Genomic DNA, 1,153,433 nt, shown 5'->3' with positions numbered 1-1,153,433 from the left:
TTATTTTAATAAGCCACAAAACTCAAATACCATCCGCAACATGTAAATATGAGTGAGGCAATCGAGGAACACCCCATGAGTCTGGAATTTTTGTATTTTCATAGTCTTCCCTTTTGGTTTTTCCATAGGCAGGTGCCTGCCTTTTACCTGAATCCAAAGCTCAAGCTAGGAAAGACGATGCCAGTCCAGTGTCTCCAGGAGCTGAAGCAGCAGAGCATCAGTGTAAGGCAACAGTGGTGAATACTTGTCAAAGAAAAACTCATTTTGCAGGGAAGGCAGTGGGATAACTGGATTAGGATTTTCATTATTTCCTGTTGTTCTTTTTTATGGTATTTGTTAAGCACTTCCCATGTTCCAGGTACTGTATTAAGTGCTGGGGGAGATACAAGCTAATCAGGTTGGGCACAATCCAGGTCCCACGTGGGGCTCATACTCTTAACCCCCATTTTACAGATGAGGTAACTGAGGCTCAGAGAAGGTAAGTAGCTGAGCTGGGATTAGAATCCAAGTCCTTTGGACTTTCAGGCCCATGTTCTATCCACTAGAAAATGCTGCTTCTCAGACTATGAGTCCAGTCTGAGACAGGGACAGTGCCCGACCTGTTTATCTTGTGTCTACAGCAGAGAATACTACGGCCCTGGCACACAGTATGTGTCTAACAAATACCACAATTGTTGTTGTTAATAATAATTTATAATGCAGTCATTCCTAAACAAAAGAAGTCAGGGGCAGGATCCGTGGGTTAAGAACACTGAGTTTTACAGAATGTTTCCCTTTTAAGAATCCTCATCGGTTATTTCTTATCCCTTGAAAATGGAGTAGTTTTTTTCCCATGCCATGTGGTTTAAAAATACACCAGGAAAAATGCTGGCCAAGAAGATCGCCTACATGTTTCCCCTAGGTGTCCAGTTATTTTAAGGATCTCAATCCTTTGTACACCAGCTACAGAAGTGACATCTTATGTATTCCTGGAAGAGTTTGCAGCCAGAGATGTCAAAGAATTTAAGCAGTCGAGATTTGCTGGAAACTATCATTCTAATCTCCAGATGGAGAAACTAAATTAGAAAGAAATTAAGTATTTAATCCCTCATTAGAGAGTCGATTGGTGGCAGGTTGAGAAATGGAACAACCCAGTTTTTCTCAATTCTAGGCCCAGGGGCCACTCTAATCCACACTTCAGCTCCTTTGGAGTAAGCCGTTTTAGAAATGCCATGCTTGGCAACGTTAAGCTGAGACAGTGCAATTGTTTATCATACATCCAATTCTGAACATATCCTTGCAGCATTCCCTTAGTTGTACATGAAGGCAAAGGATTCTTCTGTTATCATCGTAGGGGAGGTTTTTCCACAGAGGCCATTAAATGATGGAAAAACCTGAATGGACATAAATCAATGTTCTAGGATCTGTATTAGGCAGCCAGGTTTCCCACTGGTCTTTTCTCGGTTTGGGGATGATATAATAATGATGGCAATTGTTAAGCGCTTACTATGTGCCAGGCGCTGTTCTACATGCTGATGATATGTCCTGGATGCTTTCATATTGGATATTGGTAGATAGAGTGGAATTGAAAGTGATAGAAGAGGCCCGGCCCTGTCCCTTTCGGTGTGCTCTGAGGAACGCATGCTTGTCAAGGTGTGAGTTACAAAGTTGAGCACAGACCACACATGTTCTTCTGCAACACTTGTAACCCCCTTTCTCCTAGCCCATTTCAACACTGTTGCACTCAGAGCGCTTACTATGTGCGTAACCCTGTACTAGGTTCTTAGGAGAATTGGCAGACATGCTACCTGACCACCATGAACTTACAGTCTAGATGGGCAGGCAGAGAGCAGCATAACTAAATAATTCATAATATATAATTTCAAGATATATATATATATATATATATATATATATATATATATAAGTGCTGTGGGGTTGAGGGTAGCGTAAATATCAAGCAGCGTGGCTCAGTGGAAAGAGGTCACAGGTTCAAATTCTGACTCTGCCAATTGTCAGCTGTGTGACTTTGGGCAAGTCACTTAACTTCCCTGTGCCTCAGTTATCTCGTCTGTAAAAATGGGAATTAAGACTGTGAGCCCCCCGTGGGACACCCTGATTACCTTGTAACCTCCCCAGCACTTAGAACAGTGCTTTGCCCAGAGTAAGCGCTTAATAAATGCCATTATTATTACTATCAAATGCCCCAAAGTCACAGATTCAAGTGAATAGAAAATGCAGAATCAACATGTGTATACTGATTCTATTATACATATGTGTAGATATGTATATGTGTGGATTCTCTATTGTCAATATGGTGCCCATGCCTCACACTGTATAAGAAGGTTGGGGTGACTATAGCAAAGGAAATAGCTATGTTCCTCATGAAGCTGACTTCCCTTTCTTTCTGGAGTCAATTTTCCAGATTTCCAAACATTGCTCTGGCCATGTTGTTGTGTCTTGAGGCGTCATCATCAATGACGGCATTTTGCAAACACTGCTGTGAAAGTAGCAGAATGCCCAGTCTGATTGTCTTGTATCTTAGCACAAAGTAAATACATAATAAATACCACAATTATTATTACAATTATTCTCTGTGCCTAAGTTACCTCGTCTGTAAAATAGGGGTTTAACATTATGAGCTCCAGGTGGGACTTGGACTGTATCCAACCTGATTAGCTTGTATGAATCCCAGTGCTTAGAACAGTGCCTGGCACATAGTAAGCACATAACAAAGACCATTAAAAAAATGAGGACCGGGCATCACTATCACATTTTACTTGTACATATTCTATTTATTTTATTTTGTTAATATGTTTTGTTTCGTTTCATTCTCTGTCTCCCCCTTCTAGACTGTGAGCCCACTGTTGAGTAGGGACCGTCTCTATATGTTGCCAACTTGTGCTTCCCAAGCGCTTAGTACAGTGCTCTGCACACAGTAAGTGCTCAATAAATATGATTGAATGAATGAATGAATTACATAGACCTGGGAGAGGAGATTCAATAACTGGAGCGATTGGAAGCTCAGAGTCCCCCTGAGATAACTGCTTTAGTTTGGGGCCGATTCAGGCTAAATCTAGCAGACTTTCCATAAAATGAAAGCACAAGAAGCAGCTTTGCCTAGTGGTTATAGCACAGGCCTGGACATCGGAAGGACCTGGGTTCTAATCCCTGCTTCTCCGCTTTTCTGTGTGTGACCTTGGCTGAGTCACTTAACTTCTCTGTGCCTAAATTACCTCATCTGTAAAATAGGGGTTTAACATTATGAGCCCCATGTGGGACTTGGACTGTATCCAACCTGATAAGCTTGTATGAACTCCAGTGCTTAGAACGGTGCCTGGCACATAGTAAGCGCTTAACAAATGCCCAGCACATCCCCTGTGACATCACAAGTCTCAGGGGCCGGATTTTTTGTTTTTTTAAGGCAATATCTAATATGGACCATATTTGCACCAGATTCCATGGCAATACCCAAGATGGGTATAAAGAAGGAGGTGCAAGAGCAGTCCCAGGGTTGATGGATGCATTCATTTGCAGCGTGGCTCAGTGGAAAGAGCCCGGACTTGGGAATCAGAGGTCATGGGTTCAAATCCCGGCTCCCCTGTTTGTCAGCTGTGTGACTTTGGGCAAGTCATTTAACTTCTCTGTGCCTCAGCTACCGCATCTGTAAAATGGGGATTGCAATTGTGAGCCCAACACGGGACAACCTGATCACCTTGTATCCTCCCCAGTGCTTGGAACAGTGCTTTGCACATAGTAAGCGCTTAGTAAATACCAAAATTATTATTTGCCTCATTCTTGCTTAACAGATGCCCATGAAAAGATCACCCGTATTTGATGATGATGATGACAATGATGATGATTATATTTTTGCCCACGAAAAGATCACCCATATTTGATGGTGATGATGATGATGATGATGATATTTTTAATAAGCACTTACTATGTGTCAAGCACTGCTCCAAGCTCTAGGGTATAATTCAAGCCAACCAGGATGGACACAGTCCCTGATTGATGTGGGACTCAAGGTCTAAGTATCTGCACGCATCATCATCATCATCAATCGTATTTATTGAGCGCTTACTGTGTGCAGAGCACTGTACTAAGCGCTTGGGAAGTACAAGTTGGCAACGTATAGAGACAGTCCCTACCCAACAGTGGGCTCACAGTCCTAAAAGCACTCTGCACAGATTAGGCGTTTATTTAATCCACAGAAGCTTTGACCTGTGGCACAGAGAGTGTCAACAAGGAACTCATTCACATGCTCATCACAATCACCGTCATCAAAAGTATTTTTTAGGTTCTAACTGTGTGCAGAGCACTGTACAAAGAGCTTGGGAGCATGCAATAAAACAGATTTGGTAGACATGTTCCCTGTCCACGAGGAGTTTATAGTCTAGAGGGAGATACATACATTAATCTAAATAAATAATGTATAATATACAATTTACTAGAACACTTAGACTGGCACTTTATTTTCATATAGCACATATCCCTGAGGAGGTGAGGAGCTGAATCAATTATTGACCCAATTTTAAGAAGATTCAGACCCAGTGAGGTTCCCACACAGGTGGATTTTCTAAGACTCGTTTATTCTTCGACAGCAGCTCAGCAGTGTTCCGCAGTGGCAAGAGGGAAGAAGGGGAAACAGAGAATCAATCAATGGTATTTCTTGAGCACTTACTGTGTGCACAGTACTGTATTAAGTGACTGGGAGAGTACGATGCAATAGATGGGTTCAAACCCCGGCTCTGCCAATTGTCAGCTGTGTGACTTTGGGCAAGTCACTTAACTTCTCTGTGCCTCAGTTCCCTCATCTGTAAAATGGGGAATAAGACTGTGAGCCCCCCGTGGGACAACCTGATCACCTTGTAACCTCCCCAGTGCTTAGAACAGTGCTTTGCACATAGTAAGTGCTTAATAAATGCCATTATCATTATTATTATTATTATTATTGTTTGTCAGACATGATCCCTACCCTCCAAGATATCACAATCTAATGGGAAGCAATCATTTCTCCTACTGTTGATTTCCAGGGGGTGGGAGAGTCTCTGAAATGCTTTCTGTGGGTCCTTCTCTCCCTTGAGAAAATTTCAGATCACCGAAGGGCCTTTGCTGGAATCTGCAACTGGCTTCCAGCAGCTATTTCTGGTTGTCTTCCTCCCTTCTCTCCCGCTTCAAAACCTATTTCTGGGTTCCCATTCCAGACTTCAAACCAGGGGGGAATAGTCTGGAATGAGCCCCTTTTTCATGATGATAATTTCCCATGCCACATTTACGTTTAGCATTTCTTCCCCTGTGAGCACCCCAAGATTTCTTTCTCTGGTTACCCGAGAAGCAGCGTGGCTTTGTGGAAAGAGAACAGACTTGGGAGTCAGAGGACACGAGTTCTAATCCCGGCTCTGCCACTTGTCTGCTGTGTGATCTTGAGCAAGTCACTTAGCTTCTCTGTGCCTCAGTTACCTCATCTGTAAAATGGGGATTAAGACTGTGAGCCCCACATGGGACAATCTGATTACCTTGTATCTACCCCAGTGCTTAGAACAGTGCTTGGCAAATAGTATTGCTTATAAATACTGTTATTATTATTATTATTGTTATCATTATTCTGCTTTGATTCCCCTCCAAAACATTTCAGCACCACGCTGGATCTTTGTTCTTGTTTTCTAGAGGATTTTGCTATTGTTTCTCAATTGAGCGGTATTTAAAACACTTCGAGACCAGTAAATCAAGGCTATCTAGTGACAATTACTTGACAATTCCTCTGAATTTACTAATCAAGAGATGCCAAAACAGAAACATTGAGACGAAGTAGTGTTGCCTTACGGTTAGAACACAGGCTGGGAGTCAGAAGGACTTGGGTCTAATCCTGGCTCTGCCACTTGTCTGCTGTGTGACCTTGGGCAAGTCACTTAACTCCTCTGTGCCTCAGTTACCTCACCTGTAAAATGATACACATGACCAATACCACATTCATTCATTCATTCAATCGTATTTATTGAGCTTTTACTGTGTGCAGAGCACTGTACTAAGCGCTTGACCATATCAAAAGCAATTTTAAATTTCATTCCCTAGTAGTAAACAGTATTTACTAAACACTACCATATGTAAAGCACTGTACTAAGAGCTGCAAAATTTTCTCCCAGTCAGTGAAATAATAAAAACAACCCCAAAGTGCTTGAATTTTTTTCTGAATAACCCAGTAGAAAGCATAAGAACTTGAACTGCATTTAGTCACACCCTGAGCTTCGTCTGGGAGTTGTTGTATCGGTCTGGTCAGAAGCTCGTCTCTGTTTGGGAAATAAGTGAAATAAGGAAGACGTTATCCAATTTTATCTCCTTCCTTTTGGGCCTTCAGAGCAGAAACTAGTTGAAAAACTATTTTGAGGGATGGAAACATGTCTTGCTGATTTCACGGTGTTCTCTTCCATGTGCTCTGCGTATGGTAGACACTCAATAAATAATATTGGTTGATTAATTTGGAACTTTCTTTGCAGGATTCCCCCCTTTCCTCCTCCAGGAGAGGAGGAGAGGGGTCAGTCTGTACTCACTTTGCCTCACAGTTATGTCAGAACGTCCCACAGAACTGATTTTTCTTCATGTACCAATCAATCAATCAATCAATCGTATTTATTGAGCGCTTACTATGTGCAGAGCACTGTACTAAGCGCTTGGGAAGTACAAATTGGCAACACATAGAGACAGTCCCTACCCAACAGTGGGCTCACAGTCTAAAAGGGGGAGACAGAGAACAGAACCGAACATACCAACAAAATAAAATAAATAGGATAGAAATGTACAAGTAAAATAAATAAATAAATAAATAGAGTAATAAATATGTACAACCATATCAGCATTACTCACACTGCCCAGATCTGATTCTTCTTTGGTAAGGATTCTTTGGATCTGAGTATTACAGCAGTTTTGCTAAATTCCAGAAACTTTACAGAAGCTTTTAAGTAGAAAACTGAAGAACAACAATTCAGCATATTACAAGCCTTGAAATTCCCTGAATAAACTAGGCATCAGTCTTAGTGGGAATTTCCTAATGAAGATATATGTTTCTACTATTGTAGATTATATACAGGTTTGTGAATCTCCATTTCCTAAAATCCAATTAATCAAGCTTGTTATAGACCCAGTAATCCAGTTCTTCTGAAGGTGATTTTTATTGTTTTGGCATTACCCACTATTAACTGCTTTTTGAAAATCAGTAAATAAATTAAAGCCATGGAAGGTCTCTTTGGACCATCAATCAATCAGATTTATTATAGTTGTTTTTTAAACAAATGTTTTTTTCAAGAAGTGGCTGTCTGAGAGTCGTTATGTTTTTTAGCCTTTATATTTGAAATAAAGGTGAAATTATTTTGCAGTTGGAAATAAAAGTTTTGTTTTCTCCTTCTTGCTTGATATTTTATTTAAAAAATGTTTCAGTTAAACTAGTGGAAGCACAGTTTAACATCTTTGGTGTAGAATTTAGAGTGGAAAAAATATTTGCAAGAAACAGGCAAAATTCAACAATCAGCAATATATATTGAGCCTTACTCTGTGCAGACCACTGTACTGAACTCTTGGGAGAGTACAATAGAGATAGCAGATGCAATTCTTAACCTCAAGAATCTTACAATCTAGCCAAGAAGATACGAAAATAAATTGTGGGTAGGGGAAGGAACTGAGTTTAAAGATATGTTTATAAGTGGGGAAGGGATGTGCGAATACCAAAGTGTTTAGGGAAGGAAGATGATACCAAGTGGGGGAAGATGAGAGAGTAGTCAGGAAAGGCTTCCTGCAGATCAACCCAAATATTCACTGTGACATTTAGGAAACTACTAGGCAGAAAATAATAAAAATAATGATAGCATTTATTAAGCACTTACTATGTGCAAAGCACTTTTCTAAGTGCTGGGGAGGTAACAAGGTGATCAGGTTGTCCCAAGGGGGGCTCACAGTTTTAATCCCCATTTTCGAGATGAGGTAACTGAGGCCCAGAGAAGTTAAGTGACTTGACCAAAGTCACACAGCTGACAATTGGTGGAGCTGGAATTTGAACCCATGACTTCTGATTCCAAAGCCCGGGCTCTTTCCACTGAGCCACGCTGCTTCTCTAAATGCCACCTTGGGCATGAAAGGGAGAATCACTTCCATGCAGCTTTAGATCCATGTAGCCCAGAAATGTTCCCTCCGAGGCCCGGGCCAAGGTGAGCACGATCCGGACGCTCTACGGGTCCTGCGGTATGTAACCCTGGTCACGACTTCTTCCTCTGTTGAATTTTTAGGGTGGGCAGGGCCCAAGAGTTCTGTGAAATATCCTGAAACCTTGATTTTGAAATATATGTCTGCCTAACCAGACTCCCTTCAGGACAATAACATTATACGCAAATCCTTTGGAGATTAGGAATGAACAGGCTTACTGATCATTTTCCAGTCTTTGTGAAGTTATTGCCAAAATGAGATTGCTTGACTGACAATACCAACCAAGAGTTGCCATGGAGAAAATACAGAACGGAGACGAACGGTAAAAAAATGGAAAATTTGCGTAGCTCCATCAGCCCATGAAACAGTGGCATTTTTGCTTCTCTCCTCATCTTTTACCTTTTTGTGAATACTGAGGACTAGTTTCCTAATGATTTAATTGTATTTGTTAAGTCCTTACTATGTGCCAGTCGCTGTACTAAACGCTGGGATAGATACAAGTTAATCACATTGGACACAGTTCATGTCCCTCATGAAGCTCACAGTCTTAACCTCCATTTTTCAGATGAGGCAATTGAGGCACAGGGAAGTTAAGTGCCCTCACACAGTAGACAATTGATACCGCGGGGATTAGAACCCAGGCCCTTTTGACTTAGGCCTCTGCTCTATCTATTAGGCCATTCTGCTTTTTTGCTTTGAGAACTTTCATCTCTTATTAAATCAGTATAGGCACTCCAAGGCTCAATGCTTTCATGGTGAATGGGATGCGTTCTTTTGGTTTTATGTTTAGTTTAGGAGATCTCAGTCTCCGAATTTGTGTATGGAAGGGAAAAGGGCAGGAAGGCAGAGGTAAAACCTTTGAACGACGACACCAGGGCTGAAACGACTGCATTAGGAAATAGTTTCCTTTCCTGCTTAGGGTACTTAGTTGATATGTACTGAAGCCCTGAGGTAGTCAAGGCAGCCTCCAAGTGCAACCAGAACTACATCTAGAAAGATGATTAGTTTGAAGTTCCATTGAGGATTATCGCTGTGAGCAGGGAACGTACCTACTAACTCTGTTATATTGTCCTCGCCCAAGTGCTTAGTACAGTGCTCTGTACACAGTGAACGCTTAATAAATATAACTGGTTGATTGATTCATGCCATTTTAAGCTATGACCTGTTTATTGAACAAAGTCCTTTAAATTGACGGGGTAATCCACCTCTTTATCTCAACGTCTTCTCCATCGTCTAAGTGGTTTAAACATAGTAGTCACCGGAATAGTGACAAGGCAAGTTCGTTGGAGTCAGGAGTTTGGGCGACGACACAACACCCTCCCCAGGAGCCAGGATGCAGCACTGTGGGGCTTGTGGGGGTGTGAAGCTCCAGGGGCACCCCCCTCTCCTCCTCCTTGGAGGAACTGGAATACAACTTCTTGGAAGTAACACTCCCAAGATCTGGGACACAGTGTTGCGACTCTATAAAGGGTGTGTGAGGCTCACTGGGAAATTGTCCGGGTTCTCCCGAACCCCTTACCCCCACTCCACAATCTGTGTCCGATTGTGTTTTCTAGACGGTGAGCCCGTTGTTGGGTAGGGACCGTCTCTATATGTTGCCGACTTGTACTTCCCAAGTGCTTAGTACAGTGCTCTGCACACAGTAAGTGCTCAATAAATACGATTGAATGAATGAATGAATTACATGATTGTGTACAATTATATATTGTGTTATGTGATTGTGTTATACGATTGGTAGATATTCCAAACAAATCAGATCCCATCTGCAGGAAACCATCCGTTGAGGTGGCTCATTAGTGGGTTGTAAATAAACCTTGTCAATTGGGTGGAGGACACTTAGATAAGGGTGCACTGGCATCCTTAAGGCATCCTTAATATTAATTTATCCTTAATAAAGGTGCACAGGCCCTTAATCTAATCAAAACACACTTTAGGCAATTAGTAGCCTTGTTGTGCCTCCTAGTCAGAGTAGGCATCCAATTAAGGAAGAAAATAGTGTTGACTGGAATACACCAACACAAGAAAACTTTTTAAAAAATGACTAGAAATATGGTTTTTCTTTAGGCATTGGAGGGATAAGAATGCTTGGGATTTTTACAATATTGTTAAGCCACCCCTGCCTCTAAGCAAGTACAGTTTATGTGACTTATTTTTGCAGAGGGTAGTTTATCCTATTAAAAAGCTGCCTACAGCTGATCAAATAATTTAAGGCTGGATATCTGTACCTCAACCCATCATATCCCATTTTTGTCTTACGTTCTTTTAGTTTATAGGCGTAAGAAATGTCACAGAAGCAACCACATAAAAATGATCCCACGTGAACGGCTAAAGCCAGAGGTTCTGCACCTTCACAGACCCAGAAGAGACAGTGTTTCCAATCCAGAGCTACATTTGGGAAAGGAATATGTCTCTCTGGCAGCAAGGAGTAGGGGGAAGGTGAGTCTCTAGTTGTACAATGGGAAGGAGAAGAAACTATTCCCTAAGCATCCTGGGACCCAGGAAGACCCAGAAAGGTGATTCCAGGAAATGGGAATCCTTGGAGGTGGGAGGGAGGAAGAGCCAGGATTAAGTGGTGAGAAATGGCCGTGGTCATGGGTTTCTAAGGAATATTTTACATTTTAGTTCCTGTTAATATATTATTTGATCATGGCTTGTAGAGTTTAAAATGGATTGTTTGTAGGGGTCTGGATTGTGCAGAGCCTCCTTGGTTGATTTTGTGAAAAATGCACACTCTGAATGGACAAGAAAATATTGCATTTATTTATCCATCTTCTCTGTCACAAATGCACAGTGACATAGGGAAATGTTACTTAGACAAATCTCATTATTTTCCTCTTCTCAGAGAAGCAGCATGGCTTAGTGGCCAGATCCCAGGCTTGGGAGTCAGAGGTCGTGGGTTCTAATCCTGACTCCACCACTTATCAGCTGGGTGACTTTGGGCAAGTCACCTAACTTCTCTGTGTTTCAGTTATCTCATCTGTAAAATGGGATTAAGACCCTGAGCTCCATGTGGGACAACCTGATTTCCTTGTATCTACCCCAGCGCTTAGAACAGTGCTCAGCACATAGTAAGCCCTTAACAAATGCCATTATTATTATTATTATCAATATACAGAATAAAAAGTATGGGCATTAGCTGTTTACTGCAATACTGCAATGTTACGTATGTGTGCAATATTTACCAAATACATCTTTTCCGGTAAATTATGGAAATTAACTCCTGATGACAACTCCCCCGAATAGCCCTTATCTTACCTTTGTTTCATTATGCCTTTATTTCATTCATACTTGGGGATGGGCCCCAAACATTAATCTTTCCCGCATGAAAAAGTAGGAGCTTAGTGATGTGGTATGTAAAATCCTTAAGAGTAGGAAAGGGATATCTTACTCCTGTTGTACTCCCCAAAATGGTTAGCACGGTGCTTCACACCCAGGAGGAATTGACTGAATGATTGATTGACTGATTGCAAGCCTCATCATAAACATGTCAGTCTGTTGTCCCTATCTCTTCTAAGCTTTCTCACCATTCCATTGCCCATCAAAATAGTAACGCTAAATTTCAACCCAAGGTTTCTAATCTTTAGTTAGCCTAAATTGGATTTCCTAAGTATTTTATCAAAGGATACCAAGTCCATCTCATGACTGTCACTTTTTGCAAAGTAAGTTCTGGAAATCGCTTGGCATCCTCACTCGGAAGTATTGGCACTAAAATGTCCTTGAGCCTTTTCCATTTTGGGGAGGGCAAGACTTAACTAATACTTAATTTGTTGTCTTGCAACTCCACAGCATAAACAGTCCCTATGTTGAATCAATAAATTGCCTTGCCTTCCTCTCCTTTCGTTTGGGATGACATGTGAGTGGAAGAAATAGTAAGGCTGAAAATGTGTCGGTAAGTAGGATCTAAGCTGAAATGTCCCCAGAATTGGAATTCTTTGCTTCACACTTGCTAAGGAGGAAAAGGGTGACTGACATCTGAGGCTTAGACAGATGCACTAGTCTATCTGCTGAGTTGGACCCGGAACTTTTGTCACCTTGGAAACCTTTGTTGTGTATTGTACTTTCCCAAGTGCTCTGCAGAAAGTGCTCTGCACACAGTGAGTGCTCAATAAATGTGAGTGCTAACCTCCTCAATGTGCCTCGTTCTCGCCTGTCCCGCTGTCGAACCCCGGCCCATGTCCTCCCCCTGGCCTGGAATGCCCTTCCTCCACACATCCGCCAAGCTAGCTCTCTTCCTCCCTTCAAAGCCCTACTGAGAGCTCACCTCCTCCAGGAGGCCTTCCCAGACTGAGCCCTCTTATTCCTCTGCCCTTCCCCATCCCTCCCGCCTTACCTCCTTCCCTTCCCCACAGCATCTTATATGTGTTTGTACAGATTTATTATTCTATTTATTTTACTTGTACATATTTACTATTCTATTTATTTTACTTGTACATATTTACCATTCCATTTATTTTGTCAATGATGTGCATCTAGCTTTACCTCTATTTATTCTGATGACTTGACACCTCACCACATGTTTTGTTTTGTTGTCTGTCTCCCCATTCTAGACTGTGAGCTCGTTGTTGGGTAGGGACTGTCTCTATATGTTGCCAACTTGTACTTCCCAAGCGCTTAGTACAGTGCTCTGCACACACAGTAAGTGTTCAATAAATACGATTGAATGAATGAATGAATAAATACCATTGATTGATTGATTACCCCTGATTGACTGCTCCACCAACTTCTGGGAGTGATCTAGGGGATACTGGAGTCAAGAAAACACCTGGTATCAGCAGCTGGTGGCAGGAGGGTCCTTTCAGAAGCCTTATAAATTCACTGCAAAGCCAGCTATAGGCATAGGTTGGGCTGGGCTGCAGCCTAGAGTTCAAGAGTGTTGTGGAAATACCTGTCATTTTTATCTCTCACATTTCCCTGTAATGGATGACTATGAAGTGCCCTTATGGTGCCTAATAAGAGCAAACTGAATCTGGGCACTTGATTCTATACCCTTTAAGCTGTGTGACCTTGAGTAAGTCACTTAACCTCCCTGGGCCTCAGTTATACCTCATCTGTATAATGGGGATTGAGACTGAGCACCACGTGGGACGGGGATTGTGTCCAACCTGATTTGCTTGTATCCACTCCAGAACTTAGTACAATATCCACCCCAGTGATTAGTACAGTGCCTGGCACATAGTAAGCACTAAGCAAAAACATAATTATTATTATATAAGAATTTCATATTCACCTTTACCCCACAGCATTCTGTACATATTTGTGAGCTATTTTAATGTCTGTCTCCTCCTCTGGACTGTTTTCTCCAGGTGGACAGTGAACATGCAAAATAACTCTGTTTTATTGTACTCTCCCCAGTGCATAGTATCACTGTATTGTACTGTTCTGCAAAAAATAAGCATTCATTAAATACGGTAAAATTGATTAACTGATTTTTTGCCCTATGTTAATGAGTTTTATTTCTCTAGTTGCCAACCATTCAAGGCTCAGCTACTTTAACTCTATGATGTAAAGTGAGAAGCAGCGTGACTCAGTGGAAAGAGCCCGGGCTTGGAAGCCAGAGGTCTTGGGTTCTAATCCCGGCTCCACCACATGTCTGCTGTGTGCCCTTGGGCAAGTCACTTAACTTCTCTGCACCTCAGTTCCCTCATCTGTAAAATGGGGATTAAGACTGTGAACCCTATGCGGGACAACCTGATCACCTTGTATCCCCCCAGCGCTTTGCACATAGTAAGCACTTAACAAATGCCATCATTATTATTATTATACTGAAATACTCATTGAGTTTTACTTCTCTTTCAGGTAGATTATCAACTATTGTCATCGGTGTTATTACAGAATTCTTTTCCTGTGTTTTTCATTTATTTTTCAAAGCAAATATGTTTACGACGCAATGGTGAATGTTTGCCTTTTCCTTTTCGCTGCCTACAAGGAGGCAGTAAACGTATTGTGAACTATCTATAATTTCTTTTTTAAGAAAGGATGTTGGTTTCTCTTCAAAGGGTTTTGACATTAAATGTTACTCTGGAACCCACAGGAAACAGGAGCATCTCATGGTGATCACAAAGAAAGCAGTTGGCTCATAAATTATGCATTCATAATATGGAAAAATATCATTTAGACTCTTCCTTATTTACCAGTTATCTTCCAAATGTTCAAATTTTAATATCTAGACCTAGTAATAAGAGACAACATTTTTCTGAATCACTAGAGAAACTGCATTTCTTTCCTGTTTTTAATAAATATCCCAATGGATGAGATTTTTTTTCGCTCTGAAAGGAAAGAAGTACATTAAAGTAAAAGACATCATTTGGTTCATACCTCCTGTGTATTTCTCTATTTCTCAGGCAATTTATTTCCTCAGTTACAATCTTCCCTTTCTCTTCCCTCAGCTCTCTCCTTTCCACTCCATCCTGAGGCTCCCAGGGGTCAGGGACCTTGTCTATTTCTCACCTGTTCATTCTCTTCCAGCAGTTAGTGCACACAGTAAGTGCTTATCATCATCAATCGTATTTATTGAGCACTTACTATGTGCAGAGCACTGTACTAAGTGCTTGGGAAGTACAAATTGGCAACATAGAGAGACAGTCCCTACCCAACAGTGGGCTCACAGTCTAAAAGTGCTTATAAAAGTGCTTATAAAATACTATCAGCCAGTCAGTCATATTTGTTGAACACTTACTGTGAGCAGAACAATGTACCAAGTGCTTGGGAGAGTACAAGATAAGGATATAACAAACAAATTTGTTGTGGGCAGGGATTGTCTCTCTTTATTGTTCTTTCCAGGCGCTTAGTATAGGGCTCTACACCCAGTAAGAGCTCAATAAATACGAATGAATGAATGAATGAATGAAATTCCCTGTACACAGCGAGCTTATAGTCTTGAGGGTGACAGACAGTCAGTGCTGTGGGGCTGGGAAAGGGGATGAATATAGGGAACAAGTCAGCCGGAAAGCAGAAGACAGTGGAAGAAAAGAAAGGAGGACTTAGGGAAGATCTCTTGGAAAAGATAGGGCTTGGAAGGGAGGAAAGTAATTGTCTGTCAGATAAGAAGTGTGGCTCACTGGAAAGAGCACGGGCTTTGGAGTCAGAGGTCATGGGTTTGAATCCCAGCTCCGCCACATGTCTGCTGTGTGACCTTGGGTAAGTCAGTTAACTTCTCTGAGCCTAATTTACCTCATCTGTAAAATGGGGATTGACTGTGAGCCCCACGTGGGTCAACCCGATCACGTTGTATCCCCCCCAGCACTTTAGAACGGTGCTTGGCACATAGTAAGTGCTTAATAAATACCATAAAAAAGATAAGGAGAGGGAGAGCATTCCAGGCCAGAGATAGAACTTGGGTGAAAAGTCGACAGTGAGATAGATGAGATAGAAGTAGAGTGAGTAGATCAGCATTAGAGGAGTGAAATGTGCCAGCTGGGTGATAGGAGGAGAGTAATGAGGGGAAAGGTGATTAAGGGCTTTAAAGCCAATGGTAAGGAGTTTCTGTTTGGTGAGGAGGTGGATGGGCAACCACTGGAGGATCTTGAGGAGTGAGGAAACATGATCTGAAAATCTTATTAATAGTAATAGTATTTGTTAAGTACTCACTAAGAACTAAGCACTGTATGAAGCACTGGGGTAGGTACAAGATAGCCAGGTTGGTTGTAGTCCCTGTCCCCCACGGGGCTCACAGACTAAGTAGGAGTGAGAATGGAAATTGAATCCCCATTTTACAGATATGAAAATTGAGGCACAGAGAAGTTAAGTGACTTGTCCAAGGTCACACAACAGGCAGGCAGCAGAGACGGGATTAGGATTTTCTGGCTCCCAGGTTTATGTTTTTTCAACTAGGACACCCTATTTCTAATTACAACATTATCACTTACAAACACAGTAGTATCGCTACTACCAATGTGTTTCTAAAACGTCCCTTTCCTCCTATCTCAATCAGCATTTCTCTCATTTTTTTTTGAATTTATATAATTCCCATATTCTGTCCCACAAAATTGATTTTCTTCCTCCTCTAAACACTCCAGAATTCTCCCTGCCCAGGCTTTCTCCCTCATTTTCCTGTTTACCCTTTCCAGCTCCCTACCCTGAGCTCTTAACTTCCCACGTTACTGTCCGCTCTTCTTGATTTTGCTATTTTCAACTGCCTGACACCGCAAACCACCATTTGATTAGGAAAACACTTAGCTCCTTCCCGTGTCAAATTCTTTCTGAGAACCCATTTGTCCAAGGAAGACAACTAATGATGCCATCCACAGGTCACACTGGCGGTTCATTCTATCCTCTTCGGATACAATTTGGGAGCTCTCCAAACCCTTTTTTGAGGACCCGAAGTGGACAACGGGCCGACAGCCATGACGGTGTGCCACACAGTCCTCGCATTAGTGTGTAGAGAAAGAAGTCCTTAGTGGCCTCGGACGAATTGGCCCAAGGAAGACTCCTGAAATACCAAAAACCCGGGCTGATCCAAGAGGAGTCTGGAGGGAAGGAGGAGAAGAAAGAGGAGGAAGTAAGCAGCAACTGAGTCTCTCCCTCTAGACGAAGGAAATAGGAGCTAATTTTTTTTTTTAAGCTAAGGGTGAAGCTGTGGAGAGGAGAAAGGGAAATTAGGCCCACAATGCAAGTGCTTGTGGGGGAAAGAAGAAGACTTTTGGGGAACACCATCGGGGTCTTAAGAGCGAATGTTCTGATTTGCCATACCCGAAGGACAGGTGTGATCGTGGCCTACCAAATCTTCTCTGGGTTTTCTGATCAGAGCTCTTATCCAGTTCTGGCCCTGCTGCTACCACTGTTACCCCTAGATTCTTAAAGATTTCGATTGTTATTCTTGTTTAGTCAATCAGTCGTATTTATTGAACACTTACGTTGTGGAGAGCACTGTACTAAGCACTTGGGAAAGTACGAAACAACCATAAACAGACACAGTCCCTGGAGGTAAGAATAAGAGTAGTATGTCCTGGTGAGGGCATAAAGATAGAGCATGTGTGTCTCATTAAAGTGCTCGTTGTGGGCAGGGAATGTCTGTTTATTGTTATATTGTGCTTTCCCAAGCGTCTAGTACAGTGCTTTGCACACAGTAAGTGCTCAATAAGTATGATTGATTGAATGAATGAATGAATAAAGTCAGGCGTCTTATTAGACTCTTATGAATCTCATTGAACACCAAATTAGATGACAAAAAATCATGCTTTCATTTTAGAGAAGCAGCGTGGCTCAGTGGAAAAGAGACTGGCCTTTGGAGTCAGAGGGCATGGATTCAAATCCCGGCTCTGCCAACTGTCAGCTGTATGACTTTGGGCAAGTCACTTAACTTCTCTGTGCCTCAGTTCCCTCATCTGTAGAATAGGGATGAAGACTGTGAGCCCTCCGTGGGACAACCTGATCACCTTGTAATCTCCCCAGTGCTTGGCACATAGTAAGTGCTTAATAAATGCCATTATTATTATTATTATTATTTGTTTTGTTATGGCATTTTTAAGTGCTTACTATGTGCTGAGCACTATACTCAGTGCTAGAGTATGTACAAGATAATCAGGTTGGACACAGTCCCTGTTCCACATGAGGCTCACAGTCTTAGTAGGAGGAAGTAGGATTTAAATCCCATTTTGTAGATGAGAAAACTGAGGCAGAGAGAAGTTAAATGATTTTCCCAAGGTTACACAGCAGACAAGTGGAAGAGCAGGGATTAGAACTTTTCTTTTCTCTGATGGCCAACATCCTCTCTTGGCAAAATCTCAGGTACTCTTATGAAAAATTATGCTGCTGTTGGGAATGATAATGCTTCCAAGTTTTATGTACCTGAAAGGCTTGCAATTGCTTTGTTGACTTATTTGTTTTATTTGCTTGTTTTATTGCCATCTTTTAGTGCTACCCTCGAATGGTCAGGCCAGAAAAGTAACATCCAACTACCCCAAACTTTGCCATACCCCATCGAAAGTCAAAGCTGGCTCTCTAAAGAGCTCTTACCCTTCGAGTTTTTCAAGGATTCTTGGTTCTATAAATAATTCAGAGCATCATTAGAGGCTCTTATGGCTCCAAATTCCTATCTTTTGCATTGCTCTAAGAGCTGTCTTACACAGTGATCTATAAATTTCTACATCTCTGAACATCAAAGAAGAGTTTATGGCACTCAGAGGGAACATCGAATTCTGGAACCGTGTTGTATTCTTTGACTTGACCTTTTGAACAGGAAACGGGAGCACACAATTGGCCTTTTTTGAGATGGAAGCTAGTACAAATGTTGGACAAACTGTCTCCAGGTAAAAATGGAAAATTTGGTCACTTTGTCAGGTTTCGTTTTTTGATCTTGTCACATTTAATCAGAACAAACAATCCAGTCTTCTCCTTTCCAAATCAGGTGCTGGCAACTCCCAGCTGAGTAGTAACGGGTGCCTGCCAGGCTATTTTATCTGACACTCCAACCTCAGAATGGGACTTGGCATACGATTGTTCCTGAATGCTGCACTTTTTCTGAAGTCAGGTCCAGAGCTCCTGGGTCCCATCATCCTCTGCTATTACTTGACTCAGTCTACATCTCTTCTTGTTGCAGGACACCATTACAGACATGGCACAGAAGCACCTAGATGGGACAGCCTAGGACCCTGAAATAGGAAGAGTAATAATACTTAATAATCACTTGCTATATGCCAATCACCGTGCTAATCACTGGAGTGAATACAAGATAATCTTATCGCACACAATCTTCATAGTTGTAATAGACTTTAGAAGCAGGAGAGGTTAGTAGAAGAGTCAGAGGACCTGGGTTCTAATCCCAGCACTACCGTTTGTCCGCTATGTTTGACCCTTGGGAAAACCACTTAACTTCTCTATTCCTCCATTTCCCCATCTGTAAAATGGGAATTACATATCTGTTCTCCCTCTCTCTTAGGCTGGGAGTCCTATAATAATAATAATAATAATAATAATAGCATTTATTAAGTGCTTACTATGTGCAAAGCACTGTTCTAAGCGCTGGGGGGATACAAGGTAATCAGGTTGTCCCACATGGAGCTCACAGTCTTCATCCCCATTTTACAGATGAGGTAAGTGAGGCCCAGAGAAGTTAAGTGACTTGCCCAAAGTCACATAGCTGACAAGTGGCGGAGCGAGGATTTGAACCCATGACCTCTGACTCCAAAGTCCGTGCTCTTTCCACTGAGCCACGCTGCTTCCTATGTGGGACAGAACCCTGTCTGACCTGATTATTCAGGTTATCTATTCCAGAGCTTAGTACAATGCTTGGTACATAGTGAGCACTTATTAAATACCACAAAATCGCCTCCTTATGTAACTCCCATATAGATTGATTCAACAACCTAAAACATTTGCCCATGTCTGCTTAAACCACTTCCTGCAGATCAATACAGTTAAAATTCAACAAAGATGTTAGCTGCTTCAAGTTCTTCTTCTGCCAAACGATAACACAACAAATTGTAATAGTGATGACAGTCAAATGGCTAAAGTAGCACGGTTTGAAGAACTGACTTCAAACTCATTACGTCCAAAACTGAGCTCCTCATGTCACCCTTGGCCTTTCTCATCACAGTTGAGAAAATCATCATTCTGTCCATCTCTCAAGTCCATTACCTTAGTATTATCCTTGCTGCTCTCCTCTTTCAATTTTGCTTGTCTCTCCCACTGCTGATCTCCTGTTTACTGCCTGTCCTCTCATTTGAACTCCTTCCCCTTCCCCTTTGGCAGACCACTGTTCTCCCCATCTTCAAGCCCATCTCCTCCATGAGGCCTCTCCTGATTAATTAATGATTTTGCCACTTTTATACTCTCTAACTGCCACTTCAGTACTTCTGGGACACCTAAGACACATGCGCTTACTAGGTATTCAATAAAATAAGCAGATTAAACCATCAACAGCATTTACTGAGCACCTACCGAGCACCTAAGCACTTGAGAAACTACAATATAGTAGAGTTGGAAGACATCATCCCTGCCTGCCCTCAAGTAGTCTATATCTCTAGTGAAGTGAAGCAAGGATGCCGATATAGTTATCAGAAAATCCTCCCTATGCCTGTCTCCCTCTCCAAGTCTACCAACTCAGTTGTACTGTATTCTTCCAAGTGTGTAGTATAGTGCTCTACACACAGTAAGTGCTCAATAAATACCATTGATGATGATCTCTGATGGTAGGTAGGGTCTTGGAGAACCTCGAGTAATGGGAAAATCATGTCATCTCATTGATTCTTTGGAAATTAATGAGTTTAGGGGTTGAATGGCTTGAAGATACCACCCTGGATGACATTTCTTTATTTTTATGTCCACCACTAGCACTTAATATTGTAAAGCTGCAAAACAAAGCATAAAGTATATTACAGTTCAGAACAGTATGGCTAAGGCAGAGGTGAGGAAGTATTGATCAGCATATTTTGACCAATGCCATATGTATACAAGCAACTGAATTTACTTGCACCAACCCGCAAGTCATATTGAAGCCAGAAAAGACTTACGTTGAAGTAGAAGTGTTTTCAACTTCTCAATCAATCACTCAGTACTATTCATTGAACACTCACTATGTGCAGACCACTGTACTAAGCACTTGGGAGAGTGTAATGCAACAAAGCTGGTAGATGCATTCCCTGCCCACATGGAACTTACAGCCTAGATAATAATAATAATAATAATAATAATAATAATAATGGCATTTATTAAGTGTTTAGTAAGTGCAAAACACTGTCCTAAGTGCTGGAGAGGTTACAAGGTGCTCAGGTTGTCCCAAAGGGGGCTCACAGTCTTAATCCTCATTTTACAGATGAGCTAACTGAGGCACAGAGAAGTTAAGTGACTTGCCCAAAATCACACAGCTGACAATTGGCAGAGTTGGAATTTGAACCCATGACCTATGACTCCAAAGCCCATGCTCTATCCACTGAGCCACGCTGCTTCTCTAAGGTGGAGAGGCGGAGATAGACAGTATAAATAAATAAATTAGAGATAAATACATAAAGTGCTATGGGACTGAACATGGGATGAATATCAAATGCCTAAAGGGCAAGTGCAGAAATATTTCTCCCATTTTCTTATATGCTATAGCAATCGATCAATCAATACAATATGGAGTTGTATTTATTAAGCCCCCCTGCCTGCATAGCTTGGGAGAACACAATACAGTTAACAGTTGCAAAGCCCGACCTCAAGGTGATTACAGTCTAGTGGATAAGACAGACACAAATATATTACAGGTAAGTAAAAAGAAATGGTTAGGCTTATGAGCTAGTCATTACAGCAGGTAAGAAGTGCTACCAATGGTAGAGTGCATGACTGCCAGGATGGAGAAGTTTCAGTTGAGGAGATATAGTCTGGGAGTGGGGAAGTGAAATAAAAAGCATGCCTGATTGTAAAAATAGTCTTCCCAAAACTAATTATGAAAAGAATAATTATCTTTGAATTTGAATCACAATTTTATTTTTCCAAAGCATTTTCACAATATTATTGCATTTTATCCTCCAACAGCCCTTTAGCCTGACAAAAGTTAATTCATCGCTCATGAGCAAGTATTTTTCTCTCGGAGAGAATGTCAGTTTGTACTCAACTGGCTCCTTACAGCAGGACATTTGATTAATTCCTTACACCTGTAGCCCAGGGCAGGTCTCCTTCATTCATTCATTCATTCAATCATATTTATTGAGCACTTACTGTGTGCAGAACACTGTACTAAGCTCTTGGGAGGCACATGTTGGCAACATATAGAGACAGTCCCTACCCAACAATGGGCTCTTCCCTCATTAAGATTCCTCTCACTATTCCCGAAGCCCCACATTGAATTATCAAGGGGTGACAGAAGAAGCTTAATTGAGTTTTGATGAACCTGTGAAAGGGGGAACTGCAGAACATGGGGCTGCTGAGGAATTGTGTGGCAGGATGGAGGAGCCTCTGGGGAGATGTGGTGAGAACCTCTTTTGGGATATATCTAGATTGAGAAAAGAATAATAATTGTGGCATTTGTTAAATGCTTACTTTCGTTGATTCATTCACTCATTCAGTTGTATTTACGGAGCGCTAACTGGGTGCAGAGCATGGCAACCAGTGTGGCTCAGTGAAAAAAGCCCAGGCTTTGGAGTCAGTGGGCATGGGTTCAAATCCTGCCTCCACCACTTAGCTGTGTGACTGTGGGCAAGTCACTTAACTTCTCTGTGCCTCAGTTCCCTCATCTATAAAATGGGGATTGAGACTGTGAGCCCCACGTGGGACAACCTGATCACCTTGTATCCTCCCCAGCACTTAGAACAGTGCTTTGCACATAGTAAGTGCTTAACAAATGCCATTATTATTATTATGTAGACACAATGCAATAAGATCATACACATTTCCTGGCCTTCATGGAGTTCACAGCCTAAGAGTGAGGGAGAAGAGGTACCTTAGTCCCATTTTACAGATGAGGAAACCGATGCCCAGAGAAGTTAAGTGATTTAAGTCTGCCTGTTTGCATGTTGAGCCTTTTCTCTCCCTCTAGACCACCAACAAGGGCCACCTGACCGTTTACTTTTAACACTAGTCATGTTTACTGCTGTATTTATGACCCAGGGAAACAAATTGTGCAGACATCTCTAGCCTGCTGCTATGTCTATCTGCTTCAGTTGTATCAGCTGCTGTCCCAAGAGCCAGGGCAGGAAGATTGCCAATGGGTGGGACCAGGAGTCTGAGGAAGAGCCTGGAAGGTGAGCTCCACTACATAACCCATCAGCCTGGAGTTCCAGGGATCACTGGACTGTAAGTACAACCCCCCGTCCCCCCCAAATTTCTAAAATGGTGCTAGAAGAGGCAAGACAGTTGTCCATATCCTCTATTATCTACGGTTCTTTTTCTATCTTGAATCACTGTCGCACCTACTCTGTACTTTTATTTCAGCTGTAATGTGTTTTAAGCCCTAAATAAATATGATTGAATGAATGAATGAATGACCCCATTTTTTTTTCTCTGGAGATTACCTGTTTGGGGGGTCTGGATTGTTTGATAATCAAAAGTTAATTGCTGAAACTCTTTGAGAAGATTGTCTTCTCCATACATGTCAGTCATTCAATCCTATTTGTTAGACCCTTATTGTATACTGAGGACCACAGTCAGCCGGCCCTTAAATGAACCCCAATCCCAAAACACCCTTTCACCTGGAGTGGTGAGAGGTCCACAGGGGTGAAGAGAGGAAAATTGGATTATGGTGGAGAATCAGCTGGAATTCAAGTGGGTTCTTTAAAGCATCATTTTGTTTCCAATTAACTATAGGGATATCTTCAAAATTGGGGACATTTGTTCTTCTTTAAATGAATAACAACCATTTCTTCACTGCCAGTCTAAACAGGGAGTGCAAGGTAACACAGCATGGTCTAGTGGAAAGAGCATTTGTCTGGGAGTCAGAGGATCTGGATTCTAATCCAGGCTTCACCACTTTCTTGTTGAGTGATTTTGGGCAAGTCACTTAACTTCCCTGTGCTTTGGTTTTCTCATCTGTAAAATGGAGATTAATTTCTATTCCCTCCTACTTAGACCATGAGGAAAGGGACTGTGTCTAACCTCATCTAGTACCTGCCTTAGCTCTTAGGGCAATGCTTGAACCATAATCACTACTATTATTATAATTACATATCAATAAATAGACTGTGAGCCCCCCACCCCCCAGACTATGAGCCCCCCCTTCTAGACTGTAAGCCCATTGTTGGGTAGGGATCATCTCTATATGCTGCCAACTTGTACTTCCCAAGGGCTTAATACAGTGCTCTTCACACAGTAAGCACTCAATAAATACGGTTGAATGAATGAATTTACTGAGTGCATATTCTGTGCAGAGCATTGTACTTAGTACTCAGGAGAACACAATAAGGATAGTAGGCAGAATCTTTTCCCTCAAGGAGATTGCAATCTAGCAAGTGAAAAACATACTGAAACAAATTGCCGGCAGAGCAAGCAACCAAATATCAGGATGGGTTTGTGACTGCAGTGACGGTAAATGAGTGGAGTGAATACTAAAATGCTTAAAGGGCATCAGAGATTTAATGACTTTATCAGTAGTTTCTGCCTATAAAGAGAAATAAGGGAACAAAACATCACAAACTTAAGAAAATCTTTGAAATTTCCGAGCAAATGATATTTTTAAGAGTCACTGATTTTCATTTGCAATGAACTGCATCCACTGGATGAAGTTATTTGGAGATTTGGGCATTTCTCAAAATCAGCTGTTTTACATTTACTACCTACCCTCTTACATATCTGTGGAGGGAATTTTAGGGATAGAAGAATGGTTCCAGAATTTGGAAAAGAATTAAATCAAATGAAACCAGGGAGAACCTTAACCCTGAATTTTTGAGTATTTAATAGTCAATTCATAACTAAGTCAACTCACCTAGTCCGATTAGATGATATGAATTTGCACAAATTTGATTCCACCCATCCTGTGTTGGCACACACTTGGAGCAGAAAAAATATTATCTTTATTATACAGTAGTCTTGTAAACTGAATTGGCAAGGGATGATTTTATTTGAGATGATAAATATAATGGAACAAGATTGGTTGAAGAGTTGTGAAGCAACTGGTATTTTTCAAAGTACTTCATTCTGTCGGTTATTGATTGTTGAAACTCTCTCAGAATGCCCAAATTGCTGAAAGACTTCAAACACAATTAATTTGAAATATAAAAACTCCAAAATAAATGGATCTAGCTAGTTGATGCTTTTGAATACTGAAAGGAAACCACAAATATATTTCAACTTCCAGGGAGGAAATATTTCTGGCACATTAAGAATATTACTGGGGTGTGGAATCATTAGTCATAAATCTTTTAAATAACCCCAGTAGTTATGCCTAAAGAATTGTCTATCTCTGTTCTTTTAACACGTTTTTGGTTTTTAATGGATTAAAATCCCCCCTTGGTGTGTTATTATGAGCTCTCACCACAGAAGAACTTCCCTCATCCCACATCTTTTGTTTCCTGAGGAAGCTACTCTCAACTATTCTGCATGGTGAAGGGGGAAATAGCTAATATCATGTTTACCTTTAGTGGCTCTGAGCCCTTACCCTCGGCCAGAGGGTCCATTTCCAATCAATCATACTTATTGATCGCTTATTATGTGCAGAACACTGTCCTAAGTACTCGGGATAGTACAATAAAATAATGATAATAATGGTACTTAAGTGCTTACTATATGTCAAGCACTATTCTAAGCACTGGGGGAAGATATAAGTTACTCAGGTTCGACAGAGTCTCTGTCCCACATGGGCTTCATAGAGTCTCTGTCCCACACGGGTTTCATGCTCTTATCCCCATTTTACAGATGAGGTAACTGAGGCCCAGAAAAAATTAGTGACTTGCCCAAGATCACAGAGCAGACATATGGTGGAGCTGGGATTAGAATCCAAATCCTTTTGACTCTTAGGCCCATGTATGACAGAGTTGGTAGATACTCTGTCCAAAATGAGTTTAATACTACAGGGATTTACTTAGTTTACCCAATTTTGTTGCTGATGGCAAATCTTCTCAGACTTCAGGAGATTTCCTGTTCATAAGGAAGCAGAGAAGTAGATAGTGTCCCCCTGGTACACGGGTGTGGCTGGGCCAGCATGTGTCTTACACATTCACTGCTAAGCAGGAGGAGTTGCTCTGGCTGGAAAATAATTCCATTGTGCTTAGCTACATGGAATGCAATTTTTTAAAAAAGTGTCAAGAAGTGGAAACTAGGTAGACAGCCCTAGGAGTTGTTTAAAAAAATTGTAATTTCAATAAAGGAAGTTCTCTTTGAGAATCAAAAAAAATGAGATCATGTATAGATTTGGCGAACCATCAAATCGAGGGAAATTTGGAATGAGAGGGGAGACATAGCTGAAGAGTGTTTTTAGATGGCAAGCTGGATCAGAACACCCGAAGATAAGATCTCATAAATCTCCCCTAAGTATACATTATGGGTTTTCTCTCTGGGGCTCTTATCCCTAGAGAGAAATTGCTTTTTAAAAATCCTTGAATATCTCTGTTAGGTGAGGTTTTTTGGAGTTAGGGGATGCTATTAGAGATTTGGTCAGAGAGGGAGGAATAGGGCAGGATTTTTGTAGTAGCAGATTCATTTCCTCTCTGGCATCTGCTTCAACAGGCCTTGGCATCTTAAGATAAAGATATTAGGTTTGACATCCTGAACGATCCAACTGGATTTTATGGACGAGGAAGGATTGAGGATGGGGGCATCGATGGTGAAGAGACACTCGTGGTAAATTCTGGGGGGGATCAATCAGTGTTACTGAATGCTTTCTTCTTCTAGACTATGAGCCCGTTGTTGGGTAGAGATCATCTCTATATGTTGCCAACTTGTACTTCACAAGCGCTTAGTACAGTGCTCTGCACACAGTAAGCACTCAATAAATATGATTGATTGAATGAATGTATGAATGCAGAGCAATGAACTAAGTACTTGGGAGAGTACAATAAAACAGAGTTGATCGACATAGTCCCTATCCTCAAAGAGCTTACAGTCTTCAGAAGCTTATAAAATGGAAAGGCTGGAGTCCTCATACTAAAGAGCCCTCTGGCATAAAGTGTTTGGAACCATGGGTTTGATCTACCAATTTGTTGCTTTATAATGACACTTCTACAGTTTATCTGATCCCTCAAAAATTGAATTTTGAATGAGGACTCAAAGCCTGCCACTTATATTGGCCCTTGGGCATCAAGTTTTATCCTTTCTTTGGGGTATAGGTTAATACAAAATGATTAAGGGGAACTTCCATCTACAGCTCATAATATTCTTAGGAGGGAGGGTCTGAGTGAATTCCACAAAATTAGGCTATTGAAAATCTTATGAAATTAAAATATTTGTATGATCCATTGCTCTACAAGGCCATTGCAATCTCTCTTCTCTGGCATGTGATTGTGATGCATATCTTCATTGATTTGAATATTTGGGATCCTGCAATACCCAATATAGCCTTTGCGTTTTGGTGACAGCTATGATAAAGACACTCATCCAACTTATTCCTCTTAATATATGTCTTTCCTTTTATTGCCTAGAAAATTCCACTACATTATTTTCCATCAACCATCTCTTTGTACTTCAACGGTGCCTCCTGGGTGTTTGCCTAGACTATCCCAGAAGTTACCCAGAATATAAACTAAATGCTATTCTCTTGAGTTTTTAGTCTTTGTGCATACAGATCCACTCTGTAATACACTGTAGGCATGCAGATACAGAACAGGACAATAGGGGAAAGCATATTTAAGTCTGTGTCATATCTTGAGATTTACTTCATTTTCAGACTGCTACAATGAAACTTACATGATAAAGCCAACAGCAAGAAAAAGTAAATGACATTCTTTTTTTAATACTATGGAAGGAAGGAAAGTGAGCTGCATTTACATTTCACTGCCTGCTCATAATACAGTAAGTGCAGATTCTGCTCGAGAATTTTTCAAAATGTTAAAAATGGAAGGATTCCAATTATGTAGTATTTGATTTCAAAGTGAGATTGCTCAAAAGGAAACTTTCTTTGAGAAGTTTTCCAGAAGGCTGAGATTCTTTTGTTAACAATAGAATATTGTGAGACTATTGTGGGAAAATACCATGGCAGCAGTGTAACTTTGGGGGGCATTTAGTTTTAGTTTTCAAATATGAATTTGGGGAAGGCAGGTAAAGGGATGTAGGAAATATCACAATAAATGTAATTCAGGCAAATCTAATATAAATGGAACCAAGACACCCTCTGCTTCTCTGCCGCTAACCTCCTCACTGTGCCTCGTTCTCGCCTGTCCCGCTGTCGAACCCCGGCCCATGTCCTTCCCCTGGCCTGGAATGCCCTCCCTCCGCACAAAACTGCTAAACTAGCTCTCTTCCTCCCTTCAAAGCCCTACTGAGAGCTCACCTCCTCCAGGAGGCCTTCCCAGACTGAGCCCCCTTTTTCCTCTCTTCCTCCCCATCCCCCGTGCACTTTTTCCTCTCTTCCTCCCCATCCCCATCCACCTCCTTCCTCTCCCCACAGCACTTTTATATATTTGTGCAGATTTATTACTCTATTTATTTTACTTGTACATATTTACTACTCTACTTATTTTGTTAATGATGTGCATATAGCTATAATTCTATTTATTCTGATGATTTTGACACTTGTCTACATGTTTTGTTTTGTTGTCGTCTGTCTCCCCCTTCTAGACCGTGAGCCCATTGTTGGGTAGGGACCGTCTCTATATGTTGCCGACTTGTACTTCCCAAGTGCTTAGTACAGTGCTCTGCACACAGTAAGTGCTCAATAAATACGATTGAGTGAATGAATGAGTAATAATAATTATGGTACTTGTTAATCGCTTGCTATGGGCCAGACACTGTTCTGAACACTGGGGTAGATATACGCTAATCAGATTGGACACAGTTCCTGTCCCAGGTGGGGCTCACAGTCTTAGAAGCAGCATGGCTAAGTGGAAAGAGCGCAGGCTTTGGAGTCAGAGGCCATGGGTTCAAATCCTGACTTCGCCACTTGTCAGCTGTGTGACTTTGGGCAAGTCACTTCACTTCTCTGTGCTTCAGTTCCCTCATCTGTAAAATGGGGATTAAGATTGTGAACCCCCTGTGGGACAACCTAATCACCTTGTAACCTCCCCAGCACTTAGAACAGTGCTTTGCACATAGTAAGCTTAATAAATGCCATTATTATTATTATTATTATTAATCCCCATTTTACAGATGAGGTAACTGAGACACGGAGAAGTAGAGTGACTTGCCTAAGGCCACACAGCAGATAAGTGGCAGAGCCAGGATTAGAACCCATGACCCTCTGACCCCCAGTCCCATATACTATCCTCCACACCGCGCTGCTTTCCTAGAGTAATAATAATGATGGCATTTTTATTAAGCACTTACTATGTGCAAAGCATTGTTCTAAGTGCTGGGGAGGTTACAAGGTGATCAGGTTGTCCCACAGGGGGCTCACAGGCTTAATCCCCATTTTACAGATGGGGTAACTGAGGCCCAGATAAGTTAAGTGACTTGCCCACAGTCACACAGCTGACAAGTGCTGGAGCCGGGATTTGAACCCATGACCTCTGACTCCAAAGCCTGGGCTCTTTCCACTGAGCCACGCTGCTTCTCTAATAATGGTATTTGTTAAGTGCTTACCAAGCACCGTTCTAAGCCCTGGGGGGATACAAGGTGATCAGGTTGTCCTATATGGGGCTCACAGTCTAAATCCCCATTTTACAGATGAGGAAGCTGAAGCACAGAGAAGTTAAGTGACTTGCCCAAGGTCAAACAGCAGACAAGTGGCGGAGGCGGAATTAGAACCCACGACCTCTGACCCTGAAGCCCACGCTTTTTCCACTGTGCCACGCTGCTTCTCTATAGAGTACTTGATTATGACACAGACCAAGATTTTGTGCTATACTTCTTTAACTGCTATGACTGAGGGCAAAGTCACTATGACAAAGCTATGCTATAATTTATCCTTAGACAAAATCTGCATGTTGTTTGAGATCAAATTGGAAGGATTTTAGCCCTGCTAACAGGGTGTGTGTTTGGGGAGGAAAGGGGTGGGTCTCTCCTCCACACACGCAAAAAGTAGCCTCCATGATATGTTGAAGATTCAGGGGAAAAAAAAAAACCCTCCCCCTACATTTTTTAGTTTAGGATGGAGCCAGCAAGTGTGTTTGGCTTTCAGCACGTGATCATTGACCATTATTGATTGCCTACTGGACGTTCGATGCTATCCTAAGCATCAGAGGTTTACTATAGTATGGAATTCTAGGAAAGAATGTCCTGGGAATTGTGATGACGTTCAGGATAGACTAAAAACTGACACTTGCCCACTCCCAAGGGATACAAAGTAATATTTGCTTCACGCCAACCCTCTTATCTCTCTGTTGAAATTAGTTTGTGAGGCAAAAAAAAGTAAATTTAATGAGTTTTCAATAAAGATGCACTCGAATTGGTGTGTGGAAGGAAATATTGCCGCTTTCTCTAAAGTCCACGAAATAGCCAACCAAATGCTTTCCAATTTCTGATGAGCTTTCCTGATCCTTGTTGTTAGCACTCTTTCAGAAGTACTTTCATCTTCCATTGATCACCAAAAGCCCTCAGCCTGGCTTTTTGCTTTCAATGGATCTGAAGTACTCCAAAGCTCAGACCACTGCTGCTGTTGTGTCTGGAGACCCAAACACATTGGATCTGAACCAATATAGACAGGAGTGGTAGCAGTTGTCTACCCCTCCGCCCGCTCCCCAACACCTCCTCTCTGTCTGTGTTACTTTAATGAACACAAGTAATTAGACACAATTAGTAAACAATTAGTATTAGAGAGTTGACTACCATTACTTGTGTTCATTAAAGTAATTCATTAGGGTACGTGTAGGTAGGATATCTCACTATGTTCCCACTGTAAGAAATGGATTTTCTCCTGATGGCTGATAAAGGGGCCATTTGACATCTTTCTCCATTGTTGCTTCAAAGTTCAGAGACTTCATGGCAAAAGAAAACAAACATCCATTGGAGGGTTTTTTCCCCGACAGCGAGATATCGGAATCCACGAGTTTTTAATGGTGGCAGTGCTTTCAACCTGGCTTTCTGTGTAATAGAAAGGGAATTTGTAGTGATTATTTCTATTGCATTTTCTATGGCACTATCGAGACCAGATTATTTATCCTGGGTTCAAGGGAGCCACGGTTTGGGGCTTGTACATGACACACATAAACTACTAGATTACTGTCCTGTCCTGTCCTATTGTCCTGGGCACCCCTATCTGATCTTCACTCAGTTGGAGGGATTAATTTACAGTGTGGTTTTGAGCTGCCTCTTTCGGTTGGTTCCTGCTGACATGGTCTGAAAATGTATTAAAACTTTATTTGAGATGGAGAGAATTTTTCTGAAAAATCAAAATCAGTATTCTTCCCTGGCCCCAGCTTAGAGTCATGGAGGTGGACAGAGAGGAGGTGTTGTGGGGGTGGGCGGAGGGGTAGAAAAGCAAGGTTCACTAGGGTCCAAAGCAATATTACCTCATCATGTGATCTAATGACCGATATCCTGAACCTCCTCTAAACTGTGAGCTCATTGTGGGCGGGAATGTGTCTTTTTATTGTTGTACTGTCTGCATGTAGTAAGTGTTCAATAAATATGATTGACTGACTAACTTTGTTTAGGGAAAGACAGTTGGGAAATGCACCATCTGTAAAGCATGTCTTTGAATTGTTTCCTTCATAGTGGTGATGGTTTGGGCAGAATCATCCACACTCTCCTGCCTGTGGTTAACAACAGGCATCGTGAGATGGCCGATTTAAGATAGGGGTGCGGTCTGTGGCTATGGAACAGAAGGGATCTGTCTGACCTTTACAGCAGCAGGCTCTGCTGAGCCCTCATCCACTCTTCACGTCGATGCATATACGATGTATAACTGTTAGGGTCTTTATTTTAAATTGATGTATTATCCCTTTTGCTACTTGCCAGAATTCCACAACCCTATGGATTATCAGGGAGATGTGTTCATTAGCAGGCTCTTGGATGGTGAACTGGTTGGAATAGGGTTGCAGGGTTATTGGAATGGGCAAGGGGAAAGAGCGACAGGACATACAGAGATCTGGAAATTCAGGAATCTGCTTCCATGCATACAGCTCTGTCATTAAAATTTTCCAATTTCAGTTCCATTTCTAGGACTCTCAGGAAGAAATCTTCTTTACAGAAGTTGGGGGGCGGGACTTTTCTGATGCCCCATGCCAAGACATTGGCTAGTATTCAGACCAGGAGGACGAGTGGGGAAAGCAGAGTGGGATTTATTTATCTGTAGCACTCAGCCTGGAATTTCAGGATGGAGGTATTGTGGGGTGATTGAAGCCTGGGGTATGCCTGAGTTCTTATCTTTTCATGATGTGTAATTGAGAGATAAGAGCCAGGTATCAGAGGAGCTCGCGTTGGAGATGATTTATGTGCAGTAGCCAGTAAAATGTTCTGACCCCCGGAGACCATTGGCAAACTCTGCAAAGCAGCCTGCAAACTAGGAAGATTAACCTAAATCAGAGCAGTAAAGATTCTGAAGCAAGCAGAGTGAAGTACAGTGATAAACCCATTCCTTCAGCACCAAACCAGCTGCCTCTGTAACAGCGCATTTATTGATGCTAATGGTAAGGATGGCCCCATAAAGATTTTATTGAAAACCAGATATTTCCAGTGGAAAAAAACACCATTTCAAAACATATGAAGGAAGATTTGGTTGCTATATAAATTGGTTACATCTTACAAAAATTAAGGCACTGTCAATAGTTATCATTCAAAACAAATATAATAACATGGACCCTCCTTATATAGAGTACAATTCTATTAACATTATTGATATTAAAATAAGCAAAGAAATGAGTATTTCTTGGATTGGGAATAATTTCACAACTTTGTAAGAAAAACAAAATCACCTCCTCATAGAATCTTAATGAGCCTATGTAAACAGAAAATTAGTTTAAAATAGAAAAAAACAATTACAGACTGTATTTTTTCCCCTCACAGACATAATGAAATAACAATTCCGCCCATAATATATTACGTTATCCCTGAGGTCTTCATGTTTTCTTCTTACATTCCTAAACCACATTCAATCCACAGTGATTTTTTTTAATATGGGATTTTTTAATGTACCTAGTATGAAAATGATGCCATGGGCTTAGACTAGTGAGTTGATGATACCTGCTCTGTATGAATGAGGTGAAGTTTGGACATGGAGCTGAGGTCGGAGGATGTTGGCCCAATATCTCATATCCTAGAGGATGGGAATGAGCTCACAAGCTCCCTTTAAAGATCACAAGAGGGGAAAATTGAGAAGATGAGTGAGATTTTCAACCTGGTAGTGATTTCACTCATTTCATGGATTAAAAAGCACTTAATAAAAACCATTATCATTGTCATTCTTCAAATACACCTTCACAATCTGCTGTCCAAACCTGCTCCTCTAGGCCGTAAGTTCCTTGTGGGCAGGGAATATGTCTACCAATTCTGTTATATTATACTGTCCACACACTTGGTACAGTACCCTGCACATAGGAAGTGCTCAATAAATACAACTGACTGATTATTCTCAAAGCACAAATAGTGGAAAATAGGGGACTGGAACCCTCTTTCCTCCCAATCAATCACCTAGTCTGCAGAGCACTGAGTTGGGTGGTTGAGACAGAACAGTTGTAGTGGAAGACACAATCAATATAAAACAATATAAAAGTTGGTAGACACAATCAAAAAGCTTCACTTCACTTCTCTGCACCTCAGTTACCTCATCTGTAAAAAAGGGATTAAGACCGTGAGCCCTATGTGGTTTTGTCTTGCATGTGTTCATTCATTCAAAACTATTTATTGAGCTCTTACTGTGTGCAGGGAACTTTACTAAAGTGCTTGGGAAAGTACAATGGAACAATAAACAGTGATATTCCCTGCTCACAACGAGCTCACAGTCCACAGTGGGGGAGACAGACATTAATACAAAGAAATAGAATTACAGATATGTACATAAGTGTTTTGGGACTGGGAAGGTGGGGGAGAGCAAAGGGGGCAAGTCAGTGTGATGTAGAAGGGAGTGGGAGATGAGGAAAAGTGGGGCTTAGTCTGGGCTTGGAGGAGATGTGCCTTCATTAAGGCTTTGAAGTGGAGGAGAGTGGTTATCTGTCATATTAGAGATGGATTAGAGACTTCTAGACTGTGAGCCCACTGTTGGGTAGGGACCGTCTCTATATGTTGCCAACTTGTAATTCCCAAGTGCTTAGTACGGTGCTCTGCACACAATAAGCGCTCAATAAATACGATTGAATTGAATGAATGAATTAGAGGAGGGAGGGCATTCCAGGCCAGAGGCAGGATGTGGGCTAGGGGTTCCGTGGCAAGACAGGCAAGATTGAGGCACAATGAGAAGGTTAGCTCCAGTTTAAGCGATGCTGATTATGCCTCTTCTTTTTCTCAGATGTACAGATCTGATGGCCTGAATCTTTCTCAGACATAATATCAGTAGCTACGTTTGAACATATGGCACCTCAGTGCTATGTTTATGACTGTCGAGTGAAGTGGAGAGTTGAGGCAATTATCAACATGATTAAGGTAATTTATCACATGGAGAGGAGGAGAAAGCAGTTTTGGTTCTTGGCATGTAACTGCTGCTGATGAAAAAGATGTTTCATTGTTGCCCTTGCAAATCTGGTAAAACTGCCTTTGCCTGGTTATCCTTCATCGCAAATACTGCCCTTCTTCGAATACTGCATTTGCCTCAAAAAATCCTGCTGATATGGGAGAAAGAAACACCTAAAGACCCACTGTTATCAGGTGTTTTACTTCAAGTTCTCGCCTGTCCCGCCATCAACGTCCTCCCCCTGGCCTGGAATGCCCTCCCTCCGCACATCCTCCAAGCTACCTCTCTTCCTCCCTTCAAAGCCCTACTGAAAGCTCACCTCCTCCAGGAGGCCTTCCCGCACTGAGCCCCCTTTTTCCTCTCCTCCTCCCCATCCCCCCCGCCCTACCTCCTTCTCCTCCCCACAGCACCTGTATATATGTTTGTACAGATTTATTACTCTATTTTACTTGTACGTATTTACTATTCTATTTATTTTGTTAATGATGTGCATCTAGCTTTACTTCCGTTTATTCTGATGACTTGACACATGTCCACATATTTTGTTTTGTTGTCTGTCTCCCTCTTCTAGACTGTGAGCCTGTTGTTGGGTAGGGACCGTCACTGTATGATGCCAACTTTTACTTCCCAAAAGCTTAGTATAGTGCTCTGCACACAGTAAATGCTCAATAAATACGATTGAATGAATGAATGAATGAAAAGGAAGCTCTTTATGTGGCCCATTTCCTTGTGATGGACCTGCAGAACATACCACAGTTAGAGCTCATCTAGTTCTTCATTGAACCTTCACTTACATCCTTCCTCTGACCTGGAATTCTCTCCCTCTTTATAACCAACAGAGCACCAGTCTCCCCTCCTTCAAAGCCTTATTAAAATCACAGCTCCAGCTCCTTACTAAACCCTCTTTTCCCCTACTCCCTCTCCCCTCTACATCACTCTCGCTCTTTGATTTTTACCTTTTATTCACCCCACCCTCAGCCCCACAGCATTTATATACATATCCATGATTTATTTTAATGTCTGTCTTCCCATTAGACTGTAAGCTTGTTGTGGGCAGGGAACATGTCTACCAACTCTGTTACATTGTTCTCCCCTAAGTGCATATTATTGGTATTCTGGACACAGTAAGCAGTCAATAAATTTAATTGCTTGATCCCTGGGGCTCTTTGCTACTCTCCTTGTATTCCAACTGGAAAAAAGCAAAGTCTTCACCACTTTCCCAACTCTTCATTTTTTGAGGTCCAAACAGTATTAAATTGGCATAGGTGACAGTAAAGTGAGGCAGTAAACATGTTAGTAGTAAAACAATTTTAGTGTTTTAGTCCCAATAGATTCCTATAAGGTCAGTTCTAGACTAGAAAGTATCTAGATAATCAGGCATCAAAACATATGTGGACCTCAGAAATATATATCTATATATCTCTCTCTATATTTATATAAATAAAAGTATTTTCAATTATTTGGTTAATTCAGATAGGTCTGTGCCTTAAACTATAAGTGGTGACTAGAGAATTAACCTGCATGTCCCCAGGTTCTTGAAAAAATTGAGCAAAGGACTCCCTAGTTTGTCTTTTATAAATAATAGTTGTCATTGGCATTGAAAAGTAAAAGTTGACCTTTTATCCAAGTAATCTGCATAAACTGTGAGTCTCATGTGGGACAGGGACCATGCCCAATCTGTTTATCTTATACCTACCCCAGCACTTAGTACAGTGCTTGGCACATAGTAAACATTATGCAAGTACTGTTAAGAAGCAATGTGGCTTAGTGGATAGAGACAGGGCCTGGGACTCAGAAGGACCTGGGTTCTAATCCAAGCTCGGCAACAAGTGACCTTGTGCAAGTCACTTCACTTCTCTGTGCCTCACTTACCTACTCTGTAAAATGGCGATAAGAGTGTAAGCCCCATGTGGGACAGGGACTGTGTCCCATCACATTAACTTGTATCATCCCAGCTCTTAGAAAAGTGCTTGGCGTATAGTTCATTCATTCATTGTCATATTTATTGAGCGCTTACTGTGTGCAGAGCACTGTACTAAGCGCTTGGGAAGTACAAGTTGGCCACATATAGGGACGGTCCCTACCGAACAGTGGGCTCACAGTCTAGAAAGTAAGCATAGTATAGTAAGCATTTAACTAGTGCCATTGTTGTTATTATATCATTCATTTTCACAAGGTAATGCATGATTTAAAGCCCCAGTTTTCCTCATCTCCCGCTCCCTTCTGCATTGCCCTGACTTGCTCCCTTTGCTCTCCCCCCGCAACCCGACCAGCTCCAAAGCACTTATGTACATATCTGTAATTTTATTTATCCCTTTGCTTTTCTCCCCTGCCCCAGCCCTGTGAGCTCATTGTGGCACTTGTTATTGTTGTATTGTACTTTCTCAAGTGCTTAATACTGTGCTCTGCACACAGTAAGTTCTCAAAAAATGTATTCTAAGGCACTCAGGTTTATCCTGCTACTAAGTCTCACTTCTCTTTCACTATAACCCAAACCACACACCAACTCACTGTGCCTCACTCATCTCTCTCACCATCGACCCCTTGGTTACGCTCTCCCTCCTGTCAGCAAGTCTCTCACCCTTCATATCCAACAGATCACTACTCTCCCTAACTTCAAAGCTCTACTAAAATTACATCTCCCTCAGAAAGCCTTTCCTGAATAACCTCTCATCTCCCTTCCCATTTCTTGGGCTCCCAACTGAGCTATGTGTTTAAGCCTCCCGTGAATCAGGAACTCACCATACTCCCACATATCTTTAAACTCCATTGCTCTCCTCAAGCTGTAATTCATACCAGTGTCTGCTTCTTGAGGGCAGGGATCATGCCTACTAATTTTGCTGTTCTCTCCCAAGAGCCATGTAGAGTGCCCTGCGCAGAAATTAGCTCTCAATAAATACTACTGATTCATTTCAGTTCAGAGCAAGTAAAATGACCAAATATGGAGTCAAGGCCAGGAAGGGATTCAAAAGATGCAGGGAGGTGGGTGGAAGAATGAGAGTAGCAGCACACATACACAAAACTAGCCTGATATCAGAGTATGATTAAGAGAACATTCATTCTGACTTTAGAGCTATTTAAATTAATAATAATAATAATTATTATTATTATGATTTTGGCATTTGTTAAGCTCTTACTATGTGCAAAGCACTGTTCTAAGCACTGGGGGGGATACAAGGCGATCAGGTTGTCCCACGTGGGGCTCACAGTCTTAATCCCCATTTTACAGATGAGGTAACTGAGGCCCAGAGAAGTGAAGTGACTGGCCCAAATGTCACACAGCTGAAATTAATCCTTACCTTCATCCTTAATCATTCAATTAATGGTATTTATTGAATGCTTAGTGTGTGCACTGTACTAAGTACAGTGTTAAAGAGTTGGTATGGATGATCCCTGCCCACAAGGAGCTTGCAGACTAGAGGGGGAAACAGACATTAAAATAAATTATAGATGGCTATTTATATAAGTTCGGTGGGGCTGGGGGAGGAGTGAATACCAAAATGCTTAAAGAAAACAGACCCAAAAGCATATAGGTGACACAGAAGACAAGGAAGTAAGGGTTTAGTCAGGGAGGATCCCTTAGAGGAGTTCAGCAGGGTTTAGAGAAAATATGAGTTTAGCAGGGCTTTGAAGATGGGAAGAGTGGTGGTCTGTCAGATATAAAGGGGAAGGGAGTTCCAAGCTATAGGAAGAATGTGGACAAAGGGTTGATTCGCTCTTGCTCTAGGATTTGTACTTTTTATTCACCCCACCCTCAGCCCTGCAGCACTTAGGTATGTATCAGAAATATATTTTAAGGTCTGATTTCCCCTCTAGACTGTAAACTTCTTTTTTAGTACGTACATATTCCTATAAATATATAATAATAATAATAATAATGGCATTTATTAAGCACTGACTATGTGCAAAGCACTGTTCTAAGAGCTGGGGAGGTTATAAGGTGATCAGGTTGTCCCATGGGGGGCTCACAGTCTTAATCCCCATTTTACAGATGAGGGAACTGAGGCACAGAGAAGTTAAGTGGCTTGCCCAAAGTCACGCAGGTGACAAGTGGCGGAGCCGGGATTTGAACCCATGACCTCTGACTCCAAAGCCTAGGCTCTTTCCACTGAGCCACGCTGCTTCTCAATATATAAATATATCCTATATAACTATATATATTTACATAGATAGCTATAGTATTTGTTATGTACTTACTATGTGCCAGGAACTGTACTACTGGAGTAGATACATGGTCAGATCCATGCCAGGCACTGTACTGAGCGGTGGGGTAGATACAACCTTCCTTCTGCTACCCTTCCCTCTGACTCCTTGTGGGGAACCAACTTTATTATACTGAACTTTCCCAAGCACTTAGGACAGTGTTCTGCACACAGTAAGCAGTCAATACATACAATTGATTGAGACAGAAGAGGCTAAGATAGAGTGTGACAAAGTGATCGGGCTGGGTTGCAGTTGGAAATCAGTGAGGTAAGGTAAGAGGGGGAGAGTCAGTGGAGTGCTTTAAAGCCGGTGGTAAGGAGTTTCTGTTTGATGTGGAGATGAAGGAGCATTTAAAACCATTTAAAATCATGAACACCCTCTGTAGAAAGATGATAGGCAAGTAAATAGCCCAGTTCTTGATGTCTCCCTTCTCCACACCCTTTCCTCCCTCCCTGGGCTGTTTCTGATTAAATGAATAAATAAAACCCTGATGCTTTTGATCATACAGGGAACAAGGCCCCATTCTAGCTTCCATTTACTTTAATCTTGTCATAATGAACCAGTTCAATAATGAGCTGAATATAAGCATTGCTCTGAGCAGATAAGAATACAGTCCATCACCCTTTCTGTATTACTATACTTGTCAAACTGAACAACGTCAAAACAAAGTCACAGCTACTTAAACTCCACCTTCTCCCCAGCATAAATAAAGCAGTTTCTGACAGTCCATTAAAACCCTTTGAGTTCATTCATTCATTCATTCAATTGTATTTATGGAGCGCTTACTGTGTGCAGACCACTGTACTAAACGCTTGGGAAGAACAAGTTGGCAACATATAGAGATGGTCCCTACCCAACAGCAGGCTCACAGTCTAGAAGGGGGAGACAGACAACAAAACAAAACATATTAACAAAGTAAAATAAATAGAATAAATATGTACAAGTAAAATAAATACAGTAATAAATATCGGCAAACATATATACATATATACAGGTGCTGTGGGAAGGGGAAGGAGGGAAGGTGGGGGGGATGGGGAGGAGGAGGAAGGAGAGGAAGGAGGGGGCTCAGTCTGGGAAGGCTTCCTGGAGGAGGTGAGCTCTCAGTAGGGCTTTGAAGGAAGGAAGAGAGCTAGCTTGGCGGATGTGAGGAGGGAGGGTATTCCAGGCCAGGGGGAGGACGTGGGCTGGGGGTCAAAGGTGGAACAGGAGAGAACGAGGCCCATTGAGGAGATTAGAGGCAGAGGAGTGGAGGGTGCGGGCTGGGCTGGAGAAGGAGAGAAGGGAGGTGAGGTAGGAGGGGGCAAGGTGATGGACAGCCTTGAAGCCAAGGGTAAGGAGTTTTTGCCTGATGTGTAGGTTGATTGGTAGCCACTGGAGATTTTTGAGGAGGGGAGTAACATGCCCAGAGCGTTTCTGCACAAAGACGATCCGGGCAGCGACGTGAAGTACAGATTGAAGTGGGGAGAGACAGGATGATGGGAGATCAGAGAGGAGGCTGATGCAGTAATCCAGTCGGGATAGAATGAGAGATTGAATGAGCAGGGTAGCGGTTTGGATGGAGAAGAAAGGGTGGATCTTGGCGATGTTGCGGAGGTGAGACCAGCAGGTTTTGGTGATGGATTGGATGTGAGGGGTGAACAAGAAAGCGGAGTCGAGGATGACACCAAGTTTACAGGCTTGTGAGACGGGAAGGATGGTACTGCTGTCGATAGTGATGGGAAAGTCAGGGAGACGGCAGGGTTTGGGAGGGAAGATAAGGAGTTCAGTCTTGGACATATGAGTATTATGTGAGTCTTGAAATAAAGATCACAGAACACTGATGTACCTGAATCCTGAACTTAGCTTATGTTTCATTTCTGCACCATAGAAATGGGTGGTATCAGTCGGGCAGATATTTCTGAGGCTTGGAGGGAAATTATTGAATACAATTTTGTCTAAAAACAATGAAAGTGCCTCAGATCATTTACAGCAGTTTACTTGTTTTCCTTAGTGATGGATAATGGTTCACAGGTAGGGATCAACAAGCAGTGCCTATTTCCATAGGCTTCTTCTCCTCCTCCTCTTCCTTTCCACCACTCTGCTTCCCCCTCACCCCCACCACTGCACCTGTATTGAAGGCTAAATTGATGTAGGGGTTCAAATAGCTTAAACCCAGGGGATCAACCAACCCCAAATTACACCCTCTCTTGACCTCATTCATATTAATGTCTGTCTCCCCACCTTAGCTGTCAGCTCGTTATGGCCAGGGAACGTGTCTGCTAATTCCATTGTCTTGTACATTCCCAAGTGCTTAGTACAGTATTCTGCACGTAACAAGTACACAGTGAATACGACTGATTGATTAAAATTCTGATCACAAAAAGGAGACAAGATCAGTGGGTCCAAGTTCAGGACTCATTAGCCAATGGGCTGAGGTGAGAGCTATTTGTGCCTCTGGGTAAATGGAAACTCTGACGAGCTCTGTGCCGAACATCTATCAGAGCCTGGTATTTCCTCCCTCATCCCTTCTCACCACCACCATCACACCTGTTTGATGCAGGCCAATTCATTCAATCCTATTTATTGAGCACTTAGTGTGTGCAGAGCACTGTACTAAGCACTTGGGAAGTACAAGTCGGCAACATATAGAGATGGCCCCTGCCCAACAATGGAATTACAGTCTAGAAGGGGGAGATGAGCAATGGAGTCATCATCATCATCATCATCAATCGTATTTATTGAGCGCTTACTGTGTGCAGAGCACTGTACTAAGCACTTGGGAAGTACAGAGTCAAGGTCAAAAGGAGAATCTGCCATTCTGCCTCCATCTCCCCTCCTCTCATTTTCCCCTCACCCCTAACATTGCAAGGAGGATGAATGGAAATCGACACAAAATGCTAGGGAGGCTTGAACCTATAGAGCAATCCAGCAACAACTTCAAAACCAAATTTATCTCCCTTACGAAGATCAGAGTGTTTGAAGGTCACAGAATGTAAATTAGAATCTTCAGGGCCTGCATAAAATTGGTACCCCGCTGATACCCCCTTCCCGCTCTCCCCATTCCTCCACCATCACTTTCCGCCTAATATTGACAGAAGGGAAGAACAGTTGGACGATCAAGTGAGGAAAGAGCACTTAAAAGATGCATCATGGTGTGAGAAGTTCCTGAACCTTGGTTCGGCTCAGGTTGCAAGGTTGGGGTCTCATTTTGGAATTTAGGCCAATATAAGCTTTCTGGCAGCTACAAAATTTCAACTCTGGTCTCTCCTTACTGTCCCTCATTGGAATTATTTCTTCTTTCCTAACTTAATGAACTTGCGATCCTGTCCCCACTTTCCTTCCTCTGTAGTAGATATTTTAAAGGATGATAGGAAAGCAGAGTCTTTGACTAAACCGATTGAACAATAATAATACATTATTACTATAAAAATGTGTTTTTTAAGTGCTTACTATGTGCCAAACTCTGTACTAAATACTGGGGCAGATACAAGATAATCAGAGAGGACACAAGTGCTTCCCCATTGAAATTTTTTTAGCTATTGATGAGGTTTTTTTAAGGAATTTGTTAAATCCTTACTATGTGTCAGAAACTGTAATAAATGTTGCAGTAGATACAAGTGGGTCAGGTTGGACACAGTCAATGTCCCACGTGGGGCTCACAGTCTTAATCTCCATTTTATTGATGAGTACACAGTAATAATGGATAATGGAGGCACAGAGAGGCTAAGTGACTTGCCCAAGGTCACACAGCAGACAGTGGTGGAGCTGGGATTAAATGTGCTCTGTGCATAGTGCTCAGTAATCAATCAATCAATGGTATTTATTGAGTGCTTACAATGTGCAGAGCACTGTACTAAGCACTTGGAAGAGATAATGTGCCAGAATTAGCAAAGACATTTTGTGCCCATATAGAGCTTAAAGTCAATGAATACTATTGATTGATTGATTGTTTGATTGAGTGCTTACTGGCTGCAGAGCACGGTACTAAACTCTGAGAAGACCGCTTGAGTTTCTGTAGATGATCCCTTCCCTCAAGAGTTTACAGTCTTAAAAAGGAATTTACAAACCAGTCCTCAGGCTGTGCATATTGAAAATTCTGTAGCTTTCAAGAAAGAATGATGCACACACAAATACATAAGAACATTATTGGGATCAGGCAGTGCAGTATTCTAGCAATAGAGTGTTTGAAGAAAGTGTAATACCCTCCTTGAATTAATCCTCACATAAGTATGAATAAACCATGTAGTCTCCCTCACTTTCCCTCCAGTCACCGACTACAGACTCCTCCTTCATGAATGTGTCCTAAATCTGAGAATTTCTGCCTTCCCAATTTTCAAAGGTAACAAATTCTGTGGACCTATCTCGTCCTTTGTGAAGAAGTATTTTCTTTTGTTTGTTTTTAATCTACCATCTTGAAACTTCCATAAGTGCTCCCTCATCCAGGCATGCTGGGGTTAGGTGGTCAACAATTCTGTGTCGTGTGTCTGGATCCTTCATAATTTTGTAAATCATACTTTTGTAAACTTTTAATTATATCCTTGGTAAACTTTGGACTTTCTTGAGTTCTAGCACTTACAGTGAAACAGGATGGTCTTGGGGTAAAAACGAGGGCTTGGAATCAGAAGATTTAGGTTCTACTACCAGCTCTGCTCTCTAAGTGACATTGAGCAAGCCTCTTTGTGCCTTGGTTTCTCTTTATGTCAAATGGGTAAAATGGGGCTAATAATGTCTGCTTCTCTGCCTCACAGAGATGTCATGAGGGAAAAATGGTGAACTGATGTGAGAAGCAACGTGGCTCTGCAGCAAGAGCCCGGGCTTGGGAATCAGAGGTCATGGGTTCTAATCCCGGCTCCGCCACATGTCTGCTGTGTGACCTTAGGCAAGTCACTTAACTTCTCTGAGCCTCAGTTACCTCAGCTGTAAAATGGGGATTAAGAATGTGAGCCCCATGTGGGACAACCTGATCGCCTTGTATTCCTCCCCAGCACTTAGAACAGTGCTTCGCACATACTAAGTGCTTAACAAATGCCATCATTATTATTATTATGTGGAAGCACTTTGGAAAAGTAAAATGGTGTACAAATTTAAGGAATGATGATGAGAGTGAAGAATCAACCTTTTCAGTTCATCCTCATCCTTCTCCTTGCATTTTCTCTAGTTCTACTTTGTTTTCCCTAATATGAGGCAAGCACAATATTTCAGGTGATATAGACACTGCATGACCCATTCAGAACTATTGCCCAGAGCCTATTCAATCACTGCTGGCTCTTTGGTCCTGCTGTGGGGATTGGAAACGATAGCAACCTGTGCAAGGCTTGGTGCCCATAAAATGACATATTTATTTTAGGATTTTGCTATTCCTTCTGAATCCCATCAAGCAATTTAATTTCCTTAACTGGGCGGGCTTGAAAATTTATCCTAATTTTAATCTGACCAGGATGGTTTAGGTGCGATGCCGTCTGAAGGCAGGAAGATCCAGAACAATCAATAAATACGATTGATGACAATCCAGAAAATTATTTAAAAAACAATAATAGTCAACTTGTTCTAGCTCTCTCTGTCTCTTTTTAAAGAGTATCTGGTTAAGTGCTTACTATGTGTCAAACACTGTTCGAAGCACTGCTGTAGATACATGCTTATCAGGTTGGGCACAGTATCTGTCTCACATGGTGTTCACGGTCTTAGTAGGAGTGAGACCAGATATTTAAATCCCCATTTTACAGTTGAGGAAACTGAGGGACAGAGAAGTTAAGTAACTTTCCCAAGGTCACACAGAAGGCAGATAGCAGACTTGGCATTAGAACTTAATGAGGCCTATGCTCTTCTCATAAGCCATGCTGCTTCTCTCTCTGTGTCTTTCTCTCTGTCTCTCTCTCACTTCATCCCAACCAGAGCAACACAAGGTTACCAAGAAGTAGACCCTGCTTAGTCTCTTCTTTCAATTTAATTATGCTGCAGAATATTTTAATTGATTTTATTTCAATTTGAAATTAATGGAGATAAGTGAACTCTGTAATATAATTGCCATAGTATGTATCGTAAAGCTTTCTCGCAATTGAAAAAGTATTTTATAGTCTCTGTGGCAGCAGGATAGTCATATTAATTTTGAAAGTACTTCAAAAACAAAGATTTATACTCCAGTAGGCAATTATGCTAAATTGTCAGGAAAATTCATTTTGGCTTTGATTAGCTCTAATCAAGAAGCTTATGGAAATGGAAAAATGTAGGGAATAGTTGTTATCTTTAAGTTACCTTTGCTGTTTAGGAGGTTATACTTTCCTCCTTGACCTCAGTTGAAGGTGTCTGGGAAGGAGGCTTTCTTCTGGGGTGTTCACACTTCAAGAACTCAGTCCTTGAAATGGAAGTGTAGACAATTGGGTACTGAATGCTGATCTTTTACCACATAGGGCAGTGATCACCCCACCCAATTTACTTTCATCTCCTCTCATCCCATTTGCATCCTGTTTAGAGTAGATCAGAGAAGCACACTGGCCTAGTGGTCAGAGGACTTGGGTTCTAATCCCAGATCTGCCACTTGCTTGCTGCCTGAACTTGGGCAACTCACTTCGCTTCTCAGTTCCTCAGTTTCCCCAACCATAAAATGGGGATTAGAAACCTGTTGTCCCTCCTTCTTAGACTGTGAGCACCACGTGGATGGGACAGGGACAGTTTTCAACCCAACTTGCATCTACCCCAGCACTTAGAGCAGTGCTTGACACATAGTAAGTGCAAATGCTATATGAAAATATTAATAATAATCACATCATTCAAAAGTATTTATTGAGCACATACTGTGTGCAGAGGACTGTACTCAGTGCTTAGGAGAGTACCACAGAATTAATAGATATAATCTCTGCTCTATCTGGCGCTTTGGCATTCAATTTTTCTTTTCCTTCTTCCTTTCTATTGAGGAGGGAACCACTATGCTTTTTCTCAGTGTCATGCCTAAATAAAGTACTCCAGGAAATGTTCATTGAAAATGACTACCTGCTTGGTTTTGGTTGCATTGTAGTGTTAAATGTGCTAATACAAGTCTTGGACCAAATCACTCTAAAATAACATCCTTCCTAGGTGAAGTGGCTGCTCTATTCAGATAGCTATCCAGATTGCTACGGTGCCCAATTTTGGTCACTGCACTTTAAAAAGGATGCAGGGAAACTGAAGAGTGGCAGCAGAAAAGCAACAAAATGATTAAAGAGATGAAAAATAGGGGGCTATCTTAGAGAGAGACTTAATCGCTGTCTTCATGTCTATGAAAGGCTTCTAAGAGGAGGATACTGAACAGCTATTGTGCATATCCTCTGAGAGCTGAATAAGATAGAGGAAATGGTCTTAAATTAAACAGGGAGAGAGTTTGGTAGATAAAAGAAGAACTTTTGTGTTATTTTGATGGAATAGTCTCCACTTCCTGTAATCTTCCAAAAAAAAAAAGAGTAAGCAGCCATTAATCCTGGGTCAGGGCTTCATCTACCTGAATCCAGAAAATGAACCAAACACCCTCTCAAGTTTCCTTCCTGCTCTTTAATTCGAGGAAACAAGCATCAATCAATCAATAATAATTATTGAGTTCCTGCTGTGCACAGAATACTGTAGTAAATGCTTGGGAGAGGAAAATAACAGTAGGAGGCATAATCCCTTCCCTCAAGGAGTTTACAATCAATCCTAGCAAAAAAAAGGCTTAAGGTAAGGCAGAGAGAACAGCAAGTTGGAGGTTAAGTAGCTTCAGAACTGTAGAGAAGACCTAACCTTTCAATTTGATGTAGAAGATGACCAGACTCAATTGCAAGAGAAAGGACACAACTACCGGGAAAAGAATGGTTGCCAAAACTAAAATTTATTTTTACTGTGAAATGCCAAACATCTCTTCTTATATAAATGATGGGATAGCTTAGAGCTATTTAAAAATTAAAAGAAAATACACATGGCAGAGGTTCCTAATTCCTTTGGCTTTTTAAAATGAAATTTTAATGGCTTTGAATTAAATTTCATTTTGTTTCCCTTAGGAAAGTACAGGAACACATAATTGTTCCTTTGTTGCCCTCAATTAGAGCTGGCCTAACTATTGATTGAAGCAAGCATCGTCTCTAGACATACTTTGTTTTTTTGTACTTTCAAATCAGCTAATCAAATGTTGTGAGGGTTGAGTCTAGAAGAGGATAGGTCAAAATATAAAAAAAAATAACGAGTAATTGCTGGAAGTTCTTTAATCTTCCCATAGCCATGTTCAGTCTGATTGGTCAGGCATTGACAATATCCTTTACCTTGACAATTGGCCATCCTTCCCCATTTCACCCCCATTAGAGTACTGACCTCACTCAGTGGTTTCCCATTCTGTTCTACAATAACATATCTTTTTCAGTAGGGTGTTCCAGAGAAAATAGAATAGTTTTGCTAAAGATAACCTGTCAGTGACTTGCTTGGAAATGTGACCTCAACTCTATTCTTGCACCATTGAACTGTGTGCCACCTAGGTAGCAGAATTTAGATCTGGGTTGACAGTAGAGACTTCCAGTTATGCACAGAGTTTGCCAGGAATGGACCGATGAACCAGAAGAATCCTCAGTATGTCTAAGGTGTGCATTTGCACATTACACACAACAATGTTGAGGATCTTCATCTTGAGTGACCCAAATAGTTTGATCATGTTCTCAATCTGCTAATCTGATTAATTGCAATTGATTGATTGCTCTGCTTCAATCAAGCAGAGCAGATTGAACTCTGCTCGGTCTGCTGAGTTGGAATACACTAGCATCTATATTTGGATTCTATGCTGGCACCAGATTCCAGACTCCTTGTGATGTCCTTGAATATGTCTGTATTATGGGATGAATAGTCCAAGGCTGAATTGCATTCTCCAACTGATGGTGAAAGGAGTAGACGGGTCCTTTCTCTGCTTACATGGGCAGTCATATCATAGGGAGTAATTTTACGTCTAGATAAGAGTCTCAGCATGGTGAATCTCCTTAAATTAGCTGTCTGGTCCTGGGTCTAGTGGTGGAGTCCAATGAGTCTGTGAGATTTGCCGACACTGTCCATAGTTTTGATGTTTTCTCTGCAGTTCTCTTGTATCTGAGATGTAGTGGAGATCATGTCTCCAACCTGATTTTCTTGTATCCAACCCAGAGCCTAGTACTTGATAAGCACTTAAGAAATGCCACAGTTATTATTATTATATAGTAAGTGCTTAATAAATGGCATCATTATTATTATATTATGTTGGCCTACAGGGTGCTACTGCATTGTGATTCTGGGAGCTCATTATTCTTCCATTAGCTGGTCCTGGGGCAATCCTATTACACTCATGACAGCAATTGAGCGCCCTGACAGCCCACGATAGTTTCCAACATTAGAGCTCTTCTCTCCCCTTTCTTCTTGATGATGCTGGTCATCATAAACAGGATAGGACTGGAACCTTTGAGTACAACATAAGCTACCATGTTTTTTATGGTATTTATTAAGTGCTTACTATGTGCCGAGCACTGTACTAACAAATACTAGGATAGATACAAGATCAAGCGCTTAGTACAATGCTCTGCACACAGTAAGCACTCAATAAATACGATTGATGATGATAAAAAGGTTGGACACAGTCCCTTGTCCACATAGGGCTCACAGTCTAATTAGGAGGAATTAGGATTTAATCCCCATTTTACAGGTGAGGAAACTGAAGCACAGAGAAGTTTAGTGACTTTGCCCAAGGTCACATGGCAGTCAGGTGATGGTCAGGATTAGAACCCAGATCACCCAGGCTCATTCTCTTTCCCCTAGGCTTCAGCACTTCCCTTTGTTGAGGTCTCTAGATCAGTAATGGCCAAGATATTTTGCTACATGTCTAGACTTCTTTTTAAATACAAGCAGATGCTGTGCTTTTCTGGGTGGAGTAGAGGAAACAAAATATCAGAAAACATGACAGTTTTCTCTTTTTAATAAATTTGGTTTGAAGTGGAGGGATTGAACAGTGACTCGGTGGGTCTGAAATCTTTGAGAAAAAGATGGTCATCATTCATTCAATTGTATTTATTGAATATTTACTGTGTGTAGAGCACTGTAAAGTGCATCATGGTTTAAACAACTGGCTTTTCTTTTAAAGAATCTCCATATGATTAAAACATGTCGTGCTAAGTTGTGTACTATCTTAACACAAGTATAAGACACAGTGTGGCCCAATGGAAAGAGCACCGCTCTTTCAAGCTGTGAAGTCAGAGGACCTGGGTTCTAATCCCAGCATTGCCACTGGTCTGCTGTGTGATCTTGGGCAAGTCACCTAATTTCACTGTGCCTCATTTACCCTCATATATATAACATGGGGATGAAGACAGTGGGCCCAATGTGGGACAGGGTTTGTGTCCAACTTGATTAGCTTCTATCTACCATAGCACTTAGTACAATGCTTGGCACACAGCAAACACTTGACAAATACCCTTAACTAACCTGTGGTTTCTTTTTCCCGAAAGAGCAGGACGACCCTGGAGTTAGAGGGATAGCCAGGAATTTCTCAAGGAATTTGCCAGGCCATGGAAATTTTGGGCCAATATGCTCTTTCTAATCCTCTAGACTTTAAGCTAATGTATTGAGAGTTCAATACATTAAAGTTGGTAGACATGATCCCTGCCATCAATGTGCTTACAAACTCTTGGAGAAGACTGACATTAAAATAAGTTACAGATAAAGGAAGTAGCAGTGTGTAAGGAACTTGCCCAACAGCAGGTCAGTGGCAGAGCTGGACTCAAACTGGGATTGCGTGACCCCCAGGCCGGTTTTCCTGCTACTAAGCCATGCTGCCTCCCTAACTGGAAAACCTTCTCCATATAGGTTAAAACATAGATTGGTCACCTATTCACTGACCTCTAACCATTTTCTAAATTTTCTCCCTGGTAGAGGGAGGGAAGAAATTGTAATTGTAAACTTGAGAAGGGGTGTCTTGCATCTGTTGTACTCACCCAATGCTTAGTTCAGTGCTTTGCCCACCGTAGATATTCAATAAATACCATTTTTTATGGTATTTGTTAAACACTTACTGTCAGTCAAGCTCTGGGATAAAGATGAGTTTAACAGGTTGGACACAATTCCCGTCTCACATGGGGCTCCTAGTCTAAATTGGAGGAAGGAGGATTTAATCCCATATTTTATAGATGAGATAACTGAGGCCCAGAGAAGTTCAGCCACTTGTCCAAAGCCACACAGGTAACAATTGGCAGCAGGATTAGAACCCAGGTCCTCTGACTTCTAGACCTGTGCTCTTTCCACGAGACCACATTGCTTCTACCATTGATTGATTGATTGAAGAACTAGGGAGATGGACGCCCACCATGGAAACTAAATCAGAACAAAGTTAGGGTAGAAAGAGAGCTAATGAGGAAATATGAGCACTAGAAAATGTCACCAAAAATGAATCAGACTTGAGCTTCTGGCTCTTCTCGGGATGTTCTTTGCTAAACTGAAAGATCTCCCTGAGCCTCCAGGCTCTTTTCCTCTCCTCCCCTCCTCATGTCTGTTTACAGTCCAGAGTGCTTAAATTACAAACAGAACTACTCTACATTGGACCTACAAGGAGAACCTCGTTGTTGGAGGTGAAAACCCAAACCTCTGGCAATTAACAAGGTGATGAAAGAGGTGCTGTTATAGATAGAACAGCTTCATTTTCAATGTTTCAAAAATAACGTAGCAACCATTGTTCGGGAAGGGATAAGGAGAACTGAAATTTTCTCCTTTAGAAAAAAGTGATGGAATGAAAATAGGTTTTTCAGAGATTTCCTCTGATGGAAAAAGAAAGACCCCTTAAGGGGTTTGTGCTATAAGTTGAACTGTCCCACTCTGGCCATCACTGGCTGTATCTGGATTCCTTATAAAAAGCACTTTTCCAGAATTTATGGACTCTCACTCCATTGAGTTCACCTTTCCTGACCCACAGCCTCTGCTCCTGGGAATTACAGCTAAAGGACCTCATCAAAGCTTTCGGAATGACAAACTGACAACATGCAGATGGGGTTGGTTCCCTTCCTCCCAAGATTTTTAGTTTTTTTCAGGAAGATAATCCATTTTGAGCTAGGAAGAGATCCTTAGAGAGTAAATAACATGATTCCCCCGTAGACATAATTAGAGTTTTCTTCCTTCTGTGCTTGCTATCTTTGTGCAGCTCTAATATTAATTGTTTAAGAAATGGTTTCATCATTAGGTAAAGCTTCTCTGTCCAGAGCTTTGAGAATGAGAGATGCTGAAAATTCATAGTGTAAAGTCACAGAGGTCTGGGAAGAGCATTTAGTCCACTCAGAATGAATCTTTTTTGGGAAAGGAGAGAAGTTCAAAGAGTCAAAATGATGAATCTCCTTAAAAATTCGTTCTTAAGGTTCTCACTTTAATTTTTCGATTGTGAGTCCCCTGAGAGACAGGAACCGTATCAAATTCCCACCTGTGTATTCTCTCCTAGCATTTAGTACAGTGCTCTGCATACAGTAAGCACTTAATAAATGATATTATTAATATTCTCTTCTTCCTTCCCTGACCTTCCTCCTGCCCACCTGCTCCCCCAAAACAACAAATTTCCTTGTGTCCACCCCAGAGCTTAGAACAGTGTCTGGCACATAGTAAGAGCTTAACAAATACCATAACAATAATAATTATAATAACAAAAAAATGTTTCAGCCACCTAGGATTGTAAATTCTCTTTCCCGGATTCAGGGTTAAATTTAGATACTTTCCATGAATTAGAGGATGCAGGAATGACAGATTGGAATGGCAATTGATGAAGAGAGCGTGTGCTTCTTAATGCTTGGTAGAGTTCGAGCTTAGAAAGAATTCTAGACGACTTGTACATATTGGGCCCATTTATAGAAACAGGCTGGGATGGGGGGTGGGAAGGCCTCATTACATTGCTGATTTCTATCATGTGAAGGGATGACTTGATCAGTTTAACAGCGTGTGACTTTTTCATTCTGCCACATGAAAACCCAGGCATTTCCAAAGCTGCTGTCTTTCCCCCTGAATTCTAGAGTTAGCTATAAATAGGATTAAGAGGGGGATGAACAAATCTTCAGCATATTTCTAGTCTGGGTGACACTTCAATGCAAATCTATGTCCATTTTTTGAGATTCAACCTCCGGGCCATAAGCCCTTTCGAAATGTCCCCGTTTTCTAAATGCCGTCAATTTTGCCTTTGGGAAATGCTGGTGATATTTAAAAAGGCAAACAGCTATTAAGTATGCAGATATGGTATTCATTAAATAAGGAAGGGGACACCTTTTCATTATTTATTTAGTTAGAACACACAGCCCGTAAAGACCGGGAGCTGCTGACTGGGTTTCCATGGTAACCATTCTATAGTAAGAATGCCTGACTTCACAGGCAGACTTATCATTATCCTTGCCATAACATCATTTGCAAATAACAATCAATTTAACTTAGAAACTCATGAGAAAAGTGCATATTTTGTATCATCTATCGGCTTTGGAAATCTGAGCAATAGGCTCTGCAGTGCCTACACACACAGGTAAGAAGAAAATCAAATTCTCCAGACTGATTTTTCATTCTTAATCTCACATTGTAAATCTGGGCTGTGCACGCTTTGGCGCTCATCTTGCTGATCTGCTCTGCTCTCAGTCCTCTTTTCCCCAACTCCCTCTCCCCTCTGCTTTGTCTGGGCATTTGGATCCCTGAGAAGCAGCATGGCACAGTGGAAAGAGCCCGGGCTTTGGAGTCAGAGGTCTGGCTTCAAACCCCGGGTCTGCCAATTGTCAGCTGTGTGATTTTGGGCAAGTCACTTCACTTCTCTGTGCCTCAGTTACCTCAGCTGTAAAATAGGGATTAAGACTGTGAGCCCCCGTGGGACAACCTGATCACTTGTAACCTCCCCAGCGCTTAGAACAGTGCTTTGCACATAGTAAGCACTTAATAAATGCCATCATCATTATTATTATTACTCTTTGGGCACTTGGTATTCATCCCAACAGCAACCGCACAGCACTTATGTATATGTCCGTTATTTATTTATTTACAATAATGTCTGTCTCCCTAACTAGACAGTATGCTTGTCACGGACAGGAATTGTGTCTACCAACTCTGTTGTACTTTCCTAAGCGCTTACTACAGTGCACTGCACAGCATAGGCATTCAGTAAATATCACTGATTGATTTTGTTCTCCCTTCCCATGAGACTGTGAGACCCAAATATGCTAGGAATAGGGACTATATCTGATTTGATGGCCTTGCACTTACTGGAATGCTTAGCATAGTGTTAGTAAGCACTAATAAATTTACCATTACTGTGGTTATTTTTACTAATAGTAAATAAATATTTATTTATTTATTTATTTTACTTGTACATTTCTATCCTATTTATTTTATTTTGTTGGTATGTTTGGTTTTGTTCTCTGTCTCCCCCTTTTAGACTGTGAGCCCACTGTTGGGTAGGGACTGTCTCTATGTGTTGCCAATTTGTACTTCCCAAGCGCTTAGTACAGTGCTCTGCACATAGTAAGCGCTCAATAAATACGACTGATTGATTGATTGATAATAGTAGAAACGATGAACTCCACTTAAGTAAAGAGTTCAAGTAAGTTATGTGAACTACTCTCACCCTTTTTATGGTTTTTTTTTAAGTGCTTATTACATGCCCATCACGCTACTAGTTGTTGAGGTAAATACCAGATAAACAGGTTGGACACAGTTCCTGTCCCACATAGGGCTCACAGTTTTAATCCCTATTTTACAGATGAGGTAACTGAGGCCCAGAGAAGTGAAGTGACTTTCCCCAAGGTCACGCAGCAGACAAGTAGCGGAGCGGGATTAGAACCTGGATCCTCTGATTCCCAGGCCTGTTCACCTTCCACGAGGCCACGCTGCCTTTCAGATTGGTTCGTCTGGAGCCCAGCAGTCACACGGACACAACCGCGTCCTATGCAGCATCGACAGGGTTGAAGAGTCCTGAAGCCACAGCCGCTGCTTCTCCCTGACCGGAGAAGGGGTTGATAGGAGTCCCTGTGGTTTCAGACCGAGCGGTCCCTCTCCCAGGCCATAGGCCTCTGCCCTACCAAGTGCCGAAGTTTCACGCTTCTGTGACTTCTCGCTAGTGTCTGGAGAAGGGGCTCGAATACCAGCCTAGGAGTTTTGGAGGGCTCCCACGTTCCTTCTGGCCTTCCGCAGACTTCCACGTGAAAGGATGAGGAAATTCTATTTCTAAATGAGAGCAATGTTCCTTCTTGCATGATTAGAATCTCCCTTTGGGAACAGCAGACAAGCCTTGGTCTTCAGGTTTCAGGAAGTGAGAATTTATGTGGAGAAATTGATTTGAGCAATAAAGTTTTATGCGGTGGTACTGGCATGTTCCCGACAATCAGGTTCTCTCCAGGGCGTGGAGTGCGGTGAGTGACTAGGCAGGGGGAGGGAGCTGCACATTGTGAGTACATGCAACATTTTTTAATTTGCGAACCTATTTGCGGACAAAGTGACTTCAACCTAGGCACTGGGTTGAAGTCACTTTGACCACAAATAGGTCCGCAAATTAAAAAATGTTGCATCAGTGCCTGGGCCGTGCCATGAACCAGCAGTCAGTTGCCTGGGAAGGCCCTGTGGTATTTATTAGGAGAAGCAGCGTTGCTCAGTGGAAAGAAAGAGCCTGGGCTTTGGAGTCAGAGGTCATGGGTTCAAATCCCGGCTCTGCCAATTGCCAGCTGTGTGACTTTGGGCAAGTCAATCAATCAATCAATCAATCAATCGTATTTATTGAGTGCTTACTGTGTGCAGAGCACTGTACTAAGCGCTTGGGAAGTACAAGTCAGCAACACATAGAGACGGTCTCTACCCAACAGTGGGCTTACAGTCTAGAAGACTTAACTTCTCTGTGCCTCAGTTCCCTCATCTGTAAAATGGGGATTAAGACTGTGAGCCCCCTGTGGGACTACCTGATCACCTTGTAACCTCCCCAGCACTTAGAACAGTGCTTTGCACATAGTAAGCACTTAATAAATGCCATTATTATTATTATTATTATTATTATTATGGGTTCAAATCCCTGCTCTGCCAATTGCCAGCTGTGTGACTTTGGGCAAGTCACTTAACTTCTCTGGGCCTCAGTTCCCTCATCTGTCAAATGGGGATGAAGACTGTGAGCCCCCTGTGGGACAACCTGATCACCTTGTAACCTCCCCAATGCTTAGAACAGTGCTTTGCACATAGTAAGCAATTAATAAATGCCATTATTATTATTATTATTATTATTATTATTATTATTACCCCTGTTGGCAATCTCCAAACTTCAATCCAATTTCCAATAGAGGCAACAGGGTGCTTGGAGGAACGGCATAGATATACCCTTCTGTATATTCTTCCTAATTGTTACGGATGCACTATCTTTCTCCCTGCAGTAAATAGCAGATGGCTTGAGTAACTTTACCTGAGTAAATTGCAAACAGGTTGGAAAAAAATCATAGGCCGGCAGTATTGGGTCTTCACTTACCATCTGACAACTACTAGAGAAGCAGTGTGGCTCAATGAGTGAAGCCCGGCTCAGTGAGTCTGGGCTTTGGAGTCAGAGGTCATAGGTTCAAATCCCTGCTCCACCAACTGTCGGCTGTGTGACTTTGGACAAGTCGCTTAACTTCTCTGTGCCTCAGTTACCCATCTTTAAAATGGGGATTAAGACTGTGAGCCCCCCATGGGACATCCGGATCACCTTGTAACCTCCCCAGCACTTAGAACAGTGCTTTGCACATAATAAGCACTTAATAAATGCAATTATTATCATTATTATTACTACTCTGGCCCTTTTCTGCTTTTCCTGTGTTCCAACTTCAGAAGTAAACTAACGTCCCAGGAAGATTCATGTGGAATATCTCCCTTCTCGATCATCCTCTTTGTTACCGCCAGTTCTTCCATCAAAAGAGCCACTATCTCTGCTGCTGGTTCTGGATGTCTGCTATGCTTGGCATCAGGCTCGGCGCTAAAAAGAGCAGCCGAGAAACCGCTTATTGTTCTCTTTATGTCAGTGTGCTGTACTCTTCCAGGTGCTTAGTACAGTGCTTCACACACAGTAAGTGCTCAATAAAGACCACTGATAGATTGTACCAACCAGACTTGGGGGTTGGAGGTGACCTGGACAGAGAGGGGAAGTGGGGCATGGAGAGCAGGCAGGGAAAGGGAAGCTCCATGATTAGAGTCATCAGTTATTCCCAGAGTAATAACAAATGTGGTACTTGTTAAGTTCTTACTATCTGTTGAGCACTGTACTAAGCACTGAGTCAGATACAAGTTAATCAGGTCAGACACTGTATCTGCCCCACATGAGGCTCACAGTCTAAATAGGAGGGCCAACAGATATTGAAGCTCCATTCTGCCAATGAGGGGACTGAGGCACAGAGAAGTAAAGTGCCTTGCTCCAGGTCATTCATTCATTCAATCATATTTATTGAGCACTCACTGTGTGCACAGCACTGTACTAAGCGCTTGGGAAGTACAAGTTGGCAACATGTAGAGATGGTCCCTACCCAAAAATGGGCTCACAGTCTAGAAGCACACAGCAGACAAACGGTGGAACGGGGATTAGAACCTAGAACCTTTGACTCAGTCATTCAATCATCCAATCACATTTATTTAGCACTTACTGTGTGCAGAGCACTGTATTAAGTGCTTGGGAAAGTACAATAGAGCAGTAAAGAGAGACAACCCCTACCCACGACGAGCTCATCCATGGTGTCCTGTCTAGCGGAGCAATGCAGATGGGGAAATAAGAGCAATATGCAGTATAAGTCACAAGAAGTAAAAAAAAAAGACATTCTTCAGAGACCTCCTTTTTCCAACAGTCTTAACAAGCTAGTCTTCAGAACAATCCAAAATCTATGGGCAAAATTAAAAGAAAAAGAAACCCATCCAATCGTGAAGGACTTCATTTAGTGAAATATCTTTAATGTTATTCTATGTAGCGCTCCAGTCCACAGCACAATTCAACTGAAGAAGTTTTTACTTTCTTTGAAGACAGTCGTGGATACTTTCAGGAGCAACACAGTTTGGGCTTGAGAAACATCAAGCAGAACAAAGTTGTGGGAAATCTGCTGAAGTACAATTGAATTGCATCCCAAAGGACGGAAGACAGCTCAGTTGTTCTGGACATCTCTGTTTTTTAGTTTTAAAGTGCCACCTGATTTTGATACTGTGTTTGATACTTTCACTACTGCTGAGTTGGGCCTGGAATTTATAATTAGCAATCAAAACCTGCATGGAAACAGACCAGTAGTGAAAGGGTGACCTGGCAGGACCTCACAGTTCTGCCTGAAGAGTTAAGTCTGCCAAGTTGCCTGCTGTTAATCCACAGGTTTTGGAGACAAAAATGGACTGACAGAAAGACGCTGTTCATTTTCCCATCTGTATATTCACAATGAGTCTAATTCACCTCAGCTTCAAAAGGGAGAGAAGTTCCCCCTCCTCCATTTTGGGTCTCCGGTATAGCTGGAGTTTACCTCTTGCCTTTAGGGTCCCCCTGGGGCATCCATGTATCTCAAAGTGATCAAGTCCCCATCAGGATGGGGGAGTGGGACTGTAGGAAAAGACTCCTCACCAGACTCCCTCTAATCAGGCTAGGGAGGTGGCTCCAATGTTGTCATGCATCGTGTGGAGGCCCTGAAAATCTACTAGCTCCTGGCCCTTGTTGGATGAATATGTCCGTGCCTATGATTAAAAAGCTTCCCTGATCCATTAGAACAAAACTCTCAACCGAGAAGCAGTGTGACAGTGGATAGATCATGGGACTCATAGTCAGAAGGACCTAGAAGGTTTCTAACCTTGGCTTTGCCACATGTCTGCTGTGTAACCTTGGGTAAGTCACTTTACTTTTCTGCACCTCATTTACCTCATTTGTAAAATGGGGATTAAGACTGTGAGCCCCATGTGGGACAGGGACTGTGTTCAACTTGATTGACTTGTATCTATCCCAGCACTTAGAACAGTGCTTAGCACATAGTAAGAGCTTAACAAGTACCAGAAGTGTTATCATTAAAAGTACGGCTTCCTTGGCCTAGTATACTGAGGGAGAGAGTTGTATCCTCAGGAACTCCATGATGAAAGGAAAAATCTCACACTCATTCTGAGATTGGTAGCTATGTCAATCAATTGTATTGACTGAGTGCCTATTGTGTTCAGAACACTCTGCTAAGTTTTTGAGAGAGTGCACTATAACAGAGTTAGTGGACACGTAAAGCTTCGATGGCTTGAAAATGTTCTCTGTTCTGATCCCTAAAGCAATTTAGGTAAGTAAGTTTGTGTCTAAATTAGCTGGGTAATGGTAAAATGCTCCCCTTCACTTTGCCGATGGAGGTCTGGCCACCGAGTGAGAACAACTTTGTGAAAGTAATACCCAGGAGGAGTCAACCTCAGGCAACAGAGAGTCATGTTTTGTGGCCCATTCCAGCTTGAACTGGCCATGAAACCATGGTTCATATTCATTCATTTATTCAATCGCATTTATTGAGCGCTTACTGTGTGCAGAGCACTGTACTAGGTGCTTGGAAAGTACAATTCAGCAACAGATAGAGACAATCCCTACACAACAACGGGCTCGCAGTCTAGAAGGGGGAGACATTCAACAAAACAAGTAGATGTAAAGTAGCTCTTGTCTAATGTCAATGATGTGAAAGGAAAAGCTTGGATAGATTTGAACTCAAACAATCCCATTGCACTGTTATTATATTCAAGAGATGAGAGGACAATTGTATAGAACATGCGACCATAAGTGCCAAAGGGGCTGGTAACCTAAGTGGTGAGATGATGCAGGGGGCCCCAGGTTTGGCTGATACAAAGTAAAAGATTAACAGTTATCCTAGGAAGGCCTCTTGGAGGAAATGAGATTTCAAAAGGGCTTTGAAGATGGGAGAGAAGTGGTCTGCCACGTATGAAGTGGAACGGAGTTCCAGGTGGGAGTGGGGAAGGAGTTAATACGGTAACTGACACATAGTAAGCACTTAACAAATATCATAGGAAAAAAAAAAAGGGTGAGAAAGAGTTTGGTGTCAGGAGAAATGAGAAACTAACCACAGTAAATAGGTTAGTTTGCATTTCCAAGGGGCAAAATGGAGTAAATAAAGGATGTCTTGCTTTTTTTTAAGGGTAGGAAGCACTTTTTTTTTTTTAATAGCATGAAGCACGTACTTTGTGCCAGGGATGATACTAAGTGCTGGGGTAGATACAAGCAAATTAGGTTGTACACAGTCTGTGTCCTAAATGGGGCTCATTGTTTTAATCCCCATTTTACAGATGAGAGACCTGAGGCACAGGGAAGTTGTGATTTGTCCAAGGTCACACAATAGTCAAGTGACAGAGCTGGAATCAGAACAAGGTCTTTCTGACACTCAGACCCGTGCTCTGGCTCAGTGGAAAGAGCCCAGGCTTTGGAGTCAGATGTCATGGGTTCAGATCCCGGCTTCACCAATTATCAGCTGTGTGACTTTGGGCAAGTCACTTAACTTCTCTAAGCCTCAATTACCTCATCTGTAAAATGGGGATTAAGACTGTGAGACCCCACGTGGGACAACCTGATCACCTTGTATGCCCCCCCAGCGCTTAGAACAGTGCTTTGCACATAGTAAGCACTTAACAAATGCCATTATCATCATCATCATAGGAAGCACCACTTCTCTTTCTTTTTTCCTTTTCTACCTAAATTTTGGATGGCTATGTTTTCTGGGTTTGAAAATCTTCAAAGGAGAAAAACGTACAGCAGCTAGTCTTGTCTCTTGAAACCTTGTTGGTTTGTACTTCCCAAGCACTTAGTACAGTGCTCTGCACACAGTAATCACTCAATAAATATGATTGAATGAATGAATGAATGAATAAAAAAGATAGAAACTGCATTAGCATAGTTATGTAGAGGCTCCTTATCACTGTTATCTGTGAGCATCTTTGAAAGCAATTATATTCCAAGTCTGACAGTTAATAATAATAATAACAATAATATAATAATGTCATTTATTAAGCGCTTACTATGTGCAAAGCACTGTTCTAAGCACTGGGGAGGTTACAAGGTGATCAGGTTGTCCCAAGGGGGCTCACAGTCTTAATCCCCATTTTACAAATGAGGGAACTGAGGCCCAGAAGTTAAGTGACTTGCCCAAAGTCACACAGCTGACTAGCGGAGAAGCTGGGATTTGAACCCATGACCTGTGACTCCAAAGCCCATGCTCTTTCCATTGAGCCATGCTGCTTCTCTCCCAGACACTTTATTTAGTATTATAAGTGAACTTCAGCTGGGGAAGAGAAAGATGCTCAGTTTTCATTGTAATTTTAATTAAATGGAATTAAAGCCCAAAGGAACGAATAGTTACCAAATTAAAAGCCACATCAGAATGATAAGATTTTAAAAAATCACTACTAAAGATGTTGCGAATTAAAGCCCTTCACCTGTCCTTATATCACCCTTGGTAAGTAGGCAAGGAAGGAATTTCAGGAAGGATGGAGAAAAGAGTGTTGACTGTAGTTCAATAACTAAAAAAGCAGGGCTGATTTTATCAGAAGCTTATATTTGTAAAGCCAGGTTTGATTAAATTTGTTCAGCTTTGGGGTATTCTTTTATCAAACAAATAATAAAAATAAATAAGGGAAAAGAGATACTACTACTTTTTGTACAGATACACTTTGCTCACGATTGTATTGTGGACTTTTTTTAATGGTATTTATTAGATGCTTACTATATGCCAGGCACTGTACTTAGCACTGGAGTAGATATGAGGTTGGACATGTTCCATGTCCCATGAGGGGCTCACAGTCTTAATCCCAATTTTGCAGATGAGTGAACTGAGGCACAGAGAAGTTAAGCGACTTGCCCAAGATCACACAGCAGAAAAGTGTCAGAGCTGGGACTAGAACCCAGGTCCTTCTGATTCGCAGGCCCGTTCTCTAACCATTAAAACATATTGATTCTCTGCTTTTTCCAACAAGCCCACTGTATGTGTGTACTTATATCTGTATATTTTAATATAGGTGTAGAGGGGAGTGTTTTTTTGGATTTGAAGATGCTACTACAGACAATGTGATTCTATTAATAATAACAATAATAATAATAATAATAATGGCATTTATTAAGCACTTACTATGTGCAAAGCACTGTTCTAAGCACTGGGGAGGTTACAAGGTGATCAGGTTGTCCCACGGGGGGCTTACAGCCTTAATCCCCATTTTACAGATGAGGTAACTGAGGCACAGAGAAGTTAAGTGACTTGCTCAAAGTCACACAGCTGACAAGTGGCAGAGCCGGAGTTTGAGCCCATGACCTCTGACTCCAAAGCCCGTGCTGTTTCCACTAAGCCACACTGCTTCTCCTATTCTCCTATGCTTCTGCTATTAGAGTGAATAAGAGCAACAACTTCTGACATTATGTATCTAACTGTAGAATTTGTAAAAATTACCCTTTGTTACTTTTTTTACCCACAATATCTGGCAATGTTTTCTTTCCTTCTTTTTGGTGTAATGATCAGCCTGAAGCTTCCTCTTCAAGGCAGAAGCTGTGCCGCTGATTGCAGACTGCCAAGATGACTTCTCTTCTGAGGATATTTCTCTCAGATTCACTCTTTATGCCACATCATTTGAAGCTTTGCTCTGTTGAGCCTTTAAAGTGCTTCCTCGGTCCTTCTTTCTACAGGTGCCTCATTTCAATTCAATACAGAGCATTGCCTGGCTATCACATATCCACCCAGTAGAAGTGTGATGTTATCAGCACTGCTTCAGTGTTGTTGGTTGTCTGTGTTAGAAGACCACATTGCTTGGCAGCTTGAAGACCGTAAGCCCGCTGTTGGGTAGGGACCGTCTCTATATGTTGCCAACTTGTACTTCCCAAGCGCTTAGTACAGTGCTCTGCATGCAGTAAGCGCTAAATAAATATGATTGAATGAATGAATGAATGACTGTGAGCCCCACGTGGGACAACCTGATTACCTTGTATCTACCCCAGCGATTAGAACATAGTAAGTGCTTAAAAATACCAACATTATTATTATTATTATTATTATTATTATTATTATTATTATTATTATAAGGCACTGGAGGTACTGGCAAAGAAATCAAATGGGGTATCTATCCTAAGTACCATTCCTACAACCATAAAAAAGGTTGGACACTACTACTGTCCTTTCCCTGTTTGCCTTTTATATGTTCCATTCACTTGGGTTTTATATACTTTCATCTTTACTCTGGTTGCCATACTTTGTGAACGGGACTGTAAACTTTTCAGTAGGCAAGATTAGATCTTTGCTGGGCACGAAGCACTGCACAGTTCTATCCATAGTAAGCACTCAGGAAATGCTTTTAAAGTTGACTAATTAAACATGTGATTTCCAGAAGGGTCGTCTATTCAGACTGCCCAGAAATTAAAGGCATTCATATTTTCCAGTTCCAGTTTTGGCTGAATGTTCCAGAAAACAGAAGTATTCATCAGCCTTTTCAACTTCCAGGAGAAATCTGTAGGGAGCATTAAGAAGGTTCTTAAACAAGAAGGTTATGGGAATCTGTGTCAGCTATCAACAACATCACACCTCAGATGAATAATGCTCTTCTCTCCAATCTTTCTCATCTTTTAGCAACATAACAATGACTGCTCTTTTTCTTCCTAATATATCTCCTTCGGAAGATCAGGTGCCGCATGATTAAATGAAGCAGCATGATTCCTTCCCTGATTTTTTCTCCATGTCTTTTATATTATCACTGAAACCACTGCAGGGCATTAAGAAAGTTTCTTGAGTTGATAAGCAAAGATAAAATTTTCACAGCCAATTCGATGTGTTTAAATAGCTTAAATTACTTCTTCAAGTATGCATTACCTTGATCTACATTAGATTCAGTTTGCCATTAGGTTGTATAATTACCTAATTTAATTAGAACCTTATGGGATGTCTTATCATCCAAAACACTTTTACTTACCCAAATAATTAATTAAACATCACCTCAGCACTTACCAACCTCGCCAGCTCTACCTTCTAAATAGCAAATAAGAACACACTGGATCTCAGGAATATCCTATGGATAACACTGTAAGAAATGACATTTCTTCTCACAAGTTCCCTGATTCCTAGCTGGTTTTCATCTATGAACAGGACTTTACCCCTGCTCTGTTGCTGCTGCATTCGTTCTGTTGTTATTACCTTCATTTTTAATAGACTTCCATTAAAAACCTGTCAAAAGACTCAAATAAACTACATCCATTACATCTTCTAGGGCCACTGTTTTCTGTTACCCTTTCCAAACATTTTATCAGATTTCATAGTACCAGGTACTTTTATATAACTTAGTATGGTTATTCTATTTTTTTGGTTATATGTATTTAAGAAGTTTTTTAATCTGACATTTATTGTATCGATTTTAGCGGCTCAGACGGTCATACTTGGAGGCATTTGATTCTTCATCGACAGGAATTACGTGGTATTGAAATTCTTCAGGAGTCAGTCTTGAGCTCAGGCTGAGAGAGCATTAAAATGACCTTGGAGAAGAGGTCAGAATGAAATTCTGTAAAAAAGAGGGCGAGGTTACATATGTAAGGAAGAAAAAAAAATCCAAACTGCTTAAATACAAGATTGTGATTGCCTGGATCTTTGTGTATAGATGAAAAAAAAAATCAGGATAGAGGACATTAGCCAAACCAGCCATTCAAAGCTATGGTTTCAAGTGTAATTCTGGGATGCATGAATAAAACACCAGATAGCAGGAAATAGAAGGCTCTCCCGGCATTATATTTACTGCTGATGAGATGTTCCTTCCTAGACTGAGTCCCCTCTTTCCTCTCCCCATCCTCATCCTCCCGCCCTACCTCCTTCCCCTCCCCACAGCTCCTGTATATATGTTTGTACAGATTTATTACTCTATTTATTACTCTTTTCTATTTATTTTGTTAATGATGTGCATCTAGCTTTACTTCTATTTATTCTGATGACTTGACACCTGTCCACATGTTTTGTTTTGTTGTCTGTCTCCTCCTTCTAGATTGTGAGCCCATTGTTGGGTAGGGACCATCTCTATATGTTGCCAACTTGTACTTCCCAAGCGCTTAGTACAGTGCTCTGCACACAGTAAGCACTCAATAAATACGATTGAATGAATGAATGTTTAGTTAAATAATTTGCTCAGTTATGGGATTCGAAAATTTAAGGGTTTTTAGAGGAAAGACTAAACATTTGGGAAAATACAATTCTAGGTGATAGGCTAGAAAGACTGGGATTCTTTAGGAAGAGTTGAATGATTGATGAAATAATTGAAAATATCTCAAGGTAATTTTACAAATGTAATGTTTCATTCATAATAATAAATCTATCAGATAATCAGTGGCATTTATTTGAAAGCTTATTATGGGCAGGCCACTATAGTAGGTGCTTGGGTGAGTAAAATAGAGTTGGTAAGTGTGATCCCTGCCATCAGGGAGTTTATAATCTAGCGGGAGGAAACAGACATCCAACTAAATTACAGGTCGGGAGCCCAACCACCTACAAAGATATGAGTGGGGTGAGGTGAGTATCTAAGTCCTTAAGGGTTAAGACTAAGTGCACTAATGGCAGAACTAAAGGAAATGATATTTAACTGTAGAAAGAAGGTTTGAAGTAAGGTATAAAAATGAGTCTCAAAGTGGAGGTGATTTACCATTTCACAGATCAGCAAGGGAGACAGTTGAATCTTTCTCAGAAGGTCACTGAAATAGGAAGAAGTGTAGTCTAGGGGAAAGAGCACACAGAGAACTGGTTTCTTATCCCAGTTCTACCACTTAGCTGCTGTGTGACCTTGGGCAAGTCGCTTAATTTTTCCGGGCCTCAGTTTTCTCAGCTGTAAAATGGGGATTCAATATCTGCGACTGTGAGCCCCATGTGGGGTAGGGACTGTGTCTAACCTGATTAACTTGTATATACCCCAGAGCTTAGGACAGTGCTTGACACCCAGTAAACATTTAACAAATACCAAAAAGGAATAGGATGCAGTGAATCCTTTTGGAGCAGCTTAAGGTAAGAGGTTTGTTGATGGTGACCTCATAAATAATGATTATTATCATTATGATATTTGTTGAGCGCTTACTTTGGGCCAAGCACTGGGGTGTGGTCCCTGACTCATTGGGGCTCCTAGTCTAAGTAGTAAGGGAAAAAGGGTTTGATTCCCCATTTTACAGATAAGGACACTGAGGCACAGAGAAATTAAGTGCTCAAGGTAACACAACAGGAACGTGCTGGAGCTGGGATTAGGACCCAGGTTCTCTGAGTCCCAGGACCTGCTCTTTTCACTGGGTTATTTTGCCTTCTTGTAGACCAGAGGGTTGGAAAGAACCATATCCTCAACTGTCTACTATTTTAAAAGGATCGAAATACAGCTCTATGCATGGAGTAACATTGTTTGGTAACTTTTTATTTCTGTATCATTAGGGCTCTGATTAGCTGCCTGACTAGAGTCATTTACTTCTGTTCAGCTCTTCCCTTTATGCCAAAACCCCTCGCCTCTGAGACTTTTATCTCTCAATATTTCTGGCAATCTTCTTTATCTCCATCTCCTTTCTGCCTAAGTTTATGCTCCACTCTACTAAAATAATTGCAGTGGGATTTAAACTTTTTAAAGGCTTGACTGCAATCTGGTTTAATTCTCTATCCCATTCTAACCACTCTAGTTTTTATTTTTCCCAGTTTCACCTGGGAGTCTGAGTCCGTCAGTAAACCACTAGATATCTGGGCCCATTTTGAGCAGGTATAATCAAGAACAAACCAGGACTGAAGTGCTTCTTTCAGATAAGAAGCGAGATGTATTTCAGCAAGCACGCTGGGGTAAGATCTCTTTTGACCTGACCGATAAAAGTTTTATGTAAATTCATCCCAAAATGCCAAAGGGGAGGTACTTTCATTTTCTCTCTTCTACCTAGCTGTAGAAGGAGTCACCCGAGGGAAGAAGGGCTCAGTTTGCCCACTGATGGGTCAAATTAGCCGAATTATTCTTCAACTGTGAGCATCTCCCTGCCCACTACCCTGAGAGTCAGGGATTGAAACCCTGTCTAATTCCCACACGTATCATCTCTCCCAGCATTTAGTATGTGAGAAGCAGCATGGCACAGTGGTTAGTGGGCCTACAAGTCGGAAGGTCATGGGTTCAAATCCCACACCAGCACTTTGCTGTGTGACCTTGGGCAAGTTACTTCACTTCTCTGTGCCTCAGTTACCTCATCTATAAAATGGAGATTGAGACTGTGAGCCCCACGTGGGAAAGGGACTGTGTCCAACCTGCTCTGCTTGTATCCACCCAACTCTTAGTACAGTGCCAGGCACATATTAAGTGCTTAACAAATACCATAAGTATTCATTCATTCAATCGTATTTATTGAGTACTTCCCAAGCGCTTAGTACAGTGCTCTGCACACAGTAAGCGCTCAATAAATACGATTGATTGATTGATTGAGAACTTACTGTGTGCAGAGCACTGTACTTGGGAAGTACAAGTTGGCAACATATAGAGACGGTCCCTACCCAACAGTGGGCTCACAGTCTAGAACGGGCTCACAGTCTAGAAGTATTATTTCAGTGCACACAGTAAGTGCTTAATAAATATTACTACTACTACTATCACAACTATCACTGTAATTCAATATGGCCCGCTGTGCTCGTGGTTCAGTCTTGACCCTTCCCAGAATGCCTATGTCTGGTCATGATGGCATCAGCAAGAACATTATTACTTTTATAGGCCTTTATAGCGCAAGAAGCATCTGGATTCATTCATTCAATCATATTTATTGAGTGCTTACTGTGTCCAGAGTACTGTACTAAGCACTTGGGTGAGTACGATATAACAATAAACAGACACATTCCCTACCCATAACGAGCTTTCAGTCTAGAGGGGATGGTGAGGGGAGAGAGAAACTTGGCAGAAACAATATGGCCTAATGGAAAAAGCACTGGCCTGGCAGTTAAAGGACCTGGGTTCTGATCCTGACTCCACCACTTCTCTGCTATATGACCCTGGGCAAGTCACTTACCTTCTCTGTGTCTCAGTTACCTCACCTGCTCGTTGAGGATTAAGATTGTGAGCCTCATGTGAGACATGGACCATCTCCAACCTGATCAGCTTGTATATACCCCAGCGCTTAATACAATGTCTCGGACAGAATAAGCATTTAACAAATACCATTGAAACAAGTGGAAGAAAAATGGATGTGAGTGTGTAAGAAACATGAATGCTTTCAAGCTTTCTCTTTGGCTCCTTGAGATACTATCCTGTGTCCTGTGATGAACACTTGCCCAACCTACTTAAAGGTGGAATAATGATAATAATAATAATAATAATTCCTAAGCGCTTACTACATGCCAAGGACTTTGCTAAACTTTGAGGGAGATACAAGGTAATCAGACACCATCTCTAACCCATATCAGGTGGGAGGAAGAACTGGCATTTTAATCCCCATTTTTACAGATGGTGAAATGTGCTCAGAGACATTAAATGACTTTTCCAGGCACACAGCCGGCCGCTGGCACAGTGATTAAAACTCAGTTCTTTAGCCTCCCGGATCCACGCTTTTCCCACTGGGCTATGCTGCTTCAAATTCTTATCCATCAATCTCAAAATGATTTTTTCTTGTACAATCCTTTTAGAATCTTTACTTTCCTAAAATTGATTATCATCATCATCAATCGTATTTATTGAGCGCTTACTGTGTGCAGAGCACTGTGCTAAGCACTTGGGAAGTACAAGTTGGCAACATATAGAGACAGTCCCTACCCAACAGTGGGCTCACAGTCTAAAAGGCTCACAGTCTAAAAGATATTAGACTGGAAGATATTAGACTAGAAGATATTATTAGATATTTGCTGGAACCTTCACTTCCTTTTGGTTCCTTATACCTAACCACACCACAAGCAATTATATGGTATTGTGGAAGTGACTGGCCTAATCCAAATTAAGAATTACTTTGACTCAGAGGCCAACCTCATTGGTAGCATTTAAGAACAGAGATAAGCACTCCTTAGATGGAGTCAAGTAGGGATGAGTAGCTTTGCACTGTAATTAAGATATGATCCACTTTGTTCTTTTTCAGTTTGGCCTAAAATGCCAAGCAAATATGCCTTACGTACTTTTCAAAACTGGCAAGGAATAGTTCACATCACTCTTAAAACTCACTTCTACAGTCACTTCTCAATAGCTGGGCATAGTTTCCACACAAGCTGTTTCACCAAGGAGTAACTTTTGTGTAAACAACCTATATCTACTAGTTCATTTTTTGGCTTACTGAGCTGGATTTGCTGTCTAGACTGGAGGTCCAACTGTAGACCTGTGACTCCTATTCTGGACTGCTCTATTCCAGGACAAGTTCTACTGTGTGCCCACAGTTTTAACAGATGTCAGAGGGGTCTTCAGTCAGTGGATCAGTCATAATTATCGAGCACACACTGGGTGCAAAGCCATTTCCTAATCATTTGAAAGAAAACAACAAAAAAAAAGCAAGATACATGTCCCTGGTCATCAAATGCTTTACAGTCTAATGGATCTTGGGTCCCAGGAGGTTTCTGTAGACATCAGGGAAACTTCTGCTCCTACCTCTCCAGCGGTGGCAATTCCAACAGTCCATCTCAGTCAATCAATAATATTTATTGAGCACTTAGTGCAGAGCACTATCCCAAGCACTTGGGAGAGTACAGCAGAGAAAGGAAATAAGATCTCTATCCTCAAAGAGTTGTAAATCTAGCACAGGAATCAGAAATTGAAATTAATTACAGTTAGAGAAAAACTACTGAATATTTTTATTATCATTTACTTTTGGTATTTTAGTGCTCATTACATGTCATCCATGAGTACAGTGCTCTGCACACAGTAAGTTCTCAATAAATATGCTTGAATGAATGAATTGAATGAATGGGATAGATAAAAGAAAATCTGGTTGGATGCAGTCCCTGTTCACGTGGGGCTCACAGCCTAAATAGGAGGGACAATAGGCTGATTGAATACCCGTTTTACAGATGAGGAAACTGAAATACAAAGAAGTTGTGACTTACCCAAGGTCCCACAGCAGGGAAGTGGCAGGGAGGGGATTAGAACTAATCTAATCTCTGGCTCTCTCTGGCTCTCAGGCCTGTGATCTTTCCACTAGACGATGCTGTACGTATAAAGTGATGTACATTAGTACTGAGGGTGGTGGGAAAGTATATAAATGGTTAGGGGGAAGCAGCGTGGCTCAGCGGAAAAAGCCCGGGCTTTGGAGTCAGAGGTCATGGGTTCAAATCCCAGCTCCGCCGCTTGTCAGCTGTGTGACTTTGGGCAAGTCACTTCACTTCTCTGTGCCTCAGTTGCCTCAACTGTAAAATGGGGATGAAGACTGTGAGCCCCACGTGGGACAACCTGATCACCTTGTACCCTCCCCAGCACTTGGAACAGTGCTTTGCACATAGTAAGCGCTTAATAAATACCATTAAAAAAAACCCTAGGTGCCTGGGTAACTCAGTAGGATAGGGAGATGAGAGATCAGACAAGAAAGCCTTTCTAGAGAAGACATGATTTTAATAATGGAGATGTGATTGAAGAAGGCGAGTGTAGTGGTCCGCCATCTCCCCCTCCCCACAGTACCTGTATATATGTTTGTACGTATTTATTACTCTATCTATTTTACTTGTACATATTGATTCTATTTTATTTTGTGAATATGTTTTGTTTTGTTGTCTGTCTCCCCCTTCTAGACTGTGAGCCCGCTGTTGGGTAGGGACCGTCTCTCTATGTTGCCAACTTGTACTTCCCAAGCGCTTAGTACAGTGCTGTGCACACAGTAAGCGCACAAGAAATACGATTGAATGAATGAATGAGCCCGCTGTTGGGTAGGGGCCGTCTCTCTATGTTGCCAACTTGTACTTCCCAAGCGCTTAGTACAGTGCTGTGCACACAGTAAGCGCACAAGAAATACGATTGAATGAATGAATGAGCCCGCTGTTGGGTAGGGGCCGTCTCTTTATGTTGCCAACTTGTACTTCCCAAGCGCTTAGTACAGTGCTCTGCACACACAGTAAGCGCTCAATAAATATGATTGAATGAATGAATGAATGTTTTGTTTTGTTGTCTGTCTCCCCCTTCTAGACTGTGAGCCCGCTCTTGGGTAGGGGCCATCTCTCTATGTTGCCAACTTGTACTTCCCAAGCGCTTAGTACAGTGCTCTGCACACACAGTAAGCGCTCAATAAATATGATTGAATGAATGAATGAATGTTTTGTTTTGTTGTCTGTCTCCCCCTTCTAGACTGTGAGCCCGCTCTTGGGTAGGGGCCGTCTCTCTATGTTGCCAACTTGTACTTCCCAAGCACTTAGTACAGTGCTCTGCACAAAGTAAGCGCTCAATAAATACAATTGAATGAATGAATGAATGAATGAATGAGTGTAGACCGGTAGCGGGAGGGGGGGGTGTCAGCACACTACTTTTATCAACAATGTGAACCTGCACTGGGTTGTCCCTCCCTTTCCAGTCAGGACTGAAACCAACAGTAATCAGGGTCTAAATATCTGTTTTCTAGAACAATAGACACAACAGTCTTTCATTTCATTTTGGCTGCATTGACCTAGCCACAAAATGTTGTACATCATATTCAAAGTAATCAGGGATCGATCTTCATTACATTTCCTACTTGGGCCTAATAATTTAATTAGTTCACAACTATCCAGAGCACAGACATTTTTAAGTAGACAAAGAAAAAATGTTTTGGGTTCCCATGCCTTTTGTCCAGTAGTCTCTCTGTGCGTAACTGCAATAAACCTGGAAATAACTATAATGCAATTTTGAATTACAGTAGTAATAGAAAATTGCTTTGGTATATTTGACGTTGGAAAAAAATAATCAGAGAAACCTAGTTTGTCCTTTCAAACGTATCAAGGAGAGAAGGAGAGAATCCTTTTTTCTTCCCATTAAGAGGCAAATTGATTCTCCATAACTGTCAAAGCAGACTTATGTTTTCTCTTTTGATTAAATAGCTTGAAGGTAACATATCACTATGTCCTCAGGGATTAAAAATCATAATATCTTTAAGACAATTCATAATTTTTAGAAGTCTGCTAATGTTAGACAAACTGTAAATATGTGTGGATAAATATTTATTTGTTTATTCTGATTCTTCCCTTCCTGAGGAGACGGAGAGAAGTAAACGTTATCCAGAATCCTTGCTTTCTTTTGTTTTGTGGGGGGCAAGGTATTTGTTAAGCACGTACTATTCATTCAATCATATTTACTGAGTGCTTACTATGCGCAGAGCACTGTACTATGTGCCAGGCACTGTACTGAGCGATGGGGTAGATACAAGCTAATCAGGTTATACACAGCCCCATGTCCCACATGGGGCTCACAGTCTTAAACCCCATTTTGCAAATTAAGTAACTGAGGCACAGAGAAGTAAAGTGACTTGTCCAAAGTCACACAGCAGATAAGTGGCAGAGCCAGGATTAGAATGCGCATCCGTCTGACTCCTAGGCACAAATCTACCCATTAGGCCAGGCTGTGGTTGGCTAGTAAAAAGGAGTGTCTCACAAGCCCGCTGTTTTCTAGTATTCATTCATTCATTCAATCATATTTATTGAGCGCTTACTGTGTGCGGAGCACTATACTAAGCGCTTGGGAAGTACAATGCAGATCACCTTTCTCCTCTACTGCTCTCTTAATAACAATAATAATGACAGTATTTGTTAAGTGCTTACTATGTGAGCGCTGTTCTAAGCGCTGGGGGGATACAAGGTAATCAGGTTGTCCCACCTGGGGCTCCCAGTCTTAATCCCCATTTTGCAGATGGGGTAACTGAGGCACAGAGAAGTGAAATGACTTGCCCAAGGTCACACAACTGACAAGCAGCGGAGCCGGGATTAGAACCCATGACCTCTGACTCCCAAGCCCGGGCTCTTTCCGCCTAGCCACGCTGCTTCTCTATCTATATGTTGCCAACTTGTACTTCCCAAGCGCTTAGTACAGTGCTCTGCACACAGTAAGCGCTCAATAAATATGACTGAATGAATGAATGAAGCAATCAGTAATATTTACTGAGCAATTATTGTCTGCATAATCACTCTGGAGGGTACAATAGAGTTAGACTTTATCCCTGCTCTCAAGGAGTTGACAATTTTTTGGGCGGAGGGGAAGACAGACAGTTTAATCTCCCAAACTAACCTTCATACAGCACTTTTCCTCTGCACCAAACACTCTCTGCCTTCAGATTCATTAATCACAGCCCTCCCCATCTTTAAAGCCCTCATAAAACCCCAAGTCCTCCAACAGGCATTCCCTCACTCTTTTTCCTTAGTGTGAAAGTGGCAATTGATGTTCACTTTTCTTCTCTAAGCTCCTTGTGGGCAGGGAATGTGTCTATCAGCTTTGTATTTGCACTCTCCCAAGTGCTTAGTACAGTGTTCTGCACACAGGAAGCGCTCAATAAATACAATTGATTGATTTAGAAGGCAAGTTCCTCCAGGGCTGGGACCTTGTCTCTTATTTGTGTTTTATGTTCCTAGAGGTTTAGTCTGAATCATCCTCATAGACAACCTCACTTTACACAGCTTTAAGGGTTTGTTGTTTGGAGGTTGTTTTTTTCATTTTTCCTTCTGTGTGTGTGTTTTTTTTTTTAAAGCCTCTGGATATGTGTAATTGGCAGGGCTGGGGAACCATCAGGGAGTGCAACTGCTTGTAGAATTTTATCCAAAGATTTAGAGTAGTGGGGTGTTTTCATACCACCAAAAGAAACGGAGGAAAGAAAATGGTTAGAAAATAAACTTCCTCTTGACAGAGTACATGTAATTTAGATCGCTTGACAAATCGGCTCTGTTCAGAACAGAAAGGTGAAGAGAATGCAGATAAATGAATTCTCAGAAGATATGGTGAATTGTTGCCAAACAGAGATAGATAAAGAGCAATAGCAGGCTAGATTAACAGACTCTGATCAGTGGGGATGGATCAGAAACAAGCTTCTTAAATAAAGAAAGATGCAATGGATTGTGTTTAGAGTTTTTTTTTTAAGCTTCCTCCTCCTCATACTTGATACAAAGCTACCCGGCTGTTATTTTCGCATTCTTCCCTTACTCAATATGATCTCACTTTATTGGCGGTACAGATGAAAAAAAAAAAAGGATTGTGAGAGAAAAAGTGCTGTTCAATTAAATTCATGCCATGAAATCTGGGAAATGCCACCAATCCAGGAATAAAATATACCACCAACAATAGAATAAAATATATTTTTAGGGACCAAAATGACTTATAGAAAGCCTTCTCAAGATAGGATGAATTATGATGATAGTAACCTCAGAGTCTTTTAGTTTACTAAATATCTTATTTGATTCTTTATCTCTTTCAGGTAGGTCGTACAATGCATACTTAGCAGAGACTCAATTTTTACATCAATGTCCTTACAAATCCTGATTTGTCTCCCTGAAATAGGAGGCAGCAGAGGTTTTTGTTTAAAAAAGGCTGGAGATCCACTTCCTTTCACAACTGCTCAATGCATGACCGAAAAAGAAACGTAGTCCATTTGAGAAGCATTTCACTGAGCTGGGTGAGGTTATTCAAATATTTAGTTTGGTTGGAATGCCTGTCTCTGCTTATCTTCACAGGGATGAATGATATGATTGACACAGAAGACTACATTCTGTGACTAGCAAATGCAACAGGCCAGCAAAGTACAAGACTTGTGTGCCCTTGATGTGGGGAGAAGCAAACACACTCGCACACACTAATAAAAGCTGTTGGTTCTTGGGCTTCTATTTTAATGCTCTGTTTTCCTAAGCTAATTATCTGAGGGGAATAGGTGAAACCAAGATATCAAAGCAAATATTTAATCGTAGAAATCAGAGCCGAATCAAAATTTTATCAGATTTGGAAACTTTTTGTTTTTACTTTGTAATCCCTCAGCTCTTTGGTATACATGAGGAGAACAACTGTAGCTTAGTGACAAGAGCACAAGCCTGGGAATCAGAGAAACTGGGTTCTAGGCTAGGCCCCGCCAAATGAGTTCTTAATAGACTATAAATTCTAGACTGTAAGCTCTTTATTGCCATTACGATTAAATGAATGAATGAATCTATCCACTATGCCACGCTGCTTCTCTAGGAAGCATCTAGGATAGGAATGGGGAGGGAGTTCCAAGCCATAGGAATGACGTAGGCAACTGTTGGCTGTAAGACTAGATCAAACAGTATTTCAAGATGGGATTTTTTTTTAATGGCATTTATTAAGCGCTTACTATGTGCAAAGCACTGTTCTAAGCGCTGGACTGTTCTAAGCAGCTCTCAAAATCCAGCCCCTCCACCTGCACCTCCCACCCCAACTCTTTGCACCTTATCAAAGCACTTGTCCCCTCTTCTCTTTCCTCCCCGACTGCCATCTTCAACTGTTTGCTCTCCAATGGCTTTTCCTCCCCTGCTTTCAAACGTGAACATATTTATTATGTACAAAATATACATTTTTTTCTATTTTATTCATTTTATGTTGTTAATATGGTTTCTTTTGTTGCCTGTCTCCCCCTTCTAGACTGTGAGCCTGTTGTTGGGTAGGGACCATTTCTATATGTTGCCAACTTGTACTTCCCAAGCACTTAGTACAGCGCTCTGCACACAGTAAGCGCTCAATAAATATGATGGATTGATTGATTGACTGAAGCATGTCCACTAATTCTGTTGTACTGTACTCTCTCAAGAACTTAGTACAGTACTCTGCACATAGTAAGAACTCAATAAATATCATTGATTGATTGATGAATATAGACTGTGAGCTCCTTGTTACCAACTGTATTGTACTCTCCCAATCAAAGGGTTCTATTTATGCTATTAATTGTGATTAATCTTTATTAAATAAATAAAATTAATAATAGTGGTGTTTGTTTAGTGCTTAATATGTACTATGCACTGCACTAGCCTGAGAGTTAGATTCAATGTAAGTGGATCACACATAATCACTGACCCATATGGGGCTCGCAGGCTAAAGGAGACAGAAGGGCAGCATTTTATCCCCAGTTTTACAGCCCAGGCAAATGGCAGAGCTAGGATTCAAACCAAGTCCCTGATTCCTAAGCACCTAATCCTAGAGCAGAGAAGCAGCGTGGCTCAGTGGAAAGAGCACGGGCTTTGGAGTCAGAGGTCATGGGTTCAAATCCTGGCTCTGCCAATAATCAGCTGTGTGACTTTGGGCAAGTCGCTTAACTTCTCTGTGCCGCAGTTACCTCATCTGTAAAATGGGGATTAAAACTGTGAGCCCCATGTGGGACAACCTGATCACCCAGTAACCTCCCCAGCGCTTAGAACAGTGCTATGCACATAGTAAGCGCTTAATAAATACCATTATTATTATTATTATTATTATTATGTCTACCCACTCTATCATATGCTCCCAAATGCTTAGGGCAGTGCTTTGCACACAGAAAGCAACTCAATAAATATTACCAATTGATTAACTGAACAACAACAATATCAACAGCTATCCTCTAGAGAGTAAGCTCGCAGTGGGCAGGGAACGTGTCTACCAATGCTGTGATGTTGTATTCTCCCAAATACATAATGTGGTGTTCTGCACACAGTAAGCACTCAATAAATAGCACTGATGGATTGAATGAATGATATCAATAGAAACACTATCATGAGAAGGCTCACCAGACCAAAAGCACCTCATAGGTCATGAAAGGATCAATTAAGTCAGACTATCCGTCAAGGAAGGGCTGAAAGTCACCCATTCATCTTTGCAAGTGAGTGATTTCTAGGAATAAGCTTTTTCTGACAGCAGCAGCTTTACTTATGAAGGGTCAGTCTCTGCTTTGTTCACTTGTTTTAGTGTTCTGTATTTTCAACTGCTTTCTTTCGGTTTCGTTTTGGGGAATTATAGTGCCATTTAATTTTCTTAGCACATGGTTTTTTTTTTAGGTACCTTTGTTTCTCTAGCAAACTAGTCCTGTCCAGTTAACGCTGCTGATGCTGACTTTTCACTGTGCTCTGTTAATTGGGATCATAAACACAGGGGACTAAAGGTTACAGGGAGTTTTGTGGATCGCCAGATTTGGAGGCATGATAAATCAACAATGTTCTGTATTTTCAACTGCTTTCTTTTGGCTGCATTTTGGGGAATTATAGTACCATTTAATTTTCTTAGCACATATTTTTTTTTTTAGGTACCTTTGTTTCTCTAGTAAACTAGTCCTGTCCAGTTAACGCTGCTGGTGCTGACTTTTCACTGTGCTCTGTTAATTGGGATCATAAACACAGGGGACTAAAGGTTACAGGGAGTTTTGTGGATCGCCAGATTGGGAGGCATGATAAATCAACAATTATTTTGTTTTTCCCAAGCAGCACCGCATGCTCATAATTTCTTGGCCAGTACATCTCTAATTGGGATTTTGTTATATTACATTGATACTCTGATTAGTTTAATCTCATTTTATGAAATATTTATAGGCTCGGTGCGTCCAAAATTTATTTCATATTGGACCCTATAATTGAAGAATCCAGGGTTTACAATCTTGCTTTCAGACAAGGTTTCTGGTGCCTTTCAGATATTTTTCAATCATGTAGGCAAAGGTTATAGTTACTCTGGACATGTTAGAGAAGAAGTGTGGCTTAGTGGAAAGGGCCTGGGCTTGGGAGTCAGAGGTTGTGGGTTCTATTCCAGGCTCCCCCACATGTCTGCTGTGTGACTTTGGGCAAGTCACTTCACTTCTCTGGGCCTCAGTTCTCTCATCTGGAAAATGGGGATGAAGACTGTGAGCCCCACGTGGGACAACCTGATCACCTTGTTTCCCCCCAGTACTTACAACAGTGCTTGGAACATAGGAAGCGCTTAACAAATGCCATCATTATTATTATGTTAGGAGAATATTCAGCAGTGGACATGTACCCAAAGATATGCTCTCTGCTGAACTATTATACTGTTATATCTTACTCTTCCATGCGCTTAGTTCAGTGTTCGGCATACAGTAAGTGCTCAATAAATGTGATTGATTAATTGATCCATTAACTGAAAGGGGGTAATTATGAATGGGGTGGATAGAAGAGATGCTAAAGGCACAGGGAAGCAAACCCTTAACTAATGTGACTTGTCCAAGGTCACTTGGGAGACCGACTCAGATCACAGGTCTGTACTGGCAGACGGTGATCAGAAATGGCCAAGCACTTAGAGAAGCAGCTTGGGTCAGTGGAAAGAGCGTGGGCTTTGGGGTCAGAGGTCATGGGTTCAAACCCCTGCTCCACCAATTGTCAGCTGTGTGACTTTGGGCAAGTCACTTAACTTCTCTGTGCCTCAGTTCCCTCATCTGTAAAACAGGGACTAAGACTGTGAGCCCTCCGTGGGACATCCTGATCACCTTGTAACCTCCCCAGTGCTTAAAACAGTGTTTTGCACATAGTAAGCACTTATTAAATGCCATCATCATTATTATTATTATTATTACAGTGCTCTGCACTCAGTAAGCGCTCAATAAATACGATTGAATGAATGAATGAATCCCAAAGTGGAGAAGCAAACAGTACCAGGTTCTGTGGGTTACCAGTGTAAAATCATTCAGGGCAGGGATTGTTCTTTCCCCAGTACTTTTCACATAGTAAGCATTCAGTACATGCCACATACATATACACAATATAAAAGGGATTGGCAGTTACATAGCATACACATGTTAATGAAAATCTCACCACTGGGATCCTAAAACAGCTCTGTTCATCCATCTATCATCTGTCTATCTATATCCATCTATCTATCCATCCATCCATCTATTTATCCATAGGTCATGAAAGGATCAACTAAGTCAGACTATCCATCAAGGAAGGGCCATCGTCTATCTATTATCTATCTTTCCATTATCTAGACAGTAGTTTGGATTTTCCCCCTGATCCTGAACCTGCAATTCATCTTACCAGGGAGTGCAACTATTTCCCAACTATATTGTTCAAATTCTCCAAATAAGTGATAAACCTCCAATCAACTTGAAATGACGCATGCCACATAGACTGCAAATGAGACGATTGGGATAACTAGCACCAAAAGCCTAATAATTCCAGAAAATATCCAGCTAATTCAGGTAAAAGCAGACTCTGCATTCTCAAGTCAACAGATATTTAGGATTATAGTGAAACCCTGCTCAATTCAATAATCTGGACCTATTCTGACCCCAAGCTGAGCCCCAGGAAAGAGGGCTCTATCCTATCCTTAAAGCTCAATATCTCATCCTCACATAACATGGAGCTGCTGCTGTGTAGTTAGTCATACATTGATGGCATGGGCTCCTGACATGTAGAGAAGCATCGTGGCTCAGTGGAAAGAGCCCGGGCTTCGGAGTCAGAGGTCATGGGTTCAAATCCCGGCTCCGCCAACTGTCAGCTGTGTGACTTTGGGCAAGTCACTTCATTTCTCTGTGCCTCAGTTCCCTCATCTGTAAAATGGGGATTTAAGACTGTGAGCCCCACGTGGGACAACCTGATCACCCTCTAACCTCTCCAGCGCTTAGAACAGTGCTTTGCACATAGTAAGTGCTTAATAAATGTCATTATTATCATTATTAGTCTGAGAGCCACAGGGATGACTCATAGTACACGGGTGGCACTGTCACATTTGTCACTAGCAGCGTGGTCTAGTGGATAGAGCACATGCCTGGGAGTCAGAAGGTCCTGGATTCTAATCCTGGCCTCTTAAAGTACAACTGTGTGACCTTGGGCAAGTCACTTAACTGTGCCTCAGTCACCCCATCTGTAAAATGGGGATGAAAACTCTGAACCCAATGTAGGACGGCGACTGTGTCCTACCCAATCACTCTGTCTCTACCCCAGCACTTAGTACACTACCTGGCACATAGTAAGTTCTTAACAATCTCCTCGCTCCACAGCCCTTGTGTATATATGTCTATATAATGCTATTTATTAATATTGATGCCTGTTTACTTGTTTTGATGTCTGTCTGCCCCCTCCAGACTGTAAGCCCATTGTGGGCAGGGATTGTCTCTCTTTGTTGCTGTACTGTACTTTCCAAGCGCTTGGAACAATGCTCTGCACACATTAAGCACTCAATAAATGCGATTGAATGAATGAATGAAATACCATGATTATTATTATCATTTCATAATGGTATTTGTTAAGCGCTTACTATGTTCCAGGAACTGTTCTAAGTGGTGGGGTCGATACAAGGTGATCAGGTTGGACACAGTTCATGTCCCACAAGATGCTAACAGTGTTAATTGTTAAGTGTTAATTGAGAAGCAGCGTGGCTCAGTGGAAAGAGCCCGGGCTTTGGAGTCAGTGGTCATGGGTCCAAATCCCGGCTCCGCCAATTGTTAGCTGTGTGACTTTGGGCAAGTCACTTCACTTCTCTGGGCCTCAGTTACCTCATCTGTAAAATGGGGATTGACTGTGAGCCCCCCGTGGGACAACCTGATCACCTTGTAACCTCCCCAGTGCTTAGAACAGTGCCTTGCACATAGTAAGCGCTTAATAAATGCCATCATCATCATTAATTCATATTTTACGGATGAAGAACCTGAGGCAAGTCAAGTAACTTGCCTAAGGTCACACAGCAGACAATAAACTCCTCACCCTCGGCTTCAAGGCTATCCATCACCTCGCCCCCTCCTACCTCACCTCCCTTCTCTCCTTCTCCAGCCCAGCACCCTCTGCTCCTCTGCCACTAATCTCCTCACTGGGCCTCGTTCTCGCCTGTCCCGCCATCGCCACCCGGCCCACATCATTCCCCTGGCCTGGAATGCCCTCCTTCCCCACATCTGCCAAGCTAGCTCTCTTCCTCCCTTCAAGGCCCTACTGAGAGCTCACCTCCTCCAGGAGGCCTTCCAACACTGAGCCCCCTCCTTCCTCTCCCCCTCGTCCCCCTCTCCATCCCCCCGTCTTACCTCCTTCCCTTCCCCACAGCACCTGTATATATGTATATATGTTTGTACGTATTTATTACTCTATTTATTTTACTTGTACATATTCTATTTATTTTATTTTGTTAATATGTCTTGTTCTCTGTCTCCCCCTTCTAGACTGTGAGCCCACTGTTGGGTAGGAACCATCTCTATATGTTGCCAACTTGTACTTCCCAAGTGCTTAGTACAGTGCTCTGCATACAGTTAGCGCTCAATAAATACGATTGAATGAATGAATGAATGAAAGTGGAGGAGCCAGAATTAGGACCCAGTTCCTTCTGACTCTCAGGCCTGTGCTCTATCCACTAGGCCGTGGTTTAGTACAGTGCTCTACATGCACACAGTTGATCAGTTGATCAGCCACTACCGCCAGGATAGAACAGAGGAAAGTGACTCACTCGTAAAATAAATCTTTGGACAGCAATAGAAGAGGAAACTGGAGGAGAGCAACCAGGGAGAAAGGAGGGAGGGCTGGGGAATCCCCAAGAAGATACGAGCCAAAACTGATGGGAAAGCTCTCGAGGAGTTGTGGGAAGAGGTGGGCCGAAGAAAGGGTGACTCAATAAGTCGTGAGAAAGGGAACTGGGATCAGAGCTTCCCACCAAGTCACATTTCAACAATCAGCCTTCTTCCAGTTGCCATTTCTGTGGCTGGCAAAGAAGCTGCAAGTTATTGCAACTGAAAAAATAAGGGAGATGAAATTGTGAAGAAATCAAGCCGAGGGGGAAGTGGATCAAAAATCCCACATTAAAAACTGTGCTATTTGTAAAGCACTTACTTTAATGGCATCTATTAAGCGCTTACTATGTGCAAAGCACTGTTCTAAGCGCTGATGCCAATCACTCTACTATATCCTGTTTGGCCCCAGTCTCTGTCCCATGTGGAAATATCAGTATAAGGGGGAGGGAGAACAGGTATTTAATTTCCATTTTACAGATGAGGAGTCTGAGACACAGAACAGTTGCATGGTTTGCCCAAGATCACATAGCAGGAAAGTAGAGGAATTGGGATTAGATCCCAGGTCCCCTGACTTCTGAGTTTAGGACCTTCTCTCTTGGCCATATTACACATGATTTTCTACTCACTCTACAATCCTTTGCTGATTGACTGATTTTATTTAATTTTTTCTGGTTATTTTTATGCAAAAATCCTTGCACTTTTTTGATAACTAGATGAAAATTACTTTGTCTGGGACAGTTCGTTGGGTGAACTCATATTTCCACATCAACTGTGTATCCATACAAATACATCAGAAGATGTTGCAGAATTTCTAAGGTCATGAATATACTCAAACAAGAAAAGTGAGGCATTTCTACTTAATAATAATAATAATAATAATGATGGCATTTATTGAGTGCTTACTATGTGCAAAGCACTGTTCTAAGTGCTGGGGAGGTTGCAAGGTGATCAAGTTGTCCCACGTGGGGCTTACAGCCTTAATCCCTATTTTACAGAGGAGGTAACTGAGGCACAGAGAAGTGAAGTGACTTGCCCACAGTCACACAGCTGACAGTTGGCAGAGCCAGGATTTGAACCCATGATCTCTGACTTCAAAGCCCGTGCTCTTTCCACTGAGCCACGCTGCTTCCCTTTCCATTGATGGCAAGATCCCAGTCAGAGTCCTGCCTGCAGTAGGAAATCAGTTGAGATAATAATAATAATAATAATAATAATAATAATGACATTTATTAAGTGCTTACTATGTGCAAAGCACTGTTCTAAGCGCTGGGGAGGTTACAAGGTGATTAGGTTGTCCCACGGGGGGTTCAGGTTTATAAACTAGCTCCACACACAAACCAAAGGCTGAATTTCGCCATTAATGACATCTTCTTCAAGTGTGAAGGGTAACTAAATACCACCACACATCCTAGAGTAATCCCACCTGTAGACTAGGAATAAACATGGACCACTCCCTCTAGCATTTTGATAACCTATAGATTCCACCATGCTTCTGTGGAAACATTTATTTTCATGGCAGTTTTCTTCTTTTTTTCTCCAGGGAAAAGATCAAAGACTCACAACCAGTTGCGGCAGTTTTGTTTCGTTTTCTATGTCATGTATGGGCAATTCCACCATGCTGGCAATCTCGGAAGCAGTTTGATAGCAATGTGGGATGTAAATAGCGTCAGGCTCTGTCTTCTAAGGCATCATGGAATGGGCTTTTCAGGATATTGTGGGTCAGATAAGCTTTATTTTATTCCAAAGGTCAACACAGGTTCTTTTTCTGTATCTGGAAAGTACCTTCTAGGTTCTCTATTCTTTTGCTTGAATGATAAAAGGCAGAGGGGAAATGAAAATGTTCAGAGATAAATGAATATGAATTTCTATATTTCTATATCTAGATGTATGGCTATAGACTTTTATATATACATATATGAGAGTAATGACTCTGCAGATCTTTCAGCATGCCTCTCTCGGGGGTTTTAAAAGAGCTGTATGAGATTTACAAAGTTTAAAACTTAGGAGTAAGACAGAGGTAGTGAAATTTTTAAAAGAATCTGCCTCTTTCCCTTTTTTTGCCTTGGAGAGGACACGAGATGAACTTTTTTTCTTTGCCTGCTTCTAGATTCTCCAGCTGGACTTGAGTTTCTTGGGCATTTGCATTTGGGGGGGGGGGGGCAAACAGTGGTAGATCACAAATCATCATCCTCATCATCATGATCATTATCAACATCACATTTATTGAGTGTTTGCTATGTGCTGTGAGGTGGGACAGATAAAAGATTCCGAGATTGAACACAGTTCCTGTCCCACACAGAGCTCAAAATCTGTTTTATCCACATTTTACACATGAGAAAACTGAGGCCCACAGAAGTGCCTGGCTCAACATCATCATTAGGGGAAGCAGCGTGGCTCAGTGGAAAGAGCACGGGCTTTGGAGTCAGAGATCATGGGTTCAAATCCTGGCTCTGCCACTTGTCAGCTGTGTGACTTTGGGCAAGTCACTTCACTTCTCTGTGCCTCAGTTCTCTCACCTGGAAAATGGGGATTAAGACTGGGAGCCCCCACCGTGGGACAACCTGATCACCTTTTAACCTCCCCAGCACTTAGAACAGTGCTTTGCACATAATAAGTGCTTAATAAATGCCATTATTATCATTATTATTATCTAGTAGACCAGTAGCAGAGATGGGAACTCAAATCCCAGGACTCCTGACTTCCAGACGTCACTTTATCCAGGAGGCCACACTGCACATGCTGGGCCATCCAGGGAGAAAGGCTTGGATGATCCGGATGAAAAGGCTGCTCAGTTCCTTTCTTCTCTGGCCTCACTTAGACAGCCTCGACAGACTCGCCCAAAGTCACCCAGCTGACCATTGGCAGAGCCGGGATTTGAACACACAACCTCTGACTCCGAAGCCCGGGCTCTTTCCCCTGAACCAACTTGTACTTCCCAAGTGCTTAGTACAGTGCTCTGCACACAGTAAGTGCTCAATAAATATGATTGAATGAATGAATGAATGAATAGTACAGTGCTTAGTACAGTGCTCTGCACACAGTAAGCGCTCAATAAATACAATTGAATGAACTAAGACTCATTTCAGAAATCTAGAAATCTCTACCCTAATAACCAGACAGGCATACATTCTGGGAAAGTGAAAGATGTAGAGAAATGAGAAACGTTTCCAGAAAAATGTTTGCTGTCATGACAACACCGATACCCTGAATGCAAGCGATGAATGGCAACTCAAAGGTATACCTTGGATCTTATGTCAGCTTCTCTGACCTGCCTACTCCTCTCCACCTCATCTGGACCATCTCTGGATTTTCAATGGAAGCCCAAATTCAGGAATGATCTACGTGTGAGGTGAGGGACTGTGAATTAGATGTTCCATTCCATTCCAGTATTAGTAGTACCATTTGGTTAGTGCCCACTTAGTGTAGGACTCTGTATTATTCCTCACAGGACTGTGTTAATTCTTGCCTGTATGCTTTTCTTTTATGAAAAATCATTATGAAAAATACATACCCCAACTCCACCTGTCAAGATCCAAACCAAGAGAGCAAGGTTATCTTTTGAAATCTCTTCAAACTCAGGCTCTCTTACTCTGTAGTCTCTTCTCTCTTATCTGGTTTTAAAGCCTCTCGAAGAGGTTTAATGAAGTCATTAAGACAGGAGGCATCTCGCAGATCTGGAAGAAGAGGAATGAACGTCCATTCCTCTTCAGGGCTTCATTATTTCTTTACACAAACAAGCACAATTTGTCATATTGGGTTTAATTTCTGTATTCTGTAAATTGCTCCCACAGTATCACAGGGACAGGTGCTCAGCGATCTGCTGAAGACTTCCAGGTAGGCATAAATTCATTCAATTGTATTTATTGAGCGGTTACTGTGTGCAGAGCACTGTACTAAGCGCTTAGCAATAAGAACCAGCACCATCTTCTGTTTCAGTAGACTGGAACTATCCAAGTCCAGAATTAATTTTGGAAGCTGGGGTCTTTCTTTGCCCAGTGCTAATTTCAACTCAACAAAAAAATGTTTTTTGCAATACATAATCGATTTTATACCACAAAGGTCAAACAACTAATAATTCAGATTTTTAAAATAACCTTTGATCTATCGTCTCTCATACTAGCATCTACATATCCTTAATTTACATAATGTCTGTCTCTCCCGCTAGACTGTATGCACCTTAAGAAGCAGCATAGCTCAGTGGAAAGAGCATGGGCTTTGGAGTCAGAGGTCATGGGTTCAAATCCCGGCTCTGCCACTTGTCAGCTGTGTGACTTTGGGCAAGTCACTTAACTTCTCTGGGCCTCAGTTACCTCATCTGTAAAATGGGGATTAAGACTGTGAGCCCCATGTGGGACAACCTGATCACCCTGTATCCTCCCCAGTGCTTAGAACAGTGCTTTGCACATAGTAAGCGCTTAGCAAATGCCATTATTATTATTATTAGAGGACTGTGAGCCCACTGTTGGGTAGGGACTGTCTCTATATGTTGCCAATTTGTACTTCCCAAGTGCTTAGTACAGTGCTCTGCACATAGTAAGCGCTCAATAAATACGATTGATGATGATGATAGGGGAAACAGTAATGTAAAGATGTGTATATAAGTGCTGTGGACCTGAGGATGTGATACTACTACTACTACTACTACTACTACTACTACTAATAATAATAATAATAATGGCATTTATTAAGTGCTTTCTATGTGCAAAACACTGTTCTAAGTGCTGGGGAAGTTACAAGGTGATCAGGTTGTCCCATGGGGGGCTCACAGTGTAAATCCCCATTTTACAGATGAGGTAACTGAGGCCCAGAGAAGTGAAGTGACTTGCCCAAAGTCACACAGCTGACAATTGGTGCAGCCGGAATTTGAACCCATGACCTCTGACTCCAAAGCCCGTGCTCTTTCCACTGAGCCATGCTGCTTCTCTTGGTGAATATCAAGTGCTAAGTAGGTAAAGATCCAAGCGCCTAGGTGAGCAGGAGGGAGGATAAGCAAGGAAAATAAGGGCTTAGGCAAAGTTACATTGGGTCCCTGCTGAATAGTGAGGAGAATGACTATGGGAACCAAATCAAAGATACAAGCAGAATGCCCTGCTACGGAAGGAAGTGCAAACGTCTCCTTCCCAATTTATCCAAGAGTCTGAATCTGCTCTCTGAGGAGGGGAAGACTGGATTGCAATCCAGTGTGGGGAAGCATCTTGGCCTAGTGGAAAGAACGCAAGCTTGAGAGTCAGAGAATCTGTGTTCTAAACCCAGCTTTTCCACGTGCCTGCTGCGTGACCTCTGAGCCTCAGTTTCTGCATCGTTAAAGTGGGGATTCAATATCTGTTCTCCCTCCCACTTGGACTGTGAGCCCCATGTGGGACAGGAACTGTGTTTGACCTGATTATCTTGTATCTACCCCAGACTTAGCACATAAAAAATTCTTAGCAAATATCACAATTTTTATTATTAATCCCTCTGAAGATGGATTGGGGTTGGCAAAAGAGCCAGATTGAAAAATGTCAGTGGCTTCATTCTGCTTCTTAAAGGCGCTAACTGCACCTGATCCCTTATGAACCCAATGAAAGGGCCTGGCATTGAATTCATTTTGTCTTAATTGAGCTTTCCCTATAAGGCAGCAAACGAGAGCTTTGTACACTGGGTATTCAGGGCTTGATCTGACCTAGGGGTCTTCTTTGATCAAACCCAACAAACACTGAAACATTTGCCCAAACCAAGTTGACCAAATAGTACACTTACAAGGCAGGGCTCCTCTACTTGCCTGCTGAATCACTGAGAAAAGCCAATTAAATTCTCTGTGCCTCAGTTTCCTCATCTGTAAACAGGGGTTAGTAATTATAATGATGGTATTTGTTAAGCTCTTACTATGTGCCAAGCACTGTTCTAAGCACTGTGGGGGGGGGGGGATACAAGGTAATCAGATTGTCGCACATGGGGCACACAGTCTGAGTCTTTTAGACAGTGAGCCCACTGTTGGGTAGGGACTGTCTCTATATGTTGCCAACTTGTACTTCCCAAGCGTTTAGTGCAGTGCTCTGCACACAGTAAGTGCTCAATAAATACAATTGATGATGATGATGATGAATCCCCATTTTACAGATGAGGTAACTGAAGCACAGAGAAGTGAAGTGACTTACCCAAAGTCACACAGTTGACAAGTGGCGGTGCAGGGATTAGAACCCATGACCTCTGATTCCCAAGCCTGTGCTCTTTCCACTGAGTCACGCTGCTTCTCAATGATGATGGTTAAAATACCTGTCGTCTTTCCTCAGACTGTGAGTCCTGTGGGGGACAGTACAGGGTTTGATCTGATTGTCTTATTTCTTCCTCAGTGATTAGCACATATTAAGTGTTATTACATATCACAATTATTTTAGGGCTCACACTTGGTGTCTATGGGGCATATATACATATATACCTGTATATATGTATATATGTTTGTACATATTTATCACTCTATTATTTTACTTGTACATATCTATTCTATTTATTTTATTTTGTTAGTATGTTTGGTTTTGTTCTCTGTCTCCCCTTTTAGACTGTGAGCCCACTGTTGGGTAGGGACTGTCTCTATATGTTGCCAACTTGTACTTCCCAAGCACTTAGTACAGTGCTCTGCACACAGTAAGTGCTCAATAAATATGATTGATTGATTGTGGGGGGTGTCCTTTTAAATGGGTAAAGGAGGGTCTGGCCACACCCCTCTGCCACAGGTTTCTGGCTTCAGTAAGATCCTCATTCAGGAAGTTGAACGTTCAGCTGCTACAGAGGTAAGACCAATGATAGGACTCTTTCTGCTTTATCTCTCACTGAGTGTAGAAGAACCCAAAACAACAAAGGCCATGCACATGTGCATTGATCCATTCCTCCGCATTCCCTTTTCTGTCACAGTGGTCGGGGATAAGGCCAAGGGGCCAGCTTTATGCCAGTCCCATCCAATTCCACTGTCTCAGCCTCTCTTGGTTCATAGAGTCCAGCTGGGTCTTGTACGGAAAGTTGTGGAGTAGAAATATGCTCCCATTGATGAGGCAGGGTTTTAGTGGGATTGCTTTCCCTGCTTCCTGATAGCAGGGATACTATCAGGATTCCTGCTGGGATGGAGATGAGATAGTGAAGTACAACTCCAGAAATGTAGCATCACTATGTAAAAGGCTCTGCTTGGCTCCAGCACTGCCAACATTAGGTAAGTGTTTAACTCCCCGATTGCTTTAGCCCCCAAACTGCATGAAGCAATTTTTTTTCCTTTGGAAAAAACAGCCATCTTCTGGTGCCGACAAATCCCTTGTGCCTCTTCTTCTTCTCCCCGCTTATCTGTTCATGTAGAATACACTTAGCAGGGTGAGTACCCAAGAGTGAAAGTCATGTTGGTTAAAAGAGAGCCGGAGAGGTGGAAAACCTAATACTTCTGGTGGATTTGTCAGGAGAGCTATGTTGGTAACCCATTTAAGAGTTCCCAGGTGGGTCTCTCTGAATTCCCCATGGGGAAATTATATTAGCAACAGCTACTAGCTTCAGGGCAGTGATTCTCCTCTTAAACCACATGGGAGGGAGAGGAGTGAAGTGGGAGGGAGGTGCTCACCCCAATGTAAATCTAAAAGCAGGTGGGGAAAAAGACAAGGAAACATTGTCTATATGAATGAAGTGAATTTCTAGTGCCCTTTGAGAACTCCCTATCCCATGAGCTATATGGGCATCTTTCCTTTGAAACTTTCTAAATGAATTCAATATTTTTAAAACCAATCTCACCCAGATATGCCGGTGGCACAAAATTGTTGTTTTTAGTTGGTTTCATGCTCCTAGCTTTTATTTCTTGCCACATTATCACCGCTCCTGCTGTTACCGCTGGTTTCAAATATTTTAAGTAAGGATGCATTTTGTTCCTGTATCCTGAGGGATTTGAAGCAGAGGGAAATTTGATAAGTACGGATGATGATGGTGCTGGCAACTGAAATAGTCTGTCAACAGTTTTTAATCAGCCCCTGAGGATGTGTTAGAAAATATAACAAACTGTCACGTGGGGAAAGATGACTCTCCAAACCTTGTTGTAGACAACAGGTGGAAGCGAAGCCCAGGGTTGGATCGATTCAGGGAGGGAATGGGGAGCAGATGAGGGAGAGGGAGGGTGGGGGTATGAGGGAAGAAGAGCAATAACGATAGTAACAATTACAAAACTTGTTAAGTGCTTACTATGTGACCAATACTGTTCTAAGCACTGGGGTAGATTCAAGTTAATCAGGTTGGATACAGTCCCTGATCCACCTCAAAGAAAAGCTGTTTCCTGGCCTGCTCCCTGATCATAATAATTCTGGTCAGTCAGTCAGTTAATCTTCTCCTTCTCCCTGCTTATCTGTTCATGTAGAACAGATGCCATTATAAATCATATTTATTGAGTGGCTACTAAGCACAGAGCACTGCACTACTACTCCCACTAACATTAATGATGGTATTTGTTAAGCACTTACCGTGTGACAAGCACTGTTCGAAGCGCTGGGGCAGATACAGGGTAATCAGGTTGTCCTATGTGGGGTTCACAGTTTTAATCCCCATTTTATAGATGGGGGAACTGAGGTACAGTGAAGTGACTTGCCCAACGCCACACAGCAGACAAGTGGCAGAGCCGGGGTTAGAACCCATGTCCTCTGACTCCTAAGCCTGTGCTCTTTCCACTAAGCCATGGTGCTACTAAGTGCTTGGGAGAGTACAATATAACAATAAACTGACACATTCTGTTTTAACTCTGGTATTTAATTCTGTTATTTGCTAAACACTCACTATGTGCCAAGCAATGTACTAAATACTGGGGTAAATGCAAGATAATCAGGTGGGACACAGTCCCTATCTTGTATTAGCTCATGGTCAAAGGGGAGGGGACAATAGATATTTAATCCCCATTTTACAAATGAAGAAACCGAACCACAGGTTCACATAACAGGTAAGTGGCAGAGCCAGGTTTAAAACTCAAAACTCTTGACTTTGAGGCCCATGTTCTGTCCACCAGGCTACAGTGATTCTCTAAATTAACAGCCCGTTTTACTCCCAAAGGAGAATTCTTGATCCATTTGTTTTTTGGTGATAGTGGTGATGATAATTTACAGAGAACATTTATTCCTAATGGCTTACTAAGGCGCTGCAAGTTTGGCGATTATTAGTACTTTATATGAGCTGAGGCTAACAATTTAGCCACATTAAAAAAGACGAAGGACCAATGGGAAAACAAATTACAGAAATGAGGTTATCATTCCTCAAAGGAATGAAAGTGATTTGTTTCCACCGTTGAGATGCAAGGTAATTTATGGCTTTAAATGAGAGAGGGACTAATATGGCTTGGTTTCTTAAAGTTTCACAAATCCACAAAAAATGTCACACACTTCTACCTTTTTGTAATCCTGGACTAGATTATAGTAGTCTACATTAAATGATCATAGAATTAGATCATTCATTTCATAGCCTATCTTTCTTCCATGGAAGGGGAACATGTAATAGGGTAATACTAAGTAATTTGAATATACCAGTTAAATGTCTGATAGTCATCTATTATCATTTTTAATTGAGGGATATGGATTGCATCCAGTCCAATTGTCTTGTATGTACCCCAGTGTTTAGTACAGTGCTTGGCACATAGTAAGTGATTAACAAATACCACGATTTTTTATCATTATTATTAGTAGTAGTATTAATAAAACTTCAATAGTAATACTAATGTTAATAATAATTGAAAAAAAACAAGGGATATAAACAGAATGGTCAATTAGGGTTGGAACAGCAAATTAGGGGCCATGTTTATCACAGGGTTAACCACGGAATGAATGGCAAAGTAAACTGAAGCAGATCTCACCATTCTAATTACAATTATTTTCCCAAGCAGCAATAAGTGAAACTTGACAAAAGTGAGTAGATAAGACTAAATACCACACAAGTGCTACAGACAAGAGGTCTTTGCTTGTGGGCCTATTTATCACTGGTGGGCTTTCTGACATGCAGTGTTGCACATCGACTGTGAGCCCGTTGCTGGGTAGGGACCATCTCTATATGTTGCCAGTTTGTGCTTCCCAAGCGTTTAATACAGTGCTCTGCACACAGTAAGCGCTCAATAAATATGATTGAATATTTTCTGTACATGCTGTCCATAGTCCCGATCCTCTTGGAGTGCTTGGAATACAACTTGCCTGATTTCCAAACAGAGAAGAGCATCAGAGGAGTAAATGGCTTTATTCAAATTAACTGCATATTGAATCCAACTTAAATAAAGTCCTCAATACTAGCAGGACTCATCATCATGCAACAAAAAAATAAAATGCTTGGGACTTGTGTTCAGTTTGAAACTTGCCATGATAACCCAGAGAGTAGAGCCTGAGAGCAACTGAATCTACCACACTGCCTTTGTTGACTGAGGACTGTTAAACAGAGAGGAACCTGGATATGATTAATCTTATCCCAAAAATGAAAAATGATTTTTATTTTCATTTTCATTGCTATTTATTCTGTATTTGTAGCCCTGCACTAAAATCTACCTCCCTGAAAATCTTGTATGGAAATCAATCAGTCATATTTACTGAGCACTTACTATGTGCAGAGTAATAATAATTATTCATTCATTCATTCAATTCATTCAATCGTATTTATTGAGTACTTACTATGTGCAGAGCACTGTACTTAGAGCTTGGGAAGTACAAATTGGCAACATATAGAGATGGTCCCTACCCAACAACGGGCTCACAGTCTAGAAGGGGGAAACAGACAACAAAACAAAACATATGAACAGGTGTCAAGTCATCAGAATAAATAGAAGTAAAGCTAGATGCACATCAGTAACAAAATAAATAGGATAGTAAATATGTAGAAGTAAAATAAATCGAGTAATAAATCTGTACAAACATATATACAGGTGCTGTGGGGAGGGGAAGGAGGTAGGGTGGGGGGATGGGGAGGGGGAGAGGAAGGAGGGGGCTCAGTCTGGGCCCCATAACAAATTATGGCATTTGTTAAGTGCTTACTATATTCCAGGTATCGTTCAAAGCGAGCAGCATGGCTTAGTGGAAAGAGAACGGGCTTGGGAGTCAGACGACATGGATTCTAATCCTGGCTCTGCCACTTGTCTGCTGTGTGAGCTTAGGCAAGGCACTTAATTTCTCTGTGCCTCGGTGAACTCATCCATAAAATAGGGATTAACACTGTGACCCTCATGTGGGACAACTTGATTACCTCGTATCTACCCCAGTGCTTAGAACAGTGTTTGGCATATAGTAAGTGCTTAATCAATCAATCAATCAATCAATCGTATTTATTGAGCGCTTACTACGTGCAGAGCACTGTACTAAGCGCTTGGGAAGTACAAATTGGCATCACATAGAGACAGTCCCTACCCAACAGTGGGCTCACAGTCTAAAAGGGGGAGACAGAGAACAGAACCAAACATACCAACAAAATAAAATAAGTAGGATAGAAGTGTACAAGTAAAATAAATAAATAAATAAATAAATAGAGTAATAAATATGTACAACCATATATACATATATACAGGTGCTGTGGGGAAGGGAAGGAGGTAAGACGGGGGGATGGAGAGGGGGACGAGGGGGAGAGGAAGGAAGGGGCTCAGTCTGGGAAGGCCTCCTGGAGGAGGTGAGCTCTCAGCAGGGCCTTGAAGGGAGGAAGAGAGCTAGCTTGGCGGATGGGCAGAGGGAGGGCATTCCAGGCCCGGGGGATGACGTGGGCCGGGGGTCGATGGCGGGACAGGCGAGAGCGAGGTACAGTGAGGAGATTAGCGGTGGAGGAGCGGAGGGTGCGGGCTGGGCTGGAGAAGGAGAGAAGGGAGGTGAGGTAGGAGGGGGCGAGGTGATGGACAGCCTTGAAGCCCAGGGTGAGGAGTTTCTGCCTGATGCGCAGATTGATCGGTAGCCATTGGAGGTTTTTGAGGAGGGGAGTAATATGTCCAGAGCGTTTCTGGACAAAGATAATCCGGGCAGCAGCATGAAGTATGGATTGAAGTGGAGAGAGACACGAGGATGGGAGATCAGAGAGAAGGCTAGTGCAGTAGTCCAGACGGGATAGGATGAGAGCTTGAATGAGCAGGGTAGCGGTTTGGATGGAGAGGAAAGGGCGGATCTTGGCAATGTTGCGGAGCTGAGACCGGCAGGTTTTGGTGACGGCTTGGATGTGAGGGGTGAATGAGAGAGCAGAGTCGAGGATGACACCAAGGTTGCGGGCTTGTGAGACGGGAAGGATGGTAGTGCCGTCAACAGTGATGGGAAAGTCAGGGAGAGGACAAGATTTGGGAGGGAAGACAAGGAGCTCAGTCTTCGACATGTTGAGCTTTAGGTGGCGGGCGGACATCCAGATGGAGATGTCCTGAAGGCAGGAGGAGATGCGAGCCTGGAGGGAGGGGGAGAGAGCAGGGGCAGAGATGTAGATCTGGGTGTCATCAGCGTAGAGATGATAGTTGAAGCCGTGGGAGCGAATGAGGTCACCAAGGGAGTGAGTGTATATTGAGAACAGAAGGGGACCAAGCACTGAACCTTGGGGAACCCCCACCATAAGAGGATGGGAGGGGGAGCAGGAGCCTGCAAAAGAGACTGAGAAAGAACGACCGGAGAGATAAGAGGAGAACCAGGAGAGGACGGAGTCTGTGAAGCCAAGGTCAGATAACGTGTGGAGGAGAAGGGGGTGGTCCACAGTGTCAAAGGCAGCTGAGAGGTCGAGGAGGATTAGGACAGAGTATGAGCCGTTGGATTTGGCAAGCAGGAGGTCATTGGTGACCTTTGAGAGCGCAGTTTCCGTGGAATGAAGGGGACGGAAGCCAGACTGGAGGGGGTCGAGGAGAGAGTTGTTGTTGAGGAATTCTAGGCAGCGCGTGTAGACAACTCGTTCAAGGAGTTTGGAAAGGAATGGTAGGAGGGATATGGGACGATAACTAGAAGGTGAGGTGGGGTCAAGAGAGGGTTTTTTTAGGATGGGAGAAACACGGGCATGTTTGAAGGCAGAGGGGAAGGAACCAGTGGAGAGTGAGCAGTTGAAGATGGAAGTTAAGGAGGGGATAAGGGATGGAGCGAGAGATTTCATAAGATGAGAGGGAATGGGATCAGAAGCACAGGTGGCCGGAGTAGCACTTGAGAGGAGGGAGGAGAGTTCCTCTGAGGATACCGCTGGGAAGGATGGGAGAGTAGCAGAGAGTGTTGAGAGCCGGGGGGTTGGAGAAAGGGGGGAAGAGACTTTGGGGAGGTCGGACCTGATGGATTTAATTTTGTTAATGAAGTAGGAGGCCAGATCGTTGGGGGTGAGGGAAGGAGGAGGGGGAGGAACCGGGGGCCTGAGAAGGGAGCTTCTGAGAAGGGGGAGCTTCTGAGAAGGGGGGCTTAACAAATACCATTATTATTATTACAAGCAAATCGAGTTGGACACAGCCCCCGTCCCAAGTGGGGTTCATAGTTTCGCTCCTCATTTTACAGATGAGGTAACTGAGGCCCAGAGAAGTGACGTGATGTGCCCAAGCAGACAAGTGGCAGAGCCGGGATTAGAACCCATGACCTTCTGATTCCCAGGCCCATGTTCTAGCCACTGTGCCATGCAGAGTGCTGTTCTAAACCCTCGAGAGAGTTCGATACAACAGAGTTAGTAGGCACATTGCTGCCCATAACGAGTTTACAGTGTAGAGGAAATAATAATAATAATGATAATAATAATGATGGCATTTGTTAAGCACTTACTACATGCTGAGCACTGTTCTAAGCGCTGGGGAAGATACAAAGGAATATGTATATGAGACAAACCATAGTCTTTTGCAAATCCAAGAGACGGTTCCATTGGCAAGTAACTGTGAGTAGCCTGTGAAAGAGTGACATGTTCTAATTTGGAAATGATAGAGTATTATAGGGTACAGCACGTTGGATTGTAATTCTGAAAACTGGGCTCTGGGCCAACTAGCTGCCACAAGTGGCTAGAGGCAAGTCCTTACCTTCCAGTAGCTGAGCTTAATCTAAAAAATGGACATAGACATGCACCTGGCTAATGATAGTGTTTGTTAAAGGCGTGTGAATGTCTTGGAAAATAGATCGATAAACGACTTGGATTTTCGTAATTGAATTCAGAGCCAGAGGGCTTGAATGCTCTTTTCTATTTTTAGGTCAGGCAAGTTATGGTTCAAGCAACTCTGGGATTGGGGACCAGCTCAGGTGGAGAGGAACAAAACAACATTCGAACCCTCCAAAATACCCAGGTCTGGCCCCGCAATTATCTAGATATTTTAGGCCCTTAATATCACTTGTACCTGAAATAGCTGGATAGTTGAAGTCAAGGGACATTTAGTCCTGAATTACCTGACTCATTCGAGAGTGTAGAATTTTGACTAAACAATAGCTAATGCCCTTTTTAGGAAGGATTGATCTAGGGAAAACGGGAAGGATGGTGGTAATTTGCATTAGAACTATTTCTGCCTTATATAAGAATTAGGAAATATACTAAGAAAAGAGGAACTTTTATAATATTTTCAGGAACTAACGAGGGCTTACTTTTAGTTGAGCTGGTAAATATTAAGGAAAATGTAGGAGGTGTGATGAATTGGCCTGTATGGATTGTGATTTCTTAAATGTCCGTTATCTAAACAAGCAAGTTAATAATAAATGCAAAGGGAGTATTTTTACGAAGATCAACAGCTACTGTTGAAGAGGGACTCAACAGGGAGCAGGGACAAATACAGAACATTTGAATAATTGGATGCTAATTTGACTTGCCTTTGAAAACCTTGTCACCAAACACCTTTCCGAAGAAAATCTGTCCCCAAATATTTTGTCAAGCCTGGAGGAGGGATCAGTCTGGTTGATACACCTAGGTGCAGAATGAAAATATTTCCTCAAAGAGGACGGGAATTTGACTGTTTTTGTTATTGCTTAAATAAAGGCCAAATGATAAACTGTCCCCACTAAAAACTTGGTTTTTGCATCAGTATGATGTGTTTTGTATTTCTTTCCATAGTTCAAAATGCCACAGAGTGAACATTTCTCCGTAGCATGTAAGTCTAGTACTATAGCTTCCTTAGTAGTGTGCTAATCAATCAATCAGTGGTATTTATTGAGGACTTACTATGTGCAGAGCCCTTTACTGTGTGATGGATTCTAGGCTCGGGTGACTCTTTGCCCAACCGGGACAAGAGAACGGACCTGACACCACTCAAGCTACTAGCCCTCTAATCTTTTCTACTGGAGTGGGTCCTCTATCCCGAAGTCTAATTCATCATTACTGTTGGAACATTTTGTAATTTTGCGGATGACTTCTTTTCCAAAGCAGGAAATACCATTTCATTTCACTGATGTGTAATGATCAAGGCAGCCTGTATTAAACTAGGGCCTGTAGAGAGGTTCTAGTGTTTCAAAGTCTTTCAGCACCACTCTTTGGAATTAATGACCTTACAAGTCCTGAACATAGCTTCTTCACACCATATTAGTCACCATTCTCCAAGAGGTTATTTGCTCCTTTGTCCCTCACTCTTCTCAAATAACTTCTATTCTTTATTGATATTCACACCTCCCTTTTAGCATCCCCTCACTTGGATGAAACGAACATCTGTTCCTGCTGATGCTATCCCATCATAATGAACACTGTCAGTGTGTGTCTATAACAAATCCATGAATCATATTTATTGAGCATTTACTTTGTGCAGAGCACTGGGCTAACCTCTTGGGGAGTACAGGATAAGAGTTGGTAGACACATTCCCTGCCCAAAAAGAGCTTACAGTCTAGAGGGAGAGACAGACATTAATATAAATAAATTAAAGGTACATACTGAAGTGCTGTGTGTTTAAAAAAAATCTAAGTGCAAAGGCAATGCAGAACAGGGGGGAGAAGAGGAAATGAGGGCTTACTAGGGGAAGTCCTCCTGGGGGAGATGTGATTTTAATAAGGCTTTGAGGCAACTGTTGGCATTAGCCAGAAAATGGGACTGATAGTCTACTGACATCAATTTTCAGGGCTAGTTGATTTGGGAGTTGAGTTGTACACTTTTCTTAGTGGACCCCAACTTCCGGCTATCATCCTGCTTTGGGAATTAGAGTAAAAGGTGAAATGAAGATTGAAAAAACATGAGAAGGAAAAGATTTAGGGAAAGATACACACTGGGGAGATTAAAGCTAGAGAAAGAGGCACACAGAACACCAACAGGAAATGACTTGGAGTGGAAGGAAAGAGACAGAGGAGGGAAAAACATTAAGACTGTACGTTTCACCACCATTCAAATACATTTCATGGCGATCGCAATTGAGAGTGTTCGTAATATGGAATAGGATCTTAAATGTAATTGAGATCAGATGGATTCAGTTAGGACTTGGAAAGATGCTGACCATTTACCCTGCTTCCATTCAGGCTCATTCTAGATAGTCTGAAAGCCCCAGGAAGCAGGGCCGGGCCTGGGCAAGGACAAAGGTTTCTCTCTACAGTCTAGGTCTGCCCAGCTGGGGTGAACCTACTGTCTGCAGAGTTCTCTGACCATTCTCCCAGCTGCAGAGGCATTGAGAAAAGACCCCCTCAATGCCAGTTTCCTGTGTGTGTCAATCCCATGTAAAGGGGACACGGAAGTACAATAGTGAAACTGCTCAAGACGAGTCATTCCTGATTCTCCCCTATAACACCCAGGGCCATGTCATCTGAATACCAAGAACTCTTCATTTTGGCAATGTGGCAATGTTAAGTATTGGGGTGGGGGCGGGTGGGGGGATTCTTCCAAGGTAAAAGCATTGCAGCAATGTAATACGCCAGCAGTGATCATTGTTACTACTTGTATTTGCACTCCCTTTCAGCAGGAGTACCTCAAGGTTCCGTTCTGGGGCCCCTTAATAATAATAATACTAATACTAATAATAATAATAATAATGGCATTTCTTAAACACTTACTATGTGCAGAGCACTATTCTAAGCGCTGAGGGGGAATACAAGGTGATCAGGTTGTCCCATGTGGGGGCTCACAGTCTTATTCCCCATTTTACAAGTGAGGTAACTGAGGCTCAGAGAAGTTAAGTGACTTGCCCAAGGTCACACAGCGGACATGTAGAGGAGTCGGGATTCGAATCCATGACCTCTGACTCCGTGCTCTTTCCACTGAGCCACGCTGCTTCTCTTCTACTCTTCATCTACAACCACTCTCTTGGAGAACTCTTCCACTCCATGGCTTCAACTACTATCACTATGCAGATGATTCCCTATCTATATCTCCAGCCCTGCTGCTCTCTCTCCTTCTCTGCAGTCTCACATTTTCTCCTGCATTCAGGACAATGCTACTTGGATATCCCACCAACACCTCAAATTTAACATGTCCAAAACAGAACTTCTTATCTTCCCACCAAAACCCTGTTCTTCCCCAACTTTTCTGTCATGGTAGACAGCACCACATCCTTCCTGTCTCACAAGCCTGTAACCTTGGCATTATCCTAGACTCACCCCTCTCATCAACCCACATATTCTATGAGAAGCAGAGTGGCTCAGTGGAAAGAGCATGGGCTTGGGAGTCAAAGGTCAGGGGTTCAAATTCCGGCTCCGCCAATTGTCAGCTGTGTGACTTTGGGCAAGTCACTTAACTTCTCTGTGCCTCAGTTACCTCATCTGTAAAATGGGGATCAAGACTGTGAGCCCCACGTGGAACAATCGGATCACCTTGTATCCCCCCAGCTCTTAGAACAGTGCTTTGCACATAGTAAGTGCTTTATAAATGCCATCATTATCATCATCACCAATTCTTGTTGGTTCAACTTCACAACGTTGCTAGCATTCACCTTTTTCTCTCCATCCAAACTGCTACCACGTTAATCCAGGCATTTATCCTATCCTGCTTTCATTACTATATCACCCTCCTTGCTGACCTCCCTGCCTCCTGTCTAGCCACACTCTAGTCTATCCTTCATTTTGCTGCCCAGATCATTTTTGCACAAAAGTGTTCAATCCATGATTCCCCACTCCTCAAGAACCTCTATGGTTTCCCATCGACTTCCACAACAAATGGAAGCTCCATACCATTGGCTTTAAAGCACTCAGTTGCCTTGTCCCCTCCTTTATCTTGCTCTTTTCATACTGCAGCTCACCGACATATTTCACTCTTCTAATTCCAACCTACTGACTGTATCTCAATCTCATCTATCTCATCACCAACCTTCACCAATGTCCTACCTCTGGACTGGAATTCCCAACCTCTTCACATCTGAAAGATGATCACTCTCCCCACCTTCAAAGTCTTACTGAATGCATATCTCCTCCAAGAGGATTTCCCTGATGATGCCCTCATTTCCTTTTCTCCCCCTCCCTCTGCACCACCCTTTCACTTGGATTTGCCCCCTTTATTGACCCCTCCCTGAGCCCCACAGCATTTATTCATTAATTCATTCAATTGTATTTATTGAGCACTTACTGTTGGCAGAGCACTGTACTAAGTGCTTGGGAAGTACAAGTTGGCAACATATAGAGACGGTCTCTACCCAACAACAGGTAAGTTTATTTATATTAATGTTTCTTCCCCCCTCTATACTGTAAGATCATTGTGGACAGGGAACACGTCTACCAATTTGATTATAGTGTACTCCAAAATGCTTGGCACAGTACTCTGCACCCAGTAAGTGCCAATAACAATGATTGATTGGGGTGGAGAGGCAGAGGGGAAATGAGTTGTTATACAATGGACATCAATTCAGGTGTCATTCGTACATGCCATCTGATCTGCTTACTTAGTTCTGTATTACCTTTTTGGAATAAGATACACATGACAACCTGTTGATGGCAGATGAAACATCCTAATAGTAGTAGTAGTAGTAATAGTATTTATGAAGTGCTTACTATATACAGAGAACTGTACTAAATGTTGGGAAAGAATTCACAGGTGGGAATTTTAAAAAAAATCCCTGGCTCTCAGGGAATTCACAATCTTAAAAACATAAGGGAGAAAAAGGGACTTGGATCAGACACGTAAGAAGCGATGAAACAAAACACTAAGATGTAAAATACATGGACAAATACACAAAATAAAAATGAAGATACTGATTAGGTTACTGAGGCTAGAGGAGCAGAACTTCAGGTTCCTTGTGACTCAGTCTCAGTCACAACCACAGCTACAGTAACTGTCACAATAGCCACCACAGTCTTCCTCTCTACTAGGCCCTTATTTCCTCTTCTCCCGCTCCCTTCTTGCATCCCCTTGTATAAATTTGCAGCCTTTATTCACCACTCCCTCAGCCCCACAGCATTTACGTACGTATCCATAATTTATTTACATTGTCTGTCTTCCCCTCTAGACTGTAAGCTCTTTGTGGACAGGGACTGTCTTTCAACTCTGTTATATTGTAGTCCCCTAAGAGCTGAGTACAGTGCTTTGCACACAGAAAGTGCTCGACAGAATTGATATTTTGTGGAAGGAGTGCCGTGCTGCATTTGCTTTTCTCTGACCCACCAGGGTGACTCAAGGAAAGTAGGATGAAGCCTTCCCAGTGCCTCAGAAGATAACCAAGTTTGGGATCTTAGAAAAGTGGTGACTGTAGACTGTAAGCTCATCGTGGGCAGAGAATATGTCTACCAACTATGTTTGTTGCATTATACTTTCCCAATGCTTGATACAGATCTCTGCACAGATTAAGCACTCAAATACCACTGGTTGATTAACTTTCCGATGGTGGGGAAGCCAGGGTACATGGGAGTAGTCTTGGCAAGAAGACAGGTTTCCCTGTGGAGTCACTTGCCCTAATTAGAGAAAGAGTCCCGAGGGGTGCATTGCAGCAACTAAAATCCTTACATTGAGGAGTCCCAGGGACATACTGGGAGCAAGGCACTTTTCAGTTGCTATGGGAAGGCAGCAGGTTCTAATGGATTCACTCAATCAATCAATCAATCAATCATATTTATTGAGCGCTTACTGTGTGCAGAGCACCGTGCTAAGCGCTTGGGAAGTACAAGTTTCTTCACTCGGATATAGTGGAGAGAGAGAAACTCAAATTCTCTTTGTAGGGAAAATTGGTTTCCTATCTCAGAAAGTGCCCAGTCTGGTAACTATTTTCAGATAATTGTATCGTTTTTAAATAAGGGTTTTTATGAAGCATGAAGACACAAAACCACTGATACAACCAACACACACATTCAGTTGGCTGAGTCAGTTACATCCACCTGCTGCTATTCTCAAGACTTAATTTTTTCTCCTTCGGAGTAGGAGAAATCTCATCAATTTAACACCAATAATGTCTGTGATGGGATAATGAATTAATCATAGTTTCAGTATTCAAAGGAACGGTCATCTGCTCCCTGCTAGGCTATCCTGTGTGGGTACAATCATTTCTAGAATTTTGCCTATTTCTTTTTCTCCACCCCACACGGTAAGGTAACGAGTAAAGTACAGCTCTCTGTAGAACTCACTGAGCTCTACTCTTTCCTTTAGAGTAAGATGGGTACTAGCTATGTGTTTTGTGGGTCACCTTCCCTCTCTGATTTCACCTTCAGTTGGCCTCGCTTTATGCTGGAGGAACAAGACTGAGGTGGTCTGAGTGGCCTGCAATTTCACAGCTCGGGTACTATGCACATCCGCCTATCCCTCCTAACCATCTGAATTTTATTCCAGTTTGCATCTTATTTGGCTCATAGGATTGAATGGGAACCAGGCAAAACTTCTCCCTAAAGGCTTATTTTGAGAACCAGGTGATGTGATAAGGTGTTGAATTTTGCTGTTTTCCCCATTGTTCTAACTTTATGAATGTGAAGTAGGTTAGGATGATTTCATTGTAGCTTAGTATAGCTGTAGTATTTTTAAACATTTACTAGTGCAGATATCTTTGTTTCCAATTTCTTGTCTTATGCTGTCCAGTCGTCTCTGGCCTACAGCTATGTCCCTCCCAGAATGCTACACCTCCATCATTAATCGTTCCAGTAGTGTATCCATAGACTTTTTTTGGTAAAAGTGCAGAAGTTGTTTACCACTGCCTTCTTGTACACAGTAAACTTGAGTCTCCACCCTAGACTATCTCCCTTGCTGCTGCTGCCCAGCACAGGTGAGTTTCGATTTGTGTCAGATTGCCTTCCACTCCACTGTTCAAGAAAGGAATGGAATGGGAATGCTTCTGCTTGACTCTCCCTCCCTTAGTCGAGACCGGTAGAGTACTGGAAAAAATCCAAGTGTGATCCTGAGAGGGGAGTTTCCAATTTGCCCATAAGGAAATAGAGGCACTGACAGGTTAAGTGAATTGGCTAAAGTCACCCAGCAGGCCAGCAGTAGAGCTGGGTCTAGAACCTAACAATAATAATAATGATGGTATTTATAAGGCGCTTACCATGTGCAAAGCACCGTTCTAAGCGCTGGGGAGGTTACAAGGTGATCAGGCTGTCCCACAGGAGGCTCACAGTCTTAATCCCCATTTTACAGATGAGGTAACTGAGGCACAGAGAAATTAAGTGACTTGCCCAAAGTCACCCAGCTGACAATTGGTGGAGCCGGGATTTGAACTCATGACCTCTCACTCCAAAGCCCGGGCTCTTTCCACTGAGCCACGCTGCTTCTCTTCAAGTATCCTGACTCCCAATTTCATGTTTTTTCCAGGTGCCCATATGACCTGTTATCCCCATTTTACCGATGGGAAACTGGGGCACGGATAGGTTAAGTAAGTTGCTCAAGATCAACCAGCAAGACCACACTCCCTGTCTGTAATTTCTTAATGGGTATCTTCATTCATTCATTCAATCATATTTATTGAGTACTTACTGTGTTCAGAGCACTGTACTAAGCGCTTGGGAAGTACAAGTTGGCAACATATAGAGACGGCCCCTACCCAACAACGGGCTCGCAGTCAGAAGGGGGAGACAGACAACAAAACAAAATGTGGACAGGTATCAAGTCATCAGAACAAATAGAATTAAAGCTTCAGGAATCTGTAAATTTAAATGAAAGAAGTTCCTGACCTGAAACTCTAAGTGGCAGCTGGGAGCAAGTAGCCACTAGACATCATAGAATTTTTTTATGTATGGTATTTGTTAAGTGTTGACTATGTGCTGGACACTATACTAAGCACTGGGGTAGAGACAAGCTAATCAAGTTGGGCATAGTCTATGTCCCACATGGTGCTTAGTCTTAATCCCCATTTTACAGATGAGGCAAACTCACTGTGGGTGAAGAACATTTTTACCCACTCTGTTTTATTGTACTCTCCCAAATAAGTCCATTGATTCGCTGAATATAAACTGACTGGGAAAGGGAGCAGACAGGTCATCTGCACCCTTAAGGATCATTCAGTTGGTGGTATTTATTGAGGGTCTATGAATGAGAGAGCTGTTCTATGAGTTTGAAAGGGCACAATAATGGTAGGTGCAGTCTCAGTTCTCAAAGAGCTCACAGTCAACTGGAAGGACACAGAAATCACCAAATGTTTCCCAAATAGGAGAAAGAACAAGGCTACAACTTGGCATGAATATGGCAGATAAAATAGAAAAACAAGCAGTAATTATTAAATGCTTAGTATGTGCCAAGCACCGTACTAAGCACTGAGTTAGTTGCAAGATAATCAGGTCCAAATCCAGTCTCTGTTCCACACAGGTCTCGCTTATGTGTAAACAATTCAAAACAAGAGCTAATTTAGCGGTAAACGTAAGTAGTAATTGGATTGATACAACCTGGGAAGGAGATTTAATCAGGGATTTCTTCATGGAGGTGTTGGAATTTCAGACTGATTTGAAAGGGAAATAGTCCAGAGTGAGGTGCAATGAAAGTAACGTGGGAGCAGCTGAGAGGGGTTACAGAGTGAAGAAAGCTTATAAATAAAAGCTGTTGGAGTGCCTTAAAGCTAATGGCCAGGGTTTTCGAACTGGTTTGGAGAGAAATCAATCCTCCAGCCAACTCAGTCAGGAGGCATGTGAGTAAGGCTTCTCATTTTCCCCTGTGCCTAGGTTTCAGTGCTCAAGATTATTCAAAGTGTTCGTGTGAATGGTAAGGAATGAGCAAGCACCTTGGTAAATCGGTATCTGAGACTTCCTGGAAGAAGCCTTCTGGAAGTAATCCAAAATGGTCAAGAGGGGATCCATTCGATCATTTTCTTGCTGGATGGCAGGGTTGGTCCCGTGGACTCACGCTGGCTGATCAAACTGAGGGTGAAGTTTTAGTGGAAACAGGTTCTAGTTGAGTCATTTTCCCCTTCAAATATAGCTGAGACTTATTTGATTCTCTTGGATTTTAGAAGTTAAAAAAGGACTTCATCGGTGAATTGTATTTATACACAACAAAGCTCAACTGGCTGTGAAACATATAGTAAATGTGGAATGAGTATTTTTTTTACTTGAAAAACTGTGTGCTAAAGTCCATAACATTAGTCCTACTTATGACTCAAAAATAATGACTCCGTAATGTTACTGAAATGTGCTCCTGGCTGATGAGACACCCTAGGATTGGCACTAACTCACATTAATTCAATGATTTTTATCATAATTTTTTGAGTGCATTAGAATATAGAAGGCAGTTATTTTATATGCAATGTATGCTTTAGTCAGCTCTAACAACATGTGTAGTGCTTGATTACATGCTGCATCTATTCAAAATAATTGCAATTTTCCAGATCATTAAACTCACACTGGGTAGCCACCAAGCCCTTAATGAAATACAGGAAGCAGTTTCCAAGACTCGAGCCGTATTTACAGGCAGAAGCCATCTCTTCTCAGAGCATTCAGTATTTAGTTTTACTTGTGAAAATGCAAATGGGAACTTGAGTCTCCTATAGGGGTGTCATTATCGTAATGGTCAGCAGCTCTGCTGGATTGCCAGCCAGAAGAAGATCATTCTGGGATGGAAGAACACAATAATGAATTGAGAGAAAGAAAGGAAGGCTCTTCTCTCGTCAGGGAGTCCCAGAAAAGCACCTACCATGGGAGAATACAGGCTCCATTTTACACGCAGCAAACAGCTGTGTGACTTCATACACCAAGCACTATCCCTGTCCCATTTAGAAAAATACTGAATGAATTGGCAAAGGACTGGTATGTTGAAAACCTTGAAAGGAGAGTTGGAGAGTGAAACAAACAACACCCTTTTGGGCATTTTAAAACACAACTTTTATCCTAGAATCTTATTCCCCACAAATTCCAACCACCGATGTCTGTCCAAATTTGAAATTCTTCAAGGTCCTAATTTAGCCCATTTTCTCATACCTCTCAAGCAACCCATATATGCATCAGAGGTAAAGCTCAATTCGACTGCTTTCTCATCTCTCATTTGTGCTTAAAATGTCAATGGTATTCAGAGACCCTCAAGGGCTCTAACTAAATCCTGGGAAACCTGGTGACTGTGAGTCTACTTTTACCATAATGACAATAGATTAACTCTTGGTGCCTGTCTCATCTCTTCACCAAGGGGAGCTCAGGACTCATTTTGGTAAGAAGAATAATAATCACAAGTTTGAGGATCAAAAACTGAGACATAGGTCACTTAAGTAATTAGTCCAGGGTGATAGAGTGAGTCGCACCTCACCCTAATTCACGCTGCCTGTCACACAGTCCATTCCCATAATCCACTACCAAGTCACTCTCTTTCATAGTGGTACAGTGAAGCACTGTGGCTCAGTGGAAAAGAGCCCGGGCTTTGGAGTCAGAGGTCATGGGTTCAAATCCCGACCCCACTAACTGTCAGTTGTGTGAGTTTGGGCAAGACACTTAACTTCTCTGGGCCTCAGTTCCCTCATCTGTAAAATAGGGATTAAGACTGTGAGTCCCCCATGGGACAGTCTGATCACCTTGTAACTCCCCAGCACACTTAGAACAGTGCTTTGCACATAGTAAGCTCTTAATAAATGCTATTATTATTATTATTATTATTATTATTATTATTATTATTACTGGCATTCCTTAAACCCCCAAATGAATCTGGGAGTGTTACAACCTGAAGATTTTTTAGACTTACAGTTCCACTCATAAAGACAAATTTACCCTAGAAGAAAAAGGGTCTTTTGCCTGGAAATATTCTTGGAAAATAGTTTGTAAGAGATATGGCTCCATCTTGGATAGTGATTCACTATATAGCCATGTCTCATAAAAGGGATATATTTGGTATTTAAGTGCTTACTCTGTGCCAAGCACTGTACTGTGTGCTGGGATAGATACCAGCTAATCAAACTGGACACAGTCCATCCCCATTTTACAAATGAGGAAACTGAAGCACAGGAAAGTTAAGTGACTTGTCCAAGGTCACATAGCAGACAAGTGGTGAAGCTGGGATTAGAATTCAGATCCTGCGATTCCCAGACCTGTGCTCTTTCCACTAGGAATTGAGTGAAATGAGAAGGAGCTGGAAAGTCTATTTTTAGTAAGAATTGAACTGACAATTCACTGAGGCCACCTACTAGTCAACTCAAGCTTGACTGAGGGGCCACAGACAAGACAATACAAATTAATAGTGGTCCAACCCAAAGTCTGTAGAGCAAAATGCCAGAGGGGAATGGAAAATTTTACAGGAATCTATGCCATTTCAAAACTCTCTGTGGGCTTGAATTCCATAATGCCTATTTAATGTCTTTCATTCCTTTTGCAATTTTGCATTGGTTCCCCAATCAGAATTTCCAAATTAGGTCAAGCTTGAAATTAAGTCTTAGAGACTATTAATGATTTGCATTTTTAATTATTTTTCAGATCATGTGAAAGGCAGAAGACAGGGAAGAAATGCAATAGATGCATTTATTCCTAATTTTGATTTGGCAAGTAAGGATAAAAAACAGTTGAAAACTCTCTCAGGTACTCAGATGCTTCAAAACTCAGAGAGAATGAATTACTCTTCTAATCATTATGTTAATTTAATATTTTTAAGGGAAGGAAATTACAAATAATTAATCTTTTTGTGTATTGAATTAAGACGGAGATCTAGCTGCCAATACCATGCACAGTATAAATTTAATAGCACATAGGGTTTTTTCAGACTTTACACTGCCAACATACATACACACACACACAAACGACTATTCATTCAATTCAGCTTCCCTCCTTTCATGACCAGCAATTATCTATAGTTTTTATCTTTTGTCTACACGAATTCAAAATCTCTTCTGACACCAACTTCTATATAACTAGGACACATTCTCCAACTCCAAGGGTGATCCACCAGGTTGCTAAAGAAAGTTCATTTGAGACAGAAAAGCAGCAATTATATGTCCTGAATTGTGCCATAAAATGACTCCCACGAAATGACAGAACTGGCAACTCAGGTCTATTAATAATGAGTCAGCTGTGAAAGGACAAGTTTAAATGCTGACTTTTAGAAGAAAAAAATTAACAGGTGTAAAATTTAATTTCTGCAATTCAGGACGAATGGCACACTGAAGCATCATTCCAAAGCTAACAACCAGTGTGGAAGTAAGCCAAATAATTTCATTATCAATTTTCAGGAATTTGAATTCCCTGGGACGAGGAGGCGGGAAAGAGGGGAGGATTGTTTAAAGCACAAAATCTACTAGTCAAGAATTTGTGCAGAACTGAGCAAAATTAACAGGTCAGCCCAACAATCTTCAAATGTTCACTAGCACATCAGCTAATGCCACTTTATAAACAATTTTATTATGCCATTTGGGTATATTTAAAGAAACTTCCTTTTTTCTCGGAAGAATCATTCAAAGGCAAAGCGATTTAAGACAATGGTACTGCATAAAAGTGCAGAATTATTTTGCAGTGTGCCAGAGAAGTAAAACTAGGCTCGTCGCCTTCTCTTTTCCTCCAGTTAAATGACAATAAATATAGCCTTATGGATTAAGGCTATGACTATGGGAAGCAAATCTTTTCAATCATTCTGCATTATTTCCCCATCCAATGTATCTTATTTCACACCATCTTGAACTCCAGGTGGTGAGAGGCCTAGTCCTAGGTTAGAATGTAAGTTCCTTGTGGGCAGGGGAATGTATCCACCAGCTCTGTTGTATTGAACTCTACCAAGGACTTAGTACAGTGCCCTGCAGGCAGTCAGTGGGTGTTCAATAAATACTCTGAGAGTGAAGGCTTGGTTGCCTGGTTTGGTGGTGAAAGAGATTTGTTTCAGTCTTTATTCTTTCTCATTTTCAAATCATCCTTTGCTGGTAGTTGGGTATCAGTAGAGCCTTCAATCCTTCCCCTTTATGGGTTCTTTGTGCCTGGCAAGAACTCATTCCAACAAATAGTTCTCGCTTCCTTCACTTGGGACTTGGCTTTGTCACGAGCTGTCTCCGGTCTTTGTTCAGACGTTTCCTTCCTAAATTTTTTTATTTATTTAATTTTTACTCATTTTATTGCCATAGATCCAAGCATCTTTACTGATGCAATCTTCTCATCACAATTTAGAATTTATTGATCTAGAAAGCAGGCAGGGATTGGTCAAGTTTAGCTCCTTTACCACCTTAGTCCTTAAAATGTGTTCGAAGATCAGCAGTCCTCTTTACCCAGAAGACCGACTGGAATTAGCAGGGGAAGGAATCAATCTCATCCTGGAAGTCAAGAAGCAATGAGCAGATTGGCCTTCTGTTCCACCCAGGCTTCCTGATTGCTAACACAATAGCAGTTGGCTTTAAAACCTTATATGAAACAGCAACAGAGCAAAACACAAGAACAGCAATGCAATTTAGTCACTGCAGTAGTGAACTAAAGTTTTTGGTGGCTTCCAAAACAGTGAATGTAACTTCTTAAGGAACAATTTGATAACAGGAAATGACTGGTTCAATAAGTAGGCATTGCATTAATCGCAGACATTTACTGAACAAATAAATACCTATTACTATTCCTCATCAGGCCATAACTCAATACTTGTCAATCATAATTCTACTACTTATCTTCAAGTGCATTTACATTTTCTATATTTATTGAAGAGCTAATTAAGTGTGAAAGGGCTACCACCTTTTTCTTCTAATAATAACCTCATTGAGAGTGGTAATATCAATGTTTCAGGTTTTACTTTGGTGATTGATCAAAATCCCCTTTATTGTGGCAAGGAGCATTCAGTTATGCCAACATCCAAAAGGTATTAGCTATTGTACTATTACTGAAGATCTTTTGAGTTTATTATTTCCACTGAACATTATAGAAGGAAATATTTCCAGTTATAAAGTAATAAATGTATCAATGATGTAAAGGCCGCATCATCCAATTTCTCTTTTTCCCTATACCCAATATATTTGTAAGGTTTTTTTTTATAGGAGCTACTTTCAAGTACATGACCAATGGAGAACTGCAAAGCCACCCACCCTTCTTAAAGATGTTTAATTTATTTTTAAGTTTAATCTAGTGAGGAATCAACACCTCCTCTAGCTTTGTAAACTGACTGGAGGAAGGGATCAGGTCTACCAACTATATTGTACTCTCTCAAGTGCTTAGTATAGTGCTCTGCCTACCCTGGTGTTGGGAAGGGACCGTCTCTATATGTTGCCAACTTGTACTTCCCAAGCGCTTAGTACAGTGCTCTGCACACAGTAAGCGCTCAATAAATACAATTGAATGAATGAATGCAAAATACCCGATTGATTATTTTTCTACCTTTCAAGCACAAACACTCAAATCATCCTAAGGAAGTAAGAACCAACCAGACCACAGCTCCCCATATCTTCAAATCCCTTCAAAAATCATACCTCCCCCCAGGAAGCATTCCAAACAACCACCATGGCTCTTTATTATTATTATTATTAATAATAATAATAATGATAATTATGATATTTGTTAAGCACTTACTATGTGACAAGCACTGTTCCAAGCACTGGGGTAGATACAAGGTAATCAGGTTGTCCCACATGGGGCTCAAAGTCTTAAATCCCCATTTTATAGATGAGGTGACTGAGGCACAGAGAACTTAAGTGACTTTCCCAAAGTCAAACAGGTGACAAGCAGCAGAGCCAGGATTAGAACCCACGACCTCTGAGTCCCAAGCCCGTGCTCTTTCCACTAAACTAAGCTGCTTCCTTTACATTTATGCACTCACAGTCACCTATAGTACTTCCGTACACATTGATTGATTTTCATGCTATTATAGAAACACTTACTCATCCATGTAACAATGTTCCCATTCTCTTTTTCTTCTCATCTACACCTATTTTGTATCTGTCTCCCCAGCTAGATTGCAAGCTCCCTGAGAAGAGGACCGAAGATAAGAAGTGTAGCCCTGATGATAAGATCACGGTCCTGGAAGTCCGAAGGATCTGGGTTCTAATTCCGGCTCTATCACTTGTGATCTTAGACAAATCACTTCACTTCTCTGCACTTCAGTTACCTCATTTGTAAAATGGGGATTAAGACTGTGAGTCCCACGTGGGACATGGACTGTGTCCAACCTGATTAGCTTGTACCTGCCACAGCACTTAATACAGTTCCTGGCACATTGTAATTACTTAACAAATAGCATTGGAAAGAAAAAAAATAAAAAGGGATCATTCCTCATGGGTCTGTTGTATACTCCCAACTGCATAGCACAATGTTTTGCATACATTATGGGCTTAAATAAATAAGAGAATCAAGAGAATATGCTCCTGGTGAAAAGAGCATAGACATGGGCATTAGAGGACTTGGGTTCTATCACCTAAGCCATTTTTCCACTGTGTGACCTTGGACAAGTCACTTAACTTCCCTGCCTCTGTTTCTTCATTGGAAAAGTGGGGATTAAATTCCTGTTCTCCCTCCTATTAACGCTGTAGGTGCCATGTGGGGCAGGGACTGTGTCTAACTTGATTATTTTATACCTATCCCAGGGCTTAGTAAAATGCTAGGCATTCAGAAAGCAACTAACATATACCACAATTTCTATTATTATTAATACATATCTGATTGATTTGTTGAGCTAGAGCATCCTTTTATCAATATTAGACATAGAATACTGGGAGAGTTGAACCATTATTCTGACCCAGAAATTTGTCCTATCACCTCCAAAGAAGATGATTTAATAACGTTCCTTGGTAATCTGTTCAGTGTTTTAACTTTTATTCTCACCTGAATATCTAACCTAATTTTCTCTTATTGAAGTCTCATCCTATTCTCCTGCAGGTGTTCTTGTCTGGAGGTTGAGACCAGCTGGTCAGTATTTTCCCCATGAGAGCTCCATACATGTGAAGGCAGACTTTAAATCACCATTCCGATAAATCTATTTATTGGACAAAAATATTTGTCTCTCTCCCTTTCTCCCCCCCCGCTCCCCATCCCCCCCGCCCTACCTCCTTCCCCTCCCCAAAGCACCTGTATATATGTTTGCACATATTTATTACTCTATTTATTTTACTTGTACCTATTTACTATTCTATTTATTTTATTTTGTTAATATGTTTTGTTTTGTTGTCTGTCTCCCCCTTCTAGACTGTGAGCCCGCTGTTGGGTAGGGACCATCTCTATATGTTGCCAACTTGTACTTCCCAAGAGCTTAGTACAGTGCTCTGCACACAGTAAGTGCTCAATAAATACGAATGAATGAATTTGTCTGATGCCTTCTTTGCCGACAATCGGCTGGATATTCCTGGAGTGGAAACTGACATTTGATAGTTGTACATAACTGTCCTCTTAGGCCTCTAGATGTAATGACACCTGTTTAATAATGATGGTGTTGAGTGCTTACTATGTGCAAAGTACTGTTCTAAGCGTTGGGGTAGATACAAGGTTATCAGGTTGTCCCACGTGGGTCTCACAGTCTTAGTCAATCAATCAATCAAGCGTATTTATTGAGCTCTTACTGTGTGCAGAGCACTGTACTAAGCGCTTGGGAATTACAAGTTGGCAACATATAGAGACAGTCCCTACCCAACAGTGGGCTCACAGTCTAGAAGGGCTCACAGTCTAGAAATAGTCCCCATTTTAATAATAATAAAAATAATAATGAGGGCATTTATTAAGCACTTACTACGTGCAAATCACTGTTCTAAGCACTGGGGAGGTTCCAAGGGGATCAGGTTGTTCCACGGGGGGCTCACAGTCTTAATCCCCATTTCACAGATAAGTAACTGAGGCACAGAGAAGTGATGTGACTTGCCCAAAGTCACCCAGCTGACAAGTGGCAAGAGTTGGGATTCAAACCCATGACCTCTGACTCCAAAGCCCGGGATATTTCCACTAAGCCACACTGGTTCTCTGTTTGCTTCCACATCCTTCAGCTGCAGGGTTGGAAAGCTCAGAGCCAAACAACATTCTCAGTTACCCACAATGCACAGGACAAAGGGCAATCTGGATAAATTGATATTTCAGAAAATTGTGTTTCATTTTTATTGAAGTTCAACCACTTGAGCACCTATAAATCCAATGACCTACACTCTTGAAGGACCAGAAAAATAGCATCCCAGTTTAGTACTCGATGCCCTTTGTTTGGCATTGAGTTGCTCTATGTATTCTAGCACTCCTTTTATGCTAGCCTAGGGTTTCTAGATTTAAATATTTATCCATGTACAAGACCAAAGTATGAAAAGGTCCAAACATACTGTTCAAGATTGCATAATCCTTGAAGCCAGGTTTTGTGTCTCCTCGCTATCACACTCAGAAGAGAGCTCAATATACTATCATCAGTAGGAACGTAATAATGATTGATTAAAATATGGGTTTTTTGGAACAGCCTGGATCCTTGTGTTTTCTGCAGAAGTTGAGTCTGGCTCTTTTATTATACTGTCGTGTTATTAATGGTCTGGATGCCTACTATAAGCCTGGAAAGTCAGGCTGAGAACAAGGAGAACTTATTTTTGGCTACTGGCTGGGCTCTGCCAAATTTCATTTTGGTTTTAATTAGAGGGGGATTAACCAGCTCCTAGGAAGAAATGGAGAGCAATGTCACCCATTTCAGTTCCCAGCAGAACTAATTATGGAGACAGTGGATGGCTGAGTGGAGGGAAAAAATAGTTCTCCAATATTATTATTATAGTAATAGTAATTTACTGTGTGGCAAGTACTGTACTAAACTCCTAATGTAAGAGAAAAATACACACCTGCTCTCTCTTTAGCTTATTCATTCAATCGTATTTATTGAGCACTTACTGTGTGCAGAGCACTATACTAAGCGCTTGGGAAGTACAAAATCGGCAACATATAAAGACGTGTACATATAAAGCTTAAAGACGTGCCATACAGGCCCACGGAAGGAGAGGTAGGAAGGGAGATGAGGAGGTTGAGGGGAAGGCAGGGAAATAGGGAGAGAGAGAGAGATTGGACTGCAGAACCAGGTTAACTGTGCAAAGCAGGGTGTTTTTAAATCTATGTTCAGTTTTCAGAACTGATATACTGTGTTCAAGTCTGTTTCATTCGAGCAAACCGATGTAGAATTATATTCCAACTTTCCAAGAGTTTCAGAGCAGCTTTTGGCTCCTCTCTCTTACTGCTCTGTTGTTGTCCCTATATGAGAGAGGAAAAGGTCAGGAAACTAAAGCCTTAAGATTAAGGGATTTTTTTCTCTAATGTGCTATTTGTTCTTAGTTAAATCCAGACTAAAATATTCTCAGCTCCCAGCTCATTGCCCTACTCATTAGCTCTTGCTAGCTTTCATCTTAAATTTGTTCTACAAAATGTACCTTGTTAAATAGCTCACATTCCTTTCAGGGAAGGCTCAAGAACATCAATTTGGACTTAAAAAAATCGAGCGGAGGTAAGTATCTTTCAGTAACTCCACCAACTCTGATTTATACACAACAAGATCTCCGAATGTTTTTGGCAGACCCCATCCCAGCTCCTCCATTGGAATGATAGTGGACTTTGAGCAACTCATTGAATCTCTCTGTGCCTCTATTTTTCAACTGTAAAAATAAAGGTCTAGATCTGCTCTCCCTGCCCATTAGACTATGATGCCCTTGTGGGACAGACAGTTTGTCAGATCTGACACAGAACTGGGATTCCAGAGATCCAGGTTCAAATCAGAGTTCTGCCTCGACTGCTGTGCGACCTTGGGCAAGTGACTTAACTTCTCTGGACCTTAGTTTCCTTATCTGTTAAATGGGGATTAAATATTTGCATTGTACTCTCCCAAGAGCTAAGTACAGTGCTCTCCACTCTGTAAACTCCCAATAAATATGACTGAAAGAATGAATGAATCAATGAATCTATTCTTCCTCCCCCTTAGACTGTGAGTCTCATATGGGACGGGTAACGTGTCCTTTCTGATTTGTGCTGTATCTACTCCAGTTCTTAACACAGTGCTTGCCACAGAGAATTATTTTAATCGTCTTGTTTCTCCTGTAGTAAGTGCATAATACATATAATTATTATTTTATATTGCTCTACAATTGTGTCATGGTCTGGGACAAATAGTCTTATTTTAGAATAAGGAAATTGAGGAACAGAAAAATTAAGTGACTTGCCAATTGTTCCATTCTGCGAGCAGGGGTTAGAATCCAGGTTCTCTGATTGCCAGACAGTTGTGTTCTTTGGCTGGGCTATAAAGGCAGGTGGGGACTGCCTTAATAAAGGATTTAGGGATCATCCATTCCAATTAAATGTTGGGTAATATCTGAAGCGTGTTCTGATGCTGTCCACTTGTGCATGCAAATAAAGTGAGTTTTGTGAAGGGTGTGAATGATAATTGGGCTATTCGTGTTTTAGATAAGTGCCTAGAATCTGAACTAGTGGGAGGAAATCAATGTTCAATATAATATAAACTGGAAGTAAGAGAGCAGGGGAGGCAAGCTCTTGAATCTTTGAAAGATGGCAACCCCTTCAGCCCATAACCACACTGCACATCCCACACTGGGGGAGTGGGAATTCAGTTTCCTGAGAGCATAGCTCGTAAGTTTTGTTCGTTGAAGGGGCTCAGCACAGGCTGTGGTTGTTAAAAAAAAATTATGACATGACACATCTGGAACACTCAGAATGTCCAGTGAAGGAAGTCTATAAATATGCCCTATCTGCATATCAAAAGCTTTCCAATTTCCAAAGGGAAAACTTAAGACTCCCATTTAATTTGAAATAGTAGAAACACAAAAAAGATGTATAGAGTGGGCCAAAGCTCTGCATATCAAAAGCTTTCCAATTTCCAAAGGGAAAATTTAGGACTCCCATTCAATTTAGAATAGTGGATACATGAAAAAAGATCTATAGAGCAGGTGGATGTAATGAACTTTACATCAAAATCCTATGAAGGGCTAGTACTATGACCTGCATATATGCTGTCCCTCTAGGCAAGAACACTTCACCCCTTCAGTCAATCATTTATTCATTCATTCATTCAATCATATTTATTGAGCGCTTACTGTGTGCAGAGCACTGTACTAAGTGCTTGGGAAGTACAAGTTGGCAGCATATAGAGATGGTCCCTACCCAACAGTGGGCTCACAGTCTAGAAAGGGGAGACAGAGAACAAAACATATTAACAAAATAAATAGAATATGTACAAATAAAATAAGAGAGTGTTATTGAGAGTGTACTTGTGCAGAGTACTGTACTAAGTGCCTGGGAGAGTACATATGTATAATACAATGGTAGATATGAATCCTGCTCCCAGGGAGCTTACAATCAAAGGTATTTTTGAGAGCCTATGTAATAGCAATAGTAGTAGTATGTAGTAATATAAGTAGTAATATTATTTAATAAACACTGTGTGCAGCAGACTGTACTACCCCCTGGGGAATAATACACAGGTAAGAAGTAGACACAGTCCATGTCCCTCAGAGTGCTTACAATTTAATCTACAGTCTTATCTACTGGATGTATAACATGGTACTAACGACCAGGGGGAGTAAAACCCAGATGGTAGACATGATCCCTGCCCTCAAATAGCTTACAGTCTAAATGAGCAGTTTAGTTAATAAACATACCCTTTGAGGAAATTACTTCCGCCTGGGAAACATTTGCTCACAGAGGTTTTATTCAGAGTAACCTATCCACAGAAGTTAGAATAGGAGGACTGGTTGACCATACCATAAACACTGGTAAAATGGAATATTTGCTCTATCCGGTGGATGCCCTAATTCTCTTCGACCTTCCCTCTGCCTTCAACACTATGGACCAACCACCTCCTTCTCCTGGAAGTGTTATCCAACCTTGGATTTATCTACTCTACCCTCTCCTGGTTCACCTCCTATCTCAATGAATGCTCCTTCTCAGTTTCCTTTGCAGGCTCCTCCTCTGCCTCCCACCTTCTAACTGTGGTGGGGGCTTCAAGGTCCCTTTCTATTCCCCATCTACAGCTGCTCCCTTGGAAAATTCATTTGTTCCCATGACTTCAACTACTATCTCTTCACATGATTCCCAAATCTACACATCTGTCCCAATATGAAAGTAGACCTTTTTCATCCTAAGTATCTGTCATTAGCAAATCTTAGAATCACTATACAGCAGAAAAAAAAAGTTGGCAATAAATTTGAAAGTGAGGGAGAGTGAGTGAGTGGTAAGGATCATGAAGATTATTGTGTATTTTTGAACTTTTATAAACTCTGAATTTATTGAGAGGCTCATTTAGTGACAGGAAGAGGACTGATGATTCAGTAATCCAAATAAGGTGGGAGAGAGGGGCAAAGATAAAATAATGGGGCCATTCACAAAGCAGTATACCCTTCTGCCCTTCGGGTCAGGACTGAGTGCACCACATGGGACAACTTGATCACCTTGTATCCTTCTCCAGCACTTAGAACAGTGCTTTGCACATATTAAGTGCTTAACAAATGCCATCATTATTATTATTATGAGAATAAAAACACTGTGCTTGGAAAGGCGAAAGACTACTGCTCCATCATCATCATCATCCTTCCATCACCGGGAAATACTCATTAAACTTCCGTACTGGTAAAATACTGGAGTGACACATTAGCGAGAGTCCAAAATGCTAAGAACCGTGGTGGGATCAAGTTACCGTGAGTTTAGTTTGACCAGTTTATCATTAATCTTTCTGTGTCACAGCTCTATCTGAGTGCCTGTGTAATGTTGTGGTTAGTGATTAATCATCATGTGGTTAATACTTGCTAAATTTATAGCTTCTCATAATTTAGGAAAGCAGGAAAGAAAGATTTCTAGAACTGATTCTGAGAGAAGACTTTTTTTTTAATGGCATTTGTTAAATGATTTCTATAAACCAGGCACTGGGTAGATACAAGCTAATCAGGTTGGACACAGTCCATGTCCCACATGGGGCTTCCAGCCTTACAGATGAGGCATTTTACAGATGAGGCAACTTAGGCACAAAGAAGTTAAATGATTTGCTCAGGTCAGACAGTAGACTGGCAGTGACGGCACTAAAACCCAGGTCTTTCCGACTCCTAGGCTCCTGCTCTATTAATAGGCCACACTGCTTCTCTGCTGTTCCTTCCATTGAGGGTATAGTCCTATTCCTCCTCCCTGCTCACTTCTGGATAAGGGACAAGTGAAAATATTTCCATTTTGCCAAATTAGATCAAGCCCTTTGGACATGGCTAGAGAAACAAGCAACATCTAGGTATGGTCTCCCTCAGAAGGTGTTCCTAGGTGTGCCGGTGGCTGAAAGGAATGACCTCAAATAAAATATTTGTCCATTTTCATCATGCTCCAATGTCCAGAATAATACTGGAATTATCATTTTACTGTCAAGTCTGAGATAACAGACCCTGCAAGCCTAAAATAGCAGACCTCGTAAAACCCCTGGAATTACTTCTGATAGATCATTATAAAACTGTGCCTTAAAACAGAAGAAGTCAGCCATTTGAAAACCATAAAATTAGGGAGTTATCTCTAAGAGACCTTGAGATCAACTGATCCAACCCTCTGCCTGCAGGCAGGTGGATATTTCAATGATTTGGGGCAGTTGGTGGTTTAATTTTTGAACGATTGCCATAAATTCCCTTGGTAGCTTACAATCGGGTTCTCAACCATCCTGCTCAAAGCTTCTCATTCTCTGAAGGGAAATACATTTCATTTTAATTTCTTGCTTGAAAGACTCCATCTCCCCTGAGGAACACTACCATTTAGCTTCTTCTATTCACCGCTTCCAATTTCTCAACCACAGCACTGGCTAGTACAGGAGTAAATAAAGGCCTGGAGAAAGACTTTCAGGCCCATGGAGGATTAAAGGGTGCCCTTTGTCCCTGCTGACCTGTAGAAGCTGGACAAGTTCTGGTACAGTGCTGTGAGGAGGGAAGACATTAATGCTGAGTGCTTAGAGTGAGTCAATCCATCAATCAATGGTATTTATTGAGTGCTTCCTAGGTGCAGGCACTGCATACTAAGCGCTGGGGAGAGTACAATACAACAGAATTAGAACATTCCCTACCCAGAATGAGTCCAAATCACTCTGCAACAGAGAAAACATTCAATTAATACTTGATGATCTTCTCTAACCCTTATCACAGATCGGCTGATTCCATTTCACAAAATAATTGCACTTGTTTACATAATCAAGACTCACTGTCTGCTATCATATATTTTCAAGCTTGTTTTTTGTGTGTAAATTCTGGTTTATAACTTTGAACTGCATAATCTTAACATGTTCCCCTCTGTAAAGATCAAGCTTTATTTCCCCACTGTTTATTTGGCTCTCCTGTTCTCACAGAATGGTTCTGTTATTTGTAATAGGATATCTTCATCTCCATTTCTTTAGTGAAAATGTGGTACTTAAAAATTGGGCAGAAAGGCATTTAGTTCCTTGACAAACCCTTTTCAATATATATTTCATGCTGATGTTCCCTCACATACAGGAACGCCAAGATAACTCAACTGAATTTTACTTGAAAAATTATTTCATTACGCAATTATGAGATCCACCTGAGCTCATATGTCTCTGAAAAATGGAATACAATGGGTTAGAAATAACTTTTTATTATCAGACTACATTTTAAACTAATAATGACAGAGTATAACAAAGCAGTAATGACATCTCCTTTCTAGGTCAATCAATTCCCAGCATCACATTAGACTGGGAAGCCCTGGACTGAGTAACCCGGGTGATGCAGTGGACAGGAAGGCTCGCTGGGAATTTCCGAACATTTATCCGTGACAATAAGAATGTGTCCATATGTCCAAGCACCAGTGTTCTCACGGTGTCAGAGAATCAGGCATCCATCCAAAAAACCAAATGAAGCATTTTTTTTAACTCATTTATGGTATTTTTAATTTTGTTTTTCAAAGAATTGGTGTTTATAGGTAAACTTTGAATGTGTTTGTTGCAGACAAATTTGTGTTTTCTTCAGGACATAAAAAGGGCATAATAATCCTTCCAATCAATTCTTATGCTCAACAGTGGTCCCAATTGGAAATTGGTGGAAAATGTGATGGTTGTCCTCGACATTTAGTCTTAATATTAGGGATGTTTAGTGGTACTAGTATTTCTTCCTTATGACCTATTAGCTATTATGTGGTTCTTGAACCTACTGATATTCTTTGCCTTTCCAATGTTTTTGGAAACAAATTGAAAACTCTTTCCTGTTGAAAGAAATAGAGGTTCCTGCTGTTTGTCTTGAAACTACTATCTTTTAGTTTTTCAGATGATACCTTCTATTCCTTGTGCTCTGCGAAGCAGTGGAATACAATTGTGTTTTCAGCTTGTCCGTATACTGCAGAAGTGTGAAGTCAAATCATTTTCTGCCTGAAATTTAGCCTTAAGTGATAAGCTATTTTTTTTATTTATCTGCCTACAGAAGCTAATTCACTCTATTATATTCTTAAAATTTCCCAAGTATTTTGTTAACATTCAAAAATGTAAAATAAAAAAGAAAGTTTATATAGAGGCTTAGCTCTCCAACCCTTAACCGACTGAAAAGTATTTATCACCAAAATATTTTAGAATATTTCTTCTTTGCTATCCCTTATCTTCAAGTTTTGGAGTAACTTTCCAAATCAGCCAATCAATGGTACTTATTGAGTTCTTAGTATGGGCAGGGCATTGTATTAAGCTCAGTGGTGAGTAGTATAGAGTTGGAAACTACAGAGTTGATCTCTGCCCTCAAGGAGCTTACAGTCTAGTGAAATTCTCAGACATGTTCTTGTCAGACTAGACATTCTTACCTGCTAGATAAAAAACAATCATACCTTTTACCTATAATAAATACCAGAAACTCCTCAAATTTAAAATCATCCCAGACAATGACTTTTCAGTAAGATCATAAATGTGTACCAATCTAAATGAAATGTGTAACAATCTGAATGAGAAGCAGTGCGGCCATAAGAAGCAGCATGGCCTAATGGTTAGAGTATGGGGGCTGGGAGTGAGAAGGATCTGGATTCTAATTTTGGCTCTGCCACTTGTCTGCTGTGTAACCTTGGGCAAGTCACTTCAGTTCTCTGTGCCTCAGTTTCCACAACTGTAAAATAGGGATTAAGACTGTGAGCCCCATGTGGGACAAAGATTGTGTCCAACCTGATTACCTTATGTTTACCTAGCACTTTGTACAATTCCTGGCACATGGTGAGCACTTGACAAATAGTATATATAAAAAATTCAAATCACCAGTCTTTGAGGATTTGTTCTTCATAAACAAATATTACTTTTTAGGATACTTAAGACTCCACTTTTTCAGTAAATTTTGTAGTGATTCATTCTGTCCTTTTCCACTCACATTAAATTTCTTAGCTCACCGTCACAACCTAATTTACTAGGACAAATTTACCTGTTTTCATCTCCCCTAACCATGACGTAGATCATCAGGTTCTATCAGTAGTAATAGTTTTGTTCTCTTTCCATTAGGCCACACTGTCTCCATTCAAATGGATCCCATTTTCAACATCTGGGGAGTATGGGTTGGCCTGTGCCTCGCTATTTTTTTGTTTTCATGGTAAGGCAGAGTTCTCCTAGGGAATGGTAAATGACTATAAATAGCAGCCCCAAACAAGTCATTTTCAAAGTGGTGTCCCTGCAGGCTATGGATCTATGGTAATAGCTCCAAAAGCATATTTGGAGCTATGAGGGTTATACTATAGGCAGGGCAGGGAAATTTCTGTGGCATAATCCTCTGGTTAGTTGTTAGTCAAGCCACAGTGCCCAGCAGATTGGTGTAGTCCTCCCCAACCTACTTTCTAAAGTGATTGGAATAATCTGGAAGGACATTGCTTTTGAGCCAATAGCATGAATAGCTTCCTCCATCTTTGGGGTGGAGCTAATCCTGGAGGTGGGAAAAGAAAGGGGTTTGGGCCACTTTTGCTGGGAGCTGAGGATGAATTAGGAGGCTTTGATTCCTGTCCTGAGAAACCTAAGGTTTAATTCTCTGCATGTGGTAAGTTATTTTTCTCTCTCCAAGCTATTCTTGGGAAAGGAAAGGTCAGTGTGGGTTAACTTGGTTACTGGTGTCTTTGGTAGATGATTTTAACTTAAACCTAAGTATCTCTCAAGCAACTCAGGCCCAAGTCCCCTGGAATTAAGGATGGTTTCCAGGTGGATAGTGTATTGAATCAGTCCTAAAATCCTTCAGGTGCTGCAGCTAATTATCTTGCGAACCTTTCCTTCAATATGTTATGTTTGTGTGTTCTCTGGCTAGTTTGAAGGGGCAGCGCAGTCAAGACCTCTGGAATTTATGCGGCTTTCTTAATGGAATCTCAAGATAAATTTATAGATCCATACCACCATAGAGAAGGGAAGGTACACCCTCTGAGCTCTGCCAATAGTTCTCTCTCCACCACCCCAAATGAGACTTTTTCCCTCTCTTCTTTTGAAAAAAATAACATTTCCGAAAACTGGTTAACAAAGTGCAGAATGATTTATGTTCAAGAACACTCCAAGAAGTTGGTGAAAAACCAAAGCAATTCAGAGTCTATTGGAAATCTCATGAGTCTCAATGCCAACTGAAAAATGGAGCACCCTGTGTTTATCAGAACTCTTTTCTTTTGATAATAATAATAATAATAATGGCATTTATTAAGCACTTACTATGTGCAAAGCACTGTTCTAAGCACTGGGGAGGCTACAAGGTGATCAGGTTGTCCCATGGGGGCTCACGGTCTTAATCACTATTTTACAGATGAAGCAACTGAGGCACAGAGAAGTGAAGTGACTTGCCCGAAGTTACACAGCTGACAATTGGTGGAGCTGGGATTTGAACCCATGACCTCTGACTCCAAAGCCCGGGCTCTTTCCCTTGAGCCATGCTGCTCCTCTGATCTGAGCTTTTCCCATAGTTAATCATATACTTCCAAGGCTGCCTCTTTGTGTCAAAACCATTTCTTCATTTAAGACACCTAGAACTGCTACGTCACATGTTGATCTACCCGCGCTTCAGTTCATTGATGAATCTCTTTTCAACACTGCCAACATATGGTTGGGAGAGTGGGTTAAGAGGAGAGAAAGGGAAGGAAGGCAGAAAAAAGGACAAAGAAGCAATATGTTCATTTTGGGAAGAGCCAAACTTTTTCTAGGTTCTTAATAAGAGTACCAATAGTAATTCTGGGAGCTGCATTCTTTGCAACAAATTGAATGATTGTAACAACTCCTCCCAAAATGCTCATCAATAGGAAATAAGGGTTATGAAAAATTAGAGTGACTATATAGGTATGCAGATAAATGGGTAAAAGCTCTGAGATCCTTCTCTAAGATTATGGAGTGCTGAGATGCAAGAGGAGGATATCAAGGGAAATTCTTCTATGTTGGACAAAAGGAAGAGGAAGCAGCTCAGGTGGCATTTTCTAATGCTGGAGGCCAGTCTAGCAGATAGGTGATAGGACCTTAATCCTGTCTGGGGTAAAGAAAGATGACTGCATTATGTAGAGGGAGATCCATAAACTCTACAGGGCCAAATTTTGCCGCTGCCCGCCCCCATGCCCTTCCGATATCATGGGAATAAAATCTCACTCCTCCTTGGAAGTGAAACATCGCCACCAAGAAAGAAACTGGAGGCCCCATGCCACTGGGTTTATTGTTGAATTTGCCTTTTTCATTTACACACTTTGAATTTTAACTAGTTTTTGTGTGTTTTCTTCCATTCCTTTATTCAGTGTGTATGTCTTTGTGTATGTTGTGGAGAAGCAGCGTGGCTCAGTGGAAAGAGCCCGGGCTTTGGAGTCAGAGTCATGGGTTCAAACCCTGGCTCCCCCAATTGTCAGCTGTGTGACTTTGGGCTAGTCACTTAACTTCTCTGTGCCTCAGTTACCTCTTCTGTAAAATGGGGATGAAGACTGTGAGCCCTCCCTTGGGACAACCTGATCACCTTGTTACCTCCCCAGCGCTTAGAACAGTGCTTTGCACATAGCGCTTAATAAATGCCATTATTATTATTATTATTATGTCTCTTGATTTAGATTAATCAACAATATTTATTGAGACCTTTCTGTGTGCAGTGCAGTGTACTAACTCCTTGGGAGAGTACAAAGCAGTAAAGTTGGACTGTGAGCTTCTTGGGGGACAGGAACTTGGCCTTAATCGATTTTCTTGCCAATTCTCCAATGCTTAGTACAGAAATTTGCACATTTCTAAGTGTGTAATAAATGATATCACTAATAGTAATAGAAAGCTGAATTTCGTATAAATGGTCCTGATGCACAATGAGAGATTTTGTTGGATCTACTCTGGATAAAGTCCAGGAAAGAAGATAAACTCTTGTACCATTTGTTAAAATATTCATTTTCATTCAGCTCAGGGACCATTTTTGTTCTGCCTCTAGCCTGGCAGAACTTCAAAATCATTCAAGCAGAATTTAATAGACACATTTCTGAGGTTCTGAATGATGAGATAATGTTTCCTCTGGTCTGTCCATGATTGGACACAGATATACCATACTGCAGATTTTCTTTCATGTGGAGGAAGAAAGCACTTGAAAACATCATTTTCTTCCTGGTTTAGCTGAAAGAAAACAGTTACATTTCCAATAACTGTTCATGCAGTCAAGAGGTCTCAAGATGCATGTTTTTTGGTGTTCAAAAAAAGACCATCCAAGCGTCTTTGCATTTTGTGAGCGGGCTGTCAAAAATCTTTAAGGTAGATTTTAATGTATTCTTTGATGCATCCACTCGTTCTTTCTCTCACGATGCTTCACAAATTGCCCCAAACATTTAAAGTGACCACTTCAGTCATTTTCCCAAGATGACTTTTCCCCACATAGGTGTAGGCTAAAGATTAAAAGTCAAACAGTGCTAGTTTTGTATCAGTTTACCTTCCTTCTTTGCTTCCCCTTCCCCTTTTTGTTTCAGTGTCAAGTATGGGCAGGCTAGATCAAATCTCTCAAACACCAGCCCTTTCCACCTCATCAATTTCAACCGTGCTGGGAATGAGGATGGATGATTCTCTTGTTCATAATAACGGTTTGCACTTACCTCGCCATGAAGCCGGCTTCCCTTCTCGGCTCAGCAATATGCTTTTCTCCCCAGAGTTTCTCTGATTCAGAGCTACATTGTAACCTGGATCATAAATGGCAGGTGACACTGAAGATTGGCAGGTGAAATTGAAGCAGGGTGGTGATATCGCAGTTGCAGATGGTCATGAACTTTTAAGTTCACTTAGTCACCGTTTCACTGCATGTGTTCTTTGTTCCAGATGGGAAATTTTGAAGACAGGAATCCAAAATCCTGTACTTTATTTGCCTCTTGATGGTTTTCCTGACCCTGGACTCAAAAATAAAACAAAACAAAAAAGCATTTCTTTCTGCCAAACACAAATGTACAAGAGCTGAACGGGACTTTAGTGACGCACTATCAGGTGCCTGCAGTTTTTTCTGCCAAATCCTGTGCCCTTTAAGTGTCTTTAATTAAGTGCCCTTTAATCTCCCTTTAAGTGCCTTGAACTTAAGTGTTTCATTACCCCCTCACTTGGAATGCATCCCACATTGGAAATGCCACCTCTTCCTTGGGCTGTTACAAGGGACCCTCAACAACTTACTACACTTGATTGACTTAGACTTAGAATTGTGTGGCCAGTTTTTTTTTCCCCTATTCTTCTGAGGGTGGTTTCTTAAATCTTGCCAGGTGCTTACTGATGCCTCTTTTTATTCCGAGGGTTTAACTCAAGGACCCTTGTGACAAATTGCTTTTTTGTGTTAAATCAGAATTTCCACCCTCTAACTGAGAAGGTGTTGAAGAGGGACCCATTAGTAGGAAAGTTCACAGCCACGCTAATAGAGTTGTTTGTCTCTGCTCTTGCACGATATTTGTCATTTATTTCACGAAGCCATGGAGCTTGTACAAAGGAGTGAAGAGAATAGTTTATTTTCCATCAACATTGCTTTTTTCATGCCAGAAGGTAGCCAATTGTTCACATTTTTTTGCCTAGCAGTCTTAGCAATTGGTAAAATACCTTGTGATGTGCAAATTGTAACCCTGTAGATAATGTGAATATGTTGCTAATCACATAGCCTCTCACTCCAAAACAAACTCAGAGGAATGTTTTGCAGTTGAATGCTACTAATTCAGATTTAATAAGGATGAATCCAGTTTCAAATTTTAAGGTTAAACAGCACAGCTATTTAAGCTCATGAATTCGTTAAGGCCTCTTTCCATTTAATTTTCAAATCAGATTCCTTATTCTCCTTATGGCCTTCATTTTACATGCTTCTAAAATTCCTAAATAACCTCAGTTTGTAAATATTCACCAAAGACCTAACATGTGTAATTGCTGTGCACTAATGTGTTTATATTCTTCATCAAATAATGGCCTCTATGTAACAGACTTGTCTCAAGTCAAGGAGCTTATTTAAGTGTGATCATTCACAGGGGCAAAGAGGCAGAGAAATGGTCAGATTTCTTTGTCACTGTAGGAAAAAATCACAGAGCTGTATAAACAAATATTTTTAAGTATTCTAAAGAGTAATGTTGGGAACTAGACTTGGTTTCCATTGTTGAATTCCTTGTCCATTATTTTATTTCAGTGCCACAATGAGTATGTATGTTGGAAATGACTTCTTCACATCTCAAGTGGCCTTATCTGGAAGAGGCTTAGGCTTGAAATATAATAGTCCCCAAAAGTTGTTAGCACTTCTTGACTCTTTCATTTTTCTCCTGAGACTTTTGAGGGGCAATGTGATTTATTTATGAAATATATAGATCAGCATATTCTTATTTCATTACTTTAGGGGTGGTTGGTTAACCTCTGTGGTATCCTGACCAATGATCATTGTAGGTCTAGTAGGATACTGACTGCTATGTTCTCCACCTGCTCTGGATTCCAAGGTTCCAGTTTAGGGATCACCTTACCTAGGATAGATGTTTTCCTCCCTCAAATATGACTCCATTTGTTCCCCATCTCCCTTCCAGGATACTTCCAGCCCCACGCTCATTGCATACATACGTCTCCTCAAAGAGGAAGCAGAATGGCATGTGGGAAATGGGTCTGGGAATCACTATGGGAAGGAAATGGTTACTTCCCATTATTGTCTCAATGGCATCTATTCCAATCTGGTCATTCAGGCCTATGCTGTAATTTATATGTTTTCTCATAGAAGATTTTATAGCTCCCCAATTTTTTTCACCTTCTTTTTACCCTAGTTTTCAAACTTTTCTATTTCTAACACAAGAACAAATGTAATCATTTGAAAAGTGGTTATTTGACTGTTTTTCCACAGCATCTAATTAATTACATCTCAGTGTCTAAAGCTCTTCACTTGTACTTTACTCTCACTCATCCAAGGGCTCTGATATAATGTTTGGCCTTATTTCCAAGAGTCAGAGCATTTTCCAGACACTATTTCAATGATCCTCACAACTCCCCTCTTAAAACTGTACTCAGTGCTTTGTTTTTGTTGTATTTTTTTCTAAGCTTCCTGCTGTTTCACTTTAGTTCCCACATGACACTTCTTTTGCTATTATATACAGGATAAAAGGGGTAGTTGGCCATTTCTAAGGACACTCTCTCAGTTGTTTAAAGTACCTAGAAAATTATTTATTCACAACCATCCCTCTCCATTCTTGCAGTCCCACCAGAGGAATAAGACATAATACAATGACTGGATTGGCATATCAGGCACTAAATAATATTAAATGTAATCACTTGAGTTCTTTAATGCATTCTGTTCAAATGCTGTTATGAAAGGTTGTCTCAATGGCATCTATTCCAATCTGGTCATTCAGGCCAATGCTGTAATTTATGTGTTTTCTCATAGAGGATTTTGTAGCTCCCCAATTTTTTTCACCTTCTTTTTACCCTAGTTTTCAAACTTTTCTATTTCTAACACAAGAACAAATGTAATCATTTGAAAAATATTTCCTCCAGAAATTATTCTGTTTAATCTCATTTTTGGTCAGTTGGAGAGTACTTACTGAGCATCCACTTTGTGCACAGCACTGTGCTAAAGTGTTGGGAGAAAAGAGTAAAATCACTGCTGAAGAGAAGCATTCAATTTGTGTGTCTGTGGAAGCAGAAGAAAAACATATAGATAAGGGATAATAGTAAGGGTATAGAAAATGAAATCAAAGACTAAATGATGGAGTACATAAATCAATTTATACATCATTTGCAGTTTGGCATGAGCAACTAGTTAGGGAATACCACCTAGAGGAAGTGAGTTCATTCATTCAAACATTTATTGAGCACTTACTGTGTGCAGAGCACTGTACTAAGCCTTGGGAAAGTACAATACAATAAACAGCGGCATTCCCTGCCCACAGCGAGCTTACAGTCTAGAAGGGAAGGTATTGAATATGGCGAGGGTATAGTCCGGCAAGTTTAAAGGGAGAAAGAATTGTGGAAGGACATGATCAATGGATAGATTACCAGGGAGTTGAGAGGGAGGCAAAGTAAAATTGTTAGCAGGGGAGGAGTGAAGAGTGTGAGCAGGGGTGAAGAATATGTAAAATGAAAATGACACTTCAATCAGCTGGGATTCCATTTATCTAGCCTCTAATACAGCTGTCTCGGAGACTTTGTGTTCTCCTGTTGCTTGAGTTGAGATACAGAGTTGTGGATAATGGGAACACAGTACATCCCAACCTTTCTTTTCTAAAGAGACCTCAAGTACTTTACTCAGGGAATTGAGAAACAGGGAAAGGTATAACTGATTCAGCACCCAGCGGATCCTCTAAAGACCAGTCTGAGACCAGAATAATATCTGGTTTTGAGCATGAGCTTTCCCTACTGCAGGTTTAATCTTAAACTGGAGTTTCAGCATCGTAGAATTCTGGAGAAGTTTATTCAGCTTATGCAGTTCTGATTTAGTCCTTCTCTTTAGATTGTAAGCTCCCACTCTGGACCGTAAGCTCGTTGTGGACAAGGAACATGTTTACCAACCCTGTTGTACTTTCCCAAGTGCTCAGTACGGTGCTCTGCACTCAGTAAGTACAATTGATTGAAAAATTCAGCAAACGATATGAACAGGATTACGTCTTTGTCCAGTTTTTTTTTTTTTGCCTGGGGCCTCTACTTTCTGCTTTTCATGTAGCCAAAAGATTTCCAACCAAGCCACGGCCATGAAGTTCAGATCCTGGGTGCCATCTAAGTGGAACAACTTGTCTTTCCAGTGACAGAAATTCTGTTCCTGATGTAATCTCCCGGGGTGTTAAACACTCTCCCTTGGTTGGTCCCCCTCATACGCTGCTTCCCCAGCAACTGGTGTAGTTCAAGCTGCTGCTACAATAATCTTCATTCTTCCATCTTTAGATAATAATAATAATAATAATGATGGCATTTGTTAAGCGCTTACTATGTGCAAACCACTGTTCTAAGTGCTGGGGGGGTGGTACAAGGTGATCAGGTTGTCCCATGTGGGGCTCACAGTTTTAATCCCCATTTTACAGATGAGGTAACTGAGGCCCAGAGAAGTGAAGTGACTTGCCCAAAGTCACACAGCTGACAAGTGGCGGAGCTGGGATTTGAACCCTTGACCTCTGGCTCCCAAGCCTATTCTCTTTCCACTGAGCCACGCTGTAGATCTCCCCCAGGCAAGAATATGGAAAGACCCTTACTTTGGTTCTGTTTTAAAACTCCAAATTTAACGTAAGCGCACAACTAAGAAAAACTTCCACAAGTCTTTTCTGGCCCATCACACTGTACATTTGAAATAAGATAGTTTCTTAATTTGATTGAAAAAAATTCTTCTTCCAGAGTAGATTACTGATTTTTGCAATCATGCCCCAAGGCATAAGAGAACAAAACTTGATGAAGTAATTTCCATAGCATGTCTCGAATAAGCATTGGTCCCTATGGATAGGAGTTACTTGTGACTATTCACTGCTAATGAAAAACACTTTCCAGGCATCTGTGGGAAACGGGGGGGAAGAAATGAAGTTTTCTTAGGGGTCATGACTAGTCATTTGATTGCACAGTAAAGTACTCTGCACACATTAGGTGCTCAGTAAATACTATTGATGATCAAGTCTAGGCCAGGGTATATATTTAGCCATGAGGTTGTACCTGCGTGCATTCCTGCTCACTGGGTTGATTAATGCTACTGTTACCTGGTGTCCTAGAATCTATCTGTCTGGTTGTTCCTTTCATCTCACCACCAGCTAATATGGTCTTTAGGTACTACTGCTGGCTTCTGGAATGGCAAAGGTTAAAGAAAATCAAGCACTCGATAATACCTGTGGCATTTAAGTGCTTACTATGTGCCAAGCACTGTTTTAAGTGTTGGGGTAGATACAATAATAATAATAATAATAATAATAATGGTATTTGTTAAGCGCTTACTGTGTGCAAAGCACTGTTCTAAGTGCTGGGGGGATACAAGTTGATCAGGTTGTCCCACGTGGGGCTCACAGTCTTAATCCCGGTGTTACAGATGAGGGAACTGAGGCACAGAGAAATTGTGACTTGCCCAAAGTCACACAGCTGACAATTGGCGGAGCCGGCGTTTGAACCCTGACCTCTGACTCCAAAGCCCGTGCTTTTTCCACTGAGCCACACTGCTTCTCTACAAGGCAGTTAGGTTGGCTACTGTCCTTGCCCCTCATGGGGCCCAGTCTTAATTCCCATTTTACAGATGGGGTAAGTGAGGCACAGAGAATCTGGGACTTGCCCGAGGTCATACAGCAGACATGGCAGAGCTGGTATTAGAACCCCTCGTCATCTGACTCCCCAAGGCCGCATTCTTTCCCCCAGACCACGCTGCTTCTGAACTGAGCAGTTGGGAGAGTACAATACAACAGAAAAAGTGAACTTGTTCCCTTCCCATAATGAGGTTAGTAATGCTTGAAGAGGAGGAGTGGGGGATTAGGTCATTAGCGATGAATTGTACAAAATTATCTGACAATCATGTGTATGCTGACAGCAAAGCACCAGGATATCCTTTGAGATCAGTCTATTATAAAGTTTGTCTAGGTGCTCATGGGTTCCCATGAATGAATGTAGTACACTAAGGGTTAGTTTTACTCCATGCAGATTCTAGTTAGAAATGAAAAGGCTGGAAAAGAAATCAATTTTCCAATAATAATAATAATGGCATTTATTAAGGGCTTACTATGTGCAAAGCACTGTTCTAAGCACTGGGGAAGTTACAGTAATAATAATAATAATAATGGCATTTATTAAGTGCTTACTATGTGCAAAGCACTGTTCTAAGCACTGGGGAGGTTACAAGGTGATCAGGTTGTCCCACGGGGGTCTCACAGTCTTCATCCCCATTTTACAGATGAGGCAACTGAGGCACAGAGAAGTGAAGTGCCTTGCCCAAAGTCACACAGCTGACAGTTGGTGAAGTCGGGATTTGAACCTATGATCTCTGATTCTAAAGCCCGTGCTCTTTCCACTGAGCCATGCTGCTTCCCCAGCAATGGACAATACACCTTGTCCACTGCAAATCTACTTTCTCTTTCTCTATTAAGTAACAATTTCCATGCCACTGCTTTCTGTATGTAACATTAAGAACTTCTTCTTTTCCAATAATTGCAAAGAACCACTGGAATAGAATTAGAAAATGGGCTGCTTAATATCTGAAAGGAAGTGAAATCAGGAAATACTTTCAAATACCTATTCCTCCCACAAAAAGTGGAATGGAGTAATTTCCCTGATTCTAAAGACAACATGTACCAAAAGGATCATCTGAACTCCATGTTGGTAATTCTTAACTCGCAGTTTGTTCGGTGAGGTAGGCTATTACAGGGAGGAGGTGTATGGGGGAGAAGGCAGGTGAGAAGGTTGCGGTCACATCAAGAAAAACTCACTTTTGGCTCCAAAGCACTCCATCACCTTGCCCCCTCCTACCTCACCTCCCTTCTCTCCTGCATCCCAGCCCACACACTCTGCTCGTCTGCTTCTAACCTTCTCCCTGTGCCTCATTCTCGCCGGTCCTGCCGTCGACCCCGGGCCCACGTCCTACCTCTGGCCTGGAATGGCCCTCCCTCCTCAAATCCACCAAACTAGCACACTTCCCTTCAAAGCCCTAGTGAAAGCTCACCTCCTCCAGGAGGCCTTCCCAAACTGAGCCCCTTCCTTCCTCTCCCCCTTCTCCCCCTCTCCATCCTCCCCATCTTACCTCCTTCCCTTCCCCACAGCACCTGTATATATGTATATGTGCTTGTACGTATTTGTTACTCTATTTATTTATTTTACTTGTACATATCTATTCTATTTATTTTATTTTGTTAGTATGTTTGGTTTTTGTTCTCTGTCTCTCCCTTTTAGACTGTGAGCCCACTGTTGGGTAGGGACTGTCTCTATATGTTGCCAACTTGTACTTCCCAAGCGCTTAGTACAGTGCTCTGCACACCGTAAGCGCTCAATAAATACGATTGATTGATTGATTAATACACCGCTCTGCACACAGTAAGTGCTTCAATAAATACGATTGAATGAATGAATGAAATAGCAGTCCAACCCGCTGAACAAATACCCAGTCTATTGGAATTACAAACACTGAGCAGACTATCATCTTCACTTGAAAAATGATCTCTTTTGGACAACTGCGATGGTACTTAGTAGCCAGGGACTGAGATGAAAGGAAGGAATTGGAAAGCCATTGCAGCTAGACCTTCTCATGTATTTCCTAAGAATTTCAGCTCGCAAGTAAAATATTATCCCAGCAGGTAGCGCCAGTTCTTTGGATTTTGAGCGAGAATACAGAGGGACTAGCATTAAGCAGATTTATTAGAAGAAATAAAGAAAATATAATAGGAAATGCCACTGGTTGTACAAGCAATTTCAAAGTCAATTTTAAAGTAATATCAGTACTCCCCCTAAGATTGTCACTTCTTCCTCCATCCAGGTATGCCAAAGTTTGGGATTGGATTTATCTCTAAACCTACACCAAACTTACCCTTTTTCAAGGTTGTTTGTGGAGCAATGTAGCTGCCAATTTCATCTCCAAAACTACTTCCTTCTGGATATTACCATATTTTTCTGAAGGTTATGATACCTCTCCCGTGGTCTCGGTATTGCTGCCTCATCGGATTCTATAGCATTCATATATAACTCTTTTTTTTCACTTTTTATTATTTGTACCTTTTACCTATTGTATATTGGGTAATCAGGATTACTTGTGTCCCCCAATAAAAATCATAAGCTCCTGAGGGCAAAGCTGGGCCTTTGTTTCTGTTGTATATTACCACAGGCTTCATAGAATATTCTAGGTTTGCTTTGGTTCAGTGTTACGAGCACAACTCTGGGAATCAAGAGATCTGGGTTCTAGTTCTGACCCTTTAAGAAGAGGAAGGCCTGCTGGGACTTTTCCACACTGGCAAATATTTCTGACCGAAGAACCACTTGGGGTGTTCTGTGCTGTTTGTCTCTACTGTTGCCGAACTGTACTTTCCAAGCGCTTAGTACAGTGCTCCGCACACAGTAAGCGCTCAGTAAATACGATTGAATGAATGAAATGAATGAATCATATGGACAGAGAAAGGAAACCTGAAAAATAGCTTGTTAACATGGTGACAAAAACTGCAGTTGCTGCCATGGTGGGACTGATACTTCTGTTCCACACTGTTTATTAGGTAAGAATTATCTTCTGCTGCATTGATACTTCTCCACCTATAGCCTCTACCTCATTTTCAATCTCAGTCTTAGTCTCCCACTTAGACTATGAGCCCCATGTGGGACGGGGACTGCGTCCAACCTAATTCATTTGTATCTACGCCAGTGCTTAAAACGGTGTTTTACACCCAGTAAGCATCTAACAAATACCCTGAAAAACAGTCTCTGCTCAAGGAGAGTGGCCACTTGCCACACCCCACACTGATCTGTCTGTGCTTACTTGCTTCTCAATGGTAGAAGCAGCGTGGCTCAGTGGAAAGAGCACGGGATTTGGAGTCAGAGGTCATGGGTTCGAATCCCAGCTCCGCCACACGTCTGCTGTGTGACCTTGGGCAAGTCACTTCACTTCTCTGGGCCTCAGTTCCCTCATCTGTAAAATGGGGATTAAGACTGAGAGCCCCACATGGGACAACCTAATCACCTTGTATCCTCCCCAGTGCTCAGAACAGGGCTTTGCACGTAGTAAGCGCTTAACAAATGCTATTATTATTATTATTATTATTATTATTATTATTATTATATCCTGTTGAGAACTGTTTCACTTCAAATCCTGATTCTGCCACTTGTCTGCTGGGTGACCTTTGCAAGTCACATAACCCCCATTCAAACAGATGAAGCAGCTGAAGCACAGAGAAGTTGAGACTATGAGGCCCATGTGGGACATGGACTGAGTCCAAACTAATTAGCTTGTATCTACTCCAGCGCTTAGTGCAGTGCCTGGCACATAGTAAGCGCTGAACCAATGCCACAATTATTTAAATGTATGTTTTGTTTACGCTGTTTACTTCATCTCCCTATTTCATCTGCCCACGTAGCAGCTGCCGAGATGGGTTGCCATCATCCATTCTCCTCACGTCGCCTGCTCGCTCTACGAAGCTATGTTGCATGAGCATTGTCTCAGTGCTGGTGAGCTGAGTGCATTCCAGGACCTCAGTGCCTAATTATATCAGCTCCACATAGACGACATTGGGATAATGTATGTATTTTTTTCTCCAATTAATTTTTTTGGAGGAGGAGGCAGAAATAAAGCGTGAAATATTGTCTCTTGGTTAGAATATGCTTAAGTACTTCCCAGGGGGTATTGTGAGCATGTGGGAACTGCCAGAATACAATATCTTGTTGCAACCAGTTGAGAATGTGAGGTTTAAGTGGACCTCACTTGAGTGCTATAAAAGAGAAGGGAAGGAGGGAAGTATTTGCATAGTTGTGAGGGGTGTTTGAGTGACAGCAATCTTGGAAGGTGGGGAATGACACACTATCCATCTTTTGCTTTATACTCCTTTACAATGCCTGTTTAAGATCGGAAGGTGCTTTGAGGCCATGATAATTGTAAACAACTATTCTCCTTAGCAATGGACTGAGACGTAGCTACCTCAGTGTAAGACACATCTGCAAAGCCAGAGCAGCATTTTAGCTATAAATGAACAGCTTTGTCCCTGTCTCATCTGGGAGAATAGTGGTGATTTAAGTGCAGTGCATTAAATGAGGTGAATGGATTTTTCTTAGAACCTTTTATTGCCTTACGAGTTAATTAATTTTACTTAGTGATTCAGATGTGTTATATTACAAAAGAGTGTATTCAGTAGATTATCTCTCTTCCCCAGAATCAACAGACTTTTTCTCAAGCCTTACTTTCTAATAGTTATTTTTTTGGCCTAAGGTAAAAATGTGAAAAAGAGGAGCATTCATTTTTGCCTTTCCACCTTTCTCGATAAGTCCATAAACAGTCCCGCTCCCAGAGAATGTCCCCACTTCTAAGTACAATGAAGAGTTTAATTATTGGTTATTCTAGGAGTAGAGTATCCTGCCTCTAGCTCTAGCTTCCCTAAATTAACCCCCATTATAATGTAATGGTGTCATTCTGTAAGTAGTCCAGAATGGAATCCCTTTAATCTGGGGCGTTCCTGAATCAATTTCCTTGTATCTTTCTCTAGACTTTAAAGTCCTTGTGGGCAGGAAATGTGTCTACCAATTCTGTTATATTGTATAACATATATAATATAACTCTATTATATTGTACTCTCAAAGACAGACCAGCAGCTAGATGGATAGAAACCATAACAGTGACAACAGAAGAACCGTTAACAAGGTTACGGATCATTGCAGAAGACAGGATGTTCTGGAGAAAATATATCCATAGAGTTGCTATGAATCAGAAATGACTAGACAGAACTTGTTGGTAATAATAATAAGGGTGTAATACAGTGCTCTGCACTCAGTAAGCATTAATAAGTACAGTTGATATCCTTTCCCCACTTCTTATGACAGGGATTTGCATATTGAAAGAACTTACCAGAGGCATCAATAACAGTAGCAGTAACAACACCAATAATAATCATGACAGTTCAAGCCATTTTGCCTGCCTCGTCACTGTTTGCTCCTGTACTGCTACCTCTAACCTCTTCTGTCTTCCTCATTGCAGAAGGTATCACTGCAGAATTTTTGCTTTCCACTTTCACTACTGTTTTTATTTTTCACTCATTATTTGGGCTTCCTCTCCCTTTTCTAACCTGGACAATTCCTATTTTGATTATGTCTAAAATTCTAAAGGCGTAGGATCTTGGTTTTCCCTTTGGAAATGAGATTCAACCTTCTGTTCAGTTTCATTGATTTTAATAAATGATATTCAACTTTCGGAACAAAGACCTTCAGGACTTAACTGAATTAAGATCAGTTATGTGGTAGTTCTGAGTGCATTATCTTGAAAACAGTACTTTGTGCTTTTGAAAATACTTTTTACAGGCTCTTTTGAGGGAGCTGCCTAGCGAGGTATGTATCTTCCCACGGAAACTCCCATCAGCATTACAGTAATCTTTTATATAGGGTCTGTTCCCAAGGCAACTAAGATACCCAAATCATTGAGGATAGAGGGAGCAACAGGAATGCAATCTAAGAAAGATATGTTTAGAAAAAAGAGAATGGAAAAGAAAGCACAAGAGCTATAGAGAGGAGGAAAATAAATTAAGGTGGGGATGATAAGTGCGACTGTGGAAAGGAAGAGAAAAACTATGTCGGTTTTCCTTTATGAGATGGACAAGGCTATAACTTTAATTTAAGATTAATTTGAACTATTAGGCTACCAAGAAATGTACTGAAGTGGTAGTCTATTAAAAGGGATCTAAATGTATCCTAAGGGAGAGTATCAGATGTGTGAATTAGTATTGAGAAGGAAGAGATGTTATCATTTATATATTTGTGTCTCTTTCCTGGATCTTAGCCTTCAGTATTGTAGCTGATTAGTAAATATAACACTGTTTTAAGGCATCTACGTAGGTTTGTGCTGAGCAAGCTTGGTGTTTTCCTATTTCATTTTAGGATTAAAGCAAACACATCTCTAGTAACTGATTCCCTTCCAGGTGGCCTAAGTCATTCAAGGATTTGCAAATTGAAATAACATTCATCTAAGACTAGACTTCAAGATTGGTAACAATATACTCCTAATCAGATAGCCTTTATTGCTACTCTGTTTTTGAACATCAAAATTTTGGTGAAATGCTCTTTGCTTCAGTAGTTCCATCTCTTCTAAGTCTTTAAATCAACTTTTAATCCTCTAATTTTAATAGTTTTATGACAAATGTCCCAAGTCAATTAATTTTTACAGTGTTATTACTTAGGTGAAATGATGCTGAGATCAAGATAACCCTGTATAACTCTCAAGGAGCCGCTGAGCTATAATAAAAGTGCACGCACGCCTTATTTTAATGTGGTCGTCTCTATTGTTCCTGCAATTCATATTTATAATGCTGTTGTAATGAATTGTTTTATAATGAAAAACTGCCCATAATTAGGAGCTCTGTCTCTTTAGAAAGATTTTTGGAACCAGGAAAAAACGTTGTCATCTATAAATTTCTCTAATGACTTAATTCTCAGCCTGAAGTACGACTGCCTTAAGACATATGGAATTCTGAAAGTTAATATCTGAGGAATCATTCGTTTGAACCTGATTGGAATTACTGTGATTTGTCATTGCTTTCTAGAGGCAGACACCTGCATGCTAGACTGGCTACCTCCAAAGGAGACCCCAATAATGATAATAATGATAATAATAATAATGGCATTTGTGAAGCGCTTACTACATTCAAAGCACTGTTCTAAGTGCTGAGGGGGATACAAGGTGATCATGTTATCCCAAAGTCAAATGTATTTCTACTAACATCATAGGCCACAAGGATGGATTTATCTATTTGCCATTAGAGAGCCAACTTCCTACCACCCAAAATGGAGGTTTCCTCATCATCATCATCATCATCAGTATTAATTATTAAAAGCCTACTGTGTGCAGAGCCCTTTACTAAGTGCTTGGGAGAGTACAATGCGACAGAGTTTGTAATAATAATAATAATAATAATAATGATGATGATGATGATGGCATTTATTAAGTGCTTACTATGTGCAAAGCACTGTTCTAAGCACTGGGGAGGTTACAAGGTGATCAGGTTATCCCACGGGGGGCTCACAGTCTTCATCCCCATTTTACAGATGAGGTAACTGAGGCCCGGAGAAGTTAAGTGACTTGCCCAAAGTCACACAGCTGACAAGTGGCCGAGCCGGGATTTGAATCCATGACCTCTGACTCTAAAGCCCAAGATCTTTCCACTGAGCCACACTGCTTCAACATGTAGACTTGTGAACACGTAGACATGTTCTCTGCCCGCAGAACGCTTCATCCCTCAGAATTCCTGTCCGAGCCACTTCCTCCCTTTGAATAAGGGAGGGAAATACTTTGAGCAGTGGTCTTCCAGTGCTTAGAACAGTGCTTTGCACATAAAATGCTATTATTATTATTCTGGATGAGGGCTGCTGAGGGGTCCCTCCCTGAGTAACGGGGTCCAGAGCAGTGGGTGTGGCTTTTTATGGTATCTGTTAAGTGTTTACTGTGACCCAGACATTGTACTAAGTGCTGGGGTAGATATAAGGTGGGACACAACCCCTGTCCCACATGGGTCTTGCAGTCTTCATCTCCATTTTACAGATGAGGAAACTGAGGCCCAGAGAAGTGAAGTCACTTGCTCGGGGTCATAGATCAGACAAGCGGCAGAGCTGGGGTTAGAACCCAGGTCCTTCTGATTCTCTGGCCCAGAGTCTGTCCACTAGGCCTCGTTGTTTCTCTAGGTATTGTGAGCCCATTGTTGGGTAGGGACTGTCTCTATATGTTGCCAGCTTGTACTTCCCAAGCGCTTAGTACAGTGCTCTGCACACAGTAAGCGCTCAATAATTACAATTGATTGATTGATTGATTGTGGGCCTCTGGGTTGAACTCCCTTCCCTCCCACTTCTCTCCTGAGTGTGAATCCTCCCCCAGCTGCCTGTGCTAAGACCCCTTTTGAACACTTATTGTGTAGAGAGCCCTGTACTAAGTGCAGCCCTCTAGACTGTAAGCTCAGTGTGGGCAGGGAATGTGTCTTATATTGTACTCCCCCAAGTTCTTACTATGTGCAAAGCACTATTCTAAGTGCTGGGGAGGTTACAAGGTGATCAGGTTGTCCCACGGGGGGCTCACAGTCTTCATCCCCATTTTACAGATGAGGTAACTGAGGCACAGAGAAGTTGTGACTTGCCCACAGTAAGCAGTCAATAAACCTGATCGACTGACTGACTTAGGAAAGTACAGGAAATACACCATCCCTGCCCACAAGGATGGATTAATTGATTGATTAGAAAAGCTAATTCTATCAATTGGGTAATTTAGATTAGTGAATAGTTTTTCTTTTCCTCAGGACAAGTATAATATCATTCAGTACCCTGAGCTTTTTTCAGCACAAGAGCCTTAAAAACCAAGGTATTTGAGATTCAGAAGCTCCTCCCAAAGTTATATGCAAAATAAATGGAGTATTAAAATCACGAAGGGGGGCAGTAAAACAGAGAATTGTTTTTACTGTTAAATTATCCTCGGAGAAGAAGAACTAGCCTTCTTTGTTGTTTCTGTTGGAATTGTAGGGAAACTACAACTTTTACTACGTCTCTTCATATTTTTCTTTTAATACTCCAGGGACTCCATTGTGGCTGTTCTGTAACTCCAACAAGGGCAACTGAAGAGCCTAGGCTGCCATTTCTGAATCAATTTATTGTAACGGTAATAAAAACGGTGGCCTTCCGTCACATCTACCCCACACACAGTGGAAGCATATTCTGAACTTGAGCACCAAGTTCTAAGCTAGTTAAAATCCTGGTTAGGGAAAGGGAAGGGCGATCAATGCTTCCTCACTGGAACAGCCAAGTTTTTAATCATTTTCAGTGATGCAATATGCTTAGAATTTCAATGGCAACTAATTACTTTATAATTTCACTTGGAGGGAATTTTAAGTGCTTTTTTGCATTGGTTAATGATTCCTCTTTTCAGCCCACATACCATTAGAGAAAAACTGAGCTGGAAGTCCGGTGTGTTGAAGTTATATGGTTTATAAGCCGTTACCATAAATTGTAAACAAGAAGCTCTCCCATGAGAAGCCCCCAGAAGAAGGGACTTGTTTTTCCCGGAGCCCAAATTGATTCACTCAATTGATGTCAAGAATACTGGGCTTGATGGGACACTGACTTGACTAAGCGTGGCATTGTTTATGTTCTCTTGCCTTTTTTTTAACAGCTCCAACACAAAAATGGAAAGTGGAAAGATTAGCTCAACTCTGGAAACTATTCACCTCTGTTGAGAGAACTGAACTGAGCTCAATCAGTGTTATTTATTAAATGCTTACTGTGTGCAGAGCACTGTAATCCGCATTTAGAAGATTACAGTACAGAACAACAGAATTAGCAGACAGATTCCCTGCCCATAATGAGCTGACAGTCTAGAGGGGGAGCCGGACGGTAATATAAAGCCCAAGTTTCCGAACCATTCAGTGCATTCATCCAAAATAAAAATCATCGTGTGCAGATGCAAGTGTTAGAGTGTAATCACCCTGCGCAATATGTAATCCATCTCTTAGACTGAGCTCCCGGAGGCATAGGGATTGTGACTAGCCTGTTGTTGGATAGGGACCATCTCTATATGTTGCCGACTTGTACTTCCCAAGCGCTTAGGACAGTGCTCTTCACACTGTAAGCGCTCAATAATTATGATAGAATGAATGAAGGAATAATTCCCACTGTGGATTCTCTCCCAGCAGTTGGTACAGTATGCTGCCAACAGTTTAGAGAGAAAAGTGTCATCTAGTGGATATAGCACAGGCCTGACAGTCAGACCTGGAATCTAATCCCAGCTGCGCCACTTGTCTGCCGTGTGACCTTGGACAAGTCACCTAACTTCTCTATACCTCGGTTACCTTGCCTGTAAAATGGGGATTAAGACAATGAGCCCCAAGTGGGACAGGGACTCTGTCCAACCTGATTTGCTTGTATCCTGCCCAGTGGTTTGTACGGTGTCTGGCACTTAGTAAGTGCTTAACAAATACCACGTATTATTATTATTATGGTGCTTAATAAATACTATCACTATACTAGAAATACTGCTACTTCTTGGGTCCAGGGAGTATGTCACTTCTTTATTCTCTACTGAACTCACTTGTCTGTCTCCAATTTCTAGCTTGGAATGATAAAAAAAAAAATTCCATGAGCTGCTCAGCCCAATGCATCCCAAGTGGGTAACTCTAGTCGACAGGTATATTCCTAGAGTGTTTTGAGAGAAGCTTAGAAAAGAGCTTCTTAGATAAACAGTGTATCTTAATGTATTGAGAACAGGATTGAAGTCAGGTGCCTTGGACTCTGATTCCAGCTCTCCACTTGCCTGCTGGGTGACCTCTGGCAAGCCACTTAAATTCTCTAAAATGGGGGTTAAATACATAGTCTCCCTTTCCCTCTGACTGTAAACCCTCTGTGGGACGGTTTCTACGTCTGATCTGGTTAGCCTGTATCTTCTCCAGCGCTCAACATAGTCCTTAGCACAGTGTCGCTCAGTGGAAAAAGCAAGGGCTTTGGAATTAGAGGTCATGGGTTCAAATCCCAACTCCGCCAATTGTCAGCTGTGTGACTTTGGGCAAGTCCTTTAACTTCTCTGTGCCTCAGTTACCTCATTTGTAAAATGGGGATTAAGACTGTGAGCCCTACGTGGGACAACCTAATCACCTTGTATCCCCTCCCAGCACTTAGAACAGTGCTTTGCACATAGTAAGTGCTTAATAAATGCCATCATTATTATTATTGTATCTGCTTAACAAATACTACCCTTATTATTATTTCCAGACCCTAGGGATGTGCAGAGGCTTAGGTCTGGAACAGTTGCTTCATTGCACCAAGGTTAATTCTGCCCTGCCACTGCATTATTAAACTACCTAATTAGAGTCTAGTGTTTTACTTTGCAGGATACATGGAAACCTGGAGTTATTTGAACAGCAACTCAAGCTATTTAAGGTTAATTCACAAAGCTCACTTCAGTCTACCCTGACATACAGCATATTTTTCAGTTTCATTTAACTGAGAATATTAGTTCATCAGGTTTATATACGTTCTAGCCCACTGTTGGGTAGGGACTGTCTCTATATGTTGCCAACTTGTACTTCCCAAGCACTTAGTACAGTGCTCTGCACACAGTAAGCGCTCAATAAATACGATTGATTCTAAAATCTAGATATAGTTGAGCAGCTTTGGAGTAGAATTATCGTCCTAGTAATAGCTGATATGAAATCACATCGGTTATGCAGTAATTTAACAAAAGTTTAATTTGTTTATGCTATTGCTGAATGGAAACGTTACTGAAGATTTTAAAATACCAATCAAATTTTTGAAAACTGGAAGACATAGAACTCTAGTTTGTCACCCTCTCCATCCCTCAAGTATTTTCTTGCTGCTGTAGCAGGGAAATATTTATTGAAAATGGAAGAAAAGCTGATTAATCCTAAATTGACCTCACCCACTGCTCACCTGGCAGACCTCAGATGAAAATCAGGTTTGGTGAAGGAAAATAGTAAATGCTCATGATATTTTAATTTGATGAAATAGATCACAGACAAGACTATAAACTCAGTGTGGGCAGGGAACATGTCTACTGTTGTACTATACTCCCCCAGGTTCTTAGTACAGAGCTTTGCACACACTAAGCAGATAAAAAATGCCATTGATTGATTGACTGATATCATCATCATCATCATCATCATCATCAATCGTATTTATTGAGTGCTTACTATGTGCAGAGCACTGTACTAAGCGCTTGGGAAGTACAAATTGGCAACATATAGAGACAGTCCCTACCCAACAGTGGGCTCACAGTCTAAAAGGGGGAGACAGAGAACAAAACCAAACATACTAACAAAATAAACTAAATAGAATAGATATGTACAAATAAATTAAATAAATAAATAAATAGAGTAAAAAAATATGTACAAACATATATACATATATACAGGTGCTGTGGGGAAGGGAGGGAGGTAAGATGGGGGGATGGAGAGGGGGACGAGGGGGAGAGGAAGGAAGGGGCTCAGTCTGGGAAGGCCTCCTGGAGGAGGTGAGCTCTCAGCAGGGCCTTGAAGGGAGGAAGAGAGCTTGCTTGGCGGATGGGCAGAGGGAGGGCATTCCAGGCCCGGGGGATGACGTGGGCCGGGGGTCGATGGCGGGACAGGCGAGAGCGAGGTACGGTGAGGAGATCAGCGGTGGAGGAGCAGAGGGTGCGGACTGGGCTGTAGAAGGAGAGAAGGGAGGTGAGGTAGGAGGGGGCGAGGTGATGGACAGCCTTGTAGCCCAGGGTGAGGAGTTTCTGCCTGATGCACAGATTGATTGGTAGCCACTGGAGATTTTTGAGGAGGGGAGTGATATGCCCAGAGCATTTCTGGACAAAGATAATCTGGGCAGCAACATGAAGTATGGATTGAAGTGGAGAGAGACACGAGGATGGGAGATCAGAGAGAAGGCTGATGCAGTAGTCCAGACGGGATAGGATGAGAAGCGTGAGAAGAGAAGATATCTTTGAGAAGCATGACGTAAAGGCAGTTCCCCGCGTTACCGTGTATCAGCTTAGAGTCAAGATAAATTGCTTCTCAGTCACTTTAAAGCCAGAAGACTCATAATTTTGAAAGTGGAACACAATGCTGCAGTGCTAAAGAAAGTCCTATAATTCCTTCCTGCTTTCTGCTCAGAAACAGTAGTTTGGTATTCAGAAAAAAAGGAATAAATGCTGTAGATTAATTTTTATTTGTAATGTCCTGGGCATTGTAAATAACAAAAACAATAATAATAATGGTAATTCATTCCATCATATTTGAGTGCTTACTGTGTGCAGTGCACTGTACTAAGTGCTTGGTAATTCTTAAGTGTTCACTATGTGCCAAGCCCTAGGGTTTATGCAAGGTAATTAGACTCAGTCTGTGTCCTGAATGAGGGAGGGCCGGTATTCTTATCATTCATTCATTCAATCATATTTATTGAGCACTTACTGTGTGCAGAGCACTGTACTAAGCGCTTGGTAATTCTTAAGTGTTTACTATGTGCCAAGCCCTGGTGTTGATGCAAGGTAATTAGACTCAATCTGTGTCCTGAACGAGGGAGGGCAGGTATTCTTATCATTCATTCATTCAATCATATTTATTGAGTGCTTATTGTGTGCAGAGCACTGTACTAAGCACTTGGGAAGTACAAGTTGGCAACATAATCACCATTTATCACCATTTTATAGATGAGGAAACTGATTCCCCCCTCCCCCCTTACCAAATTAAGTGACTTTACCAACGTAATGCAGCAGAGCCATAATTAAAGCCTGGATATTCTGGCTCCCAGGACTGTGAGTTTTTCACAAGGTCACACTGCCTCTGTGAGTGGAAGCATTTAGAAAGGATGAATCTGCATGGAGTAAAGCGCATTTCGGGTGTGAAAATGCTTTTCAGGATCCATACTTTTTAATGCTGAAATATGGTTTGTCAAATAGCCAGTAATAGGAAACAGGACCATATTTCTTGGAACACAGAGGCTCAGGGAGATGGCGCTTTTAGAGATGTGACTTTCTGCGCTAGAAACTATCATCCAAGCCTGTGGGTAGGGAAAGAAAAAGGCAAGAAGGGATGAAGTGGTGTTCCTGGTGCTACTACTAATGATAATGATGGCATTTATTAAGCACTTACTATGTGCAAAGCACTGTTCTAAGTGCTGGGGAGGTTACAAGGTGATCAGGTTGTCCCGTGGGGGCCTCACAGTCTTAATCCCCATTTTACAGATGAGGGAACTGGGGCCCAGAGAAGTTTAGTGACTTGCCCAAAGTCACACAGCTGACAATTGGCAGAGCTGGGATTTGAACCCATGACCTCTGACTCCAAAGCCTGGGCTCTTTCCACTGAGCCACGCTGCTTCTCGATCTGCTGCTGAGCCACGCTGCTCTACCTGCTCCTCTCCCAAATGCACACATGTTCAATACGGAGGATAGCCTGCTGTTGGGCAGGGACTGTCTCTATATGTTACCAACTTGTACTTCCCAAGCGCTTAGTACAGTGCTGTGCACACAGTAAGCGCCCAATAAACACGATTGAATGAATGAACAGGCAGAAATCAGAAAAGTGGCGATTGAGTGCAGTCACTCCCGATGCTGACTCCCCTGAGTTCTCCGCATACCAGTCAAGAAGTCAGTAGGCAATCTTTCCTGGGATTGTCCAAAAGAGGAATTCCAGCAGCCAGAACACTTCAGCTGCTGATCCTCTTTCCTCCTGACCCATAGTTTCGTTCCATGCTGGAGCTTCCAACTTCCATCGCCTCCACCCTGACTGGCCCCTCCATCGAGGGTAGATTTGAGTACTTCTGAACCGAGGGGTTAAATGTGTTTCCATTGGGTCCAAAGTGGGATGGAGGGGCAGAATAACAGTGCAGTGATTTGTTCCTGGTGTTTCATGTGGCAGTTCGGTATGGAAGATGTAAAAAATAACAAGTTGAGGTTGCATCACACGGATTTTTTACATTTTTCTGTAAGATCTTGGGCCTCCCTCCTGATGGACCACAAATCTGGGCATAATGGTTGCTTTTTGGAAGGACTCACAACTTGGCTGTGACCGTGGTGAATGTTGAGGTCTATTGTGTATGGAGAAAAGCTGGTGATTTTTCTGCCTGGTTAGATCCGCAAACAGCACTGGGAACGTGATCTCTTCAATTTGAATTTCCACAGGTTCTTTTGGGGAAAAGTATTGGTTTAATTGCTACTTATATAGCTAAAAAAAAATGTGCTTCCAGTATAGCAGTAAGGAGCACAGAGTTTTGGGCTACTCATAACTGGCAAAACAGTTATCTATAAAAAGCAATGAGCCTTAACAGATGAGTTGAAAAAGTCAGGATCATTTTGGAACACAGAGGCATCAAATCCTTGTGACATTCACAAACAGCAGAGAATACGTTTAACTGCCATCGATAGTAGCATTGAAGAGCTTATCGTGTGCAACACATTGTACTATCTGTTAGGAAGAATACATGGCTATTAATTCAATGTCTCTGGGTCCCGAGGGGTTTGTAATCCGGAACAAAGGACATAGATACAAGGGGAAGCAACAGTAGGTTAAATTAAAGTGGCTCAGAAGCCAGAAGGATAAAAAATTCGTTCACCTCTGCCCAGAAGAGATCACTCCAGGCTGGAGGCCACTGCGACAACCTTCCCAACGTTTGAAATAATGGACAGAAACTTCTGGACTCTTTCCGGGGTTGGGATTTGGTCCAAGGGATCCAGTGGAAGGAGAGGATGGCTTAGTCATCTGGCCATTCCCTTGTGGATTCAGGAGTGCTGGAAGTTGGGTCATGCTTGATAGCACAGTGCTGAATTCTGGACTCTCTGTGCTATCGGGTAATGAAAAGAAAGCGTGTACTTTCTGGTTCGCAGCAGTTGATGATGATCATACTCGGTGAAGTGCATCAGGAACCCGAGAGGGTAACAATCAATCAGTAGTATTTACTGAGCAGTTACTGTAGGTAGAGAACCATGTAATAGCATGCTATTCAGCAGTTTTTTGACATGACCTCCCCTCAAGGGGTTCACAATCTAGCAGGGGAGAAAGGCACTACAATAAATGATAGACAGGAAAATATAAGGTAATTGAAGAGTCATTGAAGGCTATTTGTCATTGAAGGCTATTTGTCATTTGTCATTGAAGGTAATTGAAGGCTTAGAGTGACTTTTTGTTTTTATAACATTCAGTGAATTACAGAATCCTTGACCTGAAAACTACCTTTTCTGGTCCATCTTCTAGCTCCAGTCCTAAGCTTCCAGGGCAGGTCACTGTCAAATGTTTTCTCTTTCAGATCTTCAGGGAAGAAACCTCCTTAGTCGTCCTTGGCATCCAATTTGCATTGTATCATTTTACATATTTTTTTTGGCATCTAATCAGAGTCTCAATGCAGTGCAATCCCTTTTCCTTTAGATCTAGATTTCCAAGTATCTGTTGATGTACATGTAATTCCCAAACTTAATTCCAGTTCTTGTTATTCACAGAGGATTGATCTGGTGTTTCTCTGTGTGTGAGTGGAATGTGCCAGCTGAAGGCATTGCTGGATTTGTTGTGGCAGCTAGTATTTTGGCAGAAAAAAGGCTCCTGAATTTTTTCCCCTGCTTTTTCGTTTTTTTCATTTTGTTTTGTAAGTGCTCACTATGTGCCAGGCACTGTATTAAGCACCAGGATATATACCAGCTCATCTGGTTGTACACAGTCCATGTCCCACATGGGGCTCACAGTCTTAATCCCCAGTTTACAGATGAGGTAAATGAGGCACAGAGAAGAGAAATAATTTGCCCAAGGTCACACAGCAGATAAGTGACAGATTTGAGATTGGAATTCCTGTTTATTGTTGTATTCTACTTTGCCAAGCGCTTAGTACAGTGATCTGTACACTGGAAGCACACAATAAATATGATTAAATGAATGAGTGAATTCAAATCCTTCTGACTCCCAGCTCTGCTCTATCCCCTCTAGACTGTAGGCCCATTGTGGGCAGGGATTGTGTCTATTGCTTTATTGTACTTTCCAAACATTTAGTACAATGCTTTGCACACAGTATCCGCTCAATGAATATGATTGAATGAATGTCCACCAGTTCACACTGCTTCAATTTTTTTCCATATGGTCTATGGTCATTTTGGCTAAATTATGAAAAAACCCCAACCCCAAATGCTTACCTGTTTAAGCCATATGGAAACTTCCCTGAACAAACATTTGTATACGTTTTGATTTTCAACCCCTAATAGCCAGTGTCACTGATGGAATCTTCCATCAGGAGTCACAGAATAGCCTCAGCTCAGAGACTTCAGGGTAGGGAATGAAGGAATTGATTTCAGCAATGGTGGTTTCCACAATGTCGTTTTCACTCTTTCTTGCCAGTAATAGTCCTTATGGGGCACAGATTGTAATACATAGGCAGGGGAGCAGTCCGTTGTGAAATCACATTAATTACTAAGATTGTTCGTCATTAATTAAGAATTCCTTGTCACACCATTGAGCCCACTCTAACAAACTTGCCGACACCTCATCTGTTGAGTAGAAAATACTTCTGTCTTCTATATCCTTATCCTTACTTTTCTCTCCGTTGCCATTCTGAGTGGCCTCAAGGTATTCATAATAATGTAAGATATATGTTACTGGTTAGAGCAGTATTCTGTTGCGTGGTTGGAGGGGGTAGTCAATGTGGTGAAATTTGTTGGTTCTACCTCGAAACATTGCTAAAATCCACCTTTTCCTCTGCTACTATTCATTCATTCATTCAATCATATTTATTGAGCACTTACTGTGTGCAGAGCACTGTACTAAGCACTTGGGAAGTACAAATTGGCAACATATAAAGACAGTCTCTACCCAACAATGGACTCATAGTCTAGAAGGGGGAGACAGACAACAGGACAAAACACGTGTACAGGTGTTAAAATCGTCGGAACAAATAGAATTAAAGCTATATGCACATCATTGATAAAATAAATAGAATAGTAAATATGTACAAGTAAAATAGAGTAATAAGTCTGTACAAATATATACAAGTGCTGTGGGGAGGGGAAGGAGGTAGGGCGGGGGGATGGGGAGGAGGAGAGGAGAAAGGGGGCTCAGTCTGGGAAGGCCTCCTGGAGGAGGTGAGCTCTCAGTAGGGTTTTGAAGGGAGGAAGAGAGCTAGTTTGGTGGATGTGTGGAGGGAGGGCATTCCAGGCCAGGGGAAGGACATGGGCTGGGGGTTGACGGCGGAACAGGCGAGAAGAAGGTACAGTGAGGAGGTTATTGGTGGCAGAGGAGCGGAGGGTGCGGGTTGGGCTGGAGAAGGAGAGAAGGGAGGTGACGTAGGAAGGGGCAAGGTGATGGACAGCCTTGAAGCCGAGAGTGAGTTTTTGATGAAGGGTTATCTGCATCCCCTCAATATACCCACATCCATGCATTCAGTTGGGGCAGGAGACAGGAGAGCAAACCTTAGGAAATAAGGACAAGTTTAGAAAAAAATGCCTACGCTCAGGTGCTTCAATGCTCTCACTCCTTGTCTGCTTTCTGGTTGAGGATGATTTAAGCAGGTGTATTTTTTCCATTGGAAAATTCAGCTATTCAGTCTGTCTGGGGCTGTTTCACCTCTGGTGCATTTGTGGGACTTAAGCTCCGTAGGCAAGGATAATTTATCACTAGTCCCAACTCAAACCCGCTGGACATTTAGGCTTTCTCAGGCCTCACTCCTATTCCCCCTTCACTGCTACCATGGACGGGCCCGGTCTGGCAGCCTGAAATAAGAGTGATGGGGTCAGTGTAGAACAAAATTAATGAGATGTTTGTGGTGAATTGTAGGGGAGAGGGTCAAAACAGTATCTATTTGTTTCACATTTACCACTATGCATTTGTTGAATCTTAGGCACTTCGATATGCTGCAATTATCGCATAAGCTATTCCCAAGGTCAAAGGTTTGTTATCATTTCTCTTCACAACTTCATTCGCTAATGGCGAAAGCTCAGTTTCTGATGGAATGGGGAATAGAACAGAATGAATTCTGTTCTCTGACCTGCAAAATTGAGATTCGTCTGCCGGCATTCTGTGACCATCATTTTCTCCAAGTTAGATTATATATCCCCACGCTCCCAATACCGTGTGTGTGCAAAATATAAAGAGTTAGTGTACAGAATCAATCCTATTTATTGAGTGCTTCCTATGTGCAGAGCTCTGTACTGATTGGGAGAGTGGAATACAACATAATTTACTAGACTGTGAGCCCACTGTTGGGTAGGGACCGTCTCTATATGTTGCCAACTTGTACTTCCCAAGCGCTTAGTACAGTGCTCTGCACACAGTAAACGCTCAATAAATACGATTGATTGATTAACTGACATGTTTCTTGCCCATAATAAGTTATATGCTAGAGGAATCGAGCATCTTTTTTATTCCTCTGGCACGCTGGGAAAGCAGCGTGGCCTAGTGAAAAGAGCACAGGCTTAGGAGTCAGAGGTCGTGGGTTCTTATCCCTGCTCCGCCACTTGTCTGCTGTGTGACCTTGGGCAAGTCACTTAACCTCCCTGTGCCTCAGTTCCCTCATCTGTAAAATGGGGATTGAGAGTGTGAGCCTCATGTGGGACAGGGACTGCTTCCAACTTGATTAACTTGTATCTACCCCTGCGCTTCGTACAGTGCTTGGCACATAGTAAGTGCTTAACAAATACCATAAGTATTATTATTATTATTGTTATGAAATTCCATTTTAAGCATCTTGGAAGAAGAAGTGGTCATGGGCTCCAGGGAGTTTTGTTAGAGGATTAGTAAGAACAGTTGCTCGTTAATGTAAGCATCTTGTGAGTGGGGAACATGTTTGGTGCTTATTTCAGTGCATTGCCCTAAGTGGCTGCTCAATTTTTAACAATGTTAACAGTATTTATTATGTGCCCACTGTGTGCAGACCACTGCCCTAAACACTGGGAAAGTATAAATGGTTCCTGTCCCAATGGAGCCACACAAACTAAAAATAGAAATGGGGAGAGGGAACTGGTGACAGGAACATAAGGAAAGATGAAACAAAGACCTAGGAGAAGTGGCATGGCCTAGTGGATAGAGCACGGTGCTGGAAGTTAGAAGGACCTGGATTCTAATCCTGGTTCTTCCACATGTTCGTTGGGTGACCTTATGCAAGTCACTTCTCTGTGCCTCAGTTGTCTCATCTGTAAAATGGGGATTAAAAATGTGAGACCCACGTGGGACAGGTACTGTGTCCAACCTGAGAAACTTGTATCTTCCCCAGTGCTTAGTAATAATAATAATTATTATTATGTTAAGCACTTACTATGAGCCAGGCACTGTACTAAGCATTGTGGTGGATACAAGCAAATCAGGTTGGACCCAGTCTCTGTCCCACATGGGGCTCACAGTCTCAATCCCCATTTTACAGATGAGGTAACTGAGGCACAGAGAAGTGAAGTGACTTGCCCAAGGTCACACAGCAGACAAGTGGTGGAGCTGGAATTAGAACCCATGACTTTCTATTAGGCCCATGCTCTATCCACTAAGCCATGCTGCTTCTCAGTGCATGGCACATAGTAAGTGCTTAACAAATATACACACACAAACATATATAAACTACATAAGGGTAAACACCTCTATGATGGCTTAATATGAATAGAACAAAGTTAATTTTCAGTGGCAACAAGAAAATTATTATTGACGACACAACTCCTCAAAGAGGGCTTCCCTGATTGAGCCCTCATTTCTTTTTCTCCCACTCCCTTCTTCACTGCCCTCGGACTTGGAGTTTCTCCCTTTATTCACCCTTCCATCCCCACAGCACATATGTATATAGATATAGATCTATTTTTTTTATATTAATGTCTGTCTCTCCCTCTAGACTGTAAGCTCATTGTGGTCAGGGAATGTTTTTACGACCTCTGTTATATTGTTGTCTCCCAAGTATTGAGAAGCAGCGTGGCTCAGCGGAAAGAGGCCGGGCTTTGGAGTCAGAGGTCATAGGTTCAAATCCCGACTCCCCCACTTGTGAGCTGGGTGACTTTGGGCAAGTCCTTTCACTTTTCTGGGCCTCAGTGACCTCATCTGGAAAATGGGGATTAAAACTGTGAGGCCCCCGTGGGACAACCCGATCGCCTTGTAATCTCCCCGGCGCTTAGAACAGTGCTTGGCATATAGTAAGCGCTTAATAAATACCTTCATTATTATTATTATTACTTAGCACAGTTCTCTGCACACAGTAAGAGTTCAATAAATACGATTCATTGATTGAGTAGCAGTGATTAACAGACTAGACACTTTCATTCATTTTTCATTCAATTGTGTTTATTGAGCGCTTACTGTGTGCAGAGCACTGTACTAAGCGCTTGGGAAGTACAAGTTAGCAACATATAGAGATGGTCCCTACCCAACAGTGGGCTCACGGTCTAGAAGGGAGAGACAGAGAACAAAACAAAACATATTAACAAAATAAAATAAATATAATATGTACAAGTAAAATTAATGGAGTAATAGATACATAAAAACATATATATGTATATACAGGTGCTGTGGGGAAGGGAAGGAGACACATGATGGTGACCTTGATGATATCATCGTCATCATCATCATCATCAATCGTATTTATTGAGCGCTTACTGTGTGCAGAGCACTGTACTAAGCGCTTGGGAAGTACAAGTTGGCAACATATAGAGACAGTCCCTACCCAACAGTGGCCTCACAGTCTAAAATGATATCACATCGGCCTGTAAGCAAACTGTATTTCGCACCATTCGAAACCCTATTTTTGCACGTCCTGTCCCGCTGACACCTTGGCAAGGGCCAGGGTGGTCCCTGCCACTAGAGCAGACTAGCAACAGATGAAATGGTAGGGGGAGGGCCATTGACATTCCTGGAATCAGTTGCAAATCAAGCACTCTAGAGTGCAAACAGATGGGGCAAAAAGACCCAATTTCAATCTGACATTTTTGTTATTGTACTCTAAGTTGAAGCTTACTTTGTGCAAAGGTTACTAAATGCTGGAATGAATACTAAGAGGAATATGCTATCACACAAACCTTAATAAATTGGGGTGTAAAGCATTTTAAACAGATTCCTATCAGGTGTCATATAGCTACTTTCTTTATCTGAAGATGAGGCAGTGAACCAGTTGGACTCAATGTTGAAGCTTACTATGTGCATAGGTTACTAAATGCTGGAATGAATACTAAGAGGCCTATGCTATCACACAAACCTTAATAAATTGGGGTGTAAAGCATTTTAAACAGATTCCTATCAGGTGTCGTATAGCTACTTTCTTTATCTGAAGATGAAGTGGTGAACCAGTTGGACTCAATGTTCTTACCAAAAGACTAAACAGGTCATCAAAAGACATTAAAATAGTTTCTGTAACAGTTTTCCTATATGATTCTGCATATATCAATGGCATGGAGTGCAAAAAAATCCATAGAAATCCTTGGAGATTGTTTTGACATTCTCAAGTATCCATAAATGGAATTTTTATTCATTTTTTTGGTTGTGTTTTCTTTAGAGAATAAAATGAATCCCTTTGAATTTGGGTTTCCTGTTGTTCTGCCATTCCAGTGTCCAAACTACCTGCTGGGTAATGGTCCGTACGAGACAGTCAGCCGTGGCATATTTTATGAGGCAGTTGCTTTGAGCATAATTTAGTATACTTCACATAAGAAAATACAGGTCTTTGGGGTTGAAAATGAAGTATTAAATCCCAGTCTCTCTCTCTAAGTTGTCTGTAAGGACCTATTGAATCTGGGGAAGAGACTGAAACATCCTCTTCACATTTTATCCCTTAAAAAATAAAAATGCATTAGTATTTGTTTTCTTTCAAAAAGACATTCGTTTATCGTGCATCATCTTGGTGTATCTGGACTGACCCCAACCTCGATCTCTTGGCCCGAGGGATAACATAAACAAATTCTTCCCAGTTTACAAGAAAGGGAGCTAGTATGCCTGATTCCAGGTCCTATGAAATTTCATGGAAGTATGACACTGTGAGATGAGATGAGAGAGTTTACAAGAGTAACTGAAAACAGCAGGAGATGCTCTGAGCATGTTCCATTTGCTGACAGATTCCCGGGCTTCAGAGTGGTGAAGGGATAGTGAAAGAAAGAGAATGAGAGTTCGGAAATGTGTAGCAATGATAATTCCCCCTTTGCATGATTTCTAGTTTATGACCCCTCCCCTCTTCTACAGTATAGTAGACAATTCTGGAGGCTCAAAAATTAAAACAAAGAAGATGCTTTTCATCACCAGCGGACCCAGGAATAATATTAATAATACTGTTAGTAATTGTGGCGTTGGTTGCGTGCTTTCTATGTGCTGGATACACTGTTTCAGGTAGATAATCAGAATAGACACCGTCCTTGTCTCACACTGGGCTTAGAGCATAAAGGAGAGGCCGAGAAGAGGGTTTTACCCTGTTGGATACAGAAAGTAGGGTTGCTTCTGCGCTCCTAAACTCAAAGGCAAAAAAGAAGACTCCTTATGTATTAAAAAAAAAAAACATTAGGAGACTAATCTTATGAGTGAGTAAATTTGATTTCACTTGAGAGGAACATAGCCTTTGAGATGTGACCTGTTGTCCTTTTGTACTCATTTATGTAGTTTTAAAAAGTTTAAATTCTTCAAATGCTCTAACGGAAGAAGGCTGTTTTTCCTCCTTAAGTGGAAACGGAATTCATTTGGTCTAGAAACCTGGACACATTATAGCTAACCCAGTTTGTGCTCCGTGGAAACAATCAATCCACTCAAGTTAGTGAGGGCCTACTGAGTGCGGATTACTCTGCCCAAGTGTTTAGGACGGTATAATAAAGTTAAAAGGCATAATCTCTGCCTTCAAAAATCTTTCAGCCTTTTGGAAGAGACAGAAACTCACAAAATGATTTACAGGTAGGTGGGAAAGAGATACACACCCTACTATAACAAGAGAATGGAAAGATAAGGAATAAATGCTTCAGACACTTAGTGAGCCTCTTGTGGGACAGAGACTGTAGGGCCTAATTAACTAAGCACTTACCCAAGTGCTTAGAACAGTGTTTGACACACATTCATTCATTCAGTCATATTTATTGAGCGCTTACTGTGTGCGGAGCACTGTACTAAGCGCTTGGAAAGTACAAGGTGGCAACATACAGAGACGGTCCCTACCCAACAGGGGGCTCACAGTCTAGAAGGAGGAGACAGACAACAGAACAAAACATATTAACAAAATAAAATCAATAGAATGAATATGTACAAGTAAAATAGAGTAATAAATATGTACAAACATATATACATATTTATATATATCAAAACGAACAGGCATCAATATAAATAAGTAGAATTATAGATATATACGTAAGTGCTGTGGGGCGGGGAGAGCAAAGGGAGTGAGTTGAGGTGAGGCGGAAGGGAGGGGGAACTGAGGAAAAGGGGGCTAAGTCTGGGAAGGCCTCTTGGAGGAGGCGTGCCTTCAGTAGGGCTTTGAAGGGGGAAAAAGAGTGATTTTAAATCCACGGGACAGAAAGGGAACGGATTCCCCCTTCGGGACGAAAGAAATGATCATTCTGAGAAACTCTCATCATGTGACCAATGATGGACTGACCATTTCTTTTTTTCCAAGAGCAACCCAGAGATAAATAATCTTTAAGAACTTGCCCTCCTTTAGGGGGGAGGGATCAAAATCTACTCCAACACTCCCGCCTTTCCCTGCTTTGTGCAATTTCTACCTTATCTCTTCGCTTTCCGGTGTTTGATGTCTTATCTCAGTACCTCTTTACCTCCTGCCGCTCTGTCTGTTTATTACACATAGGGTCATCTCTGTAACTTTAATTTTTCACTCCTCACCTATGAGTAAAGCACTGTGTTAATCCAGCCCAGTACATCCAGTAACCCAGTACAGTATAACAATTAGCAGAAACATTCCCTGCCCACAATGAGCTTACAGTAGTCAGCACTTATAACAAGTACCATGAAAAACAAACACACAAAAATGAGTATATCGTGGCTTAGCTGATAGAACACTAGCCTGTGAGTCAGAAAGACCTGGACCATCCCAGCTCTGCCACACATCTGCTGTGTAATCTTGGACAAATCACTTAACTTCTCTGGGCCTCAGTTGCCTCATCTGTCAAATGGGGATTAAGACTGTGAGCCTCCTGTGGGACAGGATTGTGCCCAACCTGATTAACTTCTATCTACCCCAGCACTTACAACTGTGCTTGGCACATAATCAGCTCTTAACAAGTGCCATAATTATTATTACTATGAATTGCTATGCTGGGTGTACTTATGTTGTTTTGTATTTACATTATTTCATCTTATTTTATCCATTTCCAAACACTTCCACACCTTATTTTTAGATTGTGAGGCCCCTGAAAGGCCAGGGGCTGTGTTTAATTCTTTCTTGTGGAACTTTTCCCAGGACATAGGAAGCACTTAAATATTATTATTACCGCTACTACTACTGAAGCTACTGAACAACATTTAAGAAGATGACTTGAGCTCAGGAATGTCATGTAGTCTGAAGATAGGTGAGTAGGAAGAAGGCCGATCAGGCGGGGACAGATGCAGTAGTATCTGAGTTTTATATAAAATTTGTTCCCGAGGCGAATTGAATTATTTAATGGTTTAGGCGCAATGGATTGAACTTCCCTTTCAGGAGGAATGTGATTAATTAGTAATATTAGAGCTTCCCTAACGGGAGGAACACACTCATACGTTAGTCGCTCGTGGCGGAACCCCCAGGGCCCACCCAGGTGGAATTCCCTTACAGTTTGTTTGCCTGTGGCGGGGTGGCTAGCTCTCACCCGTGTGTACTTGCCACTTGGGAGGAATCCACTTGATTTACACACCCGTGGGGAAGCCCCTAGCTCCCACCCACCTAGTAATTTCCACTTGGGAGGAATCCATTCATTTGTTCCATACCCATGGCGAAGCACCTGGCTTCCAGGCCAACAAGTCCAGCGGGATGGGACTGTCACCCATCCCTCCTCATTTGGTGCAGGCAGAGCGGGCTTCTCACGCTCTGGACAGAGACGCCTTGCAGCCATCTGCTGCAAGTCTCCATCCTCTGCCCAGAGGGTCAGAGGCTGCAGGTATCTGTCACCTGTGCACCTAGGCTATTCCAGTTTCCGGCCTCAGTTTGTCCAATCTCTGCCCTCCATACCTAGTTTGATTGGCACAGGGGCGAGGGACACGTTCTGTATTCCCAGCTTGGGCTGTCAATCTAGCAGTTTTGGTTGTGGAGGAGGTATCCCACCCTCACTTCCAAGTTCACGAGATAGCATTTGACCTTGAGATGGCCGGTACCCCATGGTCACCCTTTGGCCCTCGCCATCCGTGCCCATGTAACCCCACCCCTTCCTGCATCCCCTATGGGTCGCATGGTGGTTGGGTGGCACTGGAAGCCGTGCCTTCTGGTGCTGTCCTTCCCTTGACTTCATGGGCCGATAACATCCCTGTCTTGCCACGGGAACCAGGAAAGCAGATCCATGGGTCGAAGCAGAGGACGGTTCCTATCCCAGGGCCAGGGGCGGCGACCCACCCTTAAGGCTTGCGAGAAGGAGGTATGGAAGCTGGTTTTGTTGTATGTTGCCAACTTGTACTTCCCAAGAGCTTAGTACAGTGCTCTGCACACAATAAGTGCTCAATAAATACGATTGAATGAATGAATGACCACCATGATTTTAGTGGGCCACAGTAACCACTGGAGGTTTTTGAGGAAAGGGGACATGTGGACTGAATGGTTTTTAGGAAAAAAATTCCTTTCTCCTTCCTAGAGGTGTCCTGAAAATAAATGAAAGGATGAACGTGAAGTGCCTTGCTCATGGTAAAAAATAAGCACTTAGTGTCTCAACTACAATTCCAGGTTACTGATTTTACATGTAGAACCCACACCTCTTGACTGTGCTATGAGCCAATAAATCATTTTATTTATTGTGTGCTTACTTTGTGCAGAGCGCTGTACTAACTGCTTGGGAGAGCATAAAACACTTTGTAAACATAAACTGTGACTTCAAGGAGTTTTCAGTCTGGTACAGGGATAAGGAATTTCTTCCTTCTAAAAATTAAATGGTCTCTATGACGTTAAACATCATTTGTAAACTCCACTTTTTTCAATGTATCTAATATGTTGTACTTTCCCAAGCACTTAGTACAGTGCTCTGCACACAGTAAGCACTCAATAAATATGATTGATTCTTACTTTTAGAGCGAACATGACCGTGACTTTATGAGGTATATATTTCCACTCCAAGAAAAGTTAGGGAAGAGAAGTAGCACAGCATAGGAGTCAGGAGACCTGTGATCGTGACCGGGCTCTGCCACCTGTGATCTTGGGCAAGTGCCTCAGTTTCCTTAGCTGTAAAATGGGGATTAAGCATCTGTTCTCTCTTACCCTTAGACAGTGAGCTCTTTGTGGGATGGGTAACTGTGTTCACTCTGATTATCTTGTATTTTCCCCAGCCATTAGCACAGTGTTTGGAACAGAGTAAGTGCTTCATAATTACCATCATCATTTTTATTATTGTTATCAGGACCATATTAAAGTGTGCCTTCCTCTCCTCCCTGCTTTACACAGCTCATAATAATAATAATAATAATAATGATGGTATTTGTTAAGCATTTACTATGTGCAAAGCACTGTTCAAATCGCTGGGGAGGTTACAAGGTTGTCCCATGGGGGGGCTCACAGCTTTAATCTCCATTTTACAGATGAGGGAACTGAGGCACAGAGAAGTGACATGACTTGCCCAAAGTCACACAGCTGACAGTTGGCGGAGCTGGGATTTGAACCCATGACCTCCGACTCCAAAGCCCGGGCTCTTTCCACTGAGCCACACTGCTTCTCATGCAATGCCAGGGACAGTACAAGGCAGAAACAGAGTTAAGCAAAGAAGCAGGTTTTAGGGAGTGGGGAGAATTGTGTTTTCTAGCCTTCAGGCACTGTTAGTGCTTTGAGCAGACCTCACTGGAAAAGTCAAATGTCCATGAGAATAAATTGGAGAGGATTCCACTGAGCTTCACTCAGCACACTGCAGTAGCGGGTAATTAATTCAAAGTGTTAATGAAACCGAGGCAGATTTGAGGAAATCTGAAGTAGCAGATTACCCACTTTGAATCTTTGAATCTCTGGGTGTCTGCCTACCCGTAATGTATAAGCTGCATTTTCCCCTTTCAGACCAGGGGCTGTGAAGGAGGAAAAGCAGAAAGTGTGTGTCTGCACTTATGAAAATTGTACACAATCCTTGTGCTTAGATATTAACTATAAATGCTTTTTACCGAAACACCAAAAAGAGTTAATCATCATATTTCTGATGATAGGAAAGTAAAAGGAATTTCATATTCCACCACTGGAAAATTTCAGTTCTCAGTGAGTCCATTTGCCAGTCTGTGTCCCCATAATGGTGCCCGGAAACTCTTTCACTTGATTAGTCACCCAGGCAGCCTGGGGCTTAGCTTTTAAAGCTCTTAATGAACTTTATTCAGCTACTGCCTATCAGAGCTACCAAGACATCCAAATCCAAGGGAGCGGAGGATGTTGGATTAAATACATTTTTTTCCTCCAAAAGCATGACCCACTTTAAGGTGTGACAAAGACTAGATTTAATAAGAGCAACAGAAAGTGCGTTAGTGTGGTATCTATTATTGTTGAGTGTGAGTGTTTCTCTCTCTCTCTCTCTCTCTCTAGTTTGCCACCTGTAATAAAGAGCAGTTGATTAAAATAGTCATAAAAATAACTTCTTGTTAATGTGCTTAGGATGTCTTGAAGATGTAAATTCTACTGCCAGTTGCTAATGTCTTAGCCACATGGATGGGTATACAGGAGCACATAAAGCTCCAAAATTACTCAGTTTTTTTTCATAGCTCTGCTCACTTTGACTTTCGGGAGATTGCTGGGTAAAGTCACTTCCTTGATGGGCCTAAGATCCCCAGCTCTTAGAACCGAAAGGGGGCTTGAAATTCTCAAGGACAGTAATGTTTTCTTTCCTCTGTAATCTCCGGGGTTGGAGGCTTCACAGCCTGTCTTGGGTAGCCACCCTGTGCTCATCACCTGCATTTGAAAAGATGATAGCTCTCCCCTGCTCTAATTTAAACTCGTTTCAAGCAATCAATAGTATTGAGTCTACCGCATGCAGCGCGTAGGACCGAGAAACTGCAGAGAGGAATTGATTACAGTGCTAGTGGCTTGCATATGATCATTTGCAGACTCTCTCATCCCTGCCTGTCAGGTTCCTGCTGGGACATGGAATGTAAAGTGTGAATCTAGGCCGGTGGGGGATGGTCAGTTGTGAAGTTCCAGTGCCGTTTTTGCCCGCGTTAGACAAGACACAGGCAGAACCAGGACTAGAACCCAGGTTTCTGATTCCCAGAGCTAAACTTGGGGAAACACATCAGAGGAAGAAGATGTAATGTCTGTCCCCAAGAAGAGCCCAAAGAAGAAAAGTTCACAGCCAAAAGGAGAGAAGCACCCTCTCATTAAAAACCCTTTGTAGAAGGCATGCCTTCTTTTCATTCATTCAATCATATTTATTGAGCACTTGCTGTATGCAGGGCATTGTAGAAAACAACCTAGGTTCTTCTAGCTTTTCCTCACAGGTGTTTTCATAGAATCTTGTGCCTTGCCAGTCCTCCTCCATTCTTCATTTGATGTGTTTTGATTCCCATTGGTGAGAGAACTGCCCAATTCTACCATTGTCTCCTGCCAAGGCCCAAATGAACCTATTCATTCTGGAAGGTGGATTGTAGCAACTGAGGCTGTGACAGCCTACCCACTTTCCAGCCTTTGCCCACAAAACCTCCAACCCTCCATCCTTTCCCTTCTCCAGTTCATGTTCCATACTGCTGCCTGGACCATTTTTCTAAAAGGAAGTTCTTTGCATGTTTCTTCTCCTTCTCAAAAATCTGTAATGTCTGCCCATCAATCTCTGCATCAAGGAGGAACTCCTCCCGTTGACTATGATGCCCTCAGTCAGCTCTCTCTCTCTCCTACTACAACATAGCCTGATCACCTTGCTCCATAACACTAACATATTTCCTGGGTCTCCTCTTCATCTCTCTTACCACTGACCCCATTTTCATTCATTCAATCATATTTATTGAGCACTTACTGTGTGCAGAGCACTGTACTAAGTGCTTTTCACTTTGTGTCCATCTAGACTGTAAGCTGATTGTGGGCAGGGAATGTGTCTAACAGCTCTGTTGAACTGTACTCTCCCAGCTGCTTAGTACAGTGGTCTGCAGAAAGTAAATCCTCAATAAATACCATCAATTAATCTCCATTCTGCCTGGAACTCTCTCTCTGTTCATATCAATCAATCATATTTATTCACCTACAGTGTGTAGAGCACCGTACTAAGCATTTGGGAGAATGCAGTATAACAGAGTTGGTTGACACATTCCCTGGCCACGATGAGTTTACAGTCTAGAAGGGGAGGCAGACATTAATATAAATAAATTACTGAGGGTGGCTGAGGGTGGGGTGAATAAAGGGTACAGATACCAGAACAAGGGCGATGCAGAAAGGAGTGGAAGAAAAGGAAATTAAGGCTGAGCCGGGGTAGGTCTCCTGGAGTAGATGTGCTTTTATTTGACATTAGCAACATTCTCCCCATCTTCAAAGCCCTACTAAAATCATATCTCCTCAAGGAAGATTTCCCTGAATTATCTTTCATATCTCCACACTATTCTCCTTCCCCCTGCATCACCTAAGCACTTGCATCCAAGTACGCTGAGCACTTGGGTATCCCCATCTCAGAGTACTTATGCCCGTGTCTCTTTGTAATCTGTTGCTTCCACTATCTGTAATTTGTTTTATTGTCTGTTTTCCCCAGTAGATTGTAAACTCTTTTTGGGACACAACTACTACCTCTACTGTAGTAAGCTGTTAGCAAAGTGTTGTGCACACTTGGATTAAAACCCCTCTATCACTGACCTCTGGCTTTCATTTGGTTCAACTCCTTCCTGTGAAGTAACTGGAGTTGGTTTTATCATCCACTATCTATGGGAGGAGCTTTTTAAATGGAAAGCTATTATGCATTCGACAAAAAAGGAATCCCTTTCTCCTTTTTATGGTTTAATTTACTAAGGATATCTACTCCTTAATACACTCAGGACCTTCAAGCATCTGTTTTATTTAAAAGCAGCAGTCAACTTTTAATGGGAGCACAGGCAGACCAAGAATGCGAGGAAACACCTGACCACTATTTCACACTCCTGTAACTAGTCTGAAACACTTTAAGTGACATTTTGAATGTCTAACTTGAAATAAAATATAACGGCTGAGACTTTACAAGTAGAATTTCATCCGGGAAGACATTTTTTTTCCATTTAGTGACAAGTCTTTAAATCAGTTCAGCAAAAATAGGAGGAAATGTCAGTGCTATAAAGCTCTAAGACATGTTGTGAATCCTTTTGGCCTTCAGCAGTGGGTAAGAGAAGCAGCGTGGGCTAGTGGCGAGAGCATGGGCCTGGGAATCAGAAGGACCTGGGTTCTAAACTGCCACTTGTCTGCTTTGTGAGCTTGACACAAGGTTTGCTATGGATTGCTATTTTTGATTTTGCTTCCTAATCTAATTCAGCTTTAGAAAAATGCTTCTCGCCGATTTCCTTCTACAAAAAGGAAAGCCTATAAGTCTTATATTCTGAGTATCCAGTCTAGTAGGACTGAACTATTGAAGGAAAGGACAGAAAGCATCTGAGATGACAGTTTTCTTCTTAGCTACAGGGAAGGGTTAGGGATAGTGAATCCTGGTTTATTGCTATGCTGGCTCAAGTAGTTAAAATCTAAACTCATGGGATGGTGCTAGTGATTGTACCTGACTTACCTCGGATCACTTCACTTTTGTGTGCCTCAGTTGCCTTATCGAAAAACACCATGGTGAAGAGGGGATTAAGACTGTGAGCCCCATGTGGGACATGGATGGTTTCCAACCTGATTTGCTTGTATCAATCCCAACACTTGGTATAGTGCCTGGCCCTTAGTAAGCATTAAACAAATACCATCATTATAAAATCAAAGCTGTGCTGCCCATCAGAAGTCCAGGGACAGAATTAAAATCCTCCAAGGGTGAGCTTTCTTCAGTCAGACAGAATGCCCCAGTCAATATTGCCCATGACCATTGATTTCTATGAGCCTCTGGGGAGTGAAATAAGTAGACACTTTTTTATGATATTTATTAAGCACTTACTATATGCCAGGCATTATACTGAACACTGGGGTAGAGCCAAGGTAATAGGTTGAACAGAGTCCTGTCCCATATGGGTCTCACTGTCTTAATTCTCATTTTATAGATGATGATGATGATGGCATTTGTTAAGTGCCTACTATGTTCCAAGCACTGTTCTAAGTTCTGGGGGGGATACAAGGTGATCAGGTTGTACCACGTGGGGCTCACAGTCTTAATCCCCATTTTTCAGATGAGGTAACTGAGGCACAGAGAAGTTAAGTGACTTGCCCAAAGTCACACAGCTGACAAGGGGCGGAGCCAGCATTTGAACCCATGACCCCTGACTCCTAAGCCCGTGCTGTTTCCACTGAGCCATACTGTTTCTCAGATGAGGTAATGTAGATACAGATAATAATAATAATAATAATAATAATAATGACATTTGTTAAGTGCTTACTATGTGCAAAGCACTGTTCTAAGTGCTTGGGGGGATACAAGGTTACAAGGTGATCAAGTTGTCCCACGTGGGGCTTACAGTCGTAATCCCCATTTTCCAGATGAGGTAACTGAGGCTCAGAGAAGTTAAGTGACTTGCCCAAGGTCACACAGCAGACACGTGGCGGAGCTGGGATTCGAACCCATGACTGCTGACTCCAAAGCCCGGGCTCTTTCCACTGAGCCACGCTGCTTCTCTAAGAGAATTGAAGTGATTTACCCAAGGTCACACAGCAGACAAGTGGTGGCCCTGAAATTAGAACCCAGGTCCATTGACCGCCAGGCCGTATTCTGTCCCCAAGGCCATGATGCTTCTCACAGTAAATAATAGAGAAATAGTTTAGTGGATTGCACACAGGACTGGAAGTCACTGGGTTCTAATCCCAGCTCTGCCACTTGTCTGCTGTGTGACCTTGGGCAAGTCACTTCACTTCTCTGGGCCTCGGTTACCTCATCTGTAAAATGGGGATTCAAAACAGCCCCACATAATAATAATAATGGCATTTAGTAAGCGCTTACTATGTGCAAAATTTGCACGGGAGGGAGCCTTGGAAGCCTTGTCAAGCCAATTAAGGTAACTAGTCTATCTGAATATTGCGTACATCTCGTAAGGTCTAAGCTGCCCCATAGTCAACATAGAAAATTCCAATACTGGGCCCAGTAACCATATCCTGGGTACCAACGACATTCCATGGATCCCCAACCTCAGTCCCAGTGCCCCTCAGGACAAACTCACTTGTCTGTTTAACAGTCAAGAAAATTCCTGGAAGTTGAATCTGTGTCAGAATTGGGCCCTCGGCTAAGAGCACGGGAATGCTTCAAAGGACAGGGACCCAGGAAATCTGGGACCTTTCCAGCAGGGAGAGATAGTAGTGTGCCATTCACTTGGGAGAGGCTGAGAGGAAAGCCCATGACTGAGGGGCTGAAGACTAAGAAGCCCAACTGAATCCATGAGGGGATGAGCTGCTTTGGAAAACCTAGATTCTAGCTCAGGAGGATGCCTGGAAGTTGGCATTTTGTGACTAGAATTTTAGTTTCTGTTGTACTGACCTTGTTCTAGCGCAATCTTGTTAGCTGATGTAAGCCTGTTTGCTATGGATTGCTATTTTTGATTTTGCATCCTAATCTAATTTAGCTTTAGAAAAATGCTTCTGGCCGATTTCCTTCTACAAAAAGGAAAGCAGGTAAGTCTTATATTCTGAGTTTCCAGTCTGTTAGGACTGAACTATTGAAGGAAAGGACAGAACGCGTCGGAGAGGACAGTTTTCTTCTTAGCTACAGGGAAGGGTTAGGGATAGTGAATCCTGGTTTATTGCTCTGCCGGCTCAAGTAGTTAAAATCTAAACTCATGGGATGGTGCCATTCATTTATTCATTCATTCAATCGTATTTATTGAGTGCTTCCTGTGTGCAGAGCACTGGACTAAGCGCTTGGGAAGTACAACTTTGCAACATATAGAGACGGTCATTCATTCATTCATTCAATCGTATTTATTGAGTGCTTATTGTGTGCAGAGCACTGGACTAAGTGCTTGGGAAGTACAAGTTGGCAACATATAGAGATGGTCATTCATTCATTCATTCAATTGTATTTATTGAGCGCTTACTGTGTGCAGAGCAGTGGACTAAGTGCTTGGGAAGTACAAGTTGGCAACATATAGAGACGGTCATTCATTCATTCATTCAATCGTATTTATTGAGTGCTTACTGTGTGCAGAGCAGTGGACTAAGCGCTTGGGAAGTACAAGTTGGCAACATATAGAGACGGTCCCTACCCAACAGTGGGCTCACAGTGTAGAAGGGGTGCTAGTGATTTTACCTGACTTACCTCAGATTCCTGATGGCATGAAACATATACCTAATAGGTGTGAAAATCTTAGGCATTTGGAATTACTCTATTTAGATGGATTAGTGTTTGGGGAAAGTTCTGGTAGAGGCAGTGGTTAGGTTAGCATGGCGCAGGGGAGCCGTCTATCTCTACAGTTCAAAGCGTCACTTAAATGCCACCTTGTAAGCCATGATGCAGCAAACTAGTAGACTGTGAGCCCAATGTTGGGTAGGGACTGTCTCTATATGTTGCCAATTTGTACTTCCCAAGCGCTTAGTACAGTGCTCTGCACATAGTAAGCGCTCAATAAATATGATTGATTGATTGATTGATAGTAGCTCATCCAAGCTGAAATTGGACGAGGCTAGGGAGGATCATTTTATAAGTGTTCCTGGAAGGAAGAAGAGACTTTACATGTCTGTTTAGCGCTTAGTACAGTGCTCTGCACACAGTAAGTGCTCAATAAATACCATTGAGTGATTGCTCGTTTATGGTTTAAGAAGGGGAAACCACCTATTATTTAATTAACTCTCAATTACTTAGGAACTGTGGACAGGGAATGTATCTACAGATTCTTCTGTATTTGTTTCTCCCAAGTGAAGCAGCGTGGCTCAGTGGGAAGAGCCCGGGCTTTGGAATCAGAGGTCATGGGTTCAAATCCCAGCTCCGCCAATTGTCAGCTGTGTAACTTTGGGCAAGTCACTTCACTTCACTGGGCCTCAGTTCCCTCATCTGTAAAATGGGGATTAAGACTGTGAGCCCCCCGTGGGACAACCTGATCACCTTGTAACCTCCCCGGCGCTTAGAACGGTGCTTTGCACATAGTAAGTGCTTAATAAATGCCATCATTATTATTATTATTATTATTCTAGACTGTGAGCCCACTGTTGGGTAGAGAAGCAGTGTGGCTCAGTGGAAAGAGCACGGGCTTTGGAGTCAGAGGTCATGGGTTTGAATCCCGGCTCTGCCACATGTCTGCTATGTGATCTTGGGCAAGTCACTTAACTTCTTTGAGCCTCAGTTACCTCATCTGTAAAATGGGGATGAAGACTGTGAGCCCCACATGGGACAACTTGATCACCTTGTATCCTCCCCAGCGCTTAGAACAGTGCTTTGCACATAGTAAGCGCTTAACAAATGCCAATTATTATTATTATTATCGTTATTAGGGACCGTCTCTATATGTTGCCAACTTGTAATTCCCGAGTGCTTAGTCCAGTGCTCCACACACAGTAAGCGCTCAATAAATATGATTGAATGAATGAATGAATGAAAGTGCCTTATACAGTGCTCGGTAGACGATGTGTCAGTGAATATCATTTATTGCGTGGCCCTCCTGATCCTTCCCTCCACTTCTGTTTTCGTCATTTTTCTCTGTCCACTTAACATCTAGCCCAGAGGGAAGTAGAGTGGACAAAAACTCAATTCAGTCCATTGGCCTTTGGTTAAATGGCTGGGTAAAGGACAACCTTTCTCTCATTAGCTTATTGTATTTTGCATTTTGCAATGAAATGATCCACTTTCCTAAAATAGGCCAAAAGCAGTTCAGCTAGTTGTGTCAGATTTGTTTTCAACTGCAATCTGACTTCCTCTGCACCTGCCAAAAGACCTTCCAGGGAAGACGGGACAAGGTAATTAAATAAAGGATAATCCCTTAGATAGAAGGCATCTGGCGATCCTAAACTCGTCAGTATAATTTCATTAATCCTGACAACACACGGGACAGAATCCATGTTTCCTCTCATTCTAGCATCTACCAAGGGCCTGCTCCTTTGGGCAAGTCACTTCACTTCTCGGTGCCTCAGTTACCTCATCTGTAAAATGGGGATGAAGACTGTGAGCCCCCCGTGGGACAACCTGATCACCTTGTAACCTCCCCGGCGCTTAGAACGTGCTTTGCATATAGTAAGGCTTAATAAATGCAATCATTATTATTATTATCTGTATGCATTCGCTTTTCTCATTGTGACAGATCTACATAGTAATAATAATAATAATAATGATGGTATTTGTTAAGCGCTTACTATGTGTAAAGCACTGTTCTAAGTGCTGAGGTAGATTCAAGCTTGTCAGGTTGGATGCCGTCCCTCTCCCATATGGGGCTCACAGTTTTAATCCCCATTTTAAAGATGAGGTAGCTGAGGCACAGAGAAGGGAAGTGACTTGCCCAAGGTCACACAGCAGACAAGTGGTGGAGCTGGGATTGGAACCCAGGTCCTTCTGAGCCCCAGACCTGTGGTCTATCCACTAGGCCATTAAAAATATAAGGGTGAATAATAATAGTAATAATTGTGGTATTTGTTAATAATAATAATAATAATAATGGCATTTATTAAGTGCTTACTATGTGCAAAGCACTGTTCTAAGCGCTGGGGAGGTTACAAGGTGATCAGGTTGTCCCATGGGGGGCTCACAGTCATAATAAGAGAAGCAGCTTGGCTCAGTGGAAAGAGCCCGGGCTTTGGAGTCAGAGGTCATGGGTTCAAATCCCAGCTCCTCCAATTGCCAATCAATCAATCAATCATATTTATTGAGCGCTTACTATCATCATCAATCGTATTTATTGAGCGCTTACTATGTGCAGAGCACTGTACTAAGCGCTTGGGAAGTACAAATTGGCAACACATAGAGACAGTCCCTACCCAACAGTGGGCTCACAGTCTAATTGCCAGCTGTGTGACTTTGGGCAAGTCACTTCACTTCTATGTGCCTCAGTTACCTCATCTGTAAAATGGGGATTAAGACTGTGAGCCCCCCCATGGGACAAACTGATCGCCTTGTAGCCTCCCCAGCGCTTAGAGCAGTGCTTTGCACATAGTAAGCACTTAATAAATGCCATCATTATAATCCCCATTTTTCAGATGAGGTAACTAGGGCACGGAGAAATTAAGTTCATTCATTCATTCATTCATTCATTCGATCGTATTTATTGAGCGCTTACTGTGTGCAGAGCACTGTACTAAGCGCTTGGGAAGTACAAGTTGGCAACATATAGAGACGGTCCCTACCCAACAGTGGGCTCACAGTCTAGAAGACTGTGACTTGCCCAAAGTCACACAGCTGACAAATGGAAGAGCTGGAATTTGAACCCATGACCTCTGGCTCCAAAGCCCGTGTTCTTTCCACTGAGCCCCGCTGCTTCTCCTAAGCACTTAGTATGTGCCAGGCACTGTCCTAAACCCTGGGGTAGATAGAAGATAATCGGATTAGACGCTGCCCTGTCCCACATAGGGCTCCCAGTCTCAATCCTCATTTTACAGATGAGGTAACTGAGGCACAGAGAAGTGAAGTGACTTACTCAGGGTCACACAGCAGTCATGTGACAGCACTAGGATTAGAACCCAGGTCCTTCCAACTCCCAGGCCCGTACCGTAGCCACTAGGCCGCACAGCCTCTGGCGTATCGGCAAAGTATTATTTCCCAAATGCTCATTTTGAAATATTTGAAGGCGTTGCAATGCGGAGACTTTCTTTGTACCTCTGAGCCCCATGACTCAGTTAACTCTAGTTAAATGCAAGAAAAGCACTTGAACTATGTAGGGACTTCTCTCGCACATTAGGTTTCTACTGAAATGTAAATATTTAATTAGGAAAAAAATGAAGATCCAAGACAATTACCCTTCACTTCAGATACATCCTGAGCATCACTTCAAATACCTCCTCAGCGTTTCCAGGTTTCAAATGTTACCTTTGGGGAATCTAAAAACGTATTCATTATTTTTTACCACTCAACTGCAGATAGCGTGCAGCCTTTGTAAAAAAGAGAAATAGCTCCTCCCCTAGGGACGTACAGTTTGAAAGGTGGGCCTGGGTTCTAATCCTGCCTCGGCCATTTGTCTGCTGTGTGACTTTGGGCAAGTCACTTATCTTCTTAGTTAAGGGATTAAGAGCGGGAGCCCTATGCGGGACAAGGATTGGGTCCTGCCTGATTTAACTTGTATCTACCCCAGTGCTTAGAACAGTGCTTCATTCATTTAATCGTATTTATTGAGCGCTTACTGTATGCAGAACACTGTACTAAGCGCTTGGGAAGTACAAATTGGCAACATATAGAGACGGTCCCTACCCAACAGCAGGTTCACAGTCTCGAAGGGGGAGACAGACAACAAAAAAAAACCCCATATTAACAAAATAAAATAAATAGAATAAATATGTACCAGTAAAATAAAGAAATAAATAGAGTAATAAATATGTACAAACATATATACATATATGGGGGTGCTGTGGGGAGGGGAAGGAGGGAGCTCAATGTCACACAGTTCTTAGCAAGCACCATTATTATTATTATTATTATTATTATTATTATTATTATTTTATTATAAGATGACAAAGTTTCAGAGTGAAATGTTTTTCTTTACATTTTTAAAGCAAGTTGTCTGATAAATGGGAGTCCCTCAAGGTTCGGTTCTGGGTTCCCTTGTATTCTCCATCTACACCCACGCGAAGGAATTTCTCAACCTAATGTGCTGATTGGTGGCAAGATTTCTAACCTACTTTATCAGTAAATCATCATCATCATCATCATCATCATCATCAATCGTATTTATTGAGCACTTACTATGTGCAGGGCACTGTACTAAGTGCTTGGGAAGTACAAATTGGCAACATCTAGAGACAGTCCCTACCCAACAGTGGGCTCACAGTCTAAAAGGGGGAGACAGAGAACAAAACCAAACATACTAACAAAATAAAATAAATAGAATAGCTATGTACAAGTAAAATAAATAAATAAATAAATAGAGTAATAAATATGTACAAACATCTATACATATATACAGGTGCTGTGGGGAAGGGAAGGAGGTAAGATGAGGGGGATGGAGAGGGGGACGAGGGGGAGAGGAAGGAAGGGGCTCAGTCTGGAAAGGCAAAAATCTTCAGAAGACAACAAGTACATCTCAGCGTGGCTCAGTGGAAAGAGCCCGGGCTTTGGAGTCAGTGGTCATGGGTTCATATCCTGGCTCCGCCAATTGTCAGCTGTGTGACTTTGGGCAAGTTACTTCACTTCTCTGCACCTCAGTTACCTCATCTGGAAAACAGGGATTGACTGTCCCCTGTGGGACAACCTGATCACCTTGTAACCTTCCCCAGCACTTAGAACAGTGCTTTGCACATAGTAAGTGCTTAATGAATGCCATTATTATTATTATTATTACTATTGATATTTCTGCTAATAAATTCTAAGCCTGAGTGGCAGCATTCATTTTCATTCATTCAATCGTATTTATTGAGCGCTTACTGTGTGCAGAGCACTGTACTAAGCGCTTGGGAAGCACAAGTTGGCAACATATAGAGACGGTCCCTACCCAACAGTGGGCTCACAGTCTAGAAGGAGGAGACAGAGAACAAAACAAAACATATTAACAAAATAAAATAGGTAGAATAAATATGTACAAGGAAAGAATAGGGTGAGCATAAAGGCATATGGGCAGTCAGCTTTTTGCTAGGGAAACCAGTTTCTTGTCATGGGAAGGACCAGCAACAGGGGTGTGATGTGCATAGTCAATCGTATTTATTGAGCACTTATGTGCAGAGCCCTGTACTAAGTGCTTGGGAGAGTACAATACAATAAATAAATAAATAAATAATAAATAATAATGGCATTTGTTAAGCGCTTACTATGTGCAAAGCACTGTTCTAAGCACTGGGGGGATACAAGGTGATCAGCTTGTCCCACGTGGGGCTCACAGTCTTAATCCCCGTTTTACAGATGAGGGAACTGAGGCTCAGAAAAGTTAAGTGATTTGCCCAAGCTCACACAGCAGACATGTGGCGGAGCCGGGATTCGAACCCATGACCTCTGACTCCAAAGCCCGGGCTCTTTCCACTGAGAATGAGCAGACGTGGTCCCCACCCATAATGAGCTTACAGTCCATTCATTCAATCGTATTTATTGAGCGCTCACTGTGTGCAGAGCACTGGACTAAGCGCTTGGGAAGTACAAGTTGGCAACATATAGAGACGGTCCCTACCCAACAACGGGCTCACAGTCTAGAAGGGGGAGACAGACAACAAAACAAAACACGTGGACAGGTGTCAGTCCAGGGGCATAAGAGGTGTTTGGGTGGTTTAGAAATTTGTCTGAGCTTCCTATCAATTCTACCAATCCTGAGCCAAAGCGGTTGAACTAGAATCCTACATAACGCTCCCCCTTCCCCACTCCTTTCGCCACCCCCCGAGACAACCATATGAAACAATCGGAGACTGTGAGCCCACTGTTGGGTAGGGACTGTCTCTAAATGTTGCCAACTTGTACTTCCCAAGCGCTTAGTACAGTGCTCTGCACACAGTAAGTGCTCAATAAATACTATTGATTGATTGATCGATCCTGATGCGACCCCCCCCAAACCCAGCATGAAGTCTTGTTGGGCCGGGCAGTAGCTGCAGCACTCTCTGGTGTGGGGGTCACCCCTTCTTGGCCCACGACCGACTCTGCCTCCTTGTCACTGTTTTAAATAAAAAGAAAACACACACGAGGCTCGTGCTTTCCTGCTTCCCACACTCTGGAATATAATAATAATAATACTGTGAGCCCATTTTTGGGTAGGGACCATCTCTATATATTGTCGACTTGTACTTCCCAAGCACTTAGTTCAGTGCTCTGCACACAGTAAGCACTCACCTCCTTCCCCTTACCTTAACTCCCTCGCCTTACCTCCTTCCCCTCCCCACAGCACCTGTATATATGTATATATGTTTGTACGTATTTATTACTCTATTTTTTTCTTTATTTTATTTGTACATATTTATTCTGTTCATTTTATTTTGTTAAAATAATAATAATAATAATAATAATGTTGGTATTTGTTAAGCGCTTACTATGTGCAAAGCACTGTTCTAAGCGCTGGGGGGAACACAAGGAGATGAGGTTGTCCCAGGTGGGGCTCACAGTCTTAATCCCCATTTTACAGATGAGGGAACTGAGGCCCAGAGAAGTGAAGTGACTTGCCCAAGGTCACACAGCAGACATGTGGGGGAGGTGGGATTCGAACCCATGACCTTTGACTCCCAAGCCCACGCTGTTTCCACTGAGCCACGCTGCTTCTGTGAGCCACGCTGCTTCTGTTAATATGTTTTGTTCTCTGTCTCCCCCTTCTAGACTGTGAGCCCACTTTTGGGTAGGGACCGTCTCTATATGTTGCCAACTTGTACTTCCCAAGCGCTTAGTACAGTGCTCTGCACACAGTAAGCGCTCAATAAATACAATTGAATGAATGAATGAATGAATATGATTGAGTGAATGAATAATGATGGAATTTAAGTGCTTACTATGTGTCAAGCGCTGTTCTAGATGCTGGGGTAGATACAAGGTAATCAGGTTGTCCCATGTGGGGCTCACAGTCTTCATCCCCATTTTACAGATGAGGGAACTGAGGCACAGAGAAGTAGACTTGCCCAAAGTCACACAGCTGACAGCTGACTCCCATTCATTCATTCAATCGTATTTATTGAGCGCTTACTGTGTGCAGAGCACTGTACTAAGCGCTTGGGAAGTACAGGTTGGCAACATATAGAGACGGTCCCTACCCAACAACGGGCTCATATTCTGGAAAGGGGAGACAGACAATAAAACGAAACATTATGCTCTAATTGGGGAGACAGATATAAAAATGCTTACAATTCTATGGATCAAAATAAATAGTTGTGAGCAGACATTTATCAGGTCCCTTTGCCGGTTTTGAGCAGTGGGGAGAATCTGTTGGCTCCAAGGGTGAGTTACTTCTGGCAGGTGAATCCTGAGAGGAATACAAGGGCACCGCTCTCTAGGCTTGTAACAACCGGGATATTGAAAATTTGGCTCCCCATGAAAATAGCCATTTTAAAAATTAAAATCATTCCGTTTACATTTCACAAGCGGCAGCTTCCCATCACCCTCCTCCCCTTCCCCAAAAGATATCTGCTGGTTTTACAGCATTTCAACTAGTGAGAATAAGAGGAAACATTTTGACAGCAGATATTGTCTGACTCACCAGCTAGTCAGAGAAAATTAACAGGACTGCCAGTTCAGCGTGGCTGCCATAATAAGAAATTCACGTTACAGTAAGGATTGATGCCACAGTGGTGGTAGATTCTAAAAAAAAATAAAAACCCCAAAGCCTGCCTGCTTAATAAAGGCATAACCCCGATTGCATGAGTGTTGATACCCTTCTAGCCCCAGTCTAGCCCCTTCTAGACTGTGAGCCCACTGTTGGGTAGGGACTGTCTCTATATGTTGCCAACTTGTACTTCCCAAGCGCTTAGTACAGTGCTCTGCACACAGTAAGTGCTCAATAAATACGATTGATTGATTGATTGATGTAGCCCATATCTATACTACAAATTACTGCAGAGATCATTTTCTTGAAACATCACTCAGTCTGCGTCTCTCCTCAGAACCTTTCATTGGAGTCTCATTAACTTCCTTCCACCTACTGTATGCAAAGCACTGAACTTGGCAATAAGGAAGCAAAAAATAGTAAAAAGAATGATCCTTGTAAACCAATGCTTCTTCATATTCTGAAGCGTAATTATCGTATTTATTAAGTGAGTAGTATATCCTAAGTACTGGTTTAGGTACAAGATGATAAGATAGAATGAAGCCCAAAGTATTCACTGAGACCACAGTTGGAGATGTGGATAACAAATATTTTGTCAACATTTTACCAGTGAAACTGAGGAACAGAGAGGTGTGAGAAGCGGTGTGGCTCAGTTGAAAGAGCCCTGACTTGGGAGTGAGAGGTCATGGGTTCTAATCCTGGCTCCACCGCTTGTCAGCTGTGACTTTGAGCAAGTCACTGAACTTCTCTGAGCCTCAGTTACCTCATCTGTAAAATGGGGATTAAGACTGTGAGCCCCACGTGGGACAACCTGATCACCTTGTATCCGCCCAGTGCTTTGAACATAGTAAGCACTTAACAAATGCCATCATTATTATTCAGTGCTTAGAACAGTGCTTGGCATGTAGTAAGCGCTTAACAAATACCGTCATTATTATTATTACTATTATTATTATTATTTAAGTGACTTGACTTCACTCCTTGGGAATGGCCCGCTCATAGGTCACCAATGATCTCGAAAGGCCTCTGCTCCACCCTGTTTCTCCTCGATTTTTCTGCTGCCTTCAAAACTGTGTACCACTCCCTTCACCTAGAAATATTATGTAATCCTGCTTCACTGACACTCTCCTCTCCCAGTTTTCCTCTTTTCTGACCACTTTCTCTCAGTCTCTTTTGCTAACTCCTCCTCTACCTCCCATCCTCTAACTGTGGGGCTTCAAGATTCAGTTCTGGATCTCCTTCTGTTATCATGCATTCATTCGATCGTATTTATTGAGTGATTACTGTGTGCAGAGCCCTGTACTAAGCGCTTAACTAAGCACTTATCCACTGACACCCACTCCCTTGGAGAACTCATTCACTCCCACAGCTTCAGCTAGTATCTCTACAGGAATGATTCACAAATCTCCATCTCCAGCCCTGATCTCTCTCCTTCGCTGCAGTCTCACATTTCTTCTGCCTTCAGGACATCTCTATTTGGATGTCCTGTCAACACCCCAAATTTAACAAGTCTGAAACAAAACTCTTCATCTTCCCACCTAAATCTTGGCCTCTTTCTGACTTTCCTAATACCATAGGCAACACGATAGAGAAGCTGTGTCCCCTAGTGGAAAGTGCCTTCGAGTCAGAGGACACGGGTTCTAATCCCAGATCTGCCACTTGTCTCCTGTATGACCTTGGACAAACCATTCAGTTTCTCTGCGCGTCAGTTATTTCATCTGTAAAATGGGGATTAAGACTGTGAGATCCATGTGGAACATGGACTGTGTCCAACCTGATTATCTTATATCTACTCTGTTACTTAGTACAGAGCCCGTTGTTGGGTAGGGACCGTCTCTATATGTTGCCAACTTGTATTTCCCAAGCGCTTAGTATGGTGCTGTGCACACAGTAAGCGCTCAATAAATACGATTGAATGAATGAATGAATACAGTGCATGACAGCACTTAGTAAGCACTTAGCAAATACCATTTAAAAGGACAAAACAAAAAAAGCAAAATAACGGTAACAAAAACAAAAAATCCTGCCCATCTCACAAATCCGTAACCTTGTCATTTTCCTCAGTTTATCTCTCGCTTTCAACCTATGTATTCAGTCAGTTATGAAATCCTGTTGGTTTTACCTTCCCAATATTGCTAGAATAAATTGTTTCCTTTCTATCCAAACTACCCCATGCTGATTGTTTCCTGCTTTGACTACCTCATCAACCTCCTTGCTAACCTCCCTGCTTCCTGTCTCTCCCCTCTTTGTTTCAAACTTCACTCAGCTGCCTGGATCATTTTTTGAAGACAGTTTAGTCCGTCCATGTCTTCCCACTCCTCCAAAACCTCTAATGGCAATCCATCTGTCTCCACACCGTGCACCTCCACATGATAACTTTTTACTATGGGTTTAAGGCCCTCCATCAATGTTCTCCTTCCTCCCTTTACTTCACTGATCTCCTTACTACCCAGTCTGCAGACTCCATTCTCTAACGTCAGCCTTCTCTCTGAACTCTCAGTCTCATCTGTCTTGCCACTGACACCTTGCCTACATCCTTCCCTGGGCCTGGAGCTCCCTCCCACTTCATATCCAACAGTCTACCATTCGCACCACCTTCAAAGCCCTAGTAAAATTACATCTCTTCCAAGAGGCCTTTTCTAAGCCCATGCCTCTTCATCAACTATGCCCTTGGCTCTCTACCCCTTGTACTAAGCCCCTTTACTTATCATCATCACTCTGATTCTCTCTCTCTCTGTCTCTCTCGCTCTGATTCTCTCTCTGATCTCTCTCCCTCTCTGAAGTCTCACATTTCCTCCTGCCTTCAAGACATCTCTACTTGGTTGTCCCGCTGTCACCTGTAACTTAACGTGTTGAAAATAGAACCCCTTATCTTCCCACCCAAACCTTGCCCTTCCCCTGATGACTTCCCCATCACTGTAAATGGCACCACTATCCCTCCTGTTTCACAATCCTGTAACCTTGGTGCTATCCTTGACCCCTTTTTTTCATTCAATGCACATATTTAATCCATCACTAAATCCTATCAGTTCAACCTTCACAACATCGCTAAAATCCTCCCTTTCCTCTCCAAACTGCTACCATGTTAATATAAGGACTTACCCTCTCCTGCCTTGATTACTGCATCAGCTCCTTAATGACCTCCCTGCCTCCTGTCTCTCCCCACTCCAGTCTGACTTCATTCTGCTGCCGGGATTATTTTTCTACGAAAAAGTTCAGGCCATGTTTCCCCACTCAAGATCCTCAAGTGGCTTCCCATCCACCTCTGCATAAAACCATTGGCTCTAAAGAACTCAATCACCTTGACCCCTCTGTCCTCACCTCGCCACTCTCCTGTACAACTCCACAAACACACTTCCCCTCCTTAATGCTAACCTTCTCACTATCCCTCTCTCTTGTCTATCTCACCACTGACCTCTAAGTCCACATCTTCCCTCTGGTCCAGAATGCCCTCCCTTTTCATATCCGACAGACAATTACTCTCCTTCACCTTCAAAGCCTTATTGAAAACACATTTCCTCCAAAATCCCTCCCGATTAAACACTCTTTTCCTTTTCTTCCACTCTTGTCTGTGTCACCCTTACTTGTTCCCTTTATATATCTTCCTGCCAGCTCCACAACACTTGAATACATATTTGTAGTTTTGTTTATTCATATTACTGTCTGTTTTCCCCTCTAGACTGTAAGCTTCTTATGGACAGGGAATGCATCTGTTATACTCTTCCCTTCCAAGAGCTTAGTACAGTGCTCTGCACACAATAAGCACTCAATAAATATGATTGATTAACTGATACCCCTGCTCCAAAGCATGTTTGTACATATCCTTATATTTCTACTACTACTACTAATAATAATGATGGCATTTATTAAGTGCTTACTATGTGCAAAGCACTGTTCTAAGCACTGGGGAGGTTGCAAGGTGATCAGGTTGTCCCACAGGGGGCTCACAGTCTTAATCCCCATTTTACAGATGAGGTAACTGAGGCGCAGAGAAGTTAAGTGACTTGCCCAAAGCCACACAACTGACAAGTGGCGGAGCCGGGATTTGAACCCATGACCTCTGACTCCAAAGCCTGTGCTCTTTCCACTGAGCCACACTGCTTCTAAGACTGTGAGCCCCACCTGGGACAGGCTCTCACCTTCTCTATAGTCATTAGAGAAGCAGCGTGGCTCAGCGGAAAGAGCACGGGTTTGGGAGTCAGAGGTCAAGGGTTCTAATCCTGACCCCACCACATCAAGTGACCACAAGTCACTTAACTTCTCTGAGCCTCAGTTACCTCATCTGTAAAATGGGGATTAAGACTGTGAGCTCCACATGGGACAACTTGATCACCTTGTAACCCCCCCAGTGCTTTGAACAATGCTCTGCACATAGTAAGTGCTTAACAAATGCCATCATTATTATTATTATTATGTCTGCTGTGTGACCTTGGGCAAGTCACTTAACTTATCTGAGCCTGAGTTCCCTCATCTGTAAAATGGGGATTAAGACTGTGAGCCCCACGTGGGACACCTTGATCACCTTGTATCCCCCCAGAGCTTAGAACAGTGCTTTGCACATAGTAAGTGCTTAACAAATGCCATTATTATTATTATTATTATTATTGTTATTATTATCTCCACTGTTTCCATCACTGGATTCCTCTTGTCCTTGGGTCTGGAGACCAGGCTGGTCATCTAGCCCCAACTTGCCTGCCCTCCTAGACAGCCTGGGGAGTTTTCTGGGGACGAGTCAGGAGTACGATGGGGATGGGGGAGACAGAGGCTTTGCCCCACCCCAGAACATGAAACGGGCAGAAAGTCACAATCAGCTGGTGGGGAACAAGACATGGTGGCCATAACTGTACTCTGACTTTATAGAGCGGCGGGGCTCATTTCGCCTGCCCCTCCACCGTAGGGAATATTGCCTAGAGTTTCTTAAAGTACTGTCATGATTAATCTCATTCTGATGATGTTGTGGTGATAGACTGAATAATCATTGGTGGCGAATTTAACTGACTCTAGGAAACGTTATAAAATAAAAAGTATTCTTTTAGCTAACATGCAAGAAATTATTGTCAATAGGAATAGTAATAATAACAATTCTGGCCATATTTTTTTCCCCACATGAGTGTAGTTAAGAAATTGTAAATTGTGGACTTCAGGAGTCATCCAATTGGTCTGGATATATAGCTAAGGAGTTTTGTCCATTATTTGGACTTCACGACTAGCACACTTAGAGTCTCTTAAAGTACTGTCCAGGAGGGTTCTTCCTAATGCTTCCTTCAGGATGTAGATTGCATCATTCATACATAGTAATCATTTCAGATGGATTGAAATCATTAACAGAAGCGTGAAAGGCATAATAGTTTATTATCAATATCATAATCCAGCTAGTTGTTCTGTTTATATAATTGCTAATCAATGAAACCAACCGAATTGGCTGGGCCTCCGTTGTTTCCTGGAACATTTCCTAATCAACGCATGTGTTGTCCCTCCTGAGACCAATCACCTTCCCTGGTTTCTATCAATAAAGAGGTAGTCAGTTCCTTTCCTTTGGTCCTGTCTAGCCCAATGCTCATTTAATGTGTGCTTCTTTTGTGTTGCAGACACAGTTAAGAGCAGGCAACCTCCAGCATGTTAATCTCCTCCCTCCCACTGTTTCTTGCTGTGTGCTCAGAATGCTTTCCAAAGTGTGCGTACTGAACTGTGGTGCAGAAGGGATGATAGTGGAAAAACACATCTACTGCTGATCATTTCCCAGTGACTTTATTCGGGTCAAAGTCCCATTGAATCAACCTTGGTGAAAACAGTAAGATCATCTATCAGAGCGGCCTGAGAGTTTCAATTTTTACAGTACTGGTGTGGTTATCTTTTAGGAGCAAGTTGATATTGAACACCACACACCCTGAAATTCTTGCACGTATAATCCAGCACCCAGGAAAAGTACTGTTCTGTACAATGGAAAATTTCACCATCGGAGAGTAACATTTCATGCAGAGACTTCACAGCCAAGCGCTTCACATGTGCTTGTCGTGAAGTCCAAATAATGGACAAAACTCCTTAGCTAAATATCCAGACCAAATGGATGACTCCTGAAGTCCACAGTTTAAAATTTCTTACTAATTAACTACACTCATGTGGGAAAAGAATATATATATGGCCAGAATTGTTGTTATTACGATTCCTATTGACAATTATTTCTTGCACATATCCTCTGTATTTTTATATATGATGGTATTAATTTGTTCTTAATTGCTGTCTTTTAAATCATGGTAATATTAGATGAAAGAATACTTTTTATAACATTGTTTCCTAGAGTAAGTTAAGTTCGCCACCAGTGATTATTCAGTTTATCACCACAACATCATCAGAACGAGATTAATCATACCACGTGCTAATATTCTCATTCTTTGTAAGAGGGGAAGCTGGACATATTTTTCAATATCCTTGAATTCTGATGTGGGCCTGTCATCATAGATAGCCATGAATATATCTTTTGCCTTTTGTTTCATCATTTTACACATTTTGGAGTGAGACGCTTTAATGTGCCACTTGAAAAATGGATGTTATATTTTCCCTTCTGTATCCAATTGGCAGTTGGGAAATATAGGTTTTTCCTGATTATGAGAGGATCATTTGTCAATGATCCACTTCAACTGAGGCTAAAGGAATAGAGTTTGGGACACCACTGTAAGGGCATGGAAATGATAATAATAAAATAATAACAATAATAAAAATAATCATAACTGTTAGCCATGAACTGTGTTCCAAGCAGTGTATCAGATTCTGGGGTAGATACAAGATAATACTGTCTTACATATTCCCTGTCCCATACAGGGCTAATCTAAAAGGGAAGGAGATCTGATATTCATTCATTGATTCAGTCATATTTATTGAGCGCTCACTGTGTGCAGAGTACTATACTAAGCGCTTGGAAAGTGCAAGACAGCAATAAAGAGAGAAAATTCCTGCCCACAATGGGCTCAATCCCATACTACATATGAGGTAGCTTGAGGAACAGAAATGTGAAAGGACTTCCAGTATCACATAACAGAGAAGTGGGAAAGATGGGATTAGAATCCGTGTCCTCAGACTTCTAGGCCTGTGCTTTCAAAGTTTGTGGAACTAGGGCCAAAGATATGTTTCTTCACCTATACCTGGGGGCAATGCTACGTTAACCCTGCATATCACCTTATTTCCAATCCAGTCTCATAACTGGATTATAATACATAATATTAACATGCATTATCTAATATTATATATATATATATATATATATATAGTTTTAATTAAACACATAACCTAATGCACTAAGGCCATTAAGCAATCAATCAATCAATCAATTATATTTACTGAGCGCTTACTGTGTGCAGAGCACTGTACTAAGCGCTTGGGAAGTACAAGTTGGCAACATATAGAGACGGTCCCTACCCAACAGTGGGTTCACAGTCTAGAAGGGGAAGACAGAGAACAAAACAAAACATATTAACAAAATAAAATAAATAGAATAGATATGTACAAGTAAAATAAGAGAAGCAGCGTGGCTCAGTGGAAACAAGCCCTGGGCTTTGGAGTCAGAGGTCATGGGTTCAAATCCCGACTCTGCCAATTGTCAGCTGTGTGACTTTGGGCAAGTCACCTCACTTCTCTGGGCCTCAGTTCCCTCATCTGTAAAATGGGGATTAAGACAGTGAGCCCCCCGTGGGACAACCTGATCACCTTGTAACCTCTCCAGTGCTTAGAACAGTGCTTTGCACATAGTAAATGCTTAATAAATGCCATCATCATTAGTATTATTATTAAGGCCATGCTGCTTCCCTAGTGAAGTAGGTGTTTTACTATGGTTCCAATACTAAACAAGTTCTCAGGCAAATATTTTTTGATAATTTTGAAAGACATAAAGTATGCCCCTACTTCCTTTCAAAGTTGGTTCTGCGCACTCCTTTGGCTCTCCCTACTGGAGAGGGAGATATGATTGAATCAATGAATGAATATCAGATCTCCTTCCCTTTTAGAGTAGCCCTGTATGGGGCAGGGAATATGTAAGACAGTATTATCTTGTATCTACCCCAGAATCTGATACACTGCTTGGAACAAAGTTCATGGCTAACAGGTATTATTCTTTTTATTATTGTTATTATTTTATTATTATCATTTCCATAAGGAATGTGCCCTTGCAGTGGTGTCCCAAACTCTACCCCTTTAGCCCACACTGCTGGCTAGCAGTGTGAATGAATGGGCAGTGGGGGACCAGAGCAGAGGATGTGGATGCCTCCTTTCAAAGCCCTACTGAGAGCTCACCTCCTCCAGGAGGCCTTCCCAGACTGAACCCCCTTTTTCCTCTCCCGCTCCCCATCCCCCCGCCCTACCTCCTTCCCCTCCCCACAGCACCTGTATATATGTTTGTACCGATTTATTACTCTATTATACTTGTACATATTTACTATTCTATTCATTTCGTTAATGATGGGCATCTAGCTTAATTTCTATTTATTCTGATGACTTGACACCTGTCCACATGTTTTATTTTGTTGTCTGTCTCCCCCTTCGAGACTGTGAGCCCGTTGCTGGGTAGTGACCGTCTCTAGATGTTGTCGACTTATACTTCTCAAGCGGTTAGTACAGTGCTGTGCACACCGTAAGCGCTCAATCAATACGATTGAATGAATGAATGAATGAATTTACAAATCATCACTACTACTGCAAGAGCAATTCAAATGCATCTCCTGCCTCCAGAAGGACATACGTGAACATTTCGTTCCTCCAATACCAACCTACTCACTGGGCTTCACTCTCTTCCTTCTGGTCCTGAGTCCTTTGTTCACCCCCGTCTTCTCTCCCCATCTTCAAAGCCCTCCTAAAATCACTTCCTTTCCAGGAAATCTTCCTTGATTAGTCTCATATCTCCCCAACCAATTCCCCTCTCTACTGCATTACCTACCCACTTAAGTCCTTACCCACTAAGCTTCTATGTACTTATGTAAACATCTTTAAATCTGTTGCTTCATCCTGCCTGTGATTTATTTTAGTGTTTGTCTCCCCCAGTAGACTGTAAAATCACTACAGTCCCCTGCCTTGTGGGTAGAACTTGGGCCTGGGGGTCAGAGGGATGTGGGTTCTAATCCCCACTCTGCTACTTGTCTGCTGTGTGACTTTGGGCAAGTCACTTAACTTTTCTGTGCTTCAGTTCCCTCATTTGCAAAATGGGGATTAAGACTCTGAGTCCCACTGGGGATGTAGATTGGGTATCTACTGACTAGCTTGTATGTACTCCAGCACTTAGTACATAGTAAGCACTTAAATGCCATATAAAGTCTACCAACTGTGTTGTGTTGTACCCTCCAAAATGCTTAATACAGTGCGTTGCACACAGTAAGCCCTCAATAAAAATCACTGATTGATTGATTGACCATGAATCCCTGAGAAATAGTCACCTTGAGTTGCAAGGGTCCCAAAAATCAATAAATGATATTTATTGAGTGCTTACTTTGTGCAGAGCACTGTACTAAGCATTTCAGTGAGTTCAATACAGTTGGTAGATATGATCCCAACTCTCAAAGACCTTGTGGTCTAATGGGGAATTTACACTACTGTATTTTATGAACTCTTGCTGGACACGAACTCTCAAGGCTTCCCTACCTCACTGATTTCATCCTACAACCCATCTTGCACATTTTGCCAATCCGTTCACTGTATTTTGATCTCATCTGTCTCACCATCGACCCTTGCCTATCCTCTTCCTCTAGCTTGGAACTCTCTCCCGTTTCGCATCTGATGGACCACAACTCTCCACAACATCAAAGCCTTATAGCAATCACATCTTCTCCAAGAGACTTTCCCCAACTAAGCCTTCATCTCCCCTACTCTCTCTCCCTTCTGCATCCCCTGTGCACTTAGATTTGTACCCTTTAAGCACTTGTTAATCATACCCCTTTCCCAGCACTTATGGATATATCCATAATTTATTTTAATGTCTGTCTCCCTCTCTGGACTGAAATCGCCTTAATGGGTAGAGAATGGGTCTGCAACAAATGGGTCTGTATTCTCCTAAGTGGTCAGTACAGTTCTCTGCACACAGTAAGCATTCAATAAATACCATCGATCGATTTATTGATTCATCCTAAGCACTCAGGTAGTCATCTCTCCCCACCCTCACAGCACTTATATTTGTGGTTGTTTTCTTTACATGTAATTTATCTCAATTTCTGCCTCCAAGCAAGACCCTAAATTCTTGGAGGGCTGAGATCATGCCTATCAACTCTATTGTACTTTCCCAATTGCTTAGTACCGTACATTGCACAAAATAAGCACTCAGTAAGTACCACTAATTGATTTGATTAATAAATGGTATAATCCCAGTGTCAGTAACACTGCTTTAATCTCCACTCCTTCTGAAGGACTGTTCTGTGCACATAGGTGAGTGAAGCTAGTAAGACTGACAGCTGATTATCTCCCCCACTTTGTGCAAACCATAAAGACAGAGCACCTCTTATCCTGTCATCGTACAAATGATGCAGTGGCCTCTAGATTTGAGCGATACCACTATAGCAATTAGATAATAAAATGTGATGAATCACATTTTAAGATCTTCTCTTTGAAAAGTGTGAACTATGCAATGGAAAAAGTCTATGATAGAATAAATTAATTTTGATTATATCAAAAAAGAAAAGCCTCCATTCATTCAATCATTCATTCAGTCGTATTCATTGAGTGCTTACTGTGTGCAGAGCACTGTACTAAGCGCTTGGGAAGTACAAGTGGCAACATATAGAGACGGTCCCTATTCAACAATGGGCTCACAGTCTAGTCTCTAAGTTTTCGTAGTCCACTGGAGGAAAGTGCTTTCAGAGTTTGTGAAAATAGGGCCAAAGATATGTTTTTTCACCTATGCCTGGCGGCAATCCTACGTTGACCCTGCATGTCACCTTAGTGCAAATCCAGTCTCATAACTGGATTATAATACATAATATTAACATGTATTATCATAATATCATATATATAGCTTTAATTAAACTCATAACCTAAGCAGTGCTTTTTCTTATTTAAGATTGATAAGAGCTAGTGTTTTTCTCCCAGGGTTAAAACTCCAAGCCCTAGGGGATACATTAATTCAGAACAAAGCAAGAATCGAACCCAATGTATTCAGATTCAGTGCTATGAAAATGGGCAAAATGCTGATATTGTTTCAGAAAATACAATTCTAAATGCCATATTTTCTTGTTCAATACAAATTCCATGCTTTATGAAAAATCATACAGAGAAAACTGGTTTATTTATTTTTTCTGGCTGTAGTCAGTGTGGGATATATGTAAGTGCTTAATACAGTTGAAATAGAAAGAGTGGTGAAAGAAAGTCAAGAGATGAATGGGCATTGGCCTTTACTTCCTGCTGTCCTTTCCATAAGAGAACCGTTCATATTGGTTCTTCCCAAGTGCTACCATCCATACTGGATGCAAACCTCAATAGAATGAGAGGATATGGAAAAAGTAAACAATCTGAGAATTTCTAAGGCAGTCTGAGGCCAAAATCCCTGCTCCAAGTATTTAAAAGGTCAGTATGATCTTTCTGAGAACATACCTTGGCTAAATAAATTCAGTGCAGAGTCTATTGAAGCCCTACATGACATTTTCAGAAAGAAACCAGACGAGCATGGTTTGTTAGATGGGTTAGCATATGGGCTACCGAAATGAGCAATGGGCAGTTTTGATGGTTACAATGTCAACTGTGAGTCAAGTGGGGTTTGGTAACGGTATGTTCCCGGCTCCGTGCTTTCATTAATGACTTGAAGGAGAAGCTGGGGAGTACACAAATCAAAATTCCAGATGAGAGAACTATGATGAATCACAAGTCCCTGGGAAGATCAAATTATAGCCACAGTTGAGAAGTGGAGAGCTGAGGGAGAGGTCCTATGTCATTCCACTCCCTGGACTTGGTACATTAACCCTGGAGGTAATAATTGGAAAGCCATAGAGAGTTCATGGGGTTTGGACAATAAGGAAGTGGGATTCTATGTTCTGATAGTTTGACTATTGCTATTCACCACTTTGCTGATTTACACTCTCCCCGTAAAGCTGTTCTGCTCATTTTCTGGGGGACCTAACCTAATCCAAGTCGTTACAATTCAGGGTTAGTCACAGATCCCTAGTGTTTAAATAGTTTGCCAATGTTCCAAGCTGGCTTTTCACTGGCGCCAGAACTCTTTTGAATGGTTTCCTAGAAGTAATATATAAGTGTCCGACCTGGCAGCCTGCCTGAATGTGACCTGTGCTCTGACTGACCTCAGTAGTTGAGAAATAACAGTGGGAAAAAATCAAAGTCCCAAAATACACAGCTCTCTACCAAGAGAATTACAAAACGGTCCCAATTAGCTGGTTCAATGCCATTTTGTAGTGGAGTGGCACCATTTTAAGGATCAATAAATTCAACCTCAGAATGAATGTCTGATGACTGAGTCTCAGTCCAGGTTTAGTTTGGTACCAGTCTCCGCTGTTCCAGACCCTTGACACCCACACGCTGACCCGAGGTCACGTAGAAGCTTTGCTTCTTCCATTCCTTTCAAAGAGCGATGTGCCTTATGAAATGGGGCTGATATTTTTTATCTCTTATGCTTCTGAGAGGCTCATTGGAGGGAAGATGTTCATCTCATAAAATAAGATACTGGATTGAAAATAAAATAGAGAACTGAGGGATGGCTGCAAAGTGGGCAGCTGGGGCTGTTGGTGGTTTTGTAGCCCAAATGTGCTGTTTAGGGGGAGGTGAAAAGGTTCCCTTGTTTTACTTTTTTTTCGGTAGCCGTATCCTGGTATTTTCCATCCATATCCTTCTTTCTTCTGTTTGCCCTTCTTGATACATGTAACATCCCTCAGTAATTTGTATTTGAAGAAATCATCTGCCCAGCAGAATGAGTTCTTTCTGGGAAAGACACTATAAAATCCAGTTAAGGAACCGCGGACCACCAATTACTATGTTCTCATCAAAATTATCCCAGGAGTTGAACTATGTCCTAGAATTGAGTTATGCATTTTGGGGGTTTGAGCTGAAGATTTCACTTTAGGAAAGCTTTGCGGGAGTCTGGGGACAAATGGACCGTCTGTTTTTATCTCTTTAAAGATCTTCAAGGAGGAAGACTTTTCCATCTTCTCTGATCCCCATCTATTTTTGATCACCCCAAATTTGTTTCCTTATGACTATCTGAAATTTCTCCTGCTTTGCTATATTCCATCTAACTTTTGTTTCAACCTCTGTCGAGGAAGAACCGATCATCTAAGCATCCTTTAAAACCCTTCATGGGCTTGAAGACACTTACTAAATTACCTATTAACCTCTTTTCTCTTATCCAAATAACCTTCAACCTTTTTCTTCATAGGATCCATGTTCTAACCTTTTAATCATTTCTCACTCCAATTTCTCTAAATCCTTTTGAAAGTGCTTTGACCAAAACAGAACATAGTACTCCAGTCTCTGCCAGACAAATGAGGACTGTAGGGAAAGGAGTACTTTCCCTCTTTCTCTTCTCCTCGTCCCCTCCCCATCGCCCCTACTTCCTCCCATTGCTCTACTCCCACTGCCCCATAGCACTTGTGTATATATGTACATATTTATTATTCTATTTATTTTATTAATGATGTGTATATATCTATAACTCCATATTGATGCTATTGATGCCTGTCTACTTGTTTTGCTTTGTTTTGCTGTCTGTCTCCCCCCTTCTAGACTGTAAGCCCATTGTTGGGTAGGGATTGTCTCTGTTGCTGAATTGTTCTTTCCAAGCGCTTAGTACAGTGCTGAGCATACAGTAAGTACTCAATAAATATGATTGAATGAATGAATGAATACTTCTCAACTCCTATTTGCCAAACTTCTATTAATACATGTCTTACCAATTTCACCTAAATACAAGTGTTGTTATTCTCTCATATTTATTTACCTTTTGGTCAATTATGGCTTCCAATCAGTGTATTTATTTAGTGCTTACTCTGTACAGAACACTGTACTAAGCATTTGGGAGAGTACAGTCGAGTTAGTATACATGATCCGTGTGCATTTGTAGCTGCCCAGACTATTCCCTTCTTTAGATGAATTGTGTGTTCACCTTTAAGTGCACTATCTTATCTTCATTCCTGTGAATTTCATTCTACTTATCCATTTTTCCAATATTTTTAAGTCATTCTATCATTGTGTCTTCCCAAGTGAGATCAGTTCCCCAGTAATTTCTTCACTGAGTTCATAAATTAGAACTGTCCTTCGCACATAGTAAGCGCTTAACAAATGCCATCACTATTATTATTATAAATGTAATTCTTTTAATGTAGTTTCATGATTGCATTTTAATATACCACCCAAGTACTTCTCTACATATCAACTTACACACCATACTATTTAGGTTCTTACACATTTACATGTCTGTTTTTCCTGTCTTCTCTGTGGAAGAAAAGAAGCAGTGTAGCCTACTGGAAAGAGCACAGGCCTGAGAGTTAGAGGACTTGGGATGTAATCCGGGCTCTATCATTTGTCTGCTGGACCTCGAGTAAGTCTCTTAACGTCTCTGTGTCTCAGTTACCTCATCTGTAAAATGGAGATTAAGACTAGGAGCTCCATATGGGATAGGGACTGTATCCAACCTGATTGTTTTTCTACCTATCCCAGAGCTTAGTACAGTGCCTGGCACATAGTAAGCACTTAATGCCATTAGGAAGTGTGTATATATATATATATATATATATATATGTATATATATATATATATATATATAAATATATAAATATATACATATTTATACATACATACATACATATACATACATATATATATACATATTTCATGTCTATCTCTTTCCCCATTAAACTGTAAGATCCTTGAAGGCAGAGATTTTGTCCTTTATCTCTAGTATACTCTTCAGGTTCCACAGTAGGCTCTCAGTAAGTATTATTGATTAATTATTGTCATCAAATTTTCAGCTCTTGGGAGTGCGATAATGAACTTTACATGATTTCTCTAGGAAAATTATACTTTGGCACTTTTTCATGTAACCTAGGCAATCGTGTAAGTTTTTTGTACCTCAGTTTCCTCATCTATAAAATGGGGATTAAATACTTGTTCTCCTTTCCCTTTAGACTGTGAGCCCTGTGTGGGACGAGGGAATGTGTCAGAGCTGATTATCTTCTATCCAACCTAGGGCTGAGTACAGTTCTTGGCATATAGTAAGCACTTAATAAATGTTATTATCATTACTACTAATAATATTAATAATAGTATGAAAAGCCCTTTCTCTAAATCTGAAGGCTAGAGGAGCAGCTGCTGTCAAGAATGATATGTGGCAGGAAAATGGAGGTGATATTGCTGCCTGATGATCGCTACATATATTCAATAATCCCAGGAACAGATGGAGAACAACAAGTAAGGGAGGAAAGTGTGTCAAATTGTCCTCAAAGTTGTCAGGGAGCCAATTAAGATAACTCACCGGGATAGATCTACATAGAAACAAAAGTGCTGAGAGTGACTGTTGATGTGACATGTCCTGGGGATGTGGAACTCAATATTTCCTGGCAGAAGTAAAATTTTAGAAGACCTCTGAAGGTGAGGAGAGCAGAAGTCTGGCAGACAAAGTTGGAAGGAGTTCCAAATAGAAGGGAGGAGGTTAGGAAGGGGACCCATTTATTAAGGAAGTGATATTTTCTCTGGTCTTCCTCTTTGGTCTAGTATAATGAAAAATATTTTTTGTAATCTTTGGTCATAGTTTCATTTAATTTCCAGTATTTGCTTTTCAAATTGTAGACTTCTTTAATCTTGCTGTGTCTTTGTACTCTTCATTAGTGAATTGGTCCAATTTCTCCTTTTTTGTAATTTTCACAGTTGCTTCTCAGGTCCCCTTAAATTCTTTGTTTGGCTAAAATGACATTTTGTCTCCTTTTCTGACCTTTCTCTCTCCCTTATCATTTGTTTCTGGGCCTTTAGAATTGTCCAGTGGAAAAACAGCAGCTATTATGGTCATATTTGACTCTTAGTCTTTCCTACTGCTGCCCTAAACCAATTGAAAATGAACTTTGTATTTTTTTTAATTCTTGATGATTCTCTCTCCCTTTACCTTAGCATCCTCAAGTAGGTCATTTTATGATTTACCCTATCATGGAATACTTTTACCCTTAAATTCTCAATACTCCTCTGTAAAGTCCAATCAAAAAGAGTATTTGTCTTAGTTTATTCCTCTTCTTCCTGCACTAGAGAATTGACTGCTGTTCAAACCTAAATCCAGAAGATACATGATACATCCTAGTAGAATGTGTTTCTTTAGTACAGGGATCGTATCTACCAAATCTATTGTACTGTACTCTCCCCAACGCTTAGTACAGTGCTCTCCAATACCATTGATTGATATCTGGTTTTCCTAAAATAAGGTGTTTGTGTTCATGCAGAATCCCACAATAATGAAAATTTATCGCATCAAGCCATTTGTTCTGTTACCTTGACATCCTGAATCCAAACAAACTCAGGTTGTTGGTTGAACTAATTCTCTTTCAACCTTGTAGCTGAAACACACAGTAAAAACACATGCTTTGACCTATTCGCTAGAGTGGGTTAAACCGGAAAAGTCATCTTCCACCTCCTCTTCCATGTTTGGATGTTAACAAATGTGTCTGCCATTATGGCCCCTGTTCCCATTTTCTCTTTTAATACTCCCCAATTTGATACACTTTCATTCATTCATTCATCCAATCAATCGTATTTATTGAGTGCTTAATATGTACAGAGTACTGTACTAAGTGCTTGGAAAGTACAATTTGGCAATATTTAGAGACAGTCTCTACCCAACAACAGGCTCATAGTCTAGAAGGGGGAGACAGACAACAAACAGAACAAGTAGACAGATATCAATACCGTCAAAATAAATAGAATTAAAGATATATACACATCATTAATAAAATAAATAGAGTAATAAATATGTACAAATATACACAAGTGCTGTGGGGAGGGGAAGGGGGTAGGGCAGGGGGGCGGTGATGAGGATTGGAGGAGGAGCAGAGAATAAAGGGGGGCTCAGTCTGGGAAGGCCTCCTGGAGGAGGTGTACTCTCAATAGGGCTTTGAAGGGAGGAAGAGAGCTAGCTTGGCCGATGGGCAGAGGGAGGGCATTCCAGGCCAGAGGGAAGATGTGGGCCAGGGGGTCGATGGTGGGATGGGTGAGAACGAGACCCAGTGAGGAGGTTAGCGGCAGAAGAGCGGAGAGTGCGGGCTGGGCTGTAGAAGGAGAGAACGGAAGTGAGGTGGCGGGGGGCGGGTGATGGAGAGCCTTAAAGCCGAGAGTGAAGAGTTTTTGCTTCATTCGAAGGTTGATAGGCAACCACTGGAGATTTTTGAGGAGGGGAGTGATATGCCCAGAGCGTTTCTATAGAAAGATAATCCTGGCAGCAGACTGAAGTATAGACTGAAGCGGGGAGAGACAGGAGGATGGGAGATCAGAAAGGAGGCTGATGCAGTAATCCAGTCGGGGTAGGATGAGAGATTGAACCAGCAGGGTAGTGGTTTGGATGGAGAGGAAAGGGTGGATCTTGGCAATGTTGTGGAGGTGAGACCAGCAGGTTTTGGTGATGGATTGGATGTGTGGGGTGAATGAGAGAGTGGAGTCAAGGATGACACCAAGGTTGCGGGCTTGTGAGACGGGAAGGATGGTAGTGCCATCCACAGTGATGGGAAAGTCAGGGAGAGGACAGGGTTTGGGAGGGAAGATAAGGAGCTCAGTCTTGGACATGTTGAGATTTAGGTGGCGGGTAGACATCCAGATGAAGATGTTCTGAAGGCAGGAGGAGATATGAGCCTGGAGAGAGGGAAAGAGAACAGCGGTGAAGATGTAGATTTGGGTGTCATCTGTGTAGAGATGATGGTTGAAGCCATGGGAACGAATGAGTTCACCTGGGGAGTGAGTATAGATGGAGAACAGAAGGGGACCCAGAACTGACCCTTGATCAGTAAGGGGATGGGAGGGGGAGGAGGAGCCCATGAAGGAGACTAGGAATGAATGGCCAGAGAGATGAGAGAGGAGAACCCATAGAGGACGGAGTCTGTGAAGCCAAGGTTGGACAGCATGTTGAGGAGAAGGGGATGGTCTACAGTGTCGAAGGCAGCTGAGAGGTCGAAGAGGATTAGAATAGAGTAGGAACCACTTTCCTTCCTTACTTGTTTGTCTCTGTCTCTTCCTGGGATCACCAAATATACGTAGCTATCATCAGGCACCAATATCACCTCCATATTCCTGCTACATATCATTCTTGAGAGCAGCTGCTCCCCTAGCCTTCAGATTTAGGGAAAGGGCTATTCATACTATTATTAATATTATTAGTAGTAAAGATAATAACATTTATTAAGTGCTTACTATATGCCAAGAACTGTACTCAGCCCTAGGTTGGATAGAACCAGCTCCGCCACTTGTCAGCTGTGTGACTTTGGACAAGTCACTTGGCTTCTCTGTGCCTCAGTTACCTCATCTGTAAAATGGATATTAAGACTGTGAGCCCCACATGGGACAACCTGATCACCTTGTAACCTCTCAAGTGCTTATAACAGTGCTCGGCACATAGTAACTGCTTAATACATGCCATTCTTATTCTTATTATTATAAATACCATTGATTAATTGATTGATTTTGGGCAACTAATGCTCTGAAAAAAGGAAAGTCCCCATGCTTAAATACCTAGGATATGCATATCCAGAAAACTGGGTTACCAAATTTTTGGTTGTGATAAACATTTAGAGGGGTGTGCTATTTATATTCAAGTCACTATATATATATATATATATATATATATATATATATATATTTGTACATATTTATTACTCTATTTTACTTGTACATATTTATTCTATTTATTTTATTTTCTTAATATGTTTTGTTTTGTTGTCTGTCTCCCCCTTCTAGACTGTGAGCCCGCTGTTGGGTAAGGACCGTCTCTATGTGTTGCCAACTTGTACTTCCCAAGCGCTTCGTACAGTGCTCTGCACACAGTAAGCACTCAATAAATATGATTGAATGAATGAATAGAAGATAATCAGCTCTGACACATTCCCTGTCCCACACAGGGCTCACAGTCTAAAGGGAAAGGAGAACAGGTATTTAATCCCCATTTTATAGATGAGGAAACTGAGGCACAAAGAACTTACATGATTGCCGAAGTTACATGAAAAAGTGTCAAATAAAGTATAGTTTTCCTTGAGAAATCATGTAAAGTTACATGATTACCTAAGCTAAGCCTAAGTGGCAGAGCTGGGACTAGAAGCCAGGTCTTCTGACACTCAGGCCTAATTATCTTTCCTTTAGGCCATGTTGTTCAATTACATTTTAGCAATGGCCTTGGGTTCAGACTATCAGCCCCTTCTGTCAATCGCCACTATTCCTTCAGTTAGTTAACTGATCTTTCAAATAACAGTCATCCATTTTGTGTCTCATCATCGATATTGGAATTTATCAAGGCTATTCTAACTCCAGGCCCAGATCAGTGGCAATGCCACTTACCTTTGGGTTTGAAAGATCTATCTTCGTTAAAACTGCTTTTAAATCCTGCTCATTCGATTTGCTAATCCCCTCCTGAAGATAACCTTCCTTTTCTTCAACAATCAATGGTGTATATCGAGCACTTACTGTGGGCAGAGCACTGTTCTAAGCACTTAAAAAAAAACAAGGAAAGAGTAGGTAGACACAATCCCTGCCCATAAAGTGTTGAACTCCATCATAAATGCTGGCATACCAAAGCTAGTGTTCTGAAGCAAGGATTTACTAAATGGTTTCCAATATGGTTCCTGACATTTCTCTACTCCAAGGGAGTAATTTATCACTGGGAGCACCTGGGCCATGAACAACCACTGTGTGTTAAGAAATTGGTCTGCTAATAAATGCTCGAAGTTTTTAGGAGCCTTATTTCTACCTCATAAAGTCCTGCATTTTCTCACCAAAACCCAGATTCCTGATCAAATATGTTGTTGACAAATGGCCCTGTTTTCATATTTCTTTGCAACTGGGACTCTCCATGAGGTTTCCCAGAGTCCAGAGCTTCTATTCACTTAGCATTCCTTATAAAAGGAACTTTAGAAAGTACCTCTCTTACGGCAAGTGGCAAAAAAGAAGTCATTCCCACCAGTGGACTACAACAAATTGTGAGTCTGATCTTTAATTGCAATCTAGCAATTTGTGATGATTCAAACAGTTCGAAGAGCCTATTGCGGTCTGTTGCCCATCCCCTTAACCAGTGAATGCTATTCAGTTCAAACTTGAAGTTCCTTTGAAATGCACTTAGAAACCAATACAGAAGAAAATATCGAACATGCTGATGTTACTTTATGGTTGTGTTCTTGTAAGGGTTTCTATAAGACACAATATTCTGGGAAAGATGGATGAAAGTTGTAGTGGATGGGATTGTAAGGAGAACTCTGCATAGTCGGATGCAGTCAATAAAGGGTGGGTAATTATTAATATTAAATGCGATACGATTCATATTAAATATGATTGATTGATTAATGTCTGTCTCCCCCTCTAGAATGGGTAGGAAACATGCCTACCAACTATGTTATAGTTTACTCTCTCTAGCACTTTGTACAGTGCCCTGCATACAGTAAGTCTTCAGTAAAAATTATTGATTGATAATGAGCAGCAGAGTTGTTTTAGATTTAATTCTCCGAATAGGGAAGGTAGGCAGTTATCATGCATGGACACAGAGAGGGGACGAGTTGTAAAATCCCTGTTCAGCAGAGAAATGAAATTGGGTGTGCAAGCCATGTTCCACCAGAAATCTAAAAATGTGACATTATGACAATGAAATGCCTAATTTATTATAATCTGTCTTTTCTTCATGTTTACCTCATTTGGCCAAGATATCAGAAAGTCTGTTCAATTTATGATAGCAGAAATACAGGTCCCGTCATGTTGGGGTTAAAATAACTTAGTGCAAGTACAGATGGGTTACTGTGGGTTACTGGAGTCCAGTGTTTGAGATCCAGGGCAGAAGGTTGATGATTAAGTTGGGTGAAGCTTGGCACCCTCCCTCTGGGTGTCTTCCAGGGAGCCCCAGGTGATGGGAATAGGAACAGGGAAATTGATTAGGGATCCAGGAGCTGGGCTGGACACAGTCCTTGCGGCTAATCTCATGGCTGATCCTTTTTATCAATCAGAGCAGATTCCTCTCTGCAAATTCTGCATCGATCTGTGCTTTCTAGCAGTGTCCCTTCCCCACAGCACCTGTATATATGTATATATGTTTGCACATATTTATTACTCTATTTATTTATTTATTTATTTTACTTGTACATATCTATTCTATTTATTTTATTTTGTTCATATGTTTGGTTTTGTTCTCTGTCTCCCCCTTCTAGACTGTGAGCCCACTGTTGGGTAGGGACTGTCTCTATATGGTGCCACCTTGTACTTCCCAAGCGCTAAGTACAGTGCTCTGCACAAAGTAAGCGCTCAATAAATATGATTGATGATGATGATGTTGCCAACTTGTACTTCCCAAGCGCTTAGTACAGTGCTCTGCACACAGTAAACGCTCGATAAATATGATTGATTGATTGTGACTTGCCCAAAGTCATATAGCAGACGAGTGGTGTGCCTCAGTGACCTCATCTGTAAAATGGGGATCAAGACTGTGAGCCCCAAGTGGGCCAACCTAATAACCTTTTATCTCTCCCAGCGCTTAGAACAGTGCTTGGCACATAGTAAGCGCTTAACAAACACCAACATTATTATTATTATTATTATTATTATTATTATTATTATTATTGAATGGGGAAGGCAGGCACATCTTTTATTTTGTTAATATGTTTGTTTTTGTTCTCTGTCTCCCCCTTGTAGACTGTGAGCCCACTGTTGGGTAGGGACTGTCTCTATATGTTGCCAGCTTGTACTTCCCAGTGCTTAGTACAGTGCTCTGCACACAGTAAGTGCTCAATATATACGATTGATTGATTGATATTTCATTAATAGTGGGTGCAGAAGATATTAAAAAAAATCTGGTAGGGAAAGATGATAAAAGAATAAATTAAAGTACTTTGGTAAATACATAAGTGATATAGGTTGTGGTTGACATGATAATAACAATAACAACAATGATAATGATAGTATTTCTTAAGCACTTATGGTGTTTTACGCACTGGAGAAGATCCAAGATAATAGGTCAGACAGACCTTGAACATAATAATAGTAATAATGATGATGGCATTTGTTAATCACTTACTATGTGCAAAGCACTGTTCTAAGCGCTGGGAGAGATACAAGGTGATCAGGTTGTCCCACAGGGGGCTCACAGTCTTAATCCCCATTTTACAGATGAGGTAACTGAGTCACAGAGTCACACAGCTGACAAGCGGCGGAGCAGGGATTAGAACCCATGACCTCTGACTCCCAAGCCCGGGCTCTTTCCATTAAACCAGGCTGTTTCCTTGAATCCACAGGGCTCACAATCTAGGTAGCAAGGGGATCAGGTATTGATTGAATCTCTGTCTTACAGATGAAGAAACAGAGGCACAGAGAAGTTAAGTCACTTGCCCAAGGTCACACAGCAGGCACATTACGTCCCAGGTCATCTGAGTCTGAGGTGTGTGCTCTTTCAACCTGCGGAAATTAAGGGGGAATGCTTCCTGGAGGAGGCACTTTGATAACGCGGAGGATTTATATATATGTATATATGTTTGTACATATCTATTACTCTATGTATTTTTTTATCTTACTTGTACATATCTATTCTATTTATTTTATTTTGTTAGTATGTTTGGTTTTGTTTTCTGTCTCCCCCTTCTAGACTGTGAGCCCGCTGTTGGGTAGGGACTGTCTCTATGTGTTGCCGACTTGTACTTCCCAAGCGCTTAGTACAGTGCTCTGCACACAGTAAGCGCTTAATAAATATGATTGATTGATTGATTTAGGTACTCAGAAGAGTGTAAACAAGGGATCTGAGTGGAAAGATTTGAGTCTCAGATACAAGGTAAGCTTGGGAGGAGGGGAGAGTCATGTTTGCGAGCTGCTGGGGTCCTATTTTTATTTTCTTTTAGCTGAAGCTCCAGAAATGTAGGGAAGAGCCCTGGAGTAAGCTCTCATTGTATGTTTGCTTGTTTTGAGATATGGGATTCTGTGTTATGTTATTCTGCTTCTTCCCCCACACACCACTGGTTTATAGCTATCTTTGATGAGAGCTTCTAGGTCTGTGTAGCTGACAGCCTCCAATGCTGCCTTTTAAAGAGATTAATAATTCACCCATTTGCAATATTATAATTCCTTTGGCTTCCAAAAGTTCAGAGGAACTGAGACAAACGCATCACGTTGATTCCATGGACTAAAACCTTTTGAAGATCCTATTCATGTGAAGCTTTGTAATTCTTACTGTATAAAAAATCTGATGCTGACATACTCTATTTAATGCTCTCCTTTTAAATGTGATAACAAAACACTAGTGAACCTTTTGATCTTGAACAATGTACAGTTATAAAACACAACCTTCAATCACATAACAATATCAGCATCGTTTCCGATGACATTCTTAATGTATCTGAATAACTACTTCATTGTCTCGGCAGCTAATGCTTTTAGCAGCTATAGGAAAAATTTCAGAGTACAATGGTGGGAAATGGAATTAACTGCAATTTCCATTTGTTATTTTCATTAACCTGGACATTTTGCAGTCAAGATAATTCTGTCTATTGGAGAAGATTGACTTTTATCCTTGAACACCTGAAATGTAACATTTTAGAAAAAGGAAGACTTTACAATTCAGAGAACATTTTCCAGCACCCAGGGGAAAGCACGAGGCAGTGGATTAGTGCTTTTCAAAAAGATATTTAGCCATCTGGCTCCTGACGAGAAATTGTATTGTCCTGCTGGTAACGGCCTTGAAACCTGGGTTCTGACTTACCGTGTTTGGCTGTCTGCAAACAAACAAAAACGGTTGGATTTCTGAAATGAAAAGTTCGGTGAATAATGCAAGCCGAGAGCCTGAGAGAGAAAATAAATGCTTCTTGTAATATTCCTCTCACTAAATACCAGGTTTCCAAGGCAGCATGAGATGGGAGTGTGTGTACTGCCTAGGAGGAACTTGTACCTTCCTCAGCATGGGAAGGTGGAATTATCGATTTAGTTGGAGCTGGACTAGGCTGAGCCACTCTTTGGCTTGACAGTAGGTTACTGTTGGATTTTGAGCAGGCTGGTAGGGGCTGAAGATGGAGGTATGAAATACAATAGCTTGAGTAACTGACCTAACCAGTCTTTGGCTGGACTATCTGTAGCATTTTTAGGTTCTCTAGAATCTGTGGCCCTCTGTTTTCTCTGTTTCTGCAAGAAGTGTGACTGAATCAATCAATCAATCAATCAATCAATCAATCATATTTATAGAGCGCTTACTATGTGCAGAGCACTGTACTAAGCGCTTGGGAAGTACAAATTGGCAACATATAGAGACAGTCCCTACCCAACATTGGGCTCACAGTCTAAAAGGGGGAGACAGAGGACAAAACCAAACATACTAACAAAATAAAATAAATAGAATAGATATGTACAAGTAAAATAAATAAATAAATAAATAGAGTAATAAATATGTACAAACATATATACATATATACAGGTGCTGTGGGGAAGGGAAGGAGGTAAGATGGGGGGGATGGAGACGGGGACGAGGGGGAGAGGAAGGAAGGGGCTCAGTCTGGGAGAAAAGTAGGATGCTTAACCCGCGAGGTTTGTGCATTGTTTTAACCTAGCTATTTATTACTGTTCCAAAACATGATTAAAGTCCCAGATCCTCTGGGGATACAGGTTAGTGTTTGGTGTAGCAAGCAACTTTTCTGGCTCTTAGCCCAATTCAAGGTGAGCGGTCCTAAACAGGACTAAATAGAGCTACTCAAACGGCTATCAGTTATATGTGCTTCCGCTCTTCTCTGCCCAATTAACCATCCTGGGCCTTCCTCCTTCTCTCTCCTCCAATTTACATCTCAGCTCCACCCCTTATCTCATGACCCCAGATATCTTCTGCTTTTAGTAGTATTAGTAGTAATGGTGGTATTTGCTGAATATAATAATAATAATAATAATAATAATAATAATGATAATAATGGCACTTATTAAGTGCTTACTATAATAATAATAATAATGATGGTATTTATTAAGCACTTACTATATGCAAAGCACTGTTCCAAGCGCTGGGGGGATACAGGGTGATCAGGTTGCCCCACGTGGGGCTCACAATCTTAATCTCCATTTTACAGATGAGGTAACTGAGTCCCAGAGAAGTGAAGTGACTTGCCCAAAGCCACACAGCTGACAATTGGCAGAGCTGGGATCTGAAGCCGTGACCTCTGACTCCAAAGCCCGGGCTCTTTCCACTAAGCCACGCTGCTTCTCAATAATAATAAGGGATTGGGAAGTTCACATGGGCATGACAGATAATAATAATAATAATAATAATAATAATAATAATAATAATAATAATGGCATTTGTTAAGTGCTTACTTTGTGCAAAGACAGATCTGTGTCCACAAAGGACTGGGTGGTGGAGAGGGCATTTGAGTAGCTCTATTTAGTCCTGTTTAGGACTGCTCACCTTGAACTGGGCTAAGAGCCAGAAAAGTTGCTTGCTACACCAAACACTAACCTGTATCCCCAGAGGATCTTGGACTTTAATCATGTTTTGGAATAGTAATAAACAACTATGTTAAAACAATGCACAAACCTCGCGGGTTAAGCATCCTACTTTTCAGTCATACTTCTTGCAGAAATAGGAAACCGCTGTGAGTGGCATATTCTTAGAAAATGAAGGTAGCTCTTTCTCTTCTTCTTCTTCTTCTTTTTTCTTTTGCTCTCACGCCAGCTCATGTTGTGTGAAAGCAACTGACAGTAATTTTTCTCAGCATCAGGTCCATTTGAACCTCTGAATGGCAGTAGGTAGTTTTCCCTGTAACTAACTGAGAAAATGGAAAAATATATCTGACTGGCATTTCCAATTTGAGAGTGTAAGAATGAAGTGCAAGTAAAGCTGAAGCTACTTCTTAGTCTCACTTCTTAATATACCTTCCCACTCTAAAATCCCAGCCCAACAAATTGTGCTTTGTTCCAAGGATAATTCCATCTCCAAGAAATGCTGATTCTCCTAAACTATAATTCTAGGTGGCACCCTCAAAAATACCAACTCATTACAAAACAAATGTTCAAAGTCCCTTTAGCAGCAATGTAACAACAATAATAATAATGGTATTTGTTAAGTGCTTACTATGCGTGAAGAACTGTTCTAAGCGCTGGGGGGGATACAAGGTGATCAGGTTGTCCCACGTGGGGCTCACAGTCTTAATCCCCATTTTGCAGATGAGGGAACTGAGGTCCAGAGAAGTTAAGTGACTTGCCCGAAGTCACACAGCTGACAAGTGGCAGAGCTGGGATTAGGACCCTTGACCTCTGCTCCCAAGCCCAGGCTGTTTCCACTGAGCCACGCTGCTTGGACTCTACACAAACTACCCAAGGCCTTTGAGGGAAATTGTCCACGTATAGCAAAGAGGAAGTTCATAGGTAAATTATTATTTTATCCCAGAGAAATAAGCGGTCTAAAGACTACAGGTGACTGATCGTGCTTCATAATTGTAGAATTGTTCACGGTTCCATCAAAAGGGAGTGGTGGAAATGTTTAGGCTGGGGTGTTAAAAAGGTGTTTGGGCTCAAGAGCTTTGGTTCTGGCTGACGGAGCTGTTCACATACACTGGCAGGCCTCTCAGGGCCTTCCCATCTGCTCCAGCTGCCGCAGGAATTTATTGAATGAGTCCTGCGTCTGCCCATCCTTTGTTTTCATTTGGCATCATTGAACGGTAACCTGTCCACTCTGGAAAATCCGGACAGTAGGGCCAAATGATTCTATTTTTTCTGTGCCTGTAGCCCTCTTTCTAATTGGCAAGCTTATCCTGCTAGTCTGCCCCTGGCCTTTCTGATTGCAGAGTTCATGCTTTTGTGAAAATGATTTCCCACAAATGGGTAATTTTATGTTTCTTCCATGTGGATTGGGTGGATATGAAATTGAAGGGAGTTTCCCTTCCTGGAAGTAAGCTAAGCGTTTAAGTAAGCGTATTAACTCTTTCAGGTCTCATCTACTGCATTGCGCGTGGATGAATTGGATTCAGATGTTTATAATGTCAGGTAACGGCTTGTGGAAAGGTTGTGTTTTGAGGAAGCCCTGCAATAAGGGCAAATTGCTGAGCAGTTGAAACGTTTCTCTCCAGTGTGGGCTGACTGTAGGCTAAGAATCCTGTCAAAGAATACCCAGTGAGCAGAGTGAACAAGATGTAATAGGTCTGTGCCCATGAATAGGAAGCAGCGTGGCTTAGTGGAAAGAAAATGGGCTTGGGAGTCAGAGGTCGTTGGTTCTAATCCTGGCTCCGCCACTAGTCAGCTGTGTGACTTTGAGCAAGTCACTTAACTTCTCTGGGTCTCAGTTCCCTCATCAGTAAAATGGAAATTAAGAGTGTGAGCCCCACATGGGACGATCTGATTACCTCATATCCCCCCAGTGCTTAGAACAGTGCTTGGCACATAGTAAGCGCTTAACAAATATCATCATTATTATTATTATTATGAATCTGTGACCTTTGGGCATTTGCTATTTACCCCACCCTCAACCCTACAACCCTTAGAGGTACATAATAATGATGACACTTGTCAAGTGCTTACTATGTGCCAAACACTGTTCTAAGCACTGAGGTAGATATAAACTAACTAGGTTGGACACAGTCCCTGTCCCACTGGGGCTCCAATCTAAATCCCCATTTTACAGATGAGGTAGCTGAGGAACAGAGAAGTTGAGTCACTTGCCCAAGGTCACACAGCAGACAAGTGGCAGAGCCGGAATTAGAACCGGGATTAGGTACATATACATAATTTATATATTCTAAATTATTTATTTATTTTAAGGTCTGTCTCCCTATCTGGACGGTAAGCTCACCGAAGACAAGGAATAGGTCTACCAATTCTATTGTGTAGTACTCTTCCAAGTGCTTAGTACAGTGCTCTGCCCGTAACAAGCTTAGCTCAGTGAGCCCACTGCTGGGTAGGGACCATCTCTATATGTTGCCAACTTGTACTTCCCAAGCGCTTAGTACAGTGCTCTGCACACAGTAAGCACTCAATAAATACGACAATGAATGAATGAATTAAAACCACACCCTACCTCCTTCCCTTCCCCACAGCACCTGTATATATGTTTGTACAGATTTATTACTCAATTTATTCTACTGGTACATATATACTATTCTATTTATTTTGTTAATGATGTGCTTCTAGCTTTATGTCTATTTATTCTGATGACTTGACACCTGTCCACATGTTTTGTTTTGTTGTCTGTCTCCCCCTTCTAGACTGTGAGCCCATTGTTGGGTAGGACCGTCTCTATATGTTGCCAACTTGTACTTCCCAAGCACTTAGTACAGTGCTCTGCACACAGTAAGTGCTCAATAAATACGATTGGATGAATGAATGAATGAATAATGTTGATTATCACAGGCAGGAAGTCAGATACATTTGACTGGAGCAAAGTGTGCGAACTAGGGAATGGAGAAGAAATACTGAAGAGGCAGTGTATGTTTCATTGTATTTGAGGCAGGTGATAGGTGCCAGATTGACAGCCTTCACAACAACATTTTTCACAGCACAGTTATCATCAGCTTCTTCACTCTGCCTTGTCAAAGAGAATCAAATCTGACTTTAAAGGAGTACTCCAGAATAAAACCGTTCTGAGCTAAAATCCTAGAACTTTCCATTGCATAGGAGAGCAAGGGTGTGTACTTCAGTGACCTATCGGTTCTACCCTTGAGCAGCATATTGCATTCATTCTTGGGAAATTGGCATAGATTGCAAGAACTGAGGCATCAGGGGCGAAGTAATTTGCTTTAGATCTCAGTAAGAAAAGCATGTGATTGAACTCTTTTTCCTTTCAGATGCATACTTGAAACACTAGACTACATCAGTGTAGCCATTAGAAAGGCAACAGCTAAAATGGCACTGTGCCCTTAGGTACATGAAGTTTTTCTCCATTGGTGATTACATCCCAGGGGACTCTGTTTTGCCCGATGAGAAACAGACAGGATATTCTCAACAGCCTCCCCACAGTCAACGAGTGGCTCCCATTGGTGGCATCCTGAGATGCTCAAAGCCTCCAAAACTCAACCGGCTTAATTCTTCGATGAATTCTTGGACCACTGTTACTCTTTTCTTCCTCTTCCAATAAATAACCCTCTACTCCTCCTATCACCATAAATCAACTTAGTTGAGGTATTCTAATTGGGAGGGCAATTATAAGCAAAAGAGTACGGACAGAAAAGCATTTGTTTCTAAATTTCTTCCTCCCCTCCCTCCTCATCCCCCACCCCCAAATGGGACAGGTACTATGACTGTTCTGATTGTATTTGGGCAGGGAATGTGTTTATTATGTTGTTGTGTTTGGTACAGTGCCCAGAACACAGTAAGCACTCAATAAATACAATTGGTTGATTGACCAGTGCTTAGAACTTAGTGTCCACTTAACAATTTATTAACAATTTATTTTACTTGTACATATTTACTATTCAATTTATGTTGGTAAAAATGTGCTTCTAGCTTTATTTCTATTTATTCTGATGACTTGACACCTGTCCACATGTTTTGTTTTGTTGTCTGTCTTCCCACGTCTAGACTGTGAGCCCGTTGTTGGGTAGGGACCGCCTCTATATGTTGCCAACTTGTACTTCCCAAGCGCTTAGTACAGTGCTCTGCACACAGCACTCAATAAATACGATTGAATGAATGAATGAATGAACGAATATTTTTTATTTGTTATTAACCGGTAGTGATGGCAACACAACTATCTGATCCAGGTGAACTGACCAACATCTTGATTCAGAGAAGGGAGGCTGTCTTGTCCCAGGCCTGATTCCATCGACACGGATGGCAGTGGTTTTGGGTTCTCCTGGAATATCAAGATAAAGGACCAACACTCACCAGATAAAGAATATTGTGTATTAAGTTAACGTATCAAAATAATTAAATAGCATGCATCGAAAACTCTCCAAAACACCTGGGAGAGTACAATAGAAGTTTGATTTAAGGCTCCTGAAGCAAATAATAATAATAATAATAATAATGGCATTTGTTAAGCACTTACTATGTGCAAAGCACTGTTCTGCCTTATTCACCTTTAGGCAGAAGAGACACAAAGAAGCTAGAGAAATGATTTAAAGATGTCTTCCAGTTTAATTTTTAAAAATGCAAATGCATTTTGCATCTTGGGTGACCTTGGCCAAGCGTAAATCCACCTGGATGACTACTATGACAAAATAAATGCAGTGTTTTGAATTCTCGTATTGTGAAAAGAAGCCAGACAGATAAGAATGGCGACGATAGAAAATCAAACACCAAGAACCACCTTCTCCCATAGAGCTGTTTGCACAAGCTGCAGCAGGATTTTAGAGTTTGGTCGTAGTATTGACATGCATGGCACTGATAGTCCATATGGAAGAAAAATCATCCTCTTACCTGAGAGATTGCTGGTCCTTATCCCTTTACCTTTTCATTTTCCTTCACCTAACTGTCCCTAAATTCAAATCTGTTTAAAATTAATCTGAGCTTGCTCTACTAATTAGTCTATGAATCTTTTCTTTTATGGAATTACACATTGACAGCTGTATGGTCACTGAGGTCAAGACGATGGAAGACACTTTTAGATAATATGTCCTTAGAGGGTATGTGTTTGTAGCTTCCTGCTAGAAACTTTTCTCCGTTTTAACTATTTAGTATCTTTCTGTGGGTGGCTAATCTATATAAAACACTTTGTCGCCTGGGATGGATAGAGATTTAGATAAATAATATAATGTTGATTGATGTTGATTCTTCCCTATGCTAGGGATGTAAGGCAGCATGACATTAACTGGCTACTCAGGTGTATGTGATCATGAGAATTGTGGCTAGTAGGATGTTTGGCCTAGTGGAAATTGCACAGGAATGGTAGCCAGGAGACTGGGTTTAAGTCCCAGCTTCATCATTAGCCTGCTGTGTGACACTAACAAGAACTCTGTCTGACATGATCTCCCTCAGCACTTAGAACAGTGCTTGGCACATAGTAAGCGCTTAGCAAATACTACAGTCATTATTATTATTAAGTCACTTCAGCTCTCTGGGCCACAGTTTCCTCATGTGTAAAAAGAGCAAGAGTTGGATTGTGAGCCCTGTGTGGAACAGGAACTGTGACTGATCTGATAGCCTTCTATTTACCTCAGTGCTTGGTGCGTAGTGAGTACTTAGTAAATGCTGTCATTATTGTTAATAATGATAATTGTGTTATTTGTTAAATACTGTGTGCTAAACACTGAGGCAGATGCAATTCAGTAGATTAGACTAAAGGCAAAGGAAAGCAGGTATTTAATCCGCATTTTACTCACAAGGAAACTAAGATATTGAAAGAATTAATCGATTAGTGGTAATTATTGAGAGTACCTACTTCTTGAAGAGCACTGTATTAAGTGGTTGGGGGAGAGAACAGTTAAGTTGGTAGACATGAGCCAACATGGAGCTTAATAATAATAATAATGATGGTATTGTTGAGCGCTTACTATGTGTAAAGCACTGTTCTAAGCACTGGGGGAATACAAGGAGATCAGGTTGTCCCACGTGGGGCTCACAGTCTTAATCCCTATTTTACAGATGAGGGAACTGAGGCACGGAGAAGGTAAGTGACTTGCCCAAAGTCACACAACTGACAACTGGTGGAGCCAGGATTTGAACCCATGACCTCTGACTCCAAAGCCCATGCTCTTTCCACTGAGCCACACTGCTTCTCTGCTTACAATCTAGTGGAAGATTGTAAATAACTTATGGATGGAGCAATGGCAGAATTTAAGGGTAGGTACATAGGTGCTGTGGAGCTCCACAAAGTGCTAAGAAGTACAGATCCAAGTGCATAGGCAATCCAGAAGGGAGGGCTGATACGGTCTGGAAATGAAGGTTTAATCGGTATGATTTTAGTAGTTCTTTGGAAATGGGGAGAGTGTTGGTTTGTTGGATATTAAAGGGGAGGGACTTCTAGACCAGAGATTAGGGCATGGCTACAAGATAGATGATCAATTCAATGACTTGCCGAAGATCACGCAGCGAGCAAATGGCGGATCTGGGATTCGCACCCAAGTCTCCTCACTCCCAGTCCTGTGGTCCTTCCACTAGGCCATTCTGCTTATGATTGTGGTTATTATTTCACACATACTCTCTCTCTCTCTCTCTTGAAGGTTGACCTAGGGGCCTGCTTCCCTCATGTAGCAATGCCCCGCTCATGCTCCTCGTAGCCCAGGCTCCGGCAGAAAATTCTAGAAGCCCTGAAGGAAGGTGTTTCCTTCAGTTTTCAAAGATACATTATTATGCCTCTTGGACTACAAGAGGAGGATTGAATTGAATTCTCCTTTGGCAAGTAGGAGAATTAAATCCATCACGATAACATACACAAACACTCACAGAATTCCTTTACGTCAAATTAAATTAACTCAGGGATCATAAACATATAGTGGTGCTCTGAATTATTTATCATTTATCATTTCAATTGGCTAGAGGGATGAAATTGCCTTTAGCCAATTCCACACACTCAGCCCATTGCTCATTAGATAAAGCCTTTTATCAAAGAAAATTTTAGAATCCCCCACACCAACCCATTCCATATTTTGACAACTTGCACCGTTAAAGATGCCTTCCTTATCACTCGTAAAAATCCTTTGTGCTGCAGTTAAGCTAACTTTGTTTTGCCTTATGGTATTAAAGGCCAGGAAAGAGGATCAAACTCTAGACCGTAAGCTCATTGTGGGCAGGGTACTTGTTTGCTAATTCTGTTGTACTCTCCCAAGCATTTAGCACAGTACTCTGCACATAGTAAAAGCTCAATAAATACAACTGATGATCAATAGCTAACCCCAATTCTAAATGGCAGGGAGCACCCAGTTTGATCCTAAGTGCTTAGTCCAGTGCTTAGCCCAGAGTAAGCACTCAATAAGTACGATTAAATCAGTTAATAGTGTTTTAAAGTATGTTTCTAATTATCATGTTTAGACTTACTATCTTTTTTCATTAAGTAGGTCCTGTTTTTGAGTGGATGGGAAGAGGTGAGGAGAGAGCTTTGTACATTAAACCTCTGGCTTAATTGGCATGATGGCTTTAGGACAGAAAACCTAACACTTCCAGAGTCCTCCTCCCTTCCATATCACCATGACTCTCTTCCTTTGTGCTTCCCCCCTCTCCCTGCCACACACCACTTATAGATATAAGTGTATCTTACTATAGTTGTGGCAGGTACTGTACTAAGCACTGGGGTAGATGACAATAATTGTGGTTTTGGTTAAACACTTACTATGTGCCAGACACCATACTTAGCGCTGGGGTGGATTCAGGTAAATCAGGTTGGACACAGTCCCTGTCCCACATGAAGCTCAAAGTCTTAATACCCATTTTACAGATGAGGTAAGTTACACACAGAGAAGTGAAGCAACTTGCTCAAGGTCACACAGAAGACTATACATATATATATATATATATAGAGAGAGAGAGAGAGAGAGAGAGATGTATATATCTATAATTCTATTTATACTGATACCTGATTACTTGTATTGATGTCTGTCTCCCCCCTTCTAGACTGTGAGCCTGTTGTGGGCAGGGATTGTCTCTCTTAATTGATGTATTGTTCTTTCCAAGCACTTAATACAGTGCTCTGCATACAGTAAGTGCAAAATAAATACAATTGAATAAACGAATAATTCTGAAGGAAATAGTCCTGGTTGCAAGGAAAATCCCAGATTGAAAAAAAATACCAAGGGTTTATTTGACCCATCAATCAATGTTGTTTTTTTTTTATCAAGTGCTTACCGTGTGCAGAGCATTATACTAAGTGCTTGGGAGAGTTCAACAGAGTGAGTAGACATGACCCCTGCCCACAAGGAGCATATAATCTGGTCAGAGAGACAGACATTAAAATGAATTACAGATAGGGGAAGCAGCAGAGAATACACATATCCACATAAATGATGTGGGGTTGGGGATGGAATAGGTATCAGTGCTTAAGGGGTACATACACACCCAAGAGTGTTTAAGCAGGGAAGGCTTCTTGGAAGAGATATGATTTTAGTAGGACTTTAAAGTTGGGGAGACTGATGGTCTGTTGAATATGGAGAGGGAGGGAGCTTAAGATCAGAAGGAGGATGTGAACAAGGGGTCAGTGGTGAGAGATGAGATCAATCAATCAATCGTATTTATTGAGCACTTACTGTGTGCAGAGCACTGTACTAAGCGCTTGGGAAGTACAGTGAGTAGGTTGGTGAATGACATAGATCAGTACAGTGCTCTGCACACACTAAGTGCTCAATAAATACGATTGAATAAACAAATAGATCAATTATCTGCTCAGCTCATCTTTTCTGGCTAACTGACATGCCATCGTTTCATCATCCTATTCCTTGTCATCAGTATTTACTGAGCACTTTTGGTGTCAGAACACTGTAGTAGGGACTTAGCAACACCCAAAACCAAAAAGAGACACAGTCCTTGCCTTCAAGGAGTTTACAATGGGAGAGAGCAGAGAGAGACAGTAGCATGAGAAGCTCTTTATTTTAGACTGGCAGCACTGCCTGTTATGTCACAAGAGACCTAAATTTCAATCCTTTCATGATTTCTTTTCTAGTGCAAAATCTGAGGACAGCTCTAGCCCCTGACCGATTCAAGTTACAATAAGACATCCGTCAACCAAAGTGGTTACGTTATAAATCGCTTATGTGGGAGATGTCTGAATCCCACACCAATCTTCTAATATTGCAATCACCCATCCTCTTCAGATGATATCGTGCTTTGGGGGAAGGAATACATTATAATGTTATTAAAACGATTGCTCTATATTTAAATTGGCAGTAATAGAAGTAGCTTGAGTTTACTACTTGTGCACACCCTAGACAGCCAGCTATTTTTCCATCAGTATGTGATTAGATAGGAGAAAAGTCCAAGAGAAATATCATAAATTTTTAGTAATTTCGAATGTTTCCATTACTGTCTGCTTACTATAACATTAAAGATTTAAAATGCAATCAGTTTGGAATTCTTCTGGGAGACTGTCAATTACTAGTTAAGGACAAAACATAATGAAATTTCTGTCCACCTAGCTTTTGAAGACTTCCCAAAGATAATGGTTGTATACAATAGTAATGGAAATAAATCCCTTTAAAGAATGATCTTTCCAAAGTGCAATTTCAAATGTGATTAGGACTGACTTGAGTTGTAAAAAGTTTGCTATGAAAATACCTTGCTTATATTTTTTTCCCACAGTTCCACTATATTTTGAGGAGAAAATGAAAACTTTTATGTGCATTACCAATTGAGTAATTATTCATAATAACAACACCGAGTACAGTGTCTGGCACATAATAAGCACTCAACAAATGCCATTAAAACCAACAACTTTCCAAACAATTTTTCTTTTTTTCTGTTGAATTTTTGGTTGAAACTCATCAGTGAAAATTCTGGGTGGAGAGTACAAGATGGGTTGTAGTTTGTAAACAGGTATAAACATTTTAAAATCGTATGCCTTTTATTGTGTGTATGTGATGGCATGTGTCGGAATAATTTCAAGTCTACTAAATAGAAATAAAAGTAGCAATTCCCATTCCCATAGCTGCAGAAATATTATAAGGACAGGATTATAGAACCTGGACCTATTTTCTTGAGTTTTCTGTGTCAGTGAAATTGCTTTCACAAAAAGTTATTTGCTTCATTTTTTTTTTTTTCATTATACATTCTTTTAATCACCATATCTGGGCACCGAAGTCTGAATTGCATTTTCAAATTAATTAAAACAATTTGCGTTTTTGGTATTGGACTTTTGCATCATTTGAATCTAAAATACATAGTATACTTGATTCTAATTTAGACATAAGTAAGGGAGTCTTCATTTTAAAGACTACTCTAGAGCAGTGTTGGTGTGAAAACATTTAGCTGAAACCAAACAGGCAGCCCACTTAACCCTTTCCTGTCCCTACATCAAAGAGATGCAGTTTGAAATTCTGATAAAATGGGAAATGGGGAGAGGACAGGGAGCATCATTCGGGACTCTACCAAAGACAGTGTGGTAAAGCAATGTCCTGGATTGATTAATGATAATAATAATAATGGCATTTATTAAGCACTTACTATGTGCAAAGCACTGTTCTAAGTGCTGGGGAGGGTACAAGGTGATCAGGTTGTCCCAAGGGCTCTCCCAGTCTTAATCCCCATTTTACAGATGAGGTAACTGAGGCACAGAGAAGTTAAGTGACTTGCCCAAAGTCACACAGCTGACAATTGGCAGAGCCGGGATTTGAACCCATGACCTCTGACTCCAAAGCCCGGGCTCTTTCCCGTGAGCCATGCTGCTTCCCGTGAGGTAAAAACCTATCACCCCGTTGAAGTGGCAGGGTGAAAATGGCCTGCAATAAAAGCTGCCATTACCCCTTCACATACGGGTGGACCTGGAGAATTGCATTCCGATTTTTCCTGACAATGTTGAGGCATTTTAATTCCAACTGTCATTCCTGCCAAACATCATATTCTACACATATCCAAAAGACCACTGCTCGCCCCATCTTTCCCAGCTAAACTCTCACCTCTTCACCCTATTTCCCTATTTTGCTGCATTACCTTTGCACAGGCTCACCCCTCCAACCACTTACGTACTAATCCCATCTCTTCCCCATCACAATATTCGTGTACACATCTTTAAACTGTTTCTTCCCCCTACGTATAATTTATTTTAATGCTCATCTCCCTGGCGCTAGACTGTAAAATCCTTGCAAACAGGGATAATGTCTACTAACTCTATCCTGTTCACTTAAGCGCTTAGCACAGTTCAGTGCACTTATTCTGCCCTATTGAATTGATGATTGTGTAGAGAATGTTTTCAAAGCACAAATGTGCTGATGGAGAAAGGTTTGACTGACCCTCTCTTTACCATTCAGAAGTCTGGATTCAAGGAATAGGCTTTTGTTTTACAAGCTGGTGGAGGAAATGAACTGAAAAACAAAACCAAAATGGCACATTTCTTCTAATTTTACTTTCCTGCTTGGCAGCCCTGCACCGTTTTTTCCTTGAAAATATTTCACTTACTTGTCTGACAGTCTAAAATAAACTAGTGTGTTTTGTGAAACTCCAAATTCAGTGCTTCAAAATCTGTAATGTGGCACCTGTCAAATTGTTGCTTGTTAAGTGTTATTTTGTTTAAAGGTTAATGTGCCAAGGGGTGGAAGGAAATGTTTCATTTGTCTGTATTTATGCTAGACATTGTATTTGATTATTTAGGTTTTGGAGTCTTCTCCCTCCCAATCCTTACCAAAAAAAGCAGCGTGGCTTGGTGGAAAGAGCACGGGCTTTGGAGTCAGAGGTCATGGGTTCAATCCTGGCTCCGCCAATTGTCAGCTGTGTGACTTTGGGCAAGTTGCTTAACTTCTCTGGGCCTCAGTTCCCTCATCTGTAAAATGGGGATTAAGACTGTGATCCCCCTGTGGGACAACCTGATCACCTTGTAACCTCCCCTGCACTTAGAACAGTGCTTTGCACATAGTAAGCGCTTAACAAATGTCATCATTATTATTATTATTATTATTAAAAAGTGCCAGCAAGTTTACAGAACCAGTCTCTTCCCTGATGGAAAATAAGAAAGCCTGTATTCAATCAATCAATCAATCGTATTTATTGAGCGCTTACTGTGTGCAGAGCACTGTACTAAGTGCTTGGGAAGTACAAGTTGGCAACATATAGAGACGTTCCCTACCCAACAGCGGGCTATTCCTGAAACACTGGGAAAGTACCCATTTTGTGAATGGAGGTTGTCTCCATTTCAGGTATATGACAGACACGTACCTTGCTAAGATATCAAGGACTACAAAATTACTGGTCCTCGGGAGACATTTTTTGGTATTTTCTGCTAGTTGAAAGCATTACTTTATAGGACATTTATGGATCACTTCCTCTGATTCGTTCCCCCAGACAGGATCTTACTGGAGACTCCGTTGGCCAATCTGCAGAAAATGGAGGCATGACTGCAGGTTTTGCTTGGGATTTCATATTTCATAATTTAAAGTGTACTAGAATCAGATCAAGTTTTTGTTTTACACACACCTAGTGAAAACTTTGCAGCCCAGATGGGGAACGTTAAGGGGTGCCGCACTCATACAGGTTGGATTCAAAGCTCTCTCCCAGGGGGTGACCAGCTGTATTTTTTGGGCACATGACGGGGGAGGGAAGACATGGAAACTGGAAGGAACACGAGGCTGAGGTGCAAGAGGAAGATAATAATAATAATAATAATAATAATAATAATAATAATAATAATAATAATGGCTTTTGTTAAGTGCTTACTATGTGCAAAGCACTGTTCTAAGCACTGGGGAGGAGAAACAAGGTAATGAGGTTGTCCCATGTGAGGCTCACAGTCTTAATCCCCATTTTCCAGATGAGGGAACTGAGGCTCAGAGAAGTTAAGTGACTTACCCAAGGTCACACAGCAGACGTGGCAGAGCTGGGATTCGAACCTATGATCTCTGACTCCAAAGCCCGTGCTCTTTCCACTGAGCCATGCTGCTTCCCCTGCCCCATCCAACCTCTTCACTAGTCCAGGAAAAATGACATTTACAGCGCGTGGCAAAGTGTTGTCGGCGCACTTCACGGCCCTCATGACTGTCAATCGTAAAGGGATTCACCAAAAAGCATCGCTGTCCATAAAGGTGCAGTTGGGTAATTCCTTTGTGGAACCCACCAGGGTTCTGACATCCACAAAGTGGGGGTATGGTGTCTGAGGCAAGCCTCTCTCTCCTGCAAGGGGAGAAAATCCCGCTCTCCTGCAGAAGCAGGGAGAAGTCAGAAGTCATTGTCAGAAAGATTGAAATATCACAACACTTTGGAGAAGTGAGGAGATAGGAGGCTATCTCCTCCAATTAATCATGAGCTGCTGTGTCTTTTTGAAACTTTACCTTTGAAGACTCAAGTTGATCCTGCTATTTTGTATTTCTTGTTGGATCCTTCCCCTCCCCACAGCACCTGTATATATGTATATATGTTTGTACGTATTTATTACTTTATTTTATTTGTACATATTTATTCTATTTATTTTATTTTGTTAATATGTTTTGTCTTGTTGTCTGTCTCCCTCTTCTAGACTGTGAGCCCACTGTTGGGTAGGGACTGTCTCTATATGTTGCCAACTTGTACTTCCCAAGCGCTTAGTAAAGTGCTGTGCGCACAGTAAGTGCTCAATAAATACGATTGAATTAATGAATTTTTCTTTAACTTTCTCCTTTAAGATTGGGAAGCACTTGTGGACTATCTGAACTAATAACCGTGGATCCTACATTAACTCCTAAACATTACCTAACTAGCGAAGTTACCAGAGCTTCGTATGTTGCCCCACTCCTTTCTGCATCACCCTTGCACTTGGATTCGCACCATTCATTCATTCAATCGTATTTATTAAGCGCTTACTGTGTGCAGAGCACTGTACTAAGCGCGCCCCCAGCCCCATAGTGCTTATGTACACATCCATAATTTATTTATTTTAATGTCTGTCTCCCCCATAGACTGTAAATTCGTTGTGGGCAGGGAGTGTGTTTATCAACTCTGTTTTATTGCACTCTCCTAAAGGCTTAGCACAATGATCTGCACACAGTAAGCCCTCAAATATGATTGATTGTTTTTATTGATTTGGGAGCTGAACGCTCAAGCATTGATGAATGAAATATATTGACTGTTATTGACCTAATAGAAAATAGGGCTATAGTTTACTTTGGTGATGGGGAAAGGGCAGACAGAGCATCTCCAGCTCTCATGTGGCTCACAAAATATTTGTGGGGAAGCTGAAGAATCTGAGTGAGATTCTCCACTTGCTGAGTAGCTATCAGTCAATTCATTGTATTTGTTGAGCACTTACTATGTGCAGAGCACTGTACTAAGCACTTGGGAGAGTACAATGCCACAGAATGAGCAGGCACATTCTCTGCCCGTATCGAGCAAAGCCAAGTTTACTGATGGTGGCCAAGTAATGATCGGTTTACCGCTAAAGCAGGTGAAATGAATTCACCTAAATGACAATAATGGCATGGCCTCTAAAAAGTGGTGGTCCAGTGATGAAGAAATTGCATGGAGTAATTTGATTATAATGCTAGTGGTGCACAGCAACTCACCCTCTCTGGTTCCTGCCATTTGTGTTTTCATGGTGCAGTGAGTGACAAGTGAGTGGTCAGACAGGCCTACATGATGATGACGGCATTTGTTAAGCACTTACTATGTGCGAAGTACTGTTCTAAGCGCTGATATATGGCACATGGCAAAAGAGAGGAGAATTTATTCAGCGAGATGTCCTTCACTCCAGATTTTTAGATTATCACAAATGATGCATCTTTATTGTCTGTTGCTAATATACGTCAGCCACCTCTGAATGATGATGTCAAGAACATGGAACCATTCATTCATTCAGTCATATTTATTGAGCGCTTACTGGGTGCAGAGCACCATACTAAGCGCTTGGGAAGTACAAGTTGGCAACAGATAGAGACAGTCCCTATCCAACAACGGGCTCACAGTCTAGAAAGAGTGAATTCATTCATTCATTCAATCGTATTTATTGAGCACTTACTGTGTGCAGAGCACTGTATTAAGCGCTTGGGAAGTACAAGCTGGCTGACCCTAATAGCTTTTCTTAACTGTGAATTTACTGTGATGACCCAAAATACGTTCGGGATGCTGATTTTCTTTGAAGTTTTATTTCAAGAGACCATAGAGCAAAGACACAAAACCTAGTTTCTTTAAATAGTGTGTGTGCGTTATTCAAAATAACTCATTGCGGGCTCCCTGTCACACTTTGATATTGCAAACATATTTGTGCTATAATACATTTTCATTTCTCTTTACTGACCAGCTTCAGAAAAACAATAAAAATATTTCCCAATTCTTTGCTCGAGGAATTAGGTGGATGTACATACAATTCTAGACTGTGAGCCCGCTGTTGGGTAGGGACCGTCTCTATATGTTGCCAACTTGTACTTCCCAAGCGTTTAGTACAGTGCTCTGCACACAGTAAGTGCTCAATAAATATGATTGAATGAATGAATATAATTGTAACAAATCATAAAGCTGATTCCAATAAGCAATTTGTCATGATAGGTGAAGCAATATGAAGAGATTTAGACAGTTATTTGGAAATGATCCCTTTCCATGGTGATTTCGTACCAAAATTTCTAACTTGATTCTTTGATAATGAAAATTTTTGATGCTGCCTATCCACTAGAAGTCTGTCTGAGCAGATTTGCTCATTTTTAAAGTTTTATGTGGGTAGTTAGGCAGGCAAACAAAATTTCATCCAGAGTCAATATTCCATAGAGTAATATGAGCACTATAAGCTTGGATGTACTTCAAAATTGTATATTGAGAAATCTTGAATTAGTAATTGGTTGCTAAACACTGTGCTCCTTTTTCAAGTGAGCTTACCAACAATTTAAAAATGAACGTTGCCTTTATTTCTGCTTCTGAGGGTATGGTGTAGTGTTATTGCCAAGAAACCAAATGATAGCAAGAATTTTGATGTAAAATGCACTTCTCTGAAGAGCTGAAAGTGATTTCTGAGAGGATTGACTTTCAGGACACATCTCTCTTTTCCAGGAAAGGCCTTTTGGGAGATTTCTAATCCTGAAGGAAGTATCATGGAGGGAAAGTGTTGCTACGTGGTCTGGGTTAGTAACTGGGACCCTTTGAGGCTGAAGTCAGCATATCAGATCCCATTTTTTTCTCCCCATGAATGGATTGAAGGGGTTTGCTCTTCAATTGTGGGATTCTTTCAGAAAAAGGGTTAAGACGGTGAACATAATGTGGGACATTCCTGTTCATTTTGTATCTATTTCAGGGCTTAGTACGGTAGTAGGGGTACAAAGCAATAGGAGAATGCTTAACTCTTCAATTGTAAAACGGGAATTCCATACCAGTTCTCCATGCTACTTAGAGAGTTAGCCTCATTTGGGGCAGGGACTTTGCCTGACCTGATTAATCTATGGCCACTCCAGAGCTTGGAACAGTTCTTGACAAACTAATAAATGTTCAACAGATACCATTTTAAAAAGCAGCATTCAGCTCTTAAATGAATATACTAACCATTTATCTTAGAGATATGGGCCTTAACAACCATAGTTTTTAATAGCTGTGAAAACTCAGTTTCTTACCTCCCACTCTCTTAGATAGTCATATTTCCCAGCCCCTTTTCATGACTTCTTTCCCACAAAAGACTTCATATCTGAAATCCCAACTTCCTGTAAATCCTCAATTTTCCAGGCAAAATCAAGAAACTGTGTTTTAATAGTATACAGTTTCTTCCATTCTGTAACTCGATAAGATTTCTCCCAGAGCCTAGAATAGCCAATTACAGCCACTGCTTAGAATTTCTCTTCTTACAATACTCCAAGAATGCTCTATTTCCCTCTGGGAGAAATTCTGAAAACAGCATGTACGATAAGAAATTGGAAGTAAATTACCCGGAAAACAGCAAATATACACACCAAATGAAAAAATGGCATAATCTCCAAAATTCTTGTCAATGGAAAAAAAATTAAAAAACCCAAAGGTAAATCATTTATGACCAAGTCCATGGTTAAATGGCGCCGCACAATCAAAATTTAGATCAATCCAACCATTTACCCATATTACCTACTGTTTCACATCTTGTTTCATATTAAGCTTCATGGAGAGGGAAATGATTATTTTTGATTTTCAATGGATGTTCTCCAAAGAGACTTTAATCTGTCTTCAAGTGGATTATTTCTATTCATGGTTCATCTAACCAATTTTATTCTACAAGTATTTCTTCCTAAGGCAAACATTTTGTTGCCTGGGTTTTGCTAGGGATATAATACAGGCCAGTCCTGTAATATTCTCTGCTCTATGAACATTATTCCATTAGATTCTTTAATAATTACAGTTCTCATAGACACAAAAGACTGTGAAATAAGATAGAGTACTAAATACACTGTTCCCTAAGGACCTATTCATTATCTCTCCGATATCTAGGAAGTACTGTTAAGCATTAGAGAAAACCATAGGCAGAGTAAGTTAGGTTCGAAAAACATCCATATAATTAATAAAATTGGTTTAATGACTTGGAAAAAAAAAAACCCAGTAGGCAGAAAGACAAGATGAAAGGTTTAGGAGAAATGCAGAGGTCTAAAAGCAGAGTAATTTACTTATTCCCTTATGCACCTGATTTGTTTTCATGCAGGAGTGCTGAAAACACCCAGAGGGTAGTATAGGATCGCTGATAGTTTTGAAGTGCTATTTTCTCATATTGAGGCACAAAAGGTCTAGAATCCACAGATTAAAAATTCCTCAGGATTTTTTCAGAAGAAGCAGCATGGCCTACTGGATAGAGCACGGGCTTGGGAGGATCTGGGTTCTAATCCCAGCTCTGCCTCCTGTCTGTTGTGTGACCTTGGGAGAGTCACTTCATTTCTCTGTGCCCCAGTCCCTTATCTGCCGATTGAGTCTGTGGGCCCCGTGGTCTGTGTCCAACCTGATTAGCTTGTGTCTAATCCTACTGCTTAGTACAGTGCCTGGCACAGGAAGCGCTTGATGTATTCCATAAAAAAAACCCAAAAACCTTCCCAGAGGAACTCCAGGACTGCAGGGGAAAGAGTCGGCCATGGGCAGCTGAAGGGAGGCTGGCAGAGCGGTCCTCACCAGAGGCCGCTTGCCTTTCACCAAACTCCTACAGGTTGGCTCTCTCTGCAGGCCCCTCTCCAGCCGTGCTCCTAAAAGCTCCCCATCTTGACCTTCTTGCTATTCCAGGGCCCCTCAAATGGGCAGTCAGAGGTGGAGAGAAAAACAACAGCAGCAGATGTAACTCAGAAGTTAGGGATGCAGAAGACAAAATGGATTCCTGTTAAAAAGCCCGGTGAAAATGCTGTCCACAAACCACATGCCTTTTGAACACTCAGCGTGCAGCTGCAGAGGCACAAACGCACACAAACACAGCAATATCCCACTGTAACACTCTCGTTTTAGCACTGTCCTGCAATAGCACTATTGATTTTAAGCCAATATTCCTATCAGGGATCGTTCCCAACAAAATAGCACTTTGACTTTGTAATGAAAGTCTGGGTTGAGGTATGGATGTATTGGGCATACATCGGGCCATTGTGCAGTGCCAATATTTGCAGCTTGCTTTTTACATCATATTTAGTTATCAGTCCATCAACCTATTGAGCAAACAAGTCATACTTCCCCTATTCAAAGCCCTACTGAAGGCTCACTTCTTCCAAGAGGTCTTCCCAGACTAAGCCCCACCATTCCTCAGCTCCCCCTCCCTTCCGCGTCATCCCGACTCACTCCCTTTGCTGTATCCTCCTCTCTCCACCCCACAGTACTTGTGTATATATGTACATATCTATAATTCTATTTATATTGATGCCTATTTATTTGTTTTGATGTCTGTCTCCCCCACTCTGGATGGTAATCCTGTTATGGTCAGGGATTGCCTCTACTGCTGAATTATACTTTCCAAGCATTTTGTACAGTGCTTTGCACACAGTAAGTGCTCAGTAGATATGATTGAATGAATGAATGAATTGAGCACTTACTGTGTGCGGAGCATAGCCTCAAATCCAGCAAACCAGCATTATGCTGTGAGGCAGGAGGGATACCTAGACTGGCCTGCAAAAATCAGGAGAACCTCTGATCAGTTAATTGATGCAAGCAGCAAATAACAAGCAGGTAAATTAGACAGCACGGAAACTTCAGTCTGGCAATTGAATTAGTGGCACTGAACCGGCTGGATTCAGCAGACAAGCAGCAAATAAACATATGCAAAGCTGTAGTGAGAACAATTTTTTTATGTTTATATATATGGTAAGGTTTAATTGCTAAAATTCATGATCTTTTTTCTTACTGGGATTGCTATTTGATCATGCATACTATTAGTATTAACTACTTTATACCACCTTTAACATATTTATATAGTCTTACTTTGTTTTACGAACCTTGGGAGTGCATTAATGCCAAATACAGAATTTCCTACAGAGCATTATATTCCATTTAGTATTATTTCACTAACCATTCTATTTCCACATTACTAATTAAGAGCACTGACCAACTGGGGAGTCTGTGTCGTGGTCTCGATTCTAGTTGTGCTCTATCGCATCGTTTGAGACTGTGCTGATTTCAAATCATTTATAATTTTATGATAACTGTGGCATCTATCCTGCCCTTCCTGTTTCCTTGTGCTCCCTTTCAGTTCTGCACATTGCAGCTTGGCTATCCTGCTGCCCTCTGTTTTCCTCCACCACTTGTCTGCTGTGTGACCTTGGGCAAATCACATCACTTCTCTGGGCCTCAGTTACCTAATCTGTAGAATGGGGATTAAGACCGTGAGCCCCATGTGGGGCAGGGACTGTGTCCAATCTGACTACAGTGTATTTACCCCAGTGCTTAGAACAGTGCCTGGCACATAGTAAGTGCTTAATAAATACAATTATTATTATCATTATTCTGTTGTTTCTAACAAAACTCTACTGCTTTAAACATTGCCTTAACACTGTGGAACTGACTGTATTCCAGTTTTTCATTCTTGGTGATCTAGTTCTGACATTTTTGTAGTATCTGGAGGGCGTCCACATAGAGTGGGTGCCCAAACGTGCGTGTTTATGTGTGATATTTATTGAATGCATACTGTGTGCAGAGCACTGTACTAAGCGCTTCGGAGAGCACAATATAACAATATAACAGACAGATTCCCTGCCCCACAGTGAATTTACAGTCTAGAGGGGAGAGACTAGCAAAGACTAATCTGATTCATAAAGACTAGTACTACTAATAGAGGGGAGACAGATATTAATATAAAATAAAGAAGTAAATGGCAGCTATGTACATAAGGTCTGTGGGGCTGGGAAGAGGACGGAATGAAGGAAAACACGGATGAAGAAAGGAAGACTTAGTCAGGGAAGGCCTCTTGGAAGAGATGCTCCTCCCCCCCCGCCTCTTCTCGACTGTGAGCCCACTGTTGGGTAGGGACCGTCTCTATATGTTGCCAACTTGTACTTCCCAAGCGCTTAGTACAGTGCTCTGCACACAGTAAGTGCTCAATAAATACAAATGAATGAATGAAAGGCTTTGAAGGTGGGGAAAGAGAGAGAGAGAGAGAGATAGTGTGTGTTTTGCAAGGAGGGCAATCACCTGACAAACTGGTTTTTTCAGAGAGTGGTGTCTTGTTGAATGATGTACTGGTTTACAGTAGGAATGGGTTCAGTGGGTCTCCCGTGTCCTCCCTGCCCAGGGAAGACTAATCAATCAATCAATCATATTTATTGAGCACCTACTGTGTGCAGAGCACTGTACTAAGCGCCTGGGAAGTACAAGCTGGCAACATATAGAGACAGTCCCTACCCAACAGTGGGCTCACAGTCTAGAAGGTGTGCTCACAGTCTAGAAGTCTAGAAGACTAGCTGGCTTATAATTGGAAGCTGCCTTCTGGAGATTTTGTCCTAGGTGGAGGTTTGGGGGGATGACAGAGAAGCAGCGTGGCTCAGTGCCAAGGGGTGGAAGGAAATGTTTGATTTGTCTGTATTTATGCTAGACATTGTATTTGATTATTTAGGTTTTGAAGTCTTCTCCCTCCCAATCCTTACCAAAAGAAGCAGCGTGGCTCAGTGGAAAGAGCCCGGGCTTTGGAGTCAGAGGTCATGGGTTCAAATCCCGGATCGGCCAATTGTCAGCTGTGTGACTTTGGGCAAGTCACCTCACTTCTCTGGGCCTCAGTTCCCTCATCTGTAAAATGGGAATTAAGACTGTGAGCCCCACATGGGACAACCTGATCTCCTTGTATCCCCCCAGAGCTTAGAACAGTGCTTTGCTCATAGTAAGCGCTTAACAAATACCATCAGTATTATTATTATTTGGAGTCAGAGGTCATGGATTCAAATCCCAGCTCTGCCAATTGTTGGCTGTGTGATTTTGGACAAGTCACTTAACTTCTCTATTCCTCAATTCCCTCATCTGTAAAATGGGGATTAAGACTGTGAGCTCCACGTGGGACAACCTCAATTACCTTGTATCCCCCCCGCAGTGCTTAGAACAGTGCTTGGCACATAGTAAGCACTTAACAAATACCAACATCATCATTATTATTATTATTATTATTATTATTATTATTATTTATTCTCTAACTATGTCCTTCTCAGGCCTAGGGTGGCTTACACTGCCATTTGGTAGTGTGACTGGGGGTACGGGACTGGTTTTAATAACCAATTGTGGCATTTGTTTAGCACGTACCATGGGCCAAGCACTGTAAGTACTAGAGTAAATTCATTCATGCATTCAATCGTATTTATTGAGCGCTTACTGTGTGCAGAGCACTGTACTAAGCGCTTGGAAAGTACAAGCTGGCAACATATAAAGACGGTCCCTACCCAACAGTGGGCTCACAATCTAGAAGACTAGACTACTCACAGTCTAGAGTAAATGCAAGATAGAACTCAGTCTAAGTACAAGGGAGACCAGGTATTAAATCCCAGTTTAACAGATGAGGAAACAAAAGCACAGAGAATTTATGTGATGCCCAAGTTCACACAGCAGGCAAGTCATGCAACAGAGGTTGGAACCCAGATCCTCTGACTCTAGACTCTAAGCTCTAGACTGTGAGCTCATTGTGGGTGGGGAATGTCACTGTTTATTGTTGTATTCTACTGTCCCAAGCATTTAGTACAGTGCTCTGCACTCAGTAAGTGCTCAATAAATATGATTAAATGAATGAATGACTCATATCTGTGCTTTTTACACTAGGCTTTACTGCTTGTACTCGCTGATGGCTGAAGAAGATTGCTTCAATCTTCTATCCCTGCCTCTCCCACTTGTCAGCTGTGTGACTTTGGGCAAGTCACTTCACTTCTCTAGGCCTCAGTTCCCTCATCTGTAAAATGGGGACTAAGACGGTGAGCCCCCCGTGGGACAACCTGATCACCTTGTAACCTCCCCAGCGCTTAGAACAGTGCTTTGCACATAGTAAGCACTTCATAAATGCCATTATTATTATTATTATTATTGCTGCATAGATTTTATAAACAGTACTTTTTCAGATACAGGGCCTGATGGTACTTGTCTGGCCCTTGAGAAGCAGCATGGCCCAGTGGAAAGAGCCCGGGCTTTGGAGTCAGAGGTCATGGGTTCAAATGCTGGCTCCGCCGCTTGTCAGCTGTGTGACTTTGGGAAAGTCACTTAACTTCTCTGGGCCTCAGTTACCTCATCTGTAAAATGCGGATGAAGACTGTGAGCCCCCCGTGGGACAACCTGATCACCTTGTAACCGCCCCAACGCTTAGAACAGTACTTCGCACATAGTAAGCACTTAATAAATGCCATTATTATTATTATTATTATTATTATTATTACTTCAGCTTTTGCTTTATACTGCAATTTTAGTTGACTTTAATTCTACTTCCATATCAAATACTACTGACCTATGCTATGTGCAACTCGAGGAACTAAGTTGATTACAGAGCTCTGCTGCCATCTATGATAAAATTGAATACAATTTTGGGGAGGCATTGTGGGCTACTGGAAAAACCACGGGCCCGGAGTCAAAGGACCTGGGTTCTAAGCAGTTCCCTGCTGCGTGACCTTGACTGAGTCACTTAACTTAGAGGGATGTGCTTTTATAATAATAATAATGGTAGCATTTTTTAAGCGCTTACTATGTGCAAAGCACTGTTCTAAGTGCTGGGGGAGATACAAGGTGATCAGGTTGTCCCACATGGGGCTTACAGTCTTCATCCCCATTTTACAGATGAGGTAACTGAGGTTCAGAGAAGTTAAGTGACTCGCCCATAGTCACACAGCAGATATGTGGCAGAGCCGGGATTAGAACCCATGACCTCTGACCCCCAAGCCCTTTCTCCTTCCACTGAGCCACGCTGCTTCTCATGATTTTCATTAGCTCATGCATCTGAAGACATTTTTCTCAAATCTGACTGAGGTTTTGGAATGTCTTCTTCAGCTCGTTATATGAGTTCGAAGGATTTTTCCACCCTCTTTAGTGACTTTTCCTTTGAGTACATACTTTTAATGCTCTCACAGAGCAATCTCCCACTTCCTTGGCTTTGATTATATGTGAAAGGAATTTTTCCCATTAACAATTTAAATTATTCCTCTTTGAAAGTAGTACTTTTAATGACTAAGAATAAATTACTTCTTTCATGGAAAACTTTTCCTCTTTTCTCTTCAAAATTCTGTCTATATTTAGCTAGGTCACCTGCATTAAATGATTGCAGTATAAAATATAATAAAATAAACTTTCAATTCTGAGGACTTCAACATCGTTATGAAATACTTCCAATATAATCTTGGAAGTTAATAAACTATATACCATAGCCTTATAAATGGTATCCAGTTATCACTGGGTTGCCTAAAATAAATTGGCATTGGTTCCTCTCATAATTCCAGCATCACTCCCGTCCCCTCCTTGCTATATCCGTTGCCACTCGCATTTAGCTGAAAACTAATCAACTGAATCCACATATCAGCTTGCAGCAGATCCACTCGAGTCATCCTCATTCCACATAGAACAATAATTGATATTTTAAATTGCTAATCTTTATTCATCATTAAGACGAAGCAAATCTGCTCTTGCCAGTGTATTTTGGAACATGTTTATGGATATCCCTGTCAGGTCTGAGACCTCATTAACGACTTATAACGACAAGAAAATGCATTAATAAAACTCTCACACGCTCATCCAGGGCAAATTATGCAAGTTACTTCAATCAGTCAATCAATCAGTGGTATTTTTTGAGCCTTAATTGTGTTCAGAGCATTATACTCAGCACTTGGGAGAGTATAACAGAGTCGGAAGGCACAATCTGTGCCCACAAGGAGCTTGCAGTCTAGAAGGAGAGATAGACATTAATGTAAAGAAATACATTTTGGATATGTACATAAGTTCTGTAGGATTTAGGGTGGGCAAACAACAAGCGCTCAAAGGATACCGAGCCAAGTACGTAGATGATGCAGATGGTAAGCACTCAATAAATACGATTGAATGAACGAACGAAAGATGGGAGGAGTCGGGGAAGAGAGGGATTCATCAGGGAAGGCCTCTTAGGGGAGATGTGTTTTTAATAAGGCGTTGAAGGGGGGAAGAGTGGTTGTCTGTCATCTATGGAGGGGGAGGGAGTTCCAAAACAGAGGGAGGATGCGGGAAAGGGATCAGTGGCGATACAGATGAGATCTGAGATAACAATAATAATAATAATAATGATAATAATAATAATAATAATAATAATGGCATTGATTAAGCGCTTACTATGTGCAACGCAAGATCCAGGTTCAGTGAGCCAGCTGACACTAGAAGAGCAAGGTGTAAGGACTGGATTGGAGTAGCTAGCTACGGTAAGAGGGGGTGAGCTGATTGCTTTAAAGCTGATGGTAAGGAGTTTATATGAAAATGATATCCGTAAAATTAATGAACAGAAATTGCATATTGATGTCTAATCTATTCCGGATACTTTTTAGAATTCTAATAAACAACATTGTTGGTATTGATAATACTATTGAGAAGGAGCATGCTCTAGTGGATAGAGTATGGTCCTGGGAATCACAAAGATCTGGATTCTAATCCCAGCTCCACCATTTATCTGCAGGTGTGACCTCGGGCAAGTCACTTAACTTTGCTGTGCCTCAGTTATCTCATCTGTATAATGGGGATTAAGACTGAGATCCTCGTCGGGCGGGGACCATGTCTAACCTGATTAGCTTTTATCTACTCCAAAGTTTAGAAGAGTGCCCGATACCCAGTGAGCACATAACAAGCACCATCAAATAAATAAAATAAAAAGAATTTAAAAATTCCTTATCTTCATAATTAAGCACTGCAGAGCACTTTAGAATCAAACTATGCCCACAGTGGATCTATCGGAATTAACAATGATCCACATACCATTTGCTGCTTCCCTCTTTGACCATTTCATTTAATGGCTTAGTGGAAAGAGTCCAGAGGTCAGAGGCCGTGTATTCAAATCCCGCCTCCCCCCCTTGTCAGCTGTGTGACTTTGGGCAAGTCACTTCAGTTCTGTGTGCCTCAGTTGCCTCATTTGGAAAATGGTGATTGAGACTGTCAGCCCCATGTGGGACAACCTGATTACCTTGTATCCCCCCCAGCACTTAGAACAGTGCTTGGCACATAGTAAGTGCTTAACAAATACCATTATTATTATTATTATTATTATTATTATTATTGCTATTATTTAATCAGTGGTATTTATTGAGTGTTTAATGTGTGCAGAGCACTGTACATATGTATATAAGTTTGTACATATTTATTACTCTATTTATTTATTTATTTATTTATTTTACTTGTGCATATCTATTCTATTTATTTTATTTTGTTAGTATGTTTGGTTTTGTTCTCTGTCTCCCCCTTTTAGACTGTGAGCCCACTGTTGGGTAGGGACTGTCTCTATATGTTGCCAACTTGTACTTCCCAAGCGCTTAGTACAGTGCTCTGCACACAGTAAGCACTCAGTAAATACGATTGATTGATTGAACATCATGTCTTAAACAAGATCATCCAGGGAAAAAGGCCAAAAATACAACCTAATTATGGATGGAAACAACAGACTTTCCCAATTGACTTTTCCATTCCGAGGGAGTCTCAGAATTTCCATTTCTCACTAGTACTCATTTCTTCTTCTTATGGTATTTGTTAAGCTCTTACTATAGGCCAGGCACTGTAGTAGGCATCGGGGTTGATACAGGTTAATCAGCTTGGATTCAATCCATGTCCCACATGGGGCTCACAGTCTTAATTCCTATTTTAAAGATGAGGGAATGATTTGCCCAAGGTCACAGAGTAGAAAAGTGGCCGAACTGGGAGTAAAACCCAGGTCCCAAATTTCTATTTTTCAAAAATACCTTTTTAAAATGTTGCCATTTCAAAGACCTTTATCTTATTCATTAAAAGCTGAAGAAGTATATGAGCCACCATGATATCATCTGCCCGTAAAACTTATTCTTTGTATACCCAAGATAATTTCAGGAATAATATTTTTCCAAGCTGGAATTCTATAAGTACCCTTTTGTTAGTCAACAGCAAGCTACGTAATGTGCCTAAAAATCCACAGTAGGGCTGAACTCCGGTAGTCTTGTTCTTAGCATCTATATTAAAAAAGTAACCTGACAATAATGTAGAACAGTCAAAGATGGCTGTTGTAATGAAGAGCGTAGGCTGGATATGTGCTATAATAATGTTAGTAGAATTGGTGTCAGTACTAGCTCATAATTCACCTAAATTACTCTTTACTAATCCAATATTAGCTTTATATCACTATTTTGTTAGTGGATACATGGAACATCAGATAAACCTTGCCTAAGTACCATGTATCTTGGTGAAAATCTGTAGCAGTGTTTTAGGTGATTTTCAAGGCCTATTCATTCTAGCCTACTCATTCTTCAATTAAGGCTTTTTTTGTACCATGTCCTTTAGTTCTTCAGTATCTTATTTCTGTTCCTGGAATTATTTTAAAGGAAGAATCAGGACTAGGAAGTTCCTGGAATTGGAGAATATGGCTTTTGTTCCCAATAGACATTCATATCAAATTATTGCACAGGGAAAAGTACACAGTTTTCATAGTGTAGGATGCATCTTTCTATTTATAAAGTTACATTATAGTTATAAGTCATTGCCAAAGCTTTTGCCACTTAAGTCAGTGGTATTTTGCCAACAGGTCTTAATAATAATAATATTGGTATTTAAGTGCTTACTATACACTAAGCACAGTGCTAAGCACTGGGGTAGATAAAAGATAATCAGGTTGGGCTCAGATCCCATTTCACGTGGAACTCACAGTCTAAGTAGGAGGGAGAACAGGTATTGAATCCCCATTTTGCAGATTAGGAAATTGAAGCATGGAGAAATTGCGTGATTTGTCCAAAGTCACACAGGAGGCAAGTGGCAAAACATAGGATTTAGAACTCAGGTCCTTTGACTCCCAAGCATGTGCTCTTTCCATTAGGCAATGCTGCTTCAAAGAAGTGTCATCCTAAAGCCACAGTTTTATTGGTTAGGAAACTGGGAAGGAAATAGCAGCTTCTCGAAGAAAAGGCCTGAAAACTTGTACATAAATGATATAGATAATTTGTACATCTTTCTCAATTGCCATTTGTGCCTCTGAACTACCAGAGTTCAGTCCAGCATGGACAGATTTACAGCTGTGACAATCCAAGCTGTAAATGGAAGAAAATGCCTTTTCGTTTTGTTCTTTCCGTAAACTAAGGGATCGGCAATAAGCTTGGTCCCCATGGACAGCACAATGGCAAACCCATTTCTACTTCTTTTTTTTCAGGTTTCAGATGTTTATTTTCCCTTTGAGAATCACTTCAGGACCTAGAGATGGTGGATAATATATTTAGCACTTTCGGTGAGGGTTTGAGATCTCTTATAGGTTACTGTAAAAATAAATCCATCTGTGATTCTCCTCTTGATCCTGGGGCTGTTGTTTGAGGATATTATGTGGATTTGGGTTGGGAATATAAACTGTCTTGATTACCGTTTCAATGTTCTTGCTGGCCTCCCTGCCTCCTGTCTCTCCCCACTCCAGTCCATACTTCACTCTGACGCCCAGGTTATTTTTCTACAAAAATGTTCAGTCTCTGTTTCTCCACCAGCGGTTGCACATCTTCCTCCACATCAAACAGAAACTCCTCACCATTCATTTAAAGCACTCAATCATCTTGCCCCCCTCCTTACCTCACTACTTTCCAACTGCAATCCAGCCTACACACTTTCCTCCTTTAACGCCATTCTACTCACTGTACCTTGATTCTCGTCTATCTCACGGCCGACCTCTCTCCCACATCCTATCTCTGGCCTGGAACACCCTCCCTCTTCATATCCAACAGGCAATTACTCTCCCCCACTTCAAAGCCTTATTTAAGTTCCTTCTCCTCTGAGTGGCCTTCTTCAACTAAGCACTTCTTTCTTCTCCCCCTCCCTTCTGCGTCACCCTTGCAATTGGATTTGCTCCCTTTACTCACCCTTCCCTATGCCCCACAGCAAAAATGTACATATCCTTAATTTACTTTCTATATTAGTGTCTCTCCCTCTATATTGCAATCCCATTTTGGGCAGGAAATGTATATTGTACTCTCCCAAGCGCTTAGTACAGTGCTCTGCTCACAGTAAGCATTCAACAAATGTCACTGACTGATTTCAGTTGGGAGGGACATATGTAAGGTTTTTCTCCTTCCAGAGATTTTAAATTTCTTGTGGGCAAGGATCATGTTTACGAACTCTTACTGCTTAAAGTAAGCACTCAACAAATGTCATTGATTGACTGATTTCAGTTGGGAGGGAACTATGTAAGGTTTTTCTCATCCAGGAGATTGTAAATTTCTTGTGGGCAGGGATCACGTCTGCCAACTTTTACTGCTTGAAGTAAGCACTCAACAAATGTCATTGATTGACTGATTTCAGTTGGGAGGGACCTTTGTAATTTATTTATCTTCTAAGAGATTGTAAATTCCTTGTGGGCAGGGATCATGTCTTCCAACTCCCTAAAGCTCTTAGTACAGTGCTCTGTCACAGGAAGCACTCAATACTTACCACTGATTGATTGGTATTCATTCATTCATTCATTCAATTGAATTTATTGAGTGCTTACTGTGTGCAGAGCTCTGTACTACGCGCTTGGAAGGTACAAGTATGCAACATTTGGTCCCAGAAGTAGGAGGGCATCAAATTCCTCTCTTCAAGTCTAGGAACATAGTTGATTTTAGGGCAGGGAAGCTTCAGATATTTGGTGAGAAGCTTCTCTTTTTCCCTTCCAAATTAAGCACTGGGGTGGCCATATACAGTAATATATTTGCAAGTTAAAAATCGTGTTTAGGAAAGCAAAATAAAGATGGCAGGCTATTCTCCTATCATGCAGGAGAATAGAAGAACTCTGAGGGAAAGAGAATCATGTCAGAGTACTTGCACCTTCAGTCATTCATATCTTCCCATACTGCATCGGAGGTGTTCTGTCTGACATACGGTCAGAAGAATGCTATCTACATTTCTCAACAAGTATCTAAAATATGTTGTGAAAACCCACATCATGGCTGAATGGACTGCATTATGTTTTTTTTTTCCATATTCAAAGACAAAATAAAGATGAAATTACCGTTGCTTGAATCCTGGCAACCGGCCCCATTTTTATCACAGGGGCATTGTATTTAAGTATCCCTGGAAATGATAGAAGGTTTCATCCTTAAATTGTAAATTCTTCCTGGACATATAAATTCATTAATGTGAACTGAGAAGATGTATCCTACCATTTGAAAAACGCATGTCTCCGTGGCATGATAAATCTTTGGCAATAAAACAGGGCAGAAGAAATTTAAAAATAAACACACAAGGAGGCCGTTCCTCAGAGGGGAGTATTTGTGTGCTTAAATATTCTTTTCATTCATTCAATCATATTTATTGAGTGCTTTTCAGGGCAGGATAAATAATCAGAACAAAAACCTTTTTTCCAAGTGAAACATAAAGTTTAGTACAGTGCTCTGCACACAGTAAGTGCTCGATAAATACGATTGAATGAATCAATTTCAACAATCAGAGGCTTCTTGTCTCTTTTCCCGGGCATTCAAATGATTGGTTTTATTGCCATCACACCTCCTTCCTCTCTCAAATCTCCCATACATAAACACTGCGTACCTTTTCCCCGGTTTGACTGAGCTGTGCTTAAGCTACTCTTAGCTCTGATGTGATTGCTGTGAAACCCATGAAAGAATCAGGAGGAATCCAAAGAGAACAAAGAGTGTTTTCTCTGTTCACTCTTCTAAGTACTGGAGTAGATACAAGTTAATCATGTCGGATGCAGCCTCTGTCCCACAAGGGGGCTCATATTCTAAGTAGGATGAAGAAGAGGTATTGCATCCCCACTTTACAGTTGGGGAAACTAAGGCACAGAGAAATTAAGTGACTTCCCCCATATCACACAGCAGGCCAATTGCAGAGCCAGTATCCCAGGCTCTTTCTCATCCACTTCCTACTCTCTATCTGTTAAAGCGTGAATACTATTCATTACACATCGGAATCTTAGTCCCCATCAACAAGTTCATTGGTTTTTCTTTAGGATTTCCTTACTATCTTAGGAGAGGGTGGAATATGATGATAATTGTGGTATTTTTAAAGCACTTACTAAGTACCAAGCACGGGATAGCTACAAATACAATCCAGTCCTTGTCCCGTGTGGGACGCACAGGTTAAAGGAGAGGGAGAACAGGTACTTAATCCCCATTTTCAAATGAGGAAATCCAGGGCATAGAGAAATTATCATGACTTTCCCAAGGGCAAACAGCCGGCTAGTGGCGGAGCAGGATTAGAATCCGGATCCCTTGACTTCAGTTATGTGCGCTTTTCACTAGAACATGCTACTTCCCATCAAAGCCCCAAGGAGTCTCTTTCTTCCTAACATGGAAAAAAAATGGAGAGAAACAATGCTTTTTTTCCTCTTCTCATTCACCTCTTCTGACCTTGGAGTATTTGAGAAACCCAAAACAACCAAGAGTTGCCTATTATTTTAATCTTTCTAGAGGAGAGGAGAGAGGTTATAAACCTTGTATCTGTTTCTTCCACTGGGACAGAAGTGGGAAGAAGACTATGCTTGCTAACCAGGAACAAGAACTCATATTCTTTTCCCTAGAAGATAGCGAATTAATAATGTGAAAGCTAATCAAACTGGAAGAGGCTTTATCAGTGCTGGCCTCTGATGACTTCTCCTCACAGCAGTGTAGGCTCAGAAATGGTGAAGCTTGTATTTGTGTGTCAATTTTTTCTCTTATTACTATTCTGAAAAAAAATCGAACTGGCTGATTCAAGATTTGTGCCTTTTGTCACATATATAAATCAGAATTCTTCTCTAGAAATGGCAAATCACCTTCCTTTTCCAAAATGAGCTCCGGGAAATGACCGTGGAATGGTGTCCTCAGTAACAGCATTCTAACTGGAATATCTCGGTCATGTTGCCTGGCAGTAACGATGACTCACAAAGTTGAGTCAGTTTGATTCAAGCATACGTGGACATCTGCAGGGACATCTTGGATAATGCTCTAGGGGCACCTCCTTGGAGGGAAATTGATTCTCTCCCTTCGGGCTGCTTTACGATTTTTTCAGCCAGGGTGAAAATAGGGCATCACTGAACGTTTGTCAGACTCTTTAAGCAAGAGATGGAGTTCACTGGTATTTATTGCTGCCTTTAAGCAGGAAATGGAATTCTCTGACATTTGTCACTGCCAAGAAAATAAATGAGGCGCAAATTATAACCGATACTGTACCAAATATTACTCAGAATTTTTCACATGTTATTTATTGATAAGTGAAAATAAATTATTCTTTTCAAGCTGCATAACGTCTCCATGAATATCATATAGCATATAATATTTATTTTTAGAAGTCTTGATGAAGAGGTCCATAATCTAATTAGGCAGAAAACTAGAAATCTAAATTTAAATAAAAATCAAGGAGAAACTGGCTTGGAAAACAAAACCAAACACCACCCCCCCCACCACCCCAGTACTAGGTGTCCAAGTGAAATGCATATTGCAGAACAAAAAACCTCCCAGCAACCTCAGTTGATTGATTAACAGAAACCCCATAGGCTAACTGGAAAAGTAGAAGAGATCACAGGAGAAAAAGAGATGAGAATGGGAAGTGAACAGTCCTCAGAATGAAAGCATGGTTGGGATGCACCATGAGGAACGTTCCTCACCTATCTTCCTAGTGCATCTGAAGAGACAGAACATGACTCCTGCTCTGATCCCTCATCAACGACGGAGAGTTATGCCTGTATCCACTTCGTTTGACTGTTTCTAACCGTGACACAGAAGAACGACTTTGTAATGGAAGTTTCAAACTTACAGCTAGTACAGCTGCAAGTATTTTGGGATTTTGAAACTCCATGCAGGTGGGGGACATGTTTCAAGTTCATAGCCTGCGTGAGCAGGGAAAAAAGTGGCAGATGAGCTTGACATTAGGAATGTGAGGTAATCATTCCCTCTGACCAACTATTTAATACACAGCAGCAGTCAAAACACCCAAGTGTCTGACCTCATTAGGGATATCAAAAAAAACCATAAACAATCTCATCCTCTCTTACCCCAAGCCTGTGGGATTGGGTCACTCCCCTGACCTTCTCCTCCCACCTATAGATGATGTTGGGAGAGATAATTGGTCCCAAGTGATCATTTCTGTATCATTTTCCTGAATAAGTAATTGTAGTTGGTTTTTTGATAAACTGTATTTTCAACTCCAAAAAAAGAGAAAGAAACTTCAAGCATTTTATCCAATACCTGTAAAAGTCTGGCCTAGTGGACAAAGCATGGGCCTGGAAGTTAGGGAACTTGGGTGCATATCCCAGTGCTGCCATTTGCCTTTCTGTGTGAACCTAGGCAAGTCACTTCACTCTTCTGTGCCTCATCTGTAAAATGGGGTTTAAATACCTATTCCTATTCATTCATTCATTCAATCATATTTATTGAGCACTTACTGTGTGCAGAGCACTGTACTAAGTGCTTGGAATGTGCAATTCAGCAACAGATAGAGATAATCCCTACCCAACAACGGGTAGAAGGGGGGAGACAGAAACAAAACAAAACAGACAGGCATCAATAGCATAAAATATCTTCCCGAAACCCGGAATCAAACCAGGGGCCTTTAGATATTCAGTCTAACACTCTCCCAATTGAGCTATTTCAGACCCTGTTCTTCCTTCCCCCATGAACCCCATTTGGGACAAGACTGTTCTCAAACTTGCCACCTCGCATGCACCCAAGAGTTTAGTTCATAATAAAAACTTAATAAATCCTACAATCATTGCAAGAATGTTATCCGCAATTGCCACTTCCTGAACACACATCTACGTAGGAGTGAAAATGATCCTTAATAACAAATACCTTACAAAATGATACAGAACAACCTTCTCTTCAAGCTTACCACACTGTTTTGTGAAAATTGCAGTAGTATAAACGCAGACCCAACTCTAAGTGAATAAACTTAATTTTCTTTGAAGTCTTAGTTAATTGAAAAACTGGAATCTACTGAAGCACCTGGTCTCTCTCGAGAGGTGACAGACAACTGGATATCACAGTTATAGACTGGCAGGTACTGCATTAAACTGCATTAACCCACTAAAGAGGTACATAGGGTGGTAAAGATTAGTCTTTCTTATTAGGGATGTGCCAGACTCCAAGCAGAGGTGATAATACGTTCAACTGAGATGCTAATTTAAAATAGGACATGATGTCACTCGTGCATCTAGGCTCTCTCTAGCAAAGTTAAGCTGCTCATGAATCTAATCATAGACTACTAGCAAGATTTATCACACAGCCCCAAGAAAGAACCCAACACTGTTAAATGAACACAGAATCTGGTTAACGAGGGGAGGATCAAATTCTTAGTAAATTTTAAAATATTAAAATGGAAACATTTCATTGTGCTGCTATAATGAATTACTCTCACTGCACGTGCTACTAAACAGTGGTCCTTTTTCATGACAAAAACACAGTTCAATTGCTCTTGAATAATGCTTTCATTCCAATTCAGGTTTTCATATTCGTTCAGAGATGTTTTAACAAGGATGTCCACTCTCACTAAGAGCAAACTGGTTGAGAGAGCTTTATTTCTGAGACAGGATTCATCATTCACCCTTGGGTGTTACCCCTGTGTGAATCCCACACCAATGGCTACCAAACAGTATTCCTTGTTCTTGAATGAAATGTCTCAACTGTAATTGTAGTATAGGATTCCCTCCAAATTTCTGTAACTTTAAAATAACTTTAGGGATTAATTTTTGAAATATATTTGAAGAGATCATGTTTTCCTTCCTTTTTAACTTTTAGGATTAGTGAAAATATGCTGCGTCAGCTCTCCAAGACAGTTTACCTTTCAACTGAGGAGAGGATGGAGATTTTCCACTTCCTGTTGAAAGGTCTTCCCTAAAGGTGTTGGAAGAGAAAACCCAGAGTTAGCATGGAAATTCTACATCTGATTGGGTTGCTACTGTGTCAGTGAGAATTAAAGGAAAGCATCCAATATGGCAGCTTCAAACAATGACTAGTATTCAGGGCTTGCTTCTAGCATGGATCTAGGAGGGACTCGGCAACTGATTTTTTTGGTTTTGCCCAAGTCATTTATAGCAGTTTTTCCATCTTTAAAATGGAGCAAGAAAATTACTATCATTAACAACAGCCACCCCAACAACAGTACCGTGATTACTATTCGCTTTTCCCACAGCTTGTGAAGAGAAGGTCCTGTGGAGATGAGCCACAGAAGGGGAGGGGAGAAGGGGAGTGGAAGGGGGCAGTGGGAGGGAATGTTGGAAGGGGAGAGGGCTGAAGGAACATTACAAGCACTGCTCTTTGGCCAGAAATGCATTTTAACTGTCTATTCATTAGTATAAGCATAAGCCTTCATTTCATATTTCCAGTTGGTATTCTAAAAAAGTGATTTCTTTCCTATTGAATGCTCTGGTGATTAAAGTCGACTACCTGGGCAGATCACTTCTCTATAGGGAGCTTTAGAAAATCTCGACACTGTGCTCTGCATTTATTCATTCATTCAATCGTATTTATTGAGCGCTTACTGTGTGCAGAGCACTGTACTAAGCACTTGGGAAGTACAAGTTGACAACATATAGAGATGATCCCTACTCAACAGTGGGTTCACAATCCCTGCACATAGTAAGTGCTCAACAAATACTATTGAGTGATTGATTTTTACCTACCAACGGTTTGCTGTTTAAGTCTAGCTTGCAACGATCAGCCCCAGTCCAGATGTACAATACCAGTCACTTCCAATGTGCCCACGTACAGATTGTCATGTTGCTAAATTAAGGAAGGTCACTTTTTTTAAGGGCATTAGGAAACTTTCTGACGGAACTGTTCCAGAATATTTGAGGAGGGAAAATGAATCATCCTTCCAAATTCATTCTGTTCCTCTTTACCCATGGCATGGAAGTCCCTCCTCCTTAGACTGTGAGCTCCTTGTGGAACAGGGACTGTGTCCAATCTGATCGTCTTTTATCTACCCCAACACTTAGACTAGTGCTTAACAGTGGAAAGAGCCCGGGCTTTGGAATCAGAGGTCATGGGTTCAAATCCCAGCTCCACCACATGTCTGCTATGTGACCTTGGGTGAGTCACTTCACTTCTCTGAGCCTCAGTTACCTCATCTGTAAAATGGGGATTAAGACTGTGAGCCCTACATAGGACAGCTTGATCACCTTATATCCCCCCAGCGCTTAGAACAGTGCTCTGCACATAGTAAGTGCTTAACAAATGCCATCATTATTATTAACCCAGACTGAGCCCCCTCCTCCTAGACTGAGCCCCCTCCTTCCTCTCCCCTTCCTCCCCCTCCCCATCCCCCCATACCTTCTTCCCCTCCCCACAGCACTTGTATATATATATATATATATATATATATATATATATATGTTTGTACATATTTATTACTCTATTTTATTTGTACATTTTTACTCTATTTCATTTTGTTAATATGTTTTGTTTTGTTCTCTGTCTCCCCCTTCTAAACTGTGAGCCCACTGTTGGGTAGGCGCCATCTTTATATGTTGTCAACTTGTACTTCCCAAGTGCTTAGTACAGTGCTCTGCACACAGTAAGCGTCCAATAAATACAATTGAATGAATGAATGAATATTAAGTGCTTATCAAATACCATGAAACAACCAACTTGGGAATTTGAAAACAACTTTCCTCCAACTCTTCATTTATCCAGACAAAACAACAAAAAACAAAAACAAGGAAAATAATTGATTTCAAAATCTTTCAAGTCAGGGACTGGGTCTTTTATCGGCCTATAAGAAGAATGGAGGACAGCAGGGGACATAATTAATGAATTAATTGTGGTCCTTATTAAGTACTTACTGTGTGCCAAGCAACGTGCTAATAACTAGAGTATATACAGGATAATGATATCGGACACAGTATCTGGCCCACAAGGGGAAAGAATGACAGATTTTTAATTTCCATTTTAATAATAATAACATGGCAGAATGGATAGAGCATGGGACTGGGGGTCAGAATGCCACTTGTCTGCTGTGTGACCTTGGGCAAGTCATTTAACTTCTCTGTGCCTCAGCAACATCTTCCGGACTGTGAGGCCCACATGGGACAACCTGATTACCTTGTATCTACCCTAGTGCTTAGAAAAGTGCTTGGCACATAGTAAGTGCTTAATACATGGTATTATTATTATTATTATTTTATAGACGAGGAAATTGAAAAACTATGTAGGTACACGATTTACCTAACCAGCTGTGGAATGGTAAACTGAAAGGTGATAAATGTGAGTAAGGGTGACAAAATAAATTAATAGTATTTACTAAAAGGCACAAATGTGGTTTTCCAGGTATAACTGCATTAGTAGGGTTCCCAACTTGTACTTCCTGAGTGCTTAGTACAGCTTCAAGACTGTGAGCCCTTTGTTGGATAGAGACCGTCTCTATATGTTGCCAACTTGTACTTCCCAAGCGCTTAGTACAGTGCTCTGCACATAGCGCTCAATAAATACGATTGAAGGAAAAAGGCAGTGCTCTGCACACAGTAAAGGCTCAATAAATATGGTTGAATGAGTGAATCTTCCCCTTTGCATGTCACATCACATTGACATGTCTCTTTTGGCAGAATGAAATGGAGTTTTTAGAATTGCTCTTTCACACTAATATGGCCTTGGCAGAGATTTCAAGGAGAAGATATAAACAAGCTCCAAAGACTTGTCATGCAGTGTAAACTCGAGACTGAGAGCAACTGAATTTCAAGTTCAATTTTCTGTCCAGCTGGAACACCGACGCTACTAATGTGGATATGAGAAGGGAGAGAGAATAGAATATGTCCTTCCTCCATCCTTCCCTCCAAGGTCAGAACATCATGGCTTCTGAGCCACAGAGAAGGAGGAGGAGGAGTTGGAGCAAGAGGACATGCATTATCCCAAACAAATGCTTCTGTTCATAATTAGGGCTTTTTCTAGGTTCGCATTTGTGCTCAACTACTGAATGTGCTGAATGTGTAGCAACTAGTGACAATCAGATCCATCCCCTTTTTTCTGGAGACTAGAACAGCTAGCTCAGCCACCCCTTTTCCAGAGGCTGGGACACATAGCTCAGTCTTCTCCTTTCTGGACAGAAGGTTTCTGATTGAAGGGGGAAATTCGTAAAGCTCTCTTCTCTGCTCCTAAGGGCTGAGGGGAGATCGGCCCTTTGGTTTCTAATCTCAGTTTTACAGGTCAGGTTTGGATCATTTATTTTGATTGGTAAAGATGTGCACAGATGCTAGTGGGAACCGTATAAAATGAAAAGCTATATAAAAGAGTATAAAAAGACAATAAAACAATATAAAAAACGTTAAATAGAGTGCTGGATTCTTGGGGCTTCCTTTCTCAAAAAAGACTCTTCTTTCAGTTGAGAGAATGCTAATCTGAAATGTGCTAGTACTGAGAACATTGGCACTCTATAAAGAAATAAACTATAGGGCATGATGTTTTCTGTACTAGAGAGAAAGCATCTCCTCAGCAGTTTATAAGGGCTATTGGAGGCCCCTCTTATGGTATAACAGTGTCATCTAGTGAATGCTTTAGGTGGAAGAACTCGAAACTACATGACTATAATATCCAGCCTCAAATTACAGGAGGTTTTTAATATTGTTCTCCCTGATTTTTGTTTAGGGCTGAATTTTGTTTTTATGTGATTGGTATGTTAACTATAAGATAAGACTTAAGTGGGACTCCCTTAATGAGTCTTTTTTTAAACATTTTTTTCAGACGAGCTGTCTTATCTTACAGTTAACAAACTACTTGTAACATACCAATCACATAAAAACAAAATCACTGTAAGATAAGACAGCTCGTCTGAAAAAAATGTTTAAAAAAAGACTCCATAAGGGCTATGGTCCCTTCAGGACCCTGGACTGATTCTCCAGTGAGGTTCGATGACGGTGTCATATATTTCCATTTGTGACTTCTGTCACTGAAGTTTATAATCTGCCAGTATTATCTGTTAAGCATTCGCTTGGAAAGAGCTCTGTACTCAAGGTCTGTGAAGGGTAGATCACAACAAGGAGTCTCTGTATCAATCAAGTAATCGATCAATTATATTTATTGAGCGTGTACTGTGAGCAGGAAACTGTTCTAGCCCTGTCCAGAAGGAGTATACAGTCGAGATGGGGAGATAGACATAATAATGATGGTATTTGTTAAGCGCTTACTATGTGCAAAGCACTGTTCTAAGTGCTGGGGAGGTTACAAGGTGATCAGGTTGTCCCATGGAGGGCTCACAGTTTTAATCTCCATTTTACAGATGAGGTCACTGAGGCACAGGGAGGTGAAGTGACTTGCCCAAAGTCACACAACTGACAGTTGGCGGAGCTGGGATTTGAACCCATGACCTCTGACTCCAAAGCCCGTGCTCTTTCCACTAAGCTAAGCTGATTCTCTGGCAGCGAACTCTTAGACATGGAACATGGAAGTCTTAGCTTCCATGAGAAGCAGTGTGGCTCAGTGGAAAGAGCACAGGCTTGGGAGTCAGAGGTCATGGGTTCGAATCCCATCTCCGCCCCTTGTCAGCTGTTTGACTTTGGGCAAGTCACTTAACTTTTCTGGCCCTCAGTTACCTCATCTGTAAAATGGGGATTAAGACTGTGAGCCCCACGTGGGACAACCTGATCACTTTATGTCCTCCCGAGCACTTAGAACAGTGCTTTGCACATAGTAAGCACTTAACCAATGCCATTATTATTATTATTATTATTATTATTATTATTATTATTATTATTATTATTATGTTGCTGCCACTGGAAGAATTGAGGTTCAGGGGAGAATCAGCACTGGATTAACCAAGGTCCCACCCAAGGTTTAAGTGGCACAGATTCTCCTAAACAACAGAATTTCTGCCCTGGGAAAATTGAACATTTCCAGAGCAGTTTCAGAGCACATTCCCAAATCCCCACACTTCTGGGTTCAGGGGTATGTGCATTGGAAGTAAATACAGCTTTTAACATACATTATCCAAGCCCTTGGACTCAGGAGTATCGGGAGACCTCTAGCACTTCTTCTTCTCCTCTCCCTCACCCCTGTCCTCCACTGTTTTCAGGTTAGTATCAATCAGGGGTATTTACAGCTGCTTACTTTGTGCTGGGCTTTGCACTAAATGCTTGGGCGAATACAGTGCAGTGGTTAGACACGATCCTTGCTCTCAAGGAGCTAATGACCATTCATGCCACCGCTGCTGAAATTCCGGTAGAAGAGTCCTAATTTCCATTAATTTGCTCTAGCACAGGTTCGTGTTCAATGCATATCTTTAGTGGGATTGGATTCTAAAAACTGGGTGCAAAAAATGAGGCCCCCATCATCCTAGAATAAAGTGATGCAAAACAGAGATTTGATCCGCAAAGAACGGTTCTTGCTGGGTTGAGAGGAGAAAATTTAGGTGGCTAACTTTTCCCCTTTAATAATGGCATTTATTAAGCGCTTACTATGTGCAAAGCACTGTTCTAAGCGCTGGGGCGATACAAGGTGATCAGGTTGTCCCACGTGGGGCTCACAGTCTTAATCCCATTTTACAGGTGAAGTAACTGAGGCACAGAGAAGTTAAGTGGCTTGCCCAAGGTCCCACAGCTGACAAGTGGCGGAGCCGGGATTCGAACCCATGACCTCTGACTCCAAAGCCCGGGCTCTTTCCACTGAGCCACGCTCCTTACGAAAGTTTCCTGCTGCCTGAAGTGCGGGCAGTGACAAAACCAAGAGTAGCGCCTGACGGGCTCTATTTCTCTGTGAAGAGGAAGTGAAGAGCAAGTTCCTTGGACTCCACTGCTTAGAATATTTTAGTGGGCAGAACTCTCATATTGAGATCTTCTCTGCATCATTGCAAAGCCTCAAATTACAATAATCGATCAATTAATCTATCAATCAGTAATTTACCTCCATCTGCAATTGTTCGGATAGTGTGTCCACAGAGATTTCTTGGTAAAAATATGGAAGTGGTTTCCCTTCTTCTACACAGTAAACCTGAGTCTCCAACTCTTTCCCAAGCTGCTGCTGCCCAGCACAAGTGATTTTTGACTTCCACTCAATAGTCACTGTCCAAATTAGGAATGGAATGGGTATGCTTGTGCTTGACTCTTCCTCCCATAGTGGAGACTTACAGACTTCTGGAAACTCTCCAGGTGTGACTCTTCTTTAAAATGGGGATTAAGACTGTGATCCCTATGTGGAACATGGACTGTGTCCAACCTGATTGCCTTATACTTATAGTAAGTGCTTAACAAATACCTTAAAAAAAAATCCTGGCACCACCACTTGCCTGTTATGTGTGATCTTGAGAAAATTCATTCATTCATTCATTCAATGTATTTATTGAGCGCTTACTATGTGCAGAGCACTGTACTCAGCGCTTGGGAAGTACAAGTTGACAACATATAGAGATGGTCTCTACCCAACAACGGGCTCACAGTCTAGAAGGGGACCATCTCTTTTGTTGCCGACTTGTACTTTCCAAGCGCTTAATACAGTGCTCTGCACACAGTAAGTGCTCAATAAATATGATTGAATGAATGAATCAATGAACACCCTGCAAATGGGGAGAGAATGCAGGCATGCATGGATATTTTCCACTTATTCTCAACTCAGCTGTAAGTGACTGTCAACTTTAGCATTCATTCATTCATTCAATCGTATTTATTGAGCGCTTACTGTGTGCAGAGCATTGTACTAAGCACTTGGGAAGTACAAGTTGGCAAAATGTAGAGACGGTACCTACCTAACAGCGGGCTCACAGTCTAGCACAGCATCTTGGCTGCTTTCCATGGCATGAGGGTGCCTGAAAGCTGTGAGATAAAACCCAAAGTCTACTTTGTTTTCTGCTTTTTCCCAGGTTAGTAGGTTCTCTTGTGGACCACATAACTTGCGGTTTTATCCTTGTTGTACAAAAGCCAACAGAACATTACATTAATGGAATGTGGGAAAGACACTGTCCTCTGATGCACTCGAAGCCCAGTTAGTGATAGCAGTATCTTCAAAAACTCAAAAAATCTGGGAAGCGCTTGGGAAGTCTAAGTTGGAAACATATGGAGACGGTCCCTATCCAACAGTGGGCTCACAGTCTAGAAGGGGGAGACAGAGAAAATCACTTAACTTCTCTGTGCCTCAGTTTCCTTATTTGTCAAATGGTGATTGAATATCAATTACCTCTTCCCCTTAGTTTGTGAGTCCATGTGGGACAGGGATTGTGTACAGTCTGATTCATTCATTCATTCAGTCGTACTTATTGAGTGCTTACTGTGTGCAGAGCACTGTACTAAGCGCTTGGGAAGTACAAGTTGGCAACATATAGAGACGGTCCCTACCCATCAGCGGGTTCACAGTCTAGAAGGGGGAGACAGACAACAAAACAAAACATATTAACAAAATAAAATAAATAGAATAGTAAATATGTACAAGTTAAATAGAGTAATAAATCTGTACAAATATATATATATATACAGGTGCTGTGGGGAGGGGAAGGAGGTAGGTCTACCCTGGAATATAGTGCTTGGCATATCAATCAATCAATCGTATTTATTGAGCACTTACTGTGTGCAGAGCACTGTACTAAGCCTTTGGGAAGTACAAGTTGGCAACATATAGAAATGGTCCCTACCCAACAGCGGGTTCACAGTCTAGAAGGGGGAGACGGACAACAAAACAAAACATATTAACAAAATAAAATAAATAGAATAGTAAATATGTACAAGTAAAATAAATAGAGTAATAAATCTGTACAAATATATATATATATATATATATATAGGTGCTGTGGGGATGGGAAGGAGGTAGGTCTACCCTGGAGTATAGTGCTTGGCATATAGCAAGTGCTTAATAAATACTATAATTATTGCTTGGAGCCATGAATGGAAGGGTTAGTAGAAGAACGGGGAAGGCATGAGAAGCAACACGATTTAGTGGATAGAGCATGGCCTTGGGAATCAGAAGGTCAGGGGCTCTGATGCCAGCTCCGTCACTTGTCTGTTGTGTGACCTTGGGTAAGTCACTTCACTTCTCTGGGCCTCAGTTACCCCATCAGTAAAATGGGGATTAAGATTGTGAGCCTCATGGAGGGTAGGGACTGTGTCCAACCTGATATGCTTGTATCCAGCCCAGCGCTTAGTACAGTGCCTGGAACACAGTAAAGGCTTAACAAGTGCCATAATTATTATTATTATTAGTGATTCACCGTGATCATTACTGCTCTCCATCCTGGGACATTTTCTCAGTGTTAATTCGGGGTCAAACCAAAAGCGTATGGATTGGGGCAATAAAGGAAATAACTCCTTTTCAGATAGGCTTTGGATCAAACAGATGCATGCTATTTTCCCATGGACAACAAAGGGACAGAATAGTGAGAGCATTTCCTCCCATGAGATCGCCTTGGCCTGGGTAGCTGAGCACAATGTTTTCAATAGAGGCAGAGGGTGGAGAGATGTAAGAATGCACGCGTATGGCATTCCGGAACAGAAGATAGAAAAATGTGGCCATTCTGCCCTTAAAGCCTTCCCTCTCTCACTCCAGTTTAGCTAAGATCTGACTGTAGACTGAGAATGATAGGCGTAGAGATGGTGACAATGAAAACCTGAAGTAAAACAGGCAACAGCAAGCATGTTGTGGGCAGGGAATGTGTCTGTTTATTGTTATATGGTACTCTCACAAGTGCTTAGCACAGTGCTTTGTGCACAGTGAGGGCTTGATCAATATGATTGAATGAATGAATGAATTAACAGCAGGGGGCTGTGGCTCAGTGGAAAGAGCACGGGCTTTGGAGTCAAAGGTCATGGGTTCAAATTCACTCATTCAATCATATTTATGTTGTTGTGAAGGCTGTCAATCTGGCACCTATCACCTGCCTCAAATACAATAAAACATACACTGCCTTCCCTGTATTTCTTCTCCATTCCCTAGTTCGCACACTTTGCTCCAGTCAAATGTATCTGACTTCCTGCCTGTGATAATCAACATTATTCATTCATTCATTCACTCAATCGTATTTATTGAGTGCTTACAGTGTGCAGAGCACTGTACTAAGCGCTTGGGAAGTACAAGTTGGCAACATATAGAGACGGTCCCTACCCAACACTAGGCTCACAGTCCAGAAATCCCGGCTCTGCCACTTGTATCACTTGCATGATTGTATCCTCCCCAGTGCTTAGAACAGTGCTTTGCACATAGTAAGCCTTAATAAATGCTATTATTATTATTATTATTATTATTATTATTATTATTATTATTATTATATGTACAAAAGGATTTTTTTTTATTTGCATGGTATTTGTTAACTACTATGTGGCAGGCACTGTACTAAGCGCTGGGGTAGATAAAAGCTAATCAGGTGCGATGTGGTCCCTATCCCACATAGGGCTCACAGTCTTAATCCTCATTTTACAGATAAGGAAACTGAGGCAGAGAGAAGTGAAGTGATATACCCAAGGTCACACAGCGGACAAATGGAGGAGCCAGAGATAATAATAATAATAATAATGATGGCATTTATCCATGCCCCTCGTCCCCCTCTCCATCACCCCCGTCTTACCTCCTTCCCTTCCCCACAGCACCTGTATATATGTATATATGTTTGTACATATTTATTACTCTATTTATTTATTTATTTTACTTGTACATATCTATTCTATTTATTTTATTTTGTTAATATGTTTGGTTTTGTTCTCTGTCTCCCCCTTCTAGACTGTGAGCCCACTGTTGGGTAGGGACTGTCTCTACATGTTGCCAACTTGTACTTCCCAAGCGCTTAGTACAGTGCTCTGCACACAGTAAGCACTCAATAAATACGATTGATTGATTGATTGATTAAGCCCTTACTATGTGCAAAGCACAGTTCTAAGCGCTGGGGAGGTTACAAGGTGACCAGGTTGTCCCACGGGGGACTCCCAGTCTTAATCCCCATTTTCCAGATGAGGGAACTGAGACACAGAGAAGTTAAGAGACTTGCCCAAAGTCACACAGCTGACAATTGGCTGAGTCGGGATTTGAACCCATGACCTCTGACTCCAAAGCCCGGGCTCTTTCCACTGAGCCATGCTGCTTCTCTTGGTTAGTCTTTCTGATTCCCAGGCCTGTGTTCTACCCATTAGGTCACACCACTTTGCCGTCTCTGGGGCTGGGGTCAGCGTTCCACAAAGACACACCTGGCCTTGAGACAGGTTAAGGCAGCAGCCCCTCTCCACCAGCGAGTTCATTCATTCATTCATTCAATCATATTTATTGAGCGCTTACTGTGTGCAGAGCACTGTACTAAGCTCTTGGGAAATACAAGTCGGCAACATATAGAGACAGTCGCTGCCCAACAACGGGCTCACAGTCTAGAAGGGGGAGACAGACAACAGAGTTGTAGCTAGCCATTGCATGCGGGTTAATAATAATGGCATTTATTATCTATTTATTTTATTTTGTTAATATGTTTGGTTTTGTTCTCTGTCTACCCCTTCTAGACTTTGAGCCCACTGTTGGGTAGGGATTGTCTCTATATGTTGCCAACTTGTACTTCCCAAGCACTTACTACAGTGCTCTGCACACAGTAAGCGCTCGATAAATACGATTGATTGATTGATTAAGCACTTACTATGTGCAAAGCACTGTTCTAAGCACTGGGGAGGTTACAGGATGATCAGGTTGTCCCACGGGGGGCTCACAGTCTTCATCTCCATTTTACAGATGAGAGAACTGAAGCCCAGAGAAGTGAAGTGACTTGTCCAAAGTCACACAGCTGACAGTTGGCGGAGCCGGGATTCGAACCCTTGACCTCTGACTCCAAAGCCTGGGTTCTTTCCCACTGAGCCACTCTGCTTCGCGGGTTGTGCGGGCAGTTTTACGCTGGGAATGGCTGGACACCTACTTCAGAGGAACTTGTGAAATAATCGCTTCCAGGATAATTAACTCCGGTCGGGTAACACCGCACGGATGTTCAAGCACCTCTTCAGGTGTATTACTGTCCCATCTCTTCCAATTCAGCCTTTTATTCCATTAATGAAAAGTGGGTCAGAATCTTCTAAGTGACATTTTGCCCTTCGAATTACCCTTCACCTGTACAAATTAATCAGTCAGCAATCAATGGTGTCGTATAATTAACGTAATTTAATATTTTTCATCTTTGCATATAATTCCTAGGCTTCGAGTTTAGAAACGATAAAATCATTTTCCAGCTAGCCATTATGATTAAATCATTCCATTTAAAAATAATCCTTCATTTTACTTATTCAATTCTATTTTGTTTAAGAACAAGTTCAAATTAAATATAATCTCTGGTGAATTATTTAACTGTCAAGTAAAAGATAGCCTATTGGACTGCTGCAAGCTCTTCAACCCCACAAACCATTTCACCCTTTAGTTTTTTATGCTGGTCACCTCCTCCTGAATGAGGTTAATTTATCTTTTTAATACAATTCTGTTGTTGCCGTATTCACTAGAATGTTATTAATTTAAAGGCATTTCTTAAATGTTTCAATCTCTACTATAGGAAAACCATTCATTCATTCAATCATATTTATTGAACGCTCACTGTGTGCAGAGCACCGTACTAAACGCTTGGGAAGTACAAGTTGGCAACATATAGAGACGGTCCTACCCAACAACGGGCTCACAGTCTAGAAGGGGGAGACAGACAACAAAACAACACATGTGGACAGGTGTCAAGTCATCAGAATAAATAGACATAAAGCTAGAAGCACATCATTAACAAAATAAATAGAATAGTAAATATGTACAAGTAAAATAAATAGAGTAATAAATCTGTACAAACATATACGCAGGTGCTGTGGGGAGGGGAAGGAGGTAGGGCAGGTTTTTAATTCATTCGTTCATTCAATCATATTTATTGAGCGCTTACTGTGTGCAGAATACTGTACTAAGTGCTTGGGAAGTACAAGTTGGCAATGTATAGAGGCAGTCCTTACCCTTTAATTCTTTCACAAATCAGCATAAATGGGCCTCAAAATCAAAAACTGAGATGGGATAGGAGGCAAGTCCTCTTTTCCCTACAACTTACATCTTTGTGCAGGTAAGGGAAGGGAGTTTGTATGATTGACAGCTGCTATCTGGGTTTCTGAGAGAGCTGTGCTTTCCCTGGGCCTCATCTCTGCTTTCTGACACCAATTTTCTTAGTGGCAGCAGAATGGGAAGGAGGGGATAAGGGTGGCAAAACCTGAAATTCTACTTGCCAGTCAGATGGGTTCGTTCCTGGAGAAGGTTTGGCAGAAGACTAAAGATACTTGTCTCATCTGCCCCATGGCAATACCTGATCCCGATTGTAAATTGGGTTTTAACACTAAACTTGTCTTTATGTGGATTTGGATCCAAAGTGGCCTCTACCTATGCGGTCAGCCCATACCCTTATTTTTACCACAAGTAGAAGACTTGATAACAATCTCCAACATTTTCTGTGGATGATCTACTGGGCCTGTCATTTTCTGTTAGTGATAAATCAATCATATTTATTGAGTGCTTACTATGTGCAGAATGCTGTACTAAGTGCTTGGGAGAGTACAATATAACAGAATTAAGCCCACTGTTGTGTAGGGACTGTCTCTATATGTTGTCAACTTGTATTTCCCAAGCGCTTAGTACAGTGCTCTGCACACAGTAAGCGCTCAATAAATACGATTGAATGAACGAATTAGCAGACATGTTCTCTGCCCACATCAAGCTCACATTCTAGAGATATTTTAAGGGAAACTTGAGAAATGCTGTTCTTTTCACACAAAACATCTCCAGTCATCTTAAAGAATCTACAAAGGGCAAATCCAACCTCTTTGCCTCCACAAACAAAACTCCAGCGCTTAGAACAGTGCTTTGCACATAGTAAGCGCTTAACAAATGGCATCCTTATTATTACTGTTTTTAGACATATGTACCTGTCGCACCACTTCAAAGCCTCATGTGTGATGTCTGTGTATATTAATACTTGGGCAGTTTCACTTTCCTATCCTTGTGGTTTCATATTTACATAGTAGGACCATCATTACCAATGGAATCACATTGGGTTTCCAAAGAGAAGCTGGAGAAGAGGGAAGCTGTGAAGTGCTGTATGTCCTGCATTAGAAGGTGTAACTTCCCCCCACAATGCCGAATACATTAATATTAAAGAACAAGAAGTTCATTCACCAGTCCCAAGGAGATAGCTATAAAAACGAATATCATTCATGGGAGACGTCGATAAAAAAAATGCTCACTGCATTGAAATGAGAAGCCAGCAGTCAAGTGTGTATCTTGATGTCTTCATTTAAATAAGCATTTGATTAAAAATAATTCAGTTGACAGCTAAAAGCCACATTGAGATATGTTAAAATACAGGCATCCAAAGTAGTGTTCTATGCAGATACTGACTTGCGGCCAGCTATAATGACACAGATTGCATTTGTTTTCCATAATGGGAGCTAGGCCTCTCATATTTTAAGATATGATATCCTGGACCCATCTTAATGTCTCATTTGCTTCATACATGGAATCAAAATACAAAAGGACATGATGTAAAAAGATGTTCCCTCTCCTTCTGCAAAGAGCACTACTTTCGGTTCATGCCTTGATAATTACTGTTCTTTGAAACTGTTAAAATTGGAGATCAAAATGTCCTTTACCTAATTTGATGTATTGGCTAGTGCACATAGCAAACCGCCATCTTTCTAGACAGGCTAGATACTTTCAAAACGTTTACAGATGCAGGGCTCTGAAACATGAATAATGTATGTTCTAATGCCCTGCCAATGCTCTCATCTTCCAATATACTGGATCCTTTTTATAAAAGTTTATCAGGATAGTTAAATACCTATTTTCAACATCAGATTTAAGGCAGTAAGTGTCTATATATTCCTTTTATAACATGCATCATTAAATATAAACCCCTATTTTTAAAAGCTCGTCAGAAACAGAGAGACAATCCCTGCCCACAACGCGCTCACCGTCTAGAAGGGGGGTCCCGGTAACTGTGGGCACACAAAAAATTGTCTCTTGTTGTGTTGTATATGCTAGCTGTAGTGCCTCGCACTGTTTTCTCTTTTGCTTTCTTGTCTCTCTCTGATAATAATAATATTTATCAAGTGCTTACTCTCTGTCAAGGCACTGTTCTGAATGCTGGGGTGTGTTCAAGTTAATCCCATTGGACACAGCTCCTGTCTCACATGGGGTTCGCAATCTAAAGAAGAGGGAGAACAGGCACTGAATCCCCATTTTACAGTTGGAGAAACTGAAGCACACAGAAGTTAAGTGACTTGTCCAAGGTCACACAGCAGGCAGTTGGCAGAGCCAGGATGAGAATCCAGGTCCTCTTTCTTCCAGGCCCGTGCTCTTTCTACTAGACGATGCTGCTTTTCTAATACGAAGCAGCTCCATATGACGCTTTTGGTCAAAATGATGTCAAAATCCCAGGCAGGTCTGTAGTCAGCTGGATTGCAACACCATCTGAGAGAGGTTTTAGGCATCCACGAATGGATTATTTCTGTCTATCCCTCAGTCTATCCTGCTATCCGTCCCAATGCCTTTCTCCCTATACCCGTTTTCATCCAGTCATATTTATTGAGCACTTACTGTGTGCAGAGCACTGTGCTAAACGCTTGGGAAAGTACAATACAGGAATAAAAAGAGGCAATCCCTGCCCACAGCGAGCTTTCTGACTCTTCTTCCTAACTGTAGTTGGATCATGGGCAGTTCTGCTGGACTAAAATATTAGTCAGGATTTTGCAACCAAATGAATATGAATAATGTCATATAATAATAATAATAATAATAATAATGGCATTTATTAAGCACTTACTATGTGCAAAGCACGGTTCTAAGCGCTGGAGAGGTTACAAGATGATCAAGTTGTCCCACGTGGGGCTCACAGTCTTCATCCCCATTTTACAGATGAGGTAACTGAGGCCCAGAGAAGTTGTGACTTTCCCAAAGTCACACAGCTAATTGGCGGAGCCGGGATTTGAGCCCATGACTTCTGACTCCAAAGCCCGGGCTCTTTCCCACTGAGCCACGCTGCTTGTCATATATTGCACAAAGTACAGTCTGACAAGCGTAACGATGTTGCTAAAAGAAAATTGTCAGTGACTTAATCAGTAGCATTTTGTTGATTGTAAAACACGCTGTGACACTTTCAAACAGTTTGGTTTCTGTGGCGTTGAAATTGCATCTTAATGACCATATTTTCATTAATAACTGAATGAATGCCAGAAGACCAAACATATTAGTAGCTGGGGAAAATAGCTACTGGAAAACAAGAGCTCCCTAATCTTCAGCAGCACAATTCTTTCCTTTCCCTAATGACTAAAAAGCCAATTTCATTTTATTATGACTGAGGTAGTCTTCAAATGCACCCATGCTACAGGTATAAACAAATCCTACCCCCTTGAGAAGTTTATCTAAAGGATAGGTGCAGTATGGATAAACAAGAGAAATTGATCTCAGCAGTTTGCTGATGAACGAATGCAATAGAAGGCTTGCAATAATCTAGGATCCAAGGGTTGAATCTATCAGGCAGCTACTATGCCAAACTTTGGGACCCTTTTTCTGTCTCCAACCATTACCACTGATTACTTTTTTTTCCTCTATAAGAATATTTTTTAAACAAAATCTGTTTACTGTGTGATTTGTAGTAATAAAAAATAATTGTGATATTTGTTAAGCACATAATGACGTGCCAGACAGTGTCTTCAAGCAAATTAGCTCTTCAGCTGCAATTTCAGGTGGAAAAGTAGTCACAGACACATCAGCCATCTCCGGTACTCATTCATATATTTATACTCATCTTGACTACTTTCCTACAGATACTATTCGATTTTATGTCCAATTATTTCCTTAGATTACAAATTACAGGTACGGCTGTTTGTAAATATTTTCATGTCTGTCTCCCCCATTGTAGTGCAAGATCCTTCGGGATAAGGAATTTGTCACTTGCTTGTTTTGAACTTTCTAAAAGTTTAGCACACTGTATTGCATTAGTACTTAGTACAGTGCTCTGCACACAGTGAGCGCTCAATAAATACGATTGAATGAATGAATGAATTAATTAATTGAATCCTGTGGTCTGTATCGTTACTACTGGTGCTGCTGTAAAGCAATCCCCTTCTTCAAATAAGCCAGAGCAATTGTCTGATTTGGGAGTCATGCAGATGCAACAACATATTGCCACGAGCCCCCGGTTTGTACCAACCAGGATGTTCCTGGACTGGGAACTCTGGTATTCATTCATTTATTTATACCCTTCTCGACTACTTTCCTACAGATATTATTCGATTTTATGTCCAATTATTTCCTTAGATCCCTTAGATTGCTTAGATTCCTCGCTTCTCTTCTCTGAGCCTCAGTTACCTCATCTGTAAAATGGGGATTAACACTGTGAGCCTCATGTGGGCCATGGACTGTACGCAACCTGATTAGCTTATATCTACCCAGCTCTTAGTAGAGTTCCTGGTACATAGTAAGTGCTTAACAAAAACCATGAAAAAAAGCATACATGTGGGTTTTTTTGCCTGATTTCCCTGCTATATCATAAATAAAGAACTTGAATGTTACAAGCTGAGACCGGGAGAGTCTCAATGACACGTGCTAGAGTTCAAACCGCACCTCTGATCACCAAGGTTAATGTGGAAAGTTTTTTTACTTAGTTTTACCAGTGTGCAAGGGAGTGACACATAAACACACTACTCTACTACTGAAGGGTACAATACCAGTCTGTGGTCAAATGAGCACGTTCTAACAATGCTTCTTCTTTCTGCTTCCAAGTGCTGCTTTCCCAAATAGAAAGCCAGGCGTCCCTCTGGGCTTCACCCCCATAGACTCACAATCACCTACCTCAAGAAGAGTGCATCTGTTCCCTGTGTTTGTTTATGGGATCACAAACAGTTTCTAACAAGGCAGCTTGTCGTGAGTTCACCACACATATATGTACATAAATTGCACATATATGTGTGTGATTTCAAAATCATACCATTTCCCAGGCTTAGCATGGCCTAACGGATGGACCACAGGCCCAGGAGTCAGAAGGACTCCTCCTCCTCTTCCCCATCCCCCCCACCCTACCTCCTTCCCTTCCCCAAAGCACCTGTGTATATGGTTGTACAGACTTATTACTCTATTTATTTTACTAGTACATATTTACTATTCTCTTTATTTTGTTAATGATGTGCATCTAGCTTTAATTCTATTTGTTCTGACGACTTGACACCTACCCACGTGTTTTGTTTTGTTGTCTGTCTCCCCCTTCTAGACTGTGAGCCCGTTGTTGGGTAGGGACCGTCTCTATATGTTGCCAACTTGTACTTCCCAAGCGCATAGTACGGTGTTCTGCACACAGTAAGCGCTCAATAAATACGATTGAATGAATGAATAAAGGACCTGGGTTCTAATCCTAGCTTATCCACTGTCTGCTGTGAGACCCTGGACAAGTCACTTCTTTTCTCTGAGCCTCGGTAACCTCATCTGTAAAATGGGGATTAACACTGTGAGCCCCATGTGGGCCATGGACTGTATCCAACCTGATTAGCTCTTAGTAAAGTTCCTGGTACATAGTAAGTGCTTAACAAATACCCTTAAAGAAAGCATACATGTGTTTTTTTGCCTGATTTCCTTGCTATATCATAAATAAAGAACATGAATGTAACAAACTGAAAGGTTTATGTACAACACCTGTAACATGTGACTATTCACTTTGACTAAAGTGAAATAAATTAGATTAGCTAAACTTCTAACTCACATTGTTCTGGCAAAGAAAATCACAACTATGTCATAGAATACAAGGATCATCAATCAACCGATCAATCCTATTTATTGAGCATTTAGTGTGTGCAGAGCACTGTAATAAGCACTTGAGAGAGTACAATATAACCAGTTGGTAGACATATTCCCTGCCCACAAGGAGCTTACAATCTAGACGGGAAGACAGACATTAATATAAATACATAAATAATGGATAATTACATAAGTGCTGTTGGGGTCTGAGTTGGGTGAATCAGGTTGCAAATCCAAGTGCAAGGGCGACGCTAAAGGGGGTGGGAGAAGACCCCCTGATAATGAATGAGAACAGCATGGAACCTGTTGCCTGTGAGGAAGCAGATATAGAGTCAGTACTACAGAACTGAGCTAAACAAGACTGTGCTGGAACAGCTGTGGAAATGCCCAGAATTTCAAAGATGCTGCCATAATCACCACCTTCAAGAAGAAAGAGAGCTAACTGTGAAAATTCATGAGGTGCATTTGTTCTCTCTCACTAGCAGATCTTTGCCAGAATTTTACTGGATTCCCTAGTGCATAGCACAGGCAGAATTGCATTTTTTTTGGTATTAAGTGATTACTAGGTGCCAGACACTGGGGTAGATACAAGATAATTGGGTTGGACACAGTCCCTGTCCCACATAATAACAATAATAATACTAATTGTGGTATTTGTTAAGCATTTACTGTCAGGCACTGTACTAAATGCTGGGGTGGATACCAGCAAATCAGGTTGGACACAGTCCCTGTCCTGCGTGGGGCTCACAGTCTCAATCCCCATTTTATGGATGAGGTGACTGAGGCAGAGAGAACTGAAGTGGCTTGCCCAAGGTTCCACTGCAGACAGGTGTTCAGCTGGATCCCAGACCTGCAGCATGGCTCAATGGAAAGAGCATGGGTCATGAGTTCAAATCCCGACTCCGCCAACTGTCAGCTGTGTGACTTTGGGCAAGTCACTTCACTTCTCTGTGCCTCAGTTCCCTCATCTGTCAAATGGGGATGAAGACTGTGAGCCCCCCGGGGGACAACCTGATCACCTTGTAACCTCCCCAGCACTTAGAACAGTGCTTGGCACATAGTGAGTGCTTAACAAATAGTACAGTGCTCTGCACACAGTAAGCACTCAATAAATACGATTGAATGATTGAATGAACTAATGCCATCATTATTATTATTATTATTATTATTATTATTATTATTATTATAACTGCAGACCAAATGGGACATGAACCAAATTGGACATGGCTGTATGTCAGAGGCGGGAGACAGCCAGGGGAAAAAACAAAAATCTCTACACGGTGTTCAGAACATTACAAAAATATTTGACAGTATCAATAAGCTTACACTCTGACAATGACTGTAAAGGTTTGGATGGTCAGCAGGGAACACAAGACCAAAACTAAGGGCTCAAAATGACCTTCTACTATTGATAAAACTTGTTTACCACTTTGCTTCTACCTGATATCTTTGTTCAGCTACACGGTTGACAAAACTCATTAATGTCCTAACATGCGGCTCTGTATTTCAGAGTGCTTTTCTCATTTGACTACTAGTTGGTCTTGCCACCCCTGCTGTGAAAAATATGCACTCTGAAAGGATCTGTATGTGGAGGTGGAAAGGAAAATCAGAACATATTCTTTCATTCGCCAGCTACTGAGCAACCAAACAAAGAAAAGGCGTGGAAGAGTGATTAAGTAAGTGAAGCTAGTAGGATGTTTAAAAGTCTGTGAGGTATTCATTAAAGTAGCAAACACATTTGGATAGGAAATGTTTTTCCAGGTATATATGGCATCTTAACCACTAAATATTGGGTTGATAAATGACTATGAATCGGATTTACATTTTGAAACTATGCTTTTATGAAAATGTACCAACAATCTAGCCTCAGGCCCTAACCATACAAAGAAAGGGAAATTGTGAGTTTTAAAGAAGTATTCATGATGGGCAAGGACTGTTTCATGCAGATTTACTGTTCCAAAGTTATGCCATTAACTACAAAATTAAAAATATTTCACCCAAAAAGCATGAACATATCAAAAAATTCAAAGAGAAAAATTGCCAGTACCTGAATCCATCAGGTATTCATTTTTTAAAGGAGATGAAATGAAATTGAAAGAACAGTTCTGAGAGAGATCAATTTTGAGAGAGAAAATGTTGGCAATGAAAATGACACACCTTCTATGTTCTCGCCAAATCCAGCAGATCTCATTTTCTTTGACAAATATGCCAGCATAAAGGGATAAAAGAAAATGCCACTTAAAGCTGAACATTGGTCAGTTTAATTATGGATGATGACTATTTCCTCTAAAAATTAACTCTCAGAGAAATAAGTAAAGAACCTGTTCCCGTTGAAAAAGTGTCTGGTATAAAATGCCCCTATAACTCTGTTGTACTATGACAAAACAAAATGAACTTTACAAATTTCCAGCCGCACAGCAGGGAGATATATTGACAGAGCTTTGAACTCCTTTTATTGCGGTACCTTTTATTGCTCTTTTCACATTCTTCTACATGGACTTTTTGTCTGAAGGAGTGCGCCACAGTTAGAAGGCATTTTGTAAATGAGAAAAATGAAAAGCACAGAGTGGCAGGGGGGACTAACTCATCAGCAATATAGAGAAGGTTCAGGTCTTCGGAAAGGAAATAACTAAGCTCAGAACACATTCTTGGGACAGTGAGGATTTATGAAAATCTTCCCGGTTTTTTGTAAATGAGAAAGATGAAAAGCATAGAGTGGGGGCCACACTAACTCATCAACAATATACAGAAGGTTCAGGTCTTTGGAAAGGAAATAACTAAGCTCAGAACACATTATTGGGGCAGTGAGGATTTATGAAAATCTTCCCTCTCTGACTACCTTTCACCCCTACCACCGGGATCAGTAGTATTATACAGTATCAGTAGTATTATACCTTTTTGTTCATATGTCAAGAAGTTATGTCAGAGGTTATGAGTTCAAATCCCGGCTTCGCCACTTGTCAGCTGTCTGACTTTGGGCAAGACACTTCACTTCTCTGGGTCTCAGTTCCCACATCTGTAAAATGGGGATTAAGACTGTGAGCCCCACATGGGACAACCTAATCACCTTGTATCCCCCCCAGTGCTTAAAATGGTGGTTTGCACATAGTAAGCGCTTAATAAATGCTATTATATTATTATTATATCCAGAGCCTTCCTGTACTCTCTAGTACATAGAACACCCAGATTGCATTTTTTTTTTGGCGGGGGGGGGGTGGTATTTGTAAAGTGCTTACATGTGCTAAGCAGTGTACTAAGCACTGGGGTCAATACAAGCTAATTGGGTTGGACACAGTCCCTGTCCCACATTGGGCTCACCATCATAATCCCCATTTTACAGATGAGGTAACTGAAGCACAGTGATTTCTGGTACAGTGTGTGCACCCAGAGGTTTAATTAATGTTGCTGGTGATGTGGCTGAGCCCGATATTGGGTAGGGACTGTCTCTATATGTTGCCGATTTGTACTTCCCAAGCATTTAGTACAGTGCTCTGCACACAGTAAGCATTCAATAAATACAATTGAATGAATGAATGAATATGAGAGAGAGATTGTCTTCCCACACATTATCTGCTAGAGGCTTCTGAGTCATTCTGGAAACATCTCCTAAAGCCAGAAGTTACCTGTAATTTATTTTAATGTGTGTCTCCCTGTCAAGACCATAAGCTTCTTGTGGCAGGCATAATAATGATAATAATAATAATAATAATAATAATAATAATGGCATTTATTAAGCACTTAATATGTGCAAAGTACTGTTCTAAGCACTGGGAAGGTTACAAGGTGATCAGGTTGTCCCATGGGGGGCTCACAGTCTTCATTCCCATTTACAGATGAGGTAACTGAGGCCCAGAGAAGTTGTGAGTTGCCCAAAGTCACACAGCTGGCAATTGACTGTGAGCCTGCTGTTGGGTAGGGACCATCTCTATATGTTTCCAACTTGTCCTTCCCATGTGCTTAGTACAGTGCTCTGCACACAGTAAGCAATCAATAAATATGATTGAATGAATGAATTGGCGGAGTAGGGATTTGAACCCATGACCTCTGACTCCAAAGCCCGTGCTATTTCTACTAAGCCACGCTGTTCTCTAACTCTATTACATTGTGTTTTTCTAAGTGCTTCATACAGTGCTCTGCACCCAGTTAAGTGCTCAATAAATATGATTGATGATTGATTGGGTAGTAAAGTATGGACGTTTAGAGGGTTATCCCAAGGAGGTGTGGGATCCCATTTTGGATTCCTGTTAATCAACTGGTATTTACTGAGTGCTTTCTGTGTGCAGAGCACTGTACAACTGTGCTTGGGAGAATACAATAGAGTACATAGATATAATTCCTGAGCTCAAGGAGTTTACAATCTAGCAGTTTATTGCTGTGTCACCTTCAGTGCAACATCCTTCATCCCTAGGGTCAGCACTGTTACCTCAAACCTTGGCCACACCCAACTGGGATCCCTGCTCAAATTTCCCCCAAAGAGGAAAGCTGAACCATCCTCAGCTGGTGAGATGAACCATCATCATCCTTAAAGCAGTGTGGCTCAGTGGAAAGAGCCTGGGCTTTGAAGTCAGAGGTCATGGGTTCGAATCCTGGCTCTGCCACATGTCTGCTTTGTGACCTTGGGCACGTCGCTTAACTTCTCTGAGCCTCAGTTACCCCATCTGTAAAATGGGGATTAAGACTGTGAGCCCTATGTGTGACAACTTGATCACCCTGTATCCTCCCCAGCACTTAGAACAGTGCTTTGCACATAGTAAGCGCTTAACAAATACCATTATTATTATTATTATTATTATCCACTGAGGGAAGGGCAGAGCTCAGAAGTCCAGGATAGAGTGAAGAATGTGATGCAAAAGGGCAGAATCAAAGGGAAGAGCTTCAGTCATCTCTCTGCCCTGACACAAGAGAATACTAAGTCTCCCCTTCCCTAGGAAATGCCCAGACAGGACGACTTAGACTGATAAATTTCACCTCTTGACAAAAGTGATCTTATGGATTGTCTTTCCAAGTAAGTAGGCCTGCTGTCTTTCTTCCTACCTTGATCCTGCGCCCTCAATTCTGAATGTTGCTCTATTGTGTGGCATCTGGCTGGAGCTTATAGAGCAGAATTCCCGAATGTGTTTGTTTTGAATTCCTTTGTTTTCCCATCTTAACCTAGAGTGATAGAAGGGAGCATGGTCTGAGCACTCTTGATAAAAGGAGGACCTGGAACCTTCATTTGCTTCCTTTGGTTAATTCAGTATATGGTGCAATTCTTAGCCTCATTTTATGAATTGAGAAAACGGAAAAGCTCTGCTTTTCCTCAGGTTATGCAGTAGGACAGTTATGAGACAGGACTGGAATGCCAATCATCTGACTCACCTTCCAGAGTTCTTCCTAACACAAACACCAGGATAGCTTTTTTTCCATGTTCTCCAGTGAGCTTCATGTAATTGAGCTACAGGTCGAAAGGACCAGCACCTGATTGACAGTCCTTTCCATGCTGTACTCATAATAAGGCTTCAAGGGTATCAGAATATACCCAGGTATCGGAGAAGCAGCGTGGCTCAGTGGAAAGAGCACGGGCTTTGGAGTTAGAGGTCACGGGTTCAAATCCTGGCTCTGCCAATTGTCACTTAACTTCTCTGTGCCTCAATTACTTCATCTGTAAAATGGGGATTAAGACTGTGAGCCCCCCGTGGGACAACCTGATCACCTTGTAACCACCCCAGCGCTTAGAACAGTGCTTTGCACATAGTAAGTGCTTAATAAATGCCATCATTATTTTTATCTATATTTTATGAAGCTAAGGGGACCAGATTTTTGATTAACCAGAGCGTAAGGGGTAAGGCCAAAATGTGAGGGGAAGAGAGACAGAGGAAGGAGGAGAGAGAAGCAGCATCACCTCAGTGGAAAGAGCACAGTCTTCGGGGTTAGAGGACCTGGGTTTGAATCCCAGCTCTGCCAATTGCTTGCTGTGTGACCTTGGGCAAGTCTTTTAATTTCTCTGTGTCTGTTTCTTCAGCTGTAAAATGGGGATTAAATCCCTCTTCTCCCTCCTACTTAGACTGTGAGCCCCATGCAGGACAAGGATTGTGTCCAACCTAATTAACTTTTACCTACCCCAGTGCTTCAGTGTTTGATTCATAGTAAGTGCTTAACAAATACCAAAACAAGAGGAGGGTAGGAAGGGATAGAAGAAAAAGAGAGGGGCAAGAGTCATTAGAGGGAGAAGAATTGAGAGAAAACAGAAGTGAGAAGGAAAGTGACTTACCAGAAAACTTTTAAGAAGTGACCTGACCTAATGGAGGGAACATGGGTCATGTCATGACCTTTGGGTCCCCTCTTACTACCTAGGCTGAAAGCAGGAGGGAAACCCTGGAAATTGCGACCATCCTGCCTAAAATGGGACATCTGGCCACTGTACAAACATGATAAACTAATGGATGTTATCCCTTAGTCACAACACATTTTCACTTTCCAGTATTTTTGTTTGCCCATTGTTTTGAATGCTGTTCACCAGAAAGTAAAATTTCACTCTTGAGCTTTCAGTGTTTAAGCTTTTATTATTTTAATTGGATCCTTTTGATAGTGGGCAAAAGAAAGCTTTTAGAATGTAGTAGTCAATTAAGCAAAGATTCCTAAATTTTTCTTCTGAATATGCTACTTCCATGGCTTTTAGTTCCATGAATAATAATGCCATTAAACAGCATGCCTCTTAAGCATCTTTACCCCATATCTATGCAACTGCAACACAAAAATGAAATGTGTTAATAGAGGGTTAAGGGGTATGCCTGTAGTATTTCTATCAGCGTTAATAATGGCAGAGATTTCCTATGCTGCCTCACCCCCAAGTATCATTTATGTGCTGGAGTGTTGATTTCTGTAGCAGTTTGAAACTTTTCAAACACCCATTTATAGGCTGTTTATTAAGGCTTTTTTTCCTTCCTTTTTTAGCAGAACGTTCTACAGACTAAAAATAACATTAATTATCAAATTGATCTAATTAAAATTCTGGGTGCTGCATTCTGTTTGTGGAAAAGGAAAGAACTGGGTGTATGTGTGTTCCATTTCTCTAAATCTCCAAATGTATTTTACGGGAAGATATCTTCAGATTAAGTTAGAATTAAATTTTCTATAAACGAATCTGAACATCTTTAGGTGTCTACCGACTATGCATATGTTATCTTTGTCCTGTTGGCTGCTAAAATTGTACAGTGTCTGAAAGCTAAGACTGATAAATTACTTCTGTTTTTATTGCTATACTGAAATTTATCCTTTGTGTCACCTAACAACTCCAAGCCAAGTTGAGCTGTCAGCCTTCAGTGATTTGTCTCCAGACTGGGTGTTTTGGGACTTCTCTGAATTTGGTGTGCTTTTGTTTAATCTATCCCAATTCAGTGGAGCAGAATCCCAACTCTAAAGCAAAAATACAAGGAAAACGTCTGTCTCTCAGACCACTCAAATAAGTCAAGAAGAGCTTATGAATGATAGGCATCATTCACTTTGGAATGGAGTCTGACATTTAGTATTTCTATTCTCATCTCAGGATACATGTGGCATTCTCTCCTGTCATCTCAAAATTGTTAGGCTCCTAACTGAAGATTAATCGTCACTTATAAACAGGGATTGCTTTGCGCTGTTTGACTACATTTGTTAAGAAATATCAATTAGGCTCCTTGAGGAAGATGGAAAAAATGTAAAGAGGAAGTTGGCTGAAATTCCCCTATGCTTTACGAGAAAATCATGTTATCTTGCTGCACTTTAAGAATTCTGACAGATAATTTGTAAAGCTGGAAATGAAAGCTTCCGTCCATTATACCTTCTTTAGCCTCTGCTCTCCTAAGCAATTTTTGTGTTGGTACTTATAAGCTCAAGTAAAGGTTCTTTCCCTTTAAATGGTTTTGACTGTCCATGTAGACTCATTCAAGAGAGAATATAAAACAAAATTGGACCTCATTAGTTTTCGAAAGAGGGGCTCCAAACTGTTCTTTAGGTCAATACTTATCACCATGGTAGAGAAAACTGAGAGCTGATGAAATTGAGTCTAAAGCTTACCACTTGCCAGCTTTCACAAATCAAGTTGTTAAAACAGTCTCAAACTTAAACTTGCATTTTAATAATGCTCCTGATCTACTAATACCAAACCGAAGAGAAAGGGGGTTGTTGAGTATGTGGTTAATTTGAGCTGTCAGATCCAGGCCATATGAAAAAAGGCCTTTAATGTCAAGTTTTTCAAACTATCCAGATATTCGCCTTAATTCATCATTTTGCTGTATAGCCTGAGTGTGCTATTAGAGTAAACCAACAGTAAAAAGTAAAATGGCTTAGAGAAGCCACATGGCCCCATGGAAAGAGCACAGTCCTGCGAGTCAGAAGAGCCGCATTTTAATCGTTGCTCTGCCTCTTGTCATCTGGGTCACCTTGGTCAAGTCACTTAACTGTGTCTCAGTTACCTCACCTGTAAAATGGGGATTAAGACTGTAAACCCTATGTGAGACATGGAACTGTGTCCAAACTTTCCATCTTGTATCTGCCCCCAAACTTGGTACAATGCCCAGAACATAGTAAGCACCAAATACTATTAAAAAAGTGGCTGTATTTTGATGGTCTCTAGACTGGACAAGAACATGCACACCGACACACACTCACACAGAGCACCTAGCCAGCTACGGCCACTATCAATGCTGCTGCAGCGGATTGCCATTATTCTCACAGTGAAAACATGGGTTGTTTCTTCATGGAAGAAATACATTAATCTAATTGTATAATGGAAATACATTATAGAAACCATATTGGAAACCTTCAGGAACCAGGCTTGAAAGTAGCCATTTCAGTCATGGTAGCAATAGTTACAACATACTCAAACTGTAAGAGTTTTTTATTTTTATCTCCCCCATTTGAGTCTAAGATTCTCAAGCACAGAGGACCTGTAGCTTTGTTATTCTGTTCTTCCCAGGTGATAGTACAGTGCACCATTCACCACTCCAAGTGGGTGCTCAGTGAATAAGCGCTTAGTACAGTGCTCTGCACACAGTAAGTGCTCAATAAATACGATTGAATGAATGAATGAATGGTATTGCTACTTCTGTGGCTAGTGACTGTGGCTAGTGACTGACTGAGGGAAGAGTTAAAAAAAAACAGGGACAAGACTAGATAGCTTCCCATTCAATCAGTCAATCAATTGTATTTATCAAAGTGCTTACTTTGGGCATATGGAACTACCGGAGTCATTAGGGTGAAAGAATCCCCCAAACTGAGGCCTCCTACCTAATGCAGAACATTTAGTCACATGTCCAGAGCAAAATTAATGTCCATTTCCCTCCTAATCCCAAATGGCATGTCTTTTTAATGACAAAAAAAACCCAAAGTCAAAACACTTTCAGCTGCATTCTGAATGTATCGTGGTTGCAGAGAAGAAGAGCTATTTTGATCAGGAGTGTTTCTGCAATGGTTTCTTCAATCAATCAACTGTATTTATTAAATGCTTACTGTATGTGGATCCCTGTACTAAGTGTTTGGGAGAGTACAGTACAACTTCCAAAGCATTGTCTTATGTTTGCAGGCTATTATGCACCGTGGCTCAGTGGAAAAGAGCCCGGGCTTTGGAGTCAGAGCTCATGGGTTCAAATCCCGGCTCTGCCAACTGTCAGCTGTGTGACTTTGGGCAGGTCACTTAACTTCTCTGTGTCTCAGTTACCTCATCTGTAAAGTGGGGATTAAAACTGTGAGCCCCCCGTGGGACAACCTGATCACCTTGTAAGCTCCCCAGCGCTTAGAACAGTGCTTTGCATATAGTAAGCACTTAACAAATATCATCATTATTATTATTATTATTACTATGTGCAGGGTAGTGTGCTAAGCTTTTGGGAGAGTACAATAATAATAATGATGACGTTTGTTAAGCGCTTACTATGTGTGAAGCACTGTTCTAAGCATTGAACAGAATTAGTAGGCAAGGTTCCTGTCCTCAAAGAACTAGAAATACAGCAGGGAAGACAGATGTTCCAATAAATTGCAGATAAAATGAAAAATGAGCTAGTGTCTATATGTTATATGTATAAGTGTTCTATTAAATTTGAGTACTAATGTGCTTAAGAGGTTCAGAAATTATAGTGCTGAAGTGATCCTTGGAAGGTGTAAGGTGGGGAAGTAGTAATGTATCAGAAAAGGTTTCCTAGAGGAGATTAAATTTCAGAAGGGCTTTGCCAGGGAAGAGCTGTGGTCTGATGGCTTTGGATGAAGAGGTGTTTCAGGCAGTGAGGTTAAGTATGAGTTAAGGAGAAGTGGTGGGAGAGACAAGGACACGGCACAGTGAGTATGTTTCTTGGGAGGAATGAAGCTGGGATGCACTGTGTGAATAATAATAATGGCATTTATTAAGCGCTTACTATGTGCAAAGCACTGTTCTAAGCACTGGGTAGGTTACAAGGTGATGGGGTTGTCCCACGGGGGACTCACAGTCTTAATCCCCATTTTACAGATGAGGTACCTGAGGCACAGAGAAGTTAAGTGACTTAATAATAATAATAATGGCATTTATTAAGTGCTTACTATGTGCAAGGCACTGTACTAAGCGCTGGGGGTATACAAGGTGATCAGGTTGTCCCACAGGGGGCTCAGAATCTTCATCCCCATTTTACAGGTGAGGTAACTGAGGCCCAGAGAAGTGAAGTGACTTGCCCAAAGTCACACAGCTGACAAGTGGCAGAGCCAGGATTCGAACCCATGACCTCTTGACTCCAAAGTCCATGCTCTTTCCACTGAGCCACGCTGCTTCTCATAAGTACAAACATATATACAGGATGAGTTAACTGAGGCACAGAGAAGTGAAGTGAGTTGCCCAAAGTCACACAGCTGACAAGTGGCAGAGCCAGGATTTGAACCCATGACCTCTTGACTCCAAAGTCCATGCTCTTTCCACTGAGCCACACTGCTTCTCATAAGTACAAACATATATACAGGATGAGTTAACTGAGGCACAGAGAAGTGAAGTGACTTGCCCAAAGTCACACAGCTGACAATTGGCGGAGCTGGAATTTGAACCCATGACCTCTGACTCCAAAGCCCGTGCTCTTTCCACTGAGCCACACTGCTTCTGGATACGGAAACAGAGAGCTGATTAAGCAGTTAAAGCCAAAGATCAGTAGCTTTGCCTTGTGCGGAAAGGAAAGAGTAATATTTGACATTTTTGAGGAGTGAAGAAATGTGTGCAGGACTCCCGGTTCACTAACTGCTTGGATATCCAAGCATCTCCTCCCATTGCACTTATGTTCACATGTCTTATTTATTTTCCATGCTAGACTTTTAACTCCGTGTTTGTTTTGTTATTTATGGTGTGGTATGAGTTTCCTTTTTGTGTGCAATGGAATAGACACTGGGAGTATCTGTTTGGCTTCAGATGTTTATTTTGACATTTTCTTAAGTACTCAGAACAATGCTCTGCCCATAGTCAGCACTCAGTAAATACTACTGATTGATTAATGGCTCTGGAAATCAGAAGCCCTAGTCTGTAGTACTCATTCAGCTTCCTGTGACCCCACCATTAATAGTCGGGTTTTCTAACTGAAGGATCTCCATGAACAGTCCACTCAGCAGGCGGGCCTAGCAGGAATCCTGAATAAGAGCTGGCTGAGGAGAGCAGCAAAAGACCGCAGCAACTAAAGAGCAAACTGCCTGCTGGCTTATTGAGCTACCTCACAGCATTTGCACTTCCCAAGCGCTTAGTACAGTGGTCTGCACACAGTAAATGCTTAATAAATACGACGGAATGACTGAACTATCACTCTGCTGCCATCACTGTGAATGTAAATGGAACCTGCATGTAAAAAAACAACAACAAAAAAGCCAAAAAATCCCTTCACAAACACTTTGCAGTGTGTTGCACCCCTGCCCACTTACTCATTGGTGGTACTCCATGGCACAGAAGAGATAGTGCGAGTGGTGCCAGAATCCACTAACACTGTAATCGATTCCTCCGTGAGGATTTCAGTCTTCAAGACTTGAGAACGTGTCATTTCTACCTTCACAACACTGCTACAATCTGCCCCTTCCTGTCCATCTAAACTTTTACCGCATTAATACAAGCACTTATCTTATTCTGCCTTAATTATTGTATCAGCCTCCTTGCTGACCTCCCTGCCTCCTGTCTCTTCCCACTCCAGTCCGTACTCCACTTTGCTGCCTGGATCATTTTCCTTCAGAAACGTTCCGACCATGTTTCCCCACTCCTGAAGAACTTCTCGTGGTTGCCCATTCACCTCTGCATCAAACAAAAACTTCTTCTTTTGGCTTTAAAGCACTCAATAACCTTGCCCGCTCCTACCTCACTACTCTCCTACTACGATGAAGTCCTTACACTTCATTCCTCTAATGCTGACCTTTTCAGTGTACCTTGATCTCACCTATCTTGCCGCTAACCTCTCGCCCACATTCTACCTCTGGCCTGGAATGCCCTCCATCTCATATCAGTTGTTCTCCTCCACTTCAAAGCCTTATTGAAGGCACATCTCCTTCAAGAAACCTTTCTTGACTAAGCCCTCCTCTCTTCTCCCACTCGCTTTGGCATCACCCTTTGGCTCCCTTCATTCATCCTCCCTCCCAGCCCCACAGCACATAGGTATATATCTGTATTCATTCATTTATTTATGTATATTAATGTCTATCTTACCTTCTAGACTGTGAGCTCGTTGTGTACAGGAAATGTGTCAGTTGTTGTATTGTACTGTCCCAGGCGCTTAGTACAGTGTTTTGCACCAGTAAGTGCTCAGTAAATACAATTGAATGAACAAATGAATGATGAATGAATGATCATCCTTTGCATTAGGAGGCTTCATCTCATCTCATTCTGATAGTCCTGCTAGAAGCTGGTGTGATATGAGACTCCTTTTTGTCTGCAATGGACTAGGCATTAGTGGGAGTATCTGTTTGGCTGCAGATGTTTGTTTTGACCTGTACAATTCTGGACCACAACACTTGCTTTGGGTCAACTCGACCTCACAAACACACACACAAGACCTTTCAATAATATGATAATAACACTTTCAGTCATTGACTTTATTAGATGGCCGGGAAAGCTAATTCAAGAGAGCAGAGGAAAAATGAACACCAAAAAATCAAGAGTCTAGGGGCAAACCCATAACCAAAGAGAGGATTTGTGAATAATAGGCACTGTAGTCGATCTTTCCACATCAATGTTTCTTTCATTCTTGTATGGACAACCCCTGAGTGTGCCAGTGGTTCACCGCTTGGTGTTCATTTAGAAGTATAGAAAGGCTACCTATCCAAAAGATTAGCCTTCCAACACAGCATCGGTCCTTCATAAAATCAGCTGGATGCCCCTTGCGCTCCATTGTTCTAAATCACATTAATTCTGCAGGAGATCCGTTCCCCTGCCGATCAGTTCTGCATAAAACTCGTTTCCCTGCACAACATCAGATCAAAAGTAAATTAGTTCTGCACAATATGTAATTACTTGTTCAGTCTTTGGTAAGATAACGTAACCCCGGCTTTTAACATTGACTTATTTACCATTTTCCAATTTGTCAAATGGGGCAATTTGGCAGAACTAGCATTCATAATCAGTGAAGGCTGAGTTAGAGTTTGAGATAGGCAAAATGGTCTCCTAGGGAATTATTTTAATTTACTAAGCAACTAGGAGGAGACAATCAGAATCCCTTTTTAGGTGGAGCTTTTTCTTCCGGTGCATCATTGTCTTTGTTTCAGCTCAGCTTCTGAATATCCGTCTGCTAAATAAAATGAAAGGTAAGAGATATTGGGTGTGTTATGAATTAATTTTCTCTAGTTCCTTCCCTTGCATTAACATCAGGTAGATGAATATCCCACTTGGTGAATGTTGCCACTATGTACTATGAATAAAACAATATGGAATGCTGAGTCAACAGGGAGATCAGCCCCTCAGCAGGAAACACAATGCCTTTGAAATAAGATTGGTGCAGAGAGGGTTGTATTTATCTTCAATTCAGGTGTCTGTCAAGCATTTTTTATGACTTTACTTCTCATTGTTTCAAAACACATAGAAGCCAAACCAGTCAAGTTTTTCTTTATCCATAAATTTCCCCAAATTATTCTCTGAGAGAGACATCTGCCTGACGCAAATGATGTGGTATGGTGGAAAAGAAGAGCAATTAGCTCAATTCGAATTCAGCACTTAGAAAAAATCAACTACTGCAAACTGACCACCTGAGGGATAAGGGGCCCTCAGCTTTGAAACCATATTTTCCAATTTTGGTCAATCTTGGCTCAAATTCAACTGCAGGAAAGCATAAAAATCATTTTCTGTGAAATCAATGACACAGCAGTGAATGAGAGCCTAACTGAGATTTAGAGACAGTAGCCATAGATAATAAAGTTGAATGACTTAAAAGTTAGAGAAATGCTTTGGAAGGGTAAGTACACAGCCTTGAGGGGATGAAGGCTCAAAAGAGCCATTATTCAAAAACCACAGGGAAAAATCACAGATGAAGTAAAAAATGATCATGATAATGATGGAAAAACACAACTCACTTATCCCTGAACCAGAGAATGTAGGTAATCCAGCATGCGTCTTCAGTAAATGAATTCTCAGCTTTTACAGAGGAGAGAAAAGTTCACAATCTATTATGTACCTTGAGAAATGTTATCCGTAAGACTGTTCCTAAATTCTCATGCAATCCTTGAATGAACTCTCCAGGATGACAACAATAGGAATTGGATAAGTGTCAGAACTTTGTAAAACCGTTATTGATCTTTGGAAAGAATAGAAGTATGGACAAAGAATCCTTAATGGGTTCAATGCATGGAAAACTTTTCTTCCGGTTTTTCTGCCAGCTAAGGAGTCTAACAAACCAAGGGGAGAGTTGCTGAAGTAATCTTCACTGTTATTATTTACCTAGAGGCCAAGGTCTCTGCTCTCTGACAATTTGGTTGAAGTGGGCAGTGAATAGCTAGGGAAGTGGTGAAATATAATTATGAGGGAAACAAAAACCAGCAGATTTCCTTCATTTGATTGTCTTTGTCCTGAGAGCAATAGAATTATTATCTCTTTGATAAGAATAGTTATTGACACATCAAAGAATATATTTTTCTTTCTTTTAGCTCAACTACAGTGCAATTTATGGATTATCTGTGCCATTATTTTTCTGTTGAAGTAGCAGTGGAAAATTTAACAATAACTCAGTTCTCCTTAATTCTGAAATGCACGTGAGTTCAAAACATTGGGATAAGGGTAAATTAACTGGAACATTTTGAAATGTCTGTGTTTCAACACTCAGACACCATGGAATCCTCAATAGTCAAGTCAAGGAATCTTGTAAAAATAAAGCAAAAGTCAGGGTAAGCAGAAGGACAGAAGGCTTCCATGCTTCTACATCCCAAGAGCTCCAGAGACATGTAGTTTCAGAATGTATTCAAAAGCTTTTGTGATTAAATTGTGTAATTTAGTATTTAAATTTCCTGATTTCCCAACTGACCACTATGTAAACAGATTCCTTCCAAATTATATTTCTGAAACCTTTGTTTACTTGAGGACTTACTTTAGTAACTGAATAACATATGTAGTGTTTCTTGAATACTTATTTAAGAAGCCACGCGTTTTGCCATTTCAGTTTTATTTCTTTCTGTGTCCCTGGTTGACATTGCACATTCCAAGATTTTGAAGGTAGCCTTTCAAAACTATCAACTTTTGGTTATGAATATGAATGAACTCCCTATTTCAGAAGTTAAATAATGCACATATTTTGATGAACAGCCTCTACATATAATTTCTGGCATAGATCTTGACTATTTGACCTTTGCTCCATAAAATCTCCACCTGCTTCGACGAGCACCACCAGGGTCTCACCAATATTCCTTTAGGCCTGCAGGATTTTCATGGACCCCACCCATATTTAATCAATGCCTCTGATTCCTCTTATTCTCTTCTCTACCTCTTACAACCACCCAAATCAATAATTGGAGTTTGAAGTGAGAGAGAAAAAAAAGGAATTAAAGTAGTTTGTGCGTACCTTCAATTAGAGGACTAAGGAGTTGAGATAGCTTCATAGGAGGAAGAGATTAACTCTTAAAAGCTAGTGAGATAGATGCTGTTGGAAATAAGGGGACGAACTAAACAATCTCTCAGCTTCTTTTTAAACTTGGGCTGTGATCACAGGGAAAATCCTATTTAGGAAGATTCTATCAGGGGCCAGAATTAAGTGCCAACAAAGTGGCTGGACACTCCAGGATGCCAATATTTAGGGGGTTACCACATTCCAGCAGAGCACTCTGCCTCAATAGGGGAAGTTCCTTGGACTTGGACAAGATGGGATTTCCCAGCTCACTTAGGTATGACCGAAAGAGCACAACTACTTTCTGTTCCAGAAGTCCTTCTGTTCCAGAAGTCCCTCTCTTTAAATTGCTTCCTCTAAAAAATGAGATCAGGTTGTTTCTGGAACTTGGAACCAAAGCCTTTCAGAAAGGGTTGAGGTTAAGGTGGATATTTGTCTCATTTTATGCCAGCCAGTCTGGTGTGCAGCTTGCCTGTCTCTTGTTTAGGAAGGAAGAAAGACCAGGTGTCTTCATCCCAGAGATCCAGAATCTGAAGCGCGGCTCCAAGGTTAAGTTTGCAGGCTATGAATTCCCATTGCCCAGATGTGAAAAATCCAGCAAGGATCCCCACATACATGTCAATTTGCTAATCCCTGCCACCTTCTAGTCACGCCGGCAGTTCACCCCTTTCCCTTGGATCACCTCACCTCCTTAATGAAACAGCATGGATTAGCGAAAAGAGAATGTGAGTCAGAGGACCTGGGTTCTAATCCTGATCCGCCTCTTGTCTGCTATGTGACTTGGGGAAGTCAGTTCATTTCTCTGCCAGTGTCCTCATCTGTAAAATGGGGATTTGATACCTGTTCTCCCTTTCTTCTAAAATGTGAGTCCCATGTACATTAGGGACTGTGTCCTACCTGATTAACTTGTGTCTACCTCAGCTCTAAGTACAGTGTTTGGCACATGGTAAGCACTTAACAATAGTTATTATTATTATTATTATTAGACTTGGGAGGGAGCAATAGTGGGTGTGCAACAGGCCTTTTCTGCCTCCTCCCTGTTATTGGGTGAATAATCAGGTTTAATATTTACAAAGTGCTTTAAGGTTTCATTTCTAAACAAAATCAGTGTATAGAGAACAGTCAGTTCTCCTGTAATGCAAGGGTTTTGTTCCTGAAGAAATGTATCTTCCCAAAGTATCTTCCTGAAGACTTGCATCCTAATATTCAAGTCACTACCAATGTTGCAAATATGTGCCAAATCATTTCTTCCAACACCACAGCATTCTGTATATGTGCACATGGTGTATGAAAAATGCTTCCTGATGCCCTAACGGCTTTCTACCCAAAATACAAAGTGAAAACACTGCTGTCGGGGAACAAACTGTATTGTCAAAACAGGTTTTATTCTGCCTTTATCCCGAGAAGGCCAACTAAGTGTTGGTAAATAGGATGTTTCTCCAGTTTTGTTTTTCAGATTGCTGAAGGCTGGGAAGTTCACCTTTGGCCTTCCTTCTGATATAACTCTTTTAGATGTGCTCTCCATGGAAGTTGGAGGCAGGCAGGAGACTTACCACCTCTGTGGGTCCCTTGCAAGACTCCATGCTTGGTCTCTGTCTCTGTCTCTCTGTCTCTCACTGTCTCTCTCTCTCTCGCTGTGTCTTTCCCTCTACATGGACTTACACCACAGCTGATAAATCTGCAGAGAGAAAGGGCTTCAGAAACAAATTAAGGATGAGAATGAAGGTAGACAATAATGCAGGAGGCAGGAAGAGAAGGAAAGTGGGAATGGCAATCCAATTATCATTGGAAAGATTTCCATCTCCACAAATTTCATGATGTTCTAGGTTGCCTGTTTTAGAGGCAATTTCATTTGTTACAATTGGCATTTTGAAATAGAAGAAAAACAGGGTTTCATTATTGCATGCTTTGTTTTCTTTGGATGCAATTTGAATTTTCTGCAAAGAGCAATCTAAAGCCATTTGGATGGGAACAGTTTCTTATAGTTTCCTAATGATCTGTCAGCTATCCATTAAAAAACATTGATAATGAATGATAAATAATGTACTATTAGAGAAGAAAAAAGTATGTCGTAGCAACTGAAATATCTGTCATTAAACTCCACTGTTGACAAAGGGACTGTACCATTTATTCATTCAATCGTATTTATTGAGCACTTACTGTGTGCAGAGCACAGTACTAAGCGCTTGGGAAGTTCAAGTTGGCAACATATAAAGATGGTCCCTACCCAACAGCGGGCTCACAGTCTTGAAGGGGGAGACAGACAACAATACAAAACATATTAACAAAATAAAATAAATAGAATAAATATGTACAAGTAACATAGAGTAATAAATGCATACAAACATATATATATATATGCAGGTGCTGCTGGGAGGGGAAGGAGGTAAGGCGGGGGAGGGGGAGGGGGAGTTTTTTTTAGACAAAAAAAAAATAATAATAATAATAATAATAATAACACATTTCCAAAAAAATTCAGTCCTTGTACCTTGAAAAAAAAGAGACATGAGTATCAAGTTCCATTTTTTCCTTAAAAATTATGGGACTTAAAAGTGCATACTTCTTTTTGTGCCATGTGATCTCTTCATGAAATACACAGTAGCAAATTACAAGAGACAGATCTATTACCTTAAAACTATTTTTTTTTTCCTTTATAGAAAGACTATTCCAATTACCTTAAAAATGCATTCTGGTTTTTAAGTTTTAACATTTTGCTAATGAACATTCTTAACCCACTAAATTTAATTGGAGTTGTTTTTGAAGGAGAATCTGGATCTCTGGATCTGGATCTTCATTTCTCTAGAGTCCCCGGGCCTCTGTGTAGTTATGAATCTGCTTTGGGGTTGAACTGTACAAGACCTATGACAATAAATCAATCAATCATATTTTTGAGCGCTTACTATGTGCAGAGCACTGTATATGCTTTATGTGCAAAGTGATTCTCCAAAGAATGTTTGGCTTAACTGAACTTTGCTTTAAACCCCATCCAGGTCAAATCTTTTACATAATTTTGAGAATTTAATCAAAAGGAAACTCAGGCTCCTTTTCATATAAAGAGTTGAAATGTAATTCTCATTTGTTAAAAATTTAAAAATTTAGAACCCGTTAGGAATTTTTCAGAAAGACCATCCCAAATGTTAGAAGAGTAATCAAGGGTTAACAATAATAGTATGTCTTAGTTATTTGATTTAAAACTGATGACAGCTGATAGTATATAGAGGCATTTTGCCTAATTAATTAATTAATCAATTAATTAATTAGAGATTAAGTGAGTAGTGACATCAGTAGCTTTATTTTAAATCTAGAAGAGAAGAACTTTAGGAATACATTTGCTCAGCACATTCTAGAAAGTTGATACTGAAAGATTTGGGACAAGACCCAAACTGGTGAGTGATTTATACAAAAATTGATGACAATTTATAAAGTTAATTACTTCTTGTAATTTCTTCCATGTCAAACCAAGTCTGGAGGAATAAATGCTTTTAAGCTACCAAGATTTGTTAGCAGAATACCCTGCAAATGAAACTGGCTACTTTGAATTTATCATCGTTACCATTAGTATTTATTCAGAACTATGTTCTGAATATTGAGTATTATGTTCAGAACACTGCACTAAGGTACTTCAGAACATACAATAAAAACAGAAGACCTAGTCCCTGCCATAATTATGTCATTGACAGTGTTTAATTTCTATTTTTGTAAAACACCAAATCAGTAATAATAATTACAACAGTGGTATTTGTTAAGCCCTTAATATGTGCCAAGTACTATACTAAGCATTGCGGTAGATATGAGATAACCATGTCAGACCCCGTTTCTGTCCTGAGGCTCACATGAGACTTATGTTGTAAACAGGAAGAAAAACTGGTATTGAATTCCCATTTTATGGATGAAGAAACTGAAGCCCAGAGAAGTGAAGTGACTTGCCCAAGATCATACATCGGGCAAGTGGCATAGACAGAATTTGAAAGTAGGTCGTCTGACCCTGAGGTCCTTGCTATTTCCACTAGGCCATGCAGCTTTAAATCAATCAATCAATCAATCGCTTGTATTTATTAAGTGATTTCTGTGTGGCGACCAGTATACTAATGGAATCAAAAGGCACGATCCCTACCCTTAAAGAGTTTACAGTCGAAAGAGGATTGATTCCATTGCTAAGTGAAATTTCAGCATAATGGGGGGCTGAAGGGTATTGGCGAAGTTACGTCGGCTTGAAACATTCTTTCCTATCTTGCTCTTCACTAAAGATGCTGAATCTCTCGAAGTGTTTTTCCACAAGTTCGGGAGCCGAGCCTCAGGCAAATCAGTCACTGGATCTGGGTTTGGAATTGGAATCATCTTTACACAAAAAGTTACTGAGCCTTGTGCAATTTGCTGTGAATTTTGCCCACAGCAGAGTTCCGTGGGATCAGTTGGAACTCTTGGTGAGAGATCTCTTTTTGGGCACCTGAGACATACCAAATAAAAAGAAAGGGGTAGGGTAATTTTAGGAGAACAGGAAGTTTAGATGAGCACAAAACGAGATATGCCCATCACTGTGGCTTTCCCATCTGACAGGATCTAGATTGATGCCCTTAATTTCCCTCATTTTAGATTTAGAATTCAGGTCCTAAGGGGCGCCATATGTAGCAGATTCTGTTCAGTGAACAGAAATTCAAATGAATTTATCATGTAAATTAGCCTTTTGGGTTTTTTTTTCCTCTCTGTCAGGAAGAATTGGGGTTTCCTTAGAAACCACACAACCAGGTTCTTTGGCCAAAACTAATGAGTATATGTTTAAAAATCAATTAATCTATGAGTCCTCCCATTTTGTCTGTGTGGAAACCTTTAGTACTATAATGTTCTGCTTCGGAGGATGGAGACAGATTAACATTTTGGTTAAAATGCCTAAATTTCCTATCTATAATGGGCTCTGAATGCATAATGAGCAGGTACCTAATCAGCCTAGAGTCCCCTGCTTTCCTTGTAATACGATACATTTCACGCACAGCACATACCTTTCATTTTGGTTTAGTGGGACTTGGTCTGAAGGGAATGATCACATATTATATGTTTCTTGGAGAAGCAAAGTGTTCATCCTTGAGGATTCAAAAAAGGTTGTGTGAGGTTCCTGTGTCTAAGGCATTTGGATTCAGTCAAAGGGACTGAAGAAGCAACATGGCCTAGTGGAAGGAGCACAGGCTTGGGAGTCAGAGGACCTGGGTTCTAATCCCATCTCTGTCAGTTGCTTGCTGAATGACCTTGGACAAGTCACTGAATTTATCTGAACCTCAGTTTCCTCAACTGTAAAATGGGGACTAAATACTTGTTCTCCCTTTATTTAGACTGTGAGTTCCGTGTGGGACAGGGACTGTGTCCAACCTGATTAACTTCTACCTACCCCAATGCTTTGAAGAGTATTTGACACATAGTAAGTGTTAAACAAGTATACTAGAATATACAATGATTAGATTCCTTGATGGTGGAGATCTTTAAGGATAGGGAAGATATTTATTTCACTTAGGGTAATTCTAGCTAACAAAAGCGGGCTAACAAGATGACCTTCTGTCCTTTCCATGTTATTTCCAATGTTCTGATTTTATAGTATTAAGGATGCTGCCTGGACCATGTTTATACAAAAACGTTCAATCCATGTTTCCCCACTCCTCAAGAGCCTCCAGTGATTTCCCATCCACCGCTGCATCCCATGAGTCTGTCTCTTTTTCCCCTTACCTCTCACTCATAGCCCCAGTTCTGCTTGGAACTCCCTTCCTCTTCATCCAGTAGAAAACTGCTCTTCACGATTTTAAAGCCCTTCTGATATCACATCTCTTCAAGGAAACCCTCTCACTTCCACACTCTTTTCCTCCACTTCCTGCCACTTCAGCCACATATCAGAGAAGCAGCGTGGCTCAGTGGAAAAGTGGAAAGAGCCCGGGCTTTGGAGTCAGTGGTCATGGGTTCAAATCCCGGCTCTGCCAATTGTCAGCTGTGTGACTTTGGGCAAGTCACTTCACTTCTCTGTGCCTCGGTTACCTCATCTGTAAAATGGGGATTGACTGTGAGCCCTCCCCCCCCCCCCCGCATGGGACAACCTGATCACCGTGTATCCCCCCCAGCGCTTAGAACAGTGCTTTGCACATAGTAAGTGCTTAACAAATGTCATCATTATTATAACACCTAGGCACTTGTGCATTCACACTCCTCCACACATGTCCGTGTCTCTTCAGTCTGTAGCTTCCCCTTGCTTGCTTCCCCTTCCTTGTAATTCATTTTAATATCTATTCCCCTTGCTAGACTCCAAACACCTTAATTAATGAATTAATCAGTTGTATTTCTTGAGCACCTATTGATTAAGCATTGTTCAAAGTCCTTGGAGAGTACAATAGAGTAAGTGGTTATGATCCCCACCCTCAAAGGGCTTACTATCTGAAGCATCCCTACCTTTTTAAGTGCAGGAATTGTGCATACTAACTCTCTTAGGCACTTAGGATAGTGCTTATTATAATGTTCTGCACACAGTAAGTATCCACACAATATTATCGGTTGATTTATGGAGTGACCACTTCCTCTCTATAGATTGTAAACTCTTTATGGGCAGAGATCATGGAATATTATTGTACTTATACTTTCCCAAGTGCTAGCCACATTGCTCCGTATACCGGAAACACTCAATAAATACCTCTAATATTTCCTCACAATCCAGACCTGTGTTCTGTGCTGCAAATAGTAGTATAGAAAACATCATGGAGTTCTAGATGTGGGTCTGCTAGTTAAACTCAGGGAATAATCACATATTGTACAAACCAAATGAAAAAATATACACTGGTTGTAGGAGAAATATGAAAGGGAACAGCTTTCTTAGGTAGACAGAGCACTAATACGTATCTCCAACTGGTCAGACATGGCTTTTCTCTCTGACAGGATTTAGACTAATGCTTTTAATTTCACTTCATTTGAGATTAAGCATTCAGGACCTAAGGGGGGCCATATGTTGTAATTTCTATGCAATGACTATAAATTCAAATGGATTTATAAGTTGCCTGTGGATACTCAATAAATATGTTTTATTGAATAATTTAGAATATCCTTCAATAATCTACTTCAATCGTAATCTTCCCCAGCTATGCAGGAATGGGGGTAGTATAAGCAGGATCATAATAGGGTAGATTTTGCCCTCCACTGAGGGCAGAAAAAGTTGCACAGAGTCTACAGCATAAGGGGCTTTAATTAAATCAAAGGAATGATTCATGGCATAAATATTGGAATAGATTACTTACAGAGGTTGTACTATCTTCTCTGGAAATCTTTAAAGATAGAGAAGAGATTTATTTCAGTTAGGGTAATTCTATCTAATAATAATGGCATTTATTAAGTGCTTACTATGTGCAAAGCACTGTTCTAATTGTTGGGGAGGATACAAAGTGATCAGGTTGTCCCACGGAGGGCCCACAGTCTTAATCCCCATTTTCCAGATGAGGTAACTGAGGCACAGAGAAGTTAAGTGACTTGCCCAAAGTCACACAGCTGACAATTGGTGGAGTCAGGATTTGAACTTATGGCCTCTGACTCTGAAGCCCGGGCTCTTTCCACTGAGCCACGCTGCTTCTCTACAAGATAACCTTCTGTCCTTTCCATGTTATGATGGAAATCATAACATATAACACATAACATATCACATCTCTTCAAGGAAACCCTCTCACTTCCACACTCTTTTCCTCCACTTCCTGCCACTTCAGCAGTGATTGCCCATCCACCGCTGCATCAAACAGAAACTCCTTGCCATTGGCTTTAAAGAACTCAATCTCCTTGTCCCCCTCCTACATCAATGCACTACTCTCCTACTACAATCTAGCCCGTACACTCTGCTCCTCATTAGCCAAGGTACTCACCGTACCTCGATCTCATCTATCTTGCTGCCAACCTCTTGCCCGCATCCTTTTCTGGCCTGGAACATCCTCCCTCTTCATATCCGACAGACAATTACAATTACTCACCCACTTCAAAGTTTTACTGAAGATCCACCTCCTCCAAGAGAGTCCCAGATTAACCCTTCCTTTCCTTTGCTTCCACTCCCTTCTGCATCACCATGACTTGCTCCCTTTATTCATCCCCCTTCCCAGCCCCACAGCACTTATGTACATATCTGTAATTTATTCATATTAATTTTTCTCTTCCCCTCTAGACTACTAGCTCATTATGGGCAGGGAACGTGTCTGCTATACTGTTATAATGTACTCCAAGTACAGTGCTCTGCACACTGTATTTGCTCAATAACTACTATTGACCGATTCATCGATTGGTGGAAGGAAAACTACATTTGAGTAGCTTCTTACTCAGCTCTGTTGTATTGTACTCTCCCAAGCACTTAGTACAATGCTTTGCCTACAGTAAGTACTCAGTAAATATGCTTGATTGAATAAATGATTGATTGCTCACAACCAAGTGGGAGAGTGGTGTGGGGAGCCGAAGCTTCTGCATAGGGAGCCCTGACTCTATCCCAGACTACCTAGGCTGTATAGTAAAATGGGGATTAAGACTGTGAGCCCCCCGTGGGACAACCTGATCACCTTGTAACCTCTCCAGCGCTTAGAACACTGTTTTGCACATAGTAAGCGCTTAATAAATGCCATTATTATTATTGTTATTTTTATTATTTAGCATCCAGACAAGTCCTTTTTTTATAGGAACTGATGAAAAGGTCCAATGGGAGATGGAGAAACAGGCTCACAAACACAGGGTCCAGCTCTACCTAGACTAAAAAATGAATCATGCAATTAATTGGCCTGTAGTGTATCAGACACATATTCTCGGTATCAAGGAGCAACTTGGACTTGAATAGGAAAGGTACAGGGTTGCCTTTCTGGTGGTAGTGTAATACCAATCAATCAATCAATCAATCAATCATATTTATTGAGTGCTTATTGATGCAGAGGACACACTGTACTAAGAGCTTGGATGGGCATGATGTAACAATATAACGGAAACAGTCCCTTCCCGTAATGACCTTGTAGTACAGTTTATTATTATTATTATCATTATTATGGTTCTCGTTAAGTGCTTACTATGTGCCAGGCACAGTATTAAGCACTGGAACCATTCTTCTTCATACCCAGTAGAACTTCTTCAGCTTCCCTTGTTCGAACTCATTCCCCTCCCCAGTGCCAAGGAGGACAAAGAGGAGACTACATTTTTCAGAGGATTTTTTCTGAAAAAAATGGAGTTCATAGTATAATGAGCCACCCTGGAAAAGGTTCCCACTATAATGGGTCATAGTAAAAAGTTTCCAGTATATGAAGAGACCCCAGAATATAGGTGACTAGATGTTCGATCTAAAGGATACAATAGGAATTCCTGTTAAAAAGATCCAACTCTGCAGGCACTAATTTCTAAATAACAGTACTGAATAATAATCTAAGGATCATTAATAGTAGTACCATATTTACCAACTGATAACTTCTTATGGCATCATTTCTGTAGCAGCTGCACAAGTAAATTTGGTAGATGAGGTAGCTTACAATTTTACTGAGGCAATTTGACCATGAGATTAAATTGAATGAGTTCAAAAAATGGAATAAAAGGAAAACGGAAAGGGGCACCGAGTTCTGAGAGAGACACACAGAGAGAAAGAGAGATAGAGAAAACAATTTGCTCATTCATTCATTCATTTATTTATTCAGTCATATATTTGAGTACTTACTATGTGCCAGGCATGTATTATGTGCTTACGAAAGTACAACACAACAATAAACACAACACAGACACATTCCCTCCCCTCAAAGAGTCTACAGTCTACAGCCTTGACCAACGCGCTAAGTATTCACATGGCTTGGGGTGCCTGGTTGCCTTTCTGGGAAGTGGCCAGTTGTCGAAGAGAAAACACTTAATGGTCGATCATCAATAAATACAAATCAAGAACAATGTCATAACTTAGAAACATTTCGTATCTAGACCAGTCTCTCCACCCAAATCAGCCTGCTCTATATCAGAATAATAATAATAATGGCATTTATTAAGTGCTTACTATGTGCAAAGCACTGTTCTAAGCGCTGAATGAAGGCATTTCACAATTCAATGGCATTTTACCTATAAAAAAGCCCCCAAACTAGGCACAAGTGTGACAAATAGATAGCCTTCCCTGACTAAGCCGTCATTTCCTCTTTCCCTGCCCCTTCTGCATCACCCTTAGTTGCTCCCTTATTCATCACCGCCCCACCCAACCCCGCAGCACTTTTTGTGCACATATCTGTAATTTATTTATATTAATATCTGTTTCCCCTTCTAGAGTGTAAGCTCAATGTGAACAGGAAATGTGCCTGTTATATTATTGTTTTGGGCTCTACTGAGCACTTAGTACAGTGCCCAGAACACAGTAAGTACTCAATAAATACGATTGATTGATTGATTGAGACACATTAAAATAGCATAGTGGAATATAAGAATAGGTACCATGAGTATTGTGGAGGCACATCTCCTTCCCCGAGAAAGCCCAGTTGTATAGATGAGGAAACTGAGGTTCAGAGAGAATAAGCTACTTGCCCAAGGTTACATATCAGGACAGTGACAGAAATTAGATTGGAATTCAGGTCTCCTGATTCCCAGGCCTATATTTACTGTATGGAAGTTTATATGGAAAATAAATATCAAGAAAAAAATCAAAGGAAAATAATGAATCCCACCAAATATTCCATCCTTCCCTTATAAACAAGCTCACTGTGGCAGGGAACGTATCTGCCAGCTCTGTTGAATTGTACTGTTCCAAGCACTTAGTACAGTGCTCTGCTCATAGTGAGTGCTCACTAAATACCATTGATTGATTGACAATACAAAGAGAACAATGAAAATTTTAATACATTCTAAGCATTTCATGCATTAAGGTTTTTAGTCCCTGATACAGATTATTATAAGACTCCATAGAAGAAGAAAAATATAAGCTATCATGATGAACAACTCCTTAAAATAGAGAAATAGAAAGAGAAGTTAGCCGGAAAAATTTCATTAACAGCAAGTACAGCTAAAGTTCAAAATGAAATAATGTTAACCAATGGTAAGAATGTAAATAGAGTTGAACAAATGTACTGGAAAAACAGTGATGGGGAGAAAATAAACTTGGAGATAGTGCACTTGAAAATAAACCGGTGGATATTATGTATGAATAAAATCCCAATAAGTTAGTAGTGCTCCCTGAAGAAGTTCAGCTTTTTTAAACATTATTTATATTTTCTTTTTTTATGAAAAATTTGGGAAATGATTAATTAGACAGCAAATAGAGTCGTATTACCATTGCTATTACCAAAAAAGACTAAATGATTAATTAATGCATTTAGTTTGGCAGGAACCACCAGATTTTTCAATCCTGTGTCTCTCTCAAACCAATTCAGCTGTGCAGTGGAGGGGGGATGGTCAAATGGAAAGTTTCTGGATAGGAATCTCCAACGGCAGGGTGGTCAGGCATCACCACCCTAAAAGTGCATAAATAACTTCGAAATTAATTTTCAGCCATCAAAGAATCAGTCTATCATTCAAGTGCCTACTATGTTTGTAGCTTCATACTAGCACTTTGAAGAGTACAATCAAATTAGTTGATCCAGTTCCTGCCCAAAAGGAATAAGAAAAAAACTGAAATAATTTATAGGTATTGCTATAAATCTGTGCCTCAGTTACCTCGTCTGTAAAATGGGGATTAAAGAGTGTGAGTCCCACATGGGACAACCTATTTACCCTGTATCTTCCTCAGTGCTTAGAACAGTGCTTGACACATAGTAAGCGCTTAACAAATGCGATCATCATCATGTAAATATGTACCTGCTTATGTGGAAGCACACACACCCACACAAACGTATGAGTTAGTGCTTAAATAATAGGATTAAACAAACTGAAAATGCAATCCAGGATTCCTTCTTAACCACCAGCAGGAGTCCTAGAGGCCGGTGAAAATCATTTCGTGAGCGCTTACTATGTGCACAGAACTGTACTAAGCACAACAAAGGGTGCTTGAAGGAACTGAGGCACAGAGAAGTTAAGTGACTTGCCCAAAGTCACACAGCTGATGAGTGGTGGAGCCGGGATTAGAACCCATGACAACAAAGGTGGGGTGAATTCAGGGAACAAAACCAAGTGCAAGGGCTGTGCAGAAGGGAGAAGGAGAAGGGAAATTGAGGGAAGGCTAAATAAAGCTTGGAAAATAGGGTGAGTTGTGGTCTGTCGCATATGAAGTGAGAAATTGTGTCAGGCCACAGAGAGGATGTGGGCCAAGGGTCAAGTGGTTAGATAGATGAGATTGAGGTACAGTAAATATTCATTCATTCATTCATTCAGTCGTATTTATTGAGCACTTACTGTATGCAGAGCACTGTACTAAGCGCTTGGGAAGTACAAGTTGGCAACATATAGAGACAGTCCCTACCCAACAGTGGGCTCAAAGTCTGGAAGGGGGAGACAGAGAACAAAACAAAACATATTAACAAAATAAAATAAATAGAATAAATATGTACAAATAAAATAAATAAATAAATAGAGTAATGAATGTGTACAAACATATATACATATATACAGGTATATGTACCTATAGTTGGTGCTAGCGAAGTTGTTTGGTATAGCTTGTAGTAGGAAATCAGCAAGGTAACATAGGAAGTGACAGGCTGATTCAGAGCTTTAAACCCAATGGTAAGGAGTTTCGGTTTAATTCAAAGATATCCACTGAGGTCTTGAGGAGTGGGGAAACATGTACTGAAAAATTTTTTTTTTTTTTCCAGAAAAGCTAATCTGGGCAGCAGAGCACAGTTAGGCTTGGAGAAGGGAGACACAGGTGGCAGAGAGGTCAGTGGGGAAGGCTGATGAAGGTGGGTTATGATAAGGGCTTGGATCAGTGTAGTAGCAGTTTGGATAGAGAGAGAAGGGCAGATTTTAGCAATGCCGTGAAGGTAGGAACAACCAGATTTGGTGAATAGTAATAGATGGGGACCTAGCAATTGTTTTTTTTTTTTGTTATTACAAGGGCATAAAATGAAATTAGGACGGTCACCACTCCCTTTCCTTTGTTTCATATCTGTTTTATTATTTTTATTATAAGCGTATTTTAGTTTTGAATATGTGAGTTTTTCTTCACCATGAATAATCTTTTGTGATATCTTCAAGTCATTCATTATATTATATACACAAATACTACATTTATTATAGGAAGCTATATGTGTTTGACTAGCTATTCAATTTTACCACTGCACATTAATAGAATGCATGCCATAATAATAATATTAATTATGGTATTTGTTTAGCCCTTACTATGTGCCAAGCACTGTTCTAAGTGCTGGGGAGGATACAAGGTGATCAGGTTGTCCCATTTGGGACTCACAGTCTGCATCCCCCTTTTACAGATGAGGGAACAGAGGCCCAGAGGAGTTAAGTGACTTGCCCAAAGTCACACAGCTGATAAGTGGTGGAGCCGGGATTAGAACCCATGACCTCTGACTCCCAAGCCCGGGCTCTTTCCATGTGCAGCATCCCTGCCTGCCAACTTGCTCGTTGCACTCTGTGCACCGTTGGCCTGGTTGGAAAAGGACTGGCAGAAAAGAGAGAATGCAAGTCGCACTGCACAAATCACTACCACAAAAGTCAATTCTTTCACACAGGTTCTTTGTCCCAAAGCCCGTGCAAAGCTCACCTTTTGTTTTAGTTGAGAGACTCCATCACCACTGAGGTATGGTTTTCCCTGCCACTACCACATAGCAAATGCAGGCCATTTGTTGTGTTACCGTATCTTATTGAGTATTGTAAGGGATTGAGCAGTTTCTGGAAGATCAAGACAGTCTGTGAGAAGTAGGGTGGCTTATACTACTACTACTACTACTAATAATGATAGCATTTGTTAAGCACTTACTATGTGCAAAGCACTGTTCTAAGTGATGGGGAGGATACAAGGTGATCAGGTTGTCCCACTTGGGGCTCACAGGCTTCATCCCCATTTTACAGATGAGGTAACTGAGGCACAGAGAAGTTAAGTGACTCGCCCAAAGTCACACAGCTGGCAATTGGCAGAGCCAATTATGGAAAGAGCCTTGGCCTAGGCGTCTGAGGATTTCAGTTCTAATCCTGGCTCAGCTGTTGCCTGCTATGTGAGGCCCTCGGCAATCTCCTTAATTTCTCCGTGTCTCTATTTTATTATCTTCAGAGTGGCAATTAAATACCTGTTCTCCCTCCTATTTAATAATAATAATAATAATAATAATAATAATAATAATTTTGGCATTTTGGCATTTGTTAAGCGCTTACTATGTGCAAAGCACTAATAATGATGATGGTATTTATTAAGTGCTTACTATGTGCAAAGCACTGTTCTACCATATCCACCTGACTATCTTTTAGTACAGTGCTAGGTACATATGAAGTCCTAAACAAAGATCATTACTACTGTTACCAAGAAGAGACATTCAGTCGTTGTGGTGTTTCTTTCTCTGCATTACGAAGGCATCATTCCTGCTGTCAAGCAGCTCTCAAACTAAGAGGTATATGCTGACAATACTGTATGCCACCGAACTGAGAGCCCACAGAGAGATCATTGGGACAACGTGGGAAGCAGAGAGAAATCATGACCACCAATGATTCAGTCTTGTAGTTCATTTAGCATTCAAATAGAAGCCCTAATTGAAGACCACATTGCAAATCTAGAGAGCTACTGTTGGTATCTAGCAACTGCCAATGAAGCAGAACAGCCCCAACTATTTTTCAAAGCTCTGTTAAGCAGGGGTGTATTTTAAAATATACAACTGGTTTCTGTAGTTGTGAAGAAATGCCATTAGAATGACATATGACCCAACCTTCAACATGTAATAGCCAAGCATTTGTTCAGTTTCAACCACTCCAATAGTCAGAATTAACCACTTAAATGTGGTTATAGATGCTGGGTACCTACATATTTTCTCATCACTTTGTATTCCAAAGTCAGTAATTTCAGCATCACTGCAAAGGCACATTGGACTTGTTTCTGCAGAATTGCAACTTTTATATTCTCACAATTCTCTCTGAGTTACTGAGTTTGTTATGAAAAAATCCAATCGCACTGACTTCTAGGAAGACTGAAAATTGCATCAGCGAAGGGGATTAAAATCATGCACTGAGGCATTTTTCAACAGTTTCTTTTATCCCAAGAGGGTGTCGTAACAGTGCTCCTACATAGTTATTTTTATTTAGTGTAATTACAGATGGCATACAACCTTTCTCTGGGTATTCATTTTCCAAATTTTATTTACTGGTATTGTAAGAATTAAAATTAAAATGAAACAAAGCACAGCTTTTGTAGTGTTTATTCAAAGGAAGAGTGCATTATGTCACAAAATAAATTACAACTACATGCATACCCAACTCCAATTGTGTTTTCCTGACTCTTACTTTGGTTCCCAGTCTTGGACAATTCTTATTACTCTAGAAGTACATAATCCCCATGCTTCTTACTGCTTTCGTACATTCCAAATTAACAATTTTTCTATTGACGACTTTTTAGTTGCTGAGTTTATAAAACTCTGCCAATATTGCAAATTTAGGCACCAAATAAACAGGCAAAGTACCAAACAAATCCCTCTCCATGGCATCCACCTCTGCTGCACGTCTTCTTCGCTTCATCCCTATACAGAGCTCAGTCCAGCCCTTCCTTAACGTAGTGATTCAGTCAAATGGAAGAAAATCTTGTGAGGTAGGAAAACTAGTACCTGTGTATAGAGTGGCTACAATTTTAGAGTGATGTCGCTTGGGGAATTGCAGTAACTCTCTAATGTTAAAATGGAGGCACAGATGAAATAGGGACAAATCTGAGATTTAGTCAAGCTATCAATAATTGGGGGGAATGGGTAGGAAATTGGTCAATCAATGGTATTTATTGAACACTCACTCTATGCAGAGCACTGTACCTAGCTTCTGGGAGAGTGCAGTGCAAGAGAGTTGTTGGAAATGATCCCTGCCCCCAAAATTCAGCTTAGTGGGGGAGACAGACTTAAAATTCAACACAAACACACACACACACACACCATTAATTTCAGTGGAAGACCAAGGCAGAGGTGAAACAAAGACAGAGTAGGTAATTCACAATAGGTTTTGGATTTTTTTCAGAAGGGGATTAGTTTGAAAACTCCTATTCCCTGCTTGGACATGTTCCAATTGCCACTTCCAAAGAGAAAGGGGAAATTAGCATGTCGGTAGATAAGCAATAAGAGCCCTAGACTGTGAGCTCATTGTGGGCCTGGATTGGGTCTGTTGTACTCTCCCATGGGCTAGCATAGTGCTTTGCACACAGTAAGCGCTCAATAAATAAGATTCAGTGAATGAATGAAGAGCAAAATAGAGCTTGAATTAGTATATTTGGAAGTAATTTCTATCAGGCAGATCCTTGAGAGCCATAGGAGATCCTCAGTGATGCACTCTCACCATCAGAAGGGATTCAAAGTGTCCACCTGATTGTCACATTTTTCATAGGCTTCCTACTCCATAGAATGGACAAAGGGAAACTGGAAAGGTTTTCACCATTGTAAATTGGAGGTTGGGAGATTCTTTTTTTCCTTTCACAAAGCCTAAGTTTTTACTCTCTGCTAATTGCAAAATATGCTTCCACCATCCATGTTACTTTCATCTTTGACAAAATCAAGTATTGAGTGCCATGCTCCTTGAATTGACCATGATTATGTTATGGTTTCAGAAACCTAAACCTGTAGGATCTTATTTCTAGTCCCAAATCTCTGTTTGTTTTCTCTGCTCTGAGGCTTCAAACTGGATCTCTCTACACCAGTTAAGTCACTGCTTTTTCTAAACATGGACGGGGATGTAATTGCACCTGGATATTTCCTGGAACTGAAATGTCAAGAGTCACAAGGAGACATTCGGGAAGAGGAACACAAAAACCGAAGCCCAATAGTTGCGGCCGCTGAACTAGGTGCTGATGGGAATCAGACACAAGATGCTCACAAACCGTATCTGCTGCTCTGCTTCACCAGTGGAATTTCCAAGGTTTCAGAATTGACCAAAATGTGGTGAAGCTCATTTTGGCAACATTTTTTGAGACCACAAATTGGAGAAGCCACAGTAGAAATCAGTGGTGGTGGAAAAGGTAATGTAGAAAGGAAGATAGCATGGTCTCCGGTGAAGAGGCAATCGTGGCAAGGAGCCAGGAGTAACTGCTTAACCAGCAAACAGGCCAGACTAAACAGGCTGAAAAAGGTGCCAAGAACCACTGACTAGTGCATGAGGATAAACTATTCAGTTCTTGTATTCTCACTCTCGCCTTGTCCTCCGTACAGTCATGCTAGTCTCTCAACTGGAAGGAGGAAAGGGAGAGAACCAATATTCAGAGACAGGAAAAGCCAGAGCATGAAGAGAGAGCAAGAACCTACTCTTGGAAGCCCCAAATCACCCCTAAGAAGTTCCCTCTCCAGAAGTGCCAGATTCAAACAAATAAAGTTGGCACCAATGATTTCAGCCCATCTCTCCATTTAATATGAACGTATCCTGGGCCTGGGAAGTTTGAAGGATTGACTTATTTTAAAGTTGGAGGAGTGAGTATATTTCAAATCTCCATTAACTTAACTTTATTAATATTTCACTTTAAACAGTCCTTTTAGCAATTTTCCCAGTATTTCCATGACCCTGTTGGATCATTTCCAGTTTTCTCTCAATGTGAATGAAAAATGGTGGAACAACCCAACTGAGGATTCAATAGAGTAAGACGTGCAATTAATTGTAACTTGATTTACGATTAATGTAGCAATACTGCTCAAGTAGTGGTGAAAAGGTCTCAGAAATGATCTAATAACAGATAAATGTGCCTACACTAGGGAACGGTATTTTTCATGATGGAACTTTTCAAAGTTCAAATTTGGTCACAGTTCCATAAACCAAGTCTGAGTCATGGCCCCTCAAACTTGGAGTTGGGGTCAGGGGGATGTAACAAAACATTGTAGTCATGCACTATTAATCCTACTCTAAACCTGTTCTGGGGATTCTGAAACCTCTACAAGGTTTGTGTACCTCACCGTAGTGGAGGTTAACACAAATAGGAGAATAATAAAATGAAAACTTCCACTATTTAGGAAAAAAAAAAGCTGGAGTAGGGAAGCTGGGTGAATGTTTAGATTTAGAGTTGGGGTCAGCCTGGATAAATGAAGTTCTCCCCAGTCAACACTCACTTTCAGTGGACTGCTGTCCTGCAGGTGTCTGTTCAGTAAGGCTCCCCCATTAGGGACCCATATTTCGGGACACTGCAAGTTTCCAAAATCATAGCCATCAATAATAATAATAATAATAATAATAATAATAATAATAATAATAATAATGGCATTTATATGCACTTACTATGTGCAAGGCACTGTTCTAAGTGCTGGGGAGGTTACAAGGTGATCAGGTTGTCCCACTGGGGGCTCACAGTCTTAATCCCCATTTTACAGATAAGGTCACTGAGCCACAGAGAAGTTAATGACTCGCCCAAAGTCACACAGCTGATGATTGGCAGAGCCGGGATTTGAACCCATGACCTCTGACTCCCAAGTCCGTGCTCTGTCCACTGAGCCACCACAACTCTCTGTTGGACACCAGAATTTACATCCGGTCAATCTGCTCTTTGGACATGAATTAAACACTTCACATGTTTTACTGAGTGAGTACTGGTGATCCTGAATTTCATCCCATATCTTCCAGAGATGACAGTGACAGAACAAGGCCTTTTTTCAGGGACTGACCTCCTAAGGGACTTTAGCTTGTTTGCACACATTCTGGGTGACCACAAGCACTTCCTTGATGCTGCTCTTTATGTCTTTCTGAAGCCCTCCCTGGCCCCTGGGCTGGCTTCCACTGAGCTTCCTCAACTATGAACAAGGGTTTTCTGGGTTTGCATTTGGTTTAAGGGTTTCTAACTAGCAAGGATGAATGCTCAGAATCTTTTTCTTCCCCTTATTTTTTAGACAACAACATCACATGAGTATGTGCACGCATGCACATACACACACGACCATCCTCTTTCAGGACAATCTACAAAAGCCTGTGAGAACATTTCTGTCAAAACCTGTGCCATTTTTGACTATGTATTTGCTGAGATCTAGGGACGTATGATGTGATTTATAATGAGAAACTGGCTTTAAATGTTGATCATCATGATGGTGATCCACATTTATTGCTAATGACTATAGATCCTTGTGGACGTGGAACATATCTACCAACTTTGTTGTATTTTCCAATGTGCTTAGCATAGTTTTCTGTATATAGCAACTCTCAATAAATCCCACTGATCGATTATGAGACCGAATTTTGACTGAATACATGAAGAGAGAGGCGGCAGCAGAGTTAGGTCAAAAGCTACTAAATGAAAAGAAAGAGTGAAAGGGGAAATGTTGATACTTTTTAGATCAACTGTAATGTTCATCTCAAACTATAACTTCTTCGGGGTTACAAATGGAGTTCAACATGAAGTTCTAAATATGAAATTATTTAGAGGACAACGGATGCAAATGATCACTGAGGCGCAGGAGAAGATATAGTTTATGTGGCCTCTGTGAAGCACTCAGAGATTTAAATTATTGGGGGATCAGGGAAATTATAGAACAGGATAAGAAAACAAATTCAGTTTTTTAAAAAAGCAAAGAGGAAATTTGGAAATTGCAGGAATAATAACCCAGTTGTGTTACTTCCTAGAACAGTGCTTCCAACATTGTTTGTTCTGAGGTTAAAAGAAGTGAAGAATGTCCCATGAGTCATGTTCATTTCCCAGCCCATTGCAAACTGCCAGGAGAGATGTTGGAAGGGGAATGAACTCCCAGTCTACTTTTCCTCCTTTCAGGGGGGCATCAGTAATCCTGTGGAATTGCCCTGGAAATGACCTATTTATGGTCAATGAAATGTGGTGGTATCCAGAATTGTTGGGAACAAAATATATTAGTGTGGCTCAGTGGAAAGAGCCTGGGCTTGGGAGCCAGAAGTCATGGGTTCTAATCCCGGCTCTGCCACTTGTCAGCTGTGTGACTTTGGACAAATCACTTAACTTCTCTGGGCCTCAGTGACCTTATCTGTAAAATGGGGATTAAAACTACGAGCCCCATGTGGGACAATCTGATCACCTTGTATCCCCCCAGTGCTTAGAACAGTGCTTCACACATAGTAAGCGCTTAGCAAATGCCATCATTATCAGCACTTGGAACAGTGCTTTGCACATAGTAAGCACTTAACAAATGCCATTATTATTATTATTTGTTATAATTTGCTAGATTCATTATTAGGCAAATACCTTTATTTATACAGTGTTGGAAAATCCAATCCAGGATTATTATGGTGAAGACACAAACTTCTTGAAGCATTTGAAGGACAAATTACTCTGACTCTGTCTCTGATGGTATTCAGCTGAACTCTGCCCCTAAGCCATAGGGGACATCTTTCTTGATGCCTTTGTAGCTGGGCCAAGATGCAGAAGTCAACAATTCTCAGGCCAGTTTTTTTGTAAAATGAAAATTACTGAGAGCTAGTAACCTCCAGAGGCATGAATTAATGATAGATCCACCAGACTGTAAGGTCCTTAGGACAGAGATCACGTTTGCTCACTTTCTCTACTGAACTGTCGCAAGCATCTAGTACAGTGCTCTTTACACAGTAAGTGCTCAATAAGCACCATTGATTGATTGAGTTTCATCATAAATAAAGAATGGGCCTTGGTGCAGTTGCGAAGACTTTGGGAATTCCTGTGCAAAGGAATTCTTTGTACTGATCATAGTGGTTGTGCACTCTCTCATCTCTGCTTGCCATGTTCCTTCTGGGGCACTAAGTGTAAGGAGTGAGTGTTGATGGACAGATGTTTTAAATAAAAAGGTTTTGTGACTTCAGTATCGTGACAATATGGATCTTTGTGCCATTCACGAGCAGGGGATTGTCAGTGTGGTAAACCTTGATAGCCACAGTAACTTCTGACACCCACTCTGTGCTGCTATTTTCAGGATTCCTACTCTAACAACCTTAGTAAGGTACCTTAGGCAGGTCTCTGGCTTTGGGGATGATGCAGCCAGAAACAGGGGAATACCTCATGGGGTTATGCTATCAGTTGAAGAAGATTTCTTACCAAATAATAATAATAATAATGATTGCATTTATTAAGCACTTGCTATGTGCAAGCACTGTTCTAAGCACTGGGAAGATTACTAGGTGATCAGGTTTTCCCATGGGGGCTCACAGTCCTAATCCCTATTTTCCAGATGAGGTAACTGAGGCACAGAGAAGTTAAGTGACTGGCCCGAAGTTACACAGCTGACTATTGGCGGAGCCAGGATTTGAACTCCTCTGACTCCAAAGCCCGTGCTCTTTCCACTGAGCCATGCTGCTTCTCGAGTGGGGTGTGGGTTGGGCTTTGGAGACTGGGAATGTGCATTAGTATTATTTCATTGAAGAATTAACAATAGTGCCAGGGACTTAGATTCTTAAACCAAGATGCTTATCCAGGAAATCCATTACCCATCCGCATAGCAAGACCTTTTTTTAAATGGTATTTGTTAATCCTTACTATGTGCCAGGCACTGAACCACGTGCTGGGGTAGATACAAGCTCATCAGGTTGCACACAGAGTATGTCACACATAGGATTCACAGTCTAAATCCCCATTTTAAAGATTAGGTAACTGAGGCACAGTAAGTTGATAGCACTCTATCACCCTGCTTCTTATTGATTATTGGAACTCAATACTGTATCTTTTTTGTGTACCGTGAAATCACATCATTAAAAAAGTATTAAGCAGACAAAGGAAGGAATTAAGAATCAATTTAGAATATTCCAAGTTGATATGGTTCATAAAAGAAATTCAAAATACAATTATACTCTGGCCAAAAGAAAATAGGGATGAGTAATAGTAAAAATACAACAAGATGATAGTTGGTAGCAAATTATATGAGAATTTTCAATCTGGAACGGAAGTAAAGAAAGCGCAAAGTGATGCCAGTTTGTTTTGTATTCAGGATAGTGAGTTTCACATTATTTTCTATTAATAATTTTAAGATTAAGCATGAAATTAATATTTTCTGCAAGGCTCACTTCAGTCTGGGTTGAAATAGGCACATTCCTCTGTATTGTCCGTACAAAAATATGCCACCGGGGATATATGATAGAGGACTAGATACATTTAATTTGAAGAAACGATACGATTAGTTTGCTGGAAATCATAAAGTGTACCATTAGCTCTTTTGCCATTCTGTCTCACATGAAAAGAGCTTAAAAGATTTGCATATGAAACATATTAGCTACCAGGAAACATTTTGTTTCACATCCAAACAAAACATTTTGTTTAAAATGGATGTTGGCTATTCAATCAAGTAATGATAAATTGAATGGAAATGTAATGTCAGCTTAGCTTTAAAAAGCTGTCATTTTCCTTCTGGTAATACATTTGGACAACACTTTTCGCTAAAGAGCTTCTGTAATTTCAAACCTGCAATTTTTGAAAATTCATGAAAACCAAGGGCTACCTGGATGTCATTCGTGTGGGCAGAAAGATTTTCTTTATCTCTGTCTGCTTTATCTTTGGGCTTTGAAAAAAGGAATTACAACTAGGATCACCTATTCAACATTACTAAAAAGACAATGAGCCACAGAGACAATGTGTTGTTTGATTAAATGTCGATTACTGGCAACAGTCGATGGAAAACCTCATTTCCCCCATGCTAGGCTGTCATACCTCAGAGCATGACAGCTATTTTCTCTAGTTAATGAAAATGTTGCTAATGCAATCATTGATTGCTGTAGCTACAAGCCAATAGAAGAAGCTGTGCTTATTTACTGAATTTTCTCTGACACTATAAAGTCAGAGTCGCCAAGTTTGTGAATTTCTCCCTGCTGGCAACTTAAGCAGGGTGGTTCACTAGTTTTCCTTTTCGCATGTCCTCCCTCTTGCCTGGACCCCCCTCTCCCTTCAAATGAGGAAAAGCGTAATTGAAGATGGCAACATTTCAACCTGACGGTCAGGAACCGTGTCTCCTTCTCACTGTTGTATTTTCTGTCCAGGGCTTAGGTCAATGCTTTGCACACACTAGTGTTTAATAAATACAATTACAGCTCCTACTGGGTATACAACAGACCACTGCTTGCCCCAAAGCCTTACTAAAATTGCATCCCCTTCAAGAGGTCTTCCCTGACTAAGCCTTCATTTCTCCTATTCCCTCTCCCTTCTGCATCCATTATGCATGTGGATCTGTACCCTTTAAGGACTTGATATTCAGTCATATCTATAATGTATTTTAATGATTGCTTCCCCCTCTAGACTGTTAGCTCCTTGTGGGCTGGGAAAGTTATTATCAACTCTGATGTATCATACCCACCCAAGCACTTAGTATTCATTCATTTAATCATATTTATTGAGCACTTACTGTCTGTAGAGCACTGTACTAAGCACTTGGGTAGAGTACGATATAACAATAAACAGACACATTTCATACCCACAACAAGCTTATAGTGCTCTGCACACAAAAAACGCTGAATAAATATTTTTGACTGATACTGCAGAGGAATGTACCCTGGCCTAGTGGAAAGAGTTTGGGCCTGGGAAGCAGAGGAACATTATATTTTTTTTTAATATATTTGTTAAGCACTTACTATGTGCCAGACACTGTACTAAGCACTGGGGTAGATACAAAATATCAGGTTGGACACTGTCTGTCTCTCACTGGGCTCACAATCTTAATCCCCTTTTCACGGATGAGGTAACTGAGGCACTGAAAAATCAAGTGCCTTAACCAAGGTGAAGCGGCATACAAATGGTGGGAAATGGAATTGGAACCCAGATCCCTAACTCCCAGGCCCATATTCTTTCCACTAGGCAACACTACTTCCCTAGGAGCTGGGTTTTAATCCTTCCTCTGCCATCTGCTATGTGACCTTGGTCAACTGACTTCCTTTCTCAGTGACTTAGTTTCCTCATCTGTAAAATTGGGATCAATCACCTATTCTGCCTCCTACTTCATTCACTCATTCGTCCATTCGATCATATTTATTGAGTGCTTACCATGTGCAGAGCACTGTACTAAGCACTTGGAAAATACAATTCAGCATTGAAGAGACACTGTTCCTGCCCATAGTGGGCTTACAGTCTAGCAGGGGAGACAGACATCAAAACAGGTAAATGGGCTTCAAAATAAATAAATAGAATTATAGATGTATGCATATATACATAAGTGCTGTGGGGCAGGGTGTGGGGGAAGAGCAAAAGGAGTGAGTTGAGGAGATGCGGAAAGGAGGGGGAGCTGAGGAAAAAGGGGGCTTAGTCTGGGAAGACCTCTTGGAGGAGGTGTGCCTTCAGTAGGGTTTTGAAGGGGAAAAGAGTGATTGTTTGGCAGATTTGAGGAGGGAGGGTATTCCAGGCTACAGGTAGGAAATGGGCCAGTGGCCGGCGGCAAGACAGGCGAGATCTAGGCACAGTGAGAAGGTTAGTACCAGAGGAGCAGAATGTGCGGTCTGGGATGTAGGAGAGAAGGGAGGCAAGATGATGGAAAACTTTAAGGCCAATAGTGAGGAATTTTTGTGATATGTGGAGTTTGGCAGGCAACCACTGGAAAATTTTAGGGTGGGGGTATGACATGCCCAGAACGTTTCTGTAGAAAGATCATCCTACTTAGACTGGAAACCCAATCAGGGACAGGAACCATGTCCAACCTGATTATCTTTTATCCAACCCAGTGCTTAGTACAGTGCTTGGCATATAGTAAATGCTTAATAAATTCTGTTGTAACCAACAGTCTAAATGGCAGTTGCTCCCAAAGCAGTAACAACATATCAGAAGCAGCGGGAAAAGCAGCATGGGCTAGTGTCAAGAGCACAGGCTTGGGAGTGAGAGGACATGGGTTCTAATCCTGGCTCTGCCACTTCCCTGCTCGGTGACCTTGGGAAAGTCATTTCACTTCTGTGTGTCTCAGTTTCCTCGTCTGTAGAATGGAGATTAAGACTGTGAGCCCCATGTAGGACAGGGACTGTGTCCTACCTGATCACCTTGTATCCATCCCAATGCTTAGAACAATGTTTGGCACAAAGTAATCACTTAACACATACCATAATTATCATTGTTGTTATTATTATTATAATACCACATTTTACAGCCTGGGAGAATCATACCTATTGTATTTACAACTTTGCAAGAACCTTTGCAGTAGCTCCTGTATGACCAGTTACTTGCTAACAAAGTCAGTACACTTCTCAAATGGTGGAACACTTCCCAAATAACATCTTCTATGCCAGAACACTATATGGAAGATGGTTTAGAAATGGAGCAGAATCCTGGACTCAAAAGTTAGGTTATATCGTCATTAATATAGTGAATTTGAGAAGCCCTAGCTCCAGGAATGTAAATTAAAATTAAAACATGAGTAACAGGAAGTGACATAACTGTATTCTCCTATCCTCATTTGCACTAGGTTTCACCTGGGAAAAATGCAATTGAAGATGGTTATGCATCAACCTGAAGGCCAGGAATCACATCTATTTCTCCTGGGGTATTTGCTGTCCAGTGACTGGTACAATGCTCTGCACATAGTAGGTGTTTAATAAATATAACCCGTACTAAGTGTACCCTAGCATAACCTATAATAATAATAATAATAATGGCATTTGTTAAGCACTTACTATGTGCAAAGCACTGTTCTAAGCACTGGGGAGGTTACAAGGTGATCAGGTTGTTCCACGGGGGACTCACAGTCTTAATCCCCATTTTACAGATAAGGTCACTGAGGCGCAGAGAAGTGAAGTGACTTGCCCAAAGTCACACAGCTGACAATTGGCGGAGCCCCTAAATGTGACCAAAAAAGCTGGGTTGAATGGCCCACAGAATGACGCTTAATTTAGAGAAATCCATAGCAAATTGAGACCAAGTCATGCCCGCGTGAGCTATTTTAGCAAATGAGGTATTTGAAGACTGTCATCTCATTTACTCTGGGCCCCATACAGGCTTAATGCATCTTAAAATCTTATTACTTTAATAAACAAAGAATGAAGCTAATTCATTTTTTACTGAGCAATAATTCTAGGGCATTCGAACTATAAGCCGAAGTAAACCATTAAGTGCTTTAGGTTGTGTTTGAAAGCTTGATGTATTTGAGAGGTTTTGAAACCTCTAGGCAAGCAATACTCTTAAATGTTAAAATGCTAATTATTCTGTTCAATAAAGTGAGTACTTAGATTTTTTTGTTGTTGTTGTTGAAATTCTCTCTACCATTGTCACCAGCAGCAGAAAATGTTTATTTACCGCCCACAGGCTGTGGCCACTGCATTGGGGGCTCTGATTTGCAGTTGTTCATCACTGACTTGGATGATGGAATAGAGATCATGCTCATTAAGTCAGTGAGATTGCTAGCACCTGGGAAAATAAGATTAGAATCCACCCAACCTTGACAAGCTGTAGGAGTGGCCATAAATAAACAAGATAAAGTTAAAAAGGGACAAGAGCGAAAGAGTGCATTTAGGCAGGAAAAACAGATTTCCCAAGTTGAAAATTGGCTGAAAATAAGGCAAAGAAAAGCCTGGATCAGGACAAACGTGAGTCAGAAACTGTCACCGGGAAGTAAGCATGGGGTGGGATTCTTTCAAAATTATATTTCACGTAATAATAATGATGGCATTTATTAAGCGCTTACTATGTGCAGAGCACTGTTTTTAGCACTGTGGAGGTTACAAGGTGATCAGGTTGTCCCATGTGGGGCTCAGGGTCTTAATCCCCATTTTACAGATGAGGTAACTGAGGCACAGAGAAGTGAAGTGACTTGCCCAAAGTCACACAGCTGACAGTTGGTGGAGCCGGGATTTGAACCCATGACCTCTGACTCCAAAGCCCGGGCTCTTTCCACTGAGCCACACTGCTTCTACATTCAAACCTGGGTGGCTTCCCTCTGGAGGCCCTGAAGAGCATGCAAGATACTGACTGAAAAACAGCAAGATGGGAGTAGGGGAAGAAGGGTGAGGGGGGAACTTTCTTCCCTGCAGTGACTGAGTATTACATCAAAAGGGTCTAAGGTCTACCTGTATATATGTATATATGTTTGTACATATTTATTACTCAATTTATTTTATTTGTACATATTTATTCTTTTTATTTTATTTTGTTAATATGTTTTGTTTTGTTGTCTGTCTCCCCCTTCTAGACTATGAGCCCACTGTTGGGTAGGGACCGTTTCTATATGTTGCCAACTTGTACTTCCCAAGTGCTTAGTACAGTGCTCTGCACACAGTAAGCACTCAATAAATACGATTGAATGAATGAATGGTATTTATTTTACTTGTACATATTTAATATTCTCTTTATTATATTTTATTAATATGTTTTGTTTTGTTGTCTGTCTCCCCCTTCTAGACTGTGAGCCCACTGTTGGATAGGGACCGTCTCTATATGTTGCCAACTTGTACTTCCCAAGTGCTTAGTACAGTGCTCTGCACACAGTAAGCACTCAATAAATACGATTGAATGAATGAATGGTATTTATTTTACTTGTACATATTTAATATTCTCTTTATTTTATTTTGTTAATATGTTTTCTTTTGTTGTCTGTCTCCCCTTCTAGACTGTGATCCCACTGTTGGGTAGGGACCGTCTCTATATGTTGCCTATGTTGCCAACTTGTACTTCCCAAGCGCTTAGTACAGTGTTCCGCACACAGTAAGCGCTCAATAAATACGATTGATTGAATGAATGAATGAATGAAGAATAAGGTCAATCTTAGAGCTCCTATTAAAAACACTGTGCCTAGTCCTGAGTTTAAAGGAGATGTGGAAAACTTGGAGAAAATGAAGATGAGAGTAACGTAGAGGCGAAGTGAAGAAACTGGGTTTATGTGGAGAAGAGAAAATGGTGTGTGTTCATTTCCAATCCCTTGAAGATAGGACAAGAATGAATTGGTCAAAATAACAGTAGGTTAGATTTGGGATGGTTCTAACAAAGAGTTTACTGAATATAGGGTTGAAATACCTTAAAGCTAGTCACCAGCAGAATTTAGGTGAAATGAAGAAACTGGGTTTATGTGGAGAAGAGAAAATAGTGTGTGTTCATTTCCAGTCCCTTGAAGATAGGACAAGAATGAATTGGTCAAAATAACAGTAAGTTATATTTGGGATGGTTCTAACAAAGAGTTTGCTGAATATAGGGTTGAAATACCTTAAAGCTAGTCACCAGCAGAATTTAGGAGAGCTCATTCCTTGGCGAACAAATGTCTTTTGCATTGGATAGCATAGATGCAGTTCACCCAACTCAATGAGTCTGAGAAACCAATTGTCTTGCCTCAGGGTTTTAGCTGATTATCCCTGGTAGCAGAAAGGGGGTCCTTCTCATTTAATAACATCAAGTGGAATTTCACAGTTGTTTACCTCATGCCTGATTTACATGACATCCGGACTATGTTTTATTGAATGTAATGGTGAATTTATGTGAGGTACAGATTGTTAAAGGTGAAACTGTTTCGATCTGTGAAGATATTTAATCAAAGCATACCAATGAATTCAGTCTTTTAATTCAAGTTGAACGTTGCCAAAAGAAGAAGAGTGTTGTTGCACAGTTGAGATACTGTCCTTTGTTATTTTTTGTACCGTGTTCTACCAATTATTCAATTTTATATACTGGACACATCCAATTCTGATTGTTACTACATTGGGGGTTTCAGTCCATTGCAGAAAGGAAGGAAAGGGAAGAAGTGAGACATTGGTGCCCTTCCTCCACAGATCCACCAAGCTAGCTCTCTTCCTCCCTTCAAAGCCCTACTGAGAGTTCATCTCCTCCAGGAGGCCTTCCCAGACTGAACCCCCTTTTTCCTTTCCTCCTCCCCATCCCCCCTGCACCCTACCTCCTTCCCCTCCCCACAGCACTTGTATATATTTGTACAGATTTATTACTCTATTTATTTTACTTGTACATATTTACTACTCTATTTAGTTTGTTAATGATGTGCCCATAGCTATGATTCTATCTATTATTGACGATTCTGACACCTGTCTACATGTTTTATTTTGCTGTCTGTCTCCCCCTTCTAGACTGTGAGCATGTTGTTGGGCAGCAGCGTGGCTCAGTGGAGGGAGCCCAGGCTTTGGAGTCAGAGGTCATCGGTTCAAATCCCGGCTCCGCCACTTGTCAGCTGTGTGACTTTGGGCAAGTCAGTTAACTTCTCTGGGCCTCAGTTACTTCATCTGTAAAATGAGGATTAAGACTGTGAGCCCCACGTGGAACAACCCGATCACCTTGTAATCTCCCCAGTGCTTAGAACAGTGCTTTGCACATAATAAGCGCTTAATAAATGCCATCATAATTATTATTATTATTAGGGACCATCTTTAAATGTTGCCGACTTGTACTTCCCAAGCACTTAGTACAGTGCTCTGAACACAGTAAGCGCTCAATAAATATGATTGAATGAATGAATGAATTGGTGTCTAGCACTGGAATTGAATTTGAAATACGATCATTAGTAAATTTTTAACCCTTAACAGCATAGTTCTGACCCAAACCCTGCTCCAGAAGAAATTTGCTGTAGTCTGCCAGAACGTTCTTCTGATAGCAGGCGTTCTTAATTTATGGAGTAGAGTCTATTAGATTATACCTACTGACTGTACTTCACTCTCACCTCACCTATCACTGATCCCTTGTTCAACCTCTCACTCCCCCCAGTACTCCCTCTCCCTACACATCTGACAGACCAGCAATCTTCCCATTTTCAAAACCCTACTGAAATCATATCTTCTTCAGGAAGTCTTCTCAAACCAAAGTATTATATTCCCACCCTATTTTCTCTCTTCACTACCTCTCCCATTCACTTAATCCCACCTTCTAAGCACATAGGTATTCCTCCCAACCACCGCCGTCTAGACCTTCTCAGCACTTATATTTCTATTATTATTATTATGGTATTTGTTAAGTGCTTACTATGTGCCAGGCACTATAGTAAACACTGAGGTGGCTACAAGTAAACTGGGTTGGACACAGCCCATATCCCACGTGAGACTCAGAGTCTCAATCTCCATTTTACAGTTGAGGTACCCTAAGCACAGAAAGGGAAGCGACTTGCCCAAGGCTACATGTCAGACAAGTGGAGGAGTGAGGATTAGAACCCATGACATTATGACTCCCAAGCTAATGATTTATCCACTATGCCAGTCTGCTTCTCAATATACATTTGTATATATTGAGATTTTATATACATATATATATATACATTTTTCTTCAAAAACATTCAATCCGTGTTTCCCCACTTCTCAAGAACCTCCAATGGTTGCCCATTCACCTCTGAACCAAACAAAAGCTCATCAGCATTGGCTTTAAAACACTCAATCACCTTGCTCTCTCCTACCTACCTCCTTATATTTTGTTGGTTCCCTTATGTAATTAATTTTTAATTTCTGTCTCCCCTATTCAAGATCCTAAAGGGCATCCAGCCAACTATATTGTTCTCTCCCAAGTGCTTAGTACAGTGTCTGCACAAAGTGCTCAATAAATACCCTTAATTGTTTGGCACATAGTAACCACTTAAATATTATTATTATCATCAACACCATTACTATTATTATAGATGAAAAATGTCTCGAGCCTACCCTGGCCTTAAGGTGAGTCAGTGTGGAAAAAAGCTGGTGGCTCGTGGCTTGATACCCCAATTTTTTCATTTACTACACAGGGAAGTGTTAGTGTACAATGGTGAAATCAGGACAATCTCATTTTGTGCATATGTGTTCTAGAAAAGCATATTTAAAATAATGAATGAAATGAAGGTGCCTATAAACTACAGGTGGATAAATTATGTACTATCTAATCCATACTTCTTTTCTACCTCTGGATAATAAATGCTGTGACAAGTGAAGGCATTAATTTAGAGTGCATGTCAAACTGTTATTTATTCCTTTGGAATACTTTAGAATAACCGTAATTATGATAAATATACCTGCTATTCACAGGGATTCAATATGTGTTCTCAATTCATGTCAGCTATACTTTAAGATGAATTAAGGTGACTTCTGAAAAAGCCACACTAGCGAGTTTCTAAATTCCAAACATCCCCAAGAGCATCCCTTCAGGCATTTTGAATTTCACACTTACATTCTGCCCTATAATAAAACAGAAAATGACTAGGAGATTGTAAAGGCTAGGGATATGTTGAACTTTGGCAATTTTTATACTCATGTGCTTTTTTTAACTGGTAGTGGAACGTGGCCAAGGTTCATAATGTTTAAGTACATTGGTCTCTGACTGAGAGATAACATGGTTTCACATTACACACCAAGTTGAAGATATATAAGCTTGTTTAATAATCATGGTATTTGTTAAGCACTTACTATGTGCCAAGCACTGGTAATCCAGTTGTCCCACATGGGGCTCACAGTCTTAATCCCCTTTTTACAGATGAGGTAACTGAGGCACAGAGAAGTTAAGTGGCTTGCCCAAGGTCACACAGCTGATGAGTGGCAGAGCCGGAATTAGAACCCACGGCCTCTGACTCGCAAGCCATTGCTGTTGCCACTAAGCCACGATATTCATTCATTCAATCGTATTTATTGAGCACTTACTGTGTGCAGAGCACTGTAATGAGCGCTTGGGAAGTACAAGTTGGGGAAGTATGCCTCTGCCTGACTCTTCCTCCCATAGTCGAGACTAGTAGAGTACTGGGAACTCTCCAGGTGTGACCCTGAGAGGGGCGTTTAGTCATCCAGATGTCTGTATTGGCTGCGAGACATTTTCAGCTCCGGGGAATCGCTTTTGGCTGGGACGATTGAGTTCAGTGTTATGAGTAGTTCCAGTTATTTCAATTATGAAGACTTTGTTTGGTATACTAGAAGTTAAGTTCAGTTAGCATCTTCACCAATGCACCATTAGACTCATGGCTATTTATTGGAAAACAACAGCCACATGACTACAACTCTGGGAACAGCAAACTATGGGATAAGCAGTGTGCAAGACGCGGGCTCTCAGTGCTGGTAGTTAAAGCTGGTTAAAGAGGGTAGATTTTGTGGAGTGAGGGAGACAGAAGCTAGTTTGGGGAAAATTGAAGGTGACAAAATGGAGGCTGCAGTTATAGACAACTTGCTCAAGGATTTTGGAGAGGAATGGTAGGAAGGAGATGAAGTGATAATTGGCAAGAGCTGTGGGTTCGAAGGAGGGATTTTTTAGCATGGAGATACTTGAAGTGTTTGAAAGTGGTGGGGAAGGAGCCATTGTAAAGTGAGCAGTTGAATATAGGGGTCAGGGAGGGAAGAAGGGAAGGGTTCTTTTAATCAATCAATCAATCAATCAATCGTATTTATTGAGCGCTTACTATGTGCAGAGCACTGTACTAAGCGCTTGGGAAGTACAAATTGGCATCACATAGAGACAGTCCCTACCCGATAGTGGGCTCACACATCTTCTTTTAAGATGTGAAAGGATGGGTTGGGAGAAACAAATGGATATTTAATTATACCAGGGGTATCTATATATCCCTGACATATATAAGGCCCTTTTGAAACTGAATTAATCATAAAAAGAGACTGGTACATAAGTCAACAAGTCATGTTATTTTCTACTCATTATCCTTCAATGTAACAACTTAATTATGGGGAATCAGATTCCAGAACTTTCATCTTGCAAAGAAGTGTGGTAGGGAAAGGTGTAGTTCAAATTGAAAGTTCCACTATAAGGAAGATTTACTTCACAGGATATGTCCCCTAATACCACTGGATACATTTTGAGACCTTCATCCAGAATCCTGCCGTATTCAAATATGAGGAGATTTTTCCCTGGATATTTTGCCAAGATAATGTTTTTCTAGTTAAATTATATCAACTCTGCAGAGCATGCCACAGCTTTCCGAAATGGAAAAGATTTAAATAATTCTTGAACCCATTTACAATGCTACAGCTGTGCTCAGAACACAATAATACATAATTCAAACTGCACCTTTCTCTAAGTGCCTCAAAAATCGACATCAGGGATTTTATCTAGTTTGAAAAACCTGTGGAATACTCCCTAGAGTTGGTCTGGTCAATATATCATCTAAATAAGCAAAGTAATAGCATTGGGACTATAATCCATACTACTTTAGGGATTTTAAATCAGGTATTAACTGAATTTTGCCTTCCACCAGTCTACAAATAAATAAAGTTTAATTTTTAAACTAGAAATTCTAACCCAGTCTATCCAGCAAAAATAGTAAAGATTAAATAGTTTGATCTGGTAAGTGGTAATAATTGAAACAGATCCAGTTTAAACTTTTCTCTGTGAGAAACAACTCCAAGAGATGAAGCCTAACAGAATTTCAGTGACCAAGAATGGCGATAAGTGGATTCTTTGATTTTCCACCCTCCTCCTGGCATATTTTTCAGATTGAATAGGTCTTTCATTTATTCCTTTGCTTTTGTTTTCTGAAATCTATTTGCCTACCTGTTCTAACTTTCATTCAAACTATTTAGCCCCTTTCCTTCATATTTAATATCAAATTCCCAGGGTAGAGTACAGTGAATCTTCTATCTTCTCCCACTTTCAGGTGGATATCCTGCTATTTGATTTACACTATTGAAAACTGTTAACATATTCTTTACTGTTTTTCTCCCTCAGGTTTGAACTTGTTTGGGAAGTTTACCAAATCCATTTACCCAAATTTTTAATTTAATAAAAAGTCAATAGAAGAGCTTTCAGGGAGAAAGGTTAGGTCAAAATGAATATCTTCCTTTCAACTTTGGCCATACCTACATCATGAAATCAGAACCCCTTTTCAGAGGGCTTTTTTCAGCAAATACGTGCATATAACTATTCGGCAATTATTTTGCCTTAAAATTACCATGTTAAAAACAAAAGCAAAAAAAAAAATCAAGACCAATTTGGGAAGTGTTTATTGATTAAAGTAATATTTTTCTCCTAAAATTGATTCAACCTCTTCCAAGCTGGACTGGAAGTTGAGTCAACTTTGTGAATAATTTAAGAAATATGTTTCTGTTAAGGAAAAAAAAAGTCTATTTTTTTTTCCAATGGCATTTGTCAAGCGAGTATTTAGTGTCAGGCACTGTTCTATGTGCTTGGGTAGTTATTCAGGTCAGAGAGCCCCTGTCCCACCATGTGAGGCTCCCAGTCTAAGAGAGAACAGGCATTGAATTCCTGTCCTTTTACGGGTGAAGAAACTGAGGGACAAAGAAGCTAGGTGACTTGTCTATGGTCTATGTCTTTGCAGTGGCGAAGCTGGGATTAGAACTCAGGTCCTTTCGTTTCTACTAGGCACACTCCCTTCTTTTCAGTTTTACTTGGAAGCGCTCAGCTCTTTTTGGCCTGGCTCATCAGTTTCAGATCTAGTTGTGAGGCCTGGCCTGGCTGAGGCTGGGAGTCCAGCTCAAAGAAATATGGACAAAGAATTTGGAAACCCATAGGAGTCATAGCCTATGAGCCCACTATTGGGTAGGGACCATCTCTGTATATTGCCAACTTGTACTTCCCAAGCGCTTAGTACAGTGCTCTGCACACAGTAAGCGCTCAATAAATACGATTGAATGAATGCATAGCCCCATGGAGTTGGAGTCTGTGCAGAGGACAGGTATGGTCTCACAAGTTGGGCTCCCCCAACCCTGTCCCCAGAGAAGAAGCGTGGCTCAGTGGAAAGAGCCCGGGCTTTGGAGTCAGAGGTCATGGGTTCAAATCCCGGCTCTGCCAATTGTCAGCTGGGTGACTTTGGGCAAGTCACTTAACTTTTCTGTGCCTCAGTTCCCTCATCTGTAAAATGGGGATTAAGACTGTGAGCCCCCCGTGGGGCAACTTCATCACCTTGTAACCTCCCCAGTGCTTAGAACAGTGCTTTGCACATAGTAAGTGCTTAATAAATGCCATTATTATTATTATTATTATTATTATTATTATTATTCAGCAGCAGCAACACCTGGGAATACTATTTTTTGGAAAGACTCTTTTTTGATCCAGAGACCCCCCAATCTCAGGGAAGAAATTGCTACAAGCCTCCTTCTCTCCAGGGACCCAGATTAGAACAAAAAATCGTACAATAATCAATCAATCAATCAATCCTATTATTGAGTGCTTACTGTCTGCAGAGCACTGTACTAAGCGCTTGGGAAGTATAAGTTGGCAAAATATAGAGACAGTCCCTACCCAGCAGTGGGCTCACAGTCTAGAAGGGGGAGACAGAGAACAAAACCAAAGATATTAACAAAATAAAATAAATAGAATAGATATGTACAAGTAAAATAAATAAATAAATAGAGTAATAAATATGTACAAACATATATACAGGTGCTGTGGGGAAGGGAAGGCAATCCCTTATAGGAACCATCAGCTATCGCTAAATGATTAGCCATTCAGCCTACATTCTTGATAATCACTGGGTAACTGTTTTAACTGCACTTCCCTTTGCATTTGAGAACGTAGGTTAGTAGGCTTCTAAGCTTCAGTTCAGAGAAAGAGACAATTAACCGCTTCTAGATGACCTTCTCATGGTTGTAGACTGGTCAAAATTAAAATTCTAAGGCAATGCTCTCATTCCTTTAGGCAAACATGGAATTCATAACAGGCACTGTGCACACTTCTGCAGGAACAGAATACTGATCCCAGTTCCTCTGCTAATATTGTCTTTCTCCCTTCCTATTTTTCCAGTTTTTAATGGTGAGAAGCAACGTGAAACCTGATTTTCCTTACAGTTACAGATAGCTGGGCTTATTTCTCACTGCTAGATAAAGTTGATTAAACCAGAGAAGTGCAATATTAGTTCAATATTTTTAGATCAGAAATTTCTATCTAGATTTACTTTGCTTTAAGGTATGACTATTCTCTCCATATTTCCCCCACCAGTATCTGCATAGTGTATTTAAAAGGAGATTGGCTCACTGGTGTAGCTTTATGAAACACACATCTCAATTTCATAGCTATCCCAAGGGGACAGCTGTCACATAATCTCACTCCAACATTTTTTTTTGAACAGCACAAACAATTAAACAGCAGTACACTTTGTCTAAAAGTAGCAGACGGCAATAATAAGCCACACTGACTGTTCTGGCTATTTTCCCTTCCAGGCCCTCTCTGAGTGAAGTGCACTCTAATTTTCTGGGAAAATATATCTTTATTGGGCAGGAAATCATATTTTGATAGTATTATGCTACATAGAAATGTTACCCAGGTTTGTTTGTTTGTTTGTTTGTTTGTTTTAATTGTATTTGTTAAGCACTTACTATGTACCAGGAACTGTACTAACCTCTGGGGTAGATGGAGGTTAATCAGATTGGACACAGTCCATGTCCCGCATAGGTTCATAGTCTTAATCCTCATTTGACAAATGAGGTAACCGAGGCACAGAGAAGTGAAGTGACTTGCCCATGGTTATACAGCAGACAGGTTTTCTACCCACTTCTAGATCAGATGCTAACTTTGAGAGTATCCCTACCAGAATCTAATTTGGGAGGAAGATTTGGAATTACGAATGTTTTTTTTTTTCTTTAGACAATCACTACAGATTTCCCAAAGGGAACTAGTAGTTTAAAATAACCCCAGAGTAAGGGATTGGGGAAGACTGTCTTCAAACAGCATTGGCCTAGTGGATAGAGCATAAGCCTCAAAGTCAGAAGGACCTGGGGTCTAATCCCAGCTCTGCCACTTGTCTGATATGTGACCTTGGGCACTTAATTTCCCTGTGCCTCAGTTACCTCATCTGTAAAATGGAGATTAAGACTGTGAGCCCCATCTGAGACGGGGAAGGTGTCCAACTTAATTAGCCTGTATCTACCCTGGCACTAAGTACAGTGTTCGACACATAGTCACTGCTTAAAAATACCATCACCATCATCATCTCTCCAAAGTATGTCAATAATCATCCATTTTAATATGAATTTAGAGCGGGATGGGTAGTTACAATAATGTGCATATATTATCATTTGGCTTTGGTTTAAATTAAATCCAATGAACTGAAAATATACTCTCAGTCTTCCATGGTCAGTCTTTCCCAATATTCTTCTACCCCAACATGTTCCAGATTGTTAGATTAGGTGGAGTGAGTATCAGTGTTGTCATAAAGCCCAGGGCAAGATGCAAAAGAAGATTTTCTTCATCATCACAGTTTTTTTCCTTCTGAAATTTACCTTTTCACTCTATCCCAGCCACTCAAGGCAGAAAAAAACCGTAAGCCAAATATACCCCAGAGTTGGTGCTCCAACCCTTTGTTTGAAAGAATTGCAAAAGTGTAATACAATAGAGTTGGTAGCGTGTAGCCCTGCCCTCAAGAAGCTTACAGTCAAGAGGGGAATTTACTCTGTACACCAAACCCTCAGTCTATCTTCCAATCCCACACTGCTCTATTGCATTGCAAAAAAAAAAAAATAGCAAGGGCAGTAGTTAGGAATCTTTTGGGGCATGAGGGACAACCTTGCAGACCCTAAGATCCAATAAGGCTTTGATGTACAGTGTAAATTCCCCTCTGGACTGTAAGCTTCTTGAGGGCAGGGCTCAACTTTACCAACTCCATTGTATTATACTTTTCCAAGTGCTTAATACAGTGTTCTGTACACAGTAAGCACTCAGTAAATGCAATTGATTGATTGATTGTGTACAGCAGAGAGAGTGGAGTTGCCTGCGAAACAGAAGCAGAAGCTTCTGGAAGATGGAGATACCTGAGCGTAAATTCAAAGATCACAGTGGGCACCCCACCTAACAAAATCACCGGTGTGGATTGGATTATCAGCCCAGTGATCTCTGTAATCTCTCCTTCATTTATGAGAGGGATTTTACCATTGGTACAGTTGTCTTCCAACAAGGAGGACAATTACATTTTCCCCAAATCGTAGGTAAATAGCGACCATGATTTGGGGCTGGCAAATCATTAAAAGTAGATAAAACTACTGCTGTTGTCCTAAAAGTTGCTGCCAGCCCATTTGGAATCATCCTCTGGGTATATATTTCCCAGTCAGCACCTAAACAAATACTAAACAGAGGATTATCTTTATAGCAAAAAAAAAAAAACAATTCTCCCACTTCACTAACCCCTACAAATAATCTTTTTCCCCTCCTAATATTTGGCAAATCAGTGCTAACAGATCAGACGACTGGAGAAAATGCTCCTTTATGAATATTTCAGAATAACCACTTAAATGCAGGATTTTAAAACAACTACAAACTTTCCACAAATTGAAATAAAGGTTTCCTTAGCTTGGAAAATCACATTTTCTCGGCACTGTATTCTTTTATTTCTTGCATTTTAATTTTCTCTGAAATGTAACCTCTTTCCATTTTTTGGAACAGAATAGTAAAAAAAACCATGGTTGGATTAATGCTATGAAAGTTGTTTTCACTTGACTTTCTTTCCTGCTACAGGCTGTAGGTTATTGAATAATAATTGAACAGAACTCCTGGATTTATGTTGGTATTGTTAATTGGTGCACGAATACTGCATTGCCTAATCAAAAACTAACTCGAGCAGATGTGAATGAAAAAAAAAGGGAATGAATATTCAATTACTCTTCACAATCTTAGGTCAATTCAGCTCCAACTAATGTAATGCATTCAAATGTGAAGACTGTTTTACTTGCAAGAGGGGAGGAAATCATTCTTATTCTTGTACCTAAAGCTCACATTTTTTTTCTTATTGGCTTATTTCAAAGACTTTTCCATCACAAAATAGCAGAAACAAGTTCAAGAGGAGAAAACAAGGGTGATGAATAATAGGGGAATAAAGCGGATCTCTTCTACTTTTTTCTTTGCTTTGAAGTGCAAATCAGAACACAAATAGTCTGTGAGTCCACATTTCAAATGGGGAACTAAACAGATACTAAAGAGATAAACTTCATAGCGGAAAGTTATTTTGTATAATTCCCTTCCGATTCCCAAGGCAGTCACCTTTCCAGCACACCTAAGAGGGAACAGGAAACTTTGGCCATGTCTGCATGTTAGAAAAACAAGCTAAACTCAACCAAATCCTTGAACTTGGAAGACTCAGTGGTACAAAAGTGTTAGTGGAAAATGGTATCCCCTTGGGAATGGAAAAAAATGTACTTTATTTTCTCATGCAGATATGGATTTTGGACACTATGATTGAGTAGCCTGAGATCTTCCTGATTGGCCTATGGTAATTATTATTATTATTGTATTTGTTAGGCACTTACTATGTGCTGAGCACTATACTAAGCACAGGAGGGGTAGATATAAGCAATTCGAGTCGGACACAGTCTCTGTCCCGTGTGGGGCTGACAGTCTCAATCCCCATTTTCACAAATGAGGTAACTGAGGCCCAGAGAAGTGTAGTGAGTTGCCCAAGGTCACACAGAAAACAACTGGTGGAGCTGGGATGAGAACCTATGGCCTTCTGGGGAAGCAGCGTGGTTGGGGAAGCAGCGTGGCTCAGTGGAAAGAGCATGGGCTTTGGAGTCAGAGGTCATGGGTTCAAATCCCGCCTCCGCCACTTGTCAGCTGTGTGACTTTGGGCAGGTCACTAAACTTCTCTGTGCCTCAGTTCCCTCATCTGTAAAATGGGGATTAAGACTGTGAGCCCCACATGGGACAACCTGATCACCTTGTAAACTCCCCAGTGCTTAGAACAGTGCTTTGCACATAGTAAGCGCTTAATAAATGCCATTGTCATTCTGACTCCTAGGCCTGTGTTCTATCCACTATGAGAAGTAGAATGACTCAGTGGAAAGAGCCCGGGCTTTGGAGTCAGAGGTCATGGGTTCAAATCCTGACTCCACCAATTGTCAGCTGTGTGCCTTTGGGCAAGTCACTTAACTTCTCTGTGCCTCAGTTCCCTCATCTGCAAAATGGGGATGAAGACTGTGAGCCGCCCGTGGGACAACCTTATCACCTTGTAACCTCCCAGGTGCTTTGAACAGTGCTTTGCACATAGTAAGCACTTAGTACAGTGCTCTGCACACAGTAAGCGCTCAATAAATATGATTGAATGAATAGTAAATGCTTAATAAATTCCATCATTATTATTATGCCATTCTCACAGAAAGCTGACCTGGTGCTCTTCGATAGACGGACAATTTCTGGACCACTGTCCTGGGAATTTGCTGTGCTTCCCCTTCCTGGACCTTTTCAACTTTTGGGATTTCAATTTGTTCGATAGGCAGTTTTTCTGACTTTGAGATACATAGACAGGCCATTAAGATTTTGTCCTACTTATAGCTTGTACTTTTTGACAGCTGTACATTTCACTATCTTTTTGAGGAATGTGTTTCTTGAACTGAGGCTCCCTTTTGGGTTAAGCCACTTACTGCTGACCAACCACTCAGCATTAACGAAAAGACAGTGGAGTCTTAAGTTTTTTTTTTTTTTCTTCACCAAACAGTAATACACTCATTCATTCATTCAATCATATTTATTGAGCGCTTACTGTGTGCAGAGCACTGTACTAAGCGCTTGGGAAGTTGGCAACTAATCATATTGAAACCAACCAGGCTGTTTTTCTCTTCTTTTTGTATTTACTGTCAAATGTATTGACCTATTTTTTCCCTCTGACCAAGGTAATTACTTTCCAAGTTGATTTCTTCACCATTTGTGTGAATAGGTGCTTTTTCACCATGTAAGCTCATTGTGGGCAGGGAGTGTGTCTATTATCTTGTACTGTCCCAAGCACTTAGTATAGTGCCCCGCACACAAAGTGCTCAATAAATGCAGTTGACTGACAGGCATTTGAGAATCCATTTGGTCTTCAAGATTTATCATGACCACAGCTGAACTTGTTGCCTTTTATCTCCAAATCTGCCAAATATTTGCAAAATTACATAGTTTCCAAAAAGGAGAGATTTATCATTTACTATCTATTGGAACAGATTTTCCAGTTGATCGTCTTCTCTATTACGGCATTTGACAGTTGTGGAGGGATCGTCACCCTACCTGATACTTCTGTATAGGTTTACACAGCACAGACTGTCAATATTGTAATCTACTTCATGCAATTCCAGTTCATTTCCACCTGAAAGTATAAAAACGTCACTCAATCCCTTCCTCTTTGAGTGCATTTGAATTTCACTAAGTTGAATCGTTTCTTGCAATCAAAGGTGAAGCCATCCGTGACCTGACATTCTGTTTTTCTAACATTTTTCTGATATTCTAAGCAACATGGCCTAGTGGAAAGAGTGTGGGCCTAGGTGTCAGAGGATCTGGGTTCTAATCCCAGCTCTTGCAGATGCCTAATGTGTGACCTTAAGACACTTAACTTCCCTGGACCTCAGTTTCTTCATCTGTAAAATGGGGAATAAATACCTGTTCTCCTTCCTACTTTGACTGTGAGCCCCATGTGAGACAGGGGCTCTGTCAACCTGGTTATCTTATATCTACTCTAAGTACTGAGAATAGTGTTGACACAGATTAAGTGCTTAACAAAAACCAAATACTATTATTCTGTTAATTCCCCGAGGAGGTAAATGGGATCAAGAACTGAGCCTGAATGAAATCAGACTTTTCAGTTTTCAGTTCAGTGTCAAGCTATATGCCATTGTTATACGTGTGAAAGGAGAGTTATTAGGTAATAGTTTCAAAGATCCGTTCATTCAATCATATTTATCGAGTGGTTACTGTTTATATAACAGAAAACAGACATTTACCCTGCCCACAGCTAGTTTATATCCAGAGATGTCTTTCTTAAATGGTATTGCTTGTACTTTTCCACATGATCAGAGTGAGTGTGTTCATAATATATACATTAAGCAGTTTTGCCAATACCATAAGAGCGCAGCTCCCTCCTGCTTTGACACATTCTGAGCATTTGTTATTTTCCCCAGAGCACTGTCTATGCTTTACATTGAGAAATACATAGCCACCTTTCAAAATTACTCCAAGGACTTGCCCCAGTTTCTCTCTGGGAAGGGAGAGTTGGTTGGTAGACACATGAACCGCTAAAAGGAAGCTTACAGTCTCGAAGGGGAGACAGACTTTAATAAATATAAATTACAGTTGCCTGACAATTTCAGAGCCACATTTCATGTAGAATGAGTTTTGAATTTTCAGTCTCTAGAATATTTAGTTTTTTTGTGATTAGTTAAAATAATAAAATCAATACTAATGCTTACCAGGATTTGTGCATCCAATAATCAGCGTGTATTGTGGCTATAAGGAATGTAAAACACTGGATGCAAACTTTATAGTTAACTGAAATATATTCTGAAAGTTTAAATTTCCACAGGTTTGTTTGTACTATGTGTCAATGCACTTGTGAGGATCTGACACTGTAGCTTTGGCTAGTCATTATTGTTGACTACTTCGGTAACTTTGCTTTGGTATAATATGGGTTTCCTGGTCCCTCTTCCTTCCCCTTTGCTGTGCTGAAGCTCCATCTTTGAATTATAGCCGGCTCTGCCCCTGCTCAGAATGGCTTTGGGTTTCATCATTGTGTTTGAATAAACATTTTGATATTATTTTCCTCGAATTCAAATTGAACACATGTATAGCTCTGAAGAGTACTAAGCTATATTCTTCTCTTCACTGCCTCTTTATAAAAATAGAGTGATCATGCTTAAATTGTAATCCATTAGGCAAGTACATTCCCACTATCTATTTAATACCATATAATAGGTGTCATGGTTAAGCCTTGTTTGATTGCTAAGGTGAATATAAATGTGGAATAGCTTATCTAGAGAGGAAATGAAATCTCCATTCCTGAAAATGTTTAGAAAGAGGATCGTTTATATTATTTATTACTGACATTTGTTGAGCTTCTACTTTATGCAGAGCACTGATGGAGCAATGTTCAAAGACATCCATTGAAGAAAGCCCCTTCTCAAGGATACTTCAATCTGGCAGGGGAACACACACACAAAAAATCATCGAATGAATAGCAAAGTTAACATGCAGGAACAGCAGCAAGAAGTTTTAATTCCTTTTATCTTCTGTTTCAATCCTATTTATTGAGTACTTACTATGTGCAAAGCACTGTACTAAATGCTTGGAGAAGCAGCCTGGCTCAATGGAAAGAGCACGGGCTTTGGAGTCAGAGGTCATGGGTTCAAATTGTGGCTCTGCCAAGTCAGCTGTGTGACTTTGGGCAAGTCACTTAACTTCTCTGGGCCTCAGTTACCTCATCTGTAAAATGGGGATTAAAACTGTGAGCCCCCCGTGGGACAACCTGATCACCTTGTAACCTCCCCAGCGCTTAGAACAGTGCTTTGCACATAGTAAGTGCTTAACAAATACCATCATCGTTATTATTATTACACTATAACAATAAACAGACACATTCTCTGCCCTCAATTAGCTTTTCTATTTCAATTCACAGTTCTATATGATAAAAATTCCCAATTTCTAAATATTTACATTGACTCTGTCTCACCAACCCTCAGTTTCATTAGCATGGTAGGGGAGTCCTTCATTTTTGTTTTTGTTTTAGTTTTTTTATGGTACTTGTTAAGAACCATAATGTGCCAAGATGGGGCAGATACAAGATAATCAGGTTGGACACAGCCCTTAATCACAAGAGGCTCCTAACTTATGTAGGAGGGAGAGTGATTTAATCTCCACTTTACAGATGAGGAAACAGGCACAGGGAAGTTAAGTAACGTGCTGATGGTCACACAGCATATTAGTGGTTGTTGTCCGCAAGCGAACTTGGCATGACTGACTCCATCTTGTGCATACCAACAGTAACCCTTTATTTTGTGCAGACCGAAAGCACTCCAGTGTTTGTAAAGTAACATTAACCAAAGTGGCTCCTCTCTGTTTGGAATGTCCCCATCCTGTGTTGACCGTTATCTCCTGATAACATCTTGTAAAAAGGGATTTTAACACTAACCAAACCATGACAAACAAACGGTTGTACTTTAACTTGGGATCTAGGAATGCCAAGGCTTCATGTAGGGCACTACTTGGGAATCCTTTGTGTAGCTTGGATTTGAAACCCAATAAAAGAAGAAGAAGTTGCTGGGATTGGGGCTGCTTGTCACTGGTACCTCTCCCGGAAGGTGAAGGGGCAGGTAGCCACTTTCCTTCTTTACTGCTCTATCTGAACTCATGTCTCCGAGTCATTTTTAATATCTGTGTCCCCACCTTGAGTACACGAACCCTGCGGCTGATTTACACCAGTTAACCTGTTTTGCACCCTACTTCGATAACAGTGGTGGAGTCAGGATTAGAGCTCAGGTCCTCTGACTCTCAGGCTGCTTCTCTTAGGTGCTCTGATGATGATAACAATAATAATAATTGTGGAGTTGATAGACTATCTGCAGACGGATTAGACATAGTCCCGGTCCCCAGATGGAACTCGGAGTCTGAAGAACAGATATTAAGTCCCCATTTTACAGATGAGGAAACTGAGATATCAAAAAAAATGGCTGTTTAAGGTCACGAAACAGGCAAGTAGCAGACCTAGGACTAGAGCCTTGGTTCACTGACTGTTAGTCCTGAGCTCTCTTCACTAGGCCCTGCTGTTTGTCTTAGAGAGTATTTAGTACAATTCTTGGCACATTATTCAATACAGTTTAGTTGCCGTACCTCAATCTCATCTATTTCATTGCCAACCTTGCGCTCTTGTGCTGTCTGTGTCCTGCAGCACCCTCCATCATCGTATTTGACAATCTTTCTCTCTGACTTGAAAGTCTTACTGAGGGCACATCTCCTCTAAGGAGGCCTTCCCCAGCTAAGTCCTCATTTCCTCTTCTCCCACTCCCTCGTGCATCACCCTTGCACTTATATTTGTACCCTTTATTCACCTTTCCTTCAGCCCTGCAGCACTTATGTACATAGCCCTAACTTATTTATTTATATTAATATCTATCTCCCCCTTTATAATAATAATGATGGCATTTATTAAGCGCTTACTATGTGCAAAGCACTGTTCTAAGCACTGGGGAGGTTACAAGGTGATCAGGTTGTCCCGTGGGGGGCTCACAGTCTTAATCCCCATTTTCCAGATGAGGTAACTGAGGCATAGAGAAGTGAAGTGACTTGCTGAAAGTCACACAGCTGAAATTGGCAGAGCTGGGATTTGAACCCATGACCTCTGACTCCAAAGCCCATGTTCTTTCCACTGAGCCACGCTACTTCTCTATATACTATGTACTGTAAACTCATTGTGGGCAGGGCACATAGTCGACCAACCCTGTTATATTGTACTTTCCCACATGTTTAGTTCAGTCCTCTGCACCCAGTAAGAGCTCAATAAATATGATTGATTTATTCTCTGATGACAGGAATATTGTCCAGGTGAGTTTCTGAAGCCTGGAATTTCTGAACAGCCAGGGTTATCTGGCTAGGTGCTGCTTGGATTCATTTCCCATTCTTTGATCCCTTTATTATAGAGGCTAATTCATTTGTTTATTATTTATTTCATGGCTTTCACCAGGTGCTCACTTGTTGATTATTTTTTCCTTTGCTTTCAGTAATGATGACCTTGGGCAAGTCACTTAACTTCTCTAAGCTTCAGTCCCTCATCTGTAAAGTGGGGGTTAAGATTGCGAGCCCCACGTAGGACAACCTGATCACCTTGTATTCCCTCAGCGCTTAGAACAGTGCTTTGCCCATAGTAAGCACTTAACAAATGCCATCATTATTATTATTATTATTATTATTAATGGTACATTTTTGTGGTCTAGTGGCAACCCAGATGCTTACCATTTGCAGAGCAATCAAGTAATGGTTTTTATTGAGCACTTACTGTGTACAGAGAACTGTACTAAACATTTGAGAGAGTACAGTACAATACAAAAGGGTTTATGGATGTGATCCCTGTCTACAAAGAACTTACAGTCTACTGGGGGAGGTGGACAATGAAATTAATTGTAAGAAATGGGAAATAGTAGAGTGTAAGGTTATTTACAGAAGTGCAGTGGGGATAAGGTAAATATCAAAGTGCTTAAGGGGTACACAGCCTAGGGCATAGTCAATGCCGAGAGGTGGGCAGATAGGGGAAATGAAGATTTTGTCAGGGAAGGTCTCTTGGAGGAGAGGTGATTCTAGGAGAGTTTTGAAGATGAGGAGACTGGCTGATTGTTGGATGTGAAGTGGGAGAGAATTTCAGGCCAGGAACAGGATCGGGCGAAAGGGTTGGGAGCGGGGTGGATGACATCGAGGTAAAGAGAGTAGGTTGGCTTTAGAGGAGCAGAGTGTGCAGGCTGGTTTGTAGTAGGAGATCAGAGAAATAAGGTATATGAGGAAGAGCTGATTGAATGATTGAAACCAATAGGAAGGAATTTCTATTTGATGGAAGGGAGTTGGGGAACTATTGGAGGTTTGTGAGAAGTGGGGAGATATGGACTGAAAGGTTCTTCAGAAAAATGGTTCTCCAGAAAAGTGATCTAGTCAGCAAGAAGGCAAGATCAAGTAATCAAGGCAAGATCAGCGTGGCATTCCAGTTGGCAAAAAAAAAAAAAAAAGCCCAAGTTAGTGTATTTGGGACAAATTATAACCACTTATAATTGAAATGAATAGTCTATATTTTTTTTTCTTAAAACTCTAAATATTGTCTTACTGAGAACAAATGGGCCTGAAAAGCTAAAGATATTTTCCTCTCTCTGGAAGAAATAATTTTAGATAATGTTTGCAAGGACTATTAAACAAAAATAATGTGCCCATAAATGTGGCATAAATGAAATCATCCTAACAGTCTACAAGAGATTATATGATGAATTGGATGGGCTACAAAAATTAAATGAATAAAGCTTAACCAGTGATAGAGGGAGTAGAAAAATCTCAATAAGAGGCAAGAAATTGTTAAACCATTTACTTTGGGGTTTAATGATTAAAATAAATGATGTAAACAAAGGAGATAAGATGCAGGCTAGAAAGAAAATTTTCATTTCAGTGCATTGGAATGACTATGATATATGACAAATTTGAAACAAATAAATTGTTTTTAACATAATAATGAAAAGTGGGAGAAAAACTATTTATCAACTTTAAAGGCTCTAAAATGCATTTTTAGTGGGTTTTTTGTTTGTTTTTCATGGACATCCTGGAATTTTTGATGCTTTTTCATGCTGGCTCTCCTTTAAAAGCCAGTCTTTTACTTCGCATCTCAGAATTTTTAAATTTTTTTTTACCAAAATGATACACTCATCTTTTCAATTCCTAATCAGTTTAAAGCCAGTAGCTTCTGATGGTCAATCAATAAATCATATTTGTTGAGTGCTTACTTTATGAAGAGCTCTGTACTGAGCACTTGGGCGAGTACAACAAAATTAGCACAAATGTTCCCTCCCCATTATGAGTTTTGAAGTCTAGAGTGGGAAACAGACATTAATGTGAAGTAAAAGGGGAAGCAGCATGGCTCAGTGGAAAGAGTGCGGGCTTTGGAGTCAGAGGTCATGGGTTTGAATCCCGGCTCCACCACTTGTCAGTTGTGTGATCTTGGGTGAGCCACTTAACTTCTCTGTGCCTCAGTTACCTCATCTGTAAAATGGGGATTAAGACTCTGAGCCCCAAGTTGGACAACCTGATCACCTTGTATCCCCCCAGCGCTTAGAACACTGCTTTGCACGTAGTAAGAGCTTAACAAATACCACCATTATTATTATTATATTATTAAAAATAATATATGATATACAATTTTGAGGTAAATTAGATTCATTAAATGTGCATCATCTTTGGAGATGTTGGGGAAGGGAAGGATAGAGTTGAGATGTCCCTGACAGGAGATGTTTCCAGGGGTAACAGCTTCCAAAGTTAGGTATTCATTCATTCATTCATTGTCATATTTATTGAGCACTTACTGTGTGCAGAGCACTGTACTAAGCGCTTGGGAAGTACAAGTTGGCAACATATAGAGGCGGTCCCTACCCAACAGTGGGCTCACAGTCTAGGAGGTATGCTCAGAGCAAAGGATTCTTGAAACAATACCAAGATAGATTTTCGGGTACCAACTGGAAATTGATCAGAAGCCCTTAAGTGACTGGGTCGGAGTTGACCTCAGCCCTTGCCATAACTACCAGACATGCTCTGTATGAAGATGATTTTTACATCGCGAGAAACTGATTGGAAAGGTCATGCCATGTGTATGTAACATGCCAGCGCATACTAAGTCTGCGCAGTGGATGATGTGGGAGGAATAGGAAGTGACCAGTATTGTTTCACTTTCTGGGTTGCCTTCACATGAACTGCAGGGGATAAAATTTGAGCCTCGAATGAGGGTTCTGTTTCTTTAGCCCCTGTGTCTCTCAATGTACAATGCAGGCATTTACATTCTTTTGCACCAGGGTCTGAGTGCCAGAGTGCTCTGTCTCCGTCTTTAGACTGCAAGCTCCTCATGGGCAGGGAATCTCGCCTACCAACTCTATTATATCGTGATGCCCCAAGCATTTAGTACAAAGCTCTGCACGAAGTAAGTACTCAATAAATACCTTTGGTTGATTGTCGATTGTTCAGTATTGTGTATGAGAAGGATGCAGTTTCTCTTACCCTCCCCTTTTTTTTTGCATCCGCAACACTTTCCCTTATTAAAAATAATAATGGCTTCACAGACTCTGTCCTCTCCTGGTTCTCCTCTTATCTCTCTGGCCGTTCATTCTCAGTCTCTTTTGCGGGCTCCTCCTCCCCCTCCCATCCCCTTACTGTGGGGGTCCTCAATGGTCAGTTCTCGGTCTCCTTCTGTTCTCTATCTACACTCACTCCCTTGGTGAACTCATTCGTTCCCACAGCTTCAACTATCATCTCTACGCTGATGACACCTAAATCTACATCTCTGCCTCTGCTCTCTCTCCCTCCCTCCAGGCTTGTATCTCCTCCTGCCTTCAGGACATCTCCATCTGGATGTCTGCCTGCCATCTAAAAACTCAGCATGTCCAAGACTGAACTCCTTGTCTTCCCTCCCAAACCCTGCCCTCTCCCTGACTTTCCCATCACTGTTGACGGCAATGCCATCCTTCCCGTCACACAAGCCCACAACCTTGGTGTCATCCTCGACTTCTTTCTCTCATTGACCCCTCTCATCCAATCCGTCACCAAATCCTGCCGGTCTCACCTCCGCAACATAGCCAAGATCCGCCCTTTCCTCTATATCCAAACCGCTACCCTACTCGTTCAGTCTCTCATCCTTTCCTGACTGGATTACTGCATCAGCCTCCTCTCTGATCTCCCATCCTCGTGTCTCTACCCACTTCAATCCATACTTCACGCTGCTGCCCAGATTGTCTTTGTGCAGAAATGCTCTTGGCATGTTCCTCCCCTCCTCAAAAATCTCCAGTGGTTACCAATCAACCTACACATCAGGCAGAAACTCCTCACCCTCGGCTTCAAGGCCTAGTCCATCACCTCACCCCCTCCTACCTCACCTCCCTTCTCTCCTTCTCCAGCCCAGCCCGCACTCTCCGCTCCTCTGCCGCTAACCTCCTCACCATTCCTCATTCTCGCCTGTCCCGCCGTCCCGTTGTACATATTTATTCTATTTATTTTATTTGGTTTATATATTTTGTTTTGTTGTTTGCCTCCCCCTTCTAGACTGTGAGCCCACTGTTGGGTAGGGACTGTCTCTATATGTTGCAAACTTGTACTTCCCAAGCTCTTAGTACAGTGCTCTGCACACAGGAAGTGCTCAATAAATATGATTGAATGAATGAATGAAATAGTAAAATAGTACCCCAAAGGTGCTGTGTGGTGGAGAAGGAGGTAGGGCTGGGGGGTGGGGAGGAGGAGAGGAAAAAGGGGGCTCAGTGTGGGAAGGCCTTCTGGAGGAGGTGAGCTCTCAGTAGGGCTGTGAAGGGAGGAAGAGAGCTAGCTTGGCGGATGTGTGGAGGGAAAGCATTCAGAGGAGACTGCGATAATAATGATGGTATTTGTTAAACACCTACTATGTGCAAGGCACTATACTAAGCGCTGGGCTGAATGCAAGCAAATCGGGTTGGACACAGTCCCTGTCCAGCATGGGGCTCACAGTCTTAATCCCCATTTTACAGATGAGGTAGATGAGGCACGGCGAAGTGAGTTGGCTTGCCAAGTTTACACAGCAGAAAAGTGGCAGAGGCAGGATTAGAACCCAGGACCTCCTGACTCTCAGGCCTGTGCTCTATTCACTAGGCTACATGGCTTTCAGCTCAGAGAAATCACAGTGGTATTCCCAGATTTTGATGCAACATTAGCATGGAGGCTAAGGTTACAAACATTACAAACACCATAGGGATTATCAGTCTTGAAGAGTTTGGAATAGATTTTTCTGTCCTGCATTGAAATAGAACTGAGAGAAATTGTTTCCCAATTTTCTTTGATAAAAGCAACTGGTGGAGAAGACTTAACTGGTATCAATACTTTCCTTATCTTTGCAAAATATGTTTGCTCTAACATCATGACCTCACGTTATCCAAGAAAAAGAAGGGTTTGAGCAGCCGCCTATTTTTACAGAGATTTTTAAATTGCAAATTCAGCATTTAAAATAGATACATTGTGCCATTAAAAGACATAATTAGCTCTGTCTGGCAAATGATCCAGATGTCAGATGTGCCCTACCACATCAGTATTACAAAGAGTTTTCAGTTTGCAAGACCATGCCTCAGGCATTACAGCCACTTTAAACATGAAAAGCATTTTGAGATGGAATATTTTAGGTTGATGCCTAATTGTTCAGATTTTGGAAGTCACTTGAAATTTCCAAGTTCTTGCATTACAATTTCACAGCCCAAAGCCGTGTTTTCCTGCATTAACTGTGGGCCACCTTTTGGGGGGAAGGATTGCTTCGGGGAGGACTTTTATTTAAGTTCCTAAATAGGAGGTTACCTTGTAAGCAGCAGGTCTTTGTTTGCCAGACTTGTTAAAGTCTGATAAAGGTTAACCAGTATAGTCTTTGAAAATGTTACAACTATTAGTACTCCTGAAATCGTGATCCTAATATTTGTTGAATAATTAGCGGGAGCTGACATTACTTGGAGAATGTTTGTGGAAAAAAGTGTCCAAGTGATTAAAAACACATCTCCTTCTAGAGGCTTTCCTCGACTAAGTCCTCATTTCTTCTCTTTCCCTCTGCATCATTTATGTCCTGGGATCTGAGCCCACTGTTGGGTAGGAACTGTCTCTATATGTTGCCAGCTTGTACTTCCCAAGCGCTTAGTACAGTGCTCTGCACACAGTAAGCGCTCAATAAATATGATTGATTGATTGATTGATTGATTAAACACTTGATATTCATCCCACGTCAGTCCCATAGCACTTGTGTACATATTTGCCACCTCACCCCATGAGAAGCAGCATGGTTCAGTGGAAAGAGCCCGGGCTTTGGAGTCGGAGGCCATGGGTTCATATCCCGGCTCCACCAACTGTCAGCTGTGTGACTTTGGGTAAGTCACTTAACTTCTCTGTGCCTCAGTTACCCCATCTGTAAAATGGAGATTAAGACTGTGAGCCCCCAGTGGGACAACCTAATCACCTTGAAACCTCCCCAGCACTTAGAACAGTGCTTTACACATCGTAAGCACTTAATAAATGCCATTATTGTTATTATTAAGTGAGGCATAGGAAGCATCCAAACAGCACCATCTTCCAGTTCAAGCACATTTATTCCAACTCTCTTCCGGGAATTCCCTGCAAATATATACGGGGTCAGATCCTGAGTATGTGTTGCCTATAAAACTGTCCTTTTATAGCTTTTTCTCCAATTATCCAATCCCCCTCCAAGACATTCATGCCGGCACAAATCTTCCATGCTCTTCCATTGGTTGCTGGGTTTTCAATCCCGGCTCTGCCATTCATCAGCTGTGTGACTTTGGGCAAGTCACTTAACTTCTCTGTGCCTCAGTTATGTCATCTGTAAAATGGGGATTAAGACTGTGAACCCCACGTGGGACAACCTGATTACATTGTATCTACCCCAGAGCTTAGAACAGTGCTTGGCACGTAGTAAGCACTTAACAAATACCAACATTATTGTTATTATTATCATTTCAATCAATCCCCTCAACCAATCAGTGGTCATCACTATCAGCATCCGCTCCTCCTGTTGGGAGGCTCTGGAATGCCAGAGATGGTTTTGGAAACCAGAAACCTTTACCCCGATGTAGCCCCAGGAAGAGTTGGGAATATTCCAATTCCCCCAATTATCCCAACTCCCAGGGCAGTGCTGCTTTCACTGGACTGACAGCAGGATTTAATTTACTGATAGGTATCTTGGAACCTATACCTGTGGCATTGAAACCGAACCAAATGGCTCAGTGGAAAGAGCCCAGGCTTGGGAGTCAGAGGTCATGGGTTCTAATCCCGCCTCTGCCACTTGTCAGCTGTGTGACTTTGGGCAAGCCATGTAATTTCTCTTTGCCTCAGTTCCCTCATCTGTAAAACAGGGATTAAGACTGAGCCCCACGTGGGACAACCTTGTTTACCTTGTATCCCCCCAAGTGCTTAGAACAGTGCTTGGCACATAGTAAGTGCTTAGCAAATACCAACATTATTATTATTATTATGGATACCTTGGCTTCAATTCCTTCCCAGTGCTTGGGTTGGAGTTACTTTGCTGTAGTAGATTAATCCCCTCACAGGGTCGCTCCCGGAGAGTTTCCAGTACTTTGCCAGTCTTGACTACGGGAGGGAGAGTCAAGCAGAGGCATACCCATTCCGTTCCTAGCTTGGGCAGTCGCTAGCAAGTGGAAAGCAATCTGCTACAAGTCAAAACTCACCTGTGCTGGGCAGCAGCAGCATGGGAGAGAGAGTCGAGGGCAGAGACTCAAGTTGACTGCGCGGAAGGAGACAATGATAAACCACTTCTGTATTTTTATCAAGAAAACACTATGGATCCACTACCAGAATGATTGCTGATGGAGGTGGGGCGTTCTGGGAGTGATATATCCATGGTGTCGCTATGGGTCGGAGATGACTCGACGGCATAAGACAGTAATAATAATAATGGTATTTGTGAAGCGCTTACTATGTGCAAAGCACTGTTCTAAGCACTGAGGAAGTTACAAAGTGATCAGGTTGTCCCACGGGGGGCTCACAGTATTAATCCCCATTTTTACAGATGAGGTAACTGAGGCACAGAGAAGTTAAGTGACTTACCTAAAGTCACACAGCTGACAGTGGCAGAGCTGGGATTTGAACCCATAACCATTGACTCCAAAGCCCATGCTCTTTCCACTGAGCCACACACCTTCTCCGACAAGACAATACAAGTAGATTAACCCTTGGTCCCTGTGGGAGTGGCAAAGAAGTCCAAGGCTATCAGACTGAGGTGCACATCCTGCTAGCATGTGACAAAGAAGAGATCCACCATCTCTGCTCCACCTCTAGCCCCTTTCAATCAATCAATCAATCAATCAATCGTATTTATTGAGCGCTTACTATGTGCAGAGCACTGTACTAAGCGCTTGGGAAGTACAAATTGGCATCACATAGAGACAGTCCCTACCCAACAGTGGGCTCACAGTCTAAAAGGGGGAGACAGAGAACAGAACCAAACATACCAACAAAATAAAATAAGTAGGATAGAAATGTACAAGTAAAATAAATAAATAGAGTAATAAATATGTACAACCATATATACATATATACAGGTGCTGTGGGGAAGGGAAGGAGGTAAGACGGGGGGATGGAGAGGGGGACGAGGGGGAGAGGAAAGAAGGGGCTCAGTCTGGGAAGGCCTCCTGGAGGAGGTGAGCTCTCAGCAGGGCCTTGAAGGGAGGAAGAGAGCTAGCTTGGCGGATGGGCAGAGGGAGGGCATTCCAGGCCCGGGGGATGATGTGGGCCGGGGGTCGATGGCGGGACAGGCGAGAGCGAGGTACAGTGAGGAGATTAGCGGTGGAGGAGCGGAGGGTGCGGGCTGGGCAGTAGAAGGAGAGAAGGGAGGTGAGGTAGGAGGGGGCGAGGTGATGGACAGCCTTGAAGCCCAGGGTGAGGAGTTTCTGCCTGATGCGCAGATTGATCGGTAGCCATTGGAGGTTTTTGAGGAGGGGAGTAATATGTCCAGAGCGTTTCTGGACAAAGATAATCCGGGCAGCAGCATGAAGTATGGATTGAAGTGGAGAGAGACACGAGGATGGGAGATCAGAGAGAAGGCTAGTGCAGTAGTCCAGACGGGATAGGATGAGAGCTTGAATTAGCAGGGTAGCAGTTTGGATGGAGAGGAAAGGGCGGATCTTGGCAATGTTGCGGAGCTGAGACCGGCAGGTTTTGGTGACGGCTTGGATGTGAGGGGTGAATGAGAGAGCGGAGTCGAGGATGACACCAAGGTTGCGGGCTTGTGAGACGGGAAGGATGGTAGTGCCGTCAACAGAGATGGGAAAGTCAGGGAGAGGACAAGGTTTGGGAGGGAAGACAAGGAGCTCAGTCTTCGACATGTTGAGCTTTAGGTGGCGGGCGGACATCCAGATGGAGATGTCCTGAAGGCAGGAGGAGATGCGAGCCTAGGCGGTTGCACTTGAGGGTCGCTGAGAGATGGACTGCTCCGGACCGTCATCGAGCGTTGTCATCTGAGTCACGGCACCAAATTACAGTAGAAGAGAAACTTTTCAGACTCTGAGCCAAAGGCACACAGCTGACAAGGGGCTGAGCCGGGATTTGAACCCGTGACCTCTGACTCCAAAGCCCGTGATCTTTCCACTGAGCCACGCTGCTTCTCGGAGCAGCACGGCTTAGTGGAAAGATGGGACTGGCTGGCCCCAAAGATGTTGGGAAAAAAAATGGTAAAAATATTGTGATATTTGGAATTTTTCTTAAAGCTTTAAAGTCTCTTTGTAACATACGTGTCATGTAGGAGGAATATTATTGACCTCACTGTCTCCAGAGAGGAGCAAATCAGAATTCATACAGGATTAAATTCCCTTCCCTCTGGATTTTAATCCGCAGGATGAGTCAGAGATGGTGATTATATTGTATCTACCCCTAGTTTAGCTTGGCACCAAATAAATGCTTCATTAGTGTTATTATTCAAGTGGGTCTTTGAGGGAATAAGATTTTTACAGCTTATGTCACAAGGAAGAGTGAACATGTCTCTTCACAGCAAACAGAAACTCCTGCCCATTGAATTCTAAGTTCTCTACCATCTCTTTCTACTCTGCCTTTCTACTCTCATCACTCACTTTATCCCGATCCACATTCTTCAATCCTACCAAGGTGATTTCATTATAACTGTCTCTCAGTTCTCCCATCACTAGCCCATTGTTCACATGGAAGAAAGTCAGGCAAAAGCACTGAAGTCCACGTGGAACATACTTCAATCCTCAGATTTAAGTCAAATCCTTGTTACGCTGCCACCATACGTCCTTTCACCCATCCATATTCATGCTCTGAGATGTGGCCAGTGTTCAAAATCTATTGAAACTGTATTCTGAGCTACTCTGTGGTGCCTTTCAATAGAAGTTTCCCTACTCATACATTTTTTGCTTTTTCCAGGGACAGTAGCTTCTAGATAAAGTGTCCAAATCGGGGCTTTCCCGATTGTCCCTATGAGTGAAGAGGAATGGGTTTGTCTGTGGAGACAGAGAAGGAACCTCCTGCCCTGCTCTCCTAGTAAACCGTTAAGGATATTCCAGAGGCATTCCAGTTGCAGTGTAGGCATCGGGGGGTTTTCCATGTCAACACCGTAAGGGAAAAAGAGCATTCATCATTCCACTGAGAAGCAGCATGGCCTAATGGATAGAGCACCTGGGTTCTAATCCTGACACTGCCTGATGTGTGACCTTGGGCAAATCATATCACTTCTCTCTGCCTCAGTTACATCATCTGTAAAATGGGGATTAAGGCTGTGAGCCCCACGTGAGACATAGACTGTGTCCAACCAAACTACCTTGCATCTTCCCCAGTGCTTAGTAAAGTGCCTGACACATAGTAAGTGTTTAACAAATGCCATTAAAAAGAACAAAAACAAACTGAAGCCAGAGGAATTGAGGAACTGCTCTAATCTCTCCCACCATTCCTTCTAGGGAAGGACTTCTTATTTCCTTCCCTTCTAGGTAGACTAAGAAAGCTTTTAACTTCGCCACAACTTATTTCACACTGAACGAGATAATGAAAAATGACTGCTTCCATTCTTTTCCATATTTCAGCTGAATACAGTTCTATTCTCTACTTCCTTCCCCTCTAAGATTAATCCTGTAGTGCCAACTCTGCAGTGATTCCGTTGATTTGTCTTGAAATGACAGACTATAATTCAGAGCATCAGATCACACTTTCTAATACTGTGATTCCCATTTTATCATTCTGCTCTTTTAACTTTCCAGCCACTCAGTAGATTCAGCTGGTAATGTTTCGCTAGATTTTATTTTTCAATGGCTTGGGAGTTGAAAATATTCCCTCACTGCTAATTCTGTTTTACAAATGGAGTCCACGTATGATCTTCATGACTGGTTGGGAAAAGTCCTTGTTTCTCTGGACCAGTTTATGAGAGTAATGAAGCTTTATTTTCTTAACTGAGACCCATTATGATGGAATAAGTAACTTCTTTCCACTCCATCTCTATAATGCCCCAAATCATTGCTAAATTGGTAAGGTCAAGAGGAGGCATAATTTTAAGAGTCAGCTGAGATTCCTGTAAACACAGGCTAGTGGATAGAGCACAGGCCTGAGACTCAGAAGGTCATGGGTTCTAGTCCCGACTCTGCCACATGTCTGCTGAGTGGCCTTGGGCAAGTCATTTCACTTTTCTGTGCCTCAGTGACTTCATCTGTAGAGTGGGGATTGAGATTGTGAGCCCTAAATGGGACAGGAACTGTGTCCAATCCAATTTGCTAGTGCATAGTACAGTACTTGGCACATAGCGCTTAACAAATACCATTATTATTATTGTTGTTAACACAGTCACTGGATTTAAGGCCTATGAGACACTGCATTAATCAATCCCATATTAGCATGATTTAGTGGAAAGAGAGGAGATCTGGGAGCCAAAGGACCTGGATTCTAATCCCAGCTCTGCTACTTGTGTGCTGTGTGACCTTAGACAAGTCACTTATCAGCTCTTTGCCTCAGTTTCTTCATCTATAAAATGGAGACTAAATCCCACTCCCGCCTATGTAGACTGTGAGTCCCATTTGAGATATGGACTGTGTCTAATATGATGATCTTTTATCTACCTAGGTGTTTAGTACATTGCTTGGCATATAGTAAACACTTAATAATCACTGTAATTATTATTATTATGCACATTAAATCAGTCAACCGATGGTACTGTATTTATCGAGTGATTACTGAGTGCAGAGCACTGTACCGACCTATGCTGAGTACAAGATAGCTGTTAGACATGAACCTTGCCCTCAAGGAGCCTACGCCTGCTGTAAGTAGAAAAAAAAATCAGATCTGCTGTTCTCCAGGGCAACTCACTTATCTTGGAGTGAGCTGATATCACAGAGAAGTGGAGCAGTGGAAGTTAAGATAGTCTTATTCTGATTGCAGGTGGAACTGGTGAAATTCTCTCTGTCTTTCTCTCTCTCTCTCTCTCTCTCTCTCTCTCAGTTTTTATGCCTCTTTCTCTATTTCCATGCATCTCTAAACATGCACCGTCTGTTAGAGAAGCAGCGTGGCTCAGTGGAAAGAGCACAGGCTTGGGAGTCAGAGGTCATGGGTTCGAATACCAGCTCAGCCACTTGTCAGCTGTGTGACCTTGGGCAAGCCACTTCTTTGTGCCTCAGTAACCTCATCTGTAAAATGGGGATTAAGGCTGTGGGCCCCAGGTGGGACAACCTGATCACCTTGTTTCCCCCCCCCCCAGCGCTTTGAACAGTGCTTCGCACATAGTAAGTGCTTAACCAATACCATCATTATTATTATATCTCTTCCCTTCCCTCTTTTTTTTGGTACTGCCATCTTTGTGACCTGACTGACTTTTTAATTTTTTCTCCATCTAGCTTTCTAAAATTTATTCCATGTCTCTCTCTGCTTCTCTTCATCTTTCTGCCTCTGTATTTCTTGGTCCCTTTTGTCTTTGTTACTTCTTAGTGCCTGTTTTGCTAGTTGTTTATCTTTCCTGCTACTCGAGTTTCCCACAATAGGATCCCTCTTAGCTCTCTTCAGTTGGATTTCTTGATGTGTACTTATAATTCTTCCCTCGTCTATCTCCTTGGATGGAAGGGGGTAGTTTTCGGGGTGAGGGATGTGGCTGTTTAATCGTTTGCTACTTTAGCCCAGGCACTGAATCACCTTGGTCTTGTACATGTTTAATAGCTACAGATGCTTACAGACATTCCAACGTATTTATATAAATTAGGGAATATTGGCCTAAGGGAAAAAGAATAAACCTGGGAGTCAGAGGACATGGATTCTAATCCGTGCTCTGCTACTTGCCTGCTGGGTTAATGTATCTTGGAGGGAGGAATTACACACTCTCTAAATGCCCACTATATTAAGGACATCATTCCAACCAAAGATGGACAATCTAGCGTATTCTGCAGTCATAATGAAAAAGCAGAATGAACTTTGCATTCCAGCAGCATTTACTATCTTTATCAATATAAGGTATTAAACCCAAAACAACTTCTTAACAGTCTGCCCTTCCTCCCTACCCTCCCTTCTCTGTCTCTGATTCTCTCTCTCTTTCTCTCTCTTCCTTCACCCATTCCCTGCTACTTAAGGGACAGTATCCCCATAACAGCCAGACACAAGAGATGCCTTTTGGCTGCTTTGGGAAGCAGCGCATCACCATAATGCCCCAAACTACAGCCTGTGTTGGTAAGATCAAGAGGAGACATGGCTTTAAGAGTCAGCTGAGATGTCCGTAAACACAGGAACTGGAATTAAGGCCTATGAGACACTGCACTAATTCATCCCAAATTAAGAATATATTTTGTATTTGTGTGATGTGAATTGATTTCTTTTTGTCATGGCAAGGGGAAGAAGCTCAAGAAATTGACATCCTTTGATCTTTCTTCAGCAGAATATGATTACATTGATAATTCCCCCACAGTAATGTCAAAATTAACTGCATATCACCATAGTTCTATTTAGGAGAGAAACAAAAGTCACTTTGTTTGTTGTACAGTAATTGGTTTCATGGAAAATATTCAATATTCAAATTGGAAGGAAGATTAATAGGTGCTAGAATTCAGACTACATTTGTTCGTTTAGGGCAAAAACTACCCTCTGCATACAAATTTCTTATTCAGCATTATTACTTGTGTATGCAAAATATTGTTTTTTTTCAAAACCCAGTAACGTGAAAACACTGGTAAATTGTTGTTCATTTTGTTCTCTGAGGGACTATAATGTTGCATGTTGTAGAAAATCTTGATCAAAAGCAATTAAAATGGAAAATCTAATGTTAACAGTGCACAGCAACATTCCAATCCAAAACAAACAATAAAAAATTAATTATAATTTGGAGTACTGTGAGAGTGAAAGGAAGAGAAATAAATGGTATATAGATACATAATCTACACCTTAGGGGTTGAAAAAGATGCTACAAATAATAATAATGATGGCATTTGTTAAGCTCTTACTATGTGTGAAGCACTGTTCTGAGTGCTGGGGGAGATACAAGGTGATCAGGTTGTCCCACATAGGACTCACAGTGTTAATCCCCAGCAGCGTGGCTCAGTGGAAAGAGCACAGGCTTTGGAGTCAGAGGTCATGGGTTCAAATCCTGGCTCCACCAATTGTCATTCATTCATTCATTCAATCATATTTATTGAGCGCTTACTGTGTGCAGAGCACTGTAGTAAGTGCTTGGGAAGTACAAGTTGGCAACATATAGAGACAGTCCCTACCCAACGCTTTAGGCAAGTCACTTAACTTCTCTGTGCCTCAATTACCTCATCTGTAAAATGGGGATTAATACTGTGAGCCTTCCGTGGGACAAGCTGATCACCTTGTAACCTCCCCAGTGCTTAGAACAGTGCTTTGCACACAGTAAGCACGTAATAAATGTCATTTTTATCATTATTATTACAGATGAGGAACTAGGGCCCAGAAAAGTTAAGTGACTTGCCCAAATTCACACAGCTGCCAAGCGGCGGAGCCGGGATTAGAACCCATGACCTCTGACTCCCAAGCCCGGGCTCTTTCCACTGAGCCATGCTGCTTCTTGCTGCTTCAAATATGGTGTGACTAGTAAATCAATCAATTGTATTTATTCGGTGCTCAAATATGTAACTGGCAATTGCTTCCTCATCATATGTACATAAAGCCTGCCCCTTACTGAACTGCTGCATTTACCACCTACTAGTCAGTCCAACCTCTGGTGTCATGTTTATAGTTCGTATTTGTAGTTAGCCTCTGTCCTGAGAAGCAGTCTGTTTCTAATTGGTCTACCTCAGAACAGGCTTCCTCTGCTATCTCCCAATTACCCAGGCTATTCCACATGATCTCATATTAGTAGAAGTAATTGCAAGGCCTCATGTTTTCTCCACTGAATTTTAAAAATGCCTTTCTTCACCCGTTTGCCGTTTCTGCATTAATTATTCAGTGGTATTTACTGAGTGCTTACTGTGTGCAGAACATTTATTCATTCATTAAATCATATTTACTGAGGGCTTACTGTGTGCAGAGTATTGTACTAAGCACTTGGGAGAGTACAGTTGAACAATAAACAGATACATTTCCTTCCCACAATGAGCATACAGTTTAGAGGGGGAGACAATTACACACATGCACATAAGTGTTTTGGGGCTGGGAGGTGGGATAAATAAAGGGAACATGTCAGGGTCATGCAGAAGGGATTGGCAGAAGAGGAAAAGAGGGCTTAGTGAGAGAAGGCCTCATGCCTTCAGTACAGTTTTAAGTAGGGGAGAGTAATTGTCTGTCAGATTTGAGGAGGGAGGATGTTCCAGGCCAGAGGCAGGACGTGGACAATGGGTTGGCAGTGATATAGACAAGATCGAGGTACAGTGAGAAGGTTAGCATTTAGAGGAGCCAGGTTTGTGGTTTGTTTTGTAGTAGGAGAGTAGCGAGGTGAGGAAAGAAGGGGCAAGATGATTGAATGCTATGAAGCCAATGGTGAGAAATTTTGGTTTGACATGGAGATGGATGGGCAAACCACTGGAGTTTCTTGAGAAGTGGGGAAACATGTGCGAACGTTTCTGTTGAAAAATGATCCAGGCAGCAGAGTGAAGTGGGGCGAGACAGAAGGCTGGGACATCAGCAAGGAGGCTAAAACGGTAATCAAGGCAGAATGGGATAAGTGATTGGATTAACGTGGTAGCAGTTTGGGTGGAGAGGTGATGGATTGAATATGTGAGTTGAATGAGAGAGGAGTCAAGGACAAGGCCAAGCTCATGGGCTTGTGAGATAGGGAAGGTAGTAGTATTGTCTGCAGTGATGGGAAATTCATAGGGAGGACAGGGTTTGGTTGGGAAGAGAAATTCTGTTTTAGACATGTTAAGCTTCGGTGACAGGAGGACATCCAAGTAGAGACATCTTAAAGGTAGGAGGAAATTCAAGACTGCAGAGACGAGAGAGATCAGGGTTGGAGATGTAGATTTGGGTATCATCCGCAGAGAGGTGGTAGTTGAAGCCATGTGAGTGAATGAGTTCTACAAGGGAATAGGTGTAGATGGAGAATAGAAGAGGGCCCAGAACTGAACCTTGAGGAACACTCCCAGTTAGGGGTGGGAGTCCAAGGAGGAGCCCTCAAAAGTAATTGTAGCAAGACTTTACCAAGAGCTTGAGAAAGTAAAATACAGCAGAGTTGGTCGACCCGTTTTATGCCCTACAGTGAGTGTACAGTCTAGAGAAATACATATATCAATAACTTTTCAGATATCCTTCCATTATTCAGTTTTCACACACTCCAACCCGTAAACTGCAAAATGTGAAGGGAGAAGAGTTGCTTCAACGCAGAAAATTGAATGCTTTCGACTCATTACGATGGCCAACTGCCATCACTGCCCAGATCTGTGCTCCTCCAATTGACCTTGACTTCTATCCAGGGTTAGAATGGAAAATCAAAAGCAGACAGGTGGGACTCCGCATAGTGATGGGAGTCGGGGAAAGGCCCTGCAGCTTCCTTGAACATACAAATGCATTATCAACTTCACTGAGCTACACCCGGGGACATTAACCTGTGTTTGGGACCCAATAGGGCTGGTCCAGTCCTGCCTCTCCATCTGGAAGAGACATCATTCTTTTGCCTCGGGGCAATGCCACATGAGGATACTTCAAACATCTGTATAACCTTGGCAACATGGCTACTGCATAGAATACGAATCTGGGAGTGAGAAGGATCTGGGCTCCACCCCAGGTCCTGCCAATTCTCTGTGGCGTGGCCTCGGGCAAGTCACTTCACTTCTGTTTGCTTCAGTTCCCTCATCTGTAAAATGGGGATTAAGACCGTGAGCACCATGTGGGACATCTACCCCAGCGCTTAGTACACTGCCTGGCACCTAATGAATGCTTAACACATACCATAAAAAATATAAATGTTTTCTTTTTACCCTCTAGACTGTAAGTTGGTGCTGGGCATGGAGCATACCTACCAACTCTGTTAGATTATTCTTTCCCAAGCACTTAGTACAGTGCTATGCCCACAGAGAGCACTCAGGAAATCCTATTGATTCCTCTCTTCAAAAATGAGTAGTAGATCCATTAAGATATTTTATTCCAACTTGTGACTAGAACAAAAATCGTACTCAGTTGCTTTATTTTAGTATATATTTTCACTCTTTCCCTCATTTCTCCTTTTCTCCAGTACTTCTGGTAATATTCATGATCTGTGTTAATGCTAACAGATATAATTTACTGGATTAGTACAGCAAAAAATAATTATTTTAATCTTCTTTGAATCTTTAACTGCTTCCCAGGGCTCAGCTCATTTTCTCCTTTTTATTAACAGAAATACCAGTTGAAGAAGGGATTGTACATTTGATACTGTTCAACTGAGCCTTGCTTCCTGGAATGTTTGAATTCATACCGATTACAATCACTGGTGTGATTCTTGGGTGGGCAACCGATAGTCAAAAAATTGAAATGCACGCCTGCGATTTCTTGAAAGGTGGAGTAGAAGGAGAAATGAATCTCATATTGAATGTGACTGTGTAATTCTTTCGTAGAATTAAGCCACTGCCGATCACATCCCACCAGATGGCTGCGGGACTCATTCTCAGCCTCCTTTTCCCTCCCCAGCCCCCCTCGCATTTCTCAGGGCCCTGGGCCATAAAAGCAGAATAAATACTATTACTACTATGCTATGTTTTCACTTCATTCATTCATTCATTCATTCATTCAATCGTGTTTATTGAGCACCTACTGTGTGCAGAGCACTGTAATAATAATAATGATGATGGTATTTATTAAGCACTTACTATGTGCAAAGCACTGTTCTAAGTGCTGGGGAGGTTACAAGGTGATCAGGTTGTCCCACGGGGGGCTCACAGTCTTAATCCCCATTTTGCAGATGAGGGAACTGAGGCACAGAGAAGTGAAGTGACTTGCCCAAAGTCACACAGCGGACAATTGACGGAGCCAAGATTTGAACCCATGACCTCTGACTCCAAAGCCTGGGCTCTTTTCACTGAGCCACGCTGCTTCTGTACTAAGCAATTGGGAAGTACAAGCTGGCAACATATAGAGACGGTCCCTACCCAACAGCCGGCTCACAGTCTAGAAGGGGGAGACAGAGAACAAAACAAAACATATTAACAAATTAAGAAAAGAAAATAAATAGAATAAATATGTACAAATAAAATAAATAAATAGAGTAATAAATACGTACAAACATATATACATATGTACAGGTGCTTTGGGGAGGGGAAGGAGGTAAGGCGGGGGGGATGGGGAGGGGGTTCACTTCATAACATCACTTTATAGAAAAAAACAGTGGGCCATCCTCTTTATGCCGCTTTGCCTTTCAGTAACTACCAGTGAATTCTAATCAGTAAGCCTAATTCATTCATTCAATCATATTTATTGAGTGCTTATTGTGTGTAGAACACTGTAATAAGCCTTTGGGAGAGTACAATACAGCAATAAAGAGAGACAATCTAATCAGAGGGGGAGAATAAAGGGAGCAAGTCAAGGTGGCGCAGGTGGGAGTGGGAGGAGAGGAAAGGAGGGCTTAGTCAGGGAAGGCCTCTTGGAAGAGATAATAATAATAATGATGGCATTTGTTAAGCACTTACTATGTGCAAAGCACTGTTCTAAGCGCTGGAGAGATACAAGGTGATCAAGTTGTCCCACATGGGGCTCATAGTCTTCATCCCCATTTTTACAGATGAGGTAACAGGCCCAGAGAAGTTAAGTGGCTTGCCCAAAGTCACACAGCAGACAAGTGGTGGAATGGGGATTCAAACCCTTGACCTTTGACTCCCGCTGTCACCACAGCCTTAGAGGTGGGGAGAGTAACTATCTGTTGGCGCTGAAGAGGCCAGAAGCAGGATGTGGGCAGAGGCTGGCGGCCAGATAGACGAGATCGCGGTACTGGGTTGTAGTAGGAGTACTAATTATTAGTAGTATTAATAGTACTAGTATTAGTAATAATAGTAGTTGTACTAATAGTCTTAGTAGTGAGGCCTCTAACACATGCTGCCTAATTGGCTTTCATTTTTTATACCTTTTTTTCTGAATAGAGTGGGCTGAATCACATGCAGTGGAAGCTGGAACTTCATAGAGCACTGTACCAAGATAACATAAATGCTATTGCAGTCATAACGGTATGCAAAAGCCGATGATTGATTCATTCTTACTCCACGGTGTGGGGCCTGGGCTGCAGTTGCCAGGAGTCAGTCAGCGATCATCTGCTCTGGCAGCCAGCCTGGCATGGCTCAAGGGGGGACACTGTTGCCGCTGTGGGGTGTGACTAGGAGAAGCCAGCCCGCTTCCAGTTGGCCCATATTCTCTCTCCCATTCAATGCTGCAGCCCTCTTGTCCAGCCCGGGGTGGCCAGAGGAGAGGGGGGCGGCTTATCGGTGGTCCTACCTATTCCGGGCAGAGCTTCAGAAGGGAGGAAAGCAGGGATGGGGGAAGGAGGGTGTAAAGGAAAGGAAGAGGAGCTACAGTAATTGCGACTTGAGACCAATAGAACAATTTTCTCTTGGGATAGACCCACTGGAAGCTACCCTTTCAGTCCAAGACCTCGCCCCAGCTCGGTTCATTTTGGGTGGAACAGATTTTTGCAGGTTATGGGGCTTTTGATTCGGGGGTGGGAAATGCAACCAGTTTTTTTTTTCCTTTGGTGAATGCTTAAATAAAACTGTTTCGGCTTAAACTTATGATGAACTCATTAGAAGCCAGAACCCTTTCATCCTGGTGCTAATTCTATTGTATTGTGCTCTCCTAAGAGCTTAGTACAGTGCGACGCACATAGTAAGTGCTCAGTGAATACCATTGATTGTAACAGTAGTAACAGCTTGAAGAAAGGGAGGCAGTGAGTTTGTTGTAGTTACTGAATTCTTACTGTGTGCAGAGCATTCATTCAATCGTATTTATTGAGCGCTTAATGTGCAGAGCTCTGCACTAAGCACTGGGGAGAGAGCAATATAATGATATAGCAGACACATTTCCTGCCCAAAACGAGCTTGCAGTCTAGAGGGGGAGACAGACATTTATATAAATAAATACAATTCAATATATGAATATAAGTGCTGTGGGGCTGGTTGGGGGGAGGATGAATAAAGGGAGCAAATCAAGGCAGAACAGAAGGGTGGGGGAGAAGATGAAAAGAGAGCTTAGTCAGGAAAGGGCTCTTGGAGGAGATGTGCCTTCAGTAAGGTTTTGAAGGTGGCGAGAGTAATTGTCTGCCAGATTCATTCAATCTTATTTATTGAGCGCTTACTGTGTGCAGATCACTGTACTAAGCGCTTGGGAAGTACAAGTTGGCAACATAATGCCGGATAAGAAGAGGAGAGTTTTTCAGGCCAGAGGTAGAATGTGAGCGAGAAGTCGGCAGTAAGATTGATGAGATCAAGGTACAGTGAGAAGATTGGCATTAGAAGATAGTAGGAGAGTAGCAAACTGTGGTAGGAGGGGACAAGGTGATTGAGTGATTTCAAGCTGATGGTGGGGAGTTTCTGTTTGGTGTGGAGGTGGATGGGCAATCACTGGAGGTCCCGGAGGAGTGGGAAAACACCACCTGAATGTTTTTGTAGAAAAACGATCCGGGTGGCAGAGTGAAGTGTGGACTGGAGTGGGCAGAGACAGGAGGCAAGGCGCTCAGCAAGGAGGCAGATACTGTAATCAATGGGATAGGGTAAGTTCTTGGAAGTTTGGATGGAGAGGAAAGGGAGGATTTTAGCACTATTGTGAAGGTTAAATTCATTCATCCATTCAATCGTATTTATTGAGTGCTTACTGTGTGCACAGCACTGTACTAAATCAATCAATTGTATTTATTGAGTGCTTACTGTGTGCAGAGCACTGTACTAAGCGCTTGGGAAGTACAAGTTGGCAACACATAGAGACAGTCCCTACCCAACAGTGGGCTCACAGTCTAAAAGGGGGAGACAGAGAACAAAACCAAACATACTAACAAAATAAAATAGAATAGATATGTACAAGTAAAATAAATAAATAAATAGAGTAATAAATAAATATGTTCCTAAACACTTGGGAAGTACAAGTTGGCAACATATGGAGACGGTCCCTACCCAACAATGGGCTCACAGTCTAGTGAATAAAATAATAAAGTTAAGTCTTTCCAGTTTAGGGCCTGCATAAACAACTGCTCCCTCCCCTCTTCAACCCCACAATATCTGCTTACCGTCCCGGTCAGAGAAATATTTAACTTTCACCCTTACCAACACAAAAATCTGTGTTTCAATCAAACAACCAAGAGTTTGCACCAGGAGAGAGAAGTTGGAAATTGGAAGCAGAATAGTCTAAGGCATAGGTAAGGCTGAACTAAATGAAAAACTAATGTTAAGACTAAAGCTAGCCTAAACCAAAGTTATGGTTGAAGTTAAGTCAAGGAGGTTTCAGTTTGTTAAAGAGAACTGTAGACTAGTCCTGTTCCAGTTTCATTAGCTACAGTGATAGTAGCTACTAAGCCTTGAATACTAACTTTATAAATTCTACTAGCTGAACATCTCCTACTTACGTAAAAAGGATATTTTCTAAAAACTTGCCAAGTATCATTGTCCAAGTCCTATCAACACCAGTGATGGTCCTTGTCTTTCATTTTTATTGGTACTCTGCAACTCAAACTATATTTATAACTCCTGAGGTTTGAAATATTTGTGGCACCACTGATTAAAAACTAATTTAATGTGGAATGAGTGTCCCAAGTTCTGTCACAGTCAAATACCATTTGGACTCAGAAAATTCCACAAATGACTTTTCATTTATCTTAAGTCATGAATAGATTTGAAAATGTATGCATTACCTATACATACACTGAGAAGCAGCATAGCTCGGTGGAAAGAGCCCGGGCTTGGGAGTCAGAGGTCTTGGGTTCTAATCCCGCCTCTGCCACTTATCGGCTGTGTAACTTTGGGCAAGTCACTTAACTTTGCTTTGCCTCAGTTACCTCATCGGTAAAATGGGAATGAAGAATGTGAGCCCCATGTGGGACAACCGGATTACCTTTTACCACCTCCCCTCCAGTGCTTAGAACAGTGCTTGGCACATAGTAAGCACTTAACAATTACCATTATTAGTAGTAGTATTATTATCAATGAATTTGTACATATTGCACTGCCCCATCTTTTAACAGGGATAATAGTGAAATACAGTAATTTGGCCAAAAATAAGCTGTGGTTGAAGATCCTAATGGTTTTAACTATCAATATATTAAGCACTCCTTAACCAAATGCAATTTTTATATATATTGGCTATATTTTATGGGAGAAACACCATAGTAGAGTTGATTAAATTACGTGACAGATCCATGCAGCTGCATATCACAGCCCCTTCCCTAGGTGACCTTATGGGCCCCGTAACTGAGTAAGACTGTTATACCATCGAATAGTATTAGTAATAGCAGTGTCCATTGAGTTTAGGAAATCTGCATAGGATTTTACTTAGCTCTTTATTGCCATCTGGAGTCACAGGCAGCAAATCTACAGCCATTTGATACCAAAAAACTCCAGTCATAAGATAATAAGAATAGCAATAATTATGTTTTTTATTAAACACTTTGTGTCAAGCACTGTTCTAAGTGCTGGGGTAGTAGCAAAGTAATCCAGTTGTCCCACGTGGGGTGCACAGTCTTAATCCCCATTTTCCAGATGATGGAACGGAGGCACAGAGAAGGTAAGTGGCTTGCCCCAGGTGACACAAGATCGCTGGTTCATTCATCTCATCACCTGTTACCTTATTATTTATCATTCTCTCAGGTTTCTGCACCTTTTTCAAACGCAATTATTCCTCAGTGCTCTACGACTAGCTCTTGCTACTTGCTACATTACATTTGCAGACTTTCATGAGCAGATGTGACTGGATAAAGAGGAGAAATATTAGAGGTACTGAAAGTAGCCATAAGAACAAGATTGATAGTGAACAATTAGAGTGTGGAGAAATTGTGCCACTGCCTCAGCCAATTGCTATGTTAATTTTACAGCACTGAATCTAGCAACCATTTGAAGTGTCTAGATTCCCTTTCAGACCCTAGGAGAGAAAAAGAATGTCTATGGACAAGGTTAATGATTTCCAGCTTTTATGTCCTCTCTGTATGGAGCTAACATTCTTGGACTCTCAATTTTTTTTATTTAACTCCTCGATCCTACTCACGGGTCTTATTTCTTTTCCCTGAAAGCCTGATAAAATGTGTCGCCAAGATGGCATCCATTTCCAATGAAACAAATGGCAACGTTTTATCTATCCTTCAATAGGTCACATGAATTGGGCTTATTACGGACATCAAATCTGATTCAAGAAATATCATCAGTCCATTTAGGAGTCAAACTCCCCACTTCAAAATTTTCCCTCAGAGCCAGTCTGCCATTATTAAATGTTTGGTGCAAAACAACTCTTGGCTGGGCAGGAATGTAAAAAGCTAGCTTTAGTAAGCCAAACGGAGTGCTTAAAGATGAAAGAAAAGAATTTCTTTCCAAACTGTGGAGTGTGGTTGAAGATTTTGGCGGGGAAACAGGCAGTCAGATCAATCTGGCAAGTAGCCAGCAGGTATGGAAGAACTCTTTCTGGAGAAAAGCTTGAATAACCTGAAAGTCAGTAGGAAGGTTTGAAAATAGCTGCAGCTGCCAGTCAATATTTTAAGCTCCTTGAGGATAGGAACCTTGGCTTTTATTTCTAATGAAATTTCTCAAGTCCTTACAACAGAGTGCTGCATGTACACTTTTGAGGTGTTCAGTAAATAATATTGATGAACATAGGATGTTCATAACAGGCTCTGCAACAGTGTAGAATACACACACACATTTTCATTCAGATAAATGACTAGTTGCATCATTTTTCAAAGCAAAGGACAACTCTATGCTCTTTCCATCCAGCTGCCTGACTTTTAGCTCTTCCTCCCTAACTCCATCTTTGGCTAGGAATAGGACCTTCAAGAATCTCTGAAATCCACTATATCAATTTTGTCACTTTTTTTTGAAAATGGCATTCATTAACTGCAACTTCCGGGAACTGCCTTTATTCCAGAGGTAAATGTTAATTTTGGTTTTAATGGCAAGTTAGCAATATAGTGCACAGTAGATAGGGATCACGCTGACTGATTTGATATTAATTTAACTCACAGCTCCATGGTTCCATCACTTCACTAAGCCAACCCACCTTGTGTGTCTAATTGCATAATAGATGTGATGGGGTCCACTTTAATGGGGACACTGTTTTCTCTAGCTGATTTTAGTCATTGTTTTTAGAATAATACCTAGCAGGAGAGCTTGAGAAGGGGAAATTAGATAGTGGGTGTTTTGCTTTATATTTATCAATATAAATACATTTAATTCTAACTTATTTGGAATTAGAAATAGCCTTGCACGTGGCAGGAAAAATGCCAACAAAGGATAATGACAAATGGTGATATTTCTGTGTGGGAAGGTTTCTAGAGTAATTGCCACAAAGGTCAATATTACCTTTTGAGATGATTTAATCCTTTGATTTATTTAATAAATAAAGAGCAGACTACGCTTTAGGGAAATATGTTTGGAAAAAAAAAATCACCAATTATAATGCCTTTTAGTGGCTTTTCTCAGCCATACCACATTTATTATATAAAGCCATCACTTTATCTCCTGCTCTTTAAAATTAGTAAAATTAACTGTTCAGCACCAATTTGACAAGTACTCACATGGAACCACCTAGAACATATTCTAGAAACATCCCATCAGATCGGTTGTTTGTTTCTGGATGATATTTATTCAGTGTTTACTATGTGCCAGACACTGTACTAAATCCTGGAGATTAGAAACAAGATAATCTGGTTAGACACAGTCTATGTCCCACTCAGGGCTCACAGCCTTAATCCCCATTCACTGGAAAGAGTGCAGGCTTTGGAGTGAGACATCATGGGTTCAAGTCCCGGCTCTGCCAATTGACAGCTGTGTGACTTTGGGCAAGTCACTTAACTTCTCTGGGCCTCCGTTCCCTCATCTGTAAAATGGGGATTAAGACTGTGAGCCCCACGTGGGACAACCTGATCACCTTGTATCCCCCCCCAGTGCTTAGAACAGTGCTTTACACATAGTAAGCGCTTAACAAATATCATTATTATTTTACAGTTGAGACAAATGAGGCACAGAAAAGTTAAGTGACTTGCCCAAAGACACATAGCAGACAAGTGGCAAAGCGAGGATTAGAACCCAGGTCCTCTGACTCCATACCTGTGCTCTTTCCAGAAGGCCACACTGCTTCTCGTAAATGATTTGAGTAAAAGATCCCCTGTTCTTCCACTTCTTCCCGTTATCCACTTCTTTCCTCCACTCCTTTCCTCTTCCTTCTGTGTCATCCTGCTTTGTTCCCTTTATTCATCCTCCCTCCCATCCCCACAGCACATATGTATGTATCTGTAATTTATTTATTCATTTATGTATAAATGATCCCATTCCCACAGCACATATGTATGTATCTGTAATTTATTTATTCATATATGTATATTATGTCTGTCTCCCCCTCTATACTGTAAGCTCGTTGTGAGCAGGGAATGTGTCAGTTTGTTGTTGTATTGAACTCTCCCAAGCAGCTAGTAAGTAAGTGAGCACACAGTAAGTGCTCAAGGTCTTCCTGAAATTCCACCTCCTCCAGGAAGAATTCCCTAGTTCACCTTTCTTCTTAGAGTCATATCCCCCAACCTACTACTTCAGCATTTACCAACTCACATACCTGCAGCATTTGGTCATATTGTGCTTTCCCCAGTGCTTAGTACAGTGTTTCGTATATGGTATGTGAATGTTGATGCTAACCTTCTCACTGTACCTCGATTTTGTCTATCTCAACACCGGCCTCTCGCCGAATTGCTCAATTAATACTATTGATTGATTGACTGATTTCCATCACTGAAACCAGGTCACAGGTGGAGACCTCTAGTAATGATGCAGATAAATGATTTAGAGGTTCACACTCTCTTTTGGGTGATTCAGGGAAACGATGAAAGGAATATGTTAACTTGAATGTCTCCCAATGTGAGAGCCATAGAAGCTCTTGACAGAATTTCCTGTGTTATGAATGACTCTTAATGACACTGAAAAACGCTGTCCTTTCCATCAGCCCCCCAAAGTAGAAAATACTGACTAGTCTAAACAAGGCTTCTGTTTACCCGTTATGCCCAGTGCTAATTTAGATGAGATAAGTACTGAGCTCACTGTATTTTCATGACAATTGAGATAAGCTTATTAATTGTTTTATGTTCTAATTAGCATTGGACTTGTTTGCATGATGTAAAAAAGATGAAAGATAAGTCTTTTTAATTTAGTTTGCTCTCTTGTCACTGACCAAAGACACTGAAGGTAGGAAAAAAAAGATTCATTCTACTCCTGTGACTGCCAAGGAAAATGGGCAAGCCATTAAATATCTCCATTAGACTTTTGAGGCACTTCATAAACAAACTGGGCCTGATGTTCCTGAAACTCCTTCAACTGCTATGGATTTGCTTCTATCTCCATTCGGTTTGAACACATGCAAGATTTAGCATTGACAATATAGACAATAAAACCTGAAGGGGAAATCTTCCCAATCTCAGGAAGCACAATGAGGGCCCAGTAGGTTTTCTGAAAGGCTCTAGAGATGATTCTACTGTCTGATCCTAGTTGTCACTGTTGGCATCAACAATAAATATTTACCCATTCATTGGTGCATTGGATTCAGCACTTGGAACGTCAACAATATTACCAGATGGACACTAATCCAACTATAACTGTTCAGAATGATTCCCACATCAAAAATGCTTCCCAAATGTAATGAGTGTGCGTTTTAGCACCTGAAAGTTAAAGATAAAATATCTGAACTCTTGCAATCTCAAGAGTGTTTTGCTTTGTAATTTCTTCAGGGACATTGACATTCTAATGCTGGTAGTAGCTAGTCCTCCAGATGGATATTTCCCAATTTTTTCCATACTCCTTCAGTAGTAGTGATAGTCATAATACTAATGATGATGATAATAATAATTATTAGTTGTACTATTATTTTGGTATTTGTTAAACCCTTTCTACTGTGGAAGTAAAAGAGCAGCCATTGTGAGACTGAACTCCATCTTAGATCCGCTGATTCTGTGAATTGACCTGTTCATTTCAAATTCCTTAGCCTCACCACATAGCTGTTCACCATTGGGATATTCTGAGCCTCAGCTGCTGACCTCAGCTATTGGTTGAGATAAGAAAAAGAAAAAGATATCCAGTGCCTGAAGACTTGTTCATGTGTATAAAAGCTCCCTGCCTGCTTCTTCCAGCAGGGGAAGGCATACTGACAAGGTTCAGTCCACGTCTCTTCACTCCTCAAAAACCTCCAGTGGTTGAATCTGTACCCCTTAAGCACTTGCTGTTCATCCCACATCCCTGCAGAATTTACTACATATTTTTCTATCCTACTATTTCTGTTAACCGTAATTTATTTTAATGTTTGTCTTCGCCTCTAGATTGTGAGCTCCTGGGCAGGGGATCAGGCCTACCAACTCTATTGTTTTGTACTCTTTCAAGTATTTAGTGCAGTGCTCTGCACACAGTAAAAGCTCAATTGATTGATTTAAGCACTGGATGAATTTCCTTTTCATCAGTATCCAATTGGTTTCTCTCTGTAGGTAAGTAAAAACCAGGCCTATCTTTAGAATGCTAATGTTTTTATAAAAGTGAAGAGTCTTAGAAAGTGCAGTCAACAAGCTCTGAATTGATTTAAGGGATGGAAGATTTTTGCTTCGGAAATGTTGCCTGCCACTTCCCGGTTCTCCACTTCCCCTTCCTGCAGTATTGCTGGAATACTGCAGCTCCCAGCTATCTGGCTTACTTAATCTCCGAGTTCACCATTCTACCTTTTAAAAGAGCTTGACTGTAAGCTCATTATGGGCAGGGAACGTGTCTGCTAATTCTGTTGTATTTGACTCTCCCGAGCACTTAGTAAGCACTCATTAAATACTTTTGATTGATTAAATGCTATTTGGCCCTGGCTAACCCAGCCTGTAGACTGCTGTCTTTGCCAAAGCCAACAGCAAATCTTCAATTATGTAATGTAATTTTGGGGAGTCGTTGTAAATTGTAAACATTGTAAATCTGAACATTGTAAGTTAGAACCAGTTTCCTCATAAGGACAATATTATAAATTAGGGGAATGTTTCCTGAACCTAACTTGGAAATCCTATTTTTACAAAATTACCCAGCATTCTGCAATTCTGAACTCAATTATATATATATATATATATATATATATAGTATAGTATAGTATATACATACTATATAGTATGTATATATAGTATGTGTGTGTATGTATATATATATATATATATATATATATATATATATATACATACTATAGCTAATCAATGCATTCCTATTCAGTCAGATTCCAGTTTAGAGAAGTCAACTTCATTGACAGCAAAATAGAATGTCCCAGCACAATGACTGGTCACCTGATAACTGTCGTGGTTGAATTCAATCAATCAATCAATCATATTTATTGAGCACTTACTGTGTGCAGAGCACTGTACTAAGCACTTGAGAAGTACAAGTTGGCAACATATAGAGACAGTCCCTACCCAACAGTGGGCTCACAATCTAAAAGAGTCTAAAAGTTGAGTATGAACTCCAACTCTTCCAGGAAGAGAAGCTCTGGTTCCACTCTGGACTAGATCCAAATCAAAAGAACCTTCTCCAAACCATTGTCTCCTAGAATAAGCCCAAACTCTGGGAACAGCAAATGTTCTGGAAACTTTTATTTGATCCATAGAATAACCAAATGGCCACATTGTCAGCTGGGACCCTTCCCCATGATTCAGTGGGTGTCCCACATTCTCCAGCCTACCCTTCTAATATGGAAAAGGAAGATCTTGTCCTGTTTGACAGGGTAAGACATGTCTTAGCGGAAAACTCGTGGGACTGTGATTCAGGAGACCTGATTCTAATCCCAGCTCTGCCAGTTGCCTGATGGATGTGCGACTTTGGGCAAGTCACTTAATCTCTCTGGCTCTCAGTGTCTTTGTCTGTGAATGGAGGATAATATACCTCCTCCTTTCATCTCTTAGGCTGGGTGATCCACGTGGGATATAGTTCGGATTTGCTCTGATATGATTATGTTGTATCAATCAATCAATCCATCATTTTTATTGAGTGTTTACTGGGTGCAGAGCATTCTACAGAGCACTTGGGAGAGTACAGTATAATAACATAACAGATACGTTTCGTGCCCACAACAAGCTTACAGTCTAGAAGAGAAGGTAGACATTAATGTGAGTAAATGTTATGGATATGTACATAAGTGCTGTGGGGCTGGGAGGAGGGATGAATAAAGGGAGCAAGTCAGAGTGACACAGAAGGGAGTGGAAGAAACAGAAAAGAGAGCTTAGTCAGAGGGCTTAGTATCCCTCGTTTTGCTCGGCAAAATGCTTGTCACAGAGTAAGTGCGGAATAAATTATATGCAACATACTGCTTGATAACAATGTTTCATTCACAAGTAAATTAAAAGTGTTCAGGTATTCTCTCTTCAACTGACATCTCCGCTATTTCAACCAAGGCCATTGAAGGACACTACTGCGTGAGACTATTATTATTTCAATACAGAGCAACATTTTGATGATTAATTACTCTAGGACACTTTCATCTCTTCTGGTCACCATGTTCGTTACGTGACTAATATGTTCACAGAAGTTAACGTGCAAATGTAGATGAGAATAAAGAGGTGTTTCCCGAGAGAAAGGAAAATTACTGAGTGAACTTTCTGAAGCAGCAATGGTTTTTGTATATGCTTTCTGGATAAGATGAGGAATACCTCAATTCAGAGGTTCATTTGTACTGGAAATGAGCACAAAACTTCGCAAGTGGTGAAAAATGGTTGCCTAATCATGGAATTGGAATGAGGCCATTTCTTTAATGGAAAATTCTCTCCAGGATTGATTTCCCTTTTATTGGAGAAATCCAATTGGTTTCTCCCCGTAGGTAAGTAAAAATCAGACCTATCATTAGAGTGCTGATGCTTTTATGAAAGTGAAGACTCTTTGAAAGTGAAGGAATCAACAAGCTCTGAGTTGATTTTGGTAAGCAATTCTCTTTTTTATGGCATTTGTTAAGCACTTACTATGCGCCAGGCACTGTACTAAGTGCTGGGGTAGATACAACATCATCAGCTTGAACATAGTCCCTGTCTCTGTCTCCCGTGGGGCTCACAGTCTCAATCCCCATTTTACAGATGAGATTAACAGAGAAGTTAAGTGACTTTCCCAAGGTCACACAGCAGACAAGTGTGGGGCTTGGGATTTGAACCCGGGTCCTCTGACTCCCAGGTGTCTAGCTTTCCACTAGACCACGGTGTATCTTATAATTCTCAGAGAGACTGCCAGTGCTTCCGTTATTCAATTCAAGAGCCCAGAACTGTTGATTTCTGGGCTCCAACCTAGCTGTAAATCAGAGGAGCAGAGATTTTCTGGGGGATATTTGTTGTGTGCTTCTACTATGTACAAGGCACTTTACTATGTACTGGGGTAGATGCAAGCTAATCAGGTTGGACACGGTCCTTGTCCCATATGGGGCTCGCAGTCTTACTCCCTGTTTTACAGATTAGGTAACTGAGGCACAGAGAAGTTAAGTGACTTGCCCATGGTCACACAGCAGACAAACGGCAGAGCCAGGATTAAAATCCAGGCCCTCTGACTCCCAAGCCTATGCTCTTTCCATTAAACAAGTTGTTTCTCATTATGTTCTTCTATGTGGGCTACCATTCTAACATGTGATGCTATCATATAGAATGGGAGGGAGTGGCAAATTTTCCCCTACCTTATGGCAGCCATATGTCTGAAGATGACCTTTCCAAGGATTTGATGGCTCTTCAAAACATTTCCTGTTTTCAGCTAGTAATAATAATAATAACAATAATGATGGCATTTATTAAGTGCTTACTATATGCGAAGCACTGTTCTAAGCGCTGGGGATGTTACAGGGTGATCAGGTTGTCCCACGGGGGGCTCACAGTCTTCATCCCCATTTTACAGATGAGGGAACTGAGGCCCAGAGAAGTTAAGTGACTTGCCCAAAGTCACACAGCTGACAATTGAACCCATGACCTCTGACTCCAAAGCCTGGGCTCTTTTTCACTGAGCTACAATGGTGTTTACGATCCTGATTTCTTCTTATTGACTGCTTCTTGGGCATCGATTATCACTTATCACCTCCCTCATTAAAAGAGTGTCAGAAATCTGGTACTATTACTATAAGACACACGGCCTAGTGGATAATAATAATAATGATGGCATTTATTAAGCACTGACTATGGGCAAAGCACCATTCTAAGCGCTGGGGAGGTTACAAGGTGATCAGGTTGTCCCACGGGGGGCTCACAGTCTTAATCCCCATTTTCCAGGTGAGGCAACTGAGGCCCAGAGAAGTTAAATGACTTGCCCAAAGTCACAAAGCTGACAAGTGGCAGAGCCTGGATTTGAACCCATGACCTCTGACTCCAAAGCCCGGGCTCTTTCCACTGAGCCACGCTGCTTCTCAGGGATAGAGCATGTGCCCGGTAGTCAGAAGGTCATGGGTTCTAATCCTGACTCTGCCATTTGTATGCTGTGACACCTTGGGCAAGTCACTTCACTTCTCTGTGCCTCAGTTACCTCAGCAGTAAAATGGGGATTGGGACTACAAGCCCCACATGGGAGAGGAACTCTGTCCAACCTGAATTACTTGTATATACCCCAGTGCTTATAACAGTGCTCGGCACATAGTAAGCACTTAACAAATAATGATGATGATAATGGTATTTGTTAAGTGCTTACTATGTGCCAAGCACTGTTCTAAGCGCTGAGGTAGATACAAGGTAATTAGGTTGTCCCACGTGAGGCTCACAGTCCTAAACCCCATTTTACAGATGAGATAACTGAGGCACAGAGAAGTGGCTTGCCCAAGGTCACATAGCAGGCAAGTGGCAGGGCGAGGATTAGAACCCACGTCCTCGGACTCCCAAGCCTGTGCTCTTTCCATTCATTCATTCAATCATATTTATTGAGCGCTTACTGTGTGCAGAACACTGTACTAAGCACTTGAGAAGTACAAGTTGGCAACATAAATACAGGTTGGCAACATAAGTACAAGTTGTTGAGCCATGCTACTACTATTATTATTATTATTATTATTATTATTATTATTATTATTATTATTATAACAACAAAACCCTGCAAATGATCTTCTCCCTCCTTGGCGATTGTCACAGATGCGATCAAGGGAGTCAATACGTTTTGAGCAGGGGAGCCCTAAGACCCCACATCCCTGATGGTCATCTTTTCATCCCTTCCACATGGAGCTAGGGAAGGGAGAGGAGGAGGGACTGGCTGGCTGATGCTGGAAAAGGTTAGTGAAAGGAAATAGATATATAGGAGGGAGCAGGGGAATCGTAATCTCTAAGAGAAGAAGAAAAATCTAACCCACTGGCTGTCTACTCCTTAGCCAAATAACTAGAACTTGGAAATAATTCATGGATTCAGGATATTCCCATCTCTGTTGCTCGGGGGCAGATGGAGGAAGCTGGGTGCCCAGATGAGATGCCAACAGTGAATGTTGACAGCATAGTTTATGTCTGGCCTGTGGGCAAGAGTGATTCTGAGAGAGATCTTGGATCTGACAGGCATAGAAATAAGGGAATAATAAAAACGAGTTCTCTAAGAGGAAGAGTGTCAGCGAGATGTTGGAATGCCGACTTCATAGTCATTGTTCAGTAAAACTAAACGGGGAAACCTGTCATTGCTTGCCATGTATTTGAGAAGCAGCTTGGCTCAGTGGAAAGAGCCCGGGCTTTGGAGTCAGAGGTCATAGGTTCAAATCCTGGCTCTACCAACTGTCAGCTGTGTGACTTTAGGCGAGTCACTTCACTTCTCTGGGCCTCAGTTACCTCATCTGTAAAATGGAGATTAAGACTGTGAGCCCCCCGTGGGAAAACCTGATCACCTTGTAACCCCCTAGTGCTTAGAACTGTGCTTTGCACATAGTAAGTGCTTAATAAATATTAGTATTATGTATTAATCTTCAAATCCTGGTTTCACCATTTGTTTGCTGTGTGATTTTAGGCAAGTCACTGTACCCCAGTTTCCCCATCTGTAAAATGGGGATCGGATCTCCCTCCTACTTAGAGTATGAGCTCCCTATAGGACAGGGACTGTGTTCAACCTGACTGTTCTACCCTAGTGCTTAGCACATAGTAAGCACTTAAAAAGTACCATTAAAAAAAAGCAAAGGCCATTCAAGAGGGAGAGAAAGATAGGTTGTTTCGCAAGATTTACTCACCCAAATTGAAACTGCACACCCAAAGGTAGATTATAAAACCTTCCCACCATGTGACCCTGTTAAGGGCTGCAAAACACATGTGCACCTCTACTTTAAAGCTTTTGCTCATTAGAAGGATGGAAGCATAAATCCCCAAAGTAGGTCTCTGGCCTACTTTACCAGTTATTGGTTAATTTGGGACAGAAAAAACTTGCCATACCTCAAAGTAAAGCAAGGGAAAATTTCCCAGCAGAGACAACTCCCTTTCCAGCTTTTGACCAGCCTGGATTTGGAGGGTTCTGAGTAAAGTAGACTTTACCCAAAAGACTAACTGTAATCCAGCCCACCAGCAGAGCGGAAGAGAAAGTGGGCTAAATAATAACTGACCGATAAGGACTGTATTGGCTGTATATTCTGAGTGGTACCTAATGTACTGTGTATACTCATCAAACAGTCAGTGGCATTTATTGAGTGCTTGCCATGTGCAAAGCACTATACTACGTGCTTGGTAGAGGACAATGCGACAGAATTAGTGGACACATTCCCCACTCATAATGAGCTTTTAGTCCAGAGGAGAGAGATATTAAAATAAATAAATGATTCATATGCAATTTAAAAGTTTGTACCTTCATATCTTCTTGCCTTCAAAGTTGTCTCTCCCCTTAAAAGCTGGTAAAATGGAACTTCTCAGTAGATAGCAGGGTTTAAACAGTGTTTCATTAAGCTAACTGGGTTTCCTTTAATCAGAGAGAAAGAAGACTTCTCAACTGGCAACAGAGTCTGAGTCAGTTGGAATTTCAAAGGATGCTAAGAGGTTAGATAAATTAATATGATGGAAGAGGGACAAAGGAGAGATAAGGAGTAATTGAGTCAGCTAGGTGGAAGGAAAGACTTGGCAGCAGAGAGTATGAATCAGTCAATCTATCGGTGGTATTTACTGAATGTTAACTGTGCGCAGAGCACTGTACTAAGATGGCAGACACAATCTCTAAAATAATAATAATGATGGCATTTATTAAGCACTTACCATGTGCAAAGCACTCTTCTAAGCTCTATCCGTGAGGAGCTTATGGTCTAGTGAGAGGAGCTTATAGATGAGAGTCCTGGATTTATCTAGTTTTGACCTCTATAAACTAGTAACTACTTTGATATTTTCAATAAGAGTGGAAGCTTCTTTGGGGCAGGGAATACATCACTTCTGTACTTCCCAGTCAATCGTACGGTGCGCTGCACTAAGTGGACACTCAATGAATGCTACTACTATTGTGAAGGAATAAACGTCTGTAAAGCTTTTTAAAGAGGATAAAACAAGAACTTCTATTTGTGTCTCCTTCTATACCCAGGGAGAACAGCAATAAGGGATTTCAAAACAATCTTAAGTGGAATGAAGTTTCAATAAATGATTTTGATCTAAATTGAAATCCATAAATTTGATTGGCATTTAATTTTACTTATCGCCTCAGATTTTGCCCACTGGATAGGCAGTAATCAATTTTAAACTTCCCCTCCAATTTTCGATATTTGAATAAAAAGTTCATAAATGAGAAAAAACTAGAGTGATTAGTGTGTCCCATATTTCTACAGCTGTTGCAGTTTCACCCTCTTACAGAGAGTAAAAATGAAAATATATACATAATCTTGGTTCCCAATACTTTTCTGGATTTTCAGACCCCAAATCCCAGAATCACATACCTCGCATCTGTTTTACTATCCCTAAGATTAAATCATCAAATGCCAGATTCTCTGATGATTGCTTTAGAGGTTTATTATCAAAAAAAACCATTGAGACAGCTATGGACATACCTTATTAAGTACACAGAGCAATTTAATTTAACCCATCACATATCAATTAGGCAAACAGGTATTCCCAGGTTCAAATTCTAACAGCAGATAAATGAATCTTAACGTTCAAGTTAGATTTCACCTGAAATTATGAAACAAGGTTATGTATGCTTCAATTTCTTTTATTTAGTAGTGTGCACAAAGAGTTCAGTGCACTTGGCTGTCAGACTGCAGGGATGATTCATCTGGTTAAATTATTCATCTATTCTGAGTTTTTAGAATTTTCATTGCACTGCTCAGCAAAGTTGACTCATCAGGTGCTACATTGTATCATAACTATGCAATACCCGTAAGCCATGGTGACTTTGTGCAGGTTTAATTAAGCATCCTACAGCATCTTGATAACAATAGAGCAGTTGGTTGGAGAATGGACGGCAAAACAAAGTCTCACGTGCCCACTTCATTTATGAAAATGATTGGGTAGAAAGCTGCTGCCACCGTGTGCTGTAATTTTATTTATTTATATTGATGTCTGTTTCCTTGTATTGATGTCTGTCTCCCTGATTCTAGAATGTGAGCTCGTTGTGGGCAGGGATTGTCTCTCTTTATTCCCGTACAAAGTGCTTATTACAATAAGCACTCTGTACACAGTAAGTGCTCAATAAGTAATAATAATAATGATAACGATGGCATTTATAATAATGATAATAATAATGATGATGGCATTTAGTAGTGCTTACTATGTGCAAAGCACTGTTTTAAGCACTGGGGAGATTACAAGGTGATCAGGTTGTCCCACAGGGGGATCACAGTCTTAATTCCCATTTTACAAATGAGTTAACTGAGGCCCAGAGAAGTGAAGTGACTTATCCTCCCTTCAAGGCCCTACTGAGAGCTCACCTCCTCCAGGAGGCCTTCCCAGACTGAGCCCCTTCCTTCCTCTCCCCCTCGTCCCCCTCTTCAACCCCCACATCTTACCTCCTTCCCTTCCCCACAGCACCTGTATATATGTATATATGTTTGTACATATTTATTACTCCATTTATTTATTTATTTATTTATTTATTTTACTTGTACCTATCTATTCTATTTATTTTATTTTGTTAGTATGTTCGGTTTTGTTCTCTGTCTCCCCCTTCTAGACTGTGAGCCCACTGTTGGGTAGGGACTGTCTCTATATGTTGCCAGCTTGTACTTCCCAAACACTTAGTACAGTGCTCTGCACACAGTAAGCGCTCAATAAATGCGATTGATTGATTGATTGATTGATTGCCCGAAGTCACACAGCTGACAAGTGGCAGAGCTGGGATTTGAACCCATGACCTCTGACGCCAAAGCCCGGGCTCTTTCCACTGAGCCACACTGCTTCTCTAACTACGACTGAATGAATAAATGAATGGATGAGCTCTCACCATGTGGGAGGCATTTATCCCTAAGGAAAGTGGCATTGTATGCATAGTGATTTGGGCATTTTAAACCTTGTTACAATGGAAAGTTATCACTCTCTCATCAGCCGTCATGGCTATGAACGAAATATGGGAAAGTTGTCTTGTATATAGGTTTTATTTTTCTTTTCTCTAGACTGTAAGCTCTTATAGGCAGGGAACAACACATCTATGAATTCTGTTACATTGTCCTCTCCCAAGAGCTTAGAACACTGCTCTGTGCACAGTAAGTGACCAAAAAACACCACTGATTGAATGATTTTCCTTTTCTGAACTCGAGTATGAAGCAAAGACAGAATGGATCACTGACTTTTCAAAACTACCTCTGCTTTAATAATAATAATAATAATAATAATAGCATTTATTAAGCACTTACTATGTGCAAAGTACTGTTCTAAGCACTGGGGAGGTTACAAGGTGATCAGGTTGTCCCACGGGGGCTCACAGTTTTAATCCCCATTTTACAGATGAGGTAACTGAGGCACAGAGAAGTTAAGTGACTTGCCCAAAGTCACACAGCTGACAAGTGGCGGAGAGGGGATTTGAACCCATGACCTCTGACTCCAAAGCCCGGGCTCTTTCCACTGAGCCACGCTGCTTCTCACTGCTTTCTTGGCAGTAATTTATTTCAATAACTATCCTAACTAGAAGAGCTGAATCATTGCTCAAGAGCATTATTTCTTTGGAAAAATGAAATGTGTAATGGTTGTGCCCAATGCAGTTAATGGGGGAAGGAATTGTAGATCTCGATGCTCTGCAAAGCTTTCGAAAGTAGCTCTGAATGTTTCCGCAAGTCATTTTTCGTTTCTTTCTTCACCTGAAGATGTGGAAAGTCCCTTTTGATGGAAGCTCCTTAGTGCATAGAGAGGCTCTGCAGCTTTGGCTCATTCTGACCAGGGGCCAGAAATGGTTCTAATGAATATCAAATCACCGTCCAGCTGGAGTTTCAAGAATCGCTGGTCAGATATATCAAGTGTCATTATGAAGCTTTTGAATGTGCCAGACTGAATGACAGTGGACATAGGGCAATCATCTTCTTGTGATTCATTGTCTGTGTGCCTTAGCTCCTTTTCTTTTCATCCCCCACTTTTACGTTTCACAAATCCCTCTTCTATATTGCAAGTCGGAAAAAATAACCGGATCAGCAGCACTTAATTGGGGTACGCGCATTCAAATAGAAAAAGATGATGTGTTCTACTGCTTGTGGAACCTCTTGCAGATGAATTATCCCAGAAGACTATACCCCAATAGAGCATTAATGAGAAGATACAAGAAACAAATCTAGTGGAGGATTTGCATAGCTTATCAAATTATAAGAAAAGAAAACAGTGCCCTTCTATTACTAAACATAATCGTTGCTAAAATTTCCTCTTTAATAATAATAATGATGGCATTTATTAAGCACTTACTATGTGCAAAGCACTGTTCTAAGCGCTGGAGAAGTTACAAGGTGATCAGGTTGTCCCACCGGGGGCTCAGCCTTAATCCCCATTTTACAGATGAGGTAACTGAGGCACAGAGAAGTGAAGTGACTTGCCCAAAGTCACACAGCTGACAGTTGGCGGAGCAGGAATTTGAACCCCTGACCTCTGACTCCAAAGCCCGTGCTCTTTCCACTGAGTCACGCTGGCTTTCTTTCTTCCCCTAGAGACTATTTTAGTTCGCTAGAACTACATATTGATCAAGGGATTTTTAGAACAACCCTTTGTCACTCATTTAGACCTAAAATTAATATTTGGTCTTGCTGTAGTCTTCCTTTCCTTCACCAAAACCAACTCTGTTGCATTTCTAGACCTATTCACTGCTTTCATTGGTAAAAAAGTTCTCTATTTTAGGAGAATTATTCTTTTGACAATTGAAATAGATTACTAAGGCGTGATAGCCGCAGCTGCCATTTTGGCTTGAAAGATGGGTAACAGCATGTAATTGGAAAATTTTGTCCTACTTTGGCATCCACAAAAAAACCCACAAAAACAAAAGAACTCCACAACTTTGCTGCAACTGAACCCAGACTCAGTGAAAAGAACACAGACTTTGGAGTCAGAGTTCATAGGTTCAAATCCCGGCTCTGCCAATTGTCAGCTGTGTGACTTTGGGCAAGTCTCTTAACTTCTATGTGCCTCAGTTGCCTCATTTGTAAAATGGGGATGAAGACTGTGAGCCCAACGTGGAACAAACTGATCACCTTGTATCCCCCCAATGCTTAGAGCAGTGCTTTGTGCATAGTAAGCCCTTAACAAATACCACTATTATTATTATTATTATGTAGTACCAAAACCTTCTGGATTTCTCCTGAGTCCTCAGTTGGCCCATACTCAAAAGGCTTAAGCCTTTGTGCAATGATTAGAGCAATTTTCTTTAGATTCCTTCCCACCATGGGACTCAATTGTGGTAGAGTTTCTGTGGCCTTTGCCTTGATGCAAGTGGTAGAAATTCACTGCTTGGTTACCCCAGTTTCAAATCTATTATTTCCAGTGATTTTTTTTAAATGCAGTTCACCTTAATATGAAAGAATAAGCCACTAGGAGTCACATTCATGCTATTTTACCTCAGATGGTAGAGACTAACATATTCATTTCAAGAAAGCACTGGTTTTATGAATGATTATTTACTTCTGAGAGATGATGAGATTTTCAACAAGTCATTTTTAAGCAAATTGCCATCTGAGAAAAGGTAAGTCTAGAATCCTATGACAATCTTTAGCTGGGATCGATACAAAGTGAAATATAGAGTTGAACTATTGTTGGAAAAGTGATGCAGAAAAGCTTGATGTTGAAGAAAAAGAGGGATTAAAAAGCCTGTATTACTTCTGTGTAAGTCATTATTTATTCCAGGGCTCTCTCTTCTAGACCGTAGGTCCCTGTGGGCAGGAAGTATGAGATCACAGGCTTGGGAGTTAGAAGGACCTGTTTTCTAATCCCAGATCCACCACCTGTCTGTTGTGTGACCATAAATAAGTCACCTAACTTCTCTGGGCCTCAGTTACCTCATCTGTAAAATGGGGATTAAAACTGTATGCCCCATATGGAACAAGGACCATTTCCAACCCGATTAGCTTGTATCAATCCCAGCTCTTACTTAGAACAGTTCTTGACACATGGTAAGCGCTTAACAAATACCATCATTAGTATTATTATCATTACCAATCGGTTATTTTGTTCTCTCCTAAGCACTTAGTACACCAACAAATTTGACTGATTGATTGATTACTCCAGTTTCAGTTTGTCATCATCAAAGCATTTATTAAGCACTTTACAAAGTCTAAAGAACTAAACAATGAGCTTGAGAACTTACAATTTAAAGAAAATCATTAAAAGTGGTCCTGCGTTCATGGAGTTTAAAATCTAAGAAGGGGAAAAAATAGGACCAAATAGTCTGTGGCTTGTTATTCTTGGAACTGGGTAGGGTAACCATATTCTTTTGCTGTGTGGAAGGAGCATGGGTTAGAAGTGGGGATGCAGGAGATCCTGCATTACCACTTCCAAGTAAAGTAAAACAGAAGTGATCTTTCAGGACCGGGAAGACATTCTGTCAACCTGAGTTTCCTCAGCGCCTTTCCATACCATTTCTCTCACAGCTTCTGCTGCTCTCAGAGGTAGCAAAGGCAGGGAGTAGTGCTGAAGAAGAGGTGAGGATGCTGTTGTAGCTATGAAGATCCCCAGGATCTTTGACTTTCTATATTACGGATGGCCCATACTGCTGAGGGGAAGCCTGAATTAGTGGTGCCTGAATCCCTGCATATATCTTGAAATATACATGCATTCCTGTTGGATCATGATACATTATAGTGTGATTTAGACTGAGGGAGATTGGATGGAATACCTTAAAGCCAATGGTCAAGAATTTTGGCGTGATGAGGAGAAGAATGGATAACCAGTGAAGGATTTTAAGGAGTGGAGAGACTTGCACAGAATAACATTAATTATACAAACCCTTCTATGGTAGATGGTCGACTATCATTTCTGTAGTCCATAAAATTTGCAATTGTTTAAAAAACAGTAATTGACAGATAAAAACACTCCCTAGGAACATTGTTGAAGACATAAGCTTTGCTTTTAATAATCAAAAAAATCAAAACTTACTGTCTATGCCAGGTAGACAGTTCGGTTGTCTACATCTACAGAACAGCAATCCCCTCTGACCTGGAAAATAAATTTGCTCATTTGAAAACCAGTCACCCAAAGTAGAATCAGAGTAAGCCCTGGCATAGGAAGTGGAGCCTCACAATGGAGCTTTATCATTTTAAAGAAAATGATAGCACTTTGCAAAGTTTCTCTTTCACTTTTCAGTTGAGCTATTACTAGCTTTCTCCTTGAAATTTCAATTTCATGCACTTCATTTTAAACTCCGTCCTGTCCATCTTATTTTTTAATGCAAGAATAAATACAAAGCAATCTGTACTTCTTGCAGCAATAATGGAAATTCTCTCCTTTTGTGGGTCTGTTCAAGACAAATCTGAGAAAAATGGGACGAAGGAGAGGTTTTTTTTATATAATTGAAGAGATTAAATGAGGGGAAATGGGCTTGTTAACTGTTTAAACCCATATCTCCTAATGTTTTTAAGTCAGAATTCTTATCCTCATTGGTTTCCTGTTTTTGAAAAACTGTGCCAGGCTTGAACTGAGCTAAAAACAAAGAAAGCATTTTCTCTATAAGCCACTTTTGCATGGAGCAGTCTCTTTCGAATACAGGGGTCTGCTCCCTGTGCTGGATGTATATCACACCCCTTTATTTGCTATACATTACTAAAGACTTGAGCTAGAGTGAGTTATCTTTAAGGAAGATATATACCAAGCAACATATCCTACCAACTCCCCATGTAGAGTCAATAAGGATACAGCTGGATCCATTTTCAGCCTGCTGGAAAAATGTAACTAAAGTTTTCAGGTTTTCAAGTGATTATCCCTAAAGTAAGCACCACAGCTCATTTTTGTATAATTCAGGATAAAATCATTTATTCTCCACCAATGAAGCACATAAACTAGATACGCAATAAATGATAACTCACATTCACATGTATGAGCAGGTGAAATCCACAGTATTCATAGAAATCATAGGCAGAATTATTATGATGATGAGAAACTGAAAATCTCCTAATACATCTCCCAAGCCACTTAAAAAAGTCCTTTGAAAGTGAGCTAAACTAGTGACCAATTATCTAGTTTTATAGCGTACAGCCGGTTTGCAGCTTTGCCCAGTGTTAAAGTGATATCATAAGCCTTTACTTTGCGAGGAGCACCATGGCTTAGTGGAAATAGCTCAAGCCTGGGAATCAGATGACCTGGCTTCTGATCCTGTCTCCCTGACTTCTCTGATATTTGATACTGAACAAGTCACTTGTATTCCCTGTGCCTCAGTTCCCTCATCTGCAAAATGGGGCTTCAATACTGGTTCTCCCCTCTGTTTAAACAGTGAGGCCATGTGAGACCTGATTATCTTGTGTCTACCCCAGTGGAGAGTTTCCAGTATCTCCCAGTCTCGACTATGGGAGGGACAGTCAAGCAGAGGCCTATCCATTCCATTCCTAGCCTGGGCAAGTGGCTAGTGAGTGGAAAACAATCTGCTACAAGTTAAAACTCACTTGTGCTGGAAGGGGAGGCATGAAAGAAAGTTAAGGGCGGAGTCTCAAGTTTACTGCGTGGAAGGAAGCAATGGTAAACCATCTTCATATTTTTACCAAGAAAAATCTATGGATACACTACCAGAACGATTACAGATGGAGGTGGGCCACTCTGGGAGAGATGTGTCCATGATGTCGCTATGGGTCGGAGGTGGCTCAATAGCGCAAGATGAAACAAGCGCTATCAATCAATCAATCAATCTTATTTATTGAGCGCTTACTGTGTGCAGAGCACTGTACTAAGCACTTGGGAAGTACAAGTTGGCAACATATAGAGACAGTCCCTACCCAACAGTGGGCTCACAGTCTAGAAGGGGGAGACAGAGAACAAAACCAAACATATTAACAAAATAAAATAAATGGAATAGATATGTACAAGTGAAATAAATAAATAAATAATAAATAAATAGAGTATCGTATCCTATCCTATCACAAAAGCATTTTACAAATACCCACAATTATTGGGTTTTTTTAAGTGCTTCTTCTTCCTTTGTCTAGGTTCCTATTGCCAATCCCCATGGTTGAGAAGAAGCAACTATGTTCACGAGATTTTGGGAAGTAACTAAACTTTTTGTGGGCAGGGAATGTGTCTAAACTTTGTACTATTGTATTCTCCCAAGTGCTTTGTACAATGCTGTACACACAGTAAACACTCAATAAAGAAGGGAGACAGAATTATTGATGGAGAAAAGTGAACACAATGGCCTTGGAGTGAGGAAGCAAAGGGAAGTCCATCAGGTAAAATGGTTTCGGGTTCAGAGGGATGCCTGAAAAGATTCCCTACAATGTCATCATCATCATCAATCGTATTTATTGAGCGCTTACTGTGTGCAGAGCACTGTACTAAGCGCTTGGGAAGTACAAGTTGGCAACATATAGAGACAATCCCTACTCAACAGTGGGCTCACAGTCTAAAAGGGGGAGTCATGTCATTACACTGTGAGTCTGAGTTACACAAGTAATGTAAATGTCTGGTTCCACAAATGTCTTCAGTGACTGCCCCAAAACAACCGGGAATCTGAGTGAGGTTGAAATATGATTGCTCCAGGAAACTCAAAACTAGGGTGGCCAGCACAGTATGTGAACAAGATCCACCATGCAACATCCACCCCGCCAGTTCTCAACAGGCGTCTCTCCATCCCCACATATGCGTCTTTCTTCAGGCATCCCACTTTTACACTTATCTAACTCTTTCGTGTCACCTATTAGCAGGGACAAAAGACTAGCCACCTAAGAGTACAAGTGTATTTTGACAGTCAGCTTTTGGGACTAGATTTTACTTTTTTTTCAAAGTATTTGGGTTAAGCACTTACTAAGTGCCAGGCACTGTACTAAGCACTGGAATAGATACGAACTTAGTTTGGATGTGGACTGTCAGTTTGGACACAATCCATGTCCCACATGGGACTCACAGCCTTAAGCCCCATTTTACATTTAATGGAACTGAGGCACAGAGAAGTTAAGCGACTTGTCCAAGGTCACACAGCAGACAAGTGGCATGTCCTTCTGATTCCCAGGTCCATGCTTTATTCCCTAAGCCATGCAGCTTCCAGGAATTAATGCAGTCCTAGGAAACAGTGTGTTCAATCTGCTGCAAACCTTACCCAGTATCAGTTCCTTCTATACCCTAAGAATGGGTTTGAATTAGTTTGGTTCTGATGATCCCGTGTTACGCTTTTTCTTCTCTCACATTCTAGTTATTTTGACACAAAATCAACACCTTATGAATCAAAGATGCTAAGAGATGAAGGCATAGAATTAAAGTGGAAAAAACTTGGGAAGCCTGTATTGGATTGGAAAATAGATTCATTTATTTGAAGTTGTCTGAGCATTTTCCTATATCCAGCCTAGTTTGCACATAAAAATGGACACAAAATTACATAAATTGATCACGAGGAAGAACTAATTCCATGAATGAGTAATCCAATTATCTTTCAAATGTATAGGGGAGGAAGAAAAACGTTTTAGTGGGAGGAAAACTGTTTCCCAGAGTGAAAATGTGTAGTCTAATTTGTACAAATTATACAATCACTTCTAGAATTATCCCTGGAAATATTCTTCTCACAAGAAGCAGAATGCCCTAGTGGAATGAGCCTGGTCTGAGGAGAAAGAGGACTTGAATTGTAATCTCAGTTCTACCACATGCCTGAGTTGTTACCTTGGACCAATCACAACTTCTCTTCATCTCAGTTTTCTCATCAGTAAAATGGGGATTTAATATCCATTCAGATTTCTCCTTCTTAATTAGACATAAGCACCATATGAGACAGGAAGTGTGACTAAACTGATCATGTTGTACCTAACCCAGTGCTTAGTACAGTGCTTGGCATATGATAAGCACTTAAATACAGCAATATTCAATATGATATTTGTTGATATTTGTTAAGCCCTTTTTTCCAGTCTGGCAAAATGAATTTTATTATTGACAGAAAGTACAAAATGTCCAGTACTCTTTTTCATAGGCATGGTGGATTATATACAATAATGACAGTACACCATCTGGAATTTACAGATAGTAAAGCTTGGAGTAGAAAACAGACCTAGGCTTTTCCCTTAATCGTGTCTATGAAAAGCAATATTATTGTGCCTGTCCAAACTTCACATATATGGTGCTGTCCTTCTACTTAAAGGCAATGCCAGTGATGGTGAAATGCATTTTTATCCAAGGTGAAATATTCCTCGACCCAACTTTCAGTTGAAGTGCCTTTCCTTGAATCTTTTCAATCTTTTTGATGCAATTGTTTACTGCATCACTGGAATGTATACAACTCTACCAATACGTGATAGTTGAGATAAAAACAGAGAGTTCCTTGTCTGCTATGCTAATATCCACTAATGATGAAGGACATGGAAGTACAGAGTTGGCTGTGTGAGGCAAAGGAATCGTGATTGTGCTGTAGAGGTGATTCAGTCAATCAATCAACCATATTTATTCAGCTGTGACTTGTGCAGAGCACTGGACTAAGAGCTTGGGAGAGTAAAATATACCAATATAACAGATACATTGCCTGCCCACAATGAGGTCTTGGTCTAGAGGGGGAGACAGACGTTAATAATTTAAATAAATAAAATTACAGATAGGTACATAATAATGATAATGATGGTTTTTGTTAAGCGCTTACTATGTGCCAAGCACTGTTCCAAGTGCTGGGGGGATACAAGGTGATCAGGTTGTTCCATGTGGGGCTTTCAGTCTTAATCCCCATTTTACAGAGGGGATAAATAGAGAGAGCTAGTCAGGGCAACAAAGAAGGGAGTAGAAGAAAAGTCAGTCAATCAGTTAATCATACTGATTGCTCCTCCTCCCCTCCCCATTACCCCAATTCCCTCCCTCTGTTCTACTCCCCTCCCCACCCCACAGCATTTGTGTATATATGTACATTTTTATTATTCTATTTATTTTATTAATGATGTGTCTGTATCTATCATTCCATTCATTTATATTGATGCTATTGATGCCTCTTTACTTGTTTTGTTTTGTTGTCTGTCTTTCCCCTGCTAGACTGTGAGTCCGCTGTTGGGTAGGGATTGTCTGTATTTGCTGCTGAATTGTACTTTCCAAGCCCTTAGTACAGTGCTCTGCACACAGCAAGTGCTCAATAAATATGATTGAATGCATGAATGAATGAATTGAGTGCTTACTGTGTGTAGAGCACTGCACAGCTCTTGGGATTGATTCATTGATTCAATCATATTTATTGAGCACTTACTGTGTGCAGAGCGCTGTACTAAGCGCTTGGGAAGTACAAGTTGGCAACATATAGAGACGGTCCCTACCCAACAGCAGGCTCACAGTCTAAAAAGGGGAGACAGAAACAAAATATATTAACAAAATAAATAGAATAGTTAATATGTACAAGTAAAATAGAGTAATAAATCTGTACAAACATATATACAGATGCTGTGGGGAGGGGAAGGAGGGGAAGAGGAGGCTTAGTCTGGGAAGGTCTCCTGGAGGAGGTGAGCGCTCAGGACCCAACAACACCCAACAACGGGCTCACAGTCTAGAAGGGGGAGACAGACAACAAAACAAAACATGTGGACAGGCGTGTAGATGGGAGAGGACAGTATAACAACAATCAGACACATTCCCTGCCCACAACGAGCTTATAGGTTGGGGGACTTAGTCAAGGAAGTCCTCTTGGAGATGGGCCTTCAGTATGGCTTTGAAGGAGAGCAGAGTAATCAGATTTGAAGAGGGAGGGCATTCCAGGCCAGAGGGAGGACTCGGGCGAGGGATCGGCGCTGAGGTAGAAGAAACCTAGGTATAGTGAGAAAGTTAGCAGTAGAGGAGTGAAGTGTGCAGGCTGGGTTGTTGTAGGAGAGTAGTGAGGCAAGACTGGGGGGGCAAGGTGATGAATGCTATGAAACCAATGGTGATAAGTTTTTGTTTGATGCAGAGATGGAAGGGCAACCACGGAGGTTATTGAGGAGTTGGGAGAACATGGACTGAAAATTTTTGTAGAAAAATGATCCGGGCAGCAGAGTGAGTTATGGACTAGAGTGGGGAGAGACAGGAGGCTAGGAGGTCAGTGAGGAGAAAGATGCAGTAGTCCAGGCAGGATAGATTGACTGCGTGGGTCAGCATGGTTGCAGTTTGGAAGGAGAGGAAAAGGCAGATTTTAGCATTGTCGGGGAGGTTGAGCCAACAGGATTTAGTGATACATTGAATATGTGGATTGCATGGAGAGAGAGGAGTCAAGGATATTGCTAAGGTCACAGGTTTGTGTGACAGGAAGGATGGTAACGTTGTCTACAGTGATGAGAAAGCCAAGGGGAGGACAGGGTTTGGGTGGGCAGATAAGGAGTTCTGTTTTTGATATGTCAAGTTGGAGGTGATAGCAGGACATCCAAAGTAGAGATGTCTTGAGGTCAGGAGAAAATGCAAGACTGTCAAGAGGAATCTAGAGCAAGGCTGGAGATGTAGATTTGGGATTCATCACCATGGAGTTGGTAGTGGAAACCATGTGAGCTAATGAATTCTCCAAGTGTGTAGGTGTAGATGGAAAACAGAAGGGGACCCAGAGCTGATTCTACAGTGGGTCTCTGTGTGTTAAAGGTGCTAACCTTTAGCTGAATGAAAAGCTGTAGAGATAAACTTTGGCCTTCTCTTCAAAAATGGGGAAAATCAAGACTCAAGGGAAAAGTTGGATAAAAATATGGCAAAGGGATTAAGACTTTTGACAGTCAGGAATTTCACTTATATGATTTGTGCCTCACAGAAAGACCTCAAGTTTCTATTCTAATTTTACAAGGATATAGAGTCCTTCCTCCAAGGATTTTAGGATGCTTTGCAATAAACAATGAAAACTAAGTTCAAATCCAGGGACTTAACAAGAGCCTCACAATCAATTTGAACTGCCTTTTGGGTAAATAGGGAGAGAGAAAAATATCAAGGCATTCTAGCCACACATATTGAAATGAATACCTCAATTACAAAAATTGATTGTCATTATAATGCCTCAATTATTATAATCCCTGATTATGAAGGTCTGTGTTGTGGAGTAGCCTGAAGGCAAAACAGAACCTTTTGCAAATGACATGAGAAATAAATCTACTGCATCTCTATCTGGCTAAGGGTTTCCAGATTTTTCCTTCTAAATAGACACTATCATATCATCTGCCTTCCCCTAAATGAAAATGAAGAGGTGGGATTCAAATCAGAGATAAAATACCTTGTTGGTACTTATTCATTCATGAATCTTTCAACCGAGGCTTTGGGAAGGAAACAAAGTGATGATGACTATAATTGCGAATTGGTTGTTAACGTAAGATGGGCATTACATGTTCAAACTCAACAAACAGTGTGTCGGACATTTCCAGCTCAGTCTTACCTGGTTAGACCCAGGATTTAAGAATCCAGATTTGTACAGCCCCTTTATCATTTCCTGAGATTCTCTTCTGAGGTTTTTTACACACAAATGTGTGTGGATGGTGAGAAGTAAGTCTATGAATCATGAACTGGAATGCCCTCCCTCCACACATCCGCCAAGCTAGCTCTCTTCCTCCCTTCAAAGCCCTACTGAGAACTCACCTCCTCCAGGAGGCCTTCCCACACTCAGCCCCCTCCTTCCTCTCCCCCTCCCCATCCCCTCCCCACAGCACCTGTATATATATTTGTATAGATTTATTACTCTATTTTACTTGTACATATTTACTATTCTATTTATTTTGTTAATGATGTGTGTATAGCTTTAATTCTATTTGTTCTGATGATTTTGACACCTTTCTACATGTTTTGTTCTGTTGTCTGTCTCCCCCTTCTAGACTGTGAGCCCCGTTGTTGGGTAGGGACCATCTCTACATGTTGTCGACTTTTACTTCCCAAGCGCTTAGTAGAGTGCTCTGCACACAGTAAGCACTCAATAAATATGATTGAATGAATGGCTATTAATCTATAATTCTATTTATTCTGACTGTATTGACACATGTCTACTTGTTTTGTTTTGTTGTTTGTCTCCCCCTTCTAGACTGTGAGCACACTGTTGCGTAGGGACCGTTTCTACATGTTGCCGACTTGTACTTCCCAAGCGCTTAATACAGTGCTCTGCACACAGTAAGCGCTCAATAAATATGATTGAATGAATGAATGAATGAATGAACACATGAATGCAGACTAACCCGCCTTTGCAGTAGGGAATTTCTGCTCCCATTTGTGTCTGAACATAACTATGGTTAACGTCTGTATTTCAAACTAACATAAAACAGATATTTGAAGGCACAGAGCCTGGTATAGCAGGCTCTACTGCAGATAAATGTGCTTCTCCCTAACTCTTCACTTTACAAAGGTAAGGATTCATATGTATTTCTTTCTTGCTGCTCTGGCAAATAGTTCTATAAGGGTAACACTACGATGCTAACTTGTTATTTTTAATGCTATTTGTTAAGCACTTACTATATCCCTGGCACTGTCTAAGGGCTGGGGTAGATACAAGCTAATCAGGTTGGGCACAGCCCATGTCCCACATGGTGCTTACACACAATCTCAAACCCCATTTTACAGATGAGGTAACTGAGGCACAGATAGGTTAAGTGACTTGCACAAGTTCACACAGAAGACCAGTGGAGAAGCTGGGTTTAGAATTAGGTCCTCCTGATTCCAAGGCCCCTGCTCTACCCACTGGGCAAAGCGGCTTCTCTCCTAGCCCAGATCGGAGAATTCCCCCAGATGGTAAAATCCAGGGGTATTGCTTTGTACTGTCCCAAAATTTTGGTACAGTGTTTTGCCCATAGAAAGCACTCAATAAATACCATTGATTGATTGATTGTACTCTTCCAAACACTTAATGCAGTGTTCCGCACACAGTAACCACTCATCACAGATCGAATGACTGTTACCAATAATCAGAGGCTGGTATTATCACAGAGCTTTGCACTCTCCCTAACTCTAGTATCTCTGACTGCTGTTCCTGTGCAGAAAGTCCTCTCCAAAATAAAGCATTTGCAAGAGCCAATCCCTCAACGGAGTCTAACTACCTTACCTCATCAGAAGCTTGCCCAGAGACATCAACTTGACACTCTTGCCAAAACTATAGCCACCTTTCCTGAGCTATAAGCAATCTCTGTTTGATCTAGTGGGTCCCCCATCTAAAGGTTTATGATATGAAAATGGAATGTGCAGTTAAGGAGGAGTGGAATCAACAACAACTCTCTCCTCGACCCCCTCCAGTCTGGCTTCCGTCCCCTTCATTCCACGGAAACTGCGCTCTCAAAGGTCACCAATGACCTCCTGCTTGCCAAATCCAACGGCTCATATTCTGTCCTAATCCTCCTCGACCTCTCAGCTGCCTTTGACACTGTGGACCACCCCCTTCTCCTCAACACGCTATCTGACCTTGGCTTCACAGACTCCGTCCTCTCCTGGTTCTCCTCTTATCTCTCCGGTCGTTCTTTCTCAGTCTCTTTTGCAGGCTCCTCCTCCCCCTCCCATCCTCTTACTGTGGGGGTTCCCCAAGGTTCAGTGCTTGGTCCCCTTCTGTTCTCAATCTACACTCACTCCCTTGGTGACCTCATTCGCTCCCACGGCTTCAACTATCATCTCTACGCTGATGACACCCAGATCTCCATCTCTGCCCCTGCTCTCTCCCCCTCCCTCCAGGCTCGCATCTCCTCCTGCCTTCAGGACATCTCCATCTGGATGTCCGCCCGCCACCTAAAGCTCAACATGTCGAAGACTGAGCTCCTTGTCTTCCCTCCCAAACCTTGTCCTCTCCCTGACTTTCCCATCTCTGTTGACGGCACTACCATCCTTCCCGTCTCACAAGCCCGCAACCTTGGTGTCATCCTCGACTCCGCTCTCTCATTCACCCCTCACATCCAAGCCGTCACCAAAACCTGCCGGTCTCAGCTCCGCAACATTGCCAAGATCCGCCCTTTCCTCTCCATCCAAACTGCTACCCTGCTCATTCAAGCTCTCATCCTATCCCGTCTGGACTACTGCACCAGCCTTCTCTCTGATCTCCCATCCTCGTGTCTCTCTCCACTTCAATCCATACTTCATGCTGCTGCCCGGATTATCTTTGTCCAGAAACGCTCTGGGCATATTACTCCCCTCCTCAAAAATCTCCAGTGGCTACCAATCAATCTGCACATCAGGCAGAAACTCCTCACCCTGGGCTTCAAGGCTCTCCATCACCTGGCCCCCTCCTACCTCACCTCCCTTCTCTCCTTCTACAGCCCAGCCCGCAACCTCCGGTCCTCCACCGCTAATCTCCTCACTGTACCTCGCTCTCGCGTGTCCCGCCGTCGACCCCCGGCCCACGTCATCCCCCGGGCCTGGAATGCCCTCCCTCTGCCCATCCGCCAAGCTGGCTCTCTTCCTCCCTTCAAGGCCCTGCTGAGAGCTCACCTCCTCCAGGAGGCCTTCCCAGACTGAGCCCCTTCCTTCCTCTCCCCCTCGTCCCCCTCTCCATCCCCCCATCTTACCTCCTTCCCTTCCCCACAGCACCTGTATATATGTATATATGGTTGTACATATTTATTACTCTATTTATATATTTATTTATCTTGTACATTTCTATCCTATTTACTTTATTTTGTTGGTATGTTTGGTTCTGTTCTCTGTCTCCCCCTTTTAGACTGTGAGCCCACTGTTGGGTAGGGACTGTCTCTATGTGTTGCCAATTTGTACTTCCCAAGCTCTTAGTACAATTCTCTGCACATAGTAAGCGCTCAATAAATACGATTGATTGATTGATTGATTGATTGATTGATTGAGTGGATAAAAAAAGTTAAAAATGAAAACAATGAAAACCCACCCCAGTGATAACTACATCCATTTAAAGCAAAGGTAATGTTTGGATCCAGACAGATTCTTAGCTAGGCAATTGAGATTCACTCAACTGTATTTATTTGAAATCACTTTCTCGTCATGTAGTACCAAACCAGGGAAGGGAGAGAGGATAGATGGAGGAGGAAAACTATGAGTGGTATGGGTTTGTGGGAGGAGGAAAAACTGATTAGCTGCTTTTTGTGGTTTATTTCTAAGTTTAAACTTAGTTCATGGGGTTTTTTTTGCAAGGAGAATTGAACCCCAATAGGGAAAATCTCTGTCAAGAACCTGAGCCAATGGGGAAAATCCTTCAGTTGTGTTTAAAACCAACTGCAGGAAACCATAAGCTCCACCTCTTTGTCTCAGCTGCTACTGCCCAGGGCTGCCATTGTCCAGATTACTACTCCCAAGGTGATGATCAGCCATGCTCCCATATTTTTAGAGGAGAATTTTTCAGTAGAAAAAGCAATTTGGGGTCCAAACATACGCTGGGCATCCATAACATTAACTGCCAGCCTGCTGTTGGCAGGACTTGTACTGTGCAGTCTAGGCTAATATTTTAGAAATCGCAGAGTCCCACAGCTGAGGCCCCTTCAAAAAAACAGAACGACGGCATTTTGAAAATGCATCACAAAGCCCCAGTAACACGAACGGGTAACGACTCTGATTTTGTTAGAACTGTTAAGGCACAGGTGGGATGCGTAACCACTGTTTTTTTCTAGCTCCTATTTTGTTTGTCCTAGGAAAGTAAAGAATACCTCATTCTGGGAGGTAACTGTTAGTCTGCACGGCTGCTTCAACACGTGTGTCGTCAGTGCTGTAAAAATGCAGCTCCTTTCAAAATTAGCATGTTAAGCCATTCTACTCATTGTGAACTTTATGGGAAAGCTCTGCTTCTGGACCATGGCTGCTGAATCGCCTATAATGGAATCATCAGCTGAGAGGCACTTATTCCTATAAATTACTCGGTTATCAGTAGATAAGATACAGAGGGCACATTTTGTTTCAAATTTTGAAGCTATAATGGCCATAGTGAATAAAACCCACAGAATTATGTATGCAGAACTTGGGGTTATAAACATCAGAAATACCAATTCACTGTTGAAATAGTGGGCTGATAATTATGAATTTGCCAAGTGTCCAATGTCCTTAGATGTCACTTTCTCAGAAAAGCTTAGGACTCTTTGCTCTTGATAGATAATAGTCTTACCATGGAAACACTTGTGTTCTACAAATTTATTTTTGACACATGGGAAAGATTCATTTCTGCATATATATGAACATCCCAAAGGGCTTTTTAATACTTACTAGAAGTTCCCAAATGGCAAAGGTAGAAGGAAATGTATTTCCCATTTGCCTAAATAATGCATTTGGCAAATCAGCCTTTTTATCAGCTCAGCATTTGTGTTTTGTTAATAGGTTGTGATCCCGAATTTGGACTCGTGTTATCAGTGTTTTGTGAATCTTTATTAGAGCCTTCAGAAGCTTTGGTTACTACTCGGAACTGACAGACACTAATGAGCTTGTGTACAAGGAGAAAGGAGATTTCTTTCCGGTAATATTTCATTTTTTTTCCTTCTGGACTGTTTCTCTTTTTTCTCCATATCTGAGTTTTCTCCTCACTTTTCTTCTCTTGTTCCTTCATTCTCCCTGAGAGATAGGATAAGAGCATCTCAAGAAAGCAGGATAGCCTACTGCAAAGAGCATGGGCCTTGGAATCAGAGGACCTGTTTCTAATCCCAGTTCTGCCACTTGACTGCTGTGTGACCTTGGGCAAGTCCTTTAATTTATCTGAGTGTCAGTTACCTCATCTGTAAAATGAAGATGAAAATTGTGAGCCCGATGTGGGATATAGACTGTGTCCAACCTGATTAACTTGTATCTATGCTTAATGCCATGCTTGGCACTGTGGTTAATACCATGCCTGGTACACAATAAGCTCTTAACGAATACCATTAAAAAAAGTAGAGACTTCACAAACATTGTCATACCAAAAGACAGTCTTAAACATAGAATCAAGCCCTGTATTGGGCAAACTCCTCAGCACAGAAGGAGCATTCTTTATGTGTTCATAAGACGGCCTAGAGATAAATCAGGCACATAGGTCCTCTCAGGCACATAGCATACATGAGATGCGATTGTATGTGATTGTGTGTTTGTGTGTGTGTGAGAGACGGATTTCCTAAATGATTTTTGGAAGGACTTTAGGATAAGCATTCAATCTATTCTCTCCCTAGAAATTTCTGGGAATATTTATCTCGAAGGACTGGGTGGACATTCTGATGGCCAGATGTTGCCATAGTTACAAATGACGACACCTGAGCACAAAAATAAGGATCATAGGAAAGATGTTTTTCCTGTAATTAGGACGGCATTCTGTGCACAAAAATGACCTGCATGGGACCAAACTCCCATCTTTCTTCCTTTATATAAATTGCAGAGGACCTGAGTTCTAATGCATATGTGATCCCTAACCTGTTGTGTGATCTTGTGCAAGTCATTTCACTTCTCCGTGCCTCAGTTCCCTCATATGCAAACTGGGGAGTCAATACCTGTTCTACCTTCTAGGACCTTTTAGACTGTGAGCCCACTGTTGGGTAGGGACTGTCTCTATATGTGCCAATTTGTACTTCCCAAGCACTTAGTACAGTTCTCTGCACACAGTAAGCGCTCAATAAATACGATTGATTGATTAGGAGACTGTGAGCCCCTTGTGGGACCTACTTATCTTAAACCTACCACTAGTAAGTACAGTGCTTGCCACATGGTGAGCCACTTACAGATGCCACAATTAATATTATTATGTTTCCCCTACAGAGCTGCTCCCTGTTTACTGTTTCCCTTGTCTTAATAGCAATAGGTTTAGGCTACAGCTGCTCAAATTAGTCCTTTTTTAATCCCACTTTTCCCTTTAAAATTTCATCTGGTTAGGTGGGTTCTTTCCCATTTGTCCTTTTCCACAACCACTCTGTCGGGTAAGGATTATAGAAGGTAAAAACTCAATATTCTTTCATTTCTCTAATTTATTTTATTTCTAAATATTTCCTTTATTTTCCTCTCTTTATTTGTTTATATGTTTCTGTAGACTGTGTGACTCTTTGGTGCACAACCCCACGTTCTTTCTTTTTTTTAACTTTAGAAATCAACTACAGAATTGGGTTTTTGTTGGAACCATAATGAAAAGGCTGTGTGCCGAGCCTGCCTAATGGGTCGGAAAAAACACCCGATCCCTGAAGAACAGCAGAAGCAGAGAGCTAGAGCAGCAATTTCCCGGAAGAGTCTAGCTGTGAGAGGGGTAGTGCACCTGATGCTGCCAACTAAAAATGAGAATAATAACTGGAGGATGCCTGAAAGCCTAAGCGTACGATTGGGGTAAGTGAATGCATTAGTTACATTCAACTAAGATTTCCAGAACATAAGAGTATGTTTTGAGTAAATATCTCTACATTTTCATCCTCCCTAGTGTGAATCCACAAGCAAAATCAGGAATTTGACAGAAGAAACAAATCTCAGCTTCAGTAGTATCCAAGTTCGATTTTCAGAGTATCATGGTGTCCAAATTAAAATGAACATACATTTCTTTCAAATCTCTTTTCCCCACCCCAACACAGTCACGGAGTTTCCTGTCAATGGCAGGGAAACACAGTCTATCTCGGAAACTTCGCAATCGAGGACCCAAGAATATTGTAATGATTGTGGTATTTGTTAAGAGCTTACTATGTTCCAAGCACTCTACTAAGTGCTGCTGTAGATAATCAGGTCAGACACAGTCTCTGTCCAAATGAGGCTTATCGTCTAAGAGGGAAGGAGAACAGGCTTTTCATCTCCATGGTGTAGTATGGATAGAGGATGGGTCTGGGATTCAGAAGGTCATGGGTTCTAATCCTGGCTGTGCCACTTGTCTGCTGTGTGACCTTGGGCCAGCCACTTCACTTCTCTGTGCCTCAGTTACCTCATCTGCAAAATGGGGATTGGCTACTGTGAGCCCCACGAAGGACAGGGACTGTGTCCAGCCAAATCTGCTTGCATTCATTCATTCAATCGTATTTATTGAGCACTTACTGTGTGCACAGCACTGTACTAAGCACTTGGGAATCAATCAATCAATTGTATTTATTGAGCACTTACTGTGTGCAGAGCACTGCACTAAGCGCTTGGGAAGTACAAGTTGGCAACATATTGAGACAGTCCCTACCCAACAGTGGGCTCACAGTCTAGAAGGGGGAGACAGAGAACAAAACAAAACATATTAACAAAATAAAATAAGTAGAATAAATATGTACAAGTAAAATAAATAGAGTAATAAATATGTACAAACATATATACAGGTGCTGTGGGGAGGGGAAGGAGGCAGGGCCAGGGGGATGGGAAGGAGGAGAGGAAAAAGGAGGCTCTGTCTGGGAAGGCATCCTGGAGGAGGTGAGCTCTCAGGTGAGCTTGCATCCACCCCAGCGCTTAGTACAGTGCCTGGCACATAGTTAAGCGCTTAACAAGTACCATCATTATTGTTATTATTATGTTGATTTTTACAGAGAAGGAAACTGAAGCACAGAGAAGATGTGATTTATTGTACTCTCCCAAGTTCTTAGTACACTGCTTTGCATTTAGTAAGTGTTCAGTAAATACTGTTGATTGGTTGATTGGAATTGCCAGAGGTCACACACAGCAGGCAAGTGACCAAGGTGGAATTGGAACCCAGATCTATGCTTAGTACAGTGCTCTGCACATGGTAAGTGCTCAGTAAATACAATTGATTGATTGAATTTTTTCCCTCCCCTCAGTGCTCAAAAGAGGTCTTTACTCAAGTTAACCAGCTCCTGGCAGAGCCTGACCCAGAACCTATGTCTCCTGCACACAGTAAGTGCTCAATAAATGCCCCATATTTATTGATTGACTGATTGATGACCTAAATAAGTGCTATATCCACTGGACCAATAGCTAGGGTAATGAATAGATAGTGATGTTCTTTTACATAGGAGCAACACCAATCCATGTCTAAGATATTATCTTGTATAGCACAAGCACATAGTACAATTCTTAGCACATCATAAGCACTTAATAAATACCTTAAACAATCTTTTCAGGTTGATACCTTAATCAACCTTAAACAATACCTTTACAGTCATCCCACACAGAACTGCAACCAAAGATTCTGATAACAAACCCTCCTGCTTTTGACTCACTGACCGATTCTTTTAAGACCTTTAAGAAACTGGTAAGTGGATTCTTCAAAATGTTACATTGTCCTTGGACAGATTCAGCCCTACATTAAAAAAAAATTCCTAATGATATTCTTATTTTCCTTAAGGGAGCATTGGCTAGCCTGCTTCATTAAGACCAGCATTTTTCTTGAAATAAAATATCCCCGAAGACTAGAATCCCAGAAAAATAAGCCGATGAGTTTCAGGAGAGCCATGTAGGAATATATAGACATATTCTAAAAGCAGAAGAATTTGGAAGAAATAAATCTCCCCAAAGTAATAGTATATCTTTGAATTTATCTCAAGCATATTGAAAGTTGATTGTTACATAATTAAGTATGACTTTCACAAATTTATCAAAATAGTTATATGTCCTGAATATTTCACTGAATTTTACACACACACTCACACACACATAAACACACATATATTCTATATAATACAGAAGAGCCCTAGTGACATGAAGTGCGTACAGATTTATTGCTGTATTTATTTTACTTGTACATATTTTCTATTCTATTGATTTTATTAATGATGTGTATATAGCTATAATTCTATTTATTCTGATGGTATTGACACCTGTCTACTTGTTTTGTTTTGTCGTCTGTCTCCCCCTTCTAGACTGTGAGCCCGTTGTTGGGTAGGGACCGTCTCTATATGTTGCCGACTTGGACTTCCCAAGTGCTTAGTCCAGTGCTCTGCACACAGTAAGTGCTCAATAAATACGATTGAATGAATGAATGAATGAATGAATGGCAACTTATTCTTTTTCTGAGTCATATGAAATTTAAATGAATCGTGGAACTTCCCAGCTGACTACCAAACTTCAGCCACTGGAACATCTGGTGCTACTCATTTGTTATGCCGAGTCTCCTGAAAACAGTTGGTGGCCGATACATGAATTTTAGAAATGGCCATAATAAGTCAGTCAGCGGAAGACTCCCTACTTAATAAATCACAGTAAGGAGCTGCCACAATACATGGAGATGTTTTGGAATTAGTTTCTAGCAAAGCTAGATGTGGTTCCAGCATTGCTATGCATAATTTGTACTGGCTAATTATCCACATACCTGAAGCCTTGTTGGGAATTGAAATATGATCCAGGGATCACAAACTGTGCAATGAAAAATCTTTTCGAAAAAAATGTAAACTAACAAGAATCAGATCTTATAACCCTCATTATCAAGATTCAAGCAGAATTAATCAATCGTCTGCTTCCCTTGGAGAATTCGTGGACTGTGCCAAGCAACCCATTTTCAGGAAGTAGGATACTGCAGATGTATACATTTCAAATCGACTGCGATAATATAAAATTGACTAATACAGCGTGTCTAGAATTAGTCTTTAAGTAAACCTTCCTGTTCTGGATAATTCTGCAGACCGACTTTGGGAAATGCCGTCTAGGAAGATTGTGTCTAATAGAGGCATTGGAGTAATTTTCTCTAGCGGAGCAGTGGTACATCACCTGATAATAACATTAGCGCTTGTCGGAAGGGTCATTTGGATGGTTCGATCTAACCAGGCCCTAAACAGTTGGGCCGGTGACAAGAGAGAGGCCGTGAGTGGCCTTGTTCCTGCTCTCATTCAAGTGGACACTTCATCCTTCTTCTAGACTGTGAGCCCACTGTTGGGTAGGGACCGTCTCTATATATTGCCAACTTGTACTTCCCAAGCAGTTAGTACAGTGCTCTGCACACAGTAAGTGCTCAATAAATACGATCGAAAGAATCCTAGGAGTCCTTGGGAACATCATCTTCCTCAAGACCTGTATGTAATAATATTAAATAATAATAATTGTGGTATTTGTAACGTGCTTACTGTGTGCGAACTACTGTACTGTGTCCATTCATTAATTCATTCAATCGTATTTATTGAGTGCTTGCTGTATGCAGAGCACTGTACTAAGCGTTTGGGTGTTCTGGGATAAAGTCAAGATAATCGGGTCACGCAAGGCCTCCCATTCTAAGTAGGAGGAAGAACAGGTACTGAATCGCCATTTTGCAGATAAAGCAACTGAAGCACAGAGAGGTTATGTGACTTAGCCAAGGTCACACTGCATGTACGTGGCCTCTGACTTTCAGACTAGTGCTCTTTCCTCTTGGCCACGCTGCTTCTCTTACTCTAGCCATTCATAACCGATGTACCCCATCAACCTACTATAGATGATGGGAGGGTCAAGGCGTGATATTTTCTAAGCAGTTCATTCAATCATATTTATTGAGCGCTCACTGTGTTCAGGGCACTGTACTAAGCGCCTGATTGCCATTTGCAAAGCCACCAAACCACAATGGAGTGCAATAGGAGCCAGGGTTATTCAGACCCGGCAAAAGGAATCAGAGAAACCCAGTGAAAGTGGATGCCTCAAGTAATTGCGGAAACCCTGACTGCTACTTCAAGGATACCCTATATTATAATGTATTACTTTGTTATTGATTGTTATTACTTTATTAGAGTTGCTCAATGGAAAAGAGCACAGGCTTTGGAGTCAGATATCATGGGTTCAAACCCTGACTCCACCACTTGTCAGCTGTGTGACTTTGGGCAAGTCACTTAACTTCTCTGTGCCTCAGTTCCCTCATCTGTAAAATGGGGATGAAGACTGTGAGCCCCCCATGGGATAACCTGATCACCTTGTAACCTCCCCAGGGCTTAGAACAGTGCTTTGCACATAATAAGCACTTAATAAATGCCGTCATCATTATTATTATTATTGTAGTAAATTTGGCTTGTGGAGATGGGCAGTCAATGCTAGATTTGATCTTTGTTATTTATTCACTCTCTGTCCTGACTTTTTAGTGTACAAAGTCAGCAGAAGCAGTGGATAGACCCTGGGAGTCAGGAGGATCTGGGTTCTAATCCTGATACAGCCACTTTCATTCATTCATTCAGCCATATTTATTGAGTGCTTCTTGTGTGCAGAGCACTGTACTAAGCACTTGGAAAGTACAATACAGCAATAAAGAGAGAAGATCCCTGCCCACTGATCACAATCTAGAAGGTGAGACAGATGTCAACACAAGTAAACAGGCATCAATATAAATAAATAGAATTATAGAAGTATACTTATATACATAACTGCTGTGGGGCAGGGAGAAGGGGAAAGAGCAAAGGGAGTAAGTTGTGGTGACACAGAAGGGAGGAGGAGCTGAGAAAAAGTGGGGCTTAGTCTTAATCTCGCATCTCTGCTGTGTGACCTTGGCCAAGTCTCCCCCTTCTAGACTGTGAGCCCGTTGTTGGGTAGGGACCGTCTCTATATGTTGCCAACTTATACTTCCCAAGTGCTTAGTACAGTGCTCTGCACACGGTAAGTGCTCAGTAAATGCGATTGAATGAATGAATAACCTTTCTGTGACTCAGCTACCTCATCTGTAAAACAAGGATTAAGAATGTGAGCCCCATGTGGGACATGGGCTGTGTCCAAACTGATTAGTTTGTATCTACTTTAGCATTTAGTACAGTTTCTGGCACATAATAGGCACTTAACAAACAACACAAAAAACAAAAAAACCCACAAATATATGGTAGCTATAGAGCACACACTAAAGCAGAGAAAAGTATTGCTACCGTTAGGAGAAAGCAGGAATTTAAAAAAGCACAAAAACTCTAATCTGGCTTCTGCACCATTGTTAGTGTTGCAAAAATAGGACTGTTCAGAGAATTGAAGTATCGTGAATTAAAAAGAAACAGGTTTCCATAGTTGACTCTTCTAATCGCATCTCAACTGTACAAATGAATGTAAGAACAAAACTCCTCAGAACATCTGAGTTAATTCCATCTGCTTGCTGCTTAATAATGGAACTGTTTGTAGTCTCACTGGGTTGGTAACTACCTTGCAAATTATTAAATTAAATTTCTCATAACAATTGAATTCTGAGCAGCTTGAAACACTCTACAATGGTCTTGAGACAAGACAACCAGTTCGTGGAATTGTTGTCCCTTCGGAGTCAGGGGACCTGAGTTCTAATCCTCACTTTGCCGCTTGCCTGCTGTGCGACCTGAGGATAGTCGCTTAACTTCTCTGTAGCTCAGCTTCCTCATCTGTAAAATGGAGATTCAGTACCTGTCAATCAATCAATCAATCAATCGTATTTATTGAGCGCTTACTGTGTGCAGAGCACTGTACTAAGCGCTTGGGAAGTACAAGTTGGCAACATATAGAGACAGTTCCTACCCAACAGCAGGTCCTCCATCCTGATTATACCGTGAGCCCCCTTGGGAACAGAGACTGCATCCAACCTCATCATCGTGTATCTTCCCCTGAGCTTAGGACAGTGGTTGACATTTAGAAAGTGCTGAACAAATATTATTATTATATTGTTTTTGTTAGCTGGGGGTATAACTGGCAGCTGATGCTTAAGAGCTGGGCCCTAGTTCAAACTTTCTGCACAGTTGACAATTTACCTGGATTCTGGAGACCTGAGGTTCCCCAGGCTGGCACTTTGATTTGGAAGCAGATGATGGGTAACGCAACCTCCGTCTCTGTCGATCTGTATGATATCCAGATGTTTGGAGCAGGCTTAGATCTCTTGGGTCTCTCCACAAATCCCCCAACATCAGCATTCTTGGGGATCAAGTATTGAGGAAGGAATGTATCAAGAAGGAACACATGTATCAGGAAGGAATATATCAAGAAGGAACACATATATCAAAAAGCAAACTCTCTGGTGCAGGCAGCATGGGAAAACCAGCTAATGCCTATAAAATATGAAATGTGTTCTACACTTTTTATTGCTGCCATTGTCTGGGGTGTTCTGTTTTCTAACAACGTAAGAATCCTTTAAAAAATGAAGCACAGTTTAGAAATACATTCTTTACCAGGTTCCAATGTGTCTATTCTTCTGAAATACATTAAACCCAAGCTACTACAGGAATAACTCCTCACACTTTTTGATTCAATTTCTAGCTGAATTTAATATACATGTTTAACCTCCAAAAAGACCAACGTGAGTTCTATTTGTATATCATTATCAAAATCAATAGCACTCTAGATGATAAGATGTAGCACAATAGTGGCGTACCCCGGTGTAAAAAGCACTTTCTGAAATTGCCCAAACTCAGGGTTTGGAGTGTTCAAGCTCAAGGGGATTCCCCGAACAATCTTTATTAAATGGAGAGCAATTGTACCAAGTATAGTGGAAGTGAGACATTTTTCTCTGAATTTTCTCAAGCAACTTGAAAATGTCACCCAAGAAGGGAACATATAGGAAGTGACCTAACATATAATCAGTTGTGGTGTTGTTGGTGATTTCAGCTATCCCAGACAGACTAATGTCCCTAGTGCAACATTTACTTTTAAACTTTAACTCTGTAAGCTGAAGAATCTGCTGCAACTCATTAATCTTTGAAAATTATTGAAAGGCACTCATATAGGGTTGCATTTTTTGAAAATGATTTCTAGGCTTACAAGGAAGTTTTTAAATGTTTGGATAGTAGGGAAAATATAAATGGAGCTCAATGCTTCAGAAACCGGTTTCAAGCTTTTGGGAATTCAATTTTGAGCAGACCCTGTTTATGATTTTAGGGATGCATATTTTGCTTTCTGGCAATACTAAGATAGAAGACGTCGCAAGGTCATACTTGTGTCTGCTAGATTTCTCCCACTTGAATAAGGAAGCACTTTTGTAATAGGACTATATATGCAGATGCTTAAAAATAGTGACACCATATAACACTTCTAGTCTGTGAGCCCGTTGTTGTTCATTCATTCATTCATCCATTCATTCAATTGTATTTATTGAGCGCTTACTGTGTGCAGAGCACTGTACTCAGTGCTTGGGAAGTACAAGTTGGCAACATATAGAGATGGTCCCTACCCAGCAACGGGCTCACAGTCTAGAAGGGGACCGTCTCTTTTGTTGCCAACTTGTACTTCCCAAGCGCTATTAGTACAGTGCTCTGCACACAGTAAGTGCTCAATAAATATGATTGAATGAATGAATCAATGAACACCCTGCAAATGGGGAGAGAATGCAGGCATCCATGGATATTTTCCACTTATTCTCAACTCAACTGTAAGTGACTAGTCGCCTTTAGCATTCATTCATTCATTCAGTTGTATTTATTGAGCACTTACTGTGTGCAGAGCACTGTACTAAGCGCTTGGGAAGTACAAGTTGGCAAAATGTAGAGACGGTACCTACTCAACAGTGGGCTCACAGTCTAGCACAGCATCTTGGCTGCTTTCCATGGCATGAGGATGCCTGAAAGCTGTGAGATAAAACCCGAAGTCTACTTTGTTTTCTGCTTTTTCCCAGGTTAGTAGGTTCTCTTGTGGACCACATAACTTGCGGTTTTATCCTTGTTGTACAAAAGCCAACAGAACATTACATTAATGGAATGTGGGAAAGACACTGTCCTCTGATGCACTCGAAGCCCAGTTAGTGATAGCAGTATCTTCAAAAACTCTATATGGTGTTTGCTGCAAGTCTCACAGTGCCTGGAATAATTCACTGTAACTTCAACCCTTCTAGATAGTATCTGCTGAAAGTACCCCACTATCTAGTATAATAATAATAACAATAGTATTTGTTAAGCACTTTCTGTGCATCCAGCACTATTCTAAGCGCCGGGGTAGATACAAGCTAATCAGGTTAGACTCTGTCCCTGTCCCACATGGGCTCATAATCTTAGTCGCCATTTCACAGATGAGGTAACAGAGAAATTAAGTGACTTGCCCAAGGTCACCTAACAGACAAGTGGTGGAGCCAGGATTAGAACCCAGGTATTAATGACTCCGAGGCCCGTGTTCTGTCCACTAAGCCATGCTGCTTCTCCATTTTGTTACTCTATCTTTCCTAGCATGATACTCTTTACTTCCCAAGTATAATACCCTTCTACACTGATGATATGTGTGTGTGTATGTGAATAAATTGATTATATACTATATAGCTATACTTTATTTTCTAAAGTGCTTATGAGTGGTGAGGTGCCAACCATGTCGGCCAAACAGAACAACATTTCTTTCCACGTTATTTACACATAAAGACCAACATCCACCCTGTTTCTGAGCCTGCCTCTTGATTCATTCATTCAGTCGTATTTATTGAGCACTTTCTGTGTGCAGAGCACCGTACTAAGAGCTTGGAAAGTGCAATTCGGCAACAAATAGAGACAATCCCTGATCAACAACTGGCTGTTGATATTCCACCCTCTGCAAAGACTTTGCTTGAGAAGAGCAATTTCTACCCTGATTGCTGTCCACCAGGGATTTTATATCAGCCTGCAGAATGCACTTGGTTTGGAGTTGATTGCAGATCAATTCAAATCTCCACTTCAAGGAACTCATCAGGGAAGTAGCTCTGCGCACTCACCTTTTCAAGCCCCGCTCCCCCCAAATACCTTCCCATTTGCATGGGTTTCTTGGCTCCTGTTCCCTGCCTCCCAAACTACCCCACTCTTTCCCCAGTCTTCTTGTACTCTCTTCTAGCCTAATCTATTTTGGGAATTTTTTCCACAGCTCCAATGTGATGGATGTCCCGGATACCCTCGTCACCCCAAGTCTCATGGGAGTGAGGAAGAGACTTACCTAGCTAACAATGGAGGAATCAAGCTTTCTGCTTGGCATCGCAGAATCCAGAGTTTCTCCCATCACTAGCTAAAGTCATAACTCCCGTAAATAGAATCTAAAAAAGAAAAGCTATGTGTAGGCATTTTATGAATTGAAATATATCTTTTCTCTCTCTAGCCTCTTTTCTGCGCTTTCCTCCACTAAGGGCATAGGTCTAATTGGCATTCATGATACGAGAAGATACTGACTGACTGTAAATATTGTCAGACATGGAATGTGTTATTGAGAATGACTACAGAACTTTGTGCATTGCTCTTGGTGTAGTCTTAAATTTTCCAATTTGACTAGGTTGATGCAGATCAGGTGAAAGTTTTAATTGAGTTCAGTTGTTCCAAGTTCCTAGAAATAGCCCCCAGAAGATGAGTAATGGGCTGGGGGGGATGAACCAGTAGTTTCAGCAGGATAGTTAGATTTGGAGCCTTATGAGTGACAGAGATTGGGTTTGATCTGATTAGGTTGCATCAGTTCCAGGACTTAGTGTGATATTTAATCAATATTACTGTCATTGTTCTAATATAATCAGCACAGGTGGGTTTAGGGCTCACAATAGGTTTAGACTGTGAGCCCATGTGGGATGGGAACTGTATCCAATCGGAATCTTTGTCAGCACTTAGCACACTGCTTGGGATACAGTAATTCATGAATAAATACCAAACTAATAATTTTAATAAGGTTTATTGTTAGCAAGGTTCATGCTTACTGAACACCATTACTTCTAAGGAGATGTCCTCCTGTTTGGGGTTTCGTCACTCTGACTTCCCCAGAAAATTCCTGCCACCCACTTCATAGATAGATTCTGCTGACCCAGCAGACTAGGTCAATCAACAAATCAAACAATCAGTGGCATTTACTGAGTGCTTACTGTGTGCAGAGCATTATCCTAAGATCTTGCAAGAGGACAATACAATAGAGTTGGTAGACAAGATCCCTGCTCTCAAGGTATTTACAATCTAATGGGGTAGGCCAGCATTAAAATAAATTACAGATAGGGGAAGCAGCAGAATAAGTGTTCAATCAACACCACTGATTTATTAATTAATTAACTGATTGATTGATCAATCGATGGAACTATGTGCACAAGGTCTGTGGGGTGGGGTGACCATCAAAGTACTTAGGGAGTAGTGACTCAAATGCATAGGCAACACAGAAGAAAGAGAGAATATGGGGAGATAATTGAGGTGAGTCAGGGAATTCTTTGGGGAGAGATATGATTTTAGTAGGACTTTGAAGTTGTGGAGACAGGTGGTCTGTCGGATGTGAAAGAGGACTGGATTCCAGGTGGGAAGGAGGATGTGAGCAGGGGGGGTCAATGCTGAGAGAGTCAAGATGAAGGTACAATATGTAGGTTGTTAAAGGAGCAAGTGTGTGGACTGGATTGTAGTGGGAGAGAAACTACGTTAGGTAAGAGGAGGAGAGTTGATTGCCTTAAAGCCGACAGTAAGGAGTTGGTTGGCTATAGAAATGGATCAGCAACACTTGGAGGTTTTTGAGGAGTAGAGAGACATGTAGAGAGTGATTTTTTATGATAAAATCATCTGGGTATTAGAGTGAAGTATGGACTGGACACAGTAGTCGAGGCAGGATATGATGGGGCTTAGAGTAGCGTGGTCTTGTCTAATTGTGTGAAGTCATCTCCAACCCATAATGACTCCATGGACACATCTGTCCCAGAATACCCCACCTCCTTCTGCAGTCATTCTGGTAGCATACCCCGGGAGTTTTCTGGGTATAAATATGGAAGTGATTTATCATTGCCTTCTCCTGCAGAGTAAACTTGAGTCTCTGTCCTCGACTCTCTTCCATGCTGCTGCTGCCTAGCACAGGTGAGTTTTGACTTGAAGCAGAATGCCTTCCACTCCCTAGCTACTGCCCGTGCTAGGAATGGAATGGAAATGCCTCTGCTTGATCTTCCCTCCTGCAGCCCGAGACTAGTAGAGTACAACTCTCCAGATGTGACCCTGAGAAGGGCAGCAGCGTGGTAGGAGTTCCTAAAGAAGCATCGATCGACTCACTAAACACCTCACCTGAATGAACACATAGCCTGGAACTGGACTGCAAAACCTCAAACCCTCTAAACACAAAGTAGTACTTATAATAATAATAATGATGGTCTTTATTAAGCAGTTACTATGTGCAAAGTACTATTCTAAGCGTGGGGAGGATACAAGGTGATCAGGTTGTCCCTCGGGGGGTTCACAGTCTTAATCCCCATTTTCCAGATGAGGTAACTGAGTCACAGAGAAGTTAAGTGACTTGCCCAAAGTCACACAGCTGACAAGTGGCGGAGCCAGGATTTGAACCCATGACCTCTGACTCCAAAGCCCGTGCTCTTTCCACTGAGCCACGCTGCTTCTCACTTCCCACTCAAATGCCCCACCCCTCAGCCAGCCTGTTAGGATATAGTTTGTCAGACAAGGTTATGGAGATGGCTTTATGCTAATTTCAAATCTCAAGAAAGTACGACTTCATTATTATGCATAAGAAAAGTGTATTTCATCTTCATATTTCAATGCATAATTATGCCTGTATCACTGAGCCTCTAGGCATATTTGCAAAGTAAAAACAGTTCAAATGTAAAAACCTAGAATAACATCATCCTGATGACCTTCAGAATGTTTCTCATGTACCTACAAACACACATACACAGCTCATCCTTCAGTATTTATTGCAAATGATGGTCGCGGTCCTTAAAAATGAACTCTGCCTTACGAGATCAAGAAGAAATATGAATTAGTGAATCAAAGGATCAGAATATATGCTAATGAGTTTACAAATGGGGTGTCTAAGTGCTAAACTTTGGGGTCCACCTGTGGTGAGCCCACAACAAGCTGCCTTATTAGTGATTGTTTGTGATCCTGCCAACAACAGGAAGGAAGAGACTGGCTAAAGCAATGATAGACTCTACCTGAGGCAGGTGATTTTTGGCCTGTTGGGGCGGAACATGGAGGGAGGTGTGGCCTTCTGTCTCTGCTCTACCTGTTAATTATTAATTAATTAATGATGGCATTTGTTAAGTGCTTACTATGTGCGGAAGCACTGTTCTAAGCGCAGGGGAGGATACAAGGTGATCAGGTTGTCCCACATAGGGCTCACAGTTTTAATCCCCATTTTACAGATGAGGGAACTGAGGCCTAGAGAAGTGATGTGACTTGCCCAAAGTCACACGGCAGAAAAGTGGCAGAGTAGGGATTAGAACCCAAGCCCGGGCCCTTTCCACTGAGTCTCGCTGCTTCTCCTGGTCCAGTCAGTGACTGCCACATAGAGCCACAGCTGCGACCCCTAAGGCAGAGAAAAGGCGGTCATTTTAAATTGAGGGGAGACACGCAAAACAGATGGCACACAGAGTACGCAGGGCATGAAGCATGTAGAGGAGAAGCAAGAAGAAAGCACGCTGAGAGCAGCCGATGCAGCCGGAGAGCAGCACTCGAAAGCTGCAGAAGGTAGCAGCACTTGGAAGCAGAAAGAAGAAGCATTGGCAGAATGGGCTCCTTTGACCAGCAGGCTGGTATTGGACCCTTGGTGGAGTGAGTGAGTGTCTGTTTGTATTACTCCAGTCCAAGAAGGTCCTGGTTGGTTTTAAATGTTGAGCTGTCTTTGTGCTAAACTTTGGGGCCCAACTAAATGTGGTGTCTGCTCATTCAAGCATCACAGAAAACAAGTAGTTATTTTAGATTTTGCAACATCAGCTTTGGAATGCACTTTATATCATGGGGTAAGGTTAAAGTTTGGCAGAATGCTGATGCTACAGATTGTTCTGATTGTGCTCAAGGCTTCAATACACTCGGGCTTAGTACTGGATTTTGGAATGTGGGAAGGAAAATGTCAGCCAGACCCACAATCCAGACACTAGTCTAGCCATTATGTCCTGGGTGCGCCGTCTGTGGTCTCTAGACCCTGTCTAACCCACTTCCCTCCTCTTTCCCAGAAAATTAATTACAGGAAGTTGTGCAAGCACAGCACCACTAGTTTCTAGAAGGATTTAGACACATTTTTTGAGGGGAAGACACATAATGGGCTATGACAGATAAAGTTGAGATGTTGGGTATATCTGTGTGCTATCCACAAGGATGAATGCCAAGGAAGGCGATATTACATTGTCTTGTCATGCCTCGAGTAGTTTCCGACTCATAGTGATGCCATGGGTACATCTCTTCCAGAACACCCCGCCTTCATCAGCAATCACTCTGGTAGTGTATCCATAGACTTTTCTTGGTAAAAATCAGGAAATGGTTCACCATTTCCTCCTTCCACATAGTAAATCTGAGTCTCTACCCTCAACTCTCTTGCAGGCTGCTGCTGCCCAGCACAGGTGAGTTATGACTTGTAGCAAATTGCTTTCCACTCGCTAGCCACTATCCAAGCTAGGAATCAAATGGAATGACAGGCCTCCACTTGAACATCCCATAGTCGAGACTGGCTGGTGGAGTACTGGAATTTTTCCAGGTGCAACTTTGAGAGGGGGGCACCATTACATAATTCATTAGAAATACGATTGAATGAATGAATACTTTGAACCTCGGTTTTTGTTTTGCCTTGTTTTTAGTTTTTTAATGGTTAAGTGCTTACTTTGTGTCAAGCACTGTTCTAAGCTCTGGGATAGATACAGGTTAATCTGGACAGATATAATCTCCGCCCAACATAGGGCTCCCAATCAAGTAGGAGGGAGGACAGATGTTGAATCCCCATTCTTCAGTTGAGGAAATTGAGGTCCAGATAAGTTAAGTGATTTACGCTGGGTCACACTGCAGGCAAGTGATGGAGACAGGATTAGAACCAGTTCTTCTGACTCCCAGGCTACACTGCTTCAGAGTCAGAAAATGGGGCCAGAAATACCACTGATCTGTGCCAGTAGTGGTATTTCTGAAATTTTTAAGTTTGTATATTTTAGGGGAAACAGGGATATGTGAAGGCTGAACAAGGAAGCTCTTTTAGAGGCCTCACACTGCCATCTTCAGGCTCCTCAGATCCCAAAACTCAACTAAGAATAGCTATGTTCCCTGATTCCATTATCAATCGACATGTTTACTGCCCTGGTAGACGCAAAGAAAAAGATAGATAAATAAGCTGAATAGATATGACATCTCCCATACTTTGAATTCCAAATAAGTGGTTGGAATTAATATGAACAATTCTGAAAAATGAGCTCTGCAGGTTTACAGACATGGATTTAACTTATGAGACTTAGACATAATAATAACAATGATGACATTGGTTAAGCACTTACTATGTGCGAAGCACTGTTCTAAGCTCTGGGGGGGATACAAGGTGATCAGGTTGCCCCACGTGGGGCTCACAGGCTTAATCCCCATTTTACAGATAAGGTAACTAAGGCACAGAGAAGTTAACTGATGTGCCCAAAGTCACACAGCTAAGTGGCAGAGGTGGGATTAGAACCCATGACCTCTGGCTCTCAAGCCTGTATTCTTTCCACTGAGCAATGCTGCTTCTCTAATATTTGGTGAAAGTTTCCTTCTAATTGTAGAGATAAATGATCTTTCAGAGTCTTATTTCACCTGGTTAGTAATGATATACTTGAACTAAAGCTCCACTTATTGGACTCTATCAAGATTTTTTCTTCGTACAATGCTCTACTATATTCTTCTTCCATGATACACAAAAGCAATCAGAACAAAACTTCCTTTAGATTTCTGATAATTGTTTGTTCCGCTCCTAGTACAGACACCATCCATCAATGGAACTTACACAGAAGATCCACTTCACTTCTCTATGCCTCAGCTACCTCATCTGTAAAATGGGGATTAAGACTGTGAGCCCCACATGGGACAACCTGATCACCTTGTAAATGCCCCAGCTCTTAGAACAGTGCTTTGCACATAGTAAGAGCTTAATAAATGCTATTATCATTATTATTATTATTATTATCCAGTCAATGTATGGAACAGAAAAAGAGACAGAATTTCAATAAAATAAGTTTGTACATAGCTATGAGGATTTTTGTTCTTAAAACAAGGCTCACATATTCCATAATTTATCATTATTATATTAAGCACTTAATATCAAACACTGTTCTCACTGTCCCACATGGGACTCACAGTATAAGCAGGAGAGAGAACAGGCATTACAGGGGAAAGTGAGGTACTTAGAAGTAAAGTGACTTGCCCAAGGTCAACAGCAAGCAATTGACAGAGCAGGGTTTAAAGGCCAAGTCCTTTGGGTCTCTTTCCACTAGGCAATGTTGCTTCCCATTTCATCATAACCTAGACATGTCTGTAAAGAGCAAAATCAAAACAAGCAACATCTTAACCATATTCAACAACCTTGAATTCTAAGGGCTTGGCTAGGATGATTTAACATTGTTGCTAGTTTCAATCCCCAACCCAAGAACTCTCTTGCCAGGGGGAATCACCAATCAAGTAAGCAACTGCTGAGAATAATTTATTTTCTTACTGGGTAGATCTCTGCAAGGAATGCAAGACCAGTTGCGGGAGGCATCTTGGAGAGAAGTAGAAATTGTGTAGAAATCACAGCTCTCCATGCCCATCATTCATTCAGTCATATTTACTGAGCGCTTACTGTGCGCAGAGCACTGTACTAAGCTCTTGGGAAGTACACGTTGGCAACATATAGAGGAGGTCCCTACCAAACAACGGGCTCACAGTCTAGAAGGGGGAGACGGACAACAAAACATATGGACAGGTGCCAAGTCGTCGTCAGTACAAATAGAATTAAAGCTAAATGCACATCATTAACAAAATAAATAGAATAGTAAATATGTACAAGTAAAATAGAGTAATAAATCTGTACAAACATATATACAGGTCCTGCCGCAGTGCTCTCAAATAGTGCTTGCCACATAGTAATCGCTTAACAAATACCATTATTATTATTATTATTACTAAGTGTCAGCCTCCAGTTCCTCTCCCCCAGGACACGTAGGAGAGAAAGCTTCTAATCCAGAGAAGGGGGAAGGAGGAAGGGAAAGAGAGAAGAAGGAGAGGGCAGGAAAAAGTGAAGAGTAATCAAAAAAAAAAAAAAAAAAAGAGAAAGGAGAGGAGAGAAAGAGAAAAGGAATCCAGATATTGTAACGAACCAACTGAATCTTATTCCCTTCTCCACGCCCTCCTCCCATTGCTATATATAACTGGACAATAATTGCATCATTTGAAAAATTGTGTTGGGGGTAATAATAATAATAATGGCATTTATTAAGAGCTTACTATGTGCAAAGCACTGTTCTAAGCGCTGAAAGGCAGGACCGCACAAATAGGGAAGGAGAGGAGACATCAGATCTGAATGTGGGAGTGCCAATGGGAGCTCGCAGCTGGGGCTCAGACTTGAGGAAGTGAAAGAGGCTGGGGATGAGTAGCTCATCTGTCCCTGAAGTGGGTGCAACAGCAGGGGAGTTGCAAACTCACTGGCCAGTAAGCAGAAAGGCTTCTTAGTTCAAAATTCCGGGGTTAAAATTGCCGATTGGTCAATGATGGTGGGGCTGAGGGTCTTGGAAACTTGCTTCCTGGAAAGAGGGCTGGTATTTTCACTGCCATGATTGGCTGGGGATGGCATGATGCCCTTCCACATTGTTCAGTACCTACTAGGTACCAAGTAGTGTCCTAAGCATTGAGATCTCAGCTAATCAGACTTAGTCCCTGTCAGGAGAACAGGTATTTAATCCTCACTCTGCACATGAAGAAACTGAGACACAGAGAAGTTAGTGATTTGCCCAAGGTCACACAGGAGGCATGGGTTTAGAACCCAGGTGACCTGATTCCTGGGCCTTTGTATTTTCAACTGAGCTACACTGCTTCTCTAAGATCTAAGGGAACTTTCTGGTGGAAGAGAAGCAAAGCAAATTCAATTCAATCATATTTACTGAGCACCAAATTATGTGCAAAGCCTTTACTATACAATATAACAATAAACAGGTACAACTAGCTTACAGTGCAGAGCTGGAGACATATTAATATGAATGAATAAATTAAATAACAACAGAAAACAGTTCCTGTATCTTCAAATCAAAGCTACTGAGATGTTGCTTCTTTCTGGGCTCTGTCTGCATTTGTCTTAGTTTCTAAAAGGGTTTTCTGTAGCGCTTCCATCATTTACATGATGATTTGGCATTTACTGTACTTTCCCAAAGAGTACTTTGCACACAAGAAGCATTCAATACTTTGGATTGATCTCCCGTGTATTCCTAAATTAGGGTTTGTAATGTCCTGTGCCATGACTTGTTGAAGTTTTGGGGTCTCCCTCACCTCACTCTCCCATTCATGGTTACAGTTTTGAGACCGGCGTGATCTTCAGAAAACAGAGCCCTGATGCGGGTTTTAAAACTTCAAAGTGTTCGTTTCAGTGATCTGAACATTAATTAGGAAGTGGACCTGTGCTGACCATTTTAGTAGTTTCTTCTGCCTGTTGGCCATGTCACATTGAGGAATTGAGTTTTACACCAGCAAAGCAGGGAAGGGCAGTTTAATAAGATAGGCATTCCCAAGTTTATTCTCAAATGGATTTCCTGATGAAGTGCATACAGTAAAAGTGCAGAGCCCAAGCATGATGAAGCAAAAGATGTCAGTTATAAATTAATGGTATTCAGTTCTTACTGAATGCAGAGTACAGCAGAGTGGCATAGGGGTTATTATTAATAATAATAATAGTATTTGTTAAGCACTTACTATGTGCCAGGCACTGTAATGAACACTGGGGTGGATACAAGCAAAATCGGTTGGGCACAGTCCCTGTCCCACATGGGACTCACAGTCTCAATCCCCAGTTTACAGATGAGATAACTGAGGCCCAGAGCAATGAAGTGACTTACCCAAGGTCATACAGCAGACAAGTGAGGGATCCGGGATTAGAACTCATGACCTTCTGATTCCCAGACTCTATCCACTACTGTATGCTGCTTCCCAAATTACAGGCTGTGTTGCGGTCTACATAGGGGGACTTTTAATGAAGTTTTTTTTAAAAAGAAGAGAATGAGTCTACTCATTTTAACTGGGCATTTCTTGTTACATTCTGCTGGAGTTTCTTTCTCCTAGGTCTCATCACAGAATTTCGTTCCGGCATTTACTTTGCAGTCTGTCAACTTTAGAAAATGGAGAGAGGTCAGCCTGGATCACTATAAGGGGGGGACATCGAAGAATACCCCAAGTGCTATGGAAAAAGTGGTGGCAATTTAAGAGTTGGTAATTGTCTGCGTGACTCATCAGACGCAGATAAAAATTCCCTATCATTTCAGGGTGTTTTGCATTCTTCCTTCTCCTAAACTCTGTTAGCAGTCTCCCAGGCTTAGAAGAGAGCATTAAGCCCAATTACTGGGAAAAAAAAAAATGACTCTGAGCCTGTGTTAACTGATTGTTGCATTTTGATTCTAGATCCAACTGATTAAATGGGGAGGAAAAAAAAACCCAGGGCTTGCTGCCTTTGGGGCTTGACACATCACTTTGATCAATTAGAGAAAAATTGGAGTCTTTGGTCAGAGGCATGTTTTAAGCACTTAAAATAAATGTCAAGTGAATGACCAGAAAATGAAAAATCTTTCTATTTTAAAAATGAGAGTTCAATTAAAAAATGAATGGTTAATAAATTCCATAATATGAACCGATCGTAGCATGTGAGAATTACTTTTTCCTTGCTTCTGGCTGTGGTCCGAGGAGAAAGTCAAGCCTGGTTTCTCGGGGAGGTGTGGGAAGAAGACATTGATCTTTTTATTCCTGTATTAGCTTCCTTGCTGACCTCTCTGCCTTCTGTCTCTCCCCACTTCAGTCAATACTGCACTCTACCACCCAGATCATTTTTCTACAAAATGTCAGTCCATGTTCCCCCTCCTCAATTACCTTTAGTAGTAATAATAATAATGATAATGGCATTTATTAAGCACTTACTATGTGCAAAGCACTGTTCTAAGCGCTGGGGAGGTTACAAAGTGATCAGGTTGTCCCACGGGGGGCTCACAGTCAATCTCCATTTACAGATGAGGTAACTGAGGCCCAGAGAAGTTGTGACTTGCCCCAAGTCACACAGCTGACAATTGGTGGAGCCGGGATTTGAACCCATGACCTCTGACTCCAAAGCCCGGGCTCTTTCCACTGAGCTACGCTGCTTCTCTAGTAGTTGCCTATCCAGCTCCTTACCAAACAGAAACTCTTTAGCGTAGGGTTTATAGCTCTCGATTACCTTGCCCGCTCCTATCTTACCTAACCTGATTTCTTACTGCAAATCAGCCTGCACACTTGGCTCTTCTGATGTCATCCTGCGCACTGTATTTTGACTTTTATCTCACCGCTGACCGCTCACGCACATCCTGCCTCCAGTCTGTAACTCTGACTCAAGAAACATTCTGCACGATAGGCAAGCCCAGCAGAAAGAAGTCTTGAAGAATAACTGGATTAATGTACATGGCAAAAACCATTGTGGGGGCCCAGACAACTGCCTCTTTGGATAGTGCCATAGCACTGCAGTGTACTGGACTGCTGCCTGCCCATTCACTTAATGTACTCCACATGTCGTATTTATTGAGCGCTTGCTGTTTGCAGAACACTGTACTAAGCCCGTGGGCTAGTGAAATTCAGTTGTTACACAAAATCTCTGCCCTAAAAATCCTTCAGCTAAAATGACTTGGTACAGATGAAGGTGTAAGTGTTTTGCACCATTTTCACCGTAATCGAGTAACTCCTTTCACACAGGTTCTTTGGACTGGAGACACAGGACTGAGACATTTTCGTCATCCTTGATGGAGGAGTCCCTCAGCATGATCCAAATGATGTCTTCTTGGTTCTCTTCCCTCTGCTATGCCATAAAATGAAAAGGGAATTCAAGTTTACTCCCAAACAATTAACAGATTTCCAAAAAGAAGGTAGCCCAGTCCAGTTAATGTCACTGTAGGGAATTTAGCCCTCCACTAGGACTTTAAATTCACATGTTAAAGTGAATTGAGAAGCAGCTTGGCTCAGTGGAAAGAGCCCGGTCTTTGGAGTCAGAGGTCAAGAGTTCAAATCCCGGCTCTGCCAATTGTCAGCTGTGTGACTTTGGGCAAGTCACTTAACTTCTCTGTGCCTCAGTTACCTCCTCTGTAAAATGGGGATTAAGACTGTGAGGCCCCCAGTGGGACAACCTGATCACCTTGTAACCTCCCAGGCACTTAGAACAGTGCTTTGCAGATAGTAAGCACTTAATAAATGCCATCATTATCATAGCAGTCGAGCAAGTACTGTGTATGACAGAAAATTATCAGGAAAGTAGAGGTGATTTTTTCACCGTTGGTTTTAATTTTTTTTAAGTGTTTCATTCATTCAATCTTTTTTATTGAGCACTTACTGTGTGCAGAGCACTGTACTAAGCACGTGGGAAGTACAAGTGATTTGTGGCATTTATCCCTGACACAAGACATCAATAGTTGCTATTATAAATGGACTAAACAATGAATAAGGAAATGCCCAGTGCAGTTTGAATTTTTAATATTAAAAACACTCTTGGAACAAAATGCTTTTGTAAATGCCAGTAGGGAAAAATTTTGAAAAGTACTTCTGACGAACAATGAAAAGTCTAGAGGGATTTGTTTTGCACCACTATGAGAAGCAGCGTGGCTTAGTGGAAAGAGCACGGGCTTTGGAGTCAGAGGCCAGGGCTTCAAATTCCGGCTCCGCCACTTGTCAGCTGTGTGACTTTGGGCAAGTCACTTCACTTCTCTGGGCCTCAGTTCCCTCATCTGTAAAATGGGGATTAAGACTGTTAGCCCCCTGTGGGACAACCTGATTATCTTGTAACCTTCCCAGCGCTTAGAACAGTGCTTTTCACATAGTAAGCGCTTAATAAATGCTATTATTATTATTATTATTATTATTATTATTAAGTGTTCGAAATATCAGCATTTAGATGATTTCTTTAAATAAATTCTTCTTTCTTTCTCTTTATCCTACGCTGCCGCCTTGTGGTTGGATAGGGGAATATCAGCAACAATTTTATCTGTCTCAGGTGGTATAGTTATATAATAATAATAATAATAAAGCGCTTACTATGTGCAAAGCACTGTTCTAAGCGCTGGGGAGGATACAAGATGATCAGGTTGCCCCACGTGGGGCTCACAGTCTTAATCCCCATTTTACAGATGAGGGAACAGAGGCCCAGAGAAGTGAAGTGACTTGCCCAAAGTCACACAGGTGACAAGGGACCGTCCCTATATGTTGCCAGCTTGTACTTCCCAAGCGCTTAGTACAGTGCTCTGCACACAGTAAGCGCTCAATAACTATGATTGAATTAATGAATGAATGACAGTTGGCGTAGCCGGGATTAGAACCCATGACTTCTGACTCCCAAGCCCGTGCTCTTTCCATTGAGCCATACTGCTTCTAGATGTTAAGCAATTGATTAATTAATCAATCAATCATTTATTGAACACCTACTGTGTGCACAGCACTTAGTACAGTGCTTGGAAAAGTATCGTATAACACAGTTGGTAGACATATTCCTTGCCCACAAGATAAAATTTCAATGTAATTTAAATTTAAGCAATTTAAATTAGGTCTTTTCAGGTTTTTCATATTTATATTTTGCTTCATTTTAATTATAAAGAAATAATGAGCCTCACGCTGAGCTTTGTGGAGGGAGGAAGAGAGATCAGACTCATATAAGCAGCATGGATCAGTGGAAAGAGCCCGGGCTTGGGAATCAGAGGCCAAAGGTTCTAATCCTGGCTCCTCCACATGTCTGCTGTGTGACCTTGGACAAATCACTTAACTTCTCTGAGCCTCAGTGCCCTCATCTGTAAAATGGGGATTAAGACTGTGAGCCCCACGTGGCACAACCTGATCACCTTGTATCCCCCCAGGGCTTAGTACAGTGCTTTGCACATAGTAAGCGCTTAACAAATGCCATTATCATTATATAACCTGGCACATGCATATGGAATGGTGTGAAAACAAAGAAACAAATAATATCTTCCTTCCCTGCTCTTCTACCTCATTTCCTCCCCCAATTAAGTGGCCCTCGTCCACAGAGGGTAGAATCCTGAGGTTTGCTGTGTCAGGGCAACAACTCACTCCATGTTTCCCCTCCTGTCTTTTCTAGTGACGAAGGAGAAATCTCTCAGGCCTTGAGGCTTTGGCCTTAAGGAGCTATCTCTTATCCTTAGCCCTGTTTTCCAATTTCCCTTTCCATGCCCTTTTCCTCTGCCTCATCCCTTGTGCCAAAAGAAGAATTGGGCTGTAAAGGGTTAAAGTGATTTGCAGGGACACTGTTAAATGGGCAGGAAGACTAGGATGTTGACTTCAAGGACGGACTGGAAAGTTACAGTAAGATATTGGAAGGCAGGGTGCTACGTTACTCTGCCACAGGGTAGGTGGAGTGATCTCTTTGGCCAAACAGGGTAAGTCAATTACAAGGAGTCCGGGAACAGGTGGGAAGGAGATTCTCTCCTACACATGGCAACATACATTTCCACCACCTCCTGAAATCCAGAGGAGTTTCAGGCCTAGCACTCCTGCCTTCTGCATATCTGACAGTACACCACTCTTCCCACCTTCTAAGTAATAATAGTAGTAATAATATTTGTAAGTGTTTGCCATTTACCAAGCACGGGTCTAAGCAATGGGATAAATTCAAGACATTCAGGATGGACACAGTCCCTGTCCCACATGGGGCTTGCAGTCTAAGTAGAGGGAGTGGGATTTAATCCCAGTTTTAGAGAGGAGGAAATTGAGGCACAGATAAATTATGTGACTTGCCCAAGCAGACAAGTTGGGGAAGCAGGATTAGAATCCAGGTCCTCTGATTCCCAGGCCCATGCTCTTTCCACTATGCCATATTGCTATCAATCATATCTTTTCTAGAAAGCTTTTCCTGACTAAACCCTATCTCCGTTCCCTAATATTATACTCAGTTGCTTCTCTTATCTCTAAATTATCGTAATGTCCATCTAGTCCACCAGACTTCAAGCTCCATTAGGGCAGGGACCATGAATACCCACTGCATGGTACTTTCCCAAGCATTCTGCATGCAGGGCTCTCCACACAATAAGCCCCTAATAAGTACCATTGATTAACTGATACCAGAGATTAAATTTACGCAGTGCAGTTATTCCCTCACTTAGGTTCAGTCAGGGAAAGAGCCAGGGAATAAAGGAACATCCACCCAGGGAAAATTGTATCCAAAATAGTGGCTCTTAGTTGTCATAAGAGAAGGTTTCCTCTTGTAACAGAACAATTTGATTAAGTTGCAATAACCTATAGTGACTAAGTTTCAATTATAAGATTAGTATAGACTTGTAGGAATCTTGAAAGGAGACTGATTACTGTCACCATTCCCTTTGGCTATCCTTTGGGGTATTTTTTCCCCCTTTTCAGTCCAGACCATTTCTTTTACAATACATGACCATTTACTCCTTAGAGACATAAATACATTCTTGTGCAAACATAATAGGTAGGAAATCAAGAAAATATGAATAATGCTAGTTACAGAAAAATGACACTTTCCTATTCAGATGAATTGGCTTCAGATTTGAGTGTGTTCAAATACTGAACCAAAAAAAACTGTGTTCCTGATCTAATGTAGTTCAAATCAAATTTACAGTTTTTCTGAAAAGTGGAGAGCAGGGTTCTTTCACATTGTATATGTTATCTAATATATATGTGTGTATGTAAAGCAAATATGTGCACCTGAACATGTAAGGAAAATGAAACTGATAGTTCTCTTAAATATTTGAAATTTTTTAATATTTTATACAAAACCTATAATGGATATTGTCAAAATGGTAAGTAAACATTGAATGTGCATATGAGACTTACAGACTGGACTCTGAAATCTACCGTAATGTTGGTTTCCCCAAAGAGTTTATGAAGATCTACAGTTTAGGCCATATCAGGAATGAGGTTTCCTTGGTCATAAGGAAAGGATCAGGCATTGGAGTAAAAAGCACTATATACTAGGTTCTGTCTTTTTCAATCTTTTCTATGCAGCTACGCAAGAGAAAAGTAACAAGGAATATATAAAAACCAATCAGAGAATCTGTTCCAGTATTTGAGGAAACTTTTTGCACTCAACAAGCTGAAAACATATTTGAAAATGAACTCGATTTCAGGAGCTCTTAGACAGTGGTGACTGGATTCAAAGCACGGACATAACAAGACCAGGTTGGCTGGAACCACTTCTCAGAATCAGAAAGTTATGGTATGATAATTTGCCCGAAGTAAGCTGAAGTTATGCATTAGTCACCCCCTGGGAAGCCTAGCATGCAATAATAGATCATCAGTTACAGATCTCAAGGCATTTAGTAAATTCTACAACCTAGGCAACACATTGCCCAATAGTGACAGGCGAAATAAGTAAGAAAGCACAAATAATTTGTCTCTTGGAAGATGGACAGACCGAGGTGACAACGTCAAGCAGTCTGAAGGCCTCCGGGACAATTTTGTGTCTCACCTTCTGAATGTCAGACTATAGGCAGGCTCTATCCGACCTCTAGAGCAGTTTCACCAATAACACATGGATGCCAAAATGAACATCCAATGTCACAAGAAAGGATTACAAACGATGAGCTGCTGGACTTGGTCCAAAAAAGGGAAGTAGTAAGAGAAACCAGTCCCACCCAGAAGCCTGATTTTTGGTGTAGGATTCTAATGTTTGATTTAGGATAGCCATTTTTGGACTCCTTTACTGGATCTCAACTCTGCTTCCCTCAGGCTCCTCGTGACAAGCAATAGTTTAGGAATTTGGATCTAGCCAAAAGTGAGTTACTGAGTAGTCAGGCCATTTGGGGGATTCAATTATGGGGAAGAACTGTGTGTGTGTGTATTATGAGTGTTATTGTTAAGACAGAGAAATATCTCATCGGAGGCATGGACATCTCCCTTCCCTTCCTTCATCTGTTATGCAACACTGGCATACCTCAGTAAGTAATAATAATAATAATAATAATAAAAGCATTTATTAAGTGCTTACTATGTGCCAAGCACTGTTCTAAGCACTGGGGGGATACAAAGTAATCAGGTTATCCCATGGGGGGGCTCACAGTCTTAATCCCCATTTTACAGATGAGGTAACTGAGGCCCAGAGAAGTGAAGTGACTTGCCCAAAGTCACACAGCTGACAAGTGGTGGAGCTGGGATTCGAACCCATGACCTCTGACTCCAAAGTCCGCGCTCTTTCCACTGAACCGTAATGACAATAGGATATTCAGTAATTATTCATGTGGATTGCTGAAGTTAGGTACCTATAATTAGGGAAGGCAGAGCAACATAATAAATAGGTAATGTGGTGGCATGGGAAGCAGCGTGGCTCAGTGGAAAGAGCCCGGGCTTTGGAGTCAGAGGTCATGGGTTCAAATCCCAACTCCACCAATTGTCAGCTGTGTGACTTTGGGCAAGTAACTTCACTTCTCTGTGCCTCAGTTCCCTCATCTGTAAAATGGGGATTAAGACAGTGAGCCCAACGTGGCACAAACCTGATTACCTTGTATCCTTCCCAGCACTTAGAACAGTGCTTTGCACATAGTAAGCGCTTAATAAATGCCATTATTATTATTATTATTATCATCACTGTTGATAGAAAGCAAAATCAGTGGCAGAAGCCAGCTTGTGCCACTCAAGGCTGGGTGGCATATTCGGGAAAGGCACCTTTAGCCCAAGCCACAAGTAATGTCTGATACTGAAAAGAATATAAACAGCCATTAACTATAAAAGATGATTTACATTTTCTCAATGTAGAAGTGATTAGTGATCTAATCAATCAATCAATAGTATTTAGTGAGTGTTTACTGCATGCTGAGCTCAGTACTAAGTGCTTGGGAAAGTACAATAAACAGAGTTGCTAGTCCAGAAAGGAGAGAACATCTTTCTTTGCAAAAACCTCAACAGCCGCACTCTGAAATTCAAAAGATAATGGAAAACGCATACAAAGCAGAAATTCCGTCAGTCAACTTCTCAAGGAGTGCAATACTTCTGTTTGAAAGCCTCTTATTTTTTTTTTTTTCCAGAAACTTTCACTTCTGAGTTTCCACTACAACCTGTCAAAGATTTCATTACACAGATTAGGCTTTCGGAAGAGAAATTCCATGAGCTTTATGGATAGAGACCAATTCTGAAGATTTCAATTAATTTATCCTTTCGGTAGCGTTTAAGATAGTGCAGTAGGATTTGGAATATACTAGTGAACAATTTGGACCAAGTGGTATAAGGAAAATTATTCTCCTGTGATTCACGTACTCAAAGTAAATTTTCTTCACTCATCATCCCCCACTTTCAATTGTCTCACTCAGCAGTATTAACTTACTTAAATGTGCATTATGACATGAATTGGATTTTTAAATTCACAAAACATTTGGTTCAAGGTTTTGCTATGGTTGAAATATCATCAACCTATGTAAAAATGACAGCATGTCCAAGCAATGTGAACTAGCGTAAAGAACATGGTGGGAGTCAGAGGACTTGGATTCTAATCCTGCCTTGGCCAATTGCTTACTGTGTGACCTTGGGCAAGGCACTAAACTTCTCTGTGCCTCTGTTTCCTCAACTGTAAAATGGGGATTAAGCCCTACTCGTTCTTATTTAGACTGTGAACCCCATGTTGTACTGGGACTGTGTCCAACCTGATTATTTACCCTGATGCTTAGAATAATGTTTGACATATAGCAAATGCTTAACAAATACCATACAATAAAACAAACCAACAGTTAACATGGCAGTTGGATTCTGGTTAGTGGCTACATTTCACTTCTGCTTCACCTAGGAAATCTCCCTCTCAGCTTGCCCTCGAGCCAAAATAAATTGGGTTTTATTTGGGATAAAGTGATTAGTTTAGTTTGTGCTTAGGTATCAGTGCCTTGGCCTTCCCTAAATTGAACCTGTTGGTTTGCAGCCTCCTCTGGGAAAAAAATTTTCACTTACTCTCCTGCCTCTTCTCTAGATCCTAAGAGCTGAGATCTTTGAGTGTGGAAATGACTGAGAAAGAAGCAGGTAAGTAGGACTCTACAGGCTGTGTTTTGATGTCAAAATGAGAGTAATTTACTTTAACATTTGGATTTCAGTTTATTCTTTTTTTTTACCCTTTCCCCTTTTCTCCAGACTATAAGCTCATTATGGTCAGGGAACATGTCTGCTAATTCTGTTGCATTTTCTAAAGTACTCTGCACATAGTAAGAGCTCAGTAACTACCATTGATTGATTGATTTCCTGTTTGTCTGTGCTGTTAACTGTGCAAAATTTGATTACTATATTCTAAACACATGAAGAGGCCCTTTAATTCAATTTAATTTTTCAAAAAAACACATTTCTATCGTTAGGAAAAAAAGGAGGATTTTTCTTTTCTAAAAATATAAACAAAGTCTGAGTTTGTAACTTTGCTTTTAAAATAGATTTTGATTTAAGAGGAAATATAGCATTCATTAGGCTTCACTGGAGAATGGCATTATTTAGGAAACAGGTTCAAGTGAAAGTTGGCTAGCCTTTTTAAAAAGTCTAGTAAGATATTTTAGACCACCAATAGATGGCAATGCTTACTGTAAGATAGGATTAATTTTTAAAAACCCAGCTATCCTTCGGGCACATGTAATAAACTGATTTGGAATAATTATGATTAACTTTAAATCAATAATTAAAATGGAATAATATCCCTATTTTAATTATCTGCAGTAAATCAGTGGGTTGGGAGTGCGATTTCAGGTTTCAATATCTTTATTCTTGTCATTTCTATTCAAGTTCCTTTTAACTGTCCACTTTACTCATTATTAGCTATCTTACTCATTGCTGTGTCCAACCTGTTGACCTTGTATCTGCGCCAGGGCTTAGAACAGAGCTTGGTGTGTAGTAACTGCTTAACAAATACCATAATTATTATTATTGCTGGTCCTTTTACTTTCAGAGGAAGGTTGATCTATTTTCCTTTACAGTTTTCCTTGCCTGTTTGTAGTGACATCAGTTAATCACCTTATCAGGTGCCAAACTTTAATGCCTCTCATTAATTTGACCTTTAACCCTAGATCATTAAGCAATAAAATGGTTTCCAAGATCTGCTATCTCTGCCCATCAGATTCTCAATTTTCAATCCTTCCTTCTCTTCCCCCCTTCAACACTAACGCATCAGGAAATATTTCACACCTACATTTGTTTGACTGTCCTACTATATTTCACAAAGCTAACACTAAGGCTGCCCTTAATTTCTCATCATTCAGTGAGGCTCGTGTTCCCTGCCAATGTTCTCCAGTACCTCTGTCATCTTCATATTAACTGCTCCTGGAACATCCCATAGTATCTATCTCCCGCATAGGCATATAATTGCCTCAGGATATTTTGCAGAGTTGTCTGGGTCATCCGACAGTCTGCCAGACTTCTCTCATTCCCATTATGTGTTGCACTGGCCAAGGGGTGATATGCTTGGGGCTTCAGGAATCATATCAGAGTCAGTCAGACTTTCCTCCCAGCACTGTTGACTGACTAAAATGCTCATCCGGCTTGATACTATGGATGTCTGATATTCAGTCTTGACATGATTCTGGGAATTCCAGATCTCATTAAATATTGGAGTGTGTTCAGGCAGCTATCCATCAGGCAATAATCACTGGCAATCTTATGTAAACCAAGGCCAATCAAGAAGCACGCACAAGGAGAAGCCAGGAAACAATTATGCTAACCGACTCCTTTGTCTCCAGGAGCTCAAATGTATAACTGATATCAAGCCAGCCTCACTTGTGTGGTATTCCAAGTGCTTTTAGGTGTTTTGGAGTGTGATTACTAGCCAGAGGAATTTGGTAATTACCCTTATGCCTGCGGTTTAGGTCTGCCACTATTACTGAAAGATCTTCGAGAATCTAGGGTGTTGCTTGACCAGGGATTTGGGAATTTATGGCTAAGGAGCCAAAGCTGTTGCTCCTGGAAAGTAAACATAGCTCTGGAATAAAAGCGTTCACCCTGTGAGAGTCATCAGTCTGTCACTTCAGCACCATGATGGTGATAACATTTGCCTTGCCGTTAAGATTTGGGGCAGGAACTAGCTGAGTCTCAACTTTTTGAGTGGGAAAAGGACCCAATAGGAGCCAGGATGGTGACTTCCTTCCTTGCGCTCTGTAAGCCAGGTGCGGCACTGCATAGCCCAGCCATCAGCAGGATTTCCACCTTCTTCACCAGCTGACAGGGTGCGCAGAAGCTGCTCTCATCTCCTTCCCTGATGGCAAACTTCCTTATCAGACTGCTGCCATCATTAACAAGCAGCAGCTGCTCCTAGGCAGGCTAGCTGAGCCAAAGCACAAAGGGGGCCATTCAAGGCCATGTGTAGGAAGATTCGGGGAATTAGCAGTATCATGCTGTATGGCCTTCATACTGCTCGCAGTTTCCACGGGCCCTGAAAAAGAGGAATTACATGCCCAGTCCAGAGTTCCAAGGTATGTGGTGGTATACAAATATCAGACTGAGTTAGAACTGCTTAATTTCTTAATATCCTTCTTATCCTGTTGCTAGCTCCTTCAGGGCTCTAATCCGAGGCTTGGAGGGGTAAAGGGTTGGCTGCAGTGGCAGGACTTGGGCAGCCACTTTCTCTTCCTTGGGTAGAGGAAGGAGACATTTAAATCCAAGTTGTTCCCTTCCTCCCACCCTCTCCCTTCAGCCCCGCCACTTGAGGAACAAGTCAGCTTTGGTATTTAATAAATCTGCCATTCTTTTCTTCCCTGGAAACCTACCCAGCTTTGCCTGGACCACTAGGTCCGTGTTCCTCTTTTCTCTGCTCCCAAACTAACATCCTTTCTTCTCCAACTGAAGGTCAGGAAAGGTGTTACCTCTAAAATTTGAAGTAACACTAATGTTACACAAACCTGCTTAAAGGTAAACATGATGTTTTGCAACAATGACTTTCACCCTGCTATGGGGAGAAGGAGGACAGGGAGTGAGGGAGGGAGATGGGGGAAGCACAAAAACTAGCTGTTTTTTCTCTGTTATTATTTCATAATTATGAAATGAAGGAAGTGATATTAGAGTTAATTTAAACTATGTTTTGTTTCTTTGGCTCTTTATGCCCCAACAGTTCAAAAGTTTCTTTTTTACTTGGGCTTTTCTCGATGATAAGGGTGTAAAGTCATGTATTAGACATTCCCAAATATGCAGAACTGAGGCAAAAAGAGAGGTTTAATTCTAAAGTGCGGTAAGAAAGGAAAGATAAATCACAAGCAGCGTTGCCTAGTGGCAAGAGCACAGACAGGCTGGAGTATCAATGACATATACCGATTTGACAAAGTTTCTGAAAGAGGTAAAGTGCCAAAAGGGTGTTTCATAAACAACACATGGAAGAATCTTTCATAAGACTTTCTAGTCTACCAAGGCAGGCAAGCAGAGAAGAAAACAATAATGATAGAAAACAAATGAGTATTTTCTAGAACTTTAAAAATCGCCGCCCAACTTAATTGGTAATCACTCCCACATAATAATAATAATAATAATAATAATAATAATAATGGCATTTATTAAGTGCTTACTATGTGCAAAACACTCTTCTAAGTGCTGGGAAGGTTACAAGGTGACCAGGTTGTCCCATGGGTGGCCTCACAGTCTTAACCCCCATTTTCAGATGAGGTAACTGAGGCACAGAGAAGTGAAGTGACTTGCCAAAGTCACACAGCTGACAATTGGTGGAGTTGGGATTTGAACCCATGACCTCTGACTCCAAAACCCGGGCTCTATGGAAGCGGTTGGGGCTGAGGATGAGGTGAATATCAAGGGCTTAGGGATACAGATCTGAGTGTACTTCCCAAGAGCTTAGTACAGTGCTCTGCACACAGTAAGTGCTCAATAAATACGACTGAATGAATGAATGAATGAGTGCTGAGGCAATGCAGGGAGGAGGGAAGATCTCCTGGAGATCCGATTTTTACGAGGATTTCAAAGATGGGGAGAATGTTGATCTGTCAGATATGAAGGGCGAAGGTGGTTCAGGTCAGAAGGAGGACGTGGACAAAGGGATGGTAGTGGGATAGATAATGATAATAATAACTGTGAAATTTAAGCACTTACTTGAGATAGAGGTACAGAGAGTAGGTTTGCATTAGAGTAGTGGTTTTTTTTATAATATTTGTTTAGCACTTCTTGTCTGGCATTATACTAAATGCAGGGGGTAGATCAATCAATCAGTCGTATTTATTGAGCACTTGCTGTGTGCAGAGCACTGTATTAAGCGCTTGGGAAGTACAAATTGGCAACATATAGAGACGGTCCCTACCCAACAGTGGGCTCACAGTAGATACAAGTTAATCAAATTGGACAGAGTCCATGTCACACATGGAGCGCCCAGACTTAGCCCCCTATTTTACAGATGTGGTAATTAAAGCACAGAGGAGTTAAATGATTTACCGAAAGTCACACAACAAACTCCCATGTCCCTATTCTAACCATTAGACCATGCTGCTTCTCTGTGTGTGCAGGCTGGGTTGTAGTAGGAGATCAGCAGCAAGGTAAGATAGGAGGGAGAGAGCTGATTAAATGCATCAGGGGCTATGGAAGGAGTTTCTCTGATGCAGAGTTGAATGGGCAGCCATTTCCTGCTACTTGTTTTGTTGTCTGCCTCCCCTTTTAGACTGTGAGCCGATGTTGGGTAGGGATTGTCTGTATCTGGCGTTGAATTGTACTTTCCAAGTGCTTGGTACTGTGCTCTGCACACAATAAATACTATTGAATGAATGAATGAATGGAGGCTTTAGAGGAGTGGGAAGATATGGACTGAATGTTTTCTTCAGAAAAATGATCCAATCAACAAAGTGCCGTAAGACTGGAGATGGGCAAGACAAAAAGCAGGCAGGGCAGCAAGGAGATTGCAGGAGTCAACATGGAATAGAATCAGAGTGGTATCAGTTTGAAGAGGAAAGAGTGGATTATAGACATGTTATGAAGGTAGAACGGACAGGATAAGAACATACAAGTGGAGTGCAAGAGATAAAGGTCACGGGCTTCTGATAGAGTGAGAATGGTGATGCTGTCTACTGTCATGGGGTGTTCAGTGTGGCTCAGTGGAAAGAACATGGGCTTTGGAGTCAGAGGCCATTGGTTCAAATCCAGGCTCTGCCACTTGTCAGCTGTGTGACTTTGGGCAAGTCACTTAACTTCTCTGTGCCTGTTACCTCATCTGTAAAATGGGGATTGACTGTGGGACAACCTGATCACTTTGTAAACTCCCCAGTGCTTAGAACAGTGCTTTGCACATAGTAAGCGCTTAATAAATGCCATTATTATTATTATTACAGGGCTTGGGAGGGAAGATGAGCAGTTCTGATTTGGACATTATGAGTTTGAGGTATTCTGCCGACACCTAAGGAGGTGTCCTGAAGGCAGGAGAAAATGTGAGGCTAAATCAAGACTGGAATGGTAGATTTGGGCGTCACCTTCGTAGGGAGGGTAGTTGAAGCTGTGGGAGTGAATGAGTTCTCCAAGAGCCTGGGTAATAATAATGATAATGTTGGTATTTGTTAAGCGCTTACTATGTGCCAAGCACTGTTCTAAGCGCTGGGGTAGATACAAGATCATCAGGTCGCCCCCTCGGGGCTCACAGTCTTCATCCCCATTTTACAGATGAGGGAACTGATCCCAGAGAAGTTACGTGGCTTGCACAAGATCACATGGCTGACAAGTGGCAGAGGCAGGATTAGAACCCATGACCTCTGGCTCCCCAGCCCGTGCTCTTTCCACTGAGCCATGTTGGGTGTAGAGGGAACTGAGCTTTGAAGGACCTCCACAGCTACAGGGTGAGAGGCAGAGAAGAAGCCAGCAAAAGAGAAGGAGAGAAGACTGTAACCTCCTCTAGACTGTTGTTGGCAGGGAATGTGTGCATTTATTGTTGTATTGTACTCTCCAAAGTGCTTAGTAGAGTGCTTTGCACACAGTAAGTGCTCAAAAAATATGATTGAATGAATAAATGGTAGAAGGAGCAACTAGGCAGGTGGAGGACAATGGTTCCAGGAGAAGGTGGTAATCCAGAATGTCCAAGGCCTTTTGATTTGGCAAGAAGGAGGTCATTGGCGACCTTAGGGCTGTTTCCTTGGAGTCAAAGGGGTGAGGGAGGGGAAGCCAGATTGCAGAAGGTCAGTCAGACAGTTGGAGGAGAGGAAGTGGAGGCAATGGATGAGTACAACTCACTCAAGGAGTTGGGATAGGAGTGGTAGGAGTTAGATGGAGTGATAACAGGTGGTTGCTATGGGATGATGGAAAGCATTTTTTTTTAGGATGTAAAAGCACTGAGCCCCCATTTTTTCCCCTCCTCCTCCCCATCACCCCCCTGTGCCCTACCTCCTTCGCCTCCCCACAGCGCTTGTATATATTTGTACAGATTTAGTACTCTATTTTACTTGTAAATATTTACTATTCTATTTTGTTAATGATGTGCATATAGCTGTAATTCCATTTATTCTGATGATTTTGACACCTGTGTACTGGTTTTGATTTGTTGTCTGTCTCCCCCTTCTAGACTGTAAGCCCGTTGTTGGGTAGGGATTTTCTTTATCTGTTGCCGAATTGTACTTTCCAAGCGCTTAGTACAGTGCTTTGCACACAGTAAGGGCTCAATAAATACGACTGAATGAATAAATATCCTAAGCACTTAGAATAAGTACAATACAATGGACACAGAAGTGATCCCTGCCCTTGAGGGTCTTACCATCTATTGGAAGAGTTTACGGTCTAGTAAGGGAGACAAGGATTAAAATAAATTACAGACAGGGGAACTAGCAAAGGTTAAGGATATGTATGCAAGTGCCGTGGGGCTGATAGTGGTTTAACTATAAAAGTGCTTGGGGGTACAAACCTAAGTGCTTAGATAATGCAGAAAGGAGGTCAAATAGTTTGACAAAATTACATCTTAAATTAGAGCTTAGTTAGGGAAGGCTTCCTGGAGGAGATAAAATTTTAATAGGGCTTTGAAAATAGGAACCCTTCCCCAGTTAATACATCCGAGTCATGTCAAACCAAAAGAAACACCTCCCTCTAGTACAAGGGAGGTGTCTAAGTAGATGAATTACCAGTGTAGAAGTTCTTTCTGTTCAACTCTTCCACCACCTCCCAATAATAATAATGATGGCATTTGTTAAGTGCTTACTGTATGCAAAGCACTGTTGTAAGTGTGGGGAGGATACAAGGTGATCAGGTTGTCCCACGTGGGGCTCACAGTCTTAATTCCTATTTTACAGATGAGGTAACTGAGGCACAGAGAAGTTAACGCCACACAGCTGACAAGTGGTGGAGCTGGGATTTGAACCAGTGACCTCTTACTCCCAAGCCTGTGTCCTTTCCTCTGAGCCACGCTGCTTCTCTTGAAATGCACCTGTCTGGCCCCAGAGCAACAGGGAGAAGAAAAGATTCAGGCTTTGGCCTAGAACCTGAGAGGAGAAAAATTATCACACTTTTCCAGACACTCTGAAACCCCTAGTGGGCTCAGGAACTGCCTAAGCCAGGCACAAATGAGGAATATTTGCCCCAGTCAATCAACAGTATTCATCGAGAGCTTACTGACTGCAGAGCACTGTACTAAGCGCTTAGGAGAGTACAATACAACAGAATTAATAGACATGTTCCCTGCTTATAAGCTTACAGTCTCAAAGGAGGGGCAGATACTAATATGAAGTCGAATAGAGGTGCAACAGATGTGTGGTCGTAGGGCCCAACTGGAAATGAAACCTTCATCTTTTCCAGGGCATGCCATCAACCCTCTCAAGCTGTGGGCCCTAAACCAAAATGGTTTGTCCTTCCACAATCCCAGTGCTCTGCCTTACCACCCAGGAGTTGGAGCCCTTGATCTCTGATCAATCAATCAATCAATCAATCATATTTATTGAGTGCTTACTTTGTGCAGAGCACTGTACTAAGCACTTGGGACGTACAAGTTGGCAACATATAGAGACAGTCCCTACCCAACAGTGGGCTCACAGTCTAAAAGATAACCACTCTGATAACCATTCAGACAGAATAGTAAAAAAAAAATAACTTAGAAATGCTTTATTTCTATTTATTCTGATGACTTGACACCTGTCCACGTGTTTTGTTTTGTTGTCTGTCTCCCCCTTCTAGACTGTGAGCCCTTTTGTTGGGTAGGGACCATCTCTATATGTTGACAACTTGTACTTCCCAGGCGTTTAGTACAGTGCTCTGCACACAGTAAGCGCTCAATAAATACGATTGAATGAATGAATGGATATTTCATTCAAATGGGTTTTCATCCTGATGGATTTGAACTACTTCCTGCTATGTCCTTGTTCTTCCTCCTGCTTCCACTATTTGTTAATATTTTTTTTTCTGCCTCCCTCATTAAACAGTAAACTCCATGTGGTTAGGGAAAGTGTATATCACTTAACACTTGTGTCATTCCCTGCCAAAAACTTAGGACAATGACTCACACTTAATGAGCATAGTAAATATTATCAACTGACCCTATTCTTTGGCCAATTTTAAGGAGCACCCTGGATGGTTATAGAATTTAGTCAAAACAAACCTGTGTTTGACCCATGTGGCAAATTGTAAAATAGCATAATGATAATGATATTTAAGTGCTTACTATGTGCCAAGCACTGTACTAAACTCTGGGATAGATATAAGATAGATTCCATATGAGGCTCACAATCTAAGTCAGTATTGAATCCCTATTTGGCACCTGAGGAAACTGATGCACTGCGAAGATAATTGATTCGCCCAAGGTCACACAGCAGGTAAGTGGCAGATCAGAGATTAAAACCCAGGTCGTCTGAATCGCAGGCCTGGGCATTTTCCACTAGTTCACATTCCTCAGAAACCACTTCCACCCCATCTCTCTCATTCCTCACTTCAAGAACTTGCCTGAACTGAGCTGTCTATTTCAATTTCAGAAGAGGAATGTCAACCTGACATATGAAAAGGGAATCGTAGGGCTTTGTAAAATTTCCTCCTTTGAAAATATAATTCCTTCAGCTAAAATCCTTCTATTTGAAGGAGTGAAAAGAAATGCAGATAAACAATTTCCTCTTTTAAAAAGGAATCAGTAATATTGTTGCTCTGAACTAAGCTGGATTCTACAAAATAAACCATGCTCTTGTGATTTATTATTTTTTCCTTGTTAATGAAGGACAATAAGGTCAACAAACAACAATGCCATGTTTGCAGTCCAAATATGAAAAAATCAAGACGTAGCACGCATCCTTTTAATGGGATTTTTTTTAACTTTAATCTTATTTCAGAATTGAACATCAAAAGTCTAAATGTGCACTCTGCCTTTCTCTCTAATTTTCCACGGCATTGTTAGAACTGTCCCGCAGGTCAACAGGAAAATATTTTTTTAACAAGCGTTTTCCTTTAAGCTTTGACACAATGAAGATATATTTGCATTTCAAGAGGTGGGTGTTGTGTGTGGATTATTTACATACAGGACACTTATGCCCATGATGGCTAGGCACCCGGGCAATCATGTCTTGTCTTATGCTGTCGAGTCATCTCCTCCCCTTAGCGACTCCATAGACACATCTCTTCCAGAACACCCCACTTCCATCTGCAGTCATTCTGGTAAAAATATGGAAGTGATTTGATTTACCAACGCCTTCTTCCGCACAGTCAACTCGAGTCTCTTCCCGCAAGTCTTTCCCATGTCACTGCTGCCCAGCACAAGTGAGTTTTGACTCTTAGCCGATCACCTTTCACTCACTAGCCACTGCCCAAGGTAGGAGTGGAATGGGTATGCCTCTGCTTGACTCTCCCTCCTGTACCTGAGACTGTTACAGTACTGGAAACTCTCCAGGTGCAATCCTGAAAGGGTGGAGGGGATGGGAATGCAAAATCACCTCTGTGAGATTTATCACATAACAACTGAAGAGGTGAGAAATGAAGAAATGTGATTTTCCCTCATTCATTTTTCACTCTGTGATCATTTGCGCAGTAATAGGCTCAGATAGTTTTTCAGAAAGGTGTTAATCGCATTTACTGTGGGCAATGCACAGTACTTAGCACTTGGGAGAGTACAGTAGAGCCGAGTCAGCAGACACATTCAGGTTTCAGGGAACAGAGAAATGGGGTTATTTGAATATAAGAATCACACTCTTGTACATTTAATGGGTGTCTCTTTTAATTTTTCTGCCTCTGTGGATCAGTAATTTTGTAATTCCTTCAGTAAGGTTACCGTTTCCAGGAAGAGTTATCAGATCAGCCGTGAGGTTGGGACAGACTTGATTAGTGATCCCAAGAAACCACCCTTCCGATTCATTGATTTTTTTTTTTTCCCCAGTTCCTGGACCTTGTGAATTCAAGGGGAGAGAAGATGAATTTTCTGCCTGAGGCTATATTGTGTGGAGGAGAAGTGATTTTTAGGAAGGGTTGGAAGGAGGAGAGAGTTGTGATCTGTCAGATTTAAGTCGTTTGTATTCATTCATTCAATCCCTTGTATTTTTGAGCACTTATTGCAGCATGGCTCAGTGGAAAGAGCCCGGGCTTTGGAATCAGAGGTCATGGGTTCAAATCCCAGCTCTGCCAATTGTCAGCTGTGTGACTTTGGGCAAGTCACTTAACTTCTCTGTGCCTCAGTTACCTCATCTGTAAAATGGTGGATTGAGACTGTGAGTCCCCCGTGGGATAACTTGATCACCTTGTTACCTTCACAGTGGTTAGAACAGTGCTTTGCATATAGTAAGCACTTAATAAATGCTATTATTATTATTATTATTATTATTATTACTGTGTCTGGAACACTGTACTAAGTGCTTGGAAAGTATAATTCAGCAATAGAGCCAATCCCTGCCCACACAGGGTTTACAGTCTAGAAGAGGGGAGACAGACATAGAAACAAGTAAAGAGGCATCAATATTAATAAATGGAATTATAGATAGTTACATATATGTAAAGCATATGGAAGAAGCAGCGTGGTTCAGCAGAAAGGGCACAGGCTTGGGAGTCAGAGGTCATGGGTTCTAATCCTTGCTCTGCCACACATCTGCTGTGTGACCTTGGGCAAGTTACTTAACTTCTCTGAGCCTCAGTTACCTCATCTGTAAAATGGGATTAAGACTGTGAGCCCCACGTGGGACAACCTGATGACCGTGAATTCCCCCCAGTGATTAGAACAGTGCTTTGCATATAGTAAGCACTTAAATGCCATCATTATTATTATATACACTTAAATGCTTTGGGGAGGAGAGGCGGAAGGGCAGAGGGAGAGAGTCAAGGTGATGTGGAAGGGAGGGGGAGCTGAGAAATGTCAACTGCTTAGTACAATGCTGTGCACATAGTAAGTGCTCAATAAATACCGTTGACTTAAGGGAGAGGAAGTTCCAAGTTTAAATACCATAAAAAGTAGATTAAATTGCAGTAAAGAGAGTACATTTCTGTTAGAGAAGCAGAATATATCAGTAGTAGATCAGCAAGATTAGGGGAGAGTTGACTGAGTGCCTTAAAGACTGTGGTAAGGAGTTTCTGATTTAGGTGGAATTAGGGGGAAGAAAAGAAGGGTCAGAATGTCTTATATTCTACAGATATAGGCTTGTGCTGGGCAGTTTTGTCAACCGCTTAGTACAATGCTGTGCACATAGTGCTCAGTAAATACCATTGATTTAAGGGAAAGGAAGTTCCAAGTTTAAATACCATAAAAAGTAGATTAAATTGTAGTAAAGAGAGTACATTTCTGTTAGAGAAGCAGAACATATCAGTAGTAGATCAGCAAGATTAGGGGAGGTTGATTGAGTGCCTTAAAGACTGTGGTTAGGAGTTTCTGATTTAGGTGGAATTAGAGGGAAGAAGAGAAGGGTCAGAATGGATTATATTCTACAGATACAGACTTGTTCTGGGCAGTTTCCATACCAATATGTAGGAAGTGCAAAGGAGGAAGAGAAGATGGAAGGGAGTTGACTTATTGGGTACCTATTGAATGCAGCACTTGAGAGACTGCAAGAGAAGTAGGAAACAGTCTCAAGTCCTCTGAGTCCAAAGCCCGGGGTCTTTCCACTGAGCCATGCTGCTTCTCCCCATGTGGGACATGGGCTATGGGGTAGAAGAATGAGAAACAGCATGGACTAGTGGAAAGAGCAAAGGACTGGGAGTCAGAGGACCTGGGTTCTAATCCTGGCTCTACCACTTGTCCGCTGTGTGACTTTGAACAAGTCACTTAATTTCTCTGTGCCTCAGTTACCTCACCTGCAAAATGGGAGTTTAATAATAATAAAGGCATTTATTAAGCGCTATGTGCAAAGCACTGTTCTAAGTGCTGGGGAGATCTGCCACTTGTCAGCTGTGTGACTTTGGGCAAGTCACTTCACTTCTCTGGGCCTCAGTTACCTCATCTGGAAAATGGGGATTAAGACTGTGAGCCCCACGTGGGACAACCTGATGACCTTGTAACCTCCCCAGTGCTTAGAACAGTGCTTTGCACATAGTAAGCGCTGCTTAATTGCCTTTATTATTATTATTATTTAACCAACATTTTACAGGTGAGGTAAGTGAGGCACAGAGAAATTAAGTGACTTGTTCAAAGTCACACAGCTGACAAGGGGTAGAGCCAGGATGAGAACCCAGGTCCTCTGACTCCCAGTCCTTTTCTCTTTCTACTAGTCCATGCTGTTTCTCATTCTTCTAAATGAGGAGCCCTACAGTGATTTTCCTTAGTAAAGGGTTTGGGAGTAAGAGGTCTTAGGTTCTAATCCCGGCTCCGCCACATGTCTGCTGTGTGACCCTGGGTGAGTCACTTAACTTCTCTGAACCTCAGCTACCTCATCTGTAAAATGGGGATTGACTATGAGCCCCATGTGGGACAACCTGATCACCTTGAATACCTCCAGCACTTAGAACAGTGCCTCGCACATAGTAAGTGCTTAACAAATGCCATCATCGTCAACAACCACTGACTAAAGTAAGACCCCCATTCGCATCACAGTCTTTTCCCGACTCACCCACTAATCACCTTGTGGAGCCGAGGTGATGGACTGGAAGAAAGGATAAGAAACACGGGGTTGGGATCCTGGACCACATAAGTACTAGTCTAAGGAAGTTCCCATAACGATGACCTGCTTTGCCCTGCACCAGGAAATGCACCGCAGAAAATGTCAGGCCAAAAGTAGGAAACTGTTTTGATACCTATTTTGGGCAGGAAACCTGTCTACCCACTGTGTTATATTGTCCTCTCCCAAGTGCTTAGTAGAGTGCTCTGCACACAGAAAGCACTCTGTAAATTTGATTTTTAGATTCAAATAGTAACTGAAACCTGTATTAAATACTGCAAGAATCAGCCAATGTGGTTTATAGAATATTTTCCATGGGAGTTAATTCCATTGGGAAACGAATACGCAGTATTAATCCAGGAAATCACTAAAGTGTAGGCTCCACTTTTAAATTCCCTGAACAGCCCAGGGTAGGAATTTGTTCATGAACTTCAATTGAGGAACTTTTTGCCGAATTCTGCTTAGGGTTTGAATCACTCTGGCTCCACCTCTCTGATTCATTTTTCACAGTCTCTGAGAGCTTTGCTCTCACCAGGGGACTACAGAGAAATGATTATTAGCAGGAGTTTGCTATGAGAAAATTGCATTGAGCCATATGGGCTTTCCAGATTTCATGTATTACAAATGGGGACTTTAGCAGGGTCCAGGGAAATAAACTCCCCATACCCACAGTGAAGTCTATTTGAGACATTCAAGGAGTTGGATCAGGATGATATTGATGTCAGTGTTTTCCTTTTTAGAGGTTTTCATCAGATTATTTTCCAGGATATCTGTGAGTAGAATCTAAATGAAGAATGGAAGTTTATTTGGTTGGGTTTCTAGAAAGTCTTGTACAAAAATATTTTTTAAGGAGTTAACATATTGTTAGGATGAAATAGCCTTAATTTTAATGAATAAAAATACTATAACTAATCTAACTACATTAGTTATTCACTATACATCAATCAGTGGTATTCAGTGCTTCCTGTGTATGTAGTCATGAAGCAACTGCTTGGGAAACTACAGTATAACCGAGTTGGTAGATGTGGTATATGTTGCCAATTTGTACTTCCCAAGCGCTTAGTACAGTGCTCTGCACATAGTAAGCGCTCAATAAATACAATTGATGATGTGATGCCTGTCCACAAAGAACTTACAGTCTACATGGAATGACAGGCATTAAAATAGATTAGGATTGATGAAATAGTGTATAAGAATATTGATGTAAGTTCTGTGGGGCTTGGGTGACTTTATGGTATTAATGGTATTTATGGAATGCTTTCTGTATGCAGAGTTATGGAGTGCTTTCCGTGTGCCGAGCACAATACCAAGCTCCTGGAAAAGTACAACAGAATTATTAGATGTGATGCCTGTCTACAAGGAGCTTACAGTCTACAGGGAGAGGAATTAAAATGTGGGGATCAGGGAAATGGAGTATAAGAATATTTAAGTATTGTGGGGCTGCGGTGAGACTCAAAGTGTTTAAGGGACACACAGTCAAGTTAATCGTTGATGCAGAGGTGAGGGGATGTAGGGGAATTAAATGGCTTAGTCTGGGAAAGGCTCTTAGAGAAGATGATTTTAGAGTGGTTTGGAAGGAGAGTGACTGATGGACTTTTAGATTTAAAGAAGAGGGAATTTCAAGCACAAAGGAGAACATGGGCACGGAGTCAGTGGCGAAATAGATGAGGTCAAAATAGAGTAGTTAATTTGTATATATATTATGTATATATGTAAATATATATAGTGCTAATTGACTGTTCAGCCTCCAGTACTTACTCCACTAATTAAATCTTTTGCTAGGGCCATTTTGTTCCTCTGATAGTTTTTCCATCTTGTCTTATGCCATCATGTCATCTCTGACCCATAGTGACACCATGGACACATCACTCCCAGAACACCCCACCCTACATCTGCAATCATTCTGGCAAGAGAAGCAGTGTAGCTCAGTGGAAAGAGTGGGGGCTTGGGAGTCCGAGGTCATGGGTTCTAATACCTGCTCTGCCACTTAGCACCTGTGTGACTTTAGGCAAGTCACTTAACTTCTCCGTGCCTCAGTTACCTCTTCTGGAAAATGGAGATTAAGACTGTGAGCCCCATGTGGGACAACCTGATTATCTTGTATCTCCCCTGGTGCTTAGAAAAGTGCTTCCTTCCCTTCCCCACAGCACCTGTATATATGTATATATGTTTGTACATATTTATTACTCTATTTATTTATTTATTTTACCTGTACATATCTATTCTATTTATTTTATTTTGTTAATATGTTTGGTTTTGTTCTCTGTCTCCCCCTTTTAGACTGTGAGCCCACTGTTGGGTAGGGACTGTCTCTATATGTTGCCAACCTGTATTTCCCAAGTGCTTAGTACAGTGCTCTGCACACAGTAAGCGCTCAATAAATACAATTGATTAATTGATTGCTTGGCACATAATAAATGCTTAACAAATACTAAAATTATTATTATTATTATTAGTGTATCCATATAATTTTTTTGGTAAAAATCCAGAAGTGATTTACCATTGTCTTCTCCCGTTGTCTCCACCTCGACTCTGTCCCATGTCGCTGCTGCCCAGCACAGGGGAGTCTTGACTTGTAGCAGATTGTCTTCCACTCAGTAGCCAGTGGCCAAGCTAGGAATGGAATGGGTATGCCTCTGCTTGACTCTCCCTCCATTAGTCGAGACTGGTAGAGGACTGAAAATTCTTTAGGTTTGTCCCTAAGATGGCATGTTTTCTCTCTGAATGATTGTCTATTTGACTCTGTGACTTGATATTGCTGATTGCTTCTGCCAACGTGCAGAGATAATGACATATATATATATATATATAAAATACATAGATTTATTATATTTATTTTAATATATATATTATATGTAATAATATACATTATATATATATTTTTTTTTCTTTCCATTCATCTTAATTTACAGACTTAGATTTATTATGGTTGGAATGGTGTGCAAAGCTGAACAATGTAACATTGTCCTTTGGTTTGAAGATGATGGTAAAACTGCATCAGTGACTACAATTGAGAGGGGAAAATCTTCTGCACACTCTGTCCATGATAATTCAATAATGCACCTTGACAAGACCCTTGCACTGTGGATGCAAACGTCAATGGTTGATAGGCATCTTGATATTTCACCTGCAAAGTCCTCAGTGGCTTGCTCCAATTAATTTAGTGACCCTTCACCCAAATTACTGCCCAGTCCTGTGTAGAGAAGGAGGTAAGAACTGCTAGCACGTAATGCTTCTACTTCAAACATAGTGTTCTGCTCTCTAGGGACTGAATGTTTTCTTGATGCTTTTGAATGATTTTCTAAGGTACTACTTTGTCACAGGATTTTTTGAACACGTGGTAGTATCTGGGAGGAAGGAGGACATAAGAATACAGAAAATGCTTATTATCTGGTACCCATTCAGTTTGGCTGAATGGAGAAGCAGATAGAGAAGTAGCGTGGCTCAGTGGAAAGATCCCGGGCTTTGGAGTCAGAGGTCATGGGTTCAAATCCTACTCCACCAATTGTCAACTGTGTGACTTTGGGCAAGTCACTTAACCTTTCTGTGTAAAATGGGGATTGACTGTGAGCCCCTGGTGGGATAACCTGATCACTCAACACTTAGAACAGTGCTTTGCATAGAGTAAGCACTTAATAAATGCCGTCATTACTATTATTATTGGCTTCAAAATGATCAGTGTAAAGTTTCCATGCATTCATTCAATCATATTTATTGAGCGCTTACTGTGTGCAGAGGACTGTACTAAGCTCTTGGGAAGTACAAGTTGGCAACATATAGAGATGGTCCCTACCCAACAGTGGGCTCACAGTCTAGAAGCAGATCATGAATCCCACATAGATGGCCTCTCAGTGCATATTTTGAACTGTCACCTGCTTCAAATTCCTTAAGCACATGCAAGTACCATTTTGTTCCTAATTAGAAAAGTGGCCTTGGGTTTTGGACACGTTATAGAGGACTCTAAGTTTGAATACCTTGACCTTTATGGCCATTTAAATACGCTCTTTGCCCCACAGTAAATCTCATGAGAAATTCTTATAGGGTATCACTGTTCATTCAAAAAGGTTAGAAAATTATATGGTAATTTCATAAGCATAATGAAAAGCTCGATGAAATATGAGAAACTAGCCGAGTGAGTTCCACTCTTAGATGAGGGTTGACATTTGTCTTCAGGTGAGTATTTTGCTCTAAGCAATTATTTCAGTGGTTTATATTGAAACCAGCTTTGGGGAACAGATATTCAGAGAAAATGATCCCCCCCCACCTTATTTAATAAATATACTCCCATCTCTTATTTCAAAATCTTGTAATAAGATTTTCGTGGCTCAGTAGAAAGAGCACGGACTTGGGAGCCAGAAGTCATGGGTTCAAATACCAGCTCTGCCAATTGTCAGCTGTGTGACTTTGGGCAAGTGACTTAATTTCTCTGTGCCTCATTTCCCTCATCTGTAAAATGAGGATTAAGACAGTGAGCCCCACGTGGGACAACCTGATCACCTTGTATCCTCCCCAGCTCTTAGAACAGTGCTTTGCACATAGTAAGCGCTTAACAAATGCCATCCTTATTATTTTTAGAGAAGCAGCGAGGCTCAGTGGAAAGAGCCCGGGCTTAGGAGTCAGAGGTAATGGGTTCTAATTCTGGCTTCTCCACTTGCCAGCTGTGTGACTTTGGGCAAATCAAATTACTTCACTTCTTGGTGCCTGAGTTCCCTCATCTGTAAAATGGGGATGGAGACTGTGAGCCCCACGTGGGCAACCTGATGACCCTGTATGTACCCCAGAGCTTAGGACAATGCTCAGCACATAGTAAGCACTTAGCAAATACCAACATTATTGTTATCATTATTATTATTTGTGTGAGAATTCACTTTTTTCACAAATTCAAAAAGGATTTCTACCTGCTTGAAAATCTCAATCTAAAAAAAAGTCATAGATGGTGAGTTTTAGAAGTTATTAAAACACTTCACTAGCCGCAGGACTCCCTTACATTTTTGCCCTGAAAATCTTGCTTATTTATTTCCAATTTAATTATTTTTCATGCCTGGTACTCCTGCAGCCGGAGAGTCAATTTTTCATGATGCCAGCTGAAGACATATCTGCATGTTCAGCTTTAATTACCATTTTAGCTCTTAATATAACTTTCCAATTCCACAGTTTTGAACTGACTAAACAAACATGATGATTATAGGTGTGGCTTATAAGTAGTTTCCACAAAATAACCTTTCGAAGCATGGAAATGACTTCAAAATTTTGATTCACAGTCCCCTTCTTCCCATTATTTTTACAAGCTTCCATTTTTATTTCATTTTAAGTGGTTTACTTTCTTACAAAAAATGCTATTCTTTTACCTTTCTGGATTTTTGCTCTCATTGAAGTCTTGCAACTACAGTTGCTGTGACATAGAACTATAAAATGTTCTGAGAAAGGATGTTTAAACATCTACTTTGCTACTTGCCATGAAGGGTTGGAAGCTGCTAATTTTCTTTAATATAAAGATGAGATATACACTTCTATATTTTCTTTTTATACCCCTTAGAATGGAAATATGTCTAATGGTGAAAATCATTTTAAATTAGAAAATAGAAAATTTTGTATTGGATATGTGCATTCAAATGTTAGACACATTGGGAATAGTCCTAAATTAATTTCATTAAATGGCCAGCTCCTTGAAGGTAGGCAAGGGTGGGTGCCGTGTTTCTGTTGTACTTTCCCAAATGCTTAGAGCCATAATGGAATCAGAGATGCAGCGTGGCTCAGTGGAAAGAGCCCAGGTTTTGGAGTCAGAGGTCACGGGTTCAAATCCCAGCTCTGCCAATTGTCAGCTGTGTGACTTTGGGTAAGTCACTTAACTTCTCTGGGCCCCAGTGACCTCATCTGTCAAATGGGGATGAAGACTGTGAGCCCCCCGTGGGACAACCTGATCACCTTGTAACCTCTCCAGTGCTTAGAACAGTGCTTTGCACATAGTAAGCGCTTAATAAATGCTATTATTATTATTATTATAGTGCAATGGTGATTCCACTGATGATTGATTCATTCAATTGTATTTATTGAGTGCTTACTGTGTGCAGAGCACTGTACTAAGCACTTGGGAAGTACAAGTTTGCAACATATAGAGATGGTCCCTACCCAACAGCGAGCTCACAGTCTAGAAGGGGGAGACAGACAACAAAACATAAACCAAATAAAATAAATAGAATAAATATGTACAAGTAAAATAAATAAATAGAGTAATAAATATGTACAAACATATATACATATATACAGGTAGTCATTGGATCTCAAAGACTGCTGAAAAATAATTATGATATTCATTAAGCACTTTGTGCCAGGCATTGTACCAAGCGCTGGGGTGGATACAAGCTAATCAGGTTATACATAGTCCCTGTCCCACATGAGGCTCACAGTTTCATTCCCCATTTTACAGATAAGGTAACTGAGGCCCAGAGAATTGAAACGACTTGCCCAAGGTCATACAGCAGAGAAGAGGCTGAGATGGAATTAGAATCCATAACTCCCAGGCCCATGCTCTATCTACGACTAAATTCTCTCTCCCATGCTGAATGCATTTTAAACATTGTTTTTCCCAGTTTCAGTGCGTCATTGTATCACATGCGACGAGTCATTCATTCATTCAATTGTATTTATTGAGCGCTTACTGTGTGCAGAGCACTGTACTAAGCGCTTGGGAAGTACATGACCAGAGAGAAGAGAGACACACCAGAGCGGAGGCCAATGCTGTAGTCCAATTCTGATATAACAAGCGTAACACCTTTCCAAGATTCCCACAACACCAGTAATAAAAAATACCTTTCTGGTGACCACGAATGCCAATTAATAGTCTCTGCTTCTCTCTTCTGCTTCAGGTCTCTCGCTCTTGGCTCACATAGTAGCCCAGAGTGAGTAAATCCTCGGGGCCACGTGGAAAGCGCGGCTTGGGAGCCGGCAGATGGAAAAGCCAAGCTGAGGGATCATACTCAGAACACGCTTCACGGTTTTGCAACCTTTACAGTTCTGTGCAGGTCCATGCAAAATGATGCACTTGCAGTACATGCAATTTCAATATATTTGCAATTGATTATATTCAGTACCAATGAAAACTTGAAGAATTGGTCATTCATTCATTCCATTGTATTTATTGAGTGCTTACTGTGTGCAGAGCACTTTACTAAGCGCTTGGAAAGTACAATCTGGAAACAGATAGAGACAATCCCTACCCAACAACGGGCTCACATCTTTGAGAAACAAAGACTTATTAGAATGAGCAGAAGACTTGGAGTCAGTACTTCTGTGTTCTAACTTGATTGCTGTGTGACCTTGGGTGAGTCACTTAATTTCTCCTTGCCTCAATTTCCTCATCCGAAAAAATGGGGATAAAGTCTCCCTCTTAGACTGAGAGCCCCAAGGAGGACAAGATATCCTATCTGATTATATTTTTCTACCCCGGTGCTTAGCACATAGAGCTTATAACAAATAAAAACATAAACAAATATATATTTGGGGGTATAACATACCCACTACTATGATTATTTATTATGTTATTATTTATTATATTATAAGGTAAAACAGGTTTTAGTCACAAAGATTATAATTCATTCATTCAATTGTATTTATTGAGCACTTACTGTGTGCAAAGCACTGTACTAAGCGCTTGGGAAGTACAATTGAAACTATTTCCCTAATTGAAAGGAAAAGAAAAGACTATTGAACTTTTTTTTAGATTTTGTCTCTGGAATGAGAGAGATCTCATGTCTCACAATTTAAAATTATGTTTTAATATGAATTTGAAATATTCTTCAGAGCTCAAAAATCTAATCATAGAGAAAAAATGATTAGAACAATGATAATGACAATAATTAAGAGTTACCGCCACCCTGAATCTTCTTTAAACTTTTTCTGTCTCCTTTCCCCATCATGGTGACTTTTAAAAGTTTCCCCACGTCTTCCTAGCTCCTCATGGCTACCCCGACCCCCACGTACACACCCCTGAATCCTATATCTTCTCCCTTGCCCTGCAAAGCTTAAAATATATATATATATATATTTTGCTTTGCTTTACTGTTATTGTAGTCCCTTTTTCAGCTACTGGCCCCTCTTCACTTCAACGTGCCCCAGTTACCTCATCTATAAAATGGGGATTAAATCCTTCTCCCTATGATTTAGCCACTGCATCTCATATGGGACAGAGCCTGATAATCTTGTATTTACCCCAGAGCTTAGTACAGTGCTTGGTATATAGTAAGTACTTAACAAGTACCATTAAAAAAAGAAAAACAAGAGAAATATAAAACTTTCCATATGAAGTTAATTAGAAGGTCTAGGTCTGAATGACATTATTTGTATTAACTAATATGTGAAGCTTTGGGATTAATTTCTTTCAAATATTTTGCATTATTAAAAATCAGTTCTTATCTTACTAAAAAAATCATTCTTCAAATAGTATTCATTCCCTGATGTTCCCTAAATACCACAGGCAGTATACTGCAATCAATTCTATATTTAACCAGTTCTCAAGGCTGAACTTTCCAGTTACCCTGAAATACAGAGTAAATTTTTAAGGAACTATCTATAATACATATTGAACTGTATGAATTATCTGCATCAATTGTAGTAAAAATTAAGCTAGAGGAAGCTTTCCATCTGCAATTCTGTGTTTCCATGGATGATAATAGAGACCAGCTTTGGTAGTGAAGTATTGATGATAATTTGCATGGTGGTTTAAAGATGGTTATAGACTTTGGCCAGATGGAATCATGATTTTACTGATGTAATATCCTCAATACTCCAGATGCATATGAAATGCAGTTAAAGCTTATGGTTGATTAGTTATGGTATATTTGAACATTTCATTGACATAACATGGCTTGGGAAACAGAGGACGTGGGTTCCAATCCTGGTTCCACCACTTGTCAGCTGTGTGACCTTGGACAACGCACTTCACTTCTCTGTGCCTCAGTTACCTCATCTGTAAAATGGGGGTTAAGACTGTGAGCCCCATGCTGAACAACCTGATTACCTTGTATCTACCCCAGTACTGCTTAGAAACAGTGCTTGGCACATAGTAAGCACTTAACAAATACCATAATTATTATTATTATTATCATTATTATTGTCTTCTTGTAGGGAGATACTTTATCTCTGGAACTCTGTCTTAGTGTATCTGTTGTAGACTTTGAATTTCTCTGTGCTTCTGCCGCATTGTACATTTTGTAAGTCTAATGGAGATATGTCTAATGGAGATGTGGATGGGTAACAAAGTTATTACTAGTTAAGAATAATGATGATGATAATGGCATTTGTTAAGCACTAACTATGTGCAAAGCACTGTTATCTAGAAAATTAATCTTTATCCACAAACACTTACTGAACACCACTGAATGGGTAGCAATGCGTTAGACAAGGGGTAGCTAATCTTCTTGGGCTTAAATAACTACCAAAAATATAATATGGCTGAGAGTTGCATACCAAAAATGCATTCCTTTAACTGAATCAATGGGCACAGGTTCTTGGAATAGGCTAAGAAATTAGGAAGGTGGTCGCAAACAAGACAGATGGAGCTGGAGCCTGAATCCTGAACCCATGTGGTTGGGAATCAATCAATCAATCAATCATATTGCTTACTGTGTGCAGAGCACTATACTAAGCGCTTGGGAAGTACAAGCTGCCACCGCCACCAACAGACCTGCAACAGTGATACATAAAGCCAACATTAACTAGCTTTTTTAAAATCAGAAAACAGGCACAGTCAGCAAATACTACTAATAATAATGATGGCATTTATTAAGTGCTTACTGTGTGCCAAGCACTGTTCTAAGCGCTGGGGAGGTTACAAGGTGATCAGGTTGTCCCGTGGGTGTTGGGGGGGGGGGCATTAATCCCCACTTTACAGATGAGGGAACTGAGGCCCAGATAAGTTGTGACTTGCCCAAAGTCACACAGCTGACAATTGGCAGAGCTGGGATTTGAACCCATGACCTCTGACTCAAAAGCCCGTGCTCTTTCCACTGAGCCAAGTACAGTTATCTCTGTGCTTATCTCTAGGGCAAATCATACAACATGAGAATGATATGGCCCTACCTTAGGGCAACTTTCAACTTGAGGAGAAGGCAAGGAACTAATGCTTACAAATCCTTAACAAGTCAGGTCCTGAGAAAGAATTAGACTCTCTCGAGGACTATAACTGCCTGTCAGGGGAACCAAGCCAAAGACACAAACACACACACAGGAAAATACAAAAACATTTCAAGTCTAAGAATTCATCCCAATGAACTGTCTTCAGAAAATTCTCAACATCGACAAAGGCCTATTTCATATATGGAGGTTAACTAGACTTTTGCAAAGACATTGGAATAGTGCAGAAGTCATTTTCCCCTGTGATTGCCCTTAGTTTCACCCAAATACTGAAATATAGTGTTTAAAACCTATAGACAATATCAGTACTTGGGCTACTTAGTAGTTTTTAGCGGGAGCAGTAAGGCATAGTGAATAGAGTATGTGCCTGGGATTCAGAAATACCAGAGGTCTGTTCCTGGAGCTGTCAGGTATCTCCTGTGTGACCTTGGGCAAGTCAATTCGCTTCTCCGTGCATCAGGTACCTCATTTGTAAATTAATTAATTCTGTGAGCCCCATATGGGACAGGGACTCATATGCACCCCAGCGCTTAGAACAGTGCCTGGCACATAGTGAGCACTGAACAAATACCATAAAAACAACCTAATTGTCTCCTTTTTTGAATACTTAGTTTTTTCTGTAGCAACCCTGTTGAAAGGAACTAGTAATCTATACTGTAGCATAAATCTACATTATTGATGTTTTATAAATAGCAATAATATGAACAGTTATTATGAGAAACAGCAGGCCTAGTGGATAGCTCACAGGCCTGGGATTCTGAAAGACCTGGGTTATAATCCCATTGCCACAATTTCTCTGATGTGTGACCTTAGACAATTCACTTAACTTCTGTGTGCCCAGGTTGTTATCATCCACAAAGTGGGGCATATGACTCTGAGCCCCACATGGGACATGGACTGTTTCCAGCCTGATTAACTTGTATATATCCAAGTGCTTAGTATAGTGCCTGGCATATCGCAAGCACTTAAATATCATTAACAAAAAGAAAAGAGTTCCATATGTGTTTTCTTCTTCTTTCAATTTAGGCCCTAACAGAGCTGCACAGATTTTTTCGACTCATTTGGCTTTCCATTTACTGATTGGGTTTATAAAGAATTAGTGCTTCTTTCACTTGTTTGCACAAATCAAATCTGTCTTAAATAAACCCTTCCCTTGATTATTCTATTCTCTTTCTTCATCACTGGGTGCTTTTAAAGTTCTGCCAACCTTCACGCTTTTGGGAAATTTCTGTGTGATGACCAACTTGAGACTTATTTATCCTCTAGAATTAAATGTTTTCATTTCCGTAGAATGTTTTCAATCTGGTTAGGAAAAATTTCCTGTAGTCCTGAAGCTGCTGTTTAGAGATAACTAAATGATTTACTGACAAATATGACAGCTGCTACCCTTGTCTTCACTTTCCTTTTCATTTCACTGCCACATTTGACACCCTATTGCACCTCAATGGTCCCTGTTTCTATTTTGCTCGCTGCAAACCACTGGTTCATTTAGAAAATTGGCATCCGTCTTGAAGAAACAGGATCTGAGAGGAACCACAAGGTCCTTTGGGACATTTTGATTTGCTCTCACGTGTCATTCCTCAGAACTACCGAACTCACATCTTCCATAATTTGAAGGGTTCGGGTTTGTGAGGAAAAACGGTGTCATGTAACTAGGGATAATGGAATTTTCCTTTGGGAACAAATGATGGGCCTTGTACCAAATCTGTTGTAATGAACTCTCCCCAGCACTTATTAAATATCATGAATTTATCAGAGCCTGTATGAAGGAATTGATTTTAGAGTGGTTTGTGCCTCACTTTGGCACCAGTAATGTTCTTCCTGGGGCCTAGAGTGCAACAAGAAAGTAGGCAGGGGAGGAGTGCATGTACCAAAATGCAGAAGGCAGTTACCGTGGAAGCTGTTTTAGTCTTTAAGAGGTCAAGGCAAATTGTATGTGTTTACCACATTGGCCATAAAGTTCATCCTTGTAGAAAAGAGTCAAGCTGTTTATGCAATTGTGTTCTGATTATTTTCTGGAGTTTCTGATGGCACAGAATTTTAAAAAAGTGAAATGGACTGATTATGATGTCACCTCAGTGACAGATAATTGTAAAATTAAGGCTGAAATCAAATTTTCCTGAATGAAGCAGGATATTGTAATATGTAATCCCTGACAATTTAATTGTAGAACTCTGAAGTATTTTTAATTTCATATCAGTCTTATTATTCCTACCTACACAGTGTAAAATCTTGGAACAGTTTTGTACTTCAGTAAGCATTTTACTAATCAGAAAAGTATTTGTGTTAATTTCCCTGGGTGTAATGTTTTTTTCTACATGTCACTAAATTGCAGTGACTACTGAATGTCTTATCCATCACTCAGGCAGAAATCCTTGTAATTTTTCTTGGGTCTTACCACTTGAGGATTATTTATCAAGAACAATGTAGGAACTCCATATTTTAATGTAATTTCCCACAGTAGCCAGTTTCTGTTCATTTTTACGACTGGACCAAATAAGATAAATGTGAACATGTGAATCCCTGAAAAGGTCCTTTAGAATCCCAACAGACCATTCCTTTGACTGGGAAATAGCAAACAGCTCCTCTTCATCTTGAAGGCAGCGGAAGGAATTTTCTCATCTCTAGAACATTCAGCATTCATCTCTAGGCAGCCTCCCTTTGCTATTAAGGTGGCATTGTCAGTGTTTCTTTTTGACAAGTTTCTAATAAAAGAGGATTTGAAGCAGTGTTGCCTAGTGGAAAGAGCATGCACGTGGGAGTCAGAGGACCTGGCACATGACCTTAGGCAAATCTCTTACTTCTTTGTGCCTCAGTTACCCTTATACGCCCTACTACTAAGACTGAGAGCGCCATGTGGAAAAGGAATGTTTCCAACCTGATTATCTTGTATCTACCTCAGCACTTAGTATAGTGCTGGGGCCTACTAAGTGCCTAAGAAGTACTATCAATATTGTTATTGCTATTATTATTATTATTATTATTATTATTATTATTATTATTACAACATTGAAAGGGTAAACTAGCTGGGGAGGAGGGGCTAGAAGATCTCTTTTTCCCAAAGTAATTGCTTACAAATACCAGTTAGTTTGAAGCTGCTGAGATTCTAAATGGAATCATGGAATACCGTGCCACTATCGAAGTTGTGCGACTACCATGGACTGCCCGAAAGACATGTAAATGGATTTTAGAGCAGATTAAACCAAAGTGGTCTTTGGAAGGCCAAATGACTCCACTTAGATTAGCAAATTTGGACACCTAATCAGGAGGACTGATTCTCTGGAGAAGACACTAATGCTAGGAAGAGTCCAGGAAAAACACAGGAGAGGCTGACCAGCAGTTTGATGGATAAAGACCATAATGGTAATAATGGAAGAACCATTCCCAAGTGCTTGGTACAGTGCTCTGCACATAGGAAGCGCTCAATAAATACGATTGATTGATTAGAAAGGTTGCGGATTATGGCAGAAGACAGGACATTCTGGAGGAAGTATATCTATGGAGTCACTATGAATCAGAAATGACAACTGCCTTTAATTACAATGATAATAATAATAATAATAATAATAATAATAATAATCCAAGTGGTTCCTTACTCAGGGATCAGTAAAATGATGTTTCAAGTAAAAAAGCCAAGAGCCTAGTCATGGTGTGACATGATGCTTCACAAGAGCTTAGTACAGCGCTCTGCACACAGTAAGTCCCCAATAAATACAATTGAATGAATATCTCTACTGGAACATCTCAGTTCATCATCAGGTGTTGCCCTTTACTTGTCCAAAAGTGGAACCCACATTTATCATTAGATATGAGAGGTGGAGATGGATGTGAAGGCAACAAATAGTCAATCAATGTATTTGAGTGCTTTTTCTGTGCAGAGCACTGAACTAAACACTTGGGGAGGTACATTGTAACAGAGTTGGTAAACATGTTCCTTGCCCGCAGTGAGCTTATAATGTATGCTTATAGCTTCCTAATAATTCTAATATATCTTCCCAAAGTGTATATCTCTAAACCCATAACCTGTTTTGCCCTGGGCTCTCAAAGCCACTCAATGAAATACTGGAAGAGAGTCCATTAGATTACAAACTCCGCAAGGGCAGAGATTATATCTTCTACTTTAAGTGTATGAATAAGTGCTGATGATTATGATCAGCTCCTGAGTAAGAACTCATGTACTTTCTTAGAGAATCAATCAGTCAATTGTATTTGTTGAGAACTTACATTTGCAGAAAGCACTGTGATAAGAGCTTGCCAGAGAAGACTTGTAGACACAATCCTTGCCCTCAATCAACCCCTGATGGACTGCCTGAAGGAAAGCAAAACCATTAACCCCTGACTAAAATGATCTTTGCATTATATGGGTAGGTGCCATTTTAATTTTCCTTAGTACATAAAGTAGAAATACAGGTAATTCCTCAGAAGTGATTGTCAGATGTGAAGAGTGTAGCAAAGAGTGACACAACAGGTACTGGGGTTTGCCCAACTCTAATACTTTGAGGAAAGAAAAGAACAATGTAATAAATTACCATTGCGTGGATCAAAGTACTTAGTAGGAAATGCAATTTGACTTGGGGAGTTCTTAATATATTCAATTCTTCCTTTTTTCCCTAATTCATGAAATATTTCCATTGATTCATATGGCTTCTCCTTGTGTGAATAATATGTCACTGCATTTTTAGGAAAAAACATTTGAAAGTCTACATGACATCATTTGAATCTTTCTGGATTGCAGTGTTGTTAATCAGGCTTGTCTTATGTTTTATTCTCTCAGTGGTAAAAGGTTTACCAATAATGTTTCCTATAAGACCACATTACGCTTAACAGAAATGTTTCCATAATTTTGTGTGAATAAATCGACTTGTAAGTGCACCCCTACTTTTTTAAGATGTTTAGATAAGTATTCCTTTAAGATGGTCATTCAAAGGATTTGGGATATGCACATAACCTCTCTTAACAACTTGACTGGAAACTGAAAAATTGATATTTTTTCTTTTTATTTGAAATCCTGTAATGGGATAATAATAATAATAATAATAATAATAATAATAATAATAATAGCAGCATTTATTAAGTGCTTACTATGCACAAAGCACTGTTCTAAGCGTTGGGGAGGTTACAAGGTGATCAGGTTGTCCCATGGGAAGCTCACAGTCTTAATTCCCATTTTACAGATGAGGCACAGAGAAGTGAAGTGACTTGCCCAAAGTCACACAGCTGACAATTGGCAGAGCCAGGATTTGAACCCCTGACCTCTGACTCCAAAGCCCGTGCTCTTTCCACTGAGCCAGCTGCTTCCCAGCGTGGAATGTATTTTGAGCATTATTTGTAAGTTCCACGATCGTCGAAATACTTGGCACCTTTTCATAGTTCCTCTTTCTTATAGAGCTGTTGGTGAAAACTCTACTTTGCTCTCAAGAAAATGCACCTCACACTAATGCCCCATGCAGTCTGGCTGCTCCTATCCTCCACCTATGAAGGGGTTGTGGCTTGTCCTGTGAGCATGTTGTTGGGTGGAGACCATGTCTATCTGTTGCTGATCTGTACTTCCCAATTGCTTAGTACAGTGCTATGCACACAGTAAGTGTTCAATAAATATGATTGAATGAATATATAGAAAACATACCAGCTGGATATATTGGCTACCTGTAGCTGGGCCATATACACACCGGAAATCTCCCTGTTGCTTCCAGTTTTTCCAATGATTGTTAGGTGAGGCACCTTCAAACTCTGTCTCTTGGAAACTCATCTAACCTTGGCTTCACCGACAGTCTCATCCTGGCTCTCCTCCTTTCTCTCTGGATGCTCCTTCTCTGTCTCTTTCACTGGCTCGTCCTCTGACTTCCCCCTCTAACTGCGGGATTGTCTCAAAGCTCAGTTCTGGAAACCCTTCCTCTCCATCCCCTCACTTGTGTTCTCCCACAGCTTTAAGTATCTCTACATAGATATAGCCTTCTCCTCTGTGGTCTCACACTTCCTCCTTGCTCTACTTGCGTTTGTCCCCATCCCCTCAAATGCAAGATGGCCAAAACAGAACTGCTCATCCTCTACCCAAGACCTGTCCTCCCATAAGTTCCCTAATCACCGTTGATAGCACCAACCATCCTTTCCATCTAACTTGCCCGTAACCTTGTCATTAGCCTCAACTCATCTTTCTCATTTAATCAATATGCTCACTCATTCATTCAATCATATTTATTGAGCACTTACTGTGTGCAGAGCACTTTACTAAGCGCTTGGGAAGTACAAGTTGGCAACATATAGAGACGGTCCCTACCCAACAGCGAGCTGTTCAGCATATCACCATATCCTATCAGTTCTACCTTCACAATATATCTAGAATCCACTTTTTCCTCTCCATCCAAACTGCTACCATGCTTATCTACACATTTATGTCCTGCCTTGACATAAGCAACAGCCTCCTCACTGATCTCTTTGCCTCTGGTCTCCTCTTCCCCTCACTTCACTCTGCTAACTGGACCATTTTTCTGTAAAGCCATTTCCACTCTTCACAACTTCCAATGGTTGCCCGTCAACCTCCCCATCAGAAACTCCTTATCATCAGCTTTTAGGCACTCAATCAGCTCTCCACCTCCTACCTTACCTTGCTTATCTACCACAATCCAACGTGCACACTCCACACCTCTAACAACCTCTTCTCTGTACCTCCATCTCATCTATCCCACAACTGATCCCTTGACCATGTTCTCCTTCAGGCCTGGAGTTCTCTCCCCCTTCCTATCCCACATTCCACCACTCTCTACATTCAAAACTTTCTAAAATCAGAACTCCTCCAAGAAGCCTTCCCAGACTAAGTTTTTTATTTACCCTACCCTTCCATCTATATGCACTTGGCTGTGTCTGCCTTAAGTACTTTGATAGGCACCCCAGCTCCACAATATTTTGGAAATATTCTTATACTCTACTATTTCCCCTATCCATGCATGTCTGTCTCCCCTGTAGACTGTAAACTCTCAGTGGTCAGGGATTGTATTTCCCAACTCTGTTGCATTGTGCTTTCCTAAATACTTAGTACAGTGCTCTGCACACAGTAAGCCCTCAATAAATAGGTGGTAGAGTAAACAGGGAATAGAGACTCAATATGCTTTATAGTCTTTCAGGAGCCCAGAAATTAGGAATATGCCAAAGTTGCCTTCCTCTGGAAACTGAAAGTCATGCCTTTCCATCCTTTAAAGAAAAAATTATTCCTGAAAAACCAATCTAAGCGGGAATTGCCAGGGGACTTTAATCAAACAAAATAATATTCTTTCTGTCCTAATTATTTTGATCTGAAAGCTAGACAGATGCCAGAAAACTAAGTAAGCTACTTATCTGTCATCAAAAATTAGTCATGGGACCTCAAAAGAGAACCTCAAAAACTTCAAATCAATGAGTCACTAACATGAGTCAACGAGTAAATTAGTTTACTTGACAGTGCAAGACATTGAGAATCAAAATAATTTGTTTACAAAAAATAACACAACATCACAAGAGCTGGTAAAGGTGCAAACCCCTTAAATGAAATCTTTAAAAAAGTACCCTGAGAATGAATAACAGCATAATGAAGAATTTAAAAGTGTTGGAAGTGATTGCCCTTGTTATAGTTGGTTGAAAATAAGCACACCCTATTAAATAATATACCTTAATCACCTAAAAAAATCTTTTTAGATAGAAAGAGTTATAGACAAGCATGTAAATTAAGATAAAGATAAATTAAGATAATTAAGATAAATTAGATGTATCTCATTTCAATTAATTTATAAGTCCCAGATTAAATAGCCAAGTTTCACAGCATTTCAAATATTCCCATAAAATTTTCTCTTTGGCTTCAAAAAATTGTCAAATCATATAACCCAGAAAGAAAAATGAGTTTAAATATTCTATTTTGTTATGGTCATTGTAACATAACATATCATTATTGATTGATTTTTTTTTAAATCTATAAATTTAGTAATTTACCTGACAGAGCACGTCACTGAGAATTGAAATTATTTGTTTACATAAAATAACACAACATCACAAGATCTTGTAAAGGTGCAATCTCCTTAAATACCATCTTTAAAAATGAAAATTTCCTGCTGAGGGATGGTTTGCAGTCAAGAGAGTTGCTTACTGTTTACTGTGGGGAAAAAAATCACAACAGACTGCAAGTCTCTGAGAAATTATTCAGTAGTCTCTATTTCCTAGGCTCACGAGTCCATGGTCTCATACTATTTCTGATATTGAAGTTATAAATATTACAATAGCCTGCCTTTTCTTTTCTAAGGAATATCTTCTATATATATAAAAATATTATATTACTGCTGGAGAAACAAAGGTTCATTAGGATGGACATGTTAACAGCACTTGTGATGCATTAGTTTTTTTTGTATCTCATGTGTTTGTTACAGGAAGAATGCAGAAAGAGAGTTATTTTCATACTCTTAGAAATAAATCTATTATATTATTAGAAAGAAATTAGAAAGAAAAGCATGGGCCTTGGGGTCAGAAGGACCTGGGTTCTAATCCTGACTCTTTCACTTTGCTGTGGGACCTTGGGTAAATCACCGCATTTCTCTGGACCTCAGTTACCTTATGCTTAAAATGGGGATTGAGACTGTGAGCCCTACGTGGGGTAAGGACTGTGTCCCACCTGATTATTTTTTGTATCCAACCCAGAGCTTAGTACAGTGCCGGGCACATAGAAAGCACTTAAAAAATGCCAAAATAATGATTATTATTATGGGGATTAAAACTGTGAGTTCCATGTGGAACAGGGACTTTGTCCAAATTGATTAGCCTGTACTTACCCCAGTGTTTAGAACAGTGCTTGACACACAGTAAGTGCTTCCATCATTACCATCATTATTATTGTTATTATCATTATCATTATTATTATATCCTTGAACATATTCTAGATGGTAACTGGCAAAATAGCTCCACAAATCTGAGTCTTATAAAATGAACACTGATTCCCACCAACAAAAGTCCTGTAATGTCAAATGTCTTTCCCTCCATTGTTTCTTTTTTTATTGTTTTTGAGATCGTTTTATCTCATCATCATGTTCCTATGATGTTGCATTCTATGGCTATATTAATGAAAAATATCCCTTACCACCTGCTTTCTAGACTCAACCAGTCTAGGTGCCCCTACTTGTGACATTCATAAAGGAATGTTGCCATGTTTAGGTCATAGAGAGCTGGAGAAAGTGCATTCATTTTTTTTTGTGATTAACATTAAGCTGGTGTCATCAGGTATTCATTCATATTATTCCCATGTAGTCCAATTCAACTTAATTTTTCTATCTGGGCCTTCGAGACCATTAAACAGAAACACCCAGGCCATGGAGAGATAAAAGGCATCATGTCTAGTAGATAGAGCAAAGTTCTGGGATTCAGAAGGACCTGCGTTCTAAACCCACTCCACTGTAATTCACGTAAATTTCCTGTGCCTCAGTTACCTCATCTCTAAAATGGGGATTATGATTCTGAGGCCCATGTCAGACATAGAAAGTTTCCAACCTGAGTGGCTTATATCTACCCCAGAACATACTACAGTGCCTGGGACATAGTTAATTCTTAAGAGAAGCAGCGTGGCTCAGTGGAAAGAGCCCGGGCTTTGGAGTCAGAGGTCATGGGTTCAAATCCCGGCTCTGCCAACTGTCAGCTGTGTGACTTTGGGCAAGTCACTTAACTTCTCTGTGCCTCAGTTACTTCATCTGTAAAATGGAGCTTAAGACCGTGAGCCCACCGTGGGACAACCTGGTCACCTTGTAACCTCCCCAGCACTTAGAACAGTGCTTTGCACACAGTAAGCACTTAATAAATGCCATCATCATCATCATTATTATTATTATTATTATTATGAAATACAATGAGGATTTAGTTGCACTTGCTTTCGGGTGACCATTTTTGAAATTTTTGATTTAAACACCTGAAATTCCTAGGTGTTTAGCCTGCATGATTATGTCTTAAGACAGTCCAGTTTTATACTGTAATAGAGTCTATAGTTTTACTAAGGAATATGAGGAAGATTTTATTTCATCTACCACAGCACTAAGCAAGGCATGAAGTTCCTTGCGGGAAGGAAACACATCTACCAATTGTGCTATATTGTACTGTCTGCCGCACTGGCTTAAACAGTAATCAAGGAAAAACTCCTCACTCTCAACTTCCAGGCTGTCCATCACCTTGCCCCCTCCTACCTCACCTCCCTTCTCTCATTCTGCAGCCCAGCCCTCCTCCTCCTCCTTCCTCCCCTCCTTCTCCCCTCCCCACAGCACTTGTATATATTTCTACATATTTATTACTCTATTTTATTAATGATGTGTATCTAGCTATAATTATCTTTATTCTGATAGTATTGATACCTGTCTACTCGTTTTGTTTTGTTAGTCTCCCCCTTCTAGACTGTGAGCCTGTTGTTGGGTAAAGACCGTCTCTATATGTTGCCGATTTGTACTTCCCGAATGCTTAGTACAGTGCTCTGTACATAGTCAGCGCTCAATAAATACGATTGAAAGAATGCATGCATAAGAATAAACACTGAAAAAACTTACTGATTGAATTATACAATAGTCAATCATTTTTCATTACTTGTCTAAAATATATTTGCTGTTGGCAGAATATTTTTTTAAATCAGAGCAGAAGTCTCTATTTAGCGTGGCTCAGTGGAAAGGGTGCGGGCTTTGGAGTCAGAGGTCATGGGTTCAAATCCCAGCTCCACGAATTGTCAGCTGTGTGACTTTGGGCAAGTCCCTTCACTTCTCTGGGCCTCAGTTCCCTCATCTGTAAAATGGGGATTAAAACTGTGAGCCCCACGTGGGACAACCTGATCACCTTGCATCCCCCCAGTGCTTAGAACAGTGCTTGGCACATAGTAAGCACTTAACAAATACCATCATTATTATTATTATTATTTGTTTCACATGTAATTTATGCTGTTTTGAACACCCCCTTTTTTTATTTTGCAGGGATTTTTGAGAAAGACTTTGCTATTTGTTTAGTAACACCAATTTTTTTCCATAAACAACCATTTATACTTAAACCACTTATGCCTGTTTGGTGAATAAGCAGCCCAGAAGTGAATCCAAGGTTCTCACTTGCTACCCTCCCTGCTGAAGCAAATCAAATTTTCTGAGGAAAGATATTCACTGCACAACCCGTAATCACTTCTTTACCTCATACTCATGGAAAGAAACATTGCTTAGTCTTTTTCTCCACTGATGACATGATTCTATTAGTGTTACATCCTATTACTTTAATGCATATGTTTTCAAGCCTTGGTTTATTCACTGGTTCATGCATAGTTAGGCACCATAAAATTTAGGAAGGTTTGTTTAAAAAAAAACCCCCAAAAAACCCTCATTTGTACATTTGAGAATGCCAAAGAGGTAACAGAATTCACTACATGAAATTGAAGTGTATGAGTTAAGCATTATAATATTTTTCAAGTACCTTTAAGAATCTTGTGAATTTCCTTATTATCAACAATCCAGGAGAATACAATTTGTAAATCATCCTTAAATGAGAAAATATCAGGCTGCATGTAAATTATGTAGAAGTGCCCTGTCAGGCTTAATTAAAACAGTTAGAGTCAAATAAAAGTCTTTTGTGATGGCAATTAACGTGACATTTGGGACTATAAAATTGTTTTTCAGCTCATAGTGAAATCTTATAATTAAACTGAGTGAGGGGGAAAAAAATCCAACCGTGACTATAACGAATTATAGTGACAACAATTGAACATCATTCTTAATCACCCCCAACTTTTTTTTTTTGAGAAATGGGTAGAGAAGAAGGTTGAGAATCTCAAGTGGTGAATAGTGGTCATCACCCTGCTAATAAGTTCTAGCAAGATCGAATTAGTCATGTCCCCTCCCTGTGACTCAGTTTCCCCTTAATTGCAGGGGTGATAATAATAGACAATAATATCTCATTAAATATTTTCCATGCTTAATATTGTAAAATGATTGAGGGTAGGGGCCCTATCTTCTACTTTTAATTTACTTTCTCAAGAACTTGGAATAGTATTCTGCACACAGTAGGACTTTAATACAAAATATTGATTTATTTTGCTCTTTCTTGAATTCCAACTCACATCTGAATAATGATACAATATCATTGTATTTATTGAACGCTTACTATGTGCAGACCACTGTACTATGTGCTTGGGAGAGTACAATGTAACAATATTAGCAGACACATTCCCTGCCCATAATAATAATGACTGTAGTATGTGTCAAACATATATTGTGCCAACCACTGAACAGACAGAATATAAGTAGACTGGATAAAGTCATGGCTAACCTTGAAATTGGATTTGCACCCATAATTCACGCTACCCTCAGAGTACATATGTACGTATGTGTGATTTATTTGTAATAATGTCTGTTTCCCCTTTTGTCTGTAAGCTCCTTGTCCTACCAACTGTTATATTTTATTCCCCTCAGTGCTTAGTAGAGTCTCTTTACACAGGGAAGCAGCGTGGCTCAGTGAAAGGAGCCCGGGCTTTGGAGTCAGAGGTCATGGGTTCAACTCCCGGCTCCACCAATTGTCAGCTGTGTGACTTTGAGCAAGTCACTTAACTTCTCTGGGCCTCAGTGACCTCATCTGTAAAATGGGAAGTAAGACTGTGAGCCCCCCATGGGACAACCTGATCACCTTGTAACCTCCCCAGAGCTTAGAACAGTGCTTTGCACATAGTAAGCACTTAATAAATGCCATTATTATTATTATTATTATTATTATTATTATTATTATTATCATTATTCTCTGTGTCTCAGTTACTTTATAAAATGGGAGTCAAGACTGTGAGCCCCATGTGTAATAGGGACTGTCTCCAACCTGATTACCTTATCCATGTAGAACAGTGCTTGATACATAGTAAGTAACAAATACTAGCATACAAAAGCAGTGTGGCTCAGTGGAAAGAGTCCTGGCTTGGGAGTCAGAGGTCATGGGTTCTAGTTCATTCATTCAATCATATTTATTGGGCGCTTACTGTGTGCAAAACACTGTACTAAGCACTTGTGAAGTACAAGTCGGCAACATATAGAGACGGTCCCTACCCAACAACGGGCTAGTTCTGGCTCTGCCACTTGTCTGCTGTGTGACTTTAGGCAAGTCACTTGACTTCTCTGTGCTTGTTACCTCATCTGTAAGATGGGGAGGAAGACTGTGAGCCCCACGTGGGACAACCTGATTACCTTGTAACCTCAGCACTTAGAACAGTGCTTGGCACATAGTAAACACTTAACAAATACCAACATTATCAGCGCTTAGAACACTACTTTGCACATAGTAAGTGCTTAACAAATACCATTATCATTATTATTATTATTATCATTGTTCCACATGGGTGACAGCAGAGGTAATGGTAACAGTAGTAGCATTGTGGTGCTGCCTGTACTGGCACCAGTGACTAGTAATTAATATCTCTCCTCCCTTTTCTTTCTTCCTCTTTTTCTTTCTCCCTTCTTTCTCTCATCTCTCTGTACCTTCCCTCTGCTTCTCCTTTTCTAACTGTTTTTATTCATTTTTTTTTTCTGACTTCTCTTTCTCTTTTACTCTTTTCTGTCCCATGTTGTGTTCTAAAGCTCCCATCTTTATTTCCCATTACCAGTTGCTCTGAGATTTAGGCAAGGAAAGTATCTACCAACTTTGGTGTATTGTGCTCTCCCAAATACTTAGTAACGTTCTCTGCGTTCAGTGAGTTCTCAATAAATACCATTAATTGAATAGTGACAGAGGGATACTGCTTTGGCTCGTGGAAGGAGAACTATAGCATTGCTCACCTTCACTTTTCATTGCTGTTGCAAGCATGAGAGGAAGGAAAACTCACAAAGAAAAATTGGGATGTGGATTGGGAGATGAGAGAAGGGAGGTGGTACTGGAATGGAGCTAAGCCACAGATGCAATTTTCCTTAAGCACATTCCTTAATTGAATTCCTTAATTTTCCTTTCCTTTCTGCATCACTGAGAACACCTGATTAATTGATTTATAAATGGTAACCTAGTGGCCTGAAGAAATAGGGGCACATACAAAATTCCCAGAGAATAAGTATCCCCTGGGAGATTAGCCGAATCAGAGGGGAATTTCTGTGATTCTGATCATGTTGTTTTTTCATTAGAATTAATGTCATCAGACTTCTTTGGTTTTCATTTTATTCCCATGTTAATATAGGATTAATCTCAAAAACTGAAAATCGTATCTTAAAATTGCATCCACATTGGGCTCTGCATTCACTACTGAAGATTACACCATATGTCAATCAATTGTTTTTACTGAGCACTTACAGTATTCTGAGCACTGTACTAAGTGCTTGAGAGAATACAACAGAGTTGAAAGCCATGTTCCCTGTCCACAAGGACATGGCAAATTTCCATGAATGGGCATTTCAGGCAGATGGTGGGTATTCCCAACATCCTTAGGCCCTCTCGTAGCCCTTTTTTGAAGTCTGCTGAATAAGGTGGAAAATGGAGGTTACTGCAGATAAAGCCATCAGTTGATATTTACGGACATAATCTTAGGAAACTGAAAAATTCCAAAAGGAAAAACTTGTTTGGGTGATATTTATTATATCCTTTTGGATGTAAGTTTTTATTTTTGCTATAGAAATGTATGATTAGAATATTTTATCATCATTATTGATGACGCTATTTTAAGGCTGGCCAATCAAGACCCATTTTCTCAAAATTTCAAGAGCATTTTTTTTTCCAAAAAATGGAACCAACTGAATTACATTCTTTACAGATTGTGCCTTGACTTTTTAGTGGGCATAATTCCCAAACTGAAATTTAAATAAGTGAATTGCCTACAATATGCAGAAATCTGCAATCCACAGTGTGTTCCAGTGACAGAATAAGTCATAAGTGTAGAAGGTGAATTTCTTTCATCTTCTTTCATCTTTTCTAATTACTGTATTAGGGAATGTGCAATTATTGCCAAGTCACAGCTGAATAGGTATGAATATTTTACCTACTTCAAAAGCCACCTGCTATGTGCTTGAATAGTTATGTCTAAAATATTATGCAAGGAAAAAATAAAACTAAATAATTTATTAATCTTTTGACGGGCTTAGTGATCTGATTGCAGCAGGGTAGCAATTTATTGCTCCCGTTATAGTCATGGCTCAACTGATCCAAAATCCAGTTTGTGGATTATCCATGTCCTTTGTCCTTCCTTTTATCCCACTCTTGTATTTAAACTACCACCATTCTCATTAGCACAGGAAAAAAAAAAATAGGAGGTGAAATTGCAAACAAGTCTGGTGAGCAGTTGGCATCTAAGGTTACAGGAGTCCTCTGAGCTGTAAACTCACTGTGGGCAGGGAATGTTACATTATTTATTGTACTCCCCCAAGCTCTTAGTACAGTACTATGCACACAGGACAGGTTGGAGCATTTTAATCAATCACTGTATTGAGCACTTGGGAGAGTACAATGTCACCGAGTCAGTAGACACATTCTCTGCCAGCAGAGAGCTTACAGTCTAGCGGGGGAGACCGACATGAATATGAATAAATAAATTATGGATATGTACATAAGTACTGTGGGGTTGAAGGAGGGGTGAAAATAGGGAGCAAATCCAAGTGCAATGTTGTGCATGTTACACGGTGAAACATTGAAAAGGTGAAATCCTGCAAGATAATGTGATTAATGAGTGGCTTATAGTGGACAGTGGATACTGCTTGATCATCTTATAGTCTGAGTTACTAGGTCAACTGATCTTCTGAACGTGGGGTGGTGGGGGGGGGGGGGTGCCAGGGTAGAGGGAGGTGGGATTTTCAGGGAAGCTCCCTAAGAGAAAGGAACTCAAACAAAGCAAGCGGATTTTCCACTGGAGAGCAGTGTGGCTTAGTAGATAGGCCAGATCCTGTCGGGGGAATCAATCAGAGAAAGGGACCCAGAAATTCTCTGAAACATAATCCAAGAACCTCAAGAATGTAAGCTCTTCCTCTAGACTATATGCTCCTCATGGGCAGGGATCATGTCTACCAACTCTGCTTTACTCTTTCAGGCACACAGTAAGTGCTCAATAATACCACTGATTGAAAGAAAGTCTCCCGGGAACCCATCATTTCATAGTTCTTTGTGCTTTAGTTTCACAATTCTCTGTGCTTTAGCAAGGTATGTCTAACCCAGCCCGCATACTTCATTTCTTCAGTGTCAACCTGTTCACTGTAAATTGATCTTCTCCATCTCATTTGCCTCTTGTCCTTGTCCTCCATTTAGCTTGGAACTCCTTCCCCCTTCATATGTCAGACTACCACTCTCCCCATCTTCAAAGCTTTGCTAAAATTATACCTTCTTCAAGAGGCGTTCCCTGACTAAACCTTCATTTCTCCAACTATTCACTCTCCCTTTTGTGTTAGCCGCACACTTGGGTCTGCACCCCTGCAGCACTTTGACAGTCATCTCTCCCCATTCCCACAGCACATATGTGCATATCTTTATACCCTTCTAATTCTCCATAAGTCTACTTTATATATTGGCCTCTCTTGCTAGTTTATAAACTCCCTGAGCACGGGGATCATGTCTCCCAATGCTTTTTTGTATTTGTGCTTTCCCAAGTTCATTCATTCATTCATTCAGTCGTATTTATTGAGCGCTTACGGTGTGCAGAGCACTGTATTAAGCACTTGGGAAGTACAAGTCGGCAACATATAGAGCCGGTCCCTACCCACCAATAGACTCACAGTCTAGAAGGGGGAGATGGACAACAAAACAAAACATGGAGACAGGGGTCAAAAGCGTCAGAATAAACAGAATTACAGCTATGTGCACATGATTAACAAAATAAATAGAATAGTAAATATGTAGAAGTAAAATAAATAGAGTAATAAATCTGTACAAATATGTACAACTGCTATGGGGAGGGGAAGGAGGTAGGGCAGAGGGTGATGGGGAGGAAGAGAGGAAAATGGGGGGGGCTCATTCATTCATTCAATCATATTGAGCACTTACGGTGTGCAGAGCACTGTGCTAAGCACTTGGGAAGTACAATTTTTCAACATATAGAGATGGTCCTTACCAAACAACGGGCTCCCAGTCTAGAAGGGGGAGACGGACAAGAAAACAAAACATGGAGACAGGGGTCAAGTCATCAGAATAAACAGAAATAAAGCTAGAAGCACATCATTAACAAAATAAATAGATTAGTAAATATGTACAAGTAAAATAGTGTAATAAATCTGTACAAACATATCTACAGGTGCTGTAGGGAGGGGAAGGAGGTAGGGCGAGGGGGGATAGGGAGGAGGAGAGGAAAAAGGGGGGGCTCATTCATTCATTCAATCATATTTATTGAGCAGTTATTGTATGCAGAGCACTGTACTATGCCCTTGGGAAGTACAAATCGGCAACATATAGAGACGGTGCCTACCCAACAACGGAATCGCAGTCTAGAAGGGGAAGTGTTTCATATAGTGCTCCACACAAAACAAGCATTCAAGAAATACCACTGATTGATCTTTCTTCTGTACCCACAGGGAGTCCTTTTCATTTAGAAGGAAAATGGAAAGAAGTTAGTACTGTCAGGGAGTCAGAATTGGACATTAAACACCAGGGGATGTAGAAGCTAAGTTGGATTTCAGATTTCTAATTAAAATGGAAACTGGGTGAAATTAACACTATATAAGATTCCCTGAATCTTGTCGAGATGAATAAATCAATTTGAATTATTATGTTAATGCTTAATAATTCTAATTAAGGCACTATTTTCAAAACTCAATTTTTAATGCCTAGTATGGCTCTTGGACAAAAATGTGATAAAATGGTCAACAGTTTAGGTTAATTTGAGAAATAGTTAAAGTAAACTAAACATGAATGTACAAAAGTCTACTGATCATTTTAGAATAATATGGGCAAGGGATTGAAAACAAGGAAACAGTCAGTCCCCAAGACCTCTTTCCATGGAGGCATCATGTGAATGCTGTGGAGAGGACAGGCGTTGAAACACTTGGAAAGTGCATAGCAAGCTCGTAATACATTCTCTGCCCATAAGGAACTTACACTCAATTAAAAACTGGAGTAATTAAGATAACTGAATATTCAATTAAAAAAACACAGGAACATTAGTGCTGAGGATGGAAGAACATAAGAGCCAGAGATGTAGATATGCGGACCATTAATAGTTTTTTATTGAGTGAAGACCACCATTTTAAATGCAGTAGAAGTAGAAAATGTGATCTTTAGCCATAAAAATATAACGGTACAATGGCAGAGATGCACAAAAAAATTTACAAAAAAGAGGAAGAAGGACTCTAATGAAAGAGTAGATAAATCAACATGTACAAAAGTTCAGTAAGGTACCAAAGCACTGAGGTGGGGAAATGCTGCCATGAGGGTGTGATGGAGAGAACCAGGCCTTCTGGAAGGGGTAGAATTTCAGAGAGGGAGGAAGGGGAAGAGAGAGAGGGCTGTAGTCTTGTGAATTTGAAGCGGGAGGAAATTTCCTTGTTAGAGGAAGGAAATAAGCCAGGGGTTGAAGTTGGAGGAGTTGAGAATGAGTGGCAGGAAGGAAAACTGGGAGGAATCAAGACTGGGAGGTGAGGTATGGAAGGAGAAAAGAGGTGAATAAATGTAAAGAAGATGGATTAGCTGAACACCAATAGTCAGGAGTTCTCTTTGAAACTGGTTCAGGCCCTAAATGCCGGGGAGGTGTAGAAAGGGGAAGGTTTCCAAGACCATATCACTGGAAGGGACTCATGGCGCAAACCATGGCTCCAACCATGTCCAATCAACTCTACTAGAGAGACCCCAGCATGCTACCAGAATCATACCTAAGAACATGAGCCTAATTCTAGACTGAAAGCCGCTTCCCAGCAATAGAAGTCGGAGTCCTAAATCCTAACCCAGGAATTGATTCAGATTTATGCCAGGAAAGACTATTATATCCTTTCTCCATGTGGCAAACTCTATGTAACATATATAACGATCCTGACTCACAATCTGCCCTTGAAAAGATGCTAGAAAGGTTAATGTGATTGAAGTTTGTCTGACATTTTTCACTTCCCAAGTTCAAGTGGGTTATATAAAATATATTTAAAATTAAAGTTGTAGGATACTTATATTGCTATGACTGATCACCACTAAATCAATGCTTATCTTTGAAAAAAATACAGAAGAACCTAATTAGCGAACGATAGTCTCTCTCTAGTCCCTGGTTTGACAAGCCCTGAGCTGATAAAGGCTCAAAAGAGTAGGGGTACAATACAGATTCAACAGGCTTTTGAATAAATGTAGCCTTCAGCTCTCTGTAACCCATTGTCTGTGTTTGGGAGATTAACCTACTTTGCAGCTAAGCACTCTAATCCTCAAACTCAAAAATAGCCTATTCTGTACAGCCCCGGAAGAGAAATTTCCTTCACCCTGGCACAGATCATGTATAGCTACAATATGCAGGCAGGGATAAGCAGCTATTATTAGTATGCCTAAGTCAAACCAAATTATTTTTGTTGTTGTCACAATTCACAAAGGAAGCAGAACTAAAGGAAGGATTTAGGAAGAGAAGCCGCCATTCAATAAAGTATAGGAAATAATAATAATAATAATAATAATAATGATGGCATTTATTAAGCACTTACTATGTGCAAAGCACTGTTATAAGCGCTGGGGAGGTTACAAGGTGATTGGTTGTCCCACTGGGGGCTCACAGTCTTAATCCCCATTTTACAGATGAGGTAACTGAGGCCCAGAGAAGATAAGTGACTTGTCCAAAGTCACACAGCTGACAATTGGCAGAGCCGGAATTTGAACCCATGACCTCTGACTCCAAAGTCCGTGCTCTTTTCCACTGAGCCACGCTGCTTCTCTAAGATCCCCCATATGATTATATCTTAATGATTATAAATTCGGGCCAAAGAACAGTAAATAGAGCATTGTGAAATTCAAAAGTGAGTTTAATGCCAGGGAAGCACCTTAAATTGACTTGAAACTGGCCTCTAAATAGCAGTCTGGGAAGAGAAATCGGCATCAATATTTTCAGCATGGTTCAGTGGAAAGATCATGGGCTTGGGAGTCAGAGGTCATGGGTTCTAATCCAGACTCCTCCACTTGTCAGCTGTGTGACTTTGGGTAAGTCACTTCACTTCTCAGGGCCTCATTTCCCTCATCTGTAAAATGGGGATGAAGACTGTGAGCCCCACGTGGGACAACCTGATTACCTCGTATCCACCCAAGCACTTAAAACAGTGCTTGGTACATAGTAAGCGCTTAACAAATACCAATATTATTATTATTACCTGCAATTAGGTGGCATTGAAAAATAAGGCACAATGCCTTTCTGTCCTCTACAGCTCCATCTGTTAGTGACTTGATCAAATGTCACAGGTTTGGCAGACAAGCTATTCTTAGTAGCACATCAGTGAAAATGCATAAAGGAGATCGGTAAAGTGTTGTTGCCATGAGTTTATAATTTTCTCTTTCTCAGTGATGAATGATAGGGTTAATGCTACCCTACTGCCTCGATATAGTCATGGAGAAAAATTGTTCCTCCCGACAGTGCCACTTGGAAACTCGTAACCATGCCAGCATAATGAAGGAGAGGCTCTCTGGGTACCCACCACCACATAGTAGTGTGGAGAAGCAGCGTGGCTCAGTGGAAAGAGCCCGGGCTTTGGAGTCAGAGGTCATGAGTTCAAATCCCGGCTCCGCCAATTCTCAGCTGTGTGACTTTGGGCAAGTCTCCTCACTTCTCTGGGCCTCAGTTATCTCATCTGGAAAATGGGGATTAAGACTGTGAGCCCCCCGTGGGACAACCTGATCACCTGGTAATCTTCCCAGTGCTTAGAACATAGTAAGCACTTATTAAATGCCATTATTATTATTAGGGTACTAGATCCTTAGATGTTTGACTCTAGAAGCAGAATGACCTAGAAGAGCTGGGTTCTATTCTCAGTTTTGCCACCTGTCTGCTGTGTGACTTGTGTAAGTCACTTCTCTGGGCCTCAGTTTCCTCATTGGTAAAATCGGGATTAAAGCCTCTTCCTTCCTATTTGGACTGTGAACTCCATTTGGGATAGGTGCTGTGACTGGCCTGGTAATCCTGTATCTACAGTGCTTGGCATATGATAAGTGCTTAACTAATATCAACATTCAATGCAATACGAGCCATCTTTGAACAACCCAGGAAGCGACCCCCTCGTCCCCCTCTCCATCCCCCCATCTTACCTCCTTCCCTTCCCCACAGCACCTGTATATATGTATAAATGTTTGTACATTTTTATTACTCTATTTATTTTACTTGTACATATCTATTCTATTTATTTTATTTTGTTAGTGTGTTTGGTTTTGTTCTCTGTCTCCCCCTTTAAGACTGTGAGCCCACTGTTGGGTAGGGACTGTCTCTATATGTTGCCAACTTGTACTTCCCAAGTGCTTAGTACAGTGCTCTGCACACAGTAAGCGCTCAATAAATACGATTGATTGATTGATTGATTGAAGAACCATCCCACTACAAATGAGTTTAGGCTTCCTCCCAGTCACTCCTTGACCCAAAATCCCTTCTTCTGCCCTGATGCTTTTGGAAGCCAACCGGAAAGTTAAAAAAATGTTTTTACAACTGCTCACATGGCCAGTGATCATCACACTTACAATAATAACAATAATAATATTAATGATGGCATTTGTTAAGCGCTTACTATGTGCAAAGCAGTGTTCTAAGCGCTGGGGGGATACAAGGTGATCAGTTTGTCCCACGTGGGGCTCACAGTCTTCATCCCCATTTTACAGATGAGGTCACTGAGGCTCAGAGAAGTTGAGTGACTTGCCCAAAGTCACACAGCTGACAAGTGGCGGAGCCAGGATTAGAACCCACGACCTCTGGCTCCCAAGCCCAGGCTCTTTCCACTGAGCTATGCTGCTTCTCTTACAAGAAAGAGTTGGTTCAGTTGATTTCATTTAGGGTCAAAGCTCTTAAATACAATATGTCTCAACAGCTTTGATGCGCCTGAAGTAGAAGACTGGATAGAAATGCTTTAAAAAGGAATTTGATCCTTTGAAATCTAAGGAGACTGGAAAATTGTTCATGTGGTTTTAGAGACTGAGGATTGTTTCTGTCTTGCAAGGAATGCGTCTACCAGCTGTGTTATAGCATGCTCACCTCAGCACTTGGTACAGTGCTGTGCACAAAGTAAGCACTCAGGAAATATATTTGACGGATTGAATAAGCTGTGCTCTGACTAACAGATATAGAGATATCAACCATCCAAGGGGTATCATTTTAAAAAGAAATGTTCTAGGGTACTATCACCAAATAATATCCTACTGGATGAAAATTGAAGTATTTTTGACCCAAGTTTGAAGGAACTAAAAGTTCTCCAGTATCTTGATTATAGGAAAATGTGAGAGAAGGCAAATAGCTTCAAATACATTTTATGCTCAATTAAAGCTCAAACTTTTATCAGAATCGTTAATCCAATTATTTAATCAAAGCTTATAATATTCAACACAGAGATTAAAGCTCAAAATTTTATCAGAATCATGTTAATCCAATTATTTAATCAAAGCTTATAATATTCAAAACAGAGATGAAAGATGTTTTTGTTCTAGAAATTAAAGGAGAATAACCACTAATCTGATTCCATGGAATTGATGTAAACACAATTACAAATAGGTTGAAAGATAAGATTGATCATTTATCTATAAAAGGTTTTCTAAATATTAATATACAAATTATGAATCAGTATCTTTTCATCTAGTATATCAAATCAATATGTCAACATCCTTCTACTTTACTGACCTCTATTTTCCATCTGATTGGGCATTATGCTCTGCTGGTACCTTATATTTAGACTCAAAAATATAATTCTCAGAGGTTACACACTGAGTCATTTCTCTAGACTGTAAACTAATTGTGGGCAGGGATATTATCTACCAACTCCATTGTACTGTACTCTCTCCTGCACTTAGTACAGTGCTCTGCACGAAATAACATTGAAGCAATGTGGCTTAGGAGTCAGAAGGACCTGGGTTCTAATCCCAGCTCCGCCACATGTCTGCTGTGTGACTTTGGGCAAATCACTTAACTTCTCTGGGCCTCCGTCACCTCATCTGTAAAACGAGGGTTGAGTGTGAGCCCCATGTGGAACAGGTACTCCGCCCAACCTGATTAACTTGCATCTAGTTCAGCATTTAGAACAGTGCTTGGCACATAGTAAGCGCTTAACAAGTACCACAGTTATTATTGTTAGATTGTATATTGAAAGTTTACAAATCAACTTTAAAATAGAAAAAATTCTGTCATACCGCTGTGTCAATAAATCCATCGGTGGTATTTTTTGAACACTTACTTTGGGCACTGCACTAAACGCTTGGAGAGTAACATACATCAGTCAGTCGATGTGTTCCCTGCCCATAAGGAGCTTTGCCTAGACAGGGGGAACAGATAGGAATATAAATAAATTATGTATATTTATAGAGATATAGCTTTAAAGAGAATGAATGAATGAATGAATTTACCAACTCTATTATACTGTACTCTCCCAAGTGCTTAGTACAGTTCTCTGCCCACTACTGTTCACTGATGGAAGAAAAATGGCATTGTATCCTAGATAATGGAACAGTTATACAACCAAAATGTTTAAGCAAGTTTACGAACAGAAACTAGTAGAGAAAGATAAAAGTCATATGGAAATAGCTCAGGTATTCAAGATGTTTATAATTTTCACTTATTATTTCAAGACAGCATGGTTTGAATCACAACTGCTACTTCTAGTAAAGTAGAAGTTGGGTTCATCCTCCCTGAATACATTCAGTGAAAAATTGTAAAATAAACATTGCATCTATACAAAAACATTCCTCAAAACCTGTAGGAATGGAGGAAGAAACCAAAGTAGTCCCATTTTATGCTGTAATCCCATTTTATGATGAGTTGTTTTTCTAGAAACAAATAGATTTCTTTCTATAATAAATCATATCTGATTATTTAAGTTTTCTATTAGATAACTTTCTTGACTAAGCCCTCATTTTGCCTTCTCCCATTCCATCCTGCATTGATCTTGCTCTTGTATTTGCACAATTTATTCATCTCTCCCTCAAACTCACAGAATTTATGTACGTTTCTGTAATTTATTTTATTAATGTCTGTCTCCCCCTTTAGATTGTAAACTTGTTGAGGGCAGGGATTGTATCTACTAACTCTGTTATACCATGCTCTCAGAGGCACTTAGTACACTGCTCTGTACACAGTAAATGTTCACTAAATATGGTTGATTAATTGTTTCTCTTACCTGCTCCAAAGGTTCACCTGGTCTGGAGGAAAACCAGTGGTGGAGAGAAAGAATAATCAGTCAATCAGAAATTGAAAAGTGACTCCACTTGGGCCCAAACTAAGATCCTTTCTGAAGCAGAAATGTATGGAAACACATCAGAGTTTTTTTCTAACTGGAAGAGAAATTGTAAGAGAGGTTAGAGCTTCATTGTTTATTCACTTCCATCAATCGATCAATGAATATTATACATTGAGTGTTTCTACACAAAACATGGGAATAACAGAGTTTGGGCTCGTACAATAGAGCTAGAAGGTTAACTAGCTCCTGCCCTCAAGGAGTTTACAATCTAATAGATAAAAAATACATGGAAAGAGAAGGTGCATGGAAAGAACACCCATCAGGGAAGGGGGATTTGAGGTCTCCATCACCTTGCCCCCTCCTACCTCACCTTCTTTCTCTCCTTCTGTATCCCAGCCCACACACTCTGCTCCTCTGGTGCTAACCATCTCACCATGCCTCGTTCTCACCTGGCCCGCTGTCGACCCCGGGCCAGATCGCACAAGTTTATGAACAGAAACAAGTAGAGAAAGATGAAAGTCATATGGAAATAGCTCCGATATTCAATACGTTTATAATTTTCACTTATTATTTCGACAGCATGGTTTGAATTCCTAACTGCTACTTCTAGTAAAGTAGAAGTGGGGTTCATCCTCACTGAATATATTCAGTGAAAAATTGTAAAATAAACATTGCATCTATACACAAGCATTCCTCAAAACTTGTAGGAATGGAGGAAAGAACCAAAGTAGTCCCATTTTATGCTGAGCTGTTTTTCTAGAAACATATAGATTTCTCTCTATAATAAATCATATCTAATTATTTAAGTTTTCTATTAGATAGCTTCCTTGACTAAGCCCTCATTTTGTCTTCTCCCATTCCCTCCTGCATTGATCTTGCTCTTGTATTTGCACAACTTAGTCCTATCTCTGTCCTGGAGCTGGGCCAGAGTGCAAGGTTCTAATTTCTCCTCTGCCACTTTCCTGATACATGAGCTTGGACAAGTCATCATCATCAATCGTATTTATTGAGCGCTTACTATGTGCAGAGCACTGTACTAAGCGCTTGGGAAGTACAAATTGGCAACATATAGAGACAGTCCCTACCCAACAGTGGGCTCACAGTCTAAGTCACTTAATTTATCTGAGTCTGAGGATTTTTGCTTGTAAAAATGGGGATAAGATACCTATCCTCTCTCCCCTTTAGACTGTGAACCTGATGTAGGACAGGCACTATGTTTATTTTATGGCATTTGTTAAGGACTTACTATATTCCAGGCACTGTACTAAGCACTGGGGTGTAGAAACAGGTTGCTCAGCCTGGTTGCTCAGTCTTCTAGACTGTGAGCTCACTGTTCGTTAGGCACCGTCTCTATATGTTACCAACTTGTACTTCCCAAGCTCTTAGTACAGTGCTCTGCACACAGTAAGCGCTCAATAAATACGATTGAATGAATGAATGAATGACACTGTCCGTGTCCCAAGTTATGCAATGCTTCTTCTCCCTTCAAAGCCCTACTGAGAGCTCACCCCCTCCAGGAGGCCTTCCCAGACTGAGCCCCCTCCTTCCTCTCCCCCTCCCCCCCTCCCCATCCCCCTGCCTTACCTCCTTCCTCTCCCCACAGCACCTGTATATATGTTTGTACGTATTTATTACTCTATTGATTGATTGATTGATTGATTTGTACTTATTTTATTTGTATTTATTCTATTTATTTTATTTTGTTAATATGTTTTGTTCTCTGTCTCCCCTTTCTAGACTGTGAGCCCACTGTTGGGTAGGGACCGTCTCTACATGTTGCCAACTTGTACTTCCCAAGTGCTTAGTCCAGTGCTCTGCACACAGTAAGTGCTCAATAAATATGACTGAATGAATGAATGATCTCCTTTTACTGATGAGGTAACTAAGGCCAAGAGAAGTGATGTGACTTTTCCCAAAGTCACGCAAGAGACAAGTGGCAGGGTTGGATTTAGAATCCACATCTCCTGATTCCAGGGCTATGCTACTGCTCTTCAGCTGCATTTGATCTGCTTAGACTGTAATTACCTCAGCCCTTAGTACAGTGCTTGGTAAATAGCCTGGTAAAACATACAATTGTTATATTGTGCAATCTGCTTGGGAGACAAATATACTTCATCCAGGAACAATAAGGGTAGAATCAGGCCCATTGTAGAAGTAAGCAGATCTCAGCTGCTGCCCATCATGGCCCAAAGAGTGCTTATGAAAAAAAGCCACAGGAAATTCTAAAGGAAGGAGACATGGCAAAACTGGATAATTAGCATTCTAGTCTGATTGAATACATAGAAGGTATATTTTGCCCAGTAAAGTGCTATTTCCAGAAACAGCTTTTGAAAGAGAACACTTTCAAGTATATTTTTGGCTCTATATTTTTCATTAAAATATTGTCTGGCTTGAATTGGTCATACAATCGATAGAGAAAACAGTTCCAAGTTGGCAAAATTTAGCATACTTTGCCCGTCATCCCCAGAGCACCCCGACTAATTGGAGAACTCTTAATTGTCTAGCCTATCCAGTCATCACTTTTGAAGTAAACAGCTGTTGCATTTCACTTTTGAGGTGGCTACACTTGAGTGGTGAGATAGTGATTCCCAAGCCTTGGCAGTCTGATTATACTTGAGTTTATAAAGTGCCTTCTAATGAAAGCTTCTGTAAAGTGTCAATTATATTCCACAAACTGTGTAACCAACAAGATGCCTACATGCTGCATAAAGTACAATTTACCTAAGTAATGACAAGTACTGCAGTCACATAGCTTTCATCTTCTGCACCAATTAGTTTTACAATCCAGTAGATTTTATGATCCTTTTGTAGACCATAATTGGTTCTTAAAAGCTTTCTAACATTGCAGTTCCCCTTCAGAATACTCTTTCCAGAGATCGGCTTGGAATAAGGGGAAACACATTCTCAGTTCCAGGTGCTAAATTGTGTCCTTCAGATGCTTCCCCTCCCCTCTACTCCCTTTCAAATATCACAGAATTTTATGTTTTTAGTCTTTCTTTCAGTCCTTCTCTTCATATGAATTTAATACTTGGGCCACAATTGGAGGGTTCTTATTAAGTATGTATTATTGCTTGGTTCTACCTGCTTTCAGAAAAAAATGGAAAAAAAGGCTGATATATGAGGCAAAGAAGGGCAGTGCTAATTTAAGAGTGAGAACCAGTTGATAAACCAACTTCAATTTGCAAGTGAAGGTGAGGTTCCAATTTTGGGGTGAAAATGGGATTGGGATTTGGGGGGAAAATGTATAAGAGCTGCAGCTACACATAGGACTGGGGAGGGGGATATGCAGGCATTTGTGGAGCTGAGAGTGAAACAGAAAATAGCAGATGGGGCCTAGATCCTCCATTCAAGATATTGGCTCTAGATATTGTGTCTCTACCAAGACCAGCCATCATGCTGGAGGAAGAGTGGACACATGTGAAGGTCTTTCTTCATTGTGTCTTTGAGGGATGTGTTCTAATCACCCTTTCTCCAATTACACTGACTCAGCTCACTCTAAAGGCCTATTAGATAATAATAATAATAATAATAATAATGGCATTTGTTAAGCACTTACTATGTGCAGAGCACTGTTCTAAGCACTGGGGGGGAATACAAGGTGATCAAGTTGTCCCATGTGGGGCTCACAGTCTTAATCCCCATTTTACAGATGAGATAACTGAGGCTCAGAGAAGTTAAGTGGCTTGCCCAAGGTCACACAGCAGACATGTGGCAGAGTTGGGATTCGAACCCATGACCTCAGGCTCCAAAGCCTGGGCTCTTTCCACTGAGCCACGCTGCTTCTATTAGATCACATGAGGCTCCCAGAAAAGTGTAATATGATGAACATTTCTCAAAACTAGAGGTTGACATCATTGTTGCCACTTGGATCACTATCCTTTGGGCACTTGGTACTCACCCCACCCTCGGCCCTGCAGCATTTATGTACGTATATGTAAATTATTTATATTGATGTCTGCCCCCAGCCCAGACTGGAAAATTGGGAACGTATCTACCATGTCTGTTTTATTGTACTCCCCTTCACAACCTCTTAGTACAGTATGCGCTCTATAAATGGCATTGATTTATTGACACAGATGCGTACCCCCCCCACACACACCCCTGCTCATGAAGAACATAACTTTTATGAGGAAAAATACAATCTTATGCTTTTATAGATTTTTTTTTCCCAAAGAACATCAGCAACTACTTTAATAGACACTTCTCGTGACACAGCTGGAAGATAAGGGAAAGCAAGCATTAGAAATGAAGATAAAAGGGGATTGTCTCATTCAAGGTCATGTAATATGGTTTTAATTTGGGTTAACTCTACCCTAAAATGAATACACCCTGATTTTCATCTTAATACAATTTTACAAATTCTACACCCTCTCATACTTATAACTTGCTGAGCAAAATTTAACTATTCAAAGTGTATTTTCCCCATCAGATCATGTAGTTTCTTATAATTGGCAACTTATTTCAATGAAAAATATTTACCAAAATTTGAAGATTTTTACTTTTTGCTGTAAGCATAGTCAGCATCTTCTTATTCCTTGTTTATTATAAAACAAGTATTTTCTTTAAAATTGAAGAATGCAGACCAAGTGATGTTATGCATGAAATAATTCCTATATAATGCATAAAACAGACACCTAGCCAATCTGAAATTCTCCTTCCTGTCAGCACTGAAATAGTTTAGTGCCTCAAATCAACTCTACTGCCTCCATAACGAAATTTCTAGTTCTTTATATTTTATTTTCAGCTGATTAAATGAGCCCATTAATAGCATTCCATATTTCCTCAGTGACATGTTTACAAATTGTTCATTACATCATGTTCATGAACACTTTTAAACTAGCATATCTACTTACTATGATAATTAAATAAGAAATTTCACTTGCCATCCTGAAAATGCAAGAACCTTTGTAAAAACGTTTAAGATATTTTTATGAACTTTTATTCATTAACAATGAAAAACGTGCATCATTTTAATAGATGATGAATGCTCTTGAACTTTGGGGGATGTTTCTTGACTTTCATTGCCCATGAATAATTTAATGCATTTTTAATTAAATGTTTATGGGCTGTTCATGAATGTATTATGAACTTAGAATTATAAACCTTTAAAATTGTAATTCCTTCTGAAACATGAGAGATTCAGTTAATTGCAGCAATTCATTGATCTTTTCAAAAAAGTAAATACATTTTTAAAGAATTCTTTAACTATAAGGCAACTTCTTAATACAGAGGCCAAATATGTGCAAAGAAATATAATTTTCTCCTTCTGTTAGAGATGTCACACTTTGTTTTATAATAGATTGGGAATATTTCTGAAACAGTTTTCATAGGAACAAATAATGTCTATTTCCACTGATGTGGACTAAGAGAATGAAAGGATCTTTTGTTTCGAGAATTTTAAAAACTGCTCATATCACTGTAATGTGGAGATTGGATTGGAGGGAGAGAGCACAACCACTTAACCTTGGATTAAAGGATGGCTATTCCTAACTCAACCTGAACTGATCCAAAATCTGATCTCAGCTTTGGCTTTCTAGGCCCCTTTGCAATGGCATTTATTGTGGACTTACTGTGGGTAGAGCACTTTATTAAGTGCTTGGGAGAGTATAATAAAATAGAGTTGGTATTTAATTTCTGTCCACAAGAAGCTCATAGTCTAGAGGGGGAGACAAGCATTTAAAAAAAAATTACTGATAGGGGAAATGGGAAGTGTGTTAGGATATAGACATAAGTGCTAAGTCCTGGGATGGGGTGAGTATCAATTGCTAAAGGGTTACAGATCCCAAGAGGAAGATGAGTAAGGGAATTGAGGACCTAGATATTCCTCCAAGGGGTGGACCTGCAGTTAGGAAAAGTCTTCAGGATAGGATTTACACCAGGAACATGCACAAGCGTTCAGATTTGCTTAGGATCAGTTGTTCATCTCACATGAGGACGGCAAACCTACCATTCTCACCCTTAGAGATGTTAGAGGCCACAGGCATGTGTGAACTCTGGGGACGGGCTACTAAATTTATATGTCCTAGTGACATATCATGACCCTGGTGTGTCTGGAAGGCAGGGAGAAAGTGGCCCGCGTGAACTAATTAAATTACTTTCCAAGATCTTCGGGAATAGCTGAGACCTCTTGGATTGCATTGCCTGGAAATATATATGAGCCAAGAAGCGGAGGCAATGATGTCTTTCTCTTGCATTATAGGATGATTTCTTCTGCTTCCTAAACATTCGTAACATGTTTACTTAAATGAAATAAAGTCACTAGTGGAAATAACGCTCCAGATATTACTGTCAAAGTGATTGCGCTATAAATAGTTGCACTATAAAAATAGGAAGAAGCTGATTGAATGAAAATATACTCAAGCATGTTCTCAAGCATGTCCTAGGAACCTAATGAGACTGCTTCCTCCCTGAGGGTGTTAAGAATTGCAGGATATATTTTAATTCTTCAGAGCAACTGCAGTCCTTTAATGACCTGAAATAGTCAATGCACTTCACAAAATGCCCAACATAGTTTCATGTTAACAAAAGATGTTAACAAAAGAAAACCACCATGGCATTTATCTTGAGCAGACCTTTAAGCAGTAAGAAGCATTTTTTTTTTCCTTTGTGGGATCTCACAGAGGTTATCCAGTTCAAAGAGAGCAGGAATGACCTGAAGACTCCTGATTATGAGATTTTCCCAGGATAACAAAAAAACCCTTTTGAATGGATTAGCAGAATTGATTGAGCTCACTTCCTTTCAGCTTTAGATTAATTCCTCTTTACAAAGATAAAGTGGAATTGAATCAAACATAATCAAACTGGGAGGATTTGCATCTTTTATGAAGCCACATAGATTTTTGGATTTTGATATTAAATCTGTTTGGATGAAAAACATGAAGCCAGTTCCTCTTCATTTCTGCCCAAGGATTTTTCTTTTGAAAGTTCTTCTAAGCTTACCTCATATGCAGCGGAGATTTTCGGGTTTTCAGATGATTTCAAAACATCTTCTGGCACTAAAAGGGTAGACTGCGAAGGAGGGGCTCTGCTATTTCTTTTCTCTTGTCAATAATAGTCTAGATTAGTAGTTGTCAAGAGTTTTAAGGGAAAAGTATTTTTTGGTGGCTGAAGACTCAAGGTGACTAAGTTTTTTCATTACAGTACAATGTGCAATCCCTCATATTCTGTCCCCTCACTGATGACTTTCTTTGTTAATGTCTCTCTTGGTACTGGTGACATCTGTTAGAGGACTGCATTTTTGGATTTTAGGGCCTCATTCTGAATTTTGTATTTTGAAACCTTAAGGTTGTCACAAATAGCATTTTACAAGCCAGAAGATAAATCAATTGATATGTTTGCATTTTTCTGGCAAAAAAGTCACATGGATCTTCCCTTAATTTGTTTTTCTGTCAACTTGTTTGGTATATGAAAACAGTTATCTCTGATTCGAGTCTTTGGACTTTGAAAAATTTCGCTGTTGACATTCTTTTTCTATTTATCTTTTATTTCACTTTACTGGCTCAGCAATCAATATCCTCAGTAAGATTCTGGTTACAAAAGTGGCTATTCATTCTGTTTAAGGAAAAGTGATGTGAAACAGATTCAGAAATTCTATTCACTCTCTTTTGGTCTTTACTCCATCTGAATCATAAAATGGAGATATGATAAGAAATAATCAGGTTTGTTGGATTACAAGATTCTTGCCCTAGTGATGCTCCAAACTTTTGTTTTGAATCTGAACTGAATGAGCCTTTAAAAAAGCAGAAACTACTCATGAAGATGGATTACAAAGATAGATATAATTTAAGAACATGGAAGCAGCTTAGCCTAGTGAAAAGAGCAAGGGTCTGGGAATCCGAGGAAATGAGTTCTAATTCCGGATCCCCCACGAGCCTGCTCTGTGACTTTGGACAAGTCACTTAATTTATCTGTGACTCAGTTACCTCAACTGCAAAATGGGGATTTACTATCTGTTGATTGTGTCCAACCTGATTAACTTTATCTAGCCCAGCACTTAGAACATTGTTTGACACTGTTAAATGCTAAATTAAGAAGCGATGTGGCTTGTGTGGAAAAAGCCCAGGTTTGAGAGTCAGAGGTCGTGAGTTCTAATCCCATCTGTGCCATTTATCAGCTGTGTGACTTTGGGCCAGTCACTTAACTTCTCTGTGCCTGTTACCTCATTTGTATAATGGGTATTAAGGCTGGGAGCCCCACGTGGGGCAACCTGGTTACCTTGTATCAACCCCAGTGCTTAGAACAGTGCATGGCACATACTAACTACTTAATACCATTATTATTATCATTATTATTATTAATAAATACCATTATTATTACTCATTATTGAATCAAAATAAACTAAATCCAGCTTTACCCGTTTCAAAGTCCTTATAAAATCACATATCTTGCAGACCTTCCCTGATTAGTTTCTAGTCTCCGTGTATGATATTAAAATGGGGATCAAGACTGTGAGCCCCAAGTGGGACAACCTAATAACCTTATTTATTCATTCATTCATTCATTCAATCGTATTTATTGAGCACTTATTGTGTGCAGAGCACTGTACTAAGCGCTTGGGAAGTCCAAGTTGGCAACATATAGAGATGGTCCCTACCCAACAGCAGGCTCACAGTCTAGAAGGGGGAGACAGACAACAAAACAAGACATATTAACAAAATAAAATAAATAGAATAAATATGTACAAATAAAATAGAGTAATAAATATGTACAAACATATACATATATACAGGTGCTGTGGGGAGGGGAAGGAGGTAAGGCAGGGGAGATGGGGAGAGGAAAGAGGGGGCTCAGTCTGGGAAGGCCTTAATCCCATTGGAAAAAAAAAATCTATCCCAGCGCTTCGAATAGTGCTTGGCACATAGTAAATGCTTAACAAATACCAACATTATTATTATCATTATTAGTATGTCCAAACTACCCTTGATACTTGTACATATCTTTCAATCCATTTTACTTATCACATGTTCATTTTTCCTTTTCCTTCATTCTATCTGTATCTGTGTGCCCCACTAGATTGTAATTTCCATGAGGGCAGAGTCAATCAGTCAGTCATATTTATTATATGCCCACTGTATGCAGATCACTATATTAAGTGCTTGGGAGAGTATAATATAATAATATGAGGCATATTCCTTGCCCATTCTAGCTTTCCTTGCTAATTCTATGATATTCTCTCAAGTACTTACTTTATGTTCTACACACAGCAGTCACTCAGTAAAGAATATGATTGGATACTGATCATTTCCGGTCATGTCAAGTGCTTCAAAAAACAAAAATATAGGTGCTACAATCAAGTGTCTTCTTGGCTACTGTGTCATATTCAGCAGCGAATTCATTCATTCAATCATATTTATTGAGCACTTACTGTGTGCAGAGCACTGTACTAAGTCCTTGGGAAGTACAAGTTGAAATGCCACACCAGAAGCAGCAGCATTTTAGATCCCAGTGAAGAAGATGCCTGTTGATGCTGAAGACCCATTTCAATTCTCTACTGATCTTCTCCATTTCCCTTGGCTGTCCCATACTCAGCAGCTCCACAGCAGCCATGAGGTGGAAGATTCCCATATTCTATCCCCCACTTCAGGAAAATCTCCAATGACCCATGACCCAGCCGTTTAATTTTTGTGCAGGTTTGAAAATATAACACATTATATAATAATATAATGATTTGAATCATATTTCTGAGGTACAGTTTTGACCTCCACAAGAAAACAAAATCATACTGGAATCATTGAAAAGGCATGGAGACCTTGTACAATATGATACCATCATCAAAAGTATTTATTCAGCACCTTAAGTGGTTATTAAATGTTGGGAATGTGCATAGAATTAGTATGAACTCTGACCTCAGGACTATAATCATGAACTGTGACCTAAGGAGTTTTGTAATTGAGAAAGAAAGGAAGAAGAAGGAAAGGGGGGCTATGCATATGAGTTAGTTTTCTTATCTAGAAAGAAAGGAAGAAGGAAAGGGGGCTATGAATATGAGTTAGTGTTTAAGTAACAGGGCATGCAAGATATGCATAAAAGTGCTGTGGATGGTTAGCAGCATGGCTCAGTGGAAAGAGTGTGGGCTTGAGTGTCAGAGGTTATAGGTTCAAATCCTAGCTCTGCCACTTGTCAGCTGTGCGACCTTGGGCAAGCCACTTAACTTCTCTGTGCCTCAGGTACCTCAACTGTTAAATGGGGATTAAGACTGTGAGCCCCACGTGGAACAACCTGATCACCTTGCATCCCCCCAGCACTTAGAACAGTGCTTTGGACATAGTAAGCACTTAACAAATAGCATCATTATTATTATCCAGGGCTTAGAACAGTGCTTGGCACATAGTAAGCACTGAAATGCCATCAGTATTATTATTATTATTATTGTGAATATGCAAACGTGCAGATGGGGCAAAGTGCTAAAATGGCAGTTGATGTGGAGACTACTTGTCTACTTATGTCACTCTGAACCAAAGAAAGTAAGCAAAATGAATGAACATTATCATAAAATGAATATATATTTTATGGTACAGAAAGCTATTGTCACACCTTTAAACTTTTGATCTGTCATTTCCTGAATGACTTGTAATAAACTACCACTACTCACCTTTGATGAAAACCATTATTTTAAGTGATTGCATATGCAGTAGTTTTGGATGGACCCTCAATCTTCCTCTACCACAATATTATGCTCTTCATGAGCCTCCTGTTAATCAAAACTTACATTATTCATTCATTCATTCAATCGTATTTATTGAGCGCTTACTGTGTGCAGGGCACTGTACTAAGCGCTTGGAAAGTACAATTCAGACAGAAGCACATTGTCAGAAAAATGCTATTTAATTCCCTAACATAGTTCTGTCCAAACGGTGTTGTATAAACACACTTTATAGGAAAAAGAGTGAGTATTTTTAGCAGATTATCATTTTACAAAGAGTACGGGGTTGAATATGTGAGACATTCTAATATCCCTATTACAAATTCAAAGCCCTTGGGTCAGTCTGTGCCTACCAAAGCAAATTGAAATGTCCAAATCCTGACCAAAAATACAGTCATTGCTGAAGCAGTGATTTTTACGAAAAAGTAGTCAATGAATATTACAGACATTCTTAACCGTCATCATCATCACTATCACAAACAGTATTTACTGGATACTTCCTCTGGAACAGAGGAAAGCTTCAGGACACTATGTTCATCTATAGACCTTTGCTAGTTTAATTCAATTGTAGGGAATAATTTCCATACTGCCTATATATTTCTTAATTGCCTGAATGTTTTGTATTCACTTTTCTACATTTCTATATGGTGAACAATTTTACACAATTTGGGTCGGTATACCAATAGCTTCTCATAATTATCTAAACATCATTAAACTAGCTTGGAGAAATTTTAATACTTTTCATGATATCTGTTAAGTGCTTACTATTTGTCATTTTAAGTACTGGGATAGATACAAAGTTAATCTTGAATGAACACGCTACGCAGTTTCCTCTCTATGTGAAAAACAGATACCATTAAAAGGAAGTGGTGGGAGTTCAGGGCTGGTTAAGCTAGTAATAGTTTTACAGTATTGAAATATTATCTTTAAATTCCCAGAAAATCATTGATTTAAATTCATAAACAACTAGAAGATTAACTTCAAAATTCCATTTCTATGAGATATTCTACATTAACAAGTCAAATTAATATCTGCTCCAATAATTTCTGGTTTAAATACAATTCTCAGAAAGCAAGATAGATCTAGGAGATTAAAAATAATATGACAATCAAATCTGAATATCACATTTCAGACAAGTGCTGCTCAGATTAAGTACAACTTTCTAGAAACATTTCATTTCAAAGCATATTCAGCTCTCCTCCGGGATTTGAAAGCTACTCTACTGACAATGGGATATTATCCACACATATGAAATACATCAAAGAACAATACATAATTAGCAATTCCTTCCTTCCATGTACATGCAAAGACCACCTCTTTCTGTATAGTCTCATTTGCTCCAGTGCTTAGCCTCCTTTTCGATCTGCTTTGATGGTTACGTTCTTGAATTCCTACACTGATAAAATCAGAGGTTCAAGGGAAATAAAATAAACTCTTAGGAATAAAGTCGTGCTAGATTTTATTGCCATGGATTTCAATAGGTAGCCATTGTCATCCAAAATGAGATATGGTCCCTTGTTGTTTTAGAGCAGATTGCATATGAGCACAAAGTAGATTATCTGTAGTTTTCCTTGGAAATTACATTCTTAAACCTTTCAGTTGGCACATCAATGACAAATGAATGGAGGTGGTAAGATTTTTGTGGAAAGAGTTTTGTGGAGTTTCCCAAGCATAAATTTATTGTCTAATGATGTAGGAGCAGGAAAAATTGACTCATTCCAAGGCCAACAACTATTCACCTGGTATCCAAGCCACTTGTGTTCTTTCTAAAGATACATCTATGCAACCTCTTTTAATGTGATTGCTCCAGAAAATTGGATTAAGAGCTTAGAGAAATCAGTTTACTAAAATTACTAGAACAGTTGATCCCTCCATTTCATTCCCCACTGATTGAACCAGACTTGTTAAGTAATGTTTGCAAACAGAAACACCTACACTTACCCACTATTTTTAACGCTTCCTGAAATACTTGAATAATGTTTGTGGAATATATGCTCAGCAGCTATTTGGATATCTTGCTGCGGTACATTATTTTCACATCTGCCCAGTGAGTATAGTATAACAAACAGCATACCAATAGCCAGACAAGAAAGCAAGTGATGTACCATGTGACCAGAAAAACATAATTTTAAGGCAGATATGTTGTGTGGACTGTCAGACTGCCTCTATATTCTATATTCAGATAACTAAAATGAATTTCAATTAATTGGTAAAATGCAAAATAAGAAGGTCTTTCCATGAAAGAGTGACATTTGCTCAAAGATGATGACTTTCACTGTGATGAGAAAAATGGGTGATCCAATGCTGACCAAAAGCCAATTATGTTCAGCACTGTGAGGGTTATAAGAAATATCATTTTGTGTGTCACTGTCACACTATCATTCTGCAAAAGAAGACAGGGTATTGAGATGCAGATTGGCTGAGAAGCGCAGCCCGCTGTAGTAACAGGGTTGCTTTCAATGAATATCATTATTTTTCCTATAAAAGGACCTAAGGCAATAATAAGCAGCCCCAGAAAGCAGTAAAATGAAAAGACTTTCCCAGGTAACAACCCTGCCCACCTGATCCTTGCATGCCTTGGCGATAACTATCAGAACCAGGGAAGTAAGTTGAGCAGGAGGTTCAGCTGCAATTTGTGGAATCACAAAAATCAGAATCCGTGCCCCTGCACGAAAAATGTTTCACTCAGACAATTGGCAAACACCGCTTATTTGTCATCTAAGAAAGTGGTGGGAGAAAATTATTCTAGTTTATTTTCAAATAGTTCCTAGCAAATTAAACCTGAAATTTCAGTCAATACATTTTGTCTTAGTAAATCCTAAATGAAATCTTGGGCAAGAGACTTCTTGACAAGCTAAGGGGTTTTGTGGCCTGCAAAATGGCTTCTATAACGGGTTAAACTTAAATATATTGTGATATTCTCTTTCTTTTTCCTTAACAAAATCAAAATAGCTTTTTCTTTTCATTTAATGCATTTTAATTTCATCTATTTATGAATGATACTTTCTGGAATTCTTTCTGGCTTATAGAAGGATTTCCCAAAGTAGAATGTTCGCTGAGTACACAATTCCTTGGCTATCATCCAGCCTTTAATGATTCAATGAAATTCCTTTGTAACATGCAGTATTTACCCCAATAAACTACTGTTACTATTAGTAAGAATAACTGTTCTACCCTAAGAGAAATGAAATCCAGAACAGGGCAAAATGTAAAATAATTTGCTAATCTGTGATTATCATTTAAACCATTTAGAAAGTAGTAGAGCAAATTATAGATATGTACATATATACACAAGTGCTGTGGGGTGAGGGGTAGAGCAAAGGGAGTGAGTTGGGGCATTGGGGAGGGAAGGGGGAGCTGAGAAAAAGTGGGTTTAGTCTGGGAAGGCCTCTTGGAGGAGGTGAGCCTTCAGTAGGGCTTTGAAGGGGGGGAAGAAAAGTAGTTTGGTGGATTTGAGAGGGGAGGGCATTCCAGCCAGAGGTAGGACATGGGCCAGGGTTGACGGCAGGACAGGAGAAAATGAGGCACAGTGATAAGGTTAGCATCAGAGTGGAGTGTGCACACTGGGGTGGAGAAGGAGAGAAGGGAGGTGAAGTAGGAGGGGCAAGGTGATGGAGAGCTTTGAAGCTGATAGTGAGGAGTTTTTGTTTGATACGGTGGTTGATAGGCAACCACTGGAGATTTTTGAGAAGTTGGATCCCAGAAGTGGTTGTAGTGCACTCTAGATGCATTACAACCCTGCAGGTTGTATATCCGTAGAATGCTAGAATAATTAATATGGCCAGGATGACTTGAACAATAACTCGTTAACTCATGGGTTACGTCATTCAGCATCCTAAGTACTTGTCTCTTATATGGTTGGAGACAGAGAACTTTGAAAGTCACCCATCTTCCAGGAAAATGTATCTCCTTTAGGATAATGATGGATACATGCTAGATTTACAGAATCCTCTCCCAGAGTTCTTAGTACAGTGCTCTGTGCACAGGAAGCACTCAGTCTCTCACTCCTCTCTAAATCTACCCCCTCCACCTGTGCTCCTGAACCCATCCCTTCTTCATATCTTATTTAAACCTTATCTCCTCACTTCTTCCCTCCATCTTCAAATGTTCACTTTCCAGTGGCTTCTTTCCCACTGCTTTAAACATGCTTATGCATCACTTATCCTAAAAAGACCCCTTTCCTTTGACCCCATGGGTCTCTCCAGTTATCACCACCACACCCCCTCCCCACCCAATTTCTTTTCAAACCTCTTGAAAAAGCTGTCTTGCTTACACCCGCTTTCCCCACTTCCTCTCCTCCAATTCTCACCTAGATCCCCTCCAATCTGGCTTCTGTCTCCTTCACTCCACAGAAACAACTTTCTCTAAAGTAGCCAATGGCCTTCTTCTCATCAGATCTGATGGTCTCCAGCCTATCCTAATCCTCCTAGACCTCTCAAACACTTTTGACTCTGTAGACCACCCCTTTCTCCTGGAAACCCTTTCCAACCCTGGAGTCACTGATATTGTCTTCTCTTGGTTCTTCTTTCTCTCTGGCTCCTTCTCAGTTTCTTAATCTGGCCTTTCCTCTACCTCCCACCCTCTGACAGTGGAAGTCCCTCAAGGTTCAATTCTAGGTCCTCTTCTATTCTCCAGCTACACCAACTCCCCTGGACAACTCATTTACTCCCATGGCTTCAATTACCATCTCTATGCAGATGATTACCAAATGAATACGTCCAGCCCTGACTTTTCTCCTTCCCTGCAATCTCTCATTTCTTCTTGCCTTTTTGACATCTCTACCTCGATATCCTGCCAACACTTCGTTATACATGTCCGAAACTGAACTCTCTATCTTCCCACTCAAACCCTGTCCATCCCATCACTATTTTATTTGTACATATTCTATTTATTTTATTTTGTTAATATGTTTTGTTTTGTTCTCTGTCTCCCCCTTCTAGACTGTGAGCCCACTGTTGGGTAGGGACAGTCTCTATATATGGCCAACTTGTACTTCCCAAGCGCTTAGTACAGTGCTCTGCACACAGTAAGCACTCAATAAATATGATTGAATGAGTGAATGTAGACAACACCACTACCCTCCCTATCTCACAAGCTCATAACCTTGCCATTTCCCTTAACTCATCTCTGTCATTCCATAAAATCATAGTAATAATAATAATGATTGTGGTACTTACTAAGCACTTATTATGTGCCAGGCACTGTACTAAGCACTGGGGTGGATACGAGCGAATTGGGTTGGACCAGTGCCCGCCCTACAAGGGGATCACAGTCTCAATCCCCATTTTACAGATGAGGTAACTGAGGCATGGAGAAGTGAAGTGACTTGCCCAAGGTCAAACAGCAGACAGGCAAAGGAGCCGGGATTATTACCGAAGATCTTCTGACTTACAGGCCTGTGCTGTATTCATTCATTCATTTATTGAGTGCTTACTGTGTGCAGAGCTCTGTACTAAGCGCTTGGGAAGTACAAGTTGGCAACATATAGAGAAGGTCCCTACCCAACAATGGGCTCAAGTCCAGAAGGGGGAGACAGACAACAAAACAAAACATGTGAACAGGTGTCAAGTCATCAGAACAAATAGAATTAAAGCCAAATGCACATCATTAACAAAATAAATAGAATAGTAAAAATGTACAAGTAAAATAGAGTAATAAATCTGTACAAGAATATACGCAGGTGCTGTGGGGAGGGGAAAGAGGTAGGGTGGGGAGGATGGGGCTGAGGAGAGGGAAAAGGGGGCTCAGTCTGGGAAAGCCTCCTGGAGGAGGTGAGCTCTCAGGGCTTTGAAGGGAGGAAGAGAGCTAGCTTGGCGGATGTGTGGAGGGAGGGCATTCCAGGCCGGGGAGAGGACGTGGGCCGGGGGTCAATGGTGGGACAGGCGAGAACGAGGCTCAGTGAGGAGGTTACTGGCAGTGGAGAGGAGGGTGAGGGCTGGGCTATAGATGGAGAGAAGGGAGGTGAGGTAGGAGGAGGTGAAGTGATGGACAGCCTTGAAGCCGAGAGTGAGGAGTTTTTGTTTGATGCATAGGTTGACAGGCAGCCACTGGAGATTTTTGAGGAGGGGAGTAACATGCCCAGAGTGTGTCTGCACAAAGATGATCCAGGCAGCAGTGTGAAGTGTCTATCCACTCTACACCACACTGCTTCCACCCACATATTCAATCTGACCCCAGGTCCTGTGGATTCTACCTTCACAACATTGTTAAAATCCACCCTTTCCTCTCCATCCAAAATACTGCTATGCTGATCCAAGCGGTTATGCTTGCAGTTATGCTGGGAGCAACCATTGCTACTGCCTCGTTGCTCCCAGCCTCCTGTCTCTCCCCACTTCAGTCAAAACTTCACTCTGCTGCATGGAACTGGGTTCTTATCCCGGCTCCACCACATGTCTGCTGTGTGACCTTGGGAAACTCATTTCACTTCTCTGTGCCTCAATTTCCTCATCTGTAAAATGAGAAGGATTACAACTGTGAGCCCCATATGGGACAGGTATTCATTCATTCATTCATTCAATTATATTTATTGAGCGCTTACTGTGTGCAGGGCATTGTACTTAGCACTTGGGAAGTACAAGTCGGCAACATATAGAGACAGTCCCTACCCAACAACGGGCTCACAGTCTAGAAAGAGGAGACAGACAACAAAACAAAACAAGTAGACAGGTGTCAAAATAATCAGAAGAAATAGAATTATATACAAATAGGTACTGTGCCTAACCCAATTATTTTGTATCTACCCTAATACTTAGAACAGTGCCTGGCACATAGTAAGTGCCTAAGAAATACTATTATTACTATTATTATTATTATTATTATTATTATTATTATTATTATTATCATTAGTGTCCTATAGAGAGGCATCAAGGAACCTCACAAAACAAAATTCATTCATTCACTGTTACTGTAAGGTAGCAATGATCAAGTTTCTCTTTGAATAGGGAACCATTAGATGTTTTTCAGTACATACATGTTGAATCATTATAGCTTTATACCTCATGATGGCATGTGTAAGGATCATGGAAAACTAAATTCTGTTTGTAATCCACAATTTCATTTTAGCCATTAATTTATTGTTCTTCTCTCTATTTCCTTGCCCACCATTTTTAGAGACGTTTAAAGGCAGTGAAATAGATTAAGGTGAATAAATGAGGGATTTTGATAATCCATGATCTGGATAATAATTTTATGCATAGCAGAGTTGATGCTAAAATACAAAAACAAACTAAAACCCTTATATCTTCTCTGGAGTTAGCCTCTGTGAACCAGAATAAAGTTCATTCTTTAAAAACCTAATCTTTCCCTATGGTACTGATATGTCTGTTTCAAGCAGTATCCTTAAACTTTCCAGTTGCTTGGGAAAATTAGGATTCTTTGGGTCTTCTGACCAATTCTTCTAAGATATTCACTCCTTTTCTTAAGGGAAGTAACATTGGACAGAATATAAAAATGTATTATACAAAATGGTCCTATCATTATTTTTCTGTAGCAGTCTATGCATAGATGAATAATCATAGAGCATTTACTTTCTCAGAATTAAGATTACAGCCAAAGCAGAAGCTACAGGTTTTCAAGCTATAGAATTAGAAGATGAATTTGTGCTTGGGAGGCTGCCAATAATGTCCAAGCTTGTTTTGTCCTTAAAAACTGCTACTTTTGACAACATGACATTTTGGCTGGAATAAGAGTTTGACAGTCCTGTAATGTAATTTTCTAGAGCATGTCGAGGAGGAATCAACTGTTGTTTGGCTGCTTGTGGAGGTTTTTCTGTATGATAAACAGCGCAATGTCGGTATCTTCTATGTTAATAAACTCGATTGAAAATTGGGCAGTAGATTTGGGGTATAGTCTTATCAGACATTTTAGTCAGGGAATGCAGACAAGGGCACGTCCTGAAGAGAAAGTGCTCAATAAATTCAAATGATTAATTGCTGATTGATGATCAGTACCGAGGTTCCTGCTGACTCCCTCAATTCCTCAGGCTCTAGGGTGATGTCTGCCTAGTACTGGAGCTTTTCCAAGGCCCAAGGTTTTGACTTCGGAAAGGTTTTGCAGAGAGAAATAGTGTTTTGGATCTTATGTTTAGGGCATTTCTAGGCTTGGAGAACCTAAGATATCAGGAGACCTAGGGTTGCTTGCTTTTAAAAGGGATTGGGACTCAAATTTGGGGAGTGTAAGGTTTGATGACAGTGGAAGTTGGTAGGAATAGAAAAATTTAGGGGAAGATTAAAATTAAGACTTTATGAAGATGGAAGCACTAAAAAGTGTTTTCTTCAGTCTCTTCTTTAAATGCCATCCAGTCGTCTCCAATCCACAGCAACTCCATGGACACATGGAGAATATTCCTCTGCCATAAAGTCATTCTGGTATGTGTATCTGTAGTTTTCTTGGTAAAGTGATTAGTACATTGCCTGGAACATAGTAAGCACTTAACAAGTACCACGATTATCATTACTATTATTAAAGATTTGGAAGTGGTTTACCTTCTTGAGGGCATTAAGGAGGAGGCTTTCCCAGACTGAGCCCCCTCCTTCCTTCCTCTCCCCCTCCTCCCCCTTCCAATCCCCCCCGCCTTACCTCCTTCCCCTCCCTACAGCACTTGTATATATGTATGTATGTTTGTACATATTTATTACTCTATTTTTTTTACTTGTACATATTTATTCGATTTATTTTATTTTGTTAATATGTTTTGTTTTGTTGTCTGTCTCCCCCTTCTAGACTGTGAGCCCGCTGTTGGGTAGGGACTGTTTCTATGTGTTGCCAACTTATATTTCCCAAGTGCTTAGTACAGTGCTCTGCACACAGTAAGCGCTCAATAAATACGATTAATACCGATATTCTGCCTCAAACAGAAACTCGTCACCTAGCTACTCTCCTACTACAACCCAGCCCATGCACTTCACTCCTTTCACTGTACCTCAATCTCATCTATCTCTCCACGGACCCCTTACCCATCTTCTGCCTCTGGCCTGGAATGCTCTCCCTCCTCAAATCCTCCAATTACATTCCCCTATTTTAAAGCTGAACTGAAGACACATCCCCTGCAAAAGGCTTGACTAAGCTTTCTTTTCCCTTTCTTCAACTCTCTTCTGTGTTGCCCTGACTTGCTCTCTTTATGCATCCCCCCTCCCAGCCCCACAGCATTTATGTACAGCACTTATAAATTATAAATATAATTATTTATATTAATGTCTGTCTCTACCTGACTGTAAACTTGTTGGGGGCAGGGAAAGTGTCTGTTATATTGTTGTATTGTACTCTCCGGCTTTGAACAGTGCTCTGCACACAGTAAACACTTAATAAATACGATTGTCTTAATGACTGACTGACAGGCATTAATGCAAATAAATAAATTAAGGCTATGTATATAAGTGCCTTGGGACTGAGGCAGGATTGAATAGAAGGAGCAAACCAGGGTGACCCAGAAGGGAAGTTCTCTTGGAGTTTACTGTATTTCTTTTCATTCATTCATTCATTCAATCATAATTATTGAGCACTTAATGTGTACAGAGCAATTTTCAAATTCACTCCTCTAGGTCAAGCTCAAGAAGACCAGTTAAGATATTCATCATTGTCTTTTCAGCCTTCACCTTTTTAGGGTGAGGATGTCCACTCTTAAGTATATCCATAACCTTAATGTAGAAGTCCTCATCTTCCCATCCAAACCCTGTCCTCTCTGATTTTCCTATTATATAGAATGCATCACTATCCTTCCTGTCTCACAAGCCCACAGCTCTGTTATTGTGTTTGACTCATCTCTCTCATTCAACCCACATAGTCTGTCACAAAATCCTGTTGGTTTTATCTTCACAACATCTTTAAAATCCCTCTAGACTGTGGCTCATTGTGGACAGAAAACATGTCTACCAATTCTAGTATATTGTACTCTCTCAAGAACATAATACAGTGCTCTGCACAATGTGCACAATAAACATGACTCCTATATGCTTTCCCCTCTGTGTTAACCGTGAACTTGGATGTAAACCCTTTGAATATATCAATGCCCACTTCAGCCCCACAGTACAGATGCAAATATTCTTAGACTCTTTTTCCCCCATCCCTAGAATCTCCTCTGTAGACTGTAAGCATCTTTTGGGGATCACATCTACCAACTCTCTTGCATTGTATTTTCCCAAACACTTACTTCGTACAGTGCTCTTCACAAAGTAAGAACTCTCAAAATACCCTATAGGTTGATTGATCCTTATTTGGAAGCCACTTCATCTCTTTGTTTCGTTTGGCCCTTCTGAGCCTTTTCTACATCTTTTTTTTTTCTCCCTAAAATGTTCATTCATTGTCATATTTATTGAGCACTAACTGTGTGCAGAGCACTGTACTAAGCGCCAGGAAAGTACAATTCAGCAACAAAGAGAGACAATCCCTGCCCACAATGGGCTCCCACTCTAGAAGGGGAGAGACAGACATCAAAACAAGTAAACAGGCATCAGTAGCATCAATATATAAAATATAATGTCAAAATCACCTAGAAAATGAGCTGTTAGTAAGCATCCATCCTGCAACTATTGACTTTCTTTTTAAGGGATTAGCAGTTTTGGCTACCTCTTTTTGATGATGACACAGAATTATTTAGGCTGAAAACTGAAAGCTGATTTAGGAATATGGGTATATCAGTTTCCCCACTCCCCTCCCCCACTGAGGCTGCCTTTCAAAATTAAATTGTATTCACAGACTCCAGTGGTGATCTTAGATAGAAAATTATCTGTAAATTAGTTTCATTTCTTTAGACTTCCTAGTAAGGTCTGCTACTTATAGCAGCTAGATTAAAAATGAATTCTATTTATCTGTTCAGCACTACCTTGTAATTTTAATTATTCTATGTATCAGGATGAATTCAGATGGACATTAAAATGGCTAATTAAAAATAAGGTAAAACTTGTTTCTTGAAATAGAGAGGGTTAGTGTCTCTTCCTGGTCCACATTCTATTTTAATGTTAAAGCAAAGGAAGCATCTTATATGAATGGGAACTCCATATATAAGAGTGAAGAACTTAGATTGTACTTTCTGTCAATCAATTAATCATATTTATTCAGCACTTACTGTGTGAAGAGCACAGTTATAAGCACTTGGGAGAGTACAATATAACAGAGTTGGTTGCCCACAGTGGCCTCACAGTTTATGGGGGGAGACTATATAAATAAATTACAGATATATATATATATATATATATATATATATATATATATATACACATATATATATATATATATAAATAAATTACAGATATATATATATATATATATATATATATGTGTGTGTGTGTGTGTGTGTTGAGGGGGGAGAAATTAGAGAGATGCCAAAGGGAGTGGTAAAAGGAGAAATGAAGACTTAGATAGGTAAGGTCTCTTGGAGATGTGCCTTTGATAAGGCTTTGAAGGTAGAGAGAGTAATTGTCTGTAAAATATAAGAAGGGAGAGCATTACTGACCAGAGACAGGATATGGATGAGAAATAGGTGGCAAGGAGGATGAGACCAAGGAACAATGAGTAAGTTGACATTAGAAGAGGGAAAAGAGTGTAGACTGGGTTGTAATAGTACAGTGAGGTAAGGTAGGAGGAGGCGAGGTGATTGAATGTTTTCAAGCCAATGGTGAAGAGTTTTTGTTTGATGAGGAGGTGGATGGGCAATCACTGAAGATTCTCAAGGCTTGGGCTGAACAATTTTGTAGAAAAACGATTCGGACTGGCAGTGGGAAGAAACAGGAGGCAAAGTCATCAAGGAGGCTGTTACAGTAATCGAGGTGGGTTGGGATGAGTGATTGGATTAACATGGGAACGACTTGGATGGGAAGGACGCTGGGATTTGAAGAGATATCAGTTCATGTCCCCAGCTCATGAGTACCATGTCTACTGTTTGCTGAGGATGAATTTGAAAAATTCAGGTTTTGGAATTCCATCCCAGTAGACAAAATAAATTCAGATTCATTCATTCATTCTATCATATTTATTGAGTGCTTACTGTATGCAGAGCACTGTACTAAGCGCTTGGGAAGTACAAGTTGGCAACATCTAGAGACGGTCCCTACCCAACAGTGGGCTCACAGTCTAGAAGGGGGAGACAGAGAACAAAACAAAACATATTAACAGAATAAAATAAATAGATAAATATGTACAAGTAAAATAAATCAATAAATAGAGTAATAAATATGTACAAACATATATACAGGTGCTGTGGGGAAGGAAAGGAGGTAAGGCGGGGGGGATAGAGAGGGAGAGGAAGGAGGGGGCTCAGTCTGGGAAGGCCTCCTGGAGGAGGTGAGCTCACAGTAGGGCCTAATCTGACTCTTTTTTCCTACCATTTAACCTTTGCAATCATGCCCTAGGTTCTTCTGTTTTCCTCCACCTGGAGCTGTGATCTGAGGAAAGCTTAATAGAAAATCAGTGAGGGGGAATTCACCATAATTTTCTACCTCTTTCAAAGGTATAGAAAGGGAATATGGCAGATTCATCTGCTGACATTTGAAAATAGCAATCTGTCATTTTCCGCTTGTAGGAGAGCAAATGGCTGAGCCTGTAGAAGTGCTTTGGTTAGTTGTGCTAATTTGAAATCTTCAGTGTTAAAGCACTCCCGGCCTACTCTACTCTACTCTTTTCACATTCTAAATACGATGTGACTCAATCTTCTAATAAAATTGTACATCAATTGAGCATTAGCTCAGGATGACTGCATTCTTACTTTCTATGAAAGAAAGATGCGAAGTACACCCTTCACTGAACATTGTATATATTGCAAACGATTTGCTTCATCTTTTCTAGAAAGGAATACTTTTCAGAGAACATATTTTCAGAATAGGTAGTGTTAATGGAGAAAAAATTCAGGAAAGGAATTTTTACCGTTAAATGGTAGAACACTTAGATGTACTGATGTGCAATTACTTGTTTTCCAACTTTCTAAACATGGTATCCACAAGGACACCATAACTGCATTTCTAGTATATTTTCACGTATTTTTTCCCCTCTGGTTTTAGGGAATACCTGAAATGACAGGTAGAAAATGCATAAATTCTTTGGGGGGCATATCATAAGTGGTGACAACCTGTAATACTTCCACATTTTTACTAATATCTAGCACCATTATTCTGTCTGTTGGGATAGAACACTTGTTTTCATTTAGTTCAATGAGACTATAAAATTGTTAACTTCAAAAGTATCTTAACTGAAATGAAGCTCTATATTACTCAGGATTTCCATCCTTTCTGACCTATATGAATCATTCTCATATGCCACATTTTCAAACATTCCTTTGAGTTAAATGTGAATCTAAGAATCTAATATTGAAAAGGTCTGTATTAACACCATGCTGTAAAGATGACCTTTAAACTTAACGCTTCATCTTGCTCCATCTGCACAGGAAACATTTAGATTTTAGAGTTCATTTTCTTCAGGACGTTAAGGGACTGGTCCACCTTGTATTTGAAGTGTATCAATTGTAAAAATATCTATTTTTAACAAAACTAGGAAAATTTGTTCAGCAGGAACCACCATCATCCTCAACAGCAGTCAGAGTATTTTCTGAGTATCTGCTGTTTGCACGGTGATGCACCTCCTGAGTGCTGGGATAAAAGTGAATGTAGACTGTAGGCTTCCCCTCATAGACTGTAAGCCCCATGTGGGACAGGAACTGTGTCTGAGCTGATAATCTTGTATTTATCCCAGTACTTAGTACAGTTCTTGGCATGGGTAAGGACTGTCTCTAGATGTTGCCAACTTGTACTTCCCAAGCGCTTAGTACAGTGCTCTGCACACAGTAAGCGCTCAATAAATACGATTGAATGAATGAGGCCTTCCCAGACCGAGCCCCCTCCTTCCTCTCCCCGTCCTCCCCCTCCCCATCCCCCTCTTTCCTCCTTCCCCTCCCCACAGCACCTGTATATATGTTTGTATATATTTATTACTCTATTTTACTTGTACAGATTTATTCTATTTATTTTATTTTGTTAATATGTTTTGTTTTGTTGTCTGTCTCCCCCTTCTAGACTGTGAGCCCGCTGTTGGGAAGAGACCGTCACTAGAGGATGCTGACTTGTACTTCCCAAGTGCTTAGTACAGTGCCCCGCACACAGTAAGCACTCAATAAATATGAATGAATGAATTAATGTTGCCAACTTGTACTTTCCAAGCTCTTAGTACAGTGCTCTGCACACAGTAAGCACTCAATAAATATGATGAATGAATATAATAATTCTTAAATGCATGGGGGATGGAAGAGTCACATTTGGGGATTACAATCCTGTTTGTTATATGCCAGACCACCATGTATTATTAATAATATAAGAATTCTTCATATTTTGATAATATATATTATATATAATATAATATATTATAATTAATATAATAATGTGCCTTATTAAAGTCACATTTCCTTCTAGAGGCCTTTCCCAATTAAGTCCCCTTTCCTCGACTAGCTCTCACTTCTAAACTTATATCTGTACCCTTTGGGCAATTAGTATTCACTCTACCCTCAACCCCACAGCATTTTGCACATATCCATAAATTGTTTATTTATATTCATGTCTGTCTCCCCATCCAGACTTTAAGCTCATTGTCAACTGGAAGCTATCAACTCTGTTGTGTGATGCTCTCCCAAGTGCTTAGTACGGTGCTCAGCACACAGTAAGTGCTCAATAAATGCAATAGATTAGCAGGTGAAAGATATTACAGATGTGCATACTATCCAATGTTAAAAGAGCATTATTGTCTCAGAATCATATGTTCCCTAATATGTATTTAAAACACTTTAAAGACCTGAAGTTGTCATACATAGGAACTCATCCTAAAGTTGGGAGATTTCTTCCTTTCTAGAAGTTCGTCTTCTTACCATTTTTGTTTTGGAGCCACCAGTCTTAAGAGAGCACAGTGTCCAAAATTCTTGGAAGACACGATAAAAAATTTGTGCTCAATTTGGCAAATATGGTGAAACTGAAAAATTGGAAATTCTGAAAAAAATTTTAGAAACGATTTGATAAAATATTAGGGAACAAAATGATTCAGCGTAGAATAAAACTAGTTCTGCTAGATTGGGCAGAAATAATTGTCTGAAATCTGGTGACCACTGCTGCAATCAGAAATAACTGTCTTAAATCTGGTGACCACTGCTGCAATCAGTTTTGCCAAAGAGTGCTTTCTCTATTCCCAATGAGGGTGTAGCAATCATGGGAAAAATGGCCTCCTAAAAGAAGCTATAAGATGGATAATATCCTTCTCTACTGACCTGATAATAATAATAATAATAATTAATAATAATAATAATGGCATTTATTAAGCGCTTACTACCTGCAAAGCCCTGTTTTAAGCGCTGGGGAGGATACAAGGTGATCAGATTGCCCCACAGGGGGCTCACAGTCTTCATCCCCATTTTACAGATGAGGTAACTGAGACACAGAGAAGTTAAGTGACTTGCCCAAAGTCACACAGCTAACAATTAGCGGAGCCAGGATTTGAATCCATGGCCTCTGACACCGAAGCCCGTGCTCTTTCCACTGAGCCATGCTGTGTTATGATTTCCAGGTGTATTTCTAGCATACACTGAGCCATACTTCTTCCCAACAAAAGGCCATCAATTCCTCTTGCCCAAGAGATACTCTACTGGTGTTTTTCTTTAATCATTTAATGGTCCTAAATACCCTGTCTCAAGCTATCAGGTAAATGGTCAAATGCTCAAGTCCACTGTTAGACTCCACTCCCCTAGGACTAACTTTATCTTAGCAGACTTTCATGTTCACTTCTTCTGACAAAACTCCCAGGAAACTACCCCTTACCACAAACACTGCGGGAGAGCAGAGCAGCTTGAGTAGATTTGATACAACTGATCTTGTCAGCCCTCCCCTTAGTTCTATTCAAAATTTGGAGAGTTCACCAGTTACTATAATGTTGTTCTGCACACATCTTTCCTAATCCTCATTCTTGAAAACCTCTAATGGTTGCCCATTCAATCAATCAATCGTATTTATTGAGCGCTTACTGTGTGCATTCAATCGTATTTATTTGTCACTTTATCAAGCAGAAACACCTCGAAGCACTCAGTCAGGTCTCTCCCCACTCAGGGAGAGACATATGAACATTTTTCTCCCTAATCCTAGCTCTCATGCTTCATTCCTCTCAAACCAACGTACTCACTCTCTTTCTAATCAATTCTGTCTCCAACGTCTGGCTTACACTTTCTTTCCTGGCACTCAATCCTTCACAGCCTGAAGACCACTCTTTCAAAATTATTTTCAGACATCACATCTCATCCAGGAGGCCTTCCCTGTTTAATTTCTCATCTGCCCATCCTCTATACCCTAACAAGCATGTCAGTTCTCACGCACTGCCAAAGCATTTGGCAACTGAGTCGAGCTGCCCTCTGAAGAATGTATGTATGTGCAAACATTTATCTTTGCACTCCACTGTTTCCTATAAATAGTAATTTCTTTTTCTTTCTCCCTGCCAGATTTCCCAGCCATGCTGGGAAGCAGAATGATACAGTGGTTAGAGCACGGGCCTAGGAATCCGAAGGTCATGGGTTCTAATCCTGGCTCTGCCACTTGTCTGCTGTGTGACTTTGGCCAAATCACTTCACTCCTCTGTGCCCCAGTTACCTCATCTGTAAAATGGGAATTGAGATGTGAGCCCCACATGGGACAAGGGCTATGTCCAACTTGATTTCTTGTATCCACCCCAGTGCTTAGAACAGTGCCTGGCACAAAGTGAGCACTTAACAAATAACCATTATTATTCACAAAGTGAACACTTAACAAATAACCATTATTATTATTGTTTGTAAGCTTCTTGAGGGTATGGAGCTTGTTTATTTTTAATATTTTATTTTCTTAAGCTCTTAGCAGAGTGCTCTGCACTTATTAGGTGCTCAATAGATATTATTGACTTACAATCAATATTGACCTATTTCTCAATTCAGTTTTTTTAAATGTTGGCTCAGAATGTGACTTCAGTAACACAAGGTATCACTTGGTAACCCAAAAGATGTTTTCTATCATCTTTTGTTGATTTTTAAGACTCCACGGGTACATGGTGGCACTGCATGGCGGGACAAAATAGTTATTTTGTGTTTTATTAAGATGAGAATACAGATGTGAGATGTTACTATTAAGAAAATGCCAAAAACACTCATTAACATCTTATATGTCTTGAATTTGAACGTTCCAGGTTTTGGTTACATTTTAGTAATTTCTCCACTTTTGGCTTCATTTTACTGAACAGAGGGAAAGAACTCTGGTTTCTATGTTTAAATAGAATAATTTATAAGCAATTTATGCAGTTTTGAATAGCATTCTGCATAAAGACATTCTAAACTTTATCTCAGTGATATTTTCCCTTAAAGGATCAACAATAATAATAATGGTAATATTTCAATATATGATTCCCACCAATCATGCAGATGAAAGATGAGTAAAATTGTCATGTAGTTTTTCTACTATGTAATTTTACATAAATTCCAAACAATCATTAGAGGAGAATTGTCCCGTTAAACTCTCATTTAGTTCACTGATTCACCATTGGCTATTCATTGATTTTTGTGGTCATCAGAAAAATGAGAACACAGGATCCAAAGTATTTGTATGAACCAGAAATTCCAGTAGATTTCTCAGAGACTCTGAGATTACCCAAAATACCTTATTTCAAATCATCTAGACTGTAAGCTCATTTTGGGGAGGGAATGCGTCATTTATTTATTATAAGGATGATGGTATTTATTAAACACTTACTATATGCCAAACATTGTACTAAGCACTGGGGTAGATACAAGGTAATCAGGTTGTCCCACGTGGGACTCATAGTCTTAATCCCTATTTTACAGGTGAGGTAACTGAGGCACAGAGAAGTTAAGTGCCTTGCCCAAGATCACACAGCAGACAAGTGGTGCAGCGGGATTAGAATCCACTACCTCTGACTTAAAGCCCAGGCTCTTGCCACTAAGCCACACTGCTTCTCTAAGTCTTTATTGTTGTATAGTACTTTCCCAAGTGCCTAGTACAGTGCTCTACACACAGTAAGTGCTCAGTAAATACAATTGAATGAATTGAAAACCTACTATTTTCGACCCCTTTGCTGCCCCTGCAAACAGATCATTGAGATAAAGAGTTGCTCATGTCCGAGTTGATCTTCCGCCTCCTCTCTTTAGGGAGTCAATCAATCACTTAATCACAGTTCATTCATTCATTCATTCATTCAGTTGTATTTATTGAGCACTTACTGTGTGCAGAGCACTGTACTAAGTGCTTGGGAAGTAGAAGTTGGCAACATATAGAGATGGTCCCTACCCAACATGAGCCACGATGAGAAGCAGCGTGGCTCATTGGAAAGAGCCTGGGCTGGGGAGCCAGAGGTCCTGGGTTCAAATCCCGGCTCCGCCAATTGTCAGCTGTGTGACTTTGGGCAAGTCACTTCACTTCTCTGTGTCTCAGTTCCCTCATCTGTAAAAATGGGGATGAAGACTGTGAGCCCCCGGTGGGACAACCTGAACACCTTGTAACCTCCCCAGTGCTTAGAACAGTGCTTGGCACATAGTAAGAGCTTAATAAATGTCATCATCATCAACAGCGGGCTCACAGTCTAAAAGGGGGAGACAGACAACAAAACATGTGGACATTCATTCATTCAATCATATTTATTGAGCGCTTACTGTGTACAGAGCACTGTACTAAGTACTTGGGAAGTACAAGTTGGCAACATATAGAGATGGTCCCTACCCAACAACAGGCTCACAGTCTAGAAAGGGGAGACAGACAACAAAACAAAACGTGGTCAGGTGTCAAGTCATCAGAAAAAATAGAAGTAAAGCTATATGCACATCATTGACAGAATCAATAGAATAGTAAACATGTACAGGTAGAATAAATAGAGTAATAAATCTGTACCAACATATATACAGGTGCTGTGGGGAGGGGAAGGAGGTAGGGCGGGGGGAATGGGATAGTTATTAAGCAAGTGCTATGATTAATCACTTAAGTAATTTGTTTTCATGTCTGTCTCCTCCCCTGGAGATTGTAAGCATCTTGAGGTCACAGATTGGGTTCAACTCTACCATACTCTCCCAAGTGCTCAGGACAGTGATCTGCACAGAGTAAGCCCTTGATAAATGATGTTGCTTGATTAATATTGCTTATCTTTCCAATTCATAAACCCTCCTACTGAACTTTCAATTTCTTTAGTTTCATCTGTAGGTCCTTTTCAATCGTGGGCAACCCAATTCTTTTTGTCTGATAAGATTCGATGATCAATGGTATCTACTGAGCACTTACTCTGAACAGAGTACCATACTAATTGCTTGAGCGAGTGTGGCTTAGTAGGAAGGACACGGGCTTGGGAATCAGAGGACAAGGGTTCTAATCCCGACTCCGCCGCTAGTCTGCTGTGTGACCTTGGGCAAGCCACTTAACTTCTCTGTGCCTCAGTTGCCTCATCTGTAAAGTGGGGATTAAGACTGTGAGCCCCACATGGGACATACTGATCACCTTGTACCCTACCCAGCACTTAGAACAGTGCTTTGCACATAGTAAGCACTTAATAAATGCCATTATTATTATTATTATTATTATTATTATTCTCTATGCCTCAGTTACCTCACCGGTAAAATTGGAATTATTACTGTGAGTTCTAGACTGTAAACCCGATATGGGCAGGTATTGTCTCTCTTTATTGCTGAATTGTACTTTCCAAGTGGTTAGTACAGTGCTGTGCACACAGTAAGTGCTCAATGAATACGATTGAATGAATGAACAATGCTTAGACATAGTAAGTGCTTAACAAATACCATAATTACTAATTATTATTACAGCATAATGAGTTGGTTGATACTACCCCTACCCACAAGGAGCATTAGGGTTTCTAACTCCAACAAGTCTTCTTCATCCTAGTATTACATGAATGCAAATCTCAGAAGACTAAATGCAGCAGGTCATATGCTATTTATTCTCCAGGGGGACCTAAATTTTTTAAGGATCAATTGATTTATTTTGAAGAACAAGTCCTTATTGTAAATTACCATTCATCATTGTCGGTTACAATTATACAGTGCTGAACATTTTATGGACTGACTTGAGCATTTGTTGATCATTAGCCAGCAGGTCTGGAACAATCCTGGAAGTTTGTTCTAGGTATCCTGCGCCAGGAAATATCTATTTACCCAATTTTTTTTTTCCCTGGGCCAGGTATTGGTGGAGGTAGGAGGGCATGTGAGTGGAGGGGCCAAAAGACTTATACAGTATAAGAACTGTAGTCTAAATTGAGTCAGCCATGTTGAGGAGGTCATAGCAATGATTAATGTGACATTCTCATACGTCTAGAGTTCATCTTGCATTGCCCCAGAGTCCTCATAACTCCTTGAAGTGTGTAAAATGTCACCAAAACATAGCCAAATATATAGCCATCTTAAACATGCTTCCCTATAGAAGTTCCCTCTTCATCGTATGTGTGTGTTATTACTCAACATTTTTCTTCGAGTGTGAAAGGAGAAAAATAAATGTTCATACCAGTGTTCATTAGGATTGCATATAATACAAACCCGTAGCTATTATTCCAGGACTAATATAATCCGGGGTCTTTCATGTAAATCAATAAGCATAATAAAGTGGTGATTGGATACATTTCCCATAACAATAATGCTCCTTATAAATTTACACACAATTTCTTATGTACGAGTAGAACTGTTTGTAATCTAATGTCCAGATTATAGCCCAAAAAAGGTAACTGCAGTATATTTTGAAAAAGAATTAGCAAACCATTCAAAATACCATAGAACTTTTTTCATGTGTTCTTTTTATTTGAATTATTCCACCCATCTTCCAGAATAAAGGAAGCTTCACATGCTTTGAACAAAGCTCTCCATTTCAGCAACTAGAAATCTTATTTGCACATAGTTACTGTTCTGAGATCATTTATCTTTTTTCAAACGGTTCAAAACTAGAAAGGCAACTCTTTCCTTTATGTTCAATTTAAAATGAACGCTTGATAAATCTGAAACGATCTCATGGCCAAATTAATCATATTTATTGAGTGCTTACTGTGTGCAGAGCACCACACTAAGCTCTTGGGAGAGTATAATATAACAGACTTGGCAAACATATGCCCACAATGAGCTTATAGTTTAGAAGGAAAATCAAGGGCATCCTTTCAGCAAAAGTCTTGTAAAATGAAAACAAAGGCAACATCTAACATGAGCCAAATGACTATTCAGGTCAATAGAAAACAGGATTATGGCACACTGAAAAAAAAAATGAAAACCAGAGCACAGAGCTACCTGATGTGTTCTAGGAAAAACTTTGGAAGTCTCCTGAAAACCCACCCAATTAGGTGAAATGTGTGGGTAGTACCATCTTTGTCATCACTGTTTCCCCTTTCCATTCCCTAAAATTTGTAAGTTTCATGTTTAAAGGGATACACTTTTATCCCTAGTATAGCTATGTTGAATGTTTATTTCTTTTTTAAATCAAAAAAAGTTTTTAGAAAGGTTTGTTTTTTGTTACTGTTTTTGTTTTATTCCTCACTTTAACAGTAGTTAGTTATTTGCAAGTGTATTGACAGTTTCCTTATTTTTATACCTAACATTACAAAAGCAAGGACACGGCAAGCAGATAAAATAGCATTTTTTATGTTCTAGTTCTATTGCAAGGAATGACCCTGAAAGCTGTCTTTCTTCAGCAATCAAAACCAAAGGAATATCTTATCTGTTGCTACAAAGGGGCAAATTTTCTTGACATTAGTTGTCAGATGTCTACTTTGATTTCAGCCGTGAACACTTGTTTGTAATTGGGTAAAAATAGAATTCATTACTCATAATCAATGCATGTGTTGACACTCAAATTGTGCTACTGATTTACAGTGAGAAGAAAGGATTTCACTTCTAGCCAGCTGTGTCAAGAAGATGCTATTTATTTTACATTGTTAATCCACTTCTGTCAGATTTTGTCTCCTAGCAGGAATTGTAAAAGACTTTGGGGAAGTAACCTTCACCCTTATACTTGAATAATGTCACAAAGCAGACAAGTCCATTGAATTTTTCAGCATGAAGGTTTGCTTTATGAATTTTAGGCAATATTTTTCATGCATCATTGGCTACAGTGTGTTTACTTTCCTAAATGTAAAGGTTTCATTGCTGACACTGATGGGCTGAGTAAACTTTCCATCCTATACAAACTGACCTTCAAAAACGTTGCATTGTATCTGATCGGTAAAACCTTATATTATTTTAATTTATTCTTAAAATAAATAAAATACTACTAAAATACAAATACTACTAACAAGCATTTGTAGTATTCTCTTTACTTCCTGTTTAGTGTCTTTTGAAGGGATTCGATACATAAACATCTCTAAATCAGAAAATAGTTAACGGTGAACAATTTTTGGTATATTAAATATTGTGCTGATGAAAGATGAAAGTGATTGTCCTCTTCTCTTTGCTCTATGCTCTGGGTTCAAGCATGGAGTTCCCTAATGTCCAAAGTGCTTTTCATAAAAACTAATCTATCTCCTATTGTGAGTTCATAATTTCCCAGAATATTTTGTCCGGGTACCTTTCTACATTCACTGCATTTAACAGGTGATCGAGTTAGCTAATAAAGAACAGCTAGGGAACTTATTTACCCATGTGCTTGCCATATGATTGCTTTATTTCCATGTTGTTGGCCATTCATTCATTCATTGTCGTATTTATTGAACGCTTACTGTGTGCAGAGCACTGTACTAAGCACTTGGGAAGTGCAAGTTGGCAACATATAGAGACAGTCCCTACCCAACAACGGGCTCACAGTCTAGAAGACGGGCTCACATATTAGCAACGGTATTTTGCCCATTTACACACAACTATAATATTGACCTGCCTCAAAGAGTTGATGAGAAAAATCGCCCCTAAAAGCAAGGTCAGTGAAGGAACAATAAACATCCTAACAATTTAAAGACAAATTTGGGAAACTAAAACTCTAAAATGTAGTAAATCTGTTCAGCCGTAGGGTTATTACTTACATACGCAGTAAAATCAGTAGCAAAATCAGATATCTACTTACTCTGCTGTGTTAGACTTGCTGGCGATATAAATTAAAAACCTTTGGTGCTTTGACTTGCACAGACTCATAAATACTGTGCTGAGGTTTGCAAAGTCGGGACCACACAAATCTGTTCTCTGTGGATTTAGTAGAGAGATAAATCTTTCTTCTCCCCTAAGGCACTGTCCATTACATTATGTCCAGTTGAGCTAGGTCCAGCATTCATTCATTCAATTGTATTTATTGAGTGCTACATCTGACCCAGGCTGTGGCCTGCATTCTGCCGTGCTCTGTCTGGTGATACCAGCTATGTTTTGCCATTTTCCTCTTCCTCCTTTCCCCCCTTAACCATCTTTCTCTTTTGCACTCTCTTTTGCCATTCCTCTCTCTTTTTCCCCTACTCCTTCCTGTTTCCCTTTTCCTTTTAGTCATTTTCCCTTCTCTCGGCTTTGGATCTCTGGAGAACTCATGCTGCCTAAAGTGACTATTAGTGTTTTGGGGAATCTCACAAGAGAACCAGTGATAATAATAATGATAACAGTGCTTGTTAAGTGCTTACTGTGTATCAAGCTCTGTTCTATTCGCTGGGGTAGATACAAATTAATCAGGTTGGACACAGTCCCTATCCCCCTTTTACAGATGATGGAACTGAGGCACGGAGAAGTGAAATGATTTGCCCAAGGTCACACGGCAGGCTAGTGGAATCCAGATCCTTCTGACCCCCAGGCTCTTTCTCTGTCCGCTAAGCCACGCTGTTTTTCTGTGGATTATGGATTTATGGAGGCTTCATCCCAAGTCCTTGACAGACCAGGTCATAATTTTATGTGTTTTTTTCCTGTTTAAAAAATTTAAGGCCGATGGGATCACAGAGGGCATCCTTTCTTTCCCACTAGCAGCTGGGCAGGGGGTAGGGAAGCAACCCCAGCAAAATGTTCTAGTGGAAAGAGAATGGTCCTGAGGGTCAGAGGACTTGGGCCTGCTGTGTGATTTTCAGTAAATCACTTAATTTCTCTGTGTCTCAATTTCCTGCTCTCCCTTCTTTTTATACCGTCAGCCTCATATGGGCTAGAAACTCTGTCCATTCTGAATATCCTATATCTACCCGTATGTTTAGAGAAGCAGCCTGGCTCAATGGAAAGACCACGGGCTTGGGAGTCAGAGGTCATGGGTTCAAATCCCGGCTCCACCGCTTGTCAGCTGTGTGACTTTGGGCAAGTCAGTTAACTTCTCTGTGCCTCAGTTACCTCATCTGTAAAATCGGGATTAAGATTGTGAGCCCCACATGGGACAATCTGATCACCATGTGTCCTCCCCAGTGCTTAGAATAGTGCTTTGCACATAATAAGCACTTAACAAATACCAAAAATATTATGTTTAGTATAGTGCTTGGCAAATATCACAGACATGATTATTATTATTAGGTGGTGAAGAGATGTGTCCAGGATTACGAGGAGGAGTTGAGGGGACCTACCATGCTCAGGGGGAAAGCGGTACATTTGAGCTGTGCTCAGTCCTAGGGGCTGAGCAGCATCTCCTGGCAAGGATCAGAACAGATTCTAGCATGGCCTGGGAGTTAGAAAGACCTGGGTTCTAATCCCAGATCCTCTACCGATCTGCTTGGCCTTGGGCAGGTCACTTCACTTCTCTGTGTCTCTGTAACGTCACCTGTAAAATGGGGATTAAGACAGTGAGCCCCATGTGGGGCAGGCAATGTGTCCAACCTGATTACCTTGTATTCATTCATTCATTCATTCATTCATTCATTCAATCAATCGTATTTATTGAGTGCTTACTGTGTGCAGAGCACTGTACTAAGCGCTTGGGAAGTACATGTCAGCAACATATAAAGACAGTCCCTACACAACAATAGGCTCACTGTCTAGAAGATTCTACAAATAATGACACCTGTGGTGTTTGACAAGTGCTTACAATGTGCCAAGTATGATAGAGAAGCAGCATGGCTTAGTGTCAAGAGCCCGGGCTTTGGAATCAAAGGTTGTGGGTTCTGATCCCGACTCTGCCACTTGTCAGCTGTGTGACTTTGGGCAAGTCACTTCACTTCTCTGGGCCTCAGTTCCCTTATCTGTGAAATGGGGATTAAGACTGTGAGCCCCACATGGGGCAACCTGATAACCTTGTACCTATCCCAGCACTTAGAACAGTGCTCAGCACATAGTAAGCACTTAATAAATACCATCATCATCGTTATTATTATTATTACTAAGCATTGGAGTGGATACATTTATTTCCTATATCCATCCTCCCGTTTGCATCACCTGTGCACTTGGTTCTGAAATGCTCAAGTACTTTGATAGTCACTCAAGCCCCACAGCACTTTGGGTAAATCCTTATATGCCACTATTTCCCCTTTCTTTGATTTAATTTAATGTCTATCCCCCCATGTACTGTATGCTTCTTGTGGACAGGGAGTAAGGCTACCCAGTAAGCATTCAATAAATACCGCTGATGGATTAACAAATCAGACAAAGTTCCTGCTCTATATAGGGCTCTCTGCCTCCTATTAGCCCTGGGGCATGGGCATTCCAAGCTAGCTCCCTCATATTTAGACTTCACCCGCCTCCCCCAGCCCTCAATCTTTGGCAAAAGCTACTGCAGTTGGGAGCTGATCTTCTTTGAACACTGTAGGATTTTCCTTTTATTTTCTCCATTAAAAAAAAAAAAAATTGTCAGTCCTGGGCTCTCCAGCACCACACTGGTGGATTCCACCTGAGCCCCATGCCCTCACAGTGATTCCAAGTCCAGGTCAGCCTGGTGCTTGCTATCTTGAAAACGTGTAACATATGTGTAACATATGACATAACACCAAAGGAATTTACCTCCTGCTCCTATTTTTTGTAAGGAATTAATAGCCTTCTGCCTTCCCTTTTGATTGAAAGCTCCTTGAGGGCAAAGATCATGTTATTCCTTCTGATTGTATGTGTCTAAATGCTTAGTATGGTCTGCCAAACACAGTAGTGCTCAATGAACACTGTCTGACCTGATTAGTTTGTATCTAACCCAGCACTTAGACCAGTACTTGACATATACCATAAAAAAACATATCTTCTTATAATCATGAACGCTGCAGCCCAGAGACCGTGGCTTCTCATTTTTGATGCCCATCATCAAGTGATAATGGGTTCTCACTGAATTTCTAATTCTTACATTAAAAATAAGTAAGTTGCCTACAGCCTTAATTAAGGCTGTTTTGCTACTTACCATCCTAAGATGTGGATGGGAATCACTGAGGCCAGAAACCAAAGACATAAATACAACAAGATTTGTCTGTGAGAATGAATGGACAAAATGAGAAAGAGTTCTTAAGGCAAACAAAACACAATGAAAATCAATAGCCAATGAGAATTCTCCATTTAAAATTTTTCTCAGTTTATAAATGAGCATCAGCAGGCTTTACATTTAAAATAAAACCAAGGAAGTATATCAGAGAATTCATTAGACACTGGAGTTTTGAAAAGCCCATACTACATTAATCAAACAGGCTCTTTCTCCAAATACTTTAATAAGCATTTTATCCATGAGAAGCAGCATGGCTCAGTGGACAGACCACAGGCTTTGGAGTCAGAGGTCATGGGTTCAAATCCTGGCTCCACCAATTGTCAGCTGTGTGACTTTGGGCAAGTCACTTAACTTCTCTGTGCCTCAGTTACCTTATCTGTAAAATGGGGATTAAGACAGTGAGCCCCCAGTGGGACAACCTGATCACCCTGTAACCTCTCCGGCACTTAGAACAATGCTTTGCACATAGTAAGTGCTTAATAAATGCCATTATTATTATTACCCTTTTTCTAAGCACGTTAAAACTGATTCAACCAACTTACTGGAACTGTGTATTTATTTGTGTCTCTCTCATACCCTGAAGGACTAAAATATTTCCTTTTATCAATAAAGTACTTGAAGAATGAGGGGAAAATTTTTTTACAGAGATAGAAGTTTGAAATGGATGAGTGGGGTAATGAATTAGCAGTTCAAATAAATGGTGGGTAATATCAGGATAGACAATGTTCTGCTAAAGTACACCTGACTAATAATATCCTATGGAGTTCTTGTTGCTGTAGCTTTAAGAACATAATATATGTGCCTCAGTTACCTCCCCTGTAAAATGGAGATTATGACTGTGAGTTCTAGCCTGTAAACCCAATGTGGGCAGGGATTGTCTCTCTTTATTGTTGAATTGTACTTTCCAAGCACTTAGTGCAGTGCTCCGCACCCAGGGAGTGCTCAATAAATACGATTGAATTAATGTGGGAAATGGACTGTGTCCAACCTGACTACCTTTTATCTACCCCAGTGCTCAGAACAGTTCCTGGCACATAGTAGACAGTTAACAAATACCATAAAAAAATTCCGTACATTAAAAAGTTACAAAGTCATGAAGGATTGGGACAAAATGAACATGGAACTATTATTCACTATGGTCCACCCAACCAGGTTGGGGGAAATCCATGAAACTTGGAAGTGCCAGGTTGAGAAATGGAAACAAATCACTCAGTTTTTGGTTTTTGGCATTGTGTAGGTTGAAAGTATTTGTAGTTTCAGATACATGTATAAAGGAAAAGTTTATAGTGGGTTGCAAAGGGAAAAGTTAGTGATATAGAGCTCTATGTGCATGTGTACGATCTTTCCTGAATCTTTTGTGCTCTTCCAATCTGTCGATCTTTCTATTGCTTAGTTTATTGTTCTGTCCACAGTAGGCACTCAATAAAATGTCAGAAACGTTAGACATAGCTAACAGATTTATACCTTCTCAATCAATAGCATTAATGTCAAGAAGGGTAACCATCTCCCAAGCGATCTATTAATACCACCAGACACAGAACACTGGGCTGGCTGGATCATTCTTCTGATCCAGAAAAAGCATGCCTTATGTGCACGTTCTCTCAGATTTGATTTGAAGAAAGCCGATCAAGAACAATTTACAGTAGGACTATAATTCAAAGAATGTGTGCTCTCACGCATTAACATTTCACTGAATCATTTTCATGACAAAAAACTGTAATGAGCTGAGTCCAAAATATATCCTGCTATAACAAGCCTGGAAAATGTTATCAAATTGAACTGTCCTCATTACTGGTTTTAAGACTGCAATCTCACATTACTCTGAGTCCCAGTTGATATACACATTCACAGTAATTTCCAGACACCCATAAACAGTTCCTTTTACCAGTGATCATTTGTATGAGACTAGAGAGAAACACAACCTAGAAACAAAGTAACAAGGTGATAGATAAAAGTAATATCAAAATGAAGTAAAATGAAGAGCAAGTGCAACATTTCTTTTATATTGTGTTGGAGAAAGGATATTGTTCTTCTAAAGCATCCTTTTTAACATCATTTCTTGCTAATTCTAATATTGTCATAAATTGTGAGGGAAATATGCTATGAGTATTTTGAAACCCATACGTTTTGTTATTCTACTGCCAACCTACTCATTTTACCTTGATCTTGTCTATCGTGCTGACAAGTCTCTCTCACATCCTGCCTCTGTCATAGAACACCTTCCCTCTTAATATCTGACATGTGAATCATGGCTTAAATGGGAGGGAAAGCAGATAACCCCCATTTTTCAGTTGAGGAATGTTACAACTATCCTTAACACTTAGTTAAAATCAATGTTTATATGCATATATATATATATATAATAAGCATGGCTTAGTAGAAAGAGCACTGGTTTGGGAGTCAGAGAACTTGGGTTCTAAACCTGGCTCCATCACTTCTCTGCTGTGTGACCTTAGGCAAGCCACTTAACTATCCTGTGCGTCATCTGTAAATCTGATAATCTGATAATCTGATTACGTTGTATCTAGTCCAGTGCTTGACAGTTGGTGCTTAACAAATGTAATTATTATTATACATGTACACCTATCTCACCTAATATATCTGTGATGCCATTTACTATATTCTTGCTTTCCCTTCATCTTATTCCCCTATCTGTAAGTAATTTGTTTGCCAAGCTCCCCACACATTAGATTAAAAACACCAGAAGACAGGGATGTTGTCATTTGCTTCTCATGTACCCTTTCAATGATAATAATAATAATGATGGCATTCATTAAGCGCTTACTATGTGCAAAGCACTGTTCTAAGCCCTGGGGAGGTTACACGGTGATCAGGTTGTCCCACGGGGGGCTCACAGTCTTAATCCCCATTTTACAGATGAGGTAACTGAGGCCCAGAGAAGTGAAGTGACTTGCCCAAAGTCACACAGCTGACAATTGATGGAGCTGGGGTTTGAACCCATGACCTCTGATGCCCAAGCTCCTGCTCTTTCCACTAAGCCACGTTGCTTCTCAAGTGCTTAGTACACTGCTCTGAATACATAAGGTGATTCATTCATTCATTCAATCATTTTTATTGAGTGCTTACTGGGTGCAGAGCACTGTACTAAGTGCTTGACCACTTAGTACAGTGCTTTTCATGCAGTAAGCCCTCAATAAATGCATTTGAATGAATTAATTCATAAATAGCATTGTGGATGATGGAAAACTGACCTCATTATTTGTGATCTATCTTGTCACCTCATGTTAAAGGCCGGTATCATTCTTATACTCTGGAGACTTTCATAGGAGAGTGCGTAGGAGTGGACTTGGCATCAATATATCAGCAGCGTGGCTCAGTGGAAAGAGCCCAGGCTTTGCAGTCAAAGGTCATGGGTTCAAATCCCAGCTCTACCAATTATCAGCTGTGTGACTTTGCGCAAGTCACTACACTTCCCTAGGCCTGTTACCTCATTTGTAAAATGGGGATTAAGACTGTGAGCCCCACATGGGACAACTTGATCACTTTGTAACCTCCCCAGCACTTAGAACAGTGCTTTGCACATAGTAAGTGCTTAGAACAGTGCTTTGCACATTGTAAGCACTTAATAAATGCCATTATTATTATTATTATCAGTATTATTATTATTATCACCCCCTGCCTGAGGCTGCCAAGGTGACCACTAACAGCGCTTTCTGACCGCTGAGCAAATTCCCCCTCCTCAGTCTTCCAGCTTTTACTTTCACCTTCACCAATGATAAAAATACATTTTAACCTAATTAATCTGCTCTCAGTGAGCACCTAATATATGGAGCTATCAAACTAAGCAGAATACAAGTAAATACACAATCTCTGTCCTTAAGGAGCTAATAATTTTGGTTAATACTTAAGAGTACAAAATAAACTTACCATTGCACTTTAAAATATAAATTCTAAGCATCTCAATTTTTCACCCTGCATGAGCAACTTATGTGAAAACCCAAACACAGCTTTTTCTTAACCTTTAATGGGAGAAAAAGAAGGTGGTGAAATTGCTAACAATGAGTTGTTATAGATGTGTTACTTTTTAGCAGGTGTCTACTTATATACTTTAATGAATCTTGTGCAGACCTGACTGCTTTCTTACTACTCTTCACATCTTTAGGAAGAGATTCAGTACAATCCACATTCACAGACGTTGTTGCATATTCTGAAGTGGAGAAAATAAATTCAGGGCTTTAGCCATAGAAGACCCCTTAACTCTAATTGAATAGTAAAAGCTAATATGACTTGCACTGAATATTCTATTTAGCACTTCACAAGTGTCAATTATACTGTCACTATATTTAGCATATTCAATTAAAGACATATTAAAAGCTGAAGCAATATGTCATATAAGCATATAGATCTTATGCTCAGAAAAGTATTTTGGTCTCAATTATCTAAATAGGGGCATAAAAGCATTTTCACCTGAAATATTTATTTAATTATGTTTAAACTGTTATTTGGTTTGATTTATCTAGAGACCTTCCTAGTGCAGATTTGGCCTAAAATACTCAGCTTTTGCAGTCAATTCTTTGTGGATAATTCACACACAATTCACTTCACAGAAAAAAAAAATCTGGCTAAGCACTACCTACTGCCTACTGATCTGTTGACTGTTTTTCTTGCTACTAAGCTAACTTCCAGCATAACTACAGAAATTCTTAAGCTGACCCAAGGGGCTAGTGCTAGTCTCATAATCAACATTAATTTAAAGCATAAATTCACTCTCAATAAACAAACTCAAAACTAGTACGTCTTCCATTTTTCAAGGAACAAAATAGAACAATGGTATTTATTGAACACTTAATGTGTACAGGGCACTGTATTAAGCTCCTGGAAGAGTACAATACAGTAGAGGTGGTAGAAAAATTCCCTGCTACCTAGACTACCTAGAATGTAGCTGAATATTTCAGAAATGTAAAATGATGCAGTTTATTAAAAAGCATAGACTAATTAAGGAAAAAATATTCAGCGGGAACTCTTTGGTAGTTCATTCATTCACTCAATCATATTTATTGAGCACTTACTGTGTGCAGAGCACTATACTAAGCGCTTGGGAAGTACAAGTTGGCAACATATAGAGACGGTCCCTGCCCAACAAGGGGCTCAGAGTCTAGAAGGGGGAGACAGAAAACAAAACAAAATATGTGGTCAGGTGTCAAGTCATCAGAATAAATAGAGGTAAAGCTAGATGCACATCACTGACAAAACAAATAGAATAGTAAATATGTACAAGTAAAATAGAGTAATAAATCTGTACAAACATATACACAGGTGCTCTGGGGAGGGGAAGGAGGTGGAGCAGGAGAGGAAAAAGAGGGCTCAGTCTGGGAAGGCCTCCTGGAGAGGTGAGCTGTCAGTAGGGCTTTGAAGGGAGGAAGAGAGCAGATGTGCAGAGGGAGGGTATTCTAGGCCAGGGGGAAGACGTGGGCTGGGGGGTCGATGGCAGGACAGGCGAGAACATGGCACAGTGAGGAGGTTAGCAGTGGCAGAGGAACGGAGGGTGTGGGCTGGGCTGTAGAGGAGAGAAGGAAGGTGAGGTAGGAGGGGGCGAGGTGATGGACAGCCTTGAAGTTGAGAGCGAGGAGTTTTTTCTTGATGCATAGGTCGACTGGCAGCCACTGGAGATTTCTGAGGAGGGGAGCAACATGCCCAGAGCGTTTCTGCACAAATTTCAAACTAACAAAGGCAGAAGCTATTAAAAAACAACCTTAGATGAAATGACAAATGAAAACTAGTCTGTGGAAGAGAGTATCAAGAGGTCATGATGATCCATAAAATGAAGTCTCAAGTGATGCAGCTCTGATAAAAAGCAAGCAATAAGTGTTGAAAAGAAGATGGCATGTCAAGAATTGTGAGGTATCCTTCTTATTGTATTCAATGGTATTTATTGAGTGCAGAGCTTTCTAGTATGGACTTGGGAGAATACAATAGACTTGCTGGACAATAGTGTTGCTAGAAACTTTTACAATCTAGTGGGCTGCTATTTCTGTTAGTCAAAAGTTTTAAAAGTATAGTACCAATTTAAGCTTAGTGCCACTGCAGGACACCTTCTACCCCCACTCCCACCACAGTTTGATATTGACACCAGTGCTCTATATTTCCCCAATGCCTTAGTATTGTTTGGGTGCCCCCAACCCCTCACCTCTGGGCCATTTGCCTCCAAAATGGTAAAGTGGGTTTTTAGGTGGAGATCAAAGGATGTTCTGGAGAATAACTTGCCAACTGGAAGCCATCCCAAGGACATTAAGGGGATAATCCATGCCTGGGGAAATCACCTTCAGGAAGACCAAGTGGAGCTGACTGTGTCAGCTAGAAGCAATCTTCTTCAAACGCACAGATGTGTTAAAAATCCCTCCCATGTAAACGTCCCACACTTGGTACCTGGACCAATGTCCATGTGGTGAAACTTGCCCATTTTCTCTACACTACATATCTCTGAGAGCAGTATTAGGCTTTAAGCACATGAAGGAAGATTAAAAAGTGAAATAGACAAGCCCATTTTGTGCAACAGAGGAAATAGGAGAGATGCAAACAAAATGATGAAACAATTTTTTTTTTTTAAACAATGTCATATACAATGTCATGAGTCAATTCAATACCATGAGTCCATCATTTGAGAAGCAGCATGGCTCAGTAGAAAAAGCACGGGCTTGGGAGCCAGAGGTCATGGGTTCTAATCCCAGCTCTGTCACATGTCTGCTGTATGACCTTGGGCAAGTCACTTCTCTGAGCCTCAGTTCCCTCATCTGTAAAATGGGGATTAAGACTGTGAGCTCCACGTGGGACAACCTGATTACCTTGTATCCCCTTCAGTGCTTAGAACCGTGCTTTGCACATAGTAAGTGCTTAACAAATGCCATCATTATTATTATTATTATCAGTCGTATATATTGAGTACACTTTTGTGGCGAGTGTTGTACTCAGTGGAGCTTGGGGGAAAAAAAACTACAGAATTCATTATGAGCTGCTGGATGTAGAGTACCACCCTGGGCACTGGAAAGAGACTGCTCTCCTTAGAAGCTACAGCGAGAAGAGAATATTTATAACAAACACCTCAGAACAGCAAAGCCAATCTGTAAGGGCACACTGTAAATGTGTATGGAAAGTATTGTCAGGTGAGCAGCCGCACTTTCAACTACATAGTACAGGAAACCAAAGATAGCATTTACAGAGATTGTGTATTTACAGAAAAGGAGCATAAGCTAGGAAGAATCTTTCCTGTAAGAATTTGAAATTAGGATCATGAAATCTGTTTTTCTGGAGTTTCTTAGAGTAGCTCTCATCTCATCCCTCCCAAATCCTCTCCTCTGCCTTGCTCTTTCATTGCATTTAACAACATCGCCATTCTGTCTGTCTTGAAGCCTGTAAACTTGGATTTATGTTTAACCCTTCCCACTCTTTCAAATTGATATTCATACTATTGCTAAATCCTGTGAGTTTTTGCCTTTCCATCCTTTCAGGCCCTTGTCATATTCTGCCCTGATTTTTGTCATCACTTGTGTCTCTGTCTCCAGTATATTCCTCCTTCAGATAATACTTCACTCTGTCAAAATCATTTTTCTAACAGGCCCTTCTGCACATATCTCCCCATTATTCTAAAATCTTCAATTGGTTATCTACTTTTTGCTGTCCACATCATTCACTCAAGCATATTTATTGATTGAACGCTCACTGTACTAAGCACTTGAAGAAGTACAATAAAAGCAAAATCTACAAACCATCAACTTCAAGGCAATACGTGACTTCTCTTATACTTACCTAATATTCCCCCACTATACCTCAGTCCACACTGTTTATTCCTCTTCAGATAATCTGCTCACTACTCCTTATTGGATCTCCAGCCTTGAAGTCTTTCCCTTTACCACAAATCGATCAGACTACAGTTCTCCTTGTCTCTGACTTCAAAAGTCTTCTAAAATATCACATTTTCTTCATGAGTTTTCCCCAATTAATTTATCTTATTCCCTGGTCAAATCCTCCCAGCCATCAACCGTATAGATTTATGCATTCACACCCACCCAAAGGGCATCTGTGTACATCGATTTACATACACTACTAAACACTTACTCATTTGCTTAGTACTTTTTCTTTTACCTTCTATCTGTGAATTATTTTTTATCTGCCTTCCAGCTAAACCGCAAGCTACTCGAGGGAAGTTACTGTGGTTTCTAGGACTATTTTATTCAGTCAGTTTATTTGAGCACTTACTGTGTGCAGAGCACTATACTAAGTACTTGGGAGAGTACGATTACGTAGAGATGGTAGACATAATCCCTGTCTACAAGGACTTTACAATCTGGATGGGGAGAGAGCAGACCTTAAATTAATTACCAAACTTGAAATGGGACACTATAAGGATACGTATATAAATGGGATAATAATGATGGTATTTGTTAAGCGCTTATGCTTACTTACTAGAGAAGCAGCGTGGCTCAGTGGATAGAGCCCGGGCATTGGAGTCAGAGGGCATGGGTTCAAATCCCGGCTCTGCCACTTGTTGGCTGTGTGAACTTGGACAAGTCACTTTACTTCTCTGGGCCTCAGTGACCTCATCTGTAAAATGGGGATTAAGACTGTCAGGCCTTACATATTTACTACTCTATCTATTTTACTTGTTATTTATTTTTGTTAATGATGTGCAATATAGCTACAATTCTATTTATTCTGACAGTTTTGACATCTGTCTACATGTTTTGTTTTCTATCTCCCCCTTCTAAACTGTGAGCCCATTGTTGGATAGGGACTGTCTCTATATGTTGCCAACTTGTACTTCCCAAGTGATTAGTACAATGCTCTGTGCACAGTCAGTGCTCAATAAATATAACTGAATGAATAAATGAGTTTGTAAGTAATGCATTGATCTACCGAACTTCAGCTACCCGTAACAGTAGGATATTTCATCGGTAGTATTTTCAGAAACAAAGACGGCTGTGTGAAAATTAAAGCAAAAATGTTCATAAGATTTAAATTAAAACAAATAATTTGAACATGGTCTCATCACATCACAACACTAAATAGACTTGATGATGATGATGGCATTTGTTAAGCGCTTACTATGTGCAAAGCACTGTTCTAAGCACTGGGGAGGCTACAAAATGAACAGGTTGTCCCATGGGGGGCTCACAGTCAATCCCCATTTTACAGATGAGGTAACTGAGGCACAGAGAAATTAAGTGACTGGCCCAAAGTCACACAGCTGACAATTGGTGAGCCAGGATTTGAACCCATGACCACTGACTCCAAAGCCCGGGCTCTTTGCACTGAGTCACGATTTTCATATGTCCCTTTCTCAAGCAAGCATTATTCATTTAGACTAATTCTGTTACAGTATACTAAACACTAAAGCACTTTAAAAAAAGGTTTATTTTCTCTCAGCACTTATGCAGCCCCCCCCCCGCCAAAAAAACCCCTCATAACAGAATTCAAAACACTTATTTGATATCACTATATCCTAGAGGAACAGTGTGGTCTAAAGCACAGACTTGTGAGTCAAAGTAACTAGGTTCTAATTCCAGCTTTGCTAAATGTCTTTTGTGGGACACTTTACTTCTCTATGACTCATCCAAAAAATGAGGATTAAGAGTGTAAACCCCACATGGGACATGGACTGTCCAAAATGACTACCTTGCATCTACCTCAGCACTTAGTACAGTGTCTGGCACAAAGTAAACACTTACCAAATGCCACAAAAAAGAATATATGGGAATCAGACTGCAAGGAATTAGATTCTGAATTATAATGAACTACCCCTATAGGAAGTGAACATGCTTCTGTGAAGTTAGAAGATTATAAGATAAATTTTTAGTGGAGGTCAAGGGTGCAAAACTTTACAGGACATCAAGGGAGAAAACCTAGGCATACATAAAATATGAACAAAGTCCCAAGGAGGCATTCAGCCAGTGATGAATCCAATTTAAAGAGTTTATTTCAAAGGATCAACAAAAAAGAGAGCTTTAAGGAACGTCCACGACACGTTTACTTGGACGCTTTTGGACACAAGGCAGCCTGAAATCAAATGGATTCAAAATACACTTTGAACAGTGTGCCATAATCTCATTAAGGAACCACAGGAAGAAAAGTTAAAATTGTGCAACGGCTCTTATTAATCACCATATTTGGGAGCTAATCAGATTTTTACCAGATGGGACTATATACCTAGTGGTTGCTCTGCTAATAGTTGATAGCCAATTAGTCATGAGAAAGCTTGTCAATTTAGTCAAACTTCAAATGGATGAGTTAGGAAATTAATAGTTTGAAGTTTGGGTTAGGTGATATTTGACCTACATAGGTGGAGGAGGTTGACAGTGGGGTGGAATGACCGGCAGGAGACTCATTCCTTAATATAAACCATTGGATTATCCAGTGGGATGAGATCCATAGACATCGCGGCTTACCTCTTCCCTTGTGTGGATATCCAGGCCTGCCTGCCGCTTTTCTTCCTGAGCTTGACGGTGAGAATCTCCATTCATTATAGGAAGTGTTGGGTGGACTGAAGTCTGACCGGGAATCTCAACACCCGCCACCCCAACACTATCCCAGCACTTTGGATCCATGAAAGGTGAGATTAGGGGATAGGACGAATGAGTTGGCCCTCCTCATAGCTCACTTGGTCCCTCATGGAGGAAGTTTCTTACCCACCCACTAGAAGACCAAGTAGGTGTCTAATGTTATCTCTCATGACTTTAAGGGTTTTAATTTCCCTGAGACCGACATCTAGAACTTGAATAGTCACCGATGGCCTTCAGGGATAGCAAATTGAAAGATACACATGAGATCACATGCAAGCAGTTATATGTAATGATGCACACAGTTTCACGGAAGCCCAACAGAGGCCAACCAGACCCAGAGTGTATGGGGGTACCCTTCCATTCTGGTTCCCCACTTTGGGTCCAGAACCTTGATAGTTTTCTCAGAGATAAGTGCTTACTGTGCACAAAGCACTGTTCTAAGCACAGGGAACGTTACAAAGTGATAATAATAATAATGGTGGCATTTGTTAAGTGCTTACTATGTGCAAAGCACTGTTCTAAGCACTGGGGAGGTTACAAGGTGATCAGGTTGCCCCACAGGCAGCTCACAGCCTTAATCCCCATTTTACAGATGAGGTAACTGAGGCCCAGAGAAGTTAAATAACTTTCCCAAAGTCACACAGCTGACAACTGGCAGAGCCGGGATTTGAACCCATGACCTCTTACTCCAAAGCCCATGCTCTTTTCACTGAGCCATGCTGCTGCTCAACCCAATGCCACTGGTGGGCCATAGAACTCAGTGGCCGGAGAGACATAGACTAGGGCTGGGCACATAACAAAAATATGGGACATGAAACTGTCAAGTGCCTTATTCATATCAGATAGGTGACAGACCAAATAAAAACTAGTCTGTATGGTAAAAACTTGGATATTGACTTCCCTTGTTTAGGGCCAAAGGGGGATTGGAGTCTGCAGCCTTCCTACCCTCTGGTGTGCGGTGTGCTACACACAGGCACAGAATGGATCCTATTTCTAACTCTTTTTGTCATACTCTGAGTTTAGTATTTGCAGATGGTATATTAGGATTAAACATCTCAGAAGAGGGGAAGGTAAAGGAGAATCATTCTGAGGGGGGATCTGTGTAATAAAGAAGAGGACAAAGATTCTTGGCACCTACTATTTTAACTCACTGGAAAATACTACATAAACCACTCTATTCGTGATCATAATTAAGCCAAAGCCCTAGTTTGCAGATAATCCATAGTTTTATTTTTTCATTTATTAAATGGGACAAGAGTATATTTTGGCATTCTTATGGGTCAACATTAATAGTCGACTTAACCATACGGTGACACTAGACACTAGATACTAGACTCTGAGCCCACTGTTGGGTAGGGACTGTCTCTATATGTTGCCAACTTATACTTCCCAAGCACTTAGTACAGTGCTCTGCACACAGTAAGCACTCAATAAATATGATTGATTGATTGATTTACACACCCAAGAATTGGGTGAAAATGATTTATGGAAAATGTGTGCCCACTGAGATTTGAATGCATCAATGTAAATACAAACATGTTTTTAATATGTAGGAAAATTCAAGCTGCTGATCCCAGAAAAAATGAGAGTTGTGAATATAGAGAAGCTGCGTGGCTCAGTGGAATGAGCCTGGGCTTGGGAGTCAGAGGTCATGTGTTCAAATCCTGGCTCCGCCACTTGTCAGCTGTGTGACCTTGGGCAAGACACTTAACTTCTCTGTGCCACAGTTACCTCATCTGTAAAATGGGGATTAAGACTGTGAGCCCCACGTGGGACAACCTGATCACCTTGTATCCCTCCCCCAGCACTTAGAACAGTGCTTCACACATAGTAAGTGCTTAACAAATACCATTATTATTACTATTATGTGTGCACAATTGGTTATAAATTCTAAAGATTTGTTAAACCAAAATGAAAATTAACTGCATTTTTATTTGAGGGCTACTCCAAAAGTGATCTTTACCAGCTAGAGCCAAAAAAGGATTGTCTAATTAACGCACCTGTGACCATAAAGATCACTTGTAGACATAAATAAAATATTTGCAGGAATAAAAGAGAAGAAATGGTTCAAAAAGGATGCCCAGAAACCATAAACACTAAGTTCAGCGGCATGAGTTGTATGGAGATGTGGAATGATACATTTTAATAAGCTGAAGTCTAAGTCAAAGATAACACTGTCTCAGAAAGACCAATGTGAGGTAAACATTCATTAGCAGCAACAAAGGCTTTTTCTCAGCAGCTTTAAATACAATTCAGAAGGCAACATTTCGGTCATCAGCCATATGCAGGTCACTGCAGGATTAATTAAGTCTCAGAGGAGTGAACTCAATGAGGGGTGATTTGAACTCATAAAAGCTTATTAAAGACTTAAGCAAAAGAGAAGAGAGAAGTCACTGGTCAGAAGTGAGGCATTTTCAGGTTCTCACCAATTCTCAGCGAAAGACAGTGGCTCTTGATTTTCCTATAGTAGGCTGTTGTCCCCCACAGGTCATTTGCCAATATTCTGGTTGGGAGCAGACACTTTACCCTGTATTTGACAACAAATAGAAGTTTCCCTTTTGATGTTCAGTGTGTCTGAGTGAACCTGAATAGCACAGTAAACCGCATGAATCCAAGTAGCTCTAATATAGGTTCCAGGTTTCTGATCAGTCCTGACATCTTGCAATAAGAGGGCAATGAGCAGACTGATGACACTAAGTCAAAACAAGTTAAATTTGGCTAAAATCTGCAGACTTTGGGCATTCATTCATTCATTCAATTGTATTTATTGAGCGCTTACTGTGTGCCTGGCATACAGTTAGCATACAGAGGGCATACAGTACGGTGGGCCTGGAAAGCCCTCCCTCCGGGCCTGGAATGCCCTCCCTCTGCCCATCTGCCAAGCTAGCTCTCTTCCTCCCTTCAAGGCCCTGCTGAGAGCTCACCTCCTCCAGGAGGCCTTCCCAGACTGAGCCCCTTCCTTCATCTCCCCCTCGTCCCCCTCTCCATCCCCCCCATCTTACCTCCTTCCCTTCCCCACAGCACCTGTATATATGTATATATGTTTGTACATATTTATTACTCTATTTATTTATTTATTTATTTTCTTTGTACATATCTATTCTATTTATTTTATTTTGTTAGTATGTTTGGTTTTGTTCTCTGTCTCCCCCTTTTAGATTGTGAGCCCACTGTTGGGTAGGGACTGTCTCTATATGTTGCCAATTTGTACTTCCCAAGCACTTAGTACAGTGCTCTGCACATAGTAAGCGCTCAATAAATACGATTGATGATGATGATGATGATGCAGAGCACTGTACTAAGCACTTGGGAAGTACAAGTTGGCCATATATAGAGACTGTTCCTACCCAACAGTGGGCTCACAGTCTAGAAGGGGGAGACAGAGAACAAAACAAAACATATTAACAAAATAAAATAAGTAGAATAAATATGTACAAGTAAAATAAATAAATAGAGTAATAAATACGTACAAACATATATACATATATACAGGTGCTGTGGGGAAGGGAAGGAGGGAAGGAGGGAAGGCAGGGAGGGAAGGCATCAAGTCCAGCCCAGCTAAAAACAATCCTTAGGAGGTTAGGGGTTCCCATCAGGAACCTCGTTGAGGCATCAGGACTGCCTATGCCGAAAGATTACCTGTAGTGATAATGACTTGTGGAGTGCCACATCCACTCTTCCTGCTGGGACACAAATAGGCCGGCAGGGTTGCAGTAGCATATTGTGAAATGCATTCAGCATAGCTTAGTGGAAAGAGCCCGGGCTTGGCAGTCAGAGGTCGTGGGTTCTAATCCCAGCTCCATTACTTATCAGCTATGTGACTTTGGGCAAGTCACTTAACATCTCTGGGCCTCAGTTACTTCATCGGGAAAATGGGGATTAAGAATGTGAGTCCCACGTGGGACGACCCAATTGCCTTGTGTCTATCCTAGCGATTGGCACCTAGTAAGCGCTTAACAAATACCAACATTATTATTATTTGAAGGGCCCATTTATTGATGAAATGATTGCAGCCTAGTGTCAATGATAGGCCACAGGATGGAGACCTGCTAGATGTCATCTTGGTAGCTCCTGTGCTCTTGTTTGCCTACATTCCCTGCTGGGCTTGTCCACTCCACAATCCACCCAAGGTGGTTCTTCTGCCAGAGCTGTGGGTCTTTAATATTGATGGCTTCACTCAAGCAGACAGAAGAAACAAGACTAGTTTACAGGTATCCTGATTTCCCAAAGCAGTATTTTCCATCATAGAGGAAGAAACACCATGGAATATATTATGTTAGCTATTTAATTTTTAAAATTATTTCCACAAGAACTTTAATTGAAGAGATTTTGATGTCTTTAGATGCTGTGACTTAATCGATTGCCTGATATACTATTCTTGATGGCCTACTCGCTCAGATGATTAATGGTATTTATTGAACTCTTGCTATGGGCAGAAAACTACACCAGACACTTGGGAGAGTACAATTTAATAGTCTTGGTAGTCCTGATCCCTGCCCACAAGAAGCTTACAACTTATTGCATTCTGTATCTCTGCCGGAGCAAGAGTGGCAGGGGTGATGTATGCACTTGTTCTGTGCAGACTTTGGTCCTGAAATATCAGGCAGGTCTAAATCTCAACTGGCCTAATTTACTAAAATTAATTATTTCCTACAGCAGCAAACTCATAAATATTGCCCCAAAATGTTTAAAAAGAAGATCAATAACATTGGAACCACGTGCCTCAGCTCTCAAAAACAGACCAATCCTTATGAAAAGTCAAGTGGCAGTAATTAATAGGTTCGATGACAGCCTTTAATATACCCAGTCCTATGACTGATAGCACTGGCACTGAAATCTTCATCTCTTTCACTTGGATATGCCCAGTTTAACAAACAATATTTCTTGTAGTCAAGAACTCCAATTAGGAAAATCACAGTTTTAAAGAAAAGAACACAGGAGCTGGTAAGAATGTTTATGAAGTCCCTTTAACCCTCTACAACCAAATTAGTCATGAAGAGCACTGATACCATAGTGTATCTCTCTTTTTTGAATCCATTTTTTAATTGTAAAAAAGTCACAGAAAGGATTATGGATAGGCCAATTGCATCAAAAGTAGTAAAGTGGACATGTCAGGACCATCATCTGATGTTTCATGTGCATTTAGTTCTCAACTCTTGTATTGTACTCTCCCAAGTTATTAGTACTGTGTTCTTCAAACAGTAAATGCTTCCCAGGGCACATGAGAGGGGGAAGACATTCTTTGGTCCCTGCTGGATTTTTCCATTATATCCAGAGAATCATACAATCATTCTCTGGCATAACATTGGCTGTGAGCAGTGACAAACAACAAGGTGTTCTATGTACCACCCAGCCAGAGTTGTGGCTCCTTATATCCTCCACACTGGCTATATCCTCTCCCTGAACCTCTGACCAGTACCTTAATGTATATATTGTGGCTGTGAACAGATCCTATGGGAGAGAAGCAAAAGTTGTAAAATGATGAATAATTTGGGCCAGATTGCTCTAGGATCTATCAAGGTCGCAACAATGACAGAATTCAGCAGCTGGGTAGCAATGCCCCCTTTCCCAAACCTTAGTGCAGTTCTAGACTGCTGGGTATTTGTAGATGGCTCATAACAGCCATGGGAAATTAACATTAAGTGATATTTGTTAAGTGCCTACTCTATGCCAAGCACTGTTTTAAGAGCTGGTGTAGATATAAGAGATTCAGATTGGACATAGTACCTGTCTCACTTGGGGCTCACAGTCCAGAGGAGAGGGACAAAAGGTATTTAGTGCCCACTTTACAGATGAGGAAACTCCTCTGCAGTCAGCTGGGAGATATACCACCAAGACTCTAGTACCCAAGTCAAACTCTCTTGCCCAGGAGGGTTTTTTTTTTGCCACCATCCTCTAATTTAGTTTTAGAGCAACCAAAAGATACAAAAAGCATTTGAATTCTGCTGCCAGTCCTCCACCTTAAGGGTTAACCACTGAGCTTCAGAGAAAAGGCAGATGCCCTTCTCTCTCCTCCTAACTGCCAGAGTACCTAAAACTGCCGGTTTCTTTCCCCTAAAGGAAGCTCTATATATTTGTACATAGGTGTCTAGTGACTGCGGATGTCATTTAAGTAAATTTATCAGAATTGTTTGAGTCCATGGAGATCACCAAAGCGGGTTTCCCTATAATGAAGATTGAATTGATCTTGTGGAAAGGAAAATGCTCCTCCATCAGATGTACTTCATTTGGGACCACAAATGGAAAAGATAAAAAGAAAATATCTGAACCTGAAACTGTCACTCCTTTGGTTGTAGAACATTCTAGGTACTTTTTGGGATTGAAGTGGAAAATAAAAGTTACATTTCTTTTGTCTTCAGCATGGCTCAGTGGAAAGAGCACAGGCTTTGGAGTCAGAGGTCATGGGTTCAAATCCCAGCTCTGCCAATTTTTAACTGTGTGACTTCAGGCAAGTCACTTAACTTTTCTGTGCTTCAGTTACCTCATCTGTAAAATGGGGATTAAGACTGTGACCCCCGTGGGACCACCTGATCACCTTATAACCTCCCCAGCGCTTAGAACAGTGCTTTGCAAATAGTAAGCATTTAATAAATGCCATCATTATTATTATTTTTATTTCTCTATTGTACTGGAGTGTTTCAGTGTCATGAATTAGTTTTATTTAACAGAGAAAAATTTTCACCTTCCATATATGCCTCCTTTCCTTTCCTTTGGCAGGAATCCCAATGAAAGAAGAATAGAACATACAGTGTGTGTAATTAATCACAGGAGATTAGATGGGTGAGACCAATTCTCCCATCGCTCTGAAAATGTAGATAACATGATAGAGTTGGCAGTCATTATGCATCAGAAATATGATATTCTGGTTATTTATAGGTGTGTACAGTGCCCTCACTCCGCTACCTTTATGTAATGACTTTTTTTTTGGCAAGAAAAAGAAAAACTGTCAATATTTAATCCTGTCCTTGAGGTGCAGGGGATGAACAGGGAAATAATGGTAGTCCATTGGACTCCAGAGATTGGAGCTGGAATCTTGTTTGAAACAGTTTGGTCATGGCAGGACAAGAAGGTTCTTTCTAAAACCTCATCATTTACCTAGGTGCTTGCTCACCTTTGTTCTTCTCTTAGGCATTGACTGGTTATTGTTTATGACATCTTTCACTCCTTACCACTTTCATTATCAGAACTGCCAGAACCCTGCTCCCTTTTCCCAGCCATTCCAGAGAAGAAAATTGAAGTAGACTTGAACCTAAATGTACACAAATTTGAATATAGGGGAACACTGAGTCCAGTCTTGATTTATTAAAACATCTTTTCAATAAGGGCCCACAGTGTGATACTATGTGATACTACTGTGGTATCTATCATATTTCAGAACAAATTGAATGCCAATGGCAGGGCTATAGTGTCTATTTCCCTAATTGTGGAAATACCAGAAACTGCACTGCATATCAAACTAATTTTTTGCAGTCGCCCGAATTCTTTAAGATGTAAGGACCATTTCTAACATCAAACAACCCAGACAAATTCACCCAACAAGTTGATTGCAGTGATTCTACTTGCACCAAAGCAGTCTCATTGAAATATATTGTCCCTGGTCAGATTGAGAGGAAAATGGATGAAAAGCAAACTACTGAAGCAGCTTATCAATATTGAACTGAAAGGGAGAGTAGGTGGACCAAAAGAAAAAGGGAAAGGAAAGCATTTTAAGAAGTCAATGAAACAATACCAAACATAGGGAAAGGCAGTGGATTGCTGGGAAATCACAAAGGCAGACAAATCAGCAAGCCAGAATAATCTCGCCATCTTAGAGAAGAGATTTCAGAAAGGGTTACATAAACAATGGCTATGGGAGGAAATTACAGAGAGAGAGGCGATTTCATTCTGTTCCAGAAGCAGAAGAAAATGAACTGAGGTGAGCTGGCTCAATCTCAAAGAGACCCAGCTCAATGGGGTGACTTCTCAGAACAATGAAATTCTGACTCCAGGACACCCTAGTCAGCACAGAGTCTAGAAGAGATCTGGCAGAGGGTGGATTGGGAGAAAACATTAAAATGGATAGTCAGTGAGTCAGTCAATCGTATTTCTTGAGCACTTACTGTGTGCAGAGCACTGTACTAAGTGCTTGGGAGAGCGCAGTACAGCAGTAGGGAGCAGTATGGCCTAGCGGATAAAGTGTGGTCCTGGGAGTATAAAGGATCAGGGTTATAATCCTGGCTCTGCCATTTGTCTGCTGTGTGACCTTGGGCTAGTCACTTAACTTCTCTGTGTCTCAGTTACCTCACCTGTAAAATTGGGATTAAGACTGTGAGCCCTATAAAGGAAAAGGACTATGTCCAACCCAATTAATTTACACCTAGCCTTGCTCTTAATACAGTGCCTGGTACATAGTGAGTGCTTAACAAATACCATAAATAAACACAAAACAATAGAACAGACATATTCCCTGCCCACAGTGACCTTATAGTTCTAGCCATTTGTCTGCTGTGTGACCTTGGGCTAGTCACTTAACTTCTCTGTGTCTCAGTTACCTCACCTGTAAAATTGGGATTAAGACTGTGAGCCCTATAAAGGAGCCAGAGGTAATGAGTTCTAATCCCCGCTCTGCCACTTGTCAGCTGTGTGACTTTGGGCAAATCCACTTCACTTCTCTGGGCCTCAGTTCCCTCATCTGTAAAATGGGGATTAAAACTGTGAGCCCCACGTGGGACAACCTGATCACCTTGTATCCCCCACCAGCACATAGAACAGTGCTTTGCACATATTAAGCACTTAACAAATGCCATCATTATTATTATTATTACATAAGTGCTGTGGGACTGATAGTGGGGGATGAATATAGGGGAACAGGTCACGGTGACACAGAAGGTAGTGGAAATAAAGGAAAAGAGGGCTTCGTCAGGGAAGGCATCTTGGAGGAGGTGTGCCTTTAATAAGTCTTTGAAGGGGGTAGAGTAATTGTCTGTCGGATACGAGAAGGGAGAGAAGGGAGGGCACTCCAGACTGGAGGTAGGAAGTGGGTGAGGTAGAGATACAGTGAGAAGGTTTGGATTAGAAGAGTGATGTATACAAGCTGGGTCGTAGAAGGGGAGTAGCAAGGTGAAGAAGGAAGGGGCAAGGTGATTGAACGCTTCAAAACCGATCACAAGGCATTTGTTTGATGTGGAGGTGGATGGGAAAGCACTGAAAGTTCTTGAGGAGTGGGGAAACATGGCCCAGATGTTGAAAATGATCACGAAGCAGAGTGAAGTTCAGACTGGAGTGGGGAGGAATAGGAGGCTGGGAGGTCAGCAAGGAGGTTGATACAGCAATCAAGGCAGGGTGGGACAAATGCTTGGATTAACATGGTAGTAGTTAGGATGGGGAGGAAAGGACAGATTTTAGCTATGCCGTGACGGTCAAACCAACAGGATTTAGTGATGAATTGATTATGTGGGTTGAATGATGATGATGGTATTTGTTAAGCACTTACTATGTGCCAAGCACTATTCTAAGCGCTGTGGTAAATACAAGGTTATCAGGTTGTCCCATGTGGGGCTCACAGTCTTAATCCCCATTTTACAGATGAGGTAACTGAGGCACAGAGAAGTTAAGTGACTTGCCCAAAGTCACAAAGCTGACAAGTGGTGGAGCAGAGATTAGAACCCATGACCTCTGACTTCTAATCTTAGGCTCTTTCCGGGAAGTCATGCTGCTTCTCAATGAGAGGGAGGAGAGAGGAGTCAAGGGGTACAGATTTCCTCAAAAGCAACTCTCTTCAAAAATATAAGTGTTCGGAAGATAAAATCAGAGACAAAAACCATTTAGGGTAGGAAGTGTAGAAGAAAGGAAATTTATCTTTCTATAATAGATTATGGTGTTTTGTTTCACTAGTTTAGCCTAAAGTACCTAGGATAGGACTGAGTGATAGTACAAGTGAGAGTTTTTTAAATATGTTGTACCAACAGCCAAAACATTTAAACGTGATATGCTTTCACAAAATGATGCAACCAGTAAACCCATAAGCAAACTATGATTATCAAGTGGCTCTTGTATGAAGGGCATAGGTTGTTCTAGAAACACAGAAGACTTCAACAGTTAAGAGGAAACTGGCACCAAGAGAATTAATCACATCTCAAGTAATAACTGTTAATGAGACTGTTACCAATAGACTGTGAATGCTTTCTTCCTGACTTTTACTTCAGATGTCACACTTAGGTTTAAGGTTGCTAGTGGAATCTTTCTGTTTTAATTACGTTTTTGTGGCAGTTACTACATCTTGCTCTTTCTCTCTAGCTCTGAAATCTTTTGTAGTCACTGAAGAGTTCACCCAAGGAGGAAATCTAAAGAGCCAGGTTTCTATTCATGTCTCTGAGTTCATTTTCTGAAACAGCAGTTGAATGTAGCAGGAAACCCCTTAGGCATTACACACAGTGAAATTAGACTCACTGAACTGTGTTTCCATGACACTTAACAGTAGAGTAACCTTGTTTGGATTTGATAATACTGTTGCTTCAGACTGAGATCTATGCTGAACCCATACAAAGTTAAAAATGCTTAGCATTGTGTCTCTCAGATATGTGGAATACCTTTGGATGAATTCCAGGTGAAAAATTATTCAATGGTCTGGGATAGGCTTAGAAGGCTCTTTAATCAGAAGCAGAGTGGTCTTCATAAGGCAAAATGACATAAATGGGATACAAAAGATGGAAAATGCCACAAACCAAACAAAAAAAAAAACGATCCCAATGACTATCACCTTTAAAAATAGAATGTACAACATTCAACTTTGGGAAACAGACTTTGTTAATATGATTTTAATGTTTGGACTAATAAGGTACTCATAAATTACATTTGATATATTTTCCTAAAAGCCTAGTACAGTGCTCTATCAATACCATTTTTTAAATAAATATGATTCCTGAGCAGTAAATTAGGAGATAAAAATGATGATAATCACATGAACGATAGAATCAAATTTTCTTTCATAGGGCCCTACTTTCCAGTCAAGACGTTTTATGTTTAAAATGCAAGATAGTGGACAAGCCCTAGCATGCATTCATTCATTCATTCATTCATTCATTCAACTGTATTTATTCATTCATTCATTCTATTCAGTCATATCTACTGAGTGTTGTGTACAGCACTAGGCTAAGCGCTTGGGAAGTACAAATCGGCAACATATAGAGACGATCCCTACCCAACAACAGGCTCACAGTCTAGGAGGGGGAGACAGACAACAAAATGAAACAAGTAGATGTCAATACCATCAGAATGAATAGAACTCTAGCTATATACACATCATTAATAAAATAGAGTACTAAATATGTACAAATATACACAAGTGCTACGGGGAGGGGAAGGGGGAAGGGCAGGGGGGTTGGGGAGGCGAAGAGGAGGAGGAGAGGAAAAAGTGGGGCTCAATCTGAAAAGGCATCCTGGAGGAGGTGAGTTCTCAGTAGGGCTTTGAAGGGAGGAAGAGAGCTAGCTTGGCGGATGTGGGGAGGGAGGGCATTCCAGGCCATGGGGAGGACATGGGCCGGGGGTCGATGGCGGGAGAGGCGAAAACGAGGCACAGTGAGGAGGTTAGCAGCAGAGGAGTGGAGGGTGCAGGCTGGGCTGGAGAAGGAGAGAAGGGAGGTGAGGTAGGAGGGGACGAGGTGATGGACAGCCTTGAAGCTGAGGGTGAGGAGTTTTTGCTTGATTCGAAGGTTGACAGGCAACCACTGGAGATTTTTGAGGAGCAGGGTGACATGCTCAGAGCATTCTGTAGAAAAATAATCCGGGCAGCAGAGTGAAATATAGACTGAAGCGGGGAGAGACAGGAGGATATAGGTAAAAGTGGACTAGGCCTTAAGCAGCAAAAATTTCTTAAAACCTTTTGATATCTTGCAAGAAGCCCCTCTGTCTCAGTTGCTGAAAAGCAGGATCCATCTAGGTTTAAATTTGCACTGTGTTCCATCACTACCTTAAAATTAAAATTCCCAAATTCAAGAAACACATTTCAACAAGCTTTTACAGCCTGCAAACAGATGGGAACCTTCATGAAAAATAAATGATCAATATTTCTACTAGAGCCAACACATACTATTGTAGACTGAACACAAAATGAGATAGAGCATACGCATCTTTTGATCAATAGTGAAGGCGGCACTTGTAATTTATTTCAAGCAGGTTTAGATAATAGTTCTTCAGACTGATACCTCCCAATCCTGCAGATCAGTTTTGGGGAATGTTTTTCTCCAGAGAGTCTCACCACTCTTTTTCAAGGTAGGCAACAGTATCTTCTGTGTATTCATTTCAGACAATTATGAGACATGTCCATAGTGGAACAATACAGAAAAATGGAAAGGTGTCCTGTAAAACATATTGTAGCAAATCATTCAGCTGCCTTTTTGTTGAAATTAAGTCAAAGGTAAATGCTAAATCTCAGCATCAGGTTTAATATGTAACAGGTACTCTGTGTTGCTTCATTGATACAGAGGGAAGAAAGTGTAATGAAGCATTGTTCTATCCATTTTGTTTCTTAAAAGTCTAGGGAAATTTCTAGCACTTTAGATGCAACATCACCCATCTAATTCATTCATTCAATCGTATTTATTGAGCACTTACTGTGTGCAGAGCACTGTACTGAGCGCTTGGGAAGTACAAGCCGGCAACATATAGAGATGGTCCCTACCCTACAATGGGCTGTCCCCCGTGGGGCTCACAGTCTCCATCCCCATTTTCCAGATGAGGGAACTGAGGCACAGAGAAGGGAAAGGATTCACCCAAGGTCCCACAGCCGACAAATGGAGGAGTCGTGATTAGAACTCAGGTCCTTCTGACTCCCAGGCCCAAATCTGTCTAAAGCCATGTAGACAGAGGTGGCATCATCATTTGCAAAAACAGCAAAACCACAACCCACCACAACACAGGGGAATCAAAAAGGAAGGAGCAGGGAACAGCTTTTACAGCACCAGTGTTATGATGAGACAGGTGGTCAGCCATTTCTCCATCTTTATGTAGCTCCCATTAAAATCTCCAGATCCCAGAGGGGGAGAAACAAAGATGGGAGAAATAAGGGGAGGTAATTTGTTAGTTGAATAGCATCATCACTGATTGGACTAGAGATTTAGATTATTTTCTAGGTACGGGCTCCTTTCTTCTCTTCCTTTCCCTTCACATCTCTTGCTGCTTTTTCCTCTCCACAAATAATACTCAGATAAATTTCTGCCTACTCCTTGCATTTTATTAAAACCCATGACCACTGACTCCAAAGCCCATACTCTTTCCACTGAGCTATGCTGCTTGTGTGCACTGTACTAAGTGCTTGGAAGAGTTCAATGCAATGATAAAAAGACACATTTTGGTCTGAGTCTTCATCATGAAACCAAGAATCAAAATCAAAAATAGGCCTGAGCCTGCAGAACATGAATATGAAACACTTAAAGTGTGATCTCTAGGAATGGGAGAGAAAACCAAGCCAAGCATTAATCTTTACAACTGCTTTTATACAGAAACATATCTCACCGTTGGTAGTGTCAGCTTCACGTCTGGAGGAGAGTTATTTAGTGTAAGCTGTTGCTGATCCTGAACAATAAAGGTGCAAAGACCAAGTGGGAAATGTAGAAGACCCGACAAAATTTGTGTATCCCTATTGTTGACTGGAGGTGAAGCCTCTAGGACTTGGCACTTGCTCCAGAATGGAGTGGCATATCTCTCAGTGTGTCACTGCCACTGGCTTCAAGCAGCGTGGCGTAGAGCACCGGCCTAGGAATCGGAAGGTCATGGGTTTTAAACCTGACTCCATTTGTCTGTTGTGTGACTGTGGGCAAGTCACCTCTGTTTTCTGTGCCTCAGTTACCTCATCTGTAAAATGGAGATTGAGACCATGAGCCCATTATGGGACAGGAACTGTGTCCAGCTCAATTTGCTTGTATCCACCCTAGCGCTTAGTACAATGCCTGGCACTAAGTAAGCGCATAACAAATACCATAATGATAATTATTAACTACTGCTGCTGGATCCCAGAATTCTCCCTGGGAAACAGTCTTGAGCCCAGATTTCTCCCTGGGAAACAGTCTTGAGCCCAGATTTCTCCCTAGGAAACAGTCGTGTCCAAGAACCTGGGGATGTGGCCAACAGTGGATTGGACTTTGAGGGGAAGTAATAATGATAATGATGACATTTGTTAAGTGCTTACTATGTGCAAAGCACTGTTCTAAGCACTGGGGAGGATACAAGGTGATCAGGTTGTCCCTCGTGGCTCTCACAGTATTAATCCCCATTTTGCAGATGAGGTAACTGAGGCACAGGGAAGTGAAGTGACTTGCCCAAAGTCACACAGCTGACAAGGGGCAGAGCTGGGATTGGAACCCATGACCAAGTAGTGGCTTGATCCTCACTCGTGCTGAATCCCAGGATAGGTTGGAAGGGTATAGTGTCCAGCGCTTAGTACAGTGCCTGGCACATAGTAAGCGCTTAACAAATACCATGATAATAATAATAATAATAATAATAATAATGATAATGGAGCAGATAGGTAGAATTATCCTATGGCTAGTCTGGTTGAGTCTAGGAAGAACTTTCTGACATTGCTTCCAGTCTTTCAGCATTCCTAGACCAAAACCGCTTCTTGACCCGAGAGGCAGTCAGAGAGAAGGCATGTAAGGAAGTGTTGGGTCAAATATAACTTCATGTGGGTTTTTTACACATTTCATTGACTCTCTCACACCAGGGATATAAAATTAAGTGCAGTTTGTGTCAGCCACTCATGGAGAAACCACTTTCCTTGTTTCCAGGTCCCTGCATAGCCACAGACATCATGTAGATGACTTTCATATAAGGAAGGACTGAGGAACATTGGAGAGGATTACACCTGAACACAATTATAAATCAGTTGTTGCATTGAGATTGTGAATTACTTCTTGCCTTCTCAGAATGGGAAATAATAATAATATTTAAGGGCTTAGTGCCAAGCACTGTGCTAAGTGTTGGGTTTCATATACGATGAACAGGTTGAATAGCATCCCTGTTCCACATTGGGCTCAGCCTAATCAGGAGAGAGTAGGATTTAATTCTCATTTTAAAGATGAGGAAAATGAGGTACAGAGATGTTACGAGGTTAAGTGCCCAAGATCACACAGCAGACGAGTGGTGGAGTTGGGATTAGAACCCAGGTCCTCGGGCTAAACTCCTTCCCTTGTAAAGACGTCAAAGAAACAATATATGGAGAGAAGAAGGGTGGAAGAGAAATATCCACTGAATTAAGGCACAATGTTAGAGCGAATTACTACTCACTATCTATCTTTGTCAGATGGTTTCTGAAAAAAATATTAGGTTGAACCAAATGGGTCAGACGTGTTAAGAAAAATGTGTATGAACTTCTGTAATGAATTAGATAGAGTCTACTGGAGACCCTTAGAGCTGGTTTAATTAGGATTGATTAACTGCTGAAATGATAATGGGACAAGGAAGTTGGAACTATTAATTGAACTCAAAGATGGGACATAAAGCAGATTGTCTATGACCGGAAGAGAAAAGTAGTACTGAAGAGTTGGGCTTATTACAGAATATTTATTGGCAGTTGAATGTACCAATTATCATTGACATGCAGACCTGAAAAACTGTGCAGTTGATTTGGTATGGAAATGAGTTCCTGCCTTGAATTGGGTCTAAATTTACCTAAGGAAAAGGCCTGTTTTTCAAAAATTGTCCTTACTACTTATTCAGTTGGTGTCTCACATCCAAATTGTAATCATAGTAAATAGGTTGTGTTTATTTTCCTTTGTTTATGCCCTTTAATTTCCTTCATCTCAGTTATTCTCCTAGCAAGAGAATATTCTAATTTATCCCACACAGTGTCATTTATATAGCATTCTGTAAAATATTTAATCTTATAAAGCTCTTTGGGCTGGAGTTTTTATGAAGCAATATAGTCATTGTATTATTGTTCCTTCTAGAAACTGTCAAATACTATTATTGGGTAATTTAAATATAATTGTTTTTATGTACAACACCTACATGAATTTTCTGTTCTTGAATTTTATTTCAGCAATTAGTAAGCAATTCCATTCTGGATTTGTAGTTGAAATGATCTGCAACTTTCACTTCATTTTATTTTTAAAACGCTAAATATCACATTTCCATTTGCTACATATTTTCCTTCGTTAGGGATCACAACAGTGACTCCTGACTAGAAATGGATTAAAACCATGAAAATGTCAGTAAATCCATCAGTTGGCATTATTGGTGATACTGACACTTTAACATTCAGTCAGATTTGATAAAATTCCTAGTTGTCTCAAGTAATACTGTTTAGTTACTTAGGAATTGATATGCTTTACATTTTTACTTCCAGATTTAATTGATTACCACTGTAAACTTAGACAATTTGCATAACCTCAATGAGCCTCACTTTCAACCCAGCGCAGTCAGAATAGGTTATTGCCTGATAATAATGGTGTGAGATGGCTTCAATCAATTAATGGTATTTATTGAGTACTTACTGGTTGCAAAGCTCTGTGGTAAGCATTTGGGAGAATGCAATACAACAGAGTTGGTAAACATGATCCTCGCCACAAAGAATTTACAGTTTCAGTCTTTACAGGGGGAAACAGACATTAATATAAATTTTAAGAATTTGGATAAATAATAATAATAATAATATTTGTTAAGTGTTTATTATGTGCTAAGCGCTGGGGTGGCTACAAGCAAGCAGGTTGGACACAGTCCCTGTCCTGTGTGGGGCTCATAGTCTCAAACCCCATTTTACAGGTGAGGCAACTGAGGCATAGAGAAGTGTAGTGGGTGGCTCAAAGTCAGACAGCCAACGTGCGGTGGATCCAGAATTAGATCCCATGAACTTCTGATTCCCAGGGCCATGCTCAATCCACTGCACAATGCTGCTTCTCTACATAAGTGCTTTTGGCCTGAGGGTGGGTGAATATCAAATGATTGAAGAGTACAGATGCATAGATGAAGAAAAAGGAGGGAGTAGAGGAAAATCGGGGTTAATCAGGAAGCCCTTTTTGGAGGAAATATGATTTTAATAAGACTCTGACAATGGGAAGAGTGGTGGTTTATCGGATATGGAGAAGGAGGGAGTTCTGGGCCAGAGAGAGAATGTGGGCTAGAGATCGGTGACACAAAAGACGAGATCGAAGTACAATGAGTAAGTTGCCATTAGAGGAACAAAGTATACGGATTGGGATGACGTAGGAAATCAGCGAGGTAAGGGGGATTGCTTCAGATGATGAATTGATTTCAGATCATGGAATGAATCCCGATTCATTGGAATGAATCATATGAATGTGGAGAGAAAAATCTGTATGTAATCTATATTTGAATAATATTCTTAATTGTATTTAATGCATTTTACAGAATATTTCAGATTTATAGTCCTTTACCGACTGAGTTAAATTAGGATAGGATGTTGTCATTATTCAGACAAGGATGTCTCCAAATCATTATGATTTTGCCACCTCGCTTGATAGTAGTTTAAAAAAAATACATATTCCCTTATGGGTTTTCTTTTGAAATTTACACAGGAAAGGAATTGGTGATGCAGGAGATGGATAACAATAATTCTGTGTTTTTCTGTCAGTTTGTTGATTTTTTTTTTTAATGAGTTCCACTTAACCTTTCTTCCCACATCCATTATGTAAAAACAAGCACACAAACCAACAAAAACACCACTTGGTTTATCATATGCAGTCATCCCACTGTGAACAAGAGCCCACTTCTGGGGTGTTGAAGACACATAAGGCATGCCGCCACGTCGCTTCATGTGTTGACGTGAGCTCATATGAGGAACATGGGTGAGACTGGGTCCTGAAAGGCCCATGGACCTGTACAGAGAAATTGGCACCACTCCTGCATTGTTAGCCCTGCCAAGCATGTACTTCAGAGTATGAGTAACTAGATATGCAGTAGCCAGGAGGATCAGAAATTACCTGATGACCAGTAGTCAGCAAGGAAGCACCGTGGCCTTGTGAATAGACCACCAGCCTGGGAGTCAGGAGGACCTGAGTTCTTCTCCTGGCTCTGCCACTTGCCTACTGTGTGACCTTGGGCGAGTCATATCACTTCTCTGTGCCTCAGTTACCTCATCTGTAGAATGAGGACCAAGACTCGTAAGCCCCATGTGGGACGGGAACCGTGTCCAAACGGATTTGCTTGTATCCACACCAGTGCTTAGAACAGAGTCTGGCACATAGTAAGCACTTACAAAATGCCACAATTATTATTATCATTATAAATCAACTACATTCATTCAATCGTATTTATTGAGCGCTTACTGTGTGCAGATCACTGTACTAAGTGCTTGGGTAGTACAAGTTGGCAACATATAGAGACGGTCCCTACCCAACAGCGGGCTCGCAGTCTAGAAGGGGGAGACAGAGAACAAAACAAAACATATAAACAAAATAAAATAAATAGAATAAATATGTACAAATAAAATAAATAAATAGAGTAATAAATATGTACAAACACATATACATATAGACAGGTGCTGTGGAGAGTGGAAGGAGGTAAGGTGGGGAGGTAGGAGGGGGCTCAGTCTGGGAAGGCCTCCTGGAGGAGGTGGGCTCTCAATAGGGAGGAAGAGAGCTAGCTTGGCAGAACTATATTATGGGGAAACTCTCTGACGATATAAATTCCTTCAAAATTGCACAATAGTAACTTTGCTCATCCTTGATTAAGGAAATAGTCCCCATTCGTGTCATTGTTCCCCTGAGAAATCAGTTCTGAGGTAGAACGTTTTGACTTAGGATGTGACATCAGTCTTACGTCTGATGACTGACTGAATTGGAAAAATCCACAATGAGCAAAGGAATAGATCATTTACTGCATAATCATCTATGTTTTCAAATGATTCCAAATCATGTGTAATCAATCCACCCATCAGTCATATTTATTGAGTGTTTACTGTGTCCAAGAGTACTATACCAAGTGCTCGGGAAAGTACGATATAACAGAGTTAGTAGACACGTCCCCTGTCCACAAAGAGCTCACAGTCTAGATTTCAAACAAATGCATTCCAGGTAAGGAAATTACTTGACATAGTTACTATGTTAACTATAGCTACTTTGTGTCATGAGTTCAGTCAATGGTTAGTAGAAAAAGGTACCATTCTGAAGCGACAACATTATAAATTCTTTTTATAGGCCAATATCTGTGGGATGTGCTGAATTGTAAGAGCACATCACAAGCCTTTATCACTATGGATAATGACCCCATGGTCTGAATTGCATTAGGCAATATTAACAGCCTAAAAATCAATGCACCTTATAGAATTGTAATGTGGTAGAACTTTCATATAAAAACTAGCCTCTAATTGTAAAAGTTCCAAATGTCTTGGTGTGAAGGAAGGGGCAGTTATCAAACTTCTGAGGCCTTAAATGGCTTAATGCATATCACTGATATCCACCACTGTTGAGTGACTTGGGCAGTGAAGTGATTTGGACTCATTAATCTGTTACAGCCTTTGACCTTTGTTCCATCACGGGACATGATTAAAAATGATTTTGAGAAGTGTATTTTCATTCTAATTTGCACAACAGATGAAAGTGAATGTTTGGACAAATTGTAGTCGCATATACTTTTTCCCGTCTCCCAGTTTGAATTGTGTTGTCAATATTGTTCTTAGGGAAAGTGTGGCTACTATGACTAAAAAAGATGAAAATATTTTAATCTTACCATTAAAAAATGATTAATAACGCTAAGTGAGCATACGTTTGGGTAGCATGGAATGTGTGGGATCTTCATTGTAAATGTTCAATTTAGCTTATTTATCACAGCACAATGTAGATTTGCTTCACTGGTAATTTGCTACACTGAAGTTCTGCATTTGGATTATTCTTGAGCTCCTGTGAGAGATTGCCATTCCCTCAGGCAGTGATTTTAGATTATGGGCCAGGAATGGAGACAACCAACATCATATCATTCAAAAGTATTATTGAATGTGATCAGAGCACTCTACTAACCATCATAGACTGAGTCTTGTTTTGCTTACTGTGTTTCAATACACTAAGCAAAGGGCTACATACAAGGTACCTCATGGTATTAATCCCAATTTTACAGATGAGGGAACCGAGGCTCAGAGAAGTTAAGTGACTTTGCCCAACATCACACAGCAGATAAGTGAGAGAGTGGGGATTAGAACCTGAATCCTTGTGACTCCATACACTGACCTGCATCTTGCAAATGAATGTAAATATTTAGAACAATGTAAAAGGACCTGATTGTGGGAATTTTTCTTATCAAATGTGGTATGGTTTTGACCCAAGCAGACTGGCCAAGTTGTAACTTTACTTAGCAGGGTATACCTAGAGAAGCAGCGTGGTGTAGTGGTCATGAGTTCTAATCTCAGCTCTGCCACTTGCCTGCTATGTGACCTTGGGCAAGTCATTTTACTTCTATGTGTCTCAGTTACCTCATCTGTAAAATGGGGAATGAGATCGCAAGCCCTTTGTGGGACGGTCCCTGTGTCCAACCTGATTTGCTTGTTTTCCACCCCAGCTCTTAGCTCTGTACCTGATAGACAGTAAGCACTTAACAGATACCACATTAATTGTTATTACTGTCAGGCCTCCAGTCACAATCAGGGCCAGATTCCTATGGAATGGGAGGGAAATATCTGTCTCAGTCTGCATTGTCAGGGAGGTGTCCCTGCTGGAAGTGCTGACAGGAATTTGAGTGGGGGAATGTGATGACTCTGGAGTAATGGAGGCAGGTTAGGAGGGTCTTCCCAGAGAAGGGCTTTAAATTCGGCCTGATGTCATCATGTAGTGCTGCTTGGGTACATATCACAACTTAATGCCATCATATAAATGTTCAGTGGTTCAGAGTGACATCATTGCATGTGACATTAATATAATACGATGTCATATGCAACGGGTCACACATTGCATGGAATGGAGAGGCAGTCAATGTTTTCCCAAGTCAGGTAGCCGGATGCCTGAAGGGGATCATCATGTGAAGTGCAGTTAGAACGTTTTTATTTAGCGGTTTCACTTAAATAGCCATACCAAAGACCAAGTAAGCAATATACTTATAAAACTTTTTTGTGTTGTAAATAGAAAGCAATGAATGGGTATTCCAAATGAAATAATTCACAATTTTATTGAATTCTAGTCATAATACTCTAAAATCTGTCAGCCTTCAAGGAATACCTTCAAGGAATGTGCTTATTCACAGGTGTACAATTGTCAGGGAATTAATTGATTGTCATTATACGATGAGATGATCAGTACTCCAGGCTACTTAAAGATGTTCTGAAGTTTGCTTAGCAAATGTTCGAGCAAATAGATCAGAATGGTGATCTGGCAGCCAGTGGATGAAATTTCAGAAGCATTTGAAACTGTAATGATTTGGGCATTTTCATCATGGTGTGTTTTTAACTGAGGTTTTACAGGAACAGCTCTACCATAATGGTTGGCATGTGTTTGCTTAGCTGCTTTAAAAGTGGAAGTTTTCAACAAAATCATTATGGGCTTGTAAACTATAAAGTTCTGCAGTGGCTTTCTGATCATTTCCGCTGCCCATCACGCTTTCCACATGTAATAATAAGATTGGCCAATAGATGCCCTACGAGATCTCTTGAAAGCATAGTTACTAAAGGAGGAATGAGTGGACCGTTCCTCGGTTTTGCAATATCGCCTTTATAAGCTTCACCTGTAAAACTGTTTCTTAAGGAATGACACACAATTTATAAGTTTCAAAGACACTCAAATTGTTTCAGTGGGTCCCATGTCACCTGCCCCCAAACGCTACCTATTAAGAAATACAAATTTAAGTTTAATGTCGATGAGTCATTTTTATAGCTGGCATTAATTTCAACCCCGAACGCGATCTCTGTTTAATTGGTTGCTGCTTTATTTATAATCAGAATGTAGTGAACATAATGAATCATCACTGGGATGTTATAACCCCCATAAAACCAAAGCATTCATTTAATTTAATAATAGTTGAAACTCCAGTGATGGCCTGGAGTTTGTATGGATTGGTTTATTGGTGTGGGGTTTCCTTGTCTTTACTGCAAATGTGATCATTTCCTACTCTAGTGCTGTTACCGATTTATGCGCCCTAGTCAAAGCTCCTGTCTGGTGATTGGGGGGATATGGGTGGGGTGGGGGCACGGGAGCAGCTATCAGGGGAGGGACAGACGTGACCTAAAGGAGCTATTTTAGAGCTCTTTGGTAAGAAGACAGCAGGTTCAGTTAAGGATCCAATTTTGAGATGTCCGGCTCTCTGGGCTACCCTGGTCCTCTGCTGAGTAATATCAGTTTCTTCCAGTTTAATTTTTCACCCTCCACCTCACCACTCCTTCCTTAGGCCTGACTGCTGCCATTCAGGGGAAGGAGAAAGGAAAGAGTGGTAATATGCCTGGTGATGGGTTACAAACTGACACTGATCCTGAGTATCAGTCAGTGACGGTTATTGAATGTCGAGGCCGCCAATCAGCATTCTTATTGTGCAGTAGAGTGGATAGCTTCCAACAAATGCATTCTTCAGACAGAGGCCTTCCAGGGTTAAAAGCTAATAGAGAACAGGCTTTAGCAAAACAAAGGTAACTGAAAGTATTAGGACTCTGTAAATATTAAAAAAACTAACAAAAAATCCTCAGTCCCTAGTTTTCATAAAATACTCCCAGGTGGTTAGCTCTCCTAAATTTTAGGCAGAATAATTCTCCTCTATACCTATGCCAAATTCTGTCATTACCAAAACCAAGCCATCTCCGGTTGTAAAGCCCTATGGCCTTATGACAAATTATAATTTTTAATTTAATAACTTTCAGAGGGATGCCATAATTTTCATTCAATCTACATACTTTTTTATGCAGATAGTTAAAGAAAAACCTAACCTCTACCAAAACTGTAATAGTAATAATAATAACAATTAAGGTATTAGTTAAGTGCTTACTATGCGTCAGGCACTCTACTAAGTCCTGGGGTGGATACAAGTAAATCGGGTAGGATACCATCCCTGTCCCACATGAGGCTAACAGTCTTAATCCTGATTTTATAGATGAAGTAACTGAGGCATAGAGAAGTTAAGTGACCTTCCCAAGGCCACACAGTAGATGAGTAGAGATGAGATTAGTACCCATGACCTTCTAAATCCCAGGCCTGTACTGATTCCACTGCTGCTGCTTCCTGCAATATGAAAATATCAATTGAGAGACGTTAGGGACGATTAGTGCAATGGGAATGTGGATTCCTTTTATATCTAGACGTGAAGCAGTCTCATACACAAAATCCATTTCTTTTCATTTACCCAAGATGCCGAGGTGCTATCAGCTTTCTGGGGAAAAAAGCGTATTCTTGTTCTGATGAAACAGCTAATTGCACATGGAAGGTGATGGAAAAAAAAAAAGAAAACCGACAAGATGGAGGACAAACTTGCTTCCATTTTCTCAGTACACCTCCTCTTCCCTCTGCCCTTTCAAGCACGAATATAAGCATATATAAAAAGCATGTTCGAAGAGGAAATTTGAAAATGAAGTAAGGTTTACATCTGTGATTTATTAAATCAGGAAGAGTTTTAATTGTTTAAGAATGAAGCATCACCATTTTGATGGGTTTTGTTCTTCGAGAGGTGATAAAGGTATGTATTATTTTAAAAAGCATGGGAGATGCTCCATATATTTTATTATTTGGTGATAAGAAAGTCAGTCCAATTTATTTAAGGAAAAATAATCCAGCCGAAACATGCATTTTATAGTTTACATAGTTTGAGCCTAGGAAGCAATGTTATTCTACCACTAATCCCATAAACCCTAGCTGTTTATAGCCAAGTTTAAAGAGTTTAATAATCTCATGTAGCAAATTGTATAGCCATTTAAAAAATGGTTTGAAAAGTCATCAATAAATTGTCTTTAAAACTTCATGCCGTTTCAAGTTTTAGTTCTTGAGCAGCCAAGAAACTTCAGAATGTGGTGTGATGTAGCTAAGCTCTATCTAATAATGAAGTTGCTAAATGCTCAGCTATTCCAGAGTGATCATAATTGTGGTAAATAAACATTATGGAAAGCTTTGACACTGCACAAGGAAAAGCTAAAACTAAAAACCACACACCTTTGGAACTATTCGATATCATTTGGTAAGAATGAAGCATTGAAGAGTGCTAACATATCTAGTAAGATAATGTCAAACAGTATCCACACGCAGTAACACGAAACTTGAAACACCAATACTTCTGGTTAACAACTAATTGCTAAGGCAGCATATGTCTCTACAAGTGTTCTACACGTGATTATATTAGAACAAAATACAAGTAATCAAGTGGCTGTTTATCCTGAAACACATTAGTAACCCAGTGGATTTCAACTGCAGAACAATAGCAATATGTTGTGATGATGCAATCTATTGTTTGTTGACCATAATTATACTTGCTAGACCATTACTCATATGAGCATTTCACTAGCAGCCTCACTTTATTGGAACACAGAAATACATGAAGAGTGACCTCAAACCTATAATTTGCTCTGAATCTCTGACTTTTCAAATAAACACTTTCTTAATTAGCATTCCACAGTTGATTCAAGAGGAAAAAGTACCAAAGCATGTATTGTGATTATCTTTCCTAGGGTACTACAAATATATTCAAAATAATTATAATTAAAAAGGAGCTTGTGAAAATAGATGACAAAGCAGGAGTCCATAAAAATAGAACACAACAGGAAAATGATTAGATGATAATTTCATTCCTTGTATATATGGTAGAAATGCAGAATGAGATTTCTAATTGCTGTGTCATATGCTGATCCGTACATGTTTATCATCTAAATTTAAAGGCTTAAGCGGAAGAGGGATTTACCAATTAGAAGGATTTTCCTTGAGCCTATTAGTTTGTTATATATGAGGATCTCCAACACCAACCATACTATCTCAAAAATGCCAAAGAAAAACGTTGTAACCACCTTCCAGGCATATATTTCACCTACTATTTGCATCGGCCACAAATTTAGTTTCCACTTCTCTTTCAACAGATGCTCACATATTTTAACACAGCATTACATAACAGTCACTCTTGATATAAAGAAAGGTAAGTAAATAAAGGCTATCTACATTGTGTGCAACATAATACGTTTATCAGACATGTTTACTCAACATAGCATAGTAGTGGAGATCTGTGATAGAGAGGGTAAGTCAAAATGGCCTATTTAGAATTCGAGTGCTTCCTAATTTCAGTTGCAGTTAGTCAAAATAAAGCTATTAACTCTCTCATAGTGTACCAAATGGAAAAGTGATTTCATCCTAAAAGCTAGGAAATAAGTGCTTAGACTCAAGAAGAGAATTATGGAGTGAGAAATGCCAAGTATCCTTCGGGAAGGATTGTTTCTCTAGTAGATAATGCTTTCAAAAGATAAAGTAGAAGGGGGCAAGGAGGATGGAGGAGAGCTACAGCAGGGTTTTGCAAGTGAGTATTCAGAAGGGGAGAAGTGGGGAAAGGTGAAGCCACGGTTGCAGGAAAACTGCGCTCACAGCCGTGGTGAAACTGTCAGGATGGGGATGGAGAGGAAGTAGGAATAAAGGGAGCCTTAGCAATTGTAGAGGGAGTTATGGTAGCCCCATTGGTACGTTGGGAGGCAGAACCACAATATAAGCAGGAGGAGCCATGGTAACAGCCAGATGACCTGCAATAAGCACTAAATGGAGAGTTGTCCCCAGAGAGGTTGGGGGAGGAGATGCAAGAGCTTCAGTGAGAGAGCTGATTGCGGGGATTTGAGTTCTAAGCATTTCCTAATTCCCTTCCTCATTCACCCGATCAGTAGAATTTATTAGTGTGGCACTCCCCATAGGTAGGACTCTTTCTAGTTTCCAGCTGCTTGTCCCGCTAAAAGCTTGCGGGACTTGGCCCTTTCCCTGGCTTTGGTGGTAGGATGCTTGTCAGAAATGGATCATTGTAAATAATAATAATTGTGATATTTGCTAAGGGCTATGTGCCAGGCACTGTTCTAAGCACCGGTGTAAATACAAGGTGATTGAGTCCCTGTCCCTCACGGGGCTCACAGTCTTAATCCCCATTTTACAGATGAGGGAACTGAGGCAGAGAGAAGTTAAGTGACCTACCCAAGGTCACACAGCAGACAGGTGGCAGAGCTGGCATGAGAACCCAAGTCCTTCTGACACTCAAGCCCGTGTTCTATCCACTAAGTCGCTCTGCTTTTCAATCGAAATGATAACACTGCAAAACAACAAGGGTGTTGCTTATCTCATTGTATTTTACACTGTAGAATCCTTGGCAGTAAATTGACTGGAGCCTTCTCCTCGAAAGACAGATGGGTTAGCTGCGTGTCCCAACTGATTAACTTGTATCTACCCAGTGCTTACAGCAAGTACCATTTTGGCTTAAAGTAGACCAAAATATGTTAGGTGTTGTTGCCAAAGAGAGTAGGAAGGGGTTTTTTTCGTTTGTTGTTTTTTTATAAACACTGGAATTAAAAGTACAAAACCATTAAGAAAATTAAAAACGATAAATTGTATTTAGTCTACCTTTCCAGGAGCTCCTGGTAAAGTTGCGTAGAATTTTATGAAAGCACAATAGGCTGGTATAGATTGAAGGGAGAGAGGAGAGATGGACATGAATAAGGTAAAATAACAATAATAATGATGGTGTTTATTAAGCAGCGTGGCTCAGTGGAAAAGAGCCCAGGCTTTGGAGTCAGAGGTCATGGGTTCAAATCCCTGCTCTGCCAATTGTCAGCTGTGTGACTTTGGGCAAGTCATTTCACTTCTCTGGGCCTCAATTCCCTCATCTGTAAAATGGGGATTAAGATGGGACAACCTGATCACCTTGTAACCTCCCCAGCGCTTAGAACAATGCCTTGCACATAGTAAGCGCTTAATAAATGCCATTATTATTATTATTATTATTAAGTGCTTACTATGTGCAAAGCACCGTTCTAAGCGCTGGGGATGTTACAAGGTGATCAGGTTGTCCTACGGAGAGCTCACAGTCTTCATCCCCATTTTACAGATGAGGGAATAGAGGCCTAGAGAAGTGAAGTGACTTGCCCAAAGTCACACAGCTGACAATTGGCAGAGCAGGGATTTGAACTCATGACCTCTGACTCCAAAGCCTGGGCTCTTTTCCACTGAGCCACGAATACCCATTTTATATATATATATATATATATATATATGTATATATATATATATATATACACACATATATATATATGCAGTATCTGGATGTCATTTTCTTCCCTTAATCATAGAAGAAAATAGTTCAATTGGTAAATAAAATATTTTCTGGTATTAGTAGAACTTTTCTTAAAAAATATAACTTGTAAAGTTCTCAATGGCTTAACAGCTAGACATTTATTTTTCAGGACCCGTTTCCTTACACACAGAAGGGTGGTGATAGATGATGGCAAAGATTGATAGTTACCATACGATAACTTTTGGTGGTGATTATTCTGTTCATGGATGGAGCTTGTTACCGATATAATGGATGTGTCTCAAGTTAAGCATATCAGGTCATGTTCCAGATTTAGGGAACCTTCTTACCTCTGCTCTAGGGCATGAAACAAGATGCAAGCAGGTATTATACTACAGGATACAAGATACCCTTAGCATACTTGATCCTTCAAAAGCAGTGGGACTCATTAGCCATACTGAATATTGCACAATCTTCAGGCTTCCTAACAAACTCTTTGTGAATTTCCTCCATTTCAGGTTGAAAGTGGTACTAGTTTTGCCCGTTATTTAAATATTGCTTTCACCATAAGATCCCCAACATCAGTATTAGTTTATAATATGTGTTGGGAGAGAGAGGAAAATATATGTGGAGAGAGCTTATTTTCAAGACTCAATATGAGATGGAAGAAGGTACGTGGGTCATCCTGGAATTTGGAAAATAAACATAGGTGAAAAAGGGATCATTATATTAAAAAAAAACCTTCATTTTGTACTTTCATTTTATGTTGTGATCAAATCTACAACTTCGTGGTGGCTGGAATGGGTCTCCCCCTCGTCCCCCTCTCCATCCCCCTGTCTTACCTCCTTCCTTTCCCCGCAGCACCTGTATATATGTATTTATGTTTGTACATATTTATTACTCTATTTATTTTACTTGTACATATCTATTCTATTTACTTTATTTTGTTAATATGTTTGGTGTTGTTCTCTGTCTCCCCCTTCTAGACTGTGAGCCCATTGTTGGGTAGGGACTGTCTCTATATGTTGCCAACTTGTACTTCCCAAGCGCTTAGTACAGTGCTCTGCACATAGTAAGTGCTCAATAAATAAGATTGATTGATTGATTGATTGATTGATTGATTGGAGTAGAGTTAAGTCTTCTGGGGTTTCCAGGAGGTATGTTAGCCTGGAGGAGAGTAAGTCTGCTGTGAGACCTAAGGCAAGTCACTTTACTTCTCTGTGCCTCAGTTCCCTCATCTGTAAAATGGGGATTGAGACGGTAAGCCCCACGTGATCAGGGACTGTGTCCAACCCGCTTTGCCTGTAATAATAATTATGGTGTTTGTCAAGCGCTTACTATGTGCCAAGCACTGTTCTACAAGTATCTACGAGCAAAACAGGCTGTCCCACGTGGAGCTCACAGTCTCAATCTCCATCCACCCCAGCGTTTAGTACAGTGCCTGGCACACAGTGAGCGCTTCACAAATGCTACGATTATTATTCTTAATGAGTCTGCTGCCCTTCTGGAGAAAGAAACAACAAAAAAAGTTTGTGCAGGAGAAGAAAGGTGAGGAGGCAGGGTTGCCCTCTGGCTTTTCCTGCCTCCCATCCTTCCTCTTGCTCTCCAAGGGGCCTCGCCCGGCCCCAGGGCTCATCTCCCCCCGAAGCAGTGAAGCTTCACAGAGAAGCACCATGGCTCAGTGGAAGGAGCCCGGGCTTTGGAGTCAGAGGTCATGGGTTCGAATCCCATCTCTGCCACATGTCTGCTGTGTGACCTTGGGCAAGTCACTTAACTTCTCTGAGCCTCAGTTACCTCATCTGGAAAATGGGGATTGACTGTGAGCCCCCTGTGGGACAACCTGATCATCATCATCATCAATCGTATTTATTGAGCGCTTACTATGTGCAGAGCACTGTACTAAGCGCTTGGGAAGTACAAATTAGCAACATATAGAGACAGTCCCTACCCAACAGTGGGCTCACGGTCTAAAAGGGGGAGACAGAGAACCTGATCACCTCGTATCCCCCCCAGCGCTTGGAACAGTGCTTTGCACATAGTAAGCGCTTAACAAATGCCATCATTAATTAATTAATTAAACCTGTCTCGGCCATTTATCAGCTGTGTGACCTTGGGGGAGTCACTTCCCTTCTCTGGGCCTCAGTTCCCTCATCTGGAAAATGGGGGATGAATAATAATGATGGCATTTGTTAAGCGCTTACTATGTGCTAAGGACTGCTCTAAGAGCTGGGGTGAGGGGAGGGATTACAAGGGTGTCCCACATAGGACTCACAGTCTTTAATCGCCATTTTCCAGATGAGGTAACTGAGGCACAGAGAAGTGACTTGCCCAGAGTCACACAGCTAATAATAATAATAATAATAATAATGGGGGCATTTATTAAGTGCTTACTATGTGCAAAGCACTGTTCTAAGCGCTGGGGAGGTTACAAGGTGATCAGGTTGCCCCATGTGGGGCTCACAGTCTTAATCCCCATTTCCTAGATGAGGGAACTGAGGCACAGAGAAGTGAAGTGACTAGCCCAAAGTCACACTGCACACAAGTGGCGGGGTCGGAATTCGAACCCAAGACCTCTGACTCCCAAGCCTGTGCTCTTTCCACAAAGAAGACTGTGAGACGGGGGACAACCTAATCACCTTGAATCGTTCTCTCCCAAGTGCTATTATTCAATAAACAAGATTGAATAATAATAATAATAATAATAATAATAATAATAGCATTTGTTAAGTGCTTACTATGTGCAAAGCACTGTTCTAAGCCCTGGGGAGGATACAAGGTGATCAGATTGTCATTCATTCATTCAATTCGTATTTATTGAGCGCTTACTGTGTGCAGAGCACTGTACTAAGCGCTTGGGAAGTACAAGTCAGCAACATATAGAGACCGGTCCCTACCCAATTACGGGCTTGGGGCTCACAGTCTTCATCCCCATTTTACAGATGAGGTAACTGAGGCCCAGAGAATAATAATAATAATAATAATAATAATAATAATAATAATAATAACATTTATTAAGCACTTACTATGTGCAAAGCACTGTTCGAAGCGCTGGGGTGGTTAAAAGGTGACCAGGTTGTCCCACGGGGAGCTCACAGTATTAACCCCCATTTTACAGATGAGGGAACTGAGGCAGAGAGAAGTGAAGTGACTTACCCAAAGTCCTGCAGGTGTCTGTTCAGTAAGGCTCACCCCTTAGGGACCCATATTTCAGGACACTGCAAGTTTCCAAAATCATAGCCGTCACTAATAATAATAATGATAATGATGGCATTTATATGCACTTGGTACGTGCAAGGCACTGTTTTAAGCGCTGGGGAGGTTACAAGGTGATCAGGTTGTCCCACTGGGGGCTCACAGTGTTAATCCCCATTTTACAGATGAGAAAACTGAGGCACAGAGAAGTGAAGTGCCTTGCCCAAAGTCCTGCAGGTGTCTGTTCAGTAAGGCTCACCCCTTAGGGACCCATATTTCAGGACACTGCAACTTTCCAAAATCACAGCCGTCACTAATAAGAATAATGGCATTTATATGTACTTAGTATGTGCAAGGCACTGTTTTAACCTTGTACTTAAAGTACAAGTACAACTTGTACTTCCCAAGCGCTTAGTACAGTGCTCTGCACACAGTAAGAGCTCAATAAATACGATTGATTGATTGATTAAGCGCTGGGGAGGTTACAAGGTGATCAGGTTGTCCCACTGGGGGCTCACAGTCAATTCCCAAGCGCTTAGTACAGTGTTCTGCACACAGTAAGCGCTCAATAAATACGATTGATTGATTGATTGATTTTACAGACGAGGCACAGAGCAGTGAAGTGACTTGCCCCAAGTGGCACAGCTGACAATTGGAGGAGCCGGGATTTGAAGCCGGGAACTCCCGACTCCCAAGCCCGGGCTCTTTCCAGTGAGCCCCAAGTCGCCCAGCTGACAGTCGGCAGAGTCAGGATTTGAACCCACGCCCTCTGATGCCCCAGCCCGGGCTGTTTCCATGAAGCCACGCTGCTTCTCTAGTGACTGACCGATTGGATGAACTGAATTCTCTAATGGATATCCCAGCGCCTGGAAGAGGGCTGGGTACCAAGGGAGCGCTGCAGGGGGATGGGATTGGGATGCAAACGAGGTGACGTCAGGGGGAAAAGGGGAGGGAATTGGGAGAGGGGCAGAGGAGGAGGAGAAGCCCCTAGCCCCTTTTGGCCACTGAGCCCGGGCAAAGAGGTGAAGAGCAGCCTGTGCTGTCCCCCCACCATCCTCCTCCCTCCATCCTCCTTCCAATCGGGGCCTTGACAACTGCGACTTTCTGGACCTCCTACCAATCCTCTGGCTCATTCCTTTCTTTCCTCCTTCTTCTTTTTGACTGTTCTTCTTTTGAAAAGCGAAACCCCCCGGTTACTAGGAAAAAGACGACAAGCAGCCTCCCCTGGGGACTTTGAGGACCGTTCAGATCAGGTAAGGGGAAGGATTTTTCCAGGTCGGGGGTGGGAGGGGGGAAAACTGGGGTTAAGAGGGACCTGCAAAAAAAAACCCAAAAACGTAAAGTTGGGAGGTGTGGGGGGCAAACGGAGCCTTTGGGGGAGTGGGAGGGAGAAGGAGGGATGGGAAAGACGTTTTCAGGCTCTAGTGCCTATTAGGGTCCGGGGGTGAATGAGAAGTTGGGGGCTCCAGGCGTTGATAAAGTTAGTGTCACCGTGCTCCAAAATGCCCCTGTCCTCTGTCACACCTGCCAGGCTGAGACTTCCCCCCCTCCCCCAGAAAAAAAAATGTGAGCAAAGGGCACCCAACGTGTTAGCCCCCAACAAGACACCCTAAAAAAATGCCTTTAGCAAATGGTTTTTAATCTGGGGTGGAAGCATCCTCCGCCTTCTCGATAGCACCTCTGGGATTTATAACGGTTTTGCTGGAAATCCTCAAGGCACTAAGAGGCTTTCCACCCAGGGAAGGAAAAAAAAAACCAAACCCAACAAAAAGAAAAGAACCAAAATGCACCCTGTATCATGCTGGGTGAGGGCTGGACTGCTGACGGATCAGAGACGCTGATGAAAACTTGGTAAACTCAGAACCTCCAAGGTCAGTGTGTGTGTGTGAATATTTGTGTGAATGTTTGTGCCTCTGTGTGTAGGGAGTTGGGGGTTGTTTGTTCTGCTATTGACTGGCGAATGTCAGGCCTTCCCGCGGGCTAGAAGTGGATGTAAATGGGGAAGCTCTGATTTAATAATACAGTATTAGGTTGTATTAGAGTTGCTGCCGCTGTTGGTAATTGAATGGAACTGGGAAGCGTGGGCAGAGAAAATGTCTCACTATTTTAGCAGCGTTTAACCTTTTGCAGACTTAGAATAGTGCTTTCCCCTCCTTAGGGGCTGGTTTCTTATGCAACTTGGCAGAATGGGTATGTGGTAGGCAAATCCCATGGAGAGGGAGAAAAAATTAGGGCGAACAGAGAATGGGCAGGTTTTCTTACGGTGAGATGATGGAACTAAGCTCAAAGTTCCTTGTATTTTCCATTGCGCACATGCCTTTATTCAGTTAGTGAGATAGGTTTGCCTTTTAAGTAGAACAGAATCTGTCCAACAGTCTACCAGCAACTCAGTTACATCAGTCCAGCTACAAGTCAAACCCCAAACTACTTATTGCTGGAGATGACTTTTGTTTAAATTGCTGAAGCCCATTTAGGAGGAACGTCAGTACTGTGACTATGGTTTGAGCTGCGTAGCTTTAATATAGTAGATATATGTATTTATATAATTAGTGCACCGGTTTCCAGGAGGAAAATTGGCCCCGGAAATGTCTTGTTGATATTTGGCTGTGGCAGAGCTACAAAACCACTTCTCATCAACTCAGGAATATTGGATTTTCAAGTTAAATGCTAGACTGTCTTTTAAAACCTAGGTTCTATTTTGCATTACATTCCTTTGGGAATTTAAGTCTGTGTGTGGAAAAGAAATCTCTACGGAGGTTGTTTTTCAACTTGGATAGCCGCACAATTCACACCGAAGTAGATTTTTAATGTCAGCTGACTTTCAAGAGATCGGATGAAAATTTGTGCCTGACCACTGCACATTTTTTTCCAAGGAAAAATGCTTGTAATATTTATATACATGTAACTATCATTCTTAGTTATTAAAAGCCTTTGTATAAATCAGTTATATACGGGGGATAGTTAGAGGCTTTTATATAAATAGGTAAAGAAGTACAGATAAACAAGCTGTTATATTGCATTTTACAGTGTATGAATAGAAAAAGACTGATTATCTTTGCAAATTTGAGCTCTCAAGTATCTATTTTTAAATAGGGAAAGTTAAAATGCAATTCTAGTTAGATTGAAAATATTTTTAGTTTCAGCAGCACCCAAATCTTCACTTTTCACACCTGTTGTAGGTTAGTGGTCTGTAGAAGCAGTAATTTTTATTTTTATTTTTTTAAATACAGGCAGATGCAAGAGTTTACTAAACCATAGTCTCTTGTCCCATATGCTTATGTCAGAAGATATTTTTGTACATTGAAAAAGTTCTGGAATGTTTAGGCAAAATTCCACATTATCACAGGTTGAATTTATATGAAAGTAAAAAAGTCTGCAATTGTAAAATGGACACCGTCCACTGTTTTAATTATTTTAGATGGCTATGTTGATCTCTTAGTGATGCAATGTTCTTTTCACCTCTTCATTAAATAATAAATATTATAAATAGTGCTTGTAAAGCACTTACTATGGGCCAAATCAATGCTGGGGTAGATAGAGGATAATCAGGTTGAACCCAATCCTTGTTCCCCGAAAGGCTCACCATCAAATGAGGAAGGAACACATTTGCTCCTTCCTCTTCCACCAAACTGCTACCATCCAAGATCTCATTTATTCAATTCATTCAATTGTATTTATTGAGTGCTTACAGTGTGCAGAGCACTGTACTAAGCGCTTGGGAAGTACAAGATGGCAACATGTAGAGATGGTTCCTACCCAACAACGGGCTATCCCGCCTTGAATATTGCATCAGCCTCCCGGTTGACCTACCTGCCTCTTGTCTCTACTTCAGTTCCATCTTCAGTTTGCTGATTCCTCCAGATCATTTTTCAACAAAACCGTTCAGTCCAAGTTTCCCCACTCCTCAAGAACCTCCGGTGGTTGCCCATCCACCTCCATATCAAACAGAAACTTCTTGCCATTGACACGAAAGCTTTCTATCGTCTTATGCCCCCCTACCTTATGCCTCTGACTTCTTATTAAAACCTAGCCCTCGCACTTCCCTCCTCCAATTTCAATCTACTCACTGAACCATGATCTCATCTGTCTTGCCACTGACCATGTCCTTCCTCTGGCCTGAAACAACCTCCTCCTTCATAGCTGAGAGATGATCAGTCTGCCCAGTTTCAAAGCCTTATTAAAATCATGTCTCCTTCAAGAGGCCTCCCCTGATTAAGGCCTCATATCCTCTCTCCCACTCCTTTCTGCGTCACCCTTGTACTTGGACTCTTGATTCATCCCAACCTCAGCCCCACAGCACTTATATACATATCTGAAATTTACTGATTGATTGATTGATTTCAATGTCTGTCTCTCCCTCTACACTGAAAGCTCCTTAACGAAAGGGAATATGCCTGCTAACTGTCATAATGCACTCTCCCAACAGCATAGTACTCAATAAGTACCAGTAATTGATTGATTGAGTAGGATTTAATCCCCATTTTACAGATGTGGTCACAGAGATAAATGAAGTGACAGCAGACACCAGAATTAGAACCCAGGACCACTGATTCCCAGGCCTATGCTCCTTCCAGTAGACCACATTATTTCTTTAAGCTCTGTTACCTTATGCCGTACTTCAATATTCAACATGTGAGATGGAACCCATGTTGACTGGAAAACACTCCTGACATTTATTTTGAAAAGGGAGCTGAGTGTTGAAGCATTCTCTTGCGTTGGATATCATGGTAGTTTTTTATTATCTTATTTGGTAAGATAATAGATGATTTTTACAGTTGTAGACTTTGATGTCATGAGTGTATTTGACACTTCATGAACACTATCTTACCTTAACATCTTTTGAGTCCACTGGAACTAAATATACTGTCAGGAAGTTGACACTATTTCATTCTTGTGGTAATGTAAATGTGATAATGCTGTTACTTAAATAAACCAGCCCATTGTCAAAATGAAAAGAAAACATTTGGAGAGAAATGCATGCATATTTCACATGACTTACTCTAGTTTCTGCTTTTGTCAATTTGAAAGTGGTAATTCTTAAAAGTTGAATAATAGGATGCAAAAGTTACTGCTGCAACTCAAATTATTATTAAAATACATCTAGTGGAGACTTTATACTTAAAGTATCAATGGGTATAAAATTAAGCTTTTGAAGGTTTAAAAATTGTTTTTTCCAAATTTAGGATTAAATATGTTTAATGAGGTATTCATTTTTTCCCTTCATTGACTGAGATGAAATTGCTGTTACCAGTTTCCCAGGGATATGTCAGGAAAAAGAGATAAAATCACATTCATTCAGCATCTTGACCTCTGAGGAAAAAAGACACTACATTAATTATTGAGATTTTTTTCCAGGGTTTCCTGTTTTACTTTTCCACAAATGTGAAAAGTAATGTCGCATTTTATCATTTTAAGAACTATATTAAGGCTGAGAGAAGTTTGAACACTTTAGCATTTTAGTTTGAACATTTATCATTACATTCAGTAAACCTTAATCACTACACACATCCATTAAATTATATAATGGAGAAGCAGCATGGCTCAGTGGAAAGAGCATGGGCTTTGGAGTCAGAGGTCATGGGTTCTAATCCCGGCACTGACACATGTCTGCTGTGTGACCTTGGACAAATCACTTAACTTCTCTGAGGCTCAGTCTCCTCATCTGTAAAATGGGAATTAAGACTGTGAGCCCCCCGTGGGACAACCTGATTACCTTGTATCCCCCTCAGCGCTTAGAACAGTGCTTTGCACATAGTAAGTGCTTAACAAATACCATCATTATTATTATTATAATATTAGTGGTCATACAGTGGTGTTGAACTAGGCAAGTAACATTTCTAAAATCAAGTATAGACAGATTCTAGTTACTCCCTTCTTGAAAATTAAAATCAACCAAGCTGCAGTGCCAACTGTTGAAAAATTTCATGAAGGCTGGAGATTGTGAGAGGAAAGAGCAAGGCTTAGAAGAAAGTGAGGGCTAGTGTAGAGTGTAAGACTAAGGCGAAATTGGGGCGAAGGCAATTTTAGTTTAGGTGAGGACATTAGTAAATTTACTCACTACTTAACCATCAAGTATTATACCAGTTCCTGTGCTGACCTGTGATCATTTGTTGCTTAATTTTAGAAAATTTAAATCACTAACCTTTAACTTCAGTAATTTTTCCATCCCATTATGCTCCATTAAAATTGCTATTTAATATTTTCCATCGATTAGGCACCTTGCAAAAGGTCCTAAGGGTCACAGAAACTAAAGTCATATGTTAACACTATGTATGCTGGTTCTTGCTTCCACAGAATTGCTCTAAACCTTTTTTTCCCCCCAACCAATCTTAGTTTGACTAGCTTCAGTGCTTTGACTGTCCCTTTGGCACATATCCCTCGAGGGAACTTTTCATTTTCCAATTAAAGTTATTATTGTAGAGTAAACCAATTGGTCCCTCAGTGGCGAATCACCTTGACATTCAGTTCGGTTAATATCATTATAATTAAGCAAGTTTTGTTTCCTGATGTATTGAGAAACTGATGACCTATGGATTGAAAATGAAGTATCCAAGAAGTTAGAGTGAAACACTTGAATGTCAGTGATGTAACACTTGGAAGGGGTGAATTTTAGTATGTTTAGTATGCCAATATTGAGCCAATTTGAGTTCTGCAAATGTTTTGAATTAATTTGTCATTAAAGAGGAAAGGGTATAGCCTCTTCCCCTAGGCATAACCATCTTAACTAATCCTCTGCCTTCAAGATAACATAGAAATCTCCAAATGTGGTACTTTTCATCACTCTGTGTACCAAGCGCTGGGGTAGATATACGCTAGTCAGGTTGGAAACAGTCCGTTCCTGCATGGGGCTCACAGTCTTAATCCCCATTTTACAAATTAGGTAAAAGGCACAGAAGTTAAGTTACTTGCCCCAGGTCACACGGAAGACAAGTTCTCAAAACTTTATTAGTTTAATGTTGTTTTTTGTGTCTCATGATGTCAATCTCTAAAGCCACGTGGATTGCTTAAGAATTTCTTGTGCCTGTTATACAGAATTATCTCCCAGTTCATAACTCTATTAAAACACTGCTGGCTTATGAGTTCTATCCACAACTCTAAGGATTTGGAAATTGTTTTCATTTCAGTGAGTCTAACTTCACACTTGTCTTTGCAAAGGACTGTTACAAATTTCTCCTGATATATGCCTTTCCCAGAATATTAGAGCAAAAAATGTAAGAAACATTTAAAATATATGTTTTTCTAAAAAAAAAAAAAAGTCTCTCTGCTACTGTGATACTGAAATGGCCTTAAATGAAGACTCCCATTCTTTAAAATGATGGGACACTTTTTTTGTTCAAGGAGGGTCTTTAAATTTCTACCATTCCAAGGTGTGTCTGCTAGTTGTAGACCGTGGCTTATGGGGTTGTGGGTTCTAATCCCAGCTCTGCCACTTGTCTGCTGTGTGACCTTGGGCAGTCATTTCACTTCTCTGGACCTCAGTTACCTCATCTATAAAATGGGAATTTGAGAATGTGAGCCCCACCTTGGACAAGGACCGTGACCAACGTGATTTGCTCGTATCCACCCCAGCGTTTAGTACAGTGCCTGACACAGAGTAAGTGCTTAGAAATACCGTAATTTTTACTATGATTATTATTTCTATGAACTTTGACCTCCTGTAGGTCATGGAGACCATGTCTTGTTCTCCTGTATTTCCCCTCATCTTAGTATCTAATACAATGCCTTAGCATATAATAGGTACTCAATATGTACTATGGGTAATTATAATCACCAGTGGATTTTTTTATCATCAGTGTATTTATTTATTTAGCATTTAGTATGTGCAGAGCACTGTATTAAGTGCTTGGGAAAGTACAATGCAACAGAAATGGTAGACGGGTTTCCTGCCCACATACTGAAGTGGAGCTATGAAATGTGCCCTCATTTTTGAATAAGCAACCACTCTCAGCATTTCTGAGAAATTCAAATATCCATTCGAGTAGTTCGTTAGTACCTGATCATGGCAATTTTACTAATGCCTGCTATTCTTAGGGTATTTCCTTAAATGATCCAATTACACTAAATCATATTTTCCATGCAGTTAAGGGTTTATGCTGATCTAATAACATTTCTTCATTCTATGTTTTACAGATATACATTAAGCTGTAGCAGTACAAAAGACTCTTAAAAACACAAGTACATAATAAAATGTTCATTTTAAATGTCACAGATTTCTGTTAGTGTCAGAGCTATCAAAACAATAAACTACTAGCTAAGTTTCACTGGTTAAGTATGATTAGCAGTTGGTAATATTGAAGCTGATTCAGAAATGGGTTGAAGGCCACCATTTATTTGTATTTGAATTAACTGAGATCAGAATCCACCAGAGCTTCTTTGGGAAAAAAAACTCCAAAAAAACCCTCAAAAAGGACTTAGTGAATAATAAAGTACTTCAAAAGTTCTTGAATATATTAGGTGGGGACTCTGAAGTACAACTCCATATTAGTTTTTCTCACTGGTGCATTTTTTATTTGCGAAATATGTACAACACATTCCTTCTGTAACTCTACTTAACATGATGAAACATTTAATTAAGAGGACACTGGTTATATTTCTGAGAAGAAGTGAGTCAGCTATCATAATAGTTTGTTGATCATGATGATATATTTTCTTCTTTGGAAGGAAGGGGATTCAGAACATTTGTGATAAATTTTGTGATAAATTCTGTGTCAAATGCAACTTGGGCTGCTGAAAACATTTAATTAGTGAATTAGCTAATTAGGGTCTTGGGAGTGACCGCTATTCTAACAGTCCATTGTTAGAGCAGTTGAAAATGGAAAACTCCTATCACATCTTTGTAAGAATGATGAAAGAGCCTTGCATTAATTGGCAATGTTCAGGACTCAAGTTGAGTCTCTTGCTCTCTAAGGTAGTTGTCCTCTCAGCTCTTTGAGCTTAGGGAAATTTCTAAGAGCACAAGTAAAAATGAAAAAAAAAAAGACTGAAAAAAATGACGGCTATGAACGTGGCTTCTAGGGATGATTGGAATTGGAAGTAAGATACAGTTAGGAGGTGAAAACTTTACGTTAGGGTGTATTGGGAGAAGGTGACAGCTCATAGGACCTTGCAATCAATAGTAGGGATTTACATGAGAAGACATGGCTAACCTTTGGAGGATTTTGAGGGAAATGATGTGTTCTGAACAGAATTAAAGAGCATGTGCGCACCCTATTAGGTGCATTGAAGAGGGAGACCCTCAAAGCAGGAGGGTGAGGAGCCTAGTTCGGTAATCTGCGTGTGAAGCGATAAGTGCCTGAAATAGGAACGGGAGTCATAGAGAAGCAGCGTGGCCCAGTGGAAAGAGCCCGGGCTTTGGAGTCAGAGGTCAGGGGTTCAAATCCCGGCTCCACCAATTGTCAGCTGTGTGACTTTGGGCAAGTCACTTCAATTCTCTGCCTCAGTCACCTCATCTGTAAAATGGGGATTAAGACTGTGAGCCCCCCCCGTGGGACAACCTGATCACTTTGTGGCCTCCCCAGTGGTTTGCACATAGTAAGCACTTAGAACAGTGGTTTGCACATAGTAAGTGCTTAATAAATGCCATCATTATTTATACAGGTGGCAAGGGTCTGCAAAATACTAAAGAACAACTGGTTGAATTTACAAGTAGATTTAATATGGGAGGTAAATGTTCAAGAGGAATGAAAGGTTATATGTGGTATACGGAGGAAGGTGTTGTTGACAATGAATGACAATTAAGAAGATGAGTGTTGAGAGAAAGTGAGTAATGGGAGGGGTGGGGATGTGTTGGGTTAATTCATTCATCCATTCAATCTTATTTATTGAGCATTTACTGTGTGCAGAGCTCTGTATTAAGCGCTTGGGAAGTACAAATCAGCAACATATAGAGACGGTTCCTACACAACACTGGGCTCACAGTCTAGAAGGGGATGAAAAGGAGACCTGAATTGGGGAAGTTGGCCTTTTTTAATGTTATAAGTCGTGGTGATTCTGATGAGCTCTGGAGAATCTCAGAGTTGACTGAAGTGCTGGGGAAGCCACTAGTGACCATTTCAAAAGAGTCTCTCTGATTGGGATGATTAAGAAGCAGGCTGGCGTAGTGGATAGAGCAAGGACTTGAGTTCTAATCCCAGCTCTGCCACATGTATGATGTGCAACCTTATGCAAATCACGTAAATTCTCTGTATCTCAGCTACCACATGTGTAAAATGGAAATTCATTCATTCATTCAATCGTATTTATTGAGCGCTTACTGTGTGCAGAACACTGTACTAAGTAAGCACTTGGGAAGTACAAGTTGGCAACATATAGAGATGGTCCCTACCCAATAATGGTCTCACAGTCTAGAAGGGGGAGACAGACAACAAAACAAAACACGTGGTCAGGTGTCAAGTCATCAGAATAAATAGAAGTAAAGCTTGATGCACCTAGCTTACTGAGCGCTTTATTGAGCACTTACTGTGTGCAGAGCACTGGACTAACTGCTTGGGAAGTACAATTCAGCAACAAAGAGAGGCAGTACCTGCCCACAACAGGCTCACAGTCTAGAAGGGGGGAGAAAGACATCAAAACCAAATAAAACAAGTAAACGGGCATCAGTAGCATCAGTATAAATAAATAGAAATCCTTCCTTCATCCATCGTATTTATTGAGCACCGACAGTGTGCAGAGCACTGTACTAAGTGCTTGGAAAGTGCAATTCAGCAACAAAGAGAAACAATCACTACCCAATAATGGACTCACAGTTAGGAAGCGGGGAGACAGGTGAGTGGGAGCCCCGTTGTTGGGCAGGGACTGTGTCCATCCAACCTGATTAACTTGCATCATCCCCAGAGCTTAGAACAGTGCTTGTCGCATAGTAAGTGCTTAACAAGTACCATAATTATTATTATTGGGCTCTATAATCGTTAAACAATAGTAATTATCCTGAATTTATGGACAGCAAATGACTTAAACTGGAAAATTTTGTTCCATTTAAAATGGTCTTGGATCCCAAATGTAGCATTTATCATTTCCCCAAGAAATTGTATTTGACATGTTCCAATCTTTAAATCACATTTATGATGCGCTTCTCACTCTCTGATTATTCAAATCATTGAGGCCAGAAAAAAAACAACAACTTTCAAACCTGAATATTCAGATAACTCAGACAAAATAGTATTTCAGTTCTTGAATTATTGCCTCATTTTTGCCTCTTCTCTTTGGCTGTGTCTACAGCCACAAAGAATCCAAATACCTCACACCTTAAATCCAACAAACGTCCCCTGTTTGGATAGCTGATAATTATAGAATTTGTTTAGAAAAACAATTTTAAATATGAAATGGTTAATTGACTTCCTTGAATAGACTTGTTCTTTACTTAGCTGTGATTCAAGATTTTTCTCATGATTATTAGAAACTACACTTGCAATTTTGACCAAGGAGAAAAAAAAACACTCATTAAGCAATTATTTTTTTTCTACGCAGGTGAAACTTTCAGGTGGAAAACAAACCTCAGCTGTTTTTTTTACTTGTTAATTAGTATGATTGCGTTGTTGTTACTTTAGAAATCCTGTGGGAATATTTACAAAGTTTGTACACGTTCTGAGAGTTAATATAAATGCACTTCTTTTGAGGGGAAGTCAAAACATATACATTCTCAAGTACAATTTGTGAATAATTAAATATTCTTAAAGCAATCTGTTATTTTTTAAAAAGTTTGAATAACTGAAAAATGTATTAATAGAGATATCCTGGCTTACGCTTCCAGGACTAGTAAATATGCAATTTGCTGAATTTACTGTATAAGGACTGATAGTCTACCTAAAAATACTTCATAGGGTATGGTAGAAGAGCTGGCGGAAAACGTGATAAAAAAGAGTTATCGATTTGTTTTAATACTCTTAATCATGTGCTGTAAATGGCCTTGCTATTTTTGTGAAAATATCATTCAGTGGAAAAAATGTTTTTCCACAAATTTGCTCTAGATTCAATTCAATATAAAAATGTAATTTCAGATGTAAAGTGATAGCTTCCTAAATATAAACTCCAGGCAAGAATCAACTTTTAACTGATTTTCAGATATTACTCTATTACCCTCCTAAGTATTTTTTCAGTCAAATTTGCAAGCTTATGTTCAATCAATCAGTAGTATTTGAGTACTTCATGTAGAACATTGTACCAAACAGTTGACAAGTGAGTAGTTGGTAGTTACCATGCCTGCCTTCAAGGAGCTTATTATCTAGTGAGGCCGACAAACATTAAAATAAACCAAATAAATAGGAAGGAGAGAAACTTCCTAGTAGAATTAAACCACACTCAATCAGTGCTGCCGTTCAAATTGTAAATAGAACTCTGGGTAACCTCAAATATGGCTCTTTTCTTTTCCTGGAAACCTCTATTATTGAGACTCTACCTCCCAACAGATTCATGATTTAAAAAGTTAATGCCTATTTTTTTATCCCTTTATTCAAGAATCTAAGGCATTATGAGAAAAACTGAAGAATCTTATGGCTTTTTGGTTTGTGCACATGCTTGAGAACTCACTGTGGTTGATTGGCACAGTTATTTAATTGGTTGCTTTCTTAGAAAACATGACATCATGGTAGAGAGCAAAGACAAAGCACAAAACAAAAAGGGAAATCATAATGAATCAGTACACTTATGGTTCAAAACTTCAGGACTTTGGTGCATTAAAATGGAAGAGTAAACTTGAATGAAACCTAGGGAAAAGTAAAGATCCCATGGCTTGAATTTTCTTCAGAGTGTATTTTCACAGTTTCAAGTATTTGAATGACAATACCTGGGAAACATGAAGAGAGCACTTTCAGAAATCTCACAGAGGTTGTAACTTTATCATTCAAATTATGATTCCCTTTAGGAATTACCAAAATGATTTCTGCAGATAAACCTTTTTTTTTTGCCAGATTTGTATTTCTTGTTTTGGCAAATTTCTTGTTTTGTTCCATTCCCTGAAGGCCGGGGAAGCCAAAAGGCTGTCAGTGGGTTTGTTTCTCGGCCTGTGCGGAAGTATTATGGATTAATTGATAAAGTCTGCAGTGGTACCGTGTGGCCAGCTGTGGAAACTCGTCTGTTTGTAAGCATAGGACTGGTCACATCATTAATTATGCATGTTTTGCAGAATGTCTCAGTAAAGTTAACAACCGTTAAAAAAGCAGTAGGGGGAGCAGGCATTACAGATGTATTGTATAATTTTACTAATGTTACTGCATTGTTCTTGTTTTCATCGTCCTAACAGAACACAATAAAGAAATTTTAAGTGATCCTAAGAGCATTTTTAGTAGATGTGGGGTCTTAGGTTAAATCCTTAGAAGACATCCCACTAATTTTTCCAAATAGTTATAATACGCAAAGAGGTCTTCATATATGCAACCCACTTAAGTAGATCATTCCGGATTGAAGAGGAATAAAAAATAAATTCCTGGTGTGTGGCCTAATCAAAGCACATTTTCACAGCCCATATAAATTGAAATCATCAGGCAAGACATTTTGGGGCTGTTGAGGTAGGGTTTAAAAGGCCACTGGAAGGATTTAAAGCACTATCTCATTTTTTACAGAGTTTTCCCTTGTCTGTTGCCAACTTGTACTTCCCAAGAGCTTAGTACAGTACCCTGCACACAGTAAACGCTCAATAAATACTATTGAAGGAATTATGTATGTTTCAGGTAAATGCCACAAATTGGAGGGGAGGGGGGGGCGGGCGGGGACCTAGGGCATCATTTCCTGAGTTATATTTTTATGCTTCAGTTGAAATAAATCTGAATTAGGTCATACGATTTGACACCTGCTATTCTATACTTTGTTGTTACACTATAGTTCCCAAAAACCTTCTGCACTTGTTTTAAGTTTATGTTTTCCAATTCAGTTGAGTCCAAAAGGGAGAGTGGATGGCACCTCAGGGATATTGCTCAAAGATTTAGTGAGCTCCTCTAGATACTTACTGGACATTATGAAACAACATTCTGGAAGATTAGGGATGTAATATTTTAATAGAAATGTCTCCTTAGCATCTTTTTCAACTCCTAGTCTTATTTAAACACAGCACCTAGCTATTGCATGTTTCTTTCTCACACACAATGACACTTTTAAATACAAAAATATCTGCTTATGTGAAATGAATACTTTGAATTTATTCCACATATGAAGATGCTATATGATGGATGTGGGTTTCACCAGAAGTACATGAAAAATTCAGAATTTTAACTTAGACTCTGCTCTTACATGATCCTGTTAGCAGTTCACATTGTTTGTCCTGTAGGGCTTAAATTATATGTTGCCTGGGGGCCTATTGGGCTCTTGAAAGGAATGTATGCAAATGTTTCCTTTTTTCTCCAAGCACTCGTGAGAAATTCATCGAGGCACCCCTATTTTCAGTACAGAACATCACTTTTGATTAAATACATTTTTCTCCAATAAAACTTATTTTGGGCCAGGTACAAATAACCAAAGATGCACTTCACTCTGTAATATAATATCTTGCTTGTCTTCTCTATACTATGTCCTAATACTTATTATCATTTCCATTGGGGTATAGAGCCAATATTTATTTCAGCTTTCTGTTTTAAAATATGTTTAGTGAGCAAAAATCAATGGAATTTATTAACCCCCAGGGTTCTCCAAAGCACTTTAAAGAATACAGTAGAATTAGTAGACAGGCAAGATCCCTGTCCTTAAGGAGTTTATTATCCTGTAATTTATAATATAGTGAAAGATGCTGAAGTAAATTATGCATTATAATTATTATAAATTTCCAATTTATAAAATAAAATAGATTGTGAGATCCTATGGGCCGGGCACTGTATTGACCCTCATAACCTTATAGGTACCCTAGGGCTTAGCACATGAGACTTGAAAATGATGATGTTATTAGTGCATATGTATTTGAGTGCTACAGGAGGCTGTGAGTACTTAAATGCTTAGGTGGAGTGAAAGTGTTGATGTGGGAGTTGGGCTATATAAAGTTGAGAGATTAAAATTTATTGAGCAGGGTCTCTTGGAGGATATGTGATTTCAGAAGGATGTCAAGGATGTCAAGTGCTCTGTTCAGTTGGATATAAATAGGAAAGGAGTTCCAGGGGGGAGGGAGTCTAAATAAGAGTTTGGCAGTTTGGGAGACTAGAATGAGGGGCCGTGAGTAGGTTGGCTTGAGAGGAATAAAGAGTCAGGACTAGGGTACGGGACGAGAGGAAAATGGTTAAGTAAGAAGGAAAGTGCTGATTGAGTACCTCAAGATCAATTGTCAGAAGTTTCTGCTTGATTTGAAGAGGAATGGACAAATATTGGAGGTTTCAAGGAGTGGGGAAATATGTGAAGAACATAGTTTTTGAACACTTATAGAAGGCAGCAGAGTGAAGTATACACCGCAGAGAGGAGAGACTAGGAAAGCAAGATCAGCAGTAGTCGAGTGGGATATGACAAGTGCCTGGACCAGAATGATGACTATATAAATGGAGAGGGAGAGGCAAATTCTGGAAATGCTGTGGAGAAGAAAAATTTTATTGTGTGTTTTTTAGATGAGAAGGGATGGGATAGAGGAACAGGTGTATGGGCTAGATTTTGAAAGCAGGGGGAAGATCTCTTGAGATATGGCCAAGAATGATGATAGAGTGGAAGAGGAAGTAGGAGGGAACTGATAAAGTGAAAGAAAATGTGAAGGAGCTTTTACGTTATATCTTTGATTTGTCAGGAAATGGGTTGTCAAGGTGTGACGAAGGGGTGGTGAGGATATCCAGATTTTCAGAAGGGAGTTAAAAGTCGGTAATTGTTGGTGGGGGAAATGGGCAAGGGAGTTGATAAAGGAAGAGAAGTAGTATCACCGATAGGAGAAAGGAAAACATTGAAATGTCCAGAGCTATACTTGAGTTTGGATTTCCTTTAGTAGGACTCCATGCATGAATGGAAGAGTAGAGAAAGCCAGGGCTGTGAGTTTCTGGTAGAAGATGAAGTGAGAGAATTCAGTGTAGAGAAGTGGAAGGCATGCATTTGTGTATCAGGAAAGGAAAGTTGGGTCGAGAATCCAAAAGGGGCATGATGGCCTAGGATAAAATGGCCAGCCATTTAGCCATCCATCCATTTGTGAAACCAAGCACTTATCCTATCTCACCTTGCTACATGAGCCACCTTGCTAACCACCCTGTCTCCTATCCTCTTCCCCGCTTCAGTCCATACTTCACTCTGCCACTCAGATCATTTTTCTATTAAACTGTTCAGTCCATGTTTCTCCACTCCTCCAAAAACTGCAGTGGTTGCCCGTCCACCTCTACATCAAACAGAAACTCTTTACTGTTGGCTTTATAACACTCAGTCACCTTGTTTGACCCCTCCTACCTCACCTTCAAAGCCTAAGACCACGTCTTCTTCACGCCTTCCCAACTAGGTCCTCATTTCTACTTCTCCCACTCTCTTCTGTGTTGCCCTTGCACTTGGATTTGCACAACTTATTCACCCCACCCTCCATCCCCCAGCACTTATGTACATATCTGTAATTTATTTTTATTAATATCTGTCTCCCCCTCTAGACTGTAAGCTTCCTGTGGGCAGGAAATGTCTGTCAACTGTGTTATGTTGTGTTCTTCCAGGTGCATAGTATGGGTCTCTGCACACACTTCGTTCTCAGTTCATATGATTGGATTGCTTGGTTGTAATGGAAAGGTCAAGAGATCATAAGTCTCTGTTGAGCATGTTTAGGACAGTTTTGCAGAAGTGAGGTGGAAGAAAAGACAGATTAAGTGGGTGTAGTTGGCGAGTTGATATGTTTTAGGTTCCTGAAGGACAAGGAATTCTAAGTCTAAACATATAATGCATTTCAGATATAATGCTACTTGGAAAAATATAGTGGAACCGTAGACATAAAGATGCACTCTTCCTTGACAGTCAAATAACACTTCTATTTTCTAATAGATCTTATCTCCAGTCACTTTTACAACATTTCATAAAGTCTGCCCAATAAGACACTGCTCTAAAGGAGCTAATTTAGCAAATACCCAGGGCTATTAATTTTCATTAGAGATAATTCAAACTATCCCAAAAGGAAATCCAAATGAATATCTAACTTCTTCGTCTTTCCCGGTTCTCTCTCCTCCGGCCCTGTAAAATAATAATGTGAACAGAAAACAGTAAGAAAAAAAAATCCTCTAATTGCTTCTCTTCCTTCAGCATCGTTGTTGACCAAAAATACCATTTAAGTTATAGCAATCTCCAAGAAACGTTAGCAGCAGCAAGCTTTCTTTGCATCTTTGTATGGAAATCCCAACCATTGTAGTTCTGGTGTAACACAAAATTGGGAAAAAAATATTTTTCATACTTTATGGCCTCACTAAATGGAATGCTTCTCAGAAAGCTTCCTCTGGGTAGCCTTTCAACTGCTCGACCATCACTTTTAATAACTTTAAAGCCCTTTGACACGTAAAGAGATTTAGCACATTAAATTGTTTGCAGTACAAGTGAACAATTATAAACTTTAAAGGCCTGTTGGAGTGAGCCTTTTAAGCAGTGGAGTGGAGATTGCCCTTTTCTGTACAGTACATTGAGTTCAGAGCCAGTTATCAGGACAAGAATAAGTCTATTAAACCTGGGATTTCTCATGTGAGTTTACTGTACTCTCACTGTACCTCAGCCTCCTCTCATCTCCAGTCCTCCTGTCTCTCCCATTTTCAATCCATACTTCATTCACGCCACTGCCCGGATCGTCTTTGTGCAGAAACGCTCTGGGCGTGTTACTCCCCTCCACAAAAATCTCCAGTGGCTACCAATCAATCTGCGCATTAGGCAGAAACTCCTCACCCTCGGCTTCAAGGCTGTCCATCACTTCGCCCCCTCCTGCCTCACCTCCCTTCTCTCCTTCTCCAGCCCAGCCTGCACCCTCCGCTCCACTGCCGCTGATCTCCTCACTGTGCCTCGTTCTCGCCTGTCCCGCTGTCGACCCCCGGCCCACCTCATCCCCCTGGCCTGGAATGCCCTCCCTCTGCACATCCGCCAAGCTAGCTCTCTTCCTCCCTTCAAAGCCCTACTGAGAGCTCACCTCCTCCAGGAGGCCTTCCCACACTGAGTACCCTCCTTCCTCTCCCCCTCCCCATCCCCCCACCTTACCTCCTTCCCCTTCCCACAGCACCTGTATATAGGTATATATGTTTGTGCGTATTTATTACTCCATTTATTTTATTTGTACATATTTATTCTATTTATTTTATTTTGTTAATATGTTTTGTTTTGTTGTCTGTCTCCCCCTTCTAGACTGTGAGCCCGCTGTTGGGTAGGGACCGTCTCTATATGTTGCCAACTTGTACTTCCCAAGCGCTTAGTACAGTGCTCTGCAGACAGTAAGTTCTCAATAAATGCGATTGAATGAATGAATGTACGTTGTTCTCGCCTGTCCTGCCGTCGACCCCCGGCCCACGTCCTTCCCCTGGCCTGGAATGCCCTCCCTTCACACATCCGCCAAGCTAGCTCTCTTCTTCCCTTCAAAGCCCTACTGAGAGCTCACCTCCTCCCAGAGGCCTTCCCAGACTGAGCCCCCTTTTTCCTCTCCTGCCCATCCCCCGCCCTACCTCCTTCCCCTCCCCAGAGCACCTGTTTATATGTTTGTACAGATTTATTACTCCATTTATTTTACCTGTACATATTTACTGTTCTATTTATTTTGTTAAAGATGTGCATTTAGCTTTATTCTGATGACTTGACACCTGTCCACATGTTTTGTTTTGTTGTTTGTCTCCCCCTTCTAGACTGTGAGCCCATTGTTGGGTAGAGACCATCTCTATACGTTGCCAACATGTACTTCCCAAGCGCTTAGTACAGTGCTCTGCACACAGTAAGCATTCAATAAATACTACTGAATTAATGAATGAATGGTACTTTCTAGGGCCAGTGCCTACTCCAAAGGTTTGTTGTCAGGATTTGTCAGTGGTATTTATTGAGCACTTACTGCGCACAGAGCACTGTAATGAGCATGTCCTAACTAAAATTTTTGTTTTCAATTTCTAATGTCCATACAGTTCTTGCACTAATGGGAGAGACAGACCTAAAACACATAAGCAGTAAAATAAGAATGAATAAACACTATCTCCAGCCATCAGTTCCACATCCTTTTTTGTGTTACTAAGGGGCTAGTACAGTGTTTCATCCTAATTAGATGCTCAGTGACTACTACTGATTTAATACTGACTTATTCCTCAAAGAATCACCCACAGGCATGAATGTGATGCATGGTCTATTGCTAAATATATATCATTCTCAGTAGTAAGAATGAGCGAAAAAAACATCTATATTCATTCATTCAGTCGTATTTATTGAGTGTGTTACTGTGGGCAGAGCACTGTACTAAGTGCTTGGGAAGTACAAGTTGGCAACATATAGAGACGGTCCCTACTGTCTGTGAGTCAATGGGCTCACAGTCTAGAAGGGGGAGACAGACAACAAAACAAAACATGTGGACAGGTGTCAAGTCATCAGAATAAATAGAAGTAAAGCTAGATGCACATCGTTAACATAAATAGAATAGGAAATATGTACAAGTAAAATAGATAGAGTAATAAATCTGTACAAACATATATACAGGTGCTGTGGGGAGGGGAAGGAGGTAGGGTGGGGAGATGGGGAGGAGGAGAGGAAAAAGGGGGCTCAGTCTGGGAAGGCCTCTTGGAGGTGGTGAGCTCTCAGTAGGGCTTGGAAGGGAAGAAGAGAGTTAGTTTGGCGGATGTGACGGGGGAGGGCATTCCAGGCTGGGGGAGGATGTGGGCCGGGGGTCGATGGCGGGACAGGTGAGAACGAGGCACAGTGAAGAGGTTAGCGGCAGAGGAGTGGAGGGTGCGGGCTGGGCTGGAGAAGGAAAGAAGGGAGGTGAGGTAGGAGGGAGCGAGGTGATGGACAGCCTTGAAGCCGAGAGTGAGGAGTTTTTGCCTGATGCATAGGTTGACTGGTAGCCAGATCACTCCCCACTTTACCAGTGAAGAAAAGGTAATTGTTAAGCATTTTTAGTGGTATTTGTTTAGTGCTTACTATATGCAAGGAACCCTACTAAGAGGTCGGGCAGATACGAGCTAATCAGGTTGGGCACAGTCCGTTTCCCACATGGGATTCACAGTCTTAAACTCCATTTTACAGTTGAGTTAACTGAGCCACAGAGAAGTGAAGTGACTTTCCCAAGGTCACATGGCTAAAATATGATGGAGATGGGATTAGAACCCAGGTCCTCTGAATCCCAGGCCTGTGCTCATTTCACTAGGCCACACCGCTTCTGGGGTTATTGCATATTTTTCACTGTACTTCCAGGATAGATACAAGATAATCAGGTTGGACATAGCCCCTGTCCCAGATGGGACCTATGGTCTAAGTATGTTCACCAACAAATGAACAATCAGTGGATCCAGATCTGAGATTCTACCTGATTAAGAAAAGACTATATTCAGGAATGCATTCCCACCTTTACACATACAGAGACTTTAAATGGGAATATCCTCTGCTTCAGAAGAGGACACAGGCAATATAAATATATGAAACTATAGGTACATAAATCCATGCACCACAAAGTTTGCAAGGAGGCTAAGCTCTTCCTTTCTCTATAATTTAAATTAAAGGCTTGATTTGTATTGTGTATATGTCTCCAGACCTAAAAAGAGTAGCTCTAAAAATAATAGATGATCCAGGGTAAAAGTGTTTCCAATTTATTATTCACCATAATTCTAATGAGTAATTTGGTTTCAGGTACACTCACACCATGAAAATGTCACCAGACCCAGTAGAGACATATTTAGGGAAGGGTGATGGGTGCATTTCACTGACAGGATTTCATTTGCCTCAATATATATAATGATGTGCTCAAAGTCATAACCAACGAAGCATATTTTATATTTACAGCTATAGATATATTATAAAACTATTAATAACATGAAAAAATATGATAGAACCTTGCACCAGTGCCTTGTCCACGGAGGGTAGGCAATTAATTGCCGTCTCTTTATTACAGATCCATAAAATGAGGGTGGTCAGATATTATAGATTTCTTCACCATTCCACAGTATGCCAAGTAGGTTGTTCTTGTTGAAGTTTTCTTTTAACCCCTTACAACTGGATTTTGTCATTAAGATTTCCCTGGCTCAGATGTGACAGTCACATTTTTAAATGAAATCTATTAGAGTCACTGGCCAATATGCCGATTACTTCTCAAATATCATCATCATTACATCATCATCTGTGTTTCTTGAGTGTCCATTGAGTTTGAAGCACTGTACTAAGTGCTGGGGAGACCACAACAGAGGAAACATACATACTCACTGCTCTCCAGAAGCTCACAATCGAACGGAATGGACAGATGGAACAAAATAATTCACAAATGGTGTGAGCAGAAATTCTGTTTGTTCTGACGACTTGACTCCTGTCCACATTCATTCAATTGTATTTATTGAGCACTAACTGTGTGCAGAGCATTGTACTAAGCGCTTACATGTTTTGTTTTGTTGTCTGTCTCCCCCTTCTAGACTGTGAGCCCGTTGTTGGGCAGGGACCGTCTCCATATGTTGCCAACTTGTACTTCCCAAGTGCTTAGTACAGTGCTCTGCACACAGTAAGTTCTCAATAAATATGACTGAATGAATGAAATAGTGCAAATGCATTAAGGTGAACTAGCTGAATAAGTAATTTTAGTAGAATAACTTTCCTATGCCACCTTAATAATAATAATGATGATGGGATTTGTTAAACACTTACTATGTGCAAAGCACTAAGCGCTTGGGGAGGTTACAAAGTGATCAGGTTGTCCCACGGGGGGCTCACAGTTTTAATTCCCATTTTACAGCTGCTGTATCAGCCTCCTTGCTGATCTTCCAGCCTCCTGTGTTTTCCCCCTCCAGTCCATGCTTCACTCTGTTGCCCAAATCATTTTTCTACAGAAATGTTCAAGCCATGTTTCCCTACTCCTCAGGAAACTCCAGTGGTTGCCCATTCAAGCGCTCAGTACAGTGCTCTGCACACAGTAAGCGCTCAATAAATACGATTGAATGAATTTATCTCCACATCAGAGACTCCTCACCATTGTCCTTGGAGCACTCAATCACCTTGCCTCCTCTCCTTACCTCCCTGCTCTCATTCATTCATTCAATCATATTTATTGAGCACTTGCTGTGTGCGGAGCACTGTATTAAGCACTTGGGAAGTACAAGTTGGCAACAAGTTGCTCTCCTGCTATAGCCCAGACCTCACACTTCACTCCACTAGTGCTAACTTCTCGTTGTGCCTCAACCTCATCTGTCTCACCGCTGATTCATTCATTCATTCATTCAATTGTATTTATTGAGCACTTACGGTGTGCAGAGCACTGTACTAAGCGCTTGGGAAGTACAAGTTGGCAACACGTTGCTCTCCTGCTGTAGCCCAGATCTCACACTTCACTCCTCTAGTGCTAACCTTCTCATTGTGCCTCAACCTCATCTGTCTCACCGCTGATTCATTCATTCGCTCTGTGTGCAGAGCACTGTACTAAGCGCTTGGAAAGTACAAGTTGGCAACATATAGAGACGGTCCCTACCCAACAACGGGCTCACAGTCTAGAAGGGGGAGACGGACAACAAAACAAAACATGTGGACAGGTGTCAAGTCATCAGAATAAATAGAAGTAAAGCTAGATGTACATCATCAACAAAATAAATAGAATAGTAAATATGTACAAGTAAAATAGAGTAATAAATCTGTACAAACATATATGCAGCTAGTTCACTCCGATACATTTGCAACTATTTCCTGTTATACCATTATATATGCAAAAGTACTGAGGCTAGTAATGAAACTTCTAATTGTGAAAGGTGATATTGGAATGATTTGATAGCATAGGGAATTCCGCAGGTTGTGTTTGAATTCCAGGTTGTTCTCATGATTTTTCTGGAGATGAAGAGATAGCTTCTGGAGATAGCTGGAGATAGCTGAATCTGTATTTATATAGCATCAGAATTGAGTTCCTTTATTCATACCTGTGTTGACACAAAAACCTACATACCTGAAAGACAAAAGAAGGAAGAACAGGACATTCTCTAGGATCCCCTTAGTTTGTGAAGTGGATTATTATCCATCATTTGAAATAGAGATCCAAAAACAATAAGCTTCTATGCACATGGATCGCGTGACATACTCTGCATCTCGCGAGACATACTCTACATTTTTGAGTGAAGCTGAGTAATCAGTTGCATTGAATGTGCTGGAAGTGTTTTGGCTTGATTGAATATATTAAAAGACTCTAATTTCATAGTGCCTGAACCTGTTTATTACGTACTTGATGATCCTGAAATTTACAGCTATAATGAAACATCTTCGTGTCTGAGAATTTCAAGCTTAAAAAAAGCAGTTTTTCTCAAGCCTTGTCTCTTGACAAGCAGTGAAGAAATTGATTTAATCATATAAAAAGTGAAAGCAGAGGGTTAATGAAAGTTTATTAATGGCCCCTTCCTCAGAAAATGGTTTATCAATAACATGATATTATCTTAAACTATTGGCTAAAATGTCCGAGGTTAGCAGTGAGTAAAAGGGATATATGCATTCTGTCAGAATGCTGTTTAACTATGGCAGGTAATTTCAGAGAACGATAAATGCTCAGGAGTGGTGGGTCCCTTATTTCTTTTCTATTACTTCGTTTGTAATTTTACTTCACTTCATTAAAAAGTTATTTATGGTTCCAATATTTCTTTTTTTGAAAAAAAAGTTCACTTTAATACAGATGCCAGATAAATCTGATAGGATTTGATCTTTTAATTCATATGTCTTTCCTCTCTGTCTCTATATTTCAAATATTTTTAAGTTCTATCAGATATACAGGGACAACTTTTGTTCAGGGATCGTAGACTTAGGTTTTTTTTTTTTTTATAGCATTGTTGAGCACTTAAACCAGGCACAATATAATCAGGTTGGACACGTTCCATATCCCACTTGGGGCTCACACTCTTAATTCCCATTTTACAGATGAGGTTACTGAGGCACAGAGAAGTTAAGCGGCTTGCCCAAGGTCACACAGCAGACAAGTGGTGGTGTCAGGATTAGTACCCAGGTCTTTCTGTCATTAGGCCATGCAGTGCCAACCATAAATGTGGATTTCCAGTCTTAAGGGTAAGGCCATTATTTTCAGGCACAGATTTTTGGACAGTAGTTTCATTCTTGCTCAACCAAGATCTAGAATAAGACTTGGGAGTCTTCAAGTGTCCCAGAAATGATAAAAAAAAGAGGTCTCTATCAGGCCTGGTGGGGCATTTCAATGTCTGCCGGCCATGCTACAGAAGCAGCGTGGCTCAGTGGAAAGAGCCCAGGCTTGGGAGTCAGAGGTCATGGGTTCAAATTCCGACTCCGCCACTTATCAGCTGTGTGATTTTGGGCAAGTCACTTAACTTCTCTATGCCTCAGTTACCTCATCTGTAAAGTGGGGATTAAGACTGTGAGCCCCCTGTGGGACAACCTGATCACCTTGTAACCTCCCCTGTGCTTAGAACAGTGCCTTACACATAGTAAGCGCCTAATAAATGCCATCATCATCATCATCACCCCCAAGCTCTACCTCTCTTGCCTCTGGCTCATGAAACCTCATTTCTATTCATTCCTTCCCTGAAAGTGAAAACTTGATACCTCTGATCATAGAACTATGAATGGGTAATACAGAATTTGGCCTTGAGGTTAGGCTTGGACAGTGAGATGGCCAATGATCATTGACTTTGGTATGAGGCCACTGGGACTCAGGTTTTTCCCTCTTGGTGTCGATTTGGTTTCCAACAGGCAGGTTCTCTTCCAATGATAGCATTTCATGCCTCTGACTTCCTCAGGGATGGGTAAAAAGGGCTGTGAAGGTGGAAAGAAATGTTTCAGCACTGCCTTTGTGGACAGCCAGCTCATTGGCTTTTATCTCCAATTTTGTATTCAGTGATGATCGCTTCCTGATCAGGAAGAAGTTCGGTTATGTGAAATTGATATTGTAATTTCTACACTTCCCGGGTGTATACAGAAGTCTGAAAAGCTGTCTACCAAAATAGAAGGTAATAAATATTAATCAATCAATCAATCAATAGCATAAATTGAACACCTACCACATGCAGATACCTTTTCTAAATGCTTGGGAGAGTGCAAAGGAGTTAGAAGGCACAATCCCTATCCTCAAGAGTTTACAGTCTAGCAATTATAATGATTAATAATGAAAATGATAATAATGATTTTGTTTAGCACTAACTAGACTGTACTAAGTTCTGGGTTAGATACAAGATAATCAGGTGGGACACAGTCCTGACCCACATGGGACTCATAGTCTAAGCAGGAGAAAGAACAGGAATTGAATCCTCATTTTACACGAGAGGAAACTAAGGCACAGAAAAGCAAAGTGACTTGCCCAGGGTTGCTCAGAGCACAAGTGGCAGACCTGGGATTAGAACCTCGGTTTTCTCACTCCTAAACCCATGCTCTTTTCCACTAACCCATACTGCTTTTTAGTAATCTGAATAATCTGAGTAATCTGAATAATCTGAATTTCACCTCACTCCTCAAAAATCACCTCTATATCAAGCTGTCCATCACCTCACCCCCTCCTACCTCACCTCCCTTCTCTCCTACATCCCAGCCCTCACACTCTGCTCTTCTGGTGCTAACCTTCTCACTGTGCCTCGCTTTTGCCTGTCTCTCTGACGATCCCTGGCCCACATCCTACCTCTGGCCTGGAATGTGCTCCCTTCCCAAATCTGGAAAACAATCACCCTTCCCTCCTTCAAATCCTTACTGAAGGTGCACCTCCTCCAAGAGGCCTTCCCAGACTAAGCCCCCTTTTCCTCAGCTCTCCCTCCCTTCCACGTCACCTCGACTCCTTCCCTTAGCTCTTCCCCCCCTTTCCCCATCCCACAGCACTTACATATATATAAATTATACTTATTTATATTGATGCCTGTTTACTTGCATTGATTCTGTGTGTCGTCCCCCCCCCCCCCCCGGACTGAGCCCGTTGTGGGCAGGGATTTTCTCTCTTTATTGCTGTATTGTACTTTCCAAGCGCTTAGTACAGTGCCCTACACACAATAAGTGCTCAATAAATATGATTGAATGAATGAATGAAAGAATACTGGTCATACTATGGTTAGATGATGAAATGTAACCTAGTAGATAGATGTTCTTTCTCATAAGAATCACAAGCTTCTTTTATGTAACACACAGACACAGTAGTTAGTCATTGCTATGTTGAGGAGACTGGTGAGCAAAGGTAGAAAAGGGAGGCTGAAATTCAGCATTAACTGCAGATGAAATATATTTCCCAAGGCATAGGCAAAGATCAAACCAAACTTGGGTACCTAGTTTAAGTTTGAAGATGAAGAGTGCTTTTGGCCAAAGCAATAATAAAGCAACTCAGAGATTGGAAATGAATTTATTTTTATCAAGAACAAGTCTCTTTCTGCTGTGATACTCCTCATGCCTAGTTTTATTTGTGCAGTCATGCCCAGTTTGTATTACCAAGGAAAGTGTGGATTGTGCCTGTAACACTTGATATTGTATGTATTGAAATTTGTAGTCTTACATACTTTAGGATTCTATTTTATGGTAATGTCAAGTGCTTGAAGATATTTTTCAGAGTTTCTGCATCACATCTCTAAGGACAGAGAAACTCCATTTGCAAAGCATAAAGAAGTACAAACAACTAAACTTACAAAAATATCTTTCTCACAGGTCTACAGTATACAATTAGTGTTTGTAATAATGATACTGATATGTGTGCCACGCACTGTGCTCAGGGCTTGGGTAGAAACAGTATAATCAGGTTGGACGCAGTCCCCGTTCCAGATGGGGTTCACAATCTAAAGAGAAAATAAATTTTTAATTCCTATTTCACAGATGAGGAAATGAAGGCAAAGATAATTTAAGTAAGTTATTTAAGGTCACACAACAGGTCAGTGGCAGGGGTGGGACTAGAACTCAGGTCCCCTGACTTCCAGGCATTATAAAGATTGGTAACTGTAATGCACTTTCATGATGCAGTGCTTGATGGTCTTGGGATTTCTGCTGACTTGCTATGAAGCTTATTACACCTGGTCAGTTTTTACATTGTTTCATCAATAACCCAGAGACCTGCATTCTACCAAATTCTGGCTTCAAAAATTCCTGTTCCAAAAGATGGCTCTCTATGCCTTAGGATCATTGTGAGCATTTTGGACACCCCCAAGTTGTACGTATTTATAATGAGGGGACTGTGTTCTTAAAGATGCCCTTATTAATGTCTGCCTACCCCTTTAGACTGTGAGCTCATTGTGAGTGGGTAATGTGTCTATTTATTGTTAAATGCTGGACTCTCAAGCATTTAGTACAGTGCATTGCACATAGTAAGTGTTCAATAAATATGATTGAATGAATGAAAATGAGAAAAACTCACATTCTTAGATTGTGAGCCTCCTGAGAGTCAGGGGAACTTTTCTAATTCCCACCTGGGTACTTGTTCCGAGCACTTAGTGTAATGGTCTGAGAAAAGCAAGTGCTTGCCCAATACTACTGCTACTTTTACTGCCTTGGTTTTGAATATTGCTTTTATTCTCAAAGTGCTTTCATATCAGTAACCTCATTTCTCCCATCATAACAACCCTGTGAGTTAGAAAGGAAGGTATTATCATTTCCACTTTGATCCAGAGAAGCTAAGGACCCACCATCACACACAGCTGGCTGGTGGCAGAGTTCAGACTTGAACCCAGTTCCTCCTCCTACCAAATCAGTGCCCTTCCAGGACACCATGCTGCCTCTCTTGTCAGCCATCCCCTTGTACTTAACCGTCCCTGCTGTCAACCTGACTGACGTTACTTGATTTAAATTACTTAAATTCTCTGTGCCTTCATTTCCTCATCTGTAAAATAGGAATTAAATATCTATTAAAAGCTTAGCTACTCTCTGAATTAGCTAGCGGAGCATGGCAAGACTTCAAATACATTAAACTTTGGTGCAAATCCAAATCCTGGCTCTTGGCCACACAAACCCATGGCATTCCTCTCCTCTCCAGATTCTGCTTTTCACTGGGGTCCTCGGCTGGCTCAGGATCTACAAAAGCTAGCTGGCCATGCTTTTCTACTCTGTGTTTTCTCATGCGTAACAACATTTTATCTAGTCGTACATTTCAGAAGAATGATACTTTTCTTGTGCTGTTGGTATCCATACAAGCCACCTGATGAAATAAGTATTGGAGGAGAAGCGATGATCCCTAGCCTGGATTTGGATCCTGCAGGCATTGTCCTTGTATTCAAACTCATCCATATGGTCTAGGGTTTCTCTAGCTCAGGAGACAAAAATATAAACTTACATTAACCGATTTGTACTTCCCAAGTGCTCTGATTTGTACTTCCCAAGCGCTTAGCACAGTGCTCTGCACACAGTAAGCGCTCAATAAATACGAATGAATGAATGAGTGCATTTTCACCCTTTCCTGACAACCAGTGGCCAGCCTGGAATTCCAAAGGTACATAATTTTCTCACACAAAAGAGATAAGTATTTTTCCATTCCTGGGTCACTATATTGAGTTAACTGATGTAGAAGCCTTTGACCCAGCAGAAGGAAAGCTAAATAAAGATATGAAATAGTTATTATTGATAGCATCCGAGCTGTTAACATCTATTATATTCTATCCCCTTTAGATAACAAGATTGTTATCTTATAATGGAAGCAGCATGGCCTAGGGTACAAAACGTGGGCCAAGGATTCCAAAGACCTAGGTTCTAGTCCTGGCTTAGCCAAATGCTTTTCGTGTGACCTTGGGCAAGCTTCTTCACTTCTGTGTTTCAGTTCTCCTGTTCCCCCTCCTGTTTAGACCATGAGCCTCTCGTGGGACAGAGACTGTGTCCAACCTGATTAATTTGTATCTACCCTAGAGCTTAGAACAGTATTTTACACGTGGTAAACACTTAACAAATACCATAAAAACAAAGCAGAACAAAAAAAAAAACACACTTGTAAAAACAGTAACTATATAATGGGGATCTTCTAAAATTGATTTTGTCTCAGTTTTGCATTTGAATGTAATTTGAAGTAATTGTCATGCTTCTTTCTAAATGTCCTTGGTCATAAATGAATCTTTCCAAATGCATGGTCTAAAATGATATTTTGTCTTGAGGAATTTATAATCAAATTGTTCTGACAGTATGTAGAGTATCTGCTAGGCAACTATCAGGAAGTTCTGCTCTGTTTCAGGACTCAGGCTTGGCCCAGTTCACACCTGTATATATGTATATATGTTTGTACACATTTATGACTCTATTTATTTACTTATTTTACTTGTACATATCTATTCTATTTATTTTATTCGGTTTATATATTTTGTTGTTTGTCTCCCCCTTCTAGACTGTGAGCCCACTGTTGGGTAGGGACTGTCTCTACATGTTGCCAACTTGTACTTCCCAAGCGCTTAGTACAGTGCTCTGCACACAGTAAGCACTCAACAAATACGATTGAGTGATTGATTGATTGATCTGGCTCTACTCCTCTGTATTGGCCTCTTTCCACATTATCCAGGTTTCTTTCACAGCACTGGAAGGGGAGATTCACTGTTCAACTGCAAATTGCCAGCTGTGTGACCTTGGGCAAGTCACTTAACTTCTCTGTGCCTCAGTTACTTCATCTGTAAATGGGGATTAAGACTGTGAGCCCCACATGGGACAACCTGATCACCTTGTATCCTCCCCAGTGCTTAGAACAGTGCTTTGCACATAGTAAGGGCTTAACAAATGCCATCATTATTATTGTTATTGATCAGTAGATTGTACATTCGCATTGTGAATTCAAACAGTCAATCTTTCTGCTGCTCTTGGAAAATATCAACGGAGAAGCAGATAAATGGAGCCCATTTTGATTCATTTTACACAACTGAGCCAAAGTACAAGCAAATATGAGACAAATACTACTTAGAATTCAAATGAAGAAGTGGTTGGAAAAAGTACAAACTGTATAAAAGAGACAAAGTAGAGATGATACTAACATTGGGCTTCAAAAAACAAAGGCAAACAGCATTGATTAATAATAATGATGACATTTTATTAAGTGCTTACTATGTGCAGAGCACTGTTCTAAGCGCAGGGGAGGTTACAAGGTGATGAGGTTGTACCGCAGGGAGATCACAGTCTTAATCCCCATTTTACAGATGAGGGAACTGAGGCACAGAGAAGTTAAGTGACTTGCCCAAAGTCACACAGCTGACAATTGGCAGAGCTGGGATTTGAACCCATGACCTCTAACTCCAAAGCCCATGCTCTTTCCACTGAGCCATGCTGCTTTTCTAACTGTGGGCCAGACTTGTTCTTATAAATCCACGTTATCAACATATCTGGTGGAAAATGAACTCTGTTGGTGCATCTCTAACAGAAAATTCACTGGATGCCTGTTGGAGTTCTAGGAATAGGTGTTAAAATAGCCCTAACAAAATAGAGGTAGTCCTAGCAAAAAATGGGTGGTTGGCATGGTTTTCATTGGACAGTGATGCTACTGTGTTGGTGGAGATAACAATTCCAATTATTCCTTGACCCGTGAAATTGGACTTGCACGACGGGGGTGACCTGAATTTGGAATCCTGGAGAAGTTTCAGGTTGCAGTTACTCTGGGGATTCAAGTTAGGCCCAAGGTGGTCTCAAGTGAAGGAGCAGCATGGCCTAGGGGAAAGAGCGTGGGCCTCGGAGTCAAAGGACCTGGGTTCTAATCCTGGGTCTGCTAAGTGCTCCGCCAACTGAGACATTGGAGAAGTTACATAACTTTGCTGTGTCCCAGTTTCCTTAATTTAAAAATGGAGATTCAATACCTGTTCTCCAGACTGAGCCCCTTCCTTCCTTTCTCCCTCATCCCCCTCTCCATCCCCCCCATCTTACCTCCTTCCCTTCCCCACAGCACCTGTATATATGTATATATGTTTGTACATATTTGTTACTCTATTTATTTTACTTGTACATATCTATTCTATTTATTTTATTTTGTTAGTATGTTTGGTTTTGTTCTCTGTCTCCCCCTTTTAGACTGTGAGCCCACTGTTGGGTAGGGACTGTCTCTACATGTTGCCAACTTGTATTTCCCAAGCGCTTAGTACAGTGCTCTGCACACAGTAAGCGCTCAATAAATACAATTGATGGTGATGATGATGATTTGCACTGGGAGCCTCATGCGGGACGAGGACTGTATATGACCTATTTAACTTGTACCTACCCCAGCACTTAGAAATTGTTTGACACATAGTAAGTGCTTACTGTGGGCAAGGAATGTGTCTATTTACTGTTACTTCGTACTCTCCCAAGTGCTTAGTACTGTGCTGTGCACACAGTAAGTGCTCAATAAATACAACTGCACTTAACAAATACCATAAAAAATGGTGAGACCATCTTAATCATTGGAAACTTTGGACTTCAGGCTAAGAACCCTCAGGCTAACATCTTGTGGCAATGGGGCTATTCTGGAATAGGCTCTGGGGAGAGCATCATTATTCATTCATTCAGTCGTATTTGTTGAGCACTTACTGTGTGCAGAGCACTGTACTAAGCGCTTGGGAAGTACAAGTTGGCAACATTTAGAGACGGTCCCTACCTAACAATGGGCTCACAGTCTCTTAGAAGCTGCCTTTGAGTTGTGTGCGACCCTGCTGCGACAGGCCCTATGTCTAAACTTAACCTTTATGCTCACAATTCTAGGTTTCCCTAAACCACTATAGGGTATGAGAAAAAGATGAGAAACCACAATTCCTGCTATTTCCATGATCCGTATGTGCCAGAGACCATGTACAGGACAGTTATCTGCAGTTGCAAGCTCCTTGTAGTTCTATACCCTTGAACAAATGAAACTGCTTGGGATCATACAAAATTCAATTGATCTTATTTATTTGGGTCACACTGTGTACAGAGAGCATTGTACTAAGTGCTTGGGAGAGTACAATGTAAGAGTTGGTAAACACATTCCCTACCCACAACAAGCTTAGAGTCTAGTTGAGGTACATATGTCAGGGAACTGCCTAATAGGGAAGGCAAAGATCATAACCCGGCTCCAGCTAGCCAAACTGGAGGATGAGAATTCTGATGTTGGGCAGGCCACTGGGCCACAGTGGGTAAGACATGAGTTGTACTGGACTCTCCAAATCACCAGCTCTGATACCCCTGAGTAGGAGCCTCTTACTCCCAAAATAGGAGTTTGTGAGAAAACACCACAGATAATGGCTTTGTTCACATGATTTTGGTTCTTATTACTTATTTATCACTCAGTCTATTACAGCTATCAGAAACTGACACTTCAGGAAAATCAAAATACCTAGAATCCTTGTCAGTGACAACTGAAACACTGTAGAAATCCACAATGCCTCCGTGCATAATGCATCATTAGGTGTTCATAGACCTTGGCAGTGATACTCACATATACAAGGATAGGATCCTACCATCCAAAGCATCATCCACAGAGACAAAAGGTTTACACTACTCCGCCTCCTTGTATGTAGCATCTTCCTAGAATTCTCCATAGACAGAAATGTTATTATGCACCTTCCTGGTTATGGTAATTTTTCCATCTTTGAAGCAGAGGTAGTATTTCTCCCCCTTGCTGAAGATATTAGCAAAATAGTCCAATGGCCTAATCATAATCAAAATACATAAAAAAAATCCAAACTGAAAATATGTACACCACTGGGGAAAAAGGGCACTGATTTCTTTTAAAGCATCAAATAACTGCAGAATTCAGACCCCTGGGATTTTAGTCAAAGTCAGTCCTAAGAGCTGCATTTCTTCCTTAATTTACATTTTAAGTGCTCATCAAGGTTAAGAGGCAATGAAGTCAGAAGACTGAACATATAAATTTCATTCTTCTCTTGGACCAGGACACAGAGAGAATTTTCAAGGTCAGGACATTTTTAAACTTGTAAGGGATTTTGCTTTCACATCACATAAGGCTACAATCTATGTACCTTAGATGGAAAGGTGCTGAAATGAGAACCTCTTGCCCAGGCTATGTGAAATTGTTTACTGGGTTTGCCCCTCTAGTGCAGAACACACATAACACAGAGTAATTGGCTAGTCAAGTGGCTGAGAATTCCCAGAAGGTAGGGCTTTTGAAGAGAAAAACTGAATTAGTCTACAGAGAGCCTGATATTGACAAAAAATACTGTTTATTTTTTATCCAGACTAAAATCTTGTTTGAAAAGCTCTTTGAAATTTAAATAAATGAGATTAATCTGTAATTTATCTATGTTATTATGACCCTATACATAGCCACAGTAATAATAATAATAATGTTGGTACTTGTTAAGCATTTACTATGTACCAAGCACTGTTCTTAAGCACTGGGGTAGATACAAGGTAATCAGATTATTTCACGTGGGGCTCCCAGTCTTCATCCCCATTTTACAGATGAGGGAACAGATGAGGCCCAGGGAAGTTGTGACTTGCCTAAAGTCACACAGCTGATAAGTGGCAGAGCTGGGATTTGAACCCATGACCTCTGACTCCTAACCCATGCTCCTGCTACTAAGCCAAGTATTTCAGTTATCTCCTGTACATTTATTCAGCAATGCCAAATTTTAACTTTCAAAGAACAAGTTAGGGTACATGTAGCCTTCTGTTTATTATATTATTTCTTGTTAACTTTTCTAGGGGCACCAGGATTTATTAATATATACTAGGATTTCTCTTTGGGAGAAGGGAGTGATTAGAAAGTTACTAATTTGACTCTGTAGCAAAGTATAAAAGGAAAAGCAGCAGAATTGCCATGATAGATCTTGTAATAAATGCCGAGGGTGCACCTATATGTGATGTGTGCAGCCTACTTCATCATCATCAATTGTATTTATTGAGCACTTACTATGTGCAGAGCACTGTACTAAGCGCTTGGGAAGTACAAATTGGCAACATATAGAGCCTACTTGGGGGTTCAACATTCAAAATTTAGAACAGCATGACTAGTGTGGAAAGAGCATGGCCTGGGAAGCGGTGGTCCTGGGTTCTAATCCTGGATCTGCCATCTGTTGTGTAATGAAGGGCAAGTCAAATACGTTCTCTGTGCTTCAAAGTCACCTCATCTGTAAAATGGGGATCAAATCCTCCTCCCTCTGGCTTAGACTGAGGGCCCTATGTGGGACAGGAACTTTATTCAACCTGTTTAACTTATATCTGCCCCACATAGAATGCCTCTCAGTGTCATACCTGGAGAGTTTCCAGCTCTACCAGTCTTGACTACAGGAGGGAGAGGGAAGCAGAGACATTTCCATTCCTGGCTTGGGCAGTTGCTAGCTAGGGGAAGGCAATCTGTTATAAGTCAAAATTCACCTGTGCTGGGCAGCAGTGTCATGGGAGAGACTCAAGTTTACCACATGGAGGAGGCAATAGTAAATCACTTTCATATTTTTACCAAGAAAACTCTATGGATACACCTCTAGAACAATTGCAGATGGATGTGGGGCATTCTGCGAGGGATGTATTCATGGCATAGCTATGGGTCGGAGACAACTAGACAACTTAAAACAAGACCTCACATAGAAAGTGCTTAAGAAATACCTTTAAAGAAGGAGGATGAACCCATATGCTCTTATTAATAAATCTCTGCTCGTAATAATTGTGCAGCTTTCAGATGACAAGGAGAAATATTGCTATTTTATTAAGCGGTGAAAGAAACCAGATGATAGACAATGCCACAAAGAAAAGTTGTATTCTGGTTTTGCTTGTCTAAACTCTTGCTTAACAAAATGATGTAGAACAACGACTCACAGACTGGATGGCAGAAAAACCATGCTGAAGTATGGATGCCTAACTTAAATGTGGTATATGCACAGTAAAATCTCTGATCTATATAAGTATATTTAAATATATGATGAGTAAACCACCACTCAGATGAAATCATGTTGAAACAGGAACAGGAAGAACATTCTTGGGAGATGAACATAATCCAGAATTTTATATTTTGCTGTTCTTAGGAATGAAATGCATCACCACCCTGAGTTTTTTTCATGAAATTAAAGCCAAATTATGGATTTTAGTTCATTCCATTGTAAGTGTCCTTTGAAATGGAGTGCAATACTACCCCACTCATGGCTCCAATTTGGCTGCCCCTTCCAGTACTGATGAGTGGTGAAGGTTGGGGAAATTCCAGAGCCCCAATGGTGAGGCACACTTAAGTCCACAAGGCTTTGGCAGTGGCCGGAGTTATTGATTCTGACTTTTAAAATTTACTGCTCTTTCAAATAATTTACCTCTCTAAACCAGGACCTATTGGAACTATTGGGAAAGCTGTGTATACACAGGAAGGGAGAGAAGAATTGAAGATCTCTGATCATAATACTAATGATATAATAATAAATAATTGTAGTATTTAAGCTCTTCCTACATGCCGAGACTGTACTAAGTGCTGTGGAAGATACAAGCAAATCGGGATTGGACACAGTCTCTTTACCACGTGGAACTCACAGTCTTCACCCACATTTTACAAATGAGGTAACTGAGGCACAGATAAACTAAGCGATTTGCCCAAGGTTACACAACAGACAAGTGGCGGAGGCGGGATTAGGACCCTGATCCTTCTGACTCCTGAGTCTGTGCTCGATCCACTGGGCCGTGCTGCTTCTCTATTAGCTATAAGCATGATAGTAATATTATTTATTAAGTGCTTACTGTGTGCAGCACTGTGTACTGTGTGCACTGGGAAGGAGTATAGTCTTGCCTTATGCTATAGAATTATCTTTGACCCATAGCTATTCCATGGACACATCTCTCTCAGAACACTCCCCCTCCATCTGCAGTCGTTCTCGTAGTGTATCCATGGAGTTTTCTTGGTAAAACTACGAAAGTGGTTTACCACTGCCTTCTTCCTTGCAGTAAACCTGAGTCTCAGGCCTAGACTCTCTTCCATGCCACTGCTGCTCAGCACAGGTGAGTTTTGTCTTGCAAATTGCCTTCCACTCCCTAGCCACTGCCCGAGGTAGGAGTGGAATGGGTACACCCTAGCTTGACTCTCCTTCCCTCGGCCGAGGCTGATGGAGTACTGGAAACTCTCCAGGTGAGATCCTGAGAGGAGAGGAAGGCATATTTGGGTGGGAATTAACATTGACCCTGTCCCTTGGGAGACTCACTCTATGAAATCTTGTTTTCTCTCTTTCTCTTATCTTTAGGGTTAGGTCTAAATGAAATGTGAGAACTCCAATCAGGCATTTCAGTTCTGACTTTCACTTCCCCATTCTGCTTTTCCTCTAAGAATTCGGCGTGCTTTCTCTTGTGCTCTTTTGCAGTCTCACTTCTCTATTTTTTTCTTTATCCGCACCTCTTGCTTCCCATTATCTCTTTTTTTCTCCCCATTTTTTCCCCACCTTGTAGCTGCCGGCCTGTTTCCCATAGCTCCCATTTCCTGTGGCCGGTTTCTAGAATAAGAGAACACTTCATTATAAAATATTTGGCCATAGTTATGGGAAGATCATTAATTGCCACTCGGGGGAGTTCATTAGAAGAATCTTCTCAATGATCCCAGTAATAGTTTGGCTTTTTATAAATGACAATGTCCAGTTATGGACTTTGTGAGTAAGAAGAGATGTGAAGAACTTGCAGAGTTAGAGGTGAGACATAAAGATGATTGAAGGGTTTGAAAATCAACCTGATAAGGAAAGGCTAAATTATTCAGCCCCGGCAAGACTGAGTAGTAATTTAATAAAGGCCATCAAATATTTGAAAAGTGGTGATCAGCTCCTCTTCCTTTCCTCTGAAAGCCAAAGTGAGTTTTAAACCAGCTTGAGGAAGGATTTAGGTTACATAAATGAAAGAATTTCTGTAGAACAGAGAATAAGTGTGGTTGTGGACTCTCATTCAGTGGATGTGTGCTATATATGATCCTGACTGAAGTATGGAAATCCTAAGAGAATTTGAGGAGAGAAAGCGGAAACAGAGGGTATAAACAGCTCTTTCAAAATGTTTGGAGAGAAATGGTAGGAGGGAACCGTGGGGGCAATTGTTGATACATAAATGCTCTCTAGAAAGTCTAGAAAGTTTGCCTTCTAGACTGTGAGCCTGTTGTTGGCTAGGGACTGTCTCTATATGTTGCCAACTTGTCTTTCCCAAGTGCTTAATACAGTGCTCTGCACACAGTAAGCGCTCAATAAATACGATTGAATGAATGAATGCATAAGCAGGTTGAAAGCAGTGGGGAAGGACCCTACCAGGTTGAACAGACACTGTGTCTGACCTGAAAGTCTTGTATCTACCCTAGAGCTTATTCTGGATTTAGCAAATATCACAATTACTATTACCATTATTATTATTATTATTTAGGTTAATATCATCATCATCATCATCACCAATTAATATCCTGTTATGTCCTAGTGGACAGAGCAAAGGCCTGGGAAGCAGAAGGGCCTGGTTTCTAATCCTGGCTCCACCACTTGTCCGCCATGTGACCTTGGGCAAGTCGCTTCACTTCTCTGTGCCTCAGTTACCTCATCTGAAAAATGGGGATTGAGATTGTGAGCGTCATAGGGGACAGGGACTGTATCCAATCCAATTTTCTTGTATCTACCCTGGCACTTATTAAAGTGCCTGGCACATAGTTAAGCATTTAACAAATGCTACAATTATCATCATTATTATTATATCTCTGTCTATCCTTCCAGGGCAGATCATCTGCCATAAGAACAGAGGCACAAATATGCAGTTATAAAAATGATGATTCCTTCTAGGTAAAGAAAGTTTAAAAAGTAACATGGCCTAGTAAAAAGAGCACAGTTCTGGAAACCAGAAGACCTGAGTTCTAATCCCAGCTCTATCACTTGTAGACTTTGTGACCTTGGGCAAGTCACTGAACTTTTCAGTGTCCCAGTTTCCTCATCTGTAAAATGGGGATTAAATCCTACTCCCTCCTTCCTAGACTGTGAGCCCCAAGTTGGACAGGAACTGTGTCCAATGTGGGTATCAATACAGTTCTTGGCACAAGGTAAGTACTTAACAAACGCCATAAAAATAGAACAACAACTAATTCTGGTAAGAAGACTGGTGAAGATAGAAACTTTTATGTCCTTTGCAACAATTTTTCTGGGAGTTTTACTGAATATGAAATGATATAAAGTTTGGGATCACTTATGCATCCTCTCAAAGCATTTGGCAAACTTCAGCACTGTGCATTATACTAGATGTATATATACATATGTGTGTGTGGTGTGTATTCATATATCACAGATGATATTATGGCCAGAGGAGACTGGATTAGATATTTCAATTCAACATTCCGCAAGTTGCAATGAGTAAATTAAACTCAAGTTTTGGCTTTTTTGCTCACTTGTCACATTAAAGATAAGTGTCTGAAGTTTAATAATCTGAATTTTGTCATTACTCTTTATCATAAATTAAAGGTTGATGCTGTGTTACACTAGAACTCTCTCTTCCTTTATAGAAATAAAATTTAACTAGCAATCAAAGTCTCACTCCATAACTTTTCAGGTTTCGTCAATAGCTATAAAAGTCATGAAAAAGCAGGGAAAGCCATAAAGACTTGTTGACATGTGAGAACTGTAAGGTAATATTCAAAACCTGTATATTTCCTGAAAGAAGACACCTGGGAATTGCATTTCATTTTTGAGAAGGCTACAGATTGTATGACTGCTGAATATTTAACTGAATAATTATATGTATATATATATATATATATATATATATATATATATATTTTTTTTTACTTCATTCAACTATGAGAAGCAGGTATCCTTTAAGAGAGGTACAACTTATGGTTAATACACTGACTATTTGGGAGTACTTCACTAGTCAATTTATGTGACTTTTCTTTTTATCCTCTATAAATTAATCCTAATAATGTGGGGATAAAACAAAGTGAATCATCCCAAATGAAGCCTGCTAAGCAATTGAAATTATGCCACTCAGTCTTAATTAATTTTTAATTTGATGAAACAAGAAGAATTGATATGTAGTAGCACTTAGGAGAGAGCAATAGTGCTAACTAAAAAAAAACTTTTAATGTGTAACCTTTAAATTGCTAATATTATAACTATAAATTCAAAAGTTCTACTATTTGCAACTTCATAAACAGTTTCGTTCCTGAATTTTATGGAGGTTAAAATGAAAAGTCACAGGAGTACGTACAACACCATCTGTTATATAGGATTTTTAAAATTTGCATTTTTTTTAGCATTTTGCCGAGCTGTCAGTCTGCCAATTAATTATGATCATCTAATAGGCAGTGAGAGGCTATAGAGCCTGAAGTTAATATTTTGACATGATAATAATAATAATAATTGTGGCATTTGTTAAGTGCTTACTATGTGCCAGGAACTGTATTAAGCACTGAGGTGGATACAAGCAAATTCGGTTGGACACAGTCCCTGTCCCAAGTGCGACTCAGTTACCTCATTTTGTGAAAGGACCGTTGAGACTAAGACACGGAGAATTACAGTGACTTGTCCAAGGTCACACAGCAGACAAGTGGCAGAAACAGAATTAGAACCCATGACCTTCTGACTAGGCCCATGCTCTATCCACTATACCATTCATTCATTCATTCAATCGTATTTATTGAGCGCTTACTGTGGGCAGAGCACTGTACTAAGCTCTTGGGAAGTACAAGTTGGCAACATTCAATCATTCATTCATTCAATTGTATTTATTGAGCACTTACTGTGTGCAGAGCACTATACTAAGCGCTTGGGAAGTGAAAGTTGGCAACATATAGGGACGGTCCCTACCCGACAGCGGGCTCACAGTCTAGAAGGGGGAGACAGACAATAAAACAAAACATATTAACAGAATAAAATAAATAGAATAAATATGTACAAATAAAATAAAGTAATAAATAGAGTAATTCTCACCATGCTGCTGGGAATCTTTGGGATGCAGAGTAGTGATTTATTCCCAGATCCTCACAAACCAATCCTATCCCAGTGTCCACTGAAACCCAGCCTCTTCAGTCTTGCATAAGGCCACCTAAGGGTGTAGAAAGATTGAAGATGGTACAATTGTCTGGAAATCATTCTCATTGATCGTTTTTCTTTTTCCATCAATTTTCTGGGTTCACCCTTATTGTTTTATTATTAGTGTTATATTTCCTGATTGCTTTTTATGTGTCAAGCCCCTATAGGGAAGTGGCGTGGCTCAGTGGAAAGAGCAGGGCTTTGGAGTCAGAGGTCATGGGTTCAAATCCCGGCCCCGCCACTTTCATTCATTCATTCGTTCAATCATATATATTGAGCGCTTACTGTGTGCAGAGCACTGTACTAAGCGCTTGGGATGTACAAGTTGGCAACATATAGAGATGGTCCCTACCCAAGCGGTGTGGCTCAGTGGAAAGAGCCCGGGCTTTGGAGTCAGAGGTCATGGGTTCAAATCCCGACTCCGCCAATTGTCAGCTGTGTGACTTTGGGCAAGTCAATTCACTTCTCTGGGCCTCAGTTCCCTCATCTGGAAAATGGGGATGAAGACTGTGAGCCCCCCGTGGGACAACCTCATCACCTTGTAACCTCCCCAGAGCTTACAACTGGCTTAATAAATGCCATTATTCCTACCAAGTACTTAGTACAGTGCTCTGCATACAGTAAGCACTCAATAAATACGATTGAATGAATGACCATCCCCTTGATGATGATGATGGCATTTGTTAAGCGCTTACTATGTGCAAAGCACTGTTCTAAGCGCTGGGGGGGAATACAAGGTGATCAGGTTGTCCCACGTGGAGCTCACAGTCTTCATCCCCATTTTACAGATGAGGTAACTGAGGCTCAGAGAAGTTAAGTGACTTGCCCACGGTCACACTGCAGACACGTGGTGGAGCCAGAATTCAAACCCATGACCTCTGAGTCCAAAACCCGGGCTCTTTCCACTGAGCCGTGCTGCTTCTTCTTCCCCTTCTGGGGTGCACACCGGCAAAAAGTCACCACCACACCCCCTGGGCCTGGTATTGATGGCCGGTTGTTTGGACTTCCCCAGCATTTAGCACAGTGCTCTGCGCACAGTAAGCGCTCAACAAATGCCATTGAATGAATGAATGCCTGTTGGCTCGTTTTGCTCTCTTGTCCCCACCCTTTTGGACTGTGAGCCCGTTGTGGACAGGGATTATCTCTCTGTTGCTGAATTGCACTTACCCAACGCTTAGTACAGTGCTCTGCACACAGTAAGCGCTCAATAAATACCATTGAATGAATGAATGAATGAATGTCAAGCCAAATAGCAGAAGCACAAGTTTGCAGTTCAGAAAATTGAGTCATTATTGCTTAAGACAAGGTGTTTGAATGAGCTTTTTCACTTTCATTCTGATCATTTTTGATTCCTCTTGTCTAAATGAAAAAAATGAAATCTCCAACAACTAGATACTTATTAGTTGTAGGGAATGATTCAAAGATTTGTTTATACAAGTTGGACCTCTGGGCCTCTTCTTACATAGCTCATTATGCAATGTTCTGCCCTAATTCTTGCCTTATACACACTTCCTCTGAGATTTGCAGGTGGAGCAGAAGAGGTACAGAAAAGGAAAAATGATTCTTGTCTGGGGAAACTATGGTTTTAAAGCCGCAAAAGCTATAAGGAGGTCTTACAACAGTAGTTACTTCCTGGAAATGAGAGGCAAGAGGGAAAAATAAAAACAATTTTGGAGAAAGGGAGGAAATGCCACATAGGCATAATTGAACTCTATACTAGTTTGACAACTCCATTTTTAAAATTGCAATAAGTCCACGGCCTCCAGGTTTTTTGGTGCAACACGTCATTTTTCTGGCCACTCCTCGCGTTGTGAGCCCGTGGCTCATAACAACCAAGACTTTCTTGGGCCGAGGGAGCCTCGGGGGCATGTAGTAATAATAATAATAATATTGATAATAATAATAATGGCATTTGTTAAAGGCTTACTATGTGCCAAGCACTATTATAAGTGCTGGGGTAGATATAAGGTAATCAGGTTGTCCCACTAATAATAATAATAATATTGATAATAATAATGATGGTGTTTGTTAAGGGCTTACTATGTGCTGAGCACCATTATAAGCGCTGGGGTAGATACAAGGTAATCAGGTTGTCCCACTAATAATAATGATAATATTGATAATAATAATAATCGTGGTATTTGTTAAGGGCTTACTATGTGCTGAGCACTATTATAAGCGCTGGGGTAGATACAAGGTAATCAGGTTGTCCCACATGGGGCTCACAGTCTTAATCCCCAAATTTCCAGATGAGGTAACTGAAGCTCAGAGAAGTTAAGTGACTTGCCCGAGGTCACACAGCAGACATGTGGTGGAGCTGGGATTAGAACCCACGACCTCTGACTCCCAAGCCCGGGCTCTTTCCACTGAGTAGAGTCTATTACGAGAATACAGTAGAGTCAAACCACACGTCCGATCACCAAGGTTACTGTGGAAAGTTTTTTAAATAGTTTTACCAACATGCAAGGGAGTGACACCTACACATACTCTCACTCACTCCACTCCACCAAGGGTCCAATAGCAGCCTGATGGTCAAAGGAGCCCTTTCTGCCAGTGCTTCTTCTTTCTAAGTGCTGTTGCCTTCTGATGCTTTCGACTTCTTCTCTTCTGCGGCTCTCCTCTGAGTATTTCTGCTCCAGGTGCTTTCCTCTGCATGCATCAATGTGTCTTTTGTGTGCCGCCTGCTTTAGTGGGCCTGCTTGCTGCTTCAGCATGCGTCTTTGCGTGGCCTTCCTCAGTGTGTGGCTCCTGGCCTTTCAAAATGAGCATCTTTTACCTGCCTTAGGTGTCATAGCTGTGGCTCTATGTGACAGTCATTGTTTGGTCCAGGCCCGATACTGGGTAGAGCAGAGAGAGATGGCCACGTCTCTGACCATGCTCTGCCCTCACAGGCTGACAATCACCTGTCTCAGGTAGTGCCTTCACCAGTCTCTTCCTTCTTGTTCACGGGATCACAAACAGTCACTAATAAGGCCGTTTGTTATGGCTCACCACACCTCCCTCTCTGAAGTCCCGGCTGTTTCCCGTTGTTTTATTCTACCGACTTTTCCCTTGTTTGCGATTTGCTTCTTTGCCCCCTTCAATAACTGCTGAAAACATTTTGGGTGAGTTTGCGGTCTCTTAATACCGTGATTTATGTTCAATTTCTTCCCGAGTTGGAGTGTAAAATTCTGCAGGGCAAGACCCTCGCTCTACTGTGTGTTCCCCAGCAGCTAATATATTGTTCTTCCTCCTAGTAGGTTCTCAGTAATGCAACCAAGCAATCAGTGATATTTACTGAGCACCTACTGAGTGCACAGCACTGATTCATTCATTCTTTCAGTCATATTTATTGAGCCCTTATTGTTGTATTATGTACTAAGTGCTTGGGAAAGTACAATACAGCAATAAACAGTGACATTCACTGCCCACACTGACTGAGCTCACCTGGGAGAGTTAGTGTTAGATCTACATTTTCTGCCCTCACGAAGCTTACAAGCTAATGGGAAGCTCTGTCCTTGTCAAGAAAATGTTGGAATGGAGTTCCGTCTGCTTCTGGCTAACCAAGGAAACAATCTTTTTAGGGCCTATTTTATGGAGATGTGTTCGTGTGTTCTCTTCGTATTTGTCTCTGGTCTTTCTGCTCCCTCCACGCTGTGTGTGTCTTCCCCAGAGTCTTGAACCACTTACGTCACCTCCGTAGAAATACTCTCCACCAACCTTGCATTGAAAATAAGAACTGATGAAGAGAAGTAACTTCATTAACTAAATTGCCTTTTTGTTTCCTTGATAATGATGGAATCTATGTGACTTTTTTGTGGTATTTAAGCGATTAATATGTATCAGGTACTGTAATAGGTGCTGGGGTAGTTAAACGCTAATAAGGTTGGACATACTGGGGCTAACGGTCTTAATTCCCATTCTACAGATGAGGCAACTTGGGCATTGAGAATTGAAGTGACTTGCTCAAGGTCGCACAGCAGACAAGTGGTGGAACCAGGATTAGAAAGCAGGACCTCTGACTCCAAGGCTGGTGCTTATAATAATAATAATAATAATAATAATAATAATAATAATAATTTTGGTATTTGTTAAGCAGTGCCAAGCACTGTTCTAAATGCAGGGGGAGATACAAGGTAATCAGGTTGTCCCACATGGGGCTCACAGTCTTAATTCCCATTTTCCAGATGAGGTAACTGAGGCACAGAGAACTTAAGTGACTTGCCCAAAGTCACACAGCTGATATGGGGTCGAGTCAGGATTAGAACCCATGACCTCTAGCTCCCCAGCCTGCACTCCTTCCACTGAGCCATGCTGCTTCTCTTTATCCACGCGGCAATGCTGCTTCTCACAATTCCATTTCTAATTGCCAATGTAAAGCTCTGGGTTAGTGCACGATACTCAATGCTATGCTATATCTGGCTGATTCTTTTACAAATCATTATCAGATATTTGATTTATTTTTAAATGTGGCATTTATAGGATAGAGGCACACAAATGAGGTTGGCATGATTGTTGAAGTGGTTGTTAGTGACAATGAAATATGATTCAAACATTCTATATTGGGCAATATAGAAGACCCTCATTAAGAATTCCGACTATATCTTTCATTCTAACACTTCCATCGTTTAAATAATGACCGTATTTCTTAATATTATAATAAAACTAGTCACTTCTCCAAAGACAGGTGATTGAGTGGTTTCTATAAGATGCACCTACCTCATATGCTATTAGAAAATTTACTCCACGGCTCTGGGTTAACTATGCATGAGGGGATGTGTCACTGAAAAAAGAAGGAAAAACAGGTGTTTGAATAATAATAATAATAATCATAAATATCGTATTTAAGTGCTTACTATGTGCCAGGCACTGTTCTAAGTGCTGGGGTAGATACAAGATAATTGAGTTGGACAAAGTCCCTGTCCCACACAGAGCTCACACCCTTAATCCACATTTTCCAGATGCAGGAACTGAGGTCCAGAGAAGTGAAGTGACTTGTCCAAGGTCACACAGCAAAGTGGCAGAGGCAGGATTAGAACTCATGACCTGCGGCTTTCCAATATAATAGTTCCTTTTCTTATTTTCTTTTCCCTTATCTGTAGTTTTTCCCTACCTGCAGTTTATTTTAATGTCTGACTACCCCTGGAGATTGTGAACTCCTTGCGGGCAGGGATTGCACCTAGGAACTCTATTGTGTTGTACTTTCTCAAGCACTTAGTACATTACTCCACACCCAATACATGCTCAGTAAATACCACTGATTGATTTAGTACGAGAAAAAATTTTGTTTCATTCATTCATTCAATCGTATTTATTGAGCACTTACTGTATGCAGAGCACTGTACTAAGCGCTTGGGAAATATAAGTCGGCAACATATAGAGATGGTCCCTACCCAACAACGGGCTTACGGTCTAGAAGGAGGAGACAGACAACAAAACAAAACATGTTGACAGGTGTCAAACCGTCAGAGTAAATAGAATTATAGCTATATGCACATCATTAACAAAATAAATAGAGTAGTAAATATGTACAAATAAAATAGAGTTTCCTGCCTCTGAAACTTTATATTCATTCATTCAATCATATTTATTGAGCGCTTACTGTGTGCAGAGCACTGTAGTAAGCACTTGGGAAGTACAAATTGGCAACGTAGTGAGCTCGTATAGTTCTTAAAAATGCTGTGAAATAGGATATGTAACCAAATAAACTCTCTAAATCATGTTTGGGGCTAGAAAAAAGTGTTTAAAGACACTTTCCTGGGACTCTTTTTTATCATAATCATTATCAGTATTGGTTGAGTATCTATGTTGTACTGAAAACGTTGTGATAGGAACCTGCAAGCAAGGTAAAAAATATGGATCCTGCTCTCAAGGAGCTTACACTTTAATGGAGGGGACAAATCAATCAACCAACAATGATAATAATGATAATAATAATGATAATAATAATAATAATAATAATGATATTTATTAAGCACTTACTATGTGCAAAGCACTGTTCTAAGCACTGGGAAAGTTACAAGGTGATCAGGTTGTATGACGGGGGGCTCACAGTCTTAATCCCCATTTTACAGATGACGTAACTGAGGCACAGAGAAGTTAAGTGACTTGCCCCGTGTCACACAACTGACAATTGGCGGAGCCGGGGTTTGAACTCATGACCTCTGACTCCAAAACCCATGCTCTTTCCACTGAGCCATGCTGCTTCTCTATCAATCAGTCTACCAATCATTCAGATTTATTGAGCACTTACTATGTGCAGTGCACTGTACTAAGCGCTTGGGAAAGTACAGTACAACCGAATTAGCAGGCACATTCCCGGCCCATAACAAGCTTAAATGGACACAATTTTCCATACTTACAGTATGGAAAAAAGTAAGAACCTATGTGTGGAAACAAAATAATAAGCTTGGTTTAGATGCAGTTACTGATCTTAGGAGCCCATCGTCATGAATAGTAATCATTTATCACCATTGTCTGTTTCTATTTGTAGTTAAGTTTTTGGAGACTTGAAATTATTCATACATGTTATTTATCATGTCTGTTTCCCTTTTTTCAAGTCGTGGCATGGTTTTTAAGTGGTGATTGAGCATTCCCTTATCTCTTCAGCCTGATCGTAGTATTTGAGGTATATAGATTTTAAAGTCTTTAGGTTGCAGGGTAAAGCCCATTTTTGCTAACGTGTGAATTTAATAGCACCCGCAGAGATTTCTTATAAATCCAATTTTATTCAGACTGCTTTTCTCATGATATAAGGCATTATCTACTATAAAATAGTTGTCCTTTTCATTTGAAGAACACTCCGCTGATGGCAAAATTTACTGAGTTCATGTGTGACTGAAAAGATCAATGTGGGACCTACATTTCCAGCCACATTGTGCAATGCAAAAAGTCCATCTCTTGTTGTGCTGTCTTGCTTAACAATCATTCATTCATTCATTCAATCGTATTTATTGATTTATTGAATCGTATTTATTGTTGGGAAGTACAAGTTGGCAACATATAGAGACGGTCCCTACCCAACAGTGGGCTCACAGTCTAGAAGGGGGAGACAGAGAACAAAACAAAACATATTAACAAAATAAAATAAATAGAATAAATAAGTACAAATAAAATAGAGTAATAAATACATACAAACATATATACAGGTTTGCTGTAACATTTGCTGTGTCACTGTTGTTTTCCCTTTTGCCTCCCTGTCTCCTTTCTTACAAAGCTTTTTATTCCAAGATAACCACTTCTTTTCTGATAGCGGTATGCCATGCTGGTCTATCTTCAGGAACTGATTCCCAGTTTTGAGCTGTGCTGTCAGAGACTTTGTTTTACATAATGAACACACGAACATTCATTACTGACTATTTATCCTTTCAATTTTGGCAGGCGATCACCTAGAAGGATGTTCAAGTGCTGGTCAGCTGTTCTGTTTGTCGGATGCATTTTTCTGGGAGCTGAAGGGAGGCCAACCAAGGAAGGATATGGATTTAAATCCTATCAACCGCTAGTAAGATTGCGGCACAAGGTACTGATTGCATTCTGGCTCTGTTTGTTCATATTCAAAACCGTTTAGCAGTGATTTACTCACTGGAGTTCCAATGATTAAGTTTATTACCCGTTTGGGGTTGCCTCTTTCAAAATTTTTGTCTTCATAGATTCTTTATTGTGAAATTTGCATATTTTAAAACTATAAAACAGAGCTTTCTGTTTCAAGGTAACAAATTTTAGAAAGGAAATAAAACCTTTTTTTTCTATGTAAAGGCAGGGTTGGCTCAGAATTTTATTTTGTTTTGCCTTTGAAAATTGCATATATGGGTAACGAGCTGCAAACTAGCTTTAGTGGGATTACATCTTTTGGAAATAATGTAGTTCAGGATCTAATTAATTTGGGATTTTCATTTGGTTCTGTCAACGAACCCATAGACAATTTGTAAACTGAAATTGTTGAACTAATTCCTCTGGGAGCTTATCTGCTCCCAGGACTTCAACTACCATCTCTAGTTCTTTGACTCCCAAATCTTCCAGGGAACCTGTCCTAATTAATTCCTGAATTGCCCTGTCACATCAGTAGAGCTTTTGCATCATTCATTCATTCATTAATATTTACTGAGCGCTTACTGTGTGCAGAGCACTGTACTCACCTAAGCTCTGAATAGTCACAACCCCTACACACATTTTATGTATTTTATATCTGTATTGTAGATAGGTCTGTCTGTTTCTCCTCCTAGATTGAAAGCTTCTTGAAGGCAGAGATCATAATTTATAATACTACTCTGCTGTCTCAAGCATCTAATACAGTCCTCTGTGCACAGTAGTTGGTCAATACATATTATTAATTGATTGGTCTGACTTGCTACTTCCAACCTTCCTTCTACTCTTCACATCTGAATTTCTTCCTGCAATCCCCCTCTACATGGGTGTCCTTCCAGCACCTAAACCCAAATATATCCAAAACCACCTCCTCGTCTCTCCTCACAATATGCTCCTCCGCCTAACACTTCTGTGGTCCACCACAACCAACCTCCCTGTCTCCAAAGACCACGACCTTGCTTTTATCCCTCACCCCTTCCTTTCTAATCCAATATTTAATCTATCACCAAATACCCTATTTTTTTCCCCTCCAAAACAATTTCTGTATCTATCCCTTCCTCGTCATCCAAATGGCTCCCATGGTGTCTTTTTGTCATGCATTGGTGTGACTTTGCATCAATTCCTTCATTAGTCCATGTGTCACTCTACCTGGATTATTTTTCTGAAATGTTGTTCATTCTTTCATTCAATCGTATTATTTATTGAGCACCTACTGTGTGCAGAGCACTGTACTAAGCACTTGGGAAGTACAAGTTGGCAACATACAGAGACCGTCTCTACCCAACAACGGGCTCCCAGTCTAGGAGGACTGTTGTTCTGCCTGCATTTCCCAACTCCTCAAAAACCACCAATGTTTATCCATTCTCTTAACAGGATTCTCCTCAATATTGGCTTTAAGGCATTGAATCAGTTCTCTTTTCTCTCTACAAATTCCCTATCTTCTCTTACCTACATTCTAGGTCAGAGTATTGTTCCTCTCAACCTAAATTGGACCTTGATTCATTCATTCAATCGTACTTATTGAGCATTTACTGTGTACAGAGCACTGTACCAAGGGCTTGGAAAGTACAATTCAACGATAAAGAGGGACAATCCCTACCCACACCGGGTTTACAGTTTTTCGCATCACTTCTTCTGACCACTTGCGCATGGCCTATTCCTTGCCTGAAACTCCCTCTCAACGAAGAATCCAGCAGGTCACATATTCTCCTCAAGTGCATAATAATAATGATAATAATGATGGCATTTATTAAGCGCTTACCATGTGCAAAGCACTGTTCTAAGCGCTGGGGAGGTTACAAGGTGATCAGGCTGCCCCATGTGGGGCTCACAGTCTTAATCCTCATTTTACAGATGAGGTAACTTAGGCACAGAGAAGTTAAGTGACTTGCCCAAAGTCCCACAGCTGACAATTGGCAGAGCCGGGATATGAACACATGAACTCTGACTCCATAGCCCAGGCTCTTTCCAGTGAGCCATGGTTGATGAGTGTTGAAACTTGGACATAATAATAATAATAATAACAATAATAATAATAATAATAATGATAATAATAATGACATCTAAGCACTACTCTCTAACTTCAAAGCACTTATGCACAGGTATTAAATACCCTATTATTTAACCACTAATTTCTTCTTTATCTAGTCTGAAAATCATTTTGGTATCTGTTTACACTATTAGTTTGAATATTGCTTGAAGATAGGGATTATGCATATTTTACTGGACTTTTGAAGCATTTAAGCCACAGAGAAGCAGCAAGGCCCAATTAAGTAATTAGTATGTGTCAAACACTGTTACAAGTGCTGGTTTAGATACAAGCGAATCAGATTGGACACAGTCTAAATAGGAGGGAGAACAGACATTGAAAACCCACTTTGCAGTTGAGAAAACTGAGGCTCAGAGAAGTCAAGTGACTTGTCCAAAGTCACACAGCAAGCAAACTGGCACAGCTGGAATTAAAACCCAGGTCCTCTGACTCTCAGGCCTGTCTTCTTTCTACTAGCCCTTGCTGCTGTTCTGCTTCTTAAGTGTTTGGAAAAGTCTAGTAAAATACATATGATCCCTATCTTCAAGCAGTCTATAGTCTAGTGCTATAAATAGATCTTTGGCTAGTTACTTAACTTCTCTGGACCTCAGTTTCCTCATCTGTGAAGTGGAGATTCTGTTCTTCCTTCTGCTTTAGGCCCTGAGCCCCAGGTGGGACAGATCCTGTGACCAATGTAATTAATTTGCATCTATCCTGGTGCTTCATACAATACTTGGCATATAGTAAGGTCTTATTAAATACCATTATTATTATGATTATATAATCAAGTGCCAGCACACAGTAGATATTCAACACTTCTGAATGATCTATTGGAATAGGTTTTCAAGATTGTGAAGGGAAGAGCCCATGTTTATATGGGTAATAATTATGATTATTTATTCAGCCCTTCCTATGTGCTAAGAACCTGGAGTAGATGCAAAATACTTATATTCACACTGCATCTGTCTTATATGGGGCTCACAATCTAAGGAGGAAAGAGAATTGTTCATTCATAGTTCACAGATAAGGAAATTGAGGTCCAAAAGGTGAAATGACTTATCCAGTGCCACAAATAGAAGACGAGGGAAATACAAGGACGAGAACCTGGATCTCCTGACTCACCGCGTCATGTCTGTTACTGCTTTCTGAGCTACCATGTGTGGCTTCAGGTGAAGGAAGACAATGCCCAAACTAATGACACAGACAAAACTAGACTTCTCAAAGTACATGGCCTGAATTGTCCTCCTTAGAGACTCTTCCTCAACAAAAGCCTGCTCTTTCTTGTCCAGTTTGAATGCAATCTCATCTTGCTTACTATAGATTTTGAAAGTAGCATCAAGAGATTGAGACAGAGTAATTAAAGTGTTATACTATTTCTTTTTATCTAAATGTCAACTCTGAGCTACCATGTGTGGCTTCAGGTGAAGGAAGACAACGCCCAAACTAATGACACAGACAAGACTAGACTTCTCAAAGTCCGTGGCCTGAATTGTCCTCCTTAGAGACTCTTCCTGAACAAAAGCCTGCTCTTGTCCAGTTTGAATGCGATCTCATCTTGCTTACTATAGATTTTGAAAGTAGCATCAAGAGATTGAGACAGAGTAATTAAAGTGTGTTATACTATTTCTTTTTATCTAAATGTCAACTCCGATCCCCTAAAATGTATTCTCCAATTATGGCTTTGGGGAGGGTTTAATTAGATAGTAAAATAAGCATTCTAAATTCACTATGAGTTTTCACCTTCCACAAATGGTAACTGGTTAGGAGCAATATTTAAAGCTTGATTTGAAAATTTTAAAACCCAAAGAAAGGAGCATAATAGAGTAATGGATAGAATAATAATGAGACAATGATTTGTAATAGTACCATTCAGGGGATGACAAAGTTAGAGATTATCAGTGAGTTGTAGAATTTAGTGGCTGAAATGATTTAATGTCACCTTTTGCTGGACCCCACAAAATTATAAAAGCTTGTGTTGGTATTGGCTATTACTCTAAACAACATAGCGATTAGATGGTTGAGTTGCCATGGTAAATATTACATTTGCTATTTTCACTAGGGAAAATTATCACAAGAAATGACCCTTGTTCATTGTGGGGATTCTATTACAGTTGCAGTTTCCTCAGGACATTTATTAATGCCCTCCAAACCTTCTTGTATCATCTTCTAGACTGTGAGCCCATTGTTGGGTGGGGACCGTCTCTATATGTTGCCTATTCATACTTCCCAAGTGCTTAGTACAGTGCTCTGCTTACAGTGAGCGCTCAGTAAATACGACTGACTGAATGAATTGAATGCATCCATCTTTCTTTCTAAGAAAGTCACTTTTATTCTTGCCTTCCCTTGTTTAAGAACATATGCTCTCATTGCTCACAGTGCCAGATTAAAAAAGAAAGAAAAACCATTGTCTTTCAAGAACCCAGAAAAAAATAAAGGCATTTTTATGAAGGTCAAATTTTACTAAGGTTGTCAATTTGCTGGTCTCTGAGGAATTTTTTTTTCTATTTTTCAAGAGTTTCTTGAACTCATTCATTAACCAATTTCTTTAACTGTTCTTAAAAAAGAAAATTTATCCAAATATTTCAGGCTGGCCATGGTAAAACAAATATAGAATAATGAGATATGATTCAGCATTTCCTTTGTCTACTGAAAGCATCAGGAGAGGGTTATCTTTCTGATATTATTCCCAATTTTAGACTAAAGGTCAGGTGAATTTGGGTGGAGAAGAATAACAAGAAAAGGCAGTTTATCTAACCCATGTAGGCTGTGCAGATTAGGTCTGACTTTGGGTTTAACATCAAAGGAGTTGCAAGAGGAGTTTGGTAAATATATAAGAATCAGGTAGCCTGATGACCTTCTAGACTGTAAACACCTTTTGAGCAGAGAACATTTCTACCGACTCTATTATTTTATACTCTCTCGGGTGCTTAGTACAGTGCTCTGCATACAGTAAATACCCAATAAATACCACTGTTGGATTGATTTATGGAAAGAGCACAGTACAGATTCTAATTCCTGCTCTGACACTGGCCTATCGTGTGATGCTGGACAAGTCCCTTTACTTTGACTGTTAGCCTCATGAGTCACAGATACTGTCCTTATTATTCTGTATTTACTCCATATGATATAGAAAATATTTAACAAATACCAATAGTGTTTATCATCATTTAATATCATTATTATTATTTATATAATCTCAAAATGGTCCAACAACAAATCTTGAAGCCTTTTTCACACTCATTACAAGGAAAATTATAACTTATTTAAGAACCGTTTTCAAGATGTGAAAGCTTCCCTCATCTATGGCACCAAAAAATTAAAAATAGGACACATTAAAGAGCTTTGCTTCATTCAGCACAATACTTCACAATTGGATGGAATTAGCCATTTCCTCTTTGATTTTTAAGGATGGGACTGAGGCTGAGAACATTTCCTTTGCTGAAGCTAGACCTTCTTTATGAATGAAGTAGTGATGATGTGCTTTGGGGCAAGTAGAGCCAGATGGTTGGCAGATATTGATAGTCTGTGCCCTTAAATTTGGATCTCCAAAATAGTCTTTAAATAATAGACAAATGGCCACTCCTTCGCCTGCTTGGTTTGCTGTTGTGCACTGAAGTACTCCTAGTGGTTGTCTATTCATCCCAGCACTGACTATATGACAGTAACAAGTAACAATAATCCAAAGTACATGGAAGATAACAAAATTTAGCTTTCATGAGAGCCTGAGATAGACCTGAACACAGCCAGGAAAACAAGCTGCAAACTATTCTGAAGTCAGAAACGAGGATCTGATAGTCAAGAAAGCTCTGATGAGGCTGGGCAAGGAGCCTGTGTAGGTATCAGAAGTTCTGAAAAGATCAAATTCTATTCAATTGTATTTATTGAGTGCTTTTTGTGTACAGAACACTGTACTAAGTGCTCGGAAAGACTATCTAGGGACAATAAACCAGTCAATAGTATTGACTGAGTGCTGAGCACTGTACTTACTAACTGAGAGACCCTGATTGTATTAAGAAAATTATTGACATCTGGGAATTTAAGAGAACTGATTAATAGAGAGGACACTTCCCAGTACTTCTGGGGAATTAATCCATCCTGCACAGTTAGAGGAAATATTTAAAAGGCAATTCAGAACCATGCTTCCATCAGAATTCCAAATCACAAAATTGTTAAGTGTTTGGAAAATTCTAGTAAAATACATATAATCCCTATCTTCAAGCAGTCTACAGTCTAGTGCTATAAATAGATCTTGGGCTAGTTACTTGACTTCTCTGGGCCTCAGTTTTCTCATCTCATCAGTAGGAGTAGGATGGGGTTTAACAAGAAACTATTGAATAAAACTCCTCTCCAGTCACTTTGAGGCCTCTATCATCATCAAAATTGGCAGGTCTTTGCAGGACACCATTCTTCAGGGATCACCTTAGAATCTACATTGCTGGTGGACCAGATCATTTATTACTACTGTGTTTTCTCACCCAATATGGCTGGAAGGTGTTTCTGGCATTATACAATTTCTGTGCTGATGAGATGTATAATCCTCCACATGGTTGTAGCAGAAGAAGTGGGGAGTAAGCAGCAGTTTTATGAGGAAACCTATGCCTTGAGAGCACCAGGTGTAACAGGAATGAGATCAGAATAGCAGCTGAGTAAAGGGGAAAAAATCATTAAATGGACTTAAGGTGTGTGTGTAGAAAAGTCATAAGGTTACTGAAAAATTCAGTTTCCCCTTCTTAACTGAGAACCTCTGTCATACCCAGTTTGGAAAAAGCTTGCTGATCTTTCGCTATTCTTTAGCGCATTTAATTTCTCTGCTAAATTGGATTTGTTTTGAGTATAACATATTGAATCTTAATGCTTAGCAGAAGAATATGTGTTAAATGCAACACCTGACTCCTACATAAACCTCTGACTATCTCTAGTTTTTAAAAGATGTAAATAAAATTCCCAAGATAAGGACCCATGATTTAAAATGCTTTTGCCAATCTTTTCAGACTGAATTCTCAGAAGAGCACTGATAAAATGTATTCATGTGATACGCTGGAAGTAAACTGTTCCTAGAGATTTCCTTAGCCCCAGTAGTATTCAGTCTTTTAAAAATAAATGATGAAGTAATTTAAGATGCACAATAGATGGAATTAGGAATCAATTCCATCCACCTCTCTCACATCTCTAGCTGCATTGTGAGAGTTAACCAGTTAGCTAAACCAATATGTTCTTAAAATTGAGTAGACAAATACTATTTGTTTGTGACTGCAGCATCTGTTCCTTTAAGGTATTGTTGAAAATGGACTGTAGAAGGTCCATTAGCCTGCTGAACGGTGAATTACCAAACTATTTTCAGGCAAAGTCATCCACACTTGGACAACATCAGAATCACCAATACCTGATGCCCTATAGGAAAAATTGTATTTGATTTTAGTAATAAAACCAAACTATTTTCAGGCAAAGTCACCCAAAGTTGGACGACATCAGAATCACCAATACTTGATGCCCTACTAGAAAAATTGTATTTGATTTTAGTAATAAAAACCTTAATCTCTATCAAACTAGTCACATTTATTGAGTGCTAACTGTATGTGGAGCACTGAACTAAGTGCTTGGAAGAGCAGAGTTTAACAGAGGTGGTAGACAAATTCTATGTCCACAATGAGCTTACCATCTAGGGAGGGAATATGAATTCTGAACTTCAAAAGATCCAATATGATAATGATAATAATAATAATAATAATAATAATAATAATAATAATAATAATAGCATTTGTTAAGTGCTTACCATGTGCCAAGTACTGTTCTAAGCGCTGGGGGGGATACAAGGTAATCAGGTTGTCCCGCATGGGGCTCACATTCTCAGTCCCCATTTTACAGATGAGGTAACTGAGGCTGCTAGAAGTTAAGTGACTTGCACAAAGTCAGCCAGCTGACAAGTGGCAGAGCCAGGATTAGAACCCATGACCTCTGACTCCCAAGCCCGGGCTCTTTTCACTGAGCCAAGCTCCTGCTGTATGTACTTAATATTTATTAAGTACAAATTGTACCACATGAAGTTTTTTGTGTATGACTATAAATGAATAAATAAAAGCTAATGGAAGAGAGAGCAGGTGGATTTAATAGGAACATAATGTAAATCTAATTGCTAATACTGAATTGTTGACAAACTGGCACAACCCCTTGATTTCCAGGTTAAATTAATTATGAGCTTTTTAGCCTATCTTTCATTATTAAAATTTCAATTTTGTTTCCAATTAGCAGATCTCCATATTTTAAATCAAAGGAAGCTTGCTATACTGATTTCTGAGCTCAAAAGAGTAAGCAGTCTTTCAGCTTGTAAAAGAAGGCATATTTCTATGATTTGTAAGACAGCCTTGAAAAATAGTTTTTGAAATTTATCTCAGCATTGGAAATTTCTTTTTTTTTCCTTTCACATATTAGCATGCCAACCTCACCACCATCTAGCTTCCCAACTCACTAGACAAAAGGACACAACTTTTCTGGCTGCAGCAAATACATGATCGCAAACATAGGTTTTCCAAGAAAGCTCCTCAGAGACAGGAGTGTTAGCAGTAAACTATATTAAATTCCCTTTAGGCTACACATTGATTTACATTAGCCCTGAGCTTATTGGGATGATACTTGCTTGTTCCAGCCATGAAAACCACTTCTTCTGAAGCTAAATTCCCAAGCTCTACAACTTTGATTTTATATCTCAAACCTTCCAAAACATTTGTGCCAATATTTTTTACAATTGTAAAGACTCAAGCATGGTGGTAGTTATAGCTATTAGCTAGCCTGAACAACTTTTGGCTTTGATTTGACTGCCTTTACTATTCTTTCCTCATCCTACATCCTAAACTTGGGAAGACTAATTGTCTGTCGGACATGAAAAGGGAGGGCATTCCAGGCCAGAGGCAGGACATGGGTGTAAGATCAGCGAAAAGACATACAAGATGATGGTAGAGTGAGTAGGTTGGCATTACAGTAGTGAAGTGTGTGGCCTGGGTTGTAGTGGGAGAGTAATAATAATAATGATGGTATTTGTTAAGTGCTTACTATGTGCAAAGCACTGTTCTGAGTGCTGGGGAGGTTACAAGGTGATCAGGTTGTCCCACAGGGGCCTCACAGTCTTAATCCCCATTTTCAATCAATCAATCAATCAATCGTATTTATTGAGCACTTACTATGTGCAGAGCACTGTACTAAGCACTTGGGAAGTACAAATTGGCAACATATAGAGACAGTCCCTACCCAACAGTGGGCTCACAGTCTAAAAGGGGGAGACAGAGAACAAAACCAAACATACTAACAAAATAAAATAAATAGAAATAGAATAGATCTGTACAAGTAAAATAAATAAATAAATAAATAGAGTAATAAATATGTACAAACATATATACATATATACAGGTGCTGTGGGGAAGGGAAGGAGGTAAAATGGGGGGGATCCCTCATCATTTTCCAGATGAGGAAACTGAGACCCAGAGAAGTTAAGTGACTTGCCCAAAGTCACACAGCTGACAGTTGGCAGAGCCAGGATTTGAACCCATGACCTCTGACTCCAAAGCCCGGGCTCTTTCCACTGAGCCTCGCTGAGTAGCGAGGTGAGGTAGGAAGGGGTGAGGTGATTGAATGCTTTAAAGCTGACAGTAAGGAGTTTCAACCAATCAATCAATATTTGTTGAGCACAATTGCTCTCCCTACCTCCAAAATCTTAATGAAGGCAGATCTCCTCCAAGAGGCCTTCCCCAACTAATCCCTCATTTCGTCTTTTCCCACTCCTTTCTGCATTGCCCTGACTTACTCTTTTATTCACTCCTTGGCCCAAGCCTCACAGCACTTTTGTACAAATTCGGAATTTATTTATATTAATTTTTGTCTCCCCTTCTAGACTGTAAGCTCATCGATTATATTGTTATACCCTCCCAAGCGCTTTATGCACAGTAAGCACTCCATAAATTCATTCATTCAGTCTGAGCGCTTCCAGTGTGCAGACCACTTTACTAAGCGCCTGGGAGAGCACAGTATAACAATAAGCAGATGCATTCCCTGGCCACAGTGAGCTTACAAATATGATGGGTTGATTATTTGAGCATCCACTATGCTTGAGTTGATAGACACAATGAATTACAAAGAAAGGAAGGGCAGATAATAATAATGATAATAATGGCATTTATTAAGTGCTTACTATGTGCAAAGCACTGTTCTAAGTACTGGGGAGGTTACAAGGCAATCAGGTTGTCCCACAGAGGGCTCAAAGTCTTAATCCCCATTTTTACAGATGAGGGAACTGAGGCACAGAGAAGTTAAGTGACTTTGCCCAAAGTCACACAGCTGACAATTGGCAGAGCAGGGATTTGATCCCATGACCTCTGACTCCAAAGCCCGTACTCTTTCCATTGAGCCACGCTGCTTCTCTGATACAAGAGAAGCACTATGCTTGAGTTGATAGACACAATGAATTACAAAGAAAGGAAGGGCAGATCAAAAGGATATGTACTAAGTGCTTTGGAACTGGGGTGAGGTGAGTCTAAAAGTGCTTAATTTTTCGCACTTTTCAAAGTTCAAAGCAAAACACAGAGATGATGTAGAGGAAAGGGAAGATAGGGGAAAGGAGTGTTTAATCAGAGAAGTCCTCCTGGAAGAGATGTGATTTTAGTAGGGCTTCGAATATGGGGAGAGTGGTAGTCTGCTGGCTATGTAGAGGAGAAAGTTCCAGTCCAGAAAGAGGACCTGGGCAAGGGGTTGGCAGCGAGGGAATTGAGATCAAGCTGTAGTAACAAGGTTGGCATCAGAAGAGCCAAGTTTATGTGTTGGGTTGCGCTAGGAGATTAGTTACGCTAGGTAAGACAGGGAGAATTGATTGTGTGCCTTAAAGCTGATATTAAAGTGTCTGTGTTTGAAGTGGAGAGGGATGGGTAACCATAGGGTGTTTTGAAGAATGGGGATGTGAGGACTTAATGGTTTCTCAGAAAAAAATGATCCAGGCGGTAGAGTTAAGTTTGGACTGAAGATGCAGTGAAATCAGCAAGGAGGCTGGTGCAGGAGTCAGGGTGGGATATGATATACGATGGCATTTATTAAGCGCTTACGATGTGCAAAGCACTGTACTAAGCGCTGGGGAGGTTACAAGGTGAATGATATGAGCTTGGATCAGCGTGCCAGCGGTAAGCTTGGAAAGGAAAGGGTGGATTCTTTCGATGCTTTGAAGGTAGAAGTGATGGGATTCGCTGACTGACGTAATATGGAAGTGGAATGGGAGTTGAATGAGAGATGAGTCGATCAGTCATATCTTTTAGACTGTGAGCCCACTGTTGGGTAGGGACTGTCTCTATATGTTGCCAATTTGTACTTCCCAAGCGCTTAGTACAGTGCTCTGCACATAGTAAGCACTCAATAAATACGATTGATGATGATGATCTGTTGAGCACTTATTGTGTGCAGAGCACTGTACTAAGCACTTGGGAGAGTACAATATAACAGAGTTGGTAGACCTGCTCCCTGCCCACGACAAAAATATTATAAATTCTTTTTTTATATTAATGTCTGCCTCTGCCTCTAGATTATAACTTCATTGTGGGCAGGGAACATGTCTGCCAATTCTGTTGTGTTGTAGAGTGTTGCGGTATTGTAATGAGTAGCAGCGTGACCTAAGGGAAAGAGCAAGGGCCTGCGAGACAGAGGTCTTGGGTTCTGATTCCGGCTCTGCCACTTGTCTCATGTGTGACCTTGGGCAAGCATCATGGTTTAGTGAAAAGAGCCCGGGCTTGGGAGTCATCAGATGTAGGTTCTAATCCCAGCTCTGCCACTTGTCTGCTGTGTGACCTGGGGCAAGTCACCTAACTTCTCTGTGCCTCAGTTACCTCATCTGGAAAATGGGGTTTAAAAGTGTGAACCACATGTGGGACGACCTGATTACCCTGTATCTACCCCAGCACTTGGAACAGTGCTTGGCACATAGTAAGCACTTAATACCACAAATACCATAATAATAGTAGTAGTAATGGTAATCATTATTGTTATAAAGTTTTCTGTGCCTCAGATTCCTCAACTGTAAAATTCATGGATTCAATCGTATTTATTGAGTGCATACTGTGTCCACAGCACTGTACTAAGCACTTGGGAAGCACAAGTTGGTGACATATAGAGATGGTCCCTACCCAACAACAGGCTCACAGTCTAGAAGATGGGGATTAAATCCCACACCTTCCTACCCAAATGACAGGGACTGTGTCCAACCTGATTATCTTGTATCTACCCATGTAAATACAAGATTATCTTGTATCAGAGAAGCAGCGTGGCTCAATGGAAAGAGTATGGGCTTTGGAGTCAGAGGTCATGGGTTCAAATCCCTGCTCTGCCAATTGTCAGCTGTGTGACTTTGGGCAAAGTCACTTAACTTCTCTGTGCCTCAGTTCCCTCATCTGTAAAAATGGGGATTAAGACTGTGAGCCCTCTGTGGGACAACCTGATTGCCTTGTAACCTCCCCAGTACTTAGAACAGTGCTTTGCACATAGTAAGCACTTAATAAATGCCATCATTATCATTATTATTATTATAATTACCCCAGGGTTTAGAAGAGTGCTCGGCACATAGTAAGTGTTTGACAAATACGATTGTAATTATTATTATTATTGTTATTATCAATATTATTACTCTCCAAAGTACTTAGTACAGTACTCTGCACATAGTAAGTGTTCAATAAACATCATTGATGATAATCATAACAGTGATTGCTGGTCTAATCCAGAGACCACTGCAACTGAAAATTCCAAGATACTGAGGTTGCTGTCATTTCCCTGAATAACTGAAAATTCCCACTGAATTCTGAAGGTTACCTGTCATGAATTCTAATAGCTTTTCTCCCCACATCAACTACACAACAGGCAGAGGGATTTCTTTTTTGAGGATTCTTTAAGAAAAAAAGAAGAAACAAAAACAAAAATAAATCATTAAATAGTGAAAGCAAATTAATAAATAATGCAACCTGCCACACTTTAAGGTTTGTTTTTCTGAAAAAGCTTATCAGGTTTTTCCTGAGGCATTGTTATGCTTTCAAGAACTGACAGCTAGGTCACTCCAAACCAAAGGACTATCTGCCATTCACTTTTGTCAGGGCAGTTCCCAGAAATTACATTGCAATAGCCTGAGAACTCCTGTCCTAGTAATTTTTTAGATATTACAGAAATATGTATCTAAACTGACAGTGCATTTGGAATGGGGAAGATGCCTTTTTAACCAGACCACACTTGTTCTGAATGCTGTGCCTTTTAATTCAAACCATATCCCCTTTCCTTATCAGATTATAGGATAATGACTCCCGAAATTATGCAGCTTCATTGTTGTTGTTATTGTTTTCATTGTTAATGAGTCTGATCATATTGTGAGTGAAGTTGAGTAAACCGCTTTTGAACAGCAAAATGCTCATTTACTGTGAAATCTGACTCTTTGCAGTCACTAATGCTAAGCTTCGTTACTAAATGTTGACATAATTACCTCCACCAATGATGATGACAGTGTTTATGCTTTTAAGCCTCCTTCTTAGGAGAATTTTAAGGCAACATTTCAGAGTACTGATTGTGCCACAATTAAGTCCAAGACAATGAGGGAACAAGTGACTTAAAGCAAGAAACTCAGAAGGTATGTTAAGGTAGAATTAAATCACTGGTTCCAATTCCTCTATCGAAGTCTCTAGACCTTTGCCCTAATTGTAAGGTTATTTATAGGACCAGAGAGGGAATAGGTAGGAAAGAAATGTGGGGCTGAGGAGAATTCTGGATTTAAAAAAAAAATTCATGACAAGCACTACAAAACCTTAGTTTAATGAAACTGGTAATAAAATTTGAGAGTAAATTTACGTGTGTTGTTGTATTGTGCAACCCTTTGGGGTTGAAAATGATGCTACCTACTGATTTATGTCTGCTTAAGCCAGAATAAATGAGAAGGCCTGTTAGGTGTGATTGATTATCCCTTCCATATATTGTGCTTTTAAGGAGTTCCCCTTGCTGCAATGTTGAAATCGTTATCCTTGGGTCTCATGCTGTCCGAGTTTTTTCCTCTTGAGGTTACAGTCTTCCAGAAATCCTTGATTAAAAGAGGTCACCCAATTGCCGATTGGTGTTATGTCTGCTGAGCACTCGATAAACTGCCCACGACTCTCCCACATTGTTTGAAGTTGTCATTATATCTTCAAAATATTTCTTTATCAATCCTATTTTCCGGTGACCCCAATTCAGATCATCATAGAGCAGCTCTTTGGTTAGCCCTCATTCATCAATTTTCCTCGTTTTTCCCCCAGTGAAAAGCGATGTAATGTTAGAGACTGATTGATTCCCCCTTTGTTTCTAATTCTGTGGTGGAACTGATCTAGCAGCTAAATTTGTTATTTTGAGTTATTCAGATGTCATATCCATAAAGATTTGGACATTGAAATTGCTCATAGATGTCAGTTTGGTCTGTATCTTGAGAAGCAGCATGGCGTTGTGGATGGAGCATGGACCCGGGAACCAGAAGGTCATGGGTTCTAATCCCGACTCTGCCACGTGTCTGCTGTGTCACCTTGGGCAGGTCATTTCACTTCTCTAGGCCTCAGTTCCCTCATCTGTCAAATGGGAATTGAGACTGTGAGCCTCACATAGGACAGGGACTGTGTCCAACCCAATTTGCTTGTATCTACCCCAGCGCTTAGTACAGTACCTGGCACATAGTAAGTGCTTAACAAATACCATAATCATTCATTTCCCTTCCAGACTTTGACCCCTTTATGGACAGGGATTGTCTCTGTTGCTGAATTTGACCCCCTAGCACTTAGTACAGTGCTCTGCACACAGTAAGTGCTCAGTAAATATGATTGACTGAATGAATGAATGATGATGTGTTGGTGTCCTAATGTGTTAATCACCCAAATTAATTATTTTGGGTTCCTGGCTAATACAGTACCTATCTAGCAGAATATGGTTATGGTCTCAGCTCCATGTCACCAAAGGAGATCCTTAGGTGCAGAATTTTCCAGGGTCAGGTTTATATGCAAGCCCTGCTTTTTCCAACAAAAGGACAATCTACTCTGTCTTATGGATTCAAAGTAGCAAGTCATAACCACCTGTGTGTTTCATGTATGTTTCAACAACACAGTCGTAGTAAACAGGACTCAATCAACTAATGGCATTTAGTGGGTCCTTATTAAATATAGGCTACTATACTAAGTGCTTGGGAGAGTTCAGTACAGTAGAGTTGGTTGATATGATCCCTACCCACATAGACCTCATGGACTAGAAGGGGAGACAAACATTTTAAAAAATACGGATGTGTACATAGGTGCCTTGGAGCCATTTGGGATGAATATCAAGTTCTTAAGGGGTACAGCGTCAAGTGCTTAGGTGATGCAGAAGGAAGAGTAAGGAGGGAAAATAAGGAATTAGTTGGAGAAGTCCTCAGAGGAAATGTTATTTTAGTAGGGCCTTGAAAGTGGACAGAGTGGTGGTCTGTTGGATATGAAGAGAAGGGACTTCCAGTCCAGAGGGAGGACCTGGGCAAGGGATCGGTGGTGACAAAGGTGAGATCAAGTTGTAGTGAGTCGGTTGGTGATAGGGGAGTGTTCAAGCTGGGCTGTACTAGGCGATGGCTGAGGTAAGATAGGAGGGGAGAGCTGAATGAGTGCCTTAAAACAGCTGGTATGGAGTTTCTGTTTGCAGCAAAGGGGAACGTGTGACCAATGGAGGTTCTTGAGGAGTGGGAAGACATGGGATTAATTTTTTTAAAGAAATGATTTGGGCAGGAGCGTGAAATGGGGATTGGAGTAATGGATAGATCAGGGGCCTTGGAGTCAAAAGGTCTTGGGTTCCAATCCGAGCACCTCCACTTGTCTGATGTGTGGCTTTGGGCAAGTTACTTCACATCTCTGGGCCTCAGTTCCCTCATCTGTAAAATGGAGATTAAGACTGGAAGCCCCATGCAGGGCAGGGACTGTGTCCATCTCAGTTTGCTTGTACCTGCCCTGGCACTTGATACACTGCCTGGCACATAATAAGCACTTAACAAATGCCACAGTTATTGCTATTGGAGAGGGGGCAGGCAGGAGGCAGGGAGATCAGCAAGGAGTCTGATGCAGAAGTCAATTCAGGATATGACAAGTGCTTAGATCCACATGAGAGCCATTTAGATGGCGAGGAAAAGTGGATTTTAGAGATGTTGGGAAGGTAAAAGCAACAGGATATGGTGAGAGATTGACTATGTGGGTTGAATGAGAGATAAGTTGATAATTCTGAGGTTATTGGGTTGGGAGACAGGAGGATTATGGTGGTGTTTGTAGTGATAGGAGAGTCAGAGGGAGAATAGGTTTTAGGTGAGACGATGAGAAGTTCTCCTGTTAATATGTAAGCAGGACATCCAAGTAGAAATGTTCTGAAGGAAGGAGGAAATATGAGACTGCACAGAGATAGATTTGGGAATCCTCTGCCTAGAGCAGTAACGTGGCTCAGTGGAAAAGAGCACGAGCTTGGGAGTCAGAGGTAATGGGTTCAAATCCAGGCTCCACCAATTGTCAGCTGTGTGACTTTGGGCAAGTCACTTCACTTCTCTGTGCCTCAGTTACCTCATCTGTAAAATGGGGATTGAGACTGTGACCCCCGCCCCCCCCGTGGGACAACCTGATCACCTTGTAACCTCCCCAGTGCTTAGAACAGTGCTATGCACATAGTAAGCGCTTAATAAATGCCATTATTATTATTATTATTATTATTATTATTATTGGATTAGTTTCATTTTTTCATTCATTCACTCAGTCGTATTCACAGTAAGCGCTCAATAAATACGATTGATTGATTGATTGATTGGTGAGTGGAAGAAGGCACCAGAAAGGTCATGAGGACCATCCATATAATAATAATAATAATAATGATGATGGCATTTATTAAGCACTTACTATATGCAAAGCACTGTTCTAAGTGCTGGAGAGGTTACAAAGTAATCAGGTTGTCCCACGGGGGGCTCACAGTCTTCATCCCCATTTTGCAGATGAGATAACTGAGGCACAGAGAAGTTAAGTGACTTGCCTAAAGTCACACAGCTGACAACTGGAGGAGCTGGGATTTGAACCCATGACCTCTGACTCCAAAGCCTGGGCTCTTTCCATTGAGCCACTCTGGGCTTTAGAAAGAGAGAAGGAATGTGAGAAAGGGATCAAAATGGTTGAGAAATTGGAAGTATAGGGCCTAGGGACAGTAGATGACTGCAACTAGTCCCTTAAGTAGGAGCTTTGTAGCAGTAAAAATAGTAGTAGTAATGTGATTTATTAAGTGGGTACTGGATGTAAGACATGGACTTTTGATGAAAATCCCTTTCCCGTAAATATTTTTCACAGGGCAATTGAATTGTATTTCAGATTAATAGAGGCATCTTCAAGCCACATAGCGTGAGACATCAAGCTACATAGACTGTACTGAACAAGACCTGGTATTTTTTGTTTTATGGCATTTGTTAAGCTCTTACTACATGCCAGGCACATTACTAAGTACTGGGGTAGATACAAGCTTATCAAGTTGGAAATAGTCCAGGTTCCATAAGGGCCTTACAGTCTTTATCCCCATTTTACAGATGATGTAACTGAGGCACAGAGAAGTTAAGTTACTTTTCCAATGTCACAAAGCAGACAAGTGGAGGAGGTGGGATTAGAACCCAGGTCCTTCTGACTCCCAGGACTGTGCTCTATCCATTAGGCCAGCCTGCCTGTCAAGTTTTGTTTTTATTTACAACGATATTTGTTAAGCACTTACTACGTGCCAAGAACTGAACTGAGCACTGGGGTGAATACAAGATAATAAGACTGGACACATTCCTTGACCCACATGGGGCTCACAGTATAAGGAGATGAACAATAAGCTTTGAATCTCCATTTTACAGATGAGGAAACTGAGGCCAAGAGAAGTTAAGTGACTTGCTCAAGATCACACTGCAGGCCAGCAGAGGAGGCGGAATTAGAACTCAAGTCCTCTGAATCCCAGGGCCATGCTGTTTCCACTATACCAGATTGCTTCTTTGGTAGAAATGCAATCAAGAAATAACGATGCTAATAATATCATCATTAAATGTTCTAAGCATCAAGTTAAGAGCTGCCGTATTTCTATGGTAATCAAATCGGTGAAGTCCTAGTCCCACGCAGATCACCAGTTTAAAAGACGAGCGTGCATTATATCCTTATTTTAGAGGTGAGGGAGCTGAGTTGAGAAAACAGAAAAGTTAAGTGACCTATCTAAGGTCACACCCCAGGCAAGCTGTGAAATCAGGATTAGAATGCATGTCTCCTGAATCAATTTGCCATGCAGTTTCTAATAGGTCATTCTGCTTCTTTAAATCAATGCTATTTATCAAGAGCTTTTATAGCACAGGACTTGTAGGGATGGAAATGTGAAATGAAATTTCCCTGATCCTAAACTGGATGTAAGTAATGTTTAATAACTTAATTTCCTCTAGACTAAGCTGATCATAATTTCTTCCGACAACTAGATGTTTGTTATGTTTTGTTTATTTAGAAGGGCCTTTAAATGGATGTTAATATCCAATATATTCTTCATTCACTTCTCACTTGATTTTATTGATAATTGCTTTTTTTCTAACTTAGTTTACTTTCTGTTTAAAGGTAAATACACGACTGCACAAAGGACTAATAAAACCTGCTGAGCAAATCTTATAAAACCTTTAAGAAAGCAAATTAAAAATCCACAGGCTTGTTCACTGAAAGGTGATGTATTCCTGTGCCAAATTTCTTCATTTGCTGAAGAACCCCCTACTAAAAGTGATAAAATTTAAAAGAAATCTAATCCAAATATTTCAGGGAATCTATGGTATCTAAATCTCAAAGACTTCTCTCTTGCTGTGTTTCCCCCAACATTTCCCATTGCATTTCCCATATGCAACATTCCTATCAAAGTTATCAGAAGGAGAAAGTGTGGACAATAACAAAGACTGTATTTATAGAGTGCTTAGAGAGCTCTAAACAGAGGCCATCAAAATCTTGAAAGATTTATGATATGCTCCTTGTGGGCAGGGACGTGTCTACCAACTCTGTTATATTGTACTCTCTCAAGTGCTTAGTACAGTGCTCTGCTCACAGTAAGTATTCAGTAAATACCACTGAATGATAAAACCAGTGTGTGTTAGTAGAAAGCACAGGCCTGCGTGAGGGAACTTGGATTCTGTTTTTAACTCTATCTCTCCACCAACAACAGGACTACATCCTGCCTCTGACATAGAACTCCCTTTCCCTTCACATCATCATCAATTGTATTTATACGATTTATGATCGTATAAATGATCGTATAAATGAAGTGATTTAGGCAATCACTTCAAAGCCTTAGTAAGGAAACATTTCCTTCAAAGGGTCTTCTCCACCTAAGGGCTCATTTCATCTTCTCCCACTCCGGTCTGCATTGGGCAAGTCACTAAACTTCTCTGTGCCTCAGTTACCTCATCTGTAAAATGGAGATTAAGACTGTGAGCTCCCCATGGGACAACCTGATCACCTTGTAACCTCCCCAGTGCTTAGAACAGTGCTTTGCACATAGTAAGTGCTTAATAAATGTCATCATTATTATTATTATTATTATTATTATTGTCATTATTATCACTATTGTGCTTGGATTTGCAACCTTTATTCACCCTCCCACCACCCTCAGACCCACAGCATCTATGTATACAACCATTATTTATTTATTCATTTATTTATTTATTTATTTCTAGACTGTGAGCCCACTTTTAGACTGTGAGCCCACTGTTGGGTAGGAACTGTCTCTATATGTTGCCAACTTGTACTTCCGAAGCACTTAGTAAAGTGCTCTGCACACAGTAAGTGCTCAATAAATACGATTGATTGATTGATTATGTCTGTCTACCCCTCTAGACTGTAAGTTCATTATAACTCCGTTATATTGTACTCTTCCAAGCACTTGGTAAAGTACGCTGTATACCGTTAACTCTCAATAAATACCATTGATGTTAGAGAGAAAACAGACTTATTAGGAAATTTAAGAAGGATTATGTAGCAATATAAGTCTGGGGTAGATTTTTAGAAAGAACTGTTAAGGATATAGGATGGTTCATTGATTGTCATTTCTTCTTCAAATGCCGTCAAGTTTCTGACCCATAATGACTCCATGACACACATTCTTCAGAACGTCTTATTTTCTATCGTAAGGTCATTCTGGTATGTGTATACATAGAGCTGTCTTGGTAATTCATTGTAATTAGAATATTTCAAATACCTGTATTTCAAATATTTGTCACTCTTGTGATTTCCAGTTTTATAAAGGTAATTGCCAGGCAATTGAATCAGGGAAAAATCCATGCTCTTAGGAGGAATATTTCACTTAGCATGTAAATTTATAATATCCAGTGAGATAAATAAGATTCATCTTATTGTGAAGAAAAGAAGAATTGTCCAAAAACACTAGTCCAGTGGCTTGTTTTACTCACCCTGGTTTTTCTCGGAACTTGTTTTATGGCTATTTCAGCTACTACAACTATTGACTACTTGTAAGCAGTTAACTGTCTCATTCTGTGAGTATATGAGAGAGGAGCATAGTCATCTGAGTATGTGGGAAAGGAGCAAAAGTCTGTAGATCTCAGATCAATAAACATTTAGAAAGATGTGGGGAGTCTAGAATAGGAAATAGAGAACCACAGGAAATGCATATATGACACAACACATCATGATGTCCCCAAATCAGCATCTTACTACAGACAGAATTTCATTTTTAGGCAGATTTAGTTTTCTAAAGGATCTCAGAGTGTCATAAACCACAGTACCTTAAAAACAATTAATAGCATACCAAGTATTCATTCTATCAAGAGTAAAATTAATAATAAAAAAAAACTACTGTGATTCTTTGGCCTCTAAAGTATTTAATCCTAACACTAATAGCATAAACAATGTAAAAACAAGAGCATGACAGATTAAACACCAAAAGGGGCTTCAGTCTACCTGAAAGAATTGTGAAGATAGAAGGAATGCTCTATTCCAGGGTATGAGTGTTACTTGGAGGAAAATCACTTGATAAATCCAGGTGATATTATTTTTAGACTATTGTCCTCTAAAGCTATCAACATTTTGAAGTGGGAAATTGCCTTTAAATACACTTTAAACTATAATTAGATAAATAATTCCAGTGTCCTAGTGGAAAGGAGTATATCTGTATAACTATCAAAATTTTCAAGTTCAGTTGTTTGGTTGCCTACAGAATTCTAAAAGGAAAAAATCCATCTTTGAAATGAACTGTTTTTTATCATTGTTATTCCCCTCTCCTTCAACTAGTTAAAAGGTATGTCTCATAAAGCGTGTCTTAAGACGTTAGTCCAGAAACATAAATAATCAACTTCAAATAGAAAAGTAGGTAACAATGAATTTTGCTGGATAATCCTAAAATATAATGTATAATATGTACATTTATATATATATATAGGTATAGATTTTTACATATATTACGCACAACCACATATATTATATATATATACACACACACACAAGCATATATGTTACCTTAGGAGCAGCTGCTAAACATATGTAGCACTAAGGTTTCTTTAATTTCCACCAGGACAGATTTATAACAAGTCAAATGGCAATTAAGTACCACATCCCAAACAACAATTAAAAGCAGTGAGGCCCAGTGGAAAATGTCTCGGCCTAGGAGTTGGAGGACTTGGGTTCTAAATCTGACTTCTCCAGCTGTTTACTGGGTGGCCTTGGGTGAGTCACTTAGCTTCTCTGTGCCTCACTCCCTGATCTGTAAAATGGGGACGTGGCTCAGTGGAGAAAACCCGGTCTTGGGAGTCAGAGGTTATGGGTTCTAATTCCGGCTCCGCCACTTGTCAGCTTGAGGAAAGTCACTTCACTTCTCTGAGCCTCGGTTACCTCATCTGTAAAACGGGGATTAAGACTGTGAGCCCCACGTGGGACAACCTTGATTGTATCCCCCCCTCAGTGCTTTAGAAAAGTGCTTGGCATATAGTAAGCACTTAACAAATACCAACATCATTATTATTATTATTAAGACCGTGAGCCCCAGGGGACATGGATCGCGTCTTATCTGATGAGTATGAATCTATTCCAGCGCTTAGAACAGTGATTCAAATAGAGTAAGCACTTAACAAATACCATTAAAGCAAAAAAAAAAAATCTCACCAGTGACGCTTCCGTTATGTAGTTTGTAGTGATTTTTTTTTTACTTTGAGCAAGGGCTCTGCCCTTTCTCACCATCTGTAAAACGTCTATTCCTTCTCTCTCTGCAGCTTCCAGCCTCCTCTGTCATCTGTCAGTCCAGTGAGGTAAATGCAAGCTAGTCAGGTTGGACACAGGCCCTTGATGATTCTCTAGGCCATGCTGCTCAGACACCCCATGATACCTGGAATCCCAAGAGCAGGGGCAGCTTAATGATTTTTCCTTGGGAGCAAATGTGCATCACACTCTGTTTCACGTGCAAACTTAGGAAGGGAGCTAACCACATAAGCCAATCCCAGGTAATCAGGCTAATTGCATATTCTGTCTCCTACTTTAAGTGAAGTGTAAGTCAAAAACACACTTTAATCAGTGTGATTTTGAAAGCACACCTGTTTTTTTCTATTTATTCCCGCTGCATCCTTGCACTGAATTTACATTATGTGCAAATACGAGACAGAAAAATTGTAATGCTATCTCCCCATTTTCCAGTATTAAGTTACTTTTAATACTGCAAAGGAACATTTTTATTGTTCCTCAGAAAAACGAACAAGCATTCAGGTAACTTTAGTATCAATATATTTGGATTCGTCAGGAAAATTTTAGGTACAGGGTTGAAATATGGTGAAATATGTTTTGTGCTAGAGTTTCTACACATTTCAAGATAATGTGTTTCCACTCCTGGCTGCTTAAGATTGTGCTATAAACACATAACTCTAATGGTCCACAAAGGGCCATGAATTCTTTGTTGGGAGGTTGAAGTATGTGATATCTATGAAGAGTAAATTAACAGTAGAGAAATAACTACATTTGTAAACAATTGTGAAAATAGGCTTTCTCAAAGGAATACAATTTATTGTAATGTTGAACACCTTGTTATTTTCCTTTACAGATAGTTTGCAGAGGCACAAGGCCAAATAGCTGTATTGGTTGAAATACCTACAGTCTCCATTGGATTAAAAGTTATATTTCCTAGTCCTGCAAGATTTTGTTATAGAAAAGAGCACCGTCCTTTGTTTAAGGTCATGAAGTCTTGACTTGCTTTCAGTTTAATATCGATTCCCTTCTAATCCCAATCACAAGATGTTTCTTTTCATTTGTTACATTTTTTTATTTCGATCACCTTATCCCCTGGTGAATTTGTAAAGATCATTTGATACATTAATATGGTCTATTTTGGGAATAATCTGCATCTTTTTCCTAAAATAATTAAGGATTTTACTTTTTTTTACCTCTTAGCAACCTGCGTTACTTTTCCACTTACAATTTTTCTTTCATTGTTTTACACTTCACCTCTTTTTCCTGAACATATCTGCCACCACTGGGTAGTCTTGATTAGCTACTGGAATTGGAAACTACTTAACTGATCTGATTTATTGTACCATAAATATAAATGGACATTAGCTGACAGCTAATTTGAGTTCCTCAATCAGAAACTCAAGCTACTCTCCTGGAACTAAATAACCCATATCCCAACTTGAGGAGGACTTATAATTGTGATATGAAGCCATTCTACTTTATCACAGGATAGTGCAGTTCTTCCTGAACTAAATTACCTGAGTTTGCGATTATTACATTAAAAAAAGAATGGGGAATAATGATGTAATGGTAAAATTCCCAACTAACCCAGGGACTAAAGCACATGTTTCTGAGGTAGAAAGAACCTAAAGAAAATACATAAAGAAAATCTTCCCACTCCCCATCCCCCGCCTTACCTCCTTCCCCTCCCCAAAGCACCTGTATTTATGTATATATGTTGGTGCATATTTATTACTCTATTCATTTTACTTGTACATATTCTATTTATTTTATTTTGTTGGTATGTTTTGCTTTGTTGTCTGTCTCCCCCATCTAGACTAGGAGCCCGCTGTTGGGTAGGGACCGTCTCTATATGTTGCCAACTTGTACTTCCCAAGTGCTTAGTACAGTGCTCTGCACACAGTAAGTGCTCAATAAATACGATTGAATGAATGAATGAATGAAATATAAACATAATCAGTGCCATTAGTAGATAATTATTATTATTTTGTTATTAAGCATTTACTATGTGCTAAACACTGTACTAAGTCTGGGATAGATACAAGATCATCAAATCTCGCATAGGGCTCATACTCTAATAATAATAATAATAATAATAATAATAATAATAATAATAATAATAATGGCATTTGTTAATTACCTACTATGTGCCAGGCACTGTACTAAGGGTGGATACAAGAAAATCAAATTGGACACAGTCCCTGACCCTTGTGGGGTTCATAGTCTCAATCCCCATTTTACAGATGAGGTAACTGAGGCACAGTGATTCATAGAAGAACTGTATGATGGTTGCTCTCCATGCATTCACCATAATATTTAGAGATACATCATTTGACATCCCTTTTCCCCTTGGCATGCCAAGAAGCAGCCTTGTTTAGTGGAAAGAGTGTAGGTTTGGGAGTCAGAAGTTTTGAGTTCTAATCCCAACTCCACCCTTGTCTGCTGTGTGACACTGGGCAAGTCATTTAACGTCTCTGTGCCTCAATTGCCTCATCTGTATAATGGGAATTAAGACTATGAGCCCCATGTGCGACAACCTGATTACCTTGTATCTACCCCAGCTTGGTACATTGTAAGCACTTAACAAATATTATTATTATTATTTTTGCATTCGATCTTGTAAACTTATTATGGGTCACTTGACCATCAATTCATCCCAAACCCTCATAAAAAAAAAACCAAAAAAACTTATCGACATTTTCCAGCCAGAATAACTTCTTGTAGTAGATCGTCCATATGTGTATTGCCAAAAATATGACAGGTTGTTTCATTTTGTTTCTTTGGAATAAGCTCCCATAAGATACCTGACTCTTTAGAACAAAATCTAGTGCTTAATTTGTTGCAGATCTTGGAGGCTCAATCCTAACACTTCTGGGATTGTAGTGCTTAAACCCAGCAGCATAATTATAATAACAATGACACTGCTGTCTTGTAATGTTATTCCATTTTAAAATGTACGATTATGTGAACCCTTGTATAAAGTTTTTTGCACTCGTTAATCCTTGGCAAAAAGCAATTTGTGAAGAATGAAAAATATGACCAAGAGGTCTTCCCCATTTAAGCCCTAATTTCCCCAACTCTCCATGAACCAATCAATCATATTTATTAATCTCTTACTGTGTGCAGAGCACTGTACTAAGCTCCTAGGAGAATACAGTATAACAGAGTTGGTAGACATGTTCCCTTCCCACAAGGAATTTGCAGTCCCTTGTCCTTCTGTGTCACATATGCACTTATTATTGATTTCCAGCCCTGGAATATACAGGTTTCTTGCCTCTGCAGAGATACATTTCTGAAGAAAACTGTGCCCATGTCAAGAGAAGCAGTAGCTTGTCTTGCCTTTTACTAATTTTCCTGAAAACCCTCTCCATCCTCAGTCTCCTCAGTGGCCTTCAAAAGACTTATGTCACCTGCCCTTCTCTTACTTTACAATGGCAGTAAATCACAGAGCTCTCTTGGACTCCTCTACTCCAACCATCAGATCCCTTGAGAGCTCCGTATTATTTTTGAGCCAATCTGCTTAAGGTGGAGTGATATCCATGATATCCCACCAAGCCTTGAACATCCAACTGTAGTTATTAACCAAAGATGAACTGAAGAGAATCTTATTCCTGCACATACTTTTTCACTGCCCCAAATCAATGACCATTTTCAATCGGTAGAATTTACCGAAGGCTTCTGTGCACAAAGCACCGTACTAAGTGCTTATAAGGATACATTAAATAGTCCCAACATAGTCATTTGTCTAATTGCCACAGACATAAAATGTTCCGTTCCAACCCTATATCTCCCCTGTGTTTAGGACAGTGTTTGCACATAATAAATACTTAACAAATATCACAACTATTATTATTATTATTAGACCAAGTCAGTATAAACTCCCAGACCTCTTTGCCTTGGACAATACAAGCTAGAGATAAACTCTAGTGGAGTTGATAGCCATGCCATTTTCTACTTGTAAATTTTGTGTAGCGTGAGTGATTATTCAACATCAGAAAAAATATGTTGATTTACATCACATTGCCCAAATTGCAGCAGGAAATCTAATTCATAAATGATTTTAAACATTAATTATCATTGATTTTAAATTTAGGTGCAGTATTGTTGAGTTAGACAATATGGAAAAGCATCGATGTTTAGCTTTAACTGTTTCTTCATATGAAAAGAGCCACAAGAAGCAGGTTGCAAATAGTTCCTAAGAGAATTAAGCACCCCAGCTGGAGGTATCTGTGGAGTCTATCTGTGGAGGTAGACTAACACTGTGGTTTCAAGGAGCTGACATGCCATTTCTATTTTTAGCTTATCTTTAAATTCCAGAAACCTCATTTCACTAAATTACGGTTTTCTAGTAGGATTGCAGAGTGTTCTCTCTCTCTCTGCTTATTCCTTTTTAATCTGTATCCCCCTCAAGAGATTTTTAACGATGGCTTCAGTTCTGATAAACTCTCCTTGGCCTAGTATTGCTTCATTTAGGAAGAAGAATGAAGAGGCGAAATGCAATCTGGGGATTAGTTCAGTCTTTGTAAAAATATAGAAGTTGAAATAATGTTGTTGGAAAATTAAACTTTGTTATTCGTTATCTTTCTCACTATGGTAAAGTACTTACTATGTGTCAAGCATTGTTCTAAGTGTGGGGGTAGATACGAGTTAATCAGAGCAGATGCAGTTGCTGTTCTACATGAGGCTCATAGTCTAAGTAGGAGGGAGAAACAGGTATTGAATCACTATTTTACAGATGAGGAAACTCGGGCTAAGAGAAGTGAAGTGACTTGTCATTAGTTCTGCATACATATACCAGAAAGTGAGTGTAGCAGGCACGTTAGCAGTTGCCTGTTTGTTTTAGTGAAGCTTTATTGTTTTGTCAGTCATGCTCTGTCACATCATGATCATTCCTTAACAGTAGTTCTTCACGTTAAATTCAATTTTCTGAGACTTGGGCTTTCTTGCTGAAATGGAATAAGGAGCAGAAATAACAGCCCGAGTACAGTCAGAAAGAATAAGGAGATAAGAAGTCTGATTTGAATGTGAACTCCAGAGAAGCCTTGGGGAACAAGGGTAAGAGATCATTTCTCCGGACTAAAGGGTGGTAGAAGCTAATATTTCCTCATTTATTTCTTCTACAAGGATGACTAGGGTGTATTTTAATAGACAATTGAAGAGAAGAGTTCATCCTCGACTACGCTTTCTCGTTTACCCCTCACATCCAGTCCGTCACCAAAACCTGCCGGTCTCACCTCTACATTATTGCCAAGATCTGCCCTTTCCTCTGCATCCAAACCACTACCTTGCTGGTTCAGTCTTTCATCTCATCCCAACTGGATTACTGCATCAGCCTCCTTTCTGATCTCCCATCTTCCTGTCTCTCCCTGTCAGTCTGTATTTCACGCTGCTGCCTGGATCATCTTTGTGCAGAAATGCTCTGGGCATGTTACTCCCCTCTCAAAAATCTCCAGTGGCTACCAGTCAACCTACGCATCCAGCTATTGCTCTCCTCACTCTCTGCTTCAAGGCTGTCCATCACCTCACCCCCTCCTACCTCACCTCCCTCTCTCCTTCTCCAGCCCAGTCTGCACCCTCTGCTCCTCTGCCGCTAACCTCCTCACTGTACCTTGTTCTAGCCTGTCCTGCCGTTGAACCCTGTCCACGTCCTCCCCATGGCCTGGAATGCTCTCCCTCCTAACATCCGCCAAGCTAGCTCCCTTCCTCCCTTCAAGGCCCTACTGAGATCTCACCTCCTCCAAGAGGCCTTCCCTGACTAAGCCCCCTTTTTCCTCTCCTCCTCCCCATCTTCTCCCCACCCTACCTCCTTGCCCTCCCCACAGCACCTGTATCTATGTTTGTACAGATTTATCACTGGATTTATTTAACTTGTACATATTTACTATTCTATTTATTTTGTTAATGATGTGCATTTAGCTTTAATTCTTTTTATTCTGATGACTTGACACCTGTCTACATGTTTTGTTTTGTTGTCTGTCTCCCCCTTCTAGACTGTGAGCCCGTTGTTGGGTAGGGACTGTCTCTATATGTTGCCAACTTGTACTTCCCAAGCACTTAGTACAGTGCTCTGCACACAGTAAGTGCTAATAAGTACGATTGAATGAATGAATGAAGAGTTGAGCAATCTGTCTAAAAAAACCACTATTTTTTCCTCAGTCAACTTTTGGGGGGATCCAAATGATTCAGCAAATTTCGCTTTCATTTCATTGAAAAGATGTGTTCAGAGATTATTTTTTATAGCTTCAGGTCTGAAACGATGCATTTTACTCTAGTTACTTTTCATATTGCCCCCTGTGTACTGATACTCAAACTTTAATTGTCCCTTGCAACCTGTGGGAAAAACAAGCATAATTTCCAATCGGACAGTTTCCTCCAAAATAATGTTCGATCCTTCAATCAATCGGTAGCTTTTGTTGGACACTTGTTGTATGCAGAGCACTGTATTAAATTATTTAGTCATGATTTTATGAGGATAAAGGACTGATTATATTATTCATCGTAGCTTTCTGTCTCCTGTTACTATGCTCGTGAAAAGATCCTGAGATCTTTTCACAAAAATGAAAGTATTTTATTTACAGTTTACCTCATGATACAATCAGGTGATATTTTTTGGAAACGTGTTTCTATCCTGAATCATTGTACCATGAAGAAGTGTTTTAACATAGATTTTTACCTGCTCTTGGTGTCTTTCCTGCCATTTGCACAATTCCAAAACTTGGCCCCCTTCCCTGTTTCTTCAATCCTGTGTATGATTCCTTTTGGGGTACAGTTGATTATTTTTCTTCTTTGTTTCAACTTGAATTGCAGTCTAACAGTCACCACCACTGATTCCTCGATACCTCAGTCAGCTCCTTGCGGTTTCTTCACCTTACATCCCTGTCTTTGCACCTAGGTCAAAACCAAAGGGATTGAGAACAGGCACTGTCTCGGTTATGATACTGGGAGAGTTTGCAGTGGGTGAAACAACTGAAGGAGGCCACCCTCTTGCGTCCTGCAGTCCTTTATCATCCTATACCTATCCTAGAAACTTTGGTTGGGTAGAGAAGTGGGGCATCAAGGTGGAAAAGGGGAAGGGAGAGAGGGAGTTGAAGGGCAGGATGCCACCAAAATTGGGATTAAAGTAAAATAAAATAGAATAAAATAAGAAAGAATAAAATACTGAGAAACAGCTTGGCTCAGTGGAAAGAGCCCGGGCTCAGGAGTCAGAGGTCATGGGTTCTATCCTGACTCCACCACAGATCTGCCATGTGACCTTTGGCAAATCACTTAAAGTACTGAAAACATTGTGTGAAATTGGGATTGGGCTCACCCTCCTCTTTGAGTAAGAGTGTTAACATGCAGAACGTTCTGCTTCAAGAGTTGAAATGGTTGTATGAGCATGTTCCCCTCATATTTTGTGTGCATAAAATGGAGGACGTTCTGAGAACGCCAAGTAGTTGAGATTAGGGAAGCAGCATGGCTTAGTGGCAAGAGCCTGGGTTTAGGAGGTCATGGGTTTGAATTCTGACTCCACTGCTTATCAGCTGTGTGACTTTAGGCAAGTCACTTAACTTCCCTGGGCCTCAGTTCCCTCATCTGTAAAATGGGGATGAAGACTGTGAGTCCCATGTGGGACAATCTGATTACCTTGTATGTACCCCGGTGTTTAGAACGGTGCTTTGCACATAGTAAGCACTTAACAAATACCAACATTATTATTATTATTATTATTATTATTATTATTATTACTTAACTTCTCGGAGCCTCAGTTACCTCATAGAGAAGCAGCGTGGCTCAGTGGAAAGAGCCCCTGTTTTGGAGGCAGAGTTCATGGGTTCAAATCCTGGCTCTGCCCATTGTCAGCTGTGTGACTTTGGGCAAGTCACTTAACTTCTGTGGGCCTCAGTTACCTCATCTGTAAAGTGGGGTTTAAGACTGTGAGCCCCACATGGGACAACCTGATCACCTGGTAACCTCCCCAGCGCTTAGAACAGTGCTTTGCACATAGTAAGCACTTAATAAATGTCATTATTATTATTATTATTATTATCTGTAAAATGGGGATTAAGATTGTGAGCCCCACATGGGACAACCTGATCACCTTGTATTCCCCCCAGTGCTTAGAACAGTGCTTGGCACATAGTAAGCGCATAACAAATGCCATCATTATTGTTATTACTACGAAGTATAGATTCTAGTCAAATATAGTCTAGGCTGATGGTGAGAAAGATAAAAGTTCAGGGTGCAGTGTGGGGGCCAGAAAGGAGAAGCATAGGGTTCAAATGGCACATTTTATATGTGTGGCAATTAGATAAATGATAATGTTGGGATTATTTATTGTATCTTTATAAGCACTTAGTATGGTGCTCTGTGCACGGAAGCCTTCAGTAAATTCTACTGATTGATTATGAAAGCTGCAGGAATAAAAGAAAGAGCAGATATTACTTCCAGAATAGATCGTTTGTTTGGTGGTTGTAACCTGGGATGCACATGCTTATTCTTTCACCTACACTATCTGTAAATATTAAGAAATAGTCTACTACAAAGTCAAGTTTCTTTTCAATTATATAATTCTCTCTATTACATTTCACTGGATTCTTCTGAACTTGCAACACAAAGCAATTAATCATTGATTTGGATGACTTCAATATTGTTTTTGAAGATTTCATGTCAAAACTCCTCCAGTGCAGAACCTTTGGCAATGTAAAAAGTGATGCAGCAGAGAATTTCAATACATCTTCGAATGCATCAACTTTGGTGTTTAAAGCTATCAAGCAAAAATATTGTATTTGCATGAATCAATGCAGAAGTAAAGCAAATGCATGTAATAATATCTCATACGATGGCTGAACGATTAGGTCAAGTAGATAAAATAATAGTTTTGTCTCAACATAAATCAAAGATGACCAGTGTGGGCTCCCAAGTTGCTGGAAGACTTGTAACTTCTCTGTGTCTGCTTTCTCCATCCCCAAACCCATTCCTAAAACAAATTGTTCTCTCTGTCTACTCTCCTGAACCTTGAACCCCTGGCCAAATCGTAGAGTATTTGAAATTGGGAAAGAAACTAATTATGGTTTAGGTGGAGGAAAAACTGCAGAGTGCTCTCATTGGGCCTCTCAAAAAGACAGCATTGAGTTTTTATTCAATTCTTGGGTATCTTCAGTGATAGTCCATTGTGCAGCCATTGAATATCTTAGTTTAGCTCCGTGTTTCTGAAAATGGTCATTGTTTGGTGGCAATAAAAAAGTATGTGCAGGAATAAGATTCTCTTCGGTTCATCTTTGGTTAATAACTGTAGTTGGGTTTCAAGGACTGGTGAGATATCATGGAGATGTCACTCCACCCCAAGCAGATTGGCTCAAAAATAATAGGGAGCTCTCAAGGGGAATATCCTAAAGGAATTTGATGGTCAGAGTAGAGGAGTCCAAGAGAGCTCTGTGATTATTGCCATTGTAAAGGAAGAGAGGGGCAGGTGGCATTTGTCTTTTGAAGAGCACTGACAAGACTGAAGCTGGAGAGGGTTTTCGGGAAAATTAGTAAAAGGCAAGGCAAGTTACTGCTTCTCTTGACATGGGCACAGTTTTCTTCAGAAATGTATCTCTACAGTGGCCAGAAACCTGTATCTTCCAGGACTGGAAATCAATAATAATAATAATAATAATAATAATAATAATAATAATAATAATAATAATGGTACTTGTTAAGCTCTTACTATGTGCCAAGCACTGTTCTAAATGCTGGTTCTAAATGATTACAAGGTAATCTAGGTGTCCCACTTGGGGCTCACAGTCTTAATTCCCATTTTACAGATGAGGTAACTGAGGCACAGAGAAGCTAAGTGACTTGCCCAACGGCTCACAGCTGATGTGACGGAGCTGGGATTAGAACCCACAGCCTCTGACTCCTAAACCCGTTCCCTTTCCACTAAGTCACACTGCTTTGGTCACAGGGGTTGAACAAGCAGTAAAGGGAGGAATTGACCTCTAGTTCTGGCCAGGTGTCCAACTAAAATGGAAACGAAGAGAGGCACTTGCTTTAATGAAGGATGAATGAAAAATTATTGTTTCCATTTTTGCCTAGTCCCACTTTCAAATGAAGGTGGCTGCACCTATATTTGGAACATATTCTTGTCACAGTCCTTAGTAATCATGTGATGTCATCTGTAGTGTTTCAAAAACCTTAAGGCTGGCATTCTGTCTTCTCGGGCAAGCATTTCTATCCTCTTGAAAAGAGAGTTTTCCGTACAGAACCACAAAATGCCACCCATAAAATGTAGCCTAGACGTTGGGTGGCTGGATGGAGTCTACTCTTGGGATTGAAGGCCCTGCCTCAGTTCCGTGGCTTCGTGACCAAGAATCTGCAGAGAATTGGTTAGAGTGACAGTGGGGTGTGAACAAACCTCACACTCATATCAGTACAACATCATTTTGCTTTCTGTCAGTTTTATCCTCATTGGGGCAGGCAAATGGGAAGGTAAGTATTTAGTAGATTGCAAAGTGCACGCAGATTTTTTTTTTTCGTTAATTGCAAGACACATCTGTGACCAAACTGATCACCTCATAATTCCATGGTTGGACCACAGCTCCATCTGTGATTGCCGTGGTTGTCCCTATGATTGTCACTGTCCATGTCAGGGTTTCAGGATTTCAGCTATCCACTCTGTGGAATATTTTAGGTGGTTCTTCAAACAGAAACTTTCCCCCCTGATGTGGTAGGCTTAAAAGGCAATTACCTACTTTAGAAACCAGGGCTAGGCTTCATCTCCTGCTTCTCTATCCACAGGACCAAACGGCAGAGGTTCAACTCGGGAGTAATGAGAATTTTCAAGAACAATGAATTATCCTGAATTGTATTCATACTCACATTTTTCTCTGAAAGTCGAGTATAATCTGAATAAGAATGTAGGGTGCCTGGAGGATTATACTTTTAGAGCATTTTTTCCTATAGAGAATAGACCAACTACTGAAGCAAAGTGAAGGCAAAATAATGTAGAAAGGGATTGTTTGCTTTGTGTACTAAATTGGGACAGGATGGGCTAGTGAGTGTAATTTACTTTTGGCCCGTAAGGCAGAAAAGTGTCCTATGATATAGTACCAAGTTGAGGTCTATTTCTGTCCGAACAAACTCCAGTTATTCATTCAATTGTATTTATTGAGCGCTTACTGTGTGCAGAGCACTGTACTAAGCTCTTGGGAAGTACAAGTTGGCAACATATAGAGACGGTCCTTACCCAACAGCGGGCTCACAGTCTAGAATTATTTATCATTGTTTATCCTTTATCATTATTTATCTTCTAGACTGTAAGCCCATTGTTGGGTAGGGACTGTCTCTATATGTTGCTGAATTGTACTTTCCAAGTGCTTAGTACAGTGTTCTGCATACAGTAAGCGCTCAATAAATATGCTCGAATGAATGAGTGAACAAACTGTACCAGCCTGTAACCTTATCTTTTAATGGGAAATAACAACCTCTCAGTACCTTTAACAATGAATACTTAAATGTTAGAGTGTTGAAATGTGTGTTGGAAATGAGAGATATGAAATAAGGAAGGCTTTGTCATTAATTCCTTGACATTTCAATTTGGCAGTATATGATCAGGAAATGTGTCTGTTATATTGTTTTATTGTACTCTCCCAAGTGCTTAGTACAGTGCTCTGCACACAGTAAGTGCTCAACGAATGTAATTGACAGGACTTCTTTCAAAGCCTATTTCAGAATCGTACAAGATGCAAATATCAGTTCTTATAACATTACTTTTCTCTGCTGTTTTTGGTTCATTACTTGGTGGAGTGTTTCAGAGATATAGAAGTGTTAATCATTTGCTTCAGGCCTAAGCATTTTGTAAAGTTGCATTTTGTTAGTTTCCTGGCATTTTGAAACATAGATTCACACAGCGTGTGAACATTTTTGTATGTACCCCAGCGCATAGCACAATGCCTGGCACATTATAAGTGCTTAACAAATACCACAGTTTTGTTGTAATAATAGTAGTAATAATGCCACAATTAATATTATTGTTGTTATTATTTTCTCTGGTCTTTGCAGTTATGTATGCATTCTGGGTAACACATAGCAGAATGTTAAAAGGCAGAAATGCTTATGACCACATAGGTTTTTAGAAATGTATGATCACATAGCAGACAAATTTCTCCCCGTGCTCAAAAGAGTAGGGAGTATTTTTTATTATTGTTGTTTAATTAGGGAAAATGTCCACATAAAGTTGTAAAATTTGTATGAAGAAGATGAACAAAGTTCTATCTAAAATTGGTGTTTTAGTTCAGCTGGCAAATCTACTACAAAAGTGTAACCTTGAATCTGAACTCAACTCAACATGATTCTCTAAGAATTCTACCCTAAAAGAAAATAACTAAATTCCGCATTTCTTATTTTTCAAATGTTTTACCAGTATTTCTTATCCACCTGCCCCCAAATGCTGACTATTTATCAATCAATCAATCAATCAATCAATCGTATTTATTGAGCACTTACTGTGTGCAGAGCACTGTACTAAGCGCTTGGGGAGTACAAGTTGGCAACATATAGAGACAGTCCCTACCCAACAGTGGGCTCACAGTCTTAAAGGGGGATACAGAGAACAAAACCAAACATACTAACAAAATAAAATAAATAGAATAGATATGTACAAGTAAAATAAATAAATAAATAAATAAATAGAGTAATAAATATGTACAAACATATATACATATATACAGGTGCTATGGGGAAGGGAAGGAGGTAATATGGGGGGATGGAGAGGAGGACGAGAACTGAAGTTCTAAATAAACTTGGTAGGGTCAGTTCACACAGATGTGAGAAATTTTACTTTTGAAAGACTGGATAATAGTGATAATAATTATGGTGCTTGATAAGCGCTTACGTTCCAAGCGTTGTTCTAAACTCAGGGGTAGGTGCAAGTCAGTCAGGGTAGATAGAGTCCCATTCCCACCTGAGGCTCACATACTTAATCTCCATTTTGCAGATGAGGGAACTGAGGCAGAGAGGTTAAGTGATTTGTGCAAGGTCACTCAGCAGAGAAGTGGCAGAGTTTGGGATTAAAAACCAAGTCTTTCTGATTCCTGGCTCCTATTTATTTTTAGTACTGGAAATTGGAACTCTCATTAAGCCAAACTGGATATATTATTTGTCTCTGATGAACAAATAGTAGATTATATTATAAATCAAGATGTGTTGAAATTTCATCTTAAATTGTAGAAAGATTGAATTTGAAGAACTTCACTAAGTCATATTGATTAGGAGCCTCAGACACAGAGCAGCAGGGACCTGGTGTATTTTTAAAACATGCATTTTCTCCCAGGATTTAAGTACTATTATTATTTCCACTACTACAGCAGTAATAATATAGATGAGGGGAACCAAAAAACATATTTTAGAAGTCTGAGCGCTGCATAAATAAAAGTTGATTCTATAAGCAAAAACATACTAATATTCAATTTTGCTCTCAAAAATGTAGATTTAAAAGAAATTAAGGTGAAGAAAATTTTAAGTTCTTATTAACGTTAATATGAGTACATAGTATACATGTGTGACCAGTAATGATACATTTAAGGATCCGGAGAAGCAGCGTGGCTCAATGGAAAGAGCATGGGCTTTGGAGTCAGAGGTCATGGGTTCAAATTCTGCCTCCACCAATTGTCAGCTGTGTGACATTGGGCAAGTCACTTAACTTCTCTGTGCCTCAGTTACCTCATCTGTAACATGGGAATTAAGACTGTGAACCCCCCGTGGGACAACCTGATAACCTTGTAACCTCCCCAGCGCATAGAACAGTGCTTTGCACATAGTAAGTGCTTAATAAATGCCATCGTTATTATTATCATTATTATTAGAGTGAGCAATGGAAAGGCAGGGCTGCTTAGGAATGAGAGGAATGTGGCCTAGTGAATAGAGCACAGGCTGGGAGTCAGAAGGATCTGGGTTCTAATTACAGCTCTGCTGTTTTTCTGCTGCATGACTGTGGGCAAGTCACTGCACTTCTCTGTTCCTGTTTCTTCATCTGTAAAGTGAAGACTAAAACTGTGAATCCCATGCGGGACTGGGACTGTGACCAACTTGATTAACTTTTATCTGCCCCAGCACTCAATACAGTGCCTGGTACATAGTAAGCACCTAATGAATGCCATAAAAAATATTTTTAAAGTGCTAATGAAAATAAAAGTGTTTTACTACTTCACTGAGTTTATTGGCACATTCACAATGGTCAATTGATACATACATGTTGCTTCAGAATTCCTCTGGTATGGAGCTCCTCTTCTTTAAGCAAAAGTAAAATCTACTTAAATATTAAATGAGAAAGTGCACCATGAACAGTTCCTGCTTGCACCTGAAAGCTAAATCTTCTGTAGTTGCATAGCAATAATCAAGTGTCAAACTGAGAGGCAGGGTTGAATGAAGCAATGCTAGGATTACTGTGAGCCCATTGTTGGGTAGGGACCGTCTCTATATGGTGCCAACTTGTACTTCCCAAGCGCTTAGTACAGTGCTCTGCACACAGTAAGCACTCAATAAATACGATCGAATGAATGAATAAATAGAATTGTTGTCAACTTTAGCCTTAACTTTCATTTTAGAGGTGTTAGATGGGGCCCTGTACTAGTTAAATTGCACAATTGTTAAATCTTTTGCATCCTTTTAGTGAATTATTGGTGAGTCTGCCTCACTTTATTCTTTATCAGTGATTTATTTTTAGTTCTGGACACAATAATTGGAACTCTCATTAAGAAACATTTAATTACTATGATTTCCTAGATGGGTTGGCCCAGCCCATTTAAGATGAATGTTCTTTTGTCCATGTCCAAGTATTAACTCAGCACATTAACCTTTGAAATTTTTTTTGTCTAGTAGCTAACATCAACTTCACTTTTAATAGGTATGCGGTAGAAGTAACTATTTAAATTACAAAAAAAATCCTTCATATTTCTTTTTCTGGGGTGGACTTAATATAGTAGCCACATTTACAATATAACAATGTTCGCTTCTGGCAATAGTAGTGATTGTTTTTTATTCTGCTGTGTCAATAATGTTTTGGTGCAAATTGTGACACATTTCTTTGTTTCAATTACAGCAGGAAAAAAGTCAAGAAAGTTCAAGAAACAAAGGTAAGATATTTTAAAATCCTTGTTATGGATTAAGTGTATAAAGAAAACCTCGCATTTACACAGCTTGAAAAAGGTGTGGAATTTTTAAGGAGAATTTCAGAGTAATTTAGAATCAGTGAAGTGCCTGACAGTGATAGATGAAAATGTGGGGAGTCCGATGGAGGGATATTTTGTTTTCCACACAAGATGGTTGTTAACCTTAAACTAGTAGGCTCCTCTATTAGACTGTATGTTGCTTAAAAGCAGGGACTGTGTACACCAGTTGCACCAAATGATTAGTACAGTGCTCTGTACAAAGTAAGTGATTAAAAAATACTAATTGATTGATTCTCCAGAAATTGTTGTGGCTTCAGGGACATAGGCCTAAAGAAAGCATTTACTCCCAAAATGCGAGTGATACTGTCATAATTTTGAAGCTCTGGAAAAAATTGATGATAGAGCTGGAAACTCCAGAATTACTCTGTAGCATTGGGACAGTATAAAGGGGTCAGTTCTTGGAGCCCCGAGGGAGGGAGAGAAGGAAGAGGTTCTCCTTTCCATTATTGCCCTCGTACTTCCACTGGGGAGATGGCTTCACACATGGGCCACTTCTGACGCACACTCCCTCTGAAACAGGTTCTGTTGCCCAACAAATACTCAGGACTTGGAAAACTAAGCCATGGTTTTAAAGCATTCTTTCAACCCAGACATCTACAACACAAGGGGGTTGGAGGAGGAATGGGAGAGGAAATATTCCACAATATTTATCCAACATTTCCTTCATGTTGCCAAGCATCTTGTAGGGGACAAAGAAGGACGAAGAATGAAACATAGGAATTTCCTTTAAGAAAATATCAAACATTTAAACTCTCAGAATTGTGTATCCTCATCTTTATTTGCCATTTAAAAGGCCTTCAGGAATCCATTTTGAAAATACTAGACCACATGCTCATCATGGCCGAGTGGTAAGAGAATGGGCCTGGGGATTAGAGGACCTGGGTTCTAATTCTGTCTGTCACTTGCCTGCTGTGTGACCTTGGGCAAGATACGTAATTTTTCTGTGCTTGTTTCTTCATCTGTAAAACGGGCACTTCATAACCTTTTCTTCCCACTTAAGCTGTGAGCCCCATGAGGGACAGGGGCTGTGTCTGATCTGATTATTCTGTATCTACTCTAAAACTCAGTATAATGCTTGGCACATAATAAGCATTTAAGAAATTAATAATAATAATAATAATACCTGCATAATATGACCAATGTAGTTTGTTACATCCCTTATTCATTTTTAAAATGTGCATTATTTCCACCTATTTCTATGGATCATATCATTCTGACCTGTTGAAGCTACCTGTGTGGATTTGTGATTTTACCTTTGCAATAGTAGTGATTCATACTCAGAATGTCTACAGTAACTCACAATTTTATTAGTTAGCTGCTGCTGAAGAGAATTTCAATTCCATAAAATTCTATATGAAGAATATTTATTTGATGTATGCATTATAAGTATATCAACTGGACACCTTATTTGGCATAATGTGCCCCAGGATTTGGGGATGTTTCTTTAGTCTTATGTTATGTTCATGGTGCTATAAACAGATACCTGAAATTGATGCTACTTTTTTCTGCTTGCCTCATTGCCACAAACTATGCAAATTGTATCATACATAAAATATATGTTTTTTTTAACCAACTTGCCTGTGTATTCATGCTTATTTTTTTCTTTGACAATGTGATATATATAAGACTTGACCTGATACCCTTTGGATCTTTTCCTGCCATTTCTTGGCACACTGAGCAAAACCCTCACTTACATTATGAATTCCAGACCACTGAATTGTAAGCAAATCAGAGATATGTGGATACTTGAAAATATATTATTTGCCTTTGCCCATGAGAACCCTAAATTACACATAAAGGCTTATATGAACTCATCTGGAAATGCTGTTACCATACTGGATTTGCTGATTGGCTATTTTTCGATCATTATTTCTATTCCAGGCTGCAAGAATCATGCTGAGGCAGGGATACCATAATCTGTGATTTCAGAGTTCTAACTCTGGGATTATGTGTCACCTGGGTCAAGAGGTCATCCACTGAGCGGGCTCACCAGCTCTAAAGTCCAAGTTGATTTTTAAAATATTACCCACAGCTACTCTCATCTCATTTCCAGCTAGGACATTCTGAGCAGAACATTACATTGATTTTTTATTTTAAAATGTTTTGCATTTTTACACCCATAATATTTCCAGAGGAAATCTTTAATCTACTGACTTTCCTGCATGCTGTGCATGTTTCTGCTTAAGATAGCAATTCGTCTTTGAAGATGGAAGTGGTCTTACAGTACGTGGAGGCACAAGGCAACCTTTTGATAATTGGTTGGTTTTGAGACAGTGAGTGGAATGCGTGCTACTTTTTTTCATTAGACCCGTTTTAACTGATGAAAGTTTTCATTTTCATTGGTGTCAAGTAAATCTTCATCCAGTGACATAGCAAAATCCCCTCAACTCATCCATGTTTTATACACACATATTATCTTGTCACAGTGGAAGAGCTTTGGTTAAAATCTAGTTAGTATCTTAGCACTGATGCAATCTATCCACTGATTGTGATTTACATAGAGCCACCCTCTTTCTGCACGTGAGGGTTTTAATCCTCTATAGTGTACCTATTTTTGTTCCAATATATAAAATCGCCACCCTAAATGTCCTTTAAAGACATCAGTATATGCATTTTTACAATCACTCTTTCATTTCGTCTATCTGGATGTAAGTGATCTTTGGGAATGTTATAGGCAGAGTGAGGAAATAATTTCCCTCGAATTGTTAGTCTTCAATGGAAAGCACACTATCTGGACTGTTCGCTTTTCAAGTACATGTCAATGAATTTCAGAAGTAAGTGGGGTCTAATTCTCAGTTACATTTCATTTTGACTTTCAGGAAATATTTGAAAATTGCATTTCAAATGCCAGAACCGACGGGTAGACATTCAGGGCTAGGTGGCAGTACAAAGCATTCAGTTTCGTAGAAACTAGTAATCTTGCAAAGCATTTTAAAAATCAAAATGTAATTACTCCAATTGGTCCTAGGCTACTTCATTAATGGTTTGTGAAGCTATTTCATATTCTAATATGAACATTTGTATCTCCAGTCCACTAGAGATGTCCGTTCCACTGCTGCTGTTGCTTCAGCTGATGAAAGATACTATGTGGAGGAGTGGCCTTCTTTCTTTCTTCTCTCTTCCCACCCTGCTATCTGCCGATGCTGAACTCTTAGTGTTTAGGGAGTAGGTCTGGGAAAGTAATTTATTAGGTAATGGGGGTTGAGAATTATATTCCTATCCCTGGGATTCAAGTGTCACTGGCATGGGAGAGTTGTTGATAGTTTCTTGGTTTGCGCTGCTTAATTAGCTATAAGGTAATTAACTCTGGGTAACTAGTCAGTAACAGGATCTAGAAGGGGTATGTTGCAGCATTAGGTTCTGCCTTCTTTGCAACATCATCTGGTGCTTCATGAATTATCTCTTGAAAAAGCATTTTAAATATGTCAATACTAGAAGTGAAAGTAGAATGATAACACTAAAGGAATAGTTGGGGAGGTCTATTTTCATGCCATATTTAAAAATCAATCAGTGTTTTTTATTGAATGCTTACTGTGTGGCGAGCACTGTACTAACCACTTGGGAGACTACAATACAACGGAATTGGTAGATACATTACCTGCTCACAACGAGCCCCTCCCCATACCCCCCGCCTTACCTCCTTCCCCTCCCCACAGCACCTGTATAACTGTATATATGTTTGTATGTATTACTCTATTTACATATTCTATTTATTTTATTTTGTTAATATGTTTTGTTTTGTTGTCTATCTCCCCCTTCTAGACTGTGAGCCCGCTGTTGGGTAGGGACCGTCTCTATAGGTTACCAACTTGTACTTCCCAAGCGCTTAATACAGTGCTGTGCACACAGTAAGCACTCAATAAATACCACTGAATGAATGAATGAATAATATGGGAGACTGATATTAATGCAATGAAATCATTTATAATATATAATTTATAGATATGTACGTAAGCGCTGTGGGGCTGAGAGGTGATGAGTACCAAAGATCAGAGATCCAGGTGCGTAGACAACTTCCCAAGCACTTAGTACAGTGCTCTGCACACAGTAGGTGCTTAATAAATACAAGTGAATGACCCTCAGAAGGGACAGGGAGCCAGGGAAAGAGGGCTTAATCAGAGAAATCCCCTTGGAAGAGATGCATTAAATACATTAAATACTGCATATAAGGAGGTATTTGAAAGTCAATTATGCAAACTAATTGATTTCAGGATCATTCAGTTTATCAAGTAGCAGATAATTGAGTTTGGTTATCTTCAACTGGAGCCTGTCCTACTTTCCCAACCTTCTTGTTTCAATATTTCAGTCCTTGGTATGTATAACAGATTATTAGGGATAATCGCTTTCATAGATTAAATAGTATATATGTGTATATATGTGTGTATATACTATATATATATATGTGTGTATATGTGTGTATCATATATATATGATACATAAAATACTATATAGTAAATTATGGACAATGGAAATTACACTTTAAGTATTTTATATATGTGCATGTGTTAGAGAAATTAAATTATTGATAGAAGTGTTGACATTGGAATTCAACACTGAAAGAAAAAGGTAAAATGAACACAAGCAGACTTGACCCTCTAGTCCATTTTATTCATTCAGTCAGTCAATCATATTTATTGAGCACCTACTGTGTGAAGAGCACTGTACTAAGCACTTGGGAAGTACGAGTCGGCAACATATAGAGATGGTTGCTACCCCACCAAGTCCCTCTTTCCTGGCAGGGCAAGGAGGCCAAAGAAGAAACAAATATGAAAAGAAATAGCTTACCCTACTTATTACACTCTAGACTGTAAGCTCATTTTGGTCAGGGAATGTGTCTGTAAACTGTGTTATATTGTTATACTGTATTCTCCAAGTGCTTACTACAATGCTCTCTGTACACAGTAAGTACTTAGTGAATGCAACTGATTAATTCTTACTCTCCTGTGCCGGGTTCTGGATCTGGGCTGATCAGCTCCATTTTGCAGCTGCTTTACAGATTTTCCAACATTATAAATTTGCTGTATTAATGAGGTAACACTTGCGTTTATTGCTTTACTATGACTCCTTGCTCCATTTTCAGTCAGTCAATCAATATATCTGTCAGTGGTCGTCCCCCTCTCCATCCCCTCATCTTACCTCCTTCCCTTCCCCACAGCACCTGTATATATGTATATGTTTGTACATATTTATTACTCTATTTATTTATTTATTTATTTTATTTTATTTGTACATATCTATTCTATTTATTTTATTTTGTTAGTATGTTTGGTTTTGTTCTCTGTCTCCCCCCTTTTAGACTGTGAGCCCACTGTTGGGTAGGGACTGTCTCTATATGTTGCCAATTTGTACTTCCCAAGCGCTTAGTACAGTGCTCTGCACATAGTAAGCGCTCAATAAGTACGACTGATGATGATGATGATTTATTGAGTGCTTCCTGTTGGCGGAGCACTGTACTAAGTGCTTAGGAAAGTACAATACAACAGAGATGGTAGAAATGTTCCCTGCTCCCAACGAGTTTTCTCTTTCAGTCTACAGAGGTGAGATTTTTTTCACTACTATTATTGATGGCTGGGGCTAGATTTTCTAGGAGAGTTCTAGTGAAAGGTATGCTGCAATGACCAGTGAATTTTTCATGAAATGATAACTAAAATAGCTCAAGAAAGAGGCACATGCAATGTATAAAGGAAACTTCTATATTCTATTAGCTTTGAAAACCTAATGCTAAACTCTCTCTTCATACACACACACACACACACACACACACACAGAGAGAGCATTCTCACTGAAATTTTGCCATTTATTGCATGGAATATGACTAGTACACAAACTAAAATAACACTACCCATGATTTATGAAGTTTCCTTCTTTCCTGGACGCTCTGCCACCCATATAATTTAGTTGTAGATTCAGGTATTACTATCCTCCCTGTGCCAACCAGCAATCTGATGCAATGAGAGAGTAAGTGACATGCCCCAGGTCATCTATTGAATTGGTAATATAGCTGAGGCTAGAACCCTAGCTTCTTCAGGTTCTTTCCAATGGAATAAACTGTCTCCCCGTGGACAGATTGAGTGTTGGAGGTGAAGAGCTGTGAACTTTCTCAAAGTCACAGCAGCAAGTCTGTACAGCTAGGAATAGTTTCTCAGACATTTGTTCCTCGGAGAGCATCAAATGAACAAATGGAAACAGACTGTAAACCTCTAAGAATAGTAATTCCTGTGCATGAATTTTCTATGAGACCCATCATCTAGTTGATGGGTGTCTATGTTTATGGAATACGATAAAGCCTGTGTCATAAGTAATCTTTGAAATGGTTATCGCTTACATTATGTGAACTGTGTGAACTTGCCATATTTTTAATGGATTACATTACAAACACATTGCGATTGCTCGAATCTTCATTTTCAGTTTGAGGACTTTTGCTAAGTGTTTATAGAATTTAAGACAATTTTATCTCGTCTGCTTATTCCCCCCCGTGAAGACATTTGCAACCCCAAGGATGCCCCATAACATTCAATTAATAGACTCCAGCACTGGAAAGGTGAATTTAAAGACTGACAATCTGAAAAAACACCAAGCATTAACAATGCTGGATGAATCCCACTAGGCCATTGCTCATTCTTGTCTTTGTGGTAATAACTGGCAAGACACGGCCGGAGAGATACAAGTAAAAGCAATCACTTTTCACACCCTTCGTAGACAATAACAAATGTGTTGGATTTGACATGGAATTAAAATTTACAATTTGCCACTACTTTATTGGACCCATACTTTAGAGATTAGATTGGGCATGCAGCCTTGAAATCCGCATGAGCTGCTATTGATTAACCGCAAGTTTCATCGTCATGTACGGGAGAACCAATCACTTGGAAATTGACTGACAGTTCTTTAGTTATAGAATGAATTTCCAAGAAGGTTTGATCCATTTTACTTCACACTTACCTTAATGATCTTAGTGCAAAATGATTGTTGACTTGCAGATCAATTTCAAACATGTCATTCCCTATTATTATACACGTTACCTGCCTTTTCAGACTTCATTAGCCAGCATCAGCTTCATTCATGAGAAGCAGCGTGGCTCAGTGGGGAGAGCCCGGGCTTTGGAGTCAGAGGTCATGGGTTCAAATCCCGGCCCCGCCACTTGTCAGCTGTGTGACTTTGGGCAAGTCACTTAACTTCTCTGTGCCTCAGTTACCTCATCTGTAAAATGGGGATTAAGACTGTGAGCCCCCCGTGGGACAACCTGATCACCTTGTAACCTCTCCAGCACTTAGAACAGTGCTTCGCACATAGTAAGCGCTTAGTAAATGCCATTATTATTATTATTTGTGATCTTTTGATATTGAAAGTGAAGAGACTGCCATGTGGAGGCAAGTTCTATCACATATTCATTTGGCATTTAGAATTAAAGATAGTGCACTGCCATAATACTAGCCTCAAATCCATGCCTGTTTAGAACAGCATAGCCTACTGGGAAGAGCATAGGACTGGAAGCCAAGAGACCTTTCTGTGCTTAAGTTTTATCCTATAAAAAAGGAGGAGATACTTGCTCTCCTTCCTCTTTAGACAGTGGTCTCAGTGTGGGACAGATCCTGCATCCGATCTAATTATCTTCATATACTCCAGGGCGTACCATATTGTATAAACTCCTAATAAATTAAATTATTATTATTATTTGATGGTTTTGCTAATTTGTAAACTTTCTATAATGCTTTCCTTTTTACCATTCACAAATAATAGGCTAAAGGAGACTGAGTGCAGTTCATCTTTATAACAATATCATGAGTGTTTATTAGCTCTATGATGCAAAAGTTCTTATTTCCAAATTATTTCAGTTAAAAGGTGAGTAATGCCTGTAGAACATCCTTGTCAAACTGCACTCATTCCATTGTTCCTCAGTTATCAAGTGTTGTCACATTTTATAAGAACATTCTTATTTCACATGATCCCAGTCCATTTCATGATATAACTAAGGAACTGTAAACATGGAGGCACTTCATTCTCAAAATGCTACAATTTTCTATCATAATAATAATAATGATAATAATGGTGGTATTTGTTAAGTGCTTACTATGTGCCAAGCACTGTTCTAAACGCTGGGGTAGATACAAGGTAATCAGGTTGTCCCACATGGGGCTCACAGTCTTAATCCCCATTTTACAGATGAGGTAACTGAGGCACAGAGAAGTTAAGTGACTTGCCCAAGGTCACATAGCAGACAAGTGGCAGAGGCAGGATTAGAACCCGTGACCTCTGAATCACAGGCCCTTGCTCTTTCCACTAAGCCATGCTGCTTCTCTATCATGAAATAATACATTATTTAATATTGAAGATCTTCATGCATCTTAAGATTGAAAGATGCCTTTGGAAGATTTTTATAAAATGCCTCACAAATCAGCTGTACACTCCTGTCTTAGAAGTCCTGGCAGCTGGGAAAATAGGAATATTCACTTAAAATTAAGCTTGTCATCTTACCAAAAATTAAAGTCATGAAAAACACCTCCTGTATTCCAGTATGCTTTGGAAACTCTTCATGTATTTATTGAATTTGTTCAGAGTTGACAAAAACAAAGATAAATATTGCCGTCTATTCCCGAGAGCTGGAATTCATTGGCCTATATCTGAAGCGACTGTATTACATATGTTGAACTCAATTCTTCCAGTGTCTAAGAAAGTAATACTTTGAGGGAATATTTAAGGCTTTGTAGCAAATATTCTTGGGGTGTAAATCGGCCATATACTCTCAGAGTGTCCTAACTAATGTTAAATCTTGGTTCTCTATACCGTTTTGACTACAGTCAAAGCTGTGGCTCTCTGTCTATCTGAGAGTCCTGATTTCCCCAGAGAACTAAAGAAGAGGAAGAGCACTGGAGGAGAGCTATAGGAGCAAGTTTGGCAGGAGGGAAGGGCAAAGGCCTCAAAGTCCCAACCAATCAGGGTGTCAGTCAACAAATGGTATTTATTGAGTGTTTAATGTGTACACAGAGTGCAGTACAGCAGAGTTGATAGACACATTCCCTGCCCACAAGGAGCTCTCATCTTATCCGGACTGGATTACTGCATCAGCCTCCTCTCTGATCTCCCATCCTCCTGTCTTTCCCCACTTCAGTCTATACTTCACGCTGCTGTCCGGATCATTTTTGTGCAGAAACGCTCTGGGCATGTTAGCCCCCTCCTCAAAAATCTCCAGTGGCTGCCTGTCAACCTTCGCATCAAGCAAAAATTCCTCACCCTGGGCTTCAAGGCTGTCCATCACCTCGCCCCCTCCTGCCTCACCTCCCTTCTCTCCTTCTCCAGCCCAGCCCGCACCCTCCACTCCTCTGCCGCTAACCTCCTCACTGGGCCACGTTCTCACCTGTCCCGCCGTCGACCCCCAGCCCACGTCCTCTCCCTGGTCTGGAATGCCCTCCCTCCGCACATCCGCCAAGCTAGCTCTCTTCTTCCCTTCAAAGCCCTACTGAGAGCTCACCTCCTCCAAGAGGCCTTCCCAGACTGAGCCCCCTTTTTCCTCTCCTCCTCCCCATCCCCCCCCGCCCTACCTCCTTCCCCTCCCCACAGCACCTGTATATATGTTTGTACAGATTTATTACTCTATTTACTTGTATATATTTACTATTCTATTTTGTTATGATGTGCATTTACCTTTAATTCTATTTATTCTGATGACACCTGTCCACATGTTTTGTTTTGTTGTCTGTCTCCCCCTTCTAGACTGTGAGCCCGTTGTTGGGTAGGGACCGTCTCTATATGTTGCCAACTTGTACTTCCCAAACACTGAATACAGTGTTCTGCACATAGTATGTGCTCAATAAATATGATTGAATGGATGAATGAATGAAAAGGAGCTTACAGCCTAGATGAGGAGTGAATCAATCTGGGAGCCTATATCTGCAGAGGAGCAGAAGTAGAGGCTGGAGCGGATTTCGACATGGAAGCAGGATCACTGTAAAAGAGAAAGATAATGTCATATCCCTTCTAGATTGAAAACGTTTTGTGGGCAGGGACTGTGTCTGTTATATTGTTTTATTTTACTCTCCCAAGTGCTTAGTAAAGTGCCCTGCACACAGCGCATGCTCAATAAATACGGTTGATTAATTGATTGTTTGCCCACAATTGAATGAAGCCATAAGCAAGGGTGGGAAAAAGCATTTTCCCATCCCCTCTTATTCCCTCCCTGCCAAACCAAATTGTAAAATAATGTAGAAAGTGTCATAACATCCTTAATATAGTTTAAATGTCTGATCCCCCTTCCGGAGACTAAGCAGGGAACATGTCTACCAATTGTTGTACTCTCCTAAGCACTTAGTACAGTGCCCTGCACTTGGTAAGCACTCAGTAGATACCACTGTTTGATTAATTCATTGATTATCTGGGTGTAATCAAGAGAACTCATTGTCCCCTGTGGAGGGAACAGAATTAGTTCTCCCCCTCTAGACTGTAAACTTGTCATGGTCAGGGATTGGTCTGTTACATCATTACATCTTTATATTGTACGCTCCAAGCACTTAATACAGGGACCTGCACAGAGTAAGTGAACAATGAATATCAATCAATCAATCAATCATATTTATTGAGCATTTACTGTGTGCAGAGCATTGTACTAAGCGCTTGGGAAGTACAAGTTGGCAACATATAGAGACGGTCCCTACCCAGCAGTGGGCTCACAGTCTAGAAGGGGGTGACAGAGAACAAAACAAAACATATTAACAAGATAAAATAGAATAGATATGTACAAGTAAAATAAATAAATATGATCGATTGATGTGTCTTCAAAAATTATTCAATGCAGAAAGTTCTCAGTTTGACTGACTTCTTCAGTAGAAAGTTAGAGAAATCCAATGACTCAATAAATCCAATGAATATATGTGACCGTTGATCGCCTTCACCAAGGTACAAAGCAGCGTGGCTTAGTGGAAAGAGCACAGGTTTGGGAGTCAGAGACTGTGCGTTCAAATCCCGGTTCTGCCACTTGTCAGCTGTGTGCCTTTGGGCAAGTCATTTCACTTCTCTGAGACTCAGTTACCTCATCTGTAAAATGGGGGATTAAGACTGTGAGCCTCCAGCGGGACAACTTGAGCACCTTGTAACCTCCCCAGCGCTTAGAACAGTGCTTTGCATATAGTAAGCGCTTAATAAATGCCATCATTATTATTATTATTATCATTACTATTATTACAAAGCTTAGCTGATATTTAATGTTCCCATGAATAATCATTATTTTATGTTTTTTTTTTGAGAATCAGGGTTTTTTCTTTTCAAATCACTTTCTCTAATATGGTATCTAATCTGAAGATGAGAACACCAGATACTATAATTGCCACTTATAAAACAAATATGTGTGCAAATATATATAGATATATATATATATATATCTATATATAGATATATAGAGAGATATATATGTATATATGTATATATGTATATGTATATATTATATACATGTGTGTGCAAGTATATATACATATACATATATACATGTATACATATACTGTAGTATTTAGTACAGATACTATAACTGCCACTTATAAAGCAAATATACGTGCAAAAAATATATATACATATAAAAATACATATATATGTGCAAATACATATATCACACACACATACACCGTGATTACTGCCATTAGTAACATGGATGGTCTTATCGTTATTTTAGCATTATGAGACTGAACATTAATCCTTTAATCACTTAATCCTTTAAAGCCATGAGAGTTTTATTATGAGCAACACAAAAAACTTTATCACGGAATGTGATGATTACTTCTGTATAGTTAGGTAAGTTATATCTTCTATTGCACTTGAATTCTAATGAGTTAATAGAAAAGAGGGGAGTGGAGGCTTATGCAGGATACCTACTCTGTTCCAATTGCATAAACAGCTTTAGGAATTACACAGAACAAGAGATAATCCTTCCCCGCCCCCCCACGATTTGGTGATTTTCATTAAGCTCTAAAGGAAAGTAACATTTTTAGCAGAAAAGGAATCTATACAAATCTTTATGCATTAGGGCTTTGCAGCAGTGGTTACAGTGAAATTGAAGAAGGCTTTAAGGATAATACATTAGTTTTGTTTTCTCCAACTGTTCGATTCAGTTGAGGAGGTTTTTCTTTGTTACAAAAGCCTCAGAGATTAGTTGTGATCAAATCAATCTTATTTATACACAGGCTGATCCAGTGCAGTAAGGGAAGAGAAGATGATGAGCTATCCAATCTTCTTGTGCTCAACTCAGGCAGAACCTCAAAAGATGTCAGTTCTGGGCTTCTCCTTCACCCTTCATTTTTAATAATAATAAATAATAGCAGTGATTCAACTGCTATGACTGGTAATAATTTGGACGCTGTTCTTTGTGCACAAATCCTGAGAGCTGAGCAAGGCCGCCTACATAAGTTGTGGTCTGAACTGTTTGCCTCTCAGTTCCCCTCTTAGTGCCAATTCATTCATTCATTCAATCGTTTTTATTGAGCGCTTACTTTATGCAGAGCACTGGTGTTTGTTAAGCACTTACTATATGCCAAGCATTGTTCTAAGTGCTGGGGACCGTTCTAAGCAATTACCTGTTTGGCCTAGTCTCTTCTGCTTGCAAAAGTTCCGAGGTTTTGTTAAATAATTCAACCTGAGGAAGAAAAAAAAATGTTCATAGGAGCTGGACAGTGCAAGTGTGAATTTGAATTAATGTAATAATAATAATAATAATAATGGTGTTTGTTAAGCACTTACTATTTGCCAAGCACTGTTCTAAGTGCTGGGGTAGATACAAGGTAATCAGCTACCTGGGGCTCTCAGTCTTAATCCCCATTTTACGGGTGAGGTAACTGAGGCACAGAGAATTCATTCAATCGTTTTTATTGAGCGCTTACTTTATGCAGAGCACTGGTATTTGTTAAGCACTTACTATATACCAAGCACTGTTCTGAAGTGCTGGGGACTGTTCTAAGCAATTACCTGTTTGGCTAGTCTCTTCTGCTTGCAAACTGGCCGAGGTTTTGTTAAATAATTCAACCTGAGGAAGAAAAAAAAATGTTCATAGGAGCTGGACAGTGCAAGTGTGAATTTGAATTAATGTAATAATAATAATAATAATAATAATGGTGTTTGTTAAGCACTTACTATTTGCCAAGCTCTGTTCCAAGTGCTGGGATAGATACAAGGTAATCAGCTACGTGGGGCTCTCAGTCTTAATCCCCATTTTACGGGTGAGGTAACTGAGGCACAGAGAAGTTAAGTGACTTGACACAGCTGACAAGTGGCAGAGCTGGGATTAGAACCCATGACCTCTGACTTGGAAGCCACTCTGCTTCGCTAATGTACCTGCTTTTATTTCAGATTAATGGTGTTCAGTTGAGTAGAGATCAGCTGGACATTTCAGCTTCAAGGGCTGAAAAAGCAGTTGTGATTGCGGAGATGGAAGGACACAAGATCCTTTGTGTTTTGAAATGTATCGGTGGTCAGCATTCTGTCAACTTTCCAGCTTGGCAGTGTTTGACTCCAAAAGCATTGGTCCTGTCTGCATAGTACAACCACTTCTATTGCTAGGAAATGATTATCATTTGGCTTCTAATGAACAGGTTTAGGCCAAAAATGAAATTTTCATTGGAGAAGTAGCTCCAGAAATGCCCCTACACATGCAGAGCCAACCACTGGCTTTTCCTGTGAGAGTGTTCTGGATTATTGTTCTCTCTTCAAAGCGCCTTGGGGGCAATAGAATTAATGCAGGTTGTTTCCCATCATTGTCTGAAATACAGGGGGACTATTTCCCACCTCAGCAAAAAAGATGGAATTCTGGCCCATGGGATGTATCAGTGATAGAGCGAGTGATCAAACCCAATTCTTGACTCAATCTACTCTCCTACATACCAGATTGCACTGTACCCCATTGTATCCCATTTCTGTACCCCAATGCACCATACAAATCAATCAATCAATGGTATTTATTGAACGTTTACTGTGTGCAGAGCATGGTACTAATCCCTTGAGAGAGCACAATACAAGAGAGTTGGTAGACACATTCCCTGCCCACAGTGAGTTTACCAAATTCATTAATTCAGTCAGTCATATTTGTTGAGCGCTTACTGTGTGCCGAGCACACAGTATTGGAAAGTACAATTCAGCAACATATAGAGACGATCTCTACCCAACAATAGGCTTGTAGTCTAGAAGCGGGGAGACAGACAACACAACAAAGCAACTAGAGGAATACATAGCTACTTATACTGAAAAAGCCCCAGGAGGGGCAAGGACCATGTCTTATTTCCATTTGTATATTCTTTCCCAGCACTTAGTACAGTATTCTGTACACAGTAACATTTAATAAATACTATTAATACTAAGCTTTGAAATACAGATTTCAGCATTTTACAGGTTTATCAAATCACCAGGTGACCCAAAATAGGTCTAGAATTTATTTCTCAAGTTTTGAAAACTTAACATTTTTAAATCACATGCCAAATACAACCTCTAATCTCATATTTTTTTTTTTGTAAATTCATCCCCGCACATTGTGGCGCTTTCTGTTAACTGGACTATCTTGAGTTTATCTCACAAAGAGAATGTGCACAATGCTTATACATTATAAAACAAAGCGTTATTGAATGTTGGCATCACTTAAGCATGAACAACTGGGTGTATAAATGAATGAGGAAAAATATTTTATTTCATGCTACATGTAGTAATTTCTTTTTTACTGCCTTTAAGACACCGTTATTAGCCTCCATTGTGCGTAGCTAATTCTTCGGAGTGCTATTAATTATAGATGGAGAATGTATTCTTTTTTCTTTTATCTTCTACTGGCAATTTGAAGGACAATGAGAAGTTATGCAACTTTGAAATATGAGTCCAGTGAGTGCTTTTTTGGTGGCATGCTTCATAATTGCAGCTTTTACATTATGCAGGTGCCTGCTGAACCAATTACCGCATTCATCTGTGCTCTGGTCTTCTTGTACCAAGGATTGAGGCATTTCATTATCCATTAAGGTCCTGTTCTCATTTATTCCAGGAATCCTCTTTTGCCACTTCTCCACACCCTAAACCACTCTACAGAGTGTCGACTTGTGTTACCGTTTACATCATAACTGAGAGCACATATCAAAGTGAAGTGCAAATTAGAAACTGCTAAAATGCCTGCCACTAACAATTATGATGGGGCAGTAATGAATTGCTCATTTATTTCAAAGGGTCAGATTAATAAAGTTGCATGGCACATTAGCATAAAAGGTGGGCTTTCCTGTCTGTTTTGATTATACTTAAAGGCTAGAGTTTCTGGGGAGATTTTGCTTGAGATCAATGTAGCCATTCTTAACTAGCGGCTTAAATATGGGCCTCCTTTCAGAAATAATCCAAACCATGACTGCCAGTCAAAGTTGGGTTTTGTTCTCTCTCTCTTTCTTTTTTTCTTCTGTCCAATTCACCCTTAATAAGGAGTTGGGTCCCTCTTTGGAGAGGCTGGAAGGGAAGTTCTTTACAATCTTGCTTTCTATTGCTTCACAAATAGCTACTCTGTATAATTAGAAACATGATAATGGAACCTATCAGACGGGTTGCCCGTGAAAAAGTGTTTTAGTTTAGGTTAAGAACTGAGTACTTAATGTTAAAAGTAAAATGTTGCAAATTCACTCGGTTAAGAAAAACAAAAAATATAATATTTATCACCCTCTCTGATTTTCTCCCATTTTATGGAAAATATCTGTCATCCAAAATTCAATTGAAAATTGCTACTAGCACCCAGAGATTTCTTTCATGAATAGTTACAAACCCACATCACAATGATTTTCTGCCATTGTTTCTACATAATAAGACTATCAAATGAAGCTTTTTACCAGCTGCCTCATGGTCTGGTCAGGAAAAATACAGAATTTTTAGGCATTCCTGAATAATGGTGACATATACAAATATCCACAGGAATCGTTTGTCCCCAAATTCCCGTTATTAATTTTAGATAATGTTGGAGATGCTATTAGTGATTCACAAAATTAGTTTTCCGACTTAATGAATGCCTAAGATTATGAAAACTGATAACATGATTTGAGTGTTAAGGATATTAAACAATCAATACCATTTCTTGAGTACCTATTGTGTTCAGAGAGCTGTATTATAAACATTATATTGATGAGTACAATAAAATTAGTATACAAGACCCCTGCCATCGAACTTTTACAACCCAGGAGGGGAGATATGATTTCAGAAGGCCTTTTATTTAATTTGTATCTTTTAGGTATGAAAGGGGAGGGAGTTTTATGCAAGAGAGAGGAAGAAATTGATGAGAATGAGGCACAGTGATCGTGTTAGCTTGAGACAAATGAAGAGTGAAAAATGGGGTTTGGGGAGAAGAATGTTGATACGTAGGAGGAAGAGAGCTGAGAGAACACTTTAAATTCAATGCCCAGGAGTTTGTGACTGAAATGGAGAGGAAAGGACCACAATTTGAAGTGTTCAAAGAGTTGGGAGTTGTTTACAGAGAAACGTTTCAGAAAAAATCTTTGAGCAGCTGAATAAAGTAAAAACTAAAGAAGGTAGAATCGGGAGGCGGGAAGATTACCACTGAGATGGAAGCAGCGGGATATTGCAAGAGCCTAGACCAGCATGGGGGCCAATTGCGTTGACTCGAAGGAGCAGATCCTGTAAATGTTGTGGAGGAAGGATCGCAGGAGTCGGAAAGACACTGAACATGAGGGAGGAGTGAATGATAATGCCAAGGCTGCAAGCTTGAAAGAATGGGAGGATGATTCCCAAATCTACCTCTCCAGCCCGAACTCTCTCCTTTTCTGCAGCCTTCTGTTTCCTCAGGCCTTCAGGACATCTCTACGTGTGTGTCCCCCGCCCCAACACTTCAGGCTTGGCATGTCCAAAACTGAACTCTTCATTTTCCCACCCAAGCCCTATCCCTCATTGACTTTTCTGTTGCCACAGGCATCAACAACATACTTCATGTCTCCAAGTCAGGGAAGGACTCTTGGAAAAGTTGGACCTTTGACTGTAGAGAGAGTAACTGTCCGTTGGATATGATGTCCCTCCTCCCCTTCCCATCGCCCCAACTCTCTCCCTCTGCTCTACCCCCTTCCCCGCCCCACAGCACTTCTGTATATTTGTACATATTTATTTTTCTATTGATTTTAATAATGTGCATATATCTATAATTCTATTTATCTATTTCGATGCTATTGATGCCTGTCTACTTGTTTTGTTGTTTGTCACCCCCATCGAGACTGTGAGCCTGTTGTTGGGTAGGGATTGTCTCTATCCGTTGCCGAATTGTACTTTCCAAGTGCTTAGTACAGTGATCTGTATGAAGTAAGTGCTCAATAAATACGATTGAATGAATTAATGAATTCATATGATAAGAAAGGTGTTCTAGGCCGGTAGCAGGACATGAACGGTGGACAGCAGCAAGGGATGAGATCGAGATTCAGTGAGTAGGTTGACATTAGAGTTAGGAAGGGGTGATGTGATCACTGCAAAGCCTAGGGTAAGGAGTTTCTGTTTGATGTGGAGGTGGATGTGCAACCACTGGAGGTTCTCGAGGAGTGGAAGAACATGGACTGAAAATTTTTGAAGAAAAATGATCTGGGCAGCAGAATAAATATGGACTGGAGTGAGCAGAGACAGGTGGCAGGGAGGTCAGCAAGGAGGCTGATACAGTAATCAGGGTGGGAGAGGATAAGTGCTAGATTAACATAGTAGCAGTTTGGAGAAGAAAGGACTAATTTGCTCTAATTTTCATTCTGTTTTTTTCTTGGATTTTTTTGAACAATTGAGAGGAATAAGGAAATTGAATTGATTAGCTTCAGAAAGATTTTCTCAGAAATAGAACAGAGGTGATTGAAGAAGAAGGGCTTGACAGAAAACTATTATCTGGCTTATTCAAGTGAGTTTGTGCAAATAAATTGACTATTGGTAAAAATTAGAAAAAGTCTCAGAAGAATTTACAAAATGCATTATGCGGACTTGGACTACGATTTTTCATTATTTTGAAAGTACTTCAGGGGCACTATTTGCTAGGGTTCTTTCTTCTCAACTTTGAAATGAACCTATTTTCCAATCTAATTGTGATTTAGAGGCTCTGCTTCAGGACACTTAATCATGTTAATGCTAATCTTTGATTTTATGGTTGATCTGGAAATGTACTAATGCTTGACAACTAACCATGTGTCACATCTTTAGTTCTAGATTCTGTATGGAAAATAATAGCTAATGTAAAAAGGAGTAATTGAACCTGAAAATAGATAATTTCTGATAGGGTTAGGCATGCATATGTACAATTAGAGAATAACTATCTTGAGGATGCAAGTTGTTACTTGACAATAAAAATTGAAATGAACATGTATGCATTAGCCAAATTTGCAGATAGAGCCTAAATGGAGAGGGCTAGAAATGAACTCTCTAATAGTTTATTTAAAATGCTTATGTTCTTTTCTTTGTCAATTATTGCAACACCAATTGTTTTTTCTGCTTCCAGATTAATTTGTAATTGTATTTTTTTTTCCAGTTACAAAACTAAGAACAAATCACACTTGTTTAACTCTGAGAACTTTAGGAAATTCAACTTGGAAGTGAAATAGGAACTAGGCTATGTTCCATTCAAAAGGCAGATGGATGCTTTGTATTTGAATCAGTTGATCAATCAATCATATTTATTGAGTGATTACTGTATGCAGAACGTATTTGAAGAAGAAATCCTACTGATGTGTTTGAAAATATCAAGGTGGTTGTCTCAGCATTCAGTAGTATAACAGCTATTATGTCAAAATAAAGTGTTGGCATTTAATGAAGTGAGATAAGAATAGGATTACATTTAAAAGTACCATAGTAAAAATAAAAATTAAGCAAATCAAGCAGTAGAGATATTTTTCCCAGAACTAATTCCTACTGGTAATTTAAGATATTATTATAATTGAACTATTATTCACCTTAATCCCATAGTAATCTTATATTACATGAATGCTTATAGACAACTAGGTTAATTATTTTTATGTCCCAAACACTTTGCTGCTTTTATGATTTAAACCAGTTCCTCAAAATTGGAAGAAAGGATTCTAAATGAATAAGGGAATTAATGCTATTAATTGGATTAGCTGGGATAAGATATTTTCTTCTGCTCTATTGAAAATGAAACACTGTTGGATTTTAGTTTGCAGTTGTTATCATATTCCACTACTACTATCTTGAAGATATTTAGTCTTACATCCATAAGTCTGTTTATTTTCTACCACCTACTGAGATATTTTCCTGGGAGTCAGAGAGTCATGGGTTCTAGTCCTGGTTCTGCTACTCGTCTGCTGTGGGATCTTGGGCAAGTCAATTCACATCTCTGTGCCTCAGTTACCTCATCTGTGAAATGGGGATTGACACTGTGAGCCCGATGTGGGACAGGGACTGAAACCAACTCGATTTGCTTGTATCCACCCCAGTGCTTAGTTCAGCACCTAGCATGTACTAAGCACTCAACAAATACCATCATTATTATTATTATTATTATTATTAATCCACTTCAAGGCCATTTCATTGAGAAGCAGCATGGCTTAGTGGAAAGAGCATTGGCTTGGGAGTCGGAGGTTGTGGGTTCTAATCTTGCCTCTGTCACTTGCCAGCTGTGTGACTTTGGACAAGTCACTTAACTTCTCAGTGTCTCAGTGACCTCATCTATAAAATGGGGATTAAGACTGTGAGCCCCACGTGGGACAACCTGATAAATTTGTATCTTTCCCAGCGCTTAAAACAGTGCTTGGCACATAGTAAGCGCTTAACAAATACCATTATTATTATTGTTATTCATTCATTTGTTCAATCATATTTATTGAGTGCTTACTGTGTGTAGAGCACTGTACTCAGAGCCCTCTGAAGGAGGGCATTCCAGGCCAGGGGGAGGACGTGGGCTGGGGGTTGATGGTGGGACAGGCGAGAATGAGGCACAGTGAGGAGGTTAGTGGCAGAGGAGCGGAGGGTGTGGGCTGGGCTGGAGAAGGAAAGCAGGGAGGTGAGATAGGAGGGGGCGAGGTGATGGACAGCCTTGAAGTCAAGAGTGAGGAGTTTTTGCCTGATGCGTAGGTTGACTGGTAGCCACTGGAGATTTTTGAGGAGGGGAGTAACATGCCCAGAACGTTTCTGCACAAAGATGATCCGGGCAGCAGCCTGAAGTATAGATTGAAGTGGGGGGAGACAGGAGGGTGGGAGATCAGAGAGGAGGCTGATGCAGTAATCCAGTCGGGATAGGATGAGAGATTGAAGCAGCAGGGTAGAGGTTTGGATGGAGAGGAAAGGGTGGATCTTGGTGACATTGCGGAGGTGAGACTGGCAGTTTTTGGTGACGGATTGGATGTGAGGGTGAACGACAGAGCAAAATCGAGGATGACACCAAGCTTGTGAGACAGGAAGGATGGTAGTGCCTTCAGCAGTGATGGGAAAATCAGGGAGAGGGCAGGGTTTGGGAGGGAAGATAAGGAGTTCAGTCTTGGACATATTGAGTTTTAGATGGCGGGTGGACATCCAGGTGGAGATGTCTTGAAGGCAGGAGGATACACGAGCCTGGAGGGAGGGAGAGAGAGCAGGGGCAGAGATGTAGATCTGGGTGTCATCAGCGTAGAGATGATAGTTGAAGCCGTGGGAGCGAATGAGTTCACCAAGGGGGTGAGTGTAAAGGTCACCCATTGTGATATCACTTACCTTAGAGCCAAACTTTTATTTTTGTCCCAGTACACTCAAGGGGTATTTAAAAGAAATCACTTTCACTTTTGCTGGTTTCCAAAATATTTCTTCCAGATAGATACCATTTTAGAATCTCTCTCTTTTCTGATTTTATATTTTGCTTTTTCATTCTTTTCAAAGGGAAATGAGATCAGCATGAAAATTCAAGTTCTTAATAATTCCAACTCTCTGAATGAAACGCCCAAGTTGAAAATGTTTGGGGTAGAGGTATTTTGTGTCCATTTTCTATCTGTCAGTGGTATTTTTTGAAAGCTTGTGAAATGCAGAACACTGTACTGAATGCTTGGGAGGGCACATTACAACAGAATTAGTGGGCACATTCCCCAAGCGCTTAGTACAGTGCTCAAGAACTTACATTCATTGTCGTATTTATTGAGTGCTTACTGTGTGCAGAGCACTGTACTAAGCACTTGAGAAGTACAAGTCAGCAACATATAGAGACGGTCCCTACCCAACAACAGGCTCACAGTCTAGAAGGGGGAGACAGACAACAAAACAAAACGAGTAGACAGGTGTCAAAACCGTCAGAATAAATAGAATTATAGCTATATGCACATCATTAATAAAATAGAGTGGTAAATATGTACAAGTAAAATAAATAAATAAATATGTAAGTTCTGTGGGGAGGGGAAGGGAGTAGGGCAGGGGGGCAATGGGGAGGAGGAGAGGAAAAAGGGGGCTCAGTCTGGGAAGCCTCCTGGAGGGGGTGAGCTCTCAGTAGGGCTTTGAAGGGAGGAAGAGAGCTAGCTTGGCGGATGGGCAGAGGGAGGGCATTCCTGGCCCAGGGGATGACATGGGCCGGGGGTCGATGGTGGGACAGGCGAGAACGAGGACCAGTGAGGAGATTAGCGGCAGAGAAGTGGAGGGTGCGGGCTGGGCTGGAGAAGGAGAGAAGGGAGGGTAGGTAGAACGGGGCAAAGTGATGGAGAGCCTTGAAGCCGAGAGTGAGGAGTTTATGCTTTTTACAGTGCTCAAGCACTTACTGCAGTGCTCTGCACACAGTAAGTGCTCAATAAATACGATTGAATTAATTCCCCACCCATAACGAGCTTTTGAAGAACAATAACTCTCAGTGTCAATGATTCAAAATATGTAGGCCAAATCAATATTATTCATTCATTCAATTGTATTTATTGAGCGCTTACTGTGTGCAGATCACTGGACTAAGTGCTTGGGAAGTACAAGTTGGCAACATACAGAGATGGTCCCTACCCAATAGCGGGCTCAAAGAAAGGAGGCAAACAACACTAATCCCTTCTCTGAGTCCTCTATGTTCTTTCCATGAAGATAAATAGAGTTGACAGCAAAATCTTTGAAGGCCAGTGACCTGTATGTTGTGTTTGCTGACATGTAGTGCAGTATTTGCACATGAAAGTTGCTCAGTAAGATTTCTACTGCTTTTGCAGCTGGTGAATCATATACAAAATTATAAAATGTCCCTTTCTATAAATTGGCACTTAGGGAGAACGACTAGTTGACCTCTTTCTTGTGCTTTATTAGCAAGAAAGGAAGGAAATATTTTTTTTTCTCAAATGCGCGTGGCACCTAGGAAAAACGTGCCTTGTTTGTGAAGATTTGATAGAAATAATAAACCTTGTTATTGGGGATGCACAATTCTTCTATCCATCTTAAAAACCATGTACACAATATTTAGTCTGAAACCTTATACAACACTCACCATATTTGAATGAGGCTAATGAGTGAGATCACAATTGAACTCCCTCTTGAAGGAATGAATTTGGGAATATCCAATATGTTATTTTCTATACCATATACATCCACCTTGACATTAGCATTGGCTAGAGCATTTTCTAAAGGTCTCGTATAATAAGTAGTGTTTTGAGGAAAATCAGTCTGTGGCCCTAATTAAGAAATGTATATCGTTTTTCCCCGGGTTGTCCAGTCAGGGCAGTACAGTTTGGAATGTGTAACTAATCATCAGACAGGGTCAGAATCTCTGGTCTGGCTAATGATGAAGCGGACAAGATACACATGGCAATCTGCACTTTCAGTAAGTTATTTAATGAAGCATACCTTAGAAATTTACAGCTCAAGTCAAGCTGCATTCCAACAGCTTACTACGTGATGCATATGCAGCAGCTTGACCTGAAATGGAAAGTTTGACCCCTTCCAATCACCCACTCCTCAGACCCCTGATTCATGTGGAAGTGAAGAGTCCAGAAATCATTTCCTCTGACTCCTATTTCGTGTTCAAGTGCTCAATATCACAGTAATAATAATAATAATAATAATAATGATAGCATTTATTAAGCACTTACTATGTGCAAAGCACTGTTCTAAGTGCTGGGGAGGTTACAAGGTGGGAAGATTGTCCCACGGGGGGTCACAGTCTTAATCCCCATTTTACAGATGAGGGAGCTGAGGCCCAGAGAAGTTAAGTGACTTGCCCAAAGTCACACAGCTGACAAGTGGTGGAGTGGGGATTTGAACCTGTGACTTCTGACTCCAAAGCCCAGGCTGTTTCCACTGAGCCATTTGTTAGGGGTCAAAAGAAATAAGGAAGGGATTGAGAAAAAACAGGTAGTGAGATTCATTCGTTCATTCGGTCATATTTATTGAGCGCTTACTGTGTGCAGAGCACTGTACTAAGCGCTTTAGCTGAAGCCAAGAAGAGCTGTAGGTCCAGACCTATTCAGGGGGCCCACAGAAGGTAGATTAGAGAAGGCAGAGTTCAGGTAGAGTTCCCTACCCTGGGAAAATTTGGGGGTCAGAACAGCTGAGTTTCAGTCCTCTTTTTATTTCCCTCTTTGTCCACTGGAGAGGTTCTTCCTGTCCTCTTCCCTCTCAATCAGTGGCATATATGATGATGGTATTTATTAAGCACTTACTATGTACAAAGCAGTGTTCTGAGCGCTGGAGGGATACAAGGTGATCAGGTTGTCCCACATGGGGCTCACAATCTTAATCCCCATTTTTACAGATGAGGTAACCAAGGCACAGAGAAGCTAAGTGGCTTGCCCAAAGCCACACAGCCGATAAGTGGCGGAGCCAGGATTAGAACCCATGACCTCTAACTCCCAAGCCCATGCTCTTTCCACTGAGCCATGCTGCTTCTCTGGTATATATGGTATACATGTGCTTTGCACATACTAAGTGCTTAATAAATGCTATTATTATTATTATTATTATTATTATTATTATTATTATTATTATTATTATTATTAAGCAGTTACTGGGCCCTGAGCACTTTATTAAGCATTGTGCTTGGCACAGGCTGTCTCTCCACATTGCCCCGTGGCTCCAATTTGTTCATTATCTTGGCACAAGGGAAACCTACTAAATGTAGCTACTAAGTACTTTGTACAGATCATTAATAATGATGGCATTTATTAAGTGCTTACTATGTGCAAAGCACTGTTCTAAGCGCTGGGGAGGTTACAAGGTGATCAGGTTGTCCCACGGGGGGCTTACAGCATTTTAAGCTCAATATGTTAAATATTGAGTTCCTCATTTACTCTCTTAGCCTTTCTATCCTTTTAATTGTCCAGTCATTATATAAAGTATCATGCCTTCTATAGACTGCAAGCTCTTTGTGGGCATGGGGACACGTCTACCAACTTTGTTGTACTGTACTCTCCCAAGCACAGTAGTAATAACAATAATAATATTAACAATAATAATAATTGACAACTATTAGAAATAGTAATAATAGTAGTAATAGTAGTAATAATAGTAGTAATAGTAGTAGTGGTAATAAGTGTAGTAATAATAATAATAATAATAATAATAATAATGACATTTGTTAAGTGTAGTAATTAGTAGTAATAATAGTGGTGATAATAATAATAACAATAATAATAATAATGGCATTTGTTAAGCACTTACTATGTGCAAAGCACTGTTCTAAGTGCTGGGGGGGTACAAGGTGATCAGGCTGTTCTACATGGGGCTCACAATCTTAATCCCCATTTTACAGATGAGGTAACTGAGGCACAGGGAAGTTAAGTGACTTGCCCAAGGTCAGACAACAGACAGGCTCTGTACATAGTACGTGCTCAATACACATGATCATCTCCCCTGCCCCAGGAGTTCACAATGTTATTGCTATCTTCTACTGCTTCCCAGTTTTTTTAATTCTTTGAAGCTTTTCTAAATCTTTCTCCCAGTTTTTTTTAATTCTTTGAAGCTTTTCTAAATCTTTCTCCCAAAGATTTGTCTCATCTGCCCCTTCCTTACAGGTTTATAGCTGCCACTCTGGATCAAATCCTTCCAGCTGGTTGCTACAGCAACTTACTTGCTGGTCTCTCGTCCTCAAAGCTCTCCCAACTTCAGTTTATTCCACATGCAGATGTTCAGATAAACTTCTTAAAGCCTATTAGAGTCCCACCACTTCACCACCCCGCAACATAATCCTCCGTTGCATATTTATTTTGCTCTGCATTAAGCACAAAATCTTAGCCATCAGCTTTAAGACTCTCCCCTGGCTGCCTCCTTTTGGCACTTCTGCTGGATTCTATTGTTCTGTCGCCAAAGCCACTTTGCCCCCTTTGCTTCTCTCCAGCTAGTCTTCTAACTGTAATTCGCTAATGATTTTACCATATCCAGCCCATTCCTCAAGCTTTTCTTCCCTCGTGGAACTAATTCCCTTCCTCATCAAAATTACCAAATTATATCACTTCCAATCTTAAAAGCTTTACTAAAAATCTACCTCCTTTAAGAGATTTTCCCTTAGCCTCCTTTGTTCATTGTAGCCAATTAGCCTCCAGAGCACTATGCTCTTATCTGTTATTTCTTTACTTAATTTCTTGTGAATATGCTTATTATTTGTATCTTTGCTCTTTCTCCTTTGCCCATTTTGTGTTTGCCATTTTTTCACTTTATATTATACATTCTTTGTCATCTCTCTTCTTGTAAACCATGACTTTGATTTCAGGGATCATTTTCTAGACTGTGAGCCCACTGTTGGGTAGGGGCCATCTCTATATGTTGCCAACTTGTACTTCCCAAGCGCTTAGTACAGTGCTCTGCACACCGTAAGCGCTCAATAAATATGAATGAATGAATGAATGAATGAATGAATATCTTTCATTTCTATTGTCCCAAATAATGTAATTAAGTATGATGTACCCAATAAATGATGACAAGCATGATTTATTACAATGAGTGTGTGAGAAGCAGTTGGAAAGAGAAAGGTGAAAAAATGAAAACTTAAGGGAAGCCAAATTGAACATTATCCAAGGAAATATTGCCAATTCTTTTAATTTTTTTTCATGGTATTTGTAAAGTGCTTACTATGTGCAGGTACTGTGCTGTATCTGGGATAGATACAAGGTAATCAGGGCTGATACAGTCCCTGTCCCATATGGGTCTCACAGTCTTACTCCTCACTTTATAGATGAGGTAACTGAGGCACAGAGAACTTAAATGTTTTGCCCAAGGTCAGACAGTGGACAAGTGGTGGAGGCAGGATTAGAACCCAGGTCCTTCTGACCTGTGCTCTATTCACTAGGCAAAGCTGCTTTTCAGTTGTTGAATAGCAGCTCACTTACTGACCTCCCAACCATTTAATCCATTTTTATGTGGCTTTCAGGATTTCCTAAGTGCTTGAAACCTCACAATATTCTAAGGATGTACCTTTGTTCAAATGCCAATGTTCACATAGTACATTTGGTCACTACTCTTTGAATTAAAGATTTAATATCCTTGATATTAGGATTACATAGCCAAACATGAACATAAAACTCCATTTGACTCTTTACCTGGCAGATCTTTCACTACAGTAATTTCCTCAGAAGACGTATTCTTCCCCAAAGAGAGATTTCCAGGGCTACTTAGGTCAGTAGGGTCACACTAGAAAAGTCAGGCTAACAAAGGTGAATATTTTCCATTACAATCTAAGCAGTTTGCCCGAAACTTTTCCATTTTATTTCACAAGTACAGAAGCATAAAACTTTGTAGTTACAGCCACATATTCTTTAAAGGGATAAATAAATATGTGGATAGAGGCAAACTCAGTAGACCTAAAACATTTAGATTTTCAAAAATAGTTATCCATCAGAGTTTTATTTAAAAAATTTGGATAATAATGGGATTGGAAGGAGTAGTCTATTGAGATTATATGTAGGATTATATGAACATTTAGGAATTTGAAGTAGAGGGGTGGATGAACAGTTTTCAGGATAAAAAAATATAAATTATAGTATCCATGGGATCTTCATTAAGGTGTTTTATTTAACATCCTCATAAATTGCCAGCAAGTCAGAGTGTGCAGCAAAAATCTCAAATTTGCAAGTGATTAATCTCTTCCTATTGGTGAAATCTGATGAAAATTGAGATATAAAGTGTAGAGAGGTTTAATAAGAGTGAAAATTAAACTTAATAAACCTTGGAAAATGGCAGAAGAACACCCATGTGAACCAAGTGTAAGGCAATGCAAATATGAAAGTGTCTCTCCTATCTTGCAACAATCCTCCCTTGACCCCATGGCTCCCTCCAGTTATCTCTCCATCTTCCTCCTACCATTCCTCTCCAAACTCCTTGAGTAAGTTGTCTGGCTCTGATTTCTCAAATTCCTCTCCAATTGTCTCCTTGACCCCCCTCCAATCTGGCTTCTGTCTCCTTCACTCCACAGACACTGCCCTCTCAAATGTCACCAATGATATCCTTTTTGCCAAATCCAATGATCTCTACACCATCCTAGTCCTCCGTGACCTCTCATCTGTCTTCGACACTGTCAACCACCCCCTTCTCCTGAAACCTTTATCCAACCTTGGCTTCACTGACACTGTCCTCTTCTGGTTCTCCTCTTAGCTCCCTGGTCATTCATTCTGAGTCTCCTTCACGAGACCTTCCTCTGCCTCTCCCCACCTAACTGTGGGGGTCCCTCAAGATTCAGTTCTGGGTCCCCTTCTATTCTCCATCGACACCCACCCCCTTGGAGAATTCATTTGCTCTCAAGGCTTCAACTAGCACCTCTTATAATAATAATAATAATAATGGCATTTACTAAGCGCTTACTATGTGCAAAGCACTGTTCTAAGTGCAGAAAAATCGGATGGCCCGTACGCGGATCCCTTTAGGTGGATGATACCCAAATCTACATCTCCAGTCCTGATCTCTCCCTCTCTGCAGACTTGTTTTTCCTCCTGCCTTCAAGACATCTCTACTCGGATGTCCTCCCATCACCGCAAGCTTAAAATGTCTAAAACAGAACTCTTTATCTTCCCACCCAAACCCTGTCCTCCCCTAGACTTTCCCACAATCCTTCCAGTCTCACAAGCCCATAACCTTGGCATTAACCTAGGCTCCACTCTCTCATTCAATCGATCAATCAATCAATCAGTCGTATTTATTGAGCACTTACTGTGTGCAGAGCACTTTACTAAGTGCTTGGGAAGTACAAGTTGGCAACATATAGAGACAGTCCCTACCCAACAGTGGGCTCACAGTCTAAAAGGGGGAGACAGAGAACAAAACCAAACATACTAACAAAATAAAATTAAAAAAAAGATATTTACAAGTAAAATAAATAAATAAATAAATAGAGTAATGAATATGTACAAGCATATATACATATATACAGGTGCTGTGGAGAAGGGAAGGAGGTAAGATGGGGGGTATGGAGAGGGAGACGAGTTATTCAGTCCATCACTAAATCCCGTCAGTCCCACCTTCAGATCATTGCTAAAATCCCCCTTTCCTTTCCATCCAAACTGCTATCACTCATCCTATCCTGCCTGGAGTACTGCATCAGCCCCCTTGCTGACCTCCCAGTCTTCCGTCTCTCCCCACTCCAGTCCAAATCTGGATCATTTTTCAACAGAAACCTTCAGGACATGATACCCTGCAAAAAACCTCCAGTGCTTGCCCATTTATCCCTGCATCAAACAAAAACTCCTCACCGTTGGCTTTAAAGAACTCAATCACCTTGCCCCTCCAGCTCAACTCGTTACTCTCCTACTACAACCCAGCCTGCACACTTTGCTCCTCAAATTCCAACCTTCCCACTGTTCCTCGATCTCGCCTATCTCATCGCCAACCCCTTGCCCACATCCTGCTTCTAGTCTCTTATGCCCTCCCTCCTCAAATCGACAGACAATCATTCTCCCCTCTTCAATGCCTTATTGAAGGCACATCTCCTCTAAGAGGCATTCCCTGACTAAGCAGCGTGAGAAGCACCGTGGCTCAGTGGAAGGAGCCCGGACTTTGGAGTCAGAGGTCATGGGTTCAAATCCCGGCTCCGCCAATTGCTAGCTGTGTGACTTTGGGCAAGTCACTTCACTTCTCCGAGCCTGGGTTTCCTCATCTGTAAAATGGGGATGAAGACCGTGAGCCCCCTGTGGGGCAACCTGATCACCTTGTATCCTCCCCAGCACTTAGAACAGTGCTTGGCACATAGTAAACGCTTAATAAATCCCATCAAAAAAGCCTCCCTTTCCTCTTCTCCCACTACCTTCTGTGTCACCCTAACTTGCTCCCTTTGTTCTTCCCCCACTCCCAGCCCCAAAGTGCTTATGTACATATTTGTAATTTATTTATTCATATTAATATCTGTCTCCTCCCTCTAGACTGTAAGGTCTTTGTGGGCAGGGAATATGTCTGTTTATTGTTGTAGTGTATTACCCCAAGTGCTTGTACAGTGCTCTACACACAGTAAGTGCCCAATTAATACAATTGAATGAGTGAATGAATGAATGAAAAATAATCTAAATTACATCTACCTGATGATGACGGGCCCAGAACTGCAGTTATGACTCAGGAGAGAGATTCCAATGTCTTTATTGGTGTTTATGTCATACCACTGACCCACTGTGCAGCAGCAACCAAAATAGACGATTGAAATGAATAGAAAACAAGTACAAATATGTGATTATATCTGAAATACTCTCTGCAGTTCTGGCTTCCACTTTTAGGATAGACATAATAGAGATAAGGTTTGGAGAAGGGAGACAAAGATGGAACAGGCAATAGAGAAACTTTCTAATGAGTACAAGGTGAAAAGGTACCAACACTTCAGTAAGAAAAGATGTATATTGTGCTACAGGGCATGATTGATGTGTACAGAATCATTAAGAGTGTTTTCAGCTCACCCACAGAATTGTGGTTATGAAACCCTCCAACACTAAGGATGTACTTCAAGTAGGTGGAAACCATATTGAATTTGTTACCACAGGAAGCTAAGCAAAATGTGTGCTAAAGGGAGTAGATTCATTTTGGAAAGTGGTCTGTAATGGATTAGTGGAAATGTTACGTACTAAAGTTAGGGGCATCTGATAGTACAAGCCTAAACATCAGGATTTATGTGAAGCCTGGCAACCATTACACAGTTGCTCCCAGCATCTTATTTCTACTCTTGAAAAAAGGAGAGTGTGCTACAAAGATCAGTGACGTTCTGTTTTACCGTTTTTGAAACTGTACTATTGTCAAGTTTTGGAAGGTGAAGAGAAGAGAGGGCACTTCCTAATCCATTTGTTGATTTATGAAATCTTTTTGTGAAACTGTGTTGCACCTCTAAGTTCACCAGCACATAAATCGTGGCTCAGTAGAAAGAGCACGGGCTTTGGAGTCAGAGGTCATGGGTTCAAATTCCGCCTCCAACAATTGGCAGCTGTGTGACTTTGGGCAAGTCACTTAACTTCTCTGTGCCTCAGTTACCTCATCTGGAAAATGGGGATTAAAACTGTGAGCCCCCCGTGGGACAACCCGATCACCTTGTAACCTCCCCGGCACATAGAGCAGAGCTTTGCACATAGTGAGCACTTCATAAATGTCATTAATATTATTATTATTATCATTATTATTATTATTATTATTATTATTATTATTATTATAAATGCCAATAAACAGGGACATTTAGAAATTCATGCCATCATTTTCGGGCCTCACTCAGAATATTACATATTAGATTTAGGAACATGGTTGTAGAATTCCTTGCTGCTACTTTTTTTAATGGCATTTATTAAGTGTTTACTATGTGACAGGCACTGTACTAAGCACTGTGGTAGGTACAAGCTAATCAGGTTGGATCCAGCCGAACTTTTGTATTGTTAGACCTCAATGTTGCCTGTGGGCTCAGATCATTCCTCCAGCCTCACTAGGATAAGAGGCTACTGAATGGCTCCTTATCCCGGTTCCTGACTCCTTTGAGATGTCATTATTTCAGAAGAGCAATTTGACCCTTCCTTAAGACAAGAGAAAATCTAATTTAGTGAGAGATTCCATCATAATTCTAGAACTCAGTGTAACTACCAGTTCTATGATTGGGTTTGTAGACACTACTCCCTCTCAATCTCTGCCCTTCTCCCCATTCTCCAATCCTGCCTCTTTGAAGTACTCTGTCACCTATTCTTTTTTCCTTTATTTTGTGCTGATTGTTTTTTCTTCTTTCCTTTTTTTTTTTTTGGTCATTTATCTTTCTCTTTTTTGGGTCCTTTCCTTCTTTATGGAATTTTGCTTTGCCCTGCTTCATGAACTCTGGCACAGTTCACCCAAGAGGTTGCACTTTGTTTCCAATCCTTACCCAGCTTCGGTTCCTTGGAGTTATGTATCAGCAACACTGAAGTGTCCAGATACCCTGTGTTTTTTTCTTTCTCTTTCTTTTGGTGGTAATCTCACTCTCTTCCCCATCTTTACTCCTTTGTGCTGGGCATCTCTGTCTCCCCTACCCTTTTCCCTTGATAAGAATGAATGTTTTCGTGCTGTCCTGATTCCTCTGCTCCCTTCTTCGGTTCTGGAAACTGTTCCAGAGTAGCAACATAGAGATCGTCCACGACCCAGCATGAGCGGTGAACACATCTCTCCTTTTTCAAATAGACTATCTCAGTTTTGGTGCCCCAAACTAAATGCTGGCTACAATATTAGTTGGAGAGATAACTCGATAGTCAGTAGCAAATGTTCAAGACAGTTACAAATGTTCACGATAAGGGATTGCACTTTCATGAAATGTGTTGATTTCACACATGTGCTTATCATTCTTCAGTTCCTTCTACTTCTATTGTGGCTAAGTAATTCCAAAACCTCAATCTGCAGGTACTAGGCAAGCCTCTTAAAATATAGACCTGATTAGAAATTCTACACAGTGACTTCATAGTTTATTCATGTTAATGTCTGTCTCCTCCTACAGACTGTAAGCTCCTTTTGGGCAGGGAATGTGTCTATTGACACTGATTTATTGTACTTTCCCATATGCTTAGAGCAGTACTGTTTGCACAGTAATTGCTCAATAAATATAATTGAGGGATTAATTGATAATTTGAATGTGCCAAATTCACTTTGTAAATTGCACTGAAACCCATACTGGATGTAAAGTCCAAATTGAAAGCCTTTAGCTTTTTATCATTGGAATCTCAGGAGATTTTTCATAGCTCAAATTAGATTCGAAGTCTTTCAACCCAGTTAAAATGTGTGTTTCTGTCTAAGGTACCAATGAGAAATAAAATATAAGGTTACACTGGAACAAAATGATACAACATTCGTTCTTCTGACGTGGGCCATGAAGGCTCTAATTATCATACGTTTTGATTCTCCCCACATAAATTTTATGGGAACCATGATTTCATAGCTTTAGGGATAATTGCACACTAAAGCTGTGCTTCAGATGAAAAAAATCTATAAAATAATACTCCACCGTCATAACTTCTATCCCTAGAGAACAATTTTGATAAATTTCAATATGATCTAATTAGCAATAGGTTAATCCCTCTAATTACAGATGAATCCTGTTACTATTTATAATTATGCTATAAAGCCCCTCTAAATAATAGGTATTTAGATGTACAATTATAAGAAAATAAATAAAGTGGGCGGAACTGATATAGCACAGTAGTTCTGAGGGAAATAGGTTTAAGACTTTCAAATGAAACCCCATTCAATAATGATAATAATAATAATAATAATGATGGTACTTGTTAAGTGCTTACTATGTGCAAAGCACTGTTCTAAGTGCTGGGAGGGATACAGAATGATCAGGTTGTCCCACGTGGGGCTCACAGTCTTAATCCCCATTTTACAGATAAGGGAACTGAGGCACAGAGAAGTGAAGTGACTTGCCCAAAGTCACACAGCTGACAAGTGGTGGAGTCAGAATTAGAACCCATGACCTCTGACTCCCAAGCCCATTCTTTTTCCACTGAGCCACGCTGCTTCTCATTTGAACAGAATACATAAGGTTGTTCAAATAACTTCAGCTTCACATGTGAAATAAGAATACTAACACATATGTTTTCAGTATTTGGAAAGAGATAAGGTCAATTTTCTTTCAATTTCAGTATTTCTGAACCTCTGGAAGAGCCAGGAAGAGAAGTGATCATTTCTGTGATTGTTTTCCCCCACATTTCAGAGTTTGACTGAGTAGGCAAGGAGTAGAGCAGGTGAATAAGAGATTAAGGGTGAGGAAAGAATGGAGCATTGGAGTTGAATGGAAATGTGGAGGGAGGATAATAATAATTAATTATGGTATTCATTAACTGCTTACTATCTGTCAAGCACTGTTCTAAGTACTGGGGAAGACCCTGAATAATTAGTTTGGACACAATGCCTGTCCCTCAGAGGGCTCATAACCGAAGCAGGGAGGAGAACAAGTATTGAGTCCTCATTTTACAGATGAGGTAACTGAAGCACAGAGAAGTGGAGTGACTTGCCCAAAGTCACACAGCAGGCAGGTGACAGAGCAGGGATCAGAAACCTTGGTCCTTCGACTCCCAGACCTGTGTTCTTTCCAGCTGTTTACTAGGCCGCCCTGTTTCAAGATCCAAGCATAATAGCCTGAGCTTTGAAAGAAGCAGATCCCCTTTGGGGGAAGGAAAGAGTTGATGTTGAGATGCCTTTGATGGCGGGGGGGGGGGCGGTGGTGTCCCGATTTATAGGGGAACCAGCTGCCCAAGGCGATGGTACGATTTTGTTTAAAGAATGGAGGATACTTCCAGACAACACAGAGAGAGACTTGGTGGAGTCAATTTAGAAATTGACTAGGCATCCGGCTGGGATGGAACTGCTTGGCCATATGGGACCCAGCCTACCCTCCTCATAGCACTCAGACACAATTTTTACATAGTAAGAGACTCGTATCGTTGTTCATGCCAAGTGTATGTAACATACAAGTGGATACTAAACCTGCACTGTAGACAGACAGCTGTGGGTGGAGAAGGAAGTGTCTGACATCTCTTTATCCTCTGGAAGGCATTCGTGTGAAACACTGGGGATAAAATGTGAAACCAAGTGAAGAACAGCACTCTCTGTGTCTCTGTCTCTCTCTCATTCTTACTCTTTCTCTCTCCATCTTGCACTCTCTCTCAGGTCACTTGGTATTTGGGACTTTTCCCCAGGGCTCTCTGAGGTTTCATCTCTGGGGTTTTTGCTACAGACCTCTTTCTCTGCATGCTGGGGATTGGTCAGAGTTCACAGCATCAGGGCTGATTTGATTTTTGGATCTTTCAATAGGTTGGGGGGCGTCGGGGTGGAGGGGGTGCTTTGCTGGGGAAGAAGGATCTACAGGGGACTCAAGCAATAAGCTCAGCTCTAGTCACACATAGGGTGTCAGGTGCCATCCTAATCACTTGCAGATAGGGAGCAGGAAAAGAAATCACATGGGGTCCTGAACAATAAACCCCTTTGATGTCTACTTCCTTCCATTGACATCTCACTCCAGTAAGTAAGCCCCCGAGAGACCACCTCATTTTCTTTCCTTTAGGAATACTAATAATTCTCAGCTGGACAATGCCTTCATTTTCCTTCACTAAAGTCTTTTCCCTTCCTCCACATTCCTCTTCCCCACTGAACGTGTCTTCTAATCTGGACTGAGTATACTTTAAAGTACATTCAGCCACACTGAGAAGTTATTAAGAGACAAGAACTTGGAATGAAGTTTGTACTAATAATAATAACAACATTGCTTAGTGAGTTCTTTGTGCTCAGCACTGGAGTAGATACAAGATTGATTGATTGATTGAACAATGCTCCCTCCTATTTAGGTTGTGAGCCTCATTTGGGACAGGGGCTGGGTCTGACCTGAAAAGCTTGTATGCACCCTAGAGCTTGTTGCAGTGCTTGACACATAGTGAATGCTTAACAAATATAATATAATATAATGTAATGTAACATAATATAATACAATATTTGGATTTGACACAGTCCCTGCCAGTCATGTGCTCACATTCTAAGAGATAGAGATAGCAGGTATCTTATTCCAATTTTAGAGGTTAATAAACTAAGGCACATAGCGGGTAAGTGGCAGGACCAAAATTAGTATCCAGTTTTTATAATAATAATAATAATTATTATTATTATTATTATTATTATTATTGTTATTATTATTCTTGTTAAGTGTTCACTATGTACCAAGCACTGGGATAGATAGAAGTTAATCAGGATGGATATAGTCCCTATCTCACGTGGACTCACAGTCTAAATAAGAAAAAGCGTGATTTCATCCTCGTTTTCCAGATGTGTGAGGCACAGATACATTAAGAGACTTGCCCAAGGTCACACAGCAGACATGTGGCAGAGCCGGGATTAGAATATAGGTCCTCTGATTCCCAGGCCAATATTCTCTCCATGAGGCCACAGTTCTTCTTTAAGTCCTTCCTTCCTTCCTTCTCCTCATCTTTCTCCTCCTCTTCTTCAATCTCCACTTCATTTTCCATATATGGGAGCATCTCCTGTACTCAAAGTGCTGTTCTTAGCACTTGGAAACAAGCTTAAAATAAGAATAAAAGAGAGCCACTGCCCTTGAAGAGCTTACAACCTAATGCAAAAGGTGAGCAAACATAAATTGTCCAATATACAAGAAATAAACGAAAAACAATAGATATAAATGCTGAAAAGCCATCCTGGTAATAAAATGAATGACTTAAATAAAAAGCTATAAACCTACCAAGTTGGCTGTTTGGGTAGCAATACCATAAATATGGGATTTATCTAGGAAATGTCTCTTGGAGATGGGTGACTTTTTAGGAGGTCTTTGAAGGTGAGGGTGGAAATGGTTTTTGGAGCTGAATGAAGAGGGGATTCCAAGCAAGAATGTAGGAACTATGGGATCAGAGGTGGGAGAATCTTGAGTTCCAATGGGATGCAGTAGGAGGAGAAAATTAATAGGTAAGGGAGAGAGACACTTGGTGTAGAACTTAAAAACCCCATGGATAGGAATTTAGATTTTATGCAAGAAGAAATAAAAAGCTACAGGAGGGTTTTAAAGAGGGGAATGATGTGTTCCAATCAGTGTTCTAGAAAAAAGATATATTCTCTGGGGAAATGGCAGGAAGGATGAGCAGGTGTTTTTTTGATAATTAAGTAAAATCCTTGCTGAGGTGTAATAGTGCAACTAGGTCATATTACCACAAACTTTATTTGAAAGGTTTTGGGGGTTTAATAAGCAGGTTAACATTTCATATGGCCTTATAGATTGGTCTGATTGCAATCAGCGATTCATATAATGTCTTTGATTTTTGACAGTGACACAGTTAGAAAATTTAAAAAATGATACTGGACTATGCAGAGTTGTGGAGTTATGCATTATCAACCCTATGTGTGAAATAGTACGTAAAGAATACGTTCTTTACCTCCTGGAACTTCTGCAAACATTAACGCTTAGTATACAGTTTTGTGCAGTGCTATACATTTGTTTCTTCTGGTTCATTCCATTTCAGACATTATTTTTGTTGTAGAATTTATAGGTTAAACTTGATGAGTTATCTTTTCAATCTCTAAGTTGTCAATATTCTATGTGGCCAGTGTTTCAGAGACATAGCTAGCAAAATAAGAACAACTGGATATATATATTATACCAACCATGTTTATTATATATCAAACCACGTTATGCTGTTAATATACTGATTTAATATAGCCTGGAGTAGTAAATGATCCAATGTTCAAAGAATATTGCTGCACCTTTCTAAGCATCTGGATTATTACCAAAAAAATATTTCGGCTCTGGGAGAAATAGAGCCAACTTGTACTTCCCAAGTGCTTAGTACAGTGCTCTGCACACAGTAAGCACTCAATAACTACGATTGAATGAATGAAATAGAGACCATGAGCTTTGACTTTTTTGCTGAACAATTTACTCTGTCAGTGGTTCATGTCTCATACATTAGGACTCATGCACGATAAGACAAAGAGATTTTGAAAAATGACTTATTGAATCTCTCTCAACAAGAATATTCAACCAATCAGATGAAAAAAAAGCCTCATGCAACATAGTGGGGTTGACATGTTGTCTTCAACTGGACTTCTGGGCATTCCATTTTCTTAAATCTTCCTTTCTAGAATCTAATGTGGGTGTCGTGGTGAAGGAGGAGGATTCCCCGCTTCTTTTTGATTCTGATAAATCTAAAATCCAATTGTGATTTAAATGCATCAGAGATAGGCGGGAGACAAGAGGCATATTTATGATGTATTTACTTACTGGGTCATGATTTCAAGTGACAAATTTTCTGCTACTGGTAACATATCCTGGGTCATAATATCTCTAAGTCCCTGATCCTTCCCCATCATCTAAGATGGCTGTATTATACCCTCCCAAGCTTTGCATTCAGTAAGTGCTCAATAAATATGATTGAATGAATGAATAAAGAATGAATAAAGAAAGAAATGCACTGTTCTATGGTTGCTGGACAACCTAGTCCTTAGTTGATCTCATCTATTCACTGCCAAACCCTTAGCCCACATCCTCCCCTTGACTGGGAACTCCCTTCCTCTTCATATCTTCATAGAGAAGCAGCATGGCTCACTAGAACGAGCATGGGCTTTGGAATCAGCGGTCATGGGTTCAAATCCTGACTCCACCAATTGTCAGCTGTGTGACTTTGGGCAAGTTACTTAACTTCTCTGTGCCTCGGTTCCCTCACAACCTGATCACCTTGTAACCTCCCCAGCACTTAGAACAGTGTAAATTCTAGTAAGTGCTTAATAAATGCTATAAAAAAGTCTGACAGAGCACCATTTTCCTCACCTTGACCCTATGGGTCCCTGAAGTTACTGTCCCATCTCCTTCCTACCATTCCACTTGAAAATCGTCAAGCAAGTTGTCTACACCTGTTCCCTCCACTTTGCCTCCTCTTATTCTTTCCTTGACCCCTTCCTTCCATCCCCTTCACTCTATGGAAACTGCCCTCTCTAAGTTCATCAGTCATCTTCTTGCCAAATCCAATGGCTTCTGCTGCATCCTAATCCTCCTTGACCTCTCAGCTGTCTTCACTACCGTGGACTACCCGCTTCTCCTCCTTACACCATTATCTAAACTTGGCTTCACTGACACTGTCCTCAGCTGCGTCTCCTCAAATAATAGTGATAATAAAAATGGTAATAATAGTATTGGTTCAGCACTTCCTATGTGCCAAGCACAGTACAGAGAAGCAGCGTTGCTCAGTGGAAAGAGCCGGGGCTTGGGAGTCAGAGGTCGTGGGTTCTGATCCCTACTCCACCACTTAATCAGCTGTGTGACTTTGGGCAAGTCACTTAACTTCTCTGTGCCTCAGTTAACTCATCTGTAAAACGGGGATTAAGTCTGTGAGCCCCACGTGGGACAACCTGATTACCTTGGATCTACCCCAGCTTTTAAAACAGTACTTGGCACATAGTAAGTGCTTAACAAATACCATTATTATTATTATTATTATTATTATCATTGTGTGCTGGGATAGTTAAACGATAACCAGGTTGGACACAGTCCCTGTCCCACAAGGGGCTCACAGTCTAAGTGGGAGAGAGAACAGGTATTGAATCCCCATTTAACCAATAAGAAATATGAGGCACAGAGAAGTTAAGTGACTTGCCCAAAGTCACACAGATGATAATTGGCAGATCCGGGATTTGAACCCATGACTTCTGACTCCAAAGCCTGGGCTCTTTTCCACTGAGCCACGCTGCTTCTTGATACAGTAGTGAACAATATCTTGATGGATGTTCGATGAGTGGTGGTTTTAAATGGTTTCTATTTCTTTCTCTCCGCTTGTACTGTATTCCATTTCCTCCCCACGTTGATCATTAGGCAGGTTATTTGACCTTTTATAGTCTCTTCACTTATTCAGAAAGATGATTTTTTTTCCTTGTGCTTTCTGGGAAGTCAGCTGCAACCAGCAGCTTTCTTGCCTTGTCTCTCCTGAGGAGCATTAAGAGGCATGAAGTCTGTTTACTTTCTTTCAAGTCTTTTTTGTATTGACAGAAACTGCCCTTTTTCAGATGTCTATTTTACTCCTCCAATTGTGGCAACTGTTTAAAGGTTAGGAGAATCACAAATGCAAGAAGACGACACTCTAACAGGAAGAGGGTGTGAAGGTCAAAACTGCTTCACACTAACGGATTAAAGTCTCCCATCAGACATTTTTGCAATCTGATCTGGTTGCCAGCAGAAAAGTCAATATTTGCATCCTTTTGAATATGCATGCCCTCAAGTGTTAGCGAAAAGGATACTTGATATCTGCGCTTATATGATCATCTTGTTTTCATTCACGAGATATCATCTGAAAATCCTCTAATGATTGGAAAACACCACAGTAAGGAGTTATTTCATTACTAGTATTTGCTCTTTTGCAATTTTAGATTAAACAGATTTAGCACTTTATGTTTTTTAATTTAACCTAGGGCTTTACAAGGGCAGCTTAAAGAAATGTGAGAAAAAACACTTTTCATCAAAGATTGTTAAGGCTAAATATGGTGAAGGTGCTCCTTGGAAGTTTTCTTATTATAGTCTCCATTCAGTGGATCTTTCGAAAGAATTTTCTTACTTGAAGGAGAAGTCTTCCCTACAGAGGCTTAGATAGAATTTTTGGATGTTTGGTGTTTGTTACTTATTTAAACTTCTACGACATCATTTGAATTGCTGCACACACTTTTTATGCAACACTTTCTCATCTCTAGTAACAGTAATGGTATCTATTGAGTGCACTGTAGTAAGCACTTGGTTAAGTACAAAGGAGTATTAAACATATTCCTTACTAACAAGGAGTTTATACACTACTCTCTAGGTGTTTTTTTCTCCTACTTCCATACTAATTCTTCATGCTCTCTTCCAGTAGCTTCTTCTAGTAGTAGTTATGGTAATATTATCTAGTAAATTCTTATTGTATGCAAAGCTCTGTATTAAGCACTGGGAAACAATACACAGGTGAAAATGCATTGGGTTAGAATTGTGTCTGAACTTAATTGTTCTGAGATGTCAGTGGGGTCAACTACCTAAGTTGCTTCTCATACAAATGCTTCAAATCAGTTCCTAGGTCAATTTCGCTAATCCCGATTTCATTTTCTCAGCTTAATCGTGTGTTTCACACATGCAGCAATTGGTATTTGGATATTAAACTGACAAAATGAACCTAATTTACTTTAAACGGGATTCCTCTCCTCTCTCAACTGACTTCCCTCCAGCAGCTTTCCAGAAAAATTTAGTGGCACCTTTGATTCCCCATTGGCATGTTCAGAAATTCCCCACATAATAACAGTTCTTTCTTTGTGGATCATCCAGGGTCTTTCTCTGGTTCTTATCTTTGTCTCATGTAGCAAATATAAGGGACACCTCTTACCTGGTCTGTTGTTATTTTCTCTATTTTAGCTCTTCACTGTTTCCTAATGTTCTTGCTTTCAAGCAGTGCAGTAAACTTCTATCATTATTAAACCATATGTAGAAATGTTAATCACTCCCTGAATCCCTTGAAATCCCTCCAATGACTCCCCATAAAGTCAAACACCTTTGGATTCAGGAATCCTAACACCTTTAATGACAAATATATCATTTCTGATACTAAGCACTGTACTAAGCGCTTGGGTAGATACAACTTAATCAGGTTGGATGCATTCCCTGTCACACAAAGAGCTCACAGTCATAATCCCCACTCTGCAGCTCTGAGGTAACTGAGATCCAGAGAAGTTAAGTGACTTGCCCAAGGTCACATAGCATGAAAGTGACAGAGCCGGGATTAGAACCCAGGTCCCTCTGGTTCCTAGGCTCACGCTCTGTAATAATAATAATAATAATAATAATAATAATAATAATAATAATAATGGCATTTATTAAGGGCTTACTATGTGGAAAGCACTGTTCTAAGCACTGGGGTGGTTACAAGGTGATCAGGTTGTCCCATGTGGGGCTCACAGTCTTAATCCCCATTTTACAGATGAGGTAACTCAGGCCCAGAGAAGTTAAGTGACTTGCCCAAAGTCACACAGCTGACAGTTGGCGGAGTCGGGATTTGAACCCATGACCTCTGACTCCAGAGCCCGTGCTCTTTCCACTGAGCCACTGTGCTTCTCTAACTGCTAGCCCACCCTGCTTCCCTACTACAGATGATAGACAAATAGACATGGATTATACCTAATTTTATAGTAACAGCATTTATTAAGTTCCTACTGTGTTCAGACACTGTACTAAGCACTTGGCAAAAAATACACAGGTATGAATTAGACGTAGTCCCCAGTCCCTATATTCTGCAAATGACGAGGCATAATGGCATTGCTATCATTATCACCGTTATCATTGTGACATCATCCCCATCACCACCATTATCATGGATCAAAGGCAGGGACTTTGTTGGGAGTCATTGAACATTTCATCACAACACTGCTATTTGATCACCTTGTCAAGTAAACTAAATGCCCCTTCTGCACTGCCTATGTATTTGAGTCTGATAGTTACCTCACTCCCTTTTTGATTGGCTGTTCATTTAATAATAATAATAATAATAATAATAATGATGATGGCATTTGTTAAGCACTTACTATGTGCAAAGTGCTGTTCTAAGCACTGGGGGGGGGGGGATACAAGGTGATCAGGTTGTCCCACGTGGGGCTCACAGACTTGATCCCCATTTTACAGATGAGGTAACTGAGGCCCACAGAAGTTAAGTGAGTTGCCCAAAGTCACAGAGCTGACAAGCGGCAGAGCCAGGATTAGAACCCATGACCTCTGACTCCGAAGCCCCAGGCTCTTTTCACTGAGCCACACTGCTTCTCATTTGTTTTAGGTCTATGACTAGAGCCTTCATTTTCTTTGTTTCTTGGAAATGTCATACAGTATATATTACAACTTCATTTTATTTCCAAATTGCCTTTGCTTATTGCTTCTCAGGTGGCACTGCAGTAGTTACTAGAAATACAGAAGAACGAAATTAGCAGCGTCTTTTACTCATGAAAGAGATTGAGTGTCATGAGTAATTGTTCAAAGATAGTGCTAAAAGTTTAAATAATGAGCCACATTGAGGGGAATCCTTGTGGACCCCTAGTCTTGCCATCCTGCCTTGTGCCCACAGGAAGGACTCAAAGTGTCACAGCGTGTGGCATTCACACAATTTAGAGTGTTAGGAAGTCTGGGTTGTGGGATTATTGTGACTGTAATGCCTGGATTCTGGGTCACGAGAAGCGTAAGTGTGTTCCTTTCATCACAACACCCTCCTGCTCTTTATACTTTTATTGTTTGTAGCTACTATTTTTCTTGTCTTTCATGTTGTTTTTGTGTTTTTATCATTTCAGTTTTCCATATTTTGTATGTGAACAATCCCCACCTCCACCCTGTTTTTTAAGCGTGAGGCTCTTGGACCCAGACATCATGTCTATTTTTCCCAGCCCTTAACAAAGTACTTTGCATCCAGTAGGCACTTAATAAATACAATTACTACAATTTTCCTTAATAGAATTACCTTGCCTGAAAAAACAGCACCTGAGATTAGTGTGTAAATTTCCATGTATTTATTTGAAATACATCATTCAGACATGACCACTGGTTAACACAAATAAAAGTACATATTCACTTCGAGACATTAGTTGTAAATTTTTCATCAATCCAGTTTTAGAAATGAATCCTGGATAATTGTTTACGTTCTTGGCATTTTAATTGCTGCCATAAATAGTTAATGTAACTTTATTTAAGTTTTTGCATAAGTACTTTTATGTTATTATGCAAAAGTACTTTTATATGATATAAATCACATCTTGGGGCTAAAAGTTATAATAATTTTTCTTGCATTATATTTTGTACAAACAAATTATGTGTATTAAAGTCTCCTTCTCTATTCAACTTAAAATACTTTTAGAAGGTAGATATTGGCTTTTATGAGTTTCAAATAGGATGAAATTCTTATTTCAGTAGATTTTTCATCTTTACAGTTGCTTAAAGGAAATGAAAAAAATCTATAATGATGAATAATCAGCTATCCAAAGACGACTACACTTTTACCAGGATTATATTAGAAAAATAATAATAGAAGAATTTTAATACATCACTATAAAGGTCTCAATACTGGAGGTAAAATGTCAAAAACAGCCTTTTTGATATGTAATATTGGTTTTGTGCCGATTTTCTGTAACTAACTTAACCTGATTATATAACCTGGTTTTTCAACTGATATTTCAAAGTGAATATACATATTCATCAGTGTCACCCCCCGGTCATATTTGAATAATGAATTTCAAGTAGTACAAGGAATATATACTAATTATTCACCATTTTTACCTTCTAAAACAAGACAATCATATTAAAGGGTATCCTAGCTCTCGCAGGTTGTTATAAGTCTGGTGTGCTTCTTGCCGTGCTCATCGTAGAGATGAGAGGGTCAGATTGATGTGACAGAGGTTACTGTGGTTTGAGGATTTCCACCAAGATTGTCCATTTGTACAAGTCAGGGGTTGAAGAAGTGGCCTGCTACAAGTGTCCCAGTGGTGTGGGAGTTTGGAGGGAGACCATTCATTCATTCATTCATTCATTCATTCAATCGTATTTATTGAGCACTTACCGTGTGCAGAGCACTATACTAAGCATTTGGGAAGTACAAGTTGGCAACATATAGAGACGGTCCCTACCCACAACAGGCCCACAGTCTAGAAAGGGTGTCTGAGGGAGATTTGAAGGTGTGAAGATGGGACCCGGGAAAGCTGAACCACTAGTTCTAAAAGCAAGGAGGGGGGAGATGAGGGAAACCAGAGGTAGGGATGGGACAAGGAGAGGAATGGGAATTTACCTTGGCAGGAAGAATGATGTGTCGTTGTACTTACCCCAACAGTACCGGGCTGAAAGTTACTTTGCTGATGGGTGACTCCTTTTTCTTGCTGGGTGGTGAGGTGATATGAAGTGGAGTTGATGTACTATTTGTTTTGCTGAAACTGTTCATTAAATATCTGAGTGATTTGCATCAAACTAATCTCGGGGGCTTCAAACCGCCATGCCCAATGCCATGATGCTGTCTTGTGGACATTAACTTGGAAAAATGTCCACTAGCTATTTATGTTGGAAATTGGGGTTAGGATTCTCTGTTCCAACAAGAAAATATCCTTGAAAAATCTAAACAGTGAAATTTTCCAAGAGCCTAATAGGTAGCTGATAATCAGGAATTTTATGTGCACTCCTTTTGTAAAAACTGTAAAAAAAAAGAAAATCCCTAAACCCCTTTTGGGGCATAGCATCGAATGATTAAGGATGATTAAGGATGTGGGCAAAGATGCCTCCGTAAGACATTATAAAGTACACTCAAAAGTGTTACCAATATCCTGGAATGCTTCAAGAGAATCCAAGTATTGAATATACTACTTTTCTAATTAGGTCCTTGAAATATTTTGCAAGAATTTAGGTCTACTTGGGTCTGACTTTCAACCTCACTTTCAAAGATGGAAAACTCAGACCCGATGATGCCCACGATTGGTTCCCTTTTTTAAAAAAATGATATTTGTTAAGTACTTATTATGTACCAGGCACGTACTAAGCACTGAGCCAGGTACAGGATAATCAGGTTGGGTATAATCAATGTCCCACATGGGGTTCACAGTCTTAATTCCCATTTTACAGATGAGGTAACTGAGGAACAGAGAAGTTGTGACTTGCCCAAGGTCACTTTGACAAGTGGGAGAATCAGGAGTAGAACCCAGGGCCACCGACTCCCAAGCCAATGCCAAACTGATATTTCTGATTGCCCCATGAAATTTGGCTCCACTTGAAATTTCTAAAGGAAAATTATCATCAAGAATAGGTCTGTTTAAGTAGACGTGCCCTCCATCACCATCTTCTGTCTTACCCAGATTTTGTCAGTGTAAAAGAACCTCTTCTAAAAAGGTCTAATGTGGAATTTTTTCCTTAAATGTAAGGTTTAGAATTTAGTTCTGATTTTAAATCTATTTTTCCCTCAGTCTCCTATTAAAAAAATTTAATGTTTTGACAGAATTAGTCACTTGAGCTGTAGAAATTTTTGAACAAACTCTTCAGAATTCAGGGACTTGAAAAAAAAAATTAAAAAATTTTGCTGAAGCATGTCATCCCAAAGATCTCAAAAGTGGATTTCCATGGGTTGTTTCCAGTGTAAATTTGGCTGACTCCAGGAAAGAGGTGTCTTTTACAATGAAGTTAAATCATGTTGATCCCTGTTAGTTTTTCAGTATTTCATTTATGGACAGTTTTCAGTTTAAATCCACAAAATGACACTTTTATCCTGATTCAGTAGGATTTTAGAAACAGAAAATCTTTCAAGATTGTGGCACACTTTCCTTTCTTGTCCCCTTCTACTCTGGTTTTGGCCTCCTTCACTCCATCCTTAATGTCAGTAATGACCTCCTTCTTTCCAAATCTAATGGCTTCTACCCCGTCCTAATCATCCTCGACCTTTCTGCTATCCTCAACAATGTGGAATACCCCTTTCTCCTTGAAACATTATCTAACCTTGGCTTCATTGACACTGTCATTTCCTGGTTCTCCTCCTAGCTACACTCTGACCATTCCTTTTCCATTTTCATTGGCGGGTTCCTCCTCTCCTCCAATATTCTAACTGTGGGAGTCCCTCAGAGCTCAGCTTTGAGTCATTCCCCTTCTATTCTTCATCTACACCCACTCCCTTGGAGAACTCATTCACTCCCATGGCTTCAACTACCATCCCTAATGCCGATAATTTCCAATTCTATCTCTACAGCCTTGATCTCTCTCCTTTGAGGTCTATGATTTTCTCCTACCTTAAAGATATATTTATTTCTATGTGGACACCACTAACACCTTAAACTTAATATTACCAAAACAGAACTCCTCATCTTTCCACCCAATCCTTGTGTACCCCTTGAATTTCCCATCACTATAGACAAGGACACTCTCCTCCCTGTTTCACAAGCTCATAACCTTGGCATTAGCCTTAACCCATATCTCTCATTCAACTGACATATTCAATCTGTCCTCAAATTCTGTCCATTCTACCTTCACAGTATCTCTAGAATCCACTTTTTCCTCTCCATCCAAACTGCTACTGTGCTGATTCAAGCACATGTAATTTCTCCCTTGACTATTTCATCAGTCTCTTCATGGACCTCCCTTCCTCCTGCTCTTCCCATTCCAGTCCGTATTTCCCTCTGCCAGCCAGATCATTTTGCTCAGAAAAGCTTGGCCCATGTCTCCCCCCGTCCTCACTAACCTCCAGTGGTTGCCCAGCCACCTCTGTATCACACAGAAACTCCTTACCATCAGCTTTAAGGCGCTCAGTCAGTTCTCCCTCCTCTTGTCTTTCCTCGCTGAACTCCAACTCCAAACCAGCCCACCCACTTCAGTCCTCTAATATTAACCTAGCTACTGTACCTTGATCTCATCTGTTTCACCACCAATCCTTTTCCCACATCCTCTCTCCCCCCTCCTATCTGACAGTCTACAAGTCTTATCCTTGAAAGCCAGCCTGAAATCAGGTATTGATTCCTCATTTGTAAAATGGAGGCACGGTGAAGTTGAACTGTGGTCCCTGCCTTAAATAAGGGTGTGTATGTGTTTGTGTGTGTGTATAATTTCCATGTAAATATCCACATACAGATAACTGCAATATATTGAGAGATGATCAAGTGGATTTTTTTTCCCTGAGGTATCGTTTGATCACCCAAAGGTGGAATTAAACCACACTTTTGAAGTTTATCCTACAATATGATGAATGACTTTTTATGTGCATAGTAGTATATCTTTATCAGCTCCATAGCATATATTCTGGAGACACATCATAATATACTGGTTCAATTCTCCATTGACTGAATAAATGTCATGTTTGACATACTGCCATATATATATTTTGTTAAGTTACTGGGGAGCCTCAAAAGAGCTGTGTTGGCTTACTATTTTTATTCAAACATTATAGATCCTTGCTATTAGCTCATTCGTTTACACATTGAAATATTTTCCTTTCGAATTCTAAACACTTGTATGACCCTGGAATGTACTAAATAATAAATAAAGCAACGGAATTGAATATGGATTTTATTGCACTCTGATGAATGTCTCTGAGACTTTATTGCAGATTGACAACGTGTGATCTATGGAATATTAAAGTTCTCTAGGAGAAATCACACTTTCGTTGTTCCACTCCCTGGCATTCCTTTCATTATTTCATTAACGGACAATTTATCAAATTTTCACTCTCTCAACTTCACCCTGACAAGGCAGCTTGCCTTCAAGATGCCGGAAAGGCAGGGTCTATGTTGTCCCTCTTTATCACAAATGTGGGCTTCTGTATCCTAAGTGTCTGTGAGTGACCCAACTTGATGTGAGGTCTGAGCCTCATGAGCTAGAAACTGGGTTAGTGGCATTCCCTGTTTCACTGTTCTCGATCAGGAAGAGAATTAGCAGGTCTGGCTAAGCCTTGGAGGGTTGGACTGAAACTTTTCTGTCGGTGTTATGTATGTAACCTCTTTCCTGTGGAGCTTTGTGAAACGTTATCTGAAGTATATGTTATTGGATCCTTCAGGACTGGAAAGAGAGAGCCACACCTTCATATTCTGGGAGGGAACTCGCTTCTAGAATAATGGGATGAAACCCCCACCCCATGGGATCAGAACCAAGGTCTCCTAAGAACAGAAGGAAGGGAAGGGGGAAGTTGAAACCTGGTTGTGAGCGGTGAGCTGCTCCGTGTGCTGCTGCCTTCTGTCTCTGAAATCCATCTAGAAAGCATATCTTCATTCATGAGGTAATTAATATATTTCTCTCCACCCAACTTATACCAGAGATAAAAATGATGCTAGAGCAGGTTAATTTGGTTATTATCTTAAGTTGCAGATTATTTTAGACAGATCTCAATTTCCCAGCTGTTTCTCCAAGCAAAGCTCTCAGGCATCACTTGGCCTAACCACACAACTTTGTTAATCAGATCTACAGCTTGTCTCTGACAGCCTTGAACCCCAGGGACTGTAAATATTATCCTCGCAAGCCTTGTAGTTAGTGTTCTCTACCCAGGAATTTGATTCACTCATGGTCACCAGGCCCTCAACAGACTAATTCGCTAGGTCCTTAGGGGGAAGGCTTTAATCCTATATCAGCCTCCGATGCTTATATTTTGATGCTGATATTGAATTCAGGAGGGAGGGTTAACCAATGGTATTTATTGAGTGCTTACTATGTGCAGAGCACTGTCTTAAGTGCTTGGGAGAGTGCAGTACAACAGAAAGGCAGGCACATTCCCTGCCAATAATGACCTTACAGTCTAGAATGGGAGACAGACATTAATATGAATAAATAAGTAATATCAAATGAATATCAAATGTTCAAATGTCACCAGTCCAAGTGCATAGATGGTGTAGAAGGGAGAACCAGCTGGGGAAAGAGAGCATAATAGCAGAAGGCCTTTGGAGGAGATGTGACCTTAATTAATAGTTTGAAGATGCAGAGAGAGGGAATTCCAGGCTAGAGGGAAGATGTGGGAAAGGGATAGGCAGTGAGAGAGGTGAGATCAAGGCACAGTGATTAAGGTAGTGCTAGAGGAGCAGAGTGTGTGGGCTGGGCTGTAATAGGATACAATATTATATTGTTTAGGATACAATCAGTGAGTTGAGGTAGGATGGAGCAAGCTGATTGAGTGCTTTAAACCAATAGTAGGGAGTTTGTTTGATGCAGAGGTGGATGGACAGCCATTGGAGGTTCTTGAGGACACCAACTGAACGTTTTTGTTGATAAATCATCCATATAGCAAAGTGAAGTATGGACTGCAGTGGGGAGAGACTGGAGGCTGGGAGGTGAATGAGAAGGCAGATTAGTTAAGGCAGGATAGGATAAGTGCTGGATCAGCATGTTTGCAGTTTGGATGGAGAGGAAAAGGTGGGTTTTAGCAATTTAGCAATTGGTCAGCTCTATTTCAGGTTCACATTCATTCATTCATTCTTTCGATCGTATTTATTGAGCGCTTACTGTGTGCATAGCACTGTACTAAGAGCTTGGGAAGTACAAGTTGGCAACATACAGACAGTAGATAATTGGAGTCACACCTACTCTCAGCCCCCCTGCCCTGAGGTTTGGATTTTGCACGTTTCCTAAACTATTCTTGCAATTTCATTTAGGGTTTTTTTTTTCCTACATTTCTGCTGCTGCTGGAATCCATCAGAAATCTTATCGCTGCAGGCACTCCTGTGCCCAGTGGTGCCTGCTTTTTGAGGCTACACCTTGGGACAAAGCAGGAGAGGGAGGAGAAAACAGAGGAGGGGAAGAAGCAAGCAGAGGATGAGGGGGCAGTCAAGGGAGAGCCTTGAGCCTGCTCTCCTATAATAATAATAATAATAATGATAATAATAATAACAATAATGACATTTATTAAGTGCTTACTATGTGCAAAGCACTGTTCTAAGCGCTGGGGAGGTTACAAGGTGATTAGGTTGTCCCATGGGAGGCTCACAGTCTTAATCCCCATTTTACAGATGAGGGCCCTGAGGCACAGGGAAGTTAAGTGACTTGCCCAAAGTCACATAGCTGACAATTGGCAGAGCCGGGATTCGAACCCACGACCTCTGACTCCAAAACCCATGCTCTTTCCACTGAGCCATGCTGCTTGATTGCAATACAACAGAATTAGCAGACACATTCCCTGCCCATCACTCCCTTCCTCCGACCTGCTGAGAGCAGGTGGCAACTTAGTACATTTAGTACAGTGCTCTGCGCACAGTAAGCTCTCAATAAATACCATTGAATGAATTAATGAACTTGCCTTCCCCAAATCCTTCCATGTCCGGGCCCAATTCCTTGACTCTGCAGGCCAGTGGAGAGGAAGACCAGCGGCTGAAGGGCCAGAGGTGCTAGAAGTGGCAGCAGTAGTGAGGTTTTGATTGATAGCTGGAGCTATAGAAAAAAGGATAAAAGTTACAGAAGGTATTGTACAATGAGTGGGATTGCGATAGGACTGAAGACAAGGGGGTGACTTCAAGGAGAGGGGCAGGAAAGTCGGGGCACGGCCCCGCTACCCCCTCCAAGTGCCTTGACCACCTTAGAAATTCTGGGTTCTGAAACTATAATCTCACTTCACCCTCCCCATGTACTAAACTGAGCCTGTTGAAACTACCTTACTACAAGAGGTTGTATCAATCAATCAATCAATCAATCAATCAATCAATCGTATTTATTGAGCGCTTACTATGTGCAGAGCACTGTACTAAGCGCTTGGGAAGTACAAATTGGCAACATATAGAGACAGTCCCTACCCAGCAGTGGGCTCACAGTCTAAAAGGGGGAGACAGAGAACAAAACCAAACATACTGACAAAATAAAATAAATAGGATAGATGTGTACAAATAAAATAAATAAATAGAGTAATAAATATGTACAACCATAAATCAATCAATCTATGGTATTTAGTGGGTACTTACTGTGTGTAGACCACTGTATTAAGCTCTTGGGAGAGCACAGTATAACAGAGTTCGTAGACACATTCCCGGCCCAAAACATCTTGTTATAAATGAAAAAGCAGTTGAACTAAAAACAGCTGTAATTCTAAGGAATAATGCGACCTCATTTAACTCAGGAGATCTCTGAATTATTATTCAGAATAGGAGTAGTGCTAATGGAACTCATGTTTGCATATATAAATTTAAGGAATTGATGATATTAAAGGTTAAGTATTTTAAAGATTTCCTTTGGTCTTTCTATTCCCTTTACCATATTAAATCACTTGTCACCTTTGTGGTCAGCCTGCCTTTCTTCTCCATAAAAATGCCTTATATTTAATTTAAATTGTTTGCTTTCTTCTCTTCCTATAAATATTAATGGTTTTCCGTGTTTGCCTCCCAGGTCACAGCATGATAGTAATGGGAATATGTGAAACTTTCTTTTTGTCTCAGGTCTACAGTGAGTTTTCAGAGTATAACATTTAGAGTATTTCTACACATTTCTGCAGGCAGATGTTTTCTAGGAAGCCGAATTGAAACAAATTTATTAAATTAACCACGTGCACGCCTCCAGTTATTTTATTTTTTGAGTCCTGTACTAGGATAACATTAATATAATTACAAATGAATAAGTTGTTCCTACTATCCTAAATTGATTAATGCATGTCTGAAAAACATTGTACTTAGGTACTCTTTCTTTTCTTGAAGTAAAAAAATCATGATGGTTTAATGATTAAAGTACTTCAAATGGCACTGCTTTGGTATACATGCTACATACATAAGGGGGTTGGGGGAAGCACAAATAAGCAGAAATCTTCATATTCAATCCTAAGTAATTACTGAACTCTTACCATGTGCAGAACACTACATTAAGTGCTTGAGAATGTACAAGAGAGCTAGTAGATATGACCCCTGCCCTCGGGGAGCTTGAAATCTGGTGGATTTGAAGACAATGCCATTATCAGCAACTACAGCAACTCATTTCTGGGAAATTCATAAACCTTTGGTTATATAAAATTTCCTGAAAGATTAAAGCCATTTTCACCCCATTATCCAGGTCCCAGATTGTTCCCCCTTCTCCCAAAGGATTAAAGCCATTTTCACCCCATTATCCAGGTCCCAGATTGTACCCCCTTCTCCCACACCCCCCAGCATGGCCACAAAGAACGCTGTCAAAAATTCACAAAAACTCAAGACTGTCCCTTCTATTCTAGTGGTTATGAGTAATAGTTTTGCCAAGGAGTTCTCGGTTCTGACAAGATCAATCGTTGTCATGAATTAATCTTGAAAATTCAGAGTAGCTAAAAATTACTTAGTAATTGACATATCCCAGATCTACTAGTGCTGAAACGCCTGATGCAAAATACATAGAGTTCTTGGTGCTACTCCCTGCTCTCCTTCTTTATGGGATAGGCTGCAAACATCAAGTCCACCAGGCTACAGAATCCTTTTGTTTGGGTCAAGAAGGTTTTTGAAATGTCCTTGTTTTTGCTAATTATTTGTAATTATATTAATGTTATCCTAGCACAGGACTCAAAAAATAAAATAACTGGATGTGTCCACATGGTTAATTTAATAAATTTGTTTCAATTCGGCTTCCTAGAAAACATCTGCCTGAAGAAATGTGTAGAAATACTCTAAATGTTATACTCTGAAAGTTACTTCAATCTTGGAATCATTCTCATTGGATAAGTTTTCATTCATCCACATCTAGTGTTTTGATGGCTGTCTGGCCTGCAGTTCCTTAGGGAAGTGCCCATTCCTAGATAGCTGGAACTCTTATTAGTTGGGGTTGTTCATATTAATGTTTGTCTCCCCCTCTAGATTGTAAGATCATTATGGTCAGGAAATGTTTCTTATTAATTTTATTGTATTTTACTCTCCCAAGTGCTTAGTACAGTGCTCTACACATAAGATGTGCTCAATAAATGCCATTGATCTATGGTTGTACATATTTATTACTCTATTTATTTATTCATTTATTTATTTTACTTGTACATTTCTATCCTACTTATTTTATTTTGTTGGTATGTTTGGTTCTGTTCTCTGTCTCCCCCTTTTAGACTGTGAGCCCACTGTTGGGTAGGGACTGTCTCTATGTGATGCCAATTTGTACTTCCCAAGCGCTTAGTACAGTGCTCTGCACATAGTAAGCGCTCAATAAATACGATTGATTGATTGATTGATTGATTAATTTTAGAAATGGGTTCTAGTTCTAATCAGGTACCTGGACTAGTTGAAGCATTCTTTACAGGTGTCTTCATTCTCCACAAGTCTAATGTTGTCACCTTGATGATTGATTTATTGGCTGTATTACCTGCAAGAGCTAAAAGTGCATTAGAAATGTAGGGCTGTTCTAAGAAGCATACGTTTCCATGGATCGCAAAAGTATATCCTTATGAGTTCTACTCTTTTGAAAACATTGAATGTAAAATTATTTGTTCATGATCAGTTTTACTTTATTTCTGCCATGTTTCATTGGCACCTCCTGTTTAAAATTTCAATATACATATAATTTAGAGGCATCCCGGAACAATCACAATTCCTTGATGGTAATAATTGATTTAATAGTGAATCAGCAGAAATAATACAAATCTCTGGATCAAAGCCACACATAAAAATGCATGTTCCCATTGTCTGAAGTGAGTGTATAGAAATAGATTCATTCATTCATTCTTTCGATCGTATTTATTGAGCGCTTACTGTGTGCACTTGGGAAGTACCAGTTGGCAACATCTAGAGACGGTCCCTACCCAACAGTGGGCTCACAGTCTAGAAGGGGGAGACAGAGAACAAAACAAAACATATTAAAATAAAATGAATAGAATAAATATGTACAAATAGAATAGAGTAATAAATACGTGCAAACATATATTCATAATAGATCTGTTAGAAGAGCAGATCTGAGGGCCATTTGGTATTAATCAAAATCAATCGTATTTATTGAGCGCTTACTGTGTGCAGAGCACTGTACTAAGCGCTTGGGAAGTACAAGTTGGCAACATATGGAGACAGTCCCTACCCAACAGTGGGCTCACAGTGGGCTAGAGCATATTTGTTTTATAATTTACTATTTTAACCCAAGTAAATCAATGTAGATTCTTTGAGTGTGTTACAGTCCTACTCTAATTTAACTGTGCTGATAGGACTGCAAAAAAATATGGTCTGAATGTAGAATATCTCAAGCTGTGATTTTACCGGATGAAATTCACTGACATTAGTTTTCCCCTCTTGGAGAGGTGGTACTAGCACAGTTTCATGGTAGTGGAAGGAAGAGGGTACTAGACCGTAAGCTCCTGTGAGCAGGGACTGTGTCTGCCGACTTCTAGTCTAGCGTACTCTCCCAGCCTTTAAGGACAGTGCTCTGCACATAGTAAAAACTCAATAAATATCATTTAATAGTCGATTGATGGAACCCTCTTTAATTCCAAAACTGATTCTCCAAGCAACTCCCTGTATTTTTTTCCACCACTAGGAAGTGGGCAGGGATAGTTTCTACTTGTACTCACCCAAGTGCTTAGCTCAGAGTTCTGCAAAAACTGCCAGTGTACGCAATTGATTTGTTGATGGAAGTAGGTAACTGTTTTTGCCTCTGAGCTGCAAGTAGGATGACAATTTAGGACAAAGTGCAGTTGTTTAAAGATCGTTGAGTAGAAAACTCTGTCTTCAGGTTAACAGAATCAGGGGACAACTAGTTCATTCATTCATTCATTCAGTCGTATTTATTGAGTGCTTACTTTGTGCAGAGCATTGTACTTAGCGCTTGGGAAGTCCAAGTTGGCAACACATAGAGACGGTCCCTACCTAACAACAGGCTCACAGTCTAGAAGAGGGAGACAGACAGCAAAACAATACATGTGGACAGGTTTCAAGTCATCAGAATAAATAGAAATAAAGCCAGATGCGCATCATTTACAAAATAAATAAAATAGTAAATATGTACAAGAATAGTAAATATGTACAACTAGTTTATAATCACTTTTTCAAAATGTCCCTGTGTTCTATCCCTCTCAATTTTTTCCATGCTCCTTTGACCAACGGTCAATACCTACAGCTGAATAATGACACCAACTGCCTGTGCATAAGGGAGGGAGTTGCATGTTCTCCTTTCATTCCCCTTCACTCTCTGCAAATACTATTCATTCATTCAATCGCATTTATTGAGCGCTTACTGTGTGCAGAGCACTGTACTAAGCACTTGGGAAGTCCAGGTTGGCAATATCTAGAGACGGTCCCTACCCAACAGTGGGCTCACAGTCTAGAAGGGGGAGACAGACAACAAAACAAAACATATTAACAAAATAAAAGAAATAGAATAAATATATACAAGTAAAATAGAGTAATAAATATGTACAAATATATATGCATATATACAGGTGCTGTGGGGAGGGGAAGGAGGTAAGGCGGGGGGGATGGGGAGGGGGAGGAGGGGGAACAAAAGCATCTCCTTGGGGGTTTACCTATCCTGATTTTCCTCCCTTTCAGTATAGAGAGAGGTCAAACTACAGAAGAGAAGCAAAGCATTATGGCTTAATGGAAAGAGCATGGGCTTGGGAGTCAGAGGCCGTGGGTTCTAATCCTGGCTTTGCCACATCAGCTGTGTGACTTTGAGCAAGTAACTTCACTTCTCTGTGCCTCAGTTACCTCATCTGTAAAATGGAGATTGTATGTGAGCCCCATGTAAGTTGATCCGATTGCTTTGTATCTACCCCAGCACTTAGAACAGTGCTTGACACATACCATCATTATTTTTATTATTAAGAGAGGGGGAAGAGAAGGGAAGGAGTAGAATCAAAGGAAGGATGTACCTAAAAGAAGTGGATGTAGAGTTTTCTTCTCGGGATAGATTTTCAGGCAAAGTCTAGCATGCTGTGGAATGGGAAAATTGAAGAATTGGGCTCTCCCTCAGATCTTACTTCTAATGATACAATTTGTGACTAAACCAACTTCTTTTTGAGTTTGTAATGGAGCCCTAATAGCTTGTAGTTATTCACTTTGCTCCTCTAACTCCAACCTACTCACTGTACTTCTGTCTCATCTTTCTCCCCACTGGCCTCTCACCCACCTCCTGCTTCTGGCCTGGACCTCCCTCGTCATAGCCAACAACCACTCTCGCCACCTTCAAAGCCTTATTGATGGCACATCTCTTCCAAAAGGTCTTACCTAAGGCCGCATTTCCTCTTATTCCACTCCCTTCTGCATCCCCTTGCACTTAGATTTGCTCCTCCCTTCTGCATCCCCTTGCACTTAGATTTGCTCCCTTTATTCACCCCTCCCTCGCCCCCACAGCACTTATCTGCATATTTTGTGATTTATTTATTTATATTAATGTCTTTCTGCCCCTCTAGACTGTAAGCTCATCGTGGGCAGAGAATATGTCTACCACCTCTGTTATATTGTACTCTCCTAAGCTCTTTGAACAGTGCTCTGTACTCAATAAAGATGATTGATTTATTGAAGGTGCTACTGCTGTGTTCAGACCAATCAGTCAGTCAGTGGTACTTATTAAGCACTTAATGTAAGCAGACCACTGTACTAAGTCCTCGAGAGAGTACAATAGACAAGGCAGACACTGTTTCTACTCTCAAGGAACTTAAAATCTAGTGAGGAGAAGGTGTGTGAGTATTGGGCTCAGGTCCCAAAATAGCTCCCAATCCAAATTTCTGTCTCAGGAAAAATTGGCTAGAGAATTTGGATCAAAACTGTAATACAGTGTGCAGTGAAGGGAGAAAATCTCAGTTCAGTTGGTCCCAAGTAGACATTACATATTAATATTGTAGGCAATTTCCCTTTTTTAATATAGACTCTAATATAGTAAGTCTGTAATATAGTCTCTGCCAAATATAGACTTGTTTTCTAGAAGGAATTAGGGGCATTCATCTAAGGAATGTTAAGGAATTTATATGGAATCGAGAAGGGTAGTGAAGCTGGATCACTAGTTTCCTAAGAGAAGCAGCATGGCTCAGTGGAAGGAGCCTGGGCTTTGGAGTCAGAGGTCATGGGTTCAAATCCCAGCTCTGCCAATTGTCAGTTGTGTGACTTTGGGCAAGTCACTTCACGTCTCTGAGCCTCTGTTACCTCAGCTGTAAAATGGGGATTAAGACTGTGAGCCCTCCGTGGGGCAACCTGATCACCTTGTAATCTCCCTAGTGCTTAGAACAGTGCTTTGCACATAGTAAGCACTTAATAAATGCTATCATTATTATTATTATTATTCCTTCAAATATTCTGACAAACTATAGATCCTAGATTGTAGTCTTGGAATTGAGAGTGAGTGGTAATTTTTTCTCTATGTCAGAGGGACCAAATGTCTAAAACCTACCCTCTCCATATTATTGTGTGTGTGTGTTACAGGAAAGTTGGAAAGCCCATGATTTAATCCCTGTTTGGAGTGATACTGCTCTTACCATATGATTGCTTTAAATTCCACTAGTAGGTCACTAGTTTGTACGCCTATGTATTCCGCACCAGTCTAAAACCGTGCACATACCTGAGATGAAAACAACTCAGTTTGAACAATTAAATTTAACTTTCATAAGCTAAACTCTTTTGAAAATTCTCTTTTCAAAACTTCTCCCTGATCTGTGTGGACTATTTTCTTAATAAACTACTGGACTTTTTTCTAAGATTTTAAAGCCTCAAAATTCACTGCTGTAGACACTTCACATAAATATTGTAGTTGTAGTTCTAAATATTTCTAAATAATTTACATTGAACTTCCTGGAGGATTATTATACAGCATACTCAATTAATTAGCATTATGTTTTCCTATAATGCTCCCAGATATGTTTTTGATGATAACACAGGATACATTATCCGGAGAAATTTAACAATGACATATAGTATGTGATGGCGATATCACCCTTCCCTCCTCCCTCCATCTTCTCATCCTCAACGGTTCCCTTCTTTTATGAGTGCAGATGGTAAAATGAAAGTCTTCTCTGATAGAAATGTACAGAAGAAGAATTGCAGCAGCTCGTAGGGGGAGCTGAAAAGTTCCTAGTAGATGCTCAATAAATAATTGATAAGAAGGAAAGATACCAATCTAATAATAGGAGGAGGGGGCTGGGTCAACCAATTCTGGCATCTGAGAAACTGCTGAAGATTCCTACTTCTGTTCTCATCCCATTTCACAGACTTGGACTTTCATGACTTAAACTACAGCATTAACAGTTTTAAGAACACTTTCGTTACAGAGCAACTAAATCTATTTAAAGCACTCATTTGGCACTGCCCTCGACCATTTGTCGCCTCCTACATATTGATTTTATTTTTCCAATGCACCTCACCTTGCAGAGGAGGCAGCATGGCCTAGTGAATAAAACACAGGCCTGGGAATAAGATCTGGGTCCTAATCCCAGCTCTGCTACTTGTTTGCTGTGTGACCTTGGGTAAGTCACTTTACCTCTCTGTGCCTCAGTTACCTCATCTGTAAAATGGGGATTGGAACTGTGAGCCTGGGGTACAGAGACTCTGTCCAACCCAAGTTGCTTATATCCAGCCAGCTCTTAGTGCAGTGCATAGTAAGTGCGTAACAAATACCACAATTATTATTATTACATGCTACATTTCTCTAGAGCTAACTTACTGAGTGCCTAATTTTCATCTCTCCCGCCACTGCTCACACCTTCCTCCTTGCTCGGTACTCTGTCAAATTGTATTCTCCCAAATGCTTAGTACAGTGTTCTGCACCGAGTAAGCACTCACTAAAACGATTGAATGATGGATTGCTCTTTATTTCTATTTGTTTTCTGTTTCTTTGCCCCTCCATTTCTATTCCAAATACTTTGAGGTTAGGGATCATGACTCTATTCCTTTACAATTTTGCCCAGCACCTAGTCCAGTGTTTTGCTTCAAGCTGGCACTCGGGTAACGTTGGCACTCAGAATCTGACAATGCTAGTGGTGGAACAGGGAGGCTGCTAATAGCTGGGAAACAGTAGTGTTAGGAAGCAAAATAATTGGGGGAGAAGAAGAGATAAAAAAAATAATAAGGAAAACTGATTTGGACCAGTTTAATGTTACAGAAAATATTCTTTAAAAAGTTAGGGGCTTTATTTATGCTTCATTAATGTTCTACCTTGCTATGCGTATTTTAACGTTCTTTAATGAATCCTTTAAAATTAGGGAAGCACAACAATGAGGCAGTACTGTTTAAATTTTAAATACATTTAAAGTTCCTTATTAGGCTTGTGGCCTTAGGGATCTTTTAAAAGTCTCTGGGTGATAATGTAGGAAATTACACTTTGAAATTACTCTTATTTAAATAAAAAAGTGCTGGAAATCGGACAATAATTTATGAATGAATTTTGCCGTATAGATTATATAGCCAATGCTGCTACTTTGTCAACAAAGGAAAGCAGTCCAGCCATGATCGTGTTAACAAAGCTTTAATGTTATTTCTCATTGTGCTCATTCTTCTAACAGGCTCTGGCCATGCAACAGACAATGGGGATACCATAGAATAATGCTAAATCAAGTTGGCAGATGCACCTTTACGAATTCTGAGCCTCTTAATTCCTTTTTTTGTACAGTAAGCATGAATTAACATTGAATTTCCAGCTAGGTAGGCTCGGCTATCCGATTGTTGGAACAATCGTTTGTTCATAGTCTTAGAACTTAAGAAGCCTCAAAATGTTATTAGAGCAACTTTTTAATTTTCATGAAACCTAAAAAATGTAAATTCTAATTGTTTAGCCCTCAAGGCAGTCACAATATTAATGTAAAATTTATATTTCTCTTCTGTGGAAGATGGAACTTCAATTCACCTTGGACATTATTGCTATTAAATGCTACAGATGGTGCATTTTCATTGAGGAGCATTCAGCTGTGGAAGAAAGGAGAAGTGAGGTAGGGTAGCCACATTGGAGAAAGTTACTTGTTTGAAAATGATCGTAAGGCACGGAGCAAATAGGTGGAGAAATTCTATTACCGAACAAACTCCCAGCTGGAAACGGACGCCATTCCAAGGAATTCATTTTTACTGTAAATATTTCAAAACTGCTACCTTATTAAGTTTAGATGCCTTACAAAGATTTATAATTAACCAGATTCTGGTCACTGGGTGTAAACTAGACTTTTCTGGGGTATTTACCTTTTCATTCCATTAGGGAATTATTTAGTAAATCACTACTCCAATGTAGAAGGACAACTCTAGCAGCTGTAAGATTAAATTGCTCAGCTCAACCAAGGATTAGATTTTTCACCCTGACAAGTCCGGCTGAATATATCCCAGTGTTGTAATGTTTTTAGAGTATATGCTTTTAGAAGATTAGTGCAGGTATGTAGAAAAATGAGAGTGTGAAGATGCTAAAAAAAAGTTTTTGCCCAGAAAATTATAATAATAATAACGATAATGATGGCATTTATTAAGCGCTTACTATGTGCCAAGCACTGTTCTAAGCACTAGAGAGGTTACAATGTGATCAGGTTTTCCCACAGGGGGCTCACAATCTTAATCCCCATTTTACAGATGAGGGAACTGAGGCACAGAGAAGTGAAGTGACTTGCCCAAAGTCACCCAGCTGACGATTGGCAGAGCGGGGATTTGAACCCATGACCTCTGACTCCAAAGTCCGTGCTCTTTCCACTGAGCCATGCTGCTTCTCTAAAATCATAGTAATATCCTGATAGACTAGGGGAGGAGGGCTAGGGCATTTAAATCCCTGTGAAAACTGCCCTCTGTAGTTTTAAACTGGAGAGGAAGAGCCCACGTTCGTCATTTTAGTGTTTGGGAGTCATGCCTCTGATATTAGATTGTAAATTCCTGGAGAACCAGGATTATGTATTCACATTGTCCCCAAGTGGCTAATACATTGTGACCTAGAGGAAAGAGATGCGTCTAGGAGTCAAGGCAACTGGATTCTAGTTTTGGCTCTGCCAGTTCCCTGCAGTATGACTTTGGGTAAGTCACTTAACTTCTTGGTACCTCAGTTTCCTCATCTCCAAAATAATAATAATAATAATGGCATTTGTTAAGCACTTACTATGTGCAAAGCACTGTTCTAAGCACTGGGGGGGGTTACAATGTGATCAAGTTATCCCATGTGGGGCTCACAGTCTTAATCCCCATTTTTACAGATGAGGTAACTGAGGCTCAGAGAAGTTAAGTGACATGCCCAAGGTCACACAGCAGACTTGGTGGAGCTGGGATTCGAACCCATGACCTCTGACTCCAAAGCCCGTGCTCTTTCCACTGAGCCACGCTGAAGATTGTGTACCCATTCTGCCTCTTCCTTAGACTGTGAACCCCAGATGGGACAGGAACTGAGTCTGATCCAATGGTACTAATTCTACCCCAGATTTTAGTTCAGTGCTTGGAATATAGAAGGCTCTAGGGAAGCATCTTGGTGCAGTAAATAATTATAATAATAATAATAATAATGGCATTTATTAAGTGCTTACCATGTGCAAAGCACTGTACTAAGCGCTGGGGAGGTTACAAGGTGATCATGGTGTCCCACGAGGGGCTCAAAGTCTTAATCCCCATTTTACAGATGAGGTTACTGAGGCTCAGAGAAGTGAAGTGACTTGCCCAAAGTCACACAACTGACAAGTGGCAGAGCTGGGATTTGAACCCATGACCTCTGACTCCAAAGCCCGGGCTCTTTCCACTGAGCCACAGTGCTTCTGCAGTAGATAGAGCATGAGCCCGGGAGTCAGAAGGTCATGGGTTCTAATGCCGCTTCCATCACTTGTCTGCTGTGTGACCTTGGGCAAGTCACTTCCCTTCTCCATGCCTTAATTACCTCATATGTAAAATGGAGATTGAGACTGTGAGCACCCCACGGGACAATGACTGTGTCCAACTTGATTTGCTTGTATCCACCCCAGTGCTTAGTACCGTGCCTGACAGATTTGCTTAACAAATTTCATTATTATTATCACTATTAACGAACACTACAGTTATTATCACAGTGTGGACGGACCTCAGTTTGTGTTCCATAAGTATTGATGTTGCTGTCTAATGGGGATGTGAGCCTATGTGACAATAAGAACATAGAGGCAGCTTGTTTTGATCTGCTGCTATCATCTGGCCTTCCAGCCAAGAACACTAATCCTTTAAAGTTCAAGTCTGATAATTGTGGATCAGAGTCTCTGGCAAACTGGCTGGAAACCATTTCAGTCTCTCTGAGGTCTCCAGAACGGGTTGCTGCCGATCACAGCCTCAGAGATGTCAGCTGCTCTTTCTGCAAGCGGTAATAGCTGATTTTCTAAGGAACACAGCAGGAATGGAGAGGGCTTCCGCCGTCCAGCAGTTTTATCTTGAAGCCGGAGGGAGCCAGATGCATTCACCCTCATAGGCATGATTGGAATTAATCAATCACTGATATTCTTTGAGTGCTTATTAGCAACAGAACATAAGAGGGAAGCAAGGTGATGCTAGTCCCCTCTTCAGTAGGGATCTGGATCAATGATATTACTTTACTCTTTATAATTTTCAGAATCCGTCATCATCATCTCAGAATAAAATGAATACGTTGCATACATACACTTTTATATTTTCAATGGTTTTTTCAAGTGTCTACTATGTGCTTGGCATTATATCATCATCAATCATATTTATTGAGCGCTTACAATGTGCAGAGCACTGTACTAAGCGCTTGGGAAGTACAAATTGGCAACACATAGAGACAGTCCCTACTCAACAGTGGGCTCACAGTCTAAAAGGGGGAGGCAGAGAACAAAACCAAACATACTAACAAAATAAAATAAATAGGATAGATATGTACAAGTAAAATAAAGTAATAAATATGTACAAACATATATACATATATACAGGTGCTGTGGGGAAGGGAAGGAGGTAAGATGGGGGGGTGGAGAGGGGGACGAGGGGGAGAGGAAGGAAGGTGCTCAGTCTGGGAAGGCCTCCTGGAGGAGGTGAGCTCTCAGCAGGGCCTTGAAGGGCCCTGATATTACTGAACTGATTGAAGGGCCTTGATATTACTTTACTCTTTATAATTTTCAGAATCCATCATCATCATCTCAGAATAAAATGAATACATTGCATACATACAATTTTATATTTTCAATGGTTTTTTCAAGTGTCTACTATGTGCCTGGCATTATACTTAGTACTGGGGTAGATATATGATTATCAGGTTGGACACAATGTCCCACTTGGGCTCACAGTTTGAATCCCTCTTTTACAGATGAGATACCTGAGGCATAGAAAAGTTAAGTGGCTTGCCCAAGATTATATTTATTCATTCAATTCATTCAATCATATTTATTGAGCGTTTACTGTGTGCAGAGCACTGTACTAAGCGCTTGGGAAGTACAAGTCGGCAATGTATAGAGACGGTCCCTACCCTACAATGGGCTTCCAGTCCTGAAAGGGGAGACAGACAACAAAACAAAACATGTAGACAGGTGTCAAAACCATCAGAATAAATAGAATTAGAGCTATTATATTATATGTATTATATTATATTGTGTTTAGTATAATATATTCTATTATACTATATAGCGGACAGATTGGCAGAGCCAGGACTAGAAACCAGGTCCTCTGAATCCTTTGCCCATGATCTTTCCACTAGACAACACTGCTTCTCAATATGGTACCCACAATATATTCTATACCCCTGGTGTACATATATATATATATATATATACATATATATATATATATGTAGTGGTATTTGTTGAGCGCTTCCTATGGGCCAGCCGCTGTACCATGTGCTGGGATGCATACAAGCAAATTGGGCTGGACAGAGTCCCTGTCCAACGTGGGGCTCACAGCCTCGATCCCCATTTTACATATGGGATCACTAAGAAGTGAAATGACTTAATAATAATAATAATGATGATGGCATTTATTAAGCACTTACTATGTGCAATGCACTGTTCTAAGCGCTGGAGAGGTTACAAGGTGATCAGATTGTCCCACGGGGGTGGGGACTGGGGGTGTCACAGTCTTAATCCCCATTTTACAGATGAGGGAACTGAGGCCCAGAGAAGTTAAGTGATTTGCCCAAAGTCACACAGCTGACACTTGGCGGAGCCGGAATTTGAACCCGTGACCTCTGACTCCAAAGCCCGCGCTCTTTCCACTGAGCCCTGCTGCTTCTCTGCAGCTTCTCTGCCCAAGGTGACTTAGCAGACAGGTGGCAGAGCCAGGATTAGAACCCATGACCTTCTTACTCCCAGGCCTGTGTTCTATCCTGGCTCAGCCTGTGATTATAATTTATAATTATAATATAATTTTATAATAATACTAATAATTGTGTTATTTAATTGTGTTACACTGTGCTAAATGCTGGGATGCATACAGGTAATTGGGTTGAACGCAGTCCCTGTCCCACATGGAGCTTACATCTTAATCCCCATTTTACAGATGAGATAACTAAGGTACAAACAAGTAAAGTGACTCACCCAAGGTCACACGGCAGACAAGTGCCAGAGCCGGAATTAAAACCCAGGTCCTTTTGACTTCCAGTCCCATGCTCTTGTTTGACATGTAGTAAGCAGTTAAAAAGTATGATAAAATTATACCTGTATCTTTAAAAAGTTCACCATAAAAAGGTCTAGTACCTACACTACTGAAGGTTAAAGGATTCCCTTTGCATTTAGAATATTAGTATTTCAAGTCTTATTAAGATATTCTATTTTAAACCTTTTTGATTGCTCAGTTGATTGTCAGAATCAGCAGCACCTTCACAGCATCATCTCCCCAAACTCAAAAGGTTCTCTTTTACCCTCTGCTTAATATTGAAAGGTATATACAGCTTAATGAACCGTGTCTCTTTTTCTGATAAGCTTCAATATGCATATCATTATTATTGCAATCAAATGTTTTGTTTTGTTTCAAATGGATGTCCGTGGAAATGGCATCAACGTAGGTGTTGCACAAAGGTTTCGCTTCTTTGGAATTTATATTCTAGAGGAAAAAGAATAAGTCAGAGTTATCACCACATAAATAATATGCCCAATAAAATGACTAGTTGGGTTATCCAAATGCCTTTTGGCAGCATTAGAAAAGGGAGATTTTAAATAATCATAATTATAACAATGATGGTATTTTTAAACACTTACTATGTGCCAAGCACTACATTAAGCTCTGGGGTAGATGCAGAATATTCAGATCTGACTCAATTCCTGTCACAAAAGGGGATCCCAGTCTAAGGGGGAAGGAAAAGGGGGATTTCGTCTGTATTTCACTAATGCAATAACTGGGACAACAAAGTTATGTGACTTGGCCAAGTGGACTAAAACCTGGGTCTCCTGACTCACAGTGCGGTTCCCTTTTCCACTAGACTACCTTTCTTCTAAGAGGAGTAAGGCAATATCGTCTTCTTAGTGCAAGTTTTCTTCTTTTATGTTTCCTGTGCTAAGCTAGCATTGCTGTCCTGAACCTCAAAAATTAAACATAATTCATCTGCATTCTCATTCACATTATGTCACACTGGGTATATCGCAGAGTTGCTAATTGTCTCAGGTGTGTTTGGATTAAGTAGAATGCTGTGTCCTGGTTCCTCGGGATGGGAAGTTCTGTGAGCATCATACACCCTCACAATCTTTACATCATCATCATCATCAATCGTATTTATTGAGCGCTTACTATGTGCAGAGCACTGTACTAAGCGCTTGGGCAGTACAAATTGGCAACATATAGACACAGTCCCTACCCAACAGTGGGCTACAGTGCCGTTTCTACCAACTCTGTTATATTGTACTCTCCCAAGTGCTCGGTAGTGCTCTACACACAGTAATCACTCAATAAATACCATTGACTGATTACAGTTCTGCATCCTGTCTCCTTGGTGGTTGCTGAGTTCTCCATCACCTTGCCCTTTCTTATCTCACCTCGCTTCCTTCCTTCTACGTCCCACCCTGCACATTCCTCTCCTTTGGTGCTAACCCTCTCACGGTGCCTCGTTCTCACCTGTCCCACCATCAACCCCTGGCCAACATCCTTCCTGTGGCCTGGAATGCCCTCTGTCCTCAAATCTGCCAAACAATCCCACTTCCCGCCTTCAAAGCCCTACTTTGAAGAGAAGAGGAGGCTCCTCCCAAAGAGGAGGCTCGCCTCCTCAAAGAGGCCTTCCCAGACTAAGCTCCCCTTTTCCCCAGCCCCCCTTCCCTCCATGTCACCCCAACTCACTCCCTTTGCACTATTCCTCTCTCCCCACCCCACAGCACTTGTGTTTATATGTACATATCTATAATTCTATTTATTTATATTGATGCCTGTTTACTTGTTTTGATGTCTGTCTCCCCCTTTCTAGACCGTGAGCTCATTGTTGGGCAGGGATTGTCTCTCTTTATTGCTGAATTGTATTTTCCAAGAGCTTAGTACAGGTCTGTGATCGTAGCAAGTGCCCAATAAATACGATTGAATGAGTGAATGGATGAATGAATAGTGATGTTCGTGTGGGGCGGGAGGTGGGGAGGGGTTATCCCCTGAACCTCACATGACTGATTCAGCACATAGTATCCCAGCTGAAGCATATGTTTGCATGCTCCAATACTAGTCAATAACCCACTATTGCACTGAGTAAATAGGTAGGAAGAAAGTGACCACACATTATGTCTTCAGATTTAGTATTCAGAAGTTCAAGCCACACCATATGAGTGCCAATTTGCAAGTGGGCTTTGTGGAGCTGGCTCGTCATTTCTTCTTGCCAGGGACCTCAATGCCCTCCTAGTCTAGGTCTCCCCATTTATCCTGTATGCTCACTGTGGGCAGGGAATGTGCCAGCTATATTGTTGTATTGTACTCTCCCAAGCACTTAGTACAGTGCTCTGCACCATAGTACTTGATCGATAAATCTGATTAACTAGCTGACTGGCAGGAGGGAAGTGCTGCTGAAGGACTGGACGGGGGACTTGCCTGGGAGAGGGTTGAGTGATTGGCATGAGTTGAGCTGGATTGGTGCCAATTCCTCCAACTCCCACATCAGCATAGAACAGTGCTTTGCACATAGTAAGTGCTTAATAAATGCCATTATTATTATTATTAGTTCACTAAAATTGGGGAAAGAACAACTCTAGAGAAGCAGTGTAACCTTGTGGATAGAGCACGGGCCCGGGAATCAGAAGGTCATGGGTTCTAATCCCAGCTCCACCATTTATCTGCTGGGTGATCTTGGGCAAGTCACTTTACTTTTCTGGGCCTCAGTTCCCTCATCTGTAAAATCGGGATTGAGACGGTGAGCCCCAAGTGGGACAGGAACTGTGTCCAACCCTATTTGCTTGTATCCAACCCAGCACTTAGTAAAGTGCCTGGCACATAGTAGCTGCTTAAAAATTACCATAATAATAATTATTATTTTTATTAATAACAACTGTCCCTACATTCTAAGCCCTCTTTCCTAAAACCCCACCTCCTCCAACAAGCCTTCTCTTTTTAACTCCAATTACTCCAGATTATATCAACCCAAAGATCACTTCTAGTACTTACATATTTATTTATACCCACACTCAGCATTTGTATATAAATATATTCAGTGTTACATTCAATTATTTATTATGTTTACACAATTTGTAAATATTGTAATATCAGCCTCCCTTCTTAGAATGTAAACGTCTTGTGTGCAGGGGATGTGTGTCGTATTTTTGCTGTACTTTCACAACTCTTAGAATAGCTCACTAGAATAGTGCATTGTGTAAAATAGTACAATTACTGTCATTACTACCACTACTACTACTTCCACCATCACCAAACCTTTGGACCAGAAATTAACACTCCAGTTTCCTTTCCAGCTTTAATCAGAGTTTGTTAATATGACAGTGAAAAGTTTTAAGTGGTCCCGTTTTGTCTGCAAACCAAGGGGAGTCGGCAGAGTCAAAAGATTCTACCACTTAAATCAGCAAGCACCACCACTCTATTTGAAGTAGTTCTGCTTGTAGTAGGATTGCTGCAAACACAATGTTGCTGCCGAAGAGAACGCGCTGGGTTTTCATCATCACCGAGATGTAGGCTTTAGAAACCATGTCTGCTCTCAATTGAGGTGTTCACTTAGGATTAATTTTTGGAGGGCAGAATCATCATTAGCTTACAACCTGCACTGAAGAGCACATTGCTCAGAGTGGGACTGTTGTTAGCCAATGCTTGTGTGAAATCGTAGACAAAGTGTTTAACTTGGCGTCATTCCAGAAAGATTAACTGCAGAAATGGCCTTCCCAAAGGTACTTATGCAGGTGTGTTTTTGAAAGGGCTCTTCTTCTTCAGATATTTTATCTGTTTCGATGAATCAGGCTTTCCCTAATCTATTTCCCCATCAAAATGCAGCCTGAGGAACCCCTGCCCTATCGTGGGCAAACACACTTTGATTCTTGACTTTCCTTAACCCACGTGTGGGTCCTCCTTGCTGCCACTGAGTCCGGACTGACTCCAGAAGATACTGTTCCTCGTGCTCTTTTCTCCCAAGGGGGCCTCATCTTGACCCACTCTCCCCAACTCACGGAGAAAGTGGTTCATTCATTCATTCAATTGTACTTATTAAGTGCTTACTGTGTGCACAACACTGTACTAAGCGCTTGGAGGAATAGCCCTGCTCTTTGACTCCACTTTTGCACCACTCACCCTCCTCCATTCTTCACCTTCTCTTCCACTGACGCCCTCATTAGCCACCTTTTCTGAGCCCCCTTTTTTCCTCTCCTCCTCCCCATCCCCCCGGCCCTACCTCCTTCCCCTCCCCACAGCACCTGTTTGTATGTTTGTACAGATTTATTTCTTTATTTATTTTACTTGTACATGTTTACTATTCTATTTATTTTGTTAATGATGTGCATCTAGCTTTATTTCTATTTATTCTGATGACTTGACACCTGTCCATATGTTTTGTTTTGTTGTCTATCTCCCCCTTCTAGACTGTGAGCCCGTTGTTGGGTAGGGACCGTCTCTATATGTTGCCAACTTGTACTTCCCAAGCACTTAGTACAGTGCTCTGCACACAGTAAGCACTCAGTAAATATGATTGATTGAATGAATGAATGAATTATAGTTTCAGTCATCTACTACTACCCTGGCCCCACCTCCATTTTAATGAGTGATTGCAATACAATTCTCACCTCTCTTCTCTCCTTCTCCTCCCTTAACTGATCCTCAGGTTTAGTATCCACAGCGACAATTCCCCAGTCACTCATCGCCTCTTTAACTCTACAGACTTCCTGCTACACTCAAAATGAGCACCAAAAAGAAAACAATAGTATATTCTTGTTACTTATGCTTAAATTAACTTCATGATTTTAAAATCAATTCTACAGAATCAATTCAGTGTATAAGCAAATTTTAAACAAATTAAATTGCCATTTATCATATTTTAGGTTGACTTGATCCAATAAATATGTGTAAATTAATACAGTGTAAGATTGAGAATTTAAAGGTGCAAATGAAAAATGTTGTCAGCTTCAAAAGATGAGGATAACTTGGGCTTTCTACAATTTTCAGCCATGTGTACTAAAGGAAGAACCTCCGACTGCCTCTAGTTTTCTCTGTTGCTGTATTTGCAAGATGGGAATGAAAGTCCAGAGTTCATTCTCTGGACTGTTTACTGATAAGTGTTCAAATCTAAAGGAACATGGAAAGCCAAAGCCTACAATTTCACAGCACCTAGAAGAACATGGTCTTTGGGGATTGTTACAGATTGTTTGTGATAAGGAGAAATCCTCTGCCAGAGGCAGCTTATAAAAGTAACCATGCTTTTTGTTGCAACCCAGAAGACCTACTTTAAGAACACATTTTAAACTGCTTCTTATATATTAGCATCCTCTTTTCTCCTGCCCAGTCCTTGCCGCTGTAAAAATGTGCCTCCCATTTCTACTTCTTCAGTCAGTCTGCAGTGACCATGTATGAACACACTGCAATGGCTCACTGAAGTTTTTGTATAACAATTTATTTGTGTTCCTTTTTGGATAAAGCTTCCCTATTTTCTTTCAAATTCAAAGCAGAAATAATGGCAATCATTCCAAAGTAAAAAGCTATGATAATTCAAGCATCTCCTCATTGGGGTGGGGTGAAAATCCGAAGAGGGATGCAGAGACAGAGCTAGTCAGTAATAAAAATAATTTACCTGAAGCAAGGGGGAGAGGAGAGAGAGAGAGAGAGAGAGAGAGAGAGAGATTCATGTTCATACATGTACACCAGGATCCAGGTACAAATTGCTCTAGGTATAATTAATTGGTTTTCAGCTATCTTGGGCCCTTATATCTGATCATCCTCCACCCAGTTTAAGGAGTTGATTTGTGACACACTTAAAAACCACATCCTTGATTGGTTCCTGCAAACAGAATCTGTTTGGAAAATGCAGTGAAATCATATCTGTAAAATGGGAATGAAGACTGTGAGCCCCACATGGGACAACCTGATTACCTTGTAACCTCCTCAGCGCTTAGAATAGTGCTTTGCACATAGTAAGCGCTTAATAAATGCCATTATTATTATTATTATTATAGTGGGACCCAGAGATGGAGAGAAAGAGAAAGAGAGAATCCTTTGATAGCGTGATATCAGGGAGACTGGAAGGCTCTCAGTGGAACCAGGAGGAACTCATGAAGCCCTGGACATACGTAGCCTCATGCAGCTAGATGGGCCAGTGAGAGACCTGCACTCCAGCCTGGGGGATGCCCACGCCTTTGTCGTGCCGCAACTGGAGTGACCACAAACGCACTAGATTCCCAGAGCCCCCTGAATGGAAAAAGTCTGAGACTTGCAAGTGGTCCAGTGGGCAACCCCATCCTGCACTTTAGCTACTCCTGAATCCGTAAAAGTTCTATCTGAGAGTACTGGATATCCTGTGGCTCCCCCTGCCACCAATTCCGTACATCCCCTGCCTATAAATAGATCAAAGTCAAAACTCTATTTAGGGAAGATTTATCTTCAGGATTAGCCAAGGCCTGGGAATGTTCACTTTGGAATAGTTGATATCTTGCATGGTTCCCTTACCTGCACTCCAGCCCAAACTGATGCTCTTAGAGTGATTCCCAGAGGCCCAGAAACTCTGGTAATTGGCCAAGACTTGGATATAAAGTTTGGGAAAATCCCCAGAGCAGCTAACCTAGCATATAGCCATTGACGAGTTGATACTTCTCAACCCACTGGGGCTGAAATAATTTGCCACCATTCATGGAGAGTATTCATTTGTTCCTTGAAATGGGAAACTTAATATATCATGTTATTATGACCAGATTCTCTGCACTTAGAACAGTGTTTTGCACACAGCCAGTGCTCAATACATACGATTGAATAAATGAATGATTTTACCCATACATCCTTCTCTAAACCTCAGTCTCTGATTCCATCTTCCCATAGCTCTTCTTCAAATTTCTCCCCTCCCTCTGCTTCAGTGAGTTTGCCTGTTTTTTTCTAAGCAACCTGTTATCCCCGCTTCTCAAAAGAAATATAACTTGTCTTTAAATACATTTTAGAAGTTTGTTTTACTAGGGATTAAGTGCCATTTAGTACAGGGCAATCATTAGGTACCCAATAAATATTATTACTACTACTAAAATAAATGATTAGAATTCAACTGATTTGGCAAAGTATTTTACTTTTTGATGTATAATGCATGTATTTTAACAGAAAGCTGAGTTTATACCAACTGGTAAGAATACTTTCAGGCAAATCACTTAGAAGTAATATAACTTTGAAATTCCAATCCGGTGTCCTTTCCGAACAGTGGGTCTCTTTAGAAAGTGAGCCTTGTTTGAGGCTCATAAATTCTGCCTGCCTGCTTCTAAAGCTAAGTAGCATCTCTTCACTGTAATCCAGATCTGGCAGCACAGTTTGAAACTGCTTTTCTATGCTTTCTAAGTAGTTTTGCTTCATCTAAGAACCTGTTTCACCAAGTGTTCCAGCTGCCTCTTGAGACCTGTCCTTAAATGGGCTGCAAATTATCTCTTTTCCCACTTATAATGAGTTAAACTTTTTCCATTAACCTCAAATAAGCTGGGAATGATCACTTAAATCCAGGCTGCTCTGTCTTCTTTCCCCTGCCCACATTTTTATCTGACTCTCCCTCTCTTTCCATTTCTATTTCCCCCGAGGCATATTTTTCACTAAAGTCAGAAACAGAACTATTTATTGTATCTGACAAGTGTCAAAAGTCCTTTCTGTGAAGGAGAAAGGAAGAGAGAATGCCTAACCTTCTGATCAAAGCTGGTGTGATGGATGTTGTCACTCCGAAAATGAAGATCTTTTGCTTACACCACCCACCATTTTTTGAGCACCTTTGGCTATTTGTCAAGGTAGATTGTATTTCAGTAACAACTCTCTTTTCAGAGATATTTATGATTTGGGACTCTGCTAGAGGTCACTAGTTGTTTTTTCTCTGGTTTTGTTAACTTAACAGATGATGCCAAGTTGCCTCTTGGATTAAGGCATCTGTAGATTCGTTCCATGTTTCTTAAAAGGTATAAACTCTTCAATCTGTGAAACTGGGCTTAGAATCTTAGAATGTAGGGGTTTACATGAAAAGTAGCTTTGTCATTCTAGCCAACTGTCGATGACCAGAAAAACAGCCTTCACTGTTGCTGTGGTCATATCAGTCTGCAGATGAGGCCTGCCTAGGAAACTCCATGGTGTGTGGAAATGTTAAATTTTGTACTGTTCAATTCCTTTGTCATCTCAATTTCTTGAAAACAAACAATGGAACTCTGTGTTTTGTTTTTAGGACAGTAACTTCTTTTTAGCAAATTTTTGATTCAGCCATATGTATTGCATTTGGTCAAAGGCCAGTGTTTCACTAATAAGATTCATAATCAAGATTTCCAATTGCAGGTCCAGTGAACATCCAACTTGTTATGTTGCCAACCTGTACTTCCCAAGCGCTTAGTACAGTGCTCTGCACACAGTAAGCGCTCAATAAATACGATTGAATGAATGAATGAATCCAGTAAACACTCTGAAACTGGGGCAGCAAGAAAGCTGACAAATGTTCATACACAGCCCAACACCAGATCCAGAGCCTAACTGTTTATAGAGCTGAGTGCTGAGAGTTAAAGGCCCCATTAATCCTCAGATTTTGTATCCAGCCATCTTGTTGTTGAGAAATTGCTTCATTGTATCAAACCACAGAAAGATGGAGTAGAATTGCAAACACCAATCAACATTTGGCACATGTGCATTTTCCCTTCCATATGGCAAAGAACCAGAATGGAGGTTTCCAGGAGGAAAATTCTACATGTCGGTCTCTGCCTATCCATTGCTAAGTTTAACTGAGGGAGGCAGCCCAGACTGCCTAAAATGAAGGGGGGTTGCATAACTCCCTCTTTTTCTGTAAAACCTGTCACTCCTATGGCCAGATCACCTTCGCTGCCTGCCCAGTGGAAAAAGCCTGAGATTGGGAGTCAGAACACTTGGGTTCTGGTCCTGTTTCTGTCACTCGCCTGCTGTGTGATCTTGGGCAATTCACTTAATTTCTCTGGGCCTCAGCTGACTCCGCTATGAAATTAAAATAAAATGTCTTTCCTCCCTCCCTCTTTGATTCTGAGCTCCGTTGAGGGAATGTGTCTGTTTATTGTTATATTGTACTCTCCCAAGCGCTCAGTGCAATGCTTTGCACACAGTAAGCACTCAATAAATATGATTGAATGATATGATTGAGAAGCAGCATGGCTCAGTGGAAACAGCCCGGGCTTTGGAGTCAAATCCTAGCTCGGCCAATTGTCAGCTGTGTGACTTTGGGCAAGTCACTTAACTTCTCTGTGTGGCAGTAACCTCATCCGTAAAATGGGGACTAAGACTGTGAGCCCCGTGGGACAACCTGATCACTTTGCAACCTCCCCAGTGCTTAGAACAGTGCTTTCCACATAGTAAGCACTTAATAAATGCCATCATTATTATTATTATTGAGTGAATGAACTGAGATAAGGATGGTGTCGTATTTGATTATCTTGTATCTACCCCATTGCTTGGAATGCAGCAAGTGCTTAAATAAATATGATTATTTTGGTATTAGCATTATTATCACCATCACAATCATTATTATCATTAGTCTTATGAACTCACTTCAAGGTTCTTGCTACCATCCATGCTCAGACTATTTCTTTAACCCAGGTTCCATCCTTGGGTCCCATCAAAGGGAAGGTCCTGGGGAGCTATAGTTTTAGTTTTTCAACCATTGCCTTGGCACCTCTTCTAAACCACTTGGCTTTTACTTCCAGAAATGCAATCTTTAAAAAATTAAGTAATCAAAACCCATGCAGTATTGCGACATTCATTAATACGACATATTAAGTCATTTACCTTTGACTTTAACATCCTTTAAGAATCAGCTAAGGTCTCCTCTAAAAGTAGTATTTAGCATGGTTTTACCATTCCAGAATGTGAGGGATCACCTAATCCAGCAAGCAATGGGTTCATAGCTTCAGAGAAAAAGTCCCAGGACTTCGTGGAATTATATACACTGATTCAAAACCTACCAGTCCACGGTTCTAAATCCAGAGGGTGCTTGTTTCTGGGTATTGACTGACTGCCTGACTAAGCCATTCAGGTTACATAATTACATTACCCCTTAAAGAAGACTTCAATAAAGAATGTGGAATAAAGCAGGAGTTGCTTCAGAACCCGACTCTTAACACAAGTTATGTGTGAGGTGACCCTTTTCACCCAATGCTCCATTCCTACAATTTTTAGCAATTATTTCAAACCTTGAATGCCTTCAGAAAGAACCTGACAATTACGAAGAGAAGGTGAAGCATAGCAAGTTGTGGGGAAAAAATTAATCACTCCAGACATAAAGTTCAGGAGAAACCAGACCAAAGTGCTTTTTTGAGATATTGTGAAAAAATAAGGTCATAGAAGAAGCAATGGTATGAACTTATAAGCAATTCTAGGAGGAAACTAGCTGAAACATGAAACTTACCAAGATGGAAGTGGCACACACCAATCTGAGAAAGAATCACAATAAATTTTGGCCTAAATCTCTGTTATAAAGTAGATGTCGGGAGCCTTTTTTATCAAGAGAATTTCCCATGGTATTTTGATTGGCTGTTGGGTAGCACAAAGTTAATCACTGTAAGAGCAAAATTAAACAATGCCAAATTCTAGGTATTCCAGCTAAATAACTGCATGACTCTTTGGTGCTCTGTAATTCTAGCTTTCCTGTAGATCCTTGTAGTCTTAAATTCTTGTCAAGTGCATGTATTCTTCCCAGCCCTCTCTGTAATATTTTATTTTGAGGCAATTATTATTATTATTATTTTGCATTTCATGACAAATTTGCAATTTTGCAAAGGTCACTCTTTTTGACCTGAATGATTGCAAACTACTCTATTAGACTGTTTATTCTTTACGGACAGGAATTACCCCTGTTTTACTCTCCCAAGCACTTAGTGCACACTATTGGTGTGCAATAAATGGTGCTGATCGATTGACTGAAAATAATGGTCACATGCTGCGTGAGCAAATTTTGGTCCATGTCCTTGAAAGGCAGGCACCCAGTGAATTGGGTCTGATGTGCAGCCCCCTTTTCACTCTCTTTACCATAGAGTCTAATAAAATACACTCAGTCTTCTCAGACTTTGATGGCAGGGGACAGTTCAAATAAATACTCCAATACCTGCTGAAGATTGATGACTGTATGAATCGTTCAAAACTTTTAATGATTGGGATGTGTGTTTCCTGCTGCTACTGGTTGAAATCAAGCAAAGCACAGCTGGTAGAACTAGAGATTTCCTGGTAGACTAACACTGAAACGTAATCAACAACTTGGATATAGTCCGCACATCCACCTTCTCAATAGGATACTCAGTTTTGTTATCTTTATAAATACTGATTAGAAATGAATAAGAGCTGTGAATTAGAACAGCCGTTGTTGGGTAGGGACCGTCTCTATATGTTGCCGACTTGTACTTCCCCAGCACTTAGTACAGTGCTCTGCACACAGTAAGCGCTCAATAAATATGATTGAATGAATGAGTGAAACTCTTCCCTCCCTCCAGCTTGTTAGATGTCCGCACGTCATAGAGGAACTTTGTAAAACTTTGAAACTCTTTTAAAAAAATATGACAAAGAAAAGAGAAATTCTACGCATTGTCAGGAAGTCAGTCAATAGCATCAATTGAAATCCAATATCTCCCTCATGACACTGCAGCCAAACTGTTTTACTGGATGCATGTTTAAGTGATTGAGGTTTACAATTTCATTAAGCCATTTGGTCAGGGATCAGTAGTTAATGAACTATCTGAGTATCTGTTGCTTGATCTTTATGCTTCACAACTGCACTGATCTCAGAGTGTGGATTGCAGATCTAAGTCTCCCCCTTTTAGACTGTGAGCCCACTGTTGGGTAGGGACTGTCTCTATATGTTGCCAATTTGTACTTCCCAAGCGCTTAGTACAGTGCTCTGCACATAGATAGCGCTCAATAAATACAATTGATGATGATGATGATGATTTAAGTATATAACCGGAGATCCACTCTTCATAAAATGTTTTGAGAGATATTTGTGCCTTTGGGTTGGTAAACCTGTTCTGTGTTCACTGGAGGCAGGAAAAGTTTCATGATGATCAGTAATATTGGTATGAAAACACATAGTCATAAAAGACCTAATTAATGCAGATTGCCCTACAGTTATTTTGCGTTTATGTCTTGGCTTTCTGTGTCTTTTAATGGTTTTGTTGTTTGCAACTATGGACAGCTAACTATGGAAACATTGCAGTGATCTGAAAGTACAGTGATGCAACTGCAAACGAATGGGATCTTTAATAGATGAGAAAACTTGGTGGAAAATATGTAATTTTTATGCAAGCTAAATTATACAAGGACATTGGATGCTGATTGCAATTCATTTTGAGTATAATGTGACTGAATGAAGTAAAAGTATACCTTGACACGATAATCAGATTAAATTGATTAAATCTCAGGCTGAACTGTGGTTTAGCATTAGTCATGGATAATTACTGTCAGAAAGAACATGTTCTATCCATTCATTTACATAATATGTACACTCTTTTAGATCTCAAATGAATTAATTACATTTTGTTTAATTGTGATGAAGCTTCGTGCAAATGTACGGATTCTTACTTGTGTAAAACAGGCCATTAACTTTTAGAAAATGGCCCATTTTCCAATACAACCATCTTTAACTGAATTGCCAGTTTAAGAGAACAGGTTGACATGTAGAAGTCTGAAGTTCTGGGTTTTAAGTTCTATTTTCTATAACTCTTCCAATGAAATAAAAATACAGGAGGCATCAGCTGTTCTGCACGCGTTTAGCGGACGCTTGGGTATGAAAAAGATATTCTACATTTTGGGAAGTTCTCGTGTTTCTACTCTCTCCCCCCTCCATATATGCCAGACCATCACTTTCTCCACCTTTGACACCTTAGTAAAGTCTTATCTCCTCCAAGAGGCCTTCCCCAACTAAGTCTTCCGTTCCTCAGCTCTCTCTCCCCTCTGCATCATCTGCACACTTGGATTTGCTCACTTTGGGCATTTAATTTAAAAAAAAATAATAATAATAATAATGGTATTTGTTAAGCACTTACTGTGTGCCAAGTACTGTTCTAAGCGCTGGGGGGGATACAAGGTGATCCAGGTTGACCCACGGGGGGCTCACAGTCTTAATCCCCATTTTACAGATGAGGGAATTGAGGCCCAGAGAATAATAATGATGGCATTTGTCAAGTGCTTACTATGTGCAAAGCACTGTTCTAAGCATGGGAGTGGGATACAATGTGAACAGGTTGTCCCGCGTGGGGTTCACAGTCTTAATCCCCATTTTACAGATGAGGTAACTGAGGCACAGAGAAGTTAAGTGACTTTCCCAAGGTCACACAGCAGACAGAGAAGTTAAGTGACTTGCCCAAGGTCACACAGCTGACAGGTGGTGGAGCCGGAATTAGAACCCATGACCTCTGACTCCCAAGCCCGGTCTCTTTCCATTGAGCCACGCTGCTTCTCCATTTGATATAGTACAGTGCTCTGCACAAAGTAAGCGCTCAATAAATATGATTGATTGATTGATTGATTGATTCACCCCACCCTCAGCTTCACAGCACTTATGGACGTGTCTGTAAATAATTTATATTAATGTCTGTTTCCCCTTTTAAGCTCACTGTGGGCAGGGGACATGTCTACCAACTCAGTTGTATTGTGCTCTCCCAAGTGCTTAGTACAGTACTCTGCATACAGTAAGAGCTCAATGTTCACAATGAAGACTGCTTCTTCAAGGGTAAGTGAGCAGTTCACGAAAGACTGAGTTTATTCCATTTCCAAGGACCGCGATTGACATAACATGTAAAACTTTTGTCTGATCGTACCTGGAAATACTGAAATATCTTATCCACTTATAGAATGTCCATTTGTTATTAGATGTTTCACCCTCCAGTAAGGGACATTATCCCAATATGTGGAATTCAAATCATGTGCTAATTCTTCCTAGTTTCTGCCCGTGTTTCCTATATCCCAAAGCATTGGAAACAAATACTGAAAATACTGAAAAGAAATAATCTGACTGACTGATTCTCCTAGGATGAAATTTCCATTTTGATTCACGGCTGTATGCCATTTGAGTCCATGCTCAATCTGCTTTTTCTTTCCCTTTCCACAGGATACCTGGGTCAGGATGGTCCTCTTGCATCTTGTGAAAATAAATATTGTGGATTGGGAAGGCTCTGTGCCATAAACAGAGAGACGGGGCAAGCCGAGTGTGTGTGCATGGAACACTGCAAGCCACACTACAAGCCCGTGTGTGGCTCGGATGGAGAATTTTACGAAAACCACTGCGAAGTGCACAGAGCCGCCTGCCTGAAAAAAGAAAAGGTCACCATTGTTCACAATGAAGACTGCTTCTTCAAGGGTAAGTGAGCAGTTCACGAAAGACTCAGCTTATTCCATTTTCAAGGACCGCGATTGACATAACATGTAAAACTTTTGTCTGATCGTACCTGGAAATACTGAAATATCCACTTATAGATTGTCCATTTGTTATTAGATGTGTTACCCTCCAGTAAGGGACATTATCCCAATATGTGGAATCCATATCATGTACTAATTCTTCCTAGTTTCTGCCTGTGTTTCCTATATCCCAAAGCACTGGAAACAAATACTGAAAAGAAATACTGTAAAATGAAATGGTTAGAGTACCTACATGATATATTGTGCGGCAATTTCGTTTCAATAACAATGCTGTAGAAATGACTAGCTGGTGGTCAATGCGTGCCTCGTGAATTAAGTGTATTCTGTTGCACTGCACAATACGGTCTCCGCATGATAGCTGTTGACTTGATACGCGGGTTGGTCTATTGTAACAAAATCCACGTGGAGTAAAGCCCCAATGGTGATTATACCAAGTCCTGTTCAAGTGACACCTTGCTCCTTTTGTGGGTTTGTTTGGTTTACATTGTTCAAAATATGTGCAAATCTCTGTAACAACTAGGGCTAGCTTTAATATGAACCTCAACTGGGAAAACTGTAGAGGTCCCTATTGAAAGCATGAAAGGGTGCGACACGATAGTGAAACATAAATACAATGTTCAGTATATTTTGGAAAGTATTGTGTGCTTTTTTTAACCAGTGGACATAACCATCTGAGATTTTCAGGGGAAAACTGCTTTTCAATTATTTTCAGAACGTGAATAAGTCATTAAATGTCTCCCCGTAGGGTTTTAGAATAAGTGCGGGATGTAGAAACAGTATTTTCAAAATTAGTCCATTTAAAAGAACCATTTTTTTCTGAAGCAGGAAGAAGTAAAATGATGCATAAGAGCTTTTCAAAATCGAGAGATACAGTACTCTGTATTCATTTTAGTTATTAGAAGACTATTGTCACTGCAGAAGTTAAAATTATGGGAATAATTCCAGCTCTTTAGTGCCATAAATAAATGGAAAAGGTGCACATGAAAACTACTTTATGCAGAGAACAGCAGCTATTTTTATTTTGAAAATTAGATCATAATTTAGTTGTCTGAGGAGGATGAATGTTACTTCATTTTACCTCACTGCTTACCTATTTTCTATAATTTAGTAGAACTATTTGATTTGCAGTTTTCTAACAGTAAGCAGTGCTCAGCGTTTGAGGGTTTTATATTTGTGTAATAGAAACTAAACTGTTCTACCGATATTGAGGAATTACCGATTATATAGCTAATTATCTCCTTTTCCAAATTTGCTGCTGGAGGAATTCTTATTTTGTGAAATGTACCAAAAGTTTCAAAGTAGGAGAATAAAAGACAAAGTAAAGTTTTGTTGTTGCCTAGGTTAAGTTTATAGCAATATTTGGACAATGCGCATTTTAGTTTCAAAAATAACATTTGAGTTCATTGAGCAAAAACACTTGCTAGATCAGATACTTTAAGCTCACTGTGGCCAGGGAACATTTATACTTTCCCAAGCACTTAATACAGTGCTCTGCAAACAATAAAATGCCCAATAAATGCCACTGATGATCAAATATCTTATCCACTTGATTGTCCCTTGGCATTAGATGTTTTACCCTCCAGGAAGGGACATTATCCCAATACGTGGAATTCATATCATGTTCTAAGTCTTCCTCGTTTCTACCTGTGTTTCTTGTACCCCAAACCATTGGAAACAAATATCAAAACCCAATAACAGACTTGTCATATTGTTCTGAAACAGTACATATTTTTCAGTCGTGCTTACCACCTTAAAAAAAAGCTATTCTTTCAATAGCAGGCTATCTTATTCAAATCAACTTTAATTAAATAATAATAATTATAATGGCATTTATTAAGCCCTTACTATGTGCAAAACACTGATCTAAGCACTGTGGAGGTTACAAGGTGATCAGGTTGTCCCACAGGGAGGCTCAGAGTCTTAATCCCCATTTTACAAATGAGGTAACTGAGGCACAGAGAAGTTAAGTGACTTGCCCTTAGTCACACAGCTGACAATTGGTGGAGCGGGATTTGAACCCATGACCTCTGACTCCAAAGCCTGTGCTCTGTCCACTGGGCCACACTGCTTCTCTAGTTAAATATCAGTGAATCAGTTACCGAGTGCTTACTGGGTGTAGAGTCCTATACCAAGCTTGCAATCTGCATCATCTCAAGTCACTTCACTCTCAACTTTCCAACATATCGTTTTTCTTGTCCCCTCACAAACAAGTACTAGAAAAGAGAGTAGGAGTCTAGGATAGTGGTGCAAAAAGAGAAAAAATGTTTTAAAAAGGTCATTCTTTCATTTTGTCCAAGTATTTTTGCTTAACTACCTCTCATATTCTTCCATGTCTACTGAGCGTCTACTGAGCATGGCTCAGTGGAAAGAGCCCGGGCTTTAGAGTCAGAGGTCATGGATTTGAATCCCGACTCTGCCAGTTGTCAACTGTGTGACGTTGGGCAAGTCACTTAACTTCTCTGTGTCTCAGTTCCCTCATCTGTAAAAGGGGGATTAAGATGATGAGCCCCACGTGGGACAACCTGATAACCTTGCAACCTCCCCAGCACTTAGAACAGTGGCGAGTCACTTCACTTCTCTGGGCCTCAGTCTCCTTATCTTCAAAGGGGGATTGAGACTATGAGCCCAACATAATAATAATAATAATGCTATTTGTTACACACTTCCTATGTGCCAAGCACTTTTCTAAGCACTGGGGTAGAGACAAGGTAATTAGGTTGTCCCACATGGAGCTCACAGTCAGAATCCCCATAATTCCCCCTCCCCATCCCCCCCACATTACCTCCTTCCCCTCCCCACAGCACCTGTATATTTGTATATATGTTTGTACGTATTTATTACTCTATTTATTTATTTATTTGTACATATTTATTCTATTTAGTTTATTTTATTTTGTTAATATGTTTTGTCTTGTTGTCTGTCTCCCGCTTCTAGACTGTGAGCCCACTGTTGGGTAGGGACCGTCTCTATATGTTGCCAACTTGTACTTCCCAAGTGCTTAGTACAGTGCTCTGCACACAGGAAGCGCTCAGTAAATACGATTGAATGAATGAATGAATGAATGCTTTGCACATGGTAAGTGCTTAATAAATGCCATTATTATTATTATTATTATTATTATTATTATTATTATTATTATTATTATTATTATTATTATTATTATACTTTGGCTGTCTCTGTAACTAGTATGAAGAGTTTCATTCCTTGATGCTTTCTCCATTAAGCCTGCCCTCACCTCCTCCAATTGCTACTGTGAACTGATGGAAGAGGAAAAACGATGCATAGGGCTGAGGTGGCAAGGAAAGAGTAGGATAATATTTATCGGCCTAAAAGCCAGAGGAAAAGAGGAGTAGCTTAGTGTTATAGAACTAATGTTAGAGAAGCAGCATGGCTCAATGGAAAGCATCCCGGGCTTTGGAGTCAGAGGTCATGGGCTCAAATCCTGGCTTTGCCAATTGTCAGCTGTGTGACTTTGGGCAAGTCACTTAACTTCCCTGGACCTCAGTTCCCTCATCTGTAAAATGGGTATTAAGACTGTGAGCCCCCTGTGGGACAACCTGATCACCTTGTACCCTCCCCAGCGCTTAGAACAGTGCTTTGCAAATAGTAAGCGCTTAATAAATGCCATTATTATTATTATCATCATCATTAACTAGAGAAATGAAGGGACCTTGAGAAGCAGCATGACCTATTGGAAAGACCCATGTGCTTGAGAGTTGGAGGACCTGTTTTCTTATCCTGGCTTACACCACCTACCTTCTTTGTGACCTTAGACAAGTCACTTAACTTCTCTGTGCTTCAGTTCCCTCATCTTCAAAATGAAGAGTGAATACCTGCCCTCCCTACTACTTAGATTGTGAGCCCCATGTCAGACTTGATTATTTGTATCTATCCTAGTACTTAGTGCAGTGCTTGTTGCATAAACAAGTACTTAACACCACAATCATTATTATTATTATTATTTTTAGATCATCTTATCCATTCCTCCTACCTTAAATAATGGATTAACAAAACAATCCAGGACAAATGGTCATCTTTTTTTCTTAAAGGTCTGCAAGGATGGCGATTCCTTGAACTCCCATTAAGGTCCAGTACAGTGCTTTTTAGAACTCTTCTTGAGACCCAAATTTGCAGATTTTCAAATCAGCTTCCCATTTATGACTGTTAATTTTCATCTCTTGAACGTTCATATTCAGAAAATCAATCTTTTATTTGTCCCCTTGATCCCCCTTACATTTTCAACTATGAAGTACCTCCGCATGTTTGGATACAGGAAATGCTTTCCAGTATTATTGAAACAACTTAAGGGAACAAAGCTCAATTTGAATACTATTCTTTAGTGATGTGGGCACAATGAATTAGTCATTTTCCAAAGTGCATCATGATAAAATCGCTCTAATATGTCACTTTTCGTATTTCCTCTATTAGGAAATAACTGAGAAAGCAGAGGATGGAATATAGCAACATCTGTGCTTCTTTGGCATGATGTTCTTTGTGATGATAGGATAATCTGTAGCATCCAACGTCCATATAATTCCCGGACATTCATTTTCTGTATCTGATAGACTTGCACTGTCATTTTTCTAAGGATTTTCTAACTGTTAACGAGTCATATCTTTAGTTTATAACAAGCCAATTTCTTCTAACCCTGACATAAGGTCAGGCTACACCACACAGCATAATTTACTTACTTGAGGGTTAGATTTAGGCCTGAGAAGAAATTGAACATATAACTTAAGTCAAATGAATAGGAAATTAAACCCTTTTATGAGGAAGCCAATTGAATGGAAACACTCTTGCCGTTTATGGAGTAGAGAATAAAACTGTCATAAAAGCAAATGTTCTGTGCATTTAAATGTGCATTGAAAACAATAACAACTTGGGAAATGTAGTTGTTGAAGCAATGTGGGTATTATTGGAATGAAACCTAGCAGAGTTTCTGATTCTTCTGTGTGATAGAAAATTGATGTCATATGCCGTCGTCTTCCTTTTGACTAAATTTTTTGGAGTTGCATGAAAGAAATGTGGTAAGATTCTTGCCAATGACTGAAATGGTTTGCTAGTTTGAATATGTGGGTAGAAAAATATCATTTAAGGTGGGAAGTCAAAGTTGGGAGTCAGATTATTTTGTATCAGAACAGTTAGTCTTTTTTAAGCTAGAGAAAAATAATAAATTGGGTCACTGATGTCCCATCTTTGGTTTAACTGTATTCTTTAGGAACAAATGGGTTGTACTAAGATTTGGTGAAACTAGCTGAAATAGGTTCACCTTGACCCAGCTTAGAAAATGTTAAAAACAAGCCACGAACACAAGCCCAAAATTTTAAAGGTCTGTAAGTGTCAAATTGTGTTGCATTTTCCATTTTTCCCACTTCTATTACTAATTCAAAATGTGCAGTCGCTTCCTTGGTGACCCACAGTAAGAGAGTTAAGCCTTAGAACCAGAGCCTGGTATAGATATTTAGTAAAAGAAAGTCTTTTTTTTATTTTATCTTTTACTTTTATCTTTTTATTTTTATATATTTATAAAACAACTACTAACAAATACTAGCAGTGCATTTCATAGTTTTGAATTATGAGTATTCCAAATCAAAAGAAATCAAAAGAATGAAATCTTAGAAAATATACCAAATAAGTTTAGCTATTATTGAGGAATAGCAATAATTGTTGCCTTTGGCCTACCAATCCAAAATTAAGAGTCCAGTGGAACTGAATGAATTCTCCCATCCCTCTAGATTGCATGATTGGGATGTTACTTACTTCTTTTGGGGGCCGAGGATATTACTTAAACTAATCTAACTGTTGGTGGTAGTTATTAAAAAATTAGAACATACAGACTGATGGAAAGTATAAACTAGTGGAGAGAGCACCAGCCTGGGGGTCAAGTGGCTTGGGTTCTAATCCTGTTTTTACCACTTTTTTTGTGTAATGCTGTTTGTTTAAACCTTACTGTGTGCCAGGCACTGTACTGAACACTGTACCAATCAGGTTGGATACTGTCCCTGTCCCACCTGGGGCTCACAGTCTTATTCCCCACTTTATTCATTCATTCATTCATCAATTGTATTTATTGAGCACTTACTGTGTGCAGAGCACTGTACTAAGCGCTTGGGAAGTACAAGTTGGCAACATATAGAGATGGTCCCTACCCAACAACGGGCTCACAGTTTAGAAGGGGGAGACAGACAACAAAACAAAATATATTAACAAAATAAAAATAAAATAAAAAATGAAATAAAATACAGATCAGGTCATTGGGACACAGAGGAGTTCAGGGACTTGAGCAAAGTTACCAATTAGCCCACTGTTGGGTAGGGACCGTCTCTATATGTTGCCAACTTGTACTTCCCAAGCGCTTAGTACAGTGATCTGCACACGGTAAGTGCTCAATAAATATGACTGACTGACTGACTGACTGAATGAATCAGGCAAGTGACAGAGTCAGAATTAGAACCCAGGACTCTCAGGTCTATGCTCTTTCCATTAGGCCACAGAGGTTCCCACCTGTCTTCTGTGTGGCCCTATAATAATGATGGTATTTTTTAAGCGCTTACTATGTGCAAAGCACTGTTCTAAGTGCTGGAGCAAGTCACTTAGCTTTACTGTGCCTCAGTTTCATCATCTGTAAAACAGGGATTTAAATTCTGCTCTTTCCTAGTTAGACTTTGAACCCCACTTGGACAGAGACTGTGTCCAGCCTGATTATCTTCTATTCAGCCCAGAACTTAGTACACTGCTTAGAGCTTTGTAAAAGTTTAACAGGTACCCTTTAAAGAAAATCAAGGCGTGATTTCAGTCTGCACCAGGGAAGTCACACTCACTATCAAAGGTTTACACTGGCAACACAGAACTAAATATCATCACAGAATTCCGTTATCTAGGCAGCATATTGACCAAATATAGATCTGCCCACTCTTCAAAAACTCTCAATGGGTATCTAGTCCTCTCCACATCAATCACAAAATCCTGGCCATTGGCTTTAAAGACATTCACTCGGTTTTCTCCTTATGTATCTTTTCTTCTTCCACTACAGTCCAACTCATACTCTTTGTTCCTCTTATGCTAACCTACTCACTGTGTCTCACTCTTTTCTCTTCCCCTTGTCTCTCCTTGCTCATAACCTTCGTGACTTAGTAGCAAGAGCACAGGCTTGGGAGCAGAGGTTCTGGGTTCTAATCCCAACCCTGCCACTTATCAGCTGCGTGACTCTGGGCAAGTCGCTTAACTTCTCTGTGCCTCCGTTCCCTCATCTGTAATATAGGGATTAAGACTGTGGGCCCCCATGGGACAATCTGATTACCCCAATAATAAGAATAAGAATAATGACATTTATTAAGTGCTTACTATGTGCAAAGCACTGTTCTAAGTGCTGGGGAGGTTACAAGGTGATCAGGTTGTCCCACGGGGGCTCACAGTCTTAAGCCCCATTTTACAGATGAGGTAACTGAGGCATGGATAAGTGAAGTGACTTCCCCAAAGTCACACAGTTGACAAGCGGTGGAGCCGGGATTAGAACCCATGACCTCTGACGCCAAAGCCCAGGCTCTTTCCACTGAGCCATTCACCCCAATGCTTAGAACAGTGCATGGCACATAGTAAGTGCTTAACAAATACCGTCATTATTATAATTATTAAATCTTCCCATTCACATCAGCTATTCCAAAGCCCTTCCCATTTTTAAAGCCCGTCTGAAATACCAGCTCCTTTGGTAGACCTTCACTAGTTAATTAATTCATTCATTCATTCATTTGGTTCATTCAATATATTTATTAAGTGCTTACTGTGTGCAAAGCACTGCGCTAAGCGCTTTGTCAAGAAAATGCAACGATAAATGGTGACAATCCCTGCCCAAAACGAGTTCTCTCACCAGGTTACATCTCCCCAGCTACTACCTCATCACTTCTGTACATACCGACTTACACCCACAATTATTCACTCTCACCTACATATCAACTTTTTCTGATTCCTTCTCCTGTAAATTATTTTAGCATCCGTTTCTGTCCCTGGATCACAATCTCCTTGGAAACAGAACTAATATCTACAGATGCCATTGCATTCGCCTGGGAGTCGAGTACAGTGTTATGCACCTAGTGGAGTCTCAGTGATTGATCAATTTTTTATCAAACTCATGGATAGGGTTTTACCATCATCTTTGAAAACTGAGAGCAATGTCCAGGGGCAGCGTCCAATCTATGGATTATGTCTTGTCTCGTCTTGTGCGGTCGAATTGTTTCCGATCCATAGAGACTCTGTGGACTCAATTCTCCCAGAACGCACCTCTCCATCTGCCATCTTCCTCTCAGTGTATCCATGGAGTTTTCTTGCTAAAAATACAGATTCTCGATTCGATTCTCTACCCTTGATTCTCTCCCATGCTGCTGCTGCCCAGCACAGGCGAATTTTGACTTGTAGCAGATTGCCTTCCACTCAATAGCCACTGCCCAAGCTAGGAATGGAGTGGGTAGGACTCTGCTTGACTCTCCCTCCCGTAGCCGAGACTGGTAGACTACTGGAAACTCTCCCGGTGTGAATCTGAGAGGGGATGGATTACGTCAGGAGTGGTTAAACTGGGGCTTGTGGGCTGCTTGCACCTCTTCATCCCTTGTAAAACAGTTTGCCAATCTGTTTAATTGTTTAATATTTGGTGGCCATCTCTGCAGTGGGTTGCATTTTGTTGCTGTTCTGGTCCTACTGGGAGCACATCAGCATATATGAGCCTGGGGGGGTGGCACCCATTTCCCATCCCCTAACTAATACTCCCTGCCACTGACTCTCCCTCCCGAATGCCTTTTTGCCACTCCAGTTAAAGGGATTTATTTGAATCTAAAACTCTCAGCCATGTTTCATTTTTAGTCGTGACTTTCCAGTTCAAGAAGTTTGGTTACCTCTGTCATAGATGCTATTGGCATTACTGATATCTGCGTGTCCTATACTGGCTCCTCCAAACAAGCAGTTGTAGTTCAAGGGCATTTACTTCAATATCTACTGCAGAGGTTGGCGTACGTATAGATTCATATTTTTCATATTTGACAACGGCGCAGATATGATCAAATATGGTCTGGGCAGCTGGGATTAAGTCTGTCCAAAGATGAACACGAAATACATCTGAAAAATAGAAAGGCAAAGTAAATGCAGTCTATTCAAAATGAGTAAGGAATTTACTGCAGCAAATGTCATGTGTTTAAATGGTATGCTGTCAAGTAGTTCCTTTGCCAGGGTTATTAATATTCTTTTCTACTAATATGTATTGATTTATTAATATTTTGTACCTCAGGGTAGAAAGGGTTCTATGAATTTGACAACCATCTTTTCAGCTTTTTACTTCTTCAGATTACACAGTCCCTTCAGCTTAACCAATTTAAAAAAATCCTTTGAATATCATTGCCCAGGTGGCCTACAAGGAAAACCCACTAAACTTACCCACTAAACTTACCAGATTCTCTGACTATAGTATGGGGAGAAAAAATATTATCTTGTTGAAAACACCATGCTATGGTTGTTTTCTTCTAGTTCTCAATTGGGGCCCTTTGGCATAAGGAGCTCAGTGAGATATATACCTTCAAAAATGAATAGATGCGTAAAGCATTCTCTTTTGAGATGGAAGGATACATTTTAAGCTCCTTGAGAGCAGGGATCATGTCTACTATCTCTACAGTCTCTCACAAGGGCTTAGTACAGTGATCTGCACAGTGTAAGTGCTCAATAAATACTATTGATCGAGAGCAAACAAGAGAAGAAGAAAAGTTAAAGTTCAGTCTAAAGCAAAATTTGGATGCACACAGAGCATGACAGCTTGTGCAGTACAACATTTAAAGAAAACGTAATATTAATACAGAACTCCAAGGTGCAGTACAACATTTAAAGAAAACGTAATATTAATACAGAACTCCAAGCTATTGTTTTTTTTGGAGCCCATGGGATAAAATTCCCCAAGAATTGAAAATAGGCAGATGTTGTTCCCATCTCTGTAAAGAGGGAGAAGAAAGATCCTAGTAAATACAGAGCAGCCCTCTTAACATTAATTCTGGGGGGAAACTATTAAAAAGCAGATTTCAAATTAGAATCATCAACTTCAAACTATTATCAAGACTTTGGTTCTAATGCTGGCTCCACCTCTTACTTGCCGTAGGCAAGTCATCTGTCTTTGTGCAGTTTGGTTTAGTGGATAGAACACAGGTCCAAGAGTCAGAAGTACCTGGATTGTAATCCTAGCTCTGTGCTTAGCTGCTGTGTGACCTTGGGTGAGTCACTTCACTTCCCTGTGCTTCAGTTACTCATCTGCAGTATGGAGATTGAGACTGTGAGCTCCAAGTGGGACAGGGACTGGTGTCCAACCTGACATGCTTGTATCCACTTGCATTGTATCTACTCCATCACTCAATATAGCACTTAGTAGAGTACAGTACAGTACTGGAGAAGCAGCATGGCTCAATGGAAAGAGCCCGGGCTTTGGAGTCAGAGGTCATGGGTTCAAATCCCAGCTCAGCCAATTAGCTGTGTGACTTTGGACAAGTCACTTAACTTCTCTGTGCCTAAATTCCCTCATCTGTAAAAATGGGGATTAAGACTGTGAGCCCCCCGTGGGGCAACCTGATAACCTTGTAATCTCCCCAGCGCTTAGAACAGTGCTTTGCACATAGTAAGCACTTAATAAATGCCATTATTATTGTTACAGTTGAGAAGCAGCATGGCATAAAGGATAGAGCACAGGCCTGGAAGTTAGAAGGACATGGGTTCTAATCCTCACTCTGCCACTAGTCTGCTTTGTGACCTTGGGTATATCACTTCACTTCTCTGTGCCTCAGTTACCTCATCTGTAAAATGAAGATTGAGACTGTGAGCCCCACGTGGGACAGGGACTGTGTCCAACTTGATTTGCTTGCATTCTCCCTAGAACTTAGTTCAGTGCCAAGCACACAGTAAGCGCTTAACAAATACCATCACTATTTTTTAGTATTATTATTACTTGGCACATAGTAAGAGCTTAACAACTATTATTATTATTATTAATCACCTAATCAGAAAAACACAAGACATAACATACAGCAACAAACCTAGGTAAAGAGAAAATCAGATCAAATAAACATAATGCAGTCATTTCTGCTATAATGCTCAGGTGCTTTGTGTAGAGCACGGTAGATTAGAGGAACAAAGTAATTGACATAATGTAGTACAGTGCTCTGCACACAGTAAGCGCTCATTAAATATGATTGAATGTCTGCATGTCTACATGCTTTGTTTTGTTGTCTGTCTCTCCCTTCGAGACTGTGAGTCCGTTGTTGGGTAGGGACCATCTCTATATGTTGCCGACTTGTATTTCCCAAGCGCTTAGTACAGTGCTCTGCACATAGTAAGCGCTCAATAAATGCGATGGAATGAATGAATGAATGAATGAATACGGCTGTGAATAGACCCTGAATTGGTTATGCATCTCAGTGAGGAAATGCTGCTTCAGGGACTTTTGGGTCGTGTAAAGCCCTCTTATCTGGCCTTCAGTAGCATATCGAAAGGAATCAATTGCAAACACTTAAAATTCACTGTTCATTAGAAGTCAATTCACCATGAGGTGCTATTGGCCACTGATAAGTGTCAGATAGGCATCAGAGAAATGTCAGAGAAAGGAGAGAAGTACAATAAGGCCAAAACTTGAAGTGAAACAAGCTGTATAAGCCTTTCTAGTCTTCCATAACCTTCTGGAATTTCACCTGTGATAGAAGTCATGCACTATTTCAACTCTTTTCTAGTCATCTTCCTCCTCATCCTTCATTTCCCATTGAAACGACTGCTCTCACGAAGGATTTTAGGGGAACACGGGTTTCACATTCACTCAGCTACCGATTTTACAGAGAAAAATCCTTCTCTGCACCTTCCCCGGCTGATAGAATGACAGATCATGAAGGCAATGGGATAGCAGTAGATGTCGTTAATAATAATAAAAAGAAGAAGAATGGCATTTATTTAGTGCTTACTATGTGCAAAGCACTGTTCTAAGCGCTGGGGAGGTTACAAGGTGATCAGGTTGTCCCGGGGGGATTTACAGTATTAATCCCCATTTTACAGATGAGGTAACTGAGGCACAGAGAAGTTAAGTGACTTGCCCAAAGTCACGCAGCTGACAAGTGGCAGAGCTGGGATTTGAACCCATGACCTCTGACTCCAAAGCCCGGGCTCTTTCCACTGAGCCACGCTGACTAATCTAGACTTCAGGGTTTTGATTCCACATCACAAAAAGCTCCTGCCAAGGTGAGAAGGTGTTTTGGACTATTCTACTGTTAGATAGCTGCACAACAATTAGAACAAGATTAGGGGAACAAGTCAAAGCGGGGTATCCCAAAGGCCCTAGCACAAATTATCTTCATTATCTTTACTGTTCACTAAACAAAAGAATCAAAGTCACTAAATTGGGCAGGATTATTGATATTTTGGAAGATAAAAATTAAACATGAAGTGACTTAAGCAAATTGGAGCAATGGCCCAGCAGAATGAACTTAGATGGGGAATAATAATGATGGCATTTATTATGCACAAAGCACTGTTCTAAGCACTGGGGAGGTTACAAGGTCATAACGTTGTCCCACAGGGTGCTTAGTTTTAATCCCCATTTTACAGATGAGGTAACTGAAGCCCAGAGAAGTTAAGTGACTTGCCCAAAGTAACACAGCTGACAAGTGGCGGAGCCGGGATTTGAACCCATGACCCCTGACTCCAAAGCCCAGGCTCTTTCCACTGAGCCACCCTGCTTTTCTGGAGAAGCAGCCTGATTTAGTGTAAAGAGCACAGGCCTGAGCGTCAGAGGACCTGGTTCTAATCCTGGTTCTGCCACCTGCTCACTTTGTGACCTTGGGGAATTCACTTAAGTTCTCAATTTCCTCACCTGTAAATGGGGATTCAGTTCGTATTTTCTCTCTAACTTAGACTGTGAGCACCAAGTGGAACAGGAACTGTGTCCAACCTGATTAGCTTGTATTCACCATTATGTGTTAAGCACATAGTAAGCACTCAACAGATGCCATCATCATTATCATTACTAATATTAGTAAAGTGTGACAGAAGGCGCTCAGGAATGAGAAACAAACTATAAACAAAAGGTAAGGAAAGGAAGTGGCCTGGAATAAGTACAACAGAAAAATACCTGGGGATCACAGTTGAACTGAAGTATTGGGTGGCAGAAGGGTAGCTATCAATCAGTCAATAAATTGTTTGGTTTGAGTGGTTAGTGTGTGCAGAGCATTGTACTAATGGTTTGGGAGAGTACGTTCCCTGCCCACAGAGAGGTTGAAGTTATGCCACCTGGTTCCAGCCTCTTTCCCTGCTCTCTGAGGCTGGTTACTAGTAGCTACAGACTAACCTCTCCCATTTTATTATACTCTGAGTCCCTGGGTTGTATACCTCGTATCCCTCCCTTCCCACATCCCTTCACCAAAAACCTGCCCCTTTGTCACCATGGATATTGTCGTTGCCACCACTTCCCCCTCTTCCAACTCTGGGAAGCCAGTTTAACTCTTGGTGGATGAGTGAGGGGTGAGGGGAGAAAAAAACCTCTTCTACTTGCAATACTGCTTCTCCATTAATTTTTTCCTTTAGTTCGTTATTCATTCATTGTCATATTTATTGAGCACTTAATCAATCAATCAATCATATTTATTGAGCGCTTACTGTGTGCAGACCACTGTACTAAGCGCTTGGGAAGTGCAAGTTGCAGTTTTATCTTCTGTTGTTCATCTTTCCTTTTTAGCAACAGAAGCCTGTCCTTTGGGACCCACATCTTAATATCATTCATCCCACAAAAAAATATTAGTGAGAGGCTTCTTTATCACATTTAATATTGTCTGCCAGTTTCTTTTTCCAACTATGATATTTAGATACCAAATTTGACTTTTAAATATTTGGCACATCTTTCCTTATCATTGAAAGTTTTCATGTTGACTCTTTCCCCCAGTTTCAGATCTAAAGGACTGTACTTCATCTACTATATTTTATTTCATGGTTGCTATGGATGTCAGAATTTTCCATTAGCAGGTCTGAACACAATCTTCTGTGGTGATAGAAAAACAACAGGAGGAGCCTTTATTAGTCAATAGTATTTTTCTTTTCCCTTGAAATAGGCTACTTAAATATTGGATAGTTCATTACCCCTACCTAACACCTTCCCTCTGTTACCTTCCCTTTCCCACTCATCGCATTTCCACATGCTCACTACAACTCTGGTAGTTTCCATAACTAGTTGAGTTCTTTAAATGTGCTGCAATGAACACCATTTTACAGGCTAGTTGACTTTTATTTTTTCAGCATTCCTCTACAAAAGAGGGATAGCGAATAATCATCTAATGGTTTCGGGTTTAACGGATAGTTGTATTCAGCATAGGTTGTTAGGACTAGGTCTTGAATATTACCAGAAAAAAAATATTAGCTCGCTTTCACTTCTCTTTAACCTATTTAACCTGATAGGTGAAATGAAAGGTTTGTGCCTGTTGTTAACACTCTTCTAGAGACAAAGTTATAGCCTAGCTATTAGCTATCTGCAGGCAAACATTAAAAGCCAACCTCCAAGCTAAGGTACTTTAATTCACGTATGTGCATGGTGGGAAAGAGAAATGAGAAAATAGAGTTGAAGGGAGAAAGGGAGTTTAGGGGAAGGGAACAGAAGGAGAGAAAAGGAGATAGAGAAAAAGAGAAGGGTCATTATAATGGAGGAAGAGCTGAAAGGGAAAGAGGAAAATGTGAAATGAAGCAAGGAATTAATAGAAAAATCAAGGGACTCCCATCATTGCTGTGGTTTCTTTCTTTTCACTGGATTCTGGAGCCCTGTGAATGCCTGCTCTGTCCACCCAAGAACTTAATAATAGTAATAATCATTAATGTGGTATTTATTAAGTACTTATTATATGCCAGGCATTGTACTAAGTGTTGGGGTTGATACAAGCAAATCTAGTTTACATCATCCCTGTCCCACATGGGGCTCAGTTTTAATCCCCATTTTACAGATTAAGTAACTGAGACACCGAGAAGTGAAGTGATTTACCCAAAGTCGCACAGCAGACAAGTGACAGAGCAGGAATTAGAACCCAGGACCTTCTGACTCCCATAGCTAAGAGACCACCACTCTCCCCATTTTCAAAGCTCTCCTAAAGTATTATCACCTCCTAGAGGCCTTCATTGGCTAAACCTTCACTTCTTCTTTTTTGCCTTCCCTTCTGTGCTACTGTGCCATAATGGTTAGAGCATGACCTTGGGAGTCAGAAGGTCATGGGTTCTAATTCCGGCTCCACCATTTGTCTGCTGGGTGACCTTGGGCAAGTCGCTTCACTTCTCTGGGCCTCAGTTACCTCATCTGTCAAAGGGGGATTGAGACTATGAGCCCAATGTAATAATAATAATAATAATAATAATAATAATGCTATTTGTTACACACTTACTATATGCCAAGCACTTTTCTAAGCACTGGGGTAGAGACAAGGTAATTAGATTGTCCCACGTGGGGCTCTCCCCATAATTCCCCCTCCCCGTCCCCCCCGCCTTACCTCCTTCCCCTCCCCACATCACCTGTATATATGTATATATGTTTGTATGTATTTATTACTCTAATTTTATTTGTACATATTAATTCTATTTATTTTATTTTACTTTGTTAATATGTTTTGTCTGGTTGTCTGTCTCCCCCTTCTAGACTGTGAGCCCTCTGTTGGGTAGGGACCATCTCTATATGTTGCCGGCTTGTACTTCCCAAGCGCTTAGTGCAGTGCTCTGCACACAGTAAGCACTCAATAAATACGATTGAATGAATGAATGAATTTAATAGATAAGGTAACTGAGCCACAGAGAAGTTAAGTGACTTGCCCAAAGTCACATAGCTGACAAATGTTTTGTTTTGTTTTGTTTTGTTGTCTGTCTCCCCCTTCTAGACTGTGAGCCCGTTGTTGGGTAGGGGCCGTCTCTGTATGGTGCCAACTTGTACTTCCCAAGAGCTTAGTACAGTGCCCTGCACACAGCAGCGCTCAATAAATATGATTGAATTAAATGGTGGAGCTGGTATTAGAGCCCATGACCTCCAAATCCTAAGCTCTTTCCTCTAAGCCATGCTCCTTCTCACATGGGACGGGGACTGTGTCCAACCTGAGGGGAAGGAGTTGGCAGTGGCCAAAAAAAAATGAGGTTGAGGTCTAGCGAGTAGGTCGGTGTTAGAGGACATGAGTGGGTTAGATTGTAGTAGCATATTTGTGAGGTGAGGATGTGGGGAGGTCTGATTAAGTGGGGAGGTCTACTGTGCTGTGAGACCTTGGATAAGTCACTTTATTTCTCAGTACCTCAGATACCTCCTCTGAAAAATGGGGATTAAGATTGTGAGCCCCATGTGAGACAGGCAGGGACTGTGTCCAATCCAATTTGCTTGTATACACCCCTGCACTTAGAACAGTTCCCGGCACACAGTAGGTACTTAACAAATACCACAATTATTATCATTATTATTGTTATTATCAATTATCCTTGGCCAACCTGGAGATCCTAGAGGAGTCTTCTGAGTGATGTGGATCCCTGAGATGCCCTTAGGTTGACTCCTAAAACTTTAAGTGGCTCCAAGGTATCCTCAGATCACCTTACTTGAGATTCAGTGTGGGAACTTTTCATCTCTAACTCCGTGCCTGTCATAACTGCAAGGTGACAGTCTCCACACCTCCATATTGCACCCACAGTTATTTCTGGAGCTTAATAATGACAGGTATTTAAACAGGACAAATGCAGCATTCTGCATATTAATATTCAGGCCACCTTACCCTAGAATTATTATTATATTTTTACCATCTGACTGTTTCATGGAACTCAGCAATGTAAGAAAAACAGTAGTTTTACATAAGTAATAAGCAATGTTACTTCTTCCCACGTCCTTCCCCTGGCTTGGAAAGCCTTCCCTCCGCACATCCGCCAAGCTAGCTCTCTTCCTCCCTTCAAAGCCCTACTGCGAGCTCACCCCCTCCAAGAGGCCTTCCCAGACTGAATCCCCTTTTTCCTCTCCTCCTCCCCATCCCCCCCCGGCCTACCTCCTTCCCCTCCCCACAGCACCTGTATATATGTTTGGACAGATTTATCACTCTATTCATATTTACTATTCTATTTATTCTGTTAATGATGTGCATTTAGCTTTAATTCTGTTTGTTTTGACGACTTGTCACCTGTCTACATGTTCTGTTTTGTTGTCTGTCTCCCCCTTCTAGACTGTGAGCCTGTTGTTGGGTAGGGACCGTCTCTATATGTTGCCAACTTATAGAGTGCTTAGTACAGTGCTCTGCACACAGTAAGCACTCAATAAATACGATTGAATGAATGAATGAATGTGACCTCTGAGAGCCTATGTTCAAAATAATAAAAACAGACCGTGCCAAACTCCACTAATGGCATATTTAAATTACAGAACTTCTTCATGCAGTTATCTGTAATTTCTAATCTTTTAACTAAGCCATCAATTCACACTATTGTTTGCTAAATTAACAGAGCAAATGTATTGGTTGCACATAGGTCAGGATGCTCTGACCAATCGAAACAGATTCAGCTGAGCCCCTCATCATCATCAATTGTATTTATTGAGCGCTTACTATGTGCAGAGCACTGCACTAAGTGCTTGGGAAGTACAAATTGGCAACATATAACATATTGGCAACATATTCCCTGCGGGAATAACGTCAGAGAGGAACATGCGGTGGGTCAGAATTGTCCCGGACTTTGGAAGCTGGGGGCAGGCAGAGCTGGGATGACCATTTCCATTGAGAAATAGATCTGAGGAGCACAGGGGAACTTAAAAACATTATATTTACTGAATTATTGCAGTTGATACCTAGAGTTCGTAGATATCATTTTTCCCCTAGGCACTTTTCCCCCTCTTGACATCACATTCTTCCCATATACTGCTTTAAAATTTTATCCTCTTCCTGGTTGTCATTTATTAGGTGGACCAGCTTTCTCCTTTGCCACCTCGTTATATGCTTTGTCTTTGAATCTCCCAAAGGATACACTAGGCCTTTTGAGCAGTATAGTCTAGAATAAGAGCATGAGTCCGGGGGTTAGAGGACCTGAGTTCTAATCCAAACTCTGTCATTTACCTTCGTTATGATCATGGGCAAGTCACACAATTGTGAAGCTGTGTGGCTCAGTGGAAAGAGCCTGAGCTTTGGAGTCAGAGGTCATGGGTTCAAATCCCGGCTCCGCCAATTGTCAGCTGTGTGACCTGGAGCAAGTCACTTCACTTCTCTGGGCCTCAGTCCCTCATCTGTAAAATGGGGATTACGATTGTGAGCCCCACGTGGAACAACTCTGATTATCTTGTATCCCCCCGGCGCTTAGAACAGTGCTTGGCACATAGTAAGAGTTTAACAAATACCAACATTATTATTACTATTATTATAATTTCTCAACGCCTCAGGTTCCCCATCTGTAAAATGAGCCTGTGCAGAGTTTATGGCTGGGATAGGATGGAGCATATGACCTCAGTCTTCTGTGGAATAATTGCTACTGCAAAGTGCTTTAGTCATTCTAAGAAGTAGTTCATAGTCAACCGTGTGTTACCTTGGGTGTGAGAGGCCAGAGCATCGGCAAATAAGGTGAATTAAAGATTCTGATGCTCTTGGCCTGTTGCCATCACAGAGAAGCAGCATGGCCTGGAAGAAAGAGCACAGGCTGGGAGACAGAGGAGCTGCCTGCTGGGTTACTTTGGGGAAGTCCCTTAGTATCTTCCTGCCTCAGTTCCCTCTTCTGCAGGCTGGGGATTCAATTCCTGCTTTCCCCTCTATGTAGACTGTGAGTCCCATGTGGAACCTGATTACCGTATATCTTGTCTTCTCTTATGCCATCGAGTCATCTCCAATCCACAGCGATGCCATGGACACATCAATGCCGGAACGCTGCAACCATTCTGGTAGTGTATATGTAACCAGGCTCTTAATACAATGTTTTCCACATGGAAAGAGCTTAACAGATATCACAATTATGATGTTATGATTCTTTAGAATTGCTTAGAACAGTGCTTGGCACATCGCTATTATCGTATTCTGATGCCAGCTTTCCGATTCCTTTTGTCCTTGAGCTAGACTATAGTTCCGATATACTTTCTTTGTGCTTGGAAAAGGTTCTGATTAGGTCTTTCCAATTCGGATGAGATTGGCTCCTGTATCTGAATTGCAGCAGAGAGCGTGTCCTCTGTGCCCCATTGGTATTGAAAGCCACATTTTGCTTCTGGAAATCATGATTAACAATAGCCTTGCTGCTGCTCCAGTGGTTAAAGGACTGCCCTGGGAATCAGGGGATCAATTAATCCATCAATCCATCAAATGTATTGAGCACTTACTATGTGCAAAAACTCTGTTCTAAGGTCTTGAGAGCTTATTGTAAACAAAACGTTAAAAAACTAAATGTCTAATTTTCCCTTGCCCTTCACCTTGCCAACTTTCCCCTCTTCTTGTCTTTTGTATTCACCAACTATTTCGGCCATTACTGGGGCTGGAATACAGATTGACTTCTGCAATGTGGGTGTTTTAGCATGGTCTGCATTTTGCTCACTTTTTTCAAAATAAGATACTTTTATCCAAGCAAAAATAAAAACTAATCATAGATCAGTTTTAAAATGTGCATGCACATTTTAGGTAGGTTTAACTGACCACTGGGTAGACTAATTGAAAATGGAGCTATTTATATTTGACTAAATTATTTATAAATGTTCCTAACGATTCCACACATCAGGTTCACCCTTTCTAAAATATTGTTTTGAGTAATAGTTCTTGAAATGGTATTGAAGATATCTTTAAAATTATAGGACCACGTATATAAGATTTTTATCTAAGGGAAACAGAATTATTTCTCAGTGATTTCTGCCTGTATTCTTTTTGGGATGGAGAACTAATAAGTGCTATTGTTGCTTTTTAACAGAGAGGAAAACTCGAGGCGACGATAGTTGAAATTACTTTGTTCAGGTTCACATCCTGAATCAGTAGCACATGTAGGAGTGGGATCCAGATTTCCTGGCTTCTAGCCCAGTTTTTCCTCTCCCGGTAATCACATTTAATTTCCTGTGTCATCCTTTGGTTTGTAAGCACTCAGGAGTCCCGGCAAAACAGTGAAAAAAACACATTCCTCAGAACTTAAAATCCTCCCTGATTTCAAGAAAATGACCTGAAAATTGTCTCTGGAAAAACAGTTATGTACTCTGATCATCAGCCGCCTAATTCAGATTCATTACTATTATTATTATTATTATTATTATTGCAATTGTTTGTAATTAAGTCATTAAGAGTGCACTGAAGGCTATTGCTGATGGAAGGGGTAAGCTGTGGAGAACATTACATGGGGTTTACCCCATTTAACCCTTTTAATATGCTGAAATAAACATTTGTTTGGGTTCAGTCTACACTGTATCAACCTGGCCATTTTGCTTTTCAGCAGTGTATATTTTCAGGGCAAATGAAAGCCCATTCATTATCTTTCAGAACAACTGAACAGCGTTTAGTTGTAGGATTTGCTGTGATATAGAGATACACAGACCCCTGACAAAATGATACTCTCTAGGGATCTTTAAAAATGCACTTCCTCCCTTGGCTTCCTCTATTCAGCAATTTTTCTCCTCCTGTAATGTCCCTGGGTAGTTTGTCATTTCATACCTATTGGCATATATACTGATTAGAGTAGAGAAGCAGGGTGGCTCAGTGGAAAGAGCACGGGCTTTGGAGTCAGAGGTTGTGGGTTCTAATCCCGGCTCCGCCACTTATCAGCCGTGAGCCTTTGGGCAAGTCACTGAACATCTCTGTACCTCAGTTACCTCATCTGTAAAATGGGGATTAAGACTGTGAGCCCCCGTGGGACAACCTGATCACCTTGCCTCCCCAGCTCTTAGAACAGTGCTTTGCACATAGTAAGCACTTAATAAATGCTATTATTATTATTATTATTATCATTATTATTATTATTATTATTACTATTATCCAATGGTTGGGGCAACATGGTTGACTTTTTAAATGGTCTCCTCGTAAGATCCCCAGTGGCTTTGGCTGTATGCATATGTTTGATACTTCATGCATGTAACTATGAGTACCAAAGTGAATTGTACCTTCGTGCGACTGAAATGACTCCATAGCTCTTCCTATCAGTGAATGCCCACTGTTGGGTAGGGACTGTCTCTATATGTTGCCAATTTGTACTTCCCAAGCGCTTAGTACAGTGCTCTGCACACAGTAAGCGCTCAATAAATACGATTGATGATGATGATGCCCTGAAAAATACCATTAACTACAATGCTACAAAACTACAATATAACAACAAACAGGCATATTCCTGCCCACAACACGCTCACAGTCTAGAGGTCCAGTTCTTTCCAGAGTCCAGGGGAAACTAGGTTGATTAAGAATGAAGATCAATTAATCAATCATTTATCTTTTAATGGTACTTGTTGAGCAATTATTGGTTCATTATTATACTCAGTTCTGGGGTACATGCAAGATAATTGGGTTGGGCATAGTCTCTGGCCCACATGGGGCTCACAATCTAAATAGGAGAGGGTAGGATTTAATCCCCATTTTACAGAGGAGGTAAATGAGGTATAGAGAAGTTAAATGACTTACCCAAGGACACACAGCAGACAAGTGGCAGGGCTGGAATTTAAATCCAGGTCACTCCCACGTCCATCCTCTTTCCACTAAGTAATACTGCTTTCTTGAGTGTTTATTCTGTGCAGACTACCGTACTAGGTACTTGGGAAAATACAGTAGAGTTGGTAGACGTGATCCCTGCTCACAAGGAAAATGTAGGGATTTGAAAATGTTCAATAAACGTTATTGATTGATTGATTTGAAATTGCTCTGACAGCAAGTATCGAGGTAAGGAGTATTCGACCAAGTTTCAAGGAACTATTGCCTCCACTTTCCCAGGCCTGAAATGGTCCCATCAAAGCAGCGTGGCTTAGTGGAAAGAGCCCGGGCTTTGGAGTCAGAGGTCATGGGTTCAAATCCCAGCTCCGCCAATTGTCAGCCGTGTGACTTTGGGCAAGTCACTTCACTTCTCTGTGCCTCAGTTCCTTCATCTGTAAAATGGGGATTAATCAATCAATCGTATTTATTGAGCGCATACTGTGTGCAGAGCACTGTACTCAACGCTTGGTAAGTACAAGTTGGCAACATATAGAGACAGTCCCTACCCAACAGTGGGCTCACAGTCTAGAAGGGGGAGACAGAGAAGAAAACAAAACATATTAACAAAATAAAATATATAGAATAGAATAAGACTGTGAGCCCCCCCGTGGGACAACCTGATCACCTTGTAACCTCCCCAGCGCTTAGAACAGTGCTTTGCACATAGTAAGCACTTAATAAATGGCATCAACACGATCATCAAAACCCCCAGAGCAGTTCTGGAGACCAAAATACGTTTAGGAGTCATGTGCACTGTCTTTTCTTGAAAAGATAATTTCTTATACCTGCAAAGTGAATGCCGTTAGTAGGGCATTGCTGTCTGGCTGACCTTAGGTTGTTCTACTCTCACTATTACTCAGGATGCTCCTCTAATCTCTTCCCAGAAGGATTTGCTTTCTCTTTTATTAATAATGCTGATATATTTTCATTTCAGCATTATGCAGAACAATGAAACTTGCGGCTGCATCGTAATTCAAATTCAAATTATGATGCAAAGATGAGTCAATTGTAAATTTAGCCATGTCTAAAGAAATCAGTAGGCACATATTTCTTTTGGTTGCCTTTTTTCAGTGTGAAGAATAATAACTGAGGCATTTAGCTTTGATGTTTAACTACAAAATATAAAGATACAGTTTTTTTAAGCTTTAATTAAAATCACATCAAAATTATCGCTAAACCCAGAATAAAATATGCCTGATTAATGTAACACATATTTTGTCCTTGAAAGATGTTAACAAGTCGAAGCACTTACGTGACATATTGGCACAATCTCTGTAACTCAGAGATAGCTAGTATTTGACAGAGCAGTTGATAAAGTAACAGCTTTTTTCATTAATAACTGAGTAAACAGGCATACAACAGCCCACATAAATTATCAGTGCTGGGTCTACAGTGACTTAAAGCAGCAGGCGCGGAGGCGAATTTAAGTTGATAGAGCCTATAAATTACTTTGAGGAAAACAGTTTTCGTGGCCTTGTTTATGTAATTCTAATTCCTGAGCCATCAGCTCCCAGTTTATTGGTATGTGGTCTTGCTTAGCCATGGTATACAATCATATTTATTGAGCGCTTACTGTGTGCAGAGCACTGTACTAAGCGCTTGTAGCAGAAGATGTAGGATTGTATCCCTCCGGCTGAAGGTGTTGTGGACATTTTCTGAGTTTGTCCAGATCTGCAAGAACCTGGCATGGTGACTGAGCACTGCTCACCAGGCCTGTGAGCAGGGATCCTGAGAGGGTTATCTCTGTGGTGGCACCTCATGAATAAAGCCAGTTTGGGGCTTTTTAAATGCCACTGAACTTGTCTTAGTGGAAAGAACAGGGGCTTGGGAGTCAGTGGTTGTGGGTTCTAATCCCGGCCCCGCCACTTGTCAGCTGTGTGACTTTGGGCAAGTCACTTAACTTCCCTGTGCCTTGGTTACCTCACCTGTAAAATGGGGATTAAGACTGTGAGCCCACTATTGGGTAGGGACTGTCTCTATATGTTGCCAACTTGTACTTCCCAAGCGCTTAGTACAGTGCTCTGCACACAGTAAGTGCTCAATAAATACGATTGATGATGATGAACCCCACGTGGGACCACGTGATCATGGGACAACGTGATCACCTTGTATCCCCCCATTGCTTAGGACAGTGCTTTGCACATAGTAAATGATTTAAAAATGCCATTATTATTATTATTATTAACTTTTCTGTGCCTGAATTACTTCATCTGTAAAATGGGGATTCAGACTGTGAGCCCCATGTGGGACCACCTACTTGCCTTGTATCTCCCCCAGTGCTTAGAACAGTGCTTGGCACATAGCAAGCACTTAAAAATACCAACATTATTATTCATTCATTCATTCATTCAATCGTATTTCTTGAGCACTTACTGTGTGCAGAGCACTGTACTAAGCACTTGGGAAGTACAAGTTGGCAACATATAGAGACAGTCCTTACCCAACAGTGGGCTCACAGTCTTATTATTATTATTATTGTTGTTATTATATTTATTGTTATTGTTATTATTATTATTAGCCCCCGAGAGGGCTCTCAGAGCCGAGGTGATTATCCCTGAATCACAGGCATTGTGTCTTTCATTCCACATCATTCTGAATGAGTAAAAGAGAGGAACTGGGGCTTTTGTTTTTTACATAGTATTTATTAAGCGCTTACTTACTCTGTGCCAGGCACTGTACTAAGCACTGGAGTAGATATACGTTAAGCAGGTTGGACACAATCCAGGTCCCCATGTGACGCTCACAGTCTTAATCCCCATTTCACAGATGAGGTAACTGAGGCACAGAGAAGCAAAGTGACTTGTCCAAAGGTCACGCAGCAGACAATTAGCAGAGCTGGGATTAGAACTCAGGTCCTTCTGATTCTCAGGTCTGTGCTGTTACCACTAGGCCATCCTGCTTCCCAGCATGCTTCCCATGCTACTTTATTTCTTGCCTTACTCTCTCCATTCTTCCCCATTCCATTCTCTTCACCACCTTGCCTCTTCTTAAACCCAAAGCAGTAACTCATTCCTGAATCCCCACTCTTCTTCCTTCCTCTACAACTTTATACCCCATTGCATGAAGGTGATGCAGCTTGCTATAGCATGCCCAAGGCTGAGATCATCATAATCATGATGATGATGATGATGTTAATAGTATTTGTTAAGTTCTCACTATACACGCCTCATATAGCACTGTACTAAGCCCTAGGATAATTATGAGATAATCAGGTCGGACACAGTGCCTGTCCCACGTGGGGTTCCCAGTCCAAGTAGAAAGGAAAGCAATCATTTAATTCCCATTTTACCGATGAAGGAACTGAGGCCTAGGTAAATTAAGTGACTGGAAACGCAATGTCACCTGCTGTCGGGGTGTCAGATAGAAAACAATTTCTGGAAAGGCTGGGAAAAACTGTTTTAAGATCTTATGTTGGGGAGTCAGACATACAAGGAAAAACTGCACAACAGATTCAGAATGGAAGAATGATGTTGCAGTGGAGGATTGCAATGGGTCTTGATTTGTTGATAGGGGATCAAAATAAGGAGGTTTTTAGGGAAAGTTTGAATGTGGATGTGAGAAAAGGCAGTGTTCTTAGTATAATCAATCTCCACTTGATTCAGGAAAATTGAACCCAATTTCATTGGAGACATTCTTAAAAATTTTCAATTTCAAGCTCAGCAGGTACTTTATTTTGAGTTCAGAATAGCACCAAACACATCGTTGATGCTCCAATGATTACTACTTTTCCTGTACTCCTTGTTGAATAGGAACATAATTTTTTTCATGAGTTCCCTCTTCCCAATCTCAGTGAGTTGGCAATATTTGTCCCTATGCTATTTTTTCATGCCAACCACACCCTTAAGCTATAACTTCCTCCTCTAATCTGTAAACTCCTTGTGGACAGAGATCGTCTATACCTAATTTAATTTTGGTTTGTTAAACATTTACTATATGTTAAACACTGTTTTAAATGTTGGCAAAGATGCAAGTTAGGATAGAGGCAGCCCTGTCCTATATAGGGCTCACAATCTGAGTAATAACAATAACAATAATAATGGCATTTGTTAAGTGCTCACAATGTGCCAAGCACTGTCCTTGGCACCTGGAGAACCCACTCCTTTGCATTATGCTCCCCCAAATGCTTAGTACAGTGCTTTGTACACAGTAAAAGCTCAGTGAATACCATTGATGGATGGATTGATTACCACCTGCAAGGGAAAGAAATGTCTCCAAGACCATCCAACTTTTGGGGTGCAATAATTGTGCTCCAAAGAGCCAGACTTTCCTTTCAAGAAACGGTGGCCAATTCTGTAGTCCTGGCATTAAGGGGGATGTTTTTACATAAGCATTGTCAGAAGCACGGCCCCTAATTCTGCAATAGCATTCTATTCCAGGACTAGGGAAAACACACATTATAAAGAACTGAATGTACTCACACAGAGAAACATATTCTGAAACATTTTAGGCCAAATTTTGTTGAGTGTTGTTTTATTTTTTTGCATAGCAAAATCATGTTTTTTGTTTGAACTTCTGGCTGAGAAAGATATTTGAGGTGCCAGTGATTAAACATACAGGGATTTTTTTTTGTGGTATACCCAGCCAGTACTAGATCTGTAGGTACGAAAAATCACCGGAAAAACAAGGTGGTTTTCTCATGAGAATCCCGTACAAAATTTGTTGGCTCCTGATGTTCAGAGAGTTAGATAAGCTGATCCAATTTCAAATGTCTAACATTTTGAAGTTTACTTATCATTCAAATTGTAGGAACAAAATTCCTAGAAAGCTTCTGGTTGAAATTCTAATGCAGGCTAGATGGAAAGTTGATCTTCATATTCAAAGACAAAACTGCCTATGGTGAAATTCTTCCAGGTGAGCAGCTGTGAATGGAAAGGTCCCCTTCATACTCATAATCCATTCCACACTGTCAATGCCATATTGACAAATCTGACATATTGACCTCTTTCCCCTCCCCACAGCACCTGTATATATGATTGTACGTATTTATTATTCTATTTTATTTGTACATATTTACTATTCTATTTATTTTATTTTGTTACTATGTTTTGTTTTGTCGTCTGTCTCCCCCTTCTAGACTGCGAGCCCGCTGTTGGGTAGGGACCGTCTCTGTTGCCGGCTTGTATTTCCCAAGCGCTCAGTGCAGTGCTCTGCACAAAGTAAGCGCTCAATAAATATGATTGAATGAATGAATGAATGAAATCAATTTATTCTTTTGGTATGTGATTCTTCTGAAGTTTCTGTTCAAGAAGAAGAGGTCTTCCTCTCCTAACAGCAACTTACCAGGCTAGTTTGCTTTTCTTGACTTCCAACTCTCCTCTGAATACCACACTATTTGTTGCTATGCTTCTTCATGTCTTTCAATCAGGTGTGTCCCTTGCAATTTATAGTCCCTCTAGGCTGTAAGATCCTTGTGTGCAGGGAACATATCTACCAGTTCCATTCTATTGTGCTCTTCCAAGAACTTAGTACAGTTCTCTGCACACAGTAAGCTCAGTAAAGGCCAATGATTGGCCTTTTATTTTCCTTCTATTCTCCATCTAAACCCACTCCCTTGGAGAACATATGGCTTCTAGGGCTTCAACTGCCACCTCTATGCAGATGATACCCAAATCTACATCACCAGTCCTGATCGCTCGCTTCATTCTCATATCTCCTCCTGCCTTCAAGTCACCTCTCACCTCAGACTTAACATGTCCAAAACAAGCTCCTTATCTTCTCACCGAAACCCCGTCCTCCCCTTACTCTCCCATCACTGAAGACAGCACCACCATTCTTCCTGCCTTACAAACCCATAACTTTGGTGTTATCCTTGACTCTCTCCCCCTTCAAAGCCTTACTGAAGGCACATCTCCTCCAAGAGGTCTTCCCAGCCTAAGCCCAACTTTTCCTCATCTCCCACTGCCAATTCCCTGACTTGCTCCCTATGTTCTTCCCTCCTCCCAGCCCCACCACCCATCTGTACATATCTGTAATTTAATTTATTTGTATTGCTATCTGTCTCCCCCACTCTAGATTTTAAGGTCATTGTGGGCAGGAAATGTCACTGTGTATTGTTGTACTGTACTTTCCCAAGAGTTTAATACAATGCTCTGTGCACAATAAGCAATCAATAAATATGATTGAATGAGTGAGTGAATGAATGATTGATTGATTGATTGACTGGGCCTCATTTCAGTTCACCATATCATAACTACTTGGACTTTTTGCCAATAGTTAGTCTCTGTACTTGTCCTGCCTTATGGAGCCCACTGTTGGGTAGGGACAGTCTCTATATGTTGCCAACTTGTACTTCCTAAGCACTTAGTACAGTGCTCTGCACACAGTAAGCGCTCAATAAATACAATTGATTGATTGATGGATTGATTGAAGCTGAACTGCGGCAGACATTGCCTCAGTGCAACACTTCAGAATCTTTTGTTGGCTACCCTTTTTGCCATTTGATACTAAATATGACTTATAGTCTATTTAATGATACTACTCTAGGCGGTAGATTTGGCTTCTACAGTGGATCTATGTTGCAGTGGCATAGAGAAGATTAAACACTATTACAGCTTTGTAGACTTCTAGTTTGATATAAATCTTGAACTACACTGGGCAATATTCCTATTTTTTTCTTTTTTTCAGGAAGGAAATACTGGCATTGTTGATTAAGCTTTCTACTTCTGTTCATTTGTGCATTTTTAAGTTGTGTACCTCCAAGGTAGCAAAATCAGGAATGATGCTAGGCTCTAAGTTGTATGTTCTGGGCTTCTCACGAAAATGAACTGACACATTTCCTCCATCTTCAGACTTATTGTGAATCTGTAGCATTATACAGTTCTGGAGACTGTAAGCTCCTTCTGGGTACCAACTCTTTGTATTTTACTTTCCCAAACAATTGGAACAGTGTTCTGCACACAATAGATGCTCAATGAATGCTAGTATTGATTGATTAATTGGTTATGCAAAGAAATTCAAAATCATTTTCATGTGTTTCCATGTGTTTCCCTTCATGTCACCGTTAGCAACTCTGGGATGACTGTTTCAGAATCTTTTAATGAGAAGCAGAGTGGCTCAGTGGAAAGAGCACGGGCTTTGGAGAAAGAGGTCAGGGGTTCAAATCCTGGCTCCGCCAATTCATTCATTCATTCAATTCAATCATATTTATTGAGCGCTTACTGTGTGCAGAGCACTGTACTAAGCCCTTGGGAAGTACAAGTTGGCAACATATAGAGACGGTCCCTACCCAACAGTGGGCTCATGAGCTGTGTGACTTTGGGCAAATCACTTAGCTTCTCTGGGCCTCAGTTACCTCATCTGTAAAGTGGGGATTAAGACTGTGAGCCCCCGTGGGACAACCTGATTACTTTGTAACCTCCCCAGTGCTTTGAACAGTGCTTTGCACACAGTAAACGCTTAATAAATACTATTATTATTATTATTATTATTATTATTATTATTATTATATTCATAGTCAGTTGAAAGAGTTCACAAGTAGATCTGAATTCTTTTAGGCATTGGTTTCCAAATTCTTTGTCATACTTTCTTAATCATGGAAGCCTGGAGTAGACGTGGCTTATACGAAGCCCAGCTTTAATACAGTCTCTATGGGGGAAGGATCAGACAATGCATTTTCAACTCATATTGGATCAGCCATATTGTTGGCAAAATGAAAGCCCCTAACAAATTCTCAGAACAGCCAAATTAGGCTAGTAATCAGGAATCTGCTATAATCCAACTCTGTGTGTGGTAGCAAATACTTTTGCAATATCTGCAAATGTAGTATACAATTACAGTATAGATCTATTTTGCTGCAAAAAAATTGCATCTGCTATTCTGCTTTTGGTGTGAAACCACCTGCAAATTTGGTTAATGGTAAGTGATTAGAGTCTTGCCAGCAATGATACCCTGGAATTTCCCCAGTCAGTTTCCTCACCCTTTGTCTTGAAGATGGGATTAGGTTAAAGGAAAAAATAGATGAAAGAGGATGGAAAATTGAAAGGATGCATCATGAAACAATAGTTGTAAAAGAGTGGAAAAAGTGATCTTCATTTTTCTTTTATGGGGGATAGAGGTCTGGTAGCTTTGAATAGAACCTAGAGAAGAGCCAGTCCTAAATTATCTTCTCATGCCAGAAGGGACTGAAAGCCATATTTGAATAGAAATCTTGGGGCTAGTGACATCAGTAGCATACATTTTGTTCTATAAATTGTGGCTGTGAAATGAAGAGAGTAATTCATTGAAGGCTTAATAATCCAACCTAAAGAAAAAAATTAACCACATAAAAAAATTAAGACTGCATTTGATATCCTATAAGAAAATTACCTGTGAGGAAATTCTCACTAAAGACTGAAAAGGGGCTTTATTTACTCTACCATCTCATTACCAACAAGGATAAGGTGCTTGCACTTGCTGATATGTTAAAGCATGCTATTCAAATTAAAGCATGCTATTCTGATATTTGAATAGCAAATACTAGCTGGCAATTATTGGTTCAGAATTAAGAGTTGGTTAATAATGGGAAACTAGTAAATGATGAATTTGAATGTATGAAAAATGTTTAACTTAAATGCGTATATTCCTATTTTCTTTGGGAAAACTTGGGCTAAATAGTTTAAAGAAAAAAAAATTCCCCCAAAAGGAAATAGAAATTATGAGTTTGTAATTGAGCGAGATCATAGCTGTCTGCTCTTGAAATATTTACAGTGCTATTAATTGAAATGCTAAGAATTTTAAATGAAACATACTTTATAATGAATCATAGAAAACTGTTTGGGCAACAGAATGGTGCCTACTTGCTCTTTCAGCTAAATTTTATATGTGAGCTTTCATTGTAAACACTGCACGGATGCATTATAAATCATCTGGGTGAACTATGTTGAGGAAATAATTGGATAACTAATTAAATTGCTAATATATGCTCAATTATTTTCATAGCACCACAGAAGTTGGGGTGGATAGCAATTAAAGTAGGATGAAGGGTAGATTAGGCATGCCTCGTCAAAAAAGTACAATGTATACGTGCAAGATGGGAAAGGTATGAGGAATGCGTTCAGATCTTTCAGAAAAAAATTAGGAATCTCAGGGGATGACAACTAAACATTTATTTGCAATATTATAATAATGATGATATTTATTAAGTGCTTACTATTTGTGGGCAGGGAATGTGTCTGTTTATTGTTTTATCGTACTCTCGCAAGTGCTTAATATTCATTCATTCATTCATATTTATTGAGCACTTACCGTGTGCAGAGCACTGCACTAAGTGCTTGGGAGAGTACAATACAACAATAAACAGACACATTCCCTGTCCACAACAAGCTTACCATCTAGAGTGGGGAGACTGACATCAATACAAAGAAAATTACAGGTATGTACATAAGTGCTGTGGGGATGGGAAGGAGGAAGAATAAAGGGAGCAAGTGACATAGAAAGGTGTAGGAGATGAGGAAAGCTGGGGCTTAGTACAGTGCTCTGCATCATCATCATCATCATCAATCGTATTTATTGAGCGCTTACTGTGTGCAGAGCACTGTACTAAGCGCTTGGGAAGTACAAGTTGGAAGACAGTAAGTGCTCAATAAATACGGTTAAATGGCATTCTATATGCCAGACACTGGGTAATCATATTGGGATGACCTTTATTCCATATGGGGCTCACAGCTTTAGAGGTATAATCTTATGCACATTTTAAATGCAAGGAAACTGAGGGAAAGAAGTTAAGTGACGTGACATAGACAACTGCAGAGCAGGGATTAGAACTAGGGTCTTCTGACTCCCAGTCGCCTGCTTTTTTCACTTGGCCACATTGTCTTAATGCCACTGGAAAAATGAAGAATGACTATTTGAAACACAATTTGACAAAGATTTCTGCCATTTGCCTCAGTACTGTTAAATCAAAATTTAGAGAACTGATTTGATTGAGGTAGGCTCCTGAAGAACACTGGATAAAGTTCATACGTTAGGCTCTTTCCAATCAGATGGAAGTTTGTGTATTATGATGCTAGTCAAAATCATAATCATCATCAGAGTCAATAGCATTTCCTAATGCAATTCCCCCATTCCAAATCGGGTCACCCAAATGTACTCTTAGGAGTCATGTGCCTGGCACGTAGTAAGCGCTTAAGACATACAATAATTATTACCATGATTATTATTATATATGTAGCACAGATAACACATGCAGAGCTGGTCACTCAGTTAAACTATAAAACAACTTCTTACTAGGTGTTTTTGCTAGAATATTGATATGGAATTTGAAAGCTTTTATCAATCAAGCTGGTTTTGTCAATACAGCAAGTGCAGATATCAGAAGAAACAGTTTGTGTATGCAATACCTGACACTGTGAGTACTAGAACAGACGTTTTCCTTAATGTGGGTTTTTCAAGATTGCAATTCCTGCCTTGCAATTTAAACTATTCATTGATTTATTAGTCTTTCCATACCCTGGCTCTGCCTCTGTTTTTCTCCCTCTTCCCACTACTTGTAAATACTTCTTTAGTTGTCTCTCTTCCCAGCAGATTGTAGGCTGCTTGAGGGCAGATAGCTTTTTTACCTCCAGAGTTTAATGGAGTGTGTTGCACATAATAAGCACTCTAAATAATAATGATAATGATGATAATTCATTAAGTGCTTACCGTACCCTAAGCTCTGTGAAGAATGCACAAATAGCAAATTAGTCACAATTGCTCACAATCTACAAATTAGGTGAGGGAAACAGTTGACACACACATGGAATGAACATCAATTAAAATGAATCAAAATTCATTCACTCATTCATTCAATCGTATTTATTGAGTGCTTACTTTGTGCAGAGCACTGTACTAAGCGCTTGGGAAGTACAAGTTGGCAACATATAGAGATGGTCCCTACCCAACAGGGGGCTCACAGTCTAATGGGGAAACAAAGCTAAAAGAGAGCAATTGAATACCTTTAAGAGCAAAAAAGGGTAACAATACTTTACAGTTTAGGACACCTTATCATTCCGGGCAAACAATCCAGAGCGAAAGAATTACAACAACCCTCCGAGTTCTCGTGACTCAGTGGAAAGAGCACGGGCTTGGGAGTCAGAGGTCATGGGTTCTAATCCCGGCTCTGCCACTTGTCAGCTGTGTGACTTTGGAGTAATCACTTAACTTCTCTGTGCCTCGGTTACCTCATCTGTAAAATAGGGATTAATACTGTGAGCCCCATGTGGGACAACGTGATCACTTTGTATTCCCCCCAGCAGTTAGAATGGTGCTTTGCACATAGTGAACACTTAATAAATACCATAATCATTATTATTATTATTAAATACTAACTTCTTCCCAGAGTGTGCTGCTGAGGAGAAAGGAAGACTACTCTGATTTTGGGATATCTGACTCCCATAACGAGTCTCAGTCCATATAAGCATTCCTGAAATTCTAGGCCTATTCCACTTTCTAGAATTTGTTGAAGTACTAACTTGCTTTCTTTCCAAGTTTAAATCTCTCTTTGGTTAGAACATGGAGAACAATTCATCATTATTGCAAAGAAATTTGCTATCTAAGTATTAGGCAGAAAAACAACTAATGGAAATAGCCTACACACAAAGCAAGAGTATATTCTGAGTGTGAAGGCTCCCAGGTGTTTTCATTCTGCTACTGCATTGAAATTTAAAATGTCTAAAATATTTTAATGTATCGCTCCTGAAATCTCTGAAACGATAGAACAAATATAATTCATCAAAAACATAATGAAGGACATTAGTCTGCCAAGAATTATTAAAATACCTCATCACATAATCAAGGAAACACAACAGTTCTTAGAGAATAAAACCATTAATATCAATGTTCCTTCTCCTGTTAGCGGGTAATGCAGTTAAATCATAACAAAACTCAAACTCTGTTTTATAGATTGCTGTTATTTAACACCTACCGAGAGTTGAAAATAAAAGACTTGATGCTCTCTAAAAGATAGTAGACAATGATAGATTTTCAACGTAAATATATTTGAGGAAGACATGAAAGTTTCTGAGAGCTGAAATGCAATTTGTAACAAAATAAAAGCGTGAACATTTGAAGGGCAATCTTTACACTATTCATCTAAGAATCCTTTGGGGCCATCATTGAAGCAAAATATTGAGTCGCCTGGGCCATTGTCCTGTCCTGGATAGCATTTTATAATGTCTTAGAGTGCATTAAAATCAGTTTATTTCCTAATATCATAGAAGTAGATGTAGATGTAATCCCAGTTCTGCCACTTGTCTGCTGTGTGACTTTGGGCAAGTCACTTACCTTCTCTGTGCCTCAGTTATCTGATATGTAAAACGGGGATTAATACTCTGAGCTCCTTGCGGGACATGGACTGTGTCAGACCTGATTAGTTTGTATCGACTCCAGCTCTTGTATGGTGTCTGTAATACAGTAAGTACTTAACAAATATCATGAAAAAAACACAAAACAAAACAAAGAAACAAAAAAAAAAACAGTAGTGGAAGGGAAAAGGTGACAGAATACTTTAAAACTAATGGGAAGGACTTTCTATTTGATGTAAAGGTGAATGGGCAACCACTGGAAATTTGTGAGGAGTGGGGAAGCATGTATTGAGCATTCTTTTAGAAAAATTTTCTTTTAGAAAATTTCTCTCTTTTAGAGAGCAGAGAGAAATAAGGACTGTAGTGGGGAGAGACAGGAGGCAGGGAGATCAGCAAGGAGTCTGATTCAGTAGTAAAGGAGGGATAGGATAAGCACTTGGATAGGAAGAAAAAGGTCATGGTCTATCTTTCCATTGTTTTGTCCAAGAGAGTCATGATTACAGAAAGATTACCTTCAGTACATTTATTGATCCCTAAAATTTAGCTGAATATGAGAAGCTTATCGCAATGTAACCTACTTAGTAAGTTTACAGTATAAAGGTGGACCAGAAACATTCAAATGTGTGTAAGAATCAAGCTGGAATATAATGACCACTCTGTGCCTCAGTTCCCTCAGCTATGAAATGGGGATGAAATAACTGTTCTCCCTCCTGCTTAGACTGGGATCCCCATAAGAGACCAGGACTGTGTCCAACCTGATTATTTTGTCTCTACCACAGTGCATAGTGCATATAGTAAGCACTTTACAAAACCCACAATTATTGTGAATGTTTACTCCTGCTAAACGCCGTCTCCTTGGACATCAGCCACCTGAGCCAACATTTCCTGTTATACTCCACCTTGATGCCTTGAGTTTCATGCCTGGTTGTCCTGTTTGATAGCTCGCTGGGCACTCCTCCACCCTCCTCAAAGCCCACTCATCTCTGGGGTAACATCCCATACTTTCCATGTTAGAGGTTTTTAGGTTTTTTCATTTTGTTTTGTTTTCCTTCCATGCTAAACCCATTAAATCTTGGTGAAGTCAAGTACTACTGTTATAAATCATGTAAACACCAAGACTGGTTCTTATTACAGTTTGACAAAAACATATGCGGGCACGAACTGCACTTGGAGAGACACCTATTCAGTTTTACATAAATGTACATATATGTTTAGGATAGAATGAATGGGGCCCATAAGGAATGGTCATCTGCCAGAATGTAATTCTGTTTGAATAAAGTGGAAGAAAGTATTGCGTGTCTGTGCACGGTGAGGTACGTGAATCTGAGTTTTCCTTAATGGATATCTGGAACTGAGTTGGCTAAAAAAAGTAGAAGGTAAAGAAGGGACAGGTTGTTTCTCTCAAGAAACTTTCACTCTAATGGAACCCTGAAAAGTTCCCTAACCCTAATTACAATAGCCTCTGAATGAAGTGTTGACATGAAACTGGCAACAAAGCTGTCTGGAGCATATGTGTTGTGTTGGCATGATTTATGTAACATGTCCACTCTGGCCCTCTCCCTTGTTCAGTGGGTTCTACTGTCATGATCTACATTTACATTCCATTTTCCTAGATTATGATGGTTGCGTTCTTGCAAAATTCTGCACTAAGGAAACTGATTCATATATTCCAAAGCCATATACATGCTGACAAGCCATTTCTTCTAAAGCCACTGTGTCCAGAGAGGTTCAGATTGCCATGCTAACACTCCCTAATTCCCTAACAATAGGCTAGCCCAAATGCAGTACTTAGGGACTGCTAATTTAAAGTTTGGGATTCCTCATGCTGGAATCCCAAACTTTACAAAAGTATTGTTTGACCGAGGTCTGAAAAACAGCCCCCTAAAAATTAATCAATGATTAATTAGTTAATCAATTAATAAAAAAAATCAATCAATCAATTGTATTTATTTATTTATTGAGTGCTTACTATGTGCAGAGCCCTGAATTGAGCACGTGGGAGAGTACAAAAGAGTTGGCAGACTTTTTTTAAATGGTATTTGTTATGTACTTACTATGTGCCAGGCACTGAACTATGCGCTGGAGTAGATTGATCAATTAATCAATCAATCAACAGTATTTATTGAGTGCTTATTATGTCCAGGGCACTGCACTAGGCACTTGGGAGAGCACAATACAACAGAATTAGCAGAAATATTCCCTGCCCCTAATGAAGTTACAGTCTAAAAGGGGACACAGATATCAATATAAGTAAATCGTGCCTTGTTCTCGCCCGTCGACCCTCGCCCCACGTCTTCCCCCTGGTCTGGAATGCCCTCCCTCTGAACATCCGCCAAGCAAGCTCTCTTCCTCCCTTCAAAGCCCTACTGAGAGCTCACCTCCTCCAGGAAGTCTTCCCAGACTGAGCCCCCCCATTCCTTTCCCGCTCCCAATCCCCCCAGCCCTACCTCCTTCCCCTCCCCAAAGCACCTGTATATATGTTTGTACAGATTTATTACTTTATTTATTTTACTTGTACATATTTACTATTCTATTTATTTCATTTTGTTAATATGCTTTGTTTTGTTGTCTTTCACCCACTTCTAGACGGTCAACCTGCTGTTGGGTAGGGACCGTCTCTGTATATGTTGCCAACTTGTACTTCCCAAGCGCTTAGTACAGTGCTCTGCACACAGTAAGCGCTCAATAAATACGATTGAATGAACGAATGAATGAAAGAAAAGTGTTGTAAGGGTAGAATGTCTATCAAATGTCCAAATGTTCCGGATCCAAGTACTTTATGTGCTAATCAAATTAGACACAGTACATGTTTCACATGGGACTCACAGTCTTAATCGCCATTTTACACAGGAGGTAACTGAAGCACAGAGAAGTTAAGTGACTTGTCCAAGGTCACACAGGAGACAAGCGGTCCTCCTGAGGCCCAGGACCATTCTGCTTCCCTGCCCACATGAACAAACAGTCTGGAGAAATGAACAGGTAGCGCTTAGTATAGTGCTCTGCACACAGTAAGTGCTCAATAAATACAACTGAATGAATGAGAATTGACAATTCACCTATGGCTTTGTGTCTCTGGGCTGATATCAGCCTTTCTAGCCTGAGTATACTTGTAAGAAAACTGGTTATATATTTCCCTGAGGTTGCTCAGGTTCAGGATCTTATATACTACTCCTTGTGACCTCTCCTTGTGACCTCCCCAGTGCTTAGAACAGTGCTTTGCGCATAGTAAGTGCTTAATAAATGCCATTATTATTCTTATTATTATTATTATTACTCTGTAGTCCTAGCTGGTAAGGATTTCTGCACAGAACAAAGCACTTTGTTTTCCCCAAGCCTCCCCAATGCCCTAAAGTTGGGTCTGAGAGACTATTGAATGTATGGTAACATTTGTTAAGTGCTTATTATGTGCCAGGCACTGTACTAAGTGCAGGAGTGAATGCGAGCAAATGAAAACCACATTGTTGTTGGAATCAGGCAACCTTAACTTTTCTTTTGATTCTGTTTAATTGATATTTAAAACTCCCATAGAAAACCAATAGGCATTTTCAGTTACAATTTCGAATTCCGAAAGTAGTTAAAAGCCAGTTTTTGTAAAGGAATCTATTTCTCGACCGTGTGTCAAATGAAACTGGTAACAAATTAGACAAAGCAAGAGGCTTAATTAAATGTACAAGTTTGGTTTTTTTTCTCCCTTTGTTGAAACAGTTGAAAGGCAAGGCAGAATAAAGGAAAACACACCATCCAACATGGGTTTAAAATACAGTTATAACAACAAAAAAAATGAGATGGAAGCCTACCATTCTTTTGGATACAATGGATGCTATTTGAACTTTTTGCATTGAGCCTTAAAAAACTGAACCACAATATAATCTGTACTGTAGTTTAGCTGAAAAGTTTTGTGTGGAATTTTTTTTCTCTCTCAAGGCTTGGATTAAATGGTTGTCATATTCAGGTATTAGCAAGAAGAAAAAAGTGCGAACATTGTGACATACAGCTGATGTCAACCTAGAGATGTAAGGATTTTTACGGTTGATCTCACAGGTATTATTGCCAATACTGACAATCAATCAATCATATTTATTGAGCACTTTCTGTGTGCCGGGCACTGAATTAAACATTTGTGAGAGTACAAACAGTACATCAGACATATTCAGTATTCATTCATTCAGTTGTATTTAGTGAGCGCTTACTGTGTGCAGAACACTGTAATAAGCACTTAATATCACAGTCAACAGGCCCTGTGCTGAACTCTCCATTTCATATTGTCATCTTAATTGGTATTTAATTACCATATCGATGGGAAAACTTCAATACTAAATGTTCAGTCAGGGTTGAGTTTTTATTTCAATTCCAAAATTATGCACTCAGTATATTCCTGGAAACTCCTTCTAGACATTGATATTCATTGGATGTACTATTGTTCCAGAAACTCTTTGATTGGAACTATTACCTAAGCAGAGAGAGTACTGTTAATTGGTTCTGTTAAGAATCTGGTATTTGCTTCTGTTTAACATGGTAATCCCCTCAGGAAAATAAAACAAAAAGCAGGAGCAGAAACAACTGGAAAATGACAAGTGTAAAATATTAGCATAAGACTGTAAAAGCGAAAAAATCCTTCCCAGTGTTAAATGCTAATTATGGTATAGAAGTTTTTTTCCATTAGCTCTTTTAAATTTAAAACAACTGCTGAATGGATCATTTCTTTGTTATTTGGCCATTCCAGCTATTCTTTGATAAAGGTCCTTGTCTTTTGAAAGGAGCATACAGATTTTATTGGTCCCTAATGATGCAAACTACAGCTGTACAATCATCATTTTAGAATCCAGGATCTGTATGCTCTTAGATCTGCTGTCACTTTATCACGATTGTAGAACATCTTTAAGTGTATTTGCTTAGGCAGATGGTGAATGTGTACAGTGGGGCAGCATCCATCTTTTTTTACTGAATGATGAAGTGTTAAAGAAAAAAAATGGTGGGAAAACACAGACTTGTAAAATCAATCTTACCCTTGGAAATGTTGGAATACTGCAGAAATGAGGAATATTTTTTGTGTGACTATAACAAATAATACATTACTCAATAACAAATACTGTATTAAACAAATAGCAATCCAGAGCACAAAAAAATATGTATGGATAGAATGGCGTTTAAGTAGAATGATGAAATAACACTTCATTTAAAAGCTAATCATTATTTAACACCAGTGATGCTTTTCCAAAACTCAACTCTGATAGGAACTCCACTTTCTTAGAATTCTCAGTTAAAATATTCCATTTCACCATTCCAGCTGCATTTCTGGAGCACTTTTAAGGAGGAGAAAATTGCTTTTGAGTTTTTACATTTTAATTTTGTAAAGTAAACCACCAAATCCCTTTTTCCAACTCAGTTCCTACGTCTGTAAAATAAGCATCATGCATTCCTCTGCCTCAGAGGTGTTAGAATTAATATGGCAATTCGTAAAAGGTAATTTGAGATCTTTCAAAATGTATCATTATTTATACGTTCAAAGTGACATTACAGTACAAGAGGTCCTATTAAATAGAAACTCATCAGCTGTATAATTCCTTAAAGTTGATTAAGGAGAAATTTAGTGATTCTGAGAAAAATAAGCTTTTATAGACATCTAAGCGATAACAAGGCATAACAAGAAGCGGCTTTATACTCTCTACATAATATAGATGATATGTATATGCATATTACATATATTACCTTTGACAGTGAGAGTCTAACCTTGCCTGCCAATGTGGCTACAAAAACCTCTACTCTCTCTCACTTTGTGTGCTCGTGTTTTTTTTTTTTTTAATAGCATTTGTTAAGCACTTACTGTGTGTCAGGCACTGTACTAAGAGCTGGAGTAGATACAAGCTAATCGGGTTGGACCCAATCCATGTCCCACATGGGGCTCACAGTCTTAATCCCCATTTTACAGATGAAGTCACTGAGTCTCTTTGGAAGGCCAAATGACTCGATTTAGGTAAGCATCTTCAGGAGGAGGACTAATTCTCTGGAGAAGACACTAATGCTAGGAAAAGTCCAGGGAAAATGTAGAAGAGTCAGATGTTATGGATAGAAACCATAAGAACAATAATGGAAGAATCATTAGCAAGATTACAGATTATGGCAGAAAACAGGATGGTCCGGAGAAAATAAATAAGTCCGTAGTTTCACTATGAATCGGAAATGACTTGACAGCATTTGATAATAATAAAAGTGAGCCTCAGAGAAGTGACTTGTTCAGTGTCACACAGTAGGCAAGTAGCAGAGCTGGGATGAAAAACCACGTTCATTGACTCCCAAGCCAATGCTCTAACCATTAGACCACAGGTTTGTTTTATAGAGGCCTTTTCTCCGTTTTCAAGCTTGTCTCCTCATATCCCAATTTTCTCAAAGCCTTTGCTAAGAAGAACAACCTCTTTGGCAATTGCTACCAACCTGGCTAATTTCTCTGCTGCATTGATCTTCCAGTTGTCCATTGCTATGTCACATGGCTTTGCATTGCACACAGTAGGCCCTCAGTACATACCAGTGATTGACCAATTGAGAGTGTGCTTCCTTTGGAACTTTAAATGGCTTATTCTGTCCTCTTGGCTTCAATATTGTTAATGAATATTGAGTACAGGGGAAGCCACGCTGCCATGCTTAGTGGAAAGAGCACGGCCTTGGGAGTCAGAGGTCATGGGTTCAAATCTTGGCTCTGCCGCTTGTCATCTGTGTGACTTTAGGCAAGTCATTTAACTTTTCTGTGCCTCAGTTCCCTCATCTGTAAAATTAAGACTGTGAGCCCAACGTGGGACAACCTGATTACCTTATGTCTACCCTAGCGCTTAGAATAGTGCCTGGCACATAGTAAGCACTTAACAAATACTACTATTATTATTATTATTATTATTATTATTATTATTATTATTATTATTGTTATTATTGTTTCCTCTCAACACTCAGTACTAGTTTTGGCCCCTCACTGCCATCCAGTCTTCTCTTTTGTCCCACCCAGGGACCATGAGTGTTAATGAGCTGATTTTGCATTCCAGGACCTCGTTGTTGGTAATCTTGTCTGGTCCTTCCAATTGATATTCGGTGATTCGAAAATGGCCCCGGTAAAACCATTCCAGAAGTTACATGTGTCATCCATAGGCTGTCGCAGTGTCCAATTCGGTGGGTACAGCAAATATTAATATAACCTAACCACTTGGCAGATTGCACAGATCCTAGATGCGCATGCAATTCAAATATCACTATGCACAAAGGGGCCTTAAAGATATTCAGACTGCCAATGAAGTGAAAGGCCCTGGAATTGCTGTTCAGACCCTCACACAATACACTTCTTACTTTCAATAGCTATTCACCATTATAAAGTTGCTTTCAGACCAAGAAGCTGGCTTAGTATGACGTTTATGAAGAATAAAGTGACAGAGTTTTATCCTAAAAGAGATGGAATTTTATAAACTGCATCATATCTGTTTTCAAAAATAAAGCCCAACTTTTTCAGTCAATACCCATTTTAGCAGAGATGTAGCTTTGGAATGACAGTTTGAAACCAGTGATTAGTTTAAATTAATTCCTGCTTTAGTATACTGAAAACTGGTTAATGAAAACAGAGTAGCCTATCTAAATACATGTCTGAAAACTAAAGCTACATTTCAAACTGCCCTAGCTGCCAAAGTAAAATCTGCCTGCTGCTAGTTCAGAGATTCAGCAGTTATTTCTTTGGGATTTAGCAAAACAGATTGAGAATAAGCACACCAAACCTAATGCTGCCTTCCACACAATTTGTGGAATGTGAATTTTCTTAGTGTTTTGCCTCTAATGCATCACTTCATGGTGGCCTGTGAGATTACTCTAGTTCAGTTCATTTCATTGCACACTGCACAGCGGGCCCTGAGGGAGAAATTGTAATCTCTTTCTATTTGGAAAACTCTCCTGATTATAATTTGGAAGAATAATTCATCGACCTTCCTTTCCTGTGATGTATTGTTGGCCATGATTTTCTTTCATGGCTGCATCTTTCAAGATTCAAGTTCTTTAACATGGATTTTTGGGGGCATGATAACTGCTAAAAGGCAAATATGTAATTTAAAGTGTAATATAAAATAATAATAATAATGACGGTATTTGTTAAGCGCTTACTATGTGCCAAGCACTGTTCTAAGTGCTGAAGTAGATACAAGGTAATCAGGTTGACCCCAGGGAGCTCACAGTCTTAATCCCCATTTTACAGATGAGGTAACTGAGGCACAGAGAAGTGAAATGACTTGCCCAAAGTCACACAGCTGATAAGTGGCAGAGCCTGGATTAGAACGCATGACATCTGATTCCCAAACCCAACCTCTTTCCACTAGTACAGTGCTCTGCACACAGTAAGCGCTCAATAAATATGGCTGAATGAACTAAGCCATGCTGCTTCTCAAGTCAAAGTTGGCAGGGAGAACAATGGACATTGATAATATTTTTTGAGCTAGGCTCCACAAAAGTGACTGAGGAATGGCTATGAAAATTTAGAAAATTATACAGAAATATATGAAAAAGGAGACATCCTTTCTTTCTAAGATTTTTGAGCTTGTTGCATCCACAAGTCTTTTGATTTGTGGTGGCGTCATTCAGTTAGCTGACATGGAGAACTGTTAGATCTAAGAACTCCCTAAGCAGCATTAGTAATACAAATGACAGCTTATCGAATGGTGAGTTTTCAGAAAGTTTCGATTAGATTGCATGATGCTCCCTATCATTTTGTAAACACATCTGTTTCACAGTGCCTCAGCCAAGTACCAAGGCATAACTTGGGAAAATATGGACCCCATCTTCTTTAAAAATGTGGTGTTACTTGATCTTCAACCTTTAAGCCTAAATGTGTACTGTTGTGTCCTTGCCTCAGATACCCTACACTGGTCCTTGGGACAACCCAGCTAGGAAGATCCTCACTCCAGAAAATCACTTCCCAGTATAATTTTCTTTTAAATTAAGGATAATTTGTTTCTCTGTGGCTCACAGGGATTTAGGGAGCAGGTAGTTAAGCAATTTGACAGAGTCCAAATGTGAAACAGAAGTAGAACATGGATTAAGACTGCAATTCTTAAACTCCACAACCCCTGCCTAGGCCATGAGACACTCTGGTTCTTTAGTTAAAAGGAAAATAGTTGGATGCTAAAATCCTGGCATTTTAGTACTTAGAATCTATGGGATTAACATTTGTGGAAGTAATCCAAAACAGGGGTTTATGTTAAAGACCTCAGTCTTACCTGGAAAACAGAATGACCTAGTGGAAAAACACAGATCTGGAAGGGTTCTAATCCCAGCTCTGCCACTTGCCTGGACTGTGGCCATGGGCAAGTCAGTTAACCTCTCTGTGCCTCAGTTTCCTTATCTGTAAAATGGAAATTGAATACGTGCTCTCTCTCTTAATTAGACTGTGAGGCTCAAGTGGGAAAGAGACTGTGTCCAACCTGATCATCTTGCATCTACCCCAGCACTTAGCACAATGCTTGGTGCATAGTAAGTGCTAAACAAATGCCACAATCATTAATTATTCCTTATGAGTAAAAGCAATAATTTCAGTGTTACATGGGTGGATTTTGATGAGAAAGCAGAGCAAATCAGGGGGATTTTAAAAGATTAATGCATTGAATAAAAGGGGCATGATGGAGGAAAAGAAACTTCAATCTAAGGAGTATCCTAACAAATTATCACTGAATCTAAGGAGCAAGTGAGGTACCCAGAAAGAGAACCTCAAAAGAAAGGTGCCACCCTGAGCAGAAAAGACAAAGGGGAAGAAGTTCTTATAACAGAAGTACAAATAGCAGCAATAGTAGCAGTTAGCGGTAGACTCTAAACTGTATGCTTGTTATGGGCAGGGAACTTGTCAGTTTATGGTTGCATCGTATCCTCTGAATTGCTTAGTACAGTGCTCTGCACACAGTAAATGTTCAATAAATGTGATTGACTGAAAGACTGGTAGTAGCAGTAATAGTAGTAGTAGAATCATTTTAAGGAACATGGGATAGCATAGAATCAAAGCTTGAGAACAAATCCCAGGTGACACAACAGTGATCCCTAAGGCAAATTTGTGAACCTCCGATTGTGAAGTTGTGACAACTGACCCTCATTATGCCAGCAGGAGTGAGGGAGTGTAATATGTGCTAGATGGCTTTCGTGTCCTTTGAAGACATGCTCTTTCAGTGAATGATTTTTGCTCCAGGAACTATTTCTGGTATCTGTGGAAGCATGCATCAAGAAGTATTATTGTGGGTTAAATCCATTTCAATCTTTCCTCTTCAGGACTGTTATGTGATATCAGGATAATGCAGAAGAGGCTTTTCCTTAGTGCAATTGAATGTTACATTACCCATGAACTGTCAAACCAGTAGACTGTAACAACCATCAATTTGGCTATTTTAAAACCTGTAGGCTGCACATACTTTGAAAAGTCTTTAATCACTGGGGTTTTTGAGCAAGCCACAATAAATGTCTTGTGTTGGCTCTAATAACTTTGTTATATCATTCTCTCTTTCATTTCAACTGCCATGGTAACAATCCAGGGATTCAAGGGACAGATGAACAAATCTTGCTTGGGATTGATTGTGATCCTGGTGATCACATTTTCAAAAGGAAAGGCATTCTACTGACTCTTCTGCGTTTGGTCCAAAGTGATGTATTCAATTTGGGTGGGTGGGATACTAAAATTAAGTGTGGAGTTTAATATTTAAATATATAAAAAGCAAAGGAGCTGTTAAAATCTTATCAAAAATAACAGTTTGAGTGGGGGTTTTGGGGGTTTTTTAATTGTCAATCGTACCTAGTATGTGTTTCTCTTGAAAAAAGCTATTCTTATGCCAATCAATCAATCAATCAATCACATGTATTGAGCATTTACTACATGCAGAGCACTGTACTAAGCGCTTGGGAGACTACAACAGACTTATCACACCCGTTTACAGTCTAGAGGGTGAGAGACATTAATATGAATAAACAAGTAATTTATAATATATAATTCAAAGATATGTACATAAAGATATGAGGTGCTGGAGGTGGGGTGAATATCAAATGCCTGAGGGTTTTTGAATAGATGAAAGTGGTTACTTCAATTTCAGATAGCCTCAGTGCTTACTGATTAGCATGCCTAAACAGTTTTTCATATATCTATTTTCAACCATTGCTCTCTAAGGAAAGCCAGGATCTAAGGTTTATCCTTTCATAGAAACTGTGACCAATGTAGCTGTGTAATTCCTTGTAAGCCATAGGAACAGATTGGGCAGGTACTATTATTTGATTGCAAATTCTTTAAGGTTAGGGAACATGTCTTATAGTTCAAATATTCTCTCTATCGAGTACAGGTGCTCAATAAATATTGGTAATATTGCTGATTATAAGTATTATTTTGATGGACTCACTGCTCTATTAGGAATGATGAAGGTGATGTATGTGCCTTTAAAAGTGTGTTAGTGAGAAATCCTGCCCCTTTAAAAGACAGCTAAGAACTCCAGGTGGTTTTATTAGCGGCTTTTGATAAGAGACAGCTGTGGGTGTGGGCAAAGAGGAAGATAGTTTTATAGGAGTTCATGGTGGAGAGGGTTGTTATCATTCCTTTTGTATCATTACCCCTGCCAACTGAAGAAAGGCTTGCTTAGCTGGAGGAAAGGGAGTCCTGCCCCAGATGGAAAGAGTTCTGGTAAGCCAAATGCCAAGAAGGAGGTGTTTGGGGCATGGGGAAAGCAGGGACAAGAACTCTCTGGGAAGCAGTGTGGTTCAGTGGAAAGAGTAAGGGCTTTGGAGTCGGAGGTCGTGGGTTCAAGTCCTGGCTCTGCCACTTGTCAGTTGTGTGACTGTGGGCAAGTCACTTCACTTCTCTGGGCCTCAGTTCCCTCATCTGTAAAATGGGGATGAAGACTGTGAGCCCCTCGTGGGACAACCTGATTACCTTGTATCTACCCCAGCTTAGAACAGTGCTTTACACATAGTAAGTGCTTAAAAAATACCAACACTATTATTATAGGGTAGCAGACATATGGTTAGATTGAATAACTGTGAGATTGAGGACTACAGGAGCCCAGGAGGGAACCTCTGAGGTCCTATTTGAGAAATAAGAGGTTCTTTGTCCCTAGAGGCTTCAGAGCTGGTGGGAACCTAAAATTCATGATTTTCCTGTCCAAGGATGTATCCATGATCTTATCCTAATCTTCCCAAGAGATATGCATCTGCTTTGTTGTGAACAAAATATGATTATAATAGTAGTACTTGTTAAGCTGTTACTCTGGGCCACATACAATTTATAGTAAGTACAGGGGTAAGTACAACATAATCAGCCCAAATGTAGCTGACAGCCTAAATAAAAGGGAGACCATAGGAGGAAAATGGGGCGTAGATAAATTTCTTTGCCCAACGTCACACAGCAGACAAGTGACAGTCAAGATTAGAACCCAAACTGACCCTCAGACTTGTGCCCTTTCCCCTGGGTCATAATGCCTCTAACTGTACTGACTTCCCAAATATCCACTGCACTCCTGATCCTGTGGATGTGCTAATAGCAGGAAGAAGGATGGATCATTTTACTTTGGCTCCCTGTGAAATATGGGAGAGCTAAACTTAATGAAGTGCTGATCCATAAATGGTGTATTTTTAGAGTGTAGAGTGGGGAGAACTCTGTACTAAACACTTGGGCAACACAACAGAAGGAAAGGACACAATCCCTTCTGTCAAGGATCTTACAATCCAGCTCCATTTTTTGTGGGTCTGTGTTAGGCTTCGTGTGTGGAGTTGAAGGAATAAGAGGACTGTCTAATTTAAAAATTTCCTTCTCTTCTCTTATCTTCATAGCTCTCTTGAAAAATCCAAGGCTGCAGGGCACTGCTGCCTTGCTCACTGTTTTGTAAATATTTCTTGGGCATAAATCTGCAATTCAATCAAGATCAGTCCCCTCAAATTAGGTAGGCATCTGGAACGTAGGCAGTTCCTGCAAAGGAGCAAAACTAGATTAGCAGCAATGAGCTAGATGTATCGAGTATGGGCCAATAAACAGATCACACTGAAGAAAAGAACCTAAAATGAATTCCTAAAGCTAAGTAGTAGGAAACTGAAATGAAACAACGTTTTTTAAGCCTTTGACTCTCTTCCAGTTACAATTCATTTCCCGTGTGTGTGTGTTCCAAGAACCATAAAAGAAGCAATGAAGGTAAAAAATACATTCAGAGTTGGAAGGATAATTAGTATTGATCATAGGAACAACTTGAGGACAAGGATTACTTTTTGTGTGTGTGGTAGGGAAAGGAAACTGAACAACCATCAATAAATTTTTACTTCACATGAGAACCAAACTAACCAACTTTTACAGCCTATCCTTCTGCTAATCTTCATGCTTCACATAGAGCTGTTGGATCCCATTAGTTTGAATTATATCTTTTGAAACGTGGGTTTTAATCTTTTTTTTGTTGTTGTTTCTTGGGAAAAATACTATTGGAACTGCTACCTTCTGCATCCAGATCGGGTGGATGAATCTAGAAGAAGAAGCATTTTTCCAATGATGATAGTCCCAGAGATTGGAGATGGTGGGAGGGGGCTAGTTTAGACTGAAGTGGGAGGGGCTCCATACAAGCCCCTCCCCCTGAACGCCTATCCTTTCTTGACCCCTTTCTGAAATGACAGGGATTGCTGATGTCAGCCACTAATGCGGTTGACAGGAGCGCAGACACACCTTTGCCAACTGAGAACTAACAGATGAGCATTATGTCAATCAATAATAAAGGCTTACTGTATGCAGAGCACTGTATTAAACACTCTGAGTTCAGTATCACAGAGTTGGTACACATAATCTCTTCCCCCAAGGAATTTAGTTTGGTTGCTGGATGAAAGTGCCGACTGTAGAACACCTGAAGAAAAAGTCATATAAGCTATCTGAGCCCGTTGTTGGGTAGGAACCGTCTCTATATGTTGCCGACTTGTACTTCCCAAGCGCTTAGTACAGCGCTCTGCACACAGTAAGTGCTCAAGAAATATAATTGAATGAATAAATGAATGCTTTTCACTTTCCCCATTAATGGGAAAATTAGCTCCAGTACTTCTAATGCATGTTGGGGGAGGGGGGGCGGGGGGGGAAAAATCCTGACTAAGGCTAATAAGATGCAAAGAAAAAAAATATTTCGGAAAGAACAGGCCTTTTTGTTTTCAAGTGTAAGCATTTAAGGCCACTTTAAACTCACTTTTCAGTCAATTGCACCATTTCCTCTTTTTAATAGAATAGAAACCTGCTAAACATACCGGTTCATCAATTGTACTGTTTTCAATTTCCTCAACTGACTTCAGGATCATTTCTCTGGTGCATCTTGTACTATGCTGACAGTTGAATCATGTCACGGCAGTTATGAGCTGGCTCAAGAAATCCTAATCTGTCTACTTCTTCAATTCACTCTTCAACCTCCCACCCAAGAGGACTTGTCACCCTCTCCATATAATTTGTTTCTCGTTTCCTTTTCGCATACAAAATATATTCACACTCACAAATTGGTTCTCTATCGGAAGCAATGCAATTGAAATGAAGTAACTTTCAGATGATTTTAGCCTGGATTGTGTGAAGCACGTAATGTAGGCCTTAAAGCTTTTAATAATCGTCACTGTATGGATGGGACATATTGTAAATTTTCCACCCAATCTCTGTTTCCTTTCAGAGAAAGGCAATGTAATGAGGACTAATTTCAAACTCATTTTACCTGTTCCAGTATGGTGAAATGTTAGCTCCCCTTCCTCGCTCAGGGACTGCAGACACAGTCTTCAACCTGGCTTATGCCTTTCTGTTGATCTGGATAATTTGTTTCAATCTCCTTGATTGTCCCTTTTTAGTCTAAGAAAATATCCGGAGTTGTGGGTTACGTATATCAGATTTCCGAATTGAGAAGCTTAGGAAAGGTGGAGCAATTCCAATCCATTTTTTATTGGTACGTTTATTTTCCTATTCTAGAGGTCCCTTGGGGTAGAGTAGTTTGTTTCCTTTTCCCTCACTTAGAAAATTTTATTGATGGTCTCTGGGATAAATGGTTGAGAAAGTTGCCCTCAGCTTTCAAGGAATAAAATCTTCTTCAAAGGATGGGCTGTTTGTTTCCCCTGATTTTGCCAATTAAGCATATGGGATATTATTCTCTCTGATTTGCTTCCCATTAAATTATGGCTTCCAAAGATTTTAATTTACTAGCCCTCTGCAGATTCATAAGTGCATCTGTACATTTTTTAGGCCATTGACACACACATTTATTTGTTCTCGATATGTTTCCTCCACAATAGGATCAAGGATCAATAATAAATACAAATTTCTTGTCAACAAATATTTGAGTTCCAACTGCTTTCAAGAGTCAGAGAATCCAAAAATGTTTTCAATTCTGTTCTATCCGGATAGATGCTATCAAAAAACTTCCTGAATTCCTCAATTTTTCTATTCAAAATGTACAGTAAAAATAAATGATATGAAAACTGCATGGACAACACTCTGCAGGCAGTGGGCTCAATAAATATTGATGTTGTTGGGAGTCAAGCTGGTCTGGGAGAAATCTTATCATGGAAAAGGATAAAAATAATTGTGATTTTTAAGGACTTACTATGTGCCTTGCATAGGATGGTTGCAATACAATATATATCTGTAATTTATATTAGTCTGTCTCCCCCTCTAGGGAATGTCTGTTTATCGTTGTACTGTACTCTCCCAAGTGCTTAGTACTGTGCTCTGCATAGAGTAAGTGCTCAATAAATATGATTGAGTCTATGAAAGATAAAGATAGTCCTCTAGTCTCTAAGCTCTTCATGACCAGGCAAGATGATTACCAATTCTGCTGATTTGTACCCCCCCGAAGCTCTTAGTAAGTGCATACAGAATGGGCTCAATAAATATCATTGATTGATTAAACAGATTGAAAGCAGTCTCTGTCCCACATGGGACTCAAAGTGTAAGGGAGAGGGAGAACAGATATTAAATCTATATTTTACATTTGAAGACTGAGGCATAGAGAAGTTCAGTGACTTCCCTAAGGTCACACAGTAGGAAAGTACTGGAGTAGTGATTAGAAGGCAGAGACGGTCTTGTGGTCACTAACGTCTGAGTGATTCATTGTAAAATATTGGCTTTCTTTTTCAGGTGGCATCATGCACATTTGGCTTTATTTTGTACATTTTGTTTAGATTGCACAAACGTGTTAGAAATCTAAGTCAAGCATAGTTTAATGGACAAAGAGAAAGTATTTAGGTAATTTGTTTAAAAAAAATTTTGACTGCTGAGATAAGGTTGAACTTTAGAGTTCTGGAAAATCCTCAGAGCCCTGTACTCTCGCAGCTAAAAATAATTTTGACAGTATCATCTTACTATTTCCTCCTGCTCTGGTATCACATGTTTAAAGAGTTTCTTTTCACTTCTGAAAGCCTCTCTCTTGGCAGTGGTTCACATAATGTGATGCTGATGGTTTTAAATGAGAATCTATAAAGAGAGAAATGGGAAAAGTGTTGCTTTCAAACAGCCATTTTATTTTAAATGAAAGAATACTTAGACATAGGAAGTCATTACGATAAGCCAAGTTCTCTAACTTAAAAGATAAACATAAGTATCTTCTCCTTCATAGTCATTATCATGTTTTTGTTTAAATCTTTCTAATAACTTATCCCTTTCCTTGTGGATTCTCTTCCAGATGGGACTCACTCTTAAGATTTTTCCCTCTAATTAGACTTTTTTTTAATATTTCAGGCCATTCTTACAATTAATTTACTCCCTTCCCCCTTTTGCTTTTTCAACAGCAAAAATAATCTATCTGTGTCTTTCCTATAAAAGACTTCTTTCTGAATGATAGTCTTTGTAAAACTGTGAGGATAGCAAAAAGATCTGTTGAGATTTTTTTGTCTGTATGTTTTCAAATTTTCCAGTTCAGTAATATTGCTTTTCTTCGGTATGAGAAGAAAGTTTCTAAATAATCCATTGGATCAAGAATTAATTGAGGATTTGTAGTTTTTTCAAGTAGTGGGCCAGTGGATTTTTGAGGACAGCCTGAATTAGACAGGGTCAATTTAAGATAAGACAGGCAATCAGCTTAGAGTCCATTACTGGAGGCTTAGGTTTTATGAAGGTGGGGCCAGAGGGTGGAAGGGTATTACTTTTCCAAACCATCTGAAAGTATTACTCCGTAGGGGATGAGGAAAGTGGTAGGGCCTGGAAAACAAGACCTCTGAAAATGACTAAGTGTTGATCAGGAGGCACAAAGGATAAATAATTGAAGCTGGCATTTCCTGATGCATAGCTATTTAAACTGAAGATATTAAAATGTTTTATTTCTATTCTATCATAACCTAGAACTTCAAAGTGAGCCTTTGGCGATTACAATTTGAAGCAGATGATTCCTACATAATTGTTCTGGGGTTGATACAAGATAATTTGGTCCCACCTGGGGGCTCACAGCCTGAGGAGAGAGAACAGAGAGAAATTGAATTTCCATTTTGCAGATGAGGGAACTGAGGCAATGAGAAGTTATGACTTGCCCAAAGTCACACAGTAGACAGGTGGTAGAGCTGGGATTATAACCCTGTTGCCCCGAGGATGCCCTGGTCTGGTCCCGGCTCTTTCCAGTAAGTCATGCGGATCTACTCTCCTCTGGCTCCTCTCAAGCTCCCTTTCTACTTGTTCCTGGTTTTCAGTACTGTGTTCTGTTTTTGTGAAAAATAGAAAGAAGAACTTGATGCAAACTGAAGGAAAATTCATGTCAATAGGCAAGGGAATGAGAATATTATAATAATTATAATAATGGCATTTGTTAAGCACTTACTATGTGCCGAGCACTCTTGTAAGCATGGGTAGATACAAGGTAATCAGGTTGTCCCACGTGGGGCTCACAGTCTTAATCCCTATTTTAAAGATGAGGTAACTGAGGCACAGAGAAGTCAAGTGACTTGCCCAAAGTCACGCAGCTGATCAGTGGCGAAGCCGGGATGAGAACCCACAACCTTTGACTCCCAAGCCTGGGCTCTTTCCACTAAGCCATGCTGCGTCTCTATACAAATGTACAAATAAGGCAAAAGTTATTGAATATGAGAGCTAAGAGGAAATAATAGGAAACTATGGTTTCAGTATTTGGCAGAAAATACTATAAACCTTAGAGGCCTATTTACAGTATCCCCTCTTCCTTTCAGTCTGTAAGCAACCATCTTGGACAGAAGCCATTTAAACTGATTATGTTTTATTTGCTGTAGTCCTTAACACAGTGGTTAATATATACTACAATCACCGTTAATGTTGTTATTACTATTATTAATGATAAAAAAAATTGTATTCATGTGCTGACAGTACTGCACTTTGAGGGTTAAAATGTACTGGGCACTTGGGAGAGAACAATGAAAATTAAAGACATGGTTCCTGCTCTCAGAACTTGTAATGTGGGGGACGGGGAAAGTGGGGAAAGGAAGAGCTACTGATGCAGGATAGGACTCCAAAACACATTCTTTACATCATTCAATCAAGGAACCTAGAGGCATTAGAACCTTGCTTCACCTGATGTTCCCTTTTTCTATACCAGTCAGGTGTAAGAATTAGAAGTTGAAGCCAAACCAAGCACTAGGAGTTAGCTTACCTTTCTAGATGCCTTCCTACTACCCCCAAATAATCAAAAAACTTTCTAAGAATGAGCTGTCTTTAACAAAAATATGTTAAAACTGTGGAAAAATATAGACTCTAACGTTTAACTAATATGACAGTCAAGAAAAATTCACAGCAGATTTTTAAACTTAGTTATTTTATATTTTAAAATAATCACTACTTTTCAACTGTATGTCTTTGGAATGAACTTTTATAAAACTGTTTTGCATACTAATGCAAATTAAGGTATAATTTATGGACAAAAACAGCAATTAAAAAGCTAGTTTTCTAATTCATAACTTTGCTATGTGTTTTGTCCTTAAAGTGATTCACATAGGAAGAAAAATTACCAGTAAAATGAATGAAGAGAATAACTGGGGACCCTTGTACTCAGAGACCCAAATAAGAACTAAAATCTTCACTTAGTGATAGCATTTCAGTCATGACCATTAAAGCAAAGCTCACCAGTGTTTTCAGTGACCCAAGTTGGATTTTTCAGATCATCTGTGAATTATTAATGATAATAACAATAATAATGGTATTTGCTAAGCACTTACAATGTGGGTTCTAAGTGCTGGGGTATGTACAAGGGTAATCAAGTTGTCTCACGTGAAGCTCACAGTTTCAATCCTCATTTTACAGATGAGGTAACTGAGGCACAGAGAAGTTAAGTGGCTTACCCAAGGTCACACAGCAGACAAGTGGTGGAGCCGGGATTATAACCCACATTGATGCTGTAGAGGACTCAAAAACACATTCTCAAAAAAGTCAGTGGCATTAGAATTGCCACATTACAGTCCAAGTGCTATAGTTATCAGGATCATTTTAGGATTTTTCAATTTGTGACACCACTGTCATATTGACCAACTGACATATAATGAAACACAATCAAATTAGACTCAAAGTTAATTGAAAATTTGAATCATGACCACATATCCAGTGTGATGAGAAGACTGATGGGATGATTAATTTCACTAAGGCTGATACTATAAATGATATTTAAGGAACTCATCCATAAAATCATCTTTCTGTGTTAAATGTAAAGGATTATGTGTGTGTGTGTGAATGACATGGCATCAATTTAGGCTCATTATTATTTAAAATTTGAAGTAACATTCACTCATTTCTATTTTAAGGCAATAGAAAACATCTCTGATCCAGTTGAAGACTTGGGCAAAGATTCAATTTTAACATGAGTTTTATCAAAAAATCAAGAATTATATTTAGATAATTAGAGAATACATGTATTCCTTGATTTAGATTTGAAATCATTTTGCAACATTGATGAACCTAGTCATTGGAAGTTTGTTTTAGATCAAATAGTTCCAGAAAATGAATTTTAGGAGGAAAGTTATGTGACAAACATTCCTGTCTAATAGGAATAAGTTATGCAAAGTGTGTTTTGCCAACATCTACTTCATGTTCTCTGTTCATTATGCAAGGTTAAACCATGTTAGCTTCTGAAGTCTGTGCTAATGAATCTCATTATTTTTAAATTGTTTACAAGACCCAAATAGCTATAATGAATTGGTAAAAGGTTCTGTTTTGGAAATTGGATTGCAATGCATTAGTTGATTGAAACAACCATCAGATATTTAGATACTGCATAGGCAGTCTGTCATGATCTGAAATATATCGAGGCGATAATGTTTGTTCACAAAACTTAGTGGTCAAAGCCTTCACTGAATTTAAATTTTACTCCATCAGCATTCAAATACAAATATACATAATTTGCATTTCATAAAACATTATAAAAAATAGAAATACAAATATAGTTCAAACTGAAATCATATTTTTAAAAAGACAAGTGCAGGGAAGATCATTTCCTAGGTAATTTGATGGCTAACTGCAAGTCATACTTATCATTGGGTTCTCATCTTCGAAGACGTTTAATCACTCACTGATGAAGTAGGTAGCCTCACTTCTTCAACACTCTAAATTTTGTGCAGCCTAATGGTTAGAGATACTATCACATCCAGTAAAAATTCACATATATTGCCTATCAGAGCTGTGTTTGACAGCAATTATTTCTATGTTTGGCTGTATTCCAGAACCGTTTTATGGGGTCTTGCCACTTAATAGAATGGTTCGTACATAGCAGCTGAAATACAATTGAAGCAAGTCCAAAAGATTGTCAAAGACCAACATTTGTATAATCTTGGCTTGTTTTGGAATACTCTAGTTTCCTAAAAGGGAGAAGAACTGAAGAACTATGATTAACAGCGTATGTTTTCCATGTATTTGACAGATAGGTCCAGTTAAAAGACATTGGAGTGAAGGCTGGCCTGGACATTTTTTAAAAAAGTAACAAATCAATAATCAATGTTGATTTAGGATACATTATATTTCCTATTGTGAGACTAATTAAGGAATGAATGAATTGAGGAATTAGCCAAACTTTTCCTAGGGTAATGTGCATAGACTCTTCTCTCTAGTACTTGCCTACAGTGGAGAATTCTGTAAATTCTTTCAAATTCATTCATTGTAAATATATTGTCCTCTCATAATAGAAATTAAGTCAGTAGTACTACTCTGAAAAATGAATTGTTTTTTGACCAGCCAGCAAAGCATTTCATTTTTCAGAGTAGTACTACTGACTTTGCTACTTCCTATTCAAAAATCGTACTCCTTACAAAATTTCTACAGAGGGAGAAAAGATGAGAAAAGATCACTGATAACTTTAATGATCAGTGGAAAAAAATATGCAGTTTTAGTTTTTATTTTTTGATATATTTGAGGACAAGAAAAAGCTTAGTCACTACTAGATGGCTGGGTCACAGCCATTTTCTTGTGTAAAAGCTACTGACTCAAACTCTTCAGTCAAGTATGGCGATAGAATGGAAGGAAAGGTAATAAAATAGCTCCATGACCCAGAGAGTAAAGGGACTGGTTTGTTGATCTTTCCTGGGGTCATTGTGACTTTTTGGGTGAAATATTTTCAGCACAACCATCCTTCCTTTCTCACAAGCCCATAACCTTGGCATTATCCACGATTCCTCTCTCTCATTCAACCCACATATGCAGTCTGTCACTAAATCCTGTCTGTTCAACCTTCATGCCATTGCTAAAATCCATCCTTCCCTCTCCATCCAAACTGTTACTACAACCCAGCCCCTGCACCTTCACTCCTCTAATGCTAACGTTCTCACTGTACCTCTATCTTGTCTCTTGCCACTATCCCTCACTCATGGCCTGCCTCTGGCATGGAATGCCTTCCTTATTCTTATATGACAATTATTTTCCCCACCTTCAAAGCTTTATTGAAGGCACATCTCCTTCCAGAGGGCTTCCCCAATAGCTCAGTTCCTCCTTTCCCATTACTTTCTGCGTCACCCTTATTTGCTCCCTTTCATGATGTGCTCAGCCCTACAGCACTTAAATATATGTTATAATTATATTATAACATAATTATATATAAGTTAATAAGTTAATATATAAGTCAATAATAATTTATAAGTTAATAATTATATATATATATAATTTATTCATATTAATGTCTGTCTCCCCTTGTTGTCTTTAAGGACACTGGGGGCAGGAAATATGTCTGTTATATTGCAATATTATACTCTTCCAAGAGCTTAGTACAATGTTCCGTGCACGGTAAGTACTAAATAAATACGATTGACCTTTTCCTGAATTAGAGCTAGGTTTTAGAAGAGATTACCCAGAGGTAAAATATGTGTCTGCTGGTTTGCTGCCCTGCTGGTTCTGGTTCTGCTGCTTGCTACTTTTCTGATCTCTTCCTAGGAGCCTTAGACTCTTCCTAGGAGCCTTAGACTCTTCCTAGGAGCCTTAGACTCTTCCTAGGAGCCTTAGACTCTTCCTACGAGCCTTAGACTCTATCAGAAGATTAGTGAGCTCTCTCTCTCTCTCTCTCTCTCTCTCTCTCTCTCTCTCTCGCTCTCTCTCAGGCAATAGAAGCAATCTAATTTGGGTTTTTCAGTTCTAAACCTTTTCTCAACCCCTTCCTTAAAGGCATTAGAGAAAGGGTGGTAAACAGCCTTATTTATCCCTTTATCTGTCTTTGTGGGTGTGTTGGTTTGGATTCTGTTGAATATTTAAATCTTTGTTTCATTATCTTCAGTAAGTGCTGATTGGCCAGCAGGCAGCTGATGAAATTAATAGATATTCTAGAGCCAAAATTGTTAGAGCATTGTTTACTATTCCTAAGAATAGAACAGTTAACACTGCATTGTCCTAGCAGCCTTGCTAGAACTGTAGGAAAAGTTTAGGCACGTTATCCCTGAGGAATGCATACAGCCCCAGACAGGAAGAAAGGAATCTGAATAGTGGGGATACATGGATTAATGACTCCCTCTCATTAAATTGCTGACCCTAAATGAGTTGTATAGCCTCCCAAAGAGATCTCAAACATTGTAATTTATTTTCTTCAAGGGTAAAGTTACCCTTCTGTAGGGGAAATCCAAAGTGCTGGTTATTTGAAAGTTCCCTATTGCAAGGAAAGGTAGTAGCATTCTTTAATCTCATTTTAGTAATGGTTTTCAAATGTCTTATTTAGCTGTTCTCCCGTTAGAGGCTTTGCATAAAGACTCGAGGGGCCTGATGATTACTGCTGATAGGGTGAGGTGTCTGGAAACCTCCTTTGGAGAAGAAGCAGCCTGATTAAACCCAAAGGTGTAATGGAAAGTGTTTCCTCATTGAGAACTAACATTTTAGCCCTTTGCAACAGTTAATCCCTTATCAAAGTCTTACTTTCTGTTACCTAGACAGATGAAAGTTCATCTTACTATGTTGTTATTTCCCTTTTGGGAAAAGGAACTCTGCTCCAGTGGTATATATTCATTTTACTAGGTAAAAACACACTAACAATGTTTGATTTATTTTCTCAGTGGGACAGAGAAGACTGAGCATATGAAAGAAATATGTTTTGTGCTCATAACATGGGAATGATCAGATCCTGTCTGTGGGATTTACTCTGTGTATATCTTTTCTTTCCACCTTGCTGTCGACTACCATAATACCAAATTTATCATCAGAGAATAAGAGGAGGCAACTTTCACAGTTCCTGCTTAAATCAGTCAAAATTTCCCTCATAAATCCTTCCAGCTGCCATGCTGAGAACATAGTGTTAATGATATAACTAGCCTTCTCTGAGTAGAGTATATCCTGATATGCTTCCAAATTTAGCACTTATAAGATTTCTGAAAAATATGTAGACTGCTGGAAATTTGGTTTTAGACCAATTATCTCCTCAATTTGAATGAAAAAGTCATGATTATCCTTTTAATTTGGCTTTTCAGATGGATTAAAAAGAGGCAGGTGTGTTGTGGCAGCCTCATTCATTCATACATTCAGTTGTATTTACTGAGTGCTTACTGTTTGAAGAGCACTGTACTAAGCACTTGGAAAGTACAATTCAGCAACAAATAAAGACAATCCCTGCCCAACAGTGGGCTCACGGTCTAGAAAGAGGGAGACAGACAACAAAACAAATAAACAGACATCAATATAAATAAATAGAATAATAGATAAGAGAAGCAACATGGCGCAGTGGAAAGAGCTCGGGCTTTGGAGTCAGAGGTCATGGGTTCAAATTCTGGCTCCACCAATTGTCAGCTGTGTGACGTTGAGCAATTCACTTCACTTCTCTGGGCCTCAGTTACCACATCTGTAAAATGGGGATTAAGACTGTGAGCCCCCCCATGGGACAACCTGATCACCTTGTAACCTCCCCAGCACTTAGTACAGTGGTTTGCACATAATAAGCACTTAGTAAATTCTATTATTATTATTATTATTATTATTATTAGATATACACATCATCTCCTAGCAAGGACAGATAGGCAGAAAAGTATCTCAAACTTGGGAAAAGCTATAAGTACAGTCCACAACAGTGAATAGTCACTTGTCTTCAGTGACCTCATTGGGCTGCAAAATATAAGAAATGATGAACTGAGAATATTGGCATCTTGGACAGAGGCCAGAGAAGACAAAGCACGTAACACTGGGTGATACAACAGGAATGTGCCTCTGAAATCCTTGCTAAGTGGAGCTTGTACATCAGAAAATGGTTTAAGGCCAGTGGATCTGCCTTTTTCACGCTGGAGCAGATATTCCTTCTGTGAAAACTGTTTTTACAATACTGCTATTGTCATTGTCATTGGTATTTACTGAGCGCTTACTGTGGGCAGGGCACTGTACTAAGCGCTTGTTAGGCACAGTCTTTGCCCACAATGTTTACAGTCTAGAGACTCAGTTGTTGCCAATACTAGTGACAATTTCTCTTCCTGTAAGATATATATATATATATATACATACACATTTATGTTCCTATACATACACACATCTATATTTGTATACATACACACACACACATAGTAAGCACTTAATAAATGCTATTATTATTATTATTATTACTCTAGGGGATTAAGGCAACAGTGCAAGGAGCCATTTTTACATATTCATTCGTATTGAGCACTTATTGTGTACATACACACCATGCAGAGATTGGATTGTAAGCACAAATTGGTTTTATTGTCATCCTTGCCTATTAATTCAGGTGATAATAATAATGATGGCATTTATTCAGCGCTTACTATTTGCAAAGCACTGTGAGCACAGTCTTATAAGTTTCCAAGATGATGAAGAGAAATGGATTAGATTCAAATTTAAGACTTAAGGACTGACAACCTGCTGATTCTATGATGTACACAGCACTTCTTGCATGCTATCATGCCTGCCAGTCCCATTCTCTTTGTGACATGGATGCAGTGACCAACTAGGCAAACGGATGTAATTTATTTTAATGGTATTTATTAAGCACTTATGCACTAAGCACTTGGGTAGATACAAGCCAGTCAAGTTGGATGTAGTCCATGTCCCACATGGGGCTCACAGTTTTATTCCTCATTCATAAGATGAGGTAACTGAGGCACAGAGAAGTGGCTTCCCCAAGGTCACAAAGCAGACAAATGATAGGGTCAGAATTAGAACCCAGATCCGACTATTTCTTGGCCCACGCTCCTTCTCAAAGCAGAATATTGCAATGGCATGCTGTTTTTTAGTGTTTGGCTTTTTTTTTTCCTTACATACAGGACCCATCAATGACTGGCGTCACCACAGCATAGTGTCAGTGTGGTTTTTTTTCATTTCATTCAATTGTATTTATTGAGCGCTTACTGTGTGCAGAGCACAGTACTAAGCACTTGGGAAGTACAAGTTGGCAACACAGAGATGGTCCCTACCCAACAGCGGGCTCACAGCCTAGGAGGGGGAGACAGACAACAGAACAAAACATGTGGACAGGTGTCAAGTCATCAGAATAAATAGAGATAAAGCTAGATGCACATCATTAACAAAATAAATAGAATAGTAAATATGTGCAAGTAAAATAGAGTAAGAAATCTGTACAAACATATATACAGGTGCTGTGGGGAGGGGAAGCAGGTAGGGTGGGAGGGATGGAGAGGAGAAAGGGGGCTCAGTCTGGGAAGGTTTCCTGGAGGAGGTGAGCTCTCAGTAGGGTTTTTGTGCCTCCATGACTGAAAAGACAGTTGATTTGATAGCCACTTTGGTGCTTCCTATTTTTCAGGATTTCTGCTGTGTCTGTCCACATTGTGGACTGCTGTGGTTGTCTCTTTGGTCAGAAACTTTCACCCCTGATGGCATAGATCCAACAGGCAGAGAGAGGACTAGAATCTATGACTCCTGATAATTAGTCTTTCTACTTGACCAACAACCAGGCAAAATTTCCCATGCAGTCTTTAGGATTGTGGCGTTGTTCTTTCTTATCTTTATTAAAATACTTAATATGTTGACATTAACAGAAAATAATTTGTGAGTGAACTCAAAGAAACCAAATGTTCTTTACAACTTCAAAGCAATTCAATCCTCTGCAAAGAAATGCATTGATGTTATATTAAAATTAGGGGGTGAGATGAAGAACTTTGCTTTAGTATGCTGTTAAGGTCATGAATATATTTTCCTCCCTTATTTGCTTTCAAGGTAATATTGAGTTTCTTAGCTACATACAAGTTAGCGAACTCTCCATAGACATCTTATGATAACGTTAGCTCATATTTTTATAGCATAGTACATAATGGTTTGCTAATCTAAATCTTTATATTTATTGCAATCCAATTAATTTATCCTAAATAGCATAATTAAAGCTTAATAGAACTCTAGTTTCTTTAGTATTATCACCTTGAGTCAGATTGCTGAGAGCTATTTTAGCTGAAGCCCTCCTGCTAACAAACCACACTGCCACAAAACATCTGCCTGAATTTCTATAGTGCCATTTGCCTGAAGGCAGGCCGAACTTTCTGTTCTGTAAATTCTTCCCATGTAAGTGACAACAGATACAAGTCAACCATAACCAGAAATTGAGTAGGGACAGTGTATATCCTGATGCCACAGATGAGTTATTAACAAAACTAAGATAATTCTGAACTTATATGAAATATAAAATTATAATTATGAAACTGTGTTTTCTATTTAAAATTTAATTTAAATAAAAATATCAAGAGCTTATTTAATTTTATTCCTTTTATCATGGATTTAGTCACTAAAAGAAAGGCCTTAGTCATGTACAGTACTCTTAAAAAGTACTAGATGCTTTGAATCCCCATATAATCTATTTTACCATTTTCCTCAGGTTATATTCTTAGGCTGAGTGAATATTAGGCAGCGTAGAGAAGCAGTGTGACTTCAGCTGTGTGACTTAGGGCAAGTCACTGAACTTCTCTGTGCCTCAGTTACTTCATCTGTAAAATGGGGATTAAGACTGTGAGCCCCACGTGGGACAACCTGATCACCTTGTATCCCCCCCCAGTGCTTAGAACAGTGCTTCGCACATAGTAAGCGTTTAACAAATGCCATTATTTTTATTAGTAGTAGTAATAGCGGTAGTATTTCGTTGCCTACTAGTTTATTCTTTGATTTGTCGTTAACATAGAGCAATTTCATTTTAATGATCTGTCAGATAAATCCGTAATTAAACTTAGCCATTGGTACGGGGACTGGGAGACATGAAGACTTGACTTTTTTTTAGGTCTATGGTTGCTCAATTTCAGCAACTTTAGAGTCACAGGATATATGGCTATAACTTCCCAGTCATTAAGAAGTCTCTGTAACTAGTATATATGTAGGTCAGCAGGTTGTCTAAGATTTAACTGGATCTTCGGTATTAATTCATCTCTTTCTTGGAATTGTCTCCCCTTTTACGTCTGGTAAATGTAATCTCCTCATCTTTGGTTTTTTTGGGACAGGGCTCATGCCTTCTATCATTATTCTAATTATTCCATTGTATTCTCCCAAATGTTTCATATAGTACTCTGCACATAGCAACATTCAATTTTAATAGTAATAACAATACTGTATTTTAAGTGTTTACTATACGCCAAGCACTTTACTAAGTGCTGGAGTAGCATCAACATAATCAGTTACAGTCCCTATCTCAAGTGTGACTCACAGTCTGAGAGAGAAGAGGTACTTTATCCCCGTTTTATAGATGAGGAAACTGAGGCAATGAGCTCATCGATACTATCAATATTATTGATACATAGATGCTATAGATTACTTGCCTTTTAGAAGTTGCTTCTTGTGAACGTTTAACTCTGTATATTCCTCTATCAGACTTTCTTTAGGACAGTACTGCATGACTTTGCATTATTTCTGTGCACCATTAAATTAATATTTTCTAGGTTTTTTAGCCTCCATACCTAACACAGGTAGTTCAGATGGCCCCTAGTAGCTTTGGGTTTATTTTCCAAGACTTTTGGCCAGCATGATAGCTGCAGTTCCGGTGCTGGTATTAGACAAAACACGATTTGTGTACAGCCAGAAAATTAGCCTGACACGGAAATAGGACCATGGATAATGTACTGTGGCAGCTGACTGAACTTGCGCTGTCTAGGAGATTGATTCGTGAGGACGTCCCCATCACTGTGGCAGCTGCTGGACTTTAGAGAGAAATGTGGGGACCTGCTGATGGCAAATAGATTACTTGGACAAGCAGAAGAGAAGACGTTTCTGTGGGGAAGATGATGTGCCCAGATAACGGCGATGTTTATGAAACATCATGAAGCACTAGGCTACATATAAATGATCCAATCAGACAGTCCCTGCTTCACATCTAAGAAGCATGAAAATCAGCTGCCTTAGTTTCATTTTACACAAAAACAAATATCCACATTGTACACATGAGGAAATGGAAACTCAGGGTGGCTAAATAACTTGCTGCAGTTCAGTGGAAGAGCTGGGGTTAAAATCTGAGTCTCCAAACACCCCTCTCCCACCTTACACTTTCTACTTGGCCTCAGTGTCAGTACTGCTTCTCCTATGTCAAATGAAATCGTACATTCCTTGATGGTATGGTTTGTGCTTAGCATGACCTAGTGGCAAGAGCATGGGCTTGTGAGTCATAGGTTGTGTATTCTAATCCTGGCTGCACCACTTGCCTGCTGTGTCACCTTGGGCAAGTCACTTCTCTGTGCCTCAGTTACCTCATCTGTAAAATGGGGATTGAGACTGAGCCCCACGTGTGACAACCTGATTACCTTGTACCTAACCCAGCCCTTAGAACATCGCTTGGGCACGTGGTAAGCACTTAAGAAATGCCATTGTTATTACTGTTATTATCATTATTATTAATAAATCTATTGTATCCCCCCAAGAGCTTAGTGGGAGAAGCAGCATGGCTCAGTGGAAACAGCCTGGGCTTTGGAGTCAGAGGTCATGGGTTCAAATCCCGGCTCCACCACATGTCAGCTGTGTGACTTTGAGCAAGTCATTTCACTTCTCTGGGCCTCGGTTACCTCATCTGTAAAATGGGGATGAAGACTATGAAGGCCCCCGTGGGACAACCTTGTCACCTTGTAACCTCCCTAGTGCTTAGAACAGTGCCTTGCACATAGTAAGTGCTTAATAAATGATGCTATTATTATTATTATTATTATTATTATTATTATTAGTGCAGTGTTCTGCCCAGACCCAGTGCTAAACAATAATATTAATTATGGTTTGTATTAAGCAGTTATGATGTGCCAAGCACTGGGGTAGGTAAAAGAGAATCAGGTCTCACCTGGTGCTCCCAGCCTAGGTATGAGGGAGAATAGCTATTGAATCCCTGTTTTTCAGATGAGGTAACTAAAGCTCAGAGTTGCCCAAGGTGCCACAGTAGTAATAATAATAATAATAATAATAATGGCATTTATTAAGTACTTACTATGTGCAAAGCACTGTTCTAAGTGCTGCGGAGGTTACAAGGTGATCAGGTTGTCCCAAATTGGGTTCACAGTCTTAATTATCATTTTACAGATGAGGTAACTAAGGCACAGAAAAGTTAAGTGACTTGCCCAACATCACACAGCTGACCGGGGGGCCTGGGCAGAGGCATTCCTCTCCCCCACCTCTCAGACAGGTTCGATAATAATAGTAATAACAGTGGTGTTAAGTGCCCACTCTGTGCCAAGCACTATTGTTTGGGCAGCGAGGCGCTGGAAGGAAGAGAGGCAGCGTGGCTCAGTGGAAAGAGCACAGGCTTTGGAGTCAGAGGTCACGGGTTCTCCCCCTTCTAGACTGTGAGCACGCTGTTGGGTAGGGACTGTCTCTATATGTTGCCAACTTGTACTTCCCAAGCGCTTAGTACAGTGCTCTGCACACAGTAAGTGCTCAATAAATGCGATTGAATGAATGAAAAATGAATATGTTGCCAACTTGTACTTCCCAAGTGCTTAGTACAGTGCTATGCACACAGCGTTCAATAAGTACGATTGAATGGAATGACAATTGGTGAAGCCAGGATTTGAACCCGTGACCTCTGACTCCAAAGCCCGTGCTCTTTCCTCTGAGCCATGCCATAAGAAGTTATATGGCAGAGCTGGGACTAAAACCTGGGTCTTCTGTCTCCCATGTCTGTGCTCTTTCTACTAGGCCATGCTGCTTCTCGCTGCTTTCAACAATACTATTGACGAAATACACAGTCTATTGTTATGATATGAATGATGTGATTAATAATTGTATTTATTCTGACGATTTTGACACCTTTCTACATCTTTTGTTGTCTGTCTCCCTCTTCTAGACTGTGAGCCCATTGTTGGGTAGGGACCGCCTCTAGATGTTGCCGACTAGTACTTCCCAAGCGCTTAGTAAATGCTCTGTATATAGTAAGTGCTCAATAAATATGATTGAATTACCATTAAAAGATCCTTTCCTCTGAATCACACTGGAGGGTTGCCAGTATTCTACCAGTCTCTACTTAAGGAGGGAGAGGCAGGCGGAGGCCTATCCAATCCATTTCTAGCTTGGGCAGTGGCTAGTGAGTGGAAGGCAATATGTGTTGCCGACTTGTACTTCCCAAGCGCTTAGTACAGTGCTCTGCACACAGTAAGCGCTCAATAAGTATGATTGTTACAAGTCAAAACTCACTTACGCTGAGCAGCAGTAGCATGGGAGAGAATCAAGGAACAGAGACTCAAGTTTACTGCACAGAAGGAGGCAGTGATTAAAACCACATCTGTATTTTTACCAAGAAAACTCTAGGGAAACACTACCAGAATATTTGCAGATGAAGGTGGTGCGTTCTGGGAGAGATGTGTCCATGGCGTCACTATGGGTCAAAGATGACTCAATGGCATAAGACAAGAAAAGATCCTTTATATAACTCCCTGGCTCTGGAGTCAAGAAAACTACCAGTAAGGGCTTTGATTCAGATGGTTTGCTGTTGGCTTGGTATAGCCTTTTAGTAATTATTAACCTAATCGCTTGGGTGTTAATTGAAGAACACTGTAGGAATGATAAACCTATGTGAAGAACTTGAGAGAGAGCATTGAGGCAGTTGTGGAGGATTGTTCAGACAGCTCAGTCGATGGTATTTGAGTATTTATTGGGTGCAGGGTGCTGTACTAAGTGTTTGAGAGAAAGTACAGTATAATAAATCTTGTAGACACAATCTCTGCCTTCAGATAGTTTACAAGCTAGTTGAACTCAAAGATTAGAGGGAAGAAGCAAAAAAAATGACTAAAGAGGGAGAGGAAAGAAAAGGATTTGATCAGTATAATTCCTAGTTTTAGGAGGATTTAAAGATAGGGTTTTGAGGAACTGCCAAACTGCTATGATGCTTCACATTTAATGTGATGTAATTTGGCACTAATAAATAATGATTAATAATAATTATGGCATTTGTTAAGCACTTACTATGTGCCAGGCACTGTTCTAAGTCCTGGGGTAGATACAAGATAATCAGGTTGGACACTGTCCTTGTCTCTCATATGGCTCACACTCTCACTCTCCTTTTACAGATGAGGGAACTGAGGCACAGAGAAGATAAGTGACTTGCCCAAGGTCACATAACAGACAAGTGGTGGAGCCACGATTAACGCCTATGACCTGACTCCCATGACATGGGAGGTTATATGTTTTTGGGATAACTGGAAAAAAAATTATCAATAGTTAACAGTGCCGGAGCCCTTTTGCATTTCATATTTCTATTTAAAAGTAATTGAAAGGAAAATTAACGATCAAATTCTACTTGATCTCTCTTGTAGTCTTTTACTGCTAATAAGAAAGCAGCTATAGATTTGTTTCATCATGCTCAATTAGCCCACTCTGGGGTGGAAAAAATCACCTCTGAATACTCTGATACACAGATTTACCTTCTTTAATCAATCATATTTATTGAACACTTATTATGTACAGAGCATCTATTAAGTTCTTACAATACAATAGAAGTACAATAGAATAGAGTTGGTAGGCATTCATTCATTCAATTGTATTGAGCACTTACTGTGTGCAGAGCACACAAGGATCTCACAGTCTATAAAATTCACAGACGAATATTCTAAATTTTTCAGAACCTCTGAAAAAATAACATAAAAATCTTTAAGTATTATAGGTTGGACTGACAAACATTACAAAAATATGTAGTATTTTTAAAAGCAGTTGAAAGCATAACATTGCAATTTTAAGTAATTAAGGTTAATATGATTGAGTCTTTGCTGGAGGGTGCAGAAGTTGATGTTCTGCTGAATGTGCTAGTGGTTTTTCTGTCTCAGTGAAGAATTTAGCTAATTTAGGTTGACCTGTCTTTTCTCCATCAAGTATTCATTCATTCATTCAATCGTATTTATTGAGCGCTTACTGTGTGCAGAGCACTGTACTAAGCGCTTGGGAAGTACAAGTTGGCAACATATAGAGACAGTCCCTACCCAACAGCGGGCCCTAGAAGGGGAAGACAGACAACAAAATGAAACAAAGTATTTGTTAGCGGACTAATTTCTGAAACCCTCTGCACCATAGATCTCTTCTCTCCATCAGGATCTCCTTCAATTATATTAATAAATTCATCACTTTTTTGTAAATTGAGAAGACATTCTAATCCCAAGATTTGTATCCAATGGAAACGTCTTCTCCATATGTTTCTGTATCTCCCTGATGTATTGGATTGTCAAAGCAAAATGAGATCCTTGTTGGTTTTAACCAAGTAGAAATAACCCGGATAAATCATATTTACTGCGTAAATGAAACCATTCTATCCAAGATATCTTTATAAATTGGTCCTTGAATTTTTCACCCATTTGTCAGGTTCAAACTTTACCATAAAATATACTTTGGATCAGTTTAAAATAGACATCTGAACTTTCACACTGAGTGTAGAAGTTTGGGAAGTTTGTCCATCTAAAAGATTAATTATAGCTAGGGGACATACCTACCCACTCTGTTAAATTGTACTCTCCCATGTGGCTTAGTACAGTGCTCTCTATAACAGAAAGTGTTCAATAAATAGCACTGATTGATTGCCTTAGTACTTTCTGAATCCTAACATTGAAAGCAAAACTATTAGTTTGGGGGCAAGCATTTGCATTTTATGACAAAAATAGTGACTTAATTGGAACCTTTATTTTAGATGAAAACGTGAGAAAGTAATTTTTTATTTTAGACATACCATAAAATTAACTGAAAGCTACTGGGAAAGTGTCCCAAAGGCATGGTTCCTTTAGAAGAACCTCCAATTAAAAAAAAATAGTTGTTCAGTTACTTATACAGAATAAATATGATTTAGCTTGGAATCAGTATTCAGCATTAGTCAAGTTGAAATGACTAAAATTAATTTTAAACTGACATGATGTAAATGGCCTGTAAGTGAAATATTTTAATCTGAATTTCCTGACTACTGGTGAACTACAATCTAACGGAAAACAACGAAGGATCTCAGAAGTTGAACTGGGATGAGGGAGGAGTACTTTTTTTTTTTTTAAAGACTTTTTCAAAAGAAATCTTTCTCCTTTTCAAGTATCTGAAATTATAATCCTCAAAGTTTAACTAAAACTAATCTTTAAAATTCACTCAATTTTCTTGTCTCCAACTAACACTCACTAGATTCCAATTTGGAAGCATCACAATCCTTATTTGAAAGACTGTTCAATAAGGGCTGGTCTGGAGTAGTAAATTTGCCAAACAGTACACATTTGACAGGACTGACTAAATAGCTGAACCCTAACTGATTCTGGATCTAAGAGATTTAGATTATGTATTAATGTAGACCTGACCCAGGTTACTTGAACAGTTTCTAAACTACCAAGTGAAATATATGCAGATATTTCTTTCAAACTTGTCATTCATATAAATGTGGTAGTGATCCCAGGAGTCAAGGATAGGTATGAGTGCAGTGAACTTGCACCCGTTTCAATGCTGTGATTCTGTAGGCTCAGATCAATAATAATAATGACATTAAGTGCTTACTATGTGTAAAGCACTGTTCTAAGCGCTGGGGAGGTTACAAGGTGATCAGGTTGTCCCACAGGGGGCTCACAGTCTTCATCCCCATTTTACAGATGAAGTAACCGAGGGCCAGAAAAGTGAAGTGACTTGTCACAAAGTCACACAGCTGAAAATTGGTGGAGCCGGGATTTGAACCCATGACCGCTGACTCCAAAGCCCGGGCCTTTTCCACTGAGCCATGCTGCTTCTCCAATAATAGTAATGACATTTGTTAAGCGCTTACTATGTGCAAAGCACTGTTATAAATGCTGCGGGGCGAGGGGGGGGAACAACGTAGCCAGATTGTCCCCTGTGGGGCTCACAGTCTTCATCCCCAATTTACAGATGAGGTGACTGAGGCCCAGAGAAGTGAGGTGACTTGCCCAAGGTCACACAGCAGAGAAGTGGGGGAGTTGGGATTAGAACCCACGACCTCTGACTCCCAAGCCCGGGCTCTTTCCACTGAGCCACGCTGCTTCTCTTAATTACCCTTGTTAAGAGCAGGAATCCTGAAACGGTGATTCCCTGCTACACCAAAAGCCACGGAAGTGCTCTGAACCAGGGAAATGATTAACGTTTCAATCGAAACAGTATTTGGATGAAACATCGAAGGTTCTCAACGTCAAAGTAAACTGTCAGCTACTCCCGCTCTGCATCTAGCAATATTCCATGCGAGTCAGTTTATACAAAGCAGTGCCACAGTACAGGCTCTTTGGAGTAAAGCTGTCAGCCCTAAGTGAAGAGTGGAAGCAACTGACAGCTCATAGCATTATCGAAGCTGTAAGTTGCTTCCCCTCCTCATTTTCGGGTGACAGCTGAATTCTGAATCGAATGTGCTGGGCCTCGCCTTTCCCATGGCACATCTCTAGATGCAAAGTAGAAGCCACTGGTGTCTGAAACGAGGCGTCTTCTCCTTCTCAAAACATCAGGAACAGGTTCTTAGCTTCAAAGGAAAGCTGTCAGTTCCTTCTGCTCCTCAGCTAGAGATCTGCCGGAGAAACTGTTTGTACAAAACACTAGTGCAGAAGCTTGGTGCAGATTAAACTCTCAGCTATAATTCAGTGCTTACTGCTTCTATTCAGGGGATCGTTCATAATGTAGAGGTGTAATGGGAAAGAGACCTGGTGCTTTTGAATAACACTTTGGAGAGAATTTATATTAACCCATTGTTTTGTGTAGAACATACCACACTTTTTCTACAGTTTGTGGGCAGTGATTAACCTGTAGTAACTGGATTGATTTGAGATGGAGTAAATGATATACTGAGATAAGCTAATATATAGTGCAGGATTTATTCCTGAGTGGAAGAACTTAGTACCACTTATTCAGAAATAGTGGTGGTTGTTTTATTCTTATTCTAAGCACTGGGTCAATGCTTGATAATCAGATCTTAGTTTCTGTCCCTCAGGGAGGATCACAGTCTAACAGAAGGGTATATCAGGTATCTCCTATGTTTACAAATGAGAAAATTAGGACGGAAAGCTTGTGACTTGCCCAAGGTCACAAAACTAGTGAATGGCAGAAATGGAATTAGAACCCGGGTCTTCTGATTCCCTGTCCTGAGCCCGTTCCGTTAGTCCAGTCTGCCCCACACATTGCCAGTCTGTGACATATTGACGTCTACTTACATTAACTAAGTGTATTTCTGTAATAGAACACAATGTGAATTGAAATCAATGATATTTATTGAGCACTTACTGTATGTAGAGTACTGTACTAAGCACTTGGGAGAGTACAATACAATGGAATTGTCATGTTCCCTGCCAATAATAAGCTTATGCACAGTATCCCTTTTTGATAGTACTATAAAGATAGAATGATAACTTTGGTATTTAACACATATTAGTGCCAGGCAGCAATGTGGCCTATTAGAAAAAGCACAGGCCTGGGATTCAGGAAACCAGGGTTCTCATCCTGCCTCTGTTTACTTGTCTTCTACATGGCCTTGGGCAGGTCATCCAACTTTTCCTTGCCTTAATTTCCTCATCTATAAAATGAAGATTAATTTCTAGTTTCCCTACCCTTAGATTGTGTATCCTACGTGGGACAGAGATTTCTTATCTGATTGTATTAGATCTTTCCCAGAGTTTAGCACCATGTTTGGAACAAAGGCGCTTAAAAATTATTGTTAACTGTCATTATTACCAAGCATGGATGTAGATACAAAATAAGCCTATCAGACACAGTCCTAACTCACAGAAGGCTCATAGGCTAAGGGGAAGGGGGAAGAGTCATTTTATCCCCGCTTTCAACAGATGAGGAAGCATAAGTTGATACTAGTTAGTCATCTCACTTTAGGAGAAGTTACTGTCATGATCCAGGAGAGAGGAGATTAAAAAATGTGAGCTCAATCTGTTGTAGATGGAGAATTCTTTCATTGACACTTCATCTTAATTGATTCTTATTTGGCCTAAGATTCTGCCTCAAATTGCTAGCTACTCTGCTGCCAACATTTCTGGTTTCTGAGGTCCTGAAACTCCCCAGTAATCACTTTCCCAAACGTTGTGTCCCCTCCCCACTGCATTTTGTCATCTTCCACCAGGAAGACAGTGCTGTAGGCAAATAAGACTAAAGGCTGGAAAAACCTACAGTGTTGTTGCTCTATCAGACAGTTATACTTTAATTCTATTTGTTCTGATGATTTTGATACCTGTCAACATGTTTTGTTTTGTCATCTGTCTCCCCCTTCTATACTGTGAGCCTGTTGTTGGGTAGGGACCGTCTCTATATGTTGCCGATTTGTACTTCCGAAGCACTTAGGACAGTGCTCTGCACACAGTAAGTGCTCAGTAAATGCGACTGAATGAATAGTGAAGTCCCAAGTTGGACTTTGAAGCAAAACTAGTAGGTCACGACTCTAAAAGCATTAGTCCTCTTTTCACAGTGTGACTCTTGCTAATATTAGTTTGTCTTGCAACATAAGGTTTGTCCTGTTCATGTTCAGGCAATAAAGGAATATTGTATTCAAATTCCTTATAGAAATGAACTGCATAGGACTAAATGATTCTCTCTGAAGGGGCATTCTCTTTTCTTCTGGTTTTCGAGGCTCCTGGAGGGAAAATGCATACCTTAAAATGTAGTATATGCCTTTATGCTGTGAGTGGCGTATTTTGTAGATTTTTAAAAATGCATTTAAAAAATTCATTTTTAAATCATTAGATATTCATATTTCAAACTGAAAATAAGCCTGGGGAAGTTCTGAAAGGAAATTGGTTATTTTAGAGCCCTAGAGATTTGAATTTGATGGTTGACAATAGCAGGAGAATAGAGGTGCAGAAAGGTGGGTTCAAAATGGGAATTCATAGCCAAGGACCATGTTCAAATCGTCTGTAAAAGATCAAGTTATGATTCCCATTTTCTAAAGAATAACATTAGATGAACAGTACGAATTTGGGTGTGTGTATGTATGTGTGTATATATATATATATATATATATATATATGCGCATATATATATACACAGAGAGAGATAGATATGTATATCTCTATCTTTATATCTATATCTATATATATGTGTGTGTGTGTGTATAAATATATATATATATATATACATAAACAAGAAATAAAACATCATTGCAGTTACAGAGAAATTCTTTAAAGATGTGATTAGTAAAAGGGAAAGGAGGGGAAAAAAAAAGCAGTCACCTAAAAATGAAATAGCAATATTACCTAAATCCAGAATTAAAATCTGCTCTTGGGAAAATGTTATTTCCTTGGATAAACATTTTTCATTTACTTTAAACACATAGCAGCATCAATAAATGCTACAGAAGGCAAAGTTGAGGACTCAATACTAGATAACTTCATATTGCTTAATCTTGTCTTTAGAGGCAATAATTGCAGACTTGTATAAAAATGAAATGAAAAGTAATAAAGGAAAAGCAGAAAAGAGATCAAACAATTAACTTGAATGTAATCAAATCAGTAAAGCCTGATTGACTACACTTTGGTCTAAATGAAGATTTATAATAAGATTTATTGAGGCCATTTTCAGTTATGTTTGAGAACTCATGGAAGGTGAATAAATTAGCTAGGGTGACAAAGGACCAGAAAATAAAGCTAACATAGTATCTGCATTTCTAAAGGAATTAAATGAGTTGATATTCAGTACTGTGTAAAAGCCTAGAACAACTAGTGAAAATAGTCAATTTGTAAATTACTGGAGGGAAAAAATAGTAAGTAGAAGACCACATGTGTTCATCAAATCCAAAAGTACAAAAATGTAGTTTTACTTCCTGGTAGGATAACCTGTTGTATAAGGGAAGTGCAGAGTATATGGATATTTACATTCATAAATTTAAGGATTCAATTTACTATACTGTGTTAACGTGAGGTGGCAGGCTCCTAGAGAAAAATCTGAACATATTAATAGCATTTAATAATAGTAATAATAATGATGGAATTTATTAAGCACTTACTATGTGAAAAGCACTGTTCTAAGCGCTGGGGAAGTGACAAGGTGATCAGGTTGTCCCACGGGGGGCTCACAGTCTTAATCCCCAATTTACCGATGAGGGTAACTGAGGCACAGAGAAGTTAAGTGACTTGCCCAAAGTCACACAGCAGACAATTGAACCCATGAACTCTGACTCCAAAGCCCGTGCTCTTTCAGTCAATCAATTGTATTGAGTGCTTACTGTGTGCAGAGCACTGTACTAAGCGCTTGGGAAGTACAAGTTGGCAACATATAGAGACAGTCCCTACCCAACAGTGGGCTCAGAGTATAAAAGGGGGAGGCAGAGAACAAAACCAAATATACTAACAAAATAAAATAAATAGAATAGATATGTACAAGTAAAATAAATAGAGTAATAAATATGTACAAACAAATGGCCACGCTGCTTCTCATTTATTTGAGTGCTTACTATGTGCAGAGCACCTTACTAAGCATTTGGGAGAACTGGTAGATGTGATTCCTGCTCATAAGTGCTTACTGTCTTGTAAGGGAACATAAATTAGGGATATGTACCGAAGTGGAGTAGGGGTGAATATCAAATGTTTAAAGCATACCGTTCCAAGTGCATAATAATAATAATAATAATGACATTTATTAAGCGCTTACTATGTGCAAAGCACTGTTCTAAGCATAAGCGATACAGAAGGCAGAATGAGTAGGGGAAATGAAGGTTTACTTTGGGGAGTCCTCTTGGAGGAAATATGATTTTAGTAGGGCTTTGAAGGTGGGGAGACTGGTCTGTCATATGTGAAGAGGGAGAGAGTTCCAGGTCAGAGGAAGGAGAAGGATATGGACAAGGGCTTGGAGGCGAGAAAGGTGAGATTGAGGAATAGTGAATAGGTTGGTATTGGAGAGAAGTATGCAAGATGGGTAATAGTAGTAATGGGTAATGGGTAAAATGCTCTGGGCATATCACTCCCCTCCTCAAAAATCTCCAGTGGCTACCAATCAATCTGTGCATCAGGCAGAAACTCCTCACCCTGGGCTTCAAGGCTGTCCATCACCTCGCCCCCTCCTACCTCACCTCCCTTCTCTCCTTCTACTGCCCAGCCCGCAACCTCCGCTCCTCCACCGCTTATCTCCTCACTGTACCTCGTTCTCACCTGTCCCGCCGTCGACCCCCAGCCCACGTCATCCCCCGGGCCTGGAATGCCCTCCCTCTGCCCCTCCGCCAAGCTAGCTCTCTTCCTCCCTTCAAGGCCCTGCTGAGAGCTCACCTCCTCCAGGAGGCCTTCCCAGACTGAGCCCCTTCCTTCCTCTCCCCCTCATCCCCCTCTCCATCCCCCCATCTTACCTCCTTCCCTTCCCCACAGCACCTGTATATATGTATATATGGTTGTACATATTTATTACTCTATTTATTTATTTTACTTGTACATTTCTATCCTATGTTATTTTATTTTGTTGGTATGTTTGGTTCTGTTCTCTGTCTCCCCCTTTTAGACTGTGAGCCCACTGTTGGGTAGGGACTGTCTCTATTTGTTGCCAATTTGTACTTCCCAAGCGCTTAGTACAGTGCTCTGCACATAGTAAGCGCTCAATAAATACGATTGATTGATTGATAGTAGGAAATCAGTGAAATAAAGTAGAGCTAATTGAGTGTTTTTAAACCAAAATTAAGGAGTTTGATTGGGTGGTGCATGACCAACCACTGGAGGTTCTTGAGTGGGGAGACAAAGTTGGGTGACATAACATGGTACTTACAAGACCTTGCTACCAAGTAAATACTCTCTAATATTTTAATCTATCCACCACCACCTTCTTGCTTCGCACATTATCCTTAATCCACTCCTACACAGATGGTCTCTTCTTTAAAATTCTATGAACATAGTTCCATCTGTGCTGTCTCATAGCTGGCATGAAATGTCAGGATTGCATCCTGAAGACTTAAGTCCTATAGGACTAGAGCTACTGAGCTGATGACCCTCAGATGTCAGCTGTGATAGATTGTTCATCTAATATAAATGAATAAGAAACATTTTCCCAAGAAAATTTGATCTGAAGTTTATGCACTTCATCTGTGCACATCAGTGTGACAGTACAGTGCTCTGCACACAGTAAGTGCTCAATAAATATGATTGAAAGAATGTGACTTTTTGATATTTGATATCAGCCCCAGTGCCACAACACTTATGTACACATTTTCAAATTCTACATTATGAATTATATTAATGTCTATCTCCTCTAGACTGTAAGCTCTTTATGGATGAAAAAAGTGTCTGCTAGATCTGTTGTACTCTCCCAGGCACTTAGTACAGTGCTCTGCACAGCCTTTGATAGCTTAGCTAGTAGAGCAGAGGATTGTAGTGGTTGCATCGCTGTCATCCTTAGGTCGCAGGCTCGATTCCGGCTCGGAGGACTTCAAAATTATTTCAGCGCTTAGAACAGTGCTTTGCACATAGTAAGCACTTAATAAATGCTATTATTATTATTATTATTATGCTCAATAAGTATGATTGAAGTGTGGAACAATGGCTTATGCTTCAGAGGTGGCCAGGGGAATACTTACAAAGATGGCCACCTTAAGGACATTAAAAGTAATGATAGTATTTATAAGCACTTATACTGTGCTAAGCACTGTATTCATTCATTCACTCTCATTGAGCGCTTACTGTGTGCAGAGCACTGTACTAAGTGCTTGAAGTACAAGTTGGTGACACTGTATTTAGCCCTGGAGTGGTTACAGGATGATAAAAATGTGTAGCCCAGTGGGAAGAGCACGGGCCTTGGAATCAGAGAACTTGGGCTCTAATCTGAACTTTGCCACTTGTCCGCAGGGTGACCTTGGGCAAGTCACTCTGTGCCTAAGTTTCCTTTCTGTAAAATGGGGACTCCAATTGGAAGATTGGATTCTTCCAATCCCTCTCCTACTGAGATGAGACTCAAGAGCAAACGGGCCTGTCTGACCTAATTTACTTTTATCATCTACCCCGGTTCTAAGAACGGTGCTTGACACAGAGTAAGCTCTTAACAAATACCATTACTATTCTTGTTGAATAGATTTTACAGATGAAGAAACTGAGGCCTGGAGAAATGATATGACTTGTCCTAAGTCACACAGGAGCTCGGTGCCAGAGCCAGCACTAGATTCCAAAAGTTTCACTCCTACACCTATGCTCGTTCTACCAAGTTAAATTGCCACTTGGGAACTTCTGGCCTGAAGCAGGTGATCATGCAGTGAAAGTGAACTGTGCTAGGAGACAAGAGGTTTCAAGCTCTCCGGAGCAATCAGTGATGATTTGTAAGCAGGCAGGCTGTGGTGAGCCTCATGAGTTACACCTCAGCCCTAAGGGAGAACCCTCAAAATAATAGGACTGAGGCTTACCCATCATTTTGGGGTGAATATGTATATTCACCCAAAAATGAATATATATGTATATGTATATTTATACATACATGTGTGAATGTGTGTGTGTGTATAACATGAAAATGAATAGCAATACCTTGATAAACTAAGAATTAAAAAAATACTAGATTACTTTAAACTATCAATATATTTTTCTGCTTTACTTTAATGGGTGAATTGTACAATTGTTACCCAAATATCATTCCTGCATTTAGATTCTTGAGGATCCTGGTTACTAGAAAACGAATAAACCCAGTGTTCAAAGCTGCTGGTTCCATGTCACCTTATGAATTAAATTATCACGAAACTGTTTTTCAAATTTAGTGACCTGTTTAGAATTGCTTGGAACGAGCTAATAGCTCTCAACTTTTGGGTTGACATTACGTCTTCAGGGATTTTTTTTTTTTCAAATGCTCCTTCATCATTCATTCACTCATTCATTGTCGTATTTATTGAGTGCTTACTGTGTGCAGAGCACTGTACTAAGCGCTTGGGAAGTCCAAGTTGGCAACATATAGAGACGGTCCCTATCCAACAGCGGGCTCACAGTCTTGAACGGGGGGACAGACTACAAAACAAAACATTAACAAAATAAAATAAATAGAATAAATATGTACAAGTAAAATAAATGGAGTAATGAATATGTACATATATATACACACACACACACACATATATATATATACATATATATATATATACATATATATATATATACATATATATATATATATATGTATATATATATATATACCTGTGCTTTATCCACTGGGACACACTGCCCACTGTCACACTGTACTCCTCCAAGCACTTAGTACAGTGCTCTTACACACAAGAAATTATATATATATATATATATATATATATATATATATATATATATATATATGTATATATATATATGTTTTACATATTCATTACTCCATTTATTTTACTTGTACATATTTATTCTATTTATTATATATACAGGCGCTGTGGGGAGGGGAAGGAGGTAAGGCAGGAGGGATGCCGCACTTCAATATGTTTCTTTGGTAGTTGCCAGGGATGCCTGGAGTTGTTCAACTTCCCAGCATATATACACTGCAGTGTACAGAGATTCAAGATCTGTGGATTTAGGTTTCAGCTCTCATTTGTGGAAACTTCATTTGCTACCAGGTGAAGTGTGAAGCAAAATATCAAACACAGAGCGTTCCAAGGCAGCAGCAGAAGACAGAATAATGGTTCTAAACGCATTCTTGGGGACAGTCTAAACTTGGTTCTAATGAAGGGAGAAATGAGTATGATGCTCCTAAGAGTAGGTCAAGATTGCAACAATGTGGCAAAGCATCTTATTTACTTTTACATAATGTGGAGGAGAACCTTGCACGTTAGTAAAGACTGTTTAGGCAACTAGTCTAACTAGTCTGAGTTGTTTTTTTAATGGAGATCACTGCCAGTGTTTCTGCACATACAGTGAGCTTTGCGGGTGTGCTAACATGTTTCAGGCCTCAACTGAGCATCATAAATGCTGCCCCATGATACAAGTCCTAGAACTACAGAAGGAAAAAAAAATGCACCTTGGAGTAGACAAGAAATAAATCTATTTAGACAAGGTATCATTAGAAAATGGCAGGCTTTGGTGAGACTTCAATAAAATCCTTTTGATTTCCTAAAAGGATTGGTTCTGGTCAGATAAATATTTAATGCTTGTCGAGTATCTACTAGGCAAGTCTATCCTCTTCTGTTCTTGGAGATTTGGGACCAATCATCTTAATCCTGATCTGAAGGCTGACAAGGCATTCTGAAATAACTTTTGTAATGAATGAGATGTCTGCTCTAATAAATTACTTTTTTTAGTAAAACAACCCAGGGGCTCATCAGTTTGTCTTTAGATTCTGCTTGAATTCTGACATTTGTTTTTGCAAACCAAGAAGCCACAGAGGGACAGAGTTTAAAATGTTCATTTCTTAAGACAGACAGATTAGATTATTTTAAGAACAGTGGCTGAGATGGAAATGAAGTTTTTTTAATGTAGATTAAAAATCAGTTGTGAAAGCTGAATACATCTCAGAAATGAAAAATGAACGAATTGTTATTTTTGCTTGCTGACTTCATGATTCTTTGGGCAACTTAGCCACACTGTTTGACTTTTCCTTGTTACTCTCTTCTCAGACACAAGTGGTGTCCTAATTCCTTCTGCAAAATGCATGCAACATTTGTTGATTTTCACTATTCCCACAGTCTCAAACTGAGGTCCAATTCCTAATCACTCCTGGAAGACTGCCTCTTCTCTCTTCAGCCTACATACCTTAACCTTAGTATCACCCATCCTCTATCAATTGAGTTAAACTCCTTTCCAGTTTCAAAACCTAATCAGTCACTCTTGCTTTAGCAAATCTATACAATCAATTGATGGTATTTACTGATAATTTCTTGGGTGTAACAGCACTGTACTAAGTGCTTGGAGGAGTACAGTGTGACAGTGGAGCAGTCCTAGTGGATAAAGCATAGGCCTGGGAGTTGGAAGGATCTGGTTTTAACTCCACTCTGCCATGTGTCTGCTCTGTGAACTTGGGCACGTCATGTAACTTCTCTGTCCCTCAGTTACCTCATCTGTAAAATGGGGTTGAATACTGTGAGCGCCAAATGGGACACGAACTGTGTCCAACCCTATTAGCTTGTACCCAGAAGCATGGCTCAGTGGAAAGAGCCTGGGCTTTGGAGTCAGAGGTCTTGGGTTCAAATCCCGGCTCCACCAATTGTCAGCTGTGTGACTTTGGGCAAGTCATTTAACTTCTCTGTGCCTCAGTTACCTCATCTGTAAAATGGGGATGAAGATTGAGCCCCCTGTGGAACAACCTGATCATCTTGTAACCTCCCCAGTGCTTAGAATGGTGCTTTGCACATAGTAAGTGCTTAACAAATGCCATCATTATTATGAGAAGCAGCGTGGCTCAGTGGAAAGAGCCTGGGCTTTGGAGTCAGAGGGCATGTGTTCAAATTCTGGCTCCACCAATTGTCAGCTGTGTGACTTTGGGCAAGTCATTTAACTTCTCTGTGCCTCAGTTACCTCATCTGTAAAATGGAGATGAAGATTGAGCCCCCTGTGGGACAACCTGATCACTTTGAAACCTCCCCAGTGCTTAGAATGGTGCTTTGCACATAGTAAGCGCTTAACAAATGCCTCATTTTTATGAGAAGCAGCATGACACAGTAGAAAGAGCCTGGGCTCGGGAGTCAGGGGTCATGGGTTTGAATCCCAGCTCTGCCAATTGTCAGCTGTGTGGCTTTGGGCGAGTCACTTAACCTCTCTGTGCCTCAGTTACCTCATCTGTAAAATGGGGATTAAGACTGTGAGCCCCACGTGGGACAACCTGATCACCTTATATCCTCCCAAGCACTTAGAACAGTGCTTTGCACATAGTGAGTGCTTAACAAATGCCATCATTATTATTATTATCAGTTAGTTCAGTGCCTGGCACATTTCCTTCCCACAATGAGCTTTCAGTCCTGAAGGAAAGACAGATATGTACATATCCATAATTTATTTTAGTAATTGCTATAGGGTGGGTATCTAGTATTCAAAGGACTAGATGGGTTAGTGATCATTTTGGATGTTTATTGCCAACTTGAAAATATCTGGTGTTACAAATCCAAAAAGAAGGGAAGATTGGTCAGAGCAAAAGTAAAAATCTGTATATGTCATGAAGATGTTAGTTTTTAAACTGAACAAAATAGATTTTCATTAGGAACAAGATGGCATACTTTATTTTTTATAGTATTTGTTAGGCACTTACTATGTGTCAAACACTGTCCTAAGTGTTGGGGTAGATATATGTTAATTGCTGGACATAGTTCCTGTTCCTCATGGGGCTCACAGTATAAATAAAAGGGAGAACTGTTTTTTAATCCCTGTTTTACAGATGAGTAAACAGGCACATAGAAAGGAAGTAACTTGCCCAAGGTCACAGCATGCAATTTGCAGAGTCAGGATTAGAACTATGGTCCTCTGACTCTCTGGCCTGTGCCCTTTCCTTTAGATAACACTGCTTCACTATTTCCTACGATCAAGCACAGGGTAGTAAGTGTGTAAAACAAGAACATTATATGATCCATTTTTCCCTTCAAAATTTCAAATGACAGTCTACAAAATCAAGGGCTGACACTTTGAACAAGGATCATGTACTCTAGGGATATGGGTATAAAAATATTTGTGAATAATCAAAATAATTATATGCTCTAGTAAATAAACCCAATGCACAAAGCTCAGAATGGGCTAGAGAAAGCTGATGGGAGTTACACTACTTGTGTGTTGGGAATCTTTTTTTTTAGTTTATTTCATTGGTTTTTAAGTGCTTCTAAAGTGCCTAGCACTGTTCTAGGTGCAGCGGGATAAAGAAGCGTATTATGTTAGATACAGCTGCATTTAGCTTTAATTCTATTTGCTATGACAATTTTGACATCTGTTTATGTGCTTTGTTTTGTTGTCTGTCTCCCCATTCTAGACTGTGAGCCCGTTGTTGGGTAGGGACCATCTCTATATGTTCCCGACTTGTACTTCCCAAGCACTTAGTACAGTGCTCTGTATACAGTGAGTGCTCAATAGATATGATTGAATGAATGAATAGAGCACTTGATCCACATGGAGGTCATAGTCTAAGTAGGAGGAAATAGGATTTCATCCCCATTTTACAGCTGGAAATGAGGCACAGAGAAGTTACTTGTCCAAGGTCACACAGAAATCTGGGATTAGAACCCAGGTCCTCTGATTCCTGGGGCCCATGCTCTTTCCACTAGGTCATTCTGGACAGCCTATCTTAGGATAGGCTTCTAGGAGGAGCTGGGCTTTTAGGAATGGCAGACAAAGCTTGGTCTGTCAGCCTTGTGGAAGGAGGGAGCTCAAGCTACAACAGCATGAGAGTGTGATGGGGATTAGAGGCTGAAGAGAGCAGATATATAAGGTAGAATTTGGGCCGGGGAAGAGGTGTGCGGATTGAGAATCCCTACCAAACTCAGCAAGGATGTCCTTCGTTGCCTAGTAATGTTTGTGTGTAGCACTTATGTGTTTTCTTTTTAGCTGTATTACTCCCCTCCTCAAAAATCTCCAGTGGCTACCAATCGACCCCCAGCCCACGTCATCCCCCGGGCCTGGAGTGCCCTCCCTCTGCCCATCCGCCAAGCTAGCTCTCTTCCTCCCTTCAAGGCCCTACTGAGAGCTCTCCTCCTCCAAGAGGCCTTCCCAGACTGAGCCCCTTCCTTCCTCTCCCCCTCGTCCCCCTCTCCATCCCCTCATCTTACCTCCTTCCCTTCCCCACAGCACCTGTACATATGTATATATGTTTGTGCATATTTATTACTCTGTTTTTTATTTATTTATTTATTTTACTTGTACATATCTATTCTATTTATTTTATTTTGTTAGTATGTTTGGTTTTGTTCTCTGTCTCCCCCTTTTAAACTGTGAGCCCACTGTTGGGTAGGGACCGTCTCCATATGTTGCCAACTTGTACTTCCCAAGCTCTTAGTACAGTGCTCTGCACACAGTAAGCGCTCAATAAATATGATTGATGATGATGATGATGTTAACGTTGGGGAATCGTCTCCCCCTTCTAGACTGTGAGCCCGCTGTTGGGTAGGTACCGTCTCTATATGTTGCCAACTTGTACTTCCCAAGTGCTTAGTACAGTGCTCTGCACATAGTAAGTGCTCAATAAATACGATTGAATGAATGAGTGATGATGTGCACCATGCTGGGCTGTCTATTACAGTTGTCTCCCAGTTTGGGGCTGGGATAATGTATTTTTTAAGGTTTCACTTTAATGCATTTTAGCTCATAAGATAGTAATTATTAGGGGATCTTTAGTGTGTGGTTCTCCCCAAGTGTTTCATCCCCTGAAGCTATTTTGAATTGGGCACAGCTTGTGACAATATTCTTAAAAGAACACAGTGAAGACTGATGCTAAGCAAATCTAGAGCACCCTAATATTATCATTATATTAATTATAATCATAATTATGGTACTTGTTAAGCACTTACTATGTGCTATGAGAAGCAGCATGGTTCAGTGGAAAAGAGCCCGGGCTTTGGAGTCAGAGGTCATGGGTTCAAATCCTGGACTGTGAGCCCACTGTTGGGTAGGGACTGTCTCTATATGTTGCCAACTTGTACTTCCCAAGCGCTTAGTACAGTGCTCTGCACACAGTGAGCACTCAATAAATACTATTGAATGAATGAATGAAAATCCTGGCTCTGCCAACTTTCAGCTGTGTGATTTTGGGTAAGTTACTTAACTTCTCTGGGCCTCAGTTTCCTCATCTGTAAAATGAGGATGAAGACTGTGAGCCCCCTGTGGGACAACCTGATCCCTTGTAACCTCCCCAGCGCTTAGAACAGTGCTTTGCACATAGTAAGCGCTTAATAAATGCCATCATTATTAGTATTATTATTATTAAGCACTGTTCTAAGTGCCAGGGTAGATACAAGTTAATCAGATTGGACGTAGTCCCTGCCCCATATGGGACTCACACTCTTAATCCCCATTTTACAGATGAAGTAACTGAGGCCCAGAGAAATTAAGTTACTTACCCAAAGTCACACAGCAGACATGTGGTGGAGCCAGAATTAAAAGCCAAGTCCTTCTCACTCCCATGCCGGGGTTTTTTCCATTAAGTCATGATTGTCAAGTGTCACCAGTTTCTAATATCTTTTAATGAAAGAGCAGGCAATCATTCACTTCCCTCTTGTCTGATACCTGGAGTTTTCAAATCTTCTAGGAACCCTTTATTGAAAGATAATTTATGAAGAGAAAATCTTTTCAATTACACAGCCACTCCCTTCCATCATCTGACAGAATTACAATTTATTCGAGAGGCAGATCTGTAGATTCACTATTTTCTGAGTTTGCTAAAGTCCTTAGATACATTCTGTTGAATCAATTCCTAATTGCCAAGTAGATGATTCTTCAAAAAGCATATTGTATTAACATGTTTTACATTGAAATAGATAACTTCTAGTGAAAGTGGCAGGAAAATGAAATCATCAAAGCATAAACATAACACTTTCTGACTTCCCATATTGATGAATTCATATTTACTGTATTGACCTTGTAATCAAGTCACATTGATCCATGTCCTCTAAATTGTATAACTTTAATAAATTGTCATAAACCCAGATTCAATAATAATAATAAAAACTTCTATGGACAGGCCAAATTCTCCAGAATATTAAACTCACAGAATAACCTCTGCACTCTTCAGACTAGTCAGGACTCATTAAAACTTCATTTTTTTATCATTTGCAATACCAGAGGTTATCTTTGCTATTTTGGGCCTCAAACACGGAGTTCTTGTGAAATACTGAAGGGCCTGAGAAAGCAGAGAGATAAAATACCCTGGGGTAAAAAATATATCATAAAAGTGTGCCATGTTCTAATCCATACTCTGCTGTCCTTCTCTCTCTCTCTCTTTCTCTCTATCTCTGTCTCTAGAGAGCTTGACACTGTTTAGTTTGAAATTCTAAAGTAATGTTGGGATTTCATGACTCTGAGGCCTGTCTTCAAGAAAGAAATAGCATAGGTGCGAGAAAACTATGTTTAAATGACTGAACCGCAGTAGACCTTTATAAATCAATGGGTGAATTCGGAGGTTATTTAGTTCAAGACATAATTATATGCTTCTGTCTATCCAGCTATCTTTTTCTTCACGATCTCCAAACCTATAACTGTGATTTGACTGAGTGATCGCACCTGTAATGACCTTTTCCCACTTTAAATGGTAATTTTGAGTTGGCCGACAATGTCAATCAAGTGGTACCTATTGATTGCTTACACTGTACAGGACACTACACTAAGCACTTGAAAGAGTACGATATAACAGGTTTTTTTGGGTTTTTTTATGACATTAAATGCTTACTATGTGCAAAGCACTGTTCTAAGCGCTGGGGAGGTTACAAGGTGATCAGGTTGTCCCACGGGGGGCTCACAGTCTTAATCCCCATTTTACAGATGAGGTAACTGAGGCACAGAGAAGTTGTTACTTGCCCAAAGTCACACAGCTGACAATTGGCAGAGCCGGGATTGAACCCCTGACCTCTGACTCCAAAGCCCATGTTCTTTCCACTGAGCCACAAGCTTGTAGTCTAGAAGGAGAAGCAGACATTAATATAACAGCATAATCAGATTTCCCTGTCATTGCTAATGAATATTTCATTTTTTTCTCAGTTTTCATTAAAGTTTTTCCTACAAAATACTTAGACAATTTCATTGTTATGAAAGAAAAATAACTATCAAACTTTGGAAAGAAAATCAAGTGTGTCAGTGGCTAGGTCATTCCAACTTCAGTTGGAAAAAAGTTTAAACTCAGTGGAGTTGTATGCATGGGTAAATGCTTTGATATATATAGATATATATATACACAAACACATACAATCATCTATGAGTGCCTTTATTTTTACTCAGTGATGGCATGAGATAATTACATGTCCTTCCTAGAGGGCATGTGATGGGATGAATGTTGCTTGGGTTGTGCCAGATTGACTCTTCCAGTACTTTATTTTGTGAATAACTCCTGCTCTTTAATGCCAAACGTTTTGCATAGATGATGGGAGTGGAATTACCCTAGAAATCAATGAAACAATACTATTGATAGGTCCAGGTCTCAAAACCATAAAGAAAATTGGATCCTACAATTGTTTTAAAGGTCTTCAGTTTGAGTGAAATTTTAATGCCATTTTCGTGCCAACTTTATCTCTCACTCACCCAAAGGATATTATAGTCTTGATGCATTTTTTTGTATTTTTGTCTGTCAATGGACGATGGTATATCTAGAGAACAGAATTTTCTGTTGAACATTCAGCTCTGTGCTACTGATGAAGATACTTGCTTGGGATCACCAACTAGTGTACAACTTCCTGTGTTTTTACTCATTTATGGTATTTAAGCATTTACCATATATCATGCGTTGTTCTAAGTTCTGGGGGAGTTTCAAATTCATCAGGCCAAATATAATCCCTGCCCAACATGGGGCTCCCTGTGTAAATAGGGGAGAGAACAGGCAATGAATCCCCATTTTGTAGCTGAGGAAACTGAGGCACAAAGAAAGCCAAGTGGCTTGCCCAAAGTCATGCAGTAGGTAAGTGGAAGAGCCAGAACTAGAACCCAGGTCCTCAGACTCCCAGGTTTATGCTATATCCATTAGACACACTACTCTTTTTAATAGTATTTGTTCAGTCCTCACTATGTGCCGAATGCTGTGTTAAGTGCTGGGGTAGATACAAGCTAATCAGAGTGGGCACAGTTAAGGTCCCATGTGGGGCTAACAGTCTTAATCCCCATTTACAGGTCAGGTAATTGAAGCACAGAGAAGTTATTTGCCCAAGGTTACATGGCAGATTTGTGACAAATCCACGATTGGCACCCAAGCCCTCTGTCTCCCAGGCCCATTCTCTCTTCACTAGACCATGCTGTGTCAATCTAATTTTCTGGCCCATGGGTATTTCTGATTGCCCAGATTGGTTCATAATTTCCTACATACCTTATTTGAGTCCTTCCAGATCACAGACATCAGGATAATAGAATTCTTATATGTGTAGTCCAAGCGTTCCATGAAATTTTGAGAGTAATGAATTCAAGGACTTTCGCGGAGAAAAGAGATTGAAGGTTATTTTTGGTTTCTCAGATATGTGCCTCAACCACATTCTCTTTAGCAGTAAAACAGGCAATAAGAGGTGAAGGAACCAGGATTGTTCCTCTGAGGACCTCAGTGGAGGTATTTCTAGGATGTCTCCCTTTAGAGACAACTATCTAATGAATTTTCAAAATGTAGGATGAAGATGGATTACCAGGTAATGGAGAGATTAATAATATTGGGAGAGTACAAAAGATGTAAAATATTATTGTGAGACTACAATAGATGTAAAAAATCAATTAGTATTTATTGAGCACATGCTATAGGCAGATCAGAATACCAAGAGCTTGGGAAAGTACAAGAGAAATAGACAAAATTCCTGCCCTCAGATAATTTTTAATTGAGCAAGGGAGATAGACATAAAATACTTAGAGAAGAAACATAGATTAATACACATTTTAAACAAGAGTTTGTGACTCCAGTGAAACTGCTGTCAAATTGCAGCTAACTGAAGGCCCAGTAAAAAGGAATGGTGTGTTGTAATTATTACAGTATCTCTTAGACTGTAAGCTCCTTGTGGTCAGGGAACGTGCCTACCATCTCTGTTGCATTGTGCTCTCCCAAGCCTTTAGTACAGTGCTCTGCTGACAGTAAGCACTCAAGTACCATTGATTAAGAAAGACTAACATATTCACCTAGCAGAGAAGTATGAAGTAGAGAACATATAGTGACTGATAATTCTGAATTGAAATAACCTTTCCAAAATATGGTAATTTATAACGGCTGACTTTGACTTTCATTATCCATGTGGAAAAAATATATAGCAGAATTTAAAGTTCAATTAGGAAACAGATGTACAACATCGGAGGAAATCTGTTAAATCATAAAATTGTTACCTTAATCTAACATGATGCACCTGTCAGTCTCATAGAGTGACAACCTTTTCTCTATGGGCAAAATAACTTCAGGGGAAAATATCAATTGAAACTCATGGGGCATGGTTAAATTTTGGCTTCACAGAAAACTAAGGTGAGTTCTATTTCAATGGTCAGAAATCTAAGTTTATATACATATAAGTATTTTTTTCTGGAGCCAAAATGATATTTTATCTGCTTGTAGAGTGTGACTGAAAATGTTGTTGTGTGACTGTCAGATTCCATTCACTTTGAAGTCTGGAAAATGTGTTTGCTGTGCTATCCCATAAGCTACTTGTAGTGTCTGGTACTCTGGATCTCACAAATATCAAAAGTCCCACCCAGATTGGTGGGCTAATCGCACATGAAGATCACAAAATTAAATCATGTTTGACACTCTGCCTAGCTCTTTATAAATTCTGCAGTAAATCTAGTTCTCACAGTTGTAGAGAAGATGACACATGCTAATTCTTTGGGTTGGATTTTGACACAAATGTATACGGTCATTCTTTCAAAGGATGTTTTGACCTTTCTGATTCTCTTCTCAATCTCTTTTGGCTAACCTTTGCTTCCAGGTACCTTTTTTTGTCTTCCTGGGTGACTGTGTGCTTTACTGAGCAATATTCAATCACCCTGATTTATTCTAATAGTGATCAGTGGGTCAAATCAAGCCTCTTGAATTCTGACCTCATCATTAGGGTGGATCTAGATCACTGATGTATTATCCAGGTCAACCAAACTTATTATTAATGAATTTTTCAGAGTCCAGGATTATTGTTTAGGTCAAAGGCTTTGTCAGGTTTCCAGATATTGTGTGGAGGACTTGATTCATTCATTCAGTTGTATTTATTGAACACTTACTGTGTGCAAAGCACTGTACTAGGCACTTGGAAAGTACAAGTTGGCAACATATAGAGATGGTCCCTACACAACAATGGGCTCACAGTCTAGAAGGGGGAGATAGACAACAAAACATAATTTTCCTTGTTTTGCATCATGCAGAAACCAGTATGTCTACCATATCCTATAAAAGATTTAAGCCACAGTAGGATTCTGAGAGATCATTGCTAATTATTCTTCAGTAGCTGGTTCCAAAGGGTTTTGATTAAGAAATTGCCAGCAGAGAAGAGAAATGGCATTCCATAATGGTTTCTACAGTCAGCATTCTAGTCTTACTACATCAGTTTTTTGAAAACTTCACAATCATTCTTCACTAGCCCACACGTTGGGGAAGATCCAATATGACGTGGTCAATTTTTAGATGGGTCTGAGAGGAGACTTGAGTTCTTGTCCAAGCTCTGCCACTGACCTGTGGTATCACAGAGGATGTTGGTAAGCCTTGAAATTTAGGCGAAATATTAGGGTCTCAGTTTCTTCATCTGTATATTGGAAGTACAATTCTTCCTTTCCTTCCCTCTTTGATTGTGAGCCCTGTGTGGGACAGAAACTGCCTCATCTGATTATCTTCTCTTTACTCCAGCATTTAGAATACAGTAAACATTTAGTAAAGTCTATTATCTGTTTCATTACTAACCTCTGCAAGTCTGAGAAATGCATTCAGCATTATTGTAAGCCCAGAAGCATTACATATTTTTCATGATATTGTTCCATATTGGAACATGTCATATTCTCATGTTGAAGAGCTTAAAGGTCATGTAGGACTTCCTCAATAGTGGACAGTGTCATTTCTTTAACATAGCTTTCCTTTTTGGTGATGATGGTGTGTTAAAGATTTTATCTTGCTTTGCTTATGTAGGTGTTTGATCTTGACGTCATAATTGCCAAATGATCTTGGTATCACTAATGACTTAAATGGATCCTTGGTGTGTATGTAGTTGTCCATATTGTAAGAGAGCACCACTGATGGTGAAATTTGCTAAAGAGTGTGTCTGGGGATGAAATGAGCAAAGAGGGACCCCCTAATCCCTCTTTCGGAAGCAGTGTGGCTCAGTGGAAAGAGCACAGGCTTTGGAGTCAGAGGTCAGGGGTTCAAATCCCGGCTCGACCACTCGTCAGCTGTGTGACTTTGGGCAAGTCACTTAACATCCCTGTGCCTATTACCTCATCTGTAAAATTGGGATGAAGACTGTGAGCCCCCCGTGGGACAACCTGATCACCTTGTAACCTCCCCAGTGCTTAGAACAGTGCTTTGCACATAGTAAGTGCTTAATAAATGCCATTATTATTATTATAATCCTGACCACATTGTCCATATTAGAAGACTATTCCTTATTATGTCTTATTTAATAATAATGATAATCATAATGATGATGGTATTTGTTAAGCGTTTCCTAAGTGCCAAGCACTGTTCTAAGCGCTGTTTAGTACTTGCAGCTCTAGGCCCTGTTTTGCCTCCTTATTGTGCGTTCCTCATAAAGAAACACACTTTCTTGGTTGCAGTACTGAGTGTTGGTCTTTACTCAGTAATTCACTTACAACTTTTAGTTGGAATGCACAATTATCTGAGCTTTTGTTTTCCTGGGTCTTTAAAATGTTTCTTCTGCCGTCTTTTGGTGTCCCAATTTCAGATCTCCCTGCAATACTTGTTTGGGTATCCTACTTTCACTCATTCTCCTCTCATGTACTTGTTCTTTTAAACTGATTTTTTACACATTTATGGAGCGGAAGGAAACCACTGCTTTGTTATTCTGGTGCTGTGTAGTCTCTTTTTCCCCACACTTCAGCATCGCTGTCTCCAAATACATTTAAATCTTTCATGGCAATCTGCTTGTCAGCTTATTGGCACTGCTAATCACTGGTAATGATTATGATAATGGTAATGATTGCAACTAGATCCTTCTAAGATCTTTCTTTCTCCTTCACTGATGTCAATCATGCCGTGGTCTACAATCAGTTATAGCGCTTTTTTAGAAGCAAAGAGCCATTAGACACATTAATGCTTTGGGTACGCTTGGAGGCTTGAAATGAGTAATTATCTCATTGTTAAATTCCTTTACCAAGTCTTCTCTGAGAAGATGAAAGGCTTTAGCCAAAGAAGAGATAGAGCACCTCTCTTTAGAGCTTTCTGTTATCAGGAAATATAATAATAATATTTCCAATGTTCCAAACACTGTACTAAGCACTGGGGTAGATGCAAGACAATTAAGTCCCAGTCCCACATGGATAACACAGTCTAAATTTGGGAGTGAAGCGGTATTGAATCTGCATTTTACAGAGGAGGAAACCGAGGCCCGAAGACATTAGGTGACTTGTCCAAGGTCTCAAGGAGGCGAAGTGGCACACTTGGGATTAGAACCCTGATTCCCAGGCCTGTGCTCTTTCCACTAGGCAACACTATTTCCATCAGTACTGTGGTATTGATCCCCTTCTGGCCAGCCCCCAGCATATTAAATGCAGTTATCACCCTTCCATACTGCTTTGATATTCCATTATCCACTTGTCACTTTCTTCATGCTAGTAGCTTTCTTTATTTTCTGTACCATTAAAAGTCCCATTTGGAGAACCCTGAAAATTGTTGGACCTTGGCATACTCACATATCTAGGAAGTTACCTAAAGCTGTGAGCCAATGTCCTAGATCCCTAATCACATAGAATGCATATGTTCAGATTTCACACGTGAGTAGCAATTTGAGTTTCTGCACAAAATCATCTCATGTCAAGATGCAGCTGTAAATTCAAAATTATAAAAAGGGATAGGTGTTGTTTTTGAATCCAGTTCTTCCTTTGCACCTGCCCAGACAAGGAATAGAGAAAGCTCCCACTGTGTTCCCCTTCAGACTATCCCCAGTTGAAGGTAGAATCAGTCTCCCGGAGACAAAGATTTGGTGTCTCCAGAAATAAAGCTGAATGTACGGAGGGATTGAGTCCAGAATAGGGGAGGGTGCCAAGGCTTTTAAAAATGACTGGCTGCTCTGATAAGACCTTTATATTGACTATAGAAAGGATCGGTTGGGGGAGGGAAAGCAAAGCATTTCAAATCAAAATGGGGAGACTGAATCTATTAGGTGTAGATATGGGAAGTCTGCAGGCTCCTGAGCCAGGGTAAAGATTGTCTTACCAGCTGAAGAGGAGGCATATTAGGAGCCCAGGCTCGATTGCTCCCATTCTTACACTATAGCAGGTTCCATGACCACTGTGTGAGCTCACTGTGGGCAGAGAATGTGTCTGTTTTTGTTTTAGTGTACTCTCCCAAGTATTTAAGACAGTGCTCTGCTCACAGTAACTGCTCAATGAACATGATTAATCAACTAACCAGAGATATGTACTCGGTCGCTGAGGGAGCCAATCATTTACACCAATGCTCCATTCTGTATCATTCCACGTTCATTCATTAATTCAATCGTATTTATTGAGTGCTTATGTGCAGAGCACTGTACTAAGCACTTGGGAAGTACAAGTTGGCAACATACTGCACTTCTACCCACACTGGTAAAAGTGTTTCCTTCTGGCATTTCACAGGGATGCAAGCAAACCCCTCCTAGGAAGGAGAGAATGGCTATAGCGTGACTTGGAGAATCTCCAGTTCTTTGTAGCTGCCAATTACATTCATGTGACTAATCACAACCCAACCCAGGAATTCGGCTTATGGTTGGGGGAGTGGTGCTATTTGTCCAGGAAAACTCTTCACAATTTTGACACCCATACTCTGGAGATGGGAGTATATTCATTCATTAAAACATTTATTTAGGGCTTACTATGGACAGAGCTCATAGCTCTTGAAAAGTACAATTCAGCAACAGAGACAATCCCTACTCACAGTGGGCTGAATATATCTCCCTCCTCAAAGGACAGAGATGGATTTTTCATTTGGATTTTTATTTTTCCATTTGAAATATCCAGGATAGCAAATCCAAGTTGCATATGTTCTCACTTGTCAGATCCACCTTGTCTAATTTGAAACAATTCTGTGTTGCATGTGGATTTGTAACACACAAGGGAGAATTATCTAGGAGACATATGGGTAACTTCATTCCAGGAACATGATGAGATGTCTCAGGGTTTCAGCGTCTGTTCAGGAAATTTGCTTGCTAATTTTGCATACAATTGGATCGTATGCCCAAGTGTATTTACTGACCTTTTTGGGAAAATGATTGGTAAAGATAAATGGATTATTGAATTCTAAAGAGAAAAATGTAAGGTTAAATGCAATATGTTTGAATTTTTTATCCATTTTGATCAGATAAACATTTCAGATGGCTTTAAACAGGCTACAAATGAATAGAAAGCAAAGTTTCATAGAACTACAAATTTATGAACTTAGAAAATGAACAGTGAATATTAAAGAGTCTGAATAAGATAAAAACAAGTGTCTAGAGTATTTACAATCAATAAAAAAAGATGTTAGGAATGATATGTTTTGAAATGTATACTTAAAAATTAAGAGCAAAAGGATTAAATGTCATGAGCAGATGTGGCATATCCACGGGACTAGACCCAAAGGAGATAAATGATTCTAAGCTACATTTTCATTAAAAATGTCTTTCCTAAATCATTTTGTTCCCTGGATCTCTTTAATACACATATGGCTCAACTTTATATGATTGTACAATGAATATCAGTTTGGCATGTTTGGACCCTTGGGCAAATGCAAATAAGGGTTGATAGCAGAAAGACTGGAAAAAAAAAAGATTTTCTATCAGGAGGGAAAGATTATGGATTTGGCATTCATCCAGAAATCTATCATGGCTCAGCTCCCACCCCATCCACTAACATTCTGGGTGACCGCACCAAATCAGATTATGTCTTTATTTTGCAATCTCCCCCTACCCACCCCAACTATTATGAAGGTAGCTAATCAGCTTCATGGGATCCCAGGGATGCTTTCAGAAGGACTACTTAAAGTTTCATTTGAAGGATTCCCCTGCCCAGGGACGATCCCAACACTCAACTTCGGCAGGCAGTTGTTCCAGATTGATTCAGAAATTTTTATTTGCCTTATGCTAAGAAACTATTTCTCAGGTTGTTGCATGCTTTATGGGCAATGAGACCTTCCTCCCCATCCCAAAAGGACAGCAAGCTCACCTTTCAGGATTTTATCCCCAGTCAGCCCTTGGGTATTGTCCCAGTATTCGAACGTGGGGAGGTTCCTAGTTGTCTAAATATTTTCTGAATATTACATAAGGACCTTGGATATCAGCTACTTTGTCTTCCCATGGCTGCGCTGAATCCTTGTGCCGAGATTCTGTCTTTCCCTCATGGAGGTGAAAATGATTTATGTTGTCATTATCCTCAGAAACAAAGGGCAACACTGTCAAAGTCCATAGCTTTCATATCGTGGAGAAAGGCCCTCACCATAGTTCTGGATAAAGTTCTTCTCTCCTACAAACTTGAGGAAATGTCTTACCATACCAGAAGCCTTGTACCAGAAAGTTCCCCTATCCTACAAACTTTAGTAATAATTATAATAATGATGGTATCTGTTAAGCGCTTACTATGTGCCAAGCACTGTTCTTGCCTTGCATCCGTGGACTTAAAGATAATAAGAAAAGTGGGATTCTTTGGGCTTTTCTAGCCTCCTTGGTGGCAGATTGTTGGGCTTTGAACTTCAAAGAAGTAAAAGCTCTCTTTGCAAAATGCAAATAGGTGTGCCCTGCACACAGTAAGCCCACAACAAATATGATTGATGGACGTGCCTCCTCTAGGTGTTTGTTACAAGTAAGAACTGAAGATGGAAAGAGTTGGGATTTTATCAGATTTCTAAATAACTTGTTCTTTTAACAAAAACAAATTGTGGAAATAGGATTCTCTGGGATCTAGAAAAATCATATTTCCACAATTTAAGAATTGAAGGTTCTTAGTTGTGGTGTTCATTAAGATGTTACTACACTACATTTCTGAAATAACTGTTTCATACCCAAGGCAAATTTTTTTAAGGCTTCTATGGTATATAATCAATCAGTTAAAGACATTGAATGTTTACTGTGTGCAGAACACTGCACTAAGTGCTTGGGAGAATACAATACAACAGAGTTGGTGAACACATTCCGTGCCCACATCAAGTTTACTGTATAGGGAGGGAGACAGGATTATGTAATCTTGACAACTTCATTTAATCCTGTTGTAATTTATTATGTGATCTTTCCATGAGCATTTTATTTAATGCAATTTTACTTTCTCCTGGTGATGCATGTGACCATGCAAGAGGAATTGACAGGACCAAATGTGGCTCTTAGCTTCGAATATGCTCTGAATTTTATAGTGTAATAACAGGTGGCAAAAATGTGAATCCAGGGCAGTATTAATGTATTCACTTTACTATTTAGGAACTAAAAATGTTAAATAGCAGCAGGGTGATCTTTATTGTAATCACCTCTTGTTAAGTCCTCTTACTAGAAGAAGGCTAGCCAAATGGAATCCTACTTCCCTGCTATGTAGGAGATTTTTATAAAAAGAATCAAAATGATGATCAATTTATGTTTTGTAACTTTTAAAATGTGCTTTTCAGAAATGCCAATTGAAATTCTGGTGTGGCTTCTTCAAAGTCTATTTTCTATCATTTTATTTTTCTTCCCTTTTGGTATGTCCTTCAATTTCTCATCATATAGGGTTGATCATTTGATATCCCATGTCCTAGTTCTCACTTCTGTAAACTGTACTCATAATACTAATCTGCTCCCAACCTGTTATGACCATTAGTATTTTTCGTGCTCTCAAGATCTTTGTGCTCATCCCATAAATATACAGTCTTCTCTCTAAATACCTAAGTGCTTTTAATTGAAGGGAGTGAAGAGGCATTTATTAAGAACTTACTATGTGCAAAGCACTGTTCTAAGCACTGGGGGGGTTACAAGGTTGTCCCGCGTGGGAATCAGTCTTAATCCCCATTTTCCAGATGAAGGAATTGAGGCACAGAGAAGTGAAGGGAGTTCCCCAAAGTAACACAGCTGTCAAGTGGCAGAGCCTGGATTTGAGCCAACAACCTCTGACTCCAAAGCCCGTGCTGGTTTTCTTCTCCCAAACACTTAGTACAGTGCTCTCAACACAATAAATTCTTAATAAATTCAATTTATTGATGGATAATCATGCTGAGGTAAAGTAACCTTCCCATGGAAAAAATGGGTGTTAAGGTAATTCCACTTTATATATATATATATTTAATGGCATTTATTAAGCACTTATTATGTGCAAAGCACTGTTATAAGTGCTGGGGAGGTTACAAGGTGATCAGGTTGTCCCAGGGGAGCTCACAGTCTTAATCCCCATTTTACAGATAAGGTAACTGAGGAACAGAGAAGTGAAGTGACTTGTCCAAAGTCACACAGCTGAAACCTGACGGAGCTGTGATTTGAACCTATGACCTCTGACTCCAAAGCCCCTGCTCTTTCCACCTGAGCCATGCTGCTTTGTTATGATTTCAATTACAGAAATGTACAACTGATAATGGCACGAAAATTGGGAGTGAGCAAACATTATCTTCTTTAAAATTCATTCCAAATTATTCATCCATTTATGCTAGAAATAAATTAAACTGCATAAAGATCCTTTTTAAAACTCCCTGTAATTTGTGAATCACCTGAACAGATGAGCAAAGTTTGAGGAGAATGAGAAACTACATTGTAGAGAAGTGATGATAAAACAACTTTAAAACTCACATGTTAATGCTAGCAAAGTTAGAGTGACATAATGGGACACATCAAGGTTTGGTTAACAATACCACCTCAAATTATTCTAAACCTGACTTCATCTTGGGCAAGTCATTTAACTTTGCCTCAGTTTCCCCATCTGTCAAACGGAGATTGAACACTTGTTCTCCTTCCTGAGATTGTAAGCCTCATGTAGTCCAACCTGAATATTTTGAATCTCTCCCAGAGATTAGCACAATGATTGGCATGTGGTTGGTACTTAATAAATACTATTATAATTGTTACTATTAATGCCTATCCTAGCCACAACTCTTCTGTAGACAGAGCTTTAGGGTGGAGTATTTGTTTCATGTTTTCCACTGATATTGAACCTGATTCTGTGCTGTATGGACTGAACTTCCCCAAGAGCTTAGTACAGGGCAAAGTTAGCTCTCAATAAATACCAATAATTGATTGCTTTGGGAAAACCAGGTTATTTTCTACCTGTAAAAGATATCTGTTGACTTCACCTAGGGGAATTGCATTCCCCATCACCAATGCTGTGCACACACTGTAAGGTCATAGCATGACTCTCTCATGTTGATAGATTTGGAGCATAAACACTTTTGGGAGATACAGTTAGTACAAGTCAAGGGAAACGAAGCAGGTATGTGCTCTTGTTGACCCTGCTCTTAGCATAATCACCATGCCTCTGTTCATCCTTTAATGCCTCTCCAATTTGAGGGAGTCCCCGAAGAAGATGCAGCAGGAAGATGCACACATAGAAGAAGACTAAGTTCCTGTGCAAAGAAAATAACCCACGATGTAAATGACTTGAGCATCTCTTCTGAAAGTTTCAGTTGTCTATCAAACATGCTGCATTTCCAGAGTGGTTGAAATTCACAGAGAAAATGATGCAGTTGAGAGTGCATCCTGGAAGCACAAGATTAATTTTGATAAAGTGTAAACCATGCTTACTTTGTCAGACATCCAAAAATGATACCTCAAGGAGGTATCTTGGAATATCACTGAATGAAACAAGAGAAAAACTCAGTGGATAAATTGCTGCATGTTTGCTGAGTAACTCATCTGGTAAAGAAAACAAAAGTTTCCTTTTACTAGGTGAAACCCTTAGCTATCTGTTGAGACTGAAATACACTGTCCATACTGTATTCAGTCACATTCATTGAGTGCTTACTGTGTGCAGAGCACTGTACTAAGTACATGGATGTTTCTAATGAACAAGACGTTTCATCAAATGAATTCTAACTAAAGGAGTCAAAAATAAGAACAAAATCAGAAGGTATGGGAAGTGACCTAGAGAACAAATTACAATATGGTGCGTTTACTGAAGCTACCTAGAGAACGAATTAAAATACAGTGTGTTTACTCAGAAAGCAAAGCAAACGTTAACTAGAGAAGGTGACTGCAGGGTTTTTTTTAAATTTGCATTGAGATGTTTTTATTTTTTTTCGAAATTAAATACCTTGAGGGAGTAAACCACTGATGATATTCCTCCCACATGCAGAGGTCTGGACAGAAATTCTCATAAAATTGCCAGGACTCAAAACTGTTAAATTTATAGAATCATCAATCGGTCAATGGGATTTAAGTGCTTCTTCTGTGAAGAGAACTGGACTAGGCACTTGGAAGAGTAACTACCAATAAAGATTTGAGGTTTTGTGTTGCTCCCTGAAATTTTCCTGAATATTATTCTGGTATTATTTAAACGCATGTACCACATGCTGTACCAAATGCCTGGATGGGTGCAAGATAATCCGATCAGACACAGTCCATATCCCATATGGGAGATTGCAAGGATTTTCTGTTTGATGCAGAGATGGATAACCATTTGAGGTTCCTGAGGAGTGGAATGAATCATTTTTAGAAAGAATGATCCTAACAGCAGAATGAAGTATGGAATAGAGTTAGGAGAGACAGGAGGGAGGGAAATCAGTGAGGGGGCTGATGCAAAATAAAAGTGATGTAAGTGCTCGGAGTAGCATGATAGTACTTTGGATGGAGAAGAGGGGCAGATAATATTATATAGATGTGAAAGGCGAACTGACTGGAGTGACAAAGTGAATATGTGCTTTGAATGAAGGGGATGAGTTGAGGATAATGCCAAGGTTATGGGCATGGGGGAGAGGGATTATGGTGGTGTTTTCTACAGGGATGACAAACTCTTGGGAAGGACAGAGTTTGATGGGAAGATCTGGAGTACTATTGGAGACATGTTAAGTCTGAGGCGTGAGTGGGACATTCAAGCAGAAGTGACCTGAAGGAAATAGGAGAAATGAAATGCAGAAAGTTGCAGGCTAGAATCTTCTTGATTATGGCCAACAATGAGATCGTAAGATAATTCATTCTTCCCAATGATGACTTTGGAGGCAGCTTTTGAAGTTTTGCAGTTTTCTGATATTCCATAGTTGTAAACTCTTTGAGGGCAGGAATCTCTTGTCTAGTAAATCTATCAAATTATCTCAAACATTTAGAGGAGTGCATTGCACAGAATAAGGATTCGTAACATAAATCATATAATGATATACCCTTTGGCTTGGATGGACATTTACTACATACTATGCTTAATCATCAAGACTTTTTTGTAAAATCTTTTGGACTTTAGTAATTTCTTCTAAGTGGTAACTTTTTTTTTTGTACTCATTACTGTGTACTCATTTCATTGAACTCCATGAGTCACTAAGGTCTTAAATTCTATCTATACATGAAATTTCATTTGCTTGACTTCAATTTTTGACATCTGTGAATCTAAATAATCTACTAAATATTCATCGTTGGTACTTAAAATCCCTTTTGCATTTCCCACACAAAAATTAGGGAGCAAGCGTCGAAGGGAACACTCGTTTAGTCACTCATACACAGAAATCTCCCAGAAAAAAAAAATGCTGCCAAGAATTATTTCTGCTTATTTGTGGATGTCAAAGTCTACCTGGAGAAAAGAAGTGCAGAATAATCTAAATGGAAATGGGAATACATTTGCACTCACCAGAAAGGAAAGTTCTAAAAATATTAATTTGGAACTGAAGAAATTTTTGATGCTACAGGAAGATAATTTTAAGCAAGGGTGAAGCTTTATGCAAAATGAAATACATTCCTAATTGAAAACATGCCCTGCATTTTATTTTGACCACAATTCTTTAATACTTTAGAAAGTATGTGACTTCAGGTACATTTGGGGTGTGAAGGGTTGCTAAACTATTGTTGGTGATTTGAATGTGTCTTTGAAGTCCACCGAGGTAGAAATTACCTGACCCTGAAAATGCAAAAAAGAAAAGCACTTAAGAGTCCTAATATTTGGGGAAATGAAAAGTATTGTCACACCACATGTTTAGCTTTATACTATCTAACCCTGAAGAAATTCATTTTTATTTCCAATTCTGAGGTGGGAAATGATAAAGCTGTTGTCAGAACAAAAAACAAAATTGGTCACTTTGTAAATCGTATTTTGCAAACATATTTAACACATAGTCTTAAATATTGCATTATGGTACAGACAAAAAGTTTAAGAAACTTAAATACAGTGTTGTGTTCTACACTGCAGTCAGTGACTGCACTGACTGCAGGTGAAAATGCATTAAAGGAACAATCATGAACAGCATTATTAGCTGCATTTATTGATTTTTTTTCAGCAACACTGAAGATGTTAGGAGTCCAAATTAATTCCATGAAACGATTTTCACTGGCTTTGGCAGGGTTGTTTGCAAAGTAAAACACATGCACACAGCCACAAACCAAAATTAAAAGAATACTTGAGTGTCTCTAGAATTAACTTTGTACAAGATGTATAATCAAGATTTAGGTTTCTAACTTTTGGGGGGACTTTGGATATCTAGTAACCCCCCCCCCAAAAAAAAAAATCAACCAGACTTTTACTGCTGCAAATTTATTCAGAAAAATAATTGCCACATCACAGAAAAAAATCCAGAGATACTTATTCAGAAAACTATAGGAAAATTCTTAATTCAGTATACCGTAACTACTTTATTGCTTTATATAGATCCAAGCTTTAATTCACCCAGGTCTTAACCCTATAACAATTAGTGATTTGTGCAATTGCAGATTTAGCTTTTTTCCAACTTTAGAAATAGAATGTAATTGATAACTCTTATTCAGTTTTGTCGTGTTTCACTTTAAATGCTGAGACTGCTTAGAAGTGATTCCTTGAATCTTAATTATGGACATAAGACGAGATGGTTTAATTCCACTAAAATTCGAAGAAGCATGGCCTTGTGGATAGAGCTTTATTGCTGAATTGTACTTTTCAAGCGCTTAGTGCAGTGCTCTGCACACAGTAAGTGCTCAATAAATGTGACTGAATGATTTTATCAATGATTATTCCCCCACACTGTAGCTACTGTGGCTATTCCTGTTCTAAGCCCAGCACTTAGAACAGTGCTTTGCACTTAGCGCTTAACAAATGCCATCATTGTAATTATTGTTCCTCTTCATTCATAAACAAATACCAGATATCTTGAAGCCTACAGTAGTATTTTTCTGTTGGTATTTAAGTGCTTACTATGTGCCAAGCACTGTTCTCTTCCTGTTATCATTAATGGTTAGTTGCTAGAGTTACTCCTGTGAACTGGGTTTTCACACGCAGGCCAGCAGCCATGGGTCTCTTCTAAGAGGTCATTTGAATTATTTAGTGGACACTGTAGCATCTTTGAATCTATTCTAGAAATAGTGTAATTTCAAGTGTAGAGGAAAAATAGCACCTGTGTAGTTATCTGTGAATAACAGCCTCCAAGCTTCCAATCTTGGCCCCAGACCCAGGACAAGCTCCAGAATTCATGTCTCTGGGTAATAAGGGATGCTGAGTTACTGGCATTTCTTTTTCTGAGTTCTTCTTGGAGGTATAATAAGCTAGAGTTATGGAGTGGCAAAAGTTTGGTATTTGTTTCCAAGCTCTTAGCATATTTTATGTGTTTCTATTATAAAAATGTAGTAAAAAAAATCAAATACCTTTACGTGACAAGTCAGAAAACGGCTTACTGCACTTATCCATAGCTAATACTTTGCTTATTTTCTGACCCAGTCTTCTGTTGGCAACCTAAAAACACACCCACTGAAGCAGAGATGAGAGAAAGTCTACCTCATGCCCTTCCCTTGGATTTTGTAATTTTCTAAGAAGAGTCAAATTATGCCAAAATAACACACTTAATTTTGTAGTCTTTCATTGGAGACTCAGTGCCCAGCACTTAGAACAGTGCTTTGCACAAAGTAAGCACTTAACAAATACCAAATTATTAACAAAATGATCGTGTGCTCACAGCACACGTGAAAATGGACACAGCACAATTTTCTTTTAGGGAATACTGGATGAATGTGCTCACATCATGCTTCGGTAATGTTCTCTGTTTTTAATTAATCCTTAATTGTGCTTGAACACTTTTGAATTGCTTGCTGTCTCATTATGGAGAAATTACTATTTTCCCTTTATCAAACATGCCAGAAATGGAGGATGTTATTCTATGAGTTGATGACACTCTGTTGTGGAGTGAGAAAGATCCTGTTTCTTATTGAGGAAATTGTGAAATAATAATGGTATTTGAGTGCTTACGATGTGCCAAGCACTGTTCTAAGCACAACGCAATGAGGTTGGACACCATCCCTGTTGCACATGGATTTCAGTCTCAATTTTTCATGCTACAGATGAGGTAACTGAGGCACGGAGAAGTTAAGTGACTTGTCCAAGGTCACACAGCAGACAAGTAGCAGAGCTGGGATTAGAGTCACAACCTCTGACTCCCAAGCTAGTAGGCCTCCTTTGCCACTAGACCATGCTGCTTCTTTGAAATGATAAATCTTGTAAAGTGTGTGGATATTCACTATCCTTTCTTTTGTAAAGTCACATAGGTTAAAAGTAGCACTGAAACTTTCTAATAGGAGTTTGATGGATAGTTGTTAAAAGCAGAAATATAGTATACATTTTCATGTCTACCACTTTTTATTTTATTTCCTTTGCACATTATTATGTAATCACTTGGAGACAATATGTACTATGCAGGTGATGCCAAAATATAAACATAATCATCTGATGCTTTTCATGAACCATTTTGTTGGCACTATAAAAATGATGAAATCTTTGCACTGTCTTTAAATGGATTTGGCTATTATTGATAATGAATTTATTTTCGTACAAGTGCATTAATCTTGAGCTACAAATGAATTTTTGGCTATTTCTTTACAAGTAAATCTGCTCCTATGATATTGAAAACATATTGTATGACTCTGCAAAACTCATTCACTTTCCAGTAGAGTCAATTCAGGATTAGCTTTGTAGTTTGTTTTGACTAAAGCGGAGAGAAATTTAGCTTCAATTGCAAAAGCTAAGAAAAGCTCATTAAAGTTCTGTCACTGTGTGCAATCACTGTTTCATATAACCATGGTCTATGTGACTACAAAGATACTTAAGATGCTTATTGTAAAAAAAAATTTCCGTATGGTTATTCGTAAATATTTCAACCTTGATAGGAGTAAACCTTGAGAAATGAAAATAGTTTTCCCATGTCCCATGTTTTCCCATAGAGATGCAGCGTTGCTCAGTGGAAAGAGCCTGGGCTTTGGAGTCAGTGGTCATGGGTTCAGATCCCATCTCCGCCTATTGTCAGCTGTGTGACTTTGGGTGAGTCACTTAACTTCTCTGTGCCTCAGTTACCTCATCTGTAAAATGGGGATTGACTGTGAGCCCCCCGTGGGGCAACCTGATCACTTTGTAGCCTCCCCAGTGCTTAGAACAGTGCTTTGCACATAGTAAGCACTTAATAAATGCCATTATTATTATTATTATTATTATTATTATGTTAGTATCTGAAAATCTCCAACCCTGAAGTTTTTCCTTCTCTGCAGTTTCCTATTTCCTCCTGCCTTTTGGATACCTCTACTGGATTTCCCACCTGCACGTTAAACTTAATGTGCTCAAAACCCAACTCTTTATCTTCCCACTTAAACCCTGTCTTCCCCCTGACATTCTTGTCACCATGGAAGAAAACCACCATCCTCCCTGATTCAGAAGCCCATAATCTCGGAATTATCCTCAACTCATCTCCCTCATCCAACCCACATATTCAATCCATCACCAAATCCTGTTGATTCTACCATCACAACATTGCTAAAATCCACATTTCCCTCCATCCAAACGGCTACGATGTTGATCCAGGCACTTATCCACCTTGACTACTGCAACAATTTCCTTGCTAATTGCCCTGCTTCCCTTCTCCCTACTCCAGAACATACGAGTCCATATTTTCCTGCTCTTCCAGAAAATCCAGTTTATATCCATCCACTGCTGTGTGAAACGAACTCCTTAGCATTGAATTTAAATCACTGTCACATTGCCCCCTCCAAACTTTCCTCGCTGACTTCTTACTATGACCCAGCTTGATCACGTGCTCCTCTAACTCCAGTCTATCTACTGATCCCATATAGCACATCTATCCCATCCCATCCCAACTATCACACCACTGACTGCTTACCAAATCCTGTCTTTGGCTTGAATTCCTTCTTCCTTCATATCTGACGGACCATTGTTTTTCCCACTTTCAAGATCATATTAAAATCATATGTCCTCCAAGAGGCCATCTCCGATTAAATCCTCATTTCCCCAGTCCCGCTCCCATCTGGGTATCCTGGCACTTAGGTTTGTACCCTTTATATAACCAATCCTCAGCCCCACAGCACTTGTGTACATTGCATTGCTGTAATTTATTTTAGTGTCCATCTTCCCCAGTAGTCTGTAAACTCCTTTTGATCGGGGAACATGTCTACCAACTCTATATAGTACTCTCCCAAGTGCTTAGTACAGTCCTCTGCGCCCAGTAAACGTGATAGAAATTGAGACTTTCTTTTCACTTTTTCCAGTCACTTAACAAGGAGAGAAAAGAAATAATTTGAATCCAGGATATCATTCTAGCAATGCTTCCATTAAGGGAAAACTCTTCTGGAATACTTACTGTCGGGCCATGTTCACATGCATTTATGTGTGCACACATACACACACGAGCACCACACATACACTTACACACCACATCATACCCACACAAGCACAACCATTTGTTCCAACACTGCTGAGTCCTGTATTCAACTAGGCTCCCACTGCCCAGAGAAAATTCCCTGGAAATTTTAGCTGAAACATATAGTGAATATAATAAGTATGCATTTGGGCAGAATGAAATATTCTTTAGGAGCATTAGAAGTAGCCTTTACAAAATAAATGACATTTAAAGAGAAATTACATACGAGAAGCAACATGGCATAGTGGATAGAGCACAGGTCTGAAAGTCAGAAGGTCATAGGTTTGAATCCCGGCTCCATCACCTGTCTGCTGTGTGACATTGGGCAAGTTACTTAACTGCTCTGTGCCTGTTACCTCATCTGTAAAATGGAGATTGAGATTACGAGGCTCACATCGGAAAGGGACTGTGTCCAGCCCGATTGCTTGTAACTGTCCCAGCGCTTAGTATAGTGCCTGACACACAGTATATGCTTAATATTACATCCAGGAAAAATTTGGAGGCTTTATTTAGGGGAAGACAAGCACTTTAGTAGGGGTAAGTAATAATGATAATAATAATGGAATTTGGTCCTCCTGCCATCCTCCTAGTTTGCTTCTACCATGGTCATATCCTGGCTCATGTTTGGTTGCCTCCATTTATTATCAATGTTGATATTGATTGGTTGAAAAATAGCATGGTCTAGGGCAAAGGGGTAATAATAATAATGGTATTTTTAAGGGCTTAGAATATGCCACGCACTGTTCTAAGTGCTGGAGTAGATACAAAGTAATCAGGTTGTCCCACGGGGGCTCATAATCTTAATCCCCATTTTACAGATGAGGTAACTGAGGCACATAGAAGTTGTGACTTACCCAAGGTCACACAGCTGACAAATGGCAGAGCCAAGATTAGAACACATGACCTCTGATTCCAAAGCCGATGCTCTTTCCACTAATCCATGCCATTTTTCAGGTACAGGACTGAATCCATTTCTAGTCCTTTCTCAGAACTCATGTACTCAACGATGAATTTTGACCACTCCAGTGGTAAATATTTTTAGGTCTGTCTCCCTGGTTAGATTGTCAACTCCTTGTGGGCAGAGAGTGTTTCTTTATTCTGTACTTCCCAAGCACTAGTACGTACACTGCACCATGGGTCCTCAATAAATACTGCTGATATCACTACTGGCACTGTTACCACTACTGCTACTAGGACAGCATTTGATCTTGATACTGCTCAAGCACTTAGTACAGTGCAGTGCACTCTGGGTGCTCAATAAATATTGCTGCTATTACTACTGGCACTATTACTAATATTACCAAGACTAATATTCAAGCAATGAGTACAGTGCAATGCACTGTGGGTGCTCAAATATGAGAAGCAGCGTGGCTCAGTGGAAAGAGCCCGGGCTTGGGAGTCAGAGGTCGTGGGTTCGAATCCTGGCTCCACCACTTGGCAGCTGTGTGACTTTGGGCAAGTCACTTCACTTCTCTGGGCCTCAGTTACCTCATCTGTAAAATGGGGATTAAGACTGTGAGCCCCCCATGGGACCACCTGATCACCTTGTAACCTCCCCAGCGCTTAGAACAGTGCTTTGCACATAGTAAGTGCTTAATAAATGCCATCATCATTATTATTATTATTACTAGCACTATTACTACTACTGCAGAGAAGCAGTGTGGCTCAGTGGAAAGAGCCCGGGCTTGGGAGTCAGAGGTCATGGGTTCTAATCCTGGCTCTGCTACTTGTCAGCTGTGTGACTTTGGGCAAGTCACTTCACTTCTCTGGACCTCAGTTCCCTCCTCTGTAAAATGAGGATTAAGACTGTGAGCCCCATGTGGGACAACCTGATCACATTGTATCCACCCCAGTGCTTAGAATAATGCTCTGCGCATAGTAAGAGCTTAACAAATACCATTATTATTATTATTACTACTATTACTGCAACTGTGAAAAAATCTGAGCATAATGCTGCTCAAATTCATTGCTTGGGCTCCTGAGCAGGTGCCGTGGCACCATTGGACTACCTTTTCCAGCTCCTCCCTGAGTGCACTGTACTTGTGAATGGGCTGAATTAGCAGACAAATAGAGATAAGCAGTAATCAGAGGGGCTGGATTGGTCTCAATCAATCAATCAATCAATCGTATTTATTGAGTGCTGACTGTGTGCAGAGCACTGTACTAAGCGCTTGGGAAGTACAAGTTGGCAACATATAGAGACATTCCCTACCCAACAGTGGGCTCACAGTCTAAAAGGGGGATCCAGAGAACAAATCCAAACGTACTAACAAAATGTGGTCCCTCACGAGACTGAAAGCATGTCATCACTGTCTTGGTTTTTCTACTGTAGCTTCCTGGAGAATTCTTGGATGATTTGGGGGACATAGCTCTATCAATGAGTGGATTTTATTGAATGCTTACTGTGTGCAGAGCACTAGACCGAGCCCTTGAGAGAGTGTGTTACAACAGCAGACACAGCAATTTGTTGTATTAAGCACTTACTGTGCGTCAACCCCTCTGGTAAAACTTAGGGCAGATGCAAGAGAAGGAGGAACTAGATTCCTGTTAATCAGTGGTATTTATTGAGTTCTTACCGTACGCTGAGTACTGCACTGTTTGGGAGAGTACAAATCAAGAGTTGGTAGACACGTTCCCTGAAACAAGGTTCTCCGCACCCAACTTTGAAATAACCAGTATGAGGATTCCAGAGCAGGAGGGCACAAAATGTGAGCAGAAAAATAATTGCTTCCTACTGTCTCCTTTTGACTTTTTCCTCATCAATGTCATCCCTATCGACTCATTCCCCATTTCCATCTATTTGCCTCTGTTCCATTGCACTGTCCAGTGGTAAACAAGCCTCAACAGAGACAATCTAAAAGCCCAGACTCTGCATTGCTCATTTTATGTGGCTGACCTAACGCCTGTGATCTGTATGGCATTGGACAAAGGAACAGATATAGGTGCAAATAGCTTTACTGATCAAGTTTTATCGATATCGGAACCCTCCCGCCATCCCCTCTTTCTCCTTCCCTCCCCCTCCAGTAAGGGACTGCTGACCCATGACACTACAAATGGGCTCTGTACATTTGATGATGATGATAATGGCATTCGTTAAGCGCTTACTCTGTGCGAAGCACTGTCCTAAGCACTGTGGGGGATACAGGGTGATCAGGTTGTCCCATGTGGGGCTCACAGTCTTAATCCCCATTTGACAGATGAGGTCGCTGAGGCCCAGAGAAGTTAAGTGACTTGCCCAAAGTCACACAGCTGACAACTGGCGGAGCCAGAATTAGAACCCATGACCTCTGGCTCCCAAGCTCGTGCTCTTCCCACTGAGCCATGCTGCTTCTCTTATGTTTCTCTACATTTCTTCCTTCTCTGTCCTTTCCAGTCTGTAGAGACCTATACTCAGAATTACTCGGTATCAAGTACCAAATTATCCAGATTCAAGTAGCAATAATGTCTGCTAGATTTTTTTTTCTTAAATATACATTTTACATGCAGACTAAGTCCCTCTTTTTACCTTCACAAAGGTAAAGGAACACTGTCTTATTACATTCCTATAGGTTGGAATTACTTGCTGGAATGATCAATTTCAGAGGGAGAAAACTGCTTCTCAATGAAGACTGATCTCACTATAAATTCAAAGAAATCAATCATTGTATCATTTATTTTGATATGGAGGAAACAAATTCCCAGACATATTTATTCATGAGAAATGTATTAGCTAAGTGTCATGGGCTGCTGCAGCAACAAAGATCTAACATAAAGTTTTATGGCAAAGTAACACAACACTGTCGTCTTCCATTTGAACATCTAATCAAGCAGAAAGTGCTTAACTGAATGCAGAACTAACCTTTTGTCCACAGTAAGAGGTTGAGCTCACTTTCTGTAATTTACGTGAAGCACACCTCCACAAAATCCTCCAACCATCTGCCACCGGTCAATAAAACCTCTTTTAATTTCCATTAATTCTTATTAAAAAGATTGAGGAAAATCCACCCATCTGTTTTGATAGAAACGTCCTATCCAAAGGGGAAGCATGTCTAGGTTTTATCCATTTTATTTTTCATTCGAAGGAAAAAAAATGATGGTAATATAGAAGGATTTTAATCATGTTTGAAACTGCTCAATATATATTGGCAAACAATTTTACAAGTAACTTCAGTGGGTTACTGAAGTTAGAAAACATTATGATTTAAGTGGTATAGAACTAGGTTTCTAAAAGAAATCTTAAATGTGTGACAAATTAATTTCACATATATTGTCACTGGTTCTTATTTATGCCTAGAGAACAGCATCCTGATAAATGTTCTCTTCATACATTGAAGACAGCCACTAGATTCATGACTAACCATGATGTAAAAGGTTCTTTTCTCTAAAAAGATAGAGTACCATTTTCTGCTATCAACAACAAAATATTCTTTGATATTTATTGAGTATTCATGTAATCGTAGAAGTGAAAAAAATATTTTGGTTTTGTAGGCAACCATGAAAGATGTCTTCGAAATGACATTGGTTGTTTAGACCAAAACCTTGGAAAGGGTTCTGAGGTGGATCTGCCGGGATCACTATGGTCTTCACTATACATTTAGAGATCAGTCTTATAATACACATTTAGATTCAATATTTAGGTCTTCTGAGCACATCCATATGAGTTTAAGGAAGCTGTATTTTACTGAACAGTGCTAAAACTCTCAAAAATATTTTCCAGAGAGAGTTTCTGATAAATAGTAGTCATCTATGTGGTGGAATAATCTACAGAACACATTTTAAATATTTCAGTTTAAATCCTATGCTGTGAAGAGGCTTTATAAGGTCACTCATTGACATCACCAAGAAATCTCCCTGTTGAGCTGTGTTTACTGCTCCATCCTTGATGTGACGGAGAATTGATCTCAGTTAGATCTGAGATAACTGTCTGTATATTTACACCTAATAAAGCCATCAAATTACTAAACCAACAAATACTGTAAAAAAAGGTTGATGCACTATTTAAAATTTTCCCCACTACTGACCTTTCCCCCATCTTACCTCCTTCCCTTCCCCACAGCACCTGTATATATGTATGTACATATTTATTACTCTATTTTACTTGTACATATCTATTCTATTTTATTTTGTTAGTGTGTTTGGTTTTGTTCTCTGTCTCCCCCTTTTAGACTGTGAGCCCACTGTTGGGTAGGGACTGTATATGTTGCCAATTTGTACTTCCCAAGGGCTTAGTACAGTGCTCTGCACATAGTAAGCGCTCAATAAATAGAATTGATTGATTGATTTTATATTTTTAATGTTTAATTTCATCCAAGTTCCTTTAAGTTTTTTTACTATTAAAAAAGCTATTGATTTTCAGAAATGAACACCCTCTTGCAGTTTTGCTTACGGTTGGGGATGAAACAAATCAGATTTCTTGTGAATCCTCCATAAATTTCAACATCAATTCACCTGGACTTAAGCAATTCAATGAGCATGATAAAGTTGTTTTCCACTTTGCTTGGGCCATTTTTCTCTAGCAACTTGTTCAATATTTGGATTCCTGAGACATCACACTGGAAGGCACATATTCAGTGATTATTACAAATTGTGACATAAATCTTGTTAGCCCTACCAGTGATTAAAATGGTTTATCCTTATTTTAGTTTTGTCACTCATCCCACATTTACCTACTAGGTTTCAAGTAGCAAATGCATATGTTTCTTTAAACTGTGTTTCCAGCTGGTCTGCTTACTTTTCCAGGGGATTTTTGGGCGAATGTCAATGGTGAATCAAATTAATCCAAATAAGGATTATGTCTTTACAATGTTTTCAGAGAACTTTGTTCATCAATGAAATCAGTAATTGAGGTGATGAGCACTTTCTGTTCATTCCTTCTGTAGCCTTTGGAGACTGATGGTGTGCTGTTCAATTTATTTTTCATCTTGCACACTCACGCTCTAAAATGAAGTTGGATCTAATACCAGTTTCTGCAGGAGTCAGTGAAAATCTATTGTCTACTTAATATACTGCTATTTTCAATCACTTTCAAACCAACTTTCAATCCATGTATCAGAACACTTATTCAATTGTATTTATTGAGCGCTTACTGTATGCAGAGCACTGTACTAAGTGCTTGAGAACCTTGAAATGAAAATTTTCAAGTAGGATTTTAATAGGCACTTTAGTAATGCAAGAAATATTTCTTCTATATCCATATCTTGCTGTGTTGTTCTATCTTCCATTTATATAGGTGTCTTTTTTTTTTTCATAGATCACCCCAAGATTTGTGAAAAGTTGAGGGTAGGGAGTAGTGCTATTTTCATTAGTCTGCTAATTCTTTTTCCAGAACTCAGAATACCATTTTAGGCAATGAACACATTTCCCTACCTTTATAATAATAATAATGATGGTATTTGTTAAGCGTTTACTGTGTGCCAAGCACTGTTCTAAGTGCTAGAGTAGATACAAGATAATCAGGTTGTCCCACCTGGGCCTCACAGTCTTAATCCCCATTTTACAGATGAGGTAACTGAGGCACAGAGAAGTTAAGTGACTTACCCAAAGTCACACAGCTGACAGGTGGCATAGCAGGGATTAGAACCCATGACCTCTGAGTCCCAAGCCTGTGGTCTTTCCACAAAGCCAGATTGCTTCTCTAACTCATAAAAATGAGTTTCTTTTTATCCAGTGGTATTTCCCAAGGGTGATCACATTAAATTATCAGTGCTTATTAAATATTGTATATCAGAAACGTAACACCTTTCTGGAACCTGAGAAAAAAAGACATAGAAATTTGGAGGAATCCTAGACTGCAGTTACTCTACTAGACTCAGTATCCAGCTTTGCTTTACAAATATTTGCTGAATGTTTATTCATCTTTAATGTTCATTTTTTAAATGCAAATTTGAGAGAGTTGAGAGCACCTGACATGCAATTTGCAATACTTACAGAAGACATAAATGTTGGTAAGAATCTGTCAGGAAAAGTGTTGATGTTATAAGTTGTACTGTTTCTTTGGGAAGAAAAAAAATAAAAGTGCTATTTTGAACTTCTGGATCTCCGCACTCAGAAATACCGTAGGGAGGGAATTATTTTGAATATACTTTCCCTCTAGCTAATCTTCCAAAAATGATCCAAGAAAACTGAAAGTGTGAAAAAATGATTTCTTTATTGCAATTGTCAGATACATTGGAATTTTTCCAAGTTCTGGAAAAAAAAAATACATAGAAACAGAGTGGAACTAAAAGATCTAAAAGTTGAACTACTGTCCTAACTGCCATTGCAGTTGTCAAAAACTAATATGAAGATAATATTTAATAGCAATTTACACACTGTCAGATTACCATAATGAAATGTATTATTAAATGATAGTAATAATAGTGCTATTTGTTAACCCCATTTGTGCCAAGCACTCTCCTAAGAACTTGGGGTAGTTTAAAAATATTATCAGGCAGACACAATCTCTGTCCCACACAAGACTCATAGCCTAAGGGGGAGGAAGAACAGGTATTTATTTCCCATTTTACAAATGAGGAAACTGAGGTACAATGAAATTGTGACTTTTCTATTATCTTAAGCTGAAAATTCTGACTGTGGGATAAAAACCATTTGTGAGTACAGGATCTCAAAGCACGTTATTCTTAAAATTAAAGTAATGAAGACTGAGTTCTTTAACTTTAAAACTATAAGTCTAGAGTGAAACAGGCTGCTGTTGAGACCTTACTTTTAGGTTTTTTAGTGCTTTAATAATTTAAGCTCATTGTGGGCAGGGATTGTCGCTCTTTATTGCTGAATTTTTACTTTCCAAGTGCTTAGTACAGTGCTGTGAACACAGTAAGTGCTCAATAAATATGGTTGAATTAATTAAGCACCTAACATGTATCAAAGACTGTTCTAAGCACCGAGGTTGATATAAATTAATTAGATTGGACACCCAGGTCTCAGAATCGAGATGGGGGGAGAACAGGCTCAATTCTCATTTTATCATTCTGTTTCCTTCAGGAATCAGGGTCATCTGGCTTATTACTCTGCCGCATAATCAAGTAACAATGGCTATTTTTCCAGGGGTACCTTCATTGGTCTCAACTAGGATATACAGTCGTAACTTATGTACTTCCACCTTTTTAATTCAGTATTGTCTTGATGTATTTTGATCATTGACCGGAAATACAATATGCTTTTTCTATAATGTAGTTGTTTTATTTCCCAAAGAACTGCATGCTCACAAAAAGTCCTGTTATAGTACATGAGTAAAATATTTTTTTCCACCACTGTATCATGTTGTATCCATCAGATAAGCATTGTGAGAAAAATGTCCTTGAACTTCTCAACTGTGCATAATGAAAATGCCTAATATTGATAAGAACTAAATGTACTTGCATTCAGAGGGCAGGGCAGCTAGCTGTAGCATGTCCCTCGTAGCTACAAAGAAACCAGAGTTGAAGTTGCTGTGTCAGTTCCCCTTCTTGCTGCATCTTTAGGGGAGAAGAAGAATGAGATGTAGCCACAACACTGCCACCATTTCTCTCCTCTTCACTGGCTCCTTTTCTGTGTTCATCATCATCATCATCAATCGTATTTATTGAGCGCTTACTATGTGCAGAGCACTGTACTAAGCGCTTGGGAAGTACAAATTGGCAACATATAGAGACAGTCCCTACCCAACAGTGGGCTCACAGTCTAAAAGGGGAAGACATGAATCCTGTTAGAATAGTGCAACTGTTACGTGTGGCGGCCCTGTGAATGGCTTTGAAGCTGCAGCAGCTCTTGAACTCTCAAATCTAGTCCATTTCAGTGGATCCCTCAGTTTTCCTCTAATGGACTAGATTTGAGAGTTCAAGAGCTGCTGCAGCTTCAAAGCCATACACAGGGCTGCCAAACATAACAGTCGCACCATTCTAACAGGATTCATGAACACAGAAAAGGAGCCAGTGAAGAGGAGAGAAGTGGTGGCAGTGTTGTGGCTACATCTCATTCTTCTTCTCCCTTCTTCAGTGTATCCCTCAGTTTTCCTCTATGGATTGAATAGGGTTCAGTTACGTAGACAGTTTCTTTTCCCAGTCTTCAGCTAGTTCCACCCGATATCCCAAATCCTGGAGGGGGCCAGGAGGGGAGTAGAGGGAAAACAAAGGCACGATTAGCGGTGAGGCATCATTAAGAACCTTTCTTTTCCTCTTCCCTTTGTCTCTCTCTCTTTCTTACCCCTCATCCTTTCTTTCCCTTCCTTTCTCTTATTCCTTCTCCTCCTTGCCCATTTTCTTTGTTTTTTCTACCTCCTTTTTCACTCTTCATTCTTTTTCACTCCCTCCCCTCTTTTCTGTCCCTGATCCTTCGAAACTCCACCTTGTCAGTCCCACCCCATGTCCGTCTCCACCCTCAAAGTGAAAAGTTAAGACCTTCTTTTATTAGCGTTATTCCATAAAGTAAAATGGAATAATTACTTTTATGATGATTTGCCCTTTCCATTTTTTTCTAAATCAGGATATGAACCAACTCCATAGGTTAATAGTGCCAAACTCTTTGCCAACACATAGCACTGCCTTGCAGCAGTTATTCTATTTCTATCAAAACAGACCTTCCCATCTTCACATCCCTCCTCCAGATAGCTGTTTAATCCCCGTACTTTGTCATATTAAGCACACAGCCATTTTTGATAATATATATTTATAATCAATATTTATTCACCTTATTCTTGCTACAACTATATACTTGTATTTCCTCTTGATTCCAGTCAGATGTCAGTAGGGCACATTTGACTGTTTCCTGCTTTAGGTTACAAACTCATTTTTGCTGACCCATGTCTTTCGTAATAATCTCTGCATAAAGTGAGCTCTAAATAATTTTCATGGATTGATTATGAAATCTTATACTTGATTACCTTGGAGTGATTATGTGGTCTTTCTTTACATTAAAAAGCTCCATTTTGGGGTTTCTTTGCTAGATTATGAGCCTGTTATGAACCAGTCAAATCCCATATTTGGTGCTCATAAAGGGACTTTTTTTCCATTAATTAAACACCATTACATTTATGTAGCACTAATACCATTTATGGTTTTATCAAAAAGGAGCCAGAATAATCCTGGCATTTTTACACTTGAAATTTTTCCAGCAGCAACAAAATCTATCTTCAGTGTACCAAAAATCACTCCCATAGGGCTCAACCCATCATGTGATACATTATTTCTAATTCACTACAATAATGTATTCATAGTCAATCTTCATAGCCGTTAATAGGTGCGGTAAGTATAAAACAGGCTTGTATAATGGACATTCCTTGCTATTCTGTTTTGTTTCTCAAATATTGTTCTGAAATGATTTATAATTGAAATTCAACTTGACATCTGGATAAGGTATGGGCCTGAATATTTCAATGCCTCATTTTGTAAGAGATCTATCATACTCAAGCAAGAATATCTGATTATTTAGAATTCATTAAGCACTAAATATATATGAGTCAATGACTGAGCACCTACTGTACGCTCTTGGAAGAGGAATCCATGAGTGAAAGATAAAGGGGGTTTACTATCTCAGAGGACAGGCAGATACAGATTATTTGCCAATAGAGGGGAAGAGGAGGAAGAACAAGGATACATCAAAAAAATGTGAGTATGGCATTAAATATTTGAATGTAAACTTGAGTGCACTTAATGAAATGGATGGGTGCAAGTAGATAAAGATGTCTGTTGGGGTAACCGAGCTCGGGGTGTTGTGGTATTTTGGAGGTGGTAGGATTTTAGGAGAAATGCTGAGGTCTGGAGGATTTGACAGGGGACGTAGTTTCAAGGTGGAGAACAGTCTGAAAGAGGGGTCAGAAGTGAAAGAATTGAGTGTGTGGTCCAGGTAGAAGGGAAATTGCCAGGTATGAAGTTTATCTGATCAATATTTATTTGAACACCTAGACTGCTAGATACAGAAGAGAACCAGCATAACCTAATGGCTAGAGCACAGGCCCGGAGTCAGAAGGACCTGAGTTCTAATTCTGGCTCTGCCGTTCGTATGCTGTGTGACCTTGGGCTAGTCACTTGCCTTCTCTTACCTTCACTTACCTAGAGAAGCAGCGTGGCTCTGTGGAAAGAGCCCAGGCTTTGGAGTCAGACGTTATGAGATCAAATCCTGGCTCCGCCAACTGTCAGCTGTGTGACTTTGGGCAAGTCACTTAACTTCTCTGGGACTCAGTTGTTTCATCTGTAATATGGGGATGAAGACTGTGAGCCCCCTGTGGGACAACCTGATCACGTTGTAACCTCCCCAGGGCTTAGAACAGTGCTTTGCACATAGTAAGAGCTTAACAAATGCTATCATTATTATTATTATTATTCTCTGTACCTCAGTTATCTCATCTGTAAAATGGGGATGAAGACTGTGAGCCCTCCGTGGGACAACCTGATCACCTTGTAACCTCCCCAGCGCTTAGAACAGTGCTTTGCACATCGTAAGCACTTAACAAATGCCATCGTTGTTATTATTATTCTCTGTACTTCAGTTATCTCATCTGTAAAATGGAGATGCAGACTTTGAGCCCCCCGTGGGACAACCTGATCACCTTGTAACCTCCCCAGTGCTTAGAACAGTGCTTTGCACATAGTAAGTGCTTAACAAATGCCATTATTATTATTATTATTATTATTATTATTATTCTCTGTACCTCAGTTATCTCATCTGTAAGACGGGGATAAAGACTGTGAGCCTTGCTGTGGGACAAGGACTGTACCCAACCCGATTTGTATCCTCCCCAGCACTTAGTACAGTTCATGGAATATAGTAAGAGCTTAAGGAATACCTCTATTATTACTGTTATAAGGTCAAATAACAGCATTTGAAGACATAGACCCTGCTTTTAAGGAGCTTACCATGAATTTTGTCTTTTTAATAAGGATTATGTTCTTGCACTTGTCAAATATTACTCTCAATTTCAACTGTCAAAGGATCCTAAACATTCCGTGCTGTTTTTATGTATTGTTTTCATATTAAGAGAACAATTTATCATTTTAAATCGATTCCTTTTTGTATATTTTGACACTAAACTGACCTGCCCCATTTGCAATTCCAGAGCATACCTAGTCATGTCCTTAGAACATATTCCATTTGCTTCTCTGAAATAGTGAATGTGGGTAAGTGTACTTATCTAGAAGTCCAATTTGGTGTGTTGTTGGGTGATACTAAGAAGTCCCCAAGTGTAGAAATATCAGCAAAAGCAGTACAGAATAGGAAAGCAAGATCTTCCTAGCCCCAATCCACAGGACTGGCATCATTGACCAAATCATTATGAATGTCCTTGTAACGACTACTTGCCAGCTTGATGTAGACTTGCCCTAATAATAATGATGATATTTGTTCAGTGCTATGTGCCAAGCACTGTTCTAAACCCTGGGGTAGATACAAGGTAATCAGGTTATCCCACGTGGACTCATAGTCTTCATCCCCATTTTCCAGATGAGGTAACTGAGGCACAGGGGGGTTAAGTGGCTTCCCCAAGGTCACACAACAGACAAGTGGCAGAGTCAGGATTAGAACCCACATCCTCTGATTCCCAATCCCGTGCTCTTCCCACTAGGCCACACTGCTTCCCTAGATAACTGAACTATTTAGTTAAACCTTACAGACATATCCACATTGAACTGCAAGGTGAAATTTGTATTTAATTGAACAGGAAAATGTTGCTTATATATTAGTGTGACCTTGTCTTCCTGGTCAACATACAGAGAAGTCTGAACACTTATCCAGAAACTTTAGAATTGCCCATATATTCCACAGCTAAAAAACAGAACAATCAAAATATACCCATGACTAAATTAACTCTTAAGTTAATTGTCTTAACTGTCTTAAGACAGTTCAAATTATTCAACAACTCTAAAATCTTTTCATTTTGTTCCACTTCTAAACTTGAATGCATGCTTTTAATTCTAGATAAAGAAAATGAATGAATGTTAACAAAAATTGAAACACATAATTTTTTCTCAAAAAGCTATGAGAACAACATTATATGCTTGAGTTTGCAAGGGCTTACTGAGCCAAAAGATTATTAGCTAGTACAATGTGCTTTGCACATTAAGCAATCAAAAAGTGCTGTTGAAGTCACAAATTAAATGCAGTAATTAAGTGGAATGATATATTTTGGAGAAATTAGCATTGTTTCTGCAAGTATTTTGGCAGAATAGTGGTCCAAAAAAGTCCCCAAATGGGACAAAACATATCATTTCTGCCCAAAGAGTATCATTTGTATAATAAGCTGCCAAAGAATTGGATACACAGCTCTCAACATCTGTTTAACAATAGCCTTGATATATCAGTTTCTTCTTTTAAAATCTTTGTTATGACATAGTGCAAATTTTATCAACAACCTGTAAAGGTGAACATGACTTTAAAATGTTCTTGTTTTGCTGAAAATATGAGCTATTCTCAGAATTGATAATTTTTTTAAAAAAATTAATCTTTGTCACAGAGATAATTTCATATCCTGAGGGTTTTTTTAATGTTTATGGCAATACCTCCTATCTGGCTATGACATTTAAAAAAGGAAGATATTACCAAAAAAGAACAGCTATTAACAGAACCTGTTTGGAAGCCAAGTCTCATTCCAGTTTTAAGGTGTGTGTGCATAGCTAGGTTTTCAAAATATCCAGTTCCTGGAAATTTTTCTTAGTTGTATAATTTTCAGATATTCACTACGTGGAGAATTTGTACCGTTACAGATTAAAAATGCAACTGAAAATACATTGTTCAAATACTTTTTTTTTTTTTAGTCATCATACAGGGCTGTTGGAATCAGGCAGGGTTGCAGCAGTCATGTATGGGAAGCAGTGTGACCCAAAGAATAAAGCACAGGCCTGGGAGTGAGCTGGTCATGGGTTCTAATTCTGACTCTGCCACACGTCTGCTGTGTGACCTTGGGCAAGTCACTTAACTTCCTTGGGCCTCCGTGCCCTCATAATAATAATAACGGTATTTGTTAAGCGCTTACTATGTGCCAAGCACTGTTCTAAGCGCTGAGGTAGATACAAGGTAATCAGGTGGTCCCACGTGGGGCTCACAGTCTTCATCCTCATTTTATTTATTCATTCAATCGTATTTATTGAGTGCTTACTGTGTGCAGAGCACTGTACTAAGCGGTTGGGAAGTACAATTTGGCAACGTATAAGAGACGGTCCCTACCCAACAACGGGCTCACAGGTGAGGTCTCTGAGGCACAAGAGGTTAAGTGACTTGCCCAAAGCCACACAGCTGACAAGTGGCAGAGTCAGAATTAGAACCCATGACCCGACTCCCAAGCCCTTGCTCTTTCCACTAAGCCATGCTGCTTTTTATCTGCAAAATGGGGATTAAGACTGTGAGCCCTACGTGGGGCAGTGACTGTTTCCGACCCCATTATCTTGTATCTACCCCAGTGCTTGGAAAACTGCCTGGTGTCACCCATCGTCTGGAGACAGGATTGTTCAGTAATTGGTGAGGCAAGAGAGGCAGGCCGGCGATGGAAAGCCTGAGTTTTATATAAAATTTATTCTGCGAGGTGAATTGAATTATTTAGTAGTTTAGGCCCAGTGGATTGAGCTTCCCTTTCAGGAAAAATGTAATCAATTAGCAATATTCAAGCTTCCCTAATGGGAGGAACACAATCATCCGTTAATCGTGCCTGGATGAGGCGGCTAGCTCTCACCCATGTACACTTCCCACTCGGGAAGAATCCACTCACTTCCCCACATGGGAGAAATTCATTCAGAGAATGAATTTGGAGAATTCAGAGAATCAGCGTGGCTCAGTGGAAAGAGCCCGTGCTTTGGAGTCTGAGGTCATGGGTTCAAATCCTGGCTCCACCAGTTGCCAGCTGTGTGACTTTGCGCAAGTCACTTAACTTCTCTGTGCCTCAATTACCCCATCTGTAAAATGGGAATGAAGATTGTTAGCCCCCCGTGGGACAACCTGATCACCTTGTAACCTCCCCAGTGCTTAGAACAGTGCTTGGCCCATGGTAAGTGCTTAATAAATGCTATCATTATTACTATTATGAGTCAGAGGTCAGGGGTTCAAATCCCAGCTATGCCATTTGTCAGCTGTGTGACTTTGGGCAAGTCACTCAACTTCTCTGGGCCTCAGTTCCCTCGTCTGTAAAATGGGGATTAAGACTGTGAGCCCCCGTGGGACAACCTGATCATCTTGTAACCTATCCAGCGCTTAGAACAGTGCTTTGCACATAGTAAGTGCTTAATAAATGCCATCATTATCACCTATTTCCTAGATTGAGAGAGACCCAGAACATTTTTCATATAAATTCACTCATCCAGTGTGCTTCCACCAAGTCTCGTTGGGGGAAATATAAGCTTAGACTGTCCCTACATACCAACTAATTCAGTTCTGTCCAGATTTGTTCATAATTGTGGCATTTGTTAAACACTGTGTGCCAAGCACTGTCAATCTGGTTGGACAAACCCGGGCTCTTTCCACTGAGTCACACTGCTTCATTTGAACTAAAATCATCAGGGAGTATAAAAACTCTGTGAGGCTATAAGCTCCTGCCACTCGAATATCACACACCCAAAATCAAGAGGCAGTTATGAAAAATTTAGAAAAAAAATGTAAGAAGTCAACCAACATTTTATAGCTAGCTTGATATTTACTACAGTGTCTTTTTTCATTGTCCTCAGTGTTTTATCTGCTTCTTTAATTTGATAGTTACAGCTTGCTGTGAAATGAGGAAAGGAGTCTCTACACACCCTTTATCATGATGATTAATCCATTTTATTGATAATGCATAGGATGCTGACTTCTTGTGTGAGTTATATGGAACTGCTTGTATAAGAACATGGAGCTATAGAGAGAGGAGTGAACCAAGAGAATGGTTTAAAGTCATGTTGGATTTTGATGAGGAGGGCAGGGAATGTTTATGAGCATACTGGGTGAAGAATCATAAGGTAAAAATGACTGATAGTAGATATTAAAGGCCAAAGAAGTGTTGTGAGTTAAACTTTAGTGGTTATTAGTAGGCTATCAAAGACAGCTAGGACAAATGGAAAGCACACTGGGCCAATGGTCAGTAGACCTGAGTTCTTTCTTGTTTTGGTGCTTTCACTAGTTATGCAACTTTTGGTGTTTCCTCAACATTTCCATTCGTCACTTTTCCCATTTTTAAAATGGCTATGATGTTCACTCTCTACCTCCATTCTCAGGATTAGCGTAAACTGTGGTATCCTTACAGAGCTAACCTACTAGCATATTGAGCGAATTTCATATAGAATCTGCTTACATCAGATGACCAAAATTATATTTCACGTAGCAGACCATGGCTATTAATAACTTTGATCACCCTTCTAATCTTGTCAGAGACCTCCTGATTAGCCTAGAAATCTTCCCAATTGACTATATCCTACAGTTGCCAGCAGTTCTACCCAGACCCCCTGGCTTCCAGATAGCTTGCTTGCCTAGACTTTGGAAATTAGTGACATTATGAGGAGAGGACAATATTACTCTATTTATTTTACTTGTACATATCTATTCTATTTTATTTTGTTAATATGTTTTGTTTTGTTGTCTATCTCCCCCTTCTAGGACTGTGAGCCCACTGTTGGGTAGGAACCGTCTCTATATGTTGCCAACTTGTACTTCCCAAGCGCTTAGTACAGTGCTGTGCACACAGTAAGCGCTCAATAAATATGCTTGATTGATTGACAAGCCTGGAAAGAGGCAGAAGCCCCCAGATCAGTCCGTTATTAGGCTTCCCAGGGTAGACTTGGAGAAGATGAGTGGTATGGTAATTTGATGAATAATTCAGTAGGTAGCACCCAAATATGAAATGCAAAAATGCCATAAACCAATAGTTGGCCCTAAACAGAGAAAATTGAAAAATGACCTGTTAAAAAAATCAGAGTTGGTTTTCATCTCTGCTTGGGATAGGATAGGACAAGGGGCCCAGTAAGAAGGAAGTAGTGACTTGAAGTAGGACTACAGTGCATAACCAGAAATTGCAGAAGGGAGTTTTGCGGGCTGAGGAAGATAGAGAAAGGTGACAGAAAGGAGGAAGGAGAAAACAGTGATGGTATGTTCAGGCTATCCCTTCCCTATTATGAAGTCTTTCCTGTGAATTTGTCCCATTCTTCATCAGTGCAGGAAGTTGCAAATGTTCCAGTCTGATAACAATAATGATAATTGTGGTATTTGTTAAGCGCTTACTACGTCAGACACTGATATAAGCACCAGGGTAGATAAAAGATAATAGGATTGGACCCAGATATCAGCCCGGTGCTAAATCAGAACATTCACTTCCTGTCTGTTCCAATATTCCTCAAAGAGCTTGTTGGTGAAAAATGGCACATTCATCGTTTTAACATGTGAAGAGATGCAGTAGAGTCTCTGCCAAGGTTTGGCCACCTGTTATACTCTGCACAGAGTAGAATCAATAACATGGAAAAGAAAGATATTCAAGAATCTAGAAAAACTCATATCTATAAAAGCACTGAATTAGAAAGAGATCACCAATTATAACATTTTTAAGTGGTATTTTATTTCTAAAGAAAATTGTATTTGTACAAAAGCAGTAGCTGAAACTCTTTAAAAAAAAAATTCAATCTCTTGGAAACGTGCCGAAGATGTGTTCAAATGCCACCCACCAAAATAATTCTCAGCTGAGGGCAATTTTGGCATTTAATATTTTTTTTTCTTAGAAAGTGAGGTTTAGGGGTTATGTAGCAAGTCCGCTTGTTACCTGACCTAGTTTTCTCGGCCCTAAAAGTTGGTCGTTTGGATTCTTCCTGTGTGTAGACTGCACTTTAAAGAACATCATGGATTGCTGACTTAAGAATCCTTCGTGTATTTGCACTGGGGATGTTGTCACCCGTCACGTGTCAATGGGTTTGAGGATTGGCACAGTGAGAGGGAGCTACCAGAGTCAGGAAAGCTGAACCATGCAAAAATTTATTTTACTTGACGAATTGAACTTTCCTTTCAGGAGGAGGACACTGATTTTTATTATTCACATGTGGCTAATTGAACTTCCCTCTCGGGAAGAATACACTGATTTTAGGTTGGCACCCTGCATCCACTGAAACTGAAGACTTCCCTCTCGGGAAGAATTCACATAGGCATTACTTGCTCATAGTGAAGCACTTAGGTTCCCCTCCATGAGCACTTCCCACGGAGGAGGAATTCAGTTATGTGTTACACACCTGGCAAAGCACTATAACTTCCATCCCTTTAAATGCTCAGGGGGACACTCACCTGTCCTGTCCTACGGCTTCTCATTTAGTGCTGACAGAACAGGCATCCCACATTCTGGGCAGAGGTTTCACACGGCCAGCTCCTGTGAGTCTTGATTCCCTGCACAGAACATTGGAGGTGGTGGATATTTATCACCTGTCCTTCCAGGCAGTTCAAGCTTCTGGTTTCTGCTTGTCCAATCTCCATTCACCCCCCTGACCCTTATTTGTTTGGCATGGGGGCAAATATCCCGCATTTCTGAGCTGGGATATCTAGTGGTTTTTGCTTGCTAAGTTGAGCCACCCACAAGGCCTCCGTAAGATAATGTTTGACCTTGAGGTCGTGGGTGCTTTGGTTCACCTTGGAACAGATGTGAAGGGAATTATGTACCTCTGAACACTATCCCAGGGCTGCTATGCAGAAGATAAAAGATAATAGTGATTGCGTTTATTTAGCCCTTACTATGTGACTAGCACTGTGCTATATTCAAGATAACCAGGCTGGATGTGGTCCATGTGCCACATAAGCTAAGCCATCTAAAGTGGAGTGACAATTCACTTCACAGATAGGAAAACTGAAATAGAAAAAGTTTATGACTTCCCAAAGATCACTCAGCAGACAAATGGTGGTTCCAAGCCTAGAATCCCAACTTCCTGACTCCCAATTCTATGCTCTTCCCACACAGTTGTGCTGCCAGCCAAAACTACCTCCTGCCACAGCTCTGAGAGGTGTCCAGATGTATGGAAGCGTTGTCAGTGGTCCATGCAAGATATTTTTCCACACTTCTGAGCTCAGTATCTCATCTTTTTTGTGTTGTCTTTGAGCAGGGTAGAGCAGTTAGTAGATGGTTGCGGTAGTGACTCTAAACTTGAGGAGAAATCCAGGAGGAAAACACGAGATTTCTCTTCTGTCTGTGTCCTGAGGGCACAGGGATTACTGAGGGGAGAATCAGGGTGAATAGACTGTAGCTAAGGAAGTGACATCATTTCATTTTCTTCCCCACTTAGGGTAACACCTAAAAAGTGAAGAAGAGACAAAGATCAGACCAATGTTTCATTGATTTCATTGATCTAAGTTTTACACAGAGAAACAGGATATTCAGAAAAGTCAATCCAACGTTTCATTTTAGGATTAATGGGGAACTCGTGCTGAAGTGAATGCTTTTCTGTTCATAATGATCTTCTCTAGTGATTTTTTTTTTGCCTCTTTGGATTTTGTTTGCTTTAGAAATTGTTCTTATTCCGGTAAAAATCTAAACAGAGAGTTATTCTTTTGTTACTAAGTGGCATTTTGCTGTGATTGATGCAATTTCTCCCTCCTGCCCTAAAAAAGAGGAAGAGTGAAAAAACTGTTTCCCATTTGTGAAAGTAAGTAATCTCACCCAGAAGGTTATTCTGCATCCTTTTCATTGCAGGCCTTGCATGAAATTCATGAATCCATAGAAAGAAATTCCATCTAAACTATTTACTCAAAACATAAAGATTGGTGACCTTACATATTCCTTCTTGCCATCAAAAGTTTTCATACACTCTTCAGTGAAAATTCCTCTCCCACAGCTTCAAGCCATATGTTATTAACAATAGCAATGTTGTCTTCAGAAAAAGTGAAAAATGAGATGAAAAAGACATATTGAAGCCCAAAAAATTAATGCTTTAATAGGATCTTTAAAAAGTTTTCTTTGTACTGAAATCAATTGTCCAACAAATGGGTATCTGCTTCTATTATTTTTTTTCTAGTTAATAATACAATCATCCATATGTGTTTAGAAGGAAAATAACTCAAGATGAGTTAATCATTTATAGATTTATTGTACTATAATGTGTAATTTATATGTATAATAAATAGAATAAGTGGAAATTTCACCTCCAAATTTACAAAAATGTTTTATATTTCAACGAATGTAACATACAAAACACAAATCTCCTTTTTTTGCCTAATCTAAAATTATACTAGATTCGTATGAATATCAAAAGCCCCAGAGTGTGAACCTTATAGTTTGAGTATATTTTTAAACTCAGAATTTGTCTAGGAACTGAGCAAGTTTGAAAGTTAAAGGTAAAATAAGTTCTTCTTTTTAAAACTATTTTTAATATATTCATATACAAGCAGATGATTCATTAACCAGTAAATAATGAGTTTAAGACTAAAAAAATGATTGTTGAAGATATGATAAAACAGATAACCTTCTTTCTGAAATAACAATTGGGAATTTCATAGGAATTTGTGTTTTCAATTGTAAAATTGCCAGTGACTTCCAATCCTGCAAATCCTCAACTGGGCTAAATTCCAGAATACAAGATGGGTGTGAAGGAAGAAATGTGATATTTCTCTGAAATAGGAAAAAAAAGGCATTACACGAATTTGAGTGTACTAAAAACCAAAACAAAAAAGCGAATGCCCCTAGCTTTGATTGCCATCTATATAACCAAATGATAGTTTTCTGTTAATATAAAGTGAATCACATTACAATTAAATAACTTTCATCCATCAGACACAGTTTTCAAAAAATTAACTATCCATGCCTGAGTGACAGAGAATTTCAGCTTTGTGAGAAGAACATAGAAAAACTGGATTGTGTATTTTTCCAAAATTGCAAGGACTCTATTAATAGAATTAGGAGAGTAAGGTTTAGGGCATGAACACTGTTAAACATATTCAGTGAAGGGATAGATGTACTTACAGTCAAACTGGTTAAATTTTGACAGTTTTTTTGACAACTCCCTAACACAGAAGATTATTCATATATTCTCATGGTCATGATTAGAATAGTAAATCAAATTCAGCCTTGTGTGCATCAAAATGCTGCTGCCAAAAAGGAATGACAACAATTGCTTTGACTAGTATCTTGGAAAATAAGTTAACGCTTCTTTATTTCCTAAAACAACAATCATTGGTCAGGGATGGGTTGAGGGAAGACTAACTGCTTTGCATATCATGTTTAAATTATTTGTAGCTGGGTTGTCAGAGATAAGCCTTATGATTAGTTAGAAAACAAAACTTAATTTCCGATATGCTTAACATCATTACCCACCACGTTCTCTGAGGTATGCCTCGCCTAATGAAATATGGTAGTTAGTTTTTTTTTCCTATTTAGATTAAGAATGGTCAGATATAGTAATCATTAAGTCCCTCAAACACTAAAATATAGAATTCAATTATTATTGTTAATTGAAAATATTGGTAAGGATGCATTTAGACATGGTAATCAAAGGGAAAAGGAACACTGAGAATTAACCCCGGTGCAAGACAAATGACAAATGCTTGATTTAACTAATTTATTGTAATCCACCTGGTAAATGTAGACAAGCTGGTCATTTTTTGGTTTTCTTTTTTCTGTGCTCTCTTGACCGCTGCTTTTGTTTTGCTTGGGAAACAAATTGCAAACTCTGTTGAGAAAGTTGCAAAATGGAAAGAGGAGTCAAATGGTATATAGACCGTTTACAGTAGATAATTAGTATTTTCAGAATTGGAGATGAGTCCTTACTGTTGGACTATTCCATCGCATGAAATTACATGAAATATTACTATTGTATGTTCTCATTCTCTCTTACTCTTTCCTCATCTTTTTCTTTACTACTATTATTTCCCTTTTTCATTTTCCTGTCCTCCCTCTTGCCCACCATCCATATCTCCCTCTTTTTCTCTTTCCTCTTCTCTTTTTTGTTCCTACTTTGGTGTCTGCTTCCCCCATTAGATCCCTGAGAGAAGGGATCATGCCTATTAATTCTATTGTACTTTCCCACTCAGTGTAGGGCTATAGTACTTATGTATATATCCTCCTAGTCTGCCATTTCCCCTTTCTGTAACTTATTTTAATGTTTTTTCTCTCCCTCTAGACTGTAAGCTCCTTGTGGGCAGGTCACATGTCTGCCAACTCTACTGTATTATTTCCCAAGTGCTTAGTACCGTGTTCATTGCACAGTTAGCATTTCTAATAAATAGTACTGTTTGATTGAGGCTACCTTGTTTAATTCAGGACATTAATTCCAAAATGAACAATAAGCAAACTTTAGTTTGTATCTGAGAAGTCTTTATTGGAATAACAAAACTGTGTGATGATGGAATTGCTTAGCAGGAATATTAGGCCTTGGTCCTGAGCTCAGTCCTAAGAAGATCTAACAATGGATTAGACTGAATGGGTTAAAAACGGAAAGCAGCGGTTAACTTAAAACAATTTTAGACTTTACAGAATGGAAAGAAGAAATCCTCTAGAAAAAGGATCTATTGTGTGTTATGGGTCTTCGTAACACATTTTCAAATAACCAAATCTTTTAGATATTTGTTAATGATAGGAATATTGGTGTTGTGTTTCAAAATAAATGTTGATTCCACTGCTGATAGTAGAAATATTGATAGTCCATTACATAAACATGTCAAATTGACAGTGGAAGAATTAGGATGCATGAGTGAAAATAAGAAAATCCTTTTTTTAATGAGGACGCTAAAGAGGGTATCAGGTAGCTATCCCTCTCTAGGTATCCCATTTTTTTTAAATAAAGAGTCTTATTGCTTTGATAAATCATAGGAAAGAATAAATCAATTAATGGCATTTGAATAGCAAAGCACTGTACTTAGTACCTTGGAGAATTTAACCGAAACAAGCTATTACCTGTTCTCAATGAGTTTACAATCCAATGGAAAAGCCAACCACCATCTAATAGACAGATATTTTTGAAGATCCATTTTTATTTTTATCATTCCCATATTTAGTCTCTAACCTTAAATATTTACCACAAAGCATCTGTTGCGATATTATGCACACTCTCCACACACACTGAGGGGCTTACAAGGCTATGTGAAAGAAGCCATGATCTTTGCCCCAAGCGAAAGGGAACATTTGCTTTCTGTATCTAAATGCAGACTGCGTAAATGTCTGAGACCATGAATGAATTGACAGTGCATTGCAGGAAAAAAGTGAATCTCCCTCTCCACCTTTTCAACAGATGCACAGTGCTGGGAAGGGAGAGAAGTAGAGTCAAGATGGTGAAGTCAACCGAGAATTAGAATTCAGAGCTACTATACTTCCAATTTATCATTTGGCCCACAACATCACATTCTTGTGAACAGTTTTACATATATTTAAATTCCCATTTTGTTTTGATTTAATAAAATAAAGACTAAAACCTCCCTGTAACTAAATACTTTAATAACAAAGCTCCAAAAATAATTTTCCATTTTTCCTGGCAACCTGCTGTGTAATACAGTATGTTTAGGAAAAAGAGCTCCTTTAAAAAATAATAATAATTAATCTTCCTAAGAGCTCTGTAAATTGGCCCTTCTATCTCTACTACAGAAGTAATGGCCAAGCATGGGGCCTCCATTACCTAGAGAGTTGTTTTCTCTGCCTCTGATGTTCTAAAAGTCACAAATCCATCATGCAGTATTATAACTGGAAAGAGTGTTAATCTAGATTATGGACTTGGAGATACTAATTCCTCCCTATCAATAGCCATCCTTTACAAATTATGAAATTTTTGTTGTTGCTCACATCTTTTCTTTTTCTTACATTCAAATGCAAAGGACTACTGCCTCATTAACAAATACCAGTGGCCATTATATACCCTACCTTAAAAAAAATGGAAGGGATAAATCAGTGTTTGCATAAAACCATCTTTGTAGATTTCCACAATTTTCAATATTTGCTTTTCATGCAATTGTTAGATTATTTTGTTTTGTTTAAAAATAAATAGGTGCTAAAATACTCTACTCATCCTATTTCCATAAAATCATTTGAATTTTCTAATGAATCTCACTATGGCTTGTCATGAATGGGATAAAGTAAGTTTTTCCATAATGACAGTTTCTAACCCTATTTTTGTTCCCCCTTGGAGTGAGTTGACTTTTAAAGTAGAAAAGTCTGAGAACCCATTGTTTGTATACTTTCTACTCTTTGAAATCAAACTCCATTATAAACTACATTTTGTGTAATGTATCATTTCATATTATATTTGCCCTGTGTTGAAATAGCTGTTCTGTTATATTGTACAGTTTATAAAGACAGCTTACTGAGAATTGTGTCCATATGAAACTTCTTGAAAACTCTAAATCTTCTTATTCTTGAATGGCCTTGAGGGAAGAATATCAAAATACCCAGACTAGGCTTAAGGTATGCCAAGATTGTCCATTATTATTAGCCTGGTCCAAAATAGCCCAAGAGAATAGATTTGAGAAATTACCCCCTATAGAATGAACTCTTCCAGAAGTTATGCAGGGGACAGTAGTTAGCCAGTCTCTGCAAATAACGTGATATGTGGTTAGTAAAAAAAAAAAAAAAAAAAAAAAAAGATATTTTAAATCTTAGTAAATTGTTTTGTTTTTCTTTTAACAGGGGACAAATGCAAAACTACTGAATACAGCAAAATTAAAAACATGCTCTTGGATCTACAAAAGCAGAAGTATGTTATACCACAAAATGAGAATCCTTTTGAAGATGAAATACCCCTGAAGAAGACACTGGTGGATCAGATGTTCAAATATTTTGATGCTGATAGCAATGGACTTGTGAATATTAATGAACTGACTCAGGTAGGTGTTAGTCTTAATTTAGCTTAAGTAGATTAATAATAATGAAAGTAATTAAGCACTTACTAGGTGCCAAGAACTATTATAAGCACTGGGGTAGATGCAAGTTAATCAGGTTGGACACAGCCCCTCCCTGTCCCACTTTGGGAACAAACTCTTAATCCCCATTTTACAGGTGAGGTAACTGAGGCCCAGAGAAGTTAAGCGATTTTTGCAAGGTCACACAGCAGACATGTGGCAGAGCCGAGATTGAACGCAGGTCCTTCGGACTCTCAGGCCTGTGCTGTATTCACTAAGGCACATTGCTTCTCGTGATTATATTTTAGAAGGGATAAAGAGGGAGCTGGAGGATACATCTTTGGAACCCATAGGTCTTCGGGGTGGTCATGCAACTTTTCTTAAAATGAATTTACCTCCTTGAGCTGCTGTAAAAAGAGTTGCTCTATATTTTCTCAAGTGGTTAGCACAATTTTTCAACATTTTTAATGACAATGAAATTTAATTGAATTTTTAAAATAACTACATCTCAAAGTAAACTACATTTGTAATGTTAGACCTTAGGCTATGAAGTGATTTTCCTATTCATTGTGTCGTATTTTCAATGCATTAATCAGCTTTCTGTGGGTTGTTTACCTCCTTAAGGAAATGTATAACAGCTGTAACCTTTCAGTTGGAGAATATTAATTTTCTATTTTTGCTAAACTGTGTTAGGCACACCTAAATGAGAGTGGTTAAGCTAAAGGCAGGGCAGATGATTGTCTCAATCAACTGGTTGTCAAACAAATTAGAAGTTTACAGATGTCCAATCCAAATGATTAAGTTTAACTATATGTGACAGTCAATCTGTCACCAAATCCTGTCTGTCCCACCTTCACAATATCCTCTTCATCCAGCTGCTACCGCGTTAATACAATCACTCATCCTATCCCACCTAGATTACTGCATTACTGCACTCTTTCCCTGTTTCTCTCTCTCTCGCTCTCTCCTTGCTAACCTCCCCACCTCCTATCTCTCCCCACTCCAGTCCACACTTCACTCCGCTGCCTGGATCATCTTTCTACAAAAATATTCAGTCCATGTCACTCGTCTCCTTAAAATTCTCCAGTGATTGCCCAACCACCTCCGTATCAAACAACTACTCCTCACCATTGGCTTTAAAGTGTTTAGAGCAGTGCTTTGCACATAATAAGCACTTAATAAATGCCATTATTTAAAGCTGTCCATCACCTTGTCCTCTCCTACCTCGCCTCACTTCACTCTTCTACAACCAAGCCAGCACACTTTGCTCCTCTAGTGCTAACTTTCTCACTGGGCTTCGGATCTTTTCTGTATTGGTGCCAACCCATGGCCCACATCCTGCCCCTGGCCTGGAATGCCCTCCTTCCTCAAATCCAATAGCAATTACTCTACCCCTTTCCGTAGTCTTGTTGAATGCACATCTCCTCCAAGAGGCCTCCACAGACTAAGCCCCACTTTTCCTCATCTCCCACTCCCTTCTGTGTCACGCTGACTTGCTCCTCTTGCTCTTAATGCCCTCCTCCCAGCCCCACACCACTTAAGTATAAATCTGTAATTTTATGTATTTGTATTGCTATCCATCTCCTCCCACCCAGACTGTGAGTTTGTCTGGGCAGCGAATGTCACTGTCTACTATTGTTTTGTACTTTCCCAAGCACTTAGTACAGTGCTCTGCACACAGTAAGGGCTTAATAAATACAATTCAGTGATTCAATAATGGGTGACAGCTAATAGTCAATATTTTAAAATGATCTAAATATTATGAATTTGCTAGTTATTTTGCTCAAAAGTTTTCCTGTCTTCTCTGTTTTCTTTGTCTCTCTGAAAACCACCTTTTCCTCTACTGGCACTTTAATTTCTCTGAGCATAATTAACACGATTTAGTGTTGAGAAATGTAGGTCATCAAATAATCCTGCAGGGGATTTCTGAGTATTTTGGGATTAGGAGGAACTAGGCAGAAGGAGACAGATAGAAACCCACATCATTCACATCTGGAATAAACATAACACTCTTTCCCTCTGTCTCTCTCTGTCTCTCTCTCTCACACATTCTTTCTCTCTCAAACATTCTCACACATTCTCTCCCTCCCCCCACCCCCACATGGAGCAGATGGAAGAATAAGAAGAAAAGCTGCTGATTCCCTCAATTCCCATTGAGGGAATAGTCTGTATAGAACCCATATAAATGGATGACTATAAGAATCCTGGGGAGCCAACAGGATTTTTTTTTTTGGGGGGACACAGTTCAATCATATTTATTGAGTACTTACTATGCCCAGTAGCTTATTTTTCTTGCTGGTACTAAATCATAAGCTCGTTGAAGGCAGGGATTCTCTCTATTTACTCTATTGTACTCCCCCAAGCATTTAATACTGGATGGGTTTCAATGAAACTACTGACTGGGCAATTGTCAGCTGCCATGGGTGTAGCTGAAAGCTGGGATTTAGGCCTATGTGGCAAAGTTGGCTTTGGCGAGAATGCTATTAAGTGGCCTACCTTTCCACCTTGGGGTGGATCCAGTGAGACAACGACGCTGTTTAATGCTTGTATATTAGATGTAAGGAGAATTGGCAAGAGTAGGATCCCATGCAGTTACAATACGATGCCTGAGTGAAGTATATCAAAGCAGAAAGAACTGAACTGTTTTAGAGAAATAGTGTATAACGTCTTTGGGGGTAGGGATTGTGTCTATCAACACTATAGTACTGAACCAGTGAATCACTTTTTAAGTGCTTCCTGTGTGCAGAGCACCATACTGAGTGCTAAGGAGAACACAACACAACAGAGTTGATAGACACACTCTCTGCCCACAGTGAGCTTACAGTATAGATATACATTGATACAAATAAATTATGGATAGTCATTCATTCATTCATTTGTAATGAGTGCTTACTGTGTGCAGAGCACTGTACTAAGTGCTTGGAAAGTACAAGTTTGCAACGTATAGAGACGGTCCCTACCCAACAGCAGGCTCACAGTCTAGAAGGATATGTTCATAAGTACGTGGGACTGATGGGAGGGGGATAAAGGAAGCAAATCGAGATTGGGATGACAGAGAAAGTGGGAGAAAGGAAATGAGGGCTTAGCCAGGGAAGACCTCTTAGGGAGATGTGCCTTAAGACTTTGAAGGTGGGAAGATTAATTGTTTGTTGAATAGGAAGAGGGAAGGAGTTCCAGGTTAGAGGGAGAACATGGGTGAGAAGTTGGCGCTGAGAAAGATGAGATTGATGTACAGTAAGTAGGTTGGCATTAGAGGAGTTAAATGTGCAGGGTGGATTGTAGTAGGAGAGCGGTGAGGAAGGAGGGGGGAAAGGGTGCTTTTAAATGAATGGTGAAGTTTCTGTTTATACTTGTCCAAGAGCTTGGAACAGTGTCTGCACACAGTAACATAACATTGATCATGAAGCACAGCCTGAGAAACAGAGTTTGCAGACACGCAACACTAGTGTAGGTCAATCGGGCAAGGGTTGGCTTCCCTGGAGATGCGATTTCAGAAAGTTGGCATACTAAGAGACAGACTCTAGAACAGGGACAAGCCCTGAAAGTGGCCAATGAATGAGTTGTCAAGATATGATCTTTATAGGTTCACAGTGGGAGATGAAATGTCAGTCGTACTGCAATCTTTTTCAACAACAGCAACATGCGTGGATGGAATCTTAGCTTCAGGAGCATCATTGCCAAGTAAAGAAGACCGATTTTTATAAGTGTATATATATGAGGATGATAACCACTTACTTTGAAACTGTCCCCTGCCATTTTTCCACTGCTTCCATGATAGGAGGTACAAATTTATTCACTGAAGTGATGTTGTATTGCTGCAATTATTTTAAAGAGTTAATGCACAGACACAACCAAGGAGGAGCATAGACATGGTAGAATCAAACTATAAAGAAACCCTATAAATTATCAACAAATCAATCAGAGGCATTTATTGAGTTCTTAGTGTATATATAGTTATCTAAAAGACATCTTAACTTTACCTAAGAATAGTATTTTCAAGTAAAATTTCATCCTAACTCATAACAAACTGAAACATCTTCAGTCCTCATACCCCCATGAAATTAATTCTGCCCTCAGCTACAATATGAAATACATTAGATTTACAGTTGCAATTAAATAAAAGTGCATTTTGGCAGTAGAGAGGGAGAAATGCATTAGAAGCGAATTGGGCTCTTGTGTTAGAATAGAATCTATGTAATATATTATATTACATGTAAAACTCCTCTGCCTATGTTTCTCAATCCCAGGATAGCCAGCCAAGAATACTCCCACTCAAAACTAATATCCTAAAATTCTGAAGTCCTCCCAAATGTTAGGAAGCAGGTAACAATATGAAAGGGTTTCCCTGGACACCCTATAATCATAATAATAATGACTAATTTTAAATAGCCCCTCTATTCCCAAGTGCTTTCACATTTTTAGTTTAGAGTGATTCAAGTAACTTGTCTAAAGACACAAAGCAGGCCAATGGCAGAGATGGGATTAGAATCCCAGTTTTCCATCTCTCAGACCCAAGATCTTTCTATTACATCATTCTGCCTTGTTAACGGTAATTTACCCACTTACAGTTGAAATACTTTGAAGCTTGGACTTAGAGGAAGGGATAACTATAGAGAACCTGTTGGTATTCACCACAAATTATCCATGCACTACACAGCCACGTGGTTCCCTTAAATTGGGCTTTTGATCTTCCTTGTTTCTGAAATTAAAGAAGTTATTACCCACCATTGATAAAAGCATATTGAACACCACTGTATTTAGAGCACTCTACTAAGTACTTAGTGAAATGTGTTTTGGCAGTATGGAAGGAGAAATGCCATTAGAAGGGAATTGGGCTCTTGTGTTAGAGTATAATCTATGTAATATATTATATTACATATAAAACTTCTCTGCCTATGCTTCTCAATGTAGAATTAAAAGGCACTGTAATGGAATCTCAATTGAATACAAATAGAAAAGATGAAAGGGCATAACCTGACAATCACGGGAGTAAAAATAAAGATACAAAAACAATTATATAAAACAAAATTGCAATCAACCTGTCTGTAAAATGTGCACTGTTTTACTATTGTAGAAAATGCATACCCATGAAAGTGCTTTGGTATGCGAAAGGAGTGCTGATTGTCTAAGGTACATTGGTACATAGCATTGGATTTTGGATGTGCCTGGGCATTTACATAGCAGTAATCTATATTTCTGTCTGTCTTCACCTCTAGACTGTGAGCTCTTTGTAGTCAGGGAATGTGTCTAACAGAGTTGGTGTTACATTATATTCTCCAAAACAGTACAGTGCTCTGCAATCAATCAATCAATCAATCGTATTTATTGAGCGCTTACTATGTGCAGAGCACTGTACTAAGCACTTGGGAAGTACAAATTGGCATCACATAGAGACAGTCCCTACCCAACAGTGGGCTCACAGTCTAAAAGGGGGACACAGTACTGCACACAGTACTGCACACAGTAATACCTCAGTAAATATGATTGATTCCTATCTGATCATGCTCTACCCAGTTGAAAGAGTTGATTTCCTACTGCTTGCTAATGAGCAACATCCTACAGGAGGAATCAGATTCCTTTGATTTCTAATTCTTTTGAAGCATCTGCTAAGTATATGGTGCAGTCCTATGTGGGCAATTTGCATCATTAACATATGCATGCCTGTTCCAATTTACCAGATGAGGCAGAGGGAAGGAGTACCTGTCTTGGTGGCTATGAAGAGGTAAAAGCCTTGGGAGGATGATAACCACTTGATTTGAAACTGTCCCCTGCCATTTTCCAATGCTTCCATGATAGGAGGTACAAATTTATTCACTGAAGTGATGTTGTATTGCTGCAATTATTTTAAAGAGCTAATTCATTGACACAACCAAGGAGGAGCATACACATGGTAGAATCAAACTATAAGGAAGCCCTATAAATTATTAATAAATCAATCAGCAGCATTTACTGAGGTTTTACTGCATGCAGAACACTGCACCAAGCAGTTGTCGATGAAGAAATGTCAAATATATGAGCTTGTGAGGGTTGCTTATTGAGTCAGAAGAAAAATTCACCTAATATCACTGGAAAGAATATGAAGTGGTGTGGGTAGAAGAAGGGAGTATTTAAGAGTATTTAAGAATACTTAAATTATGCATTCCAATTGTCGAAAATGACATCTGCTGGTAAAGTTAGGTAAGGAGAGAGAGGTTTCGATGAGCAGATTGTTGGACTGTGTATATGAAAGCATTCATTCATTCAATCATTTATTGAGTGCTTACTCTGTGCAGAGCACTGTACTAAGCGCTTGGGAAGTACAAGTTGGCAACATATAGAGATGGTCCCTACCCAACAGCGGGCTCACAGTCTAGAAGGAGGAGACAGACAACAAAACAAAACATATTAACAAAATGAAATAAATAGAATAGTACATATGTACAAGTAAAATAGAGTAATACGTATGTACAAACATATATACAGGTGCTGTGGGGAGGAGAAGAAGATGGGGAGGAGAGGAAGGAGGGGGCAGAGTTCTTGGTGTTTCTTTCCTCCCTCTCCTCCCCCCCCACCTCAAGTGAAATATATGAATTTCAATCACTCATCTGTGACTGTGCAGAAAATATTCCATTCAGTTTCCATGATTTGTATTTAATAACTTTCTCCCTGTTTGACTTGGTGCACTTATATTTGTGGTCTGACTTAATTATATAGGTAGTTGTCCTTCTGTTGCTTATGGCTTTCATGTCTCTGAAGCAAGAGTCAATCATCAGCTTTTTAATAGAGCTTTCCCATGTGCTAGTTCCGTGAAGGTTTAGCATCATTTTGAGCTGTGATCCATTTATCAGCTCAAGTCCTTCAATATGGATAATAATAATAATATGGATAATATCAGTCTTATCTCACCTCCTTCTCCAGAGTCTACACAGTCCTTTGCACACAGTAAGTACTCAATAAATATGATTGAATGGTTTAAATCAATCAATGATATTTGCTGAGCACTTACTATGTGTAGGAAGGAAGGAAGCACTTGGGAGAGCACAATACCACAAAGTTGGCAGACATGTTCCTTGCCCATAATGAATTTACAGTCTAAACTATAAAATTTTCAGCCTAATGCCAAAGGGGCAGGGACAGGGAAGAGGAAGGGTGGAATGTTCTGTGGTCTCCACTCTTACCCCACCCACAGTGGCCTCTCTGTCCCCACTCCTCAAACTCAACTCATCCCGAAGCCCGTCTCTGTCTTCCTTGTGTGTGTTGTGGCCTCACAATACTTGGTGAACTGGTTATGTCAGTGCATTAACTTTTTAAGATAATCAAACAATATAATACAACATCCCTTTGGTGAATGGAATTGTAACTTCCAGTAATGTAAGACTCACAACAGCTGGAAGTGTGGTAGAAATAGAAAGTGTTATAATAGTGCATTGTTAGAACATGTACCCCACCCACAGTGGCCTCTCTGTCCCCCCTCCTCGAACTCAACTCATCCCGAAGCCCGCCTCTGTCTTCCTTGTGTGCGTTGTGGCCTCACAATACTTGGTTATATCAGTGCATTAACTTAAGATAATCAAACAATATAATGTAGCATCCCTTTGGTGAATGGAATTGTAACTTCCAGTAATGTAAGACTCGCTACAGCTGGAAGTGTGGTAGAAATAGAAAGTGTTATAATAGTGCATTGTTAGAACATGTTTTGTGCAAGTGTGTGTCTTCCAAAAGTGCATTATGGCATATCCATAGAGACATGAATTGCAGTAAGAATAATGGCCAATACAAAGCATGTTGAAAACTCGCATTATTGTTGCATTGACTGTAGCTCCATGAGCAGTGTCCAAGGGGGTTGAGGGAGTGAGTTGAGGACCCTTTTAAGTATGAGAGCAGTGGAATATTTTGCTTTAACATCCATCTAAATGTCTTTTCTGTGCCTACCAGGAAAATGATTGCATATGTTTCTGTCCAGATAATAGGATACTTGTAAACGCTAATTTAAAAAAAAATTCCTTATGAACTTCAAGGAATAGACACTTATCCGAAAGTTCAGGAACCAAAATAAATTAGGTTAGGTCTAGTGAAAATCAGGCAGAGTGCCTTTTGCAATGTGATGTGGTGTATTTTAGGAGCTGTTTGGGGATGATTCACTTTTCTTCCCAAAGGCAGTGAAGGGGATATGGATGGATGTTCACGGATAGAGGAAAATGAAAAATGCTTTTCAGTATCACCCACACAGCCGATAATTTCAAGGCTATGTTGCCAAATGCTTTACTGGAAACATTGACATAGGCAAACCGATTTGATATATATGTATCTGACCTATAAAAAATGACACCATATTCATTTATCTAAAATTATTAAGGGTCATCTATACCTATGTTAAGAAATTTAATCTCAATTAAGGTTCATGAAATGAAAAGTGGCTTTCCATCATTGAGAGTACAGGGTTGCTATTTCATTTGGGAGAGTTTGCATTTCATAATTTTCCCTTTCTATAACTGGGAAAAGAAAGATGTTACCATTTTAATGAAATGCTGGGCAACTTGCAAAGCAAGTATGGTGACACCTGTAGGGATTGAGGAGGGCAGAATTCTCAGAATCAGAGTTCCTATTTCAGTGAGGTGAAGCTAATTGAGTCGGGGATATTTAGGGCCACATTTGAAGACTGGATGTAATTATTTCTAGTGGCAGATTAAAAACAATCACTGTGGGTAATATAGAATGGGATTCCTTTAGGTTACAAGAGAACTTTGGAAATACAAGCAGAGGATGACTTCAGGTTGTCAGAGGGTTTGTCTTTATGTTATTTGAAGGCAAAAAAGTTGCATTGTATTACTTTAATTGATGGTGTTTTTGGAGGGAATGTGTTTTGGATTGTTGTTTTTGAGAAGCAGCGTTGCTCAGTGGAAAGAGCACGGGCTTGGGAGCCAGAGGTCATGAGTTCTAATCCCGACTCTGCCACTTGTCAGCTGTGTGACTTTGAGCAAGTCACTTAACTTCTCTGTGCCTCAGTTACCTCATCTGTAAAATGGGGATGAAGACTGTAAGCCCCACGTGGGACAACCTGATCACCTTGTATCTCCTCCTCAGTGCTTAGAACAGTGCCTTGCACATAGTTAGCACTTAACAAATGCCATCATCATCATCATCATCATTTTAGAGAAGAGAAATGAGTGAAAGAGGATTTAGAGTAACGCTTTCATTCAAGCATACGTATTGAGTGCTTACTGTGTGCACAGCACTGTGCTGTTTGGAAAGAACAGTTCGGCAATAGAGAGAGACAATCCTTGCCCACACCGGGTTTGCCATCTAGGGAGGGGGACAGACATCAAAACAAGTGAACAGGCATTAATATAAATAAATAGAATTATGCACATATATACACAAGTGCTGTGGAGTGGGGAGAGGGGGAAGAATCAAGGGAGCGAGTTGGGGCGATGCGGAGGCAAGGGGGAGCTGAGAAAAAGGGGGACTTAGTCTGGGAAGGCCTCTGGAGGAGGTGAGCTTTCAGTTGGGCTTTGAAGGAAGGTGGGGGGAAATTTGATAATTTAGTGGATATGAGGGTGGAGGGCATTCCATGCCATAGGTAGGACGTGGGACAGGTGAAAACAAGGCACAGTGAGAAGGTTAGAACCAGAGGAGCGGAGTGTGGGGGCTGGGATGTAGAAGGAGAGAAGGGAGGTGAGGTAGGAGAGTCCAAGGTGATGGAGAGCTCTGAAGCTTGTCTATCCCTGGTTTGAGTCAAGGCTTTGAAAGACTGATTTTCTTCATAAGTAATGGCCAAAAAAAGGTTGCAATGTAAATCACCTGCTGAAAGATCCAGGTAGCAAACTGATGGGGAAGGTGGGAATTATATTAGGATTTGGAATGGCATGCCTCTCTTAATGAACATTTTCTTCAGTTCAGAAAAATGCAAGTTGTCTTGAACATAGGTCTTCCAAATATCACCCTGCGTCAAGAAGATAACACATTTCAACTCTTTCTGTTTCCAAGAGTGGAACTCATTAGGAACACTGAATTTTCTAATTGTATAATAATTCAGAGGTGAGTGGTTATTACGGTGAATTGAAAATTAATAACCTCAATCATTGGTTAATTAAGATGGATGAATTTGAAACACCAGTTTTTAAAGTGAAATATAATTATTCTATATTTAAAATTACAAGGAAATGCAGTGTATATAGTGCTTAAAAGAATCAATGCAGGGGATGCTGATTGTAGTTATTTTTAACACCTGAAAAGGAACCTACTGTCCATTGGTAGAATAGTGTAGAATTTTGTCAATCATCTAGTATTTTGATACAAGTATACGGTTTAATTTCACATTCTTATTGAAGCGTCATGGTCTAGAGGATGCACAGAGCTATTTCATGGATGATATTTGTACCTAGTTTTAAATTTTAATCAGAAGAAAGTGATATCTGTTGTAGTTCTAAGGAATAGTGACTTTGGAGATAATTGTAGAGCTAGAGTCAACTAGTTTTTGGAGTAGACTTTTAATTCCTCGGAGTTTTTATTGCATGTCTACTGGGTACAGTGTGTTACACAGACAGGGATTGTGTCTAACTCTATATACTCTCCCAAACACTTAGTACATTATTAGACAAAGGTCTTACCCAACAAATTCTATTGACTGATTGATTGATGTACTTGAGAGTATACCAGAAGCAAAAAAACATGGTTTCTGATCTTAAGTTTTTAATCACATCTATATTTTTCCAGACAATACACTGATCTTTCAAGCTCACTTAATAATGCACTGAACATGCTTTGGCTTCCCTGAATGGCACTAATTGCTTCTCTAGCAACCAAGATTACTGAGTTTATAAAGGAGAAGCACTTTACCATACAAATGTGTATGGGAATTTGTCATGTCATCTGTTCACCTTATTTTGTGGGTATATGTTTGTATGTTTAGATAACTTCAATTACCTGTCACCTGATAAAATCTCATAAAAGAACTGTAACTCAAGTATCCAAATTTATTTGAAGGGCTGTCACTGAATAATTTCAAGATTAGAGATGCATTTAATATCCCCTTCATTACAGTCTCGTTTTTCTTCCTGCTGTAGAAAACTTCTACATGGATATCCCAGGCATACGTCAGGTTCAACACAGCTAAAAATAATCTTATCTTCACCCTCAAATCCTCCCCTCCATCTAACGTTACTATGACAGTTATCGCTCAAGTCTGTAACGTTGACATTATCCAAACCCCCCATATTGATTTGGTTGCCAAATCCTGTCACCTTTGTCTTGACAGCATTTCCCGAATTTTTCCTTTCCTTTCCATCCAATGGCTATCACGTTGGAACCAGGCACTTGGTATATCCCAGCTTTATTACTCCAACAGCCTCCTAATAATAATAATGATTCTGGTATTTGTTAAAGCTATATGCCAGGCGCTGTTCTAAACACCGGGGTAGATATGAGGTACGTTGGATGCAGTCCATGTCCCACATAAGGCTCATAGTCTTAATCCCCATTTTGCATATGTAGTAACTGAGGCACAGAGAAGCGAAGTGACTTCCCCTAGGTCACACAGCAGAAAAATGGTGGAGCCAGGACTAGGACTCAAGTCCTTCTCACTTCTAGGGCCCACTAGACCATTTTCATTACATACATTGCACAAAATACTGTTGCAGAATTAAGGAATGCTCTTTTTGTGGTATTTAAGTGCTTACTATATGTCAAGCACTGCTCTAAGGCCCATGCTTTATCCACTAGGTCACTGCTTCACTGTTCTGTGTACCTATCTATTATTTACTTTAATGTCACTGCCTCAATCTAAATGTAATCTCTTTATGGGCAGGGAACATGCCTACCAACTCTTCTGTATCATATTCTCCTATGTACTTAGTACTTCACACAGTAAATAGTGCCATTTGTTGATTTTTCGGGGGAATGAGAACAAGATCAGAAGAAATTCTTAATGTGAACAATATAGTTTTAAAGATCGTTTTAATTTTCATACAACATTGAATTTGAATAAAATTTCCAATGTGATCATTTAATTTTACTTAATTAAAAACAATGCCGGGAAAAGTGAAAGGGGTTATAAAGTGATGTTGAGCAGTTTTCAATTTTTTACCAAACCACTTCAGTAGCAAAAGATTTCCCCTGCTGTGATTATGCAAAACAATTTTGTAATAGCAATTCAATTGTTCATTCATTTAAATCTATATAGCATGCCCATAAATGGAAGGAGGAGTGTACCTATCTATTATTTATTTTAATGTCACTGCCCCAATCTAAATGTAATCTCTTTATGGGCAGGGATCATGTCTACGAACTCTTCTGTATCATATTCTCCCATGCGCTTAGCAATTCACACAGTAAAGAATGCCATTTGTTGATTTTTTGGGGGGAATGAGAACAAGATCAGAAGAAATTCTTAATGTGAACAATATCGTTTTAAAGATCATTTTAATTTTCATACAACATTGAATTTGAATAAAATTTCCAATGTGACCCCTTCTGATACCCTTAAAACAATCACCACTTTATTATGAATTTAAAACTGCCATTTTCTCCTGTTAGCCAAACATCTTGCCAACTTCTTTAAAGACAAGCTGAAGATTATCACTTCCCAGATTCCCCCTTCCCCTTGATGTCATCACAAATATAATTAACTGACCACGTTGACAACATAATGTGTGGTTGAATACATTTGATGGTATGTATCAGTGTCCCCGCTATGTAGGGCACTGCGTTAAGCACTTGGAATGATATAGTATATGAACACTGTCTCTGCTGTCACAGAACTTAGTCTAGGGGAATTGTGAACCTAAAACTCACTCATGTCTACTAACTCTATAGAATTGCACTCTCCCAAGCACATAGTACACTGCTCTGCATGCAATATTCAGTATATGTGGTTGATTGATGTGACCAGTATTTTTCCCGATATATAAGGATGGGATAAACCATGGCCAAATTCTCTCCAGAAATTATTCTCCAGCATGTCACCTAGCTAAGCTGGGCTTTCTCTTCTCTCTATTTCCTTTCCTTCTGAATTCTGCCCAAATTGACATTCTACCTATTGTGCTTATCCATTTCTCACCCTTACAGCTTCCTTCTATCCACTCCCCCTTCCATTTATGGGCATGCTGTATTGATTTATATGAATTGACAATTGAATTGCTATTACAAAATTGTTTTGCATAATCACATCAGGGGAAATATTTTGCTGCTGAAATGGTTTAGTAAAAAATTGAAAACTGCTCAACACCACTTTATAACCCCCTTCACTTTTCCCGCTATTGTTTTCAATTAAGTAAATAAAATACCAGAGTGGTCCACTTTTCTGTTCCTAGACTAGTGGGGCAGTGTGTCTATTCCCTTGCCTTGCATTTCATCAGATAGAAAAGTCATCTCAAATCTCGTTTATAAAAACTGCTTAGCCTGTGAAATCAGTTTCATGGTGACTATGATGTCACTATATGTAAAAGTATTGTGTTTTCCCCCTTCTAGTAGTTATACCTGGAAATCTCTGCCTCTGCTTCTCAAACTCCACTGCCACTCTTTAAACTTTCTGTTCTTCTAAATCTACCCGTGCAGTTTTTAAAATTGTCCCTCCAGTTCTCCACACTTCTCATGCATCCAGGCAAATGTGTCTTCCCATTCCTGTAGTCCTGCTGGGACTCCCTCTCCCCTTCCCTGCTGAGCATTGCTTTTTGCATTATTTTTTGACTTGCTTCATGGCCGGGCTGTATCTTTCCCTGTTTAAAGCCCCCAAGACCAAGTTCAGATGTGGGGGGCCAGGCCAAGTTCAGAAGTGGGGGACTAGGCCATGGTAGGGTGAGGAAAAGGGAATCAATCAATCGTATTTATTGAGTGCTTACTGTGTGCAGAGCACTGTACTAAGCGCTTGGGAAGTACAAGTTGGCAACATATAGAGACAGTCCCTACCCAACAGTGGACTCACTGTCTAAAACTGACTGAAGAAACTGACTTTCACCTCAGAAACCTCCTCCTATGCTGGGCCAAGCACAGAAGCTCAAACAGGGAAAGAAACTCTGCCCGGCAAAGAAGCAGGTAAAAAATATTCAAAATGTAGCACTAGGTAGGGAAAAAAGACTGTGGGAATGTGGGATGAATTGGAAGGCACGTGTGTGTAGGAGTAAACAGGAAAATAATTTTAAAAGTTGCAATAGAAGAGGGGGAAAGTTTCAAGTGGTGAGAGAGATTGTACGGATCCCAGTGGTGGGAGGGTTAGCTAAGTTTAACATACGTCTTTTACTTCTGATGAAGTAAGAATCAGTTGCCCTATGTGGAGCCCCTTTGTGATTGGCTTTTCGGCTGTGTTTATCTGGCATCTAATTAATGTGGGCTTTCTTTTTTCCCCTTACCTCTACCATTAGCAGAAGTGACTTTGTGAAATTCATCTCAAATTTGATCATTTCATAACTGAAAAGACTTCCTTGAAATCCCTCTATTTGGGGACAACTATCTTTAGATAGCAAATATAGCAGAGTGGATTTTGCCGACTAATGGGAAGATGATCTCAGAAACAATGAACTATTTTTTTTTTCCAGGAAAGGAAGAACAGCACAATCAACTTACATTTAGGTGCTTCTTTGAAAAGTTTACTCTCAAACGTTCTCACAGTCCTCATTCCATGCAGCAAAGATAAACACACATCCAGGCGAGAAACAATATTAGCTGGTAAAATTGGTCTTCTCCCAAACCTCTCTACGCAGAGGTCCTGATAAGATTCTGAAGTTTGGTATGTTTTTGAATTCAGCGAGAAATAAGTTTAAGATTATGTTGTGCGCTGAACTAAATCTTAGAGAGGCTCTACAATGCAATCAAATGGAAGGATGCATGTTTCTGTGTGAATAGCGAATGCATTAATGCTGTGAGACTGGACACAATTCCTTTCAACTAGTGAAACAGCAAATTGTACTCATTTGAAAGAGTCTGGATTCAGTGGAGCCTGTGGATTTTAAATAACCTGACTGAATTGTGTTCTTTCTAAATAAAAAAAAATCAGTCAATTCACATGCATACATTATTTTGCATTTCTTCTACTTTTCTTTGCCCATATTCCTACTGTGTTACGGGTGCTGAGATATTTTAAATGAAATGATTGCAGCTCTCATTATTATGGTTCATGTTGAAGACAAACCTATTTTCTTACTCCACTCCCTTTGCACAACCCCTAAGCATTTAGGCACTCACTCCATCCCCACCCATAAAGCCCTAACGTTTATACCCTTACACTTGGTTTCTTTCTCCTACCAGTAATTGATCTGAATGTTTTGCTTCCCCACTCTATTCAAACCTCCTTGGTAGGGATCATTTCTACTTACTCTACTGTACTCTAACATATGCTCAGAGCCCCCTCCTTCCTCTCCCCCTCCTCCCCATCTCCCTGTCTTACCTCCTTCCCCTCCCCACAGCACCTGTATATATGTATATATGTTTGTACGTATTTATTACTCCATGTATTTTACTTGTACATATTTATTCTATTTATTTTATTTTGTTAATATGTTTTGTTTTGTTGTCTGTCTCCCCCGTCTAGACTGTGAGCCCTCTGTTGGGTAGGGCCCGTCTCTATATGTTGCCAACTTGTACTTCCCAAACGCTTAGTAAAGTGCTCTGCACACAGTAAGTGCTCAATAAATACGATTGAATGAGTGAATGAATGAATACAGTGAGAGCACTGTATTCATTCATTCACTCATTCAATCTACACAGAGTAAGTGCACAATAAATGCTATTGATTAGTTGATTAACAGAGCTGTTACAGAGCCACTGTTTACATTGTTGTGTACATTGTGTATAGCTTTAATCAGTTCAACCCTCTCAACTTATAGGCATGATTTTCTTTTCTCCTTGGGAAGGCAGTATTATACCTTGTTGCAAATAATAATAATAATTGCAGTGTTTGTTAAGCACCTACTATGTGCCAAGCGCTGTACTAAGTGTTGGGGCGCAGTTTTGTGATGATATCAGGTATCACGATCTACGTTTGAAGGAGAATGGGTACTGAATCCCCAATTTGCAGATGAGGAAACTGAGGCACAGAGAAGTTAGTGACTTGCCAAGGTAGCATAACAGACAAGTGGCAGAGTCCGAATTAGAACTCAGTTCCTTTGCTTCCCAAGTTCATGTCTTTCCACTAGGCAACCCTGCTTCTCATGCTGAGAATTAACACCTTGTTTTGCTTAGCAAATATTGTGGCTTCCATAGTTTTTCTGTTAATCCTAGAAAAAGTCTTGAGGAGATTGAAAGGGTTCAGTTGACTTCAATATCCTGCCCTTATAGTGTATAGCTAGCACACTTCATGCCACCCAGGAGGGAAATGCACGCAATGAACATTAAAAACAAGGTTTTTGCATGCCTTTGCTAAGGCACATTCCAGTCATCTGTGTATTGATGACCGCAGTAAGAAAAAACATTGAAAATAGTTTGCTCTTTTGTGGGGATTTAGATAATTTTTTCAATAAACTTAGAGCTTTACTGAATTTCCAGCAGGGGGCAAGGCTGCTTGCAGGAATTAAAAAAAAAATTGCAAAGATGAATGGAAACATAGGAAATGTCATGCATAGGAAGTAATTTAATTGAAATAAAGTCACAATAAATTGCCTCTTGGAAACAACTTCCACATAATCCCAACAATGACCTAACCATATCTCTTGACAAACGGTGTACTAATCAATATGATAGTTAAATGTTTATGTTTTCCTTTCACCACAAATTGGAGACGTGTGAAATATCTTCAATAAGATTTTATTTCTTTAATTGAATACACAGACCAAATAGATGCATTATAAGCATATTTATGGATGTTAAACCATATTATTTCAAAATTAAGAAAGTATAGCCTCTGCTATGCCACAATTTGCATATTACTATCTGAGAAATCCTGTGTATGAATAGATTTTTGAAACCATTTCTTCAGTGATGAAAGCCATTAATGAGATTTCCGAAGCTGTTTAATGGTGTGAGAAATCGTCACACGCTTGTAATGCATAAATCATTTATATGAAAATATTTAAGCTTAGGAATTATACGTCTATTCATTCTTTAGTACACATTTTCATTATCATGTTTGGAACATATTGTTGCTAACCCACATTTTTCTCTCTCAATTTTCTGTGAGTTTATTTTGGAAAATGAAGCACCATCATGAAAATAAGTTAATGGAAAGAAAAAAATATGGGAGATGAATCACTATAAGTGATTTTTTTTCCCCCCTAAACAAGAGTTTGGAATTGGTGAAATTTACAATACTTGTTCTTGGGAATACAAGGTAGTTTTGAGATTAATTTTGCTACACTGTTTTAATATTGCAAAGATCCACAAACATGGTCTACTTCTAAATGTAGTGAAATGATAATTACTGAAAAATTAACCGCCTGAATTTCACCTGGGTTTTTTTTTTAATAACAGCACTGAGGTTGTTGGGAGCAGATATAAATTAATTTTACAGGCAATCAAGTTCGGCAAACAGGATTATTGTTTCAGACTCCTACTAATATCTGGCTAAACTCTCTCCCCATCTTCCCCACTCATCAAAACATAAGCTAGTCCCTGAATCATTTAAAAACTTTGGAATTCTATCTATTTTGTTAATATGGTGCTTCTAGATTTATTTCTACTTGTTCTGATGACTTGACACCTGTCCACATGTTTTGTTTTATTATCCGTCTTCCCCTTCTAGACTGTGAGCCCGTTGTTGGATAGGGACCATCTCTATATGTTGCCAACTGGTACTTACCAAGCGCTTAGTCCAGTGCTCTGCACACAGTAAGTGCTCAATAAATACAATTGTATGAATGAATGAAAGGAAATCTTTATTAACATTCTTATCTGGTATACTTCTGCTTTGCTCTTCTAAATAAAGTGTCAGACATGAATTAATGCCATTTTCAAAATGTCTACAGTAAGGTGTTGTGAGCAGGGAAGTATCTACAAACTGTGTGATATTGTACTCTACCACGCGCTGGTGACGTGGGTGACACGTGCTGGTTATGGATGCATTTCTTGGGTAGTACACCAATATCCACACAAATAAAACACCAAGAGTGCCTTGCTTAAGGGATTTGATCCATGTAGCTGAATTAGCAAGCTTGACCTTTCAATTTACAAGAGTAAGGGGGATTTTAGAGTTATGCAGAGGGATCTTTTTCTCTGGTAGTGTTATAGTACTATTGATATTAACTATTGAAGAAATAAAATAATGTTTCATTCCATGAAGGCACCTCATTTAAAAAAGAAGGAACATGCCTCTTGCTTTAGGTGACTAATAATTATGACCATTAATCTGCTTTCCTAATTTTCATGGCCCAAAAGGTGATATTAAGCATTCCCAAAAGCTTGACACCTACCAGAACAACTCTGGTAAGTAACCTTTGTCATCAGCCACACATGAAAATGAACATTATCTACATACCCACAGAAAGGGCTGGTTAATGCCTTACTACCCTTTATTTCCCCCTGTGTGTTTTTTTTCCAGCCCTGAGTACCATGCTTTGCACAAAATAAGCAGTTATTAAATGTCTTTACCATTACCTCCATTGTATATTTTATTTCTTCGATAGTCATTATGGGCAGAGAATGTGACTTCTAATTCTGTTGTATTATAATCTTCCATGTGCTTAGTACAGTACATAGCACTTCATTTACTCATTCATTCAATCATACTTATTAAGGGCTTACTGTGAGCTAAGCACTGTACTAAGCACTTGGGAGAGTACAATATAATGACCAACAGACATTCCCCTGCCCATACAGAGCTCAATGATTGATTGATATCGGTTGGGAGCTTCATCTCCTCAAATAAATACACAATTCAAGTGACTAAATGTTATGTTTGGGGATAATATCCTTAGCAGCTCTCCTCACTGCCACTGGAGGAGGGACTGCCGTAAGTGTTTCAGGAAAGATTGGTAATTTGAGAACAGCACAATGATACTGTTACCATTCACAGTTGTTTGGATCTCCTTGGGACCCGAGCTCAAAATTTCAGACAAATTAGGAATAAATCTTTTCTGACTGGAAAATCCACAAACTGACCCAGAAAAGGCCAGCAGTAACTTGAATGGCTGGACTTACTGCTGCTGGCTACTGCTGCTTCTATCTGGGAGTTGGCCATTTTCGGGGCCATACTGGCACTTGTGCTAAATGGTGACATAGACTTAATTCTCTACTCTTTCCATTCTATTCATTCGTCTCATCTTTCTTCCTCTGATAGTCCTGTCTTTCTTCCTCTATCCTTCCTCATTCTCCTTTCTGTTCCATCTGTCTGTCCAGCCTTTTACCTTCCCTGTTATTTTTGGCAATGCACCCCACCCTGGACCATCAGAAATCCGGTTACCTTTAATCAATTGGGCAAGTGCCTCTGTGCCTCAGTTACCTCATCTGTAAAATGGGAATTGAGACACTGAACTCCATGTGAGATATGGACTGTTTCCAACCTGAGAAGCAGCGTGGCTCAGTGGAAAGAGCCCGGGCTTTGGAGTCGGAGGTCATGGGTTCAAGCCCCAAATCCACCAAGTGTCAGCTGTGTGACTTGGGGCAAGTCACTTCACTTCTCTGTGCCTGTTACCTCATCTGTAAAATGGGGATTAAAACTGTGAGCCCCCCCATGGGACAACCTGATGACCTTGTAACATCCCCAGCGCTTAGAACAGTGCTTTGCACATAGTAAGCGCTTAATAAATGCCATTATTATTATTGTTATTATTATTATTGTTATTACCCCTTTGGTTAGTACGGTGCTGGCACATACTGAGTGCTTAACGAATATCATAAATAATAATGATAGTATTTGTTAAGCAATTACTACGTGCCAAACACTGTTCTAAGCACTGGGGTAGATACAAGGTAAGCAGGTTGTCCCACATGGGGCTCACACTCTTAATCCCGATTTTACAGATGAGGTAACTGAGGCACAGAAACGTTAACTGGCTTGCCCAAGGTCACACCTCAGACAAGTGGCGGAGCTGAGATTAGAACCCATGTCTTTGGACTCCTAAACCCGGGCTCTTTCCAGTAAGCCAAGCTGCTTCTCAAAGTCCAATCAGCCTGGAAAATCTAGGCTGCAATTTCTGGCAGCTCCTCACTATCTGCTACCATAGTAGAGACCACCTCCTCTCCATCAATCAATCAATCAATTGTATTTATTGAGCGCTTACTGTGTGCAGAGCACTGTACTAAGCGCTTGGGAAGTACAAGTTGGCAACATATAGAGACGGTCCCTACCCAACAGTGGGCTCACAGTCTAGAAGGGGGAGACAGAGAACAAAACCAAACATATTAACAAAATAAAATAAATAGAATAGGTCTGTACAAGTAAAATAGAGTAATAAATACATACAAACATATATACAGAGCTCTCCATCATTGCTCACACCCATTCCTTGACCAGAATGGTGGAAACAAGACCAGCAGGAAGGTGATTAGGGTCTATAAAACCTCAGATCTTCCAAAGATGGTCAAGTTTCAAGCAGCTTTTCTACAGAGGCATCGCAATGTGCCATTCTGTAACAGATAATGGCAGAGCAAACCCAGCAATCATTTTTAGTCACTAATGTCTGATCTACAGTCTACTAACCTACTTGAAAAATGCCTGTATTTCCATTTAAAATGAAATGATCCATTCCCTTAGGGTGATGAGCTTTAATAAGCAAATGTATTAAGAATATTGATTTAGTTCTCGCCATGTAGCACCTACTTAGTCTTAATAAACTGCTTCATATTAATAAAGCACTTCCTTACTGTGGGAGTACTATTTGTATTCCATAGGAAAATGATATATCAAACTACTTGTTAATTTAAGGCCCAGGTTTTGATTATATTTGCTCGATTTTAAAAATTACCCCCTCTTCCAGAGTTGCTGAGTAAATAAAAGTAAATGATTTAAACCATAGCTGCTAGTGAAAGAATATATTCATAGCACAGTTTCAGAGCAGACCAGAGAAGTTCATACCTGTTTTGCTTCCCTGGAAAATGATCAATTGGGAAATGTTTTTGTTAATGAAGAATAAATTTAAACAGTAACTGAGCAAAGGACATTCTGACTGTTATCTGAAGTGTATCACTTGCAAATATTTAAAGGTGATGTCCATGATTGTGGAAATTGCTAAGGCAGTGTGAACAGAAGAAGGAAAACTTAGAACTGCCCTTTGCATTTTAATTCTGTTTACCTGCTGCTTTGTCTTCCCCAGAGTGATAAAGAATAGCCAAAATTCCAGTTCTTGTGCATGGATCACAAGCATCATCATTGCCTAGAGAGAGTGTGAATAATAATAATAATGATAATAATAATGACATTTATTAAGTGCATCCTATGTGCAAATCACTGTTCAAAGCATTGGGGAGGTTACAGGGAGATCAGGTTGTCCCACGGGGGGCTCACAGTCTTAATCCTCATTTTACAGATGAGGTAACTGAGGCACAGAAAATAATAATAATAATAATAATGGCACTTATTAAGCACTTACTATGTGCCAAGTACTGTTCTAAGCACTGGGGAGGTTACAAGGAGATCAGGTTGTCCCTTGGGGGGCTCACAGTCTTAATCCTTGTTTTACTGATGAAGTAACTGAGGCACAGAGAAGTTGTCACTTGCCCAAAGTCACACAGCTGACAAGTGGCGGAGTTGGGATTAGAACCCGCAACCTCTGACACCCTAGCGCGGGCTCTTTCCACTGAGCCAAGCTGCTTCTCTACTTTAGTGTGTCTCGCCACTGCCGTTTTTGATGATGCTGCTGCTGCAGAGAGGGAAATTCTGTATTCCCCCTCAATGGTTGAAAAAATAAACGTGTGACTGAAAAACCAATTCAGTGGCCATAACAAGCACATATGCTTCCTTGATCTGCATTAGCTGTTTGCAGTGCTTGTTTCTGGATTGAAGACCAACTTTTGGTCTTCCAAACTTCACCACGCTTTTGTTCAACCTCCTCCTGACTGCGGCCTCTTTATCCATCAGTGGTGTTGACTGTTTGCACAATACGAAGCGTCTGAGAGAGTCTAATAGGCTAGGTAGATAATAATAATAATGTTGGTATTTGTTAAGCGCTTACTATGTGCAAAGCACTGTTCTAAGCGCTGGGGGGAACACAAGGAGCTGAGGTTGTCCCACGTGGGGCTCACAGTCTTAATCCCCATTTTACAGATGAGGGAACTGAGGCACAGAGAAGTGAAGCGACTTGCCCAAGGTCACACAACAGACATGTGGGGGAGGTGGGATTGGATAGATAGGATCCCTAGCTCAGGGGGTTACTATCTAGCATGTATTCATTCATTCATTCAATTGTATTTATTGAGCACTTACTGTGTGCAGAGCACTGTACTAGGTGCTTGGGTATTACAAATTGGCAACACATAGAGACGGTCCCTACCCGACAGTGGGCTCACAGTCTAAGAAACAGGCACTGCAATAAATTACAGGCAGGGCAAACAACTGAGTATAAGGATAAATACATGAGAGGGCTGGAAGGATAGGAAGCAGGCTGAATGTCTAAGCTGGTCTGTCTGGCTTCTCTAGCGGTCACCAGCTATATCATATTCAAATCAATCGTATTTATTGAGCGCTTACTGTGTGCAGAGCACTGTACTAAGCACTTGGGAAGTACAAGTTGGCAACATATAGAGACAGTCGCTACCCAACAGTGGGCTCACAGTCTAGAAATATTCCTTGAGGCTGGGCTCCACTACGTCTTTGAAATGGTCTGTATTTCCTAACGAATACAGATGATAGACTCTTTCATTCATTCATTCGATTGTATTGAGCACTTACCGTGTGCAGAGCACTGTACTAAGTGATTGGGAAGTACAAGTCGATGATGATGGTATTTGTTAAGCACTTACTATGTGCAATGCACTGTTCTAGGCGCTGGGGTTGATACAAGGTGATCAGGTTGTCCCATGTGGGGCTTACAGTTTTAATCCCCATTTCACAGATGAGGTAACTGAGGCACAGAGAAGTTAAGTGACTTGCCCAAAGTCACACAGCTGACAAAGGAAGGATGAGCCCGTTGTTAGGTAGGGACCGTCTCTATATGTTGCCGACTTGTACTTCCCAAGTGCTTAGTACAGTGCTCTGAACACGGTAAGTGCTCAATAAATATGATTGACTGAGCGAATGAATGAATTAAAGCCCACGACCTCTGACTCCCAAATCCGGGCTCTTAACACTAGGCCACGCTGACTCTTCCATTGTAAAGTTTTCATTCATTCAATCGTATTTATTGAGCGCCTACTGTGTGCAGAGCACTGTACTAAGCACTTGGGAAGTACAAGTTTGTAACATATAGAGATGGTCCATACCCAATAGCAGGCTCACAGTCTAGAAGGGGGAGACAGACAACAAAACAACGCATATTAACAAGGTAAAATAAATAGAATAGTAAATATGTACAAGTAAAATTAATAGAGTAATAACTCTGTACAAACATATCTACAGGTGCTGTGGGGAGGGGAAGGAGGTAGGATGGGGGGATGGGGAGGGGGAGAAGGGGGGGGAGCGGGAGCTTGACCTAGTAATGGGGGTTTTTGGATCGAGAACCTGTGAAGAGGAATTGATAAAGTGCTGGCAGTTTGTGCAGCACCAGGTGCATTCTTTCAGTCCGACCGGTCTCGTTCCCATTATTACTGTGAGAAGCAGCATGGCTCAGTGGAAAGAGCACGGGCTTTGGAGTCAGAGGTCGTGGGTTCAAATCCCAACTTCACCACTTGTTAGCTGTGTGACTTTGGGCAAATCACATAACTTCTCTGGGTCTGTTACCTCATCTGTAAAATGGGGATTAAGATTGTGAGCCCCCTGTGGGACAACCTGATCATCTTGCATCCCCCCCAGCGCTTAGAATAGTGCTTTGCACATAGTAAGTGCTTAATAAATGCCATTATTATTATTATTATTATTATTATTATTATTATTATTATTATTACTGCAGTGAGGGCAGTTGCTCCGGTTAGAATCAGCATGGCCTCCCTAGTAGGCCAGGCCTGGGCATTAGACAGACTTGGGTTCTACTCCAGACTCTGACACTTGTCTGCTGTATGACCTTGGGCAAGTCACTAAACTTCTCTGTGCCTCAGTTACCTAATCTGTAAAATGGGGATTAAGACTGTGAGCCCCATGTGGGTCAGGGATTGGGTCCAACCTGGTAAACCTACATCCCAGACACTTAGTACAGTGCCTAGCACATATTTAGCGCTGAGCAAATACCTAAAAAAAAATTTAAAAAGTGGGCAGGGGACACCACCTTGCAAAGTGCATGCAATACCTTTTGTTAAAAAACCCATTTGTGGCCAAAGTGACTGCAGCATTAGTACTGATATTGTGCTGTATTATCATTTAAGTTCCTGTGAGCAGGAAATGTCTACCAACTCTGTTTCATTGTACTTTACCAAGCACTTAGTACAGTGCATTATGCATAGTAAGTGCTCAGTAAATATGATTAATTGACTGATAGAACAGCAGGGAGTTGCCCCAGTGACACAATAAGGCCTTCTGGTTCTTTGGTCAGAAACTTTCAACACTGGTGGCGAAGTTCTAATAGACATTCCCTTCGATGGAGTAAGGTGTAGATTGGATTTTGGGAGGGTGAGAGGTAGCTAAAGAGTATACTGGTATTCTTGATTCATTTTTCTGCTTTATTTCGCAAACACACTGGATTAGTGTACTTGTAAGTAGCAGAATTTGGTGGCAGCATTGTTCTGCTTTGCTGATGAAAATCTTTTGTTGTGCGAAGGATGTCCCTGAGGCAAGCAAGCACAAAACCTATTTCTCTTTCAGGTTTTTCATCAACTCTCTACAAAGCTATTTGTTATTGGCACGTCACCTTGTGTTAATAATATTAATGATGATGATAATAATAGTTGTGATATTTGTTAGGTACTCAAGTGCTGGGGTAGATACATGATAAGCTGGATACAATTTCTGTCTCGTGTGGCTCATAGTTGAATTTGGAGAACGGGTTTTGAATCCCCATTTTTACAGACAAGGAAACTGATCCACACAGAAATTAAGTGGCTTATCTGAGATCCCACAGGAGGCAACTGAAGAAGCCAGTATTAGAACTAAGTTTCTCTGATTTTCAGGCCCACGGTCCTTCCACTAGGTCATGCTGCTAGATAGGACAGGCATCAATATGCAACAGTTCTTTAATGCTTATCTTAAAATGTTCTTAAGATGCACATAGTTGCTAAAAGTTACAATTGGGGCCTGAGAGGTTAATGGAACTTTTAGAAATGTCTTATTCACACGGAATGAGAAGTCTAGGCATTGAATCTAGCTGGTATTGCTTGTTTAAGCAAGTACATTTTGTTGAGAGGGGAGAAAGGAGGAAGATATTTATTTGTTTTAGGAAATTGTGCTATAAATGCCATGTTTCTGTCATAAGCCAAGTAAATGTCTGAAGGCATTATCTAACCTGTGATATTTTCATCTTTGCTGTTTGGCATAGAGTAAATTAATATGAGAGTAGACTCTTGGTTATAACCCTAAGTTATTCCGCACTACCTCAGTAGTACCTCAGTAGTTTGGATGCTGAGGCTCATGTTTGACAAACTTTTATGTAAAGTCAATGTCACACTCCTAAAGGTATTAACTTTTTTTATCCTGCAATAAATATCTATAAAGAAACTGGAAATCCCTGACTTTACATAGTTCCAGTTCCTTGTTCCCCAGCAGCTTTAAAGTGCTATATTAAGTGATTATCAGAAACAATTAATTATACCGCAGAACTCTAAAGACTCAAATGTGATTTCATGGATATAATTTTCTTGTCAGGTAATAAAACAGGATGAGCTTTGGAAGGATCTATCTGACTGTACTCTGTTCGATCTGCTGAAGTACGATGATTTTAATTCTGACAAGCACCTAGCTCTGGAAGAATTCTATAGAGCATTTCGTAAGTACAAGACTTCATCTATGCTTTCTCTTGGTTTTCCTGTCCTTTCTCCATAACACTTTATTCTTAGAATTGTCACTAAGTCCATGCTGGCCCATTTTAGTAATGGGGCAAACTCAGGAGATATTTTTTTTTTTATTCTGTATCTTTTTTTTCCTGAGTTCAGCCTAAAGTGTGATCTCCTGCTCCACTTTATGCAGTAGGAAGTGGTTCTTGTTTGGCTCTTGTGAAACAGAATTTGAAGACAGAGATTACTGTTTTATTACCCATAACGTCCTCAGCCTTTATTCTGTAAGGATGTGTATTAGATTAGGTGGGAAAGCTTGTAAATGTTTGAAGAGAAGCATTGTCATTGAGGACAGTCTTCTCTATCACTAACTGTAATGAGGTGAAATTATTTCTACACCTTGAAAAGTACCCACCGTTACATTTTAATCTACTATTGCACTCAATACTGAACAGAAATGATCACTCATAGTCTTCTATAACTATTAAAAAAGAAGAAACTTTGGCCAAGGCTATATAGTAGGTACATGATTATTATTTCACTTTTTTGTGTGTGCTCCATTTTATAACATGGGAAACCAATAGAACATACTCACTATTATCTATGTGGAGTTGTTTCATATACAAAGTTGTGTGACATGCAAAGTTAATATAGCATTTCTTCTCCATCAAAATTTATCATTAAAGGATAATATTCACATTTATCGACACTTTTGGCTACAAAGTGAGCAAGTGCTGTTTAAAAATGTATCATGTGATTTAATAGGGTTGACAAATTTTAGAATTGGGAAAACAAAACAGAATCTGACTAAATCTCTCGAATTTACCTTTGATGCAAGGTATTATCCTTCAACTTTGAGGACTATCAAAAGTGATAAAAGGAGAATATAGTACTCTTACCCTTCAAAATATGACCCTATCATCTCAAAGCTCATTGGCAGAAGCTCTATATCATGTCCAGGGTCTTGTGTCATTTTGATATTTATAATTCTGTGTCCCCTTTCAGGAGGCATTATTCACTCACCTTCTCCATGGCCTCTAGTGCCTAGTGTTTCCACATATTTAGGCCATCAATTACCACTACTTCCTTTGGTGCTGTCTCTTCCCCTTTAGGGGCTTTGTCATCAAATCCCTTTTGTCTTCCCACACTGCATCCACTGAATTACTTGACAGCCTTGGCTTATCCCTTCCATCTTAGTCTTTGTTCTTGTTTGCAGGTTCACTTTTCTCCCCCCTCTCCATTCATCTTTCTACCACTGCACGTTTTATCCCACAAGTCTCCCTGGAGTTTGATTCTACTTTTAGCTCTGTTCTAAATTTCACTAGCAAAGTTCACTAGCATTGTCTTCTCTTATCAGCAAGGGTACAGGAGTATTCTTTGTAAAGGAAAGACCTTCCAATCCACTGTGATCTTATCTTGCATCAATCAATCAGTCATGTTTATTGAGCACTTTCTGTGTGCAGAGCAATGTATTAAGTACTTGGGAGAGTACAGTATACTACAATTCATTCATTCAATTGTATTTATTGAGCACTTACTGTGTGCAGAGCACTGTACTAAGCTCTTGGGAAGTACAAGTTGGCAACATATAGAGACAGTCCCTACCCAACAGCGGGCTCTCAATCTAGAAGGGGGAGACAGACAACAAAACAAAACATATTAACAAAATAAATAGAATAGTAAATATGTACAAGTAAAATAAATAGAGCAATAAATATGTATAAACATATATACAGGTGCTGTGGGGAGGGGAAGGAGGTAAGGCGGGGGGGATTGAGGGGCGGAAAGGAAGGAGAGGGCTCCTCTACAGTTGATAGACATGCTCCCTTCCCACACTGAGCTTTGTCTAGAGGGGGATACAAACATTAATATAAATGAATGAAATATATATGTGTGCATAATTTGTGTGGATTGAGAAGGCGTTGATAAAGGGGGCAAATCCAAGTTCAAGAAGATGTAGAAGGGAGCGAGAGAAGAGGAATTTAGGGCTTAGTTGGGGAAGGCCTCTTGGGGGAAATGTGTTTTTAAGAAGGCTTTGAAGGTGGGGAGAGTGATCATTTGTAGGATATGAAGAGCAAAGGTGTTCCGGACAGAGGGAGGATGTGGACATGAAGTTGGCGATGAGATAGACAAGATAATGGTACAGTGAGTAGGTTGGCATCCAGTGCATAGAACGGTGCTTTGCACATAGTAAGCGCTTAACAAGTACCGTCATTATTATTATTATTATTGGCATGAGAGGAGCCAGGTTTGCAGGCTGGATTGTAGTAGGAAACCAAGGAGGAAAGGTAGGAAAGGGCAAGGTGATTGAGTGCTTTGATAGTGGTAATGTTTCCATCTAATGCAGAAATGCATGGGCAGCCACTGGAGGCTCTTGAGAACATGGACTGAATGTTTCTGTAGGAAAATATGAGCAGCAGAGTGAAGTAGTGTGGCTCAATGGAAAGAGCCCGGGCTTCAGAGTCAGTGGTCATGGGTTCAAATCCCAGCTCTGCCACTGGTCAGCTGTGTGACTTTGGGCAAGTCACTTAACTTCTGTGTGCCTCAGTTCCCTCATCTGTAAAATGGGGATAAAGACTGTGAGCGCCCCCGTGGGACAACCTGATCACCTTGTAACCTCCTCGGCACTTAGAACAGTGCTTTGCACATAGTAAGTGCTTAATAAATGCCATTATTATTATTTATTATTAAATATCGACTGGAGTGGGGAGAAATGAAAGGCAGGGAGCTCAGGAAAGAGGTTGATGCAGTAATCAAGGCAGAAGCAGCGTGGCTCAGTGGAAAGAGCCTGGGCTTTGTACTAAGTGCTGTACTGTTTTTCCCCTTCCCCTAAGTGCCGGACTGTACTAAGTGCTTGGGAAGTACAAGTTGGCAACATCTAGAGACGATCCATACCCAACAACGGACTCACACTCTAGAAGGGGGAGACAGAGAACAAATCATGTGGACAGGTGTCAAGTCATCAGAATAAATAGAAATAAAGCTCGATGCACATGATTAACAAAATAAATAGAATAGTAAATATGTACAAGTAAAATAGAGTAATAAATCTGTACAAACATATATACAGGTGCTGTGGGGAGGGGAAGGAGGTAGGACAGGGGTGATGGGGAGGAGGAGAGGAAAAAGGGGGCATTTGCATTGAATACAAATTGACATTCTGACTTGACTCCTTTTACTTTGCATTTTGAAAGGGTTAGCCAATTAAAATTAGTACATTTGCAATGATAGGAACAGAGATGTCTTACCTTTAGGATTAATTATTGTTTCATTTGCATTGAGAAGTGTTTTAAGTAGATCAGATAATTAGAGGCATAGCTGTCATCTGAAGATTCCAAGTTCGTAGTTGTTATAACAATGACTTCTAGATTGTGAGCCCGCTGTTGGGTTGGGACTGTCTCTATATGTTGCCAACTTGTACTTCCCAAGAGCTTAGTACGGTGCTCTGCACACAGTAAGTGCTCAATAAATACGATTGAATGAATGACTTGCACCATGAAATTTTGATAAGTAGCCCTTCAGACCATTTAGGAGTATTTCTTAAATATGAATTAAGTGAAAATGGTTTATATACTGGTGGTGATTAAATGTAAACAAGTCCAAGGAGAATGGTTTTGTAATAAGAAAAATGTCACTGTACCATCATTCAGCTTTCCATGCTGCCAGTAGTAGCTCCACCAAAATTCAGAATATCCTGGTATGCTGAGGCAGTTGCTCTTATATGCAGAGGTTCCTGTTTTTTGAAGGTGAATACCTCAGAGAGGTTTTCGATTAGATATATTGCCGTATTAAGTCACCTGCTCTTTCCAATAGAAAATTTGAATTTTTCTGAGTTTTATTGAACTGATATTCATTTCATACTTTATATTTCTGGACTTAGAAGGATGTATTTCTTGAGGTGTCTGGCCCATCAAGCATTGATGGGTGTTAAGTGGGAAAGGTGGCATGTAGGTGTTTGTTCCAAATGTACTTGCTGTTGCTCATGGTAGAATCAGTGACTGAGGAAAAGCAATCAAAATAAAGTGTGAAGAGTGCAAGCTATTTTTATTTGACAGCTCAGGAAAGCAACTGAATAATGATCTGTGACAAGATCAGTAAATAATAATGTTTTCTAGAATGCTGCTGTTTCCACCTCTCAGGGGAAAAACGATGCAATGGATTGGGACATAATTTGATGTTGCTAAAGAAGGAACTGTAAATTGGTTTACTGCCCTGATAAATAATATTTTGTTCCTCAGAAGTATGATGTTCCATTACTGAGTCTCTGAAAAGAAGTTGGTAATTTCACACTGCCAAGTCACAAAAAGCTAGAATATTTATATGCAGATGTGTGTGTATCTACACATACTTTTCTTTGTCTCTTTATCATGCAATCAGACCTATAAAAAATGGCCCAACTGTGAGTAACAATGAACAATGCCATAACTACTTGGTATTATTAGGGTATCCACCAATAATTAATGAAATTATTTTTGGTGAATGCATTAGCTTTAATCAGTAATGTAATGATTTCATTGTTAGGTCATGGTATTAATCACCCACTCTGTGAGAGTTCTGCTCTATTTAATTCAGAGCCATAAATAGGCTTTAAGGAATCCGATGATTAGGTACTCATTTTCTGGATACTTTTTTCCAAATTCTGGGAATCGTAAATTGATATTAGCCTCCTATCTAACAAGAGGTATTTCGTGAGTACACTTCAAAGCTCTCTCTTAATATAGGTAAATATAATCCTTTTCTGGACTGCATTGCGACTTGCAGCTACATAAAAGCAGTTTGCTCCCTTCAAAAAATGAATTAATGGAAGCGCAAAGGTGGGCTAAGATATAATTGTCACTGAGCAACTAACTAGTTGTATGTGAGTTAGTAAAAAAAAGATGTTTATCTCTTAATATTACAAAATACTGCTAGGCAAACAAATGGTAGTTATTGAGCACTTTCTTGTGCGGAGTGCTTGTAATCAGCAACAAATCTGCAATGTAGCTGCAGATTTTTGTATCCCAGGCTTATTCCTGTACATCTGAAGACATAGCTGGACGTAAATAATCATATTTGTGAAGCACAAACTATTGTGGCTCATGCGGAAATTGAAGGCTAATATAAAATCCCTAAGGGAATGTTCAGTGACTTTATCAGACATTCTTAAATTGGACACAGGTCACCAGAAGAAAATAGATTTATTAAATAAATATTAAACTATAGACAGACTACAAATTGAGTTGGATGGCAGGGAACACGTCTACCGACTGTTATATTGTACTCTCCCAACTGCTTAATACAGTTCTGTGCACACAGGAAATGCTCGTTAAATATGATTGATTGAACAAACATGCAAATACGTGCAATATATACATTGTCCGACAGACTGAATATTAGCAAAACGTGAACGTCACAGAGTAGAGAAAAGCCATGTATTTGTGTGTACGTGATTATCCATGTCAGTTGCCCTTTCATCGAGTTGTTCACCTTAGACTCAATTCAGATGCTAGTTAATACAGAAAATCGGTTAGAAACAAACCCATCAAAATACAGTTAAGACAGAAATTTCCCAAACCAGTTAAAGAGTCCCCACAAAACAAAGACTACGGTTTAGCCTGTTTGAACCTGCCATCATTTCTGTTCCTAATTGCCAAAGTAGGTTACACTGAACCCTTTCCCAAATATTCTGCTGAATTACTTTTCCCAGAAAGAAGTTGTGCCTGTGTAAGCACATGAATTCTCAACTTCTTTGCCCATCTGAGATTTTTTCATGTAGGCCATGTGTTTAAAGAATGCCAGGAACTCCTGGCCTTAAGAAACACAATTGTTCTTGAATATAAAGACCATCACTGATTATAAACAAACAAAACTTTTCTTTAGAAGTCTGAAATAAGTCCGCTGTTTGGTTCCTTTTACAACATATAGAACCTAGTTTTACCTTCCAACCTACATCTACTATGCTAAATTCATTGAAGATGGTAGAATCATTTAGGAGCAGTTAGGGTTAGATCATTGGAGTGATGTGATAGTGCTGGCACCTGCCAATGATTCTGCCATCAAAATGGTCACTGATGCTCCTTTGATGGAGATTTTTGAAAGTAACATAAGGATGATTCAAAAGAAAAAATAATGAAGACAGTGGTGGGAGGTTGCCTTTATGCAAACGGTTCTGAAGTGCTTGGCAGTGTCTGGTGCTAAATTATTCAGCCGTATTTATTGAGTGCTTAATGTGTATAGAGAGCACTGTACTGTTATATTGGGAGAGTGCAATAGAATAAGGTTGGTACACATATTCCCTGCCCACAGGTAGTTTACAGTCTAAAAGGGAGACAGATATTAGAAAAAAATTATGCATATATACATAAGTGCTGTGGGTCTGAGAGAAGAGTGAATATCATAAAGTACCCCGTTGTTGGGTAGGGACTGTCTCTGTTGCCGAATTGTACTTTCCAAGCGCTTAGACCAGTGCTCTGCAAACGATAGGCGCTCAATAAATATGATTGAATGAATACTATTTGATGTCTAGAAAACCATAAATATCAGCAAATATTTTCATAAGTAATCTACAGAAGAAGGCTAAACCCAAATTCTAACAGACAGTGAGCAGGTCTTTGAGGAGATCAGCAGAGAATATAGGACCAATGTGGCATCAAATACGTGGTAGTTAAGAAATTTTAAGACCTACAAAAGACTTATCTGTAGAGCTCATATATGATGGCAGGAAGACTTGAGCCTGCCTCAAATAGAAAAAGCGCATTTTTTTATGGTATTTAAGTCCTAATTATGTGCCAGACACTGTTCTAAGTGCTGCTCTCCCCCTCGTCCCCCTCTCCATCCCCCCATCTTACCTCCTTCCCTTCCCCACAGCACCTGTATATATGTATATATGTTGGTACATATTTATTACTCTATTTATTTTACCTGTACTTATCTATTCTATTTATTTTATTTTGTTAGTATGTTTGGTTTTGTTCTCTGTCTCTTTTAGACTGTGAGCCCACTGTTGGGTAGGGACTGTCTTTATATGTTGCCAACTTGTACTTCCCAAGCACTTAGTACAGTGCTCTGCACACAGTAAGCGGTCAATAAATATCATCATCATCATCATCAATCGTATTTAATGATTGATTGATTGGACGTAGTCCCTGGCCCACAAAAGAGCTCACAGTGTCAATCCCCATTTCACAGGTGAGGTAACTGAGACACTGAGAAGTTGTGTGACTTTTGCCCACTACCACATTGCTTTTAATCAATGGCTTCCACAGGCCTTCCTGGAAAATGTCAGGAGAGTATCATAAAAAATGAGGTCAACCTGCCAGGATTTAGACAGTGTTTAATCTAGCAAAACTGCTGGGCAAGATATTTATGGAAAATTTAGTACAGTGACCATGAGCAGGCCAGGCACAGTGAACAGGTCTTTGGTAAACACAACCTCAAAGAGTGTTGTGGCTTCAAACTCCTTGGAAATCTTAGCAGCAATATGATCAACCTGGCCTGCAGCAATCAAGAATGGGGAATCAGTCTGCATAAAAAAACAGCATGAGATGCTTCCAAGTGTCAGTTGCTCACACAAGTCAAACCAAAAGGATTACTAATGAAGTACTATAGATCACACATTGCTCTTCTCAAGGACATTCTTACACATGGATAAGTGATTTCCCTCAGGAGTGCTATTTTCCAAGATGAAGAAGAATATTGCATCCCCACAATCACTTCATTAAAATACTGTTTAGGAGTCAGATTTCTCTAAAGCTTAAGCTGATTTCTGGTGACAAATTGGCACTTTAAAAACCTTATTAAGGCTGCTTCAAAGAATGCCTTTGGATTTGCTAAGAGTAAATCCAAAATATTAGTTTCTTTTGATTTGGATATCCAAGTTAAGAATAAAAAATACTTTCCTATTCACAAACTTAGGGGTATTGTGACTTGTAGTGTTTTCCACAATCCTATTTTCACTTAGTGCAGACTCTTTTAGCTTTCTGTAAATAAAAATCTTATCATCAAGTTGCAGAGGCATTTTTTTCTATTCCAAATTTACAGCAGGTAATTATAATAGTAACCTGACCAGGGATTTCAGTCTTTAACATATGTAGATACATACTTGAGAGTGACTTATTGCTGTTTTGAATAGACACAAATGACAATATGTTGAATTGGTGCAATTTAACAATTGTTATTTATTTTCGGTTACTCTTTACACTGTGCTCTCAGTTTATGGCTGAAATTGCTGGCTTAGACATTTCAAGTTAATTGGTAAATGCTAATGAAGAGATGTTGAGTGATTTGGGGGTTGGGGAGGGAGACGGATATGATGAGAATCAACAGATGCAACTTCTCTTAGTTTAAATACTGTATTTAATGTTGCTAAGGCTGAAGTTTTGCTCTGTTAATTGTCTGGAGCAGAGCCATATGTGAGGAAACTATTTCCTGCTTGTCTCACTGCTTGAGTTACAAATTGTAAATTTCATTACCTCTAAGAGTAGGTCATGAAACTTCTTGTAATTAAGAGTTTTTGTATATTGAATAGACTTTAATGTAGTCCCCCTGAACTTTGTAGTTGAATTTATCCACCTCCTGGCCTTTTCTTTCTAGAGTGGTAGACATTACCGGAGCTCATTTTCAAATATGCCTTTGAATTCAGTTTTATCTATAAATCCTAGAAAGAGACGTATAAAATAACACATTTCTTTTTCACTCATAAAATATAATTAGATTTAAAGTCTTTTAATAGTTTGATTGAGAGCTTCACTGTTACTAGAAATTAAAGAATTCATTTTACCATCTGATTCAATATTCAGGACTCTAACGTCCTGAATAATAATAGTGATAATAATGGCATTTATTAAGCACTTACTATGTGCAAAGCACTGTTCTAAGCACTGGAGTGGTTACAAGGTGATCAGGTTGACCCATGTGGGGCTCACAGTCTTAATCCCCATTTTACAGATGAGGGAACTGAGGCCCAGAGAAGTTAAGTGACTTGCCCAAAGTCACACAGCTGACAAGTGGCAGAGGCAGGATTTGAATCCATGACCTCTGACTCCAAAACCCGCGGTCTTTCCACTGAGCCACACTGCTTCTGAAGTATTTAAAAACATGACACAGTCTGTGAAATGGTAACAGCAAAGCACTTTTAAGAAAATGTGTTACTCTTGAAATCACTTCAGTATTCATGACTATGTATTTAAGCAGTCATGTTTTACTGAGTGCTTTATTATTTGCAGAGCAACTGTACTAAGCGCTTGGGAGAGTTAGTAGACATGTTCCTTTCCAGTAGAATCAGTTCATACACCTAATTGTGATATTTTACAACATTTTATTTTGAATTTCAACTGTTAATGTCAGAATAGTGTTTCTTGATGCCTGTGTTGTCCCACAGGGTCTGTGTCTCATCTGATTATAACCACCCTAGTTCTTGGGCTGGTATTTGGCACATAGTAAGAGCTTAAAAATACTACAATCATTATTATTAATTATTACACAAAATTTGTGGATGCTTGTGTTTTAAAACCTTACGGTCAATTTTGGGAAAAAAATGATGAAAGGAGATTTTATTAAATAATAATAATAATAATGATGGCATTTATTAAGCGCTTACTATGTGCAAAGCACTGTTCTAAGCACTGGGGAGGTTCCAAGGAGATCAGGTTGTCCCACGGGGGGCTCACAGTCTTAATCCCCATTTTACAGATGAAGGAACTGAGGCCCAGAGAAGTGAAGTGGCTTGCCCAAAGTCACACAGCTGACAATTGGCAGAGCTGGGATTCGAACCCATGACCCCTGACTCCAAAGCCCAGGCTCTTTCCACTGAGCCATGCTGCTTCCCAATTAAACATTGGGAAAAAATAATTTTCTAGTTTTCCTACTAATTTTATTCAGAAGAGCTTGCATATAATAAAGAGATTAGGTAGGCAGGGGTAACAAAATTATCACATACAAAATTATCACATCTCTTCAAAAGGAAGAGAAAAGAGATGAACGTTTGGGGCTTCTGGTAACCAAATATCAAATCTCTTTTTTCAGTCACATTACAAAGAATGAAAAATGTCATTCACTGTTGATTAACAACAATTTAATCTTAACGTATGCTTGGGAAGGGACTGGGATCAGCCTTTGATATATTCTTCATTTCATAAGATTGAAAGTCACAAACTCACACATGGTTCTACTTTACCACAGACCAAGGTTTCCACATATCCTGACTTTATGAATCTCAATCAGTCAGTAGTATTTATTCAGTGCCAGTTGTGTTCAGAGGATAATAATAATAATAATAATGGCATTTCTTAAGCTCTTACTATGTGCAAAGCACCGTTCTAAGCACTGGGGAGGTGACAAGGTGATCAGGTTGTCCCACGGTGGGCTCACAGTCTTAATCCCCATTTTACAGACGAGGTAACTGAGGCCCAGAGACTTGCCCACAGTCACACAGCTGACAATTGGTGGAGGCGGGATTTGAACCCATGACCTCTGATTCCAAAGTCCATGCTCTTTCCACTGAGAGTTCTTGGGAGAGGATAATGCAATTAATAGAAATAATTCTTGCCCCGAAGGAGATTACACTCTGAAGAGCTTGAAGTCAGGTTGCCATCTTTGCCGCTAAACTTCTTGTTTATTTTTCCTTTAGGAAAGTAAAAGGCTAGTGTTTTTACAGTTTCCTTGATATTGCTCAGCAAAGCACTTTTTCCCATGACTTTTTTTATGTTGCCATTGATTATTTTCTTTATGTTAAGAAATATTTGATGTTGTTGAGAAACGCACCCAAGAAAAATGGTGTGGAAAGATATCATGGATATAATGGATAAACACAGAGCACACTTTCTCCTTTCCAGAATGCTGCTAGTTTTCTAAGAGTTCCATTCAGATCTCACTTTTGATTCATCTGATGTTATCACAATGTTAAATTAAGGGGAAATTTTGAAATGTCCCGAGAAGCAGCGTGGCTCAGTGGAAAGAGCACAGGCTTTGGAGTCGGGGGTCATGGGTTCAAATTCCGGCTCCACCAATTGTCAGCTGTGTGACTTTGGGCATGTCACTTAACTTCTCTGTGCCTGTTACCTCATCTGTAAAATGGGGATTAAGACTGTGAACCCCCATGGGACAACCTGATCACCATATAACTTCCCCAGCACTTAGAACAGTGCTTTGCACATAGTAAGCACTTAATAAATGCCATCATTATTATTATTATTATTATTACGAATTTAGCTCCTCTAACTATTGCATCTTTAGAAGGGAAATATCAGAATGCATTCAAATTCATTCATTCATTCAATAGTATTTATTGAGCACCTACTGTGTGCAGAGCACAGTACTAAGCGCTTGGGAAGTACAAGTTGGCAACATATAGAGATGGTCCCTACCCAACAACGGGCTCACAGTCTAGAAGGGGGAGACAGACAACAAAACAAAACATGTGGACAGGTGTCAAGTCATCAGAATAAGTAGAAATAAAGCTGTAAATTCTTTATAGAGGTCAAAAAAAGGCTGCTCCCATATCCAAGATTAATTAGGAAAAGATGATTATCAAGACTAAATTAGATACTTTTAAAAAAAGTTATTTGTTAAGTGTTTACTATGTGTTGAGCACTGTGCTAAGCCCTAGGATAGATGCCAGTTAATCAGTTGGGCACATCCCACATGGATCTCACAATTTAAGTAGGAGGAAGAACAGCTATTGGTTCACCACTTTACAGATGAGGAAACTGAGGCACAAAAGTTAAATGACTTACCCAAGGTCACTTGGCAAACAAAGAACAGAACCAGAATTAGAATCCAGAACTTTGGACTCCCAGATCCATTCTATTTCCACTAGTCATGCTGCTTCTCGACATGCTCCTTGGGAGGAACAAAGTATGAAAATATGAATGGTGTTTTTAGGAACTGGAGCTTCTGAGACAGGAATCCAATTCAGAATTCATAGTAGTCCTGAATAAAGTTATAAGGCTCTTTTATAAATCAATTAATCAATCAATCAATGGCACTTATTGACTGTTTGCTGTTGGCAGTACCCTGAGATCTTTGGACATGTTCCCTGTCCATAAAGGCCTTACAGTGCAGTTCTAGAAAACACAGTGTCATGTGAAGCAATGAATAATGGTGTCCAGTATTCCATGGAGAGTATCTTAAAACCCAACAAAGGATTAAATACAAAAAGAACTTATAGATTTTGTTACCTTTTAATAGCAGGAGCATCAGAAGCATTCCGTTGGCTTTTTTTTTTTAACTCATGAATACAAGGCTTAATGGACAAAATAAATTTTGGCTTTTTAAACATAAAACAAGCAGCTGGGAAATCAAAGGCTTAGAAAGGCAAGATAAATGGTGACACAATGTACAACTGTTTGCTACTTGGAAAAAACACGTTGTGGTCCAATAAAATGAATTCTGTCATAATGGCATATTATGGTAAAATGGCATTTTCCCCAGGCACATATTAGTGGTATATTATTCTATAGATCATAATTTCCAGTCTATCATCATCTTCCACATACATACCCCTACACCAGGAGCTTAAGGGCTCACTAAATACCATTTTTTGATTGATTGATTGATTAAAATACCAAAGTATGCTATGTGTTCCATTCCTGATGGAGAAGGCCATCAGAAAAATTAACAAAATCTAATTGTTCGAATTATGAGAACACTGATAAAAATAACAACAAGCACAAGTAGATAAATCATAAATAAGCAGAGAGACCGTATGACCATTTGTGATAATTGAAGTGGTTGTGAAAGTAAATGAGCCAGGATTGTGGGATATTATGAATGCATTAGATGGTTAATAAAATTATTGTTGAAGTGAGGCTTGGTATAGTTTGAAGTAATCATGGAGGCATTGCAGGAGGATGTAATAAGCAATGGATCAGAGGTCGGAGAAACTTGTTTTCAGAATCCACCTCCACCTCTGACCCCATTCCTCCTCCTATAAACAATTGCAGCCTCTCTTTTCCATCCCTGATCATCACTTTCAGTGCTAGTTCCTTCCCCTCTGCCATCAAACACATCCACATCTGTCCATGAAAAAAAAAATGCAAAAATCCTGGGTTTTTCTTAATATTCTCAAAATGCAGCACAATTTTTTGAATAAGCCTACAGTTTGGGGGAGTTTTTACTCTGGAGATCAGTGGTGTGTATGGCCTCTTTTCCAAGTATCACACTTCAACACTCTATATGTGTCATATACTTATGACAGTAGTCATATAAAATAGCACTCTGAGAAAAGTATCACGGAAACCGTTGTTAAAGCTTTTCTCCTTCTCTTAGCTGAACAATAACCAATAACAATGTTTGTGTCATTGAGAGATAGAATGGCTTACTGGATATAACACGGGCCTGGGTGTTAGGAGGACCTTGGTTCTAATCCTGGCTCTGCCACTTGTCTGCTGTGTGACCCAGGGCAAGGCACTTAACTTTTCTGTGCCTCAGTCACCTCATCTGCGAGCCCCATGTGGGGCACGGAGTGTGTCCAACCTGATGATTTGGTATCTACTCCACTATGTTAAGTAAGTACTTAAGTACTTAACTATAAAAACTATCTACTTTTATAGCCTAGGTATTGAAGAACCAATGAAAATAAAGAAAACATGAATAAAAGAAAGAAAATCAATATAAAAATGTATACGTGTGAAGTGACTTGCCCCGTCACACAGCTGACAGTTGGCAGAGCCGGGATTAGAACCCATGACCTCCTTCCCCTCCCCACAGCACCTGTATATATGTATATATGTTTGTACGTATTTATTACTCTATTTTATTTGTACATATTTTTTCTAATTATTTTATTTTGTTAATATGTTTTGCTTTGTTCTCTGTCTCCCCCTTCTAGACTGTGAGCCCACTGTTGGGTAGGGATGTCTCTATTGTTGCCAACTTGTACTTCCCAAGCGCTTAGTACAGTGCTCTGCACACAGTAAGCACTCAATAAATACGATTGAATGAATGAAATGAATGAATGAAGTGTGGGACTATATATAGTGATTTCTATAGGGCAAGGGCTAGTATTTTTTTATGGTATTTTCAGGCACTTACTACATGCCAGGCACTGTTTAAACCGTGGGATAGATACAAGCTAATCAGGTTGGCCACTGTCCCTGTCCCACAAGAGGCTCTCAGTCCTAATCTCTGTTTTACAGATGAGGTAACTGAGGTACAGAGAAATTAAGTGATTCTGCCCAAGGGGACAGAGCCATCATTAGAACTCAGGTCCTTCTGACTCCCAAGCCCAGACTCTCTCTACTGGACCATGCTGCTATCCCATTAGTTCAGTGGGGGAAATTGTTAAAGATATTAACTTTCTGTTAAAAATCTAGTCAATTGTTAGCTTAATTTTGGATCCCTTTGATACCTGAGCAACTGAGCAAACGCCTTGTGCCCAGAATTGCGGAATGTACACTTTTGAGCACCTGATGAGCAGAAAATGCATGACATTTTCTAGTGTTTACATTCACTCAAAGTAAACAAAATGAAGATGATGAACATCATCAATAACAGGTCACTGTCATCGTCTCATCACAAGGCTGAGGAAGTGACTCTTTAGGCTTTGTACAACCTTTGATTGCACTTGCATACTGAACCCTGTGTCATAAATAATACTGAGAAATAGTGTGAGCTCTGCACACAGTAAGTGCTCAATAAACACTATTGAATGAACTGATTTTGAAGGATTTTCTCAGTTTTAGCATCAAAGCATTGATAGCGTTATCCTCATTATCAATAAAATGCTTAGGATGTATTCCAATGTTGTTTTTAAAATATGGCTTGTATGTTTAGACATTCTTTAAAATGGGTTATGAAGTTTTAAATTGAGCACTGTGTGCCAAAGAGTATGAGTCTTTACATCCCCCACGAGACTGTAAATTCCTTGAGGCTAGCTATCATCGATACCAACTCTACTGTATTGTACTCTCCCAAATGTGTAATGTAAATTAGGGTTAGGGTTCGGGTTAATAAAGGTGATTGGTATTGTACAGAGTAGATCAAATTTAAAGGTATTAACTTGAAGGTGAATTCTTGGGTCTAGACTAAAGTGGAGCATTTCAATCCTTTTTCTCAGTATTAGAAACACTTCACAGTTTTAATATATGTACCATCTAATGCTTTGTGATTCATCAATTTCTCAGTATTATCTTGCATTTGAAAGGGGAAGAGTAAATTACTGAAAGGCAGTCATCCTTTATAAATTGCTTTCTACAGTATCCCAAACTTTAAAATAAATAATTGATTGTGATGATTAGCACTGTACCATCAACATCATATTCACAGATGCATTTACTGAGCAGCACAGCAGCTTTTCTGAAGATAATATTGGTACTAATAATAATGATGGAATTTAAGCTCTTACTATTTGTTGCGCATTGTATTGAACATTGGGATAGACACAAGATAATCAGGTGAGAGCCAGTCCTAGGCCATGTGGGGCTAACAGCCAATTACTACTAATTGATATAAACCCTTTAAGAAATTAAAGTAAATGCAATTCACCTTTCCCAACAAAGATTTGTGAAGAAAGTCTTCGGATTTTTCTATACCAAAACATCATTTAAGCATAGAGCATTCTTTATTTGGAAAATAAACTACTATCTCCTGTTGATCCAATTCAATTATAACCTGCAAATCAAGCAACTCGAAGCTGAGATTTTGCAAAGTTTTGATTTGATTAAAATGTCAGTCTAGCTAAAGAGGAATTTGGAAGAGATTCCTTGGCAAATATATTTGCAGCCTACGAGGTTTTTTTTAATCATGTTTGTTTACCTTCAGTTTATTTTTCTTTGAGTAGAAACGTATTGATTTTGAGCCCAGAGAGTTCCATCAGCTTAATGTGATTCAGTTATGTGGGTAGCTCAACATCAAACCTAAGTCTCTAAGTCAACCTCATTAGTAGCATATAGAAAATATAAAGATTGAAGACCGATTCCTCTTGATCTGGTGTAAGTATGTTTTCGAAGTGTTTCTTTGGGTTCTTTTAAAGCTAGAAAGTGGATTAAATGTGAATTATCCTTTTTATAAAGTTTAAAATCTATCCATTTCTAATTAAAGCTCAGCAGGGAAATGGGATTCTGGTAACAAGGTAACAAGGAGAAACAAACAATTATTGTTTCATAAATAACATGCTCAGGTACATGAAGGGAAATGACTGGTTTGAACTAGTAGACAAAGATCAAAAGTTCGTGGTGATGCTAAAGTGAATTAGAGGCTATAAAGTGCAATCATAAATAGTATCATGATAGTTATATTAACAGAAATATTGTATGAAAACAAACATGGAAGACTTTCGTCCACTATTTTTGACACTGGCCAAGCACGGACTAGGTGACGAGTACCTCTCTGGAGTCTATGATTTTAGGAAAAGTCTGGAGACACCATAGAAGAGATTAAAATTGTTTAAATGTTGGAAAATAGTTACTAAGGGAAAAATTTAGGGAGTTGTAATCACTGATTTTGAAGAAATGAAAGTTCAGGATTTGCTTATTCATTCTTTCCATAAAGAGGATACTGATCTACTGCTTTTGATTTCCGCAGAAGACAAATTGAGATTAAGTAGATTTAAATAACAGGCAATTACTGTCTCCACTTTGAAAGTCTTATTAAAAGCATGTCTCCTTTAGGAGGCTTTCCCAGATTAAGTCGTCCTTTCCTCTTCTCCCACTTTCTTCTGTTATCCTTGCATTTGAATTTTCACCCTTTATTCACTCCTCCTATAGCATTTATGTACCTATCCATAATTTATTTATAGTAATGGCTGTCCCTGCTCAGACTGAAAGCTAACTGTGGGCAGAAAATCTGCCTACCAATTCTGTTACATTGTACTTTCCCAAGCGCTGTGCTTTGCACAAAGTAACCACTCAATAAATAGGATTGATTGACTGATTAAATAACAGTGAGAAAGATATAGCACAGACATAAGGAAGAATGTCTTGACACTGAGGAAGACGAGGGAAGCTTCTTCCCTGTAGAACATTGAGACTGGGGGAAATTGATGTTGTGTGGTTCTGTTTTGAGTACGACAATTTTATGACTCTGGCAGATATTTTTGAAGGTTGAATTTGTTTGAATGCTTTATTTAAAGTCGAGTTCTCAGCTTTGTTAATAGCAAACCTGAGGATTAAATTGAGATATAAACCACCAAATTGTTTGGAAATGTTCTGTGTACCAAACTCTGTGACATGTAAATAATGCTTTTTTGTGAGCTAGTCTTTCGAAAGCACAACACACATACACAGATATTGATTTTGGTATAAATCTACTGTTTCAGTAAGGCATTTTTCAGGATATGCTGAAGTAAATCTAAACTAGGAAAGGGAAATAGCCATCCAGGCATTTTTATCATTCCTTGTGAATCAGAGAGTTAAGATCATGTTTTCCCGTATGTTCATTTTCAGATGTATTCATAAGTATATTGTTTTGTGGTACTTCATTACTCCAAAGCTAGCAAATTTTGCTAAATTCTAATGTTTCAATCAATTGATAAATGGCATTGTTGAGTGCTTACTCTACGCCATGCACTGTTCTAAGCCTTTGAGTGCAATAAAGTTAGCAGTCATGATCTCTGCCTTTAATGAGCTTGTAAATTAGTGAGGGGTAAATGGAAAATTATTTTTCTGAAATGATTTTTTTTTGTTTTTACATGAGGCACGACAAGTTAAATTTGGCTCTTGCATTTGGGATCTAAGGAAGAAGTGGGGAGAACTGGAGCTGCCTCATCTCTCAGATATGTTGGGAAGTAGAGTGAGAAAGAGAAAGGGAAAAAAATTGATAATAAATCAACTAGTAGGAGAGCTGTACTAAGGGAGGATATACATGAAGGAACAGAGCTGCAGAAGTATGGCAGAAGAGGTAAGGCATAAGGAAACGAAAGTAGAAGAAACCAGAGTCAATATGGGAAGACAGTAGTTTTCCATTATGGGGAAAGTGCATTTCCCATGAGATTATTGGCGAGTCCACAGTTCTCACCCTAAATCCTCAGAGTCCAGTGAAACTGATGGGTGGAAACAGGGGTACTGGAAGTGTGACTTCCAATATTTCAAGGCAGCTATTGTTAATACTGTAGGCTTCCAAGTCAATTAAAAGGCTCAAAAGTAGGCATAACATAGAGTTTCCACTTCTTTTGTTTTCTTCTGTACTCTGCTGAATCACAACAAAAGGTAGATCTCCAGACCGTAAGCTGGCAGAGAAGTAAGCCACCATTAACACAGTTAAGATTTAGACAGATTCTGCGAATAATTTTTCAAAGCTCAGAGATGTTCTGATTTTTTGTTCCCTTTTTCATTATTTAGTAAAGCAAGAATGCTGTACTAGAGGGATTAGCAATTTCCCTTATGATGAATTCCTGATGTATTAATTTTCTTCAAAAGTACCCATAAAAGGCTTTCAGGATAGTGGGGTTTACTGAGAAGAAAGCAGGGCTGGGTGTGTGAGCCTATTGTTGGGTAGGGACCGTCTCTATATGTTGCTGATTTGTACTTCCCAAGTGCTTAGTACAGTGCTCTGCACACGGTAAGTGCTCAATAAATACAGTTGAATGGGACCAGAGATGTGAACCACTTTGTTCTCTTATTACAGGAATTGATATTTTTGGTTGTCTGAAACTTACAAAGATTTTCAAGGACAGATATCTTGTAAGAGCTGTTCGCAACTCATGGTAGAATTTGCATTACCGATCCTATTTGCATTAACGATCCTTATGCAGTTTTCCTCTAAACCGGCAGCCACAAAAATAGTGGTGTTCCAAGGATAGGAATTTGATCCTAACGATATGTGACTGTCACCACAGAAACACTGTAAGGATGATGTTCTCAAATGTAGGAGACCTATAATTCTAAAAGTGTAAGTGGATTGGAGCCCAAACAGCTTGCTGGAAAAATTCATCAGGTTCTCTCTTGATTCTGGCTGAGACCCTGTTTCGATGTAATGACAGCATGGGGAGAGTATAAATTGCCTCATCTTCTGTTCTCCCATGATGCAAGTCTTAAGCGTTTCATCCGCAGGATTCACTGCAGCCTGGAAGATAGTTACCAGCATTATCAGAGTTCATGGCTAAGGTGGGAAAAAATGGAGAGGGTATATTCATTGTTTAAACTGGGTAAAAGTGCTGCTGGATAACAAATAATCTTCAAGAGATTCAACATAATTGCATGAAAATTATGCGATAGCTTTCTTGTACTTTGCAACCGCACAATCACATGTTCCTTGCCTTCAATTCATAGTTTCCTATCAAGAGGAACTACCAGGCACTGTTCCAAAAAATGAGATGATCCAACAATGGTAGTAGGTCTACACTTTTCCCTCACTCTCCTCACTTAAACTCATCAGCTCACATATTTTCAACAACCCAGTCCATGGAAATGAGTCTTTAATCAATCAGAGAATCAGCGTGGCTTAGTGGAAAGAGCCTGGGCTTTGGAGTCAGAGATCATGGGTTCAAATCCCAGCTCTGCCAATTTTCAGCTGTGTGACTTTGTCACTTAACTTCTCTGTGCCTCAAGTACCTCATCTGTAAAATGGGGATTAAGACTGTGGGACACAGTCCCACATGGGACAACCTGATCACCTTGTAACCTCCCCAGCGCTTAGAACAGTGCACATAGTAAGCGTTTAATAAATGCCACCATCATCATTATTATTATTATTATTATTATTAAATGAGTGCTTATTGTGTGCAGCGGAGCAGCATGGCTCAGTGGCAAGAGCACGGGCTTAGGAATCAGAGGTCATGGGTTCTAATTCCACCTCCACCACTTGTCAGCTGGGTGACTTTGGGCAAGTCACTTCACTTCTCTGGGCCTCAGTTACCTCATCTGTAAAATGAGCCCCATGTGGGACAACCTGATCACAATGCACCCTCCCCAACTTAGAACAGTGCTTTGCATGTAGCAAGCATTTAACAAATACCATTATTATTATTATTACTTGGGAGACTACAACACAATAGAATTGGTAGATATGTTCCCTACCAACAAAGAACCTACCCTCTAGGTGGGAAAGACAGACATTAAAATACATTATGTATAATTATTTCATCTGTAAATCTACATCTTTGGGTCTGACTTTCCCGTGTATGCATTTCCATTTGTCTTTGGGATGTCTCAATATGGACTAGCTGCAGGACCTGAAACCTATGTCTAAAATGGACCTCATTTCCTTCCTGAACCTTTTATTTTATTAATTTTCCCATCCCAGTCAGCAATACGTATCAGATATGACAAAAAACTCACAGTCGTGGTGTCATGTTGATTGTTATTTTGAAGGTATTGTGAAGGACAGTTCTTTTTTAAAATATTATTAAGCATTTACTATATGCCGGGAACTGTATTAAACACTGGGGTAGATACAAGCTAAACAGGTTGGACACAATCCATACATGACACATTTTTACAGATGAGGTAATTGAAGCATAGAGAAGTTGAGTGATTTGCCTAAGGTCCCACAGCAGACAAGTGGCAGAGCTGATTAGAATCTATTTTCAAACAATACAGTAGAGACATGGGCTCTTGCAAAGCCATGCCAAAAGACAGATCCACCTAGTGATCAGCACCCTGGGCCCAGGGAAGCTTTTGAGTTTGCAATGAAATTAAAATTCCCGGCCGATTTAGGAAAAGCACTTCACTATTTTAATAAAAGAAAGGGCTTTTGTGAAAAACTGGTTTTGTTCCTTCTCATTCACATGTTATGTTCAGCACTGTAAGCAAAGTTATCTGAAAACAAGAGATTTGGGGAAAGACGGAACAGCTGATTTTATTGGAGTCATTCATATAAAATTGACAGGATAAAGCCCGTATTTTTTGAAGACTCAGAGTTTGTGGTCCAGGCTGGGCATGTGGTTTGATTGGAATGATATCTACTCCATTAAGTGATGCACCTTTACTTGCCTCCGGTCAACAGCAATTAATTTGCGTACTTTTCAGATAGTTTTTGCCATTTAGTTAGTTTCATTTTCATGTTCTTTGGCATTGCACTGGCTTTAGTTTGATCACAAATTTTTGCTCTATTATCCTTGTCCCTGGTTCACCTAAAGTTCATTCCTTTCTGTTTTTCATTCTGTTCCTGTTTTACAGCCAATTTGCTTGTAAATGGATTTTCTGCTGATAAATTAGACGAGCAGATTAACATGACCCAAAATTTCATTCTTAACCCCATCTGTTTTGTCACTGTTATTTTTCCCAAAGAAATGGGATAGCAAGCTGTGTAAAGGTCTTTTGAAATTTTCAACCCAACTCTTTTGACATAAATATTTCTTGGTCCAAATCTCATCCTGGGTTTGGGCATTTGATTTTTATCCCATAACTCTTAGCATTCCATAGTACATCTTGCTTTCCACAGTACATCATTGAATTTATTTTCTGCTGAAATATTTTGTGTTTCTTTGGAAAAGTGTGTTATTCATTCACAAGAAACCACAGATATCATTTTATTTTTGTCTGTTTTTTTTTTTCCTCAAGTACAGCTAATTTAGGTAAAACCCCCAATATTAGCAAGCTTTATTGAACAAAACACCTTGGTTGCCATCAATAAAATTGAAATTTAGTTTCCCAGTGCATAAGCAACATACTAGGAATATGGAAGCAGGTGAAGCCTTCCCAGACTGAGCCCCCTTTTTCCTTTCCTCCTCCCCATCCCCCCTGCCATACCTCCTTCCCCTCCCCACAGCACCTGTATATATGTTTGTACAGATTTATTACTGTATTTATTTTACTTGTACATATTTACTATTCTATTTATTTTGTTAATGATGTGCATCTAGCTTTATTTCTATTTATTCCGATGACTTGACACCTGTCCACATGTTTTGTTTTGTTGTCTGTCTCCCCCTTCTAGACTGTGAGCCCGTTATTGGGTAGGGACCATCTCTATATGTTGCCAACTTGTACTTCCCAAGCTCTTAGTAAGTGCTGTGCACACAATAAGTGCTCAATAAATATGATGGAATGAATGAATGAAGAATAAAATATGATGATAATAACATTTATTAAGTTCTATGTGCCAAGCAATAAGCTAAATGCTGAGGGAAGTAGAAGATAATGAAATCAGACAAAGTCTCTGTCTCATATGGGGCTCACAGTCTAAGAAGGGGAGAGAACTGGGTATTGAATCCCTGTTTTACAGATGAGGAAACCAAGATACAGGTAAGGAAACTGAGATACAGAAAAGTTAGGTGACAGAGCAAGCAAGTGGCTCCCAGGTCCTAGTGGAAATCTTTCCACTAGGGCAGGATGTTTTCCTTGAACTTTTAATTTCTGTAAGATAATGCATAACTTCAAATAAAACAGAATATCTTTCTGTTTTAGACAACACAAATTAAAAATATAATTTTAAACAACACGTGAATTCTCCATTCTGAGCATTATAAGCATAATAATAATAACAATAATGATGGTATTTGTTAAGCGCTTACTAAGTGCAAAGCACTGTTGTAAGAGCTGGGGAGGTTACAAGGTGATCAGGTTGTCCCACGGGGGCCCCACAGTTTTAATCCCCATTTTACAGATGGGGTAACTGAGGCACAGAGAAGTGAAGTGACATGCCCAAAGTCACACAGCTGACAGTTGGCGGAGCCAGGATTTGAACCCATGACCTCTAACTCCAAAGCCTGGGCTCTTTCCACTGAGCCACGCTGCTTCTCCTAAAAATCTTAAAATCAGAAACTCCCCAAAAAAGCTGAGATTTAACTCTAAAATTTGGTATATAAAGGAAATTAAGAATCACTTTTCATTGTTTCCTTTCTAATATGAACCTTATTAATCTTATTTATAGCTGAAAAGTGAAAGTTTGAAAGTACGGTCTTTGCCCTTTCATATCAATTACTCTTTTAGAAAGTGAAAAAAGGAAAAGCATGGGACTTAGTGAAGAGTTTTGCAAACTGTGGTAATAGATTCTTTTTTAGGCTATAAGAAAAGAGACCTAGAACAATGATTGGGGCCCTGAATTCTCTCTCTACATTATTTACAGAATGAATTGCATGAGGTGGAAAAGTGGAAAAGGTGAGCAGGCCATAGAACGCAGCTTGGCTCAGTGAGCAAGGTGAAATCTGGCCAACGACAGGGTTCAGTGATTTCTAATCAAAACTCTGTTGACTTGCTACTTGACCCTTGACAAGCCTTTTAACACCTGGTGAGCTCAATTTCAACATTTGCGAAACAGTGTTATTGCTGACATCACTTTCACATTGGCTATAAAATGAGGAAAAGTTTGTAGTATCCTCCCATCAGTGATTACTTCTTGATTTTGCATTTTTTCTGACAACTAAAATAGTGGATTGGGTGCAGTGAAGCCCAAATGATTCCCCTTTCTTGAAGAGAAGATTTAATCCATTGAACCCATAATTACCTAAATGATTTCCCTACTCTATGTAGCCTTTGTATCCTCTCTATGTATATTTATGCAATAAAAATATCATTTGTATTAGTAAAACAATTTCCTCAGGTACGTTGAGCCTAAATTTACTGTTCATTAACTATAAAGAATTGCTTTCCTTTAGTTTGCTCATCCTGGTTATGTAGGAATATGGTTCCCTGCTGTATTCCCCACTTTATAGCTAAGAGAGCAGTAGTTCTTTGGGTCCTTCTGAGAGTGGAGTGGAAATAGCCTTCCATTCTTAGATATTTTCCCTCCTGTTTCGAATACATGTGAATGGTATAGAGAATGCCATATAGCCCTAAAAGGTGAGGTCTATCATCCCAACCTGATCCAACACATAAACCTTTCTTTCCACATATAAACAGGATGTTTATTACTGACAGTTTCCAGTTTCTTTGTCTTTTTGGATCTACGGATTTGCTGTGGCTGCCATGCTTCCTCCAAGTAATGACAGGTGGAAGAAGAGAGGGGAAGGATCTGGCCCTTTACAAAATCCATAATCCGCATTTTATATCTCTGTACTGAGTTCAGAAAAACAAAAGTTAAAGGCTAATACAAATCAGCAGCAGTCACCACCCACTTCTGCTTCCTGCAGAAAGATAGAAATATAGGATGATTCCCAAATATATAAGTAAATCAGTGGTATTTCTTGGGTGCTAGCTGTGTAGAAATTATTATATTAAGAATTTGGGGGAGTACAGGACAACGGAGTTGGTAGAAACGATCCCCATCCTCAAGGGGCTTACAATCTAGTTGGGGGAGACAGGCATTAAAATACATTAGATAGAAAAATTGGCAGAATGTAAGGATATGGACCTCTGTTCTGTGGGGCTGGGCTGGATATCAAAGTGAGAAACAGTGTGGTCTTGGGAGTCAGGCTATGGGACTCAAAGTCCTGGGTTCTAATCGTGACTCCACCACATGTCTGCTGTGCGACCTTGGACAAGTAACTTAAATTCTTTGGGCCTCATGTAAAATGGGTATTGAGAGTGTGAGCCCCATGTGGGACAGGGACTGTGCCCAACCTGAGTAACTTGTATCTACACCTAGTGCTTAGAACAGTGCTTGGCACATAGTAAGCACTTAAGTACTTATTAAAGTGCTGGAGAGGTACAGACTTAAGTGCATAAGTGATAGAGGGGAGAGGATGAATAAGGTGGGGAAATGATGGGTTAGTCTGAGGAGGTCTCTTGGAAGAGGTGCAATTTAGTAAGTTTTAAAGACAGGGAGAGGGTTGATCTGACATATTTGAAGTAGGGGGAGTTCCATGTTGAGGGAGGAGAGATACAAGGGGTTGGAGGAGAGACAGGTGATATGTACCTGGGCAATTTGGTTGTCATCGATTATAGCCTTGCCTTAGGTGTTTAAAGTGTAATCAGAAAGCAGGCACTCCTCCTAATCAGCATAATTGGAATCTCACTTACCTAAACACCACCTCCCCCCCCCTCCAATTTACCTTCCAAGATCAGTTCAAAAAGGCCTCAGGGAGCATGTTAGTCCCCTGAAATGGACCAGTTGTCTTTTGTTATGGTATTTGTTAAGCACTAACCATGCTCCAGCAGTGTACTAAGTGTTGGGATATAATGCAGTCTTTCTAATGCAACTGGCTTGACTCACCTGGATTTCAATCTGAGCATCCTATTCACTAGCCAACAAGTTTCTCATAGAAGTGATTAGCTAATGGGTATAAAATGAAACTAGTTAGTTTAGCTTTAGATGACTAACACTAACCTTTAAAGGACCATTCAGATGTTTTGAATAATTTTTGCCTCTTTAGGGGCTGTGTTCTGTAGTTGCCAACTTCAGGATAGAGAAAACTTTATTCCAGGAAGTGAAGTTTTGTACCACATTATTTTTATGATAGTTTAAAATTGTATCTAAAACTCTTTACATTTACATGCTGTCGAACTAGTTAATGCTTTTTTTAATACTCCGTCAGTGGATAAATCAGCAACTACAGTTTCATGAATGAGAAGCCTTAGAGAATTGCTTTCTATTGGCATTGAGAGATTCTGAAGATATGTACTTTATTACTTTCTGTCTATCTTAGAGATCCTTTAGAATTTCAGTCCCATATATTTTTCTTTCACATCTGATTAGAGATCAAAGACTCCATTTACCTGGAATTTCTTATTTCATCTGGAGTGCAGTTTAATTTTCACGTCATCTTGATGTTTGCTATTTGTAGTTGTTGCTCTTAAACTCAAATTATTCTTGCACAAGCAAATTTCTACCTTGTCCAGAGATATTTATTTCTCCACAGTGTGCCTTTCAATATCCAATAAATGTGAATAAGAACTTTTAATCAGTCAGAATAAAATACTGATGGGAAGCAGGAGTTAAATTGATTCGATATGCACCTGTTGCTCATATGTATTACTTTTTTTCTGGGTGATTTCAATTACTTGAGAAAAAAGATTATTGAGTAAAAGCCTTCTAGTTCTATAAAAAATGTGATTATTGAATGATCCTGCTTCTCTTCACTCACTTCTTGTTAGCAGATTTGGAGAAATGGAGCTGCAGAATAGCCCAATGGAAAGAGTCCATGCCTGGAAGTCAGAAGGATGTGTGATCTATTCCAAGCTCTGCCATTTATCTGCTCTGTGACCTTGGCAAGTCACTTAACTTCTCTGTACTTCAGTTACCTCATCTCTAAAATGGGGGTAACACTGGTGATGATGGTATTTGTTAAGCGCTTACCGTTTGCCAAGCACTGTTCTAAGCACTGGAGTAGATATAATCAGGTTGGACACAGTCTGTCCCACATGGGCTCATAATCTTAATCCCCCATTTTACATGTGGTGTAACTGAGGCGCAGAGAAAGACGTGACTTGCCCAAGACCACAGAACAGACACGCGGAGGAGCCGGGATCCCATTGTTGGGTAGGGCCCGTCTCTATATGTTGCCGACTTGTCCTTCCCAAGCGCTTAGTACAGTGCTCTGCACACAGTAAGTGCTCAATAAATGATTGAATGAATGAACTCCTCCCCCTGGCCTGGAATGCCCTCCCTCCGCACATCCGCCAAGCTAACTCTCTTTCCCCCTTCAAAGCCCTACTGAGAGCTCACCTCCTCCAGGAGGCCTTCCCAAGCTGAGCCTCCTCCTTCCTCTCCCCCTCCTCCCCCTCCCATCCCCCCCACCCCCCCACCTTACCTCCTTCCCCTCCCCACAGCACCTGTATATATGTTTGTACAGATTTATTACTCCATTTTACTTGTACATATTTACTATTCTATTTATTTTATTTAGTTAATATGTTTTGTTTTGTTGTCTGTCTCCCCCTTCTAGACTGTGAGCCCGCTGTTGGGTAAGGACCGTCTCTATATGTTGCCAACTTGTACTTCCCAAGCGCTTAGTACAGTGTTCTGCACCCAGTAAGCGCTCAATAAATACGATTGAATGAATGAATGAATTTATTGAGCGCTTACTGGGTGCAGAGCACTGTACTAAGCGCTTGGGAAGGACAAGTCGGCAACATATAGAGACGGGCCCTACCCAACAACGGGCTCACAGTCTAGAAGAGGGAGACAGTCCCAGGCCCATGCTCTATCCTCTACACCATTCTGTTTCTCTGGGAACCTGTGTGGGACATGGATGGTGTCCAACTTAACTAGCTTGTTGATAGCTCAGCACTTAATAGAGTGCCTGGCACGTAGTAAGCACTTAACAAATACTGTAAAAAATGCATATATGATTTAGGATTTTCAGTAATACTTTTAGGCCCCTAGAGGTTTAATGCTTTCATTTCTACAGCGAGCGGAGATGCACATTCTAGGCACCTAGGCTAGTGCTGGGTCATTTTCAGACTTCCCTGTAGTAGAAGTACCACGGAAGGTCAGGATTCTTCTAATTCTTTTCTACAAACTCGATATGAAAGCCTCTTTGAACTCACTGGAGAATAAGGTAGAACATATTTTTTAACAGATTTGAAAGGCAAGACAAGAAAGTTAAAGGGCAGGAATGCCACAGAGACACTGAAATTGCAGACTTTGTGGAAGCAGGGGAAAGGTGTAATGATTTTCCCTACATGTGTGATTAAATCCCAACAGATTATGGATAGAAAAATTGGAAAAAGTTGAAACCCAAGTAAGAACTGGGAATATGTGACTTGCCTCGATCCTAGGGTGGAGTAGAGATTGAAAATATCATCACATAGTTATTTAACATGTCTCATTTCTGACGTAAGAGATACTGTTTGGATAGTGGCTACCAAATAATAGACATGTATCCGGAAGCCAGTTTTTCTAGCCAAAGAAAAAGGGCATCCATCGTCTAATCTGCAGTCATGACTGCTGTATTTCCTACTTTTGGTTGCAACTGCCATGCTTTTTATTAAGAGGAACATCAAAGCAAACTCCTACTAAAGCAAATGGTTAGCAATTAAGGATTAGCTCTTAAAACTTGGCTTTGGAAAGGGAGTAAGGGTGCAATCAAAATCAAGGTATGGAAAGGTGAAAATGGCCCTATAAGCAGAAATTCAAGAACTAGTATTTCCAGAAAATGGTTGGCAAAACATTTTTGAGAGGATATATAAAGTATTTTTCCTCAATTGACTTTCCTCATTGCCATTTCTACTTGTTACAGTTTTCTAATCTAACAGTTTTTCACGTGCCTTTGTGCATCCTTAAATTTTTTATTGTGTTTTTAATTCATGAAGATTCTGAATAAGCTGAGAGATATTTGAGAGCAAGGCTACAGCCAGAGCCACGTGCTTTATATGGCTTCCAGGACAGGTAGCATGGCCTTTAAACCTCAATAGATTTTCTGGAAGGAAGCTGAATTCTCAGGAAATAGTGGCCAAACTCCCACCCTTTCTGAAGGTTCTTCCTCTAGGAGAACTAGGAAAAGGAATTCAGGGTGGGGCTTTTGTGCTGCACCATGTCTGTCTGCATGCTCTCGTGAGACTCCTCCAGAAGATATTTTCATTGCAGGAAAGTATGTCTCTTGGGCTAAGCTACAACTAGACTAAATGTGAAGCTAGGGCAAGTTAATTTGATCATTATATTAGACTGAGCCCTGTCTCTAAGCCAAATCTTCAGGCAGGTGCATGGAGAAGCATCTGCTTGTCTGTTAATCAGTTCATCCACTTTAGCCCTGGTGGTCTCAAATCTCAGTGACTTTAAATACTTTGTATACCCGTGTATACTTGAATACTTGTATACCTTGACTTCAGTATTTTCGTTTGTGATCCATACCAATCTGTGACACTGATTATCTTATATCTGCAACAGAGCTTAGTACAAGACCGTCTGAGCAAACGTCCACCAAACTAGCTCTCTTCCTCCCTTCAAAGCCCTACTGAGAGCTCACCTCCTCCAGGTGGCCTTCCCAAACTGAGCCCTCTTTTTCCTCTCTTCCTTCCCCTCCCCGTCACCTCCCTGCCCTACCTCCTTCTCCTCCCCCCAGCGCTTTTATATATTTGTACATATTTATTACTCTATTTTACTTGTACATATTTACTACTCTGTTTTATTAATGATGTACATATAGCTACAATTCTATTTATTCTGATGGTTTTGACACCTGTCTACATGTTTTGTTTTGTTGTCCGTCTCCCCCTTCTAGACTGTGAGCCCGTTGTTGGGTAGGGACCGTCTCTATACGTTGCCGACTTGCACTTCCGAAGTGCTTAGTATAGTGCTGTTCACACAGTAAGTGCTCAATAAATATGAATGAATGAATGTAGACTTTAAGCGCTCATTTAAGCCATAAGCACCTTGTAGGCAGGGAATGTGTTTACAGATTCTGTTGTATTGTACTCTCTCAAATACCTAGTACAGTGCTCTGGGCACAAAATGCTCAATAACTACTAATTTATTGACGTGTAGTAAGCAGTTAACAAATGCTAATTAACTTCATTATTGCTAATAATGTAATATTATAATATACATCGATAATATTTTATTAATAAAGGCCACTTGAGTATTGTCTTGTTTGATAATCTGGTTTAGCGATGATTGGAGTTTTTAAACCCCTTATCTGCCTTGAATAATAATATCGAGCATAGCAGGGTTCATCTTTTTGGATGTATTTCGGTGGCATATAGTTAAGAAATCCCAACTTCAATCTCGGCGGGGCCTAGTAATGGATATTGATTCTTTGAGAGATGAGAACATAGAAGTGATCTCGAAATGCTTCAGATGCAACTGAAAGGATGGTCATGCCTGAATTTCTAGAACTGCAGTGCACTGAGAGGTCCTCAAGAGACTTAAAAGGTTAATCTGATTGCCATAAGTGTCTCTCACATTATCATAGTATTAGACTCAGAAGCACATGCTTCTTGAAATTTGCACTGCCTTGTCACACAACACTGAAGAAGGATTAAAATCAATGGATACTCTCCTACATTCATTTAAGAGGAAAAAAAGGGGCTAGAGTTGAAAGCTATTGTGAAACTGTTGGCTATACGAGAATCCTTGTAGACATGGCTGAAGTAGGTTCCTATATTGTCTGTCTCCCCTTTCTAGACTGTGAGCCCGCTGTTGGGTAGGGACCGTCTCTATATGTTGCCAACTTGTACTTCCCCAGCGCTTAATCCAGTGCTCTGCACACAGTAAGCGCTCAATAAATATGATTGAATGAATGAATATGGAATAAAGGCCAAAGTCAGTGTAGAGAATACAAAGGAGGAGACTGGAAGGCAGATTTGCCACTGTTGACCTAGGGATTAGCAAAGTTATCCTTCGTATTTCAAGGAGACACTACTGACATTGATTGCCACCTATAAATAATAATAATAATGGCATTTATTAAGCACTTACTATGTGCAAAGCACTGTTCTAAGTGCTGGGGAGGTTACAGAGTGATCAGGTTGTTCCACATGGGGCTCACAGTATTAATCCCCACTTTATAGATGAGGTAACTGAGGCCCAGAGAAGTGAAGTGACTTGCCCAAAGTCACACGGCTTACAGTTGGAAGAGCTGGGATTCGAACCCATGACCTCTGACTCCAAAGCCCGGGCTCTTTCCACTGAGCCGCATGTGTAGCTGAGAAAGTCATATATGGGACCCACAGTCCTGGTGGAAACATTGTGCACGTTATTATGTTATGCTGTGCATGTTATGGTGTTGTTTTCTCTTTTGCCTGGTTTTCTCTCATTCCTTAAGCAAAGAAATATAGAGAGCATTTCATATATGCTGGGAGCCCACATCTCATAGCACTTGGCCTTCAATCCTCTAAGGCTTTAATCGGGGGAAAGTTATAGAAAAACTTTACAATAAATACTGTATTTGTAAAAAAATGCAGTATTGGTTAAGCACTTATGATGTGCCAGGCACTGCACTAAGCTCTGGGGTAGATACAAGCTAATCAGGTTGGACATATTCCCTGTCCCACGTGGGACTCACAGTCTTAATCCACATTTTATGGACGAGGTAACTGAGGTACATAGAAGTTAACTGACTCATCCAAGGTCACACAATAATAATGATAATAATAATAACAATGGCATTTATTAAGCGCTCACTATGTGCAAAGCACTGTTCTAAGCACTGGGGAGGTTACAAGGTGATCAGGTTGTCCCACGGGGGCTCACAGTCTTAATCCCCATTTTACAGATAGGGTAACTGAGGCACAGAGAAGTTAAGTGACTTGCCCAAAGTCACACAGCTGACAATTGGCGAAGCTGGGATTTGAACCCCTGACCTCTGACTCCAAAGCTCGTGCTCTTTCCACTGAGCCATGCTGCTCCCCCAGACACGTGGTAGAGCTGGGATTAGAACCCAGTTCTTTCTGACCCTTAGGCCCATGCTCTATCCACAAGGCAAACTTGAAATAGCCTCAAGTTACATTGCCATCCCCTCTTTTACCACAGATAGTGGTTAAAATAAAATCCATTGATTCCTCACAACATGGAAATCTTCTGGTAGGGTCCAAGGCTAGGAACTGGCAGAGAAAGAGAGACAACTATCAGCATAAAGTGAAGGGATTGATAGAAACAGGGACACGCTGACTGACTGCCTTTCCTCTAGAAGATGCAAAAGAAACCAAAGTCACTTCTCTAGACCTCAGTTTCTCTATCTGCCAAATGGGGATTGAATATTCTTCCCCCATACCTTAACTGTAGACTTAGACTGTTAGAACAGGTATTGTCCCTCATCTTATTGAATCGTATGTACCCCAGTGCTTATCAGAGTGTAAATTTTCATATGACAGTATATTTCCATGCCAGCAGAACTCAGCAAACGAAATTTAATATTTGATGAATCTCACCATATGTTAAAACCTAAGGAAACTTTCCATGCCTATTTCTCCTAGGCAAATTTCTAAGATTCCTTTGTCATTATGTGGGATTTGGAGGAACATGTATTGCATATGACTTAATACAAATGCTAATTTCTAAACACAGGTCTGGTTTGCCCTAGCAAATTCAGGTGGACAGTTTGGATTATGCAGAATTGTCGAAAAGGAAAAATGTTTTTGTCTGGATTACCAAGATATTACCCTGAAGGTATAGCATTGTGAATCCAATAATGAGCTGTCACTGAAATGTTTTCCCAAAAGACGAATAGGGATATTTCAAAAGGAAGAGCAGAAAGAACAGGTAAAACAACCATTGTAAAATAGTTTCACTGGGTAGAAATGAAATGAAAAAAGGAATCAAAGTTGGAGAAAGAAACCTTTGTGGAGTACACAGGTATAAAGAAGGTTACAGTGGGGGCAGAATTATATGAAATCAGAACAAACAAAACAAAAACAAACGTCTCTCTGAACTTCACTTCTTTCACCTTGTAACCAAGATGTTTGCTTTCCTGGGGTAAATGTGAACTGTTTACTGAACATTTAAGCACTCTCCATTGTCCCCCTTAGTGGACATATTGGTTCTCTGTCCCAGGGTGTTTCTAAAAGAAACAAACTAAGAAGCAAATTTTAGTACTGACAGTTTAGAACAGTCAAGAAGTCAGTATTATGGACATGTCCAAGGCCTGAGATCCTTGAAGAACTTAGGCAATAAAGAAGGGAGACTTGATCTTCAGTTAGAATGAGGAATTAGTGCAGTGACTTAAATAATTTTGGTGTTTTAAATGATTTAAAAACTCATTCATATTCATTTCATTATATTAGCATCACTTTTTCAATTCTTCACAAAAAAAACCCAGATTAAAATATTATTTTGAACCCCTTTGTTGTTACAATTAAAAATTCTGGCAGATCCATTTTTTGTATGTTTTTACATATGGTGTTCTCTTTGTGACCTGTAATTTTATTTATTCCTTAGTTACATTTATTCTTCCACAAGAATAGAGGGAAAGAGTGAAGGGAAAGTGGAAATGAAAATAGTATCCATTATTCCCAGTTAAATTATCATTTTTCCTCATTTCTAGCAGCAATATTATCCATTTTGTTGCACTAATAGTGAGAACTGGGATGGTATAGTTAGGTGGAGTTGAGATTCATACAAGCTATGATTTTCTAGTTCTTTCATGGAAATGTAAAGAAAGAAGGGAGTGTATATTTCCGAGAAACTAGTTAAATACCAAACTATCATTATATTCATTCAATTGTATTTATTGAGCACTTACTGTGTGCAGAGCACTGTACTAAGTGCTTGGGAAGTACAAGTCGGCAACATATAGAGATGGTCCCTATGCAACAATGGGCTCACAGTCTAGAAGGGGGAGACAGACAACAAATAATTGCCCCAGTTTTTGTGTAATTTTTTGCAATATTGAAACATGGAGGTTTTATGAGTTTTAAGTCTTATAATGCATATTTGTTGAGTGTCTACTTTATGCAGGGCACTAAAGTGAGTGCTTGGAAGAGTATAATACAGTAGAGATGGTAGCAACAATGCTTGCCCACAGCAAGCTTTCAGTCTGGAGCAGGACGCAGACAGTGAAATGTTTCACTTAGGAGAAATAGCAAGTTATAAGGCTATGTAAACAAGTGCTACAGGGCTAGGATTGAGTGAGTGTCAAAATATTTAAGGGCTAAAGACCCAAGTGCATAGGTGACTGAAAAGGGAAAATCAATAGAGCTAGAAAATAACAGATAAGTCAAGGAAGATATCATGGAGGAGATATAAATAAAAAAGAGGAGAATTATAAAAGAGGAAAAAAAGAGGTGGAAGGAAGGAGGGGAAGAGGAAGCAACAAGACACTTGAGATTGTTTCTCTTCTACTGCACTTTCTTTAAATGCCCCATAGTAAAGAAACTCTGTAAAGTAGTTCCCCCCCTCTTCTCTTCTAGCTTTCTCAACCTTCTATTCATTTTCTCCTGATGGGAGCCTATCATATCTTAGGAAATATGAGGTACCAAAAATACTGATATTTTATTTTCTCCTCAAACATCTGAGTGAGGGAATTATGCAGTGGAGGCAGTTATGGAAATAAATGTGTAGCAATCAGAGTGATAGGATCTATTAAGAGCTTATTAAGGGAAAGCACTGTATTAAGCTCTGGGAAAGAAGCACATGGGTGAGATATACACACAGCACCAAGGGGCTCACAGTATAACACTAAGAGGGGGATGGGGTTGTTGACAGACACATATAAGACAAAGGTAAGGATGGCAATAGTGAAAAGAGCAGTGGGATTTCAGGATCCTTGCGGTTCAGACCTAGATTCACAGAGTCACACATACAGTGATGACTTTCAGAATATTCTGAAAGTTGAAGAGGAATCATGCTGCTTCACAGGTGTATAAAATCATTAAACAGACAATAAGTATTGATTTGTATGGCTAAAGATAAGACCTATAAAGCCAGAGAAGCAGTATGTGGGTTGCCTTTGTAATAATGCAGCTCCAGAGACCTCCACAAAATGTTCTCCCCAGATTTCTCCTAGGACATCAAAGAGGACAGGCCAAATTGTGCTGCTTGGTCTGTTTGAGATTTGTGATTAGGCTAAAAGAGAGAATTTGACTAAACTGATGACTATTGAATTAAAATAATGTAAAGATATATCTGCTTTTATCAAATATTTATCCATAGAGATAATCAGTTTTTAGATGGTGAAACAGTCCCTTCCTTACTGTAACACTCCCATGCATACAGTAAATGAAAGTAATACAAACAAAAGTGATGGATTGCCCTGAATTTTAATTCTAATTTTTACTAAGGATAAAATATATTCTTGGGAATCAGTGCATTTGGCTCAGCTTGAAAACGTATTTCATATTAATGAACTATAAACATATTTTCCTTCTTTGGAGTGGCATATATTGTTTATCGCTCCCTACCAATTTCCTGTCCACATTCTTCCTAAGGCAGAGGATGCAAGGGATCAATTATAAATTTTGAAGGAATTCCAGTCTGTGACAACTCAGTGACTATGGAATTTTCATATTTGAAAGTGAGAGATTTATGGTGCTCAGTATAAATTTTCTTTGGCCTATCAGATTCTTCTGATATATGAACTATTTTGATGATTTTTTTCCATCTTGAAATAAATTCTATGAATCATTCTGATGGAAAATGATGGCCTTTATTTGTGCTGTTTATCTGCATTTTCTGTCTTTTGCAGTTCAGGCATGTCAATAGAAATTAAAAATTAGAAGTACCCCTGGCCTTAAAGTGCTATATCTAGTAAAATGGGTCATGATACTTAAGTTCCTAGTCATCTGAAATACTGGCAGTCATTTTAAAATTATGCTTTTTAACGCCAGAGACTTTTGTGAGGTGGCAATGAACTTTTCAAATCTCAATCTTTCCATTTTGGAAAAAAAAAGCTTTGTTAGTAGTATTCCAAAGATACAGAGAAAGGGAAAAGCTGTTTTTGCTAGGAGTGTTCTGAGAGCAGAGTCCATTATTTTGATCTCTAGCTGAGTGATTTCCTTCTAGAAGATGTATCCTTAGCACAGAACCTCAGGAACTGTTTTCTTCCGACTCAATTAGTGAAGAGTTTTTGATGTTATTTTTAACAAGGGAATTTTTGCTTTTATTAATTCTGAATGATCTCTGACAAGAAAGGTAATAGTCAAATTGAGAAATTTAAGGTAATGCTTTAGAAATGCAGTAGGTATTGAGAAAAGCTAGCATAATAGGTGATTTTCAGGCAGGAGGTAATGCTTTTATCCATTGAATGTGTCCAATAAATATAGCATTTCATTGTAATATCTCAGATCTAGGTGAACTGAATAATTGCTCTGCTGTGAATAATTACTAAGTGAGTCATGGAATTAGGCTTCCTGGCCCAAAATACATTCAGGTGGGCAGCAGGTGATGTCTTATTGGCATGCTGCCTCCTTCTCTCTCTGCTCCCCAATCCTGGCTGCTCTCCCACGCCTTTTGTTTCACTAATTCCAATGCCCTGCAGAGTCATCCCAAAATCCCTAGATCTTCCCTCACTTACATTGTTTTGGAATCCTATCTGTCATCAACCCTTAAAGTGTTTTTTCTCTCTCTCTCTCTCTCCTCTCTCTCAGCAGGGACTACCACATAGGTGAGTGGGCAAACTTGCTAAAGGAAAGATGTTTGCTTTTGTTTTATTTTCAAAGCTAAACCAAAAAATCCATTTTCCTAGTGCTGCAGGCTTTTCTTACTAAAAACTACCTTGCTTAAAATAGCTTCCACTGAATTTCCCATCAAATCTTTAGATCCCAATAAAGAGTAAGAAGCCAATGGCAATCACATCCCTAAACATTATTAAGTGATAATGGTTTTTCTGCTCTTTAGGATATTGCTTTTATTAGCACATTAGTAGTAGATCTGGAAACTCATCAATGTCATTTTAATGTACTGTTACATATGACCACATAAAAAAAGTATTGCTCTCTTAAGAAACACTTTGAGGATTAAAGAAATTTAATTGAGCTTTACTCACTCATAGAACATAGAACATTTGCCATTTAAAAACATGTCAACCACTTCATAGTACAGTTAAATTTTTAATGCTTTTTTTTCTTGTCTTTCCTCACAGTTTATATCTTCTTTACTAGTACTCATTATTGAGCTGATTGATAGGGAAGAGTTGGTCATTTTTTCCTTGTATTACATGTCTTCCTAAATTGCATTATACAGTCTTTTGTTTTGGCTTCCTTTTCCACACCTTTTCCACATATGCCAGATGTGCATATATTTTTTTGATCAATCATCAGTTTCTCCATTCTTTCTGGAGAATAGGGATTTTTATTTATAAAGTTTTGACAGGAAAGCCATTATTTTTCCTGACTGAAATGGAAAAACTCTAAATGATTTGTCAGGTAATTTGGAGCTATCACTCGCACTGATCCAAAGATGGACAATTCAGAAGCTTCATGAGTGATTTGCACAAAAGAATTAATATTGACCGGTGATATCTCTCTAGGGCCTCACTGCGAGGGAAATGATTGGCTTTGAAAGGAATTCTGAGCTAAAGATGGGTGGGCGACTAAGTGACTGGAGAACGAGAAGAATGAAAGAGGGGTGCATTCCAAATGGAATCTAAAAGGAGTGAAATCCAAAGTGCTGATATTACTTTGATTATTGTTATCATTAGGAGTACTCTATTTGTTAAGCACTTATGTAGGTGCCAAAAACTGTTCTAAGCATTGGGGTAGATACAAGCCACTCAGATTGGACAACATACCTGTCATATATGGGGCTCAGAGTCTAAGTAGGAAGGAGAAGACGTGTTTTATATTTTTGTAAATGGTGGTCCTCATTTTATTCTTTCATTCATTCATTCAGTCGTATTTATGGAGCGCTGCAGAGCACTGTACTAAGCGCTTGGGAAGTACAAGTTGGCAACATATAGAGATGGTCCCTACACAACAGTGAGCTCACAGTCTAGAAGGGGGAGATAGAGAACAAAACAAAACATATTAACCAAGTAAAATAAGTAGAATAAATATGTACAAGTAAAATAAATCAATAAATAGAGTAATAAATATGTACAAACATATATACAGGTGCTGTGGGAAAGGGAAGGAGGTAAGGCGGGGGGGATAGGAAGGGAGGAGGGGGAGAGGAAGGAGGGGGCTCAGTCTGGGAAGGCCTTCTGGAGGAGGTGAGCTCTCAGTAGGGCCTTGAGGAGAGGAAGAGAGCACTGATGAGGAAACAGAGACAAAGAGAAGTTAAGTGATTTGCCCAATGTCACACGGCAGACAGGTGGCAGAGCCAGGATTAGAACTCAAGGCCTCTGACACAAGGGATCATTCTCTTTCAATTAGGCTGCACTGTTCCTTCAGATCACAGGGGAATATAGGCAGAGGGTTAAAGTGATGATTCTCAGAGAAGAGAGGCTGTGATTCAGGAAGAAGAGATAGTCTCATCATCATGAGTGCGTCCAACATTTCTTTTTCTCAACCTTATACCAAGAAGGAAAACTTTGGTTCTAACCTTGTTAGGAGGTAGAGGGAGCAATCCTCAGTTCTTCTAATCATTTTGAAATTTGCAAAGCACATAAAGACATGTTTCCAGAATTCAATTTCACTTTTCACCATGTGAGAAAAGCAGAGTCAATAAATGAGTGTGGTACAGGATGTGCAGACTGTGGGCATCTCATGGTTAATGCTCAACTAAGCACTAAGGAAACAAGACTGAGAACAGCACAAAAGCAGAACAAAGTCTAGAAAGCCTGGAAAATAGAGATAAGACAATAGCAACAAGGAGAAGGTCACTCTTGCCTTTGAATACAGATAGAAGAATTAGCTTCAGGAAATTGTCAAGGGTATCCGTGACAAACTCTGAGACACCATGAGAGGTAGGAACAATAGCTAGTAGGACTAGATAAATGAAGTAATCAATGTGTCAGGAGAGCTTGTTAGTAGTGATGAATGGAACATCTGGCAGGTGGTGACATATGTAAGACAGGCAATTGGGATGAATTCAACTTGGTAAACTTTAGATTTTAAATAGGGCTCCAATGAGGTCTCCTTGGCAACAACTGTAAGACTGAATGAGCATAAAATGGAATTAAAGGAGAGATAAACTCTCTTCTAGTTTTCTAGGATTCCATGGTGTGGGAGAGGTCTATTAGTTAAAGGAGAACCTAAAACTTAACATACAAAGGACAGTGGGGCAAGATTTAATTAGAATAAATTTCCTTTGAAAAAAGCCTTATTATCATTCTTTTCATTAAGAAGTATTATTATGGCTATAGTTAAGCACTTACTGTGTTCTAAGCACTGAGGTAGTTTATTAGGAAAGACACAGTGCCTGTCCCACGTGGTGCTCACAGTCTAATTAGGAAAGGAGAACAGATATTCAATTTCCATTTTACAGATGAGAAAACTAAGGCACAAAGAAGTCAAGTGGCTTGCTCAAGGTTACACAGTAAGCGATTGGAAGAGTGAGGGTTTAGAAACCAGGTCTTCTAACTCCCAGGACAATGCTCTTTCCACTAGGCTGCTTCCCAAAAAACAGTTCACTTTTCCAGAGGGAGAGGCAGGATCTCAGTAGTTCACCTTCTTCCCAATATAACCTGCGTTACCCACCGATAATAGGTTGAATGTAGGAAAGGATGTTGAAGTGACTACTGAAGTGGATTGTAACCTTTTTATCCCATGGACTTCTTTGTTGGGCTATAGGTTCCTATAGACTACTTGTCTGACTCACTCCTTCTGGTACCACACAAAGCCCGTGCACTCTTAGGCTCCCAAATCTACTCAGCAATCACACTCTTAAATCAGTAACATGACCAAAGTATTAACTTCAGCCAGGCTATCACACATAGCACCTGTTAGTCCCGCCATCCACTTGAGGGCCTGCAGGAGTGGTAAAGGAAATAGCGATTAAAAGCATTCCAAAGAACCAGAAAGGGGGACAAGTCAGAAGTGGAAGAAGGAAATAGGGGAGCGTGGTAGAGGATGTGCAGGCAGTCGTGAATGCTGTTTTCAGAGATAGCAGCCCTGAGAATCTAGTTCCCCTATGTTCAGCAACTGTTGTTTCCATCCTCTGTTGGGTTACAAGAAGGGTTTCCCCCTAGCTTTGAACCAGGCAGCACAAAAAGAAAAGAACTTTTCTGCACATCCTTGGCTTTGGCTGATAGAAGAGACTAGATTACTACAAATCCCTGCAGGACTTCTGCATATATCCACATTTTACTTTAAAATCTGTCTCCCCCTCTAGACTGCAAGCTCCTTGTGGGCAGGATACATGTGTATCATTTCTGTTACAGTTTCCTCTGCCAAGCACTTAATCCAGTGCTCTGTACACTTTAAGCACTCAATAAATGCCATTGACTGATTAACCAATCAAAGAAGAGGTCCGGGGCCTGCAGCTCCTATTGATCATTCCATGTAGGGGAGTTTAGGGTCTCACTCTTGATTCTTAAAGCTTGTGAAGTTCACAGTGCCTAACAAAGCATCCATGGCATTTATAACTTTCCCTTGTCAACAAAGAGCCCTGCTACCATCATGTTCCATGAATGGAAGGCCAGGGATAAAGCTGCCGTCACGCGCTCTCAGATCCCTTCAAGGTGGCAGAACCAAACAGCCACGGTAACTATCACCGTCTATCTCTCCACAATGTCCCTGTTCTGAACATGCTGTGTAATCAGTGGGCCAGGGATAACATTTTCTGTCACACACTCTCGACCTCCTCTCCATTGAATAGCTCTCCTCCGTGCATTGGGGAGATTCCAATCACTCAGTCGATGGTATTTATTGAGCAATTACTGTGTGCAGAGCATTGTACCAAGCCCTTGGGAAAGTACAAGACTACAGAGTTTGTAGAGTTGATCCCTGCCCAAAAGTAGCAGCAGCTTGGCCTTGTGCAAAGTGAGCCCATTGTTGGGTAGGGACCATCTCTATATGTTTCCAACTTGTACTTCCCAAGCGCCTAGTACAATGCTCTGCACACAGTAAGCGCTCAGTAAATATGATCAAATGAATGAATGAATGGGTGCCAGAGGACCTGGGTTCTAATTCTGATTTTGCCACTTGTAGGCTGTGTGATCTAGGGCAAGTCATTTAACTTCTCTGTGCTTCAGTTACATCATAAGCAAAATAGGGATTAAGACTGTCAGCCCCATGTGGGGCAGGGACTGTGTCCAACCTGATTGTTGCGTATCATATCTGTACCAGTGTTTGGTGTGGTTCCTGTCACATAAGTGCTTAACAAATATGATTTTTTTTTTAAAAAAGAAGCATACAGTCTACATGGGGAGACAGTCTATAGGCAATAGGCAAGAAAGGTGAAAATCACTCACAGAATGAGGGCTCCCCCAAACCTCATCTAGTCTGGAGGCTGCTGTAATAATTGCCGCAGATGTGGTTGTACTGTGGATTCTGAGCCACAAGAAGCCTAAAACGTTTCTCTTCTAGCCCACAGCATTCTACAATTTGGTTTTTATTTTGTGTATTTGTATTGTGGATTATTATTTCATCAATCAGTGATATTTCTTGAGCTCTTACTACCTGCTAAGCTCTTGGGAGAGTATGGTACAACAGAATTAGCAGATACTTTCCTTGCCCATAATTAGTAGATGTACTTAAGTGGTGTGCTTGGAGTTGGGGGTGGGCTGAATGTCAAATGTTCAAAGAACGCAGATCCAAGTGCACAGATGATGCAGAAGGGACAGCAAGCGGGGGGAAAAGAGCACTTCATTGGGGAAGGTCTCTTGGAGGATATCTGAACTTGGTAATGCTTTCAAGGTGGAGAGAGTGGTGGACTGATATATAGCGAGGGGGAGCAGCTCCAGGCTAGTGGGACCAGGTGGGAAAGAGATCAGTGGTGAGGTAGATGCAATCGGGGTACAATGAGTAAAATGGTGCTAGAGGAGGAGAGTGTTAGGGCTGAGAGTAGAAGGAGATCAGTGAAATGAGGTAGGACGGGGTGAGCTGATTGAGTGCTTTTCTGATATGTTTCCTATCCCTTCTCCCCACTTATACTCTTAGATTGTGAGTCTATTGAGGGTCAGGGACCATGTCTAATTCCCACCTGTTAATTCTCTTCCAGCAATTAATCAATCAATCAATCGTATTTATTGAGCACTTACTGTGTGCAGAGCACTGTACTAAGCACTTGGGAAGTACAAGTTGGCAACATATAGAGACGGTCCCTACCCAACAGTGAGCTCAGCACTTAGTGCAGTGCCCCAAACACGGTAAGCACTTGATAAATGCCATTGCTACTACTACAGAAATTAAATTAAAATTGGCTTGGGTAGGAGTACAACCGCATGTCCTGAGCTGACTGGATTTTAAAAGATTAATTGAAATGGTAACGTGAATGCTTCCTTTGGGCCCAAAGGTTAGTAGAACTTCCAGATTTCCCTGCTGCCTGAATGAAGTTAGGCAGAAATACACTGTTTCCATTTATTCACAACAGTAGCCTAGGAGCTGTATAGCACTAGTAAGGAACTAAAAAACAGAAATGGACAAGAAAAGCAGCATGGCCTAGTGGATAGAGCACATGCCTGGGAATCAGAAGGAACTGGGTTCTAATCCCAGCTCCTCTGCTTATCTGCTCTGTGATCTTGGGCAAATCACTTAATTTCTCTGTGCCTCAGTTCCTTCATCAGTAAAATGGGGATTAAGACTGTAAGCCCTATGTGGGACAGGGACTGGGCATAATCTAATCAATTATCAATCCCAGTACTTAGTACAGTGCCTGGCACATAGTAAGTGCTTAATAAGAACCATAAAAAAGGAGGTAAGAAAGATAACAGAGCAGAGGAGGTTATACCCTAAAGTGAAGGTGTTTCAGAACCAGGAAAGTTTGGAAAGCAGCAGTTTTAAAACAGAGTTGGTAAGGCCATCTATTCATTTATTTCCCCGATAAAACCCATGTTGAAAATTAATTAAAAATTAATAGCAAATATCAAATGGGCTTCATCATTAAAACATGGAAGTGGTTTTACATGAGAAAAAAATAACTCTGGTAAAGAAAATGTTTGCATTGCGACTTAATTGCCAGCTGTGTTTTCAAATGATTTGAAATATGGAAATAAAGTAATTTTATCACTTCTGGGAACAAATCCAAGGAGCCACATAATCTTCAAGAGCAGAAAAGAAACAGCAACTCTTTTGATCCCATGTAAATTTTAAAAAAGCCTTCTAATTTTGATGTTGGTAACTGAAACTTCATTTCTGAATTTGGACCAGACTATCTTTTAGCTTTCTAGTTACTATCTTTTAGCTTTCTAGTTAAAGTCTCTCGATTTCTCCAATACATTTTCAGTATACTACAAATCAAATTATTGTAGTAGCCTCAAGCATAATGAAACTTTAATTTCCAGCGGGTCCTTTACTAAGTTACTTTACTTAAGGATCACAACTGTGGAAACCGTTTTCCCATGTCAATTTTAAGATTGAAGAAAATTTACATTAACCCATTTTCAGAGTGCATGGAAATTACCAAAGGGTCATGGGTAATCTTGAATTGACAGTTAATATTTGCACATATGAACATGTGATGGGGATGATGAGGAAATATATTCTGATTAATATTCTAAGATGCTATGTTTGAGAGTTTACTTGTAAGTTATCATTTTCACACGTAGATAACCATGTTTATTTTATACATTTAAAAATCTTTAAGGAGCACCAATCTTTCACTTAGTCTAAATATATTCTATAAAACTGTAAACCTGGACATATCAGTAGTTCTAAGATCATTTTAAATGTCATGGGTCACCATGGCTGTCTATGAATTAAACAAAACTCATATGAGTTCCAAATATAAGACATACATTCTCCACAGTGTTGCAAAGGCGAGCAACTAGTGCTTCAACATTGAGCAAAATATTTTTGATTTCAAAGTGACTTATCAGTAACTGAGGGAAAAACCTAAAATTTATATCTAAATTCACACAGTATCAATCTAGGGATCTTCCTTTATCTTCTTTCAGTTAAAATACATATAGCATTTGGAATTCAAGTCTCCAATTTAGCTAGATAAAATATTTCCAACTCATATACTATGAGAAGCAGCATGGCTCAGTGGAAAGAGCACGGACTTTGGCGTCCAGTGGTCATGGGTTCAAATTCCGGCTCCACCAATTGTCAGCTGTGTGACTTTGGGCAAGTCACTTAACTTCTCTGTGCCTGTTACCGCATCTGTAAAATGGGGATTAACTGTGAGCCCCCTTTGGGGCAGTCTGATCACCTTGTAACCTCCCCAGTGCTTAGAACAGTGCTTTGCACATGGTAAGCACTTAATACATGCTATTATTATTATTCTTATACTAGAAGAAAACTGAACTTAAAACCGAAAGATTTCAGAATGTTTCATTTTTTTCCCCATCTAAAACTGACTTCACTGACTACGGAAAGGTGTGGGCTTTTGGGCACAGCGATGTCAGGATAAGAGCCTAGTCATATGGATACCCGGGGCCGATACTGAAACCAGCAGCTCATTCTTGACATATTGTGGATTGGGGTGTAGGACAGTCTATTTCTTTTTCGTGTTGATTTGACTCTGTTAACTCTTTCTTTCAGACTTTCCCTGTTAATATCGAGCAAGCCCTGTTAATGCTTGTTTGGCACATTGTAGATTGTGAGCCCCCCAAGTGATACAGACCGTGTCTAATTCCCCCGTGTGTAATCTCTCCGATTCATTTTTCTCCAGCCAGCTGTGGTGGCTCCTTGAACCTACGGGGCTGGCTTGTCCCACGGGAATCCTCCTTTGGTCCCCTTAGGTGGGGAATCCCCTGTGCTCCCTGGAGCCATGGAGATCCCACCTGGAAGCTCTGGAGAGAGGGTCAGGGGGTCTGTATTCAGGGAAGACTAGAGGGAAAGGGTGAGAAGAGCAGAAAGAGAGAGAGAGAGGCCTGGGGAGAGCTCTGAGTCAGGCTGGGTGCCGCACGGTGAGGAGTGTGTGTATGTCTGTGGTGGGAGATTGCGGAGAGGGAGAACAGCATTGAAGTGTGGTGGGATTAGGGGTACTGGGCTGGGGCAGAAATGGGATTGGAGGTCTTGTCTGGCAGCACTTTGGCCGAGACCGCTGGCTCACCCCACTATTCATTCATTCAATCGTACTTATTGAGCACTTACTGTGTGCAGAGCACTGTACTAAGCGCTTGGGAAGTACAAGTTGGCAACATCTAGAGACGGTCCCTACCCAACAGCGGGCTCACAGTCTAGAAGGGGGAGACAGAGAACAAAACAAAACATATTAACAAAATAAAATAAATAGAATAAATACGTACAAATAAAATAGAGTAATAAATACGTACAAACATATATACATATATGCAGGTGCTGTGGGGAGGGGAAGGAGGTAAGGAGGGGGATGGGGAAGGGGAGGAGGGGGAGAGGAAAGAGGGTGCTCAGTCGGGGAAGGCCTCCTGGAGGAGGTGAGCTCTCAGTAGGGCTTTGAAGGGACTTACTTACTTGCTACCCACTAGCCTGGCTTGTTTCCTTTCACTAGCCCTGGGGCTTTGAGGGGAGAGGAGCGAGGCAAAGCGGGTGTCCAAGTGCCTTGTGTCTGGTCAAGCACTTAGTACAGTGCTTTGTACACAGTCAGTGCTCAATAAATGCGATTGAATGAATCTACTTATACTGAAGCTGCCCCAGTGCTTAAGACAGTGCAGGGTGCGTAGCATGGATTAAACAGGGAGCACAGCTATTAATACATGGAGTCGGGGTTGAGGGGTGTATGTGTTTGTTCATGAGGGACCTTGTGTGTTGTAAATGTAAGTCCACACATGTGCCCATATGCCTATGCTGGACAGGGCCCACTCTTCTTCTCCCTTCCACTTTCTTCCACTCCCCTCTGCATCACCCTGACGTGCTCCCTTTATTCATCTCCCCTCCTAGCCCCACAGCACTTCTGTATGTATCTGTAATATATTCATTTATATTAATGCAGGTCTCCCCCTCTAGATTATAAGCTCTATGTGGGCAGGGAATGTGTCTGTTGTTATAATATAAGAGACCCTCTCCCCCTTCTAGATTGTGAGCCCATTGTTGGATAGGAACCGTCTCTATATGTTGCTGACTTGTACTTCCCGAGCGCTTAGTACAGTGCTCTGCACCGTAAATACGATTGAATGAATGAATGTTATATTATACTCTTCTAAGCACTTAGGACAGTGCTCTGCAAACAGTAAGCTTTCAAATTCAATTGATTGATTGTTTTGCACACAGTAAACCCTATTAAACACTATTACTACTACTAATCACTTAAGCAATGGTATTTATTGGGTGCTTACTATCTATCAATCAATCGTATTTATTGAACGCTTACTGTGTGCAGAGCACTGTACTAAGCGCTTGGGAAGTACTAATACTATGTACTAGGTTCTTGGGAGAGTACAGTAGAACAGAATTAACAGACACTCTCTCTACTGTAAGTGAGCTTAAGTTCTGACCATCTCCCATAGCACTTTTGTGCACATCTCCTGTCCTTTGTTTCGTGTTGAAGTACATATTCCATTTTCCTTCTTCCTATATGTAATGTATTTCAGTGGATATCTGCTCTGCTAGGTTGAAATCCTCTTGAACGCAGGGATCCAAACCACTAAATTCGACTATACACTATCAAGTACGAAGTTCTACCTTCCAATCTCCAACCGCTTTTACCTTTAACAACTATTGTAGCTCTAGATTAGCCTGAAGTTCAAAATGTTAGGGGGAAAAAAGCCAAACAGATGATTGTTTTTGAAGGACATTCGCTGTAGTATCTTCATTAACTCTGCAGGTCAATTTACAGAATTAGTTCTGTTAAATCAGTTGGTGAAGCTTGGCTATGAAATTCTTCCAAAAATGAATTGTTAGGGAATGTTAGGGATGAATTTGACTGGTGTATTGTTTATGATAATGTTCACTTACTCTGTTGATCGCTCAATGATAATCAAATTAATACCTACCATAAATTCCCACCTTTCATCTCCAAGGTCTCCATGGAATCAACTGAGAGATTTGTGACCTTTACTTCAATGACCAGTGAGAACCCATTTGATCCGCAGTATAGATCATTGCATCTCTTACAGATTCCTTAGTACATGAGTTTAACATCTGCCAAATTGCAGCTATTTGGCCTTTAATGCTTTTATATTTTTACACTGGCTCTTCTGGCTACTTAAATGCATGATATTTTATATGCATGCCCATTTCTGAGTATCAGAGCAGTTACCCCAGCTATGCGCTCTTTATAATTCCAGATTTAGTCTTGATTCTTATACTTGAAATGTCTCTTTAGAAAATCCTTCTGTGACTTCTATTTATGTTTCACAATTCTAGCTGAAAGAGAATCTTCAAATATTTCTGGGTTCTCTCTGCTGCTTGGCAACCATATTTCACAAGCGTCCATTATCGTGGTCCTTAACCTCTGGCAATTATCGGGTTTTTTTGGAGGTGAACCCAACAATGGCTTGTCATCTGGAAATAGTCCAACAGTGGTTAGTAAATTGATTCTGTAATGTTTCTGCTTGTTAGATACCGGATCTGTTTGCCCTCACTGCCTTGATTTTAACATTGTAGCTTTGTGTATGCAGGTTCAGTCTTTCAGTTACTCTGATTTTTCTTTCAGCCTCAGTTTCCTCTATTCCAGTTGAATGCCCAGATGATCTAAAATTCTTGCTCTACTCCGGAAAAATCTGACCACCCTAGATAACAAATCTGCAAGTTGGCAATGTTTCCCTCCCAAACAAGGAGTTAGTTTGCCTGTAGGATTGTCCATTGAACACGATCCAATGAGTGATTCGAAATGTAATTGTCATTGCACAGCTATAAAATAAGTACAAATGGGCACAATTATCTCCTATATTTAAGGCTGGGTAAATTTAGCACTAATATTTCTTGAAGGAAAGGGCCCCAAAATCCCCACTACATATTAGTTTACAGCATGCTGCCCCAAATAATGGATTCAAAAGCTGTTCACAATAAGGGAGAATGAAACATTTCTTATCAGGAAGCAAAATAACTCCTGAAAAGCCTTCACAAAAAAATGAACTAAAATAGTTATAATATGTCAGTAGTTTCCAGGAGAAAAATGAAGAATGCAAGATGGAGTTTAGTAGGGACAAAGCTGACGGAATGCTTTCAATTGTCAGAAAGTTTCTGTTTGATGTGAAGATAAATGGGTAATCAGCGGAGGCTTTTCAGGAGTGGAGAAATGTATGTAGAACTTTGTATTGGGAAAATGATCCCAACAGCAGAGTGAAGAATAAACTGGTAATGGGAGAGAATGGAGAAAGGGAGACGAATGAGGAGCCAGGATATCACAGATGCCTGAGCCAAGGTGGTCGCCATTTGGATGGACTACAAAGAGTGAATCTGGGAAGTTTGTGCAAAAGCTAGAGGGGCAGTATCGGAAACAGTGTGGCCTAAAGGATACAGTACGGGCTTGGGAGTGAGAAGGACCTGGGAGTGGCTCAGTGGAAAGAACCTGGGTTTGGGAGTCAGAGGTCATGGGTTCTAATCCTGGTTCTGCCACTTGTCAGCTGTGTGACTTTGGGCAATTCACTTAACTTCTCTGTGCCTCAGTTCCCTCATCTGTAAAATGGGGGACAACTGTGAGCCTCACGTGGGACAACCTGATCAACTTGTATCCTCCCCAGCGCTTAGAACAGTGCTTTGCACATAGTAAGTGCTTAACAAATGCCATAATGATAATAGTGATAATTATTATTATCATTATATGTCAAGCACTGTTTTAAGCACTGGGGTAATCAGGTTGAACTCAGTCCCTGTCCTACAGAGGACTCACAGTCTTAATCCCCATTTTACAGATGATGTAACTGAGATACAGATAAGTTAAATGACTTGCCCTAGGTCACACAACAGATAAGCGGAGGAACTGGGATTAGAACCCATAGTCCTTCTGACTCAGGCCCATGCACTTTCCACTAGACCATGCTGCTTCTTAATCCCAGGCCCACCACTTGTCTGCTCTGCTGTGGGACCTAAGTACAGTACCTGGCACATAATAATCACTTAATGAATACCATAAAAAAAAGCTGCCAGTATTTAGAGATAGGCTGAATGTGAGAGTTGAAAGACAGCCAAGAATGAAGGAAAGTAACAAAATAGACTTTGGAGGCAGGGGCAGTGGTAGTGTTAACAAGGATGGGAATGCTAGGGAGAGGAGTCGGTTTGGAAGGGAAGATGGGAAGTGCTAGTCCTAAAAATGTTGACCGTAAGTTGTCTGTGGGGTATTAATGTGGCCATATCCAGGAGACAAGAGAAAAGGTGAGATTGCTAAATTCTTGATGCCACCCACCGTGTTTTTCTTAACATCTGAAAGTGCTAAAGCCCAAATATTCCCATAAGGATCAGTGACCATTGACTGTTTTGGGTTGATAATACAACTAATAAGATAAAAGCACTTAGTACAGTGCTCTGCATATAGTAAATGTTCAATAAATATGATTGATGATTGATGATAAAAATATTTTATGTACCACCGAAAAGTAGATGGCTAGATAGTACCATAATTTTTACAGCATCCTTGAGATTTTTTTTTTAGATTTGTCTAGCTAATCCTACCCATTAAAAGTCTTTAGAATGTCCAATTTCTTAACTATTTCTTAAATTGTATATGTCTTGCCTTATGTCATCGAGTCATTTCCCTAGTGATGCCATGGACTCATCTCTCCCAGAATGCCCCACCTCTACCTGCAATTGTTCTGGTAGTGTATCCATAGAGTTTTCTTGGTAATACAGAGTGGTTTATCAATGCCTCCTTCTGCGCAGTAAACTTGAGTCCTCACATTCGACTCTCTCCCATGCTGCTGCTGCCCAGCACAGGGGAGTTTTGATTTGTATCAGATTGCCTTCCAAGCTAGCTACCGTCCAAGCTAGGAGTGCAATGGATAGGCCTCTGCTTGACTCTCCCTGTAGTCGACACTGGTAGAGTACTGGGAACTTTCCAGGTATGACCCTTAGAAGGGAAATTGTCCATGAGACAAAGGTAAAGGCATAAAAAACACATTAGGTACGTATTTTAGAACGAATGTTAGGGTGGCAAATCTGAAAAGCTAACCAAAAGTAGTTGTAGAAGTGATATTTATGACACTTCTTCAGTGGACAATGCACTGTACTATCACTTGGGAAAATATACAAAATGAAGTAACACATTCCCTGCCCACCAAAAATGTATTTTAAAAGGAGAAAGACTAATATGAAAATATTTATGGAGAGAATAATCAGAATAAACTACTGACTGTCCAATTGAAATAAACATATATACATAACTTCTGAGGATGAGAATACATCTACAAGTGCTAGCGATGACAGGCATGTTGGCAATTAATGGAGCAGGGCTTTTGGAGAAGGAGGGATTTAAATATGGGTTTATGAAAAAAAATAGTGATAGTTTTCTCCAGGCATACAGAAAACATTATTTAGTATGAAATTTGAAAAGTTTTATAAGTAGTATAGCTTTATTGTAATGCGGGGTAGGAAAATTTGGAAAATTAGGTGTCAATAAAACCATTTATTTGTAAATCAAGCAGTTCAGAACCCCATATTATTTAGACCAAAATGATGCTATTCTTTCCTGTTTCTCTTGTTCGCATTCATTCATTCATTCAATCGTATTTATTGAGCGCTTACTGTGTGCAGAGCACTGTACTAAGCGCTTGGGAAGTACTAGTTGGCAACATATAGAGACGGTCCGTACCCAATAGTGGGCTCACAGTCTAGAAATGGTTCACTGATGCAGTTAACAGAAGTGCTGGCCATATCTCAACTACATCCCCATCCCAGCTGTTCCCTTGACAGAGTTCTGCTTCCATCCCAGCCTTGTCCCAATCCCAGCTCTGGCACCATCCCTGTCCTAGCCCTATCCTGACTCTGTTTCTATTCCTCCAGCCTGGCCTCATCTTCCCTGGCCTAACCCTGGCCTGCCCCATTCCACTAAGTCTCCATTCCAGCTCTGGCCATAGGATCTGCAATGTCTTGTCAACCTGTCAATCAATCAATCATATTTATTGAGCCCTTACTGTGTGCAGAGCACTGTACTAAGCGCTTGGGAAGTACAAGTTGGCAACATGTGGAGACAGTCCCTACCCAAGAGAGGGCTCAGATCTCAGAACTGGGATTTAATATGAATTTTCTCCAAAGGATGAAAATGTATGTCCTTCAAGTAATAATCTTAATGGGGTAGTAAGTAAGGCACTGTTTTGGGGTTCCCTAGATTGTACTCTCCCGAGCGCTTAGTACAGTGCTCTGCATACAGTAAGCACTCAATAAATACTGATGATGGTGATATGATGCATTTAAAAATGGAGATTAAATACCTCTTCTCCCTCCCTCTTAAACTGTAAACTTCATATAGGGCAGGGACAGTGTCTACCTCAGCACTTGATGTGTGCTTCACACAGAATAAGCACTTAGCAGATACCACAATTATTACTTTTATTATTAGCTACCCACAAGTTAGCTTAAGAGGAATACAGGGAGCTCACACCAGTTCAACAGTTCCTAGTAAGTCAAGCAACCACATTTATCTATCAGTGAAACATAATGGAGTGCTCACTTTGTGTCAAGAACTGAATTAAGTGTTTGGATTAATATGGTAAAACAGAGTTGGCAGACCTTGTCCCTGCTCACAAAGGCCTTGTGTCTAGACAGGGAGACAGATACTCAAATTACAGATAGATATGTGAGTGTCGTGGGGCTGAGAGTCAGGTGAATATAGTGCCCGGATCTAAGAGTAAGGGTAGAGAAGAAAGAGAGGGAATAAGGGAAACAAGGGAAGGCTTCCTGGGGAAATTGTGATTTTAATAGTGCTTTGAAGGTGGGGAAAATGATCATCTGCTGGATATAAAGGGGGAAGGAGTTCCAGGTTAGAGCCGTGACACGGACAATGCGTTGGCACCAAGACAGATGAGATTAAGGTACAGTGTCTGGCTTGGTGTTCGAAGAGCAAAGTGAACATACTGAGTTGTAGAAGAAAATCAGTGACGCTAGATAGGAGGGGGCAAGGTTATTGAATGCTTGAAAGCCAAAGGAAGGAGTTTCTGTTGGATGTGGAGGTGGATAGGCAACCACTGGAAGTTCATGAGGAACGGGGAAATATGGTCTGAACATTTTTTTAGAAAATGATCCAAGTAGCAGAGTAAAATATGGACTGGAGTTGGGAAAGATGGGAGGCAGGGAGGACAACAAGGAGGCTGATTTAGTAGTCAAGATGCGATAGGATAAATGCTTGGTTTAAGGTGATAGGAGTTTGGAGAGGAAAGGACAGATTTTTGCAATGTTGGGATGGTTGAACAAACAGGATGTGGTGACAGATTGAATTTGTGGGTTGAAATGAGGTAGATGAATCGAGGTTAATGCCAAGATCATGGGCTTGTGAGACAGGGAGGATAGTGGTGCTGTCAACAGTGATGGGAAAGTCACGAAGAGAACTTTGGGAAGATAAGAAGTTCTGCTTTGGACATGTTAAGTTTGAGGTGTTGGCAGATCATCCAAGTAGAGGTGTCCTGGAAGCCAGAGGAAATGTGAAACTGCAGATGAGTCAGGCCTGAAGATGTAGCTTTGGGAACCAACTGCATAGAGATGGGAGTTGAGGCCATAATATTGAATGCATTCTCCAAGGGAGTGGGTGTCGATGGAGAATAGAAGGGGACCCAGAACTGAGCCTTGAGAGAGTCCTAAAATTAGGGGGTGGGAGGTAGAGAAGGACTTATGAAAGTGAGAGAATGAGGAGCCAGAGAAATAAGAGATAACCAGGAGAGGTAAAGTTTGGATAATGTTTCCAAAAGGGGAAGAGTCACAGTGTCACAGGCATCGGAGAGCTCAAGGAGGATTAGGATGGAGTAGAGGCCGTTAGATTTGTCAAGAAGGAGATCATTGGTGTCCTTTGAAAGAGCAGTTTCAGTGGAGTGAAGGGGATGGAGGGGGTCAAGGAGAAAATTAGAGGAGAGGAAGTGGGTGTAGATAAGGAATTTGAAGAGGGATGGTTGGAGAGAGAAGGGGCAATAACTGGAGGGAGCTATGGGGTCAAGGGGATGTGTTTTGGGAATCAGGGAGTCAGCATGTTTGAAAAGAGTGGGGAAGAAACCACTGCAAAGTGAAAAGTTGAAGATGGTGGTCAGGGAGGGGAAAAGGGAGGGGACAAGTGTTTTGATAAGGTGTGAAGGGACGGGGTTGGAGGCACAGGTAGAAGGAGTAGATTTTCAGAGGAGGTGGGAGATCTCCTCTTGAAATACTAATGGGAAATATAGGAGAGTTAAAGAGGAAGCAGGAAGAGGAATGAAGGGACTGGAGAATACCATACCAATAGTATACGATTTACTTCTGAAATTTCTTGCTTTTTAACACTGCCTCGCAAATCTAGGATTTTTTTTTTGAAAATTGAGATACCCAAACTTACACCTTCCCCTCTCATAGTTGTTGGGAAAAGTAAGGAGGGTGAGGGGGTGTGGCAAGACCAGCAAGCCCAACTTGTCAGTAAAATGAGCAAAACGACAGCCTCAAAACTCCCCATAAGGAAGGTCAGGTATGGGGATCAATAGAATATGTTTTTCTAAAATTACCCAGCGCATCTACAGAACTATCCTGGTCAGTTATTGAAAGAATAGCCATATTTTTTATTTATTGTTATTAATGTCAATGTGGAGAAACGCTATGAATGAACTGTGAAATTGTAATATACAATCTGTCACCAGCTGTTGGAGCAGAGTAACTGCCTCAACACTGAATTTCTACTTGGTTGTTTCCAAATGAAGGAAACCCCTTTCCTGTCACTTTCACGTATGCTCTGAGCTTTGAGTATCAATTAAGTCAAGTTCATTCATTATGCAAGATGCTACAGGTGGGGGAAAAAAAGACATAGATTAAACCAAGATGATATAGAACATTTTGCTCCAGCAAAGTTAAGCAATTTAAACAACATTTTGTTTTTTCAAGAAAATATTGCCTCTTGTAGGTAGAGTATTAAAATGTCAAAACATGAAGATTTGCCTTCTCTGTTCTATGCAGTGTTTTTCTTATGTTGCATTTTAAGTACCCATTGCTCAAGACAAACCACTGTCTTGAAAATTTAACCATTTAAAACAAAAATAGAGTAGGACCTGCTTTCACCTAGTTTCCTTAGTTGTATATAGCATTATACTCCTTGCCTATACCTGAAAACCTCTGTTAGAGTAATTTTTTTGTCTTTATACAAAGCATTTTGATAGGCTGAGAACACCCAGCACTTCACACTAGTTGTATTAGAAAGGGAGTTTTGCCACAGGTAATTTAACCTAACCCGAGTTTAAAAGGGTGAACAAGAGGGAAATTAAGAGAAAGAAGCTAAGGAAAGTCCTTGTCACCTGATTCTTAGCATTCCCCCATTCCTGGCTTCTTTCTCTTAAGAATCAGGTGGCAATAACTTAGCACTGCCTTGGTGTCTTTGAAGTTAGAAGTTCAGTGAGCAGTTTAGGGATGCTTAATATTTCAGTCCATCAACCCATCAATCATATTTATTAAGTGCTTACTGCCTGCAAAGCACTATACTAAGTGCTTGGGAGAGTACTATATAACAGAATTGGTAGACATATTCCCTCCCCTCGATAAGTTTAGAGTCTAGGGCGGGAGACAGGACATTAATACAAAGAAATTCATTATGGATAGGAACATAAGTGCTGTGGGGCTAAGGAAGGGGTGAATAAAGGGGGACACAGAAGGAAAAGGGAAAAGAGGAATTGGGGGATTTGTCAGGGAAGGCTTTCAATAAGGCTTTGAAAGTGGGGATAGCGATTGTCGGATATGACAAGGGAGAGCGGTACAGACCAGAGGCAGGATGTGGGATAGAGGTCAGTGGTGAGATAGATGAAATTGAGGTACAGTGTCCAGGTTGTAAGTGTGATAAGTGGAAAGAGCCGGGGCTTTGAAGTCCGAGTTCATGGGTTCAAATCCCGGCTCTGCCACTTGTCAACTGCATGACTTTGGGCAAGTCACTTCACTTCTCTGTGCCTGTTACCTCATTTGGAAAATGGGGATTAAGACTGTGAGCTCCCCGTGGGACAACCTGATCACCTTGTAACCTCCCCAGCGCTTAGAACAGTGCTTTGCACATAGTAAGCGCTTAATAAATGCCATTATTATTAAGTAGGAAGGGGCAAGGTGATTGAATGCTTTAAAGCCAATGGTAAGGAGCTCCTGTTTGATGTGAACAGTCTTCTAGACTGTGAGCCCGCTGTTGGGTAGGGACCGTCTCTATATGTTGCCAACTTGTACTTCCCAAGCGCTTAGTACAGTGCTCTGCACACAGTAAGCACTCAATAAATATGATTGAATCAATGAATGAATGCGAATGTGGATGGGCACCACTGGAGGTTCTTGAGGAGCAGGGAAACATGGACTAAAGTTTTGCAGAAAAATGATCCGGACAGTAGAGTGTAACTTCTCTGTGCCTCAGTTACCTCATCTGTAAAATGGGGATGGAGACTGTGGGACATGTCCAACCCGATTTGCTTGTGTCAGCCTCAGCACTTAGTAGAGTGGCTGGCACACAGTAAGCACTTAAGAAATACCAGAATTATTATTAAGTATGGACAGGAGTGCAGAGAGTAAAGAGGCAGGGAGATAACAAATACCAGAATTATTATTAAGTATGGACTGGAGTGCGGAGAGTAAAGAGGCAGGGAGATCAGCAAGGAGGCTGATAGGGCAGGATTGGATAAGTGCTTGGATTAATGTGGTAGCAGTTTAAATTGAGAGGAAAGGGCAGATTTTATCAGTGCCATGAAGGTTGAACTGAGGAGATTGAGTGACAGATTGAATATTTGCAGAGCTGTGAATCAGTAACCCTTCAGAGACTGGATTAGTTGACAAATTTCATTAGGACAGAGAGCTGAAGAACAGAGTAGTTCTGCCGGTAACTAGGAGAGAAGGGAAAAACCTTTTCTGGTGGTTTTTTTTTTTTTTTGCATTCAGTTGCTTCTTTCTCCATCTCTTCCGTGTCTCTTCTCCGAATCATGCAGTCTCTGGTTGCTGTTGAAATTGATATTCGATGTTTGAACTTCTGCTGATGTTGGAATTTTAAGTTAGGAAGCTTCCAGCTTCAATGGGACTTTTTCTACAGTAGAGGAAGTCATTTTTTATGGCATTCGTTAATTGCTTAGTATATGCCAGGCACTGTACTAAGTGCTGGAGTAGATAAAAGATAATTAGATTGGACACAGTCCCTGTCCCACATGGGGTTCACAGTCATAAGCCCCAGTTTACAGATGAGGTGACTGAGGCACAGAGAGGTTAAGTGACTTGCCCAAGGTCACACAGCAGACAAGTGGCAGAATGGGGGTTAGAACCCAGGTCCCCCGACTCCTATGTCTCATGTTCTTTCCACTAGGCCATGATGCTTCTCATCAGTTTTCTATTGCCAGGCTCCTTTGTCTATGAAATTGAATATTCCTAATTTAATAAAAAAAATACATATCACATATATTAGAGATTAGACATTTTGCATATTTTTGCAGGCAGAGATAATTTAACTGATTTGCCCCAGGTACCCAGGAAACAAGGGTTGGAACCAGGTAGAACATGGGGCTGTTGGTGAAGACGTACTCTTTCCATTATTCATTCATTCATTCAATTGTATTTATTGAGCGCTTAATGTGTGCAGAGCACTGTACTAAGCACTTGGGAAGTACAGGTTGGCAACATATAGAGACGGTCCCTACCCAACAGCAGGCTCACAGTCTAACAAAATAAAATAAATAGAATAAATATGTGCAAGTAAAATAAATAGAGTAATAAATATGTACAAACATTTATACACTTCCATTAGGCTACACTACCTTCTGATACTTCAACAGCTCTGTGGATCTTGAAATACATACATATGGGATTCTTGCCTTTTTTCTTTTAATTCATTCATTCAATCATATTTATTGAGCGCTTACTGTGTGCAGAGCACTGTACTAAGCGCTTGGGAAGTACAAGTCAGCAACATATAGAGACGGTCTTTACCCAACAACGGGCTCACAGTCTAGAAGGGGGAGACAGACAACAAAACAAGACTTGTGGACAGGTGTCAAGTCGTCAGAACAAATAGAATTAAAACTAAGCACACATCATTAACCAAATAAATAGAATAGTAAATATGTGCAAATAAAATAAATAGAGTAATAAATCTGTACAAACATATATACAGGTGCTGTGGGGAGGGGAAGGAGGTAGGGTGGGGGGATGGGGAGGAGCAGAGGAGAAAGGGGGCTCAATCTGGGAAGACCTTTTAATGACATTTATTAAGCAATTACTATGTGCAAAGTACTGTTCTCAGCGCTGGGGAGGTTACAAGGTTGTCTGACGGGGGCTCACAGTCTTAATCTCCATTTTGCAGATGAGGTAACTGAGGCACAGAGAAGTTAAGTGATTTGCCCAAAGTCACACAGCTGACAAGTGGCAGAGCCGGGATTTGAACCCATGACCTCTGACTCCAAAGCCCATGCTCTTTCCACTGAGCCAAGTTGCTTTATGTATCTATTTGTGATTCAAATGGCAAACTTATCTAGATCCTGAAAAACTCTCCATGCTATTTTTCCAGCCAACTCCAGGGGACAGTAAGGTTTGACTCGTTTGAGAACCGAACTTAAGTTGGGGATAAAGTCCATTTATTGGCCTCGTGCCTAGAAAGCTGCAGTCACTTTTTTTATGGCTTTTATTAAGTGCTTACTATGTGCAAAGCACTGTTCTAAATGCTGGGGAGGTTACAAGGTGATCAGGTTGTCCCACGCGGGGCTCACAGTCTTAATCCCCATTTTGCAGATGAGGTAACTGAGGCACAGAGAAGTTAAGTGACTTGCCCAAAGTCACACAGCTGACAATTGGCGGAGCTGGGATTTCCGACACCAAAGCCCATGCTCTTCCCACTGAGCCACGCTGCTTCTCAAGACTCATGTTCATACTGAGATGTTTTGCTAGATCTGGAACTAAGTTGATCACAGCAGAATCAAGAGCAGGCAGAAAGGCACATCTGCTTCTTGGGTTTCTTTCAAAAGTGATTCTGAGAGCCATTTGTTTTCCTCCTTTCTCCATCTGTTTACTGCTTGTTTTGGAAAAATGCAATGGACTTCATGCTGAATCAGCACACAAGGAGTGGAGGGTATGTAGAAAATACACAGGAAATATGACAACTAAATTATTGTCATTTCAAAAAGAAAGATTCTTGAGGGCAGGGATCAGATCTGCAAACTCTATTCTCCTGTACTCCTCCAATCAATCAATCAATCGTATTTATTGAGTGCTTACTATGTGCAGAGCACTGTACTAAGCGCTTGGGAAGTACAAATTGGCAACATATAGAGACAGTCCCTACCCAACAGTGGGCTCACAGTCCAAAAGGGGACTCACAGTCTAAAAGGGACTAAGTGTTTAGTACAGTGTTCACACACAGGCAGACACAGTAAGTACCACTGATTAACTGAAAACCAGTTGTCTTGCTTTCTGTTCATTATTATATTATTATTATTATTATTATACTGTTCATTATACTTCTATAATGCCATGAGCGCCATTCAAATTTGGTGACCAACTTAAATGAAAACAATATGAAGTGTCACACTTCCTGTGATGGAACAGTAGCATGGCTTAGTGGAAAAGAGCATGGGCTTTGGAGCCAGAGGTCATGGGTTCGAATCCCAGCTCTGCCACATCAATCAATCAATCAGTCAGTCAATCGTATTTATTGAGCCCTTACTATGTGCAGAGCACTGTACTAAGCACTTGAGAAGTACAAATTGGCAACATATAGAGACAGTCCCTATCCAACAGTGGGCTCACAGTCTAAAAGGGGGAGGGCAAGTCACTTAACTTCTTGGAGCCTCAGTTCCCTCATCTGTAAAATGGGGATTAAGACTGAGCCCTACGTGGGACAACGTGATCACCTTGTATCCCCCCCAGCGCTTAGAACAGTGCTTTGCACATAGTAAGCACTTAACAAATGCCATTATTATTATTATTACTTGAAAACTTTCCCTCATTCGAACTTCTTTCATAGGGTCATCCAAGTTCTTGGCAACAGTGATGATAATAATAGCATTTTTGACCACTTATTACGTGCCAAGCACTGTACTAAAATACAGTAGAATCAGGTCAGACAGTCTCTGTCTCATGCAGGGCTCCCAATTTGAAGAGGAGAGCAGGGATTGAATCCCCGATTTTAAATGTGGAAACTGAGGAAACTGGCAGATCTGGTGTTAGAATGCAGTCCTCTGCTCTTTCCCAGGCCTTTGCTCTTTCCACAGGCCCGCGCGTCTTCTCAAATAGTAGCGGAAAATTGGCCTATAAACAGGAGTGTCAGCATGAGGAATGGAGAGAGCCTGCGCGTAACTAGTCTACTCACCACTAATTTAGATTTTGTCATCAATGACTGCCTAAACTAATGGGAAAGTAAGTTAAAGGAAAATATTGTTCTTCTTGAAATGAGGAAGGTACGGGACTAAATTGTTTTAGACCTGAGTATTGAAACAGTTTCCAAATGCTGTAGATGCGGAGAGCCATTGGCTAGTGCTGGAATTTGCAAATCTCACTAGACAGATGTGTCTTGTCAACTTCAGACCCAAACTGGTATGTATTCTCATTCATTCAGTCATTCATTCATTCATTCAATCGTATTTATTGAGCGCTTACTGTGTGCAGAGCATTGTACTAAACGCTTGGGAAGTACAAGGTGGCAACATATAGAGACGGTCCCTAACCAACAGCGGGCTCACAGTCTAGAAGGGGGAGACAGACAACAAAACAAAACATATTAACAAAATAAAATAAATAGAATAAATATGTACTAATAAAATAGAGTAATAAAGTAAATAAAGTGAATAAGTCAATAAGTAAAGTAAAATAAGTAAAATATTTAAAAAATAAGTAAAATGAAGTAAAAGAAGTAAATAAGTAAATAAGTAAAGTAAGTAAATAAATTTTCTCCCACCCCCACTCCCTAAGGGCCACCTATATAGGGACCTTTATGTAATGCGAATAACTCCTATTAGGAGAAAACAAGTATAGAAACAGATATTCCCAATTACGTAATGCAAATAACTCCTATTAGGAGAAAAGAAGTTATAGAAACAGAAATTCCCAGTGTTTGGGCTTTAGCAATTACAAGAAAACCACTAACTACAATATGTACACAGTGTTTTCTCCAGGGGTGGATTATTGATAGCTTTCCAAAGTACCTGAGAACTTGCTGATACCGTTAGGGAGCCTGAGGCTGTTACCCCAGATAACTTTTGGGGTGTTTTCCTCAATCTTAATGATAATACAATTCAGTAGTATTTGCAGTGGTGTAGAATCCTAAGTGGAATTCATTTATCACCATTTAAAAAATGTGATTGAGTGTTCTGATCACTAAACATAGCAAAAGGATTATAGCATTAAAGCATTTAACAAGTCTCACAAATGGTGGTTAGCATTTCCTAAAATATGAACTTTCTCGAAAGGCTAGTTACCCCTTCAAATTAACATTTGATTATTTTGCTTCCTACTCTTACCAAAAAAATCTCCATGGAAATACTAACAACATATACAGGAATAAATTATTTAGATGGCTTATTTTTAATTATGTTATTTTCTTGGTCATGCAATTTTCTTAGTTCATGACTAAGCTGTTTCATAGCTTGTATATTGCTGCTTAAAAAAAAACAGGAATTTGAGGAATCAAAAATGTTCAAATCAAGAATTTGGTCTTGGTGATAATCTATACGGACTCTACCCACACTACATGGTTTTTTTTGTGGCATTAAAGATTTCCCTTCATAATAGCCACCCAGTCTTTCCGAAATTTCTCCCATCAAAATTTCTGTTCTGCAATCACTAGGCAGCACAGTCATTAACTGCATTAACATCTTTTCTCACTCCCAGTTGTCCTGCTTCAATTGATACCTTAGTACCTGTCGAATAATCTCGATTCAAAGATATTTCTGTACACTATCTCACTGATGTAAGGAAATTAAATGTCCTGATTTGGAAGTTAAAAGTGGCAGGCAAACAATCCTGGTCCCGATCCTCACAATTTGTCTTTGGATTTAGAATTATTTCAGTCTTAGAAATGTGAAATATTGCCTTATTTATTTTTGCAAATAAACTCTTGCCTCAAGACATGGGAAAATAGACATTCTATGAAAGCTACACCAGAGCTTAAGCTAAATTTGGAATGGTGTAGTCTTAGTGAATAGTAGTTGTACAGTTGCATAGTCTGAAACAACATGTTGTAGTGGATAGAGCATGGCCCTGTGAGCAGAAGGTCATGGGTTCTAATCCCTGCTCCACCACTTGACTGCTGTGTGGCCTTGGGTAAGTCTATTTCTCTGTGCCTCAGATTGAGCATTTGGGGATAGAGAGTGTGGGCCCCACGTATGACAGCGACTGTATCCAACCAAATTTGCTTGTATCCACCCCAGTATTTACTTCAGTGCCTGACACATAGTAAACGCTTAACAAATACCACAATTATTACTACTATTATAGCTTTTTGATTACTCTACTTGCATCAAATAGTATTTTAACATCAAAATGATGCTACTAGTGACCCCCGAATCTTTTCGTAGCATTGTACAATGTTTGTTGAAAGTGGTGATTACAGGAAGTCTTTCATTATCTCTATAATAGGTATTGTATATAAGAATGTTAACTAAACATGTTTCATGGTTGGAAACAGAAAGTATTAATTTTGGAAGAAATCCATAATACGCATAATGTTAATTGGTTTACATTCCGGTGAGGCTGTGAGGGCTAGAACAAGTTCCCTCCCCTTTTGCCTTGATTCTGAATATGTAAAATTTAAGAATTCCTGTGGCATTTTTAGTTGTATCCCTTGTATAATCTTCATTGTGTTTCTATTCAGGAGTGCTTCGAAGCTTTAATTTGGAAATTTAACTTTATTCTTAGAAAAGGGGGCTTGTGGTGGAACTATATTTACCACTTGTCTTTCCTCTCCCCCTCCTCCCCCTCGGCATCCCCCCCCGCCTTACTTCGTTCCCTTCCCCACAGCACCTGTATATACGTATATATGCTTGTACGTATTTATTACTCTATTTTACTTGTACATATCTATTCTATTTATTTTATTTTGTTAATATGTTTTGTTTTCTTCTCCGTCTCCCCCTTCTAGACTGTGAGCCCACTGTTGGGTAGGGACCGTCTCTATATGTTGCCAACTTGGACTTCCCAAGCGCTCTGCACACAGTAAGCGCTCAATAAATACGGTTGATTGATTGATTGATTGTCTTGGATTATGCCATCTCATAGCGACACCACGGACACAGCTGTCCCAGATCCCCCTGCTCTCCATCTGCAATCGTTCCGGTAGTGTATCCATTGAGTTTTTTCTTGGTAAAAATACGGAAGCGGTTTACCATTGCCTCCTTGCGCTCAGTAAACTCGAACCACCACCCTCAACTCCCTCCCATGCTGCTGCTGCCCAGTACGGGTGAGTTTTGACTTTTAGCAAATTGCCTTCCACTTGCTAGCCACTGCCCTGGCTAGGAATGAAATGGATAGGCCTCTGCTTGACTCTCTTTCCTGTCGCCGAGACTGGTGAGTACTGGAAACTCTCCAGGCGCAACCCTGAGAGGGGATATTTACCACTACTTTGTTTTAAATATTACCTGGAAAGTAGAAATGAGATTTTTAGACTCCGTAGAGAAAATGTAAAAATACTCCTTGGGTAACATCAAATCCTTTTAAAAAATGTGAGCTGCCGTTAAAACCCCTGAAGTATGCCATATAAAGATTGTTCCATCACAATGTTGGTTTCCTTTTCCTCTTCTTGGAGTTTGTGCACTGCCCATTTAACTGGAACCACAGGCAGTATACAAAAGGATTCTTTGTATGGGTTTAAAAGGTGATTGCCTTAAATTACATTCTAAATAGGCAAACAAAATGAACACAGGCTTAATGCAGTCTTAATGCAGTCAGATAGCAAGTATCAGCCAGGAAAACATTCATTAGTTTAGACTCACGGGGGTGTTTCTGTGACTGCCAGGAATAAATAAATAAAACTTTCAAAAGTAAATGAGAAACCCGAAACTTTACAATCGTTAATGGGACACATAACTACAACGCGTATTGTTAATTAAAGATCTTTATGCCGTAATGGTTTTGGAATTGCAATAATATAATAGACACTGTATGTGCTTTACATATAAATACAGTCATCTTTTTTGCAGCATACACTGTTGATTAAAATTTCTCAGTCTTCCCTTCACATTCTGGTGTTCCTGTGCTCTGGATTTCAAAGCTTCAGTCAGTCCATAAATCTTTGGTATTTATTAAGCATTTATGTGCAGAGCACTGTACTAAGCACTTGGATGAGTACCATGCAACAGAATTAGTGGATGCATTCCCTGCCCAGAACGAGTTAACAGTCTAGAGTAAATTATATATTTTTTACATTAATATAAATCAATAATTTATAACATAGTTTAAAGATAAGTTCATTCAGCCTTATTTATTGAACACTTACTGTGCACAAAGCACTGTACTAAGCGCTTGGGAGAGTACATACAGCAGCAGACACATTACCTCGAGCAAATATCAAATAATAATGATGGTGTTTGTTAAATGCTTACTATGTGCAAAAGCACTGTTCGAAGCGCTGGCGGGGATACATGGTGATCAGGTGATTATGTGGGGCTCACAATCTTAATCCCCATTTTACAGATGAGGTAACTAAGGCACAGAAAAGTTAAGTGACTTGCCCAAAGTCACACAGCCGATAAGTGGCAGAGCTGGGATTAGAACCTATGACCTCTGACTTCCAAGCTCAGGCTCTTTCCACTGAGCTACGCTGCTTCTCTAGTGTCAAAATGCATAGATGACACTGAATTGAGAGTGAGCCAGGGAATAAAGGCAGAATCAGGGAAGGCTTCTTGGAGGAAATCAGTCAATCATACTAAGGGCTCGATCAACTGTTCAGTGAACTTCAATAGTTTCCTCTCTCTGTTCAGATTCTACTGTATCCATTTTCTAGACGGTGAGCCTTTTGTTGGGCAGGGACCGTCTCTATATGTTGCCAATTTGTACTTCCCAAGCGCCTAGTGCAGTGCTCTGCACACAGTAAGCGCTCAATAAATATGATTGAATGAATGAATGAATTTTCTATAAATAATTCGGATTTCTTATGAGGTTGGCCACCTGTTTCTTATGTTGAAGGTACCTCCAATTGCAATAAATTAGTTATCATCCATATTTGTTATTGTTCACCTTCTGTCTGCAGAGCACGATCCTAGGGACCTGGAAGCATATCTCAAAAATAGTGTGATTCTTGCCTTCAATGAGTTTACAGTCTAAACCACACTCTATCGTGTGCTTTTTCACAGGATCTTCCACATACCCTTTATTTGTAGCTATAATATAATGTAATAGTAATAACCATGGTATTCGTTAATCACTTACTATGTTCCAAGCATTTTATTAAGTGTGGGGGTAGATACAAGATCATCAAGTTGGACACAGTCTAAGGATGGGGTGAAGAACGGGTATTGAATCCCCATTTTACAGATGAGGAAATTGAGGCACAGATAATCCAAGTGACTTGCCAAAGATCATGCAGCTGACAGATCATCGAGTCAAGTCTTTTTACTTCCAGATCTGTACTCTTCCCAGCAGGCCATTACAAGGAAGACGACGAATAGTTGTTGTGCATTATCATTGGAGGTATAAACAAGGAGAAATGTGTTTAAAATGTAGTGAGTGAATTTTTTTGTCAGGAGAAAAAACTTCCTGGCTGTTAAGAGTGAGAAAACACCAAAAATGGCTAAAAGGGAGGATGCTGAGATTCAGTTCCGCCCCTTCTTCAAAGCCTTCCTAAAAAGGCTCCTCCAAAAAGCATTCCCTGATTAATTTCCTACCTTTCTGGCATTCCATCACATGAATAACAAGTGAATTGCTCGTTTGTATTCATCACCTGTATCTATACTCTTACTTTTTTACCAGTTTTAGGAATTAGTGCTGTTCGGAAAGATACGAGTGAACCAGTTACGAAAGAACTAATGCAGTTGGGGGGATTTCCGAGAGCTACCTTTACTACTACCAGAATTCCTCCATAGATTGATCATTTCAGTTCCAAGTTCTTTTGCTGACCCTAAAAGAGAATATATCAGTCTAGTTTCTTGTTTGGACATATTCCTACATCCTTTTTCTTGCCTCTGAATTACTGATTCATTCTTTTTCCAATAATTTTACCTTGCAATAATTTTTTTTTCTGAAGCTAATATTCTGAATGAACTTCATTGTGATTCCAGTGGAGAAGGAACACTATAGATAAGACAGATGATTCTATCAGTCAACTCAAAAAATGCATACTGTGTGAAGTCAGAATTGATTTTACATAATCAGATGACACAGTGGTAAATAGTGGAATCTTTAGTCTGTACTTTTTATATATTATGTACAAATATTCTAATCAATCTGCTTTTTATTAGAGGACACTTTTGGCAAATGCTTCAATTTTCTAATTGATTTGTCATCCACCTAAAATGTCCTCTCTATCTGAGCCAGTACTTTTTTTCTATCTTTCCTTAACATATTTTAGACACTCTCCTGACCAGAAATATTACTACTCTGGGAACTTCATAAGAAACGTGCATACTCTTTTTTCCTATCCCATCCATCCTAATAGATCAGTGAACTTCTTTATATTCTGAATAACCCAACACATGAGATGCTCCAACTTGGGCCATTACTGTTTAGCTCAAAGGGGTAATTCCCATTTAAGTGAAAGGGGTAATACTCTACGTATACTTTAAACTGTGAATCCTGTTTCCTTTTCTACCCTGATGCCATGTTACAATCTCGAATTCAAACACACCCCAAATACATCATCACATTGTCTACCGTTAGCAGCACTTCAATTTTCAGCTGTTGCTTAGCATTCCCTAGGTGTATTACCTGATGTTTATCTAAATTAAATCTCATCCCGCCCTGGTGTTTGCCCATTTCCCAGTTCTCATCATTCTGAAACTTTTCTCCTCTTTCCAGTGTATCCACAGTCTCCCTTGATACAGTGTCTGCAGATTTGATGAATGTATACTCCTGTAGATGGCTTGTGAGAGATATTAAACTGGACTGGCCTCCCTGCAGAATCCAGCTTGGTGTCTCTTCTCATTTTATGTGTTTCTCTTACTTAGCTTGCTTGTTTGGTTTGTATCCACTCTTTGGTTATTACAGTGTAAAACAATGAAAACAGTAGGAGAAACAGAATGGCAAGGTAGACTGCTGTGCCACCTGTGAGTCCCTTGTTATTGGCTTAGATCATTCTCTGCCAAGAGCCAGGGGACGAGGGGGAGAGATATTCAGAGAGCTGTATGCTTACTGAGGAGCGGCAGGAAGAGCCGCAGTGCCAGTTCAGTGGAATTGAGAATAATCCTAATGCCAACACATGCCATGCTCACAAAAGGAGCTAGGAACTTTCTCTCCCTCCCTCCTCCAATTCTTTCCTTCTTCCTCCCTTTCCCTACCTCTTCCTGCCTCTCTCCCCTTCTCCTTTGCCTCCTCCTCCTCCTTCCTACCCCCTTTTTTCCCCTTCCCTCTTGCCTCTCCATATGCTAACTATATTGAAGGCATTAATATCAGCGAGAGGGCTGATGCAGTAGTCAAGATGGGATAGGATAAGGGCTTGGATCAGCGCGGTAGCAGTTGAGATGAAGAGGAAAGGGCAAACTAGCAATGCTCTTCAGAATGCTTGAGAATAATTGATGAAATAACTATGACGTTCTTTTCATTATTTGGATGAAGAGAACCTTAAATGGTAAAACTATTTGTACAATTATGATAATCGCATCCCTTGTTCGTTGGGGGCATTGCGTTATTTGCTCGTGGAACAAGAGTCCTATGGATTAATTTTTCTTTTCCCATGTCACATCTTCCCAATTATCTCCCCAAGTATCTTCCCAAATATCTCCCCCAGCACATAGAACAGTGCTTGGCACAGAGCAATGGCTTGCTTAGGGAAGCACCGGGGCTCAGTGAAAAGAGCCCGGGCTTGCGAGTCAGAGGTCATGGGTTCTAATCCTGGCTCCACCACTTGTCTAGCCGTGTGACTTTGGGTAAGTCATTTCACTTCTCTGGGCGTCAGTTACCTTATCTGTAAAATGAGAATTAAGACTGTGAGCCCCACGTGGGACAACCTGATTACCTTATATCCCCTTCTAGCGCTTAGAACAGTGTTTGGCACATAGTAAGCACTTAACAGATACCATGATTATTATTATTTATTATTGTTGTAAGTGCTTAACAAATACTGCTATTATTACTATTATTACTGTTGTAGTCTTCCAAGCACTTACGACAATGCTCTGCACTAAGTGCTCAATAAATGCCCTGTATTGAGTGATGCATTATTCCTCACCAATTTTATTCGCCCCCAAGCCAGCCTTCTAGCTAGACTTTGCTGTCTACTCTCCTCCCTCTGTCCCATTGCCTATGTTGTTCCTGTGGCTTGGAATTCCCTCAGATCAAGTGGGTGCTCAATAAATGTTACAGCTACCATTGTGCTGGACGGCTGCTACCAGTGCATCCTGGTGAATCCCAATCTCTCCTTCACCCTGCTGCCGATCGCCTTGCCTTTTGAGTCACCGTGGATTGCTGGGGGCATGGACTCTTTGTGGCTGGCAGTGTATGTCCACAGTAAGTGCTCAATAAACGGCACTGATTGATGGATTTATCAGGCCTGCTCTCAGTGTGACCTTAAGCCAGGCAGTAGATACACCTGAAAAATTAATTCTGTCTGCATGAAGCATTGCATGCTAATAACGATCACAGACAATGAAGTCAGGTTCTTGTTCAGATTTAGGTTCATTCATTCAATCGCATTTATTGAGCACTTACTGTGTGCAGAGCACTGTACTAAGTGCTTGGGAAGTACAAGTTGGCAATAGGTTCCACCAGAAATTCCTGTCCCATCATATAGCTCGCCTGATCATCATCAATCGTATTTATTGAGCACTTACTGTGTGCAGAGCACTGTACTAAGCGCTTGGGAAGTACAAATTGGCAACATATAGAGACAGTCCCTGCCCAACAGTGGGGTCACAGTCTAAAAGGGGGAGACAGAGAACAAAACCAAATGTACTAACAAAATAAAATAAATAGAATAGCTATGTACAAGTAAAATAAATAAATAAATAGAGTAATAAATATGTACAAACATATATGCATATATACAGGTGCTGTGGGGAAGGGAAGGAGGTAAGATGGGGGGGATGGAGAGGGGGACGAGGGGGAGAGGCCAAAGTGACCACTGTCGGGGACTTTTTCCAAAGCCATTTCCTGATTTGAAAAATTGTACAACAGATAATTTCTGATTAGGGAGTCGTGTACTGACTCGGATTTGAAGGGGAAGGGAGAACGTTGAAATCACCTTTAATGTGTCTTCCTGGATAATACATTAACTTCTGATTGCTGAAAATGCTTTCAGAAAAAAGGACATTATATTTGTTCTTTGGAGAAAACCGAAACAGGAAAGTTGTGCTTCAATGATAGTACAGAATAGGTGAATTTCTTGAAGCTGCTAAAAAGTAGGTATAATTTATACTGTTTGAAACATTAGGCAAAAAGTATAATCATTTCGTTTGTAGCCATTACAAAATATTGCCATGGTGTGAAGGAGAAGAGTTAGGTAAAGGCACTCTTGGGTTGCTGTTTAACAATGGCTAGATCAATGCCTATCTGATATGAAATGAATTTGATAATGGAACCATGAGGGAGAAACAGTTTGCCTTTTGTGCTTGCCTTATGTCATTATTTTATATTACTGCAAAAACAGAAAACGCAAATGAACAGCAGCTGACACCTGGCCGTGGCACGCAGAGTTGTGGAGGGGGAAAATCCCAACTCGCTCCTTGACCCACCCACCATTCCAACCTCAGCCGTGAGTTCCCGCTGGGACATGGCCCAGTGGATAGACCTCCGGCCTGGGAGTCGGAAGGACCTGGGTTCTAGTTCTGCCTCTGCCATCTGCTACGTGACTTTGGGCAAGTCACTTAACTTCTCTGTGCCTCAGTTACCTCATCTGTAAAATGGGGATTACAATTGTGAGCCCCGTGTGGAACGTGGACTGGGTTCAATCTGATTACCTTGTATAATAATAATAATAAGGGCATTTATTAAGCACTTACTTTGTGCAAAGCACTGTTTTAAGAACTGGGAGGATACAAGGTGATCAGGTTGTCCCACGTGGGGCTCACTCAATCCCCATTTTACAGATGAGGTCACTGAGGCACAGAGAAGTTAAATGACTTGCCCAAAGTCACACAGCTGACAAGTGGTGGAGCCAGTATTTGAACCCATGACCTCTGACTCCAAAGGCTGGGCTCTTTCCACTGAGCCACGCTGCTTCTCTCATGTTGTATCTAACACGGCACTTAGAAGAGTGCCTGCCAAATAGTAATGAGCTTAAAAAGTACCATTTAAAAAAGGCAATTAATTCCCCTAGAATCTTATTAGCTAAGGCTTCCCCAAGGACACCTCATTTACCGCTAAGCACCCCAAGTATCCACTCCTTGGGGACAGTAGGGATCACTGGACTGGATTGCCAGCCTCGCTCATTCTAGGGCACAGCCAAGACCCAAGCAGGCTGAGAAAAGAACCCAAATCAGATCTCCCTTATCCACCAAACTGTTAATATTTGCCCCTCCCAAGCCCCTCTTCCTCAAAATCTCAAATGGAAAGTTTGTAACCTCAGCCCAGTAGTACATAAAGCACTGGAAGAATGGATAATTCATCCATCCATTCAATCATATTTATTGAGCACTTACTGTGTGCAGAGCACTGCACTAAGAGCTTGGAAAGTACAGTTTGGTAACAGATAGAGACAATCCCTACCCCAAAACGGGCTCACAGTCTAGAAGGGGGAGACAGAAAACAAAACAAGTAGACAGGCATCAGTAGCATCAAAATTGATAAATAGAATTATAGATGTATGTACATCATTAATAAATAGAGAAATAAATATGTACAAATATACACAAGTGCTGTGGGGCGGGGAAGGGGGTAGAGCAGAGGGAGGGAGTAGGGGTGATGGGGAGGGAAGGAGGAGCAGGGGAAAAGGGGGGCTCAGTGTGGGAAGGCCTCCTGGAGGAGGTGAGCTCTCAGTAGGGCTTTGAAGGGAGGAAGGGAGCTGGTTTGGTGGATGTGAGGAGGGAGGGTATTCCAGGCCAGGGGGACGACGTGGGCCAGGGATTGATGGCTGGACAGGCGACAACGAGGCACAATGAGGAGGTTAGCGGCGGCAGAGGAGCGGAGTGTGTGGGCTGGGCTGGAGAAGGAGAGAAGAGAGGTGAGGTAAGAAGGGGCGAGGTGACAGAGAGCTTTGAAGCCAATAGGGAGGAAGGTTGTTGTGGCATTAAGTTCTTACTGAGTGTCCAGCACTGGGCTAAGTACTGGGGAAGATGCAGTAGAATCATATCAAACCCAGTCTGAGGCCCACACGGGCCTCATGGCCTAAGGGGGAAAGATGAGGAACATGAGGCACAGAGAAATTAAGTACTAGATCTAGATTATACAGGCAGGTGGTAGACCTGGGGTTAGAACTCAAATCAGTTCTCAATTGAGTTTGAAAATAATGGCAAAAAAATCAATAATAGTACTTTGAATTTCTTACTACTACTACTAATGATTATTACTATGGTATTGGTGAAGCGCTTACTATGTGCCAGGAACTGTACTAAACGCTGGGGTGGAAACAAGCAAATCAGGTTGGACAAAGTCCTTGTCCTACTTGGGGCTCCCAGTGTCAATCTCCATTTTACAGATGAGGTAACTGAGGCCTGGAGAAGTGAAGTGACTTGCCTAAGGTCACACAGCAGACAAGTGCAGGCGTTGGGATCAGAACCCAGGACCGTCTGGCTCTCAGGCCAGTCCACTATGCCATGCTGCTTACTTACAATAATAATAATAATAATAATTGCATTTATTAAGCACTTACTATGTGTGAAGCACTGCTCTAAGCGCTGGGGGGGTTACAAGGTGATCAGGTTGTCCCACGTGGGGCTCACAGTCTTCATTCCCATTTTACAGATGAGGGAACTGAGGCTCAGAGGAGTGAAGTGGCTTGCCCAAGGTCACACAGCAGACATGTGGCGGAGCCAGAATTAGAACCCATGACCTCTGACTCCCAAGCCCAGGCTCTTTCCGCTGAGCCACGCTGCTTCTCTGATCTTATCTGTAAGATCAATTAATTAATAGTATTTGAACAATTACTGTGATGCAGACCATTGTACTAAGTCGCTGGCAGAGTAGAACAGAGTTGGTAGATATGTTCCCTGCCAACAAGGAGCTTACAGGCATTAAAATAAATGAATGAATTACAGCTAAGTACTTAGTGGTATGGGACTGAGGGTGGAATGACTATTAAATGTTTAAAAGGTACAGATCCAAGTTCATATGTGATGCAGAAGTTGAGAAGAAGCAGGGAAACAGAGGGCTTAATAGGCCTCTTGGAGGAGGTATCATTTTAATAAGGCTTTGAAGATGGGTAGTGTGATCATCTTCCCAAGCGCTTAGTACAGTGCTCTGCACACAGTAAGCGCTCAATAAATATGATTGATTGATTGATTGATCTCTGGTATATGAATGGGCAGGGAGTCCCAACCCAGAGAGAGAACATGGTTAAAGTGTCTGGCTAGATAAGCCATGATAAAGATACAGTTAGTGAATAGGCTTTGGATGAGTAAAGTAGGTGGACTGGTTTGCAGTAGAAAATCAGGGAAGAAAGGTAGGAAGGGCAAAGGAAATGTCTAGATGCCCTCCTTCTCTCCCGCCTCTTTCCCAAAAGGAACTTTGTCTACTGACAGCCAGGCTTTTTAAAGCTTCTGACAAAGTTCCCTCCCTAGGTAGTTCTACTTATCATTCTCTGTCCACCAGTTTTTTTTCTCAAGATATAGAAATTCATGGAGCAGGCTAAATATTCCAATATTCTGTCTTTTAATACATTCAGAGCCAGGAAAAATCATCTTGAAGGAAATAACACAATTTGCTTTCCTGTAGGCTCATCTTAAATTGGGCTTTTCTTATGGGTCACCTTGTGCAAGTTACAACACACAACAGCATCTTTAAGTATACATATGCATAGAGTTGACTAGAATTCTAGTTACCATTATTACCCAATAGCCTCTCATTTACAAAATGAATGCGGTGTCGAACAGCCAGACATATATTAACAGGTTCACTGTACCAGTTCTACCATTTGCATAAAGAAAATACGTTTCCAGGAGATGTAATAAACATGATGTACTTTCAATATCGGAGGGATTACTCAAAAACCTTTAGGATTAGTTTCGGCGGCTTCTGTAGTCCGAGAAAATAATACACATGGTTTTCAAGGTGATGCTGTTCAGAGAGTATGCTCTTTGGAAAATGCCCAACATGAGGCCACAGAGCGAACGGTGTCAACCTTAGGAAACAGGCACTAATGTTGACTTGAAAGCGATGCATTCTTTCAGTTTTTCTTCCATGAGTTGAAGAGTAGCAGTGTGGTATATGATCTATTCAGGTGGACATTCCCTGAAGCCAAAATTCCTCCAAAAATAATGAGCCAAAAGCCAAAAGTAATGAGTAACTTATTTAGTATGATTGGTCCCCAAGTCATATACAAGGTTTCCTAGTGAACTGAAAAGTTAACTGATGCATTGCTCTAAACACCATGCTTATTTCCAGAGCTGAGAATAGAGTCCGGCACGGGCTCAGAAAGTCCTCAGAGGAAGTTCCATACGTTTTGACAAACCTTAAGAGTTAAAGACTTTGTGAAGTGAGAATTGCTCCCTTCCGAGCGTGTGACTGTACAATAATTGTCGTATTTGTTAGGTGTCTGCTGTTCCATACGTTTCAACAAACCTTAAGAGTTAAAGACTTTGTGAAGTTAGAACTGCTCCCTTCCGAGCGTGTGATTGTACAATAATTGTGGTATTTGTTAGGTGTCTGCTGTATGCCAATTATTGTGCTGAGGGCTGGATGGTTGCTGGGTTCTTACATCAGACATTCATTCATTCAATCGTATTTATTGAGCGCTTACTGTGTGCAGAGCACTGTACTGAGCGCTTGGGAAGTACAAGTTGACAACATATAGAGACGGTCCCTACCAAACATGGTGTCTGAGTGGGAGGGATGGTGTTTTATCTATATTTTAGGGAAAGATCAACTGAGGCACAAGGAAGTGTTATTTATTTATTTATTTTACTTGTACGTATCTATTTTATTTATTTTATTTTGTTAATATGTTTGGGTTTGTTCTCTGTCTCCCCTTTCTAGACTGTGAGCCCACTGTTGGGTAGGGACTGTCTCTACATGTTGCCAACTTGTACTTCCCAAGCGCTTAGTACGGTGCTCTGCACACAGTAAGCGCTCAATAAATATGATTGATTGACTGATTGAGTGGTTTGCCCAGGGTTACACAGTGAATGAGTGGCTTAGCCAGGACTGGCCTGGAATGCCCTCCCTCCACACATCCGCCAAACTAGTTCTCTTCCTCCCTTCAAAGCCCTACTGCTTAGTACAGTGCTCTGCACACAGTAAGTGCTCAATAAATACAATTGAAATACGATTGAATGAATTAATACTGTGAGCTCTCCTCCTCCAAGAGGCCTTCCCAGACTGAGCCCCCTTTTTCCTCTCCTCCTCCCCATCCCCCCTACTCTACCTCCTTCCCCTCCCCACAGCACTTGTATATATTTGTATAGATTTATTACTCTATTTTACTTGTATATATTTACTATTCTATTTATTTTGTTAGTGATGTGCATCCAGCTATAATTATATTTATTCTAACGATTTTGACACCTGTCTACATGTTTTGTTTTGTTGTCTGTCTCCCCCTTCTAGACTGTGAGCCCATTGTTGGGTAGGGACCGTCTCTATATGTTGCCGATTTGTACTTCCCAAGCGCTTAGTACAGGGTTCTGTACACAGTAAGCGCTCAATAAATACGATGGAATGAATGAATGACTATCAACGTCTCCTGACGCAGAGCCCCAAGGTCTTCTTAGTAGCCAAGCCGCATCTGGGGAAACCTTAGGTTGCTGCTGCTGAGTTCACTGGGGCTGCAGTTGTGACTGCCAAATGAGTTACATAGAGACCAAAAATCTACTCCGCTAGCCACAGATTTTGGAAACCATAAATTTTTGGTTTGGTTTCATACAGAAGCAGTGTGGCTTAGTGGCTGTCAGAAAGACCTGAGTGCTTATTTCTGCTCTGCCACTTGCCTGCTGTGTGACCTTAGGCAAGTCACTTGACTGCTCTGTACCTTAGTTACCTCATCTGTACAATGGGGATTAAGACTGTGAGCTCAATTTAGGACAGGGACAGAGTCCAACACAATTACCTTGTATCTACCCCAGTGCTTAGTACAGTTCCTGGCAAATAGTAAGAACTTAACAAACAATTATTATTAGTAGTAGTAGTAATATATCCACCCATGAGTTTACAGTGTCTTAGCCTTTAGTTTCATTTCTCCTTGTGTCTTTCGCCTCTTCCTTCTCCCTGCTTATATTGTTAGGTTGTGAGCCCCCAGAGGGCCACTGACCGTGAATTGGGCCTCAAAATACACTTTTCTCCATTAATTATGCCTGTCTCCACTTCTTGAATTCTAAGAATAATTATTCAACTCTTCCCCCTTACTTGGACTTTGTAATTTGCCCTGAAGTTAAACTCTCGGACCCATATTAATATTTCACCTGGGGAATTTTTCTAACAAGAATTGTCATTAAGAAAATAGACACAAATATCCCCTGTAAAAATCCTGTGAGAGCAGCTAAACTTATTTTTAGTTACTCAAACGGTGGTTTTGTGTGAAGACCATACCTGCAGATATTTAATTATTGGAAAAGATGGTGTTTACTTCGGGGAATATAGATTCTATGTTTTGCGCTTACTCAGCTCTGTAATCTTACTATAAATCACAAGCTAAGCTCTTCAGGCTTTGTTTGCAGTTTTTGATGGTGCAGCGGGATGGCAGGAAGAATCAGAGTCAGGTAGTTTTAAAGTGCCTGTCGCCCTTTTTCCAGGATGAGGTCTTTGGGATTACTGGTTTGGCTTCATCTGAGGTCCAAAGTTCTTCCCCCATCTTTTCCTGTCGCTAAACAATCTGTGGAGAAGCTCCTCACCCAAGTTCATCCTTTGTTTTTCTGCTCCTAGTTATCACATCACTAAAAGAATAAGCAATGTGGACTAGTGGAAAGAACCCAGTTATGAGAGTCAGAGAACCTGGGTTGTAATCATGTCTCTGCCACTTGTCTGCCGTGTGATCTTGGGCAGGTTATTTCATCTCTCTGGGCCTACGTTTCCTCCACTGTAAAATCAATCAATTGTATTTATTGAGCGCTTACTGAGGGCAGGGTGTAACTGAGTTCAAGACATGTTTTCTGTGGAGATGCAATGCTTGTTCTCCCTCCCCCTTAGCTTATGAGATGCATGTGGGACAGGGACTGTGTCCATCCTGAATAATGTCGCCAAAAGTTAGAAAAATGATTGTCACCTGGGTATTGCTTAGCAGATATCACCATTATTAGATGAGGAATTTTTTTTTTCACTTTACTGAGAAAATAGGGTAGATCATAAAAAAAATCACAAGAGTACTTGAAAGATCTTATGGGAAAGTAGCATAGCCAAGTGGAAAAAAAAAAAACAAAAACCGTGGGCTTGGGCCTCAGAGGACCTGGGTTCTAATCGCAACTCTGCCACTTGACTGCTGGGTGACCTTGGGTAAATCACTTAACCTCTCTATGCCTTGTGTCTCATCTGTAAAATATGTATACCTGTTTACCTTCTGTTTAGACCATGAGCCCTATGTGTGATGGGGACTGGATCTGTCCTGATTATCTTATACCTTTCCCAGTTCTTAGTAAAAGTAAGGTCTTAACAAATATCAAAATTATCATTTTGGAGCCATCAAGCCAGTAGACTGATACTGTACAGGGTCAAATACAAGACACTTCCCTCCATTTAGCCACGGTGTGAATGCCTTAAAACTCTACTGATAATGAAGAAACTAAACTCTAGCCTTCCAGTGAATTCCAAAGGAAAATATTCTATAATTAAGAAAGAAACGTCGTCAGATCAGTTGGGGAATACTTCTAAGACAAGTCACTTAATTACTTCAGTTTCCTCATTTTTAAATTGGGCATTGAACCCCTGATCTCCCTCCTGCTTAGTCTGTGAGCCACATGTGCGATGAGGACTGTACTTCATTCAGTCAGTCCTATTCAATTTATTCAATTTGTATTCAATCGTATTTATTGAGTGCTTACTGTGTGCAGGGCACTGTACTAAGCGCTTGGGGACTACAAGTTGGCAACATATAGAGACGGCCCCTACCCAACAACGGGCTCACAGTCTGGAAGTCTGTAGACTTGTCTGTAGCCAAGTCTGTACTTGATTCGATTGCATCATAGTTATCCCAATGTTTAGTGCAGTGCTTGATATATAAGCACTTAATAAAAGTACAATCCTTCTTCTTCTTTTCTTCCTTCTCCCATTCCTCCTTCTCCCCCTCTTCATCTCATCTTCCTTTTCCTCCATCTTCTCCTCCTCCTTTTCTTCCTTCCCCTTCCTATCACATATATAGATTGTAATCACCTTGAGGGCAGGGATCATGACAAATAAGTCTATTGTACTCTTCCAAGCATTGTCAGTGCTGCCACACGGTAAGAATTTAATATATACCATTGATTGATCACTTAAGCAAACTGGTACGGAATGAAGTGTCGTAGCATTTACCTGCTGCATGAAAACCGGGCAATCTAAGGAATTAACCAAACTGTGTCACTGATTCTGTTGAATTGCCAAGAACACATGGGATAAAAAAATCTCATTTGACAAAAGACAATCAGGTGCTCACCTGATGTCTCAGGAAGAAGGAGGTGTCTCTGTTATGAAGAAATATCATTTGAAATAGCCTGAAAGCCCATTTAAATTTTCCTGTCACCATGGAAATTATCACTGAATTCTCTGTAGAGATATTCTTGAAAGAGGTTCCTGCATAAGGAAAATGTGACAGAATATGAAGGGCAGTTGATTTCTAAGGATGTGCAAGGCATGTTGAATGGCATTACCCATAAAGACACTTATTGTTACACAGGAAAAGCTAGGAAGAGAGGCTGTGTGAATCAATTGACCAAATAAAGCCTGTGCATAGTCAATTTCAATTATAAAAAGAGTTTAAACAAGCTGGATCACAGTGCAGAAATCACACTAACTCAAAGTAAAATCGAACTTGAGTAGACACAGGCATATTTAATGTCTCTTCAAAAACAAGTGAAGGATTTAATCAATGACCCCTATTCCATCTTTCATGAGAGAGACAGTTTTGTGCAAACTTGTGGAGACTGCCTTTGAGTTAATGTAGAGAGCAGAGGGGGAGAAGAAGAAGGGAACTAGCTTATTCACACCCTCCATGCCCAACATTGTTCAATAACTTAGCCCCAACTGGAGGTGTGGAGGTCAAGATGGCAGTTTATACTGATAACTACCTTGCCACCATCATGGCAGCCTCTGGGACTTACCTTTTACATCCCCAGCAACATCTAATAAAGAGGGCACTGCTAGGATTCCCAGACTCTAGACTGTAAACCCCTTGTGGGCAGGAACGTTTCTACCAACTGTGTTCTACTCTTCCAATAATAATAATAATGATGGTATTAAGTGCTTATTATATGTGCAAAGCACTGTTTTAAACACTGAGGGGACCCACGTGGGGCTCACAGTCTTCATCCCCATTTTACAGATGAGGGAACTGAGGCACAGAGAAGTGAAGTGACTTGCCCAAAGTCTCACAGCTGACAGTTGGCAGAGCCGGGATTTGAACCCATGATGTCTGACTCCAAAGCCGGGGCTCTTTCCACTGAGCCACGCTGCTTCTCTAAGCACTTAGTGCTGTGTTCTGCACATAGTAAGGATTGAATAAACACCACTGATTAATGGATACACAAGCTCCAGGTTGCTTGAGTTGATTTGGGGATACTGAATCCCTATGGTAATAATAATAATAATGGTATTTGTTAAACACTTACTATGTGCACTGTTCTAAGTGCTGTGGAGATACAAGGCGATCAGGTTGTCCCACAGTCTTAATCCCCATTTTACAGATGAGGTAACTGAGGCAAGGGGAAGTTAAGTGACTTGCCCAAAGTCACACAACCGATAAGTGGGGGAGCCAGCATTAGAACCCATGACCTCCGACTCCCAAGCCCGTGCTCTTTCCACTGAGCCATGCTGCCTCTCTACCTGCTTCAACCTGAAAGTAATGCCGGGGACCCGGCTCAGCTGGTTCCTTGAAAACTTCAGAAGACCTCCAGCTATCCACCATTCGCACCTTCCGTCACCAGTAGTTTTCAAAATGAGAAGGTGCCGTCGACAAAGATCCTCACTGAGCTCACAGCTCAAGATAGATTCCCCAAATCCTTCCGGAGTCCTGCCACCTCAGATGGGATCGCAAAGGTTAATCAATCAATCAATCAATCGTATTTATTGAGTGCTTACTGTGTGCAGAGCACTGTACTAGGTGCTTGGGAAGTACAAGTTGGCAACATATAGAGACAGTCCCTACCCAACAGTGGGCTCACAGTCTAAAAGGGGGAGACAGAGAACAAAACCAAACATACTAACAAAATAAAATAAATAGAAGAGATATGTACAAGTAAAATAAATAAATAGAGTAATAAATATGTACAAACATATATACATATATACAGGTGCTGTGGGGAAGGGAAGGAGGTAAGATGGGGGGATGGAGAGGGGGGAATCTTGTCATTTTCCACATGCAGTAACCACTTGTTTACCACCATCAAAGATCATAAAAGAATGAGCGACAGCAAATAACTTAAGTCCTGTTGAAAGCTATATAAAATTGCCTGCCTGAAGTCACTAATCTAGTTCTAGATTCACTTCTAGACTGTGAGCCCGCTGTTGGGTAGGGACCGTCTCTATATGTTGCCAACTTGTACTTCCCAAGTGCCTAGTACAGTGCTCCGCACACAGTAAGCGCTCAATAAATACGATTGATTGATTGATAGAACTTGGTATACTGAAATATATTGATTTCTTTTAATAGAAATAGGTATTAAGTGAAAAGGGAACAAAGAATCTAGGTTCAGGAGAAAGTAAATATCTTTCTTTCCAGATAATTTACAATTTCTCCCCTGAAAAATGTATGACTTTGGTAGGTTTGCTCTTCCATCTAATATGCCACTTTTGCAGGTAAGAAGGGCAAGAACTGGTGAAAGTCAAGCTACCTGAGCATAACTCAAACATTGCCTTTTATTTAATTCATGATTAAGTCTCATTGTTTGCCCTTGTTAACCTTGACAGAGAAGTAGTGTGGCTCAGAGAGAAGTAGCGTGGCTCAGTGGAAAGAGCACAGGCTTTGGAGTCAGAGGTAGTGGGTTTGAATTCCAGCTCAGCCACATGTCTGCTATGTGACCTTGGACAAGTCACTTAACTTCTCTGAGCCTCAGTTACCTCATCTGTAAAATGGGGATTAAGACTGTGAGCCCCACATGGGACAACCTGATCACTTTGTGTATCCCCCCCAAGCGCTTAGAACAGTGCTTTGCACATAGAAAGTGCTTAACAAATGCCAACATTATTATTATTTTTATTGACAGGGATTGAAGGGGGGAATAAGTAATGAGCAAGAAGTGCATTCTTGCAGCAGTCCTTGTACTCAGTATGGAAAAGAGATGAGCTCCTTTCTTCTTAAATGACCCCACTCAACCCTCAAGTGCAGTCTGAAAGGAAGGTGATTTGGCAGACACTTGAAGAGGGGTACAGGATAAATTTGTGGTTTGCTAATCCATGGCTTCCTTGACACATGAAAGGTTTACAGTAGACTTTTGTTCAAATTCTTCCACTTAAAACATTGGTTTACAACCTGCCCCTCCCACCTCCTCCTCTGCAATTAGGCTCTGTTTGGTGAGCAACTCTGCCTGTCCAGTTTTTATCATACCTATCTGCCTGGTGAGAAAATCTGCCTTTTTTGTGTCCTCTTTTCCAGGCATTTGAATGATGAAATGGGCACTCAGAATCCATCTTGCTTCTTATGGAAGCAGAGAGGAGATGGTTGAATTATCCTAACATCGTAAGTGCTCAATAATTCCATTGATTGATTGATTCAATCAATCAATCAATCAATCAATCGTATTTATTGAGCGCTTACTGTGTGCAGAGCGCTGTACTAAGCACTTGGGAAGTACAAGTTGGCAACATATAGAGACAGTCCCTACCCAACAGTGGGCTCACAGTCTAAAAGGGGGAGACAGAGAACAAAACCAAACATACTAACAAAATAAAATAAATAGAATAGATATGTACAAGTAAAATAAATAGAGTAATAAATATGTACAAACAATCAATGAATCAGAAGCAGCGTGGCTCAGTGGTAAGAGCCCGGGTTTTGGAGTCAGAGGTCATGGGTTCAAATCCCGATATGCTAATTATCAGCTGTGTGACTTTTGGCAAGTCACTTCACTTCCCCGTGCCTCAGTTCCCTCATCTGTAAAATGGGGATGAAGACTGTGAGCCCCCTGTGGGACAACCTGATCACCTTGTACCCTCCCCAGCGCTTAGAACAGTGCTTTGCACATAGTAAGCACTTAATAAATGCCATCATTATTTTTCATTCAAGATACCCCTGGGGAAGCACTTTCTATTCATGTGGTCTCAGACAGATTTCTGCAAAATGGTTAAGTTAATCAATCAGTGGTATTTATTGAATGTTTACTCTTTGTCAGGTACTGAACGTAGTGGTCCTTTGGGGAATATAATGGAATATTAAGACGTGATCCCTGTCCTCAAGGCACTTACATTTTCGCAGGAGAGGCTACTAGAATATTATAGTTTAAAATTAGCAACAACTTTGCTGTGTGACCCTAGGCAACTCATTTGACTTCACTGTGCCTTAGCTACATCATCTGAAAAATGGGGATTAATGATGACATTTATTAAGTGCTTACTAAGCACTGTTCTAAGCGCTGAGGAGGCTTCAAGGTGATTAGGTTGTCCCACAGGGGGCTCACAGTCTTCATCCCCATTTTACAGATGAGGTAACTGAGGCACAGAGAAGTTAAGTGACTTGCCCAAAGTCACGCAGCTGACAATTGGTGGAGCTGGGATTTGAACCCATGACCTCTGACTCCAAAGCCCCTGCTCTTTCCACTGAGCCACGCTGGATTAAGACTATGTGCCCTATGTGGGACAGGGACTGTTCCAACCCGGTTATCTTTTATCTATCCCAGTGCTTTGTACAGTGGCTGACACATTTTTGGCTCTTAACAAATACCATACAAAACTCCTTTATTCAAAGCTTTATATTCTGAACTATATAATTGACAGGAAAAGGAGCAATTTTTTAGACTTCTTAAGACAAGGACAGCCTGAACATGGCTAATAAGTCTAGAGCTACTTGAGACAGTTGGTACAATTGCTGATTCTGGAATAAAATCCCTCTCATTTTGGTAAAAAGTTTGCTCAGCACTCATCTTTCTATCAAAACACTTGTTTCCTTATTTGGCCTTAAACAGGGAGTACAAATGTAAGGATTATAACGAAAGGAACCCTGTGCACATATTTCTTATACAAAATATTCAATCGTGTTTTTTTTTAACTGTGTGGTCTCTAGTGATCAAATTCAAATCTTTGAAGAATTCAAATTCTATTCAGTAATTGCCAAAAGAACACTTCAGAAATAGAAATGACTTCTAACTTTTGGAAATGGTTATTTACAATTCTCTGTCAACCCTTATCATGAAATATTAATATCACACATTTAATAATTCCTAAACTACTATTCCTAATGTGAATAAATATGTAATCAATTAAAAATACAATTGATTAAATACACAATTGGAGGGATGATGGCGTATAATGGTTTTCAGTACTTCAATGTGAAAAGTCAAAAACTTGCTGGAATTTCATAGTTGGCATAAGCCACTTTCATTTTGTTGGAAAATGTCCCCTCATAAGTTTAAAAGAGTTAAGAATTAAGAGGTTTTTGTTCTTTATGATGCTATTTTATGATGCTATATTATTTAAATATTTCTTCCTCTTAACTGTAAATTAGATTATGTCTAGTTCCCCTGATGCATTGTAAGCTTTTTGGGAGCAGGGACTGTGTCTCCTAAATCTATTCCACTCCTTCAAGCAATCAATCAATCGTATTTATTGAGCGCTTACTGTGCGCAGAGCACTGTACTAAGCGCTTGGGAAGTACAAGTTGTCAACATATAGAGACGGTCCCTACCCAACAGAGGGCTCACAGTCTAGAAGGCGGGGACTGAGAACAGGGCTCTGTTCAAAGCAGGTGTTTGGTCAATGCTACTGAATGATTGATTCTAAAATGAGTGCAAACATATCATCATCAATCGTATTTATTGAGCGCTTACTATGTGCAGAGCACTGTACTAAGTGCTTGGGAAGTACAAATTGGCAATATATATTAAATTGATCAATTTAATTATAATATCATATAATATACAATTAATATGCAATATATTATATTACATATATTATATTGTATTATATTATATTCATAATATAATTATATATTATATAATATTTATGATGTATTATATATCATTATATATTATATATAATATGATATAATATTATATAGATATAATATAATTAAATATCAATTTAATTATAATATCAGCATATATTAAATTGATCAATTAATAGCACTTACTGAGTGCTTACCGCGTGCAGACAACTGAATGTACTAAGCATCCGGACGAGTACAATACAACAGAGTTGATAAACACATCCCCTGTCCACAAGGAGCTTAGAGTCTAGGTGGGAGGCAGACAAAATAAATTACAGATATGTAAGTAAGTGCTCTGGGACTGAAAGTGGGGTGAATATCAAGTGCTTACATGGTACAGATGCAAGTTCACAGGTGACACAGAAGGGAGAGAGAGTAGGGGAAATGAGGGCTTAGTCAAGGAGGGCCTCTTGGAAGAGAGGAAATCAGTGTGGTAAATAGGAGAAGGCGAGATGATTGAGTGTCTTAAAACCAAGGAAAAGAACTCTATATGTAAGCAGTAGCAGCCCTTCATAATAAAAGATAACACTTTAGGAAGGTATATCCAATCCATAGTGAGCCCACTGTTGGGTAGGGACCGTCTCTATATGTTGCCAACTTGTACTTCCCAAGCGCTTAGTACAGTGCTGTGCACACAGTAAGCACTCAACAAATACGATTGAATGAATATGTAGGGATGGTTGTAAAGATCAAAACACGATCAAAAGTAGTTTTCACCTCTCGAGAACAGAATATTTCTCTGGTCTTCTGGACAACATGCACACATATACACACACACACACACAATCACACATTTGCAATGTTAACTTTGAGCACAAAGAACAATTAAAAATCAATCACTACCTATAGGTCGTGTAACTGCATTTGAGTTTAACAGGGGTCATATCAAGCAGTCTTAATAGGGGTGAATATATGGTGGAAAGCTGGATATTCATTGTCGTATTTATTGAGCACTTACTGTGTGCAGAGCACTGTACTAAGCGCTTGGGAAGTGCAAGTTGGCAACATATAGAGACGGTCCCTACCCAACAGTGGGGGAGACAGACAAACAAAACATATTAGCAAAATACAATAAATAGAATAAATATGTACAAGTAAAATAAGTAAATAAATAGAGTAATAAATATGTACAAACATATATACATATATACAGGTGCTGTGGGGAGGGGAAGGAGGTAAGGTGGGGGGATGGGGGATGGGATATAATAATAATAATAATAATGATGTTTTTTGTTAAACACTTACTATGTGCCAAGCACTGTTCTAAGCACCAGGGGCGATACAAGGTAATCAAGGTTGTCCCACGTGGGGCTCACGGACTTAATCCCCATTTTACAGGTGAGGGAACTGAGGCACAGAGAAGTTAAGTGACTTGCCCAAAGTCACAGAGCTGACAAGTGGTGGATCCGGGATTCAAACCCATGACCTCTGACTCCCAAGCCCGGCCTCTTTCCACTGAGCCACGCTGCTTCTCTAAAAGATATAGAGATATATAGGATATAGGCCCAGATGACAAAAAACAAAACTTTCCCTAAGTTCTGCCTTCACTGAGAAGTGTATAGCCACTGGGAGTGAGACCAAGAAAGATGGCATGGAATATGAGAGTCGATTAATGGAAAGATGCTTGTTCCTTTCCCAAGCAGATTGCAGTAAAAAGTTCTTAGGACTGCTTTTACAATTCTCTGCCCAGATAATGTTATCATATTCTTCTTCATTTCCCAAGTACATTTTATTCCCTACAAGACAATTTGTGTTTCCCAGCAGACCAATACATTTCATTTTTGCAATTTCTATAGCGTCCTCTGATTCAGCCAGCAGTGACCTCACCTCACCTTTCTCAGAGTATGACAGAACAAACAGGCATGTTTTAATTTGGCTGCTAAGTCAACTTGACAATTAAATAATTTATCTTTCTTAGGGGACAGTATTACAGGCTTTTAATAACTACTTCTGAAATTCATTTCTTCTTTCTTGTCTTCTTGTGGATCATACTTGTCAATCAATCTAATTGAAATGTCATACTGACCTTTTATTTGAAACCATTCATTTTTTTTCCTATAATCCCTTTGGGAGTTCTTATTTTCTTATAATCTTGGATTTGAATTGAAACTCTTAAATGACCAGAGTAAAGAAACTGTATGTTATTTAAATTTCTGTAAGCATTTAGCCATTAACCTTACCAACAATATATTTCTTTTTGCAGAAGTTATCCAACTGACTCTACCAGAAGATCAGAAAGTTAGTGTCACTGCGGCCACAGTTGGACAAAGTGCTGTCCTAAATTGTGGCATTCAGGGAGACCTGAGACCTCCAATCATATGGAAACGGAACAGTATTGTTCTAAATAACTTGGATTTGGAAGACATCAATGTAAGTACAATAGTGATATCCAGCTCATCATCTGGAGATCCCTATGAAGTTTATAACAGACCATGAAATTAGATGTCCTATCAATTTCGAAACTAAACTGATTTATTTTGTGGGAGTAATCGGCTATTACCTGGAAGTTTGTTAGATGAAGTTGAAGGTTAAGAAGATGGCACGGTAGTGTCAGGTCATGATGTCAGTTTACTAATCCAGAAATGCTGAAGAAAATGCAGGTTTATAAAGGATTTTAATTTCAGAGTTTGTCACACAACATGCAGGAAATGGAACATTGTTTTAAAGACATACTGAAGCATAGTTTCCAGCACTCTGGTAGAGCCGTGTGGGCTACTGGGGGAAAACAACAGTAGTAGAATATTCTGGGGCTCATAGAGATATCATGAAGGAAAGTGAAGATAAACAAAGGAGTTTCTTTTTAGAAAATGTGGCCAAATGAAAATACAGGTACAAAAGTTTGTCTTCAGATTTCTATTATGTGTTTGAAGGCATAAACTGGGTAGCTAATCCCAACCTTTTTTTTAGTGGTTGAGGAGAAATGTCAAAATTCCGATACCGTAATTTTGGACAAACTTTGATTGGATACTGAAGGGCATGGGTAGAAAAAAAAAAGGATTATCTATCCTGACATTTGCACCATTCAACCATAGTAAGAAACTTAGTGTAGAAACTTTCCCTTCAATATTTAATAATATTCTTTAATATTTTAGGCTACCTAGTAACTTTTTCATTCTAGAATCATTTCTCAAAACATTTGTTCAGTCCTTCCTAGAAGGGGGCTCCAATATCTTTCCATCTATTAAAACAAATGTTTCACATGGTTGTGAAAGTTACCTTTTGTTAAAAAAAAAAGTACAGAGGTTTTATGTTCCTATTTATTTCTGTGCTAGTTAGGTAGCTACTTTCAAGCACCAGGATTCAACCTGCTGAATTAATGACAGTTTATGATGGGTAGTTATCTATCATTAGTAGGCTTATCACTTGAATTGTATGTTTTTACCCACTTCATGGCAATGAGTTCTGGCAAATTGGAACCCTGTTCATTCCATTAGAAAGTGAACTGTGTTTAAGGAACTCTGCCTGTGGACATAATCCAAATACAGTTTTAGGATTTTGAAAACATTTATCCTAGTTTCCTCGCTTTACGTAGGCAGTAGTATTTTTTGTAGTCGTGGAAGAATGCCTCTGTGACTTAATATAGGTTTTATTTACCAGGCAGAAAGAGACACTAGCTACCAGAGGAGAATTAAGAGGAGGGGCAGGCAGTATGTCTTCACTATTCTGGTTTAGAACCTTCCAGGGTGCTGGAAGCAGGACTGAGTTGGTAGATCACAGAATGAACCGAGTAAAAAGTAGACATTATGGAAAAGACTGTGTATGCACTTTTATGGCAGACCAAACAGTTCATTTGGCCTGGTTTTAAATGATTAAAAACATCCTTGTAATTGTGGGGTAAGATAAATGAGACCAAATGCCCACTTCTTAAAAATCGGATGGGACCAAGAACAGGAATGGGCTGAAATGGTAGAGAAGCAGTGTGGCTTAGTGGACAAAGAATGGCCTTGGAAATCAGAAGGACCTGGGTTCTAATCCAGGCTCTGTCACTTGTCTACTATGTGACCATGGGCAAGTCACTTCATTTCCAGCGCATAGAACATAGTAAGCACTTAACAAATACCATCATTATTATTTCCCTGTACCTCAGTTCCCTCATCTGCCAAATGGGAATTAAGACTGTGAGCCCAATGTGGGACAAAGACTGTGTCCTAACCTGATTAACTTGTATCTACCGCTGGACTTAAATACCATAAAAAAGAGTGGTTGCAGTGATAATGATAAGAGTGACTCCCATAGTGTGGATCAAGATCAGGGCTTTACTGTGCTACTTGAAACTAGTTTTTAAATCTTTGAACCAGTTTTGATTATCTCTTCATCATACTCATTGTTCTGATGGTACCTGATAGACACTCTTGGAAAAATACCTATTTTGCCACTTGCTACTTTAAGCTGTGGATATTTGTTACGATAGGGTTGTTGTTAAAGAGAACAACAGTTCTCCCCTTCCTAGACTGTGAGCCCGCTGTTGGGTAGCGACCATCTCTATATGTTGCAAACTTGTACTTCTCAAGCGCTTAGTACAGTGCTCTGCACACAGTAAGGGCTCAATAAATACGATTGAATGAATGGTTACCCTTCTTGAGGGTTTGAATGCACTTTTTCACACATTTTGGTGCCTCCTGTGACTTCAGGGAACCATCGTCTTGCAATTCCCGCTGACGGACTATCTATGAGATGCCTTTGTTTAGACTCTGATTGCAACCATGTCACCTACCTGGACGCCTGAGTAATCGTCCTAGAGAAGCAGCGTGGCTCAGTGGAAAGAGCCCGGGCTTGGGAGTTGTAGGTCGTGGCTTCTAATCCCGGCTCCGCCACTTGTTGGCTGTGTGACTTCGGACAAGTCCCTTCACTTCTCTGGGCCTCGGTTCCCTCATCTGTCAAATGGGGATGAAGCCTGGGAGCCCCACGTGGGACAACCTGATCACCTTGTATCCCCTCCAGTGCTTAGAACAGTGCTTGGCACATAGTAAGCACTTAACAAATACCACCATCATCATCATCATCATCATACCTGCCGTTGCCTTGAGTGGCCAACTCCTGGCAAAGGCAGAATTGGGTTCAGGATTCAAGGGGTAACTGAGCTCAGGCTGTCAACAAGAAGAGAAATAACATGCAAATGAGAAGTTTAACAACTCAGATTTATTTGCTCATACATGGGTTCAAACTGGAGAACAAACATTAGGGTTGTCTAACTCTACTACACTTTACTATACTAAATATCCTTCTATCTGCATAAGTGTCTTAGATAATTACTCGTATAGGAAACTGTTCATAAACTGATCTAATGATCCCGACTGGGAAACATTCCAGTCTGTTTCTAGAGCAGTTGAAAATACTAACCCTCCTCACGTATGATTTACCAAAACAACCTTCAGTTTGGGAGTCTAAATCCTGTCCCAAGCAGTCCTGGAGTGAGAACCCCCAATTAATCCGGGCGAGTGGGTGGGCCTCTGGTAATACCTCCTACTTTCCATGGATATTACTACTCCACTGTACTTTAGTGAAGGTTCTGACCTTCATTTTATGAGCAGTTCTCCAGCATGACTATGTCATTCATTCATTTGTTCAATTGTATTTACTGAGTGCTTACTATGTGCAGAGCACTGTACTAAGGGCTTGGGAAAGTACAACAATAAACAGTCACATCCCCTGCCCACAATGGGCTCACAGTCTAGAGCCGGGGAGACAGACATCAAAACAAGTAAATAAAATTACAGATATGTACAACTTTGGGGCTGAGAGGGGAAGAGCAAAAGGATAACTAAATTACAGATATATACATAAATGCTTCGGGGCTGGGTGGGGGGATGAGCAAGTCAGGGTGACGCAGAAGGGAGTGGAAGATGAGGAAAAGTGGGGCTTAATCTGGGAAGGCTTCTTTGTGGAAATATGCCTTCAATAAGGCTTTGAAGTCGGGGAGAGTGGTTGTCTGTGGAATTTGAGGAGGAAGGGCATTGCAGTCCAGAAGCAGGATGTGGGCTAGGGGGTCAGTTGTCAGACAGGCGAGATTGAGAGTCGTGGTCCGTTAGGGCCGGTCAGCTTGATGTGGTTGGTTATCAGAGGCTGCAGAGCCCAGGTGTAGCCAGCTTGATATTCTCATGAGCACCGACTCAGGTCCCATTTTCCAGGCCTGCCTTGGTCTTAGCTTGACTATTAACTGGAAAAATGGGACAGGTGACCCTTACTAACTACTGAGTTACTAACTACTTAGTAAGTAGTAAGGAAGTAGTACTAAGTAACTTGGGAAAGTTCAACAATAAACAGTCACATTCCCTGCCCACAGCAGGCTCACAGTGTAGAGTAGGGGAGACAGACATCAAAACAAGTAAATAAAATTACAGATATGTACAGATATGTACAGCTTTGGGGCTGAGAGGGGAAGAGCAAAAGGATAAATAAATTACAGATATATATATATAAATGCTTTGGGGCTGGGCGGAGGGATGAGCGGTAGTTAGTTACTAACTACTAACTTACTAAGCTAGCTCTCTTCCTCCCTTCAAAGCCCTACTGAGAGCTCACCTCCTCCAAGAGGCCTTCCCAGACTGAGCCCCCTTATTCCTCTCCTCCTCCCCATACCCCTGCCCTACCTCCTCCTCCTCCCCACAGCACCTGTGTAAATGTTTGTACAGATTTATTACTCTTTATTTTACTTGTACATATTTACTATCCAATTTATTTTGTCAATGGTGTTAATACTATTAAGTGACATGCCCAAAGTCACACAGCTGATGGCAGAGTTGGGATATGAACCCATGACCTCTTACTCCAAAGCCTGTGCTCTTTCCACTGAGCCAAGAAGATACAGTGATAAAAGTATTTGCTCCTGGATATGCGACACCTTTTCTCTTTGTTCGCTGCTGTCCTCAGCACTGAACGTGCCGTATCCATGGAGCTTGTTGGAATATCCATTTTGATTGGAACTCCTATCAACTGCCATTGTCCCCTCTTGCCCCGGAAAGGGGGCTGACTCAAGGCAGATTCTGCTGATCTATGAGAGCAATCTCTCTACTCATTTAATTTTCAACCAGTATTGGTCTTCTAACAATAGTATTTCATGCTACTTCTTCTTGGGCCCAAGAATCAAATGGATTTTGGAATCCCTGGGCATTGCTCCGACTGTTGGAGCTAAGCAAGCCTGATAGGGAAGGACTGCATTTGTAAGCCTTTGAGGACTGATATTCTCCTCCCTCAGACTTGGGCCCTTTGATGTTGCTTTGTTACCCAGCAAATAAGGGTGGGCAGAGAAGTGTCAGAGAGGACACAGCTGTCATTCCTTTCATCCTAAACTTATTATCATAGATAATAAGAATAAATGTATTTAATGCCTGGCCAACTGCTATCACTTTTTGATGATATAAAAGGAACAGACTAACCTAGCCTTATTGATTCAGTCTCTGAGTCCTGGTCAGTAAAATCAAGCTAACAAGATTTATTGCGTCCGACCAGAGGAACTTTGCTACGGTACTTCTTATCCGGGTAATCACACCTTCACCTCCAAAAGGCTACCCCTGTGGTTTTCCCTTTGGATCTTCCTTTTTTAGTTGAATTGCTGGAAGACTATCCTTTAGAGATTAAACTGCAACAGGTATGGATGTCAGTTGGAGGTAGCAATAAATCCTGAGTGTTTACTTGTCTGAAAAATCAATAGCGCTATGCACACATCTGTAAACACAAATGGAATCCTTAGTTTTGCTATACATTTTATGAAAACTTCCAGAATCTATTCTCCCTTTTCCCTTAAATATAGGAGATTTTCTGCTCTGATCTTCCTCACAATATATGGGAATATTTAAAATTCAAGGGAGGACCAGAGTCTGTGCTAGAGAGAATGTTATGAACCACTCCTAAAATGCATATAACAGGAATGATGACATAAATGATCACTGAACAAGTTGTTCTGTCTAGCACATCAGGGTCCTCAATAAATATTAATATTAAATATTTAGACTGTGATATGCAAAAAATGTTTTTAGCTTCAAGATTTAAAAGTAGTTACACTGATTCCTAATATCCCTGGATATCCCTAAAATAAAACGTTAGCATAATCAATGCAGTTATATTCTATATGCTCACCACATTGAAGAAAGTTATCTTTTCTTAGGACAAAGTTATCCACATCTTTTCAAATCAGGTTAATTGGCTTTATTTAGACTTGACACTACTCTCCTTGAGTGTTTTACTGCTTTAACAAGATGCTGCCTCGCATGTATATATTTTTATAGATTATTATTATTAATAATAGTAATAATAATAATGGCATTTGTTAAAGACTTACTGTATGCCAAGCACTGTGCTAAGCACTAGGGTAGATATACAAGCTAAATAGGTTGGACACAGTGCCTGTCCCACGTGGGCTCATAGTCTTTGAATATATATATATATATATATATATATATATATATATATATATAGTTATAGTTATATCTATAACAAATGGACCAGTTTTATTTTGTAACTAAAAGGTATCTCTGACTATCTCTCACTATACTTGGTTTTCATCTTGTCATCTCTTCTGCCAATGAATTGTGTCAGATATTCACTATTTAAATCCAGTCTGATATTTTAAGTCCAGTCAGATATTTTCATATGTATTGTTTTGTATCAAGCAAGCAATCAATCAGTGGTATTTGTTCATGTATTCGATCATATTTATTGAGTGCTTACTGTGGGCGAAGCACTGGTTTAAGCACTTGGAAGAATACAATAGAATAGGTAGAGTAGATCTCTTCCCCCAGGAAGTTTACAGTCCAATAGATTGTATTTTAGAACTAAGTGTTAATGATTCCCCAGCAGGGAGAGTTTTAGGATTTTATGTGGGGAGATGCATAGGTAATAATTTAGATTTCTCAAAACTCTTTCCTTAATTTTTTATGGCAAACTTGTTTTACTTCATTTGTAGCAATTTACCGTTCATTCTCAGTCTCCTTCGCGGGCTCCTCCTCTCCCTCCCATCCCTGGTACCCTTCTTTTCTCCATCACGGTGAACTCATTCGCTCCCACGGTTTCAACTATCATCACTACGCTGGATGACACCCAAATCTACATCTCTGCCCCTGCTCTCTCTCCCACTCTCCAGGGTCGTATCTCCTCCTCTCTTCAGGACACCTCCATCTGGATGTCTGCCTGCCATCTAAAACTCAACATGTCCAAGACTGAGCTCCTTGTCTTCCCTCCCAAACCCTGACTTTCCCATCACTGTAAACGGCACTACCATCCTTCCAGTCTCACAAGCCCGCAACCTTGGTGTCATCCTTGACTCCGCTCTCTCATTCACCCCACATATCCAATCCATCACCAAAACCTACTGGTCTCACCTCCACAACATCGCCAAGATCTGCCCTTTTCTCTCCATCCAAACCACTACCTTGCTGGTTCAGTCTCTCATCCTATCCTGACTGGATTACTGCATAAGCCTCCTTTCTGATCTCCCATCCTCCTGTCACTCCCTGCTTCAGTCTATACTTCACTCTGCTGCCTGGACTACCTCTGTACAGAAACGCTCTGGGTATGTCACTCCCCTCCTCAAAAATCTCCAGTGGCAACCAGTCAACCTACGCATCAGGCAAAAACTCCTCACTCTCGGCTTCAAAGCCCTCCATCACCTCACCTGCTCCTACCTCACCTCCCTTCTCCCCTTCTCCAGTCCAGCCCGCACCCTCCACTCCTCTGCCACCGCTAACCTCCTCACTGGGCCTCGTTCTCGCCTGTCCTGCCATCGACCCCCAGCCCACATCCTACCTCTGGCCTGGAATGTCCTCCCTCCACACATCCACCAAACTAGCTCTCTTCCTCCCTTCAAAGCCCTACTGAGAGCTCACCTCTTCCAGGAGACCGTCCCAGACTGAGCCCCCCCTTTTTTCCTCTCCTCCTCCTTGTCCCCTCCTCATCGCCCCCCTCCCTCCACGCTACCCCCTTCCCCTCCCCACAACACTTGTGTACATCTGTACATATTTCTTACTCTATTTTATTAATGATGTATATATAGCTATAATTCTATTTATTCTGATGGTATTGACACCTGTCTACTTGTTTTATTTTGTTGTCTGTCTCCCCCTTCTAGACTGTGAGCCCGTTGTTGGGTAAGGGACCATCTCTATATGTTGCCAATTTGTACTTTCCAAGGGCTTAGTACAGTGCTGTGCACACAGTAAGCGCTCAATAAGTACAGTTGAATGAATGAATGAAGTGCTGAATAACTACGATCTACAGAAGCCCAGGTCCCCTGACTCTGAGGCCCATGCTCTTTCCACTTGGCCATGCTGCTAACACAGTGCTGTGAAAATTAGGAATAGTTGCTTTATTTTCTACTTTATCCACCTTGTTTGTCAGTAATAACTTCAGTAATGGTATTCCAAATTGTAAGATGCCACAGTAGAGTTAGACAAGGTCGTATCAGTTCAATTAAGGGATGTTGAATTTGAATATCATTTGCATAATCACCGTCATAGTGTGCTTTAATCATTAGAATTTGTGTTTTCTACGATTTAAACAACGGTATAGACGGTGAACTGTCAAATACCCTGTGGTTGTAATAAAATCACTCTAGAGTTGAATGATAGAAAGTGGACCCCTGCTACTGCCTCATGTGCTTAGAATCTGTTGCTGTGGTAAAACACCAGTCACATCCTGAAGCACATGATGCTGTTTTCCACCCAAGAGAAAATGGGAAAAATCTGTACAGAATTGGAGTTAACTGTTTATCCTGCTGCCATGCTCAGATGAACACAACCCATCAACCTTGTAGGCTTTCTGTTGTTTACCTTCCGGGCACGGCAGAACATTTTTCTTTGATTGTTCTGTTTGGATTTATTACCCACAGTCAGCTAATCTTTCTCTGAACCTGTCTGATCTTCTTTCTATTTTAACCTTTCTTTTCTAACTGACTTTCTGTCTGAGCATTTCATAATTATTCACACTCAGTCTTCCAGGCAATCCTGAATACCATCCAGTTAATGTTAATTAGATCTTCTAATCCATTGCATTTTGGACTTCATTTAGTTGCCCTGCTGATTTTTTTTATATTATGCCGCATAATTTTTCCCCTCAATCTGTCTCCAGATTTTGTCATCACCTGTTCATGAATCACGAGAGCTCTTATGAGTCCTCATGTCACTAGAATGTAACACCTACAATTTGTGAAATTCGCGGGTCTAAAAAACAGTATCAGCTTCAGAAAATTTAAAGATAAAAATCCTGATAAAGTTATTTTATACCTAAGGCATATTAATACCTCCCCAGAATAATTATTTATTTAGCAATTTCATGCCGTTTTTTTCTCTCAGAATGTTCAGATTGATTCTTTTGTTGTTCCTGAACTTTTAGAACTGATTAATATTTAACACCAGTTATTTTTGAGACAATCCTGAAGAGTTGTAGGTGAAAGAGTCCCAGATTTTGAATATTTTTAAGTCATCAAAAATAATTTTGTGAAATGTGTATGTAACTCAAACAGCATATTTTCAAGTTCAGAAGAGTTCATCTTGATTCAGAGTCCTAATGCACTTATAAGTTACATATAACTTTTACATTTACAATTACATTTACAGTCTTCTAGACTGTAAGCCTGGTGTGGGAAGTGATTGTTCTCTTTATTGCTGAATTATACTTTCCAAGCACTTAGTACAGTGCTCTGCACACAATAAGCGCTCAATAAATTTGACTGAATGAATGAACTTTCATAACTTTGGCATTTTCCTCAACTCTTTTAGCCTTCGCATTCGGTCTGTCACCCAACTGTGTTCTTCCTTCAGAACATTTACGTAATTTGCCTTTTCCTCTCCATCCAAACTGCACCCATATTGGTTTCAGTGGAAAGAGCACGGGCTTGGGAGTCAGAGGTTGTGGGTTCTAATCCCGGCTCTGCCACTTGTCAGCTGTTTGACGTTGGGCAGGTCACTTCACTTCTCTGTGCCTCAATTCCCTCATCTGTAAAATGGGGATTAAGATTGTGAGCTCCACGTGGGACAACCTGATCACCTTGTATCTCCCCAGCACCTAGAACAGTGCCCCGCACAGAGTAAGTGCTTAGCAAATGTCATTATTATCATTATTATTATTATTCAAACCTTGCCAAATTCTGAATACTTCAACTTCCTCACTGATATCCTTGCCTCTCCTTTTTCCAATGAATATTCCACTATGCTGCCCACGTCACATCTTCCCACTCTTCAAAATCCTCTGAAACTCTCTATTTCAAACCCAAATTTCAGGCCAAAGATGCTCAGTCAACTCTGTCCTCATTAATGATTCTCCCTCCTCTCATTGCAGCGGAGTACATGTTATATGTTCCTCTCAAGCCAACCTACTCACTGTACATCAATGTCATCTGTCCCACCACCCACTTCTCGCTTACACTTATGAGAAGCAGCATGGCTCAGTGGAAAGAACACGGGCTTTGGAGTCAGAGGTTACGGGTTAAAATCCCGGCTCCACCAACTGTCAGCTGTGTGACTTTGGGCAAGTCACTTAACTTCTCTGGGCCTCAGTTATCTGTAAAATGGGGATTAAGACTGTGAGCCCCCCGTGGAACAACCTGATCACCTTGTAACCTCTCCGGCACTTAGAACAGTGCTTAATAAATGCCATCATCATCATCATTACACTTCCCGTAAGTGTGGAACAGTTCCATGAAGATTTGTCACACTTTGCTCTACAAAACCTTTTTCAGGGGAAATCCTTCAAGATGATAGATATAGCAATGCTGAGCCTTTATTATCTAACGTTTAATCTTCTTGGAGTTTGAATTACTAGGTCCCACTATCTGTTGAGCAGGGGGAGGCATGGGGGGAAGAGGGAGGTGGAACTTTCTGTGAAGCTTGGAGGAAGGAAGCCAAGCTGTCCACGGAGGCATGGGTATTTTTCTCCAAAACCAGAGTATGTGGGTGTACCGGGAACTGAACCCTGCAGTATATCAACACCAAACTCATCAGCTGGGTGTGTGGGAGCCACTGTAGAGTGGGGAGAGCCAGATCGCCATGCTTCGTGGTGAAAGGAGATGTTTGTACACGTTTGGGGGAAAGGATGGGGCTCCTTTTCCCTTCCTGTGAAGGAGGAAAGTGGAACAAACCAAAGCGACTCTGTACTAGCTCCTGGGAAGCTTTCATGCTGTGAATTTTCATCATTAGAACATACTCTATAATAACCGGACACCAGTGAAAAGACAAAAATAAAGGAAAAGAATTTTTGAAGTGAAAGCATGTGGAATCAATGATACACTACTGAAGCATATTAATTGGCACGTACATGAAAATTGCCACTCTTGTCTTTCTAAAAATGTAAATGAAGTACTGTCCACATTTAATGGACAGCACCCATACTGACATTCAACAACTTTTAATTGGACTTTAAGTGCATTTACATGGATGGTGTCAATTCAAGTGCTGTGTGGTTCAAGTAGGATTTCAGACAGTTATGGGGAAATATGATGAACTGTCACTTGAGAATTTTATCTGAAGAAATGAATACGCCTTTGCCAATGAAAAGGTGATAACTAGGTGCAAGCAGCCTCTCTGTCTCTCTCTCCCTCTCTCTCTGTCTTCCATTTTCACCATCTCCCTTTTCTTTTTCTTCTTGTTACCAGATTGTTATAGCCAATCAGAGACAATCACTTCCATCCAAGGTACTTATCTCCTTAAAAATGGTGCGATTATGAGTAGTGAGGAAATGCTTGCACTGTACCACTGTAACTGACTTTTTAGTCCTGTTGACTACTCTGTGATACCAAATTGAATCACATAACGGATCCCATCAGGAAGACCCACATTATCCTAAATTAAATTTGAAAGTGAAGAAAGATCAGTAAATGACTTAAAGAAAATCATGAGGAAATTAGATTATGAGGTTTAGCGTCCTATAACACGGAGGCTGGCAAGGACAAATTGACTTCTCACTGTGGGAGAGTAAAGCTCAAACATCAGAATTTAGCAAGAGCAGCTTTACTGTAATCCCAGGAAAAGTCTAGTGGAAAGAACACGAGCCTGAAAGTCAAAGGACCTGAGTTCTAATCCCACCTCTGCTGCTTGCCTACTGTGTGACCGGGCGAGTCACTCAACTTCTCGGTGCTTCAGTTTCCTCACCCATGAATTGTGGATTAAATCCCTGTCCTCCCTTTGAGACTGTGAGCTCCATGGGGGACAGGGACTGTCAACCCTGATTGCCTTTTACCTGTCACAACATTGAATATAGTGCTTGGACATGAGATGGGGTTAAATATTATTATTATTATTGGCATTCTGGCTTAGCTGTGCCTAAGGCTGACTGGGGAGAGCACGCTATTTCTAGGATCTGTTTTTTCAGGCATGGTGGGAAGTTTCTCAACCACAAAATCGGATAGCTACAGCAGTGTTTCAGCAATTTGAATGGGTCTGTTGAGTCATAGTGAGGGAAGATTTGTTACTGAAACAGTTCAGTGGCTTGTAATGAATTGCCTGGCACGTAGTAAGTGCTTAACAGATACCATGAAAAGAGTGAAATCAGCTGGCAGGTTCTACTCAGGCCCATCTTGCCCTGTTGGTACAGACCCCAGTCAGCTGAGCATGCTAGCTCTGTCTGACTGACCTTGGCAGCAGTCACTGAGGAAGGTTAAAGACTGCACATTGCTCAGAAGCATATAAAAAGCAGGGCTGGATTGAGTAGTTTTAAAAAGATACTCTATCTCAGTGAACTTGCTTTTCTCTCTTCCTTCTCCCCCCTTCTCCATTCCTCTGGAGAATCGCCAATGCACTGTAGTAATAAATTCAGAGTGACATCAACACCCCTTTCCACGAATGTAATTCATTTAGTTAGGTACTCAATCAGTAATTTGGATTGATTGATAGTATCCTTGTTTGTCAAGGGTGTGGTTTGTGGCCCTTTGCTGTCAGATGTTTGGAAAAAAATTGTATTTTTTTTTTAAGAGGGAACATCTCACCCTGTACTCCAAAACTATTCCCAAACAATACTGTGCTGGCAGTGTATGTGTTTGGGGTGGACTTGAGTTGGCAGGGTATTCCCCAGCTTTGCTATGTCCCAACCAAAGGCTTTTCCCTCATATTGTGAAACTTGGGGTTTAGAGTGGTGACCTGTCTGAGCAACTCCAATGGGCTCCCCAGTCCAGAAGGAAGTACAGTGGTCCTTGAAAGCCAGAAAGTCCTGAAGTGTGAGGCTCATCACTCCCGTATGATCCAGGGTTACTGGTTGGGGCCTCAAGAGCACATGGCTAAAAACTGAGCTCATGACATTTGAAGTTGTGTCTTCTGTTAAAAGAACTGACATTCCTGAACAGCTTAGCAAGCAATATATTTTGAAATTTTCCAATAATTAATAGGAATGGCACTATTTTGTGCAAGCCCTATGAGAAATATACACATGCTAGCAACATTCCTTTTTTTAGGAATCGTTTCTTTCAGAGTTGAACTATCAGCCAGATCGAGGCTGTGTAGAATGCAGCAACACTGTTCAATTAGGTAGACAGGCTATAGTAGCTAGTTCAGCTGTATTTATTGAGTGCTTACTGTGTGCAGAACACTGTACTAAATACTGGGGGGAGTATAATACAAGGACACATTCCAAATTGACAGTCTAGACAATAAGGGCAGTATTTGTTCATTCATTCATTCGTATTTATTGAGTGCTTATAAGGGCAGTGTTTGTTCATTCATTCATTCGTATTTATTGAGTGCTTATAAGGGCAGTGTTTGTTCATTCATTCATTCGTATTTATTGAGTGCTTACTGTAAGCGCTGTACTAAGCGCTAGCAGGAAATACAAGCAAACTGGATTGGACAGAGTCCCCGTTCTTTATTGGCCTCACGGTTTTTATCCTCATTTTACAGATGAGGTAATTGAGGCACAGAGAAGTGATCTGGCTTGCCTAAGGTCACACAGCAGACAAGTGGAAGAGTCAGGATTAGAACACATGACCCTCTGACTCCAAGGCCTATGAGGCTTATGAGGAGCAAGGGAGATGGAATAATTTGCTTTGCTAGGGCCTTGGTCAAAAGCCCTATTTATTTTATTGATCATTATAATCCTGTTTGCTCAAAAGAGATATGGAATCGTTCAGGATTGAAACATTCAGGATAATTTGAATTTAAAATATGATCACGTTTAGCTGCACAGCCAACTGAAGTGAAATATTGATTCCTCTTCTGAGTTACTTAGGAACTCACCCGCACAGTCTCCAGAAATGTCTTTAAGGGCATTCTCTGAAACTTCTTACCGGGCTTTTACCATTCTGAGCTTGGCAGATCTTAAGGTTGAAATGAAAGCTTCAAAATTGCAGGTGGGAATAATGATGGCATTCAAGTGGATTTGGCAAGCCAGCCTCTTAATTTCTTGGTAAGGATGTTCTGAGAAACAGTTGGTATGTAAGGAAATGAGGACGTTTTGATGGCAACTGTTGTTAGCTGTTAGTCCCAGGTGCTGGGGTACATTTACAATAATCAGGTCAGACTAAGTAGTCCTTGTCCCACATGGGGTTCGTAGTCTAAAGTAAGAAGGAGAAAAGGTGTGGGCAGGGAACATGTCTTCTGACTCGGTGTATTGTACTCACACAAGCGCTTAGTATAATGCTCTGCATGCAGTAAGCACTTAATAAATTCCATGATTGATTGACTTAGACATCATACAGCTACTGTTTATAGATAAGGCTTTCTTTTCCTGCAGAAATACAGGAATTGGTCTTCCAGTGCCTCCGTTTATTGGGGATGTGAAAAGCACAAAGTATGTGTATTTCGGGGAAATACATCAAAAGTCACAGCAGGAGGCCAGCAGAGGCTAGAAAATGATGGTAAAAGGCAGGAAGTGTGAACTCTTATGCCCCTTCTACCATGAGTTCTCTCTCTTGAGTACTATTACTCTATTTATTTATTTATTTATGTATTTATTTATTTATTTATTTATTTGTTGCTCTATTTATTTATTACTCTATTTATTTATTACTCTATTTATTTATTACTCTATTACTCTATTTTACTTGTACATATCTATTCTATTTATTTTATTTTGTTAGTATGTTTGGTTTTGTTCTCTGTCTCCCCCTTTTAGACTTTTAGCCCACTGTTGGGTAGGGACTGTCTCTATATGTTGCCAACTTGTACTTCCCAAGCGCTTAGTACAGTGCTCTGCACACAGTAAGCGCTCAATAAATACAATTGATTGATTGATTGAGTATCCAGGACCAATATTTTTGAAGAAACCTAGCCACATCATAATCTCGCAGCCAGGCTCAGTGACAGAAAGAGACACATCTGAGTCCTTTTCATCAACTTAAAAAGTTCACGGTTCTGCAAGCAGTTTCAAAAATCATTAGCAAGAATAATTATCCTCAACTCTCTCAAAGTTAGGGGATCATGTGATGATTCCTTCACCTTTGTTAGAGATTATGACCAAAAATAAAAAGGTTATTACTCTTATTTCTATGAAACATAATAAATTTTAGTCTGTTCAGAAATGAGCTGTTTTGGTCAGGGAATCCAATTCACCAATGGGAGCTCTGCAACAAATATAAGATATTGAGGTTTTTCTGAACGAGGAGAGTTGCTGTTTCATAAAACCCCAAAGCCACGACTGCAGCTGTGAATGACTGATTTAAGAAAGAGGACTAAGACTGAGATGCATGAACCTCAAACTTAGAAAACTGATTTTGTTTTAATGTTATGACAGTGGATTTAAAGGCTGGCAAATTTCCTTTCTGACTACGCCATGCCAATTATGTAACCGACAGTCATCTTAGGTTAAATCTCTGAAAGGCATTGCAACTATTCTCTGTTGCAGTTTTGTATTCTATATTTTCTACGTTCCCTTTTCTTGCTTATTATTGCCGAAGTTAGCAGAAGCAGCCTGGCTCAGTGGAAAGGGCACAGGCGTGGAAGTCAAAGACCATGAGTTCTAATCCTGACCCTGCCACATGTCTGCTGTGCGATCTTGGGCAAGTCACTTAACTTCTCTGAGCCTCAGTTACCTCATCTGTAAAATGGGGATTAAGACTGTGAGCCCCACATGGGACAACCTGATCACCTTGTATCCGCCCCAGCGCTTAGAACAGTGCTTCTCAATAGTAAACGCTTAACAAATGCTATAAAACAATTCTTTTAGTGGGACTAAAAATTCAGACTGTGTCGGACCTGATTATCTCGTATCCATCCCAGCGTTTAGTACACTGCTTGGCACGTACAAAACACTTTACAAATATTATTATTATTATTATTATTTGCAATACTACTATGACTAATGATAATAATAATTATGGTAAAAATATGGAATTCAAATTCGAAAAGTAAGTTTACAACTTTGCATAACACTTTCATACCCAAAAGATCTTTAGTTTTAGGTTGTTCATTACTTATAGATTCTGAGCCCCTTACGAGACAGGATCCAACATCTAAATATCCCCTTTTTCGTTGTATTTGTTAAGTGCTTACTGTGTGCCAGGCATTTTAATATGTGCTGGGGTATATATAAACTAATCAGATTAGGCGCAGTCCATGGCCCACATGAGGGTCACGGTCTTAATGCCCATTTTACAGATGAGGTAATTGAGCCACAGAGAAGTGAGGTGACTTGTCCAAGGTCACCCAACAGACAAGTGGTGGAGCAAGATTAGAACCCAGATCCTCCTGACTCTCAAGCCCATGCTGCATTCACTGTGTCACACTGCCTAACTTGTAGGCATACTCTCTCATTCATTCATTCATTCAATCGTATTTATTGAGCGCTTACTGTGTGCAGAGCACTGTACTAAGCGCTTGGGAAGTACAAGTTGGCAACATACAGAGACGGTCCCTACCCAACAAGGGGCTCACAGTCTACTCTTTCCCAGTGGTTATTGCAGTATTCTGCACACCATAAGCAATTCATGACTATTATTGCTAGTACTATCATTATTCATTCATTCAATCATATTTATCAAGCACTAACTGTGTGCAGAGCACTGTGTTAAGCACTTGGGAGAGTACAATATAACAATAAACAGACACATTTCTCACCCACAAGGAGCTTACTGCCTAAAGGTGGAGACAGACTTTAATAAAAATAAATGAATTAAAGATCTGTACATAAGTGCTGTGGGGCTGGGAGGAGGGATGATTAACGGGATCATTACTTTGCATTGCCATTACTTTACAATAATCCATTATGTGCAGAGGACTCAGTGAATATGTTCTATCCTTAAGTTTGCCCTAAATTCAAAGATGACACTGCCGATGGTGAAACTGCATCCGTGAGTCTATGACACTGTCATACACATTTTGCTCACAAACTACCCTATTGAACGTTTTCTGATTCCTTGTCATTTGGGTAAGCAAATACAACTCAAGCAACTCCATAGGTAACAAATATCATCCAAGGGCTTGCTCTCCTGATGGTAGGAAAATTGTCTTCTACACAGGGACTTCAAATTTAATTTACAGGTTTAGGAAAAGATATGCAATGCTCCGTTTTACAGATTAATTGAATTGCTCATGTACTGTCTAGTGGAAAGATCGGAGGGAGGAGAGTGTTGAGGTAGGTGACTCCAGTCTGGGCCCGTGATTTTCCAAAAGGACTCAGGCCACTGTCCCACAGAGCAGTGTATCTGCTGTTCTATGCTGTGGCTGCCTCTAATTTAGACTTGATAGCATCCTGCTGAGATAGGAAGAGGCAGGTATTATTATTATTATTATTATTATTATTATTATCATCATCATCATTATTATTATTATTATTATTATTATTGTCATTTTACAGATAAAGAATCAGAGAGATTAGTGGATTTACCCAAAATCACACAACAGGCCAGTGAAAATTAATGCCTGTCTTCCTTTCTAAACTGAAAACTCATTTTGGGCCGGAAACACGCCTGAAGACTCTGCTGTATTGCAATAATAATAACAATGATAATGGTGGTACTTGTTACGTCCTTACTATGTGCCGTGCATTGTCCTAAGTGTTGGGGTAGATAGAAGGTAATCAAGTTGTCCCACGGGGGGCTCACAGTCTTAATCCCCATTTTACAGATGAGGTAACTGAGGCACAGAGAAGTTAAGTGGCTTGCCCAAGGTCACACAGCAGACAAGGGGTGGAGCAGGGATTAGAACCCATGTCCTCTGACTCCCAAACCCATACTCTTTCCACTGAGCCACTTGGCTTCACTTATTGTACTCTCCCCAGGGCTCTGCACAGATTAAGTGATCTATAAATACCATTGATTGATTGATGGCCTAGTGGAAAGAGCATGGACATGTGAATCAGAGGACCCACATGGCTCGGTGGAAAGAGCCCGGGTTTTGGAGTCAGAGGTCATGGGTTCAAATCCCAGCTCTGACAATTGTCAGCTGTGTGACTTTGGGCAAGTCACTGAACTTCTCTGGGCCTCAGTTACCTCATCTGTAAAATGCGGATTAAGACTGTGAGCTCCCTGTGGGACAACCTGATCACCTTGTAACCTCCCCAGCACTTAGAACAGTGCTTTGCACATAGTAAGCACTTAATAAATGCCATCATCATCATCATTATTATTATTATTCCTGGCTCTCCACTTGCCTGGAGTGTGACTTTGGGTAAGTCACTTAACTTCTCTGTGCCTCAGTTATCTCATCTTGAAAATGGAGATTCAGTGCCTGTTCTCCCTACCCCTTAGACTGTGAGCACCATGTGGAACCGTGATTGGGTCTGATCTGATTAAATTGTATCTATCCCAGTGCTTAGAACAGTGCTTGGCACATAGTACATGATTAACAAATACCAGACAATAACAATGCATGCTCTTTCCACCATGTCATGCTGTGGAAGCGAAGCTTAGAAAAGCCCTTTTTATCGGCTGAAAGCAAATGTCTAAAAACGTGCAGCTCTAAGGTATTGTGAGTGAGCTGGGGAGATTCTCCCTGTCTACCTGTGGCCTTAGAAGGGCTAACTGTGTTCAGATTACATTACCAGGCACTGGGAATAGGTAAGAGGATAATAATAATAATAATAATAATGGCATTTATTAAGCGCTTACCATTCATTCAATCGTATTTATTGAGCGCTTACTGTGTGCAGAGCACTGTACTAAGCACTTGGGAAGTACAAGTTGGCAACATATAGAGACAGTCCCTACCCAACAGCAGGCTCACAGTCTAGAAGGGGGAGAACGCTTACTGTGTGCAGAGCACTGTAATAAGCGCTTGGGAAGTCCAAGTTGGCAACATATAGGGACGGTCCCTCCCCAACAGCGGGCTCACCATCGATGCCCGGAACCACGTAGATGAAGTAGAGGCAGGACGAGGAGAGGGAGAAGAAGAAGACCATGTGCAAAGCACTGTTCAAAGCAATGGGAAGGTTACAGGGTGATCAGGTTGTCCCACGGGGGGCTCACAGTCTTCATCCCCGTTTTATAGATGAGGTAACTGAGGCACAGAGAAGTTAAGTGACTTGCCCAAAGTCACACAGCTGACAATTGGCGGAGCCGGGATTCAACCCCATGAATTCTGACTCCAAAGCCCGGGCTCTTTCCACTGAGCCACGCTGCTAGAATAACACATTCAAGTGCCTGACCCACTCTCAATTCATGGTCTTATCAAGCAATCGATCGGTGGTATTTATTGAGCGCTTACTGTGTACAAGAGCCCTCAACTAAGCACCTGGGAGAGTGCAATATAACGGAGTTATATAATATAAAAAAAATGCAGGATATTTCCGTAACACAAGGAAATATAGCAACAAAGGAAGATCGAGATGATTTAAACACCAAAACAGCATTAAAAAGACAATATAATAATTACAATGGCATTTATTAAGCGCTTACTATGTGCAAAGCACTGTTCTAAGTGCTGGGGAGATTACAGGGTGATCAGGCTGTCCCACAGGCAGCTCACAGTCTTAATCCCCATTTTACAGATGAGATAACTGAGGCACAGAGAAGTTAAGTGACTTTCCCAAAGTCACACAGCTGACAATTGGCAGAGCTGGGATTTGAACTCATGACCCCTGACCCCAAAGCCTGTGCTCTTTCCACTGAGCCACGTATGAATGATAAAAACAAAATAAGGGCCAAAAGGTAAACTTTTAAACACACCACTGCTCTGGTTTAGTACAAAAGTCACAGTGTTCCAAGTTGTTTTCTTCTGGACTGTCTGTGGCTTCAGTATTTATTTTATTTTGTTAAGATATTTTGTTTTGTTGTCTGTCTCCCCCTTCTAGACTGTGAGGCCATTGTTGGGTAGGGACCGTCTCTATATGTTGCCAATTTGTACTTCCCAAGTGCTTAGTACAGTGCTGTGCTCACAGTAAGCGCTCAATAAATACGATTGAATGAATGAATGTTCGATATTTTTATTCCACTCTCTAAACTCTCTCTGTCGTGACTCCTGTCATCAAGTTCTTTGCAGAGCTCGTGTCAATATCCATCCCACCGTTCTCCCACAGCCTACATAAGCTTTAGATGGTCTTCCACAAAGTGGTTCATACGTGCAGTTATACCACATGCATGCCCCCATATGTGTGACATCATGGGCAACTGTGTATCTAATGTCCACAGTGGCTTCCAAAATATCACTCTCCAAAATATCCATTTTGTTACATTTCAGTTGGAATTGTTCCATTGCTGGCTAACAGATTACCCCAGCCTGTGACCCAAATTAATAGAAACTATTGAAAATATGGTGAAAAAACTAGTGTCTATTGGACAACTACCCTAACTACTTAAAAGTCATGTAAAGGTAAAATCTCAGAATGCTCAGCACTTACCAGCTTCGATATTTTGCAGTGATCTAAGTTGGCTGCAATACAACTCCTGAAACAACTGTGAGGAATCCAAGTCCTGAGACCTCTTTTTTAAACAGAAGGGCCTTTTTAAATGAAATCTCTTTTAAACGGGACACCCTTCAGAATTTAAAATATACCAAAATGCTAACCGTTGCATATGCTAGAAATCTTACCATCCGTCTCAATAGCGAAAGGAACTCTGCCTATTGACAGTTGAGGGAAGAGATAGAAAAGCCGACTGTTTCCTACGTAAGTGCTACTTACGTATATATCCATAATGCTGTTTCCCTCTCTGGATTGTGATATCATTGTGGACAGGGAAAGTATCTCGTATAATGTGCTGTAGTCTCCCAAATGGGACTGTTTCCTAACGTTGGTCCAACTGCAGCTGCTTGTGATGCTAGCCAAAGTGACTCTGGTAATAGTTTCATTTTATCCCTGATAGCACCTGCTCCTATGCTGGACTCAATCTAGATTTAACAGACCTCTGGCATGGACTTTGGAACTAATGTTGTGTATAGACCCAAAAGATTATGCGCAGGCACTAGAATGTCTGCAGGACGGAATTTTTGTTGGTAAAGATAAAATACACACTGAGAGGTGGGTAAGTGGATTAAGGGAAGTCATTTATTTTGCAGGCTACATCGTTACTCTTCCTCGTTCGCCTTTAACTTTTTGCATGCATGACTTTTGTTACGTGATCCATCACATCTGAAATTTTAAAAGGTTTTTTTTTTGTGTCTGTGTGTGTCGGAGGGGGGAGGGGGATTATATAGCTCCTGTTCAGTATTTTATTTGTAAATCCCAGTCCTGAAAAATTTCATGGATATCAGGCTAACATTTATAGCCAGATTCTTCTTCCACCTCACCCCGTCTTTCCTTTGAGGTCTTATTTCACTGCTATTCCTCTTCCTGTTTTGTCTGGGGGGAAATAGGCAGCAGTGGCAGAGTCAATCAACTGGCACCTCACCATGTAGGTTCAGTATTCATTCATAGGTCACTGCTTTTTCTGCAAGGGAAAGTACAGATGGAAATCTGTACTTCACATTGTACAGATTTCCATCCTTCACACTGTATACTACCCGTACTATTCTCTTAGCTAGATATACGTGAACTCCAATCACATTCCCCCACCGTGAGACCTCAACTGGCTAATCATCGCATGCCTTGGTCATTCACATCTTATATGTCCGAAAATCCTGTCGGCATGCCCTTTGACCACTCAGCATTTTCATGCAGGACATATGCACATAACTCAGTGGGGAAGACAGTAGATTGAATATGGCTCTAGAAAACAGTGATAGGTCACAGCTAAATATCTAAATCCATGTAAATCTGTGTTTTCAAATGGTATCTGTATGTTTTGGGCTAAAATAAAACACAGTATGCTACTTTCTAACTAAATATCATGTTTACAGTTTGCCAATCTGTCCTATTGCCCATTTGCCCATATGCCATACTAGATATCTGCCAGTTTTGATTAGAACTGTAAGGCATCCTTAGATATCAGCTAGTCCAGACCCCATCTCTCCAGTCAGAAAATGATGAAACCAGCTATCACTTCTTCTCGTAGGGGTTTCTAGAGAGGAAAATCCTCCTTAACTTGTCCAGTGCTTTATTATTCATTCATTCAATCATAGTTACTGAGCGCTTACTGTGTGCAGAGCACTGTACAAAGCGCTTGGAAAGTTTATTATTCTAACAGCATATAGGTTTTCCCAACTGACATCCCTCCTATTTTAATGTAAGCCTTTCTTTTCTTCTGCTGAATATGGAAAAGGTCAATATTCTCTTTATAAAATACCTCCACATATTTGAAGAGACTTAAGTTTACTCTTAGCTTCTGCTTTTCTTCCTAGGAGAAAAAATTTAAACCTAGAGAAGCAGGCGTGGCTCAGTGGAAAGAGCATGGGCTTGGGAGTCAGAGGTCATGGGTTTAAATTCCGACCCTGCCACTTGTCAGCTGTGTGACTTTGGACAAGTCACTTAACTTCTCTGGGCCTCAGTTATCTGTAAAATAGGGATTTAGACTGTGAGCCCCACGTGGGATAACCTGATCACTTTGTATCCCCTCCAGCGCTTAGAACAGTGCTTTGCACATAGTAAGCACTAAACAAATGATATTATTATTATTATTATTATTATTACTTAATTTATTATATTCCTTTAACCATTTTTGTTTGACTTCCTGAATCTCTCCAGTTTCTCCTTGTCCTCTTTGAAAGGGTCGGGTTATGTTTGGACTGAATGCTTTAATATAGGTCTGACCAATGTGAAAAGTGGAGAGAGTTTTTGTCATTTGTTACCTATCATACTCCTGTTAATATAGCCGTGTGCCACGTTGGGTAATCAATCAATCAATCATATTTATTGAGCACTTACTGTGTGCAGAGCACTGTACTAAGTGCTTGGGAAGTACAAGTTGGCAACATATATATCTACAGGCCGTCAGGTGAAGTTAATCCTGGCACTGCAGTGCCAACTCAGAGTGAGCTTCTGATCAAATATGGTACTGGGTCCTTTTCTGCTACGTTTTCTCTTCCTTATTCTCTGTCTTGGAGCTTGCTTTTCATCCTAAAACCTGCAACCTTGCACTCTGCTTGTTGAATTTCATCCTGTTTTTGCAAGACCATTTTTCAATTTATCTAGGTCACTCTGAATTTTATTACTATCTTCAATGGTGTTGGCAACCTGACCCAATTTAGAATTATCTGTAAATCTGATGAGCATGTTCTCCGTTTATCTGTCCAGATCATCAGTAAGACTATTGAGCAGAATTGATCTCAAGGTCAATCCCAGTAGGACTCCACTCAATGCTTCTACCAGGTTAATGCCACATCACTGATAACAATTGATGACTTCTCTGTGAGTGTGTATGGTCATTATGAAGTAGCCTATATGTCAATCTATGGCATTTATTGAATATTTACTGTCTGCAGAGCACCATACTAAATGCTTGGCAGAGTACAATGAGTAAGGACAGTTGGGTTGGTTGTTATTAACAATGTTTTGTATAGGAGAATCAGAGATCTTACTGATATTTATTATTGCTTCCTTCTTTATTTCATACATGGCCTGTCTCTATCATAAAAAGACTTCTGGAAATATTTGCTCTTCACCAAGTATGGTTGGCAGCTTTCTCTCTTTTAGACTTTTCTTAAGTGTTGGTTATGTAATACTGTGCTATTAATAACCATAGCATTTGCAAATGGCTTGTATTTGCCAGTTCGCCTCCATCCTCTGTACTACACTGCGAGCTCCTTGAAATCAAAGTCCATGTCTCTTACCCAATTATACTCTTCCAAAGACTCACTACAGTGCTATGCAATAGTAGTACTAGTAAAGACATTTACTGAACGCCCACTGGGTGAAATGCAATATAATAATAATGGTGATATTTGTTAAGCATGTGACTATCTCTCAAGCACTGTACTAAACATTAGGGTAAGTACAGGATGATTAGGTCAGACACAGTCCCCATCCCTCATGGAGCTAACAATCTAAGTAGGAGGGAAAACGGGTATTTAATCATTATTTTACAGATGAGGCAAACTGATGTAGAGAGAAGTTGAGAGTGACTTGCCCAAGGTCTCCACAGAGTCAGGATGAGAACTCAGGTCATCTGATTCCCCAGTCTGTGTTCCTTCCACTAGGCCATGCTGCTAAGTACTGATCTGGGCGTATTAATATTTGTTCAATTTACTGAATGATTGAATGGCTATTGTAAAGTTCCATGTATCAGTGAAAGACGTCCTGGTCTGCAATTACCAAGGACATCCTTGATGTATGGCAAATATAGTATTTGTCTTAAAGATTCACATAGTCCCATGTGACCTAATGTTCCTCTTTGAAGGTTAAAGTCTCACCAGCGTATCTTAATACAAAGCGGCAACTGTCAGTTGCCCAAAGCTTCATTCACCTTCTGCTTTGGATATTAAGAACAGACTCTAATTTTCTTATCACTCTCATTCTTTATCTTTCACTTTAATCCGATTAAAATCTCCTGTTTGGCTTCTTTGTTGTTCAGAATAGTTGCATTTATATATAGATACTCAGGCAACTGTAGGATTGTGCCTTCTTTTTTCCTCTTCATATTTATCACCCACCCCTGTGAATAAAGTTCTCCAAACCGATCAATGTAACACTCTGTAAAATATGGGCTTTAGTACCACATTTAGTACCTTTTTAAACTCTTTCTCACTAAGCCAATATATTTCCCCAAATACCCTTCCCTTTCTTTTTGAGATGGAGCCTATGTAATTCAGTAGGTTCTGAAGATTGCAGTGGTTTTACAGAATCTGAAGGGTTTTTTTCTTTGACACCAGTAGTGTAACCACTGTTCAGTTCCGGGATATGCCTCTCCTCAAGGTAATGCTTTTTTCCAACTTGGGCCTTTTAGGCATTATTATTCTTAATTAAATAAGTATTATCAATTATTAAATTTTTGATGCGAAGCCTAGTTTCTCACGCATTTGCTCTTCCTGAAAGCCTCTAAAGTTCAACCTTGAAGATAAGCCTAGAGGAATATAATACTTCTGCTAGGATTATACGGCACAGCATCCTTAATGAGCACCTAGCATAGCTCCTTGCAGAAGTTGGTATTTAAATGTCATTTAACAATAAGAATGGAAAAATAAATTGAGATCTGACATTGATCCAGTGACTCTGGACTACGTCCATAGCCTATCTGGACAATTCAGAATTATGCATTAAGAATAATTTTTCTTCATTCCGGCTATGTTTTTTGGTTATTTTATAAACCACAAGTGCCCGAAGGAGTTGTGAACTCTTATCGCAGTAATCCCATCAAGCAACCCGTGGCTGGGCACTGTTGTGACTGATCCATTCATATCTAACAGCCCATCACATTCCCCCTCTTCAAAGCCCTATAAAATCACATTTTATCCAGTAAGCCTTCCCTAACTTAGCCCTCACTTCCTCTAGTCGCTCTTCCTTCTGCATCACCTATGTAATTCTACTGATTAAACACTTGGATTTTCATCCCATCCCCACAGCCCTTATGTGCATAACTAGCTGTAATTTTTTTTTTGCATCTATCTCTCCCTCTGGTTTGTAAGCTCCTTGTGGGTGGGGGTGATGTCTTCTTCCTCTGTTGTATTGTACTTTCCCAATCTCTTAGTACAATGTTCTGTGCACAATAATCACTCAAAAAATACCACTGATGGATAGATTGATCCCACTTCATTGTGTTCCTCTAGCCTGTCCCCATTGAAGTGAAATCTGAGTACTAGACCTTAACTTACTGCCCCTGATTTTCAGATTCTGAAGTCAAGATTCAAATTCGCAAAATTCACTAACTGTGCAAAGGGGATTCTCCATTTTTTTAATTTTTATTTTGGATTTTGGAAAGTCTGTGGAATGATCCTCATGCAGTATCTTCTCAGTTAATGAAGTATGGTTTATCTGTTGTGGGGAGTTGGTTTGCTTCCGGGTATGGCTCAGACCTTTGGCTCAAACGGCTAAAACTGTGGCATCTCTGGGTCAGAAACATTACCAGGAACATCGTTTTCAATTATCCTTGATTTTCCCTTTTCTGGGCCTAAGGTTAGGTCAGAAAATCGAGGCTGTAGTGGAGTTGTTACAAGAAAATATTTAGGTGCATTGGATGCTGACTTTTCAGGGGAGCGTACATTTTCAGTGTCACACTTTGTTGAATAGAATACTCCATCTCCTCTGAGTTTTCATTGACATCCATGCACTCCACTAATCTTTCTCAACCCACTAAAAAAGAATCTCTCTTCCTCTTGTAATCTAATTGCTTGAAAGCCCATGTGAATTTAATTAAAAGGAAATCATAAATTTTCAAATGTATAAGCAAGTCCATGAAGTTTCACCGTGCCAAACATTTTCAGATACGTTAAATGAAATCACTGTGAGCAGTAAAAGTGGGATGTTTTGAATAAGCTCCATTCTTAATTAGAACTCCTAGTTAAGGAAGAAGGATTGAAGTTTTGTTTCAAATTCAAAAGAGGCAGACGTTTGGCATTAACTAAACATTTTCATCGTGGCAGAAATCATTAAATATATCTTGAGTTAGAAAATAGGCTTTAGATGATTTTCTTTTATTTAATAAAAACGTTGCTGTTGGACAGGGGTAGTGACTTGTCCGTAAATGTTGATGATTGGGCTGTAATTAGGGTTTAATGTAATTGAAAATGGAGGTGTGAAAGGTGTTTCAGTGAAAGCAAGGGACTCACTGCTCATCAATTTAGTAGAAAAGTCAAACTCGGGGCATAACTGAACACAAAAGAAAGGACTCTGTGGATATTTAGTAACTCATTCTCATACAGGCTGCACAAACAATAGCTATACTTTGTCCGACTTTGCAGACAACCCTGACAAATCAACAAGCAGTCCAAAAATGGAACCAAAAAACATCAACCCATCTAGTTATGTTCAGCTAGATTTGGAATAATCCAATTACTTGGAAAGACCTGCAGTCCGCTGGACTATCTGTAGTTTCCCAGTGGAGGTCTTATCCTGATTTTTCCACCCTCACCATTTGCGTTCCCCATTCCTTGAGGACTTCAATTCCTCCATCTCCCCATTACCTAAACACAAGTCCTTTCGCATCACTACAATTTCATGAAGAGGACAAAGAAATAAAGATTACAAATAGTGATATCACAAGCAAATACATAGGTATTACTGTGGTTGCCTTCTCTCTGAACCTTGCATTAAGAGACTGTGAACCCTATGTGGGACAGGGACTGTTTCCAACCTGATTTGCCTGTATCCACCCCAGTGCTTAGTACAGTGCCTGACACAAAGTAAGCACTTAGCAAATACTGTAATTATTGTTAAGGTAAACCCACTCCGCGTCACTTACCCTTTCTTATGCCAAAGGGATGTGCACAAGTGACTTCTTTACTAATGTAGCCCATTGAGTAGAATCAGGCTCTCGCTGTTAGAAGAACATTTTCCCCTTCCCCTTCCTTCCTCTCCCCCTCGTCCCCCTCTCCATCCCCCCATCTTACCTCCTTCCCTTCCCCACAGCACCTGTATATATGCATATATGTTTGTACATATTTATTACTCTATTTTACTTGTACATATCTATTCTATTTATTTTATTTTGTTAGTATGTTTGGTTTTGTCTCCCCCTTTTAGACTGTGAGCCCACTGTTGGGTTGGGACTGTCTCTATATGTTGCCAATTTGTACTTCCCAAGCGTTTAGTACAGTGCTCTGCACACAGTAAGCGCTCAATAAATACGATTGATGATGATGATGATGATTTTCTAATTTCATAGCTGCTTATTGTCCAAAAGACAAATTGAAATTTCACATTTAGGCAAAACTTGAAATTGTGCATGATGATAGAACTGAGAGCATAGAAAAATGAATAAATGAGTGACTAAGTTAAGCATGTGTGTATGTGTGTGTGAGTGTAGGGGGTTTGGGGGGTGGGTGTGCATAACTGCACCCAAAATAAATTACTGCTGGTATTGGGGTGGTTATTATGGTGACATGACCCAGGGAAGTTTAATTTAAATGGAGAAATCCAGCTAAAGAAGGTGGGTTTTAAGGAGAATTTTGAAGATGGGGAAACCTATGATCTGGTAAGTTCGAAGGAGAGAATGATCCACCTGGGGGAAGGATATGAAACATTCATGGGTCAGAGTTGGTAGATTGAGGGAAGACACAATGGGAAGATACTAATCCTGGCTCTGCCATTGCCTGCTGTGTGATCTTGGGTAAGTTGCTTAACTTCTCTGGTTGCTTAGCTTCTCTGGGTCAGAGTTTCCTCATCTGTAAAGTGTGGGGAACGGGGGGACAGATTCAATAACTGTTCTACCTCCTACTTACACTGTGGGACAGGGATGGTGTCTGACTGATTCAATTGTATCTACCCCAGCATTCGACATACACTAAGTAATTAAGAAACACTTCAATCATTATTATTAATAATAGTTATCATGATTACTAATGCTCATATGATAGTGTATTATAATATCATAATTATGATGATGATGATGAACTTGGGAGGAACAAAGATCACAAGCTTAGGTATAGGAAGGAATGCGACCAGATAATCAGAAGGGTGATTGCTGAAGAGTATTTGAAGCTAAAGCCAGGATCTTCTGACTAATGTGGAAGTAAATGGGTAGCCACTGTAGGTTTGTTTGGGGCTCATAAAATCAATATTTTCCTCCTAAAAGGCAAAGCATCATGATTGATCCTTTAAATTTTGAATAAAATGAAAGAGTGAACGTCAACATGGAAATACTAAAAATCAGGGAAGCTACCCTTTCCTCTTCATCGAAACAGTTTTCTAAGAAAATTCTATAGATTCAATAAAACTGATTATTGTGGCTCTCATCATTTTGTGCCTGTATCTCTATGAGACACGTGTATCGAAGCGTACTGCTTTATTTTACTCCAATTTGATTATCTACATGGCCCATAAGGAGATGGAGTGAGAGGGCAAACACATAATCATTTGGTTGTATGGGTATGATCGCCTTACTGCTTAAACCCTTGAAGCAGGAATACCTGACTGAAAGGTTAAAAGCTGTAAAAGCCTGGATTTTTAACAGCAGAAAGCACTCCTGGAAAATGTGAGAACAGGGAATTGTCAATAGTGTTCAGTGATATAGGAAGAGATTCTGATTCAGTCCAGGGATTGAACCTTGGTAACCCTCAGCCCAAGTCTGATTCATGCTGATTATGCATTCCCCAGTGCTCACTACCTTCCTTCTGCTGTGGTTCTTTTCAGGTTGTGTTGCTATTCTGAAATCTCCATCTCCTGCCCTCCTCCCTTGCATTTCTATTTTAACCCTAAAATAGAGTGAAACTAACTGACAGATGGCCACACTTAGAAGCTTTTGGCCCAGCGCTTTACACATAGTAAGCACTGAACAAATACCACAGTTCATTATTCTCATAATCATCATCATTATTATCATCATGTTTAGTGGTATTTGTTAAACATTTACTATGTGCCAGGCACTGTTGTAAGCACCGGGGTAGATACAAGCTAACAGGTTGGACACAGTCAGTGTCCCACTTGGGTCTCACAGTCCTAATCCCCAGCTGAGGGATAGTGAAGTGACTTTCCCAAGGTCACACAGCAGACAAGTGGCAGATCCGAGCTCTACCCATTAAGCCATGCTGAGTCTCATCATCATCATCATCATTACCATCATTATACCTGAATGTGAATGGGTAGAACACTATGATTACTCAGTTTGGTCATACTATAATCAATGGCCGAGCTTCAACGATCCCCCCCAGCATTCCAGAAAATATAAACTCACTCTCCCATGGACGTAGGCTCTGAAATCACCCCGAAGAATGAAGTCAGTATTTCCAATCTCCCCAGAACACTGGAGGCTTTAATAAATATCGCTGCTGATGATAATCTGGGAGCAAGATGCTTGGAGTTAAAAAAAAAAAAAAAACCCTCTAGCTGTAGCAGTATTATTCCTTAAGTACTTATTGAGTTCTGAGAAGCAGTATGGCCTAGTGGAAAAAGCACGGGGCTGGGAGTCCGAGGACCTGGGTTCTAATTCTGCCTATGCCAATTGTTGGCTGTGGGACCTTGGGTAAATCACTTAACTCCTCTGTGCTTCAGTTTCCTCAACTGTGAACTGGGGATTCAGTACCTATTCTCCCTCTCACTTAGACTGTGAGCCCCATGGGAGACAATGACTGTGTTTTACTTGGTTAAATTGTCTCTACCCTGCACTTGGAACAGTGCTTGACACGTAATAAGAACTTAAAAAAAATAATAAGCCTTGTATTATGCATTGGGAAAAAGAGATGTGGAGGAGAATTAGACACAGTCTCTGGGCCCCCAGTGAGCTCACGATCATAGAATAAGGGGAGTGTTGGCAACAGGCGCATAAGAAAGGATCCAACAATAAAAACATGAAAATAAGAGACAAAGACAATTAAAGATGCAAGAGCAGTAGCACATTTGAGCAGGGAGTAATAGAATATCAGGCTTCTTGCAGCTCAGAGTCCAACAGTTTTAATGGTTACAGCCGTAGCTACAACCACGGCCTTCCCAATATTTTAAAAATTGAGACTTTTTGGGCTGGAGCAGTGCCTAATTGGATTCCTGATGACTTGGAGTTGGACAACCTCTCTTCTGTGCAGGAGTCCCTGGGGGCTGTATAGATAGACCTTAAAGACCAGTTGTGGCCTCCTGCTACAGAAGTTTCCAACCAGGTATCTTTATCCGTCAAGGCAAGTTTAGTGACAGTGCCTCATTTTTAAATGAAATTACTTTTGAATTTAGTTTGAAGAGTGATTTTTTTCGGTGGCTGTTGCAATGTACTCTCATGCCATTTTGAATTGTTTATGCGCACACATAGTGAATAAAGGAAGCTTTCAGAATTTTAAAAGTTTATTCTTCCCTTAAAGGCAGAATAAAGGACAAAGAATAAAGGATGGTTAAAAGGATTTAAGCTCACTCTGAAAAGGTAGAATGAAAACAATCACTCCTGGGATGAAGCCAAGTATTGAAGTTTTCAGCCACACATGATAGCTTGTCAAGAAGTTTGAAAGAAATGAATTTATAATGAAAATCTATATGTAATTCTAGCACTAGAGCTCACAACTTGACTACTGTAATAATGGCCGTGCCTAAACTAGTGTGATACCTGTAGACACATTCAGTATGTCTACTAAGTGCCATCTTTATGTCAATATGAGGGACAGAGTGTTCAGTAATAAGGTTTGGAAAGAGAGGATCCAGAGACATCAAATCATGCTCACTGACAACAGCTGTCTGGGATGATCATCCGTGGACCTTGGAGAGTACGAGTTTCCAAAGAGTATTAGTACAAAAATAGTTTAGAAAGTTATCTCCCAGATGCTTTGTTAAGTTTATCTAGAGGAATATTATTGAAACGAAGGATGGCAGACAGCAGAGTAATAATAATCGTTCTATGTGAGTGCTTGGCATGTGAAGCATGTGACAGAGAAGCAGCGTGACTCAATGGAACGAGCACAGGCTTGGGAGTCAGAGGTTATGGGTTCAAATCCCGGCTCTGCCAATTGTCAGCTGTGTGACTTTGGGCAAGTCACTTCTCTGGGCCTTAGTTCCCTCATTTGTAAAATGGGGATGAAGACTGTGAGCCACACGTGGGACAACCTGATCGTCTTGTATCCTCCCCTGCACTTAGAACAGTGCTTTGCACATAGTAAGTTCTTAACAAGTGCCATTATTTTTGTTATTATTATAGATGCAAGGTAATCAGGTCATCATCATCATCAATCGTATTTATTGAGCGCTTACTATGTGCAGAGCACTGTACTAAGCGCTTGGGAAGTACAAATTGACAACATAATCCTTGTCTCACATGTGGCTCCCAGTTTTAAAGAGGTGGCAGGATAAGGCACAGCCCGGCCTAGTGGAAAGAGCTCAGGCCTGAGAGCCAGTTCTCTCCTGTGTGACCTTGGATAACTAACTCACTTAACAGTTTATCTGTGCCTCAGTTTCCTCAACTCTAATATAGGAATTAAATCCTCTCTCCTCCTGACTTAGATTGTGAGCCCTATTAGAGAAGCAGCATAGCCTGGGTGACAGGAGGACCTGGATTCTAACCCAGGCTCTGCCACATGTCTACTGTGTGACCTTGGGCAAGTCACTTAACTTCTCTGTGCCTCAGTTACTTTATCTCTAAAATGGGGATTAAGTTGGTGAGCCCTATGTGGGACAGGGACTGTGTCCTGATTAACTTGTATCTATCCTCGCTCTTAGTACGGTGCTTGGCACATGGTAAACGTTTAACAAGTACCCAAAAAAAAAAAAATGGGGCAGACACTGGGTCCAACCTGATTATCTTGTATCTAACCCAGTGCTTAGTAAGATGTTTGGCACCTAGTAAGTGTTTAACAGATACCATAATTATTTAGTCCCTCCCCATTGTACAGATTAGGAAATTGAGGCCCAGAGAGGTTATGTGACCCATCCAAGGTCACAAAACAAGCAAGTGGTGGAGATGGGATTAGGATCCAGGGCCCGTTAGTAGCTGTGAAGTGGTTACACCAGGCTGCAAACAATATCAAGGCCCAGAGATGGTGATTCAAATGTTCTGAAATAATAAATGATTATGAAATTCCCAACGTTAATGTTGTTAATTTGTTTGACAAGTAGTGTATTGTGAGAGAACATTAAAGAAATCATTTCCCGTAAAAAAAAAGTAAAGCACATTAATGTATTCCTAAAATCTGAACTGACTAAAACAGTGCAAATATATTTTTAAGTGATAAAAAGAAAAGAATTATCACTGTTAACTTACATACAATCTAGAGTCCATCAGACTGTAAACTCCTTGAAGGCAGGGATCATGCCTACAGTGCTTTGCACATAGTAAGCGCTTAATAAATGCCATCAAGAAAAAGAAAACTCAATTGTATTGCAGTCTCCCAGGTACTTTAATAATATAGTGCTCTGATTGATGGGTTCCATTTCCCTTTGGGAAGGTTTACCTGAGGAACTAGTAATCTAATTCCTATTAGAGAAGCAGCATGGCTCAGTGGAAAGAGCCCGGGCTTTGGAGTCAGAGATCATGGGTTCAAATCCCGGCTCCGCCAATTGCCAACTATGTGACTTTGGGCAAGTCACTTAACTTCTCTGTGCCTCAGTTACCTCATCTGTAAAATGTGAGCCCCCCGTGGGACAACCTGATCACCTTGTAACCTCTCCAGTGCTTAGAACAGTGCTTTGCACATAGTAAGCACTTAATAAATGCCATTATCATTATTATATTATTATCTATCTTGTTGTAGTTCTGTTTTGTCAAATAAGGCAGCTCCCCTTAAAAATCCCACCTTTATCTTTTGTCTTCCATTTATACCAATTGGATGTAGTTTAAACCATGGATATCAGAATCAGAAGCATGTTTTTCGACTGGAAATATATTTTCAAAACGTAGGCCTCGTCCCCTCGCTGTCTCTAGTATTTGGTTTCCCATTATACTATACCAAATAACTTTCCCTGACTCAGTGCTTAGAACAGTGCTTTGCACATAGTAAGTGCTTAAGAAATGCCATTATTATTATCTTCTAGACTGTGAGCCCACTCTTCTAGACTGTGAGCCCGCTGTTGGGTAGGAACTGTCTCTGTGTTGCCGACTTGTACTTCCCAAGCGCTTAGTACAGTGCTCTGCACACAGTAAACGCTCAATAAATACGATTGATTGATTGATTGATTTCATTCCCCAAATTAGAACATTTTGCTACTCAGTTTGGGAGGTTTTTTGTGTCAGTTGTTCCTTTGTGGCTGACCCTCGTGGTAATCAACTACTTGGTGCAGATCAAGTGAAATTTTGTGGTGATTTTCAAGCTCTCCGGAAAAATGGTGATAGAGCCACAGTTCAGTCAGTAGCAGGCAATCGCAGTGAATGTGAAAGGCCGGCTTAATGTGGGGAAATGCCAAGCAAATGGAAAAAATGATTTGAAAGGAAATGAAGCAACCTCTAACCAACACGGCTCAATCAGCAGCCAAAATCAATGAGGTGAAAATGGCCTGTCCCTGAAAATGAATGAGGTGCAAAAGGATCTCCCACTAAACCAGAGTCCTTCTCAAGATGTTCATATACCCGGGCCAAGGAATTCAATTGCAAACATTTTTTGGCACCTCCCCAGGAGTCTATGAGAAGCAGCGTGGCTCAGTGGAAAAAGCCCGGGCTATGGAGTCAGAGGTCATGGGTTCAAAACCCGGCTCCGCCACCTGTCAGCTGTGTGACTTTGGGCAAGTCACTTAACTTCTCTGTGCCTCAGTTACCTCATCTATAAAATGGGGATTAAGACTGTGAGCCCCCGGTGGGACAACCTGATCACCGGGTTCAAATCCCGACTCTGCCGCGTGTCTGCTGTGTGACTTTGGGCAGGTCACTTAACTTCTCTAAGCCTCAGTTACCTCATCTGTAAAATGGGGATGAAGGCTGTGAGCCCCATGTGGGACAACCTGATCACCTTGTATCCTCCCCAGCGCTGAGAACAGTGCTTTGCACATAGTAAGCGCTTAACAAATGCCATCATTATTATTGTTATTATTATTGTAACCTCCTCAGCGCTTAGAACAGTGCTTTGCACATAGTAAGTGCTTACTAAATGCCAACATTATTATTATTATTATTATTATTCTTATGTTGGACACCACCCGTTTTTCTGCCATTCCCAAATTTCTAAACACTTATAATTTCTTCATTTGATGATACAAGAGCTTAGTACAGTGCTCTGCGCACAGTAAGTGCTCAAATAAATACAATTGAGTGAATGATATTTTTTGAGAGCCCACTGTGTGCCGAGCACTGCACTGTAGACTGAAAGCTTCTTGTGGACAGGGATTATGTCTGTTATATTGTTATAGTGTACTCTTCCAAGCACATAGAACAGTGTTCTGCGCACAGTAAATACGATTAATTAATTAATTCATTCATTCAATAATATTGAGCGCTTACTGCATGCAGAGCACTGTACTAAGTGCTTGTGAAGTACAAGTCGACAACATATAGAGACAGTCCCTATTCAACAATGGGCTCACAGTCTACCATTGACTAACAGTACTAAATGCAGGTGGGGAGAGTATAATATAGAATCCAGCTCACCCCACTTAGCTGTCAAATTTTCCAAAGTTTTTCTACCTTGGAATAAGCCATTGACCCCAAACAATGAACGAATCCCCAAAACAACAAAATTATTGTCACATCCCAAACTAAAGATTTTGTTAGATTCATTTTATCTATCATTTTTTGTGCCTTTTTACATTCTAGGCCTACCTAGGGACATAAATATAGATATTCAAATGCCGGCGGAAACCAGTGTTCATCTTTTTGAACACTGACTAGAGGGTAAAAATGGCTGTTTTCAAATCTGCTCATGTGCCATTTCCAACATTATTTGTCTGACTCAGAAGATAGGGCACAAGTGCATCCTGTTATCAGAAATGGTCCTATGTTTAATTAATTTCCTGACTACCCCTCTCCTAGGCTGGTTTATGGTCATCCTAACAAAATACCAACTAGGGATGGGAGCCACTTGGAAGGTCCAGAAGTTCACTTCCATCAAAATATTTATCTTTGGGTGCTGTTTATCCATGGATTCCATATCGATTATTTACAGCTTTCAGGACTAGACAGGACAGCTCAAGAAACAAAGTTATTCTATTAATGTGTACTATAACTGTGGATAACTACATGAAGAGAAGTTTGCATACTGATGCAATTAAGAATCACAATTGGCCATTTGCTAACTAGGATAATTTGGTCTTAACCAGTCTTTATGTGATGCCTTCAGGGATTTTGGAAGGCTTCCTGGAAGTAATCCATTTTGAAGAAAGATTTAAAAAGGAAGTTTGTGAGACATCATGGTGGAATTAGAAAATTCTAGGAAGAGGGAGTGGGAATGGGCTTTCGGGTAAAGGATAAAATCAACTGTTTTTAAAAAAATTGTGTAGTAATATATCTTATGGCAAGATAACATGGCATAGTGGATTGTGATATAAATTTCCAATGTTTTTCTTTTAAAAAAATACTAGATAGCTAAATCATATTAGATGGGAAGTGCTGATAGTATCCCGAATAAAATGATTGTGAACACAGCAGCACTGAAAAATAGAATAATGTTTCTAGCTTTTGCTGTAGTGCCCATTGCAGCTATTTGAAATAATTCAATTCCATCAACGTGTACTTCCCAAGCACTTAGTACAGTGCTCTGCACACAGTAAGCGCTCAATAAATACGATTGAAAGAATGAATGAATGAATGAATAGAGTACGTTTACCCGACTTTATTCTGCTCGGGGTTCTCTTTTGACATATCTTCAAATCAATTCTGTTTGCTAAGGTGAATCTCACTCTCTAAAACAAGTACAATCTGCTCTCATCGTTTAGTGACAGAGGGATTGCTCCAGATTCTACTTTCACTTTTACTTTTCTAAACCCCAGAAAATTCAAAGGGAGAAAGGTAACTCTGTAATTAAAGAGAGGCAGAAATGTTATTTCTTCCCTACAGCTTATAGACCATTTGCTCATGTTTTCCCAAGAATTCCCCAAAGATTAGTGGGCCTGGGCAGATGATGCAGGTCTCCAAATCCCCCCGCCCCAATGTGGGAGTCCAATGTGGAAGTGCCCTAAATGCATTTCACCACCAGCCCTGCCTTAGTGTTTCTTCAAGTTCTTCCTCAAGAACCTGCTAAATTAGATTTCAAATAAGTTTTTTGTAAGGAAGGGGTAAGATCAAAGAGGAATGTAGTATGGAGAGAAAGGAAAAGCACTTACCTAATAATAATAATAATAATGGTATTTGTAAAGCACTTACTATGTGCAAAGCACTGTTCTAAGCTCTGGGGAGGATACAGGGTGATCAGGTTGTCCCACATGGGGCTTGCAGTCTTCATCCCCATTTTACAGATGAAGTAACTGAGGCACAGAGAAGTTAAGTGACTTGCCCAAAGTCACACAGCTGACAAGTGGCAGAGTTGGGATTTGAACCCATAACCTCTGACTCCAAAGCCCGGGCTCTTTCCATTGAGCCGCTCTATGAATTAATTAACCGTCCCTACCAATTCAGAAGATGGATATGAGAGAGACGAGAGAGGGAAAATGGGCCAAGGAGAAAGGGCGTGGGGGAGGAAAATATAGAGGGATACGGAGTCCTAGATGCCAGGGAAAAGGATTGAAGGAGCTAAGAAGGGAAAGATAAAAGATTTGATTGAGAAGCAAAGAAGAGAAGCAGCGTGGCTTAGTGGAAAGAGCGTGGGCTTCTCTGTGCCTCAGTTACCTCATCTATAAAATGGGGATGAAGACTGTGAGCCCCACGTGGGTCAACCTGTTTACCTTGTATCTACCCCAGAGCTTAGAACAGTGCTTGGCACATAGTAAGTGCTTAACAAATGCCATCATTAATTAATTAATTGTCCCTAACAATTCAAGAAATAATTGAATCTCTAGAAAGAGATGAAGCTAAAATGACTTCTACAATAGTTATGGTATTTATTAAGCAATTGCTATGTACGAAGTGCTGCACTAGATACAAGATAATTATGTGGAACATAGTTTGGTCCTTCATGGGGCTCACAATCTAGGGGGAGGGAACGTTTGTATCTTATCCCCCTTTAAACAAATGTGGGAACTGAGGCATAAAATAGATGTGTGACTTCAGTCAAGCCACTTAACTTCTATGTGTCTCAGTTACCTCATCTGTAAAATGGGGATTAAGATTGAGAGCCCCTCATGGATAACCTGATGACCTCGTATCCTCCCCAGCGCTTAGAACAGTGATTTTCACATAGTAAGCGCTTAACAAATACCAAAATTATTATTATTATTAGAAGTGATTTGCCCAAGTTCAGACAGCAGGCTAGTGGCAGAGCTGGGCCGGAAGTCCGGTTTCCCAACTTCCAAATTCATGGTCCTACTACTAGGCAATGCTGACTCCAAATCGCATGTGTTATTTGCTGAGTGTAGGTGGTTCTTTCACTCCTGTTCAGCCCATTCTGGGGGCCTGATGCTTGACACCCTCAACACCCATACGGTGTTATGGGTGTTCTCCATGCACTCTCCAGTCTTCTCAGTTTGCTGCACCGCGCTCTCCCGTCTTTACCCATTCCTCCATACGGGGTGGCCGTTGACGATCTAGAAACTTGACTCTTTGAACCAAATTATCTTATTAACCCTGGTAAATTATTCCTAGCTCCTGTACAAATATTTACAAACACCTCCTCCATTGGAGACACAAGAAGTCCGTGGTTTTGAGTGATCCGAAGCAATTGTTGATGAAGATGATGATGATGATGATGGCATTTATTAAACCCTTACTATGTACACTGTTCTAAGCACTGGGGAGGTTACAAGGTGATCAGGTTGTCCCATGGGGGGCTCACAGTCTTCATCCCCATTTTCCAGATGAGGGAACTGAGGCCCAGAGAAGTGACTTGCCCAAAGTCACACAGCTGACAATTGGTGGAGCCGGGATTTGAACCCATGACCTCTGACTCCAAAGCCCGGGCTCTTTCCACTGAGCTACACTGCTTGTTAAACCACTGGGCCACCAGTATGGCCCACCACTGGTGGAGAGCATTCATTCATTCATTCAATCATATTTATTGAGCGCTTACTGTGTGCAGAGCACTGTACTAAGCACTTGGGAAGTACAAGAGCGGAGAGTCGAAGTAAAGGCACCAAGAATTCTTTAGCTCCATAACTATCATCAAGCTTGATATGTGAGAAGCTGTTTGGTCTAGTGGAGAGAGGACGGGCCTGGGAATCAGAAGAAGCTGAGTTCTAATCCCAACTCTGCCGCTCGTCTACAGGGACCTTGAACAAGGCACTTAACTTCTCTGTGCCTCAGTTACCTCAGTTAAGACTGTGAGCCCCATGTGGGACATAAACTGTGTACAACCTGATTACTCTGTATCTACCCCAAATGCTTAGTACAGTGCCTGGCACATAGTAAGCACCTAAATACCATAAAAAATGCACTAATAATAATAATGAAATGTGTTAGGTGCTTACTCTGAACTGATCTAAATATTGGGGTAGGTTCAATATAAGCATATCGGACACCGTTTAAATATAAGGAAACTGAGGCACAGAGAAGTTTAGTAACATTCATTCAGTCGTATTTATTGAGCGCTTACTGTGTGCAGAGCACTTATAGTAAGTAACTTATAGTAGTAACTTACAGACCTAGTGGAAAGAGTAATACTAATAATAAATAATAATGACATTTATTAAGCACTTACTATATGCAAAGCACTGTTCTAAGTGCTCGGGAGGTTACAAGGTGATCAGGTTGTCCCACAAGGGGCTCAAAGTCTTAATTCCCATTTTACAGATGAGGGAACTGAGGCACAGAGAAGTTAAGTGACTTGCCCAAAGTCACACAGCTGACAGGTGGCTGAGCCGGGTTTTGAACCCATGACCTCTGACTCCAAAGCCCATGCTGTTTCCATTGAGCCACGCTGCGACCAGGAAGCCAGAAGGTCTGGGTTTTAATCCTACTTCTGTCACTTGCCTGGTCTGTGACATTGGGCCAGTCACTTCATTTCCCGGTCACTTGCCTGGTCTGTGACACTGGGCCAGTGACTTAATTTCCCAATGCCCTAGTTTTCTCATCTGTGAAATGGGATTCAGTACCTATTCTCCCTCCTCCTTAAACTGTGAGCCCCAAGTGGAAAGGAACTGTGTCTGACCTGACTATTTTGTAGCTACCTAAGAGCTTTATACAGTGTTTAACACAGAGTAAGCACTTAATAAATGCACAATTATTGTGATCATAAGCTCATTGTTAGTTGGGAGAATGACTACAAATCTGTTGTACTCTCCCAAGTGCTTAGTACAGTGCTCTGCACTCAGTAAGCATTCAATACATAGCATTGATTGATTAATAGAGATCACACAGGTAGCCAAGTGGAAAGGCTGGATTAGAACCCAAATCTCATGAGCCCATGGTATGGAGAAGTAGCGTGGCTCAGAGAAAAGTGGCTTTGGAGTCAGAGGCCATGGGTTCAAATCCTGGCTCCACCAACTGTCAGCTGTGTGACTTTGGGCAAGTCACTTAAATTCTCTGTGCCTCAGTTATCTATCTGTAAAATGGGGATTAAAACTGTGAGCCCCCCGTGGGACAACCTGATCACCTTGTAACCTCCCCAGCGCTTAGAACAGTGCTTTGCACACAGTAAGCGCTTAACAAATACCATCATTATTATTCCTCTGAGGTACATTATTTCTCTCATGTATCTCCAAAGGGGTGGAGTCGTAATTCAGCACACCAGGCATTCATTGTTGCTAGCAGCTATATTGTCACAAAACTGAGATTGGCACCTGTAGTGTCATTTGGTCACTAGACTTCTTGATTATTTCACTGACATTTTGAAGCATTAGAACAGTAAGATTACCTGGGAGAGGGAATATTGCCTCAATCAGAATAAGTAAAAGAATGTACAGTTCCTTTGGAAATTGGAAATGGAAATGGAAATCGGTCACAATATAGCAAAATTAGCCAGCTGGCTTTTTGAAAACAGAGAAACTGAACATGTTTGCAAATGAAAAGCCATTTCTCCAGGTGACAGCCAGATATGACGCATGGTTGCATTGCAGAAATGCTTCCTCCATGAAACTGTTTATCAGAACTCATCCTGAATATGCCCCTTCATATTCATGTTAATTTGCTTAATTTGTATTTTTGTAATTATGAAGGTACAGTAATTTTTATAGGGAATGTCAAAACAAGATATCACCACAGCTCAGACCTGTCTAATGTGAAGAACATATTGTGAAGCTCTACCTGCAGAGAATACTGAATAGCTTTATCCAAACAAACTGTACACAATAGACCTTTAAAATATTTACAGATGATGAGCCCAATTCTCTGATTTGTAACCTCTGAGGGCAGAGTGATGTAGCCCCAAGATACGTGGCAGAGAAAGCAAACATTCGCTGTTCTCTGCCAAATTCCAGTCTCTGCAGGCTTAGGTAGTCCGTGCCCTGACACCTCCAATCCCATATCAAAGATGTGCTGCTAACATAGTAATAATAATAATATTAATGGCATTTATTAAGCGCTTACTATGGGCAAAGCCTGTTCTAAGTGCTGGGGAGGTTACAAGGTGATCAGGTTGTCCCACGGGGGGCTCACAGTCTTAATCCCCATTTTACAGATGAGGTAACTGAGGCACAGAGAAGTTAAGCGACTTGACCACAGTCGCACAGCTGACAACTGGCAGAGCTGGGATTTGAACCCATGACCTCTGACTCCATAGCCTGTGCTCTTTCCACTGAGCCATACTGCTTCTCACACGAACTGAGAAGGTAGGGATTGTGTTTACCATCTCTACTGTATTCTCCCAAACGCTTAATAAGCTGCTTTGCATACAGGAACTGCTCAGTAAATAGCACTGATGGATCTGTTGTACTCTCCAAAGTGCCTGGTAAAGTACTCTATCCATTATGCCATCATCACATTTGTTAATCAATCGTATTTATTGAGTGCTTACTGTGTGCAGAGCACTGTACTAAGCGCTTGGGAAGTACAAGTCGGCAACACTTGTTAAGCACTCACTATGTGTCAAGCACTGTTAATCAGGTTGGACACAGCCCCTGTCCCACCTGGGGCTCCTCATCTAAGAGGAAGTAGGATTTAATCCCCATTTTACAGTTGAGGAAACAGAGGCACAGAAAAGTTGAATGACTTGCCCAAAGTCACACAACAAGAAATTGGCAGAGATGGGATTAGAACCCAGTTTCTCTTACTCCCAGGACCATGCTCTTTCTAGTAGGCCACGCTGTTTCTTATTTTCTGTCTGTCTCCCCGCTATTCAGTCCAGTTGTCTATTGTCTATTTCCTTCCTCTCACCCTTCTATTTCAGGAGCCATGCCCAAGCGCTTAGTACAGTTCTCTGCACACAGTAAGCGCTCAATAAATACGACTGAACGGATGAATGTCATTATGTGGTGATCCTATGACCAGGTGCAAATCCCGAACCCACTTGGAAATGTATACTCAACCAAGCATGCGAATCATTTGCACTCCAGATCTGGCCCTGCTCTTGATGGCTGTCGAATCAGCCTAGAAAAATTGCATTTCTTGTGACTCTGCAGGTATTGGAGAGAGATTCTCCCCTCGTATTCCTGATAAAACCATCAGTGGAAGAATTTCCAAGCATAGGGAACCAGAATGCCAGATTGATGATGAGGATGAGGGAGGATGAGATATTCCTTGATGTGTTCCTTGATTTCCCACTCGTACCCTTCTCATGGTTGGATGGGCTTGACTTGCCCCTTTCTTCTCTGTCCTACAGGGAAGTGGCACTACAGGACCACCTGAGAATCTCTATACCTACTCTCTATCCTCTGGAAAAGCCGGGGCTGTGCGTCCCCGGAGTTTAGCGGCAGGCACAATATCCCACTCAGCGTACAGAACGCACATTGTGAGGCTTGGCCAGTGACGGAGTATGAAGCTTGAGGGGGTGTCACTGCCTTGAAATTTCTTCCCTACAGCTGCAATGACAAGTCCCCCAGATTGACAGCTCACTGTGGGCAGGGAATGTGTCTGCTTATTGTTAATAATAATAATGATCGTATTTGTTAAGCGCTTACTATGTGCAAAGCGCTGTTCTAAGCGCTAGTGAGGTTACAAGGCAACTTGTATTGCTAGATTGTGCTCTGCACATAGGAAGTGCTCAATAAATATGATTGAATGAATGAATGAGAAAAAATGTTGTGTGAGTGGCAATCAGTCAGATTGTGTCTGCAGGAACCAAAGAGAGGATGCAGATCATTAGTGGGCTGTGGATAAACTCCTTCAACTGGGTAAAAGGCAATCAAATACAGGTACCCATGCACATCTTTACACCAATCATAAGCACCTTTGGAGAAGCAGCGTAGCTCAGTGGAAAGAGCCCGGGCTTTGGAGTCAGAGGGCATGGGTTCGAATCCCGGCTCCGCCACTCGTCAGCTGTGCGACTTTGAGCAAGTCACTTAACTTCTCTGGGCCTCACTTCCCTCATCTGTAAAATGGGGATTAAAACTGTGAGCCCCCCGTGGGACAACCTGATCGCCTTGTAACCTCCCCAGCACTTAGAACAGTGCTTTGCACATAGTAAGCGCTTAATAAATGCTATCATTATTATTATTATTATTATTATTATTATTATTATTATTATTACCTTTGGCAATCCAAACTCATAGCTTGTACTCTGACCTGATTATCTTGTATCTACTCTAGTGCTTAGCCCAGTCTTGGCACATAGTAAGTGCTTTACAAATATCACAATTATCACTACCGTTTATCTTACTATTATTATTATTAATTCCCTGTGCTTTCACCGTCCTACCAGGCCAACCGGACACCCACAAGCAACACAATCAGCATGGATTTTTCAAGAATCTTTGTACTGTTGCAATCACATGCATCTTCTCTGGTTTGTAGTCCCCGCTTCCTGGCGCTGCCAAAGCCGTAGGGGCTCGGCTGATCCAGGATAATAATAATAACGGCATTTGGTAGGCACTTACTATGTGCGAAGCACTGTTCTAAGCGTTGGGGGATACAAGGTCATCAGGTTGTCTCACGTGGGGCTCACAGTTTTAATCCCCATTTTACAGATGAGGGAACTGAGGCCCAGAGAAGTGAAGTGACGGATGGAGGCAACATTTCCTTCTAGATTGTAAATTCCTTATGGGCAGGGAACATGCCCACCAATTCCTCCATACTGTACTGTTGTATTATATTCGTTCCTCAAACGCTAACCTTCTCACTATATCTCGTTCACGTCTATCTCGCCACCAACCTCTGGTCTACATCTTGCTTCTGGCCTGGAACTCCCTTTCTTCATGTAGGACAGACAATTACTCTCCCGAAATTCAAAGCCTTGTTGACCGACCATCTTCTCCAAGATGTCTTCCCTAAGCTCTCCTTTCCTTTTCTTCCACTCCCTTCTGTGTCACTCTGACTTGCTCCCTTTATTCATCCTCTCTCTGAGCCCCACAGCACTTATGTACATATTTGTCATTTTATTTATTTATATTAAATGCCTGTCTTCCTCTTAGACTGTGAGCTCATTGTGGACAGGTAATGGATCTATTATATTGTTATATGTTCTCTCCCAAGCACAAAGTATAGAGCCCTGCACCCAGTAAGTGCTCAGTAAATACAAGTGATCAACTGACTCTCCCAAGCTCTTAAAACAGAGTGATCTTCACATAGCAGGTGCTCAGTAAACACTCATCTGCCGTGTGACCTTGGACATGTCACTTCAAATCTCTGTGCCTCAGTTACCTCATCTGTAAAATCAATCATATTTATTGAGTGCTTACTGTGTGCAGAGCACTGTACTAAGCGCTTGGGAAGTACAAGTTGGCAACATAGAGAGACGGTCCCTACCCAACAGTGGGCTCACAGTCTAGAAGGGAAAATGGGAATTAAGACTGTGAACCCTATTTGGAACAGGGACTGTGTCCAACTTAATTATCTTGTATCAATCCCATTGCTTAGTACAGTGTTTGGCACATAGTAAGTGCTTAACAATTACCGCAACTATTATTATTATTATTATTGTTATTATTACCATTGATAGGTTGATTTTAGACTGTGAGCCCACTGTTGGGTAGGGACTGTCTCTATATGTTGCCAACTTGTACTTCCCAAGCACTTAGTACAGTGCTCTGCACACAGTAAGTGCTCAATAAATACTATTGATGATTTCCAAGCCTCCTGCATTAGAATATGATTGACTGGATGAATTAATTAATATGCTTGTTCAACAGATCTATGACTCTCACAAATAGCTTATTTGGCAAGATACATAATTTAGCATCAGTAAATGCAACACTGAAAAGGAAATTGAACGTGGTAAATCAATTTATAAAATGTTTAATTTTTTTTTTAAAAAAGCCCTCCTTTTCTCATTGTAAAAATAAACTACTCCTGGAACAAATCAATTTAAATTAGAACAAGCACACCAGGAGAACAACTGGGGCTAGTGAGAATCGAAATCCTCATTACAAGGGGGTAAGTGTTTTGAAATGCAAGCTATGTTATACTAATTCACATATGAATAGGAACATAAAGGCCTTTAGGCACAGTTCAATTATTACTGGATTGTACCTTGAAATAGACATGTGTCCGTAAATTAGTGGACTCTCATATTTACCAAGGAATTTGTCTCATGACTGAACTCTTTAAATAGAAACAATTGCTTTCCAATTATGGGAATCAATAATCATATTTTTCTAGTACAGTCAAGTGCTTAGTTTGAGAAATGTAGAACAAGGGGCATGTTTGATGCAGTTTTTTTAGGGTGGATCTTTTTGAAGAGGTTTGTTAATTTGAGGCCAATTATTAAAATGAGGACTGGGGCAGTTATAGATTAGGGCACCTTTGAAAATAATTAAGTGCATATCAGCCAAGGAAATAAAAGTGACATCGGGTGAGGGTAAAAGAATATGGACTTTAATCGTTTTACCTTCTGAAGGAGAGGGAGAAATGGTATAAAAATTCATGTGGGTTGGTCATTTTAGTACTTTCAATTACAAAGATGGTGTGTGGAGAATGAAATACTATACGAACTTGTGACAAGTTAACTATGCCATTACGCTTTTTCTCCAAAAGCAAACTAATGCAAAATTCTGAGTTCCATGTATAACATTTTTGAAATATAAACAAGTTGAAAACCTCAATATCAACACACACTGGATCAAATCACAAAAAGAAAGGAGAACAAAAGCAGTGCCTCTGTATAGAATGGATCAAAGACAGGCAATTATGTAATGATGTAATCATTGTATGAGCAGCCTAAAAGGCACAATGAAAATTGCCTATTTCAGGCACTTATATCACCGCAATCATAAGAGGTATTAACATGCAAATAAGAATGTCACTGCAGACATCACATCCTGGTAACATAAAAGAAAAATGAGAAAAATCTAACAATCCAGCAGGAAACAACTAGAATATTGATGACCGGAGAATAAAGGAAAAGTCCATGCTCCATAGTTAACTGAACAGGGAGAAAATAGACTTCATTTTGCAAAGATTGATTCTAAAATAGGGAAATTTTCATTTTGAATCAACATGACATTCACATAACATCTTATTAGTTCTTGGAAAAGCGTTGCCTATATAACAATAATAATAATAATAATAATGGCATTTATTAAGTGCTTACTCTGTGCAAAGCACTGTTCTAAGTGCTGGGGGGGTTACAAGGTGATCAGGTTGTCCTACGGGTGGCTCACAATCTTAACTCCCATTTTACAGATGAGGTATTGAGGCACAGAGGAGTTAAGTGGCTTGCCCAAAGGCACATAGCTAACTGGCGGAGTCGGGATTTGAACCCATGACCTCTGACTCCAAAGCCCAGGCTCTTTCCACTGAGCCATGTTGCTTCTCTGTATACCCCCTTCCCCCCACCCCTCCAACACACACACATAACCACATACATATAGTTACACATTTGTGTGTGTGTGTTTGTGCATGCATATGTGTGTGTTTGCTATATATGGGTTTCATCCTTCACAAAGGCAACTATGCATGTGTGAGTATGCATGTTTTGCACACTACATATCAATCAATCACATTTATTGAGCACTTACTGTGTGCAGAGCACTGTACTAAGCGCTGGGAAGTACAAGTTGGCAACATATAGAGATGGTACCTACGCAACAGTGGGCTCACAGTCTAGAATGTTATACAGTCTATATATGTTATACACAAGTACGATTTTATTTGTCTGGTTGTCCTGTAGATTTGGTGATGTGGCTAGTGGTGGGATTTTATCAGGGTGTTGGATAACTGCTGAGACTGATAATCCATCAAGATTATCATGTCTTCCACACTGTGTTCATCTATACATCACTCATCATCATCATCATTGCTCTGTGCTCTGCACATAGTAAGCGCTCAATAAATACGATTGATTGATCGTTGGTCAGGTTGTGGCAAGCCAGGAGACCTCTCTTCCGCAGTTGTTTTTCCAACTATCCATTGCTAATTCCTTTCAAGTACTATCCAAGCAATCAACTCATCAGTAGTATTTACTGAGCACCTATGGTAGGCAGAACACTGAACCGGGACTTTGGGAGAGTACAATAGAATTAATAATCCTTGTATGTGTTACGCACTTACTATGTGCCAAGCACTGAACTAAGCGCTAGGGCACATACAAGAGCGTGGCTCAGTGGAAAGAGCCCGGGCTTGGGAGTCAGAGGTCATGGGTTCAAATCCCAGCCCCGCCACTCGTCAGCTGTGTGACTTTGGGCAAGTCACTTAACTTCTCGGTGCCTCAGTTACCTCATCTGTAAAATGGGGATTAAGACTGTGAGCCCCCGGTGGGACAACCTGATCACCTTGTAACCTCCCCAGCACTTAGAACAGTGCTTTGCACATAGTAAGCACTTAGTAAATGCCCTTATTATCAAGCGCTTAGTACAGTGCTCTGCATACAGTAAGTGCTCAATAAATATGATTGAATGAATAAATCAGCTTGGAATAGAGTCTCAGCCCCACATGAGGCTCACAGTATTTAGTTTCCATTTTACAGATGAAGAAATTGAGGTGCAGAGAAGTCATTACTTGCCCAAGGGCACACACTAGGCTAGTAGTGGAACTGGGATTAGAACACAGATCCTCTAATTCATTCATTCATTCAATCGTATTTACGAATCATATTCATTCAATCGTATTTATTGAGCGCTTGCTCTCACTCCAATGCCATGCTCTTAGTAGACATGATCCCTTCTCTCAAGGATCTAAGCACAACAGGGGCCTTGCGGGGGAGGTGACATTTAGCTGGAGGGTCTTTCCAATAAAACTTTTTAGGTTTTCTCCTTTAGAAATGAATAGATGAGTAGAGATGATAAGAGTCTACCAACTCCTCTGTTTTACTGAACTTTCCCAAACACACAGAACAGTTCTCTACACACAGTAGGCACTCAACAAATACCACTTACTGACTGATCTGCTGGAAAAGAATAATCACATAGGGAGGGATATGGGCTACTATGCCTTTCCCTCTCTTTAGAAGAGGAGAGGGAAGCACAGTAAATGACAGCGATAAATGCTGACGATGATGGTGAAGTTAATGAAGCTTGTAGGTTACATTAGAGGAAGGAAGGGGATTAGGAGGAACCAGAGGAAACTCAAGACATGGTTTTTTGTATGAGCTGAGCTTCATAGGGAAAGGCCATAGGTGTTGCCAGTGGTTCTGCATGCCTAAGGCTTAGTAAAGTGCTCTGCACACAGTAAGCGCTTAATAAATATGATTGAATGAATGAATAAATGAATAAAGATCTTTAGTTTTATTCATTTATTCATTCAATCACATTTATTTAGTACAGTGCTAAGCGCTTGGTACAGTGCTCTGCACACAGTAAGTGCTCAATAAATATGATTGATTGATTTATTGAGCGCTTACTGTGTGCAGAGCACCGTACTAAGTGCTTGGGAAGTACAAGTTGGCAACATATAGAGACAGTCCCTACCTACCCAACAACGGGCTCACAGTCTAGAAGGGGGAGACAGACAACAAAACAAAACATGTGGACAGGTGTCAAGTCATCAGAATAAATAGAAGTAAAGCTAGATGCACATCATTAACAAAATAAATAGAATAGTAAATATGTACAAGTAAAATAAATAGAGTAATAAATCTGTACAAACATATACAGGTGTTGTGGGGAGGGGAAGGAGGTAGGGTGGGGGGATGGGGAGGGGGAGAGGAAAAAGGGGGTTCAATGTGGGAAGGCCTCCTGGAGGAGGTGAGCTCTCAGTAGGGCTTTGAAGGAGGAAGAGAGCTAGCTTGGTGGATGTGAGGAGGGAGGGCATTCCAGGCCAGGGGGAGGACATGGGCCGGGGGTCGACGGCGGGACAGGCGAGAATGAAGCCCAGTGAGGAGGATAGTGGCAGAGGAGTGGAGGGTGTGGGCTGGGCTGGAGAAGGAGAGAATCAATCATACCAATCAATGCAGAAATACAATTGACTGATTGAGAGAAGAGAGGTGAGGTAGGAGGGGGTGAAGTGATGGAGAGCCTTGAAGCCAAGAGTGACCTTTAGTGGAAGTGGTTTACCATTACCTTCTTCCACCCAGTAAAAACATGACTCTCTGCCATTGTCTTGATCAACGTTTTGATCACTTAGTCATCTACCTTTGTCTCTTTCCCATGCTGTTGCTCTCCCACACTGGTGAATCACTTGGTCTGATGCTTTGGCTTAGGCCTTTCACTGACGGGTAGCCCTATATGGCATAGCTCAGCATACACAAACTCTCCTGCCACGATAAGGAGTAGATCCATAAGTCCTCCTTTTTCTCTTCTCCCTTTTCAATTTATCTCCCTTCCATATAATAATGATGGTATTTGTTAAGCACTTACTATGTGCCACGCACTGTTCTAAGTACTGGGTAGGTACAAGGTAATCAAGCTGTCCCACGTGGAGCTCACAGTCTTAATCCCCATTTTATATATGAGGTAGCTGAGGCATAGAGAAGTGAAATGACTTCCCCAAGGTCACACAACAAGTGGCGGAGTCTGGATTAGAACCCAGGTCCTTTGACTCCCAAACCCGTGCTCTTACCATTAGTCTGTGCTGCTTCTCTAACCCCTTCCACTTGGGATCCCATTGAAGGCCTGTTCCCATCCCACTTAAAGTGTTAATAATAATAATGGTATTTGTTAAGCGCTTACTATGTGCAAAGCACTGTTCTAAGCGCTGGGGAGGTTACAAGGTGATCAGGTTGTCCCACGGGGGGCTCACAGTCTTCATCCCTATTTTACAGATGAGGTAACTGAGGCACAGAGAAGTGAAGTGACTTGCCCAAATTCACACAGCTGACAGTTGGCGGAGCCAGGATTTGAACCCATGACCTCTGACTCCAAAGCCCGGGCTCTTTCCACTGAGCCACGCTGCTTCTCTATTTCAGTTTCTATTTCTATGTTCAATTCCTTCGCTCAAGGAAAGCGTTACTGCAGAGATCCTAAAGATGATCTTCCAATTTTTGCTTCAGGTGGTCGACTGGATGCAAATTTTAGGCCCAGGAGATAAAAGAGCTAATTTGGTTTTTCAACATTCCCCAAACCCATTCATGATCCAGATATATATTTCCTAAAAATGTAAAGGGCATTTTCTCATTGTCAGTGTCCTTGAATGCCTGTACAATCAATCACTGCTGAAAATAATTTTTAAGTCACTTGAAGAATAAAACTGATATTCCCAATCAAAACAAAAGGACATCATGTGCCAATCACAAGAATTCTGAATGCTGGCCAATTTCCCACATCCACACACCTGAGCCAACTTGTACTTCCCAAGCGCTTAGTACAGTGCTCTGCACACAGTAAATAAATACGATTGAATGAATGAATATTAAACTAGTAAGGAGAGAATTCCAGGAAAAACAAAGACCCTACACCTCCAGTCCCCTGGAAGTAAAGCCTTGAAAATGTTCGCAGAAGGACTGAAGCTAAGTTCTATTAACTCTAAGGCAATGAAGGCGGAATAATTTCTCAGCTATTTAGTTGATACTACTAAAGCGCACACCTCAAAATAGAAATATGCTCATGTAATATTCCTGGAAACTCAAATCACTGGGTGGGGTTTCGTTCCTTCTCTTTGATGAATTATATTGTCTCTCAACCCTTTAGACTATTTAGCCACCTAGTTCAATCTAGTTGAATGTCAGAGGGCGCAGGGCGGAGATTGAATGTACCTGTTAGACACATTGGGCCTGGCAAGTTTATTTAATGAGGAAGTGATGCAAAATTTTTTCACACTATCATATAAGCTATAAATCATCATCATCATCATCTAGCTTTGAGCTATCATCTGCCTAATATTTATCACATAATGTCTTTGTATCCGTTTTTCTATTTGTCTAACATCCAACATCTACTGAATAGTGACTGTAGACAGAATAATAATAATAGTAATAATGCCGTTTATTAAGCGCTATGTGCAATCACTGTTCTAAGAACTGGGGAGGTTACAAGGTGATCAGGTTGTCCCATGGGGGGCTCACAGTCTTAATCCCCATTTTACAGATGAGGTAACTGAGGCCCAGAGAAGTTAAGTGACTTGCCCAAAGTTACACAGCTGACAGTTGGCGGAGTCGGGATTTGAACCCGTGACCTCTGACTCCAAAGCCCATGCTCTTTCCACTGAGCCACGCTGCTTCCCTGCCTGGAAGACAGGAGACATAGAAGAGACATAGAACTCTTTTAGGCAGTTCAGGGTTATGCGTTACTTCTAGATGCCAAGTGGAATGGCAGAACAGACTGCCAGCTAACAGGAACCCAAGAGCTTTAAATATAAATTACGCGAAAATACAAGTCAGAGGCTTCGGGGTGATGCGGTGGTTATAAAGGGATGAGAAAATCAAGTTCATTCTCTGTGACGAGAAGAGAAAGGAGGAAACTGTGATAAGGAGCAGAAGGAAGTAAGTAAAGGAAGAAAAGTGGATAGGGAAGAATCTCACCCCTGTCTGGAATGCCTTTAATAGTGGCATTCCTTGTGTTTATTGACTTCGGGTGAGGGAAGGAGTACCAAGAAATGTAAAATTATCATGTGCCTTACAGTAGTCGCAAAAGTTTAGAAGCCATAATGGAGCCTCAACATGATCCCTTTTGGTTTAAGGGGTGACGTCAAACGTAACTCCCTCACCTTAAGGTGGGAGAAAAAGTAACAACAAAAACAAAGCTGTACTTCATGAAGGAATTTCAGGAAGTTCACAGTGAAGCCTAGATGATTTTATTCCTAAAGAAATGCAGACAGAAACTGCTTCAAGAGATAATAGAAAAGAATGAAACATTGCATGGGGACTAACATCTTTCAGAACAACAAATTGCAAAGAGAGAAACATCAAAAGGGAGGTAAATATAGACAAAGTAGAGTTCATTTGTTTTCTTATGAAACAATCATTCTGAAGTCATTTCAGTTATGAAATCTTAAACCAATATGGGAACAAATCATCTAGGATTGCAGTTATTCTGCATGCAAATTAACTTTCTCAACATCTAATCAAAGACATATGCAGGGTTGTGGGGAATTAGCCATAAAGTCACATTGTACTGTGCGTAAACACCGAGCTTCCATTTTAACCTAGGTAAAAGAGAAATTTCAATCTAATTTTAAGCTTAGGCAGGAAATGCCATTTCTTTTCTGACTTTGAGATTGTGGTTTTGCTGGAATTTTCCTGTAACTTTAAGATCCTGTTCATTATCGTGTTTTTAAGATAATCAATCAATCAATCGTATTTATTGAGCGCTTACTGTGTGCAGAGCACTGTACTAAGTGCTTGGGAAGTACAAGTTGGCAACATATAGAGACAGTCCCTACCCAACAGTGGGCTCACAGTCTAAAAGGGGGAGACAGAGAACAAAACCAAACATACTAACAAAATAAAATAAATAGAATAGATATGTACAGGTTAAATAAATAGAGTGATAAGATAAGAATAATCACTTTGCTTCTCTTTTCATCCTTAGGATTTTGGGGATGATGGATCCTTGTACATTACCAAGGTCACCACAACTCACATGGGGAATTACACCTGCTATGCCGATGGTTATGATACACTCTATCAGACACACATCTTTCAAGTGAATGGTAAGTAGCAATACCCTTATTGTGTATATGGTTTCCCTAAATTATTCCTTTTTATAGTTCACCAACATGGGTCAATTTCCTTGCTAATTTTCCTACTTACGTAGACAAACTTGAAGGAAAAAAGATAGGTTTTAAGCCAATTGTGAGTCTTGGTATGGTGCTAATCATGGTGACTTAATCATGAATTAGGGAAGTGAATAATAGCGCTTTCATAATCAATCATTAGGGCATCTATTAGTCAATTGCTGTGTGCCAGAGTGCAGAGCACCAGGAGAGGTACATGTGAGAAGCAGCATGGCTCAGTAGAAAGAGCCCGGGCTTGGAGTCAAAGATCATGGATTCAAATCCCGGCTCCGCCACTTGTCAGCTGTGGGCAAGTCACTTAACTTCTCTGAGCCTCAGTTACCTTATCTGGAAAATGAGGATTAAGACTGCGAGACCCACGTGGGACGACCTGATCACCTTGTATCTCCCCAGTGCTTAGAACAGTGCTTTGCACATAGTAAGCGCTTAACAAATGCCATCATTATTATGTGAAATTACCAACTCGTGTAGTTTCAGCAACTTGTGCCCATCTTGTTTCATGAAGGAAATCAGAGGTGAAGGAGAGAATATGTCAATGCTTCTCTTGTAAAACCCTTTTCTTAACAGATGGAAAACCCTTTTGAAGTGGTAACTTGCTATGACTGGATTTAGGCACAAGATGCCTGGATTACTCTTCTATTTCTACTTCTGATTTGCAGTAGAACTTAGATACCTTATAAAAATTGTTTCACTTTTCAAATTATTGCAGTTTTGTAACATGAAATGAATGCCAATATTTTTGACCCACTTTAAAATGGAGAAATGAAAATCAATATAGTCATGTTTATAAAAAAAAGTGAGAAAGAGGGTATCTATACTAGACAGTATAATACACAGTGCCCCATTTGAATTTATGGTGAAGTATGCATCAGAAAATGAGTTTGTAATAATAATAATAATAATGTTGGTATTTGTTAAGCACTTACTATGTGCGACACACTGTTTTAAGCACTGGAGAGGATACAAGGTAGTCAAGGTTGTCCCATGTGTGCCTCACAGTCTTAATCCCTAATTTACAGATGAGGAAACTGAGGCCCAGAGAATTTAAGTGACTTGCCCAAAGTCACACAGCTGACAAGTGGCGGGGGCGGGATTTGAACCCATGACCTCTGACTCCCAAGCCCGGTCTCTTTCCACTGAGCCACGCTGCTTCTCTTTGTACCTTCTAATCCTACACATTTGGATAATCCTTACAGGAAATTGAGTGTTGCTAATGGAGAAGAAAAATGTTGGAACCAGTGATTGAAGTATTCAGCATCCATATACATCAAGCACCTTTAAGGAATCAGAGTAAGGGTGTCTAATGAGAACCAAACCAGTTTGACTAGGGAAACATGTGCAGCGGGAGTCATGAGAATTGAATATGTAATATATTTCCTTTCTATCCTTGAACTCCTCCATAATATGCTTTCTTTACTCCACTTCTGCTGTAGAAAATCAGGCAACCAAGCCAACTTCGGCCACCTTAAAGTCATCCTTGCTTGCCCTAACTCTGTCTCTTTTATCAATCATATTCATTGAGCCCTTACTATGTGCAAAGCACTGTACTACACAACTACATTTCTTCTCAAGTCCCGTGCTCATTGACCCTACCAATTATTCCAGAACTTTAACTTCCTCTTTAAGCCCCAAGTGCCCCTAAATCAGCCTTCTCTCGATCCTAACGGTCTTGCCTACAACCTTGTCGACAGAATTGAAATCATCAAGAGTGAGTTGCGTAGTTTTCCCTCACCGCCCATCGTCATATCCACTCTATCATCCTTCTCAGCTGCCTCTCAAAAGGAGATTCTCTGCCCGCTTTCAGAATCTACCACATCCAACCCTATCTCTTCTCTTCTCGTCTACCTTCAAACATATCCACATCTCACTTATCCTAAAATAAACCTTCTCTGGATCCCACTACACAATCCAGGTATTGCTTCATTTTCCCCTTCCCGTTCCGGTCCACACTCCTCAGTTGGGTCATCTACATCCTCAGTTGGGTCATCTACACCTGCTGCCTCAATTTTTCCCCTTCCAATTCCCCCCTGGGCCCATTACAATCTGACGTTGGTTCTTTTTACTCCACTGAGGCTGCTCCTACCAAGATCACCTCTTCTCCCTGCCTTCAGACTCTACCCTCTTCAGTCCATATTTTATTCTGCTGCCCAGATCCTTTTCTTACAATTTCATTTTGCGCATGTCTCTCCACTCATATATCTTAGATGTTCACTAATCATTTTCTCCATCAAGCACAAATTCCTGATCATTGCCTTTAAGGCCGTCCATCAGCTCTCTCCCTCTCGTTTACTCTGAATGAATTTACTCTCTTCTAACATGTCATACCAGGTCTCTCTATTCATCCCAAGCTCCCAAGCCCGTATTCTTAACACTAGGCCATGCTGATCTCTTACCCATGGCCTCCCCCGTGTGTGGATCTCTCTCTTGCTTCAAACTCAACAGACCAGACATCTCCCCATTTGAAAAGCCTTTCTGAAATTAATTCTCTACCAGGATACTTTCGCCAGTTAATTTCTAACCTTCCCTTCTTATAAATCTTCCCTGTGACTCTCCAGCACCACATAAAGACTTAAGGCCTCACAGATTCCTGTAGCTCTTTAGTGTATGTCTTACATGCCCTATCATCTAAGCACTAGCTTATCACTATATCTCCTTTTCATTGTTCCTCCTTTCTGTAATTTATTTTAGTGTCTTATTTCCCCCCTGTAGTGGTCCATTAGTTGAGGGAAAAGATCATATCTGGTCATTCTGTTCTCTCAAGGCTTTAGTATGGTAATCAATCAATCAGTGGTATTTATTGAGTGGCTATTGTATGTTGAGCACTGGATAAGAGACTTGGAAGACAACAGTTCAGTAGAGTGGGTAGTCACAAGGAAATCCCAGTAGGGGGTATTCAATAAATACTACTGATCGATTCATTTATTTTTACTCCCGTTCAGTCTGGATTGCCCGGGTATCATAATCTCTATAAAGGACAAATGCTCTTAGCATTTATATGGAGAATTGATTCATTTATTTTTACTCCATTTCAGTCTGGATTGCCCGGGCATCATAATCTCTATAAAGGGCAAATGCTCTTAGCATTTATATGGAGAACTGATTCATTTATTTTTACTCCATTTCAGTCTGGATTGCCCAGGTATCATAATCTCTATAAAGGGCAAATGCTCTTAGCATTTATATGGAGAACAGAACAAAGAGATTGAGGTTTCTGGATTTGTAGAGGGGTAGCATTGTATATATATGAAATCAACGTAAAATAGACTATCAACTCTTTGATGGCGGAGATTTTGTAGGTGCTCAATAAATGCGATCGATGGATTGTAGGAGTAATATTCCTGGTGGAAAACAGCATTTGCAAGACAGATCTAACCATTTATGAAGCCCCCAATAGGTTTCCTATTCCGCTAAGACTAAGCAGCAGCCTGGGAGTCAAAGGACTTGAGTTCTAATCCCAGTTTCACCACTTATTTGCAGTGTGAACTTGGGCAAATTACTTACCTTCTCTAGGCTTTAGTTCCCTTATCCACAAAATGAGGATTTAAACCTGTTCTCCCTTCTATTTAGACAGTGAGCCCCATGAGAAACCTGATGGTCTTACATCTACCCCAGTTCTTAGTACAGTGCTTGGTACATAGTGAGCACTTAACAAACCACAATCATTATTATTATTATTATTATTATTATTAGTAGTAGTAGTAGTAGTAGTAGTAGTAGTAGTAGTAGTAGTAGTAATAACAGAAGAAGAAGAAGCAGCATGGCTCTGTGGAAAGAGCTCGGGCATTGGAGTCAGAGGTCATGGGTTCAAATCCCGGCTCCGCCAATTGTCAGCTGTGTGACTTTGGGCAGGTCACTTACGTTTTCTGGGCCTCAGTTACCTCATGGGGATTAAGACGGTGAGCCCCATGCGGGACAACCTTGTATCTCCCCGGCACTTAGAACAGTGCTTTGCACATAGTAAGCGCTTAACAAATACCATCGTTATTATTATTTAGTAGTAGTAATAGTGGTAGTGTAGTAACGGTAATGAGTAATGGTATTTATTTTGTATCCCCTGAGTACAACGCACCGTTCTAAGCACTTGAGTGAGATAATAATGTAATTTAGTTATTCTTCGGGTTTGCCTCAGTATTAGCATTGCATCATTAATTAGTAGAAAATTTAAGGTTGTTGAGCAGGAAGAGTCTTAAAAATATCAAGAGTAGGAGTCATAGGAAATTTTCCTTAGGGATTCCTTGGGATTCCTTCCTTCCTTGGGGAAGCAGTCTGGCTCATTGGAAAGAGCACGGTCTTTGGAGTCAGAGTTCATGGGTTCAAATCCCGGCTCTGCCGATTGTCAGCTGTGTGACTTTGGGCAAGTCACTTAACTTCTCTGGGCCTCAGTTACCTCATCTGTAAAATGGGGATTAAGACTGTGAGGCCCCTGTGAGACAACCTGATCACCTTGCAACCTCCCCAGCGCTTAGTACAGTACTCTGCACACAGTAAGTGCTCAATAAATACAATCGAATGAATGAATGAATGAATTCAGAAGCTATTTAATTATTTCACTGTAGAAGCAGTGCTAAAGTACCTTTTTAGCTCTGATGCTTTTCAAAGAATACAAATGTTCAGAACACTGCGGTAGGTGAGGTATTTGGGGGCCTTGTCAAAAGATGCATTCTGTATAAATCCGAAGAGTGTGATTAAGTAGAATTCATTTCATTCATTTTGTTGCTGTTTTCAGAACAGTCTTGGGGAACTTCAGCTTTTAGGCAAAAGGGCTCTGCATCTTTTCAAGTTATTCAGTGTTTGCTTTCCCCTCGAGGCAGATTTCCTTTACATGTTCACAATAGGGACATACGCATGATACTGCTCCTGATCACTTTTACCGATGCCAAAAAATGAACTAGTCATACTCTTGACAGACACTATTTCATCCACCGGCACCAGAAGGACTCCTTCAGTTAATTGACATGCCTAGATAAGAGTTTCTTGACTAAAGAGAAAATCAGATTTGAAAATATCCCCGAAGGGAGTCCTAGATTATGATGTCAGCATAATCAATTGACAGTGATTTTATCCTTGTGTCTGTAACATTATATGTGATAGAATATCAATCAATCGTATTTATTGAGTACTTACTGTGTGCAGAGCACTGTACTAAGTGCTTGGGAAGTACAAGTTGGCAACATATAGAGACGGTCCCTACCCAACAGTGGGCTCACAGTCTAGAAATGTTTGTGCGTGCCCAAATGTGCGCACAGACACACAAACACACACATCATGTCCTTGGGGATGGAATGGACTGAAGCAGCTGTTGTCATCACTGCCATTATTTTCAGCTGACCAGTATAATAATGATGGCATTTGTTAAGCGCTTACTATGTGTGAGGCACTGTTCTAAATGCTAGGGATGGGAGGGATACAAGGTGATCAGGTTGTCCCACGTGGGGCCCACAGTCTTAATCCCCATTTTATAGATGAGGTCACTGAGGCACAGAGAAGCAGCGTGGCTCAGTAGAAAGAGCACGGGCTTTGGAGTCATAGGTCATGGGTTCAAATCCCGGCTCCACCACTTGTCAGCTGTATGACTTTGGGCAAGTCACTTAACTTCTCTGGGGCTCAGTTACCTCATCTGTCAAATGGGGATTAAGACTGTGAGCCCCCCGTGGGACAACCTGATCATCAACGTTTAACCACCCCAGCACTTAGAACAGTGCTGTGCATATAGTAAGCGCTTAATAAATACCATTATTATTATTATTATTAGAGAAGTTAAGTGACTTGCCCAAAGTCACATAGCTGTCAAGTGGCAAAGCCAGGATTAGAACCCATGACCTCTGGCTCCCAAGCCCAGGCTCTTTTCACTGAGCCACGCTGCTTCTCAAGCTGCTTGACCAGTATAGCCAGAGTCCATAGGACCTAACCTAAATGGAAAATCTACCAACGATTGACTGGAAGAGTCAACTGGAGTTTCATCAGTCTTCCTCCATCACCACGGCAGATGCATACCATCCACAGTTGCTCCTCCCTATGAGCTCAACCTCAAGAATTCGAAAGAATGAGCAACAATGTAATGACAGCCTATCAATCAGTCATATTTATTGAGCATTTACTGAATTTTATTGAGCATTGGACTACGTGTTTCGAGATCATAATATAACAGATTTGGTAAAAACGTTCTCAGCTCACAAAGAAGCTGCAGCCATATTCTCACTTACCTACTCACCTTTTCCTGTCACCACCTCTGTTCCAAGTGATATGCACTGGTGACAACCGAGTGGATAAATGCATAATATAACATAAAAGCTATTAATTTGTAGATCTGCAGGCCCATATGTCTTCCAATATTCTTTCCTTCACCCACCCCTCCACAAACACCTATTCATTTCTCCAGCATTTACATAAAACATAGGTCTGTCTGTGGGAAAAATAGACATTTTAAGATTGTAGACCACAGCTTTTGCCTGTTGAATCATTAGTGGATAAATTAGAAGCCAAATTAAGCACGGATATATACCTGTTGAACAAATGCACTGGTCAAATGATCTGCTAATCCATTTGTGTGAGTAAAATTTAATGTTACCAAACCTGTATATTGGAGGTAGTTATAGAGCATCATAATAACTGGATAATAGAGGCAAAAGAAGGTTAATGCAATAATGAGGATTTTATTTGATTTTAAAGACCCAGCGTGGGCACTTTGAAGACCGTTTAATTAGATTTTAAATACCTTTTGCAATTTGCATGTGCATTTGCTAATCCATATGTTCTAAAAATTAATTTTGTAACTGAATTCTTCCATTTACCTAATCTCCCCTTGTTTCTTAGGATTTGTTGTGTGTTGTATTTTTCCTTTTACTGCTTGGTGGCTTTGTCATGAACTCTTAAGCTTTATACAATGTTGTGTTTGAACTGGCAAATGATTTTTTTAAATAGCTTCTTGATCTAAAGCCCTTATTCAAATAGCCATTCAAACAATTATGCTACAAAAAGCCATTCTGAGAAAAAAAACACGTTGTTTCTTTTTCTGCTTCGTGTTTATAATGCTTGTGCTTATTAAATCTATTTTGCTACAGAGTGAATAAACTCTTGAAAGGGAGAAGGTGTGGATTGTGGAACAAAATGCTAACAGGAGTCTTTTTGTTGTTGTTTTAGGGGAAAATACTGTGTTTGGGTCCCTGGAGCTAAGTATTTATCATTATAAAGAGAATATAGACTCCCATCCATTTGCAGACACTTGATTTTATTTTACCATGACTGTAGTAATTTCTGCCAGCTTTTTGAGGGCAGAGATCATGTCTACCAATAATTTCGTGCTCTCAAGATCCTAGAACAGTACTCTACACACTCTGCAGTACTCTACATGTAATAGAAACTTGGAATATTCCTTAATAAGAAGTTTTAATAGAGAAGCAGTGCGGCCTAATGGATACAGTCTGAAGGACCTGGTTTCTAATTCCATCTCCGCTGTTCACCTACTAAGTGATTTTGGGCAAGTCACTTCTCTGTGCCTCAGTTACCTGATATGTGATATTCATTCATTCATTCAATTGTATTTATTGAGCGCTTACTGTGTGCAGAACACTGTACTAAGCGCTTGGGAAGTACAAGTTGGCAACATATAGAGACGGTCCCTACTCATCAGTGGGCTCACAGTCTAGAAGGGGGAGACAGACAACAAAATAAAACATGCGGACAGGTGTCAAGTGGGGGATTGAGACTGTGGGGGATTAGAAAAGCAGCGTGGCTCAGTGGAAAGAGCACGGGCTTTGGAGTCAGAGGTCATGGGTTATAATAATAATAATAATGATAACATTTATTAAGCGCTTACTATGTGCAAAGCACTGTTCTAAGCACTGGGGAGGTTACAAGGTGATCAGGTTGTCCCACAGGGGGCTCACAGTCTTAATCCCCATTTTACAGATGAGATAACTGAGGCACAGAGAAGTAAAGTGACTTGCCCAAAGTCACACAGTTGACAATAGGCGGAGCCAGAATTTGAACCCATTACCTCTGACTCCAAAACCCAGGCTCTTTCCACTGAGCCACGCTGCTTCTCCTCAGCCAACTGTTAGCTGTGTGACTTTGGGCAAGTCACTTAAACTTCTCTGTGCCTGTTACCTCATCTGTAAAATGGGAATAAAAAATGTGAGCCCCCCTTGGGACAACCTGATCACCTTGTACCCTCCCCAGCGCTTAGAACAGTGCTTTGCACATAGTAAGCGCTTAACAAATGCCATCATCATCATCATGGGGGCAGAGACTGTGACTAACCCGATTATCTTCTACCTACCCTAGCACTTAGTACAAGGCCTGGCACATAGTAAGCACCTAACAAATGCCACAATTATTATTATCGTTAAATCTAGTGTAAAGATTATAGGTTTGGGAATCAGGGAAGCAGTAAGGCATCTGTGTAACAAACAAGGGGCTTGGAGACAGAAGACTTAGTTTCTAATCCAAGCTTTTTCACATATCTACTGTGTAATCATGGGGAAGGTACTTAAATTATCTGTCAGTCCCCAGAGTTTAGAAGGGTGCTTGGCTTAGACTAAATACTTAACCGCTGATTTTCCTAGAGGTTTTCATAGAGACCATTCTCCTCCCTATCTAAATTAGACATCTATGGAAGCCCCTTTATCTCCTTCGGGCCACAAGTTCACTGAGGGGGTAACTCATCCTGCCAGGAGGAGGTTTACTTCCTTAGGAAATAAATTGCCCTGGTGACCCAGTGAAACATAAACCATGTATTGATTTGAACAAGTTGTTTTGGAAATGTCTCTTCAAATGCCGCTTTAAAAACATAGCTTTAATAGTGAATCCATATAACAAACAGTAGTTTAAGTTAAAACCTTTCTGCTCTAGATTGTAAACTCCTTTTTGGGCAGGGAGAGGCCCTATTGACTCTTTTACTCTTCCAAGCACTCAGTATAGTGCTCTGCACACAAAAAGTGCTCAAAAAATATCGACCGACTGGTTATTGAAATGTTTCAAGCTCATAGATGTTCAGATTACAATTACAGGAGTTATGACATTGCAGCATGGCCTAGTGAATGGAGCTCAAGACTGGGAATCAGAAGGTCATGGGTTCTAATTCCGGCTCTGTCACTTGTCTGTGGTGTTACCTTGGGAAAGTCACTTAACTTCTCAGTGCCTCTGTTCCCTCATCTGTAAAATGGGGATTAAGAGTGTGAGCCCTATTTTGCAGGGACTCTGTTCAATTCAATTATCTTGTACCTACCCAGGGCTTAGAACAGTGTCTGACACTTAGTAAGAGCTTAACAAATACAGTTATTATTATTATTATTATTGTTAATAAGGAAGCCTTTCTTGGAGGTTACTTCTAGAAAAATTTCCTTTCAGACCTGCGAAATTCATTGTGAAACTTGGGTTGTTTTAGCAGTCATGTTTTAGCTAAAAATTACTTTTTGCCACTATTATGAAAAGGTTTCCTACTATTTTACACATGGATGCCTAAAGTAAAGGGACTATCTTTGGTATGGTATTTGTTAAGCACTTACTATGTGTGAGACACTGTACTAAGTGCTGCAGTAGATAGAAGCTAATAATCAATCAATCAATCGTATTTATTGAGTGCTTACTGTGTGCAGAGCACTGTACTAAGCTCTAAACTAACTAAACTAAACTAATAAGTTTGGACACAATCCCTGTTCCACACAGGTCTCTCAGTCTTAATCCTTCTAGACTGTGAGTCCGCTGATGGGTAGGGACCGTCTCTATATGTTGCCAACTTGGACTTCCCAAGCGTTTATTACAGTGCTCTGCACACAGTAAGTGCTCAATAAATACGATTGAATGAATCCCCAATTTGCAGAAGAAGTTACTGAGGTATAGAGAAGTTATGTGGCTTGCCGAAGGTCACCCAAAAAATTCATTTAGGTCCTTCTAACTCCCAGGCCTGTGCTCTATCCCCCAGGCCATGTTGTTTTGAAGAATGAATACATTTCATTCCAGCATCTCACCTTCCCTAATCTGAAGAGGAGACTGCAGGGAGGAAGCTCAAAGGAGAGGAATGGCTTCCCCTCTGTGTTACAGCCGCAGTTTTTCTGTGCCTCTTTGAAAGGGGAGAACAATGCAAGTAATTAATTATGGGGAGGGATGGGAAAAATATCAAAAGGGAAATGGAAAAAAAAATGGAGAACATAAAGTACCAAGAGAAAAAAAGTCAAGATAAAAATAGAGCCACGTACAAAACCTTACCAATCTGCAACTACAAGGGCAGTTGAAACCTGGAAATAGGAAATGAAAAGACTTAGATCGGCATGGAGTAGGGAAATGAAAAGAAAAACATAGAAGCAAGATCGGAAAAAAATGAGTAGACAAATTAGAAAAAAATGTGGAGTGTGTCTGTCAACTCAGTCGTATTGTACTCTCCCAGGTTCTTATTACAGTGCTCTCCTCACAGTAAGTTCTCAATAAATAGGGTTGATTGATGGATTGATTTACCACCCTCAACAGAACCCAGAAAACTAGTGGTCCATGATGCTTAGGGATCGGGAGTCGGGAGCGGAAAACTGTTCCTGTCTCCAGGGATTTTCATTCATTCAATCGTTCAATCATACTTATTGAGCGCTTACTGTGTGCAGAACACTGTACTAAGCACTTGGGAAGTACAAGTTGGTAACATGTAGAGATGATCCCTACCCAAAAGTGGGCTCACAGTCTAGAAGGGGGAGACAGACAACAAAACAAAACATATTAACAAAATAGAATAAATAGAACAAATATGTACAAGTAAAATAAATAAATAGAGTAATAAATATGTACAAACATACATATGTACAGGTGCTGTGGGGAGGGGAAGGAGGTAAGGTGGGGGGGATGGGGGGGAGGAGGAACATATAGAGACGGTCCCTACCCAACAGCGGGCTCACAGTCTAGAAGGGGGAGACAGACAACAAAACCAAACATATTAACAAAATAAAATAAATAGAATAAATATGTACAAGTAAAATAAATAAATAAATAGAGTGATAAATACGTACAAACATATATACATATATACAGGGTGCTATGGGGAGGGGAAGGAGGTAAGGTGGGGGGGATGGGGAGGGGGAGGAGGGGGAACATATTCATTCATTCAGTCATATTTATTGAGCGCTTACTATGTGCAGAGCACTGTACTAAGCACTTGGGAAGTCCAAGTTGGCAACATATAGAGCCGGTCCCTACCCAACAGCGGGCTCACAGTCTAGAAGGGGAGGACAGACAACAAAACAAAACATATTAACAAAATAAAATAAATAGAATAGTAAATATGTAATATATGATTGAACGATTTTGTGGGTCAATTAAGGGAATTCAGGCAATGACAACGCAAAGAAGTAAGGAATTAATGTCAGATGGTAACCAACGATAATGACAAGTTGGTTGAGAGAAAAACATCTAAACAAAAATGATGAAGTGAGGAAATGCCACTACTATTAGAGAGAGGAAAAAAATAGAAAGGCAAAAGAGTCAGAATTAAAGGGGAGTGGAGAAGAAAATCGTTACCTAGGCTGTGTGAAGAACTCGTTTTTTCTGCCAAAATTAGATGAAAACAGAAAAAGTTACTGCCATCTATGGAGGAAATGAAAAATTACAATTTATTGAAGCTAAAAGAAATAGAGATTGATGATACACTCTGGTAAGGATATCTCCCCGCAGCAAACAATTATTTCTAATTCTACTAATTATTATTGTTAATTATGTTATGAATTCACTTTAAATAATGAAGGCTGCCCTGAGAAATGAATAGCAATTGTTCTATTATTTTGGCTAAAACTTTCGTGCTAATGTGCTAATAAATGTTAGTTTCTGTTTACTTAGGCTGCCGTATAGGGAAGTGAATTAATGATAAAATTAGTCTCCCTGACACACAAAGCATAAAATTTTAAAAGAGAAATGGGATTTTCTCCTAGGAAGTAGGTGATAAGTATGCAGATAGACATGATTTTAAATAAACAGTCTACTGAAGCTAATTAATCAGTGAGCTTGCAACTCTCCTGCTACCCAGCAGATGTATTTTTCATGGAGAAAAGAGTGGCCTCCGCTCTTCATCTTCTCCTTTACTCTGAGTTATGCTCTGTCTAACGTGGAGAATAAGCTAATGTTCCATATAAATAGCATTTCCGACTCTTTCCCTGACCCTCTCACCCTGATGCAAAGAGAACAGAGCTCAGAGTGCCCTGTAGCTTCCTGGTCTAGTTAACCAACCCCCAAGCAATCAATTAATCCATGATATTAATCAAGTGCATACTCTGTACAGAGCACACTACTAAGAGGTTGGGAAAGTACAATACAATCAATAAACATGAACCCAGCCCTCAAAAAGTCGTGGGCAGGGATTGTTTCTCTTTTCGGCTGATTTGTACTTTCCAAGCACTTAGTACAGTGCTCTGCACAAAGTAAGAGCTCAGTAAATACGATTGAATGAATGAATGAATGAAAAAGTTTACAATCCAGAAATTCCAGTTGTATTTGATGCAAGAAGTAGAGGTATTCATTCATTCACTCATTCATTCAATCGTATTTATTAGGTGCTTACTTTGTGCAGAGCACTGTACTAAGCGCTTGGGAAGTACAAACTGGCAACATTTAGAGATGGTCCCTACCCAACAACACGGCTCAGATATCTGGACAGACAGCAGATGTGCACTGATGATGATGATAACTATGGACCTGTTTCTCTTAATTTAATAAAATGGTGTTTATTGAGTGCCTACTGTGGGGAGAGCACTATACTGTTTGGGAGAGTCCAATAATGATGGCATTTATTAAGCGCTTACTATGTGCAAAGCACTGTTCTAAGCACTGGGGAGGTTACAAGGTGATCAGGTTGTCCCTCAGGGGGCTCACAGTCTTAACCCCCATTTTACAGATGAGGTAACTGGGGCACAGAGAAGTTAAGTGACTTGCCCAAAGTCACACAGCTGACAATTGGCGGAGACGGTAATTGAACCCATGACCTCTGACTCCAAAGCCCAGGCTCTTTCCACTGAGCCACGCTGTTTCTCATACGAATTAGAATATGAATTAGATGATAGACCCTAAGGAGCTTATAGTCATTCATTCAATCATATTTATTGAGTGCTTACTTTGTGCAGAGCACTAAATAAGCTCTTGGGAAGTACAGGTTAGCAACATATAGAGATGGTCCCTACCCAACACGAGCTCACAGTCTAGAAGTGGGGAGACAGACAACAGAACAAAACATATTAACATATTAACAAAATAAATAGAATAGTAAAAAATAGTCCAGAGGAGGACCACAGTATCAGTATTTGAGCAGCTTGATCTCTAGAAATAGCGTGATGTAATAAAGATTGGAATATTGACAGGGCCTCTAGGATTAGTTTATAGCTCTGGTGAGCTCTGGGCAGCAGTGAACCCAAACCAAAGTTTGTCCCCTCTGTGCCCATTCCAGTGTGGAACTGGTATCATCAATCGTATTTATTGAGCGCTTACTATGTGCAGAGCACTGTACTAAGCACTTGGGAAGTACAAATTGGCAACATATAGAGACTGTCCCTACCCAACAGTGGGCTCACAGTCTAAAAGAGTGGGCTCACAGTCTAAAAGGTATCTCGGCCTTAAGACAGAGGTTGATGAAGAAGTCAGGTAACAGGGCTGGACTGCTGCTTCTGTGAAGGGATAGATCATTTTCCCTCCATCCTGCCCGGTCATCTTACTCGGCACCCTACAGCCTCAATGCCTCAGTGACCTTTAAGCCCTTCTGATAACTGTGATCCTAGACATTTGGCCAGTTTGCATAGTGATCAAAGAAACTCTGAGAATAACAACAATTTTTCTAGGAGCTGCTTACAAGACAAAAAAACAAATGAGGAGTCTGTCCTCAAGAAGTTTCCAATGGAAACAAATGAAACAGCCACTAATTGGTGCATCAATTTTTCACTTCTTTCATACTTTTTATTTTTGAAGGGTTAATTGTAAGAGTATTAGATCTGCAAGGAGCCTGAAATCAGCTGCTTCTTTCATTTCCTGATTTTCATCATCTTTGTCTCTGCATTTTTGTTTGTCTTCCCTTACATGCCTGTCGCCAACTATCAATCACTCAGTCAGTGGTATTCAGTAAGTGACCTGTGTGCAGAGCACTATACTAATAATGAATAATGATGGTATTTGTTAAGCGCTTACTATGTGCCAAGCACTGTTCTAAGTGCTGGGGTAGATACAGGGTAATCAGGTTGTCCCACATTCATTCATTCATTCAATCGTATTTATTGAGCGCTTACTGTGTGCAGAGCACTGTACTAAGCCCTTGGGAAGTACAAGTTGGCAACATATAGACACGGTCCCTACCCAACAGTGGGCTCACAGTCTAGAAGATGGGGCTCACAGTTTCAATCCCCATTTTACAGATGAGGTAACCGAGGCACAGAGAAGTTAAGTGACTTGCCCAATGTCACACAGCTGATAAGTGGTGGAGCCGGGAGTAGAACTCACGACCTCTCACTCCCAAGCCCAGGCTCTTTCCACTGAGCCATGCTGCTTCTCTATGCTTCTACTATGTGTTTTGGAAATGTACAATGCACTTGTACTGGTAGACACAAACTTGTCCACAAGGAGCTTACAGTCTACAAGGAAGACCAATCTTAAAATGAATTCCAGATTGGGGAAATGAGCATACATAAGTGCTCAGGAACACTGTTGAAGAAGTCTCAAAGTGCTTAAAAGAAACACAGCATAGATGATGATGAAGGGAAGGCAGATGGGGAAATAAAAGCTTAGTTAGGGAAGGTCTCTTGGAGGACATGTGAGTACCCCACCACCCATTCATTCAATTGTATTGCATAGGGACCATCTCTAAATGTTGCCGATTTGTACTTCCCAAGTGCTTAGTACAGTGCTCTGCGCACAGTAAGTGCTCAATAAATACGATTGAATGAATGAATTAGAGGAGCAAAGTCTGTAGATTGGGTCAAAGTAGGAGATCAGTGATTTAAGGTAGGAGTGAGAGAGAGAGAGAGAGAGAGAGAGTGCCCTAAATCTGATGGTAAGGAGTTTCTGTTTGATGTGGGGGTGAATGGGCAGCCAATAGGGAATTTTGAAGAGTAGGGAGATATGGACTGAACATCTTTTCAGAAAAATGTTCCAGGCAGCAGAGGGAACTATGGACTGGCAAGGGGAGAGACAGAGAACAGGGAGAAGTGGTGTGCTTAGTGAACAGAGTGCAGGGCTGGGAGCTAGAACGACCTGGGTTCTAATCCAGCTTCCTCCACTTCTCTGCTGTGTGACCTTGGACAAGTCACTTAACTTCTCTGTGCCTCAATTACCACATCTGTAAAATGGAGATTAAGATTGTGAGCCCCACATGGGCCATGGAACTGTTTCCAACTTGAATAGCTTACGTTTTCCACAGTGCTTAATATAGTTCCTGGCACATAGCCACATATTATATATATATTTATTATATATTAATAATAAAATATAATCAATATAATTATTAATGATATATAAATACAATACACTAATTATTATAATTATTATATTTATAATACAACGAATATAATATAATTAATAAACATTCATATGTTATTTATATATATTAATATAACTATATATTAACAAATGGCACTAAAAAAGCAACAGTCCGCAAGGAGGCTAATACAGTAGTTATAGTGGGACTTGTTATGTTCTTGGAACAGCATGGTAGCAAAAGAGAGGAATGGGTGGATTATAAAAATGTTATGAAGGTAACCCCTTTGAACTTTTATTCTTAGGTTGTGAGTCCTTGGGGGCCGTGGATAGGTTCAGCATCTCATCTATGTAGTTCTTCCCCTCTGTTTAGAATGGTTCTTTGCCTCAGCCCACACTTAGCCCCACAGAACTTTAAATTAGTTATATTACTGTCTGTCTCCCCCTCTAGATTATTAGCTTATTATGGCACGAAACATGTCCACCAGTTGTGTTTTATTGTACTCTCTGAAGTGTTTAGTGCAACCAGTAAGTACTCAAAAAAAATGTCATTAATTCATTGAGAGTAAGTGCTTAATAAATACTATTACTACTGTAAGGAAAGGTCAGAGTCAGTATGAACAACTATGCTTTGGTAACTGACTTTGGAGCAGTTATGAAAGACAGGAATAATAATAATAATAATGGTATTTATTAAGCGCTTACTACATGCAAAGAACTGTTCTAGGCGCTGGGGAAGTTACAAGGTGATCAGGTTGATCCACGTGGGGCTCATGGTCTTAATCCTCATTTTACAGATGAGGTAACTGAGGCACAGAGAAGTGCCTCTAGACTGTGAGCCCACTGTTGGGTAGGGACCGTCTCTATATGTTGCCAACTTGTACTTCCCAAGCGCTTAGTACAGTGCTCTGCACACAGTAAGCGCTCAATAAATACAATTGAATTGAATGAATGAAGTGACTTGCCCAAAGTCACACAGCTGACAGTTGGCAGAGCCGGGATTTGAACCCATGACCTCTGACTCCATAGCCCTGGCTCTTTCCACTGAGCCACACTGCTGCTTCTGCTTCTCAGGAAGTAACTAGTACTCTCCCGAGTGCTAGTACAGTGCTCCGAACACAGTAAAATTCAGTAAAAATGATTGATTGATTGTAATTTTGCAGCAAGACACTTTTCCTAGAAAGTGGAATGGCATGGAAGAAAGCCAGGAGGAGAATTGTAGAAAAGGGTCAGGAAAAAGCTATTTTGACAATAAGCGTGCCAAAGATCATTTGTAGTACTCTACCTTTCGTACTAGATTGCTCCAAAAAATAAAAAAAAAAGCCTTGAGAAATTGTGAAAAAGATTTGTCATTTTTGAAATGACTTGCACTCCTGATGTTTTTTACATCTGGCATTTGTAATTTCAAATATTTTCCCATCTTGATAATAATATTAGTGAGTTTTGTATTGGTGACAAGTCACCATGGAAATTCTGAATATTGAAAATCTTTAGGGGTAATAATGATGGCATTCATTAAGCGCTTACTAAGTGCAAAGCAGTGTACTAAGCGCTGATGAGGCTAAGGGGGTGGAATTGATGGCTTTAATAATGTCAGAGATTGAAGAATATGGCAGGCTCACTACCAATTGAAATGTTCATTAAATTCAGCCTATAAATTTGGAATCGGAAACTTGTTTTATTGACAAAAGAACTCACATGCAAACAGAGCATGCAACAGTGAGACAGTGGCACTTCAGCAAAATTTATATTCCTTCCTTCAAGCTTTCTTAGCATTTTTTTCTCAGTAGCAGCTGTGTGAATTTTCTGTGGAAGAACAGTGTTAGAATCCTTCTAAAGAAAACGGGAGATGATGGCACCCAGAGGAAGAAATACACAAAAAGTTTTTGGCTGTTTACTTGAAAGTGACCTGACGATTCACCTTAAATTCATTTTCGTTTTCCGCTAGAATGAGGCTACCATACAGGGTCAGTGATCCACCCCTCGTGACTATAAAATTGTGCTTCCCAAGTCCCTGGACCATGCAGTTTCCGTACTTTGCTCGCAACAGTGGCAGCTACTTCTAAGGAATGATCACACTGTGAGGAATAAAGATAAAAAACACCAGAATTTATCATCATGGAGTCTTTCCACTCCTGTTCTATCCAGGACAGAAATGATTCTGACTAAATGTATTCATGATAGAATTGTGAGAAAATAACAAATGCGTATTATTAGAGACAATTTTATTGTTTGGGGCTTGTGGAAATTAATATTAGCCAGTCTACTTGAGTTCCAAAAGTTGAAGGGGTGGGACAAATGAGATTTTACAAAAATTGCACTTATTAAGCATCTGTCTCTCCCTTTATCACTATGAAGATTTTGGCTTAGGGATTAGCAACATAAACATCCCTTAAATCTTAGGGGTGCTTAGGGATTTCTATGTACTTCAAAGTGTCTGAAGAACCTTTAGGAATCCTTGGTCACAATTTAATTTCTTTTTTTTTTTAACTCCCAGACTTCAACTTGGCGTGATTGCGATTTTTGTTTCTGGTCAGTTATTGATTTACTGGTTATAGCTTTCCACTGTGGTTGACCTGTTCACCATCTTTGTAATTGTGATGGCTCTGTTAGTTAGAGAGCATATGTGATTCAGTATCCTTGTATCTTTCCCCAGTGCTTACTACAAAGCCTTGCACAAAATGAACACCTTGCAAATGTTGGAAAAAAATAATAGCAATTTATCGTTACTGCTGTTCGAAATGGAAAGAGACTGATCCCACCAGGCAGAATAAAGTACTTTCTGTTATTGACATTTTTACAGATTTATTAATTTAGAGGAGGCACTGGAGAGGAATTTTACTAAATTAAATTAAACAAGGATTTATAGAGGAACACAATTCTTTTCTAATTCTTACCCAATTATTCATTTGTCAACAATGTCCTGGATGCTGTTGACAATAGAAATTAGACATTAAAACTGGGATCTATTGTTTGTAACCATGCAGTATAATCCAGAAAAAATATACAGCAATAGGAAAAGTGCACTCAGTGTTCAAGTTCATAATATTGTCTACAAACACAGAGGTAAGAAAAAGGTAGTAAAACAGGAAATAGATGAATTTTCCCTGAAGGAAGAAAGTGGGCCCGCTGTTGTGTAGGGACTGTCTCTATGTGTTGCCGACTTGTGCTTCCCAAGCGCTTAGTACAGTGCTGTGCACAGAGTAAGCACTCAATAAATATGATTGATTGATTGATTAATAAAAGAATATGTGAGAGGATATTCAGGCAGTTTGTGAATTTAAAAGGGAGGATACAATGTTTAAAATTAGGAAATCAGTGAAAATATTTTTTGATTCATCTGAAGGTAGGTAAAGGACGCTAGATGTGTGCCCTTTGGAATTTCTTATAGGATTGTTTTAGAGTTGAAGAATAAAGTAAAGAAGATAAAATGATCGCGTGAGGAAGTTGTTCGATATGTTGACACAAAAGGACATTTTTTTCAGTGTTACTTGTCTACTTCCTCAACTATATTCTTGCAACCCCTGTCAGCATCCATTCATAATCTAAGAAAGGCCAAGAAAGAGTGAAGATAAGAAGAGAGAAGGAGAGACAGAGATAGAGAGAAAAAGAGAGTATATAGAGAGAGGTGAGAAGGGAAAGAAGAAACTAAGATAAGGCAAGAGAGTTGATTCCACCGACACAGGGAAATGTAACATATGCTGACTTGGGATTCGCTGAAAATCCAGGGATTTAGTTTCTGACACAACTTGGGGCTCCTTAAGGAAGCTTATATATACACACACATATATATGTGCATGTGGGTATATATATATATATGTGTGTGTGTGTGTATGTGTGTGTATATATATATATACACACACATATATATATCTACACATGCATATATACATACATATATATGTATATATGTTTATACATATTTATTACTCTATTTTATTTGTACATATTTATTCTATTTATTTTATTTTGTTAATATGTTTTGTTTTGTTGTCTGTCTCCCCCTTCTAGACTGTGAGCCCGCTGTTGGGTAGGGACCGTCTCTATATGTTGCCAACTTGTACCTTCCCAAGCACTTAGTCCAGTGCTCTGCACACAGTAAGTGCTCAATAAATACGATTGAATGAATGAATGAATGAATGAAGCCTGTTCCTGCGGAAAGAAGTTGAAGTTCAGATAACAAAAGCATTCAGGTCATGATTTCCCTCTCCTCAGGAACTTCCAGAGGTTGCCCGTCCACCTGCACATCAAAACAAAAACTCCTCACTATTGGCTTTAAAGCACACCTACCTCATCTTACTACCTGCTGCTGCAACATAGCCCACACACTTCACCTCTCTAATTCTAACCTCACTGTACCTCACGTTTGTCTACTTGCCGCTGGCCTCTCACTCACATCCTGCCTCAAGCCTGGAATGCCCCACCTCATCGTATTCTATAGACAATGACTTTACCCACCTTCAAAGTCTTATTAAAGGTACATCACCTCCAAGAGACCTTCTCTGACAAAGCCCCCCTTTCTTCTTCGCCCACCCACTTCTTGCCCTGACTTACTCTCTTTATTCATTCTCCACTTCCAGCCCCACAGCACTTATGTACATAATTGTAATTTATTTATTTATATTAATGTCTGTCTCCCCCTCTAGACTAAACTCGTTGTGGGCAGGGAATGTGCCTCTTATATTGAAATTTCCCATGCACTTAATACAGTGCTCTGAACAAAATAAGTACTCAATCTGGCAGACTGACAGATCAATCAATCAATCAATCGTATTTATTGAGCGCTTACTGTGTGCAGAGCACTGTACTAAGCGCTTGGGAAGTACAAGTTGGCAACATATAGAGACAGTCCCTACCCATCAGTGGGCTCACAGTCTAAAAGATAATCCCCAGAAGAGTTATACATCTCTTAACCTCAGCGTTTCACCTTCTGTTAGGTTCCTGAGATCTCGGACCAGTGGTTGTAACCCTCCTGGAAGGTTTGGAATCAGCGTTTTCATTTCTAGAGCCTTGTCCTATGCTTTCGAGTCGTTTCCAACCCATAGCGACACCACGGGCACATCTCTCCCAGAACGCCCCACCCTCCTTCTGCGGTCGTTCTGGTAGTTTATCCATAGAGTTTTCCTAGTAAAAATACAGAAGTGGCTTATCATTGCCGCCTTCTGTGCAGTAAGCTTCAGTCTCCACTCTGGACTTTCCCCAAGCTGCTGCTGCCCAGCATGGGTGAGTTTTGACTTGTGGCAGATTGCTTTCTACTCGCTAGCCACTGCCCCAGCTAGGAGTGGAATGGACGGGCCTCTGCTTGATTCTCCCTCCCGTAGCTGAGATTGGTAGAGTACTAGAAACTCTCCAGGTGCCACCCTGAGAGGGGCTTCTAGAGCCTTAAAGGAATCCAAAAAGCTAAATAAAGGCTGAACGTCTTTGGCTTTTACCAGATGTAATTAGGTTAAGGCAGAGAAAAGTGTAGCTTGATTATGATGTAATAAAACTCATTATTTATCATAAATTGTTCAGGGCACATGCCCCTCATTAGTGTCTGTTAGGTCTACTGGACAATCTGCTCTTTCTTAAAGATTATATCTAAGAAAACCAAATGATTAGGTTCCAATAAGGCAAGTGTACTCAGTTTGTGCAGTGATGTGTTTGTTTCAAAGAAAAACTGATTAAAGTGATAAATTGTTCATTCTTCGGCCCAGTCCACATGTGGCCAGGATTTTAGAAATCACTTTTTATTAAAAAAGGAAGATGTATCTTTCACCCCAGATCGGCTTGGAGTGATGGAAAGGGCCCTAAGCAATTGCTAGAAATAACCTTGCCATGCAGGAAAATTTGGCACAATTTCTGGATCCATCCACTTCTTTCTGCTCCCTCAGAGTAGTCCCAGGGGGCTCAAGACCTGAGTGGCAGTTAAACGTCCCTAGGTTTTCCTCCCCATTGCCATTTTTTCCCAGCCTTCTATCACCATGATGGAGGTGGCCTAGATTACCGCAGCAGCCTCCTTCCTGTCCTCCCAACCTCCTGCCTCTCCCCACTTCATTCCATACTTTGTTGCCCAGATCATCTTTCTACAGAAACATTCAGGACTTGTCATTCCCCTCCTCAAATATCTTCAGTGGTTGCCTCCCGCCTCCGTGTCAAACAAAAACTCCTCCCCATTGGCTTGAGCCCGCTGTTGGGTAGGGACCGTCTCTATATGTTGTCAACTTGTACTTCCCAAGCGCTTAGTACAGTGCCCTGCACACAGTAAGTGCTCAATAAATACGATTGATGGATTGATTGATTGATTTAAAGCACTGCACCATCTTGCCCCCTCCTACCTCATCTCGCTTGCTCTCCTTCTACAGCCCGCACACTTCGCTTCTGTGGTGCTAACCTTCATCTTGCCTGTCTCGCCTCTGACCCCTGGCCCTCCTCCTATCTCTGGCCCGGAACGCCCTCCCTCCTCAAATCCGCCAGACAATTACTCTCCCCTCCTTCAAAGCCTTACTAAAGAAAACAAATCCTCCAAGACGAAGCCCCATTTTTCCTCATTTCCCACTTCCTCCTACCTCAACCTTTGCTCTCCCCCCACCCCCCTCGCCCCACATTATTTTCCTGGTGTACTCTTCTATGGACTTGAAATGCCTGCACAGAGTCGACGCCTAATAAATACAGTTGATTGATTGATTTGAATTTACTGAATCATGAGAGCCATCTAAGTACCCTAATATGACAGGAAAAGTAGCAGATCTTAAAGACTTAGTATTTGGCCCACAGGGTCTTAACTCATTCAAGTCACTTTGCAATTCAGGGTTTTTGAAAAAAAATCCAAGGATCTTTAATGAACTACCACTTCTAGTGTCCTCAATGATACCCTAATAGTCTGAAAGAGTTATTGCACCTTCAGAAAGCAAGCCATTTAGTCCTTTTTCATTGGTAACAACAGGCTCAATATATTCAACATTTTGGCATACAGAAATCTAAAGCACTTTGTTATGTGCAAAGCTCTTAGGAGAACATCATGCTGGGAACACTTCTTGTTAACAGCAGGATAACACTTTAGAATGTTTAATCCCTTTTTGCAATAGTCTCTGTGAATTTTTCATCTTATTCTTATATTATCATACATCCAACTGTTTTGCGACAGTATTGCACATCTGATTTTTGTTAAATCAAATTAAATAAACCTTTCAGAATTGAAAGCTACTTTCTTTTGACTCTGAGACATTGAAATTGGAATAATTTAAAATTCATGTTATTTAGTGTATAATTAAAGATAAAATCACCAATTAGAAGAAAAAAACTAATTAGCTGACTTCAGAGATCTTGCTTAATCATGACTTGTCAACAGAAAAGTTTCCATTGTGATATCATCTATTCTCCATCTGTCAGTGCTAAACCTATTATATATAGAACAGATTCTTATCTGATAATCATTTATTATAATCAATGAATATTGCTAATGATATTAATATTTTGCTAGTAAGTAGATGCATGTAATTCTTTATTCCTAGGTGTTAAATTGGAATAATTCAAAGGCAATTTCCACTTAAGGTTTGCTGACCTTGTTTAATTTTTGTCGAATGGAGTCTATCCATATATATACAAAATCAGTTACACACCTGTTATTCCACAATTGTTATTATTCTTACTATTGGCAGTAATGGGGATATGATCAGAAAAGGCTCTTTTGTTATGATGTGACCAGACATTTAATTAAGGAGTAATCTTTGGACCTGACCAGCTTTTTAGGACAACCAAACCTTTGTAATAGTTGCCAGAGCCCAAAGGTGCTGATATGACAATGTCTAGTCTTGTTCAGTTTATTTAGTTTATTCCAATCTCTTGGAAGACCCTTGTAACTCAAAATCTTAAGAACATCATTGCGAGTCCTTTAACCACTTACCTGGAATTAATATGTACTGTTGACAGGATTCTAGAAGCACACAGCCACACTAAAAAGAACTTGCTGGTGAAACTTAATTCAGAATCAGTTAAGTACTATGAGTGATAATTACCTTAAAGAAAATATAGGTTATGGCCCACCCTGCAGCTGAAAATAGATACACATTTAAGTTAGTAATCTTCATTATAGTGCATTGTCCGAAGATATGAGACAAAAAGATGCCATTGGCATGAGTGTGTATGTGTATCTATAAACACATGCCCTAATAAAAATGCGTATATATAATTAAACCTAGAATACAAGGGAATACATGGTTAGGAATGTCTTCTTTGTAAAAAATGGTGGAGTGTTTGTCTTGTGTCCCCAAGGCAAGTTTTTCAAACTGTCCTAAATTATTTAATCTAAGTTCATTGTACAGGATAGCTGTTGGCAAAGAGTGAAAAAAAATGGAATTCAAATTTAAGCCTGGAAGAGAACCTGATCACCGTAAAGGCTCTGATCTCTGAATTTAACCGTGTGATTTATTCAGTCGTATTTATTGGGAACTTGTTGTGTGCAGAGCACTGTACTAAGCGCTTGGGAGAGTGCAATATAATAATAAGCCGAAACATTCCCTGCCTGCAACGAGCTTTACAGTCTATAGGTTTGAAGGGGTTAATCCAGGCTTTTTTGTCTGTAGATCTCAACTAACATAAATATTTTGAAATAAAGTGGTCAGTGCTTAGTACAGTGTTCTGCACACAGTGAGTGCTCAATAAATTGGATTGATTGATCTGTATTCACAGGGCTTTGCAGCCAGAATGTTTGTTGGATGCCTTGTTGTGTAGTGTGATGAATAAGAATAGACTGATGTTAAAATGTCCAATTTGAGATGTATGCCCTATGGACATATCTTTGAATTATTTATTAAAAATTGCTTATTCACATATTAGTGTCTGTCTTCCCTTCTAGCCTGCAAGCTCATTATGGGCAGGGAATGTCACTGCTAATTCTTTTTTACTGTGCTCTCCTAAGTGCTTAGTACAGTGCTCTCTACACACGGTAAGTGCTCAGTAAATACCATTGACGGATTTAAAATTCACCTCAATCAGTCAAATGTATTGAGCACTTACTGTGTGTAGAGCACTATACTAAGCACTTGGGAGAGTACAGTTGAATGTAGTAAACCCAGTATTCTAGCTAATAAAAAAGGCTTCAGAAAAAGTACAATTTTCTGGACAACAAACAATTTTTGCTCAAGGAATGGAATTCCTAGTTTCTTTTGCATGTATTTACTAGGATTTAAAATTATATTGCAGATTGTGACTGATGGCAGATTCTCTCAAGTCCTTGCCCTGCCCCTGACAAGATAAATGGAAAACGGGAATCTGAAATTCAGTTTCTCATGCCAGAATTCTCAATTAGGATTCTTGGCAAAAGGGTCAGAATGTATCACTCTACCTCATCCTGATCACTAGGCCAATATCTGGCCACTGGCAGTGGTGTCCATGTCAGCTGAAGACCACCATGGTCAGCTTAAGACCACCACTCTAATATCCCCATGCCAATTCTTTGTCCTACCAGTGATCTTCTTTGCCCTCCTAATCTCTGTAGACATGTGGTGTAAATTGAGGAAAATGGCATAAGTCTGGGGAGTGATGACCCAAACAGAGAAACAGCTGCATCAGTCAATCAAACAATCAATCGCAGGTATTTGTTAAACACTTACTGTGCGCACAACACTGTACTAAGTGCTTGGGAGTATACTATACAACAGAGTTTGTAGACCTATTCCCTGTGCACTTTTCTGTAAGCTTGTTGTGGGCAAGGAACCAACTCCGGTATATTGCTATATTGTACTCTCCCAAGTGCACACAGTAAGCACTCAAGAAACAAGATTGATTCCCTCATAATATCGATAATGTTGTTGTCTTTAGCCTGCTGTTAACAGCGAACTTAGCAAACAGTAACATTTCTAAAAGGGCTATGCCTTCTCTTTTGATCTGCAGATATACCTTTTATGATCACAGTTTTGCTTTGGAAACTGAGGGGTCGTCTTCATTTCATCATAGATTCCGTGATGAATATTTTTGGATGGCTGGTAGGGATTTTGCCATCTAACAAATGGGTAAATAAAGATATATGAAGGCCAAACAGAAAATGAAAACTTGTATTTCAGAAGGGGCCTCTTTTGGTGCCCACGTTGAGCTTTGAGTTATGTTTTTCAGGATGTGTAGAGCACTTCATTTTATAAATAGTAAATCTTAGGAAAGGGGATTCCTTATCTGCATCTTCCTCCTGCCACCCAAGTCTACAGTGGGGCTGATTTCAAGGCTGAGTGCTGTTAGACCTGATGATAATATTGCATTTCTTGACTGCAAGATCCTCCACCAGGTTTGTGAAGAGTGTTAAATGAAATTTGGATTGCTGACTTTTTTTCCACTGACCCGATTTCTACCTTTCAGTCCCACCAGTGATCCGGGTGTATCCAGAGAGCCAGGCGAGGGAACCGGGTGTAACGGCCAGTCTCCGCTGTCATGCTGAAGGCATCCCCAACCCCCAGCTGGGGTGGCTGAAAAATGGCATTGACATCACTCCAAAGTTATCCAAGCAGTTAACCCTTCAAGGTACATTTATTTATGTCTGTAAAATTGGGAGTAAGATAGGTGGTGCAAAATCAGTTATTAAAGGTTGCAACATAATTCATTAGGTTTCCTTTTTTTCAATACTAAATAGTCATTTTGCAACATTTTACAAGTATTGGGGTGACAAAATGTAAATGGGAAAAGATGTTTGATAAAGACTTTCATTCATTGATTTCATTTTAAATGAAGAATGCTACCAAAAAGATGAATGGTGCACAGAAAGTGTTTTGGTTTAATTAGATATACTAAAATTAGTGACATGTATATAACTGTTGATAAATTCATTGACTATCTCCCTGGAAAAATCAATTTCTCAGCATTTCCAAACACCTATTCAGAGCCATAAACTAAATATTGAAGTGGATCTGGTGTGCTTGACTAAGGCAAATGCCTCCTTATTGAATTGTTATACTACCCAGTAAAATTTATAGAGTGCTGTCCATGGGTGGTAGCAAATCATTTTACAACATGTTTTGCTAATGAAAAGGAATTAGAAACATAAAACTGCAAAAATCCTCAGTCACACTGAAAATAATACCCACATCTTCTCCAAAGGTGGAAGGGCTCAGGGGATGGGGAGAATCCTAACTGGGCAAAGGGACCCCAGTATGTCTTCATTTTACTCAAATGAGATAGAGACCATCTTGTCAGGTATATAGCAAAACACTGAAAAGAACGGTCATGAAGTGGCATGTCCCCAGTGCCATAAGTGTTAGAAATATTTTGGATCAAATCTCATCACCTAGATATTCATTTGGGATCCCTTTTCCTTGGGTTTGGAGAAGAATGACAGAATTCAATGCGAGGCATGGGCAACTAACAGAGTTATAATAATAATAATAATGGTATTTGTTAAGCACTTACTATGTGCCAAGCTCTGTTCTATGGGCTGGGGTAGATACAGGGTAATCAGGTTGTCCCACCTGGGGCTCACAGTCTTAATCCCCATTTTATGGACGATGGAACTGAGGCCCAGAGAAGTGAAGTGACTTTCCCAAAGTCACACAGCTGATAAGTGGTGGACCTGGGATTAGAATCATGACATCTGACTCCCAAGCCCGGGCTCTTTCCACTAAACCACTGTGCTGTTCTCCCTTTCCTCTGTGTTATCCATTGTCAAGTCAGACATGGCTGTGTTATCATGGCAGGACCTCTGGCATTTTGTCCTGTCCTCTTTGGCTCACGTGGTCATGGGAGAAGTGTGGAGGAGTGATGGGAAGAGCCCGGGTCGGTAACACCACCTTCCGTAGTCCACAGGAGTTGATTGGCTGCCTGGGGACTTCAGGACCTGGGACTCTAAGCATCATCATCACCCTGGCGATAACCTGGAAGAGGCTTCTGGGTGGTTTGGTGGATAATGTCATGAATATGGGCAACCCCAGATACTCTTTCTTGCCAACCCTTTCCCAGATCTAGGGACAGCAGCAGGGTACTGAGAGAAGCAGTGTGGCTCCCTGAAATGTCGACCGTACCCCGTCCGGTTGGTGAGCCACCCCATAAACCAGAACCACATCCTTCGGCCCCAACATCCACAGAATTGTTAAGTGCTTACTATGTGCAAGGCACTGTTCTAGGCTCTGGGGGGGAATGCGAGGTGATGAGGTTGTCCCACGGGGGGCTCACAGTCTTAACCTCCATTTTACAGATGAGATAACTGAGGCCCAGATAAATTAAGTGACTTGCCCAAAGTCACCCAGCTGACAAGAGGTGGTGCCGGGATTAGAACCCATGATTTCTGACTCCCAAGCCTGGGCTCTTTCCACTGAGCCACGCTCCTTCGCTAACTTAACCAGTACCATTAATAATGATAATAATAATCATTCCATGTCGAGTATAATTCTATACTACATATATAATATAGTATATATAATTCTATAGCTATAATTCTATTTATTCTGATGGTATTGATACCTGTCTACTTGTTTTGTTGTCTCCCTCCCCCTTCTAGACTGTGACCCCGCTGTTGGGTTGGGACTGTCTCTATGTGTTGCCAACTTGTACTTCCCAAGTGCTTAGTACAGTGCTCTGCACACAGTAAGCGCTCAATAAATACAATTGATTGTGTGATTGATTGAATTGGCATAGGCAGAGGAGAATGTCGAAGAGTCTACAGTTTCTGGAAGGAATAGGTTCCCCTCAGTAGATCCCAATTAATCTTTCCATACATCATTCTACAACCTGTGACCCTTGGAGTTTATCTTATGATACTAAAATAAGAAGTATTGTTCCAACTTATTGTTCTGGAAATTAGCTATATTTTTATTTACATCTGCAGGCAAAGATAAGTTGAATAACAAAACACAGTAAATAAAGGGTACAAAAAGAAATCAGTTCTCCAGACGTGAACTGGTCTCATTCCAGGTGTGTAATTTGAGGTGGACAAGAAGACTCCCGGAGGGTGGACACCTGAAATATTCCTGTGATCGGGGAATGTAAGGATAGCACAGTTCATTAACTCCTTGAATACTCGTGGAATTATTTGGTATACTTCCAGCACATGAACTCAGGAAGGAAAACAGTTTAATTAGGACAAGCTAAGAGAACTGTCTGTGTATGTAATCAGAGAGCACTGTACCAAAAAATGAAATCGTAGCTTACAAGTTGCATTTCCCCTCTCGATTTCAGCAAATGGCAGTGAGGTGCACATCAGCAACGTGCGCTATGAAGATACAGGAGCATACACTTGTATAGCGAAAAATGAAGCGGGCGTTGATGAAGACATCTCTTCCCTCTTTGTAGAAGATTCTGCTAGAAAGACCCGTAGGTATCAAAATGAAAACAACCATAAAAATGAATCTCACACACATATTCATCTCTACCTCTATAAAGCAGACCTGCTAAAAACATTGTGACGTTTGTAACCGTGCAGGCGGAGAGAGGTCTAGAATTGATGGAACGTTACAGCAGTTGAAAAATAACAATAGGTGTAATATATCACTCGGAGAAGCATGCTTTGTTCCTCTGCCTTTATTCATCTCACATTTGTAAATTGTTTTTTTTTTTTTCAATTCAAGCTATCTCTAGTTGTAATGCACACAGGAGTGCATCACAGTCACAGGGAGAATTGCAAATATTAGGTATGGAGCACTTCAGGACACAGATAGCATGCGTGCCCGTTAGTCTTCCCTCACCCCTACCCTCCCACCTTACAGTCAGTGTCGTCTACACCTCTGAGCTCCAAGAAGGTATTGCCTAGCACTGAAAGAATGAACTCCGATGTCAGTTGAATAAATATAGAGTATCCTGGAAGGAGCGTAGAGGAAGCTCCTCCCACCCGCTTTCCCCCTAACCGTGTGGTTGGCATATACCATCCGCTGCCCAGAGGTAGGAAGCAAAATCTCAACTGGAATTCAGTCGGATTATTTGGGAGGCTGTGGGCGTGTGAGGGAGAATGGAAAAGAGAGAGCCTGCATAAGTTTTTGGTAGGCTCATATGGAGAACTTATTCCTTAGTTTTGTAGCTATTTCAAAGGATTAACCCAGAGGAATAAAACAATGTATTTCTGGTTACCCTACACTCAGGAATATCTGTTGCAATTCGACATCACTTAGAGCACTGAACAAAAGTGGCACTGCTAGCTCTCTCTCCCCTGCTACCTGAAAGAGTTATGTGTGTAATTTTTGGGATAAAGAAACCTAACATTTCTACTTTTTTTTTTATTGGAGGGTGGGTTGCTCTACCGTTTTTTGTTGGCCCACTTGTCCTAGGGAAGGTAGCACAAGACCGCGAGTCAAAGGATCTGAGTTCCACTCTTGACTGCAACTTCCTGCTGTGTGACCTTGGGGAAGTCACAACGTTTCTGTGCCTCGGATTCTGCATCTCTGAATGAGGATCCTATACCTGTTCTCCCTCCCAAGATAAACTTAGAGCCTCGTGACGGGCAAGGACTTGCTCTCACCTAGTGATCTTGTGGCTATCGCGGCATTTAGTACAGTGCTTGGCACACAGTAAGAGCTTAATAAATAGCAGAATTAATGGCCCGATCCTGATTTTGATAAGTTCTGCACTTACCTCTAGTACAGTTCATTAGCCACTTGTATATCTCTGGCATCATTTGGTATGAAGTGGATGGAGTCAATAGCTTCCACCACACTGGGCAATCATAATAATAGTATTTATTAAGTGCTTACTAGGTGCCAAGTGTGCAAAAGATGTTCTTACAAAGAATAATCACCTTATGTTGATATGTTGTGGGCAGGGAACATATCTGCAAACTGTTGTCCCAACCGCTTGGTACGGTGCTCTGCTTTTAGTAAGTGCTCAATTAATACCATTGATTGATTGATCTATTGAAAAAAAGATACTACACTAGGTGCAATGGACAGTGCAATGTTTGTCTCAGAATTAGAAGCCAAGAGGAATTCTGGGGAAAAAGATGTGTCCCTTAGGAATGATCTCCCTTCATTTTTCTCAGATTTTCATCTGAATCTACCCAATGCTATCCAATTATTGCTACAGAAGCAATAATACCTACTGATGCATGTTAACCCGTAATATAACAAGCAAGCACCAGGGCCCCAGGTTTATTATTGTGTTACCGTGTTTTATAAAAACAATATGCTAAACCACTCTTTATTTTATTAGCCAAATGAATAAAAATTACAATGATTAAATATAGATGATCTACCTTTCTGAAAGGGGTGTGAGATACTGGAACTAGTTTGGAGAACAAGAGGTGGAATTTCCCTACTAAGAGGTTTTTAAGGTAGGATGAACAAGAATTGCCAGTTTTAATCTTGAAGTACAATCCTTTCTGGGGGCAGAATCATTACATTGCTGTCTGTAACATAACAATGATGAAACTGATAGTGATCCCTGTGTGTGTGTGTGTGTGTGTGAGAGAGAGAGAGAGACTGAAAATAATAATAATAATAATAGCATTTATTAAGCACTTACTATGTGCAAAGCACTGTTCTAAGCACTGTGGAGGTTACAAGGTGATCAGGTTGTCCCATGGGGGGCTCACAGTCTTAATCCCCATTTTACAGATGAGGTAACTGAGGCCTAGAGAAGTTAAGTGACTTGCCCATAGTCAAACAGCTGACAAATGGCGGAGCCAGGATTTGAACCCATGACCTCAGACTCCAAAGCCCGGACTCTTTCCACTGAACCACGCACTAATGCATGACCAATAATTTCTTTCCATGAAGTGGACACGCACCGATAGCCCTGTAATTTGATGTGGGGAAGGTGGTTTACAGAGTTCATTGTCATGACTACTGAAAGCATTTTTGATTGGATTCATTCATTCATATTCAATCGTATTTATTGAGCGCTTACTGTGTGCAGAGCACTGTACTGGTTACCCTGCCCCCTTCTTCGCTTTCTGTATAAGGCTACGGCTTCTTCCAGGGTAGAGCTCAGTAAAGTAGAGTTCATGGAAGGGAATATTAATATGTGCCAGAGACTGTGACCCTACTGTGTCAGGTATACCTCCTTGGGTAGTCCATCTGTTGATCAATCAATAGTATTTACTGAGCACTTCCTCTCTGCAGAGCGCCGTACCAAATGCTTGGTAAACTACAGTAGAGGACGTGCACATTCGTCCTATCCTCAGGGTGCTAATAATGTAGCACCTGTCTCCATGTTTTGTTTCGTTGTCTGTTGTTGGTTTGGATAGGAACCGTCTCTATCTGTTGCCGATTTGTACTTCCCAAGTGCTCAGTACAGTGCTCTGCACACAGTAAGCACTCAATAAATACGATTGAATGAATAATAATAATAATGGTGGTATTTGTTAAGCGCATGCTATGTGCCAAGCACTGTTCTAAGCGCTGGGGGGATACAAGGTGATCAAGGTTGTCCCACAGTCACAGTGGAGCTCACAGTCTTAAGAAGCAGAAGCAGCGTGGCTTAGTGGAAAGAGCCCGGGCTTTGGAGTCAGAGGTCATGGGTTCAAATCCCGGCTCTGCCAACTGTCAGCTGTGTGACTTTGGGCAAGTCACTTAACTTCTCTGTGCCTCAGTTACCTCATCTGTAAAATGGGGATTAAAACTGTGAGCCCCTCGTGGGACAACCTGATCACCTTGTAACCTTCCCAGTGCTTAGAACAGTGCTCTGCACATAGTAAGCGCTTAATAAATGCCATTATTATTATTATTATTATCCCCATTTTACAGATGAGGGAACTGAAGCCCGGGGAAGTTAAGTAACTTGCCCAAGGTCACACAGCTGACAAGTGGTGGAGATGGGATTCGAACCCATGAGCTCTGACTCCCAAGCCTGGGCTCTTTCTACTGAGCCACGCTGCTTCTCTAGAATGAATGAATGAATGTAGCAGGGGAAACAGAACTAAAATAAAGTACAGGTAGGGAGAAGCAACAAATATAATAATAATAATGATGATGATGATGGCATTTGTTAAGTACTTACTATGTGCCAGGTATTGTACTAAGTGCTGGGGTGGATGAAAGTGAGGTGGGGCAGGGGGAAGAGAAATATTTAGTGCCATGGAAGTGCTGTAATTGACAGTAGATAGGGAAATAGGGTGGACAGATGAGAGATTGATCAAGCATATCCATCAAAAGGTGAAGAGGAAACATGTTTTGATCAAGAACTGCAGGGAATGGAGGAAAGCAGCGTCGCTTACTGGAAAGAGCACGAGCTTGGGAGTCAGAGGTCATGTGTTCAAATCCTGGCTCTGCCATTTGTCATCTGTGTGACTTTGGGCAAGTCACATCACTTCTCTGTGCCTTAGTTACCTCATCTGTGAAATGGGGATTAAGACTGTGAGCCCCTCGTGGGACAACCTGATTTTCTTGGATCTATCCCAGCACTTAGAACAGTGCTTGGCACATAATAAGTCCTTAACATATACTATTATTATTATTATTATTCTCATTAAACAAATTCCCTGCCCATAACAAACTGACATTCTAGAGTCAAACGATACACACACACACCTTTGAAAATAAAATGAATAAGCTAATTGTTTAGTTATGTTGCTTAAGATTTTCCAATAGAATGCTTTATTATGAATGTGTCAATCTGCCAGCCAATCTGTCCTTTTCACATGATCCTCATCCTTACAAAGAAAAATTGGAAAGCTCTTTTAAAATGTTTCTGTATCCTGTCATTAAATGTTTGGTTCACTTTGAATATTTAATTGTGCATTGTTTTAAATATTTTACTCTCCAGTTGAATTTAGGGGTTGGTTGTACCGCAACATTTTCTAGTGGATAGAGCACGGACCTGGGAATCAGAAGGTCATGGGTTCTAATCCGGGACCTGCCACTTGTCTGCCGTGAGACCTTGGGCAAGTCACTTCATTTCTCTGTGCCTCAGTTACCTCATCTGTAAAATGGGAACTGATGAGACTGTTAGTCCACCTGGGGCAAATGAATTTGTTTGTATCCACCTCAGCACTTAGAACAGTTCCTGGAATATAGTAAGCACAAATATAATGATGATGATGATGATGATAATAATAATAATAATAATAATAATAATAATTCCCACATGCATACCTAACAGCAAAAATAGTGCAGGGTAGGAAAGTCTCCTTTTTAGACTGTAAAACCCATGAGGGACAGGGACTGTGTGATTTGACAGTATTGCATTTTTCCCAGTGCTTAGCACAGTATTTATCAGAGTGCTTGGCACATAATAAGCACTTAACAAATACCGCAATTATTATTATTCTACAACCTTGATCTCAGAACATCCCTTATTGAGCAATTCTTCTGATATCATGTAACTATCGCTTGTCAGCTTTAGGGACCCTCAAAGTTCAGGTTAGTTGATAGTGCTCATCCTGAGGGAGGTTGGGCAAACCCCAATTTCCTTAGCTCCTTATGGCATTTAACCCAGCTGGATCCAGGATTCATTCAGTCATTCATTCAATCGTATTTATTGAGCGCTTACTCTGTGCAGAGCACTGTACTAAGCGCTTGGGAAGTACAAGTTGGCAACATATAGAGACTCCCTCCTTCACAGGTCTCTCTTTCTCTGGTATCGACCCTACTTTGTGTAGCAGGGCCAAACCATTGAGGAATTTCCAGCGCTAAATATTGGGAAAGATAATTGGACCAATCTGTAGGGTGTATACAGGGGCCAGAAATCTGGCTCACATGCCATTTTATGAGTTTAAGATAGCTTAGTCCCTCCTTGCAAGACGGGAGAGAATTCAGCTCTCCGTGTCCACTGGCCAGAAAGGATTATTGTCTTTAGTAGTATAATGTAAAGAAATGTAGGGATTCATCAAAGGTTATATAAGTAATTCATCCACTGTAGTGTTTTTCTTTCATTAAATAATACCCTATCCTTTAGAATTTGAAAATAATATAATTTCCTTCTGAGGCCAGTGTGCACATAAATTTAGGGAAACAGCATGGATTAATGGATAACGCACAGACCCAAGAGTCACGAGGACCTGGGTTGTACTCAGTACTTAGAACAGTGCTTGGCACATAATAAGCGCTTAACAAATACCATTATTATTATTAATATTAATAATCCCAGCTCCAGCACTTTTCTGTTGTGTGACCTCAGGCAAGTCACTTCACTTCTCTGTGTCTAAATTACCTCATTTGTAAAATGGGGATCAAGACTGAGAACCCCACGTGGGATAGAGAAGCAGGGTGGCTCAGTGGAAAGAGCCCGGGCTTGGGAGTCAGAGGTCATGGGTTCTAATCCTGGCTCCGCCACTTATCAGCTGTGTGACTTTGGGCAAGTCACTTAACTTCTCTGTGCCTCAGTTACCTCATCTGTAAAATGGGGATTAAGACTGTGAGCCCCCTGTGGGACAAACTGATCACCTTGTAACCTCCCCAGCGCTTAGAACAGTGCTTTACACATAGTAAGTGCATAATAAATGCCATCATTATTATTATTATTATTATTATAGGGACTGTGACCAACCTGATTAGCTTGCAACTGTGAGTCTGTTGTTGGGTAGGGACCGTCTCTATGTGTTGCCGATTGGTACTTCCCAAGCACTTAGTACAGTGCTCTGCACACAGTAAGCGCTCAATAAATATGATTGAATGAATGAATGAATCTGCCCCAGTACTTAGAACAGTGCTTAAAACATGGTAAGCGCTTAAATTCCATCATCATCAACATCACCATCATCATAATAAAATAACAGATACTACACAGGGAAATAGAAGATCTGCTGGGTAAATCACTTTGGGAAAGTTTCTTTCCCTTCTTGATTTAGAATAAACAGTTTGGCTCCACAAAAAAGACATTAAAATGGGACTTTTTCTTTGCACAAAGATTATCTTGTCCCTGCCCTCTCTCTCTCCTGAACATCCTAGTTCATTTGTTCCTAATATGAATGCCACAGCTAAGGGAAGTGGTTTGTCAGTGGGTTAGATAGGGCACTTTAGGCAATCTAAAATGTCAGTGTGTTTTTCTAAAGTAAGTTCCTTTGCAGCCTCAAATTTGTAGAGCTGTTACTGTCCCAAGTGCTGACTGAAAAAATCTGAATTGAAATGGCTAAACCAAAATAAATGTAGTATATCTGCTCGTGTTTTAGCATTAGACCTTACTGGAATATAAAGTATTAAATCATGCATATGCTTGGAATCCGAATATGCTAGGAATCATCATTAGGGGTAGGGAACATGTCGATCACCTCTGTTATATTGTATTAGCCATGTTAAAGTATCTAACAGTAATAGTTTAGAATGGACTACTCATCTGAGGGCTATGTGACGGATCTAATGTAACATGGCAAGTAGGAAGCAAGGACAAAGGAAAGAAAGGATTTGGGAGGAAAAAAAGACATTGTCCATTGATTCAGAGGAAGAGCATCAACCAAAATCTTTTGAGTAGAGGCTGAATTGAAGGTACTATTCTATTTATTTTGTTAATGATGTGCATCTAGCTTTATTTCTATTTATTCTGATGACTTTACACTTTGTCCACATGTTTTGTTTTGTTGTCTTTCTCCCCCTTTTAGACTGTATGCCCATTGTTGGGTAGGGACCATCTCTATATGTTGCCAACTTGCACTTCCCAAGCACTTAGTACAGTGCTCTACATGCAGTAAGTGCTCAATAAATACGATTGAATGAATGAATGAATGAATGAATGAATGAATGAATGAATGAAAAGGTAGAGCAGAGGGCCCTGGTCTTTCGAAGGAGAAGTATGTTCTCTACATCTTTCCCTCGATGACAAAATAGCTAGGTGTTTAATATTTATGCAGCTAGTTAGAGATTTTCCTATTAACAAAAAGTTCAAGCAGTAAAAATGAGCAATACCAATCGAACTCATAAGTAGGTTTAACTATGTTTGGATATTTACTCTTTTACCATGTTTCACTATTTTGCGTTAATTCCGGTTTTCATGCTACCTGATTAGGCCAGTAGCACTGTCACTTTCCATGAAGTAGCTTGTTCTTATAAATCCTTTCATCTAATCATCCTGAGAAAGCTGAGAATGATCAGCCTCTTATAGTTGATGTTTGTGGGTGTATTTAAAAAATAATATGTCTTTCATATTCCATGGAATAGCTCTATTTCTAACACTGGTGCTTTTTTTCCTTTTTTTCATAATGTCACAGTCTTATCACCTAACAAGAGGCTATGTGATCTTAATGTTACTTACATTACAGAGTTATAGCCATCATAAGCAACCAGGCATCTCTGCAGCCTCTACTATGAAATAAGACTAAAAGCATTTTGACTCTGATTTATTACTTAAATTTTCTCCTCAAGGCTTTATGCACCTTTAATGGAATACTCCCCCTCTCATCTTATATTCATCAATACTTATTTTCCTAATTTATTTTCAAATAATTTATGCTGGCATTTTTCTGTACAACTAGGAATGCAGACTAAAAGAGGTTATACTTCCTGACAATACTTGGACAAAATCTTTATCTTAAAAAGTCAAAATTCCAACTTTTTGAAGTGTCCCTTTTTTAATCATGCAGAAAGCATGATTTTTTTTTATGCTCCAGGGTCTGTAAAGTTTCCAAATTCCATCAAGTGAGTGTCTAGGTTAGAATATTCAGCAAAGTAAAACTCATTTGCGTGTAAAAAGTGTTAATAAATCATTTTATTTATGTATATGTGAAGCGCTTATTATGTGTCAAGTAGTGTTCTAAGCACTAGGATTGAGTCTTACATAAGGTTCACAGTCTAAATAGGAGGGAGAAAAGGTTTTGATTCCCCATTTTGAGGTTGTGGAAACTGAGGCACAGGGAAGTGGAGAGAAGTGGGCTGATGGAGAGAGCCCGGACTTGAGAGTCAGGGGGCCTGGTTTCTAATTCTGGCTCCGCTGCTAGCCTGCTGCTGTTTGTTTGACCTTGGGTAAGTCACTTCACTTGTCTGTGTCTCAGTTTCCTCATCTGTAAAATGGGATTCCTTGCCTATTCTTCCCCCCTACTCAGACTTTGAGACCCATGTGGGATAGGGACCGTATTTGACTAGGTGATCTTGTACCCTGGTGCTTAGTACAGTATTGGACACATAGTAAGCCCTTAACAAGTACCAAATAATGATGATGATAAGTTGAATGACTTGCCCAGTGTCACACAGTTGGTAATGGTAATGAATTGATCAGTTTGCTTCAGAATGGGACATATGATAAATTTCTCCAAAAGTAAACAAATGGGCCCCAACATAGGAAATATTCCTCTGCAACCCGCATGAATAAAGATTTGCTGAGTGTATAACAAGATTGCATTTGTTTTCGTGCATACCTTTGCACATCTTCTCTTAGCTTTCTATACCAATTCCAAAAGCTATTGTTGCAAATATGAAAGTGGAAATATGAAATTTGTTGCAAATATGAAAGTGCCACTGTCCGCCTCCTTCGCTCTTATGCTCGAGCTGCCGAACGCTGCTGGCGAAAGTCTAAACACCATGCCAACCTCGTTCACTTCAAGTTGATCCTTTCCTGCCTTAACTCAGCCCTCTCTTCTGCCAGACAAAACTATTTCTCCTCCCTTATTGACACCCATGCCCATCACCCCCCGCCAGCTCTTCCGTACATTCAACTCCCTTCTCAGGCCCCCGGTTCCTCCCCCTCCTCCTTCCCTCACCCCCAACGATCTGGCCTCCTACTTCATTAACAAAATTAAATCCATCAGGTCCGACCTCCCCAAAGTCTCTTCCCCCCCTTTCTCCAACCCCCCGGCTCTCAACATTCTCTGCTACTCTCCCATCCTTCCCAGTGGTATCCTCAGAGGAACTCTCCTCCCTCCTCTCAAGTGCTACTCCGGCCACCTGTGCTTCTGACCCCATTCCCTCTCATCTTATGAAATCTCTCGCTCCATCCCTTCTCCCCTCCTTAACTTCCATCTTCAACCGCTCACTCTCCACTGGTTCCTTCCCCTCTGCCTTCAAACATGCCCATGTCTCTCCCATCCTAAAAAAACCCTCTCTTGACCCCACCTCACCTTCTAGTTATCGTCCCATATCCCTCCTACCATTCCTTTCCAAACTCCTTGAACGAGTTGTCTACACGCGCTGCCTAGAATTCCTCAACAACAACTCTCTCCTCGACCCCCTCCAGTCTGGCTTCCGTCCCCTTCATTCCACGGAAACTGCGCTCTCAAAGGTCACCAATGACCTCCTGCTTGCCAAATCCAACGGCTCATACTCTGTCCTAATCCTCCTCGACCTCTCAGCTGCCTTTGACACTGTGGACCACCCCCTTCTCCTCAACACGTTATCTGACCTTGGCTTCACAGACTCCGTCCTCTCCTGGTTCTCCTCTTATCTCTCCGGTCGTTCTTTCTCAGTCTCTTTTGCAGGCTCCTCCTCCCCCTCCCATCCTCTTACTGTGGGAGTTCCCCAAGGTTCAGTGCTTGGTCCCCTTCTGTTCTCAATCTACACTCACTCCCTTGGTGACCTCATTCGCTCCCACGGCTTCAACTATCACCTCTACGCTGATGACACCCAGATCTACATCTCTGCCCCTGCTCTCTCCCCCTCCCTCCAGGCTCGCATCTCCTCCTGCCTTCAGGACATCTCCATCTGGATGTCCGCCCGCCACCTAAAGCTCAACATGTCGAAGACTGAGCTCCTTGTCTTCCCTCCCAAACCTTGTCCTCTCCCTGACTTTCCCATCTCTGTTGACGGCACTACCATCCTTCCCGTCTCACAAGCCCGCAACCTTGGTGTCATCCTCGACTCCGCTCTCTCATTCACCCCTCACATCCAAGCCGTCACCAAAACCTGCCGGTCTCAGCTCCGCAACATTGCCAAGATCCGCCCTTTCCTCTCCATCCAAACCGCTACCCTGCTAATTCAAGCTCTCATCCTATCCCGTCTGGACTACTGCACTAGCCTTCTCTCTGATCTCCCATCCTCGTGTCTCTCTCCACTTCAATCCATACTTCATGCTGCTGCCCGGATTATCTTTGTCCAGAAACGCTCTGGACATATCACTCCCCTCCTCAAAAACCTCCAATGGCTACCGATCAATCTGCGCATCAGGCAGAAACTCCTCACCCTGGGCTTCAAGGCTCTCCATCACCTCGCCCCCTCCTACCTCACCTCCCTTCTCTCCTTCTACTGCCCAGCCCGCACCCTCCGCTCCTCCACCACTAATCTCCTCACTGTACCTCGCTCTCGCCTGTCCCGCCATCGACCCCCGGCCCACGTCATCCCCCGGGCCTGGAATGCCCTCCCTCTGCCCATCCGCCAAGCTAGCTCTCTTCCTCCCTTCAAGGCCCTGCTGAGAGCTCACCTCCTCCAGGAGGCCTTCCCAGATTGAGCCCCTTCTTTCCTCTCCCCCTCGTCCCCCTCTCCATCCCCCCGCCTTACCGCCTTCCCCTCCCCACAGCACCTGTATATATGTATATATGGTTGTACATATTTATTACTCTGTTTATTTATTTATTTATTTATTTTACTTATACATTCTATCCTACTTATTTTATTTTGTTGGTATGTTTGGTTCTGTTCTCTGTCTCCCCCTTTTATACTGTGAGCCCACTATCGGGTAGGGACTGTCTCTATGTGATGCCAATTTGTACTTCCCAAGCGCTTAGTACAGTGCTCTGCACATAGTAAGCGCTCAATAAATACGATTGATTGATTGATTGATTGAAAAAAAACTTTCTCCTTTGATCTCTGGGATTCAAATAATATTATTATGGAGAATAATGTGGCAATTGTGACACCTTAATTAAAAATGAAAGCTAAATAATTAAGCAGCAAACTATGTCACATCAATTTTATCAGCATGACCTGGAGTCAAATAAAAAAAATCCTGGACAGGTGGAGTCTTTGGTTTATTTTGGATTCGCCGGGCTTGGCTTCCAGAGTAGGATAAAGGATTAAGGCTTCCTGTTAGCATAGTTTCTTTTATTAAATAACTACCTGACTTCTGTTGTTTCACCGAGAAATGTCATAATTCTACAGAAGCAGAATGTGATTACTTTGTTAATTTTAATAGGATGAAAAGTAAAAGAGTTTGCTCCCAAAATGTTCACCTTATCCAATATTAACATGAGAAAAGGGAATCTAAACCCATTTTTTCCTATTATATATCTCCAAGGACAAATTAAAATGGTAAAGTGAAATGAAAATATAATGCATACTTTTCCCTACTTTTTCTGATCTGCTGGGAAGAAATCCCATTTACAATCCCACTAGATATGTAAACTCCTTGAAGGAAGGAATATCTGCTAATTCTATTGTACTTTCCCAAGAGTTTAGTGCAGTGCTCTTCTCAGATTAAATACTCAATAAATACTAGCATTAAACAATTAGAAAGGTTTATTTCTCCCTGAGCATTCCAAATTAGCTGCCTAAGTAGCCTCATTCACAGGACATTTGTTTGATATCCCAATTTACTCTTTTCTATAGAAACACAACCCTTCTTAATAGAAAAAAGAACATAGAGTTTATTATTCACATAGAGCAAAGATTATTCAAGAATCTTGTCCCATGATTAAATTATCAATAAAATATATTCTGTGTCCTTTGCCTCTTGGAATTATGATGCAGGTCTTTTTTTTCTGAATTTTGTTGCAATCAAGAAGTGGGCATCGTATACAATTACAATTATGTAAATTGCCATCCCAACCAATCAGAATAAGAATAAGATTCTCAATTAGAGTTCAGCTCAGATAAAGTATCAAAAATGCAAAGATCAGTGAAACAGCCTGTTCTGATAGATGAACATTGGTTTGGATATCAGGCTATGTGAGTTTTTATTTCACCTATACCACTAATGGTAAAAACTCAGATAAGTCATTTATCTGCCTTGGGGTTTATTTTAATCTGAAAAATGGGTATGAAAATAGTTGCTACTGTCTATGCCACAAGGCCCTGTGAAGACAATTTATATAAAAATCCAGAGTGTCCTAGTATATAACCTACTTCTCCAGAGTAAATTACACATTATGGCTTGGAAACTTCAGCAGTTTTTCCAGATCACTGGTTTCTACCAGTTAGCAAGTGTGCTAAATCCACACTAATCACTTAAAACAGTCTATGTAACTACCACAGAGGGATTATCTAATCACTTTAATAAAAATGAACATTTGTATTTTTATATCCTTTGTCAGCATGATGATACTTTTCACCTCACCTTCACGTAAGAGCTTTTTTGCTTTTCAAAGTTTATAGATTTAAAATCACAAATGCCACTGTAGAAGTATTTTCTTTATGATACTATGTTGTAATCCATGAGCCTTTTTGATGCATTTAAAGAAAATGAAATTAGGGTGCTTTGAATTCGTATGTCCATTTGGTTTAATGATTCTGGTAGCCTCTTAGCCTGAGGGCTTTAATAGATTTCCATTAGTCTGTATTAAAGTCTGAGAAGCAAAAAACATAGAAAGGTTCTTAGGTGGGGTTTCTGAAATTTTTTTGTTTGAGAATCACGTTGGAAATATTGAGATAATGAAATAAATCAGTAAATATGTACCACAAACTACATACTACAAATGGAAGAAGTGAAGACGTTGTCCTTAAGATTGTAAGTGGTCGGTGACCTTTCCTTAGATATTGAAGCCACCGACCATAGAAAATATTTTATCAAAAGGAAGACTGTTGAATTAAATTCTTCAGACAGCATCTTGTAATACAAATAGTTTCTTTTTGGTTGGATTGAGTGCTGGTTTTCAAAGGAACCTGTGGCTTGTTGTTACTGTCAGTGTGATCTAGTAATGATTTTTCAAAGGGAAAGTAAGAAAAGAGTGATGTTTCAAATAAAATATCAGACCTGCTCAGTTTGGAGTCTTCTAAAGACAAAAAAGGATCCAATGCCCAGCAACACCTCATCACCCAATTCAGTTATAGGAAAATAGATTAGATATGGAGACTCCCCAAAGGAGAGATTAGTGGAAATGTCCTTGAATTTATAGAGCACACATGTTCAAAATGCCAACCTTGCAATATTTGATGTAGGCAGAGACAGTTTTCATCAGAGATAGAGAAGCCAAGACTAGGGCTGTAATCAGGATGGCATTAAAAGAGCATTAAAAGAGAACGGGGACATCACAACACTATGCATTAGTTGTCAATCATATATCAAGAGTTGAGCACAAGGAAGCATATGGTGGAATCCTATCTTGTCTCAGTGAGTCCAAAGAAACAGCTCCAAGGCAACTCAACATACACCTGTCTACATGTTTTGTTTTGTTGTCCATCTCCCCCTTCTAGACTGTGAGACCATTGATGGGTAGGGACCGTCTCTATATGTTGCCGACTTGTACTTCCCAAGAGCTTAGTACAGTGCTCTGCACACAATAAGTGCTTAATAAATACGATTGAATGAATGAATGAATGAGTGAACTCAATTAATGGCATTATTGGGTGCTTACTGTGTGCAGAGCACCGTAGTAAGCCCTCGGGGAGTACAGTATGGCAGAGTTAGTAGAAACGTACCCTGCCCACAACAAGCTTAAAGTCTAGAGAGGGAGGCAGACATCAATATAATTAAATAATGTAAAATATATAATTTATCACATGTATTTAAGTGTTGTCATTTTTTCCTTGCCAGGTGAATTGCCTTTTGTAGACTCAATGTATGGAGTTTCAATGAGCCAGATTACCGTAGCTCCAAAGGTGCTCCTGGTTGGTAACTGCATTCATTCCTTCAGAACTAAAAAATGATTTAGTAGGTTAATGGAGTTTTAATGAGCCAGATTACCGTAGCTCCAAAGGTGCTCCTGGTTGGTAACTGCATTCATTCCTTCAGGAATGAACACCTATTGAATCCCCATTTTACAGATGATGAAACTGAGACAAATAAAGTGACTTGTCAGCTGTGTGACTTTGGGCAAATCATGTAAATGCTCTGTGCCTCAGTTACCTCATCTGTAAAATGGGGATTAAGACTGTGAGCCCCCCATGGGACAACCTGAGCACCTTGTTACCTCCCCAGAGCTTAGAACAGTGCTTTGCACATAGTAAGTGCTTAATAAATGCCATTATTATTATTATTACTTCCCCAGGTCACACAGTAAGTAATGGCAGAGCCCGGATTAGGTCCCAGGTCTTCTGATTTCCATGCTCATGCTCTTTCCACTAAACTATGCTGCTTGCCAAGAATAAGATTCCAAAGCACCACCAGATGCTGATCTAAGCAGTGACCTTTGGGCCCTTCTCCATCCTGCAATGCAGGGTATGTCTCACTAACCAAAAATCTGACTGGAAATTGCTAAACGTCATAGGTCCACTGATTTCCAGGCCTATGCTCTTTCCACTAGGCCACACTGCTTCCTAAGTACAAGCCACTCTGCTTGTATTCACCCCTGCGCTTAGTACAGTGCTCGCACGGCTTAGTGGATAGAGCATGGGCTTGAGAGTCAGAAGGACCTGGGTTCTAATCCCAGCTCCGCCACAGGTCTGCTGTGTGACCTTGGACAAGTCATTAACTTCTCTGAACCTCAGCTACCTCATCAGTAAAATGGGGATAAGATGGTGAGCCCCAAGTGGGACAGGGACTGTGTCCAGCTAGATTAACTAGTATCTACCCAGTACTTAGAATAGTGCTTGGCACATAGTAAGCGCTTAACAAGTACTGCTACTACTATTACTATTATTATTATAAAGACAGGGGGATGGGAGGCTGTCATATGCGGGACAGTCCTTTAAGATATAAACACTACTTTAAGGGTCCTTTAAGATATAAAGACTCACATTTTATTTTCAGTGATAGGTAACTAATAGTTAAATGTGCAGGGAATCAATGTGAAATCAGGAGGCTTCAGCTATAAATATTGCCCCGCTCACTGCCTGCGTTATTTCAGTGACAGTGGGACCTACTGCTGCTCCCTGGCCTAGTTTCTTTTCCATTTGCCCTCATCCTTCTACTGGCTCTCTCTGACCTTTTCATTCTTTCTCCCTGGTGCCAATATTGTCGGATGTTACAGTAGCTAATGCATATCATTCCTTCTCTCAGTTCAAGAATTAGAGCACTTCCATTGCCACTTTATCCAGAGATCTACATTGGGGAGGGAAGGCCCTCTTATATTTAGCAATTCAGGCCTCACCATCCCAGCATTTTCGTCATCATCTATCAATCAATCATACTTAGTGAGCACTTACTATGTGCAGAGCACTGTACTGAACACTCAGGAGAGTGTACTACAGTAGAGTTGGCAGACACATTCTCTTCCCACTAAGATCTTATATTCTAAGATTGCAGGTCACATGTATTGGAGAAGGACACTGTGTGGAATCAATCCCTTTAGTGCTGGCGTGGGTATATCCTTGCCTTGTCTTTTGATACACTCCGCATATGAGTAGGGTCTTACCATCTGTCAAAAGTTATGGCTGTGTGTGTGTGTGTGTGTGTGTGTGTGTGTGTGTGTCTGTGTATGTGTGTGTTTGTGTATGTGTGTGTATGGAGAAGTAGTGAGTTAAGGGGCTGACATTTTCTGAAGGATTCTTCTCGGATGAGTAGGAAGAATTTCTGTTTTTGGTTCTTCTGTGCCCTGTTTTCTCTCATGCAGCATGCCAGCAACAAGAAAAATGACACTCACAAACTCCCTCATGGGTATTTGCAAATAATACTGAGATATTATTCATTGATAACCCTGAATCCTGCAGAGTAGACATTCTATACACTTGAGATGGCATTGTGAGAAGCACCATGGCTTAATGGATAGAGCATAGGCCTAGGAGTTAGAAGGACCTGGGTTCTAATCTAGCTCCACCACTTGTCTGCAGTTTGACCTTGGGAAAGTCACTTAACTTCTCTGTGCCTCAGTTACCTCATCTGTAATGTGGGGATTAAGAGTGTGAGCCCAACGTGGGTTGGAGGTTGTGTCCAACCTATTTAGCTTGTATCTACCCCAGTGCTTAGAGCAGGGCATGGCACATAGTAAGCACTTAACAAATAACATAATTAACAAGTAACATAATTTATAATTATGAAAGTGAGGCATCAGTATAAGACAAGACCACCTCAGTCATTTAGGGAAAAAAAAATTGTGTTCTGGTGGCCCTCAGAGGATGATCCTAAGATTTATGTAACTATGGTTTTTCCCACATTTCCTCTTTCTCTGAACTGAATCAAAATATGGTGTGTTTTTGAAAAGAAGACTGCTTGACATACTGCTAATGGTATCAAGTGATTTTTTTTAATATGGTGCCTGTATTGAAAATTTAAAGTTCAAGAAGGGAAATATCACACTTTTCATTCAAAGTACCTTTCTAAGTAAGAGTAGGTTGACAAAACTGCACAATGATAATTAGTCCCCAGGCATCAGACGTGCTGTCAATTTACTGAGGAAATTCTTCCATTCCCCCCAGGACAGTCTAACCCAGCAATACAGAAAAATCCTGATTTTCTCCCTGATTTCTGTAGTGACACAATAAACCTTACTATTTTCACAGTTTCCTATTTTAATATGAACAGGCCATCATATTTATAACACAGTTGGCTTCTGAAAATTTCCCCTTAAGTTCAAATGCTGTAGATTGGAACCATTTTTTTCAGAGGAATGATAATAATAATAATAGTAATTGTTAAGCACTTACTATGTGCAAAGCACTGTTCTAAGCACTGGGGAAATACAAGGTGATCAGGTTGTCCCACGTGGGGCTCACAGTCTTAATCCCCATTTTACAGATGAGGTAACTGAGGCACAGAGAAGTTAAGTGACTTGCCCAAAGTCACACAGCCGACAAGTGGCGAAGCCGGGATTAGAACCCATGACCTCTGACTCCCAAGCCCGGGCTATTTCCACTGAGCCATGCTGCTTCCTAGAACTGGTCATTGATTCTAGAACCAGGGTGGGTTCTCCTATTTTTATCAAAATTCTCCATAATTATGTATTCAAGTATTCCTAGGTGAGTAATATAGCTACAACAATATGTTCCTGTTAAGTCAAAGAAGCTCCATGATAGGTCAGCTGGATTTTACAGGCATGACCCAAGATAAAGCCATAATAAGTTCATTGAAAATGTGTATGTATCAGGAATGGTTGGAAAAAAAAATATGAAATTTGTTTTTATGTAATATTCTTTAACATCAATAGAAAATTATTATTCATTCAGTAATGGTTAGAGTAATTTAAAGAACAACGTTAAATAAGAAATTGTAGGTAAGAAGGACTGAGGCCAAATACCCTTTGTAATCATTCTGCATCCCCTATCTTTTTTCTACTCCATCCCTAATGACAATAAAATAATAATTATAATATTTATTAAGTGCTTACTATGTACCAAGCACGGAGCTAACCACTGGGATAGATACAAGATAGACACCGATCGTATTCTCAAGTGACTCACAGTCTAAGGGGTAGGGAGGACAGATAGGGTATGCCCATTTAAAGATGAAAAAAATTATGGTTAAAGAGAATTTAAATGACTAGTCTGAGGCCACATTGCAAGTTAATGGCAGAGCCAAAATCAGAACCCATTTGTACTGATTCCTAGGCCAGTGCTCCTTCCACTAGAGCATGTTCAAATACTTCTTTTTGTCTTTGGGCTCAAACCTCTGAAATGCGCAATGAAGCGTAACCTATCCGAATTGTAGGAGATGCTGATGTTTCTGCTTCAAACACAGAACAATATTCAAAACTGTATTTTGAAAGAATAAGGCATGAGATTTCCACCAATTTTCCATTTTCAGAGATACTGAGAAAAAAATAAATTCAGTGTTTATTATTATCTTTCAGCGACACATTTTTATTTTGGGAGGCACAAGAGTCTCTGATCCTCGTGCTTGTTCTAACAATTATTTTCCATGGCAATTAACTTAGTCAAACTCCTTATAACACTTTTGCCTGTTGTAGTTAAACTGTACTCCTATTTTTTATGGTGCTTAAAAATGTCACCATGTTTGCTAATATAATCTTCATTCTAAAGAAATTTCACGAAGTGATAATTAAAAAGAGGTTGCTTTGTGAATCTTTTCATACACATAAAACTTTATGCTTAATTCATTTATATATGTTTGTTTTCCCCTCAGATGTGTGATCACTTCAATTATTGCTGGAATTAACACACCATTTCCCATCTTCCATACTCATTTGTTTCTTCTGTTCTTTCCCTTTCCCGCATGCTGCAGTTGCCAACATATTGTGGAGAGAAGAAGGTACTAATATAATTGCATTTCTTTATTATGATATTCTTGTCTCTCGTAAACTGCCATTAGTTGTACTAATTATCCTAATTATCTTTCTCTTCCTAGACTTTAAGAATCTCCTTCCTCTAATGACCTTATACAAGCATAGAAACATCAAAGGCTTTTCATTATTAGAAGGGGTGGGGGAATAATTTGTTTACAATACCTGAACAGCTTGCCTTGTTGAATTTTAACAACCATATTAAATCAACGCTTTGAAATTGTTTTAAGATCCTGAATTAAAATCAGTAAAATGAAAAGCGTGCTCTATTTTCAGATTTTGTCCTTAACCAGCCTCCGTGTACCGTTATTCAGTACTTATAACTGGTCAAATATATCCTTTAGGATACATTTCAGGCGTTTAGGACCGAATTCAGGCCTGAAGATCGATACCCAGGCTGCTGTTCTGCTCATCAGCAGGGAATATGTCTACTAACTCTGTTGTATTGTGCTCTCCCAGGACTGTCTCCATATGTTGCCAATCTGTACTTCCCAAGCGCTTAGTATAGTGCTCTGCACATAGTAAGCGCTCAATAAATACGATTGATGATGATGATGATGATGGTCTGTATAAATTAAGCTCTCAGGAAATACCACTGATTGAATGATTGAAATCTAGCGCACCCGTGGATCACTATGGACTGCCAAGTGATGGCTATATTCCATTTTTTCCTGAATAGTGACATTTAAAAGGCTTTGAAAAGCCTCTTTGAGAAGGAAGCGTACCGTAGTGGGAGAGGTGCAGCCCTGGAAAGCAGAGGTCTCGAGTTCTAGTCCTGGCTCTTCCACCTGTCTACTGTGGGACTTAAGCCACTTAACCTCACCATGCCTCAGTTTCTCCATCTGGGCATAATAATGCCTGAAACCTATATTCCAGGGTGTCATGACATTTTACTAAACACTTCTCAGGGTCATTAGACTAAAATAACTAATATAAAGAGCTTTGGTGATGAAGGCACTAAATTGAAACTTGAGAGGCAGTGTGGCCCTAGTGAACAGAGAGCAGATCTGGAAGTTAGAAGGACCTGGGTTTTAGTTCCAGTTCCACCACTTGTCTGCTGTGTGACCTTGGGGAAGTCACTCACTTCTCTGTGCATCAGTTGTCTCCTCTGTAAAATGGGGATTAAGACAGTGAGTCCCATGTGGAACACGGACTGTGTCTGACCTGATTAACCCATATCTGTCCCAGCTTTTAGTACATTGGCACATAGTAAATATTTAACAAACACCATTGAACAAGAAAAAGAGAGAGATGGGGCATGGTAATCCCCCAACATCATTCTTGTGTTCTGTTAATCGTCAATATAATCTGGATCTATTGGACATGTCACCGAAATTTTCCCTGAAGAAAAGCTACATTCTCAGCAGCAGTCTCCATCAAGAAACACTTTATCTCACTGATAGCCACTGGCTCAAGGCCACTTCTGACCATGGGGTTGTGAGAGCCATAAATTTAACTGAAAGATTGAATATTTGGAGTAACTGCTTCTGGTCACCCCATTCAGTTCATCTTTCCCAGAACAGTATTTATTATACCTGTGGAATTTATGAAGTCACTACATAGAGATGGTGATTGAGGATGGTTGAATTTTTTGTATTTCCACAGCAACAATGAAGTTATTTTTTCTCTCATTTTTATTACCATAAATGTGGTAGGCAAGCAATTACAATCATATCTGCTATATTAAAATTCTCACCATGATAAAAAAACAATGCAGTTATAATCCCTCTTCTTAGGGAAATGAAACGTTTCACTGCAGTGATCCCCTCCTACCCTGCCCTCTGTTCCCAAATGTAGATGGAGAGGCTGAGCTAGAACAAAATTTTACTGATAAAGGAAGAGCCTCTAGCCCCTTATGTCCGGCAAAACGCATAGCAAATCTTAGAAACACAGTTACAGAAAGTGCTGAAAACTGAATTGTTAGCTTCAAGTTTGCTTCCTTAGGATGAACAAAGTAATGAAAAATGTCATTACAGTTTCAAAACAATAGCCATCCAGTTCAGTATTCTAGCATTAGCAAGAGCATCAAGGATGTGCTTGGAAGTGGATGGTTTCCTGAAGTTCTATCGAGAACACTCTACCTCTATAGGACCCTTTTGGTGCATCAGCATATCCATTGTCCACACACTTTGGAAATCATAGACAAATGCTCTGATATAACCTCCTTGAGGGCAGGAATTGCAGTGCCCACTTTATTGTATTCTCTCTAGGGTTTAGTACAGTGTCTGCACAAAAGAAAGCATTCAATAGATACAGCTGATTGATTTTGATTGCTGTGGACATTCATTCATTCATTCAATCGTATTTCTTGAGCTCTTACTGCGTGCGCTTGGGAAGTTCAAGTTGGCAACACATAGAGACGGTCCCTACCCAACAATGGGCTCATGTATAGGGCTCCTGTTTAGTTTTATATATATATATATATATATATAAAAATAGCCATTATTGATCTAAAATTTTTGCTCCATATTTTCCATAATCCATTTGTGTTTTTAGGTTCTTTGGCATTTTGTTTGTTTCACTTCCCTCATGGAAGGGTGTAGATTGGACCATAAGATCTCTGAGGGCAGGGATCATGTGTACTTAGTCTATTGTAGAATTGTACTTCTTGTATCTGGTATTGCTTATTCTGTAGCCTTAAACTAGTCAATTTGGGCTTCACAGTGAGTACAAACCATGGTCCCAGAAATACACCATTTCCAAAGGCAGACCCTTCTCTTTGGACTGAATTTGTATCACATTGCTTCATCACAGAAAAATAATTTTTTTTTTTACTACAGAACTTAATGATTGGATGTATTAGAGGTACCTTATCCTATTGATATCAGAATCAACTGCATTTACTAAGTGGCCACTGTGTGAAATCACTGCTGTACTAAATACAAAACAAAACTCACAGAAAAATACCTGAAATTTAATTCTAAAAATGATATTTTTTTAAAGGGGCATGTGTATTTTAGAAGTGCATTAATATTTTGATGGCTGCAGATTTAAAATACGTATGGAAAATATACATTTCATTCATTTAATCCAGTGTTTGTGATTCTACATGATCACTTTGATACTTATTTCTGTCAAAATACCTAATGTATTTCCTGATTTGTATTCATGAAATCACTGAATAGTTGGGGAAGAAAACAGAATTTCTCCCTAACTTCACAAAGTGATTTTTGCTGTACAATAAAATATCCCTTAAGGTTTGCTTTATTAACATCAGACATATTCACAAATTGATCTCCTGCCTATGATAGGAGGAGGTGCTGAATTTTGGTTGAAACTGTTTTTGATGATTTTATTTTGAACATTTAACATGTGCTTTTTGTTCCGAAGGTCTGGGTATTGGGAACATGTTCTATGTTTTTTATGAAGATGGAATCAAAGTGATACAACCAATAGAATGTGAGTTTCAGAGGCATATTAAACCCAGCGAAAAGCTCCTTGGACTTCAGGCAAGTATTTTGATAATTTGCTATGATTTTTGCTTAGTGATTTCTTTAGATGGAATTAGTATTTGAAATGTGCCCCTGGTGTTTGTTCCAAAACAGAGATTGTCTAATGACATTTTATTTGAACAGTAGTCATAGGCCAAAGCTACGAGACACTGAGGTGGGCTGTTCACTAAAAGGGGCTAGCATTATCCAGTTATTTGGAATAGTGCATGCAGCCAATCTGGGATAATTCAACTGCACTAATCCAGTTCTTAGGGTTAGCATATGCAGCCAGTGTGGGATAATTCTACTCAATGAATGATATTTATGCTGTTCTAAGTAGCTATTTCTATGACTCTAAACCCACTGTGGCAGCGAATGTCACCGTTTATTGTTATATTGTACTTTCCCAAGTGTTTAGTACAGTGCTGTGCACACAGTAAGCACTCAATAAATATCATTGAATGAATGAATGAATGTCTTATTATGGGATCAGGTTTAATAAGCATAGCTATACAGGCCTCCTCAAAATTGACTGTGTAGGCTCCGTGAGGGGAAGAATGAGGTCTACTTATGGTATTGTACTTTCCTAAGCTCTTAATACAGTGCTCTGCATACAGAAAATGCTAAATAAATACCACTGCTTGACTGATCAATTGACTGATATAGAAAGAGACCCTTAGCCATGGAGACTCAAGATAATCCATGCCTTCTGTTGTTATATAAAGAATCCTAAACTTAGGTTTTTTCATCTCCAAGGTAAGGTGTATTGTATCGATCAGTACTGTGTATTATTTTGCATCTTGCATATAGGCATATTGGCATACTTGCAGGTTGGTATATTCCAGGAATCCAAGATCTGGTCAGGAGTGACTGCCTCCTGAGTATGTCTGGCCACCAACCTTTTTCTCTTCTTACCAGAAGCTGTCTTAGGTGGAGGGAAGAATCTGAGGGAAATAGTTGCCCCATCTCCTTGCACAAAGGAGGGGGAATAATATCAGGGTATTTGGGGAAGAACTGGCTTGACACCCTTATCAGGCTTTTGAGAGATCAACAGAATTTCCTAGGTTACATTGCTGAATGAAAGTGGTGTAATGTAAATTGCATTTTCTTATAATCATTTGAATTTTCTATATTATAATTAATTTGGATTTTCTTTCGCGGCATTGTGTTCATTGTTAATGAAACTCATTTTCTTTAGAGTGATGCATTTCTACTTCTAGTACTTTATGGCAATAGCTCAGGGCAACAGAAAGTTCAAAGGAGTGAGGCTTAAGTAATGAAGATGAAGTTATATAATGGAGGAAGAGTTGATTCACATGAGTTGAACATATGTGGACCTGTTAGCCATGCCCCCAAATCACTGGGATATGAAATATAGGAATTGAATTCCTCTAATATAAATTCAAAGCATCTGAAGTCCCAATTGCAGGATGTGGTTAGAGGGTGGAGGAGGAGGAGGATGACAGTGATGGAAAGGAGGAAGAGGAGGAGGCGGAGGACTTAATTAGAAGGGTGGACAGTTTTGCTCAACCTGTTCTGGCCTGAATAGAAGTGAAAGTCTCTGAACTGCTCTGAATCACTGTGAGGCTACTATGGGTGCATCATTCTGCTTAGCATCCTGCACAAAAGGACTGAGGGAAATATCAGGGCATTCCTAATCTTTGACATCCATCTTAAGCCTTCCCCTTGGTACACGTTGTCTGTCAAAGGATCCAGAGGTCACAGATTGGTCACTCTGTTGACTCACACTCTGTTTCCAAGGGTGATGTTTCCCAGGGAGCAAGCACAACATAGGTGATGATGATGATGATGATGATGGCATTTGTTAAGCGCTTACTATGAACAAAGCACTGTTCTAAGCACCGGGGGGGATACAAGGTGATCAGGTTGTCCCGCATGGGGCTCACAGTCATCATCCCCATTTTACAGATGAGGTAACTGAGGCTCTGAGAAGTTAAGTGACTTGCCCAAGGTCACACAGCAGACAGGTGGTGGAGTCGGGATTCGAACCCATGACCTCTGATTCCAAAGCCCGTGCTCTTTCCACTGAGCCACGCTGCTTCTCCATTGAACAGTCCCATTGGAAACTTGCCTCTCCGCTTCACCCTTTCCACTGCTTTGTTCCCCCTCTAGGTGAACCCTCCCCACCTTCGTGGTAGCAGAAAGGGTGAAAAATAGCAAGGTTCTTTAAAGCCAAATCAACCTTTCCTCCTCATCCATCGTAGTTTCATGAATGCAGTTGAAAATGAGAACACCAAAGCCAATCCAGTTGTCCTGAGATTTTGAAACACTAATGATTTGATCAGTGATGCTCAGAGCGACAGATGAAATAAATTTAATGAAAATAGACCTTTTCATTTTGTCTTTTATACACTCAAAAGTTCATGTTTGAGGTCTCTTCTGGCTCTGTGATAACTGAGTTGCTCATAAAAAAAGCCAGAATTGGATTGTAGTTACTGTTCAAATAGTAATGTTCTGGAATTCTCTATAGAATTTACCTTATACATATGTATGAATGAAAACAGGGAAAGATAAGTTACATTTTTATCTCAAAACACTTCTTAAATTTACTTATATAATACCAGGAGCACCATTGAAATCTGATTGCTTTTTGAGGGAATATCGGCCAGCTGAAGATAGCACAGCTTGCTGAGTGTGAATTTTGACTGAGAAGATACTTATGGAATCTGCCATTAGACCTTTAATAGCTCTTCAAAGCAGATAATATGGTTTTCATTTTTCAAACTAACTGTAAATGAGGGGGAGTCATATACAACTAGCGATTAGGCTGAGTGTTTTCCAGGCTCCACATTAGAGTTTGAGTCTGCTGGATTTAAACCTATGATCACTGACAATCACATCTTGAATTTTGAAATGCTCACTCGATTCCAGAGTTCTAAATTGACCTGCCTTTACTAAATCCTTTCAACCTCTTCTCTACCTCCCATTAAGATACCATTAATCCGATTCTCTGGATTCTTGAGGTTCACGGTTAAGCAAAGTCAAACTAGAACTGTAACCCATCCCCAGTTCTGTCTTCGAAGCGGGTATCCTGCATATACTTTAGGGGCATAATTGGTAGGCTCATCTCCACAGAAACACAGCAGGTTTGAGTGGACTACAGTGAAACAGCTGCCTGTCTATGAGTGGAACTATTAGTTATAGTTCCTCACCATCTTAAGTGGCTTAAATGACATTAGGCGTTGGCCTAGAGACAAAGGGGTGGAGCTGGGGAAGAGGAAGGCATGACATTCTCGTGAGTCCTGCCTTTACCCCTGCTGCAGTGGCCTCAGTGCCTCCCTCCATTCATTCATTCATTCAATCATATTTATTGAGCGCTTACTGTGTGCAGAGCACTGTACTAAGTGGGAAGTACAAGTTGGCAACATATAGAGACAGTCCGTACCCAACAGTGGGCTCACAGTCTAGAAGGGGGAGACAGACAACAAAACACCACCATCATCACCTGTCCTGGAGCCCCACTATACCTTCTCAGTGCCCTGAAGGGAAAGCACCAGCGAAGGCTGGAGGTTACAGAGAGGAATGCCCCAAGTAGGAGCCAGCTCAGAGCTACCTTGATTTTCTTATTCATTCGTTCATTCAATCATATTTATTGAGTGCTTACTGTGTTCAGGGCACTGTACTAAGAGCTTGGGAAGTACAAGTTGGGAACATATAGAGACGGTCTCTACCCAACAACAGGCTCACAGTCTAGAAGGGGGAGACAGACAACAAAGCAAAACCTGTGGATAGGTGTCAACAGAATAAATAGAAATAAAGCTAGATGCACATCTTTATCAAAATAAATACAATAGTAAATATGGACAAGTAAAATAGAGTAATAAATCTGTACAAACATATATTCAGGGGCTGTGGGGAGGGGAAGGAGGTAGGGCAGGGGGATGGGGAAGAGGAGAGGAAAAAGGGGGCTCAGTCTGGGGCTCAGTTTTCCTCCCCAACCCCAGGGTGGAGGGAGCAGCCAATCTCGACCCACAGTTCAGGCCCATCCTGGACAGAGTCCCGATGACCTCGTCCCTGGTTCCCAAGGCTGGCAGAAAGGGGCCAGAGGAGACGTGGTCTTCCCCACTCTGGCAAAACCTGATACCAAGGCCTGACTGAGATAGTACAGTGCTCTGCACACAGTGAGCACTCAACAAATACAATTGAATGAATGAATGGCTCTCCTGACTGAATAGGTGTTTGGGAAAAGGGCCTGTAGCTGGACCACCTAGCAGAGGAAGGCAGTGCCCTCCCAGTCTTTACAGCAGGAACTTGGGGCCCTTATTCCCTCACAAATTCCCCAGGGGCAGCAGTAATAATAATAATGATGGCATTTATTAAGCGCTTACTCTGTGCAAAGCACCGTTCTAAGCGCTGAAGCACTGTGTTCTAAGCACTGGGTCTTTGGCCAGCCCATCCAGAAGCAGGGGTCAACCACTCTCCAGGGCCTCACTGAGTACCACGCTCTCCCCATATCTCAGATCTCTGGGCACATTTCTGTAATTAAGAATAAGTTGATGGATAAAATAGAGTCATAGAAATACTTCGAAGCAGCTCTGGCCACAGTCCTTACAAAGTAAGCCTAGAACCCATAGACTTGGCTTGGCTCTCTGTTGCCCGAAAGGTTATCAAGTCCATCCACTGTTGCTGGAGATGGCTTCCAGGATGGAGCACCTATTGTTTAAATCGTTCATGTGTTAACTGTGGCAAATTCCTGACCTTTAACCTCTTCCTAACTACCAGACATGCTTCCCTATTGGATAATCTGGAGCCAATACGTGAATCACGAAATCGTCCATATCCAGGTCCCACCTGTGACAGATTGCATCATATGATTGGTATATGTCCAAACAAATCAGATGCCATCTGATTTGTGGCTTTGGGCAAATCATTTCACTTTACTTCCCCGTGCCTCAGTTACCTCATCTGTAAAATGGGGATTAAGACTGTGAGCCCCCTGTGGGACCACCTGATCACCTTGTAACCTCCCCAGCGCTTAGTAAGCGCTAAATAAATGCCATTATTATTATTATTATCTGCAGAAATCAATTAGAAGACATAGCTCACAAGCTTGTCACAATCAAGCTCTTCAGATGAGAGGAGGATAAATCAGATAGGAGTGCCCAGACATGCCCGTAATCCAGTCAAATATATTTTAGTCAATCCACGTCAGTTTTGAGCACCCCTCAAGGCAATACAGCTTATCTGCTCAGGGCTTGAGAGAAAAATGGTTGACAGCTGGGTACTAAAGCAGCTGTTCGATGGCATTTGATAGGGGGTATCATAAGCCTTTATAAATTATAAATGAGAAAAGTTGTAATGAAGCAGTGTCAATCAATGAAATTACAGTGGGTTGTTGGGGGCACACTGAAATGGGCAGACTATCCTGGAATTGGCAGTTGGAGGAGATATTGCATTACTTAAGCAAAAGTTTTAAAAGATTGAATGTCAGGAGACAAACTTGAAAGAAGAGGCATTATGCGGTGATCAGGACAGACTTACACAAATCTACCCTTAATGCAAACTGGCAATGTGTCAGTCATGTGTTGGTCTATTCTGTCCACTCGCACATATGGCAGTTGTGTCATCTTTAAAAAATTAAAAAAGAGATGGGTTCTGTTTTTCTTTGTCCAAATGTACAGTTTCAATTCTATGTCAGAAAAACCCAATTTGATGAGTTTCAATGCACATTTCCAGGGAATGTATAGGAGATGAAAGTCAATTATGGTTATTCTGGCCTAGCAGAAGGATGAAACATAGATTCCAACATCCCTAATATACTTTGCTAATATTAAGAGAACAGCTGTGAATTTCTCAAAATAACTGACTAGAAAGGTTTAAATAACAAATGAAACTTTCGCCGAGTACAGTAGTTTTCCCAAGCCTCTCTAAGAAGCTATGGGTTTGTGCTAAATAAAAATTCAGTTTTGTTGCAGTGTCATATCAAATCAGGTTTCAACTTGTGAATGTCAGTCGGTGAGGATTCATGAAGTGCACTCTTTCTAATGCTTTCTTCCTTTTTGTCTGGTCATATAGTTTACTAGATACAATTCATGTTGTATTTACCATAGTTTTTTCTCAGGTTTTTCATCTTGACACAGCAAATGAATTTAATGTGAATAAACTAGGTTTTTTTTCTGTTATCTTCAAGTTGTTTGATAAACCTTTCAGTGAGTTTGGGAAACTTTTTAGTCTAATTTTAGTCTAGGGGCTCAGCTACCAGTACAACAATTAAGAAATGACAATAGCTGTGACCTTAATTGATATTTGACTCCTCTCATGTTGCCATATTATTTTCACCAGGAACTCCCAAACAAGTGCTTTAAATATTTTATACTACTTCAAACTTATATGTATATATATACATAGTTCTATCTTGAACCACAGCATATTGTTAAAAAGTAATATATGCCTACGTGTGTATATATACGTGTGTACGTATATATATCTATATATACACACATAGTACTAGTTCTATCTTGAACCACATCATATTGTTAAAAATGCTGATTTTAACATTTATTTTTAAATTAAAAAAATGTTAAACTTCATAAAAATAAATACATATAAAGGAGACATAAATACGAGGGGACAACTTCCAGGCCTGGGAGATCATAGAAATAAGTCTTGTTACAAGTACTGTTTCTGATGTGCTTTGACCTTGAGTCATTTATTTCCAATTTATATTTTTGCATCTGCAAAACAGAGATAAAAATATTTGTCACTGAGGGTGCTATTAAATTGCTTCTTCCTTTTGTCAGCAAAGAGAGATTAGTCTTCAAGATAATTGTTCTTATTATAAAAGGATGTAGATGGAGATTGACTTTATTGCCCAAATCTACTTAAAATGTTTCCAACTCTCAAAATCAGGGAGATGCCCTAGAAAAGTCAGGGTCTCTACACTGAGTGATCACAGAAAATGAAGATAATAGAGCAAGAGAAGCTTGCTGAGTTCACAGGAGGTTGTTATAGTGCGGTGACATAATAATAATAACAGTGGCATTTGTTAAGTGCTTATTATGTGCTTTTAGACTGTGAGCCCACTGTTGGGTAGGGACTGTCTCTATATGTTGCCAATTTGTACTTCCCAAGCGCTTAGTACAGTGCTCTGCACATAGTAAGCACTCAATAAATGCGATTGATGATGAAAGCACTGGTCTAAGCACTGGGGAGGATACAAGGTGATTCATTCATTCAGTCATTTTTATTGAGTGCTTACTATGTGCAGAGCACTGTACAAAGTGCTTGCCAGCCTGAAAATGGTTTTTCCAAGTTATTAACCTAGGGTCTGATCCTGGCTATGCCACTAGCCTTGGGCAAATTACTTAATTTCCTAGTGCCTCAGTTTCCTCATTAGTAAAATTGGGATTTCATACCTGTTTTCCCTCCCCCTAAGACTGTAAGCCCCATGTGGGACAGGGACTGTATGACCTGACAGTTACACGACCCACTGAGCCAAAGCCCTACTGAGAGCTCACCTCCTCCAAGAGGCCTTCCCAGACTGAGCCCCCTTTTTCCTCTCCTCCTCCCCATCCCCCACCCTACCTCCTTCCCCTCCCCACAGCACCTGTATATATATTTGTACAGATTTATTACTCTATTTTACTTGTGCATATTTACTATTCTATTTATTTTGTTAATGATGTGCATCTAGCTTTAATTCCATTTGTTCCAACGGTTTTGAGACCTGTCTACATGTTTTGTTTTGTTGTCTCTCTCCCCCTTCTAGACTGTGAGCCCGTTGTTGGGTAGGGACTGTCTCTATATGTTGCTAACTTGTACTTCCCAGGTGCTTAGCACAGTGCTCTGCACACAGTAAGCATTCAATAAATACAATTGAATGAATGAATGAAGTACAAGTTAGCAACACAGAGGCGGTCCCTACCCAACAACGGGCTCACAGTCTAGAAAGGGGAGACAGACAAACAAAACAAAACATGTGGACAGGTGTCAAGTCGTCAGAACAAATGGAATTAAACTAGATACACATCATTAACAAAATAAATAGAATGATCAGGTTGTCCCACGTGGGGCTCACAGTCTTAATCCCCATTTTACAGATGAGGTCACTGAGGCACAGACTTGCCCAAAGTCATACAGCTGACAAGCGGCGGAGCCTGGATTAGAACCCATGAACTCTGAGCCACGCTGCTGCATTACGACAAGCATAAAGTTCAGAGAGGGTTGAGTCAATTCATTCATTCATTCATTCAATCGTATTTATTGAGCACTTACTATGTGCGGAGCACCGTACTAAGCACTTGGGAAGAACAAATCGGCAACATATAGAGACAGTCCCTCCCCAACAACAGGCTCACAGTCTAGAAGGGGGAGACAGACAACAAAGCAAGATTGTTTGAACATTCAGGGAGGGAAAGGAATACATTTAAGAACAAAAACAGAATTGAAGAGTGTTGAGAAGAAGCAAATAACTCAGGCAAAGTTCAGTTCCCAGTTCTTCACTGCACCATCCCTCAAATGCTGCTCTAGACTGGATTGGGGCTCCTTCCAAGAGTCACTGCTGCTCTGAAAGCTCTAGCCGGGTCTCTGCAATGCCACAGTGCATCCCAACAGGATACCTAGTCCAGCCTAGACTTCCTCTTTCCTCCCTATCTCCCCATCTCCCCAATCTTCCAACCCTGTCTGGAGAGAGTTGACAGTAAATTATGTGAAGAAAACATTTTTGCTCACACACGCGGACACATACCCAAACACATAAGCATTCGCAGGTAAACTTTGCCATCAGTGAAGCAGTGTGGCTCAGTGGAAAGAGCTCAGGCTTGGGTTCTTATCCCGGCTCCGCCCCTTGTCAGCTGTGTGACTTTGGGCAAGTCACTTCACTTCTCTGTGCCTCAATTCCCTCATCTGGAAAATGGGGATTAAGATTGTGAGCGCCCCCCCCCCCCCCCCCACCACCGTGGGACCACCTGATCACCTTGTATCCCCCAGTGCTTGCTTTGCACAGAGTAAGTGCTTCACAAATGCCATCATTATTATTTTTGTTATCATCATTATTATTATTAATAATTAATAATAATAATAATGGCATTTATTAAGCACTTACTATGTGCAAAGCACTGTTCTAAGTGCTGGGGGGATACAAGGTGATCAGGTTGTCCCATGGGGGGATCACAATCTTAATCCCCATTTTACAGATGAGGTAACTGAGGCACAGAGAAGTTAAGTGACTTGCCCAAAGTCACACAGCCAATAAGTGGCGGAGCCGGGATTCAAACCCATGACCTCTGACTCCCAAGCCCGGGCTCTTTCCACTGAGCCACGCTGCTTCTCTTATTCTCTTCTAATTATTCTCTTCTGCTTCTCTTCTAATTATTACGATTAGGGTTGTCTTCTTCAAAGGAAAACTGTGTGTGTCTGCATGTGTGTATATGTGTACATAAAGGCCACACTGAAGCAATATTAGAGAGGATGAGGACTACGCAGAATGAGTCTAAAGCTCAAATTGTGCTTCTATGGCTTCCTCTCCTCCTGAAGATAAAGACCAGGTCTTCCTTAAGAATCAGTGTGGCATAGTGATTAGAGGAGAGGCCTAGGGGTCAGAAGACCCGGTTTCTAATCCCAATTTTTCCACCTGTCTGCTGTGTGGACTTGGACAAGTCACAAAACAAGATTCTCTGCGCAACAGTTTCCTCATCAGTAAAATGGGGATTAAATCTTACTTCAACGGTGAGTCCCACGTGGGGAAAGAGACTGTGTCCACCCTATCTTGCATCTACCCCAGCTCTTAGCGCAGTGATTGGCACATAGTAAGCACTTAGCAAGTACCATTACTGTTATCATTATTATTTGGTCTAACTAAAAATTGAGATCGTAAATTAGTTGGAGAGCTCGTGCCCGTCAGTATCCCTTTCCAATAATAACTGCTGAAGTAACATAAACATGCTCCTCATGTCTTCATGGTATGATAAGCTTCATGGGAAGCAGCGTGGCTCAGGGGAAAGAGCCTGGGCTTTGGAGTCAGACGTCATGGGTTCAAACCCCGGCTCCGCCGCTTGTCAGCTGTGTGACTTTGGGCAAATCACTTAACTTCTCTGTACCTCAGTTCCCTCATCTGTAAAATGGGGATTAAGACTGTGAGCCCCCATGGATCACCTTGTAACTTCCCCAGCACTTAGAACAGTGCTTTGCACATAGTAAGTGCTTAATAAATGCCATCATTATTATTATTATGGGAAGCAGCATGGCTTAGTGGTAAGAGCACGGGCTTGGGAGTCCGAGGACATGGTTTCTAATCCTGGCTCTGCCACTTGTCTGCTGTGTGGCCTTGGGCAAGTCACTTAACTTGTCTCTGCCTCAATCACCTCATCAGTAAAATGGGGATTGAGACTGTGAGCCCCACATGGGACAACCTGATTACCTTGTATCTGCCCCAGTGCTTAATAATAATAATAATAATGGCATTTATTAAGCACTTACTATGTGCAAAGCACTGTTCTAAGCGCTGGGGAGGTTACAAGGTGATCAGGTGTCCCACGTGGGGCTCACAATCTTAATCCCCATGTTACAGATGAGGTAACTGAGGCACAGAGAAGTTAAGTGACTTGCCCAAAGTCACACAGCTGACAATTGGTGGAGCCAGGGTTTGAAACCATGACCTCTGACTCCAAAGCCTGGGCTCTTTTCCATTGAGCCATGCTGCTTCTCTAACAGTACAGTGCTTGGCACATGGTAAACACTTAACAAATACTATTATTATTATTATTATCTATTGGTGAATTTCAGTCTATGTATCTAGGACATAACCTAATTTTTTTCCCTTTTTTCATTTCAAATACTGTATTATTTCCCTCAAACGCTTTCTCATTCAACCCTGTCATCCTAACAATACATAGATATTTGTTTCTCCATGAGTGAAGGACCTTAGGGCATGACATTCTTCCTGCATTTTTCTGGAACACAGTGGTCCTTTTTCATCATGGATACTCTCTTTGGTAGGCCTTCATTCTAATTTTTTTTCTTGTTTTTTAACAAAAGAGTATGTACCCAATAACCGTATGTTCACCTGTTAGCCTATGGTTGGTTCAAAGAAATCCTAGAAAGAACATAAGTATAGCAGTGTAAGCTGTTTCTATTCCAAATTACACTGCTGTATTTTTCTAGAAGAAATCAAGGTATTTTGAACCTAATTTGAAAACTCAACAATTCTGTTTAGCAACTCTTTATTTATTAGGACTAAAATTATTGAACCAGATCTCATCTTTGTATAAGTGAAGAAACATCAGGTAGTTACTAAAATCTACAACTGCACTGTAGTCAAATTTTATAGTGTTATCAAATAGTTCTGCATCCTTTAATGGGAGTATTGAGTTCTCTGGCATCCCTGGTTACAGATTTGATTCAAGAAAATGATTTTAGCTACTAGTGCATTGATTCTCATCTCAGAAGTATGATACTCCGTGATTTGAAGCTAACAAAAGTACTATTACTTTTACAGATGAAAATGCGGCAGTTTACATTTTCTTTTTTTACTCTTCCTGTCCCTCACATTAGAATCATGTCCAATACATTTCTGTATTCTTCAAAGACACTTCCTTTTGTTACTGTAGAGGAGAAATCAATCAATAGTACCATTTCTATTTATTGAGTGTCTACTGTATTCAGAGTATGACATTTCTGTTTATTGAGTGTTTCAGAGTATGAGGCACTTTTTGAGAAAAATAGTTAGTAAAGGTTACCCAGAAGCAGACTTACAAGTTGTAAAAAGTTTTCATCTGATATTTGCAGTCACACAAATGCATTCTATAGTAATATTCTTTTAATCTGCTTTGATTTTAGACTTCATTCTGATCACCTTCATAGTTTTCTTTATCTTTTTTCTAACGCCCACCCTCTGAAAGTTTCAGAAATGAAAGCAAAAGTGCTTTTGTTTTCATCCATCTGTTGATCTGATTTAGAATATCAGTTTCTGCTTTAGGAACTTGAAGGGAAAAAAACAGTGAAGCAAATTAATGTTTTCAATTGTATTTTTATCAGATGTTTATTTGACTGCAAAGTATAATAAACTTCTCTTTAATTAAAGAGAGAATATTAAACATTTGTTCCTATCATTATTTTATCCAATCACTCTTTCACTTGGGAAATTAAATTGCAACTTCAAAATTAAAATGAAGTATAAAGACAATGCAAATAATAAAGGTATTGGTCCTCTCCTTACCAGTTTAAGCAGTTTATATTTCCAACTGAAACAGTCCTCTTTGCCCAGAATGATATGAAAGTATCAGCTCTGAGCAAGAAAGAAGCTATCAAGGAATATGCAATTGAAAAAAAAAGCATTATGCCCTGGGAAATGGGGGGTTCCTCAATTGTAGGATGCCAAATTAATAAAATTCAGAAAATATGCACCAATGTATGCTATCATCATCAATCGTATTTATTGAGAGCTTACTGTGTGCAGAGCACTGTACTAAGCGCTTGGGAAGTACAAATTGGCAACGTATAGAGACAGTCCCTACCCAACAGTGGGCTCACAGTCTAAAAGTATTCTATGTCTATGCTATGTGCAACAGATATATGTATGTATGTATGTATGTACACATACTTCAAGAAAAAAGAATTGTACTGTATTTTAGCTTGCCCATTTTCCCCATTAGACCTTGAATTCAAGTGTTACTTCTCCTTCAGTTTATATTGGCGTTGTCTGTCCAGAATAGGTATGTGAGAAATGCAGTTGATATACTCACAGTCATAATCCCCATTTTCCAGATGAGATAACTGAGGCACAAAGAAGTTAAGTGACTTGCTCAAAGTCACACAGCTGATAGATGTGTAATATACATATATATGTATATATGTATGGCTCGTCCCACATTCAAAGATTTATTAAAATAAGTCTTTTATTGGCATGTCCCATGTATCTACTTCAGCGTTTAGAACAGTGCTTGCTTGGCACATTGTAAGCGCTTAACAAATACCACCATTTTTATTATTATTATTAGTAGTAGTATATGTGAGGGAGAAGGAATTCCAGTCCAGATGGAGGGAGTGGGAAAGGGGTCAGTGTTGAGGTAGATGAGAGCCGGCTCGTGCTAGAGGAGTGAAGTTTACAGGCTGGGCTGTACCACATTGAGGTGATACAGGACTTGCAATGGGCTGTCTGAATTGGACTCAGAGAAATGTGTTTTGTTAGATCTGCAGGGTTACCTTGCGGATTTGCATCGGGTTCCAGTTGGCAGCAAACCCAAAATCACAAGAACGAATTGTGCCCCAACCACTGACTTTGTTTAGCAGCAGAATAGACAGGATGCCATAGTCATGTGGTGTGTGAGGAACACATCCATGTTGACTGAACATCATCTTGTTGAATAATCTGAGCTGCTGTGTCATGCTGTTGGTATTGTAAGGCAGGTACAAAGAAGTTCTCTTGCAGCTCTAGATCTTGATGTGGTACTGTTAATGTGATCTTTGCCAAAAGACATCTATCTGTAGGAGATATGTGGAGTGCCAAATTGGGACTCATAAGTAGTCTTTATTGACCTCACAGAGACTTTCCATTCAATAAATTGTGATGTGGTGTGGCCTGTTCTTCTCAAGTCTAGTCATCCAAAAATACTGATTAATACCAGAAGGTTGACCAGTGATAGAATGGTGGAGCTCCAGATCAAGGCTGCTTTTTAACACCCTTAGCTGATACAAATGGTGTCAAGCAGGGCTATGTTCTTGCCCTGATAATGTTCACCAAAATGATGACAGAGTCGCTGACTGACGTATTCAAGATATTCAAGAGCCTACATGTAGTGCCACTGAGAGAGCGGCTGCTTCAGTTTGCAGTCAAATTTTACAGAGACAAAGATAACAAAGACACTTAAGAGGTATTTTCACATGATTGCATACAAGGTGGGCAAGACATCCAAGACACACAACTGGTCGTTGAATGTTTTGCAAGAGCTGTCTGAAAATTCCATCTGAAAGACTGAAATGATGCTTCAACCAAAGTCCAATACCATAGCTCCCGTTCCAAAGGAATCCCTCAATTGTCTGCTGCTTAAAGCCATAGAAAATTTCTGCCTCTTGGGCAGCACACTCTGACGAAGTGGATTTTATCTCAAGATGCTACAGTTAGAAAGCTGGAGCATCCTCTCTGGAAGGAAAGGGTAGCCAGCATAAGTGCAGAGATAGATGTCTGCCATGCTGATGTCATTAGACTGTTCAGGCAGGTTGTGAGGCATGTTCACTGTACTGACTTGCATTTCTGAAGCAGATCGTCTTTTCTTATGCTCTTGAGTCGTTTCCAACCCATAGCGACACCACGGACACATCTTTCCGAGAGCGCCCTGCTCTCCATCTGCAGTCATTCTGGTAATGTATCCACAGCTTTTTGGCAAAAATATGGAAATGGTTTACCATTAACGCCTTCCGTGCAGTAAACCCGAGTGTCCACCCTTGATTCTCTCCCATGCTGCTGCTGCCCAGCACGGGTGACTTTTGACTTGTAGCAGATTGTCTTCCACTCACTGGCCACTGCCCAATATAGGAATGGAAAGACCTCTGCTTGACTCTCCCTCCTGCAGTCGAGACTGAGAGAGTACTGGAAACTTTCCAGGTGAAGAGGATCTGAAGCAGGTAGCCAGCATGAAATAGAAAGGTCACATGCTGAACCCCTAAGTCCTGCAACACTGTGGGATCACAGGAACTGAGTGCTCAGCTGCAATATTGCTGACATCTAATAGGAACAGAAAGTAACACATACTAGGTGATGTTTTATGAAAGGTCAGCACTGGAGAACTCTCCAGAGGTGGCCCAAGTTAAAGGTACAAGGATGATCTGGAGGCCAACCTCTAGACAGGATCTATTGATTCAGCATTCACAGGTGGTCACAGTCCAACACAAGTTGTCTTGCATCACCTCTGACATTCAGCTTTTCAGGTCTTGCTGCAGTTAAGGGAAAATGTGCTAGGCAAAAGGTGGTTTCTAACTTTCCAAAATATTCAGCATTGATTTTCATGTAAATGAACTGAGTTTACCCTTATGTTTCACGGCTATCCCTCCTCCTCAGAATACATTGGAGGTGACAGGACTGCAGTTCATCCGTCAGAGATGGGAGACTTCATCATTATGACTTACGTAAATTTGGGTGACCTTAGCTGTGGGCATCTTTATGTGGGTGTATAGATCTGTGTCTGACCATAGAACTCAGATACTTTGTTTTCATTTTCAAGGGCTGGGTGGGAGATTGGAACTGGATGAATAATAAAGAATGGAAGGGAAAACTCAGTGATCTAAATAGAAAGTAGTCCCAATTTCATTGGTTCCCGGGTTTGTGGCAAGGGAGAGAAGGCTAAAGCATCTTCAAGTCTAATTCTTCTCTTTGTCTCCAGCAATTAAGATGGCCTCCAGCCTTCCAGCCTCTCATTGTCTCTGACTTTCTACCTTCACTCTCTGCTTCCACAGAAATATTGGCTACCATCAACAACTCCTGATTTTGCATTCTAGGGAGGATTAATCCCCAGTTACCCACAGTGTAGGTGAGCTAGCCCTGAGTAACGAATTTCCAGGTCCCTCCAATTTCTCCTTGGGCGTCTTTATATCTCTCACTCCAAGTGGGTTGTGTCTGCCTGCATCACAGGTACATAAAGATGGTCATGGAGCCTGAGGGGGTCTGAATGGTTTAGCAATAATAAGTGTTTGTTGAGCACTTATTTTGTACCAAGGACTGTGGTAGATACTCAGATCAAACAGTCCCTGTTCCACATAGGACTCACAGTATAAGAGAGAGGGAGAATGTATATCCCAACTCCATTTTGCGGAGGAGTAAACCGAGGCACAAAGCAGTTCAGTGACTTGCCCAAAGTCATACAGAAGGTAAAGAGTGGAGCTGGGATTAGCATCTTGGTTTCCTGAATCCCAGTCCTTTGTTTTTCCTTTTAGTTCAAACTCCTTATTCTCTGGGGCTTGGCTAGCTTTGCTATTTTTTATTTTCATGGGGTCAGTCTCTTTTTTATGGTATTTCTTAAGCGCTTGCTACGTGCCTGGCACTGTACTATGTGCTGAGGTAATACAAACAAGTTAATCAGGTTGGACACAGTCCATGTCCCATTTGGGACTCACAGTCTTAATCTCCATTTATAGATGAGGTAAAGGAGGCCCAAGGTCACACAGCAATCAGTGACAGAGCCAGAATTAGAACCCAGGTCCTTCTGACTCCCAGGGTTCGAACCCTGGCTCTCTGCATTTTACATGGTTAGGGGGACACAGACAAGCAAACTCCTTTCTTGGCCAATATGTAAAAATGTTCCAACATCACAGGAAACTAAAGTACATAAGGATACAGTCCAAAGTTCAGAATCTCGGTGTAATCCAATCCCTAATCTATGGCCCTTGTGGCCCTCGGCACACAAATCTACACCTATTGCATCATTCCTCAATGTAGAGTATTATTTAATAAATGTGGCGTCTGTAAAACATTTTGTTGTGTTGCCTTACAAAAAAAATCTCATTTAAATGTTTGGTTAAGGCTGCCTTGGGATAGTAGAACAGAGCTCTGTTGAAGACTGGTGAAAGGATCATGGGCTAAAAAGTAATTATGAGAAAATAAAAACTGGGTCAAGAAGAGAAGGGCACCCCTGGGTTTCATTAAGGTTAAGTCCAGCTTTATTTCATTCCTTCATTAATGATCTTTAGGATGGAGGAAACAGAATATTCATTCAATTTTTAAATGAGGCACAGGAGGAGATGTCAATGATGAAATGATGAAATAAGGGATCCAGGCAAGGTGAAAATAATAACTAGAAACATTTTTCATCATATTGGACTTCAACCCACATCTGTTGCTATTGGCTATTCAGTCCCTTTTCCATTGTGTCCCTATCACGGTTGATATTTCTATGGCAGTTTGTTGTTTTATTTCTTTAAGGTTACACGTAGTCATGAAATTTAAGTAGGCTTTTTCTGAGAAGAAATGGAAATAACCACAGAAAAATATGCCATTAAAAAAAAATTCCTTCCCAAAGCAGTATATCCTTAAAAATAAAAAAAAGACCTTAGCCTTGAGAGGAGATACTGAAAGGGAGGATTTATAAGGTAAACCAAAACCTGTTAATAATGACTGTGAAGGCGGTCAGAAATATCTGGCAGTTACAGCTTAATGTAGTTAAAAGAATTCTCAGCTGTGGGTTCTGTTTCATTGTTGAATAGTTTTTCTGCAAATGAAGATATGAAAATACTACTGAATAGGGTCTGTGTTTGTCAGGTGGTTATGTGTGAATTCATTTGAGTTAGGTTCTCCATTATGGTAGCAGGTACTCTCAGTAACAGTAGTAATAGTTGTAGTAATAATGATATTTACAGAATGCAGAGCTCTGTACTAAGAGAAAGAATACACAGATGAAAATTGAAAATAGCTTCATCCTCTGCGGGGCAATTAGCCCACCCAGAATAGTATTTGAGCAATTTTCCTAAATAAATGTAAGTTGATCAGACACAGAAATGAGTGCTAAAGAGGGTGAAAATAAATTAATAAGCATTAGCCAGCATGGCTCAGTAGAGAGAGCATTTGCTTTGAAGTCAGAGGTCATGGGTTCAAGTCCTGGCTCTGCCGGTTGTCAGCTGTGTGAGTTTGGAAAGTCACTTAACTTCTCTGTGCCTCAGTTACCTCATCTGTAAAATGGGGATTAAGACTGCGAGTCCCCCGTGGGACAACTTGATCACTTTGTAACCTCCCCAGTGCTTAGAACAGTGATTTGCACACAGTAAGCACTTAATAAATGCTATCACTATTAGTATTATTAGCCAATGTAATGTTTGTTCATACCGGACACTCCCTATTGTCATTACCACATTAAACAGAAAGGGGTAGGAAAATTTTAAAGGCTCCTAACACAGAGTGCATTGTCGCTTTTCAGGATAGCAATATGCTGGCATATATTGTGTCTGTGTGTGTGTCTGTAGTTGTGCATTACCAGTGCTCTGCACACAGTAAGTGCTCAGTAATACCATTGGTTGATTGAACAATGATTGTGAAAGTTGTGAGACGTCTGGTAGTCACAGCTTTTGAACTGAAAATAATTTTAGCTGTGTGTATGTGTGTGTGTGTGTGTAAGAGAGAAGAGAGGGTTTATGGTTCATTTATATATGTTCTGTTGAGCATAGCATGGTTACTCAATATTATAGCAGTGGTGTTTCAGGGAGAAACCTATTTTTATCTTTCTCCTACTGAGTGGCTCTGTAAAGATGAGAGTTCTGACCACTGACTCAGCAGAGCTGTAATGAGATATTTTGAAAGAGAATTCCCCTACATCCTTAGTCCGGCAGCTCTTTTCTCTTTGCTGCCTCATCCTGCCTATGGAGCAGTTCGGAATTATTGTCCCAATCCTGTCATCACCATTCTTCCTAAGAAGGGCTTGAAGTAGCAAAGGATAGTAAGAGTTTTTCTACCAGGACTGCATGCAGAAAACAGGAGTTCTTTACAGTGGACAGTGAAAGCCAGTTTTTTATATTGAGCTGTGGGAAGAGTGTGTCTTCCACATTGTCCAGACTCCTTTCCCTGGCTTAACAGCAACAAAAAAAAATGGGCATTATAAATACAATAATCCTCTTCTTGTTTGTAATGAAAGCGGTCTTAGAGAACACACCGTTGGTTGTCAAATTATTTATTTGGTGTATATGTTAATGAACTGCTCAATTCCTTTTGCTTCTATAACAGGTTTATTTGACGCTAGGCTTTTATTTTAATGTCTGTCTCCCCCTCCCGACTGTGACTTTCTTGTGGGCAGGGAACGTGTTTGCCCACTCTCTTGTTCTCTCCCAAGTGCTAGTTCAATGCTTGGAACACAGTAAGCATTAAATAAATACCACTGAATGAATGAAAGTAATGGAGAAGTGGCACGGCTGTCGGAAAGACTACAGTACCGGGAATCAAGAGATCTGGGTTACGATAATAGTTGCGGTATTTATCAAACACTGCAATAAGCCCAGCATTGTAGTGATGCAAGAGGGAAGAAGCAGCGTGGCCTAGTGTGTAAGAGCATGGACCTGGGAATCAGAAGGACCTTAGGTTCTAAACCCAACTCTGCCACTTGTCTTCTGTGTGACTTGGGACACATGACTTAACTTCTCTAGGCCTTAGTTACCTCATCTGTAAAATGGGGACTAATACTGTGAGTCCCGTGTGGGACATAGACTGTGTCCAAGCAGATTAGCTGGTATCTGCCTCAGTGCTTAGTACAGTACTTAGCACATTCACTCATTCAATCGTATTTATTGCTTGTATTTATTAACAAATACTATAAAACAAATAAAGATTAGGTCACACATAGACCATATCCCTCATGGGGCTCTCAGCATAAGTAGGAGAAAGTACAAATATCTCATTTAAAGACAAGAAAATTGGGGACACTGACAAATTAAGTGATTAGCCCAAGGTCACCCAGCTGGAAAATTGCAAAGCAGGGATTAATAATAATAATAATAATAATAATGGTATTTGTTAAGTGCTTACTATGTGCAAAGCACTGTTCTAAGTGCTGGGGAGGTTACAAGGTGATCAAGTTGTCCCATGGGGGAACTCGCAGTCTTAACCCCCATTTTATAGATGAGGGAACTGAGGCACAGAGAAGTGAAGTGACTTGCCCAAAGTCACACAGCTGACAATTGGCAGAGCCGGGATTTGAACCCATGACCTCGGACTCCAAAGCCCGGGCTCTTTCCACTGAGCCACGCTGCTTCTCTGGAATAGAACCCAGGTCCACTTGCTTTCTGGGCTACCTTGAGCTAATCACTTGACTCCTCTTTGTTTGGTTTCTTCATCTGTAAAATACCTGATGTCTCTCTTAAATTGTGTGACAGGTACTGTTTCTGATCTGATTATCTTTAATCTACTTCACTGCTTAGCCCAGTGCTTGACATACAGTAATTACTTTAAAAATATCATTTATTATTACCATTATTAGGATAAGACAGGTGCCATCCCATCTCTTTCAGGAGAGCTTAAACCATCCAAACACTTTTCAACCAACCCACTTCCTTATTGCACCAATTGAAATTTTAAACCATTGACCTAGTAGAAGGTATAGACTGTTTTTTTTCATAGGCAGGGTGGTTTATCCTATTTGTTAAACACCTACTATGTACCAAGAAGTGTAATAAACAATGGGATAGTTACAAGCTAATCAGGTTGGACACAGTCCATGCCTGACATGGGGCTCACAGTCTTAATGCCCTACAGATGAAGTAACTGAGGATTAGAGAAGTTAAATGATTTGCCCAAAGTAACAGCAGAAAAGTGGTGGAGGAAGAATTAGAGCTCAGGTCCTTCTGAATTCCAGGCCCATGGTCTATCCACTAAGCCACATTGGTCCCCAACTAAGTATTTAGTTGATACCTAAAAACTGTGTACACTCATCCAGCTGTATTCTTGGATAAAGAGGTTGTTCCAGATGTGAACAGAGTTATGGCATACACTTAAGAGAAGAATAAGTAAAGCCCAATAAGATTTTAAAGACATAAGTGTTCCTGAAACAATGTAAAACTTCTACTGTATTTTTTTGTGTTAATGCAAAAAAGTAACCTAGTAAATAAATCCGTAATGATCATCAGAGAAGTAAATTGGCAAGTTTTGTGAGTAACTTAAAGCAGTCTTGTTCATGCTGAATTCAATGCTACACTCATTTGTTGCCGACTTGTACTTCCCAAGCGCTTAGTACAGTCCACTGCACACAGTAAGCACTCAATAATGAGTGAATGAATGAATTTGGTGGGGTCTCATATTTCACATATCATTTTCCTTTGTTCAATTTGACATAGTATAATTTTCCTGAGGTTTGAAGCAGAAAGAAATGTGGCCCAAAACAGTGGTTTGGAATACATTTTTGTGCTGTCTGTTCTGATTTTCATATCACATTCTCTGTTTCCTTTCCACTGAATTATAGGATGAAGTTTGTCCTCAAGCCGAGGGGGAAGCAGTTCAACGATGTGTATGGGCATCAGCTGTTAATGTCAAAGACAAATTCATTTATGTATCTCAACCAACTTTGGACCGAGTTCTCATTGTTGATGTTCAATCACAGAAAGTTGTGCAGGTATTAACCACACCTTGACTAAAGTTTGTTCTTCATGAATTGGGCATAAAATTGTTTTTTTTTTTTTCATTTTTCTCTGTCAGCATACACAAATATGTAAGCTCCTTTTGTGAATATCCTTAAACCTAAATGAGCCCATTTACTGGCTATCCAATTAGGGTCTTCAATAGCTGGTTTAGAGCAATGGCTAAATTTCTCTCTTCTTGTCCCAAAATGATTGCTTGGCTGGAAGAATCACTGACTTTTAAAAATAGCATTATTTCTATATTTTAGAGTCACATCTTAAATGGGATGCTAGCAAAGCACTTCATATAGCTATCCTTAAATTCACCTCTGAGAAAAGTGATGATTTTCCTCCACGGATATCCAGTCAATCAATTGATAGAATTGATTGGGTGCTTGGAAGGTGCAGAGCACTGGATCTGGTCTCCATGCAGCTACCCTTAAAATAATATAAAGAAAACAGAAAGAAAAGAGTGGAAAGATGTACATGTGGAGAAGCAATGCTTAGGTGAAAAAGGCTGTTCATCTATCCATACAAAAGTGGTAGGGATGGTTGGGAATGCAACTAAGTCTTGTGCTGCAAAATTGCTGATGTGGTTGTTGGGGGGATTGAACTGGGAAGAAGAAAAATGAATCTGATCTTGGCTTTAGTGTCTAGATTGACTTAATGTTTTGTTTCATCTCTTCTTGTAGATTTTTAGATTATGAACCCCCTGAGGGTCAGAGATCATATCTGAATCCACCCGGGTCTTCTCTCTCAGTGTTTAGTACAGTGCCCTGCATACAGTTAGTGCTTAAAACGTACTATTTCTAGACTCGTGGAGGGGGTTTTCAGAGGTCCTCTTCCAGAGGGGCAAAACTGATACAAAGACAGATCAAAAATAGGAAGCAGCATAGCCTCGTGGAAAGAACCTAGGCCTGGGCTTCAGACGACCAGCATTCCAATACCAGCTCTGCCATTTGTCTGCTGTTTGACCTCGTTCAAGTCACTTCACTTTCCTGTGCTTCAGTTACCTCATCTGTAAAATGGAGATTAAAACTGCAAGGCCCATGTGGGACACTGAAGGTGTCCAAACTGATTATCTTGTATTTACCCACGGCTGGTAGAGTTCCTGGGACCTAGTAAGCACTTAACAAATACTATTAAAAAGCACTGTGGTCCTTTTTCGTCCTAGCCAAGCCAACTTAGTATTTATATTCCTGGAATCAAACCGATGCTCAGAGCACCAGAACATTTGCTTCTATGCCCTAGGTAAATTTAAGGTATTAAAAGTCTTAATTAAAAGGTTAAAGTGACACAGCAGAGACACACAGCAAATTTCCTTTTACCTTAGCTAGTTAAATTCCAGTCTTATGCACCCGTACAGAGGTAGTGGTATTCCATAGTTCATTTTTAATCAGATACAAGGGTAACCAAGGAAGTATATCTCAGCATAAATACCCAAGGTAGCTGGGCTGCTGGAATTTGACCAGGAAGTTTAGCTGTGTTTTGCTTTCAACCACCTCAGAGGTCACCCAATTACAGGCATTCTGTTTGGAACTGCCAACAGTACTTTCCTAGGCAGGGAGAAGTCTAGCCATATTTCAAGAACAACCCGATTTACCTTTTAATTCAGTTTAAAGCTAGACATCTGTATGTTCTGAAATACATCACCTCCAAGATTTTCACATACAATAAGTCAGATATAGCCCATATCCCTACCAATTTCCAACAGGATCCTATTTGAAGTGAATAAGGAGTCTTTAGCTATGAAATGTGAACTTGGTCCCATCATAATCACATAACTTTCAATCAATCAGTAGTGTTAATTGAACACTTACTCCTCTCAGAACAACTTTAATAAGGGCTTGAGTTTGGAGATGAGTAACTTTAGTAGACATGACCCCTGACCTCAAGGATCTCATCATGTAGTGGAGTAGACAGACACTAAAATAAATTACAAATAGGTAAAGCAGCCAAATCTAAAGGTATGTACATAAGTGCTGTGGAGAGAGAAGGATGAGTAACTAACTGCTTAAGGTATAAGGACTCAAGTGTTGTAGGGAGAGGACTAAATTAGGGAATGAGAGATGGATCAGGAAAGGCTTACTGGAGGAAATGTGATTTTAGCCTGATCTTGAAGAGGGGGAGAGTGGTAGTCTGCCAGATGTAGAGAGGTAGGGAATTCCAGTCAGGGGTGAGGGGTGAGAGCAAGGGTTCAGTAATGACAAAGGTGAGAGAAAGGCAAAGTGAGTTGATTGGCTCTAGGAGGTTGTATGAGAGAGGAGCAAAAATAAATAGCCATGAGAGAACGGGCTGAGTGTCTTAAATGATAATAATAATAATAATGATGGCATTTATTAAGCACTTACTATGTGCAAAGCACTGTTCTAAGCACTGGGGAGGTTACAAGGCGATCAGTTTGTCCCACAGGGGGCTCACAGTCTTCATCCCCATTTTACAGATGAGGTAACTGAGGCCCAGAGAAGGTAAGTGACTTGCCCAGAGTCACACAGCTGACAAGTGGCAGAGCCGGGATTTGAACCCATGACCTCTGACTCCAAAGCCCACGCTCTTTCCACTGAGCCATGCTGCTTCTCTTAAAGACAATGTCTCTTAAAGACAATGGTTAGGAAATTCTGGTTGAGGCGATGACGGTTGAAGAGATGTTTTTGACAAGGGGGAGAAGTTTTAGTATCAGTATGAATCCTCTTGTTATTCTAGTAGAATATACCTTTTAGTGACTAATTTTCAAGGTATCAAATTCATGCAATTTATCATAATATGTCAATAACTAAAAAACCCAGAAAAATTATATTTAAATCTAGTTATTTACGTTTATTTCACTACTCAAATGACAATATATCATGAAAGATATTGAAAAACTTTTATCTTTATCTTTAAATGCTCTCTCACTAATGACTCTCGATTTGAAAAAAAAACACTCGGAAAGTTAATTTTAGATAGCCACATTTTGGAATTATTGGATTTTATTTAGAGCTATGTTTTTTTTTTTAAATAAGATATTACATTTCAAAATGCATTCTACTCAACCTGCCATTACAAGTTTTTGTTCATAGAATTTTAAATGAACTGATCCTGACATAATACATAACGTGTTCCGGGGTCATCGAGAAATTATATGTCTTAATAATATTGAAATGTACAAGATGAATAATTAGAGTTCTTAGTACAATTATGAAACCTCCTGACATTCTAATAGAGTATACCATTATATCTGATCTTAAAGGTATCAATTGTATGTTTTATCATCGTATGCTCATTGACAATCCAGGTCTATGTTCATTTTATCTGTGTTCATTTTTATCATATTAATTTATACAAAATGAAACATGAAATACGTAATTAAATTTTGCCCATTAACCTCACGTAAAGATAGGAAAAAAGCCATAATTTCAGATTGAACAAGGTAACATTTATGGATACGCATTTTAATTTTAGAAAAACCTTTTGCACTCAGCAATTTCCCATGACCCACTTAATACATCTCACCTAACGTTGAATGGATTTTAGCACTCTAAGATGAACACATTTATGAAGGATACTTTTGAAGTGTTTTATGAACATACCCATCACAGAATGATTTCAAACCAAGATGCCTCTGAAGCAGCAGGTTGTAGTGGATAGAGCACAGGCCTAGGAGTTAGAAAGTCCAGCATTCTAATTCTGGCTCCACCATTTGTCTGCTGTGTGACCTTGGGTAAGTCACTTCACTTCTCTGTGCCTCAGTTAACTCATCTGTAAAATGGGGATTGAGACTATGAGCCCCATGTGAGACAGGTACTGTGTCCAACCCAATTTGCCTGAATCCACCCCAGTGCTTAGTACAGTGCCTGGCACATAGTAAGCACTTAACAAATACCAGAATTATTATTATTATTATTATGTGAACACAATTAAATTCCCATGCTTTAGAATGACAAAAAAGTTTTACACCTCAAATCATGGCAATTTAAAAAGGTATATCTTCTTTCTCTCAGCTGTTTTGAAGTAATATTAAACACATTCAGCATTCAATAAATCTATAAACTATCAGTTCCCTTGCTCCCAACTGCCATTCCCATTCCTCACCTTCCCCTTCCCCTCTCCCACCCAGCTGTTTCCCTCCCTCTCACCCACCAAGACCGCTCCCCCTCACCCCCTACCAAGGATTCCTCTGTACCAGCGCAGGTCCTCCGCTTCTCCCTACCGGCCCCCCTCCTCCCCTTCTCCCCGCCCCCACCCCATCCCAGTTCTCCTTTCCCATCGCCACCCCCCTTCCCACTCTCCCCGCCCAGGCCCCCGCCAACTCATCCCAATCCAAACCCTCCCCACCCCTCGCACCCTTCCCCCTCCCTCCCCACCCTCGACAGCTAATGCCAAGTGTGGCCTCTGGAACCCCCGCTCCGTTTTAAGTAAGATCCCTTTCATCCTGGACCTTTTCCTTTCCAGTTCTCTACTCCTCCTCGCCCTAACTGAAACATGGCTGTCGCCGGACGACACGGTCTCTTCTGCTGCTCTCTGCAGTGCAGGCCTCTTCTTCTCCCACTCCCCCAGACTCACCGGAAAATCAATCAATCAATCAATCAATCGTATTTATTGAGCGCTTACTATGTGCAGAGCACTGTACTAAGCGCTTGGGAAGTACAAATTGGCATCACATAGAGACAGTCCCTACCCAACAGTGGGCTCACAGTCTAAAAGGGGGAGACAGAGAACAGAACCAAACATACCAACAAAATAAAATAAGTAGGATAGAAATGTACAAGTAAAATAAATAAATAAATAAATAAATAGAGTAATAAATATGTACAACCATATATACATATATACAGGTGCTGTGGGGAAGGGAAGGAGGTAAGACGGGGGGATGGAGAGGGGGAGAGGAAAGAAGGGGCTCAGTCTGGGAAGGCCTCCTGGAGGAGGTGAGCTCTCAGCAGGGCCTTGAAGGGAGAAAGAGAGCTAGCTTGGCGGATGGGCAGAGGGAGGGCATTCCAGGCCCGGGGGATGACGTGGGCCGGGGGTCGATGGCGGGACAGGCGAGAGCGAGGTACAGTGAGGAGATTAGTGGTGGAGGAGCGGAGGGTGCGGGCTGGGCAGTAGAAGGAGAGAAGGGAGGTGAGGTAGGAGGGGGCGAGGTGATGGACAGCCTTGAAGCCCAGGGTGAGGAGTTTCTGCCTGATGCGCAGATTGATCGGTAGCCATTGGAGGTTTTTGAGGAGGGGAGTAATATGTCCAGAGCGTTTCTGGACAAAGATAATCCGGGCAGCAGCATGAAGTATGGATTGAAGTGGAGAGAGACACGAGGATGGGAGATCAGAGAGAAGGCTAGTGCAGTAGTCCAGACGGGATAGGATGAGAGCTTGAATGAGCAGGGTAGCAGTTTGGATGGAGAGGAAAGGGCGGATCTTGGCAATGTTGCGGAGCTGAGACCGGCAGGTTTTGGTCACGGCTTGGATGTGAGGGGTGAATGAGAGAGCGGAGTCGAGGATGACACCAAGGTTGCGGGCTTGTGAGACGGGAAGGATGGTAGTGCCGTCAACAGAGATGGGAAAGTCAGGGAGAGGACAAGGTTTGGGAGGGAAGACAAGGAGCTCAGTCTTCGACATGTTGAGCTTTAGGTGGCGGGCGGACATCCAGATGGAGATGTCCTGAAGGCAGGAGGAGATGCGAGCCTGGAGGGAGGGGCAGAGAGCAGGGGCAGAGATGTAGATCTGGGTGTCATCAGCGTAGAGATGATAGTTGAAGCCGTGGGAGCGAATGAGGTCACCAAGGGAGTGAGTGTAGATTGAGAACAGAAGGGGACCAAGCACTGAACCTTGGGGAACCCCCACCGTAAGAGGATGGGAGGGGGAGGAGGAGCCTGCAAAAGAGACTGAGAAAGAACGACCGGAGAGATAAGAGGAGAACCAGGAGAGGACGGAGTCTGTGAAGCCAAGGTCAGATAACGTGTGGAGGAGAAGGGGGTGGTCCACAGTGTCAAAGGCAGCTGAGAGGTCGAGGAGGATTAGGACAGAGTATGAGCCGTTGGATTTGGCAAGCAGGAGGTCATTGGTGACCTTTGAGAGGGCAGTTTCCGTGGAATGAAGGGGACGGAAGCCAGACTGGAGGGGGTCGAGGAGAGAGTTGTTGTTGAGGAATTCTAGGCAGCACGTGTAGACAACTCGTTCAAGGAGTTTGGAAAGGAATGGTAGGAGGGATATGGGACGATAACTAGAAGGTGAGGTGAGGTCAAGAGAGGGTTTTTTTAGGATGGGAGAGACATGGGCATGTTTGAAGGCAGAGGGGAAGGAACCAGTGGAGAGTGAGCGGTTGAAGATGGAAGTTAAGGAGGGGAGAAGGGATGGAGCAAGAGATTTCATAAGATGAGAGGGAATGGGGTCAGAAGCACAGGTGGCCGGAGTAGCACTTGAGAGGAGGGAGGAGAGTTCCTCTGAGGATACCGCTGGGAAGGATGGGAGAGTAGCAGAGAGTGTTGAGAGCCGGGGGGTTGGAGAAAGGGGGGAAGAGACTTTGGGGAGGTCGGACCTGATGGATTGGAGGAGGTGTCGGTTTCCTTCTCGCCCCCCAATGTCGCTTTCGCACTATCCCTCCTCCCCCTTCCCTTTCCTTCCCTTCCTTTGAAGCCCACATTATTCGCCTCTACCACCCCCTCCAGATTCTTGTAGCCGTCATCTACCGCCCTCCGGGCCCCACTTCCAACTTCTTTAATGACTTTGACCCCTTCCTCACATTCCTTCTCTCCTTCTCCATGCCCACTCTGATCCTCGGAGACTTCAATATCCACATGGATATCCCTAACGACTCCTCTGCCGCCCGCCTTCTATCTCTCCTTGACGCTGCCAACCTCTTCCTCCACCCCACCTCACCCACTCACCAACTTGGTCATACCCTCGACCTCATCATCTCCTACCGCTGCACTGTGTCCACCCTCACCAACTCTGTGATCCCTCTCTCTGATCATAATCTTCTCACCTGCCTCCTCACTCACACTCCTTTCCCCTGTAAATCTGTATTACTCCCTCACAGAGATCTCCGCTCTCTGGACCCCACCCATCTTTCGGAGCGCCTCACACCCCACCTCGCCGCCCTCTCCTCTCTACCCAGTCTTGATGATCAGATTACTGCTCTCAACTCTACCCTTTCTACTCAGCTAGACTCGCTCGCTCCCCTTTCCCTTCGCCGCTCTCGCACCACTAACCCACAGCCCTGGATCACTGCCACTGTCCGCCTCCTTCGCTCTTATGCTCGAGCTGCTGAACGCTGCTGGCGAAAGTCTAAACACCATGCCAACCTCGTTCACTTCAAGTTTATCCTTTCCTGCCTTAACTCAGCCCTCTCTTCTGCCAGACAAAACTATTTCTCCTCCCTTATTGACACCCATGCCCATCACCCCCGCCAGCTCTTCCGTACATTCAACTCCCTTCTCAGGCCCCCGGTTCCTCCCTCTCCTCCTTCCCTCACCCCCAACGATCTGGCCTCCTACTTCATTAACAAAATTAAATCCATCAGGTCCGACCTCCCCAAAGTCTCTTCCCCCCTTTCTCCAACCCCCCGGCTCTCAACACTCTCTGCTACTCTCCCATCCTTCCCAGCGGTATCCTCAGAGGAACTCTCCTCCCTCCTCTCAAGTGCTACTCCGGCCACCTGTGCTTCTGACCCCATTCCCTCTCATCTTGTGAAATCTCTCGCTCCATCCCTTCTCCCCTCCTTAACTTCCATCTTCAACCGCTCACTCTCCACTGGTTCCTTCCCCTCTGCCTTCAAACATGCCCATGTCTCTCCCATCCTAAAAAAACCCTCTCTTGACCCCACCTCACCTTCTAGTTATCGTCCCATATCCCTCCTACCATTCCTTTCCAAACTCCTTGAACGAGTTGTCTACACGCGCTGCCTAGAATTCCTCAACAACAACTCTCTCCTCGACCCCCTCCAGTCTGGCTTCCGTCCCCTTCATTCCACGGAAACTGCGCTCTCAAAGGTCACCAATGACTTCCTGCTTGCCAAATCCAACGGCTCATACTCTGTCCTAATCCTCCTCGACCTCTCAGCTGCCTTTGACACTGTGGACCACCCCCTTCTCCTCAACACGTTATCTGACCTTGGCTTCACTGACTCCGTCCTCTCCTGGTTCTCCTCTTATCTCTCCGGTCGTTCTTTCTCAGTCTCTTTTGCAGGCTCCTCCTCCCCCTCCCATCCTCTTACTGTGGGGGTTCCCCAAGGTTCAGTGCTTGGTCCCCTTCTGTTCTCAATCTACACTCACTCCCTTGGTGACCTCATTCGCTCCCACGGCTTCAACTATCATCTCTACGCTGATGACACCCAGATCTACATCTCTGCCCCTGCTCTCTCCCCCTCCCTCCAGGCTCGCATCTCCTCCTGCCTTCAGGACATCTCCATCTGGATGTCCGCCCGCCACCTAAAGCTCAACATGTCGAAGACTGAGCTCCTTGTCTTCCCTCCCAAACCTTGTCCTCTCACTAACTTTCCCATCTCTGTTGACGGCACTACCATCCTTCCCGTCTCACAAGCCCGCAACCTTGGTGTCATCCTCGACTCCGCTCTCTCATTCACCCCTCACATCCAAGCCGTCACCAAAACCTGCCGGTCTCAGCTCCGCAACATTGCCAAGATCCGCCCTTTCCTCTCCATCCAAACCGCTACCCTGCTCATTCAAGCTCTCATCCTATCCTGTCTGGACTACTGCACTAGCCTTCTCTCTGATCTCCCATCCTCGTGTCTCTCTCCACTTCAATCCATACTTCATGCTGCGGCCCGGATTATCTTTGTCCAGAAACGCTCTGGACATATTACTCCCCTCCTCAAAAACCTCCAATGGCTACCGATCAATCTGCGCATCAAGCAGAAACTCCTCACCCTGGGCTTCAAGGCTGTCCATCACCTCGCCCCCTCCTACCTCACCTCCCTTCTCTCCTTCTACTGCCCAGCCCGCACCCTCCGCTCCTCCACCACTAATCTCCTCACTGTACCTCGCTCTCGCCTGTCCCGCCATCGACCCCCGGCCCACGTCATCCCCTGGGCCTGGAATGCCCTCCCTCTGCCCATCCGCCAAGCTAGCTCTCTTCCTCCCTTCAAGGCCCTACTGAGAGCTCACCTCCTCCAGGAGGCCTTCCCAGACTGAGCCCCTTCCTTCCTCTCCCCCTCGTCCCCCTCTCCATCCCCCCGTCTTACCTCCTTCCCTTCCCCACAGCACCTGTATATATGTATATATGGTTGTACATATTTATTACTCTATTTATTCATTTATTTATTTATTTTACTTGTACATTTCTATCCTACTTATTTTATTTTGTTGGTATGTTTGGTTCTGTTCTCTGTCTCCCCCTTTTAGACTGTGAGCCCACTGTTGGGTAGGGACTGTCTCTATGTGATGCCAATTTGTACTTCCCAAGCGCTTAGTACAGTGCTCTGCACATAGTAAGCGCTCAATAAATACGATTGATTGATTGATTGATTGATTGATTAATAAATACCATTGATTGAGTCAAATTGACATATTTTAAATTTTCCATCACTTGCATAGATTTCATTACTTCCACTATTTATAGTGGCATCAAACTCACCCAGATATTCAGAACTACACACACACACACAAATACATCCATACAATCCTCACGCTGCTGAGGAGCAGCATGGCTCAGTGGAAAGAGCCCAGGCTTTGGAGTCAGAGGTCATGGATTCAAATCCCGGCTCTGCCAATTGTCAGCTGTGTGACTTTGGGCAAGTCACTTAACTTCTCTGTGCCTTAGTTACCTCATCTGTAAAATGGGGATTAAGTCTGTGAGCCCCCCGTGGGACAACCTGATCACCTTGTAACCTCCCCAGCACTTAGAACAGTGCTTTGCACATAGTAAGTGCTTAATAAATGCCATTATTATTATTATTATAATCCATACTTACCCACTCAAAACAGTTTCAAACCCTCACCCAGTTTCAGGGGAAATTTATGACAATTTTATACAATATGGTGAAGAAATTCTAATTCAGGTGAGCAAACCTCTGGTTTGCAACCTCCCTTATAATTGCCAGAGAGGTTAGTGCCTTCATTTCTGGGCTACGGCTCTTTCTTTTCTACAGGTTGTAACTTGGGGAAAATTCACATCTAGGGTTAGGATGAATTCAGTGGTTCTGTTATTTTTAATGAACATAAATTCTTTTTTAGGCTGTTTTTAACTTCCCATTTTAATGCCTCTGAAATGATTTGGGACAGTTTAGATCACATTTGTCCAGAGAAACTAGAAGTGCATCATGATGAATTTGGTAGCCTGAGTTTGTAAATGTATTTCTTTGAAATTGCTCACCCTCAGAGGGGGGCAGTTATGTAAATGTCGACCATTAATGGGGCGCTCAGTTTCTGTTATTGGAAGGCAGAACACTTTCAGTTTCTGCCTGACAGCAGAGCTGTTGCTTTAAGTGTAAGCAGTGTAAGGGTGGTAAGTGCTGTGGCGGGGTGGGGTGGGGGGGAGACTGAAGCGGGAAGGAGAGATACCAAAGGCCTCACATACCAAGCTACCAAACAACCAGATTCTTTGGACAGTTCGTGCGAGGATGCAATTCAGACTAACAGACCTGTTGGCACAAAACCGACCTATCACCCAGAAGCCCCATTTTGGTAAATGATTAGAAAGCCCTGGCCTCAAAATCTTCATTTCAGAATCAGAAATGGCACCATCAAGAATTGGAAAGACAGATGTAGTATTTTCAATTTGCAGTTAGATCTGCCCTGTATCAACAGTGTCTCTGGTTTATATCTCCATTTCGCTTTGAAACGAATGTCCACCACAGACCATGTAAGCACCTTTCCTTTGAGGAATATTTTTTTAAAAAAGGATCTTAACAGCTCCAACTTCACCTTTTTAAGAGCATGCTTTTTTAGGAACTTCCACCAAGATAGAGGAAGGCAGATTCAGATTTTAACAAATTAATTTTGAAAACCATAACTCGAAAAGAATGGTCTTACGCTTTTCAAAGTTCTTATTCATGGGAGCAAGAAACACTAAGAGTCAAAGTTTAGCATGGAAGATGGTAAACAGATGGGATTGGTTATATACTGAGCCACACTAGATGCAAAGCACTGTACTAAACTCTTGGGAAAGGACAAAGTATTACACTCTCTCCTGTTTATAGATCAAAGAAGAGCACTTAGTACAGAGCCTGGCACAAAGCAAGCGCTTAACAAATACTATTATTATTATTATTATTTTAAATTTTTTTAATGGTAGGCGTCAAGCTCTGTTCCAAGGTCTGGAGTAGGTACAAGTTAATCTCATCAGACATAGTCCCTGTGCCACACAGGACTCACAGTCCAAATAGAAGAGGGGACAGGTATCTCATCCCCATTTTTCAGTTGAGGAGATGGAAGGACAGAAAAGTTAAGTGACTTGCCCAAGATCACACAACAGGAACGTGTCGAATTCGAAGTAGAACCCAAGTCCTCTGACTTCCATGTCCATGCTCTTCCCACTAGGCTACACTACTTCCCAGTTGAGTCTAACATCAAAAGACTGTTGTCTGTATTCTTGAATAAGGCTATACCTCCCCTAAATTAGCTGTTTTTTATTTGGTAGGATATTTCTCCAGCTCAAGAATATCAATCAACAACAGCTGATTGAAACAAAACCAAAAAACAATTCTAAATACACTTTATTTTTCACGTCCAAAAAAATGCCTAATTTCTTTGGAAAATAGATATCTGTAATGGCTAAGAAGTAGCTTTGACATAGAAATAAAAATGACTTGTGAACTTTAAAAAAAGCTGAAGTAGATTTTTTATTTTATAAATCAAGGTACTAGTCTCGAAATGTTCACAAACTATCAGAAATCAATTTAATGGGTTTATATGTAATTTCATGCTGCAGGGATGGTGCATATTTATTGTTGTTTTGAACTTCGACTATTTTATCTGTTTGTTTACTTTAGCGACAAAGTTAAAGGATGCATTGGAAGCTGTAGAAGTTGGTAATGCAGTAATCACAAACTTGCTTCACATGAGTTTGATATTTTTACAGAAATGTATTTATGCAACATCTACTGACATCCAAAACATTTAGCAGTAATTAGAGGAAGCTATTTTGTGGGTACTGTGGCTATCTATTTCCTGGGCATAAGCTACAGAAGTTTCTATCAAAACACCAGAGAGAATTTAAGCAATTAATCTGTGAAGAGTAGCTGTGGGGTAATGGAATAAAAAGTAGCACTTATTTTAAATAATTCACAATTCTTAACAAGGTAAATCTTGCAACCTCATCTTTAACCGAAGGAGAGTTGCTAGTTGAGTTTTTAATCATAAAATTTAGAAAGAGCATCTGACCTCTAGTGAGTTTTGTGTAACTGGCCAGAGGGTGTTAGGCTTGAAGCTGCATATGTGGCTTTGATAACCAAGGTACTTATCTAGTAGCTAACAGTTGCCTAAGATGCTAGAGATGTTGTTCACCCCTCACCCCATTGTCCAACTACCTGAACTCTCTGACACATGTTGCCTTCGAGATTACCAAGGCAACAACATCAGCCAGAGTGATATTAGAGTTCAGGAGGGTCTAAGGTGGGCTAGTTGATTGATGCACTCCTGATGCCTAAACTCTTTTCCTACTCTTCAGTCTTAAGGTCCAGAATAGACATTTTAACCAAAATAAATATGTATTCAAAAATCTGTCCTTTGCAGATTTCACCCGTGTAACAGTGTAACTTTCTTCACTTCACAAAACTGTGACCCATGAAAGACTTTCCCACAGGTGGTATTTTGCCGTTAAAAAAGCACGAACTAGTAAACGACTGTCCTCCTTCTGCCTGCTCTGAAGAAAAGGCCGGTTCTGCTCGGATGCAGGAGAGGCTTGTTGTAACTCCTCGGGAGTATTCTTAAGTATCATCTGCAGTCTCAGTCAGCCATTAGTGCATTATCTTGAGGATCTACATCATTAGTTCAAATTAGGTTCACTTAATTAGCCAGCTGGTACTCTCCTTGACAAACTGATAAACAAGCTGTGCTTCCCTGTTCCATAATGTCAAGTTGGAAACTTGAGTTCCATGTATTATTATCATTTTCCTGAAGCAACCACAAAAGGAACACAATCCTCAGTGTTCATAAATTTCCTGCTGCAGCTTTTCACTTTGTCCAGGGTAACCTTTCTTGTCCTTAACATGGAAAACAGTTCAGCTAAGTACACAGTTGCATGATGCATACAGAATGGTCTGATCTTGGCAGAGCTGGATCTGATGTTTTTTTTTTCCCAAGGGGAAAATGCCAAAATCGGGGAGTACAATCTTTTTTGCCTTGGGTAGCTATCACATACAATGGCTGATTGTTTGGAGATCCAGGAACTAGATCTTTTTTAACTAACAACACTAAAATAATATGTCAAAGTTATTCAGCAAACATTTCATATAGTGACCTTCAAGACAGTCCTAACATCTTGCTTCCCCACTAGACTTTCAACCCTTAGAGATCAGGAATCTTGTCTGTAAACATCTTTGGATTGTACTCTCCAAATTGCCCAGTAAAGTGTTCTGTCCACTGTAAGCATTCAATAAATACCATTGATTGATTAATGATTGACTGATTAGCTCCCACACCTCCAGCAGGTAATGAAGTTATCAAAGAGCAAAGTGATACATTCAGAAAAATGGTCAGACTGTTTAAAACATTGTAGCTAGGATAACTCTAATTATCTCATTGCAAATCTATTCATATTTATTGAATGCTTACAGCGTGCACAGCACTGTATTAAATGCTTGGGAAAGCACAGTGTAACAATTGGTAGACATATTCTTGCCCGCAAGGCGATTTCCATCCAGAGGAGGAGACAGATATTGAAATAAATTATAGATTTGTTCATAAATGCTGTACAAATCCAAATTCAAGGGTAATAATGCAGAACGAGTAGGCAATATGAGGGAAATTATTTATGAAAGCAATTCTTCAGTTTATTCATCCTTATTTTACTGAGAGAAGATTTAAATTAGAGATTTGTCATTGTGCAATTGCCAATGGAATCTTAGAGTTCAAAGATGATTTTTCTGCCAGTTAGATTTTATCACTGTAGGTAGGTGTTGTTGATCAGTGTGTGATTGCTAGTAATTCCACATCATGTGCTACATGCTGGATGAAAGGTGACATCAAATGCATTTTATTTGATTTCACGTCAAAAATTTGATCAATTACCAAGTGAAATTGCTCTCTTGGAAAAAAAAGAAAAATAGGAATGTCTTGTAGTTGTGGTATTCCAATAGAATAACCAGAACAACACCATTCTGACAATAAGTTCTCTGAAGTCTATTACATTAAATACCACCTGTTATAAATGTTAACTGGATAACAAAGGTAAAGGATTAAAAAAATGCAGACTATTTCCTTCTTTACTGGTGCTGGATTTGTCACATGGAGAATTAAGTTAGAAAGGTTGAGAGCCATGACTGTGTATGCATTGCTTCCATTTAAATGTTTTAAATTTATGATTAGCAAATGGATGAAAACCTAAAATCAATGCATTCCATGCCACATATTATGCTCACTGCTCCTCATTTGGCTACAGCCCAATAAAAGAAGTTGAGTTCATTAAATGAACAAAACGTGGTTTAGAAGGTAAATACATTTTTGGCTGATTTACCACTTTTGTTTAATATTTCCTAATAGTTCCTGCATGGTGTCTAGTTTAATTAGTTGCTGAGTTAACATACTCTTCTAATTGTGAGAATTATTTAAATAATGAGTTAGACCCAGTGTTTAAACAGAATTATGGATGCTCCAAATGAATCAAAGTGTTGCTTCAACTATCCAAATGAAAGCTTAATTTTAAGTCTTGTCTTTCAAAGATCGGTTCCACCATAATTCTAAGCCAACTTGATGTTCACTTAATTAAAACACTGTTTCAATACGTTTTCTTTCTACTTTTATTCCAGGCAGTTAGCACAGACCCCGTTCCAGTGAAATTGCATTATGACAAATCACACGATCAGGTGTGGGTGCTCAGCTGGGGAGATATGGAAAAGACTTCACCAACTCTACAGGTCAGTATATCGGAGTGACTTTTGCGAGAAACTGTGGGAAGGAGATGAACCCAGAGAGTTCACTGCCTTGGGATCCTGACTTTATTAACAGTTCCCAATGAAGAAGAAATTGATGACATCTATTAACCCTGAGACTCGATTCCTATTTCAAACACAATTGGGAACCATGTTAGTCGATCAATCAATGAAGGGTATTTATTCAGCACATACTAAATGCTTGGGAGAGTATGGTACAGCAAAATTAGCAGATATGTTTCCTGCCCAGAATGCGCTTACAGTGTAGAAGGAAAATAACAGCTTTAGTATTACTCCCTAGTACAGTAGCATTAGGAAGCAAGAATCAAGCTTCTGGAGCTCTGTGGGGAGAATTTCACTGAAAGTAATAATAATAATAATAATAATAATAATATTTGTTATGCACTTACTATGTGCAAAGCACTGTTCTAAGCACTGGGGTTGATGCAAGGTAATCAGGTTGTCCCACATGGGCCTCACAGTCTTCATCCCCATTTTACAGATGAGGTAACTGAGGCACAGAGAAGTTAAGTGACCTGCCCAAAGTCACACAGCTGATAAGTGGTGAAAGTGGAATTAGAACCCACGACCTCTGACTCCCAAGCCCGTGCTCTTTCCACTAAGTGGTTTGGCATCAGTCAGAGTTTTCAATTGTATGTAAAAATTATACCTGAATGACATATGGGAAAGCAACATCCTATTTTCTGCCTTCAGTTTGCTTTTAAACATCCACTTTCCTTCCATTTCCACTGCCCAAGTGATAAATAATTGAATCTGGACACAGTTGGTGTTAGAGACCACGTTTCCTGTTAACTGATGCCAAACATCTCTTTTTCTTTAGTCTTAACCCTGAATTAAAAACTGTGGTTGAATTTTCTTTGTGGTAGAGTTCTGCATAATAATAAAAATAATAATATTAATAATAATAATAATAATAATAACAACAACAACCATAGTATTTGTTAAGCGCTTACTATGTGCCAGGCACTGTACTAAGTGATGGGATGGATCCAAGCAAATCGGGTTGGACACAGCCCCTATTCCATGTGGGCTCACAGTCTCAATCCCCCTTTTCCGGGGGAAAGGGAGGCACAGAGAAGTAAAGTAGCTTGCCCAAGGACACACAGCAGACAAATGGCATGCTCTAGCCACTATACCATGATGCTTCTCATCTTTTGAAGATGCAGTTGGAAGCATTAGGATGCAAGTGGTTTTTGCTTGATCTTGGTTAATTTATTGTTACAATAGTCCATTATCAAAATCCCTTACACAAAAAAAATTATCTTTCCCCAGAAGCTACATGGTCTCATGAGAAACAGCATGACTCAGTGGAAAGAGTCTGGGCTTGAGAGTCAGAGGTCATGGGTTCTAATCCTGGTTCCACCACTTGTCTGCTGTGTGACTTTGGGCAAGTCACTTAACGTCTCTGTGCCTCAGTTACCTCATCTGTAAAATGGGGATGAAGACTGTGAGCCCCACGTGGGACAACCTGATTACCTTGTATCTTCTCCAGCGCTTAGAACAGTGCTTGGCACATAGTAAGCGCTTAACAAATACCAACATTATTATTATTATTATTATTGTCATTATTATTATAATAATGCGGAAGAGCTGAGGCTGCCAATGTCTGCTTCAACCTGGGCCAATGTTTTTATGAAGAAAGGATAGTTTAGGGTTTTCATTTTAGTTTTCCTGGTTTTCTCCTTGTCATTTATATTGGAGAGCAGCTTGTGTGAGGATTCTTTGAGGAAGTCATCTATGCCCAAGGCGTTCTTGGATGCTGAATTTATTTTGGATTTTTGAAATGTAGACTTGAGGACATCCCTAAAGTGTTTTCTGCCTGTCCCCACTCCGCCACCCCCTTTAAAGCATCTCCCTTCTTTTAAATGCTACATGCTTTGGGAGCCTGGAATGCAACGATCCAATTTCATGCCCCTAAAGCCATCCTCACTGAATTCATTTCTTGAAATGCAAACTACACAGCTGCCAAATTTTTTAAATGATGGCATTTATACTTGGACTGTTTTAAATGTTTATACAAACAATCTTTTCACAGGCAGTGTATTCTGTTTAGGAAAATGTGAAACTAAGCTCTAAACTGAAAATCGCATTATGTGGTTTAAGGTGAGGGGTTGTTGGAGTAGTAAGTAATGATGCCCTTTACTCTTTAGGTAATAACACTGGCCAGCAGCAGTGTTTCCCACCACACCATCCATACCCAGCCAGTGGGAAAGCAGTTTGATAGAGTGGATGACTTTTACATTCCTGCTACAACTCTCATCATCAACCACATAAGGTAGGGACCATGATGAGTCCCTACTTTCGGATTTATTTCTACTTTTCATATGATGTTACACAGCAACGTTTGTAGTGCAAAAAACAAAGCCATGATTATTTCTCCAGTGGTGAATCCACAGACCTGGTGAAATGGTAATTTTGCAATAGTAACATTGAATTTATTGCCGTGTTAGCAGCTGGGCCTTTTGTATTATTCCATAAAGAGGAAAAATGGATTTTTCTTACTAACACATGCAAAACTATTTCTCTAAGAAGAAATGGGGGGAAAAAAGAACCATTAACAAAGCCCTGGCCATTTCTGAGACAAGAAATCATCACTAACCACCCATGAAAATACAGTGTCATGAATCCACCAAATTAATATAGGATGTGAGTTGGCTAGTAAAACTTCCAAGCCATGCACCAGATATTTCTGATGAAATCAACAGCCGCCTTGCTCCTACAAAGAGCAATAGAATCAAGAAATCAGTGACATTTATTGAGTCCTTTACTTCACTCAGAGCACAGTACTGAGCACTTTAGTTGGGAGAGACAGACATTAAACTAAATTGCAGGTAAAGAAATTAACTGTGTGTAGGGATAAGTACAAAAGAGCCATGGGTGTTGGGGTGAATATCTAAGTGGTTAGTGGTGGGATTAAGTGCAAAGGCGAAACAAAAGAGGGAAAATAGGGAAAGAGGATGAGAACGATCAAGAGGATCAAGGAAGGCTTGCTGGAGGAGAAATAAATCAATCATTGGCATTTGAGTGCTTAATGTGTGCAAAGCACTATGCTAAGAGTTTGCCAGAGTACAGCACAATGGAGTTGGTAGAAATGAGCCCTGCCCACCTGACTTCAGTAAGACTCTGACTAAGGACAGTAAAAGGTTATGTCTGGGAAACCTTTAGGGGAAAACTAGGGAGGAGGTTGGGGAGAGAGACCTGAAGATGAATAGAAGAGATCTAAAACAGAGGGAAGGAGCCAAGTGAAAGTTAGCTCCCACATTAGCCTTCCTATCTCTTCTCTCTTAAATTTTTTATCTGGATTTCACAGGCTGTTTTGTTTCTCATTTTGACAAAAGCTACCTCAGCTCTTCCTTTTGGCTCCACTTTCCAACTGTCACCTGTCATCCATCATTTGACAGAGCTTTGTAAGCAGGTTGATCATTTTTTTGATTAGCAAATCACTTATGCACATTGTGTAATTAATTCAAAATGGCTCAAAGCCAAAGTTTTAGATTGAAGTCTCATTGTCCACCACACCCATTTCAGTCTCTAGGAAAAGGTAGGAAATTTAAAATGCTCAGGACTTTACTAGTCATTCTTCCTTCCTTCCTTCATTCATTCAGTCGTATTTATTGAGTGCTTCCTGTGTGCAGAGCACTATACTAAGCGCTTGGGAAGTGCAAGTTGACAATGTATAGAGACGGTCCCTACCCAATAATGGGCTCACAGTCTAGAAGGGGGAGACAGACAACAGAACAAAACACGTGGACAGGTGTCAAGCCATTACAATAAATAGAAGTAAAGCTAGATGCACATCATTAACAAAATAATTAGAGTAGCAAATATGTACAAGTAAAATAAATAGAGTAATAAATCTGTACAAACATATATACAGGTTCTATGGGGAGGGAAAGGAGGTAGGGTGGGGGGGATGGGGAGGAGGAGAGGAAAAAGGGGGCGCAGTCTGGGAAGGCTTCCTGGAAGAGGTGAGCTCTAAGTAGAGCTTTGAAGGGAGGAAGAGAGCCAGCTTGGCAGATGTGGGGAGGGAGGGCATTCCAGGACGGGGGGAGGACATGGGCTGGGGGTCAATGGCGGGACAGGCTTCACGGCTTCAAAATATGCCACTACTGGCTCTTAACCTCTGACTCATTTTTAACAATTCACAATTCAACAACGGTTTGAAGATACCAGGCAAAACATCATCAATAAATTAAATCAAACTCGTCAAACATTTTTTTTTATTCCTAAAAATTCAAGGTAGAATTTTGGCAGACTTTTTTAAACAGCACCAATTGAGGTTTTATGATATATAATCATATACATATATATATACGAGTATATCTGTAAATTCTCATACAACTTGAGAGTTCCAGAGACACAGAATTATTTTAAGGATAATTAAGGCGTAGTCACCGAATAGAAGTTCAATGGAGGGGCTTCTGGACATTTCCAAGCTGGTTTTCAACAGCCCTTCAAGGGTAGACCACCTTGGGGATAAAAACATATCTCATTTCTTCTAGTTGACCTTTCTGGGCCTCAGGTTAGTGGTCCTTGGACAGAACAACCTTGTACACAGTCCCTTGAAAGCTCTTCCTGTCTTCCCATCAATCAATCATATTCATTGATCATTTACTGTTTGCAGAGCCCTGTCCCAAGTGCTTGGGGGAATACAGTACAAAAGAATTGGCAGACATGTTCCCTGCCCACTAGACACTTGGAAAAGGGGACCTAGTGTTACTTGTCCAGGAAATGGGAAAGATCAGCTCTTGGCTGAGACCACTGAGATCATATATTTGTGGGAAAGGATCACATCTACTAATATTATTGTATTTTACTTTTCCAAGTGCTTTGTACAGTCTCTGCACACAGTAAGTGCTCAATAAATAGGATTGAATGAAATAGAGGAGACTGAGGTATAGAAAGCAGTTTAGCATTAGAGTGAAGTGTGTGGATAGTGTTTTAGTAGGAGAGCAGCGAGGTGAGGTGGGAAGGGACAAGGTAATAGAATGCTTTATTAGCTGACTAGGAACCTTCTCCTTGTTGAGGAGGTGGATCGATGTCATTAATGTATTTTCTGAAAGGAAGGTGATGTAAAACTCTGTTGAAGAATCATGTTAATTCATAATATAAAAAGGAGTTTTAACCATCATTTAAATAATTTAGTCTTTTAAAATTTTATAAAGAAACCAGTTAACTTATTACCAATGAACAAAAAATGATGAACTGCATCTCCCTGGAAAAGGTTCAAAATGTGGATAATGGGTAATTTCAGCTATTTTACTTTTTGTGAATCCCCTAGGGTTATGTCTGGTGAGTAAGAAATATTTGTGGCTTGGGAAGTATTGCATACCTGATTGGAAGGCTGTAGAAAAATATGACCAGGACACATGGCAAGAATTGGTAGTGGCATTTTTCAAAATCCCATTCGTTTTTTTGGCTCTCTTTGAATATACTGATTCTGGGAATGCAGGAAAGCACTGGGAATACTTCAAGTGATTCTGCTGACAGAAAGTTACAAAACAGCACAAGGCTTTATAGAAAAATCAATACTTGAGGCCCTAAGGAGCTACCATTTATTGTAACCACAGCACAGATGCTTAAGTTATTCCCCTGTCCCATAGACATTTCCATGATATCTAACGGATGTCCTACCTACTATTTGCATGACATATTGGCTAACTGCTTTCTGTGCTTATCCAGACCCAATAACTAAAACCTTAAAAAGAAACACCTCAGCGATTGTGGTGTGGTTATACTGTTATGAAAGGTCCAGCTGATTAAATCTTGTCAGAATGAATGAACTTGTTTTGCTACTGATCTTCGTAAATCTCAGGAATTTGGGCAGTCTCCCATTAGGGACAGAGGATGAGGTTTGTGAGGCAAAGTATCCTCTCCTCTTTGGAAAGACATCATTTCAGGCTCATAGGCTGTGTTAATATATATTCATTTCAGGCTCATAGGCTGTGTTAATATATATATATTATATATATATATATAAGTTTGCATGGGTATATATATATATATATATATATATATATATATATATAACTAGTAATGCCCAGGCAAACTTTCTGATTTACATTTTACAAATCATATATAGATAGATAGATAGATAGATAGATAGATAGATATCTAGTAATATATATATAGTATATATATATATATATATATATATATATATATATATATAAAACTAGTAATGCCCATGCAACTTTCCAATTTACATTTTACAAATCCTTTAAGCTACCAGATATTCAAGCAGCCCATTTTTGAGCCTTGTTAACAAAAATCACATAGCATATTCTCTTTTTGCTCAAACCAATAGCATACCCTGGATGGATATAATTATTGTCGAATTTATTTTAATGATCAGTAATTCTGAACACTGTTTTGGTTAATGGAGCTTTTTTTTTCAGTGCTCTGTGATTCTCCAAGTTTTCTTGGTACAAAATGGTATTTAATTGCAAAGCTCTTCACTGTCAGATAGAAACTCATTAATATTGAAACCAACTGTTACAAGAGTAAAGATAGAAAGAAAAAGAGTGAAAATATTTTGAATCTTATTTGATAATGTTAAATTCCACAAGTATAAAGCAGTTTGCTTATTATTAATAATCACACTGTGGTGTTCATGTAGATTTAAATCAGAGTCTTTGAAGAAAACAAGATAAGCACTACACGTGTTTTCTGTTGTTGAGATAAAAGGGTTTTCTTTGGTTACGTCAGGTGCCCTACTTATTGGCTTCAACCCTAAGCGAATGCTTAAAGAATCACCAGTCTTTAGAAATATTTAGCTAGTTATGGAAATCCAGAGTGTGTTGAATTACTGAGATACTGTCATTAAAAGTGATAACTAGTTTTGTCTGGTTGAACTTCTTCAGGGCAGCTGTTTGTGGGATAGACTGAATAAGAGAAAGACTGGAATCATAAGCAGCGTGGCTCAGTGGAAAGAGCACGGGTTTGGGAGTCAGAAGTCATGGGTTCTAATCCCGGCTCCACCACAAGTCTGCTGTGTGACCTTGGGCAAGTCACTTAACTTCTCTGTACCTCAGTTCCCTCATCTGTAAAATGGGGATTGACTGTCAGCCCCACGTGGGACAACCTGATCACCTTGTATCCCCCCCAATGCTTAGAACAGTGCTTTGCATATGGAAAGCGCTTAACAAATGCCATCATTATTATTATTATTATTATTATAAGAAGTCTGTTAAAGTAATCCAGTCAAGATATAATGACACATATCAGGCTACTGTTAAGAAGGGAAAAAGGCACCTGCAGCTCTGTGGTTTACTTTAAATACAAAATGAATGATTGAAGTGGCTTGTCAGTGTCAGTTTTAAATTAACTGAAACAGAAAAAAATGGTAGTTTAATAGAAAATGTATCTATTAACTTTAACTTGTCATCAGACAGTGATAAAATATGTGAAATAACAGCCCCAGTATATTAAGGACATCAGGCAACTAACATCAAATAGGCAGCTCATTATCATTTGAGTATTTAAACAAACTAGAAGAATGTTGCAGGGACCTGAGTAGTAAAAGAGGGAAATAAAAATGACCATTCTCTTCTGCAGCTTTGGCACTATTTAGGTCTGGTTATGACTAACTTTTGGAGAGATCTTCTTTGTCATTGATCCTAATGGCCTTTGTCATTCTCTGTAATATTGAAAGCTTCTGTGCTCTTGTTCCCTTGTCACCTAATAAAGATAATTGTGGTAGTGTCATTCGATCGTAAAAGCAGCATGGCTTAGTGGAAAGAGCAAGGACTTGGGAGTCAGAGGACATGGGTTCTAATTCTGGCTATGCCACGTATCTGCTGTGTGACCTTGGGCAAGCCGTTTAACTTCTCTGTGCCTCAGTTACCTCATCTGTAAAATGGGGATTAAGAATTTCATTCAGTCGTATTTATGAATGAGTGAATTGAATGAGTGAATGAAAGAATGTGAGCCCCACGTGGGACAACCAGATCACCTTGTATCTACCCCAACACTTAAAACAGTGCTTGGCATGTAGTGCTTAACAAATACCATAATTATTGTTATTAAGCACTTACTGAGTGCAGCGCACTGTACTAAGCACTTTGGAAAATACAGTACAACAATAAAGAGTGACAATCTCTGCCCACAATGAGGTCACAGTCTAGAGATGCTCACTACCTGCAAAGCACTGTGCTAAATGATGGGGTAAATCCAGAATAAGCAGATCAGACACAGTCTCTGTCTCATACAAAGTGCAGTCTTAATGGCAGGGAGAACCGGTATTTAATTTCCATTTTATGGATGAGTAAACTGAGGCACAAAGAAGTCAAGTGACTTGCCTAAGCTCACACAAAGGCAAATAGCGAAGCAGTGATGCAGGAATTAAAACCCAGGTCTCCTGACTCCCAGGGCCAAGCTCTTTCCACCAAGCTTCCCCCATAAAAAATAATAATAATAATATTAATAAAAACTTACTTGAAGCACTTGACAGGGATTTCTAACTCAATTTCCAGGGAAACAAATGAGAGCTTAAACTAATACACTTTAGATATCACCATGCCTCTGACATCCTGCATCCTTTTAACCAAAGACACTGTGTTCATAACTGTGTTCTGAGAGACAGCAAGACTGTCTATCACTTGATTTTAGAAAGTGTTTTTTCAGTGGATAAGAAATCTTTTGGCGGGGAGGGGTAAATGATGCCTAGAAAAGAGTCTTTTTGTTCTTATTCTACAGGAATGGAAATCTAAACCTTTTCATAAGGACACATAATGACTTCAGTTCTCTGAAACAAAGAGAATAGCAGCAGCCAGCAGTTTGAGTTTAAATTTGATTATTAATCTGCATGTCACTTCCTTCGCTTTAGCATTTTGAAAAGATGCACATTATAGATAAATAGTTCATCATCGCGATCATATATCTTATGAAAATAGGTGCTCATTTACCTATTTACTGCATTTGTCAGTTGTTAGGTTAGAGGCTGTGCCCTGCTAGCACAAAATTATAGAAGGCATTTGTAATGCATTTTCATACTTCTACCATTCATCTAAATATAAATGGATCTAGGTCTCCCATGGCTCTTAACGTTTTAAAGAGATTAATACTTAAAGAAGAAGGTGGATTTGGGGGTGGAGGCAAATTGTATGAATTTTTCTGAGGCCTGTGAACTTTTGATTATCAGTTAAAATAGATCTGAGAAATGTCAGGCTGTGTCAGTTAATCCAGAAAACTACATATTCTTGACCAAAATTTTAAGGAGTGATACATTCCTGGTGAAGGTGCCAGGGGCAAACATATATATAGGAGATCTTTTATCAGAAGAAAACAAATTTTGTCCTTCCGGCAAATGTCCATTTAAATGCCGTTTTAATGTTGACCAGAGGAGCACCCTCGGAGTCCAGTTAATGCTTTTGGAGCATGTCACTGTCTTCATCTTGTAGCTCGCCCCAGTATTCTGGACAAGTGCTTAGTACAGTGCTCTGCACATAGTAAGCACTCAATAAATACGATTGATGATGATCTGGCCTATTTAAGGGGCCTCCAAAATCCAGCTCTGGCCCCCAACTCGGTGGCCATCTCAGCAAAGCAGTTTTAAGATTCAAGACGCTCCGACATGGTAGATGTGGTGGAGAGGACAGAGTGAAGAGAACAGGGCACTGTGATGAGAAAGGAAGGCATATCCTGCCTAATTGATTTTGCATTACCTCAGGCCTTAGTAATAATAATAATAATAATAATAATAATTGGCATTTGTTAAGCGCTTACTATGTGCAAAGCACTGTTCTAAGTGCTGGGGAGGATACAGGGTGATCAGGTTGATCAGGTGATCAGGAGCCCACGTGGGGCTCACAGTCTTAATCCCCATTTTACAGATGAGGTAACTGAGGCCCAGAGAAGTTAAGTGACTTGCCCAAGATCACACAGCAGACATGTGGTGGAGTCAGGATTCGAACCCATGACCTCTGACTCCGAAGCCGTGCTCTTTCCACTGAGCCACGCAGCCCTCCCCTGTTCCATCCCATCCCCACCCTGCTTGACTATTACAAAATGCAAATAGCTAGATTTGGGGGGCAATGTACTAACAGTGGATCAATCAATCAATCAATCGTATTTATTGAGCGCTTACTGTGTGCAGAGCACTGTACTAAGTGCTTGGGAAGTACAAGTTGGCAACACATAGAGATGGTCCCTACCCAACAGTGGGCTCACAGTCTAGAAGGGGGAGACAGAGAACAAAACCAAACATATTAACAAAATAAAATAAATAGGGTATGTACAAGTAAAATAAATAAATAGAGTAATAAATACGTACAAATATATACATATATATAGGTGCTGTGGGGAAAGAGGTAAGGCAGGTGGGATGGAGAGGGGGATTAGTAGATTGTCTTGTTTTATGCTGCAGAGAAGCAGCATGGCTCAGTGGAAAGACCACGGGCTTTGGAGTCAGAGGTCATGGGTTCAAATCCCGGCTCTGCCAATTGTCAGCTGTGTGACTTGGGCAACTCACTTAACTTCTCCGTGCCTCAGTTATCTCATCTGTAAAATGGGGATGAAGACCGTGAGCCCCACGTGGGACAACCTGATCACCTTGTAACCTCCCCAGCGTTTAGAACAGTGCTTTGCACATAGTAAGCACTTAATAAATGCCATTATTATTATTATTATTATGCTGTCACGTCATCTGAGACTTCTAGACTGTGAGCCCACTGTTGGGTAGGGACTGTCTCTATATGTCGCCAACTTGTACTTCCCAAGCGCTTAGTACAGTGCTCTGCACACAGTAAGCGCTCAATAAATACAATTGATTGATTGATTGATCTGAGACCCGTAGCAACATCTTGGACACATCCCTCCCAGAATGCCCCACCTCCATCTGCAATGATTCCAGTAGAGTAACCATAGAATTTTCTTGGTAAAAATACAAAAGTGATTTACCATTGCCTTCTTCCGTGCAGTAAACTTGAGTCTGCACCCTCGATTCTCTCCCACACTGCTGCTGTCCAGCACAGGTGAATTTTGACCTGTAGCAGATGGCCTTCCACCAGCTAACTACTGCCAAAGCTAAGGATGGAATGGGTATTTCTCTGCTTTACTCTCCCTCCCATAGCCGAAACTGGTAGTGTACTGGAAACTTTCCAGGTGTGTCCTTAAGAATTAGTAGATTACCAAGCGGTAATCTTTATGCGAAGTTGAATTCTTTCTTAAAGAGGGAAAAGTTAAAGTTGTTAGATGGTTGCTCTTTATCAGTAAGAATGTCAGGCAAGGTAACTGAGATTCAAGCATCCTGTTAGTGCTATGGGAAGGAGACTGGTGGATTGGCCAGACAATCGTTCATTCATTCATTCAATCGTATTTATTGAGCGCTTACTGTGTGCAGAGCACTGTACTAAGCGCTTGGGAAGTACAAGTTGGCAACATATAGAAATGGTCCCTACCCAACAGTGGGCTCACAGTCTAGAAGAATCGTTCTGATCCACTAGTCTAGTGAATTTTTCTTGAGTGCAATGCACTGTACTAAACCCAATCAATCATCATATTTATTGAGCACTTATTCATTCATTCATTCAATCGTATTTATTGAGCACTTACTGTGTGCAGAGCACTGTACTAAGTGCTTGGGAAGTACACGTTGGCAACATATAGAGACGGTCCCTACCCAACAGTGGGCTCACAGTCTAGAAGAATCGTTCTGATCCACTAGTCTAGTGAATTTTTCTTGAGTGCAATGCAATGTACTAAACCCAATCAATCAATCATATTTATTGAACACTTATTCATTCATTCATTCAATCATATTTATTGAGCACTTATCATTCATTCATTCATTCATATTTATTGAGCACTTATTCATTCATTCATTCAATCATATTTATTGAGCTCTTACTGTGTGCAGAGTACTGTACTAAGTGTTTGGGAAGTCCAAGTTGGCAACATATAGAGACCGTCCCTACCCAACAGTGGGCTCACAGTCTAGAAGGGGGAGACAGACAACAAAACGAAACATGTGGACAGGTGTCAAGTCGTCAGGACAGATAGAATTAAAGCTAAATGCACATCATTAACAAAATCGATAGAATAGTAAATACGTACAAGTAAAATAAATAGAGCAATAAATCTGTACAAACATGTATACAGGTGCTGTGGGGAGGGGAAGGAGGTAGGGCGGGGGGAATGGGGAGGAGGAGAGGAAAAAGGGGGCTCAATGTGGGAAGGCCTCTTGGAGGAGGTGGGCTCTAATAGGGCTTTGAAGGAAGAGAGCTAGCTTGGTGGATGTGTGGAGGGAGGGCATTCCAGGCCAGGGGGAGGATGTGGGCAGGGACAGGGGAGAACGGTATTGTATGCAGAACACTGCATTAAGCTCTGGGGAGAGTAAAATATAACAGAGTTGAGAGACATGTTCCCTGCCCACAATGAGTTTACTATCTAGAAGGGGAGACAGACATTAATATAAAGTATGGAAAAGTACATAAGTGCTGTACATTGGTGTGAATACAGTTAATATCATGAGCTGTTCATAACAGTAAACTACATTAGAATTCCCCTTGATGACAGTGGTAAAGATGATAATAGTTCTCTGTATTTATTTAGCATCTTTATCCAAGCAGTTTACGAGTAATTTACAACTATATGGGCAAACAGTCAGTGAGGTATTGTGGAAGGATATTCAGTGTCTGTAACAGGACAGGGTAATAATCTTTTGGGAAAGGCCATTTCCAGTAGCTTCAAAATAAAAATTTTAATATTTATTTATATAAATATATATTAGTATATATTATGTATATATATATATATATATATACATATATATATATATATATATATATATATATATTAGTAAGTTAGGAACTAGTACAACCCAAGTACTTTTTTAAGCGCTGGTGTGGACACAAGATTATCAGGTTCGACATAATCCCTATTCCTCACTAGGCTCAGAGTTTAAGTAGAAGGAAGAACAACTATTGAATCCCCTTTTTAAAGATGAGTAAAATGAGGCCCAGAGAAGGCAAGTGACTTGTCCAAGGTCACAAAGCAGGGGAAGGATTTAGGTCCTCTGAATCCCAGGCCTGCTCTCTTTCTATTAGACTATGCTGTGTCTCTATTGTTCCCTTATTTGCCTAAATTTGAAAGAGGCAAACCCTACTGTGTCACTAACCTAATATTCGAAGGAATTGTGCTGATTAACATTTCTGGGACATCTCTCCACTGACCCCAACTTCCAGCCTATTCTAGAAAGCCTGACTTTTCACCTTCAGAAAGAAACATTTGTTGGGTGACTCAGAGGTCACAAAAGTGGCAGTAGAAGCTAAATGTCTAATGGAACCTAGCAGCATTGAAGATTTAGGGAAAAGAATGGAAGCTGCAAGAAAAAATACAATAATAATTGCAATACTAGTGTTTATTTAGTACTTGCTATATGCAAAACACTTTGTTACGTACTTGGGCAAATCACTTCACCTCTCTATGCTTCAATTACCTCATCTGTAAAATGGGGATTAATAGTGTGAGCCCCACATGGACTTGGAATACACCCAATCTGATTAGCTTGTATCTATCTACCCCAGCCCTTAGTACAGTGCATGTAGTAAGCACCTAATAAATAACATTTATAAAAAAGAAAGCACTGGGATAAATACAAGATATTCAGTCAGTCATTCAGTAGTATTTATTGAATTCATTCATTCATTCAATTGCATTTATTGAATGCTTACTGTGTGCAGAGCACTGTACTAAGTGCTTGGGAAGTACAAGTCAGCAGCATGTAGAAGTGGTCCCTACCCAAAAACGGGCTCATAGTCCTCATAGTCTAGAAGGAGGAGACAGACAACAAGACAAAACATGTAGACAGGTGTCAAAACCATCAGAGTAAATAGAATTATAGCTATATGCACATCATTAATAAAATAAATAGAGTAGTAAATATGTACAAGTAAAATAAATGGAGTAATAAATCTGTACAAATATATACAAGTGCTGTGGGGAGGGGAAGGAGGTAGGGCAGAGGGGGAGGCAATGAGGAGAGGAAAAAGGGAGCTCAGTCTGTCCAGGAAGGCTTCCTGGAGGAGGTGAGCTCTCAGTAGGACTTTGAAAGGAGGAAGAGAGCTAGTTTGGCACATGTGTGGAGGGAGGGCATTCCAGGCCAGGGGAAGGAAGTGGGCTAGGGGTCCATGGTGGGACAGGCAAAAACGAGGCCCAGAGAGGAGGTTAGTGGTGGCAGAGGAGTGGAGGGTGCAGGCTGGACTGGAGAAGGGAGGTGAGGTAGGAGCGGGCGAGGTGATGGAGGGCTTTGAAGCCGAGAGTGAGGAATTTTTGCCTGATGTGTAGGTTGACTGGTTGCCACTGGAGATTTTTGAGGAGGGGAGTGACATGCCCAGAGCGTTTCTGTACAGAGATAATCCAGGCAGCAGAGTGAAGTATAGACTGAAGTGGGGAGAGACAGGACGATGGGAGATCGGAGAGGAGGCTGATGCAGTAATCCAGTCGGGATAGGATGAGAGATTGTCCCAGCAAGGTAGCGGTTTGGATGGAGAGGAAAGAGCTGATCTTGGCGATGTTGTGAAGGTGAGACCAGCAGGTTCTGATGATGGATTGGATGTGTGGGGTGAATGAGAGAGCGGAGTCAAGGATGACACCAAGGAAGGCTTACAGTGCATAGCACTGTACTTACTACTTGGGAGTGTTCCAAGTGGGCACAGTTTTCTCTCCCATACAGTGCTAACAGCTTACGAGGGTGAAAGAACTAGTAATTTATACCTACTTTACAAATGAATAAATTGAAGCCCAGAGAGGTTAAGTGACTTGCCTAAGGTCACACAGCCAGCAAATGATAGATCTGGGAGAATAGAAGGGATGCAGGGAACCTAGGTGTTGCAGGGAACCTTCCCGCAAGGTGGGAAGTTTGGTGTGAGGGGTGGAGGGATGATCAGAAAACCTGCAAACATCCACAAGAATAAAGGGTGACTGGGCTAGAAAGTAGAGGTGGGTTGAATTCCCCCATGAATTTCTAAAAGCTAACATATTTGCTTCAGTCAGTTTGAGAGGAAATTATTTCTGTAAAAGCAGGGCCAATCAGAAAAAAATGCACCAGGAAACAATTCCGTGGGATACACACCATTAGCACTTCTGTTACCTTTGAATTTTATTAGACTGTGAACTCCTTGTGGGCAGGAAATATATCTACCAACTCTGTTATATTGTATTCTCCCAAGCACTTAGCACAAAGTAAACACCCAACAAATAGGCTGGATTGATTGATTGATTTTGTTTAATGCAGGGATGGATGGGCAACTGTCAGAGGTTTTTTTTTAATTTTTTTCATGGCTCCATGCTGACTGTCTCTATATGTAGGGACTGTCTCTATACATTGCCAACTTGTACTTCCCAAGCGCTTAGTACAGTGCTCTGCACACAGTAAGCGCTCAATAAATATGATTGATTGATTTATCTGTCTACCCTTATAGTCATAGCCTAAGTATCTTTATCACTATGCATATCCTTATCAACCTTCACCTGGGTTACTGACACCACCTCCTTACTTATGTCCTTGTCTCTGTGGCCTTTTATTGTCCCTGTATTTGCTCTTTATATCAAATTCTCGGTTTATTTTTTTGTTTCTTCTTCATCCATCCCAGTTGGTTTTGAACTCCTCAGTGACCATACCACGATTTATTGTTTTTAATTATTTACAGTGGCTTGTAATATGTGCTTCATAATGTTAAAAAAAAGTCCAACTATTTCTGACAAAAACATGTCTTCCTTTCAGAAGGATTTGTTTGATCCTGTTTAAAGTCAGTTGGTGTAAGCAGCCTTCTATTTTTTATTTATCGCTTTTAGCGTCTACTTTTGTAATGGATATTGCAAAGAGTTAAAAATACCCATTACATAAAACCAAATGAACCCATGATCCTAACAATTGATGAAAGAAATATGCCTTTCACTCAATGATCAATTTTCTACCCCCCAAAATTGGTCTTAGTAAAAAATACTATCCCTAAATTTCTCCTTACATCCATTACTGATAATAAAAATGGAGTGTGTAATTAGTGTCTACAAAATGATGGCTTTTGTAACACTCATGAAACTTGGTTTGTAAAAGTCTAAAGAGCCCACGGAATGATTATTTCAGTTCCACAGTTCATAAATCTAACTGAATAAAAGATAATTGCGACAAATTCAACAGCATAACTGCTCTAGTATATTGTTTCAAAAGTCAAATTAAATAAATGAATCCAGTTTAATGCACTTTCTCCTACACTACAGGTGCTTGAATCTTTTTAAGAAAGTGTTCAGCTTTATATCCAGATTACCCTTTGGAAAAATCATGGGCCGTTCACTGATAGACGGTTTACAATTTGAAATTTTCTTGGGATAATTGTTGTTTCTTTCTGGTATTATTTGGAATAGAAATAATAGGTACTGTTCTCCTCAGTGTCTCACTCCCTGTAGTTAAAAAACAGTAATGGCCTGAAGGAGTTAATAATACTTCCTCCCTAGGCAAGAATCAGTTCTGGAAAGATTAGAGCAAAATAATTACTTTGTTTTACCATCACTCATTTTGTTCTTTAATTTGCCTGAAAGCTTCTTTAAATGTTTTGCTCCAAAGTGATGGAAATGCAGCCTTGCACATGGATTCAGTCAGTAAATCAATCAATCAATGGCATTTATTTTGCACTCGTGTGTAGAGCAGTGTACAAAACACTTGAAAGATTATATACAATAGAATTGGTAGACATGATCCCTGCCCACAATGGGCTTACATGCCAAAGAGGGAGACAGGTATTTAGAGATCAGGGAATGGCAGCGAATAAGTAAGCACATGGTGGGAAGGGAATGTGTCTGTTTATTGTTGTACTGTACTCTCCCGAGTGCTCAGTACAGTGCTCTGCACACAGTAAGCACTCAATAAATATGATTGAATGACTGAATAAGGATATGTACATAAGTCCTATGGGGCCAAGGATAGAGTGGATATCAAATATGAATGAATAAGGATATGTACATAAGTCTTATGGGAACAAGGATAGAGTGGATATCAAATATGAATGAATAAGGATATGTACATAAGTCCTATGGGGATGAGGATAAGGTGGATATCAAATACAAGGATTCAAATCCAAGAGCATAGGTGACAAAGAAAGGAGAGAAAAGGAGGAGGAAAAGGAGAAAGGACAAGGCTGGAGGGTTAAACTTTCAGAACTCATCAATGTAGACATAGTAGTTAAAGCTGTGGGACTGAATGATCTCTCTAAGGTAGTTGGGGTAGCTGGAGAATAGAAGGGGATCCAGAACAGTGCTTTGCACATAGTAAGTGCTAAATAAATGCCATTAAAAAAAATGAGCCTTGAGGGACCCCCATAATTAAAGGTCGGGAGACAGAGGACAAGTCTATGAAAGAGAGAAAGAACAGCCAGAAAAATAGGAGGAGAAACTGGACAGGACAGTGTCAGTGAAGCCAAGGTAAGATAATGTTTCCAGGAGAAGGGGGTGGTCCACAATGTGAAAGGCAACAGGAAGGTTAGAGTAGTGGCCTTTAGATTTGGCAAGAAGGAGGACCTTAGAGGGGGGTGATTTTACCCCGTGAAGGGGATGGAAGCCAGATTACAGGGACCCAAGCAGAGAATTAGAGGACAGGAAGTGGAGGCAGCCAATGCAGATGATTCACTCAAGGCGTTTGTAGAGAAATGTTGGGAGGTTAAGATGGTGGTGGGACCATTAACATTTTCATCAGTTCTCAGACTTTGATCTGACCTTACCACATTAAGCTTCTGTAGTACATAAGCTCCTTTTGGGCAGGAAACATGTCTACCATCTTTGTTACATTGTATTCTCAAAAGTGCTTAGTACAGTGCTCTGCACATAGTGATCACTCAATAAGTAGGATTGTTTGATTGATGATCCTGACTTCAATTCCACCTATCAGAGGTAAATTGTTAGAGCTCTGAGCTCTGAGCAACACCCCCATTGGCTTAGATGAGGACATCTGGACTTCAGCACAGGGCTATCACTCCGACTGCCACTAGACCCAACTTGAAAGTTGATTGGAAAACTGGTAAAGCCTTCAGTAAACAGCTCCATGGGGAATTTATCACTGGTCAACATTTCTTTCAACGTGATGTCAAACCTGATTGTTTTGAGATGATATTGCACATATTGCACATGACCGTATGTCAGAGTTCTGTAACCATTCATTCATTCATTCATTCATTCATTCATTCATCAATTCAGTCGTATTTATTGAGGGCTTACTGTGTGCAGAGCACTGTACTAAGCATTTGGAAAGTACAATTCATCAACCAAGAGAGATAATCCCTACCCAACAACACGTTCACAGTCTAGAAGGGGGGAGACAATAAAACAAAACAAGTAGACAGGCATCAATAGCATCAATATAAATAAATAGACTTGTAGATATATACACATCGTGAAAAAAATTAATTGGCCACTAGTTCTCAGTGCTTAGTTCAGTGCTTGGCCCACGGTTAGAACTTAAAATTCCACAATCGTCAGAAGTAGCGTGGCTCAGTGGAAAGAGCACGGGCTTTGGAGTCAGAGGTCACTGGTTCAAATCCCAGCTCCGCCAACTGTCAGCTGTGTGACTTTGGGCAAGTCACTTCACTTCTCTGGGCCTCAGTTCCCTCATTTGTAAAATGGGGATTAAGATTGTGAGCCCCACGTGGGAGAGCTCACCTCCTCCAGGAGGCCTTCCCAGACTGAGCCCTCTCCTCAGTCTCCTCTCCCCCTCCTCCCCCTCCCCATCCCCAAGCCTTACCTCCTTCCCCTCCCCACAGCACCCGTATATCTTTGTACATATTTATTACTCCATTTATTTTACTTGTACATGTTATTTATCTATTTATTTTATTTTGTTAATATGTTTTGTTCTGTCATCTGTCTCCCCCTTCTAGACTGTGAGCCCACTGTTGGGTAGGGACTGTCTCTATATGTTGCCAACTTGTACTACCCAAGCGCTTAGTACAGTGCTCTGCACACAGTAAGCGCTCAATAAATACGATTGAATGAATGAATGAATGAACATATTATAAAGCAAATTGAACAAAAAGATATCCGGATCCCTGTAAGTTTCACGTGCCTATTAATTTCTAAATCATACCATGTCCCTTTCTATGATAATTAACCACTGACCAGGAAGAATAGCCAACACGTTTAACTTGTCAAGCTACATCCATTATTAAACATGGGTGTTAAGATACTGAATTGGGAGTGATAAGCGTAATGAAATAACTGTTTCAATATACAATCCTTTAAACCGGATGACATCTTCACTGAATAAATGTCTCCTGGGCATTTTCAGAAGTGCATGACAGGTATAAATCTACAGCAAGCAGTCTAGGAGATTTGTAATGAAGCCTGCCATATAGTAAAATTGATTCCCCTTACCTCAGAAAGAAAAGTGCTAATTGCTTAAGCCTCTCGTTAGAGGTGGGTTCATTAGACCTGTCCAGTCCCAAATGAGTAAGGGGGTCTGGCAGATAGGTGAATGCCATCTGAAACTTTCAAGCTGGCCCTGCGGCTTGTCTCTAAGGATCAAGTCTTGATCGGAACTACACTGGGGAAACTGATCCAGATGGGGGACAACCTTCTACAATGACCCCAGAAAAAAAGTTCAAGTTCTGGGATCAGTACACAAGTGTGGATCTGTTCCAAGACAGGACCAGAGATGCTTGGGCCACCAGAGTCAAGATCCTAGAAGGGGGTCCCGTCACCTTTGAAGCCCACCTCAAGCCACCTAAATCCACTTGTCAGATGCTGTGCTAAAACTGAACTAGTCTCCTGGGTGGTTTCCAGATAAGCTGCCACCACTTTTTATGCCTCATTGGCATTCGTTTAGACACTAAATGTTAGAAGTATTGACAGCAACTGGACCAGAATTCAAACTGGACCAGAATTCAAACATGAAATCCCTTGTGGTCAATACCGATGAATGGCAATTCAATTTTTTAAACAAATAATACTAATAGAAAAACTAAGCTGTCTTGCTTTCCTTCTCGCACCTTAGTAAGCTTTATTTTTTTATTCTTAAGTATTGTACTTTCTAAGCACTTAGTACAGTGCTCTGTGCACAGTAAGTGCTTAATAAATATGATTGAATGAATTCCCTGGGTTATCGTTTCAGTGTGTGGTATATGCAATTGCAACAATACTCTGTTACAGTCTGTCCCTATCAGCAGTATCAGCAGTAAATAAAAAGTATTTTCTGTTCCTGTTTAAAAGTCTATTAAAATCAATCTTACTTGCCTGGCAAAAAGTGTGAGCTATCACCAGCTTTGAGCACCTTATGTCTTGACAGGGAACATATGCCTTGTTTTCTCTCCCATGAAATGTAACCCTAATGCCTTCATGAATTAGTAAAGATCTCTATAACTCAGTGATTCCCAACCAGGGTATTGTACTCTGTTGCCAGGAGAGTTCTGAAGATGTCTAGAATAAGAATATTTTCAAAGGAAATGAAAAAGTATAACTCAAATAGATAAGAATTTGAAAATTACAAAGTTAGGAAATGAAAAGCACAGAACAAAAAACAGAGGTTATGGGATTTGGAAAAATATTTAAGGAAAAGGAGCTAAAAAGTTATGAAAAGCAGGCATTTTACAGATAAGCACGACTGTATCGTACCACGAACCTTTACGGATTACTCTGTTACCATACGATCTGGACCAGCCTCTAAAACATAATATTACATTTCCTCTTTATTTCTCACATTAAGAAAACTCAGTTTAAGAAAAGTTCAGTTATTGTGAGAACCTCCTGAACATTGCAATGTTGGAACTTCAGCAGCCCGGTGTAGCGGATAGACCATGGGTATCAGAGTCAGCAGTTCAAAGGTTCTAATTCCGCCTCCACCACTTGTCTTCTTTGGGATCGTGGGCAAGTCATTTCACTTCTGTGTGCCTCAGTTACCTCAGCTGTAAAATGGGGATTGAGACTGAGAGCCCCACATGGGAGGGGGACTGTGTCCAACCTGATTTGCTTGTATCCACCCCAGTGTGCTTGGCATATAGTAAGCGCTTAACAAATACCACAATTATCAATTTTATTATTAGTATTGTATTAATGTAGTCAATCACAATTGTTGGCTGATTTTGGGGAGGTTTTAGGCATTTCAATCTAAGTGAGCAAAAAAACCTCATTTGACACAGTGCAAGTGCTATATGGAACATCCCAAGCTCAGCTGTCTTGGAAATCTTTTCAGTGGTATGTTTTGAGCACTTTCATGAGCCCCACCTGGGGATCGCTCCCCCACTTATGAGGTGCTCAACCTAAGAGCCCTTTAACCAGGGATTTGACTCCCTTTTTAATTCAGGCGGTCAAATGACATGTTCCAAAAAGTAAAACCAAACATTACTGTTACAGCGGGGGTTAGATGCACATGTATGCACACAAAAACACACATACACTGAATGAAACACCTATAATCACCAGTCTAACTGGTTTTCCCCAAGTCTTGTAGAAGATGATCCCAAGTTGGAGGAGTTTTAAGGAGTCGGACTGCCCACGGCACGACGTCCTCCTGGTTCATTCATTCATTCATTCAATCGTATTTATTGAACCTTACTGTGTGCTTACTGGGGGCTCACGGGGATTCATTCATTCGTTCAATCGTATTTATTGAACGCTTACTGTGTGCAGAGCATGGTACTAAGTGCTTGGGAAGTACAAGTTGGCAACATATAGAGACGGTCCCTACTCAACAGCGGACTCACAGTCTAGAAGGGGGAGACAGACAACAAAATAAAACATATTAACAAAATAAAATAAATAGAATAAATATGTACAAGTAAAATAAATAGAGTAATAAATACATACAAATGTATATACAGGTGCTGTGGGGAGGGGAAGGAGGTAAGGTGGGGGGATGAGGAGGGGGAGAGGAAGGAGGGGGCTCAGTCTGGGAAGGCCTCCTGGAGGAGGTGAGCTCTCAGTAGGGCTTTGAAGGGAGGAAGAGAGCTTGCTTGGTGGATGTGCAGAGGGAGGGGATGAAGTTCAGGACACTGGAATCAGGGCAAGGAGTCAGTAGAACCTGGGTTCTAATCCAGGCTCAGCCATTTGTCTGCTGTGTGACCTTGGGCAAGTCACTCCACATCTCTGTGCCTCAGTTCCTTCATCTGTAAAATGGAGATTAAGACTGTGAGCCCCATGTGTTACAGGGACTGTGCCCAACCCAAGTACCGTGTATCTACCTCAGCACATAGCACAATGCACATAATAAGCACTTAGCAAATACCATTATTATTTTTATTATTATTATAACTCAGAGGGATCTGAGATATTCCTTTACTGTACTCCTTTCTGAAGGAATCTGATATAGTTTCATCATATTTAAAATGTAAGTGAAAGCCTTCAATGCTAGCTGACATCGGGTCTCCAAGGAGGTAGTTTTAGTATCAGACTGTTCCATCTCTGAAGCTACCATTGTATAGTCCTTTGGGTCACACACCACTGTCACACGGGAGCATGATTCTTAGCTGCAGCTCTTAATAAGGTGACCCTGCCGATATCAATTTGTTCAACTGCTTCAGCTACTGTTAGAGCAGGATAAGTTACAGTCTTCACAAAATGATAGAGATTACAAATCACAACTCTTATAAATTGAGGTACAGAAAATAGATTGGTGTCAGAAGAGTGAAGTTTGTGGGTTGAGTATAGTAGGACAGTGAGGGTAGGTAGGAGAAAGAGAGTTTTTTGAGTACCTCACAGCTAATGGAAAAGAGTTTTTGTTCAATGTGAAGGAGCCATGAGAAGCAGCATGGCTCAGTGGAAAGAGCCCGGGTTTGGGAATCAGAGGTTGTGGGTTCTAATCCTGGCTCCACCACTTGTCAGCTGTGTGACTTTGGGCAAACCATTTAACGTCTCTGTGCTTCAGTTGTCTCCTCTTCATTCATTCATTCAATTGTATTTATTGAGCACTTACTGCATGCAGAGCACTGTACTAAGCGCTTGGGAAGTACAAGTTGGCAACATATAGAGACGGTCCCTCCCCAACAATGGGCTCACAGTCTAGAAGGGGGAGACAGACAACAAAACAAAACATATTAACAAAATAAAATAAATAGAATAGGAAATTTATACAAGTAAAATAAATAGAGCAATAAATCTGTACAAACATATATACAGGTGCTGTGGGGAGGGGAAGGAGGTAGGGCGGGGGGGGATCGGGAGGGGGAAAGGAAGGAGGGAGCTCAGTGTGGGAAGGCCTCCTGGAGGAGGTGAGCTCTCAGTAGGGCTTTGAAGGGAGGAAGAGAGCTAGCTTGGTGGATGTGTGGAGGGAGGGCATTCCGGGCCAGGGGGAGGACGTGGGCTGGGGGTCGATGGCGGGACAGGCGAGAACAAGGCACAGTGAGGAGGTTAGCGGCGGCAGAGAAGCGGAGGGTGCGGGCTGCGCTAGAGAAGGAGACAAAGGAGGTGAGGTAGGAGGGGGCGAGGTGATGGACAGCCTTGAAGCCGAGAGTGAGGAGTTTTTGCCTGATGCGTGGGTTGACTGGTAGCCACTGGAGATTTTTGAGGAGGGGAGTAACATGCCCAGAGCATTTCTGCACAAAGTTGATCTGGGCAGCAGCGTGAAGTATAATCTGTAAAATGTAAAATGGGGATTAAAATCATCTGTAAAATGGGGATTAAGACTGTGAGCCCTATGTGGGACAACCTGATTACCTTGTACCGCCCCCCCCCCCCCAGTGCTTAGAACAATGCTTGGCACATAGTAAGTGCTTAACAAATACCATCATTGTTGTTATTATTATTACTGGAAGTTTGTGAGGAGAGGGTAGATATGGACTGACATTTTTTATAAAACTAATCTGGGCAACTGAGTGAAGTGTGGACTGGAGAGGGGCGAGTCAGGATGCATGGAGGTTAGCGAGGGAGAGATGATAGGATAAGTGCTTGGATCAGCATGATAACGGTTTGGATAGAGAGGTAGAACTGACGGGATTTGGTGACAAATTGAATATGTGGATGGAATACATGTGAGCCTAAGATAATGCCAAGTTTATAGGCTTGTGAAACAAGGAGGATGGTGGTACTGTCTACAGTGATAGGAAAATCAGGGGGAGCATGGGGTTTGGGTGGGAAGATGAGTTCTGTTATGGACATGTTAAATTTAAGGTGATGGTAGGACATACAAGTAGAGGTTTCCTGAACAGAGGAGGAAATATGAGATTGCAGAGAAGAGGAGAGGTCAGGGAAGAAGAGGTAGATTTGGAAATCATTTATGTATTGATGTATTTCCAATGTATTGATGTATTGATGATAGAGGAACAGCGTGGCTCTGTGGAAAGAGCACGGGCTTTGGAGTCAGATGTCATGTGTTGAAATCCCTGCTCCGCCAGTTGTCAGCTGTGTGACTTTGGGCAAGTCACTTAACTTCTCTGTGCCTCAGTAACCTCATCTGGAAAATGGAGATAAAGACTTGAGCCCCCTGTGGGACAACCTGATCACCTTGTAACCTCCCCAGTGCTTATAACAGTGCGTTGTACATAGTAAGCACTTAATAAATGCCATTATTATTATTATTATTATTATGTAGAGATACAAGTTAAAGCCTTAGGGGTGAATGTGTTCTCCAAGGGAATGGGTGTAGATCAGGAACAGAAGAAAAGTCAGAACTGAACCCTGAAGGACCTCCACAGTTAGAGGGTGAAAGACAGAACTTGTCTATCAACTGTTTTTGTTTTGTTTTTTGTTTTTTGTATATTTGTTAAACATTGTACTAGGCACTGGGGTATTACAAGCTAATCAGGTTAGACCCAATCCCTGTACCACATAAGACTCACAATCTTAATTCCCATTTTAATGTTGAGGTAACGCAGGCACAGAGAAGTTAAGTGACTTGCCCAAGGTCACACAGCAGGTATGTGGCAGAGCGAGATTAAAACCCAGGTCCTTCTGACTCTCAGCCCCATGTACTATCCATTAGGCTATGCTGCTTCTCTCTTGTACTTTCCAAAATATGTGGTACAGTGCTCTGCACAGAGTAAGCACTCAAATACCAATGATTGATTGTTTGAGGTGAAAACCCTTGTCTCATGACGGCTTAGTTTCTGAAAGCCAGCTTTGAACCTCACTACTCTTCACAAAATATATTTTTAATTTGGATACAGGACAGTGAAAGCTAAATCTCTTTTTTTTTTTTTTTCCCTGCCTCCCAACTTATTTTGCAACCTTGGAAAAATCTCTTTAAATCTTGTTACCAATGTTTGTACACTTGTAAAAAAAAAAAAAAAAAAAATTGGGGTCTTGCTTTAAGACAGTGAATTTTGAGTTCTTCATAGAAAAGAAGTGCTATTCATTACTATGATTACTGTTTGGAAATATATTAGCTTTTTCTTGACATGTGGTAAGCTTTGCCCAGATGTATTTAATGAAAGAATGCTAGTGACTTTTGGAAGGAATTTACCTCCATAAGGAGTATGAACTATACTGTTTAGGAGGTTGGAAAGTGTAATTATATTTTATTTTAATTTGGGCATCGGAGAGTCAATTTTCAGTGGAACAAGGATTTATGTGTTCAGTTGCCCTGTATGGTTGGTATTATATCACTTATATGCAATTAATAACATATTAGGTCTTGATGGAAGGTATGAGCTAATGCCCATGATTTTAAAAGGCATCCAGATTTCTGTTGCATCCATTTTATCTCATAAACTAAGGAGGACACCATTCTTCACCAAGTCAGTGACTCCCTCACATTATTACCTCAACAATAATTTTAAGTTCCTTGAGAACTGGTTTTGGGAATGTCACTATTAAGTTGCTTTTCTAATGCATTGCCTCCAGGGTTAGTATTAGTACTAACATTTCTAAGCCCTTACAGTGGGCAAAGCAATATATTAAGCACTTGTGGTAATTAAACAAAAATCAGTGAGACATGGCTCCTGGCCCCCAAGAGGTTCATCATCTAAATGGGCAAGGATAAAGACTTTGAACAATAAGACTATAATTGAACAGCAGTGAAAACAAGTCAGAATTAACCTGTTAAAAAGCCAGTAGTACAAGTTAAGCAGTACTCAGAGGGGGTGAGTGATTGAGGGGGTCTTCTCTGATTAATTCACATCCCCACCTTAGCACTTACTTCTCTCCTAACGCCAGCATTTATATATTCTATAAATATGTATATGTATATTCAATTATTCCATTATTTCGTCCTGCTGCAGGCAAGCAATCCTTGGTTACAAACTACAGCATCCTTCCTAATGTTCCAAAGGATTCTGTACTTCCTCTAGACTCTAAGCTCACTGTGGGTGAGGAACGTGTTCACTAATTCTCTTGCATCTCCCAATGCAAGTACTAAGTGCTTGAGAGTACAATGCAGTAGAGTAGGTAGACAATATGTTGAAATAGAATAACAGAATAATCAATCAATAAATTTATTTAAAGAAATAAATAGAATTATAGCTATGTAATTATATATATATATATAATTTTATATAGCTATAATTCTATTTATTCTGACGGTTTTGACACCTGTCTACGTCTTTTGTTTTGTTGTCTGTCTCCCCCTTCTAGACTGTGAGCCCGTTGTTGGGTAGAGACCGTCTCTATATGTTTCCATCTTGTACTTCCCAAGTGCTTAGTACAGTGCTCTGCACACAGTAAGTGCTCAATAAATACAATTGAATAAATGAATAAGAAGCTTGTGAAAGAAACCAAAAAGTAACAGCCAGAGAGATAAGAGTACCAGGAGAGGACCGTGTCAATGAAGCCAAGGATTGTGATTCTGCTCCCTATTGGCAGAAGAGCCAGTTTCTTCCTCAATGACCAGTATCCTTGGAGGGAAGGTGAGGAGTTGTGCTCTTGCTGTAGTGATCCTGGAAGGACTGTGACCTCGATGCATAACACTTTTGTGTTGTGGTAAAAATATACCCCTTGAAGGATTGATTTTTCTATTAAAACCTATGTCAAGTTGCAATTTTCTGTCAGTGGAAACAGCTGGACTATGTCCAATGCTTTCTTGACACTTCCCAGCATCAAAATATACAAGTGGATCCGGAGAAATGAACTGCATTTAAAAAATACCGTTTCCAATCCCTGCCACATGATCTGTGTCATGTTTTCCTGCAGTCTTCCAAACAAGAATAAAACATTTCCCAAGCCATAAACGTTTCTTACTAATGAGACCTACCCGGAGGTTCATGCAATGTTAAATATCTGAAATCACTCCCAATCATATAATGTTCAATGAAAACTGTTGTTCACCAGAAACCAGCTAATAATAGACTATTTACAAGACTTTCTTCCCATTAGAAAGTAGAATTTCTTTCTTATTGTCTTCGTTGTTCTTGCACGCTCTTCAATTATCTAATGCCTGTTTATGCAAACCAGAGATAAAAAACTAACTTCTATATTCATTATAGAGCAGAATTGTATCCATTTCCCAATTTTATTTCCTCTTAAATGGAAACCACCACTAATGTACTGAATTAGAATTAGAGTATTTTGGTACAATGCTATATTTGCCTGTGCTCAGTGATTCCTATCTATCTCTGAGAGTTCTGACCCAAGGAGAGAGGCAAAGGGAGAAATTTGCAACTAAGACAAATCTGGCCTTCTGACAAGTACCTTTGAAAGCTTTCTCATCAAGGAACTAAACATTTGGTCTTATTTATTTTTAAATACAAAAGATAAGCTGGACGTACTCTTGTAGAAAAAGACTCTCATCATTAATATAACTCTCATCATTAATTCACAGATCTGTTGCTGAATTTATAGCAAATTAGAAAGTACATAAAATCTCTATCGATATTTTTCGTGGTCTGTGCAAATAGCTTAAAAGGTACTTTGTGAGAAATCCATAGTTAAAATTATAAGCAAAACCATGAATGGGTTGAAATGGGTGTTTGGTCTGCAGAGAGGTAAGTTCAGTGAAACATTGTATCTAGTTTCTTATCTTCTTACATTATGTTCAGTTTTCAGTAGTCAAGTGCATGGCGTTTTACATTTCAAGTGCCCAGAATGTCTCTTATCTAAGACAACATATGCCCAACTCTCCTTTAAAATTAACAGCAACAATAATATAGGAAGACGTATATTGCATTATGGGGTGGGGCGTTGTCAGGAAATCTAACCTGTGACCAGTGTATTCAGAACCACAGTGCTGATGATTGGCTATAATAGAAACTAATCAATTTTATCCCCACCACTAAAGGCCAAAGAGAAATTATTCTGTCATCCTAAGGAGTATTTGAGATTTGTCAGTTAATGCCATTTGCTACTAGTTACCATCATGCTCCCAAACCAAGTGCATTCTGGATTTAAGATTGTCTCCCTCTTTAAAATTTGGATATATGCCAAATCTGGAACCTCTCAGAAAGGTTTCACGTTAGATTGGTGGTGATCACTTTCTTTCAAAATGATTGTTACTTGAATCTCCACTTTTGTGGAGAAGCAGCATTCCCTAGAGGAAAGAGTGTGGAACTTGGAATCAGGAGACCTAGTCACTGCCACTGGCCTGGTGGATAGCTTTAGGCTAGTCACTTAACATCTCTGTGTTTCAGTTTCCTCATCTGGAAAACTGGGATCCAATCAATCAATCAGTGGTGTTTATTGAGCACTGACTGTGTGCAAAGAACTGTACTAAGGGCTTATACTATAATAGAACTTGGAAAGTATGGAGAGTACAAGGTTGGTAGACACACTCCCTGTCCACAGTGAATTTACAGTCTTTGGGCCCTTTGCTTTCACGTGTTTCCCCAAAACATTTCTCTATCACTGTTTTAAAATAGCTGAATGTTTTTGCTTGTAGATAAAATCAGTGATCTTAACAATTAATTACAATCACCCTAGGGTAAAGCGCACAGGCCTGGGACTCAGAAGACCCTGGGTTATAAACCCAGCTCTGTCATTTGTCTGCTGTGCAACCTTGGGCAAGTAACTTAACTTCTCTGAACCTCAGTTACTTCATCTGTAAAATGGGGAATAAATCCAACTTCCTCCGACTTAAACTGTGAGCTCCCATGTGGGTCAGGGAATGTGTCCAATCTAATTATCTTGTATCTAGCTCAGGACTTGGTACAGAAACTGGCTTAAAAAAAAAAGAATCATCCACCCACCCATGTGTTAGCTAGGAAAAACAATTGGCAGTTGATTCCCAGGATGCTAGGTATGGGATTGAAGAAGCACAGAATTATTGAAGAAGCACACAATTTAACAATGAGAAGGAATTCAAGTGTTCATGTACACTCCAGTATACCATACCCACAGCATGCATGTGTTTGAATATATAAACGTGATCATGTAAAACGCATCCATATTCATTCATTCATTCATTCATTCAATCGTATTTGTTGAGTACTTACTGTGTGCAGAGCACTGTATTAAGCGCTCGGGAAGTACAAATTGGCAACATTTAGAGACTGTCCCTACCCAACAGCGGGCTCACAGTCTAGAAGGGGGAGACAGACAACAAAACAAAACATGTAGACAGGTGTCAAAATCGTCAGAACAAATAGAATTAAAGCTATGTGCACATCATTAACAAAACAAATAGAATAGTAAATATGTACAAGAAAAACAGAGTAATAAATCTGTACAAATATATACAAGTGCTGTGGGGAGGAGAAGGAGGTAGGGCAGGGGGGATGGGGAGGAGGAGAGGAAAAAGGGAGCTCAGTCTGGCCAGGAAGGCCTCCTGGAGAAGGTGAGTTCTCAGTAGGGCTTTGAAGGGAGGAAGAGAGCTAGCTTGGCCGATGTGTGGAGGGAGGGCATTCCAGGCCATGGGAAGAATGTGGGCTGGGGGTCGATGGCGGGACAGGTGACAACGAGGCCCAGTGAGGAGGTTAGCGGCAGAGGAGTGGAGAGTGCGGGCTGGGCTGGAGAAGGAGAGAAGGGAGGTGAGGTAGGAGGGGGCGAGGGGATGGACAGTCTTGAAGCCGTGAGTGAGGAGTTTTTGCTTGATTCGTAGGTTGAGAGGCAGCCACTGGAGATTTTTGAGGAGGGGAGTAACATGCCCAGAGCGTTTCTGGACAGAGATGATCCGGGCAGCAGCGTGAAGTATAGACTGAAGTGAGGAGAGACAGGAGGATGGGAGATCAGAGAGGAAGCTGACGCAGTAGTCCAGTCGGGATAGGATGAGAGATTGAACCAGCAAGGTAGCTGTTTGGATGGAGAGGAAAGGGCGGATCTTGGCGATGTTGTGGAGGTGAAACCGGCAGGTTTTGGTGAAGGATTGGATGTGTGGGGTGAATGAGAGAGAAGAGTCGAGGATGACCCCAAGGTTGCGGGCTTGATGAAAACAATTTAAAATGTCAAATGTAATAATTTCATCTGTGAAAGTAATTTAAAATGAATTACACTTGACTTCAAATTTTAGTACTCATGTAACAATTTGAATGTAATTAAATCATTATTAAAGATCACACTTTGGATTTTATGGCTATACAATTAAAGATAACTAGTCTTTTATTATTTTATTGGAGCTATAGAAACACTCCCTGACTTCAACCAGGAAGAGAAGGCCACCCAAATAAACTACTGGTTTTTGCCCATGGGAAAAAATCTGGGAAAAAAATACATTATTTTTTCAATTACTTAAGTCATCCATCCTTGGTCAAAAATTATTTAGTCCTTTAGGCTCTTATTTTAACACTCTCTTCATTAGTAACTAAATAGACCATAAATTCTTCATGTGCGTGGAACTTGTCTGTTTATTGTTATACTGTACTCTCCCAAGAATTCAGTACAGTGCTCTGCACACAGTAAGCACTTAATATATACAACTGACAGACTGACTAATAGACTTTAAGGAAATGTAAAAATATGTATTAACATCACTCTCCATAGTAGCAGCATCTTCTGAGTCTCTAACCTTTGTAGAGTTCTGTACAAGGCCTTCTAGCACATATGACAGTACGAAAAGATTTGTCCTTAGTCCTTGAGGAGTTTACAATCTGTTGATAGAAACATAGAAACAAAAAATGATGATGAATGCAATGAGAAAAAAAGAGCAGAAAAACAAATGATTAAGAATACATGAAAGTAATGAAATGAAACAAAAAAGATATTGTTGAAACATAAATTAGCAAGGATTAGCCAAGAATTATAATTGGTGAGGAATATGTTTGAAATAGCGTTGAATAGTGTTTGAAAAGGATGATCAATCAATCAATCATATTTATTGAGCGCTAACTATGTGCAGAGCACTGTACTAAGTACTTGGGAAGTACAAGTTGGCAACATATAGAGACAGTCCCTACCCAACAGTGGGCTCACAGTCTAAAAGGGGGAGACAGAGAACAAAACCAAACATACTAACAAAATAAAATAAATAGAATAGATATGTACAAGTAAAATAAATGAATAAATAAATAGAGTAATAAATATGTACAAACATATATACATATATACAGGTGCTGTGGGGAAGAGAAGGAGGTAAGATGGGGGGAATGAGAGGGGGACGAGGGGGAGAGGAAGGAAGGGGCTCAGTCTGGGAAGGCCTCCTGGAGGAGGTGAGCTCTCAGCAGGGACTTGAAGGGAGGATGAGAGCTAGCTTGGCGAATTGGCAGAGGGAGGGCAAAGCACTGTTCTAAGCACTGGAGGGGATACAAGGTGATCAGGTTGTCCCATGCAGGGCTCACAGTCTTAATCCCCATTTTCCAGATGAGGTAACTGAGGCCCAGAGAAGTGAAGTGACTTGCCCAAAGTCACACAGCTGACAAGTGGGGGAGCCGGGATTAGAACCCATGACCTCTGGCTCCCAAGCCCGGGCTCTTTCCACTGAACCACACTGCTTCCCCTAGTGCAGGGTAGTGCCATGTTGATCACTATAGCTGTAATCCCATTTATTCTGATGATTTTGTCACCTGTCTACATGTTTTGTCTTGTTGTCTGTCTCCCCTTTCTAGACTGCGATTGGGTAGGGACCATCTCTATATGTTGCCGACTTGTACTTCCCAAGCGCTTAGTCCAGTGCTCTGCACACGGTAAGCGCTCAATAAATATGATTGAATGAGTGAATAAAGCAGGGAAGGTCTGCTCCAAGAAAAGTTAGAGGGTCCAGAGCAGCCAGAAATCTAATTCTGGAGTTTGAACAATTCCATACAAAAATTAGCTGTTAACCCAGAGTAGGGTTGAGTTCCTAACTCTGGAAGTGAAGGCAAATTCCTCCCAGAAATTGCTAATCGCGACTGGGAAATCGAGGTAAGGAGACCCTTTGTCTCCTGCAGACTGTAAACTCTCTCTAGACTGTAAACTCATCCCTCAATATGGACAGCGAGTGTATCTTTTTATTACGTTGTATTCTCCCAAGAATTTAGTATAATGCTACACATACAGTAAGTGCTCAATAAATATGATTGAACGAATGAATGAACAAACATAAAGATTTTCGTCTTTCCTTCCCTTTATGCACTTCAACCAGACTTCTGTTTGGAAAGTTTGAATGCTCTTATGCAAAGATAGACTGTAATTCATAAGCGTAACAGTTATAATTTCAGTAGACAATATTAAGCAAGTGTGCACACAAACATACACAGACACACCCCACTAGATGCTTTGCAAATGCAAAAAAGGCATCCTATTTGGGCAAAAACATTGAATAGACCTCCTAAAATTGAACCTAGATTTCAACTCTGACAGTGGAGACTGGGGCACAGTTACCTGAAGATATTTGATACTGAATGTGCATAGAAGGATTGATTATGCCAGTTCACATCTCAAGATTAACTTTAGATGTCAGTATTTAAAAGTAAGACCTGGATAAAAAATTTTTCCCTTTATAAGTCTACGTCAGTGTGAGCATCTCTAAACTGCTAATTTATTTTTATTTAACGAAGTAGCCCAGCAAATTGTTCATATTTTGGCAAGAATCTTATACCTTTTCTTTGCACTACATTTAGCAGATCTGGCTAGCTTTATTTATAATGAAATAACTGTGATGATTTTTTTTACACAAATTCCCCCTGAACTTTTTTTGCAAGTATATTTGCAATATTAAAGATATTTTATCATTTATTTCCTTGCAAGAAGCATGCTAATATGTATATATATATATATATATTATCTATTTACCTATCTGTATCTACACATTATCTATAATATAGTAGATATAGATACAATAGATATAATATAATAGAAATATATAATGGATATACGTATAGATATATAGATGTATATGGAGATATATATATATAAAATAGGTATATGTATATTTTATGTATATATTAATTTGACACCTAGGGGTTGTACTGGTTCGAATCCCGATTCTGTCAATTGTTTGCTGTGTGACTTTGGGCAAGTCACTTCACTTCTCTGTGCCCCAGTTCCCTCATCTGTACAATGGGGATGAAGACTGTGAGCCTCCTGTGGGACAAGTTGATCTCCTTGTAACCTCCCCAGTGCTTAGAATAGTGCTTTCCACATAGTAAGCACTTAATAAATGCCATTATCATTATTATTTATGGGAGTCCCATTTTAAGATATCCTTTTGGAGGGGGAAGTGTGAGTTGCATAATGTAATGCCTGTATAAATGGTCCCCATATTTATCCTAAAAAGGCACCTCGTTTTATTTCATGTACCTTCTTTTACCACCATTCATTCCGTTTTGAAATCAAATATACGATGGACAGAAACATCCATTTGAGACCACTATGAGGTATTGTTTTGTGATTTTTATCTTTGTGGTATACTTACTTTTGAGTGGTGTAATAAGGAAATATTTCAAGCACTTAGTACAGTGCTCTGCACATAGTAAGCGCTCAATAAATACGATTGATGAAATAATGATGAATGATGATGAAATGGGGAAGCCGCATGGCTTAGTGGAAAAAAAGCACGGGTTTGGGAGTCAGAGGTTGTGAGTTCTGATCCCGGCTCTGCCACTTGTCAGCTGTGTGACTTGGGGCAAATCACTTCACTTCTCTGTGCCTCCATTACCTCATCTGTAAAGTGGGGATTAAGACTGTGAGCCCCACGTGGGACAACCTGATAACCTTGTGTCTATCCCTGAGTTTAGAACAGTGCTTGGCACATAGTAAGCACTTAACAAATACCATTATTATTATTATTATGAATGTCACCATTCTAATTTTTGGGTCTGCCCAGGCTTTGGAAAGTGTTATTTTGTTCAAAGTCATAAACTGAAACAAGAACTATCCACAAAACATTTGACAAAACCCTAATTTGGATCTAATATTGTCCAATTCATCCAGGCTCATTTCTTGTTCCGTAAACCTCGACACCCAACTTGTGGCTAATCCTATTAAGTCATTGGCAATTCCTGTTAGGTACTACAAATATTTTTAAAGAGAGTACCAGGGATCTCTGACAAAAATAACTGAGTTCAAATAGCTTTTATGCAAAAATGCTCCCCATACTGCTTCTTATTATTGTTTTATTTGGTATGGCTACTTAAAGCTATGATCATTCTTTGTGGTCGAATATAAAGGTATATTATGAAAGAAAAATAATTTCAGAAGGCTGGTACTTCCCAAGTGCTTAATATAGTGTTTTGCACACAGTAAGTGGTCAATAAATGCGATTGAATGAATATTCATCATGTAAACACTTGACAGCTAAATTTCTGCATGAGCTAGATGTTTGAGGGTGGTAGCAATAATAGGATTTGCCAAATACCTTTTATTCTTTTTTTTAATGGTATTTGTTAAGCACTTACTTTGTGCCTGGCTCTGTACTAAGAACTGTACTAATCAGGTTGAATACAGTTAAATAGGATGCACTGTTCTCTAGACTGTAAGCTCGTTGTGGGCAGGGAATGTGTCTGTTACACTGTTGCAATGTGTGTACTCTCCCAAGCAATTAGTACAGTGCTCTGCATACAGTAAGCGCTCAATAAACACGATTGACTAACGAAATATGGTTGACTGATTTAGAATTTGGGAAAGCACAGTTGTAGCATATGTTCCTGCACACATAGAGCTTTTATTCTGAGCAGGGAGACATGGGGATAGATTTAAAATCTGTATAATCAAGCCCCTTTCAGGTTCACACTTGGACCTCTGGGCCAGGGGGAGGATGTGGGCCGGAGGTCGACTGCGGGACGGTAAATATCAGTAAATATGATTGAATGAAAGAACGTAAGACAAGCATTGCAAGAATTTGGGTTTTCAATTTAATATACACAAATACACAAGTACCAAGGTAGCAAATGAACAAGCCTGAAAGGTGGAGGGGCTGTTGGATTTGTATGGATTAGACTGTCAGTAAATTAGTTGGAGAGAATTTGTTTGGGGAGCTGATGTTTTAGGAGAGCTATAAAGGTCGGAGGGCTGAGATATGGTGATTTGAGGGAAAAGAGAGGTCCAGGCCAGTGGTCAGCATGAGCAAGGATTCAGGGATAGGAAACAAAAATGAGGTACAATTAGGAAATAGGATTGGGAAGAGTGAAGAGTGTGAGGAGGTGAGGCAGACCAATATGTTAAATGGAGGGAAGAGGAAGGGGCAGGGAGCCAGAGGACCTAGTTTCTACTACCAACTCAATCACTTGTCTGCTGTGTGATCTCGGGTAAGTCACTTAACTTCTCTGAGCCTCAGTTTCCTTATCTGTACAGTGGGCATTCAGTGCTCTTTTCCCTCCCACTTATTGAGTCCTTGGAGGACAGGACTGTGTCCAATCTGATTGTCTTATTTTTCCACAGTACTTAGACAAGGTTTGGTACATAGTCAGTGCTTAAATTCATGATTATTATTAGTACTGTTATTAGTAGTAGTAGTAGGATTAAAAGCCTTGAAGCAAATCTTAGCATTAGGGTTTGTGTTTAATGTGGAGGGCGATGGACAAAAATTGGAGGACTTTGAGGAGAGGAGACACATGCTGAGTAATGTTTCAGGAAGATTAACTGGGGATACGTATTAAAGGAAGTCAGTCAGTCAATCGTATTTATTGAGCACTTTCTGTGTGTAGAACGCTGTTCTCAGCGCTTGGGAGAGTAAAGTACAACAGCAAACAGAAATATTCCCTGCCGGCAACAAGTTTACAGTCTAGAAGAGGAAACAGACATTAATATAAATAAATTACAGATATGTACTGAGAGCAGGGAGACTAGAAAATAATAATCATAATGATGGCATTTGGTAAGCACTTACTATGTGCAAAGCACTGTTCTAAGCCCTGGGAGGGATACAGAGTAATCAGATTGTCCCAAGTGGGGCTCATAGTCATCATCCCCATTTTACAGATGAGATAACTGAGGCTCTGAAAAGTTAAGTGACTTGCCCAAGGTCACACAGCAGACATGCGGTGGAGCCGGGATTCAAACCCATGACCTCTGACTCCCAAGCCCGTGCTCTTTCCACTGAGCCACGCTGCTTCTCTAAAAGGCTGATAGTCGAAATGTGATATGATGAAAGATGAAATGTGATATGATGAAAGATCCCAGGGTGGTGGCTATAGGTTATGAGGAAAGGAAGGCTTAGCTTATCTGTAAAATTATTTTTGAGGAAAATTTGGCAGGATTTAGCAGTTGATTTGATGTGAGAGTTGAATGACTGTGAGGTGTTGGTGGTAGCCTAGAGTTGTGGAGAGCATGGTGGTGTGGCTAGTGGACGTAGGAAGGGCAGGAAAAGGGAAGGATGAAAGTCATTTACAATTGGAATCGATCAATCAACGGTATTTATTGAGTGTTTTATGTGTGCAGAGCATTGTACTCAGCTCTTTGTCCTCTGTGAACAAATGGGGCTCACAGTCTATGTAGAAGAAAGAACAGATATTGAGTCCTAATTTTCTAGATGAGAAAACAGAAGCACAGTAAAGTTAAATGACTTGTCCAAAATCACCCAGAATGGCAGGCGACGGAGTTGCGACTAGAACCCAGGTCCTCTCACTACCAGGCCTGTGCACTTTCCATTAGGACGTATTGCTTCCCATGAAATTCCCATGAATTCCAATGAGGAGCAACGTTGCCTACTCGTTAGAACCCGGGCCTGTGTGTCAGAAGGTCATGGGTTCTAATCCTGGCTCCGCCGCTTGTCAGCTGTGTGACCTTGGGCGATTCACCTAACTTCTCTGTGACTCAACTTCCTCATCTGTAAAATGGTGATTAAGACTGTGAGCCCCATGTGGAACAGAGACTGTGTCCAACCTGATGACCTTGTATCTACTCCAGCACACAGTGCCAGGGCACAGAGTAAGAGCTTAATAAATACCACAGTTATTGCTATTATGGAATTCTTAAGCTGTGGAACTTGGCAGCGGGAGCCAATGGCAGAGGGCTGCTCAACCCAGAAAATTTTTAAAATGACATTTAAGTGTCCTTAGCATTTATACATATGCATCTGCTCAACTTGCATATTGCAACTTACATATTCTACATGGTTTTATGTTTGTTGTCCGTGTTAAAACATTATCTCCTGGAAGGTAGAGAATATGTCACTCCATTATTCTATATCTACTAAGTGCTTGGTGTAGTGCAATGCCATGCACCTCGTGGGCACTCAGTAAGTGCTGCTGCTATTCATTCATTCATTCAATCATATTTATTGAGTATTTACTGTGTGCAGAGCACTGTACTTAACGCTTGGGAAGTACAAGTTGGTGACATATAGAGACGGTCCCTACCCAACAGTGGGCTCACAGTCTAATAGTCACTCTACTACTATGAGTACTCTATAATAATAATAATAATAATAATGATAGCATTTGTTGCGATTAGAACCCAGGTCCTCTCACTACCACTGTTAGAACCAGAGTGAGCACTGGCCAGCTGAAAACTGGAATGTTCCCTGTTATACTGGAACTGTGACCTCTCTACTAGGAATAGAAAACAGCCTCGGTGCTCATAGAAAGAGTGAGAACAGTTATTTAGTCCCCATTTTACAGTCGAAGAAGCTGAGGCACAGATAAATGATTTGCCCCATGTCCTAGAGCAGACAAGTGGCAGAGCCCCAGGTTCACAGATTCCAAGGCCTGAGCTCTTTCGACTATTTCATGCTGTTTATACTTCTCACACAGCTTTATTTCTTCCCGGCCCTGGAAACGGTCCTTTGACTCCAGGGAAATGTAGTTTAACTCCTTTCCTCTAACTCCTTTCCTTTAGTCCTTTAGAGCTTTTTCCAGCCAGAAATGTGAATGGCTGTTTGGAAGCCAATACAGCCCTCCTTGGGTGAATAAAGAAGATTTTAAATTGGAATCCATTTTACCCTAATAGTTAGAAAGCCTATACTAGGGAGATAATTTAAACTGAATTAGAATGAGCAGGTTTTGAATAACTATCTGAAGAGCAATGAATTCAGGATGAATCTGATGAGCTTAAGAAAAGACAGTAAGTCTTTCTAAATGAAAGTGAATGAAAATAGGTGGGATGTGCTGTGTATTGATATTCAATCGGTTTTTCCCTGCTGGTTTAATAAGTTATTTGATTTTATAACTAAGCACGCCAAATCTCTGTGGGCCTAGAAATAGCCAGATAATGATTTTTTAACTATATAAAAAGAAAATGTTGCTTCAATTAAATAGCTATTACTCTTATTTTTTTTTCACAGTGTGATTTTTTTTCAGTCGACAGGAGGCGACGGGCCGTGATTTCCCCCCAAATTAATGGAATCACCATTTAGAATTTAATTCTAGTAGTCTTGCTGACTCCCATTGCTTTAGAGCTGAAAATTATCCCTGGGGCTTTGTACTGCTTTGACTCACATTGATTAGACGTCCCTTTTCTGTTTGAAAATGACACCGCTTTGGGGAATTTTGCACATAGGAAGCTACGGCTGAAAGACGAATGCTTGACCTGTGCTTCTTTCTACACTGTGTACATGGAAGATTGCTCCGTGTTGTGTTGCTTCATTTGTCTTTGCCACGCAACACGGGCCAGCCGTGAGTGCCCGGGCCACACACTCCGGTGCCTTTTTTTGAACTCTTTTCGTTTGTTTGTTTTGTTTTTAGGTTTGGACTTGTACTTCATAAGGATGAACCCGTCCTCCAGAAGATTGACCTTGAAACCATGTCATACATTAAGACAATTAGCTTGAAGGACTACAACTGCATTCCTCAGTCCCTGGCTTATACCCACCTTGGAGGTTATTACTTCGTCAGTTGCAAGCCTGACAGCACCGGAGCTATTGCACCACAGCTCATGGTGGATGGCGTCACGGACTCAGTCATCGGCTACAATGGGGATGTTATGGGCACTCCCTACGTTTCTCCCGATGGGCATTTCCTCATCAGCATCGATGACATCAAAGGGCTGATGAGGATCCAGTACATCACCATCCGAGGAGAAATACAAGATACCTTTAATATTTATACCAATCTGCACCTCTCAGATGTGGCATTTCAACCATCGTTTACCGAAGTCCACCAATACAATGTCTATGGGAGCTCCAGCACACAAACAGATGTGCTCTTTGTTGAGCTCGCCTCTGGAAAGGTTAAGATGATTAAAAGCCTTAAGGAACCTCTAAAAGCAGAAGAGTGGGTTTGGAGCACGAAGAACCGGTTAATCAAAGACAGCGGCCTCTTCGGACAGTATCTGATGACCCCTTCCAAGGAATCCCTCTTCATCCTAGATGGACGTCTAAATAAGTTAAACTGTGAGATCACTGAAGTAGAGAAAGGAAACACAGTCATTTGGGTTGGAGAAGCCTAAAAACCAGACTAGCTAACTACTGAATGAATAGTTTTTTCAGTACATTGCACTTAACACATTCTTTACATTTACACTCTTTTCCTTTGAAAGGTTTGTGCCCTAGAATATCTGACATGTTATTTGGTTGGTCCAATGCGTTAAAGATTCCAATTTGGGAAAAATCTTAAAAATTGTGATTGACCCAATATGGATTTCTTGCTGCTCCCACTGAGGACACATCACTTAACAATATCCGAATTGAGAAATTTCCCTGATCACAAGCAAAAATTAAAAATTAAAACAAGTCTATAGTTATATTGTAAACTGGAGACCTAAAGGATTTTTTCAAGAAGTTCAAAATGGCTAATCCGCAGGGAATTTCAGATGATAAACTCCATTCCATGTAGTGGGTGGTGATTTGATTTTGTTTTTCTCTTTTAGTTTGTTCAAACCAGAATAAAAGGTGTTGAACAACCTTAGAATTCTTAAATCCAAACATTCTGTCCTGTCTACTGTTTTATAATCTTTTTGTGCCTTGAAGGGAAGTCTCACGAGGAAAGTGAAGAATAGAAGCTGTATAATTCATTTCCAGTGTGGCTACAGATGGTTTGTCAAGGAAAAGAGAAGCATTAAGTGTTTCATGGGCTAAATACTGCCTTCAGTCATTTGTTCGGCCCTCAGTGAAATGTCATTTGAAGGCCTAAACTGGTTTTAGGATGTGAGCAAGTAACCCAAGGTAGAACTTGAAAAAGAGTTTCTAGCCTGCAGTAAGCTACAGAAAACTCTGCGTACGGGGTAGAAAAAAAAGTGAAATATTTGCGATCTCTTCCGTACTTATATAGTTCTCAGTCACTAGACTTTGGTTCATTTTTATTGCAGGTTTTAGTTGGAATCCCAACAACTAGTCATAGAATTCCCCTTATCCGCAGCAGAAATCAATGTTAGTTTGGTGAGGGGTTTTCCTGGTAGCCCAGGACTGCATCAACAGGGAGTTTCTATTCTTCTAAAGAGCAACATGACATATATTTGCTTAGAGCAAACCATCTGAGATGATACTGACCTTAACAAGAGGACTGGTTTTACATCAGTCTTAGAAGAATTAGAAATATGATGCAGAGAATGCTACAGTTGTGATACTAGTTCGTTGTCTCTGCTATGTCACCCTATTTCATCAAAGCCCTTTTGGTCCTCTCTTCTTATTGAGTGGACCAATTTCTTATCCAACCCTCAACTAAACTCCCAACATATTGCTTTCCTTTAAGAAAGGTTCCTGCCCTCACTTAGGACATTGCATACAAATTTAAGTAGAAATGGAAACGCTCCCCAAATGGAAGTAATCATATAGCCAGTGGAGTGGAAAGAATAGAGGCCTGGTCTATTGAAGTAAGCAGATAACTATCCAGAATTTCAGTGAGTGTATGCAATGTTTGGGGAGTAACGTACTCAATTTTATTTTGTGAAAGAGTGCTTATGGGCTATTGAACTGACCTCCATTTACTAAAGGCAGTCAGAAAAAAGGTCTTTTTTTAAATAAAAAAAAAAAATACTCCAGTTTAGATTGTGTAAAACTGCTTAGAAATTTGAAATTTTATATTGTGTAATCTCTTGTGTGTATATAGCATCCTGCGCTGTGTGGATACAGTAGATCTCTTTAGCTTGAAGGAACTTCCTGGGAGATAGATTTAATACATACAGAAATATGCTTATGTTTCTAGTTCCTGAATCTGCTTTCCCTTTTAACACTTTTTCCTCATTGTGAACAAGAACCATGTAAACTGTCTGTTTCTTAATGATTTACAGTAGGTCTGTCTCACATTTTTCTTCTGTAACTTACACCATGTGGATGTTCTGTACGTAGAAAATGCTTGACAAAGGAGAATAAACCCCTTACATTTTAAACCCTCTTGACTTCAGTCAGTATTCCAATATACACCCAACCATCTTTCATCTTACACTAGAGAAAGTATATAACTCCACTTTTGTTTGAAAGGGATGGAAAAGGATTGGAAACTCGTTAGCTTCTTTCACTTTTCATTACCTTACACTGATCCTACATGACATGATCAAATCTGGCATCTCAATGTTGAGAAGCTGTATATTGGTAGAGATGCCACAGTGTTTGACTTGTTTTTTTCTCCACAAAGCACAGTGATTAGCTCAACCCCAGGCCCAGCTGTTTGAAAGAATTGTCTCTTCACTGTGTGTTCCTTCCTTCTGTTGCAGTGAGTTTTTATAGTCCATTCAATTATCAGTTTTTTTCAAAGCAATTGTTTTGCATGTTCCAAAGTACTTCTGAAAAAAATACCTTGAGCTGTGAATTAAATGTATTTGCTACTACAGGAGAAATACATACGTACTATTCCAACAGATGAACTTTAAGATAATAATAATAATAATTATAGTGGCATTTGTTAAGCGCCTTCTATGTGCGAAGCCCTGTTCTAAGCACTGGGGGGATACAAGGTGATCAGGTTGTCCCACGTGGGGCTCACAGTCTTCATCCCCATTTTACAGATGAGGTCACTGAGGCTCAGAGAAGGTAAGTGACTTGCCCAAGGTCACACAGCAGACTTGTGGAGGAGCCGGGATTTGAACCCATGACCTCTGATTCCCGAGCCCATGCTCTTTCCACCGAGCCATGCTGCTTCTCTAATGTACTAATTATGGTACTTGTTAATAATAATAATAATTTTGGTATTTGTTAAGCGCTTACTATGTGCAAAGCACTGTTCTAAGCGCTGGGGAGGATACAAGGTGATCAGGTTGTCCCATGTGGGGCTCACAATCAATCCCCATTTTCCAGATGAGATAACTGAGGCCCAGAGAAGTTAAATGACTTGCCCAAAGTCACACAGCTGACAAGCGGCAGAGCCGGGATTTGAACCCATGACCTCTGACTCCCAAGCCCAGGCTCTTTCCACTAAGCCACGCTGCTTCTGCTTACTCTGTGCCAAGCATTGTTCTAAGCACTGCGGTAGATATAGGTTAAGCAAGTTGGACACAGTCCTTGTCCGACGTGGGAGCTCACACTCTAAATCCCGATTTTCCAGATGAGGTAACCGAAGCTCAGAGAAGTGAAGTAACTTGCTCAAGGTCACACAGCAGACATGTGCTGGAGCCGGAATTAGAACCCTTGTCCTTATGACTTCCAAGCCCATTCTCTATCCACTAAACCAAAGACCATTTTAAAATATTCAATCACTAGGAAAAGGCAGGATTCCCCTTGTTCTCTGTACAGTATCACTAATTTTCTAGATTTACATTTCCTCCTTTGCCCAAATTTATTGAAAGGATGCTCCTTACCTTTCACGCTAGGCTTTCTTGTTGGGATACTCATTGCAGATTTCATGTAAAATAATATGTAAAGAAGAAGCCTGGCCTAGTGAAAAGGGCACAGCACTGGAATTCAGGAGATCCGGGTTCTTATTCCATCTCTGCAGCTTCCCTGCTGTACAACCTTACACAAGTCACCTAATTTCTATGTGCTTCAGTTTCCTTATTGGTAAAATGGAGATTAAATGCCCTTTCTTCCCTCTCCCTTAGAATAGGAGCCTCTTGTGGGACAGGGACTCAATAATAATAATAATGGGATTTATTAAGCGCTTACTATATGCAAAGCACTGTTCTAAGCACTGGGGAGGTTACAAGGTGATCAGGTTGTCCCACGCGGGTCTCACAGTCTTAATCCCCATTTTACAGATGAGGGAACTGAGGCCCAGAGAAGTGAAATGACTTGCCCAAAGTCACACAGCTGACAATTGGCGGAGCCGGGATTTGAACCCATGGCCTCTGACTCCAAAGCCCGTGCTCTTTAAACTGAGCCATGCTGCTAAAACAGTCGTTAGTAAACTGCTTGGTACTTAGTAAGTATTTAACAAATACCACAATTATTATTAGTGTATCATCCTCCTCCATGTGCTTGATTTGATATAGTGCTCTGCACACAATGTGTTCAATAAGTACTATTCATGATGATTTTTATGCAATGTTTGACACTCCCCATTTACCCATTTGTCTCTGCTTCATCTCATCCTTCTATAAAAGAAGGCTTTCCAATTACAAACATAGCTTTTCTCATATTTAAAGATTTTACTTGTGCAAATTGGTACTAGCAGGAAAGGGAGAAAAAGACTAGAAATAAAAACTCAAGGGAGAAGGAATACTTTTTGCAGAGACCTTTCTTGGTGGTTTTCCTGGACTAAACCTCATTGAACCTGTTCTTTGGGCTATCTTTTCTTAGCTTTTGTTGGGTGGATCAACAAAAATTGTAGTTGAGGCATTCTATCCAATAATTCATTTTCCTGCAGAAAATCCCTGAGACAGCTATAGTTAGAGAGCTAAGTACAAATTAAACATGTGGCTATGTGTGAGAAGACTATGAGATTTTTTTCAAGAATAGTGAGTTGTAGGCCTTTCTTTCCTCTGGTGTTGTGGGATTTGGTGCACAATAATTCCATATGAATTAATCATTTATTGAGTGCTGACTTTGTGCAAAGCACTGTACTAAGCATTCATTCATTCAATCGTATTTATTGAGCGCTTACTGTGCAGAGCACTGTACTAAGCGCTTGGATGGTACAATTTGGCAACATATAGAGACGGCCCCTACCCAACAACGGGCTCACAGTCTAGAAGCACTTGGGAGAGTACAATATACCAAAGTTGATGGACACATTCCCTACCGAAAATGAGCTTGCAATCTAGAGACTCTCTTCAAAGGAGAGATGTTAGTTTGGAGGTCCCAAAATCCTAAAGAGTCGTAGATTCACTTAGTATCTAAGAAGAGACTGCTGCCTTTGGGAAATAGCGGAAGGAATTTCTTTTTCTCCACAGAAACCACAGAATTTTCCATTTTCCTCCAAACCATTTGCCTAACCTGCAAAACCAGTCTTGCTTTGAAACTTTACCAGACTGTCCCAGTAAGAGACAGAAAATGGAAGATGGGGAGGAAGGATTTGGGAGAAGAAGAGAAGAGACAGTTAGAAGAGTAGGATTTTCCCTACTTCCAGCTCATCATTCTACCTGGCTATGAATCAACAAGGAAATTGTCATTTTGGTTTGAAGCAGCTGGACTATAGGAATGGTCAGGAGCTTCTTAACCCAATCTGGCCCACACTATCATGTCTGTTTTCCCTGTATCTCTCCGAGTTGGTCCAGCCCTTTTTGTTTTACCCTTGTTCACTCTTCCTAAGGAGATCAAGGTTCAACTAGAAGCAGACAGCCACCCTTCGAGGGCTCCAGGCTTTGAGAAACGCACGTTACATAATTCTGGTGATGGTTTAGCAGCATCTAACATTTTTCCCACCCCGTTCCACAGAGGTTCTCTCTGCCTGGGGTGAGCAGATAGTACAGAACGTATCCTAGCTGCAGCCCCATGGAAGTCACCTGCTTGGAGCTACTCTACCCTGAAACTCAAATCCCAGGGAAATCCAGGCTAGAAGATGGCCAGTTAATAATTAGCTCACCCAGAGTGTACAAAATGTCACTGCAAAACTGCTTTTCAGGAGCTTCAGATGTTTGCAGTGGCTTTGGAAAACTGTCATTCTTCTAAAAGACACAACCTGCATTTTTACACTCTCTTGAGGTTCTCAGAAATCACCTTTAGCTAGATTTCCTGTCACAGTTATATTCTGAGATGCAATCTCGGTGCCTTTTTTCATCTCTTCTCATTATTCTGTGTTAACCCTTCTTCTTTTGGGTGAAGAGGCTGTAGGGCTTCAGGCTGCAAGGAAGGAAAACTCAGCAGCTCTCCAAAGTTGTCAAGTCCATTCAGACTCAAAGGGCCACCTAGTTGTGTTAGCTCTCTCTGGTGACACTTCAATTAACACTAGCTTATTTCCCGAGTATTTAAATTTGAAATCATCCTTTACTCGAGGGGCATCTTGAACTCTGAAAAGGAAGAATGAAAAATTCATTTAGTTTAACCTTGAAAGGAGAAAAATAATGGGAAACACACAGGAATATTGTAAAGTTCTCAACCCAGCAGTAAGTCCTTGTACATTTTTTACAGCTAGATTAAATGTCAAAATAATATTATTTCTTATTTTAATTTTGTTCTTTCCCTGATCTTAAAGGACTTGTTAAATGCACTAATCTTCTGAATTTGGTCAGAAAAGTCTCATTTCCTGCAAAATACATTCTTTCATTTAGAAAGAAATTACTTCGCAAGTTCACCCTTGACCCTGAAGGAGCTTCAAATTGAACCCAAGTTGAACCAGACTGAAGTGAACTGAAACACGATGTGTAACTAGGCTGGGCTGCTTTTGTGCTTTATTAGACTCACAATTCTCATTGTCAAGGTCACATGTTGTTCCTTCCTTTCAAAAATAAGGAGTTCCAGCCCCATATAAACACAGAGCCAAATTCGTAATAGGTGAAAAAGCAAAATCAGTAGTATCTAGAGACATTTGTTCCTCTTTTTGATTTAATAGGTGAATGCCATTAGCTTCAGGACAAATTAAAAACCAAATTATTGTTGGGAGCATGTGTATACTTTCAGTGATAACAAGCAAAGAATCAATTTTCCAAGGCCAGAAGGCCCCATTTTTCCCTCTTTCAATATCAGCATATTTGCACCACTATCCCACATGGACAATAACAAATTTTTCCTTCATTCTTCTGGACTATCCTCCTCCTATTTAAAAATATCTAATTAGAAACAGTAATAATCATTGTAGTATTTGTGATGTGTTTACTATGTTCAAAGCACTGTACTAAGCATTGGGGTAGCTACAAGCCAATCATGTCAGACACAATCCCTTTGCCCTTATATTAGAAAGAGCCCGGGCTTTGGAGTCAGAGGTCATGGGTTCAAATCCTGCCTCCACCAATTGTCAGCCGTGTGACTTTGGGCAAGTCACTTCACTTCTCTGGGCCTCAGTTACCTCATCTGTAAAATGGGGATTAAGACTGGGAGCCCACCGAGGGACAACCTGATCACCTTGTGTCCCCCCAGTGCTTAGAACAGTGCTTTGCACATAGTAAGCACTTAATAAATGCCATTATTGTTATTATTATTATTATTATTATTATTAGGCTTCCCCCTCACCCTTACTTTGGGCTTCAGCCTGGCCAAACTTTTGGCTACACCTTTGCCCTTACATTGGGCTTTACTGTGGCCAAATTTTTGGCTTAACCTTTGCCCATACTTTCGGCTTCACTTTCGCCCTTACTTTCAGCTTCACTTTGCCCTTACTTTGGGGAACATTTTACAAATGAGGAAACTGCGGCAGAGAGAATTAAAGTGACTTTTTAAAAATATTTTTAATATTAAATTTTAATATTACATTAATTTTTAAAATATTTGTTAAGCACTTACAATATGCCAGGCACTATACTAAGCCCTGGTGTAGATACAAACTAATCAGATTGAACAATGTACTTTCCAAGCGCTTATATGCCAGGCACTATACTAAGCCCTGATGTAGATACAAACTAATCAGATTGAACAATGTACTTCCCAAGCACTTAGTACAGTGCTCTGCACACAATAAGCACTCAATAAATACGATTGAATGAATGAATGAATGAATTACCCACATGGTGCTCATGTCACTTAGGGTTACACAACAGACAATTGGTGGAGCCAGAATATCAGAAATATTAGATACAACCTAATTTTGAAGGTGAATTTGTTGAGTAATTTGATGTTCATTTTCACTTTTAACATCTGAAATTAACACATAGATAATGGAATAGCTGAAATCCAGTTAGATTAGGACCACCATGGAGCCAGTGATATTGATTCCATATAGTGGGTGTAATAGTATTTATTGAGTGTCCACCGGAGACAACGTTCTGTATACAGAAAGAAGCTGAGGGTGAGTCTGAGGGAGAGGAAAAAATGTCACCCAACCTGGCTGGGGAAAGAATTGTCCTGATTAGAAGCAGGCTGCTATGCATTTCAAAGTTTCTCCTCCCCTGGAGTACATGGGAGGAAATGTCTGATAACTGCAACTCCCTAAATCCCTTTGCTACAGAGATCTGTCCTGATGATATGGGGTGGGATGGAAGTTTGAGAAAATTGGCCGGGTTGGGTTGATTTGTATCATCTTCCTGATGTGAAAAGCTTACTCCACATTGCTACTTATTTCAAATCAGACTCCTAATTTAGTTTATGGCTTTGGTCAGTGCAGAAAGGAATACAAGTAATAGTGTAAGTAATTGTGTTCGCTATGTGCTTACTGTCATTCATTTATTCATTCATTCAATCATATTTATTGTGTGTTGTGTGCAGAGCACTGTACTAAGTGCTTGGAAAGTTCAATACTGAATAAAGAACACCTTACTAAGTGCTGGGAAAGAGTACACAGGTGGGAAGGGAGGGAACTAAACACTGTAACGTGGCTTTTCTTGTTATTATATATCTTTTTTTGTTGAATTAACAGTGATATTTCCTGCCCAGTGAGTCTACCTCCCTCCCACCGTCTGCCTTTTAGATACTGCCCATTTCGGTGGTGCAATCAACCAGTCGATCGTATTGCGAAGCAGTGTGGTTTAGGGGAAAGAGCCCGGGCTTTGGAGTCTGGGATTAGAACCCAAGTCTAATCCCATCTCCACCACTTGTCTGCTGTGTGACCTTGGGCAACCCACTTTACTTCTCTGTGCCTGAGTTACCTCATCTGTGCAATGGGGTTGAAGAATGTGGGCCCCACGAGGGACAACCTGATTACCTTGTACCTACCCCAGCCCTTAGAACAGTGCTCGGCACATAGTAAGCGCTTAACAAATACCATAATAACAATACTGAGACTCCTGTGAAGCCACAGTACAGGCCTGAATCAATATCCCTGTACCTTTACCCGGTGCTCAATACAACCACACAAAACTTATTATAAATATCATAAATAAAAGTAATCACAATGGCACAGAGCAAAGATTTTAAGGGAAAATAAAAGTGGGCCAAAGAATTCATTATCATATCCTTGCCTATAAGGGATGAGGGGCTGAAGGAACTGAGAGAAAACGGGCAATTTAGAGAGTTTAGGAATTTAGCTGCATTGGGCCTTTTGAAGACTGATGAAATTCTATTAATCTAACATAGCATATTGGATACATGGTAGAAAAGATCGGTACTCCCTTGCCACAATGCATCTATTTGTGATTTACAAGCAGTTTATGGCTGTCTCTCATGACACCAGAGAGGGTTTTTGTGTTGGTTTGAATGACACCCTGATTCTTGACAAATGGAGTAACATGAATTTAAAGTGTATCACCTTCCTGATGTGAAAAGCTTACTCCACATTGCTACTTGTATCAAATAAGACTCTTAATTTCGTTTACGGCAAGTCACATTTCTTGGCTTCTGACAGATTTACATCAGTCTTACCCAGGTCTCTACCACAATAGCTCTACTCCAAATATAAGAATACTGACTTCAGTCTTTAGGGATATAACTGCTTGTCAAGGAGAACAGGATGAGCCACTCCAAAATTTAAAACTTACCTGTTGCACAGAGGCAGCAGCTGAAATATCAGATTGGAGGTACTACTTACATGCCATATAGGAGGTGTCTGCATTGATCGATTAACTCTACGTCCCAAATTTCAACTTTCCAAAGAAGTCCGTCTTGAATAAGGAGAGGAGAGATCCTTTCAATCTCCATGGTTTTATCTTTATTTTGAAAGATGGTGTGAAGGCAACCATGAAAACAAGCAGTAGCTAGATAAAACAAAAATCAGAAGTCTAATAGAAATCAGGAGGAACTGAATCAGTGAGTGGGCTTGGAAGAAATTTTAAAGACTCTTGGTTCTTGAAGGAGTCTTAACTCAAGGCTCCAAGTAACAAGACTGCCATTTACTCTCTATTATGCCTGTCGACTGAAATGGAAGTGGAGGAAGCAAAGAAAAGTTTTTGATTTGGCTACAGACTCACAGTTCAAAGGTTTAGTACACATGGTGAGGGAAAAGAAAAAAAAGCTAAACGACATTCACAGTTTTACACTTCACTAGTTATACTTGTCTAAACAAACAGCTCACAGGTAGACTTCCATACACAAGAAAACTCTCCAAGGCCTGAATATTTGTGTTTAAAAGTTACCAAGTGTAACAGACCAACCAGCTTGTCTGGGAAACTGTGAATCATCAGCAGGGAAGAAGTCTGAAGTATCTCTCTTACTGATGGCTTGCTTATAAGTTCTGTTTTCAGATGATTCTGGGAAATGTTGTTCTCCAGTATGCAGGTGCAGCAAAGACATTTTCTCTTTCATCTTCATTCCCTTTGACCTCATTTCTACTCCCAAAAAAGGTCTGATCATTTTTCCACTGCTATCATCCGCCAACGTTCTTCTTCTGCTTTCAGTGTTTGATGAAAATTTTAAATCCAGGATCGCTACGGAGGGTTGGCTGTAGGAATATATTTGTATTTTAAACCTGTTAATTTGGAAAACCATAGTAGGTAGGAGGATAGCTGAGCGCAGAAGGGGATTGCTCTGCAAAGCATAAAAATAATGACAACAAAATACAATTTTCTAGGCTCAATGATTTTGAAAGTGAACTTGTAGAATTAAACATAGCTTGTAAAACTTTTTTGCACACTATATTTTAGGATGTTGCAGGGGAATATGTTGTAAGTAACAAGCCATTTGTTGCTTCTCAAAATGTAAATTACTCAAAACTGATTAGAATTACAATGACTTTTTAATTTTTATTTCCCTGGAGTCTTAGACCCTGGAAAACTAACCATTTGAAGGAAGAAAAACAATCAAACTACAGCTCTCTTTACAAATATCACTTGAAAATTCCTATTGACTTAGAATATCAATCATTTTTGTTTTAATCAAGAAGAGCAGCTTCGAGCTGAATTCAAAATCAGTTGCCTCAATCCTTGAATTCTACAATTTAAAGCTCTTAAAATGCCTCTTCCAGCCCTAAGAGAACCATTATGGTGAGCTTTATTAGTGAGGAATTTAAAGAGGCTGGTTTGAAACCTTGTATTAACTGAAATGCTAAAAAGTCAAAATGCCTGATGTACTGACTAGGAGCACTGGACAGAATAATAATAACTGTGGTATTTGTTGAGCGCTTATTATGTGACAGGCACTGTACTAAGCACTGGGGTAGACACAAGCAAATCGGGTTGGCCACAGTCCCCGTCCCATGTGGAGTTCACAGTCTCAATCCCCATTTTACAGATGACGTAACTGAGGCACAGAGAAGTTAAGTGACTTGCCCAAGGCCACACAGCAGACAAGTGGCAGAGCTGGGATTAGAACCCATGACCTTCTAACTCCCAGGCATGCGCTCTGTCCATTACACCATTGGATTCCTCAGTCTTCCAATAAAATAATCATTTGAGAAGCAATGGGGCTACTGGAAAAAGCAAAGGCTGGGAATTTGAGGAACTGTGTTCTGATTCCAGTTCTGCCACTGACCTGATGTATTAACTTGGGAAAGACTCTTAATGTCTTTCTACCTCAGGGAGAATACTAAGCCACTGTAGCAAGGACATAGAAATAAGCCACTGTGTCTCAGGCTGCAATAAAGTTATTAAAAATAACTGTCATACCCCTTATGCGGGCCCAACCTGACTGTAGAATTTGGGATGTAACTGTCCTCTTAATGATCTAAGTGGCAGCATCCTGGAATATGCATATACATTCCTTTTCCCACTGGACCTGTTGGACTCTGGACTTTGCCAATGAAATTGTTTTGCATTTGCATCACTTCATCTTTCCTGCAGTGTGGCTCAGTGGAGAGAGTACAGACTTTGGAGTCGGAGGTCATGGGTTCAAATCCCGGCTCCGCCAATTGTCAGCTGTGTGATCTTGGGTAAGTCACTTCACTTCTCTGTGCCTCAGTTCTCTCATCTGTAAAATGGGGATTAAGACTGTGAGCCCCACGTGGGACAACCTGATCACCTTGTATCCCCCCAGTGCTCAGAATAGTGCTTTGCACATAGCAAGCGCTTAACAAATACCATTATTATTATTATTATTATTATTATTATTATTATTATTATTATTATCTGTAGCTAAACCCTTCTCCACCTTATTTTTAGACTGTGAGCCCAAGGGAGGCCACGGACTGTGAATAACCTTCACTTGAGTACTTTTCCCAGTTCTTGGTACAATGCTTCACATTACAGTAAGTGCTTAATAAATACTAATACTACGACTATTTCTACTGCACTAGACTGCTAGACTGCGTGCTAACAAAACTGATAACAGGAATTTCCAGCAAAGTTGGTAAAGGTGACAACAAACATAAGATTGCTCCCTTGTTAAATCAATGGCCCAACAATATTTCCAATTCATACCCATTATGAAGTTCATCTTAGGAGGTAAAAATATGAGGTTTTAGAAATTAAATCCTTCTCCCACTTCCTCTGGCCGTGAAATTCACAGAGAAAAATAAGGGAATGTGGAAACTTCGGCCTGGAGGTCTTTGCGTTCTGGGTCTATCAAAGACTTGGTGTGGTGCTGAGTCACAGTATTAAATAATGTTTATTTCAAAACCCCTTGAGACATCAAAGGTGGAAGGCAATATCCTCATTTATAACTGTAGTTCAAGCCTAGTTCTGAAGAAACAAGTTTTGTGACTCATAGACAGCAGATGCATATACATCCCAGATGGATGACTGCAGTCTTGCAGAGAAAGTATTTATGGGTTTTTTAAAGACAATTCAACATTCTTCTCCTAGACTGGAAGTTTTAAAGTGTAGGAGAAAAGAGTAGGAGACTTTCAAGCTAGTAAAGTAGTTTTCAAGGCTCTTGGAAAATGAGAAAGATGATATCTCTCTTTATGGCACCTTAAACATTTAAAACACAGTCATGACCACTTAAAGAAAAGCCAGAAGTATGGACATTCTGGTTACAGAAAAGCTATTTTATGCACCCATCAAAAAATGAATTCACTGTCATGAATTGAGCTGCTTTCATTGCTCTCCTTTTTGTCCTTTTAACCTATTTCAGCCAGAAGGAGCCTGAGGTGTTTTAATAGCCTATCCAGTACTCACCCTTTCTTTTTCCTACTTCCTTTTCCATCAGTCTTTCTTCTCCCTCCCCCTTTTTCAGGCTCACTTTTATGCCTGGGCAACAAGCTATCTTCTGTACCTGCTATCACAAAACTAAAAAATAAAGTTAGAATGAACTGTTTTTCCACTGATATGTCACATCACCCAATGTCCTGGGACTCAAGTTAAAATATAATATAAAAATGGATTTATTTTGCCTGACTAAACCTATGACAGGGATGTACATTCCAAACCTATATTCCTACTGTTTTATTGTGTTGAGAAATATTACTGCACATCTGGGGAACCATCCTATCATTAATCAATAGTATTTACTGAGTACTTAGAATGTGCAGAGCACTGTGCTAACTGCTTAGAAATGTACAACAGAATTAATAGACATGTTTTTCTGCCCAGAGGGAGCACAGAGACTTCATTCATTCATTCATTCATTCATTCATTCATTCATTCATTCAATCGTATTTATTGAGCACTTACTGTGTGCCGAGTGCTGTACTAAGCACTTGGGAAGTACAAGTTGGCAACATATAGAGACAGTCCCTTCCCAACAATGGGCTCACAGTCTAGAAGGGGGAGACAGAGAACAAAACAAAACATGTGGACAGGTGTCAAGTCATCAGAATAAATGGAAATAAAGCTAGATGCATATGATTAACAAAATAAATAGAATAGTAAATATGTACAAGTAAAATAAATAGAGTAATAAATCTGTAAATCTAAATAAATGATGGCATTAGCTACACTTAACAGAAACCAAGCTAAACCAGGGTACACGCATTCCCAAGTTTGGAAATAGATACCAAAATACCCTTCAAAGGTTAATTTCCTTCTCTGACAAAAAACAAAGACAATGGTGAGAATTGCATTTGCAATGCAATAAAAGTTGCAGAAAGACCTCCTGAGGGTCGAAATGGGAAGCTGCTTGATTCTACCTTTCATTTCATATGAATATCTTCAGAGTTACAGAATTCAAATGTAAACGTTATACAGTAATTTTTTGGTTAGCAACTGTATGTTCATTTAGTACATTTCCAAAAATTATATATATTTCTGAGCAAGTGCTAATAGAACTTGACGTTTGGCTGCCTGCCTACTTAACTAATTACAGTTGATGAAAGGTTGACAAATTCAGTTAAAGTTAATTTATGGATCTTTTTTTGACAGTCATTTTTTCTGTGAATCATAGAACTAATCCAGCAAATAAAACTTTTTTGACTCTTCCATTGAGTTGAAACAGGTTGATTTATTGACGTTAGCAGCAATTGAAGAAGCCATCTTGGTTAAAGAGGGTTTTATGTATTGTTCACATGATGCGTGTGATGGGAGAATGAGTACTCACTTATCATTTTAGTTCATTTAAATGACTGACTCTATAGTGTAGGCGGCTACATTTCTAGTTGCCCCGCTGTGTCCTTCAGAAGCCTACAAAGTCCTGAGAATTCAAGAAAACTGTTGTTTTTGTGCCTAATATCTCTTTCTTCCCTTCTCTTTCCCCGTTACTCTTCACCGCGTTCTCTCTTTACCCCCCTCTCTCTCCATTTCTCCCATTCTTCTGCCCCATCACTTCCCCCCTCTTTTTTCTCCCTTTCTCTACCTCTATCTTTTCTCTTCCCTCTCTTTTTCACCGCTTTCCCTCCCAAATCTCTCCTCTATTCTTTCTATCCCCTTACCAATGAATCAATGGTATTTATTGAGCAATTACTATGTGAAGAGTATTGTACTAAACAGAAGGTTGTTAGGTACAATTCCAACCTATAAAGAGGTTGCAATTTAGTTGTCTTCACTGTCCAGATCCCTGCCAGCACCAAGGTTGACAAGATCTAAAAGCAGAGGGGATGGGAAAAGAGTAATGATCATAAAAATTATGGTACTTGCTAAGCTTTCACTATGTGCCACGCCCTGTTCTGAGCACTGGGGTAGATACAAGTCTTCTAGACTGTGAGCCCACTGTTGGGTAGGGACTGTCTCTATATGTTGCCAGCTTGTACTTCCCAAGCGCTTAGTACAGTGCTCTGCACACAGTAAACGCTCAGGAAATACGATTAAAAAAAAAAAAGGTCAATCAGGTTGGACACAGTTCCTGTTCCACATGGGGTTCACACTCTTAATCCCCGTTTTACAGATGAAGTAACTGAGGCAGAGGGAAGTTAAGTGACTTGCCCAAGGTCACACAGCAGACATGTGGCAGAGAATAAGAACCCAAGGTCCTCCTATCAGGCCTTTGCTCTATCATCTAAGCTACATTGCTTCTCAGTAGGCAAGATTTCTCCTATTCTTCTGCTCCATAACTTGCCCTCTCTATTTCTCCCTTTCTCTCTTTCTCTCTCCCTTTCTCTTCCCTCTCTTTTTTCACCCCTTTCCCTCCCAAATCTCTCCTCAATTCTTTCTATCCCCTTATAAATGAATCAATGATATTTCCCTCCCAAATCTCTCCTCAATTCTTTCTTTCCCCTTATCAATGAACCAATGGTATTTCCCTCCCAAATCTCTCAATTCTTTCTATCCCCTTATCAATGAATCAATGGTATTTATTGAGCAATTACTAGTAGTAAGATAGTATTAGTAGTAGCAGTATTAGTAAAGAGGAAGAGTGACTGTCAAAGGTGCCAAGCAGCTCTGTTTTCCGCCTGACTCTGTGCCATGCCCTTTTATCCCAGAGGGATTCCTTTACAAGACAGGGCTGTATTTTGACACATTCTACAAACACATTAAATAACTCATTTTAGACAAGACCCTGACCACCTGTAAGGAGCAGTAGGTCAGCAGCTTGAAAAGATTAGCTATTTTGATTATATCTCATCCTTTCTTCTTTATCCTTCACAACATAGATAAGAATTTTAGGCGATAGCCACTGATTGAATCTAGACCTAAGCTTAACATTTTGACCTGAATTCTCCTGTTATTACAGGTGCAGGACTATTTTGTTGAGGGGGGAGAAGAAGGAGATTACATGTTGGAATAACGGAAACTAGTTGTTTTTGATGTCACTCATTCAGATCATTCAACAATGTGTACGTAGAATTACAGAGCTGATTATTGATGAAAATATCAGTTTAATAGTAGTAATGATAATAATAATTGTGGTATTTGTTAAGCGCTCGCTATGTGTCAGGCATTGTACTAGTTGCTGGGTGGATATTAGCAAACTGGGTTGGAAATAGTCCCTGTCCCAGATTCAAGCGCTTAGTACAGTGCTCTGCACACAGTAAGCGCTCAATAAATTTGATTGAATGAATAAATGGGGCTCACAGCCAGGTGTCTCGTTTTGGTGTCTACATTGATGTCTCAGTTGATGGAATTTCAGCAGATAACTCAGCTCTTGACTCCAATTTGCCCACATATATATTCAACCTCTGTGATGGAATGCTTCGGTTACTCAATAAATGTCAAGTAAATGTGCCTACTTAACACAGTCTGCTTGGCTTAATTCAAGTTCTAGAAAACCTTTTTCAATGATGTATTGCATTCAAAACACAGCCTTGCTCAAAGTGTTTTAGTGTCACTCAGTAACTGCCATTTATGAAAATGTAGTCTTTGCAACTATTGAGGTTTTTTAATTTTGAATGCATAAAGTACAATTTCTTCAGTTTTCTTTTAATTTATTTTGTATTATCACAAAGTAGGTTTAGAGGAAAAATGGATACTATTGTTCATATGAAAAGAGTTTTTCATCTTAGAATCCTAAACCCTTTCATTAAACATAGGTTGCCAGCGCACAGTTCAGCTAGCTTGATGATAGTAGGGAGATTGTTGACATTGGTGTGAACAGCATTAGCTCATTGTCAGAGGAGCCGGGAAGTATAGAATTCTTGTTTTGATCAGGAAATTTAATAAATGACCTTTAAAACATTTAATGATCTGGCACTCATAACTTCAGGTTACATTTATTGATGAACATTTCAAAACTTGATTTGTTTTCACTGGAATTCCCAGTGAATTTATAGCTATTCAGAAGAGGGTATGCCATTTTAATTTAAGTAAGCTCTTTCTCCTGAGGAGCTTTGATGCCATTTGCACAGTAAGATTCTGTGTCACATCTGTTTGGCAACTTTCACGGCATCTACCCTAATGTTTCCACACTATTAGAGCATTTAATCGTATTTGGGTGACTATGGCAGGCCACATCTTCTCCAAGAGGCCTTCCCCAATTAAACCCTTTTTTCCCCAAACTCCTTCTCCATTCTAAATCAGCTATGCACTGGATATGTACCTTTTGGGCATTTGATGTTCACCCCACCCACGGCACTTACATATATATCTGTAAATTGTATAATGTCTGTCTCCCCCTTGACTGTAAACTTGTGGGCATGGAATGTGTCCACCAAGTTTGTGTATTGTACTCTCTCAATCACTTAGTACAGTACCTGGACTCAGTAAACTCTCAATGAGTACCATTGACTAACTGATTGATCATTACAGGCAGTAGAATGATTTCCTCTGTATATCAAGTGATTTCCTCTCATGGCAATGTACCCTGCTATGTTTGGGCAAAGGAGAAAATAGAGGAGGTGGTATAGCTCTCCTCTCATCCCCCATAATTGGGGTCTTCTAAAGTGTTCTTATATTGGCCATCAGGCCTTAAATAATAAGACTTTCAAGTTCGGAAGAGACTTGAAAGGTCAATACTACCTATTCCAGGAGCAACTTTTACAGCTTTGAAAATCTTTCAGGAAAGGTATTTTTTTCATTCTCAGTTGGCATTCCTTACTATCAAGGTATCTCGTATCAATCAATCGTGTCTATTGAGCATATACCACCTCTTTTTCTGCAGCTTTGATTTAAGACCATTTTCTCTTGTTATGTCCTTAGTGTAGATTTTATTTTCGCCCGTATGTGTTAAGCAAAAAAAGGAGTGTGATTGTTTTATTTCCAGTTATCCATAACTGATTTCAGTTCACTTTGAGGTTAAACAGAAATGGAGCTTTTATGCCCATAGAGGAACAGAGTCTCATTCAACTTGCGTTTTATATGCAGGTGGGAGACTATCTCTCACAGTCCTGGTTTACAAGCCTCCCTCCTTGAGCACTTTGTAGGAATGTCACGCAACAACATTTTGCTGATGCTCAAATTGTGCACTTCAGAGATCTCATTGCGGATAGGGAGGGGCAGTAGCTAGTGTGTAGAGTTTCTTGGGAGAGAAAAGACTCCAGAAATTCTACAGAAAAGGACTTAAATCTACTTTACACAGGTGCACTGAAACACAAATACTGACCGTACCTTCAAAATCAGAAGAAGTGTGGCCCACTGGAAAGTGCATGGGCCTGAGTGTCTGAAGACCTCAGTTCTAATACTGGTTTCACCACTTGTCTACTGTCTGACTTTGGTCAAGTCACTTAACTTTTCTGTGCCTCAGTTATATGATCCATAAAATGGGCATTAAATCCTACTCCCTCCTATTTGGACTTGTGAGCCCCATTAGGGTAGTGATGATACTCGACTTGTCTATCTTGTATCTACCCCAAGGCTTACTGCAGTGGCTAGCAGGTACTTAGTACAGTGCTTAATAATAATAATAATAATAATAATGACATTTATTAAGCACTATGTGCAAAGCACTGTTCTAAGCGCTGGGGAGGTTACAAGATGATCAGGTTGACTCACGGGGGGGCTCACAGTCTTAATCCCCATTTACAGATGAGGTAACTGAGGCCCAGAGAAGTTAAGTGACTTTCCCAAAGTCACACAGCTGACAATTGGCAGAGCCAGGATTTGAACCCATGACCTCTGACTCCAAAGCCCGGGCTCTTTCCATTGAGCCACGCTGCTTCTCTACCAAGTATTATGAAAAAATCTACCTCTTCCATTAGCAACTCTGAGATAACATCCTTCTAATTTGAAAACGGGGAATAGAGAAGCAGCGTAGCTCAGTGGAAAGAGCCTGGGCTTTGTAGTCAGAGATCACGGGTTCAAATCCCGGCTCCGCCAATTGTCAGCTGTGTGACTTTGGGCAAGTCACTTAACTTCCCTGTGCCTCTGTTCCCTCATCTGTAAAATGGGGATTAAGACTGTGAGCCCCCGTGGGACAACCTGATCACCTTGTAACCTCCCCAGAGCTTAGAACAGTGCATTGCACATAGTAAGCACTTAATAAATGCTATTATTATTTGGAGACAGCTCACTAAATTTCAAATAAATTTCCCATATAACATCAATGCTCTAAATCAACCCACAGCAAATAAATTCTGGGGAAACATCTTCTTTTCACCTGGACATAATTAGGGGTCAGAAAAATGAGAAAGATAAGTGTTTTAAGAGAAGATTTTAATTTTCCAAGATATGGTAGTTATGGAAATGTTCCTTTTTATTGGCTTTACTTTTTACTAGAAGATAAAATATTCAATTGCGAAATATTCACGGAATTTAAATACCAGAAAATCTTCACAGTCTCAAGATTGGTGTTCATTTTTTAAATATATGTTATTTCTTCATCTGCAAGTTTAGGATTTGTTCAGCTGTTTCATACTGATGTGTTTATACTGCTTCCTGCTCAATCCTGTTCTTCCTCCTTCTTTTTTACTGTATGCCTTCCCATCAAATTGCACGGTCCTTGAGGACTGGAAATGTGTATATTGTTACTGATGGATACTTTCTCATTCTCAGTCAGTATTTTTGATCAATTTAAAATATTTGGGATACACATACCATAATGCAATGAATCACATCACCGTAAATAAAACCAAGGCAATCAATCAATCGTATTTATTATAGCGTTGAGAGTATTCTTGCATGCCACCTAACTAGAATTGGATAGTAGTACTGATTGAATTTTTCACTTCATTTTGTGATCTTAGGAAAAGCCCTCAATATCACTGTACCTTAGATTCCTCACCTGTAAATGTACATTCAGTACCTGTTCTCTCTCAGAATTATGCTGTATGGCCCAAGTGGGACAGGGACTGCATCCAACCTGAGAGAAGCAGCGTGGCTCAGCAGCAAGAGTGCATTATTATTGCCATTATTATTATTTGTTAAGCGCTTACTATGTGCGAAGCACTATTCAAAGTGCTGGGGGGAATACCAGGTGATCAGGTTGTCCCAGGTGGGGCTCACAGTCTTAATCCCCATTTTACAGGTGAGGTAATTGAGGCTCAGAGATGTTAAGTGACTTGCCCAAAGTCACACAGCTGACAAGTGGCAGGGCCAGGATTAGAACCCATGACCTCTGACTCCCAAGCCCGGGCTCTTTCCACTAAGTTATGAAAAGGGATTGCGTGGTACGGTGGGAATGAATGTGTTCATCTGCATTGATGGCTCAGTGGAAAGAGCAAGGGCTTTGGAGTCAGAGGTCATGGATTCACATCCCGGCTCCTCCACTTGTCAGCTGTGTGACTTTAGGCAAGTCGGTTAATTTCTCTGGGTCTCAGTTACCTCATCTGTAAAATGGGGATTAAAACTGTGAGTCCCCCATGGGACAACCTGATCACCTTGTAACCTCCCCAGTGTTTAGAACAGTGCTTTGAACATAGTAAGTGCTTAATAAATGCCATTGTTATCATTATTATTATTTAACATATTTCCTATATGAATCTGTTCTTGGAAAATGTACTAGATTTCAACCCACCTGTGTTGAATCAGCCCTGTTCTCAGTCCAGGTTCTGGTGTAAAGGAATGAAGGGGAACTTTCATTCATTCATAAATTCAATCGTATTTATAGAGCGCTTACTGTGTGCAGAGCACTGTACTAAGCACTTGGGAAGTACCCCCACCTTACCTCCTTCCCTTCCCCACAGCACCTGTATATATGTTTGTACGTATTTATTACTCTATTTATTTATTTTACTTGTACATATTTATTCTATTTATTTTATTTTGTTAATATGTTTTGTTTTGTTCTCTGTCTCCCCCTTCTAGACCGTGAGCCCACTGTTGGGTAGGGACCGTCTCTATATGTTGCCAACTTGTACTTCCCAAGCGCTTAGTACAGTGCTCTGCACACAGTAAGCGCTCAATACATACGATTGATTGATTGAAGTACGAATCGGCGACTTCTTCTAGGGCCAGAAAAGAAAGGAATCATCCTCAGTGTGGGTCACCGACAACAAAACATTCATTCAATCGTATTTATAGAGCGATGACTGTGTGCAGAGCACTGTACTAAGCGCTTGGGAAGTACAAGTCGGCAACATAGAGAGACAGTCCCTACCCAACAACGGGCTCACAGTCTCCTTATTATCCTAAAAATGTATGGTGGTAGAGCCCAGCTGTGAGAGGATTTAGGCTGCTATTGAAAGTGGTTTAGAGAATTAGAGAAGGCTTCCATAGCACATGTAATCCTGGGAATTGCATGTCTCAGAATTACCTGAGAGCAAGAACAAGTTAGTAGGCCATTTAAATTCGGAGAAGAGCTCCTGACACGTCTCTTGCCTGCCCTGTTAGGCAACAGCCTGATGGCTTTGGGGAAAGTTCTGCCTCATGTGCCGTTTGTAAGTACACATGCAGAACTTTATATACATATTTATCATGCCTCATTGGTACATTGAAGTCTGATTATCTAGTGCAGATGTGGGTGCTTGGATTTGGGTTAGCTTTTTTCTTCCATTTAGAACTAAAGTTTTGCATGTTTGTGAAAATAATAATGATGGTGTTTGTTAAGCGCTTACTATGTACAAAGCACTGTTCTAAGCGCTGGGGGGATACAAGCCGATCAGGTTGTCCCATGTGGGACTCACAATCTTAATCCCCATTTTACAGATGAGGTAACTGAGGCCTAGAGAAGTGAAGTGACTTGCCCAAAGTCACACAGCTGACAAGTGGCGGAGCCGGGATTTGAACCCACGACCTCTGACTCCAAAGCCCGGCTCTTTCCACTGAGCCATGCTGCTTCTCTGGTCATTTTCTTCTCTTGGAAAATGACCAGGATTTCCAAGAACTTTAATCAGGTTCTCACTAACAGCTGACTAAATGTCACCCGGTTAGTATCTCAGCTGTTGTAATAATAATAATAATAATGGCATTTATTAAGCACTTACTATGTGCAAAGCACTGTTCTAAGCGCTGGGGAGGTTACAAGGTGATCAGGTTGTCCCACGGGGGACTCACAGTCTTAATCCCCATTTTACAGATAAGGTAACTGAGGCCCAGAGAAGTGAAGTGACTTGCCCAAAGTCACACAGTGACAAGTGACACTAATGCCAAACCTCTCCCGATCCCTTCTTTCCATCCTACACCTCCAGAGCTACAGTAGGTAGAGAGTCGAGGTGAGGAAAGTTGCAGTGGCGATATCTCTAGGGATCCAAAAGAGCTTATTCAGCTTCTTAAATTGTGAATATATTACCAGGAGAACTTTCTATTTTGAATCCTATTCAGTATAGTCATTAAATTTGTATTATTGATCAGCTTTCCAATTTTCATTATATCAGTAATTGGCAGTTCTGATGTTCACTGAGGCCATGGAAGTGTGTTCTTTGCTAATGGGGATAGGACAGGGACAAGACAGTTGCCTCAGAGACTCTGGGCTTGACACAAATTGCTTAAATGAGAATGGGAACATGTTAAGAATTAATAGGGTATCGGAGGAATCTCATGGGAGTGAGGGAAATAAGCTAACAAGCTCCCATTTTTATTTCCCAGTAAAAACACTTGACATTAAAGTTAAAGTTTTAAAACACCAATGAGAAAATAATGAAGAACACACATTCATGTTTGTAACCTCTGGACTGTTAGCTCGTTCTGGGCAGGGAATGTGTTTGTTTATTGTTGTACATATTTACTATTCTATTTATTTTATTTTGTCAATATTTTTTTTTGTTGTCCGTCTCCCTCTTCTAGACTGTGAGCCCATTGTTGGGTAGGGGCCGTCTCTATATGTTGCCAACTTGTATTTCTCAAGCGCTTAGTACAGTGCTCTGCACACAGTAAGCGCTCAATAAATACGATTGAATGAATGAATGTTGTAGTATACTCTCCAAAGTGCTTACTACAGTAATCTGGACACAGTAATTGTTCAATAAGTATGATTGAATGAATGAAAGAACTTTTAAGGGAAAATTTTTCAAAAGACAGTAAAGAAAAAAGTTTGTTTCAATCGTTAGTAATGCAAATGTGATATGCATCCATGGTCTTTATTTCTTAATGATTCTATTATATACTTGAAAAGATCATGAAAAGCAAATATCCACTGCATTTCACGAGAAGCAGAGTGGCTCAGTGGAAAGAGCCCGGGCTTGGGAGTCAGAGGTCATGGGTTCTAATCCCACCTCCGCCACTTGTCAGCTGAGTGACCTTGGGCAAATCACTTAATTTCTCTGTGCTCCAGTTACCTCATCTGTCAAACGGCAATTAAGACAGTGAGCCCCACTTTGGACAACCTGATTACCATGTATCTACCCCAGTGCTTAGAACAGTGCTTGGCACATAGTAAGCGCTTAACAAATGCCATCATCATCATTATTACTGTAGGAAATTATTATTAAGGAAATGTTTTCTAGATTTCAATCTTGAAACCTATTGGAAAATACTGAATTAATGAGGTATAACACAGATATTTACAAAATGGTCAGAGCCTACTGGAAGGAGACAAATCACTGAGCTTAGGAAATGACAAGTACTTGCAAGATTTTTATATTCTGCTTTCAAAAAATTGTTTTATAAAATATTCTTGTTAATTTTAATTGGTTTCATCCTCTCTCCCTTTTGAATGTGTAATTTAGAGGAAAGCCTTCTTTCTTTGTCAAACTCTGAAACTGTACAATGCCAAACACTTTACAAATGTATTTCTATATTGTCCTGTTCTTGGTAACAATATTAGACCAAGACTAATAGATTAAATTTCATCATCTCCATGGGAGCCAGATGTGGTGGTGGGTTTTTATGGCATTCCTGAAGTCATATTGTGCCCCACGAAGGGAAATGTTAATATTAAGGAAATGTTTTCTAGATTTAAATCTTGAAACCCATTGGAGAATATTGAATTAATGAGGTATAACACAGGTATTTACAAAATGGTCAGAGCCCACTGGAAGGAGGCAAATCACTGAGCTTAGGAAATGACAAGTACTTGCAAGATATTTATATTCTGCTTTCAAAAAATTGTTTTATAAAATATTCTTGCTAAATTTAATTGGTTTCATCCTCTCTCCCTTTTGAATGTGTAATTTAGAGGAAAGCCTTCTTTCTTTGTCAAACTCTGAAACTGTACAATGCCAAACGCTTTACAAATGCATGTCTATATTGTTCTGTTCTTGGTAACAATATTAGACCAAGACTAATAGATTAAATTTCATCATCTCCATGGGAACCAGATGTGGTGGTGGGTTTTTATGGCATTCCTGAAGTCGTATTGTGCCCCACGAAGGAGCAATATAAGCCTTAAATATTGTCTTTTGAGTATTGCATTGCGTCAAAACCCCGTGCATTCTAGCAGTAATTCCTGGTAAACTCCTGAAGTTGGTGATTTGTCTGCACTCACTAAGACCCATAACATGAGGGATACTTTCTTATTCATTTTGCTATTCACCAGGTCCTGAGCTAGAACGAAGCAGAATGCGAAGCCTAGTAGAAAGATTATGGGTCCTGGATCAGAGGAGCTGAGTTCTAATGCCATCTCTGCCACTTGTCTGCTGTGTGACATTGGGCAAGCCACTTAACTTCTCTGTGCCTCAGTTTTCTTTTCTGTATAATGGGGATTAAGACCTCGAGACCCACGTGGGACTTGGACTGTATCCAATCTCGTTATCTTGTATCTGTGCTAGAGCTTAGTACAGTTCTTGGCACATAGTAAGTGCTTAAAGAATACCATTAAATAAAAAAAATCATGGGGTAGGCTATTACCATGATACCGGAGTTAAGTTTTGTTTAAATAACCTGTGTGACACACTGACTTTTTCAAGGATTAATCTACTTTAGTCATTTTATCAAAACAGTTCTCAACTCATCAAGTACTTGTCTTGTCTTCAATGACATCAGCCATGCTGAAGAACAAGGGATGCCCAAATAATTTAAATTCTCAAGTTTTCAATGACCCACAGTATAGTACTCCTCCTTCTAGGTAGTCAATTAGTATTTGTTGAGCATTCGCTCTGGACAGAGCACTGGGCTAAGTCCTTGAAGGAGTACAGTAATAATAATAACGATGATGGCATTTATTAAGCACTTACTGTGTGCAAAGCACTGGGGAAGATACAAGGTGATCAGGTTTTCCCACGTGGGGCTCACAGTCTTCATCCCCATTTTACAGATGAGGTAAATGAGGCACAGAGAAGTTAAGTGACTTGCCCAAAGTCACACAGCTGACAATTGACAGAGCTGGGATTTGAACCCATGACCTCTGACTCCAAAGCCCAGGCTCTTTTCCACTGAGCCATGCTGCTTCTCTAACTCAGTAGAGTTAGTAGAACAGTCCCTTACTTCAAGGAGCTTACTAACTAATAATAATAATAATAATAATAATGATGGTATTTGTCAGGCACTTACTATGTGCAAAGCACTGTTCTAAGCGCTGGGGGGATACAACAGGATCAGGTTGTCCCACGTGGGGCTCACAGTCTTCACCCCCATTTTACCGATGAGGTAACTGAGGCACAGAGAAGTTAAGTGACTTGCCCAAAGTCACACAGCTGACAATTGGCAGAGCCTAGATTTGAACCCATGACCTCTGACTCCAAAGCCCAGGCTCTTTTCCACTAAGCCACGCTGCTTCTCTAACTCAGTAGAGTTAGTAGAACAGTCCCTTACTTCAAGGAGTTTACTAACTAGCTAGGTAGTCCTTATTATTGTGTCAGCGCTACTTTTAAATCAGTCACTGGTATTTGTTTATTTTTTATGGTATGTGTTAAGTGCTTACTATTTGCCAGGCAATGTAATAAGTGGTGAGGTAGATACTTGGTAATCAGTTTGGACATAGTCCATATCCCGTGTGGGGTTCAATCTTAATCCCCATTTTACAGATGAGGTAACTGAGGCACAGGGAAGTGAAGGGACTTGCCCAACACAACAAACAGGTGTCAGAGGCTGGATTACAGCCCAGGTCTTCGACTCCTAGCCCCATATTCTTTCTTCTAGTCCATGCTGCGAGAAGCAGCGTGGCTCAGTGGAAAGAGCCCGGGCTTTGGAGTCAGAGGTCATGGGTTCAAATCCCGGCTCCACCAACTGTCAGCTCTGTGACTTTGGGCAAGTCACTTCACTTCTCTGTGCCTCAGTTAAAATGTAAAATGGGGATAATGATAATAATAATAATAATAATAACGATGGTATTTGTTAAGCACTTACTATGTGCAAAGCACTGTTCTAAGCACTGGGGAGGTACAAGGTGATCAGGTTGTCCCACCAGGGGCTCACAGTCTTAATCCCCATTTTACAGATGAGGAAACTGAGATGAACACTGTGAGTCCCCCGTGGGACAACCTGATCACCTTGTAACCTCCCCAGTGCTCAGAACAGTGCTTTGCACGTAGTAAGCGCTTAACAAAATGCCAGTTTCAAACAATGCATACCCAGGTTCTAAGGATGGAATTGCTGGGACTTGATTTAGTATATACAAAATGCTGGAAAAACCTAAAGGAGGTCTCAAGGAATAATAATAATAATAACGATAGCATTTATTAAGCACTTACTATGTGCAAACCAATCTTTAAAGGCCTTACATCCACTATAGAAAGTAGCACTGGCAAGAACCAAGATATACTCAATCAATCAATCAATCAATCGGATTTATTGAGCGCTTACTGTGTGCAGAGCACTGTACTAGGCCCTTGGGAAGTACAAGTTGGCAACATATAGAGACAGTCCCTACGCAACAGTGGGCTCACAGTCTAACAGGGGGAGACAGAGAACAAAACCAAACATACTAACAAAATAAAATAAATAGAATAGATATGTACAGGTAAAATATAAATAAATAGAGTAATAAATATGTACAAACATATTTGTATGTGTCGTTCCCTTCCACGTGCCTGCTATTGGTCCAACCAATCTCTTTTCATTTGTGATGCTGCTTACAGGAATTGTAGCAAAAGTAAGCCACCAAAGTCTGTGTTCCTTATCTATCGTCATAGATTATCTCCTCACTTTCGAGTTGTCTGGTGAAGTAAATAAGGTGTAGTTTATATATCATTCCTCCTAGAAATCTGCACTTTACTATGTCGTTCCTATCACCCACGTGGCTCTGCAGTAAAAGCAGTTGTGACAATGAATGAAATATTTGGTCTATAAAAATCTCTTGTACTGCTCCAGCACTTACATTAAGAAAACCTGTCATTTCACATATGCTCCAGGTCGCTTAATGAGATTTTCATTTGGCCGGCCCAGGGCTCTGAATCCCATTTCAATTTAAAAAGTCTTAGGAAAAAGAAGACACTTAATAGGAAACCCTTTATTAGCAACTCCTACGAGATCCTGCTACCTCTCCATTCCCCACTACTGTAAATACATAAACATGGACGGTTAATTACTGAAGTCATTGGTGGCTCAGTGGAAAGAGCCCGGGCTTTGGAGTCAGACGTCATGGGTTCAAATCCCGGCTCTGCCAATTGTCAGCTGTGTGACTTTGGGCAGGTCACTTAACTTCTCTGGGCCTCAGTTCCCTCATCTGCAAAATGGGGATTAAGACTGTGAGCGCCCCGTGGGACAACCTGATCACCTTGTAACCTACCCAGTGCTTAGAACAGTACTTTGCACATAGTAAGTGCTTAATAAATGCCATTATTATTATTAAAACTCTATTACAGGGGAGAATAATTGAGTTGTCTGGATGGGTAGATGTGGTTAAATAAGTCTCTGGACAATAAACATACTTTCAAAATGGTAAAGCCACAGCATAAACAACTTTAAATTATATGGGAAAAAATAGATCTTATAATAAACAAGTTGAACCTAAAAATGCATTCAGTCAGTCATCACAGCTGTATGATTTGGCTTTCTACTACCTTTTTCTGTATGTCTGTGAAATGTCTATTTCCTTACCTTTATTTGTTCAGTCTGAATTATTTCATGAATCTGTCAGATTCTCCTTAAATAATCTGAAACCTTAAACATTAAAATTCCTAAGAGCTCAGCAAGTGGTGAATAGGTTCACCAATCCAAGGGGATTTTTTTTCCCTGATAGATATCCTTTACTTTAATTTATCCATTTTTTTGTTTAAAATGTTTATTGACTTGCAGTCTCTAGAAAGTAAGCTCCTTTTTGGCAAGGATCATAGTTACCAACTCTTTTGTATTGTACTCTTCCAAGTGCTTAGTACAGTGTCTGCACACAGTGAGTGCTCAATAAATGCCATTGATTGCCTTCTCCCAATATCTTTCTCATACTATCACATACACAATACTGTATATTGTATATAATATACTGTAAACTATAAGATGGGCATGATGGGCTAAAAAACTCGAGAATCTATGTGTGTGTGTGTGTGTGTGTGTGTGTGTGTGTGTGTGTGTGTGTGTGTACATAAATGAAATCTGGTGCTTGATTTCAAATACCTAAACTATCCTAGATACCCAAATTGAATTTCTTAGGCAAGGTCATTCTTTGAATAGTTCTTTCTTAGAGTACTTTTTTTCTTTTTTTTTTCAATTCAGCATCTGTAAACATTGATACCAAAGCCATACCAATTAAACATGACATCCAATGCACTCTATAACATTCTATTGAGAAAAGCTGTTAGGGTTAAATATTAAATATAAAGTGAGCCCCACAAGGGACAGGGACTGTGTCCAACCTGATTTTGCTTATATCCACCCCAGTGCTTAAAGCAGTGCCTGGTACATAGTAAGTGCTTAACAAATAATAATATTATTACTAATGGTTCACAAGGACAGGAGTCTACATAAAAAGTGACCCATTTAAATTGTCCATGGAAAAAAAAATAAGTTTCTATTTGCTTCAAAGTAACAATGACTAACTGACTGCGCACCTTACAACAAAATCTTCAAATCACCACACACTAGATATCCTTCTAAGTGTGAACAGTCTGCCAATTGTATTATGTCATTGCTCTAATTCACTTAATTTTATATAAGGCACGTAATTTATGAGTTTTCAAGGTACTATTTTCTCAACTGTCCATGCTTAATTTCCTCAACTACAATAATCAGGTCATCTTTATTTTCTTGCTTCCCACAATATTGATTTTTTTTCCTATGTTTTGACGGGCACAGAGGTTCAGGATAATGGGATTGAACAGTCCAAAGTTATTGTAAATTCCCACAAATAAACCCTGATTTGACATCCTTGGTTCAAACAGCCCCAAAACCTGAATGTACATGTCCCATAAAAGGGAAATTCCAATTACCAGACTACATGGATATAATTGAGGTTTCAAGCCATTTGAACTCAGCTATTAGAAAGCATGCTACCTAGGTATGAGACATTATGAAATTGAAAATATAGTATACCTATAAAAAAATGGCACTGATTAGAAGTGGTAGTAGTGGAAAAAACAGTAGTATTCAGATCACAGAGAGAGCTTATGACCTATTTTAAAGTTGAACTACAGCTATACTCCTTTGCACCAAGGATGAAATTCAAGAACTGGATTTGTCATATTAAACATTCCTTCAGGAGAGTGACATCACTATTTTACTATACAACTTTTATCAATGACCCATCTATGTTACCATAGTAAACTACTGTGAGACAGAACATTTATGACAAGTGACCAAATGTAGGATGTTAAGAAATGGTAGTTCCATCACATTTGAAGGTATTCCACACACACACCTGTCTGGAGGAGGTTATGTGGAGATACTTTTAAAATTAAGCTCAGAATTTCTTTGAGATGCCTTAAAAATATCCTTAAAAAAACCCTTTTCATGGGTTACCATTTATCTTAGTCTAATACGGTCTGAACGGTTTTAGTAAGATTAGCTGAAGCATGAGAAATTCTAAGCCACATGGCTCAGTGGAAATAGCACAGGCTTTGGAGTCAGAGGTCATGGGTTCAAATCCCAGCTCTCCCAATTGTCAGCTGTGTGACTTTGGACAAGTCACTTCACTTCTCTGGGCCTCAGTTCCCTCATCTGTAAAATGGGGATGAAGACTGTGAGTCCCACATGGGACAACCTGATCACCTTGTAACCTCCCCAGCGCTTAGAACAGTGCTCTGCACTAGTAAGTGCTTAATAAATGCCATTATTTTTATTATTATTATTATTACAAAGTGCAATGAATATAGGAGGAAATGGATAAATTATACAAATACAATCCTGTGGAATGTGTTTTGTTTGAGTTTCTAGGAAGCTCAACTGTGTCTAGGTTGAGGCATGATGGTTTATGTATCAGTTAAAATTTAATACTTATTTTGATAATACTCTTGGTCTCTTGAGTTGGGAGAGGTTCTGATTGAACTCTGCCTAAGCATTTTGAAGAACTTTAAAATTCTGATGGTTCCACAACAGGTTGGCCCGTTGTATGCTGCTAAATGTTAATGAGAAGAAATCCTTCAAGATGATATGACAAATTAGCAGTTTATAATGGCAACTGATCGATTGTCTCATAGTTTAAATTAATAGGTCTCCTGATCTTATGAGCAGTGTGTGGCACTGAGGAAGAGCGGGGCGGGACTTTCTGTGAAGCTCTGTAGGAGAAAGAGAGTCGCTTGTGGGGAGCAGATGATCCACCACATATGTGGCTTTCTCTGAAACTGAAGCACCTGTGGGTGAAAGAGACGGCCCACGCATGACTTCCACTGCTGGACCACGGGAAAGAGAGGAGATCGAGGGCTGTGTGGCTGAAGGGAAATGTGTGTATGCACTTGGCTTCCATCCCAACAGCAGCTAGATGGGGGAAAACAGAAAATCGAGTCTTGCTCCACTGTCTCGGCTCATTAACCTGCCTCCAGTCTGTTCCCACTGCAGGCCATACTTGACTCTCCTGCCCAGAATTGTTCTACCAAACCAATCAATCAATCAATCAATCGTATTTATTGAGCACTTACTGTGTGCAGAGCACTGTACTAAGTGCTTGGGAAGTACAAGTTGGCAACATATAGAGACAGTCCCTACCCAACAGTGGGCTCACAGTCTAGAAGGGGGAGACAGAGAACAAAACCACTTAACAAAATAAAATAAATAGAATAGATATGTACATGTAAAATAAATAGAGTAATAAGTATGTACAAACATATATACATATATACAGGTGCTGTGGGAAAGGGAAGAAGGTAAGACGGGGGGGATGGAGAGGGGGATGAGGGGGAAAGGAAGGAGGGGGTTCATTGTGAGAAGGCCTCCTGGAGGAGGTGAGCTCTCAGTAGGGCCTCGAAGGGAGGAAGAGAGCTAGCTTGGCGGATGTGGGGAGGATGTGGGGATAACCACGGAGAGCACACTCTCGGTGGGGGAAAAGGGCAGACGCTCGACCGGAATGGGACAAGACGGAGTACATATTACCCCAATGCTCAAGAACCTAAATGCTGACCTCCTACTACAAACCAACAAGCACACTTCACTCCTCTAGTGCTGACCTAGTCTCTGTACCTTGTTCCAGTGCTTAGTACAGTGCTTGGCACATAGTAAGTGCTTAACAAATACCACTATTATTGCTATTATCTCCACACTGACCCCCGACCCACATCCTGCCTCTGGCCTGGAACTCCCTTCCACTTCATATCTGACAGACACCTTCAAAGACTTATTAAAATCACATATCCTCCAAAAGGCACTCCTTGACTAAGCCCTGATTTTTCCTATTCTTTCTCCCTCTGTGTCACCTTTGTGCTTGGATTTGTACCCTTTTTTCAACCGACTCTCAGTATCCTGACACTCCTGTACATATCCAATATGTATTTAAATTCATTCAATCACATTTATTGAGCGCTTACTGTGTGCAGAGCACTGTACTCAGCGCTTGGTAAGTACAAGTCAGCAGCATGTACCCAAAAACGGGGTCACAGTCTAGAAGGGGGAGACAGACAACAAAACAAAACATGTAGACAGGTGTCAAAATCGTTAGAACAAATAGAATTATAGCTATCTGCACATCATTAACAAAATAAATAGAATAGCAAATATGTACAAGTAATATAAATAGATTAATAACTCTGTAAATTTAAATGTCTATCTCTTCCTTTAGATTCCTTGTGGGCAGGGATAATTTTTGCCAACTCTGTTATATTGTTCTATCCAAGTGCTTAGTACACATTTATTGAGTAAGCTCCCAATAAATATGACTGACTGGAGGATTGATTGATTGATTAGTCTAAGCCCTGGTGTGATGGCTAGAACAAAGAACAGGAAATGGTGTTAGTGGATACAGCATAAGCCTGGGAGTTAGAAGGTCATGGGTTCTAATCCCAGCTCCTCCACTTGTTTGCTGTGTGGCCTTGGGCAAGCTACTTCAATCCTCTGGGCCTCAGTTACCTCATCTGTGAAATGGGGATTGAGACTGAGCCCCACATGGGAAAGGAACTGTGTCCAACCCAGTTTGCTCGTATCCACTCCAGCTCTAGTACAATGCCTGGCACATAGTAAGCGCTTAACAAATACCACAGATATTATTTTTACTATTCTTTTCTTCCACGGTCCTGGCCCCTTAGCCTAGGTTCAGGTAACAGGAAACACCCGTGGCTCCTCGCCAAACCCCTGACTCTGAGAGTTTCTGCTGCCCAAGTTCTTTCTCCTTGCTAGGTGTGCCTTGCATTTGTTTTCCTTTATTTTTCTTGGTTTTTAAAAATAAAATCACCCAGGGCCAGCAGTGGTCTGGGGCAGGAGGGACTGCCAGTCCCCTCAGACCTGGAAGCACTGTAGCCAATGTCTGGCCCAGCATAATAATAATAATAATAATGATGGCATTTGTTAAGCACTTACTATAATAATAATAATAATAATGGCATTTATTAAGCGCTTACTATGTGTCAAGCACTGTTCTAAGCATTGCGGGGTTACAAGGTAATCAGGTTGTCCCACATGGGGCTCAAAGTCTTCATCCCCATTTTAAAGATGAGGTAACTGAGACACAGTGAATTTAAGTGACTTGCCCCAAATCACAAAGCTGACAAGTGGCGGAGGCAGAATTAGAACCCATGACCTCTGACTCCCAAGTCCAGGCTCTTTCCACTGAGCCAAGCTGTTTCTCTAAATGATGGTTTTTGTGAAGCGCTTACTATGTGCCCAGCACTGTTCTAAGCGCTGGGGTTTGTACAGGTTTATCAGGTTGTCCCACATGGGACTCACACTTTTTTAATCCCCATTTTACAGATGAGGTAATTGAAGTGCAGAGAAGTTAAGTGACTTGCCCAAGGTCACACAGCAGCCAAGTGGTGGAGCTAGGATTAGAACCCACGTCCTCTGACTCCCAAGCCCGGGCTTTTTCCGCTATGCCACGCTGCTTCGTGGCTTCTCATGCGTAGCCATGAATTAGGGGTAAACACTAGTCTGACATCATATTACATCATATGGCTGGCAGATGGAGGTGGTATTCATTCATTCAATCGTATTTATTGAGCACTTACTGTGTGCAGAGCACTGTACTAAGCGCTTGGGAAGTACAAGTTGGCAACATATAGAGATGGTCCCTACCCAACAGCGGGCTCACAGTCTAGAAGGGGGAGACAGACAACAAAACAAAGCATATTAACAAAATAAAATAAATAGAATAAATATGTACAAGTAAAATAAATAGAGTAATTAATATGTACAAACATATATACAGGTGCTGTGGGGAGGGGAAGGAGGTAAGGCGGGTGAGAAGGGGGAGAGGAAGGAGGTTGCTCAGTCTGGGAAGGCCTCCTGGAGGAGGTGAGCTCCCAGTGGCACCATGTTTCATAAATGAAAGAGGAAGAATCAGCCATCTCGAACACTAAGAGTAGAGTTGGTAATAATAATAATAATAATGATGGCATTTATTAAGCGCTTACTATGTGCAAAGCACTGTTCTAAGCACTGGGGGGATACAAGGTGATGAGGTTGTCCCATGTGGGGCTCACAGTCTTCATCCCCATTATACAGATGAGGGAACTGAGGCACAGAGAAGTTAAGTGACTTGCTCTGACAAGTGGCAGAGCTGGGATTTGAACCCGTGACCTCTGACTCCAAAGCCCGTGCTCTTTCCCACTGAGCCATTCTGCTTCTCTGGTAGACAGGATCCCTGTCCACAAGGAGCTTATAGGCCCTATTATGTCATATCATCATTATTAATAGCAGCATTATTGTAGTAGGAATAGTAATTATTAAATTGTTATGGCATGCGAAGCACTCCACTAAGTTCTGGGAGTGGATACACTGTTGGGAATTAGACAAGGTTCACATTCTAAGAGTTTAAATGAGGAGAATCGATTAGAAGCAGACACATTCAGAGTGATGAAACATTAAAACACAACACAGACAAATGCACACAATTATCATCATCATTATTATTACAGAATTTCACCTATAGTTGCCAAATGAGGATTTATGCTTGTAACTGTAAGTATTCTGTTCAGTAATTAAAGTAGCAAACTGTTAACAAAGAAAATCAGAGCTCTAATATTGGGTGTCCTTCATCCCTCACCTCAAAATACCTGGCAAGAGAGTAACCAAATCTGAACGTAACGTTTACTGATTCGCGGTATTGAAAGATCCAGATAACAAAAGACCTGAGATTCTTTTTCTCATATGCCCTGAATTATTGAAGTTGGCAATCCACAAATGTGTTCTTTTTATTTTATTTTTTATGAGTCACATTAAATGGCACATGGCTCTAGTGCTGTGTCACTAATTACTCTTTGATGAAAGAATGGGTCAGGATAGCATCTGGTTGTTTTAGAATGAAAAACTAAAGCCTCATTAGCCAGCAGCATCAATGTTAAACATTCTGAGCATTAAAAAGACCAAAAACAATCTCAATCAAACAAGATTACCATCATCCTACATTCATAAAGCAAACATTATCATGGCTTACCTGAGAGGATTAGGATAAGGAGAAACACTAGTTCAGTATTAGTTGAAAAGCACCCATCTATATTGATAAAATCATTTCATCATTCCTTCTTTCATTTTGTTATGGAAATGGAATAAAAAGAGCTTTTCTAACAACTATAGTAGATAGAGTGTGAGCCTTGGAGTCATAAGAACCCGAGTTTTAATCCTGGATCCACCCCGTGTCTTCTGTGTGACCTAGGGCAAGTCACTTCACTTCTCCGGGCCTCAATTACTTTAAAGGTAAAATGGGGCCTAATGTAGGACATAGACTGTATCCAATTTGATTTGCTTGTCTTCACCCCAGCGCTTAGTTCAGTGCCTGGTACATAGTAAGTGCTTAACAAGTGTAATAATAATAATAATAATATTTGGGGGATTTGTTAAGCACTTACTATATGTGAGGCACTGTACTAAGTGCTGGGGTGGATACAAGCAAATTGAATTGGATACAGTCCCTGTCTCACATGGGACTCACAGTCTCAATCTCCATTTTGCAGATGAGGTAACTGAGGCCCAGAGAAGTAAATTGACTTGCCCAAGGTCATCAGACAAAAACTCCTCACCCTCAGCTTCAAGGCTGTCCATCATCTCGCCCCCTCCTACCTCACCTCCTTTCTCTCCTTCTCCAGCCCAGCCCGCACACTCTGCTCCTCTGCCGCTAATCTCCTCAACGTGCCTCGTTCTCGCCTGTCCCACCATCGACCCCCGGCCCACGTCATCTCCCTGTCCTGGAATGCCCTCCCTCTGCCCATCCGCCAAGCTAGCTCTTTTCCTCCCTTCCAAGCCCTACTGAGAGCTCACCTCCTCCAGGAGGCCTTCCCACACTGAGCCCCCTCCTTCCTTTCCCCCTCCTCCCTCCCATCCCCCCCCCGCCTTACCTCATTCCCCTCCCCACAGCACCTGTATATATGTATATATGTTTGTACATATTTATTACTCTATTTATTTTATTTGTACATATTTATTCTATTTATTTTATTTTGTAAATACGTTTTGTTTTGTTGTCTGTCTCCCCCTTCTAGACTGTGAGCCTGCTGTCGGGTAGGGACCATCTCTATATGTTGCCAACTTGTACTTCCCAAGCGCTTAGTACAGTTCTCTGCACACAGAAAGCGCTCAATAAATATGATTGAATGAATGAATATTCCATGTTCAGAACTTTCATTTTCCTAACTATGGCCTAAGGCAGTAATAAATCATTTTCAAACTGCACACTGAATAAAGGATAAGTACAAATATCACCAGGATCAACAGCCTAAGGTTTTATCATTGTAATATAATTACTAACATAATTTAGCGCTAATGCTATCTAAAAGTGAGTTTACTGAAAGGAAGCAGAGCTATGGGATACAGCATATATGTTAAAAATGACACAGGTTAATTTTGCAAAAACAGACCTTTAGCAGAAATTATTTGCTCCTTGAAAGACAGTAGACTGCCACTTGAACCCCATATTGCCATTTTTAAAGCAATAGAGCCTAAACAGGTAAGAAATGACTGTTTCAATTAATATCCATTTCTTAGAGAAAAGTGCACCAGGAAATGCTTTAGCTTTCTTATATCTCCCATAGCAGTGTCTACTCAAGCTCTTCACAAACTTTTCTGCACACAGTAGTCCCTCAATAAACATTTTTAATTGATGTTTAATTTTTGAAATATTTATCAGAGAAGAAGGGAAGTCTAGGGAAGAGAAAACAATCAGAGAGGGCTGAAGGAGGCATTGAGAAGGAAAAAGTGTAAAGGAGATAAAGGGTAGGAGGTGTGGGAAGATGGAAGGCATGATTTCTTCTTCTCCATCTTCCTCATCATGATATTGTACATGAAAATGTGGACTGTAGAAGGATTCTGGTACTCATCCTAGCTGCCACTCCATTCTTTGTCCATGTGACTCGCTTAAGATAATAATATTAATAATGATGGCATTTATTAAGCGCTTACTATGTGCAAAGAACTGTTCTAAGCACTGGGGAGGTTACAAGGTGATCAGGTTGTCCCACGGGGGCTCACAGTCTTAATCCCTATTTTACAGGTAAGGTAACTGAGGCCCAGAGAAGTTAAGTGATTTGCCCCAAAGTCACACAGCTGACAAGTGGCGGAGTCGGGATTTGAACCCATGACCTCAGACTCCAAAGCCCGGGCTCTTTCCACTGAGCCTTGCTGCTTCTCCAGGGGAGATCAGGGGAACAGCAGAGATTGGATGGAAAGCCACACCTGGACCAGAACACTGCTGATTCACTGGGAGTCACCATCAGAAGCAACGCTGTCCTGGGGCTAAGAATGCCTTCCGCCACCACAGCTGGCATTACCACCTCTCCTGTCCAGAGGCTGCTGGAAGTGGCAGTGTCGTGGAGGGATGCCAAAGAACGGGGACAATATAATAATGATAAAAATAGTATTTGTTAAGCACTGACTATGTGCCAAGGACTGTACTAAACACTGGAGTGGATACAAGTTAATCAGGGCAGAAACACTCTTTGCCTCAAGTAGGAATTGCAGTCTAAAGGAGAGGGAGAACCTGTACGGAACTCCCATTTTGTAGATGAGGGAAATGAAGCACAGAGAAGTGAGGTGACTTGCCCAAGGTCACACAGCAGGCAAGTAGCAGAGCTGGAATTGGAACCCAGGTCCTCTGACCCCCAGGCCTGGGCTCTTTTCACTAGATGATGAGGAAGTGAGAGCAAGGTGGGGGAGAGAGAGGGTTGGGGAGCGGGAGAGTGAGGGGTTTGAAGTTAAACTGTAGACCGTAGACTCGAGACTGTAAGCTCATTGTGGTCAGGAATATTGTTTTAGTCGACTCTCCCAAGTGCTTTATATAGTGCGCTGCACACAGTAAGTGCTCAATGGATAAGAATGACTGACTGACCTGACTAGAAAGAGGAGGGGGGAAAGAAGTGGTGGGAAAAAGATATGTGTGGTGGAGGGCAGGAGAGGGGAAAGGAGGGTAGGGAGAAGAGGGGGAAGAGATAAGAGATGCTGCCACCATCAGCTTCCACAACCTGCAACCAGGCAGAATTTCTGGGGACTCCAGCAGCAAAGTTTAGATGATTTGGCCCCTCACTGACAGAGTCCATGGCTTTAAAATAAAGGCAGGGAAATGCAGGGGCCCAAGCAGTTGTTTTGGAAATTGCTCAGAGACAAGAAGGCTAATTTGGACTGCAAATTGCAGAGGAACAAAAAGTCATGTGTCTACATCTATTTGTGGAAGTAAATGCTGATGGAAATAAATGAAATGATAAAGGAGTGGTCTAAGAGGAATTCAGTTTAGAAAGAGGATATGAAATCCTCGCAGCCCTAGTTAGATAGGATTGATTACCAGTCTCTAAAAGACAATCATTGTGATGGTTTGGAAGAGGTAACTGAATGGAAAGCGAAGAATTTTGAGACAGCTCTGTGATGTAAGGAATTTAGGGTTTGAAAAGAGAATATTTTTTCCCCATCTTGGGAAAAACAGTTCAGAGAACAGTTCACAGTTCAGGGTAAAACAGTTAAGTAGCAATTCTGTTGAAATGTAAAAACAAACAGCAATTCCATATTTGGATATCTGCAAGTGTTTGCCCCAAACCTAAAGGGAAACACTGATAGAAATATAATAGGATTTCAAAGGTATCACCGTCAATCAATCAATGCTATTCATTAATTTCTTACTGGTTGTAGAGTATTGTACTAAATGCTTGGAAGGGTACAATTTTTTATGGCATTTATTAAGCACTTTCTATGTACAAAGCACTGTTCTAACAGCTGGGGCAGTTACAAGGTGATCCCAAGGGGGGGCTCACTGTCTTAATCCCCATTTTACAGGTGAGGCAACTGAGGCATAGAGAAGTTAAGTGACTTGCCCAAGGTCACACAGCTGACAAGTGCCCTTTCCACTGAGCCACGCTGCTTTTCTGTTGACTGTTGACTCTGTTGAATTGTCTGTTGACAACTGACTTTAAAGCAGACCACCACCTTGTCCCCTCCTAAGCCACCTCACTTCTCTCCTTCTACAGCACAATCTGCACACTTCACTCCTCTAGTACTAACCTTCTCACTGTGTGGCCATCTCACCTGTCTCATGGCCAACCCCTAGCCCAATCCTGCCTCTGGCCTGGAATGCCCTCCCTCGTCAAAATCTACAGACAATTACTCTTCCCCCGCTTTCAAAGCCTTATTGAAGGCACATCTTCTCCAAGAGACCTTCCCATACCAAACCCCATTTTTCCTCATCTCCCACATCCTCTCCGTCACCTTGACTTGCTCCCTTTGCTCTTCTCCTCCTCCCAGCCCCACAACATTTACGTACATATCTGTAATTTTTATTTCATTTATTTTTATTGATGTCTGTCTTCCCCTTCCCCCTAGACTGAAAGCTCGTTGTGGGCAGGGAATGTGACTGTTTATTGTTGTATAGTACTCTTCCAAAGGCTTAATACAGTGTTCTGAACACAGTAAGTGCTCAAATACGATTTAATGTATGAATACGATACAATAGAGTCGATAGTCAGGATTCCTCCTCTGCACAAGTAGCCTATAGTCTGGAGTGGGAAGCGGACAGGGAGACAGGGAGAATGGGAAAATAAAAGGATACGTGCATAAGTGCTTTAGGAATACAGTGTCTATCCCTATACAGCATCTATACAGCATTTAGAGAAGCAGCATGGCTCAGTGGAAAAAGCCCGGGCTTTGGAGTCAAAGGTCATGAGTTCAAATCCCGTCTCCGCCAACTGCCAGCTGTGTGACTTTGGGCAAGTCGCTTAACTTCTCTGTACCTCAGTTACCTCATCTGTCAAATGGGGATTAAAACTGTGAGCCCCCCGTGGGACAACCTGATCACCTTGCAACCTCCCCAGCGCTTAGAACAGTGCTTTGCACATAGTAAGTGCTTAATAAATGCCATTATTATTATTATTATTATTATTATTATTATTATTATTGTCAAGTGCTTAAGTGGTCCTCTTAGTAAGCTTGTTGTGGGCAGAGTATGGATCTTTCATATTGTTGTGTAGTACTCTCCCAAGTTCTTAGTACAGTGCTCAGGACACAGTAAGTGCTCAATAAATATGATTGGTTGATAGAAATAGTAGAATGTAAGCTCAATGTTGATAGAAATAGGAGAATGTAAGCTCAATGTGGGCAGGGAATGTGTCTACCAAGTCATACTGTTGTATGGTACTAACCCAAGCACTTAGTACAGTGTTTTACACACAGAAAGCACTCAATAAATATGATTGATTGATTGATTAAAGTGCATAGGCAGTGCCCAGCATGGCTAAGTGGAAAGAGCACGGGTTTGAGAGTCAGAGGACGTAGGTTCTAATCCCGGCTCTGCCACTTGTCTGCTATGTGACCTTGGACAAGCCACTTAACTTCTCTGGGCCTCAGTTACCTCATCTGAAAAATGGGGATTAAGACTGTGAACCCCACGTGGGACAACCTGATTACCTTGTGTCAACCCCAGTGCTTAGAACAGTGATTGACACATAGTAAGCACTTAATAAATACCATAATAATAATTATTATTAGAAGGGAAGAAAATTGGAGAAATGAGGGCATAGTCAGGAAAGGCTTCTTGGAGGAGATGTGATTTTAGTGGGGATTTGAAGGTGCCAGAGAGGATGACGATTTCTACTTCCCACTCAAACACATGCCCAATAACCTGCATGTCCCTGCAATATCTGTATAGCAATCCAGCCACACTGTCTGAAAAAGCACATTACATCGGGCCGAGTGAATGCTCTCTCCAGATTCCTGCTTTCCTGGCAACCTCTTCAGGAGCTTTGCTGAAAGCAAATCCAGATTTTCCTTTTGAAGGATATAAACTCTACAAGGTCTAAGGGAGATTCCAGGAAGACGCTTCAATGAAATTTTCACTTTCAATCCAACAGACTGCAGTGTGTGTTCTATTCTAAGCCCCAAATGAGAAATCGCATATTGCATTTTGTAGCATGACGTAATGATATTAACAAGAAATTTTGAGCATGTTTAGGAGTTTGATCTAATCGAAGAATTTAGAACTTTAAAAATCAAATCAAGACCTTTAGTATGTGTTGAGATTGCATCATCATTGTTTTTCAACCAGAGAGATTATTGAGCTAAGGCATTGTAATTTTAATTTTTTTCAGATATGTAGACACGATAATTGTAATTAAAAAGTCTTACTAAATAGTGAATCAGGCAGTTTCATTTAAAATCTTTCAATTATGGCTTCATTTATTAGCACAGAGATATTTTCTATGTAATTCGATTTCTCTATTCAAGTTTCTCATGGTAAAAATAGGTTCATTTAAGCCATTTTCATGAACATACTTTTTTGCTGAAATTAGACTTCTGGTAAATCATTAAACCTAACCACCATCAGCTAGGGTATTTTCAGAGTCTTAATATTCATAAAATCTCTCCAGTCCTTTTGGTATGGTCAGAAATCTTAGTATCATTTATATCAAACAGAATGAAGCTGAGAGGCAGAATGGGCCTGGGAGCCAAAAGGGCTTGGGTTCCAATTCCAGCTCTACCATCTGTCAGCTGTGTGACTTTGGGCAAGTCACTTAACTTCTCTCTGCCTCAGTTACCTCATCTGTAATAAGGAGAATGGCTGTGAGCCCCACATGGGATATGGACCATGTCCAACCTGATTAGCTCGTATCTAACCTAGTGCCTGCCACAGAGTACGTGCTTAACAAATACCACAAAAAATACACAGATAACACATTCTGCTGTGGCCTCCTGCATGCGTCTCTTTCCGAGGTTGGGGAATTTTGTCACCCAGAGAAACTCTATCTGCAAAATCCCCAAATGTGGTAGTCAAGAGAACTTCCTTCTTTGTCAGAGAAAATTCATTTTGATTTTTCTTGACACAAGGTTAAGAAAAATGAATAAGTGTCAAAGGGAGCCGATGAAAAAACAGAACTCCTGGAACAAAAGAAGTTAGGAGGACAAATTGCTGCAGTTGTGCTACTGTGGTCACCATCACAGCCACTAGCACTAGTTTGTCTGCCCTTCTGATTCCCCCAGGTTTTGCTTAATGCATTCATTAAAACCTTACTGCATGCCAAGCGCTGGGGTAGACATAAATTCATCAGGATGGACACAGTCCCTTGCCCACATAGAGTTCAGTCTAGAGGAGCAGGACAAGATGTATTGAATCCCCACTGATAAAGAGGCATAGAGAAGTTAAGTGACTCGACCAAGGTCACACAACAGGCAAGCAGCAGAGCTATTAGAACCTCGAACTCCTAGGCCCATGCTCTAGCCACTAGATTATGTGATTTCATTGTTTCTGTGGTTCCAGATATGGCGCTAACTCTGGGAGGCAGCAGCCGTGGGGTGGGCAGAGTAGTGACAATGGTCATTTCTTTTATTTCATTTTATCAAGTTTCCTTTTCTCCATGGTAAAGACAATTGCTTACAAGTGTGTGGACAAGTGTGGACAAGCATATGGTTGAATGAGTGATACATATGAACTCAAATATTATATCAATCATATATCATATCATATCATATCATATCCTTCTAATAATAATAATAATGGCATTTATAAAGCACCTATTATGTGCAAAGCACTGTTCTAAGCACTGGGGAGTTTACAAGGTTATCAGGTTGGCCCACGGGGGGCTCACAGTCTTAATCCCCATTTTCCAGATGAGGTAACTGAGGCACAAAGAAATGAAGTGACTTGGTTAGAGATTGTCTATATTTGTTGCTGAATTGTAATTCCAAGTGCTTAGTACAATGCACTGCACACAGTAAATGCTCAATAAATAAGATGAAATGAATGAAGATCATATGAACACATAAGAACTCACTAGTCAATGTCTCTCTGTCCTCATCTCCTTGGGTCTGTTTTTTTTTTTTTTCCAAATCCAGGGAAAGCACAGGTATTTCTGTTTTTAAAATATATTCACTGTGTAGACTGTAAACTCACTGTGGGCTGGGAACATGTCTGCTAATTCTGTGGTACTCTGCAAAACACTTAGGACAGCTCTGTACACATAGTAAGAACTCAAATACCTTTTGTTGATTGAGTGATTGATCCTGGAAACCCACTGCTAAGAGTTAACAATGTCATATATTAGGGATATTTTAGTATTTCTTCTATGGTATTTGTTAATAATTGTAGTATTTGTTAAACCCTTACTATGTGCCATACACTGTACTAAGCTCTGGGGTGGATACAAGCAAAATGTTTTGGACACCGTCCCTGTCCCACGTGGGGATAACAGTCTCAATCCTCATTTTATAGATGAGAGAACTGAGACACAGATAAGTGAAGTGACTTGCTCAAGGTCACACAACAGCACTCACTATGTGTCAAGCTGGGGTGGATACAGATTAGTCAGTTCAGACAAAGTCTCTATCCCAAGTAGGGCTCACAGTATAAGTAGGAGGGAGAACAGGTATTGAATCACCATTTTGCATTTTAGGAAACTGAGGCACAGAGAAGTGAAGGAACTTGCCCAAGAACACACTGCAGGCAAGTGGTGGAGCCCAAATTAGAACATAGGTCCTCTGGCTCCAAAGCCTGTATTTTATCCTCTATATTGCTGATGTTCATGTGAGCAAATAAGTAAAATATAAACTTTGCGTATTTACTTTCAACTAAGACCTGGGCTTTTAAATCAAATATTTCACATTAAAATTAATTCCTTCAATTGAAATATCTTAATTTAGTGTGAATATTTCCACCAGCTTAAGAAGTTCTGCATTTAAGGGGTGAGACCGCTCTGACGGCTGATCGTGAACCGCTAAATTCTTCAGACTGAATCATTAGAAAGCTATTAATTAAGAAATTAAGACTGAATCATATGGTTACTAAACCAACTAATATTGCTTCATAATATGACTGTTACATGGTAGACACAGAATAACAGGCTAAGAATAATTATGGGATTATAAATGGTGACATAAGATCCGATTCTGCTATATTATTATTCTCTTTCAAAAACAACTTAATTTTTCACTCAAGTGTTTCCACTAATGGGGTATGATCTAAGAGCATCTTATCAGTTTTATCCATTACTTTTTTTCAATTCCACTGCTTTCCTAGTTTATGCCTTACCCAGGGTGTTTGTAGGAAGCACATGGTTTACTGGGAACATTTATTCATGAAATGTGATTAGATGACACTTAATGGGCTTGAACTGGCACTCATTTCACTTCCACAGAACATGCTGATTACACATTTTGCTACTATAAATAAATGCAATTAAATATAATTCCTAAGACTCTCATACATCAGTGGAAATCAAGCCTCGCCTTTTGGTATTACCTTGCATAAAATAGATTATCCAGTGCTACACATGCAAAACACATGATATTCAAGAGATGAGGATTTTGGTCATTATGACCTTTTAATCTAAAAACAGTTCCGCAAATATTTTCCAATTAGGTTTAATGGTAATGTTCCATTAAGCAAGAGTAGCCTCTTATAGAGAATCACAATGAGGAGAAAACAAATTGTTTTCTATTTCCTAGATGATTTGTGGTTCAATCCAAAGCATTTGTCAGAATTCACTAATAAACTTTGTTATAAATAACTCCTTTTTCTTAATAGTACAAACTACTGTGGTGCTAAATGTGAATAGCGTTTCTGTACAGATCCCTACATTCTGTCATTTCTTCTATTTGTGATTTATCTTAATATCTCTCTCACTCTAGACTGTAAATTCCTTGTGGGCAGGGATTTTTTCTAGCAACTATGGTGTATTGTACTCTCCAAATGCTTAGTGTTGTGTTCTGCCCACAGTAAGCGCTCAGTAAATACCAATGACTGACTATATGAAGAATGACTGGAATGGTTTTTCATCCTTATTTCTCAAAACAAAGAGATACACATATCTTTTCCATTTGTATTGAACCTGCCTTTTCTATTTCAGTGTACCACAGCAGTCTTTTATTAGTCCAATTGAAGATATAGAACTGAATTTGTCACCTTCCATTTTCTGTGCATGCTCATAGATAGAAAATCAATTTGCAAATATTCATCTATGGAAGATTATGGCGAAGTAATCAAATCTCCAGTCCAGGTCAAGATACGAATAAAAAACCTTAACAGCCAAAGCCTAAAATTCTTCAGTCAAGTCTGCTGCTCAAAGGGACCAGGTTTGTCAGTGTACACCAACAAATTTCCTGCTCAGGAACTGGAATTGTGTTTAACTTGATTAGTTTCCCAAGTGCTTAGTGCACTAGCTACTCCATAAATACTACTATTTCATTGATTGATGATACTACTGCTCCTATGTACCACAAAAAACACTCAGATCAAGCTCACTCCAGAAAGGGCTCCTTCATTTTCTCTCCTTTCAGTAGAGCCCCCAACATATTCTACCCAGCAGTTGTAAACAGTGAAAAGAACCATTTTACAAACTTCCCTTTGTTTTATATTCCCTATCCTTTGGAACATGAAGCAGCAGTGTCACTTCGTGTCCAGCCTCTTTCTGTCTCTTGACCTTTCTGCTACATCCTGCCCCATTTGCCCCATCTTTTCAATACCATCAGGGATTTCTTGCCTTCTCAGAAGCAACTAGCTTTCCTGATTCTTCTGTTTATTTCTGATTAAATCAGACAATCTTCGCCACCAGTTTTATCTTCTTTCCCCGATTGAGCCTTGAGGAGCAAATTTGGTCAATCTTGGACCCATGGGTGAATTTGGGACTGTAGAGTGTGTGGCGACATGATTCCAAAACAGACACAGAATCTCCAATCTGAATCTCCTCCAGATGTGGGAGTGAGCAAATTAACTTTAAGCTGTTTAAGAACCCATTCTTGGGAGGGGGGAGATGGAAAAATGGGAAAGGAGGAGGGTGGGTAGCTTTTCTTTAGGTTTAGATCAATGGAAGGGAGAACACTCCTTCCTCAAAAGCACGGTGATCCTGCAAGGCATGGCTATACCTTATATATCCTGGAGAATCCAGACTGAAGTGGACTTGTAGATAATGATAGGCCTAGGAGTCAGAAGGACCTCAGTTCTAATCCTGACTTCAGCACTTGTCTGCCAAGTGACCTTAGGCAAATCACTTAAATGCCTCAGTTACTTCAACTGTAAAATGGGGATTAAGACTGTGAGCCCCACGTGGTACATGGACTGTGTCCAGCTTTGCACAGTGCCTGACATGAAGAAAGCACTTAACAAATACTGTTAAATAAAGTGTGTTGTGGTGGGGAGGGAGGGCCAGGTGTGAAGTGTGCATAGAGTTTCCTATAGTGCCGATAAGGGGATTCTGGTTTTCAACTTGTCAGACTCCCTTGTAGCTCAGCAAGTTGAAGGAAAAATTACCAACCCTCCCTCTGTACCTCCAAAGTCAGAGTGAAATCCCTGGGATAAAACATCGGGAGAGGAAGAAAACCTAGACAAGTCTCCCAAATTTCTATGTGGAAAATTGAGTTTGTAAATTTCTTTTATGATATTTGCCAACCACTTAACCATGTTCCAGGCACTGTACTAAGCACTGGGGTAGATACAAGCTAATCAGATTGGACACAATCCCTGTCCCACATGGGGCTCATAGTTTTAATCCCCATTTTAAAGCTGAGGTAACTGAGGCCCAGAGAAGTAAAGTGATTTGTCCTAGGTCACACAGCCGACCAGTGGCAGAGCCAGGATTAGAATCCAGGTGCTTCTGACTCCCAAGACCAGGCTCTATTCACTAGGTCATGCTGCTTCCCATGGTATTCAAATATAAGATTTTGAGATTTGTCAAAATTTTGCTACCTTCAAATGCCCAACATTTTGTCATATTTTGTGAGTTGGCATCTTTTCCTCTTGCCCTTGACTTTGCGATATCAGCACTTGCAAAATTAGTGAGAAGTTTTTGTTGTCTTGTATTATGAAAGAGATATGTTAGGAATTAGTAAGCGCTCAATAAATACGATTAAATGAAATGAATGAATGAATTGGTGCAGCTCTTTTGGAATTATCTGAGCCTGGAGGAGTAGCATGGCCTAATGGAAAGAGCCTGGTCCTGAGAGTCAGAAGACCTGGGTTCGAATCCCGAATCCAACACTTACCTGTGGTGACCTTGGACAAGTCACTTAACTTCTCTGTGCCTCAATTCAGTCATCTGTAAAATGGGGATTGACTACTTGTTATCCCTCCTACTTAGAGTGTGAGCCTCGTGTAGTACCTGATTATTTATTCATTCATTCATTCATTCAGTCGTATTTATTGAGCACTTACTGTGTGCAGAGCTCTGTACTAAGCACTTGGGAAGAACAAGTTGGCAACATATAGAGACGGTCCCTACCCAACAACGGGTTCAAAGTCTAGAAGGGGGATACATAACAAAACAAAACCTGGACAGGTGTCAAGTCATCAGAATAAATAGATATAAAACTAGATGCACATCATTAACAAAATAAATAGAATACTAAATATGTACAAGTAAAATAAATAGAGTAATAAATCTCTACAAACATATATACAGGCGCTGTGGGGAGGGGAAGGAGGTAGGGCAGAGAGGGTGGGGAGGAGGGGCATTTAGTATTCAGCACATAGTAAGTGCTTAACAATATTTTTTATTATTACATTACTATTATTATTATTAATTTCAGATAGGGATAGTTATGGGCCCCTCCACAAGCCATGGGCTTGGGGAATCTCAACTGGCCCCATATAAAACTCCCTAGGTTGGGGCAGTTGTCCACCTCTGTGACCATCAGTGAGATAGAACATTACTCCATTACATATGGTCTCATCCTCCCTTATGGCAAATGAAGAAAGTTCCAAACCCAAGAAGAGGCAGGCAATTGCAGTGTTTTCCTTACCCAAATGTGAACCATTTTCACTGAAAAACTCCTCTCACTGCAACTGGACAGTTCAAAGAGTTCACGTCACTAAGCATCAGCAGGATAGAACAATTTTAATGGTAAGATCATTGCCTTTCACCAGCCTCCCCTTAAATAAAATTGTTCCTTTACCAAATGGAAGGGCCTGAAATCCACGTCTTCCATTGCCTTCTTTCCTTATGAGCCTGGGAAATTTTCTTAAAAAGCAACTCCTGTGAGGATGTCTCCTGGGTCAAATAGTGAGGTTTGGCAGTTTCCTGCATTTCCTTACAAGTTGGGGTTACCATAATGCCACCCGTCTTTAACTTCATCCAAATGCTTGGTGCACAATGAAATAGACCAATTAACTAAAATTATGTTCCTTGCAGGAAATTTTATTTTCCATTCTCTAGCTATGACCATTCCTTGCAATCGCACTGATGTGACACTTGTTCCCAAAGCTGCAACTTTCATCCTAAAACTGAATGATTCACTTTCAAGAGATGTATGCTCTACTAATTTTTTTTGTCTTCTCCACCCTCTTTTAGATCAGAGTCAAACAGCTTGTGATGGAACTGTTATAAATCATCTTGCTCTAATCACATATTCTAGGCAGTGGGAAATGGTTTGCATAGATATGTCCTAGAATTCCCATCATGTGTTTTTCAGAAAGGGAAGACTCTTTCTCCCTAATGAATAATAATACCAATTTTATTTTTATTATTTATTAATTTTATTTGTTAAGCACTTAATGTATGCCAGGCCTTCTATCATGCCCTAGAAGCAGCATGGTTCAATGGAAAGAGCCCGGGCTTGGGAGTGAGAGGTCATGGGTTCAAATCCCGGCTCCACCAATTGTCAGCTGTGTGACTTTGGGCAAGTGACTTAAGTTCTCTGGGCCTCAGTTCCCTCATCTGTAAAATGGGGATTAAGACTGTAAGCCCCACGTGGGACAACCTGATCAGCTTGTATCCTCCCCAGTGCTTAGAACAGTGCTTTGCACATAGTAAGCGCATAACAAATGCCATTATTATTTTTATATAATTGTATTAGAAAAAGCCTTGTCCTACATGGCTGAGAGGGAGAATAGATATTTTATTCCCATTTCATAGATGAAGAAACTGAGGCAAAGAGAAATAAAGTGACTCACTTAAGATCAACCATCGGGCAAGTGTCAGCAGGGCTGAGGTTAGAATCCGTGGCCTCTGACTCTCCAGGATGTACTCTTTCCTGTAGGTCAATTTTTTACTTGGTTGATTGAGCCCTGGAGATGTGGTGCAGAAAGTCTGATTATTTTGATACGAGTCCCTTCCGCTACCAAAAAAAAAAAAGTGAACACAATTTTGACAGGCCATCTAGAACTGCAAATAGCAACACAAAAGTCATATGTTCTTGAATACAGATAACAACATGTAACGGCATGTGAATCACCCATCACCATATATGCTTGAGCTGTACAGAGTTCTTAAATTGTTACTCTACAGAGTTCATTGACAAAGAAGAAAAGAAATTAAAAATGAAAATATACCTCTTGTACTCATCACAAATCATATTTTTATTTTTATTTTTTATTTATTCATTTATTCATTCAATTGTATTTATTGAGCACTTACTGTTGCAGAGTACTGTACTAAGCACTTGGGAAGTACAAGTTGACAACATATAGAGACGGTCCCTACCCAACAGCGGGCTCACAGTTTAGAAGGGGGAGACAGACAACAAAACAAAACATATTAACAAAATAAAATCAATAGAATAGTAAATTTTTAGTAAGCATTTAAAGGGTATACATCACAAATTTTAAGATATAAATGAAGTAAAGTGGATAATATTCCAAATAGGTAATAATTTTTCACATTGTATAGGAATGAATGGCAGATAGGTAAGCACTGTTGACTTTTAGAAACACTTCCCAATAACATTCTACTTAGAAAGATTTCTATTCACTTGTTTATAAATCCTGAAATCTTCCACATTGGAGAGATTTTGGTGCTTCCTTCAGCAGTTTTCTCAGTTGCTATGTCTTACTCTTGGATTTTTTTTCCATCCTGATCAATATGAAAGTGTTATAAAGGAGCACCAAACATAGCGGCTGAATTGATGTTTACAATTAGGACCAAGTCTTTAAATTACATAATGAACTATATTAATGTCTGTCTCCCTCACTAAACTGTAAGCTTGCTGTGGGCAGGGAACATGTCTGCCAATTCTGCTGGATTGTTGCAGAACAGAACTCTGCACATAAGCACTCCATCAATACCATGGATCAATTGACCATGTAGCACTGGATGTAGATAATATACTTGAACCTGTTTAATAATCAGTTTTCAATCATGTTTAGATTCTCTTGTCACATGAAGGCTTTGGAGCAGAATGTGCATGCAATCATCATGAAGTTTTCCAGAAGACTGTGTTATCAGTCTGAAATACACTGATAAAATTCAGACTACCTGTCATAAATATCAGTATCTGCTGTAGAGTTATCAGTATTCACAACAGCATCAATTAACCTACTGATATTTCATGAAGAAGGGAGAAGATGAATAGGGATACAGGATGCATTTCATCCATCTGACACTTCAGTGGCAGCAACTAAATTGTAGTATATCTTTAGGTATCTTCCCGTACTTCACTGACAGGCAGGTCATAATAATCCATTATCATAAATTTGAATAATTAACTGTGAACTAGTGAATTGTAATTTTTCTGGAGGAGTTCAGATTGACAGTCCAGAAAAATCATGCTTTAACATTGAGCTGTAGAATACTACAAAACCATATTTTTCTAAACAACTCCCTATCCCTTCACTACTTCTAGCTCTGCCCCAAATGTGTCAATCCTTAGCCAAAGGACAATTTGTAAGATTCTATTTCCTAATACTTTCTACTAAGGCACATCAACAATGTTGGAGAATTTGATACATTCTCCTTTTATACCTCTAGAGCTGTGTAGCTAAAATTATTTGAGAAAGTCCCTGAGTTTAATCTAGTTTGGGAATAAATTAAGAACATTTGGAAGTAATATTAATAATATTAAATCTTTGTGATGTCTGATATAATACCCAGTACACATCTGCTTCATACTCACATAATAATAATAATAATGGCATTTATTAAGCACTTACTATGTGCAAAACACTGTTTTAAGTGCTGGGGAGGTTACAAGGTGATCAGGTTGTCCCATGAGGATCTCACAGTCTTAATCCCCATTTTTACAGATGAGGTAACTGAGGCACAGAGAAGTTAAGTGACTTGCCCAAAGTCACACAGCCAACAATTGGTGGAGCCGGGATTTGAACCCATGACCTCTGACTCCCAAGCCTGGGATCTTTCCACTGAGCCGTGCTGCTTCTCCACATAAAATTTGTAAAAGTATTGGATGATTTATAACCTATATAAAGTGACTGTAACTGTTAAACTACATTTATTTGTTGTCAAGCAATCAACTTTAAAAATGAAATTCAAGTTGAGTATAAAATGCTCAATATTTCTCCGGAGTCAAGTAGCTGTTTTTCTCCTGGCCAAACACTCTGGAAAAAAGCATTGTATGTTTTTGTTTTTCAAGCAGCTAGTCACCTGTGGACTACTGCACTAGCCTTCTCTCTGATCTCCCATCCTCGTGTCTCTCTCCACTTCAATCCATACTTCATGCTGCTGCCCGGATTATCTTTGTCCAGAAACGCTCTGGACATATCACTCCCCTCCTCAAAAACCTCCAATGGCTACCGATCAATCTGCGCATCAGGCAGAAACTCCTCACCCTGGGCTTCAAGGCTCTCCATCACCTCGCCCCCTCCTACCTCACCTCCCTTCTCTCCTTCTACTGCCCAGCCCGCACCCTCCGCTCCTCCACCACTAATCTCCTCACTGTACCTCGCTCTCGCCTGTCCCGCCATCGACCCCCGGCCCACGTCATCCCCCGGGCCTGGAATGCCCTCCCTCTGCCCATCCGCCAAGCTAGCTCTCTTCCTCCCTTCAAGGCCCTGCTGAGAGCTCACCTCCTCCAGGAGGCCTTCCCAGATTGAGCCCCTTCTTTCCTCTCCCCCTCGTCCCCCTCTCCATCCCCCCGCCTTACCGCCTTCCCCTCCCCACAGCACCTGTATATATGTATATATGGTTGTACATATTTATTACTCTGTTTATTTATTTATTTATTTATTTTACTTGTACATTTCTATCCTACTTATTTTATTTTGTTGGTATGTTTGGTTCTGTTCTCTGTCTCCCCCTTTTAGACTGTGAGCCCACTATCGGGTAGGGACTGTCTCTATGTGATGCCAATTTGTACTTCCCAAGCGCTTAGTACAGTGCTCTGCACATAGTAAGCGCTCAATAAATACGATTGATTGATTGATTGATTGATAGAGAATCGTCTAGTTGGTCTACTAGGTTACAAAGAAGGGCCTGTGACTCACTCTGTTTTGATTTTTCAATTTAGGCCTGGCCAAACTGTGACATGCAGCTCTTTTGTATTTTCTCTGTGGCTACAATTTAGAAAAGTATTACATTGTGGGGATGACTAACTGCAATGTGCTACTGCTACTACAACCCTTTTCAGTGTCAATAATGCCCTCACCAAGGTCTCTCCCACCCTTGTCACTAACTCTCTACCATCACCCCCAGTGACTCCTCTTCACTCTCCCCCCAAATAAAACAAACACCCTCTGGCCATCCTGTTAAAAATAAATTTATTGACACCCACCCACCAATCAATGATATTTATTGAGTGCTTATTGTGTACCAGCACTCAAGTAAATGTTTGGGGGAGTGCAATACTTCCCAAATGCTTAGTACAGTGGTCTGCACACAGTAAGCGCTCAAAAAATACGATTGATAAATCAATCATGTTTATCGAGCACTTACTGTGTAGAACACTATACTAAGCTCTTGGGAGAACACAATATAGTATATTTGGTTGATATGTTCCCTTCCTTCGAAGATCTTACAGACTAGAGCGGGAGAAATTTGAGATTTACAGGATCTAAACCCCCACATTCATATAATGTGTGTTTTAATGTTATTTAATTGCTCTTTATGTTTATTTTATCCTTTGTCTTCAAGCTTTACTGATCGCTATTTCATGCTATTAAAATCTGCATGCTCAGAATATTTCCCAAAATGGTCTTGGATTAAGACCCAATAAAATTAAAACAGGAGGAAAATCAGCAAATAAAAATGCCAGATAGTCCAAAAGAGTGCAGTTTCAATCTTATGTTAGTCAGTGCTTTTTTATGGTATTTCTTAAGTACTTATCATGTGCCAGGCCCTGTTCTAAGCACTGGGGAAGATACAAGATAACCAGGTTGGACACCAAACTTGTCCCACTTAGGATTCACAATCTTAATCCTCATTTTACAGATGAGGTAACTGAGGCCCAGAGAAGTGAAGTGACTTGCCCAAGGTCACATAGAAGACACGTGGCAGAGCCAGGGTTAGAACCCAGGCCTGTGCTCCATCCACTAGGTCACTCTGCTTCTCTGAAACACTGATTCAATGTTTCAATCAATGAATCAATGACCTACCTTCTCATTTGTAAGGCCACCTCTGGATCTGAAGAAGCAAAGGGAAAGAGAGATGACCTTTGATCTCCTGTGTACGGTAAGCTCCTCTTGTCGACACGTGGGCAGGAAATCGCATGAACCATTCATTCATTCATTCATTCAGTCGACTTATTGAGCACTTACTGTGCGCAGAGCACTGTACTAAACCTAAACTCTCAGGAAGTACAAATTGGCAACATAGAGAGATGGTCCCTACCCAACAACAGGCTCACAATCTAGAAGGGGGAGACAGAGAAAAAAAAACAAAAAAAAAGTAGACAGGTGTCAATACCATCAGAATAAATAGAATTATATCTATACACACATCATTAATAAAATAGAGTAATAAATATGTACAAATGTACACAAGTGCTGTGGGGTGGAGAAGGGGGAAGGCTGGGGGGTGATGGGGAGGGGAGGAGGAGGAGAGGAAAAAAAGGGAGCTCAGTCTGGAAAGGCCTCCTGGAGGAGGTGAGCTCTTGGTAGGGCTTTGAAGGGAGGAGAAAAGCTAGTTTGGTGGATGTGTGGAGGGAGGGCATTCCAGGCCAGAGGTAGGACATGGGCCAGGGGTCGACGGTGGGACAGGCGAGAACGAGGTACAGTTAGGAGGTTAGAGGCAGAGGAGTGGAGGGTGCGGGCTGGGCTGGAGAAGGAGAGAAGAGAGGTGAGGTAGGAGGGGGCAAGGTGATGGACAGCCTTGAAGCTCAGAGTGAGGGGTTTTTTCTTGATTACCAACTCTTTAAACTTTCTCAGGTGCTTAGTACACTGCTCTGCACACAGTAAGCACTCAATAAATCCCTCTGAATAATTGATTGATTGATCTTTGTTCTTTTAAAGTCAATACTTGAAATTTATCTCTGAGTCTCCCACATAGAGCATCCTAAACCTTCTTTAGTAACCATCCTCTCCTCAATTCCCTAGGCAGACCATCACCTTACCCATTTCACCACCCATGCGTTTATTGAATGGCCACCGATGAACCTCAGAAGTTCAAGACAAAGAGCCACTTACGAAGTCACACACATTTTGCAGTACACACAGTGTGACGTGATGATGACACAAAGACTGCTCTTACAGTAATAGCATTCTCCAGAGCATTTCTATATTCTGTCTCAGGGCTCTGTGAACTCTTTTACACTGTTGCCGCTGTGGAATTCAGCAAGAGTTTAGTGCTTTAAATTTAGAGAACAGTTAGAAGTACCCTACCACTCCTTGAATTTCAAACGAAATGATTCCCTTCTCAAATAAAACTCGGTCAGAGCTCTAAATGGTTTGTTTTCAACTGGGTGATTCGCCTCTTTTTCAAAAATCTTTCTTTTTTCCGTCAGGTAAGTCTCTGTTCTGCCCTGCTCACCTACTAGTGAACTGCTCTTCACATATCTCTAACCACCTTTGGAAAATTTAAAGGTGTTGAAGGCAGGCCTTCTCTAGAACACCTGAGAAATTAACACATAGATCTATATTTTTCACTTGAAATGATTAATCTGCCGCCACCTCTTTTCTTAAAGAAAATATCAGAATTACTTTTAAAAGTGTTTTTATTATTCATTCTCCTTTGACTAAATGACTAATATTTTACATTGATATCTTGGGTAAAGTTTATAAATGTTTCTGTGTATGGCTCAAGTGTTCAAAGAACTAGATGCTTAAATATTTGTTTTGATGCTATTTTTCTCCATTTCATTACTCATTCTCCTCTCATTATGGTGATTCATTTTCTTATGCTTATATTTTGTGTGAACTTTATAAATGTCCTAATATGGCTGACAAATTCCCAATTTTCCAAATTAAAACTTTAAACCAACTCAAATTTAAAACTAATCCAGTTAACATTTAGCCCAACTCCAGTATCTTATGCCCCTGGCTGGGTTTTAGCAGTGATGATTTCATTAATAGTCTATCAGTGGTATTTATGGAGCACTTACAGTGTTCAGAGCAGCGTACTAGTAGTTTGGAAAAGTACAGTTCAGTGGAGTTGCCAGACATAATCCCTCCCACAGGGAGTTTACAGTCTTACAGAAGGAGTCAGACATTAAAATAAAGATCAGTAAGGATAAATGGGGAAAGTCTAAGGGAATGTGCAGTGGAGCTAAGGCTGGGTTGGTTATCAAGTGCTTATGGGAAAGAGATCCAAGTGTGTAGGATATGCAGACGTGAAGGCAGAACATAAGGAAGGCCTCTTGGAGAAAATGTAATTTTAGGGAAGCTTGAAGATGGGGAAAAGGATGGTCTGTCAGATATGAAGGGAGTGGAGTGCCAAGCCAGAGGGAGAATATGGGCAAGGTATTGGCAGTGACATAGACAAGATCCAGATACAGTGCATGGACAAGATCCGGGCACAGTGAATGGGTTGGTGTTAGAGATGTTAGGTTGGTGTATGGCCTGGATTGAAATGACCTAGGATGAGCGAATACATATAAATCATTCTTTCTCACCGGTCACTTAAAACACAAGCCTGTACTGGTCCACAGTACAGTCTCCACCTATGTATTTTTTCACAGTGCTTAATAGAGTGTTTGGCACATAGTGCTTTTTAAATATTAAATAGACTACCTATGCCTTGGTGAGTAAAATACCGTGTCCCCCCTTTATCACCCACTCTAAAAATATCCATCAGTACAAACAACTTCTCTTCTGGGCAGAAATATGAGAGTGAGGATAGCATCTTCTTTCTTGATAATTAACAAAAGTAATAATCATTTCATGCAAATTATGACTGGCTTTATACTAATTATAAATATTTCATGACTTGGCTATTGTGAATTACAAAAATGCAAGTGAACTTCCAGAAGTGTTCGCAAATAGTAACAATGGTTCCCATGGCATCAAATTTGCCTTAAAATTTAAAGTTTGCATTAAAATCTGGTTAAACTGAATCCATTATTAATCAGTAAATCATATTTACTGGATGCTTAGTGTGTGCAGAGCATTCATTCATTCATTCAATCGTATTTATTGAGTGCTTACTGTGTGCAGAACACTGTATTAAGCGCTTGGGAAGTACGTTAGCAACATATAGAGACAGTCCCTACCCAACAATGGGCTCACAGTCTAGAGTACTGAACTAATCACTTGGGGAAGCACAGTATAATAGAGTTGATAGATACATTCCCTGCCCACATCGAGCCTAGTCATTGTGCTTCATCTTGTCAGTATGAAAATTTTTGTTGCTCTGTTTTTTTGTCAAAACCAGAACTATTTCTATACAATGTTAGTATATGTATGTATGTAATGTTGTATATATGTATATATGTTTGTACATATTTATTACTCTATTTATTTATTTATTTATTTTACTTGTACATATCTATTCTATTTATTTTATTTTCTTAGTATGTTTGGTTTTGTTCTCTGTCTCCCCCTTGTAGACTGTGAGCCCACTGTTGGGTAGGGACTGTCTCTATATGTTGCCAACTTGTACTTCCCAAGCGCTAAGTACAGTGCTCTGCACATAGTAAGTGCTCAATAAATACGATTGATTGATTGATAGTATCTACTGCTTGTGTCCTTATCAACAATTTAACATACACCTTATTTCAAGCCAGTGGGGAAAAAGAAAAAAGGAAAAAAGAGTGAAGGCCCAGCATTGCTTTGGGAATATATGTCTATTTGGCAGAATGGAATTTTACACTTTATCTGACAAGAAATATCAAACCTACCTTTTAAATACAAAGGACATTAAAAATGAGCAGCTTTGGACCTGGTAGACCTATTGTTAGGAATAAGTAGCTATTGTTTCAATAACCGGCTCTAAACATTCATTATTTTCCTTCACAAACAGCTGCTTCATTATTTTTCCATTATGCCACGGTTGCCTCTTTACTTTCAGGAAAGTAATCATTCATTCATTCAATCATATTTATTGAGCACTTACTGTGTGCAGAGCACTGTACTAAGTGCTTGGGAAGCACAAGTTGGCAACATATAGAGACGGTTAACAGCGGGCTCACAGTCTATAAGGGATAGATCAGATAACTTACTAGCTCACCCCCAGAAGTCTTTGGTAGTCTGTAGTTGCAATGATTTTCTTCAGAGTTCTCGGTCCAACA

The 1,153,433-nt window shown here is 40.4% G+C and overlaps 1 protein-coding gene and 1 non-coding gene across 4 annotated transcripts; one reads left to right on the top strand and one right to left on the bottom strand.

Moving 5' to 3' along the window:
- Positions 1 to 229,342: 229,342 nt before the first annotated feature.
- TRNAF-GAA lies at positions 229,343 to 229,416 on the bottom strand. Its single transcript has one exon. It is a non-coding gene; the product is annotated as a tRNA-Phe (tRNA).
- A 288,486-nt stretch (positions 229,417 to 517,902) lies between these two features.
- FSTL5 (follistatin like 5) lies at positions 517,903 to 1,098,209 on the top strand. 3 transcript variants are annotated; one of them, XM_038755338.1, is made up of 16 exons: positions 517,903 to 518,142; positions 564,121 to 564,259; positions 601,649 to 601,682; positions 679,492 to 679,740; positions 807,357 to 807,553; positions 833,295 to 833,415; positions 917,226 to 917,392; positions 969,680 to 969,800; positions 995,637 to 995,798; positions 998,442 to 998,576; positions 1,017,255 to 1,017,281; positions 1,020,643 to 1,020,761; positions 1,041,626 to 1,041,775; positions 1,056,675 to 1,056,782; positions 1,058,969 to 1,059,093; positions 1,095,629 to 1,098,209. In XM_038755338.1, the coding sequence occupies exons 2-16, from the start codon at positions 564,137 to 564,139 to the stop codon at positions 1,096,329 to 1,096,331; spliced, it is 2,541 nt and encodes an 846-aa protein (XP_038611266.1). In that variant the 5' UTR covers positions 517,903 to 518,142; positions 564,121 to 564,136; the 3' UTR covers positions 1,096,332 to 1,098,209. The 3 variants fall into 3 exon arrangements, with proteins under 3 accessions (XP_038611266.1, XP_038611268.1, XP_038611267.1); XM_038755339.1 differs by lacking the exon at positions 517,903 to 518,142 and adding an exon at positions 518,715 to 518,760; XM_038755340.1 differs by lacking the exon at positions 1,017,255 to 1,017,281.
- Positions 1,098,210 to 1,153,433: the final 55,224 nt, after the last annotated feature.

This window comes from Tachyglossus aculeatus, chromosome 12, assembly GCF_015852505.1.
Source record: "Tachyglossus aculeatus isolate mTacAcu1 chromosome 12, mTacAcu1.pri, whole genome shotgun sequence".
NCBI lineage: Eukaryota > Metazoa > Chordata > Mammalia > Monotremata > Tachyglossidae > Tachyglossus > Tachyglossus aculeatus.
The sequence above is the reverse complement of the archived record's forward strand: the minus strand, read 5'-3'. Positions and strand labels throughout refer to the sequence as shown.

What these genes read in the sequence shown, in the direction of transcription:
- FSTL5 (XM_038755338.1), top strand. Translation starts at nt 564,137, where the DNA reads ATGTTCAAGTGCTGGTCAGCTGTTCTGTTTGTCGGATGCATTTTTCTG. An exon ending in TGAAGACTGCTTCTTCAAGG is followed by an intron (nt 679,741 to 807,356) that starts GTAAGTGAGCAG and finishes TTCTTTTAACAG; the next exon opens with GGGACAAATGCAAAACTACT. An exon ending in ACACATCTTTCAAGTGAATG is followed by an intron (nt 969,801 to 995,636) that starts GTAAGTAGCAAT and finishes TCTACCTTTCAG; the next exon opens with TCCCACCAGTGATCCGGGTG.